The following is a 1,153,433-nucleotide window of genomic DNA, read 5'->3' as shown; positions in this document are numbered from 1 at the left end:
CAGCAGGGGCTGGGTACATTAGCTCATGCTGGTAATCCCAGTACTCTGGGGGGCCGAGGTGGGTGGATTACCTGAGGTCAGGAGTTCAAGACCAGCCTGGCCAAAATGGTGAAACCCCGTCTCTACTAAAAATACAAAAAATTAGCTAGGTGTGGTGGCAGGTGCCTGTAATCCCAGCCATTTGTGAGGCTGAGGCAGGAGAATTGCTTGAACCCGGGAGGTGGAGGTTGCAGTGATCTGAGATCACACCATTGCACTCCAGCCTGGGCAACAGAGGGAGACTTTGTCAAAAAAAAAAAAAAAGAAAAAAAAGAAAAGAAAAGCAGCAGCAGGGGGAAAAGAAAGAAATTCAACAAATAAATCACAAGGAATCTCTAAGTGAAGATATTTAACGAAAACCAAAAGAAGCCAGAAGCAAAAGACTGGAATAAATAATCCTTCAAAATAAAGACATAGATGTACATCCACAAGAAACACCAGCAAACTGAGAACTATGACCTTCCCAAACAGACAAAGCCAGGAACTAGTGACTGATCCTAATGACACAGCAATATATAAGCTCTCTGACCAGTAATTTAAAATAGTAATTTTAAGGAAACTTGGTGATCTCCAAGATAACACAGAAAGCCAAGCCAATTCAGGAACTTATCAGAGAAATTCAACAAAGAAATTGAAATAATTTTTAAAAATCAAACAGAAATCTTAGAACCGAGAAATACATTTGCTGACCTGAAAATTCATTAGATGCTCTCAACAGCATAATAAATCAAGCAGAAAACAGAATCAGTGAGCTAGAAGACAGGCTATTTGAAAATGCAGTGTCAGGGGAGAACAAAAAAGGAAAAGAAATGAAAATCACCCACAATTTACAGAAAATGACTTCAAAACACCAAACCTAAGTATTCTTAGTATGCAAGAGATAATTGAGCAAGAACAAGGGTAGGAAGCTTATTCAAATAACAGAAAACTTTTATAAACTTGAAAAACATATGAATATGCAGGCACAGGGAGGTCAGAGAAAACCAAACAGATTTGATCCAAATAAGGCTACCCCAAGGTACATAATAATTAAACTCTTAAAAGTGAAGGACAAAGAGAGGATCCTAAAAGCAACAAGAGAAAAGAAGTAAATAACATATAAAGAAGCTCTAATTTGTCTGGCATCAGACTTTTCAATGAAAACTATACAGGCCTGAAAATACACATTCTTTTCATCAGCACATGAGACATTGTCCAGCACAGACTATATGTTAGGCCACAAAACAAGTATCAACAAATTTTAAAAATTAGAAATTATATCAAGTATCTTTTCTAACCACAATATAATAAAACTAGAAATCAATAACAAGAGGAACCTTGGAAACTACACAAACACATGGAAATTAAACAACTTGCTCCTGAATGACCAATAGGTCAATGAAAAAATTAAGAAGGAAATTTAAAAATTTCTTGAAACAAATGAAAATGGAAATATAACACACCAAAATCAATAGGATACAAGCCAAAGAGGGAAGTTTATAGAAACAAATGCCTACATCAAAAAAGTAGGAAGGCCTCAAATAAGCAACCCGATGATGCTTCTCAAGGAAATAGAAAAACAAGAACAACCAAATTCAAAATTAGTAGAAGGAAAGAAATAATAAAGATTGGGGCAAAAATAATAAAATTGAGACTACAAAAAATACAGGGGGCCACATGCAATGGCTCATGCCTGTAATCCCAGCACTTTGGGAGGCTGAGACAGGAGGATCACTTGAGTCCAGGAGATCAAGAACAGGCTGAGCAAGAAAGTGGGAGTCCATCTCTACAAAACATAATAAATGAATTAATTAATTAATTTAATTACATAAAAATACAAATGATCAAACAAAAAATGATTTTTTGAAAAAATAAACAAAATCAATAAATCTTTAGCTAGACTAAGTTAAAAAAAAGGGAGAAGACCCAAATAAAGAAACTCAGAAACAAAAAAGGAGACATAACAACTAAGAAAACTAAGAATTGTTAGATATACAAAAAAATAATTAGAGACTGTGTGCAAACAAATTGGAAAACCTAGAAGAAATAAATTCTTGGACACTTAAAATCTACCAGGATTGAACCATGAATAAATAGAAAACCTGAACAAGTAACAAGATCAAAGCCATAATAAAAATTCTCCCATCAAAGAAAAGCCCAGGACCTGAGGAATTCACCGCTGAATTGATAGTGACAAATAGTAACATTAATAACATTTAGAGGAACTAACACCAATTCTACTCAAACTTGTCAAAAAAAATTGAAGAGGAGGGAATATTTCCAGACTTACTCTACAAGTCCAGCATTATTCTGATTCCAAAACCGGACAAGGACACAACAGAAAAAGAATACTACAGGTCATAACACTGATGGACACAAATGCAAAAATCCTCAACAAAATACTAGCAAACCAAATTCAATAACACATAAAAAAGATAATTCACCATGATTAAATGGGATTGATTCCAGAGATGCAAGGATAGTTCAACACATGCAAATCAATAAACATGATACATTACATTAACAGAACCAAGAACAGAAACCATGATGATCTCAACAGATGGTGAAAAACATCTGACAAAATTTACCATCCATTTATGATTTTAAAAACCCCTAAACAAACTATGTATACAAAGAAGATACCTCAAAATAATAAAGACCATATATGCCAAATCCACAGCTAATAATGAACTGAATGGGGAAAAATCGAAATCCTTTCCCGTAAGATATGGAACAAGACAAGGATGCCCACTTTCACCACTTTTAATCAACATAATGCTGCAAGTCCTGGACAGAGCAATTAAGGAGGAGCAATAAATAACAGTTCCTCACATTAGAAAGGAAGAAGTCAGACTGGCGTTATTCACAGATGATGTGATTTTATATTTAGAAAAAACAAAAGATTCCACCAAAAAAACTGTTAGAACTGATAACCAAATTCAGTAAATTTGCAGGATACAAGATCAATATACATTAGTAGAATTTATATATGCCAACAGCAAACAATCCGAAAAAGAAGTCAAGAAAGCTATCTCATTTGCAATAGCTATAAAGAATATAAAATACCTAGGAATACATTTAAAGAAGTGAAATGTTTTTATTATTATTATACTTTAACTTTTAGGGTACATGTGCACAATGTGCAGGTTAGTTACGTATGTATACATGTGCCATGTTGGTGTGCTGCACCCACTACTCGTCAATTAGCATTAGGTATATCTCCTAAAGCTATCCCTCCCCCCTCCGCCCACCCCACAACAGTCCCCAGAGTGTGATGTTCCCCTTCCTGTGTCCATGTGTCCTCATTGTTCAATTCCCACCTATGAGTGAGAATATGTGGTGTTTGGTTTGGTCCTGGACTCTTTTTGGTTGGTAAGCTACTGATTATTGCCACAATTTCAGAGCCTGTTATTGGTCTATTCAGAGATTCAGCTTCTTCCTGGTTTAGTCTTGGGAGGGTGTATGTGTCAAGGAATTTATCCATTTCTTCTAGATTTTCTAGTTTATTTGCGTAACACTGATGAAAGAACCTGAAGAAGACACAAAAAATGAGAGGGTACTCCATGCCCATGAATTGTAAGAATATTTTTATATTGTCTATACTACCCAAAGCAATCTATAGTATAGATTCCACGCAATCTCTATCAAAATACCAATGACATACTTCACAGAAATAGAAAAAAAAATTCTAAAATTTAAATGGAATCACAAAAGACCTTGGACAGTCAAAGTGATCCTAAGCAAAAGGAACAAAGCTGGAGGCATTACATTACCTGACTTCAAAACATACCACAAAATTCTAGTAACCAAATCAGCATGGTACTGGCATATAAACAGACGTATAGACCAATGGAACAGCAAAGAGAACTCAGATATAAATCCAGGCATTTGCAGTGCAAGTGTCATTTTTGGCAAAGTTGCCAAGAACATACAGTAGGGTAAAGGGTAGTCTTTTCAATTAATGGTGCTGGAAAAATTGGATAATCATATGCAGAAGGATGAAACTAGACTTCATCTCTCATCATATAAAACAATCAAATCAAAAAAGATTATGGACTTAAATGTAAGCCCTGAAACTATGAAACTACTAAAAGGAAACATTGGAAAAATATTCCAGGACATTGGCCTGGGCAAAGATTTCTTGAGTAAGACCTCAAAAGCACAAACAACCAAAGTAAAAATGGGCAAATTGGATAATATGAAACTAAAAAAACTTCTGCACAGCAAAGGAAACAATCAATAAAGTGAAGAGACAACCCACAGAATGGAAGAAAATATTTGCAAACAACCCAGGTGACAAGGGATTAATAACCAGAATATATAAGGAGCTCAAACAACTCAATAGCAAAAAAAAATTTTAATCCCATTGAAAAATGAACAAATATCTGAATAAACATTTCTCCAAAGAAGACATACAAATGGCCAACAGGTATTTGAAAAAAAAGCTCAATAGCATGAATCATCGGAAAAATGTAAATCAAAACTACAATGAGGTACCATTTTACTCCTGTTAAAATGGCTTTTATTGAAAAGAGAAAATGGTTGCTGTAAGGATGTAGAGAAAGGGTAATGCCGAGACCAGCTTGGTAGGGCAGACCCTAACCCAGCGGCACTAGAGGAATTAAAGACACACACACAGAAATATAGAGGTGTGAAGTGGGAAATCAGGGGTCTCACAGCCTTCAGAGCTGAGAGTCCCGAACAGAGATTTACCCACATATTTATTAACAGCAAGCCAGTCATTAGCACGGTTTCTATAGATATTCGATTAACTAAAAGTATCCCTTACGGGAAACAAAGGGATGGACCAAATTAAAGGAAAAGGTTGGGCTAGTTAACTGCAGCAGGAGCATGTCCTTAAGGCACAGATTGCTCACGCTATTGTTTGTGGCTTAAGAATGCCTTTAAGCAGTTTTCCGCCCTTGGCGGGCCAAGTGTTCCTTGCCCTCATTCCCGTAAACCCACAACCTTCCAGCTTGGGCGTTAGGGCCATTATGAACATGTTACAATGCTGCAGAGATTTTCTTTATGGTCAGTTTTGGGGCCAGTTTATGGCCAGATTTTCGGGGGGACTTGCTCCCATCAGGGGAACCCTCATACACAGTTGGTGGGAATGAAAATTAGTACAGCTAAGGCCGGGTGTGGTGGCTCACGCCTGTAATCTTAGCACTTTGGGAGACCAAGGTGGGCAGATCACGAGGTCAGGAGATCAAGACCATCCTGGCTAACATGGTGAAGCCCCATCTCTACTAAAAACACAAAAAATTAGCCAGGCATGGTGGTGGGTGCCTGTAATCCCAACTACTCAGGAGGCTGAGGCAGGAGAATCACTTGAACCCAGGAGGTAGAGGTTGCAGTGAGCCGAGATCGTGCCACTGCACTCCAGCCTGGGTGAAAGAGCGAGACTCCGCATGGAGCCATATGCAGAAAGCTGAAACTTCCTTACACCTTATACAAGGAAAGCACCCCTTCCTTACACCTTATACAAAAATTAATTCAAGATGGCTTAAAGACTTAAACATAAGACCTAAACCCATAAAAACCCTAGAAGAAAACCTAGGCATTACCATTCAGGACATAGGCATGGGCAAGGACTTCATGTCTAAAACACCAAAAGCAATGCCAACAAAAGCCAAAATTCACAAATGGAATCTAATTAAACTAAAGAGCTTCTGCACAGCAAAAGAAACTAACCTCAGAGTGAACAGGCAACCTACAGAATGGGAGAAAATTTTTGCAACCTACTCATCTGACAAAGGGTTAATATCCAGAATCTACAATGAACTCAAACAAATTTACAAGAAAAAAACAAACAACCCCATCAAAAAGTGGGCAAAGGATATGAACAGACACTTCTCAAAAGAAGACATTTATGCAGCCAAAAAACACATGAAAAAATGCTCATCATCACTGGCCATCAAACAAATGCAAATCAAAACCACAATGAGATACCATCTCACACCAGTTAGAATGGCGATCATTAAAAAGTCAGGAAACAACAAGTGCTGGAGAGGATGTGGAGAAACAGGAACACTTTTACACTTTTGGTGGGACTGTAAACTAGTTCAACCATTGTGGAAGTCAGTGTGGCGATTCCTCAGGGATCTAGAACTAGAAATACCATTTGACCCAGTCATCCCATTACTGGGTATATACCCAAAGGATTATAAATCATGCTGCTATAAAGACACATGCACACATATGTTTATTGTGGCACTATTCACAATAGCAAAGACCTGGAACCAACCCAAATGTCCAACAATGATAGACTGGATTAAGAAAATGTGGCACATATACACCATGGAATACTATGCAGCCATAAAAAATTATGAGTTCGTGTCCTTTGTAGGGACATGGATGAAGCTGGAAACCATCATTCTCAGCAAACTATCGCAAGGACAAAAAACCAAACACCGCATGTTCTCACTCATAGGTGGGAATTGAACAATGAGAACACATGGACACAGGAAGGGGAACATCACACACTGGGGCCTGTTGTGGGGTGGGGGGAGTGGGGAGGGATAGCATTAGGAGATATACCTAATGCTAAATGACGAGTTAATGGGTGCAGCACACCAACATGGCACAGGTATACATATGTAACAAACCTGCACGTTGTGCACATGTACCCTAAAACTTAAAGTATAATAAAAAAAAAGTTCAACATTAAAAGCAAACCAAAAAAAAAAAAGAAAATAAGAACAACCTAACTCAAATAATTATAGCAAGAAATAAGTAAGTTAATAATTGCAAAGCTCTTAGACAGGAGTTGGCACACAGAAAAACACAATGTAGTTATTTTGAGATTGTGGCCAAAAAAAAAAATCTTAAGAAAAAGAAAATTAGTACAGCTACTATGGAAAACAGAATGGTAGTTCCTCAGAAAACTAAAAATAGAATTACCATATGATCCTGCAATTCTACTATTGGCTATATACCCAAAAGAAAGGCAATCAATATACCAACGAGACACCTGCATTCTTGTTTTTACTGCAATACTATTCACAACAGGTAAAATATGGAATCAACTTCAGTGCCCATCAATTTCCTGTCTACTACTTCTGCCTGTTTTGTTTTTATAGCTTTTTCTGTAATATTTAATTTATACATGTGTAAGAAGTATTCATCATATAATTTTTTCTTTCTATTTAATATAATTATCTCTTAATTTGTCCTTTGCACATTACTTTTATTAAAAACTTCAGGTATATTTGTCTGAACCCATTGTGCAGTCTTTCTTTCAATATTTATGACACTTAAACTAATTTCTGCTACCATTATAACTGATGTTTAGTACTAGGTATAAATTTAAATAAATTTGATATCCAATACCAACCCTTTTCTACAATGGTTTTCCATTTTCTGAGGTAATTCTTATTTTGATACCTCTCTAGATCACCAGAAAAATCATAAAGCTTTTTGCCCCCCAGTCTCATGGTAACTACTCCCTGAATTCTTAGCATATACAAGAATGTCTTTCTGTTTCATTTCTACATAAATGACAACTTGGCTGAGTATAAAAAATATTGTACTAAAAAGTATTATACCATGTATAAAAGTATTGTATCATTCTATTTTTTTTTTATTCTGCAGACATTGCTTTCATTTTTTCTTCTCATGACTATTGCCATTCTCATCTATTGCCTTCTGGATTTTTTTTCCAAGATTCCCAAGGAATTATTTATTCTTGTAGCTCAGCAATTTCATTAGGACACATTCAGAAGCTGATCATCCTGGATCATTTTTTTCTGGAATAGAATATAACTTTTTAATTTATAGTTTTAAATTGTTGTGTGTTGGTCTAAGTCAAGTTTGTCATGACAATTTTTAGTCTATTTTGATATATAACAGTAGCCTCCCACATATTTGGAGTGAGCAATAATTAGCTATTCCCCTACAACCTCACTACCAGATTTTAACAAAGGTAAGGTTCAGGCCACACTTACGGTGTTTAAATAACAAGCCAGCATAAAACATTTCAGTCAGCATTTCAGTCTTTTGAAGTACATGAAGTCCCAGTGCTCTGTACTTTTAGGTGACCCAATCACACATAGACAATTTACTTAAAGAAGATAGTACAATATTTGAGAGACGGGATCCTTTTATCCATATGGTTATCATCAGGCAATGAGGAATCTTCTTTCAATACCTAAACACCAGAATGTTTACAGATAAAGCTTTGTGTGTTATCCTCAAAGGTAGAGAATACAGGACTTGCTAGAGTCTTATATGCTGTTCACCTAAGTGTAAAGAGTGTTTTAAAATATTTTAACCATCCCACATACCTTGAATAATTTTAAATTCACTAATGAGAGCCCATTTTTAACCTTCCACATGTTAACTAATTAACTACTAAGTGCTCCATGAAAACCTTTTTCTGACATTCAATATGCTAATTAGAAAAGTTCCAGGTGTTAATCAATTTGTGATTAGCTGAAGCACTGGCAATAGATGCCTCTGGAGTGAGATCCTTCTGACATAACGTCTGGACTATATACATCATTCATTGGGGCACTGACAGGCAACAGGTACATAAATAACTCCATATTGTCTATGCTGATAAATTTTTAATTAAATTAAAAACCTCAATACAATAATACAAGTCTTCCTTCATTTCAGAAAAGATTTATTCAAATACATCTTTGAGTGTTTGTTTTTCCATTTGGTCTGTTATTTGATTAAGGAACAGTTGTTCGTATGTGAGATTGTTATTGCAGCATTCCGCAACTTTTTTTTTGTTTCTTTTCATTTTCAATACTTGATATAGTTAGGATGTGTATCCCCACCCAAATCTCATATTGAAATGTAGTCCCAAATGTTGGAGGTGGGACTGGTGGACGGTGACTCAATCACGGGGGCAGATTTTTCATCAATGGTTTAGCACTATCTTTTCTTGGTCTTCACGAAAATGAATGAGTTCTTGTGATATCTGGTCATTTTAAAGTGTGTAGCACCTCTCCCCTCACTCTCTTGCTCTTGCTATGTGACAGACGTGCCTGCTCCCTCTTTGCCATGACTGTAAGTTTCCTGAGGCCTCCACAGAAGCCTAGCAGATACCAGCATCATATTTCCTGTATAGCCTGCAGAACCATGAGACAATTAAACTTCCTTTTACAAATAAATATCCCATCTCTGATATTTCTTTGTAGCGATGTGAAAATGGACTAATATAATACTACACAATTTTTCAAAGCTGGCCTCCCTGATAATAACTGTTTTCTGCTACATCAGTTCTCTTCTTTTGCATACTGTTTTCTGTTTGTTTTTTGTTGTTGTTGTTGTTGTTGTTTGTTTTGTTTTTGTTTTTTATTTATTTATTTTGGCAATGGAGTTTTGCTCTGTTGCCCAGGCTGGAGTGCAGTGGTACAATCTCGGCTCACTGCAACCTCCACCTCCTTTGTTAAAGCAATTCTCCCACCTCAGCCTCCCGAGTAGCTGGGATTACAGGCACTTGCCATCATGCCTGGCTAATTTTTGTATTTTTTGTAGAGAAGGTTTCACCATATTGGACAGGCTGGCCTTGAACCCCTGACCTCAGGTGATCCACCTGCCTTAGCCTCCCAAAGTGTTGGGATTACAGGTGTGAGCCACTGCACCCTGCCCACATTCTTAATTAATTGTTTAGTTTGTAAGTGATGTAGCTATTATCCTCAATTTGTTTCTCTGGCACCATCATCTCCCCTTTCCTCTCTTTCTGTTACCTGTTACATTACATTTGATCTTTTGCTTTTCAGATTTACATTATCTTTTGTGCCTTTGCAGGAGGCATTCTCTATGGAAATTCTTCTTTTTCCTGGGGTATAACTTCTCCCAACATGGATTATTATTCTGCCTTTGCACACTGTATTGCATCCTTTAATATTTCATCTTTGCATACCTAAAGTACCCAAAGCATACAATATTAAGTGCTCAACAAGTATTTGTTGAATCAGTGGGTTAATAGGTTCATAGTGATTAACCAATTCAGCATGCTTCAACATTCAAATTTAAGTCATATTCTACATGCAGAAAATATCAAAGAAAGAAAAATCATAATAGTCATATTAATTTTTAAGCACTATAAATTCTATTTTAATAATGGAGGCCAGTAAACATATTCAACAGCAGCAAAGGGCAAAGGAAATAACAGTGAATATTCATTGAATTCTCAAAATCAAATGCACAGAAAGACAAAGGCTACATAATCTTTCTTATATGGGGAATTTAAAAAGTTGAACTTCTAGCAGCTGAGAGTAGGACAGTGGGCACCTGGGACTTGGGGGAAGTGGCAAGAATTGGGGAGGTATTGGTCAAATGATACAAAATTTCAGTTACGAGGAATAAGTTGAGATCTACAGTATACAACAGTGACTACAGTTAATAACATGTATTGTACACCTATTGTGCTACAATGTGGATCAACCTTGAAAACTTATGCTAAGTGAAATAGCAAGAAGCAAAAAAACAAATACTATATGATTTCACTTATCTGAAATGCCTAGATGGTCAAATTCATAGAACAAAATAGAAGAGATTACTAGGGGTTGCAGGGGAGATCGAAATGGGGAGTTATTGTTTAATGGGTAGAGTTTCAGTATGGTATGGTGAAAAATGTCTGGATAGTGATGATGGTTAAACAATGATGGGAATGTACTGAATGCTGCTGAAATATACACTTAACAGCGGTTTTAAAAAAACAATGTGTTATATACTTGAAAATTGCCAAGAGAGTAGATTTTAAATGTTCTCATACACACAAAAAAGTATATGAGGTAGTGGCTATGTTAATTAGATTGCTTTAGCCATTCCACAAGGTACACACGTATCAAAAATCATGCTATACTCCATAAACATATACAATTTTTATTTGTCGATTAAATATTTAAATAAAGTAAAAAGCATTTCCAAAGGGCTCCCTCATAATTTATTGTAAGGTGAGAAATCACATAAAGTTAAAACTGTGGAACTTGAGAAGTTGTAGGATCTATAGACCCCACAATATTTTAAAGATTTTGAATAGTTACTGTAGCCAGCACTCCACCAACAATAATCAATGGCAGAGATAACACAAAAGTTTTAATATACAGAAAATTTGTCATGATGTTAAATCCACCCTTGTAAGTGCTTTTCATGTTTTTTTAAACCAGCATTCATAATTGGTTTAAATTTCAACATTTTTATCTTCCCTTGTAACTAAGTAATGCCAAGCAATAAAATGGCAAAAGTATAGCAACCAAAATCATGAAGCTTATAAAATCTTGACAATTTCATTAATAAGTGCTGTGAAATTGATTTAATTTTTCCCAGAGCAGCTCCAAATATAGAGTGGGTTTCCAAAACCCTACAAGAAAAAAATTGTGCTATGTAATCCTATACTCCCTACAAACTATACAGTGAAAACATAATCAACTAGCTGGACAGTTAAGACTCTGTGACTCCAAGAGTAGATATTATATTGGCAAATAGAGACAAAGGATAAGAGGTTAGCAAATGAATGGTGGCATTCAAGAAAGGCACCTAATTGTGGATTTGTATGAATTCTGTAATTCATGGGAATGCAAGGTTCAGAAGCACTATATTACTTTCTTAAAAAGAAAGCCTTTCTGGCCCAACTTTGACAAATACTCATCTAAAATGTGTTCCTTAACCGTTAACGAAGACAAACCTACTATACATGAAGGTCTGGTCACAATAAACAATAATAATAATTTTATATGGTATAAATCATGGTGACAACTGTAGAAAATGCTCCATTTTTGAAGCTTACAATGAATTAAAGTCATCTATGAAGCAGCCTCTTTGTCAGGGGTGACAGCCGAGGTTCTGGGTCTCACAGTCATGGAGGTCAAGGACGTGGACACACACAAAGGGTGAGGTTTAGAGCAGAAATGTAATAGGCGAAAGAAAGAGAATAGCTCTGTGCTACAGAGAGAGGTCCCGGAAAAATGGGTTGCCAATCTGCGGTGACATGTAAGGGTTTTTATAGACAGCTAGTGGGAAGGCGGAACCTGATCTACATAGGGCACGAAAAACCGGTTAGAACCAGATGTGCCATCTGCAGAGGATCTGAATCTCTGACAGCCCCCACCCCAGTCTTTTATTATGCAGGTGGGTCCTCTGCCTGAACTACTCCATGTTGCTTATCTCTTTCCTACTGTGCATGTGCTAACAAAAAAAGGAAGGTGGAGCCTCCATGGTGAACATGCCTAGCCCCGGGTAGCCCTTTCTATCTGTGCAGCTGCCGGCATCCCCCTGCGTGCAAGCTTCCAGCTTCTTCATCTATGTTTGAAGCCTGATCTTCCAGGCTGTTCTTTGTTAGAAAAAAAGTGATTTCTTGGGCTGCTTTTTGTTAGAAGGGAAGTTCTGCCAAGGACTCTTTTGCCCTCACTATCTGCCTAAATAATTTATTTCTATCTCCTGTATCATCTCTTTGCCAAATGGAAATATTTTAAACTGACAGAGATGGAAGGGCTAATATAAATGCACTTTTCCATCTTTGTGCTTGAACCCAACTCCCTGATACATTTTTCAGCATTGTTAGAAAAGGTTCTCATATGAACTTTGTATATTGGTAGAATTAACTAAAATGGCTCCTCAACCGTAACAAAATCTGTAAATCAGGTAGAACGAGGCTGTGAAAGTTGATGATAGAAATCGGGTCACTCTTGTCATACCCAACTGAAACACAGTCGAGAAGCCGGGGGAAGAGCACTCAAGGCAGGTAACATTGCTCCAAGAATGTAATCCTCTGCAAGCCTCGTTGCAAAAAAAAAAAAAAAACAAAAACTGTTTGCTGTAACCTGAAACCAGTTGTGTCCATCTGATGGCTTCTGAAACTACCTGCAGTTACTTGTAAGACTAGTTTTACCCACTGCTATCACTCATCAATCAGAGCTTGCCACCTCCTCAACACTTCACTAAGGCCAATGAACTTTCTGGAAAAACAGTAGGTAATATTTCTCTTTTTTATAAAACTTCCAAACTCCTCTTTGTTTTTCAGACATACTAAAGACCACCCAGCCTGAGTGTATGCCCCAAATGGCAATTTTTTTCTTCCCAAATAAAATGTTACATTTATAAATTCATCTCTACATTTTATTTTGACTTCCACAAGGATAAAAGCAGTGATCTCCAATATTCATCCTCTAGAGACTATGACTTAAGGAATCAGCCGTCTAAATGCAATTCTAATGTGCAATCTGGCATATTTACAATAAGTAATTTAAAAAATATTATACCATTATACTCTTGATGAGACACATGTCACTAGTCTACAGTTACAAAATTTGAAACCCAGTAAGTGGGAAAATTTTAATGGAGGGTGTAGAATTATTTTTGCTTTGTGTTTTGTTTGATATTTTCCCAGTTCACCTCCACAAATATTTCAATAATTAAAGATGGAGATTTTACTACAAGTTTGCTCAAGATAGCAAAGTTTCAAAAATGCTTTAGATAAAACCATCTAATTAATATCTTCACTTACTTAAACAATTACTTACTAAACCCTTAAAAAGAAGTCAGTGATAAAAAGCCAAGTTTGCATGATCTATGAAAAATTGTCTAGGCCCTTGGAAAGGGTAGACTAAAACACTTTCATCAGTATTAATTGTGCATATTTCATGAATATCTTTTTTTGTTGTTGTCATCCAGGCTGGAATGCAGTGGCAATCACTGCTCACTGCAGGCTTGCACTCCTGGGCTCAAGTGATGCTCCCATCTCAGCCTTCCACAGCCCTGGGATTATAGGCATGAGTCACTGTGCCCAGCCAGGAATACCTAAAGAACATAATAATCTCTCTAGGCCTGATATTTTTAAACTTTATTGCATATAGGATTCACCCAGAAAATCCGTCAAATGCCAATTCTCTGGCCTAGAAACTGTATTTATTGGTCCGCCACTCATTATATTTTAGTGATGAAGTGGTCCTGAGAATCAACAAACTCCTTTAGGAGTTTCTGCTGCAGATGGCTTAATGATAAGTCTATGAGAAATTGTTCTAGGATCTTCCAAGTATCTTCATAAAGGCCTCAGAATATCCCTGGGGATGGAGGGATGTCCAAGACAAATGTCTGTATTTTCTCAATGTATTCATACACGTAAAGCTAGGTTAAAACAAACATCAGTGTTAGACTTTAAAAAGTAAATAAGTCATAAAAGGACAATATGCAATCAGACATTCAGGAAACATAGAAAAGCAGCTCTACCATTTTACCTCAAGATAGGACTGAAACACATTAGTATATATGAGTCCCTCCAGATTTTTCTTGTAAAATTGCAGGAAAAAAAATAAATCCTTGTCACCTACTGCTCCCATCTCGAGGCTCAGCCCAAATAATGGCTCTGGAGCCCCACCATCACATGGGGAACTGAACGCTAGGGTGTGCTCCCCAGATCCTCAAAGGCACAGGGCTGAAGGATGGGAACCTCTGAGGAAGCACTGTGGCTGACAACTCCCAACTATCAACTCTCTCCAGAAATTGCTTCAGCTGGAAAGAGCTCCTCACCTGGGGCTCCTTTCTGGGGCAGCCTGCATACAATGACTGATCAGAAGAGGAACAAATGTTTAAGCCACACTGAAGAGAGGAGGTGACAGAATACTACACAAACATTTAGTTCTGATTTGCATCAAACTTAAGAAGCTTGATTTCTGGGGAATGAAGTAGTAGGGACACCCATTCTACTTCCTTCCCCATGCACATATCATGCTGTGCAACATCTGCCCTGAGGCGTTATGGGTAAAGATGAGATGATTGTCAATATTATGATCTTGCTTAGAAAGACACATTGCTTAGCACATCAGGAAACCAAACAACCTTAGAGGGTGAGTGTTCTGCTCTAGTAACTAACATGAAAGCCCTTATACTAGCTATTGATATTATTATCTTATTACTTTGCATTTATATAGCTACAGGGAGAAAAGGGGCTTTAAAAAGTCTGAGGAAATGGAAATAATCCCACTTTACTGCCAAAGACACCCGGATACCCATTACAAATTCAGTTGTCAGATAAACGAGGTTGCATCGGAGGTGCCCTATTTCAGAATAAGCAGGATGGGAGGAACTTTTCAAATCCCTATTCTGGAAATCTGTCTTATCGCCTTTCAATGACATTGGATTTGTGCATTTATCTGGAAATCAGAGGTGATTTCTGTCAATTCCTTGTTGTAGTCACATTTTAATTAAAAACCTGAAGGAGCCCTCTTATCAGGCCCCAGCATTCGTCTGAGTCATCACTGAATATACTTTCCTCAGAAACAGGATTTGTATTTTCTGTTTCATTGACTACAGAAGTTATTCCAGATTAAATGTGGCTTTGCTCACCAACATACTTCTCAAAATTAATAAGGTATTCAGTTCCCAGGATACACTGCCTTCCTCCACCAAAGTAAACTCAACAGTTCGTGATTCTATTTAACACAGATTCTAGAAAACTTGAGATTCACTTAATAGTGATTTGTTGAAATAAATTAGTTTCTTTTAATTACAGTATTTAAATATGGGCCCTTAGAAAAGACTGTCAATCCAGTTAATAGAAATAATCATTAATGACAGTACATCTATTTGTTCAACCACTTGGGAAAAATACCTAATCTCTGTAACGTCAATTACCAAACAATAATCAAAACATTTTCTATATTTTCAAAGAAACCTGTTAGTGGCATATTTCTAGGGGTTTTTATACCTCACAATTTCTAAAATCTTCATTAAGCTTGTAAATACTGAACACTAAAGAAGATATCACATCTACGTATGTTTGTATGTACACATATATACATATTCACATGTGAGTAAAGCCCTTTTTGTTTTAAAGATAACCTACCTGGATGGAGTGTATCTAAACCAAGAGTATGGATGCCAAAAATCATATTTCTTTGCAAGACTGTGATTAATCTTAGAATTCATAAAATTTATAAATTATCAAGACATGGAAAAATCTTGGAAATTATATTGTTCAACTTTAATTTAACATACAAGAACACAGAGAACCATCAAGATCTCATCTGAAATATACTCAAATGAATATACTTGAATGAGAGTAGACACATTAAAGCCTGGGTTCCAATCCTTCATCTACCACTTGGCTTGAGGAAGTTATTTAAAGTCTCTCAGCCTCAGTGTCCTCATTTATAAAATGGGAGTAAGTTCACTTGAAAACCGTTTTAAGATGAATTAAACATTGAACATCAAACCTGGCATAGGTGCTCAATTAAGTATGGTTGTAGTTATTATTACATGTGCCTAGTAACTTAGGAAGTACTATGAAGTAGCCACAAAATTAAATATAACACCAGGCTAAGAATAATTTACATATTTTTAAAGGATCCAGAGCTGAGAAAATGTGAAATGGGGTAGTTAGCCTGGACTAGAACATTAATTTAGAGGATAGGGAAGAGAGGTGTCTCTTTCAGCTGATATAAAAAGCTCAAGAGATAAGGTCATATATTTTCTGAAAACAAGAAACAGAATAATTTCCACGACTCTGTCCGCATACATTCTGCAGCCTGCTGCATTACCCATATAAGCTCGTTTTCCCTCCAGTGCAATGTATCCAGTAAAAGTGTTTATAATATTTATCATTAACCACGGTTTTACCAAAATCAAAATGTTAAAGAGGTTGCATAACATATAATATGATATACTTAGACCCTGAACCTAATCGTTTTTTGGACTACTGATCCTAATATCCATCATGTAGTTTATCATTGATCTTAATGGAAATTTTACAGAGCCATTAAAATCATGGAAGAACTAAATGTATTTTAAATTTATTTGCAAAAGTGCTAATAAATGAATCAATACTTTGGAAAAGGTAAGGAAAGAAGAATATAACAATCTAGAATAAATGATTTTTTAACAAGTACTTTTCTCTTTTATCTCTAAATGATGTTTTTAAAATGAAGAATGTTTTTAAATTGTCAATTAAACCTTTAGAATATATTATGCACCCAATATTCTGCACTAAGCCACAAACTATAATGCTCTGTTCCTACAAGTAACTGGGCATTTCCTCTGTCCTGCAACTAAATATTCTAAGCAAGAGGCAATATTATGTGCTCCAAAATTCTGTTTGTTGCCATCACCAGAGTATTTCAGTCTTTCTCATTTCTCCTTCATGCCAAGCCTGGACAGATAGTGCTCCTGCTCTGCCAAACAAAGGTCCTGGGCTAGTTCATCAACCAGCCAATGAGCCAAAAAGTATTTCTTAAAACCCTTACCTCAGGCTGGGAGCGGTGGCTCACGCCTGTAATCCCAGCACTTTAGGAGGCCGAGGCGGGAGGATCACTTGAGGTCAGGAGTTCAAGACCAGCCTGGCCAACATGGTAAAACCCCGTCTCTACTAAAAAAAAATACAAAATATTAGTCGGGTGTGGTGGCACGTGCCTGTAGCTACTCAGGAGGCTGAAGCAGGAGAATCGCTTGAACCTGGGAGGCTGAGGTTGCAGTGAGCCAAGATTGTGCCACTGCACTCCAGCCTGGGAGACAGAGCAAGACTCTGTCTCAAAAAGCAAAAAAACAACCCTTACCTCCTTGTGTTCAGCATTGCAATGACTACTATTGGAGATTACAAAAGATGTAGAGAACATTGTCTACATCCTTGAGAAGACCATATTATGATCCAGACACAAAATGGCAATAATAATGATAATGATAGCTGTCATTTATTGGTGCATATTGTACCAGATGTTTTACCTACACTTCTTCCCTACACACACTTAATTAAATGGTAAGTATTAAAAAATTATATATAAGCACTTAAAAATGGCTCTGCATATTGGTACTGTAGATGTTTAGACAGAAAAATGAACATCAATTTATAAAAATAGTGACTGCATAAGAGTGCTGAGATGACAAGGTATTCAATTCTTCATTTGTCAAATAATGTGTCATGTTTTAACATTGTTTTTAAAATTTAAAAAATGCATAAATTTGATTCATTGTATGAGTAAGTACATTTCTTAGTGTGCCTCCTCATTTGAAAACTGAAGATGTCTCTTAGATACCAGGTATGTTGTATGAACAAATTTAAATGATACGCTGTACGCAAAGAGACTACCTGAGAACAGCGAATTCTCAATCAAGATAAATTCTCTTTTCCTTTCCTGCAAAGAAAGACTACCGTTCATTACTATGCCTAGAAGAATGCCAGTACTAAATTTAGATAAGCCAATCTCATTGATTCCTAATGGAAAGCATTAGCATAAATAAAAGAAAAAACTTAAGAATTGACCTGTTTATTATAATAATTCAAAGCCATGAAGCATATCAGAGAGAAATACTATGTAACACGAAGGTCTTTTTTTAGATCATAAATCATAGCTCAGTTTTTAAAATTTCCCTTCATATCAGAAAGTGATTTCTCCTACCAGAACAAAGCTGCTAGATCATCAACACCAATATAAAATATATATGCAATGTAAAACCAATAGAAACCTCTCAATAGATGCAGAAAAAGTATTTGGCAAAATTTTATACCCACTGTGGTAAAAAAATCTCTCAGCAAACTAGGAATAGAAAGGAACTGCCTCTATTTCATAAAGACTGACTTTTAAAAACTACAGTTAATAACATAATTAATGGTGAAAGACTGAACTTGCTTTCCCTAAGAGCAGGAAGAAGATGATGTCTGCTTTTACTATTTCTATTTAACATTGTATTAGAGGTTCCAGTCAATGTAATAAGGCAAGAAAAAATAAAGACATATAGAAAATACCAACAAGTCTATAAAAGCTTTCCATCCATCTATTATGTGAGTTTAGCAAAGTCACAAGATGCTAAACCAATACAAAAAATCAATAGTATTTCTATACATGAGCAAAAATTGATTTAAAATGGAAAATTTTTAAATACTGGTTATAATACAAGCAAGATCATTTTTAAAAAATAAATAAGAAATAGTTGAGATTCAATTAACAAAATATATGAAAACTTTATACCAAAAAGCAAAGATTTTTGTAAGAAATTTTAAAGACCTAAATAAATGGAGAGATATATTATGTTCATGAATTGAAAGATTCAGCATAGTGGTCAGTTCTCCACAAATGGATCTGTGGATTCAAAGTTTCAATCCAAGTCCCAGGAAGCTGTTTTTGTGAATATTTAAAAGTTGATTCCAAAATGTATGTAAAATGTAAAGGACTTAGAATAGCCAAAACAATTTTGGAAAAATAAAACACACAAACACACACAGTTGAAGGACTTACACTAACTGAATTGTGAAAAAGCTACATTAATCAAGATAGTTTGGCATTGGGAAAGATTTGGCACATAGATCAATTGAACAGAGTTCAGAAATAGACCTACATGAATAATTCGTTTTGACTAAGATTAGAGGGTAATTCAGTGGAGAAGGCATGCTGGGACAAGTGGATATGCCAAAAATAAAAATAAAAATTAATCCTTACCACAACCTCATTGATTTCTTTCCAAAACAAGCCAATGTTGACTTTAAGAACCAACTCTAATTACCTAAAGTTAATTCTCACACAGTTTAATAGAAAGACCTTTTTTCCTTTAAAAAAAATTTAAACTAGACATTACCTTACTTGACGTTTAATGTATTTTTCATGTTTTCCCCTGTTGCTTTAAGATAATGCATATAAAATAAAGTTCAGACAATATTCTTGAATAACCATGCATTTTCACAAACAGAACACTGAAGGATGTCTTTTTAGGCTTAGTATTTTGCCTACATAAGGAGAGAGTGATACACAGATGTTGTCTCTTAAACTAACTCACAGAGGTGCCAACGTGGTCATCAAGAAAGAGGAGCTAAATTTGGTCCACCCTTCATTGGTTTTAAGTGGTGATTCTGAGTGGTGGTTTTGCCTTCAGTCAGAAACCAGCTGCGGTTGTTTTTAAAATACATTTCTGAGCTTCACCCAGATTTAATCAGAATCTCGGGAGCTGGCTTCAGGAATTTGCATTTAAAATCAGTTTTTCCAAAAGACTCTTAATATAGTTTGAAAACCACTAGAAGAGTGGGTATAATAAACTGTAATAACATGGAAAAAGTCTGACTTTGCATAATTTTGTAACAAACCTAAAATCTTATTGTTGTAAAAGAGAGACTGGAGAGTGGATACTCTATTGGTATGACTAAAGTAACGAGTTCATTCATAGGGAGACTGGCAACATTCAGACAGGGAAAATTCTTATATATCGGGTTCCCAAGTTTGAACTCTATCTTGAAAGTCAGTGGTTCTCAGGCATACCTGTGCATTAGAATCACCTCGAGGGCTTGTTAAACACAAATTGCTGGATCCCACTCCCAGACATTCTGATTTAACAAACCTGGGGTTGAGCTAAATAATTTTCATCTGTAGTTATTTATTTTGTAATTGATTAAATAATAAATTTCATATATTTATGGTATATAATGTGATGTTTTGATGTATGTATACATTATGCAATGATTAAATCAAACTAATTAACATTCTACACCTCACATACTTACCATTTTTGTAAAGAGAACTTTTAAAATCAAGTCCCTTAGCAATATTCTATTATACTATATATTATTATTAATTATAGTCACCATGTTGTACACTAGATCTCCAGAGCTTAGTCTTTCTAACTGAAACTTTGTGCCCTTAATCAACATCTTCCCATTCCCCACCCCAGCCCCTGGTAACTGCTATTCTACTCTGGGTTTCTATCAGTTTAATTATTTTACATTCTACATAAAAGTGAGATCATGCAGTATTTGTTTTTCTGTGTTTGGATTATTTTAGTAAGTCCTCCAGGTTCATCTATGTTGCCACAAACGACAGGATTTCCTTATTTTATAAGGCTGAATAACATTCCATTATGTACAGATACTACTTTTTCTTTATTTGTTCATTCGTTAATGGACACTTAGGTTGGTTTCGTATCTTGGCTATTGTGAATACTACTCAAAGTGATCTATAGCTTCAATGTAACTGCTATCAAAATTCCAATGACATTTTTCACAGAAATAGAAAAAACAATCCTAAAATTCTTATGGAACCACAAAACATCCCAAATAGCCAAAACAATTTTGAGCAAAAAGAACAAATCTGGATGTATCACACAACCTGACTACAAACTATACTACAAAGCTATAGTAACAAAAACAGCATGATACTGGCACAAAAACAGACACATAGATCAATGGAACAAAATAGAGGGCCCAGAAATGAATCTACACATTTATAGTCAGCTGTTCTTCAACAAGTGTGCCAAGATCACACAATAGGAAAAGGACAGTCTCTTTAATAAATAGCACTAGGAAAACTAGGTATCTGCATGCATAAAAATGAAATTGGGCCTTTATCTCACCTCATAAACCATAATCAACTCAAAATGGATGGATTAAAGACTTAAATCTAAACTTCAAACTATAAAACTACTAGAAGAAAATATAGCAGAAAAACTTCTTGATATGGGGCTGGGCAAAGATTTCTTGGATATGACCCCAAAAGCACAGGCAACAGAAGCAAAAATAGATAAATTAGATTTTATCAAACTACAAAGCTTCTGCACAGCTAGGGAAATAATCAACAGAATGAAGAGACAACCTACGGAATGGGAGAAAATATTTGCAAATCATACATCCCACAGACAGTTAATGTCCAAAATATATAAGAAGCTCAAATAACTCAATAGCAAGAAAACAAATAATTCAATTTAAAAATAGGTAAAGGACTTGAATAGACATTTCTCAAAAGAAGACATACAAATGGCCAGCAGGTATATGAAAAGGTGATCACCATCACTAGTCATCAGGGAAATGCAAATTAAAATCATAATGAGATATTACCTCCCACCTGTAAGTATGGCTTTTATCAGAAAAACAAAACATAATAAATGTTGGTAAGGATGTGGAGAAAAAAACTCTGGTACACTGTTGGTGGCCATGCAAATTAGTACAGCTACCACGGAAAACAGTACAGAAGTTCCTCAAAAATTTGAAAATAGAACTACTATGTGATTCAGCAATCCCACTTCTGGGTATATATCTAAAGAAGTTGAAATAGGTATGTCAAAGAGATAGCTGCACTCCCATGTTCACTGTAGCATTGTTTATGATAACTTGCATTTCTTTTTTTTTTTTTTGAGACGGAGTCTCGCTCTGTTGCCAGGGCTGGAGTGCAGTGGCGCGATTTCGGCTCCCTGCAAGCTCCGCCTCCCGGGTTCGCGCCATTCTCCTGCCTCAGCCTCCCGAGTAGCTGGGAGTACAGGCGCCTGCCACCATGCGCGGCTAATTTTTTGTATTTTTAGTTGAGACGGGGTTTCACCATGTTAGCCAGGGTGGTCTCAAACTCCTGACCTCGTGATCCACCCAGCTCAGCCTCCCAAAGTGCTGGGATTACAGGCGTGAGCCACCTTGCCCGGCCGATAACTTGCATTTCTAACAAGTTCCCAGGTGAAGCTAGAACTGTTGGTCTGAGCACACACTTTAAAGGGACACTGAGAAGCTTAAGGATGTCAAGTGTGAGTGTGATATGATCAAATTTACATTTAAAAGAATGCATCATAATCACTTAGTCCTGGAGACCCCAGAGCTCTGAAACAGAAGCTCTGGGAGGAAAGCTCTAAAGGCTGAATAACAAAAACACTGGGAAATTAGGTGGTTTTCCATTCCCTTAATTCAACGAAGTTGAAGGAGGACCTAACCAGGTTATCAGCTGATATGTTATTAAAAATGATTATTGATAATATATAACTATGTAATTTGGATTCATAGTTTAGGAGTTCAAAAATTCAGTGTCATTGCTATAACAAAACTCTTTCCATTCCTACATAGTTATTTATGAAAACATGGCTTTTGAGGCTTATATAGAGAAAATAAAAATATAAATAAAAGTGATAGCCCTATTTTATTCTAGTAATGAGCAGTATTTGTCTATGGATTCATAAACTAACTGAACAAAAAGGTCCCATTCATTTTATTAGGAGATAAATTTTCTTAAAAATATTTTACCTTTTATGTTTAAAGTCACTCATCAAAATTGTTAATCATTTATTCTATTTTGATTAATTATGTAGAGACAAATATCACAGTAACTCAGTCCAGAAGAGTTTATTTTTAATCATTTAAAAACAATATCATGGCAAGAGCAAACTATAATAACAATTTAATATTATATAAATATTTTTGTTGCAGAGACATGTAGTAGAGTGATCAATAAAAGCATAAAATACATTACATTGGGATAAAGTTTTCTGAAGGAAATGAAATAAAAACACAAGTCTGAGAAAAAAAATTGAGTGATATAAAATTTCTTTACAAGAAAAATTCTTATATATCTTGTAAGAAGAGTATCAAATCTCCAAGGCATTTAGATTCCACTAAAAAGATTTAAGAGAGCAATGCAAGATTTACAGTGCACCAGAAATTCTAATTCTTTTCAACTATATAAATAGATCAAAGAAAAGAGTTACCAACTTAAAAATGTTGGTGGGAAAGGAGTTACATAAATGTTTAGAATTCTTTTACTGAATATGTGAGAAAAAAAAGTTTGAAATTATTGCCCTAGGGAGTATTTTTCCCCTTACTCTATTTTGAGAGAGGTGAATTCCCTTGCTTGTCAATAAAGGCTGTCTTGGATGGTGTTTGCCTAAAGGGTTTAAGTGCAGGGGAAGGGAAACAGACTTCTACTTTAAACTACCAATTCTGCCTTCTCATGCCCAGAAAAGATCATAAAAAGAGACCACCAGGATCCATAATCAGAAAATCCCCTGTAGAGGCCGAGCTACAGGCTGGGAGCATTGAAACCCTCCACTTGAGATAGAGGCTGAAAGCAATGTGTTAATATTTAAATATTGTTTAGACATTGCACTTATTAAGAAATAAATTTCATTCTCAATAAGATTTAAAGAATGGAGCAGTCTGACACAGAGAAAGAGTTCACCAAAATTTGGGCAGTATATATTTAGAAAGCCATTTCTATTGGAAAGTAGCTGAGGCCATTTTAAAGTCCTCTACTCAATAAAAGATCCTCTGTACACGATCTGAAGAACAAAATCAACCCTTTCTAATGAATGTCATAACGATTTTGGAATTCTAGAGAATTCTGAATCTCTTACAGATATGAAACCCGTGGCTCAAAAAAGCTGAATGCCTTGCCCAAGGTCACAGTTTTTTAGTGAGAGGTGTAATAAAAGACTCCATTTCCTACCTTCTCAGTCTTTTGCTCTTTCCACTCTATGACCAGAAAGGTTAAGCCACAAATAGTCTCTTAGTTGCCAATTTCCCATGCCACTGAAGACTTCATATGCAAGGGAATGTTGTTAAAATCACCTGAGAGTGATCACCTGTTGTTGGGAACAGCTGAGCAACCAACACAGCTCATAAAGCCAGAGAAGACAGATGTCAGCTTCCTGAGTGCGTGATATATTCTCTAACATTATTTGAGAAAGAAAATAACTTTAAAATACTACAAAAATTCTTTATAATGAACACTGTACCAATGTTGATATAAAAACTTGGTCTGGTAAAATGTCCCTCTTCCTTTTTCCTGAAATATGGGAAGCATGTGGGTTCCTTTCCTAATCTTGCTGCTGTTCAAAGCAGAGAAAAATTCCCCTGTGATTTTACTGCTGCAGACAGCAAACATCACTCTGCCACAAGCAAGGCGAAAGAAAATGATACAGCATTCACTTGTAATTAAGGCTGTAGATTACAGTTCAGGAAAAATAAATCCAAACCTTCATTAGAAGCCTGAACTGGCATGATGGAAGAAAATATTCCACCAAACTACTGATACATCATTTTTTTGAAAACAATTATGATTCAGCATATTGGTTCATATTAATTTAGGCTGTATATAGAAAACTGAGTAGATATAGATAATTGGCTTTTCCAAGATCTGGTTTATAATAGAATAGTGAGGAGGGTATAAAAATACAAGTTCTACAAGATGTACATTCAAACACAAATTAGATTTCATCCAGACTAAAGAAGAAAGCTGACTGATAGAATAAGTTCGAGAGGAATTGATTGGCAGACCTGAGTTTTGACAAGAGATTAAAATAAGAGGAGAAACAGGAAAGCAAGAAGACATTATGAGAGGAGGATGACAAATCACTGGCCAGCTTGACAACTTGAGGTTATTCGGGTCTTGGTGAAAAAAAAAAAATAGCAGAATAGGTTTTAAGGAGGTTTTGAAACTACCTTTAATTGACAGAAGTATTACGATTTCCTGGGAGGAGTGAGAAGGAAAGCCCCAGAGAAGCCACTGCGCAAGCTGCCCCCTCCTCCCCACGGAATCAGAGCACACCAAGAGAAAACCACATGGAAGAGGACAGACATCAGCTGCCCACCACTGGCTACTTGAATCCATTTTATATTTCAAGTATCCAGATGTAAAGAAGCAACAAGAGCCTAACTACATAAGCTGACCTTGAACTCCTCTTTGCCCCTAGAAAGGAATCTTGTCATTGAAGCCTAGAGAAGAACTCTGCACCTTGGAAGTTGATGTATTGTCAATAGAGGAGACTATGTCTTGAGTCTGATTACGTCTTGTGTCCAGATAATTCTCCTGTCGTGTGGGAGGCTGCTTTAAAAACTGTGGAGATTATCTTATCAGGAAGCTAGCGTGTAGGATCATGGTGTAGATCCAGGGGATTTTGTAATCGTTACAGACCTGCAGCCCTTGGGCAGAGTTTTAACTACACCATGCTCCAGCATTTAGATCTGCATTTATGACATGGGATACTTTCTCTGTTAACAAAAAGTTGAGTGCATCCCATGAACACCATGTTTCCATGCACTGATTTTAGAAACTATCCTAAACAGGGCTTTATAATTATTTCCTAAGTACCTGACTCTGGCTGTTAGTTTATCCTATAATCAATGCCTATAACTTTAAGTCATGGAACATTAAAAACCATGGACTTGGCTGGGCACGGTGGCTCACACCTGTAATCCCAGCACTTTGGGAGGCCGAGGCGGGTGGATCACGAGGTCAGGATATCGAGACCATCCTGGCTAACACAGTGGAACCCTGTCTCTACTAAAAATACAAAATATTAGCCAGGTGTGGTGGCAGGTGCCTGTAGTCCCAGCTACTCGGGAGGCTGAGGCAGGAGAATGGTGTGAACCCAGGAGGTGGAGCTTGCAGTGAGCCAAAATCGTGCCACTGTACTCCAGCCTGGGCGACAGAGTGAGACTCCATCTCAAAACAAAACAAAACCATATGAAAAACCATGGACTTAATTCAGTCACACTAGCATTTTATAAAATGAGGTGTCTATGTAGTTAAAAATAACATCAACAGCTTCTTAACTTTAAAATTACAAAATAGAATTATTTAAAATCTTCCCTCTCTTTTCACTCTCACAGGCTCCATATCTGTGCTCCTTTTGAACTCTGTGAGAGTTCAAAGCCATGAGATTGGCCATAGACATTCCCCAATTCTTCACAATATTTCCCTCAGTATACCTTAATACCCCCTGGTGTTGAGTGGGGCCAGCTTTATATACACATTTCCTTTATATAATATCAAATTCCTTCACTGACACTATGACTAAAGTACCTGGCATCATCTCCTGGTATCTCTAGACTTTCCTCCTTTGGCAGTTCTCTGTGTGCTCACATCTGATAGCAACAGCAGAGCAGCTCTGCCCTGCTCCAGGTCATTCCCTACCTAATTTTCTTCACTGAAAAGACAGAGATGAAAGTAATGTAATGGCTTCGGGCAGCATGAGCTCTGACTTTAAAACTGACTAGACAAGCAGCAAGTTTAACCTACCTACCATACCATGTCCTCCTTCAGCCTCTCAATGCACTGCCTTCTAGGTGCAGTCTGTGAACTTCTCAATGAATGTCCCTTCTGCTTATAGTCAGTGTTTGGAAATGCAAATTTGAATCCTCTGCAAGGAGCCAAATGTCTTTGTGATATCATCACCATAATCAAGAAACAAAGTACATTTCTAACGGGGTAGGACGACTATGTGTTTATGACTAATACGTACTCTTTGGAAGATTTTATATCCATTAACAGTTGAAACAAAACCAAACCAAACAACTAGTATAGTTATTACCGATTCACTTTGAGAAGTGAAGAATTTACCTTTGAAATCTCAGTGAATACATATTTTAGATCCCATTTGAACTCTCATCACGTATTTCATGAGGAAATGAGAAGCAACACTTTTAAAGTAAAGACAACAAGTAGCATATTAGACCACAGGACCCTTAATATTTATAACCTAAAGCTCAGGGAGTAAAGGACGGCAAAAACCCTCCAGACAAAATATTCCATTTCTTCCATTAAAATTGCTTCCATATTTAGCTTTCTAAGGGTAAAAACTAACATTTGCTTAGCACACTTATAGATATAAAGTTTAGTGCTTATTTATTAAGGTTTTTCCATTGTCTGAAAAAATGGTTTTTTTAAAAAAAAGGTTATAAAATGAAAAAGGGAATTGAAATGAGTACTAGAATTCCAAAACCCTTAAATATCTATTTCACTTAAGCCAGACAACAGCACTGTGAAGCAGGTAATGCTGTGTCCGTATGGGTGAATGAGGAAACACAGCCCAGCTGGGTTAAGTGACATCAGCACAGCACACTAAGAGAATTGTGCAGACAAGACCCCAGCCCTCCAAAGCTGGGTGCCTCATATTCCCACAGCCCAATGTAGACTCACTCTTATAAGGGCTCAAGCTTAAATTTAAAACTACTTTTCATGTATGAGTATCAAATAAAATTAAATCATCTGAATTATGTTTACTGCTTTTTCTTTCTTTTTTGTTTGGCTTGGTTTGGTTCTAGTGGTTGCCCAAGAGTTTGCATTATACACTTTTTTTTTTGCAACTAACCTAAGTTCACTTTCAAATAATACTGCATGGGTGGTATCTTATAACAGAGTATTCACAATTCCATCCTCCAATCCCTTGTAACATGGCTGTCATTCTTTCCCTTACCCATCAGCTATACTTACCCAATACATTATTGCTATAATTATTTTGGACAGTTATCTACTAGCTCAGATATGATTAAGAAAAATAAAGATTTTATTTTACCTTCATTTATTCCCTCTCTAAAACTCTTCATTTCTTTATAGAGATCCACATTTCTGACTTATATCATTTTCTTTTTTTCAAAAAAATTTATTTAGATATTTCTTGCAAGGCAGGTATACTACTGACACATTTCCTCAGTTTTTGTCCAAGAAAGCATCGATTTCTCCTTCACATGTGAAGAATAATTTCACTAGATACAAAATTCTAGGTTGATAACTTTTTCTTTCAACACTTTAAATATTTCATTCCCTGATTTTCATTGCATAGTTTCTGAGGAGAAGTCTGATGTAATTCATATCTTTGCTCCTCTAAAGATAAGGTTCCTCTGCATATACGCTAGGGCTCATTCAAAATTTTCTCTTTGTCTTTGGTTTTCTGCAACCTAAATATAAAATGTCCAGATATAGATTTCATTTTCTAAGGATTTGTCCTTCTTCTTGTTCCTTGAGCTTCCTGACTGTATGGTTTGGTTTCTGTCATTAATTTTAGAAAATCCGCAGCTACTACTACTTCAAATATTTTTTCTGTTCCTTTCTCATTTTCTTTTCCTCTGGTGTTCCTATGATGCCTATGCTAAACCTTTTGTAATTGTCCCATAGTTCTTGGACAGCCTGCATATTTTTTCATTCTTTTTTCTGTTTGTTTTTCAGTTTGGGAAGTTTCTACTGAATTATTTTCAATCTCATTTATTCTTTCCTCAGCATGTCCAGTCTGCTCATGGGCCCATCAAAAGCATTCTTCATTTTTGTCACAGTGTTTTTGACTTTGGCCTTTCCTTTTGATTCTTAGTTTATTGTTCATCTGTTCTTGCATGTTGTTTATTTTTTCCATTAAATTCTTTAGCATATTATTCACAATTATTTTAAATATATGATCTGATGATTCCAAAAGTTCTGCCATAGCTGAGTCTAGTTCCAGTACTTGCTTTTTCTCTTCAGGTTGTGATTTTTCTTGCTTTTTAGTATAATTTGTAGTTTTTCTGTTGAAAGTTGTACATAAGGTATCTGGTAATAGGAACTAAGGTGGGTAGATCTTCAGTGTGTGGTGTTATGTTTATCAGGCTAGGAGTTAGGCTGTTTCATGTTTGCTATAGCTGTAGGTGTCAGAGGCTAAAATTTTCTCTAGTGTCCTTGTTTTTGATGTTACTGTTGTCTTTGGCTTTCTCTAAAAACTTCTTCTTAACTAGAGTCTGAGCTTTGCAGTACATTCAGCTGTAATCTCATTATTATCCAGGAGCCCTGTTGATGTGATAGTAAGGTATGTAGGGAGGAAAAGTGTTCTATTCTCCTGTGGTTAGGTCTCAGGCTTTGGTGAGCCTGTGTTCTGGTGCTTTTACTTTGGGTAATTTTTCTTCCCCCACATCAAATAAGACTCTGCTGAACGTATTCTCCTTCTGGATAGGCCTTTGTTAATAGAGAATGCTCTGGGTTTATCCCCAAATAATTATTTTTCCTCACCCCCTGCCCAAACACAGGGGTTTTTTCTCTGATCTTCACCATGAGAACCTGGTGGGACTGCTTAAGGTACAAACCCACACAAGCTGCAGTTTTAAATTCTCAGGCTATTCTACACACAGCCTCTAGCAGTCCCTTGAAGCTGCTGTTTAAGTGTTCCTACCAGCTACTGGCTCCAGCGACTTATGCTTTAGCAAAACCAATCTGCAATCTTCACTTGCCTGTCTCTCCAATTTATCCAGTAGCACTTTATCCTGAGACCTCAATTTTCTCATGATGTTTTGATTTTCAGTGTGTAGCTTTTTTCTTGCTGTGAAGGTAGAACTGATGACTTGCGAACTATTTATGTGTTGAAGAATAAACCATAAGTACTCAATTATACCTACATATAATGTAAATCATATTTTGTTTAGTTATTTTAGACCACATCCTGTAATTCTTCTAGGTAATACTATAGAGAACAACAGTTCAATTTTAATGCTGGAGTGCTTAGTGAACTACAACTTGCTGTCACAAAATACTTTCCAGAATAGGTCTAAATCAAAATCATATAAAATTGTCCTTTAAAAGAATGAAACAATAATACAAATTATTGTCTATATACAAACAGATTACGTCAAGGAATGTATAAGGCAGTCATACAAATTATAGTAAGGAAATATGGCTTTTAAAATAGCTGGTTGACATCTGACCTTTGACAAGGTTGACATAAAGAAGCAATGGGGAAAGGACTCCCCATGGTGCTGGGATAATGGATAACCACATGTAGAAGATTAAAACTAGACCCTTTCCTTACACTATATACAAAATTCAACTCCAGATGGATTGAAGACTTAAATGTAAACCTAAACTATAAAAACCCTGGAAGAAAACCTAGAAAATACCATTCTAGACATAGGACCTGACAAAGATTTCATGATAAAGACACCAAAAGCAAATACAACAAAACAAAAAATTGACAAATGGAACCTAATTAAACTAAAGAGCTTCTGCACAGCAAAAGAAACTATTAACAGAGTGAACAAACAACCTACAGAATGAAAGAAAATATTTGCAAACTATGTATTCATCAAAGGTCTAATACGAAGAATCTATAAGGAACTTAAACAAATTAACAAGCAAAAAACAACCACATTAAAAAGTGAGCAAAGGACCTGAACAGACACTATTCAAAAGAAGATGTACAAGTGGCCAAAAAACCTGTGAAAGAATACTCTACATCACTAATCAGAGAAATGCAAATGAAAATCATAATGAGATGCCATCTCATACCAGTCAGAATGGCTAGTATTAAAAAGTCAAAAAAAAAAAAACAGATGCTGGCAAGGTTGCAGAGAAAAACGTAACACTTATACACTGCTGATGAGAATGTAAATTACTTCAGCCACCCTGGAAAGCAGTTTGGCAATTTCTCAAAAAACTTGAGAAACAGAACTACCATTCAACCCAGCAATCCCATTATTGGGCATATACCCAAAGGAATATAAATTACTCTACCATAAGAACACATGCACACAAATGTTCATTGCAGCACTATTCACAATAGCAAAGACATGGAATCAATCTAAATGCCCATCAGTGGTAGACTAGATAAAGAAAATATGGTACATATACACCAGGGAATACTACACAGCTATAAAAAAGAATGAGATAATGTCCTTTGAAACTCCAACATGTATGGAGTTAGAGGCCATTGTCCTAAGCAAGCAAACACAGAAATAGAAAACCAAATACCACATATTCTTACCTATAAGTGGGAGCTAAACATCGGGCACACATGGACACAAAGAAGGGAACAATAGACACTGGGGCCTACTCGAAGATGGAGGGAAGGAAGATAGTGAGGATTAAAAAACTATCTATCAGGTGGTAAGCTTATCACTTGGGTGATGAAATAATCTGTACACTAAACCCTCATGACACTCAATTTACCTATATAACAAATCTGCACATTTATCCCGAGCCTAAAATAAAAGTTTAAAAAATACAAATAAAAATCTTATTTTAAAAAAATCTTATTTAAAAAAATAGGTTGAGCAAAGAAAGTAGGAATCAAAACACAACCTATAAAATGACCAGTCCTTAAAAAAATACCTTAATAAATGCCTATCAGGTACCTTCAATATACTAAATACATAACATGTTTTTTTCTGACTCCTAAAAGCTTTGTGAGGTATGACAATTATCACTTTTTTATAGATGACAGAATTGAGGCCCAGACAGGTTAAGTAACCTGCCTAAGTTCTCAGTAGGAGATAGATAGCTGGATGGATAGAAAAAAAGGTAGATAGATAGATGATACATAGATAGATAGATAGATAGATAGATAGATAGATAGATAGATAGAGTTTATCTTTGTAACATGTCAGGAAAGTTGGAGTCAGGTTAGTGTCAGGGTTCTCCTGACAAATCAAAATGCCATTTGAAGCAGTCTAGAGGGAGAGTGGTGCTCTTCTGAGGGCAGCTCATGAGGGTGCCAAGCTAGAGAAGAAAGACACAAATATGTGGGAGGAGTCTAGAAAAACAAGGCCATAGCCAGGAAATTCTAGAAAGTGGGTTGGGCTGATAGAACAACACTTGGAGAATGGGCTATCAAGCTGGTAAACAAGACAGTGGAGAGATGGAACTGGTGCTTGAGGTACAAAACAAACCAGACATACCCATGTAGGAGATTTGTGTTAAGCCTCACACACACACACACAAAAACAAAGGCATGGTAGGGCCACAGGTAAGGGCTCACCAAGAATGCCACACTACATTGGACAGGGTACTTGGCCCTTCTTCAGTACCTCCTTGCTTACAGACTCCATGTTTTCTTCACTGACAGTGAGGTGAAATGGATACAGGGGACAATCTATAGCACAACACAGCTCTCTCTCCCCTGCTCACCATTGCACACTTTCTTGGCCTCTGTCCTTGTTGTAGGCCAAGTCTTACTCTACCCCACTTCAGGGCTGTTATCTGTGCTACTCCCTCTGGAGTAATCCTCTCCTCTACCCACCCATGTACTTTGTAATGATATATGTTACTTGTGTGCTTGTTCAATTTATGGTTTCCCAATTATCTACAGGCTCTTGGAGAGCAAAGACTATATTTGTTTTATGTGCCATTAAATGACCCAGAATGTTTAGTACATGGTAAGAATCTATAAGTACTTAATGAATGAATGACTAGCTTTGCTACTGTACTGAGAATTCCTGCTCCCTTTACCCAATCACTGGAAGCCGCCATGAGATTACCATTAGATCTGAGGAGAGAAAAGGATGAGAGTTGGGGCAGGTGGTAACAGTATGGTAGAAGCAAAGCCAAGTCATAGCTGCATGGCAGACTAGAGCATCTGTCAAGGTAACAGGGCACTGAATAACTGTGAATGCATTCATAAAACAAGCCACAGTTGGGAAGCCAAAGGAGTTGAGATGAATAGCATAGACAGAGAGAGATCTACGCAGAGTAAGGCAAGACTCTGGCACTGAAGGCTATGCAGTGCCAGTGGGGATGTTTCTTAAAGGCCAACAGCAGAATGGACAAGCCAACAGGAGGTCAAGTTACCATTTGATTTCATTGACTTCAGAAAGAGGTGTTGCCATACTGGAAAACCAAGTTTCCCATAAGACAACAACTAGAAACGGAAAAACTTGAACTTGAGTAGACTAAAAGATATCTCATATTTTATATCTACAAATCTAATTATCCTGTTAAGAAAGAAAATATTAAATCTTTGAGTAAAGTAAGTACCTCAAAAATAGCAATCATCTAGTGTCATTATTTAAACTTTGTTATCAAGGTTAAAACAAAGTAAAAATTTTAATTTCTCACCTGGATTTTTTATCAGCTAAATCTCTGCACACATTAAAATAACTAAGTAAGTTAAAATTTAGTGATAAAACTGAAGTTTGATAAGATTGGGTTGATACAATAAGATTTGTGTCTACCATAGTGTCTTTAACTTGGTTAAGTCAATAAGACACTAAATCCTTTAATTCCTCCTCCTGAAATACAGAGAGACTATTTCTCTCCATCTTATATATATTCGTGAGTTATGAAATAAGGTGACATATATAACTTCCACTAAAGGCCTTTAAAAAATGGTTATCCAAATAGAAGGTATTGTGCATATTTATACGAATGAGTGACTTTTTTTCCCCTAAATTGAAGAATTAAAGTCCAAGGTCACCCAGCTACTAAGTAAGTGCCACGTCAAGTTTTCACCATTTCACCATTCCAGAATATCCCCAAATATCATTTAATATCATCAATTCAATGGCATTTATTTCTCAATGTATTCATAGAACAATTTTTGTTGTTTTGAAATTAAGAAGATAAAGTCAGTTTTACCAACATTATTTTGGAACATTAAATTACCACATTTCAAGTTATTCTCACCTTCTCTCATTTGATAGAACTGAAGTCTATGAAAATAAAATTTTGGTCCTATTCACTCTGAGAAATTACAGAAGGAATTATATAACGAAATATTAGCTCTATATCATAAGATGAAAAGGATTGTTCCCTGCCTCATTCACTCGATGATATCTTTGCTCTCACCTCATGGTTACCACAGATAACATTCAATATCTTTCTAAACAATCTTCACATTTATTATTTACTGTGATTTACTGTTCTCCCTCTACTCCACCTTCCTATCCTACTTCCTGTTGTCAGAGCATCCCAAGCTCCCATCCTGCCTCCGTGCCTTAGTGCTTGCTCTTTCTTCAGCCTACATGAGAGCATTCTTCCTTCAGGGTTTTCAGCATGACTGATTCCTTATTTTCAGGCATCAGCTCAAATGACACCTCTTCAAAGAGATGTCCCAGACCACTTCTTGCCCTCACACAGTTTTTATCACATGACCCTATTTTCCTTCCAAGCACGTATTACAATTATCATTCATTTTTTAGTATGCTTCTTACTACTTTCTCGTTTATCCCTCTCCACTAGAATATTAGCTCCATGGGCACAGGAATTCTATCTATAGTGTTGACTGCTGTTCAGAACTACACCTAGTGCCTGGCGCATGGCAGTAATTGACCATATTTGTTGCATTAGTTGACGAATAAATCCATATAAGCAAGACATTCTCCACAAGCAGGGATTAGTCAAAATATATCTTCCAAAAATGTCAAGTGTAATCACATGGCCTGAGCTATTTAGATGAGTCAGTATGCAGAAACAGAGGTATCACTCCCCAGGCTCTGAAGTGGAGCAAGACCTAGAGATAAGCTGATATGCTGACATCACTGAATAAGCCACACAAATAACCCAGTTAGCCAAATGGTGGCAGTCAGTTTGTACTCTTCAAGTTGATCCAAGAAACTAACACAGAATGGTCCTTTCTATGATGGCATAGATTGAATTTGGATGTTTTTTGTTAAAGTGAACATTTTATAATCAATTTCACCAAGTTTAATTTACAAAGAAATAAAATTGAAATTATTCTAAAGAATCCTGCAAATACCATGTCCTATGGGAAAGCGAGATTATAGCAATGTATTAAGAAAGGAAGGTAATTGGAAAAGTCATCAAATGGTTATTAAATAAACATATATGTATACTTATGTTTGTTGATGTACAAAACTGAAGAATTTTGAAGTTGCAACACTTCAACACAACAGTAGTCTAGATACTGAAGAACAAGATGCACCAATTATATAAAAACCTTAAGCTGTCATCTGACAAACGTCACTGTGATTATAAGCTGTACCCAGTCATTAGGGAAAAGCACTAGGCAAAGTCCAAGTTTGTGGACTTGCTGTATTCACACATAAAGAAAGATGTAAAAAAGAATTGATTTGTAAAGAATAATGCTTAAACTATTTTTTAAATAACAATAATAATGTAAATTCCTAAGCACATGAGGGACTGAGGTTTATGTGCCTCTGCTGATCTCTCACTGGCATCGTGGATGTGGGTTACAGGATGGCCAGTGCTTTATCTTCAAAGGCAAGGCCCTGCTATCCAGATGCTTCCTGGGAAGGATTTGCGGTCCTAAAGGACCTTAGTGCCTCATTCAAGTATTTCCCACATAGAGGTTGGCCTGTGGAATTACTGATGCTGTTCATTTTTTTAGCTGTATGAGCATTTTGTTTCTGAATCTAGATCCACCTCTTCCTCTCACTCTGTATGTTGTACTCATTTTCAGCTAAAATGTTGCATTTGTTTCATAGTACAATAAAATATCACCCAAGAAATCTAACAGTACAGTTGTTAGCAGCTATCAGCAAACATATGTATTAAAAGCTTGGGTTGATTGTGTGTGTTCCACAACCAGCTGAACAACTTCCAAAGAGAGGAATGTTAATATCAGAATCCCACAACCCTCTTTCCCCCTTTTCCCTTAATATTTACTAAAGTAATTCTTGTTTTAGAGTTTTCTACTCACTTCCATATAAGATAAATTATTGATCTCAAACTGTGATAAACTTTACTTAAAATACATGTCATGTGTGTATGAATAACGCCAAGTTTACTTCTTACAACTCAGACCTCAGTGCTCCCTGGCTGGTGCTGCTACATCTGAGGGGATGCAATGAGGCTGGTTCTGAGAATGTGAACATAAAAGCTGGAGACTTGAACCAACCGCACTGCTAAGATGAAGGGGCATTGCTGGGACCATGCTGTTAGCAACAGGAAACAAACTGAACAGCCCTCCTCCAGCCTTCTAGTCTTTTCTCTAGCACCTCCTATCAGCAGACCTAACAGAAAACTAGCAGGCAAAAGAGAAATATGTTTTTGCAGAATCACAGCCCCAGCATTAGGAAGCAGAGTATAGACAAGTGGATTGGGAGCCAAGTGACAACAGCACACCCACCCTCCTCCCACTTGGTCTCAGGGATCAGCTATGTGTTCACTTTGCTGCAGCTCGGTGGCTACTCGAGGCTACTCAGTTGAAGAATTCAACTTGTTTACCTCTGGAAACAAATATGGACTTTTAGTTATTTATGTTGAAACAGATCACGCAAGTCACCCACTAAATCTCCACTAGCAGAAGCAATGAGCCAGATGCCAAAGATGAATAAACACAACCTTGATCATATGAAGAAATATTTAACTGACAAAAATATTAATATAAATTGGGCCATAGCTTTCAGAGACTTCAAAGTATAACAAAATCTATCCCAATAAGTTATTTTCTTCCAGTATAAATGGTCTGCCTTTTTATTCTACAGTGAATCCAGATTTCTCAGTAATTCAAGGACTGATGAACTGGTTGGCAGATCTCAAGCTTCTCTCCCTTCTCCCCACAAATATTTCTTTTCAGCATTTCCACTAGAAAGGAAACAGTGAAAGCTCATTCAATTGCTTTTTCCATTGCTCTCTAGAGGTTCAGTGGGAAAGAACACAGACTCACTCACTAAAAACTCCAACATTTACCAGCAAAATCCTATGCAGTCTTGAGTAAGACAAGGGAGTGGGCAAACCCCTCTCCCATCCATCCCTAGAATGGGATACAGATTTCCTCAAAGATAAGTTTACAGCCATCAAGCACCCTGCTACTGAATGTCTCATTAATTGCTGAGATCTAAGGATATGAACAACATCCTGGAGAAATGAAGAATGTTCCTATAGAGACCCATTTCAACACCATAGAAAAAGGGGAAGTGGGGGAGGGGGTACTGAAAGAGGAAAAAGAAATGCTAAAAGAATCCAAATAGTTATGCATAGCCTTAAAAAATACAGAAAGCTTACTAATTCTTTTTTAAAAGCTCACAAAAGATATTATTCAGGTGTTCAAATGAGAAATTATGAGTTATGATAAGTGGATGAAAATTTAGCCTGTAGAATTTGAAAAAAAAAGACAAAAGTAAAAATATTACAAAGAAAAGCTACACATAAACCATATCTAACATAATCATAACGTGTGTTTATTATTCAAGTGAGAGACTAGAATAGGTAAGAAAAAATGTATTAAAAATAGGTATGATTTTAATATGTAAAATAATACATTGAAGTTAGAGAAATAAAATAAGCAAAAAGAAAGCAAACAAGTAGGAGGAAATTAAGCTAAAATCTAAATTTAATGAAAGAAAATACAAACAATAGAAAGGATAAATAAATAAAAACACGCTCCTAAAAAGGAAGGTAAAATAGATCAACCCTGGGAATCCTGATTAACAAAAAGGGAAAAACAAAAGGTAGCAATATTAGGTACGAAAAGGGTGACATAAAGTATAGAAGAGATTAAAAGACTTCTAAGAGAATATCATCTGCAATTCTATATCAATATTTTTTGGAAAGCTGGAAGAAATAGATGAATTTCTAGCACAATATAAGGGGTCAATATTGGTTCAAGAAAAGGTGGAAAATCTGAAAGGACCAACAAACATACTAGGTATTTTAAAAGCAATTTTTAAAATCTACAATATTAAAAAGACACTTGTCCTACATAGGTTTCTGGATGGGCTTTGTAGGTATGTTAAAACTTTACAAAACAGATCATTTCTATAATAATTAAGCTTTTAATATAATAATTTCAGACCACAGTAAAGAAGGGACAGTTATTTTTTTCATGTATTTATACTTTCTTTTTTTTAATTTTATTATTACTATACCTTAAGTTTTAGGGTACATGTGCACAATGTGCAGGTTTGTTACATATGTATACATGTGCCATGTTGGTGTGCCGCACCCATTAACTCATCATTTAGCATTAGGTATATCTCCTAATGCTATTCCTCTCCACTCCCCACACCCCACAACAGTCCCCGGTGTGTGATGTTCCGCTTCCTATGTCCATGTGTTCTCATTGTTCAATTCCCACCTATGAGTGAGAACATGTGGTGTTTGGTTTTTTGTCCTTGCGATAGTTTGCTGAGAATGATGGTTTCCAGTTTCATCCATGTCCCTACAAAGGACATGAACTCATCATTTTTTAAGGCTGCATAGTATTCCATGGTGTATATGTGCCACATTTTCTTAATCCAGTCTATCGTTGTTAGACATTTAGGTTTGTTCCAAGTCTTTGCTATTGTGAATAGTGCCACAATACACATACGTGTGCATGTGTCTTTATAGCAGTATGATTTATAATCCTTTGGGTATATACCCAGAAATGGGATGGCTGGGTCAAATGGTATTTCTAGTTCTAGATCCCTGAGGAATCGCCACACTGACTTCCACAATGGTTGAACTAGTTTACAGTCCCACCAACAGTGTAAAAGTGTTCCTGTTTCTCCACATCCTCTCCAGCACCTGTTGTTTCCTGACTTTTTAATGATCGCCATTCTAACTGGTGTGAGATGGTATCTCATTGTGGTTTTGATCTGCATTTGTCTGATGGCCAGTGATTATGAGCATTTTTTCATGTGTTTTTTGGCTGCATAAATGTCTTCTTTTAAGAAGTGTCTGTTCATATCCTTTGCCCACTTTTTCATGGGGTTGTTTGTTTTTTTCTTGTAAATTTGAGTTCGTTGTGGATTCTGGATATTAACCCTTTGTCAGATGAGTAGGTTGCAAAAATTTTCTCCCATTCTGTAGGTTGCCTGTTCACTCTGATGGTAGTTTCTTTTGCTGTGCAGAAGCTCTTTAGTTTAATTAGACGCCAGTTGTCAATTTTGGCTTTTGTTGGCATTGCTTTTGGTGTTTTAGACATGAAGCCCTTGCCCATGCCTATGTCCTGAATGGTATTGCCTAGGTTTTCTTCTAGGGTTTTTATGGTTTTAGGTCTAATGTTTAAGTCTTTAATCCATCTTGAATTAATTTTTGTATAAGGTGTAAGGAAGGGATCCAGTTTCAGCTTTCTACATATGGCTAGCCAGTTTTCCCAGCACCATTTATTAAATAGGGAATCTTTTCCTCATTGCTTGTTTTTGTCAGGTTTGTCAAAGATCAGATAGTTGTAGATATGCGGCATTATTTCTGAGGATTCTGTTCTGTTCCCTTGGTCTATATCTGTGTTTTGGTACCAGTACCACGCTGTTTTGGTTACTGTAGCCTTGTAGTATAGTTTGAAGTCAGGTAGTGTGATGCCTCCTGCTTTGTTCTTTTGGCTTAGGATTGAGTTGGCGATGTGGGCTCTTTTTTGGTTCCATATGAACTTTAAAGTAGTTCTTTCCAATTCTGTGAAGAAAGTCATTGGTAGCTTGATGGGGATGGCATTGAATCTATAAATTACCTTGGGCAGTATGGCCATTTTCACGATATTGATTCTTCCTACCCATGAGCATGGAATGTTTTTCCATTTGTTTGTATCCTCTTTTATTTCCTTGAGCAGTGGTTTGTAGTTCTCCTTAAAGAGGTCCTTCACATCCCTTGTAAGTTGGATTCCTAGGTATTTTATTCTCTTTGAAGCAATTGTGAATGGGAGTTCACTCATGATTTGGCTCTCTGTTTGTCTGTTATTGGTGTATAAGAACGCTTGTGATTTTTGTACATTGATTTTGTTTACTGAGACTTTGCTGAAGTTGCTTATCAGCTTGAGAAAATTTTGGGCTGAGACGATGGGGTTTTCTAGGTATACAATCATGCCATCTGCAAATAGGGACAATTTGACTTCCTGTTTTCCTAACTGAATACCCTTTATTTCCTTCTCCTGCCTGATTGCCCTGGCCAGAACTTCCAACACTATGTTGAATAGGAGTGGTGAGAGAGGGCATCCCTGTCTTCTGCCCGTTTTCAAAGAGAATGCTTCCAATTTTTGCCCATTCAGTATGATATTGGCTGTGGGTTTGTCATAGATAGCTCTTATTATTTTGAGATACATCCCATCAATGCCTAATTTATTGAGAGTCTTTAGCATGAAGGGTTGTTGAATTTTTTCAAAGGCCTTTTCTGCATCTATTGAGATAATCATGTGGTTTTTGTCTTTGGTTTTGTTTATATGTTCGATTACATTTATTAATTTGCATATATTGAATCAGCCTTGCATCCCAGGGATGAAGCCCACTTGGTCATGGTGGATACGCCTTTTGATGTGCTGCTGGATTCGGTTTGCCAGTATTTTATTGAGGATTTTTGCATCAATGTTCATCAAGGATATTGGTCTAAAATTCTCTTTTTTGGTTGTGTCTCTGCCAGGCTTTGGTATCAGGATGATGCTGGCCTCATAAAATGAGTTAGGGAGGATTCCCTCTTTTTCTATTGATTGGAATAATTTCAGAAGGAATGTTACCAGCTCCTCCTTGTACCTCTGGTAGAATTCGGCTGTGAATCCATCTGGTCCTGGACTTTTTTTATTAGTAAGCTATTTATTATTGCCTCAATTTCAGAGCCTGTTATTGGTCTATTCAGAGATTCAACTTCTTCCTGGTTTAGTCTTGGGAGGATGTATGTGTCGAGGAATTTATCCATTTCTTCTAGATTTTCTAGTTTATTTGTGTAGAGGTGTTTATAGTATTCTCTGGTGGTAGTTTGTATTTCTGTGGAATTGGTGGTGATATCCCCTTTATCATTTTTTATTGCGTCTATTTGATTCTTCTCTCTTGTCTTCTTTATTAGTCTTGCTAGCAGTCTATCAATTTTGGTGATCTTTTCAAAAAACCAGCTCCTGGATTCATTAATTTTTTGAAGGGTTTTTTTGTGTCTCTATTTCAAGAAGGGGCAGTTATTGATAAAGTTATTACAATGTCACTACCAGTATTGATTAACGTATGCAAATTTCACTTATTAATATAGTTACAAAAACTTAAAACAAGGTATTAACAAATTAAATCCACCAGTATATAGAAATAATAATACAGTATGACCAACTAGTATTTTCTTAGAGGAATGCAAAGATAGTTTCTTTAGGAAATTTATCAATGTAAGACACTATGAAATTAAAGAAAAAAATTTATTAAACCCAATAGTCATTTTAAATAAAAATTTCATGTAAAATAGTATAGGAGAAAACTCCTGTAATATAACCAAGACCATCTACCAAAGTCAATACTGACACATCAAATATATGTTAGTATTTTTCCTAAAATCAAAAAAGATTAGAATCTGCAACTCAAAAGTTTATGTCATATGCTGTGGAAAAGACTAAATGATCAACATTGAAATATACATCGATGAAGTTACTAAGCACAAAATATACTTCAAAACCATACAGACATTTACATCAATAAAGTCATATAGAGTGAAAAAAATCAGATTACTCCCAGATTTCTTCAAAGCAATCATCAGAAAGAAATTCTAATGATGTCTACAGATTTCCAAGCGAAATAAACTTTGACTCAAGACTTCCTCTAGCAAGATAGACATTGGCAATTTATGTAAATTTTTTAAAATTCCAGCTCCAAAGAGTCATTTTTACAAATAATCACACCTGCACACACGCCTGCATACACACATGCACATGCACACAAAGGAAAACAGATGTGCACTGGCACATACATGCACATGCAAAATGGACACACATGCAAACAACGTCATACACACCACAGGCATGTACACACACACACAGGCAGGCACACGCATTCACATCGTAATTTTTCTATATCTTTTTTCTTAACTGTAGCTGATCTCTCAGGAAAAAAAACTCTTACAGTATAAAAAATATTTACTGGATTTCTGCAATTCCTTCAGTTTAAATTTAGTATCTCTTTTGTAAAATCAAGTGAAGTCAAGAAAAGTTTTATTTGGTATATTTGACCTAAACTGACAGGTATCTTGTACAGTATTTAGATTTCATGCAAAAAATAAAAAATAAACTAGCATGTATCACATGATCTCACTTTTTAAAATTACTTCTATCTAACTGCAGGGCGCAGTGGCTCATACCTGTAATCCCAGCACTTTGGGAGGCTGAGATGGGCAGATTGCTTGAGGTCAGGAGTTCAAGACCAGTCTGGGCAACATGGCAAAACCCTATCTCTAGAAAAATTACAAAAATCAGCCAGGCATGGTGGTGCACACCTGTAGTCCCAGCTACTCAGAAGGCTAAGGTGGGAGGATTGCTTGAGCCCAGGAAGTTGAGGCTGCAGTGAGCCGTGATCATGCCACTGCACTCCAGCCTGGGTGACAGAGTGAGATCCTGGCTCAAAAAGAAAAATAATAAATAAATAAATAATGTATATCTATCCTTTCTAAATATACCTGTTGAAATACTTCTAGAATAAAGTTCACCAAATATTAAGAACATTATTTGCAACTGAACAGTCTTTGAGTGATTCCATTTCCTTTCCTTTTCTTTATTATTTAAACTTCTTATAAAGTTTATATCCTTTTTACAAAACCAGTAAAATCCATTGTCTTGCAAAATTAAAAATAAGAATTTGGGAAATGCAAAGAAAAAGAGAAAAAATAGTATTATCATGATGAGTTTCTATTAAAATGTGTTCAGTGTGGTTGTTGCATGAGTCATAGAAAATACTATATGAAGTTTCCATTCTGTAAATTTGATTTCACAATGGAAATGCAAGCTGAGACAGCCATTCCAATTATTTAATGGGCATCCCTGTCTTCCTCTTATTCAATAATAAAAAGTAGAGCTGGAGAAGCCCTCCTCATCTCCCAGCAATGTTTCCTGTAGTATATTCTGCTGGATTCTTTTAGTTTAGTATTAAATGACTCCCCAAGTGTTGGGGTTCATCTATTTTCTGTTGTAGAAACCAGCCATCCTCTTGCCTCTATAGGGTAATAAATGCACTAAAATGTTAGGAAAATTCATCTTTGTCTCATTATTGAGTTCTGATAGGGTCTTGCCTGAAGATCTTCCAGCCAAGCCACAGTTCACTGGATTCTGATTAAACATCTATAATACCATACATTTAACTCATTGATGTTTGTTCCTTACCTCCCCTCCCCTCCCCTCCCCTCCCCTCTCCTCCCCTTCACTTCCCTTTCCTTTCCTTTTGAGAAAGGGTCTAAATCTGTTGCCCAGGCTGGAGTGCAATGGTGCAATCATAGCTCACTGTAACCTCAAACTCCCGGACTCAAGCAGTCCTACTGCCTTAGCCTCCCAAAGTGCTGCAATTACAGGCATGAGCCCCCCCCATCCAGCTCTGATGTTTGTTTTTAACAACAAAAAGAAAATCTCTGAGAAACACATTGTAGTATTCAAATACCCTTGGCCAAACTGCCTTGCTAATCCTATGTAGAAGCTTGTGGAATTATAAATAGCCATTCAGGGAAGAATCATAAATGGATGCTAACTAAAGGGAGGAAATTACCAACTTTATAGAGGCAAAAAATGATAAAATGGAACCATAATGTGTACAGTTTGATGAGTTTTGACAAATTTATACACCTGTGCAGCCATCACTAAAATCAAGGCCTAAAACATTTCCATTACCTTAAAAATTCCCACCTGCCGCTTTGCAGTCAACAACTCCCCCAATCCCCAGCCCTACCTTGAGTCTCAGGCAGCCACTGATCTGCTTTCTGTCTCCAGATATCAGCTTTATTTTTTCTAGAATTTCACATCAGTGGAATCATAGAGTATATATTCTTTTGTGTCTGGCTTCTCTAACAGAGCAGAACATATTTGATACTCATTCATTCTGTTGTATCAGAACATTGTTCCTTTTTATTACTGAGTCATATTCCATGACGTGGGTATACCATAAATCCTCACCTGTTGATGGACATTTGGGTTGTTTCCAGTCTGAAGCTATTATGACTAAAGCTGCCAGGTACATTTGTGCACGAGTCTTCGTGTCAGAAATGAAGGTCGTCTGCTCTCATTTATCTTGGGTAAATAAGAGGAAATTCCTAGGTCATATGGGAAGTGCATATTTAACTTTATAAGAAACCACCAGATATTTTCCAAAGAGGCTATGCCATTTTACATTTCCCCAGTAATGTATGGAAATTCTAGTTGCTCTACATTCTTGGTACTGTTAGTATTTTTAATTTTAGCCATTCTAACGGGTGCATAGTAGTACATTTCACGGTAGTCTTAATTTGCATTTGGGGAGTAAACTTTGATGAGGAGCAGAATATTTGCATGATCTTAAAAGTATCTCACCACAGATGGCTTATTAGGTGCAGAGAAAAATAAGCCAGTTAACATCAGTGGGCTCAGAGCCTCCACAATCGATGGAAGTAATAAACAGGCCCAGAGAATGAATCGCCTCTGCTTTCAGAGTAGCTCTTTATCTCAGCATCACCTACCGCCCAGCCCTCCCCTCCTGAAATCTCTCTGACCCCAGCCTCTGAACGTTAACTCAAACTTCCTCTTTTGCCTGCTTCTCTCTGACAAAACTAATATCTCTGGATCACTAAATAGCTGACAAACCCCATCTGGCCAAACCTGTCCTGTTACCTAAAAGTTCACATCTTACTCTAATTCATACATTCCCAGGGCTCTTGTCCTCAGCCACACTCCTTCTTGGATGCTATACTTACATTCTGGTTCTTGGCATGATAAATTGTGTCTTCCCCTCACTTTGAGAAGTTATAAATCTTTTGTTAGCAACTTATAAATATATCATCCTTTTCATTGGTTCTCTCAAGCAACCTTTCTAATTCCCCAGATAGTCTTATTGCTTTTCTTACAAGCATTTTCCAGCCAAGGCAAAGTTTTGGAAGCAAAGTGCCAAGTAGTCACTTCTAGTTCCATTCTAAGGTGAGCACATCGGAACCTTTTTTTTAAATCACAAATATGGAAATGTGGAAGGATCTTCTTCCTTCAACTTCCAGATATGTCATTTCATGTTACACAGGAAAGAAAGTATAACCAGGCACATCAATTACTTAATTGGCCTTATTTTTAGGGGTTTTTACACTAGCTTCCAAAAATCATATTGAGATCCTACCAAGCTAAACATACATGCCTCCATGCCACATGGCATTTAAATCTGATACTCTGGCTGCTACTCCTTATGTCGAGTCTTGAATCTATTTGTTTTTTTCGGTAATCTCTGATGAAAGCATAGATTATGAATCTTTGTAGTGGCAGTAGTCCAGGTTTGTTTGTCCAGTTTAAATTTCATGTTATCACTTTCTCATCGTTTTGATCCGACTTAGAATCACAATTGTAAAATCAGTCCATCACCCATGATGAACCACTGTCTTAACCAAATGTTTCTCTTAGATGAAAAGCCCTAAGAAACATTGAGAGTTTCTAAACCTCTAGTAGGCTATCAGCATGGGCCATACACCTGCTCTACCCAGCATTAGGATGTGATTTAAGAAAAAATTTTAAAGCAAAGCAAAAAAGATTTAAGAAAAGCATTTCCTCCAAGCGTACCCCTTCTGGTTTGTTTATGATGGTGCATGTAACAGGTTCCAAGAAAGTTTGGATTGTGCAGTGTCAGTGAAATTACATGAGACACTATTGAAGCCCTTTATGTTTTATTATTTTAATTCCATCCAAAAATACCAATTAATGTGGACTTGAAGATTTTTCCTTTCATAATTATTCTTACATAACATTTATTAAAGGGCTGAGGATAAGTGCTTTATGTGTAGTATATCTCATTGAATCTTCACAACAACAATATTCTGACTATTGTCTCCATTTTTCAGATGAGAAGACTGAGGCTTAGCAAAATTAAATAAATTGGCCTAGATCACACAGCAAATAACAGTACAAGCACTCAAACCAACTTGGATTTATTTGTTATCTGAGCTCTAACCACTGTACTATACTTCGTTATCTCTTTTTTTTAATCTCAACATCTTCATAGTCAATTGCCAGTGTCTTCGCAATCAATGGAATTGGATTTACCAGAGCCTACCTGCCAAGAACTATTCTATATAAAAATATCTCAAACTGCTCTCTATTCCATAATATTTTCAAAATACATTGCCAATAAGTCTATAAATTAGCTAAGCAGCATTCTTAGGATTGAAGAGCACACATCTGCAGGCTTTGCTGATTCATATTCATTCCAGTTTTACAACTGCTGCCTCTTGTGTTTTACTGATAGCTGTTTTACAAGATCTTCATTACTTCATAATTGTTCAGCCTTCTACATTAAGTTTTTCTTGTGAAGACAGATGGTCTGCATGCTTGTAAAATTGGAATAATAAAAGGAAATGAGAATGCTATACCAGAGCATCTTTCTTCCCCAGTACCAATAAATTACTAAATTAAATGTTCCTTTCTGGATCATTATCAGAGTACACCACCTCCATGAGCCAAGTTCTTATAAAATTCTGCATGGTGGTAGAAGCCAAGAACAAATAAAGAGACTCTTAATCCGTTTTATGAACTAGGAAATGTGTCTACAACAGAAATCATCTATGTCACCATTTCTAAAAGTAAGCTATTTACATCAGTCTGGGGCTTCCTTGGATCAGGTGCCCACAGATCCTTTAAGCTAGAACCTTTCTGAGTTGGACAGAGGAGAGGAAAGAAGGAGACATATCTGATAATACAAAGGACAAGGAGTCAACTTCACTTTGTTGGGTGCTGAACATTTTTGGATTTCTGTAAATATTATTGAGCTTTATTCTGGGATGTAGTTAAGTTTCCTCACAGCATTTTGATTCTTTTCCTATATTTAAGCTTTGTTTGGCAAACCAGAGCAACATGTGATCTGAAGTTCATTTTGCCCATAAGGCAAAATGACCCAAAGCTCCATGATTTATGAGGTCTTCCAGCATGGCAGTTGGAAACCGGCACTATTGCCTGCCTAGCATGAGCCCTTACTATTGTTCCCTTTGGTCCTTTAGGGTGGTTCTTTCCTCACAACCATGTGCTGATCAGCACTGTGTTGTATACCCTAGGATAATTTCTACAGAGCTCCAGTTTTTTCTCCGTGCAGTTCTCTCTATTCCAGCGCACTTCCCTGGGAACTCTACCCCTCTTAACCTCCCTGAACTCACAGCTCTGTCTCCAAAACTTAGGGAGACTGTGAGGCTCAGCATGGGTATATTTCTTTGTACTACAGCCTAGAAACTCTCCTAGGCAGTGAGCTGAGACAATTGTGAAGACAATCTCATTTGTTTCTCGTCCTTCAAGGATCACTCTCCATCACTGCCTGATGTTCATTGTCTTGAGAATCACTGTTTTAGATATTTTGTCCTGTTTATTTGTTGTTTCAGGCAGAAATGTAAACCTTGTCCTTTACTGCTACAGACTGAATATTTGTGTCCCCCAAAATTTATATGTTGAAATATGAACTCCCAAGGTGATGGTATTAGGAAGTAGGGCCACAGGGAGGTGATTAGTTCAGAAGAGTGGAGCCCTGGTGAATGGGATTTGTTCCAGGACACAGTAGGAAGGCACCATCTAGGAACAAGGAAGTGAGCCCTCACCAGACACTGAATCTGCTAGCACCTTGATCTGCTAGTGCCTTGATCTTGAACTTCCTAGCCTCCAGCACTGTGAGAAAAAAAATTGCTGTTGTTTATAAACCACTCAGTCTATGGTATTTTGTTATAGCAGTCCAAACAAACCAAGATATCTACCTTGACTACAAGTGGACATTTCTTATTCTCTTTCTAAACTGTTATTACCCAAACAAACCTGAAGATTACCTGTGATTGGTGCTTTACTTACTCTTCATCTCTGTATAGAAAGTTATTTCCTATCATTATTTACAACTTCAACTCCTACCCTTTATATAAAATCCAACTAAAATACCACTTCCCCTATGAAGTCTTTCCTGCATCTCCCACCAGAAATAATCTCCCTTTTCTGAATTCTGTTGACAATGTTTAACTTCCAATGTGTCATATACTAAAATACATACATGTCTTATCTCCCCACTAAACTGTAATCTCCTTAAAAGCAGAACTCACATCCTATCCATTTCCACTTTCTCAACAATACCTACTGTTCTACCTTACTAACTGTCTATAAATGTTGAGTGAATACACAAATAAAATGGCAATAAATGTAGTCTCATCACAAAGCACTTAACTCAAATTCACCCAACATACTTGACAAAAAGTGGAGAGACAGATCGTAAGAGACATGGCAGGGAGGTCCCACCCATCATTCACACAGAGTAGATCCCTAGAAGTGAACAGAACATGAGATACATGGTTGTTCTATTTTTTCAGTCTGTCTCCATTTCTGCAAATCTCAGCAGGGATGACCTTAATGTTAAAAAGCATCATTTTATAACATGCTTCCTAAATATAAACCAAATACTTATTCACTTGCTTAACTAATGAAACAGTTGCCTGATTCAATGCTGCAAGAAAAAGGTATGCTATTGGATTGAAAGATGTATTGACTTTGAATATAAGACCTCTCTCAGGAATTCTCAAGAGTAATTTTTACCTTGTATTATTTCACCTTAATCACTAAACTTAGAACTTAACATTGACATAATACGTGACTCTTTTTTGAATTTCTGAAAAATAGAACCTTGTGTTACCCATCTTTTATCCTCTGTGCCTGGAAGAGCATCTAGTATGTCATAGGTATTTAATCAGTGAGTGTGATATTGAGCTGAACAGAACAGAACTACAGCCTACACATTCACTCTAGTGCAGGTTCTGGTTGGTAATTATGGCTCTTCCCACCAAGAATTCTGAGAACCTTTACCCCAAGTGAAACAAGTATTGATTAATTTTCAATGGAGTTAACAGGTTTCCACTACCGTTTTTCAGTATCAAACAGCTAGGTAGTATAGTTCAAATTCTCCTTCAGTTAGTCTTTATTCTTTTTCTCCTGCCACTTCCTTCACACATTTCATTTCCCTAACGGGGCCACTTCCAACTAACATCTATTCTTCTAAAAATTTGAACTGAACAGAGCCATCTGCAATCAATTTAGAGCCCAAATTGGTGAGATAGTATAGGTTTGAATCTTTGTAATTAATATTATTGACACCATTCTGAGTTGTGTAACATTTAGATATTTAAAAAATTGCAAAAATCACTAATCTCCAGCCAACCATCAAAATGCAAAAGTCTGGCTGTGGTAACAAATTACCACAAATGCAGTGGCTTTAAGCAGCAGATATTTATTCTCTCACAGTTCTGGAGACCAGAAGTCCAAAATCAATACCACTGGGCCAAAATTAAAATAATAGCAAATCTGTGCTCCTTCCGGAGGCACTAGGGGAGAATCCAGTCCTTGCCTCTCCCAGCTTATGGTGGCTGCTGGCAGGCTTGGTTTATGGCTACATCACCTCAGTCTTCAAGGCTAGCATCTTCGCCTCTCTCCCTGCCTTGTCTTCACATCACCTTCTCATCTGTGTCTCTCTCTATGGCTCTGTAATCTCTCTCTCTGGCTCTCTTTTATAAGGACACATTCAACAGCATTTAGGATCCACCTGGTTAATCCAAAATCATCCCCCACCCCAAGATCCTTAAGTTAATCACAGCTGCAAAGACACTTTTTTCATGTAAGGCAACAGTTCTAGGCTCCAAAGGCTAGAATCTGATATCTTTGCCGGACATTATCCAGCCTACCACATCTTCTCTGCAGAAGTTTAAGTAAATTAAGAGTATTCTGGAGAGTTCAAGCTAACAATGTGTCCGTTAAATAGATTAAATTTGTGTTTTCTCCTGATCTTCAACAGATGGGAGAGGATTGAGGAGACTCATGTCCTTCAATATTCAGATACATCGCATCTCCCATAAGCAGTCTGGGCTCATGAGCCCATCTTGAGGCCACACAGCCTTTTGTCACATCCCTAACCAAACAAACTGATTTTATTTATGAGTAATATAAACTGTATTGAAGACAGAGGAGGTGAAGGGGAAGACGAGGGGTGGAAAAGAGAATTTACAACATGCAGCAAGTTTTATTTAAAATAGCTCCCTATGAGACAATGCTTTCCTCCTCCCTCAGTTCTGCTGTAGTTACTCAACACTTCATCACCCTTCCCTCCTTTATTCCAAAATTCTCTCTTTTGTCATAAGCAACTCAGTTCTGGCACCAAGTTTGCAAATTTTAGTCAGCAAAAGCAAATCCCTGTAGTTACCCAAACCTCCTGTCTTCTCAACATTAATTTGACAAAAAGCTGCCAGTCCTTCAGCATGCTTTTGATGTCTTACACTCTTGCCAGAGTAGTTTATCAGCATATTCACTCAACCAACACAACTCTTCCTAGAAAGAAATCTCCTGCTAAGTAAACACAAATTATAATAATAAAATCACAATAGCTATGAATCATTGTTTGTGCCTCTCTTCAAAGTCTTCAATATCTTGACTACTACAGAGGTTAGGAAAAAGAAAGAAGTCCACCACTTCATCAAAAGACTCCAAACAAATGACAACATTTCACGAAAACTAATTCTTAGTTTTGTTCCTCTTAAAAAACTAACATTTTTTTTGTTATCACAGTCCCTAGCAAAAATCTGTGCAGCAAACACATTTATTTTTCTATCTAAGCTTTATGAAAATCAATAAAATTTAAATGAAAACCTTATAAAACATTTTTTCTGGACATTTTCTTTCATAAGCTAATGAATTTCCAAGTGTTTTTAAAAGTTCTCCAAATATACCTGGCAGCTTTTTGGAAATAACAGAATCTTGGAATTATTCCCTGGATTCAGTTCTATATCTGGTTTATAAGTATCTGGAAAGATTAATATATTAAATCAACAGTTTAGCAGCTAGAAATCCATAAATGAAAGGTTTTGCCCTTCCCAATTGTACATGAGTCATTTCCCTCAGCTCTCTGATACATACACACGTTTTATAAGAATTAAATTAAATTAGCTGAAATACCAATATGTCTACCAGACACCATAGAGGATTCAAAAATGAGAGCATCCTTGCCACCAAGTGGCATTCAGGATAGGAGAGTACAGATAATTAGATGTTTTGCCCAAAGTTGACAAAAGCACAAATACATAAAATCATGAGTAACAAAGGATTACACTGGGAAACTGTTTTATCACCTGTTTCAAGACCAAATACTTTCCACATACGTTTGAAGACTCATGATTGGGTAGTTTAAGTATCCAGCCTAGCATCTTTTGGCCAGATTCCCCAAAACATCTATCTCAGAAATAACAACAGCAGTAGGTCATTTGTCGGTTTATAAGCCCATAGGTGAATTGTAAATAGTCCCCTGTTCTCACAATAAGACAATAAAAGAAAGAGCAGGAGGGAGAGGAAAAAAAAGAACAGGAAGGGGAGAAAGAGCCAGAAGAGGAAAGGCTGATAGGTATAAAAGGATAATCAACTCATAGAGAAAGAGAGCAGCTACAGAAGTTGTGTATATATAATACACTTCTAAGCCTAAATTCTGCACTATAAATAACCAGGTTCAGCTTGAATTCCTTCCTAGTCTACTCAGGAGAACAGATCAAGAGCCATCAACAAGTGGGGAGAAAGGCACCACCCTGCCATCAAGCTAGAGGTACACTGGAAATGAAGGCAAAGGCAGGCCCATGCTCCCCATAAGTTCATAATGTGCTGTAAGACAAAGCAGCTTCTGCATTTTCTGAAATAGACTAATCAATTGCTCTTGGTTTGGCCTCTTCAGAGAACTTAAGCTTTTCTGCGTCTCAGTTTCTCCCCTCTAAAATTGGGAAACTAAACTCACCAAGTCATAGTAAGAATTCCTCGTTGTTCTGTTTTATTGAATTTTTCTGGCAAATGGTGTGTAAGGTTACAAATAAAAGAAATCAAGACAATTATAAAATTGCAAGCAAAGGTACAGACTCCTTTACAAAATTGCATGAGTGGCTGAGTTTTCCTTAACCTTTATGCTAAGTGTGCTGAGTCCGTTCCAACAAGGGAGATCTTTCCAAACTGTAATCCTATGTCCTGGAGTCTCCAGTCTCCACATATGGTACAAATCTGGAGAGAATGAGGTCAGCATCCTCAGCACAAGCAGGAAGACTGTGAATATTTTTGACAACCTCAGAAATGAAATGCCTTTAGCTTTTCACTCAAGCATTCCAGAAGCTGCGTCTCTAAACAAGGACATGGCACTCTTCATGGCTGACAGCTTTCAGGAGGAGAATACTGTGAAAAGACTGTTTCTATTCTTACAGAGAAAAATCTGATGGCTCATGACAGAGGCTGCATCGAGGAGCAGAAGTGGTGCTTACAAGGCCCTCCTATCTGCTTGCCTGCAGTGAAGGGCATTGGCGAAGACAAAAGGTATTTTCCCTTCTGTAATACAGAGAAGCCCATCTGTTATCCTGCCACAGCGCAGTGCCGGGGAAATCCTTCATGAACAAGAACCCTCCTGCCAGAGTTCCCTGGAAACACTCCTCAGATGATCCCGCCCCCACACAGGAGCAACACACTTCTCCCCAGCCTGCCTTTTTGTATTTTTTTTCTTTTTATTGCTCCATAGAGCTAAGCAGAGAACAGCGCCTGTGATTTAAAACGAGCAGGAGGGTCTACCTTCAAAGCTGTCAGAATTGTTATTATTATTACTATTTTAGCCCTAGTACATCACTGACTGCCTCAATTCAGATACACACACAACTAAGCATGGTGCCTCAGAGACAAGCTAATGGGAACTAGAAGCTGGCCAAAGCTTTCTGTTTCTATGCTTAAGCATGGATCCGCTAAAGATCACTTGAGAACATGATCTGAATAGAAACAGGGCTTCTAGGGCTGATGGATGGGCTGCTGCCATAGCCATCTGTCCTGTCAATGGCCAGGTTTCACTGAACCAGAGCCAAAGTGACAGCTCTGGGCGCCCCAGGCAGGAAGGACTTTCCTCTCCCTCAAGCCTCAGAAAGGAGGAGGAAAGAGAGCCAGGCCCAACTGATGATGCAATGGCAAGCCCTTAAAAGGGAGAAATGGTAACTTTGTTTTCTGCTTAGGGCCACCCGAGGCACATTTGGCCTGTGCAGGCATAGGTACACGCTCTTAGTCTTTCTCTGTAATGCTTCTACACTTATGCCTACAAAACACCCATAAGCTCCTTTACTCCTATGCTTTGGGGATACAGAAACCTCACCACTCCTTTCACTTGTAAAGTTCTACTCTCTTTGTGCTTTTCCTTCAGAGTAAATTCACATTTTCCCTGACCTGATTTGTGCTTTTTGGAATATTGGAGAGCTTTCTGAAATGAATTAGATAAGCACAGATTTGTCTCCACAGATCAATCTGCTACAATGAGCTTCTGCCTCCTTAGCTGAGGCTAATATCTGACACTTCCCTGTAAAAGTGACAGTGCACCTAGTAATCTGTGGAATGCCTGCACACATGAATTGAGAAGATGCTGGCAGGTCCTTCCCTGACCTTCAGAAGTCATCAGCTTGTTCTGTGATTCATGGTATTGAATGGTGCTTTCTTCTTCCTTTACCTTACTGTAAATTAATGATCCAGAGAAGTGAAAGCCCTAAATCTTTTTTCAACAGGAAAACAAGAATGGGACAGTAGCACCACCATTCTCAAGCCTGCAGAACTGCAGGAAAAGAGAAAGTTAAAGACAGCCTGGGTGGAAGGAAAAATGGCCTTTTTACTAACACTTAAAGAAAATGTTATCCTACTTCCATCTGAACTGGAGAAGGAAGTCACGTCACTCACTTATAATTATCATACAAAACAGGAAGTAGAGTTTTATTCATTTCCTATGGAATCTAATCAATGCAAGCAACCCATCTGGATATTCCAGTAATAAAACCACATGAAAGATTTTCAACATTTTGGCTTCCAGCATTCTGGTTATCTACAAAGATCAGAATAGTTGTATAATGGACAAATCTTCACTTTATTTGATTCTGTGTAGATATAGTCTTTTATACTCCTGAAGGAAAATGCTCTGATAAAAGGATAGAATTCCTTCCTGCATTTATTCTTATTCAAAAACTATAATTTCAGTTCCACCACTGCAACTACAGTATATTTTCATATGAGTAGCCAAGACAATCTCCAGCCCTTAGTAGTCTCTGGCATATGACACATAACTTTTTCAAAACTGAAAGAAAGTCCTTGAGTTGAGAAGTCTAAAGAACAGTGTTTCTGTCATGGTGTAGACCAGATTGAGAAAGTTCCACCCAAGTGGCAGATCCTTGGAGGTATTTCTCCAAGTCTGTGGAGAAGCATAATTAATGACTGGCTCCTTAGAACACAAAAACAACCACAAAAAAACCAAGTGATATGTCGGGGAGAAATGTCCCTTCTGAAATACATAATGAGTAGGAAGAAATGCCAGTGAAATATCTCCAATTCATTAAAATACAAATTTCCTAGTGCAAAGAAATAACTAATACAATAAAATTCAGAGGCTATTGTATATTCTCCCACATTGCTTGCTCTGAAGTGAAAAGAAATAATATTTTCCAAATTTCCTTTTAAATCTTCATTGAATTATCTGTATGCTCCAGGTGAGGAAATAATAAAATCATAGATATGACCCGGAAAAGGGATTTGTGGATCACTTAGCCCAACCCGCTCATTTTTAAAATGAGAAAGAGAGACCCAAAGCAGTGAGGAGACTTAACACAAACCATCAGAGTAGTTAATATCAGGTCCAAGACTGAAACCAGGCCTCCTGACCTAGCGCACAGCTCTACCAACAGCTCCCTCAGTTCCATTCCAGGCTTCCTCTGAAAACCATCTTACCTCCATCTGCTGGCGCCTGCTCTGCCTCACACGTCAGGCTGGAGAATCAGCAGTGAGCAGAGGGATATCCTCCCCTTTGTCTACATAAGCTGTGTTTATCCTGCAAGGCCTATCTCAAGCCTTCCCTGCCTAGTACAGCCACAGCAGTCGCGCTCTCTCCTGAAGTACAGGTAATGATAGATCTCTTTCCTATTGAGCTCGTATTCTGTACTGTCACATCACTTCCCTGATATTGTCATCACCTAAATACCTACATAATTGTTACCAAAGACTTAACCTTTCTACTTTAACTCCTGTTTTCTTCCTGTCTTCCCTTCTAGACTATAAGCTCTTCTTGTTAAATAAAGAGAGGACTGTTATTTAATGCTTGTTAAGCTATTTCCCTTTTCATGGGTATACGCCTTATCTCTCCTCACCCCCAGTCAGATTTCTAGTTCCATGACTTCAGAGACTGTTTTCTGTCTCACAGTTATTAGGGTACATGAGGGGGAGATGGAGTGAAAAGTCAGGGGGGACTGTCAGATGCATATTTTAATACCCTCAAATTTTTTGCAAGAGTCCTGAGTTTTTCACCGGCTCTGTACGAATGCTACCAAATTCTACTCACATGTGCGGTGATAGAGAAGTGCCCTTCTCTCAGCCTGGATGCCATGGTGCATAGGTGGATTTTGCACACCAGGTGGCTCTGGAAAGGAACCATGGGCAGCTTCAGAAATTGATGAGTCAGCTCAGGCTACTGGATATCCTGCAGTAGCAGGGCTTCCCCTATGATGAGCTGGCAACGCCATTCCTTAGTCCTGGAAGAGGAGACAGCAGCCACTGGAGAAGGAAAGTAGAAGGGAAGGCTTGGGTGTAGGTCATATTCATCCATTTTCAAGCTGCCGATAAAGACATACCCAAGACTGGGCAACTTATAAAGAAAAGAGGTTTAATGGATTCACAATTCCACTTGGCTGGGGAGGCCTCACAATCATGGCAGAAGGTGAAAGGCACATCTTACATGGTGGCAAACAAGAGAGAATATGAGAGTCCAGTGAAAAGGGAAACCCCTCTAAAACAATCAGATCTCGTGAGACTTTTTCACTACCACAAGAACAATATGGGATTATCTACAATGATGATTTGTATGATTCAATTATCTCACACCAGGTCCCTCTCACAACATGGGAATTCTGGGAGCTACAATTCAAGATGAGATTTGGGTGGGCACACAGCCAAACCATATCAAGGTCATTCCTCACTCTCTCATCCCAGCTCTAGTGATTCTTCAGCAAATACAAGGAGACAATCTCCTGTAAGAGGAAAGTTCAAGGAAGCTGGTCCTTGATATTTCAAGAGGAGTTTGTCTTCAAATACCACATGATCTTATTTATATGTAGAATCTGAAAAAGTCAAACTCATAGCCACAGAGAGTAGAAGGGTAGTTACCAGAGGCTGGTGCTTGAAGAGAAGGGAATGGGAAGATGTATTCAAAGGATACAAAGTTTCGATTAGGAGGAATAAGTTTGATTTTTTTTTAATGAACAGTACTTTCTTCCATCAAATAGAATAAGTGTTCCCAAGAGGGAAAAGTTTTTGAGATCCATTGCACAGCATTGTGACTATAGCTATGAATAACATACTGTGTATTTTTAAATTGCTAAGAGAGTAAATTTCAAATGTCTTACCATAAAAAATAAGTGAGGTGATGACTATGTTAATTAGCTTAATTTAATCATTTTGCATTGTATACACGTATCAAAACATCCCATTTTATACCACAAATATACATATAATTATTATTTATCTATTAAAAATAATAAAAATAATTGATCTTCAAAACTACTCATAATGTTATTGTCTTACAGACTATTTTGGTTCGAAAGGGTGAGAAAAAGGATAATACCTATATCTGCCATCACATATTTGAGCTTTCCATGTTACACACTTTACTAAATACTTTAGATATTTTGCCTCATTTAGTAAATCCACCAGCTTTATGAGTTGGGCATCATTTTCTCTACTATACACTAGGGAAGCTAAGGCACAAAGACATTAGGTAACTTGTCTGAGACTGCACAGCTCGTAAATGGTAAAGTAAGAATTTCAACTCTGTCTTTCTAACTCCAAAATAACAAGTTTTAGCACTATACTATATCCCTTGCAATTCCCCTTAAAATAAATGTCTGAGAGTAAAATATTAAGAACAAAGGCTTAAGAGCAAACAATAAAACAGTATTTTTAAAAGCTAACATTAAGAAAGGCATACAGGAAGGTAAAATACTTTTAGTTGTGAAATGCGAAAATTCCTGCATACACAATATGGGAAAGTATTCAAAAAAAGTATAAGTCATTCCCTTAATTTCTTTATAAACAGTATTTTAATGCTGTAAGGCAGAGCCTTTTAATACTAGAAATAATTAAAATTATTTATTTATTTATTTATTCATTATTTTAGGGATGGGGGGGTCTCACTATGTTGTCCAGGCTGACCTCAAACCTGGGCTCGAGCAATCTCCTTGCCTTGGCCTCCAGAGTAGCTAGGACTACAAGCGCACACCACTGCACCTGCCTTCAAAATTACTTTTAAAATTAAAATGTAATTGCATTGTATTTAGGTAGTGTCTCATATTTGGAACTCAAAATCAGTACCAAATAACTAATTATCATGATACATAATCAAATCAATAAATATTTATTGAGTATACACTATAAACAGATAAATTAAGACACACATAACCTTAAAGGATTTAAGAGCACATTGGGGAGATAAGCCATAAGCACAGAGATATTGGAATAAAATGCTTAAGTTACTATTCAAACAACAGCAAAACCTTCACCTAAGACACAGTTTTGCTGCTAATAAATTGTACAGAAAATAATCACTAAAGAAATTCAGAATAAGAATAAATTATTTGGGCTAGACTTTACCTTGAAGTTGAAAACTGATCTGGATTTTGAAAAATGGGACGGCAGAGAGACATAGGGAAGGCATCTTAAAATGTTGATGTATTTGACCAAAGGCTTAGGGGTTGGTAAACACCAGGCATATTTTGGGAACAAACTGTTTTGGGGAGACTTACCTAGAAAGCAAGGTTGGGGCTACATCTTGGCTGGCCAACAATCCAGAAAGAATACGTTACAGGATTGTTGTAGGCATTGAATGAATTAATACTATAAAGTGCTCCAAACAGAATCTAGCACTAGTGTGGGCTGAATAAATATTAGTTGTTTTTATAGAATACAGGTTAATTGGCTTAGACAATCCTGAGGGCAAAGCCAAGCTCCGCCACCAAGTAATCTTGAACACATTACTCAACTTACCTTAATTGTTCTATCTGTAAAATGGGATGAGTCCACTCCCTAGTTCATAGGTGTATTAGTATCTATTACACATAGGTGTAATAGATAGATATCTATTGCTATATATCAAATTATCCAAAATGCCAACATTTACAATCTATTCTTGAAAGTAGTCATCTCACATGTTAGTAATGAGGTTTTTGGAAGCAAGTAATAGAAAATCAATAAAAATTGGTTTAACAGAAAGGAGATTTATTTACTTACACAACTGGAAGACAAATGGTAAAATGCAGTTGAGTATTAATACAGTATTGCCAACTTCACTTTTTTACAAATCTACTTCTGTGAGGTATACTTTTCATTCAATAAATGCACCCATTCTAAAGGTTAAAAAAAAAGTGTCATCCCAACACTTCTGATGTATTCTATTCATCATATACAAGTCAGTGAGTCAAAACCACACTCAAGGGGATGGAATTATACAAGGGCATAAATACCAGGAAAGTGGGATTACTGGGAGGCATCTCACAGTTGGCCTACTACAGCAGGCTTGTTGTATTGGATAAATGAGATTATCCCCATAGATAACTATAGGTGGTTATCCATGCATATAGTAAGTATTCTATAAATTTTAGCCTTTTATTGAATCATTTGTATGTTATTCTATAAACACTGAAATGCTTGTGAGAATTTTAGAACTAGAGAGGGTTTTAAATTGTGGCTTCGGGAAGATTAATCTTATATGAAGAACAGTATAGATTATAATGGGAGAACTTGGAGGCAGAGACACCCGGCATAAGGCCATCAGTCTTTGAATAAAAGTCTTAGCAGATATATACAAGGCATAGGAAAGGCAGTATTGCATAGTAGGTAACAGCATGGATTCTAGAGTCAGACCATTTGGCTTCAAACCCTAGTTCTGTCTTTGCTAAATTCCTTCATCTCTAAAACGAGGAGAGTTGTAGCACTTATCTCAAAGTGTTGTCATGGCAATTAAATAATACACTGTTGGAAGGAGTGAACCCTTATACCAGTGCCTGGCACATAGTAACTCTCAATCAAGCTAGGTACTATTCATAGACAGGAAATAATATAGCAATGTTTCCGAGGAAGAATATTTTAGATATAGAATAAAATATTTGTTGACTAAAGTGTCAACAAATTTATCAATTTAAAAATGGTTATGTCTAGTGAGATATTAGGGTGAAAAAGAAGGAGGAATCAAGGACGGCTTTAACATGGTGCCACTGACAAATAAAATTGTTATAACAGAATAGAGCAAAAGGTGCAAATATAGGGAGGAAGATGAAATGTTTAGCTTTAGACATGTTGAGATAAGTTGACTTAGCCTTGTGCTCCCAAAGCATGCTAAGCTCCTTCTTACAAAGTCCTGAATTGACTGCCTCACTTGCTAGGTGGAAAGCTCCATGAGAGGAGGGACCATGTCTCCTTTGTTTCTAGCTGTAAATATTCCCATAGACACACAAACAGCATAGCTCGTGGCCCATAGTAGATGCTCAATTAATATTTGTTGAAGAAATGAATAAATGAATGAGGGGGAAAGGGTTTTCTTAAGAGTAGAAAGTCTAAGAGTTCATAAGAAAATATTTGGCTAGCCTTTTATTTTGCATTTTGACAATAGTTTCTCAGTTTCTATATGTCTATTACTTTTCAATTAGTAAATACATAAAGTTGGAGTAGATTTGGGTTTTTTTCCCAGTCATCTTAGGACATGAAGAAAAGAACCAAAAATTGACCAAAATTCTAATCCCCTCTTTATTGGCATGGAAGGAGTCTAGATGCTGGGGGTTAGGAATGCACAGTTGCGTTTTACTAGGGAAATTTGAGTCACAGCACTGAGATATATCTTACTGTTATCTAGCTTCAAGCTAGATGTCATCCTAGCTTCAAGCACAAAAATATCTAAAGCAGTCAATACAAAACCTTGCTTCTGAGGAAGAGAAACTTTATAATACAAAGAAGGTCAGCAAAGATAACCCTCTTGTTACAATTTTGCATCTCACAAAGTTGGGAGAGACCCTCAAGAATCAACAGCTATTCATTTATTCATCAAATAGTTGGAATTCTGGGTAATTTTTTCCCATGGATATGAAAGTTGGGTGCCTTCTTTTAATAGTTGAGAACTTGGGCTGAGTGCAGTGGTTCACGCCTGTATTCCTAGCACTTTGGGAGGCCGAGATGGGCAGATCATGAGGCCAGGAGATCGAGACCATCCTGGCTAACACGGTGAAACCCTGTCTCTACTAAAAATACAAAAAATTAGCTGGGCATGGTGGCGGGCACCTGTAGTCCCAGCTACTCGGGAGGCTGAGGCAGGAGAATGGCATGAACCCGGGAGGCGGAGGTTGCAATGAGCCAAGATCGTGCCACTGCACTCCAGCCTGGGCAATAAAGCAAGACTCCCTCTCAAAAAAAAAAAAAAAAAAAAAGTTGAGAACTTGAGTTGTGAAGCAAGATGTCTGCATTTAAAGAAACCTCTATGTTCTTTCCATCTTTAAGCATTCATAAGCTATTTTAATAGTATTTTCAGTACAATTCTTGCTAAAGTTAGACTGAATCAGTATCTCTTGCCTCTACTTCAGTATCCTTAATGATTCTTCACTGGAGTTCTGCTCAGTGGAAATCCCTGTGAGCACTCTCAGTCTGACAAATTGAATTTCCCTCAAAATATTTCCTTAAGAAACATTACTCTTCTCTAGCTACCTGGAAGTCACTACTACTTCCACTGAACTCACTCTGAGAATGAGCTACAACTCTTCACTGGAAATGATCAATAAGCAGCTAAAAGTGTGGTGGCCTGGCACTAAAGCTAGTGTTGATTAGGCTGTCTCATTCACGAAAGCTAGTGTTGATTAGGCTGTCTCGTTCACCAAATCCGGTTGTTAAGAGATTCCTGTTCAGAAACCTTTTTAATTTTCAGGTCAATGTAAATCAGCTCAACCTGCATCCCTTCCTAAGAAGTGGACATCGTCTAAAAAATGTTCCTTTCGCAGCAACACATCCATCTTAACTAGTGTTTTACTCTCTAGGCTCTCCTCTGCCAATGCAGGACCTCTGCTTCCTGCAAAGTCTCCCACATCTATTTCTGGGAGACACAACGGAGTCTTCTCAGAAAGCTCATGATTAGGTCCTGTTAGCACCGCATCGATACTATTTCTGCTTTTATTCACTCCCACAGTGGCCCTCAGGCAGTGCCACATCAATTATGCAAAATCATTGGTGCCTACAAGGCACTTCCAACCACTTCTCACCAGGTACACTGAGGTGCAGAGCCACATGGTGACCTGTGGCCATGTTCTTCTCAGCGTTGACCAACCTCTCTACTCTTACCAAAGAAGCAGATATATGTCCACATGGCAGGGGAGGAGACAGAGCTGATGGACAGCCTCTAGGCAGTCCTCAAATTCTTCCTTCCCTTAGATGAGTTCTCTCCCAGACGTCTCCTCAGCCCTTCATGCAAATGCTCTCCTGGCAGCTGCCTCACCTGGCTTCCAGACAGGCTCAGACCCAAAACACAGTGGGCATTATTTTGTGTAAAGAGAAAGAGAGTATTCCAATTTTTCATCACAATCAACGGGAGGATAAATAGAATTTCAATCCAACCACTTCTCTAGCCACAAAGAAAAATTTGATACCCACACTTTAAAATTTTCAACCCCATATGCCAGTAAAAAAATGTCAGCTTTTGTCAATGTACAAAGAAAAAACAAAATGACCGAGTGAAAAGAAAGGCTCATAAGAAAAGAATTAAATCAAGGCAGCCAACTGGGTATGTTTAACAGATGGAAACCAGTTTTAAGAAACTCTCTTGAATATATAATTGAATTTAATGTTGAGTGATAAGAAATATGATAACTACTTGTATCTGAAAAATGTAAGTAAATGTCAAATGATATTAATTAAATGAAAGAAAAAATGGCATTAAAAGAAAGAAAGAATATATTATTTGTTCAATGTGCCATACATAGAGAGCAATGAGTATCAGGGATAAGAATGTATTTCAGAGCCCTTGATAAATTGTAAATGCCATTCAAACAAATGGTATTATTATGCAAATGTAAATTTATGCTACAACACTTTGAAAATTAATAATTTCTTTCTACAGTCAGATTTAATAAAGTAAAAAGGATGTTCCTAAAAGATAGGGATACTTAAGAATGACATATAAATAATCCAGGGTTTGTGTTCTATTATTTATGTCTAATTTCTCCTTCTTTTAGCCCTTACATTACAAAAAGAAGGAAGCTCAGGTTTACTTTTCCATCCTGCTTAACCCTAGCATACCCTCACCCAGTATCACTTCTTTCTTTTGTTTTCTAAGCCCTTTCCCTCCAAACATGATTTAAAGAAAAATAAAAAGGTAAAACAGGCTATAATCCTATTTTTAAAAAAACCTGCCAAAGTCAGTTATGATACTCATTCTCCCTGCTTTTACAAATTTGTTTCCTTTTCTTTTTGCCATTTTTTAATGTTATTCTAACTTTTAAACTAATACAACAAGAGACTTCGAAGCTCCAGTCAGCTGAGGCTCTGAGAACATCCTCAGAGTCCTCTCAAGTTACCCACAATTCTCTCTGAGACACCCTGGATTCTTCTGACAGTCACAAATCCCAATAATCATTATAATCTTTGAAAAATACGACACTCTTGATAGAAATCATGTTAAAGGGCAGGAGCAGAATAGTTTTAAAAGTAATTGGTTTTCCTATTAAAACCATGAGTCTATACTAAAAAGTCACAATGTTGAAAATGATATTGTCAAAACAGAGCTGAGCTCTAGATAAAATTCATATTTTTAGCTCTGACAAATGTTAATTGAAATCAGCATTAGAAACACCTGTGAATCCATGAGCTGGGAGTTTGAAAGCCATCCCCTTACAACAGGAATATAAATGTACAGCCCTCTGAAATGTTGCAACAATTTTGGAAGTCATTTTCTTACTAGATAATATAAACTGTAATAGAATCATACCATTGAAAAAAAGTTTAGTGATTTAAAAATTAATCCCTAATTTTCTCTTATACTTGTATTTATGCAAAATAATATTAACTTTTATTTCATTTAATTTTTAATAGATAATGTATTCACATGATTCAGCAGTATAAAAATGTTCAGTGAAGAAAAATAAAAAGGTAAGACAAACTGTCTTTTCTCCACTCTCCCGCCACCATCTGTCCAGTTTCCTTACACAATATACCCACCTCAAACAAGTACCTACTTTAAATTATATCAAAAGCTATTTCCCCAAATATCACCAACAAAATCTGTTGAAAAGATGAAGCTAAGTTAATTGCTTACTGCAGCAGGAGAGAACACATTGCAAAGCTTTGTAGTGTCTCAGAGGGCATAAGGTGAAGTAAAAACTTATTCAGTATTGGAAGTGTGGTTTAAGGTAAGTCTTTCAATGTAGAGACTTGACTAGACTGAGTAAGAATCACAATACAACAGCCCAGGATGGGTGGAATCATCAAAGTGAGGATTTTGAGACCAAGGATTCAATAATCTTAGGGGAAAAACATGAGTAGGTTAGTCTTTTGGAAGTACCTATAATGAATAATTTGGGCAGGAAAGTCCCATCAGGGTAACGAAATGGTAATGGAGATAGTGGAAAAGCAAAGTTATTTTAGTTTAAACAGTAGTGTGTGGTTTCTGTTCTTAGTGTCTTGGCTGAGAATAGAGGTGGATGGTTTGGGTTCTCAATTAGCTTTTCTCCTTCCAAAGGTTTTCTGTGCATTAATAAGAACAAATACAAATATATAAGTATATAATTGTTCCTCTTTGATTCCTTCATATCCTTCTTTTAAACAAGACTGTACATTATACAAACTCATAAACCTTGCTTTTCTCATTTAACAGTATATCCTGGACATCTTTTCATATCAGTATTGAAGAGTTCCCTCTTCCTTTCATACAGCCATATAATATTCAATAGTATACATATACCAAAATCTATTTAACCAATTTTCTATTGGGCTGCTCCCAATCTCTTAGTAATACAAGGTAATAAGGCATATTCTTTTCTGTGGAGGGATACCTTGTATTATTGTGCATCACTTTACTGCGCTTTGCAGATATTGATTTTTTGCAAATTGAAGATTGGTGGCAACCCTGAGTCAAGCCAGTCTATTGGCGCCAATTTTCCAACAGCATATGCTCACTTCATGTCTCTGTGTCATATCTGGTAATTCTCACAATATTTCAAACTTTTTCATTATCAATATATTTGTTATGGTGATCTGTGATAAGTGATCTTTGATGTTACTCTTGTAATAATATTTACCTGAGACTTTCCAAATATGACTTGGATAGTGCTGACCTCCAGGAATCCAGCTGGAAGATCCCTGAAACTTCTTTATAAATAATTAGCTTAGGAAAACCAAGTACATTTCCTAATGTGTGCTTCCTAGCCCAACTACAGTATCTGAGTAGAGCCTGCCAGAAGAAAAAAAGATATGAAATGTGTACATGGAAGAAAGTAATAAAAATGAAAAAATAAAGAAGAGAAGGAGCAATAGCAAAGAAGTCACCTTGTGCTATGAAAAATATTGGATGTATTAGTGTGTGTCTTTAAAAATAGCAACCTCATTAACAAATACAGTAGTAATTTGTATTTTGAGACATTTCCAAACCTACTTGGTTTAAACAGTCTTCATTTTTTGCCATCCAAGTTGGTTTTGCCATTATCCTTTAGACTATGGCTCACAAAAATGAAAACCGTTAGGTACATTTTGGAAGCTATAAAACTCCATATGTACAGATCATTAACAGGTTTACTTGTTTTCCTTCATCTGCCTTTCAGTCCAGCCTCCTAAACCTTGGCTTTAAATCAGCTCATCAGGAATCAGCTCCCTTGATGACAGATAGTTTGGCTAAAGGACAAAAAAAAAAAAAGCCATAAAACACCCAGTCTCCTGCTATATTCAAACCTCTTTTCTTATCTTGCTCTGCTCAAGTTCAAAACTAAGGGTATAAGGTATACATTTCTCCCCAGTCAAAAATAATTTCAGAAATAAATGCTGAATTGTTTATATGAAATAGGCATTTAATAAATATCAGTTGATACGGTCTATCTTGAAAGCTATGAAAAATAATCATTCTTCTTATTAGCAACTGACACATTTGTTTAGAAAAAATGGGGCACTGTAAGTTAGCAACCACCTATATTAGAATCATAGGAAGTAGGAAAAAAGAAGCCAAGAGAATTGACATTCATGGACTGTTGATGTTTATATTTTGCCAGATGAAAAAGATTCTTTAACCAAAAATTCAGCTGACATGGTACCCGTAGGAGTCAAGGCCCCAAATCCATTTGAGCCCCCTTTTCATCCCCACTTCAGGCCTTTTGAACTCTGGGAAAGATTGAGATCCAGGGAGGCGTGGAAATTGGAGAGTCTCCATGGCTTGAGTTGGGTGAGCTATCCCACTGCATAGGGTGGCATAGTGGCAGCAGCCTGGATGTCTATAGATCAAAGAGAGAGACTGCCCTGTGCAAACAAAACAATAAGCCACAACCTGAAGCACCTGATTTTTGCAAGTGAAACACAAATACCTATAAAATTAACAAAATATTTTTTAATCTGTAACAGAGTGATTAGAAAATAATTGAAATGGAAATGCCCCGTCTCTTTCTTACTCACTGTACCATGCGTACAGCCAAGCTCTAATTTGGGGGCTATGACTTAAATGAGAATGCTCTAGCTAATTTAATTTTTTGCAGTTTTAGATTCCCGAAATACCTGGCTTTAATATTATGCATGTTCTAGTTTGGATAATTAATTCAGCTAGCTGTGATTCCTCACTTCAATAAACAGAGTATGAAGAAAAACGCAAAATTTTACACTTACACAAAAGGTGTTTATTTCTCAAGGTGTCAGCCAGACAAAGAACAATAAGTAAGTTACCTGGGCTTTTTGCATGTAAGCATAAAGACAGGAGTTTGAAGTGGTGAGACTTTTTTATGTGCAGTGTTTAGAATTTTTTCTATTAATTTATGGTCACATAAACTTCCACACCTTTCACAACAAGAATTTGAAAATCACCTTGTACAGTTTGGTTTCTTTAAATATCCAAGTAATGCGGGCAATTCCTCATGACACAAACACTGGTTTTTAGGTGTGTAGATTCCTACGGCCACTGTTCTTACTCTTCACTTTCCTTTCAGTCACTTCACTGCTTTGAAAAACTTCAACAAAAAGTGGATTTCAGAAAAAATGGTTTGATTCAATTCATACCAAAAAGTTAATGAAAAATAAAAGCTATTTCTATATTCACACCTATGTATACAAATATAAGAGAATCATCTACGAGAATATACTTCAAACCTTACCAGGAGACTCCTCTGTTAAAAGAATAATAGGAAGAGGGGGATGCTTTTCAGCCAATTGTTTGAATTTTTAAGGGTGAGAATGTTTATGTAGCACTTGTAAGAAATTATCTAAAATAAAACTTATTTGATTAAATTCCAATTACAAAATAATGTTTCAATCTACACTACAAAATCCAGATGCCACATTGCACACCCCTAAGGATGTAATCTCCCAGAAAAAAAAAACACATGTTTTAATTTTCTTTTTGTATGCAGAGATATCATTTGTGTCAAAGGGAAGACTCCAAAAAAAGAGTCTTTTTAAATAAATTTTTGGAAAAGTTCAGCTGCTATAAACATTGGCTGTTTTTGTCACTTGTATTTTCCTGCAGCGAAGTGGAATACTATCCTTCTTAAGTGCTTTCTATTTGTCTCCTCTTTTTACACAACAGAGATTCTCTGTACAATCAATTCCAATCAAGTTTGTTCCCGTGCCCTTTTGGATTCTTTCAAAGAATGTTCTTTTTCAAAGCCAATAGCTTTGTGCTATTAACCTGTGAGCATCCCTTTGCCAGAGCCGCACATCAGATTGAATTCTGATCACTCACCCCTCAACCTCCAGTTCTCTCTTATTGCTCTGCCTGGCTTTTTCCCAAGCTTTTCAAGGAGCCAGCCTGCAGTCAAACATTGGCAAGATTACACAAACTGTTCCCAAAAAAACAAGGCTTTAAAAGCATTCCCCTGAATTTGATCAGAAAATCCACTTCTTTCTCTCCTCCGAGAATGAATTAAATTGAAAAATTCTGCAGGTCATCATCTAATTCTATTCAGCTAGGAATCATTGAGTCTAACCATGTTCAAGACACTATTATAGGTAGTGTGACATTTACAATGACAAAGTTCCTGTCCTCAAGAAGTTTACAATCTAGCAAAACCAAATAAGCCTCCTCTAATCTCCTGGTTTAGTCTCTACCGGAGTGTACTTACTCTAGGATCTTCGGAGTTTTTCATCCTTTCTTTATTGTGATAAAACATACACAACATAAAATTTATCATTTTAATTCATGACATTTGTGACATTCAGAACATTCATTGAGTACAATCATTACCACTATCCATTTCTAGAACTTTTATGTCATCCCAAACAGAAATTAGGTACCCCTAAATAATAACTTCTCATTCTCCCCTCCCTTCAGTTCTTGTTAAATTCTATTCTACTTTCTGTCTCTATGAATTTGCCTGTGTTAGCTGCCTCATCTAAGTGGAATCATATACAATGTTTGTCCTTTTGTGTCTGGCTTTTTTCATTTAGTATGGTGTTTTCAAGGTTTCTCCATGTTGTAGCATTATCAGAATTTCATTCCTTCTTAAGGTCAAATAATATTCCATTGTGTGCTTATAGCACATTTTGTCCATCCATTTATTTGTTCATGGATACCGGTTATTTCCACCTTTTGATAGGAGATTTTTTTTTTTGAGACAGAGTCTCGCTTTGTCGTCCATGCTGGAGTGCAGTGGTGCGATCTCGGCTCACTGCAAGCTCCGCCTCCCAGGTTCACGCCATTCTCCTACCTCAGCCTCGTGAGTAGCTGGGACTACAGGCGCCCGCCACCACGCCCGGCAATTTTTTGTATTTTTAGTAGAGACGGGGTTTCATCGTCTTAGCCAGGATGGTCTTGATCTCCTGACCTCGTGATCCACCCGCCTCGGCCTCCCAAACAGAGGAGATATTTTTTTTAGGTAAGTAACTTTGTTTCTTTTCCATATTTCTACAAATTCTGTATTTGGTTTGGCTTGAAAGACCCAGATCAGTCTTTTTCAATTGTCGTCAGAGATATATCAGTCTCTCCAATGTAATTACAATGCTCTATACCGTGAAAAGCAAGTCATAGAGGAGTAAAGCCATGTGCAGGGTAGGCTTCCATTTTAAAAGGCAGGACTTCTACTGGTGCTCACACTTCCACCTTCCAAGCACACAAGCACAGGCACTCATCCCATGCTGATGTCCAGTGAAAGGCATGTCGGGCGTTGTTTCATAATTGAAGAAGAAAAGTTTTTCCACAGAGATATTACACCAGATGAAGCCACAGAGGAGGATGAAAAGGCTGGTATGCTGTCTATTTCTCTGAGCATCCTGGGCTGGACCCTCTATTAGTAGGAGACTGAAGATTATAGCATAGAATATTGTTTAGATTATAGCATAGAATATTGTTTAGAGATTTTCAGGACAAGGGAGTTGTTTCAAGGCTCAAATCACACAGTGTGCTTCTCAGGGCTGGGAAGGCCTCCTTGCCTCTGAAAAATCCACCATTAAGGATTTTGAGACTCTGGAGACAATCACCAAGGAAGGACCGAGCTGTCTTCCAGGTGGGCAATGGCATGGCAGCCTTCTCCTAGCAGCTTTGCGGGCCAGAGGGCTTCAGCAAGAGCAGAAGGGTAGGGCAGATGTGGCATGGTGCCCACCGGTCACATGCCACTGTGGAGACAGAGCAGGAACCCCCCACTTAGGGGCTCGCCAGACCCCATTCCACCCACAGGCACAGAAATAAAGGAAAATCTTGAGTTCCTTCAAGAGAAATTCCAGGCACCCAGCTAGTCCTGAGAAGTAAATGAGCAACTTCATAAGGACGAAGGTAACCATAGCTTAATACAATAGACAGGAAAGTTAGAGTCAGGGGATGTTTTGTTTCTTTTTTTTTTTTTTTTTTTTTTTTTGAGACAGAGTCTCCTGCTGGAGCTGGAATGCAGTGGCGCAATCTCAGCTCACTGCAACCTCCGCCCCCCAGGTTCAAGCTATTCTTCTGCCTCAGCCTCCTGAGTAGCTAGGACTACAGGCCTGTGCCACCATGCCTGGCTAATTTTTTGTATTTTTAGTAGAGATGGGGTTTCACCGTGTTAGCCAGGGTGGTCTCGATCTCCTGACCTCATGATCTGCCTGCCTCAGCCTCCCAAGTGCTCATAAGCGTGAGCCACCATGCCCGGCCTGATGATAACATCTAACATATGTCTCTCAGTTTTTCAGAAATGAAATCCCCATCAATGGATCCACTGTCACGGAGACCTCAAATAAGGAGAAACTGAGGACTGAACTCTGCTGTTCTTTGTTCTAAATTTCTTCCTGAGTGGCTTGGAGAGAAGGTCACGCCCCGAGCCAGACCTAACATTCTTTTCTGCTGATCCCAATTTTTAGACAAAGCTTTGCCTCCTTAACCAATTACAAATCGGAAAATCTTTGAATCCACCTATGAGCTCTGGGCCCCTGCTTGGAGATATGTCACCTTTTTAGGTTAAACCAATGTATAGCCTTCATGTATTGATTTATGACTTGCCTACAATCTCTGCCTCCCCACCTTTAAAACCCTTACCTATAAGCCATTGGGGAGTTCCAGGCTTAAGTGTTACCAGCCCCATTCTCTTTGCTTGGTGCCCTGTAATAAATGCCTCTCTTTCTGTCACTGCAATCCTGATGTCAGTGTCTGGTTTTGCTACACTAGGTACTTAGACTGAAGTTCAGTTTGGTAACAAATAATTGGCACCATAGAAAGGACAAAAGTCCTAAGTGCGCATCTCACCCATGACACATGGGCTCCTGGCTGCAGCCACCCTCTGATCCCATCTAGCAGGTGCCTAAACTATTTCATTAAGGGAAAGGTCTGTGAGTCTGGCTGCCAACCAGCCATTGCTGGCCCATAGCACTTTCATTTTTGCAGCATTAGAAACAAGGCACCAGGCTGGAAAAATGTCTTTTGGTAAGTGGAGAGTGCATGGGCAACAGCCTCCACGTACTCTTCCTTCAGACCTGGGGTTCTGCTTTGGTAGGACATCTGGCCTTGCTTCAGCAAAGCAGTAGAAACTGGCCTTGCTTTGGCAAGTCAGAGTGCATTTGGTAGGGGATACCCTGTAAAAAGCTGAAGGGAGCGAGCCCTTGAGAAATTGCATTTTGATTTTTATTTGCTTGCTTGAAACTCAGCTTAAAGCCCAGAGGAGGCATTAAGGGTTTGTCACCTAAGGTTTTGTCATCTAAAATGAGAAATATGAGCTCTATTCCTCCTTGTAGCCCATTAAGGGGTATTCTGCAGAATTGAGCCATTTTTATCTTTGAGCCTATGAAAAAGATGATTTTTTATTACTGCACTGCTTGGCTGCAATATTCTTTAGCCTCTGGAAGAAAATGGCCTGAAAAAGGGATCCTTTAAATTGGACTCCTAAATTTAAAAGAAGAATTTTAGAGATCTCTTATTCTAAACAATTCATGGGAATATCAAGTTTTTGAAGATACATAATAGTGTCACGGCTAGCCATAAGAATTCTCTTTACTAAATTAAAGAGCAAAAATCCCACCTAAATAAAGTTAAAATCCTTTGCAAGCTCAAAACTGCCTGCTATAGACCCCTGCACCCCCACCTCTGGGAAGAACAATGGAGACCATCCATGCTGTAGTTCAGTAGCTAAAGTTCCACCCTTTCACTGAGGCAGCCTGGCCAGGGAACAAGTCCTTTGGGTGTGGTATTTGTGTGATTTTTGCCATTTTGGGTCCTTTTTTCTTGCATGCAGAGCTTTTAATTTTCTGTCCTTGGTCTGTGGGGACATAGGGGACTTTGGTGCCTTTGTGTACAGGCGGTTAGCTGAGAAGCTGAGACCCTAAACAATATGGCTGAATGGAGATGTAAATTGTACTCCATTTGTGGCTAGCAAAACTTTCCTTTCTTTGAGCAGTGTGTGAGGTGATTCTGAATCTTTTGAGAACTGCTTTGCACCTCTTCAGACACCTTGTGCCTCCTTGGTTAAGGCATAACCCTGGTTAAGGCTTACTAGTTTCACTGGGGAAGACAACTTCGGGGGAAAATGTTCAAAAGTCAGGAATATCAGCTGTTTGTCCCAGCTAATATCTGGTAATAAGAGATTTGAAAGGATTTTTTTAAGAGCTCTGTAGTCAAAAATCACTTTAATTACAACTGACATTTAGGCAATATATGTGTATGGATATTATTTTAAGGCCTCTGTTTTCTCTCTGCAGAAATTTCTCTGTCAACTTGATGTATGTCTTCTTAACGCCCTGCTAGCCATATGCACTCCCTCTGTTTCCCTATTTACTTCTACCCACCCCTCCTTCCTCTTACCACACTTGATGTCACATGGTGGGAACCAAAAAACATTTTTTTTAACAGGCTGAGATTCCTTAAGGAAAACAGAAAAGGCATCATAGACTCTTCTTTGGGAGAAGAACATCTGTTTTTCCTCAGAGAATCTCAAGAGTTGTAAATGGACAGCATCCTCTCAGATCTAAATCTCTGTTCTCTTTTGTGTTGCATTACCTGATCTCTTTGGCTTTGGGGGGCACTAGAAATTATATTATGAGAAAATTTGTCCTATAAAATCCTGTGGTAATTTCCTGTGATTTTGTGTTGCTTTGGTATCCTTTTATAGATAAAGAGAGACAGGGTCATGCTCTGTCACCCAGCCTGGAGTGCAGTGGTGCAATCATAGCTCACTGCAGCCCCAAACTCCTGGGCTCAAGTGATCCACCTTCCTCAGCCTCCCAAGTAGCTGAGACTACAGGCGCACACCACTATGCCTGGCTAATGGTTTGATTTGTTTTCAATTTGTTGTAGAGACAGAGTCTTGCTTTGTTGCCCAGACTGGTCTTGAACACCTGGCCTCAAGCAACCCTCCGCTTCCCAAAGTGCTGGGATTACAGGTGTGAGCCACCATGCACCCAGCTTTGGTATCCATTTGCAGTCTTCCTCTAGTGCAGCCCAAACTCCTTCTTAAAGAATAATAGATTCATATTCTCTCTCTCTCTCTCTCTCTCTCTCTCTCTCTCTTTGCTTTGAGGTATAGATTGTTACCTTGTTTCCACTGGGGCTCAGTGAGGGCTTGAGCCATGTGGGACAAATGGATTTTGACTTTTTCCATTTATTGGGGCATAATTTGAATACAGTCCTATTTGAACGGGTGAGTCTTTCCAGGCTTATGACTAGAGTTTTAGAATCTACACAAAAAAGAATAAAATCATGTCTTTTGCAGCAACATGAACGGAACTGGAGGCCATTTTCCTAAGTGAAATTACTCAGGAAGTAAAAAGCCACATATTCTCATTTATAAGTGGAAGCTAAACAATGAGTACACACAGACATACAGAGTGGTATACAAGATACGGGAGACTCCAAAAGCTGAGAGGGTGGGAGGGCAGTGAGAGAGGAAATACTACCTATTGGATACAATGGACACTATTCAGGTGATGGTACACTAAAAGCGCAGATTTCACCACTGCACAACATATCCACATAACACAATTCCACTTGTATCCCTAAATCTATAAAAATAAAAATGAAATATATAAACCCTAAAAACAAATTATTAATAATAAAAATAAAATAAAATCAAGGCTGTAGGGTCTTTGTTTATGTCTGTTTGGATGTTCATGTATGCATGTGTGTATGTCTTTGTATGTTGTCTATGATATCAAATTGGTTTATAAATAAAGGAGTACTCATAAATTAAATAAGTCCAAATTTTTTTTGGTTCATGTGATTTTAATAATCTTTAGTAAATAAAGATATTTTCAAAATTGTTGGTAAAACAAAAGCATCTTCAGAATTTAATTTAGACATTTTTGCCTAGATCTATTGGTCAGATACTGCCTTTGCTAGATGTTTTCAGGTCATAAAACTACTGCTTTTGTAGTACTTTGGATACTTGCTTAACTTGTCTATACACTTATGTCTTCAGATTTGAGCCTTAGGTTACGACGCCTAGCTCCAGGCATTGCCCTTTGTCCTGGGTTCTATATCTGATACATAATTAAAATTGCTTACCTCCAAGATTTTTCGCTAAAAATAAGATTTAGTAAGAGTTAATACTATAATTAGTATATGTAATTAAGACTACTAGATATACGAAAAGCAATTCTATGTGCAAAGTATATAAAAAAACAGGATGTGTTTTTAATTTTAAAATGTTATTCAAAAGTTTGAGAATCTTGTTTTGTTAAAGGAAAAGTGAAATGTAAAGAGAGTTCAAGAGAGAGAGTAGGTCGGGCGCGGTGGCTCACGCCTGTAATCCCAGCACTTTGGGAGGCCGAGGCAGGCAGATCATGAGGTCGGGAGATCAACACCATCCGGGCTAACACGGTGAAACCCCGTCTCTACTAAAAAAATACAAAAAAATTAGCCAGGCGTGGTGGGCAGGCGCCTGTAGTCCCAGCTACTCGGGAGGCTGAGGCAGGAGAATGGCGTGAACCCGGGAGACGGAGGTTGCAGTGAGCCGAGATCGCGCCACTGCACTCCAGCCTGGGGGACAGAGTGAGACTCTGTCTCAAAAAAAAAAAAAAAAAAAAAAGAGAGAGAGAGTAATTTCTGTGAAAGGAATTCTGTGTATAATCAAGTCAGCCAAAATGAAAAGTTACTTAGTTTTTCTAAAAATTAAACAATATCCAAGGCACACTGATGCAGGGCCATAGTCTGGGCCCCGGTGTCAGGATAATAGCGTTTTCTTGAAGCATTGATCTGACTTTTTATTTATTTATTTATTTATTTATTTATTTATTTATTTCAATTTTAGAGACATAGTCTGCTGAAGTGCAGTGGCATGATCACAGCTCACTGCAGCCTCAAACTCCTGCCTCAGCCTCCCAAGTAGCTAGGACTAGCTAGGACTATAGGCCCATGCCACCACACCAAGCTAACTTTCTTATTTCTATTTTTGTAAAGATACAGTCTCACTATGTTGCCCAGGCTGATCTTGAAGTCCTGATCTCAAGTCATGCTCCCACCCTGGCCTCCCAAAATTCTGGGATTACAAGTGTGAGCCACCATGTCCAGCAAAATCTACTCTTTAATAAAAAATTATGAGAGATTATAAAAGGTTTATGAAAACCTTATCTTATATAGTCAAAATTGATTGAGATTGAATGAATTTATTGTTTTATTAAAATTAGCTTTAGCATTAATAATACACGAATGCAAAGGTAGAATTTTTTCTTTTTCAAATGAGATTTTCATGTAATATTAATAAGAGATAATAGGCTGGGTATAGAGGCTTATGTCTGTAATCCCAGCACTTTGGGAAGCTGAGGTAGGAGAGCTGCTTGAGCCCAGGAGTTTGAGACCAGCCTGGGCAACATAGTGAGACCCCGTTGCTATAAGAAATTTTTAAAAAAAATTAGCCAGGTGTGGTGGCACACACCCATAGTCCCAGCTACTCAAGGGGCTGAGATGGGAAGACCACATAAACCTGGGACATCAAGGCTGCAGTGAGCCATCATTGTGCCACTGCACTCCAGCCTGGCCAACAAAGTGAGACCCTGTCCCAAATAAATACATTTTAAAAAATAAGAGATAACAAAAGATGTTTTAACATTTTGCGCAAACTCCAAAAAATAAAAGACAGGAAAGAAAATGAGATTCAATTGGCCCCATGCTGTTTTATTAGGTCTTAGTGATTGTTTTGGGAAACTGAGTATCCCCTCTATCAAACAGTAAAGGATTTTGCTTTTCAAAATCTCTGAATTACCACTTTGGCTAAATGAATGACTATTATTTTACAGTGACCTGTGATCTTATTTGGGGTTATCAAGTGATTTAAACCTTTGATTTGTGACAAAGTTTCCAAAATCAAATTTCAAATTCTAAACTTAGTCTTTCTCACCTCAAAGGAATATTTTGGATATTAAAGCCCCTAGAGGTCCAAGAGAGACATATTAGGCTTATCTGGTATGTTCAAATCATAGAGTAAGCATTGCCAAATATAAAATTGTATTTAACTTTCTTTGAGTTACATTTATATATATATATATATGTGTGTGTTATTAATAGGCATTCCAAAATTGCATGAGATTTCTGTAATTCTCATATCTCAGTATATGTTATCAGTAATAGTTAAGATGATGTTAAATTATTGTGTGCCACAGAAATAACCACATTTCCTTGTCAATTGGGTTTTTAACATGGCTGTTCTAAGACTTTTGTCACCTATAGACAATTATTGTTTTACTTTGATTCTCCTCGAAAAGCATTTTCTTCTTCAAATAAGTTCATGGAAAGGACTCATGCAAGTGCTCTTGAATACAGATTTCTGATAACTTTGGAGATTGTACCATTAGACTGGTTAAAATCTTCCAGGGCTTTAATTAAAAAGCTGATGCATTCATGAGGCTTGCTAACCCAATATCAAGCAGAACAAGTTAAGTACATGGGACTAAACTAAAAGAGGACTAAAATAATTTTTCGCTTTCTTGTTTGAAATGTTGCTGATTCTTTTTTTTGTTTGTTTTTCAGAGTCAAGGAAACTTTTTTCTTTTGAGCTATTTATAGCTTTTAACAACTGAGTAAAGTATACTCTTGTGAGCAAAATTTGAAGCATTTTTATCTCTCTAAAATTTGGAAATTGTGTATTTTTTTATTTTATAGCAATATAGTTATTTGCGTAAGTTCGGTAAGAATCTGTTTTATAACAGGACACAATTAGAGACAGTGGTTATTTTACCAAGCCTTTGACTGGAATGGCATATTTTCTGATATGACCAGACTGCATTGAGGAATTGAGGTTGACTTTACAGAGTCAATAAATAGCCCCTGGGAAAAACTGGCCTGGTACTTTGTGTACACAGTTTTCTTACAGTGTTGCTGAACCTTTGGTAAGTAAGGTCATTTTCTGACAGGCCCAGGAACCTCAAGATATTTTGGAACCTTGAAAAGAGAGGAATCACCCAATTCATACAGGTATCTGCAGACACAGATAAACCTTTGGCTTGGCTCAAGAGGATTTTAAATGTCTAATCTGAGTTTTTCTATGAAAAACATTCTAGTAAAGCCTATTTTTAAAAGTCTATATGGCTAATAACTGTCTTGCTGCACTTTATGCAAATAATTAGGCCTAGTATAATAAAGCTAAAACTTATTTTGCAAATAAATTGGTCCTAGTCTGATTTTTTTAAAGAGAAGGGCGACTGGAAAGAGAAAAATTACATTTCAGAAGAAAATGATAGTATACCTGTTATTAGATTCTAGGATTGTCCATTGTTTGAGTTTTTACTTGAACTGAATCCAGAATTCTTTTCTGAATAAAAGTCTCAAAACTAATGTTTCTTCCCACTTTTCTGACTTGAACTCAATGAAATTGCTACCATCTTTTTCCTGAAGCCCCTCAAGCTGAAGTTTCTACCTTGGGATACAGGCAAAGAAAACTTGTCGGATTGCCACTGCCTTCTGCCACTTTAACTAAAGATGCTTTGACTCTAACATCTAGACACCTCAACTTAGTGCTTCCAGATTCTAAAGAGAGTGATTTCAGATCAACTTTATTCTTGTTGGATGGGACCATATGAGGTGCTGCTGATGACTCATTCCTCAGTAAAATTAAAGAGTCAAACTGATTCCTGGGTAAAGCTGGTTTCCAAGAGTCATTTGACCCCAACTCTCGAAATGCGACAGAAAATGGGAAGCACATCATAAAAACATCACAGTCCTGACCATCCAAGCCTGAGGTGGAGGCCCCCTGAGGCTGACTTCTCTAATTGGACCAGCAAACCCCTGATAGATCCCAAGTTGCTACTCAGAAGACAGACTCCTAAATATAAGTAATAAGAGATACCAAAGTACTTAACAATATTATTTGTCATTGCTTTTCTTATTTTTTCCATCTACTACTGTCTAAGCAGATTCTGTGTGCTGCTGTGGGGGTCTTAATTTCTTCAGGTGCTCACATTGAACTACTGACATGATTGCCTTTTTTGTTATGCTTCCTTGTGGACTTTGATCCCCCCAAATCAAAAGGAGAACTCTATGTTTAGGATTTCTCATTCATTGGCAAAGAGAGGTAACCTGTAGATGTCATCTGACTCAGTTAATAGAACAACAGTGCACCAGTTCATTAAACTGTCATATCCTGAATGCCCCCCCAAAAGTAGTATACAAGAGAATTCCATTATTTTAGAAGTCCCCTCTGTTGGATCTCAAGGAAATTTGCTGAAAAATATTGAGGCTCTACCTCATTATAATGCCTTCCTCAATTTTTCCTCTTCAGATAAGCAAGACCCCTACACCCTCAATATGCCTCCTTAGAGGCCTGTTCTCTAAACATGTTAGAAATCACATATCTTAGCTCCCAACAAATTAAGCAATTTATTGAAACTAAACAGTCCACATACTCACTTTGGGGATCCACAAATCTATACTTGCCCAAATACCAAAAAGATGGAGCTGGGTACTTCCTCGGGTGAACATTGTTACCTTGGTGAGGAATGGCATCCAATGTGTACACGATTAGAAATCTCTCCCCAACTTTAGGAATTCTTGTGATGAAGCTGCATTGGCAATAGACACTCAGAAGAGAGGAATTAGTTCATTAGCTCAGATTGTCTTACATAATTGATCTTACATAATAGCTTTAGATTACATTTTAGCTGTTCAGAAAAAAAATGTGTATGGTTGTAAATATCACATGCTATACTTACATAAATGAATCTGTGGAGGTAAAAAAATCATCTAAAAACTCATCTAAAAAGAATTAGAGAACAAGCCATTTGGTTACAGCAGGTCTCCTTGACTGTCCCCAAGAACTGGTTTTCTTCCTCGTTTTCTTAGATTCCTTATGGAATGCAGTCCATGTTTTCTGGATTGCTAATTAGGCATCTTGCTAATTTTACTTATGGTTTATATTATAGCCAAATGTGTATTAAAATGTTATGGTACAGCATTAACTAAAGCAACAATACAATGATAGTTCAGCACCATGGTGCCATGCCTGAGACACATGAATATCTCAAGCTCCATGCTAGAAACTTTCTCTCCTCATATCCTAGTCTCCAATCATTGCCCCAGTTTAGCAGCAAGTAGCCACAGCAGCCTGCATCCCCATACCCATCAGGATTGATGGGTTGACAAGAGACGGGGGAACTGAGATAGAGTAGAGACCCCTCTTAGAAGCCTACCAGGTACCCCCACTCTAAGCATGGAAATAAAGGAAAATCTTGAGTTCCTTCAAGAGAAATTCCAGGCACTTAGCTAGCCCTGAAAAGTAAGTAAGCACCCTCATAAGCACGAAGGAAATCGTATCCTAAAACAATAGCCAAAAAAGTTAGAGTCAGGGAATGTTTGGTTCCCTATAGAAACTAAAGATAACATCTCAACATATGTCCCTGAGTTATTTTTCAGAAACCTGGACCCCTATTACATGGTTCTACTTGGGTGTAGTCCTCAGATAAGAAGGAACTGAGGACTGAGCTCTGATTTGCTGTTCTTTGTTCTAAATTTCTTCCTGAGTGACCTGGAGGAGGTCACACCCATGAGCCAGAGCTCACATTCTTTTCTGCTGATCCCAAATGTTTAGACAAATCTTTGCCTTCTTAACCAATTGCAAATCAGAAAATCTTTAAATCCACCTATGACCTGTGGGCCCCTGGCTTTTAGGTCAAACCAATGTATAGCCCCCATGTATTGATTTATGGCTTTGTCTATAACCTCTGCCTCCTCACCTTTAAAACCCTTACCTGTAAGCTGTCAGGGAGTCTGGGTCTTAAGCCTTAGCTGCCCAATTCTTCTTGCTTGGTGCCCTGCAATAAGTGTCTCACTTTCTGTCACTGCAATCCTGATGTCAGTGTCTGGCTTTGCTGCGCTGGGCAGGTAGACTGAAATTCAGTTTGGTAACACTGTGGGAACACACCTCAGGCACCCTGTGGGGAGATAAGGCTCTGCTGCTATGTCATGGGGACTATTTTCTGGTACCACAATATCTTTGGTACAAATAGAACTGCCTATTCGCCTAGTTCAATCATTATTCTGGCATTTAACCATCAAATTCTGGCCTATGTGAATCTGGGAGAATGTTTACAGAGACCTCCTGAGAAAATTGTGGGTCCTAGAGCCAGCAATGTAAAGACCATTATTTTTCAGAGCCTAATACCAATTCTGCTCATAAAAGATATGGAAAAAATCCAAAGGTGTTTTTTCCTACTCTCACTCACACATCACTCAACACTTCTGACACCAAATGTTGGGGGATATTTCCACACATACCAAGTACTTCTCTAGTGGATACCAGCTAGGTGGCCAATAATTCAATTCTGACACTATCTCCCTGGAGATAGTTTCAGATCCCACAGGTTAAAGGCTCAGTCTGATGAGTGCCCCTCACTTCAGATGCCAATCACAAGGCCCAGGTTGTGACCTGTGTTTCTGACTGACCAGCTATAAATTGGGGTTCCCATGAGCCCCTCCTCAAGCTCCATTAATTTGCCAGAGCAGCTCAGAGAACTCAGAAAAACACTTTACTTATGTTTACCCATTCATCATAAAGGATATTACAAAGGATACAGATGAACAGCAACATGGAAAGATACACAGAACAAGGTATGTGAGCAGGGGCACAGAGCTGCCATTCCCTTTCCAGGCGTGCCACCTTCCAGGAACCTTCTGTGTGTTCAGATATCAGTTAGTTCCCTGGACCCTGCCTTTTAGGTTTTTCTGGAGGCTTCCTTATATAAGCATGAGTGATTCTATCATTGGCCATTGATGATCAGCTCAACCTTTAACTCTTTGCCCCCTCCAATCCTCAGAGGTTGGCAGTGGGACTGAAAGTCACCAACCCTCTCATCATGCCTTGGTCTTGCAGTGACCAACCTCATCCTGAAGTTATGTAAGAGCTCCCTACCACCAGTTACCTCATTAGCATACAAAAGACACTCTTATCTTTCTGGAGATTCCAAGGGTTTTAGAAGCTATTCATCAAGAAATGGAGGAAGATCAAATATATATTTCACAATATTGCAGCCCCAAATGATGATGCAGTGGCCAGCTGTTAATGTTATTTGCCCTCTAAAAATTACTGGACATGCTAGAAATGGTATCAGTATCAATATCATTTTTACAGTGTGACAAATAATAATTTATAAATTTAAAAAATAGTAGTTTGGGGCTCTTTAAAGAAATTTTAGGTAAGGCGGAGAAATGGTGTGTTAACTGGGGGGCTAGATGGTCTAATTTCTAAAGTGGGCAGTGTGTGTGTGTGTGTGTGTGTGTGTGTTTGAGACTTAAAGTGACCTTTGGACCGTCTATTAGCTAAAAGAGGAGAAAAGTCATGAGTTTGCCCAAATCTTTATTCAGAGGCCAGAGAAAAAAATTCCCCGTTGAATAAATTTTCAAGAAACAGGGAGGGACTAAATAAAATTGTGTGTTGATTACTTCCAAGTGGTGTTTCTTCCAATTACTGGTTATCTCTGGGGAACGGTGATTCTTTCAAAGACAATACTAGAGAGAAGCTCTCCAAAGTCAGAAAAGGAAGCAGGAAAGACATCCATGGCCTTAAAAAGATCAGGGCTTTTGGAGTACTGCTTATGGGGGTTGCATATTTTCATTATTACCTTCTGCTTCATAACAATGTTTTAAAAGCCAATAAGTGATAAGTGGGCATGATTTCTTTGGTGGCTCACAATGAGTGGCATCATGAGGCTGTCACTTATATGTGCCAAGCACTGGCACTGATGGCACACCACAGGACAGCAGAAGGCAGCGGTTCTCAAACTAGTCCCTAAACCAGCAGCCTCAGTAACACCTGGAATGTGTGAAAAATGTGAATTATGGGGCCCTATTCCAGACCAATTGAACCAGAAACTTGTGTGCTGGACCCAGTAATGTGTGTTTTAAGAGACTCTCCTGATGATTCTGAAACATGCTGAAGTTTAAGAACCACTGTCACAGAGTTAAGCTTACAGGCCTTGGTATTAAACAGCTCCCTCTTTAATCTTTGCTCTGCCATTATGACTATGTAACTTTGGACAAATTTCTGAATTTTAACCTTTTTTGCTAATCTGGAAAATGAAGATAATAATTTTCCATTCTTCATTGGACTTGTTTCAATACTAAATGAGATTGAAAATAATTGCAAAGCCTTTTAGTACACCCTCTAGAAAACTGACTTATCGAGTCCCCCCCTAAAGGCTAGAGTGAGGATTATTACTCCTACATAGAGTTGCCAGATACAATGAATAAAAATACAACATGCCCAGTTAAATTTGAATTTCAGAGAAAAAGTTATTGTATACTGTTGCATTCTTCCATGGGCTTTGCCAGTAGTGCACGGGACATACTTCATACTGAAAAATTATTCATTGTTTTAGTGAAATTCAAATTTAACTGGATGTCCTATATTTTGTCCGGTGACCCTATTCCTAGGTTTCAGATGAAAAATGCAGCTTAAACAGGTTGAGTAATTGTCCAAAGTCATAGGGTTAGTGATGTAATTGGGATTAGAGCCCTGGTGTGGCCCATTTCAGCAGCAGATTCTTTCTATTTTTGTATGATCCCTCATCCCTGGCACGTGGAAACAATGGATTCTCTGGAAGGACTAATTTCCTTCCGTTTTTAAGACTGTTATTGGAGTTGTGAACACGTATGTAGGCAGAAAGGACTGTGTGGTGTTGTATTTCCTATTTCTGAATGCATTTCCTAATAACCAAAATTCTCTCAAAATTATCTTACCTTCATTAAGTAAACATGGGGGAAAATCTATAGATTACTATATAGAGTTTATATCAGCGTTAAGCACCTGTGGTATTTGTTAATTAAACAGTATTCTCTTTTGCTTTTTTTTTTTATTTCCTGAGATAGGGTCTCACTCTGTCCCCCAGGCTGGAGTGCAGTGGTGTGATTATACCTCACTATAACCTCGATCTTCCGGGCTCAAGCTATCTTCCCACCACAGGCATGCAGCACCATGCCCAACTAATTTTTTTGATTTTTTAGTAGAGATGAGGTCTCACTATGCTGCCCAGGCCGGTCTCAAACGCCTGCGCTCAAGCAATCCTCCCTCCTTGGCCTCCCAAAGTGCTGGGATTACAGGTATGAGCCACCGCACCCAGCCCTCTGTCTCTTTCTTTTGAGGTCATCCTTACGAGGCAGGAGGATAGGATCTAGAGGCAGGGAACCTAAGGCTGTTTCACACTGACTTCCTAGAACTAAATTGAAAGGAAACCCTAACTTTCCACGCCTAAGTAACAAAAGGAACAGAGGTTACTCCCTTTGCAAACTCCTCCCCTTTTCTGAGCTGCAGATGGGAAATTGGCTGTTGGCAACAAATCAGACTGATTGCAGGTTGAGTATTCGTTTGCAACTTTGTAACTTCACTCCAGCCTCTGAATGGTTGCTGTCCACAACCAATCAGACTGATTGCAGGCTGAGTCTTCATTTGCATAGAAGTATAACGTTGTAACTTCACCCTAGCCTCTGATTGGTTGCATTTTGCAACCAATCAGATGTTTGCACAAGAGTGTGACATTTGTAACTTCACTTCAGCCTCCAGTTGGCTGCTTTCTGCAAACAATCAGACTGATTGCAGGCTACCACTTCATTTACATGAGGTGAGCATGAAGTGGCCAATGGGAAACTTCTAGGTAGTATTTGGACCCAAGAAGATTCTGTAACTGGACCCTCAAGCCACTTCTCCGGCCAGCTCCCACACTGTGGAGTGTACTTTCGTTTTCAATAAATCCCTGCTTTGGTTCTTTTGTTGCTTCATTCTTTCTTTGCTTTGCTGGGCGTTTTGCCCAATTCTTTGTTCAAAATGCCAAGAACCTGGACAACTTACATTCACAACCCTCTACCAGTGACATATGTTGGCAAGCCAGCCAGGAGGAAAAGTAGGCCCAAAGTTTGGGATTCTTCTTGTTTCCCCTTTTAAATCTTTCTCTCTCTCTCTTCCTTTCCAACTCAGTGCCCTTGGTGGACAGCACCTAAGCATGGAGACTTCATGCAAGTTTCTGCCCAGGGTCACTATCTAGTGAAACTGAAAGGTTTCCACATGGAAGCACCTGACTGCCACCACCCAGTTCAGGTGAGGGATCTGAGTCCTTTTTCTTATTTTCACTTTTCTGAGTCCTATTTCTTTTTCCCTTTTTCTGAGATTTTTTTTTTTTCCTTTTCTCCTTTTTCAGTCTTTCAGCAGCGGTTTCCTAGTAGCTCCTGGTAATTGAGGGAAACTGACCAGGGCCGCTCTTTGGCATTCTCTGAAGACCAAGAAGCAAACAGATATAGCTGCCCTGCCTGGAAGGGGAAAAGACTCTTTTCTATCCTTTCTGGTTATACTCCCAGAACTCTACGTGTGACACAGTTGGATGTGGCAGCTCATCCAGGGCGAATTCACACACATTTCAGGTGACTTAAACCCCTTCTTTTCTTATGCTAAATTCTTCCCTTCCCCCACTCTACTGGCTAAGGAAAGAAAACCCACCTCGCTATGCAGAAAGGTTATACAAGTCAGATGGCCTGGGCATGTCGTAGGTGGTCTGTGTGGTTCATGGGGGGTGGAGATTATTATTGCCTAAGTTGAGAGAGTCAAAGATTTGCTTTAAGTGGGATGGAAAAACCTTAAGAAAAGTTCACAGTAAGTCCTCAGTGGTGGAGAAAACCATTCCAAAGTGGTGCTGGCACCCATCTAAGGTTGGCGACATCCAACAGACTAAGTTGCAGCCCTAAAGGGGGATGCCCCCGGGGACCCTAGTCTGGGCCCAGAATTTTTCCAGGGGAATTCTCTGGGTAAAATTTGGGTCACCCAGTGAGCCCTCCACTGTTCAAAGTCTCTTTACTAGACCACTGTGGGCAATTCTCAATCTATTCCACCTGATTCCACTGTAGACAACCCTTCACCTATTCCACCTGATTCCCTGCTTGGAAATGTCCCAGACCACATTAATAAACAGGTTAACCCACTGGGCACGGTATACTGGAAAACTGGGGAAGGATAGAACAGCAGTGCCAGTCAAAATACAGCTTAAAAACCCCAGCTATTTTCCCAATAGAAAACAATACCCTATTAGGCAGGAAGCTAGAAAAGGCCTAGCACCCATAGTTGAGGTAATACTTACCCATGGGCTCTTAAAATCCCCTGCAATATCCTCATCTTATCTGTTCTAAATCTGTAATTCTCCCTGCAATATCCCCATCTTATCTGTTCTAAAGCCTTCAGGGGAATACCGGTTAGTACAGGGCCTCGGAGTAATAAATGAGGCTGTCATCCCTATCCACCTATTAGTGGCAGATCCATATACCCTCCTGGCTAAGGTACCACAGGATGCAAGATGGTTCTCAGTTCAAGACCTGAAAGATGCTTTTTTCTCCATTTCTCTGGCCCCAGAGTCCCAACACATTTTTGCCTTTGAACAGGAAAATCCTAGTACCAGGAAAAAAACAACAATACACTTGGACAGTGCTCCTTCAAGGTTTTCAGGATAGGCCCTATTTCTTTGCTTAGACCTTAGAGAGGGATCTGAGGGACCTGTAACCGGGGAATGGGAGTATACTTCAGTATACTTGTGTGTAGCCCAACCCAGTATGTTTCTGACCAAAATACTATAAAAACTTTGAATTTTGTGGTAGACAGGGGATACAAAGTGTCCAAAAAGAAGGTGCAGATTACCCTCAAATGGGTCCAATATTTAGGGTATGTCTTAACACCTGGAGCCCAGCAAATATCCCCAGAACAAGTGCAAGCCATAGTGGTCTGGGGGCACCCCCACACCCAGCAGTAGCTTCCTTCTTTTCTGGGGAATGGCCGGGTTTTGCAGAATATGGGCACCACATTTTGGGATCATAGCAAAGCCCCTGTGTGAAGCAACAAGGGGGCCTGAAAATGACCTAATGGAATGGACCTCAAAAATGAGAGAAGCCTTTGCTAACCTAAAACAGGCTCTTACCCAGCTTCCACTTACGGCATCCCAGACCTAACTAAGCCCTTCTCCTTGTATATAGCAGAGAAAAGGGGCATAGCTGTGGCAGTGTTAGACCAGAAATTAGGTTCAGAACCCAGAACAACTGCCTACTTTTAAATAAGTTGGATAGAGTGGCCTCGGGGTGGCCAAGTTGCCTGCGGGCAATAGCAGCCACTGCTATGTTAATGGAGGAAGCCACTAAAATCACCCTGGGCCAACCACTGGAAGTTCTAATCCCCCATCAGATAAAGTCAGTCTTACAGATAAAGGGACCCATCTGGATACTGGGGAAAAGGTTAACCAAATACCAGACCATGCTCCTAGACAATCCAGACGTAACCCTTAAAACCTGTAACACTCTGAATCCAGCTTCATTGCTGCCCACAGCCCCAGTAACTGATCATTCCTGTGAGCAGGTCATTGCACACACGTATGTTAGCCAGCCTGATTTAAAAGACCAGCCTCTTCCAGATTCTGAGGATGACTGGTTCACAGATGGAAATAGTTTTGTGTCAAATGGGGAGCATGAAGCTGGATATGCAGTACTAAATCATAACACAATTATCAAAGCCCAGCCACTGCCCCCTGGCACATCAGCACAAAGGCTGAAATTATTGCTCTCGCTTGAGCATTAATGTTGGGACAAAGAAAAAAGCTTAACATCTATACAGATTCGAAATATGCATTCCTTGTGGTTCAGGCTTATGCTACAATCTGGAAAGGGAACTACTAACTAGCAAACACTCCCTTATAAAGCATGGGCTTGAAATTCTTCAGCTATTAGAAGCAATACACCTGCCAAAGCCTGCGGCTATAATTCATTGTAGGGGGCATCAAAGCAACTTAACCCCTATAGCACAAGGGAACAGCAAGGCCAACAGAGAAGACAAAGCTGCAGCCTTCAGAGTGCAATCCCAACAGATCCTAGCAGTGCTCCCTTTCTATGGTTCCCCAGTAGAACCTGAGTACAGGAAGAACAGCTAATAAAGGAACCAAGGGGATAAAAGCAAGGATCCTGGTGGTATATGCAGTCGAAAATACATCTCCCTCAGACAGTCCAGTGGAAAGTTAGAAAAGCCCTGCACGCCTCTTTCCATGTGGGAAGGGATGCAACTCTGGCCATGTAAATAAGCTCCTTACCAGGTCTAACCTAGCTTCAGTGGCTAAGCAGGTCTGCCAAGCCTGCTCACTATGTGCACTTAACCCAGGAAACAAAATACCTCCTCTAATACAACCAGTGCAGAGGAGAGGAACTTAACTAGGGGAAGAGTGGCAATTAGACTTTACACATACGCCAGCTTACAGAGGACATAAGTTTTTGTTAGTGCTAATAGATACCTTTACTGGTTGGGTGAAAGCTTATCCTCCCAGAATGGAGAAGTCTAATGAGGTTATAAAGTTTCTCTTAAAAGAAATAATCCCTTGTTCTCACTCATAGGTGGGAATTGAACAATGAGAACACATGGACACAGGAAGGGGAACATCACACACCGGGGACTGTTGTGGGGTGGGGGGAGGGGGGAGGGATAGCATTAGGAGATATACCTAATGCTAAATGACAAGTTAATGGGTGCAGCACACCAACATGGCACATGTATACATATGTAACAAACCTGCACGTTGTGCACATGCATCCTAAAACTTAAAGTATAATAATAATTTAAAAAAAAAAAAAGAAAGAAACAATCCCCCGGTTTGGGTTACCTCAGAGTCTCCAAAGTGATAATGGCCCATCCTTTATCTCCCAGATAACTCAACAGGTTGCTAAGGCTCTTGGAATAAAGTACTATTCGAATTCAGCATGGAGGCCTCAATCCTCCGAGATAGTAGAAAGGGCTAACAAGTTCTAAAATTAACATTAGCTAAACTATGTCAGGAAACATCAGAAACTTGGGTCAGCTTACTGCCCATAGCCCTCTTAAGGATCCGTAATACCCCTAGAGCAAAAATTAATATAAGCACTTTCGGAATGTTATATGGAAGGCCATTCTTAACTACTGATTTAATTACTGACCCAGGAACAGCAGGTTTAGTAAAATACCTAGTCAACCTAGGACAATTTCAACAGGCTTTACAAAAGTTTGGAATTCAAAGGATCCCCACACTGGGAACTAACCAGCAACCCAAAATCAGGCCAGGAGATAAGTTACTTGTTAAAAGGTGGAAGGAGGGATCACCTGCTCAACTATTACAACCCAAATGGAAGGGACCATTTTCAGTAACACTGGCCACGTCTTCCATGGTCAAAGTAGTAGGATTAGATAGTTGGATACATCTGTCAAGGATCAAGCCAGGGATACCAGAAGCCCCAGATCAGGAACCTGAAGTTCCCATCAGCCACTACACCTGTGAACCTGTGGAAGACCTGAAGTACCTGTTTAGAAGATAGCCAAAAGATAAGTAAATGCCTACCAACTTTCCTTGGTGTCTTCGTTGCATAGTTACTGCAGGCTGGATAATAGTAGCCATTTTTTATTTTTGCAGTTTAATTGTCTTCTTCCAAATGGATGGAATCATTTCCTTTATAGTAATTAAGCAGAATTTTTTATTTCTATAACAAACATTCCTGACAGCATAGGCATCCACTCCCAAAATTCCCATTAAATCTTTTAACCGAATTCATTTCCTTTTGCCTAGAGACCATCAAGCTTCAGATAATCATGCAACAAGGTTTCCAGCCAGCTCCAGGTGAAGGCACCACCCCCCGCCATCAAGAAGCACCCTGTCTCCACTAGACAGAGTGGGCTGAAAGTTCCGGGATCTCCAACAGGTAGGGACTATGCCCCAAGTCAGCATGAAGCAGTTAAAGAAGAAAGACCTTCAGTCCCTCTGTATCCCGTAAAGATTTATGGGGATCATGTCTCTCAAGGGAATCATGAGGCAGGATAATAGGGTCTGGAGGCAGGGAACCTAAGGTGTTTCACGCTGACTTCCTAGAACTGAACTGAAAGGAAAACACTAACTTTCCACGCTTAAGTAACAAAATGACCAGAGGCTACTCCCTTTGACCTTTTCTGCACTGCAGATGGGAAACTGGCTGTCTGCAACCAGTCAGACTGAGTATGGGCCGAGTCTTCATTTGCATAGAAGTATAACCCTGTAACTTCACCCTAGCCTCTGCTTGGTTGGTTTTTGCAACCAATCAGATGTTTGCACAAGAGTGTGAGCTTTGTAACTTCACTTCAGCCTCTGGTTGTCTGCTTTCTGCAACCAATCAGACTGATTGCAGGCTACCACTTCATTTACATGAGGTGAGCATGAAGTGGTCAATGGGAAACTTTTGGGGGTTTCCAAAAGGCCCTTGAGCCACTGCTTGGGCCTGCTCCCACACTGTGGAGTGTACTTTTGTTTTCAATAAATCCCTGCTTTGGTTCTTTCGTTGCTTCATTCTTTCTTTGCTTTGCTGAGCGTTTTGTCCAATTCTTTGTTCAAAATGCCAAGAACCTGGACAACTTGCAGTCCTGACCCTCTACCAGTGACACTCAGGTGCTTCTAAATAAGCTTTTTCAAATTATTCAAATGAAACAAGCATAGATTTGTTGGTAAATTTTAAAAATTGATAAATAAAAAGGGGCTTTTTGTTCACGTGAACAGGATGATTTGCATGAAATGTGATTTATCTTGCTTAGTCAGAGAAATCACATAGTTTTATTTTTATTTTAAAACATACTTGGATCTTTTTCTGTACCTCACAATTTAAAAACAAAACTTGCTAAGTCATCATTGAAAATATTCCCTTCTTTCTGACTTTTAAGAAAAGTTACTCAGGAGGGCAAATATTTAAAAATATTTAAAATGCATGATATATGTGAAGATAAATGTGAGATGAGAAGGGAGAAGAGAAGGATAATAAAAATATGTGCCACTTTGGCATTTTTAAATTAATGGGCAATCAATTTGACTACCTATTTAGGAATTTATTCATTATCCAAAATGGCTGAGGCTGCTCAGGCTTTTGTCAAATTGTCAAAACCACTGCAAATACCTCAGAAATGTTAATAGAATAGGGCTTGCTCGACACTCAGGACAGTGCTAGGGCTAGGGCTCCTGGGGGTTAAAAGACAATTGAACTAGATGAAGCCTGACTCCTGCGTATGTGTTTATGATCATTTTATGGGGGCAGGACTTGGCAATCTAAAGAGCAGCAGGAGCAAAAATTCAAGACAGTGTACAGCCAATACGGGATTGTGTGGTTCAGAATATAAGCTCATCTCATAACCTTACTTTTTTCAGGTGAACTTAAGCAGATTCTAGAATGCTTAAATACGTATTGCTGTTACCTGAAATTAATTTGTTCCAAGTCTCTTTTATAGTCTCTTTCATTCATTTTATAAACCGTGCAAGCACAAATTCAAGACAATATTTACCTTTTATCTTATGAGAAGAGTTTAACAAGTTTCTTAAGGATAACTTCCATTTATGAACTTTAGAATTATTGGTAAAGTAATCAACTATGTACTTATAATTACAACTATGTACTTATAATTAGTTTGCTTTATAAACTTAAAAATATATAGAATGAAGTTAATTTAGAAGTGCTGCTTTTTTTCTAGGCTCATATTTTCTAGAGTACAACACTTTCACTTCTGCCTTAGTTGTTGGAAGAGAGATATCTTTCTGAATCTATCTATGTATGATGCTGACAATGGATACTTTATCTCAGGTCTTAAGTACCTGTATAATATATTAAGAAAGTGACTTTAAAATTTATCCTCAGTGCATGGTTGAAAATAAATGTAACCACTCATTATATCGCTTTTTAAGTGATCTTTAAAACTTTTGTTTACAAAAATATCTCACTAAATTGTGTAAAATATATTATTTCCCCTTTTTAAAAACAATTCTGCCCACTGATCAGTATTACATGTTACAAATTAACATTAACTAAGGTGATATTGGGATAATGTGTTGTGGCAGAGAGTATAATGCTCAACAAATACATTTCTTTTCCTACACTTCCCAGCCCCCTTGCATTTTTTTTTCTTCGAGACAAGGTCTCACTCTGTTGCCCAGGCTGGAGTGCAGTGGCATGATCACAGCTCACTGTGACCTCGACCTCCCTGGGCTCAGGTGATCCTCCTGCCTCAACCTCCCAAGTAGTTGGGACTATAGGCACGCACCACCATGCCTGGCTAATTTGTGTCTTTTTTTGTAGAGACAGGGTTTCACCATGTTGCCAAGGCTGGTCTCAAACTCCTGGGCTCAAGCCATCCGCTCATCTTGGCCTCCCAAACTGCAGGGATTACAGGGGTGAGCCACCACGCCCAGTCCCCTTGCGATTAGATGAGGTTCAGTGAGGAGTTCTAATCAATAAAACTTGGGAGTCAATGATTGTGTCTCTTCCTAGATAAGGTAGGGAAAAGTCCACATGCAAGTTTCTAGTATCATTGGCACATATTCCACTTGCTGCAATTACAAGATGGTGGAGCCTCTATTGTCTTGAATTCCTGTATGGAACTGCAGTCTGCCAACCCATGAGGGACACGTAGTGTGAGTAAGAAAAAGTTATATTAAGGCACAGCAACTTTGAGATTAATTTGTTATCACAGCATAAACTTACCTACCCTCACAAATTGTCTTTTCCAAACCAATAAAACAATAAAGAGAATGCCCTATAATAAAAACTGTTGTCTAGGCTTGACTATAAAGTCATTTTCCTTTTAGTAAGAAGTAGTTTGAGAATATACCTCACCTTATATTTGATGAACATACCCCGCCTTATCTCTTGATGAAACAGGTTGACTGTTTCTTTAAGGTCATAATGGGTTTCAGGACACACAAGCACAAAATATGGCACTTTGGCATTTGAAAAAATAGCAAAACCCAGGAAAGTCACTCTATGACCTTTCCCTTCCCTCTTCCCCTAAAGCAGGTCATAAAACAGTTTTCTGACCTTCCTCTCAAGTAGGCCATAAAAACCTCATGTGAGATGTGCCTACCTATATTAGTTCATTTTCACACTGCTAATAAAGGCATACCCAAGACTGGCCAATTTATGAAAGAAAGAGATTTAATTGGACTTAAAGTTCCATGTGGCTGAGGAAGCCTCACAATCATGGCAGAAGGCAAAGAGGAGCCAGTCACGTCTTACATGGATGGCAGCAGGCAAAGAGAGAATGAGGAAGACACAAAAGTGGAAACCCCTGATAAAATCATCAGATCTTGAGACTTATTCACTACCAGGAAAACAGTACAGAAGAAACTGCCCCCATGATTCAATTATCTCCCACTGGGTCCTTCTCACAACACGTGGAAATTATGGGAGTACAATTCAAGATGAGATTTTGGTGAGGACACAGGGCCAAACCATATCATTCCACCCCTAGCCCCTGCCAAATCTTATGTCCTCACAGTTCAAAACCAATCGTGCCTTCCCAACAGTCCCCCAAAGTCTTAACTCATTTTAGCATTAACTCAAATGTCCACAGCCCAAAGTCTCATCTGAGACAAGTCAAGTCCCTTTTGCCTATGACCCTGTAAAATCAAAAGCAAGGTAGTTTATTCCTAGATACAATGGGGGTACAGGCATTAGCTAAATACCATTCCACATGGGAGAAATTGGCCAAAACAAAGGGGCTACAGGGCCCATGCAAGTCCAAAATCCAGCATGGCAGTCAAATCTTAAAGCTCCAAAATGATCTCCTTTGACTCCATGTCTCACATCCAGGTCACGCTGATCGAAGAGGTGGGTTCCCATGGCCTTAGGTAGCTCCGCCCTGTGGCTTTACAGGGTACAGCCTCCTTCCCAGCTGCTTTAATGGGCTGGTGTTTAGTGTCTGTGGCTTTTCCAGGTGCACAGTGCAAGCTGTTGGTGGATCTACCATTACCATTCTGGGGTCTGGAGGATGGTGTCCCCCTTCTCACAGCTCCACTAGGCGGTGCCCCAGCAGGGACTCCATTTGGGGGCTCTGGCCCCACATTTCCCTTCTGCACTGCCCTAGCTGAGGTTCTCTATGAGAGCCCCACCCCTGCAGCAAACTTACGCCTGGGCATCCAGGCATTTCCATACATCTGAAATCTAGGCGGAGGTTCCCAAACCTCAGTTCTTGACTTCTGTTCACTGGCAGGCTGAACACCACCTGGAAGCTGCCAAGGTTTGGGGCTTGCACCATCTGAAGCCACAGCCTGAGCTCTACATTGGCCCCCTTCAGCCACAGCTGGAGTGGCTGAGATGCAGGGCACCAAGCCCCTAGGCTGCACACATCTCAGGGATCCTGGGCCTGGCCCACAAAACCACTGTCAGGCCTGTGATGAGAGGGGCTGCCATGAAGACCTCTGACATGCCCTAGAGACATTTTCCCCATTGCCTTGGTGATTAACATTTGGTTCCTCATTACTTATGCAAATTTCTGCAGCTGGCTTAAATTTCTCCTCAGAAAATGGGATTTTCTTTTCTATCATGTTATCAGGCTTCAACTTTTTTAAACCTTTATGCTCTGTTTCCCTTTTAAAACTGAATGCTGTTAACAGCACCCAAGTCACCTCTTGAATGTTTTGCTCCTTAGAAATTTCTTTTGCCAGATACCCTAAATCATCTCTCTCAAGTACAAAGTTCCACAAATCTCTAGGGCAGGGGCAAAAATGCTGCCAGTCTCTTTGCTAAAACATAACAAGAGTCTCCTTTGCTCCAGTTCCCAATAAGGTCCTCATTTCCATTTGAGACCACCTCATCCTGGACCTTATTGTTCATATTACTATCAGCATTTCTGTCAAAGGCATTCAACAAGCCTCTAGGAAGTTCAAAACTTTCCCACATTTTCCTATCTTTTTCTGAGCCCCCCCAAACTGTTCCAATCTCTGCCTGTTACCCAGTTCTAAAGTCACTTGCACCTTTTCGGGTATCTTTTCAGCAACAGCACCCCACTTCTGGTACTAACTTACTGTATTAGTCCATTTTCACGCTGCTGATAAAAACATACCCAAAACTGGGCAATTTATGAAAGAAAGAGATTTAATTGGACTTATAGTTCCATGTGGCTAGGGAAGCCTCACAATTATGGCAGAAGGCAAGCAGGAGCAAGTCCTGTCTTACATGGATGGCAGCAGGCAAAGAGAATGAGGAAGATGCAAAAGTGGTAACCCCTGGTAAAACCATCAGATCTCATGAGACTTATTATCTACCATGAGAACAGTATGGGGGAACCGTCCCCATGATTCAATTATCTCCTACTGGGTCCCTCTCACAACACATGGGAATTATGGGAGTACAATTCAAGATGAGACTTGGGTGGGGACACAGAGCTGAATCATATCACTACCCTATACCTGAAGGAAACTAACATCCTTACCCTCAAAGACACAGAGATGCCAAGAGGAATCTGGGCAGACAGGATTTGCTAAGATCCCCCAAGTTGTCACCATTAGGTCTTATCCTCTTTGTCCAATCATACTTCCCCACAACCTTTTCATCAAACCTAGCATAAAAATATACAAGTTTACCTGTTTTTTTTCAATTTTCATTGCTAAAGGCTCCGATGTCACGTAAAACTTGTACTAAATTTGTATGCTTTTCTCTTGTTAATCTGTCTTTTGTTATGGGGCCTCAGCCATGAATCTAGTGAAGGGTGGAGAAAACACATCTCCCTCACCATGAGGAAGCTGTGGAAGACAGAGCAGTGAAACAGGACAGCCCTCTGGGGTTCCCAACAACCCTGGCAGAAGGTTGTGGGGAAGGTCTCACTTGAACTGGTTCTGACTAAGTGAGCTTTGTGCTCTCTGGACTTGGTGAATATTTAAACCACATCTTTCTCACATTCATGGAATATGTTTCAGGGGAGAAAACATAATTTCCTTTTTGGGTTCTTAGTTGACACACTTTCCTGAAAACAAGTCATATTAACAAAAGAAAAACAGAAGTTTATTAACATGTGCTGTACCCATGATGTGGGACCAGTGTCAGTCCAAAAGTATTTCTCTCTCAAGGCAGCAGCTTAGGGGCCTTGTTTAAATAATATTTTAACAAAGATCCATAAATCCTATAGAGACAAGGACAAAGAAGGAGGTATCTTTAGGCTTCTAAAAAGCAGGAAAATGTAGGAAGATAAATTTATGGAACGAGTAAAGTCTGCTTCTAGATGCTATGGTGCCACTGTCTCTGAGCTCTGTGCCTGAGCTGATAAAGGCAGACAGGAGGGGCAGAGTGTGCCATTCTACTTTATCCTTTTAGCTTTAACTAAAATCCCCAGGATTTTAGAGAATACTTTTTTCCTTCATTCAACTTCAATAGACTATGAAAATTCCATCTTGAGAACTCACATCACAAGCACCTCACTCCTTCTGGTCACACCATTCTAACCTTTCCATGCCCTGTGACTTCGTTGTTAGCCTCCAATAATCAGATGTCTCCTCCCTGGGTTTGCTGCTTTGGTCCCTCTGCCCTTCTGGGCAGGCCTATAGAACATGCCAAGCCAGTTCCCTCTCCTACATGGGTCACATCTCATCCACAGTACACACTCAGACATCATTTGCCCTGACAACTCTTGAGAGCAGACTGATCCCCAGGCTGCACTGATCTGGCCCTTATTTCCACATCAGAATTTCTCAGACTGGCATCCTACTGTTGCCAAACTGAACTTGGGTCAGCCTGCTTGGCAAGGCAAAGCCAAACACTGACATTGGGACTGCAGTGAAAGAAGTGAGGCATTTATTGCAGTGTGCCAAGCAAGGAGAATCAGGCACCTAATGCCTAAGACCTGAACTTCCTGATGTCTTACAGGTCAGAGTTGTTTTTTATTTTTAAGACAGAGTCTTGCTCTGTCACCCAGGCTGGAGTGCAGTGATGCGATCACTGCCACAACCTCCAGGGCTCAGGTGATCCTCCAATTTCAACCTCACAAGTAGCTGGGACCACATGTGTGTGCCACCACACCTGGCTAATTTTTTTATTATTTGTATAGACAGGGACTCCCTATGTTGCCTAGGCTGATCTCTAACTCCTGGGCTCAAGTGAGCCTCCCACCTTAGCCTCCCAAAGTGCTAGGATTACAGGCGTGAGCCACCCTACCTCACCAGGTAAGAGTTTTTAAATGCAGGGAGGCAGAGGTTATAGGCAAAGTCATTAATCAATACATGGAAGTTATACATTGGATTGAGGCAAGAAATCTCTAAGCAGGGGACCACAGGTCATAGGTGGATTCAAAGATTTTCTGATTTGCTATTGGTTAAGGAGGCAAAGCTTTGTCTAAAAATTTAGGATCAACAGAAGACTGTGAGCTCTGGCTCATGGGTGGAAACTTCAGGCACCTCAGGAAGAAATTTAGAACAAAGAACAGTGGCCAGAGCCCAGTTCTCAGTTCCTCATCTGAGGTCTATGCACTGGCAGATCCATATGGTGGGGGTCTGGGTTTCTGAAAAATAACTCAGAGACATATGTTAAGCCATTATTTTTAGTTTCTATAGGGAGCCAAATATATGCTAGCTCTAACTTATTTGGCTATTGTTTTAAGGTACTATTACCTTCTTGCTTATGAAGTTGGTCATTTACTTCTCAGAACTAGGTAGGTGCCCAGAATTCCCTGGAAGAAATTCAAGATTTTTATTCATTTTCATGCTTGGAGTTCCCACAAGCCCCTAAGAAGGGCCCCTGCTCCATCTCTACCCCAGTGTACAGTGGTTCTTAAATACAGTGGCCTGCACATTACCTTTCTGTGAGTGCACCTGTGGGTACCACTCTCACAGGGCTTAATGTGAAAAAAAAAAAAGGCATTCACAGCAACAGGTCTCTCCAAAGAAACCTCCATGCAAACCCTCCCTCTTCTATTATCTCAACCTTAGAAGTGGGTAAGGAAGTCAAGGGTCATGGAGCCATTTCTTTACATTTCCCTTGAAGAATCACTCTAAGGTAATTGGGCACCACACTAAAATTTCATGTTTATCCTACCTTGGCGTTTAGTGGGATCTTCAGTTTTCACATTGTTACATAAAAGACAGGGCAAGGCCAGCTGGGTCAGCCAGGGCTTGGTGCCTGAGGGTGAGCGATCCTACACAAATAATGCTGAAGCAGAATAAGCCAAAGATGCACAACTTTTGAAAGCATCCAAGCCAAAAAGTCAGAAAACACACACACTACAGCAGGCCCTAGGGCAGGAAAGGCATCATAACCGTGGGACAGAATAAAACATCAGAATCTGAGCCAAAATTAAATTGGAATAAGAAAAAGTCAGCAATGAATGAGATTTGGGAGAATTTCAGCCCACATTATTGGGGATTCCAGTGCTTAATAAGATGAAAAACAGATACAAGAATATTTTTATTTAATTAATTTCCTACAGCAAGTTGGTTCTCTGGTTAAGGAAGATACAACCAAATTCCCTGGAAATTGCAAACAGTCCCTAGAGATTTCTGTAAGACAGACAAGATATAGATTCCCAACACTGCCCATTCCCCCACAACAGGAAAGCAGCATTCCCAAACCCAGAAGCTGTTGGCCTTATAAGCTCAAGTTTCATGATAGTCAACCTACTTGGAAACAGTAAGTTTTCATCCTCATAACCACTCCTCTCCCATTACCATGTCAATATTGGCTGTCTCTGCTCATCAGCCATACCAAAGTGCAGCACTTGAATGCTCATTCTCAGCAATAACTGAACTAATGAGAGCTTAGTCCACGGTGTTTTATTAACAATTTTCTAACAGTGTTTGGGAAATAGAAATTGTCTGCTGCTCCCACACCCAGCCTGCAACTGCATGTCCAGTGGGCCTGACTGAACTCTGTACCACTAGACAGATGTTAGCAAGGAAAATAAGGTTGTATAAAATATCTTTTGGTACCAATGGCCACTATGGTTTTACTGTATTTAATGCAAGTCAAAGCTGGTGACTTCTACCTACCTATCCACCTATCTTCCTATCTACCTTTCTTCCTATTTACCTACCTACCTATATTAGTTTGCTAAGCTGCCATTACAAATCACAAACTGGGTGACTTAGAACAACAGAAATTTGTTCTCACAATTCTGGAGACTAGAAGCCTGAAACCCAGTGTTAGCAGCGTTGGTTCCCTCTAAGGGGCATGTTATAATTTGAATATGTCAGGTGTTGAAACTTAATGGCCAATGTCATAGCAGTAAGAAGTGCAGCCTTTAAGAGGTGATTAGGTTATGAGGGCTCCTCCCTCATGAATGGGATTAAGACACTTAGAAAAGAGGTGTCAAGTGGTGCTCTGCCCTTTGGACCTACCTTCCTCTATTTGAGGACACAGTGTTCCTCCTCTCAGGAGGATACAGCAAGATGGCACCACCTTGCAAACAGAGACCATGCACCTCACCAGACAGTTTGCTGGCACCTGGATCTTGGGCTTCCCAGCCTCCAGAACTATGAGAAATAAATTTCTGTTCATTATAAATTACCCAGTCTACAGCATTTTGTTATAGCCGTACAGATGAGCTAAGATAGGCTATGAAAGAGAATTTGTTCCATACCTCTCTCCAGGCTTCTGGTGCTTTGCTGGCAATATTTGTTGTTCTTTGGTTTGTGGATGCATCAGCTCAATCACTGACTTCACCTTCATATAGCATTCTCCCTGTGAGTGAAATGGTAAATGGCAGCTGAAACTTCAGTGAGACGAGGAAATGGAGGATGAGAGGGCAATGACAGAGACTTTCATTCTAACAGCTATGAAGAGATCAGAGATGAGCCTGGGTCCTGAGCCAGGCAGGGGAGGGGAACAGACTCTACACATAGTTGGGATTCCCCAAAGGAACCCACTCTCGGGGAAAGAGTGGATTAGGAAAAACACTCTCCCACCATCTAAACAACAGGACAAACATATTTGTTGAAGTAACAGATAGAACTTTGGGAACTGAATACCACAATGCGTGGGTAAAGCAGCAGATTAGAAATCTGAAGAGAAAATGAGACAAGCAGAAGATAGATTTGAGAAAAATGATCAAGGATGAAGCGGGAACAGACAGAGAGATGCAAGCCATGAAAGTGACATTAAGCAGAATAGAGGACAAAATGAGGTGCTCCAATGCATGCCTGATAAGAGAAGGGGAAGGAGAGAATGGAGGAAATGAAAGAGGCAATACTGAAAGAGATCATAGCTGTGACATTTTCACAATTGGTGAAAGACAAAACCTTGGTTTTAGGAATTGCAATGGGTTTCAAGCAGAATTAACACAGCCAAAACTGAACCCTCATGGTGAAACTGCAAAGAAACCAAAGACAAAAAGTGAAAAGGCTAGAATAAAGCTATCAATTATTTATGAAGTGACACTAATCAGACTGATAGCAGACAATACTAACAGCAGAAGAAAATAACTCAATAACATCTTTGAAGTGCTGAGGGAAAAGAACTGCCATTAGAAAATTTTAAATGTGGCCAAACTATCATTAAAGAATAGGGTAATATAAAGACTTTTTCAGACAAAACTGAAGGAGAAAATTTCTCAATGTTCTTTCTTACTGACAATATATAGAACTATATTGCAGCTTAGTGAAATCAATACAATTTTATGCTCTAAACCTGTAGCTTAAAAAGAAAAAAAACAAAAAAAAGGGTCTATAATTCTCTCCATTTATGCACAGCATCACTATTTATTAGAAGCCAATAAGGTACCACCGAATACTTTTTGACGATAGAGATGATGATTCCTACACGGAACAGCGTCTCTGGTGGAAATCATCTCTGTGCTACATTGTGTGGAACAGACAGGACACTAAGTGCAGAATCAGGAAACCTGAATTCAAGCTCTAACTCTACCACTAATTACCTCTGCAACTTTGAATGATTTATTCTGGTTCCTTGTGTATTAAAATAGGTGGGTGATTGGTTGATTTTTACAACTCCAATCTCCATCACTCTTCAACTCGCCCTGTACCCTCCTGACAATGGTGAATTGGGATCCACCCAGGGTCCACACACAAAATTATTTCACAGAATTCAGTCCAGAGAGCTTGAATAGTCTCACCTTTCAAGGCAAAAATCTCAAACCTAAAATCTATGCTCAAGAAATGTAGATTGGTAGGCCAAAAACGGTTTAGATCAACTTTTCATTAAAAAAAAAATCTTAAAAGTTCAATACTCCAATTCAATTATCTCCCACCGTCTATTCCACACACACCAAAGAGTCACAATTTTTTGGGTTTTGCCATGTATTTCAGCCTATGGGACTAACCAAGACTCTTATCAGTCTGGAATTTCTATCATTCTAACACCACCCCACAGCTTTAGCTCCTCCTCCTAAATACCTTAGCACTTTCTTTGTGGTTTAAGTTACTGCTCTCCTACTTCCAACAGAGGGTGAAAAAATGATTGCTCATCTTGCTTTCAATGACCGCAAGAAATATTAAATTATTCTGGCCCAAAAGAACATTTCCCACAAGCATCATTTTAAATCTTAATTACAGGTTTATGTATTATTCAGGCAATGTTAGAAACTCAGCTTTGGAATAGCATTATACCATTAGTCTTCATTTGCTCTCTTTGGTCTTTCCCCCAACTTCCAAATAATGGCCATTCTAATTCTCTTGCTTCTTTAATTATATTTTAGTTAGAATCATCTTTTTCTTAGAGCACCAGACTTTCTCTTGCAAAATGCCTATGACTTCAAAAAAGGATTTGATTCTCCTCTGGTCCCCTTGCTGACAAGGTTTAGGGATGCAAGCAGGCTATTATCTATCACCAAAAAGTCCAGCAGAAGGGATAGAAAAGGATCACTAGGTTAATATAAAGATAATTCTCTTCTTCTTGTAATGTATACACACACAGGTGCACACACACAGGAATGCACTTGTCCAAAGATTAAAATAAAGCCAGATAATTCTTCACCAGTTGTTCAGTGATGCTATTGGCATTATCAAAAACCTAAGATCCGAATTAGAGTAGCTAATACTTTTCAAGTGCTCTCTGTGTACAGGTTACCTGACTGCATACCCATATCCTCTAGTTCTTCTCTATGTACTGCTTCACTGATTCCCTGCTGTTTCTAAAGTGCTCTGGGCCCTCCATCCTCCATGTGCTATCAGATCTTTGTAGATAAGGTCCTTTTCATCTTTCTATATATGGAAAAGTGTGATGAATAAATTTCCCATCCCCTGCCCCCTCTTAGAAAGAGCCCTAAAATTAAAAGAAATCTATTTGAAATTGATGCTACTCCTCACAGGACACAAAAAGGTCAACCTAATACCATGATTTCTGTTTTGTTTTGCTTTGTTTAGTTTAGTTTTGTTTTCAGTGATGCTCAGTCTTCAGCAAAACAGAAAAGAGTCAGATACTCCTTCACACCATTATGATTATCTATTGTTCCTAACGGCTAGGCCAGGAACATGATAACAAAAGAAATACTTTTTTCTTTTGTAGGTTTTGTTTGTTTGTTTTTGTTTTTTTGAGATGGAGTCTCACCCTGTCGCCCAGGCTGGAGTGCAGTGGCGAGATCTTGGCTCACTGCAACCTCTGCCTCCCGGATTCAAGCGATTCCCCTGCTTCAGCCTCCTGAGTAGCTGGGGCTACAGGCATGTACTACCACGCGCAGCTAATTTTTGTATTTTTAGCAGAGATGGGGTTTCACCATGTTGGCCAGGATGATCTCGATCTCTTCATGTCCTGAACCGCCCGCCTTGGCCTCCCAAAGTGCTGGGATTAAAAGCATGAGCCACCATGCCTGGCCTGTAGGTTATTTTTAAAGATAAAACTTGTTTGCTATAAACTATATATTCTTAACTGCACAGCTAAATTTTTACTTCTGTATGTAACCTATGTAACTACCACACAGACCAAGATACAGAACATTTTCATCACTCCAGAAAGTTCTCTCATGCCTCCTCACTCACTCACCTCAATGATAATCACTACTCTGACTTTTATCATCTTTGATGATATTTGCCTGTCTTTGACTTTATGTATGTGGAATCACATAGTATATACACTTTTGTGTCTGGTTTCTCTTTTCCAACAGAATGCTTTTGAGATTATCCATACTATTGTAAATATCAGTTCTTTCTTTTTTACTGCTGAGTAGTGTTCCATTTTATGAATACACTACAATTTGCTTTTGTATTCCTCTGTTGTTGGATATTTGTAGCATTTCTAGTTTTTGGCTATTATGACTAAAGCTGCAAAGAACGGTCTTTTGTGTGCCTTTTGGTTGATATATGAACTCATTTCTCTTGGATATACACCTAAAAGTAGAACTGAGAACTGCTGGGTCATAAGATAGAAGAAGACAGAAGTTCATTTAGATTTAATAAATACCAGTAAACAGTTTTTCAAAGTGGCCGAACCACTTTGTCTGGAAACTGTTTATACTTCTATCTGCAATGTATGTGAGCTCCAGCTGCTCTACAATCTCACATACACTTCATGTTGAATCTTTTCATTTTAGCCAATCTACTCTGTTTATACTTTTGCCTCGTTGTGGGTTTAATTTGGGTTATAGGATTTATAGGTGTTTAATTTTTACGTAACTATATATACTGGATATGACTCCTTTGTCAAGTATATGTGTTACAAATATCTTCCCCCAATCTGTGGCTTGCTCACTGAACTTGCTTCCTTAACTATGTCTTTTGATGAACAGAAGTTCTTAATTTTAAGAAAGCCCAATTTATCTTTTTCCTTTTTCTTTTATGGCTTAATGTTTTTTGTGTCTTGTTTAAGAAATCTTGCCTACTCCATGATCATTTTCCTTTGTTACATTCTAGAAGCTTTATTGTTCTGCCTTTCACATTCAGGTCTATGATCCACTTTGAATTAATTTTTATGTGTGGTATAAGGTCAAGTTCAAGATTCATTTCTTTTTTCCCTGAATAGATACCAATTTCTCCAGCACCATTTATTTAATAATGATCTTTTTCCACTGAATGACAATGGCACCTTTATTGCAAATCAAGAAACCATATATGTGCACATCTATTTGTGGACTTTATCTGCTCCATTGGTTTATTTGTCCATCCTTACACCAAAATAGTATTTCCATGAGGTGGGATTAGTTTGTGTGTCTCTAATGAGTACAAATATGCATCTTTGCACAAATGCCCACTTCCCTTCTGAACCTCACTGACTTTCACTGTGCAGAATATTCACTGTTATCTCTTACCTCCAAACGCTCTCTTCTGTACTCAGCTTGGTGATGCAGAGGTTTAGACTCTGCAAACATTTCTCCTTTGCCAGTGGTTCCCTGTTAGGTTCTGCCAATAGGGGTCACTAGAGGGAGACTGTGACGCTGGAGCAGTGACAAAGGACTTTCTTCTTCCTGTGTGTTCATTGCTCCTATCAGCATGGCCCCAGCAATGGTTTTGTGAAACAACAGTGGCAGCTGGGTTTAGCTGTAGCACCACTATAGCTTCAGCTTTGTTTCCACACTCCCAGAGATGCACTTCCTCAGAGACATGACCACCAACCAGGCAGCAGTTCTGCAGGGCCCCAAACACCAACCTTAAGGGTTCTATTAACCCCACCCTCTCTTCCTTTTCATCCCTGGCCCTGGGGTGGCAGCTGTTCATAGCACTTCCTATCACTGTGCTAGCTCAGTGATCCCCGGTTGCTTTTCAATCCTCCAATACCAATTCCCCATATTTCTTTTTTTCTGTTAGGCTATTTGGTGTCACGCTGTTTTTCTAAGTGGACTCTGACTCATTCACTCACTAACAGAAGAGATGACATAGAATTGTGTACAATTGGAGAGCATGATCACTCTCCCTCCTGGAACAAGAGCCTGTAACCCTCTGGATTCTGCACAACTCTTCAGAGATGAACAATCATGCTCATCCTATGTTTATTCTTTTAAACGCAATGCCAGAAAACATCAAGGCATTGTCAACAAAGAGTCAAACTCTGTAAAATATTTGAAGAGATTTATTCTAAGCCAAATATGAGTGACCATGACCTGAGGCACAGTCTCAAGAGGTCCAAAGAATATGTGCCCAAGGTGGTCAGCCTGGTTTTATATGTTTTAGGAAGACATAAGACATCAATCAATACATGTAAGGCATACATCGGTTTGGTCTGGAAAGGCAGGACAACTTGAGAAGCAGGAGCTTCCAGGTCATAGGTGAATTCAAAGATTTTCTGATTAGCAATTGGCTGAAGAGTTAAGCTAATATCTAAAGACCTAGAATCAAGAGAAGGCAGTGTGGGTTAAGATAAGAGGTTCTAGAGACCAAGGTTCTTATCATGCAGATGAAGCCTCCAGGTAGCGGGCTTCAGAGACAATAGATTGTAAATGTTCCTTATCAGACTTAAAAAGGTGCCAAGCTCTTAGTCGGTTCTCTCCTGGATTAGGGAAAAGACCTAGAAAGGGAAAGGGACTCTCTACACAATGTAGATTTTTCCCCACAAGAGACAGCTTTGCAGGACCATTTCAAAATATGTCAAAGAAACGTATTTTGGGGTAAAATACTTTTATTTCTTTCAGGGCCTGCTATATGTCATGCTGGTATCTTATTGCTACAAATAGTCTGTTTTGTCAGTCTTAAGGTCTCTGTTTTAATGCTGATGCTGGTCAGCGGTGCCGAATTCCAAAGTGAGGAAGGTATAATAAGACATATCCAACCATGCATTCCCATAATGGCCTGACCTAGTTTTTTCAGGTTAACTTTGGAATGCCCTTGGCTGAGAGAAAGGGTCCGTTCAGTTTATCGGGGGGCTTAGAATGTGATTTTTGTTTTACAACATAAAAGCTTCTTTGGAAAAGGATAGAGTTTCCTGAGGGGTAGAGAAGTTGCTAAGCTGAGAAATAAGTGTGTTTCAGGGAGGTGGGGACACTTGCAAGAGAAGCTAGTCATCATGAAGGAAACATGCAAGGGAACACGAAGCATATGAAAGCCCAAAGCCTGAAAACATTCTCCCTTGTGCAATAAAAGGAACATCTAAACTCATTAACTTTCAACCATTGTCCCTCCTACCATGCAATACCCTTTTGGGAATCTCTAACCTTTCAGAAAAGTACTTCGTAAATATAGACTTTGCTCTGTGTATAATGGTGGAACTGGGGGAGAGATGGGTCTACTCTGCCCCATTTTCCTTCCTTTGAAAAACCTTATGAGCAACCACTTAATAGTAAATATTCTCTTGTCATGGTAGTACATCCTTTGCCAGAAAAGTTGGCTACAGCACTTGCCCTCAGCCTGAACTCTGAAAACTCTATCCTCAATCTAAACAAACGGAAAGATATGCCTGATTGGGTGTTTTTTATAAGCATGACAGCCTGACCCAACTCTTCCCAGGAGTGAAACACACTCAAGTACACATCTGTCCGACGCCCTGCCTGTAAAGTCATCCTCACTTAGCAATCATAGGGAACTTCCCACACACACCAAAGGGAGGTCTTCCTATGAAACGGGACCTGCCCTCTACCCTAAATCCACTACCACAGAGTCCATACAAAGGATAGGTATTTGGGGTGAACATACCCGCATTGGTTCCCTATTGTAATCAGCAAATCTTTCCTTCACAAAAATAAATGTAAAACTAAGAATAAACAGTCATTTGAAGAATTTTAACCTGGGAAAGATACAACCAACTGAACAAAACTACTGAAGAGGCCAGGCACAGTGTGGCTCATGCCTGTAATCCCAACACTTTGGGAGGCTGAGGCGGGAGGATCACTTGAGGTCAGGAGTTCAAGACCAGCCTGGCCAACATGGTGAAACTTCACCTCTACTGAAAATACAAAAATTAGCCAGGCATGGTGGCACATGCTTGTAATCCCGTCTACTCAGGAGGCTGAGGCAAAAAAATTGCTAGAACTCAGGAGGCAGAGGCTGCAGTGAGCCGAGATCATGCCACTGCACTCCAGCCTGAGGACAGAGACTCCATCTCAAAAAAAAAAAAAAAAAAAAACCACAAACAAACAAAAAAAACTACCAAAGAAAAATTTTACAAGAAGCCTTAAAAGAGGAACTAAATAAACAGAGATAAATTATGTTAACAAAAGGAAGATTTAATATTGCAACCTTTTAATTTTCTCTTCAGTAATATAATATGACCAGTAAAATCAGAGAAAAACCCAAAATTTTTCATGGAAGACAAAAAATGGATACTAAAATTCTTAGAAGAGTAATGTGCAAGCATACCCTTATCAATTTTGGAAAAGAGCAAACGATAACTTTCCTGCCAAATATAAAAATGTACTATAAAGATTTTATAATTAAAACAGTATGGTATTTGTCAGAAATGGGTGAATAAACAAATGGAAAAGAGAGCATACGTGGGAATTTAGTACACAATAAGGTAACATTTTGAATGGAAAGGACAAACTTACATAAAAGTATGGGACCATGGGATAACCACTTGAGAAAAAGCTAAGCTGATTTTACATAGCCATTTGTAGCATAAATTCCATAGGGATTAGAGATTTAAATGTAAAGAATAAAAACATAAAAGTCTAGGATAAAATGACCAAATATTTTAATCATCTCAGGTTATGAGTGTGGCAGAGAAATAATTAAGCAATGATGTGAATTTGACCACATAAAAATTAAAATTATGTAAAAAATTCTATAAATAAAAATAATAGACAAAAAACTGAAGATTCATCAGTAGGTGATTCATTCATTCAATAACTATAGTATATTTATAAAGTTCTGTGCAGCTGTTTTTAAAAGAATGATGTAGTTCTACATCAGTGGTTTTCAACTGGGGGCAATTTTGCCCCTCCTTCCTGGAGCCATAGAGCAATAACTGGAGATGCTTTGGGGTGTCACAACTGAGGAGAGAATGTGCTACTGGCATCTAGTGAGTAGAGGCAAGGAATGCTGATGAACACCCTACAATACAGGACAGCCCCCACAACAAAGATTGTTGGGTCCAATGTCAATAGTTCCAAGTTTAAAAAAACTTGCTCTCCATAAGCTAACAAAGAAAGATGTCCCTGACATACAAAGTAGTGGGAAAAACACAAATTGCAGGCCGGGCACAGTGGCTCATGCCTGTAAACAGCACTTTGGGAGGCCGAGGTGGGCGGATCACGAGGTCAGGAGATCGAGACCATCCTGGCGAACATGGTGAAACCCCATCTCTAATAAAAATACAAAAAATTAGCCGGGTGTGGTGGCAGGCGCCTGTAGTCCCAGCTACTCGGGAGGCTGAGGCAGGAGAATGGCGTGAACCCGGGAGGCGGAGCTTGCAGTGAGCCGAGATCACGCCACTGCACTCCAGCCTGGGCAACAAAGTGAGGAAAAAAAAAAAAGGACCAAATTGCAGAACAATATGTATATTATTGAGAGGTGACAGCATGCTGGCAGTCCTCAGAGCCCTCACTTGCTCTCGGCACCTCCCCCGCCTGGGCTCCCACTTTGGTGGTATTTGAAGAGATCTTCAGCCCCCACCCACTGCACTGTGGGAGCCCCTTTCTGGGCTGGCCAAGGCTGGAGCCCACTCCCTCAGCTTGCAGGGAGGTGTAGAGGGAGAGGCACCAGCGGGAACAAGGGCTGCGCCAGGCGCTTGCGGGCCAGCTGGAGTTCCGGGTGGGCGTGGGCTTGGTGGGCCCCGCACTCGGAGCAGCCAGCCAGCCCTGCTGGCCCCGGGCAGTGGGGGACTTAGCACCCGGGCCAGTGGCTGCGGAGGGTGTACTGAGTCCCCCAGCACTGCTGGCACAGCGGTGCTGCGCTCGATTTCTCTCTGGGCCTTAGCTGCCTTCCCACGGGGCAGGGCGGGGGACCTGCAGCCCGCCATGCCTGAGCCTCCCACCCACTCCATGGGCTCCTGTGTGGCCCGAGCCTCCCCGACGAGCACCACCCCCTGCTCCAAGGCGCCCAGTCCCATCGACCACCCAAGGGCTGAGGAATGCGAGCGCATGGCACAGGACTGGCAGGCAGCTCCACCTGCAGCCCCTGGTGCGGGATCCACTAGGTGAAGGCAGCTGGGCTCCTGAGTCTGGTGGGGACGTGGAGAGTCTTTATATCTAGCTCAGAGATTGTAAATACACCAATCAGCACCCTGTGTTTAGCTCAAGGTTTGTGAGTGCACCAATGGACACTCTGTATCTAGCTGCTCTGGTGGGGCCTTGGAGAACCTGTGTGTGGAAACTCTGTATCTAACTAATCTGATGGGAACCTGGAGAGCCTTTGTATCTAGCTCAGGGATTGTAAACGCACCAATCAGCGCCCTGACAAAACAGGCCACTTGGCTCTACCAATCAGCAGGATGTGGGTGGGGCCAGATAAGAGAATAAAAGCCGGCTGCCCCAGCCAGCATTGGCAACCGGCTTGGGTCCCCTTCCACACTGTGGAAGCTTTGTTCTTTCACTCTTTGCAATAAATCTTGCTACTGCTTACTCTTTGGGTCCACGCTGCTTTTATGAGCTGTAACACTCACCGCGAAGATCTGCAGCTTCACTCCTGAGCCCAGCGAGACCACGAGCCCACCAGGAGGAAAGAACAACTCCAGACGCGCTGCCTTAAGAGCTGTAACACTCACCGCGAAGGTCTGCAGCTTCACTCCTGAGCCAGCGAGACCACGAACCCACCAGAAGGAAGAAACTCCGAACACATCTGAACATCAGAAGGGACAGACTCCAGACGCGCCAACTTAAGAGCTGTAACACTCACCGCGAGGGTCCACGGCTTCATTCTTGAAGTCAGTGAGACCAAGAACCCACCAATTCCGGACACATTATGATCTTAATATAAGTAAATATTCCATAATATCAGCAGTAACGATGATTGATGCATTGAGTATTAAACTCAAAAGAAAATCTAATAGAATATTTAAAACAACTGGTAAAAGAAATACACTCCATGTCTAGGCCTGACCTACTCTATGACTCTAACGTCGTTCTCTCTTGCCTGTCTCTCAGTCAGATGCGGAGGGTAAATTTGAAAATTTTCCCTGAATTGAAGAATTTTCTAGGAAAACAGAAGTTATCAAAATTGCCTCAAGAAGATATATCAATAACAATACAGAAAAGTTAAAAAGATGTCCTAAAATTATCTCCACAAATAACATCAATTGAGTCCATTTTATAGAATAAGCTCTCTACTCTTTCAGAGTAGTTAATGCTCTTGCCATCTAAATTATTCCAGATCATGCAAAAAGTGAAAAACTCCTCAATGAATCACACAAAAGTAGTGAATTCCTGATACAAAATCTGACAAAATAGTATGAAAAAAGTATGCTTATGTCAGTCTCTCCTATAAATATGTATTCAATAATTTTAAATAAAGTTAGCATAATTATGAGTTAATAATTCAAAATATTTATGAAGTCCAAATAAAAATGTACCAAGTCAAATCCAGGACAATGCTTTTTAAAAATGGCCAAATCAGTTTTATTTCAAGAATGTAAGAGTGATTTAATATGAGAAGATATATTAACATAATTCAGTACATACTGGAACTTTAAAAAGAAAATCTTTAAGTCCTTCTAAATAGCTACACAAAAGGCACTTGATAAATCTTAGCATTCAGTCTTCATTTTTTTAAATTTAAAACCTCTTAGTAAACTAGACCAGGAAGGATATTTCAAGCACCTAGAAGAATGCTATAAGGTTGGAAAGATTCAAGAAATAGTTATCAAATGACTGCATAAACAGTAATTCTTTCATTTGATAAGGAGTATTTACCTTAAACCAAAAGCAGTATTTTTTCACTTAATAGTTTAACTTCAAAAGCATTTTCTTATCAGAGATTAGAAAAAATTGCTCACTCTACAGTTACTTACCTCTGAAATAAGATAACAACAAAAAACGGAAGGCACAGATACCTATTCAAAAAGAGAGGACAAATGATTATTACTGAGTGGTCTGGTGGTCCCCCTGGAGATTCCTTATCCTTTGATCATCTCCTCTATCTTCCTTGTCTCAGTGCCTGTTCCTCCACCCCACCACAACCACCAAATACCCACACAGAGATAAGCCATCACAGGACAGAAAGAAAATCATTCAAGCCCATCAATATGTAAAAGCCAAACCTTTAACATCATTTCCATGTGTTGTCTCTTATCCTTGGCTTTCTATCAGTGTCCCCAAAGTTGCCACGGTTCCTCTGGGATGGCAGACTGTCTTCCTATCTCACTTCAGTCACTTCTCTTTGGTATTAAACAATCTGACACTCGGATTATTTCTGTTGTTTTAAATTAAAGATTCAAAAAGTGTGGTATTCAGTCGGCCCATAGTAGGTGAGGGTCTTCCTTATGGACTGCAAACTGATCCAAAAATGCAAGTTCTTTATCTTTAAAAAAGATTCATCTACAATTCCAGATACTTTCAGTTTTACACCACAAACTCTAACAAAGAACAAACACTGAAAAATCCATGGTCCATGACTTTTTATGCCACTTTCATTATTTTGTTCTTTGCCAATTTTCTATTATTGATGGGTCCATTTTCCACTGGAAGGTTGTAACACTGGTGTACAGTTTTTAAAAAGTTTGGAAACTGATACTTTAAGCAATGTATGTCTTTCATATCCCATAATAACCAAGGATATAACCTGAAGCACTAGGCAATTGAGGTGAACATTTTAAAAAACAGGATAGTATTGAATATATTGAAAAGGTTTAAGGGTTGATAATAGAGCAAGTGAATTCAGACTATACTAATCTATTCTTTTCAAGATTTTAATGTATTTTGTTATTAGTCTCTTTAATAATATTTTATTAGCTTTCTAAACATTTCACATACACTGTACAAAAAAGCAAAAATATTTGGAAGCCTAATAACCGTTTTGAAGCACGAATCTATCTTAAATGTGGCTTTCTTTTGAAAAACAATAAAGCTGACCAATGCCATCAGGAATTCAATTAGATTATTTCACAGGTAATGGTTTCTTATTTTAGTGGTGCAATCATCCATAAAATGGAGTCCTCTCGGAGTTTACTGAGCCATTTTTAATTGTTTTCTCTTAAAGTCAAACTGAAGGCTGTTACAAGAAGGACTGACATATCTCTCTAGACATGTTTAAGTGGTTTAGACAAATACGTCACACCTGCAGCTAAAAGACTTTTTTCAGTCTGAAATCACCTTTGCAAAAATTGTGGCAGGGAGAGAAATATAACATAAAAAATTATGATGGTGAAAGAAATCTGCCCTAACTGAATCCATCTTACTTCTAACCTCCAAGCTATCCCTGTTCATTTCTGTGCATAGGCCAAGTTAACTATGAAAGGAGTTTAGTTTAACTTTAAAACAAAGATGATAACAGCCACTTCCTGAAACTATCTCCTTGCTTAGGGACAAAAACTGCCTTTGGAAAACTAACAGATGAGCCACAGTGTAGAATTATGGCTCAGGAGTCATGCAGCCAAAGGCTACAAGATTCCTAACCTCCCCAATAGGTCCTATAGATAACATCCCTATGGTAAAACCTAAGGTTGTTGATTGAGGTATTTTTCAGACCCTGAATTCTGATAGACCAGCTAAACTCACCCAACTGGTTTTGTGATCCTACTCAGGAAATGAAGACAACAAAAAGACAGTTACAACACCCTATGATTTCATTCCTGACCCAACCAATCAGTATTCCCCATTCCCTAGCCACCCCCGTCCACCAAATTATCCTTAAAAAGCTCTAGTCTCTGAATATTCAGGAAGCTGATTTGAGTAATAATAAACTCCTGTCTTCACACTTGGCCAATCCTGCGATTATTAAACTCTTTCTCTATTGCAAAAACCTGCTGTTCCCAGTGCCTTGGTTTTTCTGGGCAGTAGGCAAGATGAACCCATTGAGTGATGACAAGTCTTACTCATTTAAAATCAGTACTTGACAGTTCTGAAGGTTCTGCAATTAAATATATCAATACATACCTACAAATACATAGGTACACACATTATACAAATACGAATATTCTAGAATATACTCTGGCATATAATGATAACATTTCATATTATTATGCGCAATTTCTTTGGCAAAGCTAAAAATGTTTCTTGCTTGTAATGGCAGTATACATTATAATACCTTATGTGATTAATTGAATTTACCCATTGGGAAGCTCAACTCAGATTATTTCTGTTGTTTTAAACTAGACTCCTTCAATGCTTGGAAATATATACATATGCAATACATACATACATAACAGTACTGTCAAAAAAAAAGCAAAATTACAACAATACATAACAGTACAGTCAAAAAAACACAAAATGACAACAAATTTAGTTAAAGATCTAATTGGTGCTTTTTCACAACTCATGAACCAGAGCAGCCTCCATTCTACACAACAGAATGAGGGCTATCTGTGAGCAAAAGCAGAGCGTAGGTTTTGTAAAGTAGGAACAAGGAAACGGAACAATAGTCTGACTGGTTAACATCAGGTTAAAACAGGTTACTTTTTTGTGAGAGTTAAAGCAGAAAAGACTTCCTTATTGTGTTGACTCAGGTAGAATGGAATCTCCTGTTTTCAAGGAAAAAAAATGAGTCTGTTTGGGGATCTATTTCCTTCCTTAAAGTTTCAGTTTGACTATGTGGCATTTAGCATGAATGACTCCACTTTGATTTGTCCGGTCTGCTGGTGCCTTAGTGCAGGAGCTCAGTCCAAAACAATGGCCTCCCATAATTACATTTAACAGTACAAACGTACTTAACAAAACTCAACTATGCAAAGTTGAAATGGGAGGATTCAGCTGGGATGCAGTGGTGGGATGGACACTAGCCTGGAAGCCTAGAAACCAAGGTCTGAATTCCAACTTGTCAAGCTATGGGTAAGATGCTTAATCCCTGTAAGCCTTTTTGGCAGAGTTGGTTTCCCCAGCCACGTTGTCCTCCAGGTCCCAGCTTCTCCAGGTTCCAGGTAGCTGAACCACAGGGTGACAGGTCTGCCATAGACCCACTCACCAAAGCACTGCACAAGGGCCTCACTCTTGGTCTGCTTCAACACCAAAGAACTATGAACTGTTGCCACTGTCTTCCTATCTCTTCTGGTACCCACATACAGGCTGCATCCTTATCCCTGAAGGCCTTCAAAGTACACAAAAATATAACATTTTGCCACTCAAATCCCCTGTCAAACATCCCACATTCTGCCTTCTTCAGGACAAATACTCTGAATTCCTTCAAACATTTCTCATATTTATGGTGACTATACAGCCTTGTTTTCCTGGGATAGTCCTGGTTATCCTTGTTTTCCCAGTATAATAATTAGTAGCACCTTGTCACAGTGAAAAGTTCAAAAAGTTAAAATATGACATTCGTACACATGTAGACTGAATGCATGCCAAATATTTTATTCAACTTAATCTAATGGAGGAATAAATAAGAAAATAGAACTGGATTTTTATAGGTATTTTGAGAGAAAATGCTAGACTAAGTTTGCTAGTTTAGATACAAACTGATTAATCCTCTAAGGGGAATGAACAATAATCTTTGGTGTTATCTTTTCTGCTAGATGGAAATCTAAAAAATAGATTTCACAGTGTCTGAGTTCTAAACAAATAGTGAAGAGCAAAGTCAAACAAAGGCACATCCTTCTAGGAAATCAAATAATCTTTAGGCAGTCCTGATAAATAATGCTGCAATAGGATGAAAGACATATGACCATTCTCTTATTTTCAAGTTTTAGATAATTTTTCTAACAGTCCCCTTTTACTCTCAAATGTATCCTAGGTTGGACCACAAATTATATGGCCAGCAACCTTGTAGCATATAATTTACACATTCTTCACCTCTCTGGCCATAATGCTCTTCACATAATATGTTTATCCATGTTTATCTCTTAGAATATGGCATCTAGAATTTTTAAAAGAATTCTCCATATGTGCCTGGAGCAGTGCAGGCTACAGGAGAGTTATGACCTCCTATAATTTTGACAATATGCTTGGGGTAGACAGAGGTCATATGACCCATAAAACCTACAATATCTCCTATCTAATGCTTTATAGAAACAGTTTGCTGACCCATGATTTAGGCCCCTGTTTCCATTCCTTCAAAGCCCATATTGAAAGTCATCTCCTGGTACAATCTTCAAAATACCATTCCCTTGCTAAGCAGAGTTAATGGCTTTGTCCCCAGTACATCCACAGCTCTATGAAATACATACAGACCCTCTATGAAAACACTTTGTATCATAGTTATTGATACGAATCTCTCTCTCTTCCTAATGGAGACTACTTATCTCCAGGTGTAGGGCCATGTCACCTCTTAAATGCCCAAGACCTAGGTTACCTAGTACAGTGTCTGGACCTAGAACCAGTTAATATCGTTTGGAACTTTGTTCCCTTCAAATCTCATGTTGAAATATGATTCCCAAAGTTGTAGGTAGGGCATGGTAGGAGGTAACTGGGTCACGGGGGTGGATCCCTCATGAACAGTTTAGCACCATCCCCTTGGTGATAAGTGAGTTCTCGGTTAGTGAGTTCACGTGAGATCTTGTTGCTTAAAAAAGTTTAGGACCTTCCCTTCTCCCTCTCTTGCTCCTTATCTCACCATGTGACATGCCTGCTCCTCCTTCACCTTCCAGCACAGTAAAAACTCCCTGAGGCCTCCCCAGAAGCCACTGTGCTTCCTGTACAGCCTGCAGGACCATAAGCCAATTAAACTTCTTTTCTTTATAAACAGCCTTACGTATTTGTTATAAAGATGCAAGAATATTCTAATACATCAATAGTCATAATTTCTTATTTATTTTTTATTACTGAACAACTGTTGTCCAGTGAGCATAGTTATAGTGAGCACTTATATTTGTTCTTTGATATAACTTCCACAGTAGCCCACATTAAAAGACTGAAGCCCAGCCAGGCGTGGTGGCTCACGTCTGTAATCCCAACACTTTGGGAGGCCAAGGCAGGTGGATCACCTGAGGTCAGGAGTTTGAGACCAGCCTGGTCAACATGGCGAAATCCCGTCTCTACTAAAAATAAAAAAATTAGCAGGGCATGGTGGTGTGCACCAGTAATCCCAGCTACTTGGGAGGCTGAGGCAGGATAATCATTTGAACCTGGGAAGTGGAGGTTGCAGTGAGCCAAGATGGCACCACTGCACTCCAGCCTGGGCGACAAGAGTGAAGAAACTCAATCTCAAAAAGAAAAAAAAAAAAAAAAAAGACTGAAGCCCTCAGAGGCTAAGAAGCTGGCCAGAATGACACAGTGAATAAGTGGTATACCAATGGTGGAACTCTGATTTCTTTGAATCCAGCTCCTGGGCTCCTGACTCCTAAGCTATAAAACAGTTCATTTAATAACCCTTCTGGTAAAGAACTCATTGGCACCTCTAAAATTTTGGAAGCTCACTCGAAAAGAAGATGTAGGCTCTACGCCTATGTCATTCATCTGTTATTAAAATGAGAACCTAAAATTCCTTAGGACACTGCAATGTTTTGAAGGTGTTTTGCCAATGTAGGTGTTCACCATCAACTTTGCCCTGTTCAATAGCCAAGGAAGCATCCTTGTCCCCCACATATATGTAGCCACTAACCCCCACTGGGAGAGCAGGAACATGTAAGGAAAGCATGCCTAAGTGGGTCATTTCAACCAGTCTCAGAAAGGATCTGGAGTCACAGAAATAAGCTGAGTCAATACTCCTTTGGAAACAATATGTCAGACAATTTATCTGAAAGTTGGAAATAAGGCCAAAAAAAAATGGTGCACGGCACATACTTTCAGAATCTTATGGAGCCAATCAGCACCCAAGAATTGTCTAGGGGAATGCACTGTTTACTGCTGACTAAAGGTCGTAGACTAGTCTAGGATCCTTTCCCTACCTTGTAGATTTCTGTTCAATGGAACAGATAACCCCAAAGATTTACAGCCTGCTGTACATTAAACAGTTTTACAGCTAACTCAGCAATCTTATCGTAATATGTTTTTATTAAATTGTTCATAAATGCCCGAGCTCCTTAAATGTTCTTTGAACCAATATTAACATCTAACTGGCTCCTTCATTAATTAATGAGTTAAATCAGTGATACATGTTCATTATATTTTTGCTTGGGAATCATGATTTTACCTCTTTGAAAATTATACTTCAAAAATATGTTAAAGACTTTACACTCACATTAAGAGATTCACGTGATATAACACAAGGCCTCAGGCCATCTTTTAAAAATCCATCTGTTATTGAAATTTCCCTTGTGAAAAAAAAACTGTCTTTTTTTTAATGTGCTAAACTGAAGGATGCTTGACTGGCCTTAGACATGTTCTAAAAGGTACAGTTATGATTGATCTAAGATAATTCAACACTAGGAAATTACATTGGGAACATTTCTCAGGCTGATGGAAACTACATGTGGGCTGGATACAGCTAAATAAAAATAAGACTTCACAGTTGTTTATATCACACTCTGTTGTATTAAAGGTAAACTCACAGGCCGTATTTTCTCACTTTATTCCTTACTGACATGAAATATTTTGAACTAAATTTAGCAACAACGGCCTTTGAAAAAATAGTGTTACCTTCAGTAGTAACTCGAGAGTCTAGACATATAACTGCTACCAAAATTCTTATCCTCTAAAGAATGTTTTCCCAGGATGATTTCACAAGGTCTCCTCTGATTATGTAAGATTATTCAGTAATTGCCAGCTAGCCATCTTTTCCATCAAACCTGAGACTCATCTGGGCTAACCTGAAAGATGAGGAAAAGCCAAGGTCTACTGAAACAAGGGTATTTGGATTCAGGGCACTCAAGATGCAAATAATGTCACATTTCTCCATAGTAAATGTGCACATACAACTAAATAATTGAGTGTGTGTGTGTGTGTGTGTGTATCAGCTTTGAGTTTAACACATTAAAAAATAATTTTTTTCACAAGGGAAATTGAAATAACACGTGGATTTTTTAAAAGATTACCTGAGGTATTGTGTTTTATCAGTTGAATCTCTTAATGTGAATATAAAGTGTTTAACATATTTTTACAGTATAATTTTCAAAGTGGTAAAATCATGATTTCCAGGCAAATATAATGGCCAATTTTCAGGTCTTCCTCCATACACCTTATACCATGCAAAAACCCAGAGTTTTTATGGGCCGTGGGTCACAAGGAAGGGCCTGTTCCTCAGCTGTGTGCTCAGCATTGACCTGCTTCTGGCCCAAACCAAGTCCATTTAGGTAAAGGTAGTTCTTCCGACAATTCTGCTGCCTCCAGGCCAAGTTTGACCTTGGGGACCTTTGCCTCCACTCTAAAGGCCATAGCTCTCCGTGGGCTCGCCATGCAAGCACCATTTCCCCCCACCTCAGAGGCACTAAGCGCTCAAAGACTCCCAACCTCTCCCCATTCCAGCTGGGGAAGTACTCAAAATGCTCCTGGATGGATGCGTCTTCCTTCAATCCTGGAAGTACTAAGCCTCCAATCCCCTCCCGCTCCACCAAATCCATCTTTATCTTCAAAGCAGACTAAAGCCTTCAAAAACAGATTCATGCTTAGACTGCCTTGCCTACTTCAGGGCCAGAGCTTTCTACTTTCACCCTAAAATGCACAGATTGTAAACTGCAATATGTGGGTGATTGAGAGGAAGTGTAGGACAGAAATGAGGAACTCAGAGCGCAAGGAGAGACTAGCCTAGCTGGGGATGGGGAGGTGGGCCAAGGGTGACATATAAGAAACAGACTGGTAGATCTTTCATTGTTCTATAGTACAAGCCAACTCTCAAGAAAATAAGTTGTTTCCCAACAGATTTTTTTAAAATCCAGGCTCCTCCAAATAATAGCCATATGACCCCAGGCAAGCTATTTAACCGCGGTTTCCTTATCTAAAAATGGGGTTAATTATGGTACCTATGTTATATGGCTGGTTAAGAATTAAATGAGTTAATAAGTGAAACGTGATTAGAACACTTCCTGGAACATAATTATGCCACAAATCCTAGGTATTAGTGTTATTATTATTATTATTATTGTTGTGCCACAATAAATTCTCAATAAATTGCATCATTATACTCAATGTATCCCATTAGAATGGAATCACAAGGGTTACTGAAGCTGAGACACATTGAGACAAAGTCTCTAATCCCTGGGAAGAACTGCAAATATCCTGCCAGGGAAAGTCTGTATCATGGTATTGTGTCTGAAAATGAATGTTGTCTCAGAGCCTCATTCAGAAGGGTAGATACAGCTAGGGACTCATTCACTCAATAATGTGAGGAGCACACAGGTCTAGAAATTCTCTTATCATGCTGTTCTTCTCTCTGAGCCCAGAACATGTCACATGCCTAAGCAGGAAGCTTGTCTCCTTCTAGGAAATTCACAACACAAACTTGATTTATACTGTGCATACATGGGAAGCATTTAAGCCCTGCTGGGGACCATAGGAATATGAGTGACTCAAATGGATTATGGACAGGGTAATGAAGGTAGAAATTTTCTATGAATCCAAAACATTCATATTTATGTATCCAAATCAAACTGGTTATCTGTATTTATTTATTCATTCACAGATATTTATTGATGGCAGGCACCCTGCTAGTGCTTATGATATAGTGCTGAAAAAGACACAGCCCCTTTCCTCACAGAGCTTCAGTCTAATGGGGCACACTGAACAAATGCTGGATGCTATGGGGGCACATATGTGACTTCATCTGGTGGCTTAAAAAGGATTCCCCAGAGAAAGTGAATTCTAAGACTAGAAATGAAAGGCATTTTATGATTGGTAGATGGAACCATTCAAAAGCACTTGGCTGAAAAACAACATGAGAACTCAGCGACCTGAAAACTCTAATACAGCTGGAACACAGAAAGCAATGGAGTAAGTAACAAGAAAGGCCAGAAACATGGGCAGGGAACCAGGTTTGTAGGACCTACAGACTATGATAAGGAGTTTGGATCTTACCCTGACAAAATGAGATATGATTGTGTTTTCATTTTAAACTGATTATTCTGGCCACAGTGAGGACAACTGATTTTAGAGTGGCAAAATTGGATACAGGGAATTCAACAGAAAGCTATTGCAGAAGCAGATGACCAATAATGTTGACTTAAATTAGAATGGTGACAGTGAGAAAGGAAAGTAGATGTGGATTCCAGGGCTATTTAAGAGGTAGTGATAATGATCGGTCATGGAGATTAAGGAAGAGGGATAAGCAAAGACCACTCCTAGGTCTCCATGAATTGCTGAGTGGGTGGTGCAAATCATTTACTGTTAGAAAGAACACTGGAGGAGAAGCAATCTTGAGCTGATGATCATGAGCTCATTTGGGGAATAGGAACTTTGAACTGAGCATAATATATCAAAGTGGAAATCTCAATTAGGCAAATTGACGGTCAGAAAAAAAAAAAAAAAGCCCTGGACAATAAATATTTTGAAAGTTGTCTATATACAAATAGCCATTGGGCCCAGCGCGGTGGCTCACGCTTGTAATCCTAGCACTTTGGGAGGCCAAGGCAGGTGGATTGCCTGAGCTCAGGAGTTGGTAACCAGCCTGGGCAACATGGTGAAATCCTGTCTCTACTAAAATACAAAAGAAATTAGTGGGCCGTGGCAGCAGGTGCCTGTAGTCCCAGCTACTTAAGAGGCTGAGGCAGAAGAATTGCTTGAACCCGGGAGGTGATGCTTGCAGTGAGCCAAGATCGCGCCACTGGACTCCAGCCTGGGCGACAGAGCGAGACTCATCCCTACAAAAAAAAAAAAAATCTATTGAAAACAGAAACCGGTGATATCCACTGGGAAGAAAATACAGAGTAAGAGAAGCGGGGCAAGACACAACTTTGAATGAATAGACAGAAAGGATCAAGAAAAGAAAACTGAGGAGCTGGCTACTTAATAAAATCAGAGAAGCCAGGGAGTCAGGAGCAGAGCCTGCAGTTCTCACCAGGCCTGTCTGTGTTACTGAATCAGAAACCAAAAAGAATCTTCCTCTAGGAAGATCCTAGAATTTGTAGGTAGGAGTAATAGATGACTCAATAAAACCTAGGGAGTAAAAGAGACATATAATTTAAAAAATAAGGTCCTATGTGAAGACTGTGTTTATTCTGTATCTAAACAAAGCCTGAAAATTCAACATTAAACAGCCAATCATCACCCAGATTGAATTCTATGCAGATGTAATTTGGCGTTACAGATAAAAACTGAAGAGCTAGAGCTTTTGAGAGTGGGTTTTAAATCAAACCTCCTAGGTGATGGATGAGTGTATGGCATTGATTTAGTGGTGGTTTCATGGAAGTATACTTTTACCCAAACACAGAAAGTTTAAAAGAGCATGCTTCCCAGTAGACATTGTGTCTCATCTTTGTATTCACTGCGTCTTACACTGAGCCTGCCCGTCACATAGCGGGTGTTGAATAATTACTCTTGTGTTTCAGTATCAAACTGTGCATGTGTAAGGCTCTGCATTCCTCTCTGCAACAGTATTACTATGGCTGTGAAGTGAGTTTATGTGTGAGGTTGTGTGGGTAAGACTCATAAAGAAGTACAGAACAAATAAATAAACAAACAAATAAAGAAAACCTCTGATTTGCAAAGACAGTTACCTCTCTGTGTTTTGCTATCTTGGACCTCCACAAATTGTTACGGGCATTTAAACCAATTATTTTCTTCCTAAGATTCATTTTCATGAGTTTTTTATTGGCTTGTTGGTATAATACTACATCTCTAAACATTTAATGCTTTAGAAATTGGTCAGAAGTTCATGCGAACTACTTGCTTTATCTGTTAAGCAGGACTTCACTCCCAGATGAAATACAGATTCTAAAGCTAACTCATTAGTTATTAAGAGAAAAAAATCACCAAAATTTTTCTTCTATCAAAATGAATAAGCTACTTTTCTTAATATTTGAATTATAAAACAGCCTCCTATTTTTTCCACTATTAAGTCATTAGTTTTGTTGGCATTTCACATTACATCATCCCACTCAATGCACTCTTCTTGGATTTCTTTTCATTGTATCATGCCAAAAGAACTAAAAATTTGAAAACGGGAAGCTTCTTATTTCATTTTTAACGTCATTTGATATTAAGATCAAATAAAATTTCATGTAGTGGCTAAAGCCAGACTCTTCCAAATGCTCTTTCAACTACTCTCTTCCAAATGCTTATAGTGCATACATCTAAGTCATACAAAAAGTTGTAACATTTTAAAAAACATATTCTATACAATATGAGGTGTCTAATTAAACAACTATAAGGAATCTAAAATTACTAAAAGCAGATGCCAGTCAAAATCTACGACCATGTTCCCCATTTTCTCATGATCCTCTTTTTAAAAGCAATTATTTAACAATGCAGTATTGAAATACTAAAATTTTAAACTGAGAATATGACTTTTAGAAGATTTATTTACTCAACTCTTAAGAAGGAAAGCTAAGGTTTCTTAATGGCTTGTTTCTTTTCAGTTGTATAAAGACCAAATGATATCTTCTTCCAAAAAGAATGAGAAGCTGATAGCTACTAATGGAACAGAAGACTCAAGAAGAATGTTGGAAGTGGAAGACACTAATTAAAGGAGGATCCATTTTCACTTGCACTTAGATGTAGAAAGCCACAAAATAATGTGACTTTCACATAAACAGGAACAAAGCTGGACAATCAATAAAATCATGATTTGCCTTGAGCTCAGCAGCGAGCTAAGGTAGCAAGGCAAACAAGTGCACTAAATTTCAGATGACAGGCCACTCTGAGAAGAGATCAGGTGCATGAATGGCTTTACCTTTGGCAAGGCACAGCATGAAAACGCAACCACCTTATGGGAGGGTAAAAAGAAAACATCAAATTTTAACAAATCCTTAAAGACCACGGGTGGGTGAAAGCAATGGTTTAGACTCCTGGTTCATCCCAACACTAGAAAGTCAGCACTGCCTCACACGCTCTTTGTACCCCACTCTCAGTAGTCCACAGACACACAAAGCCCCATCTGCTCACATTTCTTGAAGAGAGACCATTCTTGAAATGGGAACCAAGGGCTTTGGGTCCCTGGGTGAGGGACCAAAATAAGTCCTCTTGCCTCCAGAGCTCAGGCAAGAATTCCTTGTCTCTGGTCATAGATAGAATCCAGTATCACTGGGAGGGTGTGGAGAACCCTTCCTTCCTCCCTCATTCCCAGGCAAAGATAAACTCTGAAGAGATTTCTCAGAAACCTCCGTATTTCCACGATAAACCTTGCACAGAGTAACAAGTGTTAGCAACCTACCACTGGGGTTGGGGTGGGGATAAACAGGGCAAGTCACATGTCCTTGATCTCCAGTAAAAGCACAATGCTGCTGAGGGAAGAGTAGAGCAATAGCTAGCTGACACTAGGGAAGGGACAGGAAACCCCCTGGGGTCCAGCCTTCTGTACTGACAGAAAACAGAGGTTAGCTACCACTGGAGGAGGAGGATGAAACTCTCTCCTGCCCCAAGTGCTTCATAGATAGTAGGGTTTGGCTACCACATGGGCAGAGGAATGTTGAAAAAAAAAAAAAACACTTCTGAGACCCAGGTACCCAGGATCTAGCCAAGTGAGGCTGGACCAAGACAACTAAGAGTCCCCATCCACTCCCATCTTTAGCCTTCCACCAAATAACCAACAATAGCAGTATACAGTATAAGAAAGATAAGAGCATAGCGAGACCCTTTAGTGGTTCAAGCAGTCAGGGCTTCTTAAATCTGAGAAAACATGGAGAAAAATCCTCTAGCACCTTAGGATTCACAATCAGTACATTGTAGCAGTAGTCTACCATTGGAGGGGTTTTGATCTGGTTTGGCCGTGTCTCCACCGAAATCTCATCTTGAATTGTAGCTCCCATAATTCCCACATGTTATGGGAGTGACCCAGTGAGAGATAATTGAGTCATGGGGGCAGTTTCTGCCACACTGTTCTCATGATAGTGAATAAGTCTCACAAGATCTGATGGTTTTATAAGGGGAAACCTCTTTCATTTGGTTCTCATTCTGTCTTGTCTGCTGCTGTGTAAGAGGTACCTTTCACCTTCTGCCATGATTGTGAGACCTCCGCAGCCACGTGGAACTGTGAGTCCATTAAACCTCTTTTTCTTTATAAATTACCCAGTTTCCAGTATGTCTTCATCACCAGCATGAAAACAGACTAATACAGATTTAAAGACTGTTATACATTAATGGTAGTTATAGCAACAAGACCAAAAATCATCTTAAATAAAAACCAGATTGGCTCAATGCCCCCACACTAAAAAAACTAAGAAGAAGAGACATTATAGTTGGGGATTTCAGTAGTCCTCTAAAAGTGGGTATAAATCTTACTGACCTCAGGCTTTACTGTTTTATACAAAATGTGCAGCAATCAATCAAAAATTATTAGACATACAACAACAAGAATGTATATTCTACTCTTGTTGGGTAGAGTATTCTATATGTGTCAACAGGTCAAGTTGTTTGACAGTGGTTTTCTTATCTTCCAAATTCTTACTGATTTTCTGTCTAGTAGTTCTATTAATTACTTTTAGAGGACTACTGAAATCTCCAACTATAATTGCTAAATCATCTATTCTTTCAATTCTCTCATTGCTTCATGTATTTTGATACTATGTTGTTAGATGTATAATCACTTATAAATTTATATCTTCCTGATGTTTTGACCCTTTACTATTAGAAAATATTTCTCATTGTCTCTAGTAATATTGTTTGTCATAAAGTCTATTTTGTCTGAAATCAATATAGTCACTGCTGTTCTCTTATGACTACTGTTTGTAAGGTACATCTTTTTCCATCCCTTTCAACCAATTTTGTGTCTTTGAAAACACATGTGTTATTTCTTACAGACAGCACATTTTTGGATCCTGCTTTTTTATCCAGTCTGCCAATCTCTGCTTTTTCATGTAACTATTGATGTGGTTGGACTTGTCTACCATTTTAATATTTGTTTTTTATATGTCTCATGACCTATTTGCTTTTCTATTCCTTTTTACTGCCTTACTTTGTGTAAAATATTTATTTTCCAGTGTATCATTTTAATTCTACTGTTGCTTTTTAAGATTTTAAAATATTTTTTAGTTGTTTATCTAGAATTACTATGCATATTTTTTTTTTTTTTGAGATGGAGTCTCGCTCTGCCACTCAGGCTGGAGTGCAGTGGCACGATATCAGCTCACTGCAACCTCCACCTCCTGGGTTCAAGTTATTCTCCTGCCTCAGCCTCCCGAGTAGCTGGGACTACAGGCACATCCACCATGTCCAGCTAATTTTTTGTATTTTTAGTAGAGACAGGGTTTCACCATGTTAGCCATGATGGTCTCAATCTCCTGACCTCGTGATCTGCCCACCTCGGCCTCCCAAAGTGCTGGGATTACAGGTGTGAGCCATTGCGCCTGGCCCTCCTATGCATTATTAACTCATCATAATCTACTACAGGTTAACACTGACTTAATCTTTATTAAATATAGCAAATTTGATTCCCTATAGCTCCATTTCCTCCTCCATCCTTATACTGTCATCATCATATATACTAAACATGGAATCAACCAAGAAGCCCATCGACAGCGGACTAGATAAAGAAAATGTGGTATACACACACCACAGAATACTATGCAGCCATAAAAAGCATGAAATCATGTACTTCGCAGCAATGTGGATGCACCTGAAGGCCATTATCCTAAGTGAACTCATGCAGGAACAGAAATCCAAATACTGCATGATCTCTCTTAAAAGTGGGAGCTAAGTATTGAATACACATGGACACAAAGGTGAGAACAATAGACAGTGGTGACTTCTTGAGGTGGGGAGGGTAGAGCAGGGGTGGGTTGGAGGCTTATCTATCTGGTATTACACTCATTACCTTGGTGACGGGATCATTTGTACACCAAGCCTCAGCAACACACAATTTATCCAGGTAACAACCTTGCACATGTACCCCTGGAACATAAAATTAGGAAAAAAAAGATATGCCTTCTCTGTGGTATGCAGCCACTGATGTCTCTGGACATGTTTTTTAATCTTAATTTTCATTTTTTACCCTGGCTTTTTAGTGGTTTCACCTGTGTCAATGATTTGAATAGAGCTTGCACTCAAACATCTTAAATCCATAAAGCTTTCCACCCTCTCTGTTGATTGTGTGTGTGTGGCCTGGGAATGTACTCACATTTGCAATTGGTTAAGTATCCCTTGGGATATATTTTTCTCCCAGCTCTCTCAGATCTCCCCATGCATCTGTGTAGTTTTCTATTCAACCAGGGATGTTTGGAAAGCTGATCTCATTTCCAGGATCTTTCCATTAAGTTTCTGGCTTTTCTAATACTACTCACCCCAGAAAGAACTGCAATCTCAAGTTAGCAAAGCAAATGATTTTTTTTCTGTTCCCAACCAGTTTCATCAGTTTTAACGGCAAAGCCACATGTTTTTACCCCCACCTGCCACCTCAAATTAAGTCTATCTCCTATGACAGCCCCATGTCTTTACTGATCCAGCTGTTGGAGATGAGGTGTGCAGAGGGGAAGACTACCTGGTTTGGTAAAAAATAATAATAATTAAGCATTCCCAGTTAAATTTGAAATCCAGATAAATAATGAGTAATTTTTAAATACAAATATGTCCCATTTAATATTTTGGACATACTTATACTAAAAAAGTATTTACCATTTATCTAAAGTTTAAGTTTTACTGAGGGGGGTATTTTATCTAGCAACCCTAGGGGAATGGGAGGAGCCACAGGCCATATGAGCCTGACGTTCTTAGCTGAAATACTTTCATTTTCCAGAATAAACTCTTCTAAATTTTTTGTCTACCTTTGGTCAATTTCCGGTGCCCTTAAGTGTTTGGTTTTGACAATGTCACCCAGTTTAGTATTTGCTTTGCAAAGAGAAATCATGATCATCTTCAACCTGCTATAACTAGAAACTGACCTTCCTTAATTAATAAATATAAATATTTTTAGAAAAATTTAGTCTCAGATGTGCTAAGAAAATGAAGGGGAAAATGCTAGTTCTGTTTATGACCAAACCCAGGTTTAATGATAGCATTTTCAGTTCACTGAAAATGATCCACAGAGAAAGCTCCCGAAAGAAGCTGGCCCCTTTCCCATGATTCTTCTCTTAGGGTGGGCTGTCCACATGCGCAGTGCCCTCCTTACTCTTGGGAGGTGAGCACACGTAGTGTGTTTAGGAAGTTGTACACATGCCCATATGGGTTTTTTTTTTTCCTTTTTCTAGTGGTGTGCCCTTGGAAGGTTATACTCTGCCACTTTGTCTCTTAATGTGCATGCCCAGAAAGTTGCTTCTCCTTGGCACCTGCATTCGATTAATACTTCAGGGCAACAGGTGTGGACCATCAGGAAATGACCTCTCCTTGGCACCAGCTGCCAATTTATCACTTTTAGAGAGGCAATGTGATAATCACCAAACCATCATCTGACATTCCTAGTGAGTGAGGGAAAGCCCTCCCCTGCCCCTGCCCGCTCATGTCTGTCTAAGTATCTGTAACTAAGAACCTAAAAAAGGTAAGAAATTATATTTTATCCTCTATACATGACAGTAACATAACACAGCTATTAGCATTGACAGAGCACTTCATATAATCCAGCTATTGTCATGTTTTAATCTTTGCTATGCCATTGGGCTGCCATATATTTCCATGGAACTGGCCTTGTAGTGGCCTACCACAGAGAAGGGAAGATTTGAGGTCAAAATCAGGCTTCAACACTCTTCAGTTGTGCAGCTTGGGTTTCCTTGGCCATAAAAGAAAATGCAAAGCATAATGCAGGCCTTGGAAGCTTTGGAAGAAGGTTTTTTTAAACAAGCAGTTTCATTCTTCAAGTATTTCCCCCACTGTGATATTATGAAAAATATATTTGACCTTCCCCATTTCCTGGCAAAATTCTCCTAAAACCCTTGGGATCTCCAGAGTGATATGAGTGTCTTTTGTATGCTAATGAGATGACTGGTGGCTAGGGGCTCCTAGACAGCTTCTAGATGGGGGGAATGGTTATCATAAAGACCAAGGCATGATTTAAGAGTTAAGACTTTAAGCTTCACCCCCTAACCTCTGGGGAGAGGAGAGTCTAAATGTTGAGCTGATGACCAATGGCCAATGATATACTCAATCATGCCTATGTAATGAAGACTCCATGAACACCCAAAAGGACTGAGTTCTAGGAGGCTTTAAGGAATATGCAGAGGTTCCTAAAGGGTGACACACCCAGAGAAGGCATGGAAGCTCTGCACCCTTGTCACATGCCTTGACCTATGCATCTCTTCCATTTGGCTGTTCATCTGTATCCTCTGTAATATCCTTCATAATAAATGAGTAAACATAAATGAAGTGTTTCCCTGAGTTCTATGAGCCATTCTAGCAAATTAATTGAACCCTAGGAAGAGGTTATGGGAACCCCAAATTATAGCCAATTGGCCAGAAGTTCTGCAGGCCCAGACTTAACAACTGGCATCTGAAGTAGAGGACAATCTTGTGGGACTGAGCCCTCAACTTATGTGACCTTCCAGCCAATAGTATCACAATTAAACTGAATTAGACACTCATCTCGTGTCCACTGGAGAATCTGCTGAGAACTGATTGCCTTCTTGGTGTATAGGAAAAACACCACACATATTTGGTTACGGAGGTGTTCCTGTTTTAAAAGTATAGTAGAAGAAACTGAGTTTGCTTTTTTCTGTAACTTCAGTTGCACTTTACCTCTAACTACCTCCAACTATTTCTCCCTATATTACTCAGAGTAGAATACATTTTTAAAATCCTCGATGTGCTAATTTTGCTCTCTTAACACACAGATGAGGTCTCTTAGACCTCTAGTGCCATGTTTGGCAAAGTGTTGTAAATAAATAGTAATATCTGGCCAGGTGCAGTGGCTCATGCCTGTAATCCCAACACTTTGGGAGGCCAAGACAGGCTGATCACTTGACTCAGGAGTTCAAGACCAGCCTGGGCAACATGGTGAAACCCCATCTCTGCAGAAAAAAAAAAAAAGCAAAAATTAGACGGGCATACTTGTAATCCCAGCTACTTGGGAGGCTAAGGTGAGAGGATCGCTTGAGCCCAGGCGGTCGAGGCTGCAGTGAGCCATGTTCACACACTGCCCTCCAGCCTGGGCAACAGAGTGAGACTATGTCTCAAAATAATAATGATAATAATATCTAATATTTAGTGACCCCCTTACTAAGTGCCAGGCACTGCTCTAAATTCTTTATTGCAGTGACACTTTTAACTCTTAAAACAACCTAGAAGATATGGATTGTTATCATCCCAATTCTATGGATAAGGAAACTGAGACACACAGAAGTTAAGCAACTTGTCCAGAGTGACACAGCTGGTAACCGGCATCCTGGAATTCAAGCCCAAGTAACCCAGATTCAAAGGCTACACTCTGACCACAATGTCTTACTGCCTCTTTTTGAAGGAAAGAAAGAGCATGAAGAATGACTTTGTTAAACAAAAGATGAAATTAATTTCACTATCTCATTCCTCTGATCTAAAGCAAGTAAGGCTGTTTTATACAGGTACATTTTTAAATGAGATACTTCATTTAAGTACCTCCAATGGAAAGAAAGTTTAATTTATTATCCTAGATAATTGTAAGAAGATTAAAAGTAGATGCATTAACTTGAAATAAAGCCCCTGGGAACAATAAAATTTCAACAGAAATAAATTAACATTATTTTCCTACTAAATGTAACCCAGCCTTACTAGTTAACATGTTCCTGAGTATACTGTTTCAGTTATATTCCCCTATTCTTTGCATTTCAAGTAACAACAGCAATTGTACTAATTTGTTACTTGTATCAGGGTTTCTATTCTCAATCTATATACTAATAACTTCTACTTTTATGATGTTTTTCAATGTGTTAATTTTTTATACATTATCTCAATTAATTCAAAACAAGCCTTGAAATAGGCATTTTTTTCTCTCATTTTAGGATGAATCAGATGAAAACAATGAGTTTAAGTAATTTTCTCAAGGTCACACAGCCTGTAAGTAAGTGGCAGAATACAGTTAAACCTCAATCCAAATTCCAAGCTTAATCCCTTTCCTGTTGCCCCAAAGCTAGAAAAAAAAAGAAATGACTTTCACTATGATAGCAAATTCTATCCCTTGTGGACCATATTTACTAATATTGAGTAATAATATTTGTGCTTAATCTAGAACCTTGTCTCTGAAGAGCTGAAATAATTTAAGCTCTATTAATCTCATCAAATTTCTTCACAGCTCACAAAAGGAAAAGCTGAAATATGAACACCAGTCCTACCCTCAATCCAACATCTATCAGTTCTATGATTTCACAGTGTAAACCAAAATTAAATTCTAAGGCCCCCCAATCATCTAAATGGACTCCTCCTTTAGGCCCACGGCTTTCCAAAATTAACCTGAAAAACTTGCTCTGGTCATGATGGAAGAGGGAGTTGAACGTGCCTCATTAGACCCTTCTCCCTTTTAGAATTCAGGAAAAGCTGACCAACATTAACAATGGCACAGACCTTAAGTCTGATAAGAAATATTTATAATCCAGGAGGTGGGACTACAATGGCCAACTAGAAACAGTGGCATTTGGAGGCTCCCATCAAAAAGAACCATAATAAGTATGTGAATCCTTCACCGGCAACCAAGGTATCCAGGTTCTGTCATCAGAACTGACTAGGAGTCTGGCACAATCCATCGAGAGCAAGGAAGGACAGGGTGGTCCAGCGGCCCACCTGAGAGCCACATGGGGCAGGGGACCCCCCAATCCCCAGCCAAGGGAGGGGCAGTGAGTGAGCTACTACTCCATCAGGGAAACTGTGCTATTTCCACAGAACCGTGCAACCCACGGATTGGAAGATCCCACCAGTGAACCCACACTACAGGAGCCTAGCGTCCCAACCCTGGAGCCGTGCAGATTCTCAACAGCCTCTCGGATGGAATCTGCTTAAGCATACCAAGCTCCCATGGGGAGGGGTGACCAGCACCACAGTGGTAGCTGCCTGCTGTTTAAGCTCCTTGGGGAAGGGGCAGCAGCCAGCACTGGGACTCCCACATGCTAAGCTCCCTGGGCGGGGGAAGGGCAGCATCCATCTCTATAGCTCCAGGCTACACTTTTCTCCTGATGGAGCCAGGGAGGCTGGATGGCTTGGTCCCAAGATATGTCCCCCACAGCCCAACACACCAGCTGTGGCAGACCACGGCCAGAGTGCCTCTTCAGGCCTGACCCTGACTCATCCTTCCTCACTGGGCCAGGCTTCCCTCCAGGAACTCCAGTAGCTCCAGCCAGAGGCTCAAGGACAGATCCCAGATCTCCCTGGGCCTGATCCCCTAGGAGGAGGGGTGCCCACAGTCTCTATGGACCAGCAGACTTAGCCTTTCCTTCTGGTAGTTCTCAGGAATCCAGGCAGCCCAGATGAATGGGTTTCCCCCCAGCAAAGCACACCCCCTCCACCAAAGGACAAACAAAGTAGTTCATTAAATGGGTCCTGTTCCCCATGAAACACCCAACTGGGTGAGGCCCTCCAACAGGGGTTGTCAGATGCCCTATATACAAGAGCAATCCTACTAGCATCAGGTTGGTGCCCCTTAAGGTCAGAGATCCCAGAAGAAGGAGCAGGTACCCATCTGTGCTGTTCTCCAGCCTTATTGAGTGACATCTCCAGGTGCAGGAATGAACTAGATGAATAGGGCCTGAAGTGAACCCCCAGCAAACTGCAGCAGTCCTGCAGAAGAGAGACCTGACCATTGAAAGAAAAACAAACAAACAGAAAGCAACAACAACAGCATCCACAAAACAAAAATAAGTCCCCACAAAAACCCTATCCAAGGGCCAGCAGCCTCAAAGACCAAAACTAGACAAACTCACAAAGATGAGAAAGAATCAACCAAAAAAACACCAAGAATCCAAAAGGCCAGAGTGCCTCTTCTCCTCCAAATGATCACAACACCTCTTCATCAAGGGTCCAGAACTGGACAGAGAATGAGATGGACCAATTGACAGAAGTAGGCTTCAGAAGATGGGTAATAAAAAACTATGCTGAGCTAAAGGAGCAAGTTCTAACCCAATCCAAAGAAGCTAAGAACCTTGAAAGAAAGTTAGAGGAGCTGCTAACTAGAATAACCAGTTTAGAGAGGAACATAAATGACCTGATAAAACTGAAAAACACAGCATGAGAGCTTCATGAAGCATACACAAGTATCAATAGCTGGACAGACCAAGCAGAAGAAAGGATTTTACAATTTGAAGACCACCTTGCTGAAATAAGGCATACAGACAAGGCTAGAGAAAAAAGAATGGAAAGGAATAAGAAAAGCCTCCAAGAAACATGGGACTTCGTAAAAAGACCAAACCTACAATTGATTGGAGTACATGAAGGAGAAGGGGAGAATGGAAACAAGCTGGAAAGTACACTTCAGGATATTATCCTGGAGAACTTCCCCAACCTAGTAAGACAGGCCAACATGCAAATTCAGGAATCAGAACACCACTAATATACTCCATGAGAATATCAGCCCCAAGATGCCTGTCTTTACTGCAATCTCTGAACATAAATTGTGAAGATTTCATGGACACTTATCACTTCCCCAATCAATACCCTTGTGATTTCCTATGTCTGGCTTTACTTTAATCTCTTAATCCGGTCATCCTCGTAAACTGAGGAGGATGTAGGTCACCTCAGGACCCTGTGATGATTGCGTTAACTGCACAAATTGTTTGTAGAGCATGTGTGTTTGAACAATATGAAATCTGGGCACCTTGAAAAAAGAACAGGATAACAGCAGTGTTCAGGGAACAAGAGAGATAACCTTAAACTCTGACCACTGGTGAGCCAGGCAGAACAGAGCCATATTTCTCTTCTTTCAAAAGCAAATGGGAGAAATATCGCTGAATTCTTTTTCTCAGCAAGGAACATCCCTGAGAAAGAGAATGCATCCCTGAGGGCAGGCCTCTAAAATGGCCACTTCGGGGGGCAGCCGTCTTTTATGGTCGAAGCTGTAGGGATGAAATAAGCCCCAGTCTCCCTTAGCACTCCCAGGCTTATTAGGATGAGGAAATTCCCGCCTAATAAATTTTGGTCAGTTGGGTTGTCTGCTCTCAAACCCTGGCTCCTGATAAGATGGTATCAATGACAATGCATGCCCAAAACTTCAGTAACAATTTTAATTTTGCCCTGGTCCTGTGGTCCTGTGATCTCACCCTGCCTCCATTTGCCTTGTGATATTCTATTACCTTGTGAAGCATGTGACCTCTGTGACCCACACCCTATTTGTATACTCCCTCCCCTTTTGAAAATCACTAATAAAACCTTGCTGGTTTTAAGGCTCAGGGGGCATCACGGAACCTGCCGACATGTGATGTCTCCCCTGGACACCCAGCTTTAAAATTTCTCTCTTTTGTACTTTGTCCCTTTATTTCTCAGACCAGCCAACACTTAGGGAAAATAGAAAAGAACCTACGTGAAATATCGGGGGTGAATTTTTCCTGATATCTGGCTGAATTTCCCCCGATACTCCAAGGTCAAAATGAAGGAAAAAACGCTAAGGGCAGTCAGAGAAAAAGGCCAGGTCACCTACAAAGGGAAGCCCATCAGACTAACAGCAGACCTCTCAGCAGAAACTCTACAAGCCAGAAGAGACTGGGAGCCAATATTCAGCATTCTTAAGGAAAAGAATTTTCAACCCAGAATTTCATATGCAGCCAAACTAAGCTTCATAAGCAAAGGAGAAATAAAATCCTTTCCAGACAAGCAAATGCTGTGAGGGATTTTGTTAACACCAGGCCTGCCTTGCAAAAGATCCTGAAAGAATAACTAAATATGGAAAGGAAAAACTGATACCAGCCACTGCAATAAAACACCAAAACATAAAGACCAATGACACTATGAAGAAACTGTGTCAACTAATGTGGAAAATAACCAGACACCATCATGATGACAGGACCAAATTCACACAAAACAATACTAGCCTTAACTGTAAATGGACTAAATGCCCCAATTAAAAGACACAGACTGGCCAATTGGATAGAGTCAAGACCCACTGGTGTGCTGTATTCAGGAGACCCATCTCATGGGCAAAGACACACATAGGCTAAAAAAAAGGGGGGGATGGAGGAAAATTTACCAAGCAAATGGAAAGCAAAATAAAGCAGGGGTTGCTATCCTAGTCTCTGGAAAAACAAGACTTTAAACAACAAGATAAAAAATGACAAACAAGGCATTACATAAGGGTAAAGGGAACAATTCAAAAAGAAGAGCTAACTATTCTAAATATATATGCACACAATACAGGAGCACTCAGATTCATTAAAAGTTCTTAGAGACCTACAAAGAGATTTAGACTCCTACACAATAATAGTGGGAGACTTTAACACCCAACTCTCAATATTAGACAGATCAATGAGACAGAAAAATACCAAGGATATTCAGGACTTGAACTCAGCTCTGGATCAAGTGGACCTAGTAGACAACTACAGAACTCTCCACCCCAAATCAACAGAATATACATTCTTCTCAGGGTCACACAACACTTATTCTAAAATTGACCACATAATTGGAAGTAAAACACTCCTTAGCAAATGCAAAAGAACTGAAATAATAACAAACAGTCTATCAGACAACAGTGCAATCAAATTAGAACTCAGGATTAAGAAACTCACTCAAAACCACACAACTACATGGAAATTAAACAACCTGCTCCTGAATGACTCATTGGTAAATAATGAAATTAAGGCAAAAACCAAGAAATTATTTGAAACCAATGAGAACAAAGAGACAACATATCAAATTCTCTGTGACACAGTTAAAGCAGTGTTAAGAGGGAAATTTTTAGCACTAAATGCCCACATTAGAAAGTTAGAAAGATCTCAAACTGGCACAATAACATCACAATTAAAAAACTAGAGAGGCAAGAGCAAACTAATCCAAGAAATAACTAAGATCAGAGCAGAATTGAAGGAGATAGAGATACAAAAAAACTTCCAAAAAATCAAGGAATCCATGAGCTGGTTTTTGAAAAAATTAACCAAATAGATAGACCACTAGTTAGACTAACAAAGAAGAAAAGAAAGAAGAATCAAATAGGCACAATAAAAAATGATAAAGGGGACATCACCACTGACCCCACAGAAATACAAACTACCATCAGAGAATACTATGAACACCTCTATGCAAATAAACCAGAAAATCTATAAGAAATGGATGAATTTCTGGACCCATACAACCCCCCAAGACTAAATTAGGAAGAAGTCAGATCTTTGAATAGACCAATAACAAGTTCTGAAATTAAGGTAGTAATTAATAGCCTATCAATCAAAAGAAAACCCAGGACCAGATGGATTCACAGCCAAATTCTACCAGAGGTACAAAGAGGACATGGTACCATTCCTTCTGAAACAATTCCCAACAATTGCAAAGGAGGGACTCCTCCATAACTCATTTTATGAAACCAGCATCATCCTGATACCAAAATCAGGAAGAGACACAACAAAAAAAGAAAACTTCAGGCCAATATCCCTGATGAACATTGATGCGAAAATCCTCAATAAAATACTGGCAAACAAAATCCAGCAGCACATCAAAAACCTTATCCACCAAGATCAAGTCAGCTTCATTTCTGGGATGCAAGGCTGGTTCAACATACATAAATCAATAAATATAATCCATCACATAAACAGAACCAATGACAAAAACCGCATGATTATCTCAATAGATGCAGAAAAGTCCTTTGATAAAATTCAAAATCCCTTCATGTTAAAAACTCTGAATAAACTAGGTATTGATAGAATATATCTCCAAATAATAAGAGCTATTTATGACAAACCCACAGCCAATATAATATAAAACGGTCAAAAACTGGAAGCATTCCCTTTGAAAACTGGTACAAGACAACGACGCCCTTTCTCACCACTCCTATTCAGCATAGTATTGGAAGTTCTAGCCAGGGCAAACAGGCAAGAGAAAGAAATAAAGGGTATTCAAACAGGAAGAAAGAAAGTCAAATTGTCTCTGTTTGCAGACAATATGATTTTATATTTAGAAAACCCAATCATCTCAGTCCCAAAACTCCTTAAACTGATAAGCAACTTCAGCAAAGTCCCAGGATACAAAATCAATGTGCAAAAATCACAGGCATTCCTTTGCACCAACAATAGACAAGCAAAGAGCCAAATCATGAATGAAATGCCATTCACAATTGCTACAAAGAGAGTAAAATACCTAGGAATACAGCTAACAAGGAATGTGAAGGACCTCTTCAAATCGCTGCTCAAGGAAATAAGAGAGGACACAAACTAATGGAAAAACATTTCATGCTCATGGATAGGAAGAATCAATATTGTGAAAATGGTCATACTGCCCAAAGTAATTGATAGATTCAATGTTATTCCCATCAAACTACCATTGATATTCTTCACAGAATTAGAAAAAACTTTAAATTTCATATGGAATCAAAGAAGAACCCCATATAGCCAAGATAATCCTAAGCAAAAAGAACAAAGCTGCAGGCATCAGACTACCTGACTTCAAACTATACTACAAGGCTACAGTAATGAAAAAAGCATGGTACTGGTACCAAAGCAGACATATAGACCAATGGAACAGAATAGAGACCTCAGAAATAACATGACACATCTGCAACCATCTGATCTTCAACAAACCTGACAAAAACAAGCAATGGGGAAAGGATCTCCTATTCAATAAATAATGCTGGGAAAACTGGCTAGCCATGTGTAGAAAACTGAAACTTGACCACTTCCTTACACCTTATACAAAAATTAACTCAAGATGGATTAAAGACCTAAATATAAAACCCAAAACCATAAAAACCCTAGAAGAAAACCTAGGCAATACCACTCAGGACATAGCATGGGCAAAGTCTTCATGACAAAAATGCCAAAAGCAATTGCAACAAATGACAAAATTGACAAATGGGATCCAATTAAACTAAAGAGCTTCTGCACAGCAAAAGAATCTATCATCAGAGTGAACACTCAACCTACATGATGGGAGAAAATTTTTGCAAGCTACCCATCTGACAAAGGTCTAATATCCAGAATTTATAATGAACTTAAAAAAATTTGCAAGAAGAAAACAACCCCATCAAAAAGTAGGCAAAGGATATGAACAGACACTTATCAAAAGAAGACATTTATGAGGCCAACAAACATATGAAAAAAAGCTCAACATCACTGATCATTAGAGAAATCCAAATCAAAACCACAGTAAGATACCATCTCACACAAGTCAGAATAGTGATTATTAACAAGCCAAGAAACAACAGATGCTGTCAAGGCTGTGGAGAAATCACAATGCTTTTACACTTGGTGGGAATGTAAATTAGTTCAACCACTGTGAAAGACAGTATGGCAGTTCCTCAAGAAGCTAGAACCAGAAATACAATTTGACCCAGCAATCCCATTACTGGGCATATACCCAAAGGAATATAAATCATTCTACTATAAAGACACATGCACACATATGTTTACTGCAGCACCATTTATAATAGCAAAATCATGGAACCAATGCAAATGCCCATCGATAATAGACTGGATAAAGAAAATGTGGTACATATACACCATGGAATACTAGGCAGCCATAAAAAGGCGCCAGGCACAGTGGCTGACACCTGTAATCCCAGCACTTTGGGAGGCTGAGGTGGGCAGATCACGAGGTCAGGAGTTCGAGATCAGCCTGGCCAAAATAGTGAAACCCCGTCTCTACTGAAAATACAAAAATTAGCCAGATGTGGTGGCGTGTGCCTGTAGTCCCAGCTACTCAAGAGGCTGAGGCAGGAGAATCGCTTGAACCCAGGAGGTGGAGGTTGCAGCGAGCCAAGATCATGCCACCACACACCAGCCCAGGTGACAATGCGAGACTCCATCTCAAAAAATGAAAAAAAAAAAGGAATGAGATCATGTCCTTTGCAGGAACATGAATGAAGCTGGAAGCCATCATCCTCAGCAAACTAACAGGAACAGAAAACCAAACATCACATGTTCTCACTCATAAGTGAGAAATGAACAGTGAGAACACATGGACACACGGGAGGGGAACAACACACACCAGGGCCTGTTGTGGGGTGAGGGGCAAGGGGAAGGAACTTAGAGGATAGGGCAGTTGTAGGTACAGCAAACCACTATGGCACATGTATACCTATGTAATAAGCCTGCACATTCTGCACATGTATCCCGGAACTTAAAGTAAAAATTTTTTTTAGAAAAGAAATATTTACAATCTATTCTCCCTGAAGTCTGCTATTTGGAGGCTTCATCTGCATGATAAAACCTAGGTTTCCACAACCCCTTGTAGTAACCCAGACAATCTTTTCTATTGATAATAAATCTTTCAACCAACTGCCAATTAGAGAATTTTTAAATCTACCTATGACCTGGAAACCCCTCCCACCTGCCACCCAACTTTGAGTTGTCCTGCCCTTCCAGATTGAACCAATGTAAATCTTACATGTATTTGACTGATGTCTCATGTCTCCTTGAAATGTCTAAAACTAGGCTGTACCCTGACCACCTTAGGCACATGTTCTTAGGAGCTCTTGAGGGCTGCGTCACAGGCCATTGGTCACTTATATATGGCTCAGAACAAATCTTTTCAAACATTTTACAGAATTTGAATAATTTTGTCAACAGCAGTGAGCGCCATAGTTAAGTAACTTAGCCTGGACTTTATTTGCTTTTAAGTCACAGAACAAAAAGTAAAAGAAACTGAAGGTAACTTCACTGTTTCCAAGGCTCTGGGAGAACTGAGATCTGTTTAGGAGTCTTTTTAACCCTGCAAAAACAGCGAAGTGGAGGAAAGATCACAGCTGAGTAAGCAGATGAGGTGATCAACCTAGTTCTTCCATTCACACTAGCTGAGTAGCTTAGGGCAAATATTTCAACCCCCTCTAGGCACAGATTCTTCATCTCTTCCATAAAGGGAAAGGGATCTAGGTCAGGTGTCTGCAAATTAGGGCCTTTGGTTCAAATTCTATCCTGTGTCATAAATCAGGCTGATGGGAACACTGCCACATCCATTCATCATTTGCCGCTTTTGCACTACAAAGGCAGAGCTGAGTAGTGACAGAAACCATTTTGCCTGCAAAGTTTAAAGTATTTACTATTTGGCCCTTTATAGAAAATGTTTGACAATCTCTGGGCTAGATCATGCTCCAGCCTTCTTCCTCTGACTGCAAATCTCCGGTCATGACAGAATATAAAAATATATATAAATTCTGTAATAGCCCTGATAAACAAGAAGAAGTGTTCTTGGGCACTTAAATTTATGAGGAATCCCTGACAGACACAAGGCAAATGGGATTAGAGGAAAATGGAAAACTACAACACATAATACACCCAGAAAAAAAGGCAGGCATAAAAAGCAGGAATGACTCCAGGGAACATCTGGCTCAGAAAAACAATTAGAGAGAGTAGAAGGGTCCATCAGCAACTGAGAGAGTGGTTGGTCAGGACCTGTCAGCAGGAGTAATCAGATAGCCTATCCCTCCCCAACCTCCCCATGTCCAGCCTCAGCAGCAAAGTCATCAGCCACCAGACTTGAGCAGTGAGGTGGGGCACGTTAGCCAGGGTATTAGGACAGATATAGCTCCGGATGACTAGCAATACCCAGGAAAAACAGGGGAGTTACATTCCCAGGAGAAAAGCTACAGGTATATTCCACCTACTGGCATAGACCCCCAGTCGTTAGAGATCAGAAGTCAGAAAGAGATAAAGCATTGACAGGAGTAATTACAACATGAGCTCAACCAAACATTGGTGGACACAGGAGGAATACCAGCACCAGGATATTCTGAGTGGCCCCAAACAAAAACACAACCTAAGGGACACTGGGTAAACAGTGTTACTACAGCAAACAGAACAAGACTTAGAATAAAACATAAAATATATAAAGAAAGCTTAGAAATAAATTTAAACGACAATGAATCTCAAAAAAGAAAAGACAGAGAGAGCAACCAAAGCATATGAACAGGCAAGGCAATTCACCAAAGAGGAAATTCAGACAGCCATATATACATTAAAATGTTCTAATTCTCACCAGTAATCAGGAAGATTCAAACTCAATAATTACCAACTATCCCTGCTTCCCAAAGATTGACAAAACTTTGAGAGAATGATAACTGTTGCTGAGTAAGAGGAAATAAGTATTCTTACACCCCATTAGTAGAACTGTAATTTAAATCTGCCTGTTTAATATTAAATATGCATATTTCTTTTAATCCAGGAATTCTATCTCTTAGTATCTACCTGAAAGAAGTATTTTTACATACGCAGAAAGATGCACAAACAAGAAAATTCATGCAACACAGCATAAATAAAGAAAATTAAGACAGCATAAATTCCGATCAGTAATGGATTAACAAACTCTAGTATGTGCTACCTAGGAAATACTTTGTATTCTATGGCACACCAACTCTAATAAAATATGAACTCCTGAAGGACAATGACTTTTTTGGCCTTATTCCCTTGACCGTGAACAATGTCTGTCATAAAGAAGCACTGAGGATTCTTTGTTGAAAGAATTAACAAATCTATAAGAACATGCCAATACTGTTCCTTGGAAGGTTGACATATATGGATAGCATCAACATACTCTCTTTCTCTCCAGCTTCTGACTCTGTTCAGGCAATGAGAATCTCCCTCCAAGATCAAAGAGGGTGTTTTGGTCTAGTCAAGCTACCATAACAAAATACCACAGATTGGGTAGCTTAAACAACAGGAATTTATTTTCTCATAGTTCTGGAGGCTGTAAAGTGCAGGATCAAGATTCAGTGGGGTTTGGTTTCTGGTAAGGACTCTCTTCCTGGCCTGCAGATGTGCAGATGGCATCTTTTGTTTTTATTGTTTTTGTGGTTTTGTTGTTTTGTTTTGTTTTTGTTTTGAAACAGGTCTCATTCTGCCACCCAGGCTGGAGTGCAGTGGTGCAGTCACAGCTCACTGCAGCCTCGACCTCCCAGCCTCAACCAATCCTCTCACTTCAGCCTCCTGAGTAGCTGAGACTGCTGGTGTGAGCCACCATAACTGGCTCATTTTTTTTCTTTGTTTGGTAAAAACAAGGGTCTCATTATGTTTCCCAAGCTAATCTCAAACTCCTGGGCTCCAGGGATCCTCCCACCTCAGCCTCACAAAGTGCTGGGATTACCAGCAAGAACCACTGCACCCAGCTGCCACCTTCTTGCTATGTGCTCCATGGTCTTTTTTCAGTCCGTGCACATGCAGAGAAAGAGAGCAAGCTCTCGCTCCCTTTCTCTTTTTGTATAAGGGCACTACTCCCATTATGAGGGTCTGCCCTTATGACCTCATCTAACCCAAATTATCTCCCCAAAACACCGTCTCCAAACACTATCATGTTGGAGGTTAGGGCTTTAATATATGAATTTTGAGGCGGTGGAGGGGGATAGAAATATGCAATCCACAATAGAAAGGCAGGGATGGAGAGCTTTTTATTTCCTTGATTCCCTCCCTGTGGAACTGGTTTAGACTGACTGCCTCCCTCCACTGAAGGTCTCAGCCCTGCCAAGCAGCCCATTCCACACAACTCTCTCTGTCTCTGTCTCTCTTTGTCTCTCTCTCTCTATTCCTGTTTCTTTTTCTGTCTCTCACAACCTCTCCCTCTCCCCAAAAACTCCTCCTCTCACCCTTCCCTGTTCTGGTCTAGAGGTGGTAGGAGTGTCTTTATTATTACTAATCTCAGGGTACTTGCCTATGATTTCCCTATACACGGCCATAAAATTTAGTTTATGAAGATTCAATCAAATTACTTAGTTGGAGTTTATCCATTTGCTTTCTATCTGGACCCTGAATTACATGATAGATTGATACGAAAAGATGTTTAAAGCATTTATAAGTGAAGAATGCAAACTTCAGACAAATGCACAGATGATGACGTGATTAACGTAATATATATAAAACAAAACTAAATATTTTTATATGTACATATGTATACGTAAATACAGGGAAATAGATATGAAGTGATGCAGACTAAATTGATTACAGTGATTATGTCTAGAAGAAAGAGATTTGGGATATGGGCAAGGAAGAGAGGTTAAGGGAAATTTTCAACGTATATATATTGTTAGCATTTTTAACAATAAGTAAGCATTTCTGTATAACATACTTAATTAAAATATCTTAAAAGAAAATATGAAGAAAATTAAATGTCTGTACAATATTATTAAAATTACAGACATAATACAATATTTTTTAAAGTATATACATCAAAATATCAGCAGTGGTTACTACCAGACAGTAACACTACATACTGTCTTAGTCTGTTTTGTGCTGCTATAACAGAATACTTGAGACTGGGTAATTTATAAAGAACAGAAATTTATTTTCTCACAATTCTGGAGGCTGGGAATCTTAAGATCAGTACACCAGCAGGTTCATTGTCTGGTGAGGGTCTTATGACATCCTCACATGGCAGAAGGTAAAAGGGCAAGAGATGGAGCATTGCATAAAGCCTCTTTTATGTGGCCCTTAATCCTATTCACAAGGGAGGATCCCTCATGGCCTAATCCCTCTTAAAGGCTCCACTTCTTAATATCATCATACTGGCCATTTAGTTTCAACACCTGAATTTGGAAGGGGATTCATTCAAGCTACAGCATTCTGCCCTTGGCCCCCAAAATTCATGTCCTTCTCACATGCAAAATACATCTACATATGATCTTTGTTATTTTCTCCTTTCTGTTCTCAAAGTTTTCCGAACTCAAAAACATATGACTTTTGTAATTTGGAAATAATTTACATCATGAGTTGGGCAAATTAAATAGGGTTTAATTAGATAACCTCTAAAGTTGCTTCCAGTTCTAAACTCTGAACTCTGACATTTCATTTAAAATAAACACAAAATTATCAAAATAGCAGAAAGCTACAAGGAAATTAGAAGTTTGCCCAAGTAATAGTGGGCTTGAGGAGGATAAATAACACATAAACATTCAGAAGAGGAAAACATACAGAAGAAAGCCATCTACAGCTATTCAGAGACACTCAGCTACTTCTGTGAGTGGGGACTGGGTAGATGAACACAGCCTTCTCTCTACTGGTAAGTATTCAAATTCTGGGGCCTGGTGTATGTCACAAGGAAACAGCACATGGATCAATCAATTCTCCTCCTGTGAGTAAGAGGGAATGAAGGCTAAGGTGTCCAAGGCCTAAGTTTGGCTTGTGTATGGATCAAAGACAAATCAGTCTATCCTCCTAAGCTAAACACAAGTGCCAAAACAAATGCGTGTTGATAGCAACTGGCAAAAAGTTACTTTCCATCCACTGATGGAGAGCCTGTAGGACTATAATTAAAAAAAATATTTAATGTTGTGGAAAAAGCAATTGGGAAACCACAGTTGTGTTCTAGTGACAAAGACATAACACAACACACTGCACTAAAAAGAGCCAATGCTGATCCTCCTGTTCAAAAATGGAGTGAGCAGAGGGTGTAGCAGCAGTCCACTAATACCTCACAGCCATTTGGCTATGAGAATGGAAAAACCTGGAAAGGCCAAAGAAATCCTATAGAAATACTATAGAAAATGAGCCAGTAGCAATTAAACCAAGACTGATGTGTTTGCATCAAGATAATAAAAGTAATATTATCATAACATGTAAGAGAGCTATTTTTCCTAGAACACAAAGGAACTTAATTTCACTCATTTCTGTTCTGTTCTGGTTTAAATCCCTGGCTGGATCGTCACTGTCTGTGTGTCCTTGGGGCAAATTCCTTCACTTCTCATCCTTCGGATTGCATATACAGTGTGTGCTACATGGTAGATTCTATATTCACATCCTTCCCCCACTTCTCATTTTTTTCCCTTTTCTTCTTATATTTATAGCTTTATGCAGATACCAGATATATTTTTAGCATTATCTTCAACCCACTAAAATAAATTATGCTATAGAAAGCAACTTGTTTACAAAGCAGATTCATGAATCTGAATGCTAAGGAGAAAGAGGAATTCCCTTCTCAAGTATAAAAATAACTTGAGTTTCTTTTTATTAGCAAATAACCTAATAGGAAAAAAATGGAGATTTAGTAAAATATGCTATGAATTTTCTAAAGTGCATGCCTATCTTAAACCCAATAAAGGGCCATTGAGCAATTTTTGTGGGGAAAAAAAAGAAGCAATAATGTTCTAAGAGAAAAGTCAGAGAATAAAAATGTATTCAGAACTACAGTACAATTCCAATTCCATATGGTAAGTGTCTGAGGTGGGGTCCCAGGGGCAGATCCTAAGATGCAGATTCACATAAAACTGATTTACTGGGAAGTATTTCAGGGAGCAAACAGTAGGGAAGTGGGGAAAGGAAACATGATAGGAAAAAAAGCTCTTCAAGGGTGAGATTTCAAGCCAACTCTTTGAGAATGTAGCTTAGCTCAATTCCACAGGGACCTCTGGAGATAGTGTAGGCTGCTGTCCCATTAAGGGCAAGGAAGTTGGAGTGTTTATTACCTTGCACCTGTCAGTCATTGGTTAAGGACTGGCTCTGGGAAGCCAAATTCCCAGGCACTCTCTGCTCCCTTTTGCACAAAAACAAAGCCATTTCCAGCAGTCTGAAGGCAGCCCTTCCAGAGAGAAAGCACTAAGGAGGCAGTACACAGGTAAATGGAATTGACCTTGGGATGTGGGCAGAGCACCGATAGCACATACACAAGTGTTTGAACATGTGTTGATCTCTACCTTTATACTTGCCCTGAAAGTCCATCCCTAGGACCTTTCCTGCGAATTCATTTTCAAAGAAATAGAGTATATACTCTGGAATTTCTCAATAGCATAGACTTAATTTCCATAAACACAAATTAATCAATATATTCCTATAAGCAAATTTAGTGGTAAAATGAAAGCCAATCTTAACTCTTGGTGTTGGAAGAAATTATATATTCTTCTCTGTTACAGTCACATTTGCAAATCTTTGAAAGAGAGCCTATTCAGATGTTGTTTTGGAACTGTTCTTACTATATTTAGGAATATCAACCCCTCGAGAAGTAAGATTTATTAAGGTATAACAATGTCAGTCCTCTTATAAATATGTATTGAACACAGAATGCAGCAAAACCTGAAGTAGGAGCTCCACAAAACAATGGGCATTATGGATGTAAATTTGTCCATGTGCATCCTATTCTACTACTTGACTCTTATTTCAGTCAGCCAACTTGAAAATTGTTATCTGCATTAGCAAAGAAAAGATCATCATATTAGGCTCTACTCAAAATCATCTGCTGCAAATTGTAGTGCAGAATCAATAGATTCTTAGGACAACATAGGTCTCAGAAAGTTCAGGCTACTTATCTACATGATTCATCTTTAATTCTCTAAGGAATTTGCAACTTTGGTGTCTTTCAACTCCGATGTCCTTCATGGTGGCTATACATTCTATGAACATATATCACTAGCATTTTTGGGAAGATTTCTGTAAACATTTTTCTCAGCTCCTGGGCTACTGTCAAAGTTTCAGGCTTCCACTGACACCTTCCAGAACCTCCACTCCTGTATCTACCATCTTATGCACTCAGAAACCAAGAAGATCTCCTAGTTCTGCAAAGCATAATAGGGCATAAACCACTCCCAGGACTGATCCCACTGTCATTAATACAATTCTAGAATGCCGAGACCAGCTCGGTCAGGGAGACCCTAACCCAGCGGCGCTAGAGGAATTAAAGACACACACACAGAAATATAGAGGCATAAAGTGGGAAATCAGGGGTCTCACAGCCTTCAGAGCTGAAAGCCCCAAACAGAGATTTACCCACATATTTATTATCAGCAAGCCAGCCATTAGCATTGTTTCTATAGATCTTAAATTAACTAAAAGTATCCCTTATGGGAAACGAAGGGATGGGCTGAATTAAAGGAATAGGTTGGGCTAGTTAACTGCAGCAGGAGCATTTCCTTAAGGCACAGATCGCTCATGCTATTGTTTGTGGCTTAAGAATGCCTTTAAGTGGTTTTCCACCCTGGGTGGGCCAGGTATTCCTTGCCCTCATTCTGGTAAAGCCACAACCTTCCAGCATGGGCATTAGGGCCATCGTGAACATGTCACAGTACTGCAGAGATTTTGTTTATGGCCAGTTTTGGGGCCAGTTTATGGCCAGATTTTTGGGGAGGGGGCTTGTTCCCAACATGTCCCGCTTCTTTGGTTTGCAAATCAATAAAAGCAAAGGCAGCTTTGTCACGGTGAGCTACTTCTCACAGGAGTCAGGATCCACATCTGCAGACTATACAAAGACAAACAACACAGATTAAAAGCACAATCATCATTGAAATCACAGAGCTTCCAAGTGTTTTTATCCATTTTAATGGGTTACTAGCTGCTAATTTGTCTGCAGCTCCTTTAAGCACTCCAGTTCCTGGCATTAAGGCCAGGTGTGCCTGGGATGCTTTTAATATTTGTTCTTTTAATTTTGCAATATCCAAAAACAAGTTTGTAAAGTGTCCTTTTAGATGCTTGTTTATTCTTTCCCAAACTTTGATCTTATTAAGAGCTATTAATAGTTTCCACAAATCCTTATGTTTAGCTCCTACAACGGGCCATATCATTTGAGTTTGAGGTACCACTATACTGCCATGATTCCAGATAATATGAACTCTTGTTGGACTTCTTATCATTTCTACCATCTGACCATTTTGTTCAGATCAGCTGAACATAGTTTGGCCATGGCACGCAGACTAAGAGGTGCAATTCAAACTAAACATCCCCTTAGGGGACCAATGAATAATGATTCCATAGGAATCACTGTCCAGCACCTCTGCCTGTTCTGCAAAGCAATCTTCCTAAACAAGTACGTTCATTATTTCTGGCCAGGTTCTATTTTGTTTACAAGTAGGTTTTTGAAGGCCATATGCCTCAATTATAGGAGCAGATTATGGTAAATACTGAGATCAGAAAGCATGTGTAACTGTGTCATAGAGTGATTATATCCAGGCATTATTACCAGCCATGATTGATAAATATGCCCAATAAGTATAATTGTTCTCTATGTCAGCCCTTGTTGAAGGAATACTCACAGCAGTGGTGATAACTACTATCATAGCTACCATTAAATTACTCATTATGACTGGTTGCCCTGCTTTCCTCAGGTTTTCTTCCACCATCTGTGACAGCTTCTTGATCTGTCAGGTGGATGGCTGTGTTCGACAGGTGTTGCTCATGACAGTTGGGGTACTCCTCAGCATCAGTCTCAACATGGCTGCAACCAGGGGGTCCTTGGGATCCTCCCGGCATCTCTTCCTAACATCTGGCTCATGATAAGGTTTTAGGTGTCTTGATGGTATTCAAATCGAGTGTTGATTTTGGCCTGGAGAAACACAAGCATAACCTCTACTCCAAGTTATCATTTTACCTATTTCCTAACTTTTTGTTATTGGATCTTTTCACCAAGTAATGCTAGATTCAATTGTGTATGGACTGTCCTGTAATCCCTGTCTCTCCTCCTTTTTTATTTTTATCATCAGTTGTTCATCTGTATGAAATCAAAACTGAGCATTTTCAATTAACTGTGTGGAATGAACCATGTATGAAGAATCAGAAATCACATTAATAGGCATATTAAAAGCAGTCAATACCTCAATTACAGCAACAAGCTCCAATTTTTGAGCTGAAGTATAGGGCATCTGGAAAACTTTACTTTTTGATCCAGAATAAGAAGCTTTACCATTGCTAGGCCCATCTGTAACACAATGAAAATGTTTAGCAGGGTGCAGCCTGTTTACTGAAGGAATTATAAATGCAAACCATTTACAGTCTTGCTCAGCTAAAGGGATAGTAAAGAAACAGTCTTTTAAATCTATGACTATTAAAGGCCAATTTTTTGGAATTATAGCAGGAGAAGGCAATCCTGGCTGTAATGCTCCCATAGGTTGTATAACTGAATTGATGGCTCTTAGGTCAGTTAACATTCTTTATTTACCTCATTTTTTCTTAATTACAAAAACTGGAGAATTCCAAGAGGAAAATGTTGGAGCTATGCGCCCATTTTCTAATTGTTCAGTAACTAATTTCTCTAAAGCCTCCAGTTTCTCTTTACTTAGCGGCCACTGTTCTATCCAAATTGGCTTATCTGTTAACCATTTTAAAGGTACAGGTTCTGGAGGCTTAACAATGGCCGCCATCAAAAATTATTTCCTAATCTTTGGCAGGAACTTTGTTTTTCCACTTGAAGTGGTTATTTCAAACCTTGCAAATTTTTTTCTAGTCCAATACCAGGGACATACCCCATTTCATGCATCATATATTTACTTTGAGGGCTATATAATTGTTCTGGAATTAGAACTTGTGCTCCCCATTGTTGTAATAAATCTCTCCCCCATAAATTTATAGGTACAGAAGTTACAATTGGTTGAATAGTCCCAGGTTGTCCATCAGGACCTTCGCAATGCAAAATATAACTACTTTGATATGCTTCAGGGGCTTTACCAACTCCAACTATGTTAAATTCAGTGGGTTGAATTGGCCACGTGGATGGCCAATGCTGTAGGAAATAACTGAAATGTCTGCTCCTGTATCTACCAAGCCTTTAAATTTCTTTCCCTGAACAGTTATTTCACAGGTAGGACGTTTATCAGTAATTTGATTTACCCAATAAGCTGCTTTGCCCTGTTTATTTGTGCTTCCAAATCCTCCTGTTCATTTAGTTTCACTTTTCCCCATTCCCATATACAGCACAATCAGGAGCTGTGCTATGCACTCTCCTGGCTCTGCTTTCCAGGGAACAGAAGTAGATATAACAATTTGAATTTCCTCATTGTAATCTGAATCAATGACTCCTGTATGTATTTGTACCCCTTTTAAACTTAAACTAGACCTTCCTAGAAGTAATCCTATTGTCCCCACTGGCAAGGGTCAACAGACTCCTGATGGGACCTTTTGTGGGGGTTCCCCAGGCAGAAGGTTCACAGCTTTTTTGCAGCATCAATCTACTGTGGCACTACTGGCTGTGGTGGGAGACAGACATTGCACAGGGGTGAGGGAATGGCCTGAGCTGGAAATGCCCCGGTTTGGAATGGGGCCAGGCATGGGCCCCGAATGGCGTTTTCTGAAATCAGATTCCCATCTTCATGAAACTTAGAGTGACACTGATTAGCCCAATGTTTTCCTTTTTTACATTTTGGACATATTTCAGGCTCAGCAGTTTTCTTTTTTCCCCTATCTGGTGGCCTGACTCGCTGATTTTTTCTACATTCTTTTTTAGTATGAATAGCTTGTTTAAATTCTTCGAGTAATTTAAAAGGAAAAAGCTCAAATGTAGCTATAATATTTCCCTGTTGATCTGGGGGATGTATTCTAACAGGAAACTGCCAAACCTCTAAATCACCCTCTCATTTAGCTTGCTGAATTCCTGTCTGAATAGAACTAAGAGTGGTTGCTTGAGGTGCTGCTTGAACAGTCACTGGGGCAACTACTTTTTGCCCAGTGTCCTCCAGAAAAGAAAGACCTGGAGGGTCTTTTTCTTCAAAATAATAATGAGGGGGTGCAGAAGGGTAGGGATGAACTTCTCCCTCCTTTGCCGCTTTAGCTTCAGCTGGCAAATAAACCTTGTCTGTAACCTCTTCTGTTACTTCGTTATACTATCCTTCCTCCTCATCATCAGTGTGAAAAAGTTCCAAGGTAGAACAAACCAGAGCCCATACTTGTCCCACTGTTACCCTGATGCTTCCACACTCCCCTTCTTACTCACCACAGGGATTGCTTTAAGAGTACTCGGGTGTCCTCCAGCTAGTTCCACATTCTCCAACCATCACTCCAGTGACCCTTCGACCTGGATTTGAGCCCCCACAAATGGACGCCACTGGTCGAGACCAGCTTGGTCGGGGAGACCCTAACCCAGCAATGCTAGAGGAATTAAAGACACACACACAGAAATATAGAGGCATAAAGTGGGAAATCAGGGGTCTCACAGCCTTCAGAGCTGAGAGCCCCAAACAGAGATTTACCCACGTATTTATTAACAGCAAGCCAGCCATTAGCATTGTTTCTATAGATCTTAAATTAACTAAAAGTATCCCTTATGGGAAACGAAGGGATGGGCTGAATTAAAGCAATAGGTTGGGCTAGTTAACTGCAGCAGGAGCATTTCCTTAAGGCACAGATCGCTCATGCTATTGTTTGTGGCTTAAGAATGCCTTTAAGTGGTTTTCCACCCTGGGTGGGCCAGGTGTTCCTTGCCCTCATTCCGGTAAAGCCACAGCCTTCCAGCATGGGCATTATGGCCATCATGAACATGTCACAGTACTGCAGAGATTTTGTTTATGGCCAGTTTTGGGGCCAGTTTATGGCCAGATTTTGGGCGGCTTGTTCCCAACACTAGGATAAGTCTGAGATAATCACAACAACTACACAGTGCCTTCCTTAAATGTTCAGAGAATTGATTAAATAAATTGGTACTTTTATCAAAGTAATACACACAGTTGAAGAAATCAGATATACTAAAAGGCTCATAATGAGAAACAACACTCATTTCTCTCTTTCCTCTCAAATGTCCACCAGAGTTTCCAGGACCAAATACTTTTACCCACTTAAAGTGTTTCTTCTAATATTTGCTTACATGTTTCTAAATAATATGTTTATTCTGCTATTTTCTAACTTAATTTTTTTAATATTACCTATTGACTTCAAAACATGGTAAGTGATGAGTTAGCGCTCTTAAATTTTCACCATCTTTTCACAAATCTCCAAATATGTTTATTACAGAAACTATTCACAATAGCCAAGATATGGAATTAACCTAAGTGTCATCCATCAATGGATGAATAAAGAAAATGTGGTATAGACATACAATGGAATACTATTTAGCCATAAAAAGAAGGAAATCTTGTCATTTGCAACAACATGGATGAACCTAGAGGACATTAAGTGAAATAAGCCTGACACAGAAAGACAAATACTGCATTATCTCATTCATATGTGGAACCTAAAAATGTTGACCCCATAAAAATAGAAAATAGAATGGTGATTACCAAAGTCTGGGAAAAGCATAAGGGTGGCATTGGAGAGATATTGGTCAAAAGATAGAAAATTACATTTAGATAGGAGAAATAAGTTCAAGAGATCTACTGTACAGCATAGTGACTATAGTGAATGATGATATATTGTATTCTAGAAAAAAGCTAAAAGAGTGAATGTTAAGTATTCTTACTACAAAAATGATAACTGTGAGGCAATGCATATATATGTTAAGTAGCTAGATTTAACCATTCCACAATGTATATACACTTCAAAATATCATGTTGTGTATAGCAACTACATACAATTTGACCTGTTAATTTCAAAAAAAAAAATTTAAACAGAATTTTGTAAAAGTATTTTACTAGAGAGTTAAGTATATTATTAATTCATTTCCTTTGTTATATAAACTTTGTATAATTATAATTGTATCATTATATTTATTATATATTAAAATGTACAATATGCAAATTATGATAATCATACTAAAACCATATATTACCTAATCAAATTAGTAATTTATTATAATTATGATATAAACACTAAAATTATATTGATTTTATTTATTATAAAATTTTTATATTTTGCATAATTGTATATTTATATTCCACTGTTATCACAGTTATAATATAAATATTAAAATCATGATTTATAGTATTATATTGTGACTATTGAATTCAAGTTTAATGTAGTTTGATTTCATTTATATATAAATTCTCCCAGAGCTAAGAATTGCTTGTATTTTTGTTTATGTTTGCTTAAAATGTTCGTCTGTTCAACTGGTATTTCTTTAACTCCCCTATGTACCAGGCTCTATTCTAAGCACTTAGGATACAATTGTGAACAAACAGGCAAAGATCACTGGCCCCTTGGCTTTGACATTCCAGTAGAAAACAATAAACACAATAAATAATTAAATTTACAAGGTGGTAGGTAGCATTAAAAATTCCATTTCCTTCATTTTCCATGTACTATGCTTAATTTTTTCCCACATTCTCCATCATATCTATCATATGTCTTCCAGTGTTCTTTTTTAAATGCTCAAACATCAGGTAATCTGGTTTTAAAAGAGATCCCTCCATCAGCAGAGAGGTGTATATTCATTGATAGTCCCAAATACCTATACATGCACCTTTTAACAAGAAACTTTTCATCTCCTCCTTGGCTGTAGGTGTCCTGAGAATCAGTCTGTCCTGAAAGGAGAAACTGGAAGCTCTGTTCTCAGCATGTAGTTTTTCTTTAAACTTACTGTATTCAACCATGAGCTTCACCCCTGCCCTATGTAAGCAACCCCTTAAGCTGCAGTGCCATCTCAGAGGAAATACTCTGTGAAGGTGGGGTGTCATCCAATAGGATGTAGGATACACAATGAATTAGAGACCTCTATGCCCCAATAAAAATATATGAATCCAGGAACCAAGGCATAGAAACAGAAATAGCCCCACTTACAGTCCCAGTGTCCCACTGGGGCATTTAATGCTTCCTGTTCCCACAGCTTTGGGCTCTTTGGATCCACAATGGGGGCACATTCTTGCCAGGGAACAAAACAAAGGTCTTATTCAACTAAAAGTTATGACTGCAACCTGGGCACTTTGAACTTTTTGTTTCCAGGGAATAACAGACAAGAAAAGTAGTCACCATTGTGGCAGGGGTAACAGACTCTATCAGGTGGAGGTGAAGGAAAAGAGAAATGTGTGTGGAATTCACCTGAATTCACATCTCTTGGTATTCCTTTGCCCAGTTTCAACTGTGAGTAGACAAGGGCAACAGCCCAACATGAGAAAAATAGAATTATCAAGGACTCAGATTCCTCAGGAATGAAGAGTTTGGTCATCCCACCAGGTAAGCCACCAAGGCCAACAGAAATAGTAGCTGAAAGCAAGAGAATTTAGAATGGGTTTTATAAAAGAAAAACTGAGTACCACTCACAGCCCCAAGATCAACTGCAGCTATTAGGGCAATAGATCATCCGACTAACTTTCCCTCTCTAAGTTTCCCCTCATGAAGAGAGGCCACTAGAACTCTGAAAGAGCTGCCCCTTGAACATGTGGATCCACATGGCACAAGGCATAGACTGTGGCAGCTACAGAAACATGCAACTCAAATCTCCCTCTAAGAAATAACAGGCTCCTCAGCTGCAAGGAGGCATTTAGGTAATAGCCTCCAGCTGTTAATGTCTTTAAGCTCTGCCTCAACTTTTGAGTCAAGGCTACACTTTTCCTTGGCAGCCATCAGCCAGCAACAAAGCATCTCTGCCCAGTGTGGCACTCTAAAGGGCAACCATTTCTCTAGGGCTCCCAGTTGATTTTGTAAGGTCTACACTATGGTCTGAGTCTTGCTCTCCTTCCCAATCCTTCTTCCTCCCCTCTTTTCACAGATGTCAGATTGAATTCCAGTCTAAAATCTTTCCCTGTCCAATTTTGTTGCATCCCCCTTTAATCTTTCAAAGGCATTCCCCCAATCCAATACCATCTTGCACTCCTGCTTCATCTCAGTATTTTTTTCCTGCAGGACTCAGCTGACGCTTTGAATCCAGTAGCTTCTGTATGATCACCAAACCCCACAGTCACAAGCTGCCTGTCACATCTTTTTTTCTGTGAAGCACGTCCCTTGGTCCTATGTGATGTTATGCAGGATCCCATGTTTGTGAATCAAACATCTTCTAAGCCCTTGGATAGTGGTTCTGATTGAGACCTTATGGGTGGAAAGGACAAACCCATAACTAGAGTATGTATCTATTCAAAATGAATTGTTGCCCTTTCCACAGTAGAAGGGGGTTAATGTAGTCAATTTGTCACCAAGTACCTAGGTGCTTACCTTGAGGAATATTGCCATCTCAGGAATTCAGCATAAGACTCTTGTTGATAGGCCAACCATTCAGCCACAGCAGCTACATCTGCCTTAATGTGAGAGACCCTGTGCTAATGGGTTCATACATGTCCCTCGTATTCCCACCTTAGTTACTCCATTCATTAGCTCATTGCAAAAGTGCTGGGGTGGCCAAATTCAGAATCACTTAGCCAGTTATTCTGTCCACTTGGTTTGTTAATGACACTTGCCTAGTAGATGCTTTCTGTTTTATACTAACTAGCCTGTGATACCAACAAATTCACACTTCATGCCTGCTCCCATGTGTCCATCCACATGTCACTACATGAAAACTCCTTGTCTCCTACCTTACAATCTTGCTTATTACAAGCCCCAACCAATCAGCTAAGCCATTTTCCACTGCTCATGAATCTATATATATTCTTACCTTTGGCTGCTTCTCCTTTTACACAATTGATAATCATTTGCACTGCCCATAACCAGAATTATTTCTCCTTACCACAGTCTTTCAAAACCACTCTTGAGTGGGGATGAAGTACAACAGCTGTCAATTTTCACTTGCACCAACATACCAGACTAACCATCCATAAACCAAGCTCAAGTTTTCCCACATTTACCAGCTGACTGTAGGAAATCTTCCACAAAATCATAGATATAAGCTGAGGGAGAGGCTTCATTGCAGCTTCTCCAAAGTCAGCCATAACCATTCTGGCATTCCTAATCAATTTAATGGGGGTCATCACTTTTTCCAAGTTTCCAAGACCCATCTCAGCAGAATATTAGAATTAGCTTTCCAGGGTCTTTGCCAGAATGTTAAATCCTGTATCAAAAGAGAGTATCCCATTTTTTTAATTGTTCTTATTTAGCTTTAAATTCCATCTCCCTTAATCCAGCGCACTCAAATTCACTCCCAGGCATACTCTCCTGGATCTTGACAGGCCATGTAGCTCCTTTTGCATATAATTCCTCCCCTCTATCAGCAAGCTTAGCTTTTCCCCAGTTGAGTCATGCTGAGATTTAGCCTCAGGTATTGGTCTACTGGCTAGGGAGAGAGATGGGAACAGATGCTGAGAGGGCCATTATTGTCCTGAAAGCACTTCTATCACATGCAACTTCTCCACAGTAGTCAAACAAGCAAAGGACTCTGTATTCCAACAAGGGGGACTACAAGAGTCTCAAGAGTTCAGAGGAATCTGGGATTCCAGTTATTCTCATACATCTACTCAGTTATCTCCATCCCAAATCTCAGAGTTTCAATCCCTCCCTAATAGGGATCTAACTTTCTCATAGAAGACTTGAAAGGCCAAGAATTCAGCCATTTTCAAAGGTCTGTCATTCGTAAAATTGAGTCCTGAGACCTGTCTTTAACCCTGTCATTCCTCAAGCAGCAGGACAGGAGGATCTCTTTAAATTTTGCTGAGGAGGCCCTATGACTCTCACACTTGAATTTTAGTTGGCAATTGATATGGTTTGGATCTATGTCCCCACCAAATCTCACGTCAAATTGTAATCCCCAGTGTTACAGGTAGTGCCTGATGGGAGGTGATTGCATTGTTGGGGTGGATTCTTCATGAATGGTTTAGCACCCTCCCCTCAATGCTGTTTTCATGATGGTAAGTTCTCACAAGATATGGTTGTTTAAAAGTGTGTAGCACCTTCCCTCTGCACCCTGTCCTCCTACTTCCACCACATAACACACCTGCTCCCACTTTGTTTTCTGCCATGACTAAAAGCTCCCTGAGGCCACCCCAGCAGATGCTGCCATGCTTCCTATACAACCTGCAGAACCATGAGCCAATTAAACCTCCTTTCTTTATAAATTACCCAGTCTCAGGTATTTCTTTATAGCAGTGCAATAACGGACTAATACAGAAAATTGGTACTGAGGAGTGGGGCACTGCTATAAAGATACTTGAAAATGTGGTGGAAGTGGCTTCAGAACTGGGTAACAGGCAAAGACTGGAGAAGTTTGGAGGGTTCAGAAGAAGACAGGAACAGGAGGGAAAATTTGGAATTTCCAAATTTGTGACAACCAAAATGTCACAACCATTCAACAAGTCATAGTCATATAAACAATGAAGTCCAGGCAGAGGAGGTCTCAGATGGAAATGAGGAATTTACTGGGAACTGGAGTAAAGGTCACTTTTGTTATGCTTTAGCAAAGAGTTTGGTTGGATTGTGCCCCTGCCCTAGGGATCTGTGGAACTTTGAACTTGAGAGAGATGATTTAGGGTATCTGGTGGAAGAAATTTCTAAGTAGCAAAGCATTCAAGGCGTGGCCTGGCTGCTTCTAACAGCCTATGCTCATACGTGTGAGCAAAGAAATGAAGTAAAGCTGAAACTTATAGTTAAAGGGGAAGCATAGCATAAAAGATTGAAAACTTTGCAGCCCAGCTATGTGGTAGAAAAGTCCAGAGGCAGGGGAGGAATTCAAACAGGCTTAAAAAATTTGCATAAGTAAAGATGAGCCAAGTGCTAATATCCAAGACAATGGGGAAAAGGGCTTCAAGGCATTTCAGAGACCTTCACAGCAGCTCTCCCATCACAGGCCCAGAGGCATAGGAGGACTGAATGCTTTCATGGACAAGGCCTAGGGCCCCGCTGCCCTGTCTTGAGCAAACCCCAGGACACTGCTGCCTGTGTCCCAGAAACCCCAGCCCCAGCCATGGCTCACAGGGGCCCAGGTACATCTCGGGTCACCGCTTCAGAAAGTGCAAGCCATAAGCCTTGGAAAAGCCTGAGTATCCAAGCAGAAGCCTGCTGCAGGAGTAGAGCCTTCAGAGAGAACCTCTACTAGGGCAGTCCAGAGGGGAAATGTGGGGTTGGAGCCTCCATACAGAGTCCCCACTGGGACACTGCCTAGTGGAGCTGAGAGAAGAGGGCCACTGTCTTCCAGACCCCAGAATGGTAAATCAACCAACAGCTTGCATCCTGTGTCTGGAAAAAAAGCCACAGGCACTCAATACCAGCCCATGAGACCAACCATGAGGGCTGACCCCTGCAAAGCCACAAGGGCAGAGCTTCCCAAGGCCTTGGCAGCCCACCCCTCACATCAGTGTGGCCTGGATATAAGACATAAAGTCAAACGAGATTATTGTGGAGCTTTAATATCTAATGACTGCTCTGCTGGGTTTTGAACTTGCATGGAGCTTGTAGGCCCTTTCTTTTGGCTAATTTCAGTTTGCAATGGGAGTATTTTCCCAATGCCTACACCACCATTAAATCTTGGAAATAACTAACTTGTTGTTGGTTTTACAGGCTCATAGGCAGAAGAGACTAGCCTTGTCTCAGATGAGTCTTTGATCTTGGACTTTTGAGTTAATGCTGGAATGAGTTAAGACTTTGTGGGATTGTTGAGAAGGCATGATTGTATTCTGCAATGTAAGAAGGACATGAGAATTGAGAAGGCCAAGGGATGGAATGATATGGTTTTGATCTGTGTTTACACCCAAATCTCATGTTTAATTATAATCCCCAGTATTAGAGGTGGAGCCTGGTGGGAGGTTATTGGATCATGGGGTGGAGTTCTTATGAATAGGCTAGCACCATTCTCTTGGGGTTGTTCTCATGATAGTGAGTGAGTGAGTTATCATGAGATCTGGTTGCTTAAAAGTGTATAGCACCTCCCTCTTCTCTCTCTTCCCTTTGCTCCAGCTCTGTAAGATGTGCCTCTTTCTACTTCACAACCGCCATAACCGAAAGCTTCCTGAGGCCTCCCCAGAAAGCAAGCAGATGCTAGCATCATGCTTCTGTACAGCCTGAGGAACCATGAGCCAATTAAATATCTTTTCTTGATAAATTACCCAGTCTTGGGTATTTCTTTATTGCAGAGTGAGAAAGAACTAATACAATGATTGATTGCCATGAGCATGAAGGGCATTCAGCAACAGGCACCCAATTAAGTCCTTGTAATGCTATTGCTCCTTCACATCTCAAATGCCAGAGGTACTACACAAACCAGTCTCTCTCCCACCTGTATCCCATCCCAGTTCACTACAAGTAAAAGGCTTAGCAACTTCACTGTTTCTACAAGCCTGGGGCTATCAGTACTTCACCTATCACTGGTGATAGGGACTCACTGCTAATTACCTGGGAAGTTATCCAACTTCAGAATCCCTTACAGTATTCTTCCCAGTTCCCCTCATCTGGTACCAACCATCATAGGTCAGGCTCTCTAGAAGCAGAATCTGAATCAGAGATTTAAATTAATGATTAAAATAAATATATAAATTTTTAGATAGGGATTCAAAGTAAAGCATGCCTACTATTAACTTTACATAAGGCTAAGCCTAAAATATCTCATAATTAATTATATCAGAAAATTAATGTACTATGTAAATTCTAAGGAGAAAATATGCAAAGAAGTATTTCAAAAACATTTTTAGATCTGGGCAGGACATCAAAACAGCATCCACCAAATTCCCCATCCACTAAATGTTTCAAACATGAGCACTGCCTTCCCAGATTGATACTTATTGGGTTTAAAATGTCTATTTCAAAATGAAGATATTGGAATGGGAGTTTTTCCCAACCATAAAAAGAAATGTATCATTTTCACACTATGGACTTAGAAGAGGTCCAAATGGTGCTACAAACTCAAAAAAAGTTTAGCTGTCATAGATTTTCAACAAGGGATCAAGTTGAAGAAACTAGGAATTAATAGTCAAGGAGATGTGGGTTCTAGTTATAAGAGGTCTCATTCCAACCAGTCTACCAATTGCATAACAGAATGCAAATTGTTAAAATAAATATTTAAATCTAAAAGTAGTTAAGGATTAAAAATAAAGCATGCCTACTATTAACTTTACATAAGGCTAAGCCTATAACATCTCATCATTAATTATGTCAGAAAATTAATGTACTCTGTAAATTCTAAAGAGAAAATGTGTAAAGAAATATTTTAAAGACATTTTAGCTCAAATTTCTCTGTTTGAATTCATAAAGCTCCCTTCTGGTTTCCAATCTGTCATGAGAAGAAGTATCTAATTGACTGCAATTTCAGAATGGGTGGAAAACAGAAACAGTCCAAAGACCAATAATAGAGTTGAAATGTCTTTCTTCTTTACCAGAAAAACTGGATTTGCATCCAAAGATGCAGGCTTTGAAAAATGCATTATTTATTTAGCACTAAGAATAGGGAAGCCAGGCTCTGTTCAGGAGTTTTCTTGCTTTCTGTTATCAAAATGACATTCTGCTTCACAACCACACTTCCTACATAATAGCCTTGCTATTTCCATTTAAAATATTTAGACCTTTTTCTTAGAGGGCAAAAGGCGAGTCACACAGTAGAGCATTTTGAGCCTTTCGATATGGAAACTGTCCAAATAGAATGCAAATTCACAATGCTATTTTTAATGACCTTGAGCAACCATTGGTATTTCTGCATTTCAGTTCCAAAGATCAGAAATTTGCATCATTAATAAGGAGAAAAAGAGTAAAATTTGCACAACTCCAGTATACTCCCAAGGTATTCACTATTATCAACATTTTCTCTGGTCATATATTTAAAAAGAAACATAGCAACTGAAGTAAAAAGGAAACAAAGTTGGATGTGAGGAAAACTTTACAACCTCAAAGTGCTAATAACAAATGCTGCCTTTGATGTGGACAAATGTTTTTCCAAAATAAACAAAACAAAAACCCTAGAAACAGTTGAATTTCTACACTCTAATTTCTAGACCAAAGAATGTAGTATGGAAACTGTAGAATATCTTTGATATCAGTGTACATGGGAGACTTCATTCAAAAATTATAAGGGAGGAAGTTTTAAGAAGCCCAAGTCTACAGTTACAGCACTGATAGCAGCTAAATGGGCTATAAAAGTTACTTTACAAATGAGGAGACTCAAAACTAGGATCAAGGGAATTTCAGTTAATTTCAAACCCCTAGGATTTTAACTTGAATATTTCTTTCTTTCTTTTTTTTTTTTTTTTTTCTGAGATGGAGTCTCACTCTGTTGCCCAGGCTGGGTACAGTGGCATGATCTCGGCTCACTGCAACCTCCGCCTCCCCGGTTCAAGTGATTCCCCTGACTCAGCCTCCCAAGTAGCTGGGATTAGAGGTCCCCACCACCACGCCCAGCTAATTTTTTGTATTTCTAGTAGAGATGGGGTTTTACCAGGTTGGCCAGGCTGGTCTTGAACTCCTGAACTCAGTTGCGCCACCCACCTTGGCCTCCCAAAGTGCTGGGATTACAGACATGAGCCACCACACCCAGTCAAATATTTCTTATAAAAGGTAATATTCACAAGATAGTAGTAGTTGTTCATTAATAAATTTCTCTGGATAATGATGCCAATGTAAAATAAAAATTTTGTGAAGGCAGAGTAATTTTCAATCAAATGTAAACCTTGACCACAATCCACAGAAATTACTGGCTATCCTGTGAAATCCAGGCCTAGATTCCTAAGTACATTCAACAATTCTTTGACAAGAAATATTGTACAAGCAGTCTAGATGTCAGATATTGGCATTTCAAGTCAGTGGAGAAAATAGTTGTCTATTAAATAAATGCTATTGTAACAAAAGACTGAATTGGAGGATAAAATTAAGTTAGACTTCTACTTCCTAACAATTACAAAAATAAAATACAGATCAATAAAAGAGCTAGAATTTTACAATTAAGAATTCTAAATATAGGCAATTCTGTTAATACTTATTACTGTATTTCACTCGATACCTGTATGATGGGAAGGAAGCATCCATGTTAAGATCTGTAGGAAAGAACATTCCTACAGAAGGATAACAGTGCAGAGGCCCTGATACTGGAATGAGAGTGGCATGATGAAGGTCAAATAAATCCAGTAAACTTATAGAGAAGAGAGCAAGCAAGAAAGCAGAAGATGAGGTCCCAGAACTAGGAAAGAACAAGAACATGGGAAGCCTTGTATACTATGTCAAGGAGACTGAATTTTATTCTATGCATAATAGAAGCTTTAGAGTGTTTTAAGCAAGGGTGACATGATTTGATATGTGTTTTAGAACTATCACTCAGGAAGATTAACAGCAGGAGTACAAAAGTAACATCAGGGACTATAATGCAAAGAGAGATGATGGGGACTTGAATAGGGCATGAAGATAAGAGAGAAATCCAGGATGATTACTCAGCTTGAGGCTAGTATGGAGGGTGGTGCCATTTACTTAGGGGGAAGGGCAATTTTGAAGGACAGGAGTTAATAGTTCTATTTGTGGAATGCTATATCCAAGATATGTATTAGATATCCCTGTCGTAATGTCCAATAATCAGTTCAATATCTAAGTTGAGGAGCCCCAGGAAGAGATTTGCGCTGGCAATATAAATCTGAGGATTTACCAGCACATAAATATTATCTCAAGCTAGGTCAGATCACACAGGATGAGAACACAGATAGAGAAGAAAACACAACCAGACTGATAGACTTCTACTTTCAGAGGTCTGATAGAGGAAAGGACAGAAGCCAGCAGTAAGACTGAGGAACAGGGGCCCAAAAGGTGGGGGAAAACAGACTTGCAGGGTCACTGGAGCCTAAAGAAGAAAGCATTTCATCAACCATGTCAACTGCTGTTGAGAGGTCAACTGGGACAAGGAGAGAGAACTGACAATTGACTCTGACATAATATAAATCATTGGTGACCTTCGTAAGCGTGACAAGAGCTGCTTCAGTAAACAGCTTTGGATAAAAGCCCCATTCCAAAGAGTTAGGCAGAGAAAGAAAATGAGAATGACACAGAGCATATAGGCAACTCTTTAAAGCAATTTTTGTATGAAGCAGAGATGAAAATAGGGCAGTGTCCAGAGGGAAACATCAACCCAAAGGATATTTGTCAATGCATGATAACAAGCCATATTACATGCAATTGCAAATGATTTTTAATAATATGCTAATTTACATTTATTCAGCATTTACACTGTGCCAAGCACTGGCACACATACTTTCTTGTACTGCTCATTTAATTGTCAAAAGTATCACTGACTCAGTGGCAAAGTTACTGAGACAAAGAAAAGTCAATAAATGTGCCTAAAGTCACATTGTTAGCAAGTTATAGAACTATGATTTGAAAACTGACAATATGAGCTCTTTACCACTGCACTAGAAGATGCAAGGAAGAAAGCAAATAATTGTAGAAAAGTAATCCCTGAAAAGGAAAGGGAGAGCAGGCACCAGGGCACAAGCTGAGGGATCAGTCTTAGATACAAAAGCAGATGGAAAACAGAGTCTATTGATACAGACGCAAGTAGTTAGAATTTGTTGTGGGAAAGGCATTTCTCCTCTAATTGTGTCTATTACTTGTATAATTAAAAATAAAAACCTTTAAAATATTGTTAAGACTTTCCTGTCCTTAAACGGCTTGCAGTCCCATAGGGGAGATGGATATGCAACCAAGCAAGTGGTTTATGTAAAGTGCTTAGAATGGAGCCCGGAACCCAGGGGCTTTCTAGGGTGAGCTTCAATTAAGTTTGATAATGGTATTACCTAATGCTACTGAGAAACATGTGAAGTATAGTGGGGACTTAGAGTGGACAACTCTACTGTGGGAGAAGCAGGAGCAGGGAGGTCTCAAAGGCTCCCAGAAGACAATGGAGATCTGTGGAACTTTGAACTTGAGAGAGATGATTTAGAGTATCTGGTGGAAGAAATTTCTAAGTGGCAAAGAGTTCAAGAGGAAGCAGAGCATAAAAGTTTGGAAAATTGCAGCCTGATGATGTGATAGAAAAGAAACCCCACTTTCTGGGGAGAAGTTCAAGCTGGCTGCAGAAATTTGCATAAGTAATGAGGAGAGAAAAGTTAATCACCAAGACAATGGGGAAAATGCCTCCAGGCCATGTCAAAGACCTTCACAGCAGACCCTCCCATCATAGGCCCTGAGGCATAGGAGGGAAAAAATGGTTTCCTTGGCTGGGTCCAGGGCCCCCATCCTGTGTGCAGCCTGGGGACTTAGTGCCCTGTGTTCCAGCCACTCCAGCCATGGCTAAAGGGACCAAGGTATAGCTCAAGCCGTTGCTTCAGAGGGTGCAAGCTTCAAACTTTAGCAGCTTCCATGTGGTGTTTGGACTGCCAGTGCACAAAAGACAAGAATTGAAGTTTGGGAACCTCCGCCTAGATTTCACAGGATGTATGGAAATGCCTGGATGTCCAGGCAGAGGTGTGCTGCAGGGGCAGAGCCCTCATGGAGAACCTCTGCTGGGGCAATGTGGAAGGAAAATGTAGGGTCAGAGCCCTCACACAGAGTCCCCATGGGGGCACTGCCTAGTGGAGCTGTGAGAAGACGGCCACTGTCCTCAGACCACAGTACAGCAGATTCGCTGACAGCTTGCACCATGCACCTGGAAAAACTGCAGACACTCAACAACAGCCCATGAAAGCAGCCAGAAGGTGAGCTACACCCTGCAAAGCCACAGGGGCAGAGCTGTCCAAGGCCATGGGAGCCCACTTCTTGCATCAGTGTTACCTGGATGTGAGACATGGAGTCAATGGAGATCATTTTGGAACTTTAAGGTTTAATAACTGCCCTACTGGTTTTCAGACTTGCATGGGACCTGTAGCCCTTTCATTTCAGTCAATTTCTCCCATTGGGAACAGGTATATTTACCCAATGCCTGTACCCCCATTGTATCTAGGAACTAACTGGCTTGCTTTTGATTTTACAGGCTCATAGGTAGAAGGGATTTGCCTTGTCTCCAATGAGACTTTGGACTGTGGACTTCTGAGTTGATGCTGAAATGAGTTAAGACTTTGGGGGACTATTTGGAAGGCATGATTGGTTTTTAAATGTGAGGACATGAGAGTTCAGATGGGCCAGGGGCAAAATGATATGGTTTGGCTCTGTCTCCACCCAAATTTCATCTTGAATTGTAACTCCCATAATCCCCACATGTCATAGGAGGGACCCAGTGGGAGATAACTGAATCATCAGGGTGTATTTTTTCCCATGCTGTTCTTGTGATAGTGAATAAGTCTTACAAGATCTAATGATTTTATAAAGGGCAGCTCCCCTGCACATGCCTACCACCATTTAAGACGTGCCTATGCTCCTTCTTTGCCTTCCACCATGATTGTGACACCTCCCCAGCCATATGGAACTTTGAGTCCATTAAGCCTCTTTTTCTTTATAAATTACCCACTCTCAGGTATTTCTTCACAGCCGTATGAAAATGAACTAATACAGAGGGTATGACCAAGGAACAGCTAAGTAGGTGCCAATAAAGGATGCCTGGATCACCAAGCCACATCATTTGTTAAATATGAAAATATAAGAAATTAGAAATAGAATATTATATACAAGTAGGTGACTCTGTAAGACTACCAGGAGAGTCCCAGATGGAAACTGTCAATGTGTTTGAGAACTTTTGAGGCACTGTAGCTCTGTTGATTCTATAAAGGATTCCAATCCATTCAACATATATAACAAACCGTATCCGCAATACCATGCTTAGTGTACTAGTTGGTTTCCCTGCATGGAAGAAACCAAAGACAGAGAAAGAGAAATGTTCCTGCTCCTGATGCCCTGAGTGAGTTGCCAGAGATTGAAGTAGCCTAAGCAGCGTGGGTCAAAAATAGAACAAGGGATCAACAGGAGCACTGGCAGAATTGAAAAGGAGGAGATAGATTTAAAAGAGTTATGGAGATAGAATCTACAGGATTTGATGACTGAATGGATTTGCAGTATGAGGGAGAGGGAAGAGTCAAAGTTGATGAATCTATTTCTAGCTTAGAGGACTTTGTGGCCATTTACAGAAATTAGGAACAGATTTGGGCAAGTTGGGGAGGAATATAATAAATTCAATTTAGGTAGAGTCTGAGAGACTGGTGAGGCAGCAGGAGCTCATGAGAAAGGTGTAGACCAGGAAAGTGCTAAATCATGCACACAGCACCCAGGTCTAGCAACACAACAGGAGCAGGCAGAAGAAGAGGATCCAGCAATGGGGACCAGAAGAAGCCATTCAGTCTCAGAGGGAGAAAGAGTACTGGAGAGGACTAGATTTCGAGGAGCTGCATTAACTAATGTCAGGGTCCAAACTGGTTTGTATTAATATTTTAGCTTTTAGTCAATGAACAGAAAATATTTTGATAAATCCATCACTATTCACTTAATACAGCTGAAACAAAGCAGGCATAATGAAAATTTCCAACAAGAGCATAAGCAAATATTGCTATAACAATAATATGACTTTCAAAGGAGAAAAGCTTTGAGAGACAATTCTCTCCCTGTACTCTCTCTTCTCTTATGATTTTTTTCTCCTGAATAATTTTGGATCATTAAGAGGCACAGCTTCTAATTAACCTAATAATACCTCCCAGTTACTACATGTACTCAAGTTAAGACTTTGAAATCTCTCTAGATAGCTGTCATGAGACAAAAAAACAATTTTTGATAAAATATATTATTTTTATTAAAAATTGATACCTTCCTATTCTAAGCATAAAAAATAACTATAATATAGACCCTCCTTTTTTTCTTTTGAGGGAAGTGAAGTGGATGAAGAAATACTAAGGATCTATGGGAAACACTGATTAATTAGTTTACAATTGACCAATAACTCTTGCAAAGAAATATTTCGTGCACTGAATCTCTAGAAAGAGATCCGCCACATTCCTTTCTACTTTCAACAATCTGAGAAGCTACACTCAGATGCTGAAAGGCACTTAAAGTATGTGCTCTCATTTCCTGTAATTGAACCAGATTTATAAGAAGTGGAAAACAAATTTTCCCCAATTGGCATAAGATTTAAATTTCCTCAAGAGTAGAATGAAAGAGCTAGGTTAAATGATTCGAAAGGTCTCTTCCACTTCCAGACATGTTATGATTTCATAATTGATGCACATGGCACTTATTGACAGCAATTTTCTCTGAAGCTCAGAAGCCATATACATTGGTTTCCACAGTTTCTTGTGCCTCTAAACAGGAAAGCCCATAATACTTTCTCTGATACCTCACAGACGATTTTCAAGGTGGTCATTTCTGGGCTGTTTTTTGTTTTTTTTTTTTTGAGACGAAGTTTTGTTCTTGTTGCCCAGGCTAGAGAGCAATGGCACGATCTCAGCTCACTGCAACATCCACCTCCCAGGTTCAAGCAATTCTCCTGCCTCAGCCTCCCGAGTAACTGGGATTACAGACGCCCATCACCATGCCTGGCTAATTTTTGTATGTTTAGTAGAGATGGGATTTCACCATGTTGGCCAGGCTGGTCTTGAACTCCTGACCTGGTGATCTGCCCATCTCGGCCTCCCAAAGCACTGGGATTACAGGCATAAGCCACCATGTCCAGCTGAAAGTGGTAATTTCTGATGCAACAATTTTGTGATTTTTTTGAAACATTTTAAACTTCCTAAGATATAGGCTCTCAAACTCTCCTCCAATTCCTTCCTGAATACTCATGAGGGGTATGACCCAATCCTATCTATACAAGAGCACACATAGAACTGATTCGCAAATTGCACTCTCTGTGAGCATGTGAATAGAGGAGATAAGTGGTAAGTTGCCCCCCATTGTTTCCTCCCCATTTGTCGGCACCTGTGGGACATAATTTCTTAGGAAGAACAGATCAATGATTTAAAGCACTCCTAAAAGCTTGATGGTTCAGCCATCTTTTTTCCATTAGGAAAGAACTTCCTGACCTCCATCCAAGTCATTGGGAAACAAGGACAAATTACATTCCATTATCACTTTTCTTCAGCTTCCATCCACCACCCCATGCATACTTTGACCAAGAGCCTGCTGAGGAAACCAGACATGACAGTAAACCAAATCAAAGTACTGTAGACATCTTTACTTCTTCCAGGCCACATGATTTTATTCCTAAACAAAACCTCACATTACACCAAAATCAGAGATTGCTTTAAAAGGGCAAGATACTGTAAATCACTAGAAAGTAAATACTATTTTTGCAACTTAGCAGCATAAACAATGTAATACATATAAATAAGACAAAAACGTCCTGTGACATAAATCCTGCTACTGGACACAACCTTGAAAGGATCCTTGGGAGTCACAGCATAACTGGATCTGACAGCCTGCACTCAACATTTACATGCTATGAAATTGGCTTTCTGAAGAATTATGAATAATTCTTCTAATAATTAGTCTAAATAAAATCATTTCCCTGCTGATTGGAGCTCAAAAAGGAGGGGAGAGACTTTAAATTGAACTCACCTTGGAATGAAAATTATTCACCTTTTCTGCTCTTAGTGAGGCAAAGGAGTAGCAGACAGTAAAGAAAAGTGAGGTGTGGCCATCAAGATGACTGCAGGATGTTGGAGAAATGTCATAAGACTAATGCCTGTTCATTTATCAAAAAGTCTTTCCCACGGGGTCTTCACCATCAAAATGGGCAGATGCAGTCAGTCTGATTTAAAGTCACGTTTTAGTCTCTGGATCTGCAAATCCTAGTTCCAGCATTTTCACTCCCTGTGGGCCAATATTTTCACTTTTTATCAGAACTGTATCTTATGCTTTGGCTCTCCTGATTCTCTTCTCCCCACCCCTCCCTTCTCACTCATAATTCCTAAAAATCACACCTTTATTGAGGATATGCTACATGCCGAAAAGTACATCTCCTACTCTTCCTGACTGTTCCACAGACACACATTCCTGCAGCAGGACCAACTGGGGTGACTCCAGTTGCCTAGATTCAGTGGCATCCAAACTATGAAAGAGAATTGGAGGAGAATGCAGTGGTATTCCTTCACGCTAAAAATGAGGTTTGTGCATGTGCTTACATATTCATATTTATGCCTGCAAACAAATATGTATATGTATGCAAATACACATAAACACATAAAAATAACCACAATTATTTTCTTTTCCTCTCCTTCTCCTAGAAGACTACGGAATGCAGCCAGCCCTGCCCAAATACCATTTCAGAACTTTTTTTTGCTTTTTTGTGTGGCATCTTTTTCCCTTCAGCGTTACCCTTGATGCTCATCTTGCCCAGATTTCAACTGTATAGAAATGTTAGGGAAGAAATAACATTTTATAATGTACTGTAATTTGAGACCATGAATATGCACTGTTGGTTTCCCTTGAGTAATGTATAACTAACCCAAACAGCATCTCTAACATTGAAGACTCAGGAACTAAAGGCATTTGAAAACATGCAAACACTAGGGTTAATAGTCTGCTAGCAGGCTTTACTAATTCAACCAAAATTACTTTTATAGATTATTAGCAACTTTAGGAATTGCACTAAACTATTGTACTTTGCTCATTTTAGTTCAATCTTTTAAATGTCCAAGTTTTTCTGATGGAAAATCATCTCATTGATCTGTCAGGGGTTAATTATTCAAAGTGCTAATGACAGTTGTCAGCCAGACCAAGGCTCATTTTGCTTTGGCCTTCATCCGTCAGAGCTTGGAAAAATGACAGATTTTAAAGACAAAAACTTCCTAGGCCGGCAGTGTGAAAAGACTGCAGATTGAAGATCTGTCTTTCCAGCACCACTCATACTCAACACCCAGAATTGTGGAAACTTCCCAGTAAGTCTTCCTAGACTTTTGTCTGCCTTAGAAGAAAAATATTAGTGTTGTGGTTGATAAGCCTTAAACAGCTCAGCCTCAACCCAATTGCCACACTAAAGGCCACATTGCCGCACTAAAGGGACAATTTGGCAAGCTTCCTGTCCAGGGTCCAGATGGATAAACACGACAAAACACCAACAGTACACACACACTCACACACTTACACACCCAGCTATCTTTTCAAGAGACATAAACACTATCCAAACAGATCATTTCTAACCACATGTTGGGCTGCAGGCTTATTTAGCCTTTGTTCCATTGAATTTCAGATGTTCTTCAATTCGGCTGCTTTTCTATCAAACGGGAAGAAAACTACTTAGCCCCATATTGCTTGACAGGATTGGAGTGGAGAATGTTCTGTTTGGTTTTATTGCATTGCAAAATTACACATAAAAGGCTGATTTTTTTTATTAGAAAAGAATGGGTTACCAATAAGCTTTTAAAGAAACAAAAGCAAGCAATTGGGGTGAGTCTCCTCAGTATGTCATGAATGTTTTCTAGAGGCAAGGAAATTCACAGCAAGGAGGCAGAAGAGCTTGAATTGTTGAAGCAGGATTAATGCGCTCAGGCCAACTGAGAAACCCCAGGGGGGACGCGTGGGGTTTTTCCACGGGCTGCCTGAATACCAAGCAGGAACACCGCTGCCCTTTACGTTACCACCCTCCCGTTTTCATCCCGATGTTTCCTGTTGATTTTCTAACAGCTTAAATGTTTAAAAACAACTGCGTCCTCTGAAACATTTTAGCTACCAACAGGTGAATGTTATTAGTTAGACCTTTATAAATAAGCGGAGTGGGGGAGATGTGTTCTTCCCTTCCTCTGTATGAAACGAGGCTTTCCTGAATCGGAAATAAAGTAAAAATGGAAATCTGCGGGTACCCTGGTTACCTGGCAACCCAAACCCATGGGCTGCGTCTATTGGCATCCTAATGTCCCCCAGCATGAAAGATGCTGTCGGAAGGGATTCCTTTTATGTGGAGCCTCTTTACTCTCGTCCATTCATTTATCCCCAATTACTTGGTTTCCAAGTCAGTAACCCAGATTTCTGAGGGCTCTAATGCTTGTCTCTGTAGGGAAGGACGCTTCCACTAGGGAATTTACTATAACACCTTTTAAAAGGAATCAGTGTTTTGCAACCCCCCCGGGAACATTTGTGTTAAAAGGAAAAAACAAGGAGGGGGCTCTGGGGGAAGACTGCTTCCGGCTGCCCCGCAGTTCCTTCCCCATTGCTCTATGGAATGTGCAGGTCTTTCCTATTTCCTCAGGATCTCACTGCCTGAGGCTTCACTTGGAGAACTGCCTGTCACACTGCAGAGTCATCTATAAATAATCAGCCCAAATTGGCAACTGCCTGGAATGACAGTAAGGGAGAAATAACGCATTCCACACTGGCCCCACCCCCAACCCAGGCAAACCCCTGATACTTATTGTCAGTTCCATTACTGGGTCTAGAAATAATTCTAGGATTGTTTTGACATTGTTGTTTTGATTTGCAACGTTATGAAAAAATTTGGACACTACTGAAGAGACACGTGCTCAATTCCAAAGCAGAAAACTTCAAAAAATTAACATTTTGCCCTCCTCTGAAGAAAAATGCTATATTAGCTCACTAGATTTTTAGACTAAGTATCAATGATTCTTGTAGTGATTCTGTTCATCCCTAACTAATCAAAACAAGTTTATCTGCTCTGTGTCTTTTAAAAACTTAATTCTCTCAAGGCCTTGTCCATTCTACTAGTTGTTTGTATTTCTACCAGAGGCTTTAAATTGTCAAAGAAAATCAAATCTCAATGTTTTTCCTATTTGTCAGCAGCTTTTTGAAAAATTTTATGAAGGATAAGAATTTTAACTATAGGTATTACAATATAGAAAGAATAGTTAAATCCCTATAACCTAATTAATTCAACAAAATAGATTGAGAAATTAGCAGATGTAACACCCTGCTAAAATACATGTATGTGTGTGTGTGTGTGTGTGTGTGTGTGTGTGTGTGTGTGTGTTGCAAAGATGAATACAGTACAGTCTGTTCTTTGAGAACTTACATTCTAAAGAGAAATATATAATGCATATGCTTTACCAGGAAATAATAATGTATGTGCTCTCCAAGGAAAATATACTAAGTACCAAAACAGACATGAGCAATGGGAACTTTTTGAGATATAGTCATTTCCAGCTCTGGCAATGGAAAAAGCCACAAAGGCTTCAGGAGAAATGGAGAAAAAAATAGCGTTTGATCTAGTCCAATGGCTGGGTAGAATTTTGATACACAGAGATGGAAAGGACATTAGAGATTAAAGAAATGGAGTGACCAAAAGCATGGGGTGGGAAGGTGCTGGAAACATTCAAGAATTGGTCAATGGTCCAGTTTAGTCAATGCACAGGATACACTGTTGTCCATTTCAACTGTGGTGTATCAATCAATCTATAATGCTGCCTTCTATAATTCATTAACTCATTTATTCAACAGATATTTACTGGATGCAACAAATATTTAAGTCTCTTTTTGGCAGAGACTTAAGAAGATTTAAAAGAACAATAATAAACAAGTGATTCTCAACTTTTCACAAGGCCTTTTGCCAAAGTTGTTGTTCACAAATTGCCACTCCTGCTTTAAGATTATAATAATATCACAGTTGATGTTGCTAAAAAAAATTCCTATGCATGTTTAATGTGACTTATTCATGAAGAAACTGCATTATTCCAAGGGCGGGCAACACAACAGCTTGTTGGAAGAAACCAGTTCAAAGCACAAAGCATCAATACATAAAACACTAATACCATTACAACACCCCAACTACATGCAGTTATACCTCCAAAGTATTACCTGAGAAGTTGAGTGTTCAAAGGGGTGAAGCTTAGCCATTTCATTTGGAACTGGCCACCATACCATACCAATTCACTTAACAGCTGGACATTTCACCTGCAGGGAAAAAAAAAATTAAAGTGTAAGAATATTCTCAAACGATATTCTTTAATCTTATGGGTAAAAAAAAAGATAAAAACATTTGCTGGATCTACTTCACTGGGTTAACGTAAGGATAAAATGAGACAACAAATGAGAAGTAATTTTAACCTGCAAAGCACTAAATAAATATTAGTTCATTTTATCACAAAAGTCAGTCTTTGCTGAGTCAGTGCCACGTAAATCTCTCACTGAAAATGGTCCCAGCATGCACAATAGGACACACATTAACATTACACCAAGTTGGGAGGCTATCATGATTTTTTTTTGTTTTCTTTTTTTTTTTTTTTTTTTTTTGAGACAGAGTCTTGTTCTGTCACTCAGGCTGGAGTGCAGTGGCACGATCTTGGCTCACTGCAACCTCCACCACCCAGGTTCAAGTGATTCTCCTGCCTCAGCCTCCTGTCACTGGGATTACAGGTGCCTGCCACCATGCCCAGCTAGTCGTTTGTATTTTTAGTAGAGATGGGGTTTCACTATGTTGGCCAGGCTGGTCTCGAAATCCTGACCTCGTGATCCACCCACCTCAGCCTCCCAAAGTGCTGGGATTGCAGGCTTGAGCCACCGCACCCAGCCAGCTATCATGATTATTTGGTGGAATTCAGAAGAGAGCTGGGGACTATGTTGGTCACCAGTCAGTCCAGATAAGCGAGTGGCAACCACAGCAGCGGCAAAATTGAGACAATAGCTTGGAGAAGCTGCAAACATTAGCTAGTTGCTAGGGAGCTTCAACAAGATGTATCCCTGCCACTAAAATTGAGATCATGTGGCCTATATTATAAAAAATTAATCCAAGTTGAGGCACAGCTGAAAAAGATGCTTCCATCCAAGTGGCTTGACAGCAGGAGTCATTTGAAGTATTGTCTTTGGTTTAGAGCCATCTCACACTCCTATTTTGGCTATACTACGTGAGCCACCAAATGAAGCAAGGACATCAGGTCGTCATAACTCATTAGATCATAATTGCTGAAAATGAATTACATAATATTTTCTGAACCATCTTTACTGGTCAAAAGGTTATTAAAGAAAGATAGAGACCAGCAGTTATTAACTGCTTGCTCTGTACCAAGCACTCTAATTATTATTTACACATTAATTATCTCATGTCACATCCAAAAGACAGATGTACCCCAAGGGGTATATGACTGAATGTAATGCTTTTGTTTCTTGTAAGTTGTTATAAACATAAATGCCTGGCTGGAATTAGCCCAACGTCCCTTGACCTCTACTCCCCCAACATTTTCCAGGACTTTTAGGAGTCATCTGCTGAGAGACTAGGACAGAGTGAGGATGAGGGAGAGTTGCAGAGATTTGGGACTGCTCCTCTGGGGAAGCCAATAAGGAGGGTCAGCAAAAATGACCACTGAGAGCAAACAGAGGGAATTCATAGCAAATTGATCAACATGACATCATGACATCTTCCAAGAAGAGGACAGTAAAGTACACAGCATTAAGATTCTCATGATTTTTTCCTCTGGGAGAAGAAAGACACAGCTAAAACAATTACAGTGAACATATTAAGTAGCATGCAAATTAAAAGGCCTACTATTCACTAGGGCATGTCCTCCAAATCCATATAGACAGACACGAAGGTTAAGTTCACTCTAGGAAAGAGCCTCCTTTCTTGAAAACTCGTTGAATGGAATTCCATAATTTGGCATGCACTAGGTAAGTAGGTAGACCTTCTTGTTTGTAAATACTGACAAATAGAAGATCTGAGGATTTTTTTTCATTAACTGCTTCTCCTTTTTATTCTCACCCACAAAAGACTCTCTTTTTTTGTGCAAAACAATGCTAAAAGCTCAACTCCATTATAATAACATTTCCCAAAAGTCATAAAGCCTAAGAAATGTATGATGATATCCCTGAACCATACTCCCTTCTCCAACATCAGTATCCTCTTCCCTCGCCATTTCAAGCCTGCTTTCATAAGGAAACTGACATTAAATCTCCACTGGGTCTGTGAGCTGCGGGTAGTCAGGAAAGACATTTCATCTAAGCACACATTCTAGGACACGTAGAAATCATTAACCACAACCCACAATATGACTAAATGTAATTTATATAATGCTACTATCACAGCAAGGTATTTCTTAATTATTTGGGCATTTTAAATATTTAGCCTAACTACAGACTAAATTTGAGGAACTGTCCTGAATATTAGCAAAATGGCTTTTCTAAAACTGAAAATTTCATTAAGAGACTAGATATTTATACATGTGTAGAAACTGTTCATTTTCGATTGTGCCCCTAAAGGAACACGATATTCTTCTGTGAGATGGGTTTTAGGGTGGCATAAAGAGCAAATGAGGCCAGGTGTGGTGGCTCATGCCTGTAATCCCTGCACTTTGGGAGGCCAAGGCGGGCAGATCAACTGAGGTCAGGCGTTTTGAGACCAGCCTGACCAACATGGTGAAACCCCATCTGTACTAAAAATACAAAAATTTAGCCAGGCATGGTGGCATGTGCCTGTAATCCCAGCTACTCAGGAGGCTGAGGCAGTAGAATTGCTTGAACCCAGGAAGTGGAGGCTGCAGTGATCTAAGATCACGCCACTACACTCCAGCCTGGGCAACAGAGCGAGACTCCATCTCAAAAAAAAAAAAAAAAAAAAGAGTTCCCAGCACTTTGGAAGGCCGTAGTGGGCGGATCATGATGTCAGAAGTTCGAGACCAGCCTGGCCAACACAGTGAAACCCCGTCTCTACTAAAAATACAAAAATTAACTGGGTGTTGTGGCATGTGCCTGTAGTAGCAGCTACTCGGGAGTCTCAGGCAGGGGAATTGCTTGAACCCGGGAGAAGGAGGTTGCAGTGAGCCAAGACTGCACCATTGCACTCCAGACTGGGCAACAGAATGAGACTCCGTCTCAACAAAAAAGCAAATGAAATGATGCATGTGAAGGCATTCTATAAATGGCAGAACATGATGCAAACTTGAGAGATTAGCTCCCTTTCTCTCCTCCATGTTCTTCATTTCAGACTGATTCATGCTGAATGGGGAGGAAATCTGAGTCTCTCCCTCTCTCATAAATGTCTTGTCATTTTCAATCACTGATACTGCTTTATGCTAAAGCTTTTTGCTTACATTTAAATTAGGTATGAAGTCCACTAACATATTTAGATTGAATTACATAAAATTGCCAATATTCAATGATTTTAACCTATAAAAATGGTCATTTCATGGTTCAGTCAAATACAAAACATTTTCTTTTTATGATGCTGTAGAAATACAGACATCATAAAAATAGCTATGATTATTTGGATAGGATTTGTATTTATAGGAGATGAATAAAAGCTATGCTGCTCTGAAGACTGGGGGTCCCCCACAAGAGCTTGAATGAAGGAGATAGGAACGGGGCAGCTTTTCCGACTGAGGCTGACTGGAACCTACATACCAGGAAGAAACTAGCTACATAAAGAAATCTGCAAACATTACAAATCTTACACTGTACTATGGAGACATGTTGCTTTCAGCCTGTAATAGGATGTTGAAGGACTCTTTTCCCCTTGTCTCAGAATTTCAACTAAAACTCAAAGCTGAGGATAATAGGTGCTAAGATCCTCCACATTCTAAAGAGAACTGCCAGACATATCTCTGTGGAACTTATCAGTTATGCAGCTATCACCCATTACTCTCTTCAGCCTGCATAAGCAATAGATTAGAAGTTCTAGAATTCCAATGTGTTATTGAGATGTTGGCCTACCAATGGTTCTCAGGCTGAGTGGAGGTTGAAAACGTGGGGAGGCGTTGGGGGTGCAATTGGCATCTATTGGGCAGGATCCAGGGATGCTAAATGTCCTGCAACTGAAGGGAGAGCCCTGCACAGCAAAACCTGATCTCACTCTAATTTCCATTAGCTCTCTCATTAAGAGACACTGACAAGGTGAAATCCTATGGCTTTTCTTCTTCCCTGCAGGGATGGGGCTATTTTCCTATCCCAAAGCCAAGTGTCACCTGCTCAGAGAAATTAGCAGTAACTGCAAGAAGACTGACATCCATTCTCCAGGTGGACTCTGTGTGTGGGCGAGTTTGTTAACCTGCTCCTGTGCCTGCTTTGAGCAGAGAGTAAAAGGGAATTAAGTGTGGGGTGGCGGCTGCCTGAAGAAAGGGAAGCAACATAGTAGTCCTGCCCTCCCACCCTTAGGTGCATCTCCCTGGGCCAAGTGGACACCACGGAAATTACCCAGGTTTAAGCTGGGTGGCCAGAGGGCTGCCCAGTGGACAATGAGAGAACTGTCATTAGATGCCTGCCATACAGAGCATGTGGCCAGTCAAGGAAGAAACACAGGACTTTTCTTAGGTAGGCGGCGTTTGTCCCTTCCCCGATTATTCCTCCCATACCCTAGCACACTAGAGGGAAAAAAAGAAGATGCCAAAAAAGAAAAGTAGCAAGACAGGCTCCCACCAGTGCAGTTCCCTCACCAAGGCAGGTTTTGTGGGTCCTAGGCCAAGCTTGGTGAGAAGAGTTCTTTCTCCATTGGACATGAGGCTGACCTTTCAAACTTATTACATTAAGTGAGACTGGAATTTCATACCCAAAAACGTCCACAATGAAATGTGATTCATCTAAAATATTGTTGAGATGGGAAATATTTGACAGTACATGGTTGATGGCAAAAAAGAAAAACGGAGAAATGACATAAAGCTGTTTCCTGTTTGTATGTCATCAAAATCTTAGTTAATAAGGAACATTCTTAGCTGATAACTTACCTACATGAAATTTTAAAAGTAATTCCTGTATGTGAATGGAAACACTTTAAAAGTAACTAAAACTACTAAAAACACTTCATAATGATAGGTATCTCCAGGGTCAATAATTACAACTAAAAAATAGATTTTAGTTCTTTTAGGTAAATAGTGAATTTACTAGAGACTATAACAAGCTCACAGTGTTCATTCATGCAATAAGTACTGATCTAGTACTATTACGTTTCAGGTATTGTTCTAGCCATTGGCACATGACAGTGAAGAAAAGATAACATTTCTTTCTTCCTGAGGCTCAGCTTCTAATGAGAGAATCACACAAAATCAAATCAGAAAAATACCAGAACAGTAGATCATGCTAAAGGGAAAATTAAAGCAGGGATGGGGAGAGGGAGTTACACTCATTGGGGGCTTCCCTAAATGGAAAAGGATGATGATGACACTGTCATTTTTGAGAACCCACTCTGTGGCATTAGCCCACTAAGAAGCTATTGTGACTTAAGAGGTTAAATGGCTCACTCTGAACATGTCAGGTATAGCAGGAACTCAGATTCAAGTCCCAGCTGACTTCAAAGCCTGTGACCCTAGTCATAAAGACAACTCCTTCCCCTAGACAGCAATCACTGTACTTGTTTTTGTTTTCTTGCCAGTGTACATGGAGGGGGGAAGAGTGATCGTCCCCAAAGTCAGTGTCATCCATAGGCTTCCTTAAAAGCATTTTGCATCAAGACTTGAGGTCTTCACCCTCATATTAGGTGCTCCCTCCACCTTTCCTTGCCTCCTGTTCTCTCTGCAAACAGCCAGCTCCTAATCAAGCTAAGTGATGACTGGACCACTAGGTTAATGTTTTTCAAATGTGGTCTTCGAACAGCTGTATCAGCATCGTCTGGGAACTTGTTAGAAATGCAAAATTTCACACTCACAGCCAGATCTACTGAATCAGGAACTGGGAATGGGAACAGCAATCTCAAACAAGGCTTCCCGATGATGCTGAAGGAGGCTTAATTTGAGAAACACTGCCCTGGGTCATACAAGTATTCTGGATGCTGTGCCTTCCCAGCGTGGTTCCAGACACCTGGAAGAGCCATCTTCCTGCCCATCAGGGACAGCCTGCTGACCGCCTTTCTGAACCTCCCCTCTCCTGGACACAGGAAATCTCTGCCTCAAAAAATCCTTACCTCTAAAGTCCACATCAAGCCTGTAAAACCTTAAAAGATTAAAATAAACATTCCTACAAAAGCAACATGCACATATGTCCAGTTTTGTATTTCAACAACCAAAGATAGGATAAATATCATGATGCCTTGAATTATGAGGCCATGGAGAAAAACCATGCATATTTCTATATGGCACTATTTGGCAGTGCTTAACAAACCTTTTTAAAAGCTTATCTACTTATTAGAATAGTTGAATCCTGAGTATGTTTTTGGGTAACTACCTAATCATATGCTCTCTCTGGGTACAGAGTTGACCTACAGTACAATGAAACCCATGGAATGGTGAAATAATTAAAAACAGGGCTTTACTAAAATTTTTATAGCTTTTTATAAATGCAAATTCATACCCCTGGTAAAGCTTCACATGGTTCTTTTTTGCCAAAGAAAAATGAGACTCCTCAGTTTCCATGGATTTATGATTCTCACGGGTGTTGAGAAAAACAGTCTAGTATTCTTCCCCAATGAATTTTACTTCATAATATGACTTTTTTTCCTGCTTGTTTTCTCTAAATAGCTCCCATATATCTTTTGATAGGTTAATGTCTTTATTAATAACATTTAATTTTTCATAGTATAGAAATGATATAGTCACTGTTAAAAAAAAGATTAATTTCCTTAAATCAGTGTTATATTTTTCTTTAATTTTTTAATTCAGTTTTATAATTAGTAGATTTATCAAGAGAGTGGAAGTATTTTGTAGAGATGTTACAAGAAAGCAATTACGAACCCTCTCTCTCTAATCCAAAATGGTGGTCTCCAACCTTTTTTTTAAAGATATTGAGTACCAATATTTGTTTTTAGAGACAAGGCCTCACTATGTTGTCTAGCATGGTCTCAAACTCTTGGCCTCAATCACTCCTCAGCCTCCCAGAGTGCTGGTATTACAGGCATAAGCCACTGTGCCCAGCAAAATATAGTTATTTAATATGTAGTTAATATCACCCTACATAATAAATGGAGTCACATTTTTGTCAAAAGATTTCTTAAGTCATTGAGTACAAAACTCTCTCCCACTTTCCCAAGGACTGAATAGAAGTGAACATGTTTCATGGATGTTACCCATGAGAAAAATCTGAGAACAGGGGAGGCAAGGGGAAGTAGAAGATTTAGCGTTTATTCATCAGTGATCCTGTCTAGCTACATAACTCCACCTTGCTGTTCACTACTTCTATTACTGTAATTTTTCTTTGATACTAAGAGAACATCATCCTACTCCCTACATTAGCAATGAATAGTCTAGCAACTCTAATTAGATAAGAAGAGTTCAGGCATAGGATTTCTTACAGGTAATATTTTATATTTATGATAAGAAAATATATGTATTGTATTAATATCTCATATTATTAATATATCTAAACGTGCTTTGCTAGACATAACATGTTATTTTTGATTCAAAGGTAATAACTCATGAGATCACAAATATAACAATGAAACTTTAAAAAATAAAACTATTTAGCCTAATACTCAGGGAGAATAACCATAATAGATAATTCTCAAACCTTTATTTTTTAACAAACCCAGAGCTTTAGCAGCAAAGAACCTAAAGTAGACCCAATTCTGTCAGACCAGGGGGCTGGAGATTGCAGCATGTGCCCCCAGTACTGAGGGAATGAGGACATCTCAGGGAGCTGCAAAGAGAATACCTCAGCCTGAAGAACGTCATTGTCTGAGGTCATGCTGGGAGCACAAGTGATCGGCCTTTCAGTAAACATCCCAGGTCTTGAAGGAGAATACATGCTGGGAAAAGAGGGCTACTCTAAAATACAGCTTAGGGGGCAAATAGGGGACTAGGAAAGAACATAAAGGGTGCTCCATTTTCTGCTGCCTGAGTGTAACAAACAGACTCAAGGGTGACTCCCAATAATTCCCATATCTTGGTGTTAATGCCTTTGTGAAATCCACTCTCTTTGAGTATGGGTGAGACCTGTGATGGAATGTCACCCTCACAATTACGCTACACTGTATGAGACTTTATCTCAGCAGGTAGGAGAGAGATTCTCTTTCTGATCTTCAAGAAGCAAACTGCCTTCCTGGGAACGGGCTCTGGAGAGGGTCATATGGCAGGGAACTGCAGGTGGTCTCTAGAACCCAAGGGCAGTCTCTAGCTGACAGCCGGCAAGACTGGGGATCCTCAGTCATTCAACCTCAAGGAAATGAATTCTGCCGACAATCTGAATGAGTGTGGACAAAGATCCTTCACAGTTGGGCCTCCAGCTGAGAATGCAACCTGCCCGACCCCTTGCTGGCAGCCACAGGGCCTGGCCAGCTAATCCATGCTGTGCCATCTCCTCACCCGTGATAATTATGAGGTGAGAAATGTGTGTTGTTTTCAGCCACTAAGTTATGGTAATTTCAGCATAGAGAACCAATACACTAAGTCAACATGGAATCCTTTTTACTTTGGATCAAACTTTGGTGAGCTCCCTCTCTCATTTATTTGTAGTAATTACAACCATCAGTACAAGACGCATGGTACTTAATCTGTGTGAGCTGTTCTTCACTTCAGAGAAGACTGAAGTTTTAAATTAATGCCTTGTGATACTTTTTAATTCTTTCACAGAACGTTGGCCCCTACTGGATGACAACTAAAGGAATTTAGTAAGTAGAGTTATGCATCTTTTAATGACTAGGATACGTTCTGAGATTTTTGTCACTGTGCAAACATCATAGAGTGGTCCACTTACACACACCTTGACAGTAGAGCTCACTACACACCTAGGCTATGTGGTAGAGCCTATTGCTCCTAGGATACAAACCTGTGCAGCATGTTACTGTACTGAATACTGTAGGCGATTGTATAACAATGGTAAGTATTTGTATATTTAAACATAGAAAATGTAAATAAATATATGATACAAAAGATTAAAAAATGGCACACCTTTGTAGGGCTCTTACCATGAATGGAACGTGCAAGACTGATAGTTGCTCTGGGTGAGTGACTGGGTGAGTGGGGAGTGAATGTGAAGGCATAGGACATTACTGTATACTACTGCAGACTCTATAAACACTAAGGCTACACTAAATTTATTTTTAAAACATTTTTCATGGCCGGCGCGGTGACTCACACCTGTAATCCTAGCACTTTGGGAGGCTGAGGTAGGCAGATTGCCTGAACTCAGGAGTTTGAGACCAGACTGAGCAACATGGTGAAACCCCATCTCTACAAAAATACAAAAAAATCAGCTGAGCATGGTGGCGTGCGCCTGTGGTCCCAGCTACTCAGGAGACTGAGGCATGAGAATTGCTTGAAACCAGGACGCCAAGGTTGCAGTGAGCCAAGATGGTGCCACTGCTCTCCAGCCTGGGCAACAAAGTGAAACTCTGTCTCAAAAAATATATATATATATTTTATTTCTTCAATGATAAATCAACCTTAGCTTACTATTACTTTTTTACTTTAAAAGCATTTTAATTTGTCTAAACTATATGATTCTTTTGTAATAACACATCTTAAAACACAAACACATATAATGCTATACAAAAATATTTTTGTCTTTATAAGATTTTTCTATTAAATTTTTTTTAACTTTTTAAGCTTTTTTTGTTAGATACTAAAACACAAACACACACATTAGCCTAGGCCTACACAGGTCAGGATCATCAAGGCATCAATAGGTGAGGAATTTTTCAACTCCAATATAATCTTTTGAGACCAACATCATATATGAGGTCTGTCATTAACCAAAATATCATTATGTGGCACATGACTATATAGCTCTAGGTACATATTGGCTTATGTAAAAGAATGAGAAACTATGAAAAGTAAGAATACAATCTTTGATGTACTCATTCTCTCATTCTATAAAGCAAAAACATAGGATTTATGTAAGCAATAACAACAACCATAAAAATGTCTCAGTTAACTATTTTTCCAATATATGAATCACAAAACACCTCAGAGCTCCTAAGATATTTTATTCTGTATAATTTTTATATACATTTTTATAAAATAAATGGATACAAAACATATATTTACCAGGCTTGAGATGCCACTGAGAACTTTTCATTCATTCAACAAATATTTACTAAGAGCTCTATGTGTCAGGCACTATTCTAAACACTTTTTAAATTTACTAGTCTATTTAAAAAAAAAGCAAAGAACCTTGTCCATGTGACATAGTTTAGTGAGAGGAACAAACAATAAACAACAAAAATAATAAATAAAATAAATAAATAAATAAATGATGTAGTATATTAAAAGTGAGATGGATGATGGACAAAAGGGAAAATAGAGAAAGGAAGAGGCAGCTGAGCTCTGGGGAGGGTGGGCAGGGCAGGATGAATGAGGGTGGTAAGTGGAGGCCCCCAGGAGTAGGTGAGATTTGAGCAGAGACTTACTGCAAGTGATGAATTGGGTCAACCAGTTATCTGAGGGAAGCACATTCCAGAAGAAGGACAGCGAGAGCCAAGTCTCTGAGGCAGGAATGTGTCTACTCCTCAAAGGACATCAAGAAACAGTGTTAGCCCAGAAGTTCAAACTTTCTAACTTCCTGGCACCCTCAGTGTCTCAGTAATATTTTAACCACCAAAAAAAAAAAACTACATAGCCATTCCTTTCATTAGGTAGTTAAATCCAAAAATCTTAAGTACGTATGTCCTAATAATTAAGTAGCTACTTGAAAATAATAATACAAATTGAAAAAAATACGTTTCATTTCAGTCTTAAATAACCACAATTACTTACAAATGGGGCATGTGTGTCCCTTAGGCCCTGCACAGCCTCTCCATCATTGGAATGAGACTGGACACTGCCATCCTTGTTAACTATTCCTGTTCATTTTTGCATACTACTTGCTTTTCATCCCATCAATCTCCAAAAACCTAGCTTTGCAAAAATATGATGTCACCTAGGACTGTAGGAATGTAGTGCAATTTAGTATGAAAACTCTAAAGTCATTTGCTTGGTTTCTGGTAGACGCTGCTCCATTTCCTTCAAAAACTCAAAATATCCTGGGGCCTCTCTGTGAGTTGGCTGCAGCACCCTGGGGTGTCCCAGCACGTAGTTTGGAAACAGCAGGGTTAGTTTATACCTTAGCCTCTTTCATTTTCTTGGATCAAGCTATTTCTATTCTCTTTAGTAGCTTCTCCGGCTGCCTTTCTACAATTTCTCCTTCCCAATTTTCTTTTTGAGTAGCCGCAGACTGTCTTAATCAAATATGACTTAAAGTAAAGTATGTAGAGATATAGAGATACATAAGCGTGTATATCATTATAGTAACGCCACCATTCAGAGGCCTATATCCTGGTGAAGGACTCATTTCCTTCCCTCTCAGCTTCTGTAAAGGAGTTAATCGCCTTTGAAGGTTTTCAACACCAAACAGATAGAAACATACATTAACACACTAAAACACCATGTCACCTCACATCTATAAAAGATGGGAGGCTGGGAGGAATATTCTCTGTCCCCACAAAGATAATTCTAGTCAAGTGGAAGCCAGTGCTCTCCTCTGCTAAAATTTGCTTGTGTACAGTACTTTAAGGCTTAGCTGTTCAATTATTTTCAAAATCATTGACCATTTGAATCATTACAAACTGTTTTTAGAGGGAAAAGGAACATAACATTTTAGCCCATTAGGGGAATTTCAAAGGACTATGAGAAAATCAACACTTTGATTCTAATAAAAGTTGTCATTAGCTTTTCAGAGAAGGAAAGACTAGAAAGCATGTTCTCATTGTGAGAATCAATTACGCACCTTCATTTCTTCACATCTCAAGTCACCTTCCGACGGCTCATGTGACACAGTTAGCGGCAGGAGGAGTGCTGTCAGAGCTCATTACCAATGCCACACACTGTGAAACAGAGCAGGAGGCAGCCTGGCATTCTCTCCTTCAAAGTGAGAATTAAAGCAAATTGAATTTGCTTATGCTGAGATAAAATAATACAGTAGGTCCCTGTACCCCCTCCAAAATAAAAAGGTCATGATTTCTTATAAAGTATAATGAGGGGGGAAATGACTTAAATTAAACCTCTGCTTATCTGCATTGTTGGCTAATTACAAAATTAGAGATTCACCCCACCACCACCACCACCCTGGCAGTCTTCACGGTAACGTAGCGCCATCTAGTGCTGATATCATGTTAGGGGAATTCAAAAGCACACGTGTAAAGGGCACCTAAAAAGCAATGGTAAAATAAAATAAAATAAACAAATATTTACTGAGTACCCACTATATAAATACCATATGCCTGCTTTTTTTTCCTTCACAATTCTGGGAATTGTGTAAAGCTTTCATAAGCAGGAATTGCTCTGACTTTTGTGGAAATTATTTACATGATAGTGAGGGGGGAAGAAAGAGATCCTCTGTTGGAAGTTGTGTCAGCGATTTCATCAACATTAAATATGAGCGTAGAGGTGGCCATCAGGCTTCTCAGCTTGAGCAGAACCATGATTACATTTACTGCACCTCTTCCCAGAAAAATATGGGGCTACTTAGCATTTATATTGCACTTTTCGTCTCCAAACCACTTTGCAGAACCTCTCTGAATAATTCCCCCAACGCCCTTCATAGTAGTTATTACTCCATACTATTAGCCTCTTTATGAAAGCTTTTGATGGCTGTTTTCACTGCGTGTGAGTGAATTGCATTTACCAAAGAGAATTTCTCCAAAGACTCATGTCCAGAGTCAAAGAACAATTACTATCTAAAACCTTAATGTTCCCCCTTTTTACAGAGCAAAAAAAGGCTTATAATTAATTTACATAGTGAACACATTACCCCTTTCCTATTCAAAGATAAGAATGTCAGGATAAAGGAAAGCATTGCATCATCAATATGAAATGCTTCCCTATTTTTCCACCAGTGCTACCACACCTAAAATAATAGCATTGTTGCGTCCTCAAAATATTAAGAAAACCCAGGAGACAATTGAGATGGGCAGACTGCTAAAAGAGGATGACCTTATAAATCAGGACCCTGTGATATATTAAGGATCTTACTTTTTTATTTAAAAGGTAAGTGTCTGTCACTCCTAACTTAATCACCTTTTATAAACCAGTTATTCCTTACAGTATTTGGATTAGTGGTGTAATTTAAAACCAAAAATAAAAAGGTACAGAAGTTGTCATTTTAATGAGTAATATTCACACTTTTCTGTATATAATTCAGGTTTAAACTTCTTAACTGCGCTTGTACCTTTTGTAAAAGAAAACAGAAAAAAATTTTTGTAATCACAAAGCATTTTTACTATGTGACTCCCATAAACCATGTGATAAAATATGAGTGTTTCAAGAGAAAGGACCTGCATTAAGATGCATCCCAGAGAGAAAGAGAACAGAGTAAGGCAGAAAAGTTAAGAAGTCAGATCCTAAGCAAAGTGTAATGTCAACAGTGGGAGAGGCCAAGACACATCAACATAGTCAATGAGGGGCCAGGCTCCCTCGCAAACATTCTTTCTCTGCTTTCATCTTTATGTATCTTCACCCCAGAGATTACCAGCCCAAGAAACACATATGATAGGCATTTCACAATGCACATTTTATGACTTAAAAACATTTCACATTAGAAATAATCATTCAATATTTTCAGCTTTAAAAAAATGATTATTCCATGGTATGTGGGAAGCAGTAAGTTAGAATTAATGTATCACATGCCATTTCCAAAATCCCTTCTGCAGACCTAAGAGGATGCTTTTGGTGATGTCTCAATGCCAGCTTTTTCAAAACAATCTCTAGTTATAGTCACTTTATGTAAGGGGATTCATCATCATTCTGTTACCTAATGTATTTTCATATATTTTAGGATTTAGGAAAAGAAGATAGTGTGAACTGAAATAAAAACTCTAATGAGCATATTCATTAGGCCAGATTATTTTAGGGAAATACAGAAATCTCCCAACTATTCCCTAACAGGAAACCTTATAATTTCCATTAACAGGAGTTCGGGAGGTGGAAGTGGGGTTCTTGTTCCAGGAGTGGTGTGTGTCCTTTTTGGAAGAGTTGGGACGTTCAGATGAGCAAAGAGGGAAAGGAAGGTATATTCCTGGTCTGTAAAGCACAGGAAGCTGCTAACACCAACAAAGGTTTAAAGGCACCCCATTGCCTATGAAATGAAGCCTAAACCTCTCAGCTGGTGAAGGACAGATAACTCATTTTTCACACTGCATTCTGATGAGACCAGAAAGCTTTGTTTCTTCTGTCTGTAAGACTGACCCGATTTTCCTCACCAAAATCCCACCTAGCTAAGTAGCATGGGTAATTTAGAGTTGCAATTAGCGATATTTTAATCTCGTCTCTTTTAAACAGTCAGTTTGGATGACGAAGTTTAAATAGTGTATTCACAGTCAACCTAATATCATGCCTAGTTTGCATGATCTCTTTTGGATGAAACAGACCCTTTGCCAAATGTTCGGTCTTTCTGATTTTGCACCCTCACTTCCAACTCCACCATGACAGCCACTATATATGTTACAGGGATTTACTGTGCCCTCCTACCAGCAGCAGGAAGGGGCCCTCAGACCATCATGGCCTCCTCTGGCCATTGATTCTTGCTGCAGAATGGCTGGATTGACTGACTCTGAGGTGCAACCAGCCACGTCTGACTGTGTTGGGAGTGATGTGAGAACAACCACTTCAGGCCCCAGTCATTTGTTCCCAGTCCAGAGGGCCCCACCCATAGTATTTCCTATGTGCTCCCTCCAGGCCTTAATGAGACCCCATCACAGTTAACAATTCCATGCCTCCTCCCTGGCACAAATGGGAATTTCAGCATCCCTCGCTCACGGGGAACCAGAGGGACTGCTATAGGCCTGTCTGTCCAGCTCTTCCTATCAATGCTGCTGAGCCATCATTTGTATTTTTCCTGTTAGTAGGGGCTACATGAAAGGCTGTTTCTTAAATCTTGCAGTGTCCTCTAGTGTAACTGAGAAGTTTACTATTAGTCCTAGTCATCTCAGACTCTGATATACTTGTCTGGAGAGTTCTAATTAATCCTTGATGCTTAATTTACTTAGCCTCCCTTCTTAAGCTCTGTAAAGGGAGTAGAGTGTTCTTTGTCAATACTTCTCACCCATTTTCATAACAAACATAAAAATTTGATAATATTTGTACTGCACACTGGGATAAACTGAAGGGGATCTGGGCACACTTATCCATGGCTTGCTGAAAAAAATTACTACATTATTTTTCTAACATATAATAAATAAAAACCCAAGTACTAGAAAAGTAACTAAATTTTGAATATTTATAAAACACATAAATAAGATATTTTCCAATCTATTTTCCAATCTATTTCCAACTACTGACAATAGTTAAAATTACATTTAAAAGACCAGTTCTTCCTTTTTTTTTTTCCATTGACAAATGAAACATTGAAACTTTTGGTGATAATACAAAGGCACTTCGAGTGCAATCACACTTTTTTCTACATCAAGTATTCAAACTAGTGGTGAAGTTAATTTGCAGAACCACATGCATTGTTAGAGCAGTCACTCTGGGAAAGGAGAAAGGGAAAAACTGGGTCAGGCAGGCAGTTAGGGTGGGTCCTCGGTTGAATCCTTTCAAACAAAAAAACAGCCTGCAAGCACAGATAAGGGAACTTGCACAGAAGGGCGTCCCTAAGACATGCCCATAGCCATACAAATAAGAAAGGCTACACAGGTGACTTGCCTGGACATGCCCACAATGAAAAATTCTGTCCCCTGACACATGTGCAGTAAGGGGAACAAAGCAATATGGAGTAACTCAAGCTAAGGGCCCGCGTGTGCATTAGGAAGACAGGGTGAAACTACAAGAAATTCATGCTTTATGCAAATGAGAGACCCAGACTTCATCAGTTTCCTATAAAAGCCTTTGCATTCAACTGTAAAAATAGCCAACTTCTTATGGGTCCCTTCTCCACAGCAAAGAGCTTTCTTCTTTGGCTTATTAAACTTTCACTCCAACCTCAACCTTTGTGTCCACACTCCTTAATTCTCTTGGTTGTGAGACAAATCATTCCAGGTGATACCTCACAACAAGAGAATGCTACATTGTGGTGCATTGGTGAGACTCTGCCACTGGTTTGGGTACCATAAAAGGGATCATCTGCTGCACATGGACAAAAGTGTCTGATATATGGAAAAACAGCCCCAACTGGGTCAATCAGGAGTACCCACGAGGCCACTCACCTCTGAACACTGACCATAGGTTCTCAAGCTGCACCCCATGCTTCTGTGCACCTGGAAGATGAGCCCTTCCCCCATCTCCAGCAGCATCAGAGTCCAAGTGTCTACAATGGGTAACAACACACCCCACCTACCAGCTGGCTCCTCCTAGGCCATGCCCAGGAAGAGTGCTTGATTCCATTGTGCTCAAGCCCCAGACAAAATTGTTCATGTCCAGAGGCTCCCAGCCAGGGACCATAGCTAACAGCCAAAAGGTATGGCCACCTTGGGTCATGTTAGGCTTTCCTGGAGACCAAGGGTCAAGAGAAGCTTCTAGCTCACTGGTTGTACACAGATCGAAAAGATCTGTACTGTCTTATTCTTGATTCCTGTAGTCCTGTAATTGCCTAATGGGTTCTTCATGCCCACTGCACAGACAATACCAATTCATTGAGACTATGGAATTGCAGTAAAGAAAATGTTTTAATTGACATGAGGCCAGCCACACAACATGTGAGATGGAGATGGAGTTAATACTCAAATCAATCTCCCCAAAAATTCAGAGGCTAGGGTTTTTCAAGGATAGTTTGGTAAACAGGGGGATAGGTGAATGGGTACTGCTGATTGGTTGTGGATGCAATCGTAGGTGTGCAGAAAATTGTCCTCATGTGCTAAGTCTGCTTCTGGGTGGGGGCCACAGGAGCAGTTGAGCCAAAAATCACAGGTCTGGGTGGGGCCATCTGGTCATCAAAAATGCAAAAGCCTGAAAGGACATCTCAAAAGGCCAGTCTTAGATTCTACAATAGTGACGTCATCTGCAGAAGGAATTACGAAAATTGCAAATCTTGCGACTGCCAGAATAATGGCTGGTAATCATCGATGCCTAGATCTTAGCAGAATTCAGGCTCCTCTCATCTTCCTAACTTCGTAGTGTTTGATTAGTTTTACAAAGGCAGTTTAGTTTTGGGGAAGGACTATTATTATTTAAACCATAAGCTAATTTTTTCCCAAAGTTAGCTTGGCCCAAGCCCAGGAATGACCGAAAGCAATTTGGAGGTTAAAGGCAAGATGGATGTTGGTTAGATCATGTCTCTTTCACTGTCATAATTTTCTCATTGTTATGATCTTGCAAAGAGAGTTTCATTCCTACTTGGGCATCAAGCCTCCAGGCTTACATAACAAAAGGAAGAGGGGAATCTTTTAAACACTGTGGTAGAATCCTACAATCTGAGGCCTCAGGGCTCTATTCTTTGCCTATTAATGGAATTCAGAAAGTTCTCCTTTTAAGATAAAATTTGGCTTCCAAGGCTTATTGTCTTGCTGCTGAATCCATTTTGAATGTCACAAGCTAAATAATGGCACTTGCTTTTCCTTTGCATTCTAACTTTAAGAATCCTAATGTCTCTGTTTTCTAGGAAGTTGTGTGCCTTGACTATGGAGAAGGTCAGTTACATGGAAAAAACAAAGAGAAATGCTTGTTACTAACTTTCAGTACATTGACCCTGGTGCATGAGCACTCAGTGCCCTCTAAGAGGCAGGCTTAACCTAACTCTCCTGCCTCATCTCTCCTCACTCTCCTCTTCTCCACCTAGGAATTCTGCCAACCCAGGCAATGCAGAATTCCCAGCACAGAAACTGTGCAGCTCCCTTTCCTCATGCTATTTATTCTGCCTAGAAGGCCCTTCCCTTCCTGTCTTCATCCATTTTAAAAAATCGACCCATTTTCTTCTAAATCTATCTTCTTCTGAGCCACTCACCACATCTGCTCCACAATAAACTTTATGTACATCTTTCTTCTCTGAATTCTGACAGCACTCACTCATCTCTTTTGTACTTCTCCTACTTTGCCTTGTGCCAACGTAACTTGTGCGGGTTTTCACCCCTCATACTGGCTCCTGAGCTCCTTGAGAACAAGAATAATATTCTGTTTTACTTTGGTTTCTATACAACACTTGTAGACTCAAGTTTGAAATGATGAAGACAGCAGTGTTAATTAGGTTAGGTTTGGCCACATATAAAGAAAAAATAATAGTAGCTTAAACACAAAGGATGTATTCTGTGACAAAAAAAAAAAAAAAGCAGCAGCAGCCCAGGGATAGGGTTGTTTGGGGTCAAGCAGTCCAGGGCAAGGACTTTTGCTACATGAAGTTATCAGGTCCCCAGGCTCAGTTCTGCCCTGCCTTCCTCAGAATCTGACTTTCATCCTCAAGAATACCTTGAGGCTTCTCCACTTGTCATATATGAATTAAAGGCAGTGGGCAGCAAGAAGGAGAAAATAGGAGAAAGAGCAGAAAGAACACACCAGATCTCCAAATATAAAATCTTTAAAAAAAAAAAAGGAAACAAGCCACTCACCACCATAGGGGAGAAAGCATAATTTCTTTTCTTTCCCTTTTTTGGTTCTTACTTGAGACATTCTCCTGAAAACAAAAGTCAAATGAACAAAAGAAAAACAAGCAGAAGTTTATTAACTCCTGCTGTACCCATCAGTGGGAGAAGCCTTTGTTCAAAAGTATTTCTCTCAAGGCAGTGGCTTAGGGGCTTTGCTTACATAGCATTTTAACAAAGAGCCATAAATCCTACATAGTGATAAGAAAAAGGGGAGAGCAGTTACAGTCTTTTAAAAGGTAGGAAAACATGGGAAGACAGTAAAATATACTCCTTGGGTCCTCTGGTGCTTGCTGGTGCCTTCTCTGGGCTGAAAAGCAGGTGCTGTCTCCAGTGAGGAAGGATTTACCTCCACTGTCAGGCAAATAGAGGCTGAGGCAGAATGTTCCCCTGTGTTTTCAGTGTTTTTAACTTAATAATCCTCAATATTTTAGGGAGAAATGTTTTGTTTTACTTCAATATACACACACGCACACACACACACACAGTCACACTATACCTGACAGAGAATCATAAATTGGCGCCATTGTCTCAAGGGTGAAGGGACAGAAGGGGAACTGTCAGAGGCAGCCTAGAGAACAAAGGATTCAAATTATTGGCTTTAGTACTTCTACGGTCAGATATAAAACAAATAGCAGACCACTTGCAGCAAGCATTCTTCACCCACACAGAAGGATTTCTGAGCTGCATGAGGAGTCAGAAAGACAAGAGAACCAGAGCCTGGGGAATGCCCCTGGCAACTTTGCCCCTGGCCTCTCTCCGCAGAAGGAAGCCACTGCAAGTGTGGGATGTGGGCACACAGGAAATCTGAACTTTGCTTCCTATGTAAGGTCCCAGAGTTCACCCACACCCCGCAGTGGCAGAGCACATATGGTGACCAAGAAAGAGAAGCTTTAGACAACCTCACCGAGTGCTCATGACCCCAATGTCACTTGGAAGAGCATCAAAAACTTTATTTAACCTGACTGTGCCTACAGCGACTCGGTATAGCAGAAAAAGCCCAAGGGCCTGAAGAAGACTCAATGTCAGACAAATCAAGAACATAGAATATTCTTCTAGGACTTGCATCTGAATCCATTTGGGAAAGCCCATGTTTCATAGATGCTGGCAAGGATAAAAGCCAATAACTGAGTCTAGCAGGAATGAGCAGGTATGACTGACAGAAGCAGATGCCAATAGGGACCAATGACAACCAAAGATAAGATGTCCCCTTTTCATGGGTGCTGGGAGATTCCTCAGAATTTATTTAGTTAGTTTATTTGTTTGTTTGTTTTTTGAGGCAGGGTCTTGCTCTGTCACCCAGGCTGTAGTGCAATGGTGCAATCACAGCTCATTGCAGCCTCGACCTCCCAAGCTCAAGCAATCCTCCCACCTCAGCCTCCCAATTAGCTGGGACTACAGGTACACTCCACCATACCTGGCTACTGTTTTTTTTTTTTTTTTTTTTTTTTTGAGACAGAGTCTTGCTCTGTCACCCAGGCTGGAGTGCAGTGGCACCATCTTGGCTTACTGCAAGCTCCGCCTCCCAGGTTCACGCCATTCTCTTGCCTCAGCTTCCCGAGTAGCTGGGACTACAGGTTCCTGCCACCATGCCCAGGTAATTTTTTTGTATTTTTAGTACAGACGGGGTTTCACTGTGTTAACCAGGATGGTCTCAATCTCCTGACCTCATGATCCACCCGCCTTGGCCTCCCAAAGAGCTGGGATTACAGGTGTGAGCCACCACGCCCGGCCCTGGCTACTTTCTTATTTTTATGTAGAGATAGGGCCTCGCTATATTTTCCAGACTAGTCTTGAACTCCTGGTCTTGAGAAATCCTCCAGATTTGGCTTCCCAAAGAGTTGGGATTACAGGTGTGAGTCACTGCACCTGGCCAATTCCTCAGAATTTATATGAAACCTCCTTGGAAAAAAATTTAAAAAGTGGGGCAAATCAGAATTAACTGAATGGAGCCCAAGTATTAAATTCAGTTTTAAAAAATAAAGTTATAATGTTTCAAATATAGGATCTTTAAAAACCATACCCATATCATCAACAATGAAAGTAACTGACCAGTTCTTCCGAGAAAGAGGATAATAAGGTAATGGTGTGGCTAAACTGGGAAGTCTTCAAAAAGAGCTGTTAGATCTGGGTTATGAGAGGTAAGCATTTACTCTGCTGTCAAGTGGGGGTCACAGGAAGACATTCCTGGCAGAGGGCCCTTGTACACAGAAATAGTGGCATCTCAAAAGTAAAAGAGCCCTCTAAGAGAAAGAATGTGGCCGACTTAGATAATACCCACCCTTCTCTTTTGTGGGTTTTCTCTATTCACACTTCAGATTGGTTTGTGTTACATCATTGTTATTTTCTTTTAATTTTTAATTTTTATTTGTATTTACATAGTTTTGGGAAAACAATTGGTATTTGTTTACATGGATAAGTTCTTCAGTGGTGATTTCTGAGATTTTTGTGCACCCATCACCCAAGCAGTGTACACTGTACCCAATGTGCAGTCTTTTATCCCTCACTCACCTCCCACCCTTTCCCCTCGAGTCCCCAAAGTCCATTATATTATGTTTATGGCTTGGCATTCTCATAGCTTAACTATCGCTTGCTTATAAGTGAGAACATAAGATGTTTAGTTTTCCATTCCTGAGTTACTTCACTTAGAATAATGGTCTCCAACTCCATCCAGGTTGGCGCGTATGACATTACTTCATTCCTTTTTATGGCTGAGTAGTATTCCATGGTGTGTGTGTGTGTGTGTGTGTGTGTGTGTGTGTGTGTGTGTGTGTGTAGACATTTTCTTTATCTACTTTTTAGTTGATGGACATTTAGGCTGGTTCCATATTTTTGCAATTGCAAATTGTGCTGCTATAAATATGCACATGCAAATGTCATTTTCATAGAATGGCTTCTTTTCCTCTGGGTAGATGCCCAGCAGTGGGACTGCTGGATCAAATGATAGTTCTACTTTTAGTTCTTTGAGGAATCTCTATACCATTTTCTATAGTGGTTGTACTAGTTTACATTCCCACCAGCAGTGTAAATGTGTTCCCTTTTCACTACATCCACACCAACATTTGTTATTTTAGATGATTAAATTGTGGCCATTCTTGCCAGAGAGGTTGTTATCCCATGGTTTTGATGGGCATTTCCATAAAAATTAGTGATATTGAGCATTTTTTCATGTTTCCTGGCCTTTTGTATATCTTCTTTTGAGAACTGTCTATTCGTGTCCTTTGCCCCTTTTTGATGGAATTATTTGTTTTTTCTTGCTGATTGAGTTCCTTGTAGATTCTGGATATTAGTCCTTTGTTGGATGCACAGTTTATGAAGATTTTCTCCCACTCTGTGGGTTGTCTGTTTACTCTGCTGATTATTTCTTTTCCTGTGCAGAAGGTTTTTAGTTTAATTAGGTCCCATCTATTTATCTTTGTTTTTGTTACATTTGCTTTGGGTTCTTGGTCATAAACTCTTTGCCTAAGCCAATATCTAGAAGAGTTTTTCTAATGTCATTTTCTACACTTTTTATGGTTTCAGGTTTTAGATTTACCTTTTTTATCCATCTTGAGTTGATTTTTATATAATGTGAGAGATGAGAATCCAGCTTCATTCTTTTACATGTGGCTTGCCAATTATCCCAGCACCATTTGTTGAATAGGGTGTCCTTTCCCCAGTTTATGTTGTTGTTTGCTTTGTCAAGGATCAGCTGGCTATAAGTGTGTGGCTTTATTTCTGGGTTCTCCATTCTGTTCCATTGGTCTATGTCCCTATTTTTATACCAGTACCATGCTGTTTTGGTAACTATAGCCTTGTAGGACAGTTTGAAGTTAGTTAATGTGATGCCTCCAGACTTGTTCTTTTTGCTTAGTCTTGCTTTGGCCATGCAGGCTTTTTTCTAGTTCCGTATGAATTTTAGGATTTTTTTCCTAGTTCTGTGAAGAATGATGATGGTATTTTGATGGGAATTGCAATGAATTTGTACATTGCTTTTGGCAGTATAGCTATTTTCACAATATTGATTCTACCTATCCATAAGCATGTGATGTGTTTCCAATTGTTTGTGTTGTCTGTGATTTCTTTCAGTACTGGTTCATAAATTTTCCTTGTAGAGATCTTTCACCTCCTTAGTTAAGTATATTTCTCAGTATTTTATCTTTTGCAGCTATTGTAAAAGAGGTCGAGTTCTTGATTTGAATCTCAGCTTTGTCACTGTTGGTGCATAGCAGTGCTACTGATTTGTGTACATTGATTTTGTATCCTGAAACTTCACTGAATTCATTTATCAAATCTAGAAGCGTTTTTGGACAAGTCTTTAGGGTCTTCTAGGTATACAATCACATCATCAGCAAACAGCAACAGTTTGACTTCCTCTTCCTCTTTACCAATTTGGATACCCATTATTTCTATCTCTTGTCTGATTGTTCTGGCTAGGACTTCCAGTACTATGTTGAATAGAAGTGGTGAAAGTGGGCATCCTTGTCTTGTTCCAGTTCTCAAGGTGAATGCTTTCAACTTTTCCCCATTCAGTATAATGTTGGCTGTGGGTTTGTCATAGATGGCTTTTATTACCTTGAGGTATGTCCTTTTTATTCCAATTTTGCTGAGGGTTTTAATCATAAAGGATGCTGAATTTTGTCAAATGCTTTTTCTGCATCTGTTGAGATAATCATATGATTTTTGTTTTTAATTCTGTTTATGTGAAGTATCACATTTATTGACTTGTGTGTTAGACTATCCTTGCATCCCTGGTATGAAACCCACTTGATCATGGTGGATTATCTTTTTGGTATACTGTTGGATTCAGCTAGCTTGCATTTTGTTAAGGATTTTTGCATCTACTTTCATCAGAGATATTGGTCTGTAGTTTTCTCTTTTTTTGTTGTTATGTTCTTTACTGGTTTTGGTATTAGGGTGATACTGGCTTCATAGAATGATTTCAGTTGGATTCCCTCTTTCTCTATCTTTTGCAATAGTTTCAGAAATAATGGTACCAATTATTCTTCAGATGTCTGGCAGAATTCAGCTGTGAATTCATCTGGTCCTGAACTTGATTTGTTGGCAATTTTTAAATTACTGTTTCAACCTCATTACTTGTTATTCATCTGTTCAGAGTTTCTATTTCTTCCTGATTTAATCTAAGATGATTGTACATTTACAATTGTTTATCCATCTCCTCTAGATTTTCTAGTTTGTGTGCGTAAAGGTGTTCACAGTAGCCTTAAATGATCGTTTGTATTTCTGTGGTAGCAGTTGTAATATCTCCTGTTTTGTTTCTAATTGTGCTTATTTGGATCTTCTCTCTTTTTTTCTTGGTTAATCTTGCTAATGGTCTATCAATTTTATTTATCTTTTCAAAGAACCAGCTTTTCATTTCATTTGTCTTTCATATTATTTTTGTTTGTTTGTTTCAATTTCATTGAGTTCTGCTCTGATCTTTGTTATTTATTTTCTTCTGCTGAGTTTTGGTTTGGTTTGTTCTTGTTTCTCTAGTTCCTTGAGGTGTGACCTTAGATTGTCTATTTGTGCTCTTTCAGACTTTTTGATGTAGGCATTTAAGGCTATGAACTTTTCTCTTAGCACTGCCTTTGCAGTATCCCAGAGGTTTTGATCAGTTGTGTCAGTGTTATCGTTCAGTTCAAAGAATTTTTAAATTTCCATCCCGATTTCATTGTTGACCCAAAGATCATTCAGGAGCAGATTATTTAATTTCCATGTATTTGTACAGTCGTGAGGTTTCCTTTTGCAGGAAATAAAACACACAGTTTTATTCCACTGTGGTCTGGAAGAGTACTTGATATAATTTCAGTTTTCTTAAATTTATTGAGACGTGTTTTGTGGCATATCATATGGTCTATCTTGAAGAGTTCCATGTGCTGATGAAAAGAATGTATATTCTGCAGCTGTTGGATATAATATTCTGTAAATATTTGTTAAGTCCATTTCTTCTAGGGTATAGTTTAAGTCCACTCTTTCTTTGTTGACTTTTCTGTTTTGAGGACCTGTCTAGTGCTGTTAGTGGAGTATTGAAGTCCCTCATTATTTTATTTTATTTATTATTTTTTTTAAGACCGAGTTTCACTCTTGTTGCTGAAGCTGGAGTGCAGTGGTGTGATCTCAGCTCACTGCAACCTCCGCCTCCCAGGTTCAAGCGATTCTTCTGCTTCAGCCTCCTGAGTAGCTAGGATTACAGACACGCACTACCACACCTGGCTAATTTTTTGTATTTTTAGTAGAAATGGGGTTTCACCATGTTAGCCAGGCTGGCCTCAAACTCCTAACCTCACGTTATCTGCACACCTCCGCCTCCCAAAATGCTGGGATTACAGGCATGAGAAGTCCCCCATTATTACTGTATTGCTGTCTATCTCATTTCTTATGTCTAGTAATAATTGTTTTATAAATATGGGAGTGCCCATGTGAAGTGCAAACGTAATATTTAGGATTGTCATATTTTCCTGTTGGGCTAGTCCTTTAATCATTACATAATGTCCCTCTTTGTCTTTTTTAATTACTGTTGCTTTAAAGTCTGTTTTGTCTGATATAACTATTCCTACTTTCTTTTGGTTTCCATTTGCTTGGAATATATTTTTCTACCCCTTTACCTTAAGTTTATGTGAATCCATATGCATTAGGTGAGTCTCTTGAAGACAGCAGATACTGGTTGATGGATTTTTATCCATTCTGCCATTCTGTATCTTTTAAGTGGAACATTTAGGCCATTTACATTCAATGTTAGTATGGAGATGTGAGGTACTACTTTATCCATTGTGCTAGTTGTTGCCTGAATACCTTGGTTTTTTTTCATTGTGTTATTGTTTTTTAGGCCCTGTGAGATTTATACTTTAAGGAGGTTCTATTTTGGTGTATTTTGAGGTTTTGTTTCCAAAATTGAAATCCTTTTAGCATTTCTTGTAGTGCGGGTTTGGTAGTGCCAAATTCTCTCAGCATTTGTTTATCTGAAAAAGGATTTATGTCTCCTTCATTTATGAAGCTTAGTTCTCCTGGATACAAAATTTTTGGCTGGCAATTATTTTGTTTGAGGCTAAAGATAGGACCCCAAACCCTTCTGTATTATAGCATTTCTGCTGAGAAATCTGCTGTTAATCTGATAGGTTTTCCTTTATAGGTTACTTGATGCTTTTGCCTCGCAGCTCTTAAGATTCTTTTCTTTGTCTTGACATTAGATAACCTGATGACTATATGCCTGGGTGATGATTTTTTGCAATAAATTTCCCAGGTGTTCTTTGAGCATCTTATATTTGGATGTCTAGCTCTCTAGGCTGGGGAAGTTTTCCTTACTTATTCCCTCAAATATGTTTTCCAAACTTTTAGATATCTCTTCTTCTTCAGGAACACCAATTATTCTTAGGTTTGGTCATTTAACATAATCTCAAATTTCTTGGAGGTTTTGTTCATTTTTTTATTATTCTTTTCTCTTTGTCTTTATCTGATTGGGTTAAGTCAAAGGCCTTGTCTTTGAGGTCTGAAGTTCTTTCTTCTACTTGTTTTATTCTATTGTTGAAACTTTTCAGGGCATTTTGTATTTTTCTGTGGGTGTCTTTCATTTCCAGAAGTTGTGATTTTTTTTCATTATGATATTTATTTCTCTGGAGCATTTTTCATCCATATCCTGTTTTTTTTGTAATTTATTTAAGTTGGTTGTCACCTTTCTCTGGTATCTTCTTGAGTAGCTTAATAATCAAGCTTCTAAATTTTTTTATTTGGCAATTCAGAGTTTCTCCTTGGTTTGGATCCATTGCTGGGGAGCTAGTGTGGTCTTTTTGGAGTGCTATAGAACCTCATTTTGTCATACCACCAGAATTACTCTTATGATTCCTTCTTATTTGGGTGGACTATTTCAGTGGAAAAATATGGAATTCAAAGGCTGCTGTTCAGATTCTTTTGTCCCACAGGGTGATCCCTTGATGTGATGAACTCCTCCTTCCCCTATGGATGGGGCTTCCTGGAAGCTGGACTGCAGTGATTGTTATTGCTCTTCTGAGTCTAGCCACCCAGTGGGGCTACAAGGCTCCAGGCTGGTGCTGGGAAGTGTCCCCAAAAAGTCCCGTGATGTGATCTGTCTTCAGTTCTCCCCGCTGTGGATACCAGCATCTGCTCTGGTGGAGGTGGCAGGGGAGTTAAATAGACTCTGTAAGAGTCCTTGGTTGTAGATATGTTTAGAGTGCTGGCTTTCTTGAATGCTGATTATGCTAGCAGTGAAGTTGTCACATGGACAGACTCAGGATCACTGGTTAGCCAGGATGTTGTAGGCAGTGAAATTAGCTGTTGTTTTCTCCTTCCTTGGAGCAGGCTTGTTCTGTCATGAGTTGTTGTGATGTCCTGAGTTGGTTGGCCTCCAGCCAGAAGGTGGCGCTCTTGAGAGAACACCAGTTTTTCGCCCGTCTCACGGAATGTGCAGCAGCCTGCAGCTTCTTCCAAAGGATCTCATTATTATTCATTTAATACAGAAGTGCTAGTTCCTTAGTAGTATACTCAATGGTTCTAGAGAAAAGCAAAATCTTGATGGAATTTTTAGCCAAAGAAGTGCGTCGGATACTGGCTAGAACAAGTTAAATACTTCTGTGTATGGGATCCATTTGGGTGTTACCTCTTCCTAAACTTCAAAAAAGAAATATGATCAAACAGAATGCATTAGCCCTATCAGCCTAATCTCATTTGGATGGGCAGCAGACAGTACCAGACTAATCTCCTTCAAGCACTGCTTAGAAGATGATCTCACACATCACCCTTCTGAAAGAGCTCACCAAACCCTACTGGATTGGATTTGATCCTTTGTTATCTGACAGGTTTGGGGATCCATGGAGAAAGCAAAATTACTTAACATTATTGAGTGATTACTTCCTGTTGGAGATTTTGAGCACTATAACTGTTTCTACAATAACTCAAAAATACGCCATTCCCAAGTACCAAGGGTGTGGAAAACCATGTGTTTTTATCTAGAGCACCTCAGCTTTAGAGGACTACCATGGGCAATGCTGACAATACCCACACTGTTGTTTTCATGAGCCCATTCTTCTAACTTATCCTCAGAAAGGTCAAATAGATATGTTTCACGTGTACATAGGCATACCCACTCACAGAGATGCCAATTTAAAACCACGCTACATTAAAAATGAAGACAATCTTCAAATGTACTTCAGTGGGATATAAGACACTTAGAAAAGCAGCCCTTTGAAACACTGTAAAGTGAGCATGTATTTTCTCTACTACCTGTCAAAATCCCTAAAATAAAGGAACAAAGGGGCTAAACAAATTAAAAAGACAAAAGGGCAAGAAACCAGAAGACAATGGACCAGCAATGACAAGAGCATTCTAGAAGATGGAGAACAGAGGAATGAGTGACCACTGACTGCCCTGGTGATCTGTGATTGTGTGACAAACTACCATCGGGTGTAGCAACTTAAAACAACTATTTTTTATATTCACAGATTCTGGAAGTCAGGAATTTGAAAAGGACATGGCAGGAACATCTTGTCACTTCACAGTGTTGGTGGTTTCAGCTAGGAAGACTCAAAAACTGGAGTGATTCAACAACTTGTGGGTATTAAAACTATCTGGAGACTCTGTTACTCATACAACTGGCAGTTGATGCTAGCTAGCTATTGGCCGGAACCTCAGCTTGGTCTGTCTCCTGAAACACCTGCATGTGATCTTTTTATGTAGTCTAGGCCTTTGTCAGGGCATGGCAGCCTAGGACTTCTTACATAGTACCTCGGGTATCAGAAGATGAGTGTCCGAGGAGAACCAGTCAGAAAGCACATCATCTTTTCTGATCTAGCCTTGGACACCACTTATTATTGTTTCGCTATACTCTATTGGTCAATCACTCACTGAGGTCAGCCCATATTCAAGAAGACAGAACACAGACCCCCACCTTTCATTGGAAGAAAAGTCAAAGTATTTTCAGACATGTTTTAAAACCACTATATCTTTTGGGAGGGTGAGGTGGGAGGATAGCTTGAGGCCAGGAGATTGAGACCAGCCTAGGAAATATGGCGAAACCCCATCTCTACAAAAAATTCAAAAATTAGCTGGTCATGGTAGCACATGCCTGTGGTCCCAGCTACTCGGGAGGATGAGGTGGAAGGATTGCTTGAGCCCAGGAGTTTGAGGCTGTAGAGAGTCTTGTTTATGCCACTGCACTCCAGCCTGTGTGACAGAGTGAGACCCTTTCTGAACCAAGAATCAATCGATCAATCAATCAAAATCACTACATCTACTTAGCAGAGTGGGAAAAGCTGGAATTTTAGAATTTATGAAAGAGAATGCAAACAAAAACAAGGCAATTCATGCTGTAGAACTCTAGTACATCTTGGGAATTGAATACATCAGATACCAAGGTGAAGGGATAGGGTACAGCAACGAGGGGGGAAGGTTGAAACAAAACTGGGTGAATCTCTACATAAGGAGCACTTCGGCTCCCAGATCCTTTCCCCAACTTGCACAGACAGACCACTAACCCAGTCTTACACCAGCAAGAGGAGAAAAATGTGTTCTCCAGAGCAGCAGTTCTTAAAGTGTAGAGTCCCCAGGACACTTCTGGGGATTTACATGATCAAAACTATTTTTATAATAATACCAGAATATTATATGTATTTTTCATTCTCATTAATGCATAGGGGAGTTTTCCAGAGGGTACATGCAGAGAAGCTATGAGAATCCAGCTGCCTTCTATTAAGTTAGACATTTAAAAGATTTGTAAAGATGTAAAATAATGCTACTGTTTTCACTAAATTGTTTGTTATAGGAAATAATTGGGGTGGGTCAGAGGAATGTTGCTTTTTGGTATATTCTATTATACTATTTGTCTTTTTAGACTATGTGTTAGTCTAAGCATGCATTACTTTAATAGATTAAAAATATAGGGTTATGATTAAATTGGAATGTCATTTTGCAATTACTAATGAATTAATAGATATAGACATTGATCATCAAAGACAGCTAATGTTTAAAGGGAGAGAGACAACAAGACTGTGGGTGTTTCCCAGAGGATGAACAAAATACCACCTGTGAAGTAGACCTCCCCCAAGCCCCAAATCAAATCTGAATCTGAATCTGATTAAGACTCTAGAACTCATTACCCATTTACAGGAAATACAAAGGATGTTAAACAGCACCACAGGAATATAATCAGCAATATCCAGACTATGAAAAAGTCTACAGGGCAAGCAATTCAATTTCTTTAACTTAAAAGGGAATGGGAGAGCAGGAGGAGGAAAAAAAGCAACTTAAGAAATACCTTATATATCCCCAGTGTCTAGGAATGGGCTGTTAAACTGGACTTTCAGGCCAAATACTCAAAAGAAAGGGAGGGTTTATTTCCATGTAACTACTTGGAATAAAAGACATCCTTATGTCAACATCTCAGTGATGACAAGAGGTAAGCATATTTCAGTTTCAAACAGCTCATTATTCAGGAAAAGCAGCTTCTACAGGAAATGCCCGCATATGTGTACCTAGAAGCCAAACCATGTGGTCCCCAATATGGTCATTCAGATGCATCCATTCTGCCTTGTTGAGGCACTACGCAGTGCTTGTCATCTAACTAATCATCACACAGGGACAGATTTCATTCCATGCAGGGCCTGTGGCCAAGGAAAATTCCACAACAAAAAGGAAAAATGCCCAAAAGACAGTTTCTGAATACTAATTAAAACCAGCAAGACTAAAATACAAGTATTCTATCTGTAAGAATAAATTACAATGAATCAAAACCCCTAATCATAAAAATTTAGCTTTGAGACAGAATCAAACATTCAGAGATCTCAGCACATATCTAAGTATGGGCACTCTTTACACTAGCCTACGTCAGTCAATATATGGTATTCCCCTGACCATAGCCATGGGTTCAGGAATTTGCAATTAGCCCTGTCACTGCCAGTCAAGCACCAGGAGAGGTTTGCTGATACTTCTGGGATGGAGCAGTTAAAGTTTCAAGGACATAAGATCCGGAGCTGCTGCTCTCTCTCCCCCAGAGGAATGAGCTTGCCTGAGAATGAGGCCCAAGTGAAGGAAGTAGAGCTCACAGATGGAAAGAAATGCGATCCCACTTACATTGTTTGATCCCCTAATTAAGCTACTGAGCATTCCATTAGGACCTCTCTGTCAATCATCTATTTACCAGTATGATAGAGATGAGTTGGAATTTTTTTACGGCAACTGAAGAAGTCCTAAATGATACAAAGATAAAGGATATAGCAGGCAGAGGAGGTTTCACTTTAGCAAACAATGGCCTGCCCCAGCCCAGCTGCCCACAGCAGAGACATTTGGGCCTGAATCACCAAGCTTCCCTGTGGTTGTGATGCATTTGTGGCAAGAAGCTAGCATTTATCAACTTTGTCCTTCATATCAGCATCTGCCCTGCTGCTGTAGCAGCATTAGGTAATATATTAGTTTCCTAGGGCTTCCATAAGAAATCACCACAAACTAGGTGGCTTAAAACAATGGAAATGTATTCCTTCACAGTTCTGGAGGCCGGAAGTCACAAATCAAGGTGTCAGCAGGGCCATACTCCCTCCAGAACCTCTAGGAGAGATTCCACTCCTTGCCTCTTCCAGCTTCGGGTGGCTACGGGGATTGCTTGGCTTGTGGGTGCATCATTCCAATCTCTGCCTTCTCGGTCCTACAGCTCTTATTGCCTTCTCCTTTTCTCTCTAATCTCCCTCTGCCTCCCTCTAAAAAGGATGTTTGTCATTGGATTTAGGACCCACCCAGACAACCCAGGATTATCTCCTCATCTCAAGATCCTTAATTTAGTCTCCTCTGCAAAGGCACTTTTCCCAAATAAGGTAACATGGAACGTGAACACATCCTTCTGAGGGCCATCATTCAGCCCACTACAGGTGATTAATGTCCTTAAAAACTCATCGCACAGCATGAAGCATCTTGTTGAGGTAATACTCTGTGGCATGTTGGTTCCCAAACTGCTCACACACTACAAACACCTGGGAAACTCACAGTGCCCAGGTGGCACCCCATGCCAACTAAATTGCAGTGTATGGGAGTGAGAACCAGGCCTCAGTCATTTTTAAGGATTTCCCTCTGGTGATTCCAACAATGTTTTGGGAACCACAGGTTTCATAGCAGTTCTTTATGTATCTTTTCACTTATCTTCAAGTTCAAAATTCTTTGATTTACTTTTTCTGTTTGTTTATTAAAACTCTTAAATGTTTCCCTCATGGTTTCTTTATTAAAATAAAGTCATTTATAAAAAAAAAAATCTTATTGGATATTTGCTTATGTTTTTCCCTTGATCATGCTTATGAGAACTTAGGAACTGCTCTCACCCCAGAGATCCACAAATTTGCCAGTCCTTTCCCAGTGTACACATCTCTGCCAATGGCAAAACCAGCTGCCTTGGATTTAATTCCTTTGAGTAAAGATTTGTACCCACTGGAATGCACGCCATTTTCAAAGAATTACTTTAAAAGGAATGATTAAACTTTAAAAGCTTTCAGGTCTATAAAGTAACCCCAGAGAATAAAAGGAAGAGATGGAGTTTTGAAGGAATCTTGGTAATGGATATGGAAAAGAAGTGTTTAAATTTCTTGTATTTCAAGAGAGATGGTTTGGAATGCTTTCAAATGAGGTCAATAGCTGTAGAGAGAATCTCAGCACATAGCACTGGTCCTATGACACTGTGTACTCAGGAACATGCCTAGTTTCTTTTTGCAAAGAAAGTAAGTTCAGCTTGAGGCATACATGTAGTTAAATTAGCTCTAGATATTGAAACCATAACCTCTGACCATTCTCCTTATCAATTTTTTATCAAACGTACCATCATTCCAATGAAATATTTGAGGTAAAAGTATTTCTCAGTATGCATCTCTTCTCACATTGATTAAGTTCTTAGATGCAGACAAAAGTTATTGCATGATCCCAAAGTCCAGAAAAGAATAGAAGATAGCACGTCCTTACCCAAAGAAGGGTTTTATACCTGTTTTATATTACCGAGAGTGATTTTTTCCCCACAATATCAGTGTGAAATCAGTCATGAGTATTTTAAAACACAGTTCATATTAACATATATTTTTCTAGGTAATGTGACTTTTTACATTATATTTTAATATTTGCTAAACTCTTTAATAAGTTCCAGATATCATACTTCCTGTCTTCTAAGTGCTCATGGCCAGAGGACACAGAAGCCCTAATGCAGTCAAAATCAACAAATATTTATTGCCTACTTTATGCAATGCATTTTTTAAAAAATGAGATAACAAGAGGTTCCACACCATTCATGGGCTGGAGAGATTTCCTGGGCCTTGAGTGAAGACCAGGGCTTGAACAAGGAGAGCATGCTACCCAAGGAAATCAGGAGCAAAGGAGAATAGATATGAAAGTAAGCCATGGTGGCAGATACCTGGCTGTTGTTTGCTAAGGATCAATTTCTTCCTTTTCCAATAACTGCAAGCCAACTTTCTCTGACAATCTATTCTTCTTTCACTCTCAGCTTGCCACAGCTTGTGGATCCTAACAGAAAACATAAAACTCCCGGGCCGGAATCAAAACACTTGGTTACTCATAGCAGTAGCAGTTGCCAGAGTATTCACATTTTCTTAGGTCAGTTCCAAGCCCCAGTTACCAAAAAGCAAAGCAATGAGAGCCAAGTGCTACCTGCACACTCAGTAGGGTGTTACAGGAACCCAATATTTTACAATGAACAGTAAGCATCACTGCCTTTGTTCCGGAAGGAGATACTGTCTCTATCTTCCAAGGATGTTTGCCATAAAACATCATTGAAAAGATAGCCCAAAACAAAGTCATTCAGTGCTTCTGCTCACAAGACGTGCAGAAAGCCAAGAGACTCATGGAGAAATGTCTGGAATGCCTACATTTTGGTTTTCGAGTTCACTCTTCTCCATGAAGTATACTGAATATACAACCACTCAATTAAAAGCTATTAGTCATCTGGCAGACGTGAATGACAAGGAGCTTACTATCTTAATTCTCCCAATGAAAAGCAAGGACCAGAAGAACTACATTAGGAACTGCACCTACCCATGCCTCAGAAAAGCATAAAAACCTTGCTAAGAAATATTGACGGATACAACAATCCCCAAACTTCAACTCTTGAGAGAGGATTTTGGATTTTAGTGAGAGAGAGTACGCAGCCATTTTCAGAAAACATCATTTCTTTACTGAGGTAGAAAGAACATTGACTTCTGCCTTTTTGTAAATCATCTATTTCATTTGCCAGGTTACTTTCAAACCACCTCATTTTAAAGAGAAGTATGCATCATAAAAATAAAAACATATTTTTCCTTGTTTCTTTTGTCTGATAAAGTAACAAAGGGTAACATGTTTGAGAGAGGTGAATTTATTATAAAGAAATTTCTACTTAACAATGTGGGCAACAAACTAAGGAAACCTATTACCTTTAAGTGATCATGCCAGTGAATTTTTTCAAAGATTTAGACAAATTCGTGAGTAAGAAATGGGTCTTAGTTCAGGCTGTTACAACAAAATACCATAGATTGGGTCCCTTAGATAACAGACATTTGTCTCTCACAGTTCTGGAAGCTGGAGGTCCAAGATCAGGATGCTGGCATGGCCAGGAACCAGTGAGGGGGCCTCTTCCCGGCTTGCAGATGGCTGCCTTCTTGCTGTGCCCTTGCATGGATGTAAATTTCTCACTCTTCAGTCAGACAGGCAGAGAAAATGTACCTTTTTAGTAGAACTCTTCTGATCATTTGCACAAGTACCCACCAGTTAGTAGCAGAGGGAAAACATTTACCCTTTAATTCAATCTAGTAATTTTCTGTCTGAGACCATACTCTGAACTCTCTTGAATTGACTTATCTCTTTTGAAGGCTGCAAGGCAGAGCCCCTGGCTTGCATCATGCAGGAGACAGATACAGCCAGACTTCTGGGACTTACCAGGCTAGGACCATGCCCAGGCTTTCCAAGCTCCTCCCACCCACCACCCCTGCCCTAAGATGGCATGTAGTTGTGTGAGGGGCAGTGGAGAAGGGGTTCTTGGATCTGGGATTGGGTGGTGCCCTCTGGCTTCTCTGACCTCTACATCAACCCCCCTAGTCAGCCTGGTCCCTTCTTCCTTGGCCAGTTACAGTACCAGTCAGTGCTTGGTGTAATTTGTGATTTGGTCTTAAAAACCAACAAATAAAATCCTAAGCCCCCAACCTACTGCATGGATCTCCTCTTGGCCAAGGAGACCCCAAGAAACCTGAAAAACTGAATTTCCAGCCATGACAAGAAAGGAGGTCGGAAGTACCTCGTTATACCCTTTCCCTTTTGGAGTTTATGCACAATTGACCAGCATTAAGGTTAAAATAGCGCTCAAAAGGCTGACATAACAGACTCTTTATGGCAATAAACTACCAAATTATAAACAAGACCTAAGGCCATGCAAGGTCAGGATGAAGTCACACCCTACAAACCATAACGTCTTGGTAAATGGTTTTTGTTGTTGTTGTTGTTGGTTTTGAGATGGTGTTTTGCTCTTGTCACACAGGCTGGAGTACAATGGCACAATCTCAGCTCACTGCAACCTGTACCTCACGGGTTCAAGCGATTCTCCTGCCTCAGCCTCCTGAGTAGCTGGGATTACAAGCATGCATCACCACGCCTGGCAAATTTTTGTATTTTTAGTAGAGACGGGGTTTCACCATGTTGGCCAGGCTGGTCTTAAACTCCTGACCTCAAGTGATTCGCCTGCCTTGGCCTCCCAAAGTGCCAGGATTACAGGTGTGATTCACTGCACCTGGCCAGTAAATGGGTTTTTTTTATTAACCCAGTATATAACACGGCTTACTTTTCAACCTGACTCTAAAATAGCATCACCTGACAGCAGACTCTGAAGCAAATCAAAATACTTTACCCCAAAATACATCTTATTGATGTATTTTGAAATGGGCCTGCAAAGTTATCTTTTGTAGGAAAATTTGTACCTGTAGAGAATCTCCATTAATACACCCAGGGCTTGCGTTTTTAGGCCTTTCCTGAATATATAAGAGATTACTTAAGACTCTGACGCCTTTCAAGATCTGAAAAGTGACATTTACCATCTATTCTCGCTGAGGGCTGATACCTATGAGGCTTTATCTACATAACAAGGGCCTTTGCTCCCATAAACCTCTTAAATCAAGCACACCTTACTACTGACTTCATGTTTCCAGATGATAGTTTAACTCTCTCAACCAATTAACTAAAGAATATCCAAAACCCACCTATGACTTGTATGCCACTGCATGGAAATATTCCATACTTGGAGATGTCCTCCCATTTGGGGCCAAATGTGTACCTTCCATGTATCGACTTATGTCTTTGCCTGTAACTCATGTCTCCCTAAAATGTATAAAACCAAGCTGTAACCCAAGCACCTCAGGACCTCTTGAGACTATTCCCCGAGCCATGATCATTCATACTGACTCAGCAAAAACTTCTTTAAAACACTGTACATAGTTTGGTTTTTCCATTAATTGTCTCTTTGGCTGATCCAGGCCTGGCAGTGCTCACTGCTTTTCTTGGCTACTGGAAGTCTGCTGCATGGCCTGTATGATCCTTCAGCTACACTGCAAAGACACCCTTTCCACTGGCACAGCCTAGAGTGACTGCCTTGGTTAAATTTCATGTCCTTCCTGGAGGACAATGAAATCTTCTGGATTTTGTCTATGCTACCCGTTAACCAAAGGGGGGTGGGAAAGCTAAGCTTAGGCACCCCTTCTGTGTCTAAAACCACTCAGCCAACCATTTAATTTGATGTGGCCACCACCACAAATCAGGAAACATTTACAAATAATCCCCTAGCCCCAACACCAAAATGCCAATTGAGGATAGGGCTCGCTCCTGGCCTTTGGCCTTTCCCTCAGCTGATCCTCATATCTTTTAGCCCAGAGAGGAGGGATTGGGAAGTCTCTCACCCCCATCTACTCTGCCTTTCTTCTCTTTCCTTATCCTACAATTTTTCAGGACAAGACGATTTCATTTCTTCTATTCTTTGTGTATGAGGATGTGCAGAAAAGCAAACTGTTTTTTCTCCCACAACTCTCTACTCTCACAACACAGAATGCTTCCATGACCACATGTGTGGGGATTTTTCCCCCAACACCAACCGACCAATCAGTTCTGCAGTGGACACCACCTGGGCATCCTCTAATTCAATTAGATTGTGACGCTGTCTACCTGGAGATAGCATCGAATCCCACAGGTTGAGGGCTCAGCCCTCACAAGACTGCCCCTGACTTCAGATGACACTTGTAAGCCTCATGTTGTTTTACCTGTGCTTCTAACCTATCAGCTATATATCAGGGTTCCCACAATCCCCTCTTCAGGTTTGACTGGTAGGTATGACTGAAAGTTCCAACCTGTCATCACATAGTTGGTTCCCATGGCAATCAGCCCCCATCCTGAGGTCACCCAGGAGCCTCCAGCCATCAGTCAACTCATCGGCATACATAATCACACCTACTACTCTGGGGATTTCAAGGATTTTAGGAGTTGTATCTCAGGATATCAGACAGAGACCACAGATATATTTCACAATATCAAAGGGGCATTTTTTTTTAACCTTTGTGGAAGAAACAATACTGATCAAAGTCCTCCCTGTTTGGTTCTTGATATGTATAAAATTTGAGGAAACTGAGAAAAATGGTCCATCCTCAATAATGTCTGTCTTGCAAGCTTATTGCCTTAATGCAAAATCCTGTTTGAAATACCAGAAACTGAACATGAATTCTTTCTTTCTCTTTATATTTCCACTGTAACAATCCTTTAACTTTACCTCTATCCCCAGCCATATGAATCCCTCAGGATGTAGAAGAAAAATACATGGAAAGGCAAAAAAGAAAAGCATGGCTTTTAAAAATGAATATTACCTCTGTCAGAGGCGTTTGAACCAGAGTAACTCCATCTTGAATACAGGCTGGGTAAAACAAGGTGAGACCTACTAAGCTGCGTTACCAGGAGTTTAGGCATTCTTAGTCTCAGGATGAGACAGGAGGTTGGCAGGTTTAATATCACAAGGTACAGGTCATAAAGACCCTGAGGATAAAACAAGATCTGGTAAACAAGCCAGCCAAAACCCACCAAAACCAAGATGAAAGGGAACTCTGGTCATCCTCCCTACTCATTATATATTAATTATAAGGTATTAGCATGCTAAAAAAAAAAACCCATCAGTACTGTGACAGTTTACAAATGCCATGGCAATGTCCAGAAGTTACCGTATATGATCTAAAAGTGTGAGAAGCCCTAAGCTGCCCCTTTCTTGGAACACTCATGAATAATCTACCCCTCGTTTAGTATATAATCAAGAAATTACTACTCAGTCGAACAGACCATTCCACTGCTCTGCTTATAGAGTAGACATTCTTTTGCTTCTTTATTTCTCTAATAAACTTGCTTTTGATTTACTCTATGAATTCACCCCAAATTCTTTCTTGGTTAAGGTCCAAGAACCCTCTCTTGGGGTCTGGATCAGGACCCCTTTCCAGTAACATCTCAGTTGTAGTCACACTTAACAGCTGTAAGTACGTACATTTTCTGATTCTTACATGCAAATATTGCTGCTACCTTTTTCTTTAAAAGTTTTTCCTATTCAACCTTAGAGACTTTATCACTTATGCAATGTATGAGCTGTTAACTTGGACACTCACTCGCTTAATAACAGGTACACCTAATGTAACCGAGCAGCTTAGCTTCAAATTGCATTTTAAAACTTTTTCTCTTTCCTCCTTTTCCCCAGTCTCAAAACATAGCTTTGAGACAAACTATGGATGTGTTTTCTTTTGTCTGGAAATACAGCCTTGGAATGTGCTTTAAAACTCCACTCCCTTCCCTTTCAACCCACCTTTTGCTCTCATACCATACGCACATTTATTTACCTGGATGTTTCTTACGCTCACACCATGCCCACTTAGCTGGTCATATATTTTCTTAGAAGCTTCAAGGGCCGAATTCTGACACAACCTAGGCACCGCCAGAACTCTCTCCCCAGCTGAAGATACTTCGAGGGCAGAGTTCACTCCCAGCTAGAAATTAACAGCAAGATTGACAGCAATTAATCTGTAACCTAGTTAGGTCCACGATGGAGCCGGCCCCTTCACCAGATGGAACAAGAATTCAAGATAAGCCATTGGAGTGAGTCACGCCACCTGGCACCTCCTAGCCCCTCCTTTCCTCTCCTGTATTCCAAGTCCCCTTCTTAAAACCCCTGCCCTCTCTTCAGAAATTGGAAAGGTGGCAATTTTCAGAAAGGATTCTGGCCTCTTCCCCATTTCTGGCAACAGATAATAAAATTAACTCTTTTTATCACCCCTCACTCTTGTCATTTTGGCTTTTTTTTCTACAAGTGGAGAGCAGCCGGACCATCTTTTGGTTACAATAAGGCTTTACTATGGAGATAAAACTACAAAGAATAATTAAATTAACGCCAGAAAATAGTATACTTTTCGTCTTATTTCCATCATTTAGCAACAGTTTGCTTTTTAGGTCACTTTTCTTTTTTTTTTTTAATTTTTGTGAGTTTTTTGGTTTTGTTTTATTATACTTTAAGTTCTAGGGTATATGTGCACAATGTGCAGGTTTGTTACATAGGTATACATGTGCCATGGTGGTTTGCTCATCAACTTGTCATTTACATTAGGTATTTCTCCTAATGCTATCCTTCCCCCAGCCCCCCACCCCCAACAGGCCCAGTGTGTAATGTTCCCCACCCTGTGTCCAAGTGTTCTCATTGCCCAGTTCCCACCTATGAGTGAGAACATGTGGTGTTTGGTTTTCTGTCCTTGTGATAGTTTGCTCAGAATGATGGTTTTCAGCTTCACCCATGTCCCTGCAAAGGGCATGAACTCATCCTTTTTTATGGCTGCATAGTACTCCATGGTATATATGTGTGACATTTTCTTAATCCAGTCTATCATTGATGGACATTTGGTTTGGTTCCAAATCTTTGCGATTGTGAATAGTGCTGCAATAAACATACGTGTTCATGTGTCTTTATAGTAGCAAGATTTATAATCCTTTGGGTTTAATGGGATTGCTGGGTCAAATGGTATTTCTAGCTCTAGATCCCTGAGGAATCGCCACACTGTCTTCCACAAAGGTTAAACTAATTTACACTCCCACCAACTGTGTAAAAGAATTCCTATTTCTCCAAATCCTCTCCAGCACCTGTTGTTTCCTGACTTTTTAATGATTGCCATTCTAACTGGTATGAGATGGTATCTCATTATAGTTTTGATTTGCATATCTCTGATGACTAGTGATGATGAGCATTTTTTCATGTGTCTGTTGGCTGCATAAATGTCTTCTTTACAGAAGTGTCTGTTCATATCCTTTGCCCACTTTTCGATGGGGTTGTTTTTTTCTTGTAAATTTGTTTAAGTTCTTTGTAGATTCTGGATATTAGCCCTTTGTCAGATGGGTAGATTGCAAAAATTTTCTCCCATTCTGTAGGTTGCCTGTTCACTCTGATGGTAGTTTCCTTTGCTGTGCAGAAGCTCTTTAGTTTAATTAGATCCCATTTGTCTATTTTGGCTTTTGTTGCCATTGCTTTTGGTGTTTTAGTCATGAAGTCCTTGCCCATGACTATGCCCTGAATGGTATTGCCTAGGTTTTCTTCTAGGGTTTTTATGGTTTTAGGTCTAACATTTAAGTCTTTAATCCATCTTGAATTAATTTTTGTATAAGGTATAAGGAAGGGACCCAGTTTTAGCTTTCTACATATGGCTAGCCAGTTTTCCCAGCACCATTTATTAAATATGAAATCCTTTCCCCATTTCTTTTTTTGTCATGTTTGTCAAAGATCAGATGGTTGTAGATGTGTGGTGTTTTTTCTGAGGCATCTGTTCTGTTCCGTTGGTCTATATATCTGTTTTAGTACCAGTACCATGCTGTTTTGGTTACTGTAGCCTTGTAGTATAGTTTGAAGTCAGGTAGTGTGATGACTCCAGCTTTGTTCTTTTGGCTTAGGATTGTCTTGGCAATGCAGGCTCTTTTTTGGTTCCATGTGAACTTCAAAGTAGATTTTCCAATACTATGAAGAAAGTCATTGGTGGCTTGATGGGGATGGCATTGAATCTATAAATTACGTTGGGTAGTATGACCATTTTCACAATATTGATTCTTCCTATCCATGAGCATGGAATGTTTTTCCATTTGTTTGTGTCCTCTTTCATTTCATTGAGCAGTGGTTTGTAGTTCTCCTTGTAGAGGTCCTTCACATCCCTTGTAAGTATGGTTCCTAGGTATTTTATTCTCTTTGTAGCAACTGTGAATGGGAGTCCACTCGTGATTTGGCTCTCTGTTTGTCTGTTATTGGTGTATATGAATGCTTGTGATTTTTTGCACATTGATTTTGTATCCTGAGACTTTGCTGAAGTTGCTTATCAGCTTAAGGAGATTTTGGGCTGAGATGATGGGGTTTTCTAAATATACAATCATGTCATCTGCAAACAGGGACGATTTGACTTCCTCTTTTCCTAATTGAATATCCTTTATTTCTTTCTCTTGCCTGATTGCCCTGGCCAGAACTTCCAACACTATGTTGAATAGGAGCGGAGAGAGAGGGCATCCTTGCCTTGTGCCAGTTTTCAAAGGGAATGCTTCCAGTTTTTGCCCATTCAGCATGATATTGGCTGTGGGTTTGTCATAAATAGCTCTTATTATTTTGAGATACATCCCATCAATACCTAGTTTATTGAGAGTTTTTAGCATGAAGGGCTACTGAATTTTGTCAAAGCCCTTTTCTGCATCTATTGAGATAATCATGTGGTTTTTGTCATTGGTTCTGTTTATGTGATGGATTGTCTTTATTGATTTGTGTATGCTGAACCAGCCTTCCATCCCAGGGATGAAGCCCACTTGATCATGGTGGATAAGCTTTTTGATATGCTGCTGGATTTGGTTTGCCAGTACTTTATTGAGGATTTTCGCATCAATGTTCATCAGGGATATTGGTCTAAAATTCTCTTTTTTTGTTGTGTCTCTGCCAGGCTTTGGTATCAGGCTGATGCTGGCCTCATAAAATGAGTTAGGGAGGATTCTCTCTTTTACTATGGATTGGAATAGTTTCAGAAAGAATGGTACCAGCTCCTCTTTGTTATACCTCTGGTAGAATTTGGCTGTGAATCCGTCTGGTCCTGGACTTTTTTTGGTTGGTAAGCTATTAATTATTGCCTCAATTTCAGAACCTACTATTGGTCTATTCAGAGATTCAGCTTCTTCCTGGTTTAGTCTTGGGAGGGTGTATATGTCCAGGAATTTATCCATTTCTTCTGGATTTTCTAGTTTATTTGCATACAGGTGTTTATAGTATTCTCTGATGGTAGTTTGTATTCCTGTGGGATCGGTGATGATATCCCCTTTATCATTTTTTATTGCATCTATTTGTTTCTTCCCTCTTTTCTTTATTAGTCTTGCTAGCAGTCTATCTATTTTGTTGATCCTTTCAAAAAACCAGCTCCTGGATTCATTGATTTTTTGAAGGGTTTTTTGTGTCTCTATCTCCTTCAGTTCTGCTCTGATCTTAGTTATTTCTTGGCTTCTGCTAGCTTTTGAATTTGTTTGCTCTTGCTTCTCTAGTTCTTTTAATGGTGATGTTAGGGTGTCAATTTTAGATCTTTTCTGCTTTCTCTTGTGGGCATTTAGTGCTACAAATTTCCCTCTACACACTGCTTTAAATGTGTCCCAGAGATTCTAGTACATTGTGTCTTTGTTCTCATTGGTTTCAAAGAACATCTTTATTTCTGCCTTTATTTCATTAATTGTCCAGTAGTCATTCAGGATCAAGTTGTTCTGTTTCCATGTAGTTGTGTGGTTTTGAGTGAGTTTCTTAACCCTGAGTTCTAATTTGATTGCACCGTGGTCTGAGACACACTTTGTTGTGATTTCTGTTCTTTTACATTTGCTGAGGAGTGCTTTACTTCCAATTACGTGGTCAGTTTTAGAATAAGTGTGATGTGGTGCTGAGAAGAATGTATATTCTGTTGATTTGGGGTAGAGAGTTCTGCAGATGTCTATTAGGTTGGCTGGGTGCAGAGCTGAGTTCAAGTTCTGGATATCCTTGTTAACCTTCTGTCTCATTGATCTGTGTAATATTTACAGCGGTATGTTAAAGTCTCCCATTATTATTGTGTGAGAGTCTAAGTCTCTTTGTAGGTCCCTAAGGACTTGCTTTGCATATATATTTAGGATAGTTAACTCTTCTTGTTGAATTGATCCCTTTACCATTACATAATGGCCCTCTTTGTCTCTTTTGATGTTTGTTGGTTTAAAGTCTGTTTAATCAGAAACTAGGATTGAAACCCCCTGCTTTTTTCATTGGCTTGGTAGATCTTCCTCCATCCCTTTATTTTGAGCCTATGTGTGTCTCTGCACATGAGATGGGTCTCCTGAATACAGCGTGCTGATGGGTCTTGACTCTTTATCCAATTTGCCCGTCTGTGTCTTTTAATTGGGGCATTTAGCCCATTTACATTTAAGGTTAATATTGTTTTGTGTGAATTTGATCCTGTCATTATGATGTTAGCTGGTTATTTTGCCCATTAATTGATCCAGTTTCTTCACAGCATCGATGGCCTTTACCATTTGGCATGTTTTTGCAGTGCTGGTACCGGTTTTTCCTTTCCGTATTTAGTGCTTCCATCAGGAGTTCTTGTAAGGCAGGCCTGGCAGTGACAAAATCTCTCAGCATTTGCTTGTCTGTAAAGGATTTTATTTCTCCTTCGCTTATGAAAATTAGTTTGGCTGGATAGGAAATTCTGGGCTGAAACTTCTTTTCTTTAAGAATGTTGACTATTGGCCCCCACTCTCTTCTGGCTTGCAGGGGTTCTGCCGAGAGATCCACTGTTAGTCTGATGGGCTTCCCTTTGTGGGTTACCCGACCTTTCTTTCTGGCTGCCCTTAACACTTTTTCCTTCATTTCAACCTTGGTGAATCTGACAGTTATGTGTCTTGGGGTTGCTCTTCTCGGGGAGTATCTTTGAGGTGTTCTCTGTATTTCCTGAATTTGAATGTTGGCCTGCCTTGCTAGGTTGGGGAATTTCCCCTGGATAATATCCTGAAGAGTGTTTTCCAACTTGGTTCCATTCTCCCTGTCACTTTCAGGTACATCAGTCAAAGGTAGATTTGGTCTTTTCACATAGTCCCATATTTCTTGGAGGCTTTGTTCATTTCTTTTTACTCTTTTTTCTCTAATCTTGTCTTCTCACTTTTTTTCATTAATTTGATCTTCAATCACTGACATCCTTTCTTCCACTTGATCGAATCAGCTATTGAAGCTTGTGCATGCATCACAAAGTTGTCATGCCATGGTTTTCAGCTCCATCAGGTTATTTATTCTAGTTAGCCATTCATCTAACCTTTTCTCAAGGTGTTAGCTTCCTTGCGATGCATTAGAACATGCTCCTTTAGCTCAGAGAAGATTGTCATTACCGACCTTCTGAAGCCTGCTTCTGTCAGCTCATCAAAGTCATTCTCTGTCCAGCTGTGTCCCATTGCCACTTTTCTTTTTTTGAAACAGGAAGGGTCTCAATAGCTTGCCCAGAGTGCAGGGTGCAGTGGCACTGTGATAGTTAATACTGAGTGTCAACTTGATTGGATTGAAGGATACAAAGTATTGATCCTGGGTGTGTCTAGGAGGGTGTTGCCAAAGGATATTAACATTTGAGTCAGTGGGCTGGGAAAGGCAGACCCACCCTTAATCTGGTTGGGCAAAATCTAATCAGTTGTCAGCACAGCTAGAATATAAGCAGGCAGAAAAATGTGAAAAGAGAGACTGGCCTAACCTCCCAGCCTACATCTTTCTCCCGTGCTGGATGCTTCCTGCCCTCAAACATCGGACTCCAAGTTCTTCAGTTTGGGAAATTGAACTGGCTCTCTTTGCTCCTCAGCCTGCAGATAGCCTATTGTGAGACCTTGTGATCATGCGAGTTAATAATTAATAAACTCCCCTTTATATATGTATCTATTCCATTAGTTCTGTCCCTCTAGAGAACCCTAATACAGGCACAGCCACCTTGAATTTGGGGGCTCAAAATATCCTTCCACTTCAGCCTCCCAAGAAGCTGGGACTACAGGCATGGACCACCACACCTGGCTAATTTCTTATTTTTCTGTAGAGACAGAGTCTCACCATGTTTCCCAGGTTGGTCTTAATCTCCTGGGCTGAAGCCATCCTCCTGCCTCACCCTCCCAAAGAGCTGTGATTACAGGCATGAGCCACTGCACTCAGCTAGACAGCTTTTTATTTCTAAGATGTTTTTCCCATGATTTCTGTGATTCTCATGGCCTACTTTACAGTGTATTCGATTGGTGTGGATTTTCATGGGCAAGAAACTATCTCGACAGTTTCTTTCCATATCAACAATAGCAAGCCAGAAGCAAATGCCCAAAACCTTAACTCCCTTTAAAATAGTGAAATGAATACATTGTACCAAAAGAAAAGGAACTAGTTACTCCAGTTTAAAAACGTACAGAAATCCCTAAATTCATAGGGAGCTCTCCATCATGTTAGCTTTGTAGCCTAAAGAAAATACTCCACAGGGAGAACTGGTAGATGCAGCTTTCTCACTTCTACTTCCCTGCCGGGCTTTCAGTCAAAATTAGCACTTTCCTAAGTTTCAGCTTCACTCTTCTAACCACATACAAAAGTCACTGTAATTGTTTCCTTCCATCACTGCCACCTCAATTCTCCTCTCTGCAAAGTATGGGTAAATAAAACAAGCACAGTTCTTACTTTCTAACAAAGGTTGCCGACAGGCCCAAAGCAAGAACTGCTGGGCACTTATACCTGGGCACAGGAACTCTGGCTGTCTCCTGAAACACCAGAAAGTAAAGTCAAGAAATTAGTGAGGATTTAGAAACTCAAACCAACCAACACTTTCTAAAGTTTGGCAGCATAATAATCTAAGAAAGATTTTTTTCCATCAGAAGATTTTTTTTTAACTAGCATTAAGTTACAGATGCTATGCTTCAGGCTGCCAGGTCATGTCCACTTTTTCTAGTGAAACGTTTGAAAAGATCTTCCTTTCTCTCATGCTGGTACAATGCTCAAGGATGAAAACACTAACCTATTAAGAGTAAATACTGTTTTAACCCTAAACAAACTGTAGATAGCAGCTAATTTTTTAAGACAAAAACACAAGGCTCTCAAACAGATATTTGCAAACCCATCTTCATAGCAGTGTTGTTATTCACAATAGCCAAAAGGTGGAAACAACCAAAATGTGTATCAGTGAATTAATAGATGAACAAAATGTGGTGCATACATACAATGGAATATTATTCAACCTTAGAAAGGAAGAAAATTCTGATACAGGTGGCGACATGGATGAACCTTAAAGACATTATGTTAAGTGAAATAAGCCAGACATAAAAGGACAAATATTGGCCAAGCACAGTGGTTCATGCCTATAATCCCACCACTTTGGGAGACAAAGGTGGGTGGATGGCTTCAGCCCAAGGTTGGAGACCAGCCTGGGAAATGTGGCAAAACCTCGTCTCTACTAAAAATACAACAAATTAGTGGGGTGTGCTGGCACATACCTGTAGTAACCAGCTACTCGCAAGGCTGAGGTGGCAGAATCACCTGAGCTCAGGAGTTCGAGGCTGTAGTAAGCCAAGATCATGCCACTGCCCTCCAGCCTGGGCAACAGGAGTGAGACCCTGTCTCAAAGAAAAAAAAAAGGACAAATATTGCACGATTCCACTTATATGACATATTTGGAGTAGTCAAACTCATAAAGACAAAGAAAAATACTTGTTGTTATATATTACTGAGGAGAGGAAAGAGTGGGGAGTTATTGTTTAATGAGTATGGAGTTCAAAATGATAAAAATGTTCTGAAGATGTGTGCTGGTAATGGTTGCACAAGAATGTAAATGCGCTTAATACTACTGAACTGTACACTTAAAAATTTCTGAGGTGGAAATTGTTATGCTATATATATTTTACCATGGTAAAACACATATAGGCCAAGTGCAGTGGCTCATGCCTATAATCCCAGCACTTTGGGAGGCCAAGGCAGGAGGATCACTTGAGGCCAGCCTGGGCAAAATAGTAAGCTGTCATCTCTACAAAAATAAATAAATAAATAAATAAATAAATAGGAAGGCATGGTGGCACATGCCTATAGTCCCAGCTACTCAGGAGGCCGAAGTGGGAGGATTGTTTCAGCCCAGGAGGTCAAGGCTGCAGCAAGCCATGATTGTGCCACTGAACTCCAGCCTGTGTGACAGAGCAAGACTCTGTTTCAAACAGGTAAAAAATAAGACACATACACACATCCAAAACTGTGTTCTTGCTCTCAAAATAACAAGTTCCTCAGTCCCATGCTCCCATACTTGCTTATGTACTGCTGAGAATCCCATTTTTGTTTTAGAGTACCAATCCTATGAGGCACACTTTCACCAGCGATAAATCCTCTTCCTCTGCCTTGGAGTTGTGCTTCTCAATTGCACATAGTGGGAACCAGTGTTCTTATCCTGGAGAGGAGGCAGCAGTGGACCCCGAGGCCTTCATCCTGTCCTGCTAAAGCACCTATTGGTGCCTGTGCTGCCATCCATCAATCTCTGCAATGAGTGCTTCCTGTTTCCCCCCAGCTGTCAGCTATCCCATTGGTGTCAGCTGAATTCAAAGGGCGTTTTGCCCCCCAAGAAAACATCCTGACAGTCAGATGGTATCACTGAGAACATTCATCAAACATTCAGAACCAGCTGAAATTGTATCATATGAAGTAGGGAGGGAGGGGAGAAAAGGCCTCCCAATCCCTGCCTTCAGTGCTGACTGAGGATGGGAAGTGAAGGGTCCTAATGTTTAAGGGAGGAATCTCTTGTTGTCCCTTTTACTCCTGTCCTCACACTGGATTCCACAAATGTCTTCAGGTTTTGAACCTGACCCTGTCTTTGAAGTATCACTGTCTTAGTCTGTTTTCTGCTGCTATCACAGAATACCACTGGATAATTTGTAATGAATAGAAATTTCTTTGGCTTGTAGTTCTGAAGACTGGGAAGTCCAAGAGCATGGCACTGTCATCTGCCGAGCGTCATCTGATAGGGGCAGTAGGATGGCAACTGAGCACATGAGAACAAGAGAAAAAGGGGTCCAAACCTCCACAATAGCTAACCTACTCCTACAACAATGGCATTAATCCATTCATGAAGGCTTTGGCTCATTAGGTGACCTGATCACCTCTTGAAGGTCCCACTCTTAATACTGTCACAATTGCAATCACATTTCAAACGGTTTGGAGGAAACATTTAAACCATAACAATCCACCCCTGCCCCCCACCCCCTGACAAAAAAAAAGTTATGTCCTTCTCACATACAAAATACATTCATTCCATCACAATCATTCCAAAAGTCTTGTTTCAGCATCAGCTCAAAAGTTTAAAGTCTCATCTAAATCAGATAGGGGTGAGACTCAAGGCATGATTCATACTGAAGCAAATTTCCTTCATCTATGAAATCAAAACAAGTCATCTACTTCCAAAATACAAGAATAGGATAAGCATAGGATAGACATTCCCATTCCAAAAGGGAGAAAAATACAAGGTGACAGAAGTAACAGGTCCCAAATGAGTCCAAAACCCAAAAAGAAAACCAACATTAAGTTTTAAAGCTCAAGAATAATCTCCTTTGATTGCATATTCTGCATCCTAGGCATCCTGGGGAGTAGCTGGGCTCCCAAAGCCTTGGTCAGCCTGGGCACCCCTGCTCCTATGGCTTTGGTGGTCTCAGTCCACACTTGAGCTCTCTAAGGTTGGAGTCTTGTGCCTGTGGCTGTCCCAGGCTGGAGTTGGACACTGGTGGCCCTAGAGCTCTGAGGTCTCAGTGGCAGTCCCATTCCCGTGCTTCACTAGGCATTACCCTATTAGGGATGCTTTGTGGCAGCTCCATCCCTGGGCAAGTTTCTGCATGGACCCCCACACTATCTGTGACATCTTTTACAATCTGGGTGGAGGTAGCCAGCCCCTTATGTCTCTTACATCCTAAGACCTTTCAGATTTAATGCCACATGGATGCCACCAAGACTCACCACTTGTGCCATCCAGAGTGGCAGCCTGAGCCACACCTGGGCCCTCTTGAGTCATGGCTGGGGTGGCTGAAGGGTGCTGTGCTGAAATGCAGAATCACAGTCCCAAGGAGGCCCTGGGCAGTGAGCTCATGTATGCTCCAGGCCCATTCCTTGAAACCATCTTGTCCTCCTAGAGCTCTGGGCCTGTGATGGGAGGAGCAGCCTCAAAGATCTCTGAAATAACTTTGGGGTGTTTCTCCCATTGTCTTGCTGAATGACACCTGGCTTCCTTCTGTCTGTGCTAACCTCTTTAGCAAATGTTTGCTTGGCCACACCCTTAGTATTCTCTCCTAACCATGCTTTTTTACTCTTTACCTGGCCAGGCTGTGAATTTTCCATATTTTTCTGATCTGCTTCTTTTCTAATTATAAATTCCATCTTTAAGTTATTTATGTCCTCTCACATCTGTGTGTGGTTAAAAGTAGCCACACAACAGCCTGAATGCTTTGCTGTTTAGATATTTCTTCTGCCAGATATCCTAGTTCATTGCTCTTAAGGTCTGCATTCCATAAAGCCCTAAAGGCATGGAACACAATTCAGCCAAGTTATTTGCAACTATATTACAAGGATGGCCTTGACTCCAGTTTCCAATACCTTGTTTCTCATTTTTGTCTAAGACCTCATCAGAATGAGCTTTACTGTCTATATTTCTACTAACATTCTGACCAGGACCACATGAGTGATTCCTAAGAATATTTAGACTGTCTTTAGTTCTAGGGTCTTCTAATCCCTCACCAGAATTGCCCTGAACAGTAACACTTCATTCATGACAATCTAGGTTTTTTTCTAGCCTGCTCCTCCAAATTCTTCCAGCCTCTACTCATTACACAGTTCCGAAGTTAATTATATATTTTTAGGTATTTGTTATAGCAACAGCTCCACTTCTCCATACCAATTTTTTGTCTAAGGGTTCTTCAGAGAGACAAAACCAATTGAAGAAGGAGAGAGAGAGAGGTGAGCAGGTATTTATTAGGGGAATTGGCTCCTACAGTTATGGAGGCTGAAAAGTCCCATGACAGCTGTCTGCAAGCGAGAGACCCTGAGATGCTGGTAGCATGGCTCAGTCCAAATCCAAATGCCTGGGAATCCAGGAGGCTACCCAAGTCCTGGACTGCAAAGGCCAGACAGCCTGGAGTTCTGACACCCCAAGGCAGAATAAGAAATGTGTATCCCAGCTCCAGAAGAGAGACCAATTTGCCTTTCCTCTGTTTTTGTTCTATCTTGGTCTACATTAAGAGTAGATCTTCCCCACTTAATCCAATCAAACTCACACACCAGTCTCCTCTGGAAATACAATCACAGACACACCCAAAAATAATGCTTTACAAGTTCTCTACATATTCCTTAATCCAGTCACACTTAAATCAACTTCACACCTAAAATTAACCATCACAATAATGCCTCATACATGCCTTTTTGTATAATCATCTGAAGTAAGCGTTAAAACCTGAAGCAGTAAGTCATCTCAGTTGGCAGCTGTTAGAAAAACTTTCTGTCTGGAGTTCGGATGGGTCTACAAACGTATGTTATGGTCCAGTCATCTGGATTCATATGCCTGATCTTGACCTTGGCCCCTCTGTTTACATCTTATCTGGATGGGTGACTTAGAATTTCACTTTGGGGATGTCATAAAATCTTATTATATGCATCCACACACCCAGCTGTTTTTTCTTAGGGATTTTAAAGCAGCTTGTAAATTTCAAAGAGGAGTTAACAGTTGCAAACTTTTTAGCTGAATCAATGTATTAAAAAGACTTTTTGACAAGGGTAGATGAGTCCTGGTGTCTTTGCAGAATTTGTCCTTTTCAAAAGTATCTGCATTTTTCCAGTGCTTGGGATGACAAATTCTCAGATGTGAGACCTTTTGTGGGAGATCCAAGGAAAGAGACAAAACAAAAACAAACAAACAAGAAATCTAAATTGGAAAAGAAAACCATTTGAGATTTGTTCAGCTCAATCTTGAAATAAACCATTCAGTAAAGCCTGAATTTTCTCTAAGCATTTGGCAGCAATATTAGCCACAAATTGTTTACACTATCATTTAATTTCCCATTGGAACTTTGAGGGGATAAAAATACTAAGAATGTAATGAAATAATATATGTGCAAGCACCTAGATCACTGTCTGGTATGATGTTGGTGCTTAGTCGAATTTGAAAAATAGTAATAACTACTTTCACTAAACCAGTTATAAACCATTTTTCTGTACTTGATAGTGGTGTTACCTGGGGATGTTAATTTGGTTTTTTATCTGTTTATTGCTTCATCTGCTTCTGGGTGCTCAGTTCATAAGAGTGGATCAGGCCCAAATATACTTAACTCCTACTTGAGAAAGGGAAGGCATACATGGGTTCCTACACCTAACCAGCAGGAAGTGAACTTAAGGGATTTACCTCGATTATTTTCTAAACTCCAAAAATGGTAATGCTTCACAAATAGGACAAGTCTAAGATTAGGCAACAGGATGAAAAAATTATAATATGAATCCACTCTTCCTTCTATAGGGCTTCCTCCCCCAGTCCTATTCATAATAGGATTAAAAATGATCAAAAGCACAGCAGGCCCCATAAAAACATGACAAACACATTACTAATTTAGGGAGTGTATTAGTCCATTTTCACACTGCTGTGAAGAAATACCTGAGACTGGGTAATTTATAAAGAAAAGAGGTTTAATTGACTCACAGTTCCACATTGCTGGGGAGGCCTCACGAAACTTATAAAAATGGCAGAAAGCACCTTTTCACAGGAAAGAGAATGAGAACCAGCAGAGGAAATGCCAGACACTTATAAAACCATCAGATCTCGTGAGAACTCATTCACTATCATGAGAACAGCATGGAGGAACCACCCCATGATTCAATTACATCCCACCAGGTCCATCCCATGATACATGGGGATTATGGGGATTACAATTCAAGATGAGATTTGGGTTGGAACACAGCCAACTCATATTGGGAGATACCCATGACCTCTTTTCACACCATTCACACTCTCAGTGCCACCCTTGGAAAGAGAATTGACAGAGCAAAACAGCTATATTGATAAAGGTTTGTTTTTTCTAAGGATTAACCCTTAAATGGCAGGGCTTAGTTTTATCAGTCCTAAATTGAAAAAGCTTCCCAAGCAGATGTTGAATTTCTCCTTATTCATAACTCACTCAGCTTAATGGTATATTTCTTGTGTTCCCCAGACTGCCTGAGTTTTTATTTTCTATTTAGTCTTAGCTTTTTGCTTCGAAACAGGTTTTATTTACATTGTGCTTTCAGCATCACTTTTTATTTTTCTTAATATTATATCCTAAAACACTGTTGTCCTAGATTTTACTGCACCCTGGAGTCCATTTTTATGCTTTAAAGGTGATTAGATGGTTTATTTCATTTGCTTGCTTTTGTTTACTGATTTTAACTTTAGTGAAAATGAAGTCCAACATTAGGGTATGCTTTATGAGATAACCTGGGGTCTTCTCATTATCCACATTCTTACTTCAGAAGCCTTTATAATTACCCCAGAGGGTGTACAGGCAGAGAAGAGGTAAACTGCAATGAAGTCATCACTTGTACAGCATTTATAGAGAAGAGAGAGACATTTGACTATGTTCAGATATTCTCTCTTGCTCACCAAAAGACCACTCATTTTCTAGATGTAAGTTATCTTTGTTTATCCTAAAATTGTGTTCTCCCCTTCTCAGAAGCATTTTAAGAAGCAATTAGATTTGTCAAGGGACTCTGGGTGTGTGTTGGGGTATGCATTCAACACTTAGGAAGTTACAACTCTGCCTTAGTCTTCACTTCCTGCTTATACAGTGCCTCAAGGTCAACCAAACTGAGGCCCTCTCTGTTGCTCTGGTGTTTCCCGGGTATTTACAAAACCCTGCACTTCCACATGGCCTTCTAGATTCTAAAGAATATGTCAAAACTTTTCGAAGTCTCTTACGCACCTCTTATTTCCCAGATTTTCCTCTTACATATCTGGGCAGGCTTGTTTGCCCCAACTGGTAGCCCAGCTTCAGGCAGCTGAAATATTAAAGAATTTCCATAGATTGCTCTTGACAAATGCCTTGGGGATAGATCTTTTCCCAGAGATCAAGTTCTGAGTCAGGTTAGACAGTGACGATGACAGTCCTCTCACTAATTGTGTTTTGTTTTGAAATATATAGTTATTTTTCATAAAAGTATATTATTTGTGTTAAAATATAATTAGTAATTTTTAAATGAAGTAATATGAAATAGTAACATTATTTTTATGTTTTCTCAGTTTTAATCTGTAATACATTAAATACTGATAGACATAATACACATAAACCAAATCTCTTTAAGGTCCTCAATGAGTGTAAAGGAGTTCTTAGATCAAAAAGTTAGAAGACTACTGGTTTATTTTAAGGTCAAAGGATTTTTTTTCTCTAACACTTTGAAGATGCTACTTCATTGTGATCTTGCATCTCATATCATTAAAGAGAAGTTTGACATTAATTTTATTCTTGTTCCTTTATTGGTGATCTGTTCCTTCCCTCAAAAGCTTTTAGAATTCTCTTTGGTTCTTAGTTGTTTCTACATTTTATTGCAGTATATCTAAGTGTAAGTTTATTTTTATCTATACCATTTTGTAATCTATAGATTGCTTCTACTTCCTCTTATTCTGGAAATTTCTCTATTATTATTTCTTAAAATATTGATACTTCTTTGCTTATTTTTTCCTCTCCTTTGGAGTCCTCTCTTCGACAGATGTTAAGACTGTTCCTACTCCCCACATTTCTTTATTATTTGTTTATATTTCTTTTTTTTTTTTTGAGATGGAGTCTCATTCTGTCTCCCAGGCTGGAGGGCAGTGGCACAATCTTGGCTCACTGCAACCTCCACCTCTGGGGTTCAAGCAGTTCTCTGCCCCAGCCTCCCGAGTAGCTGGGATTACAGGCACTCACCACAAAGCCCAACTAATTTTTTTGTATTTTTAGTAGAGACGGGGTTTCACCATCTTGGCCAGGCTGGCCTTGAACTCCTGACCTTGTGATCCACCCACCTGGACCTCCCAAAGTGCTGGGATTACATGCATGAGCCACCATGCCTGGCCTTATTTGTTCATATTTCTATCCTTTTTTTCTCCTCCTATTCAGTAAGAACACCTCATGGTAATCATTTAGAGTTCTAGTTCATTCTTTTTATTCACTATTTCTTTTTATTCAATTATTTCTAATATTTTTTGTTGTAAAATACAACAAACACAGAGAAAATGCATAAAATATAAGTATCTAGCTGAACAAAGTATTTTAGAGTGAATACTAATACAATCACCATCAGGGCTGACTTCATGGGCATGCAGTCACACAGGAACCCACACTTAGAAGGGTCTCATGCTTGGTTTACTCCTCTGCTGTCTCTGTGTTGAGATTTTTAAATATTTTTAAGCCAGAGGCCCTACGTTTTTATTTCACACAGGCCCCACAAATTATGTGGCCCATCCTAATCACCATTCATGTCAAGAAACAAAAAGTTTGTCACACTTCAGATGCTCCTGACATGTTACTTACTAATTATAATCTCTTCCCTCCCACAGAAGTAATATCTATCCTGACTTTTATGGTAGCCATTTCATTGCTTTTCATATTGTTAAAACGTGTGTATGATCCTAAATACTACTGTTTCATTTTCCCTGCCTTAGGAAATGTCTCACATTGTGGCACATTAATAAAGTGGATGTATTAGGGTGCTCCAGAGGGACAGAACCAATAGGATATATGTATAAATAAAAGCGAGTTTATTAAAGAGAACTGCGTCACACAATTATAAGGCAAAGTCCAATGAAAGGCCGTCTGCAAACTGGGGACAAGAGAAGCCAGTAGTGGCTCAGTCTAAGTCCAAAAGCCTAAAAAACAGCAAAGCTAACAATGCAGCCTTCAGTCTGCAGCTGAAGGCCCAAGAGCCCCTGGGAAGCCGCTGGTGAAAGTCCCAGGGTCCAAAGCAAAAAGAACCTGGAGTCTGATGTACAGGGGCAAGAGAAGCGGAAGCAAGCATCTGACACAGGAAGAAGAAAAAGAGCCAGAAGCCTCAGCAAGCAAACTTAACCACCTTCTTCTGCCTGCTTTGTTCTAGCCGCACTGGCAGCCGATTGGATGGTGCCCACCCACATTGAGGGCAGGTCTTCCTCTCCCAGTCCGCTGACTCACATGTCACTCTCCTCTGGCAACACCCTTACAGACACACCCAAAAACAATCCTGTATCAGGCATCTAGGCATCCCTCAATCCAGTCAAGTTGACACCTAATATTAACTATCACAGTGGAACATACTGAAGTAATTACAATTTTAACTATGAAAATTACATAAAAGGTAAATAGGGAATTCTCTGTTCCTGACAAGATGGCTAATTATAATAGGCTCTGACTTCCTTCCCAACCTAACCCTGAAGATGAAACATAGAAAACAGCCATAAAAATGAAACTAGGGAATGAATATTAAAAAGGGGCGGGAGAAGCTACAATATGACAGACACCAAGCTACAATGGTGCGCCAAATAGACAGGGTTCCTGCACAGATATTGAACAAATGATCACAAAAAGTATATGTGTGATAAATGTTGAAGGAAAAAGAACCCAGTGCAATAAACCACAGAATGAGTATTTCACTGAGCCCGAAGTGTCTAAGAAAGCTTCCTGGGCTAACTTTTGCTCTGAGGTCTGAAAGATGAATAGAAGTGAACTGAAGTGAGCCCTGTTGTGAGACAGCACATTACAGCTGAAGAATTCTAAGAAAACATATGTGGCCAATGAAGAGGAGATGGCAGATCAACCTGGAGGAATAAGCAGGGCCAACTCAAACAGGCTTTATCCCAACAGCAATGATTTTAACTAGGTCTGTTGATGTGATCCAATTTGGTTTTAAACTATCGCTAGAGTTAACAGAGAATTGATTGGAAAGGGAGAATGGAAATACAAAGACCAATTAAATGGCTACTGCAGTCATCCAGGTGACATATGCTGATGACTTGTTTAAGGCAGTGGCAGTTAAGATGAAGAGAGACAGATCAATTTGAAAGATATTAAGAAGTAAACTAGTCAGTTGTGATAGTGGGACTGGAAGTACAAGGATACATTCAGAGTAAGAATAATCCTCCAGTTCCTGGCTTAGTCATCTGAGCGATTAGTGGTGCTATTTGCTGAGTTGAGAAACACAAAAGGAGAACACATGGGGGTGGGAGGTCCAAACGATGAGCTCGATTCTGTTTTAGACATGGCAATTTAAGTTTCCTTTAAGACACCTGCTTTGAGATGTTGAGTAGACAATGTGGACCTCAAACCTTTCACATGATCAGTCAGTGAGTGAGAGAGTAGACACAGCTGGTAATCTGTATACATTAAAAATCATAGAAATAGAAAGAGAAATCACCCACTGACAAAGATTTTCAATGAGATTTTTACCTCAAACCAACTTTTCATCCTCGTAGGATACAAAAAACAAAAATTACCTAAATTTCACAAAACATTCCTGATCACACTTAGGAGCTTAGTAGGGAAAAAAAGGAAAGAAAAGGCTGAAAAACAATATTCTCTTCATATATAACTTTCTTTCTTCTTTCTCCATTTTCCAAGGGGAGTAATGATGCTAGAGGCGCTATTCTCACTGGACAGCCCTATTCTGAGGCCATGAGTCTAGTCTGAAGCACATGACAACCTATAATCTCTGATAAAGATTTCCAATCTCTGGACATTAAATAATAATAACAATAGTTTTAATGAAAAACAACTTGCAGGAGCCCTTTGAAAAGCACTGGATGGATTCTTAGCTTTTATTATTGGGTGACTACAACTGTATTGAACATTAGGTAACTTATTGAGAATGATGAGGACATTGTACACAGAGATCTTTCTTACTAAACAAGAGTAATTACTGGAATATTGAATATGACTTTCTACTACAAGTTTTTCAAAGGCAATACGTGCATCACTTTTCCTTTAAAGGCTGCAGGTATAATTCTGTGTGAATTTCACATTTAAACACTAATTATTAATAATTCAAGAGTTTCCCAGATCACTATATAATAAAGCATAACGTTCATAGCATCAACCATCGGTGTTTAAATGAAGGGCACTCTTGAGGGGGTGGGGGTAATCTATCTAAAGTTCTAGTGTGTTAGCCAAGGTCAAGTCAGCCTTCAAGCTTTTCTTTTGTTCTACAGCATGTCACTTATTGAAACACATATTTCTTACTTGTTCTTTTTCTCCTTTCATGACACATTAAATTCTCTTAGCACCAATTATTAATGTATTAATTATCACCAAGTTAAAACCTGTTAAGAATGCCCAGAGGATGTGTACAGTAGGTTCACAGCCATAGATCCAATGGAGTTTAAAAACCCATTGCCAATGAATTAGGGAGACTTTCATATGCTCAAGGACCATTATTTGAACCAAAAATAAAATTTCTAATTATTTCCATTCATCAGAATGTCCCGCAGAATTCTATGCTGTGCTAATTTTAAGATTATAGAGTAATGTAACAGATGTCATGGATTAAATCCTTCAAAGAAGGAGGTATTCTTTTTGGCATATCCTATTTCCTTGCTTATGAGCTCTAATCATTGAATAAAAAACATCGGGATATTACTGAGGGCATTCTCTGCCCCAGACTCTGAACCAGATATTTTCCATGATATCTTGTTTAGTCCTCACGACAACCTTATGAAGTGCATATTATCTGCATTTTGCAAAGACAAAACTAGAACATATTTCAAAACTTTCCCAAGTCACACAGATAAATAAATAGAAGAACCATAAGTTAGAACCCTGTTTTTGGTCTACAGAACTTCTGTAGGAATAATGGTAAGGAATTGCTGGTAGCCTGTGTAAGAAGTAAGAAATAGCTGGTAACTTGAGAAAGAAGTAAGAAAGGTACATATGAAGATAATATAGTTTTTCAGCCTTTTCTTTCCATTTTCTTTTTCCTACTAAACTCCTAAGTGTGATCAGGACAGTTTTGTGAAATGTATGTAATTTTGTTTTCTGTATCCTAAGAGGATACAGAAATCCTAGAAGTAAAAAAAGAGAACTCACCCACTGACAAAGATTTTCAATGAGATTTTTACCTCCAGCCAATTCTTCATCCTGTCAGAATACAGAAAACAGAAGTTGCCTTGTTTCACCAGTTCCTTTTCCTACTTAGTATAAAAATTGTTTAGCTTGCAAGAACTAATGCTACAAAGATCTAACATTAACTATAGGGAAACAATAATCAGAATTGGAGAAACTGGCATGTGAGCAAATGACTTCAGAATATATCCTTTCTTCCTCTTTCTTTATGTCCAAACCAGGGATCAGACATTTCCTCAAAGCATGATAGCATTGAATAGTACCACATTTTCATAATTATTAATATTTTCTTTTTTGGTCATTTTATTGTCAAAACTACTTGCTTTAAAATACCTCTGCCACAATCTCCATTTTGCCTTCCTTAAAGTTTTTCACTTTTTAATTTTTTTTATTTTCCATAGAAACCTAAGCTCCCCTGTCTATTACATAAATTTGAATACCTTGAGATATTAACTGTAGATTTAAACATGGTGAGCCCTGAAAGAATTCAATTAGGTAGGAAGCCCCAGAATATATTTTATGCTCTTTAGGAATACTAATCATGTATATTGGATCTCTGTAACCAATCTTTGTAGCCGTATCTATCATTTCTCTAATTGCTCTCATCTTTTTATTTTTTACTTTATCCTCTATGATTTTTTCAATTCTATTTCATGTCATGGTCTCTGTTTTCAGCTGTGTTGATTTTAAAATTTTGTGCTACTGCTGATTCAGTTTTTATTCATTTGTTTCTTTTTTTTTTTTTTAGATGAAGTCTCACCTTGTCGTCCAGGCTGGAGTGCAGTGGCACGATCTTGGCTCACTGCAACCTCCGTCTCCCTAGTTCAAGCGATTCTCCTGACTCAGCCTCCCGAGTAGCTGGGATTACAGGTGCGCACCACCACACACAGCTAATTTTTCTATTTTTAGTAGAGATGGGATTTCACGATGTTGGCCAGGCTGGTCACGAACTCCTGACCTCAGGCAATCTGCCCACCTCGGCCTCTCAAAGTGCTGGGATTACAGGCATGAGCCACCACACCTGGCCTGTTACTCATTTTTTTACATTACCTCTGCTCCCTTTCTATTTTTTTCTGTTGTCTGAGCATTGCTCATTTGACTTTTTGTAACTTCTTCTTCAATTGTTTCATATATTTAAGTGTATTCTTTTACCTCCAATTTTTAAAATGATGGCCAGCATAAAAACAATACAAAAAATAGTACAACAAACACCCATATCCATTACCTAGATTCAAAAATTATTTGCATTTTGCCATATTCTTTCTTTCTTTGCTTTAACCGTTTAAAAATAAGATGCAGACATCATAACACTTCACCCCTAAATACGTTAGCAACTTCTAAGAAAAATGACATTATCTTTACATAACCACAATACCATTACCATATCTTAAAATAAATAATGATTTTCTACTATTATATAAGGCCCATTTATATTCACATTTTTACAATTATCTAAAAAAACTGTCTCATATTTGCCTTTCTCAAACCAGGATTTAATCAAGTGCCATGCATTACATTTGATTGTTACATTTTTCCAGACTCTTTTATCTAGAAAAGTATCTATTTTTTGTCCCATGGCACTGACTTCTGAAGAAAAATGACCAGTTATCTTACAGAATGTCGATTATTTTCTTGTGGTATCATTTAACTTCTGCTATTCCTTTATTTCCTAAGTTAAATCATCCTTGCATTACTAGATAAACTCCACTTGAACATAAGGTATTCTTTTTAAATGTCCTTCAGGGATCCTATTTTTTAATATATTATTTTTGATTTTTACATCAATATTCATCCCGTGGTCTCTGGCTGATCTTTCAGCTGTAGGAATGTGGAGTGAGCCCAGAAACAGCCAGCAAGCATCCTTAATGTTAATTATTTTCCTGCCAAACTGATTAATCCTCTGTTATGTAAACATACTAGTTCTGAGTGTACCCTCTTAGGATCCTTGCCATTCTGAAAGTTATGCTAGTCTGGGACCAGGTCGTGAACAATAAAGGCGGTGGGAATACATGATCTCCTTTTAACATCACCTTTCTTGTCATTCTTTGGAACCGAATGGTGCCCCAGTCAAGGTTCTCTCTGTTTCTCCTTAATCCATCCATAGAGTTAATCCTTACTGCATCAGGTTAAAGATTAGTAGTAAGACTCTTTTTAATCCACTGATTTGAAATTTGCTTCTTTCCCAATATCAGAGGATATAGGAGAAAGTTCTGAACATCCATCTTCAATTAATTTGGTTCAACTGATCTTGCTTCTAGGAGATATTCTTCAGTAGTCAGTGATGTCAAATTTAGCTGTCTGCTGCTTTTGTTGTAGATATAATTTTTCCTTTCTATTTGGCTCTTTTTGTTCATATCTGTAGGTTTCAGGAAGAGGAATAAGGCAAACTTACTCTCATTCAATCATTTTTCCAGAAACTTCTATAATCTGAATATTTAAATTATTGATTTAATATTTGTTAAATATTAAGTATTTCTCAAATGTTGATTAAGTATTAGGAATCTAAATAAACAGAGCTATGTACTATTGAATGTCAAAAACAAGACAAAAAAAGCAAACATCAATAACCTCTCTGCTATCCATTGTAAGAGCTCTTACCTAAGCTTCTTTTTTTTTTTTTTTTTTTTCAGATGGAGTCTCACTCTGTCACCCAGACTGGAGTGCAGTGGCGCAATCTTAGCTCACTGCAACCTCCATCTCCTGGGTTCAAGTGATTGTCCTGCGTTCAAGTGATTCTCCTGCCTCAGCCTCCTGAGTAGTTGGGATTACAGGCACCTGCCACCATGCCTGGCTAATTTTTTTTTTGTATTTTTTACTAGAGACAGGGTTTCACCATGTTGACCAGGCTGATCTCCAACTCCTAGCCTCAAGTGACCTGCCCACGGCGGCCTCCCAAAGTGCTGGGATTACAGGCATGACCCACCACACCCAGCCTTACCTAAGCTTTTATCAAAATATGGACCTTTGACACAGGCTTAGAAACCAACATCACTCTCTCCCATATCATCTGTTGACTTTATTAGAACCTTGGTCTTCTCTACATTATCCTAGAATCTTGCACAGGGATAACAAAGAAGGTAACTATTTAAACTGCACATACTATAGGTAAGTATCAACTAGCTGCTGTGTTACGAAGTAGGTAAATTCATTTGAACTATGAGCAGAAACCACAAATTAGTTAACTTAAAGCATAATAGCAATAACTTTTGAGAATATGAATCCCATAGCTAGACATTACTTATCAACTGAACTTGGATCACAGTATGAACCAGACCCAAAATGACTTGGCCTGTGTTACCAAACTACCCCATAACTCTTATCACAATAGACTACTCACTCCTGTATATTGTCCCACAAAAGTGCCTTTCCCCACACAAGTTTCTCTAGCTGGACTTTTCCATTTCTGCCTACCAATTTTGCCCATCGTTTGAGGTCCAATTCAAACGCCATCTCTTTGGGCAGGATGTGGTGGCTCACAACTGTAATCTCTGCACTTTGGGAGGCCAAGGCAGGGTGATTACTTGAGCCCAGGAATTTGAGACCACTCCAGGCAACATAGCAAGACATTTTTCCAAAAAAAAAAAAATTGTTAATTTTTTATATTAGCTGGGCATGATGGTGCACACCTGTAGTCCTAGTAACTTGGAAGACTGAGCCAGGAGGATCTTTTGAGCCCAAAGGTTTGAGGCTGCAGTGAGCCCTTATCATGCCATTACAGTCTAGCCTGGATGAGAAAGTGATAGTGATACCCCTCCAAGAAACCTTTATCATTGTTTTCTCCAGTTAAACCACCCTACTTGACATCTCTATTTTAGTGTGACTTTTATCTTCATTTATTCCATAATTATTATCCAAAACCTACTGTATGCTACGTACTACTCTGAAAGCAATAGATTCAGTGCTGAAAAAAGCACAATTCTTTCTCTATGGAGCTCATATTCAAATGAATGAGAAACAATGTTTCAAACAAAAATAATTTAATTTCAAGTGCAATTTGGCAATCTCAAGAAAAATAAAGCTAGGTAAAGACAAAGAATATGAATAAAGTGATTCTGGAAGGGATCAGGGAAGAACTGTCTGAAAAAGTGACATTTGAACACAGAACCAAATGTAGTGAAGGAGTAGTCATGGTGACATGAAGAGGATCACCTCCTAACAAACAGAATAGGTGCAAAGGCCTTGAGGCAGGAATTAAATCCTCATCATATTTAAGGAATAGTGAAAAGGCCAGTGTTGCCTAGAATGCTTGGGGAAGAGGAGAAGGAGATGAAGTTAGAAAGACAGGGGCCAGGTCAACTAGAGCCTTGAAGGCCATGAGAAGAACTTTTGTAACTAGAACTGCATCTAGAACTGCACTGGACACTGCATCATCCCTTTATTTGGTAAACTCTAACCCTCTTCATGTGGCTATATTGAACTTCCATCACAGTGCCCTCCCTGTTCCCAACTACAAGGTATATGGCCCAAGTCAGGTCCCCTGTCATTGTCCCCTGTCATTCAGTCCATGGTGAGTAGGTGAGCATGTGATTCAAGTAGGGTCAAAAGTTTAAACAATTGCATTGCTACCTTGTATCTGGAGCTATCTGCACTCCACTTGTTACTGGTGATGGGAGCCCTCATTGTCAACAAGTTGGTGGATAATCCAGATTCAAAATTCTATCCCACAGGAGTGATGTCAGCAAGATAGTGGAATAAAGAGCTTTCTATCATTATTTTCCCCACAGAGGCATTGATTTAGACAGCTATCCACAGAGGAGAGTACCTTTGTGGGAGTCAGGGAGTCTGGTGGAGCTCAGCACACATCCAAGAATATGTGTACTGAAGAGGGTAAAAAGAATTTCACTTTATGCATGTCATCCCTCTCCCAGAGCAGCACAGCTCAGTGCCAAATAGTCTCCCCACCCCAATCCTAGGCCATAATGTATTCCATGAGGGAAAGTGAAAGCATAGTGGGTGAGTGCCCAACTCCCTCAGTCATTTAGAAAGCTGCCCAAGAAGCCAACTTCATTCTTGGCCCACCCAGAATACTGAGGTAATCATCATGGCTGGGTTGTTGGAAGAGACTGGGAACAGAGAAGAAAGGCCACAGAATCTACTAACTGCTCCACAGTCTCCATCAGAAAGCCTGCCCACAAGCTGCTAGGGATACCTTGCCAATGGACACTCCTACCTCCACCAACTTGCCCTTAGGCATTTCAAATACTCTGTTCACCTCACCTCCTTCCCAGGCTGGCTCCTCAAGTATGCCCTCATGAGAATGCAAGTGTCTTCTGTTGACAGCCAGCCCAACACTGCAGAATTGGGAAAAGGCACACAAACTTGAGGATTTTAGAGTACCACACCAGAGGAAACAAATGGGAGGCTCTCAGCATTTGACTGGACTTTTCAGGATGAAGAGAAGACACACAATCTTAAGAATCCCTCACACAGAATAGTTGAATGGATTTTTATAAAAATCTAACTGTATGCTGCCTACAAGAGACTAACATCATCTTTAAGTTTACACAAAAACTGAAAGCGATGGAACAGAAAAGAGTATTCTATGCAAATGAAAATCAGAAGAAAGTATGGGTAATACTTATGTTACACAACATAGACTTTAAAGTGGTCATTCAAGAGGATATAAAAATATTAAATATATATACATCAAACATTGAAGCATCTAAATATATGATATGGTTACATTACATAAAGAGAATAAAGGATTAGTTCATATGATCATCTCAATTATGCAGAAAAAGCATTTCACAAAATATAATACATTTTCATAATGCTCAAAAAATTAAAAGGAATATACCTCAACACCATAAAGATATGACAAACCCTTAGCTAATATCATACTCAATGGTGAAAAGTTGAAAGCTTTTCCTGTAAGATCAAGAACAAGACAAGGATGCCCACTCTCACCACTTCTATTCAACATAGTACAGGAAGTTCTAGCTAGAACAACTAGACAATACAAAGAATAACATGCATCCAAATGAAAAAGAAGTAAAAATGTCTCTATTTGCAGGTGTCATGATCTTATATACATATATATGTATATATATATAGATATATAAACCCTAAAGAACACTAAAAAACTGTTAGAACTAATAAACAAATTAGGATACAAAACTAACATACAAAAAATCAGTTGTTTTTCTAAACATTAACAATGAACTATCTGAAAAAGAAATTAAGAAAATAATCCAATTTATAATACCATCCAAAACAATACAATATTTAGAAATAAATTTAATCAAAGGAGGTGAAAGAGCTGTACATGAAAATTATAAAATACTGACAAAAGAAATTAAGTAAGATACAAATAAATGGAAAGATATCCCGTGTTGATGGATTGAAATAATCAATATTGTCAAAATTTCACACTACCCAAAGCAATCCACAGATTCAATGCAATCTGTATCAAAGTTCTAAGGGCATTTTTCACAGAAATAAAAAAAATTCCAAGATTCATATGGAACCATAAAAGATTCAGAATACTTAATCTTTACCAAGAAGAACAATGATAGATGCAACACACTTCCTGATCTCAAATTACATTACAAAGCTAAAAGAATCAAAAAGTATATTACTGTTTTCCTGGCATAAAAATAGACACATCTGCCAGTAAAACAGAATAGAAAGTCCAGAAAGAACCCCATGCCTATACAGTAAAGTAATCTTTTTTTTTTTGAGACGTAGTCTCACTCTGTCTCCCAGGCTAGAGTGCAGTGGCACCATCCCAGCTCACTGCAACGTCCGCCTCCTGGGTTCAAGCAATTCTCCTGCCTCAGTCTCCTGGGTAGCTGGGACTACAGGCACAGGCCACCACACCTGGCTAACTTTTTTTTTGTTTTTTGAGTGGAGATGGGGTTTTGCCATATAGGCCAGGCTAGTCTCGAACTCCTGACCTTGTGATTCGCCCACCTCAGCCTCCCAAAGTGCTAGGATTACAGACATGGGCCACCACAGCTGGCCAAGTAATCTTAGATAAAAAGCACCAAGAATACCAATGGGCAAAGTCAGCCTCTTCAATAAGTAAATGGTGTTATGGAAACTAGATATTCACACGCAAAATATAAATAAATAAAATTGGATTCTTCCTTTTATACAGATTACAGTATCAAGGGATGTCATAAAAAGTACTGAGAGGTGAAGCTGGCCAGGCTTCTGGGTCAGGTGGGGACTTGTTGAAATTTTCTGTCTAGATAAAGGATTGTAAATGCACCAATCAATCACTGCTCTGTGTCTAGCTAATGGTTTGTGAATGCACCAATCAGCACTCTGTAAAAATGGACCCATCATCAGCACTCTGTAAAACGGACCAATCAGCACTCTGTAAAATAGACCAATCAGCACTCTGTAAAATGGACCAATCAGCTCTCTGTAAAATGGATCAATCAGCAGGATGTGGGTGGGGCCAAATAAGGGAATAAAAGCAGTCCACCTGAGCCAGCAGTGGCAACTCGCTCAGGTCCCCTTCCACGCTGTGCAAGCTTTGTTCTTTCACTCTTCACAATAAATCTTGCTGCTGCTCACTCTTTGGGTCTGCACTGCCTTTATGAGCTGTAACACTCACTGTGAAGGTCTGCAGCTTCACTCCTAAATCCAGCGAGACCATGAACCCACCAGGAGGAACGAACAACTCTGGACATGCCGCCTTTAAGAGCTGTAACACTCACTGTGAAGGTCTGCGGCTTCACTCCTGAAGCCAGCAAGACCATGAACCCACCACAAGGAAGAAACTCCAAACACATCTGAACATCTGAAGGAACAAACTCCAGACACACCATCTTTAAGAACTTTAACACTCACCGCAAGGGTCCGTGGCTTCATTCTTGAAGACAGCAAGACCAAGAACCCACCGGAAGGAACCAATTCCAGACACAATTTGGCAACCATGAAGGGACCATCGCCTATTGCCAAGTGGTGAGACTATCGCCTATCACCAAGCAGTGAGTACCATCAGATCCCTTTTGCTTGCTATTCTGTCCTATTTTTCCTTAGAATTTGGGGGCTAAATACTGGGCACCTGCCGGCCAGTTAAAAGCAACTAGTGCGGCCGCTGGACCAAAGACACGGGTGTCAGGCTTTCTGGGAAAGGGCTTTCTAACAACCCCCAAATCTTCAGAGTTGGGAGTGTTGGTTTGCCTGGAACTAGCTTCCACTTTTCCTGTACTTCTGGGCTGAGCCGAGGGTCAACAGAGAGGAAAGCCATTCAGCTCCAGGGTCCTGACAACACATTGGTTGACCCTGCGGCCATGAGCAGAACTCTCAAAGGCGTGTCGCCCAAGCAAGACTCGCCGATCTATCCTATCTATCCTGACCCTTGCCCCATGAGTCCTGGCACCTGCCAGACAGACCTTCTCGCCTCTCTTCTCCGAGGCTAGCCCTGCTTATAAAAACCACTCCCTGTCTCTGGTGCTTTCCTAGTTTCTCCTATAAGAATGATTTCTAGTATAAATTCCAGGACTCTGTTACCTTCTTTAGGCACCTGGGCTCACCAATCAGAAAGACATAATTTTTTCCCAAAGCCCCATTGTAGGGGGGACTATCTGGAATTTTAGGATCCCTCTTCAGACAAGCAGGCCTAACAAAAGCTATTTCTGAAGCTAGGATATGGGGAGCCTCAGAAATTGTATCCTTCCTATTCATATAAGTGAGGACAAAAGGCATCACTCTTTCAACTCTGGATATCCCTTCCCTTCCTCAGGGTGTGGACCTCAACCTCATTTTTAGGGCATAACATCTTTATTGGACACAGGTAAAGTCCCAATACTAACAGGAGAATGCTTAGGACTCTAAAAGGTTTTCAAGAGTGCATCAGTAAGGGCCACTAAATCTGATTTTTCTCAGTCCTCTTTGTGGTCTAGGAGGACAGGCAAGGGTGCAGGTTTTTGAGAATCCATTGGTAAGCGCCACTAAATCTGACCTTCTGGGTCCTCCTTGTGATCTGGGAGGAAAACTAGTGTTTCTGCTGCTCTATCAGTGAGCGCAACTATTCCAATCAGCAAGGTCCAGGGACCGTTGCAGGTTCTTGGGCAGGGGTTATTTCTGCTGATGCATTGGTGGGCACAACTGTTCTGATCAGCACGGTCCAGGGACCATTGTGGGTTCTTGGGCAAGAGGTGTTTCTGCTGCTGCGTCGGTGAGTACAACTATTCCAATACGCAGGGTCCAGGGACCATTGTGGGTTCTTGGGCAGGGGGAGAAACAAACAAACCAAAACCACAGGCTGTTTTGTCTTTCAGATGGGAAACAATCAGGCATCAACAGGCTTACCCGTGAAATGCATCCTAAGCCATTGGGACCAATTTGACCCAAAAACCCTGAAAAATAGGCAGCTCATTTTTTTCTGCACCGTGGCGTGGCCCCAATATTCTCTCTGTGATGGGGAAAAATGGCCATCAGAGTGAAGTATAAATTATAATACTATCCTGCAGCTTGACCTTTTCTGTAAGAGGGAAGGCAAATGGAGGGAAATACCTTACGTCCAAGCTTTCTTTTCATTGAAGGAGAATACACAACTACACAAAGCTTGCAATTTACATCCCACAGGAGGACCTTTCAGCTTACCCCCATATCCTAGCCTCCCTATAGCTCCCCTTACTATTAATAAGCCTCCTCCAATCTCCCCCTCCCAGAAGGAAACAAGCAAAGATATCTCCAAGGGACCACAAAAACCCCCGGGCTATTGGTTATGTCCCCTTCAAGCTGTAGGTGGAGGGGAATTTGGCCCAACCCAGGTACATGTCCCTTTCTCCCTCTCTGATTTAAAGCAGATCAAGGCAGACCTGGGGAAGTTTTCAGATTATCCTGATAGGTACATAGATGTCCTACAGGGTCTAGGGCAAACCTTCGATCTCACTTGGAGAGATGTCATGCTATTGTTAGGTCAAACCCTGGCCCTTTATGAAAAGAATATAGCTGTAGTGGCAGCCTGAGAGTTTGGAGATATCTAGTATCTTAGTCAAGTAAATGATAGAATGACAGCTGAAGAAAGGGACAAATTCCCTACCTGTCAGCAAGCTGTCCCCTGAATGGATCCCCACTGGGACCTTGACTCAGATTTTGGGGACTGGAGTCACAAACATCTGTTGACCTGTGTTCTAGAAGGACTAAGGAGAATTAGGAAAAACCCCATGAATTATTCAATGATATCCACCATAAGTCAGGGAAAGGAAGAAAATCCTTCTGCCTTCCTTGAGTGGCTACAGGAGGCCTTAAGAAAATATACTCCCCTGTCACCTGACTCACTTGAGGGTCAATTGATTCTAAAAGATAAGTTTATTACCCAATCAGCCGCAGATATCAGGAGAAAGCTCCATAAGTGAACCCTGGGCCCTGAACAAAATCTGGAGGCATTATTAAACCTGGCAACCTCAGTGTTCTGTAATAGGGCCCAAGAGGAGCAGGCCAAAAAGGAAAAGCGAGATCAGAGAAGGCCTGCAGACTTAGTCATGGCCCTCAGACAGACAAACCTTGGTGGTTCAGAGAGGACAGAAAATGGAGCAGGCCAATCACCTGGTAGGGCTTGTTATCACTGTAGTTTACAAGGACACTTTAAATAAGATCATCCAATGAGAAACAAGCCGCCCCCTCATCCATGTCCACTATGCCAAGGCAATCACTGGAAGGTGCACTGCCCCAGAGTACAATGGTTCTCTGGGCCAGAAGCCCCCAACCAGATGATCCAACAACAGGACTGAGGGTGTCCAGGGCAAGCGCCAGCTCATGTCATCACCCTCACTGAGTCCCGGGTATGTTTAACCATTGAGGGCCAGGAAATTGACTTCCTCCTGGACACTGCACAGCCTTCTCAGTGTTAATTTCCTGTCCTGGACGACTGTCCTCAAGGTCCGTTACCATCTGAGGAATCCTGGGACAGCCTGTAACCAGGTATTTCTCCCACCTCCTCAGTTGTAATTGGGAGACTTTGCTCTTTTCAAATGCCTCTCTTGTCATGCCTGAAAGACCCACACCCTTATTAGGGAGGGATATATTACCCAAAGCTGGAGCTATTATCTACATGAATATGGGGAACAAGTTACCCATTTGTTGTCCCCTGCTTGAGGAGGGAATCAACCCTGAAGTCTGGGCATTGGAAGGGCAATTTGGAAGGGCAAAAAATGCCCACCCACTCCAAATCAGGTTAAAGATCCCACCACTTTTCCTTACCAAAAGCAATATCCCTTAAGGCCTGAAGCTCATAAAGGATTACAGGATATTGTTAAACATTTAAAAGCTCAAGGCTTAGTAAGGAAATGCAGCAGTCCCTGCAACACCCCAATTCCAGGAGTACAAAAACCAAATGGTCAGTGGAGACTAGTGCAAGATCTTAGACTCATCAATGAGACAGTAATTCCTCTATATCCAGTTATACCCAACCCCTATACCTTGCTCTCTCAAATACCAGAGGAACCAGAATTATTCACAGTTCTGGACCTCAAGGATGCCTTCTTCTGTATTCCCCTGCACTCTGACTCCCAGTTTCTCTTTGCCTTTGAGGATCCCACAGACCACACATCCCAACTTACATGGACAATCTTGCCCCAAGGGTTTAGGGATAGTCCTCACCTGTTTGGTCAGGTGCTAGCCCAAGATCTAGGCCACTTCTCAAGTCCAGGCACTCTGGTCCTTCAGTATGTGGATGATTTACTTTTGGCTACCAATTCAGAAGCCTCATGCCAGCAGGCTACTCTAGATCTCTTGAACTTTGTAGCTAATCAAGGGTACAAGGCACTAGGTCAAACACCCAGCTTTGCCTACAGCAGGTTAAATATCTAGGCCTAATCTTAGCCAGAGGGACCAGGGCCCTCAGCAAGGAACAAATACAGCCTATACTGGTTTATCCTTGCCCTAAGACATTGAAACCATTGCAGGGGTTCCTTGGAATCACCGGCTTTTGCTGACTATGGATCCCCAGATACAGCGAGATAGCCAGGCCCCTCTATACTCAAATCAAGGAGACCCAGAGGGCAAATACTCATCTAGTAGAATGGGAACCAGGGGCAGAAACAGTCTTCAAAACCTTAAAGCAGGCCCTAGCACAAGCTCCAGCTTTAAGTCTTCCCACAGAACAAAATTTCTCTTTCTACATCACAGAGAGAGCAGGGATATCTCTTGGAGTCCTTACTCAGACTCGTGGGACAACCCCACAACCAGTGGCATACCTAAGTAAGGAAATTGATGTAGTAGCAAAAGGCTGGCCTCACTGTTTACAGTTAGTTAAGGCGGTGGCTGTCTTAGTGTCAGAGGCTATCAAGATAATACAAGGAAAGGATTTCACTGTCTGGACTAGTCATGATGTAAATGGCATACTAGGTGCCAAAGGAAGGTTATGGATATCAGACAACCACCTACTTACATACCAGGTGCTACTCCTTGAGGGACCAGTGCTTCAAATACGTATGTGCGTGCCTGTCAATCCTGCCACTTTTCTTCCATAGGATGGGGAACCAATTGAGCATGACTGCCAACAAATTATAGTCCAGACTTATGCTGCCCGAGATGATCTTTTAGAAGTCCTCTTAGCTAATCCTGACCTTAACCTATATACTGATGGAAGTTCATTTGTGGAGAATGGGATACGAAGGGCAGGTTATGCCATAGTTAGTGATGTAACCATACTTGAAAGTAAGCCTCTTCCCCCAGGGACCAGTGCCCAGTTAGCAGAACTAGTGGCACTTACCCAAGCCTTAGAACTGGGAAAGGGAAAAAGAATAAATGTTTATACAGATAGCAAGTATGCTTATCTAATCCTACATGCCCATGCTGCAATATGGAAAGAAAGGGAGTTCCTAACCTCTGGGGTAACCCCCATTAAATATCACAAAGAAACCATGGAGTTATTGCATGCAGTGCAAAAACCCAAGGAGGTGGTAGTCTTACACTGCCATCAAAAGGGGAAGGAGAGGGGAGAACAGCAGCATAAGCAGCTGGCAGAGGCAGCAGAATGGAAAGAGAGAAAGAGACAGAAAAAGAAAGAGAGAGAGAGGAAGAAACAGAGACAAAGAGAAGGAGACAGAGAGAGGAAGAGACAGAGACAAAGAAGGAGTCAAAGAGAGAGACAGAGAGAGGAAGAGAGAGAAAGAGACAAAGAAGAAGTCAAAGAGAAAGAAAGAGAGAGAAGCAGTAAAGAAAAAACAGTGTACCCTGTTCCTTTAAAAGCCAGGGTAAATTTCTGTCTACCCAGCCACGACATATTCTTCTTATGTGGAACTTCAACTGATACCTGCCTCTCAGACAGTTTACAAGAGATAACGAAATCTATCCTTACTCTACAATCCCAAATAGATTCTTTGGCAGCAGTGACTCTCCAAATCTGCTGAGGCCTAGACCTCCTCACTGCTGAGAAATGAGGACTCTGCACTTTCTTAGGGGAAGAGTGTTGTTTTTACACTAACCAATCAAGGATAGTACGAGATACCACCCGGCATTTACAGTAAAAGGCTTCTGAAATCAGACAACGCCTCTCAAACTCTTATACCAACCTCTGGAGTTGGGCAACATGGCTTCTCCCCTTTCTAGGTCCCATGGCAGCCATCTTGCTATTATTCACCTTCGGGCCCTGTATTTTTAACCGTCTTGTCAAATTTGTTTCCTCTAGAATCGAGGCCATCAAGCTACAGATGGTCTTACAAATGGAGCCCCAAATGAGCTCAACTAACAACTTCTACCGAGGACCCTTGCAGTGAGTGTTACAGTTCTTAAAGATGGTGTGTCCGGAGTTTGTTCCTTCTGATATTCGGATATGTTCAGAGTTTCTTCCTTCTGGTGGGTTCATGATCTCGCTGGCTTCAGAAGTGAAGCTGCAAACCTTCGTGGTGAGTGTTACAGCTCTTAAGGTGGCATATCTGGAGTTGATCATTCCTCCCGTCCGGAGTTGTTCATTCCTCCCAGTGGGTTCATGGTCTTGCTGGCCTCAGGAGTGAAGCTGCAGACCTTCGCTGTGAGTGTTACAGCTCATAAAACAGCACAGACCCAAAGAGAGCAGCAGCAAGATTCATTGCGAAGAGCGAAAGAACAAAGCTTCCACAGCATGGAAGGAGACCCAAGCGGGTTGCGGCTGCTGACCCAGGCAGCTTGCTTTTATTCCCTTATCTGACCCCACCCACATCCTGCTGATTGGTCCATTTTACAGAGAGCTGATTGGTCCATTTTACAGAGAGCTGATTGGTCCATTTTGACAGGGTGCTGATTGGTGCATTTACAATCCCTGAGCTAGACGCAGAGTGCTGATTGGTGTATTTACAATACTCTAGCTAGATGTAAAAGTTCTCCAAGTCCCCACTAGATTAGCTAGACAGAGAGCACTGATTGGTGTGTTTACAAACCTTGAGCCTGACACAGAATGCTGATTGGCGTGTTTACAATCTTTTAGCTAGACACAGAGTGCTGATTGGTGCATTTACAATCCTCTAGCTAGACATAAAAGTTCTCCAAGTCCCCACCAGATTAGCTAGATACAGAGTGCTGACTGGTGCATCCACAAACCCTGAGCTAGACACAGAGTGCTGATTGGTGCATATAGAATCCTCCAGCTAGACATAAAATTTCTCCAAGTCCCCACCCGACTCAAGAGCCCAGCTGACTTTTCCTAGTGGATCCCACACTAGGCCCGTGGGCGGAGCTGCCCACCAGTCCCACGCCCTGCCTGCACTCCTCAGCCCTTGGGCTGTTGATGACACTGGGTGCCGTGGAGCAGGGGGCGGCAGCTGTTGGGGAACCTCGGGCGGTGTGGGAGCCCACTGCAGGGGAACTCAGGCATGGCGGGCTGCAGGTCCTGAGCCCTGCCATGCAGGGAGGTGGCTGAGGCCCGGCGAGAATTCAAGCGTGTCACGCATGGGCCAGCAGTGCTGGGCGACCCAGCACACCTTCTGCAGCTGCTGGCCCGGGTGCTAAACCCCTCACTGTGCAGGCCGGCGATGCCAGCCAGCGACTCCAAGTGTGGGCCGCCAAGCCAGCGTCCACCTGGAACTCGCACTAGCCCACAAGCACCACGCCCAGGCCTGGTTCCTATCCACGCCTCTCCCTCCACACCTCCCCACAAGCAGAGGGAGCCAGTTCTGGCCTCGGCCAGCCCAGAGAGGGGCCCCCACAGTGCAGTGGTGGGCTGAAGGGCTCCTCGAGCATGGCCAGAGTGGACGCTGTGGCCTGAGGAGGTGCCGAGAGCAAGCGAGAGCTGCTAGCACATTGTCACCTCTCAATCCCAGCACTTTGGGAGGCCGAGGTGGGTGGATCACGAGGTCAGGAGATCGAGACCACCCTGGCTAACAGGGTGAAACCCCATCTCTATTAAAAATACAAAAAAAGTTAGCCGGGTGTGGTGGCGGGCACCTGTAGTCCCAGCTACTCGGGAGGCTGAGGCAGGAGAACGGTGTGAACCCGGGAGTCAGAGCTTGCATTGAGCCGAGATCACGCCACTGCACTCCAGCCTGGGCAACAGAGCAAGACTCTGTCTCATAAAAAAAAAAAAAAGAAAAGAAAAGTACCACTCACTGAGAACTTACTATATATCAGGGAATATTATATTTCATTTAACTCCCACAACAACCCTAAGAGGTACATCTGTTATTATCCTCATTTTACATATGAGTAAACTGAGACACAGATTTAAATTATAAGTTTATCAGAGGCAGAGCTGGAGCTTCAAACCTAGTGTTGCCTCTGGTGCCTGTGCTCTGAGTCTCCAGATTATGCTGCCTCTCTTATAAAACACATTTTTATTTTAAAGCATGTCCACTTTACTTTCTCTTTTAATCTTTGTTAACAACCCTCCAGGAGTTAGATTAGGTAGGAATCTCCACTTTAGTGGGAGGGGAGGGGATTTCCAAAGTGGAGCAAGAGATTTGCTACCCACACTCTTTCCATGCAACAAAGTCACAGTTGATGAAATTAAAAATTAAAAACCAAATGAAGTATAATAAAATATAAAATAGGATTCTTTTCTTATGCCACACACAAAATCAGCTCAGAATGGATTAAAGGCTTAAATGTAAGACCTGAAACTGCAAAACTCCAGACACAGAAAGAAAAATATTGCATGATCTCACTTATATGTGTAATCTTTAAAAAAAAAAAAAGTCAAAGACACAAAGACAAAGAACAAAATGATGGTTACCAGAGGTGGGGTGGGGGAAGGAGGGAGGAAATAAGGAGATGCAGATCAAAGGATACAAAGTTGCAGATATGTAGAATGAATAAGTCTAGAGATCTAATGGAACGTGAGGACTATAGAAACTTCATTGAAGTTTCTGGCTGAGCAGGTCAGGGTTCTGGCTGAAAGCAGATGGAAAGAGTGAAGAGTTACTAGTGAAAGGTCTGTTTACAAAGGAGTGAGTAGAGTTAAGGAAAAATAACAAGAGATAATGAAACACCCCATGACTAGCAATAACAGGAAGCTGCTATCATTCCTGAGCCTGATGAGCCAAAGGAAGGAACAACGACTTACTGGAAACCGAGACTCCGGTAGCTGTAGGAGAGGGTGGTCATAAGCTGTGGCTTTCAGCAGAGGGTCAAGGACATGTAACCAAATACTCTATTTTTAACTTTTTAATCTTTTTCCATTTTGCTCCTTGCTTACTTTATGTTTAGATGCTTAAAAATTATATGGTAACCTTTGCTCTCTTTCCTTCCACCAGGCACTCCCTTGCACAATGTCCCCCTCATCTAATTATATGTTTTCTTGGAAGTTCATGGACTGAGTCTTGAAACAATCTAGGTACCTATGGAATTCTCCTCCTCCAGGAGATTACTCAAAGCTGCAGTTAGCTTTCACCCCGATTGTGCCTGGGATGGTGCCAGCCCGTTCAACAGGTGGGGCAATAACTCAAGGTAAGTCATCAGAGCAACTTACATAGACTGAATGGCACCTCCTTGCTCCTCTTGCATGCCCCTCCCACCACCAACCTCCCTTTTTAAGCTCTTGCGTTCTATCCAGAAATTTGAAATGGTTCCTTTCAGGCACAAAGCCTTGGCGATTCCTTTCCTTCCTTCCACCCCACCTTGTCCTTGATTTTTGACCTTGCAAGTGGCAAGTAGCTGAACCTGTGTTTGGTTTCAGATCCAGCCCATCTGCCCAGCTACCCAACAGATGTAGGGAAAGAAATTCTCCAGCTCTCTCTCCTTCCATCTATCCATCTCTTGCTGTTGCTTCCCATTGGCCAAACCTAACAGGAAATCAAAGAACATAAAGGTCAGCATATTGAGGCATAGGATAGTGGACGTGTAGAGACAACAGCGATTATCCATCATCATGACCTTCACAATTGTTTACTGAAATTTAGCAGAGACAACCTTGAGTTTCAGATATAGCGAAGCTTGTCTGTTAGTGCAAATGGAAAGGTTGGTTTTTAAAAGGCACTTTATTAATTTAATATTGTTAGCTTTGGTGGAAAGAAGTGTGAAGGAAAGGTACTTTAATTCCTGTCTTTTCTAGGGTGTGGCTGAGGACTGAGGAGCAAACATAGTAGGGAAGTGGAGGGGAAAAGACGTAGCAGTAGCTTTGGATACTGCTTAAAGACACTTTTGGGGGATTCATTTGGAAGGATTATCCTCCAGAAAGGTGGGTCCTGAGCACATGCGGTAGCTCCACTTGGTGCCTTGGTTTAGTGGTCTGAACTTGAAGGATGCCACAGAACTCATTGAGGAAGACCCACTGCTTGTGAGAATCTGTCCAGCCGCTTTTCTACAGTGCTCCCCTCTCGCAGCCCATGTGACTTGAGGCTTTCTCTATCTTCATGTCTGGGAACTCCAAACACTAGTACTTAGAGCACATATCTTAAGTGTTGTCAAAACTCCTTATTGTAAAGGAAAATTTTAAAGAATCTCAGGACCCCCAAACTCCTTATGCAAAAGGAAGGTTAAGCCTGAAGGCTGAGTCACGCAACATCCTCTTGCAAATGAATAGCTGCTACTAGCATTATGCATCAGCCAGATCCTCAAGGAGAGGTGGAGAAGTGAAAGGCCTCAGGCATCTAGGGAGGGCTGTCTCCACAGATCACTCATAAGTAAATTATTTGCTGGCCTCCCATAAACAAGGACATGCCAATTGCAACTGTGGGTCTACAATCTAAGTCTAGTTCCTAAGACTAAAGTCTGTTATACATATCTTACCAGGTACAGAACAAAGACAAGATGAGGTCAGTCACTTCCTCCATCTACCCAGAAATGTCTGCATTATTGATTCTCCTTTACTCCTTTTTTTCTCTTCAGGGGTTCCCTTTATCCCATGTAAAATGTAGATTCACTGGCCACTAACTAAAGTCTCATAAGAATGTAACTGCCTACCTGTCTCTCTTCCAAATGCCATAATCTCTTCCAAATTACATAAGAATGTAATTCATCTAACTGCCTACCTGTCTCTCTTCCAAATGCCTTCCCCTGCTTTAAGGAAATGTATAAATACTGAACTCCTGAAAACCTCTCTGAAAAACAATCAGAGAAGAACATATGTCTATGGCTTATTTTTTCCCAGAATACCCTAAAGCTGGCTTAATAAATCTAGATAGTTGAGACTGTTACAGTAGGTAGCTAGTCAGGTGTATTAGTTCGTTTTCATGGTGCTGATAAAGACATACCTGAGACTGAGCAATTTACAAAAGAAAAAGGTTTAATTGGACTTACAGTTCCATGCAGCTGGGGAAGCCTCACATCATGGCGGAAGGCAAGGAGGAGCAAGTCATATCTTAACTGGATGGCAGCAGGCAAAAAATGAGGGAGCGTGTGCAGGAGAACACCTCTTTTTAAAACCATCAGATCTCGTGAGACTTATTCACTATCACAGGAACAGCATGGGAAAGATTTGCCCCCATGATTCAATTACCTCCCACCTGGTCTCTCCCACAACACGTGGGAATTCAAGATGAAATCTGGGTGGGGACACAGCCATGAGGCATGAGCAGGGCAAGAGAGGGCTCCCCTAACGACCACCAGGAATGCCAGGCAACCATCAGGTGATGGTCAGGCAGTTTGTCACATGGCCTCTCCAAAATGATAATTGGTCACAGCCTCTGCCAGAGAAAGGCAGTTTTCCATTAGATAAAAACGATTGAAACTGGTGATCAGCAGCTTCCCAATAAGATCTCAGGAATTGGGTGAGTGGGCTCAAGCATATGCATTAAGAGGCAAAATGGTGCAAATTAACTGGTATATGACTTTCTGGGGGCATTCCTCTGGAAAACAGAAGACTGCATCAGGTGAGCATGCTTACAACTCCAGTAAACATACTGCACATACTCACCTCCCAAGTGCTAGCAGCACCACACATGTGGGCAGCTCACCCCAAGGGAAGAATCAAGGTAAAAGGGAGGCAAGACACTGGCAGCATATAAAACCCTAAGTCCAAGGTCAAACAGGGCACTTTACCTCCAACATTCCCACTTGACCCTCTTCCAAGTGTACTTTACTTTCTTTTCATTGCTGCTCTGAAACTTGCCTTGGTCTCTTCTGCCTTATGCCCCTTAGTTGGATTCTTTCTTCTCCTCAGTCAAGAACTGAGGCTGCTGCAGACCCACAGAGATTATCCAGCAGTAACTGTGATATTCACCATTGATAACAAGACTTTTGCCTCAGTCACTCATTCCTGTTATCATAATACATACATCTATATAGGGTTACCTTTGGCCCTCAAAATAACACACTGCACTTAAGAAATGTCTAAAGCTAACCAGGAAAGGGGAGAGGGGAGGCTTATGTCAGAGAAAAGCGGCTTTCTTTGCAAACTCTTCCCTAAGTAAAGCTCTCTTTAGCATTATCAGGATCCCAAGAGAAGGATCAGATTTTCAGTCATGGTCAGTTTTAACTGAAATATATGTGTCTCAGAGCCAAAGGCATCTAAAGTCCACAACCAGCACCACCCCCAGTCTCTCAGCTAGCCAGAGGTGCATCCTAAAGTGAGTTGGGGTTGAAAGAGGAGAGCCCAGACTCCAGGTGCTCCTTCCCCTCAGGGCATCCTTTCCATTTTTTCAAAGGGCTTTTTTTCCAGTCAAGGCTCGCTCTTAAACTTTTGGGAACGCAGTTCCTCATCTGTAAGACAAGGAGAAGGAATATGCACTTTCTAAAATTCCTTCCCTCCCTCAAATGGTTTTGAAGACGTTTCATTTAAACCACTGAGCTTTTTCAATTCATGTCAATGAAGCTTATGATTGGTGCATGAAAACATGTACAATATCACCATCTAGCGGATAAAAGGTAGTAATACTAGTGACAATTAATGCAGACGAGTGAACTTTCAAAAGGAGAAAGCAATTATATAGAACTTTCTAGACAGTATTTCTCAATTTTTTGTAGATTGTAGACCTCTTGGAGAAGTTATGGACCCTCCCACCTCCAAAAATGCAAAATGCATATACATCAAATTTCTGCACACAATTTTAGACAATATATGACCCTTGAATCATATGCATGGGCCACAGTTTAACAACTTCCTCTTTATACATTATTTCAATCACTAGGCAAATGAAAAAGGATCCTATAATCAGCAGGAATCAGTAAATGCTGTAGCACATCTATTGTCTTTAAAAAAAAAAATCTAACCATAATTGAAACCCCTTTCCTATTGTGGAGGTTACTGCATTGTATTAGGGTTGGTGAGAAGTAGGGTTCTACCTGACATGGCAGAAGAGGCCTGCCTGATTTTCTTTGGCCAGAAAAGCACCCACTTGTCTTGTCATTTGCTCCAATCAGACTTTGATTCTTGAAAGGGTGGTGCAAAGATAGAGGGAAGGATGAAAAGTGTTTGAAGAGCTCTATAGTGTCTAGTGGCAGCAAAGCCAGGGATAAGGTCCTGGCCTGACCCTTCCTTGGCTAAAATTCCATCTTCCCACACCCCTGCCTATTTCAATATCTAGTTCTTCAATCTCGTTAATTCTGTGAATGGCTTGGCATCCTTCCAATAAGTCCCTTTACTGCTTAGCTCAGAATTAATTTACAATGAACTTTTTGATTGATACACATACCAAATTCTTAAAGATGACCAGAAAGATAACTGCCATTAAATATAACATATTTTTCATTAGAATTTTTTGACATCCCACACAATTTTGGAACATATATTAATATTATCCACTAAACTATAACCTGAAGATGATTTAACATCATTTTGGCAATCTCATATACCTAAACCTGTTAAATAATCCTGTTTATCTCTCTTTTCTGGACACTCCAGGGTCCCTTCCGGAGCCTCCGAAAAGCCAAGTATCAGGAAAGACAATTTTGAAACTGAGGTCTGATTTTGGAAAACCTGGTAAATATGTTACAGGTTTAAAATATTGATGTTATGAAATAGAATTCTAGATTACCATAAATGTATTTATTTTGCCAAAATGATGACTCAAAAATTTTAAAAAGGCAAAAACCTTTCATTAGCCTTTACTATTACATGAAAGTCCTGTTCAAAGCCAAATTTTACCCTTGCATTAGTTTATTAACGTTAACCCAAATTTTTTGGTGAAGCCTCATAGACAATTCCATCTAATCTTAACCATTTTGACCATGAGGTAAAATTTTTACAAACCTTTTATAACCCTTCTGCTAAAAGGCAGACTAGTGTGTTAAGACAAACTTTCTGTATTTTTATTTCAATCCTCAATTTATGAAAAGACCATATAATACCCTTTTGTATTACCCTTTTGAATTTAGTTAATGTTTACACACAGGATTTTTTTGCAAGATTAATTTTACAATATTTCCACAACTTGCTTAAACCTTCAGATGTATCTTATCTAATTTAAGACAATCCTTTATTCCTAGGTGAAATTTACATTTCCATGCCTTCTTATAATCTTCTACTAAAGACACATTTTACTGCTTTTACACACCTCGTACGTAAATCTATTTTTAGTGGTTTAAGTTACATGTTATAATGATAACTTTTAGCAGTTTTTAACTTTAATGTGAAACCTGGTAAGTTGTTTTGATTATGTACTAGACACAGATAAAGTCACTTTTTCCAGCATAGTTAGGGGTGTGGTTAATTTTGTACATCCCCAGGCCTTACCAAGTTGTAAAGCAGGCAGCTTACAGTCTTGAAACATTTATCAAACCTGGTATCAGACTTATATGATGTAGACCACCCGTTTGCATTTTGATGACATTTGTATTTTACCAATAATCCCTAAGATTATTTTTATTTCTTAAACATTAAAGCCACTTGCACTGAAAGGCATTATAGCTTTTATATTTGCTTTAAAAAATACTTGATTTAAATGTGTATTTTTCTTTGAGCCAATCAATTAGAGCTGTTTTATAGACATTACACGCAACACATATTTAGCTACACAGACAGACAGAAGATTCAGTACTTGTAAGATTTTTCATTTGCCAGTTTCTTAACTGAATTACTGGCTTCAGGGTAGAGCCCTTGGAGGAACAGGGCTAGGAAAGCATTCATTTCTAGGGTCTAATAAGAAGGCACAGCTGAAGGCAAAGGCAGATCCCTGAAATTAAGGGTGCCATTTTATACTGGATCCTGGATCCCCAAAAGGAGAAAAATACTATAGAAGAAGATAGTGCAGTGCTTCTACCATGCATTTTATTGCAAGACAAAGCAAAGCCAATAAGCCTATTTTGTAATCAGCCCATCCCCCATGGGAGTCTCATCTCTCAGTGGGGGTGGGGATGTTTCCATATCTTCCAGGTGGTCAAGAGCGTGCTTCTCTGATCCAAATGTGCAAAGAGTCAAGTATCCCTCCACAACTGCTACTAGCCATCCCTTAAAGTATATTTCCTACCTTGTTATTACACACCAAAGGTCTCTCTAATGTGAAGCAATTTCTGATACTCCCCAAACTCTAAACCGTCAGATAACACAATGCAAAATAGAACAGAGCCTTTGATTTTGAGAGGGATTTATCCGGTTTTACTTCTGGGATTTCATGAGGAAAACAGAGGTTTTTTTCCAAAACAGGGTCTCTGGCATCTCCTCTGTTTTTCCCAAGGAATTCCAGGCTACCAAAAGTTATCTTAGGGCATCTCATGTGTGCATTAAGAGTGGCAAGACAGGCTGGGTGCAGTGGCTCATGCCTGTAATCCTAGCACTTTCGCAGGCCAAGGTGCATGGATTGCCTGAGTTCAGGAGTTTGAGACCAGCCTGGGCAACTCGGTGAAACCCCGTCTCTACTAAAATACAAAAAATTAGCTGGGCATGGTGGCATGCGCCTGTAGTCCCAGCTACTTGGAAGGCTGAGACAGGAGAATTGCTAGAACCTGGGAGGCAGAGGTTACAGTGAGCCGAGATCGTGCCACTGCACTCCAGGCTGGGTGACAGTGTAAGACTCTGTCTCAAAAAAAAAAAAAAAAAAAAAAAAAAAAAAAAAGAGTGGCAAGACAAAAAATGGAGAAAAATAATTCAGTCAACTGAGAATAAAAAACTTTTTCCAGAAAAACAAGACCCAAGAAGAGAAAAACGTATAGGCCTTTTAAATATACCTGTAGCTTGGATATCCACTTTTAATTAAGCTGAGCTCTCTTTACGAAAATCATTTAAGATCTCTTGTTACTCAACATTAGCCACACCAAGTGGTTAAGATTTTTGGCTTTTGAACTTTACCAAAAGTAACCTCACAGGTGAAACCAATAAGCCTCAATTAGGTTATGACTTAACTGCAAGTGTATGAGGTATTCTCAAAGGGGCTGTAAGCAACTTTTGAAACTGTCATTGCAAAATGACTGAGACGGTAAAAGAGGTCCAACCCAACCAATTCCATCTTGCTTCCAGCCCCCAGGCTGTCCTTGCCCATCCCTAGGCATAGGCCATACCAACTCTGGGAGGAGCCTAGTTTACAGTTTATAGCCTAAAACAAAGATGATAGCAACTCCTTCCCAAAATAAGCCTCCCTCTTTTCTGGGGACTAGACCAAGAAACTAGCCACAAGATTAGAAACCATGGCTCAGGAGTCGTGCAGCTGGAAGCTGCAAGATTCTGACCCTCCCTAAACTGCTCCCAAGATCAGTGCTCAGGATACTTTGCAAACCCTGCCCTTGATGGATCAGCTGGCACCACCCAGATTGACAAACTGGCTCATCTGATTTTGTAGCCCCCACTCAGGAAGTGACTCAGCACAAGAAGACAGCCACCACTGTAAAATGGCAGAGACTAAAACAAAGTATTGCCACGTAGTTACAGGTCATGTTCTGAAGGACATAAAACAAGATGGAGGCCTGCAGCAAACTTCATCACTGATCATTTTGTAGGGCTGGCTTGAACAGCATCCCGTTTATGAGGTCCCAGTCCTAAGGCACCCTTTCTTTTGACAGAACCGTGCAGAAAGACATGCAAAGCACACCAGATTGACGACAGCTTAAGACCAACCACACAAATCCTTTTTCATTAAAACTTAACAGAGAATGTAATCAGTGATCCTTATTATCCCTTTTACCAGTTTGCCCAGAGACAGAGAGGCCAAAAGCCCAACTGGTTAAAAAAAAAACTTTTACCGTTTTGCTGGCATGTCAGCTTCTGGGTTCCCTGCTCCTGAGCTCAACTCTAAGCCACGCACTTTAAGGTTTGGGGAACTTGACATTTCTCTGTTTGGAGGAACATTATAAAAGAAGGAATGGGAGCCATTTTAAACTGTGAAAGAAGGAAGGAGAAATACCATAGAAAAGTCTAGTGGTTTGGGTAGTAGAACTGAAGGAGCTGACATGTGGATGGGGGGCAGGAAGGGCCAGAGCATCTGGAAGTTGCATTCGAGGGTTGCATTGAAGGGTTTCCTGAGGGTTTGTTTCTCTAATTTTGGGGAATCATTTCCTTTGGGCCCTCCTGATATGACTGGTAAAAAAGCTGAGTTGATTGTGCAACACTTGCAAAGTTCTAGTAAGAAGGCCATGCCCTTGTGCATAAGAAAGGGACCCACTTTTTCTTTAAAATCTAGTGTCAAAGGAGTCGCAGTGCTTCAGAACGCATTCCAGAGGAATTCAGGCTGAAGATGGTCTGTTACCTATCTAGAAAGAGAAGCAAGAAAAAGGTATGCCTTTAGTCTCCTTCCTTTCCTTTGAAATGGCCCAAGGTAGAGGGAAAGACAGTGGGGGCATCCCCCCAACTGTTTTCCCTCCCTAGTTCCCTGAGCCCTGGCATCCATTAAATGTGCCACCCATGGTTGCAGGCATGACCCTCAGCATGGAACCAAAGGAACTAAGCGATTTGGGATTATGTTCACTCTTGTGACTTTAGTGCTCCACTTGTGATATCCCTTTGATTTCCTAGACTCATCTGGCCCGTGTGGCTCCCGGAAAGATGGATCTCAGGAAAAACTACATAATAGTTTCATTTGGGCAAGACCCATTTAATGGAGGGAGTGTACTAGATTAAACTCTATATCCTGCTATTACGGATCATGCTAAAGCACTTACCCTTAGAGAATGGTTCCGGTGAACTTCCAGACATAAAATCTTCTTACTATTTAAGTATCGTTTTAATGGGAGGTAGAATATGTGCCTTAAAAGAACGTAGGGACCGAATGGCCATTTTCCTGCTGATGGGACGGTATCGAGACTAAAATTTGATTTTAGAGGATTTTTTCCTCCTCATTGCTGAAGGGAGAGTTTTTCCATTTACAGAAGCGCATAAAGCCTGGTATCTAGTAGAGAGGTGCCAAAAGGGAGGAGATTTCTATTCCACTAGGTGGTGCTGTTGACCTTGAAATGCCATGTGCCCTCCAGCCCAAGGGCGGAGAAATGCTCACAGTGGTGGGGCTGGGGAGTGGTGGAGACCCTCAGTTCCTAGAAAAATCACAAAAACGACATTCCCTTGAGCTATATTCCTGGTTACTGCAGCATCCTACATTTCCTGATCTTGCCTAATAGGATTACTTCCCTGAACTGTAAAAATTCCCACCACATTGCATACAGAGAGAGGAGACATGGCAGTCGCAGACAGGAAAGGAGGAAATTATGATAAGTAAAGCTGGAGATCCTGTTGCCGATGCCTGATTGAGCAGTTGGAGGCGGGTCAGTCCAGAAGCTTTCAGATAACACCAGGGTGTAGACCTGGCCAGAAATCCTCCAGGACTTATTCCAGCCCCATGCAATGGCTAGGATTCCATGAAGGGAAATCAGTTCAAAACACAGCCAAAATGCCCAGAATGGAGGCCGACAGCCTTGAAATGAAAGGATGTCCCAGATGGGGCCCCAAAATAAAGCGGCCACATTGTCTGGGATAAATACCCGAGGTTTGTTGTTTCACGCCAAGGGATTCAAGGATGGACACACAAGTAGAGAGTTTAAGAGCAGAGGTTTAATACATAAAAGAAAAAGAGAATAGCTCTCTATTCTGCAGAGAGAGAGGGGCACCCGAGTGGGTCTTCCAGTTTTGTGATGAAATAAACGGGGTTTTGTAGATGAGCTTGAGGAGGTGGTGTCTGATTTATATAGGAGGAGGTGGTGTCTGATTTACATAGGGCCCAAGAGATTGGTAGAACCAGTTGTGATGTTTGCATGGGGTTCAAGGAAGCTGCCCATCCCACCCTAATCTTTTATTATGCAGATGGGCTCTCTACCTGGCCAGCGCCATGTTGTCTGTTCCTTACTGTACACGTGGTTCACAAAGGGAAGATGGAGCCACCATGTTGAACATGACTGGCCCCCAGGTAGCCTTTCTCTACTGGCACAGCTGCTGGTATTTACCTATGCAAGATTTTAGCTTGCTTATTTATGCTTGCAGCTTTATTTTTCAGGCTGCTTTTTGTTAGAAAAGAAATGATTTGGGGGCTGCTTTTACAAAAAGGAAAGCTTACTGAGGACTTTCTTACCCTATCTGCCTAAATAATTTCCAACTCCTGTATCGAAACGACTGTACTTTTTCTACCACATTATCTTTGTGTCCTTGTGAAAAAAAATCAGTTGCCCATAGATGTTGAGTATATTTCTGGACTTTCCATTACTTTCTACCGCTCTATGTGTCCACATTTATGTAAAAACCAGGTTGTTTTGTATACTAAAGTGTCTTAGTCTGTTTGTGTTGCTATAAAGTAATATCGGAGATGGTAATTTATTTTAAAAAAAAGGTTTATTTGGCTCATGATTCTGCAGGCTATACAAGAAGCATGGTGTCAGTATTTGCTTCTGGTGAGAGCTTCAGGCTGCTTCCACTCATGGCAGAAGGCAAAGGGGAGCCAGCTGTACAGAGATCACATGGCAAGCAAGAAAGCAAGAGAGAGGGGGATTAATCTATTCACATAGGATCTACCTTCATGACCCAAACACCTCCCATTAGGACCCATCTCCAACACTGGAAACCAAATTTCAACATCAGATTTGGAGGGGATCAAACAAACTATATCCAAACTATAGCATAAAGCTTTGTTAAGTCTTGAATTAGATAAAAATTAAGTATGGGCCCTCTAAAGTTGTTCTTTTTCCATTGTTTTCGCTATGCTAAGGTCCTTTACATTTCCATATAAATTTTGAAATCAGCTTGCCCATGTCTACAAAAAAGCCCTCTTTTGTGATTCTGATGAATCTATAGATTTTGCAGAGAACTGACTTCTTAGCAATATTGAGTCTTCCAACCCATGAAAAAGTAAATCTTTGTTTTTTAGGTCATCTTTAATTTCTCTCAGCAACATTTTGTACATTTCAGTGTATAGGTCTTTCATATCTTTTGTCAGTTATTCCTAAATATTTATCTTTTTTGACACTTTGTAAATGGCATTTTTTCTTATTTTAACTTACAGTTGTTTGTTGCCAATATACAGAAATACAGCTGGGTTCTTGTATATTGATTTTGTATCCTGGAACCTTGTTAAACTCATTAATTAGTTCAAGTAGCTTTTGGTAGTGGGGAACTAATAATTTTCCCTGCCCCAGAATCTTTGTTGTGATAATATAACTTTGCTATTCCTTTGGAGAACCATTTCTCTTCTACTCTTGGTCCATGTGTTTGGGAAGACATTTAACAGAGACTAATTAGCACAGTGATTGGTGTAGAGACAATGGTGTAGGTGACCAGTTCATCCAATGAAAGTCAATGCTGGAAGTTATGAGGAAATCAATGGGAAAACATTGCTTTTTCTAGCTAGTTCAAAGTAGAATGTTACTGATTTCAAATTTAAGTCCATTGTGGTCAGAGAACACACTTTGTATGATTTGAATGCTTTTAAATTTATTGGGATTTGCTTTGTGGCCCACAATTGGTCTATCATAAGTATTATATGTGCACTTGAAAAGACTGTGTATTCTAATCCTGTTATGTGGTAAGTTCTATAAATGTTAATTAAGTCAAGTTGATGGATAGTGTTTTTCAAGCCTACTATTTTTTGCTGACTTTATGCTTACTTTTTCTATCAATTATTGAGAGACATTGAAATCTCTGACTATAATTGTCAACTTACCTATTTTTCCTAGCAGTTCTATCAATTTTTACTTAAGTCATTTTGAAGCTCTTTTATTATTAAGAGCATAAGCTTTTAGGATTATTATATCCATTGATCTTTTATTATTACTGTTACTGTCTTTATCCCAATTATATTCTTTGTTCTGAATTATCCTTTGTCTGACATTAATATAACCATTCTAGCTTTTTAAAAGTTAATATTAGCATGGCATAACTTCTTTCATTTTTTTAACATTTAACCTGTGTGTCTTTACATTTATGATTCATTTCTTATAGGCATCACGTAGCTGGGTTTTGGTTTTTTATCCAATCTGACAAGCTCTCCCTTTTATTTGGAGTTTTTGGACCATTCCATTTAATATGATGTATTAGTCTGTTCTTACACTGCTAATAAAGACATACCCAAGACTGGGTAATTTATAAAGAAAAAGAGGTTTAATGGACTCACAGTTCCACATGGCTGGGGAGCCCTCACAATCATGGTAGAAGGTGAAGGCAAAGGCAAGTCTTAACATGGCAGCAGGCAAGAGTGCCTGTGCAGGGAACTGCCCTTTATAAAACCATCAGATCTCGTGCAGCTGATTCACTATCATGAGAACAGCATGGAAAACCCACCCCCGTAATTCAATTACCTCCCACCAGGTCCCTGCCATGACACATGAGGATTATGGAAGCTACAGTTCAAGATGAGATTTAGGTGGGGACCCAGCCAAGCCGTATCATAAGATTACTAATTTTTTCAGTTTGAGTCTATTATCTGTTTTCTATTTTTGTTGTTGTGTTTGTCTCTATTTATTATTTCCATTTGTTTTTTGTACCATTTTCCCTTTTTTGAAGTTTTGCAACCCTGTCCGGTGGGAACAGGCACTATTTTTGGCCATTTATAAGCACCAGGCACTGTTTTCTTTAATCCTTTCAGATGGTTCTTTTCCTGACTTCAGGTAGTTTTTGCATGCATGCACTGATCAGCAGCTTGCTGAACACTCCAGAGGGACCCTCTGCAGAGTGTTGTGGTTTACTCTCTATGAAATTCTCTCATCTCTGGTCTTCTGTCTGTTCTAAGAGCTCTAGGTGCTTTGGTTTTCCCACTCTTAACTTTGTCTCCTCAACTCAAGAACTCAAGAACCAAATAAATACGGCCAAATGATTTTTTGACAAAGATGCAAAGGCAATTCAATAGAGAAAGGGTAGTCTTTTAAATAATAGTGATGGAACAATTGGACATTAATGTACATAAAAATGAACCTCAACCTATCTCATACTTTATCCAAAAATTAACTCAAAATGGATCATGAATCTAAATATAAAACTATAAAACTTTTAGAAAAAACAATGGAAGGAAACCTTCATAACTGGGGGTTAGGCAAAGAGTTCTTAGCATGACACCAACATCACTATCCATAAAAAAATACAGTTTATCAAAATTAAAAATTATAAAAAATGTTAAGGGAATGAAAAGACAAGCTACAAATAAAGTATTTTCAAGTCACATATCTGACAAAGGACCTGTATTCAGAATCTATAATGAACTCTCAAAACTAACAGTAAGAAAACAATTTTGAAATGGTCTAAAGACTTGGAGAGGAAATATAGGTGACTTACCCAAAGAGGATATATGGTTGACAAATAAGCACATGGAAAGATGTTCAACATTAGTGGCTATTAGAGAAATACCACTTAACCCCATGATCAGATACTATTGCACACCTAATAGAATGGTGAAAATAAAGAATACTGACAATCGTAACAGCTATCAACAATGTGAAGCAACTGGACCTCTCTGACATTACTGGGAGGAATGCAAAATGATATACCCATTCTCAAAAATAGTGAATACTATTCAGCAATAAAAGAAAATAAAATGAATTGTAGATATAAACAATAATTTGGATGAATCTCAAAGACATTATGCTAAGTGAAAAAGCCAGTCTCAAAAGGTTACATACTGTATGATTCTATCTATAGGACATTCTCAAGAAGACAAACCAAGAATGTCAGAGAACAGATCAGTGGTTGGCAAGGGTTAGGGGTGGGGGGGATGATGTAACTACAAAGGGGTAGCACAAGGGAATTTTTTAGGATGATGAAATTGCATCCTGATTGTGGTGAAGGTTACCTAAATTTGTACATGTGTTAAAATTCAAAGAACTGTCCATCTTTAAAAAAGTTCATTTTACTCTATTCATTTTAAAAGTTAAGATTTAAAAGAAAACTTTATAGTAAACTAATACTAAATGGTGACATCTAGTTGTCCAGATATTCTGAGAAGAGCAAAGTGAAGAGCTTTAGTGGGTCCCTGAGTCTGAAACATGCCTGGTATATTCAAGGAATAGTAAGCAGGTCAGTGTGGCTAAAGTAGGATGAGTAGGAAAGGAGAGCAGAGGACAGAAGGTCAGAGATAATGAGAGATCAGATTATGTAAGGACTTTGGCTTTTGAATTAAATAGGGAGTGACTGCAGGGTGTTGAGCAGAAAATATGAGATGAGCAGATTTAATGTTTTAAAAACATCACTGTAACTCCTGTGTTGAAAATAGATTTGTGTAGGGGGAAGAGAAGAAGAGGTAGAAGAGGGAAGATATCTTAGGAGCTACTTCAGTAACCCAGGTAAGAATGACTGTTTGTGGCTCAGTACAGAGTGGTTGTGACAGATGTTGTGAGAAACGGCTGGAGTCGAGATATAATTTAGAAGGTAGACTGAAGATAATTTTCTGATGGATTGAATTGAAAAATGAATTGAAAAGGAGTCCAGGATGACTACAAGTTTTCTGGCCTGAGCAACCAAAAGATTTAAACCAGCATCAGTTAAAGGGAGGACAGCTTTGAGTAAATCAGGATGGGGGAAAGAATAGTTCAATTGTGAATATGCTGTTTGAGATTCTAACAGCCAAATGAAGATTTTACATTTGGCTGGAAAGATCAAGGTGCATCCAGTGGCCTTAGGCATACTGACTGCGCTGTGTGGTCCTTTTGGTTAACTGTGGAGAGTTCTGGAGCAGAGTGGGGAATCTGTGTTCTGGGAAGCTCATTCCACACCAGAACTAAAAGGTTGTAGTCACTTGTAAGTTACCTGTTCAGTTGTGGTCTTTTATTCAGGAGTGAAGTTTATTTGATTTATTCATCAAGACTTTCTCTGTCTCAGGATATAAGATTTTAAATGGTGAAGAATGCATCTCTAAAAACAAATTCTTAAATGAATATGTCTTTTCTTATAGTACTCATTCAAGATTATTCTTTTCTCATTGTTTATCTTTGCTGTAGTTTTGAGAGTCAGGCTGAGTTGTTCAGTGAATACAAGGTGTCAGTAAATACAAGGTGGAGGGCTGCTGTAATCTAAGCTGCCCAGAGAATCAGAAGGAACAAATACGAATTGTGGATACGGGTGGGAAATATACAAACTCACTGAAGAACAGTTTTAGACAAAGTACCAGATAAAATGAAAAATAATGGCAACTGACAAATTATGAAAATTAAGTTCTTGATTTAAGAAGCCAAAGAGTGGAAATAGCAATGAAATCTGACATCAGCTCCAGCTGCAAATCTTTATGTGCATATTATGAAATAAAAACATCACAAGATGTCTCCTTTTGGCCCTTCCCATTCCCCCACATAGAAATTATCAATAGCACTATTTTAGATTCCAGGTTTATACATAAACACATGTATATATGTATAGCTCTGTTTCACAGCCTAATCCCATCCCAAATCCCAAACCCAAATATCTTCCGACTAGGTTGTTAACTAACAAATCTATATACAACTCTTCTCAAGAGATCAAAATACAATGACTCAATACTAAATCCAAGGGAATAGATTTTTCATAATGAATCTGTAGGCTTCAGAACAAGTAAACAAGGGAATGTCTAGAAATGAAAGCTTCTAACATTCCTTCATATTACATTCATCTGCCATTTTTTTTTTTTTTTTTGAGATGGAGTCTCGCTCCGTTGCCCAGGCTGGAATGCAGTGGCGTGATCTCGGCTCACTGCAACCTCTGCCTCCCAGGTTCAAGCGATTCTTCTACCTCAGCCTCCCAAGTAGCTGGGACTACAGGTATGAGCCACCACACCCAGATAATTTTTGTATTTTTAGTAGAGATGGGGTTTCACCATATTGGCCAGGCTGGTCTTGAACCCCTGACCTCGTCATCTGCCCGCCTTGGCCTCCCAGAGTGCTGGGATTACAGGTGTGAGCCACCACACCCGGCCTCATCTGCGTTTTCTAAGTAGCGTTGTATTTAGTCCACAGCATCTTTGAGAAGGTATATTCAATATGCTAAAAACTATATAGTATTTGAAAAAACTATGACAAAGATATCATTCATGAAAATGGGATTTGACTACTTTCTCTTTTTGTGCATTGATGTTTGATGTGAAAAATCACAAATTAGCTGGGCATGGTGGTTCAAGCCTGTAATTGCAGCACTTTGGGAGGCCAAGGAGGGAAGACTGATTGGGCCTAGGTGTTTGAGACCAGCTTGGGAAACATGACAAAACCCTGTCTCTACAAGAAATACAAAAATTAGCTGGGCATGGTGCACATGCCTGAAGTCTCAGCTACCTGGGAGGCTGAGGTGGGAGGATCACTTAAGCCCAGGAAGTCAAGGCTACAGTGAGCCATGATCGTGCCACTGCACTCCAGCCTGGGTTGACAGAGTGAGATCCCATTAAAAAAAAAAATTCACAAATTAGAGAATAAGAATTAGTCAAATCTTAGATTCATAACTGTGTACAGTGGACAGAGAAATAATTTAAATATATATCATCATTGTAAGTTGGCCATGTATTGGGAGGTGAGGGAGTGGGCAGTGAGGCATGGGGAACAATGCTTTTTTGAAGCCTCTGTGATTTCGTTATATAATCACAGAGTAATTGTTTTGCCACTACATATTCTTTCAGAATGACAGGAAGTTAGGAAACATTATCTTGAGAAATTACTAAGAACAGCAATTTCTGTACTATTTTGTGTTTTTCCATCTTACCATTAGTTGTTAAGCTGCCGAGTCAAAATCAACCTAGTTTAAAATAATCCACCTCACAGAAAGTTTTGATATAATAAACATTTTCTCTATTCATCCATTCATTTATATAATCTCTAAGGAAATATATTTTAATTTCCTAAATATCAGTATTTTCTCATAAGTGCACAGTGGATTTTTGTGTCTCAAAGCTAATTAAAAATATGAAGAAACTGTTTCGTATAATAACCAAAAGATTCTGCACAGCTAACTTAGGAAAACTTACCGTATACTAAATTGAAAGCTAATTTCCGATACTGACTGACTGCAATAGAATGGAATAAATGGCATTTGCTTTTTTGTTACTATGAACATAAACCCAAAAAGCCTGTTCCTACCACATGTGCATACAATATATGCACAGGTATGTGAGTATATAGTTGTATTATTCTAGGCTTGATTTTCTCGTTTTGATTAATAAAATTAAAGGGTTTTTTTTCCAACTGGCTACATGAGAACTCTCTGAATTTGTGTCAAATACATTGATAATCTTATAAACTCTTGACTTTCAACTTCATAGCAGAATATTTGAAAATATTCACTAAATTTCAATGTGCATGTTAAAGTGTTGTCTTGACTTAATTTATGTAAGTAGATTAGGATATGTATATGATATAGAGGGAGGAAAAACTGAAGAATATATCTGCAAGAGCTTATCTCTATTAGCATACTATGCTCAAACGGCTTGCATATCATGCAAAAAAGTTCTGGGACGAGGATATTAGCATATAAATTATTTCCCTCTTTCATTTTAAGTTAGAATATGCATTTCCTCTAAAGAAATTGTCAGTTGCCTAAAGAAAAAGTACACAGATGGAGAATTCAAGAAGAGTTAAACTGAGCACACTCAGTCCATCCTCCCAAAATAACCCATTAAGTCATTCTTTCTTCTTTTCTTAGAAACTGAAGGAACAGACATGGTCTTTGAGTATTCATTAAATACACAAGTAACTCAGATTAAGCCAAGCTTCTTAATCCCTTTATGCCTAGTGTTCCATTATTGGAACGCTAAGCATGTGGGAGTTATTTATACACTACTGCTCAAGGTCATCGCCAAGTTCTGATTTTTCACACAAAAAAATTCCAACCTCCAGCATAAATGGATTAATAGGCATATTTAGCAGTTTCATCATCAGAAGACACTTCAGCTTAACATCCAAAATTACTGAATCTACAGACATCTCTTCTCAGATAAAACATCTTTGCAAAACCAGTGCTGCAACGTGACAGGATCAACTCCATCAGTTTGCTCCCTTATCCTCAGGGTTGGTTACTCTGGTATTCTTCTACTTCATGGACTATTGTTTCTGCCTTTCTTTGCCTTGTGTCTCCTGAGGAAAAATACATGCTCTCCTTCTGCAAAGTTCCTGCTTGCACTATAAAGTAACACTTGCCCATACAGAATAATGAGAAGAGCACTTCTGCCCTTGTTTCCTTCCCTCCAGCAGAAGTGACATCGTCTTACTGACTTCTGAAGGGACTGAGTATTCTCAAATTCTTCCTTCCTGGATTTTCCTTTTTGGGTCTCACGGTCTCAAGATGCACATGTTCTCTTCCTCAACAACTGGATATGTGGCCTGTCCCTATAGGTGAGGCTTATGACCATAGGATTAAGTTCAATGAATGAGGAATAGTTTGCATTTAGAAATTTTGTGTGGCCATGAATCTGAGCCATGATCTTCAACTTCATTAGCAATAAAACTAATATTTCAGTCCCCTTCCTACTTATTTCTCAACTGGCTTTGAACTTAGTAGAGAAAAAGGTGTGAATAAATATACATTAGGGATCTACCATACTTGAGTGCCCACTCTGTGCTGGACGCTATTAGGCAGATAATACTGTTTATATTTGTATAGCGTTCGTACCTTTCCAAGCACTCTCATTTGACCCTTCTAATTGTCTTGTAAGATAGATAAATACTATTTTCACTTTTCAAACATGGAAATTAGAAGTCAGAAAAGTTAAGTGATTTGCTCTTTTCACATCTAGTGTTGGAGGCTGGCCTCAAATGCAGGTATTGTAACCTTAAATCTAAAGCTATTTCTTGATATAACACATTATAATATCTTGTAACAAGGTAAATCCTTTACTATATATCTCTACTTTTAGTACTCCAATCACCTTTTATTGCATAAAATACAAAATGTGAATATTTTGTGTTGATGCCACATGGACTTTAAAACACAGTTTGTCAATCTGTTTCAGTATTATTGTCCATTTGAATTGACAGTAGTTGAAGTATGTACTAAACATGAAGATTCTTGAGGCCTATTACAAAACAAATGACCTACTGATCAGACCCTGTGCATAGGCCAAGGAAGTATTTTTAACAGCCACCCCATCTGCATATTAAAGCTCAAGTTCCACTTGATTCAATTATCACTTCTTAGCTTTTCTTAAACACTCTATATTTCACATTGTAAAACTCTTACACAAAACCTTACCAGGTAGCTACTGTGAATTATAGATTCCCAAATACACCTTGTCCTTTTCCAGCTCTTCACTAGTTTTAACTTTGTCACAATCCATTTAAAAATTCTCTTCTGAAAGGCATGCTCAAATGCAGCTCTACCATGAAGACCTCAATGATTATCCTCCTCTTAAATACCTTAACCCTTGTCTATAACAATTGTACTATAAAAGTGAAAATTGTTACAATTTTAAATAAAATTGTTACCCAAAAGAAGCTCCTCCTGGACAGCAAGAATTGTACCTGTTATATCTTAGTATGTCACTGTAAGTGATATTAAATATTTATTATAAATAAAGGACAATGTGGCCAAGCACAGTGGCTCATGGCTCACGCCTGTAAACCCAGCACTTTGGGAGGCTGAGGCCAGAGAATCACTTGAGCCCAGGAGTTTAAGACCAGTCTGGGTAATATTGCGAGACCTTGTCTCTTAAAAAAAAAAAAAAAAAAAAAAAATTAGCCAGGCATGGTATGGTGGCATGTCCCAGCTACTTGGGAGGCTGAGGTGGGAGGACTGGTTGAGCCCAGGAGACTGAGGCTGTAGTGAGCTGTGATCTCACCACAGCACTACAGCCTGGGTGACAGAGCGAGACCTTGCCTTTAAAAAAAAAAAAAAAAGACAACAAACTGCTTCCAGAGAATTAGTGAAAGCAAATATTAAAATTCTATGGGAGATGAAAGGACTGATGGAAGCCAAGTATCTAAGATACTACTACCATTTTCTACAAAGAAATGTCTGGGTAAAACAGCAGGTGCTCCACCTTTTCTGAATGGATGGCTTCATTAGCTGAAAGAAAGGAAACATTAGCTGACAGAAAAGAACTAAATTGTTGAGAAAAAGTAGTGTTAGCTACCAAGATATTGTACTATTAAAAAAAAAGATATTATACTATAACTAACTTTCTCCTGGATGTTTAGACAAGAACTTTGTGAATAAAGTTAGAAAAATACTAACATTTAAGTACAAGGTACTATTCATAATATTTAGAAATGTTTTAATATAGTTTAAGTTTCCTATTTTTGTATATTTTATTAATATTTAAAATATTTTATACTAAACAAATGAGATTTTTGCCATCTCCTATTGAAATGAGGCAATTTACAGGGAAGGGAGTTTCAATACAAACCATCACCTTCTATATCAATTTAGTATTCTTCAAGGTGTTTGAAATTCATTATTATCTCAGGGGATATTGTTGATCATTGTTAACTTAGTCTTATTATAAAGTATAAGAAATAAGATCTGAAAAACTTAATAGAATTTCATTTTAGTAAGTATATTTACAGTTTATTATCGCTTCCAAAAAAACAGCATTTTAATTACATTCAAGTTGTATTCATTTTAAATACCAACAAACCCATCATTTACATATAGAGCTAGATATTACAAAACAGATGGAAATTAAAACAAGTTTTTTTTTAAGTCCTTCCAAATTTAGAACATTGTGAACTATTAAGTACATACCTAAAAAATGTACACATTATCAGGGAAACACAAGTTGCTCTAATAGGAAAAGAGCCATAATACACATACAGTGGAATATAATTCAAATAGGTTCAATTTACAGGTATGTCTTACAGTACAAGAAAACCCCAAAGCTAATAACTAGAACTATAGGCAAAATCATAGCTGACTTTCTAAACTAATGCACCACTATATAATGCTTTCCCAGAGAAAGTAGAAGGTTCTCAAGATTTTATGTTGACCCATGATTTTTCACGTTCTCAAATATAAAACCAGAGTTTTCTTTTTGTCTTTAATTTACACTCATGTTCGCTTGTTTGCTTTTATAAGAATAACTAAAACGTATCATGAGAAGTGCCATCAAACCTGTCTATTTAGAGCTCAGTAACCAAGACATTTCTTTCATTTTTCCCTGTTGCTCTATTTTCCCTTCAAAAAGTCTCTAAGGAAATTTTATAAACAGTGGTGGTAAACAGATAAATAATTCTGAGATGGCAAAGAAATATGAGACTTGGCACAAGCACGGGTTTACAAAAAAAAATTATCGCCCATTTATTAAACCATATATGCGAAAAAGGAAAATCATATCTGAAAACATAAGCCAGTGAAAACTTACTGAAAAAAAATGGAAGGCGGCACTTAGAATTGTGGCGCTTGCAGGCTTTAGTTTGGAAGAGGCACAGCAAGCAAGCTAACAGTTGAGAATTTTTAAAAACTTGTATGAACTTGTTTAAATTTTGAACTTGTTTCAATCAAGTTGTAGCCAAAACAAAAAGGTCATAATTACTGTGCTCATATAAGAGATGTGACGAGGGAAGGAGGGAGGGAGAAATGCAGGAAAGGAGTGGGGAGAGGAGGAAGGGAGGAAGAGAGGGAGGAAAGAGTAAGGTACACATCAGGTTAAAAGGGGCAGAATAAGGAATAAAACTAAGCACTTAATCTAATCTGATCAGGAAGAAACTTTGCCCTTTATTCAGATTTTATTGCATTTCATAATCACAGAAAAAGAACATCCAACTTTATTCTTAAATGTATCTCAAGTTAAAAATGGCAGAATGAATAGCCCTTAGTTAGCACATACTATTTTTAAAAGGGACATTTGTAGAATTTCATTGGTTTTTTTGTTGTGGTCCTTGTTGTTGTTTTCCCCGCTTCTTTTCATAGGTGTTGATGTATTTGTTTTCTAATGATAATCTTAAGAGTTGACTCTTGTAAAATGGTGCTCAGATGTTCTGATATATTCAGGCCTTTCTTAAACAACTTACTCTGCATTAAAAAGTCATCAGTAATAACTGTAATTCAGTGTTTTTAAAAATGAAATGTTTAACTTCAAATTAAGTTTGTTTAAAATAAACTGCTATTGTGCCAAATAATGAAACTACTATTTTATTCATTACAAACATCATATAATCATTCTCTATGATCACTATAAAAATTTAAATGCTTCCTTTCTCCTGTATATGAAGATGGTAGTTCTAAAGCAACACTCTAAAAGTGTTAAAAAGCCCATTCGTAACACACACCCCACCTCAGTTTTTGAAAGTCAGTGCATTCAGTGGTTATAAATAGGCATGATGTTCTTCCACAGCTAAGAGTTCTAGAAGAAAGGGGAAAAAAAAAGATAAATAATCTGAAAGGTTCCTAATGATCACAAATACTGCCAATACTCAAAGTCAAGATGGTATAACCTGAGTGTCAATCAGTTGTGTTTTTTTCTCCCAAGGGAAGACGTTCCCATAACTGGAGCAACTGTTCACCAACCTGAGGTTCTAGTTCCTAGATAAATCAGAAGTCAAAATAAACATAAAAAGAACTGGATTGAAAATTTTTAATGACCAAAACCTACACTGATAAAAATGTAAGAAAATCACTTTAAATTTCATTTTCCTACCAGCGTATGCTAAAATCATATGGTATGAATTGTTCTAATTCTTTGCTTTAAGGTTTATGGAGTTGACTTCCAGATTTAAGATTACAGTTAATCTGCAAAATCTCTCAACTTTTGTGACAAAATGGCAACAGATTCCCATGGAGTCCTGGAACTGTTTCTACCTAAAAATAATGGATTTTGTTTTTAATAGAGATTGAGCAAAAGCACTCAGCTGGAACTTCCAAAGGTTTACTGTGAAACCTACCATATTCGATGTTGGGTTTTTTCCAAGGAACTCTCTTAAGCAACTATATCTTCTTATCTTGAAAATTATTAAAATATTTTTCTTCTAAGAATTATTTCTAGCTAACATATTTCTTCAAAATCATTATTATAGAATAAAAATGAAATTATTCTCACACAATTGAAAAGAATCCCACTTCATAGTACTCCTATGGAATGATACCTATGATAAGCACTTAAGAAGAACCCAAACACTTTCTACATGGTGATTTGAAACGAGTCACACTGGTTCAGATAAATTATTAGCTGTGTGACCTTAGGCAAAACTAATCTTTGAGTCTATTTTCCCCTATATAAAATTGGACTAATAATTTAATCATAAGAAATAAATTATATCTTCTAAAGCAGCTAGCATAGTATTTGGTCAATATACATTAATTTCCATCATCTTAACTAGCTTAAAATGCATGTAAGTAGCATCATGAAGACAAAGCAAAACATAATAGAAATAAACAAGCCACTAGAATATAAAAAGGTTATTTACTTTACATAATTAAAGCCAAAGAGAAGTTAAATACTATTGTCATCTTGAGACTCTGACTGCAAGGAGCAATCAGACACATTTACAAGTAGGTTTTTACTAGCTTTTTACAAACCTGAACCCGTTTCCCATGTGCATATGGAATATAAAATTTGTACTCTTACATTTTCTCCTCAATTAAAGCACTGGATAACAGAAAACAAACAGAAACAAAAGTAAAAAAAAAAAAAAATGCCATTGTATACCTGCCCATCCCTGCTTATCTGCACTTTCTTGTTGTCATTCCATGGATTGAGTAAATGGTGTGCAAATTGAAAGGGAAGGCTTTCTTTTCGTATCCACTCCACCTTAAATACTCCTCCTAGTCCAGCAGAGCCCCAGTCCTGACTCTTTTCCCTTCCAATCTCAGAAGACATCCTAGAAAATCCCTGTAGGTAAAATGGGAGGAAGGAATAGAGGTGAGGAGGAGATAAGCATGTCTAAATTTAATTTATCTGAGAAGGCTGAGTTTTTAAAATTTTAAGATTAAGATATAATATTGAAATAACAGATACCTAACAAAAACAAAAAATAAGCTACTAAATTTTTCATTAAAAGCTCTCTTGCAAATTTTAGAAAAAAACAGTTCTAGCCTCCTAACAATTTCAAATATCAATAATGATTTCTAAATAAAATAGCAACAGTTCTAAGTCCATATTTTTATTCCATGATAAATGGATACAAGCTAACCTCTAAGCTTTCATTTCCAAAAATTATAATAAACATCAAATAATAAATGTATTATTTTATAAATTCAGGTATACATTAAGTCAAGATGGGTGATGGGTTAAGAAACATACTTAGTTTACTGATTGTCAATACTAACTTCCTCGGCCTATTTAAATAAATATTTTACCAAAAGGTCAAGCTTCTCATTACTTTGAATCCACTTGAGAATTAGTAAATCTAAAGTTGTCTTCAGAAGGAAACATAGTTTACCTGGAAAGACTCTGGTAAGACAAGGCAAAAACAAAGAGGATTCCAGTTCTATCATCCTCTAAAGAGATGCAATATATCCCTTATTCTCAATCAAGCAAAAGGCATTCTTGCATTCTGATGCAATGAAAAGCCAGTTGTTTTTCTAAAAATCTCTATGATTTAACCTACAGCCAGAACAACCCCATTTTACTGATTCAGGGTGGCTCACCTGGAAATGTCCAGATCCTTGAACAGAAAATACCAAGTAAACCATGCTGCTTTCCCAAAAGGCTCGATTTAGCTTCCGTTCATTACTAGGAGTTGTAGACCAGATACCCTTCTGTTGAGAAATTTCAAGGTTTCTCAAATTGCTACTCTTCATTATGAAGTATCGAACAGGCATGTTTGGTCTTGGCGAAGGAGATTTTGAGCCCTATAAAAGAAAACATAAGTTCTTGAAAGGTAATCTGACCTTTCAAAACCAAGAGGCTCCATTAAATAACATCTTCATAAACATATAAGCCAAAATATTTTATCATATATTCAACAAATGCAAATAGCTCTATCATGTCTGAAACCTACACAAGACTCAACCAAAATAAAGTTAGCCAAAAACAAGTACTCATTTTCAGAGCATTCAAAATCCCTTATCAACAAAGGCTCCTGGAGTACCAACTTTGGTTTATACCTCAAATATACTTTCAGAAATTGTTTTAATAAACTTTCAAAATCAGAAAACAAAACAAATATTTCTCCAGCTTACTGCCTGGAGGCAGTTTTCAGAGGACAAAGAAAAACAGAGTCCAGTGGTCTCATTAAGTTGTGCAGAAAGAAACTGGAGTTCAGAGACCGAAGTGGCTACTGTGCATAGCAATGTACTATCTTAGAAAGGAGCTGCACATAAAGAGAGTTCCAAAGGAAACACAGAGGGGTTCCCACAAGTTTTTGGCTAAGTGCTGACCTGAACATGAGTGAGAAAAAAGATAAATAACCCAAGGCTTGGGAAAGATCCAAAGGAAAACAAGTAGACCAAACAATTCCTAGAGCTCACTCATGGCTGGGAATATTTCATGTTATCTTCAGCCAGAACAGATAGAACCTGTAATATATATGGTACTGGCCCACAGAAGGGCCATACCTTAGTATTGGAACTAAATTAATAACAGAATAAAGACTGCTCTGGCCCAATCCTAACATTACTTAAAAGCAAACTTCAAAAGGATTCAACTGATTGCAACTAAACTGTGAATCACAACAAAGTCTAACGCTATTGAAAGGAATATACAAAAACCTAGCTGCCCAACAAAATTACAAGAAACACAAAGAATATACAAAGGTTGTTATTTACATAATTAAGGCTGAAGAGAAGTTAAATACTGTTGTCATCTTGAGACTCTGATTGCAATGAGCAATCAGACACATTTACAAGTAAATTTTTACTAGCTCTTTACAAATCTGAACCCGTTTCTCACGTGCATATGGAATATAAAATTTGTACTTGCATTTTCTCCACAGACAAAGCACTGGATAACAAGAAGACAAAACAGAAACAAAAGTAAAAGAAAAAAATGCCAAAAGTAATAAACAGAAACAGTCTCAGAGATGACAGAGTTGATATAATTAGGAGACAAGAATGTTAAAGCATCTGTTATAAATACATTCATTATGTCCAAGAAGGTAGAGGAAAACTTGAACATAATGAGAGGAGAAATGGAAGATATTATTAACTTTTTTTAGGGGGACAGGGTCTCACTCTGTCATACAGGCTGGAATGCAGTGGCACAATCACAGCTCACTATAAAATCAAATTCCTGGGTTCATGTGATCCTCCTGCCTCAGCCTCCCCAGTAGCTAGGAATACAGGTGGCCCATCACCATGCCCAACTAATTTTTTTATTCTTTTGTAGAGATGATAGGGTCTTCCTATGTTGCCCAGGTTGTTCTCAAACTCCTGGCCTCAAGCTATCATCCCAACCTGGCCTCCTAAACCACTGGGATTACAGACACAAACCACACCCGGCCAGAAGATATATATACATATATATATATATATTTTTTTTAGTTTTTAAAAGACTTGAAAGGAACTTCTAGAGATGAAAATACAGCCTTTGAAAACACATTAGAAGGAAAGAACAGCAGATTAGACACTAAATAAAAACATCAGTGAACGTACAGACAAAACAGTAGAACTATCTGAAATGAAGACAGAAAAATGACTGAAAAAAATGAAGAGAACATCGGTGACCTGTGGAACCATATGAGATGGTCTTACATCTGTGTATCCAGAGTCCCAGAAAGGAGGTTCTTAAGGCAGAAGTAAATAATACAAAATGGACATTCGTATTAACATAAAAGAATAATGAGCACAAGATTAGTAATAATAAATATAAAAATATATTTTTCTGACTTTGAAATCTTCATAAAGGTAACTGACTATGTAAAGTAAAAACAATACATTATAGCATTTATATAAAAACAAAATGTATGAAAACAATATAACATAAAGGAGTAAAGTGTAAAATAAAAGAACACTGTTGGCCAGGCATGGTGGCTCACGCCTGCAATCCTAGCACTTTGGGAGGCAGAGGTGAGCAGATCACTTGAGATCAGGAGTTCGAGACCAGCCTGGCCAACATGGTGAAACCCTGTCTCTACTAAAAAATACAAAAACTTAGCCAGGCATGGTGGCACATGCCTGTAATCCCAGCTACTCAGGAGGCTGAGGAAGGAAAATGGCGTGAACCCAGGAGGCGGAGCTTGTAGTGAGCCGAGATCGCGCCACTGCACTCCAGCCTGGGTGGCAGAGTGAGACTCTGTCTCAAAAAAAATTAATATAAATAAATAAATAAATGGCTTCATAAGTGAATTCCATCAAATATTCAAGGAAGAAATAATACCAATTCTACACATCTCTTCTAAAATACTGAAGTGGGACAAACACTTCCCAACTAATCTAATGAGGCCGGCATTACTCTGACATCAAAACCATACAAAGATACATAAGAAAAAAGAACTACAGAATAATACCCCTCATGAACAAAGATCCCTCATTTAACAAAATTATATCCAGCAATATATAAAAATAACACCATGACCAAGTGGGGTATAAACATAAGAAAATCAAGCAATGAAATTCACCATACTAACAGACAAAAAATGCTTTCCCCCTAAGATCAAGGGAAAGATATGTGGCTCTCAACACTGAACAATATTTTGCTGGAGACTCTGGCCAGAGAGATAAGGTAAGAAAGAAATAAACAGCAATCAGACTGAAAAGGAAAAGAGTAAAATTATCTTTATTATCAGATGGCATAAAAAGCTAATAGAATTAATAAATGAAGTAAGGTCATAGGATTCAGGGCAGATATACAAATATCAAATGTATTTGTATATACTAACAATGAATACCTGCAATTAAAATTCTAAAGAACAGTAACAAAAACATTAAATACTTAGGGAGAAATTTAACAAAAAATTGTAATACTTGTACTCTGAAATTTATAAAACATTGTTAAGAGAAATTAAAGACTATCCAAATAATGAACAGATATACTATACTTATGGATTAGAAGACTAAGAAGTGTTAATTGTTGATTTTCTTTAAATTGATCTATAGATTCAATGCAATTCCACTCAAAATACCAAAAAAATTTTCTGCAGAAACTGATGAGCTGACTTTAAAGTTTATATGAAAGTACAAAGGACCTGGAACAGCCAAAATAATACTGAAGAAGATAAACAAAGTTGAAGGACAAGACTTACTATAAAGCTACTAAAATAATGTCAGTGTACCACTGGCAAATATATATATAATAATATGTCATAAATATTAATTATATTAATATATAAATATACTATATATTATATAATATGTACAATATATTAATATATAAATACATAATATATATTTATATATTATATATATATATAGAGAGAGAGAGATATTAATGAAACTGAAGAATCCAATAAGTAGACCACATATTTATGGCCAGTTGATTTTTGACAAAGGTGTCAATGTAACTCAATGGAAAAAAACAAATGGTTTTAACAAACGGTACTGGAACAATTGTATAAGCAAAAGCCAACGAGTAATTCTTGACTCACCCATACTATAAACGAAAATTAACTTAAAATAAATCATATATCTAAAATGTAAGATTGCCAACTATAAAACTTCTAAAAACATAGGAGAAAATTATGATCTTGGGTTTGGTACACAAAATTTCTTAGTACACAAAAAAATACTAATCATAATAGAAAAAGCTGATGAAATGGACTCCATCAAAATTAAAAACATTTGCTCTTCAAAAGGCACTGTTAAGGAAATGGAAAGACAAGCCACATATTGTTAGAAAAAATATGCAAAACATATAATAATTAAGCCTTGTACCCAGAATATACAGAAAACTCTTACAACTCAGTGAAAGATGACAAATCACCAAAAACCAACAACAAAAAGTGAACTAAGATTTGAACAGACATTTCACAAAGATGATACACAATGGCTAATAAGCACATGAAAAGATGCTCAACATCATTAGTAACTGGGAAAATACAAATTAAAACTATAATGGCCTATTACCACATACCCAACTGGAATGGCTAAAATTACAAAAGCTAAAATGCCAAATATTGTCAAGAATATGGAGCAAATGGAACTCTTAAAAGATTGTTAAAGGAAATGCAAAATAGTGCTGTCATTTTGGAAAACAGTTGGACAGTTTCTTGTAAAGCTAAATATACATTTATCAAACAACTCAAACAATACTAATCCTAGGGATTTGCCAAATAATAGAAAACATATTTAGACACAAAGATTTTACTTGAATGTTAGTACCAGTTAGTACAATGTTAGCAACTTTATTCATAATAGCCAAAAAGTGCAAACAACCCAAATGTCCATCAACTGATGAATGGAAAAACCAACCATAGTCTATCTAGAAATGTAATACTACTCAGTAATAAGATAAACTAATAATATACTCAACAATATGGATAGATTGTTGATACATTGAATCTTATGTATGTAGCATTTTGTGTCTGGCTTATTTCACTTAATAGAATTTCAAAAGGATTCTATTAAGTGAAATAAGCCAGACACAAAACATTACATATATATGATTCCATTTACAGGAAATTCTAGAAAAGGCAAAACTCAAGGGACAAAGAGCAGAACAGTGGGTTACCAGGGAGTAGGGGTGATGGAAATGTGTAGATGATTGTGGTATAGTTACGTGATTGTATACATTTGCCAAAATTCATTAAATTATACAGTTTAAACTGCTGAATTTTACTGTAAGTTACACCTTAATAAAGGTGTATAAATAAACCAAAAAACTTCAAAACCTAAGAATGCAAATCTACAAAAACATTTATTTTCCTCTTATTTAACAAAGAGTATTTCAACAGGCACATTCGCCAAAATATAATATGCAGCTAAATAACCCCTAATCAAATACTTAGCTACTAAAACAGTAAAGTAAAAGTCATCACATCATGAACATTTGAAATTATTCTTATTACAAGTTTTTTTAAAGATAGTTTTCAATTTCTTATCAACATCTCCTACCTTCCTAACCCTATCCCATCTTGTTTTTTTTAATATAACCACTGTAGAAACCAGTTAACAATAGAAAGAAACCACTGTTTTCGATTCTGAAATTATAAACCAAAGTTAAATTAATCTTTTTGTTATTTATTTTAGCAAAAAAGTTTCTAAAGGGCTGGGCATGGTGGCTCACACCTGTAATCCCTGCCACTCAGAGGCTGAGATGGGAAGATCACTTGAGCCCAGGAGTTTGAGGCCAACCTAGGCAACAAAGGGAGATCCCCATCTATAAAAAAAGAATTTTTCTTTAATCAGCTGGGCATGGTGGCATGCACCTGTGGTCCCAGCTACTCAAAAGCTGAAGTGTGAAGATCACTTGAGCCCAGGAGTTCAAGGCTGCAGTAGATATGATTGTACCACAGCACTCCAGCCTGGGTAAAAGAGTGGGACCCCACCTCAAAAAAAAAAAAAAAAAGGATTCGAAAGAAATAGGAAAGAAATAATAAACAGCCTACCTACATGCCAGTAGTGAATGATCTATAGTTTTAAAGCATTCTAAAATACCCCAAGATGGTAATAACTAGAAATATTTGGCATGCAGGAAAAACTTTAAAATTTACTCAAAGTGTATCAAGTTTGCTAGCTTCAACTTATATCTAGAAGAGGCCACAATTAGAAAAGTACTCTAATTGTTTTACAATTTTATTTACCTAGGATTACATGTGCTACACATCTGTTCCTTACTACATTTTCTTTCAGATACTCTTACCTTTCCTGAGGATGGAGGAGAAGGACTAGCACAAGGACTTGGGTAACTACTGCTGTCTGTAGATTTCAGAGAAGACTGATCTGATCGGTCCTCAGTGCCTCGTTTAGGATGTAAAATTCCTCTCTCTTTGTACTTCTGAGGTGGGTGTAATGCTGGAGATGGAGATTTCATCAGTACTCTTGAGCAAGAAGGAGGAAGCAAAGATCAGTTATATATAAGTTAGTCATACAAAGATCAGTTATGTATAAGTTTATAATACAAAGCAGATGCCATTTCAATCCAAAGTCCCAATGATCTTATGATTTATGGAATATTATTTAAAAATACTAAGGTCAGGAAGTATAGATGTCTATGGCAGTTCTAAATTTACAACTAACTAGGTATGAGATCCTGAGCAAGCCTCGTAACTTATTGGAGCTTTAATTTCCTTATCTGTTAAATAAAATAAAAGGATTATATCTAAACTCCAAGATTTTTCTATTCTAAAATTCTATGAATAAATGCCACAAACATGGCAGTCAGGAATTTCATAATTTTTCTTAAAGTATGAGTCTTTCTGGGACAGACATTAAGTACTTCCTGATGTATTGCAATATAAAGTTCACAACACCACCTATAAAATATTCTTGTTAAAACATTGGATCAAATCAAACCCTGAGAGCTAACCACCAGCTTACATAAGATACATAGGGTATGGAGTCCGGGTGCAGTGGCTGTAATCCCAGCACTTTGGGAAGCCGAGGCGGGCAGATTACGAGGTCAGGGGTTCGAGACCAGCCTGACTAACATGGTGAAACCCCATCTCTACTAAAAATACAAAAATTAGCCAGGCGTGGTGGCGTGCACCTGTAATTCCAGCTACTCAGGAGACTGAGGCAGGAGAATTGCTTGAACCCAGGAGGCAGAGGTTGCAGTGAGCTGAGATCGTGCCACTGCACTCCAGCCTGGGTGACAGAGTGAGACTGTCTCAAAAATAAAATATAAAAATAAATAAAAAATAAAAGATACATAGGGTACAGAAATAAATAGTGCCAGGAAAACAACAGAGACAAATTCAGAATGTAGGACATCTCACAGTACCACTGACCTAGTTCCTTGAACATTTCACCTACTTGATTTATCTAACATTATTTTGTTTTTTCCTTCCTGCTTCCTTTCTGTTTTGGCTTACATATTTAAAAGTAAATCCCACACATCATGTCATTTTATCCTTCCATATTTAAATATGCATCTGTTAAAATGAGTGCATTGTCCTTACATAACCAAAGTGGTTACCAATCCCAATAAAATTATCATTTCCTCAATTGTCTCAAATTATTGATTCATTTGAATCAGCATACAAGAAACACTTATGCATTATATATTAGTATGTCACATTTCTTGAATCTAACAGAATTTTTCATAGGCTGGTTTAGGAATAACTCTACCACAGAATAACTCCTATGGAAATATATTCCCACATCCTAAATAACTAATGCTCGAGAAAATTCTAGAACAATATTTTCAAAAAGTGCGGTGTATCTAAGTAAAAAAATTACTTTTTAGTCTTCCCCTTTTTCTCAGCAGGGTCTAGACCAGAAAGAAAGGTTCAGGCACACATTTTACAAGCTTTCCTTGGAAACTGGTTAAATTAGTACTAAAATGTAATATCTGAAGAACATGGAAACCAATGTTTTATTCCTCTTTAAAGGCTTAAATGATATTAAGCCTTTATATGTCATTCAAATATGCAAAAATCTGATCAAAAAAGGTACTAAAAACCCCACCTGATCCTTGAAAAACAGTAAGCATTATGTATCTTTTATGTTTCCATTGTTTCTATTTTCAGTTTAACTATAAAATCAAATTCTTACTACAGAGACTTTTCTACCAGTATTGCCAAAATTAGCCTCATAACCAAGAATGTTTTTTGTTATGAATTTTAACAAGGTGAAAACCTGATTATAAAATAACTTAAATTTGATTCTAACAAATGTTTTTATAACCAGAAACACTTCTGAATCATGGCCAATGATTTATTGTAACCACTATCATATTACTAAAATATATTTTTTACATAAATAATTCAGTATGCGGTATCTCATTAATATTCATAAAATAAACAAAAACACCACCACATTTAATTGCAAAAGAAGAAAAGAAGAATTTGGCTAAATTATAACAGAAATCTTGTCATACGACAGTAAATTTGTTTACTTATTATATGCCTCCCCTCAATCAAATGTTTATCTTCTGGAGGAGATCTTACCTGTTTTGTACACTTCTAGATCCCTCACACCAAGAACTGGCATTCAATCTGTCACTGAGTGAAGTACTTTTCTATAGGAATGCTAGTCAGCAGTATTGATATCTAGATAAGGCTTATAAGGAGGTTGTTCTTTTAAATGGCCATAGCCAGTATGGCCCAGGGTATCTAGGTAAAATGTTACTTCACATATATCAAGTAAAATACATAATTTTTAAATGTCTATATATTTTTGAGAGACTCAATTCTAGAAATTAGATATTTTGACCTTTTCCTGACAAAGAGTTGCCTTATTAAATAACTCACAGATATCAATAGTTTAAAATTCATATTACCTTAATACTTAGAAGAATTAAGTTGAACAAGTAGAAAACTCTTTCCATTTTATTGCTATCTTTTCATGGATCTTAGATTATAAAAAAGTAATTTTTAAATATTATAAAAGCACATGATTCTAAGATAAATAATTCATTTTCCTGAATAAAAAGTGACCCATTTTGGTAAAATGTCATAAATTTACCTTTCTGCAGTAGTACACTCATCAGAAAATTCAGTATCTGCTGAACTTTTCCTACTATTATTTGACCTCCAAGATGAGGCCAAAGGAAGCTCTTCTGAAGACATAGGCCTTGGCCTTTGGCCAATCCCAGATGGTTGTTGTAAACCTGCAGACTGTTCTTCAGTGCTTAAAACAGCTATAATTGCTCTTATGGTAGCTTCATCAACTTGAGACCAAGGTTTAGATGGAGCTCTCATTCGGCGTAAAAATAAGCTATGCCACTTCTGTCTGAGCTGCAGCAATAAACTAGCTGCCTGTAATAGTTCAAATAGATACAAGCAAATGAATATCACATATGCAAAACACCTATTTGTTGATTAGTTTCCATTAGTTTGCAACTGTTTCCAATAAACTTATTTCACATTTCATATAATTTACTACTAATTTCATTATTTTTAATGCATGAATGAAATAAAATTTATTTATAATATTTTAGGCACTAAGACACAAAATCAAATTAAATAGTCTAATAAGAAAGACAGTAAACAATAGTTGTGGTAGAGTGTGATTAACACTGGAAAAGTAGCAGCAGGGTAAATAAAAATATATGTAGTTCATAGTGTTATTTTAGTGCCTGTAGAACATCCAAATGATCATGTCCTGAAGGCAGCTGGATTCATAGAAAGGTCTAAGACAGAGCTCTAAACTTGAAAGTCACCAGTTCCTAAATGATTGCAAAATATACACATAGAGATAAAGTCCCCAGGGAATGTACAGAGGGAGTAAGAAGATAAGAGTTAAGACACAAAGTGCTAGAGAACTTAAAATTTAAGGCACAAACACATACAGCAGGGTCTGTGAAACAACTAAGAAGGACTGACTACAGAGAAAGAATTAAGAAAGATTAATGTTACAGTAACTAGTGACAAAGAATTTGGGGCAGGAGTAAGGAAGAAAACTGGGGAAGGGCAGGAGTACAAAAAGGAGGATATGGACAATAGTGATAAATAATAAAGGTCACATTTATCCCGGACAGCAGACTGACTATGACAACATGAAGGACACAGTTGACCTTGGCAAGTACAGTTTCAGTGAAGTGATGGATTGGTGGGAATGGAAGTGAGAGTGTAGCAGGTTGAAGTGATGAATGAATGGATGCTAAAATAGTAAACCTAGCCAGTGTTAACTACTGACAGCTTGACGCCTCCCAAAAATGTATAGAGAATGATCTTGGACAGTAGAGATAGAATCAAGGGGAGACTTTGTCATGAAAATTTGTAATTTGAAAAGAAACATTCATCCTCCCTCAAACCCCCAATTCAGAAGTATATGCAAAGAGAAAATAGTATGGAATCATATCTTTCTCTGAGAAAACATAGTTACAAAAAATAAAGGGAGTTCCTGTGTACCCAATACTCAATACTTTCTTATATATCCAGAAATACTCAAGGATTACTGCTACAGTTTGAAGTTTTTGTCCCCTCCAAAACTTCATGTTGAAACTTAACCTCCAATGCAATAGTAATGGGAGGTGTTGGCCTTTGAGGGGTGATTGAGTCATGAGGGCTCTGGCTTCATGAATGGGATTAGGTATCCTTATAAAAGAGCTTGATGGAGGGAGTTCATGCCCTCTTGCCCTTCTGCCTTTTGCCATGTGAGGACACAGTATTCCTCCACTCTAGAGGAGGCAGGGTCCAGCAGCCCTCAACCGACGTCAGCACCTTGATCTCAGACTTAAGATCCTTCAGAACTGTGAGAAATAAATTTCTGTTCTTTATAAATTACTATAGCAGCAACAACAAACTAAGACAATTACCTTGCTTAAATAATGAGCCACAACTAGGTTTTCCAAGTCCTCTGTTGGAATAAACCCCAATACAGAAGAGAATGAATGAGGTCCCCAAGAAAACTGAAAAACAAGCTACATTCTCTGATACTAAAGGCTCAATAGTAAAGAAAAAAATTTTATCATATTATATATCAATTCACACTAACTGAATGAAAGAAATTTATTACACTACTTGAAAGCAACTTACCTCTGGCTCCAGTTTGAAATGGAGCCACTCATCAAGTTTCAAGGCTGCCAAATTAGCTGTAGTTTTGTCCTCCATTTCACTATCACTACTGTCATTGGGAATGCCATCCACTGTCCAAGTACATAATGAAAAAAGAATCACTTTTACCTTCTTACGTTATGGCAAAAAACTAAGAAGAATAAATATGCTTCATATACACAAACCCTCCTGACATACAACAATTTGTGTGGGAAGTCCTTCAAACTCAAAAGATCACGTTAAATCTCAGTATTTATTTAAAAGGAAAAAAAAGGGACCATTTGAAGACTATAATGTCTCATCACAATGCAACAAAATAAAAAAGACAAAAATATAAAATTTGAAGCACAATCTTTAATAACTGGATGAAAAAGAAACAAAGAACATAATTCAAGGAAGGAATGACTATATTACATATCAAAAACTATGAAAGGTGCCCAAAGCAATACTCTTATAAAGTCACAGGTCAGTTTTAAAAAGGAAAAGTATACAGCTAAATATATCTAAGAAAAATAGCATACAACCCAAAGAAAAGTAGATGAAAATAGAAAATAAAAAAAAGATGAATTAGAAAGACAAAATGGTAATTAAAACTATAACCCAGTTCTTTGAAAAGATTAATAGATAACCCTCTGTAAATTTAATAAAGGAAGAAGAAAACAAAAATCTATCTACAAAATCAGGTGAAAATGAGATTATAAAAATAGAGAATGCATTATAAAATATGAAATTGATATAGGCTAAAATATACAGTATGTATAAATAATAAATTTGAAATCTTCAAAGAAATTAATTATTTTCTACATGAAAATTACTAAAACTGAAAGTAGAGGAACTAGAAGAACACAAATATATTTAAGGAAGAAATCAGAGATATCCTTAAAGAACATCAACAAAGAAATCCAGAACACCAAGTCTCTCAATTTTGCATGGAATCAAATAATGACCATTCCTGTAATGAGACAAATCTAAACCTAACCCAAAACCTGATTAACACCTAAAACCTACATACTGGAATATGTACAAGCACACACCACACAAACCCTACAGGTCAGCCTCCCCAATGAAGATAAATATAAGTTTTAAATACAATGTTAGAAAAATACCCAGCAATGTAATAAATCACACTTAGTCCAAGGAAGGTTTATTCTCAGAACAAAATAGCAGTTCCATAAGAAAATCTATATACCACATCAATAGGCTAAATAATTTCTGATTATATGAACAAATGCTCAAATGCTATTTAGTAAATTCAACAAATTCTTAACACATACACAAAAAAACAAAACAAAACCTTCTATGCCAGGTGTGGTGACTCATGCCTATAGTCCCAGCTACTCAGGAGGCTAAGGTGGGAGGATCACTTGAGCCTTGGAGTTCAGGGTTACAGTGAGCTATAACTACTGCACCACTGCACTACTTCCAGAATAACAGAGTGAAACCCTGTCTCTTAAAAACAAAAACACCCATCCTGGCTAACACGGTGAAACCCCGTCTCTACTAAAAATACAAAAAAATTAGCCGGGCGTGATGGCGGGCGCCTGTAGTCCCAGCTACTCGGGAGGCTGAGGCAGGAGAATGGCGTGAACCCGGGAGGCGGAGCTTGCAGTGAGCCGAGATTGCGCCACTGCACTCCCGCCTGGGCCACAGAGCGAGACTTCGCCTCAAAAAAAAAAAAAAAACAAAAAAACAAAAAACAAAAACACACACACACGCACAGATACACACACACAAACACTATTCCGTTATTTAAAAGGGACACTTTTATTAAAATTAACATTATAATCAATAGTATAACTTTAGAATTTGAACCTTTAAAATTCAGTAAGACAAAATGGACCTTAATTCAGTTTTCTAATATCCTCAGAAAGAAATAAAAGGAATACATTTTGGTAATAAATGGAAGTATTACTACCTGAAGGTAATATAATTCAATAAATACAAAATCCAAAGGATTAATGAGTTTAATAAAGTAACAAGGTACATAAAATATATAATGTCTGCAATAATGTTTCTAAAGTTCAGCAAGAAAATTACACAAAGAGAATCCATTCACCATGACGACTAAAAACAGCAACAAAAGAATCTTAAGAATCACCTTAGGAAATATCCCCAACCTTTATAAAAGTTACCAAAAATATATATTTTTTAAGATAAATTTAAAATAAGGTATGGCTAATTAAAAGATACTAAATTTCCTGGATGGAAACATTAAATTAATATACAAAAGAGGCCAGGTGCGGTGGCTCACGCCTGTAATCCCAACACTTTGGGAGACCAAGGTGAGCAGATTGTATGAGCACAGAAGTTTGAGACCAGCCTGGGCAACATGGCAAAACCCCATCTCTACAAAAAATATGAACATTAGCCAGGCACGGTGGTGTGTGCCTTTAGTCCCAGCTACTCGAGAGACTGAGGTGGGAGGATCACTTGAGCCTGGGAGACAGAGATTGCAGTAGGCTGTAATTGCACCACTGTACTTCAGCCTGAGGGACAGACCAAGACTCTGTCTCAAACAAACAAACAAACAAACACAAAAGAACTGTTGTTTGCAAAAGGATTACAAGAAGATGACTAATGAACATTCATTATTAAAAAATAGGTAAGATTATCAAACAATAGCTCAATAACAGAAAGGCAGTAAAGAGTTACAGCTAGAGCTTCTACTACCAGATACTAGAATTTATTAATAAATAAAAATACTAAATAAAAAGGTGCAATATAAAGGCAGAAATGTAAAGGAATAGAGTATACAAAAAGGTTAACGATACCAAATTTAATATGCAATCATGTAAGCTTTCTAAAGGAGGATATATAAGAACTGTTTAATAAATTGTACAGATGAAGGGAAAGCACTTGGAAAAACTTAGATCTTTGTTTTAGGCCAGAATCAACTCAACATGGTTATAAAAAATATTAAAAATCAAATTAGAGAAAACAAAAACAATACTTATCACATCAATGGAGGGATGAAATTTTCTCAGCTTTGAAAGTGAATAGTATAGGAAAAGATTATTCAGTTTAAATACACAGCAATCAAAACTCAGAACTCAAAATACATAACACCAAAATGAATAATAGATTGACTTAAACATGATAGAAAAAAGATTAATAATATCTTTAAATTATAATGCTATCATTCAAATTTTTGAGTAAAATATCAGTACCCAAACAAATGGGCAGAAGATGAAAAAAACAACTCAACTAAAGGGAAATATAAAGAAATGCATGGAGAGTTACTTCTTTTTGACAGAAATAAAAAGAGCAAATAAAGGAATCTTTAAATATTTTATCTTTAAAACCAACACCAAATGATGGCATAGTTGCCATGAAATTCACTCTTAATGGTGCTAATATGGTTGAGTATGGAGAAAGAACCATAAATAATATCTATACAAATTTTATCAAGTAATTCCCACTTCAAAGAGTTTTATCACAAAGAAAATATTAAATGAATTAAAGCAAAAGGACACACAGATGAAGATGTCAATGTAGCAATGCCCCATAATCTCATAAGTTATCAATCATACTATTTCTACTCTCTTCATACAAACTTAATGCCCTCAGTCTCTCAAAGCACATTCAATAGAGCTAACCACTCCTTTCTTGAAACAGACTTGCCTCCAACACTTAATCACTCTTCCACTACTCAAATTTATATATTCTCTTTAAGAAATCCATTCTCATGTCTATAAATATCATTTACAAGCTGATGACTTCCAAATTTGTATTGCTAGCCCAGACATCTTCCCTGAGCTCCAAAAATGCATATCCAACTGCTTCCTAAAAAAAAATTTACTTAGAATGTCTTAGCCATCTCAAACTTAACATGTCTAAAAAGAACCCTTAATTTCTCCCCTACACGACTTGCTCCTTCGTTTTCTGAATCTCAAATGAGTGACAAGCTACTATAACCAAAATCTGAGAATTGACTCCTTCCTTTCCCTTACTACCCACATTCAATCTAGCAGTTACTAGTACCTTCAAAATAATTTTATATCTACTTCTCTTCATATCAGCGATCACTATCCTATCTGAGCCATCATCTTGTTAGAAGACCACTGCAAAAGCCTCCTACCTGCCTCCACTCTTCTATTCTTGTAATTACTCCTGTAATTCATCCCCTTAGCCAAAATGACATTTTGGAACACATCACATCATGTCATTCCTTTACTTAAAACCCTTTAATGACTTCCTTTTCTTTTCATTTCTATGGCCTACAAGTCCTTGCTTTCCTTTCAACCTTATCATTGCCCTCTTCCATTGACCAATGCACTCCAGACACACAGCCTTTCTGTCAATTCCTAGATCATTTCCTAGCACAGAATCTTGGGGCTTTCCCTCTTTCTCTACCTGCAGCACATTTCTGCTTTTCATGTGGCTGGCTCTTCTCATATTGTAGGTCTCAGTTTAAGTCTTCTCAGAAAAACTTGTCTAGGCTTTCTTTCAAGTAGGTCACCCCTAACGCGATCCTCCTTGTATTTCCTTAATAGTATCATGCAGATTATTTATTTTTTACTGTCTGTCTACCCTCACTACTGTGCAAATTCCTAAGGACAGACACACACTGTTATACCTTCAATGTCTAGCACAGTACCTGACATATAGTAGGTACTAAATATTTGCTGAATCATTAAATAGCAAATAATTTGAAATCATCAAGATGTCCAACTATGAAGGAACATTTTAAATGTGTTATGCCAGGGGATCAATCAAGATGGCTTATTAGAAACAGATACAGTCTGCGGCACTCACAAAGAAGAATGAAAAGGCACAATGAATTCAGCACCTTCAACTGAAATATCCAGGTTCTCATATTAGGACAGACTAGGCATACAAATCAACCCATGGAGAATGAAGAAAAGTAGGTGAAGGCGATGGCCCACCCAGGAGCAGCACAGAGCAAAAGGAACCCTCACCCCCAGCCAAGGGAAGCAGTGAGTGATCATAAGACCCCTCCCAGGAAACCACATTTCTCCCATGGATCTTTGCAACCTGTGAATCAGGGGATCCCTTTGCCCATGCCACAGATCTGTGTAGAGTGTTGGCAGAGCAGCCACTCAGGCACACACAGAAACGTAGGAGTTTTACATACTCTGGCCCTGGGATCCCTAGCAAGGCAGGAAATCTGTTTGTACATATCCCTAGGAAGGTGGCTGAATCCAGGAAGCCAAGCAGCATCATTCTGTGGGATCCACTTCCATGGCACCTCACCAATTATGACCTACTGGCTTGGGATCCCAGCCAGCCAACAGCAGTGGGTTGGTCTGTCTGAGATGGGGCCGAGTTCCCAGGGGGAGGGGTGGCTGCTATCTTTGTGGTTTGGTTGACTCAGCCACCCCAGCCTGATGGCTATACAGGCGGTCTGGATGAGGAAGAGTTCCCACCAATGCAGCACACCTGCTGTATCAAAATGCAGCCAGACTGCTTCTTTGTACAGGTCCCTGATCTCATTCCTCCTGACTGGGTGAGACCTCAGAACAGGGGCTTCCAGTCACCTCCTACAGATGCATGTGGGCCAGCAACAGGTCAATAACCCCCAGGACAGAACTTCCAGAGGAAGGAGCTGGCTTCCATCTTTGCTGTTTTGCAGACTTCACTGGTGATACCTCCAGGTACAGGAAAAACTGAGGCAACTGAGGTCTGGTGGGGAGCCCCAGCAAACCGCAGCAGCCCTATGGAAGACTGGCCTGACTCTAAAAGAAAAACAAACAGAAAACAACAACAACATCAACAGAAAAGACTCCACAAAAACCTCATTCAAAGGTCAGCATCCTCAAAGATCAAAGGTAGATAAGCCCGCAAAGGTGAGAAATAATGCAAAGATGCTGAAAACTCAAAAAGCCAGAGTGCCTCTTCTCCTCCAAATGATTGTGATACCTCTCTAGCAAGGGCACAGAACTGGGCTGAGGCTGAGATGGCTAAAATGACAGAAGTAGGCTTCAGAAGGTGGGTAATAACAAACTTCGCTGAGCTAAAGAAGCATATTGTAACCCAATGCAAAGAAGCTAAGAATCATGATAAAACAATACAGGAGCTAATAGCCAGTTTAGAGAAGAACATAACTGACCTGACGGAGCTGAAAAACACAACAGGAGAACTTCACAATGCAATCACAAGTATCAACAGAAGCACAGACCAAGCAGAGAATAGAATCTTAGAGCTTGAAGACCATCTTTCTGACATAAAACAGACAGACAAGAATAGAGAAAAAAGAATGAAAAAAGAAATGAACAAAACCTCCAAGAAATATGGGATTATATAAAGAGACTGAACCTATAACTGACTGGGGTAGCTGAAAGATAAAAGAGAATAGAACCAAGCTGGAAAACATACTTCAGGATATCATCCAGGAGAACTTCCCTAACCTAGCAAGACAGGCCAACATTCAAATTCAGGAAATCCAGAGAACCCTAGTATAATACTCCATGAGAAGATCAACCCCAAGACAAAAAAATCATCAGATTCTCTAAGGTCTAAAGGAAAGAAAAAATGTTAAGGGCAGCCAGAGAGAAAGGCCAGGTTACATACAAAGGGAAGCCCATCAGACTAACAGTAGACCTCTAAGAGGAAACCCTACAAGCCAGAAGAAATTGGGGGCCAATATGCAACACTCTTAAAGAAAAGAATTTCCAACCCAGAATTTCATATCCAGCCAAACTAAGCTTCATAAGTGAAGGAGAAAAAAGATCCTTTTCAGACAAGCAAATGCTGAGAGAATATGTCACCACCAGGCCTGCCTTGCAAGAGCTCCTGAAGGAAGCACTAAATATGAAAGGGAAAATCCATTACCAGCCACTACAAAAACACATGGAAGTACACAAACCAGTAACACTATGAAGCAACCACATAAACAAGTCTGCAAAATAACCAGCTAGCATCATGACAGAATCAAATTCACACATAACAATACATAATCATAAAAGTAACATTAAAGGTAAATGGGGTAAATGCCCCAAATGAAAGGCACAGAATGGCAAACTGGATAAACAGCCAAGACCCATGAGTATGCTGTCTTCAAAAGACCCATCTCACATGCAAAGCCACACAGAGGCTCAAAAGAAAGGGATGGAGGAAAATTTACCAAGCAAATGGAAAACAGAAAAAGGCAGTGGTTGCAATCCTAGTTTCTGATAAAACAGACTTTAAACTAATAAAGATCAAAGAAGGGCATCACACAGTGGTAAAGGGCTCAATTCAACAAAAAGAACTCATGATCCTAAATATATATGCAACCTAATACAGGAGCACCCAGATTCACTAAACAAGTTCTTAGAGACCTACAAAGAGATTTAGACTCCCATACAATAATAGTGGGAGACTTTAACACCCCACAGACAACATTAGACAGATCATCAAGACAGAAAATTAACAAAGATATTCAGGACCTGAACTCAGCTCTGGATCAAGTGGACCTGATAGATATCTACAGAACTCTCTACCCAAAAACAAGAGAATATACATTCTTCTCATCACCACATGGCATTTATTCTAAAATTGATCACATAACTGGAAGTAAAACACTCCTCAGTAAATGTAAAAAAAGTAAAATCATAACAGTCTATCAGACCACAGCACAATCAAATTAGAACTCAAGACTAAGACATTCACTCAAAACCACACAACTACATGGAAACTGAACAACCTGCTCCTGAATGACTCTTGGGTAAATAACGAAATTAAGGCAGAAATCAAGAAGTTCTTTGAAAGTAATGAGAACAAAGAGACAATGTACCACAATCTCTGGGACACAGCTAAAGTAGTGTTAAGACGGAAATTCATAGCACTAAATGAACACATCAGAAAGCTAGAAAGATTTCAAGTTAACCACCTAACATCTCAATTTAAAAAATTAGAGAACCAAGAGCAAACAAACCCAAGCTAGCAGAAGACATGAAATAACTAATATCAGAGCAGAACTGAAGGCGATAGAGACAAGAAAAACCCTCCAAAAAAATCAGCAAATCAAAAAGCTGGTTCTTTTTAAAAATCAATAAAACAGACTGCTAGCTAGATTAATAAAGAAGAAAAGAGAGAAGAATCAAATAGACACAATAAAAATGATACAAGGGATCTCACCACTGACCCCATGGGAATACAAACTACCATCAAAGGATACTATAAACACCTCTATGCAAATAAACTAGAAAATCTAGAAGAAAGAGGTAAATTCCTGGACACATACATACTCCTGAGACTGAACCAGAAAGAAGCTGAATCCCTGACTAGACCAATAACAAGTTCGGAAATTGAGGCAGTAATAAAGAGCCTGCCAACCAAAAAAGCCCAACCAGATGGATTTACAGCTGAATTCTACCAGAAGTACAAAGAAGAGATGATACTCTTTCGAAACTATTCCAAACAACTGAAAAGGAGGGACTCCTCCATAACTCATACTGTAAGACCAGCATCATACTGATACCAAAGCCTGACAGAGATACAACAAAAAAGAAAACTTCAGGCCAATATCCCTGATGAATATCAATGCAAAAATTCTCAATAAAATATGGGCAAACCAAATACAGCAGCACATCTAAATGCTTGTCCACCACAATCAAGTTGGCTTCATCCCTGGGATGCAAGGCTGGTTCAACATATGCAAATCAATAAACATAATTCATCACATAAACAGATCTAAAGACAAAAAACCAAATAATTAGCTCAATAGATGCAGAAAAGGCCTTCAATAAAATTCAACATGTCTTCGTGTTAAAAACTCAATAAACTAGGTAGTGAAGGAACATATCTCAAAATAATAAGAGCTATTTATGACAAACCCACAGCCAGTATCATACTGAATGGGCAAAAGCAGGAAGCATTCTCCTTGAAAACTGTCACAGGACAAGGATGTCCTCTCTCATCACTCTTATTCAACATAGGATTGGAAGTTCAGGCCAAGGAAATCAGGCCAGAGAAAAAAATGAAGAGTATTCACATCAGGTGGGTGCAGTGGCTCATGCCTATAATCCCAGCACATTGGGAGGCCGAGGCGGTGGATCGCTTGAAGTCAGGAGTTTGAGACCTGCCTGGCCAACATGGTGAAATGCCAAATCTACTAAAAATACAAAAAAAATTAGTGGAGTATGGTGGCAGACGTCTGTAATCCCAGCTACTCCGGAGGCTGAGGCAGCAGAATTGCTTGAACCCAGAAGGCGGAGGTTGCAGTGAACTGAGATCACACCACTGCACTCCAACCTGGGCAGCACAGTGAGACTCCATCTCAAAATAAAGAAATAAAGAGTATTCAAATAGGAAAAGAGGAAATCAAATTATCTTTGTTTGTAGTTGATATGATCTACATCTAGAAAACCCATTATCTCAGTCCAAAAGCTTCTTAAGCTGATAAGCAACTTCAGCAAAGTCTCAGGATATAAAATCAATGTGCAAAAACTGCTAGCATTCCTATATACCAACAACAGGCAAGCAGAGAGCCAAATCATGAATGAATTCACATTCACAATTGCTACAAAAAGAATAAAATACATAGGAAAAGGCTAAGCATGATAGCTCACGCCTGTAATTGCAGCACTTTGGGAGGCCAAGGCAGGCAGATGGATCACCTTGAGGTCTGGAGTTCAAGATCACCCTGCCCAACATGGTGAGACCCTGTCTCTAGTAAAAATACAAAAATTAGCCAGGAATTGTGGTGCGTGCCTGTAATCCCAGCTACTCAGGAGTCTCAGGCAGGAGAATTGCTTGAACCCAGGAGGCGGAGGTTACAGTGAGCTGAGATTGTGCCACTGCACTCCAGCCTGGGTGACAGAGCAAGACTCCACCCCAAAAAAATGAAATAAAATAAAATAAAGTAAAATAAAATACCTAGGAATACAGCTAATAAGGGAAGTGAAGGACCTCTTCAAGGAGAACTACATATCACTGCTCAAAGAAATCAGAGAGGACATAAACAAATGGAAAAACACTCCATGCTCATGGATAGGAACAATCAATATCATGAAAATGGCCATACTGCCCAGAGAAATTTACAGATTCAATGCTATTCCCATTATACTGACAGTCTTCACAGACTTAGAAGAAACGATTTCAAAATTCTTATGGAACCAAAAGAGACCATATAGCCAAGACAATCCTAAGCAAAAAGAACAAAGCTGAGGCATCACGCTACCTGACTTCAAGCTATAGTACAGGGCTACAGTAGCCAAGACAGCATGGTACTGGTATAAGAACAAACACATAGAACGATGGAACAGAATAGAGAACTCAGAAATAAGACCACACACTTACAACCATCTGATTTTTGACAAACCTGACAAAAACAAGCAATGAGGAAAGGACTCCTTATTTAACAAATGGTGCTGAAAGAACTGGTTAGCTATATGCAGAAAACTGAAACTGGGCCCCTTCCTAACACCTTTGACAAAAATTAACTCAAGATGGATTAAAGACTTAAATGTAAAACTCTAAACCATAAAAACCCTCAAAGAAAATCTAGGCAATACCATTCAGGACATAGGCACAGGCAAAGATTTCATGATAAAAACGCCAAAAGCAATTGCAGCAAAAGCAAAAATTGACAAATGGGATCTAATTAAACTAAAGTTTCTGCACAGCAAAAGAAACAACTATCATCAGAGGAAACAGACAACCTACAGAATGGGAGAAAATTTTTGCAATCTATCCATCTGACAAAGGTCTAATATCCAGAGTCTACAAGGAACTTAAGCAAATTTACAAGAAAAAACAACCCATTAAAAAGTGGGCAAAGGACATGAACAGACACTTCTCAAAAGATGTACATGTGGCCAACAAACATATGAAAAAAAGCTCAATGTCACTGATCATTACCAGAATGCAATTCAAAACCACAATGAGATCAGAATGGCTATTATTAAAAAGTCAAAAAACAACATGCTGGTGAGGTTGTAGAGAAAAAGGAACACTTTTACACTACTGTGTAATTAAATTACACTAGTGTAAATTAATTCAACCACCATGGGAGACAGCATGGTGATTCTTCAAAGGCCTGGAGGCAGAAATACCATTTCTGGGTAAATACCCAAAGGAATATAAATCATTCTATTATAAAGATAAGTACATTTGTATGTTCAGTGCAGCATTATTCACAATAGTAAAGACATGGAATCAACCCAAATGCCCATCAATGGTAGGCTAGATAAAGAAAATATGGTACATATACACCATGGGATACTATGCAGCCATAAAAAGTAATTGGATCATGTCCTTTGCAGGGACATGGCTGAAGTTGGAAGCCATTATCCTCAGCAAACTAATGCAGGAATGGAAAACCAAACACCGCACGTTCTCACTTATAAGTGGGAGCTGAATGATGAGAACACATGGACACAGACAGGGAAACAACACACACTGGGGCCTACTGGGGGTGTGTGGTAGACGGGAGGGAGAACATCAGGAAGAATAGCTAATGGACACTGGGCTTGATAGATACATGATGTCATGATCTGTGCAGCAAACCACCATGGCACACCTTTACCTATGCAACAAAACTGCACATCTTGCACATGTACCCCTGAACTTAAAATAAAAGTTGAAGGAAAAAAATGCATTATGCCACTTGAATGTGATATACTATTTTGCAGTCATTAATATAAAATACTAAAAATATTTTTGATATCTCTGTAATGAAAATAACAAAATATAAAATAACAGTTCGGGTGAAATAATTTAAAATATGTAAACATGTAGAAAAAATATAACATTAAAAAGTGTTAGCATGAGAAAAATGAGATTATGGGTGGCTATTATTTCTTTTACAATTACCTTTATTTACGTTAAACTATCATTTAAATTCAAGTGGAAAAGAAAAATTTCTTCCCAACAGCAAGATTAATAAAAAATGCACAAATCAACATCAAGTTACCTTATAAATAAATTTCAAAAACAGTAGTATACCTTAGTATTTCCTAATTAGTCTTAGTACATCAAAATAGAGCTGCTACTATATAAATCTTTATAATTTCATTATTTGGTTTAGTAAAATAATTTCATTATTTGGTAAAAAAAAAAATTCATTTCAAATAGATTTTTATTTCCTTAATACATTTACCTCTAAAGGATGAAGGTTCCTGAAGAGCATTACTTGCCAATCTAGCTGGTCCACAGAATACCAATATAGTGACAGGCGTCACTGCTGAACAACATCTAATATTAGCTATTCTATGGGCTCTGGTCATTTCATCATAAATAAGCCAATCTGTGGGCAGTGCCTTAATTGCTGCAGCTTGACCATTGGCTGGAGGAATCTATTAAGAAAATAAATTTTAAAAATTGTTAATTGTGTTTATCACCTAGTTTATTGGAAATACTTTTAAAATGTAGAAAGTCTCTCAATGAAATAGATGATGTATATTAGTACGTAAGCAAAAATTAAAACAAGTCATTGCTCATGTAGTTCATACAAAAGTACTCATTACTTAACATGTTACCTTTTCCAACTCTAAAATTTATGTTTTGTTCCAATATTTAATGTTATATATATAAAACTAATTAATTTCTTAAAGCAGGCAGGTATTTGGAGCATTTTTCATTGATAGTGAACTACCTAAATTAGTTTCACCTCAAAACCCAACAGCATTCAAAATCTTTTACCTTTTTATATTGAGGCTGACTGAGAACTGAAGCAGGATGAAATCGTACTTTTTTCTCCTTTGGCCCTGTCAACACTAGATTCTCTCTGTCCACGTGGACTAAATTAGGATACATGCCTGCCACCAATGCAGCTTTAACGACAGCCCAATTCTCAGAGTTTGTGTTAACATCTCGAATGTCACCACCACCTCGTGCTCTAACAAAACCTAGAGGGGAAAAAAACCACACCAATTTTTCTATTGTGCAAAAGATACTTTTGTGTATTTTTTCCAAAAACTTGTACAACTCATGTAAATTTTGTGATATTCAAATTTCACGATAATTAATAGAATCTCCTCTGGAAAGTTGTTTAAAATATGAACCACCCCTCCCCACCCCAAAACAGATACAGAACCAACATTCTAGGGAAGTGTAGATCTGCTCAGGTTGGATTAAGTATAAGAATCACTGGGGGTTAAATTTTTTTAGATCCACATTCTTGCAATAAAGTTCTTCATAATCTGCTGCCAGAAACAAACTAAATTCATAGCTGGAAACCCAAACCATTCTTCTGACTGTTATTAGCAACATTTTGGTTATGATAGATACTAATTCTGTAGATGAAGTCAAGTAAATATATGGTAATTTTTGCTTGAGTTTCAAAAGTCCTTCATATTTCCTCATGTTCAAGTCAACTCTCAAATCCCCTGGTTCATTCCTTATATTACTCTGGCACTTCAGCTAACCCATGAATCCAGGCTCTGGTACTATTCTTCTGACTACCACATCAATTTTTTTTTGCTACTCGAAAAGGCAATTCTAAAAGGTCATAGCAATACTAGCATCCTCTTCAAAAAAAAAAAAAAAAAAAAACAGTGACTTCAAGTACTACTAGCTGTTTTTGTGTTCCAAAACTATGAAGAGCAGCATTCATATCAATTTTTTAAAATTTCTATTTCACAGAACTAAATAAGTATTCATTAATGGTGATAAAAGAAAATAACTATAAGATCTAAATTGATCTCTGCCAACAAATACAAATTGTTCATTGCCAACAGTATCAAAAGCATATAGATTCTGTCCCTAGATTTCTCAAATACACCTCCTGCAATAGCATTTTTTCATCAGCAAGCAAAAGTTGAAGACATATCGAAGTCTACAAATCATGCATGAATATAAGATACACAACATGATAATGTCATAAAAATAATAGATGGCATCAGTTAACATAAGAAATACTATGAAATATGGGCAGGGTACTCTCAGTAACTTAAATAGGCTCTTTGAGGGAAAAACTTTACCTGATGCTCTAAGTTGACCAAGCAACTGTGTTCTCATGCCTATGATTATTTCCATAGTAGCCTGTGAAAGAAAATTCTTTTCACAAAAGGCTCGCTCCCACCCATCACTTCGTGCTTTTTGCCAGGCCTATAAAAAGAGAATAATTGCATAACAAGACACATTTACTAATCGCTTCTTAGTGAGGCAACAAGTAACTACAAATCACTACACGAATTCCTCGAGGTCAATTTGCCTTATTCTAATTATTCTATAAAATCTAAGACTTTATGATCAAATAATATTTATCATTAATTTATACTCAAATGCTAAAAAAGCCATTGAGTTTATAAAATCTCAATGAGAACTAAGTGTCAAGTAGCCTAAATGACTAACAATGTAAAAATATTTGCCTTCTCAGATGCATCTGCTAATTTTACTCTCTACAAAAGTGTAGGTTTTCAACTAAGACTTCTTAACACTTATATCTAAGAATCGTGCCACTCTTGTCCTCCAAAAAATAATCTCTATGTCAACCCTGGACTCTACCTAAGAATGGAAAGTAGGATTTCTATAAATCATCTATATGCAGTATAAAAAGCTCTCTTCTGTGAATAGGTTCTCTTGCTTTGGTAAAAGACTGAAGCAATAATTTATCCTCTCTGCTTTTGAAGGAGCTGGGGGAAAAGCAAAGAACAGATAGAAATTCTACTCTAAATCTCCCTCTACTTCTCACTCAACTATCTACTATAATATATGGTATTTAATATACCCAATTAATAACAATGAGTTATCCATTGATCAATACTCACAAAAGAGCTTGTAATTATTTTTGAAAATTATATGTGGTGAAAAAATCTTCTATGTCTGAAAAAGAGTACTTTCTGCATAAACAAAGTTAGATTTTTAAAAAATATGGCTGGGCATGGTGGCTCACACATGGTAATCCCAGCACTTTGGGAGGCCAAGGCAGGCAGATCACTTGAGGTCAGAAGTTCGAGACCAGCCTGGCCCACATGGTGAAACCCTGTCTCTACTAAAAACACAAAAATTAGCTGGGCATGGTGGTGGGTGCCTGTAACCCCAGCTACTTGGGAGGCTGAGTCAGGAGAACTGCTTGAACCTGGGAGGCTGAGGTTGCAGTGAGCCGAGACTGTGCCACTGCACTCCAGCCTGGGTGACAGAGCAAGACTCTGTCTCAAAAAAAAAAAAAAAAAAAATGTATAGACACAGTCTACATTCAAGAAGATGTGAGGATAAATACAATGCCTATGTTTTCAAGAAATAACTATTCTTCCCCACATATCTGAAATTCTAAATTACATTTAATTTGTCTTCCCCAGGATCCTATTTTCCCCATCTTTTCTTTTCCATTTGCCTCTTTCCTCAACTTCCCATTACCATTATCTTAAAAGGTTTTTAAGTGATTTTTGTATTTTGCTGTACAAAATTAAGTTCTCAGCATAGTGTCTTGAGCAAACAAGAAAAAAGCTGAACTCTAAGAAAAATCGATATTAAATCAATATAATTTTCTTATAAGCTTTATTCTATGTACTTTAAATAGTATACAGTATTTCTTAACTGAAATTTTAGAACATTCCTTGCCCAAGACATGGTTTAAAGAAACCTGGTAATAGAAGCATAAACACAAATAAATATATATACAAATACACACATATATTCCTATAAGGAGAAAATGGGAAAAAAGAGCAAAACTGTTTTAATTTTACATAATAACAGCAAGAAGATATTTTTCAGGACTATTAATGTGACTTCATAATGAAACAAAATTAATGCAATTTTAAAATTCATAAATCATTTTTAAAATTCCTACATTTGCCCCAGAAATGTGTTTAATCAGCAACGTTTTCAGAAATAAAATGACAGTAATAGTACCTGGAATGCTCTGAGAAGTGCCATATGGTCACTGAAAGCTCCTGCAGTAAAACGTTTCCTACAAAGCATAGCTGCACGTTTTTGAGAGGCCTGAGTAGGTAGTACAAAAGGATCTCGATAAGCTAGCGTGCAAGCAATTGTAAGGATGGGGTCCAGACACTTTAAAACAACAGCACACAAGACCATTTTACCAAGATGTGGTTCTACTGGCAAGTCAGCCAAATGATACCCAAGTTCAGTCAGATCTTCCCATGTATCCATTGCATCTATTGTCTAAGTAAAAGGAGACAGAACAGACTTTGACGTGAGCAAACTGTTTAATCAAAACACATAATTAAAAACCCCTAAATAAGAAATAAGAATATAGATTTTCTTTTTGCTACTACATCTCATAAAAATATATTTTGTTTCTATTATACTATATAAAAGAACTATATCTACTGTTTCATACATGATGATATTATTTAAAGTACATGATCATTTAAGATAATTGTTTAAAAGTACAAAATTAGTTTATCTGGACACATGTAGGAGGACAAAAAGAAAAAATAATTATACAAAATTAGTTAAGATATATTTTCTTTTAGTTTAAAATTTCAAGTAAAAATGTCATGTAAAATAAAACTATGAAGACACCCACCTTAAGCATTTGTACAGCATTTCTTACAATTAAAGCTGGTGGAGGTTCAGGAGCTTTCATAAGAAAATCAGCAATGGGACAATTAACTGGGGCTAACAGCTTGGTATGTAAGCAAAGTTCCTATAAACCAAAACAGTAAATAATTGTTTAAAATTAAAAAGAATACTAACCTACACATTTAAAGAAATCATGGGAACTACAGTTTCCAAACACAGACTAGTAGAGTCTCTGATTAGAATGAACAGTAGAAGGAACAATGTCTTTCTGTAAAAGATGAGCTCATACTTTGCCCTAGATGCCAGAACCTTAATAAATACCCTCTTCAATCAACTTATACCAAGATTGCCATTGCTCCCATTGGCAACATCTACTCACACTGTTCGTATACATAACATTCATAGTCACTGTCCAAAAAAAAAAAATCTTTTTCCCCCTTTATACTTACTACATTCTAGAATATTTTATCTACTCAGCAAATATTTAAGTGCTTTCTAAGTGCAAGGCCCTGTGCAAATTGGAGAAAAAGAAGGGGACAGAAGGAAGTGTCCATTCTCATTGAGTTTACACTGTAATATGAATAAGCAGACTTTAAATAATTAATTACATAATTAACTACTTAATTACGATTATCGTCAGTGCTATGAAGGCTATAGGGAGCTAAAGAAGTAAATATGATTTAAGCAAGTTCAGAAAAGGGTGGGAGACTGAGACCATGGGAAGTTACAGATAGTTTTCCTGAAGAAAGACACTTAAACTAAGATGTAAAGATTGAGTAGGAGTAACTATAAAAGGAATAAGGGGAAAGAATCTAAGGAGAGAGGAGATACCTGTGAAAGCTGTAAAGCAGAAGGAAAAAAGACGTGCTTGAGAAACTAAAACCAATGGTGTAAGAGAGGATAAGTAACAAGAAATCACCTGTTCCTTCCTGCCTGTGACTGGAGACACAGGCAGGAACAGGCAATTTACGCTCATTAAGGATTCTGAATTTTCTCCCAGGAGGAACAGAAAATCACACATAAGCACCGGGAAGTGGGAAATCATCTTAGGTATATGGATGTTTAACACATTATCCTGTCTCTCTTTAAGGGTTGGGAAGCCAGCATTAGCCAAACACACTAAAGAATCAAATAAATGCATTCTGCTAATCTTCCCTAGAAGCTATAGGGTCTGGCTGTTCCATGAAGTTAGAAAACTTAAAAGACACACACACACACACACACACACACACACACACACACCACATTCTGCTAATCTTCCCTAGAAGCTATAAGGTCTGGCTGTTCCATGAAGTTAGAAAACTTAAAACACACACACACACACACACACACACACACACACACACACCCACAAACACCCACAATTAATAGAGGTCAGAAAATCTCAGTGAACTCAGTTCTAAAACTACTAGATAATCTCAGCATCTTATAGTGAGATTTGGGTATTATCTTTTGGACCTTAAATAATTTGTTTGCTAATCCCTCTGAGAACTTAAAAGGTGAACACTATATAGTTGAAACTCATAAAATGCTGCATTTAAAAAAATATGGCCAGGTGCAGTGGCTCACACCTGTAATCCCAGCACTTTGGGAGGCTGAGGCGGGTGAATCATGAGGTCAAGAGTTTGAGACCAGCCTGGTCACGATGGTGAAACCCTGTCTCTACTAAAAATACAAAAATTAGCTGGGCACGGTGGTGGACGCCTGTAATCCCAGCTACTCGGGAGGCTGAGGCCAGAGAATCGCTTGAACCCAGGAGGTGGAGGTTGCAGTGAGCCGAGATCGCGCCACTGCACTCTAGCCTGGGCAACAAAGCAAGACTCTGACTCAAAAAAAAAAAATATATATATAGATAGATAGATAGATAGATAATATATATATATCCTTTAAAACTGTACCATAATTTAAATATTCAAGTGATTCTTTAAAATTTTGATGGTTTATGAATTAAATTTTCTTATATAGAAAAAATATTTGTTATAGACATAGCCACCCTCCATAATATATATTGAATAATTTTGTTTTACAAATTGATTTTTTAAAGGCCTAATCCATAGAAGTTGAAATGGCCCCTCACTTCCCTCACCCACAAAAATGCCTTTTATATTTAAATAAATGTTTACCTGTAATGGCATTCTCAAAAGTTCCGGAGTCTGAAATTCCAACATATTCTGGAATCGGAGTCTACTGAACAGACGAAAACAAATTCCAGGTCTACATCGCCCTGCCCTTAAAAATAAAGTACAAGATTAGGACTCAAACAACGAATAAAGGCTACAATAAACTGTAAACGCAATGTGATTTAGGAAAGAGAAAAATGATCCAGGATCAGGACACCTGAGTTTAAATCCTATTCTGTTTCTTATCCTCTTATCGATCATTTTGGAAAGCACTTCACTAGTCTGGGTCTCAATTATTTCAGACAGTGAGATTCATGAAGGACACCTACCTGATACATCTTGTAGGGTTACGGTAAAAATCAAAAGAAATACCATACATAAAAAAGTGAGCAAAAAACAAAGCATGAATGAATATTGGTAATTTAAATTCAATCAATTTTACTGAGCTTATATCAAGCACTGTGTTCAGGCCCAGTGATTAGAGTCATACAAATCATGCATTACACAGCTCCAAGGGAATGCCATTTATCCTGTCATCATAAAGACTTGCATAATTTTCTATGAAGCAGCAGAAAAATATCCGGAAGAAAAGCGGTCTCCTAAATTCACCCAAAGTCACTATATCAGCTAATGGCAGCACTAGCTATGCTTTGGGATAGAGATATAGAAATATTCTTGTCTTCATGGAGCTCACAACCCGGATAGGCAATTATCACTATAACACATTATAAGAACTATAAAATCTGACATTATTGATCAACTCTTTCCTTCATCAAATACAAGAGGACTTCAAAAAGTTTGTGGAAAAATGGAATTAAAAGAGAAAAAAATAAAATTTCTCAACCATTAAGTTCAACACACTTTTGTAAGTGATGACACCAGCCATTTAGTCCTCCCTAAAGAACTGAGGGTCCAGGGAATGTCATTATGTCAATGCAGTTTTACATTATTACCCTAAGAAAAATGGGAGTCCTTTATAGGTATTTTAAGATTAGAAAATAAAAGAATTCGGAAGGAGCCAAGCCAGGACTATAAGATGGATGCCTAATGATTTCCCACAAAAACTCTCATAAAATTGCCCTTGTTTGATGAGAGGAATGAGCAGGAGCATTGCTGTGTTGGAGAATGACTTTCTAGTGAAGCTTTCCTATGGGTTTTTCTGCTAAAGCTTTAGCTAACTCTTCTCAAAACACTGTCATAATAAGCAGAAGTTACTGTTCTTTGGCCCTCCAGAAACTCAATAAGCAAAATGCCTTGCGCATCCCAAAAAACTGTTGCCATGACCTCCAGTCTGCTTTTGCTTTGACTGGACCACTTCTACCTCTTGGTAGTCACTGTTTTGGTTGTTCTTTGTGTTCAGGATCATACTGGTAAAGCCATGGTTCATCTTCTGTTACAATTCTTCCAAGAAATGCTTCAGGACCTTGATTCCAATTGTTTAAAATTTCCATTGAAAGCTCTGCTCTTGTCTGCAGTTGATCTAGAAGCAATGGTTTTGGCACCCATCAAGTGGAAAGTCTGCTCAGTTTTTAATTTTTCAGTCAGAATTGGGTAACCTGAACCAACTGTGATATCTATAGTGTTGGCTATTTTTGTGCTGTTAATTGTTGGTCCTCTTCAACTAGGGCACAAATGAGATTTCTTTTTCCTCACAAATTGACATGGACAGTCTGGTGCTATGGGCTTTATCTTTAACATCATCTTGTCCCTTCTTAAAATGAGTTATCCATTTGTAAACTGCTGATTTCTTCAGGGCACTGTCACCATAAATGTGATATTTGCTCTTACTTCAATTTTAGAAGAATTCATGTTGCTCTGATAGGGGCTTTTTTCAAACTGATGTCTTATCTTTCTTAGTGCCTCAAATGAGATCCTGTTCAGATATGTTATAACAAGTTAATATGAGTTTATTTTGGTGCAGAAAATTTTTGAACTCCATGCATAATTTTTTCATAAGATGCATTTTCCATAAAGTTTTTGAAGACCCCTTATACTCCCCTACACTATACCCTTCAGCCTCTGACTTATCTCCAGGCTCCTCTAAGAGATTTCTATATTTGCCTAGTCCTTAAATGTTTATGGTCCTCTGAGATTGAACCCTTAGCCATCTGCTCTTCTTACACTACCCTCTCCCCTGAAGTAACTTTAATTATATTCATAACCTCAATTTCCATCTGTATTATATCTTCTTACCCTAATTCTAGGCCTATACTTGAGAAACTTCTTAGACAGCTCTACTTAGATTTTCTTTTTTTTTTTTTTGAGACGGAGTCTTGCTCTGTCACCCAGGCTGGAGTGCAATGGCGTGGTCTCGGCTCAATGCAGCCTCTGCCTCCAAGGTTCAAGCGATTCTCCTGCTTCAGCCTCCTGAGTAGCTGGGATTATAGGTGCCCACCCCCATGCCTGGCTAATTTTTGTATTTTTATTAGAGACAGGGTTTCACCATGTTGGCCAGGCTGGTCTTGAACTCCTGATCTTGTGATGTGCCCGCCTCAGCCTCCCAATCCACTTAGATTTTCTACAGGCAACTCAAACTCAAAATAACCAAAAATTAATTATTCTCTCCAGTGAAAACACTCTTCCAATTTTCCCTATCTGACTATGGCACTACTGTCCGATTTTTTAAGACAGAAACCTGGATGACATCCTTAACTCCACTCTCTTCCTTACCCCTCACCCCCTACATACACAATCAATCACCAACATTACTTTCTTTAGTATCTCTTGAATTAATTATCTATTTATTTTCATTTCCACCACCACTAAAACAATCCAGACTACTTTCATCTCTCCCTTATTATAGGAAAGTACTAATGAAGAAGCCTCCTACTGGGTCCTCCTACCATCATTTTTGTCCCTGCCAATCCATTCTTCAGAGAGCTGAAAGAATACTATACTCATGCCATCCCACTGTTTATTTTTTTAAAAAAGAGAGAAAACTCAAAATGGTCCTTAAGAACTTGTCCCCAACTTTCAGCTCATTTTTCACTATTCTCTAAACTAAATTCTATGCAAACATCCTCCCTATTCACTCTTGCCTTTAGGCAAATAAGTATACCTGGTTATACTTTCCCTCTGCCTTTTAGAAATGCCTTTCCATAGGCATTTAGAAATGCCCCCCCCCCTTTATTCACAATTGTCTCAGATTCAATCTTAACAACTCTGGAAACATCCAGTTGTAGCACAAATAACACTGTATTAAAATTGCTTAATTTACTGGACTCCCACATGGACTGCAACATTTGCCCTACCTCCAGCTTTACCTATCAGGCTATGGTTTCTTTATCATTGTATCAGTAACATGTGCACAGGGAAGACTTTTGATAAACATTTGTTGAAAAATGGCAATGAAAATTTTTGCAGTTCTGGCCTTCGTCTCCAATAATATACTATTTGTTATTTTATTTTTTTTGAGACAGTGTCTGGCTCTGTCGCTCCAGCTGGAGTAGAGTGGTATGATCACAGCTCACAGCAGCTGCAGCCTCGACCTCCTAGGATCAAATGATCCTCCCACCTTAGCCTCCCAAGTAGCTAGGCCCACAGGCCTGTGCCACCCCACCTAGCTGATTTTTTAATTTTTTGTAGAGACAAGGTCTCACTATGATGCCCAGGCTAGTCTCAGACTCTTAGACTCAAGTGATCCTTCCACCTCAGGCTCCCAAAGCGCTGGGATTACAAGCATAAGCCACTACACCCAGCCTTACCCACAATAATATACTATTAATAGCATGGACGTCCAGCTTAATGTATCAAGCCACTATTGGTCATAAGAAAACAACTGACATAACAACAACAAAGCCCTCATGGGCATTCTATGAAGTTACAAGGTAAAGAAATAATGCATATGAGTCTTCAGTATATGAGGCATTCTTTGAAAGTCAGCATTTCATGTTTTCTTGCTAATTATAATAAAATGCAAGATAAATATTTACTGAAAATGATACTTTTTAATGTTATCTTTTGAAAATTAAAAACTAACCCAAACACTTAGTAAAATAACCAAATTACAAAAAAAAATAAAATTGTCTCCTTACTCCAAGAGCCCCACAAATCCTCCTTCTCAGAGTGAATAACCATTCATTGTTTTTTAATGTTTCTCCCAGACTTCTCGATGCATTTGTGTCAAAATACATACACAAACACACATATATTTTTCTTACCACAGAAGACTACTAGGTGCATGTTCTGTATCCTTTCAATTAACAATGCATCCTGAAACTCATTCCACATAAGAACACACAGATCTACAGTTTTCCTTTTAACAGCTACCTAGAAAGCCACTGTGTGGCTATAATTTATTTAATCACTTCAGTATTGATGGACATCACACTGTTCCCAGACTTTACATTATTATAAACAATGCTTCAAAGAACAGTCTTAAACATACATCTTTGCACACGTGTGCAAGCATACTCAGGATAAATTATGACAAGTGGAATCTATGGTCAAAGAGTAGATTTGGATAAATAGTTTCAAATTGCACTCTGGAGAAGTCACACCAATCTATACTCCCATCAGTAAAATATGAAAGACTATTGATCCATGTTTTTCCTCTATGTTGTACATACTGTTAAACATTTTCATCAATGCCCATCTGAGAGTCAAAAAATAATATCTCATTAATTTGCATTTATTTAGATACATATTAGGTAGTATATATGTGAGGTTAATGTATTAGTAGGACATGCATATTTTTTATTTTGATAAATTGCCTATTTGTGCCCTTTATCCATTTTAATTGGATTATTGGCCTTTAGTTGATTTCAAAGAGCTTTTTTATATAATAAGGAAATTAGCTCTTTGTCCTACATTGCATATGTTTAGAATTTTTGGTTTTGTTTTTTAAGCTTCTTACATCCGAATGTACATTTAACTAGGCAAAAGTTTTTAATTTTAACATAACCTACATTCAACTTTTAAGGAAGTATCAAAATGGCTTGCTTTGCAAAAATAATATAAAAATTTTAACATTAGAACTATTATTTTATTGAACATGGAATATATGATAAATGTGTAATGCATATAAAAATGTTTCCATTTTACAGGCAATTGAATGAATATACATTAAATATACATTACCTGCCTTTCCGCTGTATGGCACTAGCTTTGGAAATCCATACCATTTTTAACATTGTAACAAAATTCAGAGCATCAAAGGATTTCTGTAATATTTAAACCATCTTTATGTTAGAATATAAAAGGTATTTAACAGGTAATAGCAAGAATGTTATCAACATACTTTAACATGCCAAAAGTTTAATTCAAAGTCCTCTCTTGATTAAATAATTAAAACAGCAGTACTGATTTTTAATAAACCCTGATTTTCTGGTTACAAACACACTAAGAAAAAAGGATTTAAAAACTAAACTCAGAAGAGCATGAAACTTCTCCATTCTGTGCTCTGCTGAGCTATTTGTTGCTCTCTGCCACAGCTGGATAATGGCAGCCAGTTCTCATAAGACATCAAGATTGGAGAGAACGGATCTATTCCCTTGATGTCATTTTCCTATCAGATTTGCATCATTGTGCAGAATAAGATCAAGGAAAGACATTTTCTGAAATACTTTTCAGGTACCTAACCTTGTGGAGTAAGAATAACAATCAATAATCTTATCCCAAGGAGAAATATTTTTAACCACTTCCACTTTACTTCCTGCTGAGCTACTAACAAAGTTAGCCTTTCCCGAACGTTACAATGAAGAAAGTAAAAAAGAACCATTGTTATCCACATACTTATTCAAATAACCTACAGTGAAAATTTATTGTAGAGAAATATTTTAAAGAAATACAAGCCTAACTAGAACATGTATTTCAGTCACTCGGTACTTATACTTTCCCTTTCATAAAATAACTGCATAGAGCAAATAAAAATGTTTGCATAATAGTTTATAAAATTTTTAGAAAACAGCTTATTTGGTTTTTAATATGACATTACATTTGTCAATTTTGTATGTTAAATAACTTTTGACACTACCCATGTTTTAAATTTCAGTTACTTAATAAATAAACAACACCTAAAGGAACTTTCTAAAATATTCAAAACCCACTTTATCCACTTTAGGTAATTTTAGGGCAATAAAATCTGAATTTTCATTGGCTCACCATTAAGATTTTTAGTGATAATACTCATTAATGTACTATTATAAAACATAAAATTTATCCCACCTTTATTCAATTATAAAGCATATGGCCAATTTTTATAATAAAATTTTATTTTCTATAAAATATTCCTTAAAATTACATTGAAAACATAAGGCAATTACTTTTTTCACATTAAAAATGATCATTTATATCCACTAAATAGACATAATTTGCTTTCCACACATGAATAATATGTCTTCCCTTGAAAAATCAATTATCTTTACCACTTTCATTTTTTCAGCGAATGTTATCTACCAAAAGTTAGGGACACGGACAACTGCTGGGCATTCCAGTACTAAAAGGAAATAAATGGCTTTTTTTTTTTTTTATAACAAAGGTTGGCTAACTGTTTTTGAAAAGGACTTTCAAATAGTAAATATTTTAGGCTTTGAGAGGGTCTCTGTTACAAATACTCCAATCTGCCTTGCAGTGTGAAGGCAGCAACCATAGAGAAAAGGTAAAAGTAGACTAGCTGAGTTCCAATGAAACTTTTTTTTTTACAAAAGCAAGTGTTAAGTCCAATTTAGCTGCTGGTTATCCCATGGTTTATCTATTTCTTTGCTTTCTTTCAGCATGGTTCTCTTGAACTGAGTATCTTTTGAACACCTGCTATAGGTGAGGCACTAAAGATTTAACAGTGAACAAGGACATAATCCATGTCCATATGTAGAAGGAAAACATAAAAAATATGTAATCAAATTCCCATACTGTGTGACAACATTTTCACTATAACTAACCAAACTCTTTACTTTCTTCCTAGTATTTGGTGAGCAGAGCTACATTTTTGTATACTTTGTTAAAATAACAAAAATTGATTCTATATACTGAATTATTTAAGGCAGAATATTTAGTAAAATCAATATTTAGTATGTTAAATTTATCTAGAACCAGACATTTTTCGTAAATTCTGCTTATAAAAGCATGTGCTGGTCCAAGCTGTCTTGAGTAGAGGTAAAATTAAAAGAAAAATAACTAAATAATAAATAAAAGTATTTGTTGAAGTAGAACTTAATCTTCTTCATTTAAGTAAAACTACAACTTACCCATACATACCTCTTTCACCTTACCAGAATCAATAACAAAGACAACATCATTGACTGTGATGCTGGTTTCAGCAATATTGGTGGAAAGAATCTGCAACAAGATATTACTTTAAAGTTAATACAAAAACAGAAAAAATAACTAATAAAAGTATTAAAAAGAAGATTTTATGAAGCTTACTATTTTTCGAACACCTGCAGGTGGGTTTTTTAATACTTTCTTTTGATCGGATGTTTGCATATTTGAATGAAGCATAAAGACTTGGTATCTGCAGACAATTGAAAGAGAAAATATACTATAAGACCTGTCTGCTATTTTAAGCAACAGATATAAGGCTTTAGCCCTTACCTATGTGTATTGTCAGCAAACCGCTTGTCATCAAACAGGATGCGATCTCTCAGTCCAACAATTTCGTCATATCCAGGCAGAAAAATTAGTACTGCACCTTGGAGAAGAATGACTTTTTAATATTAAATCTCATTGTGAATCAGAGGCAATCAACAGAATTATAAAAATCTGTATCACATGTTTTCAAGTACTGGTAAACTATCATAAGATGACAGGAGATTATTCACTTACTACTATCAGTGCAATTATATAAAAATTTGTACACTTAAAATATTAATTCTTAAAGTATATATTTTGCTCCAGTTCTTTTAGACAACACGTATTTACCAGCATCACAACTATGGCAGATATTGTATAGAAGATGCATGATCAAATCCAAGTCTACTTTTTCATCATCAAAACTATGATGATAAGCTTTCAAGAGCTCTCTGTCTTCAGCACTGAGGTCACTTCCATTTGTTTGAACCAGAGAACTTTCATCTAGATTTCCAAATTCCAGTGAAGCACTAAAAAAAAAAAAAAAAAAAAAAGACAAAGTCAATTTCCATTAACAAAAGTAATCCTTATGTCCTTCAAATTTCCAATATTCCCTAAGAAAGGTAAGGTAAGTGACACTTAATGTCCTAGCTATAATATGATTCATGTTTTGATTTCAAGCACATTATTCAAAGTAAAATTTGGCAATGAATGCTTTTAGAAAAGCACAATCTGAAGGCATTTCTCCAAAGTAAATATACAAATGGCCTATAACCACATGAAAAGATGTTCAACATCATTAGCTATCAGGGAAATGCAAATCAAAACCACAATGAAATACCACTTCACACCCACTAGGATGACTACAATCAAAAAGACAGACAATAACAAGTTTTGGAGAGGGTGTGGAGAAATTTAAACCCTCATGCATTGCTGGTGGAAATGTAAAATGGTAAAGCTGCTTTGGAAAACAATGTGGCAGTTCTTCAAAAGGTTAAACAGAGAGTTACCATATGCCCCAGCAATTCCACTCCTAGGTGTATATATAAGAGAAATGGAAAAAATATATCCACATAAAAATTTGTACACAAATATTCATACCAGTATTATTCATAGTCAGAAAGTGGAAACAACCTAAGTGTTCATCAATTGACAAATATACAAACAAACCTTGGTATATCCATAGAATATGTATTAGTCATAAAAATAGTGCTACAACATGGATATTTTATGCTAACTGAAAAAAGCCAATCACAAAAACCACATATCACATGATTTCATTTATATAAAATGTCCAAAATAGACAAATCTACAGAAACTGGAAGTAGATTAGTGGTTGGTCTAAAGCTGGAGGAGGCCTAGGAGAGTTGGGGCGGAATAGGGAGAGATACCTAATGGGTACAAGTTTCTTTTTGTGGTGATGAAACTGTTCTAAAATTGATTGTGGTGATGATTGCATAAGTCTGTGAACATATGAAAAACCATTGAATTGGTCACCTAAATGGGTGAATTATATGGTATATTAATTATATCTCAATAAAACTGTTAACCACAAACTTTCAGCTATCATTTATATTTTCTTAATAGGTTGTATCTAATTGCTTACTATTATAAACAATATTCTGATGTATAGTTCACATTTTTAAAAAACTCAATAGGTACCAACTTAACATGACTGTTAATTAGAAAATTCTATACTAAAAGCAAGTTGATTATGCTATTTTCCAAAAGCAAGAATCAACATAAATTACTGAAATAAATGCCTTGCTTCTTCATCTTATATGTAAAAATGTAAACTACTGCTATCACTAGCAATTATCAACAGAATTTCTAGGAAGTTCAAATAAATCCAATCTCTCTTAAAGAATTTAGCAGAAAAATAACATAAGACTGTTTTCAATGGGAAAAATATTAAACTTCTACAACTTAATAACTGGCTCTTGTAAATGTTTTGTTATACTTTAAGTTCTGGGATACATGTGCACAAGGTGCAGGTTTGTTACATAGGTATACACGTGCCATGGTAGTTTGCTGCACCCATCAACCCTTCATTTACATTAGGTATTTCTCCTAATGCTACCCCTCCCCTATCCCCCAACCCCTCAAGAGGCCCTGGTGTGTGATGTTCCCTTCCCTGTGTCCATGTGTTCTCAGCTCTTATAAATTTTAAGATCTACTTTAAAACACTGTAAGTTTATTGTTTTTTAATTTTTAATACATAAATGAAGAAGACATTATATTCTGTTTAAAGCTATAACTTTTAGATATAAATTATCAATAATCCAGTAAACATAATAATATATTCAATTTTAAATACCTGAAATTTATAATTGATAATATCATGATCTATCAAATAAAAAGAAAGCCCAGTTAGCCAGGATAATTAAAATATTATCCAGATAAACGCTTTACCTGGTAACCTGTAGTATCTAGTCAGCTTTACTTAACACCATAAGAATGTCTGGAACATTCAAAGTGTTAACAATAAAAGGACTGCAAGTTCTGGGTGCTATTATTGAAATGACAACTAAACCTACCATATCAGAAATAGCATTTAAACCTACCAAGAATTTTGAGACTCAATGTCACAACTAATTTCAAATGTCTGAGACTACATTTCCAATTTTACATCTATAAAATTAAGTACAAAAACCCAGGTCAAATAAAACATTTTATATGCTCTTGAATAACAGATATTTTAATATATTTTAACTTCAGGCTCCATTGTTTTCTTTTTTGAGTCTCTGAAGGTTGAAAACAGAAGCTTTGAATGTATTATAAAATATATATTCAAAATTTTCTTTAAATATCTAATCTGAAAGCTTCATAATTTATTTAAATATCTAATGTAAATTTAGCTAAAATTTCTATCTAAAAGACAATTAATTCGATTGGTTTTACAGGATTCCCTTGTGATTTTTCTTTTTTTGCTAAATCAAAGCAATACATATACATAGTGGTAATAAATGGTTTTATAGAAGTTATAACAAAAACTCCTAGTCACACTGCTTAGGACTATTCTATTGTTTTAGCCATTCCTTTTTAGTATGTGCTGTCATATTTCTAAGCAACATTCATTTTCTGCTATTTATTGTTTTAACAACGTAGTCATTATCTGCGAACCTCCAACTAATGAAAAATGAGGTTACCACTTCCACTTCCCTACACTTTCCACCCACACCAGTTCTTACAATTTTTGTTAAATCTTCATTCAGCCCTTACTTTACTATGACTGGTAAACATTTACTGCTTAGCCTAATAATATACTATGATTATACCTCCTTTCTTATGTAACTTTTCGTTTTTCCTAGAGTAACAACTGTCTAATTTTTATTTGCTTAGTTTTCTGTGATCTGATAGTAGTTCTTCCCAAATTATCTAACAGATTCATAAAGCTTTTTAATATGATTGAGAATGCCAGGTAAATTTTTCCCCCACAGAGACCTCCCTCTAGAGCCCCACATCTTCTGTTCCTATGTGATCAGGCCTACTAGACACAGGTGTCATCAAAACAATCCTCTGTACCAGCATCCTGAGCATTCCTTTCACCTATCCCCTGTGCTGTACCTGCCCGGTTTTACCCATTTTTTTTTCTCCCCCATTTTTGTTTTTCTTTTTACTTCTTTTTTGTGAAGCACATTCTCCAACAGTTTCCTAATAAAGGAGTACATAGGAAGCAAATTTTCTTATGTTTTTTCTACAATTTTCCTGCTCTGAAAGCAATTTTCTAAACTTTATCTTGTAACTCTTCTTTTTTTCTGCTATCATATTTTTAATTTACAAGAATTATTTATTCATTCATTCAACAAACATTCACTGCACATCTACTACATCTAGTTGCTGTTCTTGAACAAGCAGACAATAAGCTTACTACATTCTGGTAGGGAGAAGAGATAGACAATAAACCAATAGAACAGTGAACAAGTAAATTACACAGTGTATCAGAGGGTGGTAGGGCTTCTGGAGAAAAAAAGAATACGTAGAACAGGTTAAAGAGGATGGACATTGCGTGGTGGGTAGATTGTAATATCAGACACGGCAAATTTGGGTAGGCCTCATGAAGACAAAATCTGAACAAAGATTTGTGTTCTGTTCCTTTTTGATAGCACACTTTTTATTTCATGAATGCAATATCTTTTATTATAGTTTTGTATTCTAAGTTTTCTCTTTGATAACTAATTTTTTTTTTACTGCTTCACTCAAAGGCCACTGAATGAGCCTCTAAGGAGTTCCAAAGCTAAAATGAGTGTTTCTCATTGGCACTGTGAGTTTTCTTAGTTCTGCTAAGTCAATCAATCAGCTATCTATCATCCCAAAATTAACATCTTCTATCAGTTGCCCTGTCCTCTTCCATTCTCTTTGACTTTGGTTTACACCTTTTAAATTTCTTTATATTGCTTCATTGCCATTTTAGTGAGGTTTTGAGAAATGTAAAAGGTTTGAGAAAATGCAGAGATACTTATGTTGTATCTACCATGTTTAATTGGAAATCCCTCTACTGATTTCTTAAAATAAGACAAATATTATACCATGGTAGATCAGACAGCAAATTTCCTCAGAATCACAAAAAAAAAATCTCTGGATAAAAGACTATAAATGGTCTACATTTGAATAGTCCATAATTTATATGGTGAAGCTCTTTTTTAAAAGACGGTAGAATTAATTTAAAATAGTATAAAGTTTTACCTGTAAGATTCTAGAAGATCCACAATTTCAGTCTGCCCAAAGTGTTTAGCCCAATCCAATGCCATCCTGCCAAAATTCAAAGGATATATAAGATGTCATCAAAATTGTAAAACTAGTTCATGACGAGCCTGGGCAACATCAAGACCCTGTCTTTTCAAAAAAATTTTTAAATAAAAAATAAGATAAATTATAGTTAAAAAACAAGTCATTCAAAATTATTAACCCATTAAAACAGAAATTCACCAGCAATTATTACACAATAGTTTTTAATATAAAGAAAAACAGAAATCTAAAAAAGATACGTATAGCTATACAAAGATATATGAAGAATCAATGTAGTTTAAAATTACCAGCCATTTGATGCTTTACTATGGACATTGGCTCCCATACTGATTAACTGTTCTACTTGACTTGCAAAGCCACGTCCTGCAGCAACCATCAGAGCTGTTGCACTGGTTTCACTATGTCTGTAATCAACTAAAAAAAGGAAAAGATAAATAAAACTTAAATTTCCAAACTACTTCAAACCATTTTCATTCTTTAAAAAATTTGAAATAGCAGAACTGAGTTTCAGGATAATTAGCCTGAGAGTTGCTCCTTAACTACATAATGACAGCACTACATAACCCTTAACTTAGATCACTTACAGCAATCTGTTTTGATATGTCTAGTGTAAATCGAATAAAGACTGTCGGTTGGAAGGTAGGAGAAGGAAAGATCGATGTTAAACTGTTTTAAGCTCATCTATATTATTTCAACAGAAAAGGAAAGCTATTAACTTGCATAACCTTAAACAATCTTCCTAAATCTAGATATTACCTTGTTCACCAAATGACAAGACATAATTAAATAATTTAAAAGTTAATTTTCATCAGTAACTAGTAATGAATACTTAAAAGCTTCAAATGCAAAGTTTGAGACAATGTTTTGTTGTTATTTTACTTTGCTTTTAATCCCCCATTCAAGGCTATTTGATAAGACACTTAATGGGATTAACACTGACAGAAAGTTTATTTCCCATAAAACCCTTACATTAGAAAAATAATTAAAGTTCTATTGAAGTTTCTTCCTAGAATATATTTCTCAAGCAATTCAATATAATTGCTTAGCATTAATTTGCTTAAATTACAAAACTGGTAATTTCAGAAAGGTTTAATTTAAAAAACCCTCAATAGTAAAATTTAAGATAACTACAAAAGGAAAATTGTAATCTTTCATATACAGTATGTATACCCAATTATCTTCTATTTAATAAACACTCTGAAACATGGTATCGATTATCAATATAAATCAGTGTTCTTTTAAAGTGAGGCAGAGACAAGAAAATTGCCTCAGGCTTTCTTTTTAAGACTATTTTTTTAGAACAAGTTTTAGATTCACAGCAAAACTGAGAGGAAAATAAAAGTATATCCCATATGTCCCTTGCCTCACACATGCATAGCCTCCCCCATTATCAACATCCCCCACCAGAGTGGAACATTTTTTACAACTGATGAACTTGCACTGACACATCAACCAAAGTCCATAGTTTACATTAGGATTCACTCTTGGTTTTGTGCATTTTATGGATTTGGACAAATATATAATGGCATGTATTTTTATTTTGCTTTGGGGTTTGTTTTTGGGGGTGGGTTTGTTGTTGTTGTTTCTGCTTTGTATTTTTAAAAGCACAGATAGCCATACCTTACTCAGAGATTCAGATTCAATAAGTCTGGGATGGTCAGGCATTTTAAAAGATCAATTTATTTTGATTTGTACTCATTGTATGCAAATTACTTCTTCAACTGAATATTCAATTCATGGCCTTGGAGAACAGCATCAAACTGTGTGCATTTTGAGCAGAAGGGTATGAAAAAATGTGAAACATTTAAAACATTTTTAACACTCCTCCCTTCAAGAGGTGGAGCCTAATTCCCTTCTCCCTGAATATAAACTGGACTAAGTGACTCATTCTAATGAACAGAATAACGTGAAAGAGGTGGTATGCAAGTCTGGGAACTAGGTCATAAAAAGTAACTACAACTTCCTCCTGCTCTTTTTCTTTCTCTCTTGAATCACTCTCAGAGAAGCCAGCTGCACCTCACAGGTAGAATAAGGCAGCCCTATTGAGAAGGACAGTTGACAAGAACTCATGGCTATTCTGCCAACAGCCAGCAACAAACTGAGGACTCTTGCCAAAAGCTATGTAAGTGAGGCTTCTTGAAAGCAGACTCTCCAGCCCCAAAAACCTTCAGATGAATGCAGTCCCTACCAACAGTTTAACCGCAACCTCATGAGAGACTTGGAGCCAGACCACTCAGCTAAACCACTCCCAGATTCTTGACTCTCAGAAACTATATGAGATAATAAATGTTTCAGGCTTCTAAGTGTTAGAATCATTTGTAATGCAGCAACAGATACAGTAAGTATGACAGAGAATGTCAAGTCTTAACTGATTATTAGCTGCTTCTACATGATCATGGGGAAAATGATGATACTAAAAAGAAATCTATGAAGCCCAGAGTTTCCTAAATCATATGACATATTTTCAGTTCTGGTGCAAATTGAGGGTTGAGATTTTAGAAATGAAACAAAAAGATGAGAAGTGAATGATTCAGCTACTGTAACATTTTAGTTTTCCTCACATGGCTTAAAAGATTAGAATACTGGACTCTGGGAAATGTACAAACTGTACATAAGAGCAGAGGAGAGACCTGAGTCTACACAGGATGACCATAATCAAATTAACAGTCTAGTATTCACTAAAGAAATATCAGGAAGAAAGCTAAGGATAATACTTAAATACTTAAAATGCATCATAAATATTTTAAAGTCACTGTTTTCAGAATTTAAATTCCTTAACTTTCAAGTAAGATTGCTGAACTCTTCAGAGTAAATATTTTTTAAAATAATGGGAAAAGAAAGAACGCAAGAAAACTGCAGATGAACAAATTCTACACTTTCAAATCCAAAAAGTTACTTTTAAAAATGGAGATCAATTATTTTTCAAAAAATCAATAATGAGGGCCAAGCACAGTGGCTCATGTCTGTAAGTAATCCCAGCACTTTCGGAGGCAAAGGTGGGCAGGTCGCTTGAGCCCAGAAGTTCAAAACCAGCCTGGCCAGCTCTTCAACAAAAGAAGAGAAACAGGTTTTGCAGAAGAGATGAAGTATTCAGTTTGGGGCATATTAGAAATATCTAAATCCAAAGCTCTGGAGGCTGAGGTGGGAGAATCACCTGAGCCCAGAAGTCAAGGCTGCAGTGAGCCACAATAGCGCCACTGCACTCCAGCCTGGGTGACAAAGTGAGACCCTGTTTCAAAACAAAACAAAACAAAACAGAAAAGAATAATGAGCTTTAAAAAATAAATCAATAGGAGACAACATACATTTACAAAGAGAAAAAAAAGTCAAAAAACCCTCACTTATTTTTTTAAGAAGTTAGACTAGAAGATGTGTAGGATTATAACTGCTTGAACAACCACACCCAAATATTGACCTAAAGTCCCTTGCAGCATACCACATGCTTGGTAATTGACCCAGACACCTCAAATTAACAAACAGAGAAAGCTTATTAATGCAATAGATAACAATTAGAATTTTTAAAAAAATTGTTAAGCAGAAACAACGGGCCAAATCTAACTTTAAGATAAAATTTATAATGAATAAACAGAATATCTCAAGCTCAAAAAAATTCAAAACAAGTACATGATGATTAAATAATTTAATTCAATAAAATCGTAAGTTTAAAAAAAGAACTAAAAATTTCAAAAACAATATGAATCAATATGACAATCGGGTTGGCTGAATTAATATCAGTAAAGAGTAGAAGGTTTTAGGCTAAGATGGTTACTAAGAGATTAACACTCAGAACTGGATACTATGCTTTTCAAAAGGGATAAAACATATCCAGAGAAGGCAGACCAGGGAAGGAGGGGACCAGATATCATGTTATATTAAAGAACAGTTGAAGTAATAGGTACAGTCAGCCCAAAAAAACAAAAAATTTAGAAGAAAAAGAATAATCATCTTCATATACCTAGAAGTCTGTCAGGCATAAATACATATGATCACTCCAGAAGCAGAAAAAGGGAGATGCTATGTAGTTAGATTTCACATCAACATACTAAAAAGTTAACTACTAAAACAATTCAAATTCAAAAGAAAGGTAGTGAACCTCCTGTCACTAAACATGTTCCAACAGATTATCATGTGGTAAAGATGCTTAAAAGTAATATCATTATTTGGGCTGGGTGTGGTGGCTCATGCCTGTAATTCTAGCACTTTGGGAGGCTGAGGCAGGCGGATCACAAGGTCAAGAGATTGAGACCATCCTGGCCAACACGGTGAAACTCCATCTCTACTAAAAATACAAAAAAATTAGCTGGGCATGGTGACGCACACCTGTAGTCCCAGCTACTCAGGAGGCTGAGCCAGAAGAATCACTTGAACCCGGGAGGCAGAGGTTGCAGTGAGTCAAGATCACACCACTGCACTCCAGCCTGATGACAGAGAGAGACTTTGTCTCAAAAATAACAATAATAATAATATCATTATTCAACAAAGATTTTTCAGCACTTAATAAACGATGAATCTCTGGGGATACAGAGATAAGTAAAACTGACAAAGTTTCTGCCCTCATGTACTTTTCATTCTAGTAGATGAAATAAGTAATGAAAAATAAAAAATACATGACAGGTAATTAAAGTACAATAAAGAATAATAAAGGAGAGTAAGGAAATATCGTGAGAAAATGGTACAATTTTAGTAAGGTGGTCAGAAAAGAGAAGACAATATGTAAGCAGAGACCTAAATAAGTAGGCATTGGGCCATGTGATTACCGGTGGAGATAGTATTCTAGGCATAGGAAACAACAAAACAAAGTCCCAAAGGGAATGTGTTGGCATACATGAAGAATATCAAGGAGATAAGTGTGTCTAGGCACAGTGAACAAGGAGGCAAGTGGCAAAAAATAAGATCAAGGAGGCAGCCAGAGGCCTAATCATGGAAAGGACTTTGATTTTTATCCACAGTGTAATTGGAAGCCTGGGAGAGCTGAGAACAAGCAAGTGGAATGATCCAATTTCCTTTATGAAAGGATCAGTCTTATTTTTCCGCGGAGAACAGACTGCAGTAACATAAAAACAGAAATGGTTAACAGGCTACTGCAATAGTCCAGAAGAGAGGCTAGCTTGGACTAGGGGAGTGAAATGTACAGTAGGGGAAGTGAAAAGTGGTGATATTCAGGATTTATTTTAGAATGCAAAGTAGACAGGATTTGCTAATGAATTATATGTGTAATATGACAGCAGACTTTCTGTATGCTTTGCTGCCTTAGCAACTAGGTGAATGATAGTGACCATTTACTGAAAAGGGAAACACAAGAAAAGTGCAGGTTGAGAGGAAGGTACGTAGGGAGGGGATCAGAAGTTGTTTGAGGAGTATCCAATTTTATTCACCTAACAGACATCCAACTGGAGATAACAAGTGATAAGGTATATTTAAATTAGGGGGTAGGTGAGGTCTGGAGATGTAAAGTTAGGGGTCATTTAAAATAGATATTTAAAGCAACGACTATTTGAGATCCACTTAAGGATTAAGTATAAATAGAATTAAGGTCTTAAGGATTGAGACCTAGGAGACTTCATATTTACAGGTCAGAAAAAAAGAAAAAGATCTTGCCAAGAAAACCAAGAAGTTAGAGCCAGGGAAATATGAAGAAAATAAGCCAAGTATGAAATACTGGAAGTTAACTGAGTAAAATATTTCAAGAAGAAAGTAATCAATAATAATTACAATAATAATGCTGAGGGCTTTAGGTGAAAGAATAAATACTTGACATCTAAATCCTTTCCAAGGAAGGGAAAGGCAAGAGTATATACACAACACATACACATAGCAGCATTTTTGCACATAATTGTCATGTAATCACACAGCTCTTCAAACTGCAATGGAGACATTAGCTTAAGAATCTGATTTAACACAATATTTATTTCTACTACGCTGTGCTAGCAAGAAGATCCTGATTTGTGCATTTGAAATAAAATAAATACTTCTAAAAAATAAAATTTTTGGTTGTGCAATTATTGGTAGTACATACGTTTTGCATTAAACTATACTTCCACCATAAATAACTGCAAGGGTAATTTTTTAAAATTAAAATAAACTTACCACTAACATTTTCAGTTAAAATGAGATGAAAGACCTGAGCAAAGGCATCAATATCTTTATGTAGCCATATATCAGAAAGGCAAGCATCCATTTCCTTTATTAACCATGGTTCAAGGCAATTCACATCTTTTTCAGTCTACAAAAAACAGTAAAAATCATAAATTATCATAAATTACCTAACAATGTAACATTTGCTTGCAAAGAACATAAGATGGCCACAATGGCCATCAGGACTACTAATCCTATGATAATATAGCAAAGGCTTTGACATAAAAAATTTCTCCTTTCATCACAAACATTATCACTCACAACACAGTATCTAGTCCTTATACTCAACTTTTATCTGAGAATGAGTTTGTCAACAAAGGACTATGATCTAGTCACAATGTTAATTGTCCTTCCAATATGATGTTGTTAAATGCACATACAGATCAGTAGTTCTCTCTCCCAACTGCACATGAAGGGAAGTATCACCTGGAGCTTTTTAATACTGATGCCAGGTCCCACCCCAGAGCAAGTGCATCAGAACCTCTTGTTGGTAGGGTGCTAGATTCCATAGGGCTTTAAAAGCTCCTCAGGTGACAGAATATACAGCCAGTCTTAAGAACCACAAATATACATGGTCAAAATGCTGTTCCATGACCCAAATAAGTTTATACTATATGTTTTTTTATATAGCATTTGTTATAATCCTATAAACATATAGGATACATATCATTATATATATAGTATATTTAGTGTGCATATCTATAAAGATGTTAAATAACAATTTTTATTACCAATTTTTAAATATTCTTTAAAAGTATTTTTAAAAACTCATGTACAGTTCATTTGGATACATTACAACTTTAAACACTAGTAGAAAACTGCAAACATATCTGCATTACATACTATCACATGCTCAAAAAAAGGGTAAATTATTTTTTTAAAGAGTAGAAAGTTGCTCTGAAAAATTGGTTGTGGTCTAAAATAAACCAAGAGAATTACCATTCAATTATGCAGTAAAAAATTACAATCTCTTGGCTGGGTGCAGTGGCTCACTCCTGTAATCCCAGCACTTTGGGAGGCCGAGGCGGGTGGATCACGAGATCAGGAGATCAAGACCACCCTGACTAACACAGTGAAATCCCGTCTCTACTAAAAATACAAAAATTTAGCTGGACATGGTGGCGGGCGCCTGTAGTCCCAGCTACTTGGGAGGCTGAGGCAGGAGAATGGCGTGAACCCAGAACGCGGAGCTTGCAGTGAGCCGAGATCACGCCACTGCACTCCAGCCTGGGCCACAGAGCCAGACTCCGTCTCAAAAAGAAAAAAAATTATAAGCTCCTAAAACGTTCTTTAACCTACACAATTTTCACACAAAATATCAGTGGGAAACCAGGGAGGTCATACCAGCTGACTGAAGACAGCATCACCACCATCATCCAGTAAGTCATACTCATCAGTCACATTTAGAACAGTTCTCTGCCTCTGAGATTCAGACTTGAAACTATTTTCTTGAGCTGAGTACCATTCTGTAAGTGTGGTTTGTTGTTTCTCTTCTAAATTAATTATCAAAGAAAGAATATGTAGACAAATCATTTCCTTTTTGAAATGTATTCCTTTGTTTAAATAAATTATGTGAATCTGGTATCTCTTAAAAGTCGGTCTTATTCTGTAGTTGCTTTTAAAAAGTATATTAAGAATATTCAATAAAAAATGTGTTATGCTGAAACAAAAAGACACATGAAACTGCTTGAAAACTTCATTGATATGGTTAGGCTTTATGTCTCCACCCACATCTCATCTTGAATTATAATCCGCAGGTGTTGAGGGAAAGACCTGGTGGGAGGTGATTGGATCATGGGGGCAGTTTCCCCCATGCTGTTCTCATGATAGTGAGTGAGTTCTCATGAGATCTGATGGTTTTATAAGCATCTGGTATTTCCCTTGCTTGCACTTCTCTCTCTTGCTGCCATGTAAAGAAGGTCCTTGCTTCCCCTTTGCCTTCCATCATGACTAAGTTTCCTGAGGCCTCCCCAGCCATGCAGAACTGTGAGTGAATTAAACCTCTTTTCTTTATAAATTTCCAAGTCTCAGGTAGTATCTTTACAGGAGTGTGAAAATGGGCTAATACATTCACGCATTCACCTATTGTTCCATTTCCTACTAATAAGTTTACTTCTAAGTAAGTCCAGAATTAAGAGTATTTTTATCCATGTTATAACTACTGTTTAAATCAATGACCAATATTCATACAGCACTTTGTAGAAAACCATTTGTTGAAGTTCTACCACCATGCTAGTTTTCTGAGATACAGTTATATATAATTTTCATCTTCAAATGTTTCAGCTAGACATGGTGGCTCATGCCTGTAATTCCACTTTAGGAGGCTGCGGCAAGAGGATTGCTTGAGGCCAGGAGTTCAAGACCAGCCTGGGCGATGTAACTAGACTGCGTCTCTACAAAATATTTAAAAAATTAGTTGGGCACAGTGGTCTACATCTCAAGAGGCTGAGGTGGGAGGATCCCTTGAGATCAGGAGGTCGAGGCTGCAGTGAGCCATGATTGCACCAATGCACTCCAGCCTGAGTAATAGAACAAGACCCTGTCTCTAAAAAAAAAATTTTTTTTTAATTTTTTTTTTAAGTTTCAAGATCTAGGAGTTTTACAACTTACATATCAGTAATTAAGTGCTGCCCAAGGAAATCAGCATTGCTGATTACATTTTTCAAGGGGAGAATCCAAAGGAGTTCAGATTTTTGTCCAAGGGCATACAGAATAAACAAGGTATCAAAGCTTGAAGCCAAGTCTTCTATGATGAATAATGAAGTTAAAATTAAGAAAAAGAAATCTGAACCCTAATTCAAAAGCTGAAATATGTCATTACAAGAGAGGTATTAACGGGAAAATAATGCTAAATTCAAAGTATCAATGAAATCCTATAATATCATCAAGATTTGGAAAACTCAACATTTTTATCAAAGTTTGTTATTAATCACATACTACTTTTTTCACTCCCTCCCATTCACTTCCCAGTCCTTCCCTATGAGATATGCTGTGGGCAGCCAGCATATATTCTTCTATCTCCTTAAAAGGTGGCTGAATCTTTGGATACAGACACCTCCTCAACTCTGGCACCCACTTTCAGTTTCACTCCACAGATTATAAGTTCTGGACACAAACCAGAAAGCAAAGGAATATTTGGGACAATATTCCAATATAATGTTAAACAATTATATACAAGAGAAAAACACTTTCAAGTGTCCTTGTACCTCCACGATGTAAGGATGGAGTACTCCAAAGTCATTATCAATAGTAATTTCTTTTATATTTCTTTTATTAAAAAATTTACCTTGCTGTTTTTCCTTTTTATATTTTAACATTTCTTTGTTTGTATATCCAGTTGTTCTTAAAATATCTTCCAGAAACATTTCTTTTACTTCAAATGGTCTTCCCTGTACTAAATAATAAAAAAAAATTAAATACTCAACTTGCATCTTAGAGAAAATTCACATAAAAACATGATAATCCCAAGTTAATGAATCTGAGTATAATATCCAAAAGCAATTTCATAGCTCAAGTGACTCTTATAATATTGTCCTTTAACTATAACTTTGACTTACAAACAACTACTAGACAACTGTTTGTGTGCTTGAGTTTTTTCCTCTAGTGTTTACTACCTACTTATCATGTGTCTGGCATCGATATCATTTGTATTATAAGTAGAAATGGTAAGAGGAAACAGAGCTATTTCCTGTTCCCTGGAGGCAAGCTAGTGGAAGAGACAGAAATCAATCCAAAAATCCAGAATATGAAGGTAAATATAGAGTTGTGAAGAGTCCTGAGATACAAGTACAAGACACCATGACAGTATGTAACGGGGGATTTGACAACATCAAGAAAAGTATCCTCACTAAGAAAATGAGAAACAAGAAGATAAACAAAATAACAAAGCCACATGAAAAGAATAAAAAGTGTATAATGATGATGAAAAACATCATGTGCAAAGTCCCTGTGCTAGAAAGGAGTTTCAAGGACCTAAAGGTGTTTCAAGGAACTAAAAGGCTAACTTACTTGAAAAATGGTGGGAGTGTGGGAATGGAGAGGGATATCGTTCAAGATGAGGTAAGAGGAAAAGATAAGTCTTACTAAGGGTTTATGTCTTTATCCTGAGGTAAAAGTCATTCAAAGATTTAAGCTCAGTAAAGTGCTCGACATTATCAGAATTATACTTCAAAGAAGACCGCTCTGACTGCAATACGGAGAATGGATTTAAAGACAGCAGAATGCTACGTCAAGCCAAGTAGCAGCTACTGCAATAGTTCAGGTTAACCTGAATGAGATTAATAATAGTGAAACCAAAAAAGAAGCAGACAAATTCTAGAGCTAGGCGGGAGGTAAAATCCGTAGAACTCAGCATTATATTGGATATGGAAAAAAAATAAGAAAGTGTCAAATATAGTCCTTGGATGTCTGGCTTGCAAATCTGAATGATAATGTCATTCTCTGAGGTAACAAAGAAACCTGAAAAGAACAGGTTTGCTGGTGGGAAATGGGGTTTGGTTTTAGGCATGTAAAATGAAAAATGAGCTTTCGATTAGCATATGTACAGATCTGATGTCCCTGATCACCCAAGACTATTACAAGGAGTTAAGAACTTACAGGTTTGTGATTCAGGTGATTAGGTCAATAGTAGTATGATTAACTAAGACAGGTAACACAAGAAGAGAAAAGGGTTTTGCAAAAGAGATGAAGTATTCAGTTTGGGGCATATTAGAAATATCTAAATCCAAAGCTCTGGAGAACAACTGAAAATAAAGATTCAGAAGTCATCAGTATAAAAGAAAAAATAGAAGCCCAGGGCATGAATGAGAGCTTCCAGGAAAACTATGCATCTCCAATACCTAGTAGAGTATAGCATAGGGCAGGAAACAAGACGATGGGAATAGTGGGAAAGGAAGGAAGGAAGACGGAACGAACAGAAAAAAAAAAGGAAACGGATCAAGGGAATAATTCTAGAGAATACCACTATTTAAGCATCATGTAAAAGAAGAGAAGCCCACAGGGGAGACTGAGAAAGCATGGGATATAATGAAGAATGAGGTTTAGCAAGCAGCAATGTTATCAAACAAATTACAGCATCTGAGCATTTCACAAAAAAAAAAAAAAGAGAGAGCCAACCATAAAAGATACCACAGAAAAGTTAAGTAAGATTTTTGCCTAAAATTTGAATATCAGATTGGCAATTAGGTTAATGTCAAACGACACTGGTAAAAATTCAAATAAATAGCCTTATACACTTCAGAAATGTAAATCATTTCAGCCTTTTGAAAAGTAAAATGGCAAAAGCTGTTAAAATTAAAAATAGATATACTCTTATTTAGCAAATTCACTTTCAGAAATCTATCCCTAGAAATCCAGTACATCAGGATATACATAAAAGGATGTTCATTAAAACATTGTTGGCAGGGGCGAGGCGGGGGATCTAGAACCAACTTGAATATCCAAAAATAAAGAAATGGTAAAATAAATATAGTACATCAATATTATGAAATACTTTATTATGCAGCTGCTTAAAATAAAGAACTAGATCCAGGGTTACTAAACTGGAAAACTGTTCATGATAAAGCAAATTGCAAATAATGTATTAGCCACATGCTCATGTTTATAAAACCAATTTTTGTAAGCGTTATAAATGTGTATATATTTGCATACATTTTTGTGAGCATGAAGAACAAATATATATAAAACACTGTTAACATCCATAAATCATAAATCCATAAAGCCAATTTTTGTAAATGTTATAAATATGTATATATTTGCATACATTTGTGTTCTTACATTAAGTAAAAACGAATATATATAACACTGTTAACATCCACAAATCAGAAAAGTAGGACATGGAACAAGGATAGGGGCAATTGTGAACTTTTTCTCTATATATTTTTGTATTATTTCATTGAAGTAAACAGAACTTTTGTATTTTTATTTATTTTTTTTTTTGAGACAGAGTCTTGCTCTGTCACCCAGGCTGGAGTGCAGTGGCACAATCTCAGCTCACTGCAAGCTCCGCCTCCTGGGTTCACACCATTCTCCTGCCTTAGCCTCCCGAGTAGCTGGGACTGCAAGTGCGTGCCACCACGCCTGGCTAATTTTTTGTATTTTTAGTAGAGACAGGGTTTCACTGTGTTAGCCAGGATGGTTTCGATCTCCTGAACTCGTGATCCACCTGCCTTGGCCTCCCAAAGTGCTGGGATTACAGGCGTGAGCCACCACACCCGGCCTAACTTTTGTATTTTTTGAAGAGGAATTTATCATTTTTTTAAAGACGGGTGGCAAAATCCGTTTTTAATAAAGGACAAGGGCAAAAGTTGTTTTAGCATTTTCAGAAGTGAATGTGAAGTAAAACATGGAAGTATAGACTACTTTTCAAAGATATCTACCAATAAAGGGAAATAGTTATAGGACAATTTAAGAGGGAACACAAAGTGAAAATAAAGCATATTTCCTTTTAAGGTAAGAGAATCAGGCTCACTACACAATACCAAAGAGCTGTTGATAGAAAAGGAGAAGTTGAAAACAGAAAGAAGTGACAATTAAGCCTATCTCAGGTGGAACGGTAATAGATGGCCTCTACTTCAGAACATTCCCCAGTTTCTGTTAGGATAAATAATGTCCAAAAGTGTTCTTTCATAAAAATTATAGAAGAAATCTGACAATTTAACTTACTATATATCACTGGACAACTTCCAAAATATCTTATAAAGAGATTTACATCCAAGGCAGCACTAGAAAGAATTAGTTTCAAAGTTGGGTGCTTTTGCAACAAATCTCTTAACTTTGTAAGTAAAAAATCACTAAATCGATCCCTTTCATGCACTTCATCCTGTAGTAAACAGAAATAAAACCATGGAACAGTTAAAACATTATTGATGACTAAGTCTTTAAAAACAATGGCACCACTGGGTTTTACACTAATTCAAATTAAATGTGGACAAGGCCAATCAATATTCATGAAAATTTTGTATTACAGAAATTTCAGAAATAATTAGACATTAACAATGAAATGTAGATGACAAAGTAAAGTTGTCCCTGGCATCTGTGGGTGAATGGTTCCAGGGCCTTCCCCCATGCCAAAATTCATGGATGCTCAAGTCCCTGATTAAAAAAAAAAATGGCACAGTATTTGCACATATCCTATGCAAATCCTTCCATATACTTTAAATTATCTCTAGACTACCTATATTACCTAGTACAGTGTAATGCTAGGTAAATAGTTACACTGTATTCTTTAGGGAATAACAACAAGAAAAGTCTGTACATGTTCAATAGACACACAGTATTTTTTTAAATGTTTTCAACCTGCAGTTGTTTGAATCCATAGTCATGGAACCCACAGATACAGAGAGCCGTCTATATTGCCCTTTTTTCCCACAAAATATAAAACTACAAAAAAATTATAAGTAAAGTCCAATTTAATGTGCTTTTAATACATAAAAAATCTATGTAAATATGTTTCTTTTAGCATCAGAGCTTATGAAGTGCATCCTTTGGTTTGGGTAAGTTTCTAAAAGCTGCTTATTCCAAGTTTATAAAACTTAATCTAATTTTTTTTGACACAAACTAGACAAAAGCTTAGAATTCCTTAACAAAGGGGTAAACTCATCAACTTAGTTCATCAGCAGTTAGTTAATTTAGCAGCTTAATCATGGAGTTTATTAGTATACCCTTATCATTGGGAAATATATGATATTAATGAAGGGATCAAATGACCAAGTATAGAGATAAAAGAAATCTCCCTTTTTTTTGAGAACTCTAAGTGCATGCATCATTTTCATATATGAAAAGCACATTTTTTAAAACTACCTGCTTATTTTATTTTCCCTCAATAAAGCCTAATGGCTTTATTATTTTTGTAATACAAAATATTTCTAATAATTATAGACAAAAAATAAATTGATCATTATAGCCTGTTCAAAAGAATAAGTTGGTTCTCTTTTCTACCCTATTCCAAAAATGTAATTATGTATTTAAATTTTTTGAGACTATCCTGAAACGGCGTATGTATTTAAATTTTAAGCAATCTGAGTTACATATGACAAATTCAGCAATATTCTTACCACGATAACATGTGTCACAGTCGACAACGTACTATCTCCTGCCATCAATGTACGAAGCAATACCCCATTAGTACAAAATGTCAGAAGTGTCTTTGGAGAAACCCTTTTAAAAAAAAAGCAAAACAAAGTGCACAATTGCAAGTCTTTCATGTAACTAAAATATAATCACATTAAATGTTGGCCTCGTACACATTTTAATAAATATTACTAATATTAATAGTGTACCGGTATGTACAGTTTATTAGTAAAGCTATGTGGTTTTGCAGTTATGTGAGACTGCCTGACAATAGCCTTTTATATTAAGTGATGTATTTTGTTAAAGAACCTAAGCTGCTCTAAAAACAAAACAAAACCTTAAGTACTTTTTGCTTGCAGATAAAGTATGTTACAAATGGAATCAGATTTTTTATAAACCACTGAGAATAAAAAAAAGTACTACTTGTCAAGAAGGCATTACTAATACTACATATATTGAATATTCCTTATCCAAAATGCTTGAGACAGAAAGGGTTTTAGGTTTCAGATTTTTCCAGATTTTAGAATACCTCCAGTTGAGCACCCCAAATCTGAAAATCATAAATCCAGAATCCTCTAATGAGCATTTCCTTTGAGTGTGATGTTGGCACTCAAAAAGTTTTAGATTTTTTAGCATCTTGGATTTCAGATTTTTGGATTTAAGATGCTCAATTTATACTACTACCGATAATAAATTCACTAACAGTTATTGAGTGTTCACTATAAACTTCACATCACAGCTGTACTCTAGATGCTTTTGACTCATTTTATAGATGAGGACACTGAGGCTCAAAGAGATAAAATAACTATGATCATGAAACTAGGAAATGGAATTTTTTTTTTTTTTTTTGAGATGGTTTCGCTCTTGTTGCCCAGGCTGGAGTGCCATGGCGCGATCTCAGCTCACCACAACCTCCGCCTTCCGGGTTCAAACGATTCTCCTGCCTCAGCCTCCCGAGTAGCTGGGATTACAGGCATGCACCACCAAGCCCAGATAATTTTGAATTTTTTTTTTTTTAGTAGAGACAGGGTTTCTCCATGTTGTTCAGTCTGGTCTCGAACTCCTGACCTCAGGTGATCCACCCGCCTCGGCCTCCCAAAGTACTGGGACTACAGGCATGAGCCACCGCGTCTGGCCTGAAATGGAATCTTTATCTATGGTTCAAAGTCTTTTTCAAACTCTTCATTCAATACTTCTCTAGATTTAGACATAACTTCAATATCCTGATGTAGACTTACTTGGAGCAAAATGATCACCTAACTTTTCAACGAACATATCCTCTATTTTTAGTGAAATATACATAGTCTTTTTTAAGCATGATAAAAGAGAAGATACATGAGAACTGTTTTTACCTGCTTTCTAATCGGATCTGATAACCAATTGTTTGACCAATCCTTTCCCTTCTCTCTGCGGCAACTCTTTCAGCCACAGCAATAGCTGCCAATCGTCTTGGTTGAGTACAAAATATACGGCAGGGGATACCATTTTTAAAGCAATCATCTAAAAGGAACTGAGGAATCTGAAACAAAAGTTTTAAAATACTATAAGATGACATGATCACATACTACAAAAAATCTAAGTGCATCAACTGAAAAACCACTAGAATTAAAGAAGTTCTATAACAAGTCCAAATATAATCATAAAATCAACAATATTCATGTAACTAGTAATCAGCTAAAAAATGTAATTTGAAAAGATCTTGCTCACAATAGAAACTAAAGCTAAAATATCTAAAATCAAATATATCCAAGAATACTTAAGGTTTACATGAAGATTATAAAATGCTACTGGAAAAACATAAAAGAAGACCTGAATATATAAAGAAAATACGCCATATTCATGGATGGGGATAATCAATGCTGTAAAAATGTTAACTTCTCCCCAAATTATTCCATAAAGTCAATGAAATAAAAATAAAAATTCCACTGGGATTTTTTAAATAATGAAAAGCATTAAAAAACAAAAATAGTCTATAATCCAGGATTGTAGATACCTTTTTATAAATAAAATTCAAACAGGTTGGAAAGATTTAAAATCAAAATCTTACCTACTCCCTGCCACCAATGCCCTTATATCTTCTCCATAAAAGTAACTACTGTTACTTATGGAATCTTTCAAGAAAAAAAAATTTTACACAACCCAGAATATCTGTGAATATAAGCATGATTTTTATCCATGCAAAGTGATGACTGTACTTAATGTCCGTAATTTGCAGTTTTCACATAACATACCAGATCTACCTAGCCCATTTTAACAGCTGCATATTCCATCTCATGGATATGCTATAATTTAACAAATGATTAAACATTTAAGTAATTTCCAGTTTTCTAGGTTTGTTATTGATGTTATTGCTTGATATTATAAACAACACTGCAGTAAACACCTATCTCCAGAGTTTTAGAAAGATATATGTAGTAGCAGTGAAATCACTAGTAGTGAAAATGCTGAGTCATGGAGTAAATAAATTTTTAATTTAGATTAAAAAAATTATCAAATTGCTCCCCAAAACAATTTATACTCCTACCAACAAAGCAACAAAGCAGAAGAGCTGCCTTCCAACACCCATAAAAATACTTGGTATCATCAATTTTTTAATTTCTGCCAATCTTATAGTTAAAAAATATAACTGTTTTTATTTTCATTTTTTTAACTGTGAGTAAAAGAAAACATCTTTTCGTACATGTGTTAGCCCCTAGGATTTTTTTTTTTAAACTTGATTAGTTCATCCAGATGTGGGGGCTCGGTCAGGATGATGAGAGAAATTGTAAAATTATAGGAAATAAACAAAAACCCTCTTGGAACGCCTGGGGGTTGCATAAAGTGTTTGGCTGAAGGCAGCTGAATTCTCTTAAAAGCTGAGCTCGTAGACACAGAGGAGTTTATCTAAATAGCTTGTTTACTCCTGTGGTCCTAAGACCAACCTTTAATTGGTCTTAGGACCACATAATTGCTCTCTACTCAGGAGGTCAGCAATCTCAATTACCCTCTAGTGGTGTCTACTCAAGACCTTTGTCATTTAATCTATACTGAATAAATGTGAGCTTCGCTGGCTGATGGGGCCGCAGCTACAACTCTTTACAGCACCTTCCTCAGTGTCTGTGAGTGGCCCAGACCCTCAGCGTAACTGACAGGCAAAATATCTGTGTCAGTGTATCTCTCTCATCCATCACTGGGTCAGGATCTGCGGGTCGGAACCCCGCATACAGAAGCATAAATGCATAAGTACCACCAACAAATATTTTAAAAGAGAAGATAAGTGTATCATTTTCAAACTACTGAAAATCAAAGACATCTTCTGAAAAATCCTAAAAGAAGCCAGAGTGGGGGGAAAACCCTTACCTACAAAGAAGCCAAGGTAAGAATTACATCCAAGTTTTCCTCAGACACTATGCAAGAAAAGAGTGGAGAGAAGCAGTTGGGGGAGGGGGGGAGAAAAACACCATCCTAGAATTCTGTACCTTGCAAAATTATCCTTCAAAAATGAAGAAGAAATGAAGACTTTCTCAGATGAATACAAATTGAGGGAATTTGTTGTCAGTAGACCACAGCCTTACAAGAAATGTTTTTTTTTAAGTTCTTTACAGAGAAAGAAAAATAACATAGGCCAGAAACTTGAATCTTCATAATGAAAGAAAGAACACTAAAGAAGGAATAAATGGAGGTAAAAAAAAAATTTTTTTTAACTTTTATTTTTTGTATTCTTAATTGATCTAACACATAACAATTGGTTCACAATAATAATAGCAACAATGTAGCTGATTATGTATGTATATATCTTATGTGTGTGTACATGTATGTTTATGTATGGTTACATATAAGTGAAATGAATGACAGCAATGATACAAGGGACAGGAGGGAGGAATTAGGGTTATTTTGTTATTTAAGGTACTCACCCTACCTGTAAGGTGGTATAGTGTTATTTGAAAGTGGACCTGGTTTAGTTGTGAATGTATATTGCAAACTCTAGGGCAACCACTAAAAAAGGTAAAATATAATGAAGAAGTATATTATGCTCACACTGTAAACAACAAAGAGCAGAATCCTAGTGCAGGAATAGATAATGAGATTAAAGATACATAAGAAAAATTTTAGAAATAGACACTGGTACTATAGACAGTTAGTATTTAGTCAAAAATAGCATCTTAAATTGGGTAGGGGAGGTGGGGGGAAGGACAGATTTTTAAATAAAAGTTATATTTGAGCTAGAAATAACATGAAGAAAAAGTAAAATTCCTACCTGATATAATACAATAAAATAAATTTCAGATGAATTTTTTAAACAATATAAAACTATTAGAATAAAATATTTATAGGAAGAGCCAGATGTGGTGGTATGCACCTACAGTTCCAGCTACTTAGGAGGCAGAAGCAGGAGGATCCCTTGAGGCCAAGAGTTCAAGGCTAAGAGTTCAAGGCTACAGTGAGCTATAATCAACTCTGTGAATAGCCACTGCACTCCAGCCCGGGAAACATAGTGATACCCCACCTCTAAATAAATAAATACAGAAAATGTCCATTAATCTTAGGGTAGGAAATGCCTCTCTTAACATGCCCCAAAGCCCTAGAAAAATATTGACAGATCTGACTAAATAAAAATGTAAAACTACTGAACAAGATACCATAAACGAAGGTAAAAAGTAAACAAAAAATTGGGAGAAATTATTTTTAAGATGTTTAACAGTCAACAGACATGCATCTATAATATATAATAAAGCACTCTAAAAAATAAATCAAAAATTAATAAGCCAAAAAGAATAAAAATAAGGAACTCATAGAAGATAAACAGATAAGAGGCAAATAAAAGATAACTAAGAATCAACAAAATGCAAGTTAAAATATGACTTTTTGCTTATCAGCTTGATAAATGTTTAAATAATTATATCCATTCTTGCCCAAGCTTTAGAGAAACAAAAACTTTCAATACTTTCAGTACAGAAATATGTTAACTCTTTTTTAGAGTGATGGAACAATAACCAGTGAATCTAGCTATTAAAATTTTTAACTGCCATATCCTTGATCTGGCATTTCCACTTCTAGGAAATTTATCCTATTGAAACACTCCTACAAATAAGCAAAGAAATATTAGCATACAAGTAAGTACAATATAAGAGAAAGATTCCTACTCTACCACTTCTTAGCCATGTTAACTAGAGTAGATTAACATCTGTAAATTTTAATTTGTATTCCTCATCTGTAAAAAGATAAAACCTCCATGTCTTGAAATTATTGAGAAGCTGAAATGAGACAACTCTTACATAACTCAGCAAACAGTAGTGTCATTTTTCACCATTGTTTATTATCATTACAAAAATGTTCACGAATACTATGCAGTTGTTTAGACAATGAGGCATATCTATAGGCACTGACTTGGAAAAATATCCAAATCTGTTAAGTGAAAAAAAAATCAAGATGCAAAATTATGTGTTCTTAGCCTATGTTAAAAAACCAATATATAACAATGCTGTAAAGAGAACAAAAACAAAACATACAAACCCCCCACCACCACTACCACCAAAAACAAACAAACAAACAAACAAAAACCCACGAGCATATATTTGGAGATTCTGACAGTAATGCAGTGACACAGGGTGGCAGGAGAATTTAAAATCTTTCATTTTCTGGCCAGGCATGGTGGCTTATGCCTGTAATCCCGGTACTTTGGGAGGCCAAGGCAGGTGGATCGCTTGAGCCCAGTAGTCAAAGACGAGCCTGGGCGACATGTTGAAACCTCATCTCTACAAAAAATTTAAAAATTTGCTGGGCATGGTGGCATGCACCTATAGTCCTAGCTACTTGGGAGGCTGAGGGAAGAGAATTGCTGGAGCTCAGGAGGTGGAGGCTGCATGCCATTGCACTCCAGCCTGGGCGACAGAGTGAAACCCTGTCTCAAAAGAAAAAAAAAGGCCGGGCGCGGTGGCTCACGCCTGTAATCCCAGCACTTTGGGAGGCCGAGGCGGGCGGATCAAGAGGTCAGGAGATCGAGACCATCCTGGCTAACATGGTGAAACCCCGTCTCTACTAAAAATACAAAAAATTAGCCGGGCGTGGTGGCGGGCGCCTGTAGTCCCAGCTACTCGGGAGGCTGAGGCAGGAGAATGGCGTGAACCTGGGAGGCGGAGCTTGCAGTGAGCTGAGATTGCGCCACTGCACTCCAGCCTGGGTGACAGAGCCAGACTCCGTCTCAAAAAAAAAAAAAAAAATCTTCCACCTTCTATAAAATATTTTCCACAATGTTCAAGTTTCACACAATGAACACAAATAAGAAAAAATATTCAAAAAGCACTTAACTTCCTAATACCATTAAAGGCAAGATAAAATACTACTTACATTCTGTTTTATATTTCAAAGAACAAAAACATTAGTATTTTAACTAACTCTTTAAATAGGACAAAGTTATTTCTCAGGTTTGAACTCATTAAATTAATAGTTTCTTCTTAAAAAGCAAAGAGTATAATATTTACGAATTAAATTCACAAGTATCCTTTCATATCTAGTAAAATGATACACATAACTGTTGAAAACAGGCATCCATAATTCTCATATATAGATATCATTAGCAAGGACATTCAAATAATTTAAACAAAGACCTATTTATTACATTTTATCAAAATTTCCATAATCTCTATTCTATATAATTAGAACTGCTACAATTAATACTTAATGGCAAAATTACTCATCCTAAAAAAATTATAACAATCTAAGACAGCTAAACAAATTCTCTGGAGTAACTCCATGGAATTTCACTTAATCATAAAAGCACTCATGCTGGGTCAGGCCTGTTGGCGGGTGCCTGTAATCCCAGTTACTCAGGAGGCTGAGCCAGGAGAATCGCTTGAACCTGGGAGGCACTAAGGTTGCAGTAAGCCGAGATAGCACCACTGCACTCCAGCCTGGGTGACAGACAGAGACTCGGTCTCAAAAAAATAAAAAAAACAAACTCATGCTAAAGAAAGATCTTGTATATTGTCTTCAGAAAAAAATTTCATCATGTTTTTAATTATTCAGTTTTACAGGATCAAGTTTTAAGGATAAACAGATATAATTCTGTAAAAATGTTTAAGTCCTTCAAGTAAAAAACTGGTAAAGTTTATAGTCAACTTCTCCTCCCACCTTGCCTTATCTACTAAGCCTATTAAACTAACCAGTATAATCACAGGAAATTTTAGGCAATTGTCAAAAGCAAAATTATGTCCCTAAAAGAAGAAAACCTACAAATATTCTATTTATTATTTTATCTGAACCTCTATTAAAAGCAAACTAATTTTAGTAATTTTAAGCTGAAATGCTGCAAGAATGTACACAAGAGTCATACGATGTCATACTTACTACTTCCAATCCGTTATCCTATGAGTGAAACTTCATAAGGAGGTACTTTGATTCTAAAAATGCAAGTCAAACCTATCATATTAATTCCATTCTACAGTCAACTTTATATTAATATTTGTTATTACTGCTTTTACTTTGGTTCCTATATGCAAAATGCTATGCTAGGCACTTTACAGAGATAATCTCTACACCTCACTGTGAAAGGTAGCAATGATTAGTCCCATTTTATAAATGAGAACTCTGGCTCACAGAGGTTACAAAAAGAGCCTGGAACTTCAATAACTGAGGGAACTGGAATCTAAACTCAAGGCCAAAGCCCATCTTCTTTCCATGATACCAAATCTCTTTCCCACCTCTGTTTAAATAAAGGCCTAATGCACTAGTTTAAAAATAAGTAAATTATTTAAAACATTTTCTTTCACAAATTCTCCAAATATATTTCAGTAGTAATTTACTTCTGAAATAACCATTACTATAATAACCACAAGTTTCTTTTTCTGTTTTTTTAAACATATGCAGTGTAAATTTGATATAAAATTATAATATGGGACTATATATATATATGTATATTTTTTTTTCTATAAACAACAAAAAAGAAACAAACCTGTGTGGTCTTTCCAGACCCAGTTTCTCCTACAATCAAAACTACTTTATTTTCCTTAATTATTTTAACAATTTCTTCCTGTTTCTCAAACACTGGTAAAGACTGCCTAAAAGAATCAAATTCGGATTCTCCTCTTTTCACTGGAATCTGAGGTATGCCATTGTTGAGTCGCCCACTTGTCTTGCTCATTTCCCGGTTTTCTTTGAAAATGAATAAAAGAACAAAAAATGTATGATCAACACTGAAAAAGAAGTGTTAAAAATAAGTAATTTTTTTTGCCAAACCTAGAAAAACATGCCGAAAGAGATAATTTCTAACATAATTCCTTTCAAATGTTTTCTTCTCTACTCAGTCTACATAAAGTTGTCAAGCAATATCTCAATTGTACTCTTACACATACTATTCTCATTGAACATGTTACAAATTTCAGTATCAATTAGAAAGTGAACCTCTCAGACATATTTCTGGTACATGTTTAAAAATTGATAAAAATAAATCATTCAATAACCATTAAAAATAAAACAATCTTGATAATCTAGATGATTTTTAGGCTTGTTATAAATTTCTATCAATGATTTCATGGAAAATTAAATTTTTATAGTAGGAAATAATGTACATTATACTTATAAGATCTGTCACGTACATTACGAAAACATATTACAAAAAAAAGAAAATATCCCACATATGTTTAATGCTATACATGTAAGATTAACTGATCAAATAGAATAATTATGTGTTAAATACAAAGGTCCTAATGTTAACAAATTTCCTAATGGCGTATTTTAGCCAACATCCACATTTAACTAAACAGATAGGAATAAAGAAGAGGTATGAAATGTTTTATATTCATGTAGCTCAAAATATGTTTGTGTGCCTATATTTAAAGTGCAAGTTCTTTGATATCTAGGACCACATATTTTCTATATTCTGCTGATCTATTCCAATAGACAATAATAACTATGTAAATTTTATCACTATAGGCAATAAATAGTTTTCTTAATAGGGAAGTGATCTTTCCAAATAGTAAAATTACATCTTTATTTTATAACCCAAATACATTATCTATCTACCTTTGGGCAACTTAATGTACTGAAGACTCTGTCCAATCTCTTACCAGAGCTAAAGCCCCAGTTCAAAATCTCACTTATTAGTGTGTTATGGCAGCATAGTATAGGAAAGTCTAGTCCCTGGAGTCAAATACCCGCTCTGCAGTTTATTGGCTGGTTTAGTGTCCTCGAACGAATTATTTAATTCCTCTAAGCCTCAGTTTCTTCACCTGTGAAATAGGGGAAATTCTTACCTTGCAAAGGTTGCTAGGAGTCCCCATATAAAGGGTTTTGTATACTGCCTCATACACAGTTAATGCTCAGTAAATGGTAGCTATTGATATTATTATTAATACTAAAAAAGAAACTTGGTTCAACTTAATGACATGCTTTAACACTGCACTTTGTTTCAAATTTTTACAACTCTTAATCATTTCTAACAAACTATTCCAATTGAGAAATCTTATTTCATCTTGGTTTTCGAAAATAAATCTAAAATGGAAAAAGAACAGTCATCAAATAATAGGGTAAATGAGGAAGCTCCCCAGAAAATACATACCAGCTTCAACTGCAAACACATTTCCTCTTTCTGTTTTAGGCAGAAGTTCTGTACGCTCTTTATTGGTGACAGGAAATCTTTGAATTAGGCTCCTAACAGCATGTTTTGTATTATGAGTCAAATTACAGGTCATCATTGCATGAGCTGTTTCTGATCCATCTTTCTTCTTCACAGTTAGGTATCTATTTGCTCCCTTTCTGAATATTAATAAAAATCATTTATTTACTATATAAAGTCAACTTGTTCACATATGATGTATGCCCACTTAGAAAATATGTCTCAAGCAAAACACTGAAAAAAATCAAAATGCTTTGGGAGAAGATGCTGAAAGTCCAAAAAAATTCAGTAAAGAAAGATTTGGGCTAAAGTGGCCATAAAACTATTTTCAATTAAAATTTCAAGTGCTGTAAATCCAATTTTAAGTCCACTAAAAAGGCTTACTTACCCTTAAGTGTTAAAGTTTGTCTTTAGCAGACTTCATGGTAGATGAAACATCACCAGTTAATATGATACATGCTGGGAAGCATACAGAGGGGGAAAATCAATCTGAACAATAGAACACCTAAAAATGATAATGAAAAAGTTATGGTCCATAGTTCAGACTAATATGTCCCAGTGAATGCTTCCACAGTATGTTGGTAATGAGACACTCCCATGAAAACCTGTTAAGAGAGCCCAGTTTCGTGGTTGGACCAAAAAAGCATAAATCAGCATTACTGATAAATAATTTCAGATGCATTTTTTATAAAATATTTTTCAAAGCTTCTGGTTCTACTCTTCAATTATAAGGTAATGATGATTTGTAACTGTTCAAGTTATTTACTGTAGGTATATTATTTCCTCAACTGGTCCAGGACTGAGCATATCTTTCATGACTTCCGCAGCCCTAAGAGTAGTAGGTATAGTGTTACATACCAGGAATTTCCCAGATGTGTTTTGAATGATTTCATAATACATGCCTATAATGTAGCAGTGTAATACTGATTAAGAGCTCAGGCTCCAAAGGCACACAGACCTCAGCTTGAATCCCACTTCTACCACTTACTAGTTGTGGCACTACACGTAAACTACTTAATGGCTCTGAGCCCAACACAATAGTAATATACACCTCAAAGGATTATTCATATGATTAAGATAATACATGCAAAGTGCAGTATCTGTTGCAGAGTAGACTCTAAATAAATGAAAACTATTATTATAGTCAGAAACAATACTATTTCTTAAATTTTAAGTTACCCAAAATATTTCATAATATGTTTTGCCATTTGTTAATGTCACTATTATAGAAATAATCAACAGAGCCATAAATACAATGAAAAATTTATAATTTACAAAGCAAATTTTATAATTTTTCTAATTTTCATTAGATGTAAATTTTATCAACAGTATCTTCACCATAAGAGTGATATCAAACTGGGGATTAACCTATACAGTTTTAGCATATAAGTTTTCTAAGTGAGGCTTCCAATTTATCAAGGTTTTTAATTTCTGGAAACTCCTTATTGAATATTTCAATGAATTATAAGCTTTCTAGGTTGTTATCTACTCCTTAAAAAGTACTTGGTGGTACTTAAAATGATGCTATAAAGATGAAATAAAATTTAACCTGATCTAGAAGTTTTACCATGATAAATTCAAATTATTGAATTCCATAAATGTTCTCTGTAATAGGTTCTTTTCCCACGGACCTTTCTGAAACTAAAGGACAGTCATTATAGACCCAATAATTCATTCCCCTTCTGTGATGTTCATTTCATAAAATTTTAACTACAAAAGGCAGGAAGTGAGCTGAACTGAGCACCAGAGCAAATGGTAGGAGGCTAGTATTCAGCTAGTAATAAACTTTCAACCAGTTACATGATCAACGGCAAATCATTTTACTTCTCTGACACTGTATAATGGTTAATTTTAAAAACTTCTATTTTTAAGAACTCAAAGATGCTTTAATTTTCTTAAAAATCATCTCAGAAAGGTTTTGCTATATTTCACCTTTAATTGTATTTTATTCATTCACTCAATCATTTATCATCTATTAACTAAACACTGACTTTATGCCAGGCACTGTGGTAGAAGCCAGGAATACAAAACGGAGTAAAATATACCCTTTCTCAACAAGCTCACAACTGAAATAATAAGTTAGATTGAAACCTTCCTAACACAGGTTACCTAATATAGCATTTAGGTATTTTAAAAAAAAAAACTCATAATAAGCAGGTGGGACTACTTAGCCATTACCATTTAAAATTTACTGAATTCAGTTTGAACACATATGGTAGAATGGAAAGATAATATCAACTTGATCATTTTTATGTTTTAGTAAAGGAGTCTACTTGTGCTTTTACTGATTATTCCTACCACAGTCAGCACCACAGACACTGATATATCATAAAAGGATTAATGAAATTTTTGGTAAAATATTCACCTCATTGTTGTGAGGATGGAAACATTAAATACAGTAGAAATTTGTCATACTACGTAAACTAACAAATTGAGATCTCCTTATTATGCTTTCATTCCAAGATAACTGAAACTATGGTTTGATGATAAACACAGGAATCTTTTATACAAAGCAAAATTAACTAAAAACTAGCTGCACATGTGGAAAAGATGCTAGCTAAGTGAAATTCACAAGAGTTTTTTAAATAAAAGGTAAACCCCATATGCAATTTTGAAATATAAAAGCAAATGTAATAAAATTACAGTTGAGAGCATCATAACACCTAACTTTCGAAAAATAAAAGTAACCGATGCATTTTGGCATTTCAGTGGCTTCTTCCTTTGAAAGAAAAATGATGCTATAAGTAATCAAATTTGACACAATGTTAACATTAATCAATTTATTAATTTAAAAGGATGTTACTAAACATTTAAATCAAATACAAACATATGCTTCAATATTCCCTACTTGTAAATCTAAAAACAGTTTAAAAGATCAGCTGAAGAGCCCAAATCTGAAATGACTACTTAAAAAGCTCACAGACACCAGGAGTCTCTTAAAAACAAACAACCACCACCACCAAAAAAAAAAAAAAAAAAAAAAAACAGGCATTCATTTGATGCCTAATAAGTACTTAATTTTATATTCCCTTAATTTATATTTCCATTAGGCAGACAGATGCAAAGATCTAGCTCCAAACCACTTTCTCCCCAATACTGTAATAGAGAATTGGAAATGTAGTAAAGTTTGCATCATACTAATTTGTACTTTTTTATGATTACCTAAAAACTAATAAACCAACCAGTTCACTTCATGTTGTCGCCAAACTGAGCACAGCTGCTTTCAAGGCATGGTCACTACGCCTATAGTAAATTTATTTTTCTGGGTTTTTCTTTTTTTTTTTTTGAGACAGAGTCTTGCTTTTTGCTTTCAAGGCATGGTCACTATGCCTACAGTAAATTTATTTTTCTGGGTTTTTTTTTCTTTTATTTTTTTTGAGACAGAGTCTTGCTTTGCTACCCAGGCTGGAGTGCAGTGGCACGATCTCGGCTCACTGCAACCTCCGCCTCCTGGGTTCAAGCAATTCTCCTGTCTCAGTCTCCCCAGTAGCTGGGACTACAGCCGCCCGCCACCATGCATGGCTAATTTTTGTATTTTTAGTAGAGATGGGGTTTCACCATATTAGTCAGGCTGGTCTGGAACTCCTGACCTCAGGTGATCCACCCATCTCGGCCTCCCAAAGTGCTGGGATTACCAGCATGAGCCACTGCGCCCGGCCTATTTTTCTGGTCTTAATGAACTATAAGCTAAATTGAAGATGAGATCTATCCAATATTTCTGTTGTAACTCCTCAGAGCACCTACTACACTGCTATGAACTTGATGTGAACATCAAACAATAATTAGTTAAGTATTAACTGTGTTCAAATCCTGGCTCTGCCACTTGCTAGCTATGTGATCTCAGGAAAATTACTTAACATCTCTAGGCTTTAATTGCCTCAACTGTTATATAGGTGCCAGGTGTTAAAATAGACTCTGCCTTATAAAACTTGTTATGATCCATGGTAGACTGGATAAATAAAATGTGGTACATATACACCATGGAATACTATGCAGCCATACAAAAGAATGAGACCATGTCCTTTGCAGGAACACAGATGGAGCTGAAGGCCATTATCCTTAGCAAACTAACCCAAGAACAGAAATCCAAATACTGCATGCTCTCATTTGTAAGTAGGAGCTAAATGATGAAAACACATGGACACATAGAGGGGAACAACAGGCACTGGGGTCTATCGGAGGGTAAAGGATGGGAGGAGGGAGAGGATTAAGAAAAATAATGGGTACTAGGATTAATCCTGGGTGATGAAATAATCTGTACAACAAACCCCCTTGACACTTGCTTACCTATGTAACAAACCTGCATATGTACCTCTGAATTCAAAAGTTGAAAAATAAACTATATCCACACTAGTACACAAATGGAGGCATGCTCTGTCATACATCCTGCTGCATTTAATGTATAAGAAAGAACCATTGGTCCTTGTTGCTCACTTCTGTGAACAGAAAGTGCAATAAGGCCATGGGAGTCATCCACTTTCAGGTCAAGGTCTATCCTTTCCCTTGTGGTAAATACCAGGCCAGAGATGAATCAGCACCAAACCAAAGGCCCTCATCCAAACATGAGAATGCTGACTCCTTCTCATTAAAAAAAAAAAAAAAAAAGAGATTCTTTTATTTTCAATAATCCTTTTATTCTTGGGAAAACCCAGTTTAAATGTGACCTAATTTTTTATTTTATTTAGCATATTACATCTATGATCATAAGTAAGATAAACCCATAATTTTCATTTCTAATATCTTCTTTATCTGAGTTAGGTAGCAAAGGTATACTAGTTTCATAAAAAACAGGAGATGTCCCTCTCTTTGATTCTCCAGGAAAAACTGAAGTAAAAATAAAATTATGTTTGCTGTGCAGCCATAAAAAAAAGAGTAAGCTCATGTCCTTTGCGGGGACATCGATGAAGCTGGAAACCATCATCCTCAGCAAACTAACACAGGAACAGAAAACCAAACACTACATGTTCTCACTCATAAGTGGGAGTTGAAAAATGAGAACACATGGACATAGTGGGGGAACATCATACACAGGGGCCTGTCAGGGATTAGGGGGAAAGGAAAGGAAGAGCATTAGGACTAATATCTAATGCATGCAGGGCTTAAAACCTAGCTGATGGGTTGATAGGTGCAGCAAACCACCAGGGCACATGTATACCTATGTAACAAACCTGCACATTCAGCACATGTATCCCAGAACTTAAAGTAAAATAAAATTAAAAAGAAAAGAAATTATGTTTATTGACTCTTTGATTTAAATTACCTCTGAATGGCATTTGTGTGAGTAAATTTCTAATCTTGATTAAATTTATATAATGAATTTTTTTAAAAACCATTGTTAGGATTAAATGATAATCCATTTAAAGCACCTAGCACAAGTATACAACAACACTTAATAAATGTTTGCTCCTGCCTCCTCAAGGAATGCAGCCCTGCCGATATCCTGATTTTAAGTCCATGGGACCTCTGTTGTTGGACTTCTGACCTCCAGAACTGTACTTTGGTACTCTATTTGGTACCTATTAGGCAGTGACCTTAGCAGTCACAGAAGAAACTTGTACTTGGAAAATCTACTTTCAGATACTTCATATTTTCCCATTCTACAGATTTTTAACAAAGTTCATTTTGTAAAATCCATTTTTGTCTAACTTGGACTGAGAAAAATCGAGATGGGATTTTGTTTTCATTATAAACAAGCCAAAGACTTAGAAAAGTGAGCCTTTAGGACTAAAACACAGTGACCTCAGTGTGACTTTAAACACAACCTTTAAAGTTGAGGAAAAAAAGTAAATAATGATGTGAAATTTTTGGTATGTGAAACCTGACTAGAATTTCAAAGAAAACTTTAGGATATATTAAAAATCACAAAATGGGACTTTTACTCCAAGAATGTTTTCACTAAAAGATGAGCAATTACAAAAAATAATCAAAACAGGGCCAAGGCACACGAGCTCAGGCCTATAATCCCAATACTTTGGGAGGCCTAGGCAGGAGGATCACTTGAGCCCAGGAGTTTGAGACCAGGCTGGGCAACATAGCAAGACCCCATCTCTAAAAAAAAAAAAATCTTAAATTAGCCAGGCATGGTGGTGCATGCCTGTGGTCCTATCTACTTGGGAGGATAGCCTGAGCCTAGGCGTTTGAGGCCATACTGAGCTATGATTGTGCCACTGTACTCCAGCCTGGACAACAGAGGAAGACTCTGTCTCTAAAAAATAAAAATAATCAAAGCAGGTAAAATTCAATTATTTAGAAGATGAAAAACAAAATCCATCACAAATGACATAATTTTGAAAGAAAGAATATCAAAAAGAAAAAACTGACCAGAAAAAAATTGAAAGCTATCACACAAAAAGTCTGGAATCTATTTTTTAAAACTTATATAAAAAGCCCAAATAAGAGAATGAGTCAATGAGAGACTGGAAATAGAATCCAGGCTTTCTGCCCTTTACACCAGGTGGCCTCTCAAATATGTACTAAGAAACTATAATATCAGACACCTACAGACACACACACACACACAGGAAAACTAACTTACTGAGTCAATAAAGTTAACAATAGATTATTTTTTTAAAACTCGGCCGGGCCCAGTGGCTCATGTCTGTAATCTCAGTACTTTGGGAGGCCAAGGAGGGAGGATTGCTTGAGCCCAGTAGTTCAAGACCATCCTGAGCAACATAATGACATGCTGTCCTCTACAAAAAATAGAAAAATTAGCTGGGTGTGGTGGCATATGCCTGTAGTACCAGCTACTCAAGAGGCTGAGGTGAGAGGATTGATTGGGCCTGGGAGATGGAGGCTGCAGTGAGCAGTGAGCCGTGATCATGCCACTGCACTATAGCCTGGGTGACAGAGCAAGACCTTGTCTCCAAAAAAAAAAAAAAAAAAAAGGCCAGGTACAGTGGCTCATGCCTGTAATCCCAGCACTTTGGGAGGCCAAGGCGGGCAGATCACGAGGTCAGGAGATCGAGACAATCCTGGCTAACACAGTGAAACCCCATCTCTACTGAAAATACAAAAAATTAGCCGGGCATGGTGGTGGGCGCCTGTAGTCCTAGCTACTTGGGAGGCTGAGGCAGGAGAATGGCGTGAACCCGGGAGGTGGAGCTTGCAGTGAGCCGAGATTGTGCCACTGCACTCCAGCCTGGGTGACAGAGCGAGACTCCATCTCAAAAAAATAAAATAAAATAAAAAAAAGTCAAAGGGTGAACAGAAAATTTCATGGATAAGTCAGGAACAAATTCTCATACAAATGAAAAGAAAGGATTTGAGAAGTAGATTCAAAGTGATTTATTTCTTTTTGTGAAAAGAAAAAAACGCATTTGAAAATCACAAGGACCACTAAGAAAATATAGTACAAAGTTTACTCAAAGATGAAAAAGAGAAAGAAGGAGCTAGGGTATTTCGTAAGAAGGTTTGAAAGCATTAAGGTTATAGGTATTAGGGACTGGATAAATAGGCAGGATTGCCTTGCTTCCCTTAGCATCTCTTTCCTTTTTCTTCTTTCTCTGGCTCTTCAATGTTTCCGCATTCCCCATTTTTGTCTCCATAACTTCCTTCTTGATTTCTCCTTCCCAAGATATTTATTCATTCCAGATCAGCTCTTACATGACTATGCTACTGAAGAGAAGGACAGGAAGTCTACTCTAATGGACTGCTTTTCTAAGTTAGCTGTTTAGAATGCAAGACCCATGTAACCATAAAAATGATGTAGCTACAGAACTGTACATTTATAACATGTGTTTCCGAGCACAGACCCAAAACCTCTTACCTGCAACTAGTAAACCCAAACAATGCTAAAAACTGGAAACTTTTAAGTTTGCAGTAACCTCATTTGACATCAAATGTGATCACGTGATTAAACTGACATGAGGTTATTAATAGTCTCAGTGTGAATATTCATAGAATTTCCAGCAAAAATATGTGACTAAAGGTGATGGCCATATTTTATTAGGTAGATTACACAACATATTGCAAATATACCCAAATACCTTTCTAAATTCTAAAAAATCTGAATCTCAAATATATTTAGCCCAAGTGTTTCTGGATAAAGTATTGTGGCACTGAACTATATTTTTATTTTCAGGTGCGGTATTTTTACCTACCTATAAGATGGGCACATTCAGGAATCTAACCACTGTTCCAGCACTGGCCTTAGTGATGTTCAAAACGCACATTCACCTAAACTAAATCCCGTGTCTCAGTAATTTATCACTGTAGTAGGCAGTCATATGCAAGACATTCCTACATCAGCTGCTTTCACTTTGGGACCATCTGAATATTTATTAATATATTTACTTAATAAAGTTTTGTTTTCCCTCTTCCTAACCTAAAAACAGGTAAGCTGAAATTTTATCCTTTTTTTCCCTCTATGTCAGTAGTTCTCAACCTGAGCAATTTTGCTCTCCAGAGGACATTTGGCAACCTCTAGAAGCATCTCTGGTTGTCACAACTGGGGTTAGGAGTGTTAGTGGCATGTAGTAGTAATGGCTATGGATGCTGTTAAACACCCTACAGTACACAATACCGAATAAAGAATTATCCAGTCCAAAATGTCAATAGCACCAACAGTGAGAAAGCTTCCTTTACATTGATCCCACCATCCTTATTAACAAAATGAAATAGCGCCACAGAATTTTAGAGTTTTTCAATTTGGATGGCTCAAATGACTTTTCCCTCAATATAACTCTGTGATCCTCCCAACAAAACAAAACAATTTCCTCCTGTACCACTTTTTAAAATCATCTCTAATCATCAGATCCTTGACTTGGTAGGAAAGAAAACAATGAACATATGCTCTAAAGCTTATTATTATATTGCAGCAACAGTAAAAGAAGTTCCATAAATAATTGTACTTATCTTTTGTACATCCATTTTTCAAATGAGATTTCATTTCTATCAAAAAATAAAAATATTTTTCTCAAGCAATCAACTTCAACTTTTAAACTATTTTTTTCTTACATCTTAAAATTTACCTTTGAAAGAGTTCACAGTATGCCACCCAAAAATATGTCACTCTGCCATAAGGATTATTTTGAGCTGAAGGCAATCGAGAAGAAGCAGACATAAGAAAAACTCTGCCTTCCCCTGCTTTACCAGAAAGGGAAGGACTATTCTTAACAAGAGAAACCACTCTAGACTCTTAAAGACAGCACCAGGGGAACCTACATAACCAACCTTGCTAAAAGAACACATATCTTCCATTAGTTTCCCCATATATACCTTCCCACAATTTACTGCACCTACAAGTTCAAAGTCCTTTTCCTTTGTCTTGTCATTTTTTAAATAAATTCATTGTTCTTTATTAAGATGCCACATAAGCCCCATGTTTGAGTTACTATCGAGTTCTCCCCTATGTATGCACGATGCATGTCTTAATAAGCTTATGTTTTTCTCTTGTTAATATGTCTTTTATCAGTCTAACTTGCAGGGTCCCAGCCAAGGAACCTAAGCTGGGTAGAGGAAAAAGCATTTTCCTAGGGAAAAACAAAACAAAACAAAAAAGGGGGGAAGAGGTAGACAGAAGGAAGAGGAAAGAGTTGAATTTGGTACAGACCTCAATCTTTTATCTACATATGATACAATTAAGAATGTGAAGTTAAAACAGTAATAAGTACTTAAATGTACTCAGAAACATTTCTCCCTTTTTTGGGCAAATAATCTTTTTTAAAAAAAAATAAGAAAAGCTACCAGCTTACCCTTTACTTTTAGAGACCAAACCAAGAGACTGACTGAGTCGATGAATAAAGGCTCTTTCAGTACTGGTCAAAGAAGAAGGAAATTCCATTTCTACACGGAAAAAAAACAAAGTAGTAAAATTTGTAGATAGGCAATCTTCTCTCAAGTAAAACACACAGATACAAAACATGAAAAACATACATAGACAATCAAATTTATTATACTTTATTTGAGGTTAACTTTATATTTCATATTCTATTTTATGTAAATTAATAAAATTAATATATGTTATTAATTCAATAACTACTGAATGTCTACCAGAAGTCTGATATTAATAAAAAGACAGCTATGTATTAAACCTAAATGTGATAAAGGCCTCTGATATTCACCAAAAACGACTCCTCTTACTTGTTCTGGAATTTTGAGTTGGTATAATGACTGAACATATTTAACTTGGTCCCTACTTGTTTAGTTAACAAAATGTTTATTTTCTTCAATGATGAGATATGTTCAAATATTATGAATTCTCAACATGAAACTCCATTGTCTTTGCTTTCAAAACTGTACAGAATTCATATTTCACTATTTCGGAGGGATTTGTTATGTATTGCTGAGGCTTTCTCTCTTTTTAATGTGAATTCAGAATCTCTCTGTCTAGAACATTCCCCATTTTGGACTATAAGATTCCAGAGTAAGAGGTCCCCTAACTAAGCCAGCAGGTCCGAATGAGCCCTCAACAGACTGTACAGGTCACCACAGGTCAGTTGCTGGTTCTGCATTATATGACCCAAGACAAGCGGCTATCTAACCTCAAGAGGTGTGGAAGATGCTTCGTGTGCCAAACAAGTTTAATTTAAGTGGGTAGCGTGATGCTTCAGGGTCCAAACGTATTGCTGGTGCATTTATTTATATGTTTGATTTCTTTCTGCTTTTCTACATCTGCAGCTTAAACGTGCCACAATTAGGTGACACCCCCTTAAAAATTTTTTTTAAGGGTTAGGGCTAACCAATATCTGAAACACGGTGGCTTAACCGCCCAAGGCTGCTGAAAGATGCGGGGGAAAAACACTTTCAGCTAGGGAGCAAAGTGCCCATAACCCCACTGATCCGCAGAGCACCTCGCATTCCACCGCAGGGCCAACAGCCGCGTTCCAGACCCGGGTGCCGCCGCTGAGGCCCGCCCCGGACGGTGGCCCGGGTCTTCCCTCCCTCTTCGGAGGCACCCCCATCACTCGGTGGGCCGCCGTTTGGGGGGCGCTGGGGTGAGGGGGGTATCCTGACTGCCAGTGGGGTCCCTGTCCGGAACCTCACCTCTCTGGTCCCCGTATCGGAAGCGCTCCAGCGCAATATTGACTGCGATCTTCACCTCCTCATCAATGCGAATGTCCTTCAGCCCCTTGGCCCGGCCGCCGCCCCCAGGGCCACAAGGCGAGGGGTCGCCGCCTCCGCCACCGCCAGGAGCCGGCTGCCGCGGGGAGACGCTGCTTGGCCTGGACATTGCCCTGAAGAGATGGTCTCTCCGCACGGGAGCGGCCAGGCCTGCTAGCTGACAGCCAATGACAAAGACCGTGGGAATCCGGGGCCACTACCGGGAGGCTCCGCAGACGGCCTGCGTTGGGCTGAGGTCACCAGAAAGCCCTCAGTCACCGCCACAGCAGAAGCGAAGCCTGCGCCATTGATATCACGGCGAGGCGGGGAGCGCGGGCGTAATGACGTCACCAGGGCCGGCACCCGTGACCTCAGCGCGGCCGCCGCTGCGCGCCTGAAGGAGGCTATCTGTGGAGCTATGGTGCAGTCCTCTTCCCACGCCGCCCACCAAGGGTCGCTTCTCATCTTCTTATTCACTCACTTGCTACTTCGTTTAGTCCTTCATTAATTCCTGCAGTAAGCATGTATGGGCTCCTACTGTGGACCTGGCATTATGCCACGCCTTCGATGTACATTGGAGAACCAGAGAGCCAAGGTTCCTACCTTCATGGAGTTTATATTTTAGTGGGAGGAGGGTTGCCAGATTTAGCAAATAAAAATACAGAATGCTTAATAATTTGCATTTCAGATAAACGAATAATTTTTAGTGTATATATTTCCCATGCAATATTTGGAAAAATATCATAAAAAATACATATACTAAAAAATGAGCGACTGTTAGGTGTCTTGCATTCTTCCCTTTTCTGAATGGGAGATTTTAATGCAAGTATGCCACCCTTGCTCTATCACGCTACACAGGGTAGCTGAGTGGGGGCAGGTATGTAGTACATATTTACATAGTTCATGAGTTACCTGGCGATGAGGATATACATCTGGATCTAATAAAGAGGACTGTGTATCAACAACAGATCCTGGATGCACTGACTAGATAGAATTCCAGGTGTCTGGGGAGGGTTATATGTGTATTCTGTGTGTGGTAAGAAGGGGGCGGAATATTTGGTGACAAGAAGTATCTTTTCTTCCTAGGCATTATGATATTTCCCAACTCCCCTGCAGTTAGCTGGGGGCCACATGGCTGAGTTCCGGCCATTGGAATGTTGCTGGAACTGATGTATACCACTTCCAGGATTGGTCTATAACACCTTCCTTGAATCTTCCCTTCTCTGTCTTTCCTGGTCTTCTGGAAGTTCTTAGACAATGGTGGAACCATTAGATAGATAGCAGGTTCCCGATTCCCTGAACGAGTGTGATAGAGTGTCCTCACCAACCCACATTGGAATATGACATGGGTAAGAAATAATTCTTAGTTGTGGTAAAGTGCTGAGATTTGGGAAGATTTTTTTTTGTAACATTATGGTAAATTGTTGAATTCATCAAAGGTATGGCCTTTGATGAATCACACATTCCTCTGTTCACACCCTTGTATTCTTCCTTCCCACATGGACTCTGTCCTTGGCTATGTAACTTGCTTTGGCCATTGGGACATCAGCAAATACGAGATAAGCAGGGGCTTGAAAGGTGTTTGTGCATTAAGGCTTAGCCTGTTTTGCTGCTGAGAATTCCTCTTCCACAAAGTAAAGAAGCTTAGGCTAGCCCACTGACAACTATGGCCCAATCATCCACCAGCGCCAAGGGCAAGACGTGAAAAAGGCCATAATGGAAAGTCTAGTCTTAGAAAAGCTGCTGGATGACCACAACTCTGTAAGCAACCCAAAGCAAGATTAGCAAAACCACCTAGCTAAACATAGTCCAAACTGTTGACCCACAGAACACATAAACAAATAAAATGAATATTGCTGTAAGCCACTAAGTTTTAGGTTGGGTTTGTTACACAGCAGTAGATAACTGATACAAAGAGCTAGCTTATTCTGACTAATATATTTGTACAATGATAAGGCTGATCTTGGGCATAAGTGACTGGGCTGAAGGAACTAGCTTCACCAGTTCCAGTTTGTACCCAGTTGCCTAAGAACTGGGGTCATCAACATCTTGATATGCCTGTAAACAACTTGTGGCATACGAGCATGCCACAGCACAGTGGTCTGGAGACTGCTCTCTTCTCATCTATAAAATTGACCTGGTAGAGTAATAAAGTCTTAAAATATAACCAACATGATTTTATTATTGATGCTAGGGATATTTCCTCCCACCCTTTGCCCCCTCATCACCCCTACTTTGCCAGCCCTCCATCCCTTTCTCTCTTGTTCAGCCAGGTCATTTAGGGGTTATTATTTGGGGGAATATTGTCTTAAGTTGGTTTCGGTTCTCTGGAACTGGAAAAAGTCACATAGTAATATACCAGTAAGTTGCCAAAAAGGATCCTGAGCCCTGCTCCTCTTGGGGAGAACAAAACAAAAACCCTGAATGGTGTGGGAGATCCTGGAACAGAATGGCCTGTGCTACTTTCCCAAGGGAAGGCCAGAGAGGCAGCCCAGGAAAGAAGGTAGTGTGGTGTGCCTAGGCAGGTGAGGCGCAGTGTGGTATAGAGCAGCAAAGGGTTCCTGGTGCCCAAGAGGTGTCCAGAATTGGCAGAGAGATATGCCAGACCTGAAGGAATCGCACAGTTGAGAATAAGCAATGAATGACTTAACGGTGACTTATGTTGTTTGACCACCAAGGATCAGAAACTCTTTCCCACACTTACTAATGCCTTGATACTCCATAAGTCCCCCAGAACTTAGAAGCAAGCCTAGGCAAGAGTGGCAGCCCCTGAATTAACTGAGGTTAATTACAGAGAAACTAAGTTCTTTCATATCTAAATCTATGGAATAAAATTTGTACTTAAGTAATTGTAAAACTACTTCCAGCGCTATCATTTTATATACATATCATAATATAGATACCAAAAATTGGTATTTTTCTATACCCTGTATATGTATCTACCTGTCTACACATTAATCAGCTTCAATGTATATTAATATGGTTAGCCACAAGGTGACACTAGAAAGCTATCTTTTGCTTATGGTTCTAGGTCTTGACCGTCATTGATTTTCATAAACGGCTTCTATGAAGTATTGTATTAACAGTAGTAATCCCTTCCAGGGACATTTTCATTTTAATAAGGGAGATGGCAGCAATGAGGTTAATAGGAGGCAATGTTCATATTTTAAAATCATAAAAATAAGACTCTCTGGAAGAGGCTATCAACTAGTTTTTATTCTTGCTCTTCTTACCCACTCTCATGTGATAGGATATTCCAATCACTACAAAAAATATCAAACACTAATTTATTCAACATCCATAAATAAAAAATGTAAATAGAAATAGTCTGTTAGATCTTGGAGCTTAAAATTTAAATGACTGTTTTTACAGAATGTGCCTCAAAAACATCTAGAACATCCTTAAACCATCTCCCAAACACTAAAAGCTCAGTCCAAAAATGTGAACACAGTAGGTCAGCAAATACATTGTGTAACTCAATGAGCAATTGCTATCTCATGTTGGGGATGACTGAGAAGAGGAGGAAAACCATCTCTTCCAGGAAGTCTTGCTTATTTGATTTATAAAGGAGATGCAGTTTAAAGGATTGCTTAGGAAAATAGGAAGAAAAGGTTTGGAAAAGCTCACAGGGAAGAACTTTTTTTTTTTTTGAAACAGAGTCTCACTCTGTTGCCCAGGCTGGAGTGCAGTGGTGCCATCACAGCTCACTGCAAGCTCCACCTCCTGGGTTCATGCCATTCTCCTGCCTCAGCCTCCCAAGCAACAAGGACTACAGGTGCCTGCCACCACATCCAGCTAATTTTTTTGTATTTTTAGTAAAGACAGGGTTTCACTGTGTTAGCCAGGATGGTCTCGATCTCCTGACCTTGTGATCCACCAGCCTCAGCCTCCCAAAGTGCTGGGATTACAGGCATGAGCCACCACGCCCAGCCCACAGGAAAGAACTTTCTAAGCAAAGGAGTAGTATATAAGAGAAAGTAGCATGTCACAATCTCGAAAGCCCCTCATTGAGAACATGGAAAGGCAGGTTGAAGGGACCAAAGAAGAAAGCAGTGACACTAAATGATCAATGTGGATCTAGTCTATGGTCAGATAGCAGAGGAAATTTACCTACTGGGAAGTGGAACCATTGCATGGTTTTGAAGACAGGAGGGATATAAATTTGTCCGTTGGCATATGTCCTTATGGAATTTTAAGGAAACCATGCTCTTGGGATGCATCAAGAGTAGGATTTTAAAAATCAGGAGTAGAAGTGATGACACTTTAAAGAATTTAACTGTAGTAGTAAAAAGAATCAGGTGAGAATTTATGAGAGGACGCTGCAGAGCTGGGAGAATGAAGACCCCTAAGTTTCTCCTTCAGGAGACTTTTAAGAAGAACTCAGAGACGAAGAGGGAGAGTCTATTCATGGAGTTGTCTCCTGGGACCCTCTGAAGAGAACATCAAAAACCCACTGAAAACAAAAAAGTTATTGCTAAATATTTAATGTTTCTGTTTTATGAAAGCATTCAGTTTTTAAACCATAGGCAAAATTTACCCATGCAGATAGCTAAAGAGGAATTGAATACATTTTTCCGTTGCTTGACAGTGTATTCATATCCCACAAAATAAGGATTTTATTTTCCCCAGGGCACACTTAGTATTTTGTAAATATAGTACTTTATTTCTTACTGATATTTTTCTTCAAAATATTCACAAGCAAAATCCTGGTAATCACTGAATTGGGGTGATGGTTATACCGGTCTTCTTTATACTATTCTTTTTACTTTGGGGTATGTTTGAAAATGTTGACAATTTTTTAAAAAATCGTTAAGAGTCTTTCTAGCCCCAAAATGTATCAAGTTAGTACACCTACTTATGCATTTGGGATAGGTTAAGAAAGAAGTGTTCTTTCAGGACATGCAACTACCTGGTTTGATTGGATCATCCAAAAGTAGTCAACTCCAGCAACAGCAACAAAGAAAAATCAGACTGGCATTTGGTCAGGGAGGAATACTGTTCAGGAATACTCCCTTGGCAGATGTTTTGGGGACATTTCTTTCATGTTTAATTTGGCAAATTGACTCACAACTAACACTGAAAAGGAAAGAGACCACATGATTAAAAGAAGATTATATTAGTCACCTCAGGCTGCCATGACAAAATACCATAGACTGGGTGGCCTAAAACAACAGAAATTTATTTTCAGCAGTTCTGAGGGCTGAAAAGTCCAAGATCAAGGTCTGGGAAAGTTCAGTTTCTATAGAGAGCCCTTTTCCTGGCTTGCAGATGGCTGCCCACTTGCTGTGTGCTTACATGGCCTTTTCTTAGTGCTTGCACTCAGACAGCTTGCTCTCTCATGTCTTCTCTTAAAAGGGCACCAATCCTGTCTTGAGTGTCCCGCACACTCAAGTGTCTCAACTTGAGTCTCTCAACTAGCACTAATTACCTTCCCATCCTCAAGTACCTTCACATTGGAGGTTAGGTCTTTAATATATGAATTATGGGGGTGGAGACACAAACATTCATAACAGAGATGTCAGGGACTTCAGAGTTATGTGCTAAGATGCATGTGGACACCACCTTACTCAAGTCTCCCCAATCTATTCCCCAAACTTAATCCCATCATCTTCCCTTTCCTGTAATGAATGGTCCATCACACAGGGTAATGGGGCCCCAAGAGGTGCACTGGAGTCACATTGATGCCTCCACACTCTTCTTCAGCCCCTTCCTCTCCTCTGGCCCATAAGACCTATTTAACAGACTGTTCCCACAAAGTTTTCAGTCAATACTAAGGACTGAGTAGTCTTCCAGGGACATTTCCACTTTAACACAGGAGTCTTAAAGAGGAACCTCCAAAATGCAAAGAAATAAAGCTCTTGTAATGTAATTTCTGGAAATGCTATAGCTAGTGAGGAGTTTGCAAATGGGATTCTATCTCATTATGACCTGAAGCACTGCATGGAAGTGGCCACTACTCTCTGTTTGTGAGACTAATCCTTGTCAAGAATTAGGTAGCACATGAGCAGAGGATAGTTTTGACTTACTGGTTATTCTCCAAAGTAATGAGCAAGTGAAATTTTAACTATGGCAAATAAATGATAGAATTTTAGAAATAGAAGGAATCTTTGAAATTCAACTGTATCATTTTACAAATGAGGAAGTGAAAGTATACCTTGGCTGGGTGTATTGCCCAATACTGCATAGTTACATGAAGATCAAAGACTAGAATACTTTTTATGACACCATTTCACATCATTGCTCCAGTTCTGCCCCATATCATTAGATATCAAGATTAGCTTCTGGCAGCACACCCTCAGTCTAGACAAGTTAGCAAAGAGGTGGTCAAGCAAGCCACTTCCTCACCAGCAACTCTCTAATTTATGAGACTTAGGCAACCACTTTTGCACATTTCATGCTGTGTTGGGTCTCAAAAATTGGTTTGTGGCTTCCTTTTCAAATAAGTTGCATATACTGAATTGCCAACTGTTACCACCCTACCTTTTGTATTAATTCACAAATGTAGGCAACCTCTAGGTAGGTTCAATCTTATTGTCTCCGTAACGATCAACACACAACTGATAAAACAAGCACCAGTCTCTTACCTTCGCAGACTCTTGAGAAGGTCCCTGACATTAGAGAGATTTATGGGGTCAATGGACAAATGCTAGATTTAATAAATACTTAAGATACAAAGCTGCTGTATCTATCTCTTGGATCCCTTCTGATTGCCCAGTGTGGAGATCATGGTTCTTGCAACTTCAGGACTTGGCTGCTGAGAGGAGCCAAGAATGTGGAAACAGTGTAGCTCATTTATTGCTTCCATGTTGGTCTGAGATTATGGGAAAAAAAGGTACTATCAGTCCATGGTTGGATTAATAACAAGGAAGAGCATTAAAGCTATTTTGAGACTTTTCTTCAAGTTTGCACTTTGGAAAATTTCCAATCTCAAGTAAAGAGAATAGTGGCCGGGTGCAATGGCTCACGCCTGTAATCCCAGCACTTTGGGACGCTGAGGTGGGTGGATCATCTGAGGTCAGGAGTTCAAGACCAGCCTGGCCAACATGGTGAAACCCTGTCTCTACTAAAAATACAATAATTTGTCGGCCATGGTGGCTCATGCCTGTAATCCCAGCTACTCGCGAGGCTGAGGCAGGAAAATCACTTGAACTCGGGCGGCGGAGGTTGCAGTGAGCCGAGATCGTGCCACTACATTCCAGCCTGGGTAGCAAAGCAAGACTCCGTCTCAAAAAAAAAAAAAAAAAGAGGATAATGAATCTCCATGTACCCATCATCTAGCCTCAACAGTCTGCCATCCTTGACCCAGGTGTACCTCCACACGCTTCCCACCCTTACTCAATTATTATCATTTTAAAGTAAAATGTATATACATTGAAATGCACAATTGTTAGCTATACAATTCAGAACTGGATACCCTGTGTAGCCCACACTCCTATTGTCTCCTTTTGGGTACACTTAAAATATATATAAGTCAGTAGATAAGGAAATAACTTATAACTTTTCAGCTGTTCTCATTTTCAAATCACGAGGTATTCTTGGGGGTGTTCCTCACTTGAGAAATTCTTCCCTTGTGCCTCCCCTCATCCCATCTCAGCACTGGAAGATCAAGCCACATTTGTCTCTGACATTTGTTTCTGACACTGTTTGCCTCTGCACATTGACTCCAGATGTCTACCTGACTTCTTAGATTTGAGAATCCAAATGAGATTTCCAATAATTTATTCACTGGCTCCACCCATCTAAGATAAAAACCCTGCTCCAATCCCCTCCCAGAACTCAGAAGCCTAACTCACTCTGACTGCTTTGCCTGGTAGAGGAGATAAATGAAGCAGGTTAGCCTTCTTGGTCCACCGGGAGAACACCCTGGAAATAAGAAAGAGAATGGGAGGTACAGAAATAAAATGGATTCCTTCCCAATCACCCCAAGCATACTGAATAGAAGGTGAATGAAATAGAGAGAAATAAGGGCAATGCCTCAAGTCATTCCTGATCAAAAGTAAGGAAAGAAAAATAAAGCTTCTGAGCTAAGAGTGTCAAGGTGATTGTTCTTGCTATAAGCATCTTTCCCCAGAGCAGTGCGTGTTAGACAGATACACAACCAGATATACACTGTTTTTATTGTGTCCAGAAAAAATACATGCATAAATGAAAAGGTTTTATGAAACAATATGTGACACTGCAAGTCCTGTGAGGATAACATTCCAAGAGCCCCAGTGGATGCCTAAGACTGAGGATAGTATCGAACCCATATACATTTTGCTTTTTCTATAAATACATACCTATGATAAAGTTTAATTTATAAATCAGACACAGTAAAAGATTAACAGCAATAACTAGTAATAAAATAAAACAACGATAACAGTATACTATTCACAATTTCATGAATAGAAGATTCATTTTTACTGTAGATCTTTGCAACCTCAGCATATGATTTTTGTTTTCATTCCCTAAATTGAGAACTTTTACCTTTTCACTTAAATGAAGCACTTTATTGCTTCACTTTGGCATATCCAAATTGCCAGCATCCCTATTCTTGCACTTTGGGGCCATTATTAAATAAAATAAGGATTGCTTGAACACAAGCACTGTGATACCATAACAGTCGATCTGATAACCTAGACGGCTAAGTGACTAATGGGTGAATAGTGTATACAAAGCGGATACCCTGACAAAGGGAAGATTCACTTCTCAGGCAGGACAGAGCAGGGCAGTGCAAGATTTCATCATCAGAACTGTGCACAATTTAAAACTTACGAATTGTTTATTTCTGTAATTTTCCATTTAAGATTTCTGGACCATGGCTGACCATGGAAAGCAAAACTGCAGATAAGGAAGGACTATTGTACTAAGTTAAATATACACAGATATTTTCTGTTTCTCTAATTCATGTTTTATTTTTTTTCTCTAGTTCATGTTTTTAAAGGCCTGGCCACCACTTACTAAAATAATTTTGCAACCCACTGATGGGTTGCAAACTGCAGTCTGAAAACCACTGCCCTAAAGATTTGGCATAAGATGTTGGAAAGGAGCTCTCTTCTCTGGAGTTCTTGGCCTCACTGTTTCCTTCATTAGAAACCCGTTTGATCCTTCACAAAGTATGGTTGCTCAGTTTAAATCCAAGATACCTATGTTCATTACAAGAGATGATATTTAGCTACGGATTATGTAAAGTCAACCAACATATAACACCTGACAGGCATAAGACTCCTCTTTATAGCCAGCCCCACCTACTAGAGCTAGGGTAGAGGTGGCTGGAAAGCCTATCATCATGTGAGGTACTGAGAGAGTGATGACGATGCATGTCCCCGCACACACTCAGCCTGCTTCATGTAGTCCCTATTGTGTTTGCCACATCCTTTAGTTCCAAGAAGAAATGCAAGCATGTTAAAAATAAGAGGTGCTGTGTATGCAAAGAAAATACCAGGCCCCCTCTCCAGAGATTTGAATCTAAACCCTGTATGGCTAACTTCCTATATCTGAACCCAGAAAGAGAGATAGAAAACATTTAAAAAGGAGGATCTGATGTTATCTGATATCCAGCAATAAATGTCTTAAAAATATCATGATGTACAGCCTTATCCAGTTTTATAATACTAAAAATTATAATGGCTATGTTTCACTGGGCTCTTCCCAGTGGTCCAGTGTGCTTTGCATTATTTCCTGGAATTTAGTAATACCTCTATGAAATAAGCGATACTATTACCCCCATTTTACAAGTGGAAGAGGGAAACAATGAGTATCAGTTGGGGCCCTAAGACCTACAGCAGTGATGGAGATTGTTATTTTTCCCAATAAACTTCCTCTTCTAAGAGTGCCCCTGAGGCCAGGAGCAGTGGCTCACACCTGTAATCTCAGCACTTTGAGAGGCTGAGGTGGAAGGGTCACTTGAGCCCAGGAGTTTGAGACCAATCTGGGCAACATAGCAAGACCCTGTCTCTATTTAAAAAGAAAAGAAAAAAATGAAAATAAAAGAGTGCCCCAGAAAGAGAGGCCCACTGGAATCGCAGAGGAGCTGCTTCCCAGACATACACAAAGAAGTGGATTCAAATAGCTCAAGATGAACTGTGATGAACATTAAGGTGCACCACCAAGTTCTCCCTTCAAGAATGGACTTTTTGGGGTAGGTAGAGCATGATGGCTGATTAGAAGCCTTTAGCAATTGTCACCTCCACAGAAACATCAAATTGAACAACTACCTACACAAAAAAAGTAACTTCATAAGAACCAAAAATCAGATGAGCAATTGCAGTAACTGATTTTAACATCATATTAAGGAAACATGCACTGTTACGAGGAAAAGAAAGACAGTCTTGAATCCCTTACACCACCCCTCCCTCATCGCATGGCAGCAGCTATTTGTTGTGGAGAGAGAATCTGTGTATTTGGAGAAGGGAGAGTGCAGTGATAGTGGGACTTTCTTTTGGAACTCAGTGCTGCCTTGTCACAGGAATGTCTATTTTTTGTGGAAACATGGGGTAGAACTCAGCTAGCACACTTGGAGGGAGCATTTAGATCAGCCCTAGCCAGGGGGAATCACCCATTCCAGCAGTTGTAACCTGAGTTCCAGCTAGCCCCATCACTGCAGGCTAAAGCTCTGGGGCCCTAAATAAATTTGAAAGGCAATGTAAGCCACAAGGATGGCAATTCCTGGGCAGATCTTGGTGCTGACCTGGGCTCAGAGCCAGTGGACTTGGGTTATACATGACCTAGTGAGACAGTTGGGATGACCAAGGGAGTGCTTGCATCACCCCTCCCCAACCCTAGGAGGCACAGCTCACAGCTTCAAGAGATACTCCTTCCTGGGGAGAGGAGAGGGAACAGTAAAGAAGACCTTGTCTTGCAACCTCAACACTAGCTCAGCCACAGTAGGGTAGAGCACCAGGCAGAGTTGTGAGGCCCCCTAGCTCCTGGGTGACATTTCTAGATATACTCTGGGACAGAAGGGACCTGCTGCCTTGAAGGGAAGTTACCAGTCCTGGCAGGATTCAACACCGGCTGACTAAATCAGCAGTAGTGGCCAGGTTGTACTTGCCATGGGCCTTAGGTGAGACTCAGAACCATGCTGGCTTCAGGTGTGACCCAGCACCTTCCCAGCTGTGGTAGCTAAAGGAGAGACTCCTTTTGTCTGAGGAAAGGAATGGGAATAATAAGAGGACCTTGTCATATAGCTTGGGTACCAGCTCAGCCATAGTGGCATACAGCAAGCAGATACCCAGGGTCCCTGATTCCAAGTCTTGACTCTTGGACAGGATTTTTTGGATGTGCCCTGGGCCAGAGGGAAGCCACTTCCCTGAAGGGAGAAACCTAGGCCTGGCAGCATTTATCACAAGCTAACTCAAGAGCCCTTGGGCCGTGAATGAAAACTTGTGGTAGCCAGGCAGTACTCCTTATGGGCCTGGGTGGTGGTGGCCATGGGGAGAGACTCCTCTGCTTGAGGAAAGGGGAGGGAAGAGTAGGAAGGACTTTGTCTTATGACCTGGGTGCCAGCTCAGCTACAGTAGAATAGAGCACCGGGTAGATTCCTAAGGTTCCTGGTTCCAGGCCCTAGTTCACAGATGGCATCTCTGGACCCACCTGGGGCTGAGTGGAACTTGCTGCACTGAAGGACACAAGCCTGGCTGTATTTGCCGCCTACTGACTGTAGAGCCCTTGGGCCTTGAGTGAACATGTGTGGTAGCCAGGCAATGGTCCCTGCGGGCCTTGGGTGAGACCCTGTGCTGCGGGTCTGACCCAGTGCAGTCCCAGTGGTTGTGGCCACAGCGGTGCTTGTGTCACCTCTCCCTCAGCTCCAGACAGCTCAGCACAGAGACAGACTCTTGTTTGTTTGGGGGAAATTAAAGGAAGAAAACAAGAATCTCTGCCTGGTAATCCAAGAATTCTCCTGGATCTTACCTAAGACCACCAAGGCAGTACCTCTGTGAGTCTGCTGTGAGTCTGCAAGAGTCACAGTGCTACTGAGCATTGGGGTGCATCCTAATGCAAATATGGCTGCAGTGACGAAAGACTTAGATAACAACACCAAAATCCCTTTGAATACTTGGAAAGCCTTCCCAAGAACAGGTATAAACCAGCCCAGACTCTGAAGACTACAATAAATGCCTAACTCTTCATTCTCAGAAACTGATGAACATCCACAAGCATCACGCAGGAAAACATAACCTCACGAAATTAACTAAATAAGGCACCAAGCACCAGTCCCAGAGAGACAGGGATATGTGACCTTTCAAAAAGAGAATTCAAAATAGCTGTTTTTAGGAAGCTCAGCAAAATACAAGGTAACACAGAGAAGGAATTCAGAATCCTATCAGATAAGTTAACAAAGAGATTAAAATAATTAAAAACAAGCAGACATTCTGGAGTTGAAAAAAGCAATTGACATACTGAAGACTATATCAGAGTCTCTTACTAGCAAAATTGATCAAGTAGAAGAAAAAATTAGTGAGCTTGAAGACAGAACTATTTGAAGATACACAGTCCAAGGAGACAAAATAAAAAAGAATAAGAAATGATGGAGAACATTTACAGGATATAGAAAATAGCCTCAAAAGGGAAAATCTAAAAGTTATTGGCCTTAAAGAGAAGGTATAGAAAGAGAGAGAGAGATATTGGGGTAATGAGTTTATTCACAAGGATAATAACAGAGAATTTCCCAAACCTAGAGAAAGATATTAACATTCATGTACAAGAATGTTATAGAACATCTAGCCGACTTAACCCAAAGAAGACTACCTGAAGGCATTTAATAATTAAACTCTCAAAGGTTAAGGATAAAGAAAGGATCCTAAAAGCAGCAAGAGAAAAGAAACAAATAACATACAATGGAGTCCAATATGTCTGGCAACAGACTTCTCAGTGGACACCTTACAGGCCAGGAGAGAGTTACATGACTGCTGAAGGACAAAAATTGTTGTCCTACAATAGTATATCCAGTAAAACATGAAGGAGAAATAAAGACTTTCTGAGACAAACAGAAGCTGAGGGATTTCATTAAAACACAAAACATGTCCTAGAAGAAACAGTAAAGGGAGTTTTTCAATCTGAAAGAAAAGGATATTAATGAACAATGAGAAATCATCTGAAGTATTACAAAACTCACTGGTAATAGTAAGTACACAGAAAAACAGAATATTAAAACACTGTAATTGTAGTGTGTAAAGTACTTATGTTTTGAGTAGAAAGACTAAAAGATGAACCTATCAGAAATAATAACTACGACTTTTTAAGGCAAAGACAGTATAACAAGATATAAATAGAAACAGCAAAAAAGTTAAAAAGCAGGGGATTAAAGTATAGAGTTTTTATTAGTTTTTGCTTTGCTTATTTGTAAGTTTGTTTATGCAGTCAGTGCTAAGTTGTCATCAGTTTAAAATAATGGGTTATAAGATATTATTTGCAAGCCTTATGGTAACCTTAAACTGAAAGACATACAGCAGATATATAAAAAGTAAAAGCAAGAAATTAAAATATTCCACCAGAGAAAATCATCTGCACTAAAAGGAAGACAGAAAGGAAAGAAAGAAGCTAGACAAGACCAAAATCAACCAGAAAACAAATAATGAAATGTCAGGAGTAAGTCCTTACATATCAATAATAACATTGAATATAAATGGACTAAACCTTCCATTCAAAAGACATAGAGTGGCCAAATGGATAAAAAAAAGAAGATCCAATGATCTGTTGCCTACAGGAAACACACTTCACTTATAAAGACACAAATAGACTGATAATAAATGGATAGAAAAGATATTTCATGCCAATGGAAACAAACAAACAAAAAAAGGAGAAGTAGCTATACTTATATCAGGCAAAATAAATTTCAAGACAAAAACTGTAAGAACACAAAGAAGGTCATTATATTATGACAAAGGGGTCAATTCAGCAAGAGGATACAACAATTGTAAATATATGTACACCCAATACTGGAGCACCCAGATAGATAAAGCAAATACTATTAGAGCTTGAGAGAGAGAGTGTGTGTGTGAGAGAGAGAGAGAGAGACCCAAATACCATAATAGCTAGAGACTTCAACACCCCACTTTTAGGATTGGACAGATCATCTAGACAGAAAATCAACAAAGAAGCATTGGACTTAATCTGTACTATAGACCAAATGGACCTAATAGATATTTAGAGAACATTTCATCTAATGGCTGCAGAATATACATCCTTCTCCTCAGCCCAGGAATCATTCTCATGGATAGACTATATGTTAGGCCACAAAAGTAGTCTTTTAAAGACTATCAAATATCTTCTCTGACCACAATGGAATAAAACCAGAAATCAATAACAAGAGGAATTTTGGAAACTATACAAATGATTGGAAATCAAACAATATGCTCTTGAATGATCAGTGGGTCAGTGAATAATTTAAGAAGGACATTTTTAAAATCTCTTGAAACAAATGTAAATGGAAACACAGCATACCAAAACCTGTGGGACACAGGGAAAGTGGTACTAAGAGGAAAGTATATAGCAATAAGCACCTACATCAAAAAACTAGAAAACTTCAAATAAACAACCTAACAATATATCTTAAAGAGCTAGAAAAGCAAGAGTAAATAAAACCCTAACTGAGTAGAAGAAAATAAATCATAAAGGTCAGAGCAGAAATACATGAAACTGAAACAAAAAAAAATACAAAAGATCAACAAACAAAAAGTTGGTTTTTTGAAAAGATAAACAACATCAACAAACCTTTAGCCAGACTAAGAAAAAGAGAGAAGACTCAAATACATAAAATCAGAGATTAAAAAGGAGAGATTATTACCAACACTGCAGAAATTCAAAGGCTCATTAGAGGCTACCATGAACAACTATGTGCGAAAAAATTGGAAAATGTAGGAGAAATGGATAAATTCCTAGATACATGCAACCTGCTAAGATTCAACCATGAAGAAACTGCAAACCTAAGCAAACCAATAACCAATAGGTAATAATATTTAAGCCATAATAAAAAGTCTATCATTAAAGAAAAGCCCAGGACCCAATGGGTTCAGAGCAGAATTGTACCAAACATTTAAAGAACTAATACCAATCCTACACAAACTATTCTGAAAAAAAAAAAAAAGAGGAGGGAATACTTCCAAACTCATTCTACAAAGCCAGTATTACTCTGATACCAAAACCAGACAAAGACATCAAAAAAGGAAAACTACAGGCCAATATCCCTGATGAACATTGATGCAAAAATCCTGAACAAAATACTAGCATATTAAATTCAGCAACACATCAAAAGGTTCATTCATCATGACCACGCAGGATTTATCCCAAGATGCAAGGATGGTTGAACATTTGCAAGTCAATCAATGTAGTACATCATATCAACAGAATGAAGGACAAAAACCATGTGATCATTTCAACTGATGATGAAAAAGCATTTGATAAAATTCAACATCCTTTTATGTTAAAAAAAAAAACCTTGAAAAACAGAATAGAAGGAACATACTTCAACATAAGAAAAGCCGTATACAACAGACCCACAGCTAATATCACACTGAATGGAGAATACTGAAAGCCCTTCCTGTAAGATCTGGAACAAAACAAGTATGCCCACTGTCACCACTGTTATTCAACACAGTCCTAGAAGTCCTAGCTAGAGGAATCAGACAAGAGAAAGAAATAAAGGGCATCCAAATTGGAAAGGAAGAAGTCAAATTATCCTTGTTTGCAGATAATATAATCTTGTATTTGGAAAAGCCTAAAGGCTCCACAAAAACCTATTAGAACTGATGAAAAAAATTCAGTAAAGTTGCAGGATACAAAATCAGCATACAAAAATCAATAGCATTTCTATATGCCAACAATGAACAACCTGAAAAATAAATTTTAAAAGTAATCCTATATACAATAACTACAAATAAAATACCTAGGAATAAATGTAACCAAAGAAGTGAAGAATCTCTACAATGAAAACTATAAAACATTGAAAAAAGAAATTGAAGAGGGCACCAAAAATGGAAAGATATTTCATGTTCATGGATTGGAATAATCAATGTTGTTAAAATGTCCATACTACCCAAAACAATCTACAGATTCAATGCAATCCCTATCACAATACCAATGGCATTCTTCACAGAAATAGGAAAAACAATCCTAAAATATATATGGAACCATAAAAGATCCAGAATAGCCAGTGCTATCCTGGGCAAAAGGAACAAAACTGGATGAATTACATTACCTGACTTCAAAGTATACTACAGAGCTGTAGTAACCAAATAGCATGGTACTGATATTAAAAAGAGATATGTAGATCAGTGGAACAGAATCGAGAAGTGAGAAATAAATCCATACATCTACAGTGAACTCAGTTTCGACAAAGATGCCAAGAATATACTTTGGGGAAATGACAGTCTCTTCAATAAATTGTGCTGGGAAAACTGGATATCCATATGCAGAAGAATGAAACTAGACCCTTATCTTTTACCACATACAAAAATCAAATCAAAATGGCTTACAGACTTAAATCTAAGACCTCCAACTATGAAACTCCTAAAAGAAAATGTTGGGAAACTCTCCAAGACATTGATCTGGGCAAAGATTTATTGAGTAATACCCCACAAGCTCAGGCAACCAGAGCAAAAATGGGCAAATGGGATCATATCAAATTAAAAGACTTCTGCGTGGCAAAGGAAACAATCAACAAAGTGCAAAGACAATCCACAGAATGGGAGAAAATATGCAAACTAGCCATCTGACAAGAGGTTAATACCCAGAATATATAAGGAGCTCAAACAACTCTATAGGGAAAAAAACTAATGATCCTATTTAAAAATAGCCAAAGGTGTGAATAGATATCTTACAAAAGAAGACATACAAATGGCAAACAGATATATTAAAAGGTGCTTAACATCACAGATCATCAGAGAAATGCAAATGAAAACTACAATGAGATATCATCTCACCACAGTTAAATGGCTTCTATTCAAAAGACAGGCAATAATGAATGCTGGTGAGAATATAGAGAAAAGGGAACCATCATACACTTTTGGTGGGAATGTAAATTAATAAAACTACAATGGAGAACAGTTTGGAAGTTCCTAAAATCAATAAAAATAGAATTACCATATGTTCCAGCAATCCCACTGCTGGGTACGTACCCAAAAGAAAGGAAATCAGTATATCAAAGAGATATCTGCACTCCCATGCTTACTATGGCACTAGTCACAATAGCCAAGATTTGGAAGCAATCTAAGTGTCCATCAACAGATAAATGGATAAAGAAAATGTGGTCCGTATACACAGTAGAGTGCTATTTAGCCATAAAATAGAATGAGATCCTGTCATATGCAATAATATGGACGGAACATGAATTAACAACACTGTGTTAAGTGAAAGAAGCCAGGCACAGAAAGACAAACTTCATGTGTTCTCACATATTTTTGAGAGCTAAATATCAAAACAATTTAATTCATGGAGATAGAGAGCAGAATGATGGTTATCAGAGGCTGGGAAGGATAGTTGGGGGTAGGGTAAGTGGGGATAATTAATGGGTATAAAAATATAGTTAGATAAAATGAATATGATCTAGTATGTGATAGCATAACAGGGTGACTACAATCAGTGATAATTTATTGTATATTTAAAAGTAACTAAAAGAGCATAATTGGATCATTTGTAGCACAAAGAAAGGATAAATGCTTGAAGTTATGGATACCTCATTTACCTTGATGTGATTATTATATATTGTATGCCTGTATCAAAATATGTCATGCACTTCACAAATAAGTAAATAAATCTATCTATATCTACTATCTACCCACAAATAAAAAATAAAAAAAGTAAAATAAACAAATTAATTTAAGAGAAAAAATGGACTTGTTGCCCAGCTGCTAGGAGTGCTCTCAGAAGATAAACTGCAGCTGTCAGTCTATCAGATTTTGTCTCGGCTGCAGTTACCTTACCCACAGTCACAACCTTCCTGGGTCGTGGATCCAGTAGGATGGGGTCCTGTATTCAAAGGGTGACTGAGGCAGAGGTATATAAGCTGAGCCATTTCATTTCAGTAAATGACAGTCTGATATTGTTAGGCAGAATAATACCTTCTCCCAAATATAACCACAGTCTGATCCCTGGAACCTGTGCGTATATTATATTATGTGGCAATGGAGAATTAAGGCTATTGATAGAATTATGGTTGCTAATCAGCTGAATTTAAGACAAAGAAGTTATCCTGGATTACCTAGGAGGGCCCATTATAATCCAGAGGGAGGTAGAAAAGGGCATCAAGTCAGAGAGAGATTTAAAAATGTTATTTTAAAAGGGAAACAACTCAGAGAGAGATTTAAAAATGCTATTCAGCTGGCTTTGAAGATGGAGGAAGGAACCATGAGTCAGAGAAGGCAAACAGCCTCCAGCAGCTGGAAAAGGCAAGGAGGTGATTCTCTGCCACAATCTCCAGAAAAAAACATGGTCCTGCCAACACCTTCAGTTTAACTCAGACTGATTTTTGATTTACGCCCTCCAGAACTGTACAATAATAAATTTGTTTCATGTTAAGATAATACATTTGTGTTGTGTTAATTTGTTAACAGCAGCAATAGGGAAGTAATAAAGGCCACTTTAGAGGTCAGACAAGGCTGCTCTCAGCCCTGCATCACAGCATGGCTTCTCCCTCCATCTCCATCCCATCTTGCTTCCTTCACCTCCCTTCTCCCCAGTTTGGGGCACTCCTTAGTAAGCATCCTGTATGTGAACCCCATACTGGAGTCTGCTTCCCAGAGAGCCCAACTTGTGACAGATAATAGAACCTCATGAAGCCCCCTCTTGTAACTATAAATATATAATAAATATATAAAGTTTATATTTATGAAAAGGAGTTATAAACTGTTCATCAAAAACTGTAATGCCTATACGACTATGAATATGAATAGCACTGGATCTGATATTAAGACAATATGAAGTAAATGTTAAGAACATGGCTTTGACTGGTAGATACAAGTTCAGTTCTAGCTTCTGTACTTGTGTCCCCCAAACTTCATGTGTTGGAAACTTAATCCCCTATTCAACAATGTCGAGAGGGGACTTTTAAGAGGTGATTTGGTCGTGAGGGCAGAGCCCTTATGCATGGATTAATGCCATAATTGCTGCAATGGGTTCCTGATAAATGCTGCAATGGGTTCCTGATAAAAGGATGAATTTGACCTTCTTACCCTCTCTTGCTCTCACCTGCTGCACCATGGGAGGACACAGCAAAAAGGCCTTGAAAGATGCTGGCACCTTGATATTTGACTTCACAGCCTCCAGAATGTTGAGAAACAAATTTCTTTTCTTTATAAATTACCCAATATGTGGTATTCTGTTACAGAAACACAAAATAGACTAAAACAGGGACATAACTTTGGAATTTAGTTACTCTCATTCACCAACATCCACCCATAAATACAGATAATAAATACCTAACCCCACTAGAAAGCATTAAGTAAGGTGTAATTTTAAACCCTATGACTGATTCGTGATAAGAACCCAATAAAACTTAGTTAAGCTCTCTTAACGCTACCTCACTATTTTCTCTTAGGAATTTGCAACTTCTTTTTATAATAGTTGATACTATTGAGTTGGGAGGCAAATCACCGTTAAACTATATGGTTTGCTTCTGTCACAATATATGCTTCAATTAAGAGAGCTCTGGAAGGTACCTGTGTCCTGTATTGGTGAAGAAAAGCTTCTTAAGGAATATTGGAATTTAGCAGGGATGGTAAAAACATCCTAGAGAAAATGGTGAGCCAGTGGCACCATGGAGACTTCACTCCAACTCTTGCTTATAGTGTTTTTGTTTGTTTGTTTGAGACAGAGTCTTGCACTGTCTCTCAGGCTGGAGTGCAGTGGCGCGATCTCAGCTATCCCGGTTCAAATGATTCTCCTATTCTCCTGCCTCAGCCTCCCGAGTAGCTGGCATTACAGGCGCTTGCCACCATGCCCAGCTAATTTTTGTATTTTTTGTAGAGACAGGGTTTCACCAAGTTGGCCAGGCTGGTCTTGAACTCCTGACCTCAAGTGATTTGCCTGCCTCGGCCTCCCAAAGTGCTGGGATTACAGGACGAGCCACCATGCCCGGCTGCCTTTTTTTTTTTTTTTTTTTACCTTTTTTTTTTTTTGACATGGAAAAGTGGGTTTTCATTTTTCCAAAAATTGCACCAAGGTAAAAGCAAACCTCTAGTTGATGCGGGTGTGTTGCGTAGGTGTTAGCAGTACTGCCTTCACTATGCGCTCATTGGACATACTGCAACCCCAAGAAAAGGATGGTTGCATGTAGTCTAGTTTAGGTAAATCAAATTTGGAAGGACACGCACCATGATTATCAAGTTTTCAAAGCACTGCAATTGTTTTATTTAACATGTAATTTTAGACATATGGGGTAGGATATCTTGTCACGTGTACAGTGTTTTCTGAAATGTACCACATAAATTGAAGAAAAAAGCTGAGTAAGGACAAAGAGGTTGAGCTATGTACTCATCTCAGATAAATATATGAAACCTTTCAAATTATGATCAGTACTGTTAGATTTATGGCAGTGAGTATACATCCCTCACTCTTTGAGAGAGTGGCTCTCACTCATAACTTCTTCTTTATATTTATAATCTTTGTATTCATATGGCATCTCTATTTTCAATGTCTTACAAATTTCTCCCTCTCCTGTAACCCTTTAGGCTGAAATTTCACATGTTTCATATCAATTCAGAAGCAAATTCTTTCCTGGGATGTGGAACCTATCTGTTCAGCCATTTCTGAGTACCCAAGCATGAGAAAAATGTTTAGGAAATTCGTCAAGATCCACTTTTTGTGTGTTTAAATTTAAACATCCAGAGCTGTTGTACACATTCCGTAAGGAGAAAAAATATTCTTTGCTTTGAAATATAATTGGTTGAGCTTTACTGTCCACATTCTGTATACATGGAATGTGGTTATAGAGAGATGTGTTGAAATTCTGCAAAATCCTTTGGGTTTCCAGACCCTTCATACATGTTGTACTTAGAAAAATGTTTTTTTATTTCTTTTTTAGTCTTAAACTGGCATTTCTCTAGAAAAATTTGAGTATAACAGCTCCTGTCTGGCTGTATTGTCAAACAACAGAAGTTTTATTCTACAAAAATTAGAAAAATTAGGATTAAAAAATTTATACATATATACATTTAAATATATATATAAACTCTTGGGCTTTGGTTCTTGTTTTCTTGTAGATAGGAATATTTGTACTGCTGGTAGCAACTTTCAATAAAATATTATTGGGTAGTAGATAGTGTCTTAGTCTGTTTTCTGTGGCTTATAACAGAATACCTGAACCTGGGGTAATATACAAATAAATGAAATTTATTTATTGTAGTTCTGGAGGCTTGGAAGTCCAAAGTTGAGGACACACATTTGGTGAGTGCCTTCTTGCTGGTGGAAACTCTGCAGGCTGAAGACGGCACAAGGCATCGCATGGCAAAGGGGCTGTGTATGCTAGCTCAGGACTCTCTTCCTTTTGTCATAAAGCCAACAGTCTCATTCCCATGATACCCATTAATCCATGAATGATTTAATCTATTTATGAGGGACGAGCTTTCATGATCCAACTACCTCTCAATACTGCCACACTGGGGATTGTTTCAACATGAATTTCAAGTGAGTACAAACATTCAACCATAGCATTCTGTCCCTGGCCCCCGCAAACTTATGTTCTTCTCACATACAAATACATTTATTTCATTCTGATAGCCCCAAAGTCTTAACTTGTTTCAGCACCAACTCAGAAGTCCAAAGTCCAGAATTTCATCTTCCTGTGAAATCAAAGCAAATTATCCACTTTCAAGATACAATAATGGTATAGGCATAAAACAGACATTCCCATTCCAAAAGGAAGGAATAAACAAAAAGAATAAAGCAGCATGCCCCAAGAAAGTCCAAAACCTAGCGGGGCAGACATTACATCTTAAAGCTGGATAATAATCTTTTTTGACTCCACATGCTGCCTCTTGGACACACTAGAGCAACAGTTGGGCCCACAAGGCCTTAGACAGCCCCACATCTATGGCTTTGCTGGGTACAGCCCACACAGCTGCCCATACAGGTTGGAGCCCGGTGCCTGAAGCTTTCTCAAGTAGATGTTGCATGCTGTTGGTGACTCCACAGTTCTGGGGTTCTGGTAGTGGCCCTGTTCCCACAGCTCCACTAGGCATTGCTCTGTTGGAAACTCTCTGCAGCAGCTCTGACCCTACAATTCTGCTTAACATTGCCCTAGTTGGAGCTCTCTGAAGTGCTCTGCCCTTGTTACAAGCCTTTGCCTGGACCCAGGCTTTCAGCAAAAATCCTTTGACATCTAGGTGGAGACCCCACATCTCCACAGCTCTTGCTTTCTGCAAACCTGAAGAATTATAATGGCATCATATGGATGCCATTAAGGCCTATGGTTCTTATCTTCTTGAGTGACAGGTCAATTCACACCTAAAGCTTCTTGAGCCACATCTGGCATGTCCAAAAAGCACTGTACCAGAATTTGGGAAGTAAAGACCTGAGAGAGCCCTCGGCAGCAAGCCCATGAAAGGTGCCTCAGGTCTGTCTCCTGAAACCATTCTGTCCTCCTGCCTCTGGGTCTGTGATGAGAGGAACAACTCAAAGTTCTCTGAAATGCCATCCAGGTCTTTCCTTCTCGTGATGATACTTTCTTCCTTTACTAATCTCTGGAACAAAAGGTTGCTGGGCTACATACACCCTTGGTTTCCTCTCCCAAACACACCTTTTCACTCTTCACATGGCCAGGCTGAGAGTTTTCCAAATCTTTCCACTTTGCTTCTCTTATGATTGTAAATTCCACCTTTAAAGTTTTTTTTCCCTTCTCACAGCTTGATGTAAGTGGTTAAAAGTAGCCATGCCGAAGCCTGAATGCTTTACTGCTTAGGTATTTCTTTGGCCAGATACCCCAGTTTCTCTCTCTCAAGTTCAGCCTTCCAGAAAGCCCTCAGGCATAGAACAGTTCAGCTAAGTTCTTTGCCAATTTATAAGAAGGATGGTCTTTACTCCATTTTCTTGTACCTTGGTCCTCAGTTCCATCTGAGACCTTGTCAGAATGGCCTTTACTGTCCATAGTTCCATCAGCATTCTGATTATGACCATTTAACCAATTTCTAAGGAGTTCCAAACTTTCCCTGTTCTTCTTGTCTTCTCAGCCCTCACTAGAACCTAGGCTTTTTCTAGACTGCTGCTTCATTCTTGTAGCCTCTGCTCATTATCCAGTTTCAAAGCTGCTTCTCCATTTTCAGGTATTCGTTTTCGTTAACACCCCACTCCCGGTACTAATTTCTGGTCTTGTCAATTTTCTGTTGCTTAGAACAGACTACCTGAAACTAGGGTGATTTATAAAGAAATGAATTTATTTCTTACAGTTCTGGAGAATGAAAAGTCCAAGGTCAATGGGCCACCCTGCTGGTGGGGACTCTGTGCAGAGTCCCAAAACAGTGCAGGGCATCACATGGCAAGGGGGCTGAGCCTGCTAACTCAGGTCTCTCCTTCTCTTCTTATAAAGTCACTAGTCCCACTCCCATGATAACCCATTAACTCATTAACTCATGAATCTATGATTTCAGTGCCCTGAAATACTGGGAACTTAGAGAATAATAAAGAAGTAAAGTAGGAATAGGTAGATGGGGTGCAGAGGAGGAGAAAGAGAGCAGAGATTCCTTCCTTCTGACCTAGCAGACATTCCCAAGACATATGGACTTGTTCCAGTTATATATTGCTGCATAACAAATCACCTCAAAACTTAATGGCTTAAAACAACAATTTTTAATTATTATCTTCACAGCTCTAGGGGTTGGTTAGCCAGTTTTGCTCAGGGTCTGTACTGCAGTTGCAGCATCTAGAGCTAGCATCATCTCTCACTCATGTCTGGCACCTAGTCTGGGAAGATTCTAAGATCCAGGGCTAGAACAGCTGTAGCTCTTTGGTCATCTCCTTTTTTCTTTACATGGTCTTTCTGCATGGTTTCTCCAGATTCAGGGTAGCCAAACTTCTTTTCAGGCAGCTCAAGGCTTCAAAGGTAAGTGTCCCAAGGGAGAGAGGCAAGTGCAATCTGCATTGTCTTTTCTAACCTAGTCTCAGAAGTCAAGGCAGTCACAAGTCCAATCCAGGTTTAGGGGAAGCAACAGACTCCACCTCTTGATGAGGGGTGCACCAAAGAATCTGTGGACATATTTTAAAACCACCAGAGAACTTCACACGCCTCTCTGGCAGAAAATCCAGGACAGAATAATGAGTCATTCACGAAACCACAAATTGCTTCACTGTGGTTTCCCTTTGGCTATGGGGGAATAGTGCAGTGTTTAAAGGCTCCTGCTCTGGAGTTAGGCTGCCCGGGCTTGCCTCTGCCCTGACACTTACTAAACCTGGAACCTTGAGCAGGTCTTGGTACCTCAGTTTTCTTACCTGTAAATTGGGAACAATGAGAGCTAACATTTGTTGAGCACTTACTAGGTGTCAGACATTGTCCTAACTGCATTATGTCTGCTCTCCTTTTATATGCAAGATAACTCTATGAGGTACTTATCTATTAATACTTCCTAAGTTGTAGGATTGATAATAAAAGAGGCATCTTCCAGGTCTGTAGTGTGGATAAAATGAGACCATCTATTATGTTCGCTCTTGGCATTATTAAAGCTGTTGGGGTAAATTCTAGTGATGCCTGGCCAGTAGAGTGAGCCGTTTCCAGAAATAGACCCAACGTACACAATACCACACAGCGTGCAGACTGTTCCCAGTACAGAGTGGAAGCCAAGATGAGGGCTGCGAGGGCCAGGTTTCTTGACAGGTGTCAAAATTTCATAAAAAGGCCAGTCATTCCGGTTCTCATTGATGGCTATGGGTACAGAACCCGGAACAATCCTGGAGAGTGGGATTACAAGCACCGTTTTGAGTTTGCAGAAGGGGAGTGTTTATATAGCTTCTCTGGAAAAGGAATCCATGACTCCGGGCGGTCGGAGGAGTTCTGCCGGGAGTACACCCGCCCTCTGCCTGAAGCGTCCCCAAGTGTCCCGGGCCCGCGTCGTTGCCGGATGCACAATGCTGACACTCTTCCTGGGGGCTTCCAGTGTATTCTGCCTCCTCTTGTGTTCCCATTGCCACCCTTAGCTCCCTGACTCTTCCAGCCACCTTCCCCTCCTTCCTCTTCCCCGAGGTGCCTCCTCGGGCGATTCCAGAGCGCCCATCTTCCCAGTCCGGGCAAAACCCGGAGAGGTGGAATCCCTCGCCCGGAGCGCCCCGGCGGCCACTGGGCATGCTCCGTTGTCAGGCAGGTTCGGGGCTGCAGGCAGCTTGCGCGCGGGGCGGATTCCAGCTGCGGCCGCGCGTCCTCCTCCTCCCAAGTAGGGAGCGGGCGCATGATGGCGGCCGCGGCGGCAGCGGCTGCGGGGAGCTGCAGCAGCAGCGGCGGCGGCGGCGGCGGCAGCAGCAGCGACACGTCCAGCACCGGCGAGGAGGAGAGGATGCGGCGCCTCTTCCAGACGTGCGACGGCGACGGGGACGGATACATCAGCAGGTACGCGGGGAGGTACGAGGAAACCGACAGGAGCGAGATCAGTCCCTCCGCGCGCCCTTGACCCCTGCTCTGCCCCAACTTGCGGCAAGTTGCTCAGAAGCTCGCGGGAAAAGTTGGCCGCGACTCCGAGAGCGCGTAGCCGGCTCGGCCACCAAGGCCGAGGGGCTGCTCTGTTCGCCTTGCGGGGGTGCCAGTTGGTCCAACTTTTCCCAGCGCTGTCTTTGTCTAGGCGTTGGGAGACATCTCCTTAGGATGCGCACTCTTCCCGGGGCTCGGAGTGTTCTTCCCTGTGGGAAAAGGAGTTCTGGCCGCTTGTCCCAGGTAGGAGGGGCTGCCCCACAGCTTCGGGGTCCTGGGCATCAAGATGCCGCGGCACGGGGCAGCGATCTGCCCGGCGGCTCGGTGGACACCCCGGGGCCGCACCGGGAGGAGATGCGCTAAGCGACAGCCTCGGCCAGGGAAATAACCTGCGAAGAAATTTTCTTGTGCCGCAGAACCCATGAATTCCAAACTTCAGAGCCCAAAGAATGGGTATCGTTTGCCACCCAGTATTGATTTAAACGCACTAGCCTGAGAGGAACGAAGCGCTCAGGAGCAAACTAGGGCTAGACCCGACTCCTACCCGGCTCTGTGCGCTGACCAGGTGAGCTTCGGCGTGGCTCCAGGCGCCTCAGCGCCTCCACTCACAAACAAACTTTGGGGTGTTTGCTTCGGATCCCCCGCACCTCCTACAGAGGCGGTATTTAAGCTTCCTGCCTCCCGGCTTGGCCAAATAATTACTTTTGCCCAAATTTGTGTCACTTAGACTCTTGTGGTGAAGAAGGCAATCGCAACATTTTCTGGTATGCTTCTATTGAATGGTTGACACCGGCCATTAAAGACTTGGTATCGGTGGAAATTTGAATTGCCTTGGATGAAGGAGCAGCCTAAGTTGTGCATTACATGTTTCTTTAGTCTATGTCTTGGTGATGCTAAAGATAGTTTCTGAAAATCCGGGGCTGCTTCCTTATTGTCCCTGCCTACCTAAAAAAAAAAAAAAAAAAAAAAAAAAAAAAGTGCGGAATTTTTCCCTTAAAATAAAGAAAAATTATTTATCTGGGACTCAACGCAATTTTGATCATTCTTAGGTGAATTTTTATTACTTTCCTAAAGTTTTACTGAGAAACATTAGGAAGATATCAGAAAACTTGATGGAGTAATTCTGTTCTGAAATGAAAATAATATGTAATTCTGATGGACTCCATGGAAATTTCTATCTGGAAGTCTCGTTATTTTGGTTCTGGGAGTAAAAGAAATTTCATTATATAGTTTTCCTTTTTGTTGTTTTCCTACTTGAAAGGTTATTATCTCCTTTGCAATAATAAAGGCAAACTCCAACTTTGGATACAATTTTTTTTTTTTTTTTTTTTAGGCAGAATCTCGCTCTATCACCCAGGCTGGAGTACAGTGGCGTGGTCTTGGCTCACTGCAACCTCTGCCTCCTGGTTCAAGAGATTCTCCTGCCTCAGCTTCCCAAGTAGCTGGGATTACAGGTGCCCACTACCACTCCCGGCTAATTTTCGTATTTTTAGTAGAGAAGGGGCTTCACCATTTGGCCAGGCTGGTCTCGAATTCCTGACCCCAAGTGATCCGCCCGCCTCGGCCTTAGGAAGCGCTGAGATTACAGGCCTGAGCCACCGCTCCCCGCATGGATGCAAAAAAGTTTAATTTTACACGGGCAAGAGTGCATATAGAAAACTAGCAGCGTGCTGTCCTTTTCTAATTTGGCCTATTAATATATTGCTTTATCTGAACTACACTTTCTGTATAAATGCTCACATTATTTTCGGTGATTCTACCCGGGAGGATAATGAATTCTGTAAGCGTAATTTGAGTAAAGCGGGTGGTGATAAAGAAGCCGTTTTGGATTAGAGTAGAAACTGGCTGGGGCAAAAGTGGAAAAAGTTAACATTCCTTGAGCTGCATTACTTTAATGTGTCTGCTTAAAAGTTTCAAGGTATGTGTAGTAATGAACCCTAAATCATAACTTTAACTGTGGGTGGAGCTGCCCTGAAAATTATGCTGTGGCAGAATTGCCATGTAGGAGAAGTTTAGGGATGGCAATCTAGGGCAACAAGGAACTTGTCTGGAAGTGTGTTTACCTGGTAAGCACAGTTTTACCTGGAATTTACATTTATGTGGTAAGACTTGGGGAATGGGGCTAATGAAGGTAAGGGGCATTAAATGACTCCCTCTCTGAAGCCACTTTTCTGTGCTGCTTTCATTTAATGACCTGTACTTACCACTCTGTAGTGGGTGATATGGTTTGGAGGGTTATGCATTCCTGTTCTATCAGACAGGAGAGTTGGACTTTTTACATTAAAACCTTAAAAACTTTGGATTCATCCAAAGACGTTAAATTTATGTTCATGGTAGACAGCTGTATCTGTTAGAATTTCAGATGACTATATGTCATCACAGTAACCTAACCACAGTCAAATAAGGGTTGGCTTTGTCACCTAGTAGAAATCTGGAGGTAGGCTATCTAGGTTGGGGCAGCAGCTCTGCGGTGGTGTCAGTCCCCAGCTACCTTCTACCTTTCTCCAACACCATTTTTCACATAAAGCATTCATTCTCATGGTTATCTCATAGTCCAAAGGTGATTGCCCTGTCTCCCTCTTCATCCCCAAATTCTAGGGAAGAAGATGTAAAAGGAAGTGGAAATAAGTGGTGCCTGTATCATTAAAGCAGAGCTTTCCCAAATCCCTTAATTGACATCTTATTGGTGAAACTACATCACTTAACCATGCCTACTTCAGTAGAGTCCGAGGAAGCATATAATTCAACTAGGCACATTACCTCCTAAACAAAATCTGGGTTCTGTTACTAAGAGCAGGAAATAGATACTGGGTGGGCAAGTAGCAGTTAATACCTATAATAAACCCCCCATCCCATGATAATCCACATTCAAGTATATTTGCTCTGGTCCTCTGCCAAACCCTCATTCTAAACAGGAGTAGGCTGGAAATCTTAAGTTTGGGGGAAGGATAAGTGGAAGGGAAACTGGGCCATGAGGGGAAATGTCAGGGATGTAAGGGGTGGTGCTTTGTGCTTTCAATATTCTCTTGGCCCAGTCTTCCTATCAGGCTGACAAAAAAGGCATCAGCTAACTAGATTCTTGGAACTGCTGCTTCTGCCAAGGAACTTTAGCCTATAAAAGGGACCCAGAATCATCCCCATCAATAGTTAAGGTAGAACAGAAAGCTATGATCAAGTAGCTCCAAACTGTGGCTGGGACCCCGCTGGATTTGGGCAGCAGAGTGAGACCACCGTAAGCTCTTTCAGTGAATTTCATTAACCTTACAATGACTTTACCACATATTTTATGGTACTGGATTTTTTGGACCCTGCATATCATATTATAGAAGGTGGTGGAGGTTACTCTATTTGTTGAAATTATTTTCCCTTTGGAATTTTAAAGCTTTTTGTTTTTACCGTTCAATATAAGAAACTGCTTATGTTGAACATACCTTTGACAAATATTGAAAGCCAGCGCTTAACATTTTTGAGTTCCCAAGTCTCAGCTCAAATGTTGATGCCTTAGAGAGAGCTTCCCTGACCACTATATCAAAATAGATTTGCTTTATCCTGCCATTATTGTCCGTCATAGTACTGATTGCTTTCTTTCAAAGTGCCCTTTACAACTTATAATTCCATTTCTGTTTGCTACTTTGCCTGTTTATTGTCATTCTGTCACTAAATGTAGGCTTCCTGAGGGCAGAAATCATATCTGTTTTCTCAAAAACAGTGTACTCAGTACTTAGCACAGCATCTACCATGTAGCACACAATCAGCAAATTCTGATGAAAATGTGACCAAGAATAAACAGTGGTATGTTCACGTATATTGGAAAATGTTTCAAACATTTTCATTTTCAGATATTTTCCATATTTATGTAATATTTTAAATATATATTTTTAACTTTTATTTTAAATTCAAGGGTACATGTGCAGATTTGTTACATAGGTAAACTTGTGTCGTGGGGGTTTGTTGTACAGATTATTTCATCACCCATGCCTAGTACCCATTAGTTATGGGTACTAAGCCTAGTGCCCACTAGTTATGGATACTAAGCCTAGTGCCCCCTAGTTATGGGTACTAAGCCTAGTACCCATTAGTTATTTTTCCTGATCCTCCCCCTCCTCCCAACTTCCACCCTCTGATAGGCCCCAGTGCGTGTTGTTCCCCTCTATGTGTCCATGTGTTCTCACCATTTAGCTCCCACTTATATGTGAGACCATGTGATATTTGGTTTTCTGTTCTTGTGTTAGTTTGCTAAGGGTAATGGCCTCCAGTCCCATCCATGTCCTTGCAAAGGACGCGATCTAGTTTTTTTTTATGACTGTGTAGTATCACATGGTGTATACATACCACACTTTCTTTGTCTGGTCTATCATCAGTGGGCATTTAGGTTGAGTCCATGTCTTTACTATTGTGAATAGTGCTGCAGTGAACATACAGGTGCATGTGTCTTTATAATACAATGATTTATATTCCTTTGAGTATATACCTAGTAATGAGACTGCTGGGTTGAATGGTATTTCTGTCTTTAGGTCTTTGAGGATATGTGTATATTTTATTAAAGATATTTTTTCTTTAAAAATAACTTCTTTTGGGTTATATAAAAGATACTCTTGTTGTTGAAAATTTGGAAACATATAGAAATATACAAAAATAAGATCAAAATGATCTCTAATCCCATAACCAAGGGATATTATTTCTATTTTCCCAGTGATATATCTGCATCATGCCATTCCTCTATGGGTACATTAAAAATGATTGGATAAATGGAAAAAATCACATGTTCATGGATAGGAAAACTTTTTATTAAGATGGCAGTACTTCCCAAATTGATTTACAGAATCAATGCAGTCCTTCTCAGAATACCAGCTGCTGTTTTTTGCAGAAATTGATGAACTGATCTTAAAATTCATGAGGAAACTTAAAGGACCCAGAAGAGTCAAAACAATCTTGAAAAAGAACAAAGTTGGAGGATTCATGCTTTCTAATTTCAAAACTTGCTCCAAAGCGACAGTAATTAAGACACTATGGTACTAGCATAACGATACACAAATAGGTCAATGGAATAGAATTGAAAGTCCAGGGATAAACCTACATATTCATGTCAATTGATTTTCAACAAAAGCACCAAGATTAAGAATGCCAAGGTCAAGGGTAAAATGGGGGAAAAAATAGTCTTTTTGAGAAATGATACGGGGACAACTGGATAGTCACATATAAAAGAATGAAGTTGGACACTTTCCTCACACCATCTACAAAAATTACCTCAAAATGTATCAAAAACTTAAATATAAGAACTAAAACTATTAAACTTTTAGAAGAAAAAATAGAGCTAAATCTTTGTGAACTTCAATTTGGCAATGGATTCTTATATGTGACACCAAAAGCACAAGCTACAAAAGAAAAAATTGTTAAATTAGGCTTCCACAAATTTTTTAAGTTTATGCTTCAAAAAACACTATCAAAAGAGTGAAAGACAACCTGCAGAATGGGAGAAAATATTTACAAATTGTACATCTGATAAAGGACTAGTATTTAGAATTTATAAAGAATACTTAATAATAAAAAGACAAATAACCCAATTTAAAAATGGACAAAGGATCTGAATAGACATTTCTCCAAGGAAGACATACACATAGCCAATATGCACATGAAAAGATGCTCAACATCATTAGCCACTAGGGAAATGCAAATCAAAACTACCATGGGATTCTACTTTACACCCACTAGGAAGACTATAATCAACAAGTCAGATAATAAGTGTTGACAAGGATGTAAAGAAATCAGAAACCTTCTATATTGCCGATAGCAATGTGAAATGATGCAGCTACTTTGGAAAACGGTCTAGCAATTCCTCTAAAACATAAACATAGAATTGGCGTATGACCCCAGCAATGCTACTCCTAGATATACAGCTAGGAGAACTGAAAATATATGTCCACCCAAAAACATAAATGAATGTGCATAACAACATTGTTTATAATAGTCAAAAGATGTATCAAAATGTTCATCATCTGATGAATGAATAAACAAGATGTGATGTATCCATGTAATGGAATATTTTTCAACCATAAAAAGGAATGAGGTACTAATACATGCTACAACAAGGATGAACCTTGAAAACATTAATGCTAAGTGAAGGAAGCCAGTCACAAAAGGCCACATATTATATTATTTCATTTATGTGAAATGTCTAGAGTAGACAGTTTTATAGAGATAGAAAGTGGATTAGTAGTTACTCAGGTTTGTGGGTAATGGGAAGAATAGATGAATGAGAGCTAAAGAGTATAGGATTTCTTTTTTTGAAATGACAAAAGTGTTCTAAAATTGGTTGTGGTGATAGTTTTACAGCTCTGTGAATATAGTAAAAAACAATGGGTGAACATTATGGTATGTGAATTATATAACTCAACAAAGCTGTTAAAAAAGATTTATTTTTTATTTTTTATTTTTTTGAGATGGAGTCCCACTCTGTCACCCAGGCTGGAGTAAAGTGGCACAATCTCGGCTCACTGCAACCTCCGCCTCCTGGGTTCAAGCGATTCTTCTGCCTCAGCCTCCTGAGTAGCTGGGACTACAGGTGTGCGCCACCACGCCCGGCTAATTTTTTTGTATTTTTAGTAGAGACGGGGTTTCACCATGTTGGCCAGGCTGGTCTCGAACTCCTGACCTTGTGATCCACCCGCCTCAGCCTCCCAAAGTGCTGGGATTACAGGTGTGAGCCACTGCACCTGGCCAAAAAGATTTATATTTGTTGTAATCTCATTATTTATTTAATTAATTTAATTATTGTTCTGTTGTTGACTATTTAGATTGTTTCTAATTATTTCTTTAAAATTTCATTAAATCAAAGTTGCCAAAGACTAAGACAAACCATTACTTTATGTACCAATTAAACTATGGCAAAATAATTCTTACCACTTAGAATTTTAAAATTCTTACTGAAAGGACTCCCTTAAAATTGTTGAGTTATTGATTTTTATCATATTGCACTCTTGTACATATATAAAAAGGGAAATAGGCTAATCAAATTGTTTAAAATAATTCTAAAACTTCTTCATATTTAAAATCCAAGTCTTGGCCAGCTGCAATGGCTCACGCCTGTAATCCCAGCACTTTGGGAGGCTGAGGCAGGTGGATCTCTTGAACCTAGGAGTTCAAGACGAGCCTGAGCAACATGGAGAAACCCTGTCTCTACAAAAAAATTACAAAAATTACCCAGGCATGGCAGCTTGCACCTGTAGTACTGGCTACTCAGGAAGCTGAGGTGGGACGATCAGTTGAGCCTGGGAGGTCAAGGCTGCAGTGAGTTGTGAATACCCACTGCACTCAGCCTGGGCAACAGAGCAAGACACTGTCTGAAAATAAAATAAAATAAATAAAAATAATGAAATCCAAATCTTCCAAATCACCTTTTGATTTAGAGTACTGATGTTGTGTTTCACATCAACCTCTGTGACATCAAAATATTTAGGGATGCAGCATACTATTTTCTATAGTATTTTCTTCTAAGATGCCTACACCCTTTCTGCAAGTATTGATGTTGACACTCCTGATCTTAATGGAAGACGTTGATGGAAGTTTCTCAGACAATAACCACGACTTTTTTTCTTGAGGAAGCATTGAGGTTTGCAGTTATCTAGTCCATTTTAGAAGGAATAACAACCGGATTCACACAGAACAAGCAATGGTAACTGTGTTGGCACAAGGCCAATAAATTTTAAGAAACATTCAGATTTCACAATGTTAAACTGTGCATCTTAGAAGTTTTGAAATATGGTATTTTATATAATGCTAGAATAAACACCTTCATTTTTCCATGTACTGTGTTATTAGAGAATTAGTCAAAACTGAAGTTATCAGTGAAATGTATGACCTAAAATTGCTTGCAGGCGCTTTGCTCAGTCGTCCTTAAACAACAGCAGCAACAACTATAAACAACAAAAGGTTTTCAGATTTAATGTAGAATATGGTAGTTTGCTTATATAAAGAACTACAAATTTATATACATCTTAAACATAATCTACTATTCTCCCTTATTCGGTGTTAGCAGAAATTGAACTTGGAGAGGCAAGAGAGAAAAGTCATCTAACTTTTAAAGGGTTGAAAGAGTCACTTGAACCAAAGGTAAATGGAACAGAAAGACTATGACCTCTAGATTCCTTGTCTCATAGCAAAGTAGATTCTCATGACATAAGCATAAAACCTGCAATATATTTATTCTTCTTGGAAGCAGTAACTCTGGAACACAATTTTTGAAAGAGAGCCTTTGTGAGATTGAAACGGCAGCATAACCAAAGCCAAGCATTAAAGAAACTGAATAGCACTGAAAGCCTCAAAGCTACAATGAAACCATAGTGTCACTAAGAAATGTATAATCTGAACCTAAGTGGGAGAATGAAGAAAAAAGAAAAACCATTAAAATCCTAAGACCAGCCATAAAGCAATCAGCCTACCAAGATAAGTCAAAAATATGATCCTCTTTCATATTTTAATTAGATTAAAAAAAACACCCTACAGAACTCCCCTTGAGGTAGCTCAAGATAAAAAGTAGAGCCCTACTTAGGATTGTAAAGTAACATGGGAGACAATTTTGAAGAGGACACATTGGCGTTATGAACATTCACATACAAGTGAAGCCATATTACTTTTGAGAAGAGCTAACCGATATGCAGTATTCTCTGATTTACTGACATGCAATAAAAGGAACCCATTTAAAGTGTGTATTTCAATGAGTTTTGACAAATTTATATACCCCTTTAACCACCACCAAAATCAGGATTGATTTTCATAACACAAGTTTCCCGTGCCCCTTCCTAGTCAATTGCTACCCCAGACCCAGTCCCCTGCAACCACTGATCTGCTTTCTGTCACTGCAGATTAGATTTGTCTTTTAGTATTTCACATAAATGGAATCATACAGCATGTATTATTTTTGCGTCTGACATTTTTTGAGCAACGTCATGCTTGTGAAATTCATGCATACTTTTACATATATCAGTAGTTCCTTTTTATTACTAACATTTCATTGTATGAAGGTGCCACAATTTGTTTATCCGTTTATTAATTGATGGACATTTAGGTTGTATCTAGTTTGAGGCTATTGTAAGTAAAGGCATTATGAACATTCACATACAAGTGAAACCATATTACTTTTGAGAAACAGGATTATCTGTTTCAGATAAGATACAGCTAACACATATGGAGTGCTTACCAGATATTCATATCGCTTATGTAATGCTCACAGTAGCCATGCGAGATAGATACTGCAGAAACACAGGGAAAGAAAGTGGATAATCCTGACAAATAGTGTGAGAAGCCATAATGATAAGAAGGACTCTCTGTGAGACTGGCAAGAGACTGCTTTGCCTGAGGAACATGATGCCACATTATTGGATCACAGATTACTCTTATCTAAAGACCCTTAAAGCCCAGAGCTTCCAAATTTTAGTCATTTGTCCACCATCTTTACTCTTTCCATATCTCTGACCTCAATGTCTCCCTTGAATTTCAGACAGCTATATGCAGTAACTGCATACTTGACTTCCATGTCTGATGGCATCCCAAGCTTATCACATACAGAACCAAATTCCTGACTCCTCTCCCCAGGCTGCTCCTCCCTTAGTTTTCTCCATTACAGTAAATGGCTACTCCCTTGCTAGAGGTTCAAGTCAGAAACTTGAAGTCTTCTTGCATTTTCCTCTTTTCAAATGCTACATCCAAACCATTAGCAACCCTACCAACTCTTTAAAATATACCTAATATCCAACCGTTTCTTACCATCTTCCTTTCTACCACTGAGGTCCAAACCATCACTCGTTTATCACCATGTCTATTATAACAGACTCCTACTTCTACTCTTGCTGCCTCTACATTCCACCTAAGGCCCAGGCATACAGCAGCCAGTAACCAACTAAAGTGTCTGTCAGATTGTGTTATTTCTCTGCAGCATAGTGGAAAGAGCCCTGGATCAGAGCCAGGAAAGTTGGGTTCCCTCTAGGCTCTGCCACTATGTGAGTTGGCACCAAACCCTGCCTCTGTCTTAGTGTCATCACCAAAAAGTGGAGTGATAATTGAATTTTTCATATTGTATTCGTACTGTATTTTTCACCTCTAGAAGTTCCATTTGAACACATGGAGCATATTTATAACTTTTAAAATTCTTATCTGCCAATTCCATTATCTCTGTCATTTCTGGGTTTATTGATTGATTTTTCTCATGGCTATGGAACTGTTTTCTGCTTCTTTGCAAGCCTAGTTACATTTAATTGGATGCCAGATATATTAACTTGTTCGGTACTGGTTTCTGTATTGTATTCCTATACTTTGTTGTGGCTTGCAGTTGAGTTTGGCTCTTTTGGAAGCTTGCCTTTAAGCTTTCTTTGTTTGGCATGACTAGAGGAGTCTTTAGACTAGGGCTAATTTAAATTAGCCTACTCTTCACATCTCTGGAGCTCCTTTTATCTAAAGCATTCCTTCCTCTTCCCTCTGCACCACAAATTTAATCTGCCTTGGCTTCCCTGAATTTTGTTCTCTCTCTCCTCAACTCAGTGAGACCACTGGGTGCAGTTTGGATTTTCCCTCCTGTTCTGCAGCGTATAGACTGCCTCCAGGCAGCAAGTTGGTGTAAGTGTAGGCTCACCTTGCTTGTTGCCCTTTACTCATGGATTGTATTCTTATGCTGTTATATGATGTCTGAAAATCATTATTTCATGTATTTGGTTTTCTAGCTGTTTTAGGTGAAACGGTAAATGCAGCCTCTGTGACCTATGATTATGACCTTCTTTCGCTTTGTACTGAGTATTTCAAAGTGAGCCTGCCTATTTGGAAGCACCCTGTTTATTATTAAGTTTATATATAATTTAAAAAATAACATTTACAGAAATGCCTCAACCAACTTACTGGTTTTTGTTTTGTTTTGTTTTTAGCAACTACCTACAGTCTAGGCCCACATATCTCTTCTTTTAATAGCTAATATTATTGAGTGCTTACTGTATGCTAGGCTGTGCCAAGTAAGCACTTAGTCTGCATGATCTCATTTAATACTCATTCCTTTGAGAAAGGAATTTTTATTACAGAATTTAAAGATGAGAAAAACAGGCTCAGAATTATTGTTATTTGCTCAAGATTCCACAGTTAGTAGGACCTGAATTCAAACTCATGTTTAACAAATGAAGGTCATGACCACTACTCAATGCGGCTTTTCACATACATTTCTTTAAGTTATATTTAACTAGCTTTATTGAGATATAATTGACATACTACATAATTAACCCATTTAAAGCATACAATTCAATGGTCTTATATATTCAGAGTCGTGTAACAATCATTGCAACCAATTTTAGAATAGTTTCATCACCTCAAAAAGAAACCCTGTACCCATTAGCAGTCATCCTCATTTCCCCTAACCACTCCGGCCCTAGGCAACCACTAGTTTGCTGCCTCTCTAGACTTGCCTGCTATGGATATTGTACATTCTGTGGCCTTTTATTGCTTGTGTTTTGATACTGTCGCTAAAAAGTCTTTGTCTAACCAAAGGTCAGAAATAATTTAAATGTTTTCTTCTAAGAGTTTTATAGTTTTAGCTCTTATATTTAAGTCTATGATCCACTTGAGTTAATTTTTGTGTATGGTGTGAAGAAAGGATCCAACTTCATTCTTTTGAATGTGGATATTCAGTTGTCAACAGCCATTTGTTGAAAGTACTCGTCTGTTTTCCCATTTTCTTGACAACCTTGTCAAAAATCAATAGACCATAAATGTAAGGATATATTTCTGAACTCTCAAGTCCTTTCCATTGCTCTGTGTGCCTATCCTTATACTAGTACCATACTGTCTTGATTACTGTTGCTGTATTCTAAGTTTTGAAATCGGGAAGTACGAACTGTCCAACTTTGTTCTTCTTTTCCAAGGTTTTTAGTCTGTGGTTGGTCCCTTGAGTATTCATGTGAATTTTAGGATTAGTTTTCGATCTTTTCAAAAAACACAGCTGAGAGTTTTATAAGGATTGTGTTGAATCTGTAAACTAATTCGTTCACGTGCATTTTTAGTAACTATGTTTTTCAGGGTACTTTTGATTTTTCCTTTGGCCCACAGGATCATTTTACAGTCTTTTTATTTTGAGTCAACATATCAGTGGAAGTCTAAAGTAATAATGGCATATGTTTACACAAACCTTTATAGTTTACAATCAGACCATGCATTATTTTATGTAATCTTTGCAACAGGAATTAGTATTTTCATTTTAAGGTGAGGAGCTAAGGTAACATAGCTTCTTGAGGGTATTTCCCACCATACATGCGGCCTAGCTAACATGAGAAAACTTATTTTCCCTTAAAGTCTTAAAGTCCTTTACTTTTTAATTTACCAAACCTCTATGGTGAGGGTGATTTTTCATTTTATAACTGCCTTCTTAGCATCAGTAGGAATGACATTTAAAATGTTGAGATTTGCATTCTAAATGAAATGACATGGGAGTCTCAGCTGGAGAGACTCTCTCTTGTTCCATAAATTGAAAAATCTCTTTAATTCTTAGTCTCAGAGTGGAAGCCATATGGAGAGAAAGGGCATTTCCTTAGAGAACAGTTAATTGTCAGCTTCTCATTGTCATTTCAAAATGCCAGTTTAAATATGTAAATGAGTCATTACTAAGTTTATGCCATTGATTATCGATGACTCTAACTGATGGGAGAAAAAAAGATGGGTAGGTAGAAGGACTCTGTGGACCTATTACTTTTTCAAACATTTGGATCCCTGTCACCTAATAAAGTGAAAAAGTAAATTGAACAAGTTTCTAGATTGACTAATAAGCATTAAATGTTTGTCTGATGTAACTCCCAGTTGAATATTTACTTGTGAAACTGTTGCTTGGAAAATTCTAGATAGATGAGCTTTGTGTTTAATTATTTAAAACATTCACATCAGTGATATACAAGATACTTGAAAGAACATTTATACTTAATGTTGGTGTTAATTGGGCATCTATTCAATATTATGGCAAGTGACATTGTTTAGTACACCTGTTGTCTATTATTTAAAACATCCACATGCCCAAATTTGTAGTATAAATGAAGGAAGTGAGAAAGTAGATGGGGTGAAGGGAAGCATTTTCATAACGATGTGGCTGCATTTCCTTTAAATATCAGAATTTTGCATTTATAAAATTTCAGAACTTCTTTCTGAGAAATGAGAAGCTTAACAAAATATTCTACATTAGAGGTTGATGCTTTCAAGAGAGGGCTTTATTTCTTCAATCTTATGTGATGTAGTCTTAAGCTGACTTTACTTCACAGTAATAAACAGGATGAAAGTCACTGAGAAAATTGTTGGGGAGGTGTTTCCTCTTCTGAAAATGTGTTGGCAATTTTATATTTATTATAGGCAAAGGATGAAATCAGTGCGGCTTATCCCTCTCTCCCTTTTTGGTTTCCTAAGCTACTTCATCTCTAACCAGGATTATTATCCTAGTATTCTAATCTGCAGGCTTGCCCGCTCCAGGACTCTCGGCACTGACACTGAAGTCATTTTTCTATAACACAGAACTGAGCAGGCAGCTCTTCCTAAAATCCTTCAACAGTTGCCTGTTCCTTACAGATAAGTTCAGATTCCTTCTAGGGGCATTTAATTTAAGGCCCTGCCCGTCTGGCACGGTGACTCCACTCCCCCTCTAGCATTATCTCTTGCTGCATTCCTCTTCCACTGCAGCGTCCCAGGCTGCTCCAAGCATCGGTGCTGTGCACTTGCAGCTCCCCGTAAGTGCCTTTCTCTCGCCTTTACCTGTCTGGTGAGCACCCTCTCATTTTTTTCTAGGCTGTTTCCATATAGCTCCTCCTCTCTGGACACTTTCCTGATGCCCTAGTACCTTGCACATACTCCTACGCCAGCACTGCTCACACTGGATATTCTCATAGTTTTCATTTCCTTTCTCCCCATACTCAAGGCAGAGACCATGCTTTCTTGTCTTTTGCCTTTGTAACCTCAGTGCCCAACACTTAATAGAAACACTTCAAATGCTTGATAATTTTTAGAAAAAGGTTTATCAACTTTTTGTCCAATTTAGCTGAGGAATTTATATTTTGAAAATACATATTAGGTGCATTTTACCTAATCTAAAAGATCAGTGTGACCAAAATTCAGTGCCCCTGCTACTAACTGGTCACGTAACTTTAGATAAGTCTCACATCACTTTCTAATCAGTATCATTTTCTTCTTCTGGGATTTTTTCTATCAGCTTTTCAGGACTGAAATACTTTGATTTTTATGGATTGTAGGTACCAGCTCAGGATTTTAGTGGTAGCATATTCTTATGGAAAGGCATGCTTTTTAAGTTAGTCTCTATTGGGCAGCTGTCTGGTTGTTTATGAACTAACCCTGATAAATCCATAGTTTCTCTTTATTAGTAGTTGTTATTATCCAGTTCCTTTAATTCCATGCAGTAATAGTATTTTCAAAAGCATTGAATTCTTGGTTAGGATTTTTTGTCAATTCCTAAGTGAAGGTTATGAGATGGAGTAAACCTAAAAACTACTCATAATTTTGTGTTATAGTTGTTATTGAAAAGTAGATGGACAGTTGCCCACACACTATTTTGTTTTGTTTTGTTTTTGTTTTTGTTTTTGTTTTGAGACAGGGTCTTGCTCTGTCATCCAGGATAGAGCATAGTAGTGTGATTATAGCCCACGGCAGCCTCACACTCCTGGGCTCAAGTAACCCTCCTGCATCAGGCTTCCAAGTAGCTGGAACTAGAGGCATGCACCCCCATGCCCAGCTAATTTAAAATTTTTTTCTAGAGATGGGGTCTTACTGTGTTTCCCAGGCTGGTCTCAAACTCCTGTACTCAAGTGATCCTCCTGTCTTGTCCTCCCAAAGTGCTGGGATTACAGGTGTGAGCCACTGCACCCAGCCAGTTTTATCTTGACTACTCCAAGGTATATAAAAGTTAGAAAGAGATTCTTAAATTAATATTTTGTAGTCTACTTTTCATAAGCTATCCCTCTATGGTTAGTTACTAGGTAGTCACAGTAAACTAACATTTAGAAGTAATAATATAATAAAAATAAAGGAACTTACCCAATACTAACTTGTATTATGGTAATTTCTATTCTGCTTCTTTCGCCTGCTAGACTGGAAGCATCATGAATGCAACAATGTCTTTGTATCTCTCACACTACCTGACACCATGCGTTGATTAGATGCTAAATCAACATTGAATGAATGAACCAATAGATTAATACTACCTTAAGACAAAATACGGTGCTTCACACTCCCAAATAGCATTTTGATTTTTCTCATTCCTAAAATAGAGGAAAACTCCTGTACCATGTTAATCTGTCTCTAACCATATGCTTACATGCTTCCAGAATTACCATCTGTGAAATAATACGGATGAGGAAATCACAAAAAATATTGCATTTTGATCTTGTAAATTAGTTAAAGCTCCTTATTTGTTAATATAAATTATAGCTTCTCTAAAAGGAATAATTTGCTATTCACAATCAATAGTTACTTTACAGATTACTTCCTAAATCTTCCATACTTACAGAATTTGATAACTGTCAGAGCAGAACAAATTTAAGAATATTAATTATTACTGTTAAACATTCATTGAATGTACACTGTAGGCACAGAGGAATACAAAGAAGAATATATTATAACTTGTGACCTTAAGGAGTATTTTGTCTTATGCAATAAGTATACACATGCATAAACAAATAAAAATGCAGACTGCTTAGGAAGGTTCAGGAAAAGGAGAATAAACAATCAACTAGGCTTTATTGGTGAATATTATTCTAGTCAGGGGTAAGTTTGTTGCAAGAAGTATGCACCATGGTCAGAATGGCCACTCAGAAGATGGCCGTATAGGAACAGCTCCGGTGTACAGCTCCCAGCGACACAGAAGACGGGTGATTTCTGCATTTCCAACTGAGGTACCGGGTTCATCTCACTGGGGAGTGCCAGACAGTAGGTGCAGGACAGTGGGTGCAGCACACCATGTGTGAGCTGAAGCAGAGCAAGGCATTGCCTCACCCGGGAAGTGCAAGGGGTCAGGGAACTCCCTCTCCTAGTCAAAGAAAGCGGTGACAGACAGCACCTGGAAAATTGGGTCACTCCGACCCTAATACTGCACTTTTCCAACGGGCTTAAAAAACGGCACACCAGGAGATTATATCCCCCACATTGCTCGAAGGGTCCCACGCCCACGGAGTCTCACTCATTGCTACCACAGCAGTCTGAGATCAAACTGCAGGGCGGCAGCAAGGCTGGGGGAGGGGCTCCCGCCATTACTGAGTTAGTTGTTTGGTTAGGAAAACAAAGCGGCTGGGAAGCTCGAACTGGGTGGAGCCCACCACAGCTCAAGGAGGCCTGCCTGCCTCTCTGTAGGCTCCACCTCTGGGGGCAGGGCACAGACAAACAAAAAGACAGCAGTAACCTCTGCATACTTAAATGTCCCTCTCTGACAGCTTTGAAGAGAGTAGTGGTTCTCCCAGCATGCAGCTTGAGATCTGAGAAAGGGCAGACTGCCTCCTCAAGTGGGTCCCTGACCCCCGAGTAGCCTAACTGGGAGGCACCCCCCAGTAGGGGCGGACTGACACCTCACACGGCCAGGTACTCCTCTGAGACAAAACTTCCAGAGGAACGATCAGGCAGCAGCATCTGTGGTTCACCAGTATCCGCTGCTCTGCAGCCACCACTGCCAATATCCAGGCAGAAAGGGTCTGGAGTGGACCTCTAGCAAACTCCAACAGACCTGCAGCTGAGGGTCCTGTCTGTTAGAAGGAAAACAAACAGACAGAAAGGACATCCACACCAAAAACCCATCTGTACGTCACCATCATCAAAGACCAAAGGTAGACAAAATGACAAAGATGGGAAGAAAACAGAGCAGAAAAACTGGAAACTCTAAAAATCAGAGTGCCTCTCCTCCTCCAAAGTAATGCAGCTCCTCACCAGCAACGGAACGAAGCTGGACAGAGAATGACTTTGACGAGTTGAGAGAAGGCTTCAGACGATCAAATGACTCTGAGCCACAGGAGGAAACTCGAACCAATGGCAACGAAGTTAAAAGCTTTGAAAAACAATTAGATGAATGGATAACTAGAATAACCAATGCAGAGAAGTCCTTAAAGGACCTGATGGAGCTGAAAACCAAGGCACGAGAGCTACGTGATGAATGCAGAAGCCTTAGTAGCCGATGCAATCAACTGGAAGAAAGGGTATCAGTGATGGAAGACGAAATGAATGAAATGAAGTGAGAAGGGAAGTTTAGAGAAAAAAGAATAAAAAGAAACGAACAAAGTCTCCAAGAAATATGGGACTATGTGAAAAGACCAAATCTACATCTGATTGGTATACCTGAAAGTGACAGGGAGAATGGAACCAAGTTGGAAAACACTCTGCAGGATATTATCCAGGAGAACTTCCCCAATGTAGCAAGGCAGGCCAATATTCAAATCCAGGAAATACAGAGAAAGCCACAAAGATACTCCTCGAGAAGAGCAACTCCAAGACACATAATTGTCAGATTCACCAGAGTTGAAATGGTTGAAATGAAGGAAAAAATGTTAATGGCAGCCAGAGAGAAAGGTCCGGTTACCCACAAAGGGAAGCCCATCAGACTAACAGCTGATCTCTCAGCAGAAACTCTACAAGCCAGAAGAGAGTGGGGACAAATATTCAACATTCTTAAAGAAAAGAATTTTCAACCCAGAATTTCATATCCAGCCAAACTAAGCTTCATAAGTGAAGGAGAAATAAAATACTTTACAGACAAGCAAATGCTGATAGATTTTGTCACCACCAGGCCTGCCCTAAAAGAGCTCCTGAAGGAAGCACTAAACATGGAAAGGAACAACTGGTACCAGCCACTGCAAAAACATGCCAGATTGTAAAGACCATCAAGGCTAGGAAGAAACTGCATCAACTAACGAGCAAAATAACCAGCTAACATCATAATGACAGGATGAAATTCACACATAACAATATTAACTTTAAATGTAAATGGGCTAAATGCTCCAATTAAAAGACACAGACCGGCAAACTGGATAAAGAGTCAAGACCCATCAGTGTGCTGTATTCAGGAAACCCATCTCACATGCAGAGACACACATAGGCTCAAAATAAAGGGATGGAGGAAGATCTACCAAGCAAATGGAAAACAAAAAAAGGCAGAGGTTGCAATCCTAGTCTCTGATAAAACAGAGTTTAAACAACAAAGATCAAAAGAGACAAAGAAGGCCATTACATAATGGTAAAGGCATCAATTCAACAAGAAGAGCTAACTATCCTAAATATATATGCACCCAATACAGGAGCACCCAGATTCATAAAGCAAGTCCTTAGTGACCTACAAAGAGGCTTAGACTCCAACACAATAATAATGGGAGACTTTAACACCCCACTGTCAACGTTAGACAGATCAACGAGACAGAAAGTTAACAAGGATACCCAGGAAGTGAACTCAGCTCTGCACCAAGCGGACCTAATAGACATCTACAGAACTCTCCACCCCAAATCAACAGAATATACATGCTTTTCAGCACCACACCACACCTACTCCAAAATTAACCACATAGTTGGAAGTAAAGCACTCCTCAGCAAATGTAAAAGAACAGAAATTATAACAAACTGTCTCTCAGACCACAGTGCAATCAAACTAGAGCTCAGGATTGAGAAACTCACTCAAAACCACACAACTACATGGAAACTGAACAACCTGCTCCTGAATGACTACTGGGTAAATAGTAAAATGAAGGCAGAAATAAAGATGTTCTTTGAAACCAATGAGAACAAAGACACAACATACCAGAATCTCTGGGACACATTCAAAGCAGTGTGTAGAGGGAAATTTCTAGCACTAAATGCCCACAAGAGAAAGCAGGAAAGATCTAAAATTGACACCCTAACATCACAATTAAAAGAACTAGAAAAGCAAGAGCAAACACATTCAAAAGCTAGCAGAAGGCAAGAAATAACTAAGATCAGAGCAGAACTGAGGGAAATAGAGACACAAAAAAACCCTTCAAAAAATTAATGAATCCAGGAGCTGGTTTTTTGAAAAGATCAACAAAATTGATAGACCGCTAGCAAGACTAATAAAGAAGAAAAGAGAGAAGAATCAAATAGACACAATAAAAAATGTTAAAGGGGATATCACCACCGATCCCACAGAAGTACAAACTACCATCAGAGAGTACTATAAACACCTCTATGCAAATAAACTAGAAAATCTAGAAGAAATAGATAAATTCCTCGACACATACACCCTCCCAAGACTAAACCAGGAAGAAGTTGAATCTCTGAATAGACCAATAACAGGCTCTGAAATTGAGGCAATAATCAATAGCTTACCAACCAAAAAAAGTCCAGGACCAGAAGGATTCACAGCCAAATTCTACCAGAGGTACAAAGAGGAGCTGGTACCATTCCTTCTGAAACTATTCCAATCAATAGAAAAAGAGGGAATCCTCCCTAACTCATTTTATGAGGCCAGCATCATCCTGATACCAAAGCCTGGCAGAGACACAACCAAAAAAGAGAATTTTAGACCAATATCCTTGATGAACATCGATGCAAAAATCCTCAATAAAATACTGGCAAACCGAATCCAGCAGCACATCAAAAAGCTTATCCACCATGATCAAGTGGGCTTCATCCCTGGGATGCAAGGCTGGTTCAACATATGCAAATCAATAAATGTAATCCAACATGTAAACAGAACCAAAGACAAAAACCACATGATTATCTCAATAGATGCAGAAAAAGCCTTTGACAAAATTCAACAACCCTTCATGCTAAAAACTCTCAATAAATTAGGTATTGATGGGATGTATCTCAAAATAATAAGAGCTATCTATGACAAACCCACAGCCAATATCATACTGAATGGGCAAAAACTGGAAGCATTCCCTTTGAAAACTGGCACAAGACAGGGATGCCCTCTCTCACCACTCTTATTCAACATAGTGTTGGAAGTTCTGGCCAGGGCAGTCAGGCAGGAGAAGGAAATAAAGTGTATTCAATTAGGAAAAGAGGAAGTCAGATTGTCCCTGTTTGCAGATGACATGATTGTATATCTAGAAAACCCCATTGTCTCAGCCCAAAATCTCCTCAAGCTGATAAGCAACTTCAGCAAAGTCTCAGGATACAAAATCAATGTACAAAAATCACAAGCATTCTTGTACACCAATAAGAGACAAACAGCCAAATCATGAGTGAACTCCCATTCACAATTGCTTCAAAGAGAATAAAATACCTAGGAATCCAACTTACAAGGGACGTGAAGGACCTCTTCAAGGAGTTCTACAAACTACTGCTCAATGAAATAAAAGAGGATACAAAGAAATGCAAGAACATTCCATGCTCATGGGTAGGAAGAATCAATATCGTGAAAATGGCCATACTGCCCAAGGTAATTTATAGATTCAATGCCATCCCCATCAAGCTACCAATGACTTTCTTCACAAAATTGGAAAAAACTACTTTAAAGTTCATATGGACCCAAAAAAGAGCTCGCGTCGCCAAGTCAATCCTAAGCCAAAAGAACAAAGCTGGAGGCATCACGCTACCTGACTTCAAACTATACTACAAGGCTATAGTAACCAAAACAGCATGGTACTGGTATCAAAACAGAGGTATAGACCAATGGAACAGAACAGAACCCTCAGAAATAATGCCGCATATCTACAGCTATCTGATCTTTGACAAACCTGAGAAAAACAAGCAATGGGGAAAGAATTCCCTATTTAATAAATGGTGCTGGGAAAACTGGCTAGCCATATGTAGAAAGTTGAAACTGGATCCCTTCCTTACAACTTACACAAAAATTAATTCAAGATGGATTAAAGACTTACATGTTAGACCTAAAACCATAAAAACCCTAGAAGAAAACTTAGGCATTACCATTCAGGACATAGGCATGGGCAAGGACTTCATGTCTACAACACCAAAAGCAATGGCAACAAAAGCCAAAATTGACAAATGGGATCTAATTAAACTGAAGAGCTTCTGCACAGCAAAAGAAACTACCATCAGAGTGAACAGGCAACCTACAAAATGGGAGAAAATTTTTGCAACCTACTCATCTGACAAAGGGCTAATATCCAGAATCTACAATGAACTGAAACAAATTTACAAGAAAAAAAAAACAAACAACCCCATCAAAAAGTGGGCAAAGGATATGAACAGACACTTCTCAGAAGAAGACATTTATGCAGCCAAAAAACACATGAAAAAATGCCCATCATCACTGGCCATCAGAGAAATGCAAATCAAAACCACAGTGAGATACCATCTCACACCGGTTAGAATGGCGATCATTAAAAAGTCAGGAAACAACAGGTGCTGGAGAGGATGTGGAGAAATAGGAACACTTTTACACTGTTGGTGGGGCTGTAAACTCGTTCAACCATTGTGGAAGTCAGGGTGGCGATTCCTCAGGAATCTAGAACTAGAAATACCATTTGACCCAGCCATTCCATTACTGGGTATATACCCAAAGGATTATAAATCATGCTGCTATAAAGACACATGCACACGTATGTTTATAGCGGCACTATTCACAATAGCAAAGACTTGGAACCACCCTAAATGTCCAACAATGATAGACTGGATTAAGAAAATGTGGCACATATACACCATGGAATACTATGCAGCCATAAAAAAGGATGAGTTCATGTCCTTTGTAGGGACATGGATGAAACTGGAAACCATCATTCTCAGCAAACTATGGCAAGGACAAAAAACCAAACACCGCATGTTCTCACTCATAGGTGGGAATTGAACAATGAGAACACGTGGACACAGGAAGGGGAACATCACACATCGGGGACTGTTGTGGGGTGGGGGGAGGGGGGAGGGATAGCATTAGGAGATATACCTAATGCTAAGGGTGCAGCACACCAGCATGGCACATGTATATATATATGTAACAAACCTGCACGTTGTGCACATGTACCCTAAAACTTAAAGTATAATAATAATAAAATTTAAAAAAAAAAAGAATGGCCACTCAACTTCACCTACCCTCCTAGATCTCAGCCTCTTTCTTTGCTTCCAGCCAGACTGACTCTAGCTATGGCTCACGCAGTTCCCTATAGTCCCATCTACCCAGGAGGCTGAGGCAGGGGAATCGCTTGAACCCGAGAGGCAGAGGTTGCAGTGAGCCGAGATCGCGCCACCGCACTCCAGCCTGGGCGATGGAGCGAGACTCCATCTAAAAAAAAAAAAAAATGTGGGTTAATGTATTCCTAATTGCTTTTCAGAGTTTAACATCAGCAGTCTATAAGAGTGCCCATTTTCTTATCTATTCAGTAACATTAACTATTATAACCTTTCTAAATCTCCATCATCTAACATCTGAATATGGTATAACATTATTTAACGTTACAATTCTTTGAATCCTAGTGAGTTTGGACATCTTTTTCATTTATTTATTGACTATCTGTATTTCTAATTTGTGAATTTTCTTTTTGCTCACTTTCTTCTGTTAGGAATTTGTATTTTTCTTTTGATTTCTAAGAGGTCTTCGTATATTAGAGATCCTAATCTTTTGTCAGGTTGCAAATATTTTCCTAAAATGTTCGTCTTGTTTTAAATTTTGTAATACCTTTTGCAAAATATAAGCTTTATGTGGTTATGCAGCCAAGTCTATCACTGTCAAATCTTTTTCTTCACTTTTTCCTTTTGCGTATGTTAAAACTCTCTCTACTGAGCTCAGTAGATAAATATTGACATTATTTTCTTATAAGTATTTTATGGGTTTATTTTGGAGTTAAATATCTAATGCCTCAGGAATTTTTGTGTATATGAATTTTTAGCACATGATAGAAAACATAATTTTCCCCCAAATGGTTAACCATTTTTCCTACTTCCATGTGATGAATCTCTACTGACTTGAAAATGTATAATTTAATGTGTGTACAACTTTGAAAAACATATATTTGCATCTCATTATGGATCTTTTTTTTCCTTGATCTACCTGTTCTTAGCTCAATACTGTTGCTTTATAACATAGTTTAATATTTTATGTGGCCTCCCTTCCTCATTGTCTCCCTCCGCCCCACAAAAAAAAAACCTTGGCTATTTTCAGGCATATTTTTCCTCCCAAAAGGACTTTAAAATTCCATTGAATTTTAATTGGAAATAGGATACATTTCTAAATTGATGTAAAGAGAATTGATATCTCTGCAAGCCAATTTTTTGTTAAGAGGGATTATATGTCTCTACATTTATTCAAGTCTTTTTTATGTCAGTCAGTGAAGTTTTCCTAATACAATCAACTTATGCTTTATTTTTCATTTTATTTTTTTCTCTAATTTTTCCCCCTACATTTTATTGCTGTCATGAATGGAGCTTTTTTAGCCTTTTTTTTCTTGTTGCTATTTGATAGTATATATTAAAGTTATTTAATTTATTCAAATATTTTATTCAACATACATTTATTTAGTGTGTACTATGTACTAGTTACTCTTCTAAGCATTGAGAATATAGCAGTGAACAAAATAGCCAACCTTAAGAAACTTACATGGGACAGGAGGTGGGATAAATAAACAGAAAAACAAAGCATGGTATGTTAGAGAGTAAGGAATACCAAATAAAGGCAGGGAAGGGAATAGTGAAGGGAGTTCAGGGGTGAGAGGCTAATTTTAATATTAAATGAAGTAGTTAGGAGAGACCTTGATGAGAGAATAATTTTGGGGGCAAAGACCTGAGGGCTAGGGAGCAGCCATTTATTTCTGTGAAGGAAGAAAGTTCCTGATTAAAGGAACAGCAAAGGCAAAAGCCATGAGGTGGAAGCTGGTGCATTCAAAGAATAAGCAGGCCAGTGTAGCTAGAGTGGGAAAAGAAGAGTAGTAGAAGAGAAGTAGTGAGGGGGCAGATTTTATGGCCTTGTAGATTATTGTGAGGACTTTGGCTTTTAGTCTAATTGAGTTTCCTGCTTGATTCTGTTTGATTGCCTATATTTACTGTCTCCATTTTCTTACTTCTCATAAACTCCTCAACCCACTGAGTTCTGGCATTTGTCACTCCATCGTGCCCTACTGTCACTTCATTGAATCAATGCTAAGGTCACTAGTGACCTTGTCAGTAAATAAAAAGGGTGTTTTCCCCTTGCCTGTATCACCTTTCAGCCATCGACTGTGTTGCCCATTGCCTGCCTCTGGACGCATCCCCTTTTCCTGGCTGCCAAGACCCCACGGTCTTCTTGCTGTTCTCCCACCTCTTTGGCTCATTCCTTTCTATCTCCTTTGCAGGCTTATCCTCATCTACCTAGCTATTGAGTGTTAGAATATTTTAAGGCATCAATTTTTGCTCACTTCTCTTTTAACCTCAGACATTCTCTCTAGGTATTTACGTTTCGTCTCTTATTTACGTTTCAGCTTCAGTTCTCTTTGTATGTGACAGTGACTCCCTTAGTAAATGTCCAGCTCGGTCCTCTTTTCTGCATCTCAGACTTGCATAACTAATTGACCCAACTGCCTATAAATCATCTCCTGCCAGGTATTTGTAAGGCATTTTAAACTCCACAAGTCCAACAATAGATTCAGGATTCTTCCCACAAAACTAATCTTCCAGGCTTGCTCTCTCAGTGAATGTGACCATGTACACCCACTTACGGGAAGCCAGAACAAACTTGGAAACATCCTTGAGCTCTCCTTTTCCATGAACTCCCATGTTGATTTCATCACCAAGTCCTATTATTTTACCTTTTAAATCTCTCTCAAATCTGGCTACTTCTTTCCATCTCCCTTATGATTACCCTAATTCTCTCACTTGGAGCACTTCAGATATTCCTAACTGGCCTTCCCATCTCTCCTTTGGCCTCCCTCCAATCCAGTCCTCCACACTGTACCCAGAGAGATCTTTTTGAAGTGCTAATCTGCTCACCTTCCCCTGCTTACAACCCTTCAAGTGAGTCATAATTCTTAACCATGCAGGGCCAAAAAGGCTTCCTCTCCTACCTCATCTTGCCCTCTCTCCTCCAGGCTCTCTATACATCAACCCCTCTCTTCTTTTCTGAATTTCAGTTTCTCCAGTGTGTTCTGCTCTCACTCCCTATCTAGCTCCTGTGCATTGGATACATCCAGCTATTCTCAAACTGTGAACTCAGCTCAGGGGACACTTTTTCAGCCTTCCCTGGCCCTCTCATCTTTCTTTTATTATTATCTTCTTTCTTTTAATATTATCTTCTAATTATTTCTTGTGTTACTTATCTCCATTTGTAATGATATGTTCATTCGTGGGAATTGTTGGTTAATATCTTTTTGGCCCACCCAACCTTGAGCACCATGAGAGCAGACTGTGTCCCTCTTTATTCACCATTGAATCCCCAGGCCTAGCACAGTAACCTGGCACATTGTTACTATTCAGTAAATATTTGTGGAAAGAATCAATGAAGTCCTTTTGCTTCTTAGAATTAACCCAAAATGTTGCCTTTTTTGCATAATTGGCTTACTAGTACATTTCTTTAAACTTGCAGAAGCAGTGTATTTTCATGAACATAAAAAGTGTATTTTTTGAGGGGTTTCTAGGCTTTTTCTGGAGTTACTGGAGAACAAATTGCTGTTGGGGTTTTTCTCACCTTGTCGGAATCTGATATAACTGCCCTCTGTCCTTTGTGCATGCCATCTGGACTCAAGATTGAGTAAATTCACAGATTCTAGGCTGATAGCTATACAATACTGTTAATGACATTTCTAAATGTGTTAAAAGTGTTGTTTCGACTGGAATGAAATCCACTTTCTGGAGACTTCAGGAAAATATTGCAGCCTGAGGTGCTATTTCCCAGTGTTTCTGTTGAATGCTGCCCTGGGAACTATGAAACAAGCAGCCTGGAAAATCCAAGTCTGTGGACAAATTGGAGATCAGAGTTGTGCATGAGGTGTTTTAAAAGGAGGCAAGGCCCAGAAACAAAAATAGAAAGTGGGTGAATGGCTGGGTTAGCCAGAGTCACATCCCCACATGGATGGTTCCAGAAGGCCAGAGGCCTAGCTCTGCCAGTGGTCTGCAACTAGTTTTAAAGTATTTTGACCTGACTTTGAAAAGTAAAGCAAGAAAATACCATTTTTAAAATCTTTCTTTTCCCCTCAGTTTCTAATGTTTTTTTTGTGGGCATTAACAGGCTAAGGTTCTCAGGCATGCAGGTTAAACCCGTTTACTTTACCAGTCAGACTTACATTCACAGTGTCCTAAAGACATATTCATATGTAATAATTTTTAATCTAGTGTGTCCTCTATTTAGCAAATTGTCACTCCTGCTTTTCCTGGGTGCTCGATGGCATGGGATGGGAAAACCTTTCACTTCTTACATGCCTCCCTCAGTGAATAGTCCCTTTGGAGGAGAACATCTCTACTATAATCTGTAGCTTCCAAAATTATTGTTGTAAATGCCTGTCAGAATTTTTTTTTTTTTTTTTTTTTTTACTGGTGCAAGGTGTTCATCCTTAAAATCCATTCTAATTATTTTGTTTTTAAAAAATTAAAACAGTTTTTTTAAGAAACATGGTCCCACTCTGTCACTCAGGCTGGAGTGCAGTGGCATGATCATAGCTCACTGTAGTCTCAGACTCCTGGGCTCAAGCAGTCCTCCCAACTTGGCCTCCCCAAAGCCCTGGGATTACAGGCATGAGCCACCATACCTGGACCTTCTAATTATTTCTTGTATGTGTCCAAAGGGTAGGCAGCATAGAGTTGTGGCATATACAATGGATTCTGGAGTTCTAATCTCCTCTCCACTCCATACTGGCCATGTAACTTTGGGCAAAAACTTCACACTTTCATGCCTTGGTTTCCTCATCTGTAAAATGGAAGCTTAATAGTATCTATTGACCATACAATTATAAAGGGGGCTGTTCTTAGGAGTAAATGAGTTATTTGAAAAACGTGGTTTTTATTGTTTGTTTTTTAAGTCAGGGTCTTGGTCTGTTGCCTAGGCTTGAGTACAGTGACATGATCATGGCTCACTGTAGCCTTGAACTCTTGAGCTCAAGCAGTCCTCCTGTGTCAGCCTCTTGCGTAGCTGAGACTGCAGGTGTGCACCACCATGCCTGACTGATTTTTTAAAAACTGTTTTAGAGATGGGATCTCACTATTTTACCCAGGCTGGTCTCAAACTCCTGGCCTCAAGCCATCTTCCTGCTTCAGCCTCCTGAGTCGAAGAATGTGTTTTTAAGAGTGCTTGGCTTATAGTAATTAATGCAACTATTTCTTAAATAAAATAAATGCGATAAAGTGCCATAAACCAGTACTTCTCAAATTTTGATGTGCAGCTAAAATCATTTGGGGACATTGTTAAATTGCAGATTCAGATTCTGCAGTTCTGTTGTGGGCTTGAGGTTCTATGTTTCTGACAAACGGTCAGGTGTTGCAGATGCTGCAGGTCCATGGGCCACACTTTAGCAGCAGCCAAATATAAGGCAACAAGCTATAACTGTCTCAGAATCTCTGCTCAAACATGACAGACTGCATTTATAAGGAGGCAGGTCTTCAATATGATGCTCTCTTTTGAACTCTGTGAGCATCTTTTGATGCTCTGTGAGCACAAGGCACACAGCATACAGCGTGGGGCTGTTAGGGGAGCCCTGAGCAATCTGCAGGCCCACACAGTTCCCCACAGCTTGTAATGGGGAGAAATGATTGCTGGAAGTTAGTTCTCTGACCCACTGCAGGTGAGCTACTGACTCACAATGTGTGTGGTGTGTGTTTGGGGGAAAAGACAAGGTAAAGAGGAGGGAATACTGATGTGAAAACTCACAGAAGAAGATGTATTAATCCAAATATTAGTTGAATAAAAGAGCAAATAGTCACATCCAAACAGAGAGCTGCTGGACCTCTTCCTGAGAGAAATCCCCACCGAAAAGGTGCCTCAGATGATGTGTCACATGCCTCAGGCTTCACCCTTTTTCTTGTGCACAAATTGTCAAAATTTCCCATGGAAAGAGGATTCCCTTCTTGTATGATATTCCCCAAAGCTACCCATGACAGTCATGAAAAGCTGGAAATGACTTCAGCTGCAAACACTTGGGAGGTTTTGAGTTTTTTATAGTTTAGGTATTAACACTTTATATGTTTAGGTATAAACATCTGTTTTCATACAAGGGACTCTTCTTAGGCAACCTCTTTACTTCATGTTGCTTCAGTTTATTTTCCCTTTTTCTCAGCTTTCACTGAATGTCATGTGGATGAAGCAAGTTTCCAGCTTGATTCCTTGCCCTAGGATGTTTACTTGTCCTTTCTTTAAGTATCTATTAAATATCTATCTAAATATCCACAGACTATAACTAAGGTGTGCACATATGTATGCATGCCTGTGTGTGTGTGTGTGTGTGTGTGAGTGTGTTTTCCATAGCGATTCTAGGACTCCTTTTTGCAAGGGATATCTGTTATGTAGTTTTATTTGAAGCGTTTTTCTGCCCTTTGACTTTTAAGTCAGTGATCACATTGGAGAGCTAAAGGTAGAATGGGCGAGCAGCGACAGAGGTTTCTGAGGTGGCACATGAATATGGCTCCTTCTGGTCCTGTAGGTCCTTCCATCAGGATTGCCACTCCACTACCAGTCAGGGAATAACGTGTTCAGAGGCAAAATAAGATTCTGTGAACACAGAACTCTGGCTTTTTCTTTTTTTTGAGATGGAGTCTCACTCTGTTGCCCAAGCTGGAGTGCAGTGGTGGGATCTCGGCTCACTGCAAGCTCTACCTCCTGGGTTCATGCCATTGTCCTGTCTCAGCCTCTCGAGTAGCTGGGACTACAGGCGCCCACAACCACGCCCGGCCAATTTTTTTGTATTTTTAGGAGAGACAGCATTTCATCATGTTAGCCAAGATGGTCTCGATCTCCTGACCTCATGATCCGCCCTCCTCGGCCTCCCTCCCAAAGTGCTGGGATTACAGGTGTGAGCCACCGCACCCGGCCTGTGGCTTTTTCAAAAGGTATATTTTTCCAGAGTCTTCATTCATATTCTCTCTCCCCCCCCCCACCCACTTCACACACACACACACACACACACACACACACACACACACACATACATCCTTACTCCTCCCCAGAGACCTCATTGTTGCCATCACCTGTTCAGAGCATCCAGGTTCCAGCCATGGTCTTGGTTGGACCTCTTCTTCAGTGAGCTGTCTGGGAGAGGCTGGTGTCTGGCAAGGTTAGGGATGTTTGATGTGAGGATGAGGGTCTATTACTCAATAACTCTCCCACAATATCAGTTCCACTTTGCTGAGGTGAAAGCCCTTTCATCTTCTCAACCTTTGCTCTAGGTGAGTTGAAGATTCCTCTGGTCAATTGGAGGCCCCTAAAAGTGAGATCTTATTAAACAAGGCAGACCACTTTGGGTTTTGTCCTTATCTGCAGATAACCATGCCATATACAGGGCCTTAAGCACTCTTTCTGTGTGTAACCCCTCACACTTTCTTCCCAACTCCTAATTGTCTCAGCAGCTCAGGTCAGTAGCCCAGTGGTCTTGTTATGCTAGCCTATACACATCAGTATGTTTTGGTCTTACACACTATTACATTTTTATCCATTGTGCTTTTAAAAGAGCCCTTGTTAATTTATATCACATTTGCATCATTTTTACATTTGGGAAGCATTATTGTGTCTGGAATTGGTGGGTTCTTGGTCTCACTGACTTCAAGAATGAAGCCGTGGACCCTCGCGGTGAGTGTTACAGCTCTTAAGGTGGCGCGTCTGGAGTTTGTTCCTTCTGATGTTCGGATGTGTTCGGAGTTTCTTCCTTCTGGTGGGTTCGTGGTCCCGCTGGCTCAGGAGTGAAGCTGCAGACCTTCGCGGTGAGTGTTACAGCTCTTAAGGTAGCGCGTCTGGAGTTGTTCCTTCCTCCCGGTGGGCTCGTGGTCTCGCTGGCTTCAGGAGTGAAGCTGCAGACCTTCGCGGTGAGTGTTACAGCTCATAAAGGCAGTGTGGACCCAAAGAGTGAGCAGTAGCAAGATTTATTGCAAAGAGCAAAAGAACAAAGCTTCCACAGTGTGGAAGGGGACCCTAGTGGGTTGCCACTGCTGGCTCGGGCAGCCTGCTTTTATTCTCTTATCTGGCCCCACCCACATCCTGCTGATTGGTAGAGCCGAGTGGTCTGTTTTGACAGGGTGCTGATTGGTGCGTTTACAATCCCTGAGCTAGACACAAAGGTTCTCCACATCCCCACTAGATTAGCTAGATACAGAGTGTGGACACAAAGGTTCTTCAAGGCTCCACCGGAGTAGCTAGATACAGAGTGTCGATTGGTGCATTCACAAACCCTGAGCTAGACACAGGGTGCTGATTGGTGTGTTTACAAACCTTGAGCTAGATACAGAGTGCCAATTGGTGTATTTACAATCCCTGAGCTAGACATAAAGGTTCTCCAAGGCCCCACCAGAGTAGCTAGATACAGTGTCCATTGGTGCACTCACAAACCCTGAGCTAGACATAAAGGTTCTCCAAGGCCCCACCAGAGTAGCGAGATACAGTGTCCATTGGTGCACTCACAAACCCTGAGCTAGACACAGAGTGCTGATTGGTGTGTTTACAAACCTTGAGCTAGATACAGAGTGCCGATTGGTGTATTTACAATCCCTGAGCTAGACAAAGGTTCTTCAAGGCCCCACCAGACTCAAGAGCCCAGCTGGCTTCACCCAGTGGATCCTGCACCTGGGCTGCAGGTGGAGCTGCCTGCCAGTCCCACGCCATGCGCTCGCAGTCCTCAGCGCTTGGGTGATCGATGGGACTGGGCGCCGTGGAGCAGGGGGCTGTGCTCGTCAGGGAGGCTCGGGCTGCACAGGAGCCCACGGAGGCGGGGGAAGGCTCAGGCATGGCAGGCTGCAGTCCCGAGGCCTGCCCCGCAGGAAGGCAGCTAAGGCCCGGCGAGAAATCCAGCGCAGCGCCGGTGGGCTGGCACTGCTGGGGGACCCAGTACACCCTCCGCAGCCGCTGGCCCGGGTGCTAAGTCCCTCATTGCCTGGGGCCTGCAGGGCCGGCCGGCTGCTCCGAGTGTGGGGCCCGCCAAGCCCAGGCCCACTTGGAGCTCCAGCTGGCCCGCAAGCGCTGCAGGCAGCCCCGGTTCCCGCTCCCGCCTCTCCCTCCACACCTCCCTGCAAGCTGAGGGAGTGGGCTCTGGCCTTGGCCAGCCCAGAAAGGAGCTCCCACAGTGCAGCGGTGGGCTGAAGGGCTCCTCAGGTGCCACCAAAGTGGGAGCCCAGGCAGAGGAGGCTGCGAGAGCGAGCCAGGGCTGTGAGGACTGCCATCACGCTGTCACCTCCCATTATGATTTCATCCCTCCCTGCTTCATAGATGCCCTGAGATAGAGGTTAGGCACCCCAAATCTGAAAATCTGAAATCCTCCAAAATCTAAAACTTTTTGAGCACTGACATGACACTCAAAAGTAGTGCACGTTGTGCACATGTACCCTAGAACTTAAAAGTATAATTAAAAAAAAAAAGTAGTGCTCATTGGCCGGGCGCAGTGGCTCACGCCTTTAATACCAGCATTTTGGGAGGCCGAGGCAGGTGGATCACGAGGTCAGGAGATTGAGACCGTCCTGGCTAACATGGTGAAACCTCGTCTCTACTAAAAATACAAAAAAAAAAAAAAAAAAAAAAAATTAGCTGGGTGTGGTGGCGGGTGACTGTAGTCCCAGCTATTCGAGAGGCTGAGGCAGGAGAATGGCGTGAACCTGGGAGGCGGAGCTTGCAGTGAGCCAAGATCACACCACTGCACTCCAGCCTGGGTGACAGAGCGAGGCTCTGTCTCAAAAAAAAAAGGGTAGTGCTTATCAGAGCATTTTGGATTTTGGATTTTCAGATTTGGAATGCTCAACTGGTATATGTAATGTAAAATGTTCAAAAATCTGAAAAAGTTCAAAATCTGAAACACTTCTGATCTCAAGCATTTTAGATAAAAGATACTCGACCCATATAAAAGGATTTAATTTCCCCTGGTAGAGTCTGACTGGTGTCATAGCTGTGTGATCTCCTGGGTCCCACCTAAGAAGGTGGCATTCCAAAGCCATTAAAATTCAGCCTATGTAACATAGCCATAAATAGGTTAGGCTTAGCCTGTCCTGAGGTGGTGTGCCTGGGAGTTAGGATCAGGGGCTCATATCTCTAAGTAAGGTGGCAGGTTTGGTTTTATTTTATTATTTTAATTGCTGTGCATTAACCTACATATGTGTCACATATATTGTGTATATCAAATATTACATAATTTAACCTTTTTAAAAGAGTAGAGTTCTGGAGTAAGGCATTAAATTCTAGTTTATTAGCTGTATGATCTTGGTCAGTTTATTTACCCTTTCTGTGGCACCTCTCTTTATTTCCAAAATATATAGGGATGATTGTGCAGGTCCATTCTTCTTTATCTGCAATTCTGAAACACAGAAAGCTGTAAAATGGACAGCTTTTTCATAAGTTTGCTGCAAACTCAGTAGGTAATAAAACTTGAACTGACCAGAGTCTATTTATAGTCTTTATTCCATTTAGTATGATTGCTCATATTTGGGGCTGATCATGTTTGGTTCATTATACATGTTTGATTATTGGTATGGCCCCAAATTCCTCTGGGGCTATTGTATACTGTTTAATACAACATATTGCCTTTCTAAAATACACAAATTTCTGAAATCCTAAACATATATATCCCCAAGAGATTTGGAAAAGGGCTTTAGACTTGTATGTCCCATCTCAGAGGGCTGCTGTGAGGAGTTGACATGGCGTCCATCTCTTGCAAATGCCTATCAGATAAGCTGTTAGTTGTTACAGACCCCTGAGATGTGACCTTATTAACTGAATAAATATTTATTGAATTCCTCCCGTATGCCAAGTGCAGGTGGGGTGGTGGTGGTGATGGTGGGGGGAGCGCAGCATAAAAGATGCCACTCTTGTCTTCAGGGAGCCCTACCCTAGTAAGGGACAGACATGAAGATAAGAAAATATGGGCTAGCAGGCAGGTGGCCTTTCAGCCTTGGCTGGCCAAGAAGGGACCTGGAGCCGGCCAGGAATGGAGCATCAGCTGAGCCGAGTGACGGACATGAAGAAGGGTTTGCCAAGTTGAGGATGGCCAGGAATGGGGCATCAGCTGAGCCAAGTGATGGGCATGAAGAAGGGTCTGCCAAGTTGAGGATGACCAGGAATGGGGCATCAGCTGAGCCAAATGGGATCTTAGTACTTTTGAAAACTGCAAGATGTCAGGTTGGACTGGATCTTTGGTGCGGTGGGAGGATAAGCAAACAGGTGGAAAGGGAGTGCACATAAAATGCTTGGTGTGTCCGGGGGGAGAGCTTGGATTTTACCCTGGAGCCTGGGGTCAGATAGTGAAGAATGAAAGTGACATCTCTGAGTGTGCATGTGCATGACTCCTCAGCTGCAATTATTCATTTCAGGCTGTTACTATTTATTTAATATTATTCAGTTTATGACTGTGTGTGCATGCATGTAGTATTTCCTCTCCCAGATGAACATTTTCTAGTACTATATTAGGTTTAACAAAATAGGCAAAATATTTTTAAAACTCCCAAGATGTGTATGTGTATTCATTGATTTTCCCCTCCATATAGAATATGATTTTTCTACTAATAAATTTTATAGTTAGTGGACTTCTTTAAGTCTGTCCTTATAGAGCAAATATTAAGTACTTTCAGTTAATGCTGATAATGTGGGAACATCTTTTGAATTTATACACTCTTCTTAGAATCTTTGTTGTAGATTCTCCCTTTGAAGTCTGTTAACATTGTTAAGATATTAAAAATTAATGGCCCAATTAGCCTCCCTTAGGGTTTTATTATGACTGACATTTAACTAGAAAAGTGACACCTTTTCAAGGAAATCATCCATCTGCCTTGGGCTCTCAGTTCTGCTACAAACTTACTAAATTATATGAAAACAAAAACACAGGCCAGGCACCATGGCTCAAGCCTGTAATTCCAGCATTTTGGGAGGCCAAGGCGGGAGGATCACTTGAGCCCAAGAGTTCTAGACGAGCCTGGGCAACAAAGTAAGACCCTGTCTCTACAAAAAATATAAAAATTAGCCAGATGTAGTGGCAAATGCCTGTGGTCCCGGCTACTAAGGAGGCTGAGATGGGAAGATCACTTAAGCCCAGGAGATCAAGGCTGCATCGAGCTATGATCTTAGGATTTTTTTCAAATATTTTTTAATATACATTTATTACTTTAATTTTTTTTTTTGAGACAGAGTTTTGCTCTTGTTGCCCAGGCTGGAGTGCAATAGCGCGATATTCCGTCCACCGCAACCTCCGCCTCCTGGGTTCAAGCAATTCTCCTGCCTCAGCCTCCCGAACAGCTGGGATTACAAGTATGTGCCATCACACCCGGCTAATTTTGTATTTTTAGTAGAGACGGGGTTTCTCCATGTTGGTCAGGGTGGTCTCGAACTCCCAACCTCAGGTGATCCGCCCGCCTCGGCCTCCCAAAGTGCTGGGATTACAGGCGTGAGCCACCACACCTGGCTATTACTTTAATTTTTAAGTTACTATGAGTACATTTTTTAAACAACCAAACTAAACTAAGCCTCAGTGACTAAATACCAAACAGGATTTAGAGTGTCCTCTCCCTGAACCTAGTCCCTGCACCCTTACCCCAGAGATCTTTTCCTCTGTGACTTTCTTCTTCCCATTCAGCTTAATGGGGAGACACATAAACAGCTGGGAGTCAGCTGTAAAGTCTCTTAGAAAGCAGGCATGCCTTCACAGAGCAGTGAAATACCTTTCATGGTGGTTCAAAATCGGAAAGGGAATCACGGCGCCTGCCTTTGCTGAGGGAGGTGGAGGAGGAGTTGAAGCCGTGGGTGTCATGGTGACTGTCTGTGAAGCCCCAGTGACAGCAGCCTAGGCTGTGACACTCCAGGAGGGCTCTGGCCACTTCAAGAGATTTGTGAGAATCTGGAAAACAAAGTTTTGAACTTAATTTTCACTTGTTTAAAAAAGCTGTTCTACAACATTTCTTGGTGGTAGGACTCTCTGTATGTGTGCCCGTGTGTGTGTGTACATGTTGTGTGTGTGTACAAGCTGGGGCCCAGACAAGTGGACGTGTTAGATGAGTTAGGCATTGAAGGAGTTTCAGACCTAAAAGAATCTCAGATGTAACAATGCATCTGTCTAAAGGCAGGGTTTAATTGGGTGACCACCGAACATGCGTTCACGCTGGAAAACTCAGTAAGACTGCTGAGACAGTCACATAAACAACCTCCTTCCCATGATTTCTGCTGAGAAGTGGTTCTTTGCCATTAACATTAATCAGCAGGTACCCATTATTCAGCCAGTTGTTGATACTTTGTCACCTCATACCCTGCTCTTAAAGTTCTTATTGAGAACATTTGCTTTAGGCTAATTATTAAGGCTGATTATTAAGCCAAATTAACAATAATTATATACAAGCCTAAGTTAATCTCTTCCTTTCAAATAAAGGACACATAAAGGCAAACTTGCAGTGGTGCCAACATCACCTGAGACCAAATGGGGAACTAACATCCTGCACCTGTGCATGCACCTGCAATGAAATCATAATCTTAGACTTGAACATTAAAGAATTACTGGAATAGTGGCTTATCACTGATCTTTCTGAGTTCCAACTATGCCCTTCTGGTGTGGCATTAATAGATTGTCTGCAAATATAGTGTCTTAGTCTGTTTAGGCTGCTGTAACAAAATACCGTAAACCAGGTAGCTCATAAAAGACAGAAATGTGTCACAGTTCTGGTTGCCAAGAAGCCCATGATCAAGATGTGGACAGATTCAGTCTCTGGTAAGGGCCTGCTTCCTGATTCATAGATGGCTTGCTGTCTTTCACTCTCTTCATATGGTAGAAGGGCAAGGCAGCTCTCTGGGGCCTCCTTTATAAGGGCACTAATCCCATTTGTGAGAGCTCTACCCTCATGACCTCATCACCTCCCAAAGGCCTCACCTTCTAATACCATCACATTGGTGATTAAGTTTTAACATATGAATTTGGGGGGGACACAAACACTCAGACCACAGCATATAGATGCCCACAATTCTTCCCATTCCTATATATGCATGTGGCTTCCTTGTCTAGAAAGTAGATCTATTTCCTCCCCCTGGAATCTGGTTGACCCTGCCTTGACCAATAGAAGGCAGTGGAAGTGATGGTGTGTGACTTCCAGGCCTGAGGCTTCAGTGTCCTGGCAGTTTCCATTTGCACCCTCTTGGAAGCCCCAGTCATATTAATTCTAGGCTATCCTGCTGGACAAATCATGAGGAAAGAGCTCTTGGAGGATTGACGGGACATGTGGAGGAGAACCAAAGTGCCCTGGCCAACAGCCAGCGCCTACAGCCAAACATGGGGGTGAAGCCATCTTGATCATTCCAGCCTTAGGCAGGCTCCCCGTTGGACATGATGTAGAGCAAAAGGACTGCTCAGCTAACCCAGCCAACCCACAGAATCATGAGTAGTTAAACACACTGATTTTTTAAGCCACCAAATTTTAGATTGGTTTGTTACACAGCAGTAGATAGTTGAAAAACTTGGTGTGTGGCTTGGGCAAGTGATGTGATTATTCCAAGCCTCAGTTTTTCCTTCCTTCCCTCCTTCCTTCCTTCTTTTTTTGAGACAGAGTTTCACTCTTCTTGCCCAGGCTGGAGTGCAAAGGTGCAACCTCCACCTCCCAGGTTCAAGTGATTCTCCTGCCTCAACCTCCGGAGTATCTGGGATTACAGGCATGCGCCACCATGCCTGGCTAATTTTGTATTTTTAGTAGAGACGAGGTCTCTCCATGTTGGTCAGGCTGGTCTTGAACTCCCGACCTCAGGTGATCCGCCCGCCTCAGCCTCCCAAAGTGCTGGGATTATAGGCACGAGTCACCGCGCCCAGCCTCAGTTTTCTTAATTCATGAAATGGAGATGATACAAAACGTGCTTGCCTCTCAGGGTTGTCATGGTGACCAGTACAATAATAAAAACAAATGGTCTGGATAAACTGTAGATTTAATTTAAAATGCTAGTTGCTAAATCGTTATTCTTTCTTCATCTCTTCCTAGAAGATCCATTGCTTTATCTGAGGGCCTTTTGTTGTAGTACAGAGCAAGGGAAAGCTTTCTAGTGTAGTGGGCTTCATCTCAGGAGTGTGAAGAAGTAGTGAAAGGGTGTACTGAGATAAAGCATCTCATAGGTGTGGTTGGCAGTATACCACCAGCTATGGATTCTTATTTTACTTCCTGAATTCTGCTTACAGAGACCAAACTGAGTTACAGCCTAGGGCAGTGTAGAAAAGAAAAAAAAATGCAATTGTGGAAAAGGAAAGATGCATTAGAATAAAAGAAGCAGAAAGGATGTGGGTCAGAGAGAGAATGGGGGAGAAAAAAGAAAAGGAGGGTAGGGGCTGTCTTCAGAAAGGATGAATTACAACCTACAAGGCCCTTCTGCTAATACATTTTTATAATAAAATGAAGGCTAAGAGTCCTCTTCCAGAATAGAAAGGTAAAAATGCTTTGTAATAGCATTTCAAGAAGTTGCCTTCCGGAGACCTTACTGAAGATGCTGATGGTGCATTAACAGAACTGTTCCCTCTGGAGAGTGACACTTTCTCAGCACGTAGGTACATGTGTACCATCGAAGAGGCAGTTTGAGTGGAACATGTTTTAAAATGCTTATGAAAAGAAATCCGAAATCAGCTCTAAAGAGGGAAGTGGAAATTCTGAAATACCTCACAAGCATTTCTTCATGTAGCATATGCTGTGAGAACATCTGTTACATAGCTTCAAAAGCATGCTGGGTCCCGTAAGGGTCATGATAAGCAAATGGTCCTGGCCAAAATGTTTTATCTCCTGGGGTTCGCACACATTTCTGTTCATGATGCTGCCAGGCTTGGGGGGCATCACATCAGTCAAAGGCAGCTATATTTGCCAAAGAACTACCTCAAGCTGCCGGGTCCCCACCAAGGCGAGGCCCATAGCTAACTCCACAGCAGCTGATGGAGTTCACTTTTGTCCTCCCAGAGATTCTTCTGCAGCCTGAGTCTTTCTGAGGCTTCTCAGGTTCCTCAAGTCCATTCTCTAGGCTTAAATTAATAAACTAATTCAAGGTAAGGTGCTAATAAGGTAACATTTAATGTTATTTCTCTCCAACTCAATTTCTTATTTTAACTGTGAACTTCCACCCTAACTCCAGGAGAGAGTCAAATGAAAGAATTTCATTCTGAGAGACTTAGGGGAGTGTGGACATAAGGAGAGACCCTTCCAATGTCCATAAACTCTTATCTTTATCTTTAAAATTCAATACATTATTTGCAGTGTAAAATACACTGCAAATTATACATTGTGCAATTGTGCAAATTGTATATAATTGCATGTGTTCTCTTTATAAAGGAAAAAGTAAACATTTTAAGACGGAAAAAATCATACTCCAAATGCAGCCGTGTACTTCACCTACATAGGACTATAAATTTGAAAAAGAGTTTCTGATCTGGCAATACACATCTTTAAAAATCGTCATTTATTTGTTGTGATTTGAAGAAACTTCTAAGATCAGTTTAGACAAATGTGCCCGAAGAGATAAATTCATGCCTATTTTTTTTCCTCCTCCACTTCCCAAACCCACATGTAGACTGTCCTGGGATGTAACAGCTATAACACATGGGCAGTTTTACCTCTGAGCCTCCTCCACGACTGCTCTTTTCCTGTTCCACTCTACCTTGCCCTACTTCCCTCAAAAAAGAAGTAAATAATTTTAAATAAGCTGACTCTCAATCCCTTTGTGTTTAGATAAGTCCTCACAGAAATCATCACAGGAAGGTGGGTACCCGGCCTCCGCTGAGGCAGCACACAGCTAGTGTCTGGCTGAGAGTACACGCTTGGGGTAACGTCAGATGAGTGAATGAATGCACCCTTTCTCAGCTCCCAGTTACAGTGTTAAATTCCTTGCATCACCATATTGGTCTCATTTTATTCTTTTTCTTTCTTCCTTTCCCCAACCACCTTTTCTGCTTTTCATATATACAAGAAGACCTTTTTCAGAACATTCTTCAACCTTATCTTTCCGAGGCTAATTTGTTTATTTTAGCTTTCCTCGTAGGTTCTGTTCTCCAGCTTTCTGAATTAGTTGTTTTTCTTTCACTTAAATCCCTGGTGCTGAAGAATATCAAATTGGCTTCCAGTAAGGATCTTCTCTGACCCAAGGATATTTGCATAATTGATTAGTTCGTGAGCCATTTGTGCTATTTTATTCCCAGTAATGAGGCCAGCTGGCCCTCTGTAGGATTTTCCTGATGACCAGTAGAGACTGGGCAGACACTGATGACTGACTGAAGGTTAATAGTAAATTGGAGCATCCAACAAACAATGTTAACTTTTACCTGATTCATGCAATATATAGTACACAAAATGGATTAAAATTTAATCCACATTGCAAACCTTCTGTACTGAGAGGAATAAATAAAATACAAGATTGAAAAGGTCAGAATCAAATATTATACCTGTATTTGTAGAGCTGTCTTGGAGATGTCTTGAATGATTTTCCCTCCTTGTTTTTAGGCACCTTCTTCTTCCCCATTAGCATTGAAATCTAAGGACTTCATAGTAATGGTGTTTTAAGATGATGATTTTGTAATTCCGGGAAAAAATATTAGAGAAGAAAATCTTAAGGTGCAAAAACAGAGTACTTATTCCTACGATCAAGGCAAAGGCTAAGGTTTAAAAAAACTGGAGTGTGTATTTGTCACAACCGAAGGCAGTGCATCAAATCTGAAAAATGAAAAACTTCAGGGATCATTGGTATCTGCAGCTGTCATTCTGTGACAGAAAGGCTTGTCAGCTTGGGGAATCTTTTATTAATTCTTTTTCGCTTAAGGTCATTATGGCCTTTCTTTGCTATTTAGACTGTATTCTTGCGTCTGGCTTTACTTAAGTTTAATATTTAAACAAAGTGTTTACCCTGGAAAGATTTTTCTGATGTGAAGCCAGTTGTGTCTGGAAGCACGATATTTTCAGAATTTATGTATGCTAAACCAGACTCATAGCTCTTCCACATATGTTCTTCCTTCAAAGGTTATGCACCAGAAAGGAGAAGAATGGAGAGGCAAAGACTGATTGACCCCACTCATGGTGCCTGCCCATCCTGTGGATCTTCCATCTTTTGAAAAAGAGCTCTGAATCTTGTCATACTTAAAAACTTTTGGAATCTAAAAGTAGGCACATGACAGAAAAATCCTATTGTGAGATTTAATGTGCGTTATGTGTTTTTTATTTATGGCGATGGTTAATCCACTTTCAATACTGTTGTTTCCAAGGTAGTTCTCATTTTCCTTTCCCTTATCCTATTCCCTTTTTCCAGTCCCTCTACACCTCTCCCCAGATAGAGGCCAGATTCAAGCCCATAGGTCTCCTGAGAAGGTCAGCAAAGCCACGGCTGTTTTGCTGTCTTGCTTCCAGTGACTGCCCAAGAATGAGGCAGCTGGACCTTTGTCTCAAAATGCTCTCTCTTGGTGGGCCGCCCTGTGGCAGTTCCAGACACTGCTGGACTTTTGGCATCAATGCAGAGGCCCCATATGTTGAACAGTCTAAGAGGCAGCATCTGCATCTTTGAGAGTCAGAGCAGAGATGGAGAGAGAGAATGTAGGGAGGATGTGTTTATTTGAATTTTAGCCAATTTAATAGTATCTCAAGTTTTTAAAAAAAGATATATCTTTTTAAAAAATCCTTAGGGAATGAGCCAACTATAAGAGAACATCAAAATATAATCATACGGAACATGTGTTCTTCCTCATCTGTCAAAGGAGGTGGTCGGACTAGATGATTTCTAAGACCTCTTCCAGTTCTAATTTCAGCTGTAGAAAAAGCATAGTGGGATCACTGTATAGGGAGAGATTCTTCCAATATCCATAAATTTATATCTTTAAAAAATTCAATAAATTATTTGCAGCATATTTTTCAAATTGTACATAACAAGCGTGTTCTTTTTATAAAGGAAAAAGTGAACATTTTAAAGTTGAAAAAATTTATACTCCAAATGCAGCCATATGCTTCAACTAAATGTGAGACCACCCACCCCTTCCTACCCAAAGAAAGGTGTTTTCTTTGTCTCATGCAGGACTATACATTTGAAAAAGAGTTTCTAATCTGGCAATACACATACTTTAAAAATCATCATTTTATTTATTTGTCATGATTTGAAGATATTCCTAAGATCAGTTTAGACAAAGGTGCCCAGAGAGATAAATTTATGCCTATTTTTCATCCAACTCTACCTCCCAAACCCACACATGCACAGATAACCTGCAAAACCTCAGGGAGAAAGGGTCAATTAGAGATGAGGAAAGGAAGATGAGGGGAGGGTTGGACCAGTTACTAGAAATGATCTTATTTTTTTCAATAATTTTAACTTTTATTTTAGATTCAGGGGGTACATGTGCAGGTTTGTTACCTGGGTATATTGTGTGATACCGAGGTTTGGGGTATGATTGATATTGTTACCCAGGTAGTGAACATAGTACTCAACAGTTAGTTTTTCAACCCTTGCCCTCTCCCTCCCTGCCAGTAGTCCCCAGTGTCTATTGTTGCCATCTTTATATCCATAAGTACCCTATGTTTAGCTCCACTTATAGGTGAGAACATGTGGCATGTAATGGGATTGCTGGGTCTATTTTTAGTTCTTTGAGAAGTCTCCAAACTGCTTTCCACAGTGACTGAACTAACAGTGCATTAGCATCCCCTTTTCTCTACAGCCTCACCAGCATCTGTCATTTTTTGACTTTTTAATAATAACCATTCTGACTGGTGTGAGATGGTATCTCATTGTGGTTTTGATTTGCATTTATCTGATGATTAGCGATGTTGAGCAGTTTTTTCATGTTTATCAGCCACTTATATGTCTTCTTTTGAGAAAAGTCTGTTTCTGTCTTTTGCCCACTTTTTAACAGGGTTATATATTTTTTGCTTGTTGATTTCAGTTCCTTATAGATCCTGGATATTAGACTGTCATCAGAGGCATAGTTTACAGATATTTATTTTCCATTCTGTAGGTTGTCTCTTTACTCTGTTGAGAGTTTCTTTTGCTGAGCAAAAGCTCTTTAGTTTAATTATGTCATGCCAGTCAATTTTTTTGTTGTAATTGCTATTGAGAACTTAGTTGTAAATTATTTCCCAAGGTCATTGTTCAGAATGGTGTTGCCTAAGTTTTCTTCTAAGATTCTATTCTTATAGTTTGAGGTTTTACATTTAAAACTGTAATCCATCTCGAGTTAATTTTTATATATGGTGAAAGGTAGGGGTTCAGTTGAATTCTTCTGCATATGGCTAGCTAGCTATCCCAGCACCATTTATTGAATAGAGTCCTTTCCTCTTGATTATTTTTGTCAACTTTGTCAAAAATTAGACAACTTTTGATGTGCAGCTTTATTTTGGGGTACTGTATTTTGTTCTATTGGTCTTTGTGTCTGTTTTTGTACCAGTACCATGCTGTTTTGGTTACTGTAGCCTTATAACATAGTTTGAAGTCAGGTAATGTGATGCCTCTAGCTTTCTTCTTTTTGCTTAGGAATGCTTTGGCTATGTGGGTTATTTTTTCATTCTATGTGAGTATTAGAATAGTTTTTTTCTAATTCTGTGAAAAACGACATTGATAGTTTGGTGTTTGATAGGAATAGCATTGAATCTGTAGATCACTTTGGGCTTTATGGCCATTTTAACAATACCGATCTTTCCAATCCATGAGCATGGAATATTTTTCCCTTTGTGTCACCTATGATTTCTTTCAGCAGTGTTTTGTAGTGTTCCTTGTAGAGATCTTTCATCTTCTTGGTTAGATGTATTCCTATTTTATTTTTCGTGTGGCTATTATAAATGGGATTGTGTTCTTGATTTGACTCTTAGCTTGAATGTTATTACTGTATAAAAATGCTACTGATTTTTTTTTATTAATACATTGATTTTGTAGCCTGAAACTTTACTGAAATTGTTTATCAGTTCTGGGAGCCTTCTGGTGGAGTCTTTAGGATTCTTTTTGTATAGAATCATATTGTCAGCAAAGAGAGATAGTTTGACTTCTTCTTTTCCTATCTGGATTCCTTTTACTTATTTCTCTTGCCTGATTGCTCTCCCTAGGACTTCTGAAATTTTAAGTATTTGATGTTCCCAAACATCCCTAGATCTGGTGCCCTAAACCCAATTCAGAACTCAGACAAATAAGGGTACTTCAGCCTTCTTGGAAACTGAGGATGGAAAATGAGACCATGACCATACTCCAAGATGGAGAGTATTGAAGTGTCTGGGCTGTATCTGGGTTACTGGTTTGTGAGCATTAAGGGATTTTGTTTTTAAGAGACTGCATTGTGTCTGTTAAATATACAGTTCTACCCTTTACTAGCTCTGCCCTTGGATAAGTTACTTAAATGCACTGAGCCTCACTTTTCTCATCTAGAGGAATACTTCCTTTATAGGGTTATTGTGGGAATAAATGATATGGAACAGTGGTAAAGCCCACTTTTAAATTACTATTGTTGTTGTTGTTATCGTCATCAGGTCATTGGCCCAGAAACTGATGCAAGGCCTTCAATATAGAGAATTGTAATATTAAATGAACCACTAAACTAAAAGAGCTGTAATAATTGATGAACAATAGAAGCCTTTTCTATTAGCATAAATAACAGAGCCAGGAACCAGTAGCAACAATAAGAAAAGGAAATAGATGGCCTTTGAGACCTAGTAATGAGACTAAGCATTGATTTGAAGGCCAAATACCACATAGGTGGCGATCTACCCTTCCCTTAATTGTTCTCAAGGCTATATAGTTTAGATGTGGAAACAAGATTAGACATGTGGATATGTATAGTTTAGAAGGAAATAAGACTAGGACATGTAGACTGCAGATTTAACACTTTTTTTCCTTCAAAGAAACTCAATCCAGTAACTTGAAGGACATCTAAGGAGGATCCATTTAGAACCTACAACTATAGATGTAGTAATCCCAATCTCTGTCTTTCACCCTATAGATACTACAGTATCTGTGTCTTCTCATCCCTTACTTTCATCTCTCAACTAAAACTTTTTGCAGGCCATCAGACTCTTTGGTGCCTTCTTCCCCTTCTTTCCAGGAATGGGCAAACTATGACCAGCCGGTTAAAATTGACCTGTAACGTGTATTTGTACCACCCTCAAGGTAAGAATGTTTTTCATATTTTAAAAATGCTGTACAGGCCGGGCATGGTGACTCACACCTGTAATCCTAGCACTTTGGGAGGCCAAAGCGGATAGATCACGTGAGGTCAGGAGTTCGAGACCAGCCTGGCCAACTTGGCGAAACCCCATCTCTACTAAACACACACACACACACAGAAATTAGCCGAGCATGGTGGCGGGCACCTGTAATCCCGGCTACTTGGGAGGCTGAAGCTCGAGAATTGCTTGAACCAGGAGGTGGAGGTTGCAGTGAGCTGAGATCATGCCACTGCACTCCAGCCTGGGCGAAAAAGCAAGACTGCATCTCAATACCTGGGATGCAAGGCTGGTTCAACATATGCAAATCAATAAATGTTATCCATCAAATAAACACAACCAATGACAAAAACCACATGATTATCTCAAGAGATACAGAAAAGGCCTTCGATAAAATTCAACACCCCTTCATGCTAAAAGCTCTCAATAAACTAGGTATCAATGGAATGTATCTCAAAATAATAAGAGCTATTTATGACAAACCCACAGCCAATATTATACTGAATGGGCAAAAACTGGAAGCATTCCCTTTGAAAACCGGCGTAAGACAAGGATGCCCTCTCTCCCCACTCCTGTTCCACATAGTGTTGGAAATTCTGGCCAGGGCAATCAAGCAAGAGAAAGAAAAAAAGGTATTCAAATAGGAAAAGAAGAAGTCAAGTTGTCTTTGTTTGCAGATGACATGATTGTATGTTTAGAAAACCCCATTGTCTCAGCCCAAAATCTCCTTAAGCTGATAAGAACTTCAGCAATGTCTCAGGATACAAAATCAATGTACAAAAATCGCGAGCATTCTTATACACAAGTAACAGACAAACAGAGAGCCAAATCATGAGTGAACTCCCATTCACAATTGCTACTAAGAGAATTAAATACCTAGGAATCCAACTTACAAGCAATGTGAAGGACCTCTTCAAGGAGAACTACAAACCACCACTCAAGGAAATAAGAGAGGACACAAACAAATGGAAAAACATTCCATGCTCATGGATAGGAAGAATCAATATTGTGAAAATGGCCATACTGCCCAAAGTAATTTATAGATTCAATGCCATCTCCATCAAGCTACCATTGACTTTCTTCACAGAATTGGAAAAAACTACTTTAAACTTCATTTGGAACCAAAAAAGACCTTGCATATCCAAAACAATCCTAAGCCAAAAGAACAAAGCTGGAGGCATCACGCTACCTGACTTCAAACTATACTACAAGGCTACAGTAACCAAAACAGCATGGTACTGGTACCAAAACAGCTATATAGACCAATGGAACAGAACAGAGGCCTCAGAAATAACATCACACATCTACAAGTATCTGATCTTTGACAAACCTGACACAAGCAAGCAATGGGGAAAGGATTCCCTATTTGATAAATGGTGCTGGGAAAACTGGCTAGCCATATGCAGAAAACTGAAACTGGATCCCTTCCTTACACCTTATGCAAAAATTAAGATGGATTAAAGACCTAAACGTAAGACCTAAAAACATAAAAATCCTAGAAGAAAACCTAGGCAATACCACTCAGGACATAGGCATGGGTAAAGACTTCATGTCTAAAACATGAAAAGCAATGGCAACAAAAGCCAAAATTGACAAATGGGATCTAATTAAACTAAAGAGCTTCTGCAGGGCAAAAGAAACTGCCATCAGAGTGAACAGGCAACCTACAGAATAGGAGAAAGTTTTTGCAATCTGTCTATCTGACAAAGGGCTAATATGCAGAATCTGCAGAGAACTCAAACAAATTTACAAGAAAAAAACAACCCCATCAAAAGGTAGGCAAAGTATATGAACAGACACTTCTCAAAAGAAGACATTTATGCAGCCAACAAACATATGAAAAAACGTTCATCATCACTGGTCACTAGAGAAATGCAAATCAAAACCACAATGAGTTACTATCTCATGCCAGTTAGAATGGGGATCATTAAAAAGTCAGGAAACAACAGATGCTAGAGAGGATGTGGAGAAATAGAAAAGCTTTTACACTGCTGATGGGAGTGTAAATTAGTTCAACCATTGGGGAAGACAGTGTATTTCTAGTTCTGGATTCCTCAAGGATCTAGAACTAGAAATACCATTTGACCCAGCAGTTCCATTAATGGGTATATACCCAAAGGATTATAAATCATTCTATAAAGACACATGCACATGTATGTTTATTGCAGCACTATTCACCATAGCAGAGACTTGGAACCAATGCAAATGTCCACCAATGATAGACTGGATAAAGAGAATGTGGCACCATGGAATGCTACACAGCCTTAAAAAAGAATGAGTTCAGGGACGTGGATGAAGCTGGAAACCATCATTCTCAGCAAATGAACACAAGAACAGAAAACCAAGCTCCGCATGTTCTCACTCATAAGTGGGAGTTGAACAATGAGAACATGTAGACACAGGGAGGGGAACATCACACACCGGGGCCTGTCCGGGGTAGGGGGTTAGGGGAGGGGATAGTATTAGGAGAAATACCTAATATAGGTGACGGGTTGATGGGTGCAGCAAACCACCATGGCACAGGTATACTTATGTAACAAAACTGCACGTTCCGCACATGTACCCCAGAACTTGAGTATAATAAAAAAAGTGCCGTACAAAACAAAAAATAATAAGTGATAGAGACCACATGAGGCCCTCAGAACCTAAAATATTTATTACCTAGCTCTTTATAGAAAATGTTTTCCAACCCCAGTTTTACACCATTCTCTTTTCTCTACTATAAAGAGAACTTGTTTTTTGTTTTGTTTTGTTTTGTTTTGTTTTGTTTTGAGACAGTGTCTCATTCTGTCGTTCAGGCAACAGATGGTGCAGTGGCACCATCTTGGCTCACTGTAACCTCCGCCTCCTGGGTTCAAGAGATTCTCCTGCCTAAGCCTCCTGAGTAGCTGGGATTACAGGCACCCGCCACCACACCTGGCTAATTTTTGTATTTTTAGTAGAGACAGGGTTTCACCATGTTGGCCAGGCTGGTCTCAAACTCATGACCTTAAGTGATCCGCCCACCTCGGCCTCCGAAAGTGTTGGGATTACAGGCATGAGCCACCACACCTTGCCAGAACTTGTTTTTTTCTAATTCTGTGTCTGTCTTTTCTGTTTATTTATCTGCCCTATTAACCTCATCTGCAAATACACAGTGAGTATAGGGGGTAGAAAGGAGGAGAAAATGCTATGAACACATACACATTAATGGTTGTCCCTGTCACACTGTGATTCCAGCGGTAATATAAAAAGTCTGGTGGATCTTTCATTATCAGCCATAGTAATTATATGCATTGTTAAACTTCTGATATAATCCCTGATTTCTTTCTCTTTCTTCTCTTTTTCCTGTTCCTTCTTCCTCCTCTTCTTTCTTCGTTTGCCAACAGATCTACTGAAAATGAGTTTCTTACCTGTTCCCTTAAAGGATATAGACATCATTCTTTCTAGCTTTGTTTTTCTTTCTCACCCTTTGTTTTTTCCTTCCCTCCTTGTTCCTTCCCTCTCTTCTCTCTCCTCCTTTCCCTCCTTCTCTTTCTCCTTCCGTTTCTTCTTTACTTTCTTTTTTCTTTTCTTTAAATAAATATCTATTGAGTACCTATAGAGCATTGTGCATTGAGAATCCAAAGACCAATAAGATGCAACGTTTGCCGTGGAAACACTTGGTTGGAATTAAATGAAATACACTATAGAGTGGTGTGTCCATGACAAAATGAGATCAAGGTGTTGTGGGTCTGCCTGGGGGTGGGTGGAGGGTGTAACTGAAGTAGAGTGTCTGAGGGAGCCAGGAGACAGTAGCAGAATCCAGATGATAAAGAGCCTCAGATTCTGAAGGAACTTCTACTTTTTTCTAAGGGCCATGAGAGCCTACTCAAGAATTTCAAGCAGGGGAATAAAATATCCTGATTGATCTTTAATAAGGAGCACTGGGCTGCAATGAGGAGAAATGCCAGACTGGAAGTAGAGAGACCAGTAAGGGCACTTTCATAGCAACTGGGTGAGAAGAGATGAGGGTATGCACTAAAGCAGCAATGATAGCTCAGATGTAATAAAATGACCACTAATAGATCAGGCACAGTGGCTCAAGCCTGTAATCCCAATACTTTGGGAGGCTGAGGTGGGAGGATCTCTTAAGACCAGGAGGTTGAGGCTACACTGAGGTCTTGAGGCCAGTGAGGTATGGTCATGCCACTGCACTCCAGTGTGGGCAACAGAGCAAAACTCTGTCTGTAAAAATAAAATAAAATGACCATTAATAATGGTCATAAAAGCCAACACTTGCTAAATAGCCACTGTGTGCTAGCCTTTTGCTAAGTATTATATATCATTATCTTTTTGGATCCTTGCAACAATCCCATGAGCTAGAAACTATTATAGTCCCTATTTTAGAAATGTACATACTGAGGCTCAAAGAGATTGAATCAGTTATTAACTATCACAACATAAGGTTAACCACCACAGGCTAGGATTTTGCCTCCTCAGCTATCTTCAGTGACATGAGTCTCTAGCAGAAAACTTACGACTGGCCATTGGATTTTGCTTCTTAGTGCTTCAAGTTGTGAGGTAGGCTAGGACACTGAGAGACCTTCTGAGGGTACTGACCATGTTATATTCATCTCTATCTTTTCCAAGGCATTTGTCATCTAATAAAGGTTTGTTCTTGGCCATATTCATTCATTTCTCTGTGTTTTGTTCAAATGCCATTTCCCTTTCCTGTATCACCTATGTACATCTACCTTTGTTTCAAGGCCTCGTGTGTCTCATCACCTCTGTGAAACCCTCCAATTGTCCTTTGTGAGCCACTTGAAATGTACTCAGCATGCCTCCACAACCAGGTCTAGGACTTGACTGACACTTCACTCTGAGCCTGCTGTTTACCACCAGACTTGCTCCCCGACACTCCAGCTTTGGCCTGCCTAACTGGTCAGCAACCCAGGCTCCTTATACCTTTTCCAAATTAAACCATGGAAACATTTCTGTCTGATCTCTTGGAATTTTCAACCTGGTTTTCAAAATTTGTTTCCTTAGCTCAGACTTTGACCCTGCATTGTTATGTTCCTGGTGTCCTTTGGATTCAGGAACTGTGCTCTTAGAAGACACTGCCTCCACACCCTATCCTGGGTGACCTCCCAGCCAGGGGATCCTGCCCAAGGAAGCTCTAACACCTTCCTGGGCAACCCCAGCCCTCTGATTTTTTTTCTCTCCCATAAGCTTAGGCAATTTACTGCAAAATCAGTACTTTAAAAAATCTACTTAAGTTTCATATTTTATATATTATGACATTCATATCTATATTCTAGTGGTTTCTTCAACTAAATAACAAATTTTTAGAAGATGATGCCATGTCATAGTGTTTTTAGCTTCCCTGTAGTGCTTAATAGTGTTAAGAAAAGTATTTAACAGATACTAGAAAATAGTTTACAGGATCCCTTCTGGGATATTCTAAGGTATAATAGATCTATATTATACTGAATATTATTTTGTACATAACTTGGGCCCAATGGAGTAGAACGCCTCTGCTTTAGACCATTATGATGTCATAAGAGGTGATATACCAGGAATCACCATGTCTAATCCTCACAATCACTGTAAAGTGCATACCTATTTTGCATACCTTTTTTCCTTATATACTTTTCCCATTGCCTCTGTAAGATAACTAGGTAAATTAGATAACTTCATCTATTTTACAGATCAAGTTACTTTCCAAGAGTCACATTGTACTAATAAGATGTGGCCCCTGGGATTTAAAACCAGATTTATCTTCTCTGTGTCTGATGCTCTTAACTGCCTCAGCTCCTACACCTCACCATATGGCAGATGGAACCCTTGATAACATGTCTTTAGATATAGAATAAAAAAAGTTAGGTGTCATTCTATAGGACCTTAACAATTTCTAGTTAAAGACTCCCCCCACAACCCAAAAATAAGGAAAGTTAGGGGAAAGAAACACAGGTCACTTGCCTAAGGTCATAAAATGAGTTTTCAGAGCCCTAGGACCAAGGATTGGCTCTCCTCTCATGCATTCCGCATTAGAAAACTGCTTTTCTTCCCAGATTCTCAGAGTTCTGCTTGCTCTTTCACTAGGTCCCATAGACTGGTGATACTGACAACTTCAGCATCGATTTTAGGATGCCTTCCCAACCTATGGGATGGTATCCAAAGAGAATCCCACATGGCACTGAAGGAGCAGACCTGAGATGTGAAGCAGGGAGCCAGAGCCCCTTACCACTCCTGCCAAAATTCCCTGTACAGCATATATTTACCTATTCACTCTACCCAAGAGCAACCAAATCCATAATAAAATGCCTTGGTCAGGGCTTTAGAATAACTCAACTATCTGGGATATAGATAAGGAGCCTTTTGAATTTAAAGCATCTAAAGAATCAAAAGACAAAAAGGGGGTGGGAGAAACTGCCGAGTAGATTTTAGAAATATATCTCAGGGAATTTTGAGCCAAAATAGAAATCATTCAAGTGCAGCACTATTTCTCCTTCATCTCCAGGTGTTTTGTATGTCTATGTGTGAGTGTATGTGTATCATCTGTTGCCCAGATTTTTGTAAAATGCAAATAAATGATCCTGTCAGTTTAGGATTTTAGATACAATATTTCTACATAATCCCAAGGTAATTATCATTTTGAGTGAATACCTCATACCTCATGTCTTTATCCTTGGAAGGCATAGAACATAACAGGGGTAAAGGAGCAATGGAGGAAAATGAATTTTTTTTCTCTCCCTTTCTTTGCGATGATCAGTCACTCAGCCAGTGTTTATGACTGTGTGTAAAGCTCTGTGCTGAGGGCAGCCAGGGGACACACAAATGAGAAAGCCCAATTTGCAAGAAGCTGTCTTCCCTGCTCTCTCTTGCGTTTGCCTCTGCTTAGCTTTCCCTATTGCCTTTGTAGGATAACTCAATAAAGAAAACATCATTGGGACCAAAATAAATTTTTTAGCATTTAATTACAAAGAGTAAACATAACATTGGATATTTTTCATTGTAGACAGCAATATAGATAAACTTTTTTTTTTTTGAAGAGATTTCTTCTGAGCCAATATGTGACTAATGGCCCAGGACAGCCCCAGAAGATCCTGACAACAAGTGCCCAAAGGGGTAGGGCTGCAACTTGGTTTTATACATTTTAGGGAGGCACGAGACATCAATCAGTACATGTAAGGTATACATTGGTTCAGTCAGAAAAGGAGGGACAACTTGAAAGTGGGAGGCGGGCTTCTGGGTCATGTGGATTCAAAGATTTTCTGATTGGCAGTTGGCTCAAAGAGATTCCAGGCTAAAGACCTGGAATCAATAGAAGGGACTGTCTCTGGGGTAAGAGGTTGTGGAGACCAAGGTTCTTAGGCAGATGAAGCCTCCAGGTATCAGACTTCAGAAAGAACACACTGTTAAATGTTTCTTATCAGACTCTAGTTAATTATCTCAGGAGAAAAGAGCTAGAAAGGGAAGGGGATTCTTCACAGAATGTAGATTTTCCTCACAAGAGACAGCTTTGCAGAGCTATTTCAAAATATGTCAAATCTGTTTGATAGTAAAATACTTCAGTTTCTTTCAGAGCCTGCTGTATCTTACTGCCAGTCTGTTGTCGGTCTTCAGGTCTCTGTGTCGATGTTACTGCTGCTCAGCTGTGCCTGAAACCTGAAGGGAGGAGGGATGATGAGGCCTGCCTGACCCCTACTTCCTATCATGGCCTGAACTAGTTTTTCAGGTTAATTTTGGAATGGCCTTGGCTGAGAAGAGGGGTCCATTCAGATGGCTGGGGAGACTAGAATTTTATTTTTGGTTTCCAAGAGACAGCACTTGGGGTACCCCAGCAGGAAGGAGAAGGAGGCTGTCTGGAGGAAGGAGCACCAACCATGCACAAAGGACTGGCAGTGGGCAGTCAGGGTTGGGGAAGAAGGTGAAGGAGCACAGAAAAGGGAGAAGGGCCACAGCTGGTGGTGACCCAACCCAGCCTGAGCGACATCCAGCCCTACTAACTCACTCTTGAGGGGCCCAGGGTTCCACCTGGCTCATGTGAGGAAGGAGTTCTCACTCCCTCTAGGTGGATGAGGCCAAAGTCAAATCCAAGGCTAGGACAGTCATGCAACTCCTTCTTCCTGACGGTGTGGCCCAGAGCAGGTGCTGGACACAGAACCAGTCACAGCAGAGGCTCCACTGCCAGCAGAAATGATGGTTGCTGTCCAGTGCTGCCCCTGCTGCTTGTAATGTCCTCAGAGCAGCTGCCAGTGCTCAGGGTGGCATCCAGGCCCCACCTTCAGCCCCCAGCCCCAGATATGCCGTGGGAGCCCAGCCAGGGCCGTGGGCTGGGCAGGTCCCCAGGAGGGAGCTCACAGCCAAGAGCAGAACTCCTGCCAGCTGTCCTCCTACAGAGCTGCTGTAAGAAGCCAGCAAAGGCTCAGACAAGGGAAGAGATGTATAGGGAGGCGGCAGAATCCAGGCTTCTCAAACTGCGTGACTCCAGGGCCAGGAGGCTGTCTACCTTCTTGACACACCACCCTTCTTGGCCCTGCTCTGCACCCCTGAGGGTCACCTGTGTGGACAGCATCAAGGGCTGAAGGGGAGAAAAAGAAGTCAGGGATGGGACTTCCTCCCATCTCCTGCCAGCCTGTAGGGTCACTGAGGCTGGCTTTTTCTCCACTGAAGGCCACTGCCTCTCTCAAGATGGTCCTGTCTACACTACTCTTTCTGGGTTCCAGGGACCATTTCCACCCTTTTCTATGCAGGCCAGGGGTCTGCTACTATCTTGGGGTAATTGTGTGACCCTCAGGGTTCCCTACACTCTGCTCCCACCTTTATTAATTGTCCCTTTATTAAATCCTCCTCAGATGCCCTGGTTTGCAAGAATTGACCTCAATTCTGCACAAGTATGCCTGGCTCTGGGTTTGGAAGCATGGGCAGACCCATGTGTCCCACACAGCCCCCTTCTACCTCAGGTCCCAGCAAGACACGAGGCCACTTTCTGCTCATCTTGTCTGCTCCAGCCTACTGGCCAGCCTTCCAGGATTCCAAGTCCAAGTGCCTCAGGCCAGGGTCTCATTCCCCTAGGGCACTCCTCCTTTGTGACTTCACTCGCTGAAGTCATCTGGGAGACAGTGCCAAATGTTCCACTCCAGAGTCTTGGCCTCTAGGAGGCAGGAACAGCAGGCCTGGCCAGCCCAAAGGACTCTCTATCCAGGATGTAAATGAGCACACTGCTGGCCCATGCGCCTCGGGGCTGTAGAGGGCAGCCTCAGAGGCAATGGGCACTCCTGGCACCATGGATGACGCTGCTGTCCTCAAGCGACGAGGCTACCTCCTGGGGATAAATTTAGGAGAGGGCTCCTATGCAAAAGTAAAATCTGCTTACTCTGAGCGCCTGAAGTTCAATGTGGCAATCAAGATCATCGACCGCAAGAAGGCCCCCGCAGACTTCTTGGAGAAATTCCTTCCCCGGGAAATTGAGATTCTGGCCATGTTAAACCACTGCTCCATCATTAAGACCTATGAGATCTTTGAGACATCACATGGCAAGGTCTACATCGTCATGGAGCTTGCGGTCCAGGGCGACCTTCTCGAGTTAATCAAAACCCGGGGAGCCCTGCATGAGGACGAAGCTCGCAAGAAGTTCCACCAGCTTTCCTTGGCCATCAAGTACTGCCACGACCTGGATGTCGTCCACCGGGACCTCAAGTGTGACAACCTTCTCCTTGACAAGGACTTCAACATCAAGCTGTCCGACTTCAGCTTCTCCAAGCGCTGCCTGCGGGATGACAGTGGTCGAATGGCATTAAGCAAGACCTTCTGTGGGTCACCAGCGTATGCGGCCCCAGAGGTGCTGCAGGGCATTCCCTACCAGCCCAAGGTGTACGACATCTGGAGCCTAGGCGTGATCCTCTACATCATGGTCTGCGGCTCCATGCCCTACGACGACTCCAACATCAGGAAGATGCTGCGTATCCAGAAGGAGCACCGCGTCAACTTCCCACGCTCCAAGCACCTGACAGGCGAGTGCAAAGACCTCATCTACCGCATGCTGCAGCCCGACGTCAACCGGCGGCTCCACATCGACGAGATCCTCAGCCACTGCTGGATGCAGCCCAAGGCACGGGGATCTCCCTCTGTGGCCACCAACAAGGAGGGGGAGAGTTCCCAGGGAACTGAACCCTTGTGGACCCCCGAACTTGGCTCTGACAAGAAGTCTGCCACCAAGCTGGAGCCTGAGGGAGAGGCACAGCCCCAGGCACAGCCTGAGACAAAACCCGAGGGGACAGCAATGCAAATGTCCAGGCAGTCGGAGATCCTGGGTTTCCCCAGTGAGCCGTCGACTGTGGAGACAGAGGAAGGGCCCCCTCAACAGCCTCCAGAGACGTGGGCCCAGTGAGCTTCTTGTGGCCCAGGGAATGAGATGGAGCTCACGGCTTAAAGCCCAAGCTCTGAAGAAGTCAAGGGTGGAGCCAGAGAAGGAAGGCAGTCCCAGATGAGCTTCTATTTTCATCAGTTTCTTCTCTCTCCCCTTGAACTTGGTAACCCACATGGTTCTCCCGTGGCCCCTAGGTGGATGAGGCCAAAGTCAAATCCAAGGCTGAGACAGTCGTGCGACTCCTACTCCCCCAGAGCGTGACCCGGAGCAGGTGCTGGACACAGAGCCTGTCTCAGCAGAGGGTCCCCACTGGCCGCAACGGCTCATCAGTGACAGCACGAGCAGGAAGAGCAGCAGGAAGGCACCGCTGTCCACCTTGGGCACCATTTATCCCCCTTTCATCGTCCCCGGGGCGGTTGCGTGACCCCGCTGGGAGGCCAGACCGGGCCGGACTGAGGGTCAGGGGACCAGGCTGGGTTGGGGGTCGGGTGGGGCTGGACGGGGACGAGGCGCGGAGAGGCGGCGGGAAAGAGCTTCGGCTGGGCCGCGGGCTCGCGGGCACTTTCGGCGGCAGCCTCGGGGGCTCCGACTCCAGCTCTGGGCAAGATCCATAAACTTTTAAAGAAGCCTCAAAACATACTTTTAAAGTATTAAGCTTTAAAGTGCTAGAAATCTTGTGCCCCATATGTGCTTCTTTCAGTATTATCCCAGATCCTCAGAAGTAGCATGGCAACTGGAGAAAATGGGAGGAAAGACAAGAAGAAATAGAAGCTGATTTAACATCAAGTTTATTCAGTTTTGATTTTTCTTATCTCTACTGGCTTTCTCCTGTTCAAACCTTGTAGCGATAATATTTGGAAAAGAGCACTTGGAAATTATATTCCTGTTTTTAACTCTTTATATTTAATCATTCTCCTTGTAATTGATTTTGTAGCTAATTTACTCCCCAGCACCCCCAGAAGAAAATTTTACAGACAAAGGAAAATGTTTTATTTTTATTTTTTCCTTATCAACTTTTTATTTAAATGCTAATATCCAATTAATGGACAAACGAATCGGCTAATACTGGAAACAATGTAACAATAGTGAAAAGCATGAACTTTTGATTTCTATAGACTGATTTTGACTCTGCTACTAAATGATCTTGGGCAAGTTGGTTAATCTATATGTCTCAGTTTCTTTATCTATAAAATGAGAATAATACAACTTCATTAGGCATGCTATTCATTAATGTGTTTAGTTCTCATAACCCTATGGGAGGGGTCCTATTGTTATTCCCATTTTATAGACATGAAATTGAATAAAGTCGGTTTAGGTCACTTGTCTCTGAGCACATGATAAATACGTGGCAGAGCCAAGGTTAAAGCCCAGGCACACTCCATCTCCGAGCCAACACTGTTAGCTATTTTTTTTTCTTTTCTTTTTTTTTTTTTTTTTTTTTGAGACGGAGTCTCGCTCTAGCCCAGGCTGGAGTGCAGTGGTGTGATCTTGGCTCACTGCAACCTCTGCCTCCCGGTTCTGGGTTAAGCAATTCTCCTGCCTTAGCCTCCTGAGTAGCTGGGATTACAGGCACGTGCCACCATGCCCAACTAATTTTTGTTTTTGTTTGTTTGTTTATTTGTTTTTTGAGACGGAGTCTCGCGTTTGTTTTTTGAGACGGAGTCTCGCTCTGTCTCCAGGCTGGAGTGCAGTGGCACGATCTTGGCTCACCGAAACCTCCGCCTCCCAGGTTCAACCAATTCTCCTGCCTCAGCCTCCCAAGTAGCTGGGACTACAGGCGTGCACCACCATGCCCAGCTAATTTTTGTATTTTTAGTAGAGACGGTGTTTCACCATGTTGACTAGGATGGTCTTGATCTCTTGACCTCGTGATCTGCCTACCTCGGCCTCCCAAAGTGCTGGGATTACAGGCGTGAGCCACTGTACCCTGCCCTAATTTTTGTATTTTTAGTAGCGACGGGGTTTCATCATGTTGGCCAGGCTGGTCTTGAACTCTTGACCTCGTGATCCACGCCCCCCCCCCCCCCCGCCTTGGCCTCCCAAACTGCTGGGATTACAGGCGTGAGCCACCGCGCCTGGCCACACTGTTAGCTTTTAAACTACAGCCTTAAGGTATACCCCTCTAAGGCCATAGCCTCATGGCCTGTTGCAGGAGCAGGAAGAAACCAGAGTCGGTACTCAGTTGTCCCTGAACAGCATCTCTGCCTCTAGCTTTCTAATGCCCCAGGAAGCCCTTCACCCACCCCATTTATATGTAGATGTCCTAGCCCCTTGTACCTCAAGATGTGACCTTGTTTGGAAATAGAGTCATTGCATATGTAATTAGTTAAGATCATACTGGAGTAGGGTGAGATGCTAATCAAATATGACTGGTGCCCAGGAGAGAGGCCTGGAACAGATCCTTTCCTAGTGCCCTCAGAGAGAGAAAGGCCCTGCCAACTCCTCTATCATAGACTTCTGGCATCCAGAAGTGTAAATCACTACTTTTCTGTTGTCTAAGCCACTCAGTTTGTGGTACTTTGTCATAGCAGCCCTAGCAAACTAATACACCTACCATATGCAACTAATCTGGTTAGGCCCTTAGCACTGTTCAGTTAGCCATTTCTTCATCTCTTCTCAACTCTCTCCCATAATCCACTGGAAAACTCCTCCAATCCTTTCACTACCTCAAGCTCCTCCCCTTCCTTTCTCCCTCAGCAGATAATCTTACTTCCTACTCTTCTGACACAATAGCTATCTCTTGAGAGCTCTCAATTTCCCTCATTCTTCTCTGTTGCCACTGGCTCCTTTTCTTTTTAGACCATTGCTCTTCCTACCATACACATTTTAGCTTTCAATAAGGCTTGGTCCCTCTCCTTTCCATTCTCCATGTGCCCCTCTCAGTGTTCATACTCATTTCCATAAGTTTACCCTGCACTATTAACTCTGAAGCTTATTCCTGTAACCCAGCTTCTCTTCAGAGTACAGGCCCTCACGATCAGTTCCATCTGCTGTCTCTTCACGCTGACCACCCTCCAACTAGCACACTCTGACCTCTGTACCAGCTTCTGTCATCTCTATTTTTCACATTCAACCAGACCCCAGAACTTACTTTTCCATGCCCTCCTACAAACAAAGTTGGCAAGAAGACCTCTTGATTCTTTCTTTGCCTTACCTCTCATATACATGCTTTCTGATTCCCACTAGAACATTTCAAATCCTCACCCTGAGCAACTGTCCTGAGGAATTGTCCTTCCTGTTTACTCTGTCTAGCTTCCAGCCTGTCTTTCATACACTGCCAATGTCATCTTCTCAACATGAAATTTTACTTATGTTTCTACCCTCAGGGGGCTGGACCTTTGTTGCAGAGAGAATAGAGGCCCATCTTAAATCTAGCATTCAAGGCTCCCCTTTAATACAGCTCCAGCTTACCTAAAATAACTAAGGGAGGCCAACTATCTACATAGGAAGAACTTTACCTAGTGCTCTGCCCTACTAGGAACTTCATGGTCCAAAATTAGATTTTAGCATTCCGTCAGGCATGACCTAGCTCAGTGGAGCTAATTCATGTTAACAAAACTTATGAAAGATTGATGTACCTCCCAGGCTACCATTTTTCCAAGTTAGTGTTGAAAAAATGACTACCAAGTGCAATGGAACACATGTATTAACAGAGTCACACATACTTTGTCACTCCCGAGTGGGGAAGAGAAACAGGCAACCAAGTTCTAACGAGAAGGTTGCTTGGATCCATAGAAGGGAAATCTATGGCTAATCCCATTGGTTTCTTCCATCTGTGAACTCATGAGCTCTCCTGGCAGTTGCTTAGATCACAGTGACTGTTGTGATTGCATTTCAGGCCTGAATGTACAAAGACGTGACCTTGATTAGGTTTCAGTGTTTTCCCACCCACAGGATTATCTCACAGGACGTTTTACTTCTATATGTTGCTAATGTCATTGACTGTGTTAGTTTCTTTGTTCATTCATGTGTTTATATGTTTGCTTATTTAGCTCTCAGCCACCTTATTTCCAAATTCTCCTCACTATATGAAGTGCCCTCAGAATTTCTCTGAATAGACTTTAGGCCATGACCCAGCAGCCTCTGAAACCCTGAACGGAACACCACCAACTGATCTAGCCAGTGCCTGAAAATACATGTACCACTCTTGAGTCAAAGGCACTAACACTGAATGAGGGGGAAAAAGGACCTGAAGAAAAGAGGTTGAGAAAAAGGAGTGATGCAGAGCTAAAGAGGAAAACAAGTGAGGCATCTGTGAGGATTAAGTGCTTTAGTTTACTTGCATTACATGTCCCTTCACCCCCTATATTAGTCAGCCCTGGCCGCCACAACAAAGTACCATAGACTAGGTGGTTTAAATAATAGAAATTAATTTTTTCATGGTTCTGGAGGCTAGGAGATCCAAGATTAAGATGCTGGTTGATGCTGGCTAATGTGCTCTTTTCCTGGCTTGCAGACACCCACCTTCTCCCTGTGTCCTCACATGGCACAGAGAGAAAGATCTTTCTCTCTCTCTCTCTCTGTCTCTTCATATAAGGCTACAGTCCAATTGGATTAGGACCCCACCTTTACGACCCACATTTCACATTAATTACCTCCTAAAGACCCTGTCTTCAGATAGAGTCACATTGGAGGTTAGAGCTTCAGCATATGAATTTGGGAAGGGGAACACAATCCAGTATACAACAGTCCCCCTCAAAAAGAGTATATGTAAAGTTTTTGTCCTGTTTCTTTGGTGAAGGAGAGCTAATGGATAATGGGATACTTAGATATAGTGTGATTACAGATATAAATTCTGACCCAACATTATTACCTTAATAGGTCTAGGTTATTAGCTAGACTGGGAAACAATTCGGCCGGATAAGTAAATCTTGTTTTTTTAAGATAAGTGAACCTAGGGGCTTCAAAGACAGTTCTATTAAGATGGCTAAATTTTATTTAATGTCTTTTGGACTGTGAGGAATTGAACCCTTAAACTAAAAAGTCCAACTGTGTTTAGTTGGAATTAACTTACTTCTTTACAGAAAGTCAAACTGTGTAGACAGGTTTCCCCTTAAATTCTTCCTTGAGATTGTGTTCTTCAGATGGGGAGGCCTTAAGTCGGGTTCCCTAGGATTACACTTGGGATCAATACCTGTGAGGGAGTGAAGGAAGCAGGATTAGGCACATGGAGAAGTTGAACTGTGACAGACTTACAGGAGATGTCTCAGCTGACCTTACAGGAAGTTCTGGAAATAAGATTGTCCTTCAGCATAGCCAAGAGTTGAGGCAAGAGGGCTAGGCCTTTGTAGCCTCATATCATATAGTCATTGGATATGGAGTGTCTCTGGGGAAGGGGCATAAGTGTCTGCCTTCCACAGAAAGCAGTTCCCAGGAAGGGACTCAGTCATAAGCCTTCTGCAGCCAACCCTGCTGGCAGCTGAGAGAACACATGCTTCAGTCGGTAAAGAGGGGTGTGGTGCTGCATCCCAGCATCCACTACAGGGAATAAGGGTGAGGGCAGGGGTCTGTAGATATTAGTTATACATTAAAATCTATTGACATTCTTCTACTTGGGATTCATTTGTTTTTCTTGTGGTTAAGAGATCATCCTTGTACTAGAGGTTGAAGATTTTATATGTAGGGGCCCTCTGAAAATGCTGAGTTGTGGCCAGCTGGGACTGGTTAATAGTTGTAGAATTAAAATGCCCTACGTTTCCAGTCATGTCATTACAGGCATAAGGGAGGGTGGAGCTAGACCCCATTGTACACTTAATTGAAAATTACTCATAGATGATGTGATGAGGAGCAAGTTTCAGACAAGCCTGGACATTTATTTTGGAGGAGCTGGTTTCCACTGAGGTATGTGTGGTTTCTATAACCTTCCTGGATTTTTTTTCCTGAGATTGCTTATGTTCATTTGCTAGAATTAGCAGAGAGGTTATGAAGATGGAATATAGTTCACTTTTGTATGAATGTTCCTCATCACTTGGCTGTTAATTAGTGTGGTTAGGTTTAATGAACTCATTTAATAACAATATTCCTGCAGAGAATTTTACTGAGTACTAAATTCTTAAATTTAATAATGCAGAACATATTTGTATAGTGTTAATAATGGTTGCAAGACTTGCAGGGAGTAAAATACGGGAAGGTTAAGTGTAATGGATTAATTAAATAAGAAAGCCCAAACTACCTTTCAAAGTGACTCCATAATAATCTTCACTTTGTTTTAATGAATAAAGTAGACCATATCAAATGCCACTTGTGCATGTTAGTTTAAAAGCAGTATTCAAAGCTAGCACATTTAGAACAGGAGAAACATAAACACAGCGAAATATTCTGCTTGGCAAACAGAGTTTTGTTTCCTGTACTGATCCATTAAGTTGAATAACTTGATTTTCTTACAAGTCAACAGTATGTTTCTTCCATGTACAGAAATCAGTGGGACCTTTCCAGTCAACTCCCAAACGACAGTAGTTTGTATCAGCAGCAGTCCACATAAGCATTTGGGAAATGTTTTTAATTGCTTTAATTGCATATTAGGGAAATGACCAACTTCTTATTATAGCTTTTTCAAAGTAAGCAATTCATTTAAATGGGCTAAGGGCTTTTAAGCTGGTATAAATATCCTTTATATGATACATTCAAAATTATTTTGAGCAAACTTTTGAGGATGATAAATGTGTTTTGTAATTTATTATCCTAACAAATTGGCTAGACCTGAAGAAGGTGTGTCCCTCAGAGTCCCCACCTGCAACATAGGGATAGAAAAAATATATCAATTAGGATGTGATAAGGCAAGATATGATTAAATTCATATACCTTGAGTTCTCCAGAGTCCTCAAAGGCAATTTTGAGGATGAGTTTTGTGGATTTTGTTTGTGGAGAGGTAGTTACTCCAAACAGGAGTACTGAGGGAGAGTTTTGAACTCATTTTGCACTCCCATCGCATTATAGAGGAGTGAATTTTAAGTTTCTGAAATATTAGAAAGACTAGAAGTTTTAGTTTCCAATTAAATCCATCCCCATCACATTAGGAAGGCCCATTGGTTAGGCATGTGTTTAGTTATTTTATTTGAGACATCACGAATTCTGGGGTGGGTGGCTTAATGATGTCTTCAGTGAACCTTTTCCTTTTCTTTGTTCATCTTCACATTTTGTCATTCTTAGAATATAGGCATGTTCACATGCATATTGCCCCAGGGTCACAGGATGATTCTACCCACGCAGGTGTTGCTGCATTGCCAGGTACCATGTTTCAGGCATGAAGAACATAGAAAGAGAAAGTAGGAAATGATGACACCTAATTCAAAAAAGAAAAACTTTCCCAGAACCTTCAGGGTTTGTTTCGTTGGCTGCATACTATTACATTGTGTGGATACAGCATAACTAACTAGTCCTGGGGATAGATTTTGAGGGGCTGTTTATGGCACCCAGTCTTAGACTAACAGACATTTTGAAGGATGACAACGACCTATAGCTCTCAGATCCAGTGTTGACTTACTGTTTGTCAAGCCTCCCATGTTTCTAGTTTTGCTTCCCTTGTGGCCCTCATCTGCCAGCCTCAACCTGAGCCTGATCCTTATCTCAGGCCAGAGGGAGATAAGGAGTGAGTTCCAAGCACCCTGGGGCCCAGCATCTGCTTGCATTGGCATCCAGACAGGTTCTGGCCTGGTGTCTCAGTTCTGAAACCCATGTCCCCACTTTGCCTTATTTCCTGGGCCCGGCTGCCTGCCTTGGAAACCTACCAGCCCTCAGTCCCTTGAGGACCTGGCCTGCCTGGTTCTTGTCTGCTCCCTCCAGGAAGGGAAATTCTCTTTGAGCTTCTGCCTGGGTTCCGCCCTCGGCTGACAGACTCACTTGATGATGCCTTATTGCCATGGCTTCAGAGTATTGCCAACTCCCATGACATAGATCCTTGGCCTCTCCCCACCCATCTCCCCTCCATCCACTTCCACCACCCCCAGCATGGTGAACAAGGTTATACATGGTTTAAGAAGTCAGATAGATACTAGATATTCAAAATCCCTAAAGAAAAACAACACTCGTCTGTCCACCTGCCCTAGGCCAATTCTTTGTAACACTGATGACACTTTTAGCTGATTCTTCTCACGTTTGCTTCTATAATTTATAATAATTTGCTTATATTACTGTTTCTTCAAGTTTTCTTCAATTGTAGATATTGTGTATTGATTTTACACCAAGGAATATGTGGATTTAAGGCCTCCCTCCAAATATGCACCCACTTCCCCTTTACCTATTCTCCTAATCATAATGTTTGATTAGATCAGTAGTCTCACTTCTTGTCACATAGGAGAGAAATAGAATTGTTTCTTGTTTATGCCACTTTTACTTGGTTATTGGTTTTATGCACCCAAGCCCAATATACTGTGTTTCTGTCTTTCTTGTGAACATCCTCCTTTTGGTGGTGTCCCTCTCCCAGTAGCTTCCTGAGAAGCATATGTGACAGCTAATGTTTTGAGAAATGTCTTGATTCTGCCCTTTCATTTGATTGATTGTTTTACTGGGCATAGAATTTGAGATTAGAAATTGTTTTCTCTTGGAATTTTGAAGTGATTGTTTATCCTAGCACTCAGTATTGCTATTAAAAGTAGGTGCTATGATTCCCAATCCTTTTATGAGACCTGTTGTTGTTTCTCTTTTTCTCTTCCGAAAGCTTTTGGGATTCTCTCTTTGCCCAATGTTCTGATATTTCATGTCTTTAAAACAAAATTGTTTCTGCGGTCCTTTGTGGACCCTATCTCATGGAAACTGATATTCTTGAGTTCTAGGAAATTTCTTAATTATATCTGTGATAGTTTCCTCCCCTTGGTCTTCTTTGTCATTCTTTCTGTAATTCATCCAATGTAATTTGGATGTCAGATATTGCAAAGTGAGCTTATTTTTTGACCCTTTCTTTCATATTTTCTAGTTCTTTTTTTTTCACTCCTAGCATTGCTGTTCTATTTTCTGGGAGATTTTCTCAATTTTACTTTTCAATTTGTATATTAAAATTTCAGTTTCTGCTTTTAATTTTTAAGAGTTTTTTTGTTAATGTTATTCTCTGGGTGTGCTTTCTAATTTTTTAATTTAAAAAAATTTTTTTTGAGATAGAGTCTCACTCTATTACCCAGGCTGGAGTACAATGGCACAATCTCAGCTCACTGTCACCTTTGCCTCCCAGATTCAAGGAATTCTCCTGCCTAGCCTCCAAGTAGCTGGCATTACAGACACCTGCCACCACACCCAGCTAATTTTTGTATTTTTACTAGAGACGGTGTTTCACCATGATGGTGAGGCTGGTCTCAAACTCCTAACCTCAAGTGATCCACCCGCCTCGGCCTCCCAAAGTGCTGGGATTACAGGTGTGAGCCATCACACTTGGACTGAATGTTCTTTTTAAAAACGTATTATTGTTCTGTGAAAATTATGTCATTGTTTAACTATATACTGATGTCCATGATAGGTTTTTGGAAGTTATCTAATCTTCCAGCATTATTTCTGTTTCCTATGAGTTATTTTTTATATTTTTAATTTTTTTTGTCTCTTTTATATTAGATGCCCTCTTCAAATACCTATTAGTCTTCAGTTGTTCCTGATATTCAAGGGCGAGGCATAACAAAGCTGATTAGAATGTGTGTGTGTGTGTGTGTGTGTGTGTGTGTGTGTGTGTGTGTGTGTGTGTGTGTGTGTGTGTAGAGGATGACTTTTTGACCAGTGGGATTAACCGTAGGATGATCTAAGAGGGCTGTTTCACTGAGAGATTCTTCCCTCCCCTTCCTAATACATACAGATATTTTCTTTTGGCCCAGGCAGTATCCCCAGAGGGATGTCCTTCAGTCTGCCATCTGGTTGGTATAAAGCTAGTAGCCAGGGTTGTCAGAGCTGAGTGGAGGAAAAGGGAAAAACAGTTTTACCATTCTCCATGAGGACTTTGCCTGAATTCCCCAATTTCAGGATGATAACCTTATCCTACGAGTGGTAACCCTGAGTCCAGAAGCAAGTGGGGATCAGCCACTGTAGAAAATAAATTAGTTTTCTGCCTGGGTTGAGAAAACTTGACTGTGCCGGGTTGGGGGTGGGAAATAGAGATCTAATGGCTTCTTACACACACCTTCAACTCATTCTCCTGTTATGAACGTCACCTGCATTCACTGGCTCTCCTATTTCTGAGCCTGGCCAATACTTGCTTCAGTCTGGCTTTCTCTGGTGAGCTGATTCCACTCATCTATATGCCTTGTAACTTTTGAAATTTAGTTGTTCTAATCATCACTTCTGTTCTCCTCGTTATTATACCAGTTAATTCTCATTATTCACAGTAATTATGTTCTAGAAAGTTGCAGCAAACACTGAATTCGTAAATATTGAATTGTTGCTTCTAGGGGAAACACAGGGTTAGATTCTTGTGAGCTCAGGATCAACACATAGCTTTGTGTTATGTATAGGTTCTTTTTAAAGACACCCTGTTTAATATAGATTGTTGATTCATTAACATTGAGCTCATGGCCAACAGCACTGTCACTCATGCCTGAACAAAGCTTATCTAACATGTATATTCTTTGCAAGGCACTTAGGAAACTAGACAGCCCTTCAGCACTGTGCTTGGGGGCCACTTTAGACAGCAAAGTCATCAACAAAAAGCACGAAGGTATGAAAAACGTGACACTACATAGACCATGAAAAGGATGATGTTTACAGTATGAGATCCAGAACAAAGGCAGAGTGTTGCTTTGTTCAGCCTCTGCTGGGAACTTGTGTGTTGGACGACTCAAATTTTTCACCACTCTGAGCACATTCACAAATAATTGTGGAAAACACGATGAGTATTGATTTGGGGCTACAAATAAGTTTTACTGAGTAGACAAGTTTGCAAACACAGAATCCATGAGTCATGGGGATCTCCTGTAGTTTTGTGCTTTTTTATTCTTTTATCCTTTTAGGATGGTGTCAGGAGGCATTGAAAGGGAACAAGGAAAGTAACTAAGTATATTAAATCTACCAAGTATAACTAGAAGTCTCTGTCATCCCAGTCATTTTTTAGAGGATCCACTAATTCCTATTTATCTCCGATGCCATGTCAGATTTCTTCTAGCTCCTCCAGCTCACTCTACCTCTTACATCCTTTTGCATCTCCATTGGGCTCATCCAGGTCCAGATTCCACAGCTCTTCAAGTCACCCAGGCCTGCTGCAACAAGCTGGGCCATACCTGATAATGCCACAACATCCTGAAGGTTATGTGTAGGTCTTTCCTATATCCTATAATCAATGATGCACTGGAGCTGGCTCGTACTTGCTTGCAAAAGCAAATTGCTAAATTTTCAGGAATTTTGTGAGCCATTATTAAACATAACCATTGTTAAAAACTAAATCATAAAGTCAATTAAAAAGATAAAAATAACTTAAAATTAAATCATAGACGCTTGTAAACAAATAAATTACATGAACAACAAATATAATAAATGCTCAAACTCATCACTTACTATTTATTTTACTATATTTACAGTTATCCATGCTCTTGGGGCTGTTTACATCTCTTGTATCTGTATGGTGGAAATACTGTGTCATGGTGTGGTACAGCACATCTCTAATCAGTCTCCTCACTAGATGTCATATTCAGTGATGTGACAATGATAGCTTCAAATCAACCATGGCCGGAGTGTATTTACCATGGAAATCAGCAAATGCTCCAAATCAAGGCTTTTTCTCCCCAGAGAGCCTATTGTTAAACCTTCACCAACACAGCACTGACTGAATTAACTATAATTTTATTGCTGCTGTTAGGGATTCACTAATTTATATTCTGTCCTCTCTGGCCTTCAAATACCTCAGTAAAAGCTGAAAAAGTGGCAAAAACATTTATATGAAGCAATCTTACTATCGTATTCTTATTTATACTGTCACTAGCATTAGCAATGGAAGGACCCCAGGGAACTGGGAAGTGGTGAAGAAAATAGCAAATTACCCCTGGAGCCTAGGAAATTGACTATTTCAAGGACTCCAGAGCCTCATGGAGCGTGGAATTGAGTGAAAATAGAAATTAACTGACAAAGGCAATGGGGAAGGAGTCAGCAGCTAGATCCAAGGATATACATTAGCTCCGTGGATGTTTATTTAGCAGAAATAGTGGGGAAAATGAAGTGAAAACTGGTAGAATAGAGTCACAGGAAGAGAGTCTGGGTCCTTCCTACTGTCGCAGACAGTCTGACCCAGATGAGCGAAAGGGTCTTGTAAATGTGAGCTTGGAAAAGTGAAGTTTTTATAGTTAACAGATGGGGATACAAAAAGTATTGATGCCTTGTTAGAATCATACTGCTTAGGAAAGTCTTAATATGTGTGAATAACAGAGGATGGACCATTAATATGTTATTTCTCTGACCAGTTAGAAATGTTATGAAATTAAAGAGTTTTATTTTCTCTGAGCAGTAAGTCTAGGGAAGTTTGCTGAAATAATTATTCCAGGAAAATCCAGTGGGGGTAAAGGTCATATTTAAAATTCTTTTGCAGAGGCCGGGTGCAGTGGCTCACACCTGTAATCCCAACACTTTGGGAGTCCAGGCGGGCAGATCACATGAGGTCAGGAGTTCAGGACCAGCCTGAACAACATGGAGAAACCCTGTTTCTACTAAAAAATACAAAAATTAGCTGGGCATGGTGGCGTGTGCCTGTAGTCTCAGCTACTTGAGGAGGCTGAGGCAGGAGACTCGCTTGAACCTGGGAGACAGAGGTTGCAGTGAGCTGATATCGTGCCACTGCACTCCAGCCTAGGCAACAGAGCGAGACTCCATCTCAAAAAAAATAAATAAATAAATAAAATCCTTTTGCGGAATTTCCACTAATTGTAAACTTTATAAAGTTCAAATTACTGATTTATAATGTAAAGCCAGTGAGTATTTTAGAAGCTTGAATATATTATATTTAACATTAGTGCTTAGAATCCTTTGATTCCAAATAGCAAAAAGAGCTAACTGCCTGATATATCCCCGGAAAGGCAGTTAAGCAGGAAAAAAGTCAGTGTAGGAGGAAAAACAGAAAATAGTTGTGCTGCTGTCCTCCCTGCCTACTATCATTGGTATGAAAAAACTGGGTTAATAGGCTTAATGGCAGGCCCGATTTGAGAGACCCTTGGGAAAATAGACTAGTATGTCCTTTATATTTATAAAATAGAATAATACTTCTTCCTATTTATAAGCACACTGGTGTGCAGTGGAAGGTCCACCTCTGGGTCTGCTGTCACGTGGATTCTTAGTTTTGGTTCCAAACTTCAGTTTTGGGAATCTGTAGTGTGTCTTTTAGAGAAGAAGAATTACTGTCAGGTTTGTATATTAAAATTTATTTCATAGAGATGATCCCTGCTTGAAGTGTTATCCCTTGAAGTAAACTAAAAAACCTTATAAAGTTGCTCAAGGGATAAGGCAAAAATGTTTGTCCTGAGTTGTTTGATATAATCTTCATATAACAGAAATTTTTACAAGTGGCAAATGCTGTCAGATTTCTTTTTTCCTTTTAACTGTTATTCTTTGCGTCTAACTTGTTTTTGGTGCTGTTGTTGTTGCACTTGCTTTTTTTCTTCTATGGATAGCATAAAATAATTTTTCTAAATTACTTTGCCTAATCTTATATTTAAGATTTAATCTTAATATAAGATTTTTATATTTAATCTTATATTTAATCTTAAGTATAAGATTTAGGTAAACTTTGGCACAATGAATGAATTCTTTTTTTATTTCAATTGAGATATAACTCATATAACATATTTCACCTTTTCTTCTTTTCTTTCTTTTTTATTTTAATTTTAATTTTATTTTATTATTATACTTTTAAGTTTTAGGGCACATGTGCACAACGTGCAGGTTTGTTACATATGTATACATGTGCCATGTTGGTGTGCTGCACCCATTAACTCGTCATTTAGCATTAGGTATATCTCCTAATGCTATCCCTCCCCCCTCCCCCCACCCCACAACAGTCCCCGGTGTGTAATGTTCCCCTTGCTGTGTCCATGTGTTCTCATTGTTCAATTCCCACCTGTGAGTAAGAACATGTGGTATTTGGTTTTTTGTCCTTGCGATAGTTTGCTGAGAATGATGGTTTCCAGTTTCATCCATGTCCCTACAAAGGACATGAACTCATCATTTTTTATGGCTGCATAGTATTCCATGGTGTATATGTGCCACATTTTCTTAATCCAGTCTATCATTGTTGGACATTTTTGTTGGTTCCAAGTCTTTGCTATTGTATTTCACCATTTTTAAAGTACACAATTCAGTGGTTTTTAATATATTTACTGTGTTATGCAGCCACCACCATTATCAAATTTCAGACTGTTCCTATCACAATGGGGTATGGTGGCTTACACCCGTAATCCCAGCACTTTGGGAGCTTGAGGTGGGAGGATTGCTTGAGTCCAGGAGTTTGAGACCAGCCTGGGCACATAACGAGACCCATCTCTACCAAGAAAAAAAAAAAGAAAAAAAGAAGAAGAATAAGTAAAAAATTAGCTAGGTGTTGTGGCATGCACCTATGGTCCCAGCTACTTGGGAGGCCAAGGTGGGACGATCCCTTGAGCCCAGGAGTTGAAGGCTGAAATGAGCTATGATAGCGCCGCTGCACTCCACACTCCAGCCTGAGTGGCAGAGCAAGACTGTGTCAAAAAAAAAAAAAAAAAATATTGCTATCACCTTCAAAAGAAACCTCATACCTATTAGCAGATACGTGTTCTTGGATATATGTATACCTAGGAGTGTCATTGCTGGGTCACATGGTAATTCTGTGTTTAACGTTCTTAGGAATTGCCAAACTTTTTCCCAATGAATTCATTTCTGTTAGTTGCATACCCTTAATTGTTCAGTTCTCCTGCAAGTACGCATCCCTCTTTGGTTGGTTGTGCCTTTTGTGATGTTCTGGGAGAGATACGAAGAGGAACTCTGTGATGCGGTGCTGCTTGATGCAGCATGGAAACTCATTGCTTTTTGATTGGTTTTGTCTGCAACTTGTCAGGAAATAATTAAAGGCCCTTTTTACCCATAATTGTGGTAATAGATTCATATACGTTTTCTGTCTGTTCTGCTTTCACTTTGCTAAATGGCTACTTTCTTGTACTCATCTTGATGATGATGATGATGATGATGATGATGATAATAATGATGAAGATTTTGCCACTTGTTAGGTGCTTTCTAGGTTCCAGGCACTGCACTAAAAGCTTTACATACAGTATTTCTTTAATCTTCACAATACACTTCTGAGGTGGATATTTTTAATCCCTTTTTCACTTGCCCAAACCAAGGCTTAACTGGGTAAAGAAATTTCACATGGCTGGAGGTTGGCAGAAAAGAAGGAAGGTGTGCTAAGCTGGGGTCTCCCACTGCTTGGAAAGATGAACATATGTCTATTTAAACATATGTATATTTAATCTTATATTTAATCTTAAATATAAGATTTAGGTAAACTTTGGCACAATGAATGAATTCTTTTTTTATTTCAATTGAGATATAATTCATATAACATATTTCACCTTTTTTTCTTTTCTTTTTTATTTTTATTTTTGTTTTATTTTATTATTATGCTTTTAAGTTTTAGGGTACATGTGCACAACATGTACCCCTATTTAAACGGGGTTCATTAGATTTGAGTTTGTGCTGCTGAATTTGAAAATTGAGATCATACCTGAAGCCTCTATCAAATAGAAGGGAAAAAGGAAGTAGGCCTTACACAAATCCAACATGTAGCTTTAGATGCTATATCTCCAAAAAAGACATGAGGGAGGAAATGACTGCAAACAGTATGCAGTCACCTTCTAAATTCTGTAGTATTTAAGTCTCATATCCTTTATAAGTGACACTAGGAAAATTATTTCTTATTTTCACTTTTGTATGACTTTTTTTTTTTTTTTTTGGAAATAGTGTCTCACTCTGCCACCCAGGCTGGAGTGCAGTAGCACCATCTCAGCTCACTGTATAGCCTTGATCTCCCGGACTCAAGTGAGTGATCCTCCTACCTCAGCCTCCTGAGTAGCTAGGACTACAGGCGTGTACCACTATACCTGGCTTATTTTTGTATTTTTTGTAGAGACAGGGTTTCACCATGTTGCCCAGGCTGGTCTCAAACTCCTGACATCAAGCAATCCCCCTGCCTCGGCCTCCCAAAGTGCTAGAATTACAGGCGTGCCTGGCCTTGTATGACATTTTAATGTTGTCCCTTACACCTGTGCATAAGAAATCTAGAAAAATGCACTTTAATGTCATTGGCTTTTAGAACTCCAAGATGAAAAGTTCTTTCCAAGTTTTGTCATGGTTGTGGCTTTTCAAATGGGAAACTATTTGGTGCCTCAGTGGACCTCCTTTGTTGCACTGGTGCACAGGGAAATCACTGACCTCTTAGGCAACAATGGTTAAAGCCATAACAGCATTTCCCCAAATGAAAGCATGGCCACTGGTAGCTTAGTAACAAGCAGCTCTGCTTTATGAAGTATGGGACTTTTCCTAAAATGCCTGTAGATTTTAAAACAATTGTAGGCATTTTGGAAAGGTATATATTAGGCAGGAGCATAAAAAAGCAATTCACTGCTGGGTGCGGTGGCTCACGCCTGTAATCCCAGCACTTTGGGAGGCCTAGGTGGGCGGATCATGAGGTCATGAGATTGAGACTATCCTGGCCAACATGGTGAAACCCAGTCTCTCCTAAAATATGAAAGATTAGCCAGGCGTGGTGGCATGCGTCTGTAGTCCCAGCTACTTGGGAGGCTGAGGCAGGGGAATCACTTGAACCTGGGAGAAATAGGTTGCAGTGAGCCGAGATCGTGCCACTGCACTCCAACCTGGCAACAGAGCAAGACTCCGTCTCAAAAAAAAAAAAAAAAAAGGCAATTCACATGGTAAGAAACAGCAATGACCAATATGTAAATCCAATACGTAAATAAAATTATTGACCAATTTTGTCAATAATTTGAAAATTGTTGACGAAAATAATTGTCATTATTTTTGACAATTTATTTTAATTGTCAAAAATGTAAAATAAAATGAGATATCAATTTTATCTGTTTATTATTGCAGAAGTAATATATGTATGTGGTACAAAATTCCAGAATTAAAAATTATTTAAAATGAAAAGTATACTTCTCTCCTCTCATGCTATTTTGTTTTCTAGCCACTTCATCTAACTGTCCAAGGGCATCTACCATTAGCTGTTTCTTATGGACCCTTTTAATGGTTGTCCATGAACATGCGTATGTGTATACATATACATGCATTTATGTATAGATATATATGTATGTAGAATATACTGTAAACACTCTGTACTTTGCATTTTTACATAACAATTATTATTAGAAACTTTTCCATATCAATACATATATAGCTGCCATGTTCTTTAGCCACCTGCTCCCCCTGCCACTTTTTTTTTAAGAGATGGGATCTCTTGTTGCCCAGGCTGGAGTGCAGGGGCTATTCACAGGTGTGATCACAGCACACTACAACCTCAAACTCCTGTGCTCAAGCAATCCTCCTGTCTCAGTCTCCTGAGTAGATGAGACTAAAGGTGTGTGCCAGCACACCCAGCTCTCTAACATTGTTTAAATGGACATTTTTAAGCATACAGAAAAGTCGGGACCTTATTCTTTTTAAGAGTTGCATAGGTCCATTCCAAGATGGCCGAATAGGAACAGCTCTGGTCTGCACATCCCAGCGTGATCAACGCAGAAGACTGGTGATTTCTGCATTTCCAACTGAGCCTCTGCTGGTGATACCCAGGCAAACAGTGTCTGGAGTAGACCTCCAGCAAACACCAACAGACCTGTAGCTTAGGGACCTGACTGTTAGAAGGAAACTAACAACAGGGAATAGCATCAACATCAACAAAAAGGACAGCCTCATCAAAACCCCATCTGTAGGTCACCAACATCAAAGACCAAAGGTAGATAAAACCACAAAGATGGGGAGAAACCAGAGCAGAAAAGCTGAAAATTCTAAAAACCAGAGTGCCTTTTCTCCTCCAAAGGATCACAGCTCCTCGCCAGCAATGGAACAAAGCTGGACGGAGAACGACTTTGACAAGCTGACAGAAGTAGGCTTCAGAAGGTCGGTAATAACAAACTTCTCCAAGCTAAAGGAGGATGTTCGAACCCATCACAAGGAAGCTAAAAGCCTTGAAAAAAGATTAGAGCAATGGCTAACTAGAATAAACAGTGTAGAGGAGACCTTAAATGACCTGATGGAGCTGAAAACCATGGCACGAGAACTACGTGATGCATGCACAAGATTTAATAGCCAATTTGATCAAGTGGAAGAAAGGGTATCAGTGATTGAAGATCAAATTAATGAAATAAAGCAAGAAGAGAAGGTTAGAGAAAAAAGCGTAAAAAGAAACGAACAAAGCCTCCAAGAAATACAGGACTATGTGAAAAGACCAAATCTACATTTGATTGGTGTACCTGAAAGTGACGAGGAGAATGGAACCAAGTTGGAAAACACTCTTCAGGATATTATCCAGGAGAGCCTCCCCAACCTAGCAAGGCAGGCCAACATTCAAATTCAGGAAATACAGAGAACACCACAAAGATACTCCTCGAGAAAAGCAACCCCAAGACACATAATGGTCAGATTCACCAAAGTTGAAATGAAGGAAAAAATGTTAAGGGCAGCCAGAGAGAAAGGTTGGGTTACCCACAAAGGGAAGCCCATCAGACTAACAGCAGATCTCTCGGCAGAAACTCTACAAGCCAGAAGAGAATGGGGGCCAATATTCAACATTCTTAAAGAAAAGAATTTTCAACCCAGAATTTTATATCCAGCCAAACTAAGCTTCATAAGTGAAGGAGAAATAAAATCCTTTACAGACAAGCAAATGCTGATAGATTTTGTCACCACCAGGCCTGCCTTACAAGAGCTCCTGAAGGAAGCACTAAACAAAGAAAGGAACAACTGGTACCAGCCACTGCAAAAACATGACAAACTGTAAAGACCAACTATGCTAGGAAGAAACTGCATCAACTAACGGGCAAAATAAGCAACTGACATCATAATGTGAGGATCACATTCACACATAACAATATTAACCTTAAATGTAAGTGGGCTAAAATGCCCCAATTAAAAGACACAGACTGGCAAATTGGATAAAGAGTCAAGACCCATCAGTGTCCTATATTCAGGAGACCCATCTCATGTGCGGAGACACACATAGGCTCAAAATAAAGGGATGGAGGAAGATCTACCAAGCAAATGGAAGCAAAAAAAAGCAGGGGTTGCAATTCTAGTCTCTGGTAAAACGGACTTTAAACGAACAAAGATTAAAAGAGACAAAGGCCATTACATAATGGTAAAGGGATCAATTCAACAAGAAGAGCTAACTGTCCTAAATATATATGCACTCAATACAGGAACACCCAGATTCATAAAGCAAGTCCTTAGAGACCTACAAAGAGACTTAGACTCTCACACAATAATAATGGGAGACTTTGACACCCCACTGTCAATGTTAGACAGATCAATGAGACAGAAGGTTAACAAGGATATTCAGGACTTGAACTCAGCTCTGCACCAAGTGGACCTAATAGACATCTACAGAACTCTCCACCCTGAATCAACAGAATATACATCCTTCTCAGCACCATATCGCACTTATTCCAAAATTGACCACATAGTTGGAAGTAAAGCATATGTAAATGTAAAAGAACAGAAATCACAACAAACTGTCTCTCAGACCACAGTGCAATCAAATTAGAACTCAGGATTAAGAAACACACTCAAAACCGCACAACTACATGGAAACTGAACAACCTGCTCCTGAATGACTACTAGGTAAATAACGAAATGAAGGCAGAAATAAAGATGTTCTTTGAAACTAATGAGAACAAAGACACAACATACAAGAATCTCTGGGACACATTTAAAGCAGTGTGTAGAGGGAAATTTATAGCACTAAATGCCTACAAGAGAAAGCAGGAAAGATCTAAAATCGACACCCTAACATCACAATTAAAAGAACTAGAGAAGTAAGAACAAACAAATTCAAAAGCTAGCAGAAGCCAAGAAATAACTAAGATCAGGGCAGAACTGAAGGAGATAGAGACACAAAAAACCCTTCAAAAATCAGTGAATCCAGGAGCTGGTTTTTTGAAAAGATCAACAAAATTGATAGACTGCTAGCAAGACTAATAAAGAAGAAAAGAGAGAAGAATCAAATAGATGCAATAAAACATGATAAAGGGGATATCACTACCGATCCCACAGAAATAGAAACTACCATCAGAGAATACTATAAACACCTCTATGCAAATAAACTAGAAAAGCTAGAACAAATAGATAAATTCCTGGACACATACACCTTCGCAAGACTAAACCAGGAAGAAGTTGAATCTCTGAAGAGACTAATAACAGGCTCTGAAATTGAGGCAATAATCAATAGCCTACCAACCAAAAAAAGTCCAGGACCAGATGGATTCACAGCCAAATTCTACCAGAGGTACAAAGAGGAGCTGGTACCATTCCTTCTGAAACTATTCCAATCAATAGAAAAAGAGGGAATCCTCCCTAACTCATTTTATGAGGACAGCATCATTCTGATATCAAAGGCTGGCGAGATACAACAAAAAAAGAGAATTTTAGACCAATATCTTTGATGAACATCGATGCGAAAATCTTCAATAAAATACTGGCAAACCGAATCCAGCAGCACATCAAAAAGCTTATCCACCACAATCAAGTCGGCTTCATCCCTGGGATGCAAGGCTGGTTCAACATACACAAATCAATCAACGTAATCCATCACATAAACAGAACCAACGACAAAAACCACATGATTATCTCAATAGATGCAGAAAAGGCCTTTGGCAAAATTCAACAGCCCTTCATGCTAAAAACTCTCAATAAGCTAGGTATTGATGGGACGTATCTCAAAATAATAAGAGCTATTTATGACAAACCCACAGCCAATATCATACTGAATGGACAAACCTGGAAGCATTCCCTTTGAAAACTGGCACAACACTGTGATGTCCTCTCTCACCACTCCTATTCAACATAGTGTTTGAAGTTCTGGACAGGGCAGTCAGGCAAGAGAAAGAAAGAAATGGTATTCAATTAGGAAAAGAGGAAGTCAAATTGTCCCTGTTTACAGATGACATGATTGCATATTTAGAAAACCCCATCATCTCAGCCCAAAATCTCCTTTAGCTGATAAGCAACTTCAGCAACGTCTCAGTATACAAAATCAGTGTGCAAAAATCACAAGCATTCGTATACACCAATAACAGACAAACAGAGAGCCAAATTATGAGTGAACTCCCATTCACAATTGCTACAAAGGGAATAAAATACCTAGGAATCCAACTTACAAGGGAAGTGAAGGACCTCTTCAAGGAGAACTACAAACCATGCTGAACGAAATAAAGGAGGACACAAACAAATGGAAAAACATTCCATGCTCATGGATAGGAAGAATCAATATTGTGAAAATGACCATACTGCCCAAGGTAATTTATAGATTCAATGCCATCCCCATCAAGCTACCAATAACTTTCTTCACAGAACTGGAAAAAACTACTTTAAAGTTCATATAGAAACAAAAAAGAGCCTGCATTGCCAGGACAATCCTAAGCAAAAAGAACAAAGCTGGAGGCATCACGCTACCTGACTTCAAACTATACTATAAGGCTACAGTAACCAAAATAGCATGGTACTGGTACCAAAACAGAGATATAGATCAATGGAACAGACCAGAGGCCTCAGAAATAACACCACACATCTACAACTATTTGATCTTTGATAAACCTGACAAAAACAAGAAATGGGGAAAGGATTTTGTATTTAATGAATGGTGCTGGGAAAACTGGCTAGCCATATGTAGAAAGCTGAAACTGGATCCCTTCCTTACACCTTATACAAAAATTAATTCAAGATGGATTAAAGACTTAAATGTTAGACCAAACACTATAAAAACCCTAGAAGAAAACCCAGGGAATACCATTCAGGACATAGGCATAGGCAAGGACTTCATGACTAAAACACCGAAAGCAATGGCAACAAAAGCCAAAATAGACAAATGGGATCTAATTAAACTAAAGAGCTTCTGCACAGCAAAAGAAACTACCATCAGAGTGAACAGGCAACCTACAGAATGGAAGAGAATTTTTTTTTATTTTGCTTTTTTTTTTAAGGTTAGCTGTTTTTATGAATCTTTTAATTAAAGTGTAAAAATCTCTGATTATAGATTGTGGGTGACATTGTAGGTGGTTGGAGTTAAGAATTACTCCTGAAAAAAAAAAATCGCTCCTGAAACTTAGAGAAAATGCATGCTTTTTACCTTATCTGACAAAGGTCTAATATCCAGAATCTACAAAGAACTTACACAAATTTACAAGAAAAAAACAAATAACACCATCAACAAGTGGGCAAAGGATATGAACAGACACTTCTCAAAAAAAGACATATATGCAGCCAACAGACACATGAAAAAATGCTCATCATCACTGGTCATCAGAGAAATGCAAATCAAAACCACAATGAGATACCATCTCACACCAGTTAGAATGGCAATCATTAAAAAGGCAGGAAACAACAGATGCTGGAGAGGATATGGAGAAATTGAAACATTTTTACTCTGTTGGTGGGAGTGTAAAATAGTTCAACCATTGTGGAAGACAGTGTGGCAATTCCTCAAGGATCTAGAGCTAGAAATACCATTTGACCCAGCAATCCCATTACTGGTTATATACCAAAAGGATGATAAATCATGCTGCTGTAAAGACACATGCACATGTATGTTTATTGTGGCACTATTCACAATAGCAAAGACTTGGAACCAACCTATATGTCTATCAATGATAGACTGGATTAAGAAAATGTGGCACATATACACCATGGAATACTATGCAGCCATAAAAAAGGATGAGTTCATGTCCTATGCAGGGACATGGATGAAGCTGGAAACCATCATCCTGAGCAAACGATCACACGGACAGAAAACCAAACACCATGTGTTCTCACTCATAGGTGGGAATTGAACAACGAGAACACATGGACACAGGGCAGGGAACATCGCACACCAGGGCCTGTTGTAGGGTGGAGCGTTGGGGGAGGGATAGCACTGGGAGAAATACCTAATGTAAATGACGTCTCAATGGGTGCAGCAATCCGACATGGCATATGTATACCTATGTAACCTGCACGTTGTGCACATGTACCTCATAACTTAAAGTATAATTTAAAAATAAGAGTTGCATAATAATTCATTATGCAGATGTAGCACAATTCATTTTACTATCCCGCAGTGTCAGATATTTAAACCTCAGCCTTCCAAAGCCCTGGAATCACAGGCATGACCCACCATGCCCAGCCAAGAATAATTTTTTTGACTCGTGAACTCTAACTCTAAGAATTTAACCTACCGAATTGATCAGACAAGTGTTCAACAATGTTTATCACAGCACTTTTATAAGAAATACATGATGGAAGTTACCAATTAAATAAATTTTAAAATCATATTATGTTATATCTATATAGTGGATACCTTGTGGATATCCATTGTATCCATTGTATAGATACAACATAATATGATGTTAAATGGATATAAAAATCCATAATGGATATCCACAAGGTATCCCTTGTATAGGTATAGCATATCCATACGCAGAACCATATTTCTTAACATGGAAAGGTTTTTATGATTTTTTGCTACATGGAGTACACTAGTTATAAAACAGTATGTTCAGCAAGGTCCCATTGGGGGAAGTTATATGGAGACAGAGACATAGGTATGTCATTTGAGAAATAAATTCCGTTACATAGACAGATCCACACACATAAGTGTAGAACTATATTTCTGTATCTATCAATATATAGATATTTCCCTGGAACAGTGTCTTTAAGAGTATACAAGTTTTTAATGGAAAATATGATTATAGATAATTTTTCTTTGCTTTTCCTATTTTCCATATTAAAATAAAATTTTATAGTGAGCATATGTTTTATTTTTGACTACAAAATGTGAGACCGTAGTCTCGAGTCTAGGAAGGGACAGAGACTAAATATCCTTGTCCTCACTATCTGATACATAAATTGCCCTTAGTATTGGAGTGGGGTGGGAATGAGAGAGTACATGATTCTTATTTTTCTTTAAAATTACTAAATCTTAATTGGTAAGAATTATCCTAATGGTTTATTTGTAACATTCAAATATTTAAGGCAGGCACACTGGCTCATGCCTTTAATCCCACCACTTTGGGAGGCCAAGGCAGGAGGTTTGCTTGAGCTCAGGAGTTCAAGAGCAGCCTGGGCTACATAGTGAGACCCCATCTTTACAAGAAATTTAAAAATTAGCCAGATGTGGTGGTGCACACGTGTGGTTACAGCTAATTGGGAGGCTAAGGCAGGAGGATTTCTTGATCCAAGGAGATCAAGGCTGCAGTGAGCCGTGATCACACCACTGCACTCTAGGCTGGACAACAGAGCAAGACCCTGTCTAAAAAAAAAAAAAAGTATTTAACAGTGTTGTTAATAGAATCTGTGGATGTTGCGTTTTTGTTGTTTATGAGAATGGGGCTTCTGTGATAAGACTTCAATTTATGTTAAGAAGGTCTGGAAATGAAAATCAGAGCACATTTCCCAAAATGTCTTTTATAGTTAGCCACATTCCAGACAAGTGCTAATATGCATTTTACATTTTTAAGTGTAGAGGAGAAAGACAAATATAGGGTAATGCAGTGGGAATCTCGATCTCTGTGTTGCTTCAGGGCCCCTGGTCCTTCTAATCCAGCCTAAAGGCACCAAAGGACCCTCTGACTGATAAATTGGCATTTATTACTCTTTAGCAGGCACTAAAATTGATCCACGTCCTAAGCTGCTTAAAATCTCTAAACAGTGAGTTTCAAACTTTTGTTTAAGCTGTGAAAACTTCATTCAAATAAAGCCTTACTTAGTCTGTAGCCTTATGTATGAAACAGACAAACATGGTAGGGACAGGCTAGGCCATCTGCCCTGAAGCCTGGTACATGTTCGTCTATCTCCTGCTCCCTTGCTCTACTCAGTCCTAAGGAGCAGTTTGAAAGCACTACCCCTAGGAGAACCCCCAAAACAACCAATATTCATGATAAAACCACCTTGATGATTTGTCTACATTCGTGGTTATCAACCTTTAGCTCTAATCGAAACCCTGGAGAACTTGGGAAACACTTCAAGAGTCTCATTCAGTAGGTCTGGGTTTGGACCTGAGAGCTCATATTTCTAACCAGTTCCCAGGTCATGCTGATGCTGCTGGTCTCACGACTACATTTTAAGAACCTCAGCCCTAGGTATATTCTGTGGAGCATTTGTTTCACACTCAGCGGGCCAGTGAGGAAAATTCATTGTCAGGTAAAGGTTGGGCTAAAAAGAATTTAACAAGTTTCCTTTAAAGTTTGTAGTGTTTAATATAATACAGTACATGTTGTATCTCCAAGAAAAAGATCTCGTATTTGATCCCAGACATCTTTCCCTTCCCTCTTTTTTCTTTTGAAAATAGAACAAACATGGAAATAGTGTCATGTATATGCCAGAGATAGAATTCAGAAAAACTGAGACACAGGGCAAAACTATATATGTTAAGTTTATTTTTGTTGCTCCAGAAGTTTGCCTTCCTCTATCTTAGACCTAAGGTACAACTTGTACTTTGAGAAACCAACTAAAGTGTTTGAAGTGAGATGAGGAACCTTATCTGTCCAGGCTGTATGAAAGATATCTACCTTTCAGATGATTTGAGGTTGTTTGCTGCGGTTATATCAGGAGATTGTGTTAATATATCTCCCTTTGCTTTTCCTCTGTTCCCTTCTTCTAACTAGGCCTCTTAATGAGGTGGAAAGAAGTTAGGAGACCTAAATTCTAGTCCTAGCTTTGGCACTAACTAGCCAGTAACTTAGTGTCTGGGCTAAGTTTTCATTTCAAGATTCCTACTCTTAAAAATGAGGGAGTTTACGTAAGTGGGAGTTGAACAATGCAAACACGTGGACACAGAGAGGGGAACAACACACACAGGGGCTCCTGGGGTGGGAGAGGTGCGAGGGAAGGGAGAGCATCAGGACAAATAGCTAATGTATGCGGGGCTTAAAATATAGGTGACAGGTTGATAGGTGCAGCAAACCCCCATGGCACACGTATACCTATGTAACAAACCTGCACATTCTGCACATGTATTCCAGGACTCAAAGCAAAATAAAAATTTTTTAAAATGAGGGAGTTTAACCAAATGAATGCAGAGATAACTTGCAAGTCTAAAATTCTTTAACCTGCAGGTGATGCTTGGTGGAGTGAGTACAGGAGCAGTACTGTGGAGACTGCTGTAGGGGAGGCACTGGCTCACCACTTGCTCAGATATTATCCTGAATAGGAAATGGTCCCAGTTTTTGCAGATGCAGTTGTAGAGACTGAGAGAGGTTCAGTAACAATCAAAGTCATACATCTAGAAAATAGCAAAGGTAGGATTTCACCCTATCTGAGCATAAAGAATGCTTTCCACTCTGCCTAATGCCATAATACACTTACCACCCAGTTTCTCCTTAAACTGTTTTCATTTTTTAACATTTCCTGTCGGTCCTTTGAGATCAGGTAGATTTTGGACTCAGTCTCAGCTCAACTGCTTTATAGCTGGCAAGTTACTCAACCTCTTTGCATGTTTATTAAGAGGATTATGTCAATTGCTGAGCACAAAGTATGTGTCCAATAAATAATAATTATTTTAACTTACTCTAGAGTTATAAGCACTGTAGATAACAAATTTTTTTCTGCCTTTTTATCTTAAGCAGTTTATTATAAGCACTTCTTATGTTGCCCAGGATTTCCAAATTTATATTTAGGGGCTGCATCTGTTCTCACTAAGTATATAAATAGTTCTTTACTTATCTATTCTGCTACAATTGATATTGAGCCAGATGGGCCAGGCTCAAGGGGTGTAGAACCTTTAAGGCAGGCCTAAGGATGGCACTTGCTCCCACCTTTGAAATCTCTTCTTGGAGATCCACGCAAACCTCACTGAGGTTCTCTGCATGCAGGACTTCTGGTTGAACCTGCTGGTAGGATATCAGTGACTCTAAATTCTCTTTGTAAGGTGCATGTAACTTTAAAGCCTCAAACATAAACATTATCTTTTACTTCTTAGTTTGTTCCTCATTTGCTTTTCTATAAGTGAAGTGTTTTTCAAATATTATTCTGAATGAATAGCCAGCTATATTTAGATCGATTTGAAAAAAAAAGATGGTTTAATTATACTTTCACTAGTGAGTATAGATGTAAACTACAAATAGGATTATAGAGAACTCTTTTTATTGCTGGTTCAGTGGAGAGGGCAGAGGACCAGGACAGTTTCAGCTGGAGGAGAATCTGCATTACGTTTATACGGGCAGGAGTTAATTATATGCCAACAGAAATGTGGCTGATTTGGGTCATTTTAGATAACTCTCCAATGGGACTAGAATTATTATTCGATGGCATAAGTGAATTTGTGACTGCCTTAATTTTTTATTAAAATCAGAGATCTCATCCAAGACAATCTTAAGCTAGCAATGTCTTTCCTTCAGCTGGAAGGAAATAAAATGGTGTAAAGCTGGATTCTAAAATGTAAATTACAGAGAAGAAGATTTGTTTGTAATTAACTTAGTGCTGTTTGTGTTTAACTTCATCATAATTTCTCAGGATGAACAAATTGCACATTCAATAGTGCAGGCAAGAAGTGAGGCTTTTAACAAGTTTGAATGTTCTTTCTCAGTTGTTATTTCTAAGATGAACCTGTGAACTTTTAATTTATATATTGGTTGGAAGTAATTAGCCCTTGAATTGTGTAGCTTTTGAGACATAATTATTTAGAAGGGGGATGGAGTAGAGAGAGCATTTTGATTTTCTGATCATCAGGAGAAAAATAATGCTTTGCATTGAAAATCTTAGAGTGATGCTCAAAAGGAAAATGTAGTCATGTAAACATATGCTAAATACTTGAAATAATATTAATAAGTATTTTTACGGTACAAAACTACAACTTTTTTTTTCTTTTTTCTTTTTTTTTTTGAGATAGGGTCTCGCTCATCACCCAGGCTGGAGTGCAGTGGTGCCATCATGGCTCACTGCAGGCTTGCATTCCTGAGCTCAAAGGATCTTCCCACCTTAGCTTTCTAAGTAACTAGGACTACAGGCACATGCCACCACGCCTGGCTAATTTTTAAAAAGAAAATTGTAGAGATCGGGGTTGGGGGGCGGATGTCTCCCTATGTTGCCCAGGCTAGTCTTGAACTCCTGGCATCAAGAAATCCTCCTGCCTCTGCCTCCCAAAGTGCTGGGATTACAGGCATAAGCCACCGCACCTGGCCCACAGCATATTTCATCTGTTTTTTCCTACCAAACCACCTTGCCTGGCAGATTTTAATACCTTTTTTATCTTTACAAAATTTGGAGAGTGAAAAGAATTCAAATTCTCTCCAACTACCAGGTAATTAAATCCTGCTTAAATATCTTATATACTGATGCTCTTATTACATAAGTCACCTGCAGAAGATTAACTGATACACTTTGGACAACTGAAGTGAACTACTGTCAAGGCCAAGTGTAAATTGCAAGCTACTAAAATATCTTGACAGGATAATAACTGGAATAACCTGTAAGCTGATCCACTGTAAGGAGGCATTTGGTTTTCTTCTTGGCAGGGCACTGGATGCCAAAGCTAAGTTCCTTGGCTTATTTTTCTCTAACATTGCTTTTTAGGTATCAGGATGCTGACTGCCACTATAGAGCTGGTATGTAGCTTTTTAAAAAATGCCTTAAACATACATATGAATAAAAATTCAAATGTATTCAAAAAGGTTAATGGCAGAGTAAGCTTCTGTCCCATCTCTGTCCTCCAGACATGGTCCTCTTTTTACAGTCAGTCACTGGTAACAGCTCCGTAGGTGTCCTTCCAGATGTAGTCTGTGCACATCAAGTCCTGCAGATACATATTTTACTACTACTTTTGTATGTGTCATTGTATGACACGCACTGATCTGCACCTGCCTTTTTTTTTTAACTTTATTGATTTTGGATATTGTGCCACCATTATACAGAGCTGCTTTGTTATTTTGGAAGACTGTTTAGTATTCATGGCGTTGTATAGATGGAGCATAATTTATTTACCAGACCTCCATCAGTGGATATTTAGATGATTTCCAATCTTCTGCTAATATAAATAGTGCTGCATTGAATAACTCTGTTCAGTCATCAACATATCTCTAGGATACATTTCTAGAAATGGAATCGCTGAACCAAAAGAAAAGCAAGTACAATTTTTATTTTTACAAAGACTGCCAAACTGCAGTGAATGTTGCAGCAGGCTGTGAGAGTGACCTTTGCTTTTATACCCTAGATCTGGCCTTTGTCACTGGTGGGCGTTTTTTCTGAACTTGGCCACAGTGTTACATTGGTGACTTTCTGTCTGTGACCAGGACTCATTTTCCCACAATCCTGGCCACTGTATTCTTTTACAGCCATTTGAGGGCATTGCTTTTAAGAAAACAGACTTATTTCTCTATGTGTTTCCTCATAGATGAGGGAAATAAGGGAAGTGTTGATGTTTCAGAGCTGTGAATTTTGGCAGTGCAAAGAAACATTAGAGAGGTTTCCTTGACTTCAAAATTATAGGAGGGGATCTTCTCACCCTCAAATAAAGAAACAAACTGGGCTGGGTGTGGTGGCTCACAGCTGTAATCCCAGCACTTTGGGAGTCTGAGGCGGACAGATCACCTGAGGTCAGGAGTTCAAGACTAGCCTGGCCAATGTGGTGAAATGCCATCTCTACTAAAAATACAAAAATTAGCTGGGCATGGTGACCCATGCCTGTAATACCAGCTACTCAGGAGGCTGAGGCAGGAGAACTGCTTGAACCCGGGAGGTGGAGGTTGCAGTAAGCTGAGATCACACCAGTGCACTCCAGCCTGGGCGACAACAGTGAAGCTCTGTCTCAAAAAAAGATAAAAAGAAACAAACTGAAGTTTTGACATTTTAAAAACCAAAGTGTTGGTGGTGTCATGTAGCTATCACTTTACCATTGAGCCGCTCTACTAACTGGACCTCACATTCTCACCCCTGGGTCTGGCTCCCTGATGGCAATCCCGCTGGGGGCTTACATCTCGCTCCCTCTGCTGCTTCCTTTCCTCCTTCATTTCCCACCTTCCTCTTCTCTCCTTCTTGTCCAAACGGCTTGTTATTACTCCGGCTGGAACTTTACCACCTCTCTCTCAGCCACTATTGTAACACTACAGATCCAGGCCAAACCAGAAGAAGCTCCTTCCTTGTGATGAATGCTTTATAATCTGTGATATGATTTGTACTACAAATTTCTGAAACATGAAGAGCCCCTTTTGTTTAATTACATAGAACACCTAGTTCACAGTACTCATTTAAATATGTGATTGTGGTTAGTTGAAGGATTTTTTATTTCTGGGATTTAACTTTAACTTAGGTATATTTTAAATATAAAACGTTGATGGCATTACTATGAGTTGTTTCCCCAATACAGTGTTTACAAATACTGAAATAGACTTAAATGTTCTTACAGTGTGCTCTTACTTTCCTTAGAATGGTACGTCAAAGTAAACAATGATGGCAAGCTACCATGGCTGATACTGGCATTGTTGCTGTTCTGTGCCATTCCTTCCCACACTGGTCTCTAATCTATAAGGTAAGGGATAGTTTTAGCCATATTCATGACATCTAGAACAGTGCTACTCAGAGTGGGCCACAGACTAGTCTTTTCTTGCCAATCTGCAGCAAGGTAAGTACAAGATGCTGCCAAATTGCTATGAAAGTCTTTGAATACTGAAAGCATAAAAGTGTTCAAATCTTTTATAGCAATTTGGCAGCATTGAATCTCACATTAAAAATTGACCTGTCTCTACAATAAATTTTTAAACAAATTATCTGGGTGTGAAGGCTGAGGCAGAAGGATCACTTGAACCCTGGAGTTCAAGGCTGCAGTGAACTATGATCGCACCACTGCCCTCCAGCCTGGGCGATATCTTCATGTAATACTTGAGGATGTGAGACACAATGACAACATTTCTTGCCTGAGGCTGCTGCCTATGCTGCATTAAATCTCCTCCTTCTCCTTTCTGTCAGACTACAAGCCCTCATTTGCTTCTTGTGCTATAATATTTTGATTATAATCTGAGAGAGTGAGTAGAATAAGACAATATTATACATGAAAAAAATTTGCATTTTTTAACCCTTAAAAAAGTGTAAAGTAGCATTTCACCCATATTATTTTTGCGTTAATGCCATTTTCTAAAACTAAAGTAGTTTGGAAGATATTTAGGAGAACTTTATTGCGGTCACTTTGAAATTAAAAAAAATCCTCCATGTGCTGAGTGTTTTAAAAATTTTTTGGTAGGCCAGGTGCAGTGGCTCACACCTGTATTCCCACCTCTTTGGGAGGCCGAGAGGATCACTTGAGGCCAGGAGTTCAAGACCAGCCTGGCCATCATAGCAAGACCCCATCTTTACACAGAATTTAAAAAATTAGCTGAGTGTGTTTTTGTGCCCCCATAGTCCTACCTACTTGGGAGGCTGAGGCAGGAGGATCACTTGAGCCCAGGAGTTTGAGGTTACAGTAAACTATGATCACACCACTGCATTCCAACCTGGGTGACAGAGGAAGACCGTGTCTCAAAAAAATAGTAATAATAATTTTAAAAATATGTAAAATTTTAAAAATACAAAAATAAAGTTTTTAACTTCTAGAGGAGAATATATATATAAATAAGAAAACCTGGGGAAATTTGCACATGTCACAGTCTCAGCCTCAGGGAAAGGTTTAGGTTTCTGTCCAGGCCAAGGTAAGACCCAAGGAGCCAAAATAAACATTGGGAACATCTATTCTCAGTATGAATGCAACAGTCCCTAACTGTGTGAGCAGAGTCTGGAGGTTCGGAGGTCAGACATAAAGGTTCAAATGATGTGGGAAGCAAGAAATACTGAGAAGGCTGCTAAATGAGAAAGACAATGAGACCAAGGGACAGAGGATTGAGAAGGCTGGTAGCAGGCTCTGTGGATGGGCCACTTCAATTTAAAGAGCCAGGGGTCAAGTACACCTTTGGATCCTAGCCTAAAACATTGCTTAGACTTGGTTATTCTATTGAGTAGTACTTAATGAAAAATTTTGCTTTATCTTCTACCTTTACTCCTTTTCTACAATGGAAAAAATAAACATAATTGTAAGTTTATCATTCACAGTACACTGTGAATCTTTTATATATTAAATACATGTTGTAATATACATCTTTTTACCCTGGTGAAAGAAATTGGGTGTAATTGTCTTTTTATAATAATGGTGTTAAGTGTGTAATTTTCCCATAAAAAGTGTGACCTAAAAAGATCTGAAGGAATAACTATTCTGGAAGTATTATTAAAATACACTTAGAAATAAATTTTTAAAAAGTGGTTCACTTCCCAAATACTTTTATTGCCCCAAAACCTATGTATTAGGCCTCTTCCAAGTATTCCCTCTTTCTATATCTTTCAGACATGACTGCCTTACATAATGTTTGGATCTGGGGTCCATTGCTTAGCTTTAGTGGGATTTTTGGAAGGACACTAATATATTAAGAGCCACTTACTCATTTGTCATACTGACCATTATTGCTAGAATATTCAATTAGTGAGGATTTACTGAGTGCTCACTGTAAGATTCTACATCTGTCACTGAGATTAACAAAAAGGTGCTCTTTGTTCATTCATTCATCCACCAAGCTGTTTAAGTACCTGCTGTGTACCAAGTATGGTGCCAGGAATTTGGGACAGATTTCCTTTTACAAGGCACTGATAGACCCTGTAAAATGAAAATAAGATCTGCTATTGTGAGAATTAAATGAAAAAATATATCTAAAATACTTTGTATAGCCTCTGAATGAGTATTTTTCCCCAAGAATGGCAGAGACTGCTTTTGAGAAGTTTTTACAAATCATTGTGAAGATAGGCTGAGTCTTGCTTAATACCAAATGTTAATTTACTGATTTAAAGAAATAATCCAAGGGGGAAATACATTAAAGTATTTTCTTTCACTACAGTGTCAATAGGAAACATCAAATTAAGAGAGAGCCAAAACAGGCCATGCGCGGTGACTCACGCTTGTAATCCCAGCACTTTGGGAGGCCGAGGAAGGCAGATGACCTGAGGTCAGAAGTTTGAGACCAGCCTGGCCATTATGGTGAAACCCTGTCTCTACTAAAAGTACAAAAATTAGCTGGACATAGTGGCGGGCGCCTGCAATTCCAGCTACTCGGGAGGCTGAGGCGGGAGAATCACTTGAACCCGGGAGGGGAAGGTTTCAGTGAGCCAATATCGCACCACCGCACTCCAACCTGGGCAACAGAGTTAAGACTCCATCTCAAAAAAAAAAAAACAAAAAAAAATGACAAAAAGGAGAGGGCCAAAACAATAAAGAGTAAGAATATTAGGAAACAGTCACATGTAAAAGAACTATAGAATAAAAAGCTGTTAAAAAAACATGTAAACATAATACTTCACTTGTTTGCAGATGCTGTCTTCCTGAATGTTGGCTTTTAGTCATTCTTGACGTTTCACCTGGAAAGGGGAAACTATCATGTCAGTGAATGATCTTAGCTATTCATTATTTCTGTGACCTCTTAGAAAGTTCAGGCCAAACATCAGAAGGAATTAGTATTGCAGTAACTCAAATCTAAGAAGGCAAAGTTGGTGCTTTCTCTAGGAAACATCCTTACCCTTCTGCTTGCCCCAGAAGTCCTATAAATCTTTCAACCAAAATGTTTTCATAAGGGGATGGTGATTTGGACATGAATTTGAATCTGATTTCCTTAATCAAAAAGTGAGTAGTTTTTATATGTTCCATAAGTAGAAATGAATCCAAAATTAGAAAATCAGCTGCAAAATACTTACAAATTTATAATAGTGTTTTTATGTTCTGAGGGAAAAAAAGCTTCTATTTTCCTTATTTACTTAGAATAATGACTTAGTAAATAACCTTAATAATAACTGACCTTTTTTTTATTTTTTATTTTTATTTTTTTGAGACAGAGTCTTGCTCTGTCAGCCAGGCTGGAGTGCAGTGGCACAATCTCTGCTCACTGCAAGCTCCACCTCCCGGGTTCACGCCATTCTTCTGCCTCAGCCTCCCAAGTAGCTGGGACTACCGGTGCCTGCCACCATGCCCGGCTAATTTTTTGTATTTTTAGTAGAGACAGGGTTTCACCTTGTTAGCCAGGATGGTCTCAATCTCCTGATCTCGTGATCCGCCTGCCTCGGCCTCCCAAAGTGCTGGGATTACAGGCGTGAGCCACCGCACCTGGCCAATAACTGACATTTTTAATAATCTCCTTCCTTAACTGATACTATTGCCTGAAGCTGTTTGAAGATATTGTAGACTATTTTATTTTTTCCAGTGTTAGAACTTTCTGTGATGAACAAAACATATTCTATACTTGTGCTGTCCAGTGTGGCTCCTGAGCATCTGAAATGTGGCTGTTGATGTAGTACAACTGAGGAACTGAATTTTTAATTATATTTCATTTTAATTAATTTAAATGTAAACTTAAACAGCCACCTGTGACTAGTGGCTGCCATATTGAACAGTACAGTTCAAGACTACAAATACTAATTCCCAGGGTTAAAATAGACTTCAAAATAAATTGAAATAGGTTTCAAAATAAAGAATATTGAGAAAGTTGCTTATTGGAAATCCTAGTTTTACAAAAAGCTTACATGGGTATATTGCGTGATGCTGAGTTTTGGGATACAATTGAACCCATGACCCAGATAGTGAACATAGTACCCAATAATTTTTCAACCTTTGATCTCCTTCCTCCCTCTCCCATGTAGTAGCTCCCAAGTGTCTATTGTTGCCATCTTTATGTGCATGTGTACCCATTGTTTAGCTCCTACTTAAAAGTGAGAACATGTGGTATTTGGTTTTCTGTTCTTGTGTTAATTCACTTAGGTTAATGGCCTCCGGCTACATTCATGTTGCTGCAAAGGACATGATTTCATTCTGTTTTATGGCTGCATGGTATTCCATGGTATATATGTACATTTTCTTTATCCAATCCATCACTGATGAGTACCTAGGTTGATTCCATGTCTTTGCTATTGTGAATAGTGCTGTGATTAGCATACAAGTGCACGGGTCTTTTTGGTAGAATGATTTATATTCCTTTGGGTATATACCCAGTAATAGGATTGCTGGGTCGAATAGTTCCATGTTTAGTTCTTTGAGAAATCTCCAAACTGCTTTCCACAGTGGCTGAACTAATTTACATTCCCACCAACAGTGCACAAGCGTTCCCCTTTCTCCACAGCCTCACTGACAAATGTTATTTTTTGATGTTTTAACAATAACCATTCTGACTAGTGTGAGATGATACCTCACTGTGGTTTTGATTTGCATTTCAGTGATGATTAGTGATGTTGAGCATTTTTTCATGTTTGTTGGCCACTTGCATGTCTTCTTTTGAGAAGTGTCTGTTCATGTCCTTTGCCCATTATTTAATGAAGTTATTTGTTTTTTGCTCACTGATTTAAGCTCCTTATAGATTGTGGATATTAGACCATTGTTGGATGCATAGTTTGTGAATATTTTCTCCCATTCTGTAGGCTGTCTCTTTACTCAGTTGATAGTTTCTTTTGCTGTGCAGCAGCTCTTTTGTTTAATTAGGTCCCACTTGTCAATTTTTATTTTTGTTGCAATTGCTTTTGAGGACTTAGTCATGTATTCTTTTCCAAGGCCAATGTTCAGAAGAGTATTTCCTAGGTTTTCTACTAGGATTTTTATAGCTGTGGGTCTTCTACTTAAGTCTTCAATCCATCTTGAGTTAATTTTTGTATATGGTGATAAGTAAGGGGACAGTTTCATTCTTCTACTTATAGCTAGCCACTTATCTCAGCATCATTTATTGACCAGGGAGTCTTTTCCCCATTGAAAAAGCTTATATTTCAATATTCCATTAGGCTTGACATTTCAAAAATAATCTTTATAATATAAATTAGGTGACTTAAAATGTTTATTCTTTGTTTCAATCTTGATTTTTGTTTTGTCTTTCCTATTTTTCTGTATTTTTTTCAAGTTGGTAACCACAACCAAAAGCGTTTTTTCAGATATGAGAATTAGACCAATAGTTTCATCATTTCTAGCAGAATGTTTTATTAGAAACACAGAGTGACAGAGTAAGAGAGAGAACGAATGCATGGGCTCAACGTCATGCCAGTGTAGGATGTTAATTACTTTGGCAGACTTGGTGAGTGCTTTAAGACAGTGGGAGGAGCCAAGATGAATTCAGTTAATTCCTTCAGATGCATGTCATATGGCATTTTGTTTGTTTGTTTAGGTAATGTTGGAATTGATTTTCCCTTTCCTTCATAACTCTTCGTGTTATTATCACATGTGTTTCCAGACTACAGCTGACCTTTTTTTAATTAAAAGCTGAATTTTTAAAAGGGGCTGAGGTGCATTTATCCATAGCAGTGTCTCTCTGGTTTCCCTTTTTAACATTAAAACTCCATTTTAAATTGTAGAATATAATTTTTATGCCCCTAAAGAAAGTTATCTGTTGATTCACTGAATACTATATCTGCCAGGTTGCCTTCTTCTTTTGTAAAATTTCAGTTAAGTGGAATATTTGGAATCATGGGCTTCTGGTTGATCAAAAGCAAAAGAAGAAATTACTATTCATTTATTATTTATTTACCAAGTACCTATTATATGCCAGGTATCATTCTTGGTATTGGGAATACAACAGTGAAGAAAATAGACAAAATTCTCCATCCTTGGGGAGCTTAAATTCCAGAGGAATACTTTTGTTTTCCTACTTCTATAGAGGATTTTTTCAAAATAATCTATTTTATTTTATCTTGCAAGTACATAAATGACCACAATATGGTTTGTCACCCAGGCTGGAGTGCAGAGGCACGATCTCAACTCACTGCAGCCTCTGCATCTTAGGTTCAAGCAATCCACTGCCTCAGCCTCCCGAGTAGCTGGGGTTGCAGGTGTGTGCCACCACATCTGGCTATTTTTTTTTTTTGTATTGTTAGTAGAGATGGGGTTTCACCGTGTTGGCTAGGCTGGTCTTGAATTCTGGCCTCAAATGATCTGCCCGCCTTGGGCTCCCAAACTGCTGTGATTATAGGCATGAGCCACTGTGCATGGCTCGGTTTTTTTGTTTGTTGGTTTTTGAGACAGTCTTATTCTTTCGCCCAGGTTGGAGTGCAATGGCACAATGAGGGCTCACTGCAGCTTCCACCTCCTGGGCTCAGATGATCCTCTCACCTCAGACTCCCAAGTAGCCGGGACTACAGGCATATGCCACCATACCCAGCTAATGTTTGTATTTTTTGTGGAGATGGGGTCTTGCCATGTTGCCCAGGCTGGTCTCAAACTCCTGAGCTCAAGCAATCCTCCTGCCTCGGCCTCCCAAAATGCTGGAATAACAGGCATGAGCCACTGCACCCAGCCTTGTTTGTTTTTGATCACTAAGACTCCTGAGTGTCCTGAAAACCCTCATTCCTTAGGACTGTTGATATAGGACAGAAGTTCTCTGAACTACTTAGGAAGCCTTTTAACAAATACTGATGCTGCCTTCCCCTTTCCCATTTCCCAGTCCCCCACCCCCACCATTCTGATTTAGTTGCATGGGCCATGGAGCATAAGCATCAAAATATTTTAATTAACCACCCCAGGCAATTATGAAGAGTTGAGCATCATAATTAATATCTATTTATATAGAAAGTTTAGATTACTGACTTGAATGGTATGGAGCCCAGCATATGTAAACCAAAAAGTATCTGAGACAGGTCTCAATCAATTTAGAAGTTTATTTTGCCAAGGTTAAGGGTGCATGGATTTTGAAGGCTTCAGTATTTAAAGCGAAACAGCAGCCTGGGGCCAAAGAGGGAGGGTATGGTCACCTTACTGAATCCATATATTGCAAGAGAAAAGGAGCAGGTAGGGGAATAGTCAATTACATATACGCCTGGTGCTCAGTAAATTGGCACTTTAAATAAGATAAGGTGAACATAGAGTAGCTACCTGTGGAGATATTTAACTTTTTATCTGTAGCTATCTGCTTAGGAACAAAAGGAAAGGCAGCTTCTTGCATGACTCAGCTTTCAGCTTAATTTTTTTTTTCTCTTGGCATAGTGAAATTAGGGTCCCAAGTTTTTATTTTCTTTTCATACATGTATACTAGAAGATATTTAAAAACCTAATGATATCAACTTGTTTTGTTTTAATTTGTGATTACAAAATGAAGTGTGCAAAAAGTACAGGAGAAATGGCATTAAAGTTTTCATGTTTTAGGTTCTCTTTTCACCTCTTTTACCTCAAGTCTAACATTATATTTACCCACGTATTCATTTATTTGTTATGCATTTATTTAGCACTTACTGTATACCAGGTGTTACAGACTCAAAGATAATGAACAAGGAATGAACTTTGTCCTCTAGGAATTTACAGCCTAGTACAGATTTGCAAACTTTTTCTGTAAAGGGTCATATAGTATATATTTTTGGTTTTGTGGGCCATATGGTCTCTGTCACAATGATTCAACTCTGCTATTATAGCAAAAAAGTAGTCATAGACATTACATAGATAAATGGGCATGCTCTGTTCCAATAAACTAGATTTACAGAAACAGGAAATGATCTAGATTTGGCTGCAGGTCTTACTTGCCAACCTCTGGTTTACTAGAAGTGAGATAAAATAAATCAGTCATTACTATAGAGTGGGGTAAGTGATCGAAGCTTGAGCAATTACTTTGATAAGATAATGAAGAGCTATCAAATTAGACTGGGAGTTATGTGAGATACAGAAGATTTCTGAAGGAGACGCTGTTCAAGGGACTTATGAAACATGCGCTGGAGTTTGAAGAAAGGGAAAGAAAAGGATGTTCTGAGCAGAAGGACAAACATGTGCAAAGCAGGAGCATGTAAAATAACAGTGCCCGTTTATATAAGCTAAAAGAAATTTGGCGGCTGGAATGAAGGCTACCTACTTCAGCAAGAAGATGAGACTAGAGAGGTAGGCCCAGCTATGTTCTGATGGGCCTTGGCTATGAAGTGAGAAACTTGGGTATGAAGCTAAAAGTCTTGTGGGGAGCAAATAAAGGATTTTAAGCAGGAAAGAGTAACAGAATTTGTTGGCTGCCTGTTGGAAAGAGTGAGACCAATTAGGAGACCAATGCAGTAAACCAGGTGGAAAATGTTGAGAGGTAGGGATGATCAGGACGGAATGGATGTGAGAGCTATTTAGACAATAAAAGCTCCAGTCCTTGGTAATTGAGTATGGGGATAACCAAGAAAAAAACATCCTAGATAACTTCTAGATTTCCAGCATGGGTGACTGGATGGTATAATTTATGTAGATAGAAGGAGAAAATTTGGGAAAGGGTACGAGATGATGAATTAAGCACAGGACTTTGAGTTCAAGATAAATATATGACAGTCAATTGTATCTACCCAGTAGAAAATGGATTGCTACTTAATTGAAGGTAGAAATTTGGTAGTCAGCCATACATAATGGTAGATTAAAGCCACAGATTTAGATTAGATTATCTGTAGAGAGTTTTAGAGTGAAAAAACAGAGGGCCAAGGATATGACTCTAAGATAGCATGTATTTAAGGACAAGAATTCTGATATGGACCTTTCATACAGAGATGGGAGAAACCAGAAGACAGAGTTTAACAGACTGAAGGAAGAGTTTCAAGAAGGCAGCAGTCGGCATTAAGCACTGAAGAGAAAGAAAGAAATGTGTCTCTGGGATTATATGTTATGAATGCCTTTGCAGAAAAGAAAATGAGGACATAGGGAATACTCTCTATGTAGGGAATTAGACTACTGTCTCTAGAAACATAGCCAAAGCGTGAGCAGCTCAGACACTGCTAGTGGGACTATAAATGTGATGTTTCTCGAAGGATGTTGAGAAAACTATATTGAGAGATTGAACCTTTTAACAATGAGTAATTCCACTCCTAGAAAATCATACCAGGAAAATAACCAGATGCTCTCTAGTCTGTAAGGATGAACAAAAGTTCCAAAATGACATTTTGGATCATTCATCTAATTTGATTAACTCCAAGGGTCATGTCCTGTAAACACTTATTGATATGAATGACATTATTTTAAACATTTTCCCCTCCAACTATAGCCTCAAACCAAACTTATTTTGAATCGGCTTTATATATATGTTAGATTTTTAAATTAAGAGACATTTTAAATATTGAAAGTTACAGAGTATGTAATTAACACATATGTATCATACCCAGATTGCAGAGAAGTTATTATATTTGTCCACAGCTCTTAAAAACAACATTACAAATGCATGTCAAGCCCCCTTTGTGCCTTTCCCTAATCCTGTTCTTCTCCCTCTCTCACCTCTTTACAGTTGAGATTTATGCTTCTTGACCTTGTTTTTATTACTTGCCTATGTGTAAATCTATACACAGTTTATAGCATTGTTTGTATATTTTTAAACCTTTGATTAATACTGTCATATTGTTTATGTCATTCTTCAACTCGATGTCTTTACTCACTACTGTTTTTGAGATTTTTTATGATGATACATTGTAGATGCATTTCTTTCAAACCTACATTCTATTGTATTTCATTATGTGATGCCACTTCAATTTGTATATATACGTATTTTCTGTTGATAGGCATCTGGACTAGTTATTTAACATCTCTGTTCCTCAATTTCCTCACTTATAAATGGAGATAATAATGGTACCAACCTCATGGAGTGGTGCTGAGCATTAAATTAATTAATATATATAAAGGACTAGCTCAAGCCCTGGCATACAATAAACATCCAGTGTGTATTAGCTATTATTATAAATACGACTATTAATATTATTGTTAACCTCTTCTCAATTCTTTGCTGTTACAGATATTGTTCATGTCTCCTCTATTTATGCATAAATTTCTTGAGCACATGTAACTAAAAGTTGAATTTCTGGTTGAAGGGTATGCTTGAATCTATTTTTTTTTTTTTTTAGATGTTGCCAGAGTCCTCTCAAGAGGTGGTACCAGCTTTTCTTCCACCAATACCATGTGAAAGTTTCTGTTTCCTTGTCAGCACTTGGTATTGTAAGACTAATGTTTTTGGCAATCCATTAGATACTAAAATGGCATCCAGTTTCTAAAATTATGTTTTCCTTATACTTAGTGAGGTTAGGAATCTTTTTATATCTTCATTGGCCATTGGGGTTTTCTTTTCTGTTGACTGTTCACGTCATTTGCCCATTTTTTCTTACTTTTTCTTTATTTTTAAAGACGGGGTCTCACTTTGTTGCCCAGGCTGGAGTGCAGTTGCTATTCATAGGCAATCATAGCTCACTATGGCCTTGAACTCCTGGCCTCAAGGCATCCTCCCTTCTCGTCCTCCCAAGTAGCTGGGATTACAGGCACATGCCACCATGCCTAGCCTTGCCCATTTTTCTACTGGGTTGTTATATTTTCCTTATTGCATTGTGGAATTCTTTATCTAAATACAATCTTTGTCATATCTCAAATTACATTAATAATCTATTTGGTTTTTTAAAATTTGAAAACATTACTTTAATAAAAACTATTCATGCATATGGGAAACAACAAAATAAAATTGTACAGAAGAGTTTGTGACAAAACACAAACCTCCTGCCCTACCTCCCTCTCCACACCCATGCCTAGTCCCCAGAGGCAAAGTCTTGGTACCATTTGTGCTTCTAGTTCTCCTGATCATTTCTTCCATAACACGGAAAAATATGCTAATACTTCTGTATCCTGATGACCAGCTTTTTTTTCTTTTTCCCCAGAGACAAGGTCTCTCTGTGTTACCCAGGCTGGAGTGCAGTAGTACAATCATAGCTCGCTGCAGCCTCCAAACTCCTGGACTCAAGTGACCTTCCTGCCTTAGCCTTCCAAGTAGCTGAGACTACAGTGTGCACTACCATGCCTGGCTAATTTTTTCAATTTTTTTTGTGAAGATCAATGTCTCACTTTGTTGCCCAGGCTAGTTTCGAACTCCTGGCTTCAAGTGATCCTCCTGCCTTGGCCTTTGAAAGTGCTGGGATTACAGGTATGAACCACTATGCTCAACCCTGATTACCAACTTTAGACAATATCTCCGTATTCCATGCTAGGAAAAGGAAGTACAGCCACTGTTTTCAGCCCCACTTCTCATTCTCACAATTCATCACACTGGCTGGCTATAAACCCAGAACCTTCAGCGTTTTAGTACCACCCAGCAGCTCCCCTGCTGCATATTCTAGGCAAGGATTTCTAGCACCTGTATCATCCATCATCATGCTCCCATCTCTTTTGTGTCTCTCTGAAATTTGTTGAAATTTCCTATATTTAATAACTTCTTCTCCTTTTTTCTTAAATATGGTTTTGTTTGCTTATTTGCTTATTGTTTTGTACTTCACTCTACTTATTTCGTAAGAAGCAATGATGAAAGAAAGGCAAATGCATTTATTCCGTTCAACAGCTGTACACAGAAATTACCAACTATAGCCCGGAAACCTGTTACTTTTTATGACCTAATTATAATTTTTCATACTTTCAATATTTGTAGAACTGAAATTAGAGACTTCTAAATTACATTTTTTGTGTGACTCAAATTGAAGATTTGGGGCAAAATAAGTTTTTAGATTTTTTTGTAGTCTTTCATGAGCAACTATTTCTGGACTACCTACTAGGTTCAGGGGTCTCTGTTAGTTGAGAATTTCGAACAAAAGCATGTAACCTACTACTTAAATTGCCTCTGTATAGCCCTCATTCCAACTGGGTTTGGGATTTATTATCATTGCGGGGAAGAATAGTGTTTTTCTCTGCCCCTGAGCCTGAGAGACCAAAGCCCATCTTTCCCATTATACATCCCCAAGATTAGGCTGCAAATTTACTTGAATGACAAATAGTTTTACTGAATTTTCACTTCATACCCAATTTCTTTATAAGTTAAAGAAAGAATAGCCAAGAGAAAAAGAAGACTTTTATATATAGAAAATAATAGCTGTTCATTGTGAAACCATGCAGTTTTGAGTGAGAAGCATCAATCTTGAAATGACTGAAGTCATTTTAGTTCTGCTGTCTGGTGATTGGTGTTCTCTAAGAGCTAAATATTGCCTGACTTGGCCAGCTCCTCTGATACAAACTGAGGTCTTTTTCTTTCTCATGTTATGATGATATCATCTGAAGATAAGATATATATGCATGAATATGAGTATGAAACACCTTTTAAAGCATTTGTAACAATAACGACTTAGAGGAAAAAATGTTCAGTACAATTTTGTGTAATTCACCAGATATTCACTGTGGTTATTGCTAGGTAAAGGGATTGCATGTAAGCTGTATTTTCTTTCTGCTTGTCTACATTTTCTACAATGAATATGTGTTTTCTGAAATAATATACAAAAGCTTTATTTTTTTTCAAGGCAGAACACTTACATGATGTTGTTTTTGCTACTGACATAGTTCTCTGCTGGACTATCTTAGTTTTGGACAGTCTCAATTTAGTATCTCTTCCTCTGAAAAACTTTCCTTGCCTAGGGCAGAGAAATGTCCTGCTGTTCTGTCACTAAGGCTACAGGGTTATTAGTGTTTTATGGAGGCCATTGGTCATTCATACTTACTGAGCATCCCGTGTGCTGCATTCTGTGGGAAAATACAAAGACAAGTATATGGTGGAAAATATCCAAAGTGGGGACCCTCTTTAAAAGAAAGATCATTTTCAACTTCTGAGAGTTTATGTATCAATCCATCAAAACAAATGTGATGGAGTCTGCTGTGCATGTGGTGGTGTGCTGGGTGCTGAACACATCTCAAAGGGAATTGACGTAGCATCAACACTGGCTGCCAGGAGCTCATGGTCATATTGGGAAGATAAGGATTGAATATGTGAAAACAATTTTTAAAAAGAGAGAGAGAGAAAGAAATCAAAGTTAAGTACAGTCCAAAAGCTGTCACAAAACTGTAAATAATCACCAAATGACTGGTGCAGGTACTAAATGTTATCAGAAGGAAAAGACCACCATGGGGCTGAGCAGGCTGCCAGGACTGCATGGAAGTGGAAGGCATTGAGTTGAAATTGGAAGCTAGAAGGTGTCTTTAGGCCTGTGTGTTCAGAATCCTAGAATTTTATTTCCGCCACATTCTGTTGGTCAAAGCCAGTCTCAAGGCCAGCCCAGATTCAAGGGCAGGGAAATAGCCTCCACCTATTGATGGGAGGAATGGCAAAGGCATGCTGTAAAGAGGCATAGTCACAGGGGACTGTACGTCATTGAAGGCCATTTGTAACAACCTGGCAAGGTGGCGTATGGAAATACCCTGCGATTCAAGTTCTCCAGACTTAGCTCTTGATATAAAGGAGAGCTTTTATAATTTTCTTCCTCTCCTGTAACTTTGTTTTCTCATCTTGTTGGTAACAAAATGTAACTTTATATTCTCATTCATGTGTAACAGAAGGATAACACATATATAGATGAATGTAATTTTCTGGTTTGATATAAAAGCATTGTTAATTCATGACCTTTGATAATCAAGCTGCTCATGTTAGTGCTGTCCCTAATTGTTTCCTCATGCCAAAATGTACCTGTTATTAATGTCCGAGATGCTAGATGATAGCATGGAAAGGGCAAGAGCTCTAGAATCAGACCGATTTGGTTTAGATTTCCAGGCTGTGCCTCATACTGTCTCTGACTCTTTCAACTGTCATATCATAATCTGTAAAATGGGGACATGTTAGTCTATTCTTGCGTGGCTGTAAAGAAACACCTGAGGCTGGGTAATTTATAAGGAAAAAAGGCTTATTTTGGCTCACTGTTCTGCAAGCTGTATAGGAAGTATGATGTTGGCATCTGCTTCTGGTGAAGGCCTCAGGACACTTCCAATCATGGCGGAAGGCAAAGGGGAACCAGCATGTCACATAGCAAGAGAGGGAGCAAGGTGGGGGAGGAGGTGTCAGGCCTCTTTAAACAACCAGCTCTTGTGTGAACTAACAGGGAGAGAACTCACTCATCACCAAGGGGATGGTGCTAAACCATTCATGAGGGATTAACCCCCGTGACCCAAACACTTCCTACCAGGCCCCACCTCCAACATTGTAGATTACATTTCAACATGGAATTTGGAGAGGATGAACATCCAAACCATATCAGGGGATAATTGTAATTCCCCTGCAGGCTTGTTAGTTATTATTGTTAATTTTGTATTTCTATACTGAAAGAATTTAGCTTGAATTTAGTTTTTAAAAACTAGTACTTCTATTTAAAACTTACAATTTGACTTAATTTGGTAGAGTGCAATGAATGTATTTTGGCTTTGATCTTTTATATCAGCCTCTCAACAGCCTACACGTTTAAAATTAAAATTCAGTGTTACACATTCTACTCTGAGTTGGTATTTCTAGACCACAGTTACTTCTTTGCAGCTGTTTCTTGTAGAATGGGGCTTCTCAAGCCTGGATAGAGCTGAGTTTCTCACCAGGGTGCCCAATATATGTAAGTGGGCTGCCAGCAGGGAGGAAGGGTGGGCCTCTGTGGACAGATTGTACCACTTAGTGAGGTAGTCAGTTCCGTTCAGTATTCTTTTCCCCTGAGCAGATCACAATTCATTTTTAAAGCCCTAATCATGAAACTGGGGTATTATGAAAGATCTATGATCAACAATTATAAAACAACCATAATAATGGCTACTGTTTATTGAGTACTTAATATGTGCCAGGAACTATGTTAAGTGCTTTCTATGTATTATTTCATTTCTTTTCAGAGCAGCCCTATGAGGTAGGTACTGCTACTGTCCCCATTTTAAAACCTACAATGACATATCAATTTGTGAAAGTAGTATAATACACTGTGAAAAGTGAAAATACACAGACAGGAAAAATGAATACACCATATTTTTACCAATCAGAGAATATTAATGTTAACATTACATGAACTTCTGGAATTTAGAAAACCTCTTTATTTTTTGCTAAGCCTAAATTTAAGACTATTCTCTAAATATCTAAAAAAGAAATCCTTATTTTAGAAAGTATAATCTGAACCCTGAACTCAGAGTAAAAGCAGGATCCTTTCTTTCTGTTTGTATTCCTGCTTTAGCAATCCTAATCATCCCTAACTCTTGGATGAATCTGGCTGAATATCAGGTAGGTCTTATATGAAAATATTATATGAAAATATTACTTTAAAAACCAAACAAACATTTTTCCAGTTTATCGATTAGCTACTGATGGAAGAAAAATCACAAAATCTGAGCTTAAGAATGAACTTTAATTTGCATGAACAATAAGAACTTACTTTTGATCACACATTTTGGGGTCAGCTGGAATGACTTTTCTTAAGCTATGAGTCTTCAGATAGATTGGGGTGGCTTATTTTGAGACCCAGGCTAGATACAGGGATAATGGCTACCATGGTATGTTTTTCTCCTAATGATGACTGAAGCAAAAGGGGACAAGCTCAACAGTATAGGCACTTGTCCAGTAATATCCGAGGGGCCAAAGCAAGTTAGATGTGAAGCCTGAAGTTAAGGGATGGGAAAGGACACGCCTACCAAGAATGTCCTTGGCCCTGAGACCAAGGCAAGGGTATATACTTTTATAACACTACTGTGGGATAATGAAAGATTAGGACTAATATTAATAATTTAACCTGCCATACCCACTTCCATGTATATATTTATTCCTATCCTCATGCATCTACTTTACAAATATATGTGTGTGTGTATGTGTATGTGTATATGTGTGTGTGTATATACACAGATGCAGAGGCATATATATATATGATATACATATGGACACAGACACACATGTACACAGAAGATAAAACATGTAGCTATGTGTAAAAATTCTTTATAAAACATGAAAATGGGATAGCATATGGAAGCAGAGTGATGAGCTAAAAAGGCTGGTGGCATAGGCCTGGCATAAATGGAAAGGTCTTGGAGTCTTTTACATTTATTTAGAAACACCATAAAGAGCAAGTATAAAAGCATTTCGGGGAGAAGACTAACCTAAATTTGATGATAACTCAGACCCTGGAAACTTGGGGAAGGGGACAAGGGCAGAGGTGGGGGAGGGGAGTGCAGGGCACAGAATTAGGGATAAGGAGGAGTGAATGAGAAGATATTAAAAATGCCCACAATTTTGTGAGCCCAGGGAATTTGAGAGAGACCATAGTGACATTGACCAGGAGACAGAATTTGTGAAGGGTGACTTGAAGAGTGGTCTTAGCATGATTAGGTTTCAGGTATCAGCAAACATCAAACTGGTTATATTCTCCAGATAACTGAACTTTGGTAGTATGTTGAGACAGGCACACTAATTAGCTTTGTTTGTGACAATGAACAAATTTCTAATGTCTCTTCCAGCACTTAAATTCTACAGTCCTTTGACCTTTGTTGAAACCTGCAGTTGGAGGAATATGAGCAAAATATTTGCTAAAGGAGGTTAGGTAGAGAGAAAAGAACAAGACTTGTATGTCAGGGATCAAACTGATGTCCTCCACATAAATGTTCTTGGTCAGCATAGGGTTATTGTTCTTGTTATTCTTTTTGAAATTCTTTTTTATTTTTCTTTTTTTAAATTTGAGACTCTATAGGCTGGATACGCTTCTCTAGTCCAGCCACAGACCCCACCAAGCCCTCTTATCTTAGATCTATCCACTTCACACATTTACATTAAATCTAGTCCTGGAAGACATTGAGATTTTGATCCCTGCTCTTAGTCTTAGGGCTCACTGATTGCTTGTGGGAAGGTGGAAAATACTCAAAAGCAGGAAAAACCAAAGGTAGCTAAGCATTGAACTACGAAAGTCAAGATTAAATGATGTTTTAAACAAGTACTAAAGTTAGCTGATTGGTCCAGAAAGCTGAAAATCAAGCTTGTTAAAATCTCTGTTGGTTCTTTTATAACTTGACTAGATTTTGGACTCTGCCAAGAGTAGACATAATGTCTGTTCTATGTTCTGAAACTTTATCTTACAGTGAGATTACAGTGCTATGCTCTTCAGGTGTAAAGAAAGAACTTTATAATCCTCAATTTCAAAACAAAGAAAGGGAGAGAAGGGTGTGGAGACAGGAAGAAAAAGAGAACAAAAGGTTAAAAGTTGCCTCACCATTCCAAATAATAGAGTTTTTGTTTAGAATAACCCAAATGAAACATGTTTTTTTCATACACTTATCACTTTTCTAGAAACAATGAGAAAGTTGAAAATAGGTCTAGTATGTGAATATATTTAAGAAATACCTTTTTTTTTCATTAACCAGTTTCTCTAGCTTAAATGTCACTCATAACACATTTTCTTCTATTCAACCCCTTCTGCAGAAATGACTTGCTAATGGTCTGTCGCCAGTTGAATATGGAAGAGTCTGTGGCTGAGATCATGAACCAATTGGGAGCAGATGAAAATGGGAAGATTTCCTTTCAGGATTTCACAAGATGCCGCATGCAGCTTGTTCGAGAAATTAGGAAGGAGGAAGTAGATCTTTCTGCAAAGTCAGACAACTCCTGTACAAAGAAGCTGAGGGATAGAATTGCTTCCTGGCCCACGAGCAGTGACAACAGTTTGGGTAGGTATAACCAGGTGGCAGTTTTATGGCACTCCACTGGCCTTGCCTGTGATCTCTCATTAAATGAGAATAGCCTCCCCATCTTGGGGCCACAGCCTCAGCTCATACTGAGGCTGCCCTCCTGGCCACACTTTCCCTGGGGGAGTGCTCACTGTTTCCCCCAGTTCTGTCTGATGGCTTCACACTTCCCAGCTTGCTGCTTTCTTTATTTTGCTTCTTCCATTTTCCAAGTATAATAATGCATTCAAGTAGCTATTATGGAAGAAGGGCAAATGCATAAGAAAGGTAGTAACTGCATCAGCAGGCCTCAGAAGCTCTTTGGGGAGGAAGTTTCAAGGTTACATGCAGAGGCTTTTAAAAGCAATTTTTTTGGGGGGCGGGGGACGGAGTCTTGCTCTGTTGCCCAGGCTGGCGTGCAGTGGCGGGATCTCGGCTCACTGCAACCTCTGCCTCCCGGGTTCCCGCCTTTCTCCTGCCTCAGTCTCCTGAGTAGCTGGGACTACAGGCACCTGCTACCACGCCCAGCTAATTTTTTGTATTTTTAGTAGAGACCGGGTTTCGCCGTATTAGCCAGGATGGGGTCTTGATCTCCTGACCTCGTGATCCACCTGCCTCGGCCTCCCAAAGTGCTGGGATTACAGGCGTGAGCCACTGCGCCTGGCCTAAAAGCAATTTTTTAAATTTAATATTAAAATCGTTTTCTATAAAGATGGTTTTTCTGTTCATAAGTTTATATTTCCTGCTGGTGCAAGATAAGCAGTTGGAAAGAAAGTTCTTAATACTGTTGATAATTATTGAAATTGGGTGATGGGAACATGGGGTTTCTTGTATATATTTTTGAGTACTCAGTTATACATATTTTTTAGTATGTTTGAGATTTTACATAATAAAAAGTTAAAAAGGAAAGAAAGGAGACATCTTAAAGGGTAGCCTTGACAAAGAGACAGAAGAAAGTATCTGAATTTTCAGGGTTTGTTTTTCCTTGAAAATGTGTCTTTGATCTCATTGTTTCTCTGCTAGGTAGATCTATTGGCAAGAAGTAAAGGGTCGTATTAGTTGTCCCTGTCCAAATGAGCATAGATAATTGTGTAGTGCCACATACACACACATCTTTAAACAATGCTTCTTATTATTGAGTAATGGAAACAATAAAAATGTCCACGTATACTCCATGCGTTACTACGTTCATATATTCTACTTTAGCAGCAAATCAGATGTCTGGTAATGCATGTGCTCTTAACGTAATATGTAGAAATACTTAATATTGAAATACAAACTTTATGAGTATTCAAGTAATATATGTTCATTATAAAAAAACACGGGGAAAAAAGGCAAGCAGAAGAAAATAAAAATCATCCTAATCCTACCACCTGGAAATAATAACTACTGCCTACATTTGATATACTTACTTCTGGAATCTTTTCCTCTCCCTCTGTCTCTCTCGTCATGTGTGTGATTTGTGTTTTACTAATTTTTCCACATATCTTCTGCATATTTTGTATCTTGCAGTTTTTCTTTTGCATTTTCTTCATGCTTTTAATGGTATTTGAAAGCATGATTCGTAAGTTTGCATGACACAAAATAGACACTCAGTAAATATTTATTAAATGATGAAATGAAGGAATTTTTTCTGCTAAGCTGTATTTTCAGATTTTTCTGCCAAGAACATGGATTTCTTCTATAAACACATAAGTGTACACACGTACATAGTTGAAGTGTTAAGTACATTGTGGAACACCCCAACCAATAATTGCATACTATATAGCATTAAAATAATGTGTAAATGTGTATCAAAATATGTACACAGAAGGAAATTTTTTGTGAAAAAAAATTGTTTATGTGTAGTAGATATTTATAAAAATCCTAAAAGGAACTGGTTTGAAAGAATTGCTGCACACATCTAATTGGTTTGACCAGCTTGGAAGACTGTCCTGACCAGAGAAAGGATTGAAAAACAATACCCTTTCATCCTTTTATATAACCTTATACCCTTGGGAAAAGAGGTGGTAACTGACAGGAGGTGATTCATAAAACATGTCCTGAACTGAGGAAGTGCCAGCGGCTGTGAAACCTCCTACCACTTTCTCCTGGTAGTTAAGAGTTCAGAGTCAGACTATTTGAGTGAGAATCCTGTTTCTGACGCTTACTGTCTACATGACACTAGACAAATTATTTAACCTGTATGTGTCTCAGTTTCCTCAAGTGTAGAATGGGGGCAGTTGTTATTTGGGGGAATAAAGGAGCTAATATATATGTAAAGTCCATAAAGCAATGCCCCGCACATAATCACTAAATACGTGTTAAACTAATATTGTTATTATTATTACCACCCGGTTTTAAGTCCTGGGGATTGGGAAAACAACTCCCTATTCAGCCTAATGTAAATCAAATACATCCAAAAATTGACACTAATTAGGCTGGGCACCATGGCTCACACCTGTAATCCCAGCACTTTAGGAGGCTGAGGCGGGAGGATCACTTGAGGTCACAAGTTTGAAACTAGCCTGGGCAACGTACAAAAAATTTAAAAGTTAGCCAGGTGCAGTGCTGCATGCCTGTTGTCCTAGCTACTCAGGAGGCTGATATGGAGGGGTTACTTGAGCCCAAGAGTTAGAGGTTGCAGTGAGCTATGATTACACCACTGCACTCCAGCTGGGGTGACAGAGTAAGACCCTGTATCCAAAAAAAAAAAAAGGACAATAATTAGATAAAGATATACATGTTCAATTAGTCCTTCTCTTTTCTATACTATTAACCTCTCCTTCTGACTCTATTTAGGTAAACTCCAGGATCTCCCTTCTGGGGGTGGAGGGAAACCCTCTCTTGACTTCGTGTCCCCATTAGTACTGCCTTATTTCTCTGACCCTTTCTTCAGTGAACTCTTACCGTCTTCAGTCCTCACCACTCTGCTGGCCCTGCTCTTGCTGCCTCCATGTTGGCAATCCAAAGATTCCTTTTCTGCCCACATCTAAATCTTTGGAATTTGACCCAGCTGACCACTCCTTCATGCTAGCTATACTTTATTCTCTTGGACTTCTTGACACCATGTTCTCCTGTTTACCATTTTAGCTTCCCTTTCTCAGCCTATACCACTTCCAAATTTGGAGGTGCCTTGGGGTTACATTCTCTCCTTAGATGATTTCTTTTGGTCCCATGGGTTTATTTATTTATTTATTTGAGTCAGGATCTCACTCTGTCACCCAGGCTGGAGTGCAGTGGTGCAATCATGGCTCACTACAGCCTCAACCTCCTGGACTCAAGTGATCCTCCTGTCTCAGCTTCCCAAGTAGCTGGAACTACAGGCATGCACCACCAGGCCCAGCTAATATTTTGTATTTTTTTGTGGAGATGGGGTTTCACTATGTTGTCCAGGATAGTCTCAACTCTTGGACTCAAGCCATCGTCCTGCCTCAGCCTCCCAGAGTGCTGAGATTACAGGCAAGCGCCACCATGCCAAGCTTGGTCATATGGTTTTAAATACTAGTTTTATACCAGTAACTCCCAAATGTAATTATATATATCCCTGCCCTTTCCTGTGATCTCCAGAATCAGGTTAAATTGACATGTATTCCTAGATATCTTACAGACTTCCAACCTTAATGCAGTGAAAAAGAACTTTTGATTCTGTCCCCTACTTTTTCTCCCAGGCTTACTAGTCTCCCAGATAACCTTTACCTAGGAAATATCTGCATTTAGGAAATATCTGCATCTCGGAAATATTTCTATTCATCTGTTTACTCAAGCTGGCAAGTCCCACTGTCTCGCGTGCAAAAGTATAGCCAGAATCTGCCCACTTCCTTTGCTCTCCTGCCATCACCGTGTCCAAATCACCATCATATCTTGCCTTGCCTACTGAAATAACCTTTAACTATCCTCCCTGGCCCCTTCCTTGGCTCCTGACATTTTATTTTCTACCCTGTAGTCAGAATTGTCTTTTAAAGTTATAAAATCATGCTTAGTTCAATCCCATGTCTAAAACATTCTGTGGCTTCTGTATCATCTTAAAATAAAGTCCAAATTCCTTACCACAATGTGGTGCACACCACCCACTCTGAGTTGATCTCATCTTGCTACCCTGACTTACCATGTTTGCCACAGTCACACTGGCCTTCCTGCTTTTCCTCTAATTTAGCAAACTCAGCCTGTCTCCGAGCCTTTACTAGGCGCTTAACCAGGCTTAAATATTTCCTCTTCAGAGAGGCCTTCCCAAGCTCAAGCAGCCTCTCCTCCTTTCCTCACTCACATGCCCTTAACTGCTTCATACCACTCACCCTTATCTGACATGAGTTATGTACCTTCTTGAATATTTACTTATCTATCTTTCCCCATACAAATAAATTTCCACCGGATTACTAATGACGTTGATTGTCATGTTTACTGCTATACTCCAGCACTTAGAACAGTGCCTGGCACAGGGAAGATGCTCGGTGCATGTTTGTTGAATGAATAAATAAATGAATGAATGAGCAATGCACTGTCATGCTACTTTAGGGACACAGGGAAGTGCAGTGCACAGTTCCAGACACTAAATAACTTATAATGTGATTGTGGAGGCATAAGCACATGACAAATTAAGTGACAATAAGCTTTAAAGTAGAGTTAACAAAAGGTTGGAAGCCATCGAATGGTACAGAAGTTATGGTCTGCTCTATAAGAGGAGCTAAGAAATCCTGTGAACAGGAGTTTCAGGAAATGGTTACCTGTGACTGTAGGATGGGGAGAAGTAGAAAGAATGTTGTGCTGTTGTGAGAAAAGCCTAAGAAAAACTTCGGTTTAATAGTTAAGTGCCAGAAGAAGTTTATTGTCAGCCTCGACATTTCACAGCACATCTACAGCAGGGAGCTGGGTTGGCAGAAAAAGACTTGTCAAAACATTACATGCTCAACTCGGAAGAGGAATTTCCATAGATTCATTCCTCCCAAGTGTTTTCTGCAGAACACTGATTTAAAGAGATGGTTATAAATATTATGTGAGGAAAGAATTTCTTTGTTAAGTACATGTGAAAACTTTGGGTTAAACTAGATTATAGTTTTCTTTATGGCAAGACATCTCGGAGCCTTTAATATGCTATTGTTTCTTGAGAGTCTCCAGAAGAAGAATAAAATATAAGCATTTTCCACACTTAATTGACTATAAACTTTTACTCACAAAGCTTCTCTTAGGCCATGCATTCTCTGCTCAAAAGTTCTTTGGGTGAAAATTAAGGCACCTGAACAACCACGCCATAACAGATTTTTATATCGGTTTTAAGCCACCCCAGAAACAATATTTTTAAATTTTTATGTGTTTTAGACATCAGCTATACAATTTAATACTTGTAGCAATAATATAAATGTTTTAAAATTACTATTTATTAGCATGAGACAATTTGCTAGGCACTTTACTTGTATTATAATGCTAGAAAGATAGATCCCAATTTCCCCACTGAGTTGCCATGGAACTTAGGCTAAGTTCCTGATTGTTCTGAGCTTTAAGTTTTTTATGTCTAAAGATAAAGCAGTAACACAAACATTATAGGGAAGTTGGAAAGATTTAGTGAGATATTACATGTAAAGTTCCTACATAGAGCTTAAAATATCACAGGTTTTCAGTATATAATCGTGTTGTTATCATTATCATCTCTAATCCTTGCAACTACTTTCCTCATCTAGAATAGAATGTTCCTTCTATACAGGAGGAAACTGAGGCTGTAAGCCACAGAGCAAGTAAGGAATAGAGAACACTCAGTCTCTTGAAAGAGATGATTGAGTCTCTTGCAACTTTAACTTAGAAAACTGACGTGATGAGCAAGTGCAAACTGAAAATAACACTGCCACCCAGAGGCCACTCCCAGAAATCACAGACATATGGTCCTCAGGGACTTGAGGCAGGGTCTGAGGGCAATTCGTGTTAGTGAAAGCCCATCTTGTTGGCAGCAAAGTGATGCATACATTATACCAGAACAGTTGTGAGGTATTCTATATGCTACCTAATTTTCCCATGAAAAACAAATAATCTAGGTTCATTATAATTACTTGTAGATTTCATTTTGAAAAGTGTGCTTTTCTTTGCGATTGGGAAAGACTGGAGTTAAAAAAGAAATTCTAGCATTAGATATTTACATATGTTAGCAATTCCAACAGAGCCTTTATTTAAACATCCCCTTTTGAATAAATAGTTTTTCTTTTTTACTTCAGCCAAGCTGTAAACCTTACACATGGATTCCATGTACTTGTGTCAAACATGTGAATTATGTGAAAGGGGCAGTGCTTCAGGCTGATGGCCACTGAAGGGGCAGGGATTGCCTGAGGAGAGCTGATGCAGCCCTTTGAGCTGACCTAATGAGGCTGTCACCTGTCTGTGCTTCTCAGAGCTTTGGGGGCACTTGTTTTTCTTCCTTTGGTCAGGTCTCAGAGAGCCCCAAAACTTATTTCAATCAAATTCCATAGTTGTAAAACATTGTTTAAGATAGTAGACATAACAACCTGCTAATTAGTACAATTACCTTTAATTTATACTAAGATTAGAACACCAGGCACAATTTCCAATAACCTATATCTCCAAAGACTCTTTATTGCCCTTTCCTTGAGGTAGATTCTCACCTGATGTGTCAGCCTTCATTGCTGCTCTGATGGTGCCCCGTGGTCTAAGGAAAAAATAAAGTATTGAAGTTTCTCAGAAAAACTAACAGTAAAAAAAAAGTTTTCTCTAATAGGAACTCAAAAAGTTAGATCAAAGAATATGTGGTTGAGACAGGAAGGACCTCAAACCCACAAGCCCAAGGGAGGAAGTATGAGGAGATATCCTGATTCCTTGGCAGATTTAAAGAAACAATAAGCAGCCTCCTGAATTTGGGTTTGATATCTTGTTTAAAAAAGTTAAAACTACAGTTTTAATTAATATATACAAAATCTATTCAGCCCTGACGCATCCCAGTTTTCCAGAATGAATGCTACTATTAGATTTCATTGTTAAAAATACTGCCCAGTGAGCAAGTCACACACGATAGCCTTCAGCCCTATTTGAAGGTATAAGGGTTTTTTTTTCATTTTTGTTGTAGTTTTTTTTATTTTACATACTCTAAGCCCTCTGTCAAAGGGTAAACAATTTAATTTATTCCAATACTTAATTGGGAGTTATAAAGGCCTTTAAAGTCTTTAAGTAATGGGTACCATTTTACATTCTATTGTTGCATACTGGGAATGCTGTGAAGCAACTATCTATAGATTAAGTTTGGGTAAATTTAGCCAAGTCTTTGATTAGCAGTTAATTTTTGTCTCTTTTTATTAATCATTGTCCTTCCTGTCCTTGAGGAGTCCCTAATTCCTATTGATTCTTCTCTTCATACTTCTCAGATTGGCAGTACCATGGTCTAGGTATGGATCCTCCCTCATCTCTTGATTACTGGAGTTTCCTCCTAGTTGTTCTTTCTGACTGCAAGCTGTTGATTTCAGTCAGTGCTGCTATGGCTTCCTAATATTTTTGCAAGGTACTCATGATACAGCTCTCTTTTATCTACTTAATTGACTATGCTGTCACCTCTGGATGCTTTTGGATGTCAAGACTCCTAACCATCTAGTGGGCTCATTCTACTATATCACATGTTTCCCACTGCTTCCCACATGGGCCCTTAGCTTCAGTAATGCTGGCCTTCTTATGACCCCTATACAACCCCTCAAACCTACTTCTTGAGTTTTGTTTCTTCTGTACTATATATTAGGGCTTTTTGGTGACAAGCAGCAAACACCCAACTTTAATATTTTGAAGAAGTGGGAGGTGGTGAGAGAGAATGCAAATGTGACCATATTGGAGAAGCCTAGGCAGTTAGATCCAGCATGGATGGATTCAAAGGCTCAAATGTCATCAGCCTTCCTTCTGCTGTGTCTCAGCCCTTTCCTTTAGAATTGGCTTTATTCTCAGGCTCCTGGTCATGGCTTCCAGCAGCCCAAGTCTTACAGCCATTCTGTCGGGTAGCCACAGAGAAAAGAGGGATTCTTCTCTAATGGTGGCTTCACAAAAGTCTCGGGAATTGGTCTCACTAGCTCTTCTTGGGTCATATATCCATTCCTGAACAAGTCACTCAGACTATAAGAATGCAGTGATCTGATTGGCCAGGCCTGGATTACATGCTCAGCTTGAGAAATTAGGGTAGAGTTGGCTCTATCCCCATCTTGTGGACTAAGAGCTGAGGAAAGAGCAGGTAGGGAATCAAGGTGCTGTCACTATCAGAAAGGCGAATGAGTGCTGGGCAGGGAAAAATAACAGATGCCCATTCCATGGTTTCATAATGGAAGTTTTCTTTTTATGTGTATTTTCACCATCCTCAAAAGGCTTTAATAATGCTACATAATACTGATATGTGTGTGTGTGTGTGTATATATATATATATATATATATATATATATATATAAAATATGGCAACTAGGAGATTCATGTGTGTCTTATACACAACCCAATTGTAAGTTTCTAAATGAATTGGTAAACATTTTATTTTATGTCTCTTAATGTGTTTTCATTATATCTTGTGCATTTATCTGTCATTGCAATTATCAGCCACATTGTGTTATAATCATCCACTGTATATCCATCTTCTCTACTCAATTATGCATGTTGGGCAAATAGTACAGAGACTGACACAGGGCATGCATTGGGTGAGTATTTGGCCAATAAACAAATATACCAGTGAACAAAGCTCTCTGATACCCATAGCACCTAATCCCATGGACAACGACTATTTTCAATTTATTGTCAGTCTTCAAAGCATGAACCTGTTTGTTCAAGGTACAGTTATTCCTTTGAAATAAGAAATGTGTGCTTGGATCTGAGTAACTTTTAAAGAGAAAATCAGTCCAAGTAATGAGTTAAAGATCAATATTACCAAGATTAATTTTTTTATTTTAAATCTACTCTTATCCTGAGGATATAGTCTCAAGCTGGATGAAATGAAAACACCAGAACACTGAGTTCACATCAGCTAATATCTAGTACGTGCCTTCGCTATGACACTGGCTGCTAAATTGACAGAAGAAAGAGAATGTGTGATGTGGCTGATTGAAAAACATGGCCACAATATTTTGCAGCTTTTCCCATCAAGAGGTGGAGTATTTTTTCCTCACCCCTTAAATCTAGGGTGGCCTTGTGGTTCGCTTTGAACAATAAAATGTCACAGGAATGAAATTGTGCAAGTTCTGGAGCCAAGGCCTCAAATCCCTTGCAGCTTCTTCATTCATGTCTTGGAACACCCCTGCCACCATGAAAGAACATCTGGACTAGACTAACAAAAGTTGAAAGACCACACAGGGAGGCCCAGCCAACAGCCAGCACCAAGCCCCAGACATGGACTAAGTGTGGATATCTTAGTCCCTCCAGCCCCTGTCAAGCTACCAGATGACTATAGTCACATCAGTGACCCCAGATGGGACAAGCCAAAGTACTGCTCAGCTAAGCCCAGCCCAGCTGAGAATTGTTGACCCCCAGAATCATGAGAAACAGTAAATTGTTGCTGTTTTAAGTCACTAAGTTTTGTGGGGGTTTTTTATGTAGCAGTAAACATGAAACACATAGAGAATTATCCTTAAGAAATTTGTGAAATTATTGTGAATCAAGACAAAACATATAAATAGAACTAGTACAGGATCATATATGATCAAGTGAAAAATGTGTGAAGCAAACAAGTTGTGCTATAGGAGATGAGAAAGGAGAATCATTGTCAGAAACCAGAGAAGACTCTTGGAAGAAATAAAGTCCAAGCTGATCTTGGAAAACTGGAAAAAAAAATGGAACAATGTTGAAATAAGGAAACACACCCAGGTCATGATAAGTTGGAGAAGAGCTCAATAGAAAGTATTCAACCTGTAATTAAATTCAATGTCCCTGTGCATCATACCGAGTTATATGAACATCCAGGGAGTACATAGCTGTGGTTGGGTGTGGGAAGTACTAAAAGCTCCAAGACAAACATGGTGCATTTTTTTTTTTTTTTTTGAGACAGGGTCTCACTCTGTCAGCCAGGCTGGAGTGCTGTAGCACAGTCACGGCTCACTGCAGCCTTGACCTCCTGGACTCAAGCCATCCTCCCACCTCAGCCTCCTGAGTAGCTGAGACCACAGGCGTGCACCACCATGCCCCAGCTAATTTTTGTATTTTTTGTAGAGATGGGATTTCACCATGTTGCCCAGGCTAGTCTTGAACTTCTGGGCTCAAATGATCCACCTGCCTCAGCCTCCCAAAGTGCTGGGATTTACAGCTGAGCCATTGTGCCCAGCAAACATGGTGCATCTTCTCAAGCATCAATTTAGTTGACTATTTGGAGGAAAAGTTATATAACTTGGTAAATTGCTTAAAATTTGTATTAATACAAATATGGCGTATAATTAACCATTCAAATGAATTTTTAAGATGAAACATGTGACTTCAAAGAAATCTCTGGCTCGGGCGTAAGTCGGTCTGTCCCCTAGACTCTTTTGACTATCCTCTGCCTTCAGCATACTCTGGTGGAAGAGACTGAGAAATGCTTCATTAAAGGATTCCTTTAAAAATATAAACCTCAGAACTTACTTCTCTTTTAGTTTGTCTCTGTGGGTTGTTTAGGGCTCCTGACGTTTTGAGCTGACAATTGTTTTAGTACCAGACAATGATTTACAGAGTCCATCAGGATCAAGGAGCAAAGAAGGTTTAAGGCTGTCAAACACTGTTAAGATCATAGCAAAGACATTTTCTGGAGTGACTATTGCAATGGCTTTGCTATTAAAAAAAAAAAAAAAAAAAAAGTAGAAGCCCCAGGCTGGGCACCGTGGCTCACGCCTGTAACCGCAGCCTTTGGGAGGCCGAGGTGGTCAGATTACTTGAGCTCAGGGGTTCAAGACCAGCCTGGGCAACATGGTGAAACCCCATCTCTAAAATTAGCCAGGCGTGGTGGCATGCGCCTGTGGGCCTGTGGTCCCAGCTACTCAGGAGGCTGAAGTGGAAGGATTGCTTGAACCTGGGAGGTGGAGGTTGCAGTGAGCTGAGATCACACCACTGCATTCCAGCTTGGGTGACAGAGTGAGACCCTGTCTCAAAAAAAACAAAAACAAAAACAAAAAACCTCAGCTTCTCAACTTAGCATGTATAGGGAAGCAATCCTGCAGTGAAAATGTGTTAACACAGGAAAATGTTGATTATGCACGGGTAGCTTTTATGTGGCAAATCTTGTTTTAAAATTATGAACATAATTAAGGATATTACATGACAGTATCCTTTATATATTTCACAGCTTTAAAACTAACCATTTTTTTCCAACCCATGGAAAATATGAAACAAAGAAATAGAGAAAGAATGTGTTTAAATTTATCTTGAGAGGTCTCGTCATCTGCCATGAGGAGCGAACAACAGTTCTTCTGAACAAGGGAATGAAAGAGGAAACTGTAAACCTTCCCCCACCCCATTCTCAGACAATTGAACCCATATATTAAAATGTGAGTACAAAACAGCTGATGAAACCAAAGATAATAAATGACTTTGACATCTAAGACAGAGTAATCAATAGTCAGATGTATGTTATTTATCTATCAGAATGAAAATATTTCTGTATTAGGTATATTTGAACTTCAGTTCTTTGTATTTAATTTTTTTAGTGCAAACTTTATTATTTTTTAGAATATTTTAGAAACATATTTTATATGTGTGTCTTTTCAGAGTATGTCACATGCAGAATTGTGTTGTGGACACCTTCATTCATTGAAACAACTCTCTTCTCAATCAGACACCCAAGTTGCACTCTTAGAAACATCTTTTATTTATTTTATTTATTTATTTTTTTGAGAGGGAGTCTCGCTCTATCCCCCAGGCTGGAGTGCAGTGGCGCGATCTCGGCTCACTGCAAGCTCCGCCTCTCGGGTTCACGCCATTCTCCTGCCTCAGCCTCCCGAGTAGCTGAGACTACAGGCATCCGCCACCATGCCCGGCTAATTTTTTTGTATTTTTAGTAAAGACGGGGTTTCACGGTGTTAGCCAGGATGGTCTCGATCTCCTGACCACGTGAACCGCCCGCCTCGGCCTCCCAAAGTGCTGGGATTACAGGCTTGAGCCACCGCGCCCGGCCAGAAACATCTTTTATATATGTGTCTTTAAACAGTGTTTTAGGCTGGGCTCAATGGCTCATGCTTGTAATCCCAGCACTTTGGGAGGCCAAGGTAGGTGACTGCTTGAGCCCGGGGAGTTAAAGGCCGCAGTGAGCTGTGATTGCACCACTGCGCTCCAGCCTGGGTGACAAAGCGAGACCCAGTCTCCGAAAAAGATTAACAGTGTTTTACATGCAGAACAATATAGTGATCACATTCATACATTCGTTCTTAGTGTAAACTTGAAATTCTGTACTTATGATGTTATATTCTATTTGTGGTACATTGGACATTATCTCTTCATTCTGTATTCACTGCAGACAGAATGAAAAACTAAAGAGCAATACAAAGAAAAAATATAATATATATATTTTTTAAACTTCTAAGAAAACATGTACAAGGTCACTGGATTCACAAATATTTCTGAGGTATTAAATATTTTAGATTTCTTTTGTAGATCAGTACCTTGTGTAATTCAGTATGTTGTTTTGTGGTGGTCTAAATTCTTTTAAAATGATGTCTCAAGTAGTACAAACTGGTTCAGTCTTACTTGCTGATTTTGTCTTTTATCTGTGTGTTTCACACTATTTGGTGCTGCTCTTTTTGAACCTATTATTTTAGCTTGCTTCTTAATGGCATTAATCACTTCATTTTAGTCAGCATAAACCAAAAAAGTTCATGGGAATCCAGGTGTGTTTATCTCAGGTGGTAATTCTGGCATGAAGGGAGTCAGTGATTACCTGTGTTGATCATATCTTTTGGACCACACATAACACAATGAAATTGTTCATCTATTTTCTCTCTCCGGCATGATTTAACTGAAGCAATTCATTAAGTGTCACTGTTTTTATGGGATGTTGAAGCCATTCCAATTTCTGTGGCAGTGATACAACTTGGCATGATTTTAGTTATTTTTCATGGAAGAAAAATGATTACTTGGCTGAGATAAAGGCTCAGTCTGCTTACAGAAAGTGTTTAATTTGGCCAGACTATTCCATTGTCCATTGTTCATTCTACAGAATCTGTCACTCAGCATTATAATCACAGAAAGCTCAGGAAGGCTTATTTTGCTTCCTGTTTTATCTCTTGTAAGACTAATGCAAATTCATTGGAGAACATAAATGAGAGGGCATTAGTAAATGATTAATGTTTTAACTAATGTTTTGTGTATAAGTTTAAATCCGTTAAATTTATATGGTTGTTTTGGAAGAATTGTGTGTGGTTTCCAGTTGATCCATTTAAGTTTGCTATCTACAAGAAAAACATTGTTCTCCTAGTTGAAGCAGAATTTAATCTGGTACTTCGTATATTTGTTTGGCTCTCATTTTATGCATTCATATTTGTCAGTTCTAGATAAATTTTAACACAAAAATATTACCATGTCAGATTTATTTCTTTGTATAATTATAGTGTTTTCTTTGATTTATCTGACTTGAGTACTTCGATAAAATTTTGCCCTTGAATTACAAGATTATAGCCAAGAAGGTCTGTTAAATATAATTTAATTTCATTCTCTGTATAGGATAGATGAGGAAATGGAGACCTAGAGGATTAAATGATATTGCTGAGGTCACAAAACTAATTGTGTCATGGCTGGGACTAGAATGGAACTCTCCTGGCTTCTGATTCAACTGTCTTTTTTTTACTTTCTGTTTTTTGAGATGGAGTCTTACTCTGTCACCCAGGCTGGAGTGCAGTGGCACAACCTTGGCTCACTGCAACCTCCGCCTACCAGGTTCAAGTGATTCTCCTGTCTCAGCCACCCAAGTAGCTGGGATTCCAGGCATGCGCCACCACACCCGGCTAATCTTTTTTGTCTTTTTAGTAGAGATGGGGTTTCATCATGTTGGCCAGGCTGGTCTCAAACTCCTGACCTCAAGTGATCCACCTGCCTCTGCCTCCCAAAGTGCTGGGATATGCAAGCGTGAGCCACCATGCCCAGCCTCAGCTGTCTTTCAGCTAATTCACACTGCTGTATTATTTCTTCCATTTTCTTGTGCTATATTAATAAAATCTTAGAATTTAGGTCTCTAAGATGGTTTTTCTTGTTAGAAATTTCTGTATAGATGTTTAGAATCTGCAGACTGTGTGTTGAAGGGGAGGGGGTGTCTGTGTATGCATATATGTTCAATGCTGGAAAATGGTTTTGCTTTTTTGAAATACAATCTCAAAAATTTCAGTGCTTATGACTAAATTTTAAGTGATTTTTAAGTAGAACAGAACTAACAAAATATATCTATGGATCAGTCCATATTCTACCAGTCTGCAGCTTCTGTCAGAAGAAAGACCTTAACTCAGTAGAGGAGGAGATGGCTTCTTTCTGAGCCTTCATCTCTTGCTTTTAGAAAAAGAGGAATCAGACTATGTAGTCTATGTTTCTGAATGCTGGGAACAGAAATGAGGATAGGATTGGGCTAGTACCCACGGTCACTTCTGATACTCCTTATTATCTAGTTTTGTGATGTTTCTGTTAATTTCTCTTTAGACATTAATAAAATCTTCTATAATGGTGTCACTTTGCCCTGTTTGGGATGTCAAAGAAGAACAGGCTTCCATTTTTGGGCCTCAATGTCCAAAGGGAAAAACCTTCGCCTCTTCATGGCCTGGGAATGGTTACAGGGATAATTAGAGGAAAATCCTGAAGGGGAAGGTGAATCATAGAAGACAACAGTTGGGATTATGAGGGTTCTGCTACATCAACCATTGTGGAGATTCTCCCTCCATTGCCAACTGTGTAGAATAAGAGGTTTGCTTTTATTTAGGGAGTTGTCTGTTTCTTACACCTTTCTGCTGATTTGCATTGATGTTGACTAAGTTATATCCTCAGAGTTTATTCCTTTGGTTTATCCCCAAGAAATACTTTTGTTCTTGTTTTAACAACCAAATACCAGAGAATATGTTTAGTCTTATCAGTCATTCATACTGTGTATGAATAAAATGATAGATTTTTTACTTGAATCAGTTTTAATGAGGGAAACAGACAAGAGAGAGATTTTGAAGGAAAGAAGTAGGGTGAGGGAGAATTAGAGTTATGGAAGAAACCTAAGGAAGGGAGAGGGAGGTAGGGCTTATGAAAAGCACATTTTGTCTGTTTCACTTTTGTCTGTGCCTGGTCTGATAAAGTTCATTTAGTATGACATAGATCAGCGTTTCCTAAGTTGGGCCCAACAGACTACCATAGTTTTAAGAATGGTGAGCTGAGATCTCAGAGTGTAAATAGGTTATGTAGCCCAAAGGTGGAAACAACCAAAGAGCAACAAACATCTGAAGAATTCCTCTAAAATAAAAGATAGAGACCAAATCAATAGAAAAAGTAACTTAAAGGGAACAGAGACTCTGCAGAGAGAACACTCAAAAAATCTACCATTAATATACTCTGAAAAAGAGAAGAAAATGTTGTATCCATGAAAAAAGAATGGGGTAAAAGAGGCATTTTTTTAAACTCTGGAAAAATATATTTGTGATATTATAAAATATATATTTGGTCTTTGTCCTTGTTTTCTGGCATACAACACTTCATATCCTTAAAATCTCCAAACGTGAGGTATTTTTATGTGCTAATGAGTTGACTGATGGTTGGCAGCCCCTAGGTAGCTTCAGGATGAGGCTGGTCACTGAAAAGACCAAGGCAGGATTATAGAGTTGGGACTTTAAGCCCCAGCCCCCAACCTCTGGGGAGGGAAGAGGGGCTCAAGGTTAAGTTGATCACCAATGGTCAGTGATAATCAATCATGCCTATGTAATGAAGTGTTCATTAAAAAAAAAAGGACTGGATTCAGAGAGTTTCTGGATAGCTGAACACAGGGCATGGAAGCTCTACGTCCCCTCCCACATGCCTTACCCATGCATCTCTTCATCTGTTTCCCTTATAATATCCTTTGTAATAAACTGGTAAACATGTTTCCCTGAGTTCTGTGAGCCACTCTAGCAAATTAATCAAATCCAAGGAAAAGATTGTGGGAACCCACTTTTATACCCAGTTGATTAGAAGTACAGGTAAAACAACCTGGAGCTTGTGGTTGGCATCTAAGGCAGGGTGGCAGGGTGGGCATCTTGAGGGACTGAACCCTCAGCCTGTGGGAGCTGATGCTATCTCTAGGTAGATAGTATAAAAATTGAATTGAATTAGAGGACACTCAGTTGGCATCCACTGCAGAACTGATTCCTTGCTTGTTCGTGGGGAAACATCCCCACATATTTGGTCACAGAAATCTTCCATGTTGCTTGTTGTTGAGTGAAAGAATAGGAAAAAAAAACACTTTTTCTCCTATGCTGAGAATATCATAAATGATAAATTCAGTGGGAAAAAATAAGAAATAAAGATTAGAATATCTTCCAGAGAAAGGAGGGAAAAGACAAGGAAATAGAACATAGGAAAGAAAAGGTAAGAAAATTAGAGTGCTGATGCAGGATGTTCACCGTTCAGATAATAGGCATTCTAGAAAGAGTAAACAAAGAAAACAAAGGGAAAAACATCATCAACAAAATAGTCTATGAAATTTTCCTTCAAAGAGAAGTATGTGTTTATTGATAAAAGTGCCTGGGAAGTATCCTAGCATAAAAGATAAACTCTGACCAATTATGAAATTTTATAACACTAGGGACAAAGAAAAGATTCTTCAAATTTTCAGAGAGGAAATCAAAACAGGACAAATTCAAAATATTCAGTATCAGAATAGCTTCAGACATCTCACAAATGCTGGATGTTAAGTGAGCAACGCAAAATTGTGAAGAAAAATTATTTCCAACCTAGAATCCCTTACCAATCAAATTATTAATGAAATGTTAGAATAGAATGTAAATATTTTCTGTATTTGGAAATGAGACTGAGTAGAGATGGGGCTTGGCTTCAGCTTACCCCTACTAGAGCATTCTTTCATGTATTCCCACTGATCATAAAACCCACACTACTACCTCACTGCTATAGTCCTTTTACTTAAATAATTCTAGGAACTGGCCTTAGGAGATAAGCAAGGTTGCAGTGTCCCCCCTCAGTAAGGAATGTTGGACAATTGATTTATAGTCTTGTTGCCACTGGCCAGACCACCAGGTGGCCCATTACTCAAGGTAACTCTAATGACCAGATAATGCTGACCTACATGCCCTACCCCTCAGCCAGCATACCCTACCCTGATGTCATTTCCTTTGCTTAGTCTAATAAAAAAGCCCTACTGGCTCTTTTCAGAGTCAGTCAGGGGATTCTCTCTCTCGCTCTCTCTCTCTCTTTCTCTCTCTCTTCCCCCACCCCTCTCTCTCTGCCTTCCTTATGCCCAAGCATAAGTTTCAATGAAGCCTTGTTTGGGAAAATTCTTTTGGCCTCATGTCAATTTCTATTGCAATGAGAAATCAAGAACCTCTAGTCAGTAACAGAAACATGAAAGAGAATGAAAACAGATGAGAAGTGAAACATAATGGACATTGGAGCAAGTCCAGAAGAGTAGGTAAAACAAGCTCCAGGAGAAAGCCTTCACACTAAATTTGATGGAATATATGTACATCTTAAATTATTGAGAAAAGACTTAGATAATTGGCTAAGAATTTGAGGCTGAACTCATGATGCTTAGAAAACTAAACAAATGAAAATACAAAAAAAATTAGTCCCAAGGAAATAAAAAAATTGTTCAAGAAAAAAAAACTCGGCTTATCTGTAAATATGTATTTTCATTATAATAATTTGCATATTCATAATTTACATAATGAATATTGATTTCCATATCAATTAACATGATTAAATATCAGAATATATTGTTCAGCTGAAAATAACTTTAAAAGCTGAAATAAAGCTAGGTACAGCAGCTCACACCTGTAATCCCAACACTTTGGGAGGTTGAGGAGTGAGGATCTTGAGCCCATGATTTCGAGACCAGTCTGGGCAACATAGGGAGACCCTGTATCTACAAAAAATTTTAAAAATTAGCCAGACATGGTGGTGCATACCTGTGGTCCCAGCTACTTGGGAAGCTGGGGTGGTAGGATCACTTGAGCCCAGGAGGTCAAGACTGCAATGAGTATGATTGCACCACTGCACTCCAGCCTGGGTGATAGAGTAAGATCCTGTCTCAAAAAATAAGTAAATAAATAAATAATTTTAAAAAGCTGAAATAACTATATTTTTAACCTTCTCCTTTAAACATGCTGAATATCCAGCAAAAGAGTAAAGATGTATGAGTCTAAAATCTAAGTAAATGAGGAAACCTTGCACACCAAGCCACTCTTACTTATTGTCTGAACCTCATAAAAATTACATGACCTTAGGGACCCTGGGAACAGAAGACAAATTTCAGCGTCTTCTCAGGTAGGAAATCAAATAAGACAAATCGTTTTTTAAAAAATCTAGAAGCCTAGAGGGCTATATATTCTGGCTAAGGTTGAACAGAAGTATTCTACCCATATATTACCCTCGAAATATTAAAAGGAAAATTGCCTTGGAGGTGATTCAAGCAGTTCTAAAAGAATATCCACAAATAATTCTCCAGAGAATATGGGCAGTTCAGTTTCTACAATTACTTAGTATATAAAGAGACTACACACATGAGCAAGAATTAACATTAAAAAAAAACCTACTAAGATTTCATTTATTGAAATTATCAAATTCAGAATATAATTACACTTACTATGTCCAGAAAGAAAATCTAAGCTAGAAAAAAAGAAAACCAAAAAGACAAAGCAGATTCAAAAAAGGAACCAAATGAACATCTAGGAATGAGAAATGTTATAATTGAAATTAAAATCTGATTAAAATTAACTAATTAGAAATGAAGAGAGAATTCGTGAACTGAAAGAGGGGTTTGAGGACATTAGTTTCGAAAGCACAAAAGAAGAAAGAGACGTAAAATATGAAAGAGAGGTGATATGGTTTAGATCTATGTCACCATCAAATCTCATGTTGAATTGTAATCCCAAGTGTTGGAGGTGCGGCCTGGTGGGAAGTGATTAGATCACGGGGTCGAGTTCTCATGAGTGATTTAGCACCATCCCCAACTTGGTACTGTATAGTGAGTGAGTTCTCACAAGATATGGTTGTTTAAAAGCATGTAACACCTCCCTGCTCTCTCTCTTCCTTCTGGATATGAAGTGCTGGCTCCTCCTTTGCCTTCTGCCATGATTCTAAGTTTCCTGAGGCCTCCCCAGAAGCTGAGCAGATGCCAGCATCATGTTTCCTCGACAGCTTGTGGAACCATGAGCCAGTTAAACCTCTTTTCTTTATAAATTATCCAGTCTCAGGTATTTCTTTATAGCAATGCAAGAATGAACTAATACAGAAAATTGGTACCAAGTAGTGGGGTGTTGCTATAAAGATACCTGAAAATGTGGAAGTAGCTTTGGAACTGGGTAATGGGCAGAGGTTGGAAGAGTGTGGAGGGCTCAGAAGAAGATAGGAAGTTAAGAGAAAGTTTGGAACTTCCTAGAGACTTGTTGAATGGTTATGACAATGCTGACAGTGATGTTGATAATCAAGTCCAGGGTAATAAGGTCTCAGACAGAAATAAAGAACTTTTGGAACTAGAGTAAAGGTCACTTGTGCTACGGTTTAGCAAAGACCCTGGCTGCATTGTGCTTCTGCTCTAGGGATCTGTGGAACTTTGAACTTGAGAGTGATGATTTAGGATATCTGGTAAAAGAAATTTCTAAGCAACAAGGCATTCAAGATGTGGCCTGGTTGCCTCTAATAGCCTATGCTCATATGTGTGAGCAGAAAAATGACATAAAACTGGAATTTAAAAAGGAAAGAGGGTGTAAAAGTTTGCAAAATTTGCAGCCTGGCCATGTGGTAGAAAAAAAAAGCCTGTTTTCAGGGGAAGAATTCAGTTAGGCCACATAAATTTGTGTAAGTAGAAGAGCCAAGTGCAAATAGCCAAGACAATGGGGAAAAGACCTCAAAGGCATTTCAGAAACCTGCACAGCAGCCCCTCTCATCACAGGTCAGGAGACATAGGAGGGTTTCATGGCCATGCCCAGAGACCTGCCACCCTGTGCGGGCTTGGGACACTGCTCCCTGCATCCCAACTACTCCAGCTCCAGCCTTGGCTCAAAGGGCCTCAGATAGAGCTCAGCCCACTGCTCCAGAAGGTGCAAGCCATATGCATTGGTGGCTTCTACATGGTGTTAAGCCTGCAGGTGTGCAGAGTGCAAGAGTTGAAGCATGTGAGCCTTCACCTAGATTTCAAAGGATGTATGGAAAAGCCTGGATGTCCAGGCAGAAGACTGCTGCTGAGGCAGAGCCCTCATGGAGAACCTGTACTAGGACAATGTGAAGGGGAAATGTGGGATTGGAGCCCCCACACAAGTCCCCACTGGGGCACTGTCTAGTGGAGCTGGGAGAAGAGGGCCATCATCCTCCAGACCCTGGAATGGTAGAGCCACTGGCAGTTTGCATCCTGTAGTTGGAAAAGCCATCGGCACTCAGTGCCAGCCCATGAAAGTAGCCACAGGGGCTGAACCCTGCAAAGCTGTAGGGGCAGAGCTGCCCAAGGCCTTGGGAGCCCACCACTTGCGTTTGTATACCCTGGATGTGAGAAATTAAGTCAAAGGAGATTATTTTGGAGCTTTAAGATTTAATAACTGCCCTGCTGGGTTTTGGACTTGCATGGGGCCTAGAGTTCCTTTCTTTTTTTTTCAGTTTTTTTTTTGTTTTGTTTTTTTTTTTCTGTTTTTGAGAAAGAGTCTCACTCTGTCACCCAGGCTGGAGTGCAGTGACGCAATCTCGGCTCACTGCAATCTCTGCCTCCCAGGTTCAAGCAGTTCTCCTGCTTCAGCCTCCTGAGTAGCTGGGATTACAGGCACCCACCACCATGCCCAGCTAATTTTTGCATTTTAGTAGAGACGAGGTTTCACCATATTGGCCAGGCTGGTCTTGAACTCCTGACCTTGTGATCTGCCTGCCTTGGTCTCCCAAAGTGCTGGGATTACAGGCTTGAGCCAGTGTGCCTGGCTATAGTTTCTTTCTTTTGGCCTATTTCTTCGTTTTGGAAGGGGACTATTTACCTAGTGCTTGTACTACCATTGTATCTTGGATGTAACTAACTTGTTTTGATTCTACGGGATTATAGGCATAAGGCCTAGTCTTGTCACAGATGAGATTTTGGACTTTGGACTTTTGAGTTAATGCTGAAATAAGACTTTCGGGGACTATTGGGAAGGCATGATTGTATTTTGCAATGTGAGAAGGACATGAGATTTGGAGGGGTCCAGAGGTGGAACGATAGGGTTTGGATCTGTATCCCCACCAAATCTCATGTCAAATTGTAATCCCAAGTGTTGGAGTTGGGGCCTGGTGGGAGATGACTGGATCATGGGGCAGAGTTCTTATGAATGGTCTAGCAGCATCCCCCTTTGGTACTATTTAGTGAGTGAGTTCTCATGAGATTTGGTTCAAAGTGTGTAGAACCTCCCCATTCTCTCTCTTCCTTTTGCTGCGGCTATGTGAACTGCTGGCTCCCCCTTTGCCTTCTGCCATAATTGTAAGTTTACTGAGGCCTCCCCAGAAGCCAAGTGGATACTGGCATCATGCTTCCTGCACAGCCGGTGGAACTGTGAGCCAATTAAATTTCTTCTTTATAAATTACCTGCTCCCAGGGTTTTTCTTTGTTTGCTTTTTTGTTTTTGTTTTTTGAGACGGAGTCTCGCTCTGTCGCCAGGCTAGAATGCTGTGGTGTGATCTCGGCTCACTGCAACCTCCAACTCCCTGGTTCAAGCAATTCTCCTGCCTCAGCCTCCTGAGTAGCTGGGATTACAGGCACGTGCCACCACACCAGCTAATTTTTGTATTTTTAGTAGAGATAGGGTTTTGCCATGTTGGCCAGGCTGGCCTTGATCTCCTGACCTTGTGATCCGCCCGCCTCTGTCTCCCAAAGTGCTGGGATTACAGGCGTGAGCCACTGCACCTGGCCAGGTTTTTTTTTAATAGCAGTGCAAGAATGGACTAACACAAGAGGCTATAGTCAGGAAGTTTTTAACATAACATAAAATTAGATTTCCAGAAGCAGAGGAAAGAATGAAGCAGAAGCTCCCTCCCTCCACCCTGGAGTCATCTCATTAGTGTAAAAAAAGACAATTATGTTTCAGGAAATTTCAAAGATTTTTGAAGCTCTGTGCCAGTAACCAGGAACAAAATCTAAATATATATATTTTACTATACCACAAAAGCATTATTAGAAATAGGCTAATTTTTAAATGGTGAAGTATTAAATTTGTTAGAAAGATGTAACAATTTAAAATTTGTCTCAACCTAATTATATAGCCTCAAAATACAAAAGCAAAAAATTGACACCTATAAAAAAATACACCAATCCACAATCATTATGAGAGATATTAGCATGTTTCTTGTTAAGTACTAGAACAAGGTGGACCAAAAAAAAAAAAAAAAAAAGAAAGAAAGAAAGTAAGGATCTGCAAGAGTTGAACAACTCAATTAATTAGCTTGAGATAATTCACATATAAATTCCTTTCCACCCAACTGCAAGATATGCTTTCTTTTCAAATGTATATGGAACATTTATAAAGTTTTATCATGTATAGGCCATAAAACAAGTCTCGACAAATTTACAAGTAAAGTAACACAGACAGCCGGGTGCAGTGGCTCATGCCTGTAATCCCAGCACTTTGGGAATCTGAGGCGGGCAGATCACTTGAGGTCAGGAGTTCGAGACCAGCCTGGCCAACATGGTGAAACCCCATCTCTACTAAAAATACAAAAATTAGCTGGGCACGGTGGTGCATGTCTGTAATCTCAGCTACTCGGGAGGCTGAGGCAGGAACATTGTTTGAACCCAGGAGGTGGAAGTTGCAGTGAGCCGAGATCCCGCCACAGCACTCCAGCTGGGTAACAGAACAAGACTCCATTTCAAAAATAAATAAATAAAATATAAACCTCATATGATAGGAAATTCAGGAACATTGTATTAGTCAGGGCTTTCCAGAGAAACAGAAATAATAGGATATATAGACACAGATATATGAGGGTGGATTTAATATGAGAATTGGCTCATGTGTTCATGGAGTCTGAGAAGCCCCACAGTATGCCATCTATAAGCTGGGGAACCAGGAAGTCTGCTGGTGTGGCTCAGTCTGACTCCAAAGGTCTGAGAGCCAGAGGAGCCTATGGTGTAACTCTCAGTCCAAGTCCAAAGGCCTGAGATCCAGAGGGGTTGCTGGTGGAAGTCCAAGACTCCCAAGGCCAAAGAACCTAGAATTTTGATGTGCAAGGGCAGGGGAGAAGATGGATGTACAAGCTCCAGAAGAAAGTGAATATAGCTTTTCTCTTTGTTCCATCTGGTCCCTCAACTGATTGGATGGTGCCTGCACACATTGGGTGAAGGCAGATCTTCCTTACGCAGTCCAGTGATTCAAATGCCAATCTCTTCTGGAAATACCCTCACAGGCATACCTGGAAATAATGTTTTACCAGCTATCTGGGTATCCCTTAACCAGTGAAATTGACACCTAAAATTAACCATCACAAATATACTCTTAAACAGCCCATGGGTCAAAGATGAAATTATGAAAATTCAAAAATAATTTGAATTGAAAGATTATGTAAATATCAATTGAAATGCAACTCAAGCAGTACTTAGAGAAATTTGATAGCTTTTATGCATATATTAGAAAACAAAATAAAAAGGCTGAGTTGAGCATCCATTCTAAGAATTTTGAAAGAGAACAGCAAAACAAAATAGAAAAGAATATAATAAAGATGAGAACAAAAATTAATAAAATAGAAGAGCACTATAGAGGTACAATAAAGACTGAAGATGGGTTTTTTTTAAAAGATTTATGAAATTGATAACTTCCTGGCAAGAATGTTAAGTAAAAAAAAGATAAGGTACTAATAACCGTCAAAGAAAAAAAAAAAGACCATTAGAAAGCCAGGATTGATTGCTGAGTAGAAGAGTTTTACTGCTAAACAGGCAATCCAATAAAGCATGGAGTCTAGGAAGGCCCTGCTGGTTGAGGTTTGGAGGAGAAAAGAAAGGACCACAAATTGTCTTGTCCCAAATGAGAAATGCAAAGCCCCTAGACATTGTTAATTATCTGGCAGTATCTGGGCTTGTTGAGTCCATACATACTGGGCTAGCTAAGGGCATGTCCTGTGTAAGTATGATAAGTATGATACATACATAGCAGGAGTAGGACATCCAGGGGCCTCTGCTTTGCACAGGTAGCAACTGAGTCAAGATTGGGTCATCCAGCCAACTCTACAATGACATTGGCAGGCAAGGTGGCCAAGTCAGGGTTTATTATAACTAATATCAGGAGTAAAAAGGAGACTGCTACAGATGCTGCAGACACGTTTGAAAAGAAAAGATTATGAACAGATTTCTGTCAATATTTGCAAAATTTTAGATAAAATAGATGAACTTCCAGAAAAACATAATTTACTAAAACTGATTCATTAAGGAGTATAAATTCTGAATGGTTCCATAACTATGAGTGAAATTAAAACAGTAATTTAAAAAATCTTTCCACAAAGAAAATTCTAGGCCCAGACAGCTTCACTGGTGAGGTCTACCTAACATTCAAAAACAGACAGACTCACACATAACCTAAGATGGAAACATAACAAGGACAATGTGAGGAATAAAAATTATGGGCCAATTTTACTTTGGAAAAGAGATGCAAAAATCCTAAACAAAATACTAGCAAACCAAAATCAGTAATACATAAGCAAGATTTAGAGTATATAGAGTTTGTCTCTGGAATGCAAACTTGGTTTAACATTAGAAAATCAATGTAATCCACCGCATTAAGAAAACTTAAGTGAAAAATGTCAACTTTTCATGAATAAAGGATAATATTTTGTTTTTTTGTGAAGAAGCTGGAATCGAAATCATTTTTTTTTGTATTCCCTGTGGTGTATTTTTTCCCCTGGCATTTTCCATTTTGATTAGGCTGATTTTCAGCCAAGAGGTATGACAATGTCATGGGCATGCCATACGAGAGGTTGTATGTGATGCTTTTCATGGCACGGAGCAGGCTCAGATTAGCATCATCCCCATTCACAGTCTCCCATTTATGACACTTAAAAATTAGTGACTACCAAGGGCTTACTGAATACATGGCTTCCATTAATACGCCTTGTAAGAGAAAGATAAATTGATCCAAAATGCAATCTCTGCCTTCTAACCAAGAGAGACAAATCTTAAAGAAAAAATCTTAAACTCATATGGACCATGGATGTTACCCCTACTCCCCAGCCCGCTTCAGGGGCCTAAAGGACCAAACATTCTATTTATCTTCTATGAAGTGAAAGTCAATTTCTTTGCTTTAATACCTCTTCATTTTAATGCTCCTTCCCCAAACTCTCATTTGAATTCTTCAGCCCTGAATCAACCTTCTTGCTTATCTCCTTCAATATACATAGTTTAGACAAACCAAGATAATGAGCTGCCAAATATTATTTTTAATTGTTTTTTTTAAAAAAGTTAAAGAGGCTTGCCTCAGCTGTGCTTTCATAACCAGATTATTAACTGCCCAAGGGCAGACACTTTGCCTTTTATATTAAACTTGATGAAGAACAGAACAACAGAAGCTAGAGCTGGAGGAGAATTTTAAAGTCTGTTTATTGCAGCTGCTCCTTGGGTTAGTTGTCTCTAAAATATCTCCCATTAAGTGTTCTCAGGCCTATGCTTAAAGACATCAAGGATTGCTGAACTCACTTGGGCACAGTGGGACATTAGAAATATCCACTAATGGTGATGGTGTTGATAAGCATGCTTCGATAAGAAAAATTTCCTCATTTCTTTCTTTCTTAGCACCTGTCAACAGTCTTGGGGTGGGGGAAGGGGAGAGGGAGTTGCATTTCAAAATATATCTTCCACTGTATTCCCAATGTTACATTGAAATTCAGTGCATTGGCCCTAGATAGGATATGTGTAACATATATATGTTCTAAATAAGACACTAATAAGCTCACTTCCTGAAGACAGACAAAGGGCAAAGAACTACCTGAGAGATAATATTATTTACCGCCCCTTAGTAGACATGTCCTTTGAATTGCTCTTTATTTTTCCTTAGGAGAAGGATAGATAGACTCTATTTATCTGTACATTCCCACCCAGTTCTCCTTGTGACCACAGGCACAGATTTTAAGACAATTGGCCTGTGTTAGTAATGTAATTTGTAGTGGAGGATGCTAGGGGCCCTCATGGGGATCAGTTTCCTGAATTTCATACCAAGCATTGACATTAATAAATGACTAAAGACTCATGGTGATTCTGTTGTGGACTAAGCGATTTACTGCTGCTTCTGTTGATGTCAGTATTATCTAGAAATAGTAAATATGCTGTGACAGGGACAGCTGACACCTGGCAGCCAATTTGTTAAAATTATCCCATGCTTCTTGTGGCAATGTGGTAGCTTTAAATTCATGAAGGTAGCTGCTTCTGGTATATTGAAAGGATTATTTTCCTTCTTGACATGGAGGGTAATAAATTAGGCAATGTACTCTAAAGAACCCACATAACTGAAAGATACAGGGCCACTAAACATAGACAATATCATAAGATACTGTTAATACAGGTCTCAGGATCCCCTAAACACTGCATTTTCATCTGCCTTTGTTGTGATGAAAGAGCCCAGTGCTCAAATGAAGGATGGAAAAGAAGCTAAAGGTAGAAAACAGAGGGGTGGCCAGAGCACAGATCTAATTAATAAATTATGCCTACTCTGCTTTTAAGTCATATTGCTGCCAGGAAGTGCAGATTTCCTCATGGTGCTGGCCACAAGTTTTGGGAGGGCCAATGTCCTCTCAAGATTAGAGCTGGCCAAGTAGAATAGGGAAGTTAAGTCTGTCAAACCCAGTAACCAAAGACTGACTTACTAATGGAATATTCCATACTCAGAGAAATGTAACTTTGGCTCTGACATGATTGGCTATTTTCATTTTCTTTACAATAATGCTGGAATAAAACTGTTAGCAGTGGGTGAATCTATATGGGTCTGCAGCAATGTCAGTTCTTGCCTCCTAAGAAGAAAGAATTTGACCAAAGGGCATAAGGCAGAGTGAGAAATGGAGGCAAGTTTTAGAGCAGGAATGAAAGTTTTTTAGAAAGTTTTTAAAAAATGTTAGGGCAGGAACAAAAGGAAGTAAAGTGCACTTGGAACAAGGCCAGTGGGCAACTTGGGAGATTCAAGTGTGCGGTTTGACGTCTGACTTTGGGTCTTAAACAATGGCATGCTGCTGTGGTTGCATTACTTCTCCCCTGAGTCTTCCTTTTGGTTGGGCTATCCACATGCTCAGTGGCCTGCTAGCACTTGGGAGGGGCTGCAAGCATAGTGTGTTTACTGACGTTGTACACATGCTCACTTCAGGCGTTCTTCCGTTACCAGTAGTGTTCCTAGAAGGTCATATATGAGTTAAGCTCCACCATTTTGCCTTAGTGCACATGCTTGAGCCCACTTGCCCCAACTCCTGAGATCTTATCGGGAAGCTGCTGATCTGCAGTTTCAGGTTTTTTCTGTCTATTGGGAGACTGCCTTTCCCTGGTACTTGCTGTGACCAATTATTATTTTAAAGAGACAGTTTTAACAACTGCCTGACCATCACCTGATGGTCACCAGACATTCCTGGTAGGTGGGGGGCCCTCTTCTGCCCTGCTCATGCCTGACTACCTACTGTAACAAAACTATTGTTTAAAATTTTAGGCACTGGTTGGGTGTCAATGGTTTTGTATTTTTGAATTGGTAATCATAATTGTTACCTTTCAGAAGCTGAGAGTGTACATTTTCCCTATATATTTGCTTTCTATTATCTAAAATGGATTCCAAATAAGTAATTATGAAGTGTGATCAGATAATGGCTAACATTTGTTGATCGGTTTACCATATGCCAGGGATTGTCTTAAATGCTGTACATATTTTAACTTTAATTCTCACAACACCCTCATGAAAGTACACATTATTATCCCTATTTTAAACATTAAGAAACTGAGGCTAAATAACTTGCTTGATGTCACATAGCTGGTTATGGTGTCTTTAAACCTGATACTAAGCAGCATGACTACAAAACCGCAGCTCTTAACCACTATTCTATGCAAATGAGCAATGTCTGTGAAATTAAGCTGAAAGAGAGAAAATGTCCTCTTCTAAAAATGGGAAAAATGTTGTGGCAATTCATAGGCTATTGGTAGGACCAAAGATAATATATGTGAAATGCTTAGTACAGTATCTGGTCCTTAGTGTGGTGGACTTTGAATAGCTGTTAGCTGTCAGAATTTTTACCAACCTTAAGGTAAATTTTAGGTGTTCCAGATGCTTTGGCTTGTCTCATTCTCACAGGAGTCTTGGCCTGCTGGGAAGGTTGCATAGTGCCTTTGGTAAATAAGCTCTGTAATTGTAGGCCTTGAAGCCAAACCTGGGTGGCACTTCGAAGATGGGATTAAAGTACTAACTTGTAGCTGCCAAGTACCCAGCAGGGCAAATGTCTCAGTGTTCGGCAGGTTTTTCTGTTCTAGCATTCTCTCTGAGAGCAGGATTTTCCCAGTGGTATGTTTTACAAATATGTCAAATTGCCACTTGTTTCCTATGCTATTTGGATAAGTGAAAGAAACATTTAGAATCTGTGGTCTGCTACCTTCAAACACTAAATATTCCAGTTAAAAAAAAAATATATATATATATTTTAAAACTTGATATATACATTTATATAAAATATATAATATATATTAGAATATATATTTTGCTGGAATATTATATATAAATGCATATATAAATGCTATATATATCTCCTAGCACTTTGGGAGGTCGAGGCACGAGGATCACCTGAAGCCAGGAGTTCGAGACCAACTGGGACAACATAGTGACACCCAGTCTCTATAAAAAACTTAGCCAGGCTACTCGAGAGGCTGAGGCAGGAGGATCACTCCTGGACTCGAGCTCAGGAGTTGGATGCTACAGTGAGCTATGATTGTACCACTGCATTCTAGCTTGGGTGACAGAACAAGACCCTGTCTCTAAAAAAAAAAAAAAAAATACACCTTGCCTGTCACTTCAAAGGACCCAATAGTTGTTGCAGTGGCAGATATGATGGCCTCCTTTGCTTCTGTTTGTGCAGAGACCACCTCTGGGCACAGGGAGTGCTTTGGATGTCTACTTACAGGGATGCCAGATGCCATGCAGCTTCCTTACTGGCCTGGAGAGAAACTGCTTAGTGGCTGTTATGAACTGAATGCTTGTGTCCCGGTGCCCAAATTTGTATGTGGAAACCCTAACCCCCAGTGTGATGGCATTTGGAGACAGGGCCTTTGGAAGGTAATTAAGGTTAGATGAGATCGTGGGGTGGAGCCTTAAGATGGGATTAGGGACCTTATAAGTAGAGACACTGCAGAGCTTGATCTTGCCCTCTCTTCTTACCATGTGAGGACACAGCAAGAGGTAGCTGCTTACAAGCCAGGAATACAGCCCTCGCCAGAACCCCACCAGAACCCTACCATGCTGGCACCCCATTTTGGACTTCTAGCCTCCAGAACTGTAAGAAAATACGTTTCTGTTGCATCAGCCACATAAGTTTTGGTATTTTGTTATGACAGCCCAAGCAGACTAATATAGTGGTTATCTCTTCATTGAGGAGCCTTTAAGCAAAACCAGCATAAGAAGAGAGTGCTGGTATGAGTGAGCCCTGTCTACCTATTAGTACTCTGTTTGACTCTTTGTTTTAGCTCTTTAGGAGATGACCTATGAAATGCACAATAGGGGTGAGATGAAATTACAGTTTTAAAAGGTAATAGAAATAATGTTGAAAGAAGGCAAATTCCCAAACCCAAAAGAGTATCCTCTAGCTTTGGTAAAAGGTCCTTGTTGGTGCCCTTTGAGGTTGGCATGTCTTGCACTTCCTTTGACCAACCCGCCTGATCTTTCTCTGGATGCTTTAACTAAGGTGAGGTTGGTCAGCATTTATTTTTATAGTTCTTTCTTGATTGTCAAAATACAGGCAAAATGCGAATTAGGATTTTTTTCTTATGCCACTATTTTTTAACATAGTATTTCCTTCTTCAGTCATTAATATAAAAGCTGGAATATATGCATCTGTATACACATATCTATATCATATATGTGTGTATATATACATATATACATGTACAGAGATTTCTCAATAAGAATATTGAGACAGAAAAAAAGACTATCTTTTTTTCTAAATATTTTTCTACGTAAGAACAAAGTGCTATTGCCACATTCTTGCATTAACAGGCCAAGAATAAGGTCTTAATAAGGCCATTAATTCTGGATGTTGAATAATAATAATAATAATAATAATAACAATAATAATACAGGGTATATGGTTGATCATAGTACAATAAAAAGTCTAAAAGAAAAAGGGGCCGGGCACGGTGGCTCATGCCTGTAATCCCAGCATTTGGGAGGCCGAGGCGGGCGGATCACCTGAGGTCAGGAGTTCAAGACCAGCCTGGTCAACATGGTGAAACCCCGTCTCTCCTAAAAACACAAAAATTAGCTAGGTGTGGTGGTGCATGCCTGTAATCCCAGCTACTCCGGAGGCTGAAACAGGACAATCGCTTGATCCCAGGAGGTGGAGATTGCAGTGAGCCGAGATGGTGCCACTGCACTCCAGCCTGTCCGACAGAGCAAGACTCTGTCTCAGAAAAAAAAAAAGAAAAAAAGAAAAAGGAAAAGAATCCCTCAGATGTTATCATATTTGAGATAATATAAAAATCCAATCAATATTGAACTCTGTTCTTGTAATTCACCAGATGTTTCCAGTTTTGCCCCTTCTGGACACTTAGTAAGATTACGTGACTGGGATCCCTTCAGGGTAGGGTTGGGCTATATGACTATATCTGGCCAGTGGGTTATGAGCCATGTGAGTCACTTGTGCAACAGAGCATTCAATTGCCAGTGTCAGACCCTCTAGAATACTCTCTTTCTGCTGGATAATGACAGATAGTGCTGAGTGATTACAATGAGCAGAGGCCTTGCTGACCCTTGGATGGCAGTATGCAGAGAAATAAGTCTTTTATGTTTAAGCCACTGAGATTTGATGGGGAGGGAAGGGGTCTTTTCATTACTGCAGCATAATCTAGCTTGTCCTAATCAATAGAATTATATTGGCAAATTGCTGATATTGACTCTCAGTGGACAATGGAACAGTGGTAAGCTTTTGAAGAAATTAGTTCCTAGAAGTGACCTTTGTCAGTTGTCTTCATACCATTCCTGAAAAGAAAAATGATTAAAGAATTCTCCATTGTCCACTCTAGCTATTGTAGAAAACAGTCCTGTGCATGTGGCTATGTCAGTTGATAGGTATCTATCTTCATACGGTCAGCTAAAAATAAAAATATCCCAGCATGTCTAAAATGCCTCATGCAGTTTGCTAACTGACCAGTATAGACTGGTATAGGGAGCCTAACCATGTGTAGACTGATCAATGTTTAGAATCCTATGGGTGACCCTCTAGACCAGATTGAATATTTAAGGAGGCTTTCACAGGTTATCAATTCTATATTGGTTTAAATACTTACGTATATCTGTGGGACCACTTATGTTTGCTTATTAGTAGGCAATTTATGTGTGTAAGCCTGCTAACAAAAAGGGAACTGACATTTAAGTAGTATTGAGAGACCATAAAGAGAGAGGTTTAAATGTATAATTTTTATTTTTTTCATAAACAAATAAAATGACATAAAATGACAGTGATAAACACTGTCATCCTTCTCATTACCTTCTCATGACTGTTGCTAAGGACATGGCTGGGACTCAAATGCAGAAAGCCCAAAGCCAAAGCTAGTGCTCATGAACCCCCAGACCCTCCTGTGTCTGGCCTGAGAGTGGAGAGAGTGCTAGGAGTGCTCCTAACAATGGCCTTGTCATTTGTTCGAGAACTCAGTAAGTCTGAGACCTGAGCCCAGCAAAGAATGTGAGGAGCAGCATTTCCAGCACAAAAACAGCACGTGAAAGGCCTGTGCCTTGAAAGCACCCATCATGTCAGGAGATACAGAAGGTCAGCCTGGCTGGAACCTTGTGAGCCAGGAGACATTGACACAGTGGTGTCCATGTCAAGGAGAAGAAAGCAGAGCCATAACCCTGTGGGGAACAGGCATATGAAAAGCCATGTTACAAGAGGGCTCATGAGACCATTGACCTAACGTGCAGATGTCAGACAAAACCCAAATCATATTAAAATTACATTCTTAATTTTTCTTTCACTTACAGTACTCAATATTAAGCAGGAGTTGAGGGTTGTAACCTGATGATGTATTTACAAAGTTTCTTCTGATGAAGAATCACTTGAACATTAAGGAAAGAACATTCATGTTAACACACAAATACCGATTCAAATGTTGAGAAGAAAAAGGAGCCCCTTCCTCATCTCTCACTATAGATCTGATAAAAGTGAAATTTGAGAGAGTGCATTCATCAACCCTTTCTCCCACTGCCTCCCGTGCTGATGCAGGGGGAAAAAAAAGGAAATAATTTGAATGCTTCAGAAAAGTCATAGAACTTTCTACCCTTCCACCAGATGGTCAGCTCTTTACAGCAAAGATTTTTGTCTTAGCTTTGAATTAATATTTCTAGTATTTCTTGTAGAATCTATTACTTAGTGAGTTCTCAAAATCTGTTGGAGGGCAGGCAAGCAGAAAGGATGGGAAGACAGGAGAAAGAGAGGGAAGAGGAAAAAATATGGGAAGATAGTAAGCCTTTTATTTATTTATTTATTTTTGCCTGGAGCACAGGAACCAATTTGAGGTTCACAAGGAGGTGAACACAGGCTGTCAAGAGGCTGCATATGAGCCATCAGGTACCATCATGCTTCAAAGGGCAAAAGGAAGATGGTTACCAGACCTGCACTTTCAAAGTTTTTCAGTGAGATCATCACAATTAAATGACTAGTTTTTGTCTCATGAATGTTGGTTTTTATTGAGAAAAAATTTAACATGAAGACAGATTAAAAGAGAGTAATGGGAACAGTCTACTATAGTTTTTTTTAAAAGTCCACTTCCCTTTATATGGTCCATTTATGTGGAAGCTATTATGACTGATTTTGGCTCCATAGCAGAAGATCTGAGATTTTCAGCATCACTTCAGCAAAAATTGTTATGGTAATAATATGAAGGCCTTTAAATCTTGCTGATTAATATAGAGCTTGGCTAACCTAATTAAGTGAATTCTGCCAGAAACTGGGTTTAGGTCTGTTAATATGGCATAATAAATTTCAAATGAAGTTTCCTTTGACTGTCTTACCCCAGAACAGTTGTATTTTTGAAAAATATTGTGGGTACATTTATATATATTTATGGGGTACATGAGATACTTCGATACAGGCATGCAGTACATAATAATCACATCATGGTAAAAGGGGTATCCATCCCCTCAAGCATTTATCCTTTGTGTCGCAAACAATCCAGTTATACTCTTTTCATCATTTTTAAATGCACAATTAAATTATTGAGTACAGTCCCCCTGTTCTGCTAGCAAATAGTAGGTCTTATTCATTCTTTCTAACTATTTTTTTGTACGCATTAACCATCCCCACTTCCCCTCTACTTCCCCCACTACCCTTTCCAGCTTCTGGTAACCATCCTTACTCTCTATCTCCATGAGTTCCAATTGTTTTAATTTTTAGCTCCTACAAATAAGTGAGAACATGTGAAATTTGTCTTTCTGTGCCTGGCTTATTTCATTTAACATAATGACTTCCAGTTCCATCCATGTTGTTGCAAATAACAGGATCTCATTCTTTTTTATGGCTGAATAAAAAATGTACATTGTATTTATGTACCATGTTCTCTTCATCCATTCATCTATTGATAAACACATAAGTTGCTTGTAAACCTTGGTTATTGTGAATAGTGCTGCAATGAACATGGGAGTGTAGATATCCTTTCAATATACTGATTTCCTTTCTTTTGGATATATATCCAGCAGTGGGACTGCAGGGTCCTATGATTGTTCTAGTTTTAGGTTTTTGAAAAACCTCCAAATGGTTCTCCATAGTGGTTGTACAAATTTACATTCCCACCAACAGTGTATGAGGGTTCCCTTTTCTCTATATCCCCACTAGTGTTTATTATTGCCTGTCTTTTGGATAAAATCCACTTTAACTGGGATGAGATGATATCTCATTGTAGTTTTGATTTGCATTGCTATGATAATCAATGATGTTGAGCACCTTTTCATAGGCCTGTTAGCTATTTATGTCTTCTTTTAAGAAATCTCTATTCATATTTTTTGCCCATTTTTAAAATCAGATTATTGGATTTTTTTCCCTTTAGATTTGTTTGAGGTCCTTATAGATTCTGGTTACTATTCTCTTGTCAAATGGGTAGTTTGCAAATATTTTCTCCATTCTGTGGGTTGTCTCTTCACTTTGTTGATTGTTTCTTCGCTGTGCAGAAGCTCTTTAACTTGATGTAATCTCATTTGTCCAGTTTGGCTTTTGTTGCCTGTGCTTGTGGGGTATTACTCAAGAAATATTTGCCCAGACCAATGTTCTGGAGAGTTTCCTCAAAGTTTTCTTGTTATAGTTTCATAGTTTGAAATCTTAGATTTAACTCTTTAATCTATTTTGATTTTTGTATATGGTGAGAGATAGGGGTCTAGTTTTATTCTTCTGAATAAGATACCAGTTTTCCCAACACAATTTCTTGAAGAGACTCTCTTCCTTAATGTATGTTCTTGACACCTTTGTCAAAAATGAATTCACTGTAAGTGTGTGGACTTGTTTCTTGGTTCTCTATTCTGTTCCACTGGCCTATATGTCTATTTTTATGTCAGTAGCATTCTGTTTGGCTACTTAGCTCTGTAGTGTAATTGGAAGTCAGGTATTGTGATTCCTCCAGTTTTGTTCTCTTTGCTCCTCAGGATAGCTTTGGCTGTTCTGGGTCTTTTGTGGTTTCACGTATGTTTTAGGATTGTTTTTTCTATTTCTGTGAGGAATGTCATTAGTATTTTGAAAGGGATTGCATTGAATCTGTAGATTGCTTTGGGTAGTATCGAAAGTTTAACAATATTGGTTCTTCCAGTCCGTGAACATGGATTATCTTTCCATTTTGGGGGGGTTCTCTTCAATTTCTTTCATCAGTGTTTTATAGTTTTCATTATAGATATCTTTTACTTCTTCAGTTAAATTTCTTTCTAGATATTTAATTTTATTTGTAACTATTATACTTGGGATTACTTTTTAAATTTTTATTCAGATTGTTCACTATTGGCATATAGAAATGCTACTGATTTTTGTATGTTGATTTTGTATCCTGCAACTTTACTGAATTTGTCTATCAGTTCTAATAACTTTTTGGTGGAGTCTTTAGGTTTTTCCAAATATAAGATAATATCCTATGTAAACTAGGATAATTTGACTTCTTTTCCAGTTTGGATGCCCTTTATATCTTTCTCTTGTCTGATTGCTGTAGCTAGGACTTCCAGTACTATGCTGAATAACAGTGGTGAAACTGGGCATCCTTGTCATGTTCCAGATTTTCGAGAAAAGACTTTCAATTTTTCCCCATTTAGTATGATACTAGCTGTGGGTCTGCCACATTTAGCTTTTATTATGTTTAGGTATATCCCTTCTATACTCAGTTTTTTGAGGATTTTTATCATGAAGGGATATTGAATTTTACCAAACACCTTTTGGCATCAATTGAAGTGATCATATGGTTTTTGTGCTTCATTCAGTTGATATGAGTATCACATTGATTGATTTGTATATGTTGAACCATCCTTGCTTCCACAGGATAAATCCCACTTTGTCATGATGAATGAAGTTTATCATGTGTTGTTGAATTCAATTTGCTAGTATTTTGTTGAGGATTTTTGCATCAGTGTTCATCAGGGATGTTGGCCTGTAGGTTTTTTTGATGTGTCTTTTTCTGGTTTTGGTATCGGGATAATACTGGCCTCATAGAATGAGTATGGAAGTGTTCTATCCTCCTCTATTTTTTTGAACACTTTGAGTAGGATTGGCATTAGTTCTTTAAATGTTTGGTAGAATTCAGCAGTGAAGCCATTGGGTCCCAGCATTTCTTTACTGGAAGACTTTCATTATGGCTTCACACTCATGATTTTTTATTGGTCTGTTCAGGTTCTGGATTGCTTCATGGTTCAATCTTGGTAAGTTGTATGTGTCTAGAAATTTATCCATTTCCTCTAGGTTTTCCAAGTCATTGGCATAGTTGCTCATAGTAGCCACCTAATGACCCTTTGAATTTCTGCAGTATCAGTTGTAATGTTTCCTTTTTCACCTCTGATATCATTTCTTTGAGTCTTTTCTTTTTTTATTCTTAGTCTGGCTAAAGGTTTGTCAATTTTATTTATCTTTTCAAAAACCCAACTTTCTGCTTTATTGATCTTTTGTATTGTTTCATTTATTTCAATTTTATTTATTTCTGCTCTGATCTTTATAATTATTTTTTCCTACTAATTTTGGGTTTGATTTGCTCTTACTTTTCTAGTTCTTTAGATGCACCATTAGGTTGTTTATTTGTTTTTCTACTTTTTGATGTAGGCATTGGTAGGTATAAACTTCCCTCAGTACTGCTTTCACTGTATCCCATAGATTTTGGAATGTTGCATGTCCATTATCATTTGTTTTGAGAAATTTATCCATTTCTTTCTTATTTTCTTCATTGACCCACTGGTTATTTAGGATCATATTGTTTAATTTCCATGTGTTTGTACGATTTTCAAAATTCCTCTTGTTATTGATTTCCAGTTTTATTCCTTTGTGGTCAAAGAAGATGCTTGATATTATTTCAGTTTTTTGAATGTTTTAATACTTTTGCTTTGTGACCTAAAATATATTCTATCCTTGAGAATGATCCGTGTGCTGAGGAGAAGAATGTGTATCCTACAGACCTGAAGAAATGTTCTGTAAATATCTGTTAGGTCCATTTGTTCTATTATGCAGATTAAGTCCAATGTTTCTTTGCTGATTTTCTATCTGGAAGATCTGTCCAACACTGAAAACGGGGTGTTACAGTCTCAAGCAATTATGGCATTGAGATCTCTCTCTCTCTCTCTCTTTAGCTCTAATAATATTTACTTTATATATCTGGGTGCTTCATTGTTGGGTGCATAATTACAATTGTTATATCCTCTTGCTGAATTGACCCCTTTATCATTATATAATGAGCTTATTTGTCTCTTTTTATAGTTTTTTCTTGAAATCTATTTTGTCTGATACAAGTAGAGCTACTATTTGGCTTCCATTGTCATGGAATATCTTTTTTCATCCCTTTATTCAGTCTGTGTGTATCTTTATAGGTAAAGCATGTTTCTTGTAGGCAACAGGTCATTTGGTCATTTGGTCTTGCTTTTTTATCCATTTGGGCACTCTGTCTTTTCATTATAGAGTTTAGTTCATTTACATTTAATGTTGTTATTGGTAAGTAAGGACTTACTCTTGCCATTTTGTTATTTGTTTTCTGATTATTTTGTGGCCTTCTCTTCCTATTTTGCTTCCTTTCTGTCTTCCTTTTGGTGAAGGTAATTTTCTCTGGTGGTGTGGTTTAATTTCTTGCTTTTTATTTTTTGTGTATTCAGTGTATGTTTTTTGATTTGATGTTGCCACAAGGCTTGCAAGTAATATAACCCATTATTTTTGTTTTGTTTTATTATACTTTAAGTTTTAGAGTACATGTGCACAACGTGCAGGTTTGTTACATATGTATACATAACCCATTATTTTTAACTGATAACAACACTGATTGCATAAACAAACAAAAAAACACGAAAAGAAAACTAATAAAAATTCCACACTTTAACATCTTCCCCCCAGTTTTTAACTTTTTGTTCTTTCTCTCTGTCTCATTTTACTGTTTATGTCTTAAAAAGTTGTTGTAGTCATTATTTTTTATTGGTTCATCATTTAGTCTTTCTACTTATAAGAGTAGTTTACATACCACAATTGCAGTATTATAATATTCTGTCTTTTCCTGTGTGCTTACTATTGAAAGTGAGTTTTATATCTTCAGATGAGCACTTGTTGCTCATTAATATCCTTTTCTTTCAGATTAAAGAATATCCTTTAGCATTTCTTATAGGACAGGTCTGATGTTGATGAAATCCCTCAGATTCTGTTTGTCTGTGAAGGTCTTTATTTCTCCTTCATGTTTGAAGGATATTTTCACCAGATATACTATTCTAGTGTAAAAGGGTTTTTTTTTTTTTTTTCCTTCAGCACTTTAAATATGTCATGCCACTCTCTCCTGGCCTGTAAGGTTTACACTGAGAAGTCTGCTTCCAGACGTATTGGAACTCCATTGTATGTTATTTGTTTCTTTTCTCTTGCTGCTTTTATGATACTTTCTTTATCCTTGACCTTTGGGAGTTTGATTATTAGATGCCTTGAGGTAGTCTTCTTTGGGTTAAATCTGCTTGGTGTTCTATAACCTTCTTATACTTGAATGTTGATATCTTTCTCTAGGTTTGAGAAGTTCTCTGATATTATCCCTTTCAATAAACTTTTTGTTTTTTTTTTTGTTGTTGTTGTTGTTGTTGTTTGTTTGTTTTTTTAGACAGTTTCACTCTTGTTGCCCAGGCTGGAGTACAATGGCATGATCTTGGCTCGCTGCGACTTCCACCTCCCAGGTTCAAGCAATTCTGCCTCAGCCTCCCAAGTAGCTGGGATTACAGGTGCCCACCACTACGCCTGGCTAATTTTTTTTGTATTTTTAGTAGAGATGGGGTTTCACCATGTTGTCCAGGCTGGTCTTGAACTTCTGACCTCAGGTGATCCACCTACCTCGGCCTCCCAAAGTGCTGGGATTACAGGCATAAGCCACTGTGCCCCACCTCCTTTCAATAAACTTTCTACCCCTATCTCTGTCTCTATCTCCTCTTTAAGGCCAATACCTCTTAGATTTACCCTTTTGAGGCTATTTTCTAGATCTTGTAGGCGTGCTTCATTGTTTTTTTATTCTTTTTTCTTTTGTCTCCTCTGACTGTGCTTGTGTCACCCCTCTCCAAGCTCCAGGTGGCTCAGCACAGGGAGAGAGATCTGTTTGATACATTCTTCAGTAGGTTAATTGCATTTTTTAACTCTAGAATTTCTGCTTGATTCCTTTTAATTATTTCAGACTCTTTGTTAACTTTATCTGATAGAATTCTCTGTGTTACCTTGAATTTCTTTGAGTTTCCTCAAAACAGTTATTTTGAATTCTCTGTCTGGAAGGTCATATATCTCTGTTTCTCCAGGATTAGTCCCTGATGGCTTATTTAGTTCTTTGGGTGAAGTCATGTTTTCCTGGATGGTGTTAATGCTTGTAGATGTTATTCAGTGTCTGGGCATTGAAGAGTTAGGTATTTATTGTAGTCTTCACAGTCTGGGCTTGTCTGTGCCTGTCCTTCTTGGGAAGGCCTTCCAGTATCCAAAGGGACTTGGGCACCAAGCCCAATAATACTGTGTATTTTTCAGACTCTTAGAGGTACCACCTTTGTGGTCTTGGATAAGATCTGGAAGAATTCTCCAGATTACGAGGCAGAGACTCTTGTTCTTTTCCCTTACTTTCTCCCAAACATACGAAGCCTCTCTTTCCCTGTGCTGAGACACATAGAACTGGGAGTGTGGTGATGCAACCACCCCTGTGGTTCCCACCACTAGGACTACACTGAGTTGGACCTGAAGTCAGCACAGCACTGGATCTCACCCAAGGCCCACTGTAACCACTATGTGGCTACTGCCTATGTTCACTCAAGGCCCTAGGGCTTTACAATCAGCAATTTGGGAAACCAGCCAGGATTATGTGCTCGCCTTCAGGGCAGTGAGCTCCCCCAGGCTCTGGGCAGGTCAGAAGTGCTGTCTGGGAGCAAGGGATTGGAGTAAAAAAAAAACTTAAAATCTACCTGGTGCTCTATTCTAATATGGCTATGCTGGCCCTCAAACCACAAGACAGAGTTCTTCCTGCTCTTTCTTCCCCTTTCCATAGGCAGAGGAGCCTCTCTCAGCAGCCACCACCACTGACCCATGGTGAGTTCTGCCAGGCCATTGTCAATGTTCCCTTAAAGTGCAAAGACTCTTCAGTCAGCTTTTGGTGAATGCTGTGAGGCCTAGGAATCACTTTCAGGGCAGTGGGCTCCCTTCTGGCCCAGGGCAGGTCCAGAAATGCTGTCCAAGAGCCTGCTTGTTGCTCTACCCCACTATGGCTGAGCTGGTGGTACCTGCGGTGCAAGACAGAGTCCTCTTTACTTTCCTCTCTGCTTTTCTCAAATATAAGGAGTCTTTCACTGTAGACACCACAGGTAGGAATGTTCTAGGACTCACCTGAAACCAGCATAGCTCTGAGTCTCACCTAAGGCCCACGGCAAGTACAGCCTGGCTACTACTACTGATTATTCGGGGCCCAATGACTCTTTAGTCAGCAGGTGATGAATCCTGCCAGAAATGGGTCTTTTCCTTCAAGGCAGAAGGTTCCTTTCTGGCCCAGGGTATGTCTACAAATGTCTGGAAGCTAGAGCTTAGAATGGGGGGCCTCATGACTCTGCCCGGTGCCCTGTCCTGTTATGGCTGAGCTGGTTTCCAAGATGCAAAACCAAATCCTCTTTACTCTTCTCTCTCCTCTCCTCAAGCAGAAGGAACAAGTCACTTTCTTTGCTGCAAGCTGTGATGCCTGGGGTTACTGAGGTGGGGTAATGCAAGCCCTCTCTTAGCCAACCCGGGTGATGTCTCACAAGTCATATGCTGCCCTAGTCCACCTAAGCCCAGCCCAGCACTAGGATCTGCCTAGGAAGAATTGCAGTCTTTGTGTCCTAGACTGCCTTTCAAGTTTACCTAGAACCCCAGAGCACTTTAGCCCACGGTGGCAAGGCTTGCTGAGAAACTCAAGTTCCGACTGCTGGGATGGGCAGTTCCCTTCTGGCTAGGGCTGATCCAAATGCTCCCTCCATGGGTGGGCAATGACTGAGGTCTTCACAGTTTGGCTCCCTGCTGTGACAGGGCAGCACTGAGTTCAATGCCAAGTCCCCCACTTGCTGTGCTTTCCCTCTCCCATAAGCACAGATTCTCCATGGTACATAACCACTGCTGGAGAGTACGGGAGGAGTGGTGTTGGTGATTCAAGACTGTCTTTCATACCCTCTTGAGTGCCTCTTTCAGCGAGAGGAAGTCAAAACCAGGTACTGTGATTGCTTACCTGATGGTTAGTTCTTATGATGGTGCTTTTTTATGTGTAGGTAGTTGTTAAAATGTGGTATTCCTGCACAGGGGGATGATCAGTGGAGGCTTCTTATTCAGCCATCTTGCTCCACCTCAGAACTGCTATATTTTCCTGTTTGAGAATGAGGCTTCATGTTTGCATAAAGAAAAAGTTTAAGTGTATAATTTATTTTGACTTAATTCCCATGTTGTATTTCTAGGTTAAAAAGTGAAACTGTAGGGTACTACAACCATGGATAATTCAGCAATCCATTCAATAAATGTTTATTAAATGCTAGCTATGTCACAGGCCATGTGCACGGTGCTGAGAGTACTGTGGTGAACATATAAGGCAAGGCCCAGCCCTCTGTCTGTTTGTCTTATGTATGAGATATAAGTCCATCTGTGACTCAGTCCAATGTGGGGGCTCCACTTTTCAATGCTGATCTCTGTTAGTCTTCTTGCCACATGTTGCTGGAGCCATAACAGAGGCCCTGAGGCATTTAGGCAGATAACAGACAGTGTTCAGAGGAACAAGGGAAGGGAGAGCAGGCATTTGGCAGTCTATGTTAAGGAAAGAAGAACCTGCCTTGCAATACAATCAATAGACTTTAACATTAAAGTAAACTTGGAGCAATTGCAAACATAGTGACAGAATTGCCTGCTTTGATACAAAACAGTTGATGCATCCCAGCTATAAAGGCACTGTATAAAAAGAATGTTGGGTTAGACCGACTGGAGAGGATCAGTAGAGCCAGAACAGTAAGGGGAAACCATCTGAAGACAGTTTTCCTATTCACATTGATTAAATTCATCAATACCTGATAAGAGGAGACTGGACATTCATATCAGAACTCACTGTACACAAACTGCAGTTTGCTGTATGTAATTATTCTCAAGTAAATTATAGAGTAATCTGTATATGTTCTCATTTCATAGTACAAACTGGATCATTTGTGTCCTTTTTTTTGTCATTAAAAGCCATGTATTAAAGACCTACCAGAATGAGATCTTTGCAGGCAGGGACTACAATTTCTCATGTTTACTGCTATATCCCCAGGACCCAGTACACGTCCTGTGCATAGACTGTTGTTTGTGTTGTGGCTGCCTAGGCCTTTTGAGCACCCTTCTGTTTAGGAAATGTCTCACCTTATCAATACTACCTCTCTAAAGTAAAACCAGAAAACACATTTACCCAGCTTTCCTTGCAGCTAGAGGCATGCAGCCTAGGCTTCACCAACCAGATGCACCCACAAGACATTTCCATTCCAAAGTGAACAACGCAAGGAAACAGGTTTACCTCAAATCTATTTTTTTCTGGAAAGAGTGACAACTCAAGCATCAGGCTTTCTCCTCCAGGAAGCTTTCCCTGAACATTCCCCATTCATCTCCAGATGGACTGAGTTAGATATCCTTCCTTTAGTTCTACTTTTTCATTGCACTTTCCCATTTGTATTATAACTATTAGCATATTTTATTACCTTCTAATCGTCTGTAATAATTAAGGTAATACTAGCTGCTCTAATCAACAAACCGAAAGTATGTAGTGAATAAAACACAATGGAAGTTCCTTAAAGAACTAAAAGTAGATCTACCACTTGATCCAGCAATCCCACTCCTGGTTATCTACCCAGAGGGAAGTGTCATTATATGAAAAAGATACTTGCACATACATGTTTATACCAGCACAATTCGCTATTGCAAAAATATGGAGCCAGACCAAATGCCCATCAATCAATAACTGGATAAAGAAAATGTGGTATATATACATCATGAAATACTATTCAGCCATAAAAAGGAACAAAATAATGGCATTCATAGCAACCTGGATGGAATTGGAGACCATTATTCTAAGCGAAGTAACTCAGGAATGGAAAACCAAACATCATATGTTCTCACTCGTAAGTGGGAGCTAAGCTATGATGAATCAAAGGCATAAGAGTGACACAGTGGACTTTGGAGACTTGGGGGAAAGTGTGAGTGGGGGGGTGAGGGATAAAAGACTACACATTGGGCACAGCGTACACTGCTCGGGTGATGGATGCACCAAAGTCTTAGAAATCACCACTAAAGAACTTATTCATGTAACCAAACACCACCTGTTCCCCAAAAACCTATGACATAAAAAACATGTAAAAAAAAAGGTTTCTTTTCTAATCATGTTAGGGCAAAATAGGGTACTTAGGATGAGCAGACACCTCTTCTGCAAGTGATGATTCTGGAATCCAGGCATCTTCCATCTACCTTGTGGTTCCACCATCTGTACCACATGGTTTCCAAGGGTACCATTCCCATCTGAACCAGGCCAGAAGGCAAAGGGCATGGAGAATCACACACTGTGGGGCTTTATAAGCAAGGCCCAGCAGTGATGCTTATCATTTCTGTTCATATTCTATTGCCCAGAACTCAGCTTCATTGCTATCCCTAACTGGAAAATACAGTCTAGCTTCCTTCAGGTAAGAGTACATCAACAGTAGAGAGTCATGATACTGTCGGTTGCAGTGGCTCACACCTGTAATCCTAGCATTTTGGGAGGCCAAGGCAGGAGGATTTCTTGAACCCAGGAGTTCAAGACCAGCCTGGGCAACATAGTATAGAAATGAGGTCTACAAAAAAATTTTTTTTTAATGAGGCAGGAGGATCACTTGACCCAGGAGGTTGAGGCTACAAATGAGCTGTGATCACGACACTGCACTCCCACCTGGATGACAGAACAAGACCCTGGCTCAAAAAAAGAAAGAAAGAAAGAAAGAAACAGAGAAAGAAAGAGAGACAGAGAGGAAGGAAGGAAGGAAGGAAAGGAAGGAAGGAAGGAAGGAAGGAAAGGAAGGAAGGAAAGAAGGAAAGAAGGAAGGAAGGAGAAAAAGAGAGTCATGATAAAGTGCCATATGTTAACTTCCTGTCATTCTTCTTGCTTCCTTTTTCCTCAGTTGGGAGAAAGAATGACCAGTGCTAAGGCTAATGTAGTAGCCCTGTGCAAATCACAGTTGTGACTCTGATCTGGATTCCCTTTACTTGGCTCTCCAGTGCTTTTTTTGCTAAGCATTTCTGTTTAGGGGGCACATATTCATGGGACAGTTATTTTTGAATGCTTTGCCTGAAATTGCTTTTATCTCCAGGCTCCCCATGTGTCAGTTTGAAAGAGAAAGCGCTTAGCATGCAGCCTGGGCACCACATGTGTTCTGAGATGCTGGCACATGGAAGGCTTAGGAGGTTCCAAATCATTGCCTATTGGCCACCCACAGGCTAATGAAGGAAATGTCTTTTCATATTCTCTGCTTCTCTTGGACTTAGGTGCCTTATCAGCAGCAAGGGAGAGCTGGGAATATGACTCTGGTGCCAGGGATCTCCAGAGCCCGGATGTGCAGAGCCAGTCAGCCCTCCAGAAGCTGCTCGAGTATGGCGGAAGCTCTTTGCATCAGCAGGCTGCTCTCCACAAACTGCTCACACAGTCCCTGCACATTGGCAACTCTGTAGGAGGAAGCTATCTAGAGCTGGCCAACACAGTGAGTACTTTTTGGTTCATGGAACACATATTTCGGCCTGTCTGTATTCCAATACAAATATTTTAATTTTGTGCTCCAGGGGACATATTGGGTATTGTCTTCTTTATTGCGGTAAATATTGTACCATTTCCAGCATTGCCAGTAATGTTTAGTGTTCCAAAGTTGCCAGCACTTAGGGACTTCACTCTCATCGAGACCAGAGTAGACTCCTAAAAGGTGTTTTAATTAAGGCTGTAACTTGCACAGGTTTAATTACTAGAAGATGCACAACAGCTCTTCCATAACTAGACTACTTCTATGGTTCTAGACATTACAAATTAATAGGATATACTTGTTTCCTAATTTGGACTTTACTTATTTGGAAAACAAAAAGGAAAATATTGCATTGAAGGTTTCTTGTTTCTGGTTATACTTTAAGAGTATTTTTTGTTGAAAACTGTGGAACAACTTAGAATGTCATTATGTGTAGTTTACCTTCCTTTTTCCTTCAAGGTGAGTCACTACAAAGCGACCTTTGGGCAAAGAGCTATTGTCTTCTCTTCTAAGTCAGGGCTGCCAAATGAGGCGGGTGGCCGATGGCCTGGCCATTTTGGGTGACATGCAGACAGTACAAATTGAGATTGCTATCCAGCCACTGTGGGAAAGGTCTAAAAGCCTACCTGGCTTTTTGAAACTGAAGTTCAAATGGTAGACTAAGCATCCTAATAACCTTGACTTATGCATATTTACAGTCTGCTTTGATGTAGACCAGTGGTTTTCAAACTCTGAGTTTGAGGCACACTTTCTAATTCTGACACTTTTGGTGGGATGTTTGAAGGAACTAGCAATTGTAAATATGGCAATAATAATTAAAATACAATCATCAGAAAAATCCCAATTAAATGACAGTCTACAAAATACATAACCAAAACTCCTCAAAACTGTCAAGGTTATCAAAAAACAAGGAAAGTCTAAGAAAGAGAAACTGTCCAGCTAAGAGAAGCCTAAGAAAATACGACAACTAAATGTAATGCATACCCTCAATGGGATCCTGGATCAGAAAAAAAGGACATTACAGTAAAACACACATGCACGCACACACACACACACACACACACACACACACTAAGGAAGCCTAGATAAAATATGGACTTTAGTTAATAATAGTGTGTCAACATCAGTTTATTATGACTAGTATACCAAAATAATGTAAGATGTTAATAAGTAGGAAAAACTATTTGTGGGGTATATGGTTACTCTCTCTCGTATCTTTGCAAATTTTGTCTAAAACTATTTTTTTTTTTTTTTGAGATGGAGTTTCGCTCTTGTTGCCCAGGCTGGAGTGCAATTGCGCAATCTTGGCTCACTGCAACCTCCGCCTTCCGGGTTCAAGCAACTCTCCTGTCTCAGCCTCCCAAGTAGCTGGGATTACAGGTACCTGCCATGCCTGGCTAATTTTTGTATTTTTTTTTTAGTAGAGACAGGGTTTTCACCATGTTGGCCAGGCTGGTCTCGAACTCCTGACCTCAAGTGATCCACCCGCCTTAGCCTAAAACTGTTATAAAATAAAAAATATATTAAAAACATATAAACATGCACAGTCACTGCTAGGGTATGATAATGTCTCATAAAATCTGTAAAAACATTCATAGTTATTGCACTGTTTGTCACTTGGCCACACTTCAAGGACATTCTTGCACAGTTTGAGTAGAACTCTAACTATCCTAATCTTGCCCTCCTATGTGCTCAGGAGATTAGGCGATTATCAGTGAATATGTCATCTTTCTCTGGCATAGGCCTGGACTTAGGCTATGCCTGCTTCAAATAATTTGCAGCAAGTTGAACCCTCCTCTGTACTATATCAGCTCAGCCTTTTCTCAAGACAGACATTGCCATAACAGGATGGGTTATAGCAGAAATCAGTGTTAAACAGAGATCAAAATTTGATGGTACCTTCTCTGGAGGGTTCCAGGTTCATGGCCCACCAGTTTTCTGCAACAAATCTGCTATTGAAAACTGTGGGAGTTGGCTGTTTCCTATCTCTGTGTGACTCTGTGGTTCCCAGCTTCTCCAGTAACCTCCTGGACTGATTTCTGTTCTCCTGTCTCTCCTGATTGGAGGCCAGCTCAGCCCTTGGGGTTCCCACAGCCAGGTTCTCTAAGTTGGCTCTTCAGGGGAGTCAAGGCACAGAGAGCTCTCACATACCCCACAGTCATATACATACCCTCTTTTTACTTTACTGGTTAAGCTTTAGAAATGAGGGAACACTGCCTAACATTTCCTCTGCACACTCACTTAAGGCGATCCCTTGGCAAGAACTGAACCATAAATGCAAATGCAGGCACTGAAGTCCTATGACTATGATTACACTATTTATTTCCTCACCAAATGGAAAAGTAAAACTTTAAAAATACCATTTGAATTCACAGACCCATTTTTAATGCCCTTGGACCCTGTGGTAGAGTACATTTTGGGCTCCAGTTCTTCATCCTGTCCTGTGTCTTCACCATTTGTCATGCAACTCTAGAGTCCTTCTGTCAGACATGTGAGAGTGATACATGATGGTTGTTTTCACCATTGTGTTTGCGGTAGTTTGTTTCATAGCCATAGTGACTCAGGGTCTACTCAGAAGGGTCTGTAGAGCCCGATTTGAGAAATACCCTTCCCAGGTGGCCAAAGAAAGCAAATAGTCTCTTGAAACTGCACATTTGGGCAATCCCTTTATTTATATAATCACATTAAAAGTAATTTATGTCCCTTCTAAGGAAAAATCTTGAACTAATAAAATTAAGTTTTATTATTTTTCTTTTAAATAGCTACTAAGAGCAAAAGGCATTTTATCAGTGTCTAGTTAGGAGACAGAAAGCACACAGTAATTCACACAGGGAAAGTTTAATATAAATGATTATTAACTAGTAGCAGAGGATTACCTACTAAGGGTAAAGAAAACCGTACTGAACACAGGAATAGCACATACGAAGAACAGCCACTACCCCTAAGGCTGTTCCCAAGGAAGGAGTACCAAAGAAGGAACAAATTTGGAAGAGGGCCCTCCCCTCACCCAGGGCTGATTCAGACCCCTTTCAAAGAAAGTCTGCAGCCCACTGAATTGCAGAGAATTTCCCTGAGATGTTGCAGGCCAGGGCTGGCAAGCAGGAAACCAAACTTCTGAACATTCGTCCAGCCTCCTGGGATACCACCCATTGGGGCATCTGCAAGACTCATCAGGTATCACTGAGGTGTCCTCCGAGGTGCCAGAGGGATTCACTGGGAAGCTGCCTGCTGGAGTGGTGGCAAACCCACTGAAAAGTCCCCCAAATAGTGCCACTAAAACTTAATAGGGTGAGTCACTAGATGTCCTATGCTGCTGGCGCCTACCCACCACAAGAGCTAGCAGGGGAGAGCACAGCAGTCAAGCCACAAGAGTCAAGCTGAGTTCCCTTCTTCCTACAGTGTCCCTCCAGCACCCTCTATTGACAAAGGAGAAATGTTTACATGGTCCAACTCCAAGACCACAAAACAGGACAAAGAAAGCTGGATTTGGAGATGAGAAGCAGCAAATGATAACTAGCACAGACATTTTTAGCATTGAGGATTTCCTGGGAGATTCCTACATAAGCTTTTTACCTTTCTAAGCATCTCTTCCTTTTCTTCTACCACCAATCACCAGTCTTCTCCTTCTACCTAAGACAGTGGATACCACGAGGCTTAACATACTGTTCACAATGCAAAGGCAACAAGACAGTGTTGTACACAGATACTTACAGCAGCCATGGTTTTATCGAAGTAGCAAAATGGCCACACATTATACAGAATAAGAGATTTATTATCCTAAGGGCTAGACCTTACACAAATGTGAGAGCTGGTGATGCACTCTATGAAGACTATTGGTTCTGTATCTAGTGCTGAGCCTGAAGTTACTATAGGTTTGTCAGATCAGCTGTTAAGAGGGAAAGCTAGATGTATAGGAGAGTAGGGACAAACCAGAACTCATGAGGACCAATGGGACCATTGAGGACAAACTGGAACCCTCTTCTGTGTCTTACCATGTCCAACGTTGATGCTGTGGGTGACCTGCAGGAGAAACTGGCACTCTATCTCCTGCAGTATGTCTCCTGCACACACACTTGGCCCAGGACTCAGAGAAGCTGAAGGAGGAGATTTAGTGAATTAGAATTACTGCAAGCCTGGTACACCAAGTAGTTAAGCAGCAGATTAGCAATAATGTGTGCAAGTGGACAAGGTGCATAGTGCCTGCTATGGCTTGTTTTCCCCTCCAAAATTCATATGGAAATTTTTTTGCCATTATAACAGTATTAAGAGGTGGGACAGTTAAGAGGTGATTAGGCCATGATGGCTCCACCCTCATGGGTGGGATTGGTGCCATTTTAAAAGGACAGGTTCCTCTCTCTCTCTCTCTCTCCCACTCCCTCTCTCTCTTTTTCTTATTCTCTCACCTTCTCCTTGCCCTTGCACTCTTTCACCATGTGATAACACAGTAAGAAGTCACCTGACAGATGCCAGCACCTTAATATTGGGCTTCCCAGCCTCCAGAACTATAAGCCAATAAATTTCTATTCATTATAAATTACCCGGTTTCAGATATTCTGTGATAGCAGCACAAAACAGACTACAACAGTACTCTGTACCAAGTTTCAGAGCATAAAAAGTATGACTTCTTTACTTCTTCCTTCTGGATTTCACACAGAATGTCTCTCATGGCCATACAGAACCATACAAGAAAGAGAACTCTGGGGAGTATGGTTCCAGCTTAGCTGAATTTAGTACCAAGTCACCACAAAGCAGCAGCAAAACTCAGTGTAATCTAAGCCCTATTCATAAAACTATGGGTAAAGCAATGTGAGATATTTTAAGAGTCTGGTAAAGAGGGTATGCAGTGGGAAAGATGTACTGCCTGTTTTCTGATAGATTTTTTTCTACAAACATTTGTATTACCAGGAAATAATGCTAGTATAAATTATAATGTTATGGATTCTGAGTAGTAACATATGTAAGTATTCTAAAACATAAAACATAACAGAAGTTTCATTTTCTAGATACAGCAGAGATAAATTCCTGAATGAAATAGCAATGTCTAGATAAATTCTGTCAGCTATACTACTTGGTTTTTAAAGTATTAATTATAGGTTTTATTTTTTATTAATAAAAGTATTAATTGATGTACATTAAAATTAATTATACTAGAAGAGAAGCCATGTGGACAACAGAAAGTTGATGAGAAGTAAAAGTAATCATTTGTCTCTGTCTTCCCTCATTTAAAAGGTCTTCACCAACTTTTTAAAATGTATTCTTGAATTGCTTTTAATATAGGGAACTTTTCATTTCTCCTTCTGCAGTCTTAACACACTACAATCATTATGGTACTTGCCAAATTTGGGGTTACCAAACTTTGATCTAGAGGATGTGTGCTAGCTTCGTGGTTAAAGCAAGGCTGATTGTTCTATGAGCACCCTCTTCTGGGCATTGTTCAGAGTCAAAGAACAAAAAATTCTTCAGCATAGAGCATGCTTGTCACCCTTTAGATTTTCAGGGAATTGGGATAGGACAAATAAAATATTGGAATTTTGAGAAAAGGGCTAAGGAATGGCCTAGAATATAGGGTTGATTTTTTTAAAATTCAGAACATTGGCTGGGCACGGTGGCTCACGCCTGTAATGCCAGCACTTTGGGAGGCCGAGACAGGCAGATCACCTAAGGTCAGGAGTTCAAGACCAGCCTGGCCAACATGGTAAAACCACATCTCTACTAAAAATACAAAAATTAGCCGGGTGTGGTGGTGCGTGCCTGTAATCCCAGCTACTCAGGAGGATGAGACCAGAGAATTACTTGAACCCGGGAGGCGGAGGTTGCAGTGAGCTGAGATCACACCACTGCACTCCAGCCTGGGCGACAGAGCGAGACTGCATCTCAAAAAAAAAAAAAAAAAATCAGAAATCAGAACCTTGAATTGTCACTTCCAAGTGATTGAGACTGATTTTTAAAAAATATGTATTGTAAATATATATGTAATACAGCCGGGCATGGTGGCTCACGCCTGTAATCCCAACACTTTGGGAGGCCAAGGTGGGCAGATCGCGTGAACCCAGGAGTCTGACCATCCTGCGCAACATGGTGAAACCATGTCTCTACAAAAAATACAAATATTAGCTGGGTGTGGTGGCACATATCTGTGGTCCCAGCTACTTGGGAGGCTGAAGTGGGAGGATCACTTGAGCTTGGGAGGTGAAAGTTACAGTGAGCCAAGATCACGCCACTGCATTCCAGCCTGGGCAACAGAACTAGACCCTATCCCCCAAAAAAGTGTATATAATATATATATAATATATATAAATATTCTAAAACATAAAACATAACAGAAGTTTCACTTTCTATATACAGCAGAGATAAATTTCTGAATGAAATAGCAATGTCTAGATAGATTCTGTCAGCTATACTACTTGGTTTTTAAAGTATTATTAGCTTTATTTTTATTAATAAAAGTATTAATTGATGTACACTAAAATTAATTATACTATAAAAGAAGCCATGTACATAACAGAAAGTTGATGAAAAGTAAAAGTAATCATTTGTCTCCTTGTCTTCCCTCAAATAGATATATAAATTTATAATGTATTTATATAGATATATACATGTATATGTGAATACATATATACATATATGTACATATATACATATATACATATATATATAAATATATATGAAGCAAAGACATTTTGTTTTTGTGCTTTTAGTTATCTAACATACCAGCTATCTGTGGGGAAGTGCACTGTTTCATGAGTTTTTCTGTAACATTTCAAATGATGAAGCTGTAAACACAGTCAGACTCATTTCTATGCAGATGAAGATGGTAATGTCTGTATTCTGCACCCTGCTGCTCAAGGCTGTCTTTTCCTTTGGATGACTTGGCTTCAACTTTGCCCATTTTAAGACTTAATTTTGTGGTTAATGCTTTTTTGCAAAAGTAATTTACATTTTTAAAGGAGAAAAAAGTCATGAGTTGCGCAAATAAAATCATGCGAATTAAAAAACTGACATAGCAAGTTTTGCTCCTCTGTGTATCCAACAGTCAAAAACTCCAAGCAGCCTTTTTACTTTAGGCTGGTTTAACACCTGTGAATTGAAAATCGAATTAAAACTGTGTATTATCATGCTCATTTGCTATATGATGAAAATTATTAATATAGTCATTATTAACTGAAACTTGATACAACATTATTGGTTACTTTGGAGAATACTGCACATCCACACATTTCATCCAATACAGAAACATCTTTAAAAGGTGTGTGAATAAGAATTGGTGTAGTAGTGGTGAGAGAGACAGAGGTCTTCTTTTTGGTTTAACCACTTCATCAGCTTCTTGTGTTTCACATTAGTTTTTGGTTTGTTTCCCCCTTTTTTCATATCAACCATAAAATACCAAGGAGTTTTTTTGTTTGTTTTTACACTTTTCAGTTCCCACAGTCCTTATTATTCTCCCTCTTATTGAGATCTGCTACCTTGATGTTTTAGGGTCAAGGGATTTGAAAATTCTTAAGAAGAGTTTTCAGAAATTTTGAAATAAAGCAAAAAGATTACTGGGTGCTCTTTCAAAGTCGTATTAGATCCTCTAAGAATCAGCTGTTATTTCAGGAGATGTAGCTTTGTTTGGCTATTTGCTATTAATTGAAGTCTAGAATCTGTAAAATTTGGATGTTAATTTGCAGAAGATCGGTAAGTTACTGATGACTTTTGTTTGGTAGAGATACAAACTACTTTTGCCCAGCATGGAAGGTAACCCCAAATGTTATATTTTATTGGCCCTAGTAAAACGGCAACCATTTTGTAACTAACTTTGCAGTCCTATGCCAGCATTATTTTTTTCTACTGGATTTATATTTAGTAGTTTCTTCTATTCCTTTTTTTTTTTTTTGGAGACAGATTCTCATTCTGTCACCCAGGCTGGAATGCACTGGCTTACTGCAGTCTTGACCTCTTGGGCTCAAGCAGTCTTCCCACCTAAGACTCCCAAAGTGTTGGGATTATAGGCGTAAGTCACTGTGCCTGGCCTCTTCTATCCTTCTTTAAATCACCTTTATTATCCTGCCAGTTAACTCAAAGAATTAAGTAAATCTTAGGAAAATACTTACTTATAGCCAGGGATGGTGGCACACACCTCTAGTTCCAACTGCTTGGGCGGCTGAGGTGGGAGGATTGCTTAAGGCCAGAAGTTGGAGGCTGCAGTGCGCTATGATCATGCCTGCACCCTAGCCTGGGCAACATAGCAAGACATTGTCTCAAAAAATAAAGGAAACATCAAAAAAGAAAGTTACTTACAAGTGGCTACATTTGGGGTAGTATTTGGAAATAGAAACTAAAAAAATTCTAAAGAAATGAGATCTTTCAAGGAGATTTCAAGATATTTACTGATCACTTTTTTATAGTCTAAGAGCTGTCTCAAGATGACGTTGTTGTCATCAGGAGTTCTCAAGGTGGTATTGTGATTAAAAATTATGCTGAATGATCTTGTATGTAGAATTCACTTGGAAATACCAGATCATAGTCAGAGGCAGTGGCTCACACCTGTAATCCCACACTTTGGGAGGCCAAGGTGGGTGGATCACCTGAGGTCAGGAGTTCAAGACCAGCCTGGTTAACATGGTGAAACCCCGTCTCTACTAATAATACAAAAATTAGCCGGGTGTGGTGGCGGGTGCCTGTACTCCAAGCTACTCGGGAAGCTGAGGCAAGGAGAATCGCTTGAACCCAGGAGGCAGAGGTTGCAGTGAGCCAAGATGGCACCACTGTACTCCAGCCTGGGCAATAGAGTGAAACTCCATCTCAAAAACAAAACAAAACAAAACAAACAAAAAAGCAGATCATGAAAAAAATAATAATTTCTACCTACAGAGAGAAGGATTCTTGAAAAACTTCAGTCTAACCTTTTTATTTTAAAAACAGGGATATGGAGGCCCAGATCAAAATATCCACCTAAGGACACACAAAAGTAGTAGAACCAAGACTGTAGGGTAGATTTCCTGACATCCGCTACTAACACTACTATACCCCTGTCCTGGTCTAGAGGATGTCCCTGGTTATTGGCAAAAGAAGGAACAGCTGCTGGGAGGAAGAGCTACTTCAGATCTTTGCTAGTGGACGCTGAGTCACTCTTCTGCTCTGCTCAGCAGTACTGGCTTATTTTTCTGATGTCTTCTAATCCTCTTAGCAGAGTGAATGTTCAGCCAGAACACCACAGTACAGATCGTTGAAATATTGACATGCTTTTGTCCCAGACCCCCTACTCTCTTGGCTACCTAGTCCCTCTGCCAGGAACCCAGAACCTCTCCACAGTTCAGCATCTAAGGGGTTAATGCTGGCTCTGCAAAGGGAAGAGGCAGAATTGCTTCCAGCTGGCATCTTCCAGGCATCTGTTCTGGTTAGCTAGTGCGTATGCCACACTAGTTGTGAAATACTTTTAATATTTCTTCTGCCCTTTGGCAATCTGTTGGACTGAAACCTTGTTCAGGTCCATGTGTAGGACCTGAAGAAAGTGTTGGCACCAGCAGATAGTGAGGTGGTAGGAAGCCGTCATATCACTCTCCAATTGACAGTATTTTTTAAAATGATTCTATTGGATAGTTCAACAGAGGTTCATGTTTTATTCTGTTTCCTACTATCTTTCAGGTAAAGATCTCTGATAAAGGGATTTAGAAAAATTTCAAGTACACTAGAGGGCAGTGGTCCCATATCTAGACACCTGGCAATTACCACTTCCTTTGCATTTCTTTGCCTTTCCTTTTGTGTAGGGGAGGGGAAGAGGGGTTTTCGTCACAGAATACAAATGCCATTTATGTCTGAAGTATTTTATAAAAACAGAGTAGCTGCTTGGCAGCACCCTGTCTATCATTTCTTGTAGTTTCTTTTCCATCCTTCTTCCAATGACTTATCTCAGCATTAACATCTTAATGACTTTTTGCGTTTTTGAAGAAAAGGCAAAGGAGAGATAGGAAACATACTTTCCTACTTTGGGGTAGTAAGGTTTTCTATCTTTGCATCTTTGTATTTGAAAATAAAGTCATGAATTAAGAATGAGGGAGAAAAAAGGTACAGGAATGTATTCTTGTATTTTGTATGTGCAGAGGTATTAAAAGAATAAGTTTAGACAGATTAAATTTCACAGAGTTTAACTGAGCAAAGAATGATTCAGGAATCACTCAGCTCTCAGAACCAGAAGCGGTTCAGAGAGCTCTGCTCCATTACATGGGCGGCAGCATTTATGGACAGGACAAAAGTCAGGTACAGAAACTTGATTGATTACAGCTTGGCATTTGCCTTATTTGAATATAGTCTGATCAGCTGGCTGCCTGTGATTGACTGAGACTCAGCTATTTGTTACAGAACTATACTCCTAAGTTAGGCTTTCAGTTAGTTTATGTGCTAAGTTAGACTGCAATTAATTACATGAGGACTCAACTGTCCTTATGTAATTCAGGCCAAATTTAGTTTGACAGAGGCAAAAGTCACTTAGATGACTGCACTGCTGCCCCCTTCTTCATGATCACCAAGGACAATTATGTTTTAGATCACTCAGTTTTCCTCTCCTGCCCCTCTTCTAAGTAGAAGGGAGCCCTGCTTTCTGGAGGAGAGGCTAAGCTGATCTATATACACTAAAGGGATGGACTGGAGGTGAGTGGATGGGGTAGGGAGGAGAGAAGTTCCATTGCAGTTGGATAGTATAATGGATTTCAAGAGGAGAAAGCAAAGGGACATTAAAAAGTATGCCAGTAGATTATTTGATGAAATATGAGACCTTAAATAAAGAATTGTATCTATTATTAATTACTTTTGGTTATTGGACTGTTTCTTTGAAAGAGATAATCCTCTGAAACTAGTTTGTATGGCTTTCTGGATTTATAAAAGTTAATGCTTGCAGACATTAGCATTTTCATTTGTGAGATCTACAGCAGTTGTGTTTATATATGTGTGTGTATATGTATATATGCATGTGTGTATACATATATGTATGTATGTATGTATGTGTGGATATATGTTTCTGTGTGTGTGTGTGTGTGTGTGTGTGTGTGTGTGTGTGTGTATATATATATATAGTTTATTCACCATCTTTACTCTTAGGCCCAGGTGGGAGATAAGATGCTTTTCTTCCAATTCACCCAACTAGAGGCCTGGGTGGGAGGAAGAACACCTGGACCCTCATAGCAACATGTCCTCTGCAACAAAGGGACAGGAACTCCCTCTGCATTTCTTTTGGTGTTGCTAATATTCATTGGGGATTTACCGTACACTACATATTGTGTCACTTGTTTTGCGTAGATTATCTTGCTTAATCCTCACAACTTTATGCTGCATATATAGGTATGATCCCCATTTACCCGTGAGAAATTTGAGGATTACAGAGGTTGCCTGGCATGAAAAAGTGAGCATGTAGCAGGCTGAGATGTGAACCCAGGTTTGTTTGACTCCACAGCTTGAGTTTGTAGCTACTCATTTATGTGCCCCCAAGGGAAGGAGGGATGCTGCAGGCAGTGTCATTGGGAAATCATTTGTTCTTCGGACCCATTCGACAGGGTGCAGTGCTGTCTCACACATCTGAACTGGTCATGGGTTCCTGGTCTTATTCCTCTATTGGAACAGAAATGATGACCTGACTGTTCTGGGGATAGCCTGGGACATAAACACACATGCACACACACTGACTGGATTTTCACTTCTCTGATTTTGTATGAGATATTGTCACTGGAGAGTAATTAAAACCCCTGGTGAATTTATGTTGGGGCCTCCGACACGATTGTGCAGTTATTTATCCTTAGACAACAAGGAGGATTAGCATTAAATGCTGAGAGAAATGCATCTGCCACGTTGATGCAGTTAGAGGCATTTATCAAAGATGCATTTGGAACCCAGAGACTTCATCCTAATTGCCGAGAATGCTGGAGGCTGTTTTCAGCTAGACTTAAAAGTGAAGAGGAAAACCATTAGTAGTAAGAGAGGTGGATCCCACATTAACTTCTCAGTAGATTCTTCTGGGGCAGAGGGATAATCTCTTCCCTAGCCCTGTCCCACTTGTATCTTTTAGGTAATAGTCTCTGTCATGGATCAGGGCAAAACCTTTCCCTAGAGACAGAAGCAGGCAGAAGGAATTAATGTGTTCCTACGATTATTCCTATGAATAACTGGTCACGTTTGCTAAGTGTTTAGTACATGTAGGATATCGGTAGAAGCGCTTTGCCAGCATCATCTCATTTAATTCTCAGATGGCCAGTCCCTCTTCAAACCTAACCCTCTCCACCCCTTCCTTTCTAATCTAACACTTACTGTGTCATTTATTTCTCTCAGGGGAGAGGTAAGTCGTATTTATAAGACTGGCATTTACATTAGCTCAAGAAGTGAATGTTGCCAGGTACAAAGGCAGAAAAGGATTAGTAGATCTGTGAATTATGGTGTCAGTTATACTTGTATTGAGAAGAATAATCATTTGTTAGTTGTTACATCTTATTTCATGTTTATATATGTCAGATTTATTTTTCATACTGAGGAATAATACTATTAGGTATTCCTAATGTTTTTCCTAAATATTCCTCATATTTTCCACACTGAGGTATAATAATGTTAGGTTGGTGCAAAAGCAATCATAGTTTTTGCCATTAAAAGTAATGGCAAAAAGCACAATTACTTTTGCACCAACCTAATAATTATTACTTAAAAAACCCAAATGTCAGCTGCTCTTTGTCCTTCAGTTTTCGTTTCTGTTCATTCCAGCTCTGTTTTCTCCTCATTGCAACCCAGACTTGGAACTTAGTGATGAATCTATGATCACAAAAGAATTGGTAGGCAATATCTTAGTAAGGAAAGAGTACATAGAGGATGAGATATATATATATATATATATATTTTTTTTTTTTTTGAGACTGAGTCTTACTCTGTCACCCAGGCTGGAGTACAGTAGCACGACCTCGGCTCACTGCAACCTCTGCCTCCTGGGTTCAAGCGATTCTTCTGCCTCAGCCTCCCGAGTAGCTGGGACTACAGGCTCACACCACCACACCCGGCAAATTTTTTATTTTTAGTAGAGACAGGGTTTCACTATGTTGGTCAGTCTGCTCTCGAACTCCTGACCTCAGGTGATCTGCCTGCCTCGGCCTCCCAAAGTGCTGGGATTACAGACGTGAGCCACTGCGCCCAGCTGAGATTTATGTTAAATGTAAATCCCACCCCCCAACACACACATACCTCTCTTTTCAAGCAAACAGCTTAAGAGTTTCTATTTGATACTTCTGTCCTCTAGCAATCCTCCTTTATCCCAGATCTGAAGCTTTTCTCCGTACCTTCACACCCCTCTCCCAAGCAATGCCGCAGCTTACTTACTCTTGTCTGCTTCCTTCTTTTTTGTTGGAGGGATGCAAATTTCTCTCCTAATATTATATGTTGAAATTTAGGAACCATTTTTGTTGCTAAACATGACATTAGCATCTTATGCTTTTACCATATGTGAATTATAAAAGCATTCCTTGCAAGGAAATGCTGCATTCTCTTTAAGAGATATTTTGGGGGAATAAAATTTTTATTTCATTATAGAAAAAGACCTTATTGACAGAATCTGAAATAAGGGATCATGTACAGAATCTTGATTCTAAATAGTTGAATATAATCTACCTTAATTCAGCCATTTTATGTTTAACATAATACTGGAATAGATTCATTACCATAGAAGATTATGAAGATAACACAGAGAGTGTTAAGAATGACTGAATCCATATAGTGTAGTGAGAACTATTGAAAATTCATTATAAACTTCATATAGCACTTGCTATGGGTTGAATATGTCCCCTCCAAAATTCGCATTGAAACTTAACCCCCATTGTGGTGCTAATTAAGAGGTAGGGCCTTTTGGTAAGTGATAAAGTAATGAGGATTCCTTATAAATGAGCTAAAGGGAACTAGCTTAGGCCTTTTGGCCTTCCATCCCTTCTGCTATATGAAGACACAGCATTTGGCCTCTCCAGAGTATACAGCAAGAGGGCACCATCTGGAAGATCTTGGCACCTTGATCTTGGACTTTCCAGCCTCCAGAACTGTGAGAGTAAAATTCTGTTCTTTATAAATTATCCAGTCTCAGGTATTTTGTTATAGTAGCACAAGTGGACTAAGACAGCACCCAAATGATACATAAATAGTATGTAATGATTTCTGTTATGTGTCCTAACTTTTCTTTTGCTGTGGAACCAGAAATAACCTTTAACCAGGTAGCCTTGGTTCTGTCTTGGTTCTTCTGTGTATCCCATATTATTCTTGTGTTGTCTTGATTCATATTTAAATGTGAAAAATTCAGACCATATCACATTCAAACACATTTTTCATACCTGTGCATATTAATGGCTTTAATCTAGACAAAACATCTAATTTATAATCAAAGATATAAATAAAACCCTAATTCGTGTGTTTGCTTAATGCCTCTCTGCCTCTTACTCCACACTCACTGGCATCTCAGATTACTTTTTACAGTATGGTCCAGATTCCCAGCTTTCGGTTTTCCAGAGTTCAGATACATTAAGATCATGTGTCTGTTAAACCTTGTTGGCTAAACATGTTTCCAGTGAATTCAGAAAGGTAACTGTTGTATTAGAGGAGTAAAACCATGTCAGTGTTGGCTGTGGATCAAGGGTTTAAAATTTCTGTGAAATTCAACTGTGAAGTGACTCTTTTTAGAAGGAAAATATAGGTTTATGTTCTTGAAAGTCTGCTTTCAAATGGATTAAACCTTGATTGGAATGGCACCATATGCTATAATACTTTCCATTTAGCAAATGAGTTTCCGTTGTTCAATAAAGTAGTCAAGATTACCACCGAGACTGAAGTTTCTCTGAGCCCACAGCACTTGTGATTCTGCGTGATTGCTTAACAGCAGCAAAAGACTTTGCAGGGAAGTCTAGGAAGCCATATGAAAGTAAGAGTGGCTACTGTCCATGAGAAGAATTTCTATTTCAAAGTTAGATTTAAGTCAGTAAAAAAAAAAAAAAAAAAAAATGCTGCGAGAAGCCCAAGTAATGAAAACAATCAGAATTTAGTACACTTCTCCAGACGGGTTTTGTTTTGAGGTTGAAAATTCAGTCTGAGCACTCTTATTGTGTGAATCATTAACATTCAGTTTGTCTTTTCAAGCGCTGCCCCTATAATATCTTTCAAAGGGTTAGGATTGGTTAGAGTTTGTGGTAAGAAGGAAACACTGGGAATTCTTTCCCAATGTTATCACACAACACCTTTCCTTCCCACCCCTCTAACTTATTTATCTCATTGTGAGTTATAAAAATGGTTCCAGGGCTGGAAGCAGTGGCTCATGCCTGTAATATAGACACTTTGAGAGGCCAAGGCAGGAGGATCACTTGAGCCCAGGAGTTTGAGACCAGCCTGGGCAACATAGTGAGACCCTGCCTTTACTGAGATTTTTTTTTTTAATTAGCTGGGCATGGTGACATGTGCCTGTAGTCCCAGCTACTTGGGAGGCTGGGGTGGGAGGATCCCTTAAGCCCAAGAGTTTGAGGCTGCAGTGAGCTATGACTGCACCACTGCACTCTAGCCTGGGTGACAGAGGGGGAGTCTGTCTCCAAAAAAAAAAAAAAAAGTTCCAAAACTTCCTACAAAGTGAACAGTCTTCAACTTTTATTTTCCTTTTCTAATGAGGTAAGAAGGTAGGCTGAAATTAAGGAAATGAATATTTGTAGAAAATGTCAGCTCAGAGTAACAGCTGCAGGCTTGGATAGATTGCCAGTGCTACCTTTAGATTCTCAGAAAGAAATAGAGGTAGTGTTATTCATGCCATCTATTTTCTTCTTTATATTTTCTGTATCTTTCAAATTGCCTAACATCAGAATTTATGGTTTTTATAATAGAGAAGGAAAAGTCTTTAAAATCTTAGGTTTAGCCAGTATATTTTACATATGGGCATAGGGATACTGGAAGGATACTCACCAACATGAAAACAATGTTTATCTTGTGTAATTTGGGTGATTGGTAGTTTCTTCTCTTTTGCACATTTACATTTCTTAATTTTTTGCAATGAATATTATGTGTGTAATAAACAAGGATTTTTCTACAGTGAATATTATCTGCATAATTAAAAATTATATATTTTTAAAAATCATGCCCACACCAAAAGTAAATATTTGTACTATGCATTTGTGTTTGTTATTCATCAACATTTTGATGTTGTTCTACTTGCCTAGCAAGTAGAAACTCCTTCCTAAATTTGGAATTGGATTTGGTGAGGTTCAGAGGCTGCCTCAGAAAGGATTCTGGGGTTCTATAGAAACCAGCAAAATCCTCATTGCTCTCTCCTGTCCATTTGTTTCCTCCCTTGCAACACTGCAGAGGCCATACCAGGCCTGAGTTTGGAATAATAGCAAGAGTAATACTAGTAACAATTAGATATTTATGTAACTCCTAATACTTTCAAATCTTTCCTGGTCATTCTTCTCTGAGCCTCTAAATAACTGAAAAGTAGATAGTAAGCCAGGCATTAGTGGTCCTTTCCACACTACGGCCCAAGTGAGATTATTTATTAGAGACATTGTCTCGATATGGTGCCCAAGATGGAGTGCACTGGCTATTCAGAGGTATGATCATAGTGCAGTACAACCTTGAACTCCTGGGCTTGAGTGATCCTCCTGCTTCAGCCTCCTGAGTAGCTGAGACTGCAGGTGTGCATTACTGCTCCAGGCCCATGTGAGATTTTTGAAACAGAGAGAATTGCATTAGTCTTCTAAAGATTCATGAAAGGATTCCCAATGTGTTAAGAATATAATTTAAACTTTTCACAAGAAGTCCTACCTGATATGGCTAAGACCATCTCTGTGACCTCATCTTTCCCATTTCCCTGCAGGAATTTGCTCTGGCCACACTGTCCCATATACAACTCCGGATCTTCCCTCTGCCATTCAGCTTTCTTGTTTGGGAATGCTGTTCTTCCTACCACCACTGCCACCACCTTCCACCCCAGAGCTGGCTCCATTTTATCCATTCTCAGCTTAAATGTCTTTTTCTCAAAGAAGCCTTTCCTGACCACCTGTTTAAGTAGGTGTGTTCTCACCTTCTCACCCACCTCTTTTCTGTATTAGTTACCTACTACAGCACAGCAAATTACCCCAAACCTTAGTGGCTTTAAACAATAAACATTTATTGTCTCACCTAGTTTCTGTGGATCAGGAATCCAGGAGTGGCTTGGCTGGGTGGTTCTGGCTCAAGATCTCTCATGAGGTGGCAGTCAAGTCATCAGCCAGGGCTGCAGTCATCTGAAGGCCTGACCAAGGCTGGAGAATCTGCCTCCAAAGTGGCCTATTGAAACACCAGGCAAGTTAGTGCTTGGTTAGTTCCTCATGATGTGGGCCTCTCCATGGGGCTGCATGCATACCGTCATGACAGGGCAGCTGGCTTCCCTCAGAGCAAAAGAGCCAAGAGAGCAAGGCAGAGCTACAATGTCTTTTATGACCTAGCATCAGAAGTCACGCATTGTCATTTATGCAGTATCCTATTGGTTACATAGGTCAGTCCTATTTAGCTTGGAAGAGGTCTGTACAAGAAAATGAATACTGGGAGATGGGGATCATTGTAGGCTATCTTGAAGGCTGGTTCTTCATCTTGATCACTTAGTTTTCTAACTATTACCAATTCATTGCTTACTTGTTTCTTGTTTGGCTCCCCTCATTCATTAACTTGCTATCTTGTGTACCCAGCCCAGTGCCTAATATATAGTTGATGCTCAGTAAATATTTATGGAATAAGTAGGAAACTCTTATCTTTTGATAGCTGATTCTTTAAAACAGGAGGTAGAAATAGGTATAAAATCAACATTACTGGTTGATGTTGACTTTACCCAAGAAAGTTTAATTGAATAATTGGATGTTTGTAGGGGGAGTTGATTTTCTCTTTATTTAATGAAACACTTTCATTTATTTCAGTCAAGAGATTGTAATGTGTAATTTTTGTTTTCTCATAATTGATTTCTTTTTTAAAGTAAAACTTCATAACAGATATGTCTTTTCTTCTTTTTCTGTATGATTTTATACAATTATGTTTCAATATATTCATGAAAAGAAGTTTTCATGCAGAAATAAAATAAAATTATAGTACAGCCATATTAGATAGTCAGTAGGTAGGAAAAGTGTGCAGTCAAACTGCAATGGTTACATATTTACTTATAGAGTTTCCCCACCAGATGGTAAAGTCAAGGAAGCCACAGGTGTGTATTCTCTATGTCCTTGTACTAAGTGTGGTCCACAAATCAGTAGCATCCACACCACCCTGGAGCTTGTTAGAAATACAAATCATGGGCCAGGTGTGGTGGCTCACGCCTGTAATCCCAGCACTTTGGGAGCCCGAGGCAGGTGGATCACCTGAGGTCAGGAGTTTGAGACCAGCCTGACCAATAAGGTGAAACTCTGTCTCTAGTAAAAATAGAAAAACTAGCCAGGCATGGTGGTGTGCACCTGTAATCCTAGCTACTTGGGAGGCTGAGGCAGGAGAATTGCTTGAACCCGGGAGGTGGAGGTTGCAGTGAGCCAAGATGGCACCATTGCACTCCAGCCTGGGCAACAGAGCGAGACTTCATCTCAAAAATAAAAAATAAAAATAAAGAAATACAAATCATGGGCATCACCCCGGACCTAGTGAATCAAAATCTGCATTTTAACCAGCTCTCTGGGATTTGTATTCACTCTAAAGTTTGAGAAACATTGCTCTTTGGTGCTTAACCCGGGCTTTGCATTTGAAGAAGGCTTGTGAACTGGAGAAATAGGGAGCATTTGCTTTTATGCAGTCAAGTTCAGGAATAAAAGACAGCATCTTCTTAGAACTGAGGTGTTTCTAATTGAGAAGCTATCTCTCAATTCTCTAATTGAGAATACTTTAAGTTTTAACTACAGAACATCACTATCCCCCTTGGGAGTTTCCTAATGTGGGCTCCTCTCTTGCCTGGTTTATGCAGTTCCTCTCAGATCCAGAAGGCCGAGCTCTGACTTAGAGTTTACCTCCTTCCTGATCGCTTTCCTCCCTCAAATTAGCAATCAGCAGAGAACCAGTTGCTTCAGGTTCCAGAAACCAAGATCTAAAAATTGGGGTCAGATGTATTAAAATGGTATAACCTGGAGAATAATGCTTTTCCTTATTAAAAAAAAAAGTTTTCCTATTTATTTTACAAAGAAAACTTGGTTTTTAGACTCAGCTATAGAAAAGATATATTTTGGTTTTATTTCTAGACTTCAAATTAAAAATAGAAATTCTATATTTTCAGATTTCAGTAGAAATAGAAATTGCTTATTATCCTTGTTTCTGTTTTCATTCGTTTATATTTAGCATTTTCAGTTGCTCTGAGGATATTTCACTAAAACAGCAAAATGATTACTGAACCACAAGTGTGTAGTGGAATATTGTTTCATGCCTGTGCTTTTCCTTTTACATAAAAATGTACCTTTAGAAAATTAGAACAAACAATTGTGTCAACTAAGAAAGTGTAGGCTATGCTATTAGAAATATTTGAGAAAGTATCATGAGTGTTACATTGGTACTCTGCTAGAGGAAGGTGAAACAATTGGCATTCACATCAACTCTCTCTTCACATTTCCAAAATCTGGCCACATTATATTGTATTTAAGAGCAAGATCTCGCCTATATACTAATTTACCCATCATGGTTTTCATTTAGCAATGTTTTTGTGCCAGTCACTGTGCCAGGCCTTAGGATTGCAAAAAGGAATGTTTAATATGTGAGGATATCACCTTTTTTGGAAGCAATAGTTTGGCCAAGGAACTCTGCTAATAATTAAACCAGTTGCTGGTTCCTGAAAATTTTAAGAGGTAAGTAGTATGCTTTCCTAATTCTAAAATAAACATGTATTTCCTCAGAAGTCTAAATATTTGGAACATGTAGAGGGCCTGTAGGTTATCACCCTGCTTTGCCAGTTAATACTGTGTTCCTCCCAAGATGACATTTAAACAGCCTTTTTTTTTTTTTTTTTGCAATGAGTCTGGTGCATTTTCTTAAACAGTCTTGTGTACAATGTTATCACCATTTGAAAATCTGTTTCCTGACATGAATCTGAATTTGCATTTCTTTCAGTTTCTATATATTTGCCACTTAGGATCCGTTACCCTCTCTGCTACTGAAATTCACTTTTTTAAAAACAAACAACTAATGTGTGTGTGTGTGTGTGTACTACATAGTAGGCTTGAATGCATGAATGTGGGTTTTTTCTGGGCAGACAGAGTACATGCTATAAAAAAAGCCAGGATACTGGTTGAATTTTTGCAAAAGTTTATATACGCTAATAAGCATACTAGTGAGTCAAATTATAGAAGATTAGGAAATAAAATATCTTTGAAATAAGAATGCACAAATATCTTTTGATCATTCTGTTTGACACGTGGAGTTGGGTTTTAGTATTTTATGGTGATGATCTTGGTACTGTAATAGCCATGCTGTTGTTCTGTGTTTTTAAATAGAAGTAAGGAGAAGCCCAGGATAAAATTATGCTAAGAAATAACTTTGGGGCCTCATATGGCCATTGGGGTTTGCCCAGGAGTAGGCAAGGCACTAAGAACTTCCAGCCGGTCTTCTCCAAGGCAAAGTTTTGCAAGAGGGAGAGGCCTGCTGTGGCTTGTACAATGATATCCCATAGTTTATCCAGGAAGCCTGGTAAACAATATCCAGTAGTTCCTAGAGCCAACATGTTTGAATGCTGTTAGACATCAACATCATGTAAGATTTTTAGCTCTATGCTTAATTTTGAGTTTGATCTCATATTTGTTATATATAAAATTTAATTGAGCCATGCATGGAAACAGGCATCTAGTTTCCCTTCAAGTTGAATTTTGGTTTGAAAAAAATGATTAGATCCAATCACTCCCTTCCATCTTCCCTTGATCCAGCTCACAGAAAATGCTCAGCCAATGGGAACATGCTTTCCCAAAACAAGGCCAGCATGCCACAGGTGGAAGACACAGTGAATACAGGTGGCACACCACATGGCATCAAATAGGACGGTATCATACGACAAGAATAGAATTCCCTTTATAGTTCTCTTCCAGTCCTTATGTTTACATCAAGAGAAAAGCCTCATTTGGGTGCAAGAGGTTCACTAATGCCTCCCTGCTTCTCAGAGCTCTCTTTACAAGGAAATGGCCGGCCCCAGGATCAGAGCTTTGGTAAGCAACAGTATTTAGCTAGACTAAATTTACTTTTACTTTTACAGTTGCCTTCTGCTTATGCCACTTACAGTTATTTTCCATTAATAATAGTATTAGAAGGCTTGGCACAGAGGTTCACGCCTATAGTTTCAGCACTTTGTGTGGCTGAGGTGGGTGAATTGCTTGAGCCCAGGAGTTTGAGACCAGCCTGGCAACATGGCAAAACTCCATCTCTATAAAATGTATAAGAAATTAGCCGGATGTGGTGGCGTGTGTCTTGTAGTTCCAGCTACTCAGAAGGCTGAGGTAGGAAGATCACTTGAGCCCAGGTGGTAGAGATTGCAGTAAGCTGAGATCACACCACTGCACTCCAGCCTGGGCAGCAGAAGGAGACCCTGTTTCAAAAAAATAATTAAAATAAAACAGCATTATAAAATTTTCTTTTTTTTAACTTTTATTTTAAGTTCCGGGGCACACATGCAGGTTTGTTACATAGGCAAACTTGTGTCATGGCAGTTTGTTGTACAGATTATTTTATCAGGTATTAAGCCTAGTACTCATCAGTTGTTTTTCCTGATCCTCTCCCTCCTCCCACCCTCCACCCTCCCATAGACCCCAGTGTGTGTTGTTCCCCTCTATGTATTCGTATGTTCTCTTCACTTAGCTCCCACTTATAAGTAAGAACGTGGAGTATTTGTTTTTCTGTTCCTGCATTAGTTTGCTAAGGGTAATGGCCTCCAGCTCCAACCATGACCCTGCAAAGGACATGATCTCATTCTTTTTTATGGCTACATAGTATTCCATGGTGTATATGTACCATTTTAAATAAACATTTTGAAGTATAAATCCATCAATTTAGAGAATCATGTTAAGTAGATTAAAGCCCAGATGGTACATAGTCTGGCAAAAGTTGTAAAGGTGATATATGAAAGACTGCCTTGGTTAGCTCTTATGCAGGCTTTGGAGTTAGTTAGACTTGGAATTTGCATCTCTGTTTGGGCACTTACTAGCTTTGTGACTTTGGGGAAATTGTTTCATCTCTCTGAGCTTTAGTTGTCTTCATCTCAAAATGGCAATAACAGTGATGTAATGTTTGTAAAGTACAGTGCTTTAAAAAATGAATGTACTCAAACTGTAGCTCCTTCCCAGCTAACTAAACTCTTCAAGACTTAGTTATATCTAATCTACACCACAAAACTCAATCCATCTCCCTACAGTGCAATATCAATAATTGGAAATCCTCTGACCTCCACCTCTTCATAATTGATTTGCTTCCTTTTTTCCTTCTTATATGATTCATAAAGCATTTAGGTCTCCCTCTGCATCTTGTGATATTTAAACTATGTGAAATCTTAAATCTGTAAGACTGTAATTATGATGGCTGTAATTATATCCTGATCACATTTTTCCTTTTGGTATTCACAAAATGGTCTGAAATTTCTGGGCCATCTGGGTGTTCTGAAGTAGCCAACTTAGTAGTATACCTTTTTCCATTTGCATCTTCATTAGCCCATCCACACTGGCATTGTTGAAGACATGTGGATTGCATTTACAATTTACATGGCCATATGCTACAATGCCATTTTTAAATTCTATTTGTGAAACGAAGGTTTTATGGAAAACATTTTGCTGCAGAATTGTGAATGTGCTTAGGAAGATCCATGTCATACATCATGGCAGCTCTTTCCCTGTCATCACATGTACTCACCTCCTTGTTTGAAGTACCTTCTTTAGCACCTGGCCATAAACATCCCTTTATGATACTATCAGTCATGAAACAACTGCTGGTACACCTGTATGAATTTTAGTGATGACCCATTTGATTAAATAGGCATGGCTATTATAGTGTCATATACTCAAATAAATCTACCAGTGTCCATTGTAATATAATGCAATAAACTCACTTTTCTAGCAAACTCAGAAATTGCAAGCCAAGCCCCATGTGGACCCAAGAGTCTGCTCATTTCACATATGGCCAATTCCCTGAAAGGAGATGTTTGAATATAGTTTTTTTAAGTGGGTTAGCGAACAGAAAATTTAATTCATATGCTAAAGTGTGTCAGGCAGCTGAGTTCCAGCATTCAGTTCATCATTATTTTGAACTGTGGGTTTAATCAAGTTCCTTCACTTAATCTGAATGTTTGTGTTCAAAACCTGGTATCCCGCTTTAAGGAAGACCCTCACCTTTTATTTCTTTTCGATAGTCCCCAGTTTTGTGAAATCTGATGAAGACAGCCAGTGAAGTGAATCTAATTTGGGTGGTTGAATAACTAAAAGGAATCAGGAAGCCTGCACAGTGTTGCTTTCATTAAAATAGCTTTGTCCAAGTAGACATTTTTCACCATACTTTTGCATCTGTTTCAGTGTCATTTCCATTTTGCTTTGCTTAAATTAAAAAGGAATGCTATTAAAATTAAAACTTGGTTTTAAAAATACACACACACACACAAACATATATGATCAAATCAGTGGGTTGGGCTGAATGCTATGTTATTTGACAGATTTGCATGTCTCCTGGTGGTGGGGGAGCAGTTTGGTTTACCCTCTTTGATACAAAGCTAGCATATGTAATACAGTTTATTTGTTCAGAGCTGGGCATCAGGTGTAATAGAATTACGCATTGTGTTTATGAGACCCTGACTTTTATATCCCTGTAGATGTTCATTCATTCATTTTTCAGATATAAATTAAAGGTAGAGATTGCAGATTAGATGTGCCAGGGCTCATGTGGGCTATGTGAAATGTAGTTTCTCTCACTCTTGGAACTTATTGGATCATGACAGAAATATAAATGAGCTCTAGGAGAATATTCAATCCTTATGAGAATTCATTTCTGTCAAGACATGGGTAGTGGCTGTGCTAGCAGATGAGGCCTGTAAACTTCGTTCTCTTTTTCTTGGTATTTGTTATTGGTATTTTAATTCAGTTAGCAGTGCAAAGGGTCTTAAGCAATATTATCAAGTTATAGCCTTTCAATTGTGAATATGACTTATGATAAGTAGACTACTTAATATAACATATCTCTTTCTTTTTTTTTTTTTTTTTTTGAGACAGAGTCTCTCTCTGTCGCCCAGGCTGGAGTGCAGTGGCATGATCTCAGCTCACTGCAACCTCTGCCTCCTGGGTTCAAGCGATTCTCCTGCCTCAGCCTCCTGAGTAGCTGGGATTACAGGCGTGTGCCAATACGCCCAGCTAAGTTTTGTATTTTTAGTAGACACCGGGTTTCACCTTGTTGGTCAGGCTGGTCTCAAACTCCTGACCTCATGATCTGCCCACCTCAGCCTCCCAAAGTGCTGGATTACAGGTGTGAGCCACCATGCCCGGCCAACATGTATCTCTTGAAGGTCTACTTTGTACCTAGTTGTTTTGGGCACTTCGAAAGAAGAAATGGCCTAATCATCCCAATCTTCTGCTGTCTTTTTTTTGAGACAGGGTCTCACTCTGTCACCCAGGCTGGAGCGCAGTGGTGTGATCATGGCTCACTGCAGCCTCGACCTCCTGAGGCTCAGGTGATCCTCCCACCTCAGCCTCTTCAGTAGCTGGGACTACAGATGCACACCACCATGCCTTGCTAATTTTTTTTTTTTTTTTGTAGAGATGGGGTTTTGCCATCTTGCCCAGGCTGATATTGAACTCCTGGGCTCAAGCAATCCTCCTCCTGCAGCTTCCTGAAGTGCTAGGATTACAGATGTGAGCCACTGCGTCTGGCCTGCTGTCATTTTTTTTAAAAAGGAGCACATGAAGGGCATTTGACCCTTTTGGATGCTGCTGAAATTACTTAACATAATTCAAACGACTTTCTATGTTGGCTGTATGCAGCAGAACTTAGTATTAAGTTGAACTATTTAAAATTGTCAACGTCTTCTCTTTTTGTTCTATTAAAAGCAATTTCATATGATTTAATCTAATACCTATAACTTATTGAGCACCCACTAGATACATAACTATATTTAGTATGTAAAGAATATTCAATTTCTAATAATAAAACAGGCAGTACCTTTGGGAACTGCTGTTGAAGAAGAGCTATGGATACTGTTAGGAATTTGGGGGTTCCCTAGCAGGCATGAAGGGATAAAAAGAATTGAGGACCAGAGATAAATTTGGGATTTATATTTAACATCTTCTAATCTTTACCTTAAAAGCACCTCAGCCAATAGTAAGGATCACAAACTTTATTTGCAAAGAACATGAATACTGAATAGAGTTTATAATGTATTTCATCATAAAACAGTTTCTTATTTACTGATGGAGAGCAAAGCTCTTGGCAGATTAACTCTACAAATCAAGAGAATATGAGAATCAAAGGCCAGAATCCAGGATAATGAGCAAAACTCTTGGAAGAGCACTAAGACCAGTCCTGCTGGACTTTTGAACTGACTTCCCAAAGTGAAGGTTATGACCCAATGGAGGCTGGGTGTGGTGGCCCACACCAGTAATCCCAGCACTTTGGGAGGTCGAGGCAGGTGGGTCAACTGAGGTCAGTAGTTCGAGACCAGCCTGGCCAACATGGTGAAACCCTGTCTCTACTAAAAATACAAAAATTAGCTGGGCATGGTGGTGCATGCCTGTAGTCCCAGCTACTAGGGAAGCTGAGGCAGGAGAATCGCTTGAACCCAGGAGGCAGAGGTAGCAGTAGGCCGAGATCACGCCATTGCACTCCCGCCTGGGTGACAGAACAAGACTCCATCTCAAAAAAATAAAAATAAAAATGACCAAGTGGGGTAAAAGGTGGAGAGTTCAGGGTTCCCCTGAAACTCCTTCTTGGACCATGTCACCATGAGCACTCAGCAATACTCAGAATATCTGGCTCTATACTGTGTGGAGTTGAGCAAAAACAGTTCTTTCAGGTGAAGCTGCTGACACTAACAGCACTTACATGCCCTTTTCTAATTTTGAACAACTCAGGACCTGCAGGGAAATGGAATTCCCATAAAAATCTTTAAAACTGAAGGACACAGTCATCCAACCTTCACTCCCAAGTCCATCCAAATTGTAATTAGAAAAATGAGCTCTTATTTGTCTATTCTATCATTTTAAAACTCCAATTAAAGGCAAAATGAAGCCCCATGATTTTTAAATTATACTCTATCATTTTGCCTAGAAAATGACAGATTTTATACAGGCCTCCCTGGGAGGTTTGAGAGAATCTGGAATATCTGTTTAGAATTATAGATATCTGCCAAGTGCAGTGGCTCACACCTGTAATCCCAGCACTTTGGGAGGCTGAGGCAGGAGGATTGCTTAAGCCTAGGAGTTTAAGACCAACCTGGGCAACATAGTGAGATCATGTCTCTGCAAAAAATAACAATTAGCCAGGCATGGTGGCCTGCACCTGTGGTCCCAGCTACTTGGGAGGCCGAAGCGGGAGGATCACTTGAACCCAGGAGGCCAAGGCTGCAGTGAGCTGTGATCACACCACTGCACTCCAACGTGGGCAACAGAGCAAGACTCTGTCTGAAACAAACAAACAAACAAACAAAACAAAACAAAAAACAGAGAGAGAGAGAGAAAGAAAATGGCAGATTATTATACAGGTCTCCCTGGGAGCTTTGAGAGAATATGGAATATCTATTTAGAAATATAAGGATCTTTCCAGACTCTCTGGAGTCTTCCAGGAGATGATGCATAAAGAACATCCCTAGTAAATAGGAACCCAAGAAAATAGCTGAAGGCCAATACTGATCTGTGACTCCTGCATTAGGAGATGGACTTCCAGAGTAGAAAGTGCCCCAGATCTCTTTTCCTTAGTTGCTCGCCATTGCCACCATATCTCCAACCCTCGTTCCTCCCCAACCACCGCTATCAGATATGACAGGAACTCTCGGGCCAGAATAGGAGCCATAATTTCCTCAAGCTCATTTTGCTTTCAGTGAGTGCAATTTGGCCTTCACAGAACTAGATGTTCCTTCTCTACACGTTTTTGTTGTTTGTTTGTTTGTTTTTTGTTTTTGAGACAGAGTTTTGCTGTCACCACGCTGGAGTGCAGTGGCGCCATCTTGGCTCACTGCAACCTCCACCTCCTGGGTTCAAGCGATTCTCCTGCCTCAGCCTCCCGAGTAGCTAGGATTATAGGTGCGCACCACCACACCCAGCTAATTTTTTGGTATTTTTAGTAGAGATGGGGTTTCACCATGTTGGCCAGGCTGGTCATGAACTCCTGACCTCATAATTCACCCGCCTCGGCCTCCCAAAGTGCTGGGATTACAGGCATGAGTCACCATGCCCGGCCCCTTCTCTACACTTTTAAAGCACATTGCTCATATTTCTCTGGGTTAACAAAGAAGTCTCTTTTTTGTGTGTCTATCTTCCCCACTAGACTGTGAGCTTATCAAGAGGAGGAATCTTGTGTTTGTGTCTCTCCAGTGCCAATCAGATTGCTTGACACAGGCTCATTCATTCATTTAATCTCTCAATCATTTATTTATTCCCAACTGAAACCTCTCAGTAAATGTTCATTGACTAAATAGATGGATAAATAAATATTTTTTTCAGGACTAGATTATGAATTTTATGGGCAAATTTCAAGGTATATATATGAGAAACTCCCTACCCATTTCATAGCAAAGTAAGCATGTGAGAAGAATAACTTGTATCCATCTTAAAACCATTCAGTAGTTCTCATAATTCTTTGGATCAAGTCTTAAACCCTTCACATCATCTACAAAGCCTTTCATTTGTTCCAATCACTGCCTATCATCCCAGCCTCATTTCTTTGCATTCTTTTCTTTATCTCCATTCTCCAGCTGCATTGACCTTATAAGTAACTCAGCATCTGTACTCCTTCCCTACAGGGCCTTTGTACTTGAAGTTGCTGTGACTTGAACACCTCTTTCCCCTACCCTTCACCTGGTTAACTTCTGCATGTCTTCCAGATCTTAGGTCAGACATCTCTTCCTTAAAGAAATGTTCCTTAACCTCACTCCCCACCAGTCTGTGTCAACTCTGTTATATGTATTCATATTTCTGTATTCCCTGTCCTTCAGAGAAGACATTGCAGTTTTATAGGTTTTTTTTTTTTTCAGACAGAGTTCTGCTTTGTTGCCCAGACTAGAGTGCAGTGGTGTGATCTCAGCTCACTGCAACCTCTGCCTCCCAGGTTCAAGTGATTCTCCTGCCTCAGCCTCCCCAGTAGCTGGGACCACAGGTGTCTGCTACTACACCCAGCTAATTTTTTGTTTGTTTGTTTTTTTGAGATGGAGTCTCGCTCTGTCAGCCAGGCTGGAGTGCAGTGGCGCGACCTCAGCTCACTGCAACCTCTGCCGCCCGGTTTCAAGCGATTCTCCTGCCTCAGCCTCCTGAGTAGCTGGGATTACAGGTGCCCACCATCACACCCAGCTAATTTTTGTATTTTTAGTAGAGACAACGTTTCACCATATTGGCCAGGCTGTTCTCTAACTCCTGACCTTGTGATCTGCCCGCCTCAGCCTCCCAAAGTGCTGGGATTATAGGCATGAGCCACCGCGCCCAGCCTAATTTTTGTATTTTTAGTAGAGACGGGGTTTTACCATGTTGCCCAAGCTGGTCTTGAACTCCTGACTTCAGGTGATCCACCCGCCTCAGCCTCCCAAAATGCTGGGATTACAGGTGTGAGCCACCATGCCCGGCCAGCTATTATTTTTTTTTAATGATTAAGCAATGTGTCAGTTATCTGTTGCCACAACAATGTTGTGTAATTTTAAAAGACTATAAAATATCAGTGACATTCACCAATAAGTGTTTATTGCTCATGTATTTGGGGTCAGTTGCAGGTCAGCAGGGCAACTGCTGTTCTTGACTGTAAAGCCTGGACTCACTCATATATCTGAGGATAAGCTGGCTTGATGGCTGATCTGGCCAGACCTTGGTTTGGGTGACTAGAACAACTGCTGAACCTGTCTCTTATCCTCCAGAAGGCTGGCCTAGACATGCACTCACGTTAGCGGCAGATGTGTAAGAGGAAACATGACAGACTCCTAAGGAGGAGACACAGGCATACCATTAATTCCATCTTATTCTGTTGGCCAAAGTTAGTCACATGGACAAGTCCAGAGTCAGAGTGGGAGGGTACTACAAAGTTATAGGCAAAGGACATGTTTACAGGCATGGGTAAAGTATGGGGCCATCTTTGCATTCTACCACAAACTGACTCTAAGTTTAACTGAAGGCAATGATGGTGTACCTCTTTAATTTTTTAGAGACAGGTCTTGCTCTGTCACCCAGACTGAAGTGCAGTGGCTTGATCACAGCTTACTGTAACCATGAACTCCTGCATCCAAGTGATCCTCACTTCTCTGTCTCTCAAAGTACTGAGATTTACAGGCATGAGCCACTGTGCCCAGCTGGTGGACTTCTTTTTAATTGCTATTATATCTCTAGTACCCAACAAGATACTTGGCACATAGTGGGTGATAAATTTTTTTTAATGAAGGAAGGATGGAATATGAAAAAGCATTAATTTAATGCAGTTGTCTCAAGAATCCAGAGAAATGTCCACTTTTGAAGGAGGTTCCCACCTTAAGAAAGATAAAATAAATTAGTCCAATATTGTTATCCATTTTGTGTTTTTTCAAATTCCCAAATTCTCCCAAATAGTAGCTGTTTGCATTTCAGGGTTAGCTTTTATTTCCCATGTGACACATTTCCCTCTCTATCACTAGTGACAGTAGTGGAAGGTGTTTGAAAAATAATTTCAAATGAAAAAGGTGAGATATGAACTATGTGAAGAAACAGAACAAAAACTTAATAATTTAGATATGAAAAAAATAAGTAGTTTTCATTAGTTTGGACAAAGGTTTGGGCAAGCTTTCTGATATGTCATAGGCTTTATCTTCATTCATTTGTGCTGCTGTAACAGGATACCACAGACTAGGTGATTTATAAAGAACAGAACTTTATTTCTTAGCGTTCTGGAGGCTGGGAAGTTCAAAAGCAAGGCGCTAGAAGGATTGGTAGCTGGTAAGGGCTGCTCTCTGCTTCCAAGTTGGCACCCCTGTTACTATCTCCTCTGGAGGGGAGGAACACTGTATCCTCACATGGTGGAAAAAGCAGAAGAACAAAAGAGCACTCCATTCAACCTCAAGTCCTTTTGTAAAGGTATTAATCTCATTTATGAGAGTGGAGCCTTCCCAAAGGCCACACCTCTTAACGCTGTTCCATTGGGGATTAAGTTTCAATATGAATTGTGAAGGGGACACCCTCATTCAAACCATAGCAGGCTTCCACATAACAGGCTCTGAAGGGCCAAGAGTAGGTTGCTGGTGCCTTCAAATCGTGTATTCCTTATAACTGGGAAAATAAGCCAAGTATTTCAGAGCCTGGTTAGTTCTAGAATATGAAATTCTAAAATATTGATAATGGTATGAAACACAGAAGAAAGAGAGAGGAAGAGAGGGAGGGAGGGAGGGAAGAAGAAAGGAAGGAAGGAAAGAAGGAAGGAAGAAAGGAAGGGGGGAAGGGCGAGAGGGAGGGAGGAAGAAGGAATGAAAGAAAGAAGGAGAAAGGAAAGAAAGAAAGGAAAGAAATGAAATGTATTGTTAAGAATGTGTAACAGACCATTTGATACAGCAATACCCAGATACTGGATATCTACTCAAAGAAAAAGAAGTCATTATATAAATAAGACACCTGCATTCATATGTTTGTCACAGCACAATTCACAATCATGAAGATATGGAATAAACCTAAGTGCGCATCAACAGATGAGTGGGTAAAGAAAACATGGTGTGTGTGTATATATGTGTAGATATAATGGAATACTACTGAGCCATTGGAAAAAAACAATGAAATACTGTCTTTGCAGCAACTTGAATGGAACTGGAGTCTATTATCCTAAGGGAAGTAATCTGGGAATAGAAAGCCAAATACCACATATTCTCACTTATAAATGGGAGATAAGCTGTGGGGACGCCAGCAAAGTGCAGCATGCATGGGTATGCAGAGGCATGCAGAGTGGACATGGGAGACTCAGTGGGGGAGGGTGGGAGAGGAACACGGGGTAAAAAATTACCTATTGGCTACAGTGTACACTATTTGGGTGATGGCTACACTAAAAGTCCAGACTCCACATTATACAGTCTATCGATGTAACCAAAAATCACTTGTACCTCTAAAGCTACTGAAATTTAAAAAAGAATGTATAACAGTAAATGGGTTTCATATTCAGAGAGTGGTAAAGGAGTTGGGGGATGTTGATTCAAATTCTGTTAGGAAATTCGATAAGAGCATGATGATAGTTTAATTGGACAATGTAATTGAGTATCTTTGATAAAGAGATTTATTATTTGACTCTGGCTTCATTTTAAAAATATGGCCTCTTTTCTCCAGGAATAATATTCAAAATACTTGTCAATGGGCACTAGCCATAGCAATGGAGGAAGATTTTAGAAACCTTGGTTGTGCAAAATCAAAATGTTAGTCCCTCTCTTTCTTTTCCTTCCTTCCTTCCTTCCCTCCTTCCTTTCCTTCTTTTCCTTTATCTTTCTCTCTTTTTTTCTGTCTCTCTCTTTCTTTCTTTTTTTTTGCAGGGTCTTAGGGTCTTGCTCTGTCTCCCAGGCTGGAGTACCATGGCAAAATCATGGCTCAAGGCGGCCTTGGACTCAAGCAATCCTCCCACTTCAGCCTCCTGAGTAGCTGGGACCAGGCCTGGATAATTTTTGTTAGATTTTCTGTAGAGATGAAGGTCTCCCTGTGTTGCCCAGACTGGTCTGGAACTCCTGGGCTCAAGCAATCCTCCTGCCTTAGCCTCCCAAAGTGGTGGGATTATTGGCATGAGCCACTGTGCCTAGCCCAAAGTGTTAGTCTTATGGCTGCTAAACTGTGGAAAGGTCTGGAGGTTTTTAGAGATGGGGATGGGGCAACCTGAGGAGGGAGTGGGCACTCTCTGGTTTGGGGCAGTAGTCATGTACCAACTCGATAAGAATTGTTTCCTAATATTTTCTAATACTGATACAGTCATACCAGCCCTGTTTTTCTCTTTAATTAATTGAACTGAGCATCATACAGCTCACCTTTTAATGGAGCTATCAAGGTGAGAGTGCTGAAGGACTTCACAGAACAGAAAGGTTAATGTCAGGACAAGAGTTAAAAAGTTGTTAAGATTTAGACAGGCACCAAAGAATTGTTAAGATTTAGACAGGCACCATCCTGGGCAACATTGCAAGACCTTGTCTCTACAATATATATAAAAAATTAGCTAGGCTTGGTGGTGCACGTCTGTAGTCTCAGCTATTGGGGAGGCTCAGGTGGGAGGATTGCTTGAGCCTGAAAAGTTGAGGCTGCAGTGAACCATGATCGTGCCACTGCACTCCAGCCTAAGTGACAGAGCAACACTCTGTCTTTAGAAAAAAAAAAAGATTTAGACAGGCAAATGGAGCTGACACTCCACGCAGGAGAAAGAGCAACAGGAAGATACATTAATGTGGGAATGAGCTTGGGAAAGATAGTAAGAAGACACCTTGACTTGCATTTAAATGGAAGAAGTGTTTTCCATTCAAGTGGTCAGGGATAAAAATTTATTGAAGAAAAAGGGGAATCTACAAAAAACCTACAGCTAACATCATTTTTAATGGTAAAAGACTGAATGCCTCCCCACCACCCTGCCAAGAGCAGCACAAGACAAAGTTGTCTGCTCTTTCCATTTCTATTCAGCATTATACTAGAGATGCTAGCTAGGACAGCTAAATAAGAAAAAGAAATAAAAACATCCAGATTGTAAAAGAAGAAGTAAAAAAATCTCTATTTGCAGATGACATTATCTTGTGTATAGAAAATTCCAAGAAATACACCAAAAGGTTAGAACTAATAAATGAGTTCAGCAAGATTGCAAGATACAAGATCAATGTGCAAAAATCAACTGCAATTCTGTACATTCATAAACAATCTAAAAATGTAATTAAGAAAAACATTTCATTTACAATAGATTAAAAAAGAATAAAATACTTAGGAATAAATTTAACAAGAGAAGTACAAGATTTATACATGGAAAACTACAAAATGCCATTGAAAAGAATCAAAGCAAACTTAAGTAAATGAAAAGACACCTATGTTCATGGATTGGAAGACCTAATATTATTAAAATGTCGATATTCCCAAACTGATCTACAGACTCAGTGCATGCCTATCAAAATTTCATCTGTCTACTTGGCACAATAACAAGCTGATCCTAAAATTCTTTGAAATGCAAGGGACTCAGAAGAGCCCAAGCAACCCTGAAGAAGAACAAAGTTGGAGGACTCAACACACGTTCTGATTTTAAATCTTTGTATGAAACTCCAGTAACCAAGATGTGTAGTATTAGCATAAGGATGGACATACAAATAAGTGGAATAGAATTGAGAATCCAGAAATAAATCTTTATATTTATGGCTAATTGGTTTTTGACAAGGGTACAAAAATTATTCAATGGGAGGAAAGAATACTTTTTTTTTCAATAATAAGTTAACAAAAAATGGATCATTGACCTCAACATAAGGGCTAAAACTAAAAAAATTATTAGAGGAAAACAATAGGAGTAAATCTTTGTGACCTTGCATTAGGCAATCATTTATTAAATATGGCACCAAAAGCATAAGCAATAAAAGAAAAAATAGATAAATTGGACTTCATTAAATTAAAATTTTGATGTTTCAAAGGACTCTACCAAGAAAGGGAAAAGACAGCTCACAAAATGGGAGAGAATATTTGCAAATTTATATCTGCTAAAGGTCTAATCTCCAGAGTATATAAAGAACTCTTAAAATTAAACAATAAAAAGACAACCCAATTTAAAAATGGGCAAAGGATTTGAATAAACATTTCTCCAGAGAAGATATACAAATGGACTACAAACACATGAAAAGATGTTCAGCATTATCAATCTTTAGGGTAATGCAAATCAAAGCCACATAGCAAGAATAAAGACAGTAAGTGTTGGCAAAGATGTAGAGAAATTGAAACCCTCACACATGGCTAGTGGGAATGTGAAATGGTGCAGCCATCTTGGAAATTATAGTAATTTGGTAGTTCCTTAAAATCTTAAAGATAAAATTGCCCTATTACCAAGCAATTCCATTCTTAGGTATATACCCGAGAGAATTGAAAACATATGTCCATATTAAAAACTTGCTCACAAATGTTCATAGCAACATTATTCATAATAGTTGAAAAATGGAAACAACAAAAATATTCAATAATTGATGAATGGATAAACAAAATATGGTAAACCCATACAATGGAATATTATTTGGCAATAAAAAGGAATGAACCATTAATACATATACAACATGGATAAAACTTGAAAACAGGCTAAGTGAAAGAAGCCGTATACAAAGAGCCACATATTGTCTTACTCTGTTTATATGGCGTGTCCAGAATAGGTAAATCCAGAGACACAAAGTAGACTTGTGTTTGCCAGGGCTGGAGGAGGGATACATACAGAGTGACTGCTAATGAGTATGAGTTTCGTTTGGGGGTGATGAAAATGTTCTAAATAAGATAGTGGTGATGGCTGCACAACTCTGTGAATATACTAAAAACCACTAAATTATGTTAAAAGGTAAATTTTATGATATGTGAATTATCCATTAATAAAACATAAAATATAACTTGTAGAATGACATTACGGAAAACTGTACTTTGGAGAAAAATCGCTGGGCTAGAGTATATGGAATGCTTTGGAGTCATATCATTGAGCTATAGTAACCGAAATGTAAGGTGACAAGTCCTGGGAAAGGTGCTGCTAAGTGGTAAAAGTGGAGAGCAAGTGGGGACGAAAGGACTACATGACTGGAAGAGAAGATGAAGGAAGGGGAACTGAAAATGACTCCAAACTTATTAGACTGGAAACTATGATTCCATTTACACAAATTTGTAAGCTGCAATTAAAGTTGGTTTTTGGTGGAAGGTGACAAATTCTGTTTTAAACATGGTTTTATAGGGATGACAGAACTTAGCAAGAGTGTCTGGTTGTCACATAAAGAATATTAACTGGAGCACAGGTAAGAGTAGCTGGAGATGCCAATTTAAAAGGATTTGCTTAGAAGGGGAAGTCTGAGCTCATGTGATAATCATGCAAAAAAACTGAGGATGGCTGGGAGAGGGAAGCTGTCTTATCAAAGTAGGCAGGAGCCCATTCTTCATGCCTCAGCCTGTCCCTGTAGGAAATCCCTACCATAGCAGTCCATCCATGGGCACTTCATGAACTCAAAGGCTAGGAAGGTGGCTTTCCCAGCCTGTGCCTCAGACCTTCCTTCACCCCTCAGCTTGATACAATACCAGGTTAACTGACTCCTTTATTATTAAGTATATGAGGCATCATATCATACTGATTTTTTTTTTTTTTTGCCCCTTTTGGGTAGCTGCCGTAACATTCTAGCTAAGAGACAGTAATGGAATGATGCTGTTTTAGCCCAAACAGCTCCAGAAATAACAGTGGCAGGCATTTGGAATTCATTTAATTTAAGCATGTTCTCCAAATTTTACTAGATCTATTTTTATGCATCTATTTAAAATACTTTTTTTGTTTTCCTCTCCAGGAAATTGACCATATGCAGGTACTCCTGGGAGGACTTAAAACTTTTTTTTTTAACTTCCTTGGATTTCCAAATCTCTAATCTCCACTGATTAATTTTCCTTTCCATAGAAAATGTGATATAGTTTAAAGAAATTTGGAGAACAAATGAGCAAAACTTTTTGAAAGATACTCTGAATATTGACAATGACACAGATACTAAGTTTTAGGCTCGAAAATATCTAATCAGACAGTGAAGGGGTTTTTGATGCATTACATGATGCTTGCATAAAGTAGTGAATCTCAAATCATTATCAAATCCCCACTGATAATGTCAGAGATGTTGATGCCAAATGACTGTGGGTTATTAGGATGCCTAGGCTGGGTGTGAAGCAGTCTGTAAATGTAACTAATGAGACAGACAAACACCACGGGGGTGCTTTCTTTGCTTGAGTTATATTTGCAGTTGGAGAAGGTTGGGTTTTTGTTTGTTTTTTCTGTATGTGAGATGTAATCTGGAAATAGTCTTCAAGTAGTTCTTTTCTTAGCCAGTTTTAAACATAGACTAACCAAATTACCTACTGCATCCCAACTATTTTTTAGTAGTAAGTCACTGGGTCTAAAGCAGTGTAGCTGACTTCATGAACAATAAGGTGAAGACCTGGCCATGATGGGACAGACTTCAGTGAGCAGTTTTAGGAGGGGTCAACCATGCTAACAGCCCAGATTCTCTAATCCTTGCCGAGGTGCTTCTACTAGCTTGACTGAAGGGACATAGTAAAGGAAGAAAAGCTCAGAAGTACAAGTAGAGACTCTGGTTCAAGATCTGATTCTCATAGTTTACTAGTAGTAAGGCTTTGGGCAACATACTTCCCAAAAGTTACCTCCAGGCCAGTGTGGTGGCTCAAGCCTGAAAACCTAGCACTTTGGGAGGCCGAGGCGGGTGGATCACCTGAAGTCAGGAGTTCGAGACCAGCCTGGCCAATGTGGTGAAACCCCGTCTCTACTAAAAATACAAACAAATTAGCTGGGCGTAGTGGCTGGCGACTGTAATCCCAGCTACTTGGGAGGCTGAGGCAGGGGAATCACTTGAACCTGGGAGGCGGAGGTTGCAGTGAGCTGAGATTGCGCCATTGCCTGGGTGACAGAGTGAGACTCTGTCTCAAAAAAAAAAAGTTATCTCCATATGCTCTCTCAGTGTTTTCACTTCCTACACACCATTCAATCCACACTCGTCTAATTTCTATCACCACCACTTAATGACATTGATTCTCTCAAGGTCCCTAGTAATCTCCAAAGCCAGATGACACTTCTTCATTGTCAGCTTTCTTAAACTCTCAGCAGCATCCCACACAGGTTACCACTGTCCTTCTTAAAACATGATACAGTTTTCAGTTTTTCTGTTCTTCTCTGGATGTTCTTTCTTATGATTCTATTTACAGAAATCTGTAAGCTGCAATTAAAGTTGGTTTTGGTGGAAGGTAATTTCTATCCAACCTGAAAGAATTAAGGATCTCAAGGATAAGTCCTGGGACTGCATTATTACTCACTCTCTCCCTTGGTGACCTCATATGTTCTCATGACCTTCAACATCAACTATAATCTATATGCCAATAAGTTCCAAATCATGACCATTTGCTGGAGTCTCTCATGAATCCAAGATGCATATATGCAACTGCTATTGACATCCCCTTAGATGTCAAATAGGAATCTCAGATTTAACACATCCAACATGGAACACTTGATTTCCTCTGCGAAACTTGGTCCTTCCCCACACCAACCCAAAAACTGGTAGTCATCCTTGATTCCTATCTTTCTCTCATTACCTGTATCCAGTCATTCACTGAATCCTGGTCAGTTTTACCTAAAAAATACATCTCAAGTCCATTTCTTACCATCTCCATTGATTTCACCGAGTTCTAAGCCACAAACATCCTCTTACCTGGACCACTGCAATAGCCTTTAACAGGTTTCCTTGCCTTACTTTTATGGCACTTCAACCCAGTTTTTACACAGAAGGAATAATTATCTTGATTTAACTTGTTGATTTTGAAGATTTGTACACATACAATTGGACAGAGAGTAGCATGAATTCCCACATACCTATCACTGAGCTATAGTAGTTATCAATTCATCATTACAGTTTGTTTCATCAATAACCCTGTCTTCCCACCTCCTCTAGTACTTTGACATGAATCCCAGACATCATGTCATTTTACCCCTAAATATTTTAATATATCTCTAAAATACAGGATTCTTTTTCTTTAAATGTAACCACAAGACCATTAACACATCTAAAAATATTAATAATTTCTTAACATCATGAAATATCCAAAAATTATATTTCTGAATACTGTATAATATGTAATTTTCACAATTCATAATTTTTTATAGTTACTTTGTTTGAATCAGGATCTCAACAAAGTCCACATATTGCCATTGGTCAATATGTCTTTGAGTCTCTTTTAATATGCAGAGTTTTTCTTTTGGTGATTTCTCACTTGCTTACTTCCCTTTTTCCCTTTGCATTTTATTTGATGAAGAAACCACATTGTTTTGTCTAGTAGAGTTATTTGGGGTTTTTTTGTGGTTAATGTAACATTTCTTCATGTAAAAACTGCTAAGGTGGCTCTGTAGGTGGTAATGTTTTCTTCCATCAGAAATCATGTGTCTGGCTGTATGTCCTTTTGTAATGTTCGTAGCCATTATGCTAAATACTTAAATCTATTAATTCATTAAGGGTTGCAAAACAGGGATATTTTGTCAATTCTTAATTTATTAGCAGCGATACTTGTATGAGGGAGGAACTGTCCTTGGTTTTTACTTTTTAGGTTACCTAGTGGTAAAGCTTGTGAAGACATAGATTTACCTTTTAAAAATGTAAACTGGATCATGTCTTTGCCCTGCAGAAAGTCTTCCTGTGGCATCTTCATGCACACAGGGAAATGTGTAGTCTATACATATTCTGCACGATTTGGCTCTGACATGATCTTTTTCATCATGTTCCATCACTGCTAGTAAACTATTAGAATGAGCTTAAATTTCAATTAAATAAAAACTTGAAGTTTATTAAAATGTATTAAAAAGGTGAAGCCCTTTGTTGCCCTAGGCTTTTTGCCCTTACTGTTCCCTCTGCCTGTCCACCCTTCCCTCACTTTTTGCCTAGTTGGCTCCTTCTTTACCTACATGCTGAAATGTCATCTCTGCATAGAGGCCTTCTCTGACCTGTTCACTTAAGGGTCCTACTCTCCCCTATCATAGCTCCTGTTTAATTCCTTTATAGCATCCAACACAAACTACAACTATCTTTTTTCTTTTCTTTGAGATGGAGTTTCGCTCTTGTTGCCCTATAACTATCTTTTTTTCTTTTCTTTTGTTTGAGATGGAGTTTTGCTCTTGTTGCCCAGGCTGGGGTGCAATGGCGTGATCTCGGCTCGCCACAACCTCTGCCTCCTGTGTTCAAGCGACTCTCCTGCCTCAGCCTCCCAAGTAGCTGGGATTACAGGCATGCGCCACCACACCTGGCTAATTTTGTATTTTTAGTAGAGATGAGGTTTCTCCATGTTGGTCAGGCTGGTCTTGAACTCCCGACCTCGGGTGACCCACCCACCTTGGCCTCCCAAAGTGCTGGGATTACAGGCGTGAGCCACCATGCCCAGCCTGTAACTATCTCTTTAAAGGTACTTATTAATCATTTCCCATCAAGAGTGCTAGCTCTGTGAAAGCAGGGATCTTTTCCATCCCATACACCACTGAATCTCAGGGCACATGCAGGACAATATCTAGCACACAGTGGGTGCTTTACTTTTTCTGAATGAACACCACAAACTTGCCGACCCTACATATCCTCATCTATATGAATGGGATGCAGGGATGAGCTAGGTAACTACAGAATTCCTTGCAGGTTGTCCATGTTTTTCTCTGAGGACATAGAGATGAGGATACAGATCATTCATTGCAATGCTTCCTGAGTTCTTCATGTTGTAGTTCCTTGAGCAAATGATGTCCGTTATGGGGCAGGCCATTGAGGCTGGTAAGAGGCTCCCAAACCAGGACCTGAGAGAGGAGCTGGTCCGGTAATTGATCAGAAGGCCACAGGAGTTTGGATAGGGAGAGCATTTCTGGAGTCACAGCGGTGGGAGAGTGGGGTGAGCTTATAGATTTAGGGCAGGAAATTCTTTGGAGTATGTACTTTGAGGGCTCCCTAATTTTTATGATCCTCAAGGACTCAAAGGACTGGGACTTCCTGAGTCTCCATAGGGTTCTGAAATCCCCCTATGCCCTCAAAATTCACTTTCTTCAGGAAATCCCACCAATTTAAGAATTATTTCAAAGCATTCTCCTTTTACAATATAAACACTCTGGGCATGGTTGAGAAGATTATTCACATGTGTGTGAATTAGTTTAACCAGACTGCTTTCAACCTAAAATCTGAGGTATCAGCGTTTTGTTTAGCTTGAGATAGTCAATGGAGAAGGGGACAATTTTAGAGTTTGGGTACTCTTGTGGGCTGGAGGACAGGCTTCCTCAGCACAGTGGACTGCTGGGGTAGGCAAGGATGGCTGGGGCACCCCAGGGGTAGAGACAGTGGACCAGGCCAACTAGTTCCAAGGTTTTCAGTTTTCCTAGTGCTAGAGGTTCAGGGTTTTTTCCTCAGGATTGCTTCAGTTAACCTGATGTTTATCACCAGTAGAGGGTACAGACCAGACCCAGAATAGAGTTTCTGCCATGTAGAGATTCACTGAAGTCGGCAGCCATACACAGAGAGGCCAGACTGCTCTAACAGCAGAAAGGTGATGCCAGTGTGCCCACAGCATGGTGTTGGTGCACAGCCTCATCCAGTCATGCCCAGGGCAGCTTCCACTTACCTAGAAATGTTCCCAGGACTGCTGCTGCCTCTTCTCATCCCAGGGACCAGATGAGAAGAGACTGGGCTTTAGAGAAGACAAGGCCTCAGGAAGGAGAGGAACCCAAGCACCAGGCTATTGCCTGATTGCAAAGCAGGTTTTCCTCCTTCTCCCAGACCTGCTCCCTCATCTTGATAAATTCCCCTGCCACCTCCTGCCCACACCTCTCCATAGGAGCTTAATCCCTGCTGAAGCAGGAGGACTTGGAGAAGCTTTCTTGGAGAGATCATGTTAAGGCAGCCACAGTATAACAGGATTTGTAGTCATGTAGAGTTATACACTTGGTAAACGCTGGCAAGCTCGAATTGTGAAACCTTTTTCTTATAGCCTGAAACCTACTTGGGGCTTTATTCTTTGGTGTGTTGAGAAGACATGATGAGTTGGTCTATATGTTTCTACGTTCTTATAATATTGACCCAGTTGCATTCTTGTTCAAAGCAGTATCTTAGCTTTCTTGATAGCAGAGATCCAAGACAATGAGGTGAAAAAAAAATCGTAAGACATTTAAATTACCACCAACAAAAATCATTTCATGGAATTTTAGATTATAAGAAAACCAATCTAGACTCCCTCAATGCAAGAAGCCCTACTCTTTTTTTTTTTTTTTTTTTTTTTTTTTGTGATGGAGTCTCACTCTGTTGCCCAGGCTGGAGTGCAGTAGTGTGATCTCGGCTCGGTTCACTGCAACCTCTGCCTCCCGGGTTCAAGCGATTCTCCTGCCTCAGCCTCCTGAGTATCTGGGATTATAGGTGTGTGCCACCACGCCCAGCTAATTTTTGTATTTTTAGTAGAGACGGGGGTTTCACCATGTTGGTCAGTCTGCTCTCGAACTGGTGACCTCGTGATCTGCCTGTGTCGGCCTCCCAAAGAGCTGGGATTACAGGTGTGAGCCACTGCATCCGGCCTGGAAGCCCTACTCTTTACATGCAATGGGGTTCAGCATGTCCCACCTATACTTGAACAATTTCAGGAGTGGGGATCACAACTACTTATTCCCTTGCATTGACAGGCATTTCTCTGTCTAACTTTCCTTGAGTCAGAATCTGATTACAAATTATCATTAGTCTTCGTTTCCCCCTCACAATTACAAAGAGGAAGTTAGTTTACTCGTCAAATAAGTATTAGTTATTATATCTCTGAATTCTTGTCTTCCCTACTGTGTACACTCTCTAGTTCTCTTGTTTCTGTTCTCCTAGGAAGAAGTATCAGCATCCCCTCCTATCCAAGCCTACTCCAAAGCTAATCTCATAGTTTTTGTCCTTGACACCTGCTCCCCTTTTCTCCCTTTTTAGGAGCTTTGCTCCATCTCCTGGTTTCCCTTAACTCCAGCCGACAAATACACCCATTCTACTCTCTATTCAACATTGCTTATCTACTCCAAAAGATAGTCTCATCTCCCATTTTCCTGTCAACATAAAATTTATGGAAAGAATTGTGCATGGTCACTACCCCCAGTTTCTCCTCACTCCCTATGGTAATTTATCTGCCTTCTTTCTCCTCAGCTTTATAGGAATCTATCTTTGAAGGACAGTAATGTCTTTGAAATGACCTTATCAGTCAGTAGGCTTCTCTACCCTCTGTAGCATATAATATTGATGCTGCTCCTCCTTCTGCCTTGGCATCTTCCTTAGACTCCCACATGCAGAGGTCTCCTGGTTATCTTCCCATTTCCCTAATTGACCTTCTGTATCATTTCCTCTTTTATTCTTTGGCCTCCATAAAAACAAAACAAAACAGCGTTCCTTAAGGTAGTATCCTTAGACCACTTTTCTTTTCACTGTCCTCTCTTCCTAGGCAAATTTACCTGATTTCACGGTTTTATTTATTATTCTAACAGAGATAACCTCGAACCTCCATCTCCAGCTCAACCCTGACTTATCTCCATAATTCCATTTCAAGCTCCTGCTGAACATCTCCATTTGAATATCCTGATGCCACCTCAAACTCATGATACCACAAACCTAATTTCCTTCCAAAGCTATTTATTCTCTGGAATTCCTAATTTTGTTGAGGACATTACCTTAACCCCAATCAGCCAAGTTCTAGATCTACAAGTCGTTTTTAAGCTCTCCTATTTTCTCCACAATTTCCATCTACTTTCTTTCTGTCTGTCCCCTCCTGTCTTATTTCCATTGTCCCTTCTTTTTTTTTTTTTTGAGACAGAGTCACTCTGTCACCCAGGCTGGAGTGCAGTGGCACGATCTTGACGCACTGCAACATCTGCCTCCTGGTTCAAGTGGTTCTCGTGCCTCAGCCTCCTGAGTAGCTGGGACTACAGCTGGGACTACATGGTGCACACCACTATGCCTGGCTAAGTTTAGTATTATTATTATTTTTTTTTGAGATGGTGTCTCACTCTGTTGCCCAGGCTGGAGTGCAGTGGTGCGGTCTGGGCGTACTGCAACCTCCATCTCCCAGGTTCAAGCGATTCTCCTTCTCAGCCTCCCGAGTAGCTGGGATTACAGGCACCTGCCACCATGCCCAGCTAATTTTTTGTATTTTTAGTAGAGACAGGGTATCACCATGTTGGCCAGCCTGGTCTCAAACTCTTGACCTCATGATCCTAGTAGAGACAGGGTTTTACCATGTTGGCTAGGCTGGATCTTGAATTCCTGACCTCAAGTGATCTGCCTGCCTCAGCCTCCCAAATGCTGGGATTACAGGCATGAGCCACCATGCCAGCCGTCCCTTCTTAATTCAGGCCCTTTTAACCTCTTGCTGAACTGTCTTGATAGTACAATTGGCATGTTCATTTCCCACTTTCAACCTACTACATCTGCTGCTGCCAGATTGTGGTGGAGTTGAATCTTATGTAAAGTATAAGTACTGAAGTATTCAAGTCATTGTTTATGAAGAAAATCTCATACAATCAACATTACCCTTGAAAATGCCTTATATTGTCTATAAAGTAGAATCTACAGACACTGCTTCTCAGTAAGTTCAACACTGCTAGTTTTTCCTCCACTTTTGGAACAGATTACTTTTCTTTTGGTTGAACACCAGATGAAGTCATCTGCTTGGTTTTAGGGGTGGAGTCGTATGAAAAATATGTATCTTTAAACACCAGAATCACATTCAACACTAGCCTATTTGAGTTCATATTAGTTACTCATGAGTGTGATTTAAATCTACTGGAATATCTAAAAGCACAGCTCTGATCTCCAGTATTTCTATGCTAAAAAACCTTTAGTGGCTCTCCATTGCCTATTGAGAAGGCCCATTTCTTTAACATGGCACTTAAAACTGTTCACTATCTGACACCAATCCCCCTTTCTCACCCAGCTTATGCTCCAGAATGGAATGCCTGTGATCCCCATGCCCGCTCTGCACATTCCAGTCTCCATCCATACTTTCTCTCACAGTGGCCTAGAACGCTTTCCCCTTACTTCCCATCTCTGCTGGGCTCAGCCATTCTTCACAGGTCAACTCACATGCTGCCTCTTCTAAGATTCCTTCACAGAGTCTTCTCTCCAGAGCCTGTCCAGCCAAAATCATATTTCCCTCCTCTGAACTGCAGTCGCTCCTCATTTGTACTGTGTTTATGGCAAGTATCATTTTCTATCTAGAATTGTCATTTCTGTTCATGTTTTACAAGACTATAAACACCTTCAGGGCAGGGGCAGTGCTTGAATCTTCTTCATAGTTACGTATACACCACCATTTCCAGCTTCAAGCATGCAGTTTTCAACAGATTTCAATGAAAAGATAAACAATGTAGCTTCCCATCTCCTCCCCATGCAGAATGTGCCCTAGTTTGGCAGTGCCCAAGAACTTGGGACCCAGTGCTCTAGAAAGAGCAGCAAACTCTTCCTAATCCCAGCAGCACCTCCATCAGGCAATGAATGAACTCAACAAGAAGGGGGATGGGGGGGAGGAGCCAAGATGGCCGAATAGGATCAGCTCCGGTCTGCAGCTCCCAGTGTGAGCGACGCAGAAGAAGGGTGATTTCTGCATTTCCATCTAAGGTACTGGGTTCATCTCACTAGGGAGTGCCAGACAGTGGGTGCAGGTCAGTGGGTGCGTGCACCGTGCACGAGCCTAAGCAGGGCGAGGCATTGCCTCACCTGGGAAGCGCAAGGGGTCAGGGAGTTCCCTTTCTAAGTCAAAGAAAGAGGTGACAGACGGCACCTGGAAAATCGGGTCACTCCCACCCAAATACTGCGCTTTTCCGACGGGCTTAAAAAACGGCGCACCACGAGATTATATCCTGCACCTGGCTCGGAGGGTCCTACGCCCACGCAGTCTCGCTGATTGCTAGCACAGCAGTCTGAGATCAAACTGCAAGGCGGCAGCGAGGCTGGGGGAGGGGCGCCGCCCTTGCCCAGGCTTGATTAGGTAAACAAAGCAGCTGGGAAGCTCGAACTGGGTGGAGCCCACCACAGCTCAAGGAGGCTTGCCTGTCTCTGTAGGCTCCACCTCTGGGGGCAGGGCACAGACAAACAAAAAGACAGCAGTAACTTCTGCAGACTTAAATGTCCCTGTCTGACAGCTTTGAAGAGAGCAGTGGTTCTCCCAGCACGCAGCTGGAGATCTGAGAACGGGCAGACTGCCTCCTCAAGTGGGTCCCTGACCCCTGACCCCCCAGGCAGCCTAACTGGCCCAGGCAGCCTAACTGGGAGGCACCCCCCAGCAGGGGCACACTGACACCTCACACGGCAGGGTATTCCAACAGACCTGCAGCTGAGGGTCCTGTCTGTTAGAAGGAAAACTAACAAACAGAAAGGACATCCACACCGAAAACCCATCTGTACATCACCATCATCAAAGACCAAAAGTAGATAAAACCACAAAGATGGGGAAAAAACAGAACAGAAAAACTGGAAACTCTAAAACGCAGAGCACCTCTCCTCCTCCAAAGGAACGCAGTCCCTCACCAGCAACGGAACAAAGCTGGATGGAGAATGAGTTTGACGAGCTGAGAGAAGAAGGCTTCAGACGATCAAATTACTCTGAGCTACGGGAGGACATTCAAACCAAAGGCAAAGAAGTTGAAAACTTTGAAAAAAATTTAGAAGAATGTATAACTAGAATAACCAATACAGAGAAGTGCTTAAAGGAGCTGATGGAGCTGAAAACCAAGGCTCGAGAACTACGTGAAGAATGCAGAAGCCTCAGGAGCCGATGCGATCAACTGGAAGAAAGGGTATCAGCAATGGAAGATGAAATGAATGAAATGAAGCGAGAAGGGAAGTTTAGAGAAAAAAGAATAAAAAGAAATGAGCAAAGCCGCCAAGAAATATGGGACTATGTGAAAAGACCAAATCTACGTCTGATTGGTGTACCTGAAAGTGATGGGGAGAATGGAACCAAGTTGGAAAACACTCTGCAGGTTATTATCCAGGAGAACTTCCCCAATCTAGCAAGGCAGGCCAACGTTCAGATTCAGGAAATACAGAGAATGCCACAAAGATACTCCTCGAGAAGAGCAACTCCAAGACACATAATTGTCAGATTCACCAAAGTTGAAACGAAGAAAAAAAGTTAAGGGCAGCCAGAGAGAAAGGTCGGGTTACCCTCAAAGGGAAGCCCATCAAACTAATGGCGGATCTCTCGGCAGAAACCCTACAAGCCAGAAGAGAATGGGGGCCAATATTCAACATTCTTAAAGAAAAGAATTTTCAACCCAGAATTTCATATCCAGCCAAACTAAGCTTCATAAGTGAAGGAGAAATAAAATCCTTTACAGACAAGCAAATGCTGAGAGATTTTGTCACCACCAGGCTGTCCTTACAAGAGCTCCTGAAGGAAGCACTAAACATGGAAAGGAACAACCGGTACCAGCTGCTGCAAAATCATGCCAAAATGTAAAGACCATCGAGACTAAGAAGAAACTGCATCAACTAACGAGCAAAATAACCAGCTAACATCATAATGACAGGATCAAATTCACACATAACAATATTAACTTTAAATGTAAATGGACTAAATGCTCCAATTAAAAGACACAGACTGGCAAATTGGATAGAGTCAAGACCCATCAGTGTGCTGTATTCAGGAAACCCATCTCACGTGCAGAGACACACATAGGCTCAAAATAAAAGGATGGAGGAAGATCTACCAAGCAAATGGAAAACAAAAAAAGGCAGGGGTTGCAATCCTAGTCTCTGATAAAACAGACTTTAAACCAACAAAGATCAAAAGAGACAAAGAAGGCCATTACATAATGGTAAAGGCATCAATTCAACAAGAAGAGCTAACTATCCTAAATATATATGCACCCAATACAGGAGCACCAAGATTCATAAAGCAAGTGCTGAGTGACCTACAAAGAGACTTAGACTCCCACACATTAATAATGGGAGGCTTTAACACCCCACTGTCAACATTAGACAGATCGACGAGACAGAAAGTCAACAAGGATATCCAGGAATTGAACTCAGCTCTGCACCAAGCGGACCTAATAGACATCTACAGAACTCTCCACCCCAAATCAACAGAATATACATTTTTTTCAGCACCACACCACACCTATTCCAAAATTGACCACATACTGGGAAGTAAAGCTCTCCTCAGCAAATGTAAAAGAACAGAAATTATAACAAACTATCTCTCAGACCACAGTGCAATCAAACTAGAACTCAGGATTAAGAATCTCACTCAAAACCGCTCAACTACATGGAAACTGAACAACCTGCTCCTGAATGACTACTGGGTACATAACGAAATGAAGGCAGAAATAAAGTTGTTCTTTGAAACCAACGAGAACAAAGACACAACATACCAGAATCTCTGGGACGCATTCAAAGCAGTGTGTAGGGGGAAATTTATAGCACTAAATGCCCACAAGAGAAAGCAGGAAAGATCCAAAATTGACACCCTAACATCACAATTAAAAGAACTAGAAAAGCAAGAGCAAACACATTCAAAAGCTAGCAGAAGGCAAGAAATAACTGAAATCAGAGCAGAACTGAGGGAAATAGAGACACAAAAAACCCTTCAAAAAATTAATGAATCCAGGAGCTGGTTTTTTGAAAGGATCAACAAAATTGATAGACTGCTAGCAAGACTAATAAAGAAAAAAAGAGAGAAGAATCAAATAGATGCAATAAAAAATGATAAAGGGGATATCACCACCGATCCCACAGAAATACAAACTACCATCAGAGAATACTACAAACACCTCTACGCAAATAAACTAGAAAATCTAGAAGAAATGGATAAATTCCTGGACACATACACTCTCCCAAGACTAAACCAGGAAGAAGTTGAATCTCTGAATAGACCAATAACAGGAGCTGAAATTGTGGCAATAATCAATAGCTTACCAACCAAAAAGAGTCCAGGACCAGACGGATTCACAGCTGAATTCTACCACAGGTACAAGGAGGAACTGGTACCATTCCTTCTGAAATATTCCAATCAATAGAAAAAGAGGGAATCCTCCCTAACTCATTTTATGAGGCCAGCATCATCCTGATACCAAAGCCAGGCAGAGACACAACAAAAAAAGAGAATTTTAGACCAATATCCTTGATGAACATTGATGCAAAAATCCTCAATAAAATACTGGCAAAATGAATCCAGCAGCACATCAAAAAGCTTATCCACCATGATCAAGTGGGCTTCATCCCTGGGATGCAAGGCTGGTTCAATATACGCAAATCAATAAATGTAATCCAGCATATAAACAGAGCCAAAGACAAAAACCACATGATTATCTCAATAGATGCAGAAAAAGCCTTTGACAAAATTCAACAACCCTTCATGCTAAAAACTCTCAATAAATTAGGTATCGATGGGACGTATTTCAAAATAATAAGAGCTATCTATGACAAACTCACAGCCAATATCATACTGAATGGGCAAAAACTGGAAGCATTCCCTTTGAAAACGGGCACAAGACAGGGATGCCCTCTCTCACCACTCCTATTCAACATAGTGTTGGAAGTTCTGGCCAGGGCAATTAGGCAGGAGAAGGAAATAAAGGGTATTCAATTAGGAAAAGAGGAAGTCAGATTGTCCCTGTTTGCAGACGACATGATTGTATATCTAGAAAACCCCATTGTCTCAGCCCAAAATCTCCTTAAGCTGATAAGCAACTTCAGCAAAGTCTCAGGATACAAAATCAATGTACAAAAATCACAAGCATTCTTATACACCAACAACAGACAAACAGAGAGCGAAATCATGAGTGAACTCCCATTCACAATTGCTTCAAAGAGAATAAAATACCTAGGAATCCAACTTACAAGGGACGTGAAGGACGTCTTCAAGGAGAACTACAAACCACTGCTCAAGGAAATAAAAGAGGATACAAACAAATGGAAGAACATTCCATGCTCATGGGTAGGAAGAATCAATATCGTGAAAATGGCCATACTGCCCAAGGTAATTTACAGATTCAATGCCATCCCCATCAAGCTACCAATGACTTTCTTCACAGAATTGGAAAAAACTACTTTCAAGTTCATATGGAACCAAAAAAGAGCCCGCATCGCCAAGTCAATCCTAAGCCAAAAGAACAAAGCTGGAGGCATCACACTACCTGACTTCAAACTATACTACAAGGCTACAGTAACCAAAACAGCATGGTACTGGTACCAAAACAGAGATATAGATCAATGGAACAGAACAGAGCCCTCAGAAATAACGCTGCATATCTACAACTATCTGATCTTTGACAAACCTGACAAAAACAAGCTATGGGGAAAGGATTCCCTATTTAATAAATGGTGCTGGGAAAACTGTCTAGCCATATGTAGAAAGCTGAAACTTGATCCCTTCTTTACACCTTATACAAAAATCAATTCAAGATGGATTAAAGACTTAAACGTTAGACCTAAAACCATAAAAACCCTAGAAGAAAACCTAGGCATTACCATTCAGGACATAGGCATGGGCAAGGACTTCATGTCTAACACACCAAAAGCAATGGCAACAAAAGCCAAAATTGACAAATGGGATCTAATTAAACTAAAGAGCTTCTGCACAGCAAAAGAAACTACCATCAGAGTGAACAGGCAACCTACAAAATGGGAGAAAATTTTCGCAACCTACTCATCTGACAAAGGGCTAATATCCAGAATCTACAATGAACTCAAACAAATTTACAAGAAAAAAAAAACAACCCCATCAAAAAGTGGGCAAAGGACATGAACAGACACTTCTCAAAAGAAGACATTTATGCAGCCAAAAAACACATGAAAAAATGCTCATCATTACTGGCCATCAGAGAAATGCAAATCAAAACCACAATGAGATACCACCTCACACCAGTTAGAATGGCAATCATTAAAAAGTCAGGAAACAACAGGTGCTGGAGAGGATGTGGAGAAATAGGAACACTTTTACACTGTTGGTGGGACTGTAAACTAGTTCAACCATTGTGGAAGTCAGTGTGGCGATTCCTCAGGGATCTAGAACTGGAAATACCATTTGACCCAGCCATTCCATTACTGGGTATATACCCAAAGGACTATAAATCATGCTGCTATAAAGACACATGCACACGTATGTTTATTGTGGCATTATTCACAATAGCAAAGACTTGGAACCAACCCAAATGTCCAACAATGATAGACTGGATTAAGAAAATGTGGCACATATACACCATGGAATACTATGCAGCCATAAAAAATGATGAGTTCATGTCCTTTATAGGGACATGGATGAAATTGGAAATCATCATTCTCAGTAAACTATCACAAGAACAAAAAACCAAACACCGCATATTCTCACTCATAGGTGGGAATTGAACAGTGAGATCACATGGACACAGGAAGGGGAATATCACACTCTGGGGACTGTTGTGGGGTGGGGGGAGGGGGGAGGGATAGCATCGGGAGATATACCTAATGCTAGATGACGAGTTAGTGGGTGCAGCGCACCAGCATGGCACATGTATACATATGTAACTAACCTGCACACTGTGCACATGTACCCTAAAACTTAAAGTATAATAAAAAAAAAAAAAGAAGGGGGATGGGTAAAACGTTATATGCAAATAGTTGCACTCTGCCCCTTCTTAAAGAGCAAAATAAACATGATTTTTTTAAAAGACCATGGAAGTTGACAATACAATGGCTTTTTCACAGAAGGCTTCAGGATATGCCAAGTTCTGTTATTGGGGATGGAGACATTTTGTCCCCATTGTGTAGAAAGAGACTGATGAGGTCTCTTAAGCAATCTCGCAGACCTACTGTTTTGAAGCATCAGAACATTTTTCTGTGCATCTCAAATTCATTGGAACTTTAACTTTGTGGAGAGAAAAATCCTAGTTCCCCTCTTCCCCCATCTCATCTCTCTCCCAATAGACACAGGATGTTTTACCTCGGGAACTCAAAGTTGAAGGGGAGCTCAGATCCCAGGGGTGGACTGGGTATAACAGCCCCTTGAATCTTTTCTGAATCATACTCCACACTCCATAAATACAACTCTACCTCCGCTCAGTTAAGGAAGGTCTGGGGGTTGGGGAGCCTATCTGACATCTTTCAAGGGATGGGGGTTAGGGAGCCTATCTGACATCTTTCAAGGGATGGGGCCTCTATCTTCATTATGGACATGCAGAAAATGTACTCTGCCCCAGTGACAGACAGAGGGAGTTTGACATTGAATTTACACCCGTAGCGTTGACTTTAGACTGATTAGGGAAAATGACTGCCCTGCACCCTTGTAAAATCTTAATGTTCCGTGAGAAGTGCACCGTGCTGTCTGATGTACAGTGTTTAGGTTTGTCTTGACCTTATTAAATCATGGAAAGCGGCTCCTATGAGGGAAGTTTTTTTTTCTTTTTCTTTTTTTTTTTTAATTTCCTGCACGATTATTCAGGTGGCTTTTCCTGTTTCTTCTCCCCCTCCTGGACTCGGGTCCTTAATTACTATTGCAGAGAACTGGAAGGATGCCTGCTCTGCTCTCCCAGCATGGTCTTCTCTTCGGCCTCCAGGCTACTCGCCCCCACCCTTTTCTCCCTCTAGCCCCGCCTCCTCCGCGCACCCCGTGGCCAGCAGCTAGACAGCTGTGTTCAATCAGAAACCACTTACAACTCCAGAAGATTCAAAGGGGAAACTTCGGCGTGAAGTGCAGCTCCGCTCCGGCTCCCCCTAGCTTTCTTTCCTTCTCTGGAATCCGAAGCGCGGATCTTCCTCGCCCCACCGCCCTAGTTTTTTCGGGAGCTCGCCGGTGCCCTCTAGGGTGTCGGCTCGTGCTGGGAGGTGCCCTCCATCCTGGTAATGGGGGGCGGCGAGGCACCGTAGGAGTGGCGAGGCGGCGCCCAGGGTGGCACTGCCCCGGAACGGGGCGCTGGGTGCGCGCGGGAGGGTCCCCGCGCGGGCTCCGCCACTGCCGCAGCTGCGAGCGCGCCGCGCCACCGAGCCTCCTGCAGCAATGGCTCGTCCGTGAAACGCGAGCCACGGCTGCTCCTTTTAAGAGTGCCTGCATTCTCCGTTTGCGCTTCGCAACTGTCCTGGGTGAAAATGGCTGTCTAGACTAAAATGTGGCAGAAGGGACCAAGCAGTGGATATTGAGCCTGTGAAGTCCAACTCTTAAGCTCCGAGACCTGGGGGACTGAGAGCCCAGCTCTGAAAAGTGCATCATGAATTCTGGAGTTGCCATGAAATATGGAAACGACTCCTCGGCCGAGCTGAGTGAGGTAAGAAACAGCTGAGGTCGGGAGCTAGGGTTTCTCGGGCGTTTGCTTTTCCACAAATCCCCCTCCCCTCGACCTCCCCACAGCCCTACACCCTATCCCCCTGTGCTCCCAGTCTGGAGGCAGCGCAATTGAAGATTAATAGATTTTCTGGGTCTTGTTTTAACTTGTAGTGCTACTCAGGAAATGACCTGAACTGGCTTGATATTTCAGTCTGAAATGAGTGGCTTAAAAAAGAAACAACCTCTCACCAAGCCGCGAGGCGTTTTACTCACGACAGTCTGCATCCCCTGTTCCTTCCCACCCGCTTCCACTAATTTATATACACTATTTTATTTCCCTGATCGGTAAAATACACGGACATTCCCTATGAGTTTAAGCCGACGGTAACTAATTTGGTGAGGGTGGTGGTGGTGAGGGGGACGCATTGGATTATTTCATCTCCCACTTGGCTCCCACGTGCGATGCGTTTGGCTACGTTCAGGCAAGGTGGTCTCTTCCCTAGGCTGAGATGAATGACCCGCGGTGGGGAGGGGTCTGGGGAGAAAGCACTTCAAAGCCGCTTTAGAACTTTTATTTCCTGCCCGGGTCTGGACTCCTGAGTCTTTGAGGCAAGCGCATTTGCAATTCCTGGGCTCCCACTGTAACCTATCCACTTGAGTGTTTGAGACCAGCTTTGAAATTAAAGCTACATCAAACACTATGCAAATATGTGAGCGGTAAGATGCCCAAAGCCATCTTTTTTCATGACTTTAGGGATGCTTCGGGCACATCCCTCAAAGCTTTGAATACCTGAAAAGTGATGAGAAGCCCGTAGAACTGGGTGCTGAAAAGAAGAAGTCTGTGTGCTTAGTGTCTACAGCTAGAGGCTTGGTGTCTGTGGGTTTCCCTCTTGGTACCATCACTGAGCCATTTATGGGGGCAAAAGTAACATAAGTAGTCCGTGTTTCTTGAGTATGGCTGAAGAGAGGAAAGAGGAAGAAAAGGAAAACAGTGTAAAAGCAGCCGGAAGGCAGATAATGGTGATGTCAGACTACCAATGGTGAAGGGAAAAATGAAGGGATGGAGCGTGGGGGGGGGGGGGGGGGGTTGTGTGTGAGGGAACACCTGGTGATGGGAAAGAGGGGGGATTAAATGGGGTTCGGGGAAACCTAGGAGGTCTGCCGTCGGGCTGGTGAATGCTATTGGGCCCTGCCTGGTGCTCTTAAGTGTCATGCTGCTGCTGTGCTGTTCCTGCTCCGGTTTGAAATAGCATTTTGAGGTGCTGGCTTAATGAAATAGAGCATTTGCTAATCCTTAACGGCTGTTGCCCTTGTGATGTAGAAGACTCAAGAAATGCTGAGAGTGATAACTTAAAAATGGGAGGTGAGGGAGGAGGCATGAGGATTGAAGTGACTTTTGCCAATTGTATAATTAACGGTCTCAAATCTGAACTAGAACCCAGGGCCCTGCTCCATCACTAACCCTGTTTCAGGAGAAGCCTTTGGTGATCTAAGGTCATTGAAAACCCCAAAACTGAAGGCATTTCTTTTGCAGATACTCTTTGCCAGGCCCGTCACGATGTTTCTGTGCATCAGAGTGCTGTCCAGTAACCTTTGTTTAAATGAATCGCAGACTTAGGAGGAGGGGGCTAGAACCCTGAGTGAAGGAAGAGATGTGAATTGACTTTAGTCCTATTGGCACGTCCTTGAGCACACTGGGTGAGCAGAGAATATGACACTCAGGTGCCACATAAAATTACCCATTTTTTTGCCTAGTTGTATCCACTCCTTAAGTAATCCCCATAAAGCTTGTAGGCAAATGAAAGAGTTGAGAGTGCTTTGTAGTCCCTGCATTGGCTGGAAAACTATTTGAGCAGTATATGACATAATATTGTTCCTAAGGAAATAAGTTCCTTCCTCAGCTATATCCTTTACCAGATGTTCTTTTCTTCTCATCGGTGTCTGCTCATTCATTTTTTGCTTGCTTTCGAGCCAGTTTTAGGTTCCATGATTTAGTTGTACCTCTTTCCAATCAATGTTAGTTATCCTGCAGGTTGAATGGTAGTTATTTTTACTTTTTGCACTTATTTTTTTAATTTTTATTTATTTATTTTTTGGAGACAGAGTCTCACTCTGTCACTCATGCTGGAGTGCAGTGGTGCAATCTCGGCTCACTGCAACCTCTGCCTCCCGGGTTCAAGCGATTCTCTTACCTCAGTCTCCCGAAGAGCTGGAATTACAGGCATGTGCCACTACGCCCAGCTAATTTTTTTATATTTTTAGTAGAGAAGAGGTTTCGCTATGTTGGCCAGGCTGGTCTCAAACTCCTGGCCTAAAGAGATCCACCTGCCTCGGCTTGTACATATTTTAAATTAGAATATGTGTAAAGATAATTTGTAAGGCAAGAGAGTGTGTGGTTCATACCTTGTGGACCCTAAATCTCAGTTCAGTTTAACATGGGCAATAACTTTAGTATTTACCATTTTTCTAATATCCACAGAGCAGTATCCATAGATTCAAATACAATTCGTTTGTATTTCTCACATTAGATCTTTGGTGTAGAGTTTCTATTCCCTGTCATTTTTCTCTTAAACACTAGTTTTCGCTTAATATCTTGTAGGGCAAAGTTGCCATTCACTTTTGATGGTTGAGTCTTCCTCCTCACCTGGAAGCAGAGCTAATAAAACCCCTCAGGGCCCCTTTAGTGCCATCTCTCTGATTGCTCAGGAGCGTCAATGCTGTCTAGAGGTCACTGTGGAGTCAGTTTCAGCCTGATGTTTACTAGGCATTTCAGGGGCAGCAAGAACTCTGAAAAGACCTGCCATTATCCTGGGTATCATAAACAAAATGGCTCTCATTGGTGTTGACTTGCGGGCTTACTCCTTCTGTAAGGGTCCCCTAGCCACAGAAATCATTGACTCTTTGACAGTAATGTTGACACTGACTCTGTAACATCCTGAACTAGAGAGTGAGTTTAATCAATTTCTGGTTGTAATCTGCTGATCCTGTTAGGGACAGCAGCAAGCTTTGGTCAACCACTGAAGTGTTGGCCTCTGCACCTAGTACTCCAGGAATGCTTGGATATTAGGGAGATAGGAGGGATTTGTGTGCGAGGGATACACAATTAGGAGACCTAGGGATGGGTGTTGGGCATGAGGTGTTTTGCATGTGTGAGTACTTCAAAATGGAAAACAGGAAATTCATGAGTGTGTTCCTTTTGTATCTTTAAACAATAGCCATTTAAGATCCTGAGTTGATTACAGCAGATAGTAAAATTGCCTCTATGAACATTCAAACATATTTTTATGTATTTATTGACCATAAATGGCTTATGTCAAGTCTGAACGTTTTTTTTGAAAGCAAAGGAATTCATAGCAGTAACAACAGAAATACAAAAGGAAAATGTAGACGGATAAACTAGTGATTTGTTCTTTTTTCTTGGCTATAGCTGTTCCTGTCATAAAGATTTGAAGGGATTTTTTTTTTTAATTGAGATTACGGAAGGACTTCAACATCAGGCAAATCAAAAGCATTGCAAAAACTAAATGTTTGAATTCAACCTCTCTCCCCCATGATCAAGAAGCCGATTGGCCACACTTTAAGCAGCATTAAATTCTCCCGAAATCTGCCAAGGGACAGCTCTGGCATATTCTTCGTGGTCGTGACTTTTAGATCAGCAGTTAGCTCTATTGGTCTTGGTTAAATTTGTGGGGCCAGTATGTAGTTAAATCTTGTTAAATAATCCCAGGTACCTGGAAGGAAGATATCTTAAGGTTTAGCAATATTAGGGTAAAACTTGACTTTACTCATTCTTGCAGAGTAGTTGTCTGCTTGATCTGGTTGTCTGGTAGACAGTTGCCTATTTATGTACAAAAATAAAAATTTATTTTTAAAAAATGTGTCCCTTGGCAATCATAACCTCTGGAGATGAAAAAATATTCTTACTCAAAGAATTTGTACAAAGCAATCAACTTAAACTCTTTGCCTTTTAAACATTATTTAAACAATGGACAGACAAAATTCTGCATCACTATTTACTTGGAAACATTGGATGCCCCTGGAAATCATATTTCCCTTACTTTCTTCTTAGATCTTCATTCAAATCATTTTGTATCAGATCATTCCACTTCTGAATTAGGCCATAGAGGCAACTCTCCATGCTTTCACCATTTGCGTGTTGAGTAACTCCTGAAATGCCACCTCTTCATTGATGCTCTAATTAAGAAGGAGAATTGTATAGAAGAAAGTTGTTCTTTACCTAGATTATCTTGTGTGACTATCTCCAAGTGGCCATCTCGCAGCTGTGCTGTTCTTCATCATCAAATTAATTATAAAATATCAGCATTGGAAGGGGCCTGAAAGATCACCTAGTATTCACACACCCTTTTTTGCCTCTTTATACTCCTCTGCCTTTAGAAAATCACACTTCATTGTAATGAGCTGTTGAATGTCTGTCTTAGCCATAGCATTAGCATAAGCGTAAGAAGAGCAGGGTCAAGACCTGGTGCAGAATCCAACAAACTGCTCCAAAATTTAGAGGCTGAAAATAACCATCTTATTTACTCATGGATTTGCAGTTTGGGCAGAGTTCAGGGGGAAGACTTGTTTCAGTGACTACAGCAAGAGGATCTACCTCCAAGATGGCTTAATCATATGAATGGCAAACTAATGTTGCCTGTGAATTGGGAGATCAGCTCAATTCTCTTCAACATGGGCATCCCTATGTGGCTTGGGCTTCCTCTCAGCATGGCAGCTGGGTTCCAAGAAAGAGGAGGTAAAGGTGCCTGTTCTCTTAAAATACGGAAGTGAAACGGGCACAGGATCATTTCTGTGTGTTCTGTTGGTCAAAACAGCTGTTTTCCCAGCCTAGATTAAGGTTAAAGAAGTAAGTAGAAAACACCTCTCCAAGAGGGGTGTAACAAAGAATTTGCAACCAATTTAAACCCACTCCAGAAGCCACAAAATGACAGAGCCTTGTCCAAAACTCTGATTTCTTTCTTTTTTCTTTTCTTTTTTTTTTTTTTTTTTTTTTTTTGAGATGGAGCCTCGCTCTGTTACCCAGGCTAGAGTGCAGTGGCGCAATCTCGGCTCACTGCAACCTGCCTCCCGGGTTCAAGCAATTATCTTGCCTCAGCCTCCTGAGTAGCTGGGATTACAGGCACATGCCACCACTCCCAGCTAATTTTTGTATTTTTAGTAGAGACAGAGTTTCACCGTGTTGGTCAGGCTGGTCTCGAGCTCCTGATCTTGTGATCCATCTACCTCAGCCTCCCAAAGTGTTGGGATTGTAGGCGTGAACCATCGCACCTACCTTAAAACCCTGACTTCTTAATTCCCAATGCCTGGCAATGGTTTTTAGTTTTTTGTTTTGTTTTGCTTTATAGCTATTCATTTTGTGGTTTGTAATAACTCTGAATCACATTTTCTAAGCACTTCCCAGATATTGACATGCTTGTCTAAAACTCTGAGGTGCCTTCTGTTATTCCCATGTTACAGGTTTAGAAATTACGGCATAAGAAGGGGGAAAAGCATATCGAAACTACACAGACTGTAAAAGGTGGAGTCAAGATTTGTGCCCAGGTAGTCTTTCTCCAGAGCACACACAGAGGAATCCATGTGTACATTAATTCCTTTCATTAGCTTCTGTTACTGCCCTCAGCTTTTGATCACATGTTCCAAGGAGGTAGTATTCTATTTTAATGAGCCTGTTTAACTTGATTTGTATTGTAATCCCTATGCAATACCCAGATATTTTGATAAAAATGAAATGATATGATTAGAGTAAAGGGATATAGTCACTGCCATAGCCTCCAAGTGGTGGAGGAATTCAAAGCATTGACTTTCCAGAGCCCTAAAAGCAGATTCGTCGATAAGGAATAGTTGTGATTCTCATTCATTGGGGGTTGGGAGAGAGACTTCTATTTTTTTTCACTGCAAGGAAGGTGGAATATTACAACCTGTGACCCACTACCTGTGTATTCAGAGGCATCTCAGAGGTTGATGTTACAATACTTGAGGTGCCAGAAAGAGAAGAATAAAACTTTAAATATCTTAAGAATTAGGGCTTTCCCACCCCTGCAGGCAGGGCTTTAAGTTCCTTCTACAGTTGGCCAAATCCCTGTGGGGCTGCAGAGTGCCGAGGCTTGGGGAGAAAGCCAAAGGGGCCCAGTGAAGTTAGTGGCCACGGCTGCATGGCAAGGCAGCAGCTGACAGCCAGGTCTTGCAGAAGCACATGCTGAACATGACATTGAGGTCCTAAGTCAAACGCGGTGGATAAGGTGCAGTAGATCAAGCCACAGAGATGGTTCGTTTGGCTGGAACCAGGTGGAAGACAAGAAAAAGGAGAACGTGATATGAACAGAGAAGTTACTCAAAGACCAGGTAGGTGATCAGAACTGAGATGGCCACAGACCTGGAAGCAGGGAGAGAAGCTTGATTCTGAGGAAGTGCTTTGACCAATTGGGAAGCTTTTAAGTCCCAAGACTTCTTATCTTAAGGAAGCACCTTAGAGATAGTTGCTACCAATTGGAGATGCCAGAACCTTGAGTGGGCACACTTATCTAGAGTAGGGAATGTCATGGTGATACTCAGGAAATAAAGTCAAGTGTGCAGTTGTAATAGCTGCCTAGCTGATTTACCCAATGCAAGTCATGAGGAAGGCTTTCTCCCAGGTGGGGCTGCAATTGGAAGATCAAACCTGCATTTATAGCAAAATTAAGAAGCTGTTGATGGGCTGGGCGTGGTGGCTCATGCCTGTAATCCCAGCACTTTGGGAGGCTGAGGCAGGTGGATCACGAGGTCAGGAGTTGAAGACTAGCCTGGCCAAGATGGTGAAACTCTGTCTCTACTAAAAATACAAAAGTTAGCCGGGCATGGTGGCGGGCACTTGTAATCCCAGCTACTCGGGAGGCTGAGCAGAGAATCGCTTGAACCCAGGAGGTGGAGGTTGCAGTGAGCCGAGATCGCACCACGGCACTCCAGCCTGGGCGACAGAGCGAGACTCTGTCTCAAAAAAAAGAAGTTGTTGATGAAGATTTCAAAGTTAGTTTTTGATCCAGGGAATCAAATTACAGAAAATGAAAATTATATTTTAAGCTATCTCTAGATTCTGAGAGAGGGGTTTGTGTTGGCAAGGTTATAAAATCAGACAAGCCAAAGAAGACAACAAGAATTGATAGATATTAGTTAGGACTTGGATTATTTAGATTGATGAGAGGATGTCATAGCAGAGATAAATTGTATGTAATTATTTTTTTGAACCCTCTTTCCTCCCCCATATATCTGCCCGGATTCCCAACAGTGATGTCTTTCACTCTTGGGGGTGAAAAAAAGAAAAAAGCAAGTAATGTGGATTACACAGATAAACAGAAGTTCAATTTATGCAGTAAATATTTACTGGAACTACAGAGATACCCTGTCTTTCTAGCGAATGTCCTTTTTCTCTTGTTGACTAGAAACAGCCAAAATCGGTACAGAGAGGAAAGAGAAAACCTTTTCAAGGGTTTTCATTGCCACAGGAGTGAATAAGGTTGTAAAGCACTTTGCATGTATGAATCTTTCAAGATATGTTTTAAATTCAGCAAAGACCTTAAACCTTGAGAAAGTCTTTTAGGGAAAAAAATTCTGTAATTAGCAGCTATTAATTCCAATTGCCATACCAAAAACCGTATGTTGAGTTTGTTAACTTTGTAAATAAGCAATAAAAAAGCCCATTGAACTGGGAAATTTGTGTGGTGAAGGCTGCCTGATGTTTTGGTTGGTGGAATATTTTGAGCAGATCCCTTGTCATGAGATTTGATCAGTGCCTGGAACGCGCATAGGACTTATGGGGCCAGAGGTGGAAATGCATCTTAAACCAAAGTCTATGGTGTGTGATTATTTGAGAACAGAAAGTTTCATGAAACCTCAGTGTGTGTGCGCATGTCAGTTAACTTCAGCTGGGGTTGTGAGAAATACTGAAGCAGTTGTCAAAGGAAGAAGCCAGCTAGGGAAAAGATTGCCTTGCAGTTAGAAAAGGAATGGAGGCCTCTGACTGGATGTGTGGTGAGAGTGGGAGTAATTCCTTGTTCCTGTTTTCCTGTGGGTTGTGAGAGCTTGTCCATAGAACACACAGCACTCTTAGAGTCTTCTTGCTCTTCTCCCAGCGGCCCCCAGTGTCTCCAGGTTAGTTGTTCCTTCCCTTATCTGTGTTCAGAATACTTACAAGTTGGCCTCCTTGGGGAGACCATGAGGTCTTTGAAGGCAGAGACAGAGTAAAGTTGATCACTATATTGCCAGCACCTAGTCAATATGTGGTAGATAGGATATCAACAGTCTTTGAAGTTGCTGTTTGGACCAAATCCCAGTTGCCATTTTACTGTGACAGATGTGTTGGATTAACTCCTTTTCTATTTTGGTTAAAGTACCCATTCGATGGAATTTAGTTTGGTCATTTTGACTGTAATTTATTATCTTGTAACCGTTCACATATTCAGTCAACAAATATTGTGTGCCTTCTACATGTCAGATGCTATTGTAAGACTGGGGATACAGCAACAAACAAAACTGATGTAGTCCCTGTTCTATGCATCCTACACAGATACATAGACAGTACACAAATGTTCAGTGGTGATATGTGCTGTAAAGAAAAAACTCTCAGGGAATGAAATGGGGAGGGATGCTGTTTGAGTGATCAGGGAAGACTTCACTGTGGGAGTCTGTGAAATGAGGGACACAGTCATGTGAAGATGGGGGACAATCATTTCAGGCAGAAAGGAAGAGTGAGGGCCAAGGTGCAGAGCCCAGGGCACCCTTGCTATGCTTCAGGAGTAGCAAGGCAGCAATGACTGGGAGCAGAGTGAGCAGGGGGAGAGTGGAAGGAGATGAGGTCCAAGAAAACAGTTCTGGCCAGATCACCTAGGGCTTCATAAGCCCTGGAAGAGTATCTGGATCTCCCTGGAGAGTTTCGAACGCAGGCCTGAATTTGTTTTGCTTTCTTATTCTTTTCATATTTTGTGGGGGTGGGGGGCGGGGTAGGCAGGGGGAGATGTAGGGAAGAGGAGGAATTAGCAAAGAAAAGGCCTGGAAAGTTGTGTTCTGAAAGCCAGTTAAAGAAGCTATTTTCAGAAGAGGGCAGAGTGATCCATCGTCAGATGCCTCTCCTTTGGCTTCCCGCCTTTGAAGCCTGTGTATATTCCCAAACTTTCAAACTGTATCATTTTCTGTAGTCAAAAGTAATTATTATGTACCATAAAAATACACTGTAATTATTTTTTTGACATCTTCAGAGTATGTGAATTCATTTTCCCCTAAAAAGGAATGGTTTAAAAAAATGAATGGCATGGACACTGGCCAAGAATGATTTGAAAATTGCTTTCCCTTGATTGATGGTTCAGTATTGATGGATGCTGATGCTGTATAATATAGGTGGGTTTTGAATTAGAAAAATTGAAAACTACCTTCCACTGTCACATGGACCCATTTCCTTCAACTATTTAGAATCAGACTTTATTTTTATGAACTTTAATATCAATTTATTAATTTATAACAAATATAACTGCAAGGAGACTGGAATGCTGACACTTATTTCCTATTGAAAAACTACTTGGCAGTCAGATTATGACCAGAAAATTGCCTGGCAAACATGGAATCAGACAAAGGAAGTGCTTCTATTGGGTGGTGCTATTAAGCATATATTTGACTTAAGCGATATCTTGTCCTAACCATTTGCATGACTGATAAAGAAACTGAGGCCTGAAGAAGGCTTGCTAGTGGCAAAAGGGGAAAGGTAGTACTGAGATTTTATTTTTCTAATTCCCAGGGATATTTTTTTCTCTTCTGCTCAACTTCCTCTATTTGTATATTACAGGATATTTACATTAAGGTATGTGTTTTGGAATATTCTGTAATTATTTTAAAAGGAGAAAGTTTAATTCTTCAGTGAATCATATCTACATACAACATTATTACAGATCACACTATCAAAATACAGTTGACCCTTAAACCATGCTGGCATAGAAACACCAACCTGCCCCCACCCCTGCAGTAGAATTCCGTTTTGCAGGCTGGAGTACAGTAATGCAGTCTGCAGCCTCTACCCACTGGGCTCAAGTGATCCTCCCACCTCAGCCTCCCAAGTAGCTGGGACTAGAGGCAAATGCTAAGACATCCGGCTAATTTTTGTATTTTCTGTAGAGATGGGATTTTGCCAATCACCCAGGCTGTGCATAACTTTAGACTCCTCAAAAACATAATTGCTGATAGCCTACTGTTGACCAGAAGCCTTACTGATAACATAAGTCAATTAACACATTTTATATGATACATGTATTATATACCATAGTCTGAAAGTAAGCTGGAGTAAAGAAAATGTTATTAAGAAAATCATAAGGAAGAGAAAATATATTGATTATTCATGCAGTGGATCATCATAAAGGTTTTCATCCTCATCGTCTTCATGTGGAGTAGGCTGAGGAGGAGGAAGAGGGAGGTTTGGTCTTGCTGTCCCAGGTGGTAGAAGCTAAGTTTACACATGTAAGTGGATCAAACATTTGCAGTTCAAACCAGTGTTGTTCAATGATCAACTGTAATTAGTAATAAGAATTTATTTTTAGCTTTAACTGTGGTTTTAGGGTGTGTTGTAATTGCTCTCAACAGGCTTTTATTGACAAAGATTGTTGGAGCCTAGCAGGGACAATACGCCTTTCTTTTTTGGGGGGGAATAATGAGATGAGCTTACTCTTTGGCTGGTTTGCTAGCTGCTGTATGTTGACGGGAGTGATTGGTCAAGCCTCTCCTTTCTTTAATTTCTCGGCATCCTTGATAACACTTGTTCTTTTCCGTTTCTTTTTAAAAATTTTTATATTTTTGATTGTAGCTATCCTAATGGCTGTGAAGTGGTATCTCACTGTGGTTTTGATTTGCATTTTCCTAATGGTTAGTGATGTTGAGCATCTCTTCACATGTTTATTGGCCATTTATACATTTTCTTTGGAAAAATATCTGTTCAAGTCCTTAACCTATTTTTAAATCTGGTTTGGCTTTTGTTTATGTTGAGTTACAGGGTTTCTTTGCATATTCTGGATTATCAATCCCTTAGTCCTCTTCTCCTTTGTCCATTTTTTATTTTCTCCATATTGGGGCTTTGCACAGTACTCACGCCTTGGTATTTCCAGTAGGAGTGAAAGTGAGTATAAAATACAGCCCAAGAGCAAATAGCCTCCCCACAAAAAATAAATGGGCTCTGCCCAAGCCCAGGAAGGCTCCTCCAGAGTGCCCAAGAATAAGAAGCATTCTGATGCTTTGTCGGGCCGGGCTACTTTTCACAGGCCGACACCCCGCAACTCTACTTGTGGCCTGACTAGCAATGTCAGGCAGGCACAGAGTTAAGAATTATGTCTGTGACATTTGAAGAGTAACAGTTTTCCACCAACATGTGATTTCACAGTCTTCAAAGAGGAGTTTTAGGAGAGGGCTTTAGCAAGAGGGGCTTGTGGAAAGTAGCCAGGAAGTCAGGCTGGTCTGTTAGATTAGGTAACTCTGTTACTTTATTTCTTGGTGATGTGACTCTAATCGTGGTTAAACCAAAATCTAATTTATTTTCGTGCTTGATTGGGAGCACTTTTGATGAAGTATTTGAATAAGAGTAAGCGCCATATGGGACTACTGTAGGAAATGTAGTGGTTCAGAGGCTGTTGTGCCTGGGCTGATTATTAACAGGGTGTTAAGATTGAGGAGAAGGAAAAATGAGTGCATTGGACTCCAGGACAGGAAAGGTTTTTACTTCCAGCTTAGAATAGGTAGATTTAAAATCAAATTTGGTATCCTCTCTCTGTCTCTGTCTGTCTTTTGGTGTAATCTGATGGAAGCAGGGAGCAGAAGTCAGTATGCCTTTTGGTAGGATTGATAGAGCGACTTCCAAAACTGTTTCTCATTTTGGGCGTCTGAACTGCTTATGAAAATGCTGTCTGGACACACATGTAATTACTGCTGAAGAAAGTGTCTGATGCTGATAAAGGTGCCTTCAAACCCTTTAATTCCCTGAGTGTCAAAGATGGAGCGTCTTCTTTATTTGGCATTAAAACATCCCCAGCTAGCAGTGATGACATATTGGGGTCAGGATACTAAGTTGAATAACTAGGAAAGTCCTCTGTTTTTTGGCACCTTCTCTGCTAACTTCACTGGGTCAAGTCACTTCAGTTTCTTTGTCTGTAAAACTATTTTTTTCTAAAGTTATAGACTCTGAAATCATAGCCCTGCCACTTCCTAGCTAGGTGATGCAGGGAAGGTTGCTTTTCTGGGCTGCACATTCCCTGTTATAAAGTAGTGATAATAAAAGTATTTTCCCTAGATAAATGTTGTGAAGGCCAGTGACATAACCCATATAGTGATTATCACAGTGCCTAGTAAATACATAGTAATTGCCAGTTCTTGCTGCTATATTATTATTATATTTTGCTGCTATAGGGCCTACTTGCTGAAGATGCCAAGTAGAGGAGAAGCGCCTTAGAAGCATTAGTAGCTATATTTGTGAGCACTCAAATAATTTAAGAGAAATTCTTAAGTGTAGACCAATATGTCATGAAAACAATATGCAGGAATGCTGAGAGTCTCACTGCCTGCTGTTGTTTTTTTCTTTGTCTACCTTAATGCCAAAAGCTCATTGCCTGGGAAAATGTTTATCCAAGTATTGTCAAGTCTTAGAATACTGGGTATTTTCTTTTCTGGATTCACGGAGCCAGAATGTTAATAAGCTAACAAGTGGCAATACTAATTCCTTTTAAATTTTTATTACTTTTGCCCTAATTTTGTCCCAGGTTTATTGTTTTCAATCCCTCTTGTTCCCAGTAACCTTTGGATGACCATCATGATTGAGGTCATGGGAGAGAGGTGGCATTGTGGTCACTGCCTGTGTCCAGAATAAGGATGCACTGCAGAGAAACAGACCATGTTCATGTGGTGCATGACCATTCTTTCCTGGAGATAAGGTTTTATCAGTGATGCACACTTTGTGAATTACTGTAAAGATTTTATCAGTGATGCACACTTTGTGAATTACTGTAGAAGTTTTATCAGTGATGCACACTTTGTCAGTTACTGTACAAGTTGCAATTGGTTAACTGGAAGAAGGTTACAGAAGCACTGGTGAGAGCATTGCTTTGAAGCAGCAATGATGGCTGGAGGTTTGAGAGGATTTGGAATGTCCCCCATAGCAACGAAGGCCACCTGTTTCATTTACAGCTACCTTTTTTATTTGCAAGAAGTTTTTTGAAGCCTCTGATACTTTATTGAGGTTTTGGCTAATGGTCAAAAGGAGGAAGTGGTAGAATATTCCTGCCAGTGTTTTGAAGTTGTTAAGCAGTTTGGTCATTTGCTGACCAGCATATACCATGAGGGCAATGGGAAGGGAACTGAAGAAGCCCTAAAGCTAAGCCCTAGGCTCTTCCACCTCCCACTTGGTTGTGGAGCTTTGGACCCCTTGGACTTCCATGGCTGGGTCATCTCCATGGACTCTCTTATGGTGGTGGTTTCCATTCCCATGGCTTTGACTGCCACCTCTAAGCTGTTGCCTCCAACCTAGGTTGGTCTGAATATCCAACAGGTAAAAGGAGAAGCACAGGTCTTGTGCAATACAAAATCTTCTTGTAGTCAGTATTCTTCCTCCTCCTCCCTCCTGCCCTCTCAAAACAGCTCATACTGCCCCTTCTTCCTGTGATGACGTTTCTCCACCTGGTGACACCAACTCATCTTCTAGACTCAACATGTCACCTTCTCTGGAAGGCCTTTCTCAACTCCTGGTGAGTGCCAAGTACCCCATGAAGTCTGACAACACTCCTCACCCCTCTGACTTACGACTTAGAATTCTATAATACAGTGTGTTCACCTATGTCTCTGTCTCAGCACCTTAGCTGGTGAGAGTGGCTGGTGGCTGGAGAAATGCTTTCTTCTCAGAACATACCCTACATTCTTGCAGTGTGCTTGACAGAATACATGATAATAAAGAATAATGAAAATAAGTAAAATAATACTAGGAGATAGATAGAAAAGGTACACATAGGGCAACTACTTTTATATCAACCAGCGGTGTGAGCCCCTGGAACCCACCACCCCCAGGTTCCCTTTCCATGAAAAAGAATCTGGGCTACAGCTCGCCTCTATCTACTTCTGAAGGCAAACACTGAGCCCCAGGGGCCCACCCAGTACAACTGGGGTTGGAGAGCTTTGTTTCCAGCCAGATTACATGAGAGTATCTGAACTTGGCTCTGGGTGTCCTCTCTCAGGAAGAGAAGAGATCGGTGTGGAGGCCGAATGGAAGCAAGTTGTAGTCCTGGGATGATGGGAGTAGCTCCAGGAGCTGGAATTGTTGCAGATTGTGTTAAGAAATGATAAATGTGAAGAATGGCAATACCATATTATTTTGTTGAAATACTTCTAGTGAAGCAATATGGTACAGAATTACTTCAATTTCATTTTGCAAGTATTCCCTTTCTTTATGCATTTCAAAAGCTACATCTATACTTTTTAAAACGTATTGCCTTTAATACAACAAAACTGTTTAGTGATGCACAGTAATAATTCTGATATTCAAAGCATCCTGTTACAGATTAGTATTGTTAAATGTGTATTGTCCATTGATACTCTGATTATTCTAAAAATTCGTAAGAGCTTGTGAGAATGGTAACCTAATGCATCTGGACTTATCAAGGTTTCTTTCCAAATTAAAAATGAATAGTATTTGAAGATGGGGCTTTGGGGATAATTTTATCTATAATTGTGTTCTACATGCAAAAAGACATCCTTTCTTACAAAGGTAGGAAGTCCATGCAGTTAAGCTCCGGTATTCATTTGCAAGAGACAAATATGTTAATTGCTTTTCTGGGGTGAATGATTCTTAATCCAGTAGAAATGAAAGAGTTTTAAATTCATTTTACTAATTTTTTTTTAATGTCAGTGTTCATAGATTACTATATAGAGTTAATAAGGTATTCCAATGAGGTCTGGGTTACTGGATGAATTTCATTCACAATATGACACTGTAATATTCCTCAGTGGTAGAATTAAGTTTTCATCAAAGCAATCAGCCTGCAATGCTTCGGGTGACTCTGAGCGTTGAACATTGGTGCTTATGTGGGTTGGGTGGGAAACTGGAGCACACCATGTCATGAAATGATGAGGCTGATGTAGTGTCTTATAAGTGCTACTTAACACAGCAATTGGAATTGGGAAGTTACTGAGATCAGTTGTGTGGAGAGTTCTGAGGTTTATGACTCAGAAAAGAAGTTAACCTTTTCATTGCACATCTGACTATCAAAAACCCCAGCTAAAGACTCATGGGCTTTTCCCTTTATATTCTTGCCTTTAATATACCAACGACATAGAAAAATTTTTAAATTGCTTTTTAAAAATACTCTAACATGTTAATAATTGGAAAAGGCCAGCTTGCAAAAAGAGACACTTGATTTGTAAATTTCTGGACAGCATAAACCAGACTATATGGTGGTGAGAATGAAGGCAGTTATTAAAGGTTTCAAGAAGAGCATTCAGCTGTGCTAAGCATTTTGAAAGCATTAGTTTGGTCATTTCCCTGCCCAGAACCCTTCATTTCGAGGTACCCAGCCCCATATACCCTGTTGATCACTCCACCTATATCTCTGGCCACGTCTCTCACATTCTATCCTCCAGCCAACACCGCTAATTTCAGCACCTTCAAGGTGCCTGGTTGTCTCTGGACTTCACAACTTCACATTTGCTATTCCTCCACTGGTATACTATCCACATCCTTAAACTTTGCTTGTCTACCTCCTGCTCATCATATAGGACTTAGTTTAAATGTTAGTTACCTTGGAAAACTGTTTCTGATGTTGCCACCCTGGTCTAGGTTCCATCTCCTCTCCTGTGTTCCCCATTGCATTGGGTAGTTCGCATTGTAGCAGTTAATACACTGTAAAGGCCTGAGGACTTGGTATTTCGTACCACAATGGCTGTTATTCACCATTGACCCTAGTACCTGCATAGTGCCTAATAGTGCCTGACCCTCAGCATTCACTTTCCAGTGAATGGCCTTCATTTAAAGTATGCCATGGTCCCATGAGACAGATCCTGTCTTTAGGGGCGTTTGATGTGAGAGAATAGAAGCTCAGACAGGTTAAGGATCTTGTCAAAGGTCACAGGTCTGGTAGATGGCAGGGCCAGGTTTCAATTAGGGTTTGATTCCTGAAGTCCCTGCTGTTTGCATAATGCTACTCCTTTCTCAGACCATGTAGTCATGGCTGTTGGAGCTGGAAGATGGCTTGGTAGGTTGCAGGGAAGGACAGGCATTGGGAATAATGCCCAGGTTTCTGAGGGGATTCTGCTGATAGGTGAGACTGGAGATCTCATAGTAGAATCCAGTTTGTGAGGAATGATGAGTCTAGATTTGGGCATTCTGAGTTTGAGATGCCTGCTGGTCATCTAAGTGGAAATGTGCAGTAGACTGTTGGATAATAAGGCTCAGAGACAGGTCAGGATGTGGGCATCTTTGGTCTTCATGGCTGTTCACTCACAATGCAGATGGGTGATGGGTGATGTAGACATATAGTTTATTCCAGTCTCTCCACAGTAGATGCCAATATCGCATATACCACATAAATAAAGAGTGGTATGAAGTAACCATTTGGTACTGTTTGTACTCAAATGCAGATGAAAGGACCATAGTCTGTCTTCTAGCATTTTATGTACATATAATACACGTGTGTATAGTTCAGAATCTGCCATTATAACTAAAGCAGACGGTGCTTTTTAAGTCATGGTTTTTAAAATTGTTTTTAAGAAAAATTTAATTAGTTCACATCACATGAGCATTTCCACCTTGGACTCCTTACAGAAAGGGCAGGGTAAAGAGTAAGGAGTGTGCAGGCATGATCATAAAAATAGTGCATATTCATACAAAACTTGGGAAATAAATGAGTAAACAAAAAATTTTGTATTTTACTATCAGGTAACATTTTGATAATTTTTTTTTTTTTGAGATGAAGTCTCACTCTGTCACCCAGGCTGGAGTGCAGTGGCACAATCTCGGCTCACTGCAACCTCTGCCTCCCGGGTTCAAGCGATTCTCCTGCCTCAGCCTCCCGAGTAGCTGGGATTACAGGTGCCCGCCATGATGTCCGGCTGTTTTTTTTTTGTTTCTGTTTTTGTTTTTTTTTTTTTTTAGTAGAGATGGGGTTTCACCATGTTGGCCAGGCTGGTCTTGAACTCCTGACCTCAGGTGATCTGCCTGCCTAGGCCTCCCAAAGTGCTGGGATTACAGGTGTGAGCCACCATGCCTGGCCGGTATGTCTTTAGTTATAAATATTTCTTTAAAGGGATCATACTTGAGTTTTAAAGAATCATATTCTGCATTTTTTTCAAGTTTTCCTTGATACAGCTTCTTTTTAAAAACTTGATTCCTTTTGGCCAGGTGCAATGGCTCACACCTGTAATTCCAGCAATTTGGAAGCCTGAGGTGGGGGGAATCACTTGAGCCTAGGAGTGTAGACCAGCCTTGGTAACACAGTGAGACCATCTCTACAAAAAAAAAAAAAGAAGAAGAAAAATTAGTTGGGTGTGGTGACGAGTACACATAGGCCCAGCCACTCAGGAAGCTGAAGTGGGAGGATCACTTCAGCCTGGAAAGTCGAGGCCCCAGTGAGCTGAGATTGCACCACTGCACTCCAGCCTGGGCAACAGAGCCAGACCCTGTCTCAAAAAACAAACAACTTGATTTTTAATAACTCTGATGGTCCATCTTATATATCATAATATACAGTTAACGACTGAGTAAGTATGTAGGTTTTCAATCTGTGTTTGTTATAAGCACACCTACATAACTTTGTGTTTTCTAATATCTTTAGGGCAGATCAAAGGAAGGAAGGTGGGGGAAGAGAGAGGGAAAATAGTGTAAATGAAGAAACTGAGCAGTGTATTGTGCAGAATTGGTGTCTGATGTTAAAGAAGAAAAAACAAGGGTACCTTGATGCCCCAGGGTGGTCTTTGTAAAATAATCCAAAGACTATAAAGTTCAGTTTAAAAAAACCAAACACATAGCTATAATAAATTAGGACCATCTGTTGTTCTACCCAGGCCTGCGTACTCAGTCTCCAGCCTGTTGCTTATTTAAGAATGCCTTTACAATGGTGAAGGAGTGCTGCCAGGGTGTCTGGAGGGAGTCAGGGGAGACGTGTGGGGCAAGGAGGAAGGCAGCAGCTTGGGGAGCCAGCATGGGCTGCTGTGCAGTTCCCACACTGGTTACCCTTTGGGGCCAGAATCACTGTGGCCACTGTGGCCTTGAGATTCTTGCCACCTGTGGCCTTTGACAGCCCATCCATGGGTATGGGATGGGAGTTGGGGTTGGCCTGCTTAAAAAAAAAAAAAACAAAAAAAACAAGTGAAACCAATTTTAGAATGTTTTGTGAAAAGGGAATTTCACTTGAACATTTAATGTATGACTCTTTTACATATACAGCCTCACTTGGTGTTCAAGGGGAATTGGTTCCAGGACCTCGCGCTACACCAAAATCTGTAGATGTTCAAGTCCTTTATATATATAAAAGGGTGTAGTATTTGCATATAAGCTATGCACATCCTCCTGTATACTTTAAATCATCTCTAGTTACTTATAATAGCTAATAAAGTGTGAATGCTATGTAAATAGTTGTTATACTGTCTTGTTTCTTTATTTGTATTCTTATTTTTCCTGAAATTTTTGATCTATGGTTGGTAGAATCCACGGATATGGAGGGCGGGCTATACCTGTCTCTGCATGAGCCTAGTATTAATCTGTTTTGCAAAGTCTGTGAACCAATCTAATGTAGGAAGCTTAATCCCTGGGGCCTAGTGGAGTCCTTTTTAATCACAGAGGTAGCTGAATTTTATTTTCTGGCCCAAAATTGCTACAATTACGCATTGCTAGTGTTTCTGTGTTTTAATGGTGACTTCCTATAGATAATGACAAAATTATTACTGAGAAGTTCCTAAATTGAACTGTGTTGCTAACTACAAGTGTACTGTTAAAAGTTTAATTTTTGTTTAAACTGTATCTGACCAAAATGCTAATCTAGAGCAACATTTTACCTACTGGTTTGGCAAACTGTGTCATATAATCAATTTAGCTCTTAGAGTCAGAGTTACTATTTTTGTAGCACAGTGGAGGAGGGGGCTGCTTGTAGCTTCAGGGTGTTTTTGTTTTTTCCTTTAAGGAGCTCATTAATCCAGTGGCCCACCCGCGTGATGGACTGGCTGGAGGCTTTGGTTGCTAGGATGGTCTTAGGTTTTTGTGGCTTTCAGGAAATAAAGGGAAGGCCACAAGCTGTGTGAGTGAAGCAGTTGCAAGCTGGCCTTGTTTTTCTCTGCCCCCACTTCTCTGGCATGCTGAAAGCCAAGCTGGGAATCTAGGCATGGTGCAGGAGGTGTCAGAGCCTGGCTTCCTAGCCAGAAATGTCATTCAGTGCAAACATTTTCTCAAGCATAAGGTATAACATTCATTCAGAAATGAGTATTTATGAAAATAGAAAGAGTTGATTGTGGGAACTTGGATGATGAAAACATTTATACTTAGTGATTCCATAGCCCACCCAGTATTAGACCCACCAAAGGATTGTAATAGAAACTTGTCCCTTTGAATGATGGGAAATAGCTTCCAAAATGCTAGTCTGGCCTCAATTCTGTTAACCTTCAAAATATCTTTAGGATGGGGGTGGTGGCTCACACCTGTAATCCTGGCACTTTGGGAGACTAAGGCGGTCGGACCACGAAAGGTCAGGAGTTCAAGACCAGCCTGGCCAACATGGTGAAACCTCATCTCCACTAAAAAATACAAAAATTAGCCGGGTATGGTGGCATGCTCCTGTAATCCCAGCTACTCGGGAGGCTGTGGCAGGAGAATCATTTGAACCCGGGAGGCAATGGTTGCAGTGAGCCAAGATTGTGCCTCTGCACTCCAGCCTGGGCAACAAGAACAAAACTCCATCTCAAACAAAACAAAACAAAAGTATCTTTAGTCAAAATTAAATGATCTCACCTTAGTACAAATGCTTCCCTATTGGTTTCCCCCTTTCCTAGGGGGAAGTTGGTTTGCTAAAACACATCATTTAGAAGAAGGGACCAAGAAGTTTCTAACACCCAGATCTGATTTATGCTCCACTGTAATTGCTACGACACATTGTTACAAGCATTGAAGCTATCACAGGAAGTGGTACTGTCTGATGGCGTGACTGAAGTAAATCCCCTGTGTGGCACTCTTGGTGAGCTTCTGGAGGTCCCCCATCCTGCTTCATACACATGTTGGGTATACAATGTTTACCTGTTTGTATGTGCTGGAGAAGCCAGCGTTTTTCTGTGCAGAGGCGAAGCCCTCTCTTTCCCTGAATGTCAGTCATACACATTAAATCCTGAGAGGAGCCCATAATTAGGAGTGCAATTAGGGGTAACATAGTGGGCAGACTTGGGAGGTGAAGGAAGGAGACAGGAACAGAGCATAATGCTTTTTAACCTATCCAGACTTGATATTGCTCACTGTTTTTTTTTTTTTCTCATCCCGTCTAATATGGATGAGAAGATTCCTGATCTTTATTATTGTGACCATTTGCATAGTGTTAATTGCATTCATTTGCTTAATACAATTAATCAGGAACATACCCTTATTTAGTACAGCTGATTCTCCTTGGCATCACCCCATACCTACTTTAACCCCTCTTTCCTAACAGTTGTATTGCATTTAGTCTCTACACACACATCTAAATTCCTTAAAATGTGGCCTGATCCTGTTTCTCATGTTTTGCTTCCCCTACAAATTTGTATGTATGTTCAGTGGCTGGGAATGTCTGCTACTTTATGTCCTATTAGATTTCTGTGTCATACTTAACCCAATACCAAAAAAGTCAAAGACCCAAGTGAGAAAGACCCTGCAATGTTGTAGGCATAACTCAGAATGAAGTATACAATCCCTGATTTCCAGCTTTATATCAACTTTCCTAAGATCTCATTGCTGATCCACAGTACATTCCCTGGGGGCGGTTCTTAGAAAACCCTGAGCAAGTGGGAAACCTCTGACCCCCTTTAGAATATTTTGTTAGATAAAAGGGAAAGGACACATACTCATGGCATTCCTTCTGTAACTGGTAATGAATGAATTTTCTGCTTTGGAGGAAACTTTGCTTTTATCTTTCTATTCCAAAAGTTTGTTCATTGTCACCTTCAGCCCCTCAGTACTGTTCTGATAAATACAGATTAAGATATTCTTTTATTTTTCTTTCTAGTATTATGGAACTAATGGTTCTCTCTCCTTAGTTCATTAATGTTTTCACAATAGTGAAATAGTAATAAGTAACAGTAACTTCTTTAAACTCTTTCTTGTCCCATTTCTACAATCTCTGGTTGCTGGCAGCCCCAAGAAACAGCAGCCACTTAGTCAACATTATTACATTTTTGTGATTCTGTGCTGCCTACCCATGTGATAATCAGTGGTTATATTTGCTTGCGATTGAAAATTTAAATGACTGAAGGACAGCAAAGGGAACCTTGCCAGATACGATAGCAGAGTAATGTCCCATAATTCATTCACTGAACTGTTTCCTTGCAATCCAAGAATTATCATATTCATTTTTAAAAGAATAATTACTGTATTTTGTTGAAAGAATGGGCTCATAAATTCTAAGAAGCTAATTATGTTTTGTTACTGGTGTTGCTAGAATTCTGATGAGCTTATTCCTATTTCTAGGTTAGCTGTTGGAAGCGCAAACATATCCTAACATGGACAAGTGTATCCTGATAATTAGAAATTACTGAGAAAGAAATAATGATATTTTATCATTAAAAGAATTTTTTATCACTTGGTTATGCTAAAATGAGCACAGTAGAGCCCAATTTTAAATTGAAGAAGGAAATTAAATTGCTTCTTTATTTTTTTATTTAGATCTGTCAGGGAAAGAGAGAATTAAAGGAGAGCCTATCAACCTGATTATACTTGCAGGCTCCTCTGAGATTAAAAGAAAAAATTCATAGTATTTATTCAGATGAGTGGTGTTTGAAAATCACCAGCAGAACAAATACGGCCATTCCACTAGACTTACAATATTAGAGATAATAATTCTGGCTCATAGTTGAGTGCTTCCTGTGTGCCTGACATGATGAGGAACTTGAGACAGAGAAGTTAAATAACTTGCCTGGAGTCCCACAGTAAGTGGCAAAACCTCAGATAATTAAACCTTACCCATTTCCCTTTTGGTGCAAGCAAAATCCAGAAAAAGATAATATATAAACAAGCTACAGCTAAACAATCTCCAATTTTTAATGCAGAGAATTGAGTTTAAAGTAACTATATTTAAGTTAATCAGTTATCTTTGATTATGCAAATATTCTTACTCGTTTGAGTCTCTGTTAAGGATGGTCAACTGTCTCAGTTCATTTTGTGCTCCTAGAGCAGAATGCCACAGACTGAGTAATTTATTAATAGGAATTTATTTGGCTCATTGTTGTAGAAGTTGAGATGTTCAAGATTGAGGGACTGTCATCTGTCAGGGGCCTTCTTGCTGCTTCATAACATCATGGACAGCATCACATGGCAAGAGGGGAATGGGGGACAGACTCATCCTTTTCTGAGGAACCTACTCCCCTGATAAATGTCATTAATCCATTTGTAAGGGCAGAGCCCTTATGGCCTAATTACCTCTTAAAACTTTCCACCTCTTAACACTATTGCGCTGGGGATTAAGTCCCAGAACACATTCCCAATGTGGGGAACACATTCAAACCATAGCACCAACTATTTCTGTTTGCCCAGGAATTTCAGTGCAAAAACTATGCTAGTCCTGGCAATCCTGGGTGGTTACTCACTTTATTTCAGATCTTGATATCAGGTTTTATTTGAAATTTCACACTAGGAAATTCTTTACTAAAGTAAGGATGACTGATCGTAAGGAACCTTCTTCTTTTTCTTCATTATAAGTAGGCCTCTTGTCTATGGGTTTCATCTGTTTTCTGGTTCCAGACTTGAGCCAAGGGATCCTCACTGTGTACACAATGCTTAATCCTTACCCAACCATTTGTGAATCTAGTGTTCTAGGTAGGTGGTAGAAGAGATAACTGTGCCATTGTTAATGATGGGAAACTGAGTCAAGGAAAAGCAAGACATTTCTTAAGCCCATAGGAATCCACAGGCAGCTGAGTCAGCTGCGTTATATCCTTGCAATTCTGTGCTTAGAAATGTAAACAAAGGCCTCTTAGATAAGTATATTTCCTGCTATTGTCTTAACATGAACATACTTGCTCACTAAGGGTCCCATTTTGAGTGATACAGCTGTAATCAATGGCGTGGTTAAATGCTTAATCTAGGTAAATTGATAGAAAAATGAAGCAAATATTTTTATCCTTGTCTTAGCAAAATGTTAAATTTCCCCAAGGAGAGATTGAATTAGGCTCATATATGTCAGCTTTTTGTTTGTATATATATATATATTTTTTGCAGGGCAATTTAAGAGGTAAAGTGAAGCAGTTATCTTTCTGTCAAAGGCTTTTCTTAGCACCAGTGTTGGTAGTGTGTGGGCCCTTTGATTTAAAAAGCACGGATCTATGAATTACCTGGAAGGTAACATGCATGGAAGTTAGGGATATAGCTCAGGTCACATGGAGTTTGGCATTGGAATTTTTGTTTCTCAACTTTCTAAGTGGAAAAGTTATCTTATTCTTTGCTTCATCTAGTCTGCTAAAAAAGTTAAATGGGCCTCACATCAGAAAACATGAAGCATTTCTGTGTCACATTGTGTGGGATACAGGGAGTTAGGTAGGGAATGCAGTGGGTGCAAAGGGGACGACACATTGTTATCTTGGGTACCTGGGTTTTTTATTCTAAAGGACGTTAGCCCTTGGGGACTAGGCTGAGTGCTTTATTTTTCTTTATTTTGTATGGTTCTCTTTTTTCCTAAAAACTTGAATGAATTTGATGTGTGCCCCAGTAAACTTTGGAATTCTATCAGTGAAAGGCTTAGTCCAGCGACCGAAGTCAGCACAGGTACATGGGCATTCCCCCACATTCTGTTGCACGCTTTAGTGAATATAGCCCATGTTTGGACACCCTGGCGTGGATGACCTAAAGATGAACAGCCGTATTATTCATTACTGACTTAGAACTATTACATTCCTAACCACCTAAGAAAGGATAAGTTGAAAATGCTAAAGAAGGAATCTTTATTTTGTCTCGAATAAGTCATAAACATTTTTCCTAGTCCAAAAGTGGTAAAAGAGTTAGATCTAGATCTACCTCCTGTAGGTACCCTTTTCTTTAGCATCCTACACCCTGTTGTAAATGAAAGAAAGTAATGTTAAACAGTTCAGCTCTTCCCACCTCTTTCCCTGAAACATTTTCTTATTCTCTCTTCCTTCTTAGGAAAGTTTACAGTTAAGCTTCTTGTATTATGTCTGTTTCAAAATTGCAGAAATGTAATTATACTTTAGAAAAAATATGTAGTTATGTTGGGTGCTGAACTCAGTGTACTCTGTTGCCTTATCTCTGAATGAAATCTTGCAGTGGTGAGAGAAAAATAAAAGCAGTCTGTCAGTGGGGTTTTCGCTGTCAGCCTTCTAGTAATCATCTTTATTGCCATTTGTTTCCCCTGATTGCTGCTCTGACATTTCCATGAACATTACCAAGGGCAGCTGAACTAGGTAAATTAGGCCCTTTCTGACCAAATAAAAAACTATTGACATTTTGGCAGTGCTAAACTCATTAACAGTATTAGCCAGGAGTCCTGCTTTTAGCCAAGCTCCATCCTGAGCATGTGACTGTAGGTTGGGGAAGATAAAGACCTTACAGCTCCTAATTAGCAAGTGTAATAATGGCAAACAGTTTGTGGGAGAGTCTGAATAACATTAATCAGATTTAGAAGGCTACCACAATTTAATCATTTGTTTTGGTGTCACCTTGGGGGAGATAAAACCCACATTATTCTAGAGATATGAAGGAAGTGTTTTTTTGATGTGTCCTCATTGCAGTAGCTTAATTCAAGAGACAGGAATTTAGCCACATAAGCATTCTTTATCAGTTAAGGTATCGTTGAAAAAGCTTGTTATAAAGAGTTCATTGGCCTCTGGTTCCCTGCAGTAGAGTCTGTTGAAGTCAAAAGGCCCAGTCCCCACCTGGAGAGAGATTGCGGGGCCCTGACGCCAGGGAGGGAACTTGCCTGCTGGTGTTCCATGGGTTTCGTAAGCAGAGAATTATTCTGCCTTGTCTTCCTCCAGGTTGCAAGGCTGGTCTGACTTTTATTTCCTTCATCCCTGTCTTCTCCATCAAATATTCACCCACCCATCTATTTGTGCTGCTGCCTTCTTAGTTTCTAACTTTTGCTGCCATTCTTGTTTTGTTCCTTTGATACCTTTTGCTTCTCTACTGCGTTCTCACCTTTAAGAAAAAAAAGCCTAGCTTTTATAGATAACATCAGTCACCGTTAATATTCCTGTCCTGTGTCCTGCACTAACCAGTCAGGATACCATTAAGTAAAACTGTTGGCTCCTCCAAGGTGGTGTGTTTTAGCTAATGTGTTTTTCCCCTTAAACTCAGTGCTTGGACATTCTAGATGCTTGTTAAAACTAGTTCCCAGGTAACCAAGGATTTACTAAGGGATGATTTTAAAGAAATCCACCTCCCAAACTAAAAAATTTTTGTTTTGCCAGCAGCTTCTGCGGTGTTAAATTAGATAGTAAATTTCTGGGAGCTCATGTTCTTTAATGGTCACTAAATTGAGAGACGCTTTGTATATAGCAGTATCCTAGGCCTAGTGGATGGAGGGGCAGGGCACAGAAGATGTCGTATCATCTAGCTACCTTAGCTACCTTTTGACCCTTACTGGGAGACAGGATACAAAATTTTTCTTGTTGTCTAAGTATCAAGTGAGTCAGACTACTAATGGCAGGTAGACAAACATTATGGTCTCGAATGTTCAAGGGAAATTGATGACAGTGGTACATCCTAAGGGCCTTTCTGTAAGCAGAAGAAAGGATTTCTAGGAGTGGTGGTGCTGTGCACGTGTGTTAGTCACAGAGGACTAGGTGAGACCGCTAGAATGAACTGGGAAAAGGTAGAGTTCATTTGGACCCTTGAGGGACCTCAGTTCCATGCTGAGTTAGGTACTAATGTTTTAGCAGGGAAGTGGTATAGGAAGATGGTGCTTTGTGGAAGAAGAGTTTCGGACGTCTTTAGGATTGTTGGGATAGGGAAGAGACTAGAGATGTGGTAATCAGGGAGGAGTTGTTTCAGTAACCCAGGTTTGTAGAGTTGAGGCCTGGATTAAGATAGAAGATTCGTTGGCTACAATAGTGACAGAATTTGCTAAGTGAGAGAGACATTTTGAAGGAAGGGAACAGAAAGGAGTTGAAGATGTAGCTGGTTTGGGGTTTTATCCATCTTCCATTCCACTTTATTTCATTCTAATTTAAGATCATGTTTTAGCAGACATACCTTTTTTATAAGACATATAAATACAGAAGTTAGGTTTAATAGCTTTGAAATGTAATTCATATACCATACAACTTATCCATTTAAGGTATACAATTCCGTGGTTTTTAGTATATTCCCAGGACTGTGCAACCATTACTACGTTTAAAACATTTTCATTACTCCCACAAGAAAGGCTATTAGCAGTCACCCCTGCCTTCCTTATCTGCTTATGTCACTGTGGATGTGCCTGTTCTGGAAATTGTACAGGATATGGTTTTGTGAATGGCTTCTTTCACTTGGCATGTTTTCATGGCTCATCATGCTGTAGCATATCTCAGTATGTTGCTGGATTTTGGTTTGGCCATCAGGTGGCTGAGAAATGTTGCCCCTGACAGAATAAGCTCAGAGGTTGAGTGGCATGCCTCACCTATTAAATGGGAATGATAGTGCTGCCCTCTTTACTTCCCAGAGTTACCGTGAAGATGAGATAATGTATATGAACATTGATGGGTGGATTTTATATAAACGTGAAGGTTTTACAACATACCTCACTGAAGAGAAGATGAGTTCTGGGGGTGAGGGGATAAAATTTAGACATAATTACATTTGGGTTGATAATAGCAGAGGAGTGAATTGCCAGACCCAAGAGTCTCTTGGGAAGTCACTTTTGGTGTGCCAGTGGTTGCCTCTATGAGAGCTGATGAGGATCTCCAGGGCAGCCTTTAAAGAAAGGGAGCAGAGGGTTGAGCACTGAGGGCCTGCTACAGGGGTGATAGGAAGGAAAGAGCTGCAGAGAACGTGCCCTGGGATACAGGGGAGTGTGAAACCTGTTCTGCTGAAATAGTTTAATAATGCAATCATTGCTAAATTCTCATAATTAGCCAACTGTTGGCCAAGTCATGTCTGTGCATGATTCTCTGACCCAATTTATTATTGGCCCGAGGCCACATGCTAACTGGTCAGTAACTTAAGCTCTTATTTTAGAAAGAAAATGAAACAAAACCATAAATACCCTAGGCTTGAAATGTGACCTGGATCCCTGATTTTATGACCCATTGTGTTCACTTGAGCCTGATACCTAATCTTTTATAGGTTTTTTTGTTAGGTTTTTTTTTTTTTTTTTTTTTTTTTTTTTGTCTGTATGGAGGGAGGTAGTTCCCTTGCTGGGATGTTGAAGATCACTTTGTATACAACAAGGTGTGCAAAAAAGCTTTGTAAGTGCTGAGGTGCCTTTAAATGTAAGGAAGTGGCTGGGATGTGGTGGCTCACACCTATAATCCCAGTTACTCTGAGGCTGAGGCTGGAGGATTAGTTGAGCGTAGGAGTTCTCCCCACCACTGCATTCTAGACTGGGTGACAGAGCGACACCTCATCTCAAAAGAAAAAAGGTAAGGCAGTAGTGCTATCCCATCTTCTGCCCATCCCTCTCCCAGATAAATACAAATAAAGCCCTATGTGAGATATTGGGAATTTCCCAAGAACTGCCAACTCCCAAGGACTAACTCTGGCTGTATGTGTAAGAAGCCCTGCGGGGTTGTGTAATGTGTTTGTAAGTGGCATCACTGATCGTTGCTGGGTAAACAAGAGTCCCACTTTGGGGGAGTGAATATCTAGTCTGAATTTTTTCCTGTATAGGTTTTTTCAGAATTGCTGGTGATAATGGTTTTGTGTGTGTGTGTGTGTGTGTGTGTGTGTGTGTGTGTGTGTGTGTAGAAGGGGTGAAGGGGAAGCAAGCACAAAAGAAATGTAGATTGAAGGTAGAGGTTGACTCCAGCCAGGACCAAAATAATATAGTTATTTTTTAGGGGAACTATAAAAAGAACAACAGTTTTTCCTAGCATTTGGCATAAGACCTAGGATTTTAATGAAAGTTGAAATTCAAATGCCTGAGACTGCCCCATACTGTGAGGGTCTTATTAGCCTTGTCTTTGGAAGGAGACTTACTGTCTCTCTTCCTCAATTTAAATGGCTTGTTTTCCCTACCTATATTATGGCAGGCAGAGTGGATATTTAAGGTATTGTCTATTCAGATCTCTCCCTTCTCATTTTCTAGGGATTGCCCTGCATTCCATTTACACTGTTAAACTTAGACCTGTGAATTTGACCTGTCTCCCGGGCATTTGGAAATGGGGTATGATTCTACTCCTAGTCTGTCTCTGAAGCAGGGGAGGTGTAAATCCTGGTGACGTATGAACTAGAGGGGTTGGCCTGCAGTGAGGGAAGCATGAAGGAGATGGGTGTGTGGAGAAGGGAAAAAAATCAAGAGATATGCTCAAGTTCCTCTGTATAGCCCTCCAGTTCCCAGAGACCCCGGTGTACTTACAACAAATGAAAAGGGGGTGTGTTCATATTTTCCTTAAATTTTCTCAAGGGGTTTTGGGAACGTTCAACCAAAGGTACCCTAATATAGTGGTAAAAAAGAAGCCTGAGATTTTTAGAGCTGCTGTGAAGACCTATTAGAAGGCCGAGTATAAGATTCTAAGTACGGGACTAAGTTACTGAAAATGTGGCCCCATAGAGAAAGCTGCTCTACCCTTCCCTTAGTGCAGACATTGAGGTTGAGGTTCATTCTGTGACGTCATAGCCTTGCTTTCAACTAGAAGGAGAAGCATTTGTTAGATACCAGGTTGGGTTGGGATAAAACAAACAGAATGTTGCTTCTCAGTACAACTGCCTGTTTCCAGGGCTAATTCTCTAAGGGTCTCAGGATACTCAGAGGCATAGCAGACTTGGGCCCAGAGCACAGGGATAGGCAAAACTTTTCTGTTAAGGGCTACTTAGTAAATATTTTAAGCTTTGCAGGTCCTGTGGTCTCTGACATTACTACTCAACTGTCCCATGGTAAGATAAAAGTCACAGACAATATGTAAACAAAATGGACATAGCTGTGTTCCAGTGCAACTTTTTTTTTGAGACAGTCTTGCTCTGCCTCCAGGCTAGAGAGCAGTGGCGTGATCTTGGCTCACTGCAACTTCCGCCTCCCAAGTTAAGCGATTCTCCTGCCGCAGCCTCCCAAGTAGCTGGGACTACAGTCATGTGCCACCACACCTAGCTAATTTTTGTATTTTTAGTAGAGATGGGGTTTCACCATGTGGCCAGGCTGGTCTCAAACTCCTAATCTCAGGTGATCTGCCCACTTCGACTTCCCAAAGTGCTGGGATTACAGGCCTGAGCCACCATGCCTGGCCCAGTGCAACTTTATTTACAGACACTGAAATGTGAATTTCATATAATTTTTACATCATAAGATATTCTTCTTTTGATTTTTTTAACCATTTAAAGTGGGAAAATTCTTTTTACCTTGTAGGCTCTACAAAAACATATGGCAGGTGAATTTGGCCCATGGGCTGTGGTTTGCAGCCCCCTAGAGTATCACAGGGAAGTAAGGGGGAGTGTTCACTTTTATAATAGCTGAGGTGGGTGAGAATAGCTCTCATTGAGTGTAAGTCCTTAATATTTTAACCTTTTCATTAATCCCACAAGACCTCTGGAAGATAGTTGGCCAGCATCCTAACCTTTGAGAGGAAGAAAAGATTTTAAGTTCAGTGAGCTAGTTTTCAAGCTGGGAGCTAATAATTACCAGGCCAGACTTTAGATGTTTGACCCATGACTAAGGCCCTCTGCTCATTGTATCACTGGGGAGGGAGGCAGATGCCGTTTTCATATTTATGTAGAGAAACCAAGTCTCCTGGAAGATTGTGTAACACTTTGTATGTAAACGTCAATGCAAGTTTTGGCAGAGACAAACTGCATTCAAAAAGCATTGCAGCAGCGAAGTGTGCTGGCTTTAGGAAGCAGTTTTTAGTGGATATTTACCTTACAAAGTCTTACAACTGAAAAATCATATCTTTCGGAATCACTTAATTTTTGTTTCTAAAGAGCAAAGTGCCTCTTTTCATTCCCAGAACATTGTTGTAAAATGAGGAATTAAAGAACCAGATGAGATGCATGACTTAGGCAAAATCAGGTGGTTTGGTTTCCAATCTGACCACGTGTTTTTTTTTCTTTTTTTCTTCTTCTCTTTACATATAAGGCCACTGGTTTTATTTCCTTCTTTCCTTTTTTATTCCCTTCAGTTATTTTGCTATTGCCATGGTGAAGTGTGAGGCTTGTGTCTTGATCTGTGTGGAATGCAAGAGTCCAGCTGTTTTCTGCCACACCATAAACGTTTCAGGAAAATTAAGATGCTCCTGGAGATAACCCCCATAGGTAATAGCTATATTACAGCTTTTACTTTTCAGAGTGGATTCCCTGCAATAAAATTACTGCAATCTTGTGTTATAGCTTTTACTTTTCAGAGTAGATTCCTGCAATAAAATTATTGCAGTCTTTTTGCCTTGTCCTTGAAAGTCATGTTACTCTGAGAAATGAAATGTTGCTGAAAATGTGTACATCTCAGTAGGAGAGTTTTAAACAATTTGAAAGAGCCATGTTTTAATGGTACCAATTTTGCAGCTTCCTAGGCAGAAGTTTGTTACATTGAACTCTTCAGCTGTCCCGGTGAATCAGGGCCACTATTGATAAATCAGTAGTAACATAGCTATGATTCTTTGGCATGGTAGCCAATATCTGATCCAGAATTAATGTTCTGAGTAGATGTCTCTTGTAGATTCCATTTCCTCCTTCTTCCTTCGGCTTCCATTCCCATTAAGGGTCCTCTCCATCACAGTCGCATAGATTTAGCTGCAATCTTCTCCAAATAGCTAGTCAAGTTTGAAAGCTGTCTACCTTCTCTAACTCCAGCAGATGCCACTGAGCTGTTGATTGTCTTAGAAGAGACAACAACACTCTCCTGCTTATTAGGGCCAGTCTTGAACGTTCCCTCTCTATAAGGTAGAGGACTGAGGACTTTTGGTTTCTTACCAGCCTTTCTCTGCCAGGATGGTAGGGTAGAAAAATATACAAGTAGGAAAAAACATTTCTCAAACTGAATTTTGAAAAATGTGTCAGGATTCCATCCTTTTTACGCTGTATGAATTTGATGGCCTTGTTAGCCATCGTCTTTTCAACACGTTGAAACCTCCACATTGCTGAGGCTAATGTGGTTAGAGCAACTGTTCTCAGTGGTCCCTGAACCAGCAGTATCAGCATCACCTGAGAACTCGTTAGAAATGCAGATTATCAAGCCCATTTCTAGATCTCCTGAATCAGAAAATCAGGGTGCAGGGCCCAGGAATTTCCTTTAATAGGCCCTCCAGATGACTCTGATGCTCAACAAAGTTTGAGAATCACTTGTTTAGTCCCAAACCTGTGTTTGGATCCCATTTGCATTACTTAGAAGCTAACTGGGGACTAGTTACTTTATCTTTGGCCTCTTTATTTCTATAGAAAGAGGACAACCCTCTCTACCTATTAAGGTCATGATGGGGAATTAAGGTGACATGTATAAACGTTTGCACATAAGTTCTTGGTGAACAATAATTGCTGGTATTTGGTACCATCTTTTAAAAGCCATGGTGGTAGACAGTGAGAAGATAAAGGCATAAAAGGTGGGCCCAGCCCTAACAGGTTTGCAGTCAAGTAGAGGTGGCTTACATATAAATAATTATTAGACCAGAAAAATGGTAACGTTTCTCATAAAACCCAAGCCAAGGATGGTTTCGCTTGTTTTTTTTTCTTTCAACGTGATAGCAAATGTGATAGTTGAAAGCAGACACTAATATGCCTAGAATCATGGGATTGACATTACTTTTGCTAGCGATCTGTGGAGCTTGTATGCTTAGGCATGTGCTAAAGAGAGGAGCCTGAAAGTGCAGGACATCCTAGAGGATGCATTTGTTTCGGGGAACCTTGGGAGAATAGGCCCTTTGTTTTGCATGGACCGTGTACTTAAAAAAAAATAAAAATTAAAGCTCTTAGGACATTCATGAGAAAGTTAATGTCTTTTTTTGAATTGGTGAGTGGTTAATCAGTCTCTCCAATTTTTAATTATCAGAGGGGTAGATAGACACATAGACTATTGGAATTTTTTTTATTAATAGTGTAGTTTTTTGTGTACTGCAGTCATGTTAATGAAAATAGCTTTTAGGAGTTAATACAGCATCATGTGGACACTTAGTAATATAAGAAAGTGATTAGCAAAAATGTCTTGAATTTTGGACAAAGCCCATTCTGTCAGCATCTCAAACGGAGAGTGCTTTTAGGAAGAACCTGTAAATTCATGCTTCTTTATACCCTGTCTGCCAAAAGACTAGGTTTCATTTCTTCCATGTTGATTGTAATCAGACAGGATGTGTATTTAATTTATTTTTGTTTGTGTCAGTTAAATTGAATGCTTGAAAAATTGTAAATCTAACTTAAATATGATAATGTTTGTCAGTTTTTCCCATAACTGTTAATATTTGGTATTTATGACTGTATTTGTCAATTCTTCTCCTAAAGGCATAAATACCTGCCCTCTGGGTATCAGTTTTGGGTTTGGTTTTATGGCTATTTTGTCTAATACAGAAGAAGTTCACGAAAAGATGGGCAAACTTCTTGAAGTACAGCTGATACCATAGTAATATAAACATGTTTTGTTTGTATTTTCCAGTTAACATTATATTATGAGCATTTTACAGATTTATGATGGGATAGTGCTAAAGCAAATACAGTAGAAATCATATTTTGAGTACCCATTTAGCTATTCTGTTTTTCACTTCTAATACAGTATTGAATAAATAACATGAGATATTCAATACTTAAGCATAAAATAAGCTTTGTGTTAGATGATATTGCCCAACTGTAGGCTAGTGCAAGTGTTTTGAGCACGTTTAAAGTAGGCTAGGCCAAGCTATTATGTTTAGCAAGTTAGGTGTATTAAATGCATATTTGATTTATAGTATTTTGAACTTAGGATGGGTTTTTCAGGATGTGACCCCGTCGTAAATCGACAACTTTCTGTACATTATTTGTAAACGGTATATTGGCCACATAATTCATCACAAAGGTGTATCCTAACAATCCTTTTTTGAACACTTAAACCATTTGATATATTCCCAGAAATGAGGCTATTACTTCAAGGAAAACACCTGATGGTATTTGCCAATGATAAAATTAGAGCTGTCAAGTGAAAGTGAAAACTGAAATTTTGGAAAACTCATATTTCCAACCCTGTGCTTGACAGCTTCCCAGTACTGAAGATGTGTATGGTAAGATTGATAGTAATATTAATAATGTACTTTTCGGGGGATATTTTCTAAAAAAAAAATGTGTAGGCATTTCAAAAAAAAGCTACATAACTCAGTGAACCAGTATTTTCCAAAATCATACATGGGTAAAAGACCCTTTCAAGTCGCAAATAGACCACTGGATTTTAATGGAACAGAGTACAGAAAGTTTGTCAGATTTCATATTCCATATTGTAATTAACTACTAAAAAGCACCACTTGTTGAATTTGGGGAAAGTACGAAAGAATACCCACAGCTATCTCAAAGGATGATTGCAAGACACCCTTCATTTTCCAACTGTTGATCTGTATGAGGCCAGATTTTTCTTTATGTACTTCAACCTAAACACCATATTGCAACAAACCGCATGCAGAAGCAGGCATGAAGCTCTACTATTTTCCATTAAGCAGGACATTGAAGAGATTTGCAAAAGCGCAAATCAATACCATTCTTAGTAAATTTTCTTTTGGAAAAATACATAAAAAGTATCTAGGTTAATATGTGGTTTTAAAGATTATTTTAAAAAGTATTTTAAAATTTTCTTAATTTTGAATATGATAAATAACAATGGATATAACCCACATAACAAGAACTCTTTAGGGTCCTTGGTAATTTAAGGGTGTAAACGGATCCTGAAAACAAAAAGTTGAATACTGCTGAGTTAGATGAACTTCTGCGTTTAAGGAGTTTTTTTTTTTCCAGAGTTGAATGTCATTGATTCTCTTGAATTTATAATGAATGCAGGCCACATGGAAAGGTAATATTTGTTAATCAACAAATTTGTTCATCTTTTCTAGAGTCATTTTGTAGTTTGAGCTTATTTATACATTTTGGTTGACTTGACTTTTTTTAAGAAATAAACACTTACCTGAGAAAAATATTGCATTCTGTGGTACCTAGTACAGTGTGACACATGTAAAATAGCTTCATTTTTGTTATGATGAAAACCCGTTTATGCTGGAGGTTGCAAATTTTTTGTGTGTGTGATAAATCAGATCTTGGCGATGACCTTGAGCAGTAGTATATAAATAACTCCCACAAGCTTAGCGTTCCAATAATGGAACACTAGGCATAAATGGGTTAACATGTTCTAGGAGTTCTAATCACCCTAAAGGGAAAAATAATGGCCACGTGCTTCTCCTGGCCCCACTCTGCTGCAACCAAGTTTAATTACTGGAAATAAACAAAGTAGACTTCACAGCTATATTTGCAAATAATTTTTGAAGCATATTAAGAGCAAAATACTTTCCAATTAATTTTTTTTTCTTTAGTGAATGATAATGGGTCAGTTAAATGACTTAGGGGTGTGGTAGACTCTATTACCTGACTTACTGTATTTTCAAAGGCTTTCTTCTAACCCATAAAGCAGATTTATGGGATTAGAATTTAGGGCTGAATGATTTTGAGGGATAATCTTGGTCTCTGAATAATAATTGGTATTTGGCTAAATGAGGAATATGGCAATGTTCATTTTTTGACTGTTTCAATTGGGATTCATCTGTAACAATGGGGCATCTCACAAATGACTGAGAATGGCAAATAAATGCATTCCTCTCTAATGGAGTCACTTTAGTTCCTGTAGAAGTTGGAGAAGTACCTTTCTAAGAGAAGGGATTTGCCTTCAATTATGAGAGAGTATTTAACAATAATAGGGTTATGTGTTTTTTGTCTTGCATTTTGCTGTTGTAAATTATAAAAATATGGGTGGATTTAAAATAAAACACCTTTTAACATTTTTACACATATCTACAAGTTAAATAGATCACTTAAAGAGCTTTTGATGTAAGAATTTTAATGGATAGCAAAAAGCATAATTATGTGGTCGGAGTAGTACAGACCTTGTTCTTGTATAGCCTGTTAATTTACTGTAAAATTACTTCAAAAGTTTTAATTAGCATAATTAAAGTAAGTGATAAGATATATTACTTTATATATTTTATGTGTTCTTCTTGAGTCACAGCATTTAACAGGAGCATTTAAACTTAATTACCTCTTCTAACTTAGGGTAGGTGTAAAGCATAAGCCATAATGATGGTTAGTGCCACCACAAACTAAAATCATTTCCACCCTCACCTCAGTTCTCCTAAGTGAGTGACCCCCAACCTTTTTGGCAGGGATTGCTTTCGCAGAAGACAATTTTTCCACAGACAGTGACAGGGGTAGTGGATGGTATTGGGATGAAACTGTTCTACCTCAGATCATCAGGCATTAGATTCTCATAAGGAGCATGCAACCTAGATTCCTTGCAGTGCAGTTTACAATAGGGTTCCCCCTCCTATGAGAATCTAATGCTGTGGTTAATCCTACAGGAGGCGGAGCCCAGGCCTTAATGCTGGCTGACTGCAGCTCACCTCCTGCTGTGTGCTCTGGTTCCTAACAGGCCATAGACCGGTACCAGTCTGGTCCATAGACCAGGAGTTGGGGACCCCCTGTTATAAGTGATTTATTTGTTCTAGTCTGTTGGCATTCAAATATGTTGAGTGCCACCCACAGAAAGAACATTTTTATATCACAATTCAGTATACACATAAGCATATGTTATATTAATGTTATTATATACAATGTTTGTCTTTCCTATAAGCAATGTACTTTAGTTTTTTAATTCCTTTCTTTAAAAAGTATTGATTTCAGGACCCCTTGCAATGTGCTCACTGAAAAACTGCCTTGGGAAGCTCTCTCTCATTCACAATGTTTATTTGATATCTTCTCTACCCTCGTTCAACTTCTCTCAATTCTGCTCACTTCTCTCAATGTTAGCAGATGCTCTGGCCTCCTGCTTTATGGAGAGCCATTGAGTTGTGGCTTCCTCAGCTTGTCACCAGACCTGCAAGTTTCTGCACTGCTACCATCTATCCATCTGTCCTCCCTCCCGTAATGGAAGAGGTTTCGTTTCTATACCTGTGCTCTAGATAGAACCCTTTCCCCTCCCTCGGGAACATGTGGTATTGATTATCACTTCTCCTCCATAGTCTCCAGGCTTTCCCTCTTTAATGACGTTTTCCCAACAGCCTTTAAATGTATTTAAAACTCTTCTTTCACACACCCACATCCCAGCACCCACACCCCCATGCATATCCATTTGTGCACTCGCGGCCCTAGCTACTGCTTTCTTCCTCTTATCCGTAGCTTATTTATTGCCAGCCTTTCTGAAGGGTTTTCTGTACCTCCTGTCTGAGTCCTCAGTTTTCTTTCCCTTCTCAACCCACTTCTCTCTCCAAGGTCAACAAAGACCCCTTATTTAATAGGCTTCTCACTATCTTTCTCACTTAAACTCTCTGTTCCTGATCAGATTTTGTCGAATGATTGCTCCCTCTTCTTCACCTTGGCTTTCATTGCCTGGAGTCCTTCTGTCCTCTTAGTTTTTCCTTCCTGTCTCCTCTTGCTCCGTCTGCCCCATTATTCCTGGGTTCCTTGGAGTTCTCCCTTTGACCTCTCTCTCCTGATTTCCTTGTACTCTCTAGAGGTTTGCACAGCCTCATGACAACCTTAGTAATGATGCCCAAATCTGTCACCAGCCTGAACTCTGGACCCACACACCAGACTGGGCCAGGATGACCAGAAGTGGTAGCTGGAGTATATGCCAAAATCCCATGGACCTTGAAAATGAACACGCTCAGCCCCAGAAATCCTCAGTTGCCTACAAATTTCAATACCACGAACTTCTGCTAATCTTCACTGATAAGTTAGAGGGGAAAACACAAAAGGAGACAAATTTGTGACAACCACTTGGTGCAACGAGATGTAATGGAAGGGTGATAACTGATTAGTAACCATCCAGACCTCCTGCCAGATTTTTTTCCTATAAAGATAAGAATTGAAATTAGTCACCTTGGAGAACTCAAGGAGAGTTTTAATCTGGCCCTCAGAATGGTTTATGGGTTTTGCTTTACTAGCGCTTTCTGCAGAGTAAGCAAAAAATCTGATATGGTGTGGAAATAAAGCAAAAATTGGCATTAACCCAGGTTTGAAGGCCACGGTGACTCTTCTCAGATTTGAGGCTATGCCAGGTATCTGTATCAGGTTGGCAGGTAGGTAGCAGTGTCTGCAGCGGCCAGACAGCTCTTAAGTTTGGATGTCTCTCAGGCTTCCCAAGGTCAACATGTCCAGAAGTGGACTCATTATATTCCTCATCAAACATACACATTTCAAGTAAATGCTATTTCAAGTAAATGCTACAGCTGTCTACCTAATATATGGGTAGGCAAGTTTATTGAACTTGACGTTTCTTGAATATGCCATGTTTTATCTTGCTTCTAGACCTTTGCATACACTGTTCCCTCTGTTTAGAGAATCCACTCCAGCTACATTTTATTTTTTCTAAAACTCAGTATAATATGTTGTAATAGCTTGGTGACTCTTTCCTGTCTGAACCCTCTACTTACGCCTGCTGGCCCCAGTAGACATAAGCCCTTTGAGGGCAGGTATTTTCTTTTTTCTGGCATATCCACAACACCTGGCAGAGTATCTGACATAGTAGATACTCATTTAATATTGTTCAGTGAATGAAATAAGCAGTGCTGGGATGAGGATAGGCTTCAATTCAGTTAGAGTAGTGGTGTTACCTACTTCTCCTCTTGGATAGAAACAGAACCAGGAATCACTCTACTAAAGAGATAGGGTTGGTGCAGCTAAACTATGTGCTGGTTTCTTCTGAATTAGAACCTTCCATTTGGATTCAATTTGTTTGGGGTGTGGTGAATTCTCGGAACAAGGGACACACCCAATTTAAAATATAAATTCATTCAAAGCAAATATTATTTTGGCTCATCTGTGCCATTGTTCAGTGAATAAGAGTTTGTTGGTGGATAAAAATGTTGATGTGGCTGAATCAGATCAAATAAGCACCTTTGGATTTTAGGATTTGCTAGGTTTGGAAATACTCCCAGATGGATCTAAATTACTCCCTTTGCTGTGCTTGCATAACATAGTCCTACACTCCAAGCAGCATTTTATGCATTTGTAAACTCTCTGCCCTTTTTTTACTGGGGTCCAGGAGGGCAAATGTGGTGGCTTGTTTAGCCTAGTGTCCCATGTAACCACAGGGATTAGCCTGTGGTTGGGGCCACGTAAATATTTAAGTGAAAGCTCTGTGGGAAACCTACCCAGCATATTCCTCCTAAGGCTGAAGGTAAAAGATTTGGTCTTTGACAGGCTATTAATATTTCTCCTCTGGAGCAGAGTGTAAAGAAGGAGATATATATTAGTTAGATCTTTCTCACTTGCAGATGACAGAAACCCAAATCAAACTGGGCTTCATTCAGAATAGGAAGCCAATTCCTTGTTTCAGTTAAGGAATGTGTTCCCCATCAACAACAAAAAAATATGCAACCAAAGTCTTAAGTAGATATGGGGGTTAGTTTTCTGATCCCAAAGGCTGCTACAGGCACTCATGGAATTCATTTTGGACCTTTTACCCTTCTGTCCCATCATTCTTAATATGTGGCTTTCATAGGAAAAACAGGGAAGGAAAAATTGCAAAACTTTCTTCCTAGCAAGACTTGGCCTTTTTATTTATAAAGGAAACCTCCTCGAGGACTTTGGCTCACATGTCGGCTCTCACTGTGATCAGATTGCAAAAGGGGTGGGGGAATAATAGCTCTTATGTTTTTTTGGTTTGTTTGTTTTGAGATGGAGTTTTGCTCTTGTCACCTAGGCTGGAGTGCAGTGGTGCAATCTCGGCTCACTGCAACCTCCACCTCCTGGGTTTAATCGATTTTTCTGCCTCAGCCTCCCGAGTAACTGGGATTACAGGCATCTGCCACCACGCCCAGCTAATTTTTGTATTTTTAGTAGAGACGGGGGTTTCACCATGTTGGTCAGGCTGGTCTCGAACTTCTGACCTCAGGTGATCCACCCACCTCGGCCTCCCAAAGTGCTGCGATTGCCCGGCCCACTCTTATGTTTTTAAGGTACATCTTAGAGGCAGGCAAGGGAGAAGGGTTGGAAATGGAGGTTTACTCAGGCAACTAACAGTGCCTTTCACACTCTTAGATTGGAAAAATCCAAGGAGATGGTTTGCTTTTGTTGGTTGGATCCAGAGGCTCCAATACCACTCCCTCAAAGTGGTATCAAAAATATGAATGCACCATAAAGATGGAATCCTAGGTTATTAGCCAAGCATAGGCCACTTGAACAGAGGTGTTCTGGGCATCTGGGTCAAATTCTCTTTACATTTGATTAGTGGCTTAGGATCATGGCATACTTTTGTTTGTTTTATGTATGGGCTGTGATGTTCTTATATAGCCTTGTTCTTACTGGACTTTCTAATTGCCTGTTTTCTCATTTACAGAAGTAGTATTTGTCTTCATTCTCTCAAAACTATAATTTATTTTCTTGATTATACAACCTTTTTGAATGTGTTATGAACTAACTGCTTTCAGGACTTGCTGAACAGCTGACATTTATTTTCCTTTTATTCTTGGCTTAATTCTACTTTTCTTGGACTCTATTTTCCTTTTTCTTAGACATATTTTTAATTTTCCTGGAGTATATTATAAAGTAGGTTTTCAGAAAGAGTACATGGCAAGTATACTTTGAGCCTCTGCTTATCTGTCCTCATGCTTAATTGGTAATTTGGCTGGATATGAAATTCTGAGTTTAAAATAATCTTCCCTTAGCATTTGAAAGAATTTCTCTCTAGCAATCAATGCTACTGACCCTCGTACCTTTGATGGACCTTTCTTTGGAGACTCTGTTTTCTCAATATCAAGATATTGTGACGTTTTATGAGAATCTTTTTTCCTTTATTCTGCTCAGCACCTGTGGGCTCTTCCAATCTGAAGACTTGGGTTCAGTAGATTGATGTTAGGCTTCCTGGATTTACTCTTAAATTGTCTTACCAAACTTTTTCGTTTTCCTCCTTCCACTCACCCAATTTTCTGGGGATTTCATCATTCTTTTATCATTCCATCCTTTCTAATGAATTTTTAACTTCAATGTGCAATCTTTTCCATATTGATGTTTTTGTTTCATATATGTATTTTGTGTTTTCTAATATCTTTGACCACACTTAGATGTTTTTCCCCCTAAAATTCTCTTCTGCTTTAGCTCCGTGAGTTATGATCTCTGTCTTCTCTGGGATCGGTTTCATTTTTTCCGTATTTATCTTTTTTCCCCAGCTTTCTTCATATGTAGTCATCCTTGCTTACCTATCCGTATGGATGCATGAAGGATGTGTAGCAGCTGACTTAGCTTCCCTCCTTCTTGTGCTCATCTGCTGCCCCTGTTGGCCTTTTCTTTCACTAGGAGTATGGGTTGTGAGCTCTGAAATTGAGAGCGTAGTATGTCAAAGAGCAGGTTTCACTTTAGGGTGTGTCAAGGTGAAGCAAGCAGGATGGGGAGAGGTTCCCACAATGCCAGAGGAGAGATCCCCACCAGGGTCTGCCAGTCCCTCCTGGCAGATCACTTGCTCCCTTTGGAGAGTAGATGTTTGACTTCAGACTAGGGGCCAACCCTGCCACCACCCTGATAGGCTGGGGAAAAGGAGGCTGTGCTAAGCTACCATCCTGCAGGCAGTTTTGCAGATGTACCCTCCTTTCAGTTTCTGTACGTCTAATCTCAGATGCTGCCAACTTCCACCTCCATTCTTGCCTTCCACCTGCATGTGTCCCAAGCTCTGCTGTGGTTTATTTCTCAGTATGCTCTCATCTGACCTATACAAATCTTTAGTCCATTTATGTGCCCCAGTGGGTTGAGGTAGGGAGATGTCTTGCTTCTTAATCTAGAAGCCCTGGGGTATTACATATTTTAAAATTACATTTTTGAGAAATTAATTGTCACATAATAAAAATTCAAGAAGTACAGAAGGACATGCAGGGGAAAATAAGGCTTTCTTGAACCCACTCTCCATGTTCGCCAGTTCCCTTGCAAGAAGCAAATGCTCTTAGCAGTTTACTGCATATTTGCAGAGAGGTTATGACATGTACATTTAAGAAAAATCATTTTGGTTGTTGTGTTATAGTATGGACTAGGTTTGGAGTGAGGTAGGAGGAGATAGAAACTGGAGTCTGGGGGTGCCATAGCAACTACAGTGGTCTAGACCAGCAGTCCCTAATCTTTTGGCACCAGGGACCAGTTTCCTGGAAGACAATTTTTCCATGGACCTGGGTGGTGGAGTGGGTGGGGGATTGTTTCAGGATGATTCAAGTGCATTACATTTATTGTGCCCTTTATTTCTATTATTATTACATTGTAATATATAATGAAATAATTACACAACTCACTGTAATACAGAATCAGTGGGAATCCTGAGCTTGTTTTCCTGCAACTAGACTGTCCCATCTGCGGGTGATGGGAGACAGCGACAGATCATAAGGCATTAGATTCTCATAGGGAGCTTGCAACCTAGATCCCTCACATGCTCAGTTTACAATAGAGTTCATGCTCTAATGAAGATCTAATGCAATGCCACCACTGATCTGACGGAAGGCAGAGCTCAGTTAGTGAGTGATGGGGAACAGCTGTAAATACAGATGAAGCTTCTCACTCTCCCACCCACCACTCACCTCCTGCTTTGTGGCCTCGTACCAGATCTGTGGGCCCAGGGGTTGGGGACCCTTGTGGTCTAGGCAATGGGGAGGCTCTACACTAAGATAATGGGATGGGAATGAAGGGCAGACATGCTTGATCAAGATAATTCCACTAAGAAGTAAACAGGATCTAGCCACTGGTTAGGTGTTGGCAGGACGTCAGGGATAAATGGAGGAATAGGGTTGTGGTGAAAAGAAAGCAGGCCTCTCTGTTGATTTTTGTGGAAAAAGGGTGGGGTTTTATTTGATTTAATCTGGTAATTTTACTGAGAATCTGAATACTTTGATTGTCTCTTTTAAGGTCTTGAAACCTTAATAATTTGCTATCTCTGCTCCTGTTCCTCTTCTTTTTGCATGTCCCCTCAGGCCACCAGTGGGTTTCTGAGACTAACAATCTAAAGTAATTTTTGTAGGCGTCGTTGAATATGCATCATTCCCACTTCCTATAGACGAGAGATAGCAAACTGGAAACTCAGCAGCCAAGTACAGCAGCCCATAGGCATGTTGGGCTCAGCGTTTTGTTTTGTTTTGTTTTCAACTTGAGTTAACATTTTTAAAAACTGAGACTTCCCCAAACTCTGAATTTATCGCCTTTTTTGAGAAGTCAGAAGATCTGGCAAAACTAGAACAGTCTTCCTCACTGTGGTAATGGGGTAAGTATGAGAAGCTTTGAAGGGTTGTACCTTCTCCATGAGGCCACAGCCCCTATCCCTCAGTCCAGATCTATATGTGAACTTACTGCTGCCCTCCTGAATCATTTAGTTACCTGCCAGACCCCTTAGTCCCGTGTTTGTCACCCTGGCTATAGAGTTCACACTGCAAGAGATTTCCAACTATCAGAAAAGCTGTCTGTATCTTAAAGTTTATCATAGTACACGTTATGGTGGTATTCCTTTTCCAAGCACAAATGAATGGGAGAAATGGAAACATGAATTCTAACAGTTGAAATCAAATGTAGGCAATACCAACTTAAAAAACGCAGACAGTGCTAAAGTTATGGAAGAAAATACCTTTTGGCTTGGCCAGATTGATGTAAATATTTCTGACAATATAGTTAGTACATATGGCATTTGCAAAGGTGGTGGTGTGAGAAGTAGAATTTGCCTGAGGTTTGTAAGCTAAAAGACTGGATGACTTTATTTTCCTGTGAACAGTTACGATATGTGGAAAAGTGAGGCCAAATAGAACACTTTTGATTGTATTGTTAAAGTAGGACCTTAAGAAACCCCTCTGGATAAATTCTCTGCCTCTTAAGTCAGTAAGGAAAAGGTATAAATCCTTTGTGTGACCTGTTACAGAGAACCTTGTCAGGCAAGACAGTTTATTGGAATGATGTACCCTAAATTTACCTGTTGCAGGGGCTGTGTTTTTCTAAGGCTATCCTAGGGAGTTCCCTTTGTGTAGGTCGACCTTGGACTGACCCCAAGATTTCCAGTCATCAGAATGTAGGAAGTAGAGGGAGTGGAATTACACATGCTTGGAACTCAGCCCCTTAGAAAAAGCCACATGCGTTTTCCAGCATTGGCCGTCTTTGTCTGCAGTTTTGAGTCCCTGAATATTTGATCTGAATTCCCCACACCACTTACACAAACAGTTCCATGCACTCCTCAGGAAGCGTGTGACATAATTTTGTGATTGATGTTAGGATTCCAATAACAAGAACACAGGATCACAGAAAAGGTCTGGTAACCTGAGTAACTTTTTAAAAACAATTATTTATAAAGGCACATGTCTGTGTGAAGGAACAGATGTTGGGAGGCAGCGTGCTGTGGGAGCAGGCTGCACTGGGATGATGACTCAAGAAACAGAGGTTCTAACCCCAGCTCTGCCTCCGTCATGTTACGTGACCTTTGAGCAAGTTTTTCCTACATCTCCTTTTCTTCTTGTGTAAACTGAGGAGGTTGGACTAAACAATCTTCCAGTTTTCCCACGCTGGACATTTGAGCAGTCACTTGTTCTCATTATCTTTGCTTTACAGAGTGAGAATCCTAAGGAAGATGCTCCTTGGTGACTCTGTCCTCAGACATAATGGTTGGCCTCCCCTTCCCTGAGATAATGACAGAGTGCCCCGTGTGACTTATGTCATTGGTGGGTCTTCACTGACCATCTTCAACTCCTGCTGTTTGCAGTATACCTCAGACACTATGGGAAGCAAAGCTGGCTTTATGGGGAGACAGTCTTTTCCATTTGGGTTTCAGCATGCCAAGGAAGCTTTTTTTCCTTTCAGATGTTTCTTCTTATTTGGTGGTGGTTCCTGAAATACTGCATTGTATTTTTTACTTTCCCTCCGCCACTTTTTTGGCTTCTTGGAAACTGTGCATTGGAGTCTGAAGAGGCTATTAACATGGCAGATCTTAGAGTCACAGAGAATTAGTTAAGTAGGTGGTAAAACCAAAGGCGTGGGGGTAGAGGGTGATACCAGAGTAAGTAGCAGTGGATAAGGGGGCCTGAAGGCCAGCTTCGTCTGTCTGATACATTTGTCCTGCCCTGGTCCTGGGTGAGCAGGTTTGAAAGGGAGATGAAGCATGCTGCTCTGACTAGCTCTGCTCTCTGCCCTGAAACCGAACAGTGGCAGGTGGAGTTTTATACACCCCAAACACACAGATATACAGAGACAGCCAGATTTACCTGCTTATTTTTGGGGGGTGAGCCAAGAGGAAAGGAGAGAAGAGGCACAGGAGAGAAAATATTAACTAATGGAACAGCAGCTGAGCAGAGGCTGGAATGAATGGGATCACAACATAGGTAGAGGGCATATGTTTGGCAGACGTAAAAGGAAATCTTGTCTCCACAGAAAGCTGTGAAGGAAAACAGTGAGTAGCATGTAGCTTGCACAATGCAGAGATATAAGGAATTGCTTTTCTTCTGACTTCATCTCAGTAAAGTTGGTAAGTCTCACTGTCCTCATCCCTCTGCTGACCCCCTGAGCTTTCTGTGTTTTGTTTGATTCTGAGCAGATCTTGATACTGTTGTGATTGGCATCTTTCAAGGAGAATGGTTTTTATAGAGTAAACAACAGGGACTCCGTTTTCTTCCATATCAGCTCACCCTTCTGTTTCTGGATCCACAGACAGTGTGGTGTCCAATCAATTGTTTAGAGAGAGAGAGAGAGAGAGCTGGGTGCGGTGGCTCACGCCTGTAATCCCAGCACTTTGGGAGGCCGAGGCGGGCAGATCACGAGGTCAGGAGTTCGAGACCAGCCTGACCAACATGGTGAAACCCCATCTCTACTAAAAATACAAAAATTAGCCAGGCATGGTGGTGCACACCTGTAATCCCAGCTACTCGGGAGGCTGAGGCAGGAAAATCACTTGAACCCAGGAGGCGGAGGCAGCAATGAGCAGAGGCTGCAGTGAGCTGAGATCATGCCACTGCACTCTAGCCTGGGTGACACAGTGAGACTCCATCTCAAAAAAAAAAAAAGAAGAGAAAGAGAGAATGAGAGCACATGCAGCATGTGCACTGAGAACCAGAGAACATTGTTCTGTCCTGTTTCTGCTGAGGGGAATCTTATATCAAAACCCTACCGTTAACATGGGATAGGAAGGTGGAAATAGCTTTGCTATTCAAGACCCTTCTTGGTGAATATGTTGGACGAACCAGACTTGAATTATGTCTCTTGGCATTTAGAGGGTCAACCGGGGTTTCAACACTAAGGAAATTTGGGAAGCAGCCAATTTCATATACTCTTCATATACAGGTTGAGAATTCCTTATCTAAAATGCCTGGGCCAGAGGTGTTTTGGATTTTGGATTTGGATTTTCAAAGTTGGGATGCTCAACCTGTATCGACTTTACTCAGATATAAAATTTATTTTTATATTTACTGAGGCAATGAAGTGACAGTAACATAAAACTGAGCATAGTACCTGCTTTGATGCCCATGATCTAATAACCCGATCCAGTGTGTTTTTCTGTGTTCTGTTACTTTGATTCCTTGGGCATTTAATACTGTACTACTGAGTTGTAAAGCTCCCCCCTGCCTTTCTTTTATGTGTGATCTTTTTTTTTTTTTTTTTTAATAATAGATACAAGGTCTCACTCTGACACCCAGGCTGGAGTGCAGTGGCACAATTATAGCTCACTCTAACCTGGAACTCTTGGGCTCAAGTAATCCTCCCACCTCAGCCTGGAGTAACCAGGATATATGCTGTCTTTATTCTTAGCTTCCTTTTGAGGCTTTTCCTTCTCTGCCCCCTTCCCTGACTTCTGCTTCTTCCAGCCCCCTAACTATGAGGTGTGCCCCAGGCTGAGATCTGGGACTCCTTGGATATCTCATTCACCCTAAGGTTAGGCTCTTGGTTTTGGGCGACTCTCAACACTGTGCTTCCTGATGGCTTTCCAGGGCTTTAGTTCAGCATCTGACTTCTAAATGGCTGTTGGATATATCTTCATAGGTGACCATACACTCCCCTGCTGCCGTCTATCATCCCTCCCTCTGGTTATGGTGACACCATTCTCCCATACATCTCTACTTGAAGATTGAGAGCCTTGATTGCTCCACATCCAGTAGATGGCCAAATCCCATTTACTTTTCCTTTAGGACGTCCTTTGTTACATCCATCTGTCCCTCTGTGGACCGGTCCCCATCACCTCATTCCTGAACTGCTGAGTCTCCTCTCAGTTTCCCTGCCTCCGGCCCTTCTTCAGTCCACCTTGTACTGTATTTCCAGAGTGATCCTTAAGATGCTGCCTTGTATATACCACTTTTATTTCTACTAAAACTTCTATGTGAAGAAATTTCTACCAGGAGAAATCTTTAGTAACTATCTAGAAAATAGTCTCAATTCCTTAGCTTGCCATTGAAAGCATTCTGTAGTTTTCCTGCTTTGTTCTCTTTACTCTTCACTTAGTTTTCTGTTGACTTAAATGTATCATGAGCCATCATTCCAAGGTCTACCTTTGTGTGCTGGGGGTGTGACAGTTCTCCCATCTCCCTCCCTCTCTTAACATGGTCTTTACCTTAGTTGTCTACTCTTTCCACTGAATGCGCCTGCCTTCACAAAGCTTTTGTCAGTTGCCCCTTGATGAAACCCCCCCTTCTGGATTCCTGTAGGATTTTTTGCTAACCATATTATCACTTATGTTTTCAAGTATACGCCCTACCTTCCTCCATATGTGTAAACTACTCCAGGGCAGGGGTCATGTCTTAAGACGTTACCTTTCCAGTGTCCAGCACCTTCCTTTGTCATAAACTATTTGAGGACAAAGGTGAAAGAGCAGACTCTGAAATGGACCAAACAGTGGACTGAGTGAAGAAAGCCTCTGGAAGTCGCAGAGAGCCTTGCCAAGACTCCGGATCTCTCCTAGCCTCAGTTTTTGCCTCCTGCTTAAATATAAAGGGGGCTGGTCTGTGACCTCAGAATCTATTTCTCAGGTCCTAAACCTAATGTTATGTGAATGACTCCAGTGATTGGATTTGGAAGCACTGCATTGCAAGCCTCTCCCCTTCCCTGTTGTGATGATTAAACAAGGAGAGTAGAGTGGTTTACAGAAGTAACACATAACTTAAGGAAGACAATAAAAAGTTCACAAGATAAAGTAGGATTTTTTCCTAACCACAATCACAGAAAGTGATGAGACAACTTTCAAGAAGAAAGCCGACAGCTGGAGACAAAAGACAGTATCTCCTCCTGGTATTCATTTACTTGGCTCTCAGCCTCTGTCTGTATCCAAAATAGGATTCGCTGCTGCTTTCCATTCCTCCAGCATTCACCAAAGTAGTCACTTGGCTTTCCTGTTTTCCTAAAATTTAAGCCATTCCTTCTCTCCTACACACCCCCTCGCCCTAGAGACGTGGCTGAATTTCCTCCCTTAAGTTTCGCAATGTAATGTCACTTCCCGCCTTTCTGTGGGGTAAGCTTTTCCCCTTCACTTCCCTCTTCCTCTAAATCAAGATGAGACTTCACGAGAAATTGCTTGAAAAAAGATGAACTTTTCAGCTTATCAATTTAAAAAGTAAATATTTCAGTGGGTAGGGATCTCATTGTATTGAACCTCTGATTAGAGATTATTCCACAAGCAAGTGGAAACATGTTTTAACTGCCTCCAGAACCCTAAAATGTCTAGAATGTGACTTGTTTTGGAGTCCTGAAGTTCTGGCTAAAGGCTCTTGTCCTTCCATGGTTTATCAAATTCTCTGCTAGTAAGCCATCTTTTGTAACTAAATCTAAATGTCTCTCTTTTCTACCAAGAGTTTGTTCTTTTTTGTTCTCCATCTTCCCCTCGGGAAATATTTTTGGCAGGGACCTTATCTCAAAAGCCTTTATAACAAGATCTTTTTCTGAAACCTCTGAAGTAATACTGTTCTCCTTGGCCTCGGTGTCATGAGAAGCCCAGACTTCCAGACACTTTCTGATCCCATTAGATGTTGATTACATTGTTGGCCCTTACTCCTGGTGACTTTTTTCCTTTCAAAGTGGCAGTTGCTGTGATTGAATGGGTTTTAAATTGTCACAGTATGAGTTCTTTATGGCTAGGATTCCTTTGGATTTTCCATCATTTGTGGGGAAGGGATGAATAACGGAGAAAATAAAAGTATGAGGCTTTGTCAGACATTTATTACTGAAACTGAGAAGCCTTATATTCTCTAGGAAGGTTACAGGGTAGTAGCACAGTTTCAAAATTAATCACCAGGAGTTTTGCTTCTCACAGTGGATTCCAAACCTGCTATTATCCTGGTGGCACACCTCTTCTTGGCCTTATGTCCTTGGTTGCTTCAAGGACATAAGGCTTGGTTGTGGCAAGGACTAAATTCTACTTTGCTTACCTTTTTCCCTGACCAGTTAGGTTGTTTATGGCTTGTGGAGATATTTAAAATATTTCATTGGGTTAAAAAAAAAAAACAGATGACTTGGAGAACACAAGAAAGGGGACATAAATATTTCTTTGGTTTGTCCCTCAAGGTTGGGTTGAACCTTAGTGGGAAAAAAGTATTACTTTTTTTTTTTTTTTTTTTTTTTTGAGATGGAGTTTCTCTCGTTGCCTAGGCTGGAATGCAGTGGTGCGATCTTGGCTTACTGCAACTTCTGCCTCCCTGGTTCAAGCCATTCTCCTGCCTCGGCCTCCTCATGAATAGCTGGGATTACAGGCACATGCCACCATGCCCGGCTAATTTTATTTTTAGTAGAGACAGGGTTTCATCGTATTGGTCGGGCTGGTCTCAAACTCCTGACCTCAGGTGATCTGCCTGCCTCAGCCTCCCAAAGTGCTGGAATGTGCTTTCCAGAAGCAAAAGCTACCCAAATGATTTAATATGGCACTTCTGTGGAATTTTTAACCCACAATGGCTAATCAATATTAAGTTTCTCATACTTGTGGGCAATATTGCTGCCTGAACAACAGTGGAGAAGCTCAGATTTTATTTGACAAATTTGTTATAGTAGATTTTCATTTTATATATATTTGGGGAGTGCTGTGCTTATACAAATATATAGATCTGGTGCTTGGAGGATAGTAGTAAAGTGAAACATTGTTTTCTTAATTACTTTAGGGAAGCACCTCTTCCTGTTGTTTAGCTATCTTTACTTCTAGCCTCCAAGAGTGGAAATCAGTAAACTCACTTAGTGAAACCATTTTTCTAGTGGAAGAGTAGATACAGACTTGCACTAATTTTGTTTCCTTCCATTTGGAGTTTGACATTTCGTCTTTCAGGCTAAGTAAATTTCAATCATGAGAGACTCCTAGTAACCAAATGTTCTATTTAGAAATGTTATTTAAAGCTGTTATTTTTTATTTTTAAAGCTGGAACGTCTAAAATTTCATAATGTATAGGCTTAACTTCAGAGCACATGTTAAACACATTCTCATTCTAACTCTAGAGATTATATAGAGTATTACATAATTTGGAGTATTTCCTCCATTTGCTCAAAGTGTTAGCTATTGGAAGATCAAAATATATTTGTCCCTGTAGGCTTTAAGTTGTAAACCTACTTGTAGATTATTTAACTGTATTTATTTTACAGATCTACATTTCATAAAAATATGGATGATCATTCCTTGTGTTGTTAAAAGTATATCATTAGCTGAGGCCAACAATTACATCCACATTACATATGCTGTTTAGGGGTGAGAGAGGCATGTTCCCATTTACAAATTTATTAGAGAAGCCAGATCTATTAGAATCAGTTATGTAGATTTAGATAATTTTGATATTTCCATGTATGCTATCCAAAGACACATCTTAATCAGATTTGTGTGTGTTGACTTTGCCTGCAGTGTAGAAGTGGATCCTGTCATCTGTTTACTGTTGGTGGGTATTGAACTATATTGATGTTCCAATCCATTGCATGGCTCCATGAACAAAATTTGAATCTGGCTCAAGCCAGGTGTTGGATGGGTGGCAGAAGCAGAGGAAGGGTGTTAGTAGAGCTGAAGCAAGGAAAGAGAGAAGGAAATGCTAGGTGTGCTGAGAACTGCCATGTTGTTGCTTGGCTAGAGCATTGGGCAAACGGAGGGCAGTCCTGAGAGGTGTGTCCCAGAGCCATGAGCCCGTCCTCAAGGCCTGAGCTCCTGGCTGGGAGTTGCTAACTTCGTTCAGGAGGCAAAGGGAGCCAATGACAGGTTTTAAACAGAAAGAAGGATAAACACACTAGGCATGCCCAGCACCTTTGAATTGTTTTCCAGAAACCAAGGTTTGGCCTGGCTTCCAACATTTGGCAGAATGAAACTTTGGAGAAGGAAAGGAACAGTGGAGGCCCATGGCTCAGATTATGTGCTTTCATTTAATACCTTTTATTCTTTCAGTCAAAGCCTGTAGTAACTGAGGTCTGTGGTGTTCATACCACAGAGTTCTCTGTTCTTTTAGGGAATGTGGTCAAGGTGAGAGACAGTAGTCCTGTACGTGTGAAGGGTTAAGGCAGAGACCTGGAGTATAGGAGTATAGGATACTCACAAGTAGTATCCTATAGCTGCCGAAGCTTTGTTGCCCTGTGAGTTAGTAATTGTTTCTTTTAATAAAATAATCTTGTCTCTACCTTCCATTTATATGTGCTGATGATTCATTACCAGAAGAGGGCTGATGTAGCTACTTCTAGATCATGCCAGTACATGATACCATTCCATTAAAAACCAAACCAAAACAAAAAAAACAAAAACACATGCTTGGTAACAGCCATTTTTAGACCTGGGCTAAAAAGCTAAAAATGTTGATTGTAAGATATAATAGGCAGAAAGCATAGTTGTTCATTTCAGAATTCATTAGACCACTACACTGGATATTTTGGTTTAAACTTTTTAAAGTAAGTAGTTCAAGAGAAACAGACTTTCCCTCCATGGTATCTCATTGTGAATTGCATTTGCCTGATGATCTCGCTCTCACTGAGGAGAGGAAACTCTCACCACCACTGGCTCCTATCACCCAGCTTGTCCTGGTCTTGCCTGACTGACTCCTGTTACTTTTGGTAAAGTCACAGCTTTGCTCTCTCGATTTCCACAGTACACAGTTTTCTGTTCCTTTTGGTGAGATGGAAGGGAATGGCTCTCTGAAGTACCCGAGATGGGAAGCACATTTCTCTGTGGTGCATGGTCTTGAACTGTGTCCATCTGGTTACCCCCATGTGGTCATGTTCCTTGTTCATTACCCCCTTGAAGTGCAATGCCCTGGGCACTCTGCCTCTCCTGCTGTTGTCTAAGAAGGCATTAGTTTTTTGGGCAGCTGCTTCATTGATGAGTCACTGAATGTATAGGAAACCCAGATTCTTGAGGGATTAAAAAAAAACTGTAATAATTAACTCTTACTAATTCATATCTCTGTTTTGCATAGTTGTTTTTAAATGTGAATGTAAGACTTAATTTTTGTTCCAGTTAATTTTGTCCTTTATTATCTGAATCTCTTCAGATTCTCTTTGGATGGGGCTCTGGTTCTCTCAGCTTCTATATTGGCTGTTCCTCCTCCTAAAGTGGTGTCATCCAGAAGTTTGAGAATTATACCATTGACATACTTACCAGTGACGTGAATATACTAGAATGAATGCCTTGTAACGTATCACTGAAGGCTTTTTCTCCAAGTTTAGTCTTTCAGCCTAGCTATTACTCTCCTGACACACATGAACTCAAATGGTATTCTGAAAGGATTTAATATCTTGCTTAAGTCCAGAATATTTCGAATGAATCTGGGTATACCTTGCAGTATTGGTCTACTGCCAAAGATGGCTATGATGTGGGATTAGGTTAGCACCAGTAAGGAGTTAGAAGCAATGAAAAACAGTGTGGTTTATGAGAAGGAGGGTTTTCATTTTATACCGTTGTTTGATTTGGTTGTTCTCTATTCTGCTGGATTAGTTCCTTGAATAAATGGCCACCTGTTTCTTTCCTAAAAGAATGTAAAAAATCTGATTTGAAGCTCTATGGGAATAGCTGGATTAGCCAACAGGTGGGCTTTGGAGCCAAGTGTTTGTCAATCTGAATGTCTGTGCAGTTTTTCCAGAGAAGACTTGTCTAGTCTACTTTGGAGATGTTGGCCTGGCTTCCAACATTTGGCAGAATGAAACTTTGGAGAAGGAAAGGAACAGTGGAGGCCCCTGGCTCAGATTACATGCTTTCATGTAATACCTTTTTTGATTTCAGTCAAAGCCTGTAGTAACTGAGGTCTGTGGTCTTCATATCACAGAGGTCTGTGTTCTTTAGGGAAGGTGGTCAAGGTGAGAGACAGTAGTCCTGTATGTGTGAAGGGTTAAGGCAGAGACCTGGAGGTCCAGTCTCTCTCTAAATAAACTTACAACTAGTTTCTAAAGTTTCCAGCCTCATGTCTCACTCCTGTTTTTTGTGGTATACAGTCTCTCCAAACCTGAGCCTCTCTGGGTTTCTATGAGAGTAAATTATTTTTCTTGGTATCTCCTCCGTAGGTTCTTTAGGCTATCTCAGAGTTGAGGAAGTTAAATTGGGCATCATTCTGTCTATTTTGTCTTTCCAAAATTTGTTGAAATCACTCCTCTGTTATCTTCCCTCCTAGTCTCTTGCCCTTAGCTATTTCTTTAATTTTTATTTTATTTGCTATCATTTTAGTCATTGTTGGAAAGGAAAGGTGAGAAGTGTGTAGTCAATCTGCTACATTTAACCAGAAGCCTACATTGTACTCCTAAGAAAAGACTGCAAGTTAGTTGAGTTTCTGTACAGTTTAGAGCAATATGTCATATAGCTCAGAGCTTATTATTACTATGAAACTAAAGCTATTTCTAAATGACCTATAATGACACACTGATATTACTCAGTTTCTGATTCAACTAATTTATAGGACTTCCAGAGGATCTGGCTGTTGTTCCTTGTGTGGGAGCTGCACGATGTCCTGGAGGAGCAGTGTTGTGGAATGGGGCAAAGGTGTCTTCTTCACCTGACTCCGTGATGCTCTGAGTCAAATAACTTCCTCGCCTAGTACCCAGCTCCTTATTTTGTGAATAAGGGTCTGGTCCTCAAGGTGTTCTCAGCTCCTCTGGTCCTGAGGCTGTGCCTTCTGGAGCACAGATTCTGGTGGACTCTAATGCAGACCTCCATCTGCTCCTCAACAGCAACTGGTACATTAACTGGGTGATTTAAATGGCCCAGTTTGCTCTCTGAGTATAGGAAAAAAGATGAGAAATCCTGTTACAGTTGGCATTACACTCTTGGAGGAAGGGAAATGTAATATTAGAGCAACCTCCATTGAAACCATCCTCGCTGTAAATAGTGCCACTGATGTATTAAAGAAGACGTATCAGAGGAAGGGGAGTGGATTCAGTGGAGTCAAGCTACGTATGCTAGAGTGGATATCATGAATCATGCCATCGACTTATGTCCTGTTCAGTTGAAAGATGTAAACATAGTTAGTCTCAAAGCCTTATAAACAGATTCCACACCTATCATAAGCAGGTTAGTTCAATATGATCTGAGTTCTAGGTTTATTTCAGTGGAAAGTTTAGAAACGGACTTCAAATTAGTTTAAATAATAATAATATTAGCTCATATAAGTCCAGGAGTGACTTACCCATGGCTAGATCCTGAGGCCTGGGTATATTTAGGCCTTGCTCTCTCACTAGCTTTTAATTGGGTCAAGTTCTCAACACCAGGCCAACTACTCTGCTGGGGAGAAGGGTATCCTGACTGTCCTTCCCTGTGCAGTCACACAGAAGGCAGAGGAGTGGCGGAATGGGAGAGACCGACATGACAGCTTTCTACCACCCTCCATTCCATATGTGGAAAGTATAATCACTTATGAAGATTTAATTTGCAGAATAGGAGACCAGAAAAGAGTGGGTAATTTGGACTTTTCAAAAAGGCAGAAGCCACTGGAGGATACAAATCATATAATGAGTGACCAGATGAGATTTGTGTCTAAAGCTCAACCTGAGCTCTGTGTGGAGACTCAGTCACCTAAATGGAGTTGGAAATAGAAAACCAGGTAATGATCAGAAACTGACAGGACCTGGCCCAGAACCAGGAATCTGTCTTCCACCACGTTTGGATTTCACCCAGAGAGGAGTTGCCAGTTCACCGTGGGAAATCTGACAAATGAGAAATGTGTATGTAAAAGTGAGTGTATATACCATAGTTGCCTAAAATAAGCACCCCAGGCTTAGACTGCATCCACAGAAGCCATTTCTCAGTGAAGTATTTGCCACAAATGGGCTGCACTTTGAAGTCTCAGAACTCGAGTCCTCTTCCCCATCTGGACATTACTACGGAGATCCTTCTTAGTTATGGCTGAGCCCACATCCTCTTCTCTGGGATCATGGTCCCAGAAATCCACAAATGGATTTCAGCAAGTGTGTGACTGAAACCCTTTAAAAATGTATGAGGACAAGGTCTGTTCCACTTACCAGGTTAAGAGGGGCCTAAACTAAAGGTGTTTGAGAGCTCTGCTGCATGCGAGGACCCCCTGGAGAAAGGGAGTACCCTGCTTCCTCTCAGAGCTGCCCTTTTGGGATTCCAAACTCCTATTACCCAATTTATCTCCGAAAGAGACCCACAGTATACTGGATGTTTCCATGGCAGATTTATTCCTGGGGCCATCCCCACTGAAACATGGAACATGTTTTTCTAAAGAGATCTTGTCATCAGTATGGCAGCAAATGAAAGTAATGCTGATGTTATTGTTTCAACTAATGGTGTCCAAACTTCTCTGTTTAAATAAAGTTAGAGTTTTAACAGCTTGTATCTCCAATTTATGTATATTTACAAATTAAATACCGTTAGTACTGTATTAATGTTATATATCCTAAAAAGCAGAAATAAACTAGACGTTAAAGGATAAGATTGAAAAAAAACATATGCATGAATATTCTCTTCACATTTCAATGAATTGTCATAGTTACCTCATCTTTTAAACCCTTTGTTACCTCTGTTTAAACCCAGTAATTAAATAGATGTTGCAGAGTAAGTTGGAAATATGTACCCCTTCTTGTAACTGCTTCTTTGGAAAATATGTTTTAAGTTCTAAACAACCATTTTACAAAAATTGGAAATGCCATTTTGTTAAAAATTTGAGACCGTTAGTCTTTTTCTCTTGCCATATTGGATCACCTTGATAGTCGAGGTAAACCATGGTAAGAATGCAATTGCAGTCTTTCCACATCCCATACCCATTGGCATGTGGGAGGATGAAACTAATCAAATGTGCTGACATTTTTTTCTAATCTCTGGTCTCTTTGTTTATACTATGAACTCAGCATTAACAGCCTTCATTTTTGAATTGTATACAACCAATAACAAAATCTTAAATTTGGGGAAAATCAGTAAGCAAAATTGGGCCTGTCGTAAAGCACCAGGATTTTTTTGTTAGTTTGTTTTAAAAGCTTTATTGAAGAGTCTTTTTAGGAGAGAGAGTGAAATGCAGGACTCGCTTTCTTATGGGTCATCTGTCATGTATAATTGCCAAATAGGAAATAGGAGAAAAGACTGGAATGAAATATACAAAATTCTACCATTAGTTGTGGATAGTGATTTTTTTAGGTGGCATTTTCCCTTCATTTCTCAATTTTTAGTGAAATAATTGCTTTGATTAAAAAAAACAGGAAAAAATGTTTCCAAATATTACTGCCTTTCTGAAAAGTGCCAGAAGCTCATCAGTTTGATTTAATGTCTATTTCAACAGTGGTGCCTCTACCCCCAAAGCCTGGTAATTTTTGCATCTGAGTTTAAGTGACTGTGTGGTTGCATGCATTTTGCTGTAAGTGCTACTTATGCCATGAGGGAAGCCAGATATAGCTGCATTCTTGATGTCTGTCTGATATCAGTCTTGCAGCCAGAAATTTTTGAGCTCTCTTGGGTAAAGGAGAGAAAATCCACAAAGCACGCTTCCTCCACCTCTGTTTCCCTACTTCAGTTTTTTCCCTCCCCAGCTCCCCAAACCATACTCATTCATGGAAATTATTTTTCTGCTGTCACTGGAAAATAATACAACTCTGATACTTCAGGCATGAGATGACTCTGATTGTTTTTCAGTGTTCTTGCCTTAGACAAAATTAAATCACCAGCAGTGTGTCGCATCCAGCCAACATCAAAGCTCTTGTCTGGGTTCTATGAGAGCCTTGCAAGTTTCTGAATCAGTCAGAAATTATCGCGGAGCTGAGACTAATCAACGAGGAAGTTCCATTTTATTTTTCAAATATAATTTCTCTTGTAGCCCATGTGTGTGCTTGTGATTTCTCTAAAATACAGCCAGCCCGTTTTCCCCTGGCCCGTGTTTCCTCCTGGCCCATGTTTCCTCCCAGTGCCTTGGTGACTGCTGTCATTTTAATGCAAGTAACCCTTCTTGGCAGAAATAAGATTAGGTAATTTTCTGACCTTCTAATCCCAGAGGCACCAATTCTCCTGGCTTGCCATTTTGGTTTTAGGTTTTTCTATAAAAATATTTTTGAACATTAGATGGGTAGTGGAAGCAGTTGGTATTTGCTTTTCATGGAACACATTTATTTCCACATATCAATGAAAATAACCAAGTCATATTAAAATATTTTTGTGCTACAAAATTCAGAAATTTTTGTGGTATTAGCTTTAAGCATAATGGCCCAAAATGTAGTCATTAAAAAGTAGAAATAAAATGTTCACATTTTTGCCTCAGTGATCTCAGTAGTATATTTATACCAATTAAATATTTAACTTACATATAAACCATATTCTGTGGTTACTCTTGAGAAGCAAGATACTTAGTGGATTGTATACGCCATGATTTATTCCCTGAAGGCGTATACGTTTCCAAGTTGCCTTTGAACAGGCAAGTTCAGTCAATTAGCAAGTATTTAATGAATTCCCCAAGGACTTCCAGTGGATCAGGAGCCCCGTTGCCACTTTCCTTCCCAATTTTTTCAACTTGACAGAGTGAAAACAACTGACATTCAGAGTCTAATTTCTTTCAGTATATTCATTGCAGCTTTATGTTTTTAAGACTTCATGATAAATTCAGTCGAGGAAGAAAGGAGTGGGAATGCACTCCTGGTCCAGCCTCCCAGCGAAGCCACCCACCAAGTGTAGCCACCCCGCCTGTCTCCCGCCCCCCTGAACAAACATCCGATCAGTTTGAGGAGGGAGGGAGGGGCCTTAGTTCTCCTCTCTGTGTATTCTTCTGGCTTTTTATCTGCTCTGCCCTAACCTAGGTGTTCAGCTTAATCATTTATTGTACCTCAGAGTGACTCACTTGGAAATTGTAATATTAATCGTTGGCAACACTAACAGTGAAGATAAACATTATAATGGCACTCAATTATATGCCTGGACTCACTGTAAGTATTTTATAATTCATAATCTAATGAATCTTCAACTACCTCAACAACCCTAGACATAATTATCCCCATTTTTCAGATGAGGAAGTGGAGACACAGAAAAAATTTAAGTAACATGTCCAAAGTCAAATAGCTAGTAAGTAATACAACTAGATTTAGTCATGGGAGTGTGGTTCCAAGAGCCCATGCTCTTATCCTCGATACTGCCTTTCTCTGGTCCCGGAAAGCTTTTCTGCCACCAGCATTTCTAGAATTTATTGAAATTTGCATTCCAGATTATTGGTGTCCTTCTTGGTTTATGTAGCAAATGCAGCAATATTATTTCAAACCTAGGCTCAGGCATATTGGTTTATGCTGCAAATGCAGCAATATTATTTCAAACCTAGGCTCAAGCATACCTCACCTCTCTCAGCTGCCATCTCATATTGTCATGGGAGTGTGACTCATTCTGCAGATCAGAGAGCCTTTAAAAGAGGATCTTGCAGCCAGCATTTTTACCTGTCATAGAATTTACTCTTCAAAGGCACCCAAGGGGCCCAACCTGAACATGAGGAAATCCGACCTACCTAGGTTAGAAGACCAAGGAAATGGTAGCGGGAACATCACCAAAGCTGCCTCAATCTTCTGAACTCTCTAAAACTTTAGCAGACTCTGACCAAATTTTAACGGCTACCAAAATCAGGTCAAGGAGGCAGAATAGATATATGTTCAGACTCCAGTTCTTTGTGTTCTGCAGAGTTGAAGCTGCAGAACTGGGCATAACATTGAAATGAAAGAATACCCCCTCAAAATGATTTGTTTCCTGGAGGAATGTAAAGTGGGAAAGTCTCTTAACCGAAATGGTTTCTCTGCAGGAGAAATGGTGCCCAGTCCAGAAATCATCTTTACACCTTAAGTGAAGGAATACTTCTCCAAGCACTGAATCTCCTTGTGTAGTTTTATCATGAAGGGACATGGGCCAGGAGAGAGTCACCCAGCACTGTGCCCTCAAATGGCAGGATTGTTAAATCCACATTCACCATTTTATTTGTGTTTCCCCACTCAGTTCCTGTATGCATGATAGAGTTGGATCTTTTTTATTCCCAAGTGCTAAATTCCACTTAAATTGATGTTTTCCTCTGAGGATTATTTACCTCTCTCTTGTTTAGTGGAATGAAGAAACTAATGCACTAACATAGTCTCATCAGATGTAAAAATTATTTGGAGATTCCTTTGGGGAAGTAATATGGAATGTATGTGTGTTTGATAATTGGAATCTAAGTTAACAAAGAGGCTAGTGTATTTATTTAGAGAAAAATTCCTCTGATTCATTTCTCAAGTGCATTGAAGTCAGACTTTTGAAGAACCCAGAATATGAAGTGAAAAAGGATGAGGAGAGTTTTGTGGTGTTCTCAATTGATTTTTTAAAAAGCCCATTTTTAATGTGGAGCAGTTTAAAGTTTTATATGGCACCTTTCACCTCAGGCAGCTTTAGGAACAGAATCAGCTCACTCAAACAATTCCAGAAAATCTGCTGGGCACAGCCTAGGAAAAGCAGAACTTACAAGGAACATGTTAGGAGCATCGCTGGTAATCGCATGCTCTTGGAAGTTTGCCAGAAGACTGAGGTTACCACCTGAATTTCTGGCAGCGAACTCAAGAATCCTAATTGGATCAAGCCTTGGTTTTATCTCCTTTCATAAGATATTTATGTCTCTTTCATGTACCTTTGGACTGAATTGCTAGAACCCAAGAGTTCATAATTTAACAAGGAACCTGCCACTGCTTTTAGTAGCTTGTGTTCTATTTGTCATCTGCATATCTGGGGCCTGTGAAAGAAGTATAGTATTATGCACAAGGCTGGGTGGAGCATTGAGTTTCCTTGAGGAAATGGGCAGGAAGAAGAGTCCTGTTTTAACTCTAGTTGTTTTCTATATATAATATCTGCACTCAACAGATATTCTCTGTTTTTCTGTATTTTTAAAGGGAAATTGGAAACTATGGGTAGAGATAGAGACCTTTTTTGAGGGATTTGGGTTTAGTAAAAAGCCCGTCTAGGGGGGGCTTCCCTGGCATGCTGAAGCATAAGAAGATGCTGCAGTGTGCTCCTCTACTGTGATCTTATGCAGAGTTGCCACTTCTAGTCACACTCCACAAAGGAAGAACGTCGTAAGGCTGATTGCATTTTCTTATTGAAGTGTTGCTCTCAGAGCTTTCCTTGGCTTGCTAGGATCATGACCCTTGATTTTATTAAAATATATATTTTTTATATAAGATTTAAGACTTACAGTAATGTGAAGAATCCATCTCATATATGCCAAATATTGAAAGTGACCATGGAGCATTTAAAGGTAATTTTCAGTATCATGATGGTGTATTATATAATAAATAGGTTTCTTGATATATTTTAATGTCTTTTATCATCAAAGTAATGATTAGGCCATTTCATTTTCACAAACTGTCAGTTCATGAAAAATAAGCACCACCAAATTTAGTTAGTCAACAAATATTGAGCACCTGTGATTCTTTTATTTGCTAGTCAGAATAGAGCTTTAAGTTTAAACTCTGTGTTAATAACAAGTAGCTCAGAACATTCCCTTCCACTGTTTGCGGTAGAGAGTGGTAGGACTTACTCTTTTGCATATACACTGTATCTTCCTGTTCTTTTTCCTCCATTGTCTCCCCATCCTATGAGTTCTTTTCCATTTAAGAGCAGAGAATGATCAGATGAACAGAGTTGCTTCTGACAGAGTCATCCTAGACCATCTGTTAGACTGACAAAATTTCATAGTTGTTAGGATTAAATGTTATTTGTAATCTAGGGATTTGGGGCAGCCAAATATATCTTAGGTGACTCAGGATGGATTTGAATCTAATTCTCAAGGAAATGTTGATTTAATACTAAATGTTTCTGACATGCTGGTGCCATCTGGCTGGAGTTGGAGTGGAGGGAGACAAAGGGACAGTGAGAGAGAGGAGAGAGAAGTCACATATGTGCCAGTTAGTATCACCCCAAAACTATAAATCACAAAGAAATAGCCATTTTATTCCTTTTCTCAATCATTAGATTGTTCCTTGGAATGAGGGCTTAAGATACCCAGGGTTTCAGAGAATCTGTCAAGTTTTAAGGAAACTTCATTGCATTCATATTTGTGTTTGGAGCAGGTAGTATGAATACCTTGGTCACCTTTTCTTAAATTCATGCATTCTAGTCTGAGACATTGAGAGGCATTTGGGGTAGACATTTGAGATGCACATTTAGTTATCTAAGATAATTATAGGAAAACATCAAACCTTTTGGCAACTTTCCCCCCTTAATATGGGTATTTTCAGCTTTTGCAATTCATGGTAGGTGTTACATGCATTTGCCGATATAACTTGCCACGTAAATAAATATTCCGTGTGGTTCCAAAACAGTTTGTTTCAAAGAAGCTTGTTTCCTCTCCTCTGATAGCCTCAGATAAAGTGGATGGGCCTATAACACTCATTTCCTCTCTTCACTAATATTAGCGATAGTCAGGTTTATAGAGCACTGCCTGCCTGCTGGCTGCTTTGCTAAGTGCTTTACAGGTATTTCATTTAGCCCTGTAACAAGACTTATAAAAGATTATAAGTCTTTGAAAATAACTTCCTGCTCCATATGCTTCAGACTTCTCCAATCCTGGTTCTGCTCCTGGGTAGATACTTTAAATCATCTCCATTTTATAGTTGAGAAGACAGAATGTAAGGAACCTGCCCCAGGTCACATAGTAACTGGTAGAGCCTGGCTTTAAGCCCAGACCATCTGGCTCCTAAGCCTCCTTAAAGCACTCTGCACATGGTGAAGAGTCTGGGTTTTTCTAAAGATCCGTATGAAAGTTCTGCCTCATATAAATATTATATTAATTATACTTAATTTGCAATTCTGTATTCTTGTGTTCAAATGGGTCCTTTCTTGCTTTAATAAATTTTCAAAGTAGTTTTCATTAAAGGTTTTTTGAAGTGTTGGTACACTGATGTGAGTATAGTTATGCATTAATCTGAATCTGAAAGTTAATGTGAAAAAACTACCAAGTAAACTGACAGAGTCTCTGATCTCAGCTTTTTGGGCATGCGAATTCAGAATAGGAAGGCAAAGGGAGTGTCTGGAGATGCCTGAAAGCTGATAGACTTGGGCAAGGGTGTGGACATGATGACTCACATGGCCTGTTGCTATTATGTGCTAGTGTTTAGGCATGTAATTCTGGAAGATTGATTCCAAAAGTTATGTAACTGGACTCCTCATTCACCCACTGAAATCCACTGAGACCCAGTATCCCAGCATTGGAAGATAGAATACAACCATACTACATTAAATGGATTAAGCAGAAATGCAAATCTGAAAAGGATTCTGGATATGTTGTTTTCCTACTTCACTGTGGATGGATGTGACTTTCATGCTTGTTATTTTTTCCCCTGGAGTTTAGAAAATTCAATGTTAAAAGTGATACATTTTATTTTTGCTTTTATTTTAGAGTTTGCCTTAAGGTGAAAGCTAGTTAACAAATAACGTATCTTTGTGCTTGAGGTGGTGATAAACTATTTAGGCAATTGTATTTTATAGTTTGAGTCTACATTATAAAACCAGGAGATTGTTTAAATTCAAAATTATATAGGTCCTGTACAACTTAGTGTCAATAAGTTGTCAGATATATAGTAAAAACTAGAGATTACTGGGGATTAATAGAGTTGAAGTCTACTAAGGTAGACAATGATTTGGATGTTCATTGGCAACACTGACTATGTGAAATAGCCTTATAATAAATATGACAGCTTGCAAAACCCACTGGATATCAGCAAAACCATGATATTTGTCTCAAAGTTCAATACATATTTTTGCTATTTCTTTCAGACATATTGGCAAATTGGTAATCACGACTATCTTAGAGACATTACTTGTAACTTTCATAGCTGTCAAGAAAATTTGTTGGCATTTTCTTCCTAGGAGGAAATTCCATTTTAGAGATGATATGGGGGAAAGAGGATTAATGAGAAAGCTCATTAACATATTTGGCTGTAGGAACAAAGTGAACATGGGAGACAGCCATGACTAATGGGTGAAACATCACCCATGTCCTGTGGTCATATGAATATTCTGAGTTGTGATCTGGCTAAATAGCAGGTCTCTTTCATTGTAACTTGGTAAGAATATCTAATTTACAAAACTGAAACAAAAGGACACCACTTTGTAAGGATTTGTGTCCTAAGACAGATTTTAGATAGAAGCATATATTTACTGATGATGTGTGAGAATGTAATACAAACTGAACTCCTAAATTAAAGAGTTGGAAGTGTGACATTAAGAAATTTCTAAAACTGGGAAACTCTCTTCTTATGGTAAAAGGTCCTCGCAGGGAGTGAGAAGCACTGAAATAGGGAAATGTTTTAGTACCTCAATCCTCAGTAAAAAACAAAACAAAAAAGGCTTACTCTGCATTTCTCACCAGTGATTTAAGGTCAAACTCTTGAGATTTTTTTCCCCCCTTAGGAAACGTTTCTGGAATTAGAGTTTTGGAGAAGAGGATTTGCTTTTCAGAATGAAGTCTTTAAAATTTTTGACTGCAATATATCAGTTCTACAATCCAAGAAATTCGTGTAGCTGGGGAAGTGTTTGTCGGGCTCATCTCTTTAGAATCAGAAAATTCCTTTAAGGTATGGGGAGTACATAGGAGCATGATAATAAGAATTGAGATAATGGTCTGTTTTGCAATCCTCTGTAGTAATACAGCTCAACTGATTGAAGAGAAAGTCAATGGAATGGTAGTTTTCATTTTAGAGAAATCACAATATGTGAAGGTAGTCATGTAGCTAGGTTCACATAACTGAGGTGAAAATGGACACTGGGGTTCTTTCCTCATTGCACCAAATATTTGTATCTGCAAAATAGTACATTAACTTGTATCCTCCAAATATAGGAAGAGTAAACCTTTTTCCAAATTAGGCTATGTTAATATATTTTTACTGCTTTAGATGGACTAGATCCTTAATTCTTGTTGGATCAGTATAGCTTTGCTGAATTGAAAAGTCAGTGTGAAAAATTCTCTCTGTTAAAGGAAGAAATGTCAAGGTATTATAGCTTTCAGCTCATTATGCTAGAAGGAATGATAAGATGGGCAATGTTGCATATAAGAATTTGATTAGGGCCCTCTTACTAACATTTGTGATATCACATTGATTAGTTTCTGAAAACACATTGATGTTCCGTGTTGTTTATGTATGAGATACAAGTTCTCCCTCTCCCTCTGTTATCTAAAATTGTACGACCTAAAAGTCATATTTCAAGGACATTGATGTGTTAGCTGTCTTAAGAGAGTCTTCAAATTGAATTCTTAATGAAGATATTTTTAAATGATGAAAGCAACTGTTAACACCCAGTAACAGTAAAAGTAAAAAACCAAAACAAAAAAAACAAAACAAAACTTATTGCTGCCCTAATTTTGTAGGAAAAAGGATTAGGCAATTTAACTCTACAATGGCCATTTTTAGAATCCACTATTTAACATCTTCTTGACTGGGGACTGAGAATCATATGAAGATTTCAATTTGCTTCCATCCTTTGACTACACATTAGCTAGAGAGAAGATTGTAGTGGAGCAGAAATGAGGCATATATGGTAGTGATGCTTCCCTTAACAACTGGGATACATTTTGAGAAATGTGTTGTTAGGGGATCAGTTGTTCAAACTTCATAGTGTCGTTACACAAATTTAGACAGCACAGTCTACTTACTACACATCTAGGCCATATGGTGTAGCCTGTTGCTCCTATGCTACAGACCTATACAGCATGTTACTGTACTGAGTACTGAGTACTGTAGCCAGTAGTAGCACAGTGGTAAGTATTTGCGTATCTAAGCATATCTAAATATAGAAAAGGTATAGTAAAAATGTGGTATTACAGTCTTACGGGACCACCGTTGTATATGTGGCCTGTCTTTGACTAAAATGTTGTTATGCAGCACATGACTGTAATTGCAAAATAGTTCTCTAGATCACTAAAAACACTTGCCGGAGTGATTGTATCCTAAACCCATGCAGAGGGCATTAGAAAAGTTTGGGCCAGTAATCCTCAGGAGGATCACTTTTGCTGACCTGAAAACTTTTCATCTTTTCTTTTTAAGCTAACTCCTCCATTTGCGTGTTAATTGAAATCACTAATATTTCACAATACTAGGTGTTTGGAAAAACATCTGATTGCAGTTTCTGGTTGCTATTAGTTATCATTAAGTATTTACTTACAGGATATTTAACCTTATACTTCTTTAAAGAAACAGCAGTATTTTTTCAGATTCTGAACATTTTAAATAGGCATTTAGTTCAGGTGTAACAGTGTGGCCAGAACACAGCTGTCTCTTGGCTGTTTGCTCACATCACTGGCTATCCCTTCTTTGTCTCCGCCGATTCTTCAGCCCCTCCCCATCCGCCATGTTGGGATATCCTAAAGCCCTGTCCTCCCACCTCTTCTCACCCAGTGCCAGAGCTGTAAAAAACCATCCAAACACTGACCTCTAAGTCCATACTGCCAGCCCAGGCCATAATTCCAGACTCATATTCAGCTGCCTCTTCATCTTTTCTTCAATGTTTAATAGGTATTTAAAACTAAACATGATAAAATCAAACTCTGGACTCCACATTCTTTCCCATATATGTAAATGGCAACCCAATCCTTCCATTTTTCCGGCCAAAAACATTGACGTGTTTCTTGATTCTTCTTCTTCATACCCCACAGTAATCTGTCACCAAACCCACAGCTAAGCTATGAGCGTGTGTGTCACCTGTTTTTGATGGCTTATTTGCTCCATGTTTCTTGTTTTTGTAACTGGTCTCTGCATCCATCCTTACCCTCTACAGTCTGTTCCCACCACAGCAGCTGAGTGCTTCTTTTAAAATATAAGTCAATTCATGTTATTCCTCTGCTCAAAACCCCTTTTCTCTTGCACTCAGTATAAAAGCCTCTTAAGTCCTGAAAGTGGGCCCTGTATGATCTATACCGTACCCCTACCACCACCTCCACCTTCCTTCTTGTTTTTGTTGCCCCAGATACGTTGGTCACCTTGCTGTTCCTCCAGCATTTCAACAACAACTTCTCAGAGCCACACTTTCCCCAGGCTTGTTGCTCACTTCCTATAGGTCTGCTCAAATGTCACCTTAACATTGAGGCCGTTTGGAGCTTTCTATAAGTCTGGTAATACCCTTCTTACCACTCCCTCCACTGCCTGAATCCTCCAGCACCATTGGGGGGGTGGTGTGTGTGTGTGTGTATGGTAGGTGTGTGTGTGTAAGAACTCATTCTCACGAGACAGCATGGGTCCCTCAGGACCCAAACACCTCTTAAAGTTCCCACCACCACTCAACACCATTACATTAGAAACCATGCCTTAACACGAATTTTGGTGGGAACAAACCATATTCAAGCCATAGCAGGCCCTGTACCTATTCAGAATGTTTAAGGGTTTTCTCCTGTGGTCTTAGAAGCAAATTTGTTCATTCAACACCTACTTAAGTAGGCAAATTCTCTGATCTATTAAGTTTAATTGAGCCCAGGCTCACTGGGGCTAAAGCATATACCTTGTGATTTCGTTGAAAGTAGCATCATCTGTTGTTATGTAATACCTGGGTTTGACTAAATTAGACCAGCCGTTAACTAGAAGGATGCATTGGTCCAAGAATGAAAGATCAGACTGACAGCTGATGAGCAGTCTTCCTTTACAGATTCTCTTTACTGTAGGATTTCCATGGCAGGTCTAAAAAATGCGGAATAATGGAAAATGATAGATCTTGTAGGGGAAAAGAGACTACTTTTTACTTTTATTATGGGAATGGAATGTGTTTGGCATCCATCTCCTACTTTATAGTATTATAGTTATACAGTAGTTTTAAGATTTGGATCTTGCTTATGAAAAATTTATAAGCCATCCCCGTATTGTTTGTTCTAGACATGCTTATGTTCTACTGTCTATAGAAACATATGATTTTCTTTAAAGATTTTTTTAAATGGAAGGGATATTATTCTATAAATCATTAAAGTACAAATATTAGTTACATGAATGAATAAGCACCACAGCTATAGGATAGGAGCTGAATTCAAATTTGAGAACCATGTTCTCTAGCTGGAAGGCACCATGTAAATAATTCGAGTTACTATAAATTATGGTCTACTTCAGGAATGAAATATGTAGAAAATGGGTGTTTGAGTTATCTAAGGTATGGCTATATACTTCTTATAGTGCCTAACACCAGATTATTTGGCAGACTTGAACAGACTTATATTTTCTGGTGCAATGAAGATACTGTGAAACGTATTCTTTGAAGATGGTGTTGGGATACCATTGATAGAAGTTGCTCTAGAGACAGGATAATAGGTAGAGATAACTTCAAGAGTCTCAAATGTGTCTAGAGAAATATTATGGGCAATTTTTGTTAACCATTTAAGGCTTTGTAATGCTCTAATGCTAAACAAAGTCACTTAATTAGTCCCTTTTAGAAATAAGTTGTCATATCACATCGAAAAAGTAAAAGAAAAACTGAGCCTGGGTGTCTCTGCTACTGTTAAATATCCCTGTCATAACTGCATTGCCTTATCCTTAGCAAATAACAAAATATACATTCTTAATTGTTCACAGTAATATACAGGTCAGGTATAGTTATCCCTATTTTCAGATGTCAAAACTGTTAAGGTAATTAAAATAACCAAGTTGAAATCATTCAACTGGTTAATAGCAGAAACAGAGTTTGAACTCAGGCCTGAGTCAAGACTATCTTATAAGGCCTCTTCACCCAGTGATAAATAATACCACAAATAAAACATTGTAAAGTTAGAATTTTAAACACTAAAATTACCCATAATTTTATATCCTAGAGATAAATACTTTTAACATTTTTAAGGGATATTGTTCCTTATTGGTTTATGAAAGTGTTCAATTAGCTTAATTTAAGCTCCTGGAAAGCATATGGAAATCATTTAAATTGTAACATGTTTTCTTCTAAAATGGTAGTTAATGACCCTAGCCCCTCAAACTAAATTGTTAGTTACTTCCAAATGTTGTGGCATTTAAACACACACATAATTTAATTTGAAAATAAAAGCTGTCATTTGAAAGCCTGATTTTGTTCTTTGCGTGGGTGCCACAACACTTCTCCAGGAATCTTTTCACCTTGTTGCACTCCTGTGCAGATATGTTCATGGATTTCCTGTTGACTGCAAACTAAAATTTGAGCGCATCTCATTTTTCTCCATCATGGCTCCTGCCTTTCCAGTTACATTCATCCCTTGTGAGTCATTGTTTTTGGTCCCATCCTGGCCCCTCAATTCCATTCCATGGAATAGAATAAATTTATCCCAATAAAACTTTTTTTCCTCTCCAGAAAGGTTTCTTGTGTTACCTTTCTGGGGGTGGGGGAAGAAAATGTTTGTTTGTTTGTTTAGAGACGGAGCCCAGGCTGGAGTATGGTGGCACAATTGTGGCTCACTGCAACCTTCGCCTCGCGGGTTCAAGCAATTCTCCAGCCTCAGCCCCCTGTGTAGCTGGAATTACAGGCACCTGCCACCGCACCTGGCTAATTTGTTTTGTATTTTTAATAGAGACAGGGTTTTGCCATGCTGGCCAGGCTGGTTTGGAAACCCTGGCCTCAAGTGATCCGCCTGCCTTGGCCTTCCAAAGTGCTGGGATTATAGTCATGAGCCACCACGCCTGGCCCAAGACGTTTCTTGTGTTACCTCTACCACCTGCCAGCTCTCTCACTTTAACCTTGGTTTTTTCATCGCTAAAGTTAAGACATCAGATGTAATCACCTAATATCCTTTCTGGTTCTGACATTCCATTGTTCTCACTGCTTCCTGGGATGCCTGTGAGCCTGTGTTTGTGACTATGCAGCACATGTCAGTGAACCAGGAACAGAGGAACCAGTCACCACTGGTATAGGTTTCCTGGGTAGTGATTCCTATCCTCTTACTGTAATTGTGTTAGAAGATCAAGGAGGTGAAGGACTCCATGGAGCATATATTCGTGAAGTACTCTTTAAGTTCAGGCTGTATGAGGGTGTGAGTATTCAGAGGGAGTGACTAGGAGAATGTCATCAGTGTCACCAGCTTTCAGTAAATTCCAGAAGGTAACTCGGGAGGCCCAGAGAAAGTTTAGTAAGAGTGAGGTGGGGAAAGTGGAAGGGTGGTTGAGAAGTTTTTGTTGAAGAAGAGAATCTTGACATTGAGCTCTTAGAGGTAGAGCAATTCTAAATGGTGGCAGAATTCAAGTGATGACTGCCTGCGTGGATTGGAACTGAGATCTTTAGGTTGGTGGCTGTCAGAATACATTGAGGGTAATTTTAGAAGAAAATTCATCAATAAAATTAGTTCAATGGAATATACAGGAAAACACATAAGTGTCATACGTGAAGTCAGATCGGAACTAGTGTTATGATGTTGACATCTTTGACTCTAAGAATCTGGAAGTGCTCAACTCAGAGGTTATCACCAAGTAAAGCAATGTATATAAGGCTTTGGATGATAAATAAAGTATTACACAGACATATCAGTCGCTTGGCTCTTCTGGATGTGGCCTCATTCTTCAGCTTCTTTTTATTTTTAACCGAGTATAAGATCAACTAGGAACAGGGTCACCACTCCTACATTTCTTATATCCTGTCTGGGTACCTCTCAGACCATGGTCCACATACCACCTTCTGTTCAATTTTCAGCCTGTCTGCCCTATGTAATTGATGATGTGGCAAATCTTTTCTCATATTCCCTGGTTGGATTGTTTTTGCGAACAGGAGTGTGAACTTAGACTTATCTTGTTGCATCTGTAAAAGATTTGAACTTAGTAGCAACCACACATGGCCATTATTTGTACTTCAGGAAAGTCCTTTTCCTGACCTTTCAGTTGAGGTTTTTCCTCTATTTACTCCTGCTTGAAGAGCTGTTGTTTGGATTAGTGGTGATACTTTTGGAATTTACACAGAGGAAAACATACAGTTTACCAAGTCTGGGAGCCTTTAAAGTCTTCTGATCTTCCCACAGTGCTGTTAAAAGATTCAGTGGTTATGCCACCATTAGAAAATGCTTAAGGACGAGGGCAGTTCCTCTGAGGAAAACAGGCGTTTTTGTTTCAGGCCCCTCCAATTCAGACTTTGAATAAAGAAAAATAGTTGGCATGCATTCACTATAAAAACTATATAACAATACTTGGCCGGAGGCAGTGGCTCACGCCTGTAATCCTAGCACTTTGGGAGGCGGAGATGGGCTGATCACTTGAGGCCAGGAGTTCCAGACCAGTCTGGCCAACATGGTGAAACTCCATCTCTACTAAAAACACAAAAATTAGCCGGATGTGGACGCGTGTGCCTGATCCCAGCTACTCGGAAGGCTGAGGCGGGAGAATCACTTGAACCTGGGAGGCGGAGGTTGCAGTGAGCCGAAATCACACCACTGCACTCCAGCCTGGGTGACAGAGTGAGTGAGTGAGACTCTTTCTCAAACAAAACAAAACAAAAACCATATAACAATACCTACTCCTCCAAGAATTGGTATGAGCATTCCTTGAGTTATTGTTTGTAAAAGATCTGAAATGGTGAGTCCCAGGAAGTGTTGCTGGTTGGTGTAGCAGCAGAGCAAGGAGTTTGTGATTCACATGGGGAAGGTCTAGGAGTCCTTGGCCTGCAAGCTGGGAGAAAATGCCAGTATGTGGAACAGAAGGTTTGTGGGGAGTGCCAGTTTTGGGCTAGATGTACTGAAAATGAAGTACTTATTTGTTGGTTAAATGTCAAATCTCTAGCCAGGTAACAGAAACAAACCTATGAACAAATGATGCATCATTTTCTCTGCCCTTGTGCCCCTCTTGCCCTGACCAGTTTACCAATTTCTGCCCTTCTTTGTAGATCGGTCATTCTGTGGTCTAGGCTAGGAACTTTGACTTCTCCCTCTCCCTTTCCCTTTATCGAATTACCATTTAATCCCTGCTTTAAAAAAAATTCTCAAGTAGCCTCTCTTCCTTTCCAGTTCCTACTTCCACTGCCTTAATATAGACTTGTTGGATCTCCTGCCCTGTCTTTGCCACCAGTCTTCCTGTTACAGGCTTGGCAGTATCACCAGAGTGATGTTATCTAATAGCAGTTTCAGAAATTCAAACGCATCCCCAGGGCCAGAATATGTTGAGACCTTGGAGAACTAGAAGAGCTCCAAGGGGAACAGGTACTTTTCAACTCTAGGGATCATGGATTTTGTATGGCTAGATGTTCTTAAGAGAAGCCAAAAACCCAACTTTGTTTGTGAAGTCCCAGAGTTTTAAACTTTGGTAATTAATTCAAGTATTTCACAAACAACATGCTTATGGGCCATCGGCAACTTCTGCTCTCAGTGCCCTGCCCTAGGCACATGAGACGTTGCATGATAAATCTCCTGCCTGCCTCTCAGCCTCATCTTCTTGCACTCCCTGTATCACACTTGAAGCCGCCCTGACAGCTTCGTTTGCGTCCCATTTTTATACGTGTGTCACCGTCCCTATCGATGAAGTCCTGGCTGCCTGGGATACACATTTTGACTTCCTCACAGTAGTCTGGCAAAGCTCACCTGCAGAAAATATCTGAGCCCTAGGTGCTGAGTTGCGATGATGGGTGGAATAGTCCTTGCCTTCTTCGCCTTTGTAATCTCTGATTGGCTCAGGTATCATACCCACAGGAGAGCCTTCCTTGAAGACTCCTACATCCTACCCCAGGGTTGTGTGTTCTTTTTACCATATCTCCTTTCCCTGACAGTGCACTGGGTGCAGTGGTCCCCTTGAGGACAGGGGTTGTATCTTGGTCACCTTTGCATTCCCAGCTCCTAGCAGAGTGTTTGACACTGTATCATTGCCCCATAAGTCAAACAACAGAAATATGTGCCATTTCAAAATGTGATTTGAATATTCTCTTCGTTTCTCCCCCAGTGAGAATTAATCTCTTCTTCTTATACATTCTATTACAAATGTATTTTTATCCTGTTAATACATTTAATATCTGACAAATGAGTTATAGTTGGCTTTGTGACTTTGGATATTACTAAAGATAGGACCTAGATTCACTGGTGAATTCATTTAAGAAAGAAATAATACCAACTCTACATAAATTCTTTCCAAAAAAATTGAAGTAGAGGGAATACTTAGGAACTTTATGAGGCCAAGATTACCTTAATGCCAAAATCAGAAAATGTATTACAATGAAAGAAAAGTACAGTGCAATACAATATCTATATGAACATGGATGTAAAAAAAGACAATTTTAGCAAATCAAACCCAATAATATGTTAAAAATGATAATACATCATGACAAAGTGGGGTTAATCCTGGCAATGCAAAGCTAGTTCAGTATTCAAAAATCAGTGTAAATCACCATATTAACAGACTAAAGAAGAGTGATACAAGAATCTTAATAAATATAGAAAAAGAATTGACAAAATGTAACATGCATTCATGATTTAAAATTAAAACCCTCAAAACTCTCAGGAATTTAAGAATAGAGGGAACTTTCTCAACCTGACACCAGAAAGCTATGAAAAAACCTACAGCCAGCATCTTAATATACATAACAAAGACCAAAAGTATCTCCCCCTTCCTAATGTAACCACCCAACGGGCTTACTTTGCCTGCTGCCTAGACAAATTTATCAAGACAGGGGAATTGCAATAGAGAAAGAGTAATTCATGCAGAGTCAGCTGTGTGGGAGACTGGAGTTTTATTATTACTCAAATCAGTCTTCCCAAATGTTCAAGGATCACAGTTTTAAAGGATAATTTAGTGGTGGGGGCGGGGGGCAGTGAATCGGGAGTTCTGATTGTTCAAGCCAGAGATGAAATCATAGGGAGTTGAAGCTGACCTCTTGCACTGAGTCAGTTCCTCAGTCAGGTCCACAAGACCAGATGAGCCAGTGTATCCACCTGGGTGGTGCCAGCTGATCTATGGAGTGCAGGGTCTGCAAAATATCTCAACCACTGATCTTAGGTTTTACAATAGTAATATTATTGCCAGAAGCAATTTGGAGAGGTTTAAAATCTCATAGCCTCCAGTTGCATGCCTCCTAAACCATAATTTCTAATCTTATGACTAATTTGTTAGTCCTGCAAAGGCAGTCCAGTCCCCAGGCAGGAAGGGGAATTGTTTTGGGAAAGGGCTGTTATCATCTTCGTTTCAAAGCTAAACCATAAACTAAGTTCCTCCCAAAGTTAGTTTGTCCTGTGCCCAGGAATGGACAAAGACAGCTTGAAGGTTAGTAGAAGCAGATGGAGTTGGTTAGTTCAGGTCTCCTTCACTGTCTCAGTTACAATTTTTGCAAACGTGGTTTCACCCAGACTGGGATAAATGCAAGCACATCTGTGTTCACCACTTCTTTTCTCTTATTTTCTTTTATGACAGCGTCTCACTGTGTCACCCAGACTGGAGTGCAGTGGCACGATCACGGCTCACTGCAGCCTTGACTTCCCCAGCTCAGGTGATTCTCCCACCTCAGTCTCCTGAGTAGCTGGGACCACAGGCATGTACCACCATACCTGGCTAACTTTTTGTATTTTTGGTAGAGACATGGTTTTGCCATGCTGCCCAGGCTGGTCTTGAACTCCTGGGCTCAAGCAATCCACCCGCCTTGCTCTCCAAAAGTGCTGGGATTATAGGCATGAGCCACCATGCCCGGCCTCATTGCTTCTTTTCTTTTAGTATTAGGTGCCAACTAAAAGTGTTCACCACGTCTATTCAACATTGCACTAGATGTTCTAGCCAGTGCAGTAAGGCAAGGAAAAACAATAAAAGGCTTCCAGATCTTAAGAGGGAAATGTAAAAATTTCTTTATTCAAAGATAACATAACTGTCTATGTAGAAAATCCTACAGTATCTACAAAGAAAACTGTTCTGTTAGGACTAATAAGTGAATTTTACATGGTTACAAGATACCAAGGAAATACAGAAAAATCCATTATATTTCTGTATTCTAGTAATGAACAATCAGAAATTGAAACTCTAAAACAGTATCATAATCTGTCAAAAATATGAAATACTTAGAGATAAATTTGACAACAGATGTGCAAGATCGTGCACTAAAAAATACAAACATTAATAAAAGAAATGATCTAAATAAATGGAGCAAGCTGCTGTATTCATAGATCAGAAAACTCAATGTTGCTATGATATAAATTCTCTCAATTGATCTATAGATCTCAATTAAAATCTCAGCAGACATTTCAGTAGAAATTGACATGCTGGCCGGGCGCAGTGGCTCACGCCTGTAATCCCAGTACTTTAGGAGGCTGAGGTGGGTGGATCATGAGGTCAGGAGATCGAGACCATCCTGGCTAACACGGTGAAACCCCGTCTCTACTAAAAAATACAAAAAAATTAGCTGGGCGTGGTGGCGGGCGCCTGTAATCCCAGCTACTGAGGAGGCTGCGGCAGGAAAATGGTGTGAACCCGGGAGGTGGAGCTTGCAGTGAGCCGAGATTGCGCCACTGCACTCCAGCCGGGGTGACAGAGCAAGACTCCGTCTCAAAAAAAAAAAAAAAAGAAAAGAAAAAAGAAATTGACATGCAGATTCCAAAGTTAACATGGAAATGTAAAGGACTTTTATTAGCCAAATTAACTTAGAAAAAGAATGAACCTGGAGGATGTATACTATCTAATTTCAATAAGGGGTTGGCACTGACCGGGAGGATGTTGTGAGTCACATTTATTTGTACCAAGTTGGTTGGGTGTGTGGTATACAGTAGAAAATGGCCTAGGAAAAACATTAGTGGGAGTCATTCTGAAGGCCAGGTTGGACTGGATGAAGAGGAATCAATATTCTCCTTATAGCACTCCTCTAAACCTTCTCCACTGTGGTTGAGGGACATGAAATTTAGCCTTTAACATAGTTTCTGGCCTGCTGGGACTTTAAGAAAACAAACCTCACTTTATTATGGAAAGTTTCAGCCATATACAAAAGTAGAGAAAATCGGTATAAGGGAATTCATTATACGGTCCTCCAACTGGGACCTATTATTGAAATTTTAAAGCAATGATTATAGACTATCAATAATATGCTATTACTAACATAATACAAAATCATCTATTTTTGAGATCCTGTTTTAACATCACCTTTTTTTCAAATAAGCTATTAGGAAAATAAAAACATGTTAACACCAGCTTTTTAGATACATTTGTGGTTAAACATAGCAGCTGATCATTGAATTTTAATTGCTGATTCTTAATGCTACTGACTTTTTATTGGAAGTCCTCACAGGAGTTAAGGGCCCCCCAGGAAGGGCCTCCAGAATTCATTGCCAAGGGCCGTTTCCTTTAACCTTCCTGTGTACAGAGACTGCACGGCACCTCCCAAACAATAGCTTCCAAACTTATTTGGTAACAGAACTCTTTGTTCAAATGAAATCTTCAGCACCCCAACATTTAAAACAACCCAAAAGGAAAAGCAGTGAACTTGTTATTATCTTCTCGGGTGTTTTATTCCGGGTTTAACAGCCAATATTTTATTGTTTGTAGAAACCTGGAAACACTCTCGAGAGCCAGAGGACAGTTTGAAACCTGCTGTTTTACTGCGTTTCTCTGTTACATCAGGAATTTAAAAAATTTCTTTTTTTAGACTCTTCACCTTTACTCCCGTTCAAAACCAAAACAAAACATGGATTTCATATTATCCATACGATGTTGAGAATTTCTGTGGATATTCTTCTACATTATTTCAAAAGCTATTCTTATAATGCGTCCCCTTCTATTCGGAAGAATAGTTATTAATTTACATCTTTTATTTTGAAAGTAACTAAAAATCTAAAACTGAGGATTTTTTTCCCCAAGTCTATCTTGCACAAAAGATATTGCCAACATCATGTGCAAATCAAAGCCTTGTGAACACATTATTTTAAATGCCTGAGAGGATATTTATATTCTAAAATCTGTATTGAGTTCCATTTGTAATGTGAAAAAACAGCTCTCAGACTTATTTGCTTTTCTTGTTTAACATTTTTTAACTCGCATAAATTGAAATACACCCGTACTTTGGTGTTATGAAGTTCATTTCTACCTCTGGGCATTGTCTCATTAGTTGCACTTGTGGGATTTGTAGTGGAGGAGGAGAAAACCCTAATACACTTAACTGATTATTCTGACCCACCTTCTGCCCTCCTGGTTGAGCGGGCGGTAATGTCAGGAACAAGGAGGAGAAAGCGGAGGCACTCAGCAGATCACAGGTGCCCTTTACCCTTGCCTGACATTCAGCTCTGCCCAGCCCCCAGCCCGAAATCCCAGTGACAAAAATACCAGCCAATCTCAGGAAGCTGCAGACGTTAGAGATGTGAAAGAATAAAACTATTGAAGGCCAGGGCATGAAAGCTCCTACCCAGCACACATTTAGAGTGATTTATCCTAGCTGAGGCGATAAGCCAATGTCGCTTGTCGCCAGTGCTCGTGAGTAAGAGAAGCTGGGTAAAGGGCTCCCCCACCCCCCCACTCTCCATACTCCCCCCAGTTTCCCACCTCACCCCCACCCCCCTGCAACCATCCTTCTGGCTTCTTAAGAGCCAGATGCTCACTTAGGATTTCTGGCTTCTTTCTAAACTAAACTATTTACAGTGTCTGGTCAGCATGGGACAGATCAAACTGCAGAAAATACTGAGAAATTCTGTTTGGGATATGTGCGGCACACTTCCTCAGCCCCCGAAAGTGTGTTGGAAGAGGAAAGGAACATACAGGCATGGTGTGCACACTCATGTGCTCATGTCCTTTCTGACCTCTCAGTGTTGCTCTTGTCTCCTGGGATTAGATAGGATAGCATTTTCATGAGAAGTGCTCACTGGGCTCTGCCTGAATTCTCTGGTTTCACTCCAAAAGATAAACGACAGCGCCCCGGCCATCCGTCATAGTCATGTCATGCAACCGGAGCATCAGATTAGGGGCACAGGTGGAAGGCAGAGTTTGCCCTGATTAGCTTGGAGCCCCACTTTCCTCCTTGATTCCCAGCTCCTCCAAAAATTTTCATACACGAGTGGGATCTGTTTTTTACTTTTTGCTAAATGTGTTGGTATTACTCCCTGTTTTTGTTTTGATGCATACAAAACTCAAGTATCTCTGTTCTAGCCCCCATGTACTTACCTTTAAAGAAAGATGAAGTTTTGTATGTACATTAGCTTAGAAAATAATATCTTTGCAGTAATAAGGCTATAAAAAATCAACTTAATATTGTCCTTTTGATTATCAAAATGTCTACTCTTCAAAATGTGTGCATTACATTCCAAGCTATGTGCTATAGCTGAAAAAACAAATTATGGTAAATTCTATCACGAAAAGACAATTTAAAGAACAGTTTGTTGATGCGTCAATTTAGTATCATCACTAGTGCTTTTTAACCAATGAATCTTTATGGGAGGGAGAGAGAGAAGCTCCTCCTTTGGAGTTTGGTCTTTTATGTTGAAGGATTAGTATTAATATAAGACCTAGCTGCTTGTTTTCATAATTTAAAATATGAAACTACCACCTGAATCAGGGCTCCTGCTATGAAAAGATCAAGTGTGATGCTATAATATAGCTGAGACGACCCTAGCCATGTTCATTGTCAGTGTACTTGGAGCCTTAAGGCAGAAGACTTTGTCCATAATAATAATTGTTTCTACTTATTGAGCACCAAAATTGCTTGAGAAAGGTAGTGGGCATTTTACACATATTATTGGTTTCATAGCCACCCTGTGAGATAGAGGAATTATTTCATTGTCTTCGTTTTGCAGAGGAGGCAACTGAGAGTGAGCACCTTAACTAAGATCCTACAGCTAGTGAACGGGAGTCAGACTTTCAACCCTTATCCTAGTGGGAAATCCCCTATTCGGGGTTTCTACTTTGTCACCCATCTATAGACAAGTCAAAACTGATATAAAAGAATAGAAATTTCATCAGTTGAATGACTGTGTTCTCACCAAGGGACTATGGCTGAGCCTTTAAGTATAGTCATTTTGTCAGGAGCCTTTAAATATAGTTATTTTAAAAATACCTTGTAAACACTCATCTACCTAGTTAACATTTTTTGATGGCTACTGTGTGCCTGTCACTGTGCTGAATTATGTCTGTAAGACATGGGCCTTGTCCTCAAGGAGCCACGTCTGTTGGGGGAGACAAAAATGCTTACAGATTATTTATACTATAGGTCACTGATGGAGGGATGTTCAGGGGCCATGGGAACCATCTTAGAAAGACAAAGAACGTGTCAGGTTAAAAAGTAGACTGACAGAATCCTGGGGAGCTAGTGTTCCTAGGACTGCTTATACCTTCATTGGGCAGCAGAATAACAAGAGCCTGTCCAGTCACAGTCACAAAGGTAGGAAGGAAACCCATAAGTTATAATAGGTAGGGCAAGGGTTGGCAGACATTTTCTGTAATGGACCAGGCAGAAAATATTACAGTTTTTGCAGGGTATATGGTCTCTGGTGCAATTTCTTAATTCTGCCATTGTTGCAGCAAAAGCAACCATAGGCACTATGTAAATAAAGGGGGCCTTCCTATGTTCCAATAAAACTTTATTCACAAAAACAGGTAGAAGGTCAGATTTTGCTCATGGGCCATAGTTTCCTGACCTCCAGAACAGGGAAAGGAGAAGGGCTTGCCATCAAACAAGATATAACTGAGAAACAACAGTTTTGATTGAACAACAAAGCGATTGGTGGTTTCTTTGAGAGATCAGAGTGTGGTCATTCCAGCCCCTACTAAGTGTAGGCATTTACTAAGTATTTGTAGAATGACTAACTAATGGCTTCAACTTGGCCTGGAGATAGTAACTGAGGCTCTCTGGTAGTGAAGGGAGAGGTAATGGGATACCAGAAACTAGTCAACTAATAAAGAACAGAAAGTTATTTATTATTTCTGGAAGCTGGGAACGTCCAAGATCAATGCGCCGGCAGGCTTATTGTCTGCTGAGGTTCTGATCTCTGCTTCTAAGAGGGCTTGGATGCTGCATCCATTGGAGGGGAGGAACACTGTGTCCTCACTTGATGGCAGGCAGAAGGGCAAGTCAGCCGAACCGCCCTCCCCCGCCAGCCCATGAACCGTCTTTTATAAGAGCCTTAATCCCATTCATGAGGTCAGAAGCCCTCATAACCTAATCACTTCCCAAAGACCAACCCCCACCCTTAACCACTATCACATTGGCCACTGAGTTTCAATACCTCAATTTTGAAGGGTGCAGTATTCAAGCCATAGCCAGCACTATGCTAAGGACAAAGATACACAGGTAAACAAGTCATACTTCAGATCCTTTTTTCAACAGATATTAAGAAACATCTCTTAAGGTTCCATTCTAATCTCCCCTTCCTCCCCCCACCAAGTTGTCTGAAGTCTAGTAGAGGAAATAGACAAGCTATTATACCAAGCAACTAAAATACAGTGTAGTTGAACATGGAAGTCTGACAGCAGAGACCTAAAGAGGATGCATTCACCTCTGCCTAGGGTTGTCAGCAAAGGCTTCTGGAGGAAGTGATAGCTGAGCCCAAACTTAAAGGGCTGGCACTAGCCAGCCAAGTAAAGGGTAAAGGAGGTGGTGGGAGAGATGAGGATTGTGTTCCAGGTAAGGGAAATGGGGATTGTGTTCCAAGTAAGGGAAATGGTTTGTGTGCAAAGCCCCAAGGGCAGGGTTGAGCATGGGGATTTGGAGGTTCAGCCTCACTGCAGGTTTTCCAGTAAGGCTGAACCAGGTGCCAGTAGAGCATGGGGAAGGTAGAAGGGGTTACAAATGGCATTGCAATGTGGGCTTTATCCTGATGGCAATGAGGAGCCATTGTCTGATATTTTTTACATGGAGAATGGGCAGGCCACCACATGAAACTTGAGCTTTAGAAGGAGCGCTTGGCTACAGTGTGGAAAATGGCTTGGAGGGTGTTGAGATTAGAAGTGGTAAGAACAATTAGCAGACCCAAGTGATCTGGGAGGAGGATGCTGATGACTTGAACTGAGTGAGTAAAATTGGAGTGGTGTAGAGTTGCAGAAGCCTTTAGGCACTGATACTGATAAGGCTGGGGCTTGGATGAAGAAGCAGAAGGAGTCAAGAAACAAACCTAGCCTGCTACAGGATCTCATGCCCTCCTATGATCTAGTACACATCACTTTACATTTAAAGTATTTATCTCTTAGATTCTCAAGTTTTCCTATAAGCTACTCAAGGATCTACCATTGTTCCATGGCACCCAGTATAGGAGCGCAGCAAATGAACACGCAAGGCAACTCAGTTCATGGAGTTTGATTAAACAGAGTTCTGTGGATGTGGTGGAGAAAGGATCTCTGGGCAGAGGACTGAGCATGTGGTAGTGTCTCCCCACTGGGATGTGGCCTGGTGGTTGAGTGGGGCTGTTTCTCAGCTCCGTCGTTCTTTGTGGCTTTGAAAGCAGCACCAGGGGAATGAGAGGAGGGCATTGGCCGTAGCCCAGGATGCTTTTCATGGCTGAAGTTGGAGCTGCTCAGTGTGTGGCCTTGGATTTTTGTTAATTCACACCATTGTGCGTGACCTTGTATTTTAAGTCCGGAATATGGGGACAGGGGTGGGAGGAGGGAAATGAGAGAGACAATAATACTATTGCAAAAAACATCAGTCCTACAAATTCTGGACTTGGCTGATTGGGTCCCTCATGTTGTGTTCTTTGCATTAGGAATGAGGAGGACTTAGGAAGTGGAGAAAAAAAATAAATGATGCACCCTGCAGGGAAATTCTTTGTGCTGAAAAGGACTTAAGGATTAGCTGATTTGTCTGTCCTCTTTCAGACAAAGTAGCTTTGGGTAAGTGAATTACAGAATTCTGAGTGACAGAGGCAACAAAGGGAAGTTGTCATTCACTGTGAGTGGGTATGAAAGAGAACACGTGTCAGGAATTAGAAACCAACCTTACTTTTTAGGCAGGCAGCTTCAGAAACAGGGAAGTAGAGCTACTGTGCCCACCACTCTCAGTACTGAAAAGAGCCCCGAGCTTGCCTTTTCTCTCTTACCCGCGTGCTTTGACATGAGGTTGTCAAAGCCGCTTGTCAGTGTAGCCAGTCAGCCTTTCATCATTAAGGGTCCAAGCAGTCTTCAGGTTATGTCGTTGTTCTCTTTTATGACTAAATATTTTTATTAGGACACTGCTTGCTGTGAACTGCCTGAAGGGTCATGGTGGTTGTGAGCCTTTACTGAAAGCCATGAACACTGTGAGACCACCATGCCTTGCATTTCACATGGCATCTAAAAAACAGATTTCTTTATCTCCCCCTGCCAAGCCTGCATGGCACTTGTAACTCTTAGGGCAGTGTTCACATTCTGCTTAATATTTTAACCCCTTGTGGTATTTCTTATTAGCCTGCTAAACTTAGTTCCTTGAGGTCTCTGATTGCTTTAATGTTTATTCCTAGTTCTATGAGCGTACTTTTTCAGTGGAAAGTTAGAGAGGTGTGTAGAGGGTTTGCAGAAAGTTGCAGAGACCCTAGGAAAGAGGCAAATAGGAGCAGCAATGGCATTGCGTGTGACAGCAACACTTTGGCTTATCAAAATCCTGTAGAAAACAGTCTGGGTTTCATGGGAAAGCAAGCCTTGCAGAATAGAATTTTAAAACGCACACACACAAAAAAAGTACACTTGGGAAAGAAGGAACGCTGGAACCAGAAAGAACATGTGTTTGAAGTAATTAAAGTAAATGACAGGTAAAGAAACATCAGAACTGGATGAGAATGAGAGGTATTAGTAGGCAGGAGGGCAGCTTAAAGAGCTGGAGCAAGGTGGGTTTTGTTTTTGTCTGTTTTTCGTCCTTTTAGCCATAGTTAGAGGGGGAGTGACATCTTGTGCAATTTAGAAAGTACAGGAATGCCTCCCTCTGAGCTCCCTGTGGGCAGGAACTGAGTCTTACCCAGTGTTGTATTTAGGTGTTGGGGAGTGAATAGAAGGAAGAGCACCTTCTCATTTCTTTGGCTTAAGAGGTTGGGAAGTGAGAGAATAAAACTGCAGGTGGTGTAGCCTAAAATGATAGAGAATTTTGTGTTTGAACACAATATTGGCATTGTACAATAAACGTGGCTATATCTAGAGGCTTGCATTTTTTGTCAAATGTGTGTGTAACAACCAAGAATGTTAACATTATAGTGAAGCTGTCTGCAACGTGAGATCTTTTTTTTCGGTGTGAGATGAGGCTGCATGTGGTAGTTGAATGCTTTCCAAGAATGGTATGAAGCCCTCTCTGTGGCCTCTCCTGGAGTGGAGCCAGGTCATGGAGCTTTGTCTGGCGGTGGCTGTCAGCAACAAATGTCCATGTTCAAATATCTAGGGATTCAAGATTAGTGAGCAAGAAATGTGTATCATACTGCTCGGTGTAGAGAAAGGGGAATGGCTTTTTCTTGCCTTTGAGTATCAGATAGGTGTGTATTGTCTGTATATGAATTGATAAAGATTGGTTATATATGTATGTACCAACATAATTTTATTTACTAATTTGTTATTATTGAGAGAACTAGTGGAATGTTAGTTATCAAACAGCCATTAGTTTTTAAATGCCGGACCTTAGTAAAATGCCCTTGACTAAGCTGCAAATACATAATCTTTCTATAATTGTCTGGGATCTTCCTGCATCTTAGAGATATTCTCTCAGGGAAGCCATGTATTCCATGTGTTTGAAAATTAGAGGTACTTTACTGTGTGTGTGTTTAGGTTCTGATTTAATAAAAATGCCTTGTTTTAAAAGTTTGCTATTAGGCATGTGTCACACATAACTACTCCAATTTTTCATGCTTCTAAAAATGTTAGAGTTTTCATGTTTGTTTCTAATAAATGTCTTCATTCAAGTGTGCTAGAAACTAACCTCTAAGCCAATTTGTTTATTTTTAATTAAGGGGAGTTTTAGGATAACCTCCAGTAGTTGAGATAATGAGTTAAAGGTCTCCTCCTTCAATTGTGTTCCCACATACAAAAGTACACATTTACCAAATTCTGCTATTTATATAAACATCAGCTACATAAAAAGCAGTCACTGAGCCTGTTTTCTGATCTTTAGATATGCTGACAGTACCTTACATGAAAAGTTAACATGGAGCAGGATTCCTTTAACTTTGTCAGCATTAGGCAACAAGAACCCTCCAAGCCAGTGGCTATGTAGAAGATTGTTTTAGAATCAAGCTGTGGGCACCGTTGCACAGAATAAGGCTGGGTCTTTCAGGTTCTTTCATATCTCTGTCATCCACAGGTGAAGTGTCCAATGCTACATGTCTTAGTCTGTTTGGGCTACTATAACAACATGCCATAAGCTGGGTGGCTTATAAACAATAGACATTTCTCACAGTTCTGAAGTCTGGGAAGTCCAAGATCAAGGCGAGAGCAAATTCAGCATCTGGTAGGGCCCTGCTTCCTGGTTTATAGACAGCCACCTTCTCACTGTGTCCTCACATAGTAGAAGGGACAAGGGAGCTCTCTGGGGTCTCTTTTGTAAGGGCACTAATCCCATTCGTGAGGGTTCTACCATCATGACCTAAGCACCTTCCTAAGGCCCACCTTTTGAAACCATCACATTGGGGATGAGGATTTTAACATGAATTTGGAAGAGACTCAGTCAATTGATAGCATCATGTTAATAGGCAATCCACATATCTCTAACACCACTAATTACACCAGTGAGAAGTCTTTTCTAACCTCCATTGAGCTAATTTACAAAGCCTTTAGAGTTGAAGGAAGGTCAAGAGCTTGAAGTGGCTGTTTCTAGAATGATGATGCCTTCTGATAAGCATCTTTCAAGTGACAGCAGAACATCTTTGGAGTACGTAAGTAGGGTAAGGTAGGGTTAGGGTATATCTTAGCTCCTGGAAAATATGTTAAAACTGACAGCCATATACTGTTGCCTATGCAACACTCTTTTAAAGTAAATTATTGTTCATGTAATTCTATCTTTACTGGATATTAACTTTCTAACTTTAGGGAACTTCCCTGGTATCATCAACCTTGGATTCTCCTTCTTCCTATATTCATTCGTGTCATGTTTGCCTGAGTACCTGGGTTCATGTTTCCCCCAGACATCCTCTTTCCTTCCACCTCTGCAAATTCGACCTTCAGATTTCTCGTCACACCTGTACTTGACCATTCTCAGTCCCTTTCTCAATCCCAATTGCACCGAGTCTGGGGATACACATTTATCTAATACACTAGCTGTCCCATATTGATCATGGTTTTATGTATGTGTTGGGGAAGATGTTGTTAAGCTTATATTCCTTATATTCCAGACTAAAACAGAAGGTTTAAGATATGGGCTTCATACGCATTTTCTAAACTACCACCCAGTTTAGCAGAACACCACACTTGTATTAACACAGAATAAATATTTAAGAGAGAGAGTTGGGAAGGAAGAGAGAATATGGACAAATTATGGGAAGGTATATTTAGAGGCCCTGTAATTCCTGGTTAGAGTCACTTCTCTGGGAGGGGAAAACTTGTACTGTTGAGGGTTTAAAGCTTCACTCTTCCCACCCACAGCTCTGTCACCACACTCCCTGCCCTACTTTATCCCTGTGCTAATGTCAAATGTGTGCTACAAGAGCCTAATGAATGTCATAGGGTATATCACATTATGGCTGCGGTGAGAAGAGAAAAACAACACTCAAACATAGGTCCTTTAAGTCAGGTGGAGACCATATCATACCAATCTTATCACTCCGATAGACGGTTTTAAGCATGAATGCCATTTTTATAAGCAAAAATGAAATAGCACTCTAGACACATCATTTATAAATTTAAGTAATTTCTTTCCCCCCTTTTTGTTTTGCTTTTGTTTGTTTGTTTGTTTTGGTCAGACTTGGTGTTTTTCTTTTTAAAGAGTAAATAAGATGAATGCAATGGGAGCCCGACCATAAACATGACATCCCAGGAAGTGGACGATTCCCTGTAGGAATGGCCATGGAAGGCTCCTGACCCACTGACACTAGGAGCTGCAGTCTAATGTTTGAAAACAGCTGTGTTCCTGCTCTGAGTTCAGTGGTGTCTTGGAGTGAGAACAAACATACCTTGCTTTTTGCTTGACAACTTGATATAAAATATTTTCCCAGAAGAAATTCCTATACTGGGTCTTTACAATAAAATTATTGCAGCCATAAAAGTCGTCCCATATCCAAAGCCTGACGGAAGTCAGGATAGGTCAAAAATAAAGTGTATGCATTCTGTCATCTTTCTATTTCCTCTGTAGGCTTTATGGGCTGGGTTTGGAGGAACCCAGTGGAATTGCCATCGGCACTGTCTGATGTTTTGTAATGTTGCTTAGGCAGAGCATGACTGACTGGGGAGCCATTGGTATATGACAATTGGGAGCAATAACATTTTGAGAATGGAAATAATTTTTGAAGCCTTCTTCTGAAGCATTTTAATAAGTCTGGTTTTTACAACTTTAGGTAAACATGTCAACTGTTCCCTAAAATCAGATGAGTTTTTTATGCTTGAATTAATGAATTGCTTAGAGCATCAATCTTGGAATGTAAGAGCCTCTCGGGAGAACCCAGACCTTTGATACAGAATATAATCTCACTCTGTTGGACATACAGCTTCTGTTAAGACTCTGGTTGTGAGAGATGATGTACAGAGAAGGTAATTTAAGAGACAGCCTGTATCAATTTCCTTTTTGAAGTGTTTTAGGATCAATCCTTGGATGATATTAGACTACTATATGATAGCAATATATACCACGACCCTTAGCCCCTCAGAGAATGGCTTCAGGATCTGACCTTGGTGTTAGGCCTCTGAATTTTCTAGCGAATTGTAATATATTGGGAGCATAAGAAATCCACATCTATGTTTTTGTGGCCATGATGTTGGGGACATTGCTTTTGAGTAATACAGTGAGGAACTGTAATTCCTCAGGTAAGAGTGTCTCTCTAAAGCATTTAAGAAACAAAGATGTTTGTTTTTTTCATGATATTCTTGCTAGCTGAATTTTCTGTGACTCCTCTTTGCCTCAGTTTTTAGAAAACTTAAAAACACAGTGTTCTATTTTGGCATCATAGCAACTGCATTGTCTCATGATTGAAAGGCTTGCTTTTTTTTCAGTTTCTTCACCTCACATTTCAGATAGTAATGGAAGTCTAATCCCATCTCGAAGAACCTAGTTCTTTGAGAAAGAAAGTCACAAATACCATTACCCAGAGGACCTGGTCCTACATTTTTTTATACGGGGCAGCATCCCGAGGCAGGGAGAGCCTTCCAGGAGTCCAGCTGCACACAGCTTCTGGGTGCTCTTGAAGGGTGGTGGTTTTCTTCTGCAGTAGTTCAAGGCACTCTGTAGAAAGGAATCAGTCTTGTCCATCAGGGGAACAGATAGGTTCCAACTTCCTTCTCACAAAGTGTGCCATGTAAGGGATTGATTTGAACTAATTATCCAGCTTAAAAGTATCATATCTGGTGACTGTGGTATGTCACTATGATAGGTATTGAAGATACATATCTTCAGTAGCAGAACCCATTTTCAAAAGAAAGTTCACAGGCCAGCCCACCTTGGCTATATCTCTGCTTTATCCAGATTGGCTCATTTGGCTACCAGGTCAGTTGAGAGGATGAATGGAGAGGAAGTTGTAATCATCATACAAAGTGGAAAGTATGGGATTATTATCTGTGCTACCTTTGACAAGCAGATATTGCATATGAGTAAGCATTTAGCTGGATAATTTCCCTCTTTTAAGTGAATGGTGAAGGCAGACATGATTGAAGTCCCCAGTAGCTCAGGCCCCACCTCTGCTGATGAGAGTAGGGTTCTCATTCAGCAGACCACTTTAATGTGGCCTCCAGGGGAAGGACTTTTCACTTTGTTACCAAAGGACATCTTGTTAAGGTTCTGTTTATAGGTGTGTTTCTCTTAAGCTGTTACCTCTAGCTAGGATCAGAATAGACCATTGATATACCTCATTTCACTCAGTAGGTATAACTCTGAAAAGGTGTGTGAGTATAATTTTTGTAAATGTGCTCATATTTTAAGTGCCCTAGGAAAACCCTTTATTCAAGGGAGCCCTGCTGAGAATCATTTTGTAAAGTGCTGGGCTCACTGTAGGCGTTGGATAACTACATGGATCGACAGATGAAAAGAACAAAAGAACAAAGATAAGTATTGTTTTGTAAGAACAATCATTAAAGCCATTCTCTAAGATTCAGTTCTTCCAGATACACTGCCCCCGCCCACCCCACCCCCCACCGGCCACGATGGAGGATAGGTGTCCCCAGACCTTGCTCTCTTAATAGCCTTCGTGTGTCTCTGTCATTGCCTTGTATTAATGCTAATAAAAATAGCTAATACATACTGGATGCTTACCATGAACCAGACTCTGTGCTAAACATCTTTCCTCTGCCATCTCATTCAATTCTCCTGACAATCCTGTGAGGTAAGACCACTGTGGTTTAAAGGGGCAGAATGATTTGCCCACCGTTGCATAACTAGTAAACAGTGAGGTCTGGTTTCAAATACAAATCTGTCTGATTCCAAAGTCTCTAACCCCCAAATTCATGTGTAACCTTTTTGTGTGTATGTGTGTCTCCTAGATGCCAGCTCTTTGGAAAAAACTGAACTCTGTTTTACATATCTTTGCCCCCTTGGTTCCAACTACAGTGCCCACTACACAAAGGCTCTCATTTGAATTAATGGAGTAAGGAGGACCAAGATAGTGTTGGGAAGAACTGGGTTCTACTTTAGTTCTGGTGCTAGATGAATCATTTCATCGCTCTGTAATACCACCAAAATTAAGGGTAATGACCCCTGTCTTGCTTACATCACAGAGCTATTGTCATGATCAAATGAGGGAAAGCTTACGAAAACTGTAAGGGGCTATACAAATATTACGAAGGATTCACAAAATAAATTACCTAATTTACTTACTTTTAAAGTACAAGATGATTCAAGACTAGGGTTCCTCAAAGTGCCTGAAAATTTTATTTTTATTTATTTTTTTGAGACAGTCTCGCTCTGTCGCACAGGCTGGAATGCAGTGGTGCAATCTTAGCTCACTGCAATCTCTGCCTCCCAGGTTCAAGTGATGCTTGTGCCTCAGCATCCCAAGTAGCTGGGATTACAGGCGTGAACCACCATGCCTGGCTAATTTTTTTAGTAGAGATAGGGTTTTGTTATGTTGCCCAGGCTGGTCTCGAACTTCTGGCCTCAGGTGGGAGGCCTGTCTCAGCCTCCCAAAGTGCTGGGATTACAGGTGTGAGCTACTGGGCCTGGCCCGAAAAATTTAAATATTTGGAAAGTAATTTGCATAAGGAAAGGACAGATTTTTATAAAGGCAAGAGGAGAAAATTGTCAAAGATAATTTTTAAGGTTCTATGGTATATATTACACATATGAGCAAATGGGTGAACAATAGGATTCCAGTTAGGGGGAAACATCCCAAGGTAGTGAGAATACACTGGGTGGGGCATCCGAGGACCAGGGCACTCAGTAGAGCTTGGATGCTGCCTTTCTTGGGAAAGTGCCTCCACCTTGCTGCCAGGCCTCAGTTTTCCTATATGTAAAATAAGGTGTTGGGAGTCAATGACTGCAAGCCCCAGTGACCTGTCATTCTGAACTTCAGTCTTGGAGCAGTCCTGCAGGATTGAGTTGTCCAGTGGTGTAGCTGTCACTGCTCACTGCAGATGCCAGCACACAGTGCTTGCTGCCACCTTCAGGCTTCTCACCATGCTCACAAAGGGGCTAGGCAGTGAAGCAACAGGAAAGGACCCATCTCTGTGGCATGGCTTCAGGAGCCTTCTATAGAAATGCCCTGGCCTCCAAAACTGGTCTATGCACTGCGTCGACTGAATGTCATTGTTAGCCCCATCAGCTCTGGCTTGTCATCTTACTTGGGAGAATGCTCTATCTACCTATGCCACCCCTCATGGTTTTGCTACCCGCTCACCTCTAATCTGCTGACTTGAAACTTAGATTCCCGTTATTTAAAGCAAATAAGATATTTTTCTATAGTGTAATATAAACATACTCTTTAAGACTTTCTTTCAACTTTAGAGCTATTCATGCTTTTAAAACATAGTCTTTGGACAGACTGGTAAGAACATGCCCTCTGATAGCATCGTCAGTTTTGTAATATTTATCTTCAAATGCATTGCTTAAGTTTCCTGTTGACCCTGGTAGATACACAGAGCAGATATGACTGTCTGCATTTTACAAATGCAGCCTAGAAGAGGAAGGGAAGCCCCGCAAGGGACATGGCAGAGCAGGGGCTCAGAGTTTGTTTTCTCCATCCTGTTTTGTCCACCTTCTCTATGATACAAGCCCACATTCCATACCTGACCACCAGGTCAGTCCTGTTTATTAAGCAAGCAGGGCAGGTAGTGTTCTCATTAAAGCTGAGGAAATTAAGGCTCAAAAGTGAAGCTCCTTGCCTCTAGGCCTTTAACTGTTTATTCTAGATCTCAAACCCACGTCCTCTGATTCTTAGATCCTGCTCTTCTCCCTGCATCAGCCCTTCCTGTGAAAGCTGCAGGCTGGGTCCTCCAACATAAAATACATCAAGGGAACTCATAGAGAAAAATAACAGTAAGGCAGGGGGTGAGGGAGAGGGAAAGGAGGAAAAGACTGAGACTGGCATGTAAATTACCTGCTTCCTTCACCAAAAGTAGGAAGCAGTCTTTGGTGATGGAATTATCTGTGGCTTTGGCTATAAAACCAGTCCATAGCCCCAAACTCCCTGCATTAGCCCTGTCATCTGTTGAATATGGGGGAGTTACTGCAGGGTTCCACTTTTCATTAGGTGTTTGACTGTTTTCTGTACTATTCATATTTGCATTGATCAGTTGATGGATATAAAAGTAAGACTTCAAAACTGATTGTTTAGTTTTCCAGACTAATCCACCTTGAATTTGAGGTCTGCTATCTGACAAATGGCAAAAGGTAATATGATCAGAAGTAGTTGCAATTACCCTCCCCTGTGATCATAACCGTGGGATAGAGAACAGCTTTGGAATGGCTCTTCCCTTGCACAATTTCTCCTGGTTTCCTGCCAGCCGTGCTTTTCTGCCTGGAGCATTGTCTCTGCAGCTCAGGGCCTGCTCGCTCTCTCCCTGGCATTTCTCCTTAGATACTCTCCGCAGCACCCTCAGATCTGCCTAAGTGTGTTGAACAGAGACGAGAGAACAGAGACTTGATGAAATGAGCATCAGGTATTTTAAAACTAAAAATAAATTTTATTTGGTGTATATTTTAGAATTTTAGAATTCTTAATTTTTAGAATTTGGTGCATGTTTTAGAATTTTAATGCATTTCGGAGGGAAAGAGAGTGAATTTTAACTAGCTATCCACACAGTTTTAGAACTAAAAATCTGTATTTCAAGATCAATCAATAGAGCTGTTCTGAGGAAGAGAGCTTTGTGTGCAAAGGCCTTCATCTGCTGTGTGATGGCTTCATTACTTCACATTTAGTTCTAGAAAGAGGCTTTGTGATGATTTTAAGTATGCCTTGGCCTTCTTGTTCTTGCCCATAATGCTGATGAAACGGTTCTTGCAAACCGTCAAGACCATTCTCTAGGCACAGATGTAGTTACTCCCAGTCGTCTCCTTGACCGTGTTTGTAGGCTTTATACTCATTCCTCTTATTCATCCCAGCTGCCCAGAAAGGCTGTGGATAGAGATGAGTGGGATAAAAATTGCCGGAAAAGGAAGGACGGAAAAGTAGGGGATATTGAGCCTGTACTCAGTTTGGCGTCCGGCATCTCTCCTCAAATCTGGTTTGCTCTTAAGAATCTGAATGGGCAAAGTTAAGGACCAATCTTGGTGACTTTTTTAAAAGCCTTCTTATAAATTATTATGTCCACATTAATCTGACAATGAAATGCCATGTTGCCTTGCGCTGGATCTATGGCAAAGAAATCTAATAGCAAACTCCATACATCTGGTGTCTAGAGCGCATCTTAACCTATCATTTCACATGTAGCCTTTATTTGTAATATTTTGATTACTGCATGTGTGTAAGATCCAGCGTTGTTTTTTTTTCATTCTGGTGGCTTGCACCGGCGCCTGGTTGAGTGGTTGAATGTGGGTTTGCTTTGTTAAAGCCACAAACTTTGGAAGCGAAATAATCACGCCAAGTGATCCGGCTTATCTTGACTCTTCTGTAAATAGTATGCGCTCGGGGAGTATTCGGTGGCCCCCCGGGCAGGTCAGCAAAGTGGTTGTGAGACAGAGTAATCTGGTCTGGGCCGTGCTGAAAGCTCTTATTGATATGGGATTAGTCTCGGTGGAGACAACGTGCTGTCACATGGGCATCAGTGCGATTGAGAGGAGTGAGATCCGAGGCCGGTGGGGGAGGGACAGCGCTGAGTCACTGAGTTCATTAAAAGGCTACTGAACAGGCGTGCGGCAGACGAGACCAACCCCGGACTGTGCCTCCACCACACCCATCCCCACACCTCTTGGGCAAGGAGGACCAGAGCACATGTCAAGGTAGGAGCACAAGCCGGGCAACTGGCCCAGCTCACAGTGCCTGTCTACCTCTTGCAGGTTCAGGCCCCTGGGTAGTTTCCCGGTGGGGCAAGAGGGAGCCCTGGCTGAAATGCAGGAACCCTTGTATTCCCCAAGTCCAGCCCCTGGTCCTGAGTATTGGCTTCTCTCTACAAATGGGAAGAGGAGTGGTCACCAAAAGATTTCCTGGCTTGGTGGCTCAGAAGTTCTGAAAGGGAAAATTGTATGCGCTTTACTGGTAGCCAGCAGTGAAATATTATTTTGCCGGATTGGGTGCAATTTAAAGTCACATCTAAACTTGGCAGTGAGCAGGCATTGTTGATGAAAAATAGGGTTGAGAATATGTCAAGTCACTGTTCTAAACGGACGCCATAAAGTTCAAAAGTCTGAAGCTTCTATACCCCTAGAAAAAGTTTGTTTTTTTTTTTTTTTTTTAAAAAGGGCAAACTTTCATCTGCATTGGGGCTGAGGGGAAAGTAGAAGATATATGGGGGGGCTGGGGAATGGGAACAGAAGTCATAAAGTCTGATAAACTGTCTCATCTCTGCAAGCAGAGGCTAATTATGTGTTGTTTGACTTAAGTTTTTTCCCAGTCTTAAACATCTAACATACCATGTGTGTATAAGCGTGTGTGTTTTTGTGTCCCCTGCAAATACACTGTCGGCGTATCTGAATGACTGCTAATAAATGAACATGTCCAAAAGAATGACAGTGATGATCCTGTAGGCTAACTATGTACGTATTGTCAAAACAGATAGGCAGCTGGCAGTAACTGGAGAAAATCTTTCAAAGTAAACCCAGTGTCGGAGCTACCCCAGTGTAGGTTATCAGTCCTGGAGAACAGATTTTGGCAAATCTAGATAAAGAGTGGCTGCTTGGCCTAAGCAAGTTTTTTAAGGGACTAGTAAAAAGTCATTTCCTATAGAAGCTCCATGTGCACTCCAGCAGAACCCCGGGATTGCTTTATTTGTTTTGAGCTTCTTCCCCATCCTTCCTTTTTTTCCCCCCCTTTTGCAAAACTGAACATTGAATCAGTTAATCACAATTCATTCAGAAGTGTCTAAGGCAAGGAAGGCAGACAGCAGATTTTGGTGGCTTCGGTTAATGGGGAAATTTGTAATGGAGGCTGGGGTTGAGCAGGTCCAGGGAAGGAGGAAAGCCTGTGTGGTAAAGGAAAGCTTGCTGTTGACTGGGTTGTGCTGGCAGCCAGTAAAAACTGGGAGGGAAAGAGGAGCGATGAAAATGGGGTTGTGGGGTCGTTCCTTGCTGCCGTTGCCCCTTTATTGGCTGGAGTGAGTGTAGCCTGCCTGACAGCATGTTACTTGGATGGCCGGACAGGAAACCACTTCATTCCTGGCTCCCCTGGTCTCAATTAGCTTAAGTGTAAAAACTTGCTTGATTTTAATCTAGCCCTCTAGCAGAATAAGACTTTTCCCCTTTAAGGAGAAAGGAATGTTGTCTTGGGCATTAATGAACCTTTACTAAACCAACCTTCCTGCATAATTAAATTACTTTGAAGTTATAGGAGCACCTAAAAATCAAGGCTTGACATAAAATCTAGAGCATATTTTTAATATTTCTTTCAAGTTTTCATAAAAGTTTGGAAAATGAGGATGTCAAAAGCATTGACTCTGAAATGCAAGAAATATGTTAAGCAAAACCTATAGCTGGGGAGAAAAGCAAAAGCTAGTTGGTTCTTGGGTTTTTAAAGTCACCAAGAAGGAGCCATGGATTAGGACTTCATCTGACTTGGGGCCCTAGATTTATGGAGGGTGGGATACCACACTGCTGTGGGCCAGTAGTTTCTTCTTTGTTTTTTTTTTTTTTGGAGATGGAGTTTTGCTCTTGTTGCCCAGGCTGGAGTGCAATGTCGTAATCTCAGCTCACCGCAACCTCTGCCTCCTGGGTTCAAGCAATTCTCCTGCTTCAGCCTCCCGAGTAGCTGGGATTACAGGCACGTGCCACCACACCTAGCTAATTTTGTATTTTTAGTAGAGACGGGGTTTCTCCGTGTTGGTCAGAGTGGTCCCAAATTCCCGACCTCAGGTGATCCTCCCACCTCGGCCTCCCAAAGTGGTGGGATTGCAGGCCTGAGCCCCTGTGCCCAGCCAGGCCAGTAGTTTCTTATTTCCAGTTCCAAGCATATAGATGGATACATCCGAGGCTTTTTCCCCCTGTGTAAGGGGTTCCATATAAGAATTTAACTGTTTGATCTCCATCCATCATACTCCAAATAACCTGCAGATCACCTATGGCAGAATGTTAACCCTTTATCTACTACATGGTCAAGTTAGTGTTCAAGAAAAGCCAAATGCATTGAAAGATTTTTTGCCTAACGAAATCCCTTCCCTGCTTCTGGCACAGCACCAGTTTCCTGCAAGATGAGGTGTCTTCAGGCCTCACTGCTGGCCTCACCTAGGTAGCCACCTGGGCACCATCTGGTTTCAAATCCCCCTATTTGCTCTTTGAAATTTCTCTTTATTTCTGGGGATAGATCCTTTTGCTTATAAGGTTGGCTAGGCTTTTCTTTGTTTGCTTTTTAATTTAAGTTGTATCCGACATTTCCATATGTTTCTCAGTGGAGAAGGGGCTTCCTGTATCAGCTCAGTCTGCTGTGCAGACCTGAGGTCTAGCCTAACTAAGTGGAACAGGGAAGTTCAATATGGGAGAATATTTTTTTAAGTTGAACCAGATAGTCTTGGTATTAGAAGGAACCCCTACCACCACTGTTTCCTGTATAGTCTTGTGCTTTCTAACAGGAAGGGGATCTGCAGGCAGGCAGTGATGTATCCTCACAGCAACTCGTGGTTCACTGTCAAGTCATCTTGACCCACAGAGCTGCTGTCCTGAGCCCTCCATATGAATGGCTTTCATTGAACAAACTATACCTGCCTGTTGCTATATTTGCATGAGATCACTTTTCCTTTATAAGTTCAAATTCATGATGTTAACTACTCACAGACTATGCATTTATAATGAGATTCCAGCTCCCTTTTATTTTTTCCTATTAGGTTTGAAATCCCTTCCTTCTGTGGTAACCTGTCATATTTACTGTCTTCCACTGTAGCTAGGATATAAATTTTACGTGTCTTCCTCCACTTTCCAAATTCCACATTAAAACTTACCTTGTCACTTCATCCATGGCAAAACTCTTTCCACCTGTGCTCATGAAATGCCCTTTCTCCCTAGCTAGGAGCCATCATTCTAGTGTCTCACACACGGTTCCTAAAAATAAACATTCTGTTTCAGATACCCATATGTGTTGCTTGGCCACTTTTATCTTTCAAAATCAATAGCCTTCACCGGGAAGAAGCCAGAAAAATATCCCCCTTGGGTTTCAGGGTTGTCTTCAGAAAGTTCAGGATGTTTGGAGTGGTGTCACTCATTCCTGTGAAAGTCAGGCATGGAGAGGAGAGGTTGGTATTAGCCTTGGTGGTCTGTTGCATTGTTCTCTCTCCTTGGCCTCATTTACTTCAGCAAGCTGGCAATCATTGGGGAATAATGATCTCATTCACATGGTGATGCAATCCAACTGCCTTCACCCCATTCACCATTCCACCAGAGCGTCCTGAGACTTTATTCTATGGCCCATGGCACACAGGGTCTGCTGCAATGCTGCTGCTTCAGATTCTTTCACTCTCCAACCCTAATTTTAACTCTTTTTAGATAATCCTTTTGAGAATCTGGAAGCAGCAAACTTTCCTCCCGGAAAAAATACACTCATACAATTTTGTGTCCAGTTTCAGGGATTAGCACATCTTGTCTATTCAAAGTAAGTGGACTCCAGGTTCAGGACCCCTTATATAAACTACCCACATTGTTTTTAGATTTGGCAGTTTAGCTTACTACATGTGGTTTCTATTATTGATCCCACAAAGAGGGCCTTACTCCTGTTCTGTGTGTCTTGTGGTTTTATATATTATTTACACTCGGACCTCAGATAACACGGCACTAGATTAGTCATGGTCCTTGGTTCACACTTAACACCTGTCCTTGCAGGATGCTCTTCTATTGATTTCATTTCTTTCTTTTTTTTTCTTTGGAGACGGAGTCTCGCTCTGTCACCTAGGCTGGATGGAGTGCAGTGGCGCAATCTTGGCTCACTGCAACCTCCACCTCCCAGGTTCAAGCAATTCTCCTGCCTCAGCCTCCAGAGTAGCTGGGACTACAGGTGCACACCACCATGCCTGGCTAATTTTTGTATTTTTAGTAGACATGGGGTTTTACCCAGGTGATCCGCCCACCTCGGCCTCCCAAAGTGCTGAGATTACAGACTTGAGCCACTGCCCCTGGCCTATTGATTTCATTTCTATATAACATCCAACCCTTGTGAGCCCACCCCCAACTCAGAAACTTGAAGGTTACTGCATGCACCTCAGCCTACGTGGTCCCGCCTCCCAACCCAGCCCAGCCTCTCTCCTGAATCTTGTGCCAGCTGTTTATTGTGTTCCTCAGAGGTAGTTTTGTTACATCTATACTGTCTGTTCATTCTTTTTTTTTTTTTTGAGGTGGGGGTCTTGCTGTGTCACCCAGGCTGGAGTGCAGTGGCCCATGATCACTGCTCTCTACAGCCTCAACCTCCCAGGCTCAAGAGATCCTCCTGCCTCAACCTGCCGAGTAGCTGGGACCACAGGTGCAGGCCATCATGCCCAGCTATTTTTTTTTTTTTAATTATTTGTAGGGACAGAGTCTCACTATGTTACCCAGGCTTGTCTCGAACTCCTGGGCTCCAGCCATTCTCCTGCCTCAACCTCCCAAAGTGCTGGGATTACAGGTGTGTGCCACCATGCCTGGCCCCACATCTGTACATTTCTAAAAGGTTAGATATTTAGTTCCTGCCTTCTCTCTTGAAATACAGAAGTTATCCCAGGCTCATTTACTTTAAAATATTTGAACACCTGCTAGGTGTTAGGTGCTGAGGTGGCAGGGGAAGGACTCAAATGACAGCCCCTGCTATCAAGTAGCTCAGAAAGAAGATACCAAAACCCTTTAAACTCAAATAATGACACCACCAAAGACATGAACAAGCTGAACTGCCTTATATGGGTGATACCATTTCTGTATGTGGCACGAGACTTGCTTTATGCTAGACTTATACATAGTATGACGAAGAAGGCCTGCAGTGCACCAGCTTTCCTGTTAACTGAATTATATAGGCTCACAGCGTGGCTGGCCACCAGTTCTTACCCCCTTTCTAATCTGCACCATTCCATAGCTTGCGCTTAGCTGGACTGAGATGCTTATCAGACACACTTTCACTCTTGTAGTCACATGACATGAGTGTCACCTCTGTGCTTTCCTCCGCCTCTCCTGCCTGGGTTTACGGAACGCAGCATAGCCTGGTGCACAGAGCACAGGCTCTGGAGTTGGCCACCTTGGGCTCAAGTCCTGGCTTCACAGTTCCCCTGTGACCTTGAGCAGATTACTTATGCCCTGCCTCCTTTTCTTCTCAACTATAAAGTGAGGATAGTAATTCACCCTTGTGGGGTTGCTGTGAGGTTTGAATGGAATAAAGTGCTTAATACATAGGGCCCCCTACATAGTAAGTTTTCAATATTTGATGCCATCATTAGTTGTTGTTTTGGCCTCCCATGACCCAAGAAATAGTGGGAGGTGAAAATTAAAGAGATTGGCTGTCATCAGGCTTCCTGTGTGCTAGGGAGCTTATTTTACTTTATGATTTCAACAGCTTTGAGATATAATTCACATATCATACAATTCACCCTCTTCAAATGTACAATCCAGTGGTTTTTAGTGTGTTCAGAGTTGTGTGTCCATCACCACAAACAGCCTTTTCACTGCCTAAAAAAGAAACCCCATAACCATAAGTAGCCATTCTTCACTTCTTTCCCCGCTACCTACCTATCCTCTCCCCTAGCCCAAGCAGTCACCTATCTCCTCTCTCTTTGTTTGCCTATTTGGGCTTTAAAAAAAATTGGGGGTCTGAAAACTGGTTTAGGAAAAAAAAAATTCCCCCTTTTGAATTGTAATTATATCTCCTTTGACCAGCATCTCCCCATCTCCCCAGAATGTATTTAAGAAAGAAGCCCGTGACAGTGGAGTGGACCCCCCAGCCCACCATAGCTCCCTGGCTCCAAAAAGTCTGAAGTCCTAATTCCACAATATCAACATATGCCACCATTTCTTGCTCAGATTTCCATGTATACGTCTTACATTTCCAGAACCAGGCTTTTAAGCTCCATGAGGGCAGACACTGCATCTTTTATTTTCAATGTTACATGTAGGATGGCACCCTTAATTAATTGTTCCAAAGACCATTAGTGGAGGTTCCAGATCACAGGGCCCAAACTCAGCCAGAACCTGCAGACGTGCTTCTGTTTGCCCACAGATTGATTGATTGATTTTTGAGATAGAGTCTTGTTCTGTCACCCAAGCTGGAGTGATCTTGGCTCAGTGAAACCTCTGCCTCCCCGGTTCAAGCGATTCTCCTGCCTCAGCCTCCTGAGTAGCTGGGATTACAGGCATGTGTCACCACGCTCGGCTAATTTTTTGTATTTTTAATAGAGATGGGGTTTCACCGTGTTAGCCAGGATGGTCTCGATCTCCTGACCTCATTATCTGCCCACCTTGGCCTCCCAAAGTGCTGGGATTATAGGTGTGAGCCACTGCGCCCGACCGAGTATTTTTTAAATTAACATTGGTAAGTAGCCCTTATACATCAAAATATTTCACTTAAAAATCCCTATTTCTGGATTTTCTTACAAAATCATAGTATCTAGCAACATGGGGCCCATATTCCCACCTGGCAACAAATGCTGGAGTTGAGAAGCAGATGCCTGGTAGTAAATGAGACATGACCTCTCCAGGTTGCTATGGGCCCTACTGCTCCCTCTTGCTCACTTCACCCACTTCCATCAGGGCTCACCTGCTAACCTCCTGGGCACCCGACTGTGACCCAGGTCATGAGAGCCTGATGTCAGGAAAGAGGGTCATTTATCCATCCACCAATGCTTCTAAAACCCAGCACTAGGTGTTGGCACAAGCAAGGGAGATGGGAATGAAGATATTTCCCATTACTTAACGGTATCTCACCCATAGGTATATCACCAATAGAAGTGCCTCCCAGCATGACTCCAGTGAAAGACACTATGTGCCAACCGAGGCACAAGTAAACAATCGAAAAGAATGAAGTCTACTGCTGCCTGAGCTGCCTGTGGGGTTTCATGCATGAGGTCATTTGGCACTAGCTCTTTAAGGATGGTAGGATTTCAGTAGTTGGAAGAGAAAACATCCTTCTCCCTGAGGGGGTGACAGATGCAAAAGAAGCCAGCTGTGACTTGACCACCATGGCCCACATGTAGAAGAGTAGAGGGAGCTGAGAGAGAGGAGGCGCCAGATGAGAGACCCTGAAAGCCAGATGGTGGTATTTGGAACACAGGCAGAAGGGCACTGCCACCAAAGATTTTTGAGAAGGGGAATATTGTGGTCAAAGGAGTTTGAGAAGTGAAAATATCTTCAACTGTTAGCAAACATCCCAGAGCCAGAGATGGCTTACTGACCTGTTTGCCAGGATGTCCTCTGCACCCTCCATCTGGCTTTTTCTTCCAGCCCATTTCTTCTAAGGGTGCTTAAGATTACCTTTCTTTCTCAGGCCCATGGCTGTGTCAGTTTGCAGAGTCCTGGTGATCTCAGGAGGCCCAGAGCCCACAGATGGGTGATAAATTTCACATGCAATTGGAAATGCATTAAAGGGGAGTGGTGACACTGAGAAAGTTTAACCTGCCTGTCATACGAAGAGATGAGAAACATGTTTGAGGCTGTTGTAGATTACACCAGACCTAAGCAGACAGTTTTGTATCTGGTTGAGACCAGATTGTAGGTCTAATTCTGTTAGTGAAACTCACTGTGTCCTGGTTGTTATAATTTGCTTTCTGCCTGTATGTGCTGGCAGAGGTTCTGCATTCCTGATGCTGGGTGCCATTAAGGAACACTGGTCACCCCTTCCGAGCACACTCTGTTGAGAATGCTGCTGTTGCAGCATGGATATTGATCGACACCCTCACGAGGTCCATTGCTGTCTTCACACCAAGTGTGATCTGTGTGTGGTCTTGGAGCTGGCTTCCTTTACTGTTCCCTTCAACAAACGCTTTGGTATATTTAGTCCACACTGTGCACTGGGAAAGCCTAGGGCACAATCACTATCTGAAATGGGCATGGATGCTTCTGGGGCAGCCTGGTTCTATTCAGAGTTAAACATCACTGCTCCCAACAGTGGAACCACCAGCCTGGCTGTGATGTTGTCACTGACAACGGAAGTGAGGCCTGCTGTGGGGGCCACGTTCTCTTGTTGATTTTATGGCTATTTTGGCCTTGGTTTATTGTGTTTGCTTTGTACACTACATCTAGATTCATTTTCACAATGAGTCCTCGAGAAATGACTATAGATGAAGGAATTCAAGATTGCCAAAATCTTTCTACGGAGCAGCATTCATCACTCATCATAGGGCATCAGGAGGCCTCTTCTCTTCCCCTTTCCCTTTCCCTTCCCCTTTCTTCTTTTTCTTCCCCTTTCTTCTTTTCTTTTTTGAGGCAGGGTCTTCCTTTGTCACCCAGGATGAAGTGCAGTGATGTAATCTTGGTTTGCTGCAGCCTCCAACTCTTGGGCTCAAGTGATCCTCTTGCATCAGCTTTCCGAGTAGCTGGGACTACACACATGCATGCTTGGTTAGTTTTTATTTTTTTGTACAGACAGATTCTTACTTTGTTGCCCAGGCTGATATTGAACTCCTGACTTAAGGCAGTCCTCCTGCCTGGGCCTCCTAAATTGTCAGTATTCAGGGAGTGAGCCCCCACACAGACTAGGAGGCCTTTTGAGTAGTGTCAAGTTGTTGTTTTTCTCTCTTCTATGGGGCAATGTTGAACTTTAACTGATTCAACAGACGTTTCTCAAGAGTGTTTTGCATGTACTAAGTATTGTACAAGCCCTGGATAAGTTAGGTTATCACCATGCCCCCCTGCTGGATGCCTGGATTTCTTTATGACATATCCAAGACAGATTCAGTAATTTGTCAGATATGACCATTTTTTTGTTTTCCACCAATCACAGGACTAGACGATGATGTTTATGTTACTTTATAAGCTTAGATCTATAGGAGTCCTCTGGAGCCTGCGTAATTTTTCCCAAGTGCTGTTTCTTCAGTTTGTGCAGCTGCCACCATGTGAATAGTGGTACCTGTAAACATGGGTAGAACTGGCAGGTAGATGATCCCCAGGTGTGGTACTGGACAAAAACAGGAATAGGTCACAAAATACACTTTCATAGAAAAATAACAACGATTACCCAAATTGTGCTTCATTAATCATTCTTTAGAAAAAAAACAAATGAGAGGAGGAATTCCTAGGTGTATATGTAGCATTCACTAAAGTAAATCCCAGCTGGACTATAGACTTAGGTGTACAAATTGACCCCATAAACAAATGGAAGTGCAGTGTGTGAATGAATAGCATAAACTCTGGATGAGTGGATCCCAGGCTATGAAGCAGTTTCCTAGGAGAAACAGAATTGGAGGTGGGGAACAAATTTTATTCCTACTTTATGTATTTCTCTATCGTTTGAATTTGTAACAATGAGTGAAGTACATACACCCATACCCACACATACACAAACTATCCTGACAAGATATGGAGAGAATTCCTAGGCTTAACGTTAGTGGGAGAAATGACAAAAGGGTAGATAAGAGGATTTGACAACAAACATGTTACTTTTATGGAAAGAATGTAGACAAACTGGAGAAAATATTTCCAGCAACCCCATGTTACCATTCTCAAATAGCTGAATATAGTAAGAACATCTGTTGGGTTGAATGCCTGCGCCCCCCACCCAACCCCAAGAGGTCCATGTCCTAATCCCCAGAATTTGTGAATATTTTACCTTACATGGTAAAAGAGTCTTTGCATATGTGATTAAGAATCTTGAGATGAGGCTGTTATCCTGTATTATCCAGGTAGGCCCAGTATAACCAAAAGGGTCTTCATAAGAGGGAGGGAGGAAAATGAGAGTCAGAAGAAAGAGATGTCATAACGGAAGCAAAGAGTCAGAGTGTGAGAGAGACTGGAAGATTCTGTGCTGCTGGCCTTGAATATGAAGGGGCCACGAGCCAAGGAATGCTGGCAGCTACCAGAAGCTAGGATAGGAAGAGCTGAGGAAATAAATTCTACCCCAGAGCCTTCCCGGGAAGCCTGGCCCTGATAACACCTTGATTTAGGCCTAACGAAATGGTTTTAGACTTCTGACCTCCAGAGCTGTAGACAATAAACATGTGTTGGTTTAAGCCACTAAGTTCATGTATTTGTTACAGCAGCCATAGAAAACAATCCCAAGGCCTAATGGAAAAACTTTCATACTGACATCTACTACTTAGTAGGTTCTTCCTTGTTTGAACTGTGTTGTATGCTTTGCATGTGTCATCTCTTAGTTGATAAACCTATGGAGAAGGAGGTATAAGGAGGTTTAGCAGGTTCTTCCTTGTTTGGACTGTGTTGTGTGCTTTGCATGTATCATCTCTTAGTCCTTACAAACTTATGGAAAAGGAGGTGTAACACCCATTTTAATAATAAGCGAACTGTGAAGCTTGTTAAATTGCACATCACACTGTTAGTTTCAGAGCTAGGATTCTTTCTGGCACACCCGATCCAAAGCCCATGCATGTGTGTCTTTAATCCACATATACAAGTACACACGAAGACATATGCTAATTGTAAATAGGTAGGGGGTATAGGTGCTATTTTCTGCATATGCTTTTTCATAACTCAAAAATTTCCTACAGACAATATGTAATCCCATTTTGAGAAGAGGGAAAATTTCTTAGTGAAAGAACAGTACCTTGTGTTTCACAGTTTATCAACAATGACAACAAGGTTGTCCAGAGAATGTTCTTTTCTGAAGGGAAAGCCTTCTAGACTGCACATCTCAAAGGTGTTTTCAAAGGGTGACCTTGATCTAATAGCTTGGCCTTACCAAAACATTTCAGGTATTATCTTTGGTTACTCTCAGGTGTGGGTGCTTCCTTAGAGCCTGGTGGGTGGGTGCCATGGTGAAGGAAGGGGCATGTGGCACTGGCCCCAGCACACTGGAGTGAGATCTAAGCTCAAAAAGTGACACGAACATCTTCTTCTAGTTCTGTGGTGGGGGGAAAACAAAAAATGGTCATATTTGACAAATGACTGAATCTGTCTTGCATACATCATAAAGAAATCCAGGCATCTAGCAGGTAGGTGTGCATGGTGGTAACCTAACTTATCCAGGGCTTGTACAGTACTTAGTACAAGCAGACATTCTTGAGAAATTTCTGTTGAATCAGTTAAAGTCCAACATTGTCCCATAGAAGAGAGAAAAACAACAACTTGACACTACACCTAAATCAAGGTGTTAAACCCTTTGGCCTTCATTGGGAGTGGTGGCCCACTGGGGGCTGCTCTTTCTCATCGCTGTTCTATAATCAATTGCGTCACTTTAACTGTCCTAGAAAAAAGAAACTGTTGCATCCTGCTGTCTTAAAAATCAAGTCGCCCATCCTCAGCCCCATGACCTGGCTTCCTTCTGTTCTCTGATGTACAGAGATGTGGTGAGGAAACCTCTGCCTGCATCACTGTAAGGTCAGAGAGCCCCATGATTATCATCTTCAGTTCCCTTGCACTCCTGTTTCTCCCCTTTGCTCAGCTGAGGGCTTCCACCTGTCTAAAGGAACATGGCCCAGCAGGAAGGCTTCTAGGTGCCCTCTGGATTTGGTAGGGCCATGCCTAGGATGGGCCTTCAGGGCCAGTTTCCCCACAATGACCAACGATGTTCCTGGTTAGGCTGTGGCCAGAAGGAGAGATGTTAAAAAGTGAGGGGACCTCCACTTATTCCTATGAAGAGATAGAAGAAGAGAATGACAGAAGGAAAGCCCAGGTTCACAAACCCAAGAAGAAGAAGAAGGGTCAGAAAAATGTGGAGTACTGGTGCGGAGGCAGATGGGGGAGACCAGCCTTTCCCACTTCTAACATTGGATGGGAAGAGACCAGGAGCAAAGGCAGGTAAGCAGCCTCCTACCTTCTACTCGGTGATGCTTGAGAACTTGAATGTAATGGAGAATGCTAAAAGGAGGTGATTATCGTTTTTGGATTTGATGATTTCTGTTCATTTTAAGTCATCTATATAATCCAGAGAGGATGGGCCCTTCCAGCCTGCTGCTGAGATCCAGCTATCAGGGTCATGCCTGCTTCGTGCCAGGCACCATGCTCTGCCCTCCACTCCATGTTCCTTGCCCACTTCAGAGTACTTGCCTTGGTCCTGCAGATGGCCATGCACATGGTAATGGGGCTGTGTTCAAGAGATGGTAAACTTGAGAGACATTTATTTTTCTCTGCCTCTCAGATTTAGACAATCCCTTGTTCCCCACACCCAGTAAGGGAATCCACTCAGAGGATGTTTCATACACTTCCTCTTGCCCCTGCCCTGGGTTCTCCTGGCACCACCTTTTTGCAGCTCGAGATGCTGAGATTCTGAAACCATTCAGATATCTCTGTATTGTTGTGCTAGCTCCTGCTATTCACCCCACCTCATTCTAAGTTTTGTAGTTGTTTTGTCTGTTTGGTTTTTTCAGCAGAAGGGGCACTAATACTGAATAGCTCTACATTCTTTAGCTGTGATTCAGGAAAAAGTTTTCCCCCTTAGAATTAGGGCTTTTCTTATTTTTAATCTGGAGACTTTCTCCTTGGTATTTTAAGCTCCTCCTTTGGTGTGCATCATTTAAAGCTTCCTAACACTTGGAGAATCCTTATAGCCCCTCCTTCCGCATGTGATTTTGCCTTTGCTATGTAGGCCAGAGAGCCTGGATCTAGGGAAGCGCGATTGCCTGCCACCCCTATTTGTTGTTATCATCCTTTCCGGTAGACCTTTTAGTTCCTTAGGGAAATAGATCAAGTGGCTTGTTAGAGCCCTACCAGTTTAGAGCAGGCTGTGAACACAAGCAAAAGACAGCTAGTTCTCTCACATCTTATCACCTGACCTATTAGCTATGGACTTAGTTCACTTTACAACTGCAGTTTGGCCAAGACTGTTATAGCAGCTGCCCAGGCAGGAAATAAGGGGACCTTATAGACACCTTAACACCTAATCAGATGCTAACAGAAGACTGTAGGTTGAGGGGTGTTGGGCTGCAGGTGGCTAGGCTGAGACTGAGGCTGGGTACTTCAGGCGGACACAGGCCCCTGAGTGGTCCATTAGCCAGTGGGATCTCAGTGGACTAAGGAGGCTCTCTAGATAACCTACATCCAAGAGCCAAGCCTGGATCTTCTCCTGCAGGAATGTTATATAGCTTCACTGGTAATGGTGGTTACTGGGCTTTTTATAGGTGGCTGCTTAATTAAGATTGTGGCTAATTAAAAGTGAGTGACTTGCCTATTTAATTTAAATTTGGTAGTATCCATCCATGTCCTTAAATTTAACCTACTTCCTTTTTCAAAGGTTAAACAGTGATTCTACTAGACTCTGAGCACTTGGAGCCAGCCTCCTGCTTGCTCAAGTGATTTACTTCTATTTTTATTTTGATCCACTCAGTTGATTCACTTTTATTTATTCTGTATTGTGTGACTATAAAGGGGTAAGATAGTGCAACCTAGTGATAGACTGTGAAGCTTAGAGTCACCTGAGTCCAACACTGCTTTTAAGCAAGTCATAGTGAACCTGGATGGCCTATCCAGTTAAATTCTCGGACTCAGTTTTGCTATCTGTAAAATGGGCTTACACCTAAACGGCATACTTTTACAGACCAGCATGGTCAGTCTCTGCTTTGATCATCTGATCCTTCAAGCAGCATTCTCTTCTGTTTAAATGTAAAATTGGGCTAACACTTCAAAGGTGCTTTCTTCTGACCTATGAAACTATGGAGATGGTCTCTAGTAAGTCCTTCCCCCAGAGCTATAACTGAGAGTCTCACTGTTTAAGGGGCAGCTGACTGTCAAGTTGTGATATAAGATGCCAGCTCTTCCAAAGAGGACATGTAGGGCAAGGTGAGGGCAGCAGCTGTCACTGGGCTCAGTGCACACATTGGATTATTTTGTGAACACGGGCTTGAAGCAAGTCTGAGGTTGTCTCGGTTCTGTTCAGGTGTTCCTTTTCACAGGGCTTGGTAGACGGCCTCACTCCTCCAAGGTGAAGCTGTCTCTGGGCTTTGCATTCAGAAAACTTGCTGCACCAAGGTCAGCTGTGTCTCACAGAGTAACAAGGGTTCCCCTTCTCACATTTACTTTCTCTTGCTTAGTATCCATTTCTCATTTATGTTAGCTAATACTGGCTTCCTAATACTCTTTGCTCTGTTTTTATAGTTAGATAAGCTTAGAGTTTATCTAAATTAAAAACTATGGAGTCAGGTAGACATCTCAATTCCTGGCTCTGCCACTGACCAGCTGTGTGGCCCTGGGCACATTATTCTTCCTCTGAGACTCAGTTATATCACACTTGTAAGATGAGAAGAATCAACAGCATCTACTTTAAAGGCCTACATCATGATTAAACAGGGTGATGTGTGCATACTACATCACAAGTGACATTCAGGTTAGATGTGGGCTGGTCTCTTTATACCATACTCCTCTGAAAAGCATGTGTGCCCTCAACCATGATTTTCCCTTCCCCTCTCTGCTTTTGTGTTTCGAATACATCTTTACTTAATAAATATGAAAACACAAAGCCTTCAGCCTCTTGATCCAATTTGCTTATTAAATAATATGAACTTTGCAGCCATACCCCTGCAGTCACTGTGGCTGTCCTTGGAAGCAGAATAAATTCTAACTGTGAGTTGTTCTATGGCAGAACATGTGACTCTGTGTTTCTTATTTACCTGTTTCGTGGGGCTAGAATAATTAGAATCTTTTTTGCCTCCTTTTGGTAAACAATGAGAAGAATTTAGTTTGACAGCTGGCTCTTGTCTTTTTGTGAAGCTTGGCAGTATCCAATCATGGTTGTGATGAATTTGTAATAGAAAATGGGGCATCCAGAGACAACCACAAGGCTTGCATGTAATGTGGACAAGCTGGCATTGATATAGGCTATATTCGTTGTTTCAGTACCATCTGAGGTCCTTGCTTCCTCGGCTGTAAATAATACATGGCCTCTTTTACATCCCCTTTTCAAAAACCCCGGGAGTGAGAGAGGCTCATTTATGGCTTGGTTTACTTCTGCTTTCCCCTTTCTAGAATGATAATAGGATCATGCTTGAGCAGGGCCACATACCAGATTTGTTGATGCCCCTCTTGTTAGGTCTTTGCCCCTCAATTTGTTCTGAGCATGCACTAGAACTGTAAGGGGCCTTGTTTGTAACATGGGTTCTGTCTAAAGTATGGCTCACATTTGTGATGTGAGAGAGTCTTTGATTTTCTATTTTGGTCACAGGTGCATGTGTTTGCTTTTGTTGTTATGTTTTCTTTCTTTCTTTTTTTTTTTTTTGAGTTGGAGTCTCACTCAGTCGCCCAGGCCGGAGTGCAGTGGCGCAATCTAGGCTCACTGCAAGCTCCGCCTCCTGGGTTCACGCCATTCTCTCGCCTCAGCCTCCCAAGTAGCTGGGACTACAGGCACCCACCACCATGCCCGGCTAATTTTTTGTATTTTTAGTAGAGACAGGGTTTCACGGTATGTTTTATTACAGCTTTCTTTTCTAGGGTAAGTTTGGGAGCCCCAGAACATGGAAAACTCTTGACTAAGCCCTGAAATATCCTGGGTTCCTCTGGTACTCAGAACAACCCAGTGAGTTGACAGTGCTTTTATCCTCATCTTCTTAAAAGGAAACAGAGGAGGCCGGGTGCTGTGGCTCACACTTGTAATCCCAGCACTTTGGGAAGCCTAGGCAGGCGGATTGCTTGAGGCCAAGAATTCAAAATGAGCCTGGCCAACATGGCAAAACCCCATCTCTACGAAAAATGCAAAAATGAGCTGGGCATGGTGGCGCATGCTTGTAATCCCAACTGCTCAGGAGGCTGGGGCACAAAAATTGCTTGAACTTGCTTGAACCTGGGAGGTGAAAGTTGAAAAAAACTGCTAGTAGTGATGGGGCATATGAGGAGTAGAGGATAAACTATAGGAGGTGAAAGTTTAAATGAGTTTGGAATGGTTTGGTTGGGGCAGATGTTGAGGAGCCTCAAAGTATCCTGTATCTTATAGGCCAGCACTTCCTGAAAACTTTCCTAAAGTAGGATTTCTGCTAAAGTAGGATTTCTGCCAGATAATTATTGTTGTGGGGGCTGTCCTGTTTATTGTAGGATGTTTAGCAGTATCCCTGGGCTCTACCCAGTAGATGCTAGTAGCTCCCCCTATCCTCCTCCCATTGTGAAAACCAGAAATGTCTCCAGACGTTGTTCCCAAATGTCCTTTGGGAACAAACTTGCATGTGGTTGAGAACCACTGCTCTGAAATAAAGCAAGATAGGAAACTTCTACCCCTCAGTAAGCAAAGTGCCCATGGTGACCCTTGAAAAGGTACATAGGCTTGAAGCTTTTTTGACATCCCAGGGCTAATAGGTAGATGTTTTCTCTAATATGTGTTTTGCTTTATTCTCTAATATATGTGTTGATCTTAAATATAAAAATATTTTAAGTTGCATTTACATCAAGTGTTGCTGTAGGGCAGGCTTTACATACTCAAGTGCCAGGCAGGGCAGGTTAAATAGATGAAGTAGACTAGGAGGTTTGATTTGTTTTTGTTGAAAAATAAGTGGTGTTAATTTTGGAAGGCAGTAGCCAAACAGGGAGGCTGACCGCATTTCTAGTTCATTGTCGCCATTGCTGCTGCAGGCCTTGGGAAATTCAGAAACACATTTTTATATCAAACCCATTCATATTTAAAACAGGCCCAAATGAGGGGGTGGAAGGGAGACTGCAAATCAAACAAAATGTGTCTATAGCCCCTGGAGCTGCACTTACTGTGTTTTCAAGTTCCTGCTGGCACGTCCCCTGCCACCCACGCTCTGGATTTCCCTGTGTGAGAAGCAGGGCTGAAAGACTGAGCCAGGGATACTGTGTAGATGTGATCAGATCACCTGTAGTAGTTGCAAGGATCCATTGCCGCACAGGCATGTTAATACCCCGGAAATCCCAGGGACCTCTATCCTGCCTCAGCAGCAGCTCTCAGTCAGTCCCACAAACTAGGTTTATGCATTGTTGCCCCTCAATGCCACTGTCATTGCACTTAAAAAAAATCATACAGTCCTTGTTTTCAGATCTCCTCAGGGTCTTGGTGGCTCTTATCTGAATATACACTTAATTGCTCTTCCTTCTCAAATTAAGGAATCCAGAATTCAACTTACTGAAGGAGGGGTGACCTCCTCCTTCATTTCCTTATATGGCCTCTGTTACTATACCCTAAGATTGCAGAGTGTCATGCTACAGCACACTTCATTCTCAATGAATTTAGTGTGAACTAGAATTCCTAAATCTCTAATATGTTATGCTACTATGCTGTATTTCTTTCCTACACTTGTAATTATTTTTCACATGCCTGGGGATGGCAATGACTCAAGAGAGATTGAAGTTTGTAAAGCTGTTAGTTCCTCTCAATGCTCCTAGACTGCTGAGTTTTAAAATATGCTCACTTTTGAGAATAATGATTCTCTTTCTTACCTTTTTGTCAGCTGTCAGTTCTTGCTGATATCTGTGTAGCTTTCTCTAGCCTTTCAATCTGCTACTTCTAATCTCCTGTGGGTTGGGACATCATGTGTCCAGGAATTTTAGAATCATGTAACCAGGATTTTAAGAATTTCAAACAAGATAGATGGTCTCTGCCTGTGGAGCCTTGTTAGGAAGTCAAGTGTTCATACCTTCTTTGCTGGTCAGAACAATTTGTGTGGTGTGTGTGTGTGTGTTTGCAGTTTTCAGGTCCATAGAGTTGTTTCCTCTAGGGCTTGTGTCTTGTTAAGATTTGACTGCATAAAGTAAGTCCACTCCCATTTACAACTCTCCTTCCTCACCCTCTCAACCCCTCTGATTACTAGAGAATTGGGACCTCATGTTAGAGACAGCTTAGATAGTCAGGATCCAAAGTTGGATGAATTCAACCCCTTATGCCCACTCTCTCTTCATTAAGTTGATGTTTGAACCATCGTGCAGAGGCTGTCTCCACGTGGAGTGGCCTAACGTGGTGTGGTTGTGCATTATCCTTCAGGCTTTCCCCAGCTTCCCTGGTGCCTTTGCAGCGTTTTCTCTCTTGACCCTTTCAGTTAAAAGGTGGAGGAGATAAGATTTGGGTTTGTAGACAAATACAAAGTTACTCTCAGGCTAACATTTTCTTTCCTTCTCCCACTGCAGTGCGTGTCATGAGTACTTTATAAAAAGTTAAGGTGGTTTGCCCATCTATTTCAGTTGGTAATTATAGAGTTGGAGATGTGAAGTTGAAGCTGTTAGCCTTCTAACACACCTCCATCAGTGGACTCTAAGGATTTTACCCAGAAGCTCTATGTTCTACAGTTTCAGACTTAACCACTTTACTTATACCTGTCCATCTCTTCTTTTGATATTTTTAATAAAAATAATCCTTGTTGACCTCTGTTCCTGTAGGGCTATAGAAACCAAACTGCTATAAGCTGGGTGTGGTGGTGCACACCTATAATCCCAGCACTTTGAGAGGCTGAGGCAGGAGGATTGCTTGATCCCAGGAGACTGCAGTGAGCCATGATCTCAGCACTGAGCGCCAGAACAAGACTCTGTCTCCAAAACAAACAAACAAACAAACAAACAAACAAACAAAAAACAAAAAAAGAAACTAAACTGCTATGTGGGAAAAGTGTGCTATTCCATAGATCAGCAAAGTAAAGTTTTACAAATTGGTCTAATTTTTCTTCCAGCATCTTTCTAGCCCATCCAAACCAGAAAAAAATAAGTTACGCTTAGCATATGGAAAACCAGTTGAGTTTCAGGGAGGGTAGGTGGCAAAGAATCAGATGCTGATGTAGCTCTTTTAGACTATCTTAAATAGAAACAGAGCTTTGGGTTAAGGACCTGAGTTATCCCATTATGTTCTGTCAGAATATCGATATTATCCAAATCCATCTCAACAAATGCATGGTGCTAATAAGTGGGAAAACAATCTTATAAGAGCAAATTCTAATGTTAAGAGATTACAGTTCTTTTGAGATCACTTTAAAAATTAAATGCCAGCTGTCTCCCCTAATGAGCTTTAGAGGGGAATAAAAATTGTTTTTGGCATCAGACATTTCATTCTACTTACCAGCATTGTGATTTTGGATACTCTAAGCTCTTTGGGCTTCAGTTTGCACAACCGAAAAATTGCATGGGGAATTGGGAAGATGGGTGGGGGCGGGCAGAGGAGGGAGGAGAGCAGCAGTCATGTGGAAAGGGCTAATGGGTGTCAGCCCTCTATTCCTTTGGCCCCCTTTCTCCCCACAAGTCTTGCTTCAGACAGAACCTAGAGAATTCTGACCATTTGCCCTTGCTAGTCATGTTTTCCAGCTAGTTCCCATCCGTCTGGACTGGTCCCATTTGCCCCTGGTGCTCTTGAGATGGGCTGTTTGGGTCTGCACACTTCTCCAGATGCCCAACTCTCTCTGCGTATGAGACTCTCATCCTGCTGTGTGCTAGATACAGTATTCCAATTAATGCAGCTGAGGGGGGATTGTAATTTGACGCAGCCAATGAATGTCCCCCTCCAGGCTTATTTGGAACCAAAACCCTTGGGAGGGGGATGTTTGGGGGAGGGAGGTAGCTGACTTTGTCACCATGTTTCCATTAGAGGCCATAACACCAATCCACACTCCTTTCTTCTGAGACAAGAAAGAATGTTTTTAAGATAGTCTGACAAATTTTCTCTGACCTGGTACCTGAAGGAAGAAAAGATAGATTTGAATTAAGTTGCACATATTGAAAAAGCTAAAATTTAGAGAAGCTTATTAAAAGACATTTCTCTGTCTCCTTCCCCTCCACACACACACACACACACACACACACACACACACAGCTTAGATTTTCCAGACCTCTGTGGTGTGAATCAGAGCTCTTGTCTCAGGAGTATAAGGGAGCTGACCTTTTAAATCAATTACACTGAGGAACAGATGGGGCCGCTGAGAGATCTGGAGCCCCCACTGTGTGAGGCGTATCATCTGGCAGCCATGGACCTGGTATAAATCCTATCATGTTTCCATTTAAGGTGCTCTGCCCACCTGGACACCCTCCCCAGCTCTCATTCTTCCTCCCTGTTGAAATCCTTCTCCCAAACTTAGCTCAAATGCCTTCTCTCCAAGAAAATCTTCCTGAATTATCTCAAATGGGAACTGCACTGAACTCTCCTGTGCTGTCTGTGGCACATTACTGAGACCTTCACTATGGCCTTGTCACAAGCCTCCTGTGACAGCGTGGCTATTGGGTGTTTATACCTTCCCGCCATCTGGATTGTCAGTTCCTCATTGGATGCGCATGCATTGAGTGCCCCTGTGTGCCAGGCCTTGTGCGAGGCACCGGAAGTAGATAAATATAGAAGTTCACCAACAGGTATGAAGACTGGCATGTAAATGCAAAACTCACTGTGACATATGTTGTATGTGAAAGGAAGTATCAAGTGCATTAATATTTCCCTGTGAGTATCTTCATGTAGCTTTTGAAGGCTTGCTCTTTTTTTTTTCTTTGAGATAGAGTATGGCTCTGTTGTCAGGCTAGAGTGCAGTGGTATGATATTGGCTCAGTGCAACCTCCGCCTCCCAGGTTCAAGCTATTCTCCTACCTCAGCCTCCTGAAAGTCTTACCTTTTGAAGTTAGGAGAATATCTTAATCTTTTACTCCCATACCTAACAGAATGCCTGGTGCATAGTAGATACCCAATATGTGTGTTTTGAGTGAGTCACTTACCATCTCGTTAGTGTGGTCTGAGGAAAAAGGGTATGTGCCCACTTAACCACATTAGAACACTGGGTCTGGCTTGACTGTAGTAATGGAAGAACAGATACCAAGCTGCAGAGGCCATCCGGTAAATACTAACCGAATGAAGAGAATCTGTATAATGTGTGTAAATGCAGTTCAGTCCCTTCTCTACTATAAAAACCCCCTTAAAAGCATTTCATTGGTGGGGGTGAAATCACCCTTAAATAGAAACAAAATTGACAGGTAAGGAACAATTCTGGTGAAGAAGAGAGTTGTGGCTTTACCTTACGCACAGGATGCTTCCAGCTAAACCCACCGAGCTGACAGAGGGAGCATGACAACTCTCCTCCATGTTAGCACATCAGGGCCTGGCTCAGCTGTGGGAAGGAACAAGTGATGCTGATGAGCAGATGATGCACCTGATAGGGAATGGGGTCCTTGGAGAGCAACATATCTGCGTGGCAACTGTTAAAACCCCCCTGGGCCTCAGAATTTACAGTGAGCTGCAGTCATAGGTAAGGAGACTCACTCATACTTCAGCACAGTGTCTGAGAGCTTGTTTTCTTTCTTTTTTTCTATTTTTGGTTTTGTAATTGTGAGTTTTATATGTGAAGAAGGGAACTCTCCAGGCAGATGATCTTCATTTTGGTTTGAGGTTTGCCTTTTGTTACATTTTCATTTGTTCTTACACATCTCACTTATTCCTCTCTGGGGACTAGTTACCTCATCCTGTAGCTGAGAAAACAAACCCAGAGAAGCAGAGTCAGATTTGACCCCACTTTTCTGACAGCAGGTGCACAGTCAGAAGGTAGCTAAGATTATTGTGCATTATCTCTCCTCTATAGTATTCTACAGTTATAGATGGCAAAGTACTTTTGTTGGATGCTACTCATTTAGATAACTCTTTGGAGTTCATAACATGTTGTCTTTTATTTTCCTAAATATTTACCTCTGTGATTATAAACAATGAAACAGCCTAGCCAAATTTCTTTGAGTCCCAGTAAAAGTGAATCTCTTCAGAATCCATTTCTAAATTATAATCAGTACATTTCAAGGCTGGTAATGGTGTTCTGACCGATAGTGCTGGTCTAAAATTTGCCTGATAATGGTCTTAAAGAGGCCTGTGCACATCCAGGCTTTCTGTAAGCAGCAGAATGAGGAAAACTCCTTTTTGAAAATCAAAGCTTCCCATCAAAATTCATGTTTAGGAATAGTCTAAATTGCCTGTTTCTGGGAGTTTAGACTAGGTTGTCTTTAATAAGTGTCATCGTTCACGTAGAGATGTATTGGTCTCAATATAAGAATATAGGTTTTTAGGGCACTGCAGCATTGATCTAATTTAATCAAGTTGGGAGGTTGGAATCTTTGATTCTTCAAAATTAGAGTTGACTTTTGGATGATTTTAGATTAAACTGTAAACGCATAAATGATGACTTTCAAAGTAAGGTGCTGAATGGAGTTAGAAGGACATAAGTAACTTTACATAATTATTTTGTTTTTCTGCTTAAAATATAATTCTTAACTATTATATAAAATGTAGAAAGTCAGAAAAATATTAAAATAAAAATTACCTTAAATCCCACATCCAGATAGACATGCCATTAATGTTTTAATATTCTCTATTGTATAGAGGAAAAATTGATCTCTTTTACACTGCTGAGATCTAACATATACGTAAATGTATACTCTTCTTGGGCAAAAATGGCTTACCAGAAAATGGCTGGCATTATAACATAAACTTCTCTCATGTCAGTAAGCATTTTTGTTAAGTGGTCAATCTTGGGCCGTGCTTTTACGCAGAAGTTGAAGAAGAAAGAGCCCCCAAACTAGAAGAATAGTCTCCTGTCCATCTACTCTCATCTCATCAAGGCACCCTGAACAGCATTGAAAGCCTAGGAGGGGCAGAAGGAAGAAATCAGTAATCCTGCCTATAAGGGGTAACAAGTGGGTTTTTCTGGTGGGTTCTCTATACAATATATTCCATAAATCTGAGTCATGCCATATTTGTTTTTCTTCATTAGATTTCTGAGCTGGAAGCACTGTACTGAAGTCTTGAAATGTATACGATTATTATTATAAATTGGAAGCACGGGAGACAGGGTGGAATTGAAGAAGAAATAGCAATAAAACAAAGGGAGTAGAAATGAGAACATGGCAAATAAAAAAACACGTGACAATAAGTAGTAGAGATGGGCCCGTGAAGTCCAGATGCTGATAAAGAAGTACTTCTCATAGAGACCAGGCAGACAACCCCTTCCTAAAATCGGGGGAGGAGGCTATCGGGCCACTGTATTCATTCTCCATGGAAATTCTCTTTGTACTTCTGGGGTGAGAATAGAAATCTCTAGGGCATATTTAGCACGTCGTCTGAAGCTACATCTTCAGGTAATTCAGAACCAAGATTTAGGTATGTATATGTTTAGGTATGTATGTCTCTTGACCAGGGATTCCTGCAATACCCATAGCAGCTGGTTGAGAAGATAAAAGATGGTGAAGCTGAGATTTGGACACAGGTGTGTGCCTGTATCTAAGGCCCATGCTCTTGTAAACACGGCGGGCCTTGGCTCTAATGTTCCCTGTGTGTGTTATAAATTGGTGCTAAGTATATCATTGCAAAATGTGTGTGGTTCCTAATTGGGCTGTTGCATTTTACAACAAAATCCTTTTGAAAAATTCAACTGCATTCATTTTTGTCTTTTCGAGAACTTGCATGTTATTAATTGGTAAATGAGAAGATACACTGGCATTTTAAAAGAAATCAATAGAAATTGATTCAGTGTGTCTTAGTTTAATAAAATTCTACTATCTGCTGTTTTTAAAGATCAACACACAACCACAATGGCAGCCAGAACATCTTGAACCCATTTTGGGAAGAATTTCCTTTGCATTCCCTCTATGAGGAAAGCAGAGCCATTCACTTCAGAGTACTGAGCACTGCCTGAAGTACTTCTCGTGTTACTAACAGCCAGTGTACTTGCCCCTAACAGCATTTGAGAAGACAAATGTTCCCTGTGCTAGGCTGCAAATGGATTAAAGCAGTGTTGATCCTCATCTGTCAGAACAATTAACATGAGTAAAACACTTGCCCTACTTAAAGCAGATGGAGGGGGCTGGGGGAGGGTGTTCTGTGGTACTGTTCATAAGATTAATGGTGCTATATGGACAGCAGAGAGCACTGGATTTATATTCTGAACATTACATGGATTTACAGGGATGTCAGTTATTGCTGAAAGCACAGCCTGTGTTCTTAAAGGGTCTCTGTAAGGTATTGAATGAGACATGGAAGAGTGTGGTATGGGGGATGGTACATGAGATAGTAGCATTTTAACAGTAAATTATGACTTCTGGATCATTTTTGCTCTTCTTTTGTTTAAGCTCTGCTGAATTTAAGTCTTAACAGTTACCTGGCTTAGAATATGTGTAAATATTGTTATAAGATTTTTTTTGATAAGATAAATGAGAGAGATAGAAATGGGACTGTAATCACTTGAGACCACAGCTCTATGTTTGCAGGAAGACTTTAGATCCCCTTTGCCTTCTGGTAGAAGGCAGGAGGGTAGGATAGGAGGAAAAGAAAATAGAACATGTTAATTAAGAGTGGGTATTTTTGAGGATTTTATTATTCTTTGACAGTGGAAGTGGAATGGTAAAATTGTTGAGGTTAACGCAACAATGATAGAAGACAGTAGTGTGAGAAATAATATTTACATGAGTGCTGAATTAAATTTAATTATAGAAAGGAATCCGGTTGTTGGCAGAAGTTTAGCTATCTCTGCAAGGGCCAGACTTGGGGGTGAGGAGGAAATGTGGTTGAGTGGCCACTTGTCATAGGCAGAGTGGGTTGGGATTCTATTATTTCTCTGGCTAACCCTTCCCAATATATCCCTCATAAATAAATCTTCTGCCCTGGCAATCCCCCATCTACCCTTGTTTGCTCTTTCTCTTGTTTTCTAGTACCTCAACTACTGGAAACAGGCCAGAATCCTTTGCTGCACCAATGCCATCTACACTTTATGTCTAAATCTGACCCCTAGCCACCTTGCTAGGAAAGCTGCTGCATGCTCAGAGCTACTGAGATGGTCCACTCGCCACTGCCTTATCTGGTTCCATAACAGGGACTGCTGCAGGTAGTGTCTTTGTTAACTGTCTAAGTGGCAAGAGTGACTCCAGAAATGCTCCTCCTGTGTCATTCAGGAACGCATTCTAAATTCCATTTCTGCAGCTTCTCTTCCCTTCCGCTGCCACTCATACCCTACTTTCCTGCATGTGTTCTGATTTGCAAGCCCTGTTTTGGTCCATTCTTACATTAGCCACTGTTTTGGGTATTGTTTTGCAGATGGTGTTCCAAGTATGTGTTCTTGCAGGTTTAACATAGTGAAATAGTCTTCTAAGATAAGGAGAAAAAGTTCTTTCCTAATTCAAAAAGAAGGAAATCATTTTATGTTTGTTACAGCATTATTTTAAATTAGTAAAGATTAGAAACTACCTAAATATGATTAAGTATGATACATTAACTTGATGGCATTTACTCAGGCATTTAAACTACAAATATGAATATTGTGTACCCACTTGAGAAAACCTATACAAAATAACACAAAATTCGCCATATATGTATGTTAGGATTACAGCTTTTTAAAGAAAAATGCAAACATGGATTTTAAAAAATGGAAAGGATCATGAAGAAATCTAATTGCTATAACAATTGTTTTTTTTTTTTTTGGTATAATGTCTTTATGTGAAATGGCTTTAATGGCAAAATGTACTTAATGTTAACATTGTTTATCATCATAAGCAGACTTATATCATTGATTTCAGTGCTCCTTTTTGTTTTCAGATTGTGTGGCTGAAGTCATTGGACTGTCTAGCCCTAGATTTTCCATGGTTATGTACCTGAGAGATTTGTTGGAATGGTTTCCTAACCATTTGCTGAAAGTCCACATTGTGTCATTGCACAAGGCACACAATGACCTCCAACGCCTGGTTTAGCTTTTATCATAGTTCCCATGTTAGAGGAACTGGTCAGTGTTAGTCTTTAATATGTGGTTATTCGGTGCCTCCTTTGTGCCAGGCACAGTGCTAGCTTTTGGAAACCAGTCAGACAAAATGCTAGTCCTCAAGGAGTTTACAGACTACTAGAGGAGACCAAAGAAACAAGGCCACCGAAAGAGTGTGTTAGAAGCTTTATGGGAACTAGGAGGGTACATAGGAGAGGGGCCCACTAGGACTCAAGAAGTCTTTCCAGAGGCCACCTGAAGATGGTGTGGGGGTGGGAGCAGGTAGGTCCATTTAAAAGAATTTGGACCTACCTGAGGGCGAAGGGCAGCCACTGAAGAGTTGTTATTGTTTATATTTCTCTTTTAGCAAGAGAAATGATGTCATCAGATATGCACCTCAGAGTGTCTATGCTTCCTTTGGAGAACAGTTTAGAGAGAAGGCTGGATGTAGGGAACCAGTGAAGACACTGTTCCTGCAGTCTAGACAAGCAGTGGACCCTGAGCTAGAATGGTGATGCTGGCACGGGGAGGAGTGGACGGTTTCCAGAAAGATTCGTGAGGCAAGATCAACAGAAATCGATAAGAGGGACGTGGAGGAAGAATTCAAAAAGGATACCCAAGTCTCTGGTTTGGGTAAATGGGCCTGTAGAACTTGGCTCATGGCCCATATTTGTTCATTTAATTGAACTGGGTGACAGTTCAATTGCCTAGCAAGCTGGATGCACGGGGTGGGTTAGTTTGCAGGGAAAGAAGGCAAGTTGAGTTTGGGCCACGTCAAGTGTGACCCTGTGGGTGCAGCAGTGTGGTCAGCAGCTGGTGGTACAAGCCTGGAGCACAAGGGAGCCGTCACCCTTAGCTGTTGGACTTTGAGATCAGTGTCTTGCTCTGTGTGCTGAGGAACACGCTAGAGCTTCAGTAGTGGATGTCTTTTCCTGAGAATTCTGTTGACAATTGTCTTCAGATGTCTGAGTGTTGGCAGCACAGCTGCAAGAGATAACTTTTCAATTAAAGGTTTACTAGCTGTTGTACTCAGGGTGCACATAGCTCCTCTCTGTACATCCACTGCTAGTGCTGGGCTGTTAATACAGTCCTTAGGGGCCTGGCCTGATTGCAGCTTTATGACCTTATTGTTGTGATCCCCCTTGTTCTTATGTCATGTTTTAATATACAGTACAAGAAATGGGCATTTAGGAGCTATTTCTCAGCAAGAAATCCTAAGGCAAAGCCATTTACCCATTATAACAAATGCCTTGCTGGGAAGTAGAGAAAATAGAATTAGCTCCTGAATTTTCAAATGTATACTTAAACTTAACGTTTTTCTTAATGACAAAATCAGCTCCTTGAAAATCAGCCTAGGATATGGCTATCCAGACTTGAGAGAAAGTGTTTTTTTCCTGCTGGTTGGTACAGTACATAGGGGGTAGGATGCAGAAAAGAAGGGAATATTTAAGGCAGTAGTTTTCAAACCTTTTTTTTTTTTAATCTAGATCTATGCTGATCACAACACACTAAATTTGTCTCCAGACTCATTTATGGATCATGACCCACATGTTGAAAAATATTCATGAAAAGTACTCTAGGGATGATTGGGGATGACTATATCTCTTCCTTAAAATTGAATGTATTTTAGAGTAGATTATAAGGAATATTATGTGGTTGCTATTTAATCCCCTGGGGGTACACCAAAACAATATTTACAATCTAATACAAGTTTCATACGACCTCCTAGATAGGTTCCTGAGAAAGTCAAACAAGGCTTTCAAAAATGAAATACATTGCAGTACCCATAGCATCATATCTATTTATCTGTCACTACTTCCCCTCCAGTTTGAGTGGCTAATTGAACACTAACTACAGTGATCAAATTTGCATTTTCCCTGTCAAATGTGCCACTCTGTGAATAGCTAAATTAACTTAGTCTTCCTGGAATATACCCAAATGTTGAGAACCATCTAGGACCTTTCAAAACCATTTGGTCTGTTCTGTCTTAAGATAAGCAGAATAAATACGTCCCTGAAATCAAAGGAAAACTAATTGTAGTACCTCTTTCCAGCTTTAAGTCATCAAAGTTTGACCGTCTCAAGTGTGTTCTAATGGGGTTCATTATTTTGTTTGTTCTACATCTGAGATACTTTTACATTTGCATTGTTAATATCCATTTTTCAAAATTTGTTGACATGTCTATTTATTTTCAAGAATAGTAACTTATTAGCCTCTCCTTTCAAAGCACAAAAGCTACACATGGCCACCAGAACAAGTCAACACAGAAGTATATCATGGAAGAGCTAACTCAGGCCCTTCTCCTCTTAAATTTCTGTCTTCCTGCTTAACCAGCATTAACAATTTGGTGTTTATTCTTCGATACCCATCTAAGCTCATATAAAATACACAAATATTTATAAATGTGGTGAACATTTTCTCATAAAAATGAGATCACACTATGTTAATTCTCTTCTTAACATTTTAAAAAAAAATCTGTCATCTGGGCATATTGGCTCACTCCTGTAATCCCAGCACTTTGGGAGGACAAGGCAGGAGGATCGTCTGAGCCCAGGAGTTTGAGACCAGCCTGGACAACATAGGGAGACCCTCGTCTCTACAAAAACTACAAAACTCACACCTGTAGTCCCAGATGCTTGGGAGGTTGAGTTAGGAGTATTGCTTGAGCCTGGGAGTTTGAAGCTGCAGTGAGCTGTGATTGGACCATTGGACTCTAACCTGGATGACAGAGAAACACCCTCAAAAAAAAAAAAAAAAGTCTTAAGAAAAAAAATATTTTTTAACTATATGTCGTGGGTTTTTTCTCCAAGGTCTTCAATATACCATTCTTTTTTACAGCTGCAAAGTATGGATATGTCAGTGTATTTATTTACTCCCCTGTAGATGGGCATTAATGTGTTTGTTTAGTTTTTGTTATTATACTGCTATAATAAATATCTTTGTAAATATATCTTAAAACTAGTAAATCATTAGATCAAAAGAGGTGCTCCTTAGGTGCCAAACAGTGCAGGTGATCCGTACCAGCAGTGTAGCTACGATTCACAATGACTCCATCCAGCCTCCACCAGTGAATTGGTTTTTGTTAGCTGAGTCCCTTTACCAAGGAGCCAGGAAGAAGACAGGTTGGGAACATTGATTCAGGTCTTTTTTACCTAGGATATTTCTGTGTCTACCCACCCCTACGTTGGATCTTTGCTGTCTCAGTGTTCTAAATCTGTCTTAGCATTGGGTCTAGGACTTTTTAAAGCAGTGTTCTGACTTCTTTACTTCACCATGGCAGTGATATACCTCATTCTGGACACATTTCTGTAGTTCTCAAGCATGAGTTCCAGTTCTGTTGATTTTGGTTCATCTTAATCTACCCAGTGTTACCCTCCATGTTCATTTCCCCTTTGTGTTGCTGTTGCAGTAATGTAGAAAGGTCTCTGTCTTTGGAGTTGGTTATGCTGTTAGAGTGGTGTGGTGGGCTGTAAATACCTGCACTTAGACCTTTGCTGAGTTACACACACCAAGTGCATTCAGGGTTATGGTGCTGTTTTAGCTATTTGGGGGTTGAAATACTAAATAAGATGTTAAAGACAAATGTTCTAGGTCACTTTGATTTCATTCATTCTAGTACACTGTACTAGCTACTAGGAATAGAATATACTGAGAAAACAGAAATAAAGTTTGTCCTCAAGGAATTTATGTCTAGGTTAAAGAGAGCCTCTGCAAAGAAAAATACAATTTGATAAATGGAGTGCTCATGTTATTAGATGGGATTCAGTCATGCACATGATTACACTGATTGGGGGAGAATAGAAGTTTAGTGGTGGTGTGATCCAGAGCCTCATGGGATTTCAAAACAAATCTTTACAGTGACCTTATATTTATCAGGAAGAATAAACAAATAGCTGAAATATTATTTTTAATAAAACAAAGGGGGAGATATTACACTATGCCACATTAAACATTATAGTATTGTCATTTAGAGTAACATAAAGATGTAGCTATAATTATTCAGTAGTAATAGGACAAACAATAAATGAAAAGAACAAAGTTGATTTCTAATTCATCTATGCCATGAAATTCCAGATGAATAAAAGGTTTAAAAAATAACCACATAAAAGAAAACCACACTGAAGAAAATGTTGGTAGCTATGGAATCTGAGTGGGGTGGAGGATGTCTTTCTAAACAAAAAGCAGAGAGAGAATCTGTTAAGGAAAAGGTTTATGGAAGCTACATAAAAATATGAAACATACAGATGTGATAAAATGCTATATAAATTAAAAGACGAACAGTTCACTGGGAAAGAATATTTGCAGTATATTTGGTGAAAAGTTAATATCTGTTATACACATCAAACTCTAAAAAATCATCCTGTCAAAACAGGCAAAGAACATAAACAGGCAATTAAAAAACAAATTCATGTGTCCAGTAGATTTATGACAAAAAGTTTATCCTGAAATAATCAAGAAAATGAGGACTATTTTGGAATCAAATTGGCAAAAAAAAATATGTGATATATCTACACATGTTAGGAGTAAAGTGAAATAGATACAGCTGGGAGAAATATATATTGCAATAGCTTTCAGTAGAAGGCAATTTCACAGTCAGAAGCCTTGGCCAGATAATTAATTCTATTTCCAGGAATTTGTTCTAAGGTTCTTCATTGTAGCAATATACAACAAGGAAAATTGGTTACACATTCTATAATTGGCTGTTGGCTAAGTTATGGTATGCCCAGCACATAGGTAATTGTGTTAAGATGGACAGATGGCCATGGGTGGAGTCTTTCTCGTCACCTGATTTGTTCTGTGTTATGTCAAAGTGTGTAAGAGGTGGGGAAAGAACATTTCACATTTGCCTCCCCAAAGCCTTTTTAGTCAAACGAGGTTACTTAAAAGAAGAGGATGTGCATGGCAGAGTAGAGTTTTCAGCTGTAAAGCTATAGGAAATAGCAACTTGAGGCTGACCAAGTACAGTGAGAAGGGAAAATGAAGCTTGTTATCTATGCAAATGAAGTGCTAAAGCAGCTGAATAGTTGTTCTAACCTCCAAAATTTTGCCTAGGCTGTTAAATAACCTTAAAGAGGTGAGAGTTTGATGCCTGAGACCCTTTTTTGAGTTGTTTTGTGTTCAGACAGACAAAAACATTGCTGTCACATCTGAATCCTGTCTTAAGTGATCCAGTGAGACTTGATCAATATTAAGTCAGGTGCCTGGATTGTGTGAGCTGAACTGTGTCTATTGGGTATGAACTGTCCCTTGGTATGTGTCTCTTTTCTCTTCCACTGCTGCATTTGGAGAAAAGGGTCCTACCTGTTCTCATATAGAATCCTTCCCCTACATAATAGTTCTTTTTCCCCCCAGTGCTCCCATAGTACCTGAAATCAGTCAACATTTGGATAGCTTTCCATTTTACTTTTTCTTGGTCAAAACATGGCACTGATGGTTTGCTAAGAACCGTGGGAGATGGATCATGAGGGTGAGAAGGGAGAGCCTTCCTTACGTAGGGGCTCATGTAGTAGGGTCAGTTACTGATGAGTTCCAGGACTTGCTGGTGACAAGCAGATATCACTGAAGCTCTTTGCAGCTAGAAACCTCACAGATTCTGGAGAATTCCCTTGCCACAGCTGCTTCCGTTCTTGGAGACTGCCCGGTAACCACCTGTGAAATGATACAGGCCACAGAGCCACCAATTAGATGTTCTGGGTTAAAGAGGTTTCCACTTTCCAGGGCCAGGCGCGGTGGCTCATGCCCCTGATCTCAGCATTTCAGGAGGCCAAGATGGGCTGATCACTTGAGGCCAGGAGTTCAAGACCAGCCTGGGCAACATGGTGAAACCCTGTCTCTATTAAAAATACAAAAATGAGCCAGGTGTAATAGCGCATGCCTGTAGTCCTAGCTACTCAGGAGGCTGAGGCACCAGAATAGCTTGAACCCAGGAGAGAGAGTTTGCAGTTAGCCGAGTCGTGGCACTACACTCTAGCCTAGGCAACAGAATGACACTCTGTCTCAAAAATTTAAAAATAAGAGGTTTCCGCCTTCTGCTTGTCTCTGTGCATTTTTGCCCTTGTTAGGTAGTTGCCGGACTGAAGCTTAATACATTTTGGGGCAGAGATGTAAACTCATAAGTACCCAAGTGATGAAACAGCTCTATTTTCTATGCTTCCTCCTTTAGTCTTTAGGTTCAAGAGAATGGCTGCCTGTCTGATGGGAAATTATCTTGTACCATGCTGTGATAACACTCTGCTAAACTTGACTCAGGAGCTTTCTTGTGGATGTAGGCAGTTGTGATCAAAAGTTTCGTGTGGAGGGCAGATATCTGAGGGAACTGCCAGGACATGGTCAAATGCCTTTGACAAATAGGAATGGTTCAGGAGAGCCATTGAAGCCAAAGCTTTAGGGACGCACGTACTCGGTGCTTCCACAGAGTCTCAGTTCTGGATGCAGAACGCCCAGTGTGGGAGCCAAACACCCACTCTTCAGCTTAAAGGTATTGCCAGCCATCTGGCAATATTTGGATCTGACTCTCAGATTTCAAGTCTTGTCCTTAGAGATAAGTATTCCCAAGGGCTCTTTTCAGGGAGCAAAACATGTGAGTTGCTTGATTATACTGTAACTACTGACCACATCACGAAAAGTCTATAACTTCTTGTCAAATTTTATAAACAGAGGCAAAGGTAATAAAGTATGTTAGAGATGAATTTTAAGAACACCAGTAAGGAGAGTTATATATAAAAGTCAGTAAATACTACCTTGAACTGTAACATTTTTGTAGTGCTTTTAACAAACAACACTTACAGGAATGCCCCAAGACCCCGGTATCCCTAGGAAGTGGGTAGAGTAAATACTAGCTTCCCACAAGCAGATAGGGACATGGGTGGGTGTGCATAGCAAAGGCTGGGTACTGTGGTACTTTAATGACGCCACAGAAATAAAAAGCATCCAGGCTTCTCCCCATTCATGCAGTTGTGGTTTATCAGAAAATTTTGGAAATGTCCCTTCTTGCCTAAGGAGGTAGGAATATGGTATATTGCCCAGTTCTACAACGAGAGGATGATTCTGCCATGGATTAGAAGTAAAGTCCATTGAAAAAAAGGACAAAAAAGTGAAAGGAGTAAAGGGACCAGTTAGCACCCTATGGCTTCATCTGTCCTTGTTTAAAAGATGTAGGTGCTGTAAAGAAGAAAAAAGAAGTTTAGATTAAGACACTACCATCAATGGTCAAGCTTCTTTCTATGAAGACCAGACCTGCCCATGACTTTGTGCTTAAAAATACTCATTTGTGCATCTTACTGAAAATCCCTAAGAATTTTGTATTGGAGCTTAGATGTGTGTGGTATATCCATCTAATTCTACCATAGTAGCTGTAGCTGAGGTATCATGTACTTGCCATCCCCAGAAGGAAGTACTTTATTTAAGCAATGTGAAGTTGAGCAATGCATAAAAGCTGGAGTAGAATAGAAATGTTATTATTTATGCCGATCTCCCAAACAGTGCACTTTGCTGGCCAGTCTTTAAATTGCCTCTTGCTGCCTGAATAGCTACTATTAAAGAAATGAGGCATTTTGTTTTCTAGACAGCCCTCTGATTGTTGACTACAAACACTCACACAGAGTGCCTGATTGCAGAGCTTTCTGTTTTTTTCCCAGGTCATCCCACAGCAGTTCAAAAGGTGACTCTTGGGGAAGAGGTCAAGTCAATGCATTTTAAGAAACCTACCCTTGTGTCTCCCCATGGCCAGAATGTGACCCCATACAGAGCTTCTGAATTTGTACATTAACCCCCTTGGCACCACACCTGAGCAGTTTGACTGGGTCTTAATGAGAGAACATTTTTTCAAGAACAACCTTTACTTGTTTCTCAGTCCACACCTCGTCTCCACCCAATTATCTAAACATCAGCATTCCTTGGTGTGCTTGGCCTTGCTGGTCCATGCTGGTTATAGGGTGTGGGGTGGCATTACAGGAGACTATGCAAGATTAAGGCTTTGACACATTTGGGTGCAGGAATGGTCCTGCAGAGGAAAGTCTTTCAAAAAGACTTTTAAAAAGACCTATACTATTAATTTGCTTATTATTATTTTCCTTTCTCCTTCTGGGTTTCTTGGCTTCCTTTAGAATTAATGGTTATCTCCATGTATACAGCCTATCCATTCTATTTCCCTCTTCCCCTACTCTTTGGATTCTTTTCCCCTTTTTCTCCTCCCATCTTACCTATAAAACAGCAAGAGCAATGCAAATCAGTGTCCCTTCTTTCTGTCTTCCTAGGACAGAGGGCAGGGAGTCTGGGATGGTGGGAGTTTCAAGATTTCTTTAAGGGAGGCATTCAGGGTGCTCTGGGGCTGGGGATTGGTGATGGGGAGGCACAGAGGGCTTGCCTTAAAGCTGTTTGCTTAGCAAACACAATCTTTACATCCACCGATTATGTCTGTTGGATGCCTGCAAGAGAGTTGGTGGATATCATGGGGGCTGATGCCTGCCTAAGCTATTGCTTGCTACTAGTCAAGCCTGAATTTAGAGTCTTTGTGCTTTATAGACTTTAGGGGTAATATAGAATTAGCCTTGTGGACTAGTCTGTTGCCCATGCCCCATTCTCTGCTGCCTGTCTCAGATCTGTTGCCCCTGTTTTCCCCCCAACACCACCCACTAGGAGGGCTTAATTAAAAAAACAGACATGGCAAAAAAGCACAGTTGCTATGGCCTGCACCCATTATTCAAACTACGAGATTCAGAATTCTGTAAACCACAAGGGTTTTGTGCCTGTGGTATATTCTGGAATTTGAACTCACCATAGAAAGAGCCTGCTTTGTATTATTCTTTCATGGCATAGATTTATCCTTTTGTATACTCTAATAATGTATTTCTATGGAAATCATTTAAGTTATGCAGCACAGCTCATCTTTTCTTAGTCAAGTTTTTAATAAAAAGTATGTGAAAATCTTTCTCCATAAATGTAATGGGGGAAGGAAGTGCAAGTATATTTTTTCAGAAAGTTTCAAAGAACTGAATCATGTTAAAGCACTTGTCTGAATGGATATGAAAGTACTCTTAACATCTGGCATTTATCTGGAAAAGGGCACATTTTCATCAAAATTTTAATATTCCATATGTAAGTTATGAATTCTTTATGGCTCTCTAGTTGCCATGTTTCCACAAGCATGTACAGTGTATATAAAGCTCCAAATAGGCTTGTTGTGGCATGCCCTTGGTTTAGTATTGCACTAGGTATATAAGAAAATCCAGCATAACTTTGTTGCTTTATAAGGATACTCAAAGCCTGTGTGTTTCCCTAGGAAATGATTTGCCATGTTTGCACTTTTTCTTCACGGACATAAAAGTGTTGCCTCCCAAAAATGTGATATCTGAAATGAGATAGGTTCAATTGTTAATGTTTAAAATCCTGAGACTGCAGGCAATTTTTGAATAATTTTGGTTTCTTTTAAGGATGGTATTGACTGGGTGCGGTGGGTCACACCTGTAATCCCAGCACTTTGAGAGGCTGTGGTAGGAGGATTGCTTAAGCCTAGGAGTTCAGGACCAGTCTGGGCAACATAACAAGACCTTAACTCTGCAAAAATTTAAAAATTAGTCGGGCATGGTGGCACACACCTGTAGTCCCTGCTACTTGGGAAGCTGAGGTGGGAGAATTGCTTGAGCCTATAAGGTCAAGGCTGCAGTGAGCCTTGATGATGCCACTGCACTCCAGCGTGGGTGACAGAGAGACCCTGTCTCAAAAATAAAATAAAGATGGTTATTGAAAGGGGAAGGTGGTGGTTGTAGGTCATGTTTCTCTGCCCCAGAAAAAAATTGTTTTAAAAGTCTAGAGAGTTTCAGTCTGTTGAAGTTAAAATTTAAAGTGGTGATTCTCTTTCCCTTTTTCACTCTAGCCTGTTATTTTGGGGATGAGGAAGCTGTTCCTTTATGTATCAATCACTTTAAATAAATTTCCAGTTCTATTTAAGTCACTTTTCCAGGTAGCCCTCAGCCCTGCAGGTGTATAAATGCCATAGCTCCCAGGCTGAAGCACATCAGGGAATGAAGTGTGCAAATTTCACACTTCTGTAAATGTTGCTCTGTGTTATGAGTCACAATTGCCAGGATTTAAGAAAATAAAACAAAAAGCTAGCGTTGAGGTTCCTGTGCTTCCTTTGGAATAACCACTGTTTTTCTTTGCCACATGAAAAGAAATGCCCTCCATAATTGTTCTGTGTGTGTTGACTCACCTTTTTTGCCCCAGCGCATCTATTGGTGTAAAATGAGAGAATCATCAGACTGGAATGAATCTTGAGAGGCTGCCGACCAAACTCCCAGGCAGGGCTGCACCCACATTATCCCAGAGAGATGAGACTCGCCCCTGTCTGGAAAGGTTTTCCGGGAGAGTAATTCCACAGCCATCGCTGTACCTTGTAAGACATAACAAGCTTCACTGTCAGGAAAGACATTTAGAGCAAGCCTGAATCCCTCATGCTGAAATGTAAACCCATTATCTCTTGCTGCATACCCTGGTGAGTCCCTGCAGTCTAAGAGTTCATCATATGCTTGGCAGCTAGTGCTAATTTGCCTCTGTTCTCCTTACCTCTAAGCAAAATCATCCCATTTCAAATTTGTGATATTTTTCTGAGAGCCCAAAACTAAGCTTTGTTTTTTTGGTTTTTTGGTTTTTTTTTTAAATAAACGATGCCCTGTATTGAGGGTAATGGGAAGACTCACAGAGTCTTGGGATCTTATAGTCCTGTTTATCCATCTCAAGTGATGTTTGCATTTAAACTCTATTACGAAGACTCAGAGTCTTCGGATCTTATAGTCCTGTTTATCCATCTCAGAGTGATGTTTGCGTTTAAACTGTATTATCACCCACGCTGTTCCAAGATGAGCATTTCAGAATTTTGACCTGACAGGGTAGCTCATGCAGGACTCTTAGGACACTCCATCTGAATATCAGGCAAAAGCTTACTCAACATTTTTTCTACCGCTGTACTTGGTCCAATGCCTAATGATGGTCAGTGTAAACTTCTTTAGTAGTGGGGCTTAACTTTAAGAGTTTGGGTAAATTTTAGTTTTTGTATTGTAAAAACGGCAGTATTTCTAGTCACTGCCAGACTTAGACTTTCTTTTGATATTTTTATCTAGGTTGGAAATGTGTCATTCCTAAACAGCCTAGGAGTCTTTCATAGTTTCTTTGCTCACTGCGTTTCTGCTTTCAGGAAACAAAATAAGGCAGCTTTAGGGAATTTTTCTGTTTGCATCCTAGTGCTATGTCTACAAGGAGGTGGGGGAATGGTAGACATGACAAGAAAATCAGGATTAGATGTCACTTCTTTTGTGTGGCATGTTTGAAGTAATGATTAGGCTGGGCTTCATGAGCTTGGGAAAATATGCAGCCTTCATTCCCCGCCCCCTCCCACCCCTCTTAATAAGCACAGGAGAAATTTAGCTTGCAAATGAATGTATGTTTTGGGGGCAGAAAGCAATGTCATTCCCAAAAATGTATGATGAAAGAAGCCTTACTTCTAGGAAGCTGTGTGCTATTTGTGATTACCCAAAAGCTCCCCACCTCCCTCAGCAACCAAGCTGTTTCTATTACCATTAGGTCTGGAACCTAATATGGATTTTTTGGGTGGTTACAGGTTGGAAGACGGTGCCGTTGGGTTGGGGGCTCCTACCATTTAGAGAAAGTCAGAAACAACCAATAAACGTAAACCCCAAGGAAACATTTCTTTCATCAGCCCATCACAGTGGCCTCCTCTTTATTCTTCCTGCTGCTTTCTCTTTCAAGGGTGTCACAGAGTCCCTGTAACGGCAGAAGGGTAGAGGTGAGTGCCGATGTAGGAGACCTTGCATTGTCCTTAGCTCCTATCCCATCTGCAGCCAGTAATGCCACTACCCCTGCCATACTTTATTAATTTCAGAATTAGCCCATGAAATTAAGGGGACAAAAAAGGAATAAGTCAGTTTGTAAGAGAACTGGCAAGACAATATGTGATAAAATGTTGGTGTTTCTTGTAGGTAGGGGGAAGAAACAGGGAGGCTTTTTATATTAAGATAATGTTGAGCTGTTGCATACCTGTCCGAATTACTAGTATGTTGTGGTTTCTAGAGACAAAGTAGGAGGACAGGCTGCTTTTGAGGGAGAAGCAGCTCCTTACAGGAAAAGAGCTGGAGCGCTGTCAAGCTAGACTCAAACCACCAGATTTCATTCTGGTCTGTGGTTGACTTGCATTGTGTTGTAGCTTTTATCTGCAATTCTGACATCTTTGATTTGGCAAGGGATTGCAAAACACTCACAGGCCCTGGCCAGGCTAGTGTTGGCAGATGGGGTGGGGTGCAGGAGGTGCACCAGCTTTGGTAGGTTCATGGCTTACTTGCAGGAACAAGGTCTTCTTGGATAGAACAGCGCCTTTTTGGCTACAGAGTTCAGGCTGCCCTTTACCTATACAGGGGAGCTTCTTACCTCTGGTGCCAGGCACTGTCAGAGCAAGCATGGGGATCCCACTGAAACTCCCTCTGGTACCAATGGCCTTTCCAATTTGAGCAGCACTGCTATAAACCATCTGGTGCTGAGCACCATCCAAGTCTGCAGTCTTGAGTCCTCAGGCTCTCTCCCTTAGCCCACACCAGATATGGGATCTCAAAATGTGTGACCCTGGATACCCGTGGTAAATGTGACAGGTCAACTTGGAAGTTTGTGGTTTCAAGTACTAGAAAACTGACTGCCTCAGTTTCCTTATCTGTGAAATGAGTTCATTGTAGCACCTATCTCGGTTTGCTGTGAGAATTCTATGAAAACTCTTGTAAAGTGATGGACACGTAAGAATCAGCTAGGCAGAATTCATCTGGAGTACTGTGCTTGGTCCTGGCTACCATTTACCAAAAGGAACATTGACATCCTAGGGGCCCCTGGGCGATCAAGGATTGTTCTGGAGGTTTGATGATTTAGGAAGGATCTTACTGATAGAGTGAATTACTTGGAGAGTTTGGAGTATAAAAGAGAGCTAATTTTATCCTACTTATGGAACTAGACCAATGGGACAAGTTGCAAGGAGGCAATTTCAGAGTTGCTATGTAAGGTAAAATTTGCAAATGCCAGTAGCTATCCAACAGTGAGCAGGCTTGGCTGTCTGAGGAGTTGCCGAGCTTTTTAGCACATAGACATAGTGACCACCTGCAGGCAACACTGTAGACAGGATTCTGGCAGTGGCTGGACTGTTGGATAAGAGGACAGTTAATGATCTTTCCAACTCCTAGATTTGGAAAATCCTTGGTTTATCTCTCTGAATACACTGGAAGGTTGTTGAGAGCAAGGATTACCTATTTATTTGTATTCTTCATAAGACTTTGTAAATAGGGTCAAGAAAACACTTAAAAATTGTATAATACTAATATATGTTTATTATAGAAAAAATACAATAAACCTAAGAAAGAAAATCATCTGTAATCACACTACACAGAGATTACCTGGGGATGCTGTTAACATTTTGGTACATGTAATTTTGGACTTCTTTCTAGTTAGATATTTTGGCTAAAAATAGTACTATTTTAAAAATTGTTTTGCATAAACTATCTTAAGTGTAGTTACACGTACAGAAATGTCTGACAGATATTTGCAGGTGATATCATCTTATAGTGGTGGTGGGAAGAGGTAAGGATAATGTTCCTTTATCTGTATTTTCTAATTTGCTAACTTTACCCGTTCAACAAATACTGCGTGAAATTCTACCATGTGCCAGGTACAGTTCTTCTTGTTCATGAGCTATTTCCCCAGCCTCTTGACATCCCTGCCTTCTTGGAACTCATAATTTTATGGGGGCAGTGAGTCAACAAAAAAATAAATGTTAGGATATGATGTCAGGTCATACTAAGGGTTACGGAAAAAAAAGGAGGAAAGAGAAAGTGGATGGGGGAGAATAGGTGATCTGTGGGGGACAATTGGAAACCAACATGAAAGAACTTAGGAAATGAGTCATACATGTGGGAAATAATGATTGCTAAGTTAATTATATATTTCTCTGTTTTGGTGACAACTTAGGATTATTCTATTCCTGCCACACAATTTATTCAAAAACTTATTATTTTTGATTATTTTTCTATCATGAATAGATGACCTTTGTGTGTGTCCTTGCTTACAATAACTTCGTTGGTCATCTCTTTTGTACTATTGAGATGTGTTTTTATGGAAATTGATTTTGGGGTCATTATGTATGTCCCGCTTGGTTCTCGACTGTCTCTTACCTGAATGATATGAGGACCCAGGAGGCAGAGGGTGCAAAGCGGGCATGAGGCTACTCCAGTTTCCAGGCTGTTTAGGATGAATGTGTTTGCCTGCTTACCTGCTGGCCCAGCCTGGGTGCAGGGAGCAGCTGATTCAATTACACATGTTGAAAGGCAGAGTCTAGATTACTCAGATTAATGTGATCTAGGCTCCAATGTATTGAATCGTTCTGATTGCTTAATCAGGACTTGTGAAAATGAGATAGGATAGTAACATACCACTGTTTTCAAAGCCTGATTTTATTTTGACACTTTTTAGCAGGCAGAAGGGGTGGCATATGATAATTGTGGTCAGTAAGGTGGCAGTGGACCAAGGCGCGGTGGCTCTAGCTTGTAATCCCAGCACTTTGAGAGGCTAAGGTGGGAGAATCACTTGAGCCCAGGAGTTTGAGACCAGCCTGGGCAACATGGTGATACCCCATCTCTACAACAACAACAACAAAATTAGTTGGACGTGGTGGTGCCCGACTGTGGTCCCAAGCACTGGAGAGGCTGAGGTGGGAAGATGACTTAAGCCTGGGAGTTCGAGGCTGCAGTGAGTTGTGTTCTTGCCACTGCATTCTAACCTGGGTGACAGAGTGAGACCATGTCTCAGGGGAAAAAAAAAAAAAAAGATTGCAACAACCCTTGTGGCTAACAGTCTGCCAGCTGATGTTGTGGTTAAGTGATTTGCCTGAAATATTTCATCTAATCTTCTCAACTAGAATGAGTGGGTGTTGTTCCCATTTTAAAGATGAGTAGACTGAGGCTTAGAAAAGTTAAACGAGTTACCCAAAGCTGAACTAATACTCAAGTCCAGGGTATTTTGTTTTTGCATTTTGACAAAGCCTATGTCCTTAACCATGAAACTGTTTTTTCATGTTGTTTTCTTTCTACCTAATCTCTTTCCCATTTTCTTCATTTTCTGGGAACAAAGTGATCCGAGTTGGGACTATTGTTGGCTGGGTTAGAGTGATTGGAAAGGAAAGAAGATTCAGACCTAAAAGCCATTCCTTCTTTCTGTCTAAACACACTGTTCTCTGAAGCAGTCAGCAGGGCCCCATCAGAGAGGGAACACAAAGCAGATTTGAAATGTGTCTCCTCTCTCCTCTCCTGGTGCTTTGGATTAGATGTACCAGCAAGCAGTAAATGGCCCATCCGTCAGCAGCCCTGTGGTGAGGCAAGACAAGCCAGGGCCTGCCTGGGCCTTCCCTGAAACAGAGCATGCCGTGGCATCAAGCATTTTAAAACTGATTTTCTTTAAATGAAATAATGCATATTAAAGTATCTTTTAAAAGATGAGAATGCGTTTAAAAATGATTGTATTGAATATCTAAATAGCTGACATCTTGGATAACTCTTACACTTTAATTAGAAGTCTGGAAGCATGTGCCTTGAGTTTTATATATACTCTGTATGTGTATATGTTGGTAATTGCATGTCTGTGTGTATGGGTATGTGTAGACACACACACACACACACACACACACACACACATAAATCTAAACCTCCATTTGCTTTCCCAAACAGAAAGTATTGTCCTTAATCCATTAAAATCTAGGGTCTCTTCAAGGCACTTAAACCATTGCTGTAAAAATCCTTTGGCCTTTCCTGATCTGTGGAGTTTATTGACTGTTTCACCATTAAAGGTACTTGGTTTCTCTAGAATGGGGAATTCAATACCTGCTAAATTGGATCAATATAAAAATTTATGAACAATGCAGACATTGTCAGAGAACCCTTTTATTCATGTTCATAGAATTCTCTGTGGGAGTTTCCGCCTGGGGTATCGCATCAGTATTTAGCGTGCACTGAAATATTCATGTCCCCTGATTAGCTGGATTTAATTGTTACATCTTCATCTCCTCCATGATGTATCATTAGGATGCAGCCCTCTTGAAATTTAAGTTGGTGCAGCCAGCTTAGTGCAGTGTCTTTATTTTGTCTGTGTTTCTTTCCAAAAACCCTTGTATAACCACATAATTTTCGTTTCCCTTGAAAATAAATATTACTACAAGTTAGGATTTTTTAGTGGAAAATACTAACTTATTTTTAATAGCTACTATTGTCTTACAATATTTGTATAGGAAATTTTTACAAAATATATAAAATATTCTTCTGTTTAGATTTTTAATTTTTAAAGATCACAACAGTTGAAGGTAATAACCTTTCCTTTTCTGTACTCCTTAAGCAGCAAAGTTAGGTGTTTGTAAGGGCTTGTTTTACCTATACTACAATTTTGTCCTCTTTAACTTTCCCACATAGAATGTAGGAATAGCTGGAGATTAATTTTTCACAGATTCCTTCCTGGGTCTGATACCAACTGCATGGTCTTCTAGTTCTCAAAATGTTTAAAGTTTTAAAGAATGAATACCTGTCTATCCCCCATGCTAATTGTGCTAATTCTGCTTTCCTCTCTTAACAGAATAACCCTCTGAGATCTTTCTTGTCAACAGTTTCATGGGTATTTGCAAGGATCTCAGAAGTGCTATGATACTCTGTTGCAAAGCAGGGGACTTGGTAGTTATGAACAAGACCCTGGGGTTAGACAGACCTGGGCTTTTATTCTGGCTCTGTTACTTACTAGCTTGACAAGTTACTTAACCTCTAAGTCTCAATTCCTACCTCTTTAAATTGGAGATAACAGCACTACCCATCTCATAAAGCTATGTGAAGAATAGTTGAGAAAAATGCATGTTATGTGCTGAGTATAGCAATCTAGCACATAGCATGCAGTTGTGTTAGCCAGTAAAAATTATGATGGGACATATTTTCAGGGGAGCATATGTTTACAGATGGGATGGGATTGTGGGTCATCTTTAAAGCTGATTGTCAGTCTCAGACACCTCTCCCCCTTGGGAGCCATTTCCTAACCAATTATTTGAAGAAGGGGAGGTGTGGCTTTAAGTGGGTCCTAGGGACCAGTATGACAGCTTTCACAGTGAGTACCTGGGCCTGCTTTGTGATCTGGCACTGTTCCCTATATCAGCCATCCTTGGGTAGGGTTAATCTTTCTTGTATAAATGGTATCCCACTGCTGCTGTGTTGAAGGAGCCTTTGAATGCTGTTTTGAGCAACTGAATTTCAGCTGAGGCTTAAGAAATAATTCAGGGGCCACTGACCTCTCAATGAAATTATCAGGTAAAAGGAAAGATGAAAAGCTGCTGCTTTCTGAGTTGATCTAGGGCACACAAAAGTGATTTCCATGCAGTGAGACATCTTTAATTTATAATTTAGATTATATTTAATGAGTTTTAACTTTCAAGACTATGAGCAGCATTTCTTGAAATACTACATAGCAGGTGCCCCTAGCTGGAATTCCGGTAGTAAAGAGGAATGTTCCAGTCCTAGAAGTCACTGAACAGGCCTGATGGTATCCATCTAGCAGGGAGCGCTACCCTTTTGCCAGGCATTTTGTTCTGTATGTATCTGAATTAGAACACCTGGGTGTGGAGTCTTGGACGGGAAGCTGAATGAGGCTTTTTCATGTGCAGATGTTTCTTGCTGTCTCCAAGGATAGCTGGGACATACACGTTTTATTGACTACCCACGAGCTCTTGGATTGCCATTGGGAGAGAGGTAGCCTCTGGACAGGGAACCAGGAAATCTGAATTTGATGAACCTTGAACCTCTCTGAGTCTCAGTTTCATTTCTCTACAATGAAGGAATTGGACTAGATGTTCTCAAATTCCCTTGCTAGTGGTAAGACGATGTGTGATTCTGAAAACTCATTCCATTTTTAGGGAAAAGATCTTGGGTGAACAGTTCTGTATAGAGTGAAGCTTCCTTAAATGTTTGAGCTTCAGCAGATTTTTCTGGGACCAGTGGGCAAATAAAATATGCAAAGCCCATAGTGCAGAACTCAGGTGCCTGGACAGGTGAACATGCCGGGCAAGCATGCTTACAAGTTTAAAACCAGAAGAATCTTAGAGGTAATCCAATACAAACCCTTCTACAGAGGACGAAAAAGCACAGAAAGGACAAAGAGAATCACCCACATTTATACCAAGCTGAGCCCCAAGCTTCATCACAGCATTGGAGGACTTGCCCTGCCACCCTTCTTGCTCCCACCCAAAATCACATGGGTGCTGCCATCACGAAAACCCTGACCCTGCTTCTCCCATGTCTCCAGCCCTGCCTGTACACACACCTCACTTCCGCCCCACATCCACCCCTCCACACACACATACATGGACACAAGCAGGTTTACGCATCCCTTGGGCAAGGGAGAGCCATGGTATGTTGAGTTGGAGGTGCCAGTGATGCACATAGTGGAGAAGATTTGAGCATAGGGTCCTTGTGTGTTATTATCTCCGGTACTGTTAGGTTGGCGCAAAAGTAATTGCGGTTTTTGCCATTGCAATTACTTTTGCACCAACCTAATATTTATTAGTTTTCTTCACTTCGGCTGATTTTCTACCCCTCTTCTGTGCCTTGGTTTCCTCGTTTGCCAGAAGGAGGTAATAACATACATCTCACAGCATTGTGGTGATGGTTAAATAAGATATGGCATGTAATGTGCCTAGCCCAAGCCCCTGATACCAATAAATATTCAGCAAACGGTAACTATTAATATTATTACTTTCATTATTACTGCCTGGTGGCCTGGAATTCTCAAGAATATTCCCAGATTTTGGCACTGGGATTTGACACTGCCTTTCCTCTGCAGCTGATGGAACAGGTAAAGTGTATGAAGCATGCAGTGAGGAACCTGCCAAAAATATGTATTCAGTGAAATTAAGTTCAGTGAAATTAAGTGACCTTTAATGAAGAGGTCACTGGATGAGAGAAGTTGGCACTACCCATTGTCATCACTAAAACATAAGCAAAAATTGTGCATACTTTGTATCTGGAAAGCAAGTGGCTCAGCTAGAAAGAATAGTACAGTAGTCCCCCCTTACCCATAGTGTCACTTACTTGCAGTCAACTGCAGTCTGAAAATGTTAAGTGGAAAATTCCAAAAATAAACAATTGGCAGGTTTGAAATTGCAAGCTGTTTTGAGTAGCCTGATGCATTTGCGTGCTGGGCTGCTTTGTCCGACCTGGGGAAGGGCTCCTTCCTTTGTCCAGCATATCTGCACTGTCTGTGCTCCCCACCCATTAGCCAGCTGGGTTATCACATCAAATGCCATGGCATCACAGTGCTTGTGTTCAAGTCATCCTTATTTTACATCATAATGGCCCGAAGCATAAGAGTAGCAATGCTGGCATATTGTTAATAATTGGTCTGTTCTATTAATTATTTTGAATCTCTGACTATGAATTAAACTTTATCATAGCTTTGTATGTATAGGAAAAAACATAGTGTATATAGAGTTCAGTACCAACTGAGGTTTCAGGCGTCCACTGCAGGTCTTGGAGCAGACCTCCCTCCATTAAGGGGGGGACCACTGTAACTCCTGTCATTACTCAGTGGGAAGGCAATAGAGGCACGCTGGCAGTGAGTGTTAAACTAGCACTTCAAGTAGCCAGACCAAGTTAAGGAGAAAGAGAACAAGCACAGTTTACCCCAGATGAACTCACTTCCCAACAAAGCTGGGAAGACTGGCCCAGCCCTCAGCACCATGAGGTGCCTCAGCAGCATGAGGTGCCTGTATCTAGATAGGGCCTGTGGGGATGAACTCATTCCTCTGCCTCAGCTGTGGCTGCAGGTGCCTTTGGGCCCTTTGAAGACCGTGCTGTTCAAACCACAGACTGAAGTCCCACAAAGATGGATCTAGGCTCTCCACCATTTTATTCAAATCGGATTCCTTTTTACCAACTGTGTTTCATGGGAAAAATAGTTGTCCCTCAGCAAATCGGGAAGCATAGCTTGCCCTTAGGCCACAGAGTCCTGGCGTGATGAAGGTCAGAGGAGACGGTGCCTGGAGAGTGGTGTGTGCACTGGGTAGTGTAGGCATGTCTGCTGTGTTTATTGCCAGTGTTAGCAAAATGCAGAAGCACCTAATAACCAGAAATACACAGTGACACTCCTGGAGGGGCTCTCATCAGAGTCACTGGACTGCAGAGTTCAAGGGCACCTTATGAAGTGTGAAGCCTTTTGTCACACAGCAGATATGTAACGGAATAGACATCTATTCACTTAGCAAAGGAGATACCCCTGGGAGAGTCTGTCATGAGGGCACTGCTCACTTCTTACCTGGGCTCAGGGGGGCTGGACACCTTTCCTCTCAGAGGCTAAGAGGGCTTGTCCTTAGAGTCAGTTGAACAGTGAAATTATTTTACACAAGTTATGTTTTATCCAAAAATAACCATTTTGACAGTTAGCTTGCAGCCAAGTGTCCAGGTGGTTTAGTTTCATTTGGATACACACTGTAAAATGAATGTGAAGCAGGGCTCAAAACAGCCTAGGGAATTAGGGCCTTTTATCCCCAGAAGTGTGAGGAATGTGTGGATCTATATCCTTCATGCACTAGATCCAGATTTGTATACAAAGTGTCAGGGCTCTATCCAACCTCGTTTAGGCCTCACGTTAAAATTTCACAGAGAACTAAGAGCCCTGGCTGTCAGCTCCTTAAGCCTTAGGATTTCAGCAGAATCTGGCAACGCAGCTATTGGCTTCTTAGTCCTGTGCTATCCACCAGGTGATACACTTCTCCAGGACAGGACTGTTTTCCTAGTCTGAGTGTCCCTAGCACCTCTGATGGGGCTTGGTCTGCCTGAGAAGGTTGTTGACTTCAAACAAACCCGTTTGTTGAGTGCTTACCTCGTTCCAGCCACCATGCTAGTCACTTTCTGGATGCCATCATTTGTCTTGACACAGCCCTACAACAAAAGGGATTAAATTATGCAAAGACAGTCCACCAACAAGTGGCATAGATAAGATTTGAACCCAGCTTTATCTGATTCTGTGAATTAGGATTAGATCAGCTTCATTTGCCAGAAACTCTCAACTTCATAGCGCTTTGTATAACAGAGGCTTATTTCTTGCAGTTCTGTAACAGAAGTCTGGGGTTAGGTGGTCCAAAACTGGTCGGGTGGCTCCACAAAGTTGCTAGGGACTGTGGCACCTTTCTGCTCCCTAGAGTCTCAGCTTTGTAGCACAAGATGGCTGCTAGAGCTCCATCCATCACATAAGATACCAAACAGCAAGGATGGATGAAAGGAAAAAGGATGTGGCCTCTCAAAAAGATTTTCCCATACCTCTCACACAGTATTTCTGCTTACATCGCACTGGCCAGAACTTTGTCACATGGCTATACCTAGCGCAAACTACACTGAAGGATGGGAACTGGAATATTTTCGCTGAGCAGCAATATGACCAGCTAAAAATCAGCATCTGACTCCTGAGTATGAAGAGAAATATGTGTTGAGGAAGACACTAGCACAGACTCTAAACAGCCTGTATTTTCTTTCTCTTTGGTTCATGGAACATTTTCTTTTCATCATACTTCATAGTTCATATGTCTGAATCTCTCACTCAAGTTAGAGGCCATTTCAGAAACCAGAATATGATTAAAGGGATCCCAAAAATTGGCATAAATATAATTTCCCATTTATACATACTTGACAATTTTGGTTGCTTTAGTACATTTATCTTTCCAAGATTTAAACCCACTGGTAGTCCTTTTAAAAATCACCCGGAGGCACTCTTATACACTGTTGGTGGGAATGTAAATTAGGACAACCATTATGGAAAACAGTGTGGAGGTTCCTAAAAAGACCCTTAAAATAGAACTACCATATGATCCAATCCCACTACTTGGGTATTTGTTCAAAGGAAAGAAAATCGGCTTATTACAGGAACACCTGTATCCCCATGTTTATTGCAGCACTGTTTACAATAGCCAAGATACGGACTCGACCTAAGTGTGCATCAGCAGATGAATGGATATAGAGAGTGTGGTACATATGCACAGTGGAATATTATTCAGCCATAATAAAGAATGAAATCCTGTCATTTGCAGCAATGTGGACAGAACTGGAGGTCATTATGTTAAGTGAAATAAGCCAGGCACAGAAAGACAAATATCACATGATCTTACTCATACTGGGAGCTAAAAAAGTTGATCTCACAGAGATAGAGAATAGAATGATAGATACCAGAGGTGGGGAAGAATGTGGGGATAGTGGGGGAGGGATGAAGAGAGAGGTTGGTTGATGGGTAAAAACATGCAGTTAGAAGAAATAACTCCTCCTGTAGCACAGTCGCGTTACTATAGCTGGCAATAATGTATACTTCAGAATAGCTAGAAGAGATTTGAAATGTTCCTAGCACAAAGAAATGAAAAATGTTTGTGGTGATGGTTATTTTAAATATCCTGAGTTGATCATTACACATTGTATGCATGCATCAAAATATCACATGTACCCCATAAATATGTATAAATATTATATTTCAGTAAAAAAGTTTTAACTGCCTAGAAGGACCTCTAAACTAATCTTTTCATGCTTGCCGACACACAACTACACAAATTCCTTCGTGTAGCATCACTCACAAACACTCTAGCTTTTGAATTTGCAGGAATGCCACCAATAAGCCAGAGACTGGTGAAACCCCAAAAGAAGGGAGGTTATGTCAGCTTTTGATGACTTGAGTTGATGATGCAGTGGGACAGGGAGTGCCCCTGAACTCAAACGCACAGAGATTGAGTGTCCAGCACTCAAACTTGTGGTGGGAAGTCCACTCCTCTCCTCACCTACTCCGTCCAGGAGGTCAAGGAGTGGTCCGTCAGCCAATTCTAGGCAGTGTGGCTTATGGCTGGTTGGTGGCTTCCCCGACTCCAACTTCTGCTCTCTCTAGTTGTAGCCTCTGTTACAACTAGTAATTGTCAGTAACAGTAAGAGACATATTTTATTCTACCTCATTGTTACAGGTTTTCCTTCTGTCAGAAGAGTTGGTGGACAGACTGCAGCAAGGAAGCAAAATAACCCTGTACAATATTTACGCTATAGCCTGCATATGCAGAAAACAGTCACTTTATTTTATTGTGTCTTTAATACAGAAATAACTCAGGAAAAAATGCGCATTAAACAAAAAGTACCCAAACAAAAAAACAGCTTAAAACCACCCAAAGCCCATCACTAAAACATGAGAATGCTCTTTCTGGTTTATTTTTCTGTTGCAATTTTATTACTTTTATAATCAGAGAAGATATGTTAAGTAAAATTTTCATCCAAGTAACAAACTGAAAACTCTGTCATGTACAATACCATAGAGGCAGAAAAGAGTGCTGTGGCCTTGGCCCTCGTGCTCAGCTGACTGTGAGACCTTGAGTAAGCAAGCCAGTCTCTGGATTCCAGATCCTAACCTGCAGTTATGGAGTGGGGGACATCAGTACCAAGGTTCTTTTCCCCACTCAGACATCTGTGATGAAGACACATGAGACAGTCTCTGAAACTGATGTGGGGTCACAGAGCTGACATCAAGTCCAGATGTTTCTTATTGAGTGGCCCATAGATAGATTCCAGAGTGTGTCATCACCATAATTGGGTGGAAAATATGCATGCATCCCAAACTCATCTCTGCCCTAGTAGAACGGTCCATTGCATTCATGAGATTCTCAAGGAATCTGTTCTCACCTCATACATGGGCACCTTCCATCCAGAGAAGTGAAGGGACCTGCCCCCTTGGGCATCTGACAGCTCTTCCTGGAAATCTGGAGAGCTGGTAGGCCAGAAGGTATTATCACTCTAAGCCCGGTGCTCTCCCCCATGATAGTGACCCATCCTGGACCCCTCTTCCAAGTCTGTGATGGAAGTAAGTAGTCTGTGTGTGTCTCCATCTGGCCCAGTTCATGGAGTCTGTGGGGGAGCATGCAGCATTCTCTCAGCTTTTCCCTCCAGGCCTCCCCCAACCCCTTCAAGCAGCCCTTTTCCCCAGAAGTAGGAGGGGAGATATAATGAGGAAGGAAGCAAGTCTAGGCTAACAGAGCTGGGATCCTTATCCCCACTCCTCAATTTCTTCAAGAACATGTCAGCTCTCACGTATTTTATCCTTCTCGCCGGAGGTGAGGTGGCAAATCCTTTCTCAAGAGTTGGTATAATAGTGTAACATGCCACAGTGTCAGATGCTGAAGAAAAATCCTCAGACTGACAGTTCAAAGGCTGAGGGGGCAACCAACCGTCAAAGGGAGTGAATTCGTTCCCCTTCCACCAAACAAAACAATCTCAACAAGACTATACAACGGGAACACTGTGGTATTTGTACTGAGAAGTCGTCACACAAAACGTTGTATCTGAAACCCACAGTGACCTTTTCCAAGCCACCCTAGCCCTACATCAGAAGACAAATACTGCCAGATTGCCTGACATTTTCTTTTTTTAATTTTAAGCATTCCTGATTTCAAATCGGCTATTGATCTGTTGGTTTGCTGCTCCGATGCGATTAAGTGAAGTCACATTTACTGCTGTTAGAGTCTAACAAAAACAACTGCTTTGAAACCCCACACTCTTGCCTTATATCTGCTTCTCCCTCATTCAACACCCACCCCACCCTCACCCTGAAGCCTGCCAGCCAACATGTTGTGTGTGGAGGGCAGGTTGCAGAAAAGCACATTTTTCTAAGCCTCAAATGAGAATCTTCAAAGTTGAGTTACGTACCATCGTCCTGTGTCCATCTTTAAAGATCAAATGTATTTGCTCACTTCTTACTTGAAATCCTTCTTGGCAAAGACTACAAAAAGCCTATAAAGCCAGGGGATGGTTTGTTGTAATTCCAGTTGTTCACCCAAATGTAGTATGGAATTCAGTGAGGGGATGGTCTGAGCTCCACCTGGAATGGAAAGTTTCAAGGTTTCAAAGGATGTTTCAGGGTGTTGCTTTGGGACCAGTGTGTTGAACGGGTCTTAAAAATAGTTCCATCCATCGGCCTGAAAATCACAGAAGGCACATGTGTGGTAGGTGTGTGTGCAGCCAAAGTCCAGTCTTTAGAACTTGGAAGTTGAACAGATTGAGATTCTGGATGTACGTGGGGCCTCCTGTTAATCTTTTGAAGAACATTCTTTCTAACTCCAGTTAACCCAGAGAAATGGCTGCAGAAAGATACCTCAGTTGATCCTTGGTTTGTCTTTTCACAGTGTCGTTTGTCAGAGTTCTGGTGCTGCTCCTGAAAGAGGGCCTGCTAGCACATAAGCATCTGTCTGGCCAGTACAGCCTTTCGGGGGAAGTGGGGAGGCAAAGAGGAGGGAAGACCCAACCAGAAAATAAATGGGTCAACTGTACAAGGAGACCATCTAAAAAATGAGCTCTGCTGCTTTTTTCCCCTTAATGCTCAGTGCCTGTCTGCCTGTCATATATTGAGCAGCAATTGAGATGACTGGATTCCAAAAATCCAAATTGCCCTATTCAGCTTTCATATTTTCCGAAGGTGAAAATTAATATGGTTCTGCATTTTCTTGACTCTCATGATTAGAATCAGGCAGCTCCACTTCAGCTGTCAGGCTCGTCCTCACTGAGTAGCTTGGGGAAAGCCATTGGAAAGAGAAGTTTTGTTCTCTGGCCTGATTATACCATCCAAAATTAGGTCCCATGTCCCACACATAATATTTAGGGTGACCATATAACCCAGCTTGCTGGTAGCACACCTGACTTATGCCTGTTGTCCCCAAGACTCATAACACTTACCTTCATTCTCAAAAGTGTTGCTTTTTGGATGATAGGCTTTTTATTTGGTTATACTAGTTGCAGGAATGAAGGGAAGGAAATGCATCTCTGCTACAGTACTCTAATCTCCTCCTTTCTGTCACCACAGCTCCATTCGGCAGCCCTGGCATCACTAAAGGGAGATATAGTGGAACTTAATAAACGTCTCCAGCAAACAGAGAGGGAACGGGACCTTCTGGAAAAGAAATTGGCCAAGGCACAGGTAAGGGATCTGGAAAGGTTTTTAGTTTGCTTTTGTTTTTTGTTTTAAATATTTAATCTTAAGATAAAACATGAGTACAGAAATTCCCACAAAACCAATTACAGCTTTATCAGCAAATACTCTGTCTTGGTCTGCTCTGGCTGCTGTAACAAATGCCATAGATTTGTGGCTTAAACAACACTTATTTCTCACAGTTCCAGAAGCTACGAAGTCCAAGGTGCCTACTGAGGGATTCCTTCCGAATGGCTACCTTTTTGTTTTTCTTGAGGCAGAGTCTTGCTCTGTCACCCAAGCTGGAGTGCGGTGGCACGATCATGACTCACTGCAGCCTCAACTTCCCAGGCTCAAGCATTCCTCACACCGCAGCCTCCCAAGTAGCTGGGACTACCAGCTAATTTTTTGTATTTTCTGTAGAGATGGGGTTTCGCCATGTTGTCCAGGCCGATCTTGAACTCCTGAGCTCAAGTGATCCTCTTGCCTTGGCCTTCTAAAGTGCTGGGATTACAGGCATGAGCCCTTGTGCCTGGCCTTTTAATTACCTTGTTAGTATTAATTTTCTTCCTTTGCTTTGATTTTTCAAGGACTTCTATCATTTGTATGTTACATCATCTTTGCCTATCTTTATCTGTTACTATCTTAAATATTTTAAATCTTTTTTAATTTAATTTTTTCTTTTCCTTTTCTCTTGGGGTATTATATGTTGTTTTTAGCCTTTCTTTTGTGCCTTCCAGTGTAGTCATCATTACTGAAATGCATTTTCATTTTATTTCTAACTCTTCTCACTTCTGAATTTTTCTAATTCCTAATGTTCTTTTCTGTCTCATGTCTTTTAGTTTATTTTGAAATAGTAGGCTATTATCTGGAGTGTTTTTGTTTGGGGGATTTTGTTTTTGATCTGTGTTGTGGCATGCTTTTATGGTTTATAAGGATGTTCTGCCCTTGTTTTGTATAACTTTGTATGGGATTTGACGTCAGTATTTTTCTGTTTTTTTCATTTTCATGTGAAAAATAATTTCCTTGAACTTTCAGGAGGCAGGGTTTAAAATGGCTTTCTAAAGTGTTTAGAACCTAGCCTTCTGTTGTTTTCGTGTCAAAAATGGCAGCCTGCTTTCTGTCACTGTCTGTCTCTGTTCCTTTTACCTGCTTATATCTGGACCTTTTCTTTCCTTTGTCTCTATTATTCCCATCCTGTTCAATTTTGTTTCCACTCCAAGCAGTTTCTCTTCCTGGAAGGCAGCCGTGAGGGCAGTCTCCAAAGTTCACAGGGACTAGCCTAGGTTAGCCTGTTCAAATCTTCCTGTGGGCCCCTTGCACTGACTCTTTGGTCAGGCAAAACCCCTCCTAGTTTTAGCTACTATTCTCCAATCGGGCATCCTTACTTTCCTGTGAATTCCTTTTGGTTTTTTAGGGGTTTTCCAGTTCTCAGATACATCAACCTTGTTTTCCTCTGATTCTCCCCAAACTGATGCCACTCAGATCTTACGGATGATGTTGGTTTGTTCTTACCTGCTTGTATTTTGTTGTTCAATGGCATACCTTGTCTCCAAGCTTTGGGCTTTACTGTGTAAGCGCTTTGTTTATTTTTATGTGGGAATTCAGAGAAATTTTAATACCAGGCGGGTATTAAATTAATATCTGGAAAGATGGCTCCTATAGCCATCTTTCCAGAATGACCTGTGGAAAATTTTTGGAAACTTTCATGTCTCATAATCAAAGACTGCTTGAGTAGAGGGAAAGGATTCTCTGTATTTAAGATCATCCACTTTCACATTTGACCGGCATCTGAAGGAGATTAACTTGATTACCCAAAGATAAATGAGTAGCTCAGCAAGGCCACCAGTGCCTTTTCTCAGCATAGGATGTTAATACTATTTTCATAGTATTTACTTCATACTGAAATAAAAAAATTTTCAGTTTTTACTTAGATGAAAATGTTACTTAAAATATTTTCCTTCTGATTATAAAAGTAATAAAATAGTGATAGAAAAAACTGGAAAGCATTAGAATATTTCAGTGGTGGTCTCCAAACTGAAACTTTTTCAGTGCTTTTTTTGTTTTACAGTGTTTTTTTTAAGAGAAAATAGTTATTTTTGTATTTAAAAACAACAACAAAATGGTGGTGACTATGTTTTCTAATTTATACCCACCCAAAGCCAGCCATCATTAGCAATTCTTATTGATGAGAATTTGTTTTAAAAAAGAAAATTGTGAATGCATTTAATTGGAAGCTGGCATGTACAGTAGTCTTGGATTTTAAAAAGTGACCAGGAAGGTATTTATTAAAATTTAAGCCTACAAAGACAGCTTTTACAGAGGATGGTAAGAGGATAATGGAAAATTTTTTCTCTAAGTCAAGGATTGATTCAGCTCTTTTTTTACTTACCTGTGGTCAAGCCATCCTCATGTAATAGCTTTTGATGACTTGATTTTACCCTTGATGATAATGTTCACATCATAGAACCATTTATTGACTCTCTTATTTGCATTCTTATGCAAAATAGATTTAAAAATTACTCTCTGCTCCTCTCACTGGAGTTTTCTTCCCAGTTCATATACTGGAACCTAGGAAAGAGAACGTGAAAAGAAAGTCAGACTTATCTCATATCTTTAAAAACATGAAATTTATGCAAGAAAAATATAAGAACAATGAAATCACTGTGCTGCACTTTTGGTGTTATATGCCTTGGTGAAAGATTCATGTTTGAGGCTTTACCAGATTGTAGAAGAGCAAATTCATGTGTAAACTTATGCTATTAAGTTTTACCAGCTCTCTAAATATTATAGTGCCATGATTAAAATGTAAAATGTAAATGGTGGTTATGTTCAACAGACATTACCAAGAGAGCTGCAACATCTGTTGAATAATTATTAATGGTGACACTATAACTGGTTGAATAAAAGAAGGTGTCTTATTTATGCTCATGACATCAAACTGTAGGTAGAGTTTTGAAAATAGTGATATGAAGGGAAGAGCCCAATACCAATGTGATGGGGAAGACAAAGTGCTTCTGTATTAATTTTCTATTGCTGTATAATAAATTGCCATAAACTTACTGGCTGAAAACAGCACACCCCTATCTTCCCAAATTGAATACGGGCACAGACATGCATCAACATTCTACAGCCCAGTGGGGACTGAGCCTGTGGGAAACTGGCTAAGATCAGATACAGTCCTGATTTGATGCTTTCAGCATATTTGCTATTTATTTAGTACCAACAATTATTTTAAATTAACTGCATTTTTAAGTACTTCAGAAGGAGATATGTCAAACAAGCTTATGAACCCCTTTAAAATAGGTGAGCAGTAATGTGGAATACTTCGTAAGCTCTTTATCTTTGGAAAACAAATCTCCTGAATTTTCTACCTCTTGGATTCAGGAAGAGAACACACACAGTTTTCCTTAAGTGAAATGGAAAGAGTTTTTTCTTTTTCTCTTGTTTTCTGAGATAACTTTTCTGAGATGTAGTCGGCATGTATTTTTGTTAGGGTCGCCTCATTCCATTCCTCTCCTATTCGTTTATGCTTCTCTTTGGTAAACTCCTCTAGCTCCTTTGCTCCTTAATGGCATTTCCTTTTGTGCCGGTGCCTCTTTGTTTAGCTGGTCCACTTTCCCCTTAGCGAGCGAACCTGGGCAAGAACTTAGAGTGAGGGTGGAAATACCCCGAATAGTGTTAGTTGTGACAAATCCTGTGTGACCTTGAGAGGGTAACATCTCTTGTTAGCATATTTTAAAAGAGAGTGGTACTAACCCCCTTCACAGGATGGTTGAGAGGGTTAACAAATTAATGATGGCATTGCATTTTCCAAGAACCTAGTTCATAATGCTCTTAGGTTTGACAGCTGACACTAATGCGATGATTAAAGATCAGTGGCCTCGGTGGAGTAAGATAAAACCCAGTGAAGAACATTAACAAAACCATAAAGCTGCTTAGCATCACCACATTGCACAGGGTTTTTCCAACAGGGGCTCAAGTTCTCAGGCCAGACTGTCTCAAGGCTGACTCAGGGCTTTATCCCTGGATTGCACCATAGCAGGGATGAGCCTAAAGGGTTTTATTCTCAGTGGTTGAAATGACGATGTTGCTTGTTTTTATTACACATTTTTGCATATAGGCAATTTCACCAATTTATGTGGCTAGACACAAGTATTTATATGAATGTTTAATTTGCTTCATCATCATGATAGGAAAGCTAAGATCTCAAGAAGAAACTCCGGGTATGTATTTAGCACCAGATGAAATTTAGGAAAAACAAAATTTCATCATATCGAATGTCAATCATTTTTTTCTTTTCCTTTCAAACTGAAAGTCTGTAGTTGTGAGACAAATCTAGACTCCTAATGATAATGGCCTCCAGAAATTTATGGCAGGCAAGACACTGCAACCCCAGGCTTTCTGGCTTTGTGGTACTGTACCTTCAGTCAAAAACTGAATATGGGCTGGGAGGAGGAAGAACCCTGGATGCAATTACCTGTAATGACAGAAAAAAAAAGCAGTAGCATATTATTTGAGACCAATTTTTATTTTGTTCCGCTGAAATTGTATGAGGTGTCTCTGTCCAGTAGAGAGAAGAAAATAGTCTCTAACTTACAAGTTGTAGTAGAAGAAACTGCCTTTGGTCCCAGAGGCCGCTAAGTAAATTATCACTGAATAATTGACTTTGGAAGCTAAAGCTGGCTTGTTGGAAGCTAGAGAGACTTTGAATTCCCTGTTTTACACCCCCTTGTGTCTCTTTTTCTGTTTTTATCCTCTCTGGGGGTTGAAGAGAGAGCTCTTTGGGCTTTCCTAGCTCTCTTTGGTATCATAAGGCCTAACATTCATGCTTCCTAGAGTTCACAGAGGCGTTTCAGGGTCTGAGACCAAGGCACCACCCAAGATCCTTAGGTAAATGGTGAAGAGGATATAAACTCACAGGTCAGGGAGCTGGGGGAGGAAGACACAGAGGAGAGAAGATTGCGGCTGCAACAGCTTCAATGCCTTGATGGCAAAAACAGGAATCAGAGGGGTATTTGTTACCTGGGTTACAGGAAATAAATCAGTTGCTTCACATTGAGTCTGTTTTCTTATCTACAAAATGATGATGTCAAGCTATGCAGTGAAAACATACAGTTTCAAATTTTCAGTGGCCTAAGATATCAAAGATTGATTTCTTATTTTCTATTGGGAACTCACTGGGCCTGGCAGGGGACTCTGTGCTATATTGTCCCTACCCAGGCTTCCAAGCCGAGGGCCTCTACCATCTGGAATGTCGTTAGTGGCCATGGCCTGGGAAAGGGAATGTGGCAAGCCCAACAGGAGCTCTTAAAGGCTTCTAGGCAAAATGGTGTATGTTCATTTATATCTTATTGGCCAAAATAAGTGGCATGGCCATATTTAGCTTCAAGCGGGAGGAGCATAATCCTACCATGGGCATGGATGGAGGAAAACCAGAGGCTTGGTGCCACAGGAGTATTTGTTATACCACATGGTGGTCCTGGTGGATGGAGCATCATGTACGTAAGAAAATAATGGGGAGAAATTAACACTATTCAGAAAAAAACATGTGTTAGGGAAATTACAAAAAAATGGGTGGGTCTTGTATCAATTTTTTGAAAGTCTATACTGTACTTAAATTTTTAACTTAAAAATTGGAAAACTTATGCAAATGTTAAGTAGTAATTATAGAAGAGAACCTCTTTTCCCTGTTTGGTTGTTGTCATTGTGTTACCTTCCTGAATGAGGCCTTACAGGAACATGTACTCCTAGGTGACTTGTACGTAGAGGTGCAGTGTTGAGCTTGGCCTAGCCTGTGTCCTTATTAAACAGAACATCTGAAACCACACACCATCCTGGGTTAAAAAGTGCTCTCCCAGGGCTGGGCGCAGTGCCTCATGCCTGTAATCCAGCACTTTGGAAGACTGAGGCAGGCGAATCATTTGAGGTCAAGGGTTCGAGACTGGCCTGGCCAACATGGTGAAACCCCATCTTTACTAAAAATAAAAAAATTAGCTGAGCGTGGTGGCACACCCCTGTAATCCCAGCTACTTGGGAGGCTGAGGCATGAGAATCAGTTGAACCCGGGAGGCGGAGGTTGTAGTGAGCTGAGATCACCCCACCACACTCCAGCCTGGGTGACAGAGCGAGACTCCATCTCAAAAAAAAAAAAAAAGAAAGTGTTGTCCCAGGTCGTGAAAACTCAAGGTGATGAGAGGCAACAGGTCAGTAAAGAACTAGAGTGTGGTGACAGAAGTGGGCCTCACTTTAACAGGCCGCTCCTGCCTGTGTGGGAGGTCACCAGGACAGGAAGGCCAGCGATGGTGCACAGAATGGCTTTGTCTGCCCCGGGCGCCACCTGCTCATCTTCCACGTTTCCTGCACTAAAGTGCCACATTCCCTGCACTAAAGTGCCGCATTCCCAGGGTTGACTCATGAGCAGTTGGATGGGTGCTGTTGAACAAGGGTGTTGGCCGGGCGCGGTGGCTCACGCCTGTAATCCCAGCACTTTGGGAGGCCGAGGCAGGCGGATCACAAGGTCAGGAGATTGAGACCATCCTGGCTAACATGGTGAAACACTGTCTCTACTAAAAAAAAATACAAAAAAATGAGCCGGGTGTGGTGGTGGGCGCCTGTAGTCCCAGCTACTCAGGAGGCTGAGTCAGGAGAATGGCGGGAACCCAGGAGGCGGAGCTTGCAGTGAGCAGAGATCATACCACTGCACTCCAGCCTGGGTGACAGAGCAAGGCTTCGTCTCAAAAAAAAAACAAAAACAAAACAAAACAAAAAAAAAAACAAGGGTGCTGTGTTGGTTCTTTCGGCTTTTGCAGGTGATGGCTTGTTTCCTCCTGTGTTGTTGCCCTGTGGGATTTGCTCTGCTTTTCCCTGCACTGTAGCTTGGAAATGCTCAGTGGATTTTCACTAAGCTTTGAGATCAGTGTTTCAGCCTCTTTGGCTAGATACAATGAGTGTGCACAAATGAGTGAAGTATGTTTAATGAGAGGATGTTGATTTGTAGAGATGAACCTTGAGCAGCGGCTTCTCCGTCATTGATACATCCACCGGCTAGGAGTCTGTTTTGGTAATTATTTTCTGGTATTCTCTTTTCACTGGGGAAAGAATCCCCAGGATGCCATCCTAGTATCTCTTCTTCTCCCTACCTTCCCACTTGTATCCCTGTTTCTTGTTCTCCAGAAGAGAAGTCTGGGATTCTTTCAGTCCACTGGAAGCTGTGACCACAGTTACCTTCAAAATGTGTTGTAATCACCTCCCCTGTAGCACCCAGCACAGTCTCATTTAAGAAATGTCTGATACGTATAGAGGAAGTATTACATTATAATACTACATTGTATGCTATTTTTTAAAAACTTACGGAAAAATATAGGAATGTAAACTAAATACCTTTGCCCTTAGCTAAAAGAGGTTTTTTTCCTCTAATATATTCTTGTTACTTCTCCTAAATGAGTGCTTGAGCTCCAAATATACATCGAGTCTTTTTTTCCTTTAGCTACAAGCCCTTTTCCATCTGACTGAATCACCAGGCTTCATGTTGCCTCTTGTTCATGCAGGTATCCTCCAGGCAGGCTTCTCAGTTAGAGGCAGGGGAAAGATGGTGCAATACCAGAGAGCAAGCTCTCCCTCTCCATCTGGTATCCTGGGCAGCCCCACAGGGTCTTTTGTGTGTGTGTGTGTGTGTGTGTGTGTGTGTGTGTGTGTGTGTGTGTGTGTGTGTGTGTGTAAGCAAGTTAATTAGAGAAACGAAAGAATGGCCACTCCATAGGCAGAGCAGCAGCGAGGGCTGCTGGTTGGCCAGGATTACATCTTTTAGGCAGTTCATATCAGTCAGTATGGATGCTGAAGGGTGGTCTTTTGGTGGTTTTTATTGATGGTGTGCCTTTCTCTATATAAACCCTTGAACATCTTCATTGTTCATTGGACTTTGTAGTTTCTTGTCAGCCCAGGTGGTGGTAGTGGCCTGTTGACCTGTAAGGACATCAAAGAAGAAAGAAGGAGTAGAGAAATAAGGGAAAGTGAGAGCTCATTGAGTGTGTAAGTGGAAATGTTTCACAGTAATTTGTAGCCCTAGAGAACGGAATATGGAAAACAAAAGAGGAGGAACAAGCAACATGGGAACATAGGAGTCACAGCATTGATGAGATCCAGGTCAGAGACAGAATTTTATCCTACAGTCACACTAAGATCTGGAACTGGTGACCTGCATGAGAGTGTCCACTACATCTGTACATGTTCATACAACATGAACACACGCACACACTCTCTGAGGTTGGGAACAGAGGCTAACAGCAAGAGTTTGTAGATGTGCTGCAGGTCTGAGAGGAACAGTGTTCTGTTCTTGGTTTGTTCCAGAGAAATATGAAGCTCTTTCATTTATTGATAGAAATGCCTTTGAGATCCTGTAATTTTTGTGGACTTCTCCTTTTCCTTAAGTATGTAGGATTATGGATGAGAAAGGCCTAACTTCATGGAAAGAGTGTCTGTGGCTGGTTACAGCATCTTTGTTTAGGAAAGCTTCCACTAGATGTGCCCCTCACTCAACCTTGATCCTTGCCTTTGTTCCCGCTTATTTTTTGTGTGCTTGACCTGGAGTGGAGGTTATTTGATGTTTCAGGTTGTCACTAAGAATAGTAGTTCACAGGAGTATTTTCCTGAAAGTATCCCTCTAAGGCTGTGATAAAGCATTCAACAACCTTGTTTCCTCCAATCTTGTTTCTGGAGCTCCAAGGTAACCCCCAGGAAGTTACATAAATACTGATCCAGCTGTTGTTGAGGTGCAGGCCCTACCATGATTGATACCAGATTATTTGTCAGACTTCTTTGTTGAGTACTTCTGTTTCATTATGGAGTTAGGCTTAGTATAATGTTCAGTTTATCGTTGAAAGCCTTTTGTCCCTGCCCTGGGTTATGCCATTGGAAGCTTAGCTGATTTAGGGAGGGACAGGGGAGGTAGCGGGTGAGACGTCCTACTCTCACTGGAGATGCAAACCTGCAACGCTGGAAAGCACATATGGCTCTTGGCACTAAGAAAACCTTGTTGAAGATGAAATTAAAGTTCCTCTGCTGACAGGAAATTAATCGAAGCTGAATGTAGTAGACAAGGACGCAAGCTAGGCTACTTGCTCCATCACTGAGGAGTATTTTATTATTATGTAAATGAGATTAAATGCACAGTGACTGGAAGGGATTGAGAGCAGTGGAGAGAAGTGAGAGGTGAACAGGTTCCTCAGGATTTAAACTCTGGCTACAGAAAAGTTTCTGTAACTCTGCTGCCTCTTAGTCCATCAAATGCTGAGCAAGGGAAGCTCCTCTGCCTCTTTTATCACTATTTCTGCTAAGCAGTTTTCATGACGATGATATATCATCATCCATCCATTCCATAACACTCCTAGATCACCCACAGTAAACCAGGCCATTTGCTGGTGCTAGGCTAAATAATGAGAAACCTAGCCCCTTCCTTCCAGAAGCTTGTAGTCTGGGAGATAATGATATTGGAAAGCATTAAATTTGCAGATAATCCATCCAGATAGGAAGTGGTATTATACCATTTAGGATTATTTGGTTGAAAAATAGCTGAAACAAACCCTGACAAACTTCAGCAAAGGAGGAGTGAATTGGTAAAAAGGGAAACTGAACAGCCATAAAGGAACTTGGGAAGGGAGCTGTAGGTAGCAGGAACTAAGAGAGATGCTCTTCAAGGCTTTCTGAATCAACTCCATGCAACCTTACATCCGTTGGCTCAAGATTGAAATCCCCTGCAGAAGGTATCTGATGGATCTAGCTTGGACCACTTGCCTGTTTCTTGGCTACGGGAAAGTGGGGGACTTGAATAGCCGCACTTGGACAGTGTGCAATGGCAAAGGGACTGTTTCCCAAAGAGAGATGGAGTGCTAGAAAGGCAAAGACTCCAGTATCCACTGGGGGAATTATAAAATTTAGCCATTGATATGTTTCCTGGGGTTGCCAGCCGATGAGCTGACATACATTTTATTTGGGGCATACTCAGTGTTGGCAGTTGTAATGGTTTAAGGCCACAAAGCTTGGACTCACCCACCTGTAGGTGCATGAATTCATCAGCACTTCTGTCATTTTCCCTTATTCCCAGTGCGAGCAGTCCCACCTCATGAGAGAGCATGAGGATGTCCAGGAGCGAACGACGCTTCGCTATGAGGAACGCATCACAGAGCTCCACAGCGTCATTGCGGAGCTCAACAAGAAGATAGACCGTCTGCAAGGCACCACCATCAGGTACACGGCTCCAGTCGGCTTTTACTCTGCCCCTTCTGCTAAACCCTCCATCTTGGAGCTGAAGTAGCCCCAACTATTTTAACTCCAAGACCGAAGTTCTAGTTTGTAGATTATAAACTAGATTATAATGATGTTTTCTTTGTATCTAAGGCTTTTGAAGTGTATATTTCTCTTTGCTTTGTTAATCATGTGCTTTTACCTCCCTTATTCTGTTCTGATTTGGGTCCTTACAATAACCCTGGAAAGTAGACAAGGTGGAGGTTGTGGTCCTCAGTTTGTTGATAAGGGTATGAAATGAGAAGTTGAGTGAAATGCTTTAGTCATGAGTTCTAAATGGAGCCCCTTCCATCTTAGAGACGAGCATCCCTGCTGCTGCTTTTATTCACTGGGTTGATGCTAAATATGCAAACTGTGTCCCTCCCTTGGAGATTTTGAGAGATTTATGAATGTAGCTTATAACTAAGCATTATGTAGGCTTCTAGATAATCTGATTATATTTTGAGCTTACCTCAAATTGCTCTACCAACATGGATTTATCCTCTTACCGGACTCATAAGGCAGGGGGCAAGATTTGACCCATCATTTTACTGGTGAAAAAGCTGGGGCTTAAAGAGAGTGACTGCCTTGTAGTTAAAATTAGGAGAGGACAGAGGTGGGTCAGAACCCAGAATATCTCTGCTTTTACTGAATTTTCTTTTCATAACAATAACTGGTAGGGATTCTGCCTTCCTTACTTATTAATCACTTGGCCTCTAAGTCTCCTGCCACAGTGATTAGTTGGTTGTATCTGCCCTGTTCCTCAGAGGAGAGGTTTGCTTTAAATGACACTAAGCCGTGGATGAGAGCATTTTCTTGTTCCTGGAGATGCTCCGGGAACAGCCTGAGGACAGCAAGTGGCTGGCACCTACCTTTTTGGAGAAAGAGTGCTTTGTTCACCAAATGCTTACACAAGCCACAATTTTAAAACAGTTTCAGAGGCAGCTACTTTAAACTCTCCTTCTAGAAGTCAGAGGAAACTTTGGATGCATTTTGTTCCAACACCAAGAGTCACAGTAATGGCGGGGCTTCTTGATGAGGCTACTAATGGGCGTCTGTTTTCTGGGCAAAATTGTGGAAAAGTTTGCACTGAGCTGGAGCCACACAATAAACTGCATATTCTAATTTAGAACCTCAAGGCTTTTAAATTGTATATTGGTCTTCAGAGTGATTGTAGGTTAGAAGTACATGAGCAGAGAAGAATTTTTAGCCCAAAAGAATGATTATAGCAGATGTAAAGAAGCCTGGCATAGGACACTGGCAAATTTGTGATTTTTATTAATACATGTTGCACTTTTAAACACTTGAGAAAGTGAAAGCAAATGGGCTCAGTAAGTTGTGAAAAATACAAAATGTGAAAAAATACCCATCACCTAGAAATCTCAATTTCAAGATGTTTAAATTGAATGTAATGACCAAACTGCTTCACTTTGAAATGCAGTGAGCTTCTTGACTACAAACATTTATTGGTGCCTTTAATTTAAAGAAGACTACATCTGTGGAGATGTCATATTAAATTCTGCCAGTTTTTGTTATGTAAATGAGCTGGCCCCTCATCGAGGGGATTCCCTGCAAGGCTGGAAGGCACTTAGACATGTAGACCAATGAGACAAAGGCTCTCCTTGTCCTCTGAGCTCCTGAGGCTTAGGCATCTCCCCAGCTCTCAGCACTCCAGCAAATTGGTTTGGCCTCTGAATTATTCCGGGTTCTCCAGAGAGACAGAAACCAATAGAACGTAGAGACAGATAGACATCTATAAAGATATGAAAGGGGATTTATTAGGAAGATTGGCTCATGTGATTATGGAGTCTGAGAAGTTTCACAACAGGCTGACTGCAAGCTTGAGATCCTGGGATGCTGGCAGCATGACTCAGTCCAAGTTTGAAAAGCTCAGAACAGAGAAGCTGATGGTGTAAATCTCAGTCCAAGCCAAAGGCTTGAAAACCTGGGGGAATGCAAGTGCAGGTCCTGGAGTCCAAAGGCTACAGAGCCAGGAGTTCTGATGTCCAAGGGCAGGAAGAGTTCTGATGTCCAAGGGCAGGAGAAAAGTATTCTACCTCCAGGAAGAGGGAGAGTGAATTTGTCTTTTCTCTTCCTTTTTTGTTCTATCCAGACCCCCAGCCAGTTGGATGGTGCCCACACACACTAAGGGTGGATCTTCCCCGAGTCCAACAACTCACACACCAGTCTCCTCTGGAAGCGCCCTCACACACACATCTAGAAACAACGCTTTAACATTTCTCTCAGATATTCCTTAATCCAGTCAAGTTGACACCTAAAATTAACCATCACAGTCTCAGCTCTTAATATGCTGTGATGGGCCAAATGCAGTAGGAACTAGGCACCGTGGATGAACTCTAACTGCCCTAGCATACCCAGGGTCTACAGAATTGCTTGTCATACTGGACAGACACAGTGGTGGTACCATTGTAGACTTTGGTGTCACTTAAATCTGGCCTCAGTTAAGAATTTATTGGAGAAGCTAAAAATCATTATTAAGGGCATAGCTTATATAAGCTATGATATATCCACACTTAAGCTATCCTGAATTGCTTAAGGAAAGAAAATGACAATCTCATAGTTTTCTATCTCAGGTCACAATCAAAGCACCAGGCACCTTTTGTGACTGCCCTAAAAGTCTCCCATCCCTTACAGTCACAGTGCTAGTGTAGCCAAAAATCAGATACTGCAGGTTGCAGATGCTAATGTGAGTTGAATTCATAGCCACGTCAGATCTCTTAAGTGAAGATTAAGCATTGGTAGGAAAAGGTGAAATCGTGAGAATTTGAACAGGGACATTTGGGTAGATTCAAATAAATTCATATACCTAGAAACTACAAATTCCACTGAGCTCTCCCTCCTACAGAAACAATTCTCCCTCCTCATCTAATAAAGCAAGTCCTATTTTGCTTGGAGACTCTATAACTATTTCATCCCAGGTAGGAGGTGGCAAATATAATCATGTCCCATTCCTACTTCATTCATCTTTATCTTTAGGCCTGAAAGTGGTCAAATATCATCATGTCCCAAAGAGATAAGTAGAAAATCCAACTTGGAAAGATACAAGTAAAGCACCAGAAGATTTGTAAGATTCCATTAATTTACATTTAATAAAACTCAGGGAAATTTTATTGTATGTTCCTTAGAGATGCTGGATAGACCTTTGATGCATAGTTTGCAAATATTTTCTCCCATTCTGTAAGTTGTCTTTTTACTCTGTTGATAGTTTCTTTTGCTATGCGGAAGCTCTTAAGCTTCATTAGATCCCACTTGTCAATTTTTGCTTTTTTGCTATTGCTTTTGATGTCTTTGTATGGTGGTGCACACCTATAGTCCCAACTACTCAGGAGGCTGAGGCAGGAGAATCGCTTGAACCCGGGAGGTGAAGGTTGTATGTGTCTTTATAGTAGAATGATTTATAATCCTTTGGGTATATACCCAGTAATGGGATTGCTAGGTTAAATGGTATGTCTAGTTCTAGATCTTTGAGGAATCACCACACTGTCTTCCACAATGGTTGAACTAATTTACAGTCCCACCAACAGTGTAAAAGCATTCCTATTTCTCCACATCCTCTCCAGCATCTGTTGTTTCCTGACTTTTTAATGATTGCCATTCTAACTGGTGTGAGATGGTATTTTGTTGTGTTTTTGATTTGCATTTCTCTAATGACCAGTGATGATGAGCTTTTTTTCATATGTTCATATTAATTCATATGTGAGATTAGGAACTAAGGGTTCTAGACCAGGGAGGGAGGAACTCAGTTGGACCGATGATGACTTTATTGATAGGACTTTTCCTGTAAGAGATTCTGGATTCAGTATGTTACTATGTTATACTAATCAAACTAGTATTCACCAGTTTGAATAACTGAAAACTAGGCTCAACAAAGGACTCTACATAAAATTATGTTGAAATGCCAGAACTTTCCTAGTATAATCTAGAAAAAGTTTAGAAGCCTGAGGAGTCAGCGATGTTGACTGGGAGATAATGTCCTTAAAATGGGGTCCTTGGTACCACTGAACAAATAGAGTCGAAGTGGGCTTGGTTACTATATTGGTCAACAAGGGCACAATAGTAGTCAAAAAAGTTTGACCTGCTAGGGATTGTTGTAGTGGCTAAGCATGAGATCTCTAGAACTGATATAAATGGGCAGCCTACTAAAGTTTTACTTGATCATTATAGTCAAACTCTGGTCTGGTGAACAGAGACTTTACTTGTCATCACAATGAATAGTCATGGCCTCATCCAATTCCCTTACCTGGATAACAGGCCAGTTATAGAACCAGAGTCCCCTGGATGAAGGGGAAGATGTATCAATCATGCCACAAGTGAGTACAGTAAACTTTCCTTTTACCCCTTCAAAGAGAATGGCAGGTACTTATAAGGGAGAGTGTGCAGTGGGGAAAAGAGAGAACCATATTCTTAGGTAGATTACTAGACACTGAATCTAAACTGATGATAACCCATGGAGCTTCAAAATATTTGTGGTTCACAAGTCAGAGTAGGGACTTAGGAAGGCATATCAGTCAGCTTGGGCTGCCATAACAAAATATCATAGACAAGGTGGCTCACACAACAGAAATGTATTTCTCACAGTTCTGGAGGCTGGGAAGTCTAAGACTAAGACACAAGCTAATTATTTCCCCATTGAGGCTCTGTTCCTGGCTTGCAGATGGCCACCTTCTCACTGTGTCCTCACATGGAGGGAAGAGAGAAAGAGGAAGCAAGCTCTCTGCTGTATCTTCATATGAGGGCACCAGTCCCATCATGAGGACCCCACCCTCATGACCTCATCTAAACCTAATTACCTCCCAAAGGCCCTGTCTCCAAACACCATCACATTGGATGTTAAGGCTTCAACATAAGAATTTTGGCATGGGCCAGGCGTGGTGGCTCATGCCTATAATCCCAGCACTTTGGGAGGCTGAGGCAGGCAGATCACTTGAGGACAGGAGTTTGAGATCAGCCTAGCCAACACACCCCTCTCTACCAAAAAATACAAAAGTTAGCTGGGCGTGGTGGTGCGCGCCTATAGTCCCAACTACTTGGGAGGCTGAGGCAGGAGAATCACTTGAACCCAGGAGGTGGAGGTTGCAGTGAGCCAAGGTCGCGCCACTGCACTCCAGCCTGGGTAACAGAGAAAAAAAAAAAAAGAATTTTGGGACACAATTTAGTGCCTGGGACCTTCTGTGACTACCCTAGAAGACTCTCCCATCTCTTATAGCTACAGGGCTAATGTAGCCAAGAATCAGACACTGCAGGTTGCTCAAAGTCAGGTGATAAGTCGCATTATGGACTCAATCCAAATCATAGTGGACCTAGTGATGGCACCATCTGAGAAGTAACCTTTTTCAATGCCCTAGAGATGTGGTAAATGCTCCGAACTAGCAACAGTATATGGTGCTGTGTTTTGTGGATTGAGAGAATGGAAGTGGCCCTTCTTATGCATACACCTAAAAATCCACTTAAAAAGTTGTTGCTTCTGTTACCCTGATACCAAATGCAGACAGGGGCATAACAACAACAACAACAAAAGCACCAACTTCAGGCTAATATCACTAATGAAAATAGAGGTAAAAATCCTCAACAAAATACTAGCAAACCAAATGCAACAGCACAATAAAAAGGTCATTCACCATGATCGAGTGGGATTCATCATAGGGATGCAAATACCATTCAACATATGCAAATAAATAAACACAATATACCACATTAACAGAATCAAGGAAAAAACATGATTATTTCAATAGATGACAGAAAAGCATTTGATAACCATCCCTTTATGATAAAAACCCTAAAATGGATACAAAAGGAACATATTGATATGGTTTGGCTCTGTGTCCCACCCAAATCTCATCTTGAATTGTAATCCCCACATATTGAGGGAGGGAGGTGACTGGATCATGTGGGTGGTTCCTTCCATTCTATTCTTATGATAGCATAAGAACGAATTCTGACAAGATCTGATGGTTTTCTATGTGGTTGACAGTTCCTCCTTCACATGCTTACACTCCCTCCTGCTGCCTTGAGAAGGTGCCTGCTTCCCCTTCCACCATGATTATAAGTTTTCTGAGGCCTCTCCAGCCATGCTGAACTGTGAATCAATTAAACCTCTTTCCTTTATAAGTTACCCAGTCTCAGGGAAGTTCTTTATAGCAGTGTGAGAACAGACTAATACACATATCTCAAAATAAAAGGCAACCTATGACAAACCCATGGCTAATATCATAGTGAAGGGGGAAAAACTGAAGGCCTTTCCTCTAAAGACTGGAATAAGACAAGGATGCCCACTTTCATCACTGTTACCCAACGTAATACAGGAAGTCCTGGCTAGAGCAATTAGGACAGAGAAAGAAATAAAGGGCATCCAAATTGGAAAGGAAGAAGTCAAATTCACCTTGTTTGCAGAATTATCCTGTTCACAGATGATATGATCTTATATATAGAAACCCCTAAATACTCCAACAAAAAACTTCTAGAACTGATACATTCAGTAAAGTTACAGGATACAAAATCAACACGTTAAAATCATTTTAGCATCTCTATGCACCAATAACAATCAGAGAATCAAATAAGTCAATTCCATTTACAATAGCTACAAAAATCTAAATTTTAGATCTAAAAAGGTCTAAATTTTGATTCCTTGCTTGCACTCCTAGCAGGTAAAAAATAAATAAATAAATAAATTTTGATTCTTATATAATTCTTACAGCAGCTCCTAAACCAGGAGAGCTACGATTACTCAAAGTCCTCAACCAAGTAATTCTACCTATAGGAATATCAATGCATGTATGAATCTTATCAGAAGATGTCTTGCACCCATGAGCTGTACCATCAGTAGGTCTATTTTTATTTATATTTTCTTATTTCAGATCTCTGTTTACATCACTAGGTCTAAAAGCAGACTCCTTCAGGAGTAGAGATTGTTGATTACTTCATTAAATAAATAAAGAATTAAATTAAGAAATTTAATTAAATTAAGAATTCTAACCAGCTGAGATGCTAGCTAAAGAAAGTAAGGATTTCCTAGTAGGAGAAGGAAGGAGTAAATATCAACTGTAGCCTGTAACCAGCTATAGCCTGTAATCAGAAGCAATGGCTACGCTATGCATATATTCTTGCTTTTATGTATATATGCATGTCCCTTTTTCCTCTTACTTTCTCCTACTTAATTTTTATTTATTTATTTATTTTTGAGACAGAGTGTTGCTTTGTTGCCTGGGTTGGAGTGCAGTGGCGCAATCTGGGCTCACTGCAACCTCTGCCTCCTGGGTTCAAGCGATTCTCGTGCCTCCCCCTCCTGAGTAGCTAGGATTACAGGTATGCACCACGATGCCCGCCTAATTTTTTGTGTTTTTAGTAGAGATGGGGTTTCACCATATTGGCCAGGATGTTCTCGAACTCCTGGCCTCACGTGATCTGCTCACCTTGGCCTCCCAAAGTGCTGGGATTACAGGTGTGAGCCACCACGTCCAGCCTCTCCTATCATTTTATATAGGATGAGTTGGTATTGGTGAAACTCATAATTTAGTAGGTAGGTTACGTATCTAGGTGAGTTTTAATAGCATTTATATATGCCAACAGTGAAGAATCTGAACACAAAATCAAGAAAGCAATCCTATTTACAATAGCTACAAAAATTATAAAATACCTAAGAATAATTTTTTTTTTTTTTGAGACAGAGTCTCGCTCTGTTGCCCAGGCTGGAGTGCAGTGGCATGATCTCGGTTCACTGCAAGCTCCACCTCCCAGGTTCACGCCATTCTCCTGCCTCAGCTTCCCGAGTAGCTGGGACTACAGGCTCCCACCACCACACCCGGCTAATTTTTTTTTTGTATTTTTAGTAGAGATGGGGTTTCACCATGTTAGCCAGGCTGGTCTCGATCTCCTGACCTTGTGATCCACCCGCTTCGGCCTCCCAAAGTGCTGGGATTACAGGTGTGAGCCACTGCGCCTGGCCCCTAAGAATAAATTTAACCAAAGAAGTAAAAGACCGACTGGGCACAGTGGCTCACGCCTGTAATCCCAGCACCTTGGGAGGCCGAGGTGGGCGGATCATAAGGTCAGGAGTTCAAGACCAGCCTGGGCAATATGGTGAAACCCCATCTCCACTAAAAATACAAAAATTAGCCAGGTGTGGTGGCAGACGCCTGTAGTCAGCTACTCAGGAGGCTGAGGCAGGAGAATTGCTTGAACCCGGGAGGCGGAGGTTGTAGTGAGCTGAGATCGGGCCACTGCACTCCAGGCTGGGAGACAGAGCGAGACTCTGTTTTAAAAAAAAAAAAAAAAAAAAAAAAAAAGAAGTAAAAGTTCTCTACAAGGAAAATTACAAAATTCTCTCTAAAGACACTGGAGAGGATGCAAACAAATGGAAAGATCCCCATGCTCATGGATTGGAAGAATTAATATTGTTAATCCATTTATGCCTAGTGTTCCATTACTGGAACGCTAAGCTTGTGGGAGTTATTTATATCCTACTGCTCAAGGTCATCACCAACGTCTGATTTTTCACACACAAAAAAATTTCAGGCTCTAGCACAAATGGGTTAAAATGTTAGTACTACCCAAAGTGATCTATAGAGTCATTGTAATCCCTATCAAAATACCAATGTCATGCTTCACAGAAATAGAAAAAAAAAAATCCTAAAATGTTTATAGAACTACAAAAAAAAAAAAGCCCGAATAGCCAAAGCCAATCCTGAGCAAAAAGAACAAAGCTGGAGGGATCACACTACTTGAGTTCAAAAGCTGTGGCAACCAAAACAGCATAGTACTGGCACAAAAGCAGACACATAGAGCAATGAAACATAATAGAGAATCCAGAAATAAATCCACTCATCTACAGTCATCTCATTTTTGACAGAGGTACCAAGAACATACAGTGGGGGAAAGAACAGTCTCTTCAATAAATGGTGCTGGGAAAAGTGGATATCCATATGCAGAAGAATGAAACCAGACACCAATCTCTCGCCATATACAAAAATCAGAGCAGATTAAAACCTAGACATAAGACCTGAACTATCAAACTACTCAGAGAAAACATTAAGGAAATGCACTAGGACATTGAGTCTGGGCAAAGAAGTTTTAGTAAGACCTCAAAAGCACATTTTGCAATGATAGCAAAACTATACAAATGGGATTACATCAAACTAAAAAGCTTCCACACAGCAATGGAAATAATGAAAGTGAAAAGACAAACTACAGAATGGGAGACAATATTTGCACACTGTCCAGTGGCAAGGAATATAAGGAACTCAGTAGCACAAAAAACAAATCTGATTAAAAATTAGCAAAAGATCTGAATAGATGTTGCTCAAAAGAAGACGTACAAATGGCCAACAGGTAAATGAAAAAGTATTCAAAATCATAATGAGATATTCTCTCTCCCCAGTTAAAATGGCTTCTACCAAAGCATAGGGAATAATGGATGCTGGCAAGGATATGTAAGAAAGAGGAAGTCTCATACACTCTTGGCAGAAATGTAAATTACTACAACTGCTATGTAAGACAGTATGAAAATTCCTCAAAAAACTCAAAATAGAACTACCATATGATCCAGTAATTCCCTTACTGGGTATATATCCAAAAGAAAGGACATCAATATATTGAAGAGATACCTGCATTCCCTTGTTTATTGCAGCACTTCACAACGGCCAAAATTTGAAATCAATATCAGTGCCTATCGACAGATGAATAGATGAAGATACACACAATAGAATATTATCAGCTATAAAAAAAAAAAGAATGAAATCCTGTCACAGCAACATGAATGGAACTGGAGGTTGCTATGTTACATGAAAAAAGCCAGAAAGCACAAAAAGACAAATATCGCATGTTCTTACTCATGTGGGAGCTAAGGAAGTGGATCTCATGAAGATAGAGAGTATTTTGGTGGTTATTAGAGGCTGGGAAGGGTAGGGAGGAGAGGGGGATGAAGAGAGGTTGAATAATGGGTACAAAAATATAGGTAGATAGAAGAAGTAAGACCTAGTGTTTGATAATTCAATAGAGTGACTATAATATTTTATAATTCAAAGTAGCTACTACAGAATAATTTGAATGTTCCCAGCATAAAGAAAAGATACATGTTGAAGGTGATGGATATCCCAGTTATCCTGACTTGATTATTACACATTATAAATGTATGAAAATGTCACAGGTACCCTGAAAATACGTATCTATCCGGTATCAGTAAAAACAAAAAAAAGAAAGTTATAGATTCTTATTTTTGCAACTTTGAGCTCTGCTAGTTTGAAATCTTAGAGAGTTCTCCATCAGAGAATACAAAAATGATTCCATTGAGTGCCACCTGTTTGGCCCTTTGGGACACCCCATGCCACTGAGCCAACAAACAAAGAAGGGAGTTACTCTACTGGCTGGAGTAACTATCAAGAGGAAATTGGGACACTGAGTACTATGTCTGAAACACATGGGAATCCCTAGGATACCTTCTAGTAATTATCCAGTGGTAAAAGTTAGTAGATTAGAACAACCCAATACAAGTCAGGCCAAATACAACTCAGTCCACTAAGGGCTAGGCCCTTGAGGAATAAAGATTTTGGATTACTTCATTAAGTAAAGAACTAATTCTAACCAGCTGAGATGCTAGCCAAACAAATAAAATATGGATTTCCCAGTGGAGGGAAGTTATAAATATCAGCTATAGCCTCATGACCAGTTGCAGAAAAGATGGCTAGGCTGTGCATATTTTCTTGTATATACACACACACACACACACACACACACACACACACACACACATGCACTTTTCTTTTTCCTCTTATTTTCTCCTATTATTTCATATAGGGTGAGTTGGTACTGGTGAAACTCATAATTTAATAGGTAGGTTACATGATATCTAGGTGGGTTTGTCATTGAACTGGAAGAGTGAAGATCACTTTACAATACTATTGTTAGGAATAATGTTTAAAATTTTAAGGAAATTGAATCCTTGTAAAGTTCCAGTTAATAGAAAACTCAAAAGAAAAAAATTATAAATTAGAAAATAAAAAATTAATCGTTATTTAAAAAAAAACCCTTATATCCCACACTCTAAATCGTGGTACTTTGGATCTCTCATTTTCAAAAGTTGAACCTATTTAAATTAAATCAAGGAATGACTACAGAGAAGGTTAGTATCATTGCTATTGCGATTTAGAAATTGTGGTATGGATAAGAGGGTGCGTATGGTTGGTCACTGAGTAGCTAAAGAGGGTAGAGACTATGATAGCTGTTGTCTGGCACTTGATACCATTCCCACCCCTCTCTTTATTCTCCCCAGAATCAAAGAGGGCCTGGGAACTACCTCTCAGATTCTCTTACCAGCTGGGTTCTGGATAGAGTTTTAACTCTGCCGATGAAATGCTCTCACATAGGTTTGGAAGGCAGAGGGAGGTGGGAGCCATTCTCCCTCAGGCCGTGGTGGTGCAAAGTCGGTAGCAGTTCCTGATCTCTGAGGGGATCACAGCCACGATGGCAAATCTGACAGCTCTTGATGGCCTTTACTCACCTCTCTTTTCTGCAGCCCTTTCAACAATTTTGCAGGCATGGAACTAAGTTAAATCCTTTCTACTTGAAACATGCAGTGCAGTTTGTTTTCCTAACTGAACCCTGCCTAATGTATCCTAAATCCTATCTCCTAGGATTAAACACTAAACACTGTATACATAAGACCTTCTGAAAAATTTTATTCATGAATATTTTAAACAAATCTGATCATGTAACACGCACTGTTTTGTAATATGTGCTCTTTCTCTTAACTGTTATGGGTGGCTTTTTTTAAATGTTCACCTGACTTGGGGAGATTATATAGTGGGATCGGGGAAATGGAAAAATATATCAGTAGCTCACTGGATGTGAAAAGAAAATAAAAAAGGATTTCTAAGCAAATTAAACATGAGATCTTTTCTTTCCCAAGGAGGTTATTTTCTTTTCTATAAGCTACTCTCATAACATCAGCCTCTCACTACCAAGTCTCATGAGTTGTTCATGTTCTCTGCTTCATCTCCCGTTTGCTTGTTAGCTCGCTGCTGCTGTGTGGCATCTGACTCCAACAGTTTACCAAAACCCTCTTGCTATGAACTGAACTGTGGTTCCCCCTCCCCAAATTCATATATTGAAGCCCTAGCCCCTATTGTGATGGTATTTGGAGATGAGGCCTTTGGGAGAGAATCAGGGTTAGATGAAGTCAGAAGAGTGGGGCCCTGTCTTAGTCCCTTTGTGTTACTAGAAAGGAATCTGAGGCTGGGTAATTTATAAATAGAAGAGGTTTATTTGGCTCACAGTTCTGCAGGCTGTACAAGAAGCATGGCACTGGCATCTGCTTCTGGTGAGGGCTTCAGGCTGCTTCTACTCATGGCAGAAGGGGAAGGGGAGCCGGCTGTGCAGAGATCACATGGCCTGAGAGGGATGATGTGCCAGGCTCTTTCAACAACTCGCTCTCCAAGGAACTAATAGAGTGAGAACTCACTCACCCACAAGGAAGGGCAGTAATCTCTTGAGGGATCCACTCCCATGACCCAGACACCTCCCACTAGACTCCATCTCCAATATTGGGGGTGAAATTTCTACATGAGAGTTGGAGGGGACAATCATTCAAACCATAGCAGGCTCTCAAGAAGGTATATTGCCTTTTTTTCATTTTTTTTAATTATACCTAAGTTCTGGGATACATCTGCAGAACGTGCAGGTTTGTTACATAGGTATGCATGTGCCATGGTGGTTTGCTGTACCCATTATCTACATTAGGTATTTCTCCTAATGCTGTCTTTCACCTTGCCCCCATCCCCCGACAGGCCCCAGTGTGTGATGTTCCCCTCCATGTGCCCATGTGTTCTCATTGTTTAACTTCCACTTATGAGTGAGAACATGTGGTGCTTGGTTTTCTGTTCCTGTATTAGTTTGCTGAGAATGATGGTTTCCAGCTTCATCCATGTCCCTGCAAAGGACATGAACTCAATTCTTTTTTTATGGATGCATAGTATTCCATGGTATATATGTGCCACTTTTTTTTTTATCCAGTCTATCCTTGATGGGCATTTGGGTTGGTTCTAAGTGTTTGCTATTCTGAATAGTGCCACAATAAACATACATGTGCATGTGTCTTTATAGCAGAATGATTTATAATCCTTTGGATATATACCCAGTAATGGGATTGCTGGGTCAAATGGTATTTCTGGTTCTAGATCCTTGAGGAATTGGCACACTGTCTTCCACAATGGTTGAACTAATTTAGACTCCCACCAACAGTGTAAAAGTGTTCCTATTTCTCCACATCCTCTCCAGCATCTGTTGTTTCCTGCCTTTTTAATGATTGCCATTCTAACTGGTGTGAGATGGTATCTTGTTGTGTTTTTGATTTGCATTTCTTTAATGACCAGTGATGATGAGCTTTCTTTCAAATGTTTGTTGGCTGCATAAATGTCTTCTTTTGAAAAGTGTCTGTTCATATCCTTTGCCCACTTTTTGATGGGGTTGTTTTTTGGTGTATTGCCTTTTAAGAAGAGACATAAGATGGCTTGCATGTATATTCTCTTCCTCCCAGCCATATGGGGACACAGGGAAAAGTCAGCCATCTGGAAGCCAGGAAGAGCCCTCACCAGAAAGCAGCCATGCTGGACCTTGATCTTGGAGGATCTAGGCTCCAGAACTGTGAGAAAATAAATTTCTATTGTTTAAGCCACCCTGTCTATGGTGTCTTTTTATGGCAGCCTGAGCTGACTGAAACACCTTTCTTGAAAATCACCAATGATTTCTTAAATGAAAAATCCAGTGACTTTTTTTTATCATTGGTCTCTTTCTATGGCATTTGACCCTAGGCCCTCTTTCCTTCCTGACGGCACTCTTCTTAAACCTCTAGGACCCTGCAGACGGTTGATCTTCTCTTCCCTCCACCAAGTTTGTCCTCAGCCTAGGCTCCTATCCTAAACTCTCTCTCTCACACCTTTAACCTCATACAGCAGCAGCCCCAAGGCACAGACCCCTCCTATCTCTGTGATCTCAGCATTGGCACTCAACCCTTCTGCTTACTGGGTCTGCTACAAAATGCCCCCTCATTTCAGGACAGAGAGAGAAAACATCCCAGAGTCTCTATCTACTGTAATATAATCTGACCACTAAGATTTCAGGCCTGCACCGGGAGCTTGATGTTTCTCCTGATCTTTGGGCACACAGTTACCTGTGTGTTGCTGGTGTCACGTACATCTTGATATACATGCAGCCAACAACACACACAGGCATCTATCTGTTCATCTTCATGTTGTTGCATTTCAAAACTGTAACCAAAACCTCCTTGTCTGCCAGCAAAACATGTTTTTCTGATTAATTTACAGTCTAAAAAGTATAATGCAATGAAATAAAAATAAAACCCAGAAAGAAGAGTGTTTCTCCCTGTTTTCCTGTGTGGTCTATATCAATCTCTTTTTTAATATTTGGAAGTTCTTGAATATGGATCTTATATGAGCTCTTGTTAAGACAAAAATGGATTGTTATATTCATAGGAGAGCATTTCAAAATCCCATTTGTTCAATTATTCACCAAAAGATTCATAGATGAGTCTGATCTTCTCTATGCTATCTGAAAAAATAAGAGGAGATAGTATTGAAGAAAGAACGAGGACTTTATTCATCACTTATTTCCTGTATGTAATAGATTCTTTCAGAGAACTAAAAGGAATACATTTCCTTCCAATAGCTTTAAAAACAAAAACAAAAACAAACAAACAAAAAAAACTGTGTTCTTTAAAAGAAAGCCAGCCATTTAAAGGCAAGCCTATTCTTAATTTAAGAAAGAATGCAGTTCACCCAAAAAACACCAGGTCAAGTAGGGTGGATTAGTTGGCCACAGCTGACTGACAGCTTGACAGCTGTCAAGGCAGGCAGATGACCATCTGGCTCTTCTCCACAAATCATTCCAATCCAGTGGAAGGCATGAATGTGCACCCAAAATGAGATAGATAATGTGGATAATTAGTGACATGACAGTCTATCAAATGCTGTTGACTCCATAGTACTTCCAGCTTGAAGTCTAGAAAGCATAGTAAGAATTATACTTCCATTGACTTTTCCCTCTTCTGATTAAATTATTTTACCCCTAACCAATAATGAGAAGGAATCTTTAATAAACAATGTAATATCTTTTCCTTCAGTCATGACATTACAGTTGACCCTCAAACAATGTGAGGGTTATGGGAGACAACCTAGGCAATTTCATTCTGCATGGAGGCAAGGGCAAGGATTTCATGACAAAGACACCAAAAACAATAGCAACAAAGCAAAAATTGACAAATGGGTTCTAATGAAGCTTAAGAGCTTCTGCATAGCAAAAGAAACTATCAACAGAGTAAACAGACAACTTACATAATGGGAGAAAATATTTGCAAACTATGCATCAAACAAAGGTCTATCCAGCATCTATAAGGAACTTAAACAAATTTACAAGAGAAAAACAACCCCATTAAAAAGTGGGCAAAGGACATGAACAGACATTTTTCAAAAGATATACATGCAGCCAACAAGCATATGAAAAAAAGCTCAATATTGCTGCTCATTAGAGAAATGCAAATCAAAACCACAATGAGACACCATCTCACACCAGTCAGAATGGCTACTATTAAAAAGTCAAAAAATAACAGATGCTGGTGAGGTTGCAGAGAAAAGGGAATACTTACACACTGTTGGTGGGAGTGTAAATGAGTTCAGTCATTGTGGGAAACAGTATGGCAATTCCTCAAAGAGCTAAAAGCAGAACTAGCATTCAGCCCAGCAATCACATTACTGGGTATATACCAAGAGGAATATAAAGCATTCTACTATAAAGACACATGCATGCAAACGTTCATTGCAGCACTGTTCACAATAGCAAAGACAAGGAATCAACCTAAATGCCCATCAGTGACAGATTAGATAAAGAAAATGTGGTACATATATACCATGGAATACTATGCAGCCATAAAAAATACAAGCTCATGTCTTGCGGGAAGATGGATGGAGCCAGAGGCTATTAACCTTAGCAAACTAATGCAGGGATAGAAAACTTGAATACCGTGTGTGGGAGCTAAATGATAACAAATGGACACAAAGAGGGGAACAACAGACATTGGGGCCTACTTGCGGGTGGAGGGTGGGAGGAGGGAGAGGAGCAGAAAATATAACCACTGGGTATTGGGCTGGGTGATGGAATAATCTGTACAACAGACCCCCAAGACACGAGTTTACCTGCGTAACAAACCCTCACATGTACTCATGAACCTAAAATAAGAGTTTAAAAAACCCCAACAATATGAGGGATAGTGGCACCAACCCCTACACTGTGCAGTTAAAAATCCACACATAGCTCATGACTCACCAAAAACTTAGCTACTAATAGTCTACTGTTGACTTGAAGCCTTACAGATAACATAAGCAGTCAATTAACACATAGACTAGTATCTATTAGGTTGTGTGAAAGCAGTTGCGGTTTTTTCCATTACTTTCAAAAGCAAAACTTCAATTACTTTTGCATCAACCTAATGTATATATTTCATGCATTTATGACATACCTTAAAAAAATTTGTTTTTGTATTTCTAGGCTATACGATTCATCTGAGTTTTTTTCAAGTTGTCACAAATTTCCAGAAAATTTTCAAATATATTTATGGAAAGAAAATTTGCATATAAATGGATTCATGCAGCTCAAATACATGTTGTTCAAAGGTCAAGTACATATTGTCTCATTGGTATGAAATTTAGGAATTAGGCTGTGCTAGTGGTTGCATAATCTTAGGTAAGTTGCCTCTGGAAGCCCCATTTATCTTGTTTGTAAAATAAAGGTAGTGGTCCTGGCTAAAACAGTCTTTAAAATCCCTTCCAGTCTGCCAGCCTGTGATTTTTCTGCCACTGCTGGTCATTACATAGGCAAGTGTACAATCTAATGCCTGTCTCCTGAGGAGCATTTGTTATGTTGTTGTTTAAGCTAGGAGCAAACATTAATGGTTGCATCTCTTAAAGCACCTTGGAAGCACTTCGCAGATGCTTCTACATGAATGAAAGAATATGCATTTGGAATCCTGTGAGTTGACCCTTTATGTTCCAAGGAGAAACACCTGAGAACTTTGTCATTCCATTATTATAAACCTACCACTAAAGAGTGTCACTTTCAACATTTATCAGTTTATCAGAGCTGCTATTTTTCTGGTTTTAAATGGACACTTTTTTTCCATGTTTTTACATTTTCCTCTTCTTCATCACCAGCAATAGCAGTTGGTGTTTTTTGGGGAGGCATTTTTTCCCCAAAGAAATAAGTTATTGCTTGAGAAGAATGCCTGTATATACAACAAACAGAAGTCATCTTGAGATGCTGTTGTGCTCTGTCATTAGCCTCACCAGGCATCCTCTAGGCTGTGCAGAGCCACTGCAGAAGCACAGCTCAAAATCTTGTCTTTATAAAACTGCCAGGGACTCTTGGTGTTTTTTACTTACTCCATAGCTCTTGATGGAACAATGCTCCTGATGCAGTCTGCCACGCATACTGCAATCATAAATCGAGTTAGTTTACAGAGGACCCTCTGAGAATTGCTTTTGTCATTTCCCGGTCCCAGGTTCCAGCCCCCTTTCAGGAATGATGCCAGTGAGAGATAAGGATATGCAGCTCCATGATTTTTTACCAAAGTCAGTGGGAGACACAACAGGGTGCATGAACTTTCTAATATTTAAGCTCAGTTTAACATTTTTATACCTCACTCTTTGTGGCACAAAATCTTCCCTGTTCTCGCAAGGTAGCTTTCCACCTCTGATGACTATTTACTTTGTTGGCATGTGTCGTTTTTGTTCTAGAATACTTATAATGATTACCATAGCTGGAATGCATTTCTCTTCTTCTCATTTTATCTGTTTCCACACAAGATCTTGGCAACATTTACTCCTTCCTCTGAATTCCTAGACTTTCCACATTGTATTTTTATTTCTTCCATCTAACCCTGATTATTTGCATCCTCCGGTGCAATATATTTTCCTTTTGCTCACACTGCCTAGTCAACAAGTAGTATGAGTGCCTCTCCAGCCTCATGTTTCCATCCTGTGCCATATTTTGGTTTCAGCCATAGTGAACCACTTGCTCCCCTCCAAGTTCTGCACGTTCCTAACTCCTCTGAGCCTTTGCCTGTGCTATTCCACACTTGTGACCTAACTGAAATTAGGTCCTAACTGATCTTGAGCACTGCTCCACCCAGGAGGTCTATTCTGGTCACTCCCCACTGGCAGCCCCAGATATTCCACCTGTGTTCACCCACAGCATCCTTCTTGTGAACATCTTTGTCTCCTTGAAGACAGAATCTGTGCAGTCTTTGTGTTCCTATCTTTGTTTTAGTGCTCAAATACATTGAATGGGAATTTTTAGTTTGCATTTTGTGACACAGAAAACCTGCTGCTTAATGTGGTATGGTTCTCCTTCAGACTGTGCTCTGACCTCAGTAGGGAATGTTTCTGCAATAACAGCTTCCCTTTCCCATACTTTCCTAATTCACTGCTTTATAAAGTTCATCCTAGTAATCTCTAGAAGTAATTTTGTACAAAGCAGGAGATTTGGCAGGAAATATATGTTTTCGAATCTGCCAAGCCAGGTTTAAGGTGGCTATTAAAGATTTTACAAATGTCATTTATACCAAAGAAACAGCAGCAGCATTTATCACTTGCTTTCTTGGCTGCAAAAAAAGTCTCGGCTGAGCCAAAGCTGATTACGTTGGCCATGCAACAAAGGTAATTTATTCATCATACACAAAATCTCCCTTAACTAAAATCAGAATTTGAAGCGCTGACTGAAAGGAGAGCTAATGTATCTATCAGTGCACAATCATCCTGTAGACCAAAAAGGCACTTAAGAGTGCTTTTTAATCATTTTCTTTCCTAAACCTAATTATTGTTGACTTTTGCATATGTCTAATAATTAACTTATTCATAGAACATTAGCCTGTATTTTTTGTCTTCACCACTCTCTAATTCATATTTTCCATGTCATGGGGCTTTATATCTACATAAAGCTTTCCCAGTTTTCTGGGTAGGTTTTATTAACAATACCTTATAAAGCACGGGCTCAGCTGAATCCCTTTCCTGGGAGAAATTTGATATCTTAAGAGAACCAAGATTTCTGTTCTTCACATTTCTCTGATTTATAGATGTGTCTCCCGCTTGCCTCCCTAAACCCTAATGATCGCCACTCATCATCTTGGTCCACACAGAATCCAACACTGTAGACTTTCTTCTCCTCTGGTTGATGACAACTTAAAATGAATGCCAGGCTGAGATTTCTCTGATTCCTAGCTTTCTTCACAGACAACCTGCCCTTGAAGCTGAGCAGACCCAAGTGGGCATTCCACTCCCAGTTAAATCCCCTGACAGTTCCCCCTACTGGTTCACTTGCAAAATAGATCCTTCAAAGATGGTTCATTTTGCTGTCTCCATACCTGTGTCCAGTGTATGTGTGGTGATGGTGGTGGTGTGGGAAGGGGACAGTACACGTGCTCTGAAATACACACTGCAATTCTAAGTTTCTCAGCTTGCTAATAGTACAGTGAAGAGACCAGAGGTTGAGGGACCTCTGAAGGGCTGAGAAGAGGTAGATGTGTGTATACAAATAAAACACAGTGGGGTTTAAATGTTGTCTTCCTGTTAGCAAGTGCAAATTAAAGGAAATAGACCGTTGAATGGTGTTCTCTCATTCAGTGTTCTGTTTTCTCCTCATTGCATCCTCTCTTCCTACCCCCTAGTTCTACCTACTTTCTTTGGGAAGTTAGCCTAGTCTTTCTTATACATGCTGATCCATATACCTTTCAAAAAAGTCTAGTTTGATCTGCACAGATGAGGTGCTGGTTTCCCAATAGCTCTAACCCCATCTCCAACCTCCAGCCTCCTTCAAGAAGGAAGCCCCTGTGGGCCCCTCCAGGTTGTAGGGCATGCTGTTGCTGTGCGCTAGACTCTTAGTTATTTGGTTCACAGTAGCCTCAGTGCTAGTAGCCTTAGTTCTTATTCTCCTCGGAATTTGAGGAGGTGAAGAAATCTAGTTTCTTCAGGAATCTTTAAAGGGGAAGAGTTTCTGCAGGCTGATAGATGAATCTCGTTTGGTACATGGGTATGTTTTGTGGACACAGAGGCAACCTTTCAGCTTCACTCACTGACCATAGATGTGACTATCTATTTGGCCTGGGAGGAATCCTGGTCCCTGTGGCCTGGGGGAGAAATCTGTTTTCTCTCTGAATGTCTTTTTCTTGTCCGTAAAAGACATATTCTCTAGGGGGTTGTCTTATATCCTCTGTTAGTGGTAGCCAATTCTCCTTTTTTCTCAGGGAGGAAGATGAGTACTCAGAACTGCGATCAGAACTCAGCCAGAGCCAACACGAGGTCAACGAGGACTCTCGAAGCATGGACCAAGACCAGACCTCTGTCTCTATCCCCGAAAACCAGTCTACCATGGTTACTGCTGACATGGGTGAGTCTGCCTGCCCTTGCCACCAAGCCAGAGTTTGGTTTCTGGATTGTAATAGAAATTTTAGAAATGTGAGGCAGCCTGAATTAAAATTTAATTTTTCAAGGGGTTTGCTGAGTGGATGAAGTCACATGTATTTCAGTCCCTTACACATTACTTTGTTGGTCAAAATGGAACTGAAGCTTTCTGCTCTGATACAATTGTGATTCAAACATAAGTCACTTCTGTTTGAAAATTCTGGAAGTAGGGAACCAGTTTAAAAGGCTATTGCAGTATTCCAAATTACAGTAATATCTGAACTATGATGGTGGGAAGGGAAGGGATGGGATGGGGGCCAACACATTGCAGTGGAAGAACCCCAGTAGGTTTTAACAGCTACTTGGATTGGGCAAGAAGGAGGAATCCAAAATGACTCCAATGTGTTGTTCCTAAGTGAGTAAGAGAATGATCATATATTCCTTAGGAAGTTGTGTTGAGAAGTGAGTTGGGAAATAGTCATATTATGTTTGAGGTTGTAGAGAAATATCCATGTGTAAATATCTGGTATGATGTATTTTAAACTGCAGGGTGTGACCTACTATTGGGTCTTGAAATTACATGAAAAAATATTTTTAAATGAAAGCTAATAGGAAAGCAAGTGACAGTATTGTTTCATGAAATTTGTTTCTTGCATCTTTGTAGGCAGTAAGTTGCCAAATGAATGTTCTAACTGGGTTGCAGTCAAAATGTTACAAAACTACTGGTGTTGCCTACCTGGATATTTGGAAAGAGATCGAGGTTGAGGGAAGAGGCTTTGAAGTTATCTGAGCTAAGGTGATCCCTGTGGTTGAAGGGCGTGGAGTCAAAAGAGGGCGGAACAGCATATCTTAGGACAGACATGTTTACATGTATGGGAGACATGGAAGAAGAACCAGGAGAAAGAAGAGTTGCATATAGTCAGTTTTCTTGAGTTTTATAATGAGTTTTTCTTGGAAGTTAAAATTTTGTTGGGGAGAGGGATTTTAATCAAATATTACATATTTGGGTTTAATTAAAATCCTATAAGTGCTACAACATTATGGAACACAGTACTATGAGAGTGTGTCCAAAGAAATTTGATTCAGTCTAGGGTTACAAGAAGGCTTCCTCTAGGAAGGCGTTTGACCTCAGAGCTGGAGGATCAGTAGGAATTAAGCAGGTCAAGGAAGAGAATAGCATCCAGTGAGGGAGAGGAATGCACTTAAGGAGGTGACTGAAGATCATCGTGGATGGAGGACACAGAGGTGTGAGAGGGGGACTGGAGAGGTAGGCAGGAACTAGGCCATGCAGAGTCTTACAGGCCATGACAGAGACCGTGTTTGGCCTTTACCCAAAGATCCACAAGAAGCTACTGAAAGATTTTTTAATAGTGGGGGAAGAGAATGAGATAATCAGATTTGCATTTTGAATCCATCACTGTAGTGTGGAGAAAGAATCCATAGATGAAGAATGAGCTGGGTAGGCTAGCTTGGAAACTATTGCAGAACTCTAGATGGGCAAAATTGTTGCTCAGATTAGGGTGGTGGCAGCTGAGATTTAATAAAGATGTAAAATTGGCAAGATTTGCTGAAGGATTGGAAACCGATTGAAGGTGGGGGGTGTGTATGCCCCATAAGAGTTTGTTTGTACAACAGATGGACAACAGGGCCACTCGCCAATAGGGCACATAGGAAGTAGGACCAGGTGGTTTTGCTTTGAGTTTTGTTTTGCTTGGGGCAGGAACTATATGATAGGTGGAGATTGTGTTTTGTTTGCCCATGGGTTTATAGTGTCTTGAAGTATTTGAGCGGAGATGCTTCAGAAGGCAGTAGGCATTCAGATAAAACACCAAGAGGAGAGACCTGGGCTGAAGAAAAGCAGCTGGGAGACATCAGGGTGTTTGCAGATGATAACTGTTGACTCTGTCATTGCCCCATTTGTATCTTACTATCACGTTGACATTTTAAATTATGTAATAGTATTTATTTGCTTGACTGATTCTCCCACTAAATTCCACTAGGCGAAAGCATGTTTGTTTCATCTCCTAGTATATCTTCAGAGATTATCACAGGGCCTGGCACATAACGTGTTTAAAGATATTAGTGGGAATGAATGAATGAGGTAATCAACCAATCCACCAGTCAGCCAGCCAAAGATGAAGGAATAAAATGAGGAGAGTGTTATTCTGGAAGCCAGTGGGGCAGAGGAGGCTCTAATAAGGAAGGAGCGATCAGTATTCTGGTTTGCATCTATGGCCAAATAAAATACATCAAAGCCATTGAGAGCTGTATGTTGGTACAGCTTAAGCCAGGCAGAAGTATGTTGAGGAGTGAAGACACTTCCCCCAACTAAACTGAACCCAGACCCCAGGCTTTATGTTACAATACACACAACTCCCTGCAACCAGACCATGCATGTGCCAAGTTCATACCAGCATGCTAAGTTCATACCAACATGCTAAGTTCATATGGGCATCATAAATCTCTAACCCTGGCAGCCCCAAGCTTCAGGACTCTGTCTTCCGCCTTAGATAGCCAGACAGATTTAAACAGCCTAGAAATTGCTTATCATTGTAGAGTGTGAGTCCTATTCTGATCCCACCATTCACTTCTCTCAAATTATATTTTATGGAATTAATAAATGACCTGTACTCCAACAAAGTTCCATAATTAAATAAGTTTGGGAAGTGCAAGGATAAATGCATTTACATGGATGTCTTTCCTGTGGGGCTTCTTGGACCTCGTGACATGAGGTGGCGTCTGTTGCACTGGTCCTCACACAGAAGGCAGTGTCCACCTATCTGCGCCATGGGGCATCCTCATTTTCCCAAACCATTGTTTTCATTCCGTCCCTCATTTAAAAATACATAGGTTAATTATAACTGGTGGTAGCCTCTTTCCTGAGAAGACTGAGTTCCTGGAGGGGAGTGACCTTCCCTGCCCGGTGTTGACACATGTTCTCTGCCCACACATAGAAGCTTTTTTTTTTTTTTCATTTAGTCAGCAAACTCACTTGGGGCTGTGCTAGGTACTGGGGATGAAAGACAGAATCTGCTTTCAGGTCAATGTGCTCCCACCCTCAAATCCTTCAAGCCTAGAGTGACTTCTAGCTTCCTCAGCACGCAGCCAACAGGGCGGTCCCTGCTTCTGGCCGCCTCCTTGGCCATTTGTCCTGTTTTTCTTTCAGCTGCAGCCACTCTGGCCTCCTGGCTTGCTGTTCTCCAGCCTGAGCTGCTTCTTCTGCCCGGGGCTCTGTGCTGGCTGTTCCTTCCGCCTGGAGCCCTTCTTCCTCAGCAGCTGTCTCCACAAAGGCCCCCCTCCCTCCCCTCTAGAGTCATGCCTCATCCCTCACTCTCAGGCAGCCACTTGCTTCCCTTTCCCTGCTTCATTTTCTTTCATAGCATGGAGCACTCCCTGAGGATGGATTGTGTTTGTACTCATTTCCTTGTGTGTTATCAAGCTTTATCTGGCTGTCATGCCAGAGTGCAGGCTCCACGCAGGCAGGGACTTCACCTGCCTAATTTACCAGCATAGCAGTTCCTGCACGTAGGAGATACTCAAATACTTGAGCAGCAGTGAAAGAACCCCATCCCAAAGCTCACAGTTGTTTGGAGGATGCAGACACGTCCACAGGGAAGACCTCACAGTGCAGTTAGGACTCCATAGCAGGCCTGCAGTGGCCCTGGTGACAACCTCGGGGAGGAGCATGGAAGAATGCTTCCCAGAGGTCACAGCCGAGCCGGAATCTGGGAACTGAGTGGGGTCAAGCCCATGAGGAGGAGGGTGCACCGGGCAGGGGCAGCTCTGCCAGATCCCCCGGGAGGACAAACACTTGGGCACAACAAGGAGGAGTTCATTAAAGCTGCTCACACGGTGCCGTCAGTGTGTTTGTTCATCGGAACTGGCCGTCTCCCTCTTCTTATTCCTTCGCCATTTTCCAATTAAATTTTTTCAACAGGAAAAAAGCTTCCATATGTAAGCACCATTATAGGAAATCATTTAAAAGTAGCCATTTCATTATAGTTGCTATATTTGCAAACCTGCATTAGCAACCCAGAGGTTTTCTTGAGCTGCAGAATTTGCTGCAGTGTATTTGCTGATCTCCAAAGATAACAGGACTAAGTCCAGCCTATCCGCTTCATCAAAAAGCACTTTTCTTTTGTTTTCATACCCACCCATCAGAGTCCAGCTGCCCCTTCAGTAGGCTGGTTCCTGGACACTGTCTTCCAAGCCTGGAGGAATAAACGACCCAATTAAAAAGTGCTTTGACTTACTAAGCAGTCAAATAAAGGAGAAAGGTGCCAGCCTCTGTCACATTGCATGTTTTTTTTAAAAAAATTACCTCTTATCAAACCTGGTCACACATTGTTCAGAAAATAAAGGTAATTAAGTGGACAAAACCAAGGTAGGAGTTATTGCTTAGAATTTTTATGTCCTCCATCTGGCAAAGGCTCGCCGTTAAAAGAGAGGGTGGGTATACCAACTAACATGCTTTGCTCACTTACCCTGTGTCAAGCATTTACATGCATCCCTCATGTTTAATCCCCAACCTGGAAGGATGCCCTGGAGGTCTCTTCATCTGTAAAATCAGGATAATGAAGTTTGGAGAGGGTAAGTCACTTGTCCAAGGCCACACAGCCAAGAAGTTGTTTTTGTTGTTACCGCCTGTGTTTCTATAGATGGCTTTCCTTTGATACTCCTCAGTTTAAACAGGAAGACATGCCAGTGGTTGATGTCATTTGCTTACTGCAGTCCTTTGAGGTCCCTAGGGCTGATGGGGGAATTAGGGAGCAGCTGTGTGATCACAAGCACCTGGCTTAATAGTGAAGCATTTGCCATCAGATTTTGCGGCCCTTCATATTAAAATAGAAACAACACTCTTGGACCCAATGATTCTGGGTATTGCAATTGAGCAGAGCACAGATGTGTGCACACAGGCTCATTGCATCCTGCATGTTACAGCATGTTTGCTGTCCTTTCCTGTGGACCATTTTCCCCACCTCTGTTAATGCAACAGCAGTGCTTTTCTGGAGCAACTGTTTCCCAAACAAAGAAAATTCCTGATTGTATGGGCCTTTGCACAGCCAGTGATGCATTCTGTTATTTTGAGATCTCTTCTGATTTTGGGTGAGAAATTTTTATTTTTCTGGAATTTAGCAATATCAAACTATTACACCCTCAAGGTTGAAATATCAAACCATTATACCCTGAGGGTTGAGGTTTATACCCTTAGGGTTGAAATCTACTCTTATACCCGCAAGGTGTTCTATGCATAGAATACCTTGCTTTCTGGTGTGATCACTTAGATTTTTCCTCTGTGTGAATAGGTTTTGGAGGACAACGAAGGAAGAATTTCCACATGAAACCTGGTTTTTTGGTGCGGTTCTGACTGTGAAATATGTTTGATGCTAAAGCCAGATTTTCCTGGCTTACTGGCTGATGAGGCTTAATGGCTTCAGGAAAAAATGTTTACAAGTGTCAAGCAGCCACTCAGAGTGAGGAGAGAGGGTCGGGGCAGGGAAAGGCAGCCCTGCCTCTGCCAAAAACAGTTTTTGCAGACCTGGAGAAATGTGTTTACACAGGTAAGGCAGGCTGTCTGGCGAATACTCACTTTTTGCTAGGAATGAGGTGGCTAGATAGTCAGTGATCCTCTAGTCCACAGACTGAAAAGGTTAGACCGGACTGAAAGTTGTACTCTAACTAGTTCATGTAACAGGCCAAGCCCTTTGTTACCTTTTTCTTTTCTTTATGTGGGCAACTTAATTTCTCTGGAGAGGGTCACAATAGGGATCATCCCTGAGAACCAGTTAACAGTTTGAACATTGATTCCCTGGAGCACTCTCTGGGGTGACTGTGTGTTTTCTCCTAGGGATCTGAGCCTGGTCAAATAAGACCTGTCTGCAAATGGTAGCAGAGCTAAGTGACTGAGGAGAACAACCTGAAGTCATTCCAGAATCTTCCTTAGAGTAACCAGGGTTGAGAGCAGGAAAGGTTATTGTTCTACTTCAGTTTGTGTTACTTTGGAATATTTTCCCCAAATTCTGCTGTTCCATAACTTTTCAGTCCCCAAAAGAGACTTGGGGTATAAGATGGAAATGGAAAGGCATTAATCTACAGCATTTACTCAAAATGAGCTCCCACAATTCTTGGGATTCATGAACTCCTCTTCTATTAATAACATAAACAGTCTTTATTTTCTAAATAGACCATGTCTTTTAAGGTTGCTTTGGTTTTGGTTATTTGAAATTCATGACATAATTTTTCTTAAAACCAGCATTATAATAAAGGAGTGTTAGCTCCTGAAACCAGCCTTGGAAAGCCTGTGTAATCTGTCATGGAAATAACTTCGGGACCTTGCTAGTGTTGTTACCGCATCCCCAGCCATCATTGTGAACATTGCTGCTATGAGAAAATATTTTGCAGATCACATTTGGATGCCAGAACCACATCTTTCACCTTCTCCTGGTGGCGTGGAAATCCTCTCACTCCTGTTAGCATGAGGGCCACAGGGCCTGGGATGAGTGCTAATGGAGGATCCACTGTTTGCTGTCAAGGGCAGGAGACAGCCTATCTAAAGGGGATCTGGCGCTGCCGCAGGTGACCCAGGCACTAAGAAAGGGCCATTTGGACTGGAGGTTAGTGAGCCTGGGGGAGAGTGGGCAGAAGTGAGGTCTGAGAGCTGGGCTGTGGTCAGTGATGATAGAGAGCCATGGAGGCACAGTGAAGGGGTTGGAATTTATCCTCTAAACATACTTGTAACTATTTCTTCAAGATTACTTCTCAAAAGTATTGAATGATTAAGTCTTTTCTTGTATATTGTCAGTTGCTGTCCCTTCTCTACCCCAAAGATTTCCTCTCATCCTCTGCAAAACTGGGTATCATTCTTATTTTAAAGCTGTGCCAATTCAGGTGATCAACAGTCAAATAAGTAAAATGATTATATGTAGATTTGAACTTTTTTTCACATATGTGTGAAACAGAACTTTTCTGGCAGAAACCACTGACAGAACTTTTCTGCCACCGAGGCTGGAGGTGGATGGCTAGGAGTTATGTGGGGGTGCATAACAGAGCAGGGCAGGGGATCCTAGATGGGCACCAAGGTCAGTAGAGGCTCGCAGTCCTGGAGGACAGCTCTCTGGAGTTGATGTTAGGTTGTCTTCCTTAACCCTTCATATTTATGACCAAGTTTGTTGTTTCACAGAAACAAACTGTGTCAGAAATCTAAAGTGACAACAGTGAAAATGAAAACAAATCCCCAGCTGGTAAGATTTTACTAAAATAGAAGTCCTGAAAATGCAGCCTCGATTGCTTTGAGAAAAGAAACAGAGATCTATAGTCAGAATGTGGTGGGGTGGCGTCTTTCGCTTCTCAGGTCACCCACCCTGACTTTGAAATAGGAAATTTTTCTTGACCCCTTCTCAGGCCTCGTGACGGGTTGCCTTGCTTACTCAGCCTGCAGCTCTCAACCCCTCAAGGGAGGAGGAGCACACAGGTGAGTGTGTGCAGGGGCCGGAACAAGTGCTTTTGAGCATCAGCAGGAGCAAAACTCCGTGATGGCCCCACAGTAGTGTCTCAGGGGGGAGGATCTGTGACCCCCAAAGCCCCAGAGGGCATGTGTTACAGTGCTCTTTTTGCTTTGCTGTTCGTGGACAGCTTAAGTGTTAAACAGCTCAGTGGGCCCTCTGCCTTTTCATGTGAGGCAGTTGCTCTCCACCACTGAAGGCAGAGGGTCAGTGTGGCACCCTTTAGCATCTGCGCCCATGGCACCCAAACTCTTGTTTGGCATCCAGGAAAAATCAGGTCGTACGAAGAATTGAAGGGTGGTGAATACAGAGGATTTTATTGCCAATAAAAGTGGCTCTCAGCAGGAAGGGGAGCTAGAAGGGGGATGGAATGGGAAGGTAATCTTCCCCTGGATTCTGGCTGTCCCCAGCCAGACTCCTCTCCGAAGCAACGGTGTCAAGCCATCGCTCTGAAGTCAAGCTGCTGCTCTCTGACATCAAACCACAGTCTCTGACATCCAGCTGCTTCTCCTCTTCTTCCCTTCTCTGCTCTCTGCCAGTCGGGTCAGAGTTTTTATGGGTATAGGATGGGGGGTGGGGTAGGCCATGGGTGATTTTTGAAAAGGCAGCATTTCAGTGGGGAAAAAAGGTTGCATGTTCTCACTTTGGGCCATGGTTATAGGCTTCAGGGTGGGGCTTCGCCAGGGACCCTGCCCTTTTCTGCCTAGAATTTCTCTGCCTCCTGTCCCTGTCAACTTGTGCCTGTGTACTTGGTGATCATTTGGATGTGGAAGACACACTTACAGGAGAGCTCTCCAGTTCTGGTGGCTGCACTGAGAATCAGTCATCTTGCGCTCTCCGTGTTAAATCTCCACTGCAGCATATCCAGACCATGTGAGACCTTCTTGCCTAGAATGTTGAAGTATGTGTTTTCTCAACTTTTTATTTTAAAAATCTTCAAACTTACAGAAAAGGTAAAACAAACCTCCATAAACCACTCATCTTAATCAACCAATTGTTAACATTTTGCCACATTTTGATTTTTTTCTCTCTCTTGCTCCCATTTGTGTTTGTGTATACGTTTTTTCTAAGCCATTTAAAAGTTGTAGATGCCATGATGCTTCACCCGCTAAAGGCATATGTGTAAACCTCTTAAGAAGGAACCTTCTCCTATAATAAACACAGTACCTTCATCACACCTGAGAATTTTACCACTGATGAAGCATTGACAGTCCACAATCCATATTCAAATTTCCCCAGTTGTCCTATTAATGTCCTTGGTTGCTTTTGTTTAGTCCCAGATCCAGTCAAGGCTCACACATTATATTTAGTTTTCATGTCTTTTGACTCTCCTTTAATCTAGAACAGATCCTCCCTCCTGCTGTTTTGTCTCTTGTGACATTGCCATTTTGAGGACGTCAGGTTAGTGTTATCAGGTTAGTGGTATCATAGAATGTCCCTCAATCTGATGATCTGATTGTTTTCTTACAAGACTTGAGGTTAGCTTTTTTTTTTTGTTTTTGCAAGAATATATGTGGGTTATGGTCCTCGTTACCATGTTGCAGCAGGAGGTTCCTAATGTCGGTTTGTCCATTATAGGTGATACTGAGGAGTTTTTAAACTACCACAACATTGTTCTCATAAGTCCTCTTGTCTTAGGTAGACAGAGGCAACATGGGACACAAAGCAAGGGGTAACCTCTATGGATACTCTTTCTCCCTTCCTCCCAGACCCTTCAGTCTTCTCTTTGGTGTTCAACCCTAAAAGTTGACTATTCTGTTTTCTAATTTTCTATGTTACTTTGTTCGGTTTGTGTTTGTTCCTCGATGGAATTAAAGAGGGCCTTGCTGTATGCAGAGTACAGAGGAATGCTCAAAAGAAAGCAACAGCCCTCCTGGTTTCAGCCGTAGAGCTACAGCAAGATCTGAACTATTACATCCCTGGGATATAACATCTTGCCTTTACAGAAAGTCTGTGTTGATGCTGAAAGAATCTGTAGGTCTTTCTCCCACTTTGAATTGCTTTACCAGGCATGGTGTGTGCCCAGTCAGAAAAGAAGGGTGCGTGGTGTGCGCCGGCCCTCAGAAGGTGGCAGAGATATGGTGAATGGCCAGTCCTGCTACAGCCCACATAGTAGCAGGCCTACAGCTGCTTCTGTTTCTTAGCCTGGCTAAAATTCTCTGTGACTTATGTCTCTAACTTCACTGACAGCTTTCTACCTTGGGGATCTTAATTGAAAGCTTTCTGCCTTATTAGCAGACTGTGATAATGTCATTTGATATGTTTTAAATTTGATACTGGATTAACAAGTAAATTAACAAAAACTTGGGACTTTAAAAAGTTGGCTTATAAAAAGTCTTCCATTTATTTTACACGTTAATCTCATCCAGTGTCTGTAGAGCACATGTTCCATGCCCAGCACTGTGAGTCTCTGGGACATGCCCAGCACTGTGAGTCTCTGGGAACACACTGTTGAATGAATGAAATCATCAACTTTTAGGGCTGAGTGCCAAAGGGCTGGAAAGGCTTCCTGGAAAATGAGATTTCAAGGCTGTATTAGTCCGTTTTCACACTGCTATAAAGAACTACCTGAGATTGGGTAATTTATTAAAAAAAAGAGGTTTAATTGATTCACAGTTCCACAGGCTGTACAGGAAGCATGACTGGGGAGGCCTCAGGAAACTTACAATTACAGCAGAAGGTGAAGGGGAAGCAAGCACATCTTACATGGCCAGAGAAGGAGGAAAAAAGAGAAAGGGGAGGTGCTACACACTTTTAAACAACCAGGTCTCACGAGAACTCACTATCACAAGAACAACATGGGAGAAGTCTGCCCCCATGATCCAGTCACCTCCCAACAAGCCCCTCCTCCAACATTGGTGATTACAATTCAGGGTGGTTTTTGGGCAGGGACACAAACCCAAGCCCTATCAAAGGCAAAGCTTAATAAAGACCCAGCATGGAAGGCTTCCAAACTAGGCAAATACCTAACCACTAGTGTGAAGCAAGTACCGATCCCCAGGAACACGTGCTTTTGGAAGCTGGGACCATACTTCGGAGCAAAGTCATTCTGGTAAAGAGGGGACTGCTTGGTTGGAATCAGGTGGACCAGGGGAGATGTTTGTAACATCTCACCTGTTGGAGCTGCACTTTTATTTGAGTTAGGATTTTTACAGGGCTTGTTTGTTTAAAAAAGCAACTTTTAACACCTGATTCAAAATGAACCAACTCTGCCGTAGTTAATGGTGTCAACTCTGGGCATAGGCATAGCTGATCCTGAGTAAGAAAGAAGAAAACCAGCTTTGCCCACTGGTGTGTGTTTAACTAAGCCAGAAGGCTCATTAGGATTCTTAGTTTTCATAGCCATGAATGTCCTCTTACCTCCTTTCCAGATTTCCAAAGTATAGTAAGTCCTCAACGTCGTTGATAGGGGTTCCTGGAAAATGCAACTTTAAATGAAATGACGTGTAACGATACCAGTTTTATGGTTAATTGATATAATCAAGAGTTAAGTTCCTGTAGTGTATTTGTGGTCACTGAAACGTTAGTGAATTTCTAAATAGAGACCCAAAGCACTTCTAATATTAAATGTGGGAATAAACTTGAGCTATATGTACATTTAAGGCAGATTAATAAAAATAAGGGAGATAATTATTTAACCCCTTATTCCAGGTCAGTGTCGCAGGTAGCTGAGGCGTATCCCAGGAGCTCAGGGTGCTGGATAGGAACCCACCCTGGCCAGGTGCCATCCCATCGCAGGGCACACACATTCATTGTCTCTGTCTCTCTGTCTCTGTCTCTCTCTGACTGGGACTATTTAGACACACCAATGAACCTAACGTGCTGAGCTTTGGGGTGTAGGGGAAACTGGAATACCCAAAGATAAACCACACAGCCATGGGGAGGGGACAATGTACAAACTCCACACAGACAGTGGCCCCAGCTGGGAATCCCTGTTTCCCTCCTCATCTGTGTTCTAATGAGACGATGTTGAACAAAATGTTATTTGAGGACCTGCCATATGTGGATGTTTCCCCAAACAGCAACATAAAAACCTAAGGCTCTGGTTCTCCTTAGAAAAATATAACCTGAGCTGTGTATTCTTGAGCTCTTATCAGGAGGCCAACTGAGGAAAATTGCATTTAGAAAAGAGGAAAAGGGCAGGAGGAGCCATGGACTTGGGTGGAGGCAGGCAGAGCGGAGGAGCACCGTGGGTTGGGCGTGCTGAGTCCTGGGGTCTGCGGCTGGCCCCTCTGCACATGGCTGTGGTTGAGAAGCTGGGCCCCGCATTGCCAGATCTTCTCATTTTACAAGGATAGCCATAAATTTTAACAATTTTTAAAATGTTGACAGTTAACTCAAAAACTATTTTAAAAATAAAAAAAAGGCCATGCCAGACACCATAGCCCTATCCCATATGCAAGCACATCTTTGGCTGCAGGTGGCTGGTTTGCATCTGCTGGCCAAAGGGAGAGGTCCATTCCATCCAGTCTTCTGGGTCCTGTTCAGTCTTATCAGACAACTTTGAAGACTGAGTGCCAAGATTACGTGAGCCTAGCACTCCCCAGAGTTCCCTTTACCTTGTGCTTTAAATGGTCTACAACTTTAATTTTAACGAAGGTTAACATAAGAAGAAACCATATGAAATCCGCATATGTGTGAAACTGGCTGAGGAGACTGGCATCACATCACTTCACACCACGTATGAAGTACCGTGTACCTAAATCCTTCTAGCATCTGTTGCCAAAAACACCTTGTCTCCCTTGTGAAACCGGAATGCTTCCTCCTTTCTGTCAGGAGGTAATTCATATTTGCTCAGGATGCCAGGATGCTCAAGGCTAGCTGGAGGAGTCAGCCCTCAGCTGTGTCAGCCTCCGTTTGCTCCCAGCCTTTCTCTGATCCATTCACCGTGTTTTCCCCTTATTTGTGGCTGCTTGTGATAAGCAACCTCAAATTCTTCTTTAGAAAGGGGCACAGTACAGATAAACTTAAAGGAATGTGTATTTGCTACCAAAGGCCTCCTCTCTGTCTCCTGGATGTAGAACAGTTTCCTTTGATGCATAAAGCACAGCACAGGTAGCTCACGCCTGTAATCCCAGCTACTTGGGGAGCTGAGGTGGGCGGATTGATTGAGCCCAGGAGTTCGGTCATAGCCTGGGCAATGTAATGAGATCCTGTCTCTGGAGAAAAAAAAAAAGATTTTTAAAATAAAAAAATAAAGTACAGCAGAGGCTGAGGGAGAAAGCCAGTGGGCCTGCCTCAACTGCCCTTCATGGAGTTGGCATGGCAGTGGGGGCCAGGGTTTTTCTAAAGAGTACATTACTCCCCCTTGTCCTTAGACTTCCCATATCTCTTTCTTCCTTCTCTTGCTCTCCAACCCACAGGGGAAAATTTTTTAAATTAAATTACAATACTTCAAATCCTTTCTGAATGTGCTACCATTCTTGAAGGTTACCGTTTTCTGTTTCGTATCTGCCTGTTTGCTTGTATCTCCTCATTTTACTCACTGATATACATTTATTATATTTATTGTGGTAACAAACATGAAATTTAGCATGGTAATCATTTCTAAGTGTACAGTTCAGTGGCATTCACAGAGTTAGTGTGACCATCACCACCACCCACTTCCAGGACATTTTCATGCCAACATAAACTCTGTACCCGTTAAGCAATAACTCCCTATTCTCGCATCACCCCCACCCCTTGTAAACTTTATCTCCTGTCTTTGCATTTGCCTCTTCTAGATACCTTGTATTAGTGGAAATATTTGTCATGTTGTGTCTGATTTATTCTAAGTAGTATAATGTTTTCAAGGTTCATGTTGTAGCGTGTAAAAGAATTTTATTTCTTTTTTAAGGCTGAATAAAATTACATTGTATTAAGAGACCACATTTTGTTCCTTCATCTGTCATTGTACCCCTGGGTTACTTCCACCTTTTGGCTACTGTGAATAATGCTGCTATGAACATCGGGGTACAATTATTTGAGTCACTGCTTTTCGTTGTTTTTGTTAAACATAGAATTACCATATGATCCAGCAACTCTACTCCTCTACTTAGGACCTACTGTGGCGCCTTATGCCACAGACTCTGAAAGACAGTTCTGTCTGGAGCCATGTGGATGCTGGCGGTGAGTGGTGATAAGTGCTTGGTACCTTGACATAGTACCTTGACAGGGGACACAGAATACCTGCTCCAGGCGGCCCAGTCTCCTCGTCCTCCTGTGAGGCTCCGAACAGAGAAAAATAGCAATGGACAGCCAAGTGCCAACTGGTCACTGATGGGCCTGTGTGAAGCCACAGTGCAGAGCTCTGCAGCACAAACTGGAGTTTGTGGGGTTCATCACCTCACCTGTGTTTTTATACATTCAGCTTCCTATGACCAAAGAAAGTATGTGTAGCCCTCCTTGGTTTGAAGGGTAGATATTCTTTAGAGTCTGTGCATCAGTGTAAATGACCTCACATCTTGCCAACTCTCTGCCTTCTGTCTGCACTGTGTTATCTATGGTTACTTCCCTTTTTTTTTTTTTTGAAATGGAGTCTCGCTCTGTTGCCCAGGCTGGAGTGCAATGGCTCGATCTCAGCTCACTGCAACCTCCACCTCCCGGATTCAAGCGATTCTCCTGCCTCAGCCTCCTGAGTAGCTGGGATTACAGGCGTGCACCACTATGCCCTGCTAATGTTTGTATTTTTAGTAGAGACAGCGTTTCACCATGTTGGTCAGGCTGGTCTCAAACTCCTGACCTCGTGATCCGCCCGCCTCAGCCTCCCAAAGTGCTGGGATTATAGGCATGAGCCACCACACCTGGCCACTTTCCTTTCTTTTTTCTTTTTTTTTTTTTAAGATAGAGTGTTGCGTCTTGCTCTGTTGCCTAGGCTGGAGTGCAATCTCAGCTCATTGCAACCTCCACCTCCTGGGTTCAAGTGATTCTCCTGCCTCAGCCTCCATTACAGGCGTGCACCACCACACCTGGCTAATTTTTATATTTTTAGTAGAGACAGGGTTTCACAATATTGGCCAGGCCAATCTTGAACTCCTGATCTCAGGTGATCCACCCACCTCGGCCTCCCAAAGTGCTGTGATTACAGGAGTGAGCCACTGCGCCTGGCCTCTATGGTTACTTTCCTTACAGTAGTGGTGGGCAGCAGAGAGGTGGGGCAGTGGCCTTGTACTTCTGGGGGTCTCTCACAGTTAAGGTCAGTCTCTTATTCATCTTTGCACTCTGCTCTGGCCTGAGTCAGGGCTCGGCAACTGCCCAATTTAAGTATGAGAAGGAAATACTGGTCACATGCCTAGCCCCTCTTCCTGCTCCCTGTAACCCAGCACCCTCAGGAAGCAGCCTGTTGCCACCACTCCGGCTCTGCTGTGAGAGCCCCTCAGCAGGCATGTCCAGTGTCATTATTGCATCAGGTGGACCTGCGCTAGGGAAGTCAGCACAGAATGTCTGAATATTTCATGAACATCTCACTCATGAGCACTTAATGCACATAACTCAAGACAGTGGATTCACACCAGCTCTGGATACCAGGAGACCTGCACCAGAGGGTATGTGGTCATTCAGAGGCTGGTTGGTGTGGTCTCTGAGTTGTTCTGCTCCTCACTTGGGTCCTTTGCCTCCAGTTGGTGTCCACCTGCCTCCATCTCCAGAGGGCCTCTGCAGTGATGAGCATCCTAGTTCTTAGCAGCTCAGGTTGAGGTCCATAACAAGGAACAAAAGCACTGAGGTCAGGAGTTCGAGACTAGCCTGGCCAACATGGTGAAACCCTGTCTCCACTAAAAATATAAAAATTAGCTAGGTGTGGTGGTGCATGCCTGTAATCCAAGCTACTCGGGAGGCTGAGATAGGAGAATCACTTGAACCCGGGAGGTGGAGGTTGCAGTGAGCTGAGATTGCACCACTGCACTCCAGCCTGGGAGACAGAGCGAGACTCCATCTCAAAAAAAAAAAAAAAAGAAAAGAAAAAAGAAAAACATGCTGCAATTGAGTCTGTTTATAGCCTTCCTGTCTATTAAATAAATGATGATGTGGTGTTTCTCTTTGCCCATTTAAAAAATAATATTTGACCGCCTACCCTATTCTCTGTTGGAGATACAAATGGTGAGGAAGATCAAAGTCCCTTCTTTCCTGGAACTTATGTTTAGTAGAGGAGAGAAAACAAACATGTAAGTCAGATCAGATAGTGATAATTGCCATGAAAAAAATAGGATAAGAAGATAGGGAATGGGCAAGGGAGGAGGTGAAACTCCATGCTTTAGATAGGGAAGAGCTTGTTGGGGAGATAGCATTTGAGCTGAGAGCTGAACAATATGTAGAAATTTGGTTGGCCAGGCATGGTGGCTCATGTCAATTATCTCAGGACTTTGGAAGCCTGTGGCAGGAGGATCGCTTATGGCCAAAAGTTTGAGACAGGCAACATAGACCCTGTCTCTACACAAAAATAAAAATATGAGCTGATTGTGGTCATGTGTACCTGTAGTCCCAGCTACTTGGGAGGCTGAGGTGGGAGGATAGGTTGAACCCAAGAGTTTAAAGCTTTAGTGAGCTAGGATTGTACCCCTGCCTGTACTCCACAGGATTGTACTCCAGCCTGTGCAACAGAGCAAGACCCTGTCTCTAAAAACGTTGTATTTTTTTTTAATTAAAATTTTAAAAAATCAGCCTAGACAAAGGAAACAGCAAAGGAAAAGGAACCTGTGGAGCAGACAGGAGTTTGGCATATTCCAGGGGGAAAAAAGAAGGCCAGGAGTGTGAATGGAGCACAGTGAATGAGGGGAAGGAGTGTGAATGGGGCATAGTGAATGAGGGGAAGGAGTGTGAATGGGGCATAGTGAATGAGGGGAAGGAGTGTGAATGGAGCATAGTGAACAGGGGAAGGTGGATGGGTGAGGCAAGATCAGATCAGTGGTTCTCACTCTGACTGCACGTTAGAATTACCTGAGGAACCTAAAGTTGCCATTGTGCAAGCCCCACCCCCAGAGATTGTGATTTAATTGGTCTGGGGTGGGGCCTGGGCATCCGTAGTTTATAAAAGCTCCCCAGGGACATGGTGCAGCCTGAACTGAGCACATCAGTCTTGATCATGCAGAGTTTTACAGGCTCTGGTAAGGAGTTGGGACTTTATATGAATGTTGATGGGAAGCCATTAGACAGTTTGAACTAGGAAAATAACTTGTTCTGATCTGCGCTTTTAGGAGGCTCACTTTGGTGACCGCGTGGAGAGTAGAGGCAGGAGATTGTTACAGTGGTCCAGTTGAGAGATGATGATGGTTTAGAGCAGGATGGTGTCAGTAGAGATGGTAATAAGAGGTCAGTTTGAGGATAAGTTTTGGAGGTTGTGGTCACAAGATGAATTGGATTTAGTATGTCAGACAAAGGCATAGAAGGTTGCCTCAGAGCTCACCTGAGTAACTGGGTGGATAGGGGTGCCATTCATGGAGATGGGAGAGATCGGGGAGGAACAGGTTTGAGAAGTAGGTAGAGTAGTTGTGTGTATTGGTTGGAGTGAAAGCCTTAGGCTGATCTCTCTAGATTTAGGTAATTTACATATAGAGGCAACCAGATGAGGTTGACTAAAACATTCTGAGAAGTCCTGTTCCTGTTGTGCCAAGAGTTTTCTTGAAGTCTTCCAAAGGTAAGTCCCAAAAGCAGTCAACCATTTTAGTACATGGAACCTGTGGTGAGAAGCATGCAGGAGAGAAGAAGAAAATGGAAGACACTGAGCAATTTTCATGCAGGGTTAGGCTGGACGTAGGTGAAGAATGTACTCTGAAAGATTACATGTAATCAGTCAGCATCTGCCCTGCAACAATAATTGAATGCCGTGGCGATAGACAGAATCCAAAACAGCAGGTTACAAAATTTGTATTTGACTTTAAGGGGAGTTTTTTTCCCAACAAAATTGTCTTCTAAGATACATCTGAGTCACATTATAATTATTTTTTATTTCTCTGACCAGGCCCTGGATGTCCAGCGGTTCAAAGCAACCCAAGTTTTTAAGTCAAAATCAAATTATTAGAATTGGTTGCCTTATGTGGAGAACAATGAAGAATTTGTTAGAACAGTTTATTTTTCCCCCTGATGAAAGAACATGGATTAAATTGCAACAGTGGAGCATATTGATTGGTTCTATCATGGAAAAGTTCTTGGTTTTAGGCTCATTGAGGGCAAGGACTATCTCTTACACAGTTTCTGTTTTTCAAAATACCTAGCATCTCTGCTCATTCTGAGACTTTTTGTTAAATTTAGTAAAGTTATGGGATCTTTCTGCAGTTAGTGCTTGTCTGAATGACTGAGCAGACAGGTTGACCAGAGGCTCTGAAAGTGCCAACAGCCTCTTCTGGGCATTTCTTTGTTGTTACTAAAGAAACTCAAGATGTGGCTGCTTTGAGTGAAAGACAAGAGAATTCAGAAAATGACCATCATCTGAAACTCCTTAATAAAAAGAGCTTTGCATTGGCTCCAAGCCTCAGAGGCAGTGCCTGTGAGGTTAGGCTGGCTGGTGTTGAACTTTGAAATGTCAGGCTCCATTGCCGTCCCATTACCTGAATAAGTCCCTCATGGTAAGCAAAACAGAGAGCATTTGTTGCCCTGTGTAACACATTTTGTCTTCATTCACTCGCAGACAACTGCAGTGACCTGAACTCAGAACTGCAGAGGGTGCTGACAGGGCTGGAGAATGTCGTCTGCGGCAGGAAGAAGAGCAGCTGCAGCCTCTCCGTGGCCGAGGTGGACAGGCACATTGAGCAGCTCACCACGGCCAGTGAGCACTGTGACCTGGCTATTAAGGTAGACCTTCCTCACCCTCTGTGAGGCCCTTTGATGTTCTGAAAGGGAAATGGTTCAATCCTTCTCTTGAAGTGCAGTTTTCTTAAATACTTACTAGGGATGAATGTTTCCGTGAGAGCCATACAATAGATTGAGCCACGGTGTAGAAGCGGGGGCTCTAGAAATTTTGGTTGGGCTGAATTATTTCAGAAAAAGTCATGATGTCAGCAGTCAGGTTCACTGGCTTTGCGGTAAAAAGGACAATTTACTTGGAAACCATTCGACTGCTAGTATTGAACCACGTCATTTTAGAGTGGTTCATCATAGAGCCACTTGTAAGCTGTAAGATTAGCTTGGAAGTTTTGTTAAAGCTCTAAGGCCTCTAGAATATGATTTCAGGAGTGCATTCATCAATTCCTCTTGCTGTTTGAGATGGTGACAGGAATTTGTTGGATCTGCACAAACTCATTGTGAATGATGGGAAAGTCAAGGCTTACTGATACTAGGCCTCTGGTATCTTTATATTCCTTCAACGTAACTTAGTGACCTGGGCATAGCAATTCAAATTTAAAAGTCTAGGAGGAGCCCATAAAGAGAAAATGCAGGCCCAAGTTTCTATAAGTAGGAATCCTGGATTGCACAAAAGAACTGTGGTGTCACAAGGTAAACCATGATGCATGTTTGTAACACTGCTGGTTTTCCATCTTTCTTCATCTCAATTGCAAATATGTAGTTGATGTGGTTCAGGACAGGGAGAAGCAATTGCTGGTGTTTCTTTCTCTGGAATCTCCTGGCCCTGTATTTGATTGTAATGTCAACTTGGGTCTAGCCCCAGCCTCAGAGTTGAGAGGGAAGGAGGAGGCCAAGGGCCTCTACCAACCAGCTAGGGACAAAGCCACAGGGTCTGGAGCAGAGCCAAGTAGGATGAGAGTCTCCAGATTTAAAGGAAGGACAAAGCAGCACATGGGAAAAGGGGCAGCAAGATTTGAGAACCGACATGAGCATCCAAGAGTGATGTACCCTTATGTTTTTTAGTATTGGAGGCGTTCTGTTTCTTTTCTTTTCTTTATTCTTTTTGTTATTTTTTTTTAGACGGAGTCTTGCTCTGTCGCCCAGGCTGGAGTGCAGTGGCATGATCTCAGCTCACTGCAACCTCCACCTCCCAGATTCAAGCGATTCTCCTGCCTCAGCCTCCCAAGTAGCTGGGATTACAGGCGCGCGCCACCACGCCCGGCTAAATTTTGTATTTTTAGTAGAGACAGGGTTTCACCTGAGGTCAGTCTGGTCTTGAACTCCTGACTTCAGGTGATCCACCCGCCTGGGCCTCCCAAGTGCTGGGATTACAGGCGTGAGCCACTGCACCCGGCCAGCCTTCTGTTTCTTATTCCATCTCTTCACTGCCTTCTACCTCTTCATAGTAATTCTCCCTCTTGTTTCATTATCCACTGGTTTGTGCTTCCTTTTTCAAAGGACAGTAAATGTGAATGAACAGTTTATAAGAGTAAGCAGAATGACTTCTTCCTTTTTTTCCCAATATTATGCATGTTTCTTCTCCATTAAATGTTTTTAAATGAATTTTTTAAAACTATGTGCTACTAAGATTTTCCTTTAAATTTTGAAGCTGTGTTATTAATTTAATCCCTGCTGTCTTAGAAATCTCCACAATGAGCTTCCTCTTTTCTGTGTCAATGAGGTTTATTTTTGTCTTTCACATCTTGAGACTGAACCTCATTTGCACCATCTGAATTTGGATGTGGCACTAAAAGCTGGAAATGGTAATGTGACCTATCTTATCGCTGAGTTGGCACGTGGGAGGCCTATAATTTAGGAAACTTCAAGTTAGATTTTGTATGCAGTTTACAACCTCATGTTTGTCCTCACATTACCAGGATCACTAAATGGCCTTCTGCCTGGTTGTGTGTATCCACCAACTCTGGAACTCAAGTGAAGGAAATAAGCATTGTGTGGATGTGTCAGCTAGCACCACAGACAGACTCAGCTGCCAGGAGAGGACTCACTGTTTTTCTTACTCTGAAGGTTGCCGGGTAATACAGACTGTACCCCAGGCAAGTGACAGAGCCTCATCTGAAATTGGAGACAGGATAACTTTGGGGTGTCTGTAGTCAAGATCACTATGACAAAGCGGTTCTAGAACACACTCCTCTATGGACATTTATTCCTGTTCAGCCTATTTTCTTCCTATCCCCTTTCTCCAAGGTAACTTACTTGACTTTTCTTTGGGGCTGTGTTTTACAGACAGTCGAGGAGATTGAGGGGGTGCTTGGCCGGGACCTGTATCCCAACCTGGCTGAAGAGAGGTCTCGGTGGGAGAAGGAGCTGGCTGGGCTCAGGGAAGAGAATGAGAGCCTGACTGCCATGCTGTGCAGCAAAGAGGAAGAACTGAACCGGACTAAGGCCACCATGAATGCCATCCGGGAAGAGCGGGACCGGCTCCGGAGGAGGGTGAGCATGCTGCATCCATAATGGTCAGGCCCTTCCTGGGCATGGGGCTGAGAGAGGCTGGTGTATAGCACCAGGGGCACTGTGAGAATTTTGTGGCATTTGTAATCTTGGGAATCACTGTCTCTTTCCTGTTATGAGGTCCTTCTTGAAAGTAGTTTGAAATTGCTAAGGTATAGAGGTAAGATTTAAAAAAAAAAAAAACAAACACTTTTCTCTGGAATCTTAAATCTGACTGGTTGATAAAATTACATCGGGGCAGTGATTCTAAACTTTCCAGGGTAAGCACATCTTTTCTAAGCTCAATTAAAATGTTCTTTAGGATAAACTAATAGTCTTTAGAATTAGAAAAAAAAACGGAATTTTCCCCTTTTAATTTTTTTCTATAAAATTTTATTTAGCTTTATTGTACCTGCTCTCATTTACTTATACTGAATCTAGTATAGAATGTCATCTCTCCTGGTGCAGACTTACTGAAGTTAAAATAGCCATATCTTGTACATTGTGTGCATGTATGTATGTGTGTATGTGCATCTGTTTAAGTGTGCATGTTATGTGTGTGTCTCTGTGTTTACAGATGTGTATGTGTGACTCCTGCTATTCACCCTAGGGCCTGACCTAGTTTGAGTACCATGTTGTTTAGGACATGTATCCATTACTGAAGGAGCTAATGTTTCGGGTTAGAAATGTTCGGCAGAATTGTTAAAGCCTCAGTTTTTCCAAGATGAAGTTTTTAATCCCAGGAACCCACAAGCACTTCTGTATTTGGCTGTGAGTTTGATCTGTGATTGGACTGGGGGTGAAGCAATGAATTCCTCAATCAAACACTTCCCTCTGAACTTCACTTTGAATTACTAGACTTACTTGACTCTCTTTCTTGGTCTTGGCAATATTAGAAGCTTGTTTTCTAGTTGTGCTCTGACTGCTAATTTTGTACCCAGATAAAGTTGACTTAGAAGGGGAAAAATACTGGCCAGGCACGGTGGCTCACGCCTGTAATCCGAGCACTTTGGGAGGCCGAGGCAGGCAGATCACAAGGTCAGGAGTTCAAGACCAGCCTGGCCAATATGATGAAACCCCCGTCTCCACTAGAATTACAAAAATTAGCCAGACATGGTGCTGTGTGCCTGTAGTCCCAGCTACTTGAGAGGCTGAGGCAGGAGAATGCTTGAACCTGGGAGGCGGGGGTTGCAGTGGGCCAAGATCGCACCACTGCACTCCAGCCTGGGTGACAGAAGGAGACTCTGTCTCAAAAAAAAAAAAAAAAAAGGGAGAAATACATCTAGTGGGTCTCATCATCCTTCAACATTGCTCTTGCTACCTTAGCCATAAAAAAGACCTTGTAAATAACTTGCTCGTCTATCCTTCAACGAGCTCAGGATGTGTACATCATTTTGTTTTTAATCCATTTGTAAGTATTCTTAGTTGCCATTATATAAAACGGAAGAAATTACTATTTTTGAATGTTATCAACTCTTCCTCATTTGAAAAATATGGAAGAAATTACTATTTTTGAATGTTATCAACTCTTCTTCATTTGTGCTAATGTCATAATTAAAAGGCTGGCACTACTACCTCTCATATCTGAACATCATTTTGTCTTAACTCACGTGCATAAGCATATTTTCAGTATGCAGCTATATCGGATGCCAGTCTCCATAGTTGCATCAGCAGGTGTAAATCATCCCAGTCAGCAAAGGCTTTATCTGGGCAGCATGATGAAATTTGCTTAGCACTAAAGCCCACGCCACCTGTAATTTCCTGGGTTACACTCCCCGATGATTATCACTGATGTCCTAATTAGGTATGTACTTGCTCTTAGTGTGTGCATTCTGATGGTGCATGTTTTGTGAGGGAAATTGTTGGTCTTTGGTGTAATTACATATTGTGGTTTAGAATGAATTTTCTTCTCTCACTTGCCAGCCCTTCATGGTGGACTAGCAAAAAATAAAAAGTCCCCTTTCCCACTTTCCAGTGTTTTCTCCAACTCTGGAGGTCAGTATTAAGAATAGCACAGTGCGGAGGCACTACACTAGGTACCAGGGCTCTGGAGCCAGATTGCCTGGGTCATGCATAGCCCGACCTGCCAAGTCACCACGAGTCTTTGGCAGGTTGCCTAACCTCTCCGTGCCTCAGTTTACTCTGCCACGAAGTGGGACAATAATAGCACCCAAAGCAAAAATTAGATAATACTCGTAAAGTGGTTAGGCGATGTCTGGCACATAGTAAATGCTCAAAAAATTCGTAGTAGCTCTTTGGAGTAAAATCTATAGTTACCTGTTGAGTGATATGGAAAGTTGAACACCATCCTGTCATTTTTTTAAATAGGAATCCTTAGATGTTTGAAGAACTCCAACATGGACATTGGATAATTACACACACACACATACAGGCCTGCACACATAGACACATTTTAGTCAAAGCCTTTCTTCCAGTCACATCTGTTACCTTTTATAAGTTTGTGCAACTAGTATAGTTTTGTATAATTTTTATTTCAGTTACCTTCAAATAATGTTAACTTTTATCTCTTCCTCAACTACAGATATTCTCAGGAATTTATGTACATACCATGAATTGGATTTATTTCTTTTTATTTCAAGATGAGTGTAGCTCTCAAAAAGTGTACTAGATGCATTTGAATGCCTGTTTACTAGACTTTAAGTGCCAAAAGTCTTCTTCCAGCCATCACTCACCCACCCACCTAGTGTGCTTTATTTCCCTCAGGAGGGATCTGTCCTTCGTGGTTGTCATTGTCTTCTGTTCTTGACGATGTGTAGCTCTGCAGAGTGACTGAGGTACCATTTTATTTTTATCCTGTGACAGTACAGAGTACAAGGCTGGTTTGCCTTTGCTGTCTTTGTAGCAGCTCTGAATCCATAGTTCATCAGAGTTCCTTGACGAGCAATTGGGGCCACTTTCTTTTTCTTTTTTTCTTTGCCCACATTCATTGTATAGAATTTTAACTGGCCAGATCAATAGGATTGGTGCTTGAACCATGCCTGTAATTAAGCAAAGTGCTCTCTGTAGGTCTTCTGAGCTTTGTTCAAGATTTAATTAAATTAGATCTTTAATGTAGTCGGTTAACAAATTGGGCTAGTGGCAGAGCAGTAACTAAGGAACAACAGGCAATTTTATTATTGGTCCTAGTTCATTATTGAATGAGGCAATCATTTATTTCCGTTTGCTCTGTAATATAACCATGTATTTCCTCACACATAAAGAATTGGGCTTAATGTAGGCAAGGGAGAATTACTCTATAAAGGAAGTACTTTATTCTTCATTCATTCATTTCACAAACATGATTGGTCATCTCTGTGCCAGACAGAGGGGTTACAGTGATGAACAGGACACAGTCCCTGGCTTCAAGGATGCTGAGGAGACAGGCATGTAAACAGATCATTGCAAAGGTGTATGTCAAGTGGTGGGGACAGGTAAACACAGAGAGTGCCCTGAGAGCTCCCCAGAGAGTCGTGTGATGGCAGGAACCACTTTCTCCACATTGTTCCCATTTTTTTAGCTACATTGTTTAAGTCAGCCATGATGTGGCAAAAGTAATCAGCGCTTTCCCCAATGTGTTTGGCAAAGCAAACTTGATATGACCACAGGCACATGAAACTGTGTCCCGCTGAATCATAGACTTGAACACAAATCGGCCACATAAGTTCCTTCTGAGATTTTCTAGAAATTCTTCAGAATTACAGAATTCTGCATGTTCATGTCATAAGGTGTTAACAATTTCTTCTTTACACACTGTGCTCTACCTGGGTATTTTCTGCATGTCTTGGAATGAGTTCCATCTGTCTCTCCTGGGCCTCTCTCATCCTGGGTGTCTGGCTTCTGGTTTCATTGCCACAGTAAATTCAAGAGACAAGTAGACATGCTATTTTGAACCAAATAAAAGTCACCCTCGGCCAGGTGCAGTGGCTCACGTTTATACTTCTAGCACTCTGGGAGGCCGAGGCAGGAGGATTGCTTGAGCCCAGGAGTTTGAGACCAGCCTGGAAGTGTAAGTGTTGTGATCTTACAGAGGTTAAATAAAGAGACATCTGTGTTTTCCCTCACATCTCTTTTAGCCTCATTTGGCCATGGTCCCATCTGAGCTGGTCCCACCCTACCTCCCCTCGGTGTTGCTTTTCTTGAGACAGGGCTATAAAGAGAAAATGCAGACTGCAAAATAGTACTTTATATTTATTATGAATTTATAGCTGTATAAATTTCCATTTCATAGATATTCATACGTGTGTATATAAAAATATTGAAAATAGACCAGAAAAATATAAACCAACATCATAATGGTAATATGTTGTATTGGCCTCAAAGGGACCTTAAACTTCTCTATAATGTTCTAATTTATGTTTTTAATGAATGTATTCATGTCGTTATATAATTTTTAATATGCAGAAGTATATACATAGAAATAGAACACTGATATGCTAAAGTATTAACAGGTTAAATCTGGGCAGTGGAACTATGTGATTGCTTTTTTTCTTCTTTGTCCTCTTTAATTTTCAAATTAAGCAAAAACAAAAAAGTATGGATTATAGAGAATGATCTGTATCTCACAGCTTTTAATGGTTTGATATTCACATATAAGCTGAGTCTTCTTTTTTGTCCTTTATGGAACTTTGTTCATTTCTTATTTGTTCCATTTCTTCATGGGAATTTCTTTTCGGGATAAGGAAGAGGATGCCAATATTAGCTGAGTTTAAATTCATAAAAGTTCTTTAAAAACAAGTCCTGTCTCAACACCACTCCTCTCAGCTCTCCCCAGCTCTCATCTAGCTGCATGGGAGGGAGCTGAGAGGAGCCAGGTCTGGCTTCAGTGTGCTCCTTCCACATGGGAGGCTCAGGTGGCTCTTCTTTTGTATGGCTGGTATATTAGTCAGCATGAGGCTAGATTTTTCTGCAATAACAGGTTCACTCCCCAAATCTCAGTGGCATGGCACATTGTTTCTTGCCTGCACCATATGTTCAATGCAGGTTAGGGGACAGGTGCACGTCTCTGATCCATACATTCACTCAGAAACTCAGACTGTTGGCCGTCCACCACCTAAGAGCCCACTCAAAGGCTCCCACCACAGCATTTAAATGCTTCTGCGCCCTGCCTGTTGACCAGAACTAGGCAGATGGCTTTACCTAACCATAAAGGGGCTTAGGAACATGGAGGAACATGTGGATGTTCAACAGTACAAGTTTCTGATGCAGCTGATTTACATGCTTTGACCATGATACCAGCCGGGCATGGCCGTGAATCAGAGTTGCAGAGAAACAGGCAGTTTCACTCATCCATCTTGTGGTGACCCCACACATGTGTGTCAGAATCATTGGGAAGCTCTTTGAGAGGATGTGTGCCCAGGCCTTTCCATGAGCTAGAGTCAGTGAATGGGGTGTAGCACCCTGGCACACTCCCCCACATCATGATTGTGGTCAGCACTTGGAGACAAGGAAGGGAGAGGCAGTGTCCTTTGGTCACCCACTGGACATGGGCCAAGAGCTTCTCCAAGTGTCCTCTACTTCCCCTCTGCAGGTGAACTGAGAGAAAGAGCTACAGGCTTTCTGCCTTCTCCTCATGCCCGGCCTGCTCCTCCTGGGCCCACCATATAGCAGTGATAAGCCCGGCGTCTGCTGGGGAAGCTGCCTGCTATGTGGAGCCTGCCCTGCACTGTCCCTTCACCAGAGTCATTTGAGCTAGAAGTGGAGGGAGGGTGGAGTCCACCAGGGTACAGGCACCCCGGGGCTCCCAAGGCATGGAGGCACTGCCTGGCCCGGTGCCAAGTCCCCCAGCTCACCCCATGAAGGAAATCACTTCCACAGGGAGCCACTTACCAGTGCAAGCTCAGTAGGGCTTATTTTTAAGAAAAGCTCTGTTAATAATATTGATAGTATTGACATTCTGTGAATATTTGCAGACTGAACTCCTCTCAGACTAGACACCCCCCAGATTAAAATCAGATACCTCTAAAGGCAAAGCAGAACCTACTCAAAGCCTACATCACCAGCCTGGGTAACATAGCAAGACCTCTGTTCTACCAAAAAAAAAATTTTTTTTTTTTTTTTTAATTAGCCAAGTGTGATGGTGTGCACCCATAGTCCCAGCTACTCAGGGGCTGAGGTGGGAAGATGGCTTGAGCCCAGGTGATCAAGTCTGCAGTGAGCTGTGATCACACCATTGTACTCCAGCCTGGGTAATAGCAAGACCCTGTCTCTAAAAATAAATAATTTTGAAAACCTAAATTATGATAATAGCCCAGAACATATTTCAAACACTTATTTGTGATGGGTGATGATTTATGCGCATTTTGTTTAATCTGCTCCAGAATCCTAGCTGATAGATACTATTATTATACCCTTTTTAGAGATGGGAAAACAGAGGCCCACAAAAGCTTTAACAATCTTGCCCAAGTCTACGTTGATGTTAACTCTTGGTACCAAAATTTGGGATCTGGTGGCCTTACTAGGGGAGGCAGTTGTCATTGTTCTGTTGTTTAGACCACTTTCCTGTAGCCTTCTGTCCACCCTTGTCCTCATCCTAGCCCCACTCCCATACAGACCAACAGTGGGTAAAACGTCCTCTGTTACAGCAACATGGGGGCCAGATTCCTTAGGGTTTCACAGACCCACTCTCCTGGCATTCTAATGCTACATGAAGGTACACTGAGCTTGTTGCAGAAAATAGGAAGCTGGTGGTATGCATGCTTTTACCTTGACCTGAGTCCAGTGTTGTGTTCCCCTCCTTTCTGTAGACTGAGGGAGTTTTAGGGGGAATCCAAGGCAGAGAATCCCCAGAACCCTGGTTCTTTGACCTCTTCCATGGACACAGCTCCCAGTTACTTCACGAGGGCCTTACACACACTTGAGCCACGGAGATTGTGAGGCAACTCCTGCTGTGGGCACCAGTATTTGCTTACTCACCCCAGCCTCATGTACCTATGAGGAGGCCGGGCTGCTTCAAGGCTAGCTCTTGGCTGTCATGAAAGAAGCTGACTCAATTTTTCAAAAAGCTGGTAAGAAATTAGGAAGATTGGCCGGGAGTGGTGGCTCATGCCTGTAATCCCAGCACTTTGGGAGGCTGAGGCTGGTGGATCACAAGGTCAGGAGTTCAAGACCAGCCTGGCCAACATAGTGAAACCCCGTCTGTACTAAAAATACAAAAAATTAGCCAGGTGTGGTGGTGGGCACCTGTAATTCTAGCTGCTTGGGAGGCTGAGGCAGGAAAATCGCTTGAACCCTGGAGGCAGAGGTTGCAGCAAGCCGTGATCACGCCACTGCACACCAGCCTAGGCGACGTGTGAGATTCTGTCTCAAAAAAAAAAAAAAAAAAAAGGAAGATTGCCAAAATGCTGGCCTTTTCCGATGCGACCGTTTTTATAACACATCCAGGTACTTTAGTGGGCTATAAAACAAAAGAGAAAATAGCACACTTATCAAACTTACCGAGAGATGGAAATGCTGTTGGATGTTTTCTGCTTCTATTTTGTGATCTCTCTCTTCTGTTTCCATCTAGTCAAAATTGCCATTAACAATAAAATACCACTATCCTGAAACACCATGTAAATTTGATTTATAGAAAGAAATAAATATTTGCTGTAAATAGATTCTGATTATTTGAGGGCTCTAAGAAAAATCATATAAAATCTCCAATAAGAGGTGTGGTTCTTGGCAAAATATCTACAAACCCTGGACTTCGAGATAGCAGCTTTCCAAAAACTACACAGGGAATAACTGCATGAAGCTCATTAAGTAGAGCTTTCCCAGCCTAGTGATTCTCACCATTCTATAGTGTGGGAATCATCTCATCTCAACCAGCTCCATTACACAGTGAAATTATGAATTACAACCTAATTGCCTGAAATTACAACTACCCAGTGAGCACTGCTACGTATCATCAGCAGAACAGGCTCTTTCTTTTATGGCTAATAAAAATGTTTCTGATCCTGCTCAGGACTCTGGTGCCACCTTGCCTTCCTGCTTGTCACTCATCTGTGAGCCACATTCACAGATGACTTCATCAGCTGACTCTTGTCTGTGCTTCCACAATTGTACTCAGAGATTGAAGCATCCGCATAGCTGACCTGTCTCATACTTGGCTAGCCTCACGTTTCCAAGGAATTTCCTACCACTTTGGAAACCTGCTTCTGTGCACACTCTTTGTGTTTGACAGCTCTAGGGCCAAATCCCCCCAACATCTCACTTTCCCACTCTGCCTAATCCCTCATGCTCCTGGCTTGCATCATTTACTTTCTTTTGGATTGATTGAGAGAGAGAGAGAAAGAGAGATCAATAGATAGATAGATAGATAGATAGATAGATAAGATAGATATGGGATCTGGCTATGTTGCCCAGGCTGGAATGCAGTGTGCTATTGACAGGTGTAATCACAGTGCGCTCAACCCTTGAATTCTAAGCTAAGCGATCCTCCTGCGTAGCAAGCTGCCTGAGTAGCTGGGACTACAGGTGCCACCACCATACCTGGCTTTTGTTGTAATTTGGCACTCAGGACAGAGAGAGAAGATAATTATATTCACTAGTCACATTCACTGGTCCCTCCTTTAATTTATTCCTTGCAAATAATTTATCCCATATAATATCCCATCCCCTTCCCCCCATTTTGTGCATGTCCTAAGATAGTGTTTTGCATTACTTTTAATTTATTTAAATGTTATTGTGCTGTCGCCTTCTCTTATGTTTTTCTCCTCAGCACTCTGATTTTAAGGTTTGTCCATATGGCTGTGTGTACATCTGGTCCTGTGTGTCTAAGGACATCTAGCATTCTGTAGTGACCCACCTATTGCATTTACAGCAGCTGACAATCAAATTGCTTCCCATTTCCCGTGACCACAAACAATGCTCTGGGGCATAGTCCCTTGCACATGTCTCCTCCGGCCTGGTGGGAATTACTCAGGATCACATGTCCAGGAGTGAAACTGCTGAGTCTCAGAGTGTGTATAGTCTTGCTTTGACCAAGTACCCCAGGGCAGCTTTTGGGAAAGCTGGCCAGCCCATCCGCCCAACAGCAGCAAAGGAGTATTTCACCAGCTACATCCGTGTCAGCTCTTGTACTTCCATTGTTTCTTTCATCCCATTCTTTTTCTCAGGTTTAATTTTTTTGGTACTGAAAATCATGTATTCTTAGGAAATTCTTTCAGCAAAGATCTATAGGTGATAGATTCTTAATCTTTGAGAGGGTCTTTATTTTTGCCCACACTCTTGATAATAGCTGTGTAATCTCCTGTGGCTGCTGTAACAAATTATCATGAACTTAGTGACTTAAGACAACACAAATTTATCATCTTACAGTCCTAGGGGGTCAGAAGTCCAAAATGCATCTCATTCACTAAAATGAAAGTGTCGGCAAGGCTGCATCTCTCTGGAGGCTGGAGGGGAGAATATACTTCCTTGTCACTTCCAGCATCTAGAGGGAGCCTGCATCCTTTGACTACGCCCCTTACTTCATCTCCCAAGCCAGCAGCATAGCATCTTCAGAGCTCTAACTCTGGCACTCTTGTTTCCCTCTTACAGGGGTCTTGTGACTTCTGAGTCCACCTAGATGATCCATGATACTCTACCCATCTCAATTCCCTTTTGCCATACAAGGCTACATTCACAGTTCTCGGGGTTTAGGGTGTGGATGCCTTTGGGGGCCATCATTCAGCCTACCACAATATTCTAAGTAGGCATTAGATTTTAAGGTGATAGGTTTTTTAGTGGCATTCAATAGATTTTATTGAGACTGTGTCAGTCCCTGTTGAAGGTGTTGGCAATGCAGTAGTGAATGAAACAGAACAACACCCACAGACCCACAGAACCTGAGATGCCTCTATCCCATGCGAAGGCTGTGTGTGTGTGTGTGTGTCTCAGTCTCATTGCATCACCCAGGCTGGAGTCCAGTGTGGTGTGATCCTCCTAGCTCACCATGGCCTCAACCTCCCAGGCTCAAGCAATCCTCCCACCTCAGCCTCCTGAGTAGCTGGGACTACTGGCTCACGCACCACTCCTGGCTAATTTGTTGTTGTTGTTGTTGTAGAGACAGGGTCTTGCAATATTGCCCAGGCTGGTCTCAAACTCCTGGGCTCAAGCAACCTTCCCACCTTGGCCTCCCAAAGTGTTGGGATTACCACCAAAGCCACCGTGCCTAGCCCCACAAGAAGGCTTTTAAGATTTGGTATCTATTTTTGTTTCATTATTTCTTAATCTTAAGGAAATTATTCCCCTTATCTCTTTAAGGATCCTCAGTGTACCTATTGTGATGTGGTTTACCAGTTGCTTTATTTTCATTTCCCCTAGGGTGAATTCAGCTCCTGATTCAGACTGCTGGCTCTCTTGTTTTATCTTTTGCTCTCTCTAGTTGTCCTCAGTCTGTGTCTGGCAGCTTTGTGGACCTGGGCTCCCAGTCATGGGAAGCTTAAGTCTCCTGTTCTCTCTTGATACTGGGCGATTTACAAATTAGGCAGTTTCTGAGGCAGTGGGTGGCCTGGCAAAATCCAAACCAGTTTCCAGTGTTCATGTCAAGTTTGGAGTCCCACAGTATGCAGATAGTATAAATTTGGACCTCACACCCAAAGGTGCCACTGGTCTGGGGTTTTGGTTTCTGAATGTTGACTCCGCTGCACAGCCTCAGGATTCCTTCTGTGGACAGCACTTTCAGCTTTTCACCTATGGGTCGGGCAGAGAGGCTCCAGGCATGAGGCAGAGGGATCAGCTCAAGCAGCTAGACTAGCAGGCGCCCTCCATCTCCTCCCTCCCACGCTCTCATTCTATGCCCTGCTCACAGCCCCTGGGCTTGTGGTGGCACCACCTCTTGGCAACTCCTTCAGCCTTATTTCTCATTTCTGGCATCTGGAGATTTTGCTGTCTTTTGACCTTGGCAATGAATTTATTTCTCATTGTTCCTTTTTTAATGCAGCATTTCTATGCATTTTTAATAGGAGGAGCACCTGTTGACTTTAGCTGAAGCTGTCATATGCTGGGAAGTTTCATTTGTTGTATACGGTTACATAGCTGCAACCTGTTAACCTCTGAAAGCCTCTGTTCTCATTCTTGTCCTTCCTGCTCTCGCCAAAGCTGAATTAGAGTCTGCCATCATCCTTCTGGGTAGACTAGCTGCCTCTCTTTGTATACATTATAGACTTTTTTTATTCTGTATCTTTCATCAGTGCTCTTCTTTTCACTTGGCCGTTGAGGAACGTGTCCAAAGTTTGTTTCAGCCAATGCCCCAAGCACATTCTTATCTCCGTTGTGGTTTTAATCCTTTTTTATTTTGTACTATTATTTTAATGAGGTCTCTAGAGTTGGAAGAAAACAGTGTGTTCCTCAGTCTACTATCTTCAAAGAGAGCTCAACTGAGCTGTCAGTGCTGCTGTGTAAGCTTCCTTTTTTTTTTTTCTTTTTTAGTCCTAGGTCAGCCTCCTTTCTCATTTCTGACATTCCCCCCTCATGCCTAGCAGAGAAAATAGAAGCCATCAGATGGGAGTCCCTGTTTCGCATCTTCCCCTGACAGTCTGCAAATCACGTTTGTTATTGCCCGTCCTCACCTCCTTTCCTTTTCTCCCCGAGAAAAAGGTGTCCCCATCTCCCTGTCCTCCACTGACCCTCCACTTCTGCCAGCTCCACACAGGCACTCTGCCCACCACACTGCCACACCTCCTTCCTGGACCTTATCCATGCCCAGCATTCCTAAATCTATCTATCCAGTTCTAATTGCTTTCCTTCAAACTTACATCTCTAATTGTTGACTGATAAGCCCTCTCTTACATACCCAGTTGTTTTCTCAAATTCAGCATGTCCAAAGCTGACATCATTGTCAGCTCCGGACATTGTCAGCTCTGGTCATTTCTTTCTGAAAAGATCAGCTTCTCTTTATGTTTTTCTTTCTCATTGCTAAGTAACTCCATGATCCACTGAGTCACCCCAGCTACAAGTTTGGGTGTTTTGTTTGTTTGTTTTTTCACCTCCTTGAATATTTTTAGAACTGCACTGATGGGTACAGTAGCTACTAGCCACGTACAACCATTTAGATTTGAATTTAAATAAAGTAAAATACAATACAATTAAAAATTCAGTTCCTTGAGTACACCAGGCACATTGCAAGTGCTTACAGCCATGTGTGGCACCAGGCTACCATAGCAGATAGCGCCACTCTAGAACATTTCCGTCTGTACAGGAAGTTCTGTTGGATAGTACTGGTCTAGAGTGTATTTTGCCATCCTTATTCCCACTTCGCTGACTGTGTTTGAGCCCTCATAATTTCCCATCTGAACCATCAGTAGAGCTCTTGGCTCACCAACTTTTTCTTCCTTACTTCAGTCCATTTTCTCGTTTAATCAAATGATTTTTACAAAACCCTTGAAGAAATACCAGAGGGTAACAACTGTGACCTTTTAATGTCATTTCCCTACTTGAACCTTCCAGAGTCTCCCCATTATCTTTTCCTCTTTATTTGCTTGTTGAACAGCTCAGCCTTCAAGATTGAGTTCTAGCGTTGCCTGCTCTAGGAAGGCAGAGGCCAGCCAGGTTTCTTCTTCTGCACTTTGACACTCCTTGCTGATACCCCTCTTTCAGAGCATGTTTCCCATCATAATGTTTACCAGACACGTAGTGACTTCAGGAGAAGTGAAAAAACAGCCTCTCAGGTCATGTTCTGGTGTTGAGGAACCCCAGTTGAGAAAGGCTGTGAAGGGTGCTGAATGATGTTCCCACAAGTATCAGTCCCTGCCTCAGGTTAGCCCTGGTTCTTGGCTATCTCTTGACTCCAAAATATGTATTCTGTAGAGAGAAACATAATTCCTTCAATAAAAATAGCCGTGTGCAGTGGCATGCCCCTGTAGTCCCAGCCACTTGGGAGGCTAAAACGGGAAAATCTCTTGAGCCCATGAGATTGAGGCCAGCTTGGGCAACACAACATAGTGAGACCCTGTCTCAAAAAAATAAGTCTTCACTGAAGAAGGAGTATTTGGATTACTACAAACTCTCATAGTTCTGGAGTCTAGGAGTCCAAACTCAAGGTGTTAGCAGAGCCACACTCCCTCAAAGGGCTTTGAAAGAGAATCCTTCCTTGCCTCTTTGAACTTCTGGTAGCTCTTGGTGCTCTTTGGCTTGTGTCCAATCTCTGCTTTCATCCTCACAGGACCTTCTTCCCTGTGTCTCTCTGTCTTTGTCTTAAATATCCCTTCCTTTTCTGTTAAAAGAACACCAGTCATTGCACATAGGGCCCACCCAAATCAGATTATCTTGCCTTGAGATCGTTAATTTAGTTATATCTACAAAGACCCTATTTTGAGATGAGGTCACATTCACGGGCACTGAGGATTCAAATTTGGACATATCTTTTGGGGGAGACATAATCCAACCCACTACAGTGGGTGAGAATAAAAGTGAGAACTCTATTAACTATGTTTCTGCCTCTTTCCAAAGCCATGCCTAAGCTGACTCAGCATATTGGCTTTAGCCTTCTTTTCTTGCATTTATTCCTGTAAATTAAGATTCTCACTCTCAAATCAAAAGACTGGGGAGAAGGCCACTTAACCAGCTGTCTTTCTTTCCCTGACAGGCACACTGCACTCCCTTCAGCTGGGTTTGTTTCCACTGGCTAGCAATTATCATTAAATAATAAAGCATAGCCCAAAATAAACATGTTTATCATCTTTAGTTTTCAAAGACATTCTCTGGGTCCGAAGTTTTTAAAGTGAAAGTAGATATTTAGATTTAGAAATTATTTTAAGCACATGTGTGCACATATACAGCAAGGAAAATGATTAGAGTTAATTGCCTCTGTAGAGTAAGAAAGAACATAAGCACTTTGACTGTTTTTATGTTTTAGTGTCATCTACATTTTCCACAATGAGCACGTTTTACTTTTGTGATTAGAGGAAGAAATGTTTTTAAAACATGGATAGTTTTAATGAAGTCTTTATAAATTGCCCAGGATTTTTTTTATCTGTATTTTTTTTAAATAGAGATATAAAAAAAAAAACAAGATGAGTAGGCCAGTAGGGATTCTAAGAACAGACCACTGATTGTCTTGAGTGCATTTCAGACACCATTTAGGTTTTGGAGTGGTGTTAACATTGTTAATTATTCAGGACCTTATCAGACTCATCAGCAGTAAAAACTGAAATTCACCGTCTCCACCGGGAGGTTTCCCCCAGTCCCTGAGGAAATGAATGAGCCATCTCTCTTTGCCCAGTCTCTCTTTGTGGCATAATGAGGTATCCACCCCTGTACCCATTTTTGGTTTGTCAGGGACCATTTCAGAAAGAGTCCTGTAATCCTTCATCAGCAGTACCATTTGGCTTCTACAGGGATATATTTTCCTATTCTGTAGGCTATTTTGAGTTTAGCCCTGTGTCTGGTCTGTTTTGAGGACAGCAAGCATTTCCATCGATCCTCCGTTACTGGAACCATGGCAGAGCATTAGGCACTTTTGAGCTGTTCCACTATTGAATGCAATTTGCTTTGAGGGAATTTTCCTATTTTAGCTTCTAATATGTTGATGAATTATTGAAATTTCAATTACTTTTGGTTCCCAAGTTAGCAGGATGGAGACATCCTAGACATTTAATATGAAAAGCTTTCCAGTGCCTTTTAGAGAAGGGGCCATGTGCCTGTTCTCTGCCCTGTCTAGAAGGCTTTTGGCGGCAGGGCTGGCACCGGGGCATGGCTCCACTCTTCCTGTCTATGGGATTAAAGTGCTTTGTGGCCTTGGAAGTCCCTTAGGTCAGTGCTGTTCAAGATATGGTCCCCGACCGGCAGCATCAGCATCTTTTGCGAGCTTACTAGACATGCAGATCTTGGGCTTCATCCAGACCCTGCTAAATCAGAATCCCTGGGGTAGGGCCCTGGAATCTGTTTTAACAAGCCCTCTGGGGGATTCTAGTACACTATTCTGTTTAGAAAGCCCTGTCTTAAATTTCCTAGTGCTAACTCTTCCCAGCCCAACAAAGTCTGATGTCCATTTGTAAGGACCGCTGGGTGTTGTAGTTAGTTTGCTCTTTCAGGTAGACACTGCACTCTCATGCTGAAACTGCGACCAAGGTTATAAAAGACCAATCTCTAGCAACTCTCTTCAGCTACTTGGAATACTTCTCTCTTTGGAAGTCACAGATTTGTAACTATAGAGGAGCAGGATTTGGACATTTAATTTCTGTGCAGGTAAATGCACGTTTTAAATGTAACTTAGAGGGTCCCGTGTTTCTTTTTTATATAGAAGGACTATTTAGATGTTCCTACCTACTATTCCAGGGAAAATCTCATCTGTAGGTAACTTGGGGAAAAGGTGCTGGCTCCATCAATGTCTCTTCTCTTAGCCTAATATTTTCCCCAATACAGACACTTCTGCTAAAACACACATATTGAATAACTTGCACCTCTTCAAACATAGCATATCATCCTAGCACCTGTTCAACCCCCGACTCTCACCCCCCAGGCATATCACCACTAAAGCCATCTCCTCACTTGTTCTCCTTTAAGATTGCTCAAGTACCACTGTCTTCGTTCGGCTTTCTCTGGATGACTTCAGCTGGAGTTACATTCTTCCCTTTTTCTGCTTCCCGTAACACTTGAGATAGAAATTTATAACACTCAAGTGCACTTGTGTTGAAATCATTCCTGTCTCCTCTGGGCTCTGAAATGGTGATTCCATGAGAGGTGATATCATCCTGGGTCCTCGTCTGCAGTCCCCAGCACTGTCAGGCAAGTGGGGCTGAAAGAATAAACATTCCTTAAAGGTAGTTATCCAGTGGCTGGGCACAGTGGCTCATGCCGGTAATCCCAGCACTTTGGGAGGCTGAGGTGGGAGAATCGCTTGAGTGCAGGAGTTGAAGACGAGCCCTGGCAACATAGCGAGACTCTATCTTTACAAAGGAATTTAAAAATTAGCCAGGTGTGGTGTGTGCACCTAGTCCCAGCTGCTCAGGAGGCTGGGGCAGGAGGATCCCTTGAGCCCAGGAGATTAAGGCTGCAGTGAGCCATGGTTGCACCACTGCATTCCAGCCTGGGCAACAGAGCAAGACCCTGTCTCAAAAAAATAAAAATAAAAAAAGATGGTCATCCATCCTGGAAGCTTCCAGTGCCTTACATAATATGTTCACCTCATGCTTGTGAAGAATAGATGGTGGTCTGTGGCAGATTCAGTTAAGAATATGGTGACTCTTAGGCAAATATAAAAACTAGTAATATCACTTTGGTTTATAACTCTACTTTTTGTATTACATGTGATTTAAGAAACTGATTCATTAAAAAAAATTATTAGTCCAAAAAAAGGAATGTAATGACTTTTATGTGGACTCAACCAACCTAGCTTTTCAGTGGGCTGATCCCTCAATGTAAATGAAAGCCCCACCACCTACCCATCTGGCTGTTTTGCTCTTTAGCCAGGGAAACCACCAACTATGTCTAAAAGCATTATGATTTCAGGTCAGAGAGCTTCAAACTCGACTACAGAGCGTGCAGGCCACAGGTCCCTCCAGCCCTGGCCGCCTCACTTCCACCAACCGCCCGATTAACCCCAGCACTGGGGAGCTGAGCACAAGCAGCAGCAGCAATGACATTCCCATCGCCAAGGTGAGTTCCTGGGGATGGACCCGATAAGCGGGAACACCTCCTGTTATCTGGAAGCACCAGGCTCATCCTAGCCACTGTACAGGCATGCCCTTAGCTGAGACAGCACAAGGGGCTTCCCCTGGGACCTTACGCAGGCCTTCTATGCAGGAGCTGCAAGGAGAGATAACCCACTAATAGTTTTAAGTCTCTCTCAGCTGCAACCTGGACGCCAGCTCTCATTAATCAGCCAGCTGGAGAATGTCACAGCTGACAAGTCATTATGGAGAGTGAGACGTTTTGTCAAGTGCTCCAGTACTTCACAGTGGACAGAGTTGCTCTCAAAGACTAAGGTTCAGCCCAGTCAGGGACCTTGAGTAATGAACCAGTGATCTCCCCACTCACAAGACTGACAGCTCTGCCACAAAAAAAGAAAAATAGATTATGATGGACAGGCTGTGGCAGCTGTGAGAAGTAGCCCCACTCATTCGCTGCCACAGCCCCCCAGTACATATGTTGAGTCTGTCTCAGATGATTAAAATTATGCCTGTTGGCTTGCCTGGTAGCTCTGCTAGCCACCACAGTAAAGTTGATTCTTAACTATCAAGTTTAATAAGTTAGGTTAAACCAGTGTTTCCTAACCAGAAGTGATTTCATCCTGCAGGGGACATTTGGCAATGTCTAGAGACATTTTTGATGGTCACAATTGGAGTGCTACTGGCATCTTGTGGCTGGAGGCCAGAGATGCTGACAAATGTCCTACAATGCATAGGATAGACCCCCATAAAAAGAATTATCCAAGCCAAAATATCAGCAGTGCTGAAGTTGAAAGGCCCTGGCTTAAGCTGGTGGTAGAAAAATTGGACGTGAGCTGTTCTTAAGTTCTTTAATCATTTAGTTGACATGGCTAAAAAGTAGCCCTGTATAAACGTAGTCCCAACAGTTTATCTGAGGAGTGGTGTGTAGTTTTCTATAATGTTTTGTTTTCTTTTTTAAGATTGCTGAGAGGGTGAAGCTATCAAAGACAAGGTCAGAATCGTCATCATCTGATCGGCCAGTCCTGGGCTCAGAAATCAGTAGCATAGGGGTGAGTGTTCATGAGAAGCAAGGCGAGAAAGTACCCGGCAGAGCTACACAGACAATGGATTATAGATGACAGAAGAACTTCCAAAGTCTATCTCCAATAAACCAGTTACTTATAATAGTAAATCATACCTGATTTCCTTCCAAAGGATTAAATTAAAATGTATGATGATTTCCATCCATATGGTGAATTACTTCTTCAGCTTTAAGGGAGATTTTTTTTCCTTTCCTTGAAACCATTCAGAAACAAGTGATTTAGGTCCAGTTCTTGGTGATATAGATGAAAGTCTTGAAGTATCTGTCTTATATCACCCTGCTACCCCAGAGACCAAGAGCTCTAAAATAACTTTGTCTTTTGCACATCCATCTTGAAAGGGGATGTGCTTTCCACTGAGGAGGAATGTTGTCTTTGAAGCCTAGCCCAGTGGTAGGAAAGACCAGAACCTTCACTTTAGTTCCAGAGTTTTCATTTGTGGAGTCTGGAAACCCCCTGGGACTGTAAGAGCTGATGGATGGTGAAAAGGAGTAGTTTCATTTGTTTAAGGGATCTTTTAGGATTGGGGATGAGGCTTAGAGAGCCAGCTATTTGATCCTCAGAGGCAGAGAGAGCCTGAATAGCATTTTAAGGCCCTAATTTAGAATTTTACACTGAGCAAAAATGCATGCATTCAGATTCCCTGCCAAAGCCAAATTGTGAAAATGAAGGAGTCAGCCCCTCTCCTGGGCTACAGAAACCAAAAACAGTGGCCTGGAGTGGCAGGGAATTCAGGATAGGGGAAAGAAATCCTGGCTCTGTTCCACATTCAGAATTTAAGGAACTCCAAGAAGGCATGATCTCCCCATCCTGGCTGCCCAGCACCACGTGCTTGGGGAAGGAGCCATATTTTGATCCTGGTTTTTTTTCTACTGCTTTTATAGTATTTAATAGTTAGCTTTTCATACTAGGATTCTATCCTACAAACTGAGAACCTTCAGGGTAACCATCCTTCCAGTCCCCGATTCTCACGGAATATCAGCTTTAAATTCTTTTGCATGCAAAACGTGCATCTCTGAAATGATATGTTCCAAAGGGGAATTAATGCTTCTTTTTGCAGGTATCCAGCAGTGTGGCTGAACACCTGGCCCACTCACTTCAGGACTGCTCCAATATCCAAGAGATTTTCCAAACACTCTACTCACATGGATCTGCCATCTCAGAAAGCAAGATTAGAGAGTTTGAGGTGGAAACAGAACGGCTGAATAGGTGAGGAGAGATCCTATCGATTTGATTCTGGGGCAGGGAGGAAGTGCTACTCCTCACTTCTCTTTCCAAAGATCTGTTCAAGGTGGCTTATGTATTGTGACATAGAGCAGTACCGTCAGGCTGCTGGGGTTGGAAGTTCCTACCACCTTGGTCATCAGAGGAGTGCTCACAACAGTCTGAGCTGCCATCATGGCTGTGACCTGGCATTCACATGGGTCTTATGCTTAGAAAGGTGCCATACTTGCTTCACTGCTCTGCTGTCAACGTTTTAAATTCTTAATATTGTTAAACAGCGGACCCCACTTTTTCATTTCACACTGGACCTTGCAAATTACATAGTGAGTCCTGGGAGCAGTCCCTACAGAATGGCAAGTAGGTCACAGGTGGCTGCCAAGCATGCAGGCCTGTGCTGCAGAGAACCACAGAAGGGAGTTCTGGAATGTTGAGTCAGCATCCTAGAAGCACTTGGAGCTACCGGAAACAGCACAGGCAATCTGGTGGAGCCGTTCCTGGCATCAATCAGGCATGCTGATCTAGATCATGTTCCTGATGGTTGCCTAGTTTTATTTATGTTCTTCGCAAATGTGCTCAGTCTTGGGTCCCTACATCCTATCCTAATTGTCCTACCTAGAGTAATTTTACCATATACCCCATTTTATGGATTCTTTTCAAGTCTTACGAAAGAGGTAGTTTCAGTTTGCCCTTTTGCCTGTTGGCAAAGACTCTCTTATGTGTCATGCCAGTGATGAGGGAGTTGCTAAAAAAGCAAAGGAGAAGGACCAGGGCCAAACCATGGAAACCACTTGGCCTCAGAATTGGTTCTGCAGTGGCAGAATGGACTGTTGAGTCGCATCCGAGTGTGGTGTGGCTGCCTTGACCTACCAATCTTTAGTGGGAGAGCATTGTAAGAATTTGAAAGGCGTATGAGCTAACCAGGAAGAAATAGGGATACCGTTCCCCATCCGCTGTTGCTTAATTCCATTCCTCTTGTGTATGGCAAACCAGAATAAATTGAATTATCATGTTAGTCCTGCCTGATTGAAGCTGTTTAATATAGTTCTTGAGAACTAAGGTAATTGGCAATCTAGGTCATTTTAAATCTTGAAATTAAATGGTTTCCTTATTAAATCCAGAATACTTAAGAGTGATAATCCTGATGATTACTTAGTGGCAGTAAAGAAGCAGTCTTTTCGGTATCACTGCCCTGGGAGTGCTTAAAAATTGAATCAGATATGCCCTTTGCAATTTAATGAAGTCAGATGCCTTCAGGGGGACCTCGATTTAGTGAGGATCCCCTCTCTACAGATTCTGGGCTTTAACAAGTTGGATCTGTGGCTGAACTTGAATAGGGGAGTTGCTTTCTACTCCGTTATATACACCCAGGAGAGACCAAAGAAGGGGGAAATATTTTGCTGGTAGCTGATGTTATTATGGTGTTTAACAGCTTACAAAGGGCTCTCGCAGACAGCCACTTAATCCTCAACTTGTGAAGGTAGAGTAGTCCTGTTTTGCAAATGAGAAAACAAAGGCTTTGAAGTCCCAAGTTGAGTGACTTGCCTTAAATCCAGAGCTATTAAGTAGCTGAGACAGAATTCCAACCCTTTGACCTCACCTCCATTGTCATCTCTGTGATCCTAGCTGCTGCGGGAACCTGGGGGTTCTTAGAAATAAGCTACCAGTATATCCTGATGTCTGCTATTTTAACTACCTCAAAGTTGGAGGCCTATTACTCTCAAAGTATGTTAGCCTTTAACTTCATGATTGGCAGGGGAGGGGGGGTCATCCCTACCCACCAAAATGTTTTCCTTCTTTAGCAAATCTGTGTTAAGCATCTGCTATATGCTAGGCTATGTGGCATGCAAAGCAAAGTAAAACAGTAAGGGTCCCTGCTCTCATGGAGCTTATATTCTGTTAGGGAAAATAGACCAAAGAGAAAACAAATAAGATGATAAGAAAGATCCAAGAAGGAAATAAATAGGACACCAACAGAAGCTCTGGGAGGGTTGATTTTTTTTTTTCTTTTTTTTTTTTTTTTTTGTTGTTGTTAATTATACTTAAAGTTCTAGGGTATATGTGCACAACGTGCAGGTTTTTTACATAGGTATACATGTGTCATGTTGGTGTGCTGCACCCATCAACTCATCATTTACATTAGGTATATCTCCTAATGCTATCCCTCCCCACTCTCTCCACCCTACAACAGGCCCCGGTGTGTGATGTTCCACACCGTGTGTCCAGGTGTTCTCATTGTTCAGTTCCCACCTATGAGTGAGAACATGTGGTGTTTGGTTTTCTGTCCTTGTGATAGTTTGCTCAGAATGATGATTTCCAGCTTCATCCATGTCCCTACAGAGGACATGAACTCATCCTTTTTTATGGCTGCGTAGTATTCCATGGTGTATGTGTGCCACATTTTCTTAATCCAGTCTATCATTGATGGACATTTGGGTTGGTTCCAAGTCTTTGGTATTGTGAATAGTGCTATAATACATGTGCATGTGTCTTTATAGCAGCATAATTTATAATCCTTTAGGCATATGCTCAGTAATGGGATGGCTGGGTCAAATGGTATTTCTAGTTCTAGATCCTTGAGGAATCACCACACTGTCTTCCACAATGGTTGAACTAGTTTACAGTCCCACCAACAGTGTAAAAGTGTTCCTGTTTCTCCACATCCTCTCCAGCACCTGTTGTTTCCTGACTTTTTAATGATCGCCATTCTAACTGGTGTGAGATGGTATCTCATTGTGGTTTTGATTTGCGTTTCTGTGATGGCCAATGATGCTGAGCATTTTTTCATGTGTCTGTTGGCTGCATAAATGTCTTCTTTCGAGAAGTGTCTGTTCATATCCTTCGCCCACTTTTTGATGGGGTTGTTTGATTTTGTCTTGTAAATTTGTTTAAGTTGTTTATAGATTCTAGATATTAGCCGTTTGTCAGATGGGTGGATTGTAAAAATGTTCCCCCATTCTGTAGGTTGCCTGTTCACTCTGATGGTAGTTTCTTTTGCTGTGCAGAAGCTCTTTAGTTTAATTAGATCCCATTTGTCTATTTTGGCTTTTGTTGCCATTGCTTTTGGTGTTATAGTCATGAAGTCCTTGCCCATGCCTATGTCCTGAATGGTATTGCCTAGGTTTTCTTCTAGAGGTTTTATGGTTTTAGGTCTAACATTTAAGTCTTTAATCCATCTTGAATTAATTTTTGTTTAAGGTGTAAGGAAGGGATCCAGTTTCAGCTTTCTACATATGGCTAGCCAGTTTTCCCAGCACCATTTATTAACTAGGGAATCCTTTCCCCATTTCTTGTTTTTGTCAGGTTTGTCAAAGATCAGATGGCTGTAGATGTGTGGTATTATTTCTGAGGGCTCTATTCTGTTCCATTGGTCTATATCTCTGTTCTGGTACCAGTACCATGCTGTTTTGGTTACTGTGGCCTTGTATTATAGTTTGAAGTCAGGTAGCATGATGCCTCCAGCTTTGTTCTTTTGGCTTAGGATTGTCTTAGCAATGTGGGCTCTTTTTTGGTTCCATATGAACTTTAAAGCAGTTTTTTTCCAATTCTGTGAAGAAAGTCATTGATAGCTTGATGGGGATGGCATTGAATCTATAAATTGCCTTGGGCAGTATGGCCATTTTCACAATATTGATTCTTCCTATTCATGAGCATGGAATGTTCTTCCATCTGTTTGTTTCTTCTTTTATTTCGTTGAGCAGTGGTTTGTAGTTCTCCTTGAAGAGGTCCTTCCCATCCCTTGTAAGTTGGATTCCTAGGTATTTTATTCTCTTTGAATCAATTGTGAATGGGAGTCCACTCATGATTTGGCTCTCTGTTTGTCTGTTATTGGTGTACAGGAATGCTTGTGATTTTTGCAGGTTGATTTTGCATCCTGAGACTTTTCTGAAGTTGCTTATCAGCTTAAGGAGATTTTGGGCTGAGATGATGGGGATTTCTAAATATACAATCATGTCATCTGCAAACAGGGACAGTTTGACTTCCTCTTTTCCTAATTGAATACCCTTTATTTCTTTCTCCTGCCTGATTGCCCTGGCCAGAACTTCCAACACTGTGTTGAATAGGAGTGGTGAGAGAGGGCATCCCTGTCTTGTGCCAGTTTTCAAAGGGAATGCTTCCAGTTTTTGCCCATTCAGTATGATATTGGCTGTGGGTTTGTCATAGCTCTTATTATTTTGAGATACGTCCCATCAATACCTAATTTATTGAGAGTTTTTAGCATGAAGAGGTGTTGAATTTTGTCAAAGGCCTTTTCTGCATCTATTGAGATAATCCTGTGGTTTTTGTCTTTGGTTCTGTTTATATGATGGATTAACGTTTATTGATTTGCATATGTTGAACCAGCCTTGCATCCCAGGGATGAAGCCCACTTGATCATGGTGGATAAGCTTTTTGATGTGCTGCTGGATTCGGTTTGCCAGTATTTTATTGAGGTCTTTGCATCAATGTTCATCAGGGATATTGGTCTGGAATTCTCTTTTTTTTTTGGTTGTGTCTCTGCCAGCTTTTGGTATCAGGATGATGCTGGCCTCATAAAATGAATGAGGGAGGATTCCCTCTTTTTCTGTTAATTGGAATAGTTTCAGAAGGAATGATACCAGCTTCTCCTTGTACCTCTGGTAGAATTTGGCTGTGAATCTGTCTGGTCCTGGACTTCTTTTGGTTGATAGGCTATTAATTATTGCCTCAATTTCAGAACCTGTTATTGGTCTATTCAGGGATTCAACTCCTTCCCAGTTTAGTGTTGGGAAGGTGTATGTGTCCAGGAATTTATCCATTTCTTCTAGATTTTCTAGTTTATTTGTGTAGAGGTGTTTATGGTGTTCTCTGATGGTAGTTTGTATTTTTGTGGGATCAGTGGTGATATCCCCTTTATCATTTTTTATTGTGTCTATTTGAGTCATCTCTCTTTTTTTCTTTATTAGTCTTGCTAGTGGTCTATCAATTTTGTTGATTCTTTTCAAAAAACCAGCTCCTGGATTCATTGATTTTTTGAAGGGTTTTTTGTGTCTCTATCTCATTCAGTTCTGCTCTGATCTTAGTTATTTCTTGCCTTCTGCTAGCTTTTGAATGTGTTGGCTCTTGCTTCTCTAATTCTTTTAATTGTGATGTTAGGGTGTCGATTTTAGATCTTTCCTGCTTTCTCTTCTAGGCATTTAGTGCTATGAATTTCCCTCTACACACTGCTTTAAATGTGTCCCAGAGATTCTTGTATGTTGTGTCTTTGTTCTCATTGGTTTCAAAGAACATCTTTATTTCTGCCTTCATTTCGTTATGTACCCAGTAGTCATTCAGGAGCAGGTTGTTCAGTTTCCATGTAGTTATGCGGTTTTGAGTGAGTTTCTTAATCCTGAGTTCTAGTTTGATTGCACTGTGGTCTGAGAGACAGTTTGTTATAATTTCTATTCTTTTCCATTTGCTGAGGAATGCTTCACTTCTAACTACGCGGTCAATTTTGGAATAAGTGCGATGTGGTGCTGAGAAGAATGTATATTCTGTTGATTTGGGGTAGAGAGTTCTGTAGATGTCTGTTTGGTCTGCTTGGTGGGGAGCTGAGTTCAATTCCTGGATATCCTTGTTAACTTTCTGTCTCATTGATCTGTCTAATGTTGACAGTAGGGTGTTAAAGTCTCCATTATTATTGTGTGGGAGTCTAAGTCTCTTTGTAGGTCTCTAAGGACTTGCTTTATGAATCTGGGTGCTCCTATATTGGGTGCATATATATTTAGGATAGTTAGCTCTTCTTGTTGAATTGATCCCTTTACCATTATGTAATGGCCTTCTTTGTCTCTTTTGATCTTTGTTGGTTTAAAGTCTGTTTTATCAGAGACTAGGATTGCAACCCCTGCTTCTTTTTGTTTTCCATTTGCTTGGTAGATCGTTCTCCATGCCTTCATTTTGAGCCCATGTGTGTCTCTGCTCATGAGATGGGTTTCTTGAATACAGCACACTGATGGGTCTTGACTCTTTATCCAATTTGCCAGTCTGTGTCTTTTAATTGGAGCATTTAGCCCATTTACATTTAAGGTTAATATTATGTGTGAATTTCATCCTGTTATTATGATGTTAGCTGGTTATTTTGCTCGTTAGTTGATGCAGTTTCTTCCTAGCCTTGATGGTCTTTACAATTTGGCATGTTTTTGTAGTGGCTGGTACTGGTTGTTCCTTTCCATGTGTAGTGCTTCCTTTAGGAGCTCTTGTAAGGCAGGCCTGGTGGTGACAAAATCTCTCAGCATTTGTTCGTCTGTAAAGGATTTTATTTATTCTTCACTTATGAAGCTTAGTTTGGCTGGATATGAAATTCTGGGTTGAAAATGCTTTTCTTTAAGAGTATTTAATATTGGCCCCCACTCTCTCCTGGCTTTTAGAGTTTCTCCCAAGAAATCAGCTACTACTCTGATGGGCTTCCCTTTGTGGGTAACCCGACCTTTCTCTCTGGCTGCCCTTAACATTTTTTTCCTTCATTTCAACTTTGGTGAATGTGACAATTATGTGTCTTGGAGTTGCTCTTCTCGAGGAGTATCTTCGTGGTGTTCTCTGTATTTCCTGAATGTGAATGTTGGTCTGCCTTGCTAGGTTGGGGACGTTCTCCTGGATAATATCCTGCAGAGTGTTTTCCAGCTTGGTTCCATTCTCCCCATCACTTTCAGGTACACCAATCAGATGTAGATTTGGTCTTTTCACATAGTCCTGTGTCCAGAATTGGTGGGTTCTTGGTCTTGCTGACTTCAAGAATGAAGCCGCGGACCCTCGCGGTGAGTGTTACAGTTCTTAAAGATGGTGTGTCTGGAGTTTGTTCCTTCTGATGTTCAGACTTGTCTGGAGTTTCTTCCTTCTGGTGGGTTTGTGGTCTCGCTGGCTTCAAGACTGAAGCTGCAGACCTTCACAGTGAGTTACAGCTCTTAAAGGGGGCGCGTCTGGAGTTGTTGGTTCCTTTTGGTGGGATCGTGGTCTCGCTGGCTTCAGGAGTGAAGCTGCAGACCTTCACGGTGAGTGTTACAGCTCTTAAAGGTGGCGCAGACCCAAAGAGTGAGCAGCAGCAAGATTTATTGTGAAGAGCAAGAGAACAAAGCTTCCACAGCGTGGAAGGGGACCCGAGCTGGTTGCCGCTGCTGGCTCAGGCAGCCTGCTTTTATTCCCTTATCTCGCCCCACCCACATCCTGCTGATTGGTCCATTTTACAGAGAGCTGATTGGTCTATTTTACAGAGAGGTGATTGGTCTGTTTTGACAGGGTGCTGACTGGTGCATTTACAAACCTTGAGCTAGACACAGAGTGCTGATTGGTGCAATTACAATCCTCCAGCTAGACATAAAAGTTCTCCAACACCCCACCTGACTCAGGAGCCCAGGTGGCTTCACCTAGTGGATCCTGCGCTGGGACCGCTGGCGGAGCTGCCTGCCAGTCCCATGCCATGCACCCACACTCCTCAGCCCTTGGGCAGTCGATGGGACTGGGCACCTCGGAGCAGGGGGCGGCACCCATCGGGGAGGCTTGGGATGCACGGGAACCCACGGGGGTGAGGGGGGCTCGGGCATGGTAGGCTGCAGGTCCCAAGCCCTGCTCCGTGGGGAGGCAGCTGAGGCCCAGCGAGAATTCGAGTGTGGCGCGAGCAGGCCGGCAGTGCTGGGGTACCCGGTGCACCCTCCACAGCTGCTGGCCCGGGTGCTAAGCCCCTCACTGCCCAGGGCCGGCGGCACCAGCCGGCTGCTCCAAGTGCAGGGCCTGCTGAGCCCATGTCGAGCCGGAACTCGTGCTGGCCCACGAGTGCCATGCACCTCTCCCTCCACACTTCCCAGCAAGCAGAGGGAGCCGGCTCCAGCCTCAGCCACCCCAGAGAGGGGCCCCCGCAGTGCAGTGGTGGGCTGAAGCGCTCCTTGAGCATGGCCAGAGCAGACACCGAGGCCAGCGAGGTGCCAGGAGCCAGCAAGGGCTGCTAGCACTTTGTCACCTTTCAGTCCCGTATTTCTTGGAGGCTTTGTTCATTTCTTTTTACTCATTTTTCTCTAAACTTCTCTTTTCACTTCATTTCGTTCATATCATCTTCAATCCCTGATACTCTTTCTTCCACTTGATCATATCGGCTACTGAAGCTTTTGCATGCATCATGTAGTTCTTGTGCCATGGTTTTCAGCTCCTTCAGGTCATTTAAGGACTTGTCTACACTGTTTATTCTAGTTAGCCATTTGTCGAATCTTTTTTCAAGGTTTTTAGCTTCTTTGCGGTGGGCTCAAACATCCTCCTTTAGCTTGCAGAAGTTTGTTATTATCTATCATCTGAAGCCTTCTTCTATCAACTCATCAAAGTCATTCTCTGTCCAGGTTTGTTCCATTGCTGGCAAGGAGCTGTCTTCCTTTGGAGGAGAAGAGGCACTCTGATTTTTAGAATTTTTCAGCTTTTCCGCTCTGGTTTCTCCCCATCTTTGTGGTTTTATCTACCTTTGGTCATTGATGATGGTGATGTACAGATGGGGTTTTGGTGTGGATGTCCTTTCTGTTTGTTAGTTTTCCTTCTAATAGTCAGGACCCTCAGCTGCAGGTCTGTTGGAGTTTGCTGGAGGTCCACTCCAGACCCTGTTTGTCTGGGTATCACCAGCGGAGGCTGCAGAACAGCAAATACTGCAGAACGGCAGTTGTTGCTGCCTGATCCTTCCTCTGGAAGCTTCGTCTCAAAGGGGCACCCAGCTGTATGAGGTGTCAGTCGGCCCCTACTGGGAGGTGTCTCCCAGTTAGGCTACTCAGGGGTCAGGGACCCACTTGAGGAGGCAGTCTATCCGTTCTCAGAGCTCAAACTGCATGCTGGGAGAACCACTGCTCTCTTCAAAGCTGTCAGACAGGGACTTTTAAGTCTGCAGAAGTTGTCTGCTGCCTTTTGTTCAGCTATGCCCTGCCCCCAGCGGTGGAGTCTACAGAGGCAGGCAGGTCTCCTTGAGCTGCGGTGGGCTCCACCCAGTTTAAGCTTCCCGGCCACTTTGTTTACCTACTCAACCCTCAGCAGTGGCAGACGCCTGTCCCCAACCTCGACCCTCAGCAGTGGCAGACGCCCGTCCCCCAACCTCGCTGTGGCCTTGCAGTTCGATCTCAGACTGCTGTGCTAGCAGTGAGCGAAGCTCCGTGGGCGTGGGACCCCAGGGAGGATTAATTTTTTGGCGGGTAGTTAGGGCAGGCATCTGAAGATGGGAGGCTTACATTGAGATGGATTAAAAAAAAAAAAAAGCAGCCATATGGCAAACTGATATTCTTATGGCCACTTAACAACCATGAGGCCTGAAAGAGGAATTGTCCAAAGGCCAGCGGAACTGAAATGGAATAAGGGGAAGAAGCTACATGAGACGAGGTGGCAGAGCAGGGGCTGGCTCAGCTGTGGATTTTGATGCCACGGACAAATTTTACTCTTTATTCGAAGTGTAATTAGAAGTCATTAAAGGGTTTTCGAATGTGGAAGAACAAGATCTGATTGACAGTATGGAAGCTTAACTGGGTGTGGAGAATGGGAAGGATGGGATAAGAGTGGAAGCAGCACGATCTTTGTGGTACGCCAGGGCAGCTGTGGCGGGATGGGGCCAGGGGCCTCACGCACGCCATGTATGGTGCTGAAAGTGGTGGAAACTGCAGCTGGGTTGCACTTGGATAAGAGAAAGGGATGGTCTCAGAAAAGATCCTCAGGGGTCTAGTGCAGGGGTGTCCAATCTTTTGACTTCCTGGGCAACACTGGAAGAAGAGGAATGTCTCGGGCCAAACATAAAATACACTAACACTAATGACAGCTGATGAACTGAAAAAAAAAAAATTGCAAAAATATCTCGTAATGTTTTAAGAAAGTTTACAAATTTGTGTTGGGCCCCATGCAGCCCACAGGTTGGACAAGCTTGGTCTAGCGTGTAGTGTTGGATAGATGGTGGTGGCATTTACTGAGATGGAGAAGATAAGGGAGGATGAGGTTCAGGGGAAATCAAGAATCCCACTTTGGAATGTTAAACTAGAGGTGGCAATGTGACAGCAAAAGGAAATGTCAGGAAGGCAGCTGGATATGTGAGCCTGGCCCTCAGAAGAAAGCTCTGGGCTAGAGAAAGTTGTGAGCCAGCGGAGCATACCAGCCTAATAAAGTCATGGGTCTGGATAGAAATCACCCCCTAGGGTGGGAGTGTTGATAGCAGAGGGGACCCCGGGTCAGCCCCAAGAGAATGGCAAGCCTTACTAATTTTATAGAGAATAAGCATCTAGCAAAGGAGACTGAGAGGAAATAGCCGCTAGGGCAGGAAGAAAACCAGCAGAGACCCACCATGGCTTAAGTGAGGGGAGCTCTTTAAGAAGGAAAGAGTAACAGATCAGTGGGGTGTTGCCTGAGAAGGGCCCTGAGATGGGCTTGGCCACGTGGAGGTCTATGAGTTGGGTAAAGGCTTTATCTAATTAGCAGGGACAGACTGTAGACTGGAGCAAGTTGAAAAGTGAGAGAATCGGGACTCTTTTCAAGAAGTCTTAATGTCAACAGGGACAGAAAAGCATTCTTGTAGCACCTTACCTTGAAATGACCTTGGAATGGCCAGAGCCTGGCAGTGATCTTAGTTCTTCTACACTCACCAGATGTCTCCCATGTTGGCAAGTGTCTCCATATTCTGCTCTAAGGCTTGAGTCTAAGATTTTTCCTTGAAGCTAATGGCTTCCAAACCCCTTAATATTTCAAGTCACTTGCAGTTTGTTTGTGTGAAGCTTTCTCTTTAAGAGTTAGTGGTCAGAGTACTACAAATAGATGTGTCCATGGAAAATGACTTGTGGCATCAAGAGCATCTGTACCCTGATATGGAAAACGGAGAAGCTGAAGGATCATATTATTCATTTGTTTGCTAACTTTGCCACAGACTCATTTGCCCTGAATCTACAGTTCTGAATCTTGTAAAACTTCAAGTTCCCAATGCTTATCCTACCACTAGTTAGAGCTGCTGGACTATGTAACCCAAAAGCAGCTTTGGGTACAATCCATAGCTCCTGGTCCATTTCCCACTCAAAGGCCACCGGGGGAAGTTTCCTGTTCACTCACTGATTCATCCTTTGGTTCTCTCTGTAGTTTGTGATTATGAGGATGGGATTTGGGGTCACACTTCCTGGTTCAAATCCCAGGGCAAGATACTAAATGTTTCTGGACCTCCATTTCCTCGTCTGAAGTGAGAGTAACAACACTTAATTCAAAAGGCTGCTAGGAGAATCACTAAAGCAAAGGCTTAACAAACAGCCATGACTGCTGTCATGCTGCTTTTCATCCCTGCATGTGGAGGGTGACTTATCTAAGCCCACCAGACGTTCCACATGACGGGGGCCTGGAGGTTGCACAACTGTCTACTTTCCTTCGAATATCTCCAGATCCTAGCGCTGTGCCCTGCTCATGATAGACCTGGAGTGAGTGTGGCAGTGGCTAGGGGGCTTATTTTTAACCAGGGGGCTTATTTTTTATTTGTAATTCACACAGAGTTTGGTGATACTTTTATGTAGAGTTGCTTCTTTGACAAAATACTGTGTCAGCTACTAATCTGACAGGCCCACATCCTCACATGCTTTTCTGGCCTGAATATAAATGAGACAACTGAAATACTGGCAAATTAACTGTAACCCTAGTGTGAAACTGATTTTTGTTCCTTTGTAGCCGGATTGAGCACCTCAAATCCCAAAATGACCTCCTGACCATAACCCTGGAGGAATGTAAAAGCAATGCCGAGAGGATGAGCATGCTGGTGGGAAAATACGAATCCAATGCCACAGCACTGAGGCTGGCCTTGCAGTACAGGTAGGAAACAGCGCGAGGCACACACTGGGATGTTTGGAGCTACTTCAGGGTAGAAGTGCATCCAGAGTAACCTTCAGAATAAACGCAGGAAATAGGCTTTTAGAAGGCATATCTGGCAGTTTAGACCACGGCATATCTGGTGGTTTGGACAGCAAATAGCTAAGAGTAATGAATATGATGTAGTAAACAGGTATATTTCTCCTAGCATATTCATCTTAAATATTATTTCATTTAGGTACTATCACTCAAAATATCGATTTTTTAGCATGTTACATATTCATTTGTTCTTGCAGATTTTTATTCATGTTCATATGTAATTTACATTGTTATAAATCTAGTGCATTCTAGTTCTTCATTTTGTTGTAGTCTTAAAATGTTGCTTTTAATAGTCTCTATTCTGAATGGCTGTAACCCCTCCATCAAGTTTTTATATTGTTAATTTATTCACTTTTCTAAAAGATATTTAGACTTTTGATATTAAAAATAATTCTATGATGAATAATTTAATGCAGTTAAGATCTTCATTCTTTTGAATATTTTCCTCTGGATAAAATCCCGAAGCAGGAATTGTAGGTCAAAGGATATGAATGTTTTCCTGGCTCTTCAGGCATGCTGCTGTTTTTTTGTCATGAAAACAAGTCAGTTTAAATAACTACAGTTTACTCATTGGTGAGCAAGTGGTAATTTGAATGGACCACTTTTTTTTTTCTGCCTCATCACTTTGAAATTTATCTGTTTTTAAATTACTGCTTGTTTAAAGCTGCAAAACTATGCCTTATTATTATCATCATAGGTTTCTTTTATTAGTGTTACCACTTAAGCGTATTTGCCAAGGCCTCAGAGTAGTTGACTGTATCGTACACTTAGCATCCTCTAAAAAGTTCGGTGTTGTTTTAAGAAACATTCTTGTTTATTCAGGAAATTATCAAAGCAAAATGAATGAGACCAAAGCTAGAGAGCAATCATTCTGGTTTACAGACAGCAAAGCAAGCAGATAATCCATCTGTGATAACCCTTGAAGCTGGTTGCTGTCCACCCACAATCTGCCTTTGAGCAGAAAGGTCTTTCTCCACATTAGTACAACCTCATGGATAAGGAAATGTCCTCACATCTCTGGAATATGAACTGCCTTTGAAACGAGGAGCTGGTATCACCTAGGGCTAGCATTTCAGCCCTTTGTCTTAACTCTTAGTAAAGGACAATGAAAATAAAGTCAATTGACGCTGGGCGCGGTGACTCACGCCTGGAATCCCAGCATTTTAGGAGGCCGAGGCGGGCGGATCACGAGGTCAGGAGATCAAGATCATCCTGGCTAACACAGTGAAACCCCGTCGCTACTAAAAATACAAAAAAAAAATTAGCCAGGCATGGTGGTGGACGCCTGTAGTCCCAGCTACTCAGGAGGCTGAGGCGGGAGGCTGAGGCAGGATAATGGCGTGAACCTGGGAGGCGGAGCTTGCAGTGAGCTGAGATCGTGCCACTGCACTCCAGCCTGGGTGACAGAGCGAGACTCCGTCTCAAAGAAAAGAAGAAAAGAAAGGCAATCAAAGCAAATTGTCTGTTGACTAAATGAAGCAACATATCCCCTGTTCAGCTTGAAGAAGCTAGACAGTTACTTTCTTAAAGAGGAAGTGTTCCTACTGCAGGCATATTATCTGGGACCCTGAGGATGCTGTACACGTGTTCCACCTCCTCTTGTGTGGACGTGGGCCACGTGGGTCTCAGGCTACAGGAAAGGGACTGTTGTTTGATATTTTACCTTGTTTGCCCAATGAATGTTGGGCACAAAGAAGAGTGACTATGTTTCCTCCTCCTAGAAATCCAAACTTAAACTCTTGTCAGAGCTTTTGTGAAGGCCTAAGAATGTTTCATGAGACATTTTAAGCACTTAGTTTTATGAGAATCTAATAGAACTTTTCTGTGATGGTGGAACTGTTCTCTACATGCACTGCCCAATATGGTAACCACTGGCCATGTATGGCTATTGAACATATGAAGTATGGCTACTGCAATGGAGGAATGGACTTTTTCATTTTATTTAACTCAGAATGTTTTCAATTTAAGTAGCTATTTGTGGCTAGTAGATACTATATTGAATAGTGCAGGTCTAGGTCAAAACCATCTCCTTGTGGGATGTTATATCAGCTACCTATTGTTGTATGACTGATCACTTACTGCATCACAGTTTCAAGGATCAGGAACCTGGGGGTGGCTTAGTAGGTGGTTCTGGTTCAGGGTCTCTTGTGAGATTCTGGTCAAGCTGTCAGCCAGGGCTGTATCATCTGAGACCTCAGTGGGGGATTGGAGGATCTGCTCTAAGAAGGCTCACTCACATGGCTGTTGGCTGGAGGCCTTAGTCATTACTCGCCATGTGGACCTCTCCATAGGGCTGCCTGAGAATCTTGAAGACACGACAGCTGGCCTGCTCCAGGGAGGATGGTCCAAGATAGTGAAGTGAGAGAGAGTGACCAAGATGGAAGTCAGGGTTTTTTAGTAAGCTAATTTTGGAAATAACCTACTGTCACTTCTGTCACACAGACCAACCCTGGTACAGTGCGGATGGGGGACAGCACAAGGGTGTGGACACCAGGGTGCCGGCTCAGCGGGACTACCTGGAGTGGCCTACCACAAGGGAATCACATGGTCCTTTCAGGTGGTCACTGAAGGGACAACAGATTTGCCTCTCCCACCTTTATTGTTTCTCTTGTATTTTTCCAGAACCAAGTTAAAGGTTTAAAAATAAAAAGGCCAAAAGAAAGAGCAAGCCACTGGCCCTGCCCTGGGAATATTCATGGGTGGTTTCCTTGCCTGTGTGGAGAGTGAGGCCGAGACAGCACCTGAGCTGCCTCCTGCACAGAAACCGGCACCACATTGAAGGTGTCCGCTGTTCTCTGCAAGGGCTGAGGCCGCATGTGCTTTGTTTCAGCGAGCAGTGCATCGAAGCCTACGAACTCCTCCTGGCGCTGGCAGAGAGTGAGCAGAGCCTCATCCTGGGGCAGTTCCGAGCGGCGGGCGTGGGGTCCTCCCCTGGTAAGTGTCTCCAGAGTCCCTCTTCCTCCTCTTGTCTCCCTGCCTCCTTTGCTTCTGCCCGTCTCAGCAACTGGCATTGAATCATCTCCCGACAACACAAAATTTGGTTGTCAAGTGTGTTTTTCATTTTTCCTCATGACTGAATGGGTAAATTGTTTATGTTGAATGCAGCAAGAACTGGAGTGGAAACAGAATAACAGACAAGTTAAAACAAACAAGACTTCTTAGGAGCTGCATTCTCCTGGGCTGACAGTGGGGCCAGATGGAGCTGAGGCCGCATCAGCGATGAAAGGGGCCAGCGTTTCTGCAGCTGTCTCTCTGATGCCTGTTGTCAAGGCACATGCTGCTGCCACATGGCCTTCACTTCGTCTCGTTTCATTGGCTGAGCTTCTCCAAGTTTACCTCTTTGAGTAGTAGTTGTTTTTTTTTGTTTGTTTGTTTTGAGATGGAGTTTTGCTCTTGTTGCCCAGGCTGGAGTGCAATGGTGCAATCTTGGCTCACTGCAACCTCCACCTCCTAGGTTCAAGCATCCTCCTGCCTCAGCCTCCCGAGTAGCTGGGATTACAGGCACATGCCACCACGCCTGGCTAATTTTGTATTTTTAGTGGAGACAGTTTCACCGTGTTGGTCAGCCTGGTCTCGAACTCCTGACCTCAGGTGATCCACCTGCCTCACAGTGCTGGGATTACATGCGTGAGCCACTGCGCCTGGCTTTTGAGTAGTTTTGAAACATGGGTTTCCCCTGCCAGGTCTCCAGGTGTCTTACGAACAAAGAAGTAGTAGTTTCACCCCCTGCTCGTGTCAGCATCACAGAATGCTCACCCACCTCGCTTTCCTATGCCTGTCCTTCCCCCAGCCCGGGGATCCTGTGACCTGTTGGCCTAACCTGTACCTTGAGATCTGCACTGCCTACTCACTTCTGTCCCTCAATTTTGAGTAAGGTGGAAGGAGTATCTAATTGGAACAGACACAAGCATGTCATTCTAGGAAGCGGCAGCATTTGCTAAAACGTGGCCAGTGATTGTGGCTCCGAGCCTGCAGTGATATGGGGAGGACTGCAGTAGAAGCAGTGCTAAGAGGAAAGAGAGACCCAAGGAGAAAGGTGGCCGTCTCTCCATGGAGAACTAAGCCCCGGACACCCCCTTAGCCTTCGGAGAGGCAATAGCAAGTAAACAGAAAGCCAAGGTGACCAGGTCACTCCAGAGCCAAAGATGGGTGGTGTGGGCAGGCCAGGCATTCCCATGTGTGGTGGCCAGGCCTCTGTCATGGACTGGCTTTCTGCTGTGAGCTTCCATTAGGACTTGTCCATCCAGGACACACCCTTCAAAGAAAGTCACCATCCAGGCACCTTCTGAATGCACCTTCCTGTCCTTCTTCCCCGCTCCTCCCCCCTTGTCTGGGGGCTCACTTTTGCACTGAACACTCACATGTGTTTCCTCCTTCAGTTTCGACTTGCACAGGAATCTGAAGCAAAACTGAAGGAAGGAAGGTATCCTGGGTATTAATTTCCTGCTTCATATCCACGTGATCCAACAAAGGAGCGCACCTTCATTTGTATGGAGAGTGATGCTCTGCTCCTCCCTCTGGTTTTTTTTAAATAGTATTACCAGCCCAGCCCAGAAGTAGAAACTCTGCCAGCATTTCCATTAGAAACCTCATTTTTCAGGGTCTTTTAACTGAACCATAAAACTTTATTCCTCATATAAAACAGATCCTAAAATGATGTTGGCCTGCTGTCAGGATTTTTTAAAATTAATATACGTATTAAGAAAAATGATAAATTAAAGGAAAAAGTCAATTGTATTTCCAGTTGGTATCAGAGGAGTGTCTTAACCTGTTCAGGCCTCACAAGGTACCTTTCATTAGGCATGTACCTACTCAGTGCAGTTATTTGGTGTAGGAGCTGAAAGAGCTTAAATAAATCTGCCTTTTAAATATTCAAAATCAATAATGAAATGCTTTGTATTTACCTAATACTGGGAAGCTCGTGTATACATTTATAATATGAGCCAGTAAGTAATGTCATGCCTAATTCCAAATAGCAGTCAGTGGTGAGATGTATGTAAAATGTCTTATTTGTGGAGAGAAGAGAGGCATGAAGTTTGTCAGAGAAATGACAGGAGGGAATTCCAGGGATTTTTGGCCTGCAGAATGGGTCCACCCCATTTCCTGCCCACTCTCCATAGTACTAAGGGCAGGCTTGATTTTTAGCAGTTCCCCGTTAAGCCTTGCCCTTGCATTCCGCTGACAGGAGTGGCTGGCCCATCATACTGTCCCATCATGCCACCCATCATGCCATAGAGCTGTTGAACAGCAAAGCAGGAACTCATTTGTGACATGCACCCACAGTATGTATGATTGTGGGTCTTTTCTTTGTTTCTTGTTGATGTCACAGGCATTCATTCTGTTCATTCTTTCATTCACAGATGCTTTAGGCCAGTGGTTTTCAAACTGGTCTGGGAAGCTGGAGGAGTTTCTCTGGGCCTCGGCAGTGGGGTTGGAGGGTGGGACTCTGAGTGTGTCTCCCACTTCTGCCCACTTCATCCAATTCCGCATTTACTTTTTTGTATGTTAGGATAGCATTTTGTATGATTTGGTGTAAGATTTCATTTAAAAATATTTGGAAAAGCATGGATCTATGCTGTACAGGTAGCAAACCAGTGATTTGTTCAGCCAGCACAGTTTCTGTTTTGTTTTATTTTTTTAAGGCTTTGTTTTTTTAGAGCAGTTTTAGGTTCACAGCAAAACTGAGAGGAAGGCACAGAGATTTCCCATATGCCTCCAACCCTCAACATGCACGGCCTCCCCCGTTTTCAGCGTCCCCCACCAGGGTAGTATATTAGTTACAAGTGATGAACCTACAGTGACACATCATCACCCAGAGCCCATAGTTTACATCAGAGTTCATTCTTGGTGCTGTACATTCTATGGGTTTGGGCCAATGTATAACAACTTGAGTCCACGGTTACAGTATCATACAGAGTAGCTTCACTGCCCCAAAAGTTCTCTGGCTCCACCTATTCATTCCTCCCCCAACCCCGTCCCCTGGCAACCATTGCTGTTGCTGTTGTTCTTGTTGTTTTGGAGACAGGGTCTTGCTCTGTTACCCAGGCTGTATTTGAACTCCTAAGTTCAAGCAGTCCTCCCACCTCAGCTCAGCCACCCATGATCTTTTCAATATCTCTATAGTTCTGTCTTTTCCAGCACAGTCTTAAAACACAATAGGAATGTGAACATTTTGGGCAGGGACTTCACTGCCTGGTCTGTGCGAGTGCCCACCACACCCTGATGTTCTGCACTAGCCCACTTACCTGGCTCCTGGAGGCATTTGAGTTCACGCCGATTACCAAGCCAAGAGAAGGGTCAGGGGTGGCATCGGTACATATAATACAGAGCCAATCTAAAGCTCTCGTCTGAACCATTAGTTTTGTCTCTCTTGCCCCCACACAGGGCTCTAACCAAAGCTGTAGACATGTGGAAAGATGGCACAGTTTTGCCCCAGTTTCTCCCTCCCTCATTCACAGGGAAGTGCCAATGCACAGAGGAATGGCTAAATGGTAGACTTGTGGCTGAATGGGAGGAGAAGCCAGGAGCCTGGATCATTAGAAAAATCAGAGCGTGTTAGAGCTGGAAACAGAAATGTGGTGATCCCGTTGGTTAACTCCTACACTTGTCCCTGAGGCCAGTGGAGCCCAGAGAAAGAGCAGAGAAATACCTTCCCACATGTAGCTTCTAAGTGACAGTGCCAGGCCCAGAACACAGATCTTCTCTTCGGCTGGGCACTGCCAATTCCCTTCCACAGTGCCACCTCTGCCCTAAGTAACAGAGTTAATTATGCATAGTCCCTCCCAGGTGTGCCTTGTCCAGGCCTATGTTGATTAATCCATTGGCTTCTCTGCCACATAGGAGACCAGTCGGGGGATGAAAACATCACTCAGATGCTCAAGCGAGCTCATGACTGCCGGAAGACAGCTGAGAACGCTGCCAAGGCCCTGCTCATGAAGCTGGATGGCAGCTGTGGGGGAGCCTTTGCCGTGGCCGGCTGCAGCGTGCAGCCCTGGGAGAGCCTTTCCTCCAACAGCCATACCAGGTAATGCTCAGCCTTCTGCTCTGGGGTAGGCGTGTGTCCACATGGCATCTGTTCACTGGACTTGGTGTGCAGTGACCCAGCTCTTGGGGACTGTGTGGCTTGGGAAAAGGCAGACATGGCTTCTGGCATTCAGCCTGCTCCATCCAAAAAGGAGTCAGAAGATCAGAACAGAAGAGCTAGAAAGTGGCCCTCTCACTTTGCCAATGTGGAAACTGCAGTCGAGATTGGAGAGATTTGCTGTGGAAAGTGGTAGAGATGGAATGCAAACCTACCTTTCTGTCAGATCCATTTTCTCTGCATTGTTCTGTTCTCCATTTCTTTATAAGTCTTCATTTCCAGGAAGCACTTAGGGTAGCCAAGAGCCGTTTGCTCCAAATGGTCCCTCTGGTCCCAAGGCCCAGCCCAGCTCATCCTAGTTCCAGACATCACTCTCCTGTCTTCTTGTGCCTCCATCCTCTATAAGCTCTTCTCAGGCAAGAGCCTCTCCTCTCATCTCTTTTGCCTCATGGAATGATGCCACATTCACAGCACGTGCTTACAGGCACTCAGTCATGAACCTGAGGTCAAGTTCACTGTCTGTGAATCTAGGAAATTAAAGTGGGTGCTTGAAAAAGGAAGCTAGGAAGAGAGCGGCGAAGACCTTGCAGAGCATAATTTGCTGAAGTCATTTCATTCTTTGGATGGGTGTGGAGAGTAAGAATGAAACCCTTTCTACTTACCTTCTCATTTCTTGCCACCAAAGCCTTAAAAACATGAATGCCTACTCTTTATTTACCAGTCCTCAGTTTAGAAGACACTTTGTTAGAGATTCTTACATAATTGCCAAATCACGAAAGACTTGGAAGGGTAACTTACTCCATTTTCACAGGTTAGGAAACCTTGGCTCAGAGAGAATGTCAGTGACCTGCCTGGTGATAAGAGGGAAACCTGGATGGGAACCCGGGATTTTAGCACCGAGCATATTGTTCTTCCCACATTGGATCTCATGTCATAACAAAACAGTGTTTACTTGCAGACTAAGTGGCCAGAACTGCATAAAGATAGATTTGACTGTTGAGAGCCAGAGGAGAAATACTGATGCTTTCTTGGTGCTGGAAAGCAACTTAATGTTCCCCTCTCTCTTTCTCCCCTGGTGGGACCCACCATCTACCTTAGTGCTTCCATTTACCTGTACTGGTCCAGGTGTCCCAGGGGAGGGAACATGCCCAGTAATGCACTCAGCCAGGTGCCCACAAACAAAAGGGACTTGATTCTTCTTTACTTTAGCAAAGTAATGACATTGTCTCATTCAGTGAAGCACAGATTATAAATTTTTTCATAAAACCATATTCTACTGTGTAAACACAGAAAGCAGATGCTCTTCTTAATGACTCTTCCAGATGTGTACAATCTATAATTTGTGTGTTTATTTAGTATAGACATGTAGTTCTCATGTTGTCAGTGATGCTGTGTTGTTTTATTAGTGAACATGAGAGTTTGCTTGACAGGAAATGTGTGCTGTTTCAGTAGCTTATGAGGTTTGTGCTACAGATCATTTGCTCAAACCTCCCTACCCCCAAAAAAGAATTTTGTGGTTTTATTCTGAATCAGAGACAAATTTAGAACCAGTCAGGAGTGAGAACAATTTTATCACCATCTATTTAGCTTTTGAATATTTGTTAGAAGTACTTGAACTTACAGGTTAGCCTTGATTTTGAGACTGTTTTCTTAGAGAAATTTAATTTGGGATCCTGTGTTTCTGCAGATTGAGATAAATTCAAAACACAGAGTCATTGTTTCCAAGGATAACCTCACCAAAGAATGGTTCTTAAATTAATTTCAGTCTCAAATGAATCTTCCCATCAAAGTACAGAGGCCTTTAGCTCCAATTTCACCCAATTCTCCTTAAAAAATCACTTTTACCCTCCCGCCCCAATCAGAGCAGCTCCAAGTATAGAAGAACCACACACGAGGCATTCATTTGTCACTCCACATTCTTAGAACCTGATGCAATTAGACTGCTTTATGTTAAACGTGGGTTTAGAATAAAGTCCCAAACCACCAGACCCCTTTCATAATTATGATAATTATAGTAATTTTGTTTGTAAATCTTGCCATTCTGGCTCAGACATTCCCCCTTGTCAAGTTTATGAAAATAAAGAAAAGGATCTTTGTGAGTTGGAGCTTTATGTGGCCCAGCAAATCCCCTTTCCCCCCGCTGTAACCACCCAGCTTCAAGAGGTCTAATCAGTGTCCATCAACTGCCCTTCAAGGGTTCAGGAAAGAAACGCTGAGTATTGTGCCTCCAGCGGCATTTCTGGCAGCCCATAGGCAGCTCCTAACGACAGGAGGGTTAATGGTTTTAGAGAGGAGCAGCAGAGGGGTAGTTAACCAGCAAGGAGAATAAAAGTGATAGCCAACCCTCAGTTGACTGTTGGCAGGTGCCCAGGGTCGGTGCCACTTCATTTTTGAAAAATATAGCCATGGCCTCATCAGAAAGTATAATAGTCTTATGGACAGAGTGACTAGGTTGATTGCCTGGATGGCTTTATCAACATATCATGACAAAGAGGCACAAGGACTAAAATGTTAGGAAGTGGAAATAGGAGTCCTTGGTCAAGCCCACCCTCTGTGGCAGGTCTCACAGTTCAGCTCCTTCTGTGCAGCGTAGTCATCGATCTCAATCCACAAAGGAACTGTGGCCAAGACAGGATCGGCCACAGCAAGTCTGTACTCTCAGAGACTGAAATTGAGTCCCTTGTCTCAGCAACAGATGGGGACCCTGGAGAGCTGTGAGAATGGTGGTTGCAGCCTTGCCGTGAGCCTCTAGGTACCTCCAGGTAGCCAGGGTGCTGCCTGTGTGGCCACTCACTCTGGGGTGTAATCCCCAAGTTGGACTGGACAGCAGCAGAGCTCAAGAGATGCCTAGCTCTCACTCTTTGAACTAGTCTGGATTAAGATAAAGTTTCATTGGGGCAGAAAAAATGGTTGAGGAGAGTGAAATGTCCATTGAAAGGGTGAATTTTTTGAAACAGCCGCCTAGTTAGAACAGGCATCAGTAAGCTTCAGGGAATGAGAGTCAGACTAGATCTGGCTGAAACAGTCATCTTTATTGAGGAGAGTTGCTTTTCCATCTGTGTGTCAGGAGAGTCTATCCAAAGTCCTTGGGACAAATGCTTACTGGTGTTAGTGAGCTCTAGAGACCAGCCCCGACACATCCTTGACATGACAGCATTATGATCAGTCCTCCTGCTCAAATGTCCTCATCACTTACCTTTTAGGTTCTATGAGAACAAGGTATAGACATGGAATGCTTTTTATGGTTTTTTTTCTAGTGAGATCTAACTTCTTGATTTCAAAAGAACTGTATGTTTGTTGTAAAACTAAGCAATTAAAATGCCAGCATTGCAAAATGCATAGGATGGTAAAGTTCTCCATTCTAGGACTCTCACTGGAAAGGACATTGGGAACCATTTGGGGTATATTCCCACAGATTTAACTGCATTTTTTATTAGGATGCATGGTTGCAAAGAACAGAAACATGCTCAAATAGCTTAAATGGAAGGGGGTCTTATTGGAAGGATATCAGATCTCGCACCCACGAGCTGCCTACCCGAGCAGAGGGCTGCCTAAGACAAAGCAGCAGCAGAACCAGGCTCCAGGTCTGGTCTGTGTGGCCCTTGCATGCAGCCTTTGTTCTCTTTCCTGTTCTCGGGGGCAGCCTTCCCCAGGTGACAGACAACCAGCTTACCACCTGCATTTGTACACAAAGCTGGCTGGTTTCCCTGGTGTCAAGTAAGAAAATCCTGGAAAGGGACATCTTGCCCAGCTGGGCTGCGATGGCTATCCTGATCCTCTGTGGCCGTGGAAGCACGAGGCCAAGGCAGTTTCCACAGGAGCTTGGGGATGGAGAAGAAAAGGGATAAGTCTCAGCAGAAGAGCTTGGAAGGCAGGTACTTGGTGCACCAAAACATGACATCTTTAAAAACATGACTACATCTCTTTTTCTTCTCTTTTTTTTGAGACGTAGCCTCACTCTATTGCCCAGGCTGGAGTACAATGGTGTGATCTCAGCTCACTGCAACCTCCATCTCCCAGGTTCAAGCAATTCTTTTGCCTCAGTCTCTGGAGTAGCTGGGACTACAGGTGCCCGCCACCACACCCAGCTAATTTTTGTATTTTTTGTAGAGACGGGGTTTCACCATCTTGGCCAGGATGGTCTCAATCTCCTGACCTTGTGATCGGCCCACCTCGGCCTCCCAGAGTGCTGGGATTACAGCTGTGAGCCACCATGCCTGGCCGACTGCATCTCATTTTTAACCTAATGAGGATCCTGTGATGTGGACTCCTGAAACATGTATTTTCCCCTTAGTGTTATGCTCTTACACATCTTTCTATATGTGTCATTCTTTCCAGGAGTTGGATAGTTTTCCATTGGATGACAGTAGTGTTGTGTATTTGAACACTTTTCCCTGGGACATTTGTATCCAGTTTTCCACTATTATAACAGTGCTGCAGCCACTGTCCTTTCCTTAATGGCTATTCCTCTTGTGCCATTTCTGTGAGACCAGCCCTCCACACATAATCCAGTTATTCTCCTACAGCCATGGGTGCTCCAGCCAGGCTTTTCCTCCAAATCCTTGGTAATACTGGGTAGTACATCTTTTTTCAATTTGGCCATTCTGTATGTAAGCAAAAAAAAAAAAAAAAAAAGTTAATATTTCAACTTGTACCTCTTTATTTTTAGTGACATTTAAAGTCATTTGTAATGCTTAATTTTTCTAACAGCTGGGAAATTGTTACCAGCAATATAGTTGTCAGGCCTGGATAGTGTGTCTATCTTGGTGTGTTATGAGTAACCACATCAGGAGTGGATTTATATTTGTTTTAGAGATGCAACACCATTATGATGGCACCTTTAAAAATTGCTGAATATATAGTTTCTCTTCTAAATATTTCTGTCTCTTATTTTGACTTCCACTATCAGCTAAATTTTTAGGAGCTTTGTGGACTCAAGCAGTTTTTGAGGACTTTAGTTACTGACAGCAGATTTTCCCATGCCCATATTTTGCTAGACAGTCATAGGACTATTTGTTATGTAATCTACCCTCATTTAATCTCAGTTTCTCCTCCTGGAGAATTCTGATAACCATTCAAGAGCGTATAAACCTAAGAGGTTTAGAGTTTGTTTAGTGTTTGTAGTCCTTTGCTACAAACCCAAAAAAGAAGGGATGGGGGTATACCCACAGCACAACAGTAAAAGATACAGGCAAGCTGCCAAGGCTCGAGCTTCTGCTTAAAGTAATGGGGCCACTTAGGAATGACTTAAATGCCAAATGTCACCTGGACTGACCCCACTCATTCAGATAAATTTCAAATGCTCAGCAAAACAGATGCCCACCCCCAGGGCACTTTCCTTCTAAAAATGAGCTGCTGGGCTGGGTGCAGTGACTCACACCTGTAATCCCAGCACTTTGGGAGGCTGAGGCGGGCAGATCATGAGGTCAGGAGTTTGAGACCACCCTGGACAACATAGTGAAATCCTGTCGCTATTAAAAATACAAAATTTAGCCAGGCATGGTGGTACATGCCTGTAGTCCCAGCTACTCAGGAGGCTGAGGCAGGAGAATTGCTTGAACCCAGGAGGCGGAGGCTGTGGTGAGCCAAATCATGCTATTGCACTCCAGCATGGGCAACAGAGTGAGACTCTGTCTCAAAAAAAAAAAAAAAAAAAACAAAAACAAACAAACAAGAAGAGCTGCTCCTTGATGGAAATCAGATCTCAGCTGGGGCCAGGTAAGATGTTGATGAAAACTTCAGGAAAATGCCATCACGGATTTTCAAGGCAAAAGAAATGAAATGTCCTTCTAGCCTTCCACCAAGGCAAGCTGAGGAGGCTATGAAAAATGAATTTTTCTCCTAATGAGCAGGCTGGGGAGCTGTCTTGAGGACAGAGGTGGGGCATGGTGGAGAGGGATAGAAGAGAGGATATTTGACGTCGATAGCTGGTTTGAACAGCTTCTCCTATAGTGGACAGGGTAGGTGGAGAGTGGGTCGACCCGAACCGTCCCGAACCAGCCAGCCCTGCATTCCCACCAGGCTACAGGCCTGCTGTGTATGCTTTGTGCTGGAAGAGCTGCTGGCAATGAACAGATGCAGAGGGAAGCCAGCGTGACGGGAGCTCCAGCAGAGCATCACGGAAAGGAGAAACCCACACATCCTACACTAGCTCCTCAAGAAGCCAGAGCAAGACACACATGTGTGGCGAGGGTTTTTGTCATTAGCCTTCCCCCACAGTCGCTCTCAGGGAACACAGACAGGCTCCTGTTCTGGAGAGGAGGAATAATGCAGCCACAGAAAGTGATTGATTCCCCCTTGACAACTGAGATCATCCAGCATTCCAAGCCGGGAGAATTAATGGATGACTTAACCCTTGCCCAGCAGCCAGCAGCAGGCCCTTGGGAGACCGCCAGCGCCTTTGTCTGTGAGGCCAGAGAAAAGGCCAGTGGCTTCCCCTCCCCTACCATTGTCATAATCATATTCCGCAGTGAAACGTTAAGAGCTCAAAGCAGAATTGTAATTAGCCTCGCCTGATCTGTTCCCCGCTGCTGTCCTGGAAGCAGGAGAAGGGAAGCCGGAGGGGCTGTGAGGTTTATCTTGAAATTAAACTTTCTCCACTAAAAGCATTTTAAAGCTCTGTGCTTCCAACAGGGTAAGATCTGTGGACTGAGATCTTTTGTTATTTTTTTTTTCTTATTTCCTTCCTCTTTGAAAACTATACTCATAGCAAAGTGGGTGAAACAAAAGCCTTCCCTGCCTGCCATGGATGAGGCTCCGGGCCCTAAGGGTGGCAGCGCCTGTCAGTCTCTGCCTGCCTGCATTGGTGTTAGGGCTAGGTGATTTCTCAAGTCCATTCAACCACTGGCAGCTTTCGTTCTCCTTGGGATGGAGGGATTCTGGATGACCTGCTGGTGGCCAATAGCTCAGGGGATCTCTGAGTCTGGTGTTAGGTGTTGTGGGGCTGTTGGCAAAGCCATCAGGAAAGTGGCCACCTTCTCTCTTCCTCCCACGGGACAGGTGCTGTGTGGCAGCACCAGCTGCCTGCTTCAGGGCCTGCCGTATCCTTTCCACAACTTAGTGAGGCAGGAACCCTTAGTATTCCTATTTCCTGCAGCCCAGAAACATTGGGTAATTTACTCTGGGCCATAAAGCAAGGAAGTGGCAGAGGAGGAACATTTATCCAGGTTTGACTGACGTCAGAGACCTGCTCGTAGACCCTGACACCCACCAGGGCAGCCAGGAGCACTGTGGCCTCTACCTAGAAAACCTGGGAGTATCCAGTCACCTCACAGGCTCCTGAGCAAATGCCCACTTAGCCTGAAGGGGAGACCAGTGCTTCTCACACCTAAGCGTGCATCAGAGTCACCTAGAGGGTGTATTAAAACACAGATTGCTGGGCTCCACCTCCAGAGTTCCTGACTGTGGAGGTCTTGACAGCAGGCCCCGGAATGTGCATTTCTAACAAGTTCCCAGGTGCTGCTGATGTGGCCAGCCCGGGACCCCTCTTGGAAAACTGCTGGGGTAGACCAGTCCTGCTAAATGGAAAATCTGCCAAAATAGTATCACTTCAGTTCCTGCAGGGTAATTAGAGAATGCTAGCTTTTACCACTCTTTGAATTTTGTGATTTTTATTTTAAATGAAAGTCAACAAAAAGTGTTTCAAGTATAAATTTATATTTCCCAAAAAGTAGTCTGAAGAAGATATACCTCAGTGTCTTGTGAGTGGTAGACGCACAGCTGTTGGTTATTCTTTGTTTTTCTATAGGTTTGAAAGTTTTCAAAATAATTTTTAATGAAAGGAAAGGCTAGAGGTGTAAGTAAACCCCACACCCTGTGTCCCAGGTTTACAAGGAAGGATTTCATTCCTGAAACCTCCCAAGTAACTGGAAGAGAAGTGCTGCTGTCTGCCAGCGCCACGCTGTCTAAACATGCCGAGGCTGTGAGCACATCTCCACCCTCAGCCCTGTCTGTAGAATGCTTTGCAAACAGTGCCAGTACTTGAGTTTGCTCTAATTTTGTCGCGCATTCGCCTGTGGAACATTAGATGTCTGTCCCTCCACATCAGTGTTGATGATCTGTGAAGGTGAGCTCCTGAGCTCTACTTGGGGGTTTTGTACGAGGCATGCCTGCCACTGAGCAGCTTGCAGGCAGACAGGCCTTCGCTGAGATGCTGAGGGTCCTTTGGATGCGTCCTCTGATGCACAGCCGGGCTCCTCAGTGCCCTCTGCTGTGGGCGCGCTTTGCTCTCTTTGCAGTTCCCTTGAGCTGCCTCATTTCACTGTGGAATAGCCCGTGGTGTTCCAGCTGCAGGATGTTGCTGCTTCTCCCCTCTCATCCTTTTTAAAATACAGCTTGAGAAAACATAATGCTGATAATCAGTAGTCATTTTTATCTTTCTCCCTGCCTTCCCTGCTCCCACCTTGCTCCAAGCTGCTACCATCTCTCCCTGGAATTGTTGCTGTAGCTCCCAAGGTGCACCCCTGCCTCTGCCCTGGCCTCCCTGCATCTCTACTCATCCTAGAGGCCAGATGGATCCTGTTATAACAATAAAGCAGACCACATCCCTCCCTGTTAAAACCCCCAATGGCCTCCATCCTAATCCTAGAGAAAAAGACACAGCCCTTATAAAATGCTGCATGACCTGGCACCCAGCCCCTCCCACGCACTCCCTCTCTGACCACTTCTCCTTCTTTCTCTCCCCTGCCTGACTGCTTCAGTCACCATCTCTTTCTGCTGGCCGCACTCCCTGCCTAGATTGCATTTACTGTGTCCTGCAAACATCCACGTAGCTCCCTCTCTCGCCTCCCTTAGGTCCACCCTAATGTCACTGGATCACACAGGCCTTCCCTGCAGCTCAATCACAAATAATAACCTCATGTCCACTCTGCATTCCCCACGCCTCTTCCCTGCTTCATTTTTCACCATCTCATGGACTGTGTATTTCACTTCCTGGCTTCCTCTATTAGAATATGAGTTCCCTGAGGGCAGGGATTTTTCCAGGACCCCATAGTAGGCACTCCAATATTTCTTGAATAAATGAATGATAACTTCTGCATTTATTGAGTGCTTACTATGTGCTGGACACTGTTGTAAACATTTCTATTTTTTTACTTTTAAGTTCAGGGGTACATGTGGACGGTTGTTGCATAGGTAAACTCATGTCATGGAGGTTTGTTGTATAAATTATTTTGTCACCCAGGTATTAAGCCTAGTATGCGTTAGTCATTTTTTCCGATCCTCTCCCTTCTCCTATTCTGTACCCTCAAGTAGGCCCATTGTTTGTTGTTCCCCTCTTTGTGTTCATGTGTTCTCATCATTTAGCTCCAACTTATAAGTAAGAACATGTGGTATTTGGTTTTCTGTTCCCACATTAGTTTGCTAAGGATAATGGCCTCCCACTTCATCCATGTTTCTGCAAATGACGTGACCTCATTCTTTTTTTATGGCTACACAGTATTCGTGGTATATATGTGCCACATTTTCTCTATCTAGTCTGCCACTGATGGGCATTTAGGTTGATTCCATGTCTTTGCTATTACAAACACTTCTAATTTTACCTCATTTATTCCTTACCCTGACTTTATGAAGCATGTACTATGATTACCTTCATTTTAGAGATGAGAAGACAGGGAATATTCAAAGTATGTAAGACGCTTGGGTCACACGTAAAGGTAGCACTTTGCTGTTAGGGCAGTGCAGAGAATCAGAACCAATAGGAGGTGGGTCTATATGGAGACATCTATACCTAGATAGAAAGATCAAGATCGATCTCTTGATACAGATTCTAGTAAATCGCAAACAGTGATTTATTTTAAGGAATTGGCCCATTTGATAATGGAGCTGGCAAATCTGAAGTCTGCAGGTCAGGCCAGAGACCCAGGGAAGAGTTGATGTTGCAATCCTGAGTCTGAAAGCTGTCTGGAGGAAGAATTTTTTCCCTTTTGGGGGACCTGTCTTTCCCCTTAAGGCCTCTCTGATTAGATGAGGTTCACTCACTGTATGGAAACAGTCTCCCTGTAGTCTCTTGATTTTAATGGTAATCACATGTAACAAACACCTTCGCAGCAATGCCTAATCTGGTGGTTGACCAAGCAACTGCGCACATAGCCCAGCCCAGCTGACATGGGAACTTACTGGGCATAGCCTCTGAAGAGATGGTGTTTAATGGTCAGGCTGATCTAGCTTACCTTATCTCCAAGGGACTTCCCACCCGTCCTGATGGTACAGAGGGAGTGAGACGCAGCCCCAAAGGGTTTCTAGTGCTCAGGAGTTTCCCATTCTAGAAGGGGTTCTCTGACTTGAAGACCACCCCAAGCCCTAGGGTAGCCTCTTCCTCCTGTGAACAACAAAGCTCCAGCCACCATCTCTCTTCAGCTTTTCTCTCCCCGGAAGCCTTGTCTTCGTAGCAATGTGTCATGTACAAGAGTGGTCCTGCCCTCACTCATGTCTAGGCTGTGGGGACTACAGCTACTGAGTTGGGGTCCTGGCTCTTACCCTTTTGCAGTGTGAGATGAGGAGGGTAGGCCTGGGTTTGTGGCATCTGGCGGCCTGTGGAGATCACTCATGGCCCCTGGTATAGCTTCTAGCTACAGGATTCTGGGGACAAGGACAGGGCCGTGGGACGAGGCTGCGGCCCAAGTCTAGTTGCACCTCTTTCCAGTCGCATGACTCGGCTGACCACTTGATGTCTCTGAGCTTCACTTTCCAAATCTGTAGCAACAGACATGACAACACAGCCTGGCCTGTTTTGATACAAGGTCAGTAGGCCTCTGCTTGTTCCTCTGCCATCTTCAGACCAGTTCCATGTGGGGCGAGTCACCCCTAGGGAGGCCCAGTGCAAGTGCAGAGAAACTGCTGTCGGTGCACACTGGCCTCAGAGTCCTCAACCGAGTGGAGTGGGCCTTATTCGGAGGCACGGGGAGCAGCCTGCCCACTGCTGGAAAAGGCCAGAGCCCGCTTGAAAGCCGTGGCGTCCGTTTTCCAGTGGTGCTCCCCCTTTCATGGTGGTTTGGTCCCCTAGAAACCTTCCTGGGCTGCCACAGGCCTGGGGTTCAGCTGGGGGCTCCCTGCCCGGTCACCATTCACCTTGGGCTGCCAAGGGCCCTTGGGCCAGCCCGAGTCCCTATAGTGAACACTATACTCAGACTATCCTGTGAAGGCCAGGGGGTACCCCACTCCCAAAGTGGTTATTGCTGTGTTGTGCACCCCTGTGTTTTTCATGGTACATGTTGCAAACAACAGAAGTAAACACAGCAAAACAGCCCCCTTCGGTGCTGCTCCGCAGGGACGGTTGCCACAGCCTGGGACACCTGCGCACACGTGTGAGGGTGTGACACGCATCTGTGGATCATGCCATAGGAGTTTTGTGCTTCAACTTTTGTTGCCTTAAATATACCTTTTTTAAGTTCTGACCACATGAGTATCTTTTTTATTACATATGTAATATCTTTTAACCTATGTCCTCAAAATATCACCACCATTGTCAATATCACTATAATTTCACGTATTACAATTATCACTGTAATGTCCGCATGATTTCCCTCCTTTTGATAGGTGTGATAAATCACTAAACTGTATTTTAGATTATGTTCCTTTGTATGTGTATCTTTTTGCTTCTGTGGAATTATTTCCTTAGAAATTCATTTCTAGAGTCCACAGTGTTGCGTCAAGGAGTGTAAGCATTTGTTATTCTTCATACTTAATTCTTTCCTAAAAGGTGGTATCATTTTCCTGTGCTGTGAAGAAAACTGATTTTTGGATTACCCTCTAAATAACACTGGGGAGAGGGAATGTGGAGAAGAGTGAGGAGGAAAGATCTATTTGCCATGACTTGGAATAACACAGGGTGGTGGGTCTTTGTTTTTCTTCTTTCTCAGCACAACCAGCTCCACAGCCAGTAGTTGCGACACCGAGTTCACTAAAGAAGATGAGCAGAGGCTGAAGGATTATATCCAGCAGCTCAAGAATGACAGGGCTGCGGTCAAGCTGACCATGCTAGAGCTGGAAAGCATCCACATCGATCCTCTCAGCTATGACGTCAAGCCTCGGGGAGACAGCCAGAGGCTGGATCTGGAAAACGCAGTGCTTATGCAGGAGCTCATGGCCATGAAGGTATGTGGTGGGTGGGTCCCATGCGCTAGGCTGCCACCAGGAGGAAATCTAAACAGCCTCTGAAAGCAGGTCCAGCAGATAAGGAGGAATCAACCCCTCCTGCCCATAGAAGAGCCAGACGCTTGTTTGTAGACAGAGCTGGTTTCACTATGTCTGGGGGTCACTTGGGCTGGGTGTTTCTGGACGGGGGAGTTGAATTCTAAGGGATTTCTCAGGGTGTCCCAGCCCAACTTTGGAGCCCTTCATCCTCTAAGAGAAGCCAGGTCAGACCTCTGCAGGGTGGAGCCTCTGTCCATCTAAATTGACCCCTAATCTCAAGAATGCTTGGAAATATGTCTTGGGTTGCTGATGCTGATGTTAACTCCGGCAGGGGGGGAACAGGGTGAGGCCAGTTGTAGAGTTTGGCCGAGAGCCCTAGTTTCCTGACACCCTGTACCTTTGGTGCAGTGTCGAGCCTGCTCAGACCATAGTGCCCTCCAGTGAAGGTGTACAGTGCTGTTGAGGTCAGTGTTTCAGTGGATCTGAAACACTGGGCCCTTCAGCTGCTAGTGGAGATATCTACCTGCTGGCATTTCTACAGAAGGGAGCTTTCTTGGAAAGCTGGTGTCCCCTACTGGGAAGTAGTTAAACCGCCATACCTACAACAAGACATCACTTTGCCTGTTTCTGGTGTGGAATGCCAGGCGCCAGCCCTTCACCTGGTACCTGCTCTCAGAAGGCAGCTGTGGTATAAATAAGACCATATCTGATATTTGTCCTTGGTTTTGGGACAGAGTTTGAGAAACCCTTGGAGTTTCTTGCTGAGTAGGGGTGTCTTTGTGATGCTGATGAGGTGACTTATGGTGGGCCCTAGACAGCTTCAGAATGTGGGCTGGTCACCAGAAGGACCAGGCGTGTGTTGGAGGATTGGGACTTTCAGCCACCTGACCTCCGGGGAGGGGAAGAGAGCCAGAGATTGAGTTTAGAACCGGTCAGGAACTGGAGTCTAGCAAGCCAGAGCGGGTCATGGCAGTGCAGAGTTAATGGCTCCTATTGAGATCAGTACTGTCCACAGCAGGGAGAAAAACAACCACCTGGTCGCACCATCTCTGGAGAGTGGAGGGGAGCTGGCAACAGCAGCCATCCTGACACCCTCGGGGGTGACTCACTCAGCACAGCCCTGTCCTTGGGAGCTTCTTGAGCTAGAATCTGGGTGAAGTTTGGGAAGACACTAGGCAGTGGTAACAGATACAGGAATCTCACCTCCCACCGCCACCCCCGTGATTTCCAAACTGGCTCATCTTCATCAAGCCACGCAGCTCCCATCCTGACCTCTCTGTAGAGAATCCTCATGCTGCTTTGGCTGATTCCACCTCTCATTGCTTATGAACTAGACTTGGGTTCATCATTGTAGTGACTTTTCCCCCAACTGGGAGCCCTGTTTGCAGATGCTTGCAGCCTGTGGCACGAGCTATGAGGCCACCCTTCCATCATTTGTTCCAAACATTGTGTTTCTTTTGGCCAAAGACTAAGGATTTCCTTTTTAAAATTGGCCAACGTGGGGTGATAAATTTACTGGTATTCTAGCTAAGAAAGACATTTTTGTTGGAATAAAAGTTCTAATACTCCCTTTGCCACTTGAAAATAAAATGTGTACTGATCTTAGAAATTTTCTTAAAAAGTAGAAAAGCTGGGAGGAGAACAATCCATAATATCATGATCCAGGGCAGCCATTGCTAGCAGTCTGGCTTGGTTCCCTATGACTTTCTTGAAGGCTAAACATCAGAGCCGTTCACTTTTCCTCTGAGTCCCTCCCAGTCTGCTTGGGGATGTGTGCTCACCCATACCAAATCCATTATCCAGCAGGTTACGTTGGATTTTCACCAGTTTCTAGGATCCAACTGCTGAGAAATTCAAGTTTCTGTTTTTGTAATACCTTTTCATTTCTAGATGATCTGCTTGGTTCCTTTTCACATCCATTCTTCTTTTTGTTGTTGTTTGTTTGTTTGTTTGTTGTTTTGAAACAGGGTCTCACTGTGTTGCCCAGGCTGGAGTGCAGTGACACAGTCATGGCTCACTATAGCCTCGCTCTTGGGCTGGAAGTGATCCTCCTGCCTCAGCCTCCCGAGTAGCCGGGACTACAGGAATGCACTGCCCTACCCAGCTGACTTTTTAAGTTTTTTTTTTTTTGTAGAAACAGGGTCTCACTTTGTTGCCCAGGCCAGTCTCAAACTCCTGGGCTCAAGTCATCCACCCACGTCAACCTCCCAAAGTGCCGGGATTACAGATGTGAGGCACCAGGCCTGGCCTTCTCTTCCTTTTTGAACGTCTTATCCCTTCATTATGACTCCTATATCACTTTGTTTTAAATCTTTATTTTCTAGTTTTCCACATTGTTATTTCTGCTTCTTGTAAATGCTGACTCTTAGTTTTTGCATCCGCTCATTCTGCGTCAGTGCTGATTCATTCTCATTTCCTCGGTGGTGGGGGTGGGGGAGAGAATGCAAGCACCTGCTCATCCTCTGTGGAAACTGTCTTCCGTGGGGCCCTGAGGATCCTGGGTTGCAGATGTCCCTACGGAGTGGTTCTATGTTTAGATCTGTTGGGACTCATCAGTTTCTGAGGTTTAGGACTAGTTCTTATTAAGTTCTTGGCTCCGGATTCCTGTACCACACCTACACATGACACAAGCTTGAGGTTTAATTCCTGGAAAGAGATTTTTCTTTCTTTTCCCACACAGAGCCTGAGAGATGACAAGTTTACTTGTCACATCTCCAGAAAGGAAGTTTCCTAGTGTCTTATGGGCAGCCTGATGAGAATCCTGCTCCCATAGGGGTCTGAGCTGTGGCTCTCTGCCTCAGAGGCCACGGCCCTGGCCTTGGGTAATGTTAAGCCCCTGGGTGGAGGGCCTGTGGACAGTCTGATGCCTTGCTGGCCAGCACCCGCCCTCCTTGCCGTTCTCTCTGGCAGAGTTCCTTCTTCATTTCTGGCACCCATAGGTTTCTCTTTCCTTCTTTCAAGCCTGCACTTATATGTTTGTTCTGGAAGCGACCATCACATTAGCTCAGTATGCAGTGTTGCCAGAACCTTCAGAATCCTGCTTCCAATGGCAAAAGATCCGAAGGCTCTGGGCGTGGCACACCTTTCATTCTGGCTTTTATGTCTGATATTTAGGGTAAAGAAGGTTGGCATGTTCTGAGTAGTTTACTGAGCATATTGACTAACGTCCCTCTCGAGGGGTGTCCTCTAGCTATTTCCCCACATTTGAGAGTGAAAACATCTACCCCCTAGTCCAACTTACCCAGGAGAGTGCACCAGGCCTGTGGTTTATTACCTCAGAAGGGTCACTGCGGGGGTGGTGAGAATCTGAACTAACCTCAGGTGAGTCCATCTCACGGTGGGCTGGGAAGGCTGGACCTGGTGGCCATGGGCTGGCTGGTGGAGTTACTTTCCAGCAGAAATGCGGGGACAAGAGTCATGCGTGGGCTCACCTTGAAAGGGAGGGAGGCAGTATAGCTCTGAACCAGACAGCTTGGCTGCAATCTGTGGCTCCACAGCTTACCCAGTAGCCATGAGCAGGGGGATTTCCTTCTGTGTGCCTCAGTTTCCCATCTGTCAAAGGAGATAGTTGCAATACCTAACCCAGGTTGGGAAGATGAAATGAGCCACGTCATGTGAACACTTAGCACAGTGCCACGTGCTCAGTAAAGGCTACTGGCTGTCATTGTTATTGGCTCCTGGTCCCAGGATGGCACTGTCCTATTTTGGATTCACTTCTTATTCTCCACTCGTCGCTCTCATTTGAGTTCTTAGGATACTTTTAGAAGTTGTCTGATGAGCAGTCACCTGTGAAGGATGCTGTTTCTATTGATTTCATTTGGGCCCTGAGAAGTAGGCAAAAGCTGGAGGTTGATGTTGCTGGAGGCATTCGCCACATGCCTGGCCCAGCTACAGGGCAACAGAGGTGCCGCGGGTGTGATTAAATATGTGGTTGGTGCTATGGAAACCAAAATGGGAATTGGAAGGGGCTTGGCCAGAAGAGGCCTTCCATGGATAGGTGACTTTACAGCCTCTGGCAGGTGCAGCTCAGCATCTGCAGACCAGAGAATGGGTTTCCATCGAGGCCCATGTTGCCTGAGTGGGGGCTCTATTTGTTAGAAAGGTTTTCCCTATATTGAACCACAATCTTGCCTGTAACTTCTGCCCTTCTGTCTCAGGTCTAGTCCATAGACTGACAAAGTGCATGGCCTTGTCCATACATCATTCCTTTAGAAGTGTGGTGACAGGTGCCACGTCTCCTCCCCCTCATCCTACTGCCAACTTCAAAGTGATAACTCTACCACGGGCCTGTGAGGCATAGCCGGGGACCCACCACCCACCCACTTGGCAGCAGCCAGCCCTGCTCTCAGATCGGGCGTGCATCATGTGCTCTGTGCTCCTTGCTCTGTAGGAGGAGATGGCCGAGCTGAAGGCCCAGCTCTACCTACTGGAGAAAGAGAAGAAGGCCCTGGAGCTGAAGCTGAGCACGCGGGAGGCCCAGGAGCAGGCCTACCTGGTGCACATTGAGCACCTGAAGTCCGAGGTGGAGGAGCAGAAGGAGCAGCGGATGCGATCCCTCAGCTCCACCAGCAGCGGCAGCAAAGACAAACCCAGCAAGGTAGGGCCGGAGTGGTTTGGGGACACCCTTAGGCTCAGGCCTCCCTGACTGCCCAGTGACCACTGGCCACACCTCACCGCCCTGCTGCCTCAGTTCTTGTATTTGCATAGGAAATGCAGGCCATTCGCAGGTATCTAAGAAGGTGACATTTTGAGTGTAATGAAACCAGGTCTACATTTTAGAAATACCAAATCTCACTTTATGTAATAGTTGAACCTTTTCACATATCACAGTCACATCAGAGGGGTGATCTCTGCAGTTGTCCACTGATACTGTTCTCGCCTCCTTCATCTAATCCTCTGTCACACGGCAGCCCTCATTTGTTGGTTTATTGATATAATAGGGCCCCCTTTATCCACAGGTGATATGATCCAAAATCCCCCATAGATGCCTGAAATCACAGGTAATACTGAACCCTTATATATTCTACGTTTTCCCCTATACATACATACCTGTGGTGAAGTTTAATTTATAAATTAGGCACAGTAAAAGATTAACACTAAAATATTAATAGAACAATTATAACAATATGTCAGCATCATTAATGTTGCACTTTGGGGCTATTATTACATGCCATAAGGGTTACTTGAACACAAGCAGTGTGACACTGATAGTTGATCTGATAATGGAGACAGCTACTAAATGACAGATGGGTGGGGAGTGTCTACGCTGCGGCTATGCTGGACTAAGGAATGATTCGCAACTCAGGTGGGATGGCGCAGGTCAGTGCAAGGTTTCATCGCGCTGCTCAGAATGGTGCACAATTTAAAACTTACTGTTTATTTCTAGGATTTCCCATTTAATATTTTCAGACCATGGTTGACCTTGAGGAACCGAAACCACAGAAAGCAAAACTGCAGTTAAGGGGGAGCTACAGTACTTCTGTACCAATGACTGCATTTATTATCGCCCTTAAGTCTCACAGGTCTGAGGAAAGAATAGTTATCCCCATTTACATGAGAAAAATGAGGCTCAAAGAAGTGAGGAGTCTCACTGCTGATAAATGGTAGAATTGGGATTTAGCCCAGATCCACTAACGGGCTCTCTTCTCTCCACTGCATTTCCTCCTTGACTCCTTGCTGCTGGCGTTGCTACCGTCACAGGGTGGTAAGCAGGAAGCAGCCTGCCGGCAGAGGAGGAGGAAGGAAGCCTTGGGTTACGAAGTCCACATCATCTGAAAGCGGGCTGTCTGGTGATAGAATTTTGCAAACTGACTCTCTTATCAGCCACCAGGTGTTTTTTTTTTCTGGAATCCAAGTTCATTCCATTATCCTGTATCTCAGAATTTTCCAAATACTGTGTTGGGAAAAAAACAACTGTGGACTCTAAAGAATTATATCCCTTGTCCAAGGGTCTTCTATATTCTGTGCATCATATTTTTCTGTTCTTAATAAATGCAAGCTTCTCTTGACCCCCATTTGTTTCAGACCCAGGACTCGCAGACATATGCCAACTTGCTAGTCTAATAAGCCGCTTCTCATAGCATAAGTACAGGATCGTCTCCAGGAGAGCCATATACCTGGGAAAGAAGGAACAGTACTGATGTCATGTGACAGTGAATTGTCACTCCCTACATAGTTAAGAGCTCTGAAGCATGATGCACAAATGGCCACAGCTACACCCTTCTCCACCTCCCACTTGCTGAGGAGCCAAGACAAGACACAGCTGTGGCACCCAGCCAGGCCAGCCCTCCCAAGACCCTGGCTGCTTTTTATTCATCCATTCAGCTGATAAATGTGATTTGGCACTCACAGCGTGCCAGAACCAAGGCAGGGTGCTAGAGGCAGCTCTGTGATAGACAGGCAAAGTCTGTCCTCCAGGAATTTACATTCTTAGGAGGAGACTGGTGGGCAAACGGATGATCGCAGAGCAGTGAGAGAATGTCCCCAGTGCGAGGCTGAATTCTTAGCACCATGGGAGGACAGAAGCCAGACACAAATGTCCACTTGGGAGATTCAGGACAGGTTTTCTGGAAGAAATGAACTTCCGAGCTGAGCCCCAGTGGAAAGTGGGAGGTAGCCTGTTGAAGAGGGGCAGGTGGAGGGCCAGGGGAGAGAAGAGGTGCCCTTAGGCTGATGGGACAGCACGTGCAATGGCCCGGAGGGGTGTGGAGTTGATGCACTGGCTGGAGTTATCTTGAGGGCCGTGCGGAATCATGGAAGGGTCGTCAGCAAGAGATGATGTGATACAGTTTGGGCTTTAGAGAAGTCACTATGCCAAGTGTACTATGAAGCCATCTGCCCAAGGCTGGGGGAGGTGAGTCAGGCTGTGCAGGTGGGCACCAGCCATGCGGTGCTGTATCTGGGTTCACATGGAAGTATCTGGGGTTCGGGAAGATGAGGTTCCGTACAAACACCTTCAAAATCTCTTTTTTTTTTTTTTTTTTTTGCCTTTTGAGTTTGTTAGCAGTCAGTTAGGGACAGAGCCTAAGAGACAGAGCAGTAGTGTTTGTGTGTGTTCTTGGGGTGTGGTAGAAATGGAGTTACCAGGTTCTTGCCAGAAGGCCCATGAACTGAGCATTTTCCCCTAGTTTCTGGTATTTATTTTGACTGGGTGAAACACTGTTATGTGGAGTGGCTTCAAAGTAAGGAAATTTGGCTGGACGTGGTGGCTGATACCTATAATCCCAGTACTTTGGGAGCCCAAGGCGGGTGGATCACTTGAGGTCAGGAGGTCAAGACCAGCATCACCAACATGGTGAAACCCCATCTCTACTAAAAATACAAAAATTAGCCGGGCATGGTGGTGGCGCCTGTAATCCCAGCTACTTGGGAGGCTGCGGCACAAGAACTGCTTGAACCTGGGAGGCGGAAGTTGCAGTGACCCAAGGTCGTGCAGCTGCACCACAGCCTGGGCGACAGAGTCAGACTCTGTCTCAAAAAAAAAAAGTAAGAAAATTTCTCCTATGGAAAAGGCCAGATGATTTTTTTTTTTAACACTACAGTAAGAACCTTTATAAGAGTATGTTGTGTTTTTCAGGTAATGAAATAAGCTGATTATCTTGCCTTTCAAATACTAGATCCATTTACTGTTGGAATAAAATCTCCCATCTGGGCTATTCATCTGGTCTTAGCTGTTGCTGGATGAGGCGAGCGTCTAGAGAAGGGGTCAGCACTTTTCTGTGAAGGGTCACACAGTGAATGTTGTAGGGCTTGTGGGTCGTTTGGGTGCAGCTGCAGCCACTCAGCTTTGCTATTGTCCAATGCTAGTGCAAAAGCAGAGGCAACAGGGAGACCAGTGGCCATGGCTGTGTTCTAGTAGCACTTTATTTAATTAATTTTTTTTTTTTTTTTTTTTGAGATGGAGTTTCACTCTTGTTGCCCAGGCTGGAGTGCAGTGGTGCCATCTCAGCTCACAGCAGCCTCCACCTACCAGGTTCAAGTGATTCTCCTGCCTCAGCCTCCCAAGTATCTGGGACTACAGGTGTGCGCCACCATGCCTGGTTAATTTTGTATTTTTAGTAGAGATGGGTTTTCACCATGTTGGTCAGGCTGGTCTCAAACTCCTGACCTCAAGTGATCTACCTGCCTTGGCCTCCCAGAGTGCTGAGATTACAGGCGTGAGCCACTGTGCCTGGCCTCTAGTAATACTTTATGTATGGATGCTGACATTTAAATTTCATTTAATTTCTACCTGTCACAGAATACTCTTCTTTTGACTTTTTAAAATGATTTTAAAAATAGGAAAACCATTCTTATCCTGTGGGTCATAAAAAGCAGCTGGCGGGCCACATTTGAGTCTTGAACATTTTTTTTTGCTCCACTGGGTGGGTGCTTATGCTTCTTTAAAAAGCTTCCCTCCAACTAGCGCAGCTGGATTCCAGATGTTATTCAAGTTGCGTTAGGTTTTGAAATTCTTGTCTGTGTGCACCAGATACTGCCAAGTATATTCAGTGAGAGGCACCATGAACGAGACAGAGCATTAAGGAGTCTCACGAAATGTTAACATCAAATGGGAATGGATATACAAAAAGTGAGGGTATTGTGGGAATCTCAACAGATTCCAAGGGTGGACAGGGGACTTGGATCTCTGAGCACAGGTAGGTGGAGAGGAGGTGGAAGGCAGCCCAGGTGGAGGGCATGGCAGAGGGAAGAGCACTCAGGTGTTGGCAGCGCCACTGCCAAGGAACTGCCTCGGGAGACCACGTGCCTGGACTTGCAGCACTGAATCCGTGCCTCTCTGTAGCTCACATCTTATAAAATTTTCTGTTTATGGCCAGGTGCGGTGGCTCACGCCTGTGATCCCAGCACTTTGGGAGGCCGAGGTGGGTGGATTACCTGAGGTCAGGAGTTTGAGACCAGCCTGACCAACATGGAGAAACCCCGTCTACTAAAAATACAAAATTAGCCAGACGTGGTGGCAGATGCCTGTAATCCCAGCTACTCGGGACGCTGAGGCGGGAGAATCGCATGAACCCAGGAGGCAGAAGTTGTAGTGAGCCAAGATCGCGCCATTGCACTCCAGCCTGGGCAACGAGAGCAAAACTCCATCTCAAAAAACAAACAAACAAAAAATCTGTTTACATTCCATCTCCTGCAACAGATCACAAGCTTTTTATTCTCAGGCCTGCAGCTCGGTAGCACTCATGTCCGTTGAGAGATCATCCGATGAATGCCTTCCCCCGGCCATGGTACTATGTAGTGTGGCTGCTGTCCTCTCTGTGCATGGAATGTAGAGCACTCAGGCATGGTCACTGCTTTGAATAGTCTTAACTATAGGATTTGGAGCACTGGCTCTTAAGTTTCCTCATCTGCAGGGTGGGATGATTTGCTTTAGATGATGTCAAGGTCCCTGTCTAATGCTAAGCCATGGGGTGGGGTGCACTTCTGTTTTCCTCCTCCTCTGCTGGGTTTTCTTGATGATTACACTGAACCCAGGAAAGCTCCTAAATCTAAAGGAGTTTGCTTTTCTCCCAAGGAGACGTGGGATGGGGCACCAAGGATGTTCACGGGTATTTCTCACTTGTCTTGTATGATTAAAAGAGGCTTTACCTAGCGGTCAAGAGATTGATCTGTGGCCACACAGCTTGGGTTTGAATCCTGGTTCCCCCATTTCCTAGCTGGTGACTGGGCGGCATAACTTCTCTGTGCCTTCATTCCCTCCTTGGTAAAATGGAGATAATGATAGTTCCTGCCTCAGAGAGTATTTGTGGAGATTAAATGATTGAATGCATATGGCATGCTTAGACCAGTGCCTGGCATCAGTGTCTGCTCAGAGCATACTGGGTGTCATCCCCACCGCACTGGCCAGCCTGCAAAAGGAGCCAGCGGTCTGGGAGCAGAGGGGCCTCTTTGGCTTGCTGTCAGGCTTTCCCCTTTGGCATGACCTGAGGGCGCCACCCGGTGCCCACACTGCTGCCATCACTGCACGAGCCACCTACCGCGCTCTGCTGCAGGCTTCCAGGGTGCTGCCGGCTTGGATTCAGGCCTAACTGGAATGTGTTTGCTGTTGTCAGGAGTGTGCTGATGCTGCCTCCGCAGCTCTGTCCCTAGCTGAACTCAGGACAACGTGCAGCGAGAATGAGCTGGCTGCGGAGTTCACCAACGCCATTCGTCGGTAAGCACCCTTTCCCCACCCCAGCTGGTGTTTATCCTGGGCATGGAGGCTTTGTTCTGAGTTCTCTTTGCTGCTCCCAAAAGGAGAAGGTGCTGATGTGTTCCACTTTACCCATGTCTTGGAAGCCAGAAATGGAGAAGGCCTGTTGGTGCCAGGCCTTTCAAAACAGTGAGAAGAGAGAGCACTTAAGAGACAGCACTTAGGCAGTCATTGTTTCATCAGTGAATAGGAAGATTCCTCTTCCTTTCCTTTTCTGTTATGTGGTTGCATTGGCTAGAAACTTCCGGGACAGTGTTAACTAGTGAGGTGAAAACAGGCACTCTTACCTTGTTTCCAACTTCAGCAGGAATACTTTCCTTCAGCGTTGGTAGTATGAAAAAGCTTTGTGTATTTATTTAGTTCTGGGAAATTTTCCTCTGTTATTTCAGTGTTTCTTTCCCCTCACCGCCCCCCAGTTCTTTATCTCCTCCTGCAAGGAGAAACAGATGCTGATTCATCTAGCTCTGTCTTCCGTATCTCCACTTTTCATACCTTCTTTCCATCACTGCTTTTTCCCCGGGTTCTACAGCAGCATTGTCCAGCAGAAATGTAATGTGAACCACATATGTAATTTTAAATTTTCTAGTAGCCACATTAAAAAGAACAAAGACAGCTGAAATTCCCTTTAATAACATTTTATTTAACACAATATGTCTACATTATTTTAACATATAGTCAATATTTTCTCAAACTATTAATAAAATTTTTTTAAACTAAGTTTTCAAAACCTGGTATGTATTTTACACCTCAGCATATCTCAAATTCAGACATTTCAAGTTCTCAAGAGCCACATGTGGCTTGTGGCTGCCCTATCAGATAGTTGCAGTTCTGGAGAGACAGATTTTTTGGCTCAATTTTCCAGCTCACTAATTTATTCTTTAGTTAGGTTCATTGTGATGTTTGACCTATATGTTGAGTTTTTTATTTTGGTGATTAAATCTGTCATCTATTTTTTAGTGATATGCATCTCTTTGAGGATTTTTATAATGCTTAAATTTTTTTTTTTTTTTTTTTTTGAGAGAGGGTCTCATTCTGTTGCCCAGGCTGGAGTGCAGTGACACAATCACAGCTCACTGCAGCCTCAATCTCCCGGGCTCAAGTGATCCTCCCACCCCAGCCTCCCAAGTAGCTAGGACCACAGGTGCATGCCCCCACACCTGGCTAATTTTTTTTTTTTTTTTTTTGAGACAGCGTCTCCCTATGTTGCCCAGGCTGGTCTCAAACTCCTGGGCTCAAGTGATCTTCCCATCTTGGCCTCCCAAAATGTTGGGATTACAGGCATGCGGTACCCTGCCCGGCCCTTAAATTCCTTCATCTTTTTTGTCTGCTGTATTAATTCTGTTTCTTCACATGTAATTCTTTTCATAGTTGAGTTTTGTGACTCTTTCTTGGTGTTTGCTTTCTTTAAATATTCAGTGGTTCTTGTTTGTGTGTTCATTCTTGTATTTTAAATTTCTAGGTCACCTGTTCGAGAGGTTTTGTTTTTTGTTTTTTGAGACAGGGTCTCACTCTGTCGCTCAGGCTGGAGTGCAGTGGTGCGATCTTGGCTCACTGCAATCTCTGTCTCCCAGGTTCAAGCAATTCTCCTGCCTCAGCCTCCCAAGTTAGCTGGCACTACAGGCACACGCCACCACACCTGGCTGATTTTTTGTATTTTTAGTAGAGATGGGATTTCACCATGTTGGCCAGGCTGGTCTTGAACTCCTGACCTCAGGTGATCCACCCGCCTTGGCCTCACAGTGTGCTCTGATTACAGGCATGAGCCACTGCACCCAGCCATCCCATTTGAGAGTCCTGCTTCTACTTATTACAGTCTGCCACCCAGAAAATGTAGCCAGGTCCTTCAAAGTGCTGTCAGCTGGGTCATATCAGAAGCTGTCTCCTGGGCTTTCTGTGTCTCCTGGCTAATAACAGCCCTCTAGTCTGCATATCTGACCCAAGCATTTGGTCCCCTCCTGTTCTGGTAGCCAACACCTCTGGTTGGAGCACCTCTGAATGCCCTTCTTCCTTTTGCAGAATATTTTTCTGCATTCATTTTGCATTGTGGTTTTCAGGAAGAAGAAAACATCTGCCTTTCATTTTTTATGATTGAGCATGGTTTCTGATATACAAAGAGCACTCCTTTCTAAGACGCTCAGGGGTTTTAAAAAATGTCTTTCCTGCCATTTCTGGGGATTTAGGGTTGGAGGGGAAGGCTACAGTGTATTTTCAGTCAGCTAACTTGATCCAGCGGGCCTGTTTATAGGATGGCCTCCAAGCTGATGGTGGATGGAAGGTTGCCTTGTGGGGAACTTCACTACCTTCCTGATTTACTGTCACTTTTTGTCTTTCCTTCCAAGCTGTAATAGCTCTGTTTGTACTTTGCCAGAGCCTCTGGCCGTGCAGTTAAATGGCAGTTGCTCTGCTTGGGGCGGGAAGAGAAAAGCTGCACAGAAAAATGCCCTCAACAAATCCTAATGACTTAACTGTGCCAGAAACACGGGATGGAAATCCACTCGCTATTTCCAGTGGGAGCCATTTGGATATTGTATCTGTAAGCTAAGCCCTTAAGTTTTTCAAATTCCCCAAACCTCAGAGGCCTTTGCTGGCACAAGGAAGATGCAGATTGTGCTGACTAAACATAAAGAGACTTCATTTGTTCTGTCAGTCACAGTGGATTTCCAAAAACCAGCCTTAAGTTGGTTAGCATGGATTTCTAATCAAGACCCAGATGGATGGAGCCAAGAACAAACTTACAGAGGTAAAGGAAAAAGGAAAATAACATAATGATACTGTAAATATAGCTTAGAAACGGGGGTCATCACTTCATGAGGGGATACAATATACACACCTCAGGGCTGCAGTTTTGGTTTGTATTATATATGAATTGTATTATATATGTTTGTATTATATATGAATTGTATTATATATGAATATGAAATGATTCCTGAGGTTTTTATTTTAAAAAATCAAATGGAAATGAACACCTTTTTTGAAGGTATTAAATCACAGCCGAGCTTATGGTTGAGGTCAGCTGGGGGAATCTTACCAGCATTTTCAGCAATATTTCTCCCTTGAAAAAAGGATGGTGCCAGACACCGAAACTGTAGGCGCAGGCATCCAGACTGAAAAGATCAGGTGTCGCTAAGGGAGGAGGAAGAGGCTAAGCCATGGGCTGTCCTTAAGGGGAACCAGCCATCCCAGGGAAGGTGCCCTGTGACACTTCAGTCACTGGTTCTGGGTCATGACACTGTCCCCAACCCAACCTCCCCTTACCTGGCCAGCCCTTGTCACTCAGCCCTGGCTCTCTCAGTGTATCTTCTCCTAACTTTCTTCTGTTTGGAACAAAACAAGGGCTACATGCCACCCCGCATTTACTGTATATATAACTCCCATCTGGTCTGATTTCGTTCCCCCTACTTCGGTGAACATTTATTGCAGTTTGTTGGCTGTGGTATTGCCATAAAACCCCATCTGGATGACCAGGTTTCCAGTCTGGCACACGAGATGTTTTCTTAACAGGGTATCTTGTTTTCACTCTTGTCCATCCAGCCTGTGTGCTGTAAAAACCTTCTCCATCTCAGATCTGTCTCTCACCCTTGGTCCTAGTAAAATTTGACTGATCTTTCCACCAAGTAAGTGATCTATAAAAAGGCAGCTAAATAAGGGAATTTTCAGAAATGACTCTTTTTTTGTACTCACATGGTGTTTGTGCAGCCTGCCCTCGGGACCCAAGCACAGCTGAGAGGAGCAGACTAGTTCATCTCCATCATATTCTTGGGAGGCAGCCGGGAGCAGGTGCTGCTCTCCATGTGATCCTGGGTTGGGGGCGGGGGGGCGCGGAGTGGGACAGCAAGGCTGAGTGATCTCTCAAGGTCACACAGTGAGGCAGTGGGGAAGTCTGCATGTTTCTACATTCTCTGTGGAGACCCCTTGTGCCCCACATGTGCTGGCAGCATTGGGCTTGCTTGCAGATGAGTGAGCTGAGCCCACTCGTTTATCTGAAGACTACCTGCTGTGTGGCTGGTCTGGGCAGTGAGAAACCTCTATGCCTCCAGTAAACAGCCATGTCTTAGTCTGTCAGTGTGAAAGGCAAATGAGGTGCCATGGCGGGAGGCGGACTTCCTTAAACACACAGAGCTGTGAAGCAATGGCATATGTCAGCCTAAGTCATGCTGATAAAAAGGTAAGGATCTGAGTGAGCCAGGTGCTGTTGCATACACCTGGAGTTCCAGCTACTGGGGAGGCCAAGGCAGGAGCATCCCTGGAGGCCAGTTCAAATCCAGCCTGGGCAACATAGCGAGATCCCATCTTTAAAAAATAAGTAAGTAAAAAATATCTTTTTAAAGTAAGGATCTGTGCTTCCTCAGTGCTGGGAGGCAGGAAGTAGGTGCGCTGCTCCTCACCATGATACATCGCCTGAGCCATGATGAGGAGCAGAGCATGGTGCTGCCTCACAGGCACTCGCCTTTCACTCTACCCAGGAGCAGGGTGGGGCGAGCCTCACATACTACCTGCGGGAGTCAGCGCCCTGCCCTCCAGGAGGCTGCGGTCATTTAGTCACCGACCATCCAGGGGCTGTGCCCAGCCCTCCAGGGAACTGGAATATGCCATCTGTGTCTGCGTGTTTGCCAGATGGTTCTGTAAAATGCCACGTTAAGGCAATCGACAAATCACAGTGGCCGTTCTGTCCAGGGACAGGATGCCCCTGACTCATCCACCAGAAGAGGGCTTCCTTTCCCCTCTCTGCTGAATAAGAAGTAGGCAAGCTGCTGCTGCTGGAAGACAGGGTTGCGTGCCAGAGCCCTGTAAGGATACATCCAGTGGCAGGAGGGCCTCGTCTGGTCAGTGTGATCACACCTGCCGTGAGACTGCTCTTCCTCTTCTGCGCCTTTGGGGCTTCACTGTTGCCCCACCCAATCCCATTCCCCAAACATTCACATCAGCGTGACTTAAAGCTATCTGTAAAATGGATCCGGATGTTCCCTTCCTCCACCTCCCAGCAGAAATGACACCCTCTCCCACTTCTTTTTTGGTTCCTAGCGCCATGAATTTCCTTCTCTCATGGAACATTTCATTGCTCATTTCTTAATATGCCTGGTTCTACCCCCAACTCCCCTCCTTAACCCTCAGTCCCCCCACAGAAAGAGAGTCCTTTTAGGGCCAGGGATTGTGGTTTACTCAGCCAAGTACATGACTCCAACTCTCATGTCTTCAGCTGTTCCTTCTAAATGGTCCCTAAATTATCTCAACCTCATGCCCACTGGACATCTCCACCCAAATATGCTAAAGCCTCAAAACAGCACATCCAATACAATTCTGTTTCTTCCTGCCCTTTGATGAATTCCTATTTATGTTAAAAATCCCCTTCTCCTAATGATCCAGGATTATAACTTGTAAGTCTCCCCTCCCTACCTCTTGTCAGCAGGTCATAATTCCTTAAAATCCTTTCCATTCCTTTCCATTGCACTAACCCTCAGAACCCAGAGAGTAGTGTCCTAATGGGTCATTCTGTAGTTTGATTCTGCCGCCAAAATACCTTAAAACATACTTCAGATTAGGGTGCTCTGCATAAGCACCTTCAGTGCCTTGGCACTCAAGATTGTCCGTAGGTCCCTAACTTAACTTCCTAGCCCATAGTTCAAATGTTTCCCCATGCTTGATCTGTAGTCCAGCCCCTCTGGACAATTCATCTTTCCAAGAGCACACCCTTTGCTTTATCCCTGATTCTCCCTCATCCTTTCCAATCAGAATGCTCACCATCTTGAAGCTTCCTTCAGTCACCTCCATCACGTATCTTCTCCCTATTATCTGAGTCTTCTATGGTACTTTTTTGAGACAGGGTCTCACTCTGTCATCCAGGCTGGAGTATAGTGGCACAATCACAGCTCTGTGCAGCCTCAACCTCCCCAGGCTCAAGCAGTCCTCCCACCTAAGCCTCCCAAGTAGCTTGGACTACAGGCGCACACCACCACGCCTGGCTAGTTTTTGTATTTTTAGTAGAGACAGGATTTCACCATGTTGCCCAGGCTGGTCTCAAACTCCTAGGCTCAAGTGATCTGCCCGCCTCAACCTCACAAAGTGCTGGGATTACGGGCATGAGCCACTGTGCCCGGCCCTGACTACTCTTTACCCATCAGTGGCCCACAGAGCCCTAGACTGTTACCAGTGCCTTCGAAAAAGTCAGCAAGACTCCTCAGAGTTCAAATCCATGTCCAAGTTCATAAACCATCCACCCAATTCTAGAAAACTTCCAGACTTGTAGGAACCAACATTTGTCCCTGAATGGAAAAAGGATGACACTAGTTGACCCCTATTTCAGCAGCTGTGGATGAATACTGTTTTTGAGCCACACGAAGAGTGGGATAAAATGAAAAGGGAAGTGGGTGGGGTGCTTTTTAAAAGGGAGCCCCCACTGAACAAATAAGCAGCAGAATCTTCACTGATTCATGAGGAGGACCATTATTGCAAAAGGTGCTGTTTTATTTAAACTTGCTGATTCTTCATATTTGGTTGATGTATAAAAGCAATCAAGCAATGGAAGTTGTGCTTAGAATTCCATAAAAGCACATGGGTCTGCAGGACATTAATGGAATACAAAGTGTGCCTGTGGCTTCATTAGCACGCAAATAAACTGCTGAGCCCCAGAGCCAAGTGCCCAGAAGCACAGAGGGTGAAGACTGAGGCTCACTCAAGGGATTGAGGGGGTTGTTGCTTGAGTAATTGAGATTTATTTTACTTTTCTGCCATCCCTCCAACATCCCCAAAGCTCAAAGAGAAGGCCTTGCCTGGGACCTCATAAAGGCAGAGTGGTGGAGGGCACTGGAACACACAGCAGCCACTGGCAAGGCCTGTGAAAACTCCAGATGGATTTCCTGGACAAGAAACATGTTCATAGCAAAGTCTGGGCAAAAAAAAGTTAGACTGCTGTTGTCCTTGTGCTGCTACTCCTGGCAAAACACAGCCACCGACATACCTGCAGAACCTCATTATCTGGGGACACTTGAGTCTTAGTTCTGCAGGGCTGCACTGTTAAGCAGAGGTCTTGTTTATCTTGCACTCTACTGTATTCCCTTTGTGAATCACAGGCTACTACCCAGTGAGATGCATAAGGGCACAGGCTCTGCAGACAGAATCCCAGGTGGGAGTCCCAGTTCTGCAGGGACTAATCTTAAGTTCCTCATCTATAGGCCAGGCGCGGTGGCTCGCGCCCGTAATCCTAGTACTTTCGGAGGCCGAGGCAGGTGGATCACCTGAAATTAGGAATTCAAGACCAGCCTGGCCAACATGGTGAAACCCTGTCCCTACTAAAAATACAAAAATTAGCTGGGCATGGTGGCAGGTGCCTATAATCCCAGCTACTCAGGAGGCTGAGGCAGGAGAATCACTTGAACCCTAGGGGTTGGAGGTTGTGTTAGCCCAAGATCGCACCACTGCACTTCAGACCGGGCGAAAGAGCAAGACTCCATCTCAAAAAGAAAAAAAAAACAAAACAAAAAAGTTCCTCACCCTTAAAAATGAGAATCATGATAGTACTGACTTAAAAGGTTATGTGGGAATGAAATGATGTTATCCTTATAAAGGACTTAGAGACAGCTGTTATCTGCTGCCTGGATTTTCTAAAAAATAAGTAAAAATTGTGATTACCGTGAAGGAAACGGGATGATGTGATACAATCACTGTGGAGATTTTTTTTTTCCAATAAAGTAACTTTAGTTTGCAATGAATAATATGAAGGAAATGGCAAGGTGTGTTGATGTCATAGCTCTGGGACATGAGTTTAGATGGGTGGTCAGTCTAGGCCTCTCTGGGAGGTGACACTGAAGCTGAGATGAGGAGGAGAGAGGCAGAATCATATCCGGAAGAGGCCCTGGCTGTGCAGGGGTGTGTTGAGGACCTACAGGATTCCATCAGGGCAAGGGTGATTCCAGCAGCCCAAAGGCCCAGCAAGTAGCACTCAGGTCAAGCAGGGCCTTAGAGGTCCAGGCAAGACCACAGGGTTTATTCCAAGTGTAGGTGAAAGGCAGTGAAGGGCAGTAACATGATCAGATCTGTCATGTGAAATGTTACCTGGGCTGCTGTGTGAAAACCAGGGCAGAGGGATGCAGGGGAGGAGACAGAGAAACCAGTTAGCAGGCTGTTGTGGTTGTCCGGGTGAGAAGTGATGACCACTTGGACCTGGGTGTGGTGACAAATGGCAGGATGAGACTTGGTAGATAGAGTTTGCTGTTGAACAGATGTCGAGGATGAGGGGAGGAGGAGTTAAGGCTGACTCCAAGTAACTTAAACTGCCTTTGCAAGAATTTTATCAGTGAGAAAACTCTTGACAGAGAGATCTGAGCCCAATGAGTGACTGGGTGAAAGGTGGTGCCATTAGCCAACACAGGAGAGAGAGTGGCTGTTGGAGGTCATCTGGGAAGTAATCCTCTGGACATGTGAAATCGCAGATGCCAGTTAAGAGGCCGCAAACAGACAAGTCCAGAGATCCAAGGAAAGGCCTGAAGATAAGAGTGTGGAAGTTTTTAGGAAAAGGGAATGGAGGGAGTCCATTAGAGAAAAGGATAAGATAAAATACAGGCCAGGCCCAAGTCCTAAACAACACCCAGTATTTTGGCATGGAGTATAGAAAGGGAGCAGCCAATGAAGCAGAACGAAATCAGGCTCTGGAGGCCTTGTGCAAGCCATGAGCAAAGAGGCAGTCAGCCCTGCAGGTGATGCGGGCAGGTAAGAAAAGGACAGAAGGAACCGGACCGCTGGATGCAACAACTTGGAGCTCACTGGTGAGCTCAGTGATCCACGTCAGTGGAGACAGAGCCTGACAGGTTAAAAGTAAATGGAAGGTGAGGATGAGAGAAATCACATATGCAGACAATTCTCTTAGTGACTAATTCCATATAATCAGCAATTACTAAGAAATTCCAGGCCTTGTGGCTGCATGGCTGTGACTCCCTGTGGTTTGGTCTGATTACAGCTCCTCTGAAAGGTTTCCTGGCCAGCTGTGAAGCCACTCACAGCCTCATTGAGACTGGGCTCTCGCCCGATGACTCCTGCAGCTCCTCATTTGGACTCTAATCACAGAGTACCGCTGCTGGCCTTTTTATTTTAGGGAGAATATAACCTCCTTACTGATTGCTCACGAAGCGGCACTGCCAGGCTACCCAGGTACACCAACAAGCACCACTTCCGAGGCTTGCTTCGCTCTGCCCAGCTTACTGGCAAGCCACCTTGGTTTTCGTATTACCTTTAAATTCACACCACGAGTCTGCCTCTTAATTCCCTGTGTATATTCCACTGCCTTGAAACGTACCACATTATGTTTCAATTAAAAAGAATCCACCAGGTGGAGTTGCTCGGGCCTGTAATCTCAGCATTTTGGGAGGGCAAGGTGGGAAGACCACTAGAGCCCAGTAGTTTGCAACCGGCCTGGGCAACATAGTTAAGACCCTATCTCTACCAAAAAAAAAAAAAAAAAAAGTTTTAAAAATTAGCCCAGCATGGTGGCACACACCTGTAGTCCCAGCCACTCAGGAGGCTGAGGTGAGGGGATTGCTTGAGCCTGGGAGGTCGAGGCTGCAGTGAGCTGTGATTTGTGCCACTGTACTCCAGCCTGGATGACAGATCAAGACCCTATCTCTTAAAAACAGAAGTCCCACCCTGGCTCTGCGGTTAGAGTCATATGACCTTTTGTCACCAGGAATAAGAAGCCCAAAAGCTGAAGTGGGAAGACATGGAACTGAAATCCATGTGTGTACTGGGGGACTTCAGTTGTCACAGTCATTACAATCCACCATTGTTTTTGCTTGATGGTATGGGGTATATTTGTGAGTGCCGATACTACTGGGCATAAAAAAGGAATGGATTATATATTTCTGGCCATTCCAGGAAACACTGTATGAATACATTACTATTGAAGGTGCATATGGAACGTGTAGTGTTTAATTTTTGCTTTCTCATTTGTGTGAAGCCAAGAAAGCTTGTTTTGGCCTAACTTATATACCCAAACCATATAAAATCTTAACTAAAGGCTAAGCAAATTTAAATTAGAAGTAGAAAGGAACAAGAATGGTTGAGGTTTCAATGTGACTTGAATTAGTAAGCTATGTTTCTTTGCATTTTCCACGTCATCGTCTGAAAATCTGAGGAAAACTGTAGACTTGATAAAGTGAGCCCCGTGCTTGCAATTTTGCATATAAATTCAGAAAGTCAGTTCCAGGAGTAACTGAAGCTCATCCTCAGGTCCAGGTGAGGAACTCTTCTGCCTTACGCCAGTCCCTCAAGCTTGCCTGATAACAAGAGTCAGCTGGGGCCCTTGTTAAACTGCAATTCCTGGGTCTCAACCCAAACCTACTGAGTCAGAAGCCAGGGAAAATATCTGGTAATGCTGTTACTGGAAAATATTACCGATCCAGACCCCAAGAGAGGGTTCTTGGATCTTGTGCAAGAAAGAATTCAGGGCAAGTCCACAGAGTAAAATGAAAGCAAGTTTATTAGGAAAGTAAAGGAAAAGAATGGCTACTCCACAGAGCAGCCTTGGGGGCTGCTGGTTGCCCATTTTTATGGTTACTTCTTGATAATATGCTAAACAAAGGGTGGATTATTCATACCTCCCCTTTTTAGACGTTATAGGGTAACTTCCTGATGTTGCCATGGCATTTGTAAACTGTTGTGGCGCTGGTGAGAGTGTAGCAGTGAGGACGATTAGAGGTCATTCTTGTGGCCGTCTTGGGTTTGCTGTTTTGGCTGGCTTCTTTACTGCAATGTTTTATCGGCAAGGTCTTTATGACGTGTATTTCGTGCTGACCTCCTATCTCATCCTGTGACTTAGAATGCCTTAACCATCTGGGAATGCAGCCCAGTAGGTCTTAGCCTCATTTTTACCTAACTCCTATTTAAGATGGAGTTGCTCTGGTTCACATGCCTCTGACAGCATTAAACAATTGCTCTAGAGCAGCACTGTCCACTAGTGATATAATATGATCCACAAATGCAAGTCATGTATGTAATTTTAAATTTTCTAGTAGCCCCATGAAAAAAGTAGAGACACACATGAAATTAATTTTAATAACAATGTAACCCAGTATGTCCAAAATATCTCAAGATGTAATCAGTATCTTTCTTTTTTTTTTTTTTTTTTGAGACAGAGTTTCATTCTTGTTGCCCAGGTTGGAGTGCAGTGGCGCGATATCGGCTCACTGCAACCTCCACCTCCCAGGTTCAAGCGATTCTCCTGCCTCAGTCTCCCAAGTAGCTGAGATTACAGGCATGCGCCACCACACCCAGCTAATTTTGTATTTAGTAGAGACAGGGTTTCTCCATGTTGGTCAGGCTGGTCTTGAACTCCCGACATCAGGTGATCCGCCAGTCCCGGCCTCCCAAAGTGCTGGGATTACAGGCGTGAGCCACAGCACCCGGCCCCTGTAATCAGTATTTTTTAAACTAAATAGATATTTTACATTTTTTTGTGTTGTCATGAAAACAGATCAACCCAAATTTTAGGTTTAAGTTTACAGTTTGGCCTTGTCTTTGCATCTTTAAATAAATGAGCATCATAGTTCTTTCCTGGGGTTTCTCCCCGCGGTTCACTCCCATTCCCTTCTGAAGGCCAGGCAGTTCTGAGCTCCCAGCAATGGCTACTCCCCACCCCTGCGCCACAACCCTAAGCTGGGCTTGGCCTGGGTCTGAGAGACTCTCTCCTGCCCTTCTGGGGTTCTGTCCTCCTTTGGAGCCTGCCAGATCCAGAAAGTTCCCTCTGGTCCCCTGAGGGCCTGGGTGCTGGGGGAGGAAGCGTTTTGTCTTGTGGAAGGGCTGGGATTTCCAGTCTCCCTGTTCCCTCAGTGTGGATAGGATTGGGGGAGGGAGGGGATTTGACTGCTCTAGGTAGCATCCCAGAGTTTTTTGTTGTGAATTTCTTATTGAGTTTGTGGTTACATTTTTAACTCTTCAGTTTTTTTTTTCCTTTTACACTATTAATCAACATTAGAATGAAAGATAAAGGGCTCTAAATGGTAATAAAATGTAGGGCAAAAAACCATTCCCTGCTGTTTTTAGCTGGAGGGAAGCAGGAGTCCCTGGCTTCCCTCCGCTGGAGGAGGACTGCTGGGAAGGCCGAGGGAGGTGTTGGGGAGGAAAGGAGCCCCCCTCCTGCAACACCATCCTCACTGCTGGTAGGAAATGCTGCCACTCTCCAATGCTGGGAGGAAATGCAGCCAGATCCGAGATGTCCTGGAGGCTGCTAGGACCCAGGAAAAACACACGCTCCTTCCAGCTTAGCAGAGGCGGGTAGGGGGACTTACTGAAAAATGAGTTCTGGGCTGAGGGCTGGTTGCTAGACTTCCCTTAAAGATCCTGCCCCTTCCATCCTCTCTCCTAAAAGCAGGCCTGGATTTTATGTTGTAATTCCTTTCTTCATTGATCAGTTCGGAGAGCTTGACTTATCCTCATAGTAGCTAAAGGCAGAAATGTAAAAGATTAGATATATGAAAAGCTAGGAAAGGAGAACCAGGGTCTGAACCATCTGGGCACCAGAAAGGAGCCTTCTACCCCGACGTCACATTCCCATGCCGTTCCTACATGACTCTAACTCGCACTTTACAGACAATATACAAAATTGTAAAAATATCTGGCAATGCAAAAGTGAGTGAAGTAGAAAATGAAAGCCTCCCATCAACCCCCTTCATGAGTTAAGCATTGTTGAGTTTGTGTTTTACCTTCTAGTCTCTTATTACAGTGTCAGATATTCACACTCAGCTTTTCAGTTTTTACAAAAATGGCATCTTTAGAACTCACCCTTTTTGCTTAATGTATCAGATATCCTCCCATGCCAGTGCATGGCCATCTGATTTGTTTGTCTGTTTGTTTTGAGATGGTCTCACTCTGTCACCCAAGCTGGAGTGCAGTGGCAGGATCATGGCTCACTGGTCTTGACCTCCTGGACTCAAGCGATCCTCCCAACTTAGCCTCCTGAGTAGCTTGGACTACAGGCATGACCCACCATATCTGGCTAAGTTTTATATTTTTTTGTAGAGATGGGGTTTCACCATGTTGCCCAGGCTGGTCTTGAATTTCTGAGCTCAAGTAATCCACATTCCTTGGCCTCCTAAAGTGCTGAGATTACAGGCATGAGTCACTGCCCCCAGCCCTCCATCTGCATTTTAAAAATATTTTTCAAGCAGAGCATTTCAGTAGCATGGGTAGGCCGTGATTAACCAGTTTCCTGCTTGTCTCCCTTTATTAGGCATTACTGTAACCAATGCCTAAGTGAATCCAAATATAAGTGATGTATCTTTAGGAACCTGTGCTCCTGATATCTCTGTAAAATCAATTCCTAGAAGTGAAGTTGCTTAGTCAAGGGGCATGTTCATTAATTATTTTGCTAGATCCTACCCAACTGTCTTATAAATTAATCATGCAAATTTACATTCTACATACAGTGAGTCCTTTTTAAAGGAATTCCTTCCCTTAAATCCTGGTTTCTTAATATGTCCCAAAGAATCAAATACATTACCTTCAGTAAGTTGTTCTAAAGCTGTTTTAACAGTCACTAGAAGCTGTCACCCAGGCACGGTGCTCAGCACTGGGGGTGCATTGGGGAACCAAACCAAGTAAAGTCCTTGCCACTCTAGAACCCAACACGACCATGGGGGAGCCTCATGGCTCCAGCACGTAATACGGTGACATAGTGCTGAGTGTGCTACTAAGTGGAGTAACACTGTGCATGTGATAGAAGGATCTTGGAAGGGAGTCAGAGTAGTGGGGAAGGCTTTGATTAGTGTTTCCCTGCTGGGTCTCGTGGGAATTAGAGGAAGGCAATGAGCTGACTGGATACTGGAAACCTCCCTGAACTGACTCTAAGTAGCTTGGGTTACCAAAGTAGTAGAGGATCCACAGAACTTGAAGCCGCTTTGCCTGTGGAGGGCAGGTAGTCAAAAGTGCAAATGTAATTTCATGGGAAATAAGGACCCTTACAATGAAGAGAGTATCATATCTACTCCCTCTACCAATTTTTTGGTTTTTGGCAAGGTGGGATCATGCTGGTCTCAATGAGTGGGGACCTGTTCAAGGTAGGTTGCTAAATCTGAGTGGTTCAGGAGATACTTAGGACACTTGAAAAAGAAGGGGATGGAGACAGATGGGGGTTTGTGGTCAGGCTGCACTCATTGCTGAGGATCTGGTATGCCAGTAGTAGAAAGGAACTTCTAGATTAGCTAAAAGACTAGAAACAGAAATTCCTGTCTTGTTTCTTTGACACATAAGATCTTTAAAAAGCCCTTGTCATTGAAGAAATGGGCTTAAATCTGCATTTGAGAATGAATTCATTCAGGTGACAGTAGTGCTGTTGGGCCCTTTAGTATCTTTTCTCTCCCTTGCCTTTAGGCTTTGCAAGCTAAACCTTCCTCTTTCTGTCACCACTTCCCAGGTAGTGGGCACCTCCAGCATCATCTCAAACTACTCCTGGCATATTTTGTCTCCTTTAATATAGAGAAAAGAAGTTGAAGGCCAGAGTTCAAGAGCTGGTGAGTGCCTTGGAGAGACTCACCAAGAGCAGTGAAATCCGACATCAGCAATCCGCAGAGTTCGTGAATGATCTAAAGCGGGCCAACAGGTAAAAATCTCCCTATACCCAGCCCCCACCGCCCTCCACCTGTGGTACTTGGACTGACACCCCACATGTAGACACAGCACCAGGGACGGACATTTCCCTAACTCTTGAGAACTAACTCTAGAAAGTGGGTGAGTCCCTACCTGGCTCTCTAAGAGCCTGGTCTTCCTTAGAGTGGCATCTCCCAAGATGTTCTGTGGAAACTAAGAAATGCTCAGTAACAACATCCTTTGGCCAAATGTAGCGTACTGTGGTATATGCCTCCTGATATTACGTATCTTAAAGGTTCCGAGAAGTCATATAATAAAAAATCTGTTTAAGCCAGTATTTTCCAAACAAAATTAGCCATGGAATTTATTTGAGCAAGACAATATCCACTGGAATACTTCAGGAAATACTGCTCTAAGACTGGGCTCAGGACTCTTCTCTATAAAAAACGGAGGACCTCAGAGAGCTTTTGTTCCTGTAAGTTGTATTTATTGATACTTCTCATGTTAGAACTAAAACCAAGATAAATTCTTTAAAGTTTTTATTATTTCATTTACCAAAAAAAAAAAATGGCATTTTTATGAAAAACTATTTTCCAAGAAATAATTAGAAAAGTGGCACTGGTCTTACAATTCTGCAAATCTTTAATGTCTGGCTTAATAGAAGACAGCTAGGTTCTCACATTTGCTTCTGCAGTCAACATTATGTGGATGTATATTGAGAACACCTGGCATCATCCAGCTCTATAGTTGGAAATAAAAGCTCAAGACCTCACAGACCTCCTGAATAGGTTTTACAAATCCCTGAGGTGAGTCCTCAGACTATCTGGGAGAACTGCAGCTGTAAGGGTAATGACTGTACATGGAATGGACCTACCTGGGCTCACTGTATACCCCACCACCAGGCTCTGGTGGGAACAGTTCAAAGGCCTGTATATTCCATGTTTGGCTTTGCAGCATTGGCTTATGGCCTAATTTAATATTCCGAGTCCCACCAGCCCAAAGCATAAAGGGAAGGTGGAACAAGAACAACCTCTCTGCTCTCATCCCAGGTATGGTCACTTTGATTGCAGTGCCTTAGGAGTACTCTCCTGTAAGATACACTTGACTATGTTGCAAGCAACCATGGAGCAACAAATAGACCCACTATTTGTATTTATCCGTTTTGGACTTGGCCAATTTGGATTGCTGGTTTGACTCTTAGAACCCTTTCTAATATGTGAGAGTGACCAGCCTCTAGCAATCCGGCTAGATTCATCAGGGTTAAGCCAGTAGGTGACTGGCCGTTGAGTGTTGACATCCTGGTGCTGTCCCTCCTCTGACCACTAGATTTCAGATTCTTACCGAAGAGGATGAGTGATCTTTCTTCAGAGCAGTGCTCATTAGATCTGGTTATCCAGTGGACAGGACGGTGTGTCACGATGCTACTTAGGATGAATCTTCATACCAATTTCCCTTCATTCCCACCTAGCAACCTGGTGGCTGCCTATGAGAAAGCAAAGAAAAAGCATCAAAACAAACTGAAGAAGTTAGAGTCGCAGATGATGGCCATGGTGGAGAGACATGAGACCCAAGTGAGGATGCTCAAGCAAAGAATAGCTCTGCTGGAGGAGGAGAACTCCAGGCCACACACCAATGAAACTTCGCTTTAATCAGCACTCACGCACCGGAGTTCTGCCCATGGGAAGTAAACTGCAGCAGGCCACTGAGGACAGAAGGGCCCATGTACTTGTTGGGAGGAGGAGGAAAGGGAAGGCTGGCAGGTAGGTTGGCACTTGGACAATGGAGTGCCCCAACTCAACCCTTGGGGTGACTGGCCATGGTGACACTGTGGACTGTATCCAGAGGTGCCTGCTCTTCCCTCCTGGGCCCACAACAGCGTGTAAACACATGTTCTGTGCCTGCTCAGCAGAGCCTCGTTTCTGCTTTCAGCACTCACTCTCCCCCTCCTCTTCTGGTCTGGCGGCTGTGCATCAGTGGGATCCCAGGCATTTGTTTCTGTAGGATTTTCCATTGTATCCTCTTTTTGGTAGATGCTGGGCTCGTCTTCTAGGATCTCGTTTCTCCTCTTTCCTCCTGCTTCATGGGAAAACAGACCTGTGTGTGCCTCCAGCATTTAAAAGGACTGCTGATTTGTTTACTACAGCAAGGCTTTGGTTTCCAAGTCCCGGGTCTCAACTTTAAGATAGAGGCGGCCATAAGAGGTGATCTCTGGGAGTTACAGGTCATGGGAAGAGCGTAGACAGGTGTTACTTACAGTCCCAGATACACTAAAGTTACAAACAGACCACCACCAGGACTGTGCCTGAACAATTTTGTATTGAGAGAATAAAAACTTCCTTCAACCTTCATTTTGGAGGCAGGGCTGGGAAGGGAGCGCTCTCTTGATTCTGGGATTTCTCCCTCTCAGTGGAGCCTTATTAATATCCAAGACTTAGATCTGAGAATCTTTTTGATACCTGTAGTGGAACTAAAATTCTGTCAGGGGTTTCTTCAAGAGCTGAGAAACATTATTAGCACTTCCCGCCCCAGGGCACTACATAATTGCTGTTCTGCTGAATCAAATCTCTTCCACATGGGTACATTTGTAGCTCTGGACCTGTCTCTACCTAAGGACAAGACATTGAGGAGATACTGAACATTTTGCAAAACTTATCACGCCTACTTAAGAGTGCTGTGTAACCCCCAGTTCAAGACTTAGCTCCTGTTGTCATGACGGGGACAGAGTGAGGGAATGGTAGTTAAGGCTTCTTTTTTGCCCCCAGATACATGGTGATGGTTAGCATATGGTGCTTAAAAGGTTAAATTTCAAGCAAAATGCTCACAGGGCTAGGCAGTACCAAAGTAACTGAATTATTTCAGGAAGGTCTTCCATCTTAAAACAAATTCATTATTCTTTGTTTCAGTTTTACCTCTTCTCTCTCAGTTCTACACTGATACACTTGAAGGACCATTTACTGTTTTTTTCTGTAGCACCAGAGAATCCATCCAAAGTTCCCTATGAAAAATGTGTTCCATTGCCATAGCTGACTACAAATTAAAGTTGAGGAGGTTTCTGCATAGAGTCTTTATGTCCATGAGCTACAGGTAGGTCTATTTTCAGAGCATGATACAAATTCCACAGCCTTCTGTTCGCTGGAGGATACTCCAGCCACCAATTCGGAGGGCAGACAGTTGTATCCTAAAAGCAACCACTGAGAGGCCATCAGTGAGGCTGCCCATCTCCAAAACGAAACAACAGATCAACTGGTATCAGTCTAGAAGGACCAGCTTTGGGGTGCTTTGATCACTATGAAAATGTTCACTGGTTTCTGTCAATCATTTGGTCAAAATTAGTTCCTGTGATTTTTTTTTTTTTTTTTTTTTTTTTTTTGAGATGGAGTTTTGCTCTTGTTACCCAGGCTGAAGTGCAGTGGCGTGGTCTTGGCTCACTGCAACCTCTGCCTCCTGAGTTCAAGTGATTCTTCTGCCTCAGCCTCCTGAGTAGCTGGAATTACAGGTGCCTGCCACCATACCCAGCTAATTTTTGGTATTTTTAGTAGAGACAGGGTTTCACCATGTTGGCCAGGCTGGTCTCGAACTCCTGACCACTGATCCACCCACCTCGGCCTCCCAAAGTGCTGGGATTACAGGCATGAGCCAATGTGCCTGGCCATTCCTGTGATTTTTTTAGAATTTTTCACTTTTCATATAAAGTTGCATTTTATCATGAGGAAGATGTTTTGGCTGAAAAACATATGCCCAAAAAAAAAAAAAAAACAGTTTTCACTATTTTTCCAGCTTGCCTAGGGAAACGTCCTCCCCTGAGCAAAGTGGGATGTGCATGGCTCTTTTGTGATTAAGCAGGCATCAAATGGGCAGTTTTCATTTTCACTGACACAGAAACATGTGGCTGAAGCAGGAATAAAATCCTGCCTACTGACTTCTGTCTCCATTCTTGCTCCAGGTAAAATCAGAGAACCTGCCCTTCTTGGCCCTTTAATTCCCCCAGGCAGAGGCGGCTCCAGCTCCTGTTAAGGGCCCCAGTTTTACTCATGCTACCTGACCTTAGTTTGAGTTTAGCACTTTCAAATATGATTTGGGTAAAAACTATTTTGCAGGCAAAAGTGTTAATTTTATAAATACATATAATAAAAAAGCTATAAAAGTTTTTCCTTTTCTTTCATTTTTCAAATACTCCCCAAGACACAATCCTTGAAGGTGAACTAGGTGGCACTTGATTATGCTAATTGTGGGAGCTACTGCACTATACTGATTAAATTAAATGCTTGCAGGTGCCTGGGTAATTTTCCTTTGTGAATAACCTGGCTCTACCTGAATTTTTCTCTAACAAACATCTCCAATGAGGGTAAACAATGATCTTGATTCTAATTTGTATGAGGTTAAAAACCTTCAGATTTCGTATTTTGAATTGTTCTTCCTAGTTTCCTCAGTGGTTATCCCCTTTTAGTCAGTAACCATCTCTGTTCAGAATTCAGTCTTTGGCTTTTGAAGAAATGGGCACAGAGCAAAAGGACCCATTTCACAGTTCCCTTGGAATATATTTCCCATTGTTGGACTGAGGCAAACAAACAAAACCAACTGTGCAAATCACAAGCAAAAGAGACTTCTGTCCATAGTTGGAGTGCCATCATCAGTGTGAGCTTACCAGCTACAAAACCTGTCATGGACTGGGGCACAGTATGATTCCTTATTGAAACTTTCATCATCCTCATCGGCTGGCTTGTCAGCTTTCTGAAGTTAATGTCCATGCTGCCTGAAACAAATGTTATGTTTAACTAGCACTTAACTTTTAAAATTGCTTAATTCTCCTTTCAGATGCATGCACTAAGTCTTCTCTGAGCCTGCAGCAGTATTTTAGAGGGACCTCTTCTAAGTCAGAGCCTTGACATTCTACTCCAAAAGGAAGTCCAAATTAGAGCCCATAGGCTTTTTCTTAAAAGCTGTTAAGGAGTAGTAAGAAAGTTACCACTAAGGAAAACATGAAACTATCTGAAAGTCTTCTGGTTCCTAACTGGATACAGATTAGATTATTTTAAATAAGAAAAAAGTGCACCGTAGTTACCCGATCAAGATTGGACTGCCTGTGTCCCTGGCATGAATTAAAGAACCTCCATAGTTGCTTGTTCCCTTCTGAAGGTGTTCCTATGGCCCACAAGAATTATCCAGCAATCACTTTTTAGGTCTATAAATCAGTCAACCTTAATAGCTCTCAAGAGTTTGGATTATCAAGCTTTAAAGTGATAAAATATCAAGATGACTATAAAAAAAAAAACATTTCTGAAAGTGTCCTTTCCTCCATAAGGCTTTAAACCATTTGCAAATTCTTAATTGGGAGTATGTCCCAATCATTCTATTAAACTATTTACAGCTCCACCTACTTCTAGATTCAGCAAACAGAGCTACTAGTTAGAGTATTTTGAGAGCCAAAATAGTAAGAGACTTCTGTAATGGTTGAGATTTCTGCACTGACCTTAATTAGGGTACCGCCATAGGGCTACCAAAGTTTTTAGTGAGGGCTGGGGAGGTGGAGCATAAGTAACATTTTTTTTCTGCAGAAGGTGATGGCTTTGTAGAGCACTAAAATTTTTCAGGAAAACATAAAGCAAATTTTCTTATCCAGTGGTAACAGCCTATTTGACAAGGAATGATACAAGTTTGATTCACCTTTGAGCACTCTTATAGAGTTTATAGAAGAGGCGTAACTGGTTACAAAACAAAAATTACGCCTTCACTATCCAGTTCTTAAAGTTTATCCACATCCTACAAATCTTATGTTTATGTAGGTCAGGTTAAAGTAAGCTCCAAACTTGTGGCCTTCAGAAGTAGCTCCTGTTTAACACACCTGAAATTACTCTAACTTAATACATTTGTATTCTCTAAGAAATAATGCTGACTGCTGTCACCACAGCATCACTGATCTCTCAGTGGCTGTTAAAATATAAACAAGTGGAAAAAAAGTATACAAGTTGATAGCAGCTGTTCATGTATTCTTGTTTTGCTAATACCTGTGTAGAGAAAGACAATTTCACATGCAGATCACCATACATTTTTACTTAAAGGTTACACTGGGTAAACTGTTTATCACATTACATCTGGGTGAGATTTTGCATGTGACCAAGAGGAAGAAATCATTCAGTCCCGGAAATAGCAACTGCTGTGAAAAACCACATCCTTGACTAGTATTTCATCTTTCCACAGTCATTCATCTGCTAATCAGGTGAAATATCAGCTCAGCAGAACAAAGCAAGTTATATACAAATTTCCCCCACATTCACACTGATGCCGTACTTAGTAATTCTGGCTCTACCATTCCCTTTTGCACTTTTTGCAAGTCAAATTCATGTGGAAAAATGTTCTGTTTGTAGAACTCATAGTATTCACTTATAGTGCTCATGTCAGGAATGGCAAGTGAGTAAGAGCCCCTGATAATCTGCTTTTGTTTGAACGTAATGCAAAGATAATAAAATATGTCCACTTCTTTTCTAGTTCTAATCAGTTTTTAGAGACATCTTATCAAGACTTATTTACTTTGCATGAGATTTGTTTCCTATTATTTGAATATGTGCTATACACTTGAATTAGAAAAACCTGCTTGAATGTATTGTCAGTTATTAAAGCACATGTGACTAAGTTTGCATTTGTCAGTATTGTTCTACTGTTTGTACTGAAAGTCTCATTTTAAAATTGCTACTTAACACTGTACTATACCTTGTAATTTTTTAGATTCTCCACTTGTATTCTTTAAATGTTTCCAGATGCCTTTAGTTTTAGCTGCTGTAAAATAGCTACTTTGCGTTATTTGATATAGAATTGTTTTTTAAAAACTCCATTTATTTATACAGAGACATTTATAATATTTTACAAACATTCTTATATTCTGAATAAATATTTCTAATTCCACGGCGTACCTTAACTGTGTTATTTAAAGGGTAAGGCTATCCTTCTGTGGAACTGTGATATACATGCAGGCATATATCAAATCCATGATGCTTACATGAAATCAAGAGCCCTAGTCAAAGCAGGGGGACTAGAAGTAAGACTATTATTAGATCAAAATGGCCAAAGAACCCTCATTTATAGCCCATTTTTAGTTGGCTTTTTAAAATTTGTCATAAATAGGAAGTTATCTATTGAAGAGAGTCTTTTCCCCTCTTAAAGATCATTAAAACGGAATGTAATCAAGGACTGGAAATGCAAGGAAGTCATATAGGACAACAAGATGGCAAGCAGCTTTGCAACACGTCTGTTTGTTTGTTAGAGAAAGATTACAATGTTCTCAAGTTTTCACTATGGAAGCAAAGTAACTTTGACAGTAAGTATAACACCTTAGTCACTCTCCTTTTGAAAATTTAAAATAAAAGTTACTATCATATAGCTGAGGTCTCTAATGGAAAAGAATATTTCTTTCCCCCTTGAGATCCAAAGTTAAGTATTCCTATTGCAAAACCTGATTCTAGCACAAACTTAAGAATTGCTGGACTTTAAATATCTAATGAATTCACATCTCAAGCCCTACACTATAATCTTGCTTTAAAGCAACAAACTTAATTGTTTGAGGTATTTTCATTTTTGCAGAGACTCTCCACAATATTTCTTCCTGGGGTTTTTTTTTTTTTTTTTTTTTTTTGGTTGGTTTTTGTTTTTTTTCCAGACAGAGTCTTGCTCTGTTCACCCAGCAGGCTGGAGTGCAGTGGTGTGATCTCAGCTCACTGCGACCTCTGCCTCCCGGGGTCAAGAGATTCTCCTGCCTCAGCCTACCAAGTAGCTGGGACTACAGACACGCACCACCACGCCCGGCTAATTTTTGTATTTTTAGTTTCACCATGTTGGTCAGGCTGGTCTCGAACTCCTGACCTCGTGATCCACCCAACTCAGCCTCCCAAAGTGCTGGGATTACAGGTATGAGCACCGCGCCCAGCTTCTTCCTGTTATATAAACATACTTTTATCATGTTCATCTCATACTTGCCATTTTTATTGGTCCAAAGAGCAACCATAATGAGCAACTCAGAACCTACGATGGTAAGTTAACAGTAGCGGAAAACCAGGCTAAGGTGGTAACTAAAACTGCCCAAGCAGCCAATTTTATTGATAGTACATTACAAACAATCTAACACAATGATGTTTTTACAGAAAGCCAGTATCTGAATAACCTTCCATCATTCAAATTGTATTTTGTAAGATTAAAAGGCTTTTAGTTTCTAACCTATTATTTACATCAAAAAGCTTTCAAAAAGTTAGAGCATAACTGTTAAGACATAGGATTTTGTTCATTTTCTCAGTGGAGAGTACAGAGTACAGCTGACATTCTAGTGGGTCTTTGGAAGTACAGTAATCCTGCAAACATTTAAACTCCAATTCACAAACATGAATCACTGGAAATCCTTTGATAGTCATACCCAACAATATAGGTAGTCTTTATCCTTTCATTAACACTGAGGGAAAAAAACAGTTGCTGTTCAACTACAACAACATAAATCTAGAAACAAAATGAAACCTGTTCTAAATGTTTCTGTTCTTATAACAAGGTGAACACTACAGGTGTTTTGGGGTTCCTTTTCTGCTATCAGGAAATGTTTGACAATTTCCAAAAGAGCACCAAGAACTGTATACTACCGTGAACAGAATCCCTTGAAGTAGATTCACTTATAGTCTTTCTCCAAGCATTAAAATGCCCTATAAGGTAAAATAAAACACTGCTATAATCTAGGCAAAAATTAAAGGTTGAATCATTTCACATAAGATAAAAATAATTACTAAAGAAATAAAGTTCACAAATCTACTTGGTTATCACATTTACTCTAAAGTCCGGTTTTTTCATTGACCATAATATATTTAGTGAAACATTTCCTCAGTTTCTGTCTACCAGCAAAAGGTCTCAAAATAATCTGCTTAACATAACTCAGCATAAATATCTTCACCTTTTTCCGACTAAAACTTACTCCCAAACAAATTGTTTTAAGACTATGTATCCTCCATTAACATCTTTAAAGCATAATGTAAAAAGCCACATCAAGTCTTGTTTTGGAAATAGGCACAGTATTAAAAAGTCTTACCGCTTTCCCATCCAAACTAATCTGTATGCCCTATTTTGGTTAGACAAAAGGCAATCTTATTAAGAGAACTTCACTTAAAAATGCTAATACATGAACTATAATTCCGTTTATTTTATTCTGAAATGAGATTGTTTTAAATTTTTATTAAAGCTAACAGATAAAAGTCAGAATTGTACATGGATCTAGGATAAGTCAATAATTACCAAGGATGATTTTTAAAAAGTACTATAAGGTATTAAGCTAATAAGCAAACTTCAAAACAATTATTTTTTAAAAACAGACATAAAGCAAAATAGTTCATGGTTTTACTGTCCTTCCCTGTTTTTGTTACTGAAGAAAAAGTTTCTAATATTTATAAAATGGAAGTCAGGTTAGCTGTCTCCTGTCCTAACTCTAAAGTGAAATATGACCAAAGAACTTTAAGACTCATTTCTTTGGACACTTGCATTTAACATTAAATGATTACTTGTGCAACATCCTAACACAAACCTAAAAGGAACCAAAGAGACAGCAGTCCCCTAGAACAGTAGTGAAATGCACAAAGAAACTCTTAGCAGTATGTCTTCTGTGCTTTTCTGTCAGTGCGTATCATATGTATAGTGCATAAAGAATACAAATCTACTGTTACATGTTCCAAAAGCACTAACCCATCTAATCAACCAACTGCTGAAGAATTATCTTTCTAAATTTCATTCACAGTTGAGAACCTTTACTTTCATTTGCTGCCATCCATAGTCTATTCGTAAGTATCACAAAAGCATATGCCTGCCAATCTCTTAAAAAATGACAATGCAGACTTGTGCTCAAAATGAAGCTACAGATTTAGAACCTCAGATTCAATGAACTAAAAGGAGAATACATTAAAATGTTAAATTTGACCTCAGAAATTCCACTATACTAAGGATGTTGCCTAAGACCTCTCAAAGACCGAGGACCAGCAGAACACTGCCCATTTCACTCTAGAACCACACACAAGTCTGTTGTTCCCAAGCCAATGTGAAAGCTATAAGCCTTGAGACTCAAAAGAGCACAGGTGTCCACAGGTGACCCAAACATCAAAAGTGAGATCACCTTCTCAGGAAGGAAAGATAAAATCACTGCTTGCAAGTCTGTGGCAGGTTTGCTATAGAGATGTAAAACAAATTTTAAAAGATGGATTATTCTACAGAAGGGGTAAGACACCAGGGAGAAAAAAAGGACTCAATGGACTTTTTCCTGGCCAGTCACACCAAGAAAAAGGATTAAGAAACAACAGGTCTTCAAATGGCACTGAACGAACAGTAGCCAATAACCCAAAAACCACCCAACCACCTGCAGGAAACCTTCCACCAAAAAGCAGAAAACACATATTCAGGGCCATTGTCTTCTACTGGACTAAAAGACTGAAGTCTACTAAAGGTTAGGGTCCATGTGGGACAAGATTACAAACACAGGCAACTGATTTCTGCATTCACTCTTCAGAGTACCTTTGACCACTACTACCCAGCTAACGTAAGCACCTTGTGAAAGCTCATTCCTTTTAGGTTGTGCCTTCAAGCTGCTAACACAGCTAGACCATACTCCTCTGCTAACCACGGAAGATCCAAGATAAATGGAATGTTTTTATTGGTGATTTCATTACTCTGATAACCCAGATTAAAGATTTCATTATGAACAATTCTCAAGACCTCCATACTTTATCATAGTTTTTCTTTACACTTGTTTGTACTCAGCTGGTGGAAGTCAACCCTTTAAGCCCACTCCCATGCATAAGAGTAACTTTCACTCTTTTCCCTATTTACAGACTATTTCAATAGTAAATGCTATCTGTCACAAGGAAGTTAGATGGAAAGGAATGAATCACCATTCAGGACAAATGTATAACCACTGTGATGTGAGTGACACCAAAGCAGATTATGGCTGTGTGTTCTGAGTTGTCTTCCTGTAAGAAAGCAGTGCACTCAAGTTTGACTGGAGTTCTACAGTATCAGTACAGGAAGGACCAGACTCCTCACCACTGGTCTTTAAAGTGAGAAAAATTACTTTAGATTCACTGGATTGCTTGGCAATCATACTTCAAAAAAATTAACTTTATCCAGGGCTAGAAAACACTCGATAATGGCGATACAAATATATTTATACATATAGATATAGATATTCATATATATATGAATGACTACACTTAGGCCATGCAATGATCACATTTCTAGCCTGGAACATAATATAGCACTCAAGTATTGATAAATACTCTAAAGTTTCTTTCTTATACTCTTTGCCCAGCAACTATAGTTATTCTTCTCCCTTCAGGACACTTTGATTCTATAACAATAATCTATCTTATTTTTTTGAAACTGTAATCCAGAATCCTACTTTGAAAGCATGGGGCAAAGCCTGTACTGCCCATTTGCAATCTGCCATCTTTCTGACACAGGAGTAAAGACTTCAAGAGCAACTCAATTCTAGGAAGCAAAAAGATGCTGAGAAAGCCCATCATAATCTCATTTTTAGAACTTTTGGCAACTAGACAAAATGCACCTTAAAGTCTTACGACATAATACAAAATGAGAAACTCTACCTAGACTTTACCAAGCTGTGAGGAGTACTGTTTGACAAAATTGTTTTTACTAACACTTGTTTACCTACAGACAGGTATGTAAAGGATACCTTCAAACAAAAAAATAGTTTGTTTTGCTTAGTAATCTAAAGTTACAACAACACATATGAACCCCATCCCCCAGGCTAGAAAATAATCCAAGTCAAAATTACTAGGAAGAAAAGTTAATGAATCTGACTTTACTATAACTATGATTAACATACAAAGAAAATACTGCCTCAGAAAATATAGAAACACAAAAGATGTCAATCAAAACAGTCTCAGGGAGCAGGAAGGTCCACTGGTACAAAAATAAAGATAAAAAGCCAAGAGAGACCACCCTGACCAACATGGAGAAACCCCGTCTCTACTAAAAATACAGAATTAGCAGGGCATGGTGGCGCATGCCTGTAATCCCAGCTACTTGGGAGGCTGAGGCAGGAGAATCGCTTGAACCCGGGAGGCGTAGGTTGCGGTGAGCCGAGACTGCACCACTGCACTCCAGCCTGGGCAACAAGAGTGAAACGCCATCTCAAAAAAAAAAAAAAAAAAAAAAAAAAAAAAAAGCCAAGAGGGTATTGTGGTAAGAAAAGTAACTTGGCAAAATGTCTAATTTTTATAATTAACTTTGCTCTCCTTACCATTTAACTGTTGGAGATGAAAAAAGAAAGGATGAGAAGTCCATGAGAGAATAGGTAGTGAAATGTTTTTAATGCACACATGCACTCAGACCTTAACTTTTCTATAGGACACAATATGGTGACTTTTATAGAAGAATCTAATTCCTATAGTAGGAGGCTGTTATTTACTCAGATTTGAATTCCTTTTATTTGACATTACATACAAATTACTAAAGCCTTCAAAAGGAAAAGTACCAACTGAATCTTACAGCATAAAATTACTTTCATTATATGTCTTCATTAGCTATACTTACTAATTGATATTTAATAGAAAAATAAGGATATTCAAAGCTCAGAACAGCAAGTAGTAACCACAATTCCTTTGACAGCACTGGGAGACTTTCCTTTATACATGAATACAAAAATCCAACTTCATTTTCCAACATCTTTAATCAAATTTCACTCACACTATATGAGTTCTATTAGGTTCTCAGGCCTCTCCAAATGCTCATGTCTCAGGAGGGTATCACTATTTGAAATCCTAAACCACTCATTTGCTACTTCTTAACAAAAATTTTTGAAAAGCATGTAAACCACACCCTTATCTTTTGGATTACAATGGGTTAGGTACAAAAACAATTCATTTAGCATCTTATAAATCATTAAAGTTATACATAAAAGCACCTACAAATTTTTTAAAAATAAAAGATTCACAGTGCACTGCACCTTGGAACATATAAGGTTGGAACATAACATTTAAAAAGTGAATTCCAAGACCTGTATCTCTCTCAAAGACATAAAACATAATGAAGCAAAACCAACTACTCTTCTCATCTAGCATCTTAAAATGCAGCACTCAGTAGAAGTAAATTATTGCATATTCAGCATACTCCTTTATCACTTGATTTCCTCAAACCATACTAAAATTTCTCAAAGGAGAAATCCAGTTCGCTAAGCATGGCCTTTCTCAAGGTAACCTGAACACTGAGAAACAATTACCCAGGTTTGAGAGAATAAGTATAGTAGATGTACCTAAAACAAGTACATCCAACTTAAATATTTTCTGCATAGTTAAGTCACATCACACACATAAACTTTAACTCACATCTTTTAACATTTTTTTAACCTCAAACTTTGAGGAGAGCTAAAAGCCTGAAGTTATCATAATCACACCCCAACAGTACCCTTATATTTTGTTCCACAGTGCATTAAATAAAGCAGCGCAACAGCAATAACATTTAACCATAGTTAAAGTACTGTAATCACAAAGATAATTTGTTGGTTCTTGAAAAGGCTCAACACCATTAGAGGCCATACTTCTGGTAACTAACTCTAATCTCTTTTGCTTCAGTATTGAGAGCTGAAAAATCCAACTCTACAGGCACCAGGAAGACTGGCCACAGTATGCACTTAAAAAGAAAAAAAAAAAACACATACCAAAAAAATAAAAAACAGTAAAAGTTAAATGGTTTCCAGAAGACAATAAATGAGTGAAAATTATTCATCTGCCAGGCAAACTACATTTTCACTCCTTTAACAATTTACCAGAAGTCTGGAATGCTGGGACCAACTATAAATATGGCTCGAAGAGACCCAAGCAAAGCAGCCGTATTTCTGAAAAGAACAGTAAAAGCTTCCAAACACAATCATATAATGCATTAAAAAGCAAAAGTCACAGGATTCAAAAATTTGTCACATTAAAAGATGCAGGATTCTGAATATCATAATTCTATACACACTGCTTTAATTGTGAATTCTCCTGCTGAGCACCAAAAGGGTGACACTTTCATTAATAAATAGAATTTTTCCTTTAAAATCAAGCCATTTAAAAGCTAAAGCAAAGTACTACCAAGTGAATTCCTTAAATAGCCCTTCTTTTAAAAGTCCCATGAGGTTCAGTGGAACCCAATTAAATAGGCTACCTACACAGAATAAAGATTTCTACAATAACATTTATAAGCAGAGAAGTATTTTGTGGATACCACTGTAAAAAAGGATTTTTAAAACCCACATGATAGATACACACACACACATATACTCAAACACTCCCGACTCCCAAGAAATTCCTTCAATGAGGTCAGATGCAGCCAAAACACTAAAGCCCCCTTAACGTCCTGGTGATTGTCCTCAGTTATAGCTGAAATCCTCCTTAAAATGGGCACTGCCATCCTTATTTGAATTTAAAAATCCTGAAGCAAAATACATTCCTAGAAGTGAGTTATGTATGTTACTGTTATGTAACACATATACATAACGTGTAACCTAGTGAAATGCTTTATTTGGACTTGGGTAAACAGCATACCCCTTCCCTTCTAGCTCCATCATCCAGGGGCTTAGCAGGTCAATAAAAGCATGTCAGTCTCTGCTACTATTGCAAATTGGAACCTAATATAACATCAGTTTCCAAAGATCAATACTGGAGATGCAACATAAAACCTAGTAATATCAGTTTTCCATACATATTTACACAACTGGAATATAGAAGAAATTTCCACAAGAACAAAAGTCTACGAGACTAAAGGGTTGGAGGCAGGACAGTAAAGACACAACCCAAAGTAGCTGCTGGGTCCCAGCCTCCATGCTGTCTGCTACATTTCCTCCAGCAGTCTCACAGGTTTACTGACTGCATGTAACCACAGCATCAACTCCCATCCACTCAAGCCCCTCCAGGCTACAGACTTTGTCCTTTTGAAGCGCTGAGTTCATTTTGGACATGCACATTATATTCCAGAAGCTGCTCAATAAATCCTTTCACTAAAACTCCAGAGGAAGATTAGAGAGCCTCAGTGATTAGAAGCAGAGAGAAGTACAAAATGCCACCAAAGTAGATCACCTGTAATCCTGACGAATGTGACATCTCAGCTCTTGTGTTCATTTAATAATTGGGCATTACTTTAAGTTTCTTTGAAAAACTCCAATATACTATTATTGCAATCACTGTAACAGGTAGATGGAGCATTCCCATTAACTTGGCTACTTGACAGTAACTCAATACATTATTTTCTTAACCAGAATACAAAATAAAACCCACAGTCACACAGAATAAATGCCCTCAAAGAAAGCAACTTAAACTTGTACTAAACACTGAAAAGGTAAATCTGTATAAAAGATTATAACTGCATTTACAGTGCAAACTCGTGTTTCTTTCTACTCTCTTATAAACAGAAAATGTCTTCAGAAACATTGCCTCCCTGCATTTCTTTAAAACACCTGAGAAAGGTAAGGCTTGAGGAGACACCCACTCAAATGCAACAGGTCTCTGATCCTGGGACATTTACAATACATGCGCTGCTATCAAAGGTCCAAGATTTTCATTATAGCATTATGGTCAAACTTGAAACTCAAAAAGGCTCTGGATGAAAAGGGGAACTTGCAATGTCCATTACATGCCACGGGCTGTCCCTCGGCATGTTCTAGCAACTGGTCTTCATTGGAGCTAGGCAAGTCATATACAGCATCTGTTTAAAGAAAAAACAAAATAAATAAGCTCAGTAACCTTAGTAAGAAATCAAATACTGCCCTTTGCCTTTTGTTACAAAAGAATTAGTTTTGAGTATATATTTATCTTCCCAGACTCTAACCCTAAATAGAACCACCAAAATATGTATTTTCCTTTCCATAAACTGGTGGTCAACTGCATTTTCAATCTATTATTATTTCCACATATTCAAAATCTTAATCTCAGCCATTAAGACCCTTGACATTCCTTTGCTTTCAAAATGAGTGTAACTTTACCTCCTGTATGTGCTTTACCTACTTTATGTGCATTCTGTTACAGAAAAATAAAGCTGGGGTTTACCAAGATTTCCAGGAATTTATCACCATAAAGAAAAATCTGGCCAGGCATGGTGGCTCACACCTGTAATCCCAGCACTTTGGGAGGCCAAGGAGGGCAAATCACAAGGTCAGGAGTTCGAGACCAGCCTGGCCAAGATGGTGAAACCCCGTCTCTACTAAAAATACAAAAATTAGCCAGGCATGGTGGCACACGCCTGTAATCCCAGCTACTCAGAAGGCTGAGGCAGGAGAATGACTTGAACCCAGGAGGCGGAGGCTGCAGTGAGCTGAGATCGTGCTGTTGCACTCCAGTCTGGGTGACACAGCAAGACTGTCTCAAAAAACAAAAGAAAAAAATAAGAAAAAAAAGAAAAATCCAAATTTACCAAATCATAGTACAACAAAATTCCAACTTATGTGGGATTTTTTCCCCTCTCCTTTTAAACAGATCAGGGACTTGACCAGAAAGTAGGTTTGGAATAGACATCAAGAAGCTGGGGCAGAAAGAAAGTCTGAAATGAGGATGAGGCTTCCCAGGACATGAATCCTTTTATACTTCTCAAGACAACTCAAAATTTTATATATCCATATAATGCCCAAATAAGATCGATATACCAAGTTATAGTATGCTGCCCCTTTTTTCTTTTCTTTTTTTTTTTTTTTTTTTTGAGATGGTCTCATTCTGTTGCCCAAAGTGGAGTACAGTGATAATCACAGCTCACTTCAGCCTCAACCTCCTGGGCTCAAGTGACCTTTTTGCCTCAGCCTCTTAAGTAGCTGGGACTACAGGTATGTGCCACCACACCCGGCTCATTTTTAATTTTTGTAGAGACAAGAGTCTTGCTATGTTGCCCAGGCTGGCATGGTGTACCTTTTTTAATGTCCCTCAATATACGGCTTTTAAAAGATTCTGTGAAATAACTAATTTCTGAATATATGTTAACTAGATTTCACTATCCACCTAACATGTCCCCACCACCCAAGGTGGCCAGAAAAAAATCCTATTAAGAGGACTTATACCCCCATAACTTTTCTATACTAAACTCTAATGAGGAGAAATAATAGACCCTTCAATAAATGGTGCTGGGAAAACTGGATATCCACATGCAAAAGAACTGGATCCTTATCATATACCAGACATAAAAATGAACTTGAAATGGATGAAAGACTTAAATGCAAGACCCGAAACTGTAGCATTCCTAGAAGAAAACAGGGAAAAAAGCTCTCTGATGCCGATCTTCACAATGATTTTTTTTTTGGATATGACCCCAAAAGCACAGGTAACAAAAACAAAAATAAACAAGTGGGACTGTATCAAACTAAATTCTAATGATAGTTCCTTTCTTCATAGTTAACAGTAACTTTCCATAATAGGGTTAAGGCATCTCTTTCAAAATAGCATTATCTTGCTTAAATCACAGACAGTATTACAGAAAAAGAATATGATAATGCTTTTCATTTCTTAGGCTTTTCTATATGAAAGCCTTAAATTTAGACGGTGAATAAATGAGTATCTATTGCACAGGAAATTTCATACAATTCAAAATAGCACCTAAGAAAAAAGTCTACTGCACTTCCAAGTGTCATCTACTAAATCAGTATTTAACAAAGAGCTTTCTACATTCACCAGGATTACTTTCCAAATCAGACAACACACCTAGTTTTCATAACCGAGGAAGGAGAAATTGCAAGTATCTTTAATAAAACTCATACTTAGTATCACCTTAAAAAGTTGAACATTGCCTCCAAAAGAGGGAAAAATGTTCCTTTTAATTGGAAAAAAGGCATACAAATTTACTAACGTGTGTATGGGAAGAACCACAGTGATTACCTCCCAAAAATGTTCCCCTTCTAAAGTCAGTGCACCTCTTATATAGATCTGAGAATGAGGTTTCCTAGCCTTTACAACACTGGATTCTTTCTACTCTCCCCAAATCCTTATGCAACTATTTACGTATTTAAAATATTCATGCATAGCACTAAGGCTTAACATTCATAAAAGAAACGGCATAGTCTGAAGGCAAGTAATTTTATCTAAATGAATTTGTTTCAGCCAGTTTCTTAGAGAACTCTATATACATGAACTCTTTCTACAGAACATATGCAACTCTTCCTGCTCATCTATCACAGATCACATACTCCCACTAAAATCAAAGTTAGGTAAACCAAACCAAATCCCACAAGGCAGAGATTATAAAAAGATAGGAAATGACTTGCCTGTTTCAAAATTATCCTGAAGTTTCCGTGGATGAAGTTTCTTTTCACACTTCTATTTAAAAAAACACACACACACACACACATACAACACAGTCACCAGTTACTTCACTTATTAAAAATCAAAAGATGTATTATCAAATTTCTCAGGAAGAAAAACTGAACCAGGAATATAATCATCATCCCATTCTCTCACCAATATTTTTGTATTCTGTATTTACCTTTCACACCTAAAATTTTTTTTAGTTCTTGATTACATACATACACATTATAAAGACATCAAAAAAATAGACAAGTATTGGCTAGGTGTGGTAGCTCACGCCTGTAATCCTAGCACTTTGAGAGGCTGAAGCAAACGGATCACTTGAGGCCAAGAATCTGAGACCAGCAAAATCACCTCCCAACATACTTTATTTCTAAAACATAAAAATCGGCCAGGGCTAATTAATTTAGCTGAGGTGGCCAGGGACAGTGGCTCACAGCTGTAATTCAAGCACTTTGGGAAGCCAAAGCATGAGGATCACTTGAGCCCAGCGGTTCAAGACCAGTCTGGGTAACATGGTGAGACCTATTTCTACCAAAAAAAAAAAAAAATACAAGAATTAGTAGGGTGTGGTGCCACGCACCTATAGTCCCAGCTACTCTGGAGGCTGAGATGGGAGGACTGCTTGAACCAAGGAGGTGGAGGTTGCAGTGAGCCAAGATCACACCACTACATTTCAGCCTGGGTGACAGAGCGAGACCCGGTCTCAAAAAAAAAAAAAAAAAGGAAAAAAAAGATTATTCATTACATTTCTCAACCCAGAGCTAATTAGTATTATATTTTTCTAGCTGATTTCCTATGAAGATGTGTGTTAACATCTTTTCATAAAATTGCAAACTTTAAATGGAATTATATGTACTAGTGTCTGATAGTTTTTAAAAATAGAATATATTGTGAAGAAATTCCTTTTTCAATAAACGTACATTGTCATTTTTAGCAACTTCATGGTAACCCACTGCACAGATCTACGATACTGTATTTAATATCATCTTCTTCAATATTTGTTTTCCATGTTTTCATCATAAAGGGGGTGAACATTCTTTAGATTCCTCTTCTAGGGAAAAGGTGAACACTTTTTTAGGGTTTTGATATAGCAAACTCCTCTCTAGAAGGTTGTACCAATTAGTAATTTTTATGTGTTACCAATACACTCAATACACAACTGGGTTACTTCTTTTCATCTTTGCCAATCTGATCGGAGAAATGTATCCCATTTCAATTTACATTCTTTGACCACATACACAGTTTAACACTTTTATATGTTTATCAGTCCCTTTTATTTCTTCTCTTAAAAACTGCTCATATACTTGCTCTCTGTCATTAACTTTCATCTTAAACAACTTTTAAAAATCTATTCAAAGTTCTTCTAGACAAATTTGAGAGTAGTTTGTGAAGTTCTCCCAAAATATCTACAAAGAATTTTATTGGTATAATATTAAATGTACACATTAATTTGAGGACAATTAACACTTGTACAATATTATCAATAAGTTATCTGTCGGCCGGGAGCGGTGGCTCACGCCTGTAATCCCAGCACTTTGGGAGGCAGAGGCAGGTGGATCACGAGGTCTGGAGATCGAGACCATCCTGGCCGACATGGTGAAACCCTGTCTGTACTAAAATACAAAAAAAAATTAGCCAGGGGTGGTGGCGCACACCTCTAGTCCCAGCTACTCAGGAGGCTGAGACAGGGGAATCACTTGAACCCGGGAGGTGGAGGTTGCAGTGAGCCGAGATCGTGCCACTGCAATCCAGCCTGGTGACAGAGTGAGAATCCATCTCAAAAAAAAAAAAAAAGTTATCTGCCTAGTTTTTGTTAAAAACAGCTGTTGAATTTTATTAAAAGCCTTTTAATCATCTACTAAGATTGTCTTCTCTGTTCTTGTCACCACTTTTATCAGACAGAAGAGAAATAATAAAGGTAAAGTAGTCAAATGAGTCATTAGAACCCAAATTAAGTAAATACCCAGGGAATTCAGGTAAAATATTTTTGCTAAAAATCTGAAATTACTATTATTACTCACCAATAAATGAAAAACAGGTGAAGCTACAATAAGAAAACCTAATATACAAATATCAGAACTTACAGAAAAGATAACGCAGGAGACTGTTAGTTATGAATTAACTTTTGGAGGACTGACTAAACAAAAGAATGAAAGAAAATTGCTTTATTCAGTTATTTGTCATCAAGCAAAATCTAATGACAATAGCACTGGCTGTGTTTTTTTTATTTTCTAAACTCTATCAACTTGAAGAAAAAAATAGTTAAATCCCCCCAAACTTTTACCCTCACTGAAATAATAGAGTATTTAGAAAAACACGGAGCAATAGCCAAATAATTGCTCTAGAGAACAGGTTTGAGTACACATTGATATTAAAATTAACAGCCACATAAAAAATTAGATGTACAATTGAATCAACATTATACGTTTGTAATTAAGAGCAGCCAGAGATTTTTAGTGTGAATAGTGCACAATTCAGCTACACAAAAATCCTACTTGTATATCAATTAAAATAAGAACAAAACAAGTAACATTCCTGTGCTTTGGCAATGCCCTTGTTTCACTCTTCAAAGGATGAACTGCCTACTTAGTGTGACAGCTATAACTCTTACCATCAAAGAATTCTGCTGCTTTGCTGGCTGAAGCCCATTTGTTCTTTTCTTTTGATTAGGTGAATCTTGATACTGTTTTCTGCCATTTCCCCTCATACTTGGATTCTGTTTTCCCAAAAAGAAATAAAATATGAATCTATAGTATAATGTAATAGCACAAAAAAATACCCCATGAATATGTTTAGCTGGTTGAATCAAGTTTTTAGCAAAGCTTCTCCTACCCAAATTTTCATTAATCACCCTATCAATGTATTTTCTTATAGAAGTCAGTGCTTCCCAAAGCAAGAGTTCTCTAAAGGTATGAAATAGCCAATACACTTGCCCCTAGAAATCTTTCCACACCTCGGCCAGGCGCAGTGGCTCATGCCTGTAATCCCAGCATTTTGGGAGGCTGAGGCGGGCGGATCACGAGGTCGAGATGAGACCATCCTGGCTAACACAGCAAAACCCCGTCTCTACTAAAAATACAAAAACTTATCCGGGCGTGGTGGCACACACCTGTAGTCCCAGCTACTCAGGAGGCAGAGGCAGAAGAATCACCCAAACCCAGGAGGCGGAGGTTGCAGTCAGCCGAGATGGCACCACTGCACTACAGCCTGGGCAACAGAGGGAGACTCTATCTCTTTTTCAAAAAGAAATCTTTCCACACCTCTTGCCTTATCCCATGTCTGCTTATAGATCTCGTTTCTAATGCATAAATGGAACCTCTCTGTAAAGGAATGCCGAGGGACATTGGCTACAGTTCTTAAAGCAGAAAATGGTTAGATGTAGTAATCAATTGTTACCCTAGAAATCTGCTTTAAATTATTAATAAGCAGTATTAATTTTTACAAAGTTTTTACTATATTTTTACAAAATAACAAAGATTACTATTATTTTTTTTTAAATGGAGTCTCACTTTGTTGCCCAGGCTGGAGCGCAGTGCTTGGCTCTCTGCAACCTCCACCTCCCAAGTTCAAGCGATTCTCCTACCTCAGCCTCCCAAGCAGCTGGGATTACAAGCACATGCCACCATGCCCGGCTAATTTTTCTATTTTTAATAGGGACGGTGAAGGTTTTCACCCTGTTGGCCAAGCTGGTTTCAAACTCCTGACCTCAAGCGATCCACCCACCTTGGCCTCCCAAAGAGCTAGAATTACAGGTGTGAGCCAACGTTCCCGGCTAAGATTTATGTTTTAAAATGTGGGCCATTATTCCTAAACTTAGACATGCAATAGTTTAAATCTTGCTATTAAATTGCTTTAAGATAATTTTCCTACCAAAAAATTCTTAAGTTTAAATTAAAACAAACATTTTAAACATTAATTTGTCATTTGAGATATTGAAAAGATAGCTATTTGAGGACTGGCTAAAATAGAATAAATAGGAGGAACTTCTAAAATATATATATATAAAATAAGAATGTTAATTTACATTCCAACCTATAGGGAAAAATAACCAGTTGCTAAAATAGCTGGAAAACAATAACCTAAGTAAGTGATGTGAAGGAAGTATGGCTTTGAATGACTCATGTTACTACACACTTTTAATTTAGTTTCATTCCACTCTTCCCAGCATGTTTTTAAATTGTGGTACAAAATACATACAATTTACATCAACCACTCGTGAATGTATAATTCAGTGGTATTTAGTATAGTCAGCACTACCCACTTCCCCAACTTTTATCATCCCAAACAAAAACTTTGCAACCAATAACCGGTAACTCCCTATTCTCCCCTCCCTCTAGCCTTGGTAATCTCTACTTTGTGTCTCTATGAATTTGCCTATTTAGGAATGGAATAACATTAATACGATATTTATCCTCTTGTGTCTGGCTTATTTCACTTAGCATAATGTCCTCGAGGTTCACCCATATTGTAGCATGCTTCAGAATTTTTTTTTTTTTTTGGAGATAGGGTCTCACTCCCGTTGCCCAGGCTGGAGTGCAATGGCGCCACCACAGCCTTGACTTCCCAGGCTCAAGTGATTTTCCCACCTCAGCCTCCTGAGCAGCTGGAACTACAGGTGTGCACCACCATGCCTGGCTCATTTTTTATATTTTTAGTAGTAAAGACATGCTGCCCAGGTGGGTCTCCAACTACTGGGCTCAAGTAATCCGCCTGCCTCAGCCTACCAAAGAGTTGGGATTACAGGTATGAGCCCCCATGCCTGGGCAGAATTTCATTTCTTAATTTCATTCCTTTACAGCTGAATGATATTCCATTATGTGTATACACCACATTGTTTATCCATTCATCTGTTGACAGGCATATGAGTTGTTTCCACCTTTTGGCTATTGTGAATAATGCTGCTATGAACATTGGTATACAAGTTATCTGTTTAAGTTCCTGCTTTCAATTCTTTTGGATATTACCTAGGAATGGAATTGCTGAGTCACACGGTAACTCTGTGCTTAACTGTTTGAGAAATTGCCAAACTCTTTTCCACAGCAGTTGCACCATTTTACACTCCCATCAGCAATGCACAAGGTCTCCAATTTCTCCACATCCTCACCAATACTTGTTTTCTGTTTGTTTTTTATTATAGCCATCCTAATGGGTAAGAAGTGATATCTCACTGTGGAGATACCACTAATTATTAACAATGTTCCCTAATGATTAATAATGTTGAGCCATTTGCATATCTTCTTTGGAGAACTGTCTATTCAAGTCATTTGTCTAGTTTTAAATCAGGTTGTTTTGTTGTTGTTGAGTTCTAAGAATTCTTTACATATTCTGGATATTAACCCCTTATATATATAATTTGCAAATATTTTCTCCTATTTTGTGGGCTACTTTTTCACTATTTTGAAAATGTCTTCTGAAGTACAAAAGTTTAATTTCGACAAGCCCAGTATACACACACACACACACACACGCACACACACACGCACACTTTTTTTTTTGAGACAGAGTTTTGTTCTTATCGCCCAGGCTGGAGTGCAATGGCGCGATCTTGGCTCACTGCAGCCTCTGCTTCCCGAGTTCAAGCAATTCTCCTGCCTCGGGCTCTAGAGTAGCTGGGATTACAAGAGCCCGCCACCACGCCCGGCTAATTTTTTGTATTTTTAGTAAAGACGGGGTTTCACCATGTCGGTCAGGCTGATCTCGAACTCCTGACCTTAGGTGATTCACCCACCTCGCCTCCCAAAGTGCTGGGATTACAGCCATGAGACACCACGCCCGGCCAAGCCCAGTATATTTTTAAAATTAAAAAAAAAAAAAAAGTAACATTGAAACCTGAAATTAAAAAGATAACATCAAGTATTAGTAAAGATGTGCAACGATTAGAACTCTCATGTATTTTGCTGAGGATATAAATAACGAGTAAATTAGCAAATAGATACTCAATAACACAAGCATATCCAGTGATCCAACAGTTCTACTTTTCTTTCCTTTTAGTTACACAGAACTGTGTATATTCATCAAAAGACAGGTATAGGAATGTTCACAGTAGCACAGTTAAAGCCCCAAACTGGAAACAACCAAAATGTGCATTAACAGTGTCATGAATAAATAAATTGTGGTGCTTAGAACATGTGGAAAAAGGAAAACAAGTATTAATAGCAGTGTAATTATACACTCGAATACAACAATGAAAATCGAAGTTTACAATACGCTGTTGCTTTTTCTTCCTGAACAAAAGCCAATAGACCCCACTTATGTTAATTTGGAAAATATTTTCCTTATGACTTATTTTTAAATGAACGTTTCATTGGCAGCATATACACAAAAGTCAGATGCTAATTCTTATTATTAACTGGATTTACACCATAACTGTAAACATTAAGAAGCCTCAGCCCTGCTTCAAATCGTAAGTAAGGAACATACAGGCTTTGATCAGTAACTCAGAGCTCTCTGTAACTATTAAGATGTAATTCTTCAATTGAGAATAATTTCAAAGCCAAATGATCTAAATTTCTGAAAAGACTGTAATTGTGTATCACTCACCTTTCCTTTTAAAAGGTCAGACATTTCAGAATGATTATTATATGGCTTTTGCTGCAGTGGTTGCCTGTGCTTTACCCACTGGTCACCAGGAGAACCGTCAGGAAATAACTGCTGACTGTGGCGGAATTTGGTTCGACTATACCAAGATTTAAAAAATAATCAAATCAGAAAATGTTCACTTATAGTTCTTTTAACACCTTAATAGTTAAATTTATAGACTACATATTTTCTTATTTACTGTCTATCTTCCCCACTGGAACGTAAGTTCTATGAGAGCAGAGATTTTAATCTGCACTGCTTTATCCTCATCACCCAGATAAGTGCCTGGTATTCAATAAATATTTCTTGAATGAATTAATACACTACTATTTTTTTTCATCCTAGACTTAAAAAAATTATCCAGGCCATCTCCTCCCTATAAGTGATTATAGTGTACTCTTAAAAAATATGCAGAATATAAATCTAAATTTAGATGAAACAAATGAATGTACATTTTCCTGTTTTTTTAGACTGCGTTTCCCTCTGTCATCCAGGCTGGAGTGCAGTGGCAGGATCACAGCTCACCATGGCCTCAACCTCTCAGGCTCAAGCCATCCTCTCACCTCAGCCTCCCAAGTTGCTGAGACTACAGGCACACACCACCATGCCCTGCTAATTTTTTGACCCTGCACAAGTCAGTTACAGACCACAACCTAGCTGAAAGATGATCTAAGAAAGTAAGCTACCCTCTAAAGTATAAAATTAAAGGGCACAAGATAATGAATGAGCAAATTAAGTAAAGATCCAGTCTCGAATTCTTCTGCAAAAGAATCTAGTAAAATGTTGTACTAATGCAGGCTAAGCGCAGTAGCTCACACCTATACTCCCAGCACTTTGGGAGGCCAAGGAGGGTAGATCACTCAAGGTCAGGAATTCGAGACCAGCTTTTGACTAATATTACAATAACAGATTCTGAAAGACATCAGGGCATTTAGTTTAAGCTCCTGTCCTCAGAATATCCATCTAAAATGGAATGCTACCGATTTAAGAAATGCTTACTATAGAGGTGGTTTACTCCTATTTAATTTCTGAAGCTCTGTCATAAAAGCAAATCCAAATTACAGAAAATGTAAAAATCAACTCTCTCTGAATCTAACATAGGCAACTTTCTAACAAGGTGATTATGCTTAGCATATATATATATATGTATAAAAATACAAGCTTATTTAACAAAGTTACTTTCCCAGCCTACTCTGTAACTGACTTGGATGCAATTAAGTTGTAAGCCAGAGGCCAGGCATGGTGGCTCACGCCCATAATCTCAAAACTTTGGGAAGCTGAGGCAGGAGGATCACTGGAGCCCAAAAGTTCAACAGCAGCCTGGGCACCATAGGGAGAGCCCCATCTCTACAAAAAATAAGAAAAAATTAGCCAGGCTTAGTGGCATCTGCCTGTGTTCCCAGTGACTCAGGAGACTAAGTGGGACGATTACTTGAGTCCAGGAGGTCAAGGCTGCGGTGAGCTGTGATCATGCCACTGTACTCCAGCCTGGGCAACAGAGAGAGACCCTGCCTCAAAAACAAAAAACAAACAAAAAGTTCCAAGCAAGAAAATGTTCTTCACGGTTTATGTCCAGGTAGTAGTCACTCTTGATAATACACTATCTCTGACACAATTTTTTTTTTTTTTTTTTTTTTTTTTTTGAGACCGAGTCTCACTCCGTCACCCAGGCTGGAGTACAGTGGCATGATCTTGGCCCACTGAAACCTCCGCCTCCCAGGTTTAAGCCATTCTCCTGCCTCAGCCTCCCAAGAAGCTGGGATTACAGGTGGCTGCCACCACGCCCAGCTTATTTTTGTACTTTTAGTAGAGATGGGGTTTCACCATGCTGACCAGGCTGGTCTTGAACTCATGATCTCAGGTGATCCACCTGCCTCGGCCTCCCAAAGTGCTGGGATTACAGGCGTGAGCCACTGTCCCCTGCTGGGAAATTTTTTAAAAAGCCCAAGTCTTCACTATTCTATCTCCAATTTAACAAACTATATTAGCATCCTTCCTCTCCCCTACAAGAAAACAAACCTCAACATATCCTCCATCCAAACGTCTTTAGAAACTCAATTATCTTGAAAGTAGGATATGACAACAGAGAAGTAACACTAAGAACACACGACACAAGATTTTTTTTTCTTTTCCTAGTGTTCTATCTAAAAACTTGGTATCCTCTTGAGTATACTACTTTAAAAGGTGCCTGAAGCTCCTTTCCAACTCCAATTAACCTTTTTCATCTCATCAGAAACCCTTTAAAAAAATCTTCTATTATCTGTGAGACCAATAACAAAGAGTATCTATAAAAAGAAATCTTACACCCTCTGCAAATTTTAGAAGCAAAATACTATTATTCTACTTTTAAAAACTATCAGAAAATCAGGATTCCATGAATATATTTCTTTACCTCAATTTTTCCACAGTGGGTTTAGCCGGCGTGCTACCAGTTGAGGAAAATCCATTGTCACTGTCTGAGGAATCACCAAATCTTCGAGAAAGCCAGTCCCTTAATGGTCTGCAGAAACATTAAGAATTCACTTTCAAAATATGGCTACAGACAGAAGATGACTATCCCAATCATGAAAGTTACATTTCAAGAAATATGAACACACCTGATAAAGGGAATGGCCATAAAAAATTTATTAGGTGCCAAACCAAGTTTGGATTTGGGGGTCATATCATTTCTATGACAAGGCAATTTCTCAATAGAGAACCACTCAATGTTCTGAAACACAGAAGAAAATAATTCATTTAGTTAATTTTTATCAAGGAGCTTATAAAAGGATTTCCCTACTTATTCATTTGGGATACTGTCCAGTAACCTGAAAATACTCTTGTTACATACCCGAATTTCTCTTCTAGTTTTTGGGTTAAATTTTGTGTCTTTTGGAATTCCTGGAATGATGTACAAACGAGCAAGCTGGTCATTGATTCGAAGTTCAATGTAATCATCCTTACAAATATAGTCTTTGATATCAAAACCAGTTTCTTCAAAGACCTGGAAACAACAAATTTGGATGAAATTTTCATTTTAGTTCTTAGGCCTCTAGTTCATTAAAATTTATTCCCAAGACAAAAACTCAGAAAAAGGGGACATGACTTGTATTTACTATTTCTAGAAATGACAGGCTGGTACAGAAATGCATATGAGATGTAAAAAAAAGTTCTTGTGTCCTATTGTTTCTAATACTGTATCCACAGGTGGTATGGTATATACAGAACCAGTCCACTGTAGACCTGATTGCTGACATTCAAACACACCCAAACTACATATCTTTCCCAGAATAAAATTCTGAAGGCTAGTGATAGAGGTTTCAAGATTTCCCACTCTCCAAATCTTAACATTTATATACAGAAGGTAAGGTAATTAAATCATCAATGATGTGGAATTGACTCATGCAAGCTGTCTGAGCATTCCAATCAGAGTAAAAGTCCAGATGCTTTGGTTTTCCTTTCCTTCGAAACTAAGGTCTAATCTACTGCTTGAGATAGAGCTTAATAATGTTTTTGATTAATAAATTAATCTCGATGGCTTGATTTATAATTTTAACAATTAAGGCTGGTTTACTTAAAAGTTTACCTATCAGTATGTGCAACTGTCTTCAAAGACACCATTAAGAGAGTCAAAAGATAAACCAGAAGAGACAATACATTCATATCAAGAATATATTAAAAACTCAGGTAGGGGTGTGTGTGTGTGTGTGTGTGTGTGCACGTGCGTGCGTGTGTGTGTGTGTGTATTAGACAAGTAATTGCACTTCAAAAAAATAGGACTGGGCACAGTGGCTCACACCTGCAATCTCAGTACTTTGGGAGGCCAAAGAGGGAGGATCACTTGAGCCCGGGTGTTCGAGACCATTCTAGGCAACAGTGAGACTCCATCTATACAAAAAAATGTAGATAAAAATTAGCCTGGCATGGTGGTACACCCCTGTTTTTCTTCTTCTTCTTCTTCTTTTTTTTTTTTTTTGAGATGGAGTTTCGCTCTTGTTGCCCGGGCTGGAGTGCAATGGTGGGCTCTTGGCTCAGTGCAACCTCTGCCTCCCAGTTTCAAGCAATTCTCCTGCCTCAGCCTCCTGAGCAGCTGGGATTACAGCTGCCTGTCACCATGCCCAGCTAATTTTTGTATTTTTAGTAGAGACGGGGTTTCACCATGTTGGCCAGGCTGGTCTCGAACTCCTGACCTCAGGTGATCCACCCGCCTTGGCCTCCCAAAGTGCTAGGATTATAGGTATGAGCCACCACGCCCAGCCGCACGCCTGTTTTTCTAGTTACTCAGTAGGCTGGGATGAGAGGATCACTTGATCCAAGGAGTTCCAGGCTACAGTGAACCGTGATCACCATCCCACTGCACTCCAGTCTAGATGACAGAGCAAGACCCTGTCTTAAAAAAAAAAACAGGCTGGGTGCGGTGGCTCACGCCTGTAATCCCAGCACTAAGGGGAGGCCAAGGCAGGCTAATCACCAGGTCAGGAGTTAGAGACCAGCCTGACCAACATGGAGAAACTCCGTCACTACTAAAAATACAAAATTAGCCAGGCGAGGTGGCGCATGCCTGTAATCCCAGCTACTCGGGAGGCTGAGACAGGAGAATCACTTGAACCCCAGGAAATGGAGGATGCAGTGAGCCGAGATCATGCTATTGCACTCCAGCCTGGGCAACAAGAGCGAAACTCTATCTCAAAAAAAAACAACAGAAAAAGGTTTAAAAAGTAATTTTTATATGTTTCTTAATTCTAGTTTTATAGTGATTTTCTTTAGCTCTGCTCTTTGAATAATGCCTCAAAAATCAGAAATAAGTATACACAGCTAGTCATGTGAATCTGCATAATTGGAAATTATGCTAAAAGTAAATTGTATAATCTAAATTCCTCGTGGGCAGAGCCTGTTATCTTTGTTACCAACAGTATCTAACTAGATGCTTAATAAAAGAAAGTACTGAAGAAAAAGTAAGGAACAGTTTCAGATTAAAGGAGACTGAAGAGACATGTCAATTAAATGCAAATGCAGCAATTAAGCATGGATTGGATCCTGGTAGGCAAATGGGTGGGAACTGCTGAATCATAATGGGCAATTAGTGAATGTGAATATGAACTGTCCATCAGATAACAAACAGCACCATATCAATGTTACATTCCTGAATTTGAGAATTTCACTGTGATTGCCCTAAAAGAACTCCTCATTCTTAAAACATACATGCAGAAGCAATTAAGGACAAAGGTGCATTACGTTTGCAATTTACTCTTAAATAATTCAGCAATAATAAAAAACTCTGCACACACATTTATCAAAAGTAATACAGCAACTATGGTGTAACATTAACTAAAGTCTATTCTTTGAATTAATCTATTCTTCTCTACATATGACACTACCTCATCCTCAATGTAATTTTGATGGGGTCACGTAGCTATGTTTAGTTCTTAGTGCTTTCACTCAACTATGTACTTTGTGCTTAGTAAATGACAGGCACTGTTCTAGGCAGTGAATTTAGTAATGAATAACACAAGCAGCACCCTTTAAGGAGTTCAGTCTACAACAGAAAAAATTTTAATATGATATAAGTATTATGAGGTAGGAGGAGGGTGCCTAACTCAGCCTTTAGTAGACATCTTTGAGAGTTGGGGGATGGTCATCTTTGGTTATGGACAGCAGCCTATTCTGCTGGATAAACTGGAGCTAAGACTTAAAAGATAAATAGGAGTTTGCCAAACCAACAAGGAGAAAAAAGGCCTTCTGTTTAGATAGCCAGGAATGGCTACAGCTTAAGAATTACATGGGAGGAAGTAGTACAATATGAGGCAAAACAGCAAGGACCACCAGCACTAAAAGAGGTAGATTCAAACAGTCCAATCAATTCTAAAAGTGATAAAACAGATTTGCCTGTAAAATTAGGCAAGTATTCTCATAAAATATTTGCCAGGAAAAAGTTATAATAGTTGAAATATATAAACAGACACCAAAGACAAAAATTTTTATACCACACCTCCTGTGAATCAAATCTATTGCTGTATTATAATATAGCGTTTAATTCTCCTAGCAAAAGGAGTATCAACTTCTCAAATGTTAGCAGATAAAAATCCGCAAATAAAATTTTTTTTAAAGTGTTACCCAAAGGGCCAGGCGCGGTGGCTCACACCTGTAATCCCAGCACTTTGGGAGGCCAAGGCTGGTGGATCACGAGGTCAGGAGTTGAAGACCAGCCTGGCCAACATGGTGAAACCCCATCTCTACTAAAAATACAAAAATTAGCCAAACATGGTGGCGTACGCCTGTAATCCCAGGTACTCGGGAGGCTGAGACAGGAAAATCACTTGAATCTGGGAGGCGGAGGCTGGGGTGCAGTGAACTGAGATCGCACCACTGCACTCCAGCCTGGGTGACAGAACAAGACTCCGTCTCAAAAAAAAAAAAAAAAGAAAAAGAAAAAGTGTAACCCAAAGAGCAGCAGTGTACAAAGACAATGAAATCCTGTCTATAATCTTCATCCTATAAGCCTACAGGAAGAGGCAGAATAAACTGACCAATAGTTGCTTTGTATTAATTCTATTAAATTATATAAGTGCACATGAAAGTCAGTTTCATTACACTAAAACATTGCTTTGCCAAATAATAAGGAACGATATATTAAATCTTGAAACCACAAGTGAACAGCTAAGTATTATTCGCTTATTCTCAAGAAAGCTGATGTTTCACCACAAATCACAACAAAAATACAATTGAGATTATTATGCCTTCGACAATATCTAGAAAACATCTTTGCCCTGTTAAATAGAACTTATAGGAGGCCACGGTATGGACTGCATTCCCACACTAGGCCCCAACAGACCTAAACAAAATGGAATTATTCATGCTAACATTCCATGTCACCAAACCAAAACTAAGTTGTTCTCCTAACCTTCAAGATATGTGGAGAAAAAGAGCTAATAGCCAAATCCCAAAACAGAGCAGTTTCAGTTAGCATGATAAGGAAGTCCCCTCTGCTTTAACCTTTAGAAGAAAACTAACTTGGAAATGCCAATGTACATTTGGTTTTTGGTTCTGCTTTCCTCAGCTCTTTTCTGTCTTTAAAGCCAACCTCCTTTGCTCAGCCATTGGAATGCTCATTTTATTTTACGGAATAAAATGTTGCGTAATTCTAAAATTGCAAATAAACCCATCGCAATCTTTAAATTTGTTGTGATTTTGTCTTTTGACAGTCCTAAATCTATTTCACCGAAAATACTATTCAGAAATAGTCAAATTAACAAAGGTGAGCCAAAAGGTCAAATAGAAGATTGGAAATTACTAACTAAGATCGCCCAAAAAAAAAGGTCTGCTAAAAAAAGGTCTGTTCTTAGCTCTCTATTGATAATTACTTACACCTTCTCCCTAAGTAGCTTGTCTGCCACTGCTGCTTTAGGCTTAGCCCACAGACCCTTCCCTGTTTGAGGATGTGTCAAATTCTGCTACAGTGTAACAAAACACCTCTAGAATGCCAATTATACTAAAATAACAACATTAATATAACTGTATGAATGCCATAATAAGCTAAATAAAAATGCTATTAGCAACTTAAAATTGTAAGCACCCATGGTAGAACTGTGTAACTTAAATGCAAGAAAAAAAAAGTGCTCAAAACATCAGCCTAAGTCTAATCAGTAGCTAGAAAATTAGAACAAAATCTTTCCTCATCTGTTAATACAAGTGGTAATGAAAAGGAAAAACGAGGCATTAATAAACTATGAAGAATGGAATAACCATCTGGTTTACAACTGGTAATGTCACTCGGTCAAGCCGTGCAGCTTCTTTTATACCGCAGCACCACCAAGTGGCAGAGGGACAAACTGCAATTCTAGCTGAATACTTTCATCATTCAAAAAAGGCCACTGCTATGGACTAAATTATGTCCCCTCACCAAAAAAATTCATATGTTGAAGCTCTAACCCCCAGTGTAACTGTATTTGGAGATAGGGCTGTGAGGAAGTAATAAAGGTCAAATGAGATCCATAAGGGCAGGGCCCTAATCTGATAGGGCTGGTGCCATTTTTACAAGAGGAAGAGACACCAGAGCTCTCTCTCTCTGCATATACACAAGAAGGGCATAAGTGTGCTCAGCAAGGTGTTAATCTATAAGTCACCTTGCTCTTAGGCTTCCCAGCGTCCAGAACCGTTGCAAAATAAATTTGTTGTTTAAGCCACTCCATCTGTGATATTTTGTTATGGTAGCCCTCACAGACTAAAACAGCAACACTTCACCCTAATCCCAAACTTTATGACAAAGTCGGTCATTTAAAAATCAAAACTCAAACTTGCCTTTAAAAATCCTAATCCAAAAATTTACTGAAATTAAAGTTCCTTAGTCAGCTATAAAAGGACATCATGAAGATCAAAAAGAATGTTTAGAGGTTAGAATTTTTATTATGAAAACGAAAAAATTCTCCCTGAAATTAAGAGACTACGGCTCTTCAGGATGCCTGTGCTTCCCTCAAACCAAGACAAAAACCTAAAATGGAACTGTTTTGTTATTCCAACCAATGTAATACCTCTTCCTGACCTGGACAACCACCTTACTGCCGTTAAGAGCAGTCTAATTCCACGTACAGAGCTACAATCAATTCCTCTAAGCAGGATACTGCTGATTTCTATTTTGTCCTTCCTTATAAGCAAGAGAACTACAAAGTTTGAGGAAATAAAAGGGAGGACTTTTACAAATGGTCCGTCTCATTTCCTACCATCTACAGAAAGAAAAGCTAAGCTCTTAGGTGATATGGCAATTCCTCACATTCTCACCAAACTGCTTCCAATTTTAAGAGTTGTGTATTAACCTTCATTTACTCATACACAACAGCTTTGTCTATAGGCTGTTGTAAATAATAGCTTGGGCAAGCTGTTCCATATCAAATTTAAAATACAGCATTTTCAATCATTTTTTGATTCTATTACAAAGTGAATAACCACTAATGGTTCTTCTATAATAAACAACCACCAGCAGTTTGTAAAAATTTTAACTATTATCCCTCATTAACAGTTACACCCAAACTTAAAGTAGGCAGTAAACACTGTTGCAGGAAATCGAGTCAAACATATACAAGGCAATGAATTCTAATGAAATATGCCACAAAATCCATACTACCATTTCAAAAAGTCTTAAATTGATCAAATCACTACCACCTTAGAATTTTTTCCTTAAAGATATTACTTCTAATGGACTTGAGTGAATCTCCTTAAAGGTCTTTATGTCTTACAGAGGTTAAGTGACTAAAGTCTCTAGGGTACTGGGTAACAAAATGTATGCTAGAACAAAAATCTTTCAACTCCTAGGCCAATTTGCTTTCCCTTATATCATACTTCCTATTAGTTCAACTTCTCAAATCTCAAGAATAATTGTGTGATACATGATAAATTGTGTGATAAATGGTAAGAAATAAGAATACGGCAAACAATCCATCGCAAGGTATTATATAATAGTGAACAGTAAAGACAATAACTGCTAGTGAAGTTCAGAGACTAACACTACTGTTTGCTAGAGCTAACTGGTAAGATTTTAAAATAGAATTTTAAGTAAAAATGAAGGCTGGGCACAGTGGCTCATGCCTGTAATCCCAGCACTTTGGGAGGCTGAGGCAGGAAGATCACTTAAGCCCAGAAGTTCAAGACCAGCCTGGGCAACACAGTGAGACCCCACCATTAAAAAAAAAAAAAAATTAGCTGGGCATGGTGGCATGCAACTGTGGTCCCAACTACTTGGGAGGCTGAGGCAGGAGGATTGCTTGAGCCCAGGCGGTCGAGACTGCAGTACACTATGATCATGTCACTGTACTCCAGCCTCAGTAACAGAGCAAGACCCTGTCTTAAAAAAAAAAAGAAAAAAAGGAATGAACTTCAAAGAACATCCATTCTAAACTTCATTTTAAGAAACTAAGGCCCAGTCAAGCACGGTGGCTTGTGTCTCTAATCCCAGCACTTTGGGAGGCCGAGGAGGAGAGATCACTTGACCTCAGAAGTTCAAACCCAGCCTGGGCAACATAGACTTTGCCTCTATAAGTAAATAAATAAATAAATAAATAAATAAATAAATAAATAAAAATTTAAAAAAACTATGATGTTGCCACTGGACAACAAAGCAAGATCCTACACCAAAAATAATTATATCTGTATGTGTGCATATACACACACACACACATAGATACACATACACACACACACGAGAGAGAGACAGAAAAGAAACTTAAGCCCTATACACAGAGTTAGTTGGTGGCGGTGGCAGTGGCAGTCCTTCAGGGAAAAGGGATTTAAGCTGGGTTTAGAAACATCTAGATAGGAGCTGAACAGAAGGAACAAGAGAGGACATTCCAGGTAGGAAAATAACAGCAAAAAAAAATTTGTGTGGTTTTTTTTTTTTTTTTTGAGACAGTGTTTCACTCTTGTTGCCCAGGCTAGAGTACAATGGTGATCTCGGCTCACCGCAACCTCTGCCTCCCGAATTCAAGAGATTCTCCTGCCTCAGCCTCTCAAGTAGCTGGGATTACAGGAATGTGCCACCACACCCAGCTAATTTTTTGTATTTTTAGTAGAGACGGGGTTTCTCCATGTTGGCCAGGCTGGTCTCGAACTCCTGACCTCAGGTGATCCGCCTGACTCGGCCTCCCATATTCAGGCGTGAGCCACCGTGCCCGGCCATAACAGCAAAAATTTAAAGGCCAAAACAAATCAATCGAGTTCAAGAGAGAGAGAATAAATTGTTTTGACTGAAAATACGATAAATTCAGAAATGGTTAAGATTTGTGTGGGGGAGAGGGGACAGAGTTTAAATACTTAAAGAATTAAACTTTATCCTATAGGCAGAGGAAAGCCTTAGTGGGTTTTCAGCAACAAATGTCAACTTCTTAGAAAAGCCCAAATTGTGCACTTGTCAGGAAGCCAAGGCTATAAACATAAAACAAGGATTTTAACAGCCAAAATGTTTTACCAATAGGAAATCTAATTCTAAAGGGAAAGGTGGGAAAAATATCAAAGAAAGGAACAAGAGATAATACAAAATGGACCATTAAAAAAAATGGGAACAGATACGAATAAATGAAAAGACATGTGGATAAAAGAATCAACAGTGATGTTAAAAAAAAAAGTAAGTTACTTCATGCACTCAAGTTCTGGAAAGGGTTAAGACAGTCCAAAGAAGTAAGTCTACATGGCTAAAAAAAATACATTCAGACCCTAATAGCCAAATATACTGTGTATCAAAATGGAATAACTTACCTCTCTAGCAGCACAATCATGAGGAGCTTCTTCTTTATTTACTTTTCCTTTTGGAAATCCCCAGCCTGATTTTGCTAGGTACCCCTGAACCAGTAGTACCTACAAAACAAGCAGAAGTAAAAATCAAACTTGCCCTCCTTTTCCATGCTCCTTTCTAAAAATCAAAGGCATTTTTCTCCTTACTTGAGGTAACTGTTATCGCCAATAATTTTACAGAGTATTTTCTTAAAGTATCTTCAGTGAGTCTGAATACATCACCACCAGTGTGAAAGCATTCTGCCCATTTAGAAAAAAAAAATGTCTTCAACAATTAAGCGACACTTTTTTGTACCGTGCCGTAACTGCAACAAGTAAAAAATCTGCAGACCTAGCATGTGGATAAAATACACAAAGCTTGGCCTTTTAGCACTAAAAATCTAAGTATATTTTAAAACCTCAATTTAGAAACACTACATCAATAACAAATTTTGTTAACAGACTAATGATCACCATTTCACTAAAAATCTTTATTTCATTACACTCACATTTTCAAGTGTCTCATCAAGAATAATTGCACCATATGTTGGTACTCCCATTTTATATTCCTTCCATTCATCCAAAACTTTTTCCACATCTTCACCTTGAGGCAGCAAAAACGGACAATGACTGAAGAGTATAAATAGTGTCAAGGAAGTTACTTTCTCCTTTAATATGGCTTCAGAAATTATATACAGAAAGAGACCCATTTAAATCAATAGTGTATTTTATGTGAAATTATTCGAATCTTCCCTCATTTAAGTGTAGCATTTTGGCCAGGCACCATGGCTCACACCTGTAACCCCAGCACTTTGGGAGGCCGAGGCAGACTGTGTTTTTGTTTTTTCTACATTTGTTTTCTCTTAAAAAGTCATTGTTAACTTTTTCATTTGTAGCCTACACACAAATCAAGTTTTTAGTACTCACAGTCCTGGATCCCTAACACAAACTAATTCTGGACCATGTAAACACCTAGAACATTTCTCGTTAAGTGAGTCAAATTCATAATGCCAGGTAGTTATAGATATTAGCATAATAACAAGAAATAGAATTACATATATAAAGTGATAGCAAGAAACAGAAGAAAATATATTGCTAAGAGAAAGAAACTATCACATCAGAAAAAGAATAAAGTGCTTAATTCTGGGAAGGAGAAGTATGAATGAGGTATGCCATTCTATACTGTTTACCACATATATATTGTTTCCATAATGAAGAACACTTTTAACAAGTTTTACTTTAAGGATTACAGAGAAAGGCAAATCAGGTATTAAGGAAAACATAGCCAGTTTCAAAGAAAATAGGCACTCCCCCCAAAACTGGGCAGTGTAAAATATTAATAGTAAAGTAAGTAAAATCCAAACCCTGAAATTATATGCTCAGACTTCCAACACTCCATGCTATCAAATGCCTCATCACTATAATACTGTTAATTTTAAAAAAGCATAGAGAAAATGATAATTTATGATAGTATCTCTCAAAATGAGGTCATACTTTTAAGGGTTCTCAATTCTTCAATAAAAATTTGTATACTGTGTTTTCATTTTGATATTACTCTAACATGCAATCTGAGCATATTTTCAATTATCTAGATGACCATATGTATCAAATACTACCACTTGATTTCAGAGACCATATTGGTACTTGTACTACTTTAATTGCTACAGGCTATTAAAAACAGAAATAAAGCTAATCTACAAATGATGCATTACAATCAAATGACATATGACATAATATAGAAACGAATGTTTCATAACAGAAAGCAGAGAAAGGTGGTGTTAGTACAAGTACACCAAACTCAAAACACCCTCAAAGAAGTCGGCATTATATTCATTCACATTGTGATGAAAAGTCTGGTTTAAAAAAAAAAAAATCACATCAAATTCATTTTATTAATTTGAATTTTACGTGTTCTACAATTCTGTAATTTAAAATTTGTTTCATAGTTGTAGTACAAATGAAATAGGTCCTCGGAGCCCAAGTCAAGTCAGCCATATATAACAACACTGTAATTTGGCCAGGTGTGATGGCTCATACCTGTAATCCTAGCACTTTGGGAGGCCAAAGCAGGAGGAATGCTTGAGCCCAGGAGTTCAAGACCAGCCTGGGCAACATAGTAAGACCCTGTCCCTACAATTTTTTTTTTAAGACAAGCGCAAAGTTAATCTCAATATAATTAGTGCATGCCTTCATTTGGGGAGGGGAAAAAAAAGATGAAAGCTTGGATACAACATTAACCATTCCACGAAGCTCTATGGTTCTATAAGGGCCTGGTAAGATTCTAAAAGGTATTAAAATTCTGGCTTTACATGTTTAGTAAAATCCCTAGCAGAACTTCAGCCAAGGAGCAAATGTGGGATACTCTTGTCTGTATCCACGTTGCTGAGTGCTTACTGAAGGAAAAAAAAATCAAAGACTATGCATAATTTACAAAAGAGAAAACAGAGGCATAGACAAGTTCCACAATTTACCCAAGGATACATAGCTAGTAAGTGGCAGAGAAAGGATGCTAACTAAAAGGATGTGGCTCGAGAACGTATGCTCTTATCAAAGTATGCAGTCTTCTCTACTGCAATATCCCACATGTACCATCAACTCAACTAGCCCATAACAGAACCCATCAATTCCCTACATTTCTCATTTTCTTGTCAATGAGATGGCCAAGTAAACGATTTACATGTACAAATATATGTGCTTCTCAAACTTACCCTTTGAATTAGGCACTATTAGTAACCTTATTTTTCAGGAAGAAACTGGGATCCTCAACTGCTCATACTAGAAACCTGGGTACCATCCTTTCTTCTACTTCTCCTCAGATATCCAAATCATCACCAATCTTACCTCCTAAATAGCTTTCAAATTTGATCTCTTCTTTTCATTTCTACTACCACAGGTTTTCTCTCTCTAGTAAATTAATAAAATAGCATGTTAACTAGATTCTCAGAATCCAATCTTGCCTTCCCCCAATTCACTGTTCACACTATTTCACAGCAGTCTTGAAAAATACCCCTATAGGGAGAAATAAGCGAATGTGGGAAAACGTTAATAATGAATGAATACAGATGAAGGGTATGATGGCAGTTGTCATGTTCTTTGGCCATCTCCGAAAGCTTTTTCCCAAAATAAGTTTTTTTAATCTGTTTTTTAAAGAAATATGGCCCACAAGACCCTTATATGTTTTAGCCTCTGAATTACTCTGTAGCATCATCTCTTACCTTTCCCATTTAGTCTAAAATACAGGAACTTTTTTCATTTCCTCCGATTTTCCTCACATAAATCACTATCTCAGAGAAGGCTTCTATTCAGCTCCCGAATCTTTTTTTTTTTTTTGGAGTAATAGTTAACATTTCTTACTTACTAACATTTATTGATCACTATGCCAAGTAAACGACTTACACGTACAAATATATGTGCTTCTTAAACTTACCCTTTGAATTAGGCACTATTAATAACCTTGTCAGGAAGAAACTGGGATCCCCATCTAAGACGAATTAAATAACCTACCCAAGGTTTTCGAGTGGCCAAGATGGGAATCAAACTCACAGCCTCCAAATCGTAAGTGGGTATCCCTCTTCTGTTCCCACTGAACACGGTGCTTCTGTATCACATCCTACCACACTGCACTGTAATCATTTCCTTTCCTGTCTTTTCTCATCTTCTTGAAGATATTGAGTTTACTCTCTTCACTGCATAAGGCCTGGCACAGAGTAACCATGAAGTTACTTAATGAAGTGTACCACATTAAACATTCCTTCTCCATGTAGCTATTCTTAGTTAACTAAATGAAACATACCTAAAACAAAGGTTCTTGGTGTTTTTTAATAGCAGGCAAAGTGTAAAACTCATGTGCAAACACACACAAAATGTTATCCAAAACCCTAAAGTATGTAAAGTTGCCCTAGTAGGGCTGTAAGTCCATACAAAATGACCAAAGCAAAAGAGGACTTGGTTATCTTAGTTATGTTTCCTTAACTAGATTGTAACTCCTGAAAACCAGGCTACTAAGATTTCTCCAGAGAAACTATCACCAAGGCCTTTAACAAAGATAGTGCTCAATATATTTCTATTTCCCTCTGATTTCTCATTAACTTCTAGACATTTAATCAAACGGTTTGATCATTTCTTCCCTTGAAATCTGTCTCCCATCAGTGTTTTCTTTGTAGTCCCACTACTATGGCTCAGGGATTTATTGCCCTGAACGTCAAGTGATGTAACAGACCAACCAATAAATCTTGGATATTTTTGTTTTTTATTATTTTATTAAGACACAGTCTCGCTGTGTCACCCAGACTGGAGTGCAGTGGCGCGAACTCGGCTCACTGCAAGCTCTGCCTCCTGGGTTCACACCATTCTCCTGCCTCAGCCTCCGGAGTAGCTGGGACTACAAGCACCCACCACCACGCCCGGCTAATTTTTTGTATTTTTTTTTTTTTTTTTTAGTAGAGACGGGGTTTTACTGTGTTGGCCAGGAAGGTCTCGATCTCCTTACTTCATGATCCGCCCCCCTCGGCCTCCCAAAGTGCTGGGATTACAGGCATGAGCCACCGCACCCGGCCTTGGATACCATTTTCAAATGATCAGAGTAATATTCTTTACCATTGCTCAAAAATGTGCTATGGTTAACAGTTAACTATTACAGAACAAACACTGTTTCATCCATTTTCTACAGAGCCCTAAGGATTCCTTACTTCATGAGGCTAAAGGAAAGTGACAGGCAGCTGAGAATGAGGGTATTTCAGCTCACCTATCCCTACTCCAACTCTAGTTCTAGTACACGAACTTGTGGGTACAAATCCATTAAACATACACGTCATGGTCAAAAACAATAACCTGGCCAGGTGCGGTAGCACCTATAATCCCAGCTACTTGGGAAAAATGCGGGAAGACTGCTTAAGCCCAGAAATTCAAGCCAGACTGGGCAACAAGGCAAGACCTTATCTCAAAAAAGGAGAGAAAAAAAAAAGACCTATGGAATAAAAATCAGGTTGGGCAGTTGCTCACACCTGTAATCCCAGCACTTTGGGAGGCCAAGGCAGGTGGATCACTTGAGGGCAGGAGTTTGAGACCAGCCTGGCAAAACCCCATCTCTACTAAAAATACAAAAAAAAAAAAAAAAAGGCAGCCAGGTGTGGTGGCTTGCACCTGTAGTCCCAGCTACTCAGGAGGCTTGAAGCATGAAAATCACTTGAACCCTGCAGGTGGAGGCTGCAGTGAGTCAAGATCACACCACCACACTCCAGCCTGGTCAACAAAGTGAGGCTGTCTCGGTTTGTCGGGGGGGGGGAGGGGAATAAAAATCAAAGTGCTTTGGCTCAAGATTTAAGAACCCATACGATCCCATCATCACCTCATGTGACTTTCCAACCATATCTCCTATTATGGCCATGAGAGGACGCTGTTCAATGCAAACTAGTTTATTTATTGAGCTATCCTTTTTCAAATCTCCAATTTTTCTTTACCTTAAACACATTCCCCACTTCTACTGAGAAAATCCTATATTCCCTTATAAATATAGCTTACCCTAAAATATTTCCACTTTTTTTTTTCAAATTCTAAAAACATGTACTATCAGGACCATTAGCAATTACTCAATTATTTGCTTATGACATAGCTTCTTTTATAATGTTGAATATTCATGTGAATCTTTTATAACTAATAAATCACAACAAGTTTCTGCCTGATATGTACATGGGGAAAGAAGCTTCTCTGAAGGCAAAGATGACTTTTTTCCTTGAGACGGAATCTCACTGTGCCACCCAGGCTGGAGTGCAGTGGTGCCATCTCAGCTCACTGTAACCTGCACCTCCCAGGCTCAAGAGACCCTCCTGCCTCAGCCTCCCGAGTAGACTGGACCATAGGTGAGCGCCACCATGCCCAGGTAACTGTTTTTGTACTTTTGGTAGAGATGAGGTTTCGCCACGATGCCCAGGCCGGTCTCAAAACTCCTGAGTTCTGGCAATCCACCAGTCTCGGCCTCTCAAAAGTACTGGGATTACAGGTGTGAGCCACTGCACTCACCAAGGGCTTCTTTGTATTTGCCACACAACTGAAAACACTGCTTCAAACATAGTAAACATTCAATAATTATTTAATAAATGTCACTGGGCACAGCGGCTCACACCTCTAATCCCAGCACTTTAGGAGGCCAAGGTAGGAGGATCACTTGAGGCCAGGAGTTCAAGACCAGCCTCGGCAACAAAGAGAGACCCCCATTTTTAGAAAACATAAAAAGAAAATTAGCAGGAACGGTAGCACATGCCTGCAGTCACAGCTACTCGAGAGGCTAGGGAGGATTGCTTAAGCAGGAGCTCGAGAATACAGTAAGCTAGGATCACATTACTGCACTTCAGCCTGAGCAACAGAATAAGATACTGTCTCTTAAAAAAAAAAGAAAAAAAATTCTAAATAAATCAGAAAGGCAGTAATCTGATTAAAAGATCATCTGGTTACATGCAGCAGCAAGAGTAAAGTTCTACAAACAGGCTAGCTATGCATGGGAAAAAAATAAAATTTAATCAGTGTACATTTTAGGGCATCCTCTATGATTATTATGAGTATTAATGATTATGATTATTAATATGATTATTACTAAATTGTGTCTATTTGTTTGACAAATTTAACAATCAAGTATGTTTTTCTCTAATAGTTTTAAAATCTGAAAAGACAAGCAAAAAGAAATTTGTGCTAAAATATATTGCTAACAAGAAAGTCAGTCATTATAGTAATAAAAAGGATATCAGCTTTAGCAAAGTCTCTTATCCCACACTGAGGTAATCCTGGTGTGTTCTGCATGTAGAAATCCAAGTAAAACCAATGGGCAAGTTCAATCTGAAAACACACTCGGATTGCATTGTCTCTTTCCTCGCTGGGAATATGCAAAATAAATCGGCTGTCAAAAACAAAACACATACAAAAATTACATTTACAAACTATAACGATTTATCTTAAGCTATTTAAGTGCTTCATACCTGACCCAACTCAGAAAAGGGACCAAGAGCAGTACTGTTCAAGGAAGCAATTAATATTTGAGAGAAATACTATAGGGAAGATGAGTCTTAGAGAGGAGACACCCCATGTATCTCATTTTTCATACAGTTTGTTCTGAGCCTGTGTACCCTCTGTTCACAAGTACAGAGATCAGCTTAAGAGCTCACTAACAACAAAAGTGAGCAAGAAAACCTCCACTTCCTCCCATGTCTGGCAACATTTCCAAGAATACAGGTAAATATATTCATACAATTTTAAAATGTTTGCTATTACATAATCTTCACATACAAAATATTGCCAAGAAATATTGGAAAAGAAACCAATATTCTGTTGCTCATTAATATACTAGACTTCCCAAAGAGCCTCACCTGCACAGCCTCAAACTTTCAAATATACTCACTTTTCAAAACCCTAAATTGTCTTTTCCATGTACATTGGGGAAAGGAAAGACATATTTCTTTTACATATAAATATACATTTATATTAATATACACTAATATTGCATGTACACATATGTAATTAGGATAATGAACCCCTTTATTATCAAACATACAAGTTAAAATTCATCAATCTAAGTGAATGTTGTAATTCAGAGCAGTCATTAAGCAGCTATCACTTATTTTTTCCAATGTTAAGCATTTTTGGTAATCCTTTTTCCCAGTAACCATTAGAGACAGAGTCAAGTCCACTGGTTTTTAGAGTCATTTTTTAAAATTAAAAATAGTACCACCCAGTTTGATCACTTGTTTAATGACTATCATAGTAAATAATTCTTGGCTGTTTCCAAGTTTCAAATAAGCAGAAGAATACTCTTCTCCAATTACAAGAGGACCTTCTCAACAAAGGAATTTAAAAATTAGCCAGATATGGTGGCATGCATCTGTAGTCCTAGCTACTTGGGAGGCTAAGGCAGGAGGATCACTTGAGCCAAGGTGTTCAAGGCTGCAGTGGGCTATGATCATGTCACTACACTCCAGCCTGGGTGACAAGATACTGTCTCAAATATATATATATATATATATTTTTAAATTAAGAAATAAAAACAACACTGCAACACTGGAGTAGCAAAAGGCATTTTAATCAAGTTTTTAGAGATTGCAATTTGGGAGACACAAGTCTACCAAGCAGCTAAATCATGTTCCATTCAGGCAAGGTTAGGCAGAGCTTTTAAGGGCTACTATAAATTTACGTATCTGGAAGGTTTTAGCACTGTCCATGATAAATGATGGCTGGTTGTCAGCTCAGGATGTCTCTAGTCAATGATCAATATAGTTGGGTATGGTTATCTCTCCAGGAGGTTGATCAGGCCCAGTATATACAACTCAAGTCAAATGCAGCTAGTTTTACACTTTGGCCCAGTTCAGCAGGTGAAACTCCATCTAGATGTGTATGTGAGTAGGATCCAACTCCTTATGCCCTCCTGGCTCCTTTTTGGATATTCTGACATAATCATCTCCATTGTGAATTTTCTTTTCACAATTCAGATCCATCAGTTTCATTTTGGATTTTTTTCCCCCATAATTCAGATTCATCAGTTTCGTCTTCAAGACTTCTAGTCTTCTGATCTGTTCTAGTCTGGATCAGCTGTCCTCTACATCTGGTACACATCTGTCAACTCTACACTGCCCTTTCACAAGCATCCTATAGTTCCCTGTGCCTTTATCCCACAAAGGTCATGTGTCTTGTCTTTTTGTTTTCATCCTCCTTAATTCACTTCCTTGTTTTCATGGAGTACATCCTCACATATCCTGTGAAGGAAGGATGCAAAGGGGAGGTAAATACTATATTTTAAGATACTACACAGCTAAAATGGCTTTATCCTCATACTTGATAATTTGGGTAAAGAATTCTAAGTTGGAAATGATTTTCTTTCAGAATTTTCAACAGTGTTCTCTCATTCCAACTTCCAATTTTGATATTGAGAAGATTGAAGCCATTCAGATTTTTTTTCTTTTTACTTCTAATTTGTGCCAAGGACAAAAGCCATTCAGATTCTTAATGTTTTGTATATGATCTTTTCTTTTTCCCAGTCTGGATGCTTCTAATATCTTCCTTCCATCCCCAGTGTTGTGAAATTTTGCAGTGTCTATTTTTGATCCACTACACTGTCATTCCATAGACTATACGTACTTGGAAACTCATATCCTTCAGTGCTGAAAGGTCTCGTAAGTCAATCCTACTGTGAGTCTTTATGTTTCTATACTGCCTTGCCAGGCATGGTAGTACATGCCTGAAATTCCAGCAACTCAAGCCAAGGAGTTCAAATTCAGCCTGGTCAACAATGCAAGACCCCATCTCTATTTTTTTAAAAAAAATACCCCCCATATCAATTACATTAATTTTGCTTTTCATTTTTCCCAGTTCTCCTCAGCCTGCTCTGTTGAAATGCTGAAATTTTAACTGTCAGAGGCAACCGTAATATTGCCTTAGGGACTTGTGGGGAAGGGGAGGGGAATTATTCAGCGTAGTGTTTTAACTTTCAGAACCAAGTAATCTATTTTCTCTATGTAAGAAATGTGCTTGTCTTACTTGAAGAGAAACCCAAACTTCATCAGTTTTTGGTAACATCTTGGTTTTTGAAGGAACTTCAATCTGTAATTGGCATTCAGAATGCCCTTGGCATGGCAGTCTGTGTGATGGCATTTAAGACCTGTGAAATCCTTGAACCCAACTTGATTAACCAACACTGATAACCACCACCTTTATCCTTTAAAGTCTGCTTTATCTGTACTTTAAAAAATCAAAAACCCTCAAGTGTAAGACCCAGCTCCCTATCTACTCACATAAAGAAGCGTATTAATGAATAAACCTCTCAAATGTCTCATCATTAATATAAAAAGGCATCCAAAAATCACCTACCATCTAAGGAAAATGTGAAGCATGACAAGAAAGTTTTTTAACTGACCCTGAAGAAAACATAATTGAGGAACCAGAAGAAAACAGGAGTGAGGGTTGAAAGATGGAATTATTATCTTAAAAGAAATTTAAAAGAGTATTCCTTTTTCAGAGCAACTGTATTTTTCTTTAAATGTACAGTAACTAAGTAAGAGCCCTCGGGGGGAAAAAAACTATTATTACTATAACCAACGGAAGCAGTGGAAGGTAGTATTAAGGATATCACCTAGACACTGGTACTCAAAATGTGGACGCTAGACCATGTGGGAACTAAGTGTGAAAAAAGAAACAGGTATTTTAGACATTAAAAGACTCAGTTTACTTCCTAATGAATCCCCTCAAAGAAATTAACTTAAAACGCACACAAGCAAAACAAGAATGAAAACCAAGAAAGGATAAAACATGATATTCAAGAAAGTACCACCTCAGAGAGTTGTGAAAGTGAATTCTAGTATTCTAGTTGCTAGGCAAGTCTGAGGAGCAACGAGTCCAGACTGGATTAGGAGGATGGAGGTCCCCAAGAGCGCAGTCTAAAGGGAAAAAAGGATTCTGTTGAAAGTATGATTGAGGATAAAATAAGGAAGTGGATGAGAAGGGTTGAAAAAAGCAGCCAGAAACTTTGGACATATTAGAGAGGAGTACATGTACAACAGAATCATAGTCCAAATGTGAAGCAAAAACACCAAAGTTAGAACAGAAAGCCAACTGTCCCCTCCCCTCAAAAAAATGGATTTCAAGAATAGCCAGAAGGGGCCTGGCATGGTGGCTCCCGCCTGTAATCCCAGCACTTTGGGAGGCCAAGGCAGGCGGATCACCTGAGGTCAGGAGTTCAAGACCAGCCTGGCTAACACATGGCGAAACCCCGTCTCCACTAAAAATATAAAAAATGGTGTGGTGGAGGGTGCCTGTAATCCCAGCTACTCGGGAGGATGAGGCAGGAGAATCCCTTGAACCCAGGAGACACGGGTTGCAGTGAGCTGAGACCACGTCACTGCCTCCAGCCTGGGCAAACGAGCGAGACTCCATCTCAAAAACAAACAAACAAAAAGGCTAGAAGGAATCAATAGTAACAAAAGCATAGGCCGGGCGCGGTGGCTCACGCCTGTAATCCCAGCACTTTGGGAGGCCGAGGTGGGCGGATCACGAGGTCAGGAGATCGAGACCACGGTGAAACCCCATCTCTACTAAAAATACAAAAAATTAGCCGGGCGCAGTGGCGGGCGCCTGTAGTCCCAGCTACTCGGGAGGCTGAGGCAGGAGAATGGCGTGAACCCGGGAGGCGGGGCTTGCAGTGAGCCGAGATTGCACCACTGCACTCCAGCCTGGGCGACACAGCGAGACTCCGTCTCAAAAAAAAAAAAAAAAAAAAACAAAAGCATATATTTCTTTCCCCAAAGAAAAAACTAAATGGTACCATCATTTTGACCAATTTGTAGGATATAAGAACAGAGAATTCATTCAGATATTCTGCAAGACACTTACAAAGGGCTCCTGACTATGCCCCGATGGAAAAGAAACTAGCCGCTGAAGACTTGCCTCTATTGTAAAAACTATATATCTATTTACACTGTATTATTATTGTTCAGCTTTTACAATCAACAAATAGCACAAAATATAACAGACTTAAATTTACAAAATAGAATATAAATATTATCAATCCTAATTTTTTAAAGGTTATTCTGGATAGAAGCCGAGGGAATAGGCAAGAAAAAATGAGGCACTAATCATCTCACCATATCAGAGACTCAAGAAATACTGTAAGTTCGTAAAACAAATATAATTTTAAGTATATTAAAGTCACAAAGGGGCCAGCATGGTAGTTCACACCTGTAATCTCAACACTTTGGGAGGTTGAGGCAGGAGGATTGCTTGAGGCTACAAGTAAGTTTGAGACCAGGCTGGGCAAAGATCCCATCTCTACCAAAAAAAAATGTATTTAATACCTGGGCATGGTGGTACATGCCTATAGTCCTAGCTACTCAGGAGGCTGAGCCAAATGGATAGCTTGAGTCCAGGAGTTGGAAGTTGCAGTGAGCTATTATCATGCCTGAGCAATGGAGCAAGACCCTGTCTCTAAAAAAAAAAATCATAAAGTCACAAAGGTAAACAATGGAACAATTTAAAATACTGATAGAGACATACTGGAAGTAGGATGGGGGCAATAGTGGGTGTGGTAAACTGAACTCTCATCTAGTATCTACAAAATTGAACCAAATCCCCAATTCAATATAGAAAGTTGATAAAACAAGAAACTGGCACAAGTATATTTTAAAATATGAGGTATCCACCAGAAGAACTCAAAACAAAACAAGTAAAAGTCAATGCCTCAACAGGAATAGAAAACGGTAGGGTAAGAAACTAAGACTGTTGCCTGTCATTTATAAATCGGTCTGTACTCTAATTTTCAAAACCATGTACATGATTACATATTTTTAATAGTAAAAAGTTGACTTAAGTTTATAAGAGCTGATGTATGAAAATTAAACATTTAATGCGTTCATTCTGTGAATGCTTTTGATCTGTTTTAAAGGTTCAAAAGTACGTGTACATATGTGTATGTATGTGTATATAGTAATAGCTGAAATAAAATGCTTTCCACTACAATTTGTTACGGAAAAAACTGCACCACATGAAATGTTATTTTCTCAATGTTCCTACAAACAGGACATTACCACAAGGATTGCAATTAGTAGAAAAATGTTCCAGTTGAATTCAACACTAACATGGCTAGCTGAAGATGAGCACAAATTATTTAATTAACCTACGCTATCACCAAAATAGCAGCAACACTAGTTGCCAGAAAATACCTTTCTCCTTTTAACACTAGTGTGTCCTTACTATACCCAACTCTTAAAAAGGGCTTTAAAAAAATTCCAAGCATTTATTTGAATCAACCAACTTTTCAGTTTCTACTTTCAAAACATGCTTTTCAATTCTTTAATAAGCTAGTTTAAACAGTATTGAAAAACTCTGTATTTGAGTTTTAATATCAAAAATCATGGTTCATCAAAAACAAGTTATCACCATAAAATGCTGCAGATTCACCTTTACACATACATTTTAAATTATAAAGCAGTTTTTGTTCACTAGAATATTTTAAGACCAAACTCTTCCCTTCCTCTCCTCTAATTCTACTCCACTCAAAGTAACCAGTGTTATTAGTTTGGCGCATATTCTTTTGGCATACGAATACATACACCCCTTCCCCACCCACACACACACTTAAAAATTTGTTTTCACAAAAGGCACCAAGGGACTAAATAAGTATTTCACTCAGTATACTGTGTACATCTTTTCAACACACAAATATTTTCCCTCAGTTTACTGTGTGCTAATTGCCTGAGGAACTTGGAATGGCTGCACAATATTCCAATAAATACAATGTTACATACTAAAGCATCTGCCTTAGGTTATGAGCAGTCTAATGGTTACAAAGTCACATTTTGAAAATTTAAGTCTGCTGCTCTCCACATCAAAAGGCAAGATTTAACAGAAACATGTAATTTATCAAAAAACAAAGTAACACAAAAGAAAACTTCCTATATACACTAATAATAAGCAACAGAATTAGGGCAAAAAATGAAGGGAGTAAAAACAAGCACCTAGATTGAATTCATAAATCAAGACGTACATAAAAGAGAGCAAAGAAGTTCAGAAAAATTAACCTCAAATTAAGCTTTATTTTTACAGAAGTTTACCAAATTCTAAGCGTAAAAAAGTTTTAGTCTACAATCAAAAGCTTGAATCAGTAACATTAAAAATCTTTCAATTAATCAAAGCTATAAATATTAACTTGAAAATGGCATTTATTTTAAAATCTGAAGTTTTGAGAAATGTTTATTTGGTTTCATTATTACAGCCAGCCGTAATTTTTAAATATATCATATCCTTATTTATACAGCCAAAAACAGTAACTGCAAAAAGAAATTTCTTGAAAGGAAAAAAATGTTACTCCATTCAAAAATATTTGTTTAACAGCTTAAATACACTCACTGGAAAACCAACTATCTTTAACACTTGACAGGTGCTTAACATATTGTTTACAAAATACAACGTAATTATTTTGTGAATAGGTTCCATACATAAAATCGTTAACAGCTGACATCACTTATTTAAATGATGTAATCCTAGCTAATATGCAAATTAACCCCCATACTAGTAGGAAGACTAGCTCTGATGTCTGTAAAATGTTTAATATTACCACATCTTTTTCTAAATCAACTCTTAACCCTATTAACACACAGCTAATTACTGATCACCTTTCTAAATACTTATCTTCAATTTTCTTCTAACTATAAAATGCATAAAAAATATTGGAAACAAAAAATAAAGATCACAATCTCATAATCCCACTATTGGTTGATGTGCGTCTAGTCATTTATCCACATACACATTTCAAATTCAGTTTCTTTTTCCTTTTTTTTTTTTTTTTATTTGGGACAAGAAACTAAGTGCCTTTTCAGTGGTTCATTTCAATCTACCATACTTCAAAAATTATAAATCTACCATCACCAAAGAAGTACAACGCCATTTGTATTAGTTGCAAAATTAAGCTATTTACTTTTCTGTATGTACTTTTGTGAGGTTTAAAACGTTAGGCTTATTACTTCTCCTTGGTATGAGAGAAAAAGCACAGGCACTGGAAAGAAAAAGGAATAGGTGTGAAATCTTGATTTTGTGAATTAGGATGAATGTGACCTTATGTAAATTACAAAGTTCCTGAATCTGTTTGCGCAGATGAAAATGGAAATATACTAACTGCACCTACGAAACAGGGCTGACTGAGGATTAAATAAAACAATACATGTAAAGGTAGTGCCTGGTGCACAGTAGAAACTCCAGGCCGGGCGCGGTGGCTCACGCCTGTAATCCCAGCACTTTGGGAGGCCGAGGCGGGTGGATCACGAGGTCAGGAGTTCGAGACCAGCACGGCCAAGATGGTGAAATCCCGTCTCTACTAAAAATACAAAAATTAGCCGGGTGTGGTGGCGGGTGCCTGTAATCCCAGCTGCTCGGGAGGCTGAGGCAGAGACTCGTTTGAATCCGGAAGGCAGAGGTTGCAGTGAGCCAAGACCGCACCACTGCACACCAGCCTGGGCAAAAGAAAGAGGCTCCGTCTCAAAAAATAAAAACAAAAAACAAAAAACTCCACAAACACCAGTTCTTTACTTTCCATTAAAAAAAAAACTGCATGAAGGAGATACAACTACTAAAAGCCTGCCTTTTAAAACAAACACAGTAACTGTGAACGAAAAGGTGTTATCACTTGTAATCACAATCCACACACACTTGGCGACAACTCCGGGTATCATTGCACCCCAAATTTTACCTTCGGAAAATAAGTATTTTTAAGTATCCTACACGTGTTTGGCTATCTGAAATCAGAGTTGACAAGGGGGAAGAATGCAGAAAATTTCTCATGTGAAGTATACACCCTGAGTTAAAACCCCGCGGTTGAAAATTTCCTTTAAAATAGGATAATTAAGGATAAAAAGAAAAGCAGCGCTACACTTTTTCCCTCTCTCCCCCAAAGACAAGTCCAGGCATGAGAAAAAAAAGTAATTCCTTACAGGAATTTACAGAGAACGCCACGGACAAATAACACGCAGGCGTCAGAATAAGTCCGAAAATTTGCTCCTTGCGCAGGTCCGCGTACCTGGGATCCTAAGGCTTAAATTACTACCCTGGGGTCTTCCTTCAGAATCGGTCAATGAGACACAGGGAGGAGGGGGTGCACGGCGTGGAAAAGTCACAGAGGCAGAAAAAACAATGGGAGAGGGAGGCGGCGGCGGCGGCGGCAAAACGCTAAGACCCAAGCTCCAGCGAAGCGGCTACGCCTGCGGGAAAACAAAATAGTTGAGTAACTTAAAAAATGAGGAAATTCCGGGTGTTCTGCGGGGAAGGACGGAGGGCCGTGAGAAACAGGGAGGCTGCGGCGGAAAGAGGGGCGGTGTCGTCGGAGAGCAGGGTCGACGATGGAGAGCGAGCAGCGGCGGGAGCGGAAAGCGAGGACATGGACGTGGGCGGGGAAGAAGACCCAGAGGCCTCTGGGGGTCGGCGAAACTGAGAAAACCCGACGGGGGCGAAAGGGGGTCGGGTAGCGCGGTACCTGCAGAGATCGTCCAGGACGCTGCCGGGAATCTCCACCCGTTTGGTCTCCATGATGAGGACCCACAGCAGGAACAGTGCATCCCGGCTCCGCGCGGCCGGGGACTGACGGTACGGCACGAGGACTCCGGCTCGCCGGAAAGCTGGCAGCCGAGGAAGCCGCGGCAGAGACTACTCCAACGGTGACGAGAAGGGGAAGGGGCGGGACCCGCTCACTTCCGTCCCGCTCCCTCAGCCTTGGACCCCAAGACTGGGCCAAGGCTCGGGGCGGAGCCCCCGGAGTCACGCCCCTGCTCGCTTGAAAGGCCCAATGGGAAGCTGAAGAATTGGGAATCTAAGCACTCTAAGCCAATGAGACGTTTGTTTATTGGTCTGCTACTTCCAATCCGTCTTCAAGCTGCTCAGTTGCTACTCAGAAAACCAACTTCCCGCCGCCTTTGGGTTGGCTACACGCATGCGCACCATTCCTCCTGCGCGCTTCTGGGAAGTTTAGAGGGGTCGGGGCTTAGGTGTAGACCCCGAGACATATATCCGGGACTTTGGCATGTTGTGTAGGACCTCGCGGTGACTAAGCTCTTTCTTCTGCAGGGCCGACCCTGAGAATCCGTACAACACAAGAGTATGCTCGCGATTCCTGTCACCAAGTATTTTGCACTTATCGCAGCCCCCACCAACTCCAGGCCAAGAGCTGTGCCTCTTTCACTACAGACCCTTGGAGAGGGTATCCATTTTGGAGGTGGCTCTCCTCTGTCCTTCCTTAGGCACCTGGTTCCAAATATGAAGACAAGGACTTTATCTCAGTATCTGGCACCTAGCAAAATCTTAGGAAATACTGATTTAAGCTGAACTCTGATCTGTATTCCACCCTCTGCACAAAGCAATCCCCACCTGCTCGTCCTTATTCATTCCTCGTCTTGCTTAATGGAGTCCAATCCATTTGGGATCTTTGGAGAAACTAGATCCATCTGTTCTTCTTCCTCTTACATCAGACCCACAGGCCCACACACACCTGCTCCGTCACAAATTTAGTCTGTTCTACCATTTAATCTCCCATCTTTTGTCTAAATTTGTCACATGTCACTGTGTACTTCAGTTTTGCATCATTTCTCCATACTACAGCAAGAGCTGCCTAACCACTGACTCTGCCTCCATTCTTGGCCTGTGCAACTGCCTACATTTTGTTTTGTTTTACTCAGATAGGAACAAGTTATCTTTTCAGTTTCTGCTGTAGGATCAAGCCAAAGTTCCTTTGGCATAAGAGGCCCGTCACCATCTATTTTGCTCCCGTTTTCCATCCTTTTTTTCCCCTCTTTCTTGGAGAATTCCTCAAATTTATCTTCCTGACAACTACAGAGTTTTTACTTATTTAGAGTTCTATTTTTTTCTTCAAATGCCCCTTTCTTGTGGTGTCATATTCTTGCTTTGTATATTTTATTTTATCCTTCTGAGGATATTAATAATAGATTTTGAAGTTTTCTTCTCCCTGAGTAGTCTTATTCCTCTCAGCTGCTTTTTGCTATTATCTTGATCTCCTCTATCCTATTAGAAGTCTCTGTAGTCCTTGACTATTCACTCACACTTAAGAGTAAGGCCTTAACCTGGAGTCAAGTGCCTTGAAAGCTAATTGGAAGCTCTCACCTTGTAGATGGTACTTGTTTCCTGAGAGCTTCACTGTAGGATGATCTGGCTGAGCTGTTGGTTGGAAACACATGGTATCAGTATCTGTACGTAATTCTTTCTGCTGATGAAATTCCCTAAAGAGAAAATGCTTCCAGGCACAGCTTCATGTATTCTGGGAGTCCAGTACAGAAGCACAGGCTGCAGTATTCCATTTGCTTTATTCAGTACTCCCAGCACAGTCCAAGTCTTATTTTAGATTTCCTAAGAAGCAGGCACTGAGACAAGGTTTTGAGTGCAGATAGCCTGTGAGGGAGGCGATCCTGGGAAACATTGGTAGCAGAGCAGGAAAGTGAGTCAAGGAGGGGAAGAAAGCCAAAAGGTTTATCAAGGAAATTAGCACTGTGGTTAACTGGAGCTTACTGTCACTGGAGAACTCTGGTGGCCAGTATAAAACATATACCTCAGAGTTATCCCACTCAAGGGGTGAGGGAGATGGGGATTTATATACCAACTTCCTTCATTGGTTGAAGGCAGCTCCTGGGGTCTGCACTCTAGCCTGCTACATGGGCAGCAAGATGGGCTCTGGTGGCCAGAAAAAGTCCTAGGGCAAAGAAATGCAGATACTAGCAGTTGGACCTCCAGCCAGTGTAGTGGATGGATTGGTAAGGGTAAGAGTGAGCCCCTTCAGTTCTATTTTGCTGGGTGTACATTCTACCTGTTCTGACTGAATGTCTTTTCTCTGACTGGGGGGCACCATAGTGGTTTTCTTAGTTGTCTCACTTAGAGCTCAAGTCTAGTTTTTAGAGTATTCTAAATGATGGCAGTGGAACAACAGTTCAAGGCAAAGTGGTGCTTACCCACATGGGCCAATGGTATATTAATAGAAACAAGCAGGTTACCAAGCACTTGCTAAAGCACCTGGAGGAATTCTTCTTACTACCTTTCTAGTCTCCCAGTTTAGGGGCAGCTCTACAACTCCTTTTGGGCTCTTAGAGGCCAGGAAGTCCCCAAACTCTCACATGGTGTTAAACCAATCTGCCTTATTAAGAGTTTCTGAGATGTCTGTGGTCCAAGATATTATCTGGACCATGCCCCATCCCTCCACTGCCTCCTCACACACAGATTTCCAGGAGCTGGACTAGTGCAACCCTTATAGCAGCCCCCCAAGCCATGACTTCCAAAGAAGCCAAGTGTATGGTAGAGGCACCTGACAGCAGTAACGTAAGCGGACCCAGGGGAATGACCCTGTGTGGCAGACAACCTGAATGAGTTTGCAGTTCCAACCAAGATTCATTCCTTATCTATGAGGAACATCTGAGCCCTGTGGAATGCAGGCCGCACAGGAGGGCTAGGCCCTTTGTTTTGGGCTAAATGAAGGTTGTCAGGTGGAAGCTGTTAGGGAGAGGGTGCAAAATGAAAATGCTATATAAATTGCATGCTTTCTGCAGGTGATGTTGTTCTCAAGTCCAGCTCACCTCTAGTGGACCGCTCTGTATGTAAGTTCCCCTCAATAAACCATATGCCTCATTTGCTGGCTCTGGGTCTCTTCTTCAGCCTCTTGAACCTAGCGCCATCCTTGTTAAAGTGAATAGGGACACCAAGGCCTCAATTCCATCTAATTGTTCACAGGACCCAGCTGAGAATGACAAAGTGGAGCTTAGAGTTGAGGGAACAGGAGAACAGGAGATGCTAGGGTTCTTAAATTATAATACTGATTTGATTTTTAAATAATTAGGTTGATTAAAACCTTTATAGTTTTAAAATATGCTATTTCATTTAGTCTTTTTTTTTTTTTTTGGGAACAAGATCCCAGTCTGTTGCCCAGGCTGGAGTGCAGTGGCATAGCTCACTCCTGGGCTCAATCTCCCACCTCACCCTCCCAAGTAGCTAGGAATACAAGTGCGCACCACCAGGCCTGGCTAATTATTTTTTTAAAAACTTTGTAGAGACAGGGGTCTCACTAGGTTGCCTATGTTAGTCCTAAACTCCTGGCCTCAAGCAATCCTCCTACCTCAACTTCCCAAAGCACTGGGATTACAGGCATGAGCCACCGTGCCTGGCCTCCTTTAGTCTTTATTACTACATGAAATAGACAAAGATTAATGAGGCTTATAAAGATTAAATGACTCAAAGATTAATGATTAAGCAACAGTATGTAATTGAGTCAGGACTAGCATTCAGTTCTAAACTCATAGCAGGAATTCTGCCTTAGGGAGAATGACACAAAAACTATTATTTATGTCTGTACAGCATATTATAGTATAATATTCAAATATAATAATCTCACAACAAAATAAGCTGTCACTGAATCCCAAAAAATATTTAACTTGCTTATTGGCCTTTTAAATTGAGTGAGGTCACCTGTAATACCAGCACTTTGGGAGGCCAGGGCGGGTGGATCATGAGGTCGGGAGATTGAGACCATCTTGGCTAACACGGTGAAACCCCGTCTCTACTGAAAATACAAAAAATTAGCCAGGCGTGGTGGCAGACGCCTTTGGTCCCAGCTACTTAGGAGGCTGAGGCAGGAGAATGGCGTGAACCCAGGAGGCGGAGCTTGCAGTGAGCAGAGATCGCACCACTGCATTCCAGCCTGGGCGACAGAGAGAGACTCTGACTCAAAAAAAATAAATAAATAAATAAATAAATAATTAAATAGAGTGAGGTTAAATTAAGTCTGTCAAAGCTTCTTCACATCCCTACAAAGTTCTTATGGTTCAACTCAATGTTTATAGCGTAACACATAATTGCCCCTTCTGTTAGCCCCACACTCCTTCTAGTATAACATCTCCCACAGCATATAATATGTTTTAGTAACATCTACCAAGAAACAAAAATCTCCCTTGATCTCTATGGCAGTCTTACTAGATGCTGACTGTATTAGTCCGTTCTCACACTCCTAATAAAGACATACCCGAGACTGGGTAATTTATAAAGGAAAGAGGTTTAATTGACTCAATTCCACATGGCTGGGGAGGCCTCACATCATGGCAGAAGGCAAAGGAAGAGCAAAGTCATATTTTACATGGCAGCAGGCAAAAAGAGCATGTGCAGGGGAACTCCCCTATATAAAACCATCAGATCTTGTGAGATTTATTCACTGTCATGAGAACAGCACAGGAAAGACCCACCCCCATTATTCAATTACCTCCCACCAGGTGCCTCCCATGACACATGGGAGTTATGGAAGCTACAATTCAAGATGAGATTTGGGTGGGGACACAGCCAAACCATGTCACTCACCAATCCCGTTTCCTTTTCCTGGATTCACAGGCCTCCTTGCATTTAGATGGAAAAACGCAATTGAGTTCTGGCCAGTGGAATGAAGATAAACGTGATATACCCAACTTCAAAGCACAGCTCCTGAAATGCTCTATGTAATTTTCACATAATTTTTATTTCTCCCTTTTCTCTTCCCAGCTGAAAGCAAAGAACTCTTTAGATAGTGGAGTCACACTGGAAAAAGCACAGACCCTTGAGTATACTGCTTGGAGGAGAGCTACCCTGGAGCATTTGCTCCAGATTCTGCATGAGCAAAAAATAAACTTTTGCTGCATAAAGTATCTTGTTTTCTTGTTGTTGGGTTTTTTTTTCTTTTTACACACAAACCCTTTTCCATAATCAGTAAATGCAGGTTGTAGTGGTCATTCTTGTTTGCATGCCCAGCACTCATTTACCCAGGGCCAGCTGCATGTGTGTGTATGTATAAACCGTATAGTCGCACAGAACCCTACACTCAGAAAGGCCCCATGTTTGGTTTAATGCTCTGCTGTTACCATCTTGAAATTCTCAATTTTGTTTTTGAACTTGTGTTTTGTAAGTAAAATTGGAGGGACAATAGAGCATGAGCAGAGCTGAGACGTGCAATATGCATGTCCACTCACTCCTTGCCATGCCATTTGCATATAGCATTTGCATTGTCCTATTTAAATAGAATTTCACTGAACTCACAATGCATGAAAGTTCAGCAAGATTCAGAGTAAGCACAACATAGGCACATTACAACTGAGTAGGTGGGGTCGCTGTCAGCCCTAGGAGGTCAAGCTTCCTGTGTATCAGAACTTGTTCTAATGCAAGAAGACAATGGCAGTTTAAAAACACAAAGAACCAAGAAACTCTATCATATCCTTTCCTATTGCTTTCCTGATTTAGCCAACCCCTTATGCTGAAAATGATGACATAGAGGGAAAGGGGAAGATAGAGCAATCCATCTTTTCCTTTTCTTTTCAGTTTTTTCCTCATCAATAAGAAGGTAGAGAGTGTGGTAGAATATGTATGTGCACATCAAGAAGTGACACAAAAACAGTTGACTTTCGTACAGCATTTTGACTGTTCTGGTAACAATGAAATATATCATACATGTACAAAGTGTGAAATAAGAATTACGTCATTTCAGTGATTCCACGTACAAGTTAAATGTTCTTATATTTGCATTTAAAACCAAAATTGTGGTTAGGCGCAGTGGCTCACGCCTGTAATCCCAGCACTTTGGGAGGCTGAAGTGGGCAGATCATGAGGTCAGGAGATCAAGACCATCCTGGCCAATATGGTGAAACCCCGTCTCTACTAAAAATACAAAAATTAGCTGGGTGTGGTGGTGCATGCCTGTAATCCCAGCTACTCGGGAGGCTGAGGCAGGAGAATCACTTGAATCCGGGAGGAAAGGTTGCAGTGAGCTGAGATAGCATTACTGCACTTCAGCCTGGCGACATAGCGAGACTCCATCTCAAAAAAAAACAAAAAAGCAAAAAAAAAAAAAAAAAAAAGCCAGCATTGCATAATATAAAGATGGTAAAAAGTCTTTGTAATGATTTTAATTTTACTTAGAATGAATTTAATTTTACTTAATTTTAATTTTAATCCTTATTTAGAATTACACTAAATATCAAAAACACCATAAGTCAAGAGAGAAACTGTGAAAGAAAGGAAAAGCCTTTATATTCTAGTATTTTTGTTGTTGTAGTTAAGAGATGAGGTCTCAGTTTGTTGCCCAGGCCAGACTTAAACTCCTGGGCTCAGCAATCCTCCTGCGTAACTGATAAGTGTATGCCACCTCGCCTGGCTTTCTAGCACCTTTAGTGACACTTTTTTCCTGCCTTTTGAATAAGGAGCTCTATATTTTCATGAGAGGAACAGGCTCTGCAAATTATGTATTAATAGCAGGCCCTGAATTCACCCCTTACTCTTTCCTAACAGAACCCTGATTAAGACATGTATCCCTTAGCTTCCCTCACACAGCACATGTGACTCTGGGGAAGCCAGAAACACTTTTGGCTCAAAGGCCAAGATCTGGTTAGTAAGTCAAACACCACACTCCATTCCCTGGAAATGTACCCATTCTCTGGACAGGTACATACCTACATAGTCCAGTCAGTGTATACCATAGAACTCTTGCTTAAAACCTCGTGATGAAAAAGTCTCTCTTCTTTCATTGGATGTCATCAGGTCAGGATATGATATCTGGAACTTCTACAGCCAGTACTCAGTGACTGATATACTACTACTCACTATCACTTTGAGGTTGAAGCTAATGTGTGGAATGGGGCAAAGCTGAAAGATCTGTAGGAAAATGGACCTAGAATTGTCAGGAAACGGGCTGGGAGAGAGACAGAGAGCACTAGCTGAGCTAACAGGTATCAGAGTAGCCAATTAGACCAACGAGCCAAAAATGAAAGTAGCGTTTACTGCAATGATATAAACAAGAAACAGAGAAAGTACCCACTGTTTCTGTTCCATTTCCCCCATGGAACTGTGCACTAGCTGCAGGTCACATGGGTCAGCACGGATGTAGGGGGTCATGGAGTCATATCACTGTTAAGGGATCCCTGAAGAAAAAGCTCCAGCAGTTTTATGGGCTCTGAGGTGGAGTAGGGGAAGGCAAGGGGGAAAGGCTAAGAGTGGAAAAGTACTGAGTACCTAGGCAACCTGGAAAAGAATGTCAAGGTTTCCCCTCCCCTCCCCATAAGGAGGCCTCAGCAGAGAAGGCTGAAGAACCCTCTCCCCAGCCAGGCACAGTGGCTCATGCCTGTAATCCCAACACTTTGGGAGGCCAAGGCTGGCAGTTTGCTTGAGCTACTGAGTTCGAGACCAGCCTAGGCACCATGGCAAAACCTTGTCTCTACAAAAACTACAAAAAAATTAGCCTGGCATGGTGGCATCCACCTGTAGTCCCAGCTATTCAGGAGGCTGAGGTGGAAGGAGTGCTTGAGCCCGGGAAGCCAAGGCTGCAGTGAGCTGAGATTGTACCACTGTACTCCAGCCTGGGTGACAGAGCCAGGCCCCCTCTCAAAAGAAAAAAAAAAAATCCTCTGCACAAGGCCTCAGATAAAGAAACCTAGGAATGAAGGAGGCACCAGGGATAGGAATGCAAATATTTACAGTCATGAGTTGCTTCAGAACAGGATACATTCTGAGAAATGCATTGTTGGGTGATTTTGTCATTGTGTGAACATTATAGAGTATACTGGTACAAACATAGATGGCATAACCTACCTAGGCTATATAGTACAGCCTATTGCTCCCAGGCTACAAACTTGTACAGTATGTTACTATACTGAATACTATAGGCAATTGTAACACAATGGTAAGGCTTTATAGATCTAAAAATATCTAAACACAAAAAAGGCACAGTCAAAATATGGTATAATAATCTTATGGAACCAACACCTTCGAATATGTTGTTGGTTGAAATGCTGTTATGTGGCCCGTGACTGTATCAGAGCCTGCAGCATACTAGCTGTGCACCAAGTCTGTGGAAGGGAGGGCAGCTTTCCTCCATGAGGGCTGCCAGGTAGAGGCTTTGTAATCACCTGCAATCAGACAGACCTGACGAACCACACGTAGGTTTTTAACCAGGAGCTGGACTCCTCAAGAACTAAGTGAAACCCAAAGCCTATCCTACCTCTGAACTTAGATGAACCAAATATTTCTTAAGCCGAAGCTATCTGTTATTTGAGCCTAAATCATTTTAATTTATATGTTCCTCTATCCATCCAGTAGCTCAAATCAGAAAACCTAAGAGTGAATCTTGATTCCTGTTTTTCTCATATATCACTATGCCCAATACATCAGCAATTCCTAACTAGTCTACCACCAAAACATATCTAAGATCCATCCCCATTTCCTCCACCTCAACTTTCCCCACCTTAGTCCAGGCCACAGCACTTCTCACTTAGACTACTTCAACTGGCTTCTAACTGGTCTCCTGTCTTGCACCCATGCTCCGTTTTAATCTGTCCTCCACAGAGCAGCAAGAATGATCAGGCTGGGGATGGTGGCTTACTCCTATAATCCCCACATTTAAGGAAGCTGAGGTTGGGGGATCGCTCCTGGCCAGGAGGGAGTTAGAAACCAGCCTGAGCAATATAGTAAGATCCTGTATCTACAAAAGTAAAAAAGAAAAAACAAAAAAAACCCATGCATAGTGGTGTACACTCATACGCCCAGCTACTCCAGAGGCTGAGGCAGGAGGATCCCTTGAGCCCAGGAGTTCAAGGTTACAGTGAGCTATGATTGCATCACTGCACTCCAGCCTGAGCAAAAAAGAGTAATAATCTTTTATTTATTTATTTATTGTAATTTTTTTAGAGTCAAGTTCCCACTCTCTTGCCCAGGCTAAAGTGCAGTGGTGTGATCATAGCTCACAGCAGCCTCACACCCTTGAGCTCAAGTGATCCTCCTGCCTCAGCCTCTCAAGTAGTTTGGACTACAGGCGTGTGCCACCATGCCTTGCTAATTTTTGTTTTTGTTTGTTTATTTGTTTTGTTTTGAGATGGAGCTTCGTTCTTGTCGCCCCAGCTGGAGTGCAATGGCCTGATCTCCACTCACTGTAACCTCTGCCTCCCGAGTTCAAGCAGTTCTCCTCTTTCAGCCTCCCGAGTAGCTGGGATTACAGGCATGCACCACCACACCCAGCTAATTTTAATCTGTATTAAAATTAATAATTTATATTTTTAGCAGAAATGGGTTTCACCATGTTAGCCAGGCTCATGTTGAACTCCTGACCTCTGGTGATCTGCCCACCTTGGCCTCCCAAAGTGCTGGGATTACAGGCATGAGCCACCGTGCCCATCCTAATATTCGTATTTTTTGTAGAGACAGTCTTACTATGTTGCCTAGACTTGTCTCAAACTCCTGGGCTCAAGCAATCCTCCTGCCTTGGCCTCCCAAAGTGCTGGGATTACAGACACGAGCCACTGCAGCTGGCCTGTGATCATCTTAAAACCCAAATTTGAATGCTGGGCATAGTGGCATGTGCCTCTAGTCCCAGCTACTCAGGAAGTCCCTTGAGCCCAGTCTGGCCTGAGCAACATAGCAAGACCTCATCTTTATAAGACCCTGTCTCTACAAAAATGAAGGAAAAAATGACATAAATTTAATCACATCACTCTCCTGCTTAAAATTTTTCATGACCCTCAGAGTAAACTCTAGTTTGCTATCTAAGAGAACTTACACGATGGAGCACTAAATGTCACTTTAGCTTCATCCTATGTCTCATCTTCATCTGTCTCTGCTACACTCTAGCCATATTAGTCTTTTTGAAATTCGTCAGATACCCCAAGCTCTTTCCAAATACCATTCCCTCTGCCTGGAATGCTGCACCTACCTTCCATGATCCCCTCCTTTTCACCTTTATGTATGGGTTAAATGTCACCTCTTCAAAAAACCTTCCCTGGCCGCTCTATTTAAATAGTCTCGACTGGGTGTGGTGGCTCACACCTGTAATGCCAGCACTTTAGGAGGCCGAGGCAGGTGGATCACCTGAGGTCAGGAGTTCATGGCCAACATGGTGAAACCCTGTCTCTACTAAAAAAAAAAAAAAAAAAAAAAAACCCCAAAAAGTAGCTGGGTGTGGTGGCACGTGCGTATAGTCCCAGATACTCGGGAGGCTGAGGCAGGAGACTCACTGGAACCCAGGAGGCAGAGGTTGCAGTGAGCTGAGATTGCATCACTGCACTCCAGCCTGGGTGACAGAATGAGACTCAGTCTCTAAATAAATAAATAAATAGTTTCTACTGTCATTACCTATCACATGTCTTTGTTTCCTTTATACTATGCTTCTTCAATTTGAAACATTTTCAATGCCTCTCCCCCATTATACTATATGTTACAAAAAAGCAGGGATCTTTTCTAATTTATCCACTAATTCCCCAGTGCTTAGAATACCTCAGTCATATCTATGACCTCTATAAACATTTGTTAACCAAAGAATAGGAAAACGAATGAGTTATCACCAAATATGTGCTGAGGTGACTAGGAAGGAGGTGATGAGATGCAAAATCTCAAAATGAGTAAGAGAGAATCACTTTTTAAAAAACAGAAAGAGGCCAGACGTGGTGGCTCACGCCTGTAATCCCTGCTCTTTGAGAGGATGAGGCAGGGGGATTGCTTGTACCTATGAGTTCGAGACCAGCCCGAGCAACATAGGGAGACCCCATCTCTACAAAAACCCAAAAAGATTAGCTAGGCATGGTGGCGCCTGTGGTCCCAGCTACTTGAAAGGCTGAGGAGAGAGGACTGCTTGAGCCTGGGAGATCAAGGATGCAGGGGGCCATGATAGTGACACTGTACTCCAGCCTGGACAACAAAGCAAGACCCTGGCTCAAAATAAGATGAAATCAGAGTGAATCTCTGCTTTCTAAGAGTGAATCTCATCTTCCTAACATGTTGGAAAAGATGAACTCATTCTAGCTCAGTTAGGTTTTTGTTACTTTCACCAGAGTCCTAATACAGAGCTCGCTTGCTCTATGTGTATATATTAAACAAATATATGTGATATATAATATTATAACAAATATAAATATATGTGTATAATAATATATAAATGTATGTGAAATATAAACATAGTAAGTATAAATGTACACTGCACATAAAACAACTCTTGAACTCTAGACTATGCCTCTTTTCTTTTGCCCTCCCCTTCCTGTTCCCTGTCATGTCTAACTCCCATGCACTGATGTATTTGCCCAGAATGGGAGGAGGCAGTGGAAAGGGGTCAAATGGAATTGTCAGACCCAAGTAAAAAAGCTCTAAGCGGCCGAGCACGGTGGCTCACACCTGTAATCCCAGCACTTTGGGAGGCCGAGGCGGGCGGATCACGAGGTCAGGAGTTCAAGACCAGCCTTACCAACATGGTGAAACCCCGACTCTACTAAAAACATAAAAATTAGCCAGGTGTGGTGGCACATGCCTGTAATCCCAGCTACTCAGGAGGCTGAGGCATGAGAATAGCCTGAACTTGGGAGGCGGAGGTTGCAGTGAGCCAAGATCGCGCCACTGCACTCTAACCTGGGTGACACAGCAAGACTCCATCTCGAAAAAAAAAACAAAAAAAGCTCTAAGCTAGTGATTAACAACCTTCTTTTGCATGAGGAACAAATTAGAAAAAGTAAAATTATTTATGAACTTTAAAAAAAAATCTTAACTTTAAAAATCAGAGATACAATTTCTATAACAGTTCTTAAGAATCTGCTCATTAATTTCCTGTCATTGACTAAAATTTCAAAACTAAGTTATTAATACACACTAATTATTATGTTGAATCTTTGAATAAATTTTGTTGTTGAGTAAGTATCCTAAAGGCTGGCTTTTCTTTCTTTTCTTTTTTTTTTTTTTTTGAGATGGTGTCTCACTGTCACCCAGGCTGGGGTGTGGTGGCACGATCTCGGCTCACTGCAACCTCCTCCTCCCGGGTTCAAGTGATTCTCCTGTCTCAGCCTCCTGAGTAGCTGGGACTACAGGCACATGCCACCATGCCAGGCTAATTTTTGTATTCTTAGTAGAGATAGGGTTTCACCATATTGGTCAGGCTGGTCTCAAATTCCTGACCTAGGGTGATCCACCCGCCTCAGCCTCTCAAAGTGCTGGGATTACAGGCGTGAGCCACCATGGCTGGCCAAGGCTGGTGTTTATTTTCTTAATGACCTTGTAAGCATCTTAACTGGAAAAAGGAGTTTGTCTAATAGCGCCTCTTACAATGAATTCTTTAAAAGAAGTTCTTTTGTTAAAAACAATGATGAACAAACCAACCCAAAGAAATACAAAGAAGCACCTCTCCAGTCACTCACTGGTAAACTCATCAGCTAAGTTTGGCCCCATAACTCTGTGCTGCATGGTCTTCATGTACCTCCTAAGTCCCCAGTTGTGTGGCACTCTCCAGAGGCCCCACCTGGGTAGACCTAACTATTTCCAGAATACACAAGGAAGCCAAGTATGTTTTATCTGCTACCAGCAGAGGGTGTTCATTCCTTTTTTCCATTTTTAAATTTTGCATCATACTGCTGAGTAATATTTTTAGTACAAGAACATGTCTTTAAAACTGCAGCTTTTGACATACATAGGACTCCACTTCTTAGGAGTTAGGGAAATGGCAATGTTTTCTGGTTAAATGACTCAGAACTCTGAAGAAACCCTTTCTCACACAATGAAACCTCCCCCTTAGAGTTACTTCTTTTAGTCATCACAGCACTGCCAAACAGTGATACAATCTCACTCTGTAATTAGTTTTCTATTGCTGTTATAACAAATTACCACAGACTTGATGGCTTAAACAATACAAACGTATGGCCAAGTGCAGTGGCTCATGCCTGTAATCCCAGCACTTTGGGAGGCCAAGGCGGACAGATTACTTGAGGTCAGGAGTTCGAGACCAGCCTGGCCAACATGGCAAAATCCCATCTCTACACAAAATATAAAAAATTAGCTGGGCATAGTGGCACATACCTGTAATCCCTGCTACTTGGGAGGCTGAGGTAGGAGAATCGCTTGAACCTGGGAGGCAGAGGTTGCAGTGAGCCGAGATTGCACCACTGCACTCCACCCTGGGCAACAGAGTGAGACTCTCTCAAAAAACAAACAAACAAGTTCTCACAGTTCTGTAGGTTAGCAGCCCAACACAGATCTCACTGGGCTAAAATCAAGGTGTTGGCAAGGCTGTGCTCCCTAGTGAAGGCTATAAGGAACAATCAATATCCTTGTTTTTTCCAGCTTTCAGAGGCCATCTACTTCCTCAGCTCATGCTCCCCTTCCCCCATCTTCCAAGCAGCAATGACAAGTGATTCCTTCTGACGTTGTATCTCTGAGCTTTTCCATCATTCCACCTCCCTCTGATTCACTCCTTCTGGTCTTCTTTCACTTTTAAGAACCCCTGTGATTATATTGGGCCCTCCTGGATAATTCATGATCCCATGATCCTCTCCCTATCTTAAAATCAGCTGATTAGCAACTTTAATTCCACCTTCAATCTTAATTCCCATTTGCTATTAACACATTCAGAGATTCCAGGGATTAGGACGTGGACATCTTTGGAGGACATTATTCTGCCTGCCATACTCTCTGTGTCCTTGTTTAGTAGCCCCTTCTCTTTGTCTACCCATCTCCTTACTTTCCTATCTCCAGGAATCACTGACATAAATTTTTATCATTTGGTAATTGCTAGTTTCATTAACTTGAATTTATGGAATTGTATCTTCTTTGTTCCTCTTGCATGGGATTACCCAGTTTAAAAATTATCCTTATTTGTTGGTAAAATAACAGGATATCTGGGATTTGCTTTAAAATGATCCGTTGCGGGGAATTACAGGGCAAATAGATAAAATAAGGCAAAAGGATGGTAATTGTTGAAGTTGGGTGCAGTTTCAAGTAGTTAGAATAAAAAGTTTTTTAAAAAATTTAGACCCTACTGAGAAGTCAATGGACTTTTCCTCTTCTTGTTTCTTGAGTAGTTGAGAGAAAAACAATTGATGATAACAGTTGAAACTGCAAACCAAAATACCATTATTAAATGCCCCAATTCAAAATGCAATTGACTTTTTAAAAAACTTGATTAGCTGGGAGTGATGGCACATGATTGTAGTCCGAGACTGAGCACTTACGCTATAACTGTACCCCTGCACTTTAGCCTGGGGGACGGCAATATTTCATCTTTTTTTTTTTTTTTTTTTTGAGACAGAGTCTCGCTCTGTCGCCCAGGCTGGAATGCAGTGGCATGATCTTAGCTCACTGAAACTTCTGCCTCCTGGGTTCAAGCAATTCTCATGCCTCCGCCTCCCAAGTAGCTGGGATTACAGGCTTACAGGCACCCACCACCATGCCCAGCTAGTTTTTGTAGTTTTAGGAGAAACAGGGTTTCACCATGTTGGCCAGGCTGGTCTCGAACTCCTGACCTCAGGTGATCCACCTGCCTTGGCCTCCCAAAGTGCTGGGATTACATACGTGAGCCACCACACCTGGCCAAGGTTTCATCTTCAAAAAAAATTAAAATAAAAAAAAACTTCATTGAGATATAATTTAAATACAATAAAATGCTGTTAGCTGATGGAGTGGCACACTCCTGTCCCAGCTACTCAGGGGAATCACTTGAGCCCAGGAGTCCAAGGCTTCAGTGAGCTATGGTCCAGCCTGTGAATAGCCACTGCATTCCAGCCTGGCAACACAGCAGACTCATATATTTAAAAAATATATGCTGTTCACTTTTTGTAAAATTAAACTTTCTATTTTGAGAAAATTGTAGAAGAGAGATCTTCCTACAACTGGATATGAATTTTCTCAAAATAGAAACTTGGTATATACTTTACCCAGTTTTCCGCAATGGTAACATCTTGCAAAACAGTATCACAACCGGGATATTGAAATCAATGCAGTCAAGACACAGAACATTTAATTATCACAGGTTCCTTCATGTTGCCCTTTTATAACCATTTTCTGTCTGGGTGTTCAATATTTATAGTATATTCCAAATGAAAACTTTTCTATGACTTTTACATGCCTTCGTCTTAGCTTTACATAGGAACTATGAGCAACTGCTTAAAATTACTGAAACCTACTTTTTCAGAGCTCTCAAACATACTGCCTGAATCTATTTTCTGATATGATCCTAAAATTATATTGACTAAATCTTAGAGCCATAGATAGACTACCAAAATATCAGCTGAAATAAGGGCTTGAGAGCAGCAAAGAGGGTAGTGAAAAGGCATCCTGGTCCTCCAAGATCAAAGCAGCACAGTGGGTTCCAGGGCAGTCAGTATTACAGAGCCCTTGACTGGCAAGTCAACAATGTGACAGACACCATCACTGGGAGCTGCCCTCTCCAATGTCCAATCTCCTCCCTCCTCTCAGTTAAAGGCCTCATTTAAAAGCCTACATGTCCTGGTCTGTCTCATGGCTATATGCTGCTAGATGTGAAACTGCATTCAGCCAAGGAGATACAAGCATAACGGTGGTCTAGAACCCTTGGGAAGTTTTTAAAAGAAAGCAGAAGCCTCTTTGCCACCCCTTCCTCTTTGTCCCTTCCTGTCGCCAGCAATCGGTAACCTGAGCAGAGTAGCAAAATAGAACTCTCTGGTCCCTGATGAACTTGGAGCCACTAAACCAGCTCTGGAGTGCCTATTTCTAGAATTCTTTTACTGAGCGAGAGAGAGAAATAAATGTCTACCTTGTTTAAGCGATGATACTGGTTTGTTTCTGTTATATGTAGACAGTAGTCCAAACTGACATAAGCAATCCTCTCCTTATGTAGAGGCAAAGGTAGTTCTCAGTTAAGGCTTGAGAGTGCACTTTTCTTTGGATAAAAACATTTTAATAGGCCCTTTTAGCATACAAAATTAAAGCCCCAAAACTATTACAGACAGAAGAGTTTGAGACAATTGAAGGTAAACAGCTCTGAAGAATGATGCGAAGCTTTATCTTCCTCTGAGCAGAGTTGAGGCTCTGCAGAAAGAGGATTATGATGTTGGAAGAAGAGAGAAGAAGCAGGCAGGAAGGATTTCCTCTTTTTAGGGAAAAAAAAAAAAAAAAAAAAAGGCTATAGTTGAGGGCCTGCAGCCTGGGTAGGGCTCCAGGTCAGAGAATCCCCATCTGTCACCTATGATTTCAAAGATGCTCCTAGCACCAGAGGCCTAAGGAGGGTGACAGCTGGAAGAGCAGGCCCCTGCACAGATGGATCTAGGAGCCAGAATATCAACATGCTTTCATTTTAAGGGGGATTCTTTTTCCTTTTCTGCAAGGTAATTTTCTTTGCTAATGTCCAAGTGTAGTGAGCATCTGCCTCTTTAAAAAACAAAAAACAAACAAACAAAAAAACTTCTCAGCATTCATTTTCTCTCTGGAAACATAAAGCTGTTTTTCCTTCAGGAGCAACTCCTCCCCCATTCTCATTCATGTACTCTGAGTGGGTTTGATTCCTCATTTCTAACCCCTCCACCCTCACTCCAACCTCCAAGAGCACTTGTCACCATGATTATTTAAGAAATAAGCCAGGAGGCCGGGCATGATGACTCACGCCTGTAATCCTAGCACTTTGGGAGGCCAAGGCAGGTGAATCACCGGAGGTCAGGAGTTCAAGACCAGCCTGGCCAAAATGGTGAAACCCCGTCTCTAACAAAAATTAGCTGGGCATGGTGGCACGTGTCTGTAATCCCAGCTACTCGGGAGGCTGCGGCTGGAGAATCACTTGAACCAGGGAGTTGGAGGTTGCGGTAAGCCGAGATCCTGCCACTGCACTCCAGTCTGGCGGCAGCATGAGACTCTGTCTCAAGCAAACAAACAACAAAAAATTATAGTTCGAGACCAGCCTGGCCAACGTGGCAAAACCCCGTCTCTATTAAAAAAACAAACAAACATTAGCTGGGCGTGGTGGCACACACCTGTAATCCCAGCTACTCAGGAGGCTGAGGCTGGAGAATCACTTGAACCCAGGAGGCGGAGGTTGCAGTGAGCCAAGATCGTGCCATTGCACTCCAGCCTGGGCGACAGAGCAAGACTCCGTCTCAAAAACAAAACAAAACAAAACAAAAAACAAATACTAAGTCTTATTCATTCTATAGAGATCACACTGCTGCACTCCAGCCTGGGTGACAGAGTGAGACTCCATTAAAAAAAAAAAAAAAAAAAAGCTAGGAACCCAAGCCAAATTGCCAAAGACCCAACATGAGGATGTCTTCTTAACTGATTGGAAAAGAAATGCTTCTTCTTTCTGTTGGGCTTGCTAAAGTGCTAGGAACATAAGCCTGGGGATTCCAGTGCTTTCTCTGCTACCACTCAGAAAAGCCTGCATAAGAATGAAGCCAAAACAGAAGAAAGCAGGAGAAAGAGATGAAGAGAAGACACTTTCTGTTTCTTTCCTATTTTCTTTTTCAAACTCCATTACTCTGAGTAATGGAGTAATTTCTTATCTTACTGTTTGAGCCCTAGAATCCAACCGAGCCTCAAACTACATATATTCCCTGGATCTTTCATTACCTTAGCCAATACATTCTCTTTTTTGTCATTGTTATTGTTCTTTAAAACCAGTTTGAATAGAATTTTTGTCTCTTGCAACCAAGAGTCCTGACTAACACACTAAGTCTGCTCTCAGTATCTTTTGGGGGAATCAAGGGAGAGGTCTGTACCTACATTTGGAATACATGGTTATTAGGAAAGCAACGAAGCATTAAAAAAAAGTGATGAGAGCAAAAGATGATTGGCAGGACAGTAACCTTGGAAATAGAGACAGAAGCTTAGACCCTGCTAATTTGGCACAAACAAGAATGGCCACCAACACTTAGAGAAGTTGAGAACACTCTGATTTACAATAATAAAACTGATATATCATGAGTAAAATATGCTAGCTGCAGAAAACTGTCTCATGGGTCCAAGGGGGAAGAGCTGAATTAGACAGTTCGCTAACATTATTTGCATCTTTAAAAAAACAATGAGTCACCAGGGTACACAGGGAAAGCCTGAAAGAGATTTGAGCTGCAGGGTTTGGCACTGCGCCTCAAGTCCCACAGACTAAAGAAACACTGAGGAACCAACTTAACCATCTGCTTGGCAATACTTCCATATAATGGCTCTAATAGAACCTTTAACCTTGAAAATCACTCAGCTTAGGCTTCATTTCAATTCAACACTTTTCAAGCAACCCTGAGATTACATTTTTACATCCCATGTAACTTTCTGTCAGCACGACTAAGCACCCTGCAAAAGAGATGGAAACAGTCCAGATCAAAAACATTTGAGAGACTGGAAAGTCAAACTGCACCCTGGAAGCCAAGTACAAACAGCACATGTAGATGGTCTTAAGCAGAATCAGAATTTTGGGGAGGGATGCGGAATTGGAATGGAAGCGTGGGGTAAGGAGACTACACTGTCCAAGTCAGAGACAGAGTAATAAAAGATCAGGTTGGAAATGAACAAGATTTTGGCAACTGTTCTGATTAAACTGGGAGGGCCTGCATCTGGCCTTTGCTGGCTAGTGGCCTCTGAGGGATGGATTTGGTTTAAGGACAGGGAGCCAGGTGGCCAGCAACAGGGCCAAGAAATTTCTTTTTTAAGCAAAAATCAGTATACTCTATTTTACTACTTAAAAGAGTTTCATTATTTTTAGTAGTAAATGACTTTCTAAAAGTTAATTTTCCTAACTTTGAATATGAAAAATTAATACAAATCAATGAAAGGACTCCACTGGGAATAAAGAATATACGCAATTTTTTTTTTTTTTTTTTTTGACATGGAGTCTCGCTCTGTCTCCCAGGCTGGGGCGCAGTGGCACGATCTTGGCTCACTGCAAGCTCTGAAATGTAGGCAATTTTTATGCTTAAAAAGTCCAAGCCTTTATATTATTAGTATGTAAAAGTGGACTGTCAATTTCCACACATTTGCCCACATATACCATTATTTTCACGATAGTGAGCTTATGTGAACCAAAAGTATATAAATCTTAAAGATTATCTACCTCTGGCTTTGGAATGCCATTTCTTCAGAGATATTTGTTTGGGAAAAAATGGCAAATAATGACCAACAGGCAGACTGCCAGGTTGCAAAAGAATGGTTTGGCATTGTTGCAGTACCCATATTAAAATTTTCTGTTTGTTAAATTTCCTACAGAAGAAAATTTGCATTGCTAAACTTGAATAATACAGCATGCATCCCTAATTTAGGTAAAACATCCATTCTGCCAGAGCTCTATAATTAGAAAACAACCATAAAAACTATAAAAAAAAATGCTAGTTTTCACAAATTTAAAGTTTTATTTGCAAAGCATCAGCCCACTCTAACAGGTGCTATGCTTATGAAGAATACTGGATTACTGCTCATTTCCCCTGCCCTGCTTATGTCCCCAATCTTACTTACCTCTCCTGTCCTCTTCCTTCTAACCCCATTCCCCTACTCCTAGAAATGTTAACAAACCCAGTGTGTGTCTTCACATACCTTCTCCCTACTCTCTAAACAAACATATATACATAGGGATTTTCTCCTCACTGTTTTACAAAATAAAATACTATAAATTTATCTGCATTTCCCTTTCTTGGTAAAAACACATAGTGGACATCTCTCCAAGTCAATTGATAGAGTTCACTCATTCTATTAAGTAGCTAATATTCTGTGTTGCTTAATATTCAATGAGGTGGATATACCATAACTTAGTCAATAGTTTCTTCTTGAAGGGTATATACTTTTAGTTTTTTGTCTCTACAAAAAGTGCTGCAGTAAAAATCCTTGTATGCAAGTTCCTATGTACTGGTGCCCTTATTTCCAAGAACTAGCAGCAGTGAGATTAGAGGAGCAAAGTAATGCAGACTTTAAATTTTAGGCTGGATGCCATGGCTCAGGCCTGTAATGTCAGCACTTTGGGAGGCCGAGGCGCGTGGATCACTTCTGGCCAGGAGTTCAAGACCAGCCTGGTCAACATGGCAAAGCCCCAACTCTAATAAAAATACAAAAATTAGCTGGGCATGGTGGTGCATGCCTGTAATTCCAGCTATGCGGGAGGCTGAGGCATGAGAATTTCTTGAATCTGGGAGGCGGAGGTTTCAGTGAGCCGAGATCATGCCACTGCACTCCAGCCTGGGCGACAGAGCAAGACCCTATCTCAAAAATAAAAGAAAATAGAAACAAATAAATACTTTTAAATAGGTACTGCCAGATTGTGTTCCCAATGGACTGTATTGAACTTCTAGATCCAAACTTAACAGATGAGCATGTCCACTCTTGTAGTCACCTCTATTGCCCCCAGTCATTGGAGTTACTATTCTTTTCAATTATTGCATCTTGATAAAAGATGCAATAATTGGGTTTTATCTCTATTCATGGTATTAATCTTTATCAATTCATTTTTATGTATTCATCTTTACTAATTTTATCTTGAATGCACACACAAGGGGTTCTGGAACACAGTCAGATTCATTTTTACCTAACAGTAAATTAGTGTGCTGGCCCTCCTTACTGCAGTTCTGATTCAGTTGTTGTCTGTATCATCAAGGTGGCACTTCTGTGATCTCTGAATCTTTGTAGATCCTCATAGACCTTTCTTTTACTCTGATAGACAAACAATAGATCACCTGGGTAAAGATACTTGGGTAGCATTGTTTGTTCTTTCCGTAGTCTATAAATTTTACTTTATTTTCTCTAGCTTCAGGTTTTTGATGAGAAATGTGAGGCCGGGCTGATATTTTTCCTTTTAGACTAATGTTATCTCTATATCCGACAGACTCTAAGGTTATTACTTTTGATTCTTGGAGTTCTAGATTTTTACCAGAATATGCCTCTATGGAGGTATACATTGTTGTCATTGTTGCCATTATTTTTTAATCACTCTGACTGAAAGCTGGGCACAGTGGCTCATGCCTGTAATCCCAGCACTTTGTGAGGCTGAGGTGGGAGGATCACTTGAGCCCAGGGGTTTGAGACCAGCCTGGGTAACATAATAAGACTCCATCTCTGCAGAAAATAAAAAAGATTAGCCAGGTGTGGTAGCACAAACCTATGGTCCCAGCTGTAGGGGAGGCTGAGACAGGAGGATCCCTTGAGACCAGAAGGTTGAGGCTGCAGTGATCCATATTCGAGCCACTGCACTCCAGCCTGTATGATAGAGTAAGAGCTTGTCTACAAACAAACAAACAAACAAACAAACAAAAACAACTAACTGAAACTCAGTTAAACCTTTAATCTTTTAATTCAAATTGTTCTTTAACTCAGATACATTTTCTTCTTTTTTGTTGTTTAATTATTGCTTCTCCTCCATTTGTTTATTTTCTGCCTCTGATAACCATATTTACATGTTGCATCTTCACTATCTATCATCCAAGTCTTTTATATTTTTTCACCACTTCCATTGCTTATTTCCTCTCTGTATTTTAAAATCTTTCTTCTACTATTTTACCCTGTGTTTTGAAATCTTACTTCCATTTAATTTTCTAGACTACTAATTCAGTTTTCACCATTACCAGCCTTTTTTTAAAATTTATCTACTAAATTATAAAATTAGAAAGCTAATTTTGTTTTTGCTTAATGTTTCCAGAAATTCTGTTTTTTGCTATAATTGAATCTTCATAAATTCTCTTACTCTTTTGGCTGTGGTTTAGGTTGTTGTCTTTCTCTGACAACAGTTTATAATTTGCAAGGAGTCATCTGGTATATTAGTTATCTACTACTACAAAACAAATCACCTCAAAACTTCGTGCCTGAACACAATAAACGTTTATTATCTCTAGGGAATTCAAGTGGAATACAAGAGTACCCGAAAAAAAGTAAAAGTCTACTTTCAGCCCCATGACTTCAGTTTCATCTACCCATTTACCTATCCAAAGATAACCATATTCTATAGTTTAAAACAAATTCTAAGCATACATAAGCACATATATGTATGTAGAGAGATATTTTTGGATTTTGTTTTGAAATAATTTCAGACTTATAGAAAAATGACAAAAATTGCACAAAAAACATACCCTTCACCCAGACTCCTCAAATATTAGCATTTTACTATTTTAGTTTCATTATCCTTTCTCTCTATATATTTTTTCTGAACAATTTGAGATTGAATTGCAAATATGATGCCACTTTACCACTAAATACATCAGTGTGTTTCCTAAAAACAAAGACATTTTCCTTTATTCCCACAGCACAAGTATAAAAATCGAGAAATTAACATCAATGTAATATTACCTAATCTACAGACCTTATTCAAATTTCACTACTCTACTAGCATTTTTTTTTCTTTGAGATGGCATCTCACTCTGTTGCCAGACTGGAGTGCAGTGGCATGATCTCGGCTCACTGCAACCTCCGCCTCCCAGGTGCAAGCGATTCTCCTGTCTCAGCCTCCCAAGCAGCTGGGACTACAGGCACGTGCCACTACACCCAGCTAATTTTTGTATTTTTAGTAGAGATGGGGTTTCACCATGTTGGCCAGGATGGTCTCCATCTCTTGACCTTGTGATCTGCCCACCTTGGCCTCCCAAAGTGCTGGGATTACAGACATGAGCCACTGCACGTAGCCTCTACTACCATATTTTACAGTAAAAGAGAAAGAACTTTTTTTGGTCCAGGATCCAATCCAAGATATATACTCCATTTATTTGTCAGCCTCTTTAGGTCCCTTTAATTTGCAAGAGTTCCTCAGTCTTTCTTTTTCTATACATAACTTTTTTGAAAAAAATTACAAATAGAATAATTCTATATAGCTATGTCCCTTGTTTTTTATTACTTAAAATACCTTGGACATTTTCCATTTCATTATATATGCATATTATATATAAATATATATCTATATTAATATATATTATATATAACATATATTATATATAAATATATATCTATATTATATATTATATACAACATATATATTTATATACATATATATCTCACACACTTATTTTACTGACTGCATGGTATACAGTGTCAATCAAAATGATGTAGGTTATGCTGTGATAAACACTACCAAAATCTCAGTGGCTTAACAGAATACAAGTTTATTTCTTGTGCATGTGAAATCTGCTGTCCTCTATCAGTGGTCTGGGATGCTTAGCATCTCATGGGCCTCCATCCCAATATGTGTTTCTACAATTGCCGCAGCAGAAGAGAGCATGGAGAATCTCAATGGGCTGCTAAAATGCTTCTCAAATTTCAGCGGCCAAAGCAAATCACATTGGCAAGCTAAACCTCAAAGGGGAAGACATGTATATTCCCCCCATGTACTCAGAAGAGGTAATCGAGAAATATTGGTGACCAGTGCCCTGGCACAGTGCTGCTCGCCTTATAATCACAGCACCTCGGGAGGCCGAGACAGGAGGATCGCTTCAATCCAGAAGTTCAAGACCATCCTGGGCGACATGGCAAAACCCCATCTCTACAAAAAATACAAAAAAAATTTAGCCATGCCTGGTGACTCATGGCTGTAGTCCCAGCTACTCGGAAGGCTGAGGTGGGAGGATCATTTGAACCTGAGAGGCGGAGGCTGCAGTGAGCTGCGATCGCACCACTGTACTCCAGTCTGGGTGAAAGAGCAAGACCCTGTCTCAAAATAAAAAGAAAAGAAAGAAGAAAGAAAAAGAAAAGAAATACTGGTAACCACTAGAAATGTACTGAATGACTGTACCATAATTTGACTGGGCGCAGTGGCTCACACCTGTAATCCCAGCACTTTCGGAGCCGAGGTGGGCAGATCACTTGAGGTCAGGAGTTTGAGACCAGTCTGACTAACATGGTGAAACCCCATCTCTGCTATTAAAAAAAAAAAAAAGCAGCTGGCTTGGTTGCACATGCTTATAATCCCACCTACTTGGGAGGATCGTTTGAACCCAGGAGATGGAGGTTGCAGTGAGCTGAGATCGCGCCGCTGCACTCCAGCCTGGGCGACAGAACGAGATTCCATCTCAAAAAAAAAAAGAAAAAAGAAAAGGAAAAAGAAAAAAGGCTGGGTGTGGTGGCTCATGCCTGTAATCCCAGCACTTTGGGAGGCCGAGGCGGGCGCATCACGAGGTCAGGAGATCCAGACCATCTTGGCTAACACGGTGAGACCCGGTCTCTACTAAAAATAGAAAAAAGTAGCCAGGCGTGGTGGCGGGCGCCTGTAGTCCCAGCTACTCGCGAGGCTGAGGCAGGAGAATGGCGTGAACCCGGGAGGCGGAGCTTGCAGTGAACCGAGATCACGCCACTGCACTCCAGCCTGGGAGACAGAACGAGACTCCATCTCAGAAAAAAAAAAAATAATATGTATACCATAATTTATTTACATAGTCCTTCAATAATGGACATTTAGGCTGCTTTCAGTTTTTTTCCCAAAGATATTGATACATTTAGTTTTTGCACATTTGTATGAGCATCTACAGTACAAATTCCAAGAAGTGAACTTGCAAAAGCAAAAGAAATGTGCATCTAAACTTTAGATAGATCTGGCTGGGTGTGGTGGCTTACACCTGTAATCCTAGCACTTTGGGAGGCCAGGGTCGAAGGATCCCTTGAGCCCAGGAGTTTGAGACCAGCCTGGGCAACATAGGGAGACTCTGTCTCTATTAAAAAAAAAAAAATCAATCGATAAAGTTTAGATAGATCAAGGCTGACATTTTCGGTTATCTTCAAGTGAACAGAGGAAGCCACACAACAAAGACAAGGAATTGACACAGAAAAAGAAAGGGAAGAAAGAGATGGGAAAGCCAGAGAGAACAGACTTCAAGCCTGATGTTCCATTTTACAGACCCTCTGAATCCTGACTGTCCATGTCTACTAAACCTCAACATGTGTTTAGTAAATTCTTGTTTTCACTTTTATACATCTGAATGGGTATAGCTACTTGCCATAAGTTATATCAGATTCTGAGGGGAGAGAAAGAAGGATGGCATGATCTTTACTCCAATTTAGGTTTCCAACCTAGTAAAGAGTTGGGGCAGAGAAAGAACCAAGCACTGAGTTACCCAATCCCAAGGTTCCCCACTGGACCAATATGTAATGGGTTGAGTTGCTTTTAAATCCAGTACAATGGTTGACAGAAGTGCATATTCCTCAGATATGGAACAAGAACATAACTCAAGGAAAGTCTTACTTTTAAATTCCATCTCTGCACCAGGGTAAATTCTTATTTTTAAAAACCCAGCTCGGATTTCACTCCCTTCATGATCCTTTATCAACTGCTACCAGAGCCCACCCTGATCTCCAACTTTTCTAAATTCTCATGACACATAGCATACAAGGTAGACCACACGTGGTTTTATTGTTCTCTGTTGGTCTTACCTCTAGGATTGGAGTGCAGTGGCACAATCACGGCTCACTGCAGCCTCAAGCAGTCCTCCCATCTTAGCCTCCCGAGTAGCTGGGACTACAGGTATGTGTCACCATGTCCAGCTAATTTTTGTATTTTTTATAGAGATGAGGTTTTGCCATGTTGCCCAGGCTGGTCTCAAACTCCTAAGCTCAAGCAGTCCTCCTGCCTCAGCCTCCCAAAGTGCTGGGATTGCAGGCATGAGCCACCATGCCCAGCCTAGGATTAGATTTTAAATTCTTTGAGAATAAGGAAAATGTCTTATATTTATTTTGAATTTCCTACAGTACCTTGCAGAGATAATATTCAATAAAGGTGCAATTGTTGACTGATTAATTCTACCTAAGTCATGCAAACCTGACTTGAATTGAATGCATTTATAAATGAAAAATAAAGTGAAGAACAATTCAGCTAAAATCAACATGTGGTCTTGACACTTCAGCTATTACACTAAATCAGAGTGTTCAATATAGAAAATAATCCAAATCTAAAGCTGTTAGATCAATTATTTGTATATAACTTTATTTATTGTTTTGTTTTGAGACAGAGTCTTGCTCTGTCACCCAGGCTGGAGTGTGGTGGCACAATCTCGGCTCAATGGAACCTCAGCCTCCTGGGTTCAAGCAATTATCCTGTCTCAGCCTCCCGAGTAGCTGGCATTACAGGCACATGCCACCATGCCCAACTAATTTTTGTATTTTTAGTAGAGACAGGGTTTTGCCATGTTGGCCAGGCTGGTCTCAAACTCCTGACCTCAGGTGGTCCACCGGCCTCAGCCTCCCAATCTGCTGGGATTACAGGCAGGAGCCACCATGCCTGGCCTATTTGTATATAACTTTAAAAGGAGTAGAAGGTTGTTTGGAGAGTTATAATCACATTTAAAGTACACTTTTTTTCTTGAAAAAAATAACAGATTTTTTTGAAAAGTAAATGATGTAATTGAACTCACAAATTACTTCATGCTGTTTTTTCATTTCTATTGTATTCACATGTGATAGCATCAATTGTTGCTACATCAGAGATATGAAATATTTTATTAGGTCAGCATTATTTATGACCTTTAGAACAGTAAGGACATTAAAATGTAAGCTGCATAATGTTTATAAGTGTTTAACTTATAATATTGAGTGACGCATGAGTTAAGTGTTCAGAGTAATTTTCTGCATTATCATAAAAGAAAACCATTTTTAATTTTAGTTAAAATTAAATTAAAATTAATTTAGTATATTATTTTACCGATTGTAATTTTATGTAATAAAATACAGCACATTAAAAAATTTTTAGTGTTATCATTACATTCTGCAGTCTCTCTTTTCTCATCACAGTATATATTTGTAGTTTATCTCATATTTATACATTACTCTACATCATTTAACTGCTATTTAGAATTTCATTTTAGTAAATCCACTTTCCTGTTGATGGACATGTTAGTTACTTCCAGTTTTTTCCCAGATTTGAAAATAATGCTGCAAGGAATGTTCCTGTTCATATCTACTTATGCACACACATGCAAGTTTCTCTAGGGTATAGACTTACAAGTAGAATTGCTGAGAATGCATATCTCCAACTTTGATAATGCCAAAGAGCCCTCCAAAAACAGTTATAACAATTTAGACTTCCACAAGTAATACATGAGAGTTCCATCTCCCCATGTCCTTGCTTGATTAATGTTAATATAGTCTGTCACAGTGCAGAGGCTTCAGCAACCCAGATCCTGCCCTGCCCACTGTATGGCTTATGGGGATCAATATCTTGTGGCCCATCAGGTGGCAAGCTCTGTTCTATTTCTTTTATATCAATTCAATCAAGCTTACTAATTTGATTTCTTTCAGCCAGCTTGATCTATTCGTTAGAGGAGGGTTAACATCTTCTTCTTTGATTGAGATTTGGTTCATCATCCTTCTAATTCTATCATTTTCCCTTTTATTTATTTTACAACTATGGTTCTTTATTCCTATCTCTTCTGATAAATTCTTTTAAATTTTTTTATATTTAATTCTTGTGGTTATATAGTAGATGTACATATTTATGGTATACATGAGATATTTCGATACAAACACGCAATGTGTAATCATCACATCATGGAGAATGGGGTATCCATCCCCTCAAGTATTTATCCTTTGTGTTATAAACAATCCAGTTATACTCTTTTAGTTATTAAATTTTTAAATGTACAATTAATTTATTATTGACTATAGTCACCTGGTTGTGCTATCAAATACTAAGTCTTATTCATTCTTTCTATTTTTTTGACCCATTAACTATCTCCACCTCCTCCCAACCAACTACCTTCCCAGCCTATGGTAACCATTCTTCTACCCTCTTTCTCCATGAGTTCAATTGTTTTTATTTTTATTTTTACATACGCATTTTTGTGTGTGTGTGTGACGGAGTCTCATTGTCACCCAGGCTGGAGTACAGTGGCATAATCTCAACTCACTGCAACCTCTGCCTTCCGGGTTCAAGTGATTCTCCTGCCTCAGCCTCCTGAACAACTGGGACTACAGGCACCTGCCACAATGCCTGGCTAATTTTTGTATTTTTAGTAGAGATGGGGCTTCACCATGTTGGCCAGGCTGGTCTTGAACTCCTGACCTCAAGTGATCGGCCCACCTCAGCCTCCCAAGGTGCTGGGATTACAGGTGTGAACCACCGCGCCTGGTCCAATTGTTTTGATTTTTAGATCCCACAGATAAATGAGAACATGTGACATTTGTCTTTCTGTGCCTGGCTTATTTCTCTTAACATAACATCCTCCAGTTCCATCTATGTTGTTGCAAATACAGGATCTCATTCCTTTTTATAGCTGAATAGTACTCCATTGTGTATATGTACCACATTTTCTTTATCCATTCATCTGTTGATGGACACTTAGGTTGCTTCCAAATCTTGGCTATTGTGAACAGAGCTGCAACAAACATGGGAATGCAGATATCTCTTTGATATACTGATTTCCTTTCCTTTGGTTATATACCCAGCAGTGGGATTGCTAGATCATATGGTAGCTCTATTTTTAGTTTTTTGAGGAACCTCCACAGCGGGTGTACTAATTTACATTCCCACTAACAGTGTACAAAGGTTTCCTTTTCTTTACATCCTCTCCAGCATTTGGTTATTGCCTCTCTTTTGTAAAAGCCATTTTAACATAGGTGAGATAATATCTCATTGTAGTTTCGATCTGCATTTCTCTGATGATCAGTGATGTTGAGCACCTTTTCACATACTTATTTGTCATTTGTATGTCTTCTTAGGAGAAATATCTATTCACATATTTTGCCCATTTTTAAACAGAATTATTAGATTTTTCCCTACAGAGTTGTTTGAGCTCCTTCTATATTCTGCTTATTAACCCCATGTCACATGGGTAGTTGGCAAATATTTTCTCCCATTTTGTAGGTTGGCTCTTCACTTTGTTGATTGTTTCCTTTGCTGTGCAGAAGCGTTTTAACTTGATGTGATCCCATTTGTCCATTTTCGCTTTGGTTGCCTGTGCTTGTGAGGTATTACTCAAGAAATTTTTGCCCATACCAATATCCTGGAGAGTTTTCCCAATGTTTTCTTGCAGTAGTTTCATAGTTTGAGATCTCAGATTTTTCTTTAATCCATTTGTATTTGATTTTTGTATATGGCAAAATATTGGCATTTAGTTTCATTCTTCCATGGATAGACATCCAGTTTTCCCAGCACCATTTATTGAAGAGACTGCCTTTTCTCCAGTGTATGTTCTTGGCACCTTTGTCAAAAATGACTTCACTGTAGGTGTGTGGATTTGCTTCTGGGTTTTTTACTTTGTTCGAGCGGTCTGTCTGTTTTTATGCAAATACCATGCTGTTTTGGTTACTATCCAGTATAATTTGAAGCCAGATAATGTGATTCCTCCAGTTTTACTCTTTTTGCTCAGGATTGCTTTGGCTATTCTGGGTCTTCTGCGGTTTCATATACATTTTAGGATTCCTTTTTCTGTTTTTGTGAAAAATGTCACTGGTATTTTGATAGGGATTGCATTGAAACTGTAGATTGCTCTGAGTAGTGTGAACATTTTAACACCACTGACTCTCCTAATCCATGAACATGAAATATCTTTTCATTTTTTGGTATCCTCTTCAGTTTCTTTCATGAGCATTTTATAGTTTTCATAATAGAGATCTTTCATTTCTTTGGTTAATTCCTTGGTACTTAATTCTGTTTGTGGCCATTGTACATGGGATTACTTTTTTATTTCTTTTTCAGACTGTTCACTGTTGGCATATAGAAATGCTGATTGTTGTATATTGATTTTTTTATTCTGCAACTTTACTGAATTTGTCTGTCAATTGTAATACTTTTTTGGTGCATTTTTTAAGGCTTTTACAAATATAAGATCAGATTATCTGGAAATAAGTATAATTTGAATTCTTCCTTTCCAGTTTGGATGACCTTTATTTCTTTCTCTTGTTTTATTGCTCTAGCTAGAACTTCTAGTATTATGCTGAATAACAGTAGTGAAAGTGGGGATCCTTGTCTTGTTCCAGATATTAGAGGAAAGGCTTTTCATTTTGCCCAGTTCAGTATGATACTAGCTGTGGGTCCATCATACATGGCTTTTATTGTGTTGAAGTATGTTCTTTCTATACCGCGTTTTTTGAGGGTTTTATCATGAAGGGATGTTGAATTTTATCAAACGCTTTTTCAGAATCAATTGAAATGATTAGGTCAGGTGCGGTGGCTCATGCCTATAATTCCAGCACTTTGGGAGGCTGAGGCAGGCAGATCATTTGAGGCCAGGAGCTCAAAACCAGCCTGGCCAACATGGTGAAACCCTGACTCTACTAAAAATACAGACTTCGGGCCGGGCGTGGTGGCTTACGCATGCAATCCCAGCACTTTGGGAGGCTGAGGCGGGAGAATCACTTGAGGTCAGGAATTCAAGATCAATCTGGCCAACATGATGAAATCCCATCTCTGCTAAAAATACAAAAATTAGCTGGCTGTGGTGGTAGGCACCTGTAATCCAAGCTACTCAGGAGGCTGAGGCAGGGGAATGGCTTAAACCCAGGAGGTGGAGGTTGCGGTGAACAGAGATTGTGCCACTGCACTCCAGCCTGGGCGACAGAGTGAGACGCCATCTCAAAACAAACAAACAAAACAAACAAACAAACAAAAACAGCCTTTAAGGCCGGGCGCGGTGGCTCAAGCCTGTAATCCCAGCACTTTGGGAGGCCGAGGCGGGTGGATCACAAGGTCAGGAGATCGAGACCATCCTGGCTAACACGGTTAAATCCCGTCTCTACTAAAAATACAAAAAATTAGCCGGGCGTGGTGGCGGGTGCCTGTAGTCCCAGCTGCTCAGGAGGCTAAGGCAGGAGAATGGTGTGAACCTGGGAGGCGGAGCTTGCAGTGAGCTGAGATCCGCCACTGCACTCCAGACTCCATCTCAAAACAAAACAAAACAAAACAAAACAAAACAAACAAACAAAAAAAACAGCCTTCAGGGCAGTAGGCTCCCCTCTAGCCCAGGGTGGGTCCAGAAATGCAGTCCAAGAGCCTAGGCCTGGACTCAGGGACTCTAAGAGCCTTCTTATTTGCTCTACACCCACTGTGGCCAAGATCGTACCTAAGGTGCAAGACAAAGTCCCCTTTACTTTTCCCTCTGCTTTTCTCAAACAGGAGTTTCTTCCTGTAGCCACCACAGCTGGGGATGTGCTGGTTCATACTAAGTTATTCTTTCTTTCTTTTTCTTTTTCTTTTTTTTTTTTTTTTTTGAGACAAACTCTCACTTTGTCCCCCAGGCTGGAGTGCAGTGGCTTGATCACAGCTCACTGCAACCTCTGCATCCTGGGCTCAAACAATCCTCCCACCTCAGCCTCTAAAGTAGCTGGGATTACAGGCACCTGCCACCACGTCTGGCTAATTTTTGTACTTTTTGTAGAGATGGGGTTTTGTCATGTTGCCCAGGCTGGTCTCGAACTCCTGAAGTCTAGCAATCCGATCACCTCAGCCTCCCAAAGTGCTGGGATTACAGGCATGAGCCACCACGTCTGACTTAAATTCTTCTATCATTAAAAAGTTTTCATTTCTACCCCAAATGAAGCTTTTCATCTTAAATTTTATTCGTGACTCATGCCTATAATCCCAGCGCTTTGGGAGGCTGAACTGGGGGGATCACTTGAGGTCATGAGTTTGAGACCAGCCTGGCCAACATGGCAAAAACCCATCTCTACTAAAAATACAAAAATTAGCCAGGTGTGATGGCGGGTGCCTGTAATCCCAGCTACTTTGGAGGCTGACGCATGAGAATCGCTTTAGCCTGGGAGGTGGACGTTGCAGTGAGCCGAGATCGTGCCACTGCACTCCAGCCTGGGTGACAGAGCGTGACTCTGTCTCAAAAAAAAAAAAATAATAATAATAATTCTATTCATTTGCTGTTAATTCCATTATGTTATTAGCATTTCTGCATACTCTTTTTTTATTAGTATTTGATTGTTATATTTTTCTTTACTTTTATCTTGAAATTTCTGGATGGTTTTAAGTGGGCTCCTTGAACTACTGACAGTACTGTTTGTTTGCTTGTTAATCAAATGAGATGATTTTTATCTATTAGTAAATGAATTCTATCTAATAAACTTATATAGTCAGTCATCCTGGTATATTTAAATTTATTTTTACCATCTAATTTAGGTCTTTGCTTTACTACCCTTTTTCTTTTTTTCTTTTTCTCTTTTTATTCGTCTTGCTTCTTTGGGACTGATGAAATTTTCTATATTCTTCTTTCCTTCTTTGTTGGTTTTAAAGCTATGCATAGCATTTCTATTTTTTTTAACATGAATGCCTCTACATTTTTCCTATAAAGTCTCCAGTTACATACACAGTGTTTTCTCCTTCTCCTGAACAAGACACAAAGCTAAACAAGCTTTAATTACCTAGTAAGTACTTCCACATTATTGTTTTTATTTTTTATTTATTTTTTTGAGATGGAGTTTCACTCTTGTCGCCCAGGCTGGAGTGCAATGGCGCAATCTCAGCTCACTGCAACCTCCGCCTCCCAAGTTCAAGCAATTCTCCTGCCTCAGCCTCCCGAGTATCTGGAATTACAGGCATGTGCCATCACGCCCAGCTAATTTATATATTTTTAGTAGAGACGGGGTTTTGCCATGTCTGCCAGACTAGTCTCAAACTCCTGGCCTCAGATGATCTGCCCGCCTTGGCTTCCCTAAGTGCTGCGATTACAGGCGTGAGCCACCGCACCTGGCCCCCATATTATTTTTAACCTTCAAATTATTTTTTATATTGATAGTTAATTGTACTTACCAACTTATCAATTTCTATGCTTTTCATGTTTGCTTACATCTAATTTTTTCTTCCTGGGTTTACTGTTCTTCTAACTGAAGTATGTCTTTTAGTAGATCTTTCACTGTAGGTCTATGGTTAGTAAGTTCTCTTATTTGTATATATTTGTTTTATATATTGTATACCTAAAGATGCACTTTCATTAAGCATTTATTCTGTCTTTTCTATACAAAGTAAGCAAGTAGAAGTAGAGAAGTTTTCAATTTCTGATGAATTAATGGATCAGTGGTTGCCAACATCACACAGAGAGAGACAATCAGTTATTACATATTTTCTACAAGTCACCTACAAAGGAGTCTAGCCTGAAAATTGTACCTGAATCTGATCAAGGCCATAATCTCACTACCAATTTATAGAAAATACAGAAGACAGACAAGTGTAAATTACATGGGCATGCAATCAGCAAAATACAGATGTGGGAAACTCTACAAGTCAAATAAAACAACCCAGTTTCTTTCAGAAGTAAGTTGAAAAAGGTGGGGCAAAGGGGATTGAAGGGGTAGGTAAAAGAGACTTAAAAGATGTATATAGTTAGAAGGCAAATTAAGCTTCAGAGTTTAGAGGTGCATCATGGGCGAGAGAACTATAAAGAAAGCAAGAAAGCAATGAACATAAAACTCAAGATGTATTTACTTTCAGGGGAAAAGGAAAGGATTGGGATTGGGACAGGGTAAATGAAGGACCTCTGCTGTGGCTGCAGAGTGGACCCCATTGGGATACAGCAGAGAATGAGACCAAGGCCCAGCTCTCAGGGTGTTTACACAATATTGGGAGAAATAAACCAATAAATGAATAATGCAATGTCAATTAGTGATAATGGAATATAAAACATAGTTGACCCCTAGCCTCCAAATAAGTGCCAGCCGAGTTTCATTCTTAACACAGAGTACATTGAAAATATAATTACTTGATAAGGTCAATAAGAAATCGGCTTTCGCAATATATTATGGCCAATTAAGAGGAAAAAGTAAAGAGAAAAGAAAAGAAATGAAGAGAGAAAAAGAAATAGGGGCATAAAAAGCAAGGCCAAACATAGAAGAGAAAGACACCCACAAAGGCATAAAAACACCCACATCCATAGGGCCAGAACTTTATGGGTAAAATATTTTATTATAGCTACAAACTCATCACTCTATATAGATATAGGGGCAGGTTGTCTTGGAGCTCTCATCTTGAGATATTTAGTCAAGGTCTAGAGACAGTGCCAGACTTGATCATTCCAGCCCCAACACTTCCCTAGGTTTGTTCCCTATTTAGGTGGTGGCACATTATAAGTACATTTCAGACTTTTTCTGAAAGCAGATATTATAAAGAAAATGAGTGTGGGAGTAGAAGAGTATTCATCCTCAGAGGAAAAAGGACACTGAAGGGGCTGTAGAGGTGCCCAAGTAAATGCTCCAGTTTAGCCACAACTCAATCTACACACCATGTAGGCCCTTTTTCTTGCAGCCCTGCAGACTAACAAAATGGATGGTAGAGAATGCTGACTGTGCATAGAAGGCTTTCTCCCCGTGTTCACCTTGGAAGGGTCATTTATAGCTCAGTTCCTTGGATTCAAAAAGGAAATCAATCTTACCACCTATGGCAATAACAAAAATGGCAACAAAATGATTGCGGTTTTTAATTCCTTCCTGTTGTGGTAGCTTTCATTTGTCCTGTTACTGCTGGATTTATTCGAAATAACTATCCAAGTCAATAAACCAGAAAAACGCAAGCTCCATCTCATCTAGAAATCCTAATGTAGTCACAATTCACTTTAAATATATGTAGTTTATGTAGTTCACATTTTCATTTACAACAATATAGAATATGAACATTAACTTGCAAAATATGAGATGGCAGGAGGTCATAAGGGTAATAACCATTTATCAGTGAGACCTCAACCAAATGCTGGCTTACAGGTTTTCCAGTAGAGTTGTGGTTATTTTTTCCCTTTGTAATGAAAACAGATTTGATTATGGTTGTAAAAGTAATATTAAAAAGTAATATGTATTCATTATTTTCAAAAGTTGAACAACAGGAATATATTAATATATATCAAAAACATAAAAGTTGGCCAGGTGTGGTGGTTCATGCCTGTAATCCCAGCACTTTGGGAGGCCGAGGCAGGAAGATCACTTGAGCTCAGGAGTTCAAGACCAGCCTGGGCAACATGGTGAAACCCCATCTCTACAAAAAATACAAAAATTAGCGAGGCGTGGTATTATGTACCTATAGTCCCAGCTACTAGGGAGGCTGAAGTAGGAGAATCACCTGAGCCTGGGAGGTTGAGGCTGCAGTAAGCCACAATCATGTCACTGCACTCCAGCCTGGGCAACAGAGTGAGACCCTGACCGCCCCCCCCCAAAAAAATCAGTATTCTCTCCACTAAGGAATCTATTTGCCCAGACTTTTTTTGTCTGCAGGTGCACACACGCATGCACACACACACACATACACGCCCCTCCCTCTACCCCCACTTAAGTGTGTTTTTGTTTGTTTTTTGAGTCAGAGTCTTGCTCTGTCACCCAGGCTGGAGTGCAGTGGCACGATCTCAGCTCACTGCAAGCTCCGCCTCCCGGGTTCACGCCATTCTCCTGCCTCAGCCTCCCGAGTAGCTGGGACTACCTGTGCCCGCCACCACGCCTGGCTAATTTTTTGTATTTTTAGTAGAGACGGGTTTCACTGTGTTAGCCAGGATGGTCTTGATCTCCTGACCTCATGATCCACCCACTTCGGCCTCACTTATTTTTTTAATTTAATATATCATAGATATTCTTGATATATTGTAGATGAAAAAGCAAGTTATTTAATTATATATATATTATGACCCATATTTCATTTAAAATTCCTGTATGTTGGCCGGGCATGGTGGCTCACGTCTGTAATCCCAGCACTTTGGGAGGCTAACTAAAAAACAAAAATTAGCCGGGCGTAGTTGAGGGTGCCTGTAATCCCAGCTACTTGGGAGGCTGAGGCAGAGAATTGCGTGAACCCGGGAGACAGAGGTTGCAGTGAGCCAAGATCGCACCACTGCACTCCAGCCTGGGTGACAGAGTGAGACTCCGACTCAAAAAAACAAACAAACAAAAAAACACACATAAGTGGGGGTAGAGGGAGGGGCGTGTGTGTGTGTGTGTGTGTGTGTGTGCCTGTGCGCACCTGCAGACAAAAAGTCTGCAGGGTGTGGTGGCTCACGCCTGTAATCCCAGCACTTTGGGAGGCTAACTAAAAATACAAAAATTAGCCAGGCATGGTTGTGGGTGCCTGTAATCCCAGCTACTTCGGAGGCTGAGGCAGAGAATTGCATGAACCTGGGAGAAAGAGGTTGCAGTGAGCCGAGATCGCGCCACTGCACTCCAGCCTGGGCGACAGAGCGAGACTCTGTCTCAACAACAGCAACAACAAAATCCTGTATGTTTATATGTAGACACAAATAAAAATTCCTATGTAGACACATGGATATATGATTTTATTTGTACAGAAAATTATCTGACAGGGGCCGGGCGCGGTGCCTCACACCTGTAATCCCGGCACTTTGGGAGACTGAGGTGGGTGGATTCCCTAAGGTCAGGAGTTTGAGACCAGCCTGACCAACATGGAGAAACCCCATCTACTAAAAATACAAAATTAGCCAGGCGTGGTGGAACATGCCTGTAATCCCAGCTACTCGGGAGGCTGAGGCAGGAGAATCGCTTGAACCTGGGAGGCGGAGGTTGTAGTAATCCGAGATCGTGCCATGGCACTCCAGCCTGGGCAACGAGTGAAACTCCATCTCAAAAAAAATTATCTGACAGGATACAAACCAGTTTTTTTTTTTTTTTGAGACAGCATCTTGGTCTGCCTTCCAGGCTGGTGTGCAGTGGTGTAAACACCGCTCACTGCAGCCTAGACCTCCCAGGCTCAAGTGACCTGCCCACCTCAGCCTCCTGAGTAGGTGGGGCTACAGATGCATGCTACCATGCCTGGCTAATGTTTGTATTTTTTTTTGTAGAGACAGGGTTTTGCCATGTTGCCCAGGCTCAGATTTTTAACAACAGGGAATGAGATGGAAGGGAAGGGCAGGTAAGTAGGGGAAACTTCAAATTTTTGTTTATATATATCTGCGACATCTATTCTAAAAAAAATACACATACTATTTCAGAAAGTAATCAAAGTACACATAAAAAACAGCTCTTTATATCAACATTATTTGTTATCATTTTAAATCATTCTCTACTATCTCGTTTGGCTACAGTATAGTGTTTAATGAATAGTCTACTTAACAGCTTTAGGATGTTTCCAATCTTTTGGTATTATAAACAATGTTGATAGGATAGCTTTGCATATGTTTTCTGTACTCTCTCATCAGCCCTGAGTATTACCAATTTTACTATATTTTCACCCATCAGCCAAAAATAAGTTCTTATTTTAATCAACAGTTTTTAATGACAAGTGAATTGAACATATTTCCCATGCATGTTATCTATTTATTTTTTATTTTTGTTTATTTTGTGGATTTTCCTATTCATATACTTTGTCCACTGTTCTTGGAATTTTTATGTTTTTCTTAGATAACTGCTTATATATAAAGTTATTAATCCCATCTGCAGTACACATATATAAAGTATTTTTCCAGTTTGCTTTTCCATTTTTAGATTCATGTTTCTTTTGCCTTTTTTTTTCTTTTTTTGCCATTCTCCTCTGCTTTTACTCACTTGCTGTCCTAGTCTATTTGTGCTGCTATAACAAAATACCTGATATTGGGTAATTTATAAAGAATAGAAATTTATTTTCCCACAGTCCTGATGGCTGGGAAGTTCAAGATCAAGGTGCTGGCAGGTTTGTTGTCTACTGAGGGTCCAGTCTCTGCTTCCAAGATGATTCCTTGAAAACTGCATGCTCCAGAGGGGAGGAATGCTGTGTCCCCACACGGCAGAAGGTGGGAGGGCAAAAAACAGGTCTGACTCCCTCATCAAGCCGCTTTATAAGGGTACTTAATCCTATTCACAAGGAAGGAGCCTCATGATGGCCTAATCACCTCTCAAATGCTCCACTTTTTTAAATTTTATTTTTATTTTTATTTTTTGAGATGGAGTTTCACTCTTATTGCCCAGGCTGGAGTGCAATGGCGCGATTTCGGCTCACCACAACTTCCACTCCCCGGGTTCAAGCAATTCTCCTGCCTCAGCCTCCTGAGCAGCTGGGATTACAGGCATGTGCCACCATGCCTGGCTAATTTTGTATTTTTAGTAGAGATGGGGTTTCTCCATGTTGGTCAGGCTGGTCTCAAACTCCCGACCTCAGGTGATCCGCCCGCCTCGGCCTTCCAAAAGTGCTGGGATTACAGGCGTGAGCCACCATGCCTGGCCGGCCCCACCTTTTAATACTGCCACATTGGCAACACCTGCATTGTGGAGGGGAAAATTCAAACCATATCACATGCTAATTTCCTGTATATATTGGACTGTCCATGTGCTATTTTATTTCTGTGGTTTGTCCATCCCTGCACCAGGACCCATAGTTTTAATTACCATAGCTATATATGTGGCAAGGCACGCTTTGCTCAGACTTTTCTATTTTGAAATGTTACTAGTTCCTTTCACGTTTGTTTATTCTTACTGGTAATTAGAATCATTTTGTCAAATCCCAAATGTTAAGACTGTGTTAAACTTACATATACGTTTGAGGAAAATTATTTATAATATGAATATGTCCTTAGACTATTATGTTCCCAAGTCAGGTTATACAGTTGTCTTTAAATATGTACATCACAGGCTGGGTGTGATGGCTGATGCCTGTAATCCCAGCACTTTGGGAGGCTGAGACGGGAGGATCACTTGAGGCCAGGAGTTTGAGACCAGCCTGACTAACATGGTGAAACACTATCTCTACTAAAAATACAAAAAAAATTAGCCCAGTGTGGTGGCGCGTGCCTGTAATCCCAGCTACTTCGGAGGCTGAGGCAGGAGAATCACTTGAACCTGGGAGGTGGAGGTTGCAGTGAGCCAAGATCATGCCACTGCATTGCAGCCTAGGCAACAGTGAGAGTGAGACTCTGTCTCAAAATAAATAAATAAATATCACATATTCATGTCAAATGTAAACTTATCCATTTTATGTTTTGTGTTATTAATGCCAATAGAAATGTTTAGTTTTTTGGCTGGGTCTGGTGACTCATGCCTGCAATCCCAGCACTTTGGAAAGCCAAGGCAGGCAGATCACTTGAGGTGGAGACCAGCCTGGCCAATATGGTGAAAACCAGACTCTACAAAAAGCACTAAAATTCGCCAGGCATGGTGGCTCACACCTGTATTCCCAGCTACTCAGGAGGCTGAGACGTGAGAATCGCATGAACCCAGGAGGCAGAAGTTGTAGTGAGCTAAGATTGAGCCACTGTACTCCAGCCTAGGTGACAGAGTGAATGAGAAAAAAAAAAGAAGTTTATTTTTGCTTAACACTATGACTGGCATTTTACAGGCACTCAACAAGCATTTGTTGGACAAATAAGTGGATAATAAACTTTAAAAAGCCATGAAAACTTTTCTTTAGTTGGAGACTAAAAAGGAAATGTGCCCTTATGCCTAAAGGATTTTGGTCTAATTATGCTAGGACCGAGAAAAAAGAAAAAAAAAAAAAGGTAGTCAGCCTGGGTTCATATCTAAAAGTCAACTGAGCATTCAAGACTCAAAATCAAGCTTGGCCTTATCCGTGAATGGTGGATCTTGGGAAACTATATACACTCGGGGAAAAAGTCTCTGCTATTGGCCGGGTGCAGTCGCTCACGCCTGTAATCCCAGCAGTTTGGGAGGCCAAGGTGGGCAGATCACGAGGTCAGGAGTTCGAGACCAGCCTGGGTAACATAGTGAAATGCTATCTCTACTAAAAATGCAAAAAATTAGCCCAATGTGGTGGCGTGTGCCTGTAATCCCAGCTACTTAGGAAGCTGAGGCAGGAGAATCACTTGAACCCAGGAGGCAGAGGTTGCAGTGAGCCAAGATCATGCCACTGCACTCCAGCCTGGATGACAGAGTGAGACTTCGTCTCAAAAAAAAAAAGTCTCTGCTATTGCTTCACTAATACCTGGAGTTCTACCATTAGTTTCACTGCTTCAAATTTAAGGCTTCCTTTCTCTAAAAATGCAAACACCTCTGAGAAAGATAGTAGAATACAATGTGTTCAGCCATATAGTCTTTTACACCTTAGTATGAATTAACTATTAGTTTATTCCCAACTTGTAGCTAATTAAGAAGAGTTTTTGATAAGAGGAGGAAATCAAGAGGCCAAAGAACAGTAGGATACTGGCCTTATGGGTGTGTAAGTGTAGAAAATTCAGGAAGCTGACTTTAGGAAGGAAGCTAAAATGTGTAAATTTCTTTGGGCAGGAAGTAAATCTTGTTCATCCTTGTGCATAATGTTGGAATATCATAGCCAGTATAGATGGGTATAGAACAGATGAGTTAATGGATAAACAGCTCTGCTCACTTCATAGCTTTTGCCTAGGGGTTGCTCTGCCCAAAGCTGTAGTCTCAGGGTTATTTTGGGGTGACTGCTACCCTGCTACTCTGGCTTCCTTTTCTTCAGATTTACTCATGTGGGATGGTGATATGGTCTGGCTGTGTCCCCACCCAAATCTCATCTTGAATTGTAGTTTCCATAATCCCCAAGTGTCATGGGTGGGACCCAGTGGGAGATAATTGAATCATGGGGGTGATTACCCTCATGCTATTCTCATGATAATGAGTAGTTTTCACAAGATTTGATGGTTTTATAAGGGACTCCCTGCTTCACTTGGTTCTCATTCTCTCTCCTGCCAGCATGTGAAGAAGGATGTGTTTGCTTCCCCTTCTGCCATACTTGTAAATTTTCTAGGTGTCCCCAGCCCCACAGAGCTGTGAGTCAATTAAACCTCCTTTCTTTGTAAATTACCCAGTCTCAGGCAGTTCTTTATAGCAGCATGAGAATGGACTAATACAGATGGTATGCCAGAACCTCATTGTTAACAGATGTTGGATCACTAGTATAACAAACAATTGCTAACTGCTAACACATTTTGCACTAAAACATTTTTAGAGTTAAACACATTTAGAGGAAACAATAAAATGTCTATTTACACAGTTTTAAGTGTCTCCTTATGTAATAAAAACATTATCATCATCAGATGCTTGGTCAGATCATTGACCAGCTCTGTCTCCCATTCCCTATGAGTCTGACATTTCATAATTGATACCACTGGTGAAATACTCGGAGACTGGGAGATGAAGATAAACAGTGGATTTTCCCTCCACTGCTTAGTTTTTCCACTGTTAGTATTTATGAATTTATTACATAATTTAGCAAAATGATGACTCAACCATGAAGCCAGTGCTCCCTCAACTGCTGGATCTGCGGGAAAGGGAAAAGAAAAGCTAATGAAGTTAAAAAGAATTTACTGCTAGCAAAGTCACAGGTAAAGAGAGAACAAAGGATATATGATAAAAACATAGTCACCCTGAGTTTATCAGTTATCATATTTATTGATAATAGTTTTTTCTTTAGTGATAAGAAAAATATAAATATTAGGTTAAGATATTAAAGTTTCAAACTCTTAATGACACATAGCAAATGTTGCTGTGGTTATAATCTGTGAGATCCATAGAGCTTGGACCTAATCTGTATTGGTTCCTGGTGTATCTTCAGTGCCTAGCAGATAGTAGGTGCTCAGTGAATAGTTGTTAAATGAATGAATGAATGAATATTAAATGCTGGTGACTCAGTAGCCTTCTTTAAAGAAGTGTAAAACCTTTAACAAATTATATCTAGATAATTAGGTCCAATGCTAATGAGAAGGGCCTTCGAGGATGAAGGAATGCATTCTGGAATCTATTTTATACTTGACAAAAACAGCAATGACTATTTCTTGGTCTCAAACTAAGTCACCCTGAAAAATCTACCCATGACCAATTTTCCTATGCTGAAAGACAGCCTGGGCTGTCTACACCAAGTAGATATAATTGATATAATTTTTACTAGTACAATCCTAAGATAATTGCTTACCTTTTTACTTTCTTCTGTCAGTGTAGGTGCAATCTAAGGCAAATGGAAAGAACTCACACCATATAAACTGATGCTGGTCTTCAGTCCAAGGTGACTTTTAAAAATTTTTCCTCTGAATAAATTTTTCTCTGGAAAAGTGGTTTCAGTTAACTATAAAAATAATGTATTTAAAAAGATTACTCTGAAATTAAGCCAATGTTGTTTTCTGTATTAGTTTATTAAGAAAACTGCCTATCCTCCACTTAATTTTGCAAGTTGCGAACTTGATATGAAATAATCGAAGTAAAACGGTTTTCCCACATGTTAAAGACGGGTTGTAAGTAATCACATTTCCAAAGAATCCAGAAATGGAGACTCTTCCTTTAATCCATTTCATATGCTAGTGTGTTGGGTTATAAGCATACCAAATACACATGTGATATAGACTGGGTATATTGTATTAAATACTAACTCAGTTACTATTGTACAAAATTAGAAGTTACAGTTATCACTACTGATGTTTCAAGTCCAAACTATTTGCATAAGAATGACTATCAGGCCAGGCACAGTGGCTCACATCTGTAATCCCAGCACTTTGGGAGGCTGAGGCAAGTGGATCACCTGAGGTCAGGAGTTCGAGACCAGTCTAGGAACAAGGTGAAACCTCATCTCTACTAAAATTACAAAATTTAGGTGGGCATGGTGGCATGTGTGTGTAATCCCAGCTACTCAGGAGGCTGAGGTAGAAGAATCGCTTGAACCCAGGAGATTGGAGGTTGCAGTGAACCGAGATCACGCCACTGCACTCCAGTCTGGGCAACAGAGCGAGATTCCATCTCAAAAAAAAAAAAAAAAAACCATCAAAAGTATAAAATTAGAGTCTCACTTGTGACTTTCAGTAAATTCTACCCTTGATCTTAGCCAAAAGGCGGAGAAGCAATGACTTTCAGTAAACTCTATAAAGGTGGTTAAGATGATGCATATAATAGTTGGTGCTGTTTGGAAAGAGTATATATTGTAATTTTTTTCGACTAACGAATTCTCACTTTTAGTAGGGTGTTTTTGTTATGGCTGTGAACAGATAAAGATGTGTTGGGAACAATGGTGTGAAAAAAACAAAAACAAGCCTGTCCTCCCAAACTTTATTCCAAATCCCCCAACACTAACTAGTTATAAATCTCCATCAGCATGGACTTTAGGGAGACTAGATTGGGTATAATGCAAAAGGCTATGTGGTCAATCAGTTCTCTCCTAACTGCATGACAGAGCTCATCATAAAGCAAAAGTTATTTATGTAATGAAAGGAAGATGCACGTCCTTGAGTCAACCAGTGTGGTCACAGCATGACTGATGTCCAAGAGCTAGAGGAACATGGGCCAAAACTCATCCAAAATAGGCTGAAAGTCAGAGACTGAGGAGAGACAGGAAGCATTAAGAGACTGCTAAGTGATAAAGAGCTGCATAAATCAGCTTGCTGCATGTCAGAGAACAGCTTGACTTTGACCTGACATTTGTTTGTAGGTCAATTCCTTGCTCACATCTGTGTAGGCCTGGAGGGTCCCTTTCACTTGGCCAAGGGTTAATCCAAGGATCCTAGACAAAACTGAAAAATAAGCAATTTTGTTTCACTACTTTGTACCTTGGAAAACACTACTCCTTTAATCCTCAGGTACTTAGTGACCCCTGACTCCAACAAAATATGCTGTCAGCATCTTCATACAAATTGTCTAACACAAAATAGGTGCTCAGTATACATTTTCTTTTCCTCCTTCTTTCCCATAGTCAAATTGTTGATGAAAATGTGCTCTTATTTTTGCCAGAGTATTTTGATTTTCACAGATACCAAATCCTTGAATCAAAGGAATAAGAGAAGATAGTATAATTTTGGGCATGAACTCTTGTTAGTGTCTACTTCATTGATGTATGTGCCCTTCAGATAGGCACTCTGTGAAGTGCTTTACGTGGAGTATCTCATTTATTCCAACAATTATATGAGGTAGATACTAGCATTATCTTTGTTTTACAGGCTGAGAACAGTGGGGCTTTTGGAGGTTGAGAACTTTCCCAGGAGTGCACAGCTAGTAAGTAAGGGATCCAGGGTATCTGCTCCAGGGCCTGTGCTTTGACCCTGTGCCATGTCCTGGGATGGCACTTGATGTGAGTGAAAGGACTTATACCAGTTGTCTGATCTCAATATGTTCATTCTTTCCAGGGAACTTGATGCTGGTTATGGGTCCCCCATGTAAGGCTAGTGTAGTAGGCAGAATAATGACTTCCATCCCCACCCAAAGATATCCATGCCCTAATATCCAAGCCTGTGAAGATGTTACTTTGCATGGCAAAAGGGACTTTACAGATGGGATTAAAGTTATGTAGACTAATCAGGGAGATTGGCTGGGTGCGGTGGCTCACACCTGTAATCCCAGCACTTTGGGAGGCTGAGGTGGGTAGATCACGAGGTCAGGAGTTCGAGACCAGCCTGACCAACATGGTGAAACCCTGTTTCTACTAAAAATACAAAAAAAAAAAAAAAATATAGCCGGGCATGGTGGCGCACGCCTGTAATCCCAGCTACTCAGGAGGCTGAGGCAGGAGAATTCCTTGAACCCAGGAGGCAGAGGTTGCAGTGAGCCGAGATCGCACCACTCCACTCCAGCCTGGGTGACAGAGTACGATTTCGTCTCAAAAAAAAAAAGATCTGGGAGATTATCCTGGTACCTGGGTGGGCCCAATCTAATCACATGAGTTCTTAAAAGTAGGAGTAGAAGGCAGATGAGTGAGAGAGATGAGATGAAAGAAAAGGAACAGAGATTTGAAGTATGAGAGGGATTTGACTGCTGCTGGCAGTGGCTTTGAAGATGAGGAAGGAAATGGGGACTTAAGTCCTATAACCACAAGAAACTGAATTCTGCCACAACCCAATTAGCAAAAAAACATGAATCTTTCTTTAAGCCTCCAAAAAGGAACAAAGCCCTGCTGACGGCACCTTGATTTTAACCCAGTAAGATTGACACAGAGCACTGCAACATAAAAAATTTGTGTTGTTTTAAGCCATCAAGTTTGGGATAATTTGTTACAGTAGCAATATAAACTTAATACAACTGCTTAGTTTCTTTTTCTTTTCTTTTTTATTTTTATTTATTTTTTCTGAGACAGGGTCTCACTCTGGTGTGATCATAGCTCACTGCACTCTGGACCTCGCTGGCTCAAGCCATTCTCCTGCCTTAGTCTCCTCAGTAGCTGAAACTGCAGGAGCGTGCCCTCTTGCCTGGCTAATTCTAAAATTTTTCTTATAGAGAGGAGATCACAAACTCCTGGGCTTAAGAGATCCTCCTGCCTTGGCTTCCCAAAGTACTGGGATTACAGGCATGAGCCACAGCAATTGGCCTGGTCAGTTTCTTTATTTATGCTAACTATATTTACCTGATGTCTCATCACGAAAGGAAGTGGGCAAAATTGTCTGACTCCTTCTGGTCCTTCTCTCACATGAAAAGGAAAGCAAAACTTCTTGCCACCCTGTAGGCTAGGAGGCAAATGTGGATTGTTCTCTGTAGTTGGACCCATACCCCAGGGTGAGTGAAAGCCATATTATCCTGGTATGGAATCCAAACCCCAGGCTTTATCTGGAACTGGACTAACTGGTCTTGAGCATAGAGAAACAACCTATTAGTGACTTGTTTTCTCCTATTAGTCCACTGTGCAGATACCATTAGAGAAACGTCAAGGAGAAATAAAGGACACTTTTTTTTTTTTTTGTAAGATGGAGTCTCGCTCTGTGGCCCAGGCTGGAGTGCAGTGGCGCAATCTCGGCTCACTGCAAGCTCCGCCTCCTGGGTTCACACCATTCTCCTGCCTCAGCCTCCCGAGTATCTGGTACTACAGGTGCCTGCCCCAAGGCCCAGATAATTTTTTGGTATTTTTAGTAGAGACGGGGTTTCACCATGTTAGCCAGGATGGTCTCGATCTCCTGACCTCGTGATCCACCCGCCTTGGCCTCCTGAAGTGCTGGGATTACAGGCGTGAGCCACCGCACCTGGCATAAAGGACATTTTTAAACCTGGTGAGAAATCTCTAGATTTGTGTGCAATAGCAATGACATATTAGTAATTTCACATAAAAATACTTTGCTAAACTAAAGGATATTTCCATGTTGGTTTATTCTCAACTGTGAGCAGTAATTTTCTAAAAATCAACTTCCTGTTTGATAAGGGGAGAAACACATTAAAATGCTTTGTCCATATTTTCAGTAGAAAATGTTTAAGAATAGGACAAATGAGGTAAACAAAATGTAATTCAAATATATTCAATGAAACATGGTGATTTTCACATTTTATTTCCTTCAATGCTCTTTCTTAAATTACATTCAGACTCTACATTTTCCTCCCATCGTCTGGCAAGTCTGTGTCTCAGGTTTTGTTTACTCTGTCTTTTTCCCTTTTTATTCTGATGACATGTCATCATAAGCCTCCTGCAGCAGAGGGAGGGTGTATGTGCCAACAGGGCGGTGTCTGCAGGGGCTGAGGGTCTCCTGCCTGTCTCATTGGTGCCATACCAGGGTACCCTACAAATGCAGGGGTGGGGGAAAGGAAGGAAGAGATTACCTGACAAATTATGCTGTACCTCTTCTTCCTAACATAAATGAGTAAGAACAAATGCGTTTGATGACTTCAACTTGTTTTCTTACCCTGAAGAAACAGTTTGTGTAGAACAAAAGTGACCTGATCTGAGTTCTCCAGCAGAATTTTCTTCTCTAGCTCACAGAGGGTATAATAATAGTATTTGCCTCATCCCAAGTCAGTTCAACTTCCTCCTTAGAAACTGCCAAAGTTGGCCAGGCACGGTGGCTCATGCCTGTAATCCCAGCACTTTGGCAGGCTGAGGCGGGCGGATCACAAGGTCAGGAGATCGAGACCATCCCATCTAACACGGCGAAACCCCATCTCTATTAAAAATACAAAAAAAAAAAAAAAAAAAAATTAGCCAGGTGTGGTGGCGGGTGCCTGTAGTCCCAGCTACTCAGTAGGCTGAGGCAGGAGAATGGTGTGAACCCAGGAGGCAGAGCTTTCAGTGAACCAAGATCGCGCCACTGCACTCCAGCCTGGGGGACAAAAAAAAAAAAAAAAGAAATTGCCAGTGTCAGCCGGTACCAGGCCAACCTTCTTCACAGCCTCCAAAACAGATCTCATCTATCTAGTTCCCAGATCTAACAGCATCTGGCACACAGGATATATTTAGTAAATATGAGTAAGTGAATAGTTTGAGACCTTAGGCAAGGTTCTGGGTTCTTATCTTCTGCATCTCTTTCCTCTGCTATGAAAGAATCTAAGGTTTACAGTGTTGATGGGATAAACTAGGATCCCATACTCCCCGAATCTGATTGTAATTTACTAAAGGCAAGAATAATGTAATATTTCTCTATCTCAATTTTAGAGGCTGAGCATGATGGCTCACTCCTGTAATCCCAGCACCTTGGCAGCCTGAGGGGGGAGGATTGCTTGAGCTCAGGAGTTCAAGATCAGCCTGAGCAACATGGTGAAATGCCATCTCTACAAAAAATACAAAAATTAGCCAGGCTTGGAGGCATGTGCGTGTAGTCCCAGCTACTTGGGAGGCTGAGGTGAGAGGATGGCTTGAGCCTAGGAGGCAAAGGTTGCAGTGAGCTGAGATTACACCGCTGCACTCCAGTCTGGGTGACAGAGCCAGATCTTGTCTCAAAAAAAAAGAAAAAAAAAAAATTACACCTAGCTGTGTTTTTTTTCTTTCTTAAATTATTTAAACACTTATTTTGCATCAAGTACTCTTCTAAAAACACTCACCTAACCATGATGAGAACTCTGTGGAATAGGTACTATTTTTATCCTTGTTTTACAGATGAGAGACCAGAAGCACAGAGAGCTTATGCAACTTGCCCAAAGTCACATAGCTAAATGGTAGAGCTGGGATTTAGCTCATACAGACTGAATCCAGAGATAGAACTCCACACTATGCCTCACTATACTGCTTTGCCTCACCATTGGTTGAATGCTTGAGGAAAGAAGAAATTTGGAATCTATGTCAAGAGAAAATTGAAAAGAGAGCAATATTTACAGAAAGAAAGCCAAGGGCTGGGCACAGTGGCTCACATCTATAATCCCAGCACTTTGTGGGGTCAAGGTGGGAGGATTGCTTGAGCCCAAGAGGTCAGGGCTCCAGTGAGCCATGATGGTGCCGCTGCACTCCAGCCAGGACAACAGAGTAAGATCCTGTCTTGAAAAATAAAAAAATTTAAAAAAAAGGAAGAAAGGAAGAAATCCAAATGAACAGTATGTTTCTAGATATTCCATGCATAGTTAATGTAGTACAAATGTTGCCACTGCATGAAAGGTAGTGACAAAAACCTAGGTTGATTTGGATACCTAACTTAAAAGGATTTTGCTCCTTTGCTAAAATAAATAAATAATAAATAAAACAATCAAATTGTGAGGCTGGGTGTAGCGGCTCATGCCTGTAATCCCAGCACTTTGGGAGGCTGAGATGGGCGGATCACTTGAGCTCACAAGTTTGAGGCCAGCCTGGGCAACATGGCAAAACTCCATCTCTACAAAAAAGTACAAGAATTAGCTGGGTGTAGTGGTGCACACCTGTAGTCCCAGCTACTTGGAAGGCTGAGGTGGGAGGATGGCGTAAGCCCAGGAGGTGGAGGTTGCAGTGAGCCAACATTGTGCACTGCACTTCAGCCTGGGTGATACAGTCAAACCTTGCCTAAAAAAAAAAAAAAAAAAAATCAGGACGGGCACTGTGGCTCACACCTGTAATCCCAGCACTTTGGGAGGCTGAGGCAGGCAGATCACTTGAGGTCAGGAGTTCAAGACCAGCCTGGCCAACATGGTGAAACCCCATCTCTACAAAAAAATACAAAAATTAGCCAGGCGTGGTGGTGTGCACCTGTAGTCCCAGTTACTCAGGAGGCTGATGCACGAGAATCATTTGAACCTGGGAGGCTGAGGTTGCGGTGAGCCAAGATCATGCCACTGGACTCCAGTCTGGGTGACAGAGGCAGACTCCATCTCAAAAAAAAAAAAAAATCAAATTATGAATCACTTTAAGTATTCAAAAACAACCCCAACTTAATATACATACTGTACTCAGTAGGAAATTATACAAACTCACAACTGGTTTGAAGTTTACAGTTCAGTTATTCTGCTAAGCAGCTGTACTAGTTTCCTAGGGCTGCTGTAACAGTCTCACAAACTGGGTAGCTTAAATAATAGAAATTGAGGCCGGGTGCAGTGGCTCATGCCTGCAGTCCCAGCACTTTGGGAGGACAAGATGGGGAGATCACTTGAGGTCAGGAGTTTGAGAGCAGTTTGGCCAATGTGGTGAAACCCCATCTCTACAAAAAAAAAAAAAAAATTAGCTTGGCATGGTGGCACACACCTGTAGTCCCAGCTACTTGGGAGGCTGAGATGGAAGAATCGCCTGAACCTGGGAGGTGGAGGTTGCAGTGAGTGGAGATTGTGTCACTGCAGTCCAGCCTGGGTGACCCAGTGAGACCCTGTCTCTAAATAAATAAATAAAACAGAAATTTATTATCTCACAGCTCTGGAGGCTGGAAGTCCAAGATCAAGGTCTCAGCAGGATTGATTCCTTGTGAGGGCTGTGAGGGAATGATCTGTTCCAGGACTTTCTTCTTGGCTTGTAGATGGCCATCTACTCCCTGTGTTTCTTCACAGTCTTCCCTTTATATGTATCTGTCTCCGTCCAAATTTCACCCCTCCTTTTTTTTTTGAGACAGAGTCTTGCTCTGTTGCCCAGGCCAGAGTGCATTGGCTTGATCTCGGCTCACTGCAAGCTCTGCCTCCTGGGTTCACACCATTCTCCTGCCTCAGCCTCTTGAGTAGCTGGGACTACAGGTGCACGCCACCACGCCTGGCTAATTTTTTGTATTTTTAGTAGAAATTGGGTTTCACCGTGTTAGCAAGGATAGTCTCGATCTCCTGACCTCGTAATCCACCTGCCTCGGCCTCCCAAAGTGCTAGGATTACAGGTGTGAGCCACCGCGCCTGGCCAAATTTCCCATTTTATAAGGACAACAGTCACACTGGATTGAGGTCCACCCTAATGAGTTCATTTGAATTTGACTACCTCTTTGAAGACCCTATCTCCAAATAAGACCACACTCTGAGGTACTGTAGGTTAGGATTCTAACATGTCTTCTTTAGGGAGGTAGAATACAATTCAACCCATAATAGCTATGTAATATAGGGGTAAGAGCCTGATTCTGAATTCTAGCTCTACCACTTATTGTGATATGGGAACTCACTATATCTCATTTTTTTTCCTTAAATGAGGATGAAACAGGTAGCATCTTCCTCATGCAGTTGTGAGGATTAAATGAACTAGTCCACGTAACACTTGGAATACTGGGTGGTACAACACATGTTAGATATTCATTCATTCATTAATTCAACAAATAGTTATTGAACAACTACTAAGTGCCAGGCACTGTTCAATATGCTTAAAATATTGAAGCAAATAAAATAAGCAAAAATGTCTACCCTCATGGAGCTCATAATCTAGTGAGGAAAGAAAGATAATTTAAAAATAGAACATGGTCTGGCATGGTGGTGGCTCATGCCTGTAATCCCAGAACTTTGGGAGGCCAAGGTGGGCAGATCACGGAGTTCAAGACTGGCCTGGGTAACATAGTGAAACCCCATCTATACTAAAAACAGAAAAAATTAGCCGGACATGGTGGCACACGGCTATGGTCCCAGCTACTTGGGAGGCTGAGGTGGGAGGATGGCTTGAGCACAGCAGGAGGTCGAGGCTGCGGTGAGCTGTGACCACGCCTCTGTGCTCCAGCCTGGGTGACAGAGTGAGACAGTCTCAAAAAAAAAAAAAAAAAAAAAAAAAAGTAGAACATAATGCCAGACAGTAATAAATTCTATGGAGAAAAATCAAGCTAGAGACCACTGGGGGTTGCAATTTGAGATTAGGGGTACCATTTGAACAAATATCTGAATAATGGAAGGGGACAGTTAAATGGTTAACTGGGGAAAGATACTTTCAGATAGAGGAGGGTTTCTGGACTGTCACATTATTGACATTTGGGGCTGGATAATTCTTTGTTGTGGGGGCTGTCCTATGTGTTACAGGATGTTTAGCAGCACCCCTAGTCTCTAACCACTAGATGCTAGTTGCACTTGCCACCTCCTGCTCTCCTTGTGTGACAATCTGTTTCACAACCAAAGTATCTCTAGACATTGCTACTCCTCCCCCCAGGAGGAAGAAGGGGAGAGGAAGTGCTCCTGGTTGAGAACCACTGATATAGAAGAAAAGTGAACGAACGCCCAGAGGCAGGAATGGGCTTACCTTGTCTGAGGCACAGCAAGGAGGCAGGCAGTAAGGGAAGACATCAGAAAGGGGAGGGATGAACCATGTCACCTGTGACCCTGATGCCTTCCTTCAGGCAGATAGGAAGCTGCTGGAGGGTTGAGAACAAAAACATAGCACAACTTGACGCACATTTTAAAACAGATTCTACTGTCTGCCACATTGAGAATTAACTGTAGGTGAAAAGACAGAAGGAGACAGCAGGTTGTTTCATTTGTTCACTGATTTGGCTGGGTGGTGGTAGGAGCAGCTGAGAAAGCTGAGCTAAGAAGCTCTGAGGAAGAAAGGAGGAATGAGAATTAGCATAAAAGGAAAAAGCTAGGAGTGGGCAAGATAACTTTTTGCAGAAGTGGAAGGCAGTAGGGTAATTAAGTAGATTTGAAAGCACAGAGGGGTTGTGTAGGACAAAGACAGAATGTTGGGGGCCAGTTGTGGGCAGGGCATTGAATGCTCTGCTAAGGAATGGGAGCTCTAGTCTGTTAGGATAATAATACGGAGCTTCGGACAAAAATTCTGCAGCAGTGTGCAGAATAGGAGTCAGCAAGAGTAATTTTAGGAGTGTCTGGAAGTCATATGGGTGAGATAAGAGGAGCCTAGGTTTAGGTGGAGGAAGAGCATGGCCAACTCATTCTGAAGGAAGCAAAAATGAGCTCCTGCCCTAAGGCCTGGACCTTAGAATCTCCGTCTTCTTCGGAGTATTTTGAGTGTAGGAAGTGCAGAGTATATTGGCTCCACAGAGAGAATTTGGACACTTGCCACGGTATCAGACACCAAGACAACGCAAGCCCACCATGAAAAGATTTAATGCAGTTTTTTCTTGGAAAAGGTGTACCCCAGGGAGGATGGGTTAGATTTCTTCAAGGGTCTTTACAAGGCAACGATTGTCTGTAGGTGAGAAAAACTGCCAAGTTAAGGCAAAGAGGGAGAAAGCAGGCCTGCTTCCAAAGAGTTCTTTCACGATGCTTAAACATTTCAATTTTTTAGGTCAAAAATGCCTTAGCAGGTTTAGCACAGCAATGTAGGTGCCAAACTCATCGCACTAAATTGCAGGCGGGAGCAATAAGGCCGCCTGCCTCCTTTCTGTCTGCTTTTTGCAATAGTCCGATTTGAGAAGGGGACCCACAAGAGACACAAAATGCACGCCCCCACGCCACATCCTTTTTACCCCGCAATGGGTTAAGACTGTCAACAGGCAGGCCACCTCGCAGCGTCCGCGGAGTTGCAGGCCCGCCCCCGCCAGGGTGTGGCGCTGTCCCCCTGGCGCGGGGCGAGGGGGGAGGGGCGCGCGGCGGCCGGGCGGGGCGAGCGGAGGCGAGTGGAGGACGCGTAGACGCGCCGCGGTCCCCGCCTGCCGCTGCCCCGCCGCAGTCGCCGCTCCAGTCTATCCGGCACTAGGAACAGCCCCGGGCGGCGAGACGGTCCCCGCCATGTCTGCGGCCATGAGGGAGAGGTTCGACCGGTTCCTGCACGAGAAGAACGGCATGACTGACCTTCTGGCCAAGCTCGAGGCCAAAACCGGCGTGAACAGGAGCTTCATCGCTCTTGGTGGGTGGCCGGGGGTCGCCGCCGCTAGTAGGGCCACGGGAGCCGCCGCTGCCCCAGCTGCTGGGGAAGGAAGCAGGGAGAGGACTCGGGAAAGGTGGAGTCGGAGACAGACGGGACAAGCAGCATCCTTAGGGATCAGGCTGGCCTCCCGGGAAGCGTGGGCATCGGAGGACCCCGTCGGGGCTGCCCAGGCTGAGGGTCGCGGGGCTGGAGGGCAGCTGCGGCGCCGGGCGCTGGCAGCTGGAAGGGCCAGCGCTGACGTGTCTGCCCCGCGGCCCGGCGCCCTATTCCTGCTGTCCTGCGCGGTGGGCGCGGACGGCGGGGCCCCTGCTGGCGGGCGCGTTGACGGAGGTACCCGGTCCTACCCGGTCCTACCCGACCCTCCGTGGAGCTCCGCCCGGGGAGGGCGCCCCTCGGGTGGGCGGGGGCTGCTACTGCAGTGTGTGCGGGAGTCCGGGCCTCTCGGGACGCTCCCCGCTGAGCGCAGCTTCCCAGGCTGGAGCGCTGCCCAGCAGGCCCTGCGAGAGGGCGGAAGGGGGTGCCCCGGACCGTCCCGGGCGCCGGGGGTTGCTGCGCAAAGCGCTGGGGCCCCCTGCGGGAGGTAGGAGAGGCACAATGGTGGGGCTGCCTGGTATCCCCAGACTTCAAGGCATAGCCCAGCGGACGCGCAGGCCCAGCTTTCGTGTGGTTTGTTTTTCTCGCTCCTTTAATCGAGTCGAGAGGAAAACTCCTACAACAGGCCCAGCCTCGCGGTGTGGGCGGCGGCTGTCCCGCGTGAACGGCTCTCATGCTGCCCGACCCACTTCTCTCCTTGTGGTCCCCAGGTGTCATCGGACTGGTGGCCTTGTACCTGGTGTTCGGTTATGGAGCCTCTCTCCTCTGCAACCTGATAGGATTTGGCTACCCAGCCTACATCTCGTAAGTGACACACCCTGCAGCCGTCCCCTTCCCTTCCTCCATTCCCCCCCGCAGGGCTGCTGCAGTAGACTGCACATCCGCAATTCCCGGGAGAAAAGTGAAAGCTCGGCTGGGAGGGATGAGGTTGGACATAAGGGGTGGGGATAGTATTCACCATTTTGGAACCTTAACTTAATCCCTATCTCTTGACGATTAGCCCAGAGGTATTTTCATTAGATTATCCTGGTGACCAGTGTCCCCTCTCTTTGGCACACTAACAGGAAAGCGCTCCCACTCTGTCGTCCTGCCTTTACTGGTGGGAGGATCTCAGAAGGTACAGGGAGCTGAGCACTTCTGTCTAGTAATTATTTTAATGAGTATTTCACCATATATTTATGCACCTAGAGAGTAAAACCCTATCAATTAGGTCTTCCTTAATTCATAATTACGTTAATTGAGACAGTAGGGAGAATTTTCTCTTTTTCTTTTATTTTGAAAAAGCCACATGTTACAGACAAACTTGGGAAATGCTTACCCTAGTGTAAAAACAAAAACCTTTAAAAATGCTCCATGATATAGCTCCTTGGTTATATAAGTGAGTCATTTATATAATTGAGCTACTTAAAAAATGAATTTTTACGATTAGGATCTGAATTTATTACCAAAGTTTTTATTCTACAATGTGTTTATTTTTTTTAATTCTACGATTTTATTTTTCCATTCGTTCAAGTAGGAATTATTCCTCTCCAGAAATGAATTTTGTTTTGCTCTACAGTTCTTCCTAAGAAAGCCAGTGGTTTTTACCTTCATTCAGTTGGTCTCTGCTACTTTCTTCAACCATAGGGATAAAAATAAAGGAAGAAAAAATTTTCAACTAGGACGCTAAGACACTGATAACACATTATTACAGCTTGTATCTGTCACTAGTTAGGCTAGAATTTAGTCTATGACTATAAGGGAAGAAACATGTTTTAGAAGTTAGTTCTGATTTGAGCAATTAAACTGCAGTTACCTAGTAGTTGTTACTGTGTTAGTCCGGTACAGACACTTAGTCATACTCCAGAAAGTCTAGCTACATATAGCCCTGAGGCCTACCCCGGGCTCTGCTTTATGGAGGAGACTCAAGGAAAAACGGGACTGTGTGCACAGAATAAAGCATACAGACTCCCGTGAGCAAATATTCAGGCGGTCGGTGTTACATTAGTCTAATCAAGTCTGTTCATTGCATAACCGATATGATTGTGTAATTGTCCAAAAGAAAGAAAAAGTATTTGAAAATGGTGGTCTTTAGTAGCATCAAAATCCATGTTGTTTAAAGTGTGACCTGTGAACACTGTCTTAGTCTGCTTGGGCTGCTATAACAAAATACCTTAGACTGGATAATTTATAAACAATAGAAATTTATTGCTCACAGTTCTGGAGGCTGGGAAATCCAGGACCAAGGCACCAGCAGATTTGGTGTCCGGTGAGGGCTTGCTCCCTGCTTCAAAGATGGCATCTTCTCACTGCTTCCTCACATGGTGGAAGGGCCAACTGGCTCCCTCAAGCCTCTTTTATAAGGACACTAATCCCATTCATGAGGGCAGAGCTCTCATGCCTTTTTCTTTTCTTTTGAGACAGAGTCTCGCTGTGTATTGCCCAGGCTGGAGTGCAGTGTCGTAATCTCAGTTCACTGCAACCCCCATCCCCGGCCGCCCCCACCCCCGCCCCTCCCCCCTCCAAATTCAAGCAATTCTCCTGCCTCAGCCTCCCTAGTAGCTGGGATTACAGGCATGTGCTACAACGCCTGGGTAATTTTAGTATTTTTAGTAGAGATGCAGTTTTGCCATGTTAGCCAGGCTGATCTTGAACTCCTGACCTCAAGTGATCCACCTGTCTCAGCCTCCCAAAGTACTGGGATTACAGGCGTGAGCTACCACACCTGGCCAAGCCCTCATGTCTTAATTGCCTCCTAAAGGCACCACTATTTAATACTAATACATTGGGTATTAGGTCCCAACATATGGATGTTGGGGGAACACAACATTCAGACCATAGCAGTCACCTTCATTTTAACTATTCTCCATACCTCTTGTAACTCTTATGCTCCCTAGCCAGAGTTATTTTTTAAAATACAGGTTCATTTTTTAGCAAAAATCAAATGCCAGTCACATGTGTGGCACTGTGGTAGCACTTTAGATATGGCAAGAAATAAGGTAGTCATACTCTGTCCTTGTTGAATGAGCAGTCTACCCAGGCAAGAAATAGGCAAAGTAGTGACTGTGTGGTAAGCCCTCCAAAGTAAATAAACAGTTCTAGTAGAGAAGACCTGAGGAATGAGAAGGGGCCAGCCAAGAGCAGAGCCAGGGAGAGGGAGAAGAGTGTGTCAGGCCCTGAGGCAGCACACAGCTTAGCTCTGTGTGAGCAAAGAGTGGTGGGGGAGGCACCAGAGAGGTGCAGGTGCCAGCAGGTAGGGTCAGTGGTGGAAGTGTGCATTTCATTCCAGATGGTGGTAGGGAGTTTGCATTTTTTGATTGCCTTGGATGGGTTTTAAATAGGGGGTGACATGATACGATTTATATTTTAAGGTCACTTTGGCTGCTGTGACCTCTGTAAGGAGTTCGCGATCTTGCCAAACTACTGCCAGTAATTTATTTCCTTCCTTTCTCACCTTTCAGCTTTTCTCTTGCTGTTTCCTCTCCTTGGGCCATCACAGGAAGGGGAGTAGTATCAGTATTGGGTCAAGAGACTGCAGGATGCAAAGATGAAATTGGGAAAAGCTCACTTGGCTTCCTAGCTTTTCTCCCTTTGGACTCCCTTTGGAAGTCTGTGAGTGAAGCTCAGGTGCACCTGGCTCCTGGTCAGGGTCTGCTGCACGTTGGAGCATGTAGATGGTTGAAGACTTGCCCAGTGCTCACTGGGGAGCAACCAGTACCTTATTGTATACCCCTCTTCGTACTGGTTATTCTTTCCGTGTGCATAATTTCCCTTTGAGCTCTTTGAGAACGGGGCCTTTCATCTCTGACTTCTAGTTTCTAGAATTTTTGGCCATCTTATATAGGCAGTTCGGAATCTAATTCCAGCCTTCCTTTCATCAAGAACTGTTGACATAATTACCTTAATCTCCTTACTTCCCTCTTTTACTGATAACAGGAGGCAGACTACTGGAAATGTTTATTATAAAGATAGACCTCCCCCCATTGCTAAGATATAATTTAGATACTTATAAATTGTACAGTTTTAAAGTATGCAGTTCAGTGGCTAGTATGTTCAGAGTTGTGTAACCATCACCACTGTCTAATTCCAAAACATTTTTATCACCCCAAAGGGAAACCATCACCAATCACTCCCTATTCCTCCTACCCAGCCCCTGGAAACCACTAATCTGCATTCTGTTTCTATGAGTTTGCCTATTCTGAGCATTTCATGTAGACGGAATCATACAGTATATGGCCTTTAATGTCTGGTGCAGCCCTGCTTTTAATGGGATTGCACAAATAAGAGTTCTCTGGAGGGTGTATGCTGTGCTGCACCCTCATATGTGAGTAAGTCCTCCTGGTGCAGTCCCTCCAGGGTGGGCGCTAGTGAGCCAGGGCCCTAGTCCTGTACTTGCTCCTTTGTACAAATGGAATTGTGAGGCAAACTCAGACTTTATCTTCTATTTAAGGAAAGGGGAAGGTTTGCTTTCTGTCCTACCCAGTAACTTTTTTGTTTAAAATTCTATAAAAATGTCTATTACTTTTCCTCTTTTTATTTCATATTTTCCTTAAGACTTGGGCTGCCACCTTCCTGGGACTATCAGAGTTGGGCCTTAAAGATCAAACAGGTAGTCCAGTTCCTTTAGTTTTAAAATGACAATGCAGGGACAGAGAAAGGTGGAGTGTGTTTCCCAAGGTCACACAGAGGCCAGGCTTGGTCTGGAACTACACAGGAATGTAAAGCACATTTAGGCATATTTTAGTGCCAATGTTAGAAAGATTAAATATGTTTAGGGGACTGGGCATGATGGCCCACATCTGTAATCTCAGCACTTTGGGGTGCTGAGGCAGAGGGATTGCTTGAGGCCAGGAGTTCAAGACGAGAGTCCAGCACTATATATTTAATCTTTAACAACACTTTTGAAATCTCATACCCAATTCAGTAATGTGTCATTTTAGTTTCTGTGTGTCCTCACAAACCCATTTTAAACTTTTGCTGCTGGTGTAAAGAGTTATATTGCATTTAGCTCTTTGTATGGCTCCTGAAATCTGTGTAGCATTTTATTTAACAGATACGTACATATCTCTGTCTAAGTGCTTTCCAAATATAGCTCATTTAATCCTCAGAACAACCCTATTATGTAAGTGCTATGATTATTCCCATTTTTACAGATGAGGAAACACAGAAAGAGAATTTGAATAACTTGATCAAGGTTTCACAACTAGCAGGTGATGAAACTGGTATTTAAATCCAAAGAATCTGGCTCCAAAGTTCATGCTTTTAATGATTACGTTATGCTGCCTCCCTTGTGGCTCTTTGAATGTCCTACAAACACAACATCACCTTATGTAGAGATGAAAATTTAAAAATGCAGGCCTTTCAAAAAAACGGTTGACCCTGTCAATACATTACCTTTGTGCAGTGTATTTTTCCTCTCAAATAAGGTACTGCCATCCCAAATCATATATCTGCACACATAGGCATTGCCTGTGTTTTGTAGACGTTAGTTAGAATATGTTACTAACAATTTTTCTTTTTTGTCTCAAAAAAACACACACACACTTGGGAGGCTGAGGAAGGAGAATTGCTTGAACCCAGGAGGCACAGGTTGCAATGAGCCGAGATTGCGCCACTGCACTCCAGCCTGGTTTTTTTGAGTGTGTTTTTTTTGAGACAGGGTCTCACTCTGTCACCCAGGCTGAATGCAGTGGCATGAACACAGCTCACTGCAGCCTTGACTTTCTCAAGCTCAGGTGATTCTCCCACTTCAGCTTCTGGAGTAGCTGGGACTACAGGCATGTACTAATTTTTTGTATTTTTTGTAGAGATGGGGTTTTGCCATGTTGCCCAGGCTGGTCTCAAACTCCTGGGTGCACACACACACACACACACACACAAACACACACACATTCAGTTTTGAGTTATAAAATGTTAGCTAAAAGGGGTCTTAGAGACTAAGCTGCTAGGGTGATAGCCACCTGTAACAGATGTGGAAATCAAGGCCACAAACTGAAGTTAATTGACATAGGTCACAGGTGTGTTGGGACCAATTCAGTCTTAAGTGTAGGGATGTCTGTCAACATTCCACATTGTTATATTTGACTGTGACTGACTCTTCCATTTTGCATTTAAAAACAAAATGGTGGACAGTGGTAAATGAGATCACTGTAATTAAACACCAAAAGATTTGACCACTGAATGACTGCATTTTTTTCTTTATACTTCATTATAGGTATTCTATAGACTCATCTTAATTTTTTTTTTTTTTTTTTTTTAGCCAGGGTCATACTCTGTCACCCAGGCTGCAGTGCAGTGGTGCAATCATGACTCACTGCAGCCTTGACCTCCCAGGCTTTAGCTGTCCTCACTCCACAGCCTCTGTAATCTTTTCTCTTTTCTTTTCTTTTTTTCTTTCTTTCTCTTTCTTCTTTCTTTCCTTTCTTTCTTTTCTTTCTTTTCCTTTCTTTCTGTCTTTCTTTCTTTCTTTCTGTCTGTCTTTCTTTCTTGATGGAGTTTCCCTCTTGTTGCCCAGGCTGGAGTGCAGTGGCACAGTCAGCTCACTGCAACCTCCACCTCCCGGGTTCAAGCGATTCTCCTGCCTCAGCCTCCCAAGTAGCTGGGATTACAGGCATCTGCCACCATTTTTTTGTATTTTTAATAGAGATGGGGTTTCACCATGTTGGCCAGGCTGGTCTTGAACTTATGACCTTAGGTGATCCATCCGCCTTGGCCTCCCAAAGTGTTGGGATTACAGATGTGAGCCACTGCGCCCGGTCAGTCTTTCATTAGTCTTTCTCGTTCTGTTTGTTGGTTTTCTCTCTTGTTTTAAAAGCACATATACTCTGCAGTGAAAAAGATATGTAACTTTCTGATCACGCATAGTTTCCTGCCTTCTTTTTTTCTACGAAGGAGAAAAATATTTTCCTTATTGGCATGGAAACGAACTAGTGTTTATGTCTTAAAATGTCTGATTCTTTTTTCCTTCTTATTTGAGGTACTGATAATAGGAAAACCATTTTGAATTACTAGGAATTCCTACATCATACTCTCTGATAAATACAGCCAAAAGCAATCCCATGCATGGTGGGCATGGAGGATGGTCAAGTTATGTGTCTGCCATGACAAAAAGGATTATAAACATTATGGTCCATGTTCTTCATATTCAATTTCCAAAGAACCTGTCTTAACCTCTGGAATATTTGCTATTAAACATAAGTTACCACATTAGAAATAAAATATAAAGCAGATGGACCAGAAGATGATTCCTTTCTGTTCTTTACCAATAGGACATCTTAAAGCTTTTTATCCATATATATGGATAAAATTAAAATATATATGGGTATAAATGCATATATAGATATATTTTAATGAACTGCTTTTTTTTCACACTGTCAGTCTCTGGTAAATAGTTGATATTGGTACAGCTGGTTTGAATAATAAAGCCAATGCTGTGAAGACATACTACTACTTAATTTTATGTCATTTGGCTAGTTTGAATTGTAGCAACTGAGTTACTTATGAACCATGCACAGAACACATAGTATGTACTCACACATAGTGTGAGTAGCCAAAAGCATGTGTATATGGAGCTGATTATTACCTCTTGAGCAAACAGCTTAACTTTTATAAAATTCAGTTTTCTCATATGTAAAAGGTGGGGATACGGTTGGGGGGAGTTGGGATAATATATGTCAAACGTTTAGGACAAATCAGGCATTCTGTAAGTGCTCAATTAAGGGCAGTTAGTTTCATTAACATATAAAGAGGAAAATTGACTTAATCGTAGTCATAGTTCTTTAACTTTGTGTCATTAAGCTTTTCATTGATTTAAGGAAAAACCTTCCTAAGAGTATTTTCTTTCATTTATTTTTTCACTTTCATTTTTTGTTCCTTGTCTTATTATTTTTTTCCTGTACTTAAATCAGCTTAAGACATCATTATTCAAAGAATAAAACACAGTAAAGTTTTGTTCTTCCAAGTTAAAAATATGTGATATGGCTAGTGGTTTTCTTCTGTACTGGTACAATGGTGTATATGTTCCTAAGCATTGAGTATAATTTGGACTAACAATTTTTTAATATTAAATCTTATGTTATGCATAAGAAATATGAACTTGGTCCTAAAAGCAAGAACTCAAAACAGAAATATAAAAAGGTTGTACAGTTCACATATAAAAAAGCATTTGATCTATTTTGCATAGTAAGAACAAAATAGATCTGAATTAAGAACTTGTAAAAGTGGATGTTTTTCCAGATGGATTTATTGTGTCTGAAATAATTTGAAAAATAGTATGGAAGGTTGTCTCTTTCCTGTCTCCCTCCAAGTAAGCATTAGCTGTAAGTATTTTGAAATATTGATTGATAGATGAAACCTCAGCAAAAGAAGAAGAGCACATTTTGACCAATACTGAGATAACTAACTTAAGCTTAGCTTAGAAAGCTTTTGGTGATGCTGCACACCTTTTATGTCAGTTCAGTAAGCTGCAGCCATTTACAGTGGCCTAAAGAATAATGACCTTGAATTACCTCATGTAAGAAGTCTGGAGGTTGAAATTTCAAGGCGCTACAGCAGAAATCCATGCTCTTTTCCAGCGACTTTGGAGTATAATCTTCCTCGCCCACGCCTGTTTCCTTAATATATAGCAAGATTGTTGCCATATAGCGCTAAGGCTTTCAAGAGCAGGAAGCTGGAAAACCTTTTATTTGTGTGCCTCTCATATTTTATCAGCAGAGGAAAATTTTGTCCCAAAGCCTTCTACCGTATTTCCTTTTCTGTTTCATTGGTCAGAACTGTGTCACATGGATACCCTTAACTCCAAGGGGGCTAAGAAAGTCAGTATCTAGCAAAAAGCAATGGGATTACCATGGTGGATTTGTACTAACTTTGATTTATCCCCTAGGCCTGGGGCAGGAGCCTAGCTTCCCTGAGTCAAGACAGATTTGCCAGGTACATGTACATAAAATCAGGGCTCTGTGGGTGAGTAGGAAGGACTGGCTAATTGATAGGCAAGGAACAATGTCTGCTATTTCCTTGAGCAATGATAGTGACGGGTTGCTGTAATAGGATTTTTGAAGCAGCAGTGTTACCATGACAATCTGATCATGCTGGTGACCATCATTCAGCAGTGAATAGTTAACTGCCAGGCAGTGTACAATGGAGAGATTGAGCTGCAGATATAAATTTGGAAGTTATTAGCATATATATGGTATCTAGATTTATGGGGACAGATACTCTCTCCAGATCAAAACAACCAAAATGGCATGATGGTAATAAAATAGTTTTAAAAATCTGGTATTATAGAATGCCTAGGTGGTAAGTGAAGTTTTTTTTTCTCTTGTTTTTAAATGGATTTTATTTTTTAGAGCAATTTTAGGTTCACAGTGAAATTGAGCAGAAGATACAAAGATTTCCCATGTACCCACTACGCCTACACATACACAGCCTCCTCTACCATCAGCATCACCTACAAGAGGGGTATGTTTTTGTCTTTGTTTTTTTTGAGATGGAGTCTTGCTCTGTCACCCAGGCTGGAGTGCAGTGGCACGATCTCAGCTTACTGCAACTCCACCTCCCGGGTTCAAGTAATTCTCCTGCTTCAGCCTCCTGAGTAGCTGGGACTACAGGTGCACACCACTATGCCTGGCTAATTTTTGTATTTTTAGTAGAGACGGGGTTTCACCATGTTGGCCAGTCTGGCCTTGAACTCCTGACCTCAAGTGATCCACCCTCCTTGGCCTCCCAAAATGCTGCGATTACAGGCGTGAGCCATCGTGCCTGGTCAGAGTGCTGTTTTTTATAATTGGTGAATACATCATTGTCACCTAAAGTCCTTAGAGAATGTACAGCTTACTTGTGTCATGGGTCAGGGAATATCTTAGGTTTTCTGAATGATGACACTTAATTTGGGAAGGAGATTCCAGCCCAGAATCATCTCTGCTCAACCTTGTTTTCTTCACATGTTAATGCTATTCTTTGGCCATCCTTGGTTCTTGCCTTTGCTTTCAGAAAATAGCAGCCAAGGTGTGAACAAGTAGATGGGCCAGCAAGGGTGGAGTGAACTGGTACCAGTTACTGGGGCCCAGTGTACTGGATGAGGGATGGCCAGTGAGTTGTGTTCATATATGTAGCAGTCCAATGCCAAAGTAAAGAATTTCTGCCATTCTACCATTGCAGAGTGGACCTGAAAAATGTTTTCAGCAATGTTCAAATTTCTTCCACTACCTGCAAACATGAATTTGGGGATTTCAGCTAACTTCTTACTACCTGTAGCATATGGGATTTGGAGTAGGGTATAATTAAAATTGATGGGTAACTCTAATCTCCTTTTAGCCTTATTAGTAATATAAACCCTCTGACAGCTACTTAGCCAAAGAAACTAGAGTCTTCTTATCTCTCTCTTTTCTTTTTAATCTCTTATCTCCCTATAATAATAAGTTATTACTGTACTATAATTAATACCTGTTAAGGGAGTATTTACTGAGACTTTCTTAGTGCTTTACATATATTAACTACTTTAATCTTCACAACAACACAATGAGGCTTATCCATACTAGATAGGTGAACAAACTAAGGCTCAGAGAGATTGGATAACTTGCCCAGGGTCATATATCTAGTAAGTAGTAGAGCTAGAATACAAAGCTACAAACTAAGGGTGGTGAAATGCTACAAAGCCAGAAAAGCACTGAGAAGAAATGAAGGGAAAGCCCTGGCCATTCCATAGTTCAGTGTAATCAGTAACTTATGATAGTTTGTATTATTTAAGTAGAAAGTTAAAATGAGTCAATTTCATGTGATGGGCTGTGTGGCTCTCTTTTCTCTTTGTGTGTCTCTTTGTGGGTGTGTGTGTTGAAGGCCTTTTAATGCTCTAAAACAAAACAGATTATATCTGACCATTGTTAGAGAAATTTGTAAAAAAAATCATTAGCTGTGCTGGGCATGGTGGCTTACGCCTGTAATCCCAGCACTTTGGGAGGCCGAGGTGGGCGGATCACGAGGTCAGGAGATCGAGACAATCCTGGCTAACGAGGTGAAACCCCGTCTCTACTAAAAAATACAAAAAATTAGCCGAGCGTGGTCGTGGGCGCTGTCGTGGGCGCCTGTAGTCCCAGCTACTTGGGAGGTTGAGGCAGGAGAATGGCATGAACCCGCGAGGCAGAGCTTGCAGTAAGCCGAGATCGCGCCACTGCACTCCAGCCTGGGCAACAGAGTGAGACTCTGTCTTAAAAAAAAAAAAAAATTAGCTGTTTTCTCAAAGAGAAATTAAATGAATATAGCTGATGTTCACTTTAGTGTTTATTTTTAACAAAGCCTCATAGAGAAAACTAGTCTCATAGGAGAAAATCATTATAGAAAGTCTGATGCTCAGCCAGGCACGGGGGCTTACGCTTGTAATCTTAGCACTCTGGGAGGCCAAGGTGGGTAGATCACCTGAGGTCAGGAGTTTGAGACCAACCTGGCCAACATGGTGAAACCCTGTCTCTACCAAAAATACAAAAAAACTAGCGGGGCGTGGTGGCAGATGCCTGTAATCCCAGCTACTCAGGAGGCTGAGGCAGGAGAATTGCTTGAACTGGGGAGGCAGAGGTTGCAGTGAGCCGAGATCATGCCACTGCACTCCAGCCTGGGCCACAAGAGCAAGACTCCATCAAAAAAAAAAAAAAAAAAAAAAAGAAAGTCTGTGATGCTCATTCTTTTCCAAATGGAAATCTCCCCCGCCCCCTTCTTTTTTTAATCAATTTTAGTACATACTCATTGGAAAGACCTTAAGTAAAATTCTGTTATTCAGGATTAACTTTATACAATTTGAAATGTATTGCATATCTTTCTGGATATCACTCTTGGTCTGTAAACATATAAAAACACATCTTTTTTTAAACAAAAAATTAGAATTCACTTTTTACACTCAACACTGTATCTTGGACATCTTTCCCTATCAATACCCTTTTTAAAGGCTTCAGAATATTTCATTGTATGGATGTGCCAAAATGTAAACAGTCTACTGCCCTTTACATACACATGCTCTGTAACCTTCTAGTTTAATAAATTAAAATTCATTTTAATATAACTCCTTTCTCTTTAAATTTCATTTTGTCTATATAAAATGTAGAATTTGAACTAGTTCATCTCTGAGATGTCTTCCAACTCCACACATGGTGATTCCTAATTCTGCTCGATTAATTTTAGAGCTGCCAGCTGCTCCCACAGTTTTGCCAACTATCCTCTGCCTTGTAGTCGTGCCTCTGCTGCTCACCCAGCCCTGGCTTCTCTTGATATCTGCTTTGGGGAAGCAAAATGCTGCCCCAGAACATGGTAGGTGGCTCAGGAGAGAGAATAAGGAAGCCACAGCACTGAGCCTAGGCGGCCAGGCTTTAGAACAGTGGTGAGAATATGACAGTAAGGTGTGCAGAGAGCAGTAAGACTGTGGTGTCTGTCCACAGAAGCTGTATGTGGGTGTGTTAGTTCTGAGCCCAGGATCAGTGTGACTGCCAGAGGATGAGGTGGTACTAGAGACAGAGGAGCCTGTAAAAGAGTGGACCAGGCCTGTGGAGAGAGTGGTAGGAATTGTTGCCTGTTGCCATGGGGTCATTCCAGAACTCCTCTAGGAGTTAGCTGTGCAGGCTGAAGCTCCAGCTAGACAGATACAGGGCTTTTAGATGCAGTTCTTGAAATCTTAGTGAACAGTTTTATTTCAGTGTTGTTATCTTGAATCCTTTTACAAATTTCAGAATATTCAGATGAGGGTTCTAGATCATATTAGAGTTGACTTATTCTAATTTTAGTAGAGACATTATTCAGTTTGCCTTCTACGTCCAACTTTTCTTCTCTTTTGGCCTCTCACTCATTACTGGAAAGGGGTAGCCTGCCCTCTGGCTACAGCTGATTATACCCAAACTGGCCATTTGGATTTCCTTTCTTAGAACAAGTAGGGCGGGTGCTGTGAAGACTGGAACTTTGAGGTGGTTTCCAAACACAGTTCTGCATTATGATCACCTGCATAGCCTTGTAAGAGCAGCTGAATCACTAGGTCTGAAGAAGGACCCAGGCGTGTATATTTTTAATAAGTTCTGTAGATGGATGTGGATGATCATCTAAGTTTGAGGACCAGTGGACTAGGACAGCAACTCAGAACACTATCCTGTTCACTTCTGATAGTTCCCCCCTGCAAATCCAGGTGAGTAGAGTGGAGGGTAGAATGGACCTCCAGGGATCTGGACACTGAGACTATGACCCTTTCTCCTATTTTTCTGCTCTGTGGCCAGTTTAAGCTTTCTCTGGGGTCCCCTCCAAAAGTAAGGTTGTGACCTCCTATTGTATGTATATTAATTCAATAAATATTAAATGCCTACTTTGTACCGGACATTTTGCTGAGTGCTATCCAGCTTGCCACTGAATTGTTTTCTTAATTAGTAAAACAGCATAGGATAGTGAACAAAGCACAGGCTTTGGAGTTAGTTTTAAGTGTAAGACCAATCCTTGCTACTTGTAGCTGGGTGCCCTGCACATGTTATTTCTGTACACTAAGCCTCGGTTTCTTCTGCTCAAATACAGGAACAATACCTATCCTACATGGCTATTATGAAGGTTAAATTAAATAATAGGTTTCTACCCCTCCATTCTATGGCTTGGCCATTTTGGCTAGACTGCAAGGGACCTAAGAGCATAGAGCATATCTTATGGTTTCATGAATCCTCTATGTTGCCTAAATTGCTACCTCTTTATTCTGATACACCAAGTTGGAATATGATTCATATTTGTACAAGGCAGTAGAGTGTTTTGTTGGAGAATCACTTTTGTCTACTGAATTTGGACAAGGAAGTCTAATCAGAAGGTATATAAGTAGCCTGGGCATGGTGGCTCATGCCTGTAATCCTAGTATTTTGGGAGGCTGAGGCAGGAGGATCACTTGAGCCCATGAGTTTGAGACCAGCCTGGGGAACAAGGCAAAACCCCGTCTTTATAAAAAAGTACAGAAGTTAGCCAAGCATGATGATGTGAACCTGTAGTCCCAGCTACTGGAGAGGCTGAGGTGGGAGGATCACTTGAGTCCAGGAGGTTGGGGCCACAGTGAGCTGTGATCATGCCACTGCACTCCAGCCTGGGTGACAGAGCAAGACCCTGTCTCAATCAATCAATCAATCAATCAATCAATCAATCAGTCTTTTTAAAAAGAAGATATATAAGTAAATAGCATTCAGAAAACCTCAAGTTTGTTTGTTCTTTGTTTTGTTTTTTTTTTGAGACCGAGTCTTGCTCTGCACCCAGGCTGGAGTGCAGTGGTGGAATCTCGGCTCACTGCAACCTCCGCCTCCCGGGTTCAAGCGAGTCTCCTGCCTCAGCCTCCCAAGCAGCTGGGATTACAGGCATGTGCCACCACGCCCGGCTAATTTTTGTATTTTTAGTAGAGGCGGGGTTTCCCCATGTTGGCCAGGCTGGTCTTGAACTTCGGACCTCAGGTGATCCGCCCACCTCAGCCTCCCAAAGTGCTGGGACTACAGGTGTGAGCCATTGTGCCTGGCCAAAAACCTCAGTTTTAAGCTTTTTTCTTCTTTCACCATGACTACATCTGAAAACTAGAATGTATCATCTCCTATGTGTTACATATGATTCAACACACAAGAGGCAACTGGAACCCCAAAAAGTTAAAGAAAATATTTGGGGCACTTCACCTTTTTGAACCTCACGTTCCTGAGTGAGCTAGACCATCTCTTCCCTGTTTTCTTGTTTTGGGTAGTTTGTGATTGTTATGACACATAAAGACATTTTTTAAATTGAACATTGTGCTATTTTAAATTAAAACAAATGCTTCAATAATATGAGAAGATCTATTAAAAAATCTCTTTAGCTTAATAGACTCAGTGGCCTTTTCCTGGCTTCTTTCATATGCCTTGGTTTTCTGCAAAGTTGTGATCAATGTATGTATTCAATTTGGAGTTCTTTTATTTCTACTTTTCAGTGTTACTATATAGTGTTCTAGTATATTAACATGGGGACTTTAGAATTCATATTGTACATATGAATTAAAAAAAATTTTTTTTTCCTAAAAGAGCTGAAACGTTAGGCTTCCTGTTTTTCAATCTGTGGAACTTGACTAACATTTAAAAAATAATGAAATAGAATGGAATTTAAAATATCAGAACGGTTTCAGGAAATATCTATTTAAGTTTATATTTTTATGTGAAGATGTCTGTTTACTGGATCATGATGTAAAATGTATGCTTACCGAGGGTTGTGGCCAAAAGAATTTAAAAGCCACTGGATTAATAATGACAGTCCCATCACATTTTGAGGTTTTTATGTCATATTCTAGAAAAGACTGTTTAATTCCCAGGTGTGTCCTGAGAGTTGCTTCTTTTGGAAGTACATAGTTGTGAGCTATTGCGTTCACAAAACTAAGACCTTAAGTGAAATGTAACTGTGTATCTCCTCTGCCCAGAATGAATGTACAGGAAACAAATTTTTATTATACTAATAATTAAATAAATCCAATTAAAGCAGGAGAAGAAATCTTACACATAAAGGATATACTGTGTTCTTTGGTTAACATGCTTGTCTACACTTTTCATTTGGCCTTCTATTACATTAGCCAGCTTCTATCTGAAGGAAGCTAAAAAAATACAGACTTTGTGCATACATTACAAGCCATTTTTTAATAATCAGCTCTCTTAAGTTCATTTTATATGATTCTTGTACTTTGAAATATTTGGGGCTGGGTGTGGGAGCCGCCAGACTGCACTTTGGGAGGCCAAGGCAGGAGGATTGCTTGAGGCCAGGAGTTCGAGACCAGCCTGGGCAACACAGTGAGACCTTGTCTCTACTAAAAATTTAGCAAGTAGCTAGGTGTGGTGGTGTGTACCTGTAGTCCCAGCTACTTGGGAGGCTGAAGTGAAGGGAATTACATGAGCCCAGAAGTTTGAGGTTGCAGTGAGCTATTATTGTGCAACTGCACTCCAGCCTGTGCAGAGACCCTGTCTCAAAAAAATAAAAATTTTGCCTAGTCTTGAAGTTCAAAGCAACATTCACCTTATTACTTGTTCCTGTCTATGTCTTCCTCATTAGTAATCATCTCATTGAGCTATAATTTTTCCCCTTTTGGTTATTTTCTAAAACTCACACACATAGCTGCTTCTAATTAACTGTACAAGGGCTTTCTTAGTGAGTGACTGAGCATGATTTGGCAGCCTGACTGTCTCTTTGGGGAGCTGATGTTATGGAGTAGCCAATGTATTTGCTTTTTGAAAATTTTTTATTTCAATAGGTTTTTGGGTAACAGGTGGCGTTTGGTTACATGGATAAGTTTTTAGTGGCAATTTCTGAGATTTCGGTGCACCCATCAACTGAGCAGGGTACACTGTACCCAATGTGTAGTCTTTTATCCCTCACTCCCCCCAGCCCTTTCCCCCAAGTCCCCATAGTCCATTGTATCTTATGCCTTTGCATCCTCATAGCTTAGCTCCCTGTCAATGTTATTTTCAGTAGTTAACCTGTTTCATAGGCTAAACAAGATTCAGAGTTCTTTTATTTTACTGTTTCAGTCCAGCTCAGTTATGATAAATATCTAGATCTGTTAGGATAAGAAACTGTGGAGCTTCAGGTTTAGAATAATGAGATTCCTAGGACTGAAGGAAATTTCTGTGATTTAGAAGAGAAAATTATTTTAAATGTATTTCCATCCATTTGCAGAATGAATTTTGTTTAAGCAATAGTTAGGGTTGGGAAAGTCCTGTTATTAACTGAGGAGAGGAGGAAAGTCCATAGCCTGTGGATCAGATAAAGACATTCTGAACTAAACAGACACCATGATGTTTGTTTTCACCTGTTTACTATAAAATATGCTGTGGATTTTGGGCAGTACCTAACCTATGTTCCAAATGTTGCTTTATGGGAAATTCTTATTCACCCATGATATATCTCAGTTATTAAAAGTACATAAGAACCTGGTTATCATGAGAGAATTCTTCCTGATATATCCCTGGTGGGAGTGGAAATTGCTCTAGCTCCCAGTCACTAGTGGTATATTCTAGGACTTGTGGGGAGGCTTTAGCAGGGTGGAGATCCAGGGCAGTAACAGCTGGTGCTGGTTTCTCTGGTGACCAGGAGACTAGAAACAAGTGGTTATAATGGCTTGTCCCGATATCCACATTGCTTCCAGTCTTTAAGCTGTACTCTTGCATCTAGTGACACAGTGCCTACATGTGCCTAAGTTTCTCAGTGGTATCAGAGGACAGGTTATGAAAGTGTATTTGAAAATGTTTCATTGATATCTTACCAAATAATATACTTTCTTTTGTACTGCCTTTCAGAATTAAAGCTATAGAGAGTCCCAACAAAGAAGATGATACCCAGTGGCTGACCTACTGGGTAGTGTATGGTGTGTTCAGCATTGCTGAATTCTTCTCTGATATCTTCCTGTCATGGTTCCCCTTCTACTACATGCTGAAGGTATGTTGGTCTTGCTACCACTAAAACTCCATCTTAGGACCTGTATAGAAGAAGTAGGAATAAATGCTTGAATGTTGTACATCTGTGGCTCTGTCTCAGATTATAAAGAAAAAGACAGGCCTGGGCAACAGAGCGAGACTCTGTCTCAAAAAAAAACAAAAAAAAAATGCTCAAGCAAGCCACTTGCCTCAGCCTCCCGAGTAGCTGGGACCATAGGCGCACACCACTGCACCTGGCTACTCTTTTAAACAATTTTATCTAAAGAAATTTAGATATAGGAAATTAAATATAGGAAGCTCCATCACTCCAACCACCATCATAAATGGTAGTATCTTGAGTTTTAGTTCTGGGTAATTATGGATATATATTTCTTTTTGTCTTTGGTCTTAGCCTTTTTTTTTTTTTTTTCTTTTTTTGAGATGGAGTCTTGCTCCGTCGCCCAGGCTAGAGTGCAGTGGCATGATCTTGGCTCACTGCAACCTCCGCCTCCCAGGTTCAAGCAATTCTCCTGCCTCAGCCTCCTGAGTAGCAGGGATTACAGGCGCCCACCACCATGCTTGGCTAATTTTTGTATTTTTAGTAGAGACAGGGTTGTTTTTTTTAAAAATCTATTTATTTGTGCTTCTTCTGGGAGATTTCTCAATCTGACCTCCTTTTTTTTTTTTTTTTTCTGAGATGGACTCTTGCTCTGTTGCCCAGGCTAGAGTGCCATGGTACAATCTCCGCTCACTGCAACCTCCACATCCTGGGTTCAAGTGATTGTCCTGCCTCAGCCTCCCGAGTAGCTGGGATTACAGGCATGCACCACCACACCCAGCTAATTTTTGTATTTTTAGTAGAGATGGGGTTTCGCCATGTTTGCCAGGCTGGTCTCAAACTCCTGACCTCAAGTGATCTGCCCGCCTCGGCCTCTCAAAATGCTGGGATTACAGGTGTGAGCCACTGCTCCCAGCCCAAGGACATGTTTAATATTTTATTTTTTGCAGAGTTAATATTGTTGGCTTTATTTTCATTTTTCTAAAGCAGCTTATAAGATTGGAGGAAAATAAAAGGAGCCAATGGCTTGGCATCAAAGCTTAGTTGAGAAGACAATATATGATGTATTTAGGTAGAAATTGGATTATGCATGTTCTGAGCTTTGCTCTGACATCTGGCCTTGAGCAAGAGGGTTTAAAAATAAATTTAAAAGCTTTTTTTCTTGATTATGAAATTTACATATGCTCATTCCTTTATTCAGCAGATTTATTTAGAACCTCCATGTGCCAGATTCTGTTCTACATCTGGGAGATACTTTGGCGAATAAAACAAAGTCCTTGTTGTCCTACTGTTTACATTTGTGTGTGTGTGTGTGTGTGTGTGTTGGGATGTGTTTTATGTAGGGAGGAAAATAACATTTGTAATCCTACATCTTAGAGTAGTCTTCCTATTTTTTAAAATGTGCAAATATATTGGTCTATGTATATAAATAAAAACAGAACTCTGTGTGTATGTGTATATATATATGTATGTATTGCTGTCTTAACATATGTGTGGCTTAGATCACATGATATATAATTCTGTGTCTTGCTTTTTTCAATTAACACAGTATTATGAGTATTTTCTCATGTTATTCAGTATTTTTTGACATAGCTATCTAATCTGTTATTGATAATTTACCTACTTCCCAATTGAAAGACATTGAGGACATTTGTCATGCGATTATACATAATGCTGCAATTAATATCTTTGTATCCTCTGTTTACCTTCATTTAAATCATTTTCTAGATTTACTTTACTTTTTTTGAGACGGAGTCTTGCTCTGTCGCCCAGGCTGGAGTGCAGTGGCGTGACCTCTGCTCACTGCAACCTCTTTCCCAGGTTCACGTGATTCTCCTGTCTCAGCCTCCTGAGTAGCTGGGACTACAGGTGCACAACCACGCCTGGCTAATTTTGGTATTTTTAGTAGAGACGGGGTTTCACCATGTTGGCCAGGCTGGTCTCAACTCCTGACCTTGTGGTCCACCCACCTCAGCCTCCTGAAGTGCTGCAATTACAGGCGTGAGCCACCAGGCCTGGCTAGATTTATTTTTAGAACAATGTTGACTAAACTCTGGCAAGATTAGGTCCTGACCTGAATTGTCACCTGTGCTATTTCACCCATTGACAGAGAATATAACATTTTTCTTTTCTTTTTTCTTTTTTTTGAGATGGAGTTTCGCTATTTCGCTCAGGCTGGAGTGGAGTGAAGTGGCGTGATCTCTGCTCACTGCAACCCGTACCTCCCGCTTTCAAGCAATTCTCCTGCCTCAGCCTCCCAAGTAGCTGGGATTACAGGTGCCCACCACCACGCTAGGCAAATCTTTGTATTTTTAGTAGAGATGGGGTTTCACCATGTTGGCCAGGCTGGTCTCAAACTCCTGACCTCAGGTGATCCTCTTGGCCACCTCAGCCTCCCAAAGTGCTAGGATTACAGGTGTAAGCCACTGTGCCTCGCAACATTTTTCTTCTTAATCTTCATAGGAGGCTAAAAAGACAGGGAAATCTTTCCTTTAACACGTTCTTTTAAGCTTTTATTTGTGCATGCTGAGCAATGTAGCCTGTAACTATTCTGTGGCTACACTGCAAAGGCTTTCTTAGACTTCTGTTTCTGATCAAGTCATTGTAGCCTATCAGGAAGTCAGTGTTGAAGTACATTTTCTTCTGACATTAACTCTCAGTTCCGTAACTGCATGTTAAGCATACCCCTCCCTGGGAAATATCTCTTCTGGGGGAAAATCAGATGGTGACAGCATTAGAAGCACAGACAGAATAAAATGGCCTGTTGTAATTCGTAATTTAAGGAGTCAATGTGTCAGTGCTAATAGTGCCAGGAGTCCAGTTAAAATAGCATGGACTCCGTCTGAACTGCAGGCAGCAGTGGGCTTGTGAGTCTCCTTGGGAGTATCATCAGCTGGCACTTTGAGGGCAGCTTGATTGAAAAGAGCCAGATCTGTGTGGGTGACTTTAATAAACTCAGGCTATTCCTGGGCTGTAGAATAGTTACATAGATTAAGAAGAGAGGGTTGTAAGAGGTGGCAGCTGAATATCACCTTGGGAGTTGAACAGTAATTAACTTTATTTTTAACATAAGAAAATGATTTCATTTCAGAACTGGAAAATGCTAAGGATGTAGCTAGAGAGCAGTAATTATTTTACTGTCTCAAGACAATAGCTAGAGGGTACCAGAAAGTAGTCAATTAACAGTCTGCAGTCTAGCCTACAAAGTAATCACATTGAAGAGGTACAAAACTGTGGACACTTGACTTAATTCATCCAGAAAATATAATAAGCTTGTCTGGATTGCTGAAGGGTTGGCATCTACATAGGCAGGTAATATTTCAGAGATTTTCCCCAATAAGAACTTTAGGATTTGGTAATACTACTATTCTATTGTATACTTTCTTCAAGTACATTAATTTGTGACTTTCCTAAAACTCTGCAGAAAACTGTCTCTTACGTTGATTTGCCTAAAGTCATAAAACACACCCCACCTCTCCTGATTTTTTTTTTTTTTTTGAGACAGAGTCTCGCTCTGTCGCCAGGCTGGAGTGCAGTGGCGCAATCTCAGCTCACTGTAACCTCCGTCTCCTGGGTTCCAGTGATTCTCCTGCCTCAGCCTCCTGAGTGGCTGGGACTACAGGTGCCCACCACAATGCCCGGCTATTTTTTTTCTAATTTTAGTAGAGACACGGTTTCACCATGTTGGCCAGGATGGTCTCGATCTCTTGACCTCGTGATCCACCTGCCTCGGCCTCCTAAAGTGCTAGGATTACAGGCGTTAAGCCACTGCGTCCAGCCCCACCTCTCCTGATTCTTAATCCAATGAGTCATTTTCACTTCACCTTAATGCTCTGGTTTTAATATGGACATCTGTCTCTCTCTTGATAATCCATTTCTGAAAATCAGATATTCTATGTAGGAATACATTCTATGCAGAAGCTTATTTTCCACTATTTTAAGTGGGAAAAATTTTAATGTATTACATGTCAATGTAAAACTCAACGAATTCGCTAAGTATTAATAAAATACAGCAAAATACCTATATATAAGTAACAAATATCATGTTAGGATGTTAGATGCTAAAAACACTTGCTGCTCTCCAAATAGTTAATATAGTAAGAAACAATTGCTCTGTGTGCAGGAATGCATAGCACATCCCCTGTGATGCTCTGCATATTCTTCAAAATGTCCACCAAGGATTCTGATATGCTGTCAAAAATGTTACTCAAGACATTTCCTGCATATCATAATGTTGTATTGCATTTTGGGGATGTATAGCTTTTCCTATATAAGCAACTACAGTAAAACATTATATGAATTTTGGATATTAAAAACCAAAAGGCAGCAGGGCGCAGTGGCTCACGCCTATAATCCTAAGCACATTGGGAGGCCAAGGTGGGCAGATCACGAGGTCAGATCAAGACCATCCTGGCCAACATGGTGAAACCCTGTCTCTACTAAAATACAAAAAATTAGCTGGGCACGGTGGCACGTGCCTGTAGTACCAGCTACTCGAGAGGTTGAGGCAGGGGAATCACTTGACTCTGGGAGGCGGAGGTTGCAGTGAGCTGATCGCGCCACTGCACTCCCGCTTGGCAACAGAGCAAGACTCCGTCTCAAAAAAAAAAAAAAAAACAAAAAAAACAAAAAAACAAAACCAACCAAAAGGCTTCCACAGGGAAATAACTAGAGAGGTGGTCTTGCAGGGTCTGCTGTAATTCACTGGCACTATGCCAAGGAAACAAAGCTAATGCCAGTGAAAAATACAGTCATTTAATTCTCCATTTTGGGTCAATGCAAATGCGTATCTCAAAAAAACCAAGGTTCTGAACCTCTGGCAACATCTTATAATTCAGTAAGATCTGCTGCTGGCTAAACCTAGGGCATGCTAGAGCGGAGTTGCTGGGAAAACTAAGAGTAACATGGAACTACTTGGCACATACTGAGGGTACCTCAAGGCGCTGGCTTCCTTGGAGTGCTTGGACCTTTAACAGAGGTCTTAGTCTACCATTGTGTGTGTGCGGAAGGCTGATTTGAGTTTTTGCATGATTGCACATTCATGCACATAGCATTACTATCCATGTGTAGTGAGACTACTAGATGCTAGTCTGCGTCTTTACCCTTCCATCATCTACTGTCATGCTTTCCCAAGTCTGAAGATCCTGTTTTCCAAGATCTGTGCTCAGTAAACAAGCTTTGGAGTCTTTAAATGTAAGGAATAGGAAAGGTGAAGAGAGGCCTGGCTTAAAATCATAACATGGAGATTATGGCAGTGAATCGCATTGGGTTGAATGGTCTGATATGGAAAGCAGGCTGTGTGGTTCCACTAGTCCAAAAATTCTATTTTTTGAGACACAGTCTTGCTCTGTCACCCAGGCTGCAGTGAAGTGGCATGATGTCGACTCACTGCAACCTCCACCTTCCAGATTCAAGCGATTCTCCTGCCTCAGCCTCCCAAGTAGCTTGGATTACAGACGCCTGCCACCACACCTGGCTAATTTTTGTATTTTTAGTAGAAACGGGGTTTTGCCATGTTGGCCAGGCTGGCCTCAAACTCCTGACCTCAAGTGATCCACCCACCTCAGCCTCCTAAAGTGCTAGGATTACAGGTGTGAGCCACTATACCTGGCCTGGTCCATTCTTTTTTTTTTTTTTTTTTTTTTTTAAGAACAAAACTAGTTTATTTGGATTTGGGACTCTGAACAGTTCTGTCTCTATTACCCGACCTCCTCCTGCCACGACTTCGGCACCTAGGGGAACTTTGGCTCCGGCTGCGGTGGCTCCTGCGGCTCTGGCTCCGGCGGCCCTGGTCCCAGCTGCGGTGCCTGTTTCTTCCTCTGCTTGGTGAATTGTGCCTCTCCCGACTCTTTGATGTGCGTTTGTGAGATTTCTTCCCCCTATGACTACTCTTTTTTCTCTCGGATTCCCCATTTCTTTTGTAGGAGTGGTCTGGACTAGGGTTTCTCCTTCCCCGCTGCCTGCTGTAGTAGTGGTCGTGGTGGCCCATCTTCTCCCTCCTCTCGGAGTTCTTGCCAAAGGAGGAGCCAGTCTGATCTGGAGACAAATAGATGTCTCTATTAGCTTCCCAGAATTCATTGTTGGGATTTCTGAACACATGAAGAAAGTTGCAGTGTTTTCCTCTTGGACATTGTTGTATTTCAAATAGACCACAAATCGCCATTTTCCACCGGGTCACTGGGCAGAATTCACATTGCAGCTGTCGTCCTGCATACCATCGTCCGTTAAACAGAGAAAGGGCTGCTTGGCATTCTTCTTCCGACTGGTACTGAACATATACATTGCCCCTCAGGTGAGGTTCCAAATTGCAGCTGACCTTGAACTGAATCACTTTCCCCACGTTCTTGAACTCGGGCAACACATCCTCATAGAAATCTAGGAACTGTTGGTAGGTTTCTTCCTCGCTGTACTCCAGGCTTGCGTCAGGGTCATAGTCATCCCTCCTGCACTGCTCCATTCCAAACGTTGTAAACATGCTCTTAATAAGTAGGGTAGGACTGGATGTTGGGAAATTATGTTTACGTGAACATCTGTCTCCAAATCTGCAAGCTCCTGTTTTACTGTAGAAGGGACAATTAGCTCGATCCTTCTCCATTACTCTGAAATCCACCGGTGGTTCTGGGTTTTGCCATGTGGTACCATTTTCTAAATCATTTTCAGCCTGATCCAGCATCTTCTGCACAGCTTCCTCTTTTTCTTTCTTCTCCTGTTGTTTCTGCTCCTCCTCTTCTCTCTCTTTCCTCTGCTGTTCTTTCCATTGTTCCTTTAACTTTCTCTCTTGTTCTTCTTGCCATTTTTTAGCCGCCTCTTCCTTTTCCTTCTTTATTCTGAATTCTTCTTGTGCCTTCTGCTCTCTCAGCAACCACTCCTCATGTAATCTTTCCCTCTCTCTTTCCAATAGCTTCTCTTCTTCTAGTTGTTGTTCTTCAATAAAAGTGTCCTCTTCCTCCTCCTGTGAGAGTCCTGAGTCTCTCAGTCGAGCAAGTTCCTGCCGACGTTTCTTTCGTTTCTCCTTCTTCAGGGCAGCCCTGTACTTTTTGTGGCTTGGTTTCTCTGGAAATGTCATCTTCTTGGGAAACGTCATCTTCTCAAGTGCAGCCATCTTGCCAGCACCGCCTGGCCCCTCAGACATTCTTAACCTATGGGAATATATGGAAGATTTTGTTCATAGCTGCCACTGTCAGTGATTCTACTTATGAATATTTTATGTTTTCTAGTACTGTTTTGGTTGCATACTTATATATATTACAAATTACTTTCATTTTGTTTCTCCTTTATATTGCAGTTAGACTTTTTTTGTAATTAAGTATATCATAAATTTGAATTTCATTTCATGTACTAAAAGGAGAGTTCTAAAATATTTACTTATGGCCAGGTGCGGTGGCTCACTCCTGTAATCCCAGCACTTTAGGAGGCCGAAATGCGCGGATCCCCTGAGGCCAGGAGTTTGAGACCAGCCTGGCCAACATGGCAAAAACTCATCTCTACTAAAAATAAAATAATTAGCCAGGCATGGTAGCACGTGCCTGTAATCCCAGCTACTTGGGAGGCTGAGGCAGGAGAATTGCTTGAACCCAGGAGGCAGAGGTTACAGTGAGCCAAGATTGCGCCACTACACTCCAGCCTGGGTGACAGAGTGAGACACTGTCTCAAAAATAAAAAATAAAAATAAATATTTGCTTAAATATTTTTGGTTCTAGGATTTGCTTTCCCCCACTGAAAGCTAACATGTTCTCCTGTTAGTAATGTTTCATAGATGTTGTTAGAAAACACAGTATTCTTGGGTCAGAGAAAGTCCTTGCTATGCTTAGTAATTTTATTTTCTTACAAAATTATAGGGGTAAATTTTAAAATTTTCAATTAATACCTATTTTATAGAGGAAAAACCAGACCTAAGTGATTAAGTAACTTGTATAAGGTTTGCTTAGCTAGTAAATGGCAGAACCAGGATTGGAAGTTAGTTTCTTTGAGTCCATCCTGTTACTCTCTATATACTATATTAACTCTTTGAATCCCTGTTTGTTGGGTTGAGAGATCTGTATATATCTTTAGAGTGAGATTTTAGGCCAGGTGCAGTGGCTCACACCTGTAATCCCAGCACTTTAGGAGGCTGAGGTGGGTGGATCACTTGAGGTTAGGAGTTCGAGACCAGCCTGGCCAACATGGCAAAACCCCATCTCTACAAAAAGTACAAAAATTAGCCAGACGTGATGGTGCGTGCCTGCGTGCCTGTGGTCTTCAGCTACTTGGGGGGCTGAGGCGAGAGAATCACTTGAGCCCAGGAAGTTGAGGTTATAGTGTTCTGTATTTGTGCCACTGCACTCCTGCCTGGGTGACAAAGTGAAACCCTTTTTTATTTGAAAAAAAAAAAAAAAGACTTAAATTTTGTGTTCTTTATTCTGTATTCTTACTAATTTCTAGGTTGTTTTATATATCAACTTTTTTTTGTCTTTTTGAGACAGGGTCTTGCTGTCTCACCAAGCCTGGATTGCAGTGATGGTATCACAGCTCACTGCAGTCTCGACCTCCCAAGCTCAAGCCACCCTCCCACCTCAGCCCCCCAGGAGGACCACAGGCACACATCACCAAGCCTGGCTAATTTTAAATTTATTTTTTGTGGCCGGGTGTGGTGGCTCACGCCTGTAATCCCAGCACTTTGGGAGGCTGATGAGGGCGGATCATTTGAGGTCAGGAGTTCAAGACCAGCCTGGCCAACATGGTGAAACCCCGTCTCTACTAAAAATACAAAAATTAGCTGGGCATGGTGGTGTTTGCCTGCAGTCCCAGCTACTTGGGAGGCTGAGACAGGAGAATCGCTTGAATCCGGGAGGCGGAGGTTGCAGTGAGCTGATATTGTGCCACAGCACTCCAGCCTGGGTAAGAGAGCAAGAATCAGTCTCAAAAAAAAAATTTTTTTTTTCATAGAGATGTGGTCTCCCTATGTTACACAGGCTAGTCTCAAAACTCTTGGGCTCATGTGATCCTCCAACCTCAGCCTCCCAAAGTGCTGGGATTACAGGTGTAAGCCTGGCTAGTATATCAATTTCTGATGGAAATGTTAAAATCTATGATTGTAGATTTTGTCCATTTGTCTATATAATTCTGACTTACATTTAAATATTTCAAAGCCATATCTGAAAGCTATCTATAGCTATATATAAAATATATAATTATAAAAATAATTCTATTGCAAACATATGCAAAGTTAGATATAATTTACATATTTCAAAGGTATATACAAGTTCAAGAATTTTAATATTCTTCGTGAATTGCTTTCCTTCTTTATCATTCTATTTACTTATTTTGCTTTAAGTAATTTGTATGTATTAATATTGCTAATGAGCTATTTTGGGAGTTGGTGTTTGTCTGATATATCTTTCCCATAACTTTATTTTCAGTGTTCCTATTTGGTTTTGTTGTAGGTATGTTTCTTAAGCATACAGCTATAGTTTTGGGGTTTTATAAAAAATTTAGTCCTATAGTGTCTGGGTTTTGTTTTGTTTTTGAGATGAGCTCTTGCTGTGTTGCCCAGGATGGTCTCTGCATTTGTCTGTTCTCATGCTGCTAATAAAGACATAGCCGAGACTGGGCAATTTATAAAGGAAAGAGGTTTAATTGACTCACAGTTCCACATGGTTGTGGAGACCTCACAATCGTGGTGGAAGATGAAGGAAAAGCAAAGGGATGTCTTACATGGCGGCGGCAGGCAAGAAAGAATGAGAGCCAAGCAAAAGGGGAAACTCCTTATAAAACTATCACATCTCGTGAGACTTATTCACTATCATGAGAACAGTATGGCAGGAAACCACCCCCATGATTCAGTTATCTCTCACCCTGTCCTTTCCACAACACATGAGAATTATGGGAGCTACAGTTCAAGATGAGATTTGGGTGGGGACACAGCTAAACCATGTCAGTCTCCAACTCCTGGGTCCAAGCAATCCTTGCACCTTGGCCTCCCAAGTCACTGGGACTACAGGTGCATGCCACCATGCCTAGCAAGTCTCTGTCTTAAAAACTCTTGTGCATGTGTAACAAATTTTAATTCACAAAGGTTACATTTCAAGAGTTACTTTTTACTGTAGTTGAGATAAGGGGAGTCTGGGCAACATTGTGACACTTGTCTCTACAAAAAAAAGTTATAAAAAATTAGCCAGGCCTGGTGGTTCATGCCTGCAGTCATTCCCAGCTACTTGGGAGGCTGTGGGAAGATTGTTTGAACCCAGGAGTTCAAGGCTGCAGTAAGCCATGTTCATGCCACTGCACTCCAGCCTGGGTGACAGAGCAAGACTCTCAGAAAGAATATTCTGGAGATATTGTTGAGAACTTGGGTTTTGTTTTTTATTTTGAGTGTTATACAAGTTCAAAGTCTAGTATAAATTTCTCAGAGCCAACATGGTGCTGATGGAGTGAACTATTTGTGCATTTTAAACTGAAACTCTTGTCATTAGTGTTAGCCCTTTATCAGCTTTGTATCTCTAAAACACTGGAAAGACTGTCTTAGAAAGGCATCATAGCTTGTTGATTATTAGAGTACATCCCTTGGTTTGGAATCATAAGGACTAAGACTTTTAAACTTAAAGCATGAGAAATTAAGATGTTTTTACACTAAGGAGAAGTTGTAAAAAATACTGATTTGGAATCTCTGTAAGTGACTTCTGTTTTTTTGTAGAGTCACCTAGGCTGTGTGATATACAATGTGGTTAGAATCTTTTAAACTAAAATAACTCAGTATATTGTTTATTAAACTTTCTAGGGAAATGGGCAGATTACTCTGAATATTCCCTTTCCTTCTGCTTTTCTTTTTATCTTAAAAAGGAGTAAATTGCATGGATGACTTGAAGTGGCGAGTTGGTATTTATTATTTGAATCAACAGTAAAAATTTTTTGGACATAGTGTGAAAATTCTTATTTAAGTAATTAGGGCAGAATTCTTGTCAATTAAAAAAAATCTCAATGGCAAAGTAGAGCTGTAAAGAAGGAGTTAGGAATAATAACTACATTCAAGATGAAAGATGAAGAACAACTGTAAAGATTCCTTGAAGGCTAAGATCTACCCAAAACTGAGGTTCCACCAAAGGAAGAATTCAAGAATGGACAAGGTATTTTTTCTATAATAGGATGAATAAATGTGATAAACTTACCAAGATAAGCCTACCAAGCACAGGCCTCCTAGATATTAGGCTTATCTGTACAGGGCTTTATACATGCAGATAAGTACTATATTTTCTTAAATTGATTTCTAAGAGTTATGATTAATAAAAGCCTCTTAAACAGCTATATATTAAAACGTGGTCCAAGTTAGGAAGATAGTTAAGCTCCTGGACCTGGTGTGTTTTACCCTTTTGTTTTTTAGTCTCAGCTTTTCCTTACCAGCTCATTACTCATCATGTTTTTTCCATCTAAAGAAAGCCCACCTTTAACCTGCAGAAAACACTGGTAATGCCTTTGGGGAAAATAACAGAGGCATCTCCCATCCCCAGAGTAGTGAAAGACAGTGTGTATTCTCAGAATGTGCCCCCTCCACCCTCCTGTTACCCATGCTGGCTCTTATTCTGTGCAGTGTGGCTTCCTGTTGTGGTGCATGGCCCCGAGCCCTTCTAATGGGGCTGAACTGCTCTACAAGCGCATCATCCGTCCTTTCTTCCTGAAGCACGAGTCCCAGATGGACAGTGTGGTCAAGGACCTTAAAGACAAGGCCAAAGAGACTGCAGATGCCATCACTAAAGAAGGTAAGACTCAGGAACAACATGGCCCCACATGTGAGAGGAGATGTGACACACTGGGCTCAAATAACAGCCTTCCTGGCCTTCTTGTCTTATCAGCACCCCTCAGCCAAATGCCAACATTACTCTGGGATTTCTTTACAAAGTCTTTGCCTATTGAGAACATTTACAGTTCTCGACTTTTCCCAAGACTCTTCCTCCATGCCACATTTAATGTAGCCTTCAGTCAGAACATTAGGAAAAATGACTTTCCTTGGTAGGCAGCGATTTTAGAGAATCATCTATATTGATATGCAAGTCCATCTCTTCTAATTGTTTATTTAATTTTTTTGTATTATACTTAATTACATAGGTAGTTTTAAATAAATGGAGAAAGCACCTTTCAAAAGCTATACTAGCAGGAAAAATTCCATCAAGCATTTACATAGTAAATTTCTATAATTTTACAAAAAATTCTTGATCTTTACTTGAACTGTACATGAGGGGAAAAGAGCCCCCTCAGGTATGTGTTCTCTCCACTTGCAGAAGAAAACTAAAGGACCTAAAACTAGAGACAAGCCTGGGATGCCAAAAAGCGGGAGGAGAAATGATAAAGAGCCATTCATGAATTCCATGTCTACTCTAAGACACTTGTCTAATCACCCTCACATAATAAATATTTAGGGCAAACTACCACTCTTCAGAAAAAGTACAACCTCAAAACCTATAGTTCTGAATTGTAACATATCGAATACCTTGGACTGCTGGATGCCAAAAGACAATACTTGGGGTTATCTATGACGTTTAAACAGGTAAATAGGGGAATTCTCTAGGACTGTACACTCTGTGATGTTCTGAATGAAGCGCAGGCAGGCTTCTCTGCTATCCTCCAGGCAGTGTAATAGTCAAGGAAAAGGGCAACAGTATTGGATCACTCCTTAGACACTAACCAGCTGGTGAAAGAGTTCATTGGCCAGTCTCCTCCTTAGAATGGTTTGCACCAAGTGGAGAGGCCATGTCGCTGAAGGGGAAAGGGGAGCCCTCATACCCACAGTCACTATAAACATCCAGTAGACAGGAAGATGGCTTCGGGCAGTGGCTGGATGGAAGTAGATTGGAGATATCCAGGTCTGGAATGAAGTCATCTTCCACAAAGTCTTCCTTCACTGAGACCACGAATTCTGGGTGATCATTCTCTAAAAGGCTGAGAGGTGCTTCCTTGATTTTCACTACCACATTAGCTTGGCTCTCTGTCTCAGACTACGGGCTTGGCATATATGTAGTCAAAATTAATTAGTTCATTAATAGCTTCAAGCTTGGCTGATAATGTCCCCACTGACAGAGAAAGGGAGGCTGGTTAGGAATTGGGTCCTTCTGAGTAGACCTCTGGGAGCTGCTCCAGGATGGCAGACCCTGGGGAAGGACATTTGAAGAACACTACTGGGTCTAAGTTGTCTAGAATGCCCAACAGGATATCATACTGGGAAGGTAGTTGATGTTTACTTCCAACCCCACCACAACTAACTTCTACCCTCATCTGCCTAGTTAGGGATGTCAAGCATCAAATAGATGGAATTATCTTGGCTTTCGCCTCCTCTTCAGTAACTAGAGCATCCATCCCCAAGTGCTGTCTTCACTCATGGTTCTCAACTACGAGTCCATGCATTTTCTCTTGTAAAAGCTGATTTTCTAGCAAAAGTTTTTGGTTCTGTTCTAAATCTACCACTTGCTGTTTCAGGTCACTCATTTGAGCTTGCTTTCTGTCTCTGGCAGTTTGAGCTGCTAACCCTGTTTTTCCTCCTCAGTGCCTTCTCCTTGGGGCTCCCCACCCCCACAGCACTCACAATCTCCCGGCTGGCTCCTCTCTGGGCTGGCACCATGAGCAGCAGGGCCTAGCTGGCCAAGGCTGTAGCAGCAGGCTGACCAGACAGAAGCAGTACTTTGGAGGCCCTGACGGCCAGCCTGATTCAGTTCAGATTGATCGGTTCAGTATGCTGTTCAGTTTTTGTTATGGGTACAAAAGAATGTCCACTCTCAGCTCTGATTAATTCACTCAATAAATATTTATTTACTGAGGTGTTTAATATGTGCCAAGCATGTTCATAACACTGGCAGTGAACCAGCAAACCGAAGAGACCATACTCCTTGAATTCATGAAGCTTACAGTCTAGTTGAGAGATAGGCAGTAAAATTGAAAATTAGATGGTATATTTACCAGATAATATAGGGAAAAAATAAAGCAAGTAGAAAGATGGGGGGGGCCAAGGACTGGAGGGATGGTTATGATTTTAAATAGAGACGTTTAGGAAATCTATACCAGAAGGCTCTATTGAATCAGACTCAATAGTAGTAAAGGAATCAGGAACAGTGACTCAGCCTGTAATCCCAACATTTTGGGAGGCTAAGGCAGGAGATCACTTGAGGCCAGAAGTTTGAGACCAGCTTGTTTGTGACAGGGTCTCCTATGGAGACCCGCTGTCTACAAAAATTAAAAAATCAGCAGGACGTTGTGATGCAAGCCTGTGGTGCCAGCTACTCAGGAGGCTGAGGCAGGAGGATCACTTGGGCCCAGGTAATCAAGGCTGCAAGTGAGCTGTGCCACTCTAGCCTGGGTTACAAAGCAAAATGCTATCCCCCTTAAAAAAAAAAAATAGAAAATGGTAAAAGAAGGAACCATGGGGAATCATACTTTAGAATGAGCTGCATATACAGAAGTCCGGAGGTGGGAGCAACAAAAGAAGTGATCTAGAGGGGTGCAGGAGGAGACGACGTGGGAGAGGTTGCGAGTGGAGGCTGGAAGACGTATCACATAATGCCTTATAGGCCATTGTAAAGGTTTGGCTTCTACTCTATGTGAGATGTGGAGGTACTGGGGACTTTTAACCACAGAAGCAAAATGATCTGTCCTGTGTTTTAATAAGATGCCTGTGGCCACTGTATTAGGAACAGACTGAAGGGGTAAGGCAAGAAATTGGGAGAACAGTTAAAAGCTTCTTGCAGTGATCTGGCTGGAGGTGATGATGGTGGCTTGGTTCCTTGTGTAGCAGTAGGGGGTAAGAAGTATCAGATTCTTGATATATTTCAAAGGTAGAAGTAATGGGATTTGCTTATGGATTGGCTTATGGATTGGGCATGGGTCAGAGGGGTTAAGGACAAGGACGAGCTTTTTAGCCTGAACAAATGGAAGGATAAAATTGCCACTGAGCTGGAGAAGACTGGGTAGAACAGGTTTTGTTGGGGTGGGAGGTTGTGGTGGGTGGGAGGATATGGAATTCAGTCCTGGACATTTGTTTGAGGTGTCTGTTAGATACCTACAAGGATTAGTCAACTAGCTAGTTGGATACAGGTGTCAAGAGTTCAAGAAACAGGTCTGGACTGGAGATATAAATTTGGGGGCCACAAGCTTATAAATATTAAGCATGAGACTAGATGAGATCACGAAGGTAGTGTAGTTAGGAAACAGGAGGTCCAAAGACTGAACGCTGGGGAGTCTAAGGTTTAGAGACTGGAGAGATGAGAAGCAACCAGCAAAGCCGACTGATAAGGAGTGGCCAACTGAGGTAGGAAGAAAACCATGAGCGTGTGGTATCCTTGGGGCCAAGAACAGAAAGTTTTTCTTTCAAAGAGGAGAAGTGATCTGTCATGTTACATGCTGTCGACAGGTCAAGTAAGATAAGGACTGAGAACTGAGCAGATTTAGCAATGAGGAAGGTACTAGTGATTTTGATAACACAGATTTTGTGGAGTGGTATCAAACTCCTGATTGCTCAAACAATGGATTTGAGAGAATGAGAGAAAAGGGATGAGAGAATATAGATCTTTCTTTTGAGAAATTTCCTGCAAAGGAGAGCAGAAGAATGGGGCTATAACTGGAAGAAGGAATTAGGGTCCTGAAATTTTAAAAGTTTTTTTCTTAAGGTAGGAGAAACAAAGCCTGTTTGAAAATTAATGGAAATAATTCAACAGAGCAAAAAATGATGATAGGAGTGAGAGGGTTAATTGCTGGAGCTCTGTCCTTGACCAGTGAAGGATCCAGTATACAGTAGAGGGATTGGTCGAAGAGCTGGAAGTTTATGGTAACAGCAGGGAAATCAGGTTTTATGGTATGCTGTGAGCACATGTGACTACGGGAGCCTACAGAAGTGACTTTCTAATTGTTTCAAATTTCTCAGTAAAGTAGGAAGAAGGCCAATTGAGAGAGGATGGGGAAGGAGACAATGGAAAGAGAAGGTATGAAATAGTTGCGAAGGAGAGGGACTGCTCAACTTTTTCTGTAAAGGGCCAGATAACAAATGTTTTAAATTTCGTGGGCTATCATGTCTCTGTTGCAGCTACTCTCCTCTGCCATTGTAGTGTGAAAACAGCCATGGACACTACATAAGCGAGTGTGGCTGCAGTGTGCTGGCCCCTCTAGGACAGTCGGAGAGTAAATGGACTGTCAGGCAGTGTTAAAGGCATGCTTGAGATTTGTGTTCATGAATTTATAGTGAAACCAGTTCTTGTTTATGTTTTTCTCCAGCCATACTCAGCTACATGGGTATAGCTGCAGAGTAGGTGGAGAGTTGTGTCAAGGTTGTGATTTCCAGCAAGAACTATGAGGTGAGGGTGGGACTGTGGAGTGGTTAATGCTTGACAATGGAATTTAACCTGAGTAAGGTGGGAAGTGGTGGTGGAAGAACTCTGAATCAGGATAATAGCGGGAATACTCCATCATCATCTACAATGAGCAAAAAAGCGGGGTGGGGAGTGCACTACAAAGATAAAAGGTGATGATGGGTGAGTGGGATGCTTGATACAAGATTATGGAGGGACTGCAGTATTGGTACTAACAGGGATCCTGGGAGTCAGTGCCATATGTAGGGTGGAATATAAGGGTTATTGGAGGGGAGGAACTAAGAGGTCAGGATATTAGAAGATCATCACATATGTCTACATGGATATTAAAATCATCAATAATTAAAATAGGAGTAGTAGGTCAGGTGCAGTGCTCACACCTGTAATCCCAGCACTTCCAGAGGTCAAGGTGGGTGGATTGCTTGAGCTCAGGTGTTTGAGACCAGCCTGAGTAACATGGTGAAACCCAGTCTCTACAAAAAAAAAAACCACAAAAATTAGCCAGATGTGGTGATGCGTACCAGTAGTCCCAGCTACTCAGGAGGCTGAGATGGGAGGATCACCTGAGCCTGGAGGTTGAGGCTGCAGTGAGCTGAGATGGCATCACTGCACTCCAGCCTGGGTGACAGAGTGAGACCCTGTCTCTAAATAAATAAATAATAGGAGTAGTGTTAGAAAGGAACATTAAGTTAGGAGCTAAAATCTTCAAGAACTAAGGCAAAGTAGCCCAAGAGTCAGGGATGACAGGGAAAGGGAAGGCTACTCAGTGATAGAATCTGATGACATGAGATTCTGAAAGTGGCAATGAAGAACAAAAACAACACCTACCAGATCCATTTGTACTAGGGTCATGAGAGGAAAGAAACAGCCACCACTTGAGAAAGCAGTGTCCTCAGGGCACAGCCAGCTTTCTCTAAGAGCAAGAAGGTAAAGGAAACATTCGGAGGAATGGATGAGGATATAGATTTTGCCAATGATGGGTCTTGAGTTCCAGAGGGACTCAAGGATTTTAGAAATTGGAGAAAGGTTTTTGTGTTTTAGAGCTCTGTGGTAGTTAGACATGGGAGTTGTGAGGTAGCCTGACCATGGGGAAGTAAAATCCCAAGACAGTTCTCCAGCAGCACTGATGCCCCAGAGGTGGTATGTTCCCCATTTCTCCCTCACAGACCTCTCTTCTCTGGACTCCTATTTTTGGGCATACAAATCCAGTCTACTTGAATATGTTTTAGGTATTTTTTAACTTGTAGCCTTAACCTCCTCCCACTTTAGGATTGCCAGCTTTTTTTTTTTTTTTTTTGAAACAGTCTCACTCTGTTGCCCAGGCTGGAGTGCAGTAGCATGATCTCAGCTCACTGCAGCCTCCACCTTCCAGGTTCAAGGGATTCTCCTGCCTCAGCCTCCCAAGTAGCTGTGATTACAGGTGTGGGCCACCACGCCCAGCTGATATTTGTATTTTTAGTAGAGACACCGTTATGCCATGTTGGCCAGGCTGGTTTCAAACTCCTGGCCTCAAGTGATGAACCCACCTTGGCCTCTCAAAATGCTGGGATTACAGGCATGAGCCACCATGCCCAGCCAGGATTACCAACTTATTTTTAAGAGCTTTCTTTTCTTCTCCCTTCCCTTAGCCTAATCAGCAACCTGTGGTGATGTCATTTCTGTCTACTTCACCCACATTTCTTAGCCTCTTGGTTCTCTTAGATATCAATACTTAAAATCCAATCTTACTTTGTTATGACACATTCCTAAATAGGGGCAAGAGAATTAAAATAAGTTAGGAGGAATTTACATGCTGCCACATTTTAGACTTTTCTCAAAGCTTTTGGATTAACTAGGAATTTCTACAAAGGGTTAGTTAAGGGAAGGACTACATTTTCTCCTTTGCTGTGAACTTGGTTCAGTAATTTTAACTGAGCAAAGGGAGAGCAGCTGTCAGGCAGCTGGTGGACAAGAAGGGACTCCTTGGCTCTCATCACTAAGGCTCTGGGCTCCATCAAGAACAGCTGCAGATTGTAAAATCTCACAGTGGGCCCTGGAGGCTTCTAGACAACCCCTTTCCCCTCCATCTCACACACTGTACTGGTTCTTATAGCACATTCCCTGCCACTTGGTAATTAGAAAGTGGAAGGCTTGGTCTCCTGCAGAAGTAAGAAAATATATTTTTCTTTTTTTTCTATAGAGATGGGCTCTCACTGTGTTTTGGCCAGGGTGATCTCAAACTCCTGGCTTCAAGGAATACTCCTACCTCAGCCTCTCAAAGCTCTGGGATTATAGACATGAGCCACCACACCTGGACAGAATGTTTTCTTGATGAATGTAGTGTCTTGTCACCAACTCAAAGACTTAGAGCAAACTCTTCTCATCATAGGAGAGAATGGTGGCACAGTAAGAGTATAAATACAGATTTTAAAAACAATTTAGTATAACAACAATTTATATAGCATTCATGTTGCATTAGGTACTTTAACTAGGGATGGGCTTTTAAAATTTTTTAAAAATAGAGGTGGGGGGTGGGGGTCTCACCATTCATATTGGCCAGGCTGGTCTCAAATTCCTGGCTTCAAGTGATCTTCCCACCTCAGCCTCCCAAAGTGCTGCGATTACAGGCATGAGTCATTATGCCTGGCCGAATTTAAAGTATATGGAAGAGGCCAGGCATGGTGGCTCACGTCTGTAATCCCAGCACTTTGGGAGGCCGAGGCGGGCAGATCACGAGGTCAGGAGATTGAGACCATCCTGGCTAACACAGTGAAACCCCATCTCTACTAAAAATACAAAAAAAAATTAGCTGGGCGTGGTGGTGAGTGCGTGTAGTCCCAGCTACTCGGGAGGCTGAGTCAGGAGAATGGCATGAACCCAGGAGGCAGAGCCTGTAGTGTGCCGAGATCGCGCCACTGCACTCCAGGCTGGGTGACAGAGCGAGACTCCGTCTCAAAAAATAAATAAGTAAATAAATAAAGTATATGAAAGCACATAGGTTATATGGAAATACTATGTATGCCATTCTATTTAAGCACTCACAGATTTTGGTATCTGTAGGGTTCCTGGAACTAATCTCCTCTCCCCCACCCCCCCAGCCCCCCCCAAACACATATATCAAGGGATGACTGTATTTCTAGTGCTGGGAATGAGGACTTCTCTGATTTGTCGCCATGGGATAAATATGATGACCTAGTTGTCATCAGATTGATAATATATTGATAAGTGAAATCTTACAGGCAAGCACACAGATACAAATAGAATTTGAACACTACTCTTAAGGAATCTCTGCTTCTTTCAATGCTTAAAGGAGAATAGAGGGCAGACAGTTTAGGTGACACTGTCACAACAAGGGGCTAGGCTAGATGACCTTCAAGTATTTTGCTCAAGTATTTAGGATTTGTGCTCTAAGAGGTACCTTCTCCATTTCCTGGAAACCCTCTTAGCCCAGACCACAAACCCCAACATGATCGCACCTGAACATGAGTCATCCAAGTTTTGTTACCTAGTAGCTACATTAGGCACAAAGCTTGCAAGCCTGCATTCCAAAGAGCTTTGATATATTTTTCTTTCCCTCCTAACAAACAGCCAAGAAAGCTACCGTGAATTTACTGGGTGAAGAAAAGAAGAGCACCTAAACCAGACTGGATGGAAACTTCCTGCCCTCTCTGTACCTTCCTACTAGAGCTTGATGTTATATTAGGGACTGTGGTATAATTATTTTAATAATGTTGCCTTGGAAACATTTTTGATATATTAAAGATTGGAATGTGTTGTAAGTTTGCTTAATTTTACTGTCTATATACATAGGGAGCACTTTAAACTTAATGCAGTGGACAGTGTCCAAGTTTTTGGAAAATGTATTTTGCCTCTGGGTAGGAAAAGATGTATGTTACTATCCTGCAGGAAATATAAACTTAAAATAAAATTATATACCCCACAGGCTGTGTACTTTACTGGGCTCTCCCTGCATGCATTTTCTCTGTAGTTACATTTAGGATAATCTTTATGGTTCTACTTCCTGTAATGTACAATTTTATATAATTAATTCTGAAATGTTTTTAATGTATTTGTGCACATGTACATATGGAAATGTTACTGTCTGACTACAACATGCATCATGCTCATGGGGAGGGAGCAGGGGAAGGTTGTATGTGTCATTTATAACTTCTTCTGTACAGTAAGACCACCTGCCAAAAGCGGGAGGAACCATTCTGCTGGTGTGGTCTACTAAATAATACTTTAGGAAATACGTGATTAATATGCAAGTGAACAAAGTGAGAAATGAAATCGAATGGAGATTGGCCTGGTTGTTTCCCTAGTATATGGCATATGAATACCAGGATAGCTTTATAAAGCAGTTAGTTACTCTAGTGATAAATCAGGAAATTTACACACACACACACACACGAGTAACCTGTAACTCTCAATTCCCTGAAAAACTAGTAATACTGTCTTATCTGCTATAAACTTTACATATTTGTCTATTGTCAAGATGCTACAATGGAAACCATTTCTGGTTTTATCTTCAAAGCGGAGAAACATGTTGATTTAGTCTTCTTTCCCAATCTTCTTTTTTAAACCAGTTTAAGGAACTTCTGAAGATTTGTCCACCTCTGATTACATGTATGTTCTTGTTTGTATCATTAGCAACAACATGCTAATGACGACACCTAGCTCTAAGAGCAATTCTGGGAGAATGAAAGGAAGTATAAAGTAACCCAAAATCTGCTTGGCAATAGTTAAGTCAATCTATCTTCAGTTTTTCTCTGGCCTTTAAGTTCAAACACAAGAGGCTTCCCTAGTTTACAAGTCAGAGTCACTTGTAGTCCATTTAAATGCCCTCATCCGTATTCTTTGTGTTGATAAACTGCACATGACTACATAGTAAGTACAGAACAGTAAAGTTAAAATGGATGTCTCCATTGATCTGCCAAATCGTTATAGAGAGCAATTCGTCTGGACTAGAAAATCTGAGTTTTATACCATACTGTTAAGAGTCCTTTTGAATTAAACTAGACTAAAACAAGTGTATAACTAAACTAACAAGATTAAATATCCAGCCAGTACAGTATTTTTTAAGGCAAATAAAGATGATTAGCTCACCTTGAGATAACAATCAGGTAAGATCATAACAATGTCTCATGATGTAAAAAATATTAAAGATATCAATACTAAGTGACAGTATCACTCTAATATAATATAGATCAGAGCATTTATTTTGGGGAGGAAAACAGTGGTGATTACCGGCATTTTATTAAACTTAAAACTTTGCAGAAAGCAAACAAAATTGTTCTTGGGAGAAAATCAACTTTTAGATTAAAAAAATTTTAAGTATCTAGGAGTATTTAAATCCTTTTCCCATAAATAAAAGTACAGTTTTCTTGGTGACAGAATGAAAATTAGCAACTTCTAGCATATAGGCTATATAATCAGATTGATAGCATATAGAATATATTATCAGACAAGATGAGGAGGTATAAAAGTTACTATTGCTCATAATGACTTACAGGCTAAAATTAGTTTTAAAATACTATATTAAATTCTGAATGCAATTTTTTTTGTTCCCTTGAGACCAAAATTTAAGTTAACTGTTGCTGGCAGTCTAAGTGTAAATGTTAACAGCAGGAGAAGTTAAGAAATGAGCAGTTCTGTTGCATGACTTCCCAAATGAAATACTGCCTTGGCTAGAGTTTGAAAAACTAATTGAGCCTGTGCCTGGCTAGAAAACAAGTGTTTATTTGAATGTGAATAGTGTTTCAAAGGTACGTAGTTACAGAATTCCTACCAAACAGCTTAAATTCTTCAAGAAAGAATTCCTGCAGCAGTTATTCCCTTACCTGAAGGCTTCAATCATTTGGATCAACAACTGCTACTCTGGGGAAGACTCCTCTACTCACAGCTGAAGAAAATGAGCACACCCTTCACACTGTTATCACCTATCCTGAAGATGTGATACACTGAATGGAAATAGATGTAAATAAAATTGAGTTCTCATTTAACTGTTATATTTATTTTGTGGGGATTTTTTCCTAACCCAGAATTATTTAAGCAAAGTTTTAAGTAAATACAGATAAATGAGCCATAAACACTGCTCTTTATTAACTCTATTCCTCACATGGCTTGTAGTTTTCTCCTGGTGGTTCTTGCCTACCAGAGGAAAAGACTTGTCCTAAAGAAAACATACCAACTCAAAAAGTTTCTACCAATAATTAGCACTACATTTAAAGGAAACCGAATCCACTGTTTTTTTTTAACCTGTGTATTGCATTACACACAAAGAAGTCTCCTATGACTTAAGATAGTGTATTGCATGCATCTTGATGTAATAAACTTTTTTTTTTTTTTTTGAGATGGAGTCTTGCTCTGTCACCCAGGCTGGAGTGCAGTGGCGCGATCTCAGCCGCCTCCCGGGTTCACGCCATTCTCCTGCCTCAGCCTCCCAAGTAGCTGGGACTACACGCACCCGCCGCCACGCCTGGCTACTGTTTTGTATTTTTTAGAAGAAATGGGGTTTCACCATGTTAGCCAGGATGGTCTCGATCTCCTGACCTCATGATCCGCCCGCCTCGGCCTCCCAAAGAGCTGGGATTACAGGCATGAGCCACCGCGCGTGGCTTTGATGTAGTAAACTTTTTACATGTGCCTCCAAATTATGCTGTACTTGTTTTCAGAAGAGATCAAGAAAAGGAGTACTTGAGAATTTTGATAAAAATACCCACTTCTGGCCTAGCGGACCTGTAATCCCAGCACTTTGGGAGGCCGAGGTGGGCGGATTGCTTGAGTACATGAGTTCAAGACTAGCCTGGGCCACATGGTGAGACCCTGCCTCTACAAAAAATGCCAAAAAATTAGCTAGGTGTGGTGGAACGTACCTGTAGTCCCAGCTACTCAGGAGGCTGAGGTGGGAGGACTTGAGCCTGGGAGGACAAGGCTGCAGTGAGCCAAGACGGTGCCAGTGCACTCCAGCGTGGGCGACAGGGCCAGACCCTGTCTCAAAAAAAAAAAAAAACCAAAAAGAAACAAAAACAAAACGTACTTCTGAAGGTATGCGTTGGTCCGCACGGTCACCTACATCTGCTTTTTGATGTCTGCATGTCTAGAATTACAGTGTTTAGAATAACACAGGTACAATTCAGATCTTTACCCATCAAAGATTACAGTTCTATATAGCATGGCTGGAAAGTAAACATATTTGAGGATATTAAAAGTTTTCCTGGCTCACTGCTAGAACATTAACTCTTAAAATCTTACAACATACACATTTAAGAGTTTCCTTGGTTAGATCGATGCTTCCCAAAAACTTTGGTGTGGGCCGGGCACGGTGGCTCACGCCTGTAATCCCAGCACTTAGGGAGGCCAAGGTGGGTGGATCACCTGAGGTCAGAAGTTCGAGACCAGCCTGGCCAACATGGTGAAACCCTGTCTCTCCCAAATACAAAAAAATTAGCCAGGTGTGGTGGTGCATTCCTGTAATCCCAGCTACTTGGGAGGCTGAGGCAGGAGAATGGCTTGAACCCAGGAGGCAGAGGTTGCAGTGAGCCGAGATCACACCATTTGCACTCTAGCCGGGGAAACGAGCGAAACTCTGTCTCAAAAAAAAAAAAAAATTGGTGCACATCAGAACTGATGGAGGATGGGGATGGAGAGGAGTGTTGTTAAAAAAGATTACTGTCCTCTCAGATTCTGATTCAGGAAGTCTGGGGTGGGGCTGAAAGTTCTGCATTTTTAAACAGCCCAGGCAATGTTGGGTCCAGGAACTGCACTTTGAGATAAAACCACTGGATTAGGTAAATGCTATCTTTGTATCTTAATACACAGAGGTTTTCGGACCTGGCTGCACAATGGAATCATCTGAGGACCTTTTCAAAAATATTGATCTCTGCCTCCACTAACAAAGTGCTGATTTAATTAGTCTACCATGGTACCCAGGTGCCAGTATGCTTTAACAACTCTGTAGGTGATCCTAGTATGGAGCCAGGGTTGAGACCCACTGGTAGAGACTAGTAATGATACTAGTATGGATCCTAGTATGGAGCCAGGGTTGAGACCCACTGGTAGAAACTAGTAATGAGGACAAGACTCTTCCTTTGTTAGCCAGGCTGGTCTCAAACTCCTGGGCTTTCAAGTGATCCACTGCCTTGGCCTCCCTAAGTGCTGGGATTACAAGTATGAGCCACCATATCCTACCACTCTGAACTTTTGTGGTTTTTTGTTTTTTGAGACAAGGACTCACTCTGTCACCCAGGCTGGAGTGCAGTGGCATGATCACAACTCTCTGCAGCCTCAATTTCCTGGGCTCAAGCGATTCTCCCACCTCAGCCTCCAGAGTAGCTAGAACTACAGGTATGTGCCACCAGGCACATCTAATTTTTTATTTTTTTTGTAGAGAGGGAGTCTCCCTATGTTGCCCAGGCTGGTCTTGAAGTCCTGGGCTCAAGTGATCTTCTTGCCTCAGCCTCCCAAAGTGCTGCCTGAGCCACAGCACCCAGGCCAGATCTCAACTTATAATCAACCTTTTGGTCCTTCTATCTTAAAAACCAGCAACCGAAACAAAGCTACTTAACATGATAGGGATCAAAATAAAAACAGAAGGAAAAAAAAGGAACTTGGAAACAATAAGACTATAAATCTCACCTTCTGAGAAATAAATTACATCCATGAACTGAGAATAGAATGCTAGAAAAAGGGAACATGCAGATGACAAGAGCTTAAAGAAGTTAAAAAGAAGGCCGGGCGCAGTGGCTCATGCCTGTAATCCCAGCACTTTGGGAGGCCCAGGCAGGTGGATCACCTGAGGTGAGGAGTTTGAGACCTGCCTGACCAACATGGAGAAACCCCATCTCTACTAAAAATACAAAAATTAGCCAGGCTTGATGCCGCATGCCTGTAATCCCAGCTACTCGGGAGGCTGAGGCAGGAGAATCGCTTGAACCCAGGAGGCAGAGGTTGCGGTGAGCCGAGATTGGGCCACTGCACTCCAGTCTGGGTGACGGTGTGAAACACCATCTAAAAAAAAAAAAAAAAAGAATAGGAAAGGTTGGAAAATAAAGCTGAGCAAATCTAAATAAAGACAAAAAAGAAAAAAAAAAAAAATAAGAAAGAAAACCTGAGGATCAGACCAGCAGGTCTAATAGTCAAATAAAAGAGTACCAAGAAAGGTCAGAAAGAGGAGAAAAATTATCAGTGAAATTTTCAAAAAACTTTCCCAGAGCTGAAAACACAAATTCCCAGACTGAAAACCCACTTAGCTGCCCAGCACGATGGGCAAAAAAAAAAAAAAAAAAAAAAAAAAAAAGACCCACACAAAGCACACAACTGTGATATTTCAGAATACTGGAACCAGGATCATGATAATAAACTAGAATGGCTACAACTTCCCTTCAGCTACAAGAGGTCAGAAGACCAAAAAGCAATTCCCTTGAATTCCTTAAATAAAATGACTTCCAAAGGTAATTCTATATCCAGCCAAACAATGTAAGGGTAGAATGATGAAATTTTCAAATATGCAAGGTCTAAGAACATTTACCTCTCTTGCACTTTTCTCGGGAAGATCCTGAGAACAAGATATACGAAACAAAGCAGTAACGTAAAAAAGAGGAATACACGGGATACACAACAGAGGATCCCCATAACAGCAAAGCAGTCGCTTGAGTCACTCCAGACAATGGTGAGAACCCAGAGTGAAGTTGTGCACTAGGTCTAAAGGGTAAGAGATCAGAGCCAGGCAAAGGACTACAGAAAAGATTTTAAAATGATGAGGCCAGGCACAATGGCTCACACCTAATCCCAGCACTTTGGGAGGCCAAGGTGTGCAGATCACTTGAGGCCAGGAGTTTGAGACCAGCCTGGCCAACACAGCAAAACCCCATCTCTACTAAAAATACAAAAATTAGCTAGGCATGGTAACACATGGCTGTAATCCCAGCTACTGGGGAGGCTGAGGCAGAAGAATCCCTTGAACCCGGGAGGCAGAGGTTGCAGTGGGCTGAGATTGTGCCACTGCACTCCAGCCTGGGCAACAAGAATAAGACTCTGTCTCAAAAAAAAAAAAAAAAAAAAAAAAAAAAAGAATCATTTGGGGATCTCATTAAACACATCTGAATTCTGGGCTGGGGCCAGAGATACTGCATTTTTCACAATCTTTCACCAGAGGCCAGTGCTGCTGGTCCTTCAACCATACTTTTAGTAGCAAATGTACTACACGGCTGAGCTGTGAACAGAATGTATAATGTAAATTCTGAATAGTGGTTAAATTATGAAATATATTGGTAGGCTAGGAAGATAGGAAATATGCAAGCATATGGTAGAGAAGAAAAACTAAATCCTCTTCTTCTACAAATGGAAGTTAATGCCTAAAACAGAAACACACTATTAAAACTAGCTGGCTTTTAAAATTATATATAATTCTGATAACAGATTCCTTAAGAAGTGAGTAGAGGATGTGAACACAGTTCATAAATACGAAAAGCACTTCAACATCTACATAAATACTCAACTGTCTCATTAAGATTCCCTTTTTCAGTTAGGTGTGGTGCCATGTACCTCTAGTCCCAACCACTTGAGAGAATTGCTTGAGCCCAGGAGTATAAGAACAGCCTGAGTGAGATCTCATCTCTTAAAAAAAATTTTTTTTGAGACGGAGTTTCACTCTGTCACCCAGGCTGAAGAGCAGTGGCACAATTTTGGCTCACTGCAACCTCCATTTCCCAGGGTTCAAGTGATTCTCCTGCCTCAGCCTCCCGAGTAGCTGGGATTACAGGCACCCACCACCACGCCTGGCTAGTTTTTGTATTTTTAGTAGAGACAGGGTTTCACCATGTTGGCCAGGCTGGTCTCAAACTCCTGACTGCAAGTGATCTGCCCGCCTCAGCCTCCCAAAGTGCTGAGATTACAGGCATGAGCCACACCACACCTGGCCTCTAAAAAAAATTTTTTTTAATTACAAACTTTTATACTCAGGAGGCTGAGGTGGGAGGATCACTTGAGGCTGGGAGGTTGAGGCTGCACTGAGCCATGATTGTGCCACTGCACTTTAGCCTGGGTGAAGAAGAGAGACCTGTCTCAAAAAAACATTTTTTTGGCTGTTTTAAAAAGATTACAGTTTTCACTTAACAACTGGCAAAAAAAAAAAAAAAAAATTCACTGATTGCACCAATTGCAATAATGTGAAGAAACAGCAATATATTGTTACAGCAATAGTTCTGAAATCTTAGTGTTTTATGTTGTTGCAACAGAACACCACAGACTGGGTAACTTAAAAAATGAATAGAAATTGGCTGGGCGTGGTGTATCATGAGGTCAGGAGTTCAAGACCAGCCTGGCCAACATGGTGAAACCCCATCTTTACTAAAAACTACATAAATTAGCCGGGTGCAGTGGCAGGCACTTGTAATCCCAGCTACTCGGGAGGCTGAGGCAGGAGAATCACTTGAAACCGGGCGGCAGATATTGCAGTGAGCTGAGATCGCACCACTGCACACCAGCCTGGGCAATGTGTATTTGGCTCATGATTAGGAGCTGGGAAATCCAAAAGCATGGCACCAGTATATGGCAAGGGTCTTTGATGCTATGTGATCCCATGGTGGAAGGTGAGAGGACAAAGAGGGTGTGCTGAGGAGAGCAAAAGAAAAATTTGGCTGAACTGCATTTTATAACAAACCCACTCCTGAGATAGTAACATTAATCCATTCCTGAGGGCACAGCCCCCATGGCCCAATCACCTCCCAAAGGTTCCACCTCTCAATAACATCACAATGGCAATTAAATTTCAACATGCATTTTGGAGGGGACATCCAAAATATAGCACTGACAATCCTTATTGCCCCAAAAGTAAACCATTTCCAGATTTCAACCATCTTTCTGTGACAAATCTTTTCAGTTGGCTACCACAGTACGCTTTTTTTTTTTGAGACAGGGTCCAGCTCTGCTGAGGTGAGTGGAACAGCATGATCACGGCTCACTGCAGCCTCACCTCCAGGGCTCAAGCAATCCTCCCACCTCAGCCTCCCAAGTAGGTAAGACTATAGGCATGTGCCACCATGCCCAGCTAATTCTTTTTTTTGTAGAGACAGTCTCACTATGTTGCCCAGGTTGGTCCCGACTTCCTGGACTTCAGTGATCCTCCTGCCTCAGTCTCCCAATGTGCCGGGATTATAGGTGTGAGCCACTGTACCTGACCCAGTATGCATTCTCAACTACTTTCTTCCTTAGCTGCCTTGGCTGTCAGGACTGAAAAAGCTATGCAGTCATCCCTCATCTGTGGTTTCACTTCTGTGGTTTCAGTTACCTTGGTCCCAAAACAGGTGAGTATAGCACAATATTTTGAGAGAGACTGACAATTTCCACATACATTTTATTATAGTATATTATTATAATTGTTCTATTTTATTGTTAATCTGTTACTGTGTCCAATTTATAAACTTTATCATAGGTATGTATTAATCCATTCTCACACTGCTATGAAGAAATATCCAAAACTGAGCAATTATAAAGGAAACAGGTTTAACTGACTCACAGTTCCGCATTGCTGGGAAGGCCTCAGGAAACTTACAATCATGGCAGAAGGCAAAGGAGAAGCAGGCACCTTCACAGGGCAGCAAGATGGAGTGACTGCAAGCAGGGGAAACGCCAGGCACTTATAAAACCAACAGATCTCGTGAGAGTCACTCATTATCTCAAGAACAGCACAGGGGAAATTGCCCCCATGATCCAATTATCTCCACCTGGTCCCACCCTTAACACATAGGGATTTGGGGATTATAATTCAAGATGAGATTTTGGGTGGGGTAGCAGCCAAACCGTATCAAGTATATATAAATAAGCAAAAACATAGTATATATAGGGTTCAGTACTATCTGCTGTTTCAGGGATCCACTCTGGGAATGTATTCCCCAAGGATAAGGAGGACTGCTGTGTTCACTTTCTCAGCCTCCTTTGCAGCTAGAGATGGACCTGTCACAGTTCTCAACAATGAAACTAAGTGAAAGCCTGCTGGGAGGAATTTTGAGAAATCTCATGCCTATGGTCTCAGCTACTTGGGAGGCTAAGGTGGGAGAACTGCTTGCCAGAAGTGGCTGGCACAGCTACCTTTTCTTCCTGCCTTGCACTCATGTAAATATCAGCCCTTTTACAAGCAGGACCAATAATCATAAAGGTGTTAGAAATATGTCATGGACAGCAGAGCGGAAAAATACAAAAAAGGCATCACTGAGAGCTAAACCAACCACCACAGCAACCTCACTTGGATTTAACATATGAGGCAAAAATATCCTGCTTAAATCCTTCATTGTTTTGTTACACAGCAAACACATCCCCTTATTGTTTTGTTACACAGCCAAACACACCCACTTTCTCAAAGAAGGCTGCTCTGAATTATGTTTTACACATACTCCCCTCTCCCCAGGATTTATCTGTAAGTCAAATATATAAACTAAGTCTTATACTATTATGTTCACTATAAAACAGAAATTGTTAGAGTTAAAAAAAAAAAGTCAACAGGCCAGCTAGCTCATGCCTGTAATCCCAGCACTTTGGGAGGTTGAGGCAGGAGGATCACTTGAGCCTGGGAGTTTAAGACCCTGTCTCAATTCAAATAAATAAATACATATAAATCTCCACAACTCTAGGTTTGCTTATTTTACAATCAATAGGAATGTTTGACTGTGAGCAATAAAAACATAAAGAAGGCCAGGCACGGTGGCTCATGCCAGCACTTTGGGAGGCTGAGATGGGCAGATCACCTGAGGTCGGGAGTTTGAGACCAGCCTGACCAACATGGAAAAACCCTGTCTCTACTAAAAATACAAAATTAGCCGGGTGTGGTGGCACATGCCTGTAATCCCAGCTACTAGGGAGGCTGAGGCAGAAGAATCTCTTGAACCTGGGATGCAGAGGTTGTGGTACGCCGATATCGTGCCATTGCACTCCAGCCTAGGCAAGAAGAGTGAAACTCCATCTCAAAAACAAACAAACAAACAAACTTAAAAAAATGGAATTTACTGAAAATATGAGGTAGCTTGCACAATTCAAAGAAGAGCTAAACCAGGCCTCAGGAAGAACAGGAATTGGGATAGCTCAAAATCACTACTTTCAGAAACCGCTCTGAAATAAATTCTGGAGCACCAATCCAATTTCATTTGTTGAAGGAAAGTGTACCTCAAGGTGCTAAAGCACAGTTAATTTTACAACTCCCATGAAAATCATGTTCTTAAACCTACAAAATAAGCAAATTTAAAGCTTAAAATCCAGGACTTTCCATGTCAAAAAACAACTGAACGATTCGATTACAGTAATATATTAAAATATGATCTACAGACTGGCTTTTTAGACTCCCCTGTCCCCCACCCACAAAAGGACCTATCACAGTTTCTTCTAGTTTTAGGCTCACACTATGGAAACTTTCACTACATATTTTATTCTTAATTATCCCTCCTCTCCTAGCATTAGTATATAAGCAAAAGCTGCAAAAGTCAGTTTCAAATTTTATTTCATTAACTTAAAAGGTGGACAAAATGTTTATTTTAAATCTAACTGAAATTTATCTGAAACAAGTAACTTATTTCAAGTAACTTATTATACAGTCCATTGTCCATTTAAAAATATTTTCTTCCAAAAAACTGCATTGAAAGACAAAAAAATTCTTTTATATGGCATATAAGCAAGATGCAAACTTCTGATGTAAATTTGTTTCACTGTCAACTCCGATGATAAAGATGAGAGGCACAAGGGTTCACAGTTCAGTTAAATGATGCAAACAAAAAGCTTCTGTTTCCCTCCGATACAAATTAGAAGTCTCCATTCATGTCTCTTACAGTAGTACCACATACTTGATGCTGATACTAGGTTACTTCTTTTTCTTTCCTTTCCCTTTTTTACTTCCCTCTCCTTGTTGAAGACTTTGGTCAGCACCTCCTGTTTTTTGTGTCCTTGTTTTTAGTTTAGGTATCATTTCTGCTGCATACAACATTACTGACTTACCTAGGAACCAGAAGTTAGGCTTAGTGTATAATCTGAGAAATAAGACATAAAAAGTCATCAAATTGAATATCACAAAGTGTAAGAAACTATCACATCAAGAAAATGGAAAATAATTTTTTTTAAAAATCAAAAATCAAATGACTGAAGACACTGACTAGCTCAAGTCGGGGGAAATGTACTGAGAGTGAGAATAATGCTGAAAATATTTAAATGAATAAAATCAAAAGGCAAAACACTAAGTATGAAACAAAAATTTTGGTCTTGGTCCTAGTACTCAGCTTCAAGATCTAAGGAGTATGTATCCAAATATACCTCAGGTAGAAACAGAGTCAGAATATCACGTATCTTAAGACACTGAAATACAGGGTTTTCTCAGTCTTACAACAAAAAAACAGTATCATCAAGTTACAAGCGATCCGATGGGTAAGATCAGATAATCTACACTTACATGCATTCCTGCTCTGCACACCTACAACCAGCTACCTTCACCCCCAACAGACCAAGTTCCTCAGCTCTGCTTTCTTTTTACTAACTTACTTGGGTCTTACTGGAAATAGGAAGTGACATGTTCTCACCACAACTTCTACCCCTATTTTATCTACTAGTTAATTGCAAGTTTTTGTTTGTTTTTGGTCTTTTGAGATATAATATAGGAAAATGTTAAGGAGAAAAAACATATCAGAATATAATGTCACTCCTTAGTCACAACCTGAAGCATCTAGCAATACCTACCAATCCTGATGGGTTTTAGTATATAAAAAACAATCTATTTTAGGCTGAGCCCAGTGGGTCATGTCTGTAATCTCAGCTCTTTGAGAGGCTGAGGCAGGAGGATCACTTGTGTCCACGAGTTTGAGACTGGCTTAGGAAACATAGCAAAACCCCATCTCTAGAAAAAATAAAAAACCATGTGCCGATATTCCCAGCTACTTGGGAGGCTGAGGCAGGAGGGTTGCTTGAGCCCAAGAGGTCAAGACTGCAGTGTGTTGGCCAGGCGCAGTGGCTCACGCCTATAATCCCAACACTCTGGGAGGCCAAGGTGGGCGGATCACCTGAGGTCGGGAGTTCGAGACCAGCCTGACTAAGATGGAGAAACTCCATCTCTACTAAAAATACAAAATTAGCCGGGTCTGGTGGCTCATGCCTGAAATCCCAGCTACTCAGGAGGCTGAGGCAGGAGAATCACTTGAACCCGGGAGGCGGAGGTTGCGGTGAGCCAAGATCACGCCATTGCACTGCAGCCTGGGCAACAAGAGCAAAACTCTGTCTCAGAAAAAAAAAAAGAAAAAGACTGCAGTGTGCCATAATCGTGCCACTGCACTCAACCTGGATGACAGAGTGAGACCTTGTCTTTAAAAATAAAAGTTCAAACATGCAGGCTGGGCATGGTGGCGAACGCCTGTAATCTCAGCATTTTGGGATCTCCCCAAGATGAGAAGATTGCTTGAGTCTGAGATTAGCCTGGGCAACACAGTGAGACCCTTGTCTCTCTATTTTAAAAAAATCAGGCCGGGGGCAGTGGCTTATGCCTGTAATCCCAGCACTTTGGGAGGCCGAGGTGGGTGGATCACGAGGTCAAGAGATCGAGACCATCCTGGACAACATGGTGAAACCCCGTCTCTATCAAAAATACAAAAGTTAGCTGGGTGTGATGGCACATTCCTGTAGTCCCAGCTACTTGGGAGGCTGAGACAGGAGAATCCCTTGAACCAGGGAGTCGGAGGTTGTAGTGAGCTGAGATCGCGCCACTGTACTCCAGCCAGAGCGAGACTGCATCTCAAAAAAAAAAAAAAAATCAAACAAGCTGTCAGTTTGTCTGACGATTTCATTATTTTTAAGTAAATGACAGAGTTTAATTAAACTCAGGGGGTTATTAAACTGAAAGAAAAAATTAATAGCTCTGTTTTAAAAAATTAAAATTTTCAGAGATGAAAATTCAGAAAAATAAACAACATGTAAACAAAAACTTATCTTCCTAATATTCAGAACTAACATTCTGTTATATTGATGTCGTTTTGCTATTGTTTTTCATAAAATAAAACACTAGAGATGATGCAACAGTCTTCTATGACCATCAACCCGTCTCTACTCTCTACCCCGCTCACCATTAGGTGACTACTGTCTTAAGAATGAGTGTTTCCTTACAGAGCATTTCAAAAAAATGCCAATAAGCAACATTACATATGCATCTATCAATAAATAGTAATATTTTGTATTTAAATTTACCTAAGTGGTACCACACTATGTATATCTCTTGCTTTTTTCAGTCAATATTGCTTTTCAGATTTATTAATGATAGAATCATTAGATATTATAGATATTAACAGACCTCAAGGACCTCTAGGATCTGAAATGGCAATTAACATCCAACGATTTAATAATTTTATATTCTTAACCTGGGAGCAATGACAGACTTCCAGAGGTTTATAAAATGTTCACACAACAATTTTTTTGAAAAATGTTTAGTGGGTCTCATTACATTTTCAAAGAGGTCATTCACCTCAAAGAAATTAGAACTACTGCTTCTCTCCATAAGCAGTAGTCCTGTCTTTAAATTAATCTTCAGAATGCAAATTCTGACTTTTATCTTTCAGTTTTAGAACCTTTTTTGTGTTGTGTAGGAGAAACCTATCCCTGAGCCCCACTGATTCATTTAAACAAGCTTACGTGATGGGAACTGTACAAGGCAGAGGCTGCCATCTTCCTGTTTGAGCTGGACCCGGACTCTGCCTCTGTATTGGACATCACGATTCCATTCTCTAGAGTACATTTTATTTTTCTAACATAAATGAAACAAAAGAAAAACAGGACTTAAGAAAGTTATTACATCAATGAGATGAGTATGGAAAATAGTGAAGAACCACGTCATACCTCAAGAAATACGTTAAGTCCAACTGCTGAACATACATCTTGAATCTCTGTAGCTGTAGGATTTTCAACAGCCTGAACAGTTAAAAACATAAACACTAAATATATGTGCTTTAAGTGGACACTGCCATAGTGTTGGGTAAATAATTTCAAATACTATAATCAAACAAGTACCAAAACCTTAGGTTTCCTTTTTCATTAAGTACAGATGTTTCTATTGTAATTTTAAAAAGTCCTAGGAATAACACTAATGCATAACTGTGTGCCCATCTCCCCTCCAACAGAACATAAACTTCTGAGGGCAGGGGCTTTGTTTTGTTAACGAGTGTATTCCCCAGCACCTAGCATGGTACTCTCAACATAGTAGGTGCTCAATGATTATTGACTGCTTAAACAATTGCACATACAAACACTTTAGAAAACTGCTAGTATCTACTAAAGCTGAATATATGCATTCTCTATGGCCCTGCAATTCCATTCCCAGATGCGTTCTACAAAAAAGCAAAAATATGTTCACTAAAAAACATCTATTTATAATAGCCTCAAACTATTAATAGAAATAATCCAATTTTCCATCCAGAGTAGAAAGGGCCAGGTGTGGTGGCTCACACCTGTAATCCCAGCAGATCACTTCAGCTCAGGAGTTTGAGACAAGCCTGGACAACATGGAGAAATCTCATTGCTACAAAAAAATACCAAAGTAGCCGGACATGGTGGCATGTGCCTGTAGTCCCAGCTACTCAGAAGGCTGAGGTTGGAGGATGGCTTGAGTCCAGGAGGTGGAGCCTGCAGTGCGCTGAGACTACACTGCCACAATCCAGCCTGGGTGACAGAGCCAGACCCTGTCTCTTAAAAAACAAACAAAAAAGAAGGTAGAAAAGACTTTGGCATACTCACACAATGCAGTACTATAGAGGAGACAGGGCAGTAGTTTTGAGCAGGGAAATTCTGTCCTCAGCCTCCCTACCCCTACCCACACACAAAAGACATCTAGCAATGCTTGGAGACATTTTTGATCGTCACAACTAGGGGATGTGGGGGTGGAGGGGGCTGACCTGTCATCTAGTGGGTAGAGGCCAGGGATACTGCTGAACATCTTAAAACGCACAGAACAACCCCCAACAACAATTATCTAGCTCAAATTGGCAACGGTGCTGCTATTGACAAACCCTGTTATAGATCAATGAAAATTCAACTACATTCAAATATGTAGGTAAATCTCAAAAGCTTAAAGTTCAGTGAAAAAAAGATACAAAATTACATAGTGTGTAATTCCATTTACAGAAAACTGAAAAAGAAGCAAAAGTAATCTATGGTGTTGAAGTCATGACGGTGGTCATCCTGGTATTTTTGAGCATATGCGGAGGCGACAGTGACTGAGAGGGAACATAAAGCAGTCTTCCTGGATGCTTGTAGTGTTTTCTTTTTTGAGTGCTTGTTACCACCCAGATGTACTCATCATGTGAGAATTCACTGCATCAAACCTAGGTGTCTTAAATCTGTCATATTACAAAATACAAATGACACTTTAATAAAACTCAACAGGGCTGAACTTTCTGCAAGTCTTCTTCACACACTTAAAAAAATCTCAACTACATTCTGAACATTATTAATGTATCGCACAATGTCATAATTTTGATTTCCTGTATTAAGGGAAACACCGTCATAACCTTTGTTTTAAAAACATGTAAACTCTACAGACTCTGCCCCCACTTCTTTACAAACACAGGCTCATTAAGAGACGTTAAAAAAAAATCCCTTCAGCTATGAATTAATGCCTTTCTGGTTTCACCAACACTGAGGAACGCACCCCAATTCTTGGCTGTGTTCTCAAGCCCTAAATAAATACAGTGAAGAGAACCCCCTGCGGCTCTAACAAGATTACGTGGCCCGACCAGGATGACACCCCCCATTCCCTCGACGATCAAGGTGCCAGCCATCTTGCTTACCTTACTTATGGGGATTCGCCTTCCCTCTGCGATGGTCTTCTTATTATTTAAATAAGCAGGATAGATACAAATAAACCTGTCATAGACAATAGCATAAGTGGTATCACTAGAGCAGTAAGAGGCAGGAGAAAAGGGTCGGGTGGCAGGGAACCGAAGGCCAATTCATGCTGCCTAGATATCAGATGGGTACTCCCTTTTCAACCCCTCCTTTTTCTGCGTGGCAGTTGAAAAATCAAAGTACCTCGGAGTGGTCCCCTCGAACAACCAATCAGACTGGCCGCGGGCCTACTCCTTATTCTGATTGATCCCCCTCCCTCAACCAATCAGACTGGCACTGGTCAATGGGAAACGTCTAGAGGGTATTTAAACCCTAGAAAATTCTGTAACCAACAGCTCTTGGGTAGCTTGCTGGAGCCGGCTCCCACCCTGTGGAGTGTACTTTTGTTTAAAATAAATCTGCTTTCGCTGCCTTGCTTTGTGTGTTTTGTTCAATTCCTTATTCAAAACGCCAAGAACCTGGACAACTATACTCAACAGATAACAAGTATTTTCAAAAATACATTGTTTCGGTCCGTGGTAGTCGTCATCATTGCTGGTACACCTATGCTATTATTTGCTTAATGTTATTTCTTTAAATTACCTCCCTTTAACTTATTTAAAAATAAACTTTATCCACTACCTTGGATGGAAAAAAACCACACGAATAGAAACAAAACGACTTGGGTAACTGTTACATTAGACACAGCAGCCTGTCAAAAGTTCCTGAGAATGGGCCCGCCCTCTTATATAAAGTGTCCGAGGTATTAAAAACCTTAAAATTTCACAAATGAGCCTTTCTGAAAGCAACAATACTTAAAAAGAACACATTTCTCACACTGTGATTATGTTACTTGATATCATGTCCACGTAGCACCCAAAATCCTTGTCTCGCGTACAGATAAACACTAGGCTACCTACGGTCGCAATTTCAGGAGCCCTGAGAAGAGCCTGGTGGCTGCTGCAGGATTCAGAAAAACGAGCTGCCAGGGAGAGGCGCGGGGCCCGTACAGGGCGAGTTGGATCAGCTAGGCCATTCTGGAGGCCGCGGAGCGGAGAAGGGCGGTGTAGCACCTGCGGCACCACAGCAAGCCCCTTCCTTTCTGAGGACCCACCTCCTCAGAACCCACCTGTCCTGGTCGGCCGGGGACCGCGCGGTAGCGCAAGCCATCTTCACAAGAGTCTCAAAAGCCGCAGGGAGAAACCCGGGAGAAACCGGGGAGGAACCCGGCTCTGAGTGTCCGAGACAGCCCGCTTTTCCGCCGGAAGTCCTGCCCAAGAAATGGTTCCGCGTCCGCGATTTCTCACCGCCTGTTTGTTCCGGCACCTGTCGCTCGGCGCCAGGATCTCTAGTCTCTGACGTGGCATGAAGACTTCCCTTCTCGCGAGAGAATCATGAAAGCTTCTCATTCCTTTCCCAAACCGGGAAGACCATGTGGGGCGCATGCCCCGCCACTAAAAAGGGTTTAACTTCGATCCTCCCTCGTTTCCAGTTTCTCAGCGAGTATGGGTGGTACTAGCTACTCTCTGTTAAGGGGCGAAGACTGTGCAACGAGGGGAATCTGTGTGGTTCAGCATGCAAATATATGTTAGAGCAGGGAAGGAAATACTCCTTACGTTTAATTTTTCTCCGTTCCTGGGCCCTAGAGCTTGCTTTCAGTTTGGCAAAATGGATTTTTATAGTGGTAGAACTAGCAAAGTTATAGACGTTGTGTTTCAGTGTGCTCTGTGTTAGAAACTTAGCTATTCACCTTTTAGGCCGGGTGCGGTGGCTCACGCCTGTATCCCAGCACTTTGGGAGACTGAGGCAGGCGGATCATGAGGTCAGGAGTTGGAGAACAGCCTGGCCAACATGCTGAAACCCCGTTTGTACTAAAAATACAAAAATTAGCCGAGTGTGGTGGCGCACGCCTGTAATCCCAGCTACTCGGAGGCTGAGACAGGAGAATCACTTGAACCCAGGAGGTGGAGGTTGCAGTGAGCTGAGATCACACCACTGCACTCCAGCCTGGGTAACAGAGCAAGACTCCGTCTAGGAAAAACGAAACAAAACTATTCACCTTTTAAAACTTCTGAAGGATACCATGTGCCATCACTACAGGCATACTTCATTATTGCACTTCACTTGCTGCTGCGAGTAGATACTGCCTTTTTACAAATGGAAGGTTTTTGGCAAATCCGCCTGAAAGAAGTTGCTTGGTGCCATTTTTCCAGCAGCATATACTTTGTGTCACATTTGGTAATTCTTGCAATATTTCAAACCTTTTCATTATTTCTGTTATGGTGATCGGTGATCAGTGATGTTTGCTGTTACTACTGTAATAGTTTTAAGGCCGGGTGTGGTGGCTCACGTCTGTAATCCCAGCACTTTGGGAGGCCGAGGCAGGTGGATCACGAGGTCAGGAGATAGACACCATCTTGGCCAACATGGTGAAACCCCATCTCTACTAAAATATAAAAAATAAGCCGGGCATGGTGGCACAGGCCTTTAGTCCCAGCTACTCGGGAGGCAGGGGAATCTCTTGAACCCAGGAGGTGGAGGTTGCAGTGAACCAAGATCACACCACTGCACTCCAGCCTGGCGACAGTGCAAGACTCCGTCTCAAATAATAATAATGTTTTGGGGCACCATGAACCATGCCCAGAGAAGATGGGGAACTTAATGGATAAATGTTGTGTATGTTTTAACTGTTCGACCAACTGGCCATTTCCCATCTCTCTCCCTCTTCTGGAGTCCCTATTCCCTGAAACACAACAATGTTGAAATTAGGCCAGTTAGTATCCCTACAATGGCCTCTAAGTATTCAAGTGAAAGGAAGAGTCACACGTCTCACATGTCAAAAGATGGAAATGATTAAGCTTAGTGAGGAAGGCATGTGTAAGCCAAGATAGGCTGAAAGCTAGGCCTCTTGGCACTTAACAGCCAAGTTGTAAATACAAAGACAAAATTCTTGAAGGAATTAAAAGGAAATTACTTCAATAAACACACAAATGATCAGAAAGCAAAACAACCTTATTGCTGGTATGGAGAAAGTTTTAGGGGTTTGGATAGAAGATCAAACCAGTCACAACATTCCTTTAACCCAAAGCCTAATCCGAGCAAGGCCCTAACTCCCTTCAATTCTGTGAAGGCTGAGAAAGGTGAGGAAGCTTCAGAAATGGGAAGCTAGTAGAGGGTGGTTCAGGAGGTTTAAGAAAGAATCCATCTCCATAACATATAACATAAAAGTGCAAGGTGAAGCAGCAAGTGCTGATAGAGAAGCTGCAGCAAGTTATCCAGAAAATGTAGCTAATATCATTGATGATGATCAATGATTAGCTAATATCATTTAGTGGCTACACTAAACAACAGATTTTTCAATGTAGACAAAACAGTCTTCTATTGGAAAAAGATACCATCTAGGATGTAGCACCCAAAATCCTTGTCCCTTTGAGAGAAGTCAATGTCTGGCTTCAGAGTTGCCCCATTTAGTGGCTACACTAAACAACAGGTTTTTCAATGTAGACAAAACAGCCTTCTATTGGAAAAAGATGCCATCTAGGACGTAGCACCCAAAATCCTTGTCTCTTTGAGAGAAGAAGTCAATGCCTGGCTTCAAAGCTGCCAAGGACAGGCTGATTATCTTGTTAGGGAACAATGCAGTTGGTGATTTTAAGTTAAAGCCAATGGACATTTACCATGCAGAAAATCCTAGAGACCCTAGAATGATGCTAAATCAACTCTGCCTGTGTTCTCTAAATGGAACAACAAAGCCTGGATGACAGTACATCTGTTTACAGCATGCTTTACTGAACTATTTTTTTGAGACAGTCTCGCTCTGTCACCCAGGCTGGCAAGCAGTGGCCCTATCATATCTCACTGCAGCCTTGACCTCCCACACTCAAGCAATCCTCCTACACAAGCCTCCTGAGTAGCTGGGACTATGGGCTCATGCCGCCATGCCTGGCCGATTTTTATTTTTATTTTTAGTGGAGACAAGGTCTTGCTATGTTGCCTGGGCTGGTCTTGAACTCATGGGGTCAAGCAATCCTCTTGCCTCAGCCTCCCAAAGTACTGGGATTACAGGCGTGAGCCACCGCACCCAGCCTTTACTGAATATTTTTAAGCCCACTGTTGAAAACAATTACTCAGAAAAAAAAAAAAAGAGATTCCTTTCAAAATATTACTGCTCATTGACAATGCACCTAGACCTCTAGACATCTAAGGTTCTGATGGAGATCTAGAAGGAGATTAATGTTTTCATGCCTGATAACACATCATCCATTCTGCAGTTTATAGATCAAATAGTAATTTTTATTTTCATCTCTTATTAAGAAATACATTTTGTAAAACTATAGCTGCCAAATAGTGATTCCTCTGACGGATCTGGGCAAGACAAATTGAAAACCTTCTAAAAAAGATTCACTATTCTAGATGGCATTAAGAGCATTTGTGATTCATTGGAGGTTAAAATATCAGCATGAACAGGAATTTGGAAGAAGTTGATTTCAACACTCTGGGATCATTTTGAGGACTTTAAGACATTAGTGGAGGCAATAACTGCAGATGTGGTGGAAATAGCAAGAAAACTAGAATTAGAAGTAGAAACTGAAGATGGGATTGAATTGTTACAATTATGATAAAACTTGAAGGATGAGGAGTTGCTTCTTATGAAAGGGCAAAGAAAGTGGTTTCTTAAGATGAAAACAACTGGTGAATATGCTGTGATCATTGTTGAAATGACATCAAAGGGTTTAGAATAGCATAAACTTAGTTGATACAGCAGTGGCAGGGTATGAGAGGACTGACTCCAGTTTTTAGAGAAGTTCTACTATAGGTAAAATACTACCAAACAGCATTACACGCTACAGAGAAATCTATCGTGAAAGGAATAGTCAGTCGATGTGGGAAAATTCGCTGTTGTCTCATTTTAAGAAATTACCACAACCACTCCAACCTTCAGCAACCATCATCCTGATCAGTCAGCAGACATCAACACTGAGGCAAGACCTTCCACCAGCAAAAAGATTATGATTTTCTGAAGGCCCAGATGGTTGTTAGCATTTTTAGCAATAAAGTATTTTAAATAAGGTATGTACATTTTTTTCTGGATATAATGCTATTTCACACTTAACACTACAGTATAATGTAAACATAACTTTTATATGCACTGAGAAATCAAAAAAATTGTATGACTTGCGTTATTATGATATTTGCTTTATTGTGGTGGTCTGGAACCAAACCTGCAACATCTCTGAGGTATGCCTATATATTTTTTGCATAACTTAGATTGATTGCAAAGTAGTATTTCAGCATCTCCATTCAACTAAACCTACCTTCGTTCCTGTTTTAATAATGGATGTTTATTCCACACCTACAAAGACATGCTTCAAAAAGCCAGGCAAAGTGAGATAGGTTTTCTCTTTTACAGATAAAAAAGCAGACAGACTGAAAAACCAAACTCAACCCACAAAAATCTTCATGAAAGTTTGAGTCTCAGTGAGGTTAAATAATTAGCCCATTCATGCTAATAATGGCTGAGCATAGATGCTCCAGTCAGCTAGTCTGACTGGAAGCCCTTGACTTTCCTTCATGTTCTCACTTATGTCTCTCAATCTTCCTTGTAGTTTTTTTAGCACAAAATTAAGTTTGCTCCTGATGTAAATAAATAACGTTTACTTCTTTCTAAAGTGTATATGATTCCTGTTAAAACAGTGTCATGCAATGACCTAAAATTGAGGAGTGCATTTAGAGATGAAATGGATCCAAACTTTAAAATACATAATTTTCTTGCCTTAGGGTACGCATACACATATTAAAAAGTAGAAAATGAATGAGGTAGTCTGAGGCTTAATACATGCAAGTAGCCTACTTACCATGGAATTGTTTTTGTAGAGCCATCTAAGTAATTGGAGACAAAAAGGTCAATATTATAATTGCTAGTAACATGTCCTGGTTCATATATACTAAGAGAATTAAGAGAATTAATGACAGAGCTAATATTTTTTAGTGTCATTCAATGCCAAATCCACACTCCTATTAAACTCCACACCATTGCTGAGATATTGTACAACTACAGAGAGGAGGGGTGAGGAAGAGAGAAAGAATGCAATATTGTTACCACACTGACAATGAAAGTTTCAGCCAAATATGAAGTTTTTAAATGCTTATGCTTGTGGAAAGGCAGACTGAATTAAAGGAGGATGAAAATGGACATGGAAAAATTGTGGAGATGATGAAAGGGCTTTATAGAATTATGGCGCTTGTTTTCAAATCTTATTTTTATCAAACTATCTTCCTTTTCTTCATACAAATGTGCCACTAAATTCAACTTATCAACCTTGATTGAGGCTGCTGGCTGGAGGTAGGGTTCACAAAGGTAGAAAGAGAAGATCAAGGTAAACAAGAGAAATTTTCCTTAGTGGAGTAGAAATTGAGAGAGTATTCTGAGAAGATTGTGGAGTAGAAAGAACCAGGAATCCATCTTCCCACCACAACAATGATTACATTAGCAGAATCTGTGACATGTAACTATTTAGAAACTATGGAGCCTTTTGAAGGCTTGCAACTTCCAGGGGAAGAATTTAAAAGTAAATTGGAGTTATTTTTGGTCAGTGTCAGTTCTTAATACAGTAGCAGTTACCCATGCCCATCCCCAGCCCTGTGATAGTCAGCTGTATACGCATTCCAGGAACAGCCTATGGGACCCAGAGTGGGCAAAAAGCACCCTGTCTTCCAAGTACTGGGCATCTGTACACTGGTCATTGATTGCTGCTTCTGATCATATAAGTGCAGACAAAGGCAGATGGTCATGGATTTTGCACCTCGCCTCATTGGTTCAAACCCCTTCTCTCCAGCTGAAGTGACTTCCAGGGGATTTAAAGGACTGGTGCCCCTCCTCCTTAATTTTTCTCTCTCTTTTTTTTTTCTTTTGGGAGGCAGGCATTAAAGACTAGGACATCCAAAAACAATGGCATATATGAGGAAAATTAGAAAGTAACTATGCATTCCGAGGAAAAGACTAGGATCAGAAAAACCTGAGAAGACCTCGAGTGTACACCTCACGTTGAACCTTGGCACAGAGAGAGCCTATAACAATTAAACAAACAAACAAAAAACCCAGGGAAGGGGAGAATTTGATTTCCAGAGTTACCACATCTCCTGCTTACCTTGATCTTCTCTGTCTTTGTGAACCCCATCTCCAGCCAGCAGCCTCAACCAAGGTTAATATGTTGGATTTAGTGGCACATGTGTTTGAAGAAAAGGAAGATGGTTTTATAAAAAATAAGGTTTGAAAACAAGTGCCATTGGATTCAAATGTCCAGTTTTCAACAAAAAATCACAAGGCATACAAAGAAACAGGAAAATTAGGCTCATTCAAAGAGAAAAAATCTTGGTAAATCTCAGAGTAGGGGTGAAAAGAGAAAAAGTAAATACAAGATATTGACAGAAACTGTTTCTGAAGAAGATCTGATGGTAGATCTACTAGATAGAGACTTTAAAACAACTGTCTTAAGGATGCTCAAAGAACTAAAGGAGGATGTGGAGAAAGTTGAGGAAACCATGTATTTACAAAATGGAAATAACAATAAAGAGACAGAAAATCTAAAAAGAAGACAAAAAAGAAATTCTGAAGGTGAAAAAATACAGTAACTAAAATGAAAAATTCACTAGAGGGAGTCAGAGGCAGTTTTGAACAGACAGAAGAATGAGTAAACTTGAAGATAATGGAAATTACTGAGTCTGAGGAACCAAAAGAAAAAAAAATAAGAAAAGCAAACAAATTCTAAGGGACCTGTTGGAACACCATCAAGTGGACCAATATACACATTGTGGGAGTTTTAGAAGGAGAAGAGAGACAGAAAGGACAGCAAGAATATTTGAAGAAATAATGGCTGAAAAATTCTCAAATTTGTTGAAAGACATTAATATAAACATCCAGGAAGCTCAGTGAACTCCAAATAAGATTAACTAAAAAAAACCCACATTAAGACACATTATAATTAAACTTTCAAAAGCCTAACATGAAGAATCTAGTTCAAGTTGCTCACAGGTCTAAGAGTGAGACTCATATGCATACAGCCATAGCAGGATCACCCCAGCCTGAGCTTGAGTTGAGTCTATTGGGAAATTCATGGCATGCTTGGGCATATTTGGTTAGCTAATGGGGATGGCTGCTTGTCTCACTTGTCTGTTGCTGTGTAACAAAGCACTCTAAAACTTAACTGCTTTAAAACAACAACAATAATTTATTTGCTCATGAAAGTGCAGTTTGGGTAGGGTAGATAAAGAGGACCAGCTTGTCTCTGTTTTATGTGGCATCTGCTGGGGCTAGAAAGTCCACAATGACTTTATGTTTATGTCTGCCTCAGTTGGGATGGCTTGAACAGCTGAAAGCTGGTTGGATATCTCTATCTCCATGTGGTGTGGCATCTCCATATGGTTAGATTGGGCTTTGATAAAGACTCTCTCCTTGACCAAACATTAAACAGTCTCCTCTGAATCCTCTTCTCAACTAGGTCTTGACCTTGGCCCCAGTCTTCTCTTTGACCTGTCTAGCCCAACCTAGTTTTAGCAAGAATCCTGCTAAGTTTAGTGAGAATTTCCCTACCCTTGAAATCTAATCAGATTTCTCATCCCCCACCTATAATGTAAAAGCCTTTGGCCTGCTTACAGCAAGAACCTGTTAAGTCAGGTTAGCAAGGATCACCCTATCCTTGATGTCTTCCCTTAGCAATTTTCCATCCACTTACCCCTTTGGCTATAAATCTCTAGCTGCTAATCCCTTTCCCCTATTGCAATACCCCAATTGCCAAAGTCTTGAGAAAAGTCTTCATTACAGTTTTAACAAGTTTCCTGCAGATGGCAAAGTAGAAGCTGCTAGGCTTTTTTAATGCCTGGTCTTGGAAGTCCCAGAAGATCATTTTCTCCACATCCTATTGGTCAAAACAATCACAGGACCAACTCAGATTCAAAGAAGGGGCAATAGATTTGTACTGTAAAAAAAAAGCACGTGGAATGGGAGATAGTGTGCCATTTTTGGAAATATGTTCTACCATTCTGTCAGAAGTCAATTCCACAGAACACAGAATTTACCCTAGAACAACTAAGAGTTATGAAGACCAGCTTGACCCAATGACAAAACTGTCACCATCTGGGGGAAAACTGTCAGAGCACAACATGGTGTTTGTCACTAAGATTTGTATGTGTTCCATATCCAGACCCTGGAGGATTCATGTCTATATTTTGAGTTAGGAGAATAGGCTATCATTAAAATCTGTTTTAATGAAACTATTTCACTAAAAATACCTTAAGGCATTTGAACACAAACAGTACTGGTTTGGTAATCTTATGGGAAAATGTTAATACCAAAGTGGAGGACAGGTGTTCTTGCCACATCTAGGGGAATGCAGTGCAACTTTTGGACATCAAGAACTCCTGACAGTAGAGTCCCCACTTAGGCACCACCCAGTTTCTGATGACAAGGGCCATTTTGGTGGATACAGTTGATTTGGACCCAGTATCCACTACATTTTTTTTTTTTTTTTTGAGACAGAGTCTCGCTCTGTCATCCAGGCTGCAGGGCAGTGGCGTGATCTCAGCTCACTGCAGCCTGTCTCTCCGGTTTAAGCAATTCTCCTGCCTCAGCCTCCCAAGTAGCTGGGACTACAGGCATATGCCACCACACCCAGCTAATTTTTGTATTTTTAGTAGAGACAGGGTTTCACCATGTTGGCCAGGATGGTCTTGATCTCCTGATCTCGTGTTCCACCTGCCTGGGCCTACTAAAGTGCTGGGATTACAGGCGTGACCCCTCACGCCTGGTCCAAATTCCTTATATTATGGCTTGATTTCTTATGCAGCAAAGTGAGAGAAAAGAAGTGATGGAGGGGAAGTAACAGTAAAAGAAAGAACATGTGAACATTTGCTTGAAGGCTCAAGATTGAAAAGATTCAGGATTAAAAGAGTTATGGGAAAAAAGACAAACAGCTGGACTTAACGCTAGTAAAATTTCTTTATTGAGGGGCTTAAAATAAAACCCTATAAACACTCAAGTAGGAAATAAAAGTTATCTATATTGGAAGAAACCCAGAATGATACTGGAACTTCTTAGCAGTAGTAAATGCTAAAATCTAAAAGTTCTGAGGAAAAAGAATTGTGACCAAAATTGTGACCCAAATTATCCTTGTGTGAGGGCAAAATAAAACAATTTGAAAACAAGTATGGATTTAGAAAGTACCCTAATTTAGCTTTTCTGAAAAGATAATAATCATTTGAGGAAATACTCCAGCTAAGCCAAATTAACATACAGAATTGAAGAAAATCAAAGTCATGTAATATAGAACACTGCTGAATACTGAAATCTAATTTATACTTAGATTTAAATAATTATAGTTACTATGATGGTGAAGCTAAATACAATTGTAAAGAAAAGACCCTGAAAATTAAAAACGAGTGAATACGTTAACACTGGAATAGAGATTTTGCAAAGAACCTAGGGTTCCAACTAAAATAATGTACATCTCTTTCTTGAATCATTTTAGCCACTGCATCATGGACATATTACTTCACCTAGGACCTTGACCTCTCCATATTTTGCTTTCTCCTCTTTCCCTTTGTTCTCTCCCATCTCTCCTCCTCAGCCTCCCATTCCTGGACTACCCCAAGAATTCCAGATTCTCACCTCTCTTAAGCAAACCTATTAAATTTTCTCTAACTCTCCTCCCAACTCACTCCAGGCTTGGCTTTACAGATTTCAAACTCATAAAGGTCCTCAGCTAAAGAAAAGGATCCTCTGAGAAACTTCCTTTCACAGAATCCACCTTTTTAAAAGGAAGTTGTGGTTTTATTATTTTAATTTTATTTTACTTTTTTTGAGACCGAATTTCACTCTTGTTGCCCAGGCTGGAGTGCAATGATGTGATCTCGGCTCACTGCAACCTCCACCTCCTGGGTTCAAGTGATTCTCCTGCCTCAGCCTCCCGAGTAGCTGGGATTACAGGCATAGGCCACCACGCCCAGCTAATTTTGTATTTTTAGGAGAGACGGGGTTTCTCCGTATTGGTCAGGCTGGCCTCGAACTCCCGACCTCAGGTGATCTGTCCCCCTCGGCCTCCCAAAGTGCTGGGATTACAGGTATGAGTCACCGCGCCTGGCTATTATTTTTAAAATAGAGACAGGGGTCTCACTATGTTGCCCAAGCTGGTCTTGAACTCCTCGGCTCAAGCAATCCTCCTGCCTTGGCCTCCCTAAATGCTAGGATTACAGGCATGAGCCACCATGCCCAGCTCAGAAGTTGTAGTTTTAAATAATAACTGCTCCTTGGTAGCAAATGTATGAAACAAAATTACAGGCCGGGCGCAGTGGCTCACGCCTGTAATCCCAGCACTTTGGGAGGCCAAGGTGGGTGGATCACCTAAGGTCAGGAGTTTGAGACCAGCCTGACCAACATGGTAAAACCCTGTCTCTACTAAAAATACAAAAAATTAGCTGGGTGTGTTGGTGGATGCCTGTAATCCCAGCTACTCAGGAGGCTGAGGCAGGAGAATCACTTGAACCTGGGAGACAGAGGTTGCAGTGAGCTGAGATCCCACCACTGCACTCTAGCCTGGGCAACAGAGTGAGACTGTTGTTTGGGCAACAACAACAAATTACAAATGCAAAGAGAAATTAACAAAAACCATGGTAACAGTGAGGCTGCCAGTGTTTTACAGATGAATTAATCTGTACAAAACAAAAGGAAAAGTTATTATTTATAGTACCAAATATTGTCATCATGTTTTATGTTTGATGCCTTTTATCCAGAACTATACTGTCATAAATTTGCCTTTACTGTTTTCTTTGCATTTGCCTGTGCAAGGTGGTTGTACTTTTTATTGTATCCATTCTGAATCATTTAAACTGTTTTGTTAGTGGCATATAGTTGGGAGATTTCATTTTATCCAATCTGATAGTGGTTATTTTATGTGTTTAATACATTTATTACTCTTATTCCGTCATTTTATGCTTCACTGTGGCTAATTTAGCTGTTATCTTTCAGCTAGTGATTTGGTGGGAAAATTTTACTTAAATAAGATTTTCTGTTAGTTTCAAGTTACTTTAGGAACAAAGAGGGGTTAGAAGTTCACAAGTGTTCCCCAAACCGGGAAAAGTAGTATACTTTTTTTAAACATTGACATTACCACTAAACTTAAAAATTGAATTTGTATTTTTTCTAAGTTAAAAATAAAATAGTATCTATTGACACCGCCTACATAAAATTCAAAACAGTGTGTTTTAACCTCTTCCTTTCCTTCTAACCCTTATTTCCCAGTTTGGGTTGAATAATCTTGAATTTAAGATGATTTAAATTACTAAGCATTTCATTGTTTCTCTTTTGAGTTATTTAAACATTCACATTGAGATTCATTATCAGTTTAACAACATTATTTATACATTTATTCAAGTTTAAATATTTCATTGCTTAATCTTAATACCTTTCCATTTATCTTAATTACTGGGGCAGCTGGAATACTGTAGTAGAAATACGTCATGGTTTCTGGCTCCCAAGCACTTTTGCAGTGTCACTCATAGATTTGAGAAATTCATTTTTATGAATCCAGCCTCAATGGAGAAACAAAAAAGTGAAATTTCCCAGGTGCTACAGGCATGTCAACACATCCTCTGCCAATCACGTCCACCCAAGCAAGACTTCAATTCAGAAGCAAGCAGCGTGAAGTGAGTGCCACATGTAATCTTATTTTATGGCGATGGTGTCAGAGGATTCCAGCATTTAGGGGTAGCATCTAAGTCTTTACTGCAGTCTCACAGTATGGTTTGGATATTGTTTCCACTGTGTAGTTTCTAAGGCTGATTTTCTAGTCCTCATACAGATCCTGTGGGCTACCTCATATTCTTTAAATAAACATCTTGCCATTTAGAGGTCTTGTTTTTAACTATAACAAGAATCCCAAAGGTTGATAAATGAAATGTTAGTATGGTTGGTTTCAGAATTCTTAGGTAATATTTCTATTCCCTCCAAATGCCGCATGTATTGTGTTCCATTTTTTTGTGGTGTTTTGTTCTTTGACATTTAGTATTACAGAGATATTCGATACCAACTTTTTTTTTTTTTGAGGCAACCTATTCTTCTCTTCCTACTGATTTTTTTTTTTTTTTTACTTTTTCCCTCGCTCTGTCACCCAGGCTGCAGTGCAGTGGTGAGATCTTGGCTCACTGCAACCTCCACCGCCTCCCGGGTTCAAGTGATTCTCCTGCCTCAGCCTTCTGAGTAGGTGGGACTACAGGCGCGCGCCACCACACCCGACTAATTTTTTTATTTTCAGTAGAGACAGGGTTTCACCATGCTGGCCAGGATGGTCTTGATCTCTTGATCTCCTTATCCACCTGCCTCGGCCTCCCGAAGAGTTGGGATTACAGGCGTGAGCCACCGCGCCCGGCCCCAATGATGTTTTTATAGTCTTATCTTGGAAACTTTAAAACTTACTGTATGTCTAAATATGGTTTTCTGTTAGTTTTAAGTTACTTCAGGACCAAAGAGGGGTGAGAGGTTCACGAGTGCTCCCCAAACCAGGAAAAGTAGAACAAAGTCTCAAAAATGGCAGGAACTGAGTGACTCCAGGAGCTAGGGACTCTTTTTTTGAGACAGGGTCTTATTTTGTCACCAAGGCTGGAGTGCAGTGGCGAGAACAATCCTCCCACCTCAGCCTCCTGAGTAGCTGGGACTACAGGCGTGTAGCCCCATGCCCAGCTAATTTTTTGTAGAGACGAGGTCTCACTATGTTACCCCTAGGGTTTTTTTTTTTTTTTTAAGATACAGGGTCTTGCTTTGTCATCCAGGCTGGAGTGCTTACAGCTCACTGCAGTCTTGAACTGACAGCCTCAAGCGATCCTTCCGCCTCAGACTCTGTGTAGCTGGGACTACAGGTATGCACCATCAGTCCCTATTTTTTTTTTTTTTTTTTTTTCGTAGAGACAGGGTCTCGCTTTGTTGCCCAGGCTGGTCTTGAGCTTGTGATTCTTGTCTCTCTCTTGCTATGTGTCCTCCCAGTATCTGTTCCCTTTTCCTCTTTCTCCACTAGGTGGCTTCCTCTTAGTTTAAGCTTCATGATGCCAGTCATAGTAATTTGAGCCTTAACTGTGTGCATGCTCATTCAGTTCCAGCACTCAAGACCCGGCCAGAAATTTCCTTTGTGACTATTTCAAATTGATTGGCCTAATCATTTTTTTATTTCCAAGCAGTGCTATACAAGTCTTTGGTCACTGACCAGCTGATGATGAGTCTCCTCTAGGTCAGATACAACTCTGGTACAAATAGCCAAGGTCAGGGAGAAAGACTGGGTACGTAGTTCAGTGACCAATGAATGAGGCTAAGAGTCTGGATTCCAAAAGGTGGTGTAGGTAGGGAAGTTAATGTTTGGCATTTTTTTCAATAGTTATTTTTCACTAATGCTGCTTTATATTCAATGGTCACCTTCACTAACATACATTATGTTGAATATTTTTAATTATTTGAGAAAATAAGTGGATAGTCACAAATGTAGAGAAAGAATTATCCTGAATATCTGATAAAAGAAAGTGTATTTAGCACCAAGAACAATATTATATACATAGAACGTACAGGTTGAAAAAAGCATCAATGGCCTAACAAAAAGCAGAATATACTTTTATAGATCTTAGACCGAGTTGTAAGAATGGCAGGAAAATGACCTGGGGTTTACAGGAGCCACAGTCTATAGGTTTCAACATTACAAACTAATTTTTAAATTTTAAGTCAGTGTAGTATGAGGAAAATACGCTTATTTGAAAGGAAAAAAATTATACACTCTATTTCAGCCACCATGACTTTTGAAAAATAATTTTCATAAATTTTAATGATCTGACTACTCAGATGTTCCTTTAGCTATGGGCAATTTACTTTTTGCATTTCTGGTGCTCTGCTTTTTTCCTTAGATTCCAAGAAACCCTGGGATAACATATATTCAGATATTGTGCAACTGGCTCCCATCCTCTGCAAGAGATTCATTCTTTCATGTAATTAACCTGTGGCAACATGATCCATATTTTAATCAAGAAACATTTTACTGTACTTACAGTGCTATTTGATCCTTATGGGGCTTATCTTTGATTACTTCCTTTTCATTACCCTGGTAATCTGTAAAGTTGTCCTCAAATATCTTATTTGCTAATCATTGATCACTTCCACTGTATATTAAAAAACTGGATATTTTCATCTGAAATCAACCTTCTCTCATCTCAAAGTTCCCTTTTCATAGTCTTTTAATCTTATTGAAAATTCAAATTAGATCTTTGCTGAAGTTACTGCTTTTTATAATGACAGTCTCAAATGGAACATTAACTGATCCTTCAAATATAATCATTGTCTTTAGAATTACTTGTTCGTTCATGTCTGGCTAAGTTTGTCTGCTGTCAGGAGTTGAGATGAGCATTATCAAATTGGATGGCTCAATATTGAAATCTTTTATGCCTAGGGGAAGTCTTTTATCTGTTGCTATACTTTGTCAGATTAAGGGTCCAGTTGTTGGGAGGAATTGCTACAGCTGAAGGCAACCACTCAAGGAGCTTCACTGTGATCTTAGGGCACTAATTCTCAAAAAGTGTGGTCTCCAGACCAGCAGCATTAGCCTCACCTTTGAACTTGTTAGATATGCAAGTTCTCAGGCCCCATTCCAAACCTCCTGAATCAAACTGGGGGTACGGCCCAGCTATGTCTTGGTAAGCACTCCTGGTGATCCCAACGCACTCTTCTGAAGTGCCTTATGATAGGTAACCCTCCCCCACTCCTCTCTAAACAGGCATCGTAACTCTTGACTAATTCCCAACGCTGGGCTTAGTATGCCATTTGTTAACAAGCATAAACTGGGAATATTTGGCCTGCTATCGATTATAGCAGCACCCTGTGAACATCTATAATTAGAATTGAGATTTGCCCCTTTACTAATTCAGAACCACTATCTCTAATAGAGGGCCTCATCCAGCAGTCTTTACTTCAATGGGTAGTATAGACTGGCCCTTCTCCCACTCAAGTGTTGCCTACAAAAATTCCACTTTTCTGGCATGTGGAATGAACTCTTCATTTTCAGCATTTATATTTTCTTCCTTATTTGAATTAAAAGGCAAGTTTATCTAATTGACTAACATCCATCTCTTTCCATAGAAGTACTTGAAGTGGTTTGCAAAAACTGGCATGCAGTAATTCAGAAAATTAGAAATAGAAAATCAAAAAATGAAAGGAAACCAGTATGACCTATATGCATGTATCTCCATTGTTTATGGAAGCCTTGGAGAACAACAGAAGTAGATCGTATTCATAGACAATTTCAGATAACATTTGGCAAAAATTTAAAGGTCAATCATTTCAAAGATAGTAAATTGAAGTGTTTACAAAGTGGTGCAGTAGACACAGTACAGGCATTGGAGTCAAATACCTTAGCTCAAGTCATAGCACTTTTATTTACTGGCATTTTAGCTTTAAAAAAAATCATTCTCATTACTTGGAAGTTATAAACACAGGTAAGGGGTAGATAATTAACTACTTGATGTGATTTTCAAGGCACCAGGTAGGTATATTCACTCCTCTCTTATCTGAGTGCCCCACCATGCTTAAAAAGGTTTTCCCTCCCCAAATACAGAGTGTATGAATCTTATCACTAAAAATAAATTTTCATTTATTCAACAAATATGTATGCACGTATCATCAGTCACCCTCTGATCTTTTAGAACAAATCAGGGAAGATATATTAAGTAAATTATCTTAGTTAATAAGTGTCAGTTTATTTTCCTTCAGGAAGGAAGACTTCCCTCCACTGTATAAGGGGACACTTAACATGTACCCCAGAACTGTACCTACCACAAATAAAGTTTCCTTAACAGGCAGGGATTTTAAAATATACTTCTGAATATCTTAATCGTATTAAATCTACCTCTAAAGTTCCATGTGATTTGAATTTTCTGAGCATGGCAAAGTGCTGATTATACTTCACTGCTGAGATTTTGCCCTAACATACAGGGTGATAAAAAGTGTTCATGTCAGACCCAGTTGCAACAAGAAGATGAAGGGGCAAGACAGTTTACACTGTAAAGCCTCGAAGAGACTGCAATGTCTAAGAATCAATTTCAAGTACAGAATTCTATAATACTAAGAAAGAGGAAATTATGTGGGCCTATTATGTTCAATGCTTAGTCTGTGCTAGGCTGCTTACATTGCTATTATATGAATTTACTTTTACTGAGCTCCAGTGGAGTAAGAAAAAAAAGTTTAAGTGGAAAAATATTAAAAATCAAGATGAGCTAATCACATAAAAGAAATTTCAGGAATAGATAAGTGCCAACGCATGGAATGGTTAAGTGGCAACAGTCTTCTTCAATTGTTTTTATTACAGTAAGAGGAATTTTACTCTTAATGCATAGAAGCTGAAGAAAAAAATTTATATAAGCTTTTAAAAGAGGCCTTTTAAACAATTATTAATACAAATGTGAAACAAGACCCTTCAAACAAATACCAATTTCAGTAATAGTTTACATACAGCAATAATTTATTCTGAAATGTTCATTTAGTTTCTGTTGAGACACAATTCATGTCTCATTAATAAAAGAGCAGCCATCTCACCTCAAATACCAGAATATACAACAAATTACAGCATAGCAAAAATTCTACCTACTTTCAGATAAAATCTAGTTCAGGTAAAATAGTTTCATTCAATGTTTTACAGTTACACAGATTTTTGTTTTGTTTGGAGCACAAAATAGTGTAAATTATTACACTGTAGCTATCTCTATGCACATCATGTGACCACATAACTGTTAATCATTACTTCTGAAATTGAACCATCAGTTTCATTCATGCAGTAAAGCAAAGCAGGCTGGGTAAACTTGTTCATCGGGAACCATATTACTGTGAATTTCACAGCCACATGATTAATTATGATGTTAGATGGACTCACAAGGACAAAAACTTTTTTTTTTGCATAAATACCAATTTTTCCCTGATGTAAGTTTAGTCAGTTTATAATCTAGAAATGATTGATAAGAGCAATATATCATATTTTCTATCTGTAGTGTTCATTATTTTAAGACAAGCAATAATTAAAGGAAGTTGGGATGGGATGCTACTTTAAATACATGTAAAACATACTGTACAAACATACTTGGCTTTACTATTTTTTTCCTAACCATCAAGAGTGCCTCCCAAAATAAGACCAGTGAAGACAAAGTATACTATCAAATATGGCTTCCAGAACAAAAACCCTCTAACAAGAATCAAACCTATTTACAAAATTTTTCAGTCTTTTAAAGTTTCATTTGAAACAAAATGTCTATATAGCAGTTGTAATTAACATAGAATTTTCTTAGTTTCATTCTTCCGCTCTTTTAAACGGATGTCACAAGGTAAGACCCAGAATGGCGCTTAGGACTTTGGGTTCCACTGGATTCTGTGCTGTCAGTTTTGGAATCTCGCTTCTTTGTGTTGTTATTCACTGGAGTTGGGATCTGAGATGGCCGAGCTGAAGTGCTATCTGCGCTGCTTTTCCTAGGGCTTGGGTTGTAATTAAAAGGAGTCACTCTGGCAGCAACAGTCCCACTAGGTGAACTGTGTTTGCTTGAGCTGCTAGAACTGAATGGGGTACGTTCCACTATAGAACTTTCATTAGTCTCTGATACAGGGACAGGATTATTTTGTCCTGGTTTTATCTCAGTTCCTTTTTGGTCAGGGGCATCCACCTGAATAAAGGAGTTCAGGCGATTTTCCAAACCCACGGTACGCATGGGAACACTGCCATTACCCACATTTTGTTTTGCCTGATTATCTTTTGAATCTTTAATGTTTGGATTTCCCTTTTCTGAAACACTGTCAATCACCGGGGGAGTATTACCTGTGGGAGATCTTCCAGATCTAGGATTGTTAATGGGACAGTCCTCAATTCTCACCCAAACATCCTCTGTTTTAGAAACAGCAGGTGCCATTTGATAAATTAGAGTCTTTGATTCAGCACCATTTGTAGCACCTGAGGAAACGGTCTGAGAAGTACTATTTGTGGGAGAAATTTCATTTTCTTTTATTTTTCTCCATGTTCCTTTTGCGGATACTTGGTTTTCTTTACTTTGTTTGGTACCTGAAATAGAGTTCACATGTTTTTCATCCTCACTTTTTGCTTTTTCACTGGATTCTGATGAAGCAGAAAGAATTGAAGATGAACTTCCAGTTCTTCTCCAAGTGCTTACTCGAGGAAGGGATGATGAATGTTTGCTGTGCTCACGTTTCCAGGTTCCTGACCTATTGATTGGAAGTCTAGAAGGACTTTCAGAATGAGACCGTGCAATATCATGGCGCTTTGCTGGTCTTCCATCACTATACTCTATAGTGGGACTGAGATTAGGTGGGAGTTTTCGCCATCCACCAGCCTGAACAGACGAATGTGTGGATAGAGACATATCAGGAAGGGAAGGACTTAAAATTGGAGTTTGTGCCTGGGACCTAGTGGGAGAAGCTGGTCTAGACGATGGAGAAAGAGATTCAAATGAAGCAGATTCCTCCAATTTTCTTCTTAAGGTTGGGCTTGGAGCTTCTTTGATGAAAGTTGACTGGCGTACTAATACAGGTCTTTCTGATCTATCAGATTCACTTCCACTTGATTTAGTTGAAGACATTCTAGAAAGTTCTACCTTTTTATTGGCTCCATTACCATTATTCATCTGATTTAGTCCTTTGGAGGCAGACTCACTTCTTGGAATACTACTGGCATTCTTGGATAAACCTGTCTGTTTGGTAAGGTTCTGTTGGCTCATCTGTCTACCTGGAGATGTATATGACATTTTTCCAGAACCTGAGGACTTAGTTGAAGCAGTACTAGGGGATGATGTCCTTGGAAGTTGAGATAATTTGTTAGGAGGACTTATTCCATTTCTACCAGGGGAAATTGAGTTTCGGCCAGGAGACTGTATAGGTCTACTTAATGGTTGCTGGGCAGGTCTTGAAGGGGTCGAATCTCTAGATCCTGATCTAGAAGGTGCTTTACTTGACCCACCTATTTGGGATGTCTGCCTGGCAACAGGGCTTAATTCTGATTTCACAGATGGCTTGGCTCCTCTAGGAGAAGTGGTGGCTGTTTGACCTTCACTAGGGCTTTTGGAGGCTGGAGTCTTAAGGGGCGGGCCTTTTTTAGAAACAGGACTTGTACTTGAGGAGCTATTTCGAACTCCTGGAATATGAATCATTGTCCTGCCTCGAGAGATTGAAGGCATGTTTGCTTGAAGGGGCTGTTTCATTTGGCCTGAAATTTCTGAATTAGATCGAACTTTTCCAGTAATCAAACTTTTATAAACTTTTTTTCCTCCTTTGATTCCTTTACTTTCAGATTCTATCTTTTTAGTTTCCAATGTACTTTTCTCCCCTGGTTTTAGAATTCGTGGGCCTTTATTACTTGTAAAGGGTTTTTCTTCTTGATCAGGTGTAAGATGAAATGGTGATCCCAGAGAGATTCCTGATTTCAGGGAAAGGATGGAATCTGAATCAGACGAAGCTTGTCTAGATAAACATGCAGCAGCAGCAGCTTGATGTAAACTACTTACTATGGAATTTGCACCTTCCTGAATAGCTTTCCAATCAAAATTTTCTGAATCAGGGGATAGACCATGTTCTGAATCTGGTCTCTGTATATCTTTCAAATCAAGTGTCAGATCTTCAGCTAATATGCCACCCATATTTCTGGGACTATGTTTTTCATGATCACCCTTGAGTCTTGAAGGCTTTTTCTTTTTTGGCATTGCGGAGCTTATACATTCCTGCAACAGGTCATCTTCAGAGTCAATACTAAGAGAACTGAGAGAACTGTTTCTTGAGAAACAAACTGGGGTATCTTCAACATGAAATGATTTAGGAGCATAGCCTGATGCTTGAGGTTTACTTGGTTCTCCCTGTGAGTCAGGGGGCTCAGTCTCTTTGATAGGTTCATTTTCTTTATTGTTGTTGTTTTCTTGGTCAATGTCACTGAGAGAACTCAGAGAGGAATTATGAGAAAAGCAAACTGGAGTATTTTCAATAGCAAAATTCTGTAACTTTTCATCAGTTGCTGCCCCTCTGTCTGGTATGTCTTTGGATGACTGGGGAAAAGTGGATTGTTTCTGAAGTATGGGTTTAGGCTGACCTCGATTTATTGGCTGCTTTGCAATAGCTTGTGTCTTATTAGCTGATTGTTGGTTGGAGGTTAGTTCTGTGTGGCTGGTAACTTTAGCCTCTGATTCCTTATTTTCTTTTGCCTTTCTTAATTCAGCCTTTTCCCTGGAAAGGTCAACATCATCATCATCAAAATCTAGAGAACTCAAAGAATCATTTCGTGAAAAACAGTAAGGAGTTCCTTCAATAGGCGTGTAATGATGAGGTGAATCAAAAGCAAAACTTCCTCTGACTCTATCTTCATTATTTGGGAGCTTATCATTGAAGTCCTTGGAATTATTTTTCAAATTCTGTTTCTTTGAATCTTTGTTGTCTGAGAAAACTCTCTCAGCATTTAAATTATTTTTTGAGTCTGCATTTTTTCTTACACGTGTCCTATATTCAGTATTTTGTGGTATAGGTTTTACTGGTGAAGTTGGTTTCTTTTTCTTACCATCTAACTGATTTTTGTTGGGTGCAGAAGAAGACGCAGATGCTTGCTGGACCTGGTCCATTATCTTTTTCACACGGAAAGGCTTGTGACTTTTCCCTTTCGGCATAGCAGAATTAATGCATTCTGCAAGAATATCACCTTCCTCTGCTTTATTGTCATCCAATTCAGGTATGGTTACAGATGAGGTTTTTCCTCCTTGAGCCTCATCTGTACTTCTGCCTTCTGTAGGAATGGTATCTCGTTTTTCAAATTCACCTGACTGTGCCCCTCCTCTAACTCCTTCTCCAGCAGCTAACTCATTTGGAGGGGATTCGATTGTTAGATCACTTAGAGATGTAGCTGTGGAAAAGTTTATAGGTGTCCCTTCTACACAATACACCCGTGGCATATCATCCCCCGGTGTAAAACTAACATGCTTTTGGGGTTGCAACCTGTTTTGTGATGGTAGAAGTTTGTACACAGGCAGCTGACTTGGTTTCCTTGCCACAGGTGGAGGTAATTTTGAAGCAGTCTGGGCTGGCTTTTTTGCTTTACGTGATGACTTTGTTGGCATGGCAGAAATAATACATTCTTCTAGTATTTCAATATCATCATCATCTGAATCATCTAATAGGTCCTTTTCAGAATCAATAGTTTTTTCTGCCTCTTTCTCTTGGTTTTCATTTGATTCTTTAGGCTGCTCTGATTCTGTTTCATTCCCATTGTCATTTTCCTGAACTGGAGGCATTATTCTTAATTCCACATCTTTCTGTATAAATGGCTCATCGAGGCTCAGAGCACTCAGGCTGGATGAACAAGAAAATCCATCTGGAGTACTTTCTGTGGCAAAATGTAATAAAGTATCAGCATCTGGAAGAACCTGGACCCTCTGAACTGCAGCATTTACTGCAGCTTGCTTAGGTCCACTCTCTCTCTTTTCAGCAGTAGGTGCTTTATTTTTAGGTACTTCTCGCTTGGTTTGAGCTGTTTGAGGAGGTGGTGGAGGTGTTTTACTTCTGCTTGGTGGCATGGTTTGTCCAGGGCTATCTGGAAGATCACTGGGGCTTATAATGCCACTTACCATTCCACTGCATGGTTCACTCTGAACAGAGCTGGCAATCGAACGACTCTCAAAACTATCAAGTGAACTGACAGAAGTACATCTGCTAAACATGAGTGGGGTCTCCTGAACGTAGTGTTCAGGTGGACTTTTGGGTGTCTGAGCACCACTTTTGGAGGGAGATTTCGCTCCTGAAGAAAATTCAACAGCTTTGTGCCTGGCTGATTCTGAAGATAAACTAGAACCCTGAAGTCTGCTGGATTTGGTTCTAGTGTGCTGTGACACTGCTGGAACTTCGCTCACAGGATCTTCAGCTGACCTAGTTCCAATCTTTTCTTTTATTTCTGCTATTTGCAGGGTATTAGCAGAATCTGCTTCCTGTGTCGTCTGATTACATCCTATTTCATCTTCAGCTGATGACAAAGATGATAATGAACTACATCTTGAAAAACATATTGGAGTATCTTCTACACAATAAGTCTGTATTGTTTCTTGGTTAATAGAAGAAACTTTACAAGTGGCAGCCTTTTGAGTCTGACCACTTCTACTCTGTGCAGAACTTGGATGGAGCTGATTCTGCCTCTTGGCATTAGATGAAGGTGTGGACGTATTCTCACTGCTTGAAGACATATGTTCAGTTTTACTGCTTTGTCCGGATGAACTCTTTGAGAATGAAAATGACTGTTTTTGTGATGAAGGAATATCTGTGGCATATTTTAAACTATAATCAATAGGCTGATCCACATGATGTTTCTCTTCATTATATTTTATGCTATAATTTGTTGGTCTCTCTTCTTCTTCATGCTGTTCTTCTTCAGAGTAACGTTCACTATAATTGGTAGGCTTATCATCTTCATAGTCATCTTCTTGACACAAAGACTGGCTTACATTTTGATTAATTCCATGATTAGAACCCACTCGATTTGTTTCTGAACCATTGGCTCCCCGTGACCTGTATGGAGAAACACATTCCTGCTGTCCAAAATGTGGTTGGAACTTGAGGTGTTTATCATCAGTGCTCTCAGTATAAACAGGATAAGCTGTACTTTGATTCCTTGATTGTCTTTGCTCACTTTGTTTTATTTCATCTTCTATTATGTGTTTGGGTCTTGCCCATCTTTCATTCTGTGAAGGACTTTGCCTTCCAGAGTTCAACTGCTCATCTGAATATTTAAGACTATAATTTATTGGTGTATCTAGTTCTCCATCATTATCATCCATATGATTTGCACTATGTATTTTATGGGCTAGGTCGGCTGGGTATTGACCATAACTGCAAAACTTACTTTCATCATCTTCAGAATAGGATTCAATCGAGGGTTTCATTTGACCTCTTTTACCATAACCATCACTACTACTGACACTATTTAAACTATCATTTGAAGATCTCTTGTATTCTAATTTGGCATAAGGCATAGAACATGTCCTATTTGAATTTTCTGACTTAGTGAAATTGTAAGTGTTTGAATGCGTATGGGCAGCAGAGCTTCTTCTAAGTGCATTTCTCTCTTCTGTCACACAATGTAATTCAGTGGTAGACCCAGAACTTCTGTCTTCCTGAGAGGTATGAATGGCTGACACTTCTTCCATGACTTTGGCAATCTGGGCTGCAGTGGTGGAGATCTGCAAACCTCGCTTTGAAGAGGTTCCTGGATTTTCTGTTGCTGGATGGTAGTTGCCTAGACCAATTCCGCGTTCTCTCTCCAAACTTCTATCTTTTTCAGAACGAGAACTATCTAAGCTTCCTCTTGATGAAGAGGAGCTGGGTAACACTGTAGTATTCAAATATGGTGAAAGGACAGTCATGTTGCCAGTATTAAAATTGTCTGACCTATTATCATCATGTCGATTGGTGTCAAAAACATAATCACCATAAAGACTTTGCTTGTGTCTCTGCTTACTACGATGAGATGCCTTGGGACTTAAATTGTCTATATTGTCAAAAGTTTCTGATAAGTGCTGAGCATCTAATTCTGCTTCTAGGGCTTTTTGTTTCCTAACATGAAGAGATGGCAAGCTTGAGCCAGGAGACATAATATTGGCATCCTTGTACTTCGCAGGCCTATTTGCCATGAGATTCCTTAAAGCTGCAGCACTTCCCATAGCAATCATTTTGTGCTTTGAATGAATGAGGTTCTTGAGCATGCTAACTGCCCCCATGTCCCATAATGCTTCCTGGTCTTTAGGATTTCTTGCTGAGAGATTCCACAAAGTTCCACATGCATTACTGACTATTGTCAAACTATGAGATTTTAAGTGTTGTAATAAAGTTTGTAGACAGTTGTTCTCTCTTAGGATTTGCCTGAAATAAAATCAAGAGATCACAAAATTAAGGTCACAATGTGTATGCAGTAACAACAAATAAAAGGATAGAAAACAATAGGCATAATATGATTGTACCAATTATCCTATAAATTCCAAGTATTCCACATCTCCTTTTGTTCTTTCTTATTTCATGTAATGTTTAATGTTTTAAAGTACTAATCTGTCACACTAAAAAAAGTAAAGGTGTTATTTTTTGTCAATTCTACATTTCCTATTCTGACCCAATAGCTTAAAACATTTGCAGGGGGTGGGGCACATACATTTACTCTATTCATATAACAGTTTCCCAATTTAAAAACTATATCATGAAATCCTATGTTGAATAGGAACTTTGTGGTAATTTAATCTATGGTTGGGTGCCACTGATATTGATATTGAGATATCTTGGAAGAGGTAGATAGAATTGATTGAAGATTTTTCTGCACTCAGTGCACATTATAAGCTCTTAGATTAGCACACTTACTTTTTAGAGTAATCTCTGTATCTCTGGCTTGATTTTGTGATACTGCCATCCCTCTTACGAGTGCTCTTGGCCAGACACAGTGGCTCATGCCTGTAATCCCAGCACTTTAGGAGGCTGAGGCAGGCGGATCACCTGAGATTAGGAGATCAAGACCAGCCTGGCCAACATGGTGAAACCCTGTCTCTACTAAAAATACAAAAATTAGCCGGGCATGGTGGTGCATGCCTGTAGCCCCAGCTACTCAGGAGGCTGAGCCAGGAGAATCACTTGGGAGGCGGAGGTTGCAGTGAGCTGAGATCACACCACTGCACTCCAACCTGGACAACAGAGTGAGACTCCATCTCAAAAAAGAGAAAAAAAAAGAAAAGAAAAACTGCTCTTTGGCAGACTGTGTGCTTATTATTTTTAAAAAATCAAGTAAATTAAAGTTTTTGAAACATTTAAGGCATATAAAAACAAGAAGTGAGAATCAGCATAATGAACTCTGGACATGAAAGAGCAACAGCTTGTTTAATGCAGGCAAACTGAAGATTAATGACAGCATATTCAGCTTTAGTGGGCTTTAAAACTGAATGGCAAGGGTAAATAATGAGCTTTAACATGGTCATCTTCTCTTAGCATTCCAGTAGTTACTGGACTTAAGAAATCTTCTCTGTATAGCAGAAAGGGAGACTAGGCTTGTAGTTTCTGCATCACAGACTTAAAAAATGAATAAGCTATAAAAAACAACCATATTTTTGGCTAGGCGCGGTAGCCCATGCCTATAATCCCAGCACTTTGGGAGGCCGAGGCGGGCGGATCACCTAAGGTCAGGAGTTCAAGGCCAGCCTGGCCAACATGGTGAAGCCCCGTCTCTACTAAAAATATAAAAATTAGCTGGGCATGGTGGCGGGGGGGTGGGGGGGGGTACCTGTAATCCCAGCTACTCGGGAGGCTGAGGCAGGAGAATCGCTTGAACCCCAAAGGCAGAGGTTGCAGTGAGCAGAGATTGTGCCACTGTACTCCAGCCTGGGCAAGAGTGCAAGACTCCATCTCAAAAAAAAAAAAAAAAAAAAAAAAGACAGTTGTATTTTTGTTGATATAATACAGCATCCGAGTTCTGAAAATGTGTGCCCTGTATCTGAAGCACTCTCTTAGGTTTTACAACTCTAGCAGATTGGATGAATGGCTGTTAGCTAAATAATATTATGATTATTGGCCGGGCGCGGTGGCTCACACCTGTAATCCCAGCACTTAGGGAGGCTGAGACAGGTGGGTCACTGGAGGCCAGGAGTTCGAGAGCAGCTGGACAACATTGTGAAACCCCATCTCTACCAAAAAATAGAAAAATTAGCCGGGTGTGGTGGCGTGCATTTGTAGTCCCAGCTTGTTGGGAAGCTGAGGTGGGAGAATCGCTTGAACCCAGGAGATGGAGGTTGCAGTGAGCCAAGATCACAACACTGCCCTCCAGTCTGGGCGACAGAGTGAGACCCCGTCTCAAAAAAAAAAAAAAAAAAAATTATTATTATGGATACTAAGATAAGACATCATTAGAAAAATGTGACCCTTTATAGTCTCCGGATCACGCTCATAGTTTTTGTCTTGTTCTAAATTTTGTTTTCATACTCTTTTATACTATACTAATAGAAATGGATTATTTTGTTCCAATATTTGTGACTATTTTTTCCTCCACCTATGGGCTACACCTCTCAACTATAATTTGCTTAATTTAGTCTCCTCTATAATACTATAAACTCTTATTACATTAAGTACACTAATGAGTTAAACTAAGAGTTAGTAGTTATCTTTTCACAATAATAAATATATTTTGGCTTAAAACTTTCATGATTATGTAAAACATTGCTTACAATTAGGTCTTTTTGAGAGTATGAATTCTGTACTTTAAAAGTAATATAAAACTCTATATATACCTGTGGTCCTCATTTGTAGCTATCAAGCTGGACACATTCCGTAATATCCCACCTCCACTTTCAATAATGGCTAAAGTGTTTGTCTGGCTCCGGTAAGTAAGAGTGCCAACCAAAAATGCAAGTGCACCATCTACAGCACATATATCAGCTTTATTCTCAGTGCAATGTGCTGACAAATTCCATAAGGCACTCAATACGCTTTTGAGGGTTGATTCCTAGTAAGAAACAGAATATGGGTCATCTAATTAGAGTTGGAATTTGTCTCTCATTAACTTCTATGTTACTGATATTGAATAAAAGCTATTTTTTAATCTATCCTATTGCCCGTCCCTCACTGGTAAATTAAGAACTTTCCATTTAGAAAAATGTTCATAAAATACCAAATAGTATTTATATCAGTGGTATCTCTACAAAACAAGCAGAACACAATATTTAACTAATGACTTTTATAAACTTTATTCTAAGTGTTTAGATAGTACACACATCTTAGAATATGAGGCACAATTGATGTGCATTATGAAAAGAAAACATTTTCAGAATAGAATGTGGGTTATTCTCAGGCTGGGGTTGCTTGAAAAAAGAAAAAAAAAAAGTGAATAGGAAGTGGATTAAGGTCCGGCATGTGGCCGGGCACAGTGGCTCATGCCTGTAATCCCAGCACTTTGGGAGGCTGACGGGTGGATCATCTGAGGTCAGAAGTTCAAGACCAGCCTCGCCAATGTGGTAAAACCCCATCTCTACAAAAATACAAAAAAAATTAGCCGGGCTTGATGGCAGGTGCCTGTAATCCCAGCTACTTGGGAGGGTGAGGTGGGAGAATCGCTTGAACCCGGGAGGCAGAGGTCGCAGTTAGCCGAGACTGCAACACTGCATTCTAGCCTGGGTGACAGAGCGAAACTCTTCAAAAAAAAAAAGGCACAGCATGGTGGCTCATGCCTGTAATCCCAGCACTTTGGACGGCTGACTGGCGTGACTGGGAGTTTAGGAATTTGAGACCAGCCTGGACAACATGGTGAAATCCCGTCTGTACAAAAAATAAAAAAAAAAATCAGCTGGGTATGGTGGCACGCGCCTGCAGTCACAGCTGCTTGGGAGGATCACTTGCGCCTGGGAGGTCAAGGCTGCAGTAAGCCATGATCGCGCCACTGCACTCAAGCCTGGTTGACAGTGAGACCCTGTCTCAAAAAAAAAAGAAAGTAGATTTTAAAAATTCTGTAAACCATACACAGATATGGAAAGATATCTTTGAAGTATTATTAAACGACAAGAGCAAGTTGCAGTGTAGTATATACAATATTCTGTTTATATAAAAAGCATTATATACATGTGGTTGATTCAAAATTAACAATGTAATTTATAAAAACAATAAAGGGTACTAGAAAAGCTATAATTGCTTAAAATTCCCCACATAACAAATTACGAAAACCTGGAACTCCCTAACATACAATTATCAAAGTCAACTGTCAAATTGTAATGGCCACAGAAACACTCTGATACACAATTAAAGGTATCTGGTTAAAACTTGCCACGTGCTGGGTGCGGTGGCTCATGCCTTCAGGCCCAGCACTTTGGGAGGCTGAGGTGGGTGGATCGCTTAAGCCTAGGAGTTAAAAGCCAGCCTGGGCAACATGGCAATACCCAATCTCTACAAAAAATATAAAAAGTAGCCAGGCGCAATGGCTCATGCCTGTAATCCCAGCACTCTGGGGGGCCAAGGTGCATGGATCACGAGGTCAGGAGATCGAGACCATCCTGACCAACATGGTGAAACCCTGTCTCTACTAAAATACAAAAAATTAGCCCGGTGTGGTGGTGGGCACCTGTAATCCTAGCTACTTGGGAGGCTGAGGCAGGGGAATCACTTGAACCAGGGAGGCAGAGTTTGCAGTGAGCCGAGATTGCGCCACTGTACTCCAGCCTAGGTGACAGAGCGAGACTCGGTCTCAAAAAAAAAAAAAAAAATTAGCCAGTCATGGTGGTGCACACCTATAGGTCCAGCTACTTGAGAAGCTGAGGCGGGAGGCTAGCTTGAGCCCAGGAGGTCAAGGCTGTGTGGCAAAGTGAGACCCTGTCTCAAAAAAGCAAAAGCAAAAGCAAAAAAAAAAAAAAAACCCAAACCCAAAACTTGGCATGATGGTGATGTCAATCTGTCTTCTTACTATATATCCATCAGGAAACAAACATTAATTAGAAATCAACTCTGTGCCTATTGCAATGAGAGGCACTCTAGAGGATGCAAACATAGCAAACTGATACCTGTGATTGAAGGTGTTAGCAATTTGCTTTGAGGGGAAAAAAGATACAAAAATATACATGAAACAAAGTGCTCCAAAGGAAAAATTATTACACCCTGAATTTAATCACATCAATCAAATATTTCATGGAGGAGAACAGCTCTTTAGGAGGATTAGACCTGTACATTCACAGAGAAGAGAAGCCAGTTGCTGGTGGCAGGGGAAGTAGAAAGAGGAAAGGCAGGGAAGTGGGAATCAGCACGGGAGCACTGATGACCCAGAAAGAAGATGCAAAGGAGATCACAGTCCATGATGGGAACAGTGGAAAATAAGTCCAGAGAGACAAAAGCCAGGCCTTGAATGTCACAGCAAACATTTTGGGTCCAACCCAATAAATAGCTACTTTATTCTCTTCATCAAGAAATTAAGTGAACAAAACAATCTAGGAGCAGGTTTAGACATAATTTGTCAGATAAGTGGTAGGAGGCAGATAGAGTGCTTTTATGCAAGAAGTGCCTTTGTCCTTCTCACATCAATCAAGATGAGCCCAATTTTAATTACACTGTGACTGAGATAAAGGTGGGGCAGTCCAAGTATCCTGAGAACAAAAAAAGCAAGAATTTAAAGGACTGAATTAAGCTGCAACTGGCCCAGAGTTGAGAGTTGAAGGTAGAAAAATACAAAAGTTCCTCTCTGTGGGGCTACATTACAAGGGCCAGAGGTTTTGTTTCAAAAATGTTTTTATAGTTCAAATTAGAAGACACAAAATAAATAATTAGAGGTTATTAATATAAGTAGTAACAGCAAAAGTGAGTGACCAAAAAGTATAAAATACAGGTGAAGGTAGAATAGAAAAACTTAAATAAATCTACAAATCTAGATTCTATGATCAAGGAGAAGGGTTGTGTCAGAAGCAAAATTAGGAGGAACTCAAGATAGTACAGCCAGTTTAGAAATGAAGCAAGTCAAAATCAACTGTCAAATTGTAACTGCCCCAGAAACACTCTGATACACAAAGGTATTTGGTCAAAACCATTGTTCAGGGTTTTGGTTGTTACTGGAAAAGAGAAACACTGTAATAGAAGCCACAGAAAATTTTTGTTTTTCAAAACGTTGGGCTTCTTCTAGAGAGCTGAAACATAAAAAAAGAAGGATCCAGTAGAGAAGATGTAGAAGACAAGAGTAAGGGACCAACAGCTTTAAGTGAACGGAGTACAGAGTGCTGGTAAAGGAAAGCTCTAGAGTAAGAGCTCTGAGTGAGTTAAAGTGATGTGGAACACGCAGGGGAGCTAGAAGGTAGTTCTGATTCTCTTGCTCATTAGTAGCTGAAGTTGAGAGGGAATTGATGTTGAATGAAAAAGATTAGAAGAATGTTCATGACTGCTGCACTAAATGTAGAAAAAGAGGGAAAAAATAAATAAATTCTAATACTGCTAACCAGAATTAGGCCCAAATCAGAACTGGATATTATAAATTTCTGACGGCTAGTTTTTCCAAGATTGACCATGCATTATATCATGCCTGTAATCCCAGCACTTTGGGAGGCCAAGGCAGGCGGGTCATGAGGTCAGGAGATGAAGACCATCCTGGCCAACATGGTGAAACCCCGTCTCTACTAAAAATACAAAAACTAGCTGGGCGTGGTGGCGCATGCCTATAATCCCAGCTACTTGGGAGGCTGAGGCAGGATAATCGCTTGAACCGGGAGTCGGAGGTTGCAGTTAGCCGAGATCCTGCCACTGCACTCCAGCCTGGCAGCAGAGCGAGACTCCATCTCAAAAAAAAAAAAAAAAAAAAAAAATTTATAGAAGAGTTTAGGTCCTTGAGAGAGAATTAAGTCATGAACCAGTTAGCAGCAGTGCAAATTCTCATAATACATACACACATTAAATCCTTCTGAAACTACACAGGGTTATTAGAGTAGGAGTACTTAAGTGTGCAAGCACTAATTTTTTGGAACTTTATTGAAATATAATTGAAGAACAGTAAACAGCACACATTTCAAGTTTACAATTTGATAATTTTTCATACACGTATACACCCATAAAACTGCCAGTCCAATCAAGATAACAAACATTTATATCATCCCCAAAAGTTTCCTAGTACCCTCTCATAATCCTCCCCTTCTCTTCTACTCCCAACCCCAGGCCACCACTAATCTGTTTTCTGTCACTACAGATTACTGCATGTATCAATAGTCATTCTTTTTCACAGCCAAATCCTATTACTTTGTACAAATATTCCACAATTTGCTTACCATTCACCTGCTGACAGACATAGTTATTTCTAGTTTTTGACTATCATAAATTATTGTGGATGTTTGTGTGTAAGTCTTCATGTCAGCACTTTTGCTCCTCTTGGGTAAATACTTAGAAGTGGAATGGTTGGGTCATATGGTAGGTGTATGTTTAACTTAAAAACACTGCCAAATGTTGTCCAAAGTGATTATACCATTTTATATTCCCACTAGCAGAATACATGATTTCCAGCTGCTCAACATCCTTGAAAATGCATGGTCAATCTTTTAAATTTTAACCAATATGATATGCGTAATGGTATCTCATTGTAGTTTTAATTTGTATTCCCTGATGATTAATGATATTAAGTATCTTTTCAAGGGCTTACTGGCCATGTTCTTTTCTGAAATGTCTTCTCTCCATTCAACAGTGATACAGGTATTTTTATGCAGATGCTAAGTATATTTGAATATTATCTTTATAACTAATAATTTAGCTGAATGCTTTTCTATCTAATAAATTTTCAAGGGTTTTCCAAGAACAAAATAATATGCTTTACCAAAAATGCATAACTAAACCAACAAAAAACAAACCTTTTGCCTTCTCTGAAGAGGAAAGTTTTGAAGAAGAACATGTAGGCTGTGGGTGTAGGAGGACTAGCTGGGTGAAAGGAAACCTAGACTAGCTAAGACAACTTGCTTGGTCCCTCTCAGATTTCAAGTTTACTTTTTTTTTTCTTTTTAAATTTAGCCTAGTTTCTGAAGCAGATGGACTGCCTGGAGATATTTCCTTCTGTAAACAAATTATTATTTGATGATTCCTCACCCTTGGCTCTGATCACCTCTTGATAAGTTGATCATCAAAATTTGAGGGGACTGAGATTTGGACAGCACAAAGGTACACTTATACCAGTGATTCTTAATTGGTGGTGACGTTGTCCTTCCTCCCTCCCACAGACATCTGACAATATCTGGAGACAATTTTGATCAGCATAACTAGGGGGAGGGTATACTGGCAGCCAGCTGGCAAAGGCCAGGGATGCTGCTAAACAATCTACAATGCACAGGTCAGCCCCAGTAAAACGAAGAATTATCTGGTCAAAAATGTCTATAGTGCTAAAGCAGAGAAACCCTGATATACATTAAATCCTCTTATATAATCTTTTCTACCTTAGTACTTTAGGAGTTTGCGGTACTCTAAAACTATGGACTGGTGAGATAAACAGGTAAGAAATTAGGGAATCTAGGCTGGGCGTGATGGCTTGCGCCTATAATCCCAGCACTTTGGGAGGCCGAGTTGGGCAGATCACAAAGTCAGGAGTAGTTTGAGACCAGCCTTACCAACATGGTGAAACCCCATCTCTACTAAAAATATAATTAGCTGGGAGTGGTGGCGTGCACCTGTAATCCCAGCTACTCAGGAGGCTGAGGCAGGAGAATCACTTGAACATGGGAGACGGAGGTTGCAGTGAGCCAAGATCAGGCCACAGCACTCCAGCCTGGGTGAGAGAAAGAGACCTCATCTCAAAAAAGAAATTAGGGAATTTCATGGCTAAAAGAAGGCAGCAAAAAAAGCTAAACATGAAATTCATATTATAGTACTAAATAATACACAGGTAAGAAATTAGGGAATCTCATGGCTAAAAGAAGGGAATCTCATGGCTAAAAGAAGGCAGCAAAAAAAAGCCAAACATGAAATTCATATTATAGTACTAAATGTTTTCAAAGGTACCTTTTTAACTTCTAAAGCACATTCCATCAATGCTTTCACACTTCCAACTTCTCGCAACGTCTTTTTACTATTTACATCTGCTCGCCAAGACAAATTCCTCAAAACACTTGCAATAACCTGCAAATTAATCAATTTTAGATTAATTTATACATAAAATCATACTAGTGGCTTTTTTGTTTTTAATGCTAGCAGTAAGAAAAGAAATCTATTAAGAAAGAAATTCTGGCTAGCCGTGGTGACTCACGCCTGTAATCCTATCACTTTGGGAGGCTGAGGCAGGAGGATCTCCTGAGACCAGGAGTTCAAGACCTTCTGGGTAACACAGTGAGACCCTGTCTCTATGAAAACTTTTTAAAAATCAACTGGGCATGGTGGCATGCGCCTGCAGTTCTAGCTACTTGGGATGCTGAAGCAGGAGGATCCCAGGAGCTTGAGGTTACTGTGAGCCATAATCGCACCACTGCACTCCAGCCTGGGCAAGAGAGGGAGATCCTGTTTTTTTTTTTTAAAAAATTCCTCCTAAATGCTACTACAGTGCCAAAAAGATTTCCTACAGTCTAACCACAATATAATTATTTTTCTTTTTCTAGTGTTAATGGAACTATCTTTTACACACGAGATACTAAATACTGAGCAACAATCTAAATCAGGATATTAGCTGGGTGTGGTGGCACACGCCTGTAATCCTAGCATTTTGAGATGCTGAGGTGGGCAGACTGCTTGAGCCCAGGTGTGGTGAAACCCCGTCTCTATAAAAAATACAAAAATTCATTTGGCATGGTGGTGTGCACCTGTAGGCCCAGCCTCGAGAGGCTGAAGTGGGAGGATTGCTTGAACCCTGGAGGCAGAGGTTGCAGTGAGCTGAGATTGCACAACTGCCCTCTAGCCTGGGTGACAGAGTGAGACCCTGCCTCAAAGAAAAAGAGAAAAAAGAAAAACAGGTGAAATTCTAAATAGTACCTGCTGTAAGTCTTCACTTTCAGATTTTAGTTGGGCCACAAGTGCTCTCATGCAGCCTTTCATAGAGCATAGCGTAGCCTGTAAATTAAATACAGAATAGAGGATCATTAAAAGACAACTTGACGGCAAGCTTTATTTTTGGCTACTAAATGTCTAATTCAGTTTTCATTATTTTGTTTTAATCATAACTGATACTTCACTCATTAAAAATCTAGAATAAGATTACCTAAATAAAAGACAAATATTCTCCTAATTCTTTGCTATCTGTTCTTCCTTTGTCAAACTAGAGAAATAAAGTGAATAAGTGGTGAGAAATGATAAGCAACAGGTTTTAGAGTAAAGCCTCTTATTTGGATGGAATCAATGTGTGTGGAACACTTGCCTTGGTCTTAAGAATTTTTAGATTTTTAATCCCATTCCTAGGAAGTGTTTTATCTTTTACTTTTTAATTCTACACAGTCAAACTTCTCTAGTAATGGATCACAGAAATGATCCCTACAAGTATATTCTTATGAATGGCGTTTTTAATGCAATTACATAAATTCACTACTGTGTTCCATCTGTAGATGTACCTTTGCCTTTGTTTAGGCATAAGACAAACAAATGAGTAAAGATAAGCGAATGTGAAGCACAGGTTTTTATCAGTCATTGTTTAATGAGGAGAGTGAAAAAAAAGAAAATCAGTAAAATGTGTTTGTATGAAAGTAAATTAACTCATACCTGAGCTATCTTAAGAAATATATGTTATAAAAACATACCTTGTTGGCTACATCTCCAAAAGTCAAGTTTGTCAAAGCCATTCCAGCATATCGTCTTAGTGTAATACTGTAGTGGTCATTAGTAAGCCCATACATTTCACAGTCCACTTGCAATAATTCTGCAATGGCCTGTAGTCCCCCTAATTTAAAAAGGGCAAGAGGAAAAAGACAATCATCTAAAATAAAACAAACTGGTACCAAGTTGGTAACTTAAATACTAGGAAAAAAAACTCAATGAATGAGAATATATGGTTTAAATTTGCCTTTAGAATTATAAGCTAAAAAACTGTTATAAAGAACTTTTGTATAATATATTTATAAAGTACAACTGACAATTATTCCATTTGATGCCAGTTTCTCCACCCTCCAGCCCCTTATCTTGCTGAGTTAAATAATTATTTTCTATTTACTGCATATACACTGCACCTTGCCAAGAGTGAAGAAGGCTATTTTCTAACACTAGTTCTTCCTGAACATAAGCAGAAAAAGGTAACTTATTATTATTATTAGGGCTTTATAAACACTCTTTATTGTCATACACTGTGGCCTAACTACTTTAATTTTTTTTTTTTTGGCAAATAATTACCCTTAGGAATACAGATGCCTTTAAATGAAACTGTGCATGAAGAAAAACTAAAAAGTTTTTTTTTTTTACAAAAAATGATCATCTGTTCAATTTATTAAGTTATATAAAACTACTGATTTGTGTTTTTCAAAACATTTCTTACTTCTCGTTGATAATATCAAATATTAACTATACTAAGATTTAGTCTTTTCTTTCCCCTGATTCTTTCCACTGAAAATGCTAAACAATGCCCACAATGGCCAACACTAGGAAGTCAAGGAGAAAACAAAGGTAAAGGAATGGGAAAGACACAAAGGAAGCAGTTAAAAAAAAAGTGAAGCAAAATGGTGAGGAAGTGAACAAAAGAGAAAAATGCATGTGGAGGCTATTCAAAATATAATTCATCAAATATTAATCATCACGGGACTCAGAAAGAAAAAGATGAATATAAACAGGCAATTCTTGGATACTACAAGTCTAATTAGGTCATTCATCTGCAAGACAGCCAGTACGTTAATATTTTTAATAAGTGATCTGGAAAGTTCAATATGCAGAAGAATGTGCAAGTTTGTAAAACAAAGTTCTGTCTTGGGTCAAGAATTCCAAGCCAAGGGATTTAAATGTAGGAAGATTTATGCAAAACTTTATGACTAGCAGGAATGAAAGACATGTTTGAATGTAGGTAAGTGAAAATTAATTTGGTTAAAGAAAATCCAAATCATATTTAGGAAAATTTTCCTCCATTCACCTGCAACAGTGGCAAAATACAGAGACAGTGAACAAAAATCAGTCACTGTCTTTATGAAGAGCGTACAGATTGGAGCAAAGATAGATGAACTATGTAGAACCACAGGGTGATATAATAGGTGGACTTAACTTAGACCTGGGATTAGGCTCCATAAGAAAAAGGCTGAGAAAATAATCTTTTAATGTTTAAGTTGAAACGTAAAGGATGAATGTATACCTTTTTTTTTTATTTTTATTTTTGTAGAGACAGGGTGCCACTATGTTGCCCAAGCTGGTTGCGAACTCCTAGGTTCAAGTGATTCTCCTGCCTCGGCCTCCCAAAGTGCTGGGATTACAGGCATGAGCCATCAGGTCTGGCCAGATGAATGCATATCTAACAAGGGTGGGGCAGGAAGAAGAAAGATGCGTTCTAAGCAAAGGAAACAGCATGTGAAAGGGCCCCTGGGCCTGAAATATTTAACAGCAAGGAGAGGGCCACAAAATGAGGCTATAAACATGGGTAGATGCCGGATCACATAAGACTTTATGTGCCACATTAAAGATTTTACGCAGAAAAAGGAATAATTAGATGCACACTCTAAACAGATTACTATGGTTTCAGTGAACAAAATCGACTACGAGTGGAAATGGGAAGAGAAATAAGACAAAGTATTGTAGAACAGGAGAGACGATGGTGGCTTGGACTGGGGATGAAGAGAAGAGTGATGACATAAGATACTTTTAAGTAGCAGAATTAAAGCAGTCAGTTGCTATTTGCAGGGGATAAGGATGGCATCGTGAATGATTTCCAAGATTTTGAAATTTGAGCAACTGGATTGGAATTTCTGAGAAAAGGAAACTGGGAAAAGATAAGAGATTCAGGGATGGGAAAGATTACGAATTCAGTTTGTGACAGTTGAGTTAGAAGTGTCTAAAATACAACCTAAGGGAAGATGTCACATAGTCAGTTCAATAATGTGTCTAAAACTCAGGGAAAGAACTCAAATTGAGCTGTAAATTTGAAAACAAAAACAAAAACTGTAACAGAAGCATAGAGAGAAAGGAAAAGAGCCTAGGGCAGAGCTTCAAGGAATTCCACCATTTTACACTTGGGTAAAAGAAAAGGAGCCTGTAAAAGAACTGAGAATTTTGACCCATGAAATTGACAGGGAAGACCTTAAGACTTGGCCTGGTATACTAATGAGATCCCCAAGATGTCGAGTATTTTAAAACAAAACAAACTATGCCTTTTGTCTGTATAAAATCTTGCCTGGTGTGACAATAACGGATACTTTCTTAAGAAAGATAAAATGCACCTAAAGAAGATGCCAAGAAGGCACTACATGATCAAAGAGCTGAGTACTCTTGTATGGAAAAACTAAAAATCTTAGGACTTGATACTGAAAATAAAGATTAAATAAGAATGTGGCAGATATCAACAGATTCAGGAAGAACATGGCTAATAAAAAAAGAACATTCAAAAAAAATTAGACTATCAGATAACAGAGGAAGTGCTTTTTGATTGCAGGCAAATGAAAAGATTTCAGAGAATTTTGAGGCATAGAATAGAATTCATAGGTTAAACCTATAAATGGATTTGCTAAAACATGCAAATTCATGACTGGATTGATATAATTAAAAACTGGTTGCTCTAAGAAAAATCAGGATGTTTCATGGTAATGCAAAGATGATGAACATGTCCTTCTACAATTTTCTTGGTGCCTGTTAGAAAACAGTGGTCTAAACAGACCAAACTATTGCCCAATAGGGTAAAACTACCGATAGTAGAGCACCAACAGACTCAGGTGACATTCAACAGAATTCTTAATTTAGACTCTTATGAACAAAAGAAAGACTGATAATTTTAAAAAGTATATTGCTTTTGTTTTATTTGGTTTAGATAGTCACCATTAGCATGGAATGCCTTGTTCTAAAATAAATATCACAGGCTCAACAAGAATATTCTACTGGTGTTTCACAAAATTTCCCGAACATAAGAATCAGCCAGGCCACTTATCACATTGATTCCTAGGCCCTTCCCCTGGAGATTCTGTTTGCTACAGGGCCAGAAAATCCAGTTTGATGAGTGCCTCTGGGTGATCATTATGATTTAGGTATTTTGTGAAACACTAATGGAAATAAACTGTGAGTTCCCTGAAAGCCAGGACCAGGTCTTAATCATTATAAAAATCTAGTGCCTAGCACAGTTTCTGGGGTAGATTAGGGAATCAATAAACATACATCATGGAAATTATATTCTAAAACTTCTAATACTAATAAGTGCAAACTTAAATGACTGATAGTTGTAGAATCTTCATATATGTACAAATGACCATCCCAGCTGACTGAACTAAGGAATTCCCCTTCACCTATTTGGGATTTCTTTTCTCCTTATCCCTTACTGCCAAAACCTTGTGCTGTCTTATACTATTATCTCCCCGCAATCCACACACCCTAATCCTCCTTTTGCCCCAGTGCAAATCTGGAGGTGAGGAGTGAGAAGAAGGTAATCCCCTGTGGCTATGTCCCCAGCAGTCACACCCCCAGAGGCCCCATCCTGCTCCTCACCTGAAAGCCCCTGCCCTAGCTCCTGTGATGAAATGCCCCGGGTAGCCTTCCTACCTGAAGAAGGAAGAGGAACAAATACTGAGTCTAGGTTTTATTTTGAAATCCAGATGATTAATGTCTCAGTCCTAGTCTACAATCCATTGGAATACAGGAACATTTACAGAATAACTTTTGAGGTATCTTAAAACTGAATGTTTTCCTGTTTATTCATTATTTTTTATCCCCTTCCTGTTACGATTAGCATTTTAAAAAATTTAAAATGTTCACAAATGCTGAGATTGTATTAAGGAGGGGAGAATTCATAAGATTAACTGAGAATCCACAGGAGACCAGGGGGAGGAAAGAGAATCAGGTAGGCCAATTGCTACGCCACTAGGAAGGAAAGCATGGCCAGAGGGCAGGCCTGAAATCTTAAGGTGCAGAGCCTCCCAAAGTGATGACTCTGAAGGAGACAATACTTTTGGCTGTTCAGGTTCTCTGTGTAAGAGTCTCATGACTTCATCACTTTTAAGATAAATGACGAATGAAGCGATGAGGGGGTAGGAATATAAAGTGGTGGCTGGAACATAATGTAACATAAACGGCACAAAAAGCAAGGGCACAATTACACTAAAATGGGAATTAAGTGTATGGTTCTTGCTTGTGGCATGACTAGAGAGATCCAGTTCACATGAGATGGTTCAGCATGATGCAATTTATAAATACCACATGTACAAAATGAACCTAGAAATCAAAGAAAAACCATTACATAAAAAATGGAGTGCACTGCTGGTTATATAAGGCTTAGTGTGTGAAAATACATACCTAAAGAAGTAATCATTCAAAAGTTACAATGAAATGTTTCTGACTTAAAGCATAATACTTTTCTATATTAACCAATTTCAAAGATACCAGGCTGCTTATGATAAAAATCCTGTAAAGTACCAATAACCATGAAGATAAATGACAATCTTAATAATAATTCCCTCTGATGCTCATCAAAAGTGACTGAGTTCAATCACAATACAGTAGCTCCACATTTCAAAATAATTCAAATTACCATCCTCATCAGCTGGCACATATAGAGTCTACTTTGGCAAAAGGGACAAAGAGTGACCCATTTTGTCATTTTTTTCAATCTCTGGCTTTGATTTTGAAAAAGTTAGCTTATGACAGGGTAGCAGTTTCTGTGATTCAGGATCCTTTCTCTGCTGGAAACCAGGGTACAATTTTTTGCTACACAGAGGAAGCAGCTGATAACAGAAGTTGGTGGCCTTATATCCTAATTCATCAATGATTAAAAATCTTTATTTACTATACTGAATTTCTACTATGATTTAAAAATCCACCAGTAATTGTCTATGTCATTAAAAAACATTTTTGTCTTACCTAGTTCATTCATTGCATGTCTATGCTCTTCATCAAATGAAAGTTTCATTAGAACACACACAGCAGGACAGATCTGATGTTCAACAGGAGCTGGCACTGAAAAATAAAATCAACATAAACCATAATGCTTTGTTATTTGAAGAGCAATGATGTTTATTGTACTTTAAAAATATGCAGGGATCACTAATATACCCCTAATTCACGGAATTTTAGTGGATCAACAAATATTTGCTGAAAGGATGAATAAATACTACAAATGTGGAACAAAAAATAGGAATAAAGGGATTTGTTTCCATAAAAATGTTTACCACTCATCTGCCCTTGACTAAGTCTCTTAGAATAAGTCTAGGAGGTTTATGCTATTACTCATATAGCTAATAATTTAAAATTATGTTGAGTATACAAAATAATAAAAATATTTTGGTATAAAATGGTTTAATTTTGTTTATAATTTCTTTCTTTAAAAAAACAAAAAACAAAAACAAAACAGGGTCTTGCTCTGTTGCCCAGGCTCGAGTGGAATGATCATAGCTTTCACCGCAGCCTTGTATTCCTGGGCTCAAGTGACCTTCCTGCCTCAGCTTCCGGAGCAGCTAGGACTACAGGCATACCCCACAATCCCTAGCTAATTTTTAAAATTTTTTGTAGAGATAGGGTCTTGCTATGTTGCCCAGGGTAGTCTCAAACTCCTGGCCTCAAGTGCCACTCCTGCCCGGGCCTCCCATAGTGCTAAAATTATAGGCACGAGCCACCGTGCTTAGCCCACTTTATAATTTCTATTTAAACTACTATCATGAGTGGGGGTTAAAAGCACATGGTGCTAGGTGCAGTGGCTCACACCAGTAATCCCAGCACTTTGGGAGGCTGAAGTGAGCAGATCCTTGAGCCCAAGGAGTTCAAGACCAGCCTGGGAAACATGGCAAAACCCCGTCTCTCAAAAAAAAAAAAAAAAAAAAAAAAAAATTAGTCAGTTGTGGGTGGCACATGCTTGTAGTCCCAGATACTCTCAGGAGGCTGAGGTAGGAGGAGTGCTTGAGCCTGGGAGGTTGAGGCTGCAGTGAACTGTGATCGCACCACTGCATTACAGTCTGGGCGCTTGTGTGAGACCCTGTCTCAATACAAACAGAAAAAAAAAGCATGTGGCTATGTACAAATGTGATCTCTAATACAAAAAGTTACACAGATTTCCTCGACAGTAAACAGATATTTTTTAAAAGGGTGACTAAGAAAATGTACCTCCACATTCAATACTATGCACAAGGTTTCAAAACTCATTTGACGTAAGTTTTTAAAAAACTTCTCAAAAGAAGTATCATTTTATTCTATTTAATTTTTTGAGAACAAATATCAGGAGTACAAAATGTGGGTCATTACGTAACTGTGGATAGCCAAAGAAACAATCCAGGAAGGCAATGTTCTCCCAGTAAAATCTTACTAGTTCCCCTCACCCCAGGACAAATAGATATGAAAGGCAATCCCTTTTTTCTTATGCTTTTTAAATTTTTAAAAAATGAGATAGTGTCTCACTATGCTGCCCAGCTGGTCTTAAACTCCTGGGCTTAAGCAATCCTCCTGTCTCAGCCTCCCAAAGTGCTGCCATTACAGGCATGAACCACCACACCTGGCCTTTCTTATTCTTGAACATTTTTAGATTTCAAATAAATTCACCTTCATACCTAAGCTTAAAAAAATCTGCTATAGGTTCATAAGTCATGTTTGTATCATCTCCTCTTCACATCAATAGGCTGATACAGTAGAATCATCTACTTGTAGTGCACACGTGTGTGTGTGTGTGTGTGTGTGTGTCAGTTCTTATCAGGTGAAAGGAAGGTCTTACCTTACATACTTACTGCTTTTGGTTCTTGGCTACAGGAATGAAGTAAGTTATATCCCCATAGGTCCTAACTCCCATGCTGCTCCTGCGGGAGTGGGGCTGAGGTCTAAGGGTCCCTTCCTGAGTGAAGAGCTGGGTGGATTATCACTCCCAGCAACTGAGGCCCACTGTCTACAGCTGGATGGTACAGTAGGAAGAGCACCGAGCTGAGAGTCAGGAGATCTGGGCTCTGTTCCTGGGTCTACCACTTACTAGGTGTGAGGCCATGGTTAAGTCCTTTAGCTCTTCTGAGCCTCAGTTTTTTCATCTGTAAAATGGAGATGATAATACCTTCCCTTCCTACTTCACTAGGTTGATGTGAGGAGCAAATAACATAACAGATGTAACGCTGCTCTGTGTCCCCTGAATATAATGATATGCAAATGTAAAAGATTATGGTTTGGACACTAATGGCTAAAGGAACTTACGTAAAGTCACTTTCATCTATGAAATGAGCTTCAGCTATGAAGTGAAAGATGGGCAACATAATTGCTCAAGTTCTTTCTAGCTCTACTAAGGCCCTACTATGCTATGATTGTATAAATTTCTCTTGACTTACTGTTCTTATAGTAGTGCACATAACATTTTCCTTTGCTAAATTTTTCTAGGGAAATACAGACTTAATCTTTTAAATATGAGTAGCACAAATGGCTGATATGAATTTCCTCCTCTTAGTCATAAAGACAGCATACTAACTAAACATGTTTTCTATTTAAAAATTTCACATTTGCTTTGAAACATGCACTACGATGTACACTATAGAGAACATACTTGGATTTTTGTCCTGGTCCATGCCTTGTTCATGAGCTTCCTGCCACTCCCAACAGGTTTCACAGTAAGCACGTATCTGTTCCAAAAGATGAAGGACTCGGATTTCACGCCTGCCTCTCTTGTCATCAGGCTGTGAGTGAATGATGTTGTGGAGTGCTGCACTGGCCCTGGCCCGAGCCTCTTTACTGCCCCGGGAATTTCCCAACAATACAGAGTCTTTGTCATTGCCATGTAAAAGCTGGATGAGGAGAGGAAGACATCCAGACTGTCGCATGGATATACAGCTGTCTTGGGAGCTAGACATAGCTAGCAAAGTTCGCGACATATCATCCTTATCATGAGTACCAAGCATTGACAACAATGAATACACCATTTCCACCTGTGGGCCAAATGAGTTTAGAAACAAAATTATGACTTTAATATCCAAAAGCCAAAAGCAAATTAAGTGATGAATGGGATATTTACTATAACTCTAAAAAAACAAAACAACCCCCACCTCCGCCAAAAAAAAAAAAAACCTGAAAACCTTTCCAGGATGAAGTAATCAGTGTTATTTCAAAATCTATGTATCATCACCAATTTGTTTATGTGAGTAAATAGTATGAGTGGTAATATACAGTATTAAAAGCAAAAGTAGGTTTTTGCATACTCACTGACAAACTGTTAGTGCTGTTTGCCTAGATAAGTTGGTGCTAATCCACTGACTATAATCAGTGAAAAACAACGGATTTCACACACATAGAGAATGTAGTTTATCTAAATCTTTACATAATTTAAAACTTAATCTTATTCCTTTTAATCTATACGTATAAGCAATAAACAGAAAACATTTCTGCAACAATTTTAAGTACTAATTCTCAGCAATCATTAATTATCGTCAGATGATAATATTATTAAAATTATATGATTATAAATTTAAAAACATTTTGTCATAAAAAGGAAAATGCCATGATCATACAGAGTGAGAGCCAGGATTTGTAGTCAGTTTTTTAAAAAGCAACTGGTAAGTACTAATTACTCTCTGACAATAAATTCTACGTATTTACTTAGAAGCAGATTAAAAACCGCAAAGTGGCACCCAGTTATCCTGGGCCATGGTCCACTCATTTTAACGCTAGAGGGTATTATATAAAAGTAGAGGCTATTATATAAAGAATGCATCATTCTCTCTAAGTCAATGGTTCTCAACTGGGGGCAATTTTGCCCCCATCGGGACACATTTGACAACATCTTGGAGACATTTTTGGTTGTCACAATTGTAGGACGGGTATTTTAGGGGAATCTAGTGGGGAGAGACCAGGGACGTTACTATACATTCTAGAATGCAACAAAGAATTATCCAGCCAATAGTGCTGAGGTTTAGAAATGCTGCTTTAAATGCGTAAATACACATACACCTTTAGATATGAAAGTTTTAGGAAGGCAGTATAGGACTGTGGATAAATGGGTTTTCATCGGAGCTAGGTTCAAATTTTGGCTCCACCTCTTACGAGCAAGCTGTGATACTATTATAGTTAAGCTATTTGATTTCTCTGAGCCTCAGTTTTCTGAGCTGCAAAATGGAGAAATTTACCTACCTAACAAGATTATCTCCATTAAGGTGAAATAAAATAATACATGTATAGGACAGTAGCTAGCATTCAAAATACATACTAGGGTCTTAATATTATCATGCATAAATTACTTCAAAAAGAAACAGTATTCTAATTGCCAGTTTTCACACAATAGTACTCTTGAATATTCAAGATTTTCTTTATAGTAAAAACTACATGTTGAGGATAGACAGATCTGGAATTAAATTTCCATGCCTAAAACTTTTTTTCCTTCAGTTTTCTCATTTAGAGAAATATGGATACTTCATAGAATTTTGGAGAGGACCAGAGATAAGGTACATACAACTCCTGGCACAGTGATTGGCATATAAGAGGTCCCAAGAAGTATAAACAGGATTAAGCCTCATAGTGAGAATATCATTGATTATTCTAAAATCATTACTTAAATCAACATTAGTTATTTCAGTAATACCTTTCCCAAGAGCTATTATATTATTTACAGTAAAGAAAGAGTATATGGAGCATGCTGTGAAAACAATTAATGGAATTCGAGTTAATCGAAAATACATCGTTTAGTAATATTAGAATTTCATTTCATCTTAGTGAATATTAAAATCTCTGATGGGCCGGGTGTGGTCACTCATGCCTCTAATCCCAGCACTTAGGGAGGCAGAGATGAGCACATCACCTGAGGTCAGGAGTTCGAGACCAGCCTGGCCAACATGGCAAAACCCCATCTCTACTAAAAATACAAAAAATTAGCCAGGCATGGTGGCACGCACCTGTAATCCCAGTTACTTGGGAGGCTGAGGCAGGAGAATCACTTGAACCCTGGAGGTGGAGGTTGCAGTAAGCCAAGATCGTGCCACTGCACTACAGCCTGGGCAACAGAGCAAGACCCCGTCTCAAAAAAATAAATAAATAAATAAATAAAATAAAAATAAAATCTCTGACTTTAAAATAATAAAGTAACTATATTTTCCTCTTTTTTTTTTCTTTTGAAATGGAGTTTTGCTCTTGTTGCCCAGGCTGGAGTGCAATGGCACAATCTCAGCTCACTGCAACCTCCGCCTCCCAGGTTCAAACAATTCTCCTGCCTCAGCCTCCCGAGTAGCTGGGATTACAGCCATGTGCCACCACGCCTGGCTAATTTTGTATTTTTAGTAGAGACGTGGTTTCACCACGTTGGTCAGGCTGGTTTCGAACTCCTGGCCTCAAGTGATCCACCCACCTCAGCCTCCCAAATTTCTGGGATTACAGGTGTGAGCCACCACATCTGGCCTAAAGTAACTATTTTCTTTTCAAACATTATTCCCAAATCCTAAAATATTTGCTAACATCTAAGAAAGATGCTCTAAGAAAGCTCACTTATCAGCATGAAATAACACTCAACTTCAACAATTTTTCCATTCACCTCAATACATATTTACTCATGTGCAGGCACTGTGTTAGACACAGCAAAAGATAAGTAAAAAAAATTTCTTGATTTCCAAAAGACAGGTTCATGCAAATTGTTAGTGATTCAAATGAGGCAGATGGATCACATGGGGAGATAAGAGGACCTTGGGAATCAGAAAATGTTTTGTAAAAAAGCAAAGCCCAAGAAGAGTTTTGAAGGCTGGCTAGGATTCTGACAGACATTTATGGTGGTCCCCACCAATGCAGGCAAGGAAGGGAGGGGGAAAGTCACAGGGAATGTTCAGGAAGCAGGAAGTGAGCCAGTTTGGCTGGAACTCAGTATTCTTGCAGAAAAGTGGATGCAAAGACTGAAAAAGAATTAAAAATTAGCTAATCTGGCACTTTTTATAAACCTGATTTTTCCTTTGTTTATGCTTCGTTGTATAAAAATATGTAATTTCTTCAAGAGACTGTGAATCAGAATTCTCCACTAGAAAGCGGTGTAATCTCAGCTCACTGCAACCTCTGCCTCCTGGGTTCAACCTATTCTCATGCCTCAGCCTCCTGAGTAGCTGGCACCACAGGTGTGTGCCACCACGCTGGCTAAATTTTTGTATTTTTAGTAGAGATGGGGTTTTGCCATGTTGCCCAGGCTGGTCTTGAACTCCTGGCCTCAAGTGATCCACCTGCCTTGGCCTCCCAAAATGCTGGGATTACAGGTGTGAGCCACTGCGCCTGGCCAAGAATGTCTTAGCAAAGTAGTCATAGCATTAGTGACCAGGGTTTGTAATCTTCTGTTACCTTGGTTCCCAGATGACTTGTCAGCCTTCGAGGTGCAGAGTGTGTGCTACTAGAACTCAAAACACTGGCTGTTTCATGGTCCATTCGTGTAGTTGAACCCTAAAAATTAAGCACATTATAGATGGCATAATTTAGACTATAGGTAAATACAGATAACATCATGTTAAGGTACTCCAAATGAAGTGTCTTTATGATAAACAATTAAATACATCATAAAAAGTATGACCATTATAACTGTTCAAAATATTTTTTACCTATACACTTACTAAGTATATTTTAGAGAAAAACTAAAGAAAAGAGAGTTTCTTGCATATGAGCATTAAACTGCAGAATGGACTTAACCAAAGACTGAAAAAATTCTAGGGTAGTAATCTTTCATAGATCTAAATAAATAAAACCACATTCAGATAAGTTCACTGATGAAAAGCAATGAAGGAATGTTCAAATTCTGAAATGCTCCAAATTGCCAGAAAACTAAGTATGAATTTGCTACAGTCCAAGTTCTCTAAGATCTCACAGTTTAGAAAGGGCTGTTTAAAACTTTTACTGGAGAAAGACATGAAAAAATAAATGACTGCAGTGCAATATAATATAAACACCGCAGTAGAAGAATGAACAAAATACTGAGGGAAAATAGGAAGAAAGAAATTACTGCGTAGGGACTATTAGAGGCTGTATAAAATCAGTAACATTTAAGGTAGGCATTTTGTGACAGGAGACTGATGGAGGAGACTGTGCGAAGGTACAAATACGGAGTGTGGAGTGTTCCAATGTAATGTGGACAGAACACAAGGTGTATGGTTAGAGATAAAGGTTGGGTTAAATCATTAAGTATCTCATGTCATTTCAAAGATGTTGCTGTCAAGCTGTGGAGTCACTGGACTTCAGGCAGGAGAATGGTACAATCAGAATTATGTCTTAAAAACAGCACGGAGAGATCACAGGTAGGAAATGAGGGAGAGGGTATTTTCAGTAGTTGAGTGGTTCTGAGGGCACAAACTAAGGCAGTGAGAATAGAGAAGTGGGGATGCTCTTGAAGGATATTCAAATTAATTGGCTTGAACTGAAGGTCAAATTAATTGGCTTGAATAACTTGACTGGATGTGAGTAAAGAGGGGCTGGGAGTCGAGGACAACTTGGAGGTGTCAAGCTTGGATAAATGGGTAAGTAATGATTCTCATAATGGATATCGGAAACCCAGAAATAAATGATGGCTTTCACTGGGGGAACTGAGCTCACTTTGAATCTGACATCCAGTAAGAATGCCCAATGGGCACCTGAAAACAAAGGATGCAACTCTGGACAGGAGGTGGGGTTGCAGATAAATAACTGGGACCTATCAAAATATAGGCCATAGCTAAATCCATTCATTAATAATTAAGGAAATGACTGTAAGAATGGTGTCAGCAATATTTGCAGGCATTCTTTTGCAGTTCTCAACCGTGCAGAATGGAAAGCTAAAATGTAAGTTATTTGAGGACAGAAACTTTATTCTGTTCACTGCTGCATTCTTAGTACCAAGGGTGGTCTTAGGCTTAGTAGGTATCCACAAAATATTTGTTGAATTATAAATAAATGAGGAGCTATTAGTAAAATCCGTAAGAATGTCAAGATGCAGGACATCATTCTAATTGTCTTTCAGATATACATGCTCTGGCTAATTGAAGAAGGGAAAGAGAAAACCACAATGGGAATAATAGGTTTTGAGGACTGTGAGATGGCACCTCCTACTCTAGAGGGTACAAGGGGAGAATTTTGGAACCAACTTCCTTTTGTGCATAAATTTCACTTTTGGTGATTTTTTTTTTCTTTTTTCTTTTTTTTTTTAGAGACGAGGTTTCACTATGTTGCCCAGGCTGGCTCTGAATTCTTTGGCTCAAGTGATCCTCTCACCTCAGCCTCCAGAGTAGCTGGGACTACAGACACAAGCCAATGAGCCTAGCTATGGTGACGTATTAGAAACTTTTCTTCCCTGTTAGCTAGCAACGTAAACTGTTTGCCAGATAACTTCCACTTTGGTAGACAACATAGAAAACTGTTAACAATGTATTCCTAAGTGATTCGTCAGGATTTTAATCAAGCAATAATTAAGGGCTCATACAGAGATTTCTGAATTCATAATAAATTCCTTGTTCAAATTTGTTATAAATTTGTTTTATAAAGTCCTTAAATAGGTAATACTCCAAAGTTAATTTTTATGAGGGCTGCTTAGAACTTCTGTATAAGTCATGTTATAAGCCAAGGTGAGGTTTTCCTGACTAGTGCACAAAACTATTTTAGATCATCGTTCACAATAATTAGCTATTTTAGATCAGCATTTTAAAGAGAAAACTACATTTGTCAAAACTCATTCAACTGTACACTTAAAATGGGTACATTTTATCGCATACTAATCTTTCTTCAATAAAACTGATCTTTAAAAAATCCTAACTTGAGAGGTTTTAAAATATGTGTCCCCATATAAAGGCAAGATAATCCACTTATTCATACTCGCATAGGGAAGTCTGGGGTTGGACTGAGAATACTAGTTCAGAGTCCAGAGTGGCTCCCCTTTCCTGTCTCTACTTCCTTTGTGGGTCTGGACTCTTTATGCTGACTAGGGACACTTCTAGGACAAAACTAATTAGTAATCCTCCTTAGGGAAGGGAAAAGAGGCATCAAGGAAAGACTCATCTTACATCTCTTTCCACTGCCACCAGCTATTGACTGCTTCTGGAATGGTCTTTAAATCCACATGCAACCAAGCAACAAATATTGCCTGAGCCCCTGCTACTTTCCAGGTAGTATATTAGTCACCAGGAATATAAATGAATAAGACATTCTCATCCACACTACACACACAATCTAGATGAGGAGCTGAACATGAAAATACGTGTGGGTAAGTGCTTTGACAGAAACTATATGAACACACAGGAAGATACACAATTCAGTCTTGGTTCCTGAAAAACTGGCATCTGAATTTGGACTTGAACCATGAGGAGTAATTTAGTTAATAAAAAGAATGAGGGGGATTAGCCACAGGGCAGTCCAGGCAAAGGCAGAGGCATAAGCAAGGGTCAGAAGAATATGGTATAGTTGTGTTTGTGTGTGTGTGGAGAGGAAGGGGAGGCAGAACTACAAATAAATCTGAACATAAGGAGCTCACTCTGGTTGTAACTAATAAAGGATAGATCTGAGGGACTGAGACTCAGGCTAAGGAGGATAGTTGGGGCTTTTTTAGTAAATTCAGACAAGGAACCTTTTTCTTGGTCTATAGAAGGGAAATGAGTCTTTACCCTGAAGCAAACACACAATCTTGGAAGATGTCTAAATATTTTTACTGTTTGTAGGTAGCCTCTAAGATAGATCTTCGCCTCCTGGTATTCACGCGTTTTTGTAATCCCTTCTCCTTTAGTCTTGGCTAGATTTAGTGACTTGCTTCTAGTGAATAAAATGCTATAGAGGTGATGAGAAGCACTCTCAAGATAAGGTTACAAAGACGTGTCTTCCATCTTGGGCACCTCTCTTGTTCCCTCTGAGGGAAGCGTTACTATGCTGTGAACTGCCCTGTGGTGAGGCCCATGTAACAAGGAACTGATGTCTCTCTGGCTGACATCCAATGAGGATCTGAGGCCTTCAATAGCCGTAAGTGAACTTAGAAGCAGATCCTCCCCTGGTTATGCGTGGAGATGACTGCAACCCCAGCCAATACCCTGAAGTCTTGTGGGAGACCCTGAACCAGAGACAGGCAGCTCAGCTGTACCAGGATTTCTGATCCATAGAAGCAAATATAAATGTCTACTAATGCTGTTAAGTTTTGGGGGCAATTTGTTATGCAGCAATAGCTAACTAATGTACTACTTGAAACAAAAGAAAACAGGAGGTTTAATTATGAAACAAGGGAAAACCTGTTTCCACAATAAAACATGTTTCTGACATTCATTTCAGTGTAGACAACAAATCTTTTCTAAGCTTCAGTCTTGGTTATCTTCCTATATAGCTCCTGGATTTTGAGACACTCTTCATTCCCCAATCTGTCTCAGTAGAAATTTAGATGTATTTATTATTAGGAGATACCAAGAGGTATACATACTCGTATTCTCTATGAGCCTAGAACTTGGTCCATGAGAGTCTTTCTTGGGTGTTTTATTAAGGCTAGACCTGAGCCAACTTCTTTCAGAGGGACTAGAGTCTCCCTATCCACAAGAAATGATTAATAACTTCCTAAGAACTGTTTCCCACCCAACTCAAAACTAAATTCTGAATAAACTTGAGTGTGATGAACTTTCTCACAACCTCAAGACCTGCTAAGTCAGTCAAGATTGCACATCCCTTGAATCAGCTTTGCTCATTGTCCAAAGATAGAAGCACTCGCTGTATCATTCCTGACTCTCAGTGTCCAAATGTGTGAGACCCTATTTCCCACTGTTTTTTTTCTTATCCAACTTTCCTGTACCATCCACATTCAATGCTTTATAAATACCCATACATCCTCAACATTTTACTTCATGCTCCTTTTATTTCCTGGTCTTCAACTTTCTCTAAGATGTTGGTTCTTTTTGTGTGTGTGTGTGTGAGATGGAGTTTTGCTGTGTTGCCCAGGCTGGAGTGCAGTGGCGTGATCTCAGCTCACTACCAACTCCAGCTCCCAGGTTCAAGTGATTCTCCTGCTTCAGCCTCCAGAGTAGCTGGGATTACAGTCATGTGCCACCACTCCTGGCTAAGTTTTGTATTTTTAGTAGAGACAGGGTTTCACCATGTTGGCCAGGCTGGTCTCAAACTCCTGACCGCAAGTAAGATACTGCTTCCTTGAAATGACTAGCAAATCCAGCATGTATTTCAGGTTGGATTTCTTGTGGTTATCACTTTCATAATTCTCTTGCTAGTTTTTAACAGCTTTGCCCTGCACTTATTCCACCCCATTTGTCTGGAAACATTGCAATCACAGATGAATCTAACTGTCTGTTTTCTCTACACCCTGACATGAAGTGCCAGGCAGCATTCGAGAAATTTGAGCATGTGAGAAACTTACGTAACTCTTTAGGATGCTGTCGATATACATTTATGGTCACCAATACACCTAGACTCTCCGTGCTATAACTGCCATCTTTTTGTTTCCCTTGTCAGCTCTCCTTTCTTTGGCTATTTTTGATATGCCTCATTTTGTATCATATAAAACTGTGGCTCTTCTTCTCTTACTGCATATAACTTTACCTTCTACTTTATAGAAAAAATATCCAACAGACAAAATTTCCTCAACTTCTTGCTAACCAGAACCTTAAAATTACCTGCATATATATCCATCGCCACCTTTTGCTGTGACATCAGAGTTCCCCTCCTCCTATCTAAGGTCCATCCCTTTAGATGTGCTCTGGATCCTTTCTCTCCCCATTTCTCTTTGATCTTAGGGATCTTCAACTCTCTTCTCTACTGGCTCCTTCCCATCAGCATTCAAACATCCTCATCTTTTCTATCTTAAAAACAGAAATAAATTTTCTCTCAAACTTATAGTCTGTATCAGTTAACGATCTTTTCTCTCTTGGGCAGTTCACATCTAGACATCTTTACAGTTAGCTAAAATTGCTCTCTTCTACCTTTTTTTTTTGGGACGGAGTCTTGCTCTGTCGCCAGGCTGGAGTGCAGTGGCAGGATCTCAGCTCACTGCAACCTCTCCCTCCTGGGTTCAAGCGATTCTCCTGCCTCAGCCTCCCGAGTAGCTGGGATTACATGCACGCGCTGCCACGCCCAGCTGATTTTTGTATTTTTAGTAGAGACAGGGTTTCACCAAGGCCAGGATGGTCTTGAGCTCCTGACCTCGTGATCCGCCCATCTCGGCCTCCCAAAGTGCTGGATTACAGGCGTGAGCCATCATGCCTGACTGCTCTCTTCTACTTTTTAACCTTCCATTTAACTTCAACTCACTCCAATATAATATAGTAGGAAAGAAGGCCCAAGGAAATTGCATTTGACAAGATCAGCAATGAACATTTTTTTTTTTTTTTTTTTTTTTGGTGAAACCCAAGGTGATTTTTTAGTCCTCATGGCAATGGTGGAAACTGTTAACTGTTCCCTCTTTGTTGTAACAATATTATTCTACTGCTTTGGAATTTTAGGCTAGGTATTCATCTTCTCACTGTATACTCATTGGGGATGTAAAAATCTTTAATACCTTTAATTACCAATTCTTTACCTTTCCTCTCAATTCCAAATCTAATAGCCTACCTGACATTTCTACTTTGTGTGTTTATTTTATTTTTTTGAGACAGGGTCTCACTTTGTTGCCTAGGCTGGAGTACAGTGGCCTGATCTCAGCTTACTGCAGTCTTGACCTTCCAGGGTCAGCAATCTCAGCCTCCCAAGTAGCTGGGACCGCAGGCACATGCCACCACACCTAATTTCTTTTTTTTTTTTTTTTGTATTTTTTGTAGAGACAGGGTCTCCTTATGTTGCTGAGACTGGTCTCAAACTCTTGGGTTCAAGTGATCCACCTGCCTTTGTTTCCCAAAGTGCTGGGATTACAGGCATGAGCTACTGCACCCAGGTGCATTTCTGCTTTGAAGTCTCAGACCTAACATCTTTAAAGTTAAACTTAACATTTTTCCAAAACTAGACTCATTATTTTCTCTCACAAACCTCCTTCTCATCTAGCATTATTACTAAATTGCATCACTACCCTTCTAGCTGCCTAACAGAAACCTGCGAGTAATTCTCGACTTCTCCTTCCCCCTAAACACTCATATCCAACCCCTAAGCTTGACTGATTCTACTTCTTGAATATTCTCAGATACTGAAATCTACCAATTTATAGGACATACAGATGATAAAGAAACATGTTGAAGTATATCATGGGGAGTCATCAGCAAAATCTAGAGTATGGGACACTCTATAAAAAAAACCTTTGGAAGCCAGGCATGATGGCTCACACCTGTAATCCCAGCAACTCAGGAGGCTGAGGCAGGAGGACTGCTTGAGATCAGTTTGAGTTCAAGACCAGCCTGGGGAACAGAGGGAGGCCTAGGGCATGGTGGTGAGTGCCTATAGCACCAGCTATTTGAGAGGATCGCTTAAGCCCAGGAGTTCAAGGCTGCAGTGAGCTTTGCCACTGCACTCTAGCCCGGGCGAGAGTGAGATCCTGACTAAAAAAACAAAAACAAAAACAAAACCCAGAAAACCATAAAGAAAAAAGAAAAACAACTTCAGTTCTTCAATAACTAAATGGCCGTAAAACAAAAAGAAGGAAAATACAGATTAGAACAGATATCAGAGATATACTAATTCCTATTCATGGACCTTATCTGGACCCTGAGGCAAATAAACTGTGAAAAAGACATTTATGAAACAACCGCAAGTTTGAATACTGACTGGATATATGATGCTATTAAACAATTACTGTTAGAGTCTTTGGAGATGTAATAATGCCACTGCAGTTATTTATTTTTTAATTTTTTTATTTTTTTGAGACAGAGTCTCGCTCTCTTGCCCAGGCTGGAGTACAGTGGTGCGATCTCGGCTCCCTGCAACCTCTGCCTCCTGGATTCAAGTGATTCTCCTGCCTCAGCTTCCCGAGTAGCTGGGACTACACGTGCGCGCCACCACACCCGGCTAATTTTTGTGTTTTCAGTAGAGACAGGGTTTCACCATGTTGGCCAGTCTGGTCTCGAACTCCTGACCTCAAGTGATCCACTCACCCCGGACTCTGGAAATGCTGAGATTACAGGTGTGAGCCACCACACCTGGCCAGTTATGTATTTTTAATAAGTACTTTTATCTTTTGTAAATACACAGTGAAACAGGGAAGAAGTGATGATGATGCCTGGAATCTTCTTAAAAAATAAAATGGGAGGTTAAGGTGAATAGGTTACATGTGGATATGAATCACTATATTATTGTCTTTGTAAATGTTTAAAATTTTCCATAAGAAAAAGTTTTAAAAACCAGTGGCAGTAGAGTGGGTTTTTCTATCATTCCATCTTTTTCCCACTTTTAATTGAGCTTTATTATTATATACTGGCTATTACCAGAGACCTGGTTCTAAATTTCAAATAGAGAAGCTTAGGTTGCTTGAAAAAAAGAAAAAATAGTGAAAGAAAAATGGATTAAAAACTTCCATATCTATAAACCACATATAGATAGGAAAAGATATCTCAAAAGTATTATTAAATGACAAGAGTAAGTTGTATAGTATAAAAATACTGTTTATATAAAAATTACATATGGCTGATTCAAAAGCAACAATGTAACTTATAAAAAGAATAAAGGGTACTGGAAAAACTAATTTCTTAAATTCCCCAAATAACAAATTACAAAAACCCAGAACTCCCTAAAATACAATTACCACAGTAAACTGTCAAACTGTAATTGCCATAGAAACACTCTGATATACAGAAGATATTTGGTCAAAACTTTCCACGGGCTGGGCATGGTGGTGCACGCCTGTAGTTCCAGCACTTTGGCTTTACCTTTTTTTTTTTTTTTCCTTGAGATAGAGTCTTGCTCTGTCACCCAGGCTAGAGTGCAGTGGCACAATCTCAACTCACTGCAACCTCAGCCTCCTAGGTTCAAGAGATTTTCCTGCCTCAGCCTCCCAAGTAGCTGGGATTACAGATGCACGCCACCATGCCTGGCTAATTTTTGTATTTTTAGTAGAGATGGAGTTTCACCATGTTGGCCAGGCTGGTCTCGAATTCCTGACCTCAAGTGATCCACTCATCTCAGCCTCCCAAAGTGCTGGGATTACATGTGTGAGCACCATGCCCAGCCAATCGTAGCACTTTGGGAGGCCAATGCTGGAGGATTGTTGGAGCTTGGGAATTCAAAACCAGCCTGGACAACATAGTGAGATCCTATCTCTATAAAAAATTAAAAAATTAGCCAGGCACAGTGGTGTGCACCTGTGGTCCCAACTATCCAAGAATGACAGTGGAAGAATGGCTTGAGCCTGGGAGGCAGAGGTTGCAATGAGCCAAGATTGCACCACTGTGCAGTGCTGTACAGTCACAGAGTGAGACCCTATCTCAATAAATAAATAAATAAATAAATAAATAAATAAATAAATAAATAAAGTTGAGAACCAACTAATAAATAAATTATACACATAGTTATATGCTAAGCAAGCAGGGATCTGGCCTGTATAATTTACTCCTAAGCTTTTCCTTCCATTTAACTTCCATGAGAGATTAAAAACAGATCAAGAAACCCTTTCTTTAGCAGGGATATTAGTTGGTCTTCCACACACCACATATTTATTGTTATCTACTACTTATCAGGGACTGTGAGGGTATGAAAATAACAAAACTAGATAGAATCCCTGCCTTTCTGGAGCTTACAGTCTAGTGGGGGAAACACAAATATTAATCAAGTCATCACACAAATTAATGTAAAACTGCAAATGTAGTAGTCTTCAAACGAGAGGAACATGCTGTGACAGCCTATGGTAGTGAGATTTGATCTGTTCGAGCCTCTCTGAGAAACTGGTGCTTAAGCTCAGACACACATGAACTGGTGTTAACTGAGCTAAATGGGATGAAACAAACACTACATGGAACAGGTATAGATGTGCACAGGCTGTGGTAGGAGAAGGCCCAGTAAATATGAGGTACTGAGAGAAGGCCAGTGTGGAGGTGTGAGAGCAAGATGTGACATAAAGCTGACAAGATAGGTAGGGGCCAGGTTACCTGGGTCACAATAAATGGTTACCATTTTTCTAAGAATCAAGGGAAGCCAATGAAGGATTTTTCAAAGAGAATGATTGTGGGCAGGAAACCAGGTGAGAGAAGGGGTAGAATACATTCCCACGTGGTGGTGAAGAGAATTACTCTAGGACAGAACTTTGGCAGAGCATGCTACTGTGATCCTGAGAAAGTCAGAGACTGATTTTCATTTTCAGCTAGTGTTGGTGGCTTTTGCCTTTTGAGCAAATAATAAAACAAAACAAACTAATAAACCCCAAGAGGCGGTCATGTGTATAGATCCTATTTAGATGAAAGGACTTTTGGAATAACAAATCACAGTCCCACAGATACAGGTCACACATCTACATCAGGATCTGGGAATAGCTGCAATATTGTTTTAAAACAGTGATTGAAAGTAACCAGATAGTATTAGCCGCATTAGTGTCATATAAACACCAATATGGTGGGCAAGTCTATGATTGCTACTGCTAAACAAACATACTTATGTTTACCTCTGAATCCACAGCACTATCAGAGTTCATCACTTAAAGGAGGAATGAATACCGGGCCCTGATTTACTATTTCCAATAGATCTTTTCCTCTGCCATCCCTATACTGACATAAATGACATGATGTATGTCATGGTAGGACTCTGAAGTACGACAACCTAAACTACCACACAACGGAAATCAAGACTGTGCTTTCTCCTATTTTCCCAAAATGAAAATGGGTTTTGGGTGTTATAAATTATAGTAATACATGTTCATTACAAAAAATAAAACGATACTCAAAAGAATAAGTAAAACCCACAAAAATCCCAACACTCAGAGATAACTATTGATAACATTTTAAAGAACATTCTCCCACACATTTCTCTATGCATATACACACATTATACATATGTATAATGAGATCATACTTACTTGCTTTTAAGTTTTTTTTTTATTTTTTAGACAAAAAGTAAAAATTAAAAAAAATATTTTTTGCCTTGTTACCCAGGCTGGAATGCAGTGGCATGATCATAGCCCACTGCAGCCTTGACCTCCCAGGCTCAAGTGATCCTCCCACACAGCCTCCCAAGTAGCTGGGACTACCACACATGGCTAATTTTTATTTTTTTTTGCAGAGGCAAAGTCTTCCTATGTTGCCCAGGTTGAACTCGAACTTCTACCCTGAAGCAATCCTTCCCGCTTGGCCTCCCTAAGTGTTGGGATTATAGGTGTGAGCCACCACGCCCAGCATACTTGCTATTTTTAAATTAAAAAAGTTCTAATTGGCTGGGCACAGTGGCTCACGCCTGTAATCCCAGCAATTTGGGAGGCCGAGGCGGGAGGATCACGAGGTCAAGAGATTGAGACTATCCTGGCCAACACAATGAGACCCCGTATCTACTAAAAATACAAAAATTAGCTTGGTGTGGTGGCACACACCTGTAGTCCCAGCTACTCGGGAGGCTGAGGCAGAATTGCTTGAACCTAGGAGGTGGAGGTTGCAGTGAGCTGAGATCCCACCATTGCACTCCAGCCTGCTGACAGAGCGAGATTCTGTCTCAAAAAAAAAAGTTATAATTACCTAAGTCAATAATATTTATTAATATTCAACATAAACGCTCTCTGCCAGGTACATATTAGTTGGCTGGCATACAGTGAGGAGCAGGTGTGGCTTAAAGGACTTTAAGAAGGAAGGAAGACAATTAAACCAATGATAAATTGTGCTAAGCACTATGAGAGCAGGAATACAGTGTACCAAAGAGTACTTTATTTATTCCAGGTAGGTGGAGACAAGGAAAATGTCCAGGAGGAAGTGACATTTAAACGGTGGGGAAGGATGAGTAAAACATATAATATGAACTGAAGCAGAAGACAGTTTTAGACCAAAGAAATGTCCTGTGGAAGGCCTGCACATACTCAAGGAACTGAAGAAGTTGAAGTTGAGGGAGTGGTGAGAAATGTGGGCAAATATTGTAAGATACTCTTGGAAGAGGAAGCAACATGAAGAATCTGGATTCTAATATATGGGAAGTGAGTAGCCACTGAAAGGTTTAAACAAATAAGTGATATAATCAGATTCGTGTTTTAGAAGAATAACTGATTATAATATGAAGGATATACTAGAAAAGCCAACACTGAAGGCTAAAAATTAGATCTTTACATAAATAGAGATGTAATTTATCATTTTTAATATTTGCATGGATGTACCATATAGGTTCCATGAGGCCAAGGACTGTCTGTCCTTTTCAATTATCAATTCTAGAGTCCAACACAGTATCTGGCATATTTGTTAATTTATAGATAATTATTAACACTTGTTAACAACAGAATCTGTTACCTTTTACTAAGCTCTGACTATATGCCAGGGACTGTGTTAAGGGTATCTTGCATTTAACTCTCCCAACTGTTCTGTGAGGTAGAGGTTTTATCATCATCTTATTTTACTAAAGAGGAAACACTAAAGCTCAGAGACTTTTTGTTGCTAAGCTAGTTAGTGAGGGAGTGTGATTTCCCAGGTTTGTTGACTCCAGAGCCACTTAACTAATCTACAGCTGACTAATAATTTAACCAATTTACGATCAATGTCCATTTAGGTTATTTCTAACTTTTTGCTATTGTTAATATTATGATGAATCTCTTCAAACATGTCTGATCACTCTTGACTGATTATCTCATTAGCAAAAAATCTTAGATGTTGTAGTGATGAGCTTCACAACAGGCACATTATAAATAATGCTAGATGCATTTGACAAAATTGCTCTCCAGAAAGGCTGTTTCATGTCATACAATTAAAAGCAACATATGAGAATGCCTGTTTGCTCACCATTACTAATACTGAGTGTTATTGATTTTTGCCAACTAAATGGCCCCCCCACGAAATCTGACTTTAGTTTTAATTTGTATTTATATATCATGATCAGTAAAGTTGATCATCTTTCCATGTTTACAAGTCATTTTAATTTCTTCTTTTACTTCCTGTTCATATCCTTTGCCCATTTTAATTTTATTTTTAAAATTATTATTTATTTTTTTACTTCTACGATGGCTTGGAACCATTTTAAGATACTCTTTAAATAGTTGGTATACAAATACTGTTTTTTGCATCTTGAATTTTAACTTTTTACACGTCATAAATGTTTGCAAATAATGTGATCTTGGTTGTTTGTTTTGGAATCTCGCTATGATTTCCTGGCATACTGAAGTCTCATGCTGTAATGCGAAATCTATCAATCCTTTCTTTATGGGTCTCCCACCTACATCATGATTATAAAAATGCTACCCACATTTTCTTCTAATCTTTTTATATTTTTAATGATTTTCATTTTGACATTAAATCTAATCTACTTAGAATTTATTTTGATGTAGTAAGTGTAATATGGATCCAATTTATCATAGCCAGCTTACTGGATAGGTAAGGTTTCCAAAGTACATAATAATTGGAAGATGACCCAAAGCACTACGAGTAGATCTATTCCTATGGAAATATTTTTTTCTGTCATATAAGATGAAATTTTTCTTCCTTCTACATATGTGTAGGAATATATAAATGTTGCAACTAATTCCCTAAACAAAAGACAGATAAATAACTCAAATGTGCTGTTTAAACATGATTGCCTTTGTCCTAATTTACCACGTTTTCCAATATAATGCTAACTAGTAATACTGAATGAAGTATGTTTTAACTCAGTAAAATAAATTTAAATACTTAATAAGACATTTTAAGCTTTACATTTTAATGAACTAATAGAAGCATATTCTTAAAAACAATACTATCAAAAGTAACCTAGAGAGACTAAGAACATTTTCTGTATCAACAGTAGAAAAATTACCTTTAAGAACAATTTAGTGAAATTCTGTTTTTAAAAAGTCATTCATTTACACTCTAAAAATATTCATTGAAGAAAATTTGGAGAATACAGAACACCCTAAAGAAAAATTCTGTCCTACTGCACTGTATTTCAATAAAAATCTAATAAGACAACTGATGGTAGCATAACAAGATAATAGTTCTGTATGTAAAAAAAAAAGTTTACTTTCATAATTTTGCTGAACATGATGTGGTAATATTAAGCATAATTAGGCCATGTTGCCTTACTTTTTTGTGTGCATTACAATTATCTTTTTCAGTAAGACTTGGATTTCTAGATTTATATAATCTTTAAGTACAACAGGAAATAAAGCCTTTATAATTTTAAAAAAAACCATAAAAATGTCTTTACATTGAATGTCTTAGTGAAAGAGCAAACCTATTCAAGGCAAGCAAAAATAACTAGGTCAAATCACATATATAATCAAAATGCAGCTTAGAGTTATTAAAAAAAACTACTCACAATCATTTTAGACTAAAACATAAACACACAATCTATAGCTATAGAAATAGATCTAGAAAATCCTTACAGCATTATTGCTGATATAATAAAGAGAAATGACAGCACATTGGTACTGAATGCTTCTGGAAGTATGCATTCAGGACTAAGAAAATAGGTAAGATTTATAGATCATTCTTAGAACCATCTTGCTTCATACTTTTCTGATATTTAAATAATTTTAAAAAATACGATAAAATAATTTATTTACCTGACCATTACCAGAAGTTGCCATGTTGATTTCTCCCACTCCTTGACCTTCATTCTGCCGCTCAGCATCATGTGAGCCGGTTTCATGCTTGTTCTGAGATGACCTCTGTTAACATGGAGTTAACATCAGTACATGCAAAAATGGTGTAGGCTTTCTTAGCCCAAGGCTTTTTTTCTTTTTTTGTTTTAAAGGTCTGAATGCATCAATTATACAGACTGAAAAAGGCATGGAACTGTGTATTACACTTCATAACCTCCAGTACGATTGGCGGTCGACTATCTCGGTAAGGGGAAAGTGAAGTATGTCCCTTGAGCATTAGAGCTGCACGAGACAAAGGATTTTCTGAGACTCACAGGAATGCCATCCTCTACCAGCTGCGCTCACATTACTATCAGGAACATAACCCAAGTAGAACAAATAACTATCTTTTCTGCAAGGTCACATGATTTTGACATTTAATGGAGCTGCAAATACAACAGTTAAACTATTACCTAAGCTTACAAATATCTTCTACTTAGGTATATTTACACATAGAATATATATATATATGTATATCTTCTAATAAAAGTTAGGTGAAATAAAATGATAGGCTCTTAGCTTCTGATATGAATAAAACCCAAAGCCTTTTCTAATGCAACCACCATCTGTTAACAGGAAATTAAAATGACAGATTACATCCAGTAAAAGCAGTCATTTCAAGATAGATTATCCCTAGCACAAAGCAGTCACTTTATAAAAATACCACCACAAAATTAAATAAATAAAAGAATTTCTCACGGTCATTTATAGAAACACCTATATGCTTGTTCTAGGAAAACAATATCTAAAATAAAAATTATACATTAAAAATCTGACCTAACAGTGGATAAATTACAAAACGATTCCTAACGTAATTTCTTTAAACATCAAGCTTTCCTAGATCATTTTAAAAACGTGACTTAAAAAATTAATTTATATGCAACATTTCCATCAATAAACTAGTATCAGTTATATGCTGGCAAAAGTGAGGTAGCACTCAGTAATCCAGAAATATAAGAATAATTAGTACCATCTGAAAATCACGCTATAGAATTTAATGGAATCCACAAGAATAGATATACATATATAAAGTCAACCTAGAGACAAAATGAATCTAAGGCCACAAAGATTTGACACTAACGTAAGTGAAGATGTCAACATATTTAAAGAAAATTACTGACCATCTACTATGTTAGTTACTTGCATTAGATGCTGGGGAATACAGTGCTAGCAAAACTAGACATTGTTCTATGCTCTCTTGGACCTTACAGTTTAGTCAGGGACACTGTCAAATAATGACAGAAATAATAAAGGTAAAATTGACAAATGCCATGAAAGAAGGGTACAAGGTGCTGTAAATATATATAACAGAGAGATATGATATACTCTGGAGGTTTGGAAGAGCTCTCTTGGGAAGTGCTGTTTGAGTAAAGACTTGAAGAGTAAATAGGAGTTAACTAGGCAAAGGGGAGGAGTAGAGGATGAGTGTACTGGGTAAAACAGATCACATGCAGAGGACCCAGGGTAGGAGGGAGTGTGGCTTGTTTTAGCATGTCAACGAATCATGGTGTGGATGAAGCACCAAAAATAAGGAGGAAAGTAGAACAAAAAGAATATGATTAAAAAAAAATCTAAATTTTAATGCCTTTTTCTGCGATTCTTAGATGGCATTCTTGCCTTTTCTACTTGCAAGTTACAGTGAGGCCACTGCATGATTGCCCCCACATAATTAATACTAATATATTAATGGATAAAGTTGCAAGTAAATTTTATTTTTTAAGTCAAATTTTAAATGGTCTAAGTAGGGAGGAAACATAGGAAAGACCAGTTAGGAGGCTAATGTATTAATGTAAGTGTGAGACAGTGGCACTATGCACTAGGGAAGCAGTGACAGAGATAAAAGAAGTGGAGACACAGAGGTAAATCTGATCGGGTTCGCTGACAGGATATGGGGAGTGGAGGAAGAGGTCTGGTGTCGAGTATTACTCCTACGTTCCTTAGCTCACACAATTCAATAATGATGGTGCTACTCCTCACAGAGATAGGTAATACTGAGGGAGGATGAAGGTTTTTTGCTGCAAGGTGGGGTAGTAAAGAGGGCTTAGGAGGAGCAGATCATTAATTATGTTTTGAATATGTTGAGTAATATTAAAGTGCCTTTTTTTTTTTTTTTTTTTTGAGACAAGAGTCTCGCCCTGTCACCCAGGCTGGAGTGCAATGGCACGATCTCGGCTCAAACAATTCTCCTGCCTCAGCCTCCCGAGTAGCTGGGATTACAGGCGCCCACCACCATGCCCAGCTAATTTTTGTATTTTTAGTAGAGATGGGGTTTCACTATGTTGGCTAGGCTGGTATCGAACTCCTGACCTCCTGATCCACCTCCGTCGGCCTTCCAAAGTGCTGGGATTACAGGCATGAAACACTGCGCCCAGTATTGAAGTGCCTCTGACATGACTCAGTGGAGATGTAGAGCTGACACAGAGATTTAGTACAGAGCTTAGGGCTAGAAAAATAAACTTGACAGCCATCAGCATATATATGGTCAGTGAAACCCTAGCATAAATGAGACTGCTTAGGAAGAGAAGATACAGAGAAAAGAAAAATATGCCTTAGGAAATACCCTTAATTAATGTCCAGAGAAAGGAAGATGAGTCTATAAAGGCCAGAGAGGCTGGGCACAGTGGCTCAGGCCTGTAATCCTAGCCCTTAGGGAGGCTGAGGCGGGAGGATCTCGAGCCTAGGAGTTTGAGATTACAGTGAGCTATGACAGTGCCACTGCATTCCAGCCTGGGCGAGACTGAGACCCTGTCTCAAAAAAAAAAAAAAAGCCAGACAAGTGGGAGAAACCAGAAATGTGACTGATGATGGTGATGGATGATGCATATGGTAACATTTAAAAAAACCCAATGTTTACTATGCACTAATCACTTAGCACTTATTATTTAATCCTCAAACTAACCCTATGAAGTATTATTATCCCCATTTGATTTATTTATTTTTTGAGATGGAGTCTTGCTTTGTTGCCCAGGCTGGAGGGCAGTGGCACAATCTCAGCTCACAGCAACATCCACCTCTCGGGTTCAAGCAATTCTTGTGCCTCAGCCTCCCGAGTAGCTGGGATTACAGGCTCCCACCACCATGCCTGGTTATGTTTTGTATTTTTAGTAGATACAGGGTTTCACCATGTTGGTTAGGTTGGTCTTGAACTCCTGACCTCAGGTGATCTGCCCACCTCAGTTTCCCAAAGTGCTGGGATTATAGGCATGAGCCACAGTGCCCGGCCATTATCCCCATTTTATAGATAAAGAGATGGAGGCACACAGAACATAAGTAACTTGCTTTCAGTCACATATCTAGTAAATGGCAGAGTCAGAGCTGGAATTCCAACCCAGGCAATTCCAACCCAAACTACCATTTAACATTTACTATCTTCATTTTCTTTCCTCCCTCCTCTTTCCTAATTACTTCTTTTTATTCTTTCACTGATCCTAGGCTATAGGCCTGCCTGCACTCTTTGATACACTGAAGACAAAAGAAGTGGTTGCTCACTATTATGAAAGATTAATTCTAACTAGTTTCCTCATTTCCATAGTTGCTTTACAACTTCTCCAAGGTTTTCTACTCTAGGTGATAGAACTTGAAAAAAAAATTTGGTGAGGTATTTAAATACCACAAAATCCATCCATTTTAAGTGTTCAATTAAATAACTTTTAGATTTATCAAGCACAGCCATAATCCAGTTTTAGAACATTTTCATCATTCCAATAAAATTCCTGCTGTCCATTTACAGTTAATCCTCATTTCCACTTACAGTCAGACAATCACTAATGTACTTTTTGTCTTTAGAAATTTTGCCTTTTCTGGACATTTGATATAAATGGACTTATATCTCTGGCTTATTTTACTTAGCATGTTCTGGAGGTTCATCCATGTTATAAATTCTGCATCAGTAACTTACTTTTAATTGCTGAATAATATTCCACTGAAGGGATATAACAAATTTTGTTTATTTATTCACTAGTTGATACACATTTGCACTGCTTCTCCTTTGATGCTATTATGAAAAAATGCTGCTAGTGAATGAACATACAAGTCTAAGTCTTTGTGTACACATATATTTTCATTTCTCTTGGCCAGATATCTAGGAGTAAGATTGCTGAGTCACATAACTATATGTTTAATATTTTGAGGAATCACTCAACTGTTTTAAAATGGTGGCTGTACTATTTAAATTCCCACCAGCAATGAGGGATCCTGCTTCTCCACATCTTCGTCAATGCTTATTATTGCCTTTATGATTAAAGCCATCATAATGGGTGTGAAGCAGTATCTCACTTGAGCTTTGATTTGCATTTCCTTAATGATTGAGCATATTTTCATGTACTTATTTGCCATTCCTATATATACCTTCTGTGGTGAAATGCCTATTTAAATCTTTTGCCCACTTAAAAGTTGAGTTGTATTTATCTTTATTAATGAGTTGCAAGAATACTGTGACTTTAGTAAGTATTCTTCATTTGCTATTATCTTTTAAGACACACTGCATTGTCCTCACAGCTCCCATTCCACCCAATGTACTTGCTTGCTAATAAATAAACTATATCTGGAAGAACACACAAGAAAGTCACAGCACTGGTTGCCTCACATACCTTTATGTAACTTTTGAGTTTTGAATCATGTGTAATAATTACTAGACTTAAATCACGTCCAGCATCTAGACCTTAAACCAGAGTTATAATACAGGTAGCCAAAGAAAATGCTATAAGAAATATGCTTCATGATAGAGCAATTATTTGGCAGAAGCTTTTCCCTTTCTCATATCTACTGCTCTATGAACTAATTTGCAAGTGTCCAATCCCCAATTTTCTCCATCTTCTAGCTTCTCCCTCTAACTTACATTAGAAGAATAAAATAATGCAATAAACAAACCACAAACGGCAAAATTGTAAAAAGTGGTTTTGTCCTTTCTTAAATGTGAAATGGCACCTTCCTTTGGTTTACATTTACAAACTATCAGAATAATGCAACTGATGTAACTATTATCATAACAAAAGGAAGCAATAAGAGGTTGGATCATAGTAGCAGACAGTCTGCCCTAAATCCAATAATATGAATAAAAAGTTTTGAACAGATACAAGAAACACAAACAAGTTTCCAACCTGAAACTTGTAACAGTACTGGAAAATGAGGATTACTATTAATAAATGGCACTACAATGAAATTCAAGGTGAACAGCATTAAATAAAATAGAGGGCTATTTTATATTATACAAATAAAAGATTCAATCAACTAGAAAAAAATGTGACTATTGATTTAGAAATATCAAAACCTGTTAGATGCAGCAAAACAGTAATAATCAGAATACAAGAAAGATGGGGGGGAAAGAACTAACTGTAACTAAAGCTATTCAATTAAAAAGAAAACACTATTTAAAAATAATTTAAAAAATAGACCAAAACGAATTTGCTTAAGGATGAAAGACACATAAAAACTTCAGTAGAAAGCCAAAAGGGTCATAATAAGTAGAATGCTACATACATCAATACCAACAGAACTGAAAAGGAGCAAAAAAAATACTGCTTTTTTTCCTGGCCCTTTCCAAGGGCCAGGTAAAAAAAGAGTCCATTGCAAAAATGAACACTTTCTTTAAATTGCAAATATTTGACTTATATTTGCTTAAGACAGTCATGTTAAACTGCTTTTAGGATTATGGCTATCACATTGTACTTAAACTGTCTACTTAGCAAATACGTTTCTACATATTTCAGATTCAGATGTACTAAATCCAAAGTTCCTCAGATATTAAAAAAGCCAGACATGGATGAAAATGTTTTTTGAAAGAACTTTCTTTCTAATCTCTTTCAGCTGAGTTTTTGGGGAAGGGGGGATACTCACCCCCTCCGATCTCCAAATAACCTGCTTCAATGGCTAGTTCTGCATTTTTCAGTTGAATGCTTTATTTCAGTTCCACTTTATTGTTACACAAATTTTCCACTATTTACATTACTTTGACTATTAAATTCTAATCATAGCTGGCAGGTGGTATACTATGATCACCTTCCTTTACAACTTCCTGTTGTCCATGGAGTTAAAGGTTATCTTTATTTTTTGTTCATTTGGGTTTCTGGGTACATATGACTGATGCTCAGCTTCTCTCCTACTGTGTAAATTTCCTTTCCCTTCAATACATTCAGAAACCGCAGGTATTCTGCTGATTTCATCTTCTTGGACCTAATCTCTCCTGGAATCCTCTCAATAGTTTCAATATGGACTGCTTGCTTTCTTTACCATTTATCTCAGGATGTCCCTTCATCTTTACTCTGTAGTTTCACTCATCTCTTTCTCTTGTATTATATCCCCTGGGTCTTGAGTTCCAAAAATTCATTCTTCTTGCTTTACATTTCGATTTCACTTGAGTATATCCTTTAATAGGTTCCAGAAAAGGGTGCATGAGAAAAACGTATTTGAGACTTTGCCTATCTAAAAGTGTCTTTATTCCACTCTCAAATTTAACACTTTGATAAAAGGCTAGAATGGTATAATAAAAAATATAGCTGGTCTTTGTTCATTTGTACCTGAGAGAGCTTCAAATACCCTTGGAATTTCTCGAGTGACAGGGGTGTGTGTTATGCTAATGAGGCAACTCAGGGTAGGCCACCAGATAGCAAAAAGATGGGTGGCTGTCACCATGTGATGAGAGAGTTAGAACTTTGGGCCAGACTGACCTCCAGGAAGAGAAGGAGGCTGGAAATTGAGTTTAATCCTCATGTGCCCAATTATTTAATTAATCATGCCTACAGAATAAAATTCCAATAAAAATTATGGATACCAAAACTCAGTGCAGCTTTCTGATTGGTGAATACACTGAAGTGCTGGAAAAGGCTGGGAACGGTGGCTTACGCCTGTAATCCTAACACTTTGGGAGGCCGAGGCGGGCAGATCATGAGGTCAGGAGTTCGAGCCCAGCCTGGCCAATATGGTGAAACCCCATCTCTACTAAAAATACAAACTATTAGCCAGGCATGGTGGCAGACACCTACAATCCCAGCTACTAGGGAGGCTGAGGCAGGAGAATCGCTTGAACCCAGGAGGCGGAGGTTGCAGTGTGCCAAGATCACGCCACTGCACTCCAGCCTGGGCTACAGATCGAGACTCTGTCTCAAACAAAAACAAAAACAAAACAATGAAGTGCTAGAAGAGTGACATGCCTAGATTCCACTAGGAGAAAGCATGAAATCTCTGCATCCCCATCCCCATCCCTACCCCCCTTCCTTAGACCTTGCCCCATATGTCTCTTCATTTGGCCATTCTTGATCTGTATCCTTATAATAAAACTGTTAATCCTAAGTATAGCACTTTCAGTGAGTTGTGAGCCATTCTAATGAATTACTGAACGTGAAGGGGATGTGGAAGCCTGGAATTTGTAACACACTGGGCAGAAATGTGAGTGGCTTGGAGATACTCAACATTTGTGGCTGGCATCTGAGGTGGGAGCAGTCTTGTGAAGGAGTCGGCTCTTAACCTGTTGGGGCTGGGCTAACTCTGGGTAGTTAGTGTGAGAATGGAATGGTCCCACAGCACACGCACACAGGGGTGGAATTTATAGACAGCTTGGCAGCAGTCCTGGTGGCTTAGGGACACCCAAAACTTGTGGCTGGTGTTTGAAGTGGACAGTCTTGTGATCGACTTTGTCTTTTACTTGTGGAGCTGACTCTAACTCTGGGTAGTTAGGATCAAAATTGAACCCAAATGGGGGATATACACTGGTGTCAAAGAACTGGGGTCAAAACATAGCTGCACATATTTTCTTTCAAAAGTTTTAAGAGGGGTCAGGCCCAGTGGCTCACGCCTGTAATCCCACACTTTGGGAGGCCAAGACAGGCAGATTGCTTGAGCTCAGGAGTTCGAGACCAGCCTGGGCAACATGGCAAAACCTCGTCTCTACAAAAAATACAAAAATTAGTCAGGCATGGTGGCACATGAGCTACTCGGGGGCTGAGGTGGGAAGATCACTTGAACCCAGGAAGCAGAGGTTGCAGTGAGCCGAGATTGCGCCACTGCACTCCAGCCTGGGTGACAGAAACTTTTTAAAGAGACTTACTTACATGGCAGGATTCACCAACAAAACAACCCAGCTAGATCATCCTACTTTTTTTTTTTTTTAAGAGACTTAGTTCCACATCTCTTAAAAAAAAAAAAAAGTTTTAAGAAATGCCTACCCTACTTCCCAGTTTCCAGTGCTGTTATTTACAAATGTAAAGGCATTTGTACTCCTGTTCCTTTATGTGAAATTTGTTTTCTCTTCCTGGTTGTTAGAATATTCTTTTTATCCCCAGTGATTTGAAATTTCCTCATGATGTGCCTTAGTGTAGGATTATTCTTATACATGATGTTAGATACTGGAGTGATCATTTTTTTGGAAAACTAAGCCCCTTGTTAAAATTTCTGGGAAATTTTGACTTATTTCTCTAATTTCCTGTCTCCAGTTTCTCCATTTTCTTTTTGGAACTCCTTTTATTTGGATATTGAACCTTCCTAGAATGATCTATACTGTCTGGTAGTTAGTGTCCACTCATATTTAAGAGCGGGCTATTTATGAAAAAGTTAAATGAAGCTCTATGCCTGAAGAATGGATTTTGTCAACTATAGTTACCCTATAGGGTGATCTAGGTGGGTTGTTTTGTTGGTGAATTTTTCCATGTAGGTCTCTAAGTTTTTTTTCTTGGGTTAGTCACATTCTTCTGATTTTTTTTCTCCCTTTTTAATGTTCTCTCAGCAGAATCAGGATTAGTCACATTCCTTATAGAAGTTCCTTCCAGAAACTTGCCTGGAGATTATAAGCCTGGATGCCAGTGGGGGTTTCAGCATTCAGTAGGTAAATTTTCATGTAATTCAGTGTTTCGTATGATACCCTCACGTTCAATTAAACAAGGTTGACCCCTAACCAAAGACCCTTTGTTTACCCTCTCCACCTCTTCAGAGGAAAAAGCTCTCATCTTTTGCTGGGATTGGAAAGGAGCAGTCACCTAGCTGTACAGGGTTGTAGGGAGGTTCTGGAAAGTCCATCTGCTTCTTAACAGATTTTCAAATATCTTCCTGCTTTTAACCCTTTTTTATTCTCACATCCAGAGGTATCTAGTTGCTTCATGACTTTTCATTCCTACTGCTGCCTTATGGGTCAACCCTCTCTGATATGCTAGAATGTTATCACTTGTTTACCTGCCTTCCAGCTCCACAGATTTTACTGTGGTCACCTTCCCTGGTCTTAATGCCTCTTTCATTGTATCCTTTTACTATCACTTTAATGGGGTTTGTGGAGTAAACACAGGTAAATGTGTATTATCAATTCTTACTATGGATTATCTATAAAAAAGTTTACTTACTGGATAGTAGCCAAATTAAGTTAACTATTTGATTATATGTAAGCCGACAGCTAAAGTAAGGTATCTATATTTACAGTTTTACAAATTTTAACTGCCTAAAAGTTAGATAAAATCAAAATAGTCCAAATTTTTGATAATTTAATTTCACGAAAAAAATTATGGTATTTAAATTCTCTGAAAGAACATCTATATTTCAATGGTGTCACATTAAATTATACATGTTTTCTTTTCTCAGAATAACTACCTATTTTTATACCCACAAACAAGAAAGGCAATTTACTAACCTCTGCTTCTGTTGCTTGGGACTGTAAAAGCTGTCGTATACGAAGTATGTCCTTTTCGATTTGCTGAATTCTGGCTATTCTTCGCTAAAATAAAACAAGAAACCTAATTAGTTATGTTTTTATTAATAATATTAATAGAAATAATCATACTATGGCTACCACTTAAAAGCTCAGGGTTATGTCAAATCATTCATATTTAAAAAGCTAGACATATAAATATATTCACCCTTTAATAACAAATTGGGGTCAGTTCAATTTTTCTTTCCTTTTTTTCTTTTTTTTTCGAGACAGAGTCTCGCTCTGTTGCCCTGGCTGGAGTGCAGTGGCATAATCTCAGCTCACCGCAACCTCCGCCTTCCGGGTTCAAGTGATTCTTTTGCCTCAGGCTCCCTAGTAGCTGGGACTACAGGCACGCACCACCACGCCCAGCTAATTTTTGTATTTTTAGTAGCGATGGGGTTTCACCATACTGGCCAGGCTGGTCTCGAACTCCTGACCTTGTGATCCGCCTGCCTCGGCCTCCCAAAGTGCTGTGGGCTTACAGGCGTGAGCCACTGTGCCCGGCCCTGGGTCAGTTGAATTTTTTGTAATACACTGGACTTTATTCAACGGATGTCTAGATCTGCTTAGTAAAACTGGAAATACAAGTCATATATCAAATTGTATGTTGCATGAATTATGAAAATTGACACAATACACATCGTGAAAATTTATTCTCAAAAAATATTTCAACAGAGAAAATTACACCTGCATTTAATCTTTTATATTAATCGAGACATTAATACAATATAATAAATTTATATAAACATAGTATACCAGTAAAGGGAAAGAACATCTGATTTGTTTTAATAAATATCAGGGTCCCCAACCTTTTTGGCACCAGGCACTGGTTTCGTGGAAGAAATTTTTCTACTGACGGGCAGGGGAAGTCTCAGGATAAAACTGCTCCACCTCAGGTCCTCAGGCATTAGATAAGATTCTCATAAGGAGCCCGGAACCTAGATCCCTCACATGTGCAGTTCACAAGCGTGTTCATGCTCCTAATGCAGCCACTGATGGTGGCAGGAGGCAGGGCTCAGGTGGTAATGCTTGCTCGTGGCCTGGGGACCCCTGGTTTAAACAGTAGGCCCAACTCTTCCCCAAAGTTACTTCTGTCATAAGTTAGTAGTATTTTTCAGCCTTTCCAAGTACCTAACTGTGGCTAAACATTATTTTTATCTCCAACACTAGGATCATAAAGAGGATAGAGCTTTTGCTTTTCCACTATATGGAGACCATCAACTGGTCACAAAGCAGTAACTACAGATTGAACCACATGGAATGGAAACAATGTGGGGAATATGTTGTGTGTGTGCGTGTTTTTTTTTAAGCTAGACTTCATTTTAACTTTTATGAATACTAGTGGAAGTGGAAAAAACAACTCACTTATGAATAAAGACTTTGCAAATCTCTCATAAAGCTAGTTTATGACAAATCAAACACATATGTTTTAAAAACAAGTACTGACAATGTACCATTTTCTGTAATAATTCTATAGTTATTGACATCCTAATATTGAGAAATCAAAAATTATATTATAAAAGTAAACTGTTTCAATAAGGGGTGTGTGTGTGTTAGAAGCTAGATGGAGTAGTTTCCAAACATTTTTCAGTTATGTTCTCCATCAATAAAATATTTCGGAACAAATATCACCCCCAACAGATAAATAATAAAAGTACTATAGCAATTAGTTTTAAATACATGCAGTTATAAAACTTACTCTTTGATCACATCTAGTTTTACTTAAATACAATGCCTTCATGCTTTTCTTACTACCATAGTAAAAATGTTTACTGCTATCATCCAGTCTTATGATAAACAAAGAACAGAAAAACTCAAGTTGTGCTCGCTGCCGGGCACGGTGGCTCACGCCTGCAATCCCAGCACTTCAGGAGGCCGAGGCAGATGGATCACTAGGTCAGAAGATTGAGACCACTCTGGCCAACACAGTGAAACCCCGTCTCTACTAAAAATACAAAAAGAAATTAGCCAGGCATGGTGGCGCGTGCCTGTAATTCCAGCTACTCGGGAGGCTGAGGCAGGAGAATCGCTCGAACCCAGGAGGCGGAGGTTGCAGTGAGCTGAGATCGTGCCACAGCACTCCAGCCTGGGCGAGAGTGAGACTCCGTCTCAAAACAAAAACAAAAACAAAAACAAAAACAACCCCCCCCCAAAAAAACCAAATAAAACAAGAAGCTGTGCTCACAGTCCCAAATTAATCTATCTTAATTTTCTCCCTCTTTTCTTTCTTTTTAACAATATAACTAAGCTGATTCTCTATCATGATTCTGAAAGTAGTAAACTTAAGGTAAAAAAATATTCTCAGGCCAGGCACCGTGGCTCAGGCCTGTAATCCCGGCACACTGGGAGGCCAAGGTGGGCAGATTGCTTAAGCTCAGGAGTTTGAGACCAGCTTAGGGAACATGGTGAAACCCGTCTCTACAAAAAATACAAAAATTAGCCAGGCATGAGGGCATACGCCTGTAGTCCCAGTGACTTGGGAAGCTGAGGAGGGAGGATGGCTTGAGCCTGGGAGGCAGAGGTTGCAGTGAGCCGCTATCGCGCCACTGCCCTCCAGCCTGGGAGACAGAGCCAGACTGTCTCAAAAAAATAGAAAAAAAAAAAAAAAAAAAAAAAGAAAAAGAATATTCTTTAACTAACAAATCTTACCATGTCCAATTCACAGTATGAAAACCATCTGAAGAAGTACCTGTACTTTTGGTAGTTTTCTAAAGATACTGCAAAGATGAGTGATCATTTCCATAACCAGGTGGCAAATACTTCCTAGCTTTAGAGAAATAGCCAAGCTACATAAAATTACTGGATTTCTAAATTTGATTGTTTCCTCCCTTTCTATATAATCAGTTTCTATATAATTAGCTCCCTTCCATCAATACAGTCCTAAATAAAAATTTTTAATATTTAGAGGATGAAGATAGGAAATTATATCTCCCACTCCTCTCCATTTTACACTACATTTCCATATTGCCAGTATCTCACTAAATACTGAGGTCATGTCTATGTCTTGATGTCCAGTGAGGTGAATGGTTTCTGACATGACACTCCTTGTGCTTCTGTTTCTAATATGAAAATAGAAGAAGCCACTACACCTTGATTATTACTAATCCCTATACCTAATACAAAAATCCAAAACCCAAAATGCTCCAAAACAGGAAACTTTTGGAGTACCCACATGGTGCTCAAAGGAAATGCTCACTGCAGCACTTCACAATTTGGATTTTTGGATTAGGATGCTTAACCACTAAGTATTTCTTTCCTTTTTCTATATGACAAGAATATTTGTGAAATTATATTTAATAACAAACTGTTCAGGACTTGATATGACTTTAGAAAAAAGTGATTTTTAAAAAACTGCAATAGTAATACAGATTCAGGATAACTCTCCACAAATTAGAATAGAAGGTAAATCCCTTAACTTGATAAAGGGTACACTTAACTGTGTAAACAACACACTTAACTGTGAAATTTTAGAAGAATTCCCTTTAAAGTCAAGACAAGAAAAAGAAGACCACTATCATTGTTTCCATTCAAAGATGTATTAGAGTTCTTACACAATACAACAAAAGAAAAAACACTGCAAGGACTGGAAAGGATAAACAAATTGTCATTATTTGCGAACAATATGACAGTGTATAGAATCTTAAACCGGCAATGATATAATAAAATATTTCAGGAAGACTGCTGGATACTTTTCACTTAAATGTAATTTAGTAATATAATTAAAGAAATTCTCACTTATAATAGCAACAAAAACTGTAACATATCTAGGAATAACTTTTTTAAATGATATGTAAGACCCCTGTGGAGAATTTGACAAAACCTTATTGAAGGATATAAAATAAAGCCTAAATGAATAGAGAGATATAAAATTAGTAAGAATACCTAATAATTTGCTTACTATGTGCCAGGTTCTGAGTGCTTTTACATATATCAACTCATTTAACCCTCACATTTTACAGTTTATCACTATCTGTATTGTACTGACAAGAAAACTGAGACAGAGAATTTACCTAGGATCACGGTGTTGCTAAGTGGCAGGTCTGGGATTTGAATATAGAAGGTCTGGTTCCAGAGTCCATCCTTTCAACCAAGACTAAATATTATGAAGGTCTGACTTCTCCTTAATCTATAAATTTAATGTAATTCTAATCAAAAGCCCATGAAGCTTTTATCTGAATTAGAAGCTGACATTAAAGTTTAAATGACAGAGTAATAAGACAGAATACTACATTTTTAAAAACAAAGAAGGATTTACCCAACTGGATATCAAGATTTATAAAACTGCAGCAAATAAAAAATGTGGTATCAGTGCAGGCATGGAGAAGCTAAAGTGGACTAACAGAATAAAGTCCAGAAATATCCAGCATATATAAACTTGGTATGTGATAAGAGATGACATTACTCATCGATGAGGAACTAGTGCAGTATCCAATACACGATAATGAGAAATTCAGTTAACAACATAAATATATGTATGTATGACTATACATAACTATATATACACACATGTATAAATCATGTGCATGTATAATACACATACACACATATATAAGTAATATACATATAAGTTAGATTCCTGCCTCCACAACATACATAACAGCAAACTCAAGATGAATTAAGGAGCTAACAGAAGATTACCTTTACGACTTCAGTACAGGAAAAGACGTATAAATCTGGCAATATAACTAATTTAGCTCTATCATAAAAGTTTATTTTTGTTATGAGGCTAATAAAGATAACAGATTTGGTGGGGAGGAATTGAGATGTATATTATCTACAAAGGATTGGTATCAAGAGGATATTAAAACATCTCTCAAACAAATAAAAACAAGACATTTAACAATAGGGAATGAGCAAGGGATATGAAGAAGTAACTTAGAAAGAAAACCCCAAAATCTAATAAATATATTCGAGATTCAACTTCAGTAGCTCAGGAAAATACAAAGTTTAAGATGACAAAATGTTTCACTACCCACTGATTGTTAATGATAAATTCTGACTCACAAGTGATGGAGAAGACATACAGAAACAAGAATTCTCACATACTACTATTAGGAATGTAAACTAAAAAGATTACTTTAAGAGCAATTTGGCAAACACTAATTCAAAACACTCATACCTTATGACCAGTAATTATGTTTTTAGATATATATCCTAGGGCAACAGTCAGCAAACTAGGGCCTACTAAGCCATCTGTTTTTGTAAATTAAGTTTTACTGAAACACAGCCATGCCCATTTGTGTTCATAAATTATCTATGGTTGCTTTCTTGTTAAAAGGCAGGGTTGAGGCCGAGAGTGGTGGCTCACGCCTGTAATCTCAACATTTTGGGAGGCTGAGGCGGGTGGATCACCTGAGGTCAGGAGTTCGAGGCCAGACTGGGCAACATAGTGAAACCCCGTCTCTACTAAAAATACAAAAATTAGCCAGGTGTGGTGGCACAAGCCTGTAATTCCAGCTACTTGGGAGCCTGAGGCACAAGAATCGTTTGAACCTTAGAGGCGGAGGTTGCAGTGAGACAAAATTGCACGACTGTACTCCAGCCTAGGTGACAGAGTGAGACTCTGACTCAAAAAAAAAAAAAAAAAAAAAAAAAGAAAAAGAAAAAGGCAGGGTTGAGTAGTTGCAAAAGAGACCATATGGTCCACAAAACCTAAATATTTACTATGTGGCCTTCTAAGAAAAAGATTGCTGACTCCTCACCTAGAGAAACTCTTGCATGTTTGTTTACAAGACATGAATAAGTATGTTTATCAGAGCTGTTTTTTTTTTTTTTAATACTTTAAGTTTTAGGGTACATGTGCTGTTTTTAACTGAAAAATTAGAATCAACTTAAGTGTCCATCAACTAGGGATGAGATAAACTATATTAAACAGTATCATCAATTATGGCAATATAGAGGTGTACTTAAACCTTCACCCCACCAATTCCCACATCCCAGTAGTAAGCTCTATTAACAAACTGATGTGCACTTTTCCAACCTTTGCTTACATGCCTATGGAAGGGTAAGTACCACCATACTAGGTGACCAAATACACACTGAACAAGTAAGAGTAAATAAATAACCATGCAGTTAAGAAGTACCTGGAGACTAACAATCTCACATAGGTAGGCAAAAGTGGATTTTGAGTTTTCCTAAATTATTTACTAGTCTTCTGTGTTTTACTGGTCATTTGCCATCTTTTTCATGAATTGCCTTATTACATCCTCTGTCCATTAAAAAACATGGGTTAGGCAGGTGCGATGTACACGCCTAAAGTCCCAACTATGTGGGAGGCTGAGGAAGGAGGGTTGCTAGAGCCGTTTGAGGCTGTAGTGTATTATGATTGCTCCTGTAAATGGTCACCGCACTCCAGCCTGGGCAACCAGCTAGACCCCGTCTCTGAACAAAACAAAAACACAGGGTTGTCTTTTTCTTATTCATTTGTAGGAATTCTTATATTTTAGAGACATTAACATTTTCCCCTTTATGTGTTGTAAGTATTTTTCTAATTTATCTTTTGTGCAATGAATGATTTAAAATGTTATGAGATAAATCCCAACTTTCCTTCCTCTTTATTGCTTTTGAGTTTCCATTCATATTTAAGAAGATCTCTTGCCTGTATTTTATTCTATTAATTTTAGATTTATTTTTCACATTTGAATAGCTAATCAACCTATAACTTTTCTTAAGATGTGAGGTAAGGGTTTAATTTCTCATCTTCTGAACAGGTCATTGGTTGTACCTATATAATTTATTGAGTAATTTACCAATTTCTCCAAAATTTATAATGTAACTTCTGTCATATAAAGGTTGTAAATATTCCTGTACCTCTTTCTAGTCTCTATCATTTGCCTAAATTTATTCCTATGCTATTATCATACTGTGATTATCCCAACATCTTCACAGTAAGTTTTAACAAATGCTAAGGTAAATCCTCAATTATGCGTTCTTTCATAAATGTTTTTGGAAATTCTTGCATTATAAACTTTATAATCATTTTTCTAGGTTCCAAAAAATTTAGTGTCCTTCAACAATTTTATGTTTTTCTTTATGCAGGCTTTTTCTAGTTACTTTAAAGTTTCCTGTTATTGTGAACAGGTCCTCCTACCCCCATTTCCACTTTTAACTGGTAGTTATTGCTGATTTTTGTATGTATCTTAACTCGAGATACCTTACTAAATTCTCTTACTAGTTTAAATACTTTTTAGTTCATTTTGTATAGCTTTTCTAGGCAAACCACTACATCATTTACAAATAATTATTTAATCTCTTCCTTTCTAGTTCAAAAATAGTGTAGGATTCATAACACTTATTTTGTTTTTCTACTTGCATTAGTCAAGCCTGTCAAACAAAGTTAAATTAATAGTGATGACGGCAAGCTACTCAAACATATTAATGATAGCAACAATGATTGCCTCATTATTTCTGTTTTCTTTTTCAAGACAGGGTCTTGCTCCGTCACCCAGGTTGGAGTGCAGTGGCATGATCATAGCTCACTGCAACCTCTAATTCCTAAACTCAAGCAATCCTACCACCTCAGCATTCCTTAAGGCAGCTGGGATTACAGTTGTGTGCCAACACTACTGCTAACTTGTGATCCTCTTGCGTCAGCCTCCCAAAGTGCTAGGATTACAGGCCTGAGCTATTTCACTCAGTCACTGTTTTCTTAATATAAGGTTTGCTTCTGGTTTGTGGTAATACTTACGTTTAAAAACTTTCATTCTATTCTTATTTTATTTGGAATTCTTATTTACTCCTTCCCCTTGCAAATGAGATCCCATATTTTTTCTCATAGCCTCAGACCCTCCTGAGATCTCCTCTTCCAGGGCCGTTCTTGTTTCACTTGTTGAATCACCCAAGCAGGGAGTTAGGAGGGAAAGGAGTGCTTTGGCTACCATATTCCCACTATTCTCAGTATGGTATTTTAAAATAGCTTGCATACTATTCATTTAATAATTTAAAATATGTATCTATATTCTGCCCTAAAGTAAGTATTTCTGTACACAACATATTCCTAGAAGTCCTATAGAAACACAGGGTCATAGAGCATAGGCATTTTAATTTTGGCAAATAATGCCAAACTGTCCTCCAAAAATGTATCAAATTATTCTTAAAAGAACAGGGTAGACAATGTTGGCTGGGTGCAGTGGCTCATGCCTGTAATCCCAGAACTTCGGGAGGTCAAGGCAGGCAGATCACTTGAGGCCAAGAGTTCAAGACCAGCCTGACCAATATGGTGAAACCCTGTTTCTACTAAAAATACAAAAATTAGCTGGGCGTGGTGGCACACAACTATAGTCCCAGCTACTCGGGAGGCTCAGGCATGAGAATCGCTTGAAGCCAGGAGGTGGGGGTTGCAGTAAGGCGAAATCAAACCACTGCACTCCAGCCTGTGTGACAGAGCAAGACTGTGTCTCAAAAAGAAAAAACAAAACAAACAAAAAAGATTTAAAGGTAGATGATGTTTTTACTTTCACACCCTTGCTAATACTGCATGTCATCAAATTATAAAGTTTTGGGCAGCCTGATAGGCAAAAAAAAAAATAGTACCTTACTTTATATTACATTTCCCTGATGTGTAGTGATGTTTAAGCATCTTTTCACAAGTGTTTATTAGACACTTGAACTTAATTTTCTGATGGAACTACTCACATCTTCTGACTATTTAGCTATTTGGTTATCTGTTTTCTTTCTTTCCTTTCTTTCTCTCTCTTTTTTTTTTTTTTTTTTGAGTGCAGTGGTGAGATTGTAGCTCACTGCAGCCTTGAACTCCTGGGCTCAAGGGATCCTCCTCAACCTCAGCCTCCCAAGTAACTAGGTCTACAGATGTGCACCATCATACTCAGCTTTTTTTTTTTTTTTTTTTTTTTTTGGTAGAGGCAGGGTCTTGCTATCTTGCTCAGGCTGGTCTCGAACTCCTGGGCTCAAGTGATCCTTCTGCCTCAGCCTCTCAAAGTGCTAGAATTACAGGTGTGAATCACCATGCCTGGCATGGTTGACCATTTTCAATTGATTTGTAGGTGATCCTTGTAGAGTAGGGATATTAAATCTCTTATATATTCTACCAACATTTCCATTATTTACCTTTTTATCTTGTTTACAATTTCTTTAACTTTAACCTTCATATAACTATTTCCAGAATAAATGAACACGTATGTTTCTCAAAATACAGAATAAAATTTCCTTAGAATATTAACTACCAAAATGAAGGATACTGCATTCCAGAATAAAATAAGAATGACTGTATCAGCGCTTATGTGAACAAAATGGCCAAGAAAGAACTGAAGTTAACCTCTCCTCAGGGATATAAAATGTCTGGAATACACCTACTTATATTTATATAGCACAAGAATTTTTACAACTACCATCACATCTTGTTCATTAAGGATCTCTCTCTCTAAAAAAAAGCTCACATTAACAGACACAGAAAAACTAACTTATGTCTACAGTATCCCATATATTCATGTTCTAAAAATGCAAATTCATATAAACCAAAGTAATACTTCTGTTTTTTTGAAACAAATAAACCTAACATTTTAAAATAATTCCATGAAAATATAAAATTTAAATCTAAATGTAAAATGCAATGTATTTTTAGAACTTATTTATATATTCTTGATTTTAGTTCTTTGCCAGTTATATGGTAATAAATATCTTCTACCAATTTGTAACTTATCTTTTCACTTTCTTTCAGGTACCTGTTGAAGATAAATTCTTAATTTTAATACAGTAAACTTATTGGTCTTTTATCATTAGCGTTTTAAGTCTTTCTTAAGAAATACTTTCCTACTCTAATATCAGAAACATACTCATGTATATTTTCTACTGAAAGGTTTAAAGTTTTACTTTTGACATTTAAGTCACGAATCTTTCTGACTGGGATGGGGCAAGAGGGAAGGTAAGAAAAAACAATATATTATATACACGTATTATAACTAACATGTACACATACATGCACATGCACACAAACACTAGTTGAGCCCCCAACCTCATTATGAAACTAACATGTATGGACTATGAAATGTAGTATGGTACTGGTGTTTTAGTAGCATCTTAGCCTACCACCATACTCCAAAACAGATAGAATATACATTATGTTTAAGCTGGGTGATATGGTTTGGCTGTGTCCCCACCCAAATCTCATCTTGCAGCTCCCATGTGTTGTGGGAGGGACCCAGTGGGAGATAATTAAATTCTGGGGGTGGGTCTTTCCTGTGCTGTTCTTGTGATAGTAAATAATTCTCATGAGATCTGATGGTTTTAAAAATGGGAGTTTCCCTGTCAGTCTCTCTCTCTTTGCCTGCTGCCATCCATGTAAGACATGACTTGTTCCTCCTTGCCTTCCACCATGATTGTGAGGATTCCCCAGCCACGTGGAACTGTTAAGTCCCTTAAACCTCTTTCTTTTGTAAACTGCCCAGTCTCGGGTATGTATTTATCAGAAGCCTGAAAACAAACTAATACACTGGGCATGATGACTCTAAATCCTAGCACTTTGGGAGGCTGAGGCGGGTGGATCACTTGAGGTCAGCAGTTCAAGACCAGCCTGGCAAACATGGCGAAACCCCATCTCTACTAAAAATACAAAAATTAGCTGGGCATGGTGGCGCACACCTGTAATCCCAGCTACTCAGGTGGCTGAGGCAGGAGGATTGCTTGAGCCCAGGAGGCGGAAGTTGGTGAGATCCTGCCATTGCACTTCAGCCTGGGCAACAGGGTGAGACTCCCCAAGAAAAAAAAAAAAAAAAAAAATTCATTATGTTTAGGAAGTGTCACAAAAAAATAAAGACTATACTTCAAGGAATGTAAAATATCCTACAGTAGCCATTTTAAAACTATTTAATATGTTTTATAGAATACAAAATGTATGTGTATCACTACCATGTAAATGTTGGTCTCTGCTTTTATTTGCTATATTTACTTAAAGAAAATCTTTAAATGTTTTCCTCCCAATTTGTCCCAAAAGTTAAAAAAGAAAACAACAACCCATGCTAGTTTTGAAACAGATAAGGCAATTGGCAAGGCCTCTTCAGGGCTTTAAAACATTAGTCATTCAAACATTGTTTGAATATAAAAAGGCTATATTCAATAATATATAAAAATACTTAATAGCAAAGCTAGCTAATACTCTTTCTTGACATTGAGGGTAGAAATATGGGAATGTTCTCCATACAACTTACTTCATCTCTCCTAAAATTCTCTGTTTCCTTCCTATTATCCTTGAATGACGGTTTTTTAAGTGCACAATTTGAAGAGCAGTGACATGTTCTGAATGCCTTTATACAGTCTAAGATTACAAGAAGTAAAAATTTCAAAGGAGAACTGAAGCTAGTTATTAGTTACCAGAAGACCACCATCTAACTCTGTCTCTCCCTTATAATTCCAAGGCAGAACAGAACAGTACCAGGGGAAATGAATATGGTAAAGACACAACTATGTGAATATTGATTATGTTGCTCAGCAGCCATGATAAATCTTATTTTGAAATAGAGCCAAAATAAACACAGCCTTATAAATGTCTTTAATAAAATTTAATCAATATTAACAGAGCTGTAATTCATTTTATTCCTAATAGCTCTTCGCTGTTTTATTACTTAGAAACAAGTAACTTACCTGTGCTCGTTTTTCCATATCCTGGCAGGTACCTAGTTGTTCTTCCATCGCAACTCTGATTTGCCTTGCTTCATATTCCAATTGCCTTCTGGTCATATCTGTTTGTAAGGAAAACTAAAACCACAAATAATAAAAAAGTATCAATATCTTGTATTTATGTTAATCAGTAAAAGCAAAAAAGCATATAAGTACCAATAAAGAAAATGAATAAGCAAATATGTCAGTCACGGTGCACGAGAAAATTATTTTTTACTCCAAGGAGTGTTTAAATTTGATTATAAGTGTCAGACTCAATCTGGATCCCTGATGTGATGTGGAATTCAAACACTTATTTGCCAAAGCCACAAGTGGCTTTAATTAGATTGGCCTATTTCACTTAAAATATATAATTGGTCCAGTTAGAGTGAGGCTAAATTCAGTTGCCTTATGACTCTTCTCTACTGAAGAGGCACTACTTTTAATTATTAAATACTAGCATATTAATGTGGACAACATAGAAATATCAAGAAACAAGTCCATCATTCTTAAGCTTATACTTCAACTTAAGGTAAGGATTACTATATACATACAGATTAAATTGAGAGAACTTTTCCATTAATCAAATGAAGAATATGGGATAAGAAAAAGCCTACATGTAAGAAAGATAATCATAAATAGAGTGGATAAAATCAACACAGACTTTGGTAAAAATTCAAAAGTAAAGCAAAGTTGAAACAAATAAAAAGAGGTACTTTTTCAGAATGGGTAATAACTCATTCAAAAATTTATTAACCCTTTAATTAAAATTCCAAGGACTGTGATAACTGCCAAGCATGCAACAGGATTTTAAAAGGACAAGGTAATGAAACTTATAAACCCATGCCCAAAAGGTAATAAAAGCTGATTAAATAAAACGATAGGTAACAGACTTATAATGGGCCATGAAGGGAATGAGGAAATGTTATAGATTTTCTGTGTGCCCTTAGAAAACTGTATATGACTTATATCTGACTCAGAATAGCATTCTGGTCCAAGAACTCCAAACTGTGTTGTCAGTTGTAGTTAGATTAGTTCTCACCCTTTTCCCTTTGTAACATACAGATGACATTCATATGCAGAATGCATTCCCTTAGGCATACCCAAATTATGGGTTGCAATAGAGATGAAATAATCTGCATGTTATTTCTTATTCCTACTGAGCCAGTTGTAACTCCACTTATTAGTCCTCCACTTCCCAAACCCTCTCTGCAAAAAAAAAAATTGAACATGACACAGTATGTTGCAATAATGTGGTTTAGATCTGATGTTTTCAGTAATGTTTTGATAAGTAGGTATTTCCACATAAAGTGTTCATTAGCTTGGCTTCCCAACATAAATGCAAAATTTGTGAAATTAAAAAATACTTATAAAATACAAGCAGAGTTTAAATTTGCTGATGTTGCCAATGGTCCCTGATAATGTCTTATATATCATATTAAATAAATGTGATCTACTTAATAAATTAGTAGAGAATAATTAACTTGACAACTGATCTTTGTTTCAGATAGTAACCAAATACTCTTGAGTTGTCATGTACATTTAAGCTCTTTCCTGAACCTGACTTCATGTAGACAGTGGGATTCTGGATTTTTGTATATTCTCTAATGACCAAAATTAACGGTAAGCAAAACTACACTTTGGTATTTTTCTTCATAAGTTATAGTCCCAACAAATCCCCCAAAATTCCTAATCCTCACAGGCTAACAATAACTGTTCTCTCACCATCTGTGCTCCTTAATTCCCAGGAGCACTGTTAAGTGTTAACATGTTAAGGGCCCTGTCAGAAAAAGGGATCCTTTCTCTCTCAAAACCCTGAATGATTATTCTAGGAGAATGAGCACTTAAGCTTCCAGTTCCACCACCTGTCAGCCAATGTCCACTCAGCAAACCTGGCTAGCTACATGTTTTCAAAACGGTTTTCTCTCTTTCAGTTTTTACCTTTTTGTCTATTTTGGTCTTTCAAAGTAGTAGTAGAAAATGAAAAATCTAAGCTAAGAGAGTAAGTTATATTTTAATTAGTCTATTTCCTTTTAAAAAATTACATGTGGCCGGGCGCAGTGGCTCACACTTGTAATCCCAACACTTTGGGAGACCAAGGTGGGTGGATCACGAGGTCAGGAGATCAAGAACATCCTGGCTAACACATCAAAACCTTGTCTCTACTAAAAGTAAAAAAAATTAGCTGAACATGGTGGCATGCGCCTGTAGTCCCAGCTACTTGGGAGGCTGAGGCAGGAGAATCGCTTGAACCTGGGAGTCGGAGGTTGCAGTGAGCTGAGATTGCGCCACTGCATTCCAGCCTGGGCGACAGAGCGAGACTCCATCTCAAAAAAAAAAAAATAAGTTACGTGAAATATTTATGGATAATAGCTAAAATATGTAGTCTTGTTTGAGATTATATATATATTTTTTTCTTTTTCTTTTTTAAATATAGAATACTTCATGAATTTCCATGTCATCCTTGAGCAAGGGCCATGCTAATCTCCTCTGCCTCATTCCAGTTTTAGGATATGTGCTGCTGACGCAGCCACTATAAATGTGTTTGAGAAATATTCTTATATGTGCCATCCCATGAATAAAATCATTGACATGGAGAGGGAGAGGCTGACAGGATTAGAATTTTTTTTTTTTTACAGAACACTGCAGACCTATAACCCAGAGCAGCTTGGAGGTGGTGAATATCAGCTCCTCAAGTCTGCAATAAAAAATGGCCTCCAATAAAACTACATTGCAAAAAATAGGAAACAAACAGAATGGAAAGAGTAAAAAAGATGAAGAGGCAGAGCCGGAAGAATCTGTGGTGGAAAATGTACTAGACTGGCGTGTAGTGAATGGGAAAATGGAATATTTCCTTAAGTGGAAGGGATTTACAGATGTTGATAACACTTGGGAACCTAAAGAAAATTTAGATTGTTCAGGGTTAATTGAAGCATTTCTTAATTCTCAAAAAACTAGTCAAGAAAAAGATGGCACAAACAGAAAATCTTTATCTGACAGTGAATCTGATGACAGTAAATCAAAGAAGAGAAGGGATGCTGCTGACAAACTAAAAGGCTTTGCCAGATGTCTTGATCCTGAAGGAGTAATTGGTGCCACAGACAGCAGTGGAGAACTGCTGTTTCTCATGAAATGGAAGGATGCAGATTAGGCAGAGTTGCTGCTGGCAAAAGAGGCAAATATGAAGGGTCCTCAAAATGTAATTGCTTATAAAAGAGAAACTAACTTGGCATTCTTGTCCAGAAGATGAAGCACAGTAATTGTTTGCACTGTTTTATATGGGTCTTGGTTTTTGATTTACTAGTGTGAAGAAATAACTACATTTTAATGAAAATCAAGTTTGGTATGTTTGTTTTGAAAGTAGTATTGGGAGAGTTGCTGTGGATTTTCTTTTGCATTAATAGCACTGGTTACTTTGAACAAATAAATAAAAGCTTTCTGTAGTTGCTTCCTTCATCAGAAAGAAAAATTAGATACCATGGTATATTATATCCACTGCATGAGAGAACAGCTTTTCTAAATATATTAGGGGAAATTTCCATAGCCATTACTCAATCAGAACTTCTGTTCTCATATGCCTAAGGACCATTCTGGGTTTCTTACTTGTTTTTTTTTCATGTGTGTGTGTATAAAGAAAATGCACAAGTAAATGTTTTCCTTTTTTATTGTTTTTAAACATTTACCAAAACAAAAATCACAGGTAATCCAATGTTTCTGAAATGCCATCATTCTGAACAATCTAAGAAAAATAAATCACTTCAAGTTAAATTGAAAAATTTCCTTAAGTCATACATTTCAAGTTAAACGAATGATTTTAATTGGACAATTTAAATTGGATAATTTTAAAGCAGCCATATCAGAATTCATATCTATAAATGCAATGGTTTGCAAAATTTCTAAAATGAAAAATTGTACCATTGCTAGCAACATCCAGATGAGGAAACCAGACAAATCCTAGTGTATTTTAATTAGCTAAACAAGACAGTTAAATGGACACTTAAAAGATTCCTCTAGTGAGTCATTTCTTTTTTTTTATTTTTTCTTTTTGTTTTGAGATGGAGTCTTGCTCTGTCGCCCAGGCTGGAGTGCAGTGGCGTGATCTTGGATCACTGCAACCTCTGCCTCCCAGGTTCAAGTGCTTTTCCTGCCTCAGCCTCCCAAGTAGCTGAGATTACAGGCATGCACCACCATGTCTGGCTAATTTTTGTATTTACTTTAGTAGAGACAGAGTTTCACCATGTTGACCAGGCTGGTCTCGAACTCCTGGCCTTAAGTGATCCACCTTCCTCAGCCTCCCAAAGTGCTGGGGTTACAGGAGTAAGCCTCCGCCATGTTGAGTCATTTCTTAACAAAAAGTTGAAATCCCTGTGTTATACTGACTAAAAGGTCATGATTCATGGAATATCTAAGACTTAGCTCATGGAAACCTAATCAGATGGTTAGAGATGTTGGCAGTTTAGGACCTGCTGTCATAAATCGGTGAACAAACTTCTGTAATCTAAACTATTGACTTGCATGTTTTTTCTTTACTCCAACACATTCATTATATGTAGGTTCGATCTTTTCAGTATATGTTTTACTGGTTCAGCAGAGGCCAAGAAAAGTAACCCTTTGTAGTAAATCAGAATGTTATTCAACTGCATACTGTTAATTTATTGTGAATACTGGTGGACAATGGTCAATAGTTTTATATTCCTTAAAAAAATATTTAAAACATAGTTATATTTGCAAAACAAACCAACTTTAGTGCTTGCAAAAATGCTAATATCCGTGCTATAGCTGTTGGCATTTATATCTAGAATATTTTCAGAGATATTTTTATTGCAAAAACTATTTGGCATGATTCCTGCAACACAGTACAAAAAATAGGCAGATGGTGATAAATATTTCTACAGAGTATGTTTGGCAATTCAATACACAGAATTAAAAAACTAGTTGCCTAGTTGAACCCTGAGGTCCTCTAGAATTCAAACTTTATAGATTTTCTAAATAAGAGCTTTAAATAAAACATTTGAGCACAATAAAGTTTTATCGTCTTTACAAACAAAAATTCATTAACTATTATATATTCAGGCCTAAAGTTGGGTAAAACATATTGCAATTTACAAATAACTATAAATTCAGTTATCCTGAATTTTAATGGATTACCTAGGTACTTTAAAATATCAAGTTATTAAAGTTTCAAATAAGTTGTACTGCCAAGTTACTTACATTTTCAGTTAAAGGAAGACTATCTATTCTTTTAGTGAGATTCTGAAGTTGAGCGTAATACCAGTCTTTTTCCTTTTCTTCTTTGTCAAGATCAGCAAGAAGCAATGACCTATTTTTTTTTAGAAAAAAGGTACGTTTAAACAATGCTAATAAAGACTGCACAAGAGCAATACTTACATCAGTTGTTATTGCAAATTTCTCTACCTAAAGTGCTAATAATGAATTACTCAAAAAATTTACATTGATTGCAATTTTTAAAGGTAGGACTTAGAATATTACAGTCATTAAAATTAGAGTATTAAAAAGAACTTTTTTTCTAAATAAACTGGTAATCATCCTTAAAAGAATACTTACACTTCACTAAAGGCTTTCTTCATATTTATAGTCTAAGAATATAATGATAGGTAAAAAATACACATACAACAAAACTCAAAATTAGTATAAGAATAAAAAGTATAGTAAAGGAATTAAGAAAAGCAGCAATGATGCCCAGAAAACAAACCCAGAATATAAGAAGCTATTACTTTGGACACTGATGTGGCTTTCAGCTTCACAGCAGCCAAAATAATAAGAAATATACTGTCATTTTGAAATAAGAGGAAGTTATGATGGAGAGAAACTTCTTAGTTTGGAATCTGAACACCAAATATGGTGTTCTCCATAGCAATCTGTACTAAGATACTGTATACCTGAGCATTATAAACATAAATGCACAGTAAGAGTGTTACAGGGATAAAACTCAAGAAGTACAAAAAGTATATAATCTATCTCTTTTCACGTGGCTCTTTGCCAGAGCTACCACTGTTATAATTTTCTTATGTATATTTCTAGAGCTATTCTATAAAAATGCAAGGACATATGTGCATACTTATATGTACATTTTAAATATAAATTGTAGCATATTATTATAGTGTATGTTGTCCTGCAACTTTTTTTCACTTAAAAATTGATCCTGGGGGCCAGGTGTGGTGGCACATGCCTGTAATGCCAATACTTAGGGGAGCCGAGGCAGGTGGATCACTTGAGCTCAGGAGTTCAATACCAGCCTGGGCAACATGATGAAAACCCAAACCCCAAAATCCCATCTCTACAAAAAAATACAAAAACTAGCCAGGTGTGGTGGTGCATACCTGTAGTCCCAGCTACTTGGGAGGTTGAGCTGGGAGAATCACTTGAGCCCAGGAGGCCAAGGCTGCAGAGAGTTGAGATCATACCACTGCATTCCAGCCTGGGCAACAGACTCCTTTCCAAAAAAAAAAAAATCGATCTTGCAGAACACTAATAGGCACAGGTTGAGTATCCCTTATTCAAAATGATTGTGACTAGAAGTGTCTTTGGATTTTGGAATATTTCTATTATACTTACCAGTTGGGCATCTCAAATCCAAAAATGCTCTAATTAGCATTTCCTTTGAGCATCATGTTACTCAAAAACTTTAGGATTTTGGAGAATTTTCTATTTCCAGATTTGGGATGCTCAATCTATACTAGGTATTTTTTTTGTTAGCTACATAATATTCCAAGAATTCCCTAGTATTCATAAATCCATGTAGCGATACACTATAACCAACTCTTAGTTGGTGGGTACTTAAGGCCTTTCTAATCTTTTGTTATTATAAACAATGCTGCATTGAATAGCCTTATAGCTATACCTCATTTCATACATATACACGCATTTATATAAAAGAAATTCCTAGAACATATAAATTTTTAACTTACTGCCCTTGTGAGATGTTATACCAATGTATGCTACCATCATCACCAATTTAAGTGTTTAATCCAACTTTTTGCTTTTTCATGTCTAGTTTTTTTTAAATGGTGTATCACTGGTTTTAATTTGATATCTCTTACTATGAGTGAGATTAAACATTTTGTTCAAGTTTATAAACCATTTGTATTTCCTTTTCTGTGATTTTTCTTATTTGTAGGACCTTTTCTATATTAAAAATCATAGTGCTTTGTCAGTTGTTGGGCTGCATATAATTTTCTGAACTTAACACTTGTCTTTTTAATATTTTTTACTCAGTTGACCCTTGAATATGGGTGTGAACTGCATGGGTCCACTTATACATGAATTGCCTTCCACTTCATTATGATTTTCTTAATAACATGTTTTCTCTAACTTAACATAGTATATAATACATATAACATACAAAACATTTGTTACTTGACTGTTTATGTTATCAGTAAGGCTTCAGGTCAATAGACAGGCAATCAGTAAAGTTTTCGGGGAGTTAAAAGTTATATATATATTTTTGACTGCACGTAGTGGGTGGGTACGCCAATCCCTGAATTGTTCAAGGGTCAACTGTAACATTTTGCCATGTAGAAAATTTTGATTTCCATGCAGTCCGATTTGTAGATATTTTCTATTATAGATTCTGGAGTTTGGTCATACAGAGAGACGTTCCCCACTCCGATACTATTACTTTAAAAGTTCTGCTTGATTATTGTTTCTTAGGAAATATGGGAATGAATCTTAGTAGTGAGTATGTGGGAGGTTCTGTTCTTGCTAAAATGTATTTTCCTTTACTGAGAAGCAACTTAAAAAATAAGAAATAAGCTTTTGTTCTTATGTGGCAACCTTAATAGTGACGGACTGATTGGGAAGAAAGGAAGCCCCTGCTTATGATGTAGCATCCCTCAGAAAAGGCAGACTAAAGACAAGCTGCTCTCTCCCTCCGATTTCTGACAACAGGAACAGGATAAAGCACTGCAGAAAGCCTGAACTCCATTCACAGCTGGGTACCACAACTCCCATAAAGATGAGATTTAATTCTATTTTTCAGTTTTCCCTAGTGAGGACCTGCAGGACCTACCAGGTCCAAAGTGGGAAAAAGAGTAAAAAAGATGGTGATGCTACTATTTCCTCCATTATTTCCTAATAAATGAACTTATGAAATAAGAGTTGGGGCCAGGCACGGCGGGTCACGCCTGTAATCCCAGTACTTTGGGAGGCTGAGGCAGGTAGATCACTTGAAGTCAGGAGTTCGAGACCAGCCTGGCCAACATGGTGAAACCCCGTCTCTACTAAAAATACAGAAATTAGCTGGGCGTTGTGGCAGATACTCATAGTCCTAGCTGCTTGGGAGGCTGAGGCATGAGAATCTCTTGAACCAGGGAGGCGGAGGTTGCAGTGAGCCAAGATCGTGCCATTGCACTCCAGCCTAGGTAACAGAGTGAGATTTCATCTTAAAAAAAAAAAAAAAAAAGAGCTGGGCATTAAAAGCGCTTAAATTGACAGGCCAATGTCAGTGGCAGTGTTGAAGTAAGGGGGAGGTAAGGGACACTAGGGACAATGTGCTACTATCAAGTTTAAGATTAACCTGTAGTAAAATACTCTGGGGAAGCCAAGGTTATAGTGTCTTCAGCTAAAATGATAGCAAGTGCTTAAATTATAGTAGTTGACCTTGTGACTCACACAACAGCAGTTCATAAGGCTCAGAACTGAAACTAAGGCTAGACTCACAACAGGTAGAGTCATTAGGGTTTAGTGTACTAAAGGCCTATTTTGTGATTGCCAATGGTCTTCTTTAAAAATGCTTTTTCACATAAATCTCATGTCTTCTTAGTCCTCTACCTTACTGGGGGTCACCTAGAAGAGCATGGCACATTTGTATTAGCATTCAATAAATATTTGTTAAATAAATTAATAGTGAACATGACAGCAACAATTCCTAACATTATTGAATGCTGTATGTACTGGGCATAGTCCTAAGGACTTTAAAAAAATCTAATTTAATCCTCATGATATCCTTTGAGGTCGTTATTCTCATGATCACTTTACTAACTAGAAAACTGAGGTTCAAAACCCAGCTTATAAAGCTACAAGCTGGGTTTAAGTCCTGGCTTAACCAACTTCTAGCATTTATCTTGAGGAGTACAGATAAAGGGAGAAGACGTAGAGTTAAACTATGACTTTAGGAAGGTCTAGAAAGAAAGAACAGAAAAAACTAAAGGGGAAAATCATCAAAGAAGTAATATAACAGAAAAAAGCTGAATAAATAAATTTCCAGATCAAAAGGGTACAGTAAATATTCAGCATGATGAATGAAGAAAATACGCATACCAAAACATTCAAAAGCTTCCAAAGAGGAAAAATGGCCATCTACAAAGGAATAAGATTCAGACTGGTATCAAATTTCTCATTGGTACCTTGATAATGAAGAAAAATGAGTTTGAACCTAAACCTACCTGAACTATCAATCAAGTGTGAGAGCAAAATAAGTATACTATCACACAAGCAAGAAAGCAATTTATCTCTCTCCAACACAGCAAGAGTCAAGAATACCCAAACATATTAGACCTAAATGGGAAGCATAATGACAACAATGGTATGACAGTCTTGTAGCAGGCTCAGGAAGCAAATGGTACAAATTAGATCAGAAAAATTCATTGGCTCCAATAAAAATTTATTTATGAATAAAATGAAACTAGATCCTCATATTATCATAAAGGCACAAGTTTCTGCTCCCGAAAACATAAAAGAGAGGCAATTAGAAACTTGAGACAAAAACAAAGAGCTATATAAGAAAGACACAGTCCAAATAGCATCATCTTCCTTTAAACAGCACAAAGAGTATGATATTCTATCAATGGGGAGCAAAAATTAATTCTGGCATACTACTGACTCACAGTGTCCAACGACTACAGAGTCCTAAAAAAACCCACTTATTTCACATCAACATTATGCTTAATTTACAGAATAAAAAAACATGAAGACTCAAATATATATAGTATGATGTAACTGTTAACAGTCTTAACAAAACAAAGGTAAACACACAGTTGCCAAATCTTATACAGAGGGGCTTCAATAGACACAGTCACTCACAGGAAAGAACAAGAAATAGAACTTATATATATGTATGTGTATTTGCTTATGTGTATGTGTATACAAATTCAACCAAAGAATTGGTACAGAATTAAAAACTGGATGGATAATTGAGTGAATTTAACAAATCTTCATCTTTCAGAGTGGTGAGTCAGTAAGTCATGTCCAATACTGGTAATATAAACATATTATTTAGAGTTATAGAAGTAACTATCTCATGGGAAATGAGACTGAATATAGGAAAAGAATACTGATACTTTTCATTTATGATGCTTTATAAAGCTAAACTAGTGATACTAATGATCAGTGAGAGTTGAGAACCTTCTAACAACACCATGTTGATACCTCTTTCTCTCCAGATAAAGCAACTTTTTATAGTGTGTAATAAAGCCTGAATTAGAAGTTGGGCCATATTTTGGGAGAAAAATGAAAACAAAAACGAGACGTCTTTTCTACAGTAACAACAGAAAAGGCTAAAGCACCTTTAAATATTTTTAAAAAGAAATGTATTTTCCACTTGGAGTTAAAAGTCAGAATACTAGCTTAAAGTTATTTACAGTGGTATTATATAATAAATAAAACGTGGAGATCATTGCATTTAAGTCTTTGAACAGAGAAATAAGCTTTTCCTAGATTTAGATGCAAAGAACTCTGGAAGACTAGCAAGAAATAATGTCAAGACAGAAACTAAGAACATTTTTATTACAAGTATTCCTTACCACTTACAGCTGTATTTGTTAGGTTTACTAGTATTTGCAGTAAAACTTATTTCAAAAATTGATATTTTTCTCTGAAATTCCCTCTCTCTGCTAATAAAATCAGGATTTTGCCTACATAAAGCAAAGTAAGGAAAAGAAAGCAAGTAAGGAAAGGTTAGTATGCATGCCCTTTGCCTCTTAATAGAGCTCAAAGGGGAAAAAGAGATGGAAGATTATGGACCTTAGTTCACTCCTTATTTTTCAAGATGGTGTTTCAATAGTCTAGGATCAATGTATGAAACAGAGACTTATGTAAACTTAAAAGACAGTGAAACATCATTTCTGGTCCAGATAATTATCCCTATTTTTATAAATGGGCATATATGAAACTGGAGAGAAAGTTATAAAAGGTCTTCTGCCTCTCAGGGAGATATGCTGGGCATTTCCTATATACTAATATTCAATTTTCACAACAATGCCACAAAGTAGAACCATATCTTTATCTTACAGAAGAAAATGGTACAAAAATTTAATGACTTAACCAAGGTCACAGAGATAATATGAGGCTTTTATATATTTTACCATTTTCTGAATGTCTAATAGAACTTTTAGAAATATAAAGATAATAAAGATATTCCTTAATATGTGCATTAAGGAATCTTTTAGGGGACATAAAACATTTGACGAAGTTCCTGATAATGATCTATATTCTGGTATCTGCAGTGAGATAATGTTAACTTTAGGAAGAGAAGAATTAATACACTAGCTGTGAAAAATCAGAACTCATTCCATACATCAAGCAATTTTTTTTCAGGTATTAAAACTTATACATTAAGAAATGTTTTGCTGGAAAGGCACAGTGGCTCATGCCTGTAATCCCAAAACTTTGGGAGGCCAAGGCAGGCAGATCACCTGAGGTCAGGAGATCGAGACCAGCCTGGCCAACATGGTGAAACCCCATCTCTACTAAAAATACAAAAATTAGCCGGACGCGGTGGGGCGTGCCTGTAATCCCAGCTACCCGGGAGGCTGAGACATGAGAATTGCTTGAACGTAGGAGGTGGAGGTTGCAGGAGCCAAGACTGCGCCACTGCACTCTAGCCTGGGCGACAGCAAGACTCTTATCTCAAAAAAAAAAAAAAAAAGAAGAAGAAAAAGAAAAATTTACTTTTTACTAACAGAAGTAAAAAGTAAATACTAGAGGCTAGGAAACACAGAGGGAAAGAAGAGATAAAGAGAGATTTGTTAAAGAATATAAAATTACAGCTAGACAGGAGGAATAAGTTTTAGTGTTCTACACTACTGTATAGGACTGTGTTCTACACTACTGTATAAGACTGTTCTACACTACTGTACAGGACTGTGTTCTACGCTACTGTACAGGACTGTGTTCTACGCTACTGTACAGGACTCTGTTCTACGCTACTGTACAGGACTGTGTTCTACGCTACTGTACAGGACTGTGTTCTATGCTACTGTACAGGACTGTGTTCTACGCTACTGTATAGGACTGCGTTCTATACTACCGTAGGATGAGCATAGTTAACAATATTACATAGTTTCAAATAGCTAGATGGTAGACAGTGAATGTTCCTAACACAAAGAAATGATAAATGTCTGAGATGACAGATGCGCTAATCTGATTGCAATAAATTATATGTGTAGAAACATCACTATGTACCCCCATGAAATGTACAATTATTATTTATAAAGTAAAAAAAAAAAAAAAAGAAGTATTTCATTTGTGGCCACTTGCAGTGGGCCTTCCATAATGAAGAGAGTCATCTTTTACTGAATCTAGTAGTTACTGAATATACTTCAATAGATAATCAGAAATTCAATAAAAATCAGTTACTACTTTTTTTTTTGGTAAAGAGACAGAGTCTTGGCCAAGTGTAGTGCCTCATGCCTGTAATCCCAGCACTTTAGAAGGCCGAGGCAGGGGGGAATCACCTGAGGTCATGAGTTTGAGACTAGCCTGACCAACACGGTGAAACAGTCTCTACTCAAAATATAAAATTAGCCGGGTGTGGTGGCACATGCCTGTAATCCCAGCTACTTGGGAGGCTGAAGCAGAAGAATCGCTTGAACCTGGGAGGCAGAGGTTGCAGTGAGCCGAGATTGTGCCATTGCACTCCAGCCTGGGCAACGAAAGTGAAACCGCATCTCAAAAAAAAAAAAAGAGAGAGTGTCTTACTATGTCACCCAGGCTAGTCCTGAACTCCTGGCCTCAAGCAATCCTACCGCCCCAGCCTCCAGAGTAGCTGGGATTACAGGTGTGGGCCAAAGTATCTGGCAAGTTACACATTTTAACTACGTATAAATATAATAATTATGTGTATTACTCAATGTACAGAGTAGTCAAAGTATTTAAGTGATAACCAGCTTGGCCAACATGAAGAAACCCCGTCTCTACCAAAAATACAAAAATTAGCCAGGAGTGGTGGTAGGCGTCTATAGTTTCAGCTACTTGGGTGGCTGAGGCACAAGAACCGCTTGAACCCAGGAGGTGGAGGTTGCAGTGAGCTGAGATCATGCCACTACACTCCAGCCTGGGAGACACAGTGACACCCTGTCTCAAAATAAACCCCAAAAAACAAACAAAAAAACAAAATAAGTGACAAAATAGGTCTTCAGAATCCCAGGAAACGACCTTGTTTATATTTTTAGATTTAATGTAAGTGCAATCAATAACATGCTATCTTTGAGTTTAAAAATGCAAAATGCTCTAAGTGTTAGCTATCACCTACTATAAATTCACAATTTACATATTATATTACAAAATAACAATAAACTGGAGTATACAAGGCAATGTTTACTATATGAAGAAAAGTTACCTCTCTTTCTCAAGTTCTTCTAAATATCCAGTACTTTCTCTGCTTCCATTTACAAACCCTCTTCTTGGAAATGAACCCATAGGAACAGGACTGCACTCTCCAGAACGGCTTGATACAGATCCTTCCCGGCTTCCATAAGAACGGAGGGACATTTTTGACCGTAGTTTTACTCCAGGGAAATTACTGCTATCTAAGTTAAGCTCTAAATAAAATAGAAACAAGTTTTTATACAACAATTGCTTTAAGCAGTCTAAAATATTCTTAATGTTATATTATTTTAAAGTGAAATATTAGGTTTACATTTTAGCCACAAATATACATGACTGAAAACAAAAATTATTTAGGACTTTCCCTGCAAAGTCCACTTGGGTCAGGGTAAAAAAGGAGTGTGTTAAAGGAAAATTAGATAAAATGTACTTCCTTAGACTTCCTCTAAATAATATTTTAGAATCCAAAAGTAATTTCTCTGTCTGGCTTCAATTATTATCAAGCACTTTCTCTGTTCTGACACTGGAATTTTCAAGCAACAGAATGAGAAAGATATCCTTTTAAAACTGCTAAAAATGAATTATAATCAACTTATATATGTGAAAAGGTTAAAGTATTTCTATCCCGAATGAAGAAGACAATACTTCTTCCAATGAGACAGTAGGCTCAAGTCTATGGCATATAGAATACTAAAGCCCTATTTAGTGACTGGCAGAATAGCAACAAGCTTTAAAAAGAGCTGAAAATTATTTAAGGAAGGGATTTAAAATAGTTAATTCAAAGCCAGTTAAATGTTTAACTGAAGAAATGACACACAAATACATTTTTTATTTATTTGTACTTTAACAATTACATCCTGAGGGTAAGGCTAACATACCAAGAAAACTGATACCAACACCCAAATCGAGAGAAGCTGTACTTGGATCTACACATCTAAAGATGACAATTTGAGCTTAAAAAATTATTTTAAAACACCTTTTTAAAATCTACCTTTAAGACGCTCTAATAAATCAATCTGTCCAGAAGAAGCCATAGCTTCATCTTCAATACTTCCTTGTAGTTGTTTAAGTACTTCCTGTTAAAAAGAACACAATATATTAACATGAAATTCTAAATAACTTCAAGACATGATTCTGTATTTCTTGACATTTAAGTATGGTGAGAAAAAAATTCAGATCACTTTGAAAGCATGCACCTTATATATATTACCTATTATTCATTATTAATAAATCATGGCCAAATAATAATAGTGATATTTTGTGATAATGGTGATTATGGGGAGTCTCCGTGCAAGGTATTATAAACACACTTAAGATACACTCATTATTTCTAACCTAAAAACCAACAATGCAAATTATTCTCATTTTTCAGATAAAACAAGTGAGACCCAGAGACTTGCTCAACTTACAAAAGCTACTTATATGTTTAGAATCCATGTCTCTTAAGCGTGCACCAACATGACCATAAAAAACACCAAATTAACACATAATCTATTTAACAACTTCAACATTCAAGCTTTTATATACCACATTTAAGTATACTCTGCTAGTACACTAATTTACAATTAGCATACATTCAAATGACTGTATGTTCACTATTTCTTGACTTTTGATGCTTTTCTTCTTTCCCATGTAACCCCTTTCTTGATCATTTTTTCTCAAAGAATGTTGGAAATTTTCATTTTCTACCAGTTTTTCTGCCATTACATTTGTGAACTTTGGCTCCTATTGCATGCTACTTAATAATAATTTATATTATTTTCCATTTACTGAGGCATTCCATTCTAGCCCCTAGCATAGTTCTTTGGCCAATCAGGTTTCCTGAATGCAAGACAAAATATTTGAACATTTCCAACTTTGTAACTAAATGGAACGTTCCCCTATAAGAAAAGTAATCTGTAAATACATTAAAAGGAAAACCTGTCAAAGAGTGACTGACTGGAGCAAAGACGGTTTCACTGATTTATCCTGACAGTGACATTGTAAGCATTCATGGTGGCTCATGCCTGTAACCTCGACGCTTTGGGAGGCTAAGGCAGGAAGGTCACTTGAGTCCAGGAGTTTGAGACCAGCCTGGACAACATAGCGAGACTCTGTCCCTACAAAATTAAAAAACACACAAACAAAAACCATGAGTGGTGGCATGTGCCTGTAGTCCCAGCTACTTGGGAGGCTGAGGCAGGAGAATCACTTGAGCCCAGAAGTTTGATGCTGCAGTGAGCCACAGTCTCACCACTGCACTCCAGCCTGGGTGACAGAGTGAGACCTCAGCTAAAAAACAAAAACAAAGAAATCGCCCCCCAAACCCCAGAATTCCCGTTAATAAATAGCCTTAGTATCTGACCTTCAAATAATAGACCATGTTGGAGTTTGAAAGGCTTTGGTAAGTAGATGTGGGGGCATGAAGGTGACTATTATTTTCAAAATATTCCAGAGTGTTTTACATTTGTGGAATAGAAAACAAATTTGCTCAGGGATAACTTCCTTTACTGAATGTGAATATGCCCATCAAAATGTCTACTATAAACTTCAGGGCACCATCTCTTCCATTTAACAACTCTCACTGGAGACTACCTGTGATTTTTCCAGGATTCCAATTCTCTTTCCATCCATTGCTACTGTTTTAGTCCTTTAATAATCCTTTTTTAATCTTATCCTTATTTCTCAGGCTTCCAGTCTCACAATTCAACAACTACCCTTGAGCAGTTAATTTCCAATGACATGTCTCGAATCCTAATCTCACTTGCAAACTTCAGACTCACTTTTCCAACCAAATGATGGATGCTTTACATCTGTATGATAGGTACCATACATCTAAATGTCCAGAACTGAAATAACATTTTGTACCAATAAAGCCTGTTCTTTGCCTTGTATTCTCTCAGTTAAACGGCATTAGCCTTCTCTTTCTCCTCCAGCTCAAATCCTTAGCACCTCCTCCTTCACATTCCCAGTTATGGATTTCTGGTGATACTACCTCTATTATCTCTCTTACAGCTATCTCTTTCATATTCTTACTGCCACTATCTTGTTATTAACCCTACCTAAACTATGAAAATAATTTCCTAAGTGACTCAACCTTGCACAGAGCTGTCAGAGCAAACTTTTTAAGGCACAGCTTTGATCAAGTCTTTTTTTTTTTTTTTTTTAAGACGGAGTCTCGCTCTGTCGCCCAGGCTGGAGTGCAGTGGCGCAATCTCGGCTCACTGAAAGCTCCGCCTCCCAGGTTCACGCCATTCTCCTGCCTCACCCTCCCGAGTAGCTGGGACTACAGGCGTCCGCCACCATGCCCGGCTAATTTTTTTTTTTTTTTTTTAGTATAGTAGAGACGGGGTTTCACCGTGTTAGCCAGGATGGTCTCGATCTCCTGAAGTCATGATCCGCCCGCCTCAGCCTCCCAAAGTGCTGGGATTACAGGCGTGAGCCACTGCGCCCGGCCCATCAGGTCTCTCTCTTTGTAAGATTCTTCTCCAAAGCCTACAGTAGTGTTCTCAAGCGTCAGCATGGATCAGAATCACCTGAAGACCTTGTTAAAACATAGACTGTCGATTCAGTAAGCCTGGGGTAGAGGCTGAAAATCTGCATTTTGAACAAGTTCTCAGGTGAAGCTGATGCTGAAAGCAGAATCATTAAAATGTTAACAGTGTTATTCTATGGAGATTGAAATTACAAGCAATTTCTTTTTTACTTGTGTCATACTTTTTAAACAATATGTATTAGAAAAAATCCTACTTGTTTTTAGAAAAGTTACAAAGATTTAAAAGTTTAAAAATAAAAAATCCTTGGTACATCATTGGACATACATCTAATTTTTTCAAAACTAATGGTACATTAAGGGTCTTTTTAAAAAGAAATAATAAAAAGTTAAAATATTAAAAAAAGAAATTAAAAAGCCATATAAATTCAGATGTCCAACAATAAGTATTAAATAAACCATAGCACTTTTTAGCTGTACATACAATGGAATACTATGCAACTGTAAAATATATAATGTGACATAATATGACAATAAATTACACAGAAAAAAATTATGCTGCAAAATATGATGTCATCAAATGCAAGTTTGCATAAATGTATAGAGAAAAGAATATATATATATACACTATCAAAGGTTACTTTTACCTCTGGTGATGGGATTTAAATTTTTTAAAAAAATAGTTGATTTTGATATTTTTTTGTCCACATTTCCTAATTTAATAAAATAGTGAATATACTCGATTTGTAATAAAGTTCTATTTTTAAAAATTTCTGTACACATTGTTAGAAATCTATTGATAGCTATAAGCATAAAGGTAAATAAGATTTTAAGGTCAAACAATTTTTAAAAAGATTCCCAAAGTAGTCACCTTGGAAAGCTACTAACTTACTCCAATGATGTGTTAAATTATTTTTGTAAGTGCTTTGAGTTATGAACCTCATCAACAAAATCTGTGTACATTTACAGTCACATCCAGTTACTTTGCCTTAAGATGATATCATCCAATATGACCTACATTACTTACTAGTTTGCTGTGAACAGTTTATGGCTATTCCACAATAAAAACTGACCTCAAGTAATTTTTTTCCTGTTTTATTGAGGCACAACACACATATGTAAAATACACTAATCCTAAATATCCAGTGAATTTTCACACCCATGTAATTACTATCTAGGTGAAAATACATTTCTAGCACCCCAGAGGGTTCCCTCAAGCTCCTTTTACCAATCTTCATTTCCTAGAGGTAACCACTATTCTGCCTTCTTTATCAGAAGAGTTTCGCATGCTCTTGACCTTCATATAAATGGAATCACACAGTACATAAGTATTTTGTGTCTCACTTTTTTTGTTCAACATAGTATCTGTGAAATCTGTCCATGCTGTTGCCTTATCAGTTCATTATTTTTAAATGTTGTATAGTACGTAGCAGTACACTGTATAAATACAGCCCAATTTATCTATCCTTTCTCCTCTTAAAGGGGTATCTGGGCTGTTACCAGTCTGGAGGCTATTATTTAGAATGTCACTATGAACATTCTTGTACCGTTTAGTGGACACTTGCCCTCACTTCTCTTGAGTACATTTCTCGGAGTGCAAACACTGAGTCATAGGGTTTAATTTTAAAGAAAACTGCCAAAATGGTTTTTAATACTTCTCTCAGCAACGCCTGAGCATTCCAATGCTCCACATTTGGTGTGATCAGTCTTTTAAATATCAGTCATTTGAGTAGGAGTGAAATAGTCTTTGCATTTCCCTGATGCCAAATGATGCTGAATCCCTTTTCATGGACTTATCTGCCATTTATCTTTCTTTTTGAATTGTCTTTTCAAGTCCCTGGGTCACATTTTAAAAACTGGATTGTCTTTTTGTTACTGGTTTTTGGGAATTATTTATATACTCTGAAGGAATTACTTATATATTCTGAACTGAGCCTTTGGTGAGATATATGTACTGCAAATATTTTCTCCTCTATGGCTTACTTTTTCATTTTCTTAATGAAGTCTTCTGAAAAGCAGAGGTTTTTAATTTTGATGAAGTTTATCTTTTACATTTTTATGTTTAGTCTTTTGTGTGTCCTAAGAAATTTTGCCCACCCAAGGCCACATAGATAAGATTATCCTATGTTTTCTTCTAGAAGCACACTCGAGTCTTTTGATGAACAAGAGTTCTTAGTTTTAATGAGGTCTATCAAATTTCTTTCTATTTATGGTGCTTTGGCATTCTGTTTAAGACATCTTTGCCTACTCCCAGGACAGGAGGACAGGAAGCTATTACCTATGTTTTCTTCTAGAAGCCACTGTTTTGTCTTTTTTGTTTTTACCATTTTTTTCTCTGTGCTTCAGTTTGAATATTTTCTACTGATTTTTTTTCAAGTTCACTAATTCTGTCTTCTCACTAGTTCACTAATTCAGTGTTCAGCCTGCTGTTAAGCCCATCCAATGTTAATTTCAAATATATTTTTCAGTTCTAGAATATCTATTTGATTCCTTTTAATTACAGACTCCAATTCTCTGTCAAAATTTTCTATCTGTTCATTTTTCAAGACATTTATAATACTTATGTTAAAATCCTTGACTACTAACTGCAACATCTGGATCATCTAGTTTGCTCCTATTACCTATTTGTTCCCTTGATTATCAGTAATCTTCCAGTTTCTCTCCATTTCATATAACGTTTGACTGTATGCCAACTGTGTATACAAGAACAAAAGAGACTTAAGATGATTGATAGTATTTTCCTCTAGAGAGTTTGCCTTTTCCATTGTTGGGGTCTGATCTCCTCAATCCAATTAGCAACTAAAAATGGATTGGGACCTGCTGGGTGTGGTGGCTCACACCTGTAATCTCAGCACTTTTGGAGGCCGAGTCGGGTGGATCACGAGGTCAGGAGATCAAGACCATCCTGGCTAACACAGTGAAACCCCGCCTCTACTAAAAATACAAAAAATTAGCCAGGCATGGTGGCAGGTGCCTGTAGTCCCAGCTACTCGGGAGGCTGAGGCAGAAGAATGGTGTGAACCTGGGAGGTGGAGCTTGTAGTGAGCCAAGACTGTGCCACTGCACTCCAGACTGGGCGACACAGCGAGACTCTGTCTTGGAAAAAAAAAAAAATGGATTGAGACCTAGTTGCAATTTTAAGTTCACAACTAACTGGTTTGGTTTTCCCAGTTCCTTGAGTGTGTCCCTCTATATTCAGATAGAAAATATGAAAGTTCTCCATCTCCTCAGCAGTTAACTTCTTACCCTATACAGTATCAAAATCTGACATTTATCTTGAATGGAAAACCAGTCATGTTTGATATACTAGGTAGGTCTCCCTCTAATAGGTCCTTCCTAAACATTGCAGGAATATGGGATTTTTCACTTTGCCTTTCCAGTTCAGCCTTATTCTCTGGTAGCACTTATCTCGCTAGCCTTAAATGTTGTTTCTCTTGGAGGTTGTAAACTCAGGTCTTTAATCTCCTGCTCTACAAAATTCAAAATCTGGCAAATGACTTGAGGAGACCTGTGGTATGAAAGTAACATGTCTCTCCCTCTAGCAGGACTTCGCCTGCTAACATTCTGCGTTTCTCGTCTATCCCAAGTCTCCTGCACTACAAGACTCGGCCAATATCTCATGGTAAAAATGAGCCATGCATTTAGAGCTCCTCTAAATGCTAGTATCTCTACATCTGCCCTCATGTTTGTCAAGGCTGCCAACGATTTCATTTTCTTTCATACCTAGTCCTGCAGAAAGGCCTCAAGAGTTTCTTTCTCCCAGTGAAGTCCTCCTGCTTGTACCAATGATGAATCTCAACCTGTACCCAGAATCAATATCTCCCGGGAAGAAAATTACCAGTAATCTCAGCTTATCTAGAAAGGGTTCTTTCTTCTTAAGAATTATAGTTAATAAAGAGCTTGATGATTCCACAGTCCTCCAATGTCCTTAAAAGTATGATTTTTGTATTTTATCCAGTGTTTTCTAGTTTTTGAGTGGGACAGATTTCTTGGGGGCTGCATACTGCATACAACCTAGAAGAGGTCCTTGATTTTGAAGAGTTTTTAAAAGAAAATGGAATACAATTGCAAAGCAGTTCCAAAAAAAAATGTTTCAAAAAGTTCTTTGAGAAGTGGCAGCTTTTAAATACATATGTAATTTTGAAGGAGAGAATATTCATTTATATTTTAAAATTCTGGAAGCTCAGTTTTAAAAGATTAATTACACTATATAATCACACATTGTCTTAGAAGTATTTTAACATTTTAGAAACATTAGAAAATTATTGATTAGGCTGGGCACGGTGGATCACGCCTGTAACCCCAGCACTTTGGAGGCCGAGGCAGGAGGATCACAAGGTCAAGAAATTGAGAACATCCTGGCTAACATGGTGAAACCCCATCTCTACTAAAAATACAAAAATTAGCTGGGCGTGGTGGTGCACGCCCATCCCAGCTACTCGGGAGGCTGAGGCAGGAGATTAGCTTGAACCCGGGAGGCGGAGGTTGCAGACAGCCAAGATCATGCCACTGCACTCCAGCCTGGTGACAGAGCAAGACTCGGTCTCAAAAAAAAAAAAAAAAAAAAAAAAAGAAAGAAAATTATTCATTAGAGATGAAATGTGTTATGGTTATACCAGTGATATTTATCTACGAGCAACTGTGTCATTTCAGGGAGGCTGCTACTTGACCCACTCTTATTTATTTCAGTATATCATAATTAAAGATGCTTTTCATTACCAGATATAAGTACACTTGATAATTACATCTTCAAAATACATTCTGAAATGTTGATCTCGGTTTTTTCTTACTTTCTGAAAAGATATACTTTACATGTATATTGTTTTACAGTTTATAGACCAATTTATAAATATTAAATTTTGTCATACTACAACAAAGATGTAAATGCTTCAATAACTTGCCTATAGATAATTCTTCCTACACTATGCCATCTTTCAGCTTTTTATCTCTATAATGCCATATTTACCTTGTTGCTATACTCAGCATTTTAAAGTCAATTAAAGAGCTCTAGGTAGGCTTGTCGCGGTGACTCATGCCTGTAATTCCAGTATTTTGAGAGGCCGAGGCGGGTGGATCACCTGAGGTCAGGAGTTTGAGACCAGCCTGGCCAACATGGCGAAACTGTGTCTCTACTAAAATACAAAAATTAGCCGGGCGTGGCGGCAGGCACCTGTAATCCCAGCTACTCTGGGAGCCCAGGAGGTGGAGGTTGCAGTGGGCCAAAATTGTGCCACTGCACTCCAGCCTGGGCGACAAGAACGAAACTCCATCTAAAAAAAAGTTGTGGGGAGGGGGCCAGGCGTGGTGGCTCATGCCTGTAATCCCAGCACTTTGGGAGGCCGAGGCGGGTGGATCACGAGGTCAGGAGTTCAAGACCAGCCTAGCCAACATAGTGAAACCCTGTCTGTACTAAAAATATAAAAATTAGCCGGGCGTGGTGGTGCGCACCCATAGTCCCAGCTACTTGGGAAGCTGAGGCAGGAGAACCGCTTGAACCCGGGAGGCGGAGGCTGCAGCAAGCCGAGATTGCCCCACTGCACACCAGAGCCCAGGCGACAGTGTGAGACGTCTCAAAAAAAAAAAAAAAAAAAAAAAACAAACAACAAATTGGGGGGAGGGCTCTAGCCGTGGAGTAAAAAATACACCACACAACTTTTTTTAAGATTAGCTATAATTCTGCATTTATCTGATTTCATATCATCCAAATTCCATGTAATCTCTATTTTATTTTCATTACAAAAAATTTCAAACATATACCTAAGTATGCAGAAAATTATAACAAACCCTCCATGTACCTTCATATCCCACATCAATAATTATCAATTCATGGTCAGTTTTATCTCATCTACACCCATATCCACTTCCTCTATTTCCACCCCTCTGCCCCAGACTTATTTTGAAAATAAAGCTCAGGCATCATACAACTTCTTTGTAAATATTTCAATATGTATATTTAAACAAGGATTCTTTCTAAACGCAAACACAATAATATCATTATACTTAAAAATAAATACTTCCTTAATATACAGTGTTCACATTTCCCTAACCCATAAACACTTATTTCCCTGGCTGCTACAAAGACACATATAATCAAATAGCAAAGCAGTGTCCTCTTCTGCCACTAGATGGTACTACTGCATGAATTTTAGACTTCAAGTAATCCGGTTGGAGGAGACCTACTTTTTGCTGTTTTTTGTTTTTTTTTTCAGACAGACCAGGTCTGGCTCTTTTGCCCAGGCTGGAGTACAATCTTCCCACCTCAGCCTTCCAAGTAGCTGGGACCACAGATGTACACCACACCTGGCTAATTTTTGTATTTTTTTGTAGAAACAGAGTCTTGCCATGTTGCCCAGGCTGGTCTCAAATTCCTGAGCTCAAACAATCCTTCTGCTTGGCCTCCCAAAGTGCTAGGATTATAGGTGTGAGCCACGGTGCCCAGCCTCCTTTTGCCTTTTTTGGGGGTAAAGAGATTAATGAACAGGAAACGTGATTCGAGTTTATATAAGGTATTACAAAGTCTAGCAAGTGATTTTGGGAGAAATAACCATTGTGTGGATTAATTTTAATCCACAGTAGGAAGTGCCAATGGTTTCAAAAGTGTCTACACAAAACAATATTCTAAGACAAAATAACTAGCTCATGGTTTATGCTCTTTCACAGCATAAAACCTTAAAAAGAGATATAATTTCATTATAGGGCTGTAATTGTTATGGTACCACATGTCCAATTCTAAGGAAATATGTTAATGGATTCACAAGATGTCTGTTGAAGCACATGCTGAGTAAAATAAAATTTATGGTTTCAGGTATATCTGAAGTGCCACTATTCCTGATGTATATAGGTTGAGCATTCTAAATCCGAAAATTTGAAGTCTGAAATGCTCCAAAGTCTTGAGCTTTCTGAGCACCAACATGACACTCAAAGGAAATGCTCAATGGAGCATTTCAGATTTTGGATTTTCGAATTAGGAATGCTCAAAAAGTATAATACAAGTATTTCAAAATCTGAAAAAATATAAAATCCAAAACACTTCTGGCCTGAAGCAATTTTGGGTAAGGGATACTCAACTTGTATTATACCACACATATACATGATCAACTAGATATTCCACTGTAGAAATTTGAGGGTGTGACTTCTATTGTCACTCTGAGAGACATTCCACTTCAGTGTGGAGATGGATCTAAGGGTAAGTTACATTGTCTCTCAAATATGAGTTTTGAATTGCTTAAGGAATTAAACAGAAACTTTAAAAAAGAGATCTCAGAGTTCTACACTACAAAACAGACATATGCTATCTAAATAGGCCTGCCAGGAGGAGTTCTCTGCGAAATATACCATACTAAAGTAGATGAAAGAATATTTTAATTCTGTATTTTAAAACTTTTAAAAACACATGCCAAGTATAACGATTTGAAATGTAATGTGTTGATCAATGTTAAAATACCAAACTACTCTTTTTTAACCTGTCAGGCAACTAATGCAAGTCTTTTTAGGTCACCCATAGTTTGTGGAAAGAACAAAATGTTTGTTTATAGTCTACCTTATTTCCCAAGGGATTTGAAGTAGGTATATTGGATGTCTGTCATTGCTGGGGACAGTTTTACCACAGAAGAGGCTAATGAGAGTAGAAAAGATTAATAGAGGGATGGAAAAAGAGAATAGGACACATGAGCAAAGGTTGAGCTGTGATGATACTGAATATAAAGGGTAAAAGAGAAGCAGAAACAGTTACCTCAGTGACACACAAAATCTGGAGAATAAGGGAAACCTTGAAATGCATAGGAAAAAAACTAGGACAGAATAGGAAATTAGTAAGGAATAAGAGTAGTGAACAGACAGGAAGAACTGGACCAGGAACTCAAATGTTAAAATAGCCAAGAGGCAGAAACAACACAAAGCAGGAAGATTTTTTTTTTATAAAGGAAGTAATTTTTTTTTTTTTTTTTGAGAACGGGGTCTTGCCGTATTGCCCAGGCAGGTCTCAAGCTCCTTGGCTCAAGCTATCCTCCTGCCTCTGCCTCACTAAGAGCTGGGATTACAGGCCTGAGCCACCACACCCGGTGGAAGTAATATTTTTGTTGATGATGTCCAATTCTATGAAGTTATTAAATTCAGTCAGAAGAGAATCTGCCTAAGTGGGAATTAAAATGGCTAAAGTTTTAACCTCAATTATTTTGAAACCAGAACATTTTCCCCACTATAGACTATTTTCGAACTTTTCTTGGAGGTGATCAGAACTTTTCAGTACTATTTGGCAAGCCAATTTTAGGGCTTGAAGGTGCCATGGAAATCATCTAGACTAGCGTGATGCCTGTACTTGCCAAATAAGACAACTTAAGTTCTGAAGAATATACAGAGGTCATACAGCTCAGTTTGTGGGAAAGCCAGGGATAGAACCAGGTACTGACTTTCAGTTCATGGGTCTTCCCAGTAGGGTATCCTGATTTTCTCGATCACCTATCATTGCAGCGCTTAAGGGGTGGCAAGATCTGAGGGAGTTGGGGAGGAAGGCTACACTTAATATTCAAGGCATATTCTAAAATCATGAGGCTACTTTCTATGAACTACACAGAAAACCTTGCCTCAGTATAGTGATGCTATATTTGGTCTCTTCTCTTTAATCTTAAAAAGAACTAAGAACTAACTAGCCATTGGAGTTTTACACTTATTTTCTTTATATGATTCACTGAATGAATTCAATATATCTTATTTAAAAATATAAATGCTAACTTTTGCAAGAAAGAGTTTACATATTATTGCTTAATTTAAAATACACTTTTAAGTAAAGTGTCTTACCTCAAGTTTACAAGAGGGAATACTGAATAAAAATGGATAAACTACAATTAAAAGTCACAGTCTTGATACCTTCATATTAGATGCCTCAGTTTCCAGTTTTGTAAGATGATTGGAATTATCTTCTAGCTCTTGTCGAAGATTTGAGTTCTCCATCTTCAGTGCCTCAACTTGCTTTAACAACTGATCATATGAAGCTGCAGCCATCCTTGGCTACCCTTGGACCTATAAGGTTAAAAAGGATTTTGAAATTCACTACTAAAAAATTTAGTGGCTGCTTGTTTTTAAAGAAAGGGGTAAAGGAAACAAAACTCTTAAGACGTTTAAGAAGAATTGTGTTAATATGCTAATTTTTAATCTCAAAACAATATTGTTCAAGTAGCAGCATCTAAGAGGATGAAACAGTGGAGTCTTAGTTCAAGACAAATGAAATTAAAATAGAAGAGAGAACTTTAGTTGTTTCTGAATACATTTGCCTTCTCACAGATGGATTAAACTTTCTATCAAGTAATAATTTCTTCAAGGTTTTAAAGATATTTTACCCATTCTTACAGGCAAAACTTAGGAAATATAATTATGATAAAAATTTATTTATATTAGTAATACTATTTTATTTCTGAATTTTATCTGATAGTCACAGAATTTTAGAGCCAGAATGGATTAATGAGATTACATATTCCATTTCACACTTTTCATTTGATAAAAGGCTAATCTTACACATCCTCCATGGTGAAATAGTTCTGAAGTTCTAAGATGTCATTAAAAGGCAATCATTTAACAAAATGGACATGAAGGAGAGCATTAAATGAAGACGTTAAGCCTTTTTGATAGGAAGATGGTAAATAAGAATTACTAACATAAAGTTCAATCACATTTATTCAAAATGTTGACTATAATAGCCCATGCTATGGCATATGTGGTCTTGGGATCTGCTGTGCTCAAACTGAGGCCAAAAGATACCTAAAGAGAATGGATGACTTTAGGAGTAGAGACTGTCAAAGAGAAATGAAGCAGAGTCTGGCAGTTATTATGACTGGGAAAGAAGAGGAGAGACAAAGAAGATACAAAAGATAGCCAGGTAAGAGGACTTTAGGAAGAATTATAGAATGCTAAGAGTTATATTAAGATTAACCAAGTAAGATTCAGGAGATCCACATTCTCTTTTTAGTTTAGGTCAAATCATTTTGGAATAAATAAAATCCTGTCTATCTTAATTATTTAATAGCTAAAAAGTATTAAGTATTTTGCACTTAAGCAATACTTAAACATCTTGACATTAAAAAAATGCCTCTGTAATATGAAATCCATTACACAGAATAAGGCAGACAGGTTGTAACACTGGCTAGTCATGACAATATTGGAGTTCAGCAATTGGAAGACTCTACCAAAGGAAATCAGGGGACTCATCTTAGATCTAGTTAGTTCTACAACGGCTAGAGTCAACAGTAAACCTGGTACAATCCAATGACATCTGAGGAGGAAGGGGAGTCCTGCAGGCAGGGATCACCTACAAAAGTCTTTGGTTGAAAAAAATTGAGTCTTGTGTGTTAAGTTCAGGCCTGGTCATGATTTAATCTTTGCCCTTTCATTTTAATTCATTTCACAATTTGTAAATGAACACTTACAATCTGCTTTAACATAACTCACAGTGATATTATTAGGATTAATAAAAAAGTATGCTAAAAAATAAAAGCACTATGTAAATGTAAGTTATATTATGAAAATATACATGTAACATAACCTCTTCAGTAAGATATAGGGTTCACCCATAGTTAAGACCCCTCCACTGACCAATGGACAAGGGGTGAAGAAGTAATGCAGCCAAAGGAGACATCTCAAAAATAAAGTAAAAATCCACAGGAGTGATCATTATTTTGTTTTACATCTTATTAACAAGCAGGTCTGAAAATACCCAGCACATTATAAACCATATGACAGAGGTAGGGATCTGACAGAATTTGAATAATGTGAACCTTAAAATTTCTCATTTCAAATAAAATTAACAGGTAATTTTACATCATAATAATAAAACAAAATAAGAGAAAAGGTAGTAACAGAGAAAAAAATGGGCACGCACAAGTTTACTGAGACACAGAAGTTATAACCTTAAACAACCACAAAAAGAGCCGGATGGGCAAGATGAGCAGAGACTGCTAAAAGTACCCTTTATTACAAGAATAAAAAAATCAACTCTTCAGATGAACAATTAAACTCTTAATCATCTTTTTTTCCCTTAACTCCAGAATCCCAATCATTAAAGTTCTTTCTGCTCTAGAAAGAATCTAATTTTATGGAAAAAATAACATGTTTCATGGAAGAATACCCAACCTTATATTGTTTTAGGATGCTGCAGCCATACCTCCCTAATCCAAAACTTGTGAAGTCATACAAAATTTGTGAAGTCATAAATTTACTTTGGAATGCCTTTTTTGCAATTACAAGAATTGCATACCAAATATATCTTTAAAACATTTTTCAAATTTGAAACTTGTGTGATCACATTACAGCTGCCACACACCATGAAATGGGGAAAACCTCCCAATCTTTCACTTTACTGAGAGCATGCAAACCTCTCAATTTGTTTTTCTGCAGTTAAGATGACCACTAAAGACACGCTGCACCTTGTAAGTGTGGGGTAGGGGAGAAGAAAGCACAAGGACTATTATCTAGACTTTTATTCAGATGTTCATTAGAAAACAAATTTACAAGTAATGTAAGAAATTAAAGCAAGGAAGCAAAAAATTTCAGGCTGGCAAAAGATAATCAGAATTAAATGTGGAGGATTATTATTTTCAGAAGTTTGAGATCACTTCTTTTTTACATTAATGGAGCTGCTTTTATTGTTTTGTTTTCATGGAAAAACAAAGATATATTTTCCAGCATTTTTAGATGAAATGAAATGAGGAAAATATGAGTAAGAAGGGAGGAAAGCAAAAGAATCATAAAAGATGACTCTGCTCAACTCTATGCAAACAAATTTGAAAACCCGAAATAATTTACTGGAAGATATAATCTATCAAAACTGATCCCAAAAGAGATGAAAAATATAATTTACAATGAAAAAGTCACTATTAGAAAATTAATTATATCATTTAACATAATAGATATGGGAAAAAATCATATGTTCATGCCAAAGATGAGGAAAAGACACTTTACAAATTTAATACCCATTCTTGTTGAAAATACTGAATAAAAAAGAACATTTCTTTAACATCATCTATCAGCCCCAAGGCCAACAGCACACTTAATGTGGAAACACTGGATATAGTCCTACAGTCAGGGTACCATTCTATTAGTCATAATATTAGTCAACACAAATTAATGAATAAAATTAGAAAAAAATTAGAAAGGGAACATTATTCACAGATAACACAATTATATACCTGGAATATACAAAAGCATAGATGGAATATTATTATAATAATATAATTTGGTAATACAGTGTAGTACAAAATATACAGAAATCATTCCTTTATAGGGGAGAGAAACCAGACAGAAGATAAATGAAAGAAAAGATCCCATTTACAATAAAAAATGAAAATATCTGGGCATAAACTACAAAAAGAGTCCAAAACATATATGAGAAAGATAGAAAAGTAGACTTCAACAAATGGAAAGACGTATCTTATTCTGGTATACCAAGATTCAGCAACATAAAAATGCCATTTCTCCCTAAGCTAACTTATAAATTTTACAGTCCCAGTAAAAATACTATATAAAGTTTTTGTTTATTTTCTGCAGCTAGACATTTAAAAAATTGAAAATATGAAACAAGAGCAGGGAGTAAACAACATATTAAAATATTGTACAAAGCCTTTATAATTAAAACCATATAAATGTAGTTAACTATATTGTACCAATAGATTAGTTTTTTTGTTTTGATAATTGTAGTACGGATATATAAGATGTTAATCATCTGAGGAATCTGTAAAAGGTATATAGAAACTCTCTGTACTATTTTTCCAACTCTTCTGTAAGTCCAAAGTTATTTAAAATTAAAAGTTTTTTAAAAAGCTACAATACCAGTACATGAATAGATCAACCACGAGAACACAATGTTTAAAATCCAGAAGTAAATATATACAAATTCAGTATATGATTAACGTAGCATCTCAATACTTGTAAAAAGATGGAATTTAAAGTGGTGCTGGGAAATAGGACAGCCATGAGGAAAAAGAAAAAACTGCATCTATTCCTCATACAACACACTAGGATAACTTGCAAAAAGGAACAGAGATTTAAATGTTTGAAAAACATTTCATTGCTTATGAGGGCAGACTTTTATTTTTTTAAGTAAAGATATTTAAATTGTGTACACCCTCTTCAAAGGATGGTATGGAACATTTTAATTTTAATTTGTTTAATGGGTGTAAGACACACAGACGGCCAAGTAGAGTTCTCTAAAGTAATGATGTCCGTTACTAGACTAGGAGTAATAAAGGAGATTCTTAGGGTACTTCAAACAAATGGGAAAGTTTCTATTTGCTATAAAAGCACAACTACGTTAAAATAAATAATGCACATCTGTACAGTGAAATACTACATTGGTATTAAGAAGAATGAGGCTGATGTAAAAATGAGGTTGATGAAAAACAAAACAAACAAACATAAAAAACAGGCAAAAGCCAAGAAAAAAAAAAAGAATGCTCATCACTAATGTCTTATGTGGTCCCTCCTGTTCCAGTAAAAATAAAGGAGTGCATAAGGATAAAAAATATCATTTAAAGAACATACAAAAATACAGTCACTGCTTATAGAATCAAGGTATGGTGTCTGGTGGTAAGCCTTCCTTTTTATTACATACCCTTTGAAGAGTTTGAAAAGCAAAGCATTGGCCAGGTGGCGGTGGCTCATGCTTGTAATCCCAGCACTTTGTGAGGCTGAAGCGGGCGGATCACTTGAGGTCAGGAGTTCAAGACCAGTCTGGCCAACATGGTGAAACCCCATCTCTACTAAAATACAAAAATTAGCCAGGCGTGGTGGCATATGCCTGTAATCTCAGCTACTTGGGAGGCTAAGGTGAGAGACTAGCTTGAACCCGGGAGGTGGAGGATGCAGTGAGCCGAGATCGTGCCACTGCACTCCAGCCAGGGAGACAGAGCAAGACTCCATCTCAAAAAAAAAAAAAAAAACAAAAAAAAAAGAGAAAAAGAAAACCATCCAAAAGTTGGATTAAAAAAAAAAAACTAAGTATGATTAGAGAGAGGAAAAAGAAAACAACCTCCAACATATTAAAGATTCTAGGGAGGGGGAATTGATTCAAGAAGCAACAGAAAAACCTTAATAGTTCTACAACTATTAAAAAATTGGACCAGGTGTGGTGGCTCATGCCTGTAATCCCAGCACTTTGGGAGGCCATGGCGGGTGGATCACAAGGTCAGGAGATCGAGACCATCTGGCCAACATGGTGAAACCCCATCTCTACTAAAAATACAAAAATTAGCTGGGCATGGTGGCATGTGCCTGTAGTCCCAGGGCCTCAGGAGGCTGAGGCAGGTGAATCGCTTGAACCCGGGAGGTGGAGGTTGTTGCAGTAAGCCAAGATCGCGCCACTGCACTCCAGCCTGGGTGACAGAGCAAGACTCCATCTCAAAAAAAAAAAAAAAAAAAAAATTGGAGCAGTAAGTATTAATATCTTTCCCCTCCTCCTCCAAATCCTTCAAAATACCGTATCTGAATGGTTTTACAAACACCTTCTACCAAACTTTTAAGGAACAAATCATTCCAATCTTATACAAATGCTTCTAAGGATGGAAGAATAGCAAATATTTTCCAATGTACTCCATGAAGCCAATCTAACCATGACATACAGGTCAAAGATTGTGTGAAAAAGAATAATCATAAGCTAATATTTACAAATGTTGATTTGAAAAATCTAAACGAGATTATCAGGAAGCAGAATACAATAGCATACAGTAAAGAAACTACAGCAGAACAAAGCTGAGTTTATTCCAGGAATGCGAGTAGAGTGCAATATAAGATCATTTATATGTGTCACTCGCTACATTAAAATACTAAAGAAAAACCATCTTAGACAAAGAAAAAACTTTCCATAAAAACCTGGAAATAGGAGGGAAACTGTCAGAGCTAAAGCAAACTTCATTCTTTTTTTTCTGAGACAGGGTTTTACTCTGTCACCTAGGCTTACCGCAGCCTTGACCTCCCTGGCTCAAGTCTCAAGTAACCCTCCTGCTTCACCCTCTAGAGTAACTAGGACTACAGACACAAGCCCACATGCCCAGCTAATTTTGTAAACCTCATTCTTTTTTTTTTTGTAAATAGATGGAGTCTTGCTCTGTTGCCCAGGCTGGAGTGCAGTGGCATAATCTGGGCTCACTGTAACCTCCCAGGTTCAAGCAATTCTCATCCCTCAGCCTCCCGAGTAGCTGGGATTACAGAGATGGGGTTTTACCTTGTTGGCCAGGCTGGTCTCAAACTCCTGACCTCATGTGATCCGCCCGCCTCCACCTCCCAAACTGCTGGGATTACAGGCGCTCCACACCCAGCTATAAACTTCATTCTTAATAGTGAAATGTTACAGACATTCTCTTTAAAATCAGGAATAAGATGTCTACTATCCACACTTCCAGTCAACATAATCCTGGAAGTCCTAATTCACACAGTAAAATTTAAAAAAGAGAAAGTGTAATCATTGGAAAGAAACAAAATAGAAAAATCTTAGAAATATAAAAATTTTATGCTTGCCAGATACAAAATCAATAATATACAAAAAAGTTTTAAATTCCAAGCAGAATTCACCTCATCCCTTTTAATTCTTTTCTCTTTAACAACCCTTTTCTATTTCTCTTTCTCTTCCCTACTAAGGCCTCATTAGGTGGTGATATTCAGTTTTCTGTTTGCCATATTCTTTCCCCATACTTTCCTTTGCTTACATTCTGTAAATAGCTACATAACACTGGCTAGACCTATCCAAGCCCATAACACGTGTGGGCAGGTCTCAAGATGCCCATCCCAATGACCAGGAGCAGGGGTTGGCAAGCATTTTCTGTAAGGGCCAGATAATAAATATTATAAGGCTTTGTGAGTCGTATGATTTCTGTTGCAACTACTTGACTTTGTAGCTGTAGCACAAAAGCAGCCCCAAACACATAAATAGATGGGCATGCCCATGCTCTAATAAAATTTAATTTACAAAAACAGGTGGTCTAAAGCATAATTTCCTAATTTGGGTTTCAAACACCCCAAGGTAACCCAAATAATTTCAAAGGCCATTGAGAAATTCCTAATACTAAAATTAGTATTTTACTTTTAAATACTAAATTTCCAACCTGCCATGTTGGAAAGAACAGAGAACTAGAAGTCTTAGAATCCTTGATTTCTTTTCAGTGATCCATTTTAATTCCCACGATTTCTTCATCTTCCAGAAATTTGTTACAATGTCAATTTGAATGTCTCCTACTCTTTATGGCATTGTAAGCTCACATCTTTATTTTGTTTTTACTATCACTTTAATGGGGTCTTAGGCGAAAGAGGTGATAAATTTGGGAGATTAATTCACTAGCTTGAATAAGAAATTTTACTTTACATTTAGATCTTTAATTCATAAGGCATTTTTATTGTTGTGTATGGCGTGTAGTGGTCTAACTTCATTGTGTTTCATATGGATAACTGAAAGTAGTAATAAACAGTGCAATTACATCAGCACTATTAAACAAACCATTTCTTTTCCACTGAATGGAAATGTATTTCTTATACGCTCAATTCTCATACTTAGAATTGTAACTATATTTATATTAATTTGAGACAGGCTCACATTTCCATACTAAGTCTTACTATATCTCATGAATAATTTAGGCTCTGCAATCAAATTTTCCAGGGTTTTTCCCCCTCAAGAAAAAGGTCCTATGCCTCTATATCTTTCATATCAAATTTATCCCTGGGCTTTTGGCTATTTGAGTTGCTGTGAATGACCACCACCACCCCACATCGAATACTGCTAATGGCCAGGTGTGGTGGCTCATGCCTGTAATCCAAGCACTATGGAAGGCTGGGGCTGGAGGATCACTTGAGTGAGACCAGCTTGGGTAATGTAGTGTGACCCCTTCTCTTAATAAAAGAAAGAAAAACAAATATTGCTAGTATATATAAAAGCTACTAATTCTATTTAACTCATAACCCTTGTGTGGCCACCTTATCAAATGATTCTATGAATTCTAACAGGGTTTCCAGTGGATTTTCTGGGTATGCAATCATATAATCTGTAAGTGATGATACTTGTGACTCTTCTTTCCTGCATTTGTACCTCACTTCTTTAACACGTTTTATTGTTAGCTTGAAACTTTAAAATGTCGAATAAACTATCTTATTCACGATTTTAATAAGAATGGCATATTATTTCACTATTTAATATGCTTACTCTTAGATTTCAGTAAATTTTTTTAACATGTTTAGGCATTTTCCTTTGAGTTTAAAGTTTTTGTTAGTAGTGGTTGCTGAACGTAAATAGCACTTTCTTGTATAATCATATCGTTTTTCTTTTAATTTCTTGATGCAGTAAGTTATAAGATTTTTGAATGTTGACCTATCCTCCATTCCTGAAATAAACCCCAGTTGTTCATGTTTTATTCTTTTACGAGCCTGTTGATTTTTCCATATTTCACTTAGAATTTTTAAAGAGAAAATGTATAGTTTTAAATTTTTATAGTATTTTGAAATAAGGTTTTCAATTAAGCTTATGCTATCTCATCTTTTTATATGGTCTGGAATAGTTTGAATAGTGTCTATTCTTTGAAAGTCAGCTAGAATTCAAATCAGAAGGTGCCTTTTTTCTTTTTTCTTATCAAAGTGACGGATACTCAAAAGAGGTGCCATTTTAGAGCTAAGATTTTTTTAAAGTATTTTAAAGTTTCTTCTGTGGTTTACTCTTTTCATGCTTTCTCCATCTTGTATTAATTTTATTCATTAATAGTTCACTAGTAAACTACTTCTTTCCTCTAGTTTTTCAAATGTATTGTCAGAGTTGTATATATTCTGTCATTTAAAAATTCTTTATCTGAAGGTATCTTTTCTCACTGATGTTCTGTTTGTCTTTTATTCCTTTAAACTTTCTAGGGTTTCATTTATTTTATTGGTGTTTACCAAAACAAACAAAAACATCAACATATCCTTTCCACTACTTTATTTTCTATTTTATCAATTTCTTTATCTTTACTAATTATATCCTCTTATTTTCCTTTGGTTTACTTTGTTATTTTTAATAGTTATTTAAAGTGAAAGGCTGGCGTGGTGGCTCACGCGTGTAATCTCCACACTCTGGGAGGCAGGTCAGGAGTCTGAGACCAGCCTAGCCAACATGGTGAAATCCTGCCTCTACTAACAATACAAAAATTAGCTGGGCGTGGTGGCACCCGCCTGTAGTCCCAGCTATGGTGTGCGGTGGAGGGGTCACTGAGACAGGAGAATTGCTTGAGGTGGAGGTTGCCGTGAGCCGAGACTGCGACACTGCACTCCAGCCTGGGCGAAAGAGTGAGACTCTGTCTCAAATAATAATAATAATAATAATAATAATAATAATAATAATAATAATAATAATAATAAAGTGAATATTAATTCATTTATTTCCTTACTTCACTTAAACATTCACTTATTCGTTTCTTCCTTAATAATATAAATTTTAAGGACATCAATTTTTCTCTTAGTACAGCCTTATCTACCTTCCACAGGTTTTAGTATGAAGTGTTCCCCTCTTTATTTCTAGATAACTCATGATTTCCATCTTGATTTCCTCTTTGATCTAGGGGATACTTCAAAGATCTGTCTCAATTGTTAGGTATATAAGGCTTTTTGAGTCATCTTTTTATTGTCATTGATACATTGTTTATTAGATTAATGGAAGACTATTGCTTATAAAATTGTTACCATCTGAAAATTTTTAAAGGTTTGCCTTGTAGTCAAGAACATGACTAATTTTCATAAAAATTTTACTAAAAATGTTTTAAAAGGAAAAGTATATAAAGTTCTATAACTGTTTGACTACAGCATATTATTTAAATCCTATATATGCCCTTATTTTTTATGTATTTGATATGTGAAATTCAGAAAGCCTGATATCTATTTAGTACTTACAATATCCCATGTACTGTAAATGCTTTCTATATATTAACTCATTTAATCCTCACAACCACCTATGAGGTAGGTGTTACTCATTTTTGAGTTAAAAAAAAATGGAACTCCAAAACAGTAGATAACTTTCCTAAGAACACATATCAAGAGCCTATGCCAGAATTCAAATCTGTATTTGTTTTTAATGCTCATGCTCTCAAAGACTGTATAACTTCTGTCTGGTGTTCACAATCTATTATATCTGATAACAGTCTACCTTCAAAACTTATTTCCTATTAAGTTCCAAGATAACCTTCCTCAAGTAAGTCTCTCCTCACTTTCCTCTACAAACTATTTCTTACCTTTATATTTTTGTTTATACCTCCTCCCCTTTCTGAATACCACATCCTTTTTTCCTCTGATGTTATAATATATCCTCATCCTTTAAGGCCCAGCTCAGTTTCTTACACAAAACCTTCCTGATGTCTCTAGGCAATAATGAATCTTCCTGCTGGCTGAACAGTAAATACTATACAATTTGGCCTAACTTCTCAAATTATTCCATTTTACCTTGGGGTGTTTTGTCTTCCCAGCTGAAGCATAAATATCTTGAAGACAAGGTCTATATCTAATACTTAGCTTTTGTAATTCCCAAAATGCTTTACTCAGCGACAGCCACATAAAGGACAAATATACATGTAAGAATGAACAGAAAGGGTGCATTATCAGCCACAGAGGGCAGACAACAGAAAGAGAGGGCACAAGTTCAGAGAATGTCCAAGATGACTTTTCCATAAAAAAAGTAAGACAATATGCCTTGTTATCCACAAGGTACCATATTTAGGTATCTTATTATTCACAAGGTACCAAGTATTAAGGGAGTGTTATGGGTTGAACTGTGTTTCATAAAAAGATATGTTATAGGTGTGAGCACAGTGGTTCACACCTGTAATCCCAGCACTCTGGGAGGCTGAGGTGGGAGGATCACTTGTAGACAGGAGTTCGAGACCAGCCTGTGCAATACAGTGAGACTCTCTCCTTATGAAAAAAAATTAAAAATTAGCCAGCTGTGGTGGCACATGTTTGTAATCCTAGCTACTTGGGAGGCTCAGTTGGGAGGACTGCTTGAGCCGAGAAGCTACTCTAGCCTGCGCAACGGAGGGAAACAAACAAACAAACAAACAAACAAACTAAAAAACACCAAAAAATGTCATGTCAAATGTGACCTTATTTGAGGACAGAGTCTTCATAAATGGATCAAGTTTGAGATGAGGTCATACTGGACTAGAGTGGGCCCTAAGTTCAATGACTGGTAAGACAATGACAGATCAAGTTTCAACAAAGCACCCACAGAACTGGTGTTATAACAAGTCTAAAAGATACAAAGAGAAATTTAATAAGGCTGTGTTGCTTTAACGTTTCTCAGTTTCTATTACAGACTATGTCAGAAGTAGCTGATACACTGATATAAATTAAGTGATGATAAAATCAAGCATCTAATTGAACAATGAATATCTGCTTACCATCTTGGTGATCATTATATATTATACTATGCTTTAAATAAACTTGGTAAACGAAAATCTGAATTTACCAAAAGAAAGTAATACGCATTCGCAAAAGTAAAAATAACTAAAAAAATCCTTCGGCTTAAAAAAATGGAGAACCAGATGAGTATGCCTGTGTATGGCCCCACAAAGATGGCCAAATCCTAGTCCCCAAAACTTATGAATGTGTTACCTTATGTGGCTAAAGGAACTTTGCAGATGTGATTAAGTTAAAGATCTTGAAGCCGATTTTCCTGGATTATCTGGGTGGACCCAATGTAATCACAAAAGTTCTTTTAAGAAGGAGGCAGAAGGGTCAGAGAAGAATATGTGACAAGAGCAGCAGAGGGTCAGATTCAGAGAGAGATTTAGAATGCTGCTGGCAATGAAGATGGAGAAAGAGGCCATGAGACAAGGAATGCAAGAAGCTGAAGAAAAGCAAGAAAATGGATTCTTCAATAGAATCTCTAGAGGAAACGCAGAGCCACTGATATCTTGATTTTGGTCCAGTGAAAACCGTGTCTGATCTCCAGGACTGCAAGATAATACATTTGTGTTCTCTTAAACCACTAAGTTTGTGTTAATTTGTTACAACAGCAATAGGAAACAATGCCCTATAATCCAGTGATCCCTCTCCTAGGGATAAATCCAGTGAAACTGTTTCACTGGTCGATGTAATGATCTTAAAATATATCATAAATTCTTTGACCCTACTCCTTTAAGAGGTGGATCCTAATTCCTCTCTTTGGTGGGCTGGACTTAGTGACTCACATCTAATAAAGAGAATACAGCAGAAGCGATGGTGTGTGGCTTCTGAGTCTAGGTCATAAATGGCCTTTCTGTTAGAATCATTGAGGGAAGGCAGCTACTATGTCATGAAGACATTCAAGCAGCCCCATGGAAAGGCCCATGTGACAAGGAACTGAGGTCTCTTGCCAATAGCCAATGAAAAACTGAGACTATGTGAGTTAGCCATCTTGGAAGAAGATCTGTCAGTCTAGTCAAGCCCTTCAGATGACTGTATCTGTGACTGACATCGTGACTGCAACTTCATAAGAGATCCTGCCTGAGTCAGACCATCCAACTAAGACATTCCTGAATTCCTGCCCCACAGAAACTGTTTAAGCCACTAAGTTTTGGTACAATTTGTTATACAGAAATACATAAATAACATAGTCCCTAAGGAGATATGTATAAGAATGTATATCATAAAGGTGTTTGTGGTTAACGGGATTTGGAGAAAACTTACGGCCTTCACTGGAGGAACAGTGATAGGTACTATAGAATACTATAGAGCAGAGTTAGCATCACAAACTAGATGGACATAAAGTAAAATGGATAGATCTTAAAAACAGTATTGAGTTAATAATGTTCAAAAATTATGTAAATTAAAAACACAGGTTTGAGTACACACAAAAAAAGTAAAACCCAAGCAGACACTTGCACACCCACATTCATAGCAGCATTATTCATGACAGACAAAAGGTGGAAACAACCTGAAGTGTCCACTGACAGACGAATGAACAAAATGTGGCATATACATGTAATGGAACATCATTTAGACTTAAAAAGGAAAGAAATTCTGACACGTGGCTACAGTATGGATGAACCTTTGAGAAATTATGCTAAGTGAAATAAGCCAGGTGCAAAAGAATAAATATTAAATGGTTTTTCTTATTAGAGGTTCCTAGAATAGTCAAATTCTTTGAGACAAAAAGTGGAGTGGTGGTTGCCAAGGGTTGGGGGGAGGGGAAAAGGGCATGTTAGTGTTTAATGTGCACAGAGTTTTAATTAGGGAAGATTAAAAATTTCTAGAGATGGGTGGTGGTGATGGTTGCACAACAATGTGAATGAACTTAATGCCACAGAACTGTACAATTAAAAGTGCTTAAGATGGTAAATTTTATGTATATTTATCACAATAAAATTTTTAAAAAAAACTCATTAACTGTAAAAAAAACGGACTCACAAAATGATGCTATTTCTCAAGAATTTATGCATATTAAACACACAAGAAGAGTGGGAGCAGGGTGTGAGAATAAAGGGGAGAAGGCTTACCTTGTATCAACTGATGATGTATGATTTGATTTACAAAGTCAACTTTTGAGAACATACCTATTCACTTAATGTTCTCATTGTACATTCAAGACACTTAATACTTCAAAAGTAATTTAGTTTTCAAAAATTCTCTGTGACTCTAAGCAGATTTTATGAAAAAGCAGTGTTTCAAAGAGCAATCCATCATATTCTTCTAAATTAGAGGATATCTTAGATTACATAAACCTTTAAATATCCTAGGAGTAGCCAAAGCAGTGTTTAACTTGTAATGAAATTTCACATAATTCTACCATGAGTTTTGTTAGAGATTAGTTTATGTGTCATATTTGACTCCAGCATCTTTCACAGATGATATTTAGAAGGTATCCTAATAAATATGTAGTGAATATATTTCCTAAACTATTACCCATCTTTTCTGAACCATAATACTCTATCCCATTTTATGTGCTGCATAGGTAGGTTTCAGATTCTAATACAAGAAAAAGGGGAGAAAGGAGATCAAAATTGAAGAGAACATTTAAACATATACAAGTATAAAAGATTGGTTAAATTTCATAAAATGAGATTGGTTAAATTTCATAAAATGAGTAACAGTTTATAAAACAGACAAAAATGGTAAAATCTACAGAGCAATTAATGCCAATGGAAAAACTTCATGGTGGCTCACACCTGTAAATCCCGGCACTTTGGGAGGCTGAGGTGGGAGGATCATTTGAGCTCAGGAGTTCGAGACCACCCTGGGCAACATGGCGAAACTCCATCTCAACAAAAAATATAAAAATTAGCTGTGCACGGTGGTACGCGCCTGTAGTCCCTGCTACCTGGAGGGCTGAAGTGGGAGCATCACTTGAGCTTGGGAGGTTGAAGCTGCAGTGAGCCATGTTTGCTACTGCACGCCAGCCTGGGTTGACAAAGTGAGACCCTGTCTCAAAAAAAAAAAAAAAGAAAAAAAAAAGAAAAACTTCAATAGCTTAAATTCAGTTCATAAAACATTTATGAATATTTAATTTTAAATTCCTTAGACAGCACAATTCAGGCCATATCAGAGCAGTGAATAATTTCAAAGACCACTAAAGCCAATAGGTCAGTCACAGATTAGATATACAAGAGGAATGAAATAAACTTCAGTTCTTTATTTCTTAATTCAGAAAAACATCTCAATCTAACACTGTTCTACTTAGATGTGTTCATATGATTAATAAGACGATCTTTAAAAAGTTGTTTACGAATGTCATTATGAAAACTGCTGCTTCTCCATTTGCTTAGTCACCAGGTATTTTTTAAAGCATTCTTACATTGTAGATGAAAATCCACAACCAAGTAGGATTGCCTTTTCATTTTTTGAATAATTTGTCAGTGACTTACACTGTTTTTCAAATTACCTCTGTTATATACTATTTTGTATGTATGTAATAAAACGCATTATAGTTTTATAGAATTAGAATAAAATAGAAGACTTAAGTTCTTTACATTGTTATACAATATTTGACCTTGGATAAAGTCACAACATACTTGAATAGGAGTCTCTAACATTTAAAATAAAAATAATGCTACACTGAGCTGTCAAAATGGTAAAAGAAGGTAATTTATGTAAAAATAATAGTTTTATAGACTCTCAAACACTATGCTAATGGAATTCAAAGAACTGAGTAATATTAGCTGTTAAATGTCATTTGGAATTTTAATGTGACATCTTTAGTTCTAGCCATAGTTTCCATCAGATTTTAAAAAAGAGACTCTAAGTACTTTTTTTTGAGATAGGGTCTTGCTTGGTTGCCCAGGCTGGTCTTGAACGCCAAGGCTCAAGTGATCCTCCTGCCTCAGCTTCCCTCAGCCTCCTGTTTAGCTGGTATTACAGGCATGGGCCACCACGCCCGGCTCCTAAGTACTATTAACCCTGATATCCATGATCAAGTAATTCTTAAAGCAGAAATAATTTTTTACAGAACTATTTAAATTTATCAGTGAAAAACTTATGTAGTCTTATTTATCTAAGCCAGCCAAATTCTGTATTATCTTGAAAATATTACTGAAACAATATAATAGGTCATCTTAAGACTTTCTATTACATAAACATTATTTAAGAGACACTGTCACTGACCCTGGAGGGCTTTACAAAGCCACTGCCATCCTTGTTCAGGGAGTGGGGAGGTGTGGCAGGCTGGCTACTATAAATATGCATAAAGATAGGCTTTTACATTTAGGCAAAGGAAAAAAAAGCTCAATGAAAAACACTTTATATCAAGAGTATATCTCACGAGTATTCACTAAACAGAAATACATATAGAAGAAAAGCCATGTTGCTTTAATTTAAAATATTTGCACACTGAATAAATATCTTAAATACTTATTCAGTGTTATCTAAAAGCAACCAAAGAGAAATATAAAATTACTTAACTATAGGTCTTAAATATTAGGCCTAGAAAAATTTGTTCACCATAATTTTTGACAAAGTAATTTACATTGTAAAGTGGTTTGCTCTTGAATGACCTAATTAATGGCATAAAAGCTTCACTAACAAAGGAAAAGATCCACTGTTTCATACATAATTTATTAAGATTTCCTATAGGATTTATGTTAAATCAAAGAATTTGAGCATCACTTTCGTGATGTAGAATCGAAGTGTCCAATACATTCCAATGACAAAACATTCATAGACTGACATTTTTCCTACTTTAAAAAACAGTAATTTTTTTTCTGCTGTTCAGGCTGCATTTATAAACTATGGCTTCTTGTAAATGGGCTTCTACCCCCAGCATTTGCTGCAAGGTTTCTTATTCCTCTGCAGTTGTCTTTTCAGCCTAACAGAGGGAGAAAAAGCACTGCTGCAGTCGTCCGCAAAAAGCCACTACCACTGCATTTTGTAACTAACAAAGACACTGGTATCTGTTTGCCACCCTGTTCACAGGGAGTTTACTTAGATGTTTTACAAAAGCAGGCACACTACTGGTGACCAGTATTTCACCAACCAACACCACCACTCACGCTCTGCAGTACCTGCCTCCTCTTTCTCTCATCCCCAGTAGCTCTTTCCACTAGATTCACATCAGCCATCTGCAGCGGTTTTGTCTCCTCTCTCTTTTGGCCACCACTGCATGTGTCCTTGTCGCCAGGGAGGAAAAGAAGCCTTTCAGTGGGGTAGAGCTTTTGCTCCTCGCCATGAATATGCTCCATTCTTTGTTGTCCTCTACCCGTTTCCTTAGATACTGTTATTCCACTCTGTCAAATGGCATTATAAAAACAAAAACCCCTTCTAGCTTCAAAAACAGCTTTTCTCAGCAGACTCCCCTTAACACTTCTACCCCTCCCCCTTCTTCCTCTTCTGTCAAAAACCCTGGATCCGAAGTACAGGAAATCCATCTCCAGTGCTGCAGTGGGGGGCGGGGGGACGACGCCCCTGCCTCCTCGTTTGGCATGCTGCAGTGGACCCCGTGCCAAGGAAAGGCCATCGGTTTAAGACAGTGCGAGGGAAAACCGCCTTCCCCCTCCCCCCGCAGCAAGCCTGGCCATGGTGGCTCCAGCACCTACCCCATTTCCGAGTCCGGCAGCACCTCCATTCTGTCTCCAGTGACACCCTGGCGGGCTGCACCAATACAGCCACATGTCGGTCACGTGCGCCCACACCCAGCCAATCGGCGGGCTCCCGACGGGGATGGGGAGCGCCCTGGTCCGCATCCAGCGGATTACACAGCTGCTTCTCTCTCCGCTTCCCGACCCGCACTCCGCAGAGGGGCAAAGGGCCCCGCCCAACCGCACAGCCTGCCTAGCCCTAGCCCCGTACCCCTCGGGGGTATGCCTTCGCGGCCCCAGTCCCCAGCAAGCAAGGAAGTTGATGGCAGTTGACACGCATAGTAAAGAGTCGGGGGAGGTCCGCAGGGCAGAGGGATTAGCACAAGATGCTGGAGGTGGGAGGGAGAGTAATAAACTACATCTCGATTGCTATGATTTTTGCAGCACAGAGAAACAATAATATTAAATGTATTACAATGAATAATTTTACATTACAAGTCACTGAGTCGTCAGAGTGATGACTTGTTAGATAGATCACTCGAATAATATTTGAATTAAAAATAGTTACCAGAAAAGCTATGCTAGCAGCTTAGTAGTGGAGATCAGAACTCTGGAAGTCTGGGTTGCCTGGGTTGAAGCTTTACTCCTGTCACTCTAGCTCTGCAACTTTAGTTACTTAACCTCTCAGTGTTTCAATTTCCTGCTGTATAAAACGGGAACAGAACTACAGAATAGAGGAGTTAATATATATGAAGTATTTAGAGCAGTCCCTGACACATACATAGAAGTGCTGTTAGCTACTACAAATCTGAGGCTTTAATGTAGTATTTTAATGCAAATTCTACATTGCATTTAAATCGAACCAGGTGATGCTTAAATTCCCAATTTTATGAGGTTGAAGGACAAAATCCAAACTGTCAAGAATATATAAAGTTAAACTTAAATTCTGGTTCAAATGGGGGGGAACCAGTTTCTATTATCTATTTAAAATTTAAAAGGATACTATACTTCAAGTTTTGTTTGTTTGTTTTTTGAGATAGAGTCTTGCTCTGTCACCAGGCTGGAGTGCAGTGGTGCAATCTCCGCTCACTGCAACCTCCACCTCCCGGGTTCAAGCGATTCTCCTGCCTCAGCCTCCCAAGTAGCTGGGACTACAGGCACGTGCCATGATGCCCAGCTAAATTTTGTATTTTTAGTAGAGACGGGGTTTCACCATGCTGGCCAGGATGGTCTCAATCTGCTGACCTTGTGATCCACCCACCTCGGTCCCTCAAAGTGCTGGGATTACATGCGTGAAGCACTGTGCCCGGCCTAAACTTAAAGTTTTTAAATGAAGCATATTATAATCGTTTCTTAATTTTCAAATAGTATGAAAAGAAGCAAGCTATTAAATAGCATATTTGAGGCAATTCCATTTGATTAAAAAATGTATATATTAGAAAAGGAATAGACACACAACAAAATGTCCGTAGGGGTTATCCCTGGAAAGTGAGATTATGGAGCTATTTCTGCTGTCCTTTCGTGCTTTGTTTTTTTTCTCTTTCATTAGTCCCTGTGTTACAATGCCTGATATACAGCAAATACACCCTAAATATTTATTTAATTAACAAGTGAGTTATTTCCACACTGATGGCATACTACTGTTCTATTAAAAGTTTAAATATATTTAGAAACAATTTCTCTTCATATTTGAAATAAATAAAGCATGTAAATCAATTTGATTCTATCCTAAATAACTCTATTATGAGAATGACTTCGTTTTACAAAAGGCTTTCAAAATCCTCTTACTGAAAGCACATGATTCACTGCACAGGACTTATTTACAAGTCAGTTTTTGTGACAAATTCAGAATAGGTAATTTCTCATAAGGCCTAGAACTTCCAGAAGGAAAACAGTCTTTCAAAACAAAGAATACCTTTTAAAAGGTCCTCAAAAGAACGTCTTAGTACCCTAAGACACAATTGTAAGCCTATTACTCTTGACTCAGACTATGATTCAAGCTATTATTTAGTAAACCAGTTTGTAGCCAAAATGTTTGTCTAAATTTTTACTGCATGTATCATAGATATTCATCAGTGACTCAAATGACAGAGTTGTAAAGAAAGCTATGACCATTATATGTTCATTAGTCACTATGCTTCAAATCTAAAAGAAAGCCAAGTTAAACATTTTATATTTTATGCTGCCAATTACTCAGTAATATTTTTATTTTTAGAGATTCCACAAAAGTTTAATTTAAATTTTTAAAACTGCTTAGCTATTTTAAAACTATAATTAAATATAGATATATAATCAAAGTATATTGGGCCAAATTTCAACATAGAAAATTACTGAAGCATTACCTTGTGTTACCAAGTTTGCACATAGCTCAGAATAAAGCTCCTGCCATCTCTATTTGATTGAAGATGTTATTTACACTACATATACATATACATATATATATATATATATGCATTAAAAATATTTTCTGGGCAGGGTGCAGTGGCTCATGCCTATAATCCCAGGAATTTGGGAGGCCGAGGTGGCCAGTTCACTTGAGCTCAGGAGTTGGAGACCAGCATGGGTAACATGGCGAAACCTCATTTCTACCAAGAATACAAAAACATTAGCCAGCTGTGGTGGCACGCGCCTGTGGTCCTAGCTATTCAAGAGGCTTAGCTACTCAAGAGGCTGAGGTGGGAGGATCACTTGAACCCAGGAGGCAGAGGTTGCAGTGAGCCGAGATCTCGCCACTGTACTCCAGCCTGCGCAACAGAGACCATGTCTCAAAAGATATATATTATTTTCTGATCAAAATTAAACAGAAATAAATTGTGTAACACTGTTTAAAGACCGCACTGACAAACATATCTCTTATTTTCAGTATCAGTGTTTGTTATAACCAGCTTCATTGCTTTTAGTAAATGGTTTCATATGTAAATGTTGTAAATATGAACATATAATTCAACTTAAAAAACCCTTCTGAACCTTCTGCAGCTACAAAAAAAAATGACTAAATAGGATTAATACGATTCTTAATGTCTTAAATATTACATTCCCCAGCTACTTGGGAGGCTGAGGCATGAGAATCTCTTGGACCTAGGAGGTGGGGGCTGCAGTGAGCCAAGATCACACCACTGCACTCCAGCCTCAGTGACAAAGCAAGACTCTATCTCAAAAAACAAAACAAAACAAAACAAAACAAAACAAAAAAACAAAAAAAAAACCCACAAGAAAACCCTTTCCATTCCATTTTTACCTAGACACTTTTGGCCTAATTTAAGACTTGTGGTTTAAAAAACTGACAAGAAGAATATTGACAATATTAACTAGTGTAAAATGAGTTAAAATTCATGCTGCTTTCAGTCGCCTTAATTGACTCTGGTGCTTTACTGATAAACTTAATCGTCTCTCTTTACTGAAGACCTTAGACATAGAATAGAGTTATGCCTACAGATATCAACAAGCTTTTTTTTTCTTTCAAAATAATAATTATGCATTGAAAAAACAGTTACTAGTATAAATTTAACTTCTACAGGTACTAAGGCATCAAATAAAGCTCAGATTTAGAAACCTTTCAGTGTTTGGATTTATAGTTAGTTATGGTACGATGGAAAAGCCTAAGAAGAGATAAGTTAGATGTGTGCCTAATTGGTTCTGTATTTTTCATGGGATACGAGAATGAGGTGAAATGTTACAATGGCAATGAGATTTTCAGTGATGTATAAACTAAGTGGGAGATCTTGACTCACGTGTCTATCTTTATCTATATGTCTGTCTGTCTATCCATCCACCTAACCATCTCCCATTTTTTTAGGGACGAGGTCTTGCTCTGTCACCCAGGCTGGAGTGCAGTGGCATAAGCACAGCTCCCTGTAACCTCGAACTCCTGACCTCAGGTGATCCTCCTGCCTTGGCCTCGCAAGGTGCTGTGATTACAGACGTCAGCAGCCACACAGGACTGGGAGATATATTCATAGTCTTCTACGGGCAAGACTTACCAGTATGTTCTATGTTACCTCAAGGAGTGAGTCTCAAAAGAAGTGTTCCTAGCATCTAATAGAATCTTAATTAATTTTCCTCTCACCAATATCCTCTCTAATCAGCAAACACCAAAACAGTTCTTCACACTTTTGCTCAAGAACATTCCATGTCTTTCTACTGCTGACAGTGGAACTGAGACAGTTTGGAGTTTAGTCATGGAGTGCCCTGAGGTCATGTTAATTAGTCTTCCTACACTAAAATACTTCCTAAGCGTATTAAATGTCCTATGGCTGCCAAAACAAATTACCACAAATTTAGTGTCTTAAAACACAAATTTGATAACTTACAGTTTTGTAGGTCAGAAGTCTAAAATGGGTCTCACTAGGCTAAAAACAAGGTGTCTGCAGGGCTGCACTTCTTTCTAGAGGCTCTAAGGGGGAATCTGTTTCCTTATCCTTTCTGGCTTCTGCAGATCCACTGTATTTTATGGTTCATAGCACTTCACTTCCATCTTCAGAGCAAGCAATGGTGGACTGAGTCTTTCTCATTCTGCAGGACTGACCTTGCCCCTTCTCAAATCTCCTTCTCTGACTCTCATTTTTCTGCCTCCCTCTTCCACTCTTAAGTAACCTCTTTAAAGACCCTTACATTTGGCCCACCTCAATAATCCAGGATGATCTTCCTATTTTTAAGTTACCTCATTAGCCATTTTAATTCCCTTTTGTCACATAACCTAACATATTCATAGATTCTGGGGACTAGGAAGCAGACATTTGTAGGGAGCCATTATTCTGCCGACCATACTATAGCTTTATCTCCAACTATTTCAGAACTTGCATCCTAATAATAACATTAACTAATCAGCCCTTTCTAAAACTTATAGTTTCTTACTCGTATAGCTCTTTGCTACTCTACTGAGATACTTTAGAAGGCTCCAGCATATGGAGATTGAAGACTTAGGTTCAAGTTCTGAATCTTTCACTTTGTAGCTTGATAACACTGGAAAAGTCATTTAACTTTTCTAAGGCTTGACTACTCCTTCATCTATAAAATGGGAATAACTGACTTATCTTGCAGAGCTGTAATAAGGCTCATTATGTATTATGAACAAGCTTTATAAACTGAAACAATTTTTTAAAGTAAAGGATGATTAATTGCTCTACTGGCCCAAATCATGGTTTGGCTTAAACATAAATCCCCATGAAGTAATCCAGCAACCCACCTAGAATCAATTCATCTCCTCTTCCCTTCATTGTTCCTACATCTTTTATGGCACAAACACGTTTTGTACCTGTGTGTATACACCTCTTATCCCATTCCTGACTATTAAAATCCCAAGGGAAGAGCCCTCACCTGATTCTGTCTCATATCTCGTGGTGTATATCACAATGTTTTCTACATAGGTGTTCATTAAATATTATTTTAAGAAGTGATTTTAAATTAACCCACAAAGGGCATTCAATTAAGATGCCCTCATGGAATAATAATAGAGCAATTGTTAAATAATATTATTGTAAAATATAACCTTCTACTGAGGAAATGGAATATTCTAAGTTAAAACTCTGGCCCCTGTAAATGGAAAAACAAATGTTGTGATGCAGCCACGGGACTAAGTTTCTGAGCTTAGTTGTTACACTGCAGAATCCCTTTAGTACTCCGAGGAGCTTTTAAAACACCAAGAAAGAATCTGTGGGTAGTGCCCAAGCTTTGGTATGTGCTGCCAGGGATAAGAAACACCAAGCACTCCTTTAGATTCTGCTCTCGAAGTTCCCACTGCACTACAGGAGGGAAACCATTTTGAAATAGCCTTTTAATTTGGAGTGTTATACAGCCTCAGGACTTGCTTACAGGAGAAAGAAACTTACTTCTTCCTGTCAAAAAGCTTTCCCGGTATCTTGCATAAGTACTGGCAATTAACATGAGAAAAAATATGAAGGACTAATAAATACATAGAAAAATGTTCTGGTCATGTGCAATGGCTCATGCCTGTAATCCCAGCACTTTGGGAGGCCAAGGTGGGCAGATCACTTGAGGCCAGGAGTTTGAGACCAGCCTGGCCAACATGGCGAAACCCTTTCTCTACTAAAAATACAAAACTTAGCCAGGCGAGGTGGCACATGCCTCTAGTCCCAGATACTCGGGATGCTGAGGCACAACAATCACTTGAGCCTGGGAGGCAGAGGCTGCAGTGAACTGAGATCGCGCCACTGCACTGCAGCCTGGGCAACAGAGCAAGATTCTGTCTAAAAAAAACAAAACAAAACCAAAAAAAACCCAGAAGAATGTTTTAGTATATCAAATGATCAAAGAAATAGAAATAAACACAAGAGTACTATAAAAATAGGCAATGATATTTTTAAATAATATTGTAGGGTCAGTGAGGACACGTAAGTCTTTAAAATGTTTACTGTGATTTGAGTATGTCCCCCAAAAGCCTGTGTCAGAAATTTAATCCCCAATGCAACAGTGTTGGGAGCTGCAGCCTCATGGGAGGTATTCACGTTCCACCCTCAGTAATGGATTAATGTGTTTTATTAAAAAGCCTGAGGCTACAAATTTGATCCCTTGCTTGCTCTGGCCCTCTCCTGTCCTTCCTCCTTCCACCTTGGGATGACACAATAAGAAGGCCCTCACCAGATGCTGGTGCCATGCTCTTGGACGTCTCAGCTCCTATAAGTATGAACCAATAAATTTCTGTTCATTATAAATTAGCCAGTCTCAGCTATTTTGTTATAGTAGCAGAAAATGGACAAAGGCAATTCTTATACCCAAGCAAGCCCAATTAAAAGAAATTATCCTATGTACAGATACCTCTACAAAGATTTGTAATTCGGCATTACTTATACTACTGAAATGTTAGAAAAAACCCCAACGATTACTAACAACAGCTTGGTTAATTATACTTTTGGCACATTTATAAGACGATTAAAATTACGTTGTAAAATATAATTATATGATATATAATTATATAATCCATATATTATGTGAAAATGCAGAATATTGTCTGTTTAATATGATATAAACTAGCTTTTAAAAAATAAATTGCGTATGTACACAGAGAAAAGCAGAGAGAGATAAAATATCATGTTTCCTCCCTAGGAATTACAAGAATTTCAGTTTTTCTGAATTTTATAAAATTCCTACAACCTAATATATATAATTTCTTTCCATTTTTTTTAAGTTAAGTACTTCTAGGTTGGACACTAACTGAAGTTACAACATTAGAGGAGAGAGAAATTAACATTTCTTTCTCACTTAACCTGTGGCCAAAGGCAGATTCAGATTTTGTGGTGACTAGCAGCCTATAATAAAGGGGCAGGTGGGTGGGAGGGTCCTTAAGAAAAACACAAATTAATTCAAGATTGCTAGGGCTGCTCCTGCAAGGGCCTTAGAAAGGGCCATGCAATTAGGTTCACTAAACTTAATCAGTTTCATGATAAATATGCTTCTAAACCAGTGGCAAACATTACATTAGGCATTTTCACATATTCAATCTAATCTAACCCTAACAAAACTTCTATAGAGATAAAGGTATCACTACTCATATGCATGGAAAATTGAGGCTCAAAGAAATTTTAAAAAGTATCCAAATTCACCCAACAGTGAAATGGCAGTCCGCCTTCAAAGCCAATGCTGACTATATTGCCTCATCCTCCATGTCTCAGCAGCAATTTCCTTCACTAAGGTACCTTTCAGAGCAGCTTGTACTTTTTCAAGCCTCATCCCTCATAAGAAGTTACTTGTTCAACTGTTATCATTCTGATGCTTACTATATAGTAACTGGCTCTGCAGCAGTAGGTACTTGATAAATATTTATTGAATGAATGGATTTATTATAATTAGAATAGGTAAAAATAAGAAAACTCAAACAGATTTGAAAATGTCCTTTTAGAATCTACAATGAATCCACCCATAAATTTTTATCCATGAGAAAATACAGATCTCTCTGGAAAATATCTGGAACAAAATTTCTTTAAATGCAGAAGACAACTTTATGTTAATTTAGTTAAATAACTAAAGAGAAACAGAGTTTGGGGTTATCGTATGGGCATTGGCAAATAAGAGGTAATGCCAAGGAGTGGGCATATTAGTAAAGGCAAAATAAATCAGAAAAACTGTGATGACTCAACAACTCAGCTACTCTTAGTTCTGTTTCACTGCCCTTGTAAGATATTAAATATATATTAGATTAAATAAAACTTATGCATGCAAAATTTGGCAGCATTTAGGCCCTCAAGACTTGCCCTCTGGTGTTACTCTAGTGAATATACTACATTATATGGTAAAAGGAACTTGGCAGATAAAATTAAGTTTATTAGTTAGCTGACCTTAAAATCGTGAGATTATCCTGGGTAGACCCAATGTAATGACATGAGCCCTTAAAAACTTCAAACTGTTCATTGGCTTCCCAGTGTAATCAGAATAAATTTTAAACTCTTTACCTTGGTTTACAACTCTGCATAATCTAGATCCGATTCTTATCACTTCTCCTGTCCTTCTTCACCTACCTCTTTCTTATGCCTTAGAACTACCTTTCCTTCAGCCTCAAAAATTCTGCTTCCAAATCTTCAAATGACTAGTCCTTCATGTCATTCAGGTTTTGGCATAAATGTCAAATTTTCAAAGATCACACCTTCCATGATCACCTTATCAACGCACTGGTGCTATCCTCAAACTTTCTACCACATCATGGAGTTTCACATTCTAAGCATTTGAGATCTGAAAAGCTCTATCTATGTATTTATTTAATTTTCTTTCTCTCTCATCATTGTTTTCCAAAGTGGAATATAAATCCCATGAAGACAAGAACCAAGATTCTCCTGCACTGCTGTTTCCCTCGCACCTATAACAGTGCTTGGTGCTTTTTGTTCAATGTATGAATGTAGATGATACAATAGTGAGTAAGAGAATTTATAATCTAGAAGAGGACTAAGACATTTACAGCAGAAGTTTTAATATAAGGGAATGTACTGTTAAAGAATGGGAGATTAGATCGTTTCCAGCTAGGTAATCAAAAAAGATTTCAGAGAGAGAGTAGTAACAGAACTAGACTTCAAGGATGTTTAGGAATTTTTCAGGGCAGAGATTTCAATATTGTGTGTTAGGTTAAAAAACTCAGAATTCACCATATAGGCAATGAAAATACTAAGTATTTCAAATAAAAAGGGATATATAATTAGAACAAGATCCACAAATATTACAGGACAAGTTTCTAGTTCTGGCTCAAGAGGAAAAATAATCAGAAATCATATGCACACTATTACTAATTTATAGCTAAATGTAATGGCCAAAAGCTTTTTCAACTGGAAAATATGATTGCAGGAAAAAAAAAAACTAAGTCATACACTCTATAAAAAAGTTTATAAATCCTATGATGTTGACAAAACAAAAAAAAGACAATCACCTCTGGCAACCATTTTACTCAATTAACAAAAGATTTAGAAAAAACTGTGCGTAAGAACTTTATTTTTCTAAATTCTTAACATGTCCTAATCTGTTAAAACTTCAATTTCAGGGTATGCAGTGTTTTCCAGGGATGTCCAATATTTTGGCTTCCCTGAGCAACATTGGAAGAAGAATTGTCTTGAGCCACATATAAAATACACTGGTCGGGCATGGTGGCTCACGCCTGTATTCCCAGCACTTTGGGAGGCTGAGGTGGGCAGATCACTTGAGGTCAGTAGTTCAAGAGCAGCCTGGCCAGCATGGTGAAACCCAGTCTCTACTAAAAATACAAAAAAACAATAGGCGGGCATGGTGGTGGGCGCCTGTAATCCCAGCTACTCAGGAGGTTGAGGCAGGGGAATCGCTTGAACCCAGGAGGTGGAGGCTGCAGTGAGCTGAGATCACAACACTGCACTCCAGCCTGAGCAACAGAGAGAGACTCTGTCTCAAAACAACAACAACAAAAAACACAATAACACTATCGACAGCTGATGAGCTTAAAAAAAAAAATTGCAAAAAAATCTCATAATGTTTTAAGAAAGTTTATGAATTTGTGTTGGGCCGCATTCAAAGCTGTGGGTTGGACATGCTCATTTTAAACTATCCTTTCCTATGGGGGGATAAAGTTCTGATTTTTTTTTTTTAAGTTAAATGTTTAAAACAAGGTTTTATGCTTGCCTGTATATTTAAGTATGTCTTCTTCAATTTTTTTAATACTTTGACCTCTACTTAAAACCTAAAACAGCTACAAGACCACTCCCAAAAGTACAATTTTACAATACAAACTGTATTCATAAAGATATCATTTTACCACTGAGGAGCTTAGTGACTGAAGGTCACCAAAACAGCACCAAATGCTTATGCACTGTGGATTCAAGAAAGAGTAGCACATAGGATGATTTTTTTAAAGCCTTTTTCCCAAGAAAACAAGATTAAAATGATCATTCATTTAATATTTAAAATGTCCTAAAATGCCCAGATTACCTGATAAATCAGTTTATAACACACAAATCAGCCCTTAAAATACATCATAATTGATAAGAAAAATCTCAATACTGATGTTAAAAACAAAATTGGGTGTTTATGAAAGAATAAATACAGGGCATAGTAATGGCATTTAGAACGTGAAACCAAAGCCTTGGGTCAAAAGACTTTTTTGTTCTTATACCAATATTACCAAATTCTTACCTTGAAAGAGAAAATATAAGCTTTTAAAATATCATATTTAATAACTGCAGATGGCATTGCCTAATGCTATACCATCTTCTTCCTTTTTGAATGTCTTTCCTTCCTCTTGCTACATGCTGAATTTTTTAAAGTATAGACTATAAAATTATTTCACTCTGAATGTCCGAAGATAAGTGTTTGCAAGGGTCCCAACTTACTATTAAGTAAAATGAAAAAAAAAAAATCTATCTAGCATTACTGGACTATGTCAATCAAACTGGAAACCTCTTGATCACCTGACTACCCCTAAGAGTAGGTTGGTGCAAAAGTAATTGCGTTTTTACCATTACTTTCAATGGCAAAAACCGCAATTATTTTTGCACCAACCTAGTAGTATCTAATATATATTATAGACTCATTTTTAAGCACTAGGAGAATGAGTCACCTAATAAAGGCGTTCATAATGCCTATTTAATATTATGTTCTCAGAGAGAAGAGAGAAAAGAAAATCAGGACAATCTAATAAATGTAATTCCCTTTTTCAAAATAGATCAATGTTTTAAAACTGAAACTTCATATTTACTTTATAAGTCTTTTTAAACTTTCTCTCCCAAGTACTCCAAGGTCAGGTGAATTATCTTAAGTGTCGTACACCTTTTATACAAGCAGTAAGGTTTAAGAATTGGAATAAATTTCATTCCACATTCAAATACCCTCTCAACATGATACGGACAGGAAACAGGGAAATACTGGGTAGAAGAGGGTAGCTCTCCAGCAAAGGCCCCACCTCCAAGCCTGGAAACCTGCAGCCCTAAATAGGAACAGGCATTCCTTTTTTTGCACCCAAAAGATGCCTTCTGGTCTGCCATGCCCCCTTATCCTGTGCCCATAAAAACCCCAAACCCCCTGCTCCACAAGGAGACAAATGGAGAAGCAGAAGAATGGCAAAACAGCGCAGCAGAGAAAAGAAAAGGAATGTCTGAATGCCAAGAGGAGTTTGGCTGGGGATGGTCAGAGAGGAAATTGGCTACTGGACAGCCAAACTCCAGGGGAAGATCACCTTCCCACTCCATCCCCCTTCCAGCTCCCCATCCATCTCACTGAGAGCCACCTCCACAACTCGATAAAACCCATGCATTCATCCTTCAAGTCCGTGTACAACCTGAATCTTCCTGGATGCCAGAGGGTACCAGGAGGGTACTTAGCTGGTTAACACTTAAGTCGTCTGAAAGGCTAAAGGGGCTCACTGTAACACATGCCCACTTGGGCTTCGGGAGCTGCAGGCTCCCACCCCTGGATGCTGCCAGGGGGCCGGAGCCCAGGGGCACTTGCCCCGGCTTCTGCACCTGCCCATCTGTGTGCCCCCCCCTCGGGGTTTGAGCATGGACGGTGGCCTTAACAGATGAGCCACTCCCCTGTTGCACATCCTGCACGGGGGGTCAGGGAACTCTCCCATTTCAAACAGACACAGGCTATTAATAAGGATCTTGATCCTGAACCAGTCTGTACCTCATATACTATGGTAAGGGCTTTTTCCTAATCTTTTTCTGAAGAAGGTCTGCTATTTAATTCAAATACTTAGATTTTCTCAACAAAACACTTGGGAATTCCATAGTAAAGGAATTTTTTTGATATGTGGTGCTTTGGGTTTTTTTGAGATAGGGTCTCACTGTTGCCCAGGCTGGAATGCAGTGGCATGATCACACCTTGCTGCAGACTCAACCTCCTGGGCTCAGGTGATCCTCCCAACTCAGCCTCCCGAGTACCTGGGACTACAGGCCTGCACTACCAAGCCCAACTATTTTTTTTTTTTGTATGTTTTTGTAGAGATGGGGTTTCACCATGTTGCCCAGGCTGGTCTGAAACTCCTGGACTCAAGAGATCCATCCACCTCAGCCTCCCAAAATGCTGGGATTAGAGGCGTGAGCCACCGTGCCCGGCCCCTCTTTCTCCTTTTGAAACTGTTTTCTTTCTAACACTATTCTGATATTAAGAATATGCTGCTTGAATACTCAAGAAACAACAGTGACTTCCTCTGGGGAACAGAACTGAGTGGCACTCTCTTACTGTTTAAATCTTTAACAATTGCCTGGAATACCTTTAAAAAAAATTGCTGTAAGTTATACTTACAGAAAATAATCTGATTGGGTGCAGTGGCTCATGCCTGTAATCCTAGCACTTTTGGGGACCAAGGCAGGTGGACCACCTGAGGTCAGGAGTTTGAGAACAGCCTGGCCAACATAGTGAAACTCTGTCTCTACTAAAAATACAAATTAGCTGGGTGTGGTAGCACGTGTCTGTAACTTGGGAGGCTAGGCCAGGAGAATGGCTTGAATCCAGGAGGCAGAGGTTGCGGTGAGCCAAGACCGTGCCACTGCACTTCAGCCTGGGGTGACAGAGCAAGCTCTGTCTCTAAAATAAAATAAAAATCTGTAATTGCCAGCTGTTGGAAAGACCCTTCAAGATTAGTATTTTCTACCTTTCAAAGCACCCAAACAGTGATAAAGTAAAAGTCTAAGCTCATTAGCACTACATGTAAGGTCCTTTATGGCCTTGGCCCTTCACACTCCTCCATCCTTACCCACCGCCACTCACCTACTCTAGCTACACTCCAACCATTTGGAATTCTGTGCACTCACCACCAAATCACTATACCATTTCATTTACTGGAAGGTTCTTACATCTGCTTTTTCACCTAGATAATGTGGACCCATTTACAGGACCCAATTTAGATGACCTCTCCCAAAAGCCTTCCCTAAGTCCTCCTTCCAGAGTTAGATCTGCCCCTACCCCCACCCCAATGCTTCCACGGATCCCTGTGCTTACCAACTATCTCATTTACCACACACTTGGGATTACGTATATATTGCTCTTTCTCACTAAAAGCTGTTTGAGGACAAGACTCTTGTATGTCATAATTGTATTCTCAAATGTATTCTAGTATTGCGCCTGGTCCAAAGTAGGTACCCAAATAGCTGCAGAATATGAATGAACTACCTCTTATACTTCAAGGCCCAATTCTGTGAAGCTGTCTATACCTATCCTAAGCAGCCAGGTGCTTTTTTCTCCACACTCCCAAAGTACCAACTCAACTAATACCTATTTCTCTCCATTAGACTATGAGCTTCTGAACAACAAGCTTTTTCTTCTTCATAACTATACAAGCACCGTCCCAGGTATCTAGTAGCAATTATTTGTTGAGTGGATGAAGAGTATGTATACTGTTAAAAATACATGTGAAAAAATAACAAGCATAGGATAGCCTGCTCACTTCTGATTTATTTTTTCATCTTTACTAACAATAAGAGATCATAAAGCTCTAAAAATATTCTGTGCTTGCTTTAGGATTAGGGAAAGGGAGCCGTTAAAAGATCAGACTATTCCCCAGATAGCTCCTTATCCTCTGACTTCCTGAAACTCTGCTCTTTTTTTCATCTGAATTCTGTTCTCATTTCTAATCATTAAACCCTGGACCCCCCCCAAAATCAGAGCCCTCCCAGTAGCTTAGAAGCAGGGAATTCCCACTTTAATTGCTTGGCAAAGAGTAGCAGTGGGGGCAGTAATGGTAAGGTAAGGACGAAAACTCTTATACTAGAGCAATAAAAGGAGATGAAATGTTCCTGACATCCCAATTTCAAACTTTGAATTCATTTTCCTCTAGAAATAGCATTATTCAATGTTACACATGGTAGTAATGGCAGTTACTACAGCATATAAATTAAATGGTTTTTTGTGGGCAGGGCTGGGACATCATCATTCTAGTCAACACATTATTCCTATGGGACCATGACAGATGTTTAAATTTTTGAACTACTATTCTCTTCATGTTTTCCCCTCCCACAAAAGAAAACCTGAATACCACAACAGGTTTAGCACAGTGTGAAATACATATATATATGTTTTCATCCACAGTTTCTGGATCTTTTTCTTTTTTTTTTGAGATGGGGTCTGACTCTGTCACCCCAGGCTGGAGTGCAGTGGCATAATCTTGGCTCACTGCAACCTCCGCCTCACAGGCTCAAGCAATTTTCCCATCTCAGCCTTCTGAGTAGCTGGCACCACAAGGCTGCACCACCATGCCCAACTAATTTTTTTATTTTTTGTAGAGGCAGGGCCTCTCCATGTTGCCCAGGCTGGTCTCAAACTCCTGAGCTCAAGCGATCCCAAAGTGCTGGGATTACAGGCGTGAGACACCACGCCCAGCCAGTTCCTGGCTCTTCACTACTATAATGCTTATTATAGTCCTCTTTTTTTTTTTTTTAAATAATGTTGAGGCACTTCAGGCCTCAGGAACAGAATCTCTCTCTCTAGCCTTCTCCTGTCCTCCTTTTACCTACCCAAGGCATGATTCTAACCTGGTTTTGGGTCAAAAACCCTCATTCCAGAGAGGGTCCTGTCCCCATATCAAAGAAGAAATGCTACACAGAGAGGCCAAGAAAAGTCAGAACAGACAGGCCTTGCTGGGCTTAGATCATGCACTTTTTGTCCAATCACATTTCTACATGGTTGTCAATCATACCTATGCAATGAGGCCTCCATAAAAAGCCAAGAGGACAGGGTTCAGACAGCTTCCATATAGCTGAACACGTGGAGGTTCCTGGAGGTTGGTACACCCAGAGAAGGCATGGAAGCTCCGCGCCCCTGCCCCTATATCTCACTCTGTGCATCTCTTCTTCTGCATCCCTTGTAATATCCTTTATAGTAAACCAGTAAATATAAGCAAGTGTTTCCCTGAGTTCTGTGAGGTGCTCCAGCAAATTAATCGACTCCAAAGAGGGGGTAGTGGGAAACCCAACTTGAAGCCAATCAGAAGTTCCAGAGGCTAGGACTTGGGACTGGGGGGAAGGAGGGGGTGGTCTTGGGGCCTAAGCCCTCAACCTGTGGGATCTGATGGTATTTCTGGATAGACAGTGTGGGAACTGAATTGGAGGACACCCAACTAGCATCCACTATTGCTGTGTGGGGAAAAAGCCCCACGTCTTTGGTCACAGGTGTCTGTTTTTTAATTCATTTAATTGGTAAATTTCCCAAGATGAGACACAGATGTCTTTTACTATGTTAATGATTGTTGTGGTGGTGCAAGAGCAGAGGAAAAACATGCGTTTAGAGTTTTTCTGAAACACAGTGTTTAAAATGCCATAATAGTATGGAAATTTATGTAACTCACAAAACCAAACAGTGTATTACTTTAGTACTACTGTACTAAAATACAATAGATGAATGTACAATAAATTAATCAACGAACTCCCCTGTAACTTCAAACTCTTCAATAAATGTCGTCTTCACCGATTTATCTTAGTTGAAATCAGATGACACCACTTTCTGTGCAGCTTTCTCAATGGGGGGGTCTTTTTTTCTCTCACATCCTATGTACTTTAGGCCAGGAGATAGGAACAGGATACTGAAGGGTCTAGAGCAAATTTGTCCCCAGGGCTGCATGGCCCAGGATGGCTTTGAATGCAGCCCAACAAAAATTCATAAACTTTCTTAAAACATTACGAGATTTTTTTTCCTGCAATTTTTTTTCAAGCTCATCAGCTATTGTTAGTGTTAGTGTATTTTATGTGTGGCCCAAGACATGAAATTTGCCAACGAGGCCCAAGGAATCCAAAAGATTGGACAAGCCTGGTCTAGAGGGAGGCAAAAGATATGCTCCTTGCATCCAATTATCACTTCCAAACCATTTCTCCTCCTTTCTTAAACACCCAAGATCTTCTGACATGATACCCAACTGTGTACCCTCTATTGCCTCCAGCACTCTTCTCCACTCTTACCCCCACCATCACTCTCAGTGACTTCAAAGTCTATGTGGATTACCCACCTAACACTCTGGCTTCTTAGCTCCTTAACTTCTTCACCTCCAAATACCGACTTCCATGATCCACGCAGGACCTTGTCATCATCGATAACTGCGTCATCTCCAAATTCTTAACCAAAAATCTCAAAAATCAAATTTTCAGTCTTTATTTTTTTATTTTATTTTTATTTTTTGAGGCGGAGTCTCACTGTTGCCAAGGCTGGAGTGTAGTGGCGCAATCTCTGCTCACTACAATCTCCGTCTTCTGGGTTCAAGTGATTCTCGTGCCTCAGCCTCTTGAGTAGCTGGGATTACAGGCACACGCCACCATGCCTAGCTAATTTTTGTATTTTTACTAGAGATGGAGTTTCACCATGTTGGCCAGGCTGGTCTCGAACTCCTGACCTCAAGTGATCCACCCACCTCGGCTTCCCAAAGTGCTGAGATTACAGGTGTGAACCACTGCACCCAGCCCCAAATTTCCAGTCTTTAAAATGTATCTCCTGCCCCTCTAGTTCATTATACTATCTCCAAATTCAACATTCCCTCACCTTACTTACTGTGTTCTCCAATCCAATCAAAAATGCTCTCATCATTTTTCACCATCCGTTACTTTCATCTTTACTGTTCTCTTTAGATGCAACAATAACCAGTCTCTTTCAAACTCTCAAACCCCTTACTCTTCTCTCCCTCTGTTACCTGGTAAAATCTCAACTCTAGCTGAACAATTCCATTCCACTTTTACGTGCCTGTACCAGAGCAGCTTATTATAGAGGAAAGGGGGAAAATCAGCTAACAAAGCTAGCTGGTTTCACTTTAAATTCACAACTATAAACATCAAAGGATATCCAATACTGCCTAGCAGGGCTACTATGTTTCCTGGAAAGTTTGCCTTCCCACACTCTAAGTGTCTTTTTTGTCTCCTCAAATCTGTAACAGACCTATTTTTCTACCTATGCCACTCTTTGCTGACGACCTACTTCATGGAGAATATAAAAGCTATTGGAGAGAAATTCCCTCATATTTTTAGGCAAGTCAAGTCACCCATCTTCCTTGGGCCTCTGTTTTCACATGTTTAAAATAGGAGATGGGTAGGACGGGAGGGTTCATGAGAGACTTAATGATATTTAGGGTCTCTTCCAGTTCTAAAATTCTCTGTCCACCTCATTTTATCCTTCAGTTTTTTAAAGGCAAGTGAGCAAATCTAAAACAAAAAGCTATTTGAATCTAACATAGCAGGGAAGAGAAGGAACTATAATAGGAATCTTCGACTTAGTATTTTCTTCCAGCAAAGAGAAAAAATAAGTAAACAGTAAACACATAAGAATTCTAGGTCTTCATACAAGAGAGCTGGTTTTGTTCTTTATAGACACATCAATTTAATCACAAAGAAATGGATGGCATTTCATATTAATGGCTGTGACTAATATCAAATCAAGTATCTATACAGGAAAAAAATATTGGTATGTTATACTAAATTTTTAACACTCCTCCATCACAGAAGAACACCAATTTATGTAGACTACCATAGCTTAGTTTGCCTAGAAGAATTTCTAACGTATCTGTTTGGCTTCCATACTTAATAGATTTAATCTCAGAATTCAAACGTAAATTGTACCTATATTTTAAATAGATGTGGGTAAGATTTTTGAAATCGTATTTTGTCCTTGAGATGTAAAAAAAGTTTAAATAAAAAATAAAAATCATGACACCTACATGGCATAGAGAGATTTGTCAGAATTTTTATTGAAAATTGGCTGGGCGTAGTGGCACACAACTGTAATCCCAGAACTTTGGGAGGCTGAGGTGGGAGGATCACCTGAGGTCAGGAATTCAGGAGTTCAAGACCAGCCTGGCCAACATACTGAAACTCCATCTCTACTAAAAATACAAAAATTAGCCGGGTGTGATGGTGCGCACCTGTCATTCCAGCTACTCGGGAGGCTGAGGCAGGAGAATTGCCTGAACCTGGGAGGTGGAGGTTGCAGTGAGTGGAGATCACTCCACTCCAGCCTGGGCGACACAGTAAGACTCTGTCTCAAAAAAAAAAAAAAAAAAAAAAAAAGAATTATTATTGAAAATGAGGCTGGGTGCGGTGGCTCACACCTGTAATCCCAGCACTCTGGGAGGCCAAGGTGGGTGGATCATTTGAGGTCAGGAGTTCGACACAAGCCTGGCCAACATGGTAAAACCCCACCTCTACTAAAAATTAAAAAAAAAAATTAGCCGGGCGTGGTGGTGCACACCTGTAATCCCAGCTACTCGGAGGGCTGAGGCAGGAGAATTGCTTGAACCTAGAAAGCAGAGGTTGCAGTGAGCCAAGACTGTGACACTGTACTCCACCCTGGGCAACAGAGCGAGACTCTGTCCAAAGAAAGAAAAGAAAGAAGAAGTAAAGAAGGAAAGAATGAAAATGAACCTACTTCCAACAAAAACACTAAAAGACAAATTTGTCTGCAGTCCCTCCTCAGTTTAGTACATTCTCCCTCTTCCATACAGTCCCACTTCAAAAATGTTCACATTACATTCTATTTGTTTACATAATTCCTACCCTAAGGCACTACTCACATACAAGTATTTTTTGCATCTCCGGTCATACAAAATATCCTCTGTCTCCTTCCCTTAGGGCTTTGCAAAGTACTAGGAACTAACCTAACTAACTTTTAAAGAATTAAAAGGCAACCATAGCTTAAAGTCTACCTTTTCCAGGTATCTCATTTGCACCATCAAAGGAGCCCTAACACAAAGGAATGGCTAATGTAGAAATTTCAAGTCTTTCTGAACAAGTTACTCAAAGAAATATTTGGACTTACACTCGTAGAAACAGCAGACCAGGTTATTCAGACCAAGTATCCTTACAAAGACAATTTAAAAAGCTAGATAAGATAGTAAAATGATCTTAACAGCACTAAATAACCAGCAAAATAACGAGGAATGAATAAGAAGCTCAAATCCACTAGAAGTCAGGAACCCAGAAAGGTGACCTCAGCTTTTGCCTTTTGTGAGTTTGCCAACAAAGAAGCATTTAACAGGCTGAGCTTTGTTGTTTGTTGCCTGCATTGCAGGCACAGGGGACCAAAGCCAGAGTCTGAGACCCACCAAGGGTGAGGACTGTAGTGAAAACAGCATTGGCTTCCGGCTGAGACTCTAAACGGCTGCAACCTAGAAATAAAGAAGGAACCAGAAGGAAACCACGGACTGAAGTCAGTTTCAACTCATCTAGGTGGCCCAGGAAAGTTAAAGATTTGAAATTTGATTAAGATGTTCTCACACCCCCAGGCACTTGGTGATAGCAAATGAAAATCTTCTTTAGAGAAAGATTAACTTCATCTTACATTATATACATCAATTTATTTCTACAACACAACTGAATCGGCTTCCTAGAGACTTCCCAACATTGGAATTATCAGACACAAAGTGAAAAATAACTATGCTTACTACATTCAAGGGGATAAAGGCCACACTTAAATATTTTTGCTTAAAATTGAAAACTATAAAAAGTGATACAGTTTTGAAAAGAACCAAATAAGAATTCTGTACTAAAAAATAACCTAAATTAGGTATTTACTGAATGAGTTAATAACAGATTAGGCATAGGTGAAAAAAAAAATGTGAACTTTGAAGATAAGTCTGAAGCAATATCCAGAACAATGCCTTGGGGTCAAAACGAAGCAAAAAAAAAAAAAAAAAGAAAAAGAAAAAGAAAAAAGGTAAGAGACGGGATAAGAAGGCCTAACATACTAAACTAGTCCCAAAACGACAGGAGAGAGAATATGAAGCAAAGACAATATTTGAAAAAATAATGGCTAAGAAACTTCCAGGACTGATAAGACACCAATCCATATATTCACACAGCCCAAAGAATCCGATGCCTAATCACAGCATAGTAAAACAGAAAGCCAAAGCCAAAGATAAAAATCTTAAAAGCAGCCAAACAAAATCACATTATCTTAAAAGTTGAGACACAAAGAGTTGAGGTCTCAATAACAAAGAAATGTGCTGAAATAAAGTAACCACTGCTAACCTAGAATTCTGTACCTAGCAAAAATATCCTTTAAGACTGAGATAAAATAAAGACATTTTCAAGCAGACTAAAGGACATTCTAAAGGGTGTGTTTCAGATCCTTCAAAATCAAAGAAAGCAATCTTAAGTGCAAGATCATAGGAAAAGTAAAAAGATGGTAAAGACATGCATTAACAAATAAAATATTGGCAGTATGAAACAGTAACAACAACAATAATGAGGAAGAAAGAGAAAAAATAAGAATGAATTAAAATGCACAACAAAACTGTATGAGTAGGGGCTGGGCACGGTGGCTCATACCTGTAATCCCAGCATTCTGGGAGGCCGGGACTTCAAGACCAGCCTAGCCAACATGGTGAAACCCCGTATCTACTCAAAGTACAAAAAAATTAGGCAGGCGTGGTGGCACATGCCTGTAATCCCAGCTACTCAGGAGGCTGAGGCACGAGAATTGCTTTAACCTGGAAGGCAGAGGTTGCAGTGAGCCAAGATCACGCTACTGCACTCCAGCCTGGGCAACACAGCGAGACCCTGTCTCAAAACAACAGCAACAACAAACAAACAAACAAAAATAACTATATGAGAAGGGCTGCAAGTAAGTAGAATTAAAGTGCATCATCTGAGAATAGGATAAAGGTATTGATTGACATTAGATTTTATAAGATAGATAGCCATTTCTAGAATAACTAGTAAAAGAAGATCAAACAATAATAAAGAGAAAGCTAGTGTTGTTATATTCATCTCAAACTAGACTTTAATGTGCAAGTACTACCAGAATAAAAGAGGAAAACTTGATAATGTTGAGTCACTGAGAAGATATAGCTATTACACATTTCTATGCATCTAATAGCATAGCCTCAAATTTATAAAAGATTAGAGAACTACAAGGGAAATACTCAAATCCACAATCATAATGGAGTATCTTAACATACACTTTTAGTAACTGATGAGCAAACAAAAGATCACCTACGATACTTAAGATTTGAAATGCAGGATTAACAAATACGACCTAATAAAAAAAATACAGAGACCTGCACTCAATAAATGGAGAGGAAAAAAAAGACAATATACTGGGCCATATACAGATCTCAAATTTTAAGTCTGAAATAACAGCCCTTTGAAACAGAGTATGCTCTTGGATTACACTGTAATTTTACAAATTAAAAACAAAATAACTGGAAAATCTCCATATGTTTAGAAATAAAAATATAATACTTCCAAATAATCCAAAAGTCAAAGTATAAATCATAATAGAAATCTGAAAACATCTTAAGTGAATTATAAAAATACTATGTACCAAAAAATACTATGTATCAAAACTAGTAATAGAACTAGCTAAAATGGCGCTTAGAGGGAAATGTTTAAGTTTATGAACATATTTAAAAACAAGAAATGCTGAAAATTCAAGAACTTCACGAAAGAACCCCAAAAAGTAGGAGGGAAGGAAACAAGAAGCAGAAATTAACGCAACAGAAAATAAACATACAACAGACTAGCAAAATTCAAAATACGGTTCTCTGGAAAGACTACCGATCTCTGGTGAAACTAATAAAGGAAAAGGAAAAGGTACAAATAACCTACGTCAGAAATGAAAAGGGAATCTTTTCCTGCAGCCATTAAAAGGACCACAGAATATTTATTATAAACAATTTCATGCCAGTAAATTTAAAATTTTAGATAAAAGGATTCTTAGGGGAAAAATTATAAAAAATAATCACAAGATAGAATACTTGAATAGGTTTAAAAACAATACATTGAATTAATAATTAAAAACCTTTCCTCCCAACACAAAGAAATGATAAACGCTCAAGGTGACAGGTACTCTACATACCCCAACTTGATCATTACACATTTTATACATGTATCAAAATACAACATGTACCCCATAAATATGTACAAATAAATACCAAATTTTAAAAAACATTTCCACAAGAAAACTCCCAGCCCAGATGGTTTCTCTGACATGTTATAACAAATATTTAAGGAAGAATTCCTTCCAACTATACACAAACTCTTCCAAAACCAAAAATGATGGGCACCTCATTTTATTCTATTTCACATCTTGACAAGAATGGTACAGGCCACCTCACTCATGAACACTCAGGTCTCTTAGCACAAAGGGCTTCTCAAAAAGCCCTTCTCTTACCAAACTAAAGTAGTATCCCCTGTCCCCTGAACCTATTTTATTCTATTTCAAGACCTATATACTACCTGATGTTATGTGTGTGTATGTGTACATATATAATATTTATTGACTATGTCCCCCACTAAAATTTAAGCTCAGACAACACAGGCTCTGTTTTGTTTCCACCCAATGTTGCCACACTATCTGCCTACAGCAGGCTTCAAAAATATTTGTTCAATTAATAATTGGTTTTGGTTTTGTTGAGAAAATGACAAAAACACAAGTAGAATTCAGTAACGCTTTCAAACGAATTCATACTCTATTATAATAACTGCAAGAGCATCATATACATGCTTTAGTGGTAGGAGTACAATGTACATAATTCAGGATTCAAAAATAACTGATGAAGGAATGAGGCGTTCTTAAATTTCTAAACATCTCTCATCCCCAAGGGGTACCACAACTCTATTTCAATAGTTGTTATATATACTTGTTTTTTCCTTTCTGTAGTAGGCACAAAATCATTCACTAATTCCATAAACAGTTATTGTACACTACTATGCCAGGCAGTATTCCAGACATTTAGACATTAAGAATACAATAATTAAGACAAGGTAGAGTAATGCATGGGACAGAAAAATAATACCCATAGAGTGTGATATATAGATTGTAAAGCTGAAGCATGATAGAAGAGATAATAAACTTTTTAGTGGTAGATGTTTAGGGAAAGTTTCAGTAGTGGTGATACTAAATAAATACTTGTAAAATCAAATACAAAATATTTTTCATTTTACTATACGTGAAACGAGGATATGAAGTCTGAAAGTACTACAGTAATTTACCACCATTAAGATAAGCTAGCCCAAGAATAAAACCAAATCATGGTGAATAATGGAGCAGAATGAGTAAGAGAAATTAAGTCCTTGATGTTTTCATGTGAGCCACTGGATGAAGTCTTAGCTAAAGTTTACTAGAAGATCTACTCAGTCCCTTTTTTTTGTTTAAGCCAGTTTTGTGTTTTCTGTCACTTGCAATGTAAGAATATAGATGAATCTCTGAATTCTTTCAAAAGGCAAAGCATTTGCTAACTTCAGTGTATACATGTGCAGGGGCACTACTGGTATTTTTGAAAGGACAATTCTGTTTTGTGGGACCATTCCAAACATCACAGGATACTTAGTGTATCTGGCCTCTACTTAATAATTATGAGTAGTACCTCACAGTCACTGTGACAACCAAAAATGTTCCCATATAGTATTTCCAAACATCTCCCATCCCCAAGGGGAACCACAACTCTATTTCAATAGTTGTTACATACAATATACCTGTTTCTTGCAGTAGCTCCAACAGATATGCTTAAATGTAATTAACACAGTCTTAAACAAACTGGGATATACCACTGAAATATTCTAATTTTACATAATAATTCATTTTTAATCAGTCACCTATGACTATTTAAATGTTCAGTCAAAATCTTACGTATAGGTTCGGCACGGTGGCTAACGCCTATAATCCCAGCACTTTGGGAGGCCGAGGTGGGCAGATCACTTGAGGTCAGGAGTTCAAGACCAGCCTGGCCAACATTGCGAAACCCTGTCTCTACCAAAAATACAAAAATTAGCTGGGTGTGGTGGCAGGCGCCAGCTACTTGGGAGGCTGAGGCAGGAGAATCGCTGAACCCAGGAGGCAGAGGTTGCACTGAGCTGAGATCAAGCCACTGCACTCCAGCCTGAGTGACTGAATGAGACTCTCTCTCAGAAAATAAACACCGAAATCCTATGTACAGCTTATATTAACTCTTGGTGTAAACAGTGTTTTAAATTTGCCATTATTATCTGAAAATTCTTATTTATTTAAATTTCTCCATACAATACTGTCATTGACACCATCTGTTATCTTCTAATCAGCCATTTGCTTACCCTCTTCCTAGACTGAAATGCCACATATTCATTTTCCCAGCCTCCTCGTAATTAAGGCAGGGGCACGCCAGGATGGACATCGGAAAGAGGGCTTCTGTGAAAGGTTTAGTTGCCTAATTAAGAGATGAAACGACAAACTTCCACCTGTCTTTGGTAACTGTGTGAGAATGTGATGCCTGGAGCAGAGCCATCTGCAACCATGATGGCAAAGTCTGAGCCCAAAGTTAAGCATGCTAAGGATAGCCAAGCATAAAGATGGAAAGCACCTGAATCCTTGATGAAATCATAGCACAGCTAAACTAACCATGGAATACCCCATTTCTGGACTTTTTATGTGAGATACTGGTTTTTTTGTTTTTTTTTTTTTTTTTTTTTTTTTGCGATGGAGTCTCGCTCTGTCACCCAGGCTGGGGTGCAGTGACGCAATCCTGGCTCACTGCAACCTCCACTTCCTGGGTTCAAGTGATTCTCCTGCCTCAGCCTTCTGAGTAGTGGGGATTACAGGCGCCTGCCACCACACCCGGCTAATTTTTGTATTTTTAGTAGAGACGGGGTTTCACTATGTTAGCGAGGCTGGTCTCAAACTCCTGACCTCAAGTGATCTGCCCACCTCAGCCTCCCGAAGTGCTGGGATTACAGGCGTGAGCCACAGCGCCCGGCCCGAGATACTGTTTAAATCAATGTTAATTGGGTATTATACAACTTGGGGGCCTAACTAAACAAGATGTATTCAAGATCTGACAAGTGATTGACAGTGGGAGAAGAACCAAGATTTCTGAAAGATTTCAAGACTGGGTGGTTGAGAGAGAGGTAGTTAGAAAAGAGAAATCGGGGGAAGAGGAATACAAACACACACATGCTGCTGGGTGCAGTGGCTCATGCCTGCAGTTCCAGCACTTTGAGAATCCCAGGTGGATCACTTGAGCCCAGGAGTTTGACACCAGCCTGGGGAATACAGCAAGCCCCGGTCGCTTAAAAAAAAAAAAAAAAAAAGGGCTGGGTGTGGTGATGCACACCTGTAGTCCTAGTTACTCAGGAGGCTAAGGGCTGAGATGGGAGGACTGCTTGAGCCTGAGAAGTCTAGGTTACAGTGAGTTGTGATTATGCCACTACATGCCAGTCTGGGTGGCAGAGTGAAACCCCGTTGGTCTCACAAACAACAAAACATATATGTGCACACACACACTAGGTGAGGGTTGGTGAAGAGATCAAACTGACTCAGTTTAGTATGAGTTAAACTTAGGGTAGTATATATAAGATAGACATACACAGGAGGAAATGGAAGTAGGGAGTTACAGAACCAAGAAACAGCCCCACAGAAATGATGGTTTATATCATAAAGGATATGATCACCAAGAGAACACAGTGAAAAGCATACGGAACCTGGAGGACACTGGTTACTTCCCCAGGATCCACCCCTTCCCCGTATTGTGTTGCAGTCTCTATTTTCAGGTAAGATTCACTCCACTGGCTAGGCCACTTAGGATAATTCCATCCCTCTAGACAAAGATATTGTTACAGGTTTGGCAGCATGATCTATGTTTGTTTAATCAAACTAGAGCTTAGGATTCTTGGGAAAAGGCTAGGAGAAGTGGTCTTCTCTCTTTCTTTGGAAATAAATGAAGGGGCTATAATATAAACATCATTGGTGGCAATTTTTTTTTTATTAGAAGGGAAGTCTAAAGCCCAAACAGGAGGACAATGTTGAGAGAACAGCAGATAAATGGGAGCTTAGCCCTGATGACATGACAAAGCACTCTTCAAGCCACTTCTATCTATGTACTTGCCAATTACAAGAGCCAAAACATCTCTTTGGGTTTTTTTGTTTTTTTGAGATGGGGTCTCCTTCTGTCACCCAGACTGAAGTGCAGTGGCCCAATCATAGCTCACTGCAGCCTTGAACTCCGCCCCTCAAGCAATCCTCCCACTTGGGCCTCCCAAAACTGCTGGGATTACAGCTGTGAGATACCATGGCCCAGCCTATCTTTCGTTTTTAAATCCCATTTGCAGCCTAACTGATAAAAGGAAAATGCGAAGAAACTTCCTGAGAAATAGAGAATCAGGAAGTATAATGCCGAAAAGCCAAGAAATCTAGATCGTTTTATGACTACAGAAGACAGTATATTTCACAACTGATCTAAGGCAGCAGTCCCCAACCTTTTTGGCACCAGGGACTGGTTTTGTGGAAGACAATTTTTCCATGGGACAGGAGTTGGGTGGGGAATGGTTTCAGGATGAAACTGTTCCACCTCAGATCATCAGGCATTAGTTAGATTCTCATAAAGAACATGCAACCCTGATCCCTTGCATGTGCAGTTCAAAACAAGGTTGGCACTACTATGAGAATCTAATGCCGCCACTGATCTGCCAGGAGGTGGAGCTCAGGTGGTAATGCTTGCTCCCCTGCTGCTCACCTCCTGCTGTGCTGCCCAGTTCCTAACACCAAACAAGCCAAGGACCGATACCTGTCTGCAGCCTGGGGTTTGGGGACCCCTGGGTCTAAGGAAACCAAGGATGACAGAGGAAACGTCATTGGATTTGGTGATTCGGAGGTCACAGATAACTTTTAAAACAGTAGTTTCAGTGGTGAAATGGTAAAGGCAGTATGAGTGCAAAGCACAGAAGCATTTAGCAAGAACTCTACAACGTACCAAACACTTGGATGGACATTTAACATGTGTTAATTTCTTTAACTACCACCCTGTGAGCTAAGTATAACATATTTTATAGATACAGAATGAAATCTGAATAGTAACATACCCACAGTTACACAGCTACTAAAGTGGTTTTAAAAGACTTCAAAAACCAAGATCAAAAGTTCTATCTTGCTCAAAAGTCAATGTTCTTCCTACTATAACAACTTCCTGGGATGAAAGAATAAGTCTTTAAAGAAAAGAATAGAAATACAGTGGCATAGCAGACTCAAGCTTTAGAACGTCCTCCTAGAGTTGAACAGCACACACACTTATATGGCAGAAGATACAAGCATCTATGTAGGCTAGAGAGGGAGAGGCTGAAGAAGGTGGACAGGAAGTGAAAATGGACAGTTTCTAGAGAAAGAAAGATGGGAAAGGATACATGGACACATCTGGAGGGAGGGGGTTCCTCTTGAAAAGAAGGAAGGTCATTTCTTCCTCTGAGATATATGTAAATCAAGAGATGACATTGAGATGAAAAAAGTGAAGTGGAAGTATACCTCAGATGGTTGAGATTTTTCTCAGCAAAGGAAGAGATTAAGCTATTTGCTATAAAAACCTGAGGAAATGAGAAGAAAAGGAACACAACACTAGAGACCCAGCAGAGAGCACCAACTGGCATAAAAACTGACCAATATCCTCACATAGCTGTCTCTGATGTCCCTCAGAATTTCAGGGGTCAAACTGGTAAAGCTAATGAGGCTTATTTAGGATTGGGGACTGGAAAGGTAAGTCTACAGAAAGTGAAGCATTCTAGGCCATCAATAGGAGCTTAGTAAAAGCTGATGATAATGGGATCCTGGTTACACAGGGAGGCAAATGAAATCAGCATTAGGGTAATGGGTTGGAAGAACAGGGAGACAAAGAAGGTTCACAAAGAGAAAGAGAGAGAGAAAGGGAAAAATACCAAATTCCATAAGAGTGGAAGAGTGAGAGGGTTTGTTTGTTTGTTAGGAGACAGGGTCTCACTGTCACCCAGACTGGAGTGCAATGGCACAATCTTGGCTCACTGCAACCTCCACATCCCGGGCTCCAACGATCCTCCTGCCTCAGCCTCCCAAGTAGCTGGAATCACAGGCATGCACCACCATGCCTGGCTTATTTTTGTATATTTTTTTTTGTACAGATGAGGTTTTGCCATGTTGCCTAGGCTGGTCTCGAACTCCTGGACTCATGCGATCCATGTGCTTTGGCCTCTCCCAAAGTGCTGGAATTATAGGCATGAGCCACCACACCCTGCCAAAGTGAGAGGTTTTAAAGAGTTTGTGGTTAGATGTTTTTTGATACAGAGCTTCAAATCATTTTGCCAGAAGCAGTGAGCCACTGATTGGGGCTCAGCAACCCCTGCTTTGCTACTGTCCCTTCAAACTGTATGCAGAGAATTCAGAGACAACCAGCTCTAAAAACACACAGGCTCTGGTTCTAGAAAAGTGAAGGCTAGCAACGAATGAACTAGCCCATACAAGAAGCAAACATAAAAATATTCCTCCTTCTTTTAAGCTGAACAATTCTATCTCTAAATTTTAAAAATGCATTAAAAGGTCAAAAGTCCACAGCAAAGGGAAAAATAGATTATGTGTTATGAGATAGAATGAAAAGTAAACAAATCTGTCAGGCTATTTATAACCCACACATTAAAAATTTTTAGCATACAATTCTAATACAGCAAGCATAGTTTGCGCTTAACAACTTTGGAGAACATCTAGCATAACTTCAAGAAAACGATATTGCTCAATTTAATGTTAATAAAAAAGGTCCACCCATTTGCAATTTCAAAGGGCAAGCTATCATTTATATTTTTAATCTCACTTCTACAATTTTGGGGCTCTTGACACGTTATCCAACCCTTCCATCCAGGGAAAGATGGAAAAATTAGCCATGGCAACTTCCTCCACTACCGCTTTGATCCCACATTTTGCACTTCAGACTCTGGCAAGGTACTACGTTATTTAGGACAGTTTTTTACACCAGTAATTCTGACTACCCTTGCTCCACTAATAAAGGAGGGAGTACTGAGACTGGCACAAGCCTAAATCATATAGAAAATATCAAGTACTCCTAAGGAGGGTTAAACAGTAACAACAATCGAGAATACAAGCAATTTAAGAAGTTTTGAACTTAAAAAGCTTTTCTCCATTTTAGTCCTTTCTAAATAGAAACAAAGGGCTTGTACAACATGGAATTCTAAGACGTCAGTAGGCAATTTAAGCTAACACTGAATAAAAGAATCAATCACTTATCCTTGCTTGTACCATTAAGTGATGTCTTACATGTACTGCATAAGGTCTTCTTTTTTAAAACGAATATAACAGTTTCCAATTCTTTCACTGGATCTAGAAAGCTCACGCCCCCACCTCAACAGTTCAGAGACCAAAGATTTCCTACAGCCGAAAAAAATGAATGATTTAGATGAACGATCATTTGCCAACAGAGGCACCATTCCTCTACTTGGTGGGTCAAGGAGTCAGACTCTGACCTAACCATCCAAGGCTCCTGGGGACTTGATTCTCTCATCAAAGTGAACAAAATTCACCGGCCTTTGGATAACAGCCCTTTCTTTGTAACTCCACATGCCGGGCTATCAGGTATTTTCCCAGGCAGAGAGTTTAAAACTTTTAGAGGAAGCAAGAAGGTCGAAACGAGGAAGACGGGGAAGCGACTAAAATGGGAGGGGCGGACGACCCACCCACCTAACGCGAATGGGGCACCACTTGCAGGGGCGAAGCTCCAGCAGCAGCCAGGAAAGGTGGAGGACGGCGGGCGTCGCGACCCCCATCCACTGCGTGAGAATGGAGGACCTGCAAAGCCAGGGGCCAACTGGAGGCCTGAATGGGGAGTGCGGGGAGGGGAGAGGGTGGGACATGGAGAGAAGAGAGCCACAGAGTCGGACCGAGCACCGTAGGGTCCCGAGCAGCGGCGGGGAAAGCCAAGAAAGCTTTACCGGGAGAAGACGTCAATGCCTGCAGCCTCACTCACCTGCCAGACGCTCGCCCAGTGGCCAGAAGTACGAGCGCCGCCCGGGCTCTTCGTCTCCTGCGGGACGCAGCTCCTGCTGCCGCCGGTGCTCCAGGACCCGGGAACTGAGGGTGGTACAGAAGCGGGCAAAGCGGCGACCGGACCCGAGCCCAGGGAGGCGTACATAGAGGGCGCCGGGGCCCGAGAAGGCAACTGCGTGCTTCACCTTCCTCACCAACAGCCAACAACAGTTCCTGGGAACAGCATCGAGCCAACCTCGGTCCGCTGCTCCCGGGCCTGAGCCCGCAGGTCCCCCACCAGCAGCGGCTAGGCTTCCGGCGGCCACACCCCGCCCCCTTGCTACTTGCCCTCCGCCATCTTGTGGGAGGTGGGAAGACTACAGTGCGCATGCGTGAGAGGTGTTGCTGGCTTCCCACAGCCCAGAGACTAGAGCCTGTTATGCGCAGGCGCAATGGGTGCTGCGCTCCGCTTGCCGGGCACTGCTTCGCTGTTCTGTCCCGTGAGCCATCGCTGCCTAGGCAGCCGCTTCTCAGTCGCAGTACTTACTGGCCTTCTCTGAATTGTGCTGCAGCCCAGTTAATAGATCCTTCTGCACAC

The 1,153,433-nt window shown here is 40.0% G+C and overlaps 8 protein-coding genes, 2 non-coding genes and 2 pseudogenes across 33 annotated transcripts; 4 read left to right on the top strand and 8 right to left on the bottom strand.

Annotated features, from left to right (window-relative positions):
• Positions 1 to 263,519: 263,519 nt before the first annotated feature.
• On the bottom strand, positions 263,520 to 344,382 carry YTHDC2 (YTH N6-methyladenosine RNA binding protein C2). 4 transcript variants are annotated; one of them, XR_008679982.2, is made up of 31 exons: positions 343,977 to 344,358; positions 342,686 to 342,776; positions 332,934 to 333,130; positions 331,329 to 331,528; positions 324,751 to 324,917; positions 323,383 to 323,485; positions 321,992 to 322,148; positions 318,615 to 318,722; positions 316,673 to 316,821; positions 315,281 to 315,416; positions 309,481 to 309,607; positions 309,131 to 309,196; positions 304,796 to 304,974; positions 304,469 to 304,565; positions 304,301 to 304,388; positions 304,133 to 304,213; positions 302,018 to 302,100; positions 296,942 to 297,047; positions 294,823 to 294,942; positions 294,183 to 294,455; positions 292,310 to 292,436; positions 291,030 to 291,235; positions 290,488 to 290,683; positions 278,427 to 278,536; positions 276,412 to 276,704; positions 273,647 to 273,824; positions 267,559 to 267,762; positions 266,618 to 266,800; positions 265,407 to 265,494; positions 265,247 to 265,315; positions 264,842 to 264,984 (listed from the first exon to the last, which is right to left on the bottom strand). XR_008679982.2 is itself a non-coding variant. In XM_019028385.4 (30 exons), exons 1-29 carry the CDS (start codon positions 344,161 to 344,163, stop codon positions 265,414 to 265,416), a joined length of 4,293 nt encoding a protein of 1,430 aa, XP_018883930.1. In that variant the 5' UTR covers positions 344,164 to 344,382; the 3' UTR covers positions 263,520 to 265,315; positions 265,407 to 265,413. The 4 variants fall into 4 exon arrangements, 3 of the variants coding, with proteins under 3 accessions (XP_018883930.1, XP_030867297.2, XP_030867298.2); XM_019028385.4 differs by having other exon boundaries at positions 263,520 to 265,315; positions 343,977 to 344,382; XM_031011437.3 differs by lacking the exons at positions 265,247 to 265,315; positions 265,407 to 265,494 and having other exon boundaries at positions 263,520 to 264,984; positions 343,977 to 344,382.
• A 19,767-nt stretch (positions 344,383 to 364,149) lies between these two features.
• Positions 364,150 to 364,275, bottom strand: LOC115934862 (U4atac minor spliceosomal RNA). Its single transcript, XR_004070601.1, has one exon. It is a non-coding gene; the product is annotated as a U4atac minor spliceosomal RNA (small nuclear RNA).
• Positions 364,276 to 369,094: 4,819 nt separating this feature from the next.
• On the top strand, positions 369,095 to 850,571 carry MCC (MCC regulator of WNT signaling pathway). 6 transcript variants are annotated; one of them, XM_055387452.2, is made up of 20 exons: positions 369,095 to 369,537; positions 472,387 to 472,631; positions 517,089 to 517,300; positions 712,364 to 712,477; positions 722,571 to 722,713; positions 743,067 to 743,209; positions 761,326 to 761,489; positions 763,725 to 763,931; positions 780,339 to 780,485; positions 781,459 to 781,548; positions 782,639 to 782,787; positions 794,437 to 794,577; positions 797,504 to 797,607; positions 801,514 to 801,697; positions 813,613 to 813,847; positions 818,277 to 818,483; positions 823,048 to 823,113; positions 823,939 to 824,039; positions 838,537 to 838,659; positions 840,115 to 845,546. In XM_055387452.2, exons 1-20 carry the CDS (start codon positions 369,380 to 369,382, stop codon positions 840,293 to 840,295), a joined length of 3,114 nt encoding a protein of 1,037 aa, XP_055243427.1. In that variant the 5' UTR covers positions 369,095 to 369,379; the 3' UTR covers positions 840,296 to 845,546. The 6 variants fall into 6 exon arrangements, with proteins under 6 accessions (XP_055243427.1, XP_055243428.1, XP_055243429.1 ...); XM_055387453.2 differs by lacking the exon at positions 823,048 to 823,113; XM_063706709.1 differs by lacking the exons at positions 369,095 to 369,537; positions 823,048 to 823,113 and adding an exon at positions 429,886 to 429,943.
• Positions 422,864 to 425,009, top strand: TSSK1B (testis specific serine kinase 1B). Its single transcript, XM_004042361.5, has one exon. The coding sequence runs from the start codon at positions 423,002 to 423,004 to the stop codon at positions 424,121 to 424,123; it is 1,122 nt and encodes a 373-aa protein (XP_004042409.3). The 5' UTR covers positions 422,864 to 423,001; the 3' UTR covers positions 424,124 to 425,009.
• Positions 846,696 to 891,025, bottom strand: DCP2 (decapping mRNA 2). Of its 2 annotated transcripts, XM_063706710.1 has the most exons (12): positions 890,736 to 890,811; positions 886,570 to 886,699; positions 881,482 to 881,633; positions 875,254 to 875,381; positions 874,730 to 874,828; positions 866,340 to 866,492; positions 866,107 to 866,219; positions 865,902 to 866,009; positions 863,471 to 863,606; positions 859,542 to 859,646; positions 856,888 to 856,939; positions 846,696 to 854,351 (listed from the first exon to the last, which is right to left on the bottom strand). In XM_063706710.1, exons 2-12 carry the CDS (start codon positions 886,575 to 886,577, stop codon positions 854,188 to 854,190), a joined length of 1,218 nt encoding a protein of 405 aa, XP_063562780.1. In that variant the 5' UTR covers positions 886,578 to 886,699; positions 890,736 to 890,811; the 3' UTR covers positions 846,696 to 854,187. The 2 variants fall into 2 exon arrangements, with proteins under 2 accessions (XP_063562780.1, XP_004042407.2); XM_004042359.5 differs by lacking the exon at positions 886,570 to 886,699 and having other exon boundaries at positions 890,736 to 891,025.
• Positions 891,026 to 943,310: 52,285 nt separating this feature from the next.
• Positions 943,311 to 983,433, top strand: REEP5 (receptor accessory protein 5). Its single transcript, XM_019027320.4, has 5 exons — positions 943,311 to 943,583; positions 944,408 to 944,501; positions 960,959 to 961,097; positions 972,697 to 972,865; positions 981,020 to 983,433. Exons 1-5 carry the CDS (start codon positions 943,466 to 943,468, stop codon positions 981,067 to 981,069), a joined length of 570 nt encoding a protein of 189 aa, XP_018882865.1. The 5' UTR covers positions 943,311 to 943,465; the 3' UTR covers positions 981,070 to 983,433.
• On the bottom strand, positions 964,174 to 968,265 carry LOC115934564 (U2 small nuclear ribonucleoprotein auxiliary factor 35 kDa subunit-related protein 1). Its single transcript, XM_055387564.2, has one exon. The coding sequence runs from the start codon at positions 968,263 to 968,265 to the stop codon at positions 966,796 to 966,798; it is 1,470 nt and encodes a 489-aa protein (XP_055243539.1). The 3' UTR covers positions 964,174 to 966,795.
• Positions 964,174 to 998,616, bottom strand: SRP19 (signal recognition particle 19). 3 transcript variants are annotated; one of them, XM_055387566.2, is made up of 5 exons: positions 998,394 to 998,548; positions 997,228 to 997,303; positions 995,282 to 995,353; positions 995,078 to 995,189; positions 964,174 to 968,272 (listed from the first exon to the last, which is right to left on the bottom strand). In XM_055387566.2, exons 1-5 carry the CDS (start codon positions 998,432 to 998,434, stop codon positions 968,268 to 968,270), a joined length of 306 nt encoding a protein of 101 aa, XP_055243541.1. In that variant the 5' UTR covers positions 998,435 to 998,548; the 3' UTR covers positions 964,174 to 968,267. The 3 variants fall into 3 exon arrangements, with proteins under 3 accessions (XP_055243541.1, XP_004042401.1, XP_004042402.1); XM_004042353.5 differs by lacking the exon at positions 964,174 to 968,272 and adding an exon at positions 991,903 to 992,410 and having other exon boundaries at positions 998,394 to 998,616; XM_004042354.4 differs by lacking the exon at positions 964,174 to 968,272 and adding an exon at positions 991,903 to 992,442 and having other exon boundaries at positions 998,394 to 998,570.
• Positions 972,865 to 977,549, bottom strand: LOC101140012 (uncharacterized; annotated as a pseudogene).
• A 14,897-nt stretch (positions 998,617 to 1,013,513) lies between the features above and the next one.
• Positions 1,013,514 to 1,153,222, bottom strand: APC (APC regulator of WNT signaling pathway). Of its 13 annotated transcripts, none has more exons than XM_063706707.1 (17): positions 1,122,743 to 1,122,824; positions 1,122,212 to 1,122,316; positions 1,094,277 to 1,094,361; positions 1,093,299 to 1,093,500; positions 1,084,934 to 1,085,042; positions 1,079,708 to 1,079,821; positions 1,068,053 to 1,068,136; positions 1,058,368 to 1,058,472; positions 1,044,150 to 1,044,248; positions 1,040,398 to 1,040,776; positions 1,037,754 to 1,037,849; positions 1,036,386 to 1,036,439; positions 1,032,527 to 1,032,666; positions 1,031,769 to 1,031,846; positions 1,030,809 to 1,030,925; positions 1,024,607 to 1,024,821; positions 1,013,514 to 1,022,210 (listed from the first exon to the last, which is right to left on the bottom strand). In XM_063706707.1, the coding sequence occupies exons 1-17, from the start codon at positions 1,122,815 to 1,122,817 to the stop codon at positions 1,015,634 to 1,015,636; spliced, it is 8,634 nt and encodes a 2,877-aa protein (XP_063562777.1). In that variant the 5' UTR covers positions 1,122,818 to 1,122,824; the 3' UTR covers positions 1,013,514 to 1,015,633. The 13 variants fall into 13 exon arrangements, with proteins under 13 accessions (XP_063562777.1, XP_055243535.1, XP_018882861.1 ...); XM_055387560.2 differs by having other exon boundaries at positions 1,040,398 to 1,040,473; positions 1,122,212 to 1,122,433; positions 1,122,743 to 1,122,794; XM_019027316.4 differs by lacking the exon at positions 1,122,743 to 1,122,824 and adding an exon at positions 1,105,623 to 1,105,775 and having other exon boundaries at positions 1,122,212 to 1,122,299.
• LOC115934756 (U6 spliceosomal RNA) lies at positions 1,082,150 to 1,082,256 on the bottom strand. Its single transcript, XR_004070516.1, has one exon. It is a non-coding gene; the product is annotated as a U6 spliceosomal RNA (small nuclear RNA).
• LOC101137948 (chromobox protein homolog 3-like) lies at positions 1,082,405 to 1,082,982 on the top strand (annotated as a pseudogene).
• Positions 1,153,223 to 1,153,433: the final 211 nt, after the last annotated feature.

The sequence above is a fragment of the Gorilla gorilla genome, chromosome 4, assembly GCF_029281585.2.
Source record: "Gorilla gorilla gorilla isolate KB3781 chromosome 4, NHGRI_mGorGor1-v2.1_pri, whole genome shotgun sequence".
Classification (NCBI taxonomy): domain Eukaryota; kingdom Metazoa; phylum Chordata; class Mammalia; order Primates; family Hominidae; genus Gorilla; species Gorilla gorilla.
The sequence above is the reverse complement of the archived record's forward strand: the minus strand, read 5'-3'. Positions and strand labels throughout refer to the sequence as shown.

What these genes read in the sequence shown, in the direction of transcription:
- YTHDC2 (XM_031011437.3), bottom strand. Translation starts at nt 344,163, where the DNA reads ATGTCCAGGCCAAGCAGCGTCTCCCCGCGGCAGCCGGCTCCTGGCGGT. An exon ending in ATGCTGTACAAATGCTTAAG is followed by an intron (nt 294,456 to 294,822) that starts GTGGGTGTCTTC and finishes CCTTTTACTTAG; the next exon opens with ACAATAGATGCAATGGATAC. An exon ending in GAGTGTACTACTGCAGAAAG is followed by an intron (nt 273,825 to 276,411) that starts GTAAATTTATGA and finishes TTCTTGCTCAAG; the next exon opens with AGTACTGATGAAATCTCCAT.
- MCC (XM_055387452.2), top strand. Translation starts at nt 369,380, where the DNA reads ATGATGGCGGCCGCGGCGGCAGCGGCTGCGGGGAGCTGCAGCAGCAGC. An exon ending in ATCTAGAGCTGGCCAACACA is followed by an intron (nt 517,301 to 712,363) that starts GTGAGTACTTTT and finishes CTGTCACCACAG; the next exon opens with CTCCATTCGGCAGCCCTGGC. An exon ending in GATCTAAAGCGGGCCAACAG is followed by an intron (nt 838,660 to 840,114) that starts GTAAAAATCTCC and finishes ATTCCCACCTAG; the next exon opens with CAACCTGGTGGCTGCCTATG.
- TSSK1B (XM_004042361.5), top strand. Translation starts at nt 423,002, where the DNA reads ATGGGCACTCCTGGCACCATGGATGACGCTGCTGTCCTCAAGCGACGA.
- DCP2 (XM_004042359.5), bottom strand. Translation starts at nt 890,788, where the DNA reads ATGGAGACCAAACGGGTGGAGATTCCCGGCAGCGTCCTGGACGATCTC. An exon ending in ATGATTGTGCTGCTAGAGAG is followed by an intron (nt 866,493 to 874,729) that starts GTAAGTTATTCC and finishes TGTTGTTTCCAG; the next exon opens with GTCTTTGAAGAAACTGGTTT. An exon ending in AAACTAGAAGAGAAATTCGG is followed by an intron (nt 866,220 to 866,339) that starts GTATGTAACAAG and finishes TCTGTGTTTCAG; the next exon opens with AACATTGAGTGGTTCTCTAT.
- REEP5 (XM_019027320.4), top strand. Translation starts at nt 943,466, where the DNA reads ATGTCTGCGGCCATGAGGGAGAGGTTCGACCGGTTCCTGCACGAGAAG. An exon ending in GGCTACCCAGCCTACATCTC is followed by an intron (nt 944,502 to 960,958) that starts GTAAGTGACACA and finishes ACTGCCTTTCAG; the next exon opens with AATTAAAGCTATAGAGAGTC. An exon ending in AGATGCCATCACTAAAGAAG is followed by an intron (nt 972,866 to 981,019) that starts GTAAGACTCAGG and finishes CCTAACAAACAG; the next exon opens with CCAAGAAAGCTACCGTGAAT.
- LOC115934564 (XM_055387564.2), bottom strand. Translation starts at nt 968,265, where the DNA reads ATGTCTGAGGGGCCAGGCGGTGCTGGCAAGATGGCTGCACTTGAGAAG.
- SRP19 (XM_004042353.5), bottom strand. Translation starts at nt 998,434, where the DNA reads ATGGCTTGCGCTACCGCGCGGTCCCCGGCCGACCAGGACAG. An exon ending in GACTTAACGTATTTCTTGAG is followed by an intron (nt 995,190 to 995,281) that starts GTATGACGTGGT and finishes CATTTATGTTAG; the next exon opens with AAAAATAAAATGTACTCTAG. An exon ending in CCTTGTACAGTTCCCATCAC is followed by an intron (nt 992,411 to 995,077) that starts GTAAGCTTGTTT and finishes TCTGGTTCCTAG; the next exon opens with GTAAGTCAGTAATGTTGTAT.
- APC (XM_063706707.1), bottom strand. Translation starts at nt 1,122,817, where the DNA reads ATGTGGCTGTATTGGTGCAGCCCGCCAGGGTGTCACTGGAGACAGAAT. An exon ending in GTCTTCCTTTAACTGAAAAT is followed by an intron (nt 1,079,822 to 1,084,933) that starts GTAAGTAACTTG and finishes TTGTGGTTTTAG; the next exon opens with TTTTCCTTACAAACAGATAT. An exon ending in ACATGCAATGAATGAACTAG is followed by an intron (nt 1,036,440 to 1,037,753) that starts GTAAGACAAAAA and finishes TTCCTTCTTCAG; the next exon opens with GTAGGAAGGCTACCCGGGGC.